Source organism: Schistocerca cancellata, chromosome 9, assembly GCF_023864275.1.
Source record: "Schistocerca cancellata isolate TAMUIC-IGC-003103 chromosome 9, iqSchCanc2.1, whole genome shotgun sequence".
In the NCBI taxonomy this organism is placed as follows: domain Eukaryota; kingdom Metazoa; phylum Arthropoda; class Insecta; order Orthoptera; family Acrididae; genus Schistocerca; species Schistocerca cancellata.
This window is the reverse complement of record NC_064634.1, coordinates 78,232,086-79,182,522: the sequence shown is the minus strand read 5'-3', so window position 1 is coordinate 79,182,522 and position 950,437 is coordinate 78,232,086. Positions and strand designations below refer to the sequence as shown.

The window sequence follows — 950,437 nt, the reverse complement described above, 5'->3', positions numbered from 1 at the left end:
TGTCTGCCGACTAGGGTTCGGTCACTAATTAATATTGTATAAAAGTCATCAATGAAAACAATTAACTCTAATGATATGCTGCGTTTCTTGAGATCTTTCTCGGGAATTAGGAATAACAGAGCAAATGCATCACACGAATAGACTATCGTGATTTTTAACAACACACACACACAACAGTATTCCGAACGGAACTTATCGGACGTCCTCTGTGACGAATCAGAGGTCCTATCACAGAGTTTCCTCAAAAATTAGACTACGAAAACGGCGGGTGCTCGATATATGTTCGTGAGATGCACACTCGGAAGCACATGCAACACAAGTGGTTACTGGGCAGACGTCTGCTGACGGATTCTCGTGTCCACCTCCTGGTGCGTTCGCTGGCGGTGGCATCGCCCGAATCACTCTGCGTCCGACAGTCGCTCCTGGCAGCTGCTGTCCGTAGATCGCTCGTCCGAAGCGCCGAAACTCTTCTGTACACTGAGATGATCCGCAGCAGGACGCGTCGTTGCCATGACAACACCAGTCCGGATGATGAAGTCTCCGTCGACGGGGAAGAACTGAAGAGAAGACGTTCGCTCCGTGTTGTCTCAGTTGACAGTCGACGTCCGCGGAACCACGCGCCGGAAGAAGGCAGCGTTGTGAATCTCGTGGTCTCGGCTTTCCAGGCAGACGAACTCGAGGAGAGGACAGGCGAGGGGAAAAAAAAAGTTAAGTGTTGGTCGTAACAGTCTCTCGTAATGCAGACACGTGACGTGAAAAGCGGAGGCACGTGCGTCGAGGAAGGATCGTCCGATCGTGAGCTCTCCCTCCCTCGGACTGAGAGCCCGAGCGGCGCGCCTCTGCCGCTAGGGTGCGGCGTGGTAGGGGACGCTGGCCGCGTGGTGGGGGATACACGGCGCCGCGGCTGCCGATTGGTGGGGATAGAGGTGCGGGGGGCGAGGAAGGCGCACAGAGCGACGGTGGGGGAAGCGGCGGCCGGGTGGTGGGGTGGCGCCAAACGACACGCCCGCCGCGAGTGCGCCTTGCCGGTGCTGCCACGCCGCGGACGCCGCGAGAAACAGGCCCGTCGCGATAAGGCCCCACCACGGCGGCGCGGCTACTGCAAGGGCGGGGATGCCGACGCACAGTAGTGGGGGGCGGTGGCGGTCGTGCTGTCCGAAGCTCACCTCGCTCGGCGGCCGCGTGGTAGCCACGCGGGCGTGCCGCCCTCTCACGCACAAAAAAATTACTAGTTTTCCACCGGCCACGGCCGCAACAACACACTCCATCCTGCAGGTTCTGAGGGCGAAGACGTTAAAGTCTGGGAGCTGAGAAAATGCAATGACAAGCGCGTTGTATCCCCCCCCTTACATACTCTCGCACCGTAATGCGCTGAGTTTAAATTGGAAGTAGCATATCATGCAGCGCCTGTCGCACTTCAAATACGACTTTGTGACGTTGAGCATCCTTAGCAACAGTACCGAAATTCTTGGTAAATTCTATGCAGCAAACTTTGAGGAATATTGGACTGATGGTTATATCCAGGCCCCACATCATTAGCCATCCATTGTCTAGTTTATTGCCGGTTTGCTCATTGGTACACTTGTCGTATAAGACGAAAAAGTTCTTTGCCATACACTGTTTCTCTGAAAGTTTACTTCTGCAGGCCGTTCTAGTGACGTTTCAATGGTACCGAACCTTGCTGTCAGAGGTAGGCCTACGAGTAGCTTTCATAGTGGCAAGGAATGGTAGTCTGGTAATTTCGTTGCGAATCTTTCCTTTGCCACGTGCAGCTGGCGCGGCCGGCAGGTAGATCTGCGGGGTCAGCGGTCCGAGGCGCCGCAAGACTTTCGCCGAGGGATGGAGGAAAAAAAAGAGGAAGAATAAGGAGAGACGTGGAAGGAGAAGACCAAGACGGCGGAGGGAGCGAAAAAAAAGGAGAGCGAGCTTGGGAAGGCGTCGGTCCGCGCCGCCGCAGTGCTGCTGGAGGGGCGTCGCGACGCCGGCTGCCGGCCTCGCACAGTGCCTCGGCCGCCGGCGCCGACGCCACCTCCGTCTCCGCCGGGACACCCGCCGACGTCGCCGTAGCCACAGCAGGTGAGTGTCGGCAACCGCATCAGCGCTGCAACCCTTTTTGATTTCCGAAGCGTCACGGGGACGAGCGATGAGGCGCCGATGGAGCGGCTGGGAGGGGCGGGAAGGGGAGGGGAGGGCGACGTCTTCGACGAGTCGGTTCGGTGTCGTTATCTGTCGCGAGACCCGGTGGTGGGGGCAGAGGGTCATCGTAGGCTGCAGCAGCAACTGGTCGCGAGGCGCTCATCTGTCTGCCGTCTCTCTCTCTCGCTCTCTCTCTCTCTTGCGACAGGGGGAACGGGGATGAGGGCGGGGTGGGCGTAGCGATGGGGGGAAGGGAAGGGGAGGGAAGAAAAGGAATCGAGGGACATCGGTTACTCCGTCAGAGGATCGCGGCCAGGGCAGGAGCCACGGCGGAGGTGGAGGTGGAGGTGGAACGACACAGAAGGGGTTGGAGGGGAAGCCCTGTAGGGGCGGTTAAAAAAAGGGGGGAGGGAGAGGCTTTAGTAGCTCTGTATTTGTCAATCGTGTGCGCACGCGCACCGTCGCTTTCTTTGCCTTGGGCGCGTCGGTGTCGGTGTCTTCGTGGTCGACGTCACCCTCGCGATCTCGAATGTCCGCTCCGTAAGCCGACCCATGCAGACTCGTCATAACCGTCTGTTTCCTAATGACAGCTGACAGTTACCGAACGTCCTCTATAACCAATGCCAACTACACCCTTCACCTGATTAATTAAAAAGTATTCTAAACCCAACTTAGTTTTCACAGATGAAAACTGTACATTTACAGCCGGCCGAGGTGCCCGAGCGGTTCTAGGCGCTACAGTCTGGAACTGCAAGACCGCTACGGTCGCAGCTTCGAATCCTGCCTCGAGCATGGATGTGTGTGATGTCCTTAGGTTAGTTAGGATTAACTAGTTCTAAGTTATAGGGGACTGATGACCTCAGAAGTTAAGTCCCATAGTGCTCAGAGCCATTTTTTTGTACATTTACAGGCGCTTATTTTCATCTGCTACTCTTTGAGATATGTAGGATTTGGAAAACTGTGATTGCAATAAGATGCCTGACAACCTCAGTGTGAGTCGCAAATCTTTCGCTAAGTCCACTATTAATTTAAGTTGGCACAACTGAGCGGTTACCTCCGGCGTCTATATTTCCACTTGTAATAGGAAATGACAGTTGTTAAGATTCGTTATTCTTGAAGAATCAACTTTGCCAAGATCAGTAGCAGTACTTTCTACTACTATTGCGGGTTTCGACACATCTACGTTGTCATCATTGGATCTTGTACCACTATTAAATGCACATGTTTTTACAGCACTAAGTGACTTTCAGTGTTGTAAAAGCATGTAACAATAATGAAAAGAATTACCAGCGATCTTGGCAAACTTGATTCTTCAAGAATAAAATAACTTTCAGATCGCCCGCAACGGTTCGCTCAATTTCGAACATATAAAATTGTAGCATATATTTAATAAACAAGCTTCAATGATCTTATAAGGGAACGTAATGACCTCATTTATTCACGGATATTTAGTTACGAGCGCCATCAATTTTTGTGGGCACCCTTACGCAATTTACCACTGACGTCCGTAGCTCCTATTCTGATATAAAACGACAGTCGTAAGAGGCATTTAATAAACCTATTCTCCAATACAGCTTCCATATGAATGCTTCATTTCCCTTCCACAAAGAGGTCTATCATTTTATCACCGAAGAAACGCAAACTGCGAATCCTCCACAGCGCTGGTAGTCATCAACCTAGTCGCTGCCGCCCCCTAGTGGGCGCTCCAGCTTTCGCATTGGGCGGTGGGATTGAGGGTTCTAAAACCGTTTTCATTAGGTTTTCATAAAATTCTGACCTAAAGTATTTTTAACTAATTATTATTATATGCTTTGACTTGCTGTAACTCTGCTTTATAAGTTTTGTAAAGTTACTTCCCTAATTTATAAATCACCATTACTGTCGAGTCGATGGGCGGTTAGAAAATGCCACTACTAACAGAGATACAAAACTGAGCGCTAGGTAAAGAAGGGTGGCTACCCCTGCTCTACAGTATTAATTAAAGGCCGTCGTCAGAAAATAACTACTGTCTAATGGTGGCCTTGTAAGCCGAAATCTGTCTCACGAAATATATTAATACTGCACAACATTCACAATTGGCCTCATTTTTTGTAGATAAATATGAATTCTTCTGACAAACAGCAGTTGAAGTATTCGTTAACAAGAGCCACGCTGTTCTCTGGTGTTACTAGTAAGCAACTCTTTGTAGAGATTTTCTTGTCCAGTGGAGGCCAAGTTGAAAGCTCTGACAATGATGCAAATTGTCAATATTTAGAACAATCGGCAACCAGTCGCGGGATTTTCGCTCCCCGAAACGTTTATTTCTCGATCTGTTTCGTTTCAAGCTTTGCCACGCGAATCGAGAATACATCGTACATTATGCTCAGAAAAGTTGAGGACTGATAGAAACAGATACATGCAAGTTACGCGAAATCTGCTGTGATATGTAAGTAACAGTAACGATTCTCTTCTAAGCTGTTAGTGCTAGCGTCTAAACGTGTCTGTTTACACAAGCGCCACAGTTTCTTCGATTTCTGTGCGCTTTCAACGACACCATCTGCTGCAAACGTTGGCAGTCTTCTGGTGACGACCCTCCCGGTGTTTGAAAGCAGGACACTGCTAGAGTAAACATTCAAAGCAAAAAAGCAAATGCTTGCCTTTCATTCTAGACTTAGCTCAAACTTCACAAAGAGGTTTTTTTTCTGACGCATTCTGCAGTTTGCTAAGCGGCATTACTTTTTTTGCTGGCAGTTGAGGGAAGTGTTGCTTGGCAGGATATGTACAGAAATCTTATCAAGAAATCGAACATCAATTATTCCTGACTTCTGTAAGACCACCACCAATTTTTCTTGGTATCCACGTGAGTAGTTCAACCTACAATGTTACTGAATCTATTGTCTGTGTAACCAAGTTTGACAGTAGCTTGCGGAAGTAACGATTTGGCAGCGGGTTCAGCTTGGTTCCTGTTGTATTAGGAACATCTTAGCAGCCTTTGTTTTAAAACTACTTCTTCATCTTTAATCAAATAATAGAGAATAGTATTACGTTATTTTTTTCCATTTTTTAAAGACAGCGTGTGTTGATTCCGCATGCATTTTCACCAGAACTGAAACCAAATATGTCCTTAGGAAAGTCATTTCTAAGGGAAAAGTAGTCCAGTGATGAATAAATTTGGCTTGACGCTACTTCAAAAATATTAAGAGATTCCTCAGCGTACGTAGGAGTGATGCGTCCTGAATTCCTGGTAGCTCATTACTTGTTCAAATACGCATACGACAACGCAAAACATTGGTATTTGACGCAATAGGTGCATTAATTTACTGGAGAATCATTAATTTGCTAGGAGAAACAACCTTAATACGAAATTGGAACACACAACGATGTACCCAGCGTTAGCACAACATTTGGAAGCGATTTTCAAGATGTTCTGAAATATTTCAACCTCAAAAAATGTTACGATTCTAAAATCTTGCTTCAACTACTTGTCCAGTGTTTTCATTTCATCAGATTAGGCAACAGTTTAATAACAGGAACAAGTGGTTTCTTGCACAATTCCTTGTTTTAGTGATGCGAATAGCTACCACAAAAGGAAATTAAGTGAAGCTGAAGTAAGGTGTGAAATTAGTTATAACCAGTCCTCTGCGTTGTGTTGTGTTAGCTCCAAGTGTTAGAGATTCCAGAGACTACAGTAGAATGATATTTCCCGCCATTCAGGAACCCATTATCGAAAACGTTTGAGAAGATCGGAGCTTCACTCTTGAGTCTTTGTCGGACTACTAACTGATTCTGCAATTACTCTAGATCAGCCCTTTTACGGACCGCAGTTAATCGTTTTGAAGGTTCGTTGTCTTCATTTTCAACGCTGTTATCGATCTTTTTACCTATTTATAGGGAACAGTTATCCACTTTCCTCCCGCTTGTCGTTATAGATGTTGTAGTAGCTCATGATGATATTGATTCCTGTAGACAAGAGAAAAGTTGGGAATTCTGAACTACCTACATACCTATTTAAGCGAATAACAGTAAACATCTGTAGGGAGAAAAAGGGAAACTACATTTCATTCCAAGTGGTGTGATGTTTCTTATTTTCTTTTTCCTCTGATAATGGCGTTCGTTTACTGGATGATTTTATCTATTTGGATACATTTGCGTCAATGTAAAGTTTATTAAACACCATATTTTTCTTATCTCTCATTTTTGACTGAGACATCTGGCTATGAAGATTGAAATAAAATGTTGCTGAAATAAATTTGGCATTTTGACGAATAATTCGAAACTTAAATAGTTTCTATTTTGGTAACCTAATTCCACCGTGGGGAAGAAGACCAACAAAGGAGTGAAGTTTGAGAGAAAAACTGATTGTGAGATAAATATTGATTCGCCACCTGCACAAAAGCAGTCATAACTTACCCCGTAAGGGCGATACAAGCTTAGCTACTCGTAATATTTCCCTTAACAACGCCTTTGTACGAGAGGAAACTCTAGACTTCTGTCGTGTATTCTGCAAGCTGCGGACGTTTTCAGTTTATCTTCTATACGGCGATAGATTCGTGATTTACCTAGGTGAACTGTTGCATTACCAGGGGGCCGGGGGGGGGGGGGGGTTAGCGTTCCGTCTACGTTACCCCGAGCAATGCAAACTCGTACATTGGATATAGTAACGAAATAATTGATTCAGTTCGATTCTCTGTTATCGCCGTTTATTGTAGCCACTCTGCAGCTAGTAACTAAATGCAACGAATACGAAGGTCTTCAAAACACGTTTTCGTTCGATAGGTTTCTAGTGCTTTGCTGATCTCCAGAGATTGGAACACTTTCGATTTTCTATAAAACAAATACGACGGGGCTAGTGAGAAACTGAGCTAATCGCTTGTAAGGAGCTAAGTGTTGTTAGTGATGCTGCAGAAACAGACCAAGCTCGCGTCAGTGAGACAGTGATGTCATTAGATTGTAACTCTTTGTAAATACGAGTACAACGTGGCGTCAGCGACTCACTTTCCTTTCATCAACATCTGTCAAGAGTTATTTGTGTCTTCTAGGCAGTAGCCATAGTTCCTCACAACTATGAAGCATATGCGTGTTCGGAACGGAATGAAAATGATTTATAATGGAAATTCAACTTTTTCTACTAGAAAGTAAACCGACGTCGGCTGATGTGCCAGATTAAAAAAGTGCATTGAATCAGGACTCGAACTTGTGTCCTGCGCTTGCTTAGGTAGCGCTCTGTCAACTGAAGTGTACGAGAGAGCCAGGTGTCCTAGCTCGCAGCTTGAGTTTGCGAGAACTTCGGAGCTGCAGTTGCTATACCTTCGATTATCCGGAAGTAGTCACTTTTATTGGATATATTCCCGTTGTGTAATCCACTAATTTGTGGCTCAAGTGGCTCTGAGCACTATGGGACTTAACATCTGAGGTTATCAGTCCCCTTGAACTTAGAACTACGTAAACCTAACTAACCGAAGGACATCACACACATGCATGCCCGAAGCAGCATTCGAACCTGCGATCGTAGCAGTCGCGCGGTTCCAGACTGTAGCGTCTAGAACCGCTCGGCCACCGCGGCCGGCGCTGATTTGTCTGAAACTTTTCCATTTGGCTGCTGTGCTTGCGTACGCGCAAGTGCATGTGAGCGCGATCTTTAGCGCGCGCATGTGTGTGTGTGTGTGTGTGTGTGTGTGTGTGTGTGTGTGTGTACGCGGCGTTTCTGTATGTTTTCACTTAGGCCCCCGAAGAGTGACTTACATTAGAAATGATCCTACTTTTGGGATGAAATTGTTTGGGGGTCATTATTAGGAACCGTCACTAAAATTTAATGTCTAATCGCAGAAAAACCGAGAAGTTAAATTAAAATTGCTGTACGGAGAAGACATGTCTATCCCTACAAAGCAAGGAGTTGTGCAAGCATGCAACAGACGACCGCGCTGAATAATGGAGACTTAACTTTTAGCTTTCTATAGCTTTATTTTGACGTTGTACTACATATCGATAGAGTACATCAGTTTTTGAAGTCTAATTAGTGTGTCTCACTTGTTTCGTTTGTGTACGTCTCATACAATGAGATTTCCAGATATAGCAATCATTACTTCGTTCACAAAAAGGAGCGGTATAAACGGCCTGTTCACAAGACCGCTACGTCAATACTAGCTTTTGACACTAGGTTGTTTAGTACTCATCGTGGAATGTTCTCTAAGTGAGTATTTCATTACACATTCAACAACCGATCGCGGGAATCGTGTTTCACTAACTTGAGCTGAATCCATCCTCTGGATTCCCTCGAGATACCGATGGCTGACGAATATTCGCTACGTCTGTGTTGCCATGCGTGATAGGAAAGCCAGCACCACTTCATTTCTCTCCCTCCGAATATCATCCACATGGCCGCCTAGCTCGACGTTGTGTCCGGCGTATTGTGTTACACAAAGACTCATTACAAAAAGATCTCTCCTGTCGTTCCGTATACGCTTAGTAAAATCCGTATTTCTGAAGAATAGTACTGTTTTCTTCTTGGATTATGTTTTTAATACGAATAACTCCTCCGCTGAAACTGTTTCTTATGTTTAGTAATTTTCCCACTGGTATCGTGTACTTAGGAAATTATGATCAAATACGCGATGTGTTGATTTCATTCCGCTACTAATGCAATGTTACATTATGTTCTAACTCATTGCTATTCTTAGAAGGTGTAATAGTGAACTCTGCACAATGCCCAGGTAATGATCAGATCAGTATAAAAATATTTATCTCAGTGCGTCACTGATGGCGTGAAACCGTGTAACACGAGTACCACCTTGAATGTTGCGAATTTTGTCAAGCAGGTTTAACAGTAAATGCGCTGTGTTCAGATTTTCCACAGAGACAGTCGTGTTCCTGAATTTGGTAGCTGATTAGCTTGGGCTACCGTTACTCTGAACCACGCAGCAAGTACCTCGCAAATTGTGCAACACCTATATCTTCATTTTGGAGCTAATCTTGTCAACTATTCTGATTTGTAGCTATAAGTCTGTGCGATATTACCATCACAAGAAAGAGATAGTTATTTTATATGTACGTATTGTGCAAGACATTTTCTGATGCGACACATTTTCTCAAGTTCCAGCGTTCATGCCCAGCTGTGTGGTGGAAGGTCACTTGGCATCAGAAGAGTTAATACCGTATTGCGGTCCAAAAATCTGACGTCATCAGTCGGTGGTTTCCACTTGTAAACTTCAGGTTTAAACACAAAGGAAAAACTTCGCTGCAAACACTCTGCTGCTTACGCGAAATTGGAAAACGTGGGTGTAAGGAACACGTTTTGTGTTTTTTTCCGTCGTAACGTGAATCCTTTATGCGACTTGTGTTATAACCATAGGCCAATCTGCGAGACAACTTTCCTTTGACGTAAATATAGTAAAAAAGAGTTGAAAGTAAGCTGGAAGCATGTATCGAAAAAGGACTACTATAAAACCAAAGTACATATAACCAACCTAACGGAAACATGGTATCTCGTTTGGCACTGTGGAACACAACTCGTATCGTGCAGGAAGTGAGTTGCGAGTTTCTTCGTATTTTTTTCCCAGCAATAGTGCTCAAATCCAATTAGTACACCACGCTGTTTTAGCCTTCAGTGAGACTTCGCAGTCGTGACTCGACTAGTGTATAATTCAACTAAAAATGCACCATATGTCTCATAAAACTGTACTTTCTCCGTTTTCCCTATATTATATAACCTTTTAGGAATGAAGTACTTGGGCATACTGCCGCCGAACAAGTAATCATGTCAGTTTGTCAAGTTAACTTACAGTGAATGTATAAAGATCAGAATTGGTTTTATACAACGTGCTTACATCGCTTGTCAATGTATTAGTCATTTACGGTTCGCCTATACAATAGGGGAATGTAAGTTATCTATGGCCGATAGGGTTTTCGCTGCTTAAAGAACTCACTTCAATCTGTAGTGAATCACGTCGTTTTTTTCCCCTTAGTTTACTTTCCACGAGGGATACCAAGGAGTTGCAAAGGTTTTACAATTAAAGCAGAAAACTATTAACATCACATTTCTCTGTATTCTTAAAAGAAAATTTTTCGATTAGAAACTGTTCTGCAGCTATTAGTGATTATCTTCAGTCATGCTCCTTCAATATTTATTCCAATATTTTTCTACCAAGGAGCAACGGAAGAGTCTATTAAAAAGAATATCGAAGGTTTCAACTCTTTGTGACACTGTGATGAGGTGACAGTATGCACGGGAAATGGGAAAACTGACGGGACTTTGAGAGCCATCTGAGGCAGTGACTATGAACCGTAGTAGCAAAGTTTCATTCTTCCGTTATAAAAAGAAAAATACATAGATTTCTCTTAAATGTATGTATTTGATATTTGTAGACAAGTTTCCCAGAAACGTGGACGCAACATTATTTGTTCGAAATGGAGTCTGCGTCAGTAGATGTTACATTTTTTGCTGGGTGCTTATTTCAGTTTCAAATTACAACTGAAACCATCACTTCTTCGAATACTGCTGACGAGAACTACATAGAAAACCTGAAAAAAAAAAAACCATGTGAAATACTGGTAACATTTGTGCGGATTACCGTACTTCATATGTGTAAACGACAAACTTAGATCTGAAATTATATTTTATAGCCCTTCTAAAACAAAGAACAAAATGCAGAAAACGTGGTCTCTGTGACAGAGCCGAATAATCAAATGAATGAAAAACTATAAAATGGTTGATATATTTTAATGGCAAGTCTTTAGTTTCATGATTTGTGTGGAAGACATCGAGCGTAAAGCACTTACAACATTAAAGATGACAATGATCGCGGCGAAGAAAATCCTTACAAGCAAGCGCTAAAAAAGTATTTTCGTATTGAGCATTACCTCTCTACAAATGTTGCTAAGGCGGACCGATTTTTTCCCCATCTGAGGTGTATGTTCTGGATAACGATAACAATGTCTTGGTTTTGGAAAAGGCTGCTAGAAAAATCCTCATTATAATGTGTCCCACTCGTCAAACGTCAACATAATGCAATGCCAGTATCCAGTGATATAAAAAACGTTAACTGCATACTTTATTCATTATTTACGTTCCATTTGGCATCTTCAGTATGAAGAGATGAGTGATGACTCTTTAAGGGAAAGGGTGTTTGAACAGTATAGTGCTCTGCAGATATTATGCTACAGCTATGTCACGCTGTCTCTCTTTTTCTCTTTTTAATTGGCTTTTGGGACATGCCTGGAAAGACGATACGACAGTACGTCGCGACATTCATTAGGATCAAGCCGTAATCTGCTACGAAGTGCATAGGCTTAGACTTGCCATGCGACGGTATGCAGGCGATTTTCGTATCGATTATGACGGTACGAAGATAAAGACTACACAATACGACTCCCGAGAGCAGAAAATCTCCGACCTGGCCGGAAATCGAACCCGGCGCCTTTGCTTAGAAGTCTGCCGCGCTGACCCGCTGTCTATCGGGGCCGACCTTTTGTCTAGTTAGGAATTCGGTAAACCGCAGAAAACTGCTATCGAAATTCCACCTTATGCAAGACATTCTCGACTAAGGCGCAATTTAGTTGTCAATTTCTCCGAAGTACGGAAACTGAATGACCTCCAATAACTTACAGATGATTCTTCTCTAAGTAGGTCACTTTTCTCTAGAATAAGTAACAGTAATTTAGATCTGTACGTGTTTTAACTCTGAATATTGTAGCACCAGTTTGCTACAACTTGACGCTGCAATGCGCAATGTGATACGTCATTTTGTTTCATTGTTTTACTTCATGCCTTGCGATAAACAAACGAATAATTTATACTTCGCTGTTAATAAATCATAAAGACTTGATGTTTCCGGTTTCAATCGACGTGCAGATATAAAATTATAAAAATACTCGAATATTTTCTATCTTTCCACCGACATAAAATTATTAGTGGTCGAACAGGTCCACTAACTTGATAGTTTAGATTTCTTTTCCTTATATTTATTTGATTCTATGACTAGAAGTAAAATTTTTTGGCTATGTGAATATTTCAGTGATACCAATTATTTAAATTCATAACACACAAGTCCGCAGCTCGTGGTCGTGCGGTAGCGTTCTCGCTTCCCACGCCCGGGTTCCCGGGTCCGATTCCCGGCGGGTCAGGGATTTTCTCTGCCTCGTGATGACTGGGTGTTGTGTGCTGTCCTTAGGTTAATTAGGTTTAAGTAGTTCTAAGTTCTAGGGGACTGATGACCATAGATGTTAAGTCCCATAGTGCTCAGAGCCATTTGAACCATAACACACAAAATTCAGTGTCATTCATCTGTGTGGAGCTCATTCTGTGCACTTTACACAGACGTAGCATATTACGATATGTTTCCTCCGTCTTGTGTAAGCTGAACTGCAGTTTCATACTAGCACATGGCTGAAATATTTTTATGTTGTTTTCTGATGTCTTTAGATTCTTTTAAGGAAAATAAAAAGTCTAGTTTACGTCGGTAAAACTACTTGACCTAATTATCAACCACTTACTTTCACACGGTGTTAAAGTTAAATGTATTAAAGTTAACATATTAACTCCTGTCTTCCATTAACTACCGAAGATAAAATTTATTCGCACATTGGCATAAAGTGAAACATTATTTGGATCATAAGAAAGTGACACACCTCTGTTGGAAGTGTTCTAACAGAACGCCTTTTACCTTCGTTGGATACAGATTGTGACTCCTGAACCGGTCAATCCACAGATTTTAGAGACCATATTTCACTGGTGCTACAGGCCAGATTATAGCAGTGATTGCTTTTAATGAAAGTATCTGTCTTCAATGACGACTTTTTGTAAGAAAATTACGTCTCACAATTCGGTGAATTGCGTTAGGATTAACTGGAGAATATATTGTTAGAATACTGTTCCTCGAGACGAGATATGTTTAGAGAGACTGCATAAAAATGCAAAAGAAAGCGAAGAAGCGAGAAATGAATAAAGTTTAAGAAGATACTGGGACCAGGTGACAAGGCAGGTTAAAATTTGGTGATATTTATAAAGGAAAACGTAAAAGAAAGAGGCTGGAAATGAGAAACAGTGCCAACAATAAACGACGGGTATATTAATGGAAGCATTGTAATGAGATGAAGATATGAAGGCAGCTCAGAGTTCCCGTCATTTGTGTCTTCGCCTGAACCTGATTGTTCAGTCGGTTATAATGTTCATATTAAAAATTGTGCGGTTAAGAGTATTTTTTAAAAAATAACGCATTAATTTAAAAAAGTTAATTTGTTCCAATACCCGATGTTTGTATCTTGGATATGCTTTAGGTCTCTGCAGCAACAAACAGAACTAAGTCCGTCGCGTATGTTCGAAGAAAATTATGAACGACTGCTTATTTTCGAATTAGAGTGTGGAGCTTTGCAACGGGAAAATGGTGAAACATGATTAAAATATTAACAGAGAATGAGTGGCGCGCAGCGATTTGAAACTAGAATGTATCGGCGAAATTGTAAATGGGAGAAGATGAGTTCATACTCCGAAAGGAGCTCTGTGGATTAACCCATAGAGACCAATAGACATCCGTACCAGTGGCTTCATGAACGGCTCATGAATGTAGCTAGGATCGATCACAAACAAATTTGGTTCATGTTTCAAGGGGGACGGTACATTGTATACAATATTAAAATTTACAATCATTTTTAATTTTCTTCTTTAATAGGATGAAGATAATCTCATCAGCTTCTTTGATAAGCACAATACGCAATTTTCTGTAAACATTGTTTTGGCATTCCCTGGGATCTTTCTATGCTTAGCATTTTCAACTTTATATTTAACTAATCAAATTCATGTTAGTAGAATAAAAAGGGCAAATCAAAAACAGTATTAGCGGAAAAGATAACTTTTCTGTCGGCGTACGACAGTCTTCAACAGTTTACCGGCGATGGCTTTCACCGTAAGCGATATATTATTGATACGTTGTGTATCAGCTCATGTTCTGAAATCGCAATCAACAGAGAAAACGAAAATGGTGGTAATTTTTTTTTCGAACCATAAGGTACTTGACTCAAAGAATAAATTTCATGCTTAGAATACTGCTACAACAACCCCGGATTTCTGATTATTCATATATGCGCCACAACGCGCAGTGAAGATCGACACAAGTGTTTTCAATGAAGCACAATTCTTCAGCGAATAACTTTTATGGCAGTTACGGTAATATCTACGCTTCTGTACGCCTATGTCTCGTTTTCTCGGTATCGCACAGTGTGAATCTTTATTGTGTCGCGCTTGAAATTGGAGTTTCAGGGGACTTATCACAACGTCGTACACATCTGCCCTGTTTCATAAAGTCGTTTTTCGCACCATGTTATCAGCTGCGTACCTCTTCAGACAAACGCTAAATATCAATATTTTTGTGAGTCCCATAGCGCAGCTTCTTTTCGTGTGAGGATTGCTTAAAAGTCACCACAATGAATTTGATTTACTTCACATGTACTAACAGTAACGGGGAGAGACAATCGGAAACCGTGAAAATCTGTTTATGTGGTACTGTAGACGTTAGATAATAACTGTATTCGGATATGACAGTAATTAGTAATTCAAGCAAGACAACACAGAAAACTTTAAAGCAATGATAAATAACGGTGTTTTACATAACATTATTGACAAACGTTTCGTCTTTTAGGTTTTAAATATCAAAAATCAAGTTGTGATATTACATCGTTCTGTTTAAATTCAACGACATTTGGAGCTACGACTTCATTTTAACAGCAGACTACGTTGGTATTTAGAGTGTTACATCTCCTTCAATTAATTACCAAACAGTGGAGGGACGTCATAGAATAGCCAGTCAGACGGAATAGTGAATTTCGTACTATGCTCCTCATTCGTGCACGGAAGATTCGTCGTGCGCTCCAGTGTTTTGCATAATGTGGAATTTTCATAACAATATATCACGCTGAAAGGATGATAAATAAGTGTGCCTTGCCTAAAGCTGTTACAAGTAATTTTCTCGTGACTGGCACTCTCACGTTTCAAATTAGTTGATACACCTCGATATTTTATGGCTATATTTAATTTCAACGCGATCTGGTCTCCTTCATTTTCATAGACTATGGTTGTTATTTAGAGTTACATCTGCTTCATTTATTTACTAACATTTGAAAGAACGTCTTAGAATAGCACCTTTGAGGAAATTTGTTGTACAAACAGTGAATTTGTTAACATTCATTCAATCACGGAATAGCTGTCATCTGCTGTAGTGTTTTACATAATATGGAATTTTCATAAACATTTGTCACGTAATGTAACACATGTTTTTCTATTCGGAGTTCATCAAAACTGAATAAATTCCCAACCTCTGATGACAACGATATTCACTAGAAAATGCGCCTTAGGTTTACGCGGTCCCTTTTTAGAGCCGAGAGGCATGAGAACTGCGGAACTGCAGGTTGCAGGTTGTTCAGGGGAGCGAGCCCTACTGCCCTTGCTGAAGAAAAGGGCTGCGCGAGGGTTGTGGACTGCAGGGACGAGGCGCGAAGGGAGTGTTGAGGGGTGAGGGGAGGGGATGAAGAGTGGTAGTTACCCTGCAGATCGGGGTGTGGGGAGAGGGTGGTTATTGTAGAGAGTGCGGAAAAGTATTGAAGCGCGGCCGGCCAGCTGTCTGGCGGTGAATGACCAGGCGACGGGATTCGGGAGGTGCGCCGCGCACGGACCCAGCAGGTGCGAGCTGCGAACTGCCGGTCTCGGCTTTTTATACGGAGCCGCAGCAACAGTTGAGTCACACCCCCGCGCACCGCCGCCGCTCAGCCGCAGCCGACAACCGCCCCCGCCGCCGCCGCTGCCTCCGCCTCGCACCTGAACCTCTCATCGATGTACTGAAAATGCCGGCTCTAACGACAAGGCCGTAAATTCGTCTTCTGTCTCCCTTTATTAGAATTCCCTTCAACTCTAAGGGACTCGTATCCAGTATGGAGAGAGCTCACGCGAATGGCTACTTGTCCGACTACATCTGCGTGCCGGACCGTGATGGACAGTAGCTCGGCACTCATCAATCCGTCCAGAGCTGCAGTTGGTCGACCGGCCGCCTCCGTGGTCCTTTGGGGGTATCGGCGGCAGTGTTAGAAAGCAACAGTGAATAGTCGTGACAGAGAAGGGGCAATGTTGCTGTAGCAGCAAACGCTACGATGGTTGAAAACACAGTGATGTTCATTCCTACAACAGTAGAAGGACAAATGACCTTTATTACCCACCTTTAAAAATGTCAGTGGCTCAGAAAGGAGTTCAATATGCAGCAACGAAAATTTTTTACTTCTGCACAATAACATAAAACGTATGACCGGTAGTGAAACAAGTTTTAAATATAATTTAAAATCATTTTTGCTGGACAACTCCTTCTATTCCACTGACGGACTTCTAATTAAAAACTGGTTGCCAGTAAAAATAATTAAGTGCAGTTACATGAGTAGGACGAAAAATAATAATGTCACTGTAAGTTCATCTTTATACAAGATGGTTGCGATACCTCGGCTGTTCATTATAAAATGCTAAATCAAAACACCTTCAGCCGTTTAAATTTCCACTTTTATTTTATTTGTGCAACCAGTTTCAACGCTACATTACGCCATCTTCAGGCCCTTTGACCGGCATGTAGGATGAATTCCACCTCTGGTCCAGTCAAAATAGGGGCCAGCAATCAGTGACTGGTATCCGTAAATTTCATTAATGTTAACACCAATCATATATAAATATTCTGTAAACCGGCTCGTTCCACATTTCGACGAAAGAACCGTCCGGGTGATCTACGGAACATGTAACTAACTAACGATCGATTTTGGACAGTTATCAGCTGATAAAAGCTTGAAGAACTGAATTCTTGTCTATGTGGCCTTAGTGTCCGTAGTTGCTTCTCTCTCTCTCCCTCTCTCTCTCTCTCTCTCTCTCTCTCTCTCTCTCTCTCTCCCTACCATTCTCCATTCTCCCCTTCTGTCCATCTCATCACCAATTCACTCACACTTTTACAAGACTATTAAGTACACTGTAAAATATTAATGAAATATACTCTAGAATGTATCCAAATCAAAATCAAAATTAATTATAGTCACCGCAGATTATAAATTTTAATGAAATAGGCGGTAGGCTACATCGCCAGTTATCCATAAACGCCTGCTCTGCGTTTACTGTTCAACATTCTGTTCTTATCACAGCCCCTCGCCACTCACCTACTCTCTATTTGAATCTTCCGCTCTCACACTACTTCTTTATTTCACTTACCTATTAACTAAACACATGTTACCGTGATTAAAACGATATAACAGACATATAGCAAACCACAAATGAAGAGAACATTTTAAGATCAATTGAAAACCAAAGTCAGCGGTTAAGTTCGGAACACTACATACACAAAAATACTTTTAGCCAACAGTATGCAAACAAACACTGTTGGTGCTCTTGTCTTGTGTATCACATTGATAAATGTGTAGTGCTAGACACAAACGTAAGAGTGCGAAACGAAGGAATAGCTCAATAATGTGCAACCAGGCATCAACCGATGAAAGCAAAAATTGGTTATAAAATAAGCAACTTAAAAATCACAGATCTAGAAAGCAAACCAAAAATGTGAATACGTTCCATTGCAGACCACTGACGATGTTTTATATCAGTGGAACGAAACGCTTGTGTTGAATAGATATGCAGTTTCTAGTGGCTGCACAGACAGAATTTAAATACCATTTATAAATATAAGTAGTATAAGGTACATGCAGAAAACCGCCTCAGCTGCTGTTAAGAAATGTTTTAATTTTCACCATCGGTTACGTTCATTGAACACTCTCATTGAACAGTTTCAGTAACTTGTTTTCATGTGTGTCCAAGCACTCGGCAAAGTCGTAGGCAAGTGTAGACTGAAGACATAACGTGGACCCTCTCACTTACTGATCGCTCTTTTTTTCTCCACATGTTTGCAAACCCAGCGTCCTGACCCTATGAAACATGACATTAAAGAAGAAACCTTAATATACACCATACTGCCACGTAGTGACAAGGTGGCATGCATTTCGCTTTATCAGGAGTGTTTTGTCGCAATCGACGTCTGCCGATGAATTGTGATGGTAGCAAGTTCAACAAACATCTGATATGTGGCTCTGAGTAGACAAGACGGGTTGCTGATTTAACTACTTACTCGTAGATCTGAAGATGATCCTGAATGAGCGAAACATGTAATTTACTTAACAACGTCCAACTGAGGCTGAACAATAAATGAGAATTATCTTAAAACTGATGAATCGGTAAACAATTAGTTGATCATGTAACACGTTGAACACTTATGTAAATGCTTTAGAACAGTATATACAATTTTTCTCATCTTCTCGTATTGCTTGGAGTGTAGTGTGCTAGCTTGCGAGGCAGGAAGATATGCCAGACCAGGTTCGAACCTACGAAACGGATTAACAACCGTTGATCTGGTACGCCGGGCAACCTGAGAGTGGTTTCTAGGCAGCTTTCTACACTCGTTATCCAAATGCTGGGCTGGTCCCCAAGTTCTGACTTAGAAAACACGATAGACTGTGAAAACACGATAACACACAGAATGATGTTAACGCGATTTATAGGCAAATAAGCGAACGACTTTCTTCCATTACGTTGAAAACAACAGAATTTGACAAATCGTACTCCGCACGACGGGCTAGGAACCAGAAATTAATTAAAATTGTTCTGCCTGTTACATTGCCAGTTTCATTAGATTGATGGCTGTTTAAGTAGCTTTGAATAATATAACCACTGTTGATAATTTCATTGTTGATGCTGTCCTACCCCTTTTTCTCAGAGTAATATTTAAGACCAACGTCCACAAGAACTTCCATTTGGAGAATGCTGATATAACAGCACCATCCGTAGCGATCAAATAAGCCGCTCGCTCGTCGAAAGATCTTTACTTGAAAACTGGGAAGTTGCACAGGTTACACCCATACCCCAGACTCGTATCACTAACGTCGATTTGCAGTAGGAGTTTGGAACATATACTACTTTCGAACATTACAAATTAGCTGTAAGAAAACGATTTATTGACAAACAGCTTACGCGCGTTCGGGAAACACAGTTTGCTCTTCATCTGAGGAAGTAATGAAAGCTGTCGACAGGGGATCTCAAACTGATTCCATACTTTTAAATTTCCAGAAGACTTTTGACATCGTTCCTCGCAAGCGACTTCTAATTAAACTGCATGGCTGTGGAGTACCACGTCAGTTGTACGACTGCTTTCGTGATTTCCTGTCAGAAGGGTCACAGTTCGTAGTAACTGAAAGAAAGTCATCGAGTAAAACAAAAGTAATATCTGGTTTCTTTCCAAGGATACGCATTCAGCAGTACCTGATCTACATAAACGATTTAGGAGACGATCTGAGCGGCCCTATTAGGCTGTGTGCAGAAGATGCTTTCATTTACCGTCTTGTAAAGTTAGCAGATGTTTGAAAACAATTACAAAGTGATTTAGACAAGATATCTGTATCGTGCGAAAAGTGCCAATGGACTCTATGTCATCAAAAGTGTGAAGTCATCCACATGAGTACTAAAAGGAATCCGCTAAATTTCGGTTAGACGATAAATCATGCAAATCCAAAGGCTGTAAATTCAACTAAATTATTAGGGATTCCAACTATGGATAACTTTAATTGGAACGATCACGTATATAATGGTGGGGGAGAGCAGACCAAAGACTACGATTTTTTGGCCGAACACTTAAAGTATGCATCAGGTCTATTAAAGAGTCTGCTTACACTACCCTTGTCCGTCTTATTCTGGAGTATTGCCGCGCGGTATGGGATCCGCATGAAATCGGACTGACGGAGGACATCGGAAAAGTTCAAAGAAGAGGACCTGCTTTTATAATATCACGCGAGAGAGTGCCATGGATACGATAGGCGAACTCGGGTGGCAATCATTAAAACAAAGGTTTTTTTTTGTTGCGACAGGATCTTCTCAGGAAATTTCAATCAGCAACTCCCTCTCCGCGTGCGAAAATATTTTGTTGGCGTGCACCTACAAAGGGAGAAATGATCATGACAATAAAATAAGAGAAACCCGATTTAAGTGAGATACAGCTTGAAGGTGGTTCGACGACCCCTCTGCCAGACACTTTTTTGTGAATTACAGATTAATCATGTAGTTGTACATGTAATTCCTGAATAGTTTCCAATCTCTGGTTTCCTTCTACGGCTTCCCCTAATATCACTGAATTTATTCCCTAATGCCTTAACACGTACCCCTTCTTTCAGTTACCCTTTTCCACGCGTACCTTTCCTTGGCGATTCTGCTTAGAAGGTCCTCATTTCTTATATTATCTTCAAAAAATAAGCAGAGAAATAGATGCGAAAGTGACATCAAGTCAACCGGCTTGTACCAGGCTGGAGATGCATAAAATTAAAAAAAAAAAGGAACTTATTATCGACCAAGCATGCAATGCATTACACTGAGAGATGTGAAGTCATAGTGCCATTTATCTAAGTTGAAGGGTTTTGTGTTCGAATCACGCCTGTCTTTCTCTTTCAATGCTGTTGAAAATTCAACATCCACGCCATTCTCAAGCAAATGAAACCATGCAAACGTATAAGGAAGACGTAGAGATCATAATGGAAGACAGATCGAAAGTGTGAATAGTAACCTTAAAAATATGCTCGCATGCACTAACTTACAAGCAATTTGTGCAATTGCATGTCATAAATTTATGTCGTAAGGTACGACAGTCATAAAACGCCACATCCGAATTTGCAAATACCGGGCCGGCCGCTGTGACAGCGGTTCTAGGCGCTTCAGTCTGGAACCGCGCGACCGCTACGGTCGCAGGTTCGAATCCTGCCTCGGGCATGGATGTGTGTCATGTCCTTAGGTTAGTTAGGTTTAAGTAGTTCTAAGTCTAGGGGACTGATGACCTCAGATCTTAAGTCCCATAGTGCTCAGAGCCATTTGCAAAAACCCGGTTTTACAAATCACACGTAAATAGATGTTATGAAGCTACAACTTCAAAGAGCGCTTGAGCACAAAAAGTGTCACTGAAAGTGACTGAAAGAAAAGAAGTGAGCACAGGAACTACCGCCATAATGGATTTATCTAATTCGTAGCAGCTACATCTGAATTAGAAAAAAGCTTTTTGTATATTTAGCATACAAACTAAGGCTGTTACTTTTAAATTATGGTTATTAGCTACGGAAACGATGGCATAATTTTGTAATCGGTAATTCAATGTATACTCAACAAAAGTCGAGTGATTGATGTCAACAGCGTGTAAGCACGACTGACAACACACCAAGGAGATTTCGTTCAGTATTCGGTTAAGTGATAATGGCCTCTATCACTTATTATGTTCAAATTACGATCTTCTGTTATTTTCTTTAATTGAGATTTATGTTTGAATAACCAGTGATAATTCGAGAGTATATTTGACTCAGTTCTTAGAGTCTCCTTAATGTTCTCGTATAACAACACGGCAGCTATTTTCTCCAGTTCTTAATTACACAGTTACGATACCTCCTTTTTATGAGAGGGGCTTACGACACTGTATTTTTGTTAGGGCGGCACGTATTTTACAAGAACCGTCATGCTGTTTTAGGGTTTTCTGTGGTATCCCTAAACAACTTAAGGAAAGTGCTGGTATATTTTTTTAATTTGAATTAAATTTAACTATAAAATAAAATCGTGAAAAATAAATTAAAGAAAGATAAATCTGCGACCATTATGTATTCGGCTATCTTCCTATCAAACGGAATGCTACTCCCACGTATCGCTTACGACAAGCAGTAACTTCCTGAATATGCTGTAACATTGAAAATTAAAAATAAGTGCAAAAATATATTTTTCCTAAAGACGACAATACGCCGAGCAGAGGTACAACGAGGGTGAATATTTTCAAAAACGGTAAGATGTTCTAATAAGACACTAATACGACTTATCTGTTTAGTAGTGCCTGGCCATATACATATTAACTAAATTTCACATTTTTAGGACTAGCGGAAAATTAAGATTTACTGTTAGTATCTGCCAACTGCATTGCCGCTGTGGATACACCGGTTCCCGCCGTATCACCTAAGTTAAGCACTGTGGGACGTAGAGAGCACACGGATGAGTGACCATCCGGGCTTGCCGTGCGCCGTTGGCCTGCGGGATGCACTCAGCCCTTGTGAGGACAACAGATGAGCTTCTTGATTAAAAGTAGCAGATCCACCTCACATTAACTGACAGCGGCCGGGAGAGCGGTATGCTCCACCGTATCCGCATCCTATAACGGTTTGGGGCTCAGGATGACACGGTGGTCGGTCGGTACCGTTGGGATTTTAGAAGGCTGTTCTGACGATGTATGAAGAAGCAATTTTCAATTTTGGATGCATTCGAGGAAGAAATCCCAGGGTGTTTTACGTCTTGTCAGTTTGTAGTTCATTAGGTAAACTACACATCACCGTTCACTCTAAGTGATTTAGCGAAACCATGGAAAACCGAAATAATGATAGCTACTCAGTAACTTGAAGCCTGTGACTTTGACCATTGCGTCTTCTCGCTCAACGGTATAAGGAAATTGGATATCACGGAGTTCATCCAGGCTCCGTTATTTTAGCAGGGCAAAATCATTGTTGTGTAATACCCAGTCAGCAATCTGCCATCCCACGCTGTCACACAGCTGCATGACAGTTAAGATAGGATGCCAAAGCCTCGCTGTAAGTAACAATCGTTCCAGCTTTCGCTATTGTGAACAGGCAAGAAATTATCGAACTTGTTATCACTGATGGTTTAATTAGTTCGTTGCATTAGACGGGTACCTTTCACAGTACGTCCTTTTTTCGATAAATTATGCGCAGAACAGTAGCAGTTGTTTGCAATTTGACTGTTTAGAAAGTTGTGTAGTGGCGACAGTAAACACTGACGGGATGAATGGCCACTTCCAACAGCAGAAAAATAAATTGATTAGTTTCGACTTTAAAGTACGTAAGCTGTTAAGGTGATAGAAACTCATACGGCCTCTATCTGTGGTGTAGACTTGCCTCACCTGGGAAGTGGCTAAATAAACTTTGCGTTTTGTTCCTGACTGTCGCTGGATCTGCGAGTACCAAGCGACATGGCGCAGTGGTAAGGTTCTGCGACTCATGTACGGGAGGCCATACAGATCTGGATTTTCCGTGGTTTCCCTGTATCACTTATAACAAATGCTGGGGTGGTACATCCTGAAAAAGAGATTACAGGACCGATTCCCTTCCCTCATCCTCTGCTAATCCGAGCTTGAGCTCTGTCGCTAATGATCACGTCGTCGACGGGAGGTTAAATCCTTAGCTTCCTTCCTTCCTTTTTTCACGAATTTCATGCATCGATGTGGAAAGTTTTTCTTAGCGCGTGACGCGAAAAGACGCACTTGACACCAGAATTATAGATAATTTCTTTTTTATTTCCAAAAAGTCTGTTATGCGAATCTATACAAAAAGACATGCACTTAAAGTATGTAAGCGGATAAACCTCAGATTTGAAAAAGAATGCAGTAATTGCTATTCAAAAACAGTCAGGTGCTGTCAAGTTTGAATATTACTTATTTACCAGTTTAGTAAGTCATGGGTGCAAAATACTGACACGAATTATTTCCAGATGAATGGAAAATATCGTAGAGGCCTATCTCGGGGATGATCAGTTTGGGTTACGGGTAAATTTAGAGACGCTCGAGGCAACACTGACTACACAATTTATTTTAGAAGGTAAGTCAAAGAAAGGCAAGCCTGCGCTTATAGCAGTTGTAGATTTAGAGACAGTTTTCCACAATGTTGGCTGGACGGCACTCTTTGAAATTCTGAAAACAGGGATAAAATACAGGTAGCAAAATGTTATCCATTGCTTGTACAGAAAACTGACTGAATTCATAAGAGTAGAAAGACATGAAAGGGAAGCGGTAGTCGAGAAGGGAGTGAGACAGAATTTTAGCATGTTCCCGGTGTTATTCAACTGAGCAAACTGTGAAGGAAACAAAGCAGAAATTTGAAAAAGGAATTAAACTTCAGAGAGAAGAAATAAAAACTTTGAGGATTGGTGATGCGATTTTAATTGTCAGCGAAGGCAAAGGATTTGGAAGAACAGTTGAAAAGAATCGATAGTGGCACGAAAAGAGAATATCAGATTAGCATCAACAAAATAAAACAAAGGTTATCGAATATTTGTATTAAATTATGCGATTCCGAGGGCATTAGATTACGAAACGAGACACTACAAGATGAATTTTGCTATTTTTGTAGCAAAATAACTTACGATAGTCGAAGCAGGTACAATGTAAAATACAGACTGCTATAGCTAGAAAGATGTTTCCGAAAAAGAGAAGTCTTTTAAGGGTGAATATTAATTTAAACATTAGGAAATCCTTTCGGGAGGTATTTGTACCGAAGTGTAACGTCGACGATAAGGAGCTCAGACAAGAAGAGGTTACAGGTTTTAGCATGAGGTGCTACAAAAGAATTTTAAGTGGGTAGATCGAATAACTAATGAAGAGATACTGAATCGAATTGGGGCACTATCGGACTAAAGAAAGAGATCGTTAGATAGGGGACATCCTGAAGCATCAATGAATCAATTTGGTAATGGAAGGAGGAGACCAAGGGTTGAATAAAGTAAATCAGATTCAAATGGATGTAGGTTGCAGTAATTATGCAGAGATAAAAAGACTACCACAAGATAGACTGGCGTGTACGGCTGCCGTGTTTGATCTGAAGACCACAACAGCAACAGACAAAACAACAACAACGACAAAGACAAAAAGCCCGCTCTTGTCGCGGAACAGACTTACACACATTTACTGTACACCGCTGTCGGCATTCCCAGAATATAAGGCATCACGATCGTCGTCCATTGCACGTTCCAAAGTCAGTGTTTCACTTCGTAGGCTGTGATGCTGTTCTACACACACAAACTAGCCATATATCCAGTTATTGATGCATTTCTTTTAAATTGGAAGTCGTCAGGTTAAAAAGAAGACTCAAATTACAGAAGAGTGCGTAGCCTGCACATTAGTTGCTGTCATTAAATGTCTGAAAAAATAGCGACAGTTATTTAGCGGTAACAGTACAACACTGCTGTGTAATTATTACAACAAATTATAACTTCCTGTGCTTTACCGTTTCAGGGCTCTGCGAGCAACAGTGTTACAGGCGAGAGAACACCGTACGTGTACAGCGCGTGTCTTCTGAAAACCGTGTAAAATATAGTTTTCCGGGTTTCGTTTCCACCCACGTCGTATGTCAGACACGAAGGCTGTAGAACTTAACGTCCGACTACATCGAGATCACTAGAGCTACTCGAGAGCGCGTTATTTTAAGCAGATATTATGTGCCTGCGGTTTAGAGTGTTGAAGTGAAGTGAATCTATATCTGAAAAACATTTTTCCTGCCGTCGTCCCCAAGCACAAAGTCTTAAATTTTTATTGAGAGCCATTAGTTTTTTTCTCTCTCTTTCTTTCTATGTTATATAAGAAATCATCAACAGTTATTGAGAAACCGCAGTGCTGCAGATTCTGCGGTTTATTTCCAATGAACAGAGTTCCGTGCTCGTTAGCGATTATGTTTGATCAAGCTTATAGCGGCATCGAGTTTTCGTAACTGGAAATTTTGCCGTGTCACTGCGGCGTCACACTGAGTGGTATCGTTACCCGTAGAGAATAAAACAGTCCGACACTCTCGGGATGCGATTATCGCAAAACAATTTTTGATAAGACAGCTAGACCTGTGTTTATCAGTCTTTGGCCGTAGAGGCCAAGATGTTTTTGAGAAGGAACGAAGGCGAGGATTTAACGCCTCGTCGACGACGGTATCATTAGAGATGCGGCACAAGCTCGAACTGGGGGAGGATAATGGGGGAATTTGCTATGTTCTTTGCAAATGAACCACACCGGCATTTGTCTCAAGAGACTTGAGTAAACCGTAGAAAATCCTAAACCTCGAGAGTCGAACTTCTGTCACATCGAATGCAAGTCCAGTGTCTTCATAGTTGTGCCATCACGTTTCGACACCAGAAGGGATATGGGTTACGCATCCGACTGCACTACTTGATGTCCCGTAAGGGGAGAGAATCACATAAGTAGCTACTAAAGTATATGAAAGTATCTCGATTACATTGTATCTTTATTTCAAGCTGTGATGCCTTGTATTGTCATTACACGGCGTTGTGGCTTCACTCAATGTCATTTACAAAATAGGAATATTGAAGCCTAGAAACGCCGTGTTTCCAAATAATTTTTCAAAAACCTGCGTGGTTACGTTTTAACTTTTCCCGACTTTGATCAACAAAAACTTGTGGTTACTATTCGCGTTCCAAACATTTTTTAGTTATAATATCCTCTTTTCTTAGTATGTCGGCCAAATTTAGTGTTATTCATTTCCTTCTTCTGGAGAAATTTGATACAACAGGAAGCACCATCGACTTATGGTACCACGATGATAACGTTATCAGACACGAGGTAACTTTGAGTGCTTTTAGTGGGATCTGTAACGTGTCTCGTTTCAGTTACACTCTCATTTGGATTCTGTGTGATTATATTGTTACAAGTGAACGCCACGTGGTTTGCATATAAAGAATTATAGGCATCGGGAGTTTCGATCCTTCCTCGTCTCTAAGGACTTGGCTTTCATGTCTAAAAAGGAAACCGTGAGCCAAAACAGGACCATCGAATCAACGGTCATGCACTGACGCTTACAACGCCTAAGATAAACGAAAAAACAATTATTCTACTAAAATAATAAAGCATGATTTTTTTCAGCATCGTATTTTAGCTAGTTTACGAACTTCCATTCTATATGGTCGTTGCTTTAACTAGGTAAGTATTCCTACATAGTCCGTTATTACTTACTACGTTCATGTCTTGCAGACATGGAAATGACATACAGTAATTTAGCCTCGTCCTCGACAAATTACTTTGAACGGCATGGGTATCTTCGTAAGAAATACAAGTTTGGTACTAGTTTTTCTGCCTCCTTTGTTGAGCAATTAACGAGTGTGCCCCCTGCTGGCTGTTCGTGCTGTCTGACTTCTTTATTATAGGTAACTTTACGACGAAATTCTGTCGTTACTTATTCCAAAAGGATTTTCTAATTCGATTTCTTTTTAGACATTTTTTGATTATGTTTTCTGTCATTTTTTCGTAAGTGCTCACATATTGCTTTTTGTGCTGATTCTCACTTAATTCAGTTATATTTGTACGTATACAAAACACGCTGCCACAGTGTTTGCTATGCACTTGGCGCGCAAATGTGGTCGTAAATAAGGAGCTATTTGCGAAAAAATCAGACTCCACATTTATGACTATCAATATAGAGCAGCTGTACTGTCTGTTCGTTTTACTGTTCTTGAGCTGTGGGGTCTTTTCGATAAACAAGCGAAGTTCTTCAGAGAACCTCGCAGTACATTTCCGATTCGGCTGTGCGTGATGCAAAAACACGCGTTACTGTTCATTTCTTGTGAATCGCAGTTGTCATACAATCACTCCCTAACAAAAGCCTGAGCGTTTTGTTTGAGTATAAAAGGAAATAGAAAGAGCTTGTATAAACGAACCAAATGCAGTAATCTAAATGTTTATAAATTTCAATTTTGCAGTGTCGTAAGTTCAACAGCAGTAATCCCACAAAGAAATGAAAAGAGCGTAATTTACACTATATCATGAGTGTAAACATTGGCAACCTTTAATCGCTAGAGGCACAACGAATTCAGGGGATGCACGGTTACCCCGATAACTTTAGTGTGACAACTTCGAAATTGACAATAAATACGTTTTTAAAAATCCGTATATAAAAAATAGTATCTCCTTTCTTTGTTGTTCACCAAGTGTCGCTACTTACACAACTACAATCCAGTTGTCGGAACAGAAGACCTTTTCGGTGAATAACTCCAACGAGCACTGTCAAAAGTTCCTGTTTTCTACGTTAGTATTGTCAAACGCAGATTTTATCGAGATTTACGCATAACACAGACCTTTGTCTCGACATTTCACCTCATATATTCATGCCATAAAAATTGTGTTCCCTTGGTGGGTGGTCTCAAATGTAGTGTAGTGGAAGCTGACGCATAATTAAAATTTGTGATCGACTTTGCGTTTGTAAGTGTGCCTCTCAGAAATCAAGCAAATATTACTCAGCTTCTGTAAAATATCCCTCAGGTATTTCACAGAATGTCGAGCGCCATGGTACCAAACTCAATTCAAAGAATTATGCCAACAGAAAGAAATCTATGACAGCAGTGTAACTGACTGTAAATTGTTGTTGTTGAACGTTTAGTATTATTCGGTACATAAGACGTTTAACGATACTGAAATAACTGGGAGAACTACGGATATTTTCTCGAAGCATAGCTCACCGACTGTTAATCGTGAAATGTTCATCGCCAGACAAAGTATAATGAAGAAGTGACACTTCTTGCGTGACGTAGTAAACGAACGTATAGTACGATGTTTCTTTCGCGTATTGCAATGAATTTTTATTTTAGACCAAAGGATGACAAAAGTATTCTACCCCTGAAAAAAGATAGCATGTTAAATGTGGAAGAACGATGTAGACATAATATTTTGTTATTCACACCTTTATACAAGCAGTTGTAAGAATATGAAGTAGCGAAAGCAATGCGCTTCAGAGTAAACCATTTTCTCACCGGAGGCTCCGCGCAGAGGACATCAGTATGGTGGCTAACAACGCCGCTGCCGGCGCCAATATTACAAATGCCTTTCAGCCATTTTCCTTTTGTCTCTTGTTATCTGATCCGAGATAGAAGTTCTCTTTGTGTGCATTTTAATGAACGGTCTTCACTCGTAGCTGATACCAAATAGATTTCGCTAAAGTATGAAGTTCATGTAGAACAGCATGAGTGCTTATTTTCTGGTGTTATGAACAAATATAATTTGTGGAAGTATGGCTTCACTTCAGGTGTTGCCTTTCGTGATGTTGCTTTTCGTAAATGCTAGTGTATTTGTATTTATCGAAAACTACACCTCGACAGAGTACCGTTGAGGTTTGGTAGATACTCGTACAACTGAAGGAGCATAAGCTCTCCATAAAGTAAGGAAATTCATTCTGTGTAGCCATATAATTTACTTCAACTCACAAGGACGAAATGTCAGTGCATTTTCATAACTTAGAAACTCACTTTCAGGTTTACTTTCTAAAAGATGGTTCAAATGGCTCTGAGCCTGAGCACTATGGGACTTAACAGCTGTGGTCATCAGTCCCCTAGAACTTAGAACTACTTAAACCTAACGAACCTAAGGACATCACACACATCTATGCCCGAGGCAGGATTCGAACCTGCGACCGTAGCAGTCGCGAGGTTCCGGACTGCGCGCCTACCGCGAGACCACCGCGGCCGGCGACTTTCTAAAAGAGACCAAGAGTCATGTGATCTACATTTAAATCTATATATGTCCCCAACAACCCGCCGCCCGCCGTAAATTGTGTGTGTCTTTGTGTTTGTGTGTGTATGTATGTGTGTGTGTGTGTGTGTGTGTGTGTGTGTGTGTGTGTGTGTGTGTGGGTTTGTGTGCGTGTGCGTGTGTGCTTGTGTGCGTGTGTGAATACAACATTTATGTGGCAATTACATTCTGCTAGACATGACATCTTGTCCATAAATAATTGTAGAATTCACAGCCTTGGTCTTCGGGAGCCGTCGGTTTCCCGTTGTTGACCTACTGCTTCAACTTTTCCCTCAGATAAAAGTCCTGGGGAACGTGCATATTATTTTGGCTTTCCCTAATGACTGATCCAACGATCTCCAGAGATACTGTCAACAAGATCTGTCGTTATCTGCACGATTGGGTGGGACGTCATGTTGGAATCAAATGTCTTGTGAGATATCTTCAAATAGGGGTGATAGCATATCTGGTATGAACTGTAGTTACTCGTGAATACTTAGGGTCCCATTAATAGATCAGGGAACAATGTGCACACCACACGTTGACAGGCCACATAGTTGCTTATCCACTTCTCCCAGCAATCGTTGAGGTCAACTGACCAACAGTGCTTAGTGAGAACACTGATTTGCCCATAGTTTGTAAATGATGATTTATCCGTGTACAAAATCTTCCGTAGGTACGCCCTTCATTACTTTGTTGATTTCGCAGACACCATTCAGAGAACAGCAACCAGTTTTCAAAGTCAATTCGTCAAGCTGTCAGCGAAGCGAAAAGTGGAAAGGACGAGAAGAGCAACCAATTTTGAAAGTCAGTTCGTCAAGTTGTCAGTGAAGTGAAAAGTGGAAACGACGAAATTCGTTGGAATGTAGAATTCACAGAATGTTCATTTGGCTGATCCCACTTGTCCATTCGAGCCCTCTGGCAATGGCAAGCTTATTGTGTGTTGCCGCTGCTAATACGTTACTGCGTTTCTCTCTTCGGTTGATATTATTTGCTTTGGTGTATTTTTTATTTACATTTGTAGTTTATTACATGTTTGAATAATGTTTCGATAAGACAGAAAGCGAAGCCTAGGCACGATTAGGGTGTCTTAAAGCACACAGCTGCATCGCTGTTCTGTTTGGCGAAATTCGCTTTAAACGATAACCGTATTCATGTTTTCGACTGCTTTATACACGGGTTGGACAAACATATGGAAACAACGCGAGAAAGGCATGCTTGAATATACAGGGTGTCCGAAAAGTCTTTCCCTGATTACATAAATTGATTACTCAGGCTAGAAGTAAGATACAAATATGAAACTTGTGTCTAATTGTTTACAAACTATCAAAGTTTTTTTCACACATCAGTAAACTTCTACATGAGGACCCTTGGTAGCACGTAGCACATGTAGGCGACATGCAATTTCCGTCCATACATTACCCAACATCACTGGAGGGATCGATTCAACGACTGTGGTATCTGTTGCCGCAGGGTTTCAAGATCTGGTACACGTGTTCGGTAGACCTTTTTCTTGACATAACCCCATAAAAAGAAGTCTAATGGGGTTATGTCAGGAGAGCGTGGAGGCCAAACCGTTGGCCCATCACGAGCAATCCATCGCCCAGGAAAGGTCATATCGAGACGGGCACGGACGTCCAAACCCCAATGAGGCGGTGCACCGTCTTGCTGAAACAAGACATCGAGACGATACTGAAGCATCTGAGGAACAGCATACAACATGTCCAGATACACTGCAGATGTGATGGTAGCCTCAGCGGAGAAGAATGGCCTGATAATTCGATCGTGCAATAGCCCGCACCAAACATTCACCTTTGGACTGCCTCTGGTGCACTCCATGACTTCGCTAGAGGGTTGTGAACCCCAAATGCGCACATTATAGCGATTCACTTCTCCACTGACAAAAAAGATCGCTTCGTCGGCAAAGGCAATTCGTCTGAGATAACCATCACCGTCCTCAATACGTGGTAGCATTTCGAGCGCAAAGTCATATCGACGTGTACTGTCATTGGGCAACAAGGCCTGAACGATTTGCACTTCGTATGCACGAAACAATAAACGTTTGTGTAAAATGTCATGGAGAGAGCTTTTTGGCATCTGTAATTCACGTGAGGCCCTGCGCACCGATTTCTTCGGACTTCGCAGAAAAGACTGCCTTACAGCTTCCACCCTGTCTGCTGAGGTTCTTGGTCGACCAGACCTCGGAAGGTCAGCAACCGATCCTGTGTTCTTGAACTTCTCATACCAGGCTTTAATGCTCTTGACATCAGGTGGATTCCTTCTAAATATTGTCTGGAAGTGTCTCTGCACTGTGGTTGGTGATCGTGTCTCATGGTACCACAGGACACACAGTGCCTTCTCCTGATTGGTTAACATGGCTTCTTGGGCACTGCACCTCATCCACTACTTTCGTACTGCGAACCTAAAACAGAAAAAAATGCTTTGATAGTTGTAAACAATTCGACACAAGTTTCGTATTTGTATCTTACTTCTAGCCTGAGTTATCAATTTATGTAATCAGGGAAAGACTTTTCGGACACCCTGTAGATGCAGATGCTAGCCGAGCCTACAGGTTGTGGCGACTGTGCAGTGCCCTCAGTACACTGCAACTGTCAGTCGTGGTCGGAACAGTGTTGTGTGTGATGGCGAGTGCATCATGTCGGCATGTCGGAACTGAGTGAATTCGAACGTGGGCAAACTGTTGGTGGTCGTACGGCGTGTACTGTATCGAAGATTTAGACCGCATACGGGGAAAGCGAAGAACATCATACGCCATGTCACAACACGGTCGAAATTGTGTGTTAAACAATCGTAATAGATGGTCATTGAAGAGGATTGTGACGAAACATAAGAGGTCTACAGTTGCAGAAGTCAATGCAGAACTGTATGTCGCACTCGCGAACCCCGTCATCATCAAAACAACATGAAGGGAGCTCCATAAGCAGGGAATTGCAGAGCCACCTGGAATTCAAGAACCAAAAATCAGTGATGCAAACGCCCCTAACAGGAAAACGTAGTGCCGAAGCCATAAAACCTGGACTATGCGGCAATGGAAGGGTGTCATTTCGTCGGACGAATATTATTTCATGCTGTTTACAACTTCTGGCAGAGGTTACGTCCGAAGAAGGAAACATGGCCGAGGTTCGATGATGGATCGGGCGGCCATATCGTGGTATTCTATGGACCCCATGGTTTCTCTGAAAGGCCGCACTACTGTCAAGGATTATGTGACCATTTTATATCATCAGGTCCGTCCCATGGTACGATGTTTGCTCCCCAGTGGTGATACTCTGTTCCAATAGGCCAGGGTGCCTGTTCACAAAGCTCTCACGTCTCCCCTAGCCACCGCAGTTACCAAATTTCAATGTCATTAAGCCATTGTGATCTAATATGGAGAACAGAGAAGCATGATCATTATCCACCTACATCATCGTTACCTGTGCTTGTCAGATTAACCCTAGGACGCCTAAGGGGGGGGGGGGGTGTTCGTTGAACCCATAATTTTTTTTATGTCCCCTGCTTTTGCCCAAGTAACTTTCATACTACATATTCCCTTTGAGTTATTGTTTGTTGGCTATTTTATAAAACGTTAGTGTCAATATATTTTATAGAAAATTCCTGCTTTGAAAGAAAAAATAAACTTATTATGGGTCCAACAATCCCCCTCCCCTCTTATGCTTCCATGCTACTGAAAATTTCCCTTTGTAGGATTTCGTATTTCTCATCTCTACAACAATGCAAGTTAGTTTCTTGTTGGTTGGTATTCTTGATATTCACAACAATCGGTTTACTTTCAGAGGAAGTGATTGTTGATGGCAGTCAGCTGTTGTTTATCTTGTAAACTTGCAGTAAGTTAGTGCAGATCCCAACACGTAGGCTTCCAGTAACTTTGGTGTCCTACACAGCAAAAACGAAACCAAGTAAAAACTTACTGATGTTGTTAACAATGAACCAAGATAAAAGCACTGTTGGAGGAGAGAAGAATAAAACCGAGATAAATCCATATTATAATTCCACTAAAGGTGGCATTGATACCATTGATCAAGTGACGCGTATGTACACCTGCAAGAGGGGAACAAAGAGATGGCCTCTATATGTATTTTACTCTCTCATCGACATTTGGGATATCAATGCAACCACCATATTCATCCAGCAACATCCAAGATGAAATGAGAAGAAACACAACAAACGGAAACTTTATGTTCTGCAAGCTGGGATGGAACTAGTGAAATTGCAGGTAGACGTAAGAAGTACCAATACAAGAGGGTTATCTAACCAAATTGTTCAATCAATGGAGACTATTCTACAAAAGAAAATCAAAGAAGTGACAACAGAAGCACGTCAGCCTCCTGAAGGGAAAGGTCGGTGTCATATTTGTGTAAGAAAAGCTAAAACAAAGAAGCAGAAGTACAACAGTCTAAATAAACCAAAACAGTATTGTGGACAGTGTCATAAACATGTGTGTAACACACATTCAGAAAAAATTGTGAAGTGTGTCTCTAGGCTTGAAGTTGAGGACTCAGAGTAATCTATTGTATATGAACACATTTGTATTTTGTATTGTAATATGTCAATTTTTTATTCACTCAATCCGATATTTATAATAATTAACAACATTATTAAACCGATGCCTTAGTTAATACATAAACCATTTTGAAAGTTGTAACTTTTCGTCAGTAAACTTATTTAACACCTGTGGGCTCACCGAACCCCCCCCCCCCCCTCCTTCTTGGGCAGCCAAGTTAGAAAAAAAGGCTTGGGCGTCCTAGGGTTAACTTGAAAACCATACAAGACCTGTATTTATATATTCCGAGACAACCGGGAGCTGTTGTGAACGCCATCTGGGTTCCTACATCGCATAGGCAATGTGTTGAGTTTTGTGTATCCATGTGTCCAAGCCCTGTACATACCGAAATAGCTTCACGATGAAGTTGCCTGATCGTAACAGCGGTAAAGCACGGAGTGACGGACTTTAAGCGCTACGTGTTTGCTCGCATTTAGTACGTATGCAGGAAGTTTGTCCGACCATCTCCCTCGCGGCGGCATGTTGTTTGTGATTTGATCAGGTACTACACATGATGGGTCGCTCAAGTCCTATTCGAAAACTCGTTCCAGTGCCACCGAAAAAAGTGTGTGTTTCGATTAAAAAACAAAGAAAGTCGGTGTCATGATGGGGTAGCAATAGGCGGCCTGTTCGCTCTGTGGAACACTTTACTACTGCTCACTAATACACGAGTATTACTACGGAGCACTTGCCACAGGTCTACGCGCCGCCGAGTAACGCGGCAAGAATGGCGCCGTGGCAGATGTGCCGGCGCCGTCTACTCGCCGACAGAGTGCCCGGCGAAATTAGTGCTGCGTCCGCAGGAAACAAATACACCTGCTCGGAGTGGGACGGGCCAGGCGTCCTACTCCTTCCTTTTAGTCGTTTTCCCATTCTTTTTTTTACTCCTTCTTCTCCCGTTGCCCCGGCCGTGTTGAAGGTGGTGGGAGAAACTCGTACATAATTTTCTTCCCTGTGCCCGTGCCACATCTGAACACAGCAAAGTAATTCCATTAGCCTTCCCGAATCAGACGAACCTAAAGAAAAAATCATAATAATAAAAGGAAGGAAGGAAGGAAGGACGGAGTCATTCAGAAGTCGCCGGCCGGCAGGGAGGATTACACAAATAACAGTTCTTGCGCGGTCGGCTCCGTTTGGTTGTTACGCGGGAATAATGACTGACGCGCGCTGAGTTAGACAAGAAGGGGCCCTGCCAACTCTGGCCGCGCTTACCGCCGGCTGTTTGGATTGTTCCTGGCAGCCGGCGCGAGGACACCGCCTTTTTTTTTTCTTTTGCCCACGAGAAGAAGCCATTTGCGACTGTGATTGGACAGTCGCGTCCACCGGACGCATCGGGACATGTAAACAAACTGCGAAGGCTGCAACCGACGGCGTGTAAATGTTATGGATAAACGACATGTGACGTTCACTCGGCTTCCTCTCCCACGCTATGATTGTCGCAGCAGAGAGACCGGCCCGTTTGCCGCACCCGTGATAGGAATTCAGTAATCCTTCTCGTGTAAGACTGGCCACTTGCGAATACATTTTAATTACTTTCTCAGCACAAATTTTACCCCTTCTTCTTTCGTCACAGATATAAACTGTGCTTTTTTCTAATATAGCTACTAACTATTTTCCATTATTTATGCAACAACTGTACAGAGCTGTACCTTTTATTATATGTAAATCTTTTTATAGGATGTGTGTCGTTATTGTTGTTGTTGTTGTGGTCTTTAGTCCAGAGACTGGTTTGATGCAGCTCTCCATGCTACTCTATCCTGTGCAAGCTTCTTCATCTCCCAGTACCTACTGCAACCTACATCCTTCTGAATCTGCTTAGTGTATTCATCTCTTGGTCCCCCTCTACGATTTTTACCCTCCACGCTGCCCTGCAATACTAAATTCGTGATCCCTTGATGCCTCAGAACATGACCTACAACCGATCTTCCAGTCAAGTTGCGCCACAAACTCCTCTTCTCCCCAATTCTATTCAATACCTCCTCGTTAGTTATGTGATCTACCCATCTAATCTTCACCATTCTTCTGTAGCACCACATCTCGAAAGCTTCCATTCTCTTCTTGTCAAAACTATTTATCGTCTATGTTTCACTTCCATACAAATGCTTTCAGAAACGACTTCCTAACACTTAAATCTATACTCGTTGTTAACAAATTTCTCTTCTTCAGAAACGCTTTCCATGCCATTGCCAGTCTACATTTTATATCCTCTCTACTTCGACCATCATCAGTTATTTTGCTCCCCAAATAGAAAAACTCCTTTACTACTTTAAGTGTCTCATTTCCTAATCTAATTCCCGCAGCATCGCCCGACTTAATTCGACTACATTCCATTATCCTCGTTTTGCTTTTGTTGATGTTCATCTTATATCCTCCTTTAAAGACACTGCCCATTCCATTCAACTGCTCTTCTAGATCCTTTGCTGTCTCTGACAGAATTACAATGTCATCGGCGAACGTCAAAGTTTTTATTTCTTCTCCCTGGATTTTAATACCTACTCCGAATTTTTCTTTTGTTTCTGTTACTGCTTGCTCAATATACAGATGGAATAGCATCGGGGAAAGGCTACAACCCTGTCTCACTCCCTTCCCAACCACTGCTTCCCTTTCGTGTCCCTCGACTCTTATAACTGCCATCTGGTTTCGATATAAATTGTAAATAGCCATTCGCTCCCTGTATTTAACCCATACCACCTTCAGAATTCGAAAGAGAGTATTCCAGTCAACATTGTCAATAGCTTTCTGTAAGTCTACAAATGCTAGAGACGTAGGTTTGCCTTTCCTTAATCTATCTTCTAAAATAAGTCGTAGGGTCAGTATTGCCTCACGTGTTCCACTATTTTTACGGAATCCAAACTGATCTACCGCGAGGTCGGCTTCTACCAGTTTTTCGATTCGTCTGTAAAGAATTTGCGATAGTATTTTGCAGCCATGACTTATTAAACTGATAGTTCGGTAATTTTCACATCTGTCAACACCTGCTTTCTTTGGGAATGGAATTATTATATTCTTCTTGACGTCTGAGGGTATTTCGCCTGTCTCATACATCTTGCTCAGCAGATGGTAGAGTTTCGTCAGGACTGGCTCTCCCAAGGCTGTCACTAGTTCTAATGCAATGTTGTCTACTCCCGGGGTCTTGTTTCGACTTAGGTCTTTCAGTGCTCTGTCAAACTCTTCACGTAGTATCATATTTCCCATTTCATCTGCATCTACATCCTCTTCCATTTCCATAATATTGTCCTCAAGTATATCGCCCTTGTATAGACCCTCTATATACTCCTTCCAACTTTCTGCTTTCTCTTCTTTGCATAGAACTGGGTTTCCATCTGAGTTCTTGATATTCATGTGTGTCATTATCAACATAATGTAAAATCTGTAGAATGTTTGGATGGACTAAGAGACGGTATAATCTTGCTAAATGAATCAATAATAAAAAATAGAAAAAGCGGCTAAGTAAGTCTTACGATTTCTCTGCTGCTCGTCCTTAACACTAGTTTCTTCCTCCTCGTTTGTTATCCATTTACTGCCCTGCCTTCACGAATTACTTTGCCCTGTGAAACTTGCCACTTTGTCTTCAATTTCTTGTTTATTTCTTCTAGGTCTTCATACACTGTCCTGAGCTATTGGGATTTACCTTTAATTTTTTTTAAACTATACAGTTTTTCTTGCCAGTCTACCAGGACTCATTGATTGTATGCCCCAACGATGTATTGGCATTCTTTCACTAATATCGTCTCTGAATTTCACTGCTTATTTACAGGGTGTTTGCAAATCAATTATTCAAAAGTTAACTATAATCGTGATAAGGGTAAATAACTTACAAAAATGTTTCATACAGCAGTGAATGCAGTATTATCTTCAAGTTTTGTTCCCGCCCAACAATTATAGCTCTCGACGATTTCGCTAGGTGGCATGCGCGACTGAGTTATGCCAACAGTCGTCATGGAACTAAAGTTAAAATCTCCTGGGATGTTAGGCCGCGTCATATTTCCTTCTAAAATAATCGACGTCTCGACACCGAAAAATCCTAATGAGGATCCAAGCACAGGGGTCGAAACGTCTATTATTTTAGAAAGTTACGTGACGCGCCCTAACATCCTATAAGATTTTAACTTTAGTGACAACGGCCACGAAAGCCGGCAGACTTACATAGTCATCATGGAGTCGTATAACGGTGCAGAGAATGCACAGTGTTGTTTACCGTTTCATGGATCCAAATCGACTCCCACAGTTCAGAGACAATTCATGACTAAATATTGCAAGCCGCCACTTCAAAGACAAACTGTTATTAATTGGTACAGGCGTTTCACCGAAAATGGCTGCGTATCACACAGGACAGAGCAATTCAACTAGTTCGACAGTCTTTCTTTTTCGCCGAGTCAACTGTAACTGGCATGTTGTACGTGAACGTGCTTCAGTATTGTCTAATGCATCAGTTACAACAGAATATGGGCACAGAATTTATTGTCCAGTAAGATGGCGGGCCACCGCATTATCATCGCAAAGTTGTCGCATATCATCGCAAGAATGTGCCGACTTGGAATGGACGTGGTGGATCAATATCCTAGCCACCTCGGTCACCTAATTTAACCCCAATGTACTTCTGTGTAAGTGGTTACATTAAAGACAACAGTGTTTGTTCCTCCGCATCTGGGTAATGTCGACGAGCTGCGACTACCGATTCATCAAGGCTTGCTTCATAATATCTGGTAAGAAACTGATTACAGATGGAACATTTGTTGTATTACAGAAGGTAGCCACGCTGAACATTTGTAAATAAGAGGTGAAGATGAGCCACATCAAGTGCTGTATCAAACATTTCTGAAACTTATTTACCTTTTCACAATTAAAGGTTACTTTTGTACAACTAATTTAAAAACACTCTGTATGTACTTCAGTGCTACTTTTTCTACCCTTGATAAATATTTGCTAATGTCTTTCTTTCCTTTTTCTTGATTTCTTCTTTTACTTTACTGAAACTGAAATCATTGTTTCTGATCACATACGCTTTCAGGTCGTATTAATGCTTTGTTAAACGATAATTTCTGCATTTCGAGACAGTGACCTATTACTGTAAACCCTTTTGGTGGAGTGGAAAGCTAAGTCCGTCTTTCGAGATTGCTCTGATAGCTTCTTTCTGGCCCCACTCCCCCCCCCCCCCCTCACAGTAGGCGTGATTTCTTGTAGATACTTAATTTGTCTGTTATTCTAACGTTTCGAACATTTGCGCTCAATTTTAATGTTACAATCTAGCTGTGTGTATCCTTCTTTGTTCTGTTTTTCGCAAGAGAATGGTAGTCCCGCTTTTCCTGTTGTTTGTTTAAAATTTTATGGTATGAAATACACAATCCAAATTCAAGACTTTTACAAGTGTAGACTACTGAGAACCAATTTTTTTTCTTCTTATCGGCCCTTCAGTTGTTGTCCCGAAATGGGCTGATATCAATCCTACAACATCTACAGCGCTGCAAAGCGACCATTGTGCTCTTTTCAGCTGGTGACTAACATTTTGTCCGGTGAGCTTATTTGCATCCACATCTAAACAGCTTTGCAGTTTCTCTGCTGGGAGGGAATGCTTTCAACTCATAACACGAGACGATCGAAAAAAAAAACTGAATGGCGTACTGAGAAAACTGTTTTTCATTTCACGACCCTTTCTGTTGCTTCCGGTAAGTTCTGCGCGGGTACTTCAGTATCTGGCACTTGTTGCCGTTTATTAAGTGTACGCTGCTTCGTACCGTCGAAGCATCAACAACGCTAACGAACGGTTCATTTCATTCGATACTGTTAAAAGTGAGCACCGAACGTTGAAATGCAAAACAAGTAAACCAGCGACAGATTGGTTTCTAAGTTTTCATGGCTTGATGAGGCATGTTGCTCATCGTGGAGACGATTCTTTTATAATGTATTCTCCGGATAGAACAAACGCGAAACAGACTCATCTGTTCGAAAAATTCGAGAAATTTGCGTGAAGTTTTGTACTTTTGGGTCTCTCAGCTGTTGAAAAAGATTTGTCTCATCATCAAATATGTCACATGTATCTAGAGTTTTAAATGATTACAGAAATCTGATAGTGTGCCATACAACTGAAATACTTCGAAGTTTTACAATCGTAAAGGCTATGTGAACTTCATATCGAAATAGCCACTTAGTTTCCTTCACAAATGCAATGTGTTAGAGAAGGTACGAACATTGACGCTCGTTTTAATGCACTAATAAGGTAGTATGGTGTTGCCCTAGGCTCATATTCGGAAGAATAAAACCGCTTCGTGCTAATTTCGCTTTGCCCTTTAGTCCCTGAATCGTGCTGACTCATTCCTCATACAGTCTAGTTCACCTGTTCATTATCAAGCTCGCGATATTTCGACAGTCTGTTTCAATGACCTCTTTTTATACTGGGTGGTTATAATTAATGTGCAGCTACTCGCAGAGACCCATTATGGGCTGCGGAACTTGGTAAATATTCTATTGCGTTAATGCGCAACCGATTTACGCTGAAAAAAATCCGATTTTGGCCTCCAGGTGCAAATCTGGCGCTGTGAATGCAGGAAAGACGTATAAAAATGTTTCCATATGTAATGGATTAGGAACAGGGCTTGGGCAGAAAAGTTCAAACAAGTGAGAAAGGCATAATGTTGATTATTAACCGCCTATTATAGAGTTTATTCAATATGAGCACCGGAGACTTCGACGAGATCTTGTACAACGCCAGATTTGCACCTGGTGGCCAAAATTGGAACTAATTTTTTTCCAGCGTAAATCTGTTCGTCATTAAAAGCATTCATGTCTACAAGTTTCGCCGCCATACCCTAATTACAGCCCGCTCTGGACCTCCGCAATTAACTGCACTTTAATTAAAACCACCATGTACTATTCTTCTTTGGCTGTCTGTGATAGAGTTGGCTCATTGTATGATCGTGTCTTTTTACATACGTGAATAAGATTACATTATTACGCTTAAAAGATTATTGCATCAGCCGGGGAGAGGTACAAATACTAATCTTTTTCTGTTTAGACAATTACAGAAACATGCAAGATGAGAAGGAAAACAAATTACGTGCATGGCCTTGTGATTCCGTGGGATTTTTCAATCATTGTGACTAGCTTTGGAGAGTACATAGTTCATTCATATCTGTAAATAAATTTTTGTCACTCTCTATACTACAAAATATCCTCTTCTTCATCTCCCCCTTGCGATCCGAGTATTATTTTATAATAGATACCACCGAAGTAGAAGTAGGACATTTTCAGGGGAATTCCTCAACCTGTTGTCCGTGAGACGCTTCAAATATTCTTTATATAGCTTCACGGTTCTTTTGTTCAACGTTTTAATTTCTCGTTTCGTCTATCCTTCTTTCAGAATGCATACATTGGTTCGTTGTCAGCCATGTAAACTTTGATATCTTAAAAGTGTCTCAGATTTATGTTACTTCAGATGTTTCTTTTCGTTTCAGTTGGCTAGCATTCACGATCTCCGTGTACATTTTAATATTTTCATATACTCTCCTCGAAGATTTTAGCTAATTGTCTCTGAACTAATTGGTAACGCAAAATTCTTCTACTTTGAAAGGATGTTACTTCCGTGATACTGACTTTGATACAAACTGTCCTTTCTTAATCAACTGCGCAACCAAAGCAGCCCATTCCCTCTACTTCTGCGGATGTTGCTGTACATAAATTAATCTTCTTCCCTTTTATAGTCTTTCGCAATCGCAATTTCAGTTTCACAGCAGTGTGTTTTTAGTTGCAGTCTCTGTAGAGTTCCTAATGTCAGCTTACCACTATCGTGATGGATAACTTAAATTATTTGTACATAATTAAATAAGAGATGTGTGTAACTTTATGTGTCTTTATTCACAGAATTTTATGAGTGTATACAAATGAGTTAATTGGAGATTAACGATTAATGCCGACAGATAGTATATGTGTATATTTAAATGAAACAACCACGTCGAAAGAACTTAATTGATTGTTTAGATTCTGACGTTGGATGGGAAGTGCATTGGATTTGTTCACCGGCGTAAGACTGTCAGCTGTCACTCACATCGTCTCATCTTTCGATTCTATCATGTGAGCGATGGGTTTCAAGCACTAGTCGTCTGCGCTGAGGTGTCCATGCGGGCTATAGTGTTCTGTTTGTGTTTGCGTTGTTGGGTATGCAGAAGACAGCGGCTGAAATCCGATGCTTGCACACACAGCCTGCCCATCTCGAATGTCACTGAGGCGCGGACGTTTGTCCCCATCCGGGTAACCACCAACAAACGGGGCGCAGAACGCCTGTAGTTACAATAACAGCTCATCATGATCACCAGTGCAAACTTTCTTCTCTCCCTGCTTAGGCGCCAAATTCACCTGATGAAATTTATCCTGTTACCATTTATCGAACCCGCTGCCTACTGAGCTATAGCGGCCAACAAGCCGTTAGACAGAGGTAGGGATTACAAGCCATTAGACATATCATTTTTGAGGAAGATGCAAAAGATTAGTGTCAGCTGTTTCTTTTACCTCAAAGAACAAGGTTTTTCGCAAGCCGACGAGCAATTTTATTTTCAGCCTACTCCTGGGCCCAGTGCTCTGCCCTCAAGTCGTGGCTTTTGTCAACATCAATTGCTTGATGGCGTCGCATCCCGCAGAACTGTGTCTGGCACACATCTGGGATTGTTTGCCGAAATGTGACACCTTGGGCCGGCCGGAGTGGCCGTGCGGTTCTAGGCGCTACAATCTGGAGCCGAATGACCGCTACGGTCGCAGGTTCGAATCCTGTCTCAGGCATGGATGTGTGTGATGTCCTCCGGTTAGTTAGGTTTAATTAGTTCTAAGTTCTAGGCGACTGATGACCTCAGAAGTTAAGTCGCATAGTGCTCAGAGCCATTTGAACCATTTTTTTGACACCTTGGCTCAATTAGTCAGCCAATCGACACCGACAAAATTGATGCCATGATATCTTGGAGCCAGCATCTCGAGGACCGAATACAAGACTGGGGGATGAGTTAGAGAGAACATTGCTCTCCAACCCTCGCGTGCCACATGACACATACCTCTTATACTAAGCGGAGTGAAACCCAAATGTATAACTTCACACTGAGGTGACAAAAGCCATGGGAAACCTCCTAATATCGTACCGGACCTACTTTTGCCTGGCGTAGTGCAACAGATTGACGTGGCATCAACTCCACAAGTCGTAGGAAGCCACTGCATAAATACTGATCAATGCTGCCTTTGTAGCCGTCCATAATTGCGAAAGAGTTGCCTGTGCAGGATTTTGTGCACGATCTGACCTCTCGATTACATCCAATGTCGGGCGATTTGGGTGGCATACTCATTCGCTCGAATTGTCTCGAGTGTTCTTCAAACTCACTGCGAACAGTTGTGGCCCGGCGACATAGCGCATTATCGTCCATAAAAGTTCCATCGTTGTTTGGGAATACGAAGTCTATGAATGGCTGCAAATGGTCTCCAAGCAACCGAACATAATCATTTCCAGTCAGTGATCGGTTCAGTTGGACCAGAGCACCCAGTCCATTCCATGTAAACACAGTCCACACCGTTATGGAGCCACCACCAGCTTGCACAGTGCCTTGTTGACAACTTGGGTCCATGGCTTCGAGGCGTCTGCGTCACGCTCGAACCCTACTATGAGATCATACCAACTGAAATCGGGACTAATCTGACCTGGCCTCTGTTTTCCAGTCGAACAGGGTCCAACCGATATGGTCACGAGCCCAGTCAAGGCGGTGCAGGCGATGCCGTCCTGTTAGAAAAGGTATTTGCGTCGGTCGTCTGCTGCCATAGCCCATTAACGCCAAATTTCGCCCTATGTCCTAACGCATATGTTCGTCTTACGCCTCATATTGTTTTCTGCGGTTGTATTGTTGCTTGTCCGTTAGCTCTGACAACTCTGCCCAAACGCCACTGTTCTCGTTCGTCCGTGGTGCGGGGTAATGCCTGAAATTTGGTATTCTCGGCACACACTTGACACAATAGCTCTCCGAATGTCGAAATCCCTAAAGATTTCTGAGATGGAATGTCTCATGCACCTAGCATAGCGCATTCAAAGTCTGCTAATTCGCGTCGTGCGGCCATAATCACGTCGGAAATCTTTTCACATCAGTCATCTGAGTACAAATGATAGCTCCGCCAATTCACTGCCCTTTTATTCCTTGTGTACACGATACTGCTACCATCTGGATATGTGCATATCACTGTCCCATCACTTTGCAGCCCGCATCCCGTGGTCGTGCGGTAGCGTTCTCGCTTCCCACGCCCGGGTTCCCGGGTTCGATTCCCGGCGGGGTCAGGGATTTTCTCTGCCTCGTGATGGCTGGGTGTTGTGTGATGTCCTTAGGTTAGTTAGGTTTAAGTAGTTCTAAGTTCTAGGGGACTGATGACCTAAGATGTTAAGTCCCATAGTGCTCCGAGCCATGACTTTGCACCTCACTATAGATTACTTTTTCCGACTTGCAATCATTTACCGAATGATGTTGCTCGGTCAGCCCAAGGACGACACGATAGGAATTACATATTTCGCACGGATGTCTGCTATAGTATTCGTATGAAACTGAGACTAAGCCTATACGAACGCCCTTAATTTACTACACGTATTGCCTTATGGTGTTTCTAAGCTAAAGCTATTGTTAACTGGAAAATTGGTTACTGTGCTTTGCTAGATGCGTTCCTGTTGGAGATGATACTCTATGTCCTTACCTTCCTCGGACATACGGACTGACTTACATAGTCACTTATAGGGCGATCCACAGTTTATTGTGGACTCCAAACCACGGCACAAATGGTTCAAATGGCTCTGAGCACTATGGCACTTAACTTCTAATGGCATCAGTCCCCTAGAGCTTAGAACTACTTAAACCTAACTAACCTAAGGACATCACACACATCCACGCCCGAGGCAGGATTCGAACCTGCGCGGTTCCAGACTGTAGCGCCTAGAACTGCTCGGCCACCGCGGCCGGCCGAACCACGGCACAGTTATGCATCTTTCGTATTAACAAATATTGTCAGAGATGAAAGAAGTGATAACCCATAAAAAATTCTAGGACTGAGCAAGTACAGGCCTTTAGACCCGTAGTGTGGTTCTCAACAACTGAGCCATCGAGCGACAAAAATCAAAAATATATTTTGTGATTTGTCTGGATTTATATGGGGGGATACAAAAATCTCTAGAACATGAGCCTAAGAAGGGTGCTATCATTAACTTTCTATCTTTGTCTTCTTCCTGGACTTTTTTAAGTTCCGCAGCAATGTCGACACGCGATGAGTAATCACGTCTGAAGTAACATCAAAATGGTCCGTAAGTGTGTCTCTTGTTGACATAGTTACCATTACGATCTATGTTCTCCACCCTTCGTCCGAAATATCGAACGGGCAGACATTTATTTGTATAGAAAAATATTTCAGGTTGTACAATGCCTCTGGTTAAAGCTCGGTAAGTGTGACTGGATGCCACGACAGAACAAGACTGAAGCCTCACTTTCCAAACTGAAGCTGACATCGGACAAAGTACATGTGAAGTGAGAGTTATTAGTTTCTGTTGTAGCTTGTCACTGTTTTGTTAATATTTCATAACTTTATAGTAAACATTTTATCCATTGTATCGAGGGAAATCGAATGTGCGTGAGCTCTCGCAACGTCCTGCCACGAACGAGAAGTCACTGGCAAACTACTGAATTTAGTAAAAGACTAATCGTGAGGGTACTATAATTTACTTGCTCGTATTGCTGTTGGGACGACGTTGTACTTCTGTGTTCGACCTAATGGTTTTTAGTGTATCTGAAACGAATGACGAACTTGGGACTACAAGCAGCAGTCATGGCTAAGTAGAACGCAAATTTCTCTTACAAATTTTATCAGCATAGCGTCTGATGTCGAGAGCGAGAAATCAGGTAATGTGACGGCTCTCGATTCGGGCGAAGGCAGTTCGATTCCTGGCGGTGGGGGAAACTATTACCAGCAATATTTGGCCCTCGAGTGAAGGAAAGGTGGCAGCTTCATTTCATCATAACCGAACTGTGCACATCTCAACTGTCCATGCAGTGAACTATATAAACCAGCAGTGCGTGTGAGGAGAACCAGTGCATGATACCATGTTATAGTATAACGAACGTAAAAGCGGATCAACCCCGGATCAGAAATTAGATATGGAGTTAGATATAGTATGAGGCTGTTGTTAGATAATGAGTTTTTGTTGCTAGAATTTATTTTGTTACATAATTAGTGTCATTTTCGTTGTCTTTTTCTAATTGATTGATTGTGGTAACAGTTGTGTGTTTTTCTTTAGCCTCTAGGTTGCAATCTAAAGATAAGAAATTCGCTGAGGATGTAAATCTGAGAGCCTCACTTTGTGGCTCGTAAGCGTATAATAAAAATCATACCCAATGTAAAGTTACGCGTGCCATCGACGCCAATCCACACGAACGCCGGAATATATATCCAAAAAACTACACATATGTAACGGTTGTGTACCTGTGGCTGCACTCCAAAATTTCTCACTGTTCTGGTTATGTCGTACTGGAAGCTGAAAAAGTGATGTATACATTGTTAAGTATACTAACATCTGTCTAACTAATGCTTGTTTCTCAGCGACCGATAGTACAGAATTTGCTGAAATTGAATCGTAAGATTTCTCAAAATCTATGCATTGAGTATGAATAACCACTTGTAATGGGTTCAGCGCGAATATACACTCCTGGAAATGGAAAAAAGAACACATTGACACCGGTGTGTCAGACCCACCATACTTGCTCCGGACACTGGGAGAGGGCTGTACAAGCAATGATCACACGCACGGCACAGCGGACACACCAGGAACCGCGGTGTTGGCCGTCGAATGGCGCTAGCTGCGCAGCATTTGTGCACCGTCGCCGTCAGTGTCAGCCAGTTTGCCGTGGCATACGGAGCTCCATCGCAGTCTTTAACACTGGTAGCATGCCGCGACAGCGTGGACGTGAACCGTATGTGCAGTTGACGGACTTTGAGCGAGGGCGTATAGTGGGCATGCGGGAGGCCGGGTGGACGTACCGCCGAATTGCTCAACACGTGGGGCGTGAGGTCTCCACAGTACATCGACGTTGTCGCCAGTGGTCGGCGGAAGGTGCACGTGCCCGTCGACCTGGGACCGGACCGCAGCGACGCACGGATGCACGCCAAGACCGTAGGATCCTACGCAGTGCCGTAGGGGACCGCACCGCCACTTCCCAGCAAATTAGGGACACTGTTGCTCCTGGGGTATCGACGAGGACCATTCGCAACCGTCTCCATGAAGCTGGGCTACGGTCCCGCACACCGTTAGGCCGTCTTCCGCTCACGCCCCAACATCGTGCAGCCCGCCTCCAGTGGTGTCGCGACAGGCGTGAATGGAGGGACGAATGGAGACGTGTTGTCTTCAGCGATGAGAGTCGCTTCTGCCTTGGTGCCAACGATGGTCGTATGCGTGTTTGGCGCCGTGCAGGTGAGCGCCACAATCAGGACTGCATACGACCGAGGCACACAGGGCCAACACCCGGCATCATGGTGTGGGGAGCGATCTCCTACACTGGCCGTACACCACTGGTGATCGTCGAGGGGACACTGAATAGTGCACGGTACATCCAAACCGTCATCGAACCCATCGTTCTACCATTCCTAGACCGGCAAGGGAACTTGCTGTTCCAACAGGACAATGCACGTCCGCATGTATCCCGTGCCACCCAACGTGCTCTAGAAGGTGTAAGTCAACTACCCTGGCCAGCAAGATCTCCGGATCTGTCCCCCATTGAGCATGTTTGGGACTGGATGAAGCGTCGTCTCACGCGGTCTGCACGTCCAGCACGAACGCTGGTCCAACTGAGGCGCCAGGTGGAAATGGCATGGCAAGCCGTTCCACAGGACTACATCCAGTATCTCTACGATCGTCTCCATGGGAGAATAGCAGCCTGCATTGCTGCGAAAGGTGGATATACACTGTACTAGTGCCGACATTGTGCATGCTCTGTTGCCTGTGTCTATGTGCCTGTGGTTCTGTCAGTGTGATCATGTGATGTATCTGACCCCAGGAATGTGTCAATAAAGTTTCCCCTTCCTGGGACAATGAATTCACGGTGTTCTTATTTCAATTTCCAGGAGTGTATATACTCGTCGCTACGTTCTGTAACTTTGGACGCGAGTCGCAAGTGACTCACCGTGCCACACGCACTTCTAAAGCCAGTTTTTCCTTTACTGGATTAATTTTCTTTCTTTTCAGTTGGCACTGATTTTCGTGAGTCTCTTGTAAATCACGGAGAGGCAGCTGATAGAGCTATAATTTTTTACGTTTTACCTGTTTTTTCCCTTAGGAATACGACGGTCAGAGCATTACTCCACTTCTGGCTAATTGTCTCACTCTGGGCATATTCTGTAAACAATTTCGTGAGTTCATTTAGTATTACTTATCCTGCGGCTTCTATCATTTCAGCTGAAACATCGTCATCTTCTAACGCCTTGACTTTCATTACATCTCGAATGGCTCTACACATCTCATCCAGTATTGCTTGCGGAATGGCAATATTATTGCTATTAACAATCTGTATTTATGATTTAACTCTTGAACTACGGAAACACTTAATGAAATGCGCCAACGTGTGTGCGGTTTTCTCTGTGTTGTGAGTTACTGTTTAACCTGACACCGTAACTGACTGAATGTATGTACCCACAATCAGCCCATGCTACATCTTCTTCACATTCTTATACAGGGTGAAAAGTATTTAAACCGACAAACTCAGGGAGGTTGTAGGGGACATCAAAACAAATATTTTTCCCTGATGTCATTTTTTCCTACGAGAAGTATTTAAACCGTTAGAGGAAGATTTCTCTGGCGGAAAATTAATTAAACCAACAAACACTTTTCCATTTTTTTATGACCAAGATACAACACATTAACACAACACAATTTCAATTACAGTAGATTTTCAAAAATGCATCCATTAACACGTAATCAAAGGTTACACCGACGGATCATGTTCTGTTTGACACGGGCAAAAAACCCAGGATTATCCTGAATTGTTCCTGCTACTGCTACTATCCGGGCAACAAGAGTTCCGTAAACAAGGTTGCGCATCTCTCCCCACACAAAAAGTCCAGAGGGGACATATCTGGGGATCGAGCAGGCCACGGTACAGGACCACCTCTGCCAATCCACGTTCCCTGGAACCGTCGGTCCAGAATCGACGCACACGACTACTGAAATGTGCCGGCGCCCCGTCATGTTGGAACCACATGCGTTGTCTTGTAGGGAGCGGGACGTCTTCCAGCAATTCTGGCAAAGCTCTGGCGAGAAAATTGTGATATTGCCTGCCATTTAATGGCCTTGGTAGCAGATACGGCCCAATTAAACAGTCCCCAACAACACCGACCCACACATTAACGAAGAACCGCACCTGATGAGCGCTAGTAACTGCGGCATGTGGGCTATCCTCACTCCAAAGATGCTAATTGTGCATGCTGAAGACTCCATCACGCCCGAATGTTGCTTCATCAGTAAACAACACAGAGGATGGAAATGTAGGATGCATTTCACACTGTTCCAGGTACCACTGCGAAAACAGTGCTCTGGGTGGATAATCAACTGGTTCCAGGTTGTGGACAAACTGTAAGTGAAATGGACGTAACAATTTCTCTCGAAGGACTGTTCTTACATTCGTCTGATTCGTCCACATGTTACGTGCAATTGCACGAGTGCTGACTGAAGGATCCCGCTCTACATGCTGCAAGACACCTGCTTCCCGCGCCCGGGTTCCCGGGTTCGATTCCCGGCGGGGTCAGGGATTTTCTCTGCCTCGTGATGACTGGGTGTTGTGTGATGTCCTTAGGTTAGTTGGGTTTAAGTAGTTCTAAGTTCTAGGGGACTGATGACCATAGATGTTAAGTCCAATAGTGCTCAGAGCCATTTGAACCATTTTTGAACCAAGGCAGCTTCCTCAAATTGCAGCGTTCTTACCGTGCGACGGAGTCCCTGTCCAGGTAATCTGCTAAATGACCCGGTCTCACGCAGACGTTGGTACACAGCAGCAAAGGTCGTATGATGCGGGATACCGCGATTAGGATATTGTTGTTGATAAACCCGCTGTGCACCTCGTCCGTTGGGGTGCGCTACGTAGTACGCACCAACCATATCAGTGTACTCACTCCAGGTGTATCGCTACATTAGTGAACAGAGACTGTGCACTACTACACTGGTGGACAGCAGTTGCCTACAACTGAAGAGCGTAATGCGGTCTCTAACAACTGAAGATCGTAATAAGGCCTCCACCGGTTTAAATAACCCTCATAGGAAAAAATGAGATTAGGGGAAAATATTTGTTTTGATGTCCCCTACAACCTCCCAGAGTTTGTCGGTTTAAATACTTTTCACCCTGTATAAAAAAAAGTTCCTGTATACTTTTCCAGACATTTTTGGCTAGAAGGTGCGAGGATGTTCCAGTGAACAAACCGTCTAGTACGAAGTGTGGTGACGTGCTGAAAAGCGAGCGCCGCCTACCTGTGAACGCGAGTCGAGTTAGAAACAGTGCTCGACTTAGTCACGACTTCAGCTGCTGCGGGCAGCCCTCCAAGCGGCGATTCATCCGCCGGCGACTCGCCGAACTAACCTCGTCCTCGTGGGCGATCGTGAGCAGCGAGCGTCCGCACTGGATTTACACGCGCCATTCTCCGCTGCCGAAACGTTTACTCGAACGTCCGGCTGATGTCCAGGGGCGTTAAAAGCGGATGTACGAAAACAGACGCAGCTGGATTTCATAAGCATACGCGGTAGGAATGATGTCCGTGATTAGACAAAAGAGAGATGACACATTTTGATCTCATTTGCATAAATGACAGATATAAACTGACAGATAGCTGATAATTTTCTTGTGGCCATTATAGGCACAAATCATCACATAGAAAATCAGTTCACAACATTTATTTACGTTAATCACGTTACTGCGCCGAACATGACAGAACTTAGTTTCTACATAATACACGTTATTTGATATTATTAATAATATATACGCATCAGTCAGTTCCACTAAGAAATTCATCAATTGAGTAGGAGTATTCGGCCACCAGTAGTCTCCTGTTGTGGCTATTGGAAAAGTGGTGGAAACGTGTTTTCCTGAATAATGAACAACTTCTTGAACCAAAGTAAGAGACCTTATCTCTGTGAAGATTGTTCTTGATACTAATACAGATCTGTTCCAGAACTAAGCTGTTGGTCGAAACAAGAGACATTTATGATAAATACAATTAAGGAATAAATATATTCGGAAGCAGTACTTCGTTTCCCCGATAAATTGATCAGGTCTCTGCTGGAATTTCCTGTTACCCGTTTTTGGAGTCGGAAAACTTTACCTTTGCGTACTGAGTTACCTCAAAAAATGACACCATGGCACAAGTGATCTAGTTTTTCTAACATCCTCAGTGTAACCACGGCGGATTTAATTATTTTAAAAGGCTACGTTTACAGGTCTTAACACAAACCAAAGCGCTCACTAGTACGAGCTGTGTTGAGTGAAGTCAGTTAGCTTGACATGAGCTACCCGTCTTTCATCTGTGGTGCGAATGAGCTGAAGTTCCATTTCCCAGAACACTGTGGTACAAATGCGCTCAGGGTTTCCGTGAGGCCGAAGGCGTTGCATCGTCCGATACTGATGAAATCTCACCTTTTCTTTAAATTTTTAGAGAGCTTCTCCAAGTGAAATATATCTATTATTGCCAGACTGTTATTATTATTAATAGAGCAGAACGAATGAGTCTTAAATTCTTTCATGGGTAGTAACGTATTTTGTCGCATGGCTTGTTTTGGGAAACGTATAACACGATTTACTGGTTTATTCAGTCTGATTTTTCATATGATTGCGTTCTTAACATCATATCAGAAATGAATTCGGTTGATACTTATTTTCTTCTTCCGCTCATCCTTCGTTACCTCTCGAGAGTTTACCGCGACTGATTTGGCATCATTTCTAGACTATTAATTGTAATAAAAGTAAAAAAAGACTACTCTGACTGAGTGTGTAAACCGGATTTATAACACTTAAGTCGGGAACCGTTTCGAGTAAAATGCGCTCCGTATCTTTCAGTGCCATTTGAAACTATCTAACACTGATATACTTTTAGTCAGTTTACTGCTTTTCGTAGCTTTCAAATATTCTTTCTTTGATAGTAGGATGTGTGTATTCCTTAATTCCTACGCCCATCTGGGACTAAAAGTTTAAAACGATCTCAGTTGAATCCTACACACACACACACACACACACACACACACACACACACCTCCTCCCCCCTCCTGTCCTCTCCCGCTCACAGTCACCGTTCCCAGCACCCTCCCCTCCCCCCCCCCCCACTCATTCAGGCTGCCCCACCTGCCCATATCTGTATATTTAAAACCACGTGTAGTTCTTGCGTCAGTAAGCAGTTGTCACGAATTCTTTCTTAGACAACGTGTTAGTATATAAGCCATTCGAGAACATATTGTTTATTCAGTGATACCCATACGTTTTTCAACAATAAAAATCCAGTACTCCTCTTTTAACTCACCCTCCACAAACAAAAGGAAGGAAGGAAGATTAGGGGTTAAAGCCCAGTGGACAAGGATCTCTTCAGAGACGGTTCATCAAACAATGTAAGGTAGAATACTTTGTGTGCTGCGTAATTTGCCATTAGCATTGTCATTTCTGAACAAATGAAATGTTCATTGGTATTGCGGTTTTCTTATTAACTCGTAATCTCTTGAGTATAGTGTATGCAGTTCATTACGACTGCAGTAACTTCATTGGGCTGAAGGATGCTGGAAAGTAGTAAAATCCATAGCTTAGGGGCACGTTAAAAGTTCTTTATTAGTTGTATTGTTCATTTTGTACATTACATCATTAAAAATGCAGTTTGAGCCTTACATATATGCGTTTTCACTGCGTTCTCATCGCAGTGGATGTCCTTCAGTATTCATCTGAAGTCCTGAAGATGAGCCTGAGTTTCGCAACGCACTTCAGTCACAACAGCGAGTTGGTTTGCGTAAGTTCTACATCTACATCTACATCCATACTCCCCAAGCCACCTGATGGCACCTTGAGTAGCTCTATCGTTTCTCCCTTGTATTCCACTCTCGTATTGTTCGTGGAAAGAAAGATTGTCGGTATGCCTCTGTGTGGGCTCTAATATCTCTGATTTTAGCCTCATGGTCTCTTCGCGAGATATTCGTAGAAGGGAGCAATATACTGCTTGACTCCTCGGTGAAACTTCAGCAAAAGACCGTACCGAGATACTGAGCGTCTCTCCTGCAGAGTCTTCCACTGGAGTTTATCTATCATCTCCGTAACGCTTTCGCGATTACTAAATGATCCTGTAACGAAGCGCGCTGCTCTCCGTTGGATCTTCTTCTGTATCTCTTCTATCAACCCTATCTGGTACGGATCCCACACTGGTGAGCAGTATTCAAGCAGTGGGCGAACAAGTGTACTGCAACCTACTTCCTCTGTTTTTAGACTGCATTTCCTTAGGATTCTTCCAATGAATCTCAGTCTGGCATCTGCTTTACCGACGATTAATTTTATATGGTCATTCCATTTTAAATCACTCCTAATGCCTGCTCACAGATAGTTTATGGAATTAACTGTTTCCAGTTACTGACCCGCTATATAAATGATAAAGGATCTTTCTTTCGATGTATTCGCAGCACATTACACTTGTCTACATTGAGATTCAGTTGCCATTCCCTGCACCATGCGTCAATTCGTTGCAGATCCTCCTGCATTTCAGTACAGTTTTTCATTGTTACAACCTCTCGATGTACTACGGCATCATCCGCAAAAGCTTCAGTGAACTTCCGATGTTATCGACAAGGTCATTTATACATATTGTGAATATCAACGGTCCTACGACACTCCCCTGCGGCACACCTGAAATCACTCTTACTTCGGAAGACTTCTCCCCATTGAGAATGACATGCTGCGTTTCTTCAGGTGCGGAAACTTTGCGAGACTCTGTTGTTTTAAGACTATGTACACGCCCTGTATTACTCTCGCGGTCCCGTAAGTAGGTGTAGCAGAATGGTCGCACGGCTTTCCCAAAGTACAACTTCTCTAACTGTAGCGAACAGGGTTTCACGTGAAGTTGTTTGAAGGATCCCCGTTTTAACTTCCCTGATCATCATTGTTACGTATTCATATGAATGTACCGATATGTTACAATCCTGCAACAAGAAGTATGAAATTCAGTTTTCAATGTGAGGTGAACTCAAACATTTTATTATTGCCTCGAAAAGTAATTACGTAACTGAGTTTTAGTTTCTTTGCAGATACATGTCTGGCACACACTGATGACCCTGTGCCACAGTACCGTATTACACTGCTGAGGAACCAAAACTACACGGTGCAGTCTATCGATAAGCGGGAGTATCTTTCAACAGTTACGTTTCCTGCATCTGAAGGGAAACAAAGCTGCAGCAACCACGCTGTGTGCGGCAACAGTGCACCATCGTACGACACAGTGGTCTGGTGGCGCAAAGGCTTCCAGTCAAAACGACGAAGAACAAAGTGCCAGGCCATCTCCCTGTAAAGGCCTTGTACCCGCTAGTACACAACGCAGAGCGAATTTTGTTTCTAAGGCAGTATCTATAAACAATCCGGCGATTTTGTAGGAAGGCAATTACGCATAGACAGGCTTTTGTTACAATATCGCAGAGATTTTGACTTCCATTTGAAATGGAAGATATGAGATAATTCTTATACAATGTTGCGCAACGTTTCATAGTGAGGCCATGTTGGTAGACATGGCCTACAGTTATTCTCTTTACGCCTTGGAAAACACTTGGTCGGTTTTTTTATTATTTTTGTTTCCCTTACTGTTAAAAATCACTTATCGAGTGTGTCCAGTGGAGAAAGCGTTGCAGTTGATTGAAGATTTTCAGGCAGGACCGTGTTTCTGGAAAGATAGCAATTCCAAATATGAAAATCGCAACAAGATAAAGTTGGTTGTCGATCTCTTTCAATTTCTTTCACTATCCATTATAATCACTGCACAACCCGAGATCCCAACGAGGTCAGCCGTATTTAGCAAATATCGAGGAACAAGGGATTCAAGTGTGTGCCTCCGACCAGGTCTCTATTCTCTTTGCTTACACTGTCTAGCTACGTATCTATAGACAGTCCCTCTATAATGTCAATGGAACTGGGAATCGCAAGAGAAGTGGATTCCGTTGTGCACGAAGAACGAAAGGCAGTCATGGACCAATTTTCAACATCGTGCACGACATTTCGAAAGTGACAAATGTCGTCACCGACCGGATTCCACTGCGGCAGCAAACGAAGCTGGAGCGTAAATGTTACAGCTCTGTCAGCCCAATCCAGATTACTTCGTTAGTCACCTATAGTTGGTGTCACAAACGACGGCGATCGAGTTTAGGCTTATTCTGCGCACGCACGTCACACATTCTTCATCAGTCAGTGAGCGTGCAGCAGTGTTCTGAGCCCTCTGTTCTGAATGTCGAAGCCAATGCCAGCATTAGCCGCGATCGCAGCGAATCATTTTGTGAAATTTTATTGCATTTGTTACGAGTCGTCATGATGGTGGTGGTAAGCGACAAATTCTAGGCGCGCGGGATTAGCCGAGCGGTCTCAGGCGCTGCAGTCATGGACTGTGCGGCTGGTCCCGGCGGAGGTTCGACTCCTCCCTCGGGCATGGGTGTGTGCGTGTTTGTCCTTAGGATAATTTAGGTTAAGTAGTGTGTAAGATTACGGACTGATGACCTTAGCAGTTAAGTCCTATAAGATTTCACACACATTTGAAGATTTCACACACAAATTCTACATAACCAAGAAAGAGACATAATTTGCAGGATACACGCTTTCTTCAAGTGCAAAGCAGGCGTAAGCAACTATCGCAACTGTCGCTTGGACGCGGCAACAATAGAATGCCCATCCGTGCCTCGACCTGCGCGAACCGCCATCGTTCTTTAATCGGACTGTACACGCCACAGACGACTCCTGCGGTGTGTCACTGGTATCCCGAGACAACAAAGGGGAGCGAACTGAACACGTTCGACGGGCGGACGTGGAGGACGCACAAATTGGTCAGCCCGTTCTCCTGATCTTACACCTCTGGACTTCTTTCTGTGGGATACGTTAAAGGAGAATGTGTACCGTGATGTGCCTACAACTCCAGAGGATATGAAACAACGTATTGTGGCAGCCTGCGGCGACATTACACCAGATGTACTGCGGCGTGTACGACATTCATTACGCCAGAGATTGCAATTGTGTGCAGCAAATGATGGCCACCACATTGAACATCTATTGGCGTGACATGTCGGGACACACTCTATTCCACTCCGTAATTGAAAACGGAAACCACGTGTGTACGTGTACCTCACCCCTTATGGTAATGTACAAAGACCAATAAAAAGGTGTTAGCATGTGGACGTAATGTGCTGTTCCAGTCTCTTCTGTACCTAAGGTCCATCACCGTTCCCTTTGGATCCCTACGTAATTCGGTGCTCTCCGATACACACGATCGAACAGCGGAGGAGTGGTACTCAAGTGTCAACTTTAGGTTACAATATCTCCGGATGTAATTAACATTGTACAATGCAACAAACGGCACTGATTACGTATTTGTTTATATGTTCAGATGTGCTAACAAAACTAACGGGGTTCCATTTAAAAAAAACGTAGGTTTGTGTTAAAAAACATACTTCCGTGCATTTTTTTTATGGTTTGTATTAACCAATTACACTAGCCCCCCTCCTCACGTTCGGTCTGTGGAATCGATTCGTCAGTATTTTTACGAAATATATCCAGCGGTAACGTTAGGTTGAAACGTCCCCTTAGAACAAATTATACATGACTGTGCTTAAACTGACACACAATAATTTTAGCGCAACGCAATCTGACTATCAAAAATCCCTACAAAAGAATGGCCCAGACAAACATTAAACTGTACCTTTCACAAATCACTTACCTCACAAAAATCTTCGTTAGTCGAACTACTGCAATACAGCGAGCGCCACTACTGCCAGCTAAATAAAAGATTCAAACTACGGAAGGCACTAACTACTGATAGGCATAGTTAGCAAATGAAAGATTTTAATAGAGAACAAACAATGTATTTACCTCAATAGTGTTGAAAAAGCATAATATACATAGCAGTTCATAATATCCATTCTGTACTCAAAAATCCGCCATCTCATTTCCCACATCCACCACTGCTGGCGGCTCACCTCCAACTGTGCAACGCTACGCGCTGTTCACATCCAGCTGCCGCTGCCCAACACTACAATGGCACACAACAATGCAAACTAGCCACAGACTGCACACAGCACAGCCAGTGATTTTCATATAGAGCGCTACGTAACGTTGCCAATAAGAAAACATAAACAGCCTACTTACATAAAGAAAACATAAACAGCCTACTTACATAAAGAAAACATAAACAGCCTACTTACATAAAGAAAACATAAACAGCCTACTTACATAAAGAAAACATAAACAGCCTACTTACATGAAGAAAACATAAACAGCCTACTTACATAGCCCCCATGCTCCCCACAAAAATATTTACAAATTGTTTTGGCCAATGGCCAATAATGATTTGATAAAATTTTTCATAATTACAATAACAAAGATATCAAATGCACACACTTATTAATACAATGGTGGTCAAAAGCTAAAATTTTCTCACAGTCCATAAAGACAGTCCTGATCATTCATCACAGTAAAACTGCCGTTTCTTTTATCAAAGTCTGAGCAGTAAAAGACAATGCACACGGAAGTAATGGATGTCCATGCAGTCTTGAAGAAGTAGTGTTGTCCTTCCAACAGAAAGACAGTGCTGACTCTTGACATGCTGACAGGTAACGGGCCACAACAGAGCAAACCCACAGCAGAGTCAGTCGAAGTTGATGAATATTAGTAGGTAGGTCATCACAGAATAGACCCACTGTAGTCCTGGTAGAGATTGTGGTGTTGGTGGGCCACCAGAGGTGCAGACCCACTGCAGTCCTTGTAGAAATAATGGTATTGGTGAGTCAGCAAAGGTGTAGACCCACTGTAGTCCTTGTAGAAATAATGGTATTGGTGAGTCATCAAAGATCCAGACCCACTGCAGTCCTTGTAGAGATGGCCAGCAGCCATCTGTTGTGACTGTGCGGGTGCACAATCACCATTGAAGAGTATTGCAGTTAATATAGCAAGTCCATAATCACCACTTGTGCACTCACAAAGTTTTTGGAATTGTCCTTAGAACCAGCAATGCTGTTATCCAGTCTCTTGCTGAATTATTAACACACATGCAAACACAACAGTCCCAACTTCTCACATATTGTGCATTACTGTGACCAACAGAAATGTGTGCAGTGAAATGTAACTTACAAGTTACTTAAATTGATGAACTGGTGTCAATTACAATATTATAACATTAGAATACAATTACAAAGGTACAAAATATACCATTAAAGAACATAACAATACAGATAACATTTGTAGTACAGGCTTTACAACAGAATAGAAATAAACATATACATCAATGTTACAGGAATTATGAGATAAGTAGATACATAAACGATCAGAATAACTTTTGAAACATCAACTTTACACATGAGCATTAAAACAAAACAGAATAAATAATGTCTAAGCATCTTTACAAGGTAAATAACATATTATTAATGCCAATTATATTTGAGGATAACAGTATTCCTCATCATAGTGAATATACACTCCTGGAAATTGAAATAAGAACACCGTGAATTCATTGTCCCAGGAAGGGGAAACTTTATTGACACGTTCCTGGGGTCAGATACATCACATGATCACACTGACAGAACCACAGGCACATAGACACAGGCAACAGAGCATGCACAATGTCGGCACTAGTACAGTGTATATCCATCTTTCGCAGCAATGCAGGCTGCTATTCTCCCATGGAGACGATCGTAGAGATGCTGGATGTAGTCCTGTGGAACGGCTTGCCATGCCATTTCCACCTGGCGCCTCAGTTGGACCAGCGTTCGTGCTGGACGTGCAGACCGCGTGAGACGACGCTTCATCCAGTCCCAAACATGCTCAATGGGGGACAGATCCGGAGATCTTGCTGGCCAGGGTAGTTGACTTACACCTTCTAGAGCACGTTGGGTGGCACGGGATACATGCGGACGTGCATTGTCCTGTTGGAACAGCAAGTTCCCTTGCCGGTCTAGGAATGGTAGAACGATGGGTTCGATGACGGTTTGGATGTACCGTGCACTATTCAGTGTCCCCTCGACGATCACCAGTGGTGTACGGCCATTGTAGGTGATCGCTCCCCACACCATGATGCCGGGTGTTGGCCCTGTGTGCCTCGGTCGTATGCAGTCCTGATTGTGGCGCTCACCTGCACGGCGCCAAACACGCATACGACCATCATTGGCACCAAGGCAGAAGCGACTCTCATCGCTGAAGACGATACGTCTCCATTCGTCCCTCCATTCACGCTTGTCGCGACACCACTGGAGGCGGGCTGCACGATGTTGGGGCGTGAGCGGAAGACGGCCTAACGGTGTGCGGGACCGTAGCCCAGCTTCATGGAGACGGTTGCGAATGGTCCTCGCCGATACCCCAGGAGCAACAGTGTCCCTAATTTGCTGGGAAGTGGCGGTGCGGTCCCCTACGGCACTGCGTAGGATCCTACGGTCTTGGTGTGCATCCGTGCGTCGCTGCGGTCCGGTCCCAGGTCGACGGGCACGTGCACCTTCCGCCGACCACTGGCGACAACATCAATGTACTGTGGAGACCTCACGCCCCACGTGTTGAGCAATTCGGCGGTACGTCCACCCGACCTCCCGCATGCCCACTATACGCCCTCGCTCAAAGTCCGTCAACTGCACATACGGTTCACGTCCACGCTGTCGCGGCATGCTACCAGTGTTAAAGACTGCGATGGAGCTCCGTATGCCACGGCAAACTGGCTGACACTGACGGCGGCGGTGCACAAATGCTGCGCAGCTAGTGCCATTCGACGGCCAACACCGCGGTTCCTGGTGTGTCCGCTGTGCCGTGCGTGTGATCATTGCTTGTACAGCCCTGTCGCAGTGTCCGGAGCAAGTATGGTGGGTCTGACACACCGGTGTCAATGTGTTCTTTTTTCCATTTCCAGGAGTGTAGCTTAGTATTAGAAGAAGAAAAATTCTATGAAACTACACAGAGACAGGAAGAAAACAACTACACAAGGGTACACAAACATATAGCGGAATAACACAAAAGGAAAGGACAGGGTTTGTTTTACTGCAGTATTTTGCATGGAGATCTCCCTTCGTTCATCATTATTCCCAAAAAGTCCTATCTAAGCCTGCTTTCTGTATTCTGTTCACATCCTCTGTCAAAAATAGTTTTTCTCCACTTTACAGTATCCCTTATTTTTTTGCCAAACCATTTTCTGAAAGCTTCTCAATCCATTTCTTATAAATTCATCATAGTTAGTTTCTTATATAGTCTACCCCCTCTTAAGCTAACTTAAATCTACTGAGCTCAGATGCTAAACTAAGGGACGAGGCAATGCAGCAGCACATAACAAATTAACACAAACAGCAATGCAAGCAGCAGTAAATCTAAATTACCAAGCAATGCATCATTACAACTAATATGAGCCAATGTGCAGCAATAAGAAAAATAAATCAGTAGTAAAACTGGCTTAACAGTGTAATACAAAGTCAAATTCAGTAACACAATGCCTGGCAAACAGCAGTAACTTGTACCTAAACATGACAAAGCTCAAGCAGAAAAAATATTACAGTAAAAACAACAATGCAGAAAAGGGAAATGTCTATTCACATCTTAATGTCTATGTAATTAAAGTGGTGCACCACAACAACATATTGTAAAAAAAATTATTACCATGTACTTGAAGAGAATATTATGTATGCAGTTACTGTTACTAGTCCCTTCTTAGTGTTCTTTCCTTTCCAAGTGCTCCTTTTTTGAAGAATGTGGATCACAAAATAATTATTTAATAGATCTGTTGACAGAAAGTGTTCACATTAGCAAATGCATCTAAGTTTATTTTATAAAGTGTGAAGTTATCCAACGGTGTAATTGCGTAAACATGTGTCACTGATGTAGTAAAAAAAATGTTTGTTTCTCTGGTTAAATGATCAGATAGCTATGTAATTTATGTGTTAGAGGAATATGGTACCGATGTGTAAAGTTGTATAAGCAAATACCATATTAGCTAGGGCTCCTTGTGCTTGCCAAACACATGGTACACAAAGTAGGCATGTACCCCCCTGAGGATTAATGTAATTATACCCTCAGGTGTTACAGATTACAGCAATGGAATGAAATATATCACAGAAAACTTTCTTTGTATTTCAAAAATCTTGAAAAATAAATGGTTTAAGTACAAAATTAAGCACTCAAATGCGTGTCCTGTAGCGCTAAATGTTCATCTTGTTGTAAGATAATCTCTGTGGAAGTGTCGTAGTTATTTTCCTCCGAAAGCTAAGTTCTGCAGAAGCCAATGTACTTACCTCATGATAAACAAAAGTGAAATGCATTGCGTATAGATATCTTGCTTATTACGCTTATTGCCATGATGAAGAAAGTACTGTGCTGTAACGTATTGTTGTGCTACGGAAAAGGCTGTCTCATTGTAGCTATACCACAAAAGTTACTACTAAAACATGTTTTACTTTCCAGAATAATTCAGAAAAACAGTGCAGATATAAAACAGAAACACCGCAAAAGCAATATTGTAAATTGTCACTCATTAGTAGCGTCGTGATAAAATCGTGTAGCTGTCACATAAACTAACTACTGTCTCATCTGGTATCTCACAGAAAGTACTTCAAATCCAGAATCCACTCTCAAGTAAACCAAAATGTTGCATGAAAATCTCATTAGCAGTGCGGGTATATGTTCCAAGTATGTGAGCCTCATAGTCGTTACGCGATCGTGCAACTAACAAGCAAGAATGTACACACACAATAACACTGTGTCGTCTGTTCGCAACAACAATGCATTCGTAATTTCTGTTTAAATAAGTTCTCTTGGTTCTTGACTGGATATTTAACTTCAAACATTGTTGCATGTTAACAGATTCTAAGTCTGACAAAGCATACTAGAAATGTGAAGTGAAAAGTTATATGGCAGAGACAAAGTTAAAAAGCAGATTATCTGTCAATAAATGGTTTTACATGTGAAATGTGGTGTAAACCTTTACTCTTCCTAGTATGCAGAGTTTCAACTTGAATGCAATTATCATGCGGTATTCGTCCGTAAAGAATACTGGAATTTTGCTCAAGGTTAGCGTCAATGTTATTTTTCCCTGAGCCAGCGGGCGCAAGTGGCTGCCTGCGGTGTGAGTCATTGTCTGTTTCTTTGTTGGCGCGCGTCGTTACTGGGATTAGGAGGCCTAACTTCTACAAATTCGCCTTGCTGAGAGGGCTCTGCTCTGTTAGAACCCCGCCAGTTCTGATGAAATTCACGTCTGTCGTTTTGTCGGTAGTTTACATAGTTTCTTATTTGTCGGTCATGTGGTGGAGAATTTCTCCCTGAATTATCACTGCATGGTGGAGCGTTGTGTCTGAAGTTATTCTGTCTCCTGTGATAATAATAGTTCTGGTTGCCAAATTGTCTGTTTCTATGATTGTCTCTGTCATATTCATTACTACGGAAATGCGATCTTTCTCTGTAACTATTACTCTGCCAGTGGTTGTCATACGGGTGGTGTCTGTTTTGGTCACGATTTGCGTTGTAAGAATAGACTTCTCGTGTCCAGTTATTGTTTCTGTCGTCACGGAATTGTGACGGATGTGACCTGTAGTGATTGTTTTCCTGTTTCCGCATCCCGCGACTGTCTGCGTGAATTTCTAGTTCTTGTAACAGTCCCTGAAAAGCTTCAATGTCGTCTTTGCAATGTCCTGCTAAAATAATATGTCGTAAATGTTCAGGCAGTTTGATTAAGCAAATGCGGATGAGTTCTGAGGGGCTGTATGGGTTTGACAGGTACTGATTCTTGTGCAACATGTCTTCAAAATATTTGACAAGACTGGAAAATTCAGATTGTTCAAAGTGTTTCATCATCATGATGCTATGTTTCACTCGGTCTTGTGTAGCTTGTGACCAATATGATGAGAGGAACGCATGGTAAAATTCTCCTTCACTGGGACAATCGTGAATGACCGATCGCATTCTTACAGCTGGTTCATTCTCCAAGTAGCCACATATAAATTCTAACCTGTGCTCCAATGACCAGTTGGGAGGAAAACAATGAGACAATTGATGGAGCCACGCTTGTGGATGAATGTCGTTGGCAGAATTCTTAAACGTTTTGAATTTACGTGTAGTAATGAACAGCTTATAGTCAAAATCAGCGTGTCGGCAAGTCGCACATCGCTCATTGTTACTTCGTTTCGGCGGTTCCATCTCAAAATCGAACGCGCCTTGCCAATTTCTTTCATAATTTCCGAAGTGTCCTGTGTTATTATTTTGTGGCTGTTCCGTATTTCTATGTCCCTCTTCCCGTATTGGAGCGCGAGTGGCCTCTGAAATACGTAATTCTTGTATTACCTGTGTCAGCTCATCTTGTACTTCCCGGATTTCTCTTTGGTGTTGCGTATTAATTTGATTCTGATTTTGTTTGAATTTCCTAATTTGTTCGCACTCTTCTGTGTCAGTGATGGCTACAGGTCTTGTGTCATTCAGATCATCATCTACCTTTGCAGATAAGTTAGTGAACTGATCCGAAAGTTCGGCCACTTTCTCCGATAGTGTACTTATTTCCTCAGTGTGTTTTTCTGAACCAAGTTTCAGAGTGTCCATTTGTGTTGAAATCGTATCTACTGTGTCCTTTAAGTTTTCCTGAGTTTTTGCAAGTTGCGTAACCGAATCGGTAGATGCAACTGAGTCAATTTTAGCCCACAAGGTCTCATGATTTTCATGAACAATGGTTTGCAGTTCTTTTATGGCTGCTTCGTGATTCTGTAATGCATTTTCATGCCGCGAAAAAATAGGTTGAAAATGCTCACATATTTGTGTTTTTACGTCATTACAGACTTTTTGACATTTCGATTCAATGTTATGTAATTCAGTAGTTAAATCTTCACGTGTTTGTTCAAGTGTGGTGTCTAACTTTTGAAGATTTTGTTCCATTGTGTCTAACTTTTTAAGATTTTGTTCCACTGTGTCTAACTTTTTAAGATTTTGTTCCATTGTGTCTAACTTTTGAAGCTTTTGCTGTGTTTGTCTCTGATTTTGTTCCATTGTGTCTAACTTTTGAAGATTTTGTCCCATTTGTCTCTGATTTTGTTCCATTTGTTGCATTAATTGCAATAGTAATGTATTAGTGTCTGGAATCTGTTTCTCTATGCTTTTTGGCTGTGCATTTTCACCGGCAACATTCACATTTTGACAAGCAGAAAATGTGTCTTGACTCATTTGAGAAAACGGTGAGGACCCAAAACCGAAGTCTACAGTATTTGCAGTATTGTGTTCTGTCATTTCGGATTCCTGAGGCGAGCTGTTGCCGACCGATCGATCGATAATGCTTCCCTGTTCACTACCTGTTTCACTGTCTACACCATTATTTGCCGCCCGCTCCATTTCCCTATGCACAGTTACCAAATCACTACTTTGAATATTAGTTAATTCATTACATGGTGGCGTTAACACACTGCTTTCGTCTTCACTGTCATTTCTCAGTTTACTTTGGAGACTAGTGTTACGTTTTTCACACGCCATCATTGTCACAATATTTCACACGACAACACAGAAAAACACAATTTGAAGAGCAAAAATAGGGGAACACATTAACATAGCACTGAAAATAATATGTAGTTAATTGCAAGCGCAGGTGCGAAATACTTGGTGCAAATCTACATGCATGCCACAACTGTTTTACTGTACAACAATAAAAAACTACAACTACAAAGGAAATTCTCTCTATAATTACGCGCTAGCAATAAACAAAAGCTACACTAATTACACAAACTACAAGAAAAAATCAGAAGATTCCAGTGAGATATCCTTGGCTAAGGGTCGACATATGAAACGTCCCCTTAGAACAAATTATACATGACTGTGCTTAAACTGACACACAATAATTTTAGCGCAACGCAATCTGACTATCAAAAATCCCTACAAAAGAATGGCCCAGACAAACATTAAACTATACCTTTCACAAATCACTTACCTCACAAAAATCTTCGTTAGTCGAACTACTGCAATACAGCGAGCGCCACTACTGCCAGCTAAATAAAAGATTCAAACTACGGAAGGCACTAACTACTGATAGGCATAGTTAGCAAATGAAAGATTTTAATAGAGAACAAACAATGTATTTACCTCAATAGTGTTGAAAAAGCATAATATACATAGCAGTTCATAATATCCATTCTGTACTCAAAAATCCGCCATCTCATTTCCCACATCCACCACTGCTGGCGGCTCACCTCCAACTGTGCAACGCTACGCGCTGTTCACATCCAGCTGCCGCTGCCCAACACTACAATGGCAGACAACAATGCAAACTAGCCACAGACTGCACACAGCACAGCCAGTGATTTTCATATAGAGCGCTACGTAACGTTGCCAATAAGAAAACATAAACAGCCTACTTACATAAAGAAAACATAAACAGCCTATTTACATAAAGAAAACATAAACAGCCTACTTACATAAAGAAAACATAAACAGCCTACTTACATGAAGAAAACATAAACTGCCTACTTACAAGGTGACTCACCCTGTATAATTATATTATTTTTTTCTCTTGGGAGGTTACGCTAAATGTGAATGTTATAATTATTTTTTTCTTTTGGGATGTTACGCTAAATGTGAATGCTACATAATTATATTTTTTTACTGTTGGGAGGTTACAACGAAGCATTACAGGAAGCTGTCCCCAGGACTGGGACGTTGTGATTTTGCTCCACGACGGTGCCCCACACCATTCGGTTGTCAAGTTTCATCTCAAACCCGTATTATCCTGAAAAGGAACCCTGTCTCCTCGGTGAAGAAAGCATTTTGTGGCTGACAGTTTCATAATGACGACGAGTTGATTTTCGAGGTGGAAAGCAGACATCTGCAGCAGAGGTCTGCGACAAGTCATCCATCGCTGAGAAATAAGTGTCGCATTGAAAGGGCGGTGGGATGTAGCAAAGAACTACACCATCACCAAGTTTCATAGCCACACCTTAATCTTTTCGAGGTGATAATTAAAAGGTTCGAGTAATCGTCGTGGAGAGGGAACAGTCGGATTTCACGTTACTGACGGCCCCTGGATAGATGTTCCATGTTTACGACACAGTGCCGCGGCTTCGGCGCACCCTCTTTGTGCTCTGAGTAGAGATGGGTAGTTCGCGAACGAACGGGTGCAAAGGAACGGTTCACCAAGATGAACGAAAGGACCGAGGAACGAATTCCGAGGAACGATCGGTTCATAGTTCACTTCGGTCGCGGCGGTCTACTTAAAGTTCCCGGGAACGAGGAACGATCGGCTGATAGTTCACTAGTTCACTTCGGTCGCGGCGGTCACTTCGGCAGTTTTCGTTCCAGCCTCGGTCGCGTGCTCGACTCAGTCTCGGTCTCCCTCGGCCGCACTCGTCGTTCTTCGCATGACCACCTGCCTCAGTTCCACTGCCGACTGCTCCTAGTTAGTTCAGTATCCAGTTGTTCGTTTCGTTCACTGCGCTCGCCCATTTTACATGTGTTCCAAACTGTTCTTGCACTTGGTTCTGGCTATTCGGCGTCCACGACCGGTAATCAAAAAGTATTTTATAGTTACGTTAATTACATAAAAATTACGTTGTATCTAATAGGTACGTCTTTTCAGGTAACAAAAGGGCATATAAGCTCACTTCATTATATCGATAAACAGCAAAAAACATACTTATATCAAGGGAAGTTTTTTTTGTTGTTCATATATTTTTTGATTTCATCGATCTGATTTAGCAACTGACTTTCAATAATTTGCTTAATTTTTAGTGTAAGAAAATTCATATAAAACGATTTTCGTGTATCTTTCATATACAAAACATTACATTTAGGAAGGCTCTAATTATTTTTACGTTTGGTTGTTTCCAATTTGCATTACCTGCTAGTTTGGTTTCCTTGAAAAAAAAAAAAGTGGGTTGTGGGTCATTTTGGCTCAGTAGGAAAAGCGGTGCCTCTCCATTTGAAAAGACATAGATTGCCATAAAATCGTATTTACTTATTATCTCAAAAACATTTGTTCAGAAGAAGCTTTCAAACCAAAAACTTTATTACTGCGAACTTTATTATTATTATTATTGCTGCATTAACTTTAATAGTGCAACATAAAAACATAATTTTTACGAAGCGTGTGACGCAAGTATGATGTGAAAACCACATTTTATTTTATGCTTCCATAAAGTCTCTACTTCGCCTACGATCTCAGAGACAACATGAAGTATATACAGGGTGTAAACGATTATTGTTTACAACGTAGCTTAGCTATGTAGTGGAAGTCGAAGAATTTTATACAAGACACTTGTGGTCTATAAAGCTGGGAAACAGCCACCAACAGGTTTACAAGACTACATGAGCTATAGCCTATGCTCGTCGCGTGAGATTTCCATGTTCTCTTCTCCTGCTCTCTACATATCGTCATCGATTGTTTCGCAATTGTTGCTTGCATTAGCTTGTTATTTATTTCTTCACTGCCTAATTATTACATGTTTGCCTGTTTGTTGTATCTGCTCGTAACGGGCAACACATCGTCCGTAATTGGCGAGCAGTCTGTACTCGGGGCCGGTTTTCCGTGCGCCACACTACATTATTTCCCTGCAATCAGCCACACAACGCTACAGTTGGCTAAACGAGAGGTTCTGCAGAATCACAGAAATTACTTCTAAAAGTGTGTAATAATTCCGTAATGAATAAAAACTCTATACTCCAGGGGGGAGGCAAGTGCCCCTCTTGGTGCCCTCCATCCTTCAGTCACCTACACTACTAGTTTTCAGTTTTTCATAAGAACCATATACCAAGCAAAAATGAACGGTGAACGAGTAAAAATGAACGATTCCCAAAACAGAACGATCAGCAGTGAACTAGTTCCCAAGGATGAACGAGTTTGCCCATCTCTAGCTCCGAGGCGACCCAGGCTGCCCTGGCCCTTTGCTTCGGCGGCAGAGGCAGAGGTGTCCAGCCGGCGCTGCCTGCCCGCAGCCTGCGCAGCACTCCTGGAGCGTCGCTCTCGCTCTCTCATCGACGGCCGCCCGCATGGACGGCTCGACAAAAGAGCAGCGCTCACCCTCGACAGAAAGGCCAGCTTGCCCGCAGCGTGCCCTCTGCTCGCGCGTATTGTCTCTTAATTTGTCAATTGCTGACCGGTTGCACCCTCTACCCCTGCCCCTTATGCCACTTTCGACGAGCACTCTCGGTACGTTTCATGTGCGATTTTAAGATGAGATATTGCTCAACGTCCGCATTGCATCTGCTTGTACGAGGTTTGTCCGGAAAATACGTATAAAATTTGAATAATAACTTTATTTTACAATTATTCAGGTATTACAATATGGTCTCCTTCAAAGTACTCGACCTGAGACGCGATACACATCTGCCAACGCCGTTTCCACTGTTGATAACATTGCTGAAAGTCTTCAGTTGCGATGTTGTTCAGTTGCCGTGTCGTTTCCGCCTTGATGGCTTCCACATCTCCCAAGTGCCGCCCCCGAAGCACCATTTTGCATTTCGGGAACATGAAGAAGTCACACGGGGCTAAATCGGGTGAATAAGGCGGGTGGTCTGTCACGGTGATTGAGCTTCGGGCCGTAAAAATTTCCGTTCACTCTCTGGCCGGGAGGGACAAATTCCTTGTGAACAATGCCCCTAGAATCAAAGAAAACAATCAACATTGTCTTCACATTGGACCTTGGTTTACGCGACTTTTTTGTTCTCGGTTCTCCTGATAGTTTCCATTCCTTGCTTTGAGATTTGAGCTCCACATCGAATTCATAAAACCAGGACTCGTCTCCAGTGATGACTCGGTTGAGAAAGTCTCTTCGTTCCTCTGCTCTCAACTAATCCTCACAGCACTCAACCCTCTTTGCTTTCGGTTCTGGCGTCAAGAGCTTCGGTACGATTTTCGCACACAGTTTCTTCATTTCAAGTTTTTGTGTCAGGATTTCGTGAACGATTGTTTTGGGGATTGACAGCTCGTCAGCAATCATTCTGACTGTCAATCTACGGTCTTTAAGAACACAAGCCCGAATTCATTCAACATTTGCATCGGAACTCGATGTCGACGGGCGTCCTGGGCGAGGGTCGTCGTTCACTTCTTCTCGGCCATCCCGGATCCTTTTTAACCACTTGTTCACGGTTGGTTCCTTCAGAGAATTGTCTCCGTAAACGTGTTTCAAACACCCAAAAATCTCACGGCCCTTCTTGCCTAGCTTTGCAAGAAACTTGATGTTGGCGCGCTGTTCCTCAATCAGAGAGAGCTCCATGCCGACGGCATGCTTTCCGCCAATTGTCTACGCTGGTCTGCAGCTCGTTGCCTGTGCCAAAATGTTTTCTTCGCAGCTAGTGGTCTATGTGAGCAGGATGAAACTCAGCGTGAGCAAATTACGGGGTGCATTATGGCTGATCAAACACTTCCCAATAGACAGGAGCATCTTCATTGCCCCCTGCAAAGTGCGGCCGAGAACTGTCATCCAGAAGGAAACGCATGACAGTTGTTTAATTTGGGATGCATGGCATCAGGTGAAATCTCTCACCAGGTCCTCATACTTGGTGGGAGACACTATTGTTCTAGGCATCTTTATGTGGTCATTGTGCTCTCAGCACTGAAAAGAGCGACGTGACGCGATCGACGGGAATACTAGGGACACTGTCCAACACATCAGCGTAAAGCTTCATCGCATGTTCACTGTGGTTTCCATTTCGCCTCCAATCGGATCTTACTTTCCGAATAGGCCTCGTATTTTGATTCAGATGAGCATTCCCGTCATATCCATGAATATTGACCATGCCCCCTGGGACATTCTATAAATGTATGTCCACAGATATGTTTCTTATTTTTTAAACTAATAATAAATACGAGAAGCCTTAGAATAAACCAATATGAACACTAAAAAGGAATTTATGTATATTACCTTTACCAAGGCGGTATGCTACAGTTCTCAGTCGATATAATATTACAGAGAGAGAGAGAGAAACTCATCTTTGATAGCCGCGCGGAATTAGCCGAGAGGTCTCAGGCGCTGCAGTCATAGACTGTGCGGCTCGTCCCGGCGGAGGTTCGAGTCCTCCCTCGGGCATGGGTGTGTGTTTGTCCTTAGTATAATTTAGGTTAAGTAGTGTGTAAGCTTGGGGACTGATGACCTTAGCAGTTAAGTCCCATAAGATTCCATACACATTTGAACATTTTTTCATCTTTGATACAGTTATAATTTGTTGCAAAGTTCTCCATTGACAACAGAGTCGTTTTTAACACGGGAAATGAATAATATAAAAAATTGTGCCGATTGGTAGCGGGGAAGAAAACTATTCAACACACACACAAAGACAGACACACAACACACACACACACACACACACACACACACACACACACACATTGCCACCATTTACAAATAAATATATATACTCTTTCTCTCTACCACCGAAACGAATGGTGAGAGTACAGAAGCGTCTCGAGTGTTATGGGACGCTTTTTCCAAAACTGCTTCAAAACCTTATTATTGGGCAAATTTTTTAGATGAGCATACCCCATCCATTTAAATTATTAACGCTGGATGTAAATATGCCCACAATTAAGTCTAACAATGTGCGGCAGCCGCCACGCTGACGCACGAATTCAGATCGTCGGAACGGCGGACATCCGACGCAGTATGACTGATTTGTGATGAGACCCGCAGGAAATGTAATGCACAGGCTGCATAGCGCATGAATCTCGTAATTCGATCTTCTAACGAAAACACTTTCCATTTATTTATCCACTTTGACGTCTTCGTATATGAACTGTTTTAGTGCGAGAGATATAAGGTAGTTCACAGACTGGAAGGGCACAAAGTGATATTTTTAAAATACAATATTCTCCCACTGTTGAGCACTTCAATCTGTTCAAACACACATCAGTTTTTCAAGTAGATCTTTGGCTTTTCAGCTTCATTTTCTGCTCTCAAAACCTTATCAGTCTTTCCGATCTGGCTGCTCTTTCTTCATCAGTTATGGTGTATTGTTTTCGTTTATTTTTAGCTGAAGTTTCGTGTCTCTGTTCTTCAGACTCGCCTTTTCTTCTTTGTTTCCAGTCTGTTGCTTTGTTATATTTAACTAGAAATCATGCTGGACCTCTTTGAACCAGTTATTCATGGCTTTATTTTTCCAAAAGTAATTGCGTAGTTCTATTTCACCAGTACCTATTTTTTCTGCTAATCTTGACGTATCACAGAAAAAAGCGATCCTCCTTTTTGCCATTGTATCTGTTACTGTGTCACTTTCTCGATAGACCAATTCATTAGGCAACAGTCTCCATCGGTGGTGCACGTGTTTTTTGTTGTTGTTCTCATGCTTCTTCTGTCTTCCCTATGTAGTTCATGTATTGTTGATTTGGTGTTCAGTTTGAATAGTGTCTCCCTTGCGAAATACTTCAGATTCAACAACGGAGTAGTGAATTATGAATTCGGCTTCCATCCAGAGATATTTCTTCTTGCAGGTAGACCGGGTGTTTCGTTGAGTTTGTTTCAATTTCAGTCGGAGCGCCACAAATTAATAATGAATAAAATGACAAAACAAATGTCAACTGAGAAATATTGCTCGCATATTTTAATAAGATAACAGACGTCATTGGATGTTATTGAAGAATATTCCGTATCTTCAGATATATCTGTGTTGTCGATGCTGGGTTGTGACAAACTTGTATACAACATGACGCTCTTACTACGGTAGTCTGATAATGAAAAAGACACGCGCACCACAAAACTCAATAAAGAGCTCGCTTTTCTGTAGGTTGCAGCAGGTGAGGAGAATGGCTGCTGACTCTTCGTTCGGGGACGAAGATGCACTGTGGAATTACAAAACACTTCTACGTCAATGGCAGTACGGTAGCGGAGTGAGCACTGTATCACTACTTGCGTTGGGAATTCCGTGCTTCTTCGCAACTCCTGAGTTATCATTCCAGGTTTGCGAAGCGAATGAAGCCTCTTACTTCCTTACCATAACGGTGGGTTTTAATATCGACTCAGGATGCCCACTAGCGGAGTTGTATCACAGCCGTCAGGACTGATAAAAGAGTTCTGTACTGCTACCTGCAGACTTCTCTTTATCAGATGGACAAAGCTCTGTTATCTAGACCGCGTAGACCGTATAGTCAGCCTGATGGTCGCTAAAGATGTGATAACACTTCTCTACAGACATTATGTTGAAGCTGAACTTCCCTTTCTGTCTCACGTCGCTGCTGACAGGGGCAATGTTTCGTCGCTGCTTCTTGCAGCAGAACAGTATTACAAATGCACCACACTTCTCCCTACACTATATCGCTTCTGATTTCTTCACCAGCGTATGGCTCACTGAGACAGTGGAAAAGCATCAGCTTAAAAATCAAAACATCCATTATTTCATGTGTACCAGGTTTTTCTTCACTCTTTTTGTATTTAGTCTGATTTTCATCTTGTGAGTATCTTTGTGTTCCAGAAAAGAGGCAGGTCGTTCTGAGCTTGAGATTCTGTGTTAAAAAATAGACAAGTGATTGGAAAAGCGGCGTGAGACGTCGAAGGGAGCAAAGCTGTGCCAACTTCATTGTATTTATGTTTCGATGTGGTTTAATTTTTACTGTATTCTTCCCACAATGCTTGGTCGCATGTAGGCAGAGTGTTACAGTGATGGTACGAGCTTTCTCGAACAATGGAGAGAGGAAAACGCATCAATTTGTAATAAGCACCATGACCCAGAAACGACTGTATCAGAAGTTACGAAGCCACTCCCGCAGTGCAATACGTGAGCCAACGAACCGTCACTTGTGCGATGTAACCAACTCATTTATTACTCTTGGTAACACTGGAGGTTGGACAAAACGTGAACAATATAAGAGGCGCTGTTCTCTTCATCTGATCGCACATATAACGTCACTTGATAAGTCTTGTACTCAAGACATCTGTCGAGAATGAAGAATATTTTTTTACAAGAATTTTAGCTGCCTGTCATACTGTCTGATCAACTGTCCGGTTGTCCCAACATGTACGACTGTACTCTATGCAAGACGTGATGGTTGTATGGAAGCTTGGGGATGCCACTCTGAAAAACTTCTGTGAATAATAAGGATTTTACCTTGATTGCAGCAGCTTGCGAGAAGTATGGTATTAAAGCTTTACTTACAGGGTGTTTCAAAAATGACCGGTATATTTGAAACGGCAATACAAACTAAACGAGCAGCGATAGAAATACACCGTTTGTTGCAATATGCTTGGGACAACAGTATATTTTCAGGCAGACAAACTTTCGAAATTACAGTAGTTACAATTGTCAACAACAGATGGCACTGCGGTCTGGGAAACTCTATAGTACGATATTTTCCACATATCCACCATGCGTAGCAATAATATGGCGTAGTCTCTGAATGAAATTACCCGAAACCTTTGACAACGTATCTGGCGAAATGGCTTCACATGCAGATGAGATCTACTGCTTCAGCTGTTCAATTGTTTCTGGATTCTGGCGGTACACATGGTCTTTCAAGTGTCCCCACAGAAAGAAGTCACAGGGGTTCATGTCTGGCGAATAGGGAGGCCAATCCACGCCACCTCCTGTATGTTTCGGATAGCCCAAAGCAATCACACGATCATCGAAATATTCATTCAGGAAATTAAAGACGTCGGCCGTGCGATGTGGCCGGGCACCATCTTGCATAAACCACGAGGTGTTCGCAGTGTCGTCTAAGGCAGTTTGTACCACCACAAATTCACGAAGACTGTCCAGATAGCGAGATGCAGTAATCGTTTCGGATCTGAAAAATGGGCCAACGATTCCTTTGGAAGAAATGGCGGCCCAGACCAGTACTTTTTGAGGATACAGGGACGATGGGACTGCAACATGGGGCTTTTCGGTTCCCCATATGCGCCAGTTCTGTTTATTGACGAAGCCGTCCAGGTAAAAATAAGCTTCGTCAGTAAACCAAATGCTGCCCACATGCATATCGCCGTCATCAATACTGTGCACTATATCGTTAGCGAATGTCTCACGTGCAGCAATGGTAGCGGCGCTGAGGGGTTGCCGCGTTTGAATTTTGTATGGATAGAGGTGTAAACTCTGGCGCATGAGACGATACGTGGACGTTGGCGTCATTTGGACCGCAGCTGCAACACGGCGAACGGAAAACCGAGGCCGCTGTTGGATCACCTGCTGCACTAGCTGCGCGTTGCCCTCTGTGGTTGCCGTACGCGGTCGCCCTACCTTTCCAGCACGTTCATCCGTCACGTTCCCAGTCCGCTGAAATTTTTCAAACAGATCCTTTATTGTATCGCTTTTCGGTCCTTTGGTTACATTAAACCTCCGTTGAAAACTTCGTCTTGTTGCAACAACACTGTGTTCTAGGCGGTGGAATTCCAACACCAGAAAAATCCTCTGTTCTAAGGAATAAACCATGTTGTCCACAGCACACTTGCACGTTGTGAACAGCACACGCTTACAGCAGAAAGACGACGTACAGAATGGCGCACCCACAGACTGCGTTCTCTTCTATATCTTTCACATCACTTGCAGCGCCATCTGTTGTTGAAAATTGTAACTACTGTAATTTCGAAAGTTTGTCTGCCTGAAAATGTACTGTTGTCCCAAGCATATTGCAACAAACGGTGTATTTCTATCACTGCTCGTTTAGTTTTTATTGCCGTTTCAAATATACCGGTCATTTTTGAAACACCCTGTTCATTTAACCAATACTAGTTCCAAGGTCTAAAATTCCATCATTAGATGGCTCTTCCAAGCTGAGACCTCGCTTTATGGTCGTCAGTTGTTTGTTGCTCTTAGGTAAACAAAACCTTTCGTTTAAAATTCAGTAAACATGTTATTCCATAAATCACGCGGGAAAAGGTCTTAGAGTTGATTAGTATATAATTTGACGTTATATGTGATACAAGTGTGCTTTATACAGCGTCTGTAACTTAACGTTTTTGCTACTGTAATATCTTTGGCACTAATGTTTTTATTTTCATCACCCATATGAAGCTAGACCACGTTTTGCAAATGTTGACCATAATGCGTCGCACCTTAGAACTCACAACTGTGCTGACTAAATCGATAATTAGTGAATCGTACGGTACATTCATAGTGCACGCGCAACACAGAGAATTTAGAAAGGTGCAATAGAAACATTTGTCGAATGTTACGGTCAAGAACATAGACCATGAAAGTTTTCCCCAAGTTAAAGATTAACCAACTTTAACACCATTTCCCGCATGGTTTCTCAAATTAGAAATCTTTCCACATGGTTACAGAATTGTAAACTAACAAATGTTTATCTTAGAGTGTAAAATTGTTACAGCCCACAAAGCGATGCCCGATAAACTTAAAAAATCCAGAACCGCTAGCGGTTAAATTCAAATAAACTTTTTATACCACACTTGTGACAAGTTCATGTATTCAGTCCCTATTATTCTATTACAAACAAGTTTCTCACACTGTTTCAATGCGACAAAATACATGTTTGAGGGTTGCAAATTATATAAATAAATAAAATTATTACAATATGTACCTACTTAGATTTTTATCATCATCACCAGACCAATGGGGAATTTGAAAATGTCACATTTTCGCTTATAAGGTTTCCCGGATGGGGTTCCCTTTCTTTCATTTACGTGTTTTCCTCTCTTCGTCATCCTTGAAAGTTATTTTCATCATCACGGAAACACTCTGCAGCATCTCTGCTGTATCTTAGGTTCCGTTTTCGCTGTGTTGTATCCTCCCCATAAAGCTCCTTATCTATCCACATTTCTTCCATTGCAGGATCTCCTTGTATATTGAATTTATCAGTTGCCTTCTGAGTTGTGTAGTTCCCTTACTCTCATGATTTCTTTCCTGTATAAAATGGTGTCATGATACTTGTGATATTCAGCACTGAGCATTGCATTGTTCTTTAGCATTAGAACTGCAGTCCACTTCAAGGATTGTTTCTAACTTACGGAGAGGTTCGTCTCTGCTGCTGATCGCTTCGTATTTAATATCGAATTTGTTTTGAAGATTTTCGCTTAATGTTACTGTTGAAGTTACGCTGGCGAAGAGTATTTTGTTCCACAGACTTTTCACCACTTCTTTCCAGTAGTATCTATGTTTACTATGTTTCTTTGTTCGCATGTTATCGTTGTAGACGACGATAGTCAATTATTGTGTTATGATGACTTTGCAAGAGGAAACTAAATCAACATTTAAGAATAAAATGTACAGTAGTTGACAGTTGATGAAACTCACGACACTGAAACTATGTGCTGTGTCTGTACTCGAATGCTAATCTCACCTCTCACAACAGTGTTCTTACCATTCGAGTTCATAATTCGAGCTCATAATACGACTCAAATATATCAGCCAATATTTCTCTCCTACTCCCCATAATTTGTTTTCTATTTTAAATCTCTAACAGGACAATGGTGCTTTAAGTTTTACTGATGATATATTATGCCTGTCAAGACTTTGACCCTCATCTGTAGAGCCATGTGGATTTGTGTGCGCTCTCCTCATGTTCTGCAACATTACTCAGATGGACGCCAACCTACCTTTTATTGGACAAAGTTTGGGAACTACACGAAGATGATGGTTAAAACTATAAAACGCGTCGTACATGATTGACAGTATCGTTTGTGGATAGTTATGAGGATGTTCAGTTTTCTTTTTATACTAATGTTTTACCAGCTCACGGTGGCGTCATCTAAAGATTTTCTCCTTCTGAGCTCCAAAGCTCCGATACGATAACCGCTTTACATTTTAGCTTCAAGTTTATCCACAAAGTGAAATATTTTAGAAAGAAGGCTACAAGGCAACTTTTGTAACATTTCTTTCCGTTGTTTCAGGTATGGAGTGTATCCATAGAAGCAAAGACTACCTACTTTAATTAACCGACCAGAAGAGCCACAAATTCCACAGTGTATGAGGTAACTCACCAACTCCACACAGTTACTGTACCTAAGTTAATGATGGGCCCTTGTTTCAGGACTCTTATTCGAACATATTTTGATAATGATTCAACATCTTCCATAAACTTTGATTATTATTGGGGCACTTCGTGTTGTTCCAAGAAGGTAACTGTTATTGTAAGTTAGATAGTTACCCTCCTGAACGATACACCAACGGTGCTTTTAATGTGAATGGTGACCAAGGCAGAGTGAGTGTCCAGGTGACGTGTGAAAAATGGACAAGTAATAGACAGCTAGTACCTTTAGTTGTCTGTTCAGATGTATTCGTCAACAACCTATTATGTCCAGTGTCAGTTTGCCACTGTAAGATAATGTCTGATATTCAGTATAGGTAATTTGTCGGGGTAATAATCGAGACATTTTTATTGAATTTTTTACAGGTACTATATTTTCACTGGCTTGACTTTATTTCTTCGTCTTTTTGTGCAATCCTAATTTAGTCATATACGCACACGCCGAAAGTTTTCAGTAACTTGTTTCATTTAGTCTAATCTTTATTGCTGATAACCAGGATGCGGAACGCTCTAACCAAACAACAGCAGAAACATACTAATCTTTATCTATCTCTGACAATTTTCCCTCTTCTGCTCTTCCCTGTTGCAAGTTAATTCTTCTTTATCTCTGATTCTACCTTTCGCATTTCATTCGTCATCTCTTAAAATCCATGCTGTTAACACCACACGTCTTCTCCAGTTCCCCTATGGTCATCGTTACACTTTCACACATATATTCTGTATTTGATATCGTTTATTGTTGTGGTCTTCAGTCCGAAGACTGATTGGATGCAGCTCTCCATGGTAATCTATCTCTGCAAGCCTCTTCTTCTCCTCATAACTACTGCAACTTTCATCCACATGAAGCTGCTTATTGCAGTCGGACTTTGCTCTTGTTTTGTAACTTTTAGCCGTTTCCTACATACACTACAGTCCATAATCAAATGGAAGATTCCTTGATGCTTCAGGACGCGTCGTATTCCGATCCCATCTTTTAAGCAAGTTGCGCCATAACATCCTCTACTCTCCAGTTCCCTACTTAGTCGATCCATCCATCCAATCTTCAGCGGTCGTCTGTAGCAGCACGTTACAAAAGCTTGTATTCTGTTATTGTCTATACTGATTACTGACCTCGTTTCACTTCAGTATAAGGCTACACTCCAGACAAATACAACCACAAAAGTCTTTCCAACAGTTAATTTTAAATTATGTGTTAACAAATTTATTTTTCAGAAACTATTTTCTTGCTAGTGCCAATCTGCATTTTGTATCCTCTCTACTTCGGCCAGTGTCAGTCATCTTGCTGTCCAAACAAAAAAAATTTGCTACAACTTTTTAGTTCTCGCGTTCTAATCTAATTCTCACAGCATCATATGATATTGTAGAGTTTCGTGTATGGCTGTGGCGATCTAGAGCACTAGACTCTGGCCGTTAGGCAATGACGTCACGATTGTTAAATAATTCGAGCTCTGCTACTTTTTCTACTTTAGGCCCACGCACTAGAGCGACGGTTACCCAGCCATTGCCATGCTGTGCGGCGTCATTATTAGTAAGGGTGAAGTTCAGAACACCTCCACAAAACATGTTTATCAGACATTTCAGATTTGTGAAGTGCACAAAGGAGACAGGGGTAAATCTTATTACATGTCCACCATGCCGTTGGTTATCAGGACCAGGAATCATCGTAAAATAAATGAGTCCGAATCTGTTTCAGTGTGGGTCAAAGGTATCGATAACTGCAAGAGAATTAAAATCGTCGGTGATCTCACACATTACTATAGAAATTAAATAAAGTCTTCCTTTTACCCTATCCCTAAAAAAAACTGTTGTGTCACCGCCAGACACCACACTTGCTAGGTGGTAGCCTTTAAATCGGCCGCGGTCCGTTAGTATACGTCGGACCCGCGTGTCGCCACTATCAGTGATTGCAGATCGAGCGCCGCCACACGGCAGGTCTAGGGGATAGACTTCCTAGCACTCGCCCCAGTTGTACAGCCGACTTTGCTAGCGATGGTTCACTGACAAAATACGCTCTCATTTTCCGAGACGATAGTTAGCATAGCCTTCAGCTACGTCATTTGCTACGACCTAGCAAGGCGCCATGTTCAGTTACTATTGATATTGTGAATAATGTACAGTCAAGAGCGACGTTTACCATTTATGGATTAAAGTTAAGTATTCCACCAGCTACGTCCGTTTTTCTAAATTCTAATTTCCTTGTCCTGTTCCAGACGTCACGCCAGCCTGCGTGAGCTAAAACGCGTGCCTTTCGGCTTCCTCTAATAATCACGGTGTTGGCTCTCCTGCCAACCCACAACAAAAACCTACACATTGGTCTTGCCAAAATCACTCTAGCGAAGATAAGGGCTGCAAATGGGAGAATCTGTTGAGATAAGTGACTTTGACAAAGAGCAGATTATTATTACGCAGAGGTGTGAATGAGTAATCTATAAGCTGGTCGAATGTTCACGTGCTACCGTCGTCAGCATCTACGGAAAGAGGTAGCAAAATAGTGAAACTACCACTAGGCACTAAATGGTGGGAAGGGAGGTTTGTCTGTTCCGTAAAGTTGGATAGGTGGTGATCTGTGGCATTTCTGCTGAAGGAGCACGTGTTTCGGAGCACACCATTCATCGTACATTGTTGAACATGGAGCCTCGCAGCAGACCACCCCTTTGTGTTTACGACCCAACGAGAATGCAGTTGTGATTGCAGTGGGCACGGGACCATCGGGATTCGACCGTGGATCAATGGAAACGTGTCGGCTCTTCGGGTGAATCACATTTTTGCTGCAACAGGTCTCTGCTCGACTCCACAAACGCCGTCATCGAGGTGAACGGCGGCTCGAAATGTGCAGCGCGCCACGGACGCCGACTGATGGGAGCAGTATTACGCTATGGGAGACATTCTCGTGCGCTTGCTCGGGACCTGTAGTAGTAATCGAAGACGGCGATGTCGTCTTTCAGCAGCATGGTTGTCCGTGTCTCGGAGCCAGAACGGTGCTACAGTGGTTTCAGGAGCATTATACGAGGTGCATTCAAGTTCTAAGGCCTCCGATTTTTTTTCTCCGGACTGGAAAGAGATAGAAACATGCGCATTGTTTTAAAATGAGGCCGCGTTCATTGTCAATACGTCCCAGAGATGGCAGCACCGTACGGCAGATGGAATTTTACCGCCAGCGGCGAGAATGAGAACTGGTTTAAATACTTAAAATGGCGACGTTTTCCTTACTTGAACAGCGTGCAATCATTCGTTTTCTGAATTTGCGTGGTGTGAAACCAATTGAAATTCATTGATGGAGTTATGGATGTGTCGAAAGTGCGTTCGTGGGTGCGACAGTTTAATGAAGGCAGAACATCGTGTGACAACAAACCGAAACAACCTCGGGCTCGCACAAGCCGGTCTGACGACATGATCGAGAAAGTGGAGAGAATTGTTTTGGGGGATCGCCGAATGACTGTTGAATAGATCGTCTCCAGAGTTGGCATTTCTGTGGGTTCTGTGCACACAATACTGCATGACGACCTGAAAATGCAAAAAGTGTCATCCAGGTGGATGCCACGAATGCTGACGGATGACCACATGGCTGCCCGTGTGGCATGTTGCCAAGCAATGTTGACGCGCAACGACAGTATGAATGGGACTTTCTTTTCGTCGGTTGTCACAATGGATGAGACGTGGATGCCATTTTTCAATCCAGAAATAAAGCGCCAGTCAGCTCAATGGAAGCGCACAGATTCACCGCCACCAAAAAATTTTTGGGTAACCGCCAGTGCTGAAAAAATGATGGTGCCCATGTTCTGGGACAGCGAGGGCGTAATCCTTACCCATTGCGTTCCAAAGGGCACTGCGGTAACAGGTGCATCCTACGAAAATGTTTTGAAGAACAAATTCCTTCCTGCACTGCAACAAAAACGTCCGGGAAGGGCTGCGCGTGTGCTGTTTCACCAAGTAACGCACCCACACATCGAGCTAACGTTACGCAACAGTGTCTTCGTGATAACAACTTTGAAGTGATTCCTCATGCTCCCTACTCACCTGACATGGCTCCTAGTTACTTTTGGCTTTCTCCAACAATGAAAGACACTCTCGGTGGCCGCACATTCACCAGCCGTGCTGCTATTGCCTCAGCGATTTTCCAGTGGTCAAAACAGACTCCTAAAGAAGCCTTCGCCGCTGCCATAGAATCATGGCGTCAACGTTGTGAAAAATGTGTACGTCTGCAGGGCGATTACGTCGAGAAGTAACGCCAGTTTCATCGATTTCGGGTTAGTAGTTAATTAGAAAAAAAATCGGAGGCCTTAGAACTTGAATGCACCTCGTAGTAAACTCACGCTGATGTCTCGGCGAGCAAATTCGCCTGATGTAAATCCTATGGAACCCATCAGGGTCGTTACCGCATGCCATCATGGCGTACGCAGATCAGCGGCGCGCTATTTACGCCTATTACATGACCTCCAAAAACCTACCAACAAACTGTCAGATCTCCGATACGCAGAACCAGTTACGTATTTCGTTCCGAGGTGGGACAAACAATTGCTTCTTTGAATTACCCCGCCGGCATTCGCGGAAATAATATTGACTTTCTTTCGGAAATTCCTGAAATCTTCCGAAACACTATCTTCTTGCTGAACCGCCTATATACGAGCACGGCTCTAACTAAATTCGTTTCGTTTGCGTTGCAATCCGAACTGATGATGAACGCAGTGACTAGAGACATTCTGAGGAATGGAACGAACAAACATCTTGCGTATTGTCTCCTGTCAGAGACAGCAAAGGACTTGGAAGAGCAGTTGAACGGAATGGATAGTGTCTTGAAAGGAGGATATAAGATGAACATCAACAAAAGCAAAACGAGAATAATGGAATGTAGTCGAATTAAGACGGTTGATGCTGAGGGAATTAGATTAGGAAATGAGACACTTAATGTAGTAAAGGAGTTTTGCTATTTGGGGAGCAAAATAACTGATGATGGTCGAAGTAGAGAGGATATAAAATGTAGACTGGCAATGGCAAGGAAAGCGTTTCTGAAGAAGAGAAATTTGTTGACATCGAGTATAGATCTAAGTGTCAGGAAGTCGTTTCTGAAAGTATTTGTATGGAGTGTAGCCATGTATGGAAGTGAAACATGGACGATAAATAGTTTAGACAAGAAGAGAATAGAAGCTTTCTAAATGTGGTGCTACAGAAGAATGCTGAAGATTAGATTTGTAGATCACATAACTAATGAGGTGGTATTGAATAGGATTGGGGAGAAGAGAAGTTTGTGGCACAACTTGACCAGAAGAAGGGATCGGTTGGTAGGACATGTTCTGAGGCATCAAGGGATCACCAATTTAGTATTGGAGGGCAGCGTAGAGGGTAAAAATCGTAGAGGGAGACCAAGAGATGAATACACCAAGCAGATTCAGAAGGATGTAGGTTGCAGTAGGTAGTGGGAGATGAAGAAGCTTGCACAGGATAGAGTAGCATGGAGAGCTGCATCAAACCAGTCTCAGGACTGAAGACCACAACAACAATTGTCTCTTTGCGCTTTCACTATGCTACCCCAGAAGAGGCGCGATAAATATGCCACCCCTTTTGTCTCCGTAGAAGTATTCTGGTCTGCCATTCTCCTGTGTGCACCCCTCTACAGCGTTACGATTAGAAGCCGCATCCATATGAGCGAGCCCAGCACCCGTTCACTGTTGCTTTGATTTATCAAGATTTGATGCAAGTTGCCATCCATTAATTATTTTGATATTTTGTCGAAGTCGATGCGAATTTCTATAGTGTTGCCTAAAGAGAATACCTTCCCGTGATTAACTGTAGCGCCAGCAAACATTATGATAACACACTCTAATTGTCGTTTATGTGCTTGGCAATAAGAGCGGACCCATCGCAATTTCTTGGGGTGCTTCGAAATTTACTTTTTTCCGATGAGTACTCGCCCTCGAAGAAAGTGCATTGGGTAATAAAGTTCTCTGCTTCAGCCATAAAATGACACTGTAGAACAGCAGAGTTCTATTACTTTTAGTATTGTTTATTCCCCAATTATGTAGTTTAGCCAGTAGTTTTCCTTTTTTCTTTTACTCTTCATTACTATCCCACTGGGCAATAGCGCTAATTAGGTAACTATTCCCACCTTAGGGCTTCTCCACTTGCTGACAAATTCTGAACGCTTCTGTACCTTTCTGTGGTTTTACCGGTGTGGCCAGTAAGAGGATATTTCTTTTCATTTCAGCCACTCCGGGATTCGTTAGTTACGGACTGCCTTTGCTAATCCAGTATCGGGTAGAGAAAATAAGTTTTAATATTTGACCATTACGTAGTCAAATAAACAAAGCTTAGCTGGGCATCCATCTATTTGTTTAATCTGCTTCCTGGGTATACGGCCAAAGGGCGGAGACTGTAGCCAGACGTTAGATTACGACTGGTTTATACCCGAGTTTTCATCTTATTTTGTGTGTCCTTAACACTAACCACAATGGGTGGATTCTCGAATTTTTACCTTACCTGCTCAGACTGGCTCTTCTAATTTGTGGTTTGCTTTCTATCATTGTATTCCAAACTTCCGTTACAGCTCCACAATTTACTTCTCATATTATACGAAGCGAAGTATGCAAGTTGTACTAATTCTCAGACATTAGACTGTCTCTGTAATAATACACCTCGGAAGTAATCTCCCCGTGAAACTACATACGTTGCCCAGTGTTATTTTTACTCTCGGAAGACTCTGACGTCATCTTTTAAAATACCGAACAGCTGCCTCGTCGCACTCTGCTGTTTCCTCAACAAACAACCTAAATTCTTGTTTCTTTCATGTGGGTTATTATCTTTGGCAACGAAAAACAATCGCGGTAAGCGATAGTAGGAGTACTGAATCGGTAAAGATGAAACTAAATTTTTTTTCATGAAATAGTGGTTATGTGCTTGATTATTTGGTTTCATCCAGTTACCTACTGTATCTCTTAGACATCTCTATACTCCTCGCTCGATAATGATCAGGTACGAAAGCAGAAAAATAAAGAATGTGCATTTAAGGTGACTGGCCAAAAGCCACTAGAAGGGTTGTCCATTTAAGGATGTGTCGTGTATGACGCCGGCGTACTGAGGCTAGATGCTGCGTCCGTTGCGATTGTGTAGTGCATATCTTCGCAGTCTGTTAGAAACAGGTGTGTAGCGAATACGGCAAGACGCCCACTTTGGATATGGGATGATATTCGGTGCAAAACACTTGGATCATGACTAGGGGAAGGAAAAAATCGATTTTATGGCTCAATTCAATGTTGATTTTTGTGTTTTTTTGCCAATTTCGGTGCTACTTTTTGCCAAAATCAGAGCTTTTTTGTGGTCAAATTCGTTTCTTTGCCAATTTCGATGTTTTTTTTTTCTTACGTGTTATTTTTTCCAAACTTCGGTGCTGCTTTTCGCAAATTTCAGTGTTATTTTTTGTCGAATTCGGTGAATTTTTTAACCAAATTCGGTATTACTTTCCGCCATGCAGGTATTATCTTTTGCTAGTTTGGGTGCTACTTTTTTGCCAATTTCTTTGTCATTTTCTATCAAATTCGTTGTTATTTTTTGCCTAATTCTTTTTTATTTTTTTGTCACTTTTACCGCTATATTTTGCCAGATTCGGTGCTATTTTTTGCCAAATTATTATTATTATTATTTTTTACCAAATTCGGTGCTATTTTCTGCCAGATGCGATGTAACTTTTTTGCCGCATTCGCTGTTGCTTTTGTGCTAGATTCAGTGTTACTATTTTGTCACATTCGCTGTTACATTTTTTCAGATCCAGTGTTATTTTTTGTCACATTTGCTGTTACTTTTCTGCAAGAGTCAGTTTCACGTTTTGCTTGATTTCGTTCTACTTTGTTTTGCTAGATTCTGCCTAACCTTTGTCTACCAGATTTGGTCTTACTTTTTTTGGCCGATTCATTGTTTCCTTTGCTAAATACGGTGTAATGTTTTTGACAATTTCGGTATGTTTATTGTTAAATCGGAAATTTTGCCAATTTCGGTGCTATTTTTTATTTTTTGGCGATTTTGGTTTTAGTTTTTGGCCAATTTCGGTGCTACTTTTGACGTCAAATCTTAGTTCGTTACGCAGGAAGTGAACTGTCTTTTTAAGATTACAGACGAACCTCAGTGTTAAGGAGAAAAGAAGGCAAAATGCAATTTCAGTGTCAGTTAGGAATATTGGTAAACTGTATCCTCAGATTTATAAAATTTTTTATACTCGAAAATGACAAATTTCCCGGTATTGCGTAAAAATCGCCGCTTTCGCGTTAAATCGCTTAAAATCGCCAGTTTTGCGTTCTTTTCACGATATTTTCCTGTCCCAAGTCTTGACACGTCAGATATTACATAAGAATTAGGGTTTCCTAAATCAACAGTATCTGCGATGGGTTTCCAGCATTGTGGAGACAATGTTTCCACAAGCATAAACTACGGCAGCGGATGACCACAAGTGTTTGGTGAACGGACGTCACAGCGCATTCGAAAAAGCCTACATGGCGATGGAAGTGGGTACTGCGGATCAGATAGTCACCAGCTTGAATGTGGGGCGCCAGAAATACAGTACATTTATACCTGGTCTCTACGGAGATTGATGCAGCGCATAAGCCTCAGCAGAAGAGGGGCGACTCGCTATTAACATCACAAATAGCGCCTATCCATGCATTTTGGCCACTCAGTGAATATCATCTTTTAGTTATAGATGCTCCGTCACACGTCTTTCAAGGCACCCTCAACATGTTTGTGCCACTCGTAAAATCACATACAGTATTTATAGGACGTAAGAAGTTGATTGAAATACCCTCTTTTCGTCCTGATAACGACAGCGACTTTTCGTGGCTTGAAGTCTCCGAGACAAAGTCTTGGAGAGCCTCCCTGTACCATAGCTGTACAACCGCCGCCCACAGTTTATGAAGATTGGAAGGAGGTGTGTCCAAGGCTAGCTGATCTTACGTGACATTGTGCCATAAGAACTTAATATAAACTCTAAAAGGAAACTAAACTCCGGCTAAACAGGGCATGTAGGCACAACGGTAGCGACCGGCCGCCGTGTCATCCTCAGCCCACAGGCGTCACTGGATGCGGATATGGAGGGGCATGTGGTCAGTACACTGCTCTCCCGCCCGTATGTCAGTTTACGAGACCGGAGCCGGTACTTCTCGATCAAGTAACTCCTCAGTTTGCCTCACACGGGCTGAGTGCACCCCGCTTGCCAACAGCACTCGACAGACCGGATGGTCATCCATCCAAATGCTAGCTCAGCCCGTCAGCGATTAACTTCGGTGATCTGACGGGAACCGGTGTTACCACTGCGGAAAAGTCGTTGGCTTAATATAAACTCAGCGATCAAAATACCAGTCTGCCCCTCAGAAGAGCACAATGGTCGCTTTGGTGCGCTGTAGGTGGTACTAGGCCGCCAAGTGATCCTCCACCGTGACGTATGTCATGGCGGATGAGATATAATTTAAGTGATCGATTATCGATGATGGGAGCAAAGTTAATCGCAACACCTTGCGACAGACTCTGTAATTCTAACCCAACTTCGTATTACGTAAATTCTGTTTTTCTTATAAACAAGACATGTTTCTAACATCAACGCAACACTGCTGTTTGCCGAATTCATAGATAGCAAGGAAAGCTCTGAAATTAGATTTTCCGATCTGTATATGAAGTGCTTATTTCAAATGTTGTAATCAGGTAAATACGTTACCTATATTTTAGTACCATTAATTGAGGATCTATAACAACTAAAGATGACGATAAGGAAGTAGGTTTCATGGGGATCTACTCTTTTGGCTAATTACATTCCTTTATGGACAAAGGAACTGTAAGTAGGCTGTTTAGGTTTTTATGTAGGTAACGCCATGTAGCGCTCTATATGAAGATCACTGACTACGCTGTGTGCAGTCTGTGGCTGGTTTGCATTGTTGGAATTTGCTATTGTAGTGTTGGGCAGTTGGCTGTTAACAGCGCGTAGCGTTGCGCAGTTGGAGGTGAGCCGCCAGCAGTGGTGGATGAGGGGGAGATATGGCAGAGTTTTGACAGCGGATGATCTGGACGTTTGTCCATCAGAGACAGTAAATTTGTAAGACTGGATGTCATGAACTGATATATATATATATATATATATATATATATATATATATATATATATATAATGACTTTTGAACACTATTAAGGTAAATATATTGTTTGTTCTTTATCAAAATCTTTCATTTGCTAACTATGCCTATCAGTAGTTAGTGACTTCAGTAGTTAGAATCTTTTATTTAGCTGGCATTATTGGCGCTCGCTGTATTGCAGTATTTCGAGTAATGAAGATTTTTGTGAGGTAAGTGATTCGTGAAAGGTATAGGTTATTGTTAGTCAGGGCCATTCTTTTGTAGGGATTATTGAAAGTCAGATTGCATTGTGATGATCAGAATAAGTAAAGAGAGAAATGTCTGAGTACGTTCAGTTCTGCTCATCTCTTTGAAAAACAAATAACGTAAGGGGCTTATCAGCACAGTAATTCATTAATTTTTCTAAGGAGACGTTTCAGAACGGACAGTGCAATATTGAAATCCAATTAAACGATATTTTCAAATAAAGTCTGAAAAAAAACGACGCACCACCAAGGAAGTGCCCAAATGGACGGAAATCAGTGGATGTGATGCACATGTAGAGACAAACAAATGATTAGAATTTCATAAAAATTGGGTGATTCATTCAAGAGAAAGCTACACAAATTGTGCAAGTCACTAATGCGTTGGTCCACCTCTGGTCTTTATGTAAGCAGTTATTCGACTTGCCATCTCCCTGAGGAATATCGCGCCATATTCTGTCCAATTGGTGCTTTGGATCGCCAAAAACCCGATTTGGTTGGAGGGCCCTGCCCATAATGTTCCAAACGTTCTCAACTGGGGAGAGAGCTGGCGACCTTGCTGGTCAAGTTAGGGCTTGGCAAGCGGGAAGACAAGAACGAGAAGCTCTCGCCGTTTGCGGGCTTGCATTATCTTGCTGAAATGTAAGCTTGTCATGAAGTGTAAGAAAACGGGGCGTAGAACATAGTCGATTTACCGCTTTGCTGCAAGAGTGCCGCAGATGACGACCAGAGGGCTCCCCATACCATCAGCCCGTGTTGTCGGGGCGTATCGCGGCCGACAGTCCGATCGGCATCCCAGACACGTTTCGGCCTGAAATCTCATTGCTGGAATACAGTTGTCTTCAGTGGTGAGTCACGCTTCGAGTGAGCCCCTATGACAAGCGCAGACGCGTCTGGAGGTGCCCCTGACAGCTAATCTAACGCTCAAATTGGACAGAATTTGTCGCGATATACTTCAGGAGTTTTGTATCCCGCCCGGAAGGTGGCGCGTGGGTCTGCTCCTGCAAACTGAAAGGTTGGCCGAATGACGAAAGCAAGTAGGAGCCGGTGAGGCAAAACACGACGGTACTGCAAGTAAGTAAAAGTGGTTTACTAATGCATGAATATATACAGAGGCATACATAAGTTTGTAGATGAGCACGTATGTGCAAAGTCTCTACATGAAGCGAAGCTGAAACGATGTGTCCCGACCGTCTGCTCTTGATGAAAATGGGCTGAACCTGGAGCTCGTAGATCCGGACAGCGCCGGCTAGAGGGCGCTGTCATCGGTGTCGGTGTCGTAGTGCCAACCTAAGAGCTTGCACCTACGCCGTGGCATCGTAGCTATCGATACCACAAGGAGGACATACAACAATTCTCTCGATCAATGCCAACCCGTAAAACTTACTTGCGTAAGGGCCAAATGTGGACCAAGGCGTTGTTAGCCTGCTCAGTTTATGAACCTCTTTCTCTTGAATAAATCATCCAATTTTACTGAAGTTGAAAAAATGTGTTTGTCTATATTTGTACGTCACATTTACCGATTTCTGTCCCATTCGGATAATTCCTTCGTAGTGCTTCGTTCTTTTCAATCTTAGAGTATATATGAGTCAATCGGCTTATGTTAGTGGAGATTCTAAACTCATCAGGTGAATTAATATAAACAAAATATTTAGGCACATGAAACACAATATTTTGCTATCGATAACTTTGGAAATATGGTCGTTGCAGGTGTTCTAAGACCAGTTTTGGAATCAGCATAACAAATTCTTTAAGGTGAGACACTTTACACAACATCTTTTAGCTATTTTAAATTTCGTAAAAAACTATATTTATTTTATTTTATCAAGACGGCAGAACGGCTTGTGAACAGAATAAATGGCTCAAATAATCTGCTACCACTTTTGTATACATTCCAAGAGATTTAATTTGCAAATGAAAATCTCTTTTGTGTTAAAAGTATTATAAATTAAAAGAGTGCTTGTGACGAATAGCCGGCCAAGCGGTTCTAGGCGCTTCAGTCCGGAACCGCGCGCCCGCTACGAACTCAGGTTCGAATCCTGCCTTGGGAATGGATGTGTGTGATGTCCTTAGGTTAGTTAGGTTTAAGTAGTTCTAAGTTCTAGGGGACTGATGACCTCAGATGTTAAGTCCCATAGTGCTCAGAGCCATTTGAACCATTTTGTGACGAATAAGCTTATTTTTCCTATGAAGTACATATTTACATTTTGTTTTCGTGACATCTCATCCGCTAATCTGGTGGAGAGTGGTATGTCTATATATACACTCCTGGAAATTGAAATAAGAACACCGTGAATTCATTGTCCCAGGAAGGGGAAACTTTATTGACACATTCCTGGGGTCAGATACATCACATGATCACACTGACAGAACCACAGGCACATAGACACAGGCAACAGAGCATGCACAATGTCGGCACTAGTACAGTGTATATCCACCTTTCGCAGCAATGCAGGCTGCTATTCTCCCATGGAGACGATCGTAGAGATGCTGGATGTAGTCCTGTGGAACGGCTTGCCATGCCATTTCCACCTGGCGCCTCAGTTGGACCAGCGTTCGTGCTGGACGTGCAGACCGCGTGAGACGACGCTTCATCCAGTCCCAAACATGTTCAGTGGGGGACAGATCCGGAGATCTTGCTGGCCAGGGTAGTTGACTTACACCTTCTAGAGCACGTTGGGTGGCACGGGATACATGCGGACGTGCATTGTCTTGTTGGAACAGCAAGTTCCCTTGCCGGTCTAGGAATGGTAGAACGATGGGTTCGATGACGGTTTGGATGTACCGTGCACTATTCAGTGTCCCCTCGACGATCACCAGTGGTGTACGGCCAGTGTAGGAGATCGCTCCCCACACCATGATGCCGGGTGTTGGCCCTGTGTGCCTCGGTCGTATGCAGTCCTGATTGTGGCGCTCACCTGCAAGGCGCCAAACACGCATACGACCATCATTGGCACCAAGGCAGAAGCGACTCTCATCGCTGAAGACGACACGTCTCCATTCGTCCCTCCATTGACGCCTGTCGCGACACCACTGGAGGCGCGCTGCACGATGTTGGGGCGTGAGCGGAAGACGGCCTAACGGTGTGCGGGACCGTAGCCCAGCTTCATGGAGACGGTTGCGAATGGTCCTCGCCGATACCCCAGGAGCAACAGTGTCCCTAATTTGCTGGGAAGTGGCGGTGCGGTCCCCTACGGCACTGCGTAGGATCCTACGGTCTTGGCGTGCATCCCTGCGTCGCTGCGGTCCGGTCCCAGGTCGACGGGCATGTGCACCTTCCGCCGACCACTGGCGACAACATCGATGTACTGTGGAGACCTCACGCCCCACGTGTTGAGCAATTCGGCGGTACGTCCACCCGGCCTCCCGCATGCCCACTATACGCCCTCGCTCAAAGTCCGTCAACTGCACATACGGTTCACGTCCACGCTGTCGCGGCATGCTACCAGTGTTAAAGACTGCGATGGAGCTCCGTATGCCACGGCAAACTGGCTGACACTGACGGCGGCGGTGCACAAATGCTGCGCAGCTAGCGCCATTCGACGGCCAACACCGCGGTTCCTGGTGTGTCCGCTGTGCCGTGCGTGTGATCATTGCTTGTACAGCCCTCTCGCAGTGTCCGGAGCAAGTATGGTGGGTCTGACACACCGGTGTCAATGTGTTCTTTTTTCCATTTTCAGGAGTGTATATATATTTATTTCGGAGACACCTACAGCAGTTCTTTGTAAGCTGTCATTGGAGTAGGTCGTCTGACTTACCATATGTGTAGCTTTTGTAATTGGCATCTCTGAAACCATATGGCTGACCCTTTGTTACTGTGTGGACTGTGATTTCTGTGAACCGTGTGAACGATGTTTAACAATAAACCATGTACTGTGAATTAATGTTCCCACTTGTTTATTAATACTTACAAGAGAAAATCCCCACACCCCCGCCCCCACCTCCCCAGATTCAGTTGTAAGATGGTCCTAGGATAGTCCGCCAAAACTGAACACAGTCCAGGCATGAACAGAGGAAGAAGTTACACTGAACTTTTTTTTAAAGAAAAAGCAAAATAGAAACAGTGAACGGCCCGAGCTATAAAGATGTGCAATATCGAACAAACTGGAAGATCGACGGGCTCGTGGTTATGTGGTCACGGTGTTGGACTGCAAGGCGGGAAATACTTGTTCAGATCTCGCTCGTATCCTTTTTTTTTTTAGACTATTATGAACTTTACTGCAGGTCACTTACGTGTCTTTTCTCTTTCTGTGGCCTTTTCAACTGTTGTACTATACATTGGTTCCACAATTGAGTCATGTGTTAAGTCTGTAGTTCCGTCGCAAGTAAATGTGATGAATAGTGAGAGCAGTCTAGATGGCCGCATAGATCTCTCACACAAAAGAAAACAACGGGTGTGAACTATGTTACAGCAAAGGAATTCATCTACATCTACATTTATTCTCCGCAAGGGCGGAGGGCACTTTACGTGCCACTGTCATTACCTCCCTTTTCTGTTCCAGTCGCGTATGGTTCGCGGGAAGATGACTGTCTGAAAGCCTCCGTGGGCGCTCGAATGTCTCTAATTTTACATTCGTGATCTCCTCGGGACGTATAAGTAGCGGGAAGCAATATATTCGGTACCTCATCCATAAAACGCACCCTCTCGAAACCTGGAGAGCAAGCTACACCGCGATGCAGAGCGCCTCTCTTGCAAAGTCTGCCACTTGAGTTTGCTAAACATCTCCGTAACGCTATCACGGTTACCAAATAACCCTGTGACGAAACGCGCCGCTCTTCTTTGGATCTTCTCTATCTCTTCCGTCAACCCGATCTGGTACGGATCCCACACTGATGAGCAATACTCAAGTATAGGTCGAACGAGTGTTTTGTAAGCCACCTCCTTTGTTGATGGACTACATTTTCTAAGGACTCTCCCAATGAATCTCAACCTGGTACCCGCCTTACCAACAATTAATTTTATATGATCATTCCACTTCAAATCGTTCCGCACGCATACTCCCAGATATTTTACAGAAGTAACTGCTACCAGTGTTTGTTCTGCTATCATGTAATCATACAATAAAGGATCCTTCTTCCTATGTATTCGCAATACATTACATTTGTCTATGTTAAGGGTCAGTTGCCACTCCATGCACCAAGTGCCTATCCGTTGCAGATCTTCCTGCATTTCGCTGCAATTTTCAATTGATGTAACTTATCTGTATGCTACAGCATCATCCGCGAAAAGCCGCATGGAACTTCCGACACTATCTACTAGGCCATTTATATATATATTGTGCAAAGCAATGGTCCCATAACACTCCCCTGTGGCACGCCAGAGGTTACTTTAACGTCTGTAGACGTCTCTCCATTGAGAACAACATGCTGTGTTCTGTTCGCTAAAAACTCTTCAATCCAGCCACACAGCTGGTCTGATATTCCGTAGGCTCTTACTTTTTTTATCAGGCAACAGTGAGGAACTGTATCGAACGCCTTCCGGAAGTGAAGGAAAATGGCATCTACCTGGGAGTCTGTATCTAATATTTTCTGGGTCTCATGAACAAATAAAGCGAGTTGGGTCTCACACGATCGCTGTTTCCGGAATCCATGTTGATTTCTACAGAGTAGATTCTGGGTTTCCAGAAATGACATGTTACGCGAGCAAAACTCATGTTCTAAAATTCTACAACAGATCGATGTCAGAGATATAGGTCTACAGTTTTGCGCATCTGCTCGACGATCTTTCTTGAAGACTGGGACTACCTGTGCTCTATTCCAATCATTTGGAACCTTCCGTTCCTCTAGAGACTTGCGGTACACGGCTGTTAGAAGGGGGGGGGGGGGGGGGCAAGTTCTTTCGCGTACTCTGTGTAGAATCGAATTGGTATCCCGTCAGGTCCAGTGGACTTTCCTCTGTTGAGTGATTCCAGTTGCTTTTCTATTCCTTTGACACTTATTTCGATGTCAGCCATTTTTTCGTTTGTGCGAGGATTTAGAGAAGGAACTGCAGTGCGGTCTTCCTCTGTGAAACAGCTTTGGAAAAAGGTGTTTAGTATTTCTGCTTTATGCGTGTCATCCTCTGTCAATGCCATCATCATCCCGGAGTGTCTGGATATGCTGTTTCGAGCCACTTACTGATTTAACGTAAGACCAGAACTTCCTAGGATTTCCTGTCAAGTCGGTACATAGAATTTTACTTTCGAATTCACTGAACGCTTCACGCATAGCCCTCCTTACGCTAACTTTGACATCGTTTAGCTTCTGTTTGTCTGAGACGTTTTGGCTGCGTTTAAACTGTCAGTGAAGCTCTCTTTGCTTTCGCAGTAGTTTCCTAACTTTGTTGTTGAACCACGGTGGGTTTTTCCCGTCCCTCACAGTTTTACTCGGCACGTACCTGTCTAAAACGCATTTTACGATTGCCTTGAACTTTTTCCATAAACACTCAACATTGTCAGTGTCGGAACAGAAATTTTCTGTTTGATCTGTTAGGTAGTCTGAAATCTGCCTTCTATTACTCTTGCTAAACAGATAAACCTTCCTCCCTTTTTTTATATTCCTATTAACTTCCATATTCAGAGATGCTGCAACGGCCTTATGATCACTGATTCCCTGTTCTGCACTTACAGAGTCGAAAAGTTCGGGTCTGTTCGTTATCAGTAGGTCCAAGATGTTATCTCCACGAGTCGCTTCCCTGTTTAATTGCTCGAGGTAATTTTCGGATAGTGCACTCAGTATAACGTCACTCGATGCTGTGTCCCTACGAACCGTCCCAAACATCTGAGTGTCCCATTCTATATCTGGTAAATTGAAATCTCCACCTAAGACTATAACATGCTGAGAAAATTTATGTGAAATGTATTCCAAATTTTCTTTCAGTTGTTCTGCCACTAATGCTGCTGTGTCGGGAGGTCGGTAAAAGGAGCCTATTATTAACCTAGCTCGGTTGTTGAGTGTAACCTCCACCCATAATAATTCACAGGAACTATCCAATTGTACTTCACTACAGGATAAACTACTACTAACAGCGACAAACACGCCACCACCGGTCGCATGCTATCTATCCTCTCTAAACACCGCCTGTGCATTTGTAAAAATTTCGGCTGAATTTACCTCCGGCTTCAGCCAGCTTTCTGTACCTATAACGATTTCAGCTTCGGTGCTTTCTATCAGCGCTTGAAGTTCCGGTACTTTACCAATGCAGCTTCAACAGTTTACAATTGCAATACCGATTGCTCCTTGGTCCCCGCATGTCCCGACTTTGCCTCTCACCCTTTGAGGCTGTTGCCCTTTCTGTACTTGCCCGAGGCCATCTGACCTAAAAAACCGCCCAGTCCACGCCACACAACCCCTGCTACCCGTGTAGCCGCTTGCTACCTATCCAGCGGAACCCGAAACCCCACCACCCTATGGCGCAAGTCGAGGAATCTGCAGCCCACATGGTCGCAGAACCGTCTCGGTCTCTGATTCAGACCCTCCACTCGGTTCTGTACCAAAGGTCAAAACCTCCAAAACGGAACACAAGATTTATAACATGTGGTACTTACGTAGAAAAAATAGGAGGTACGTACGTCTGGAGGTTCATCGCCTTGTAATCACGAGTTTCCAGTGTCAAGTACCGGTGGACACAAACCAGCTGGTATTTCGGACCCACCTGTAAACGGTAGGTCCGATGCGAGATAACCGCGCTGTAGTATGACGACGCTACATCTAAATAAAGAAACATCGAAACCAAACGAAACAAACACACAGCGGATGTCAGTTGGCTACAGTGCACGATGGAGAGGATTCCTGTTGACGAAACTGCTTGGCTGGCAGTGGACTGTTTGTGCCTTTGGACGTGGACGTGTTAAATACGCGAAAGATATTCCGCGGGCAATATGAATTCAGCAAATATAGTTCGCGACCTGCATAACAAGATCCATGAATATTTTCCGACCTTTAAGACATCTACAAGTTCCTTAAGGTATCGGATGCCTGTGTAACATCTGTGTGGTTATTTCCTACATTTGTTGAGAAACAATAAGTGTGGTGATGAAGATACGTTGGGCTGCATGTATCAGATGATGAGAATGTTGATGATATGTACGAAGAACATGAAGAAGAGCTGCTGCGAGGTCAGTCTGACGGCATTTAGTTGGGCTACATGAAGGAAATGCTCCAATACAGAGTACTGTCCAAACCGATTATAAGACGCAAATATAGATTATACAGTGAAGTTATAAATAAATTCAAGACATTTAAAGGGACTGAGGAAAAAAAAGCACAGTTAAATACTGTAAAGAAGCCGTGGCACGCGGTGGACTCCGAAGACAAACGTTCAGTGAATTAGAAAGCTATTTACACCAACAATTTATTCAAGCCAGAAACGAAGTAAGTGCAGTGCATAGTACAGACTTATAAATTTGGAGACTGCAGTATGCTAAACGAATCGGTGTGGACTTTAAGACTTCACGCCATTGGCTATTCACTGTTTAAAGGAAATGCAAAATTACGAGCAGGAAGATTACCAAATATGTAAGCAAAAACTGTGCCAATAAACTGGAAGAACTTGTGGACTGTTCCAAGAAATTTGTTACAGCAGCTAACATCAAACTGCAACAGTATAAAATGTAGTGTAGACCAGATGCATGCCACTTCCCACAGTAACACCGTACAGTAAGCCCTTAACAAAACAGGATTTCTTTTACTTACACTTTACTTAAGTTTGTAGGTAAAAAATGGTGTATTTGGACCGCAATTTCAGCAACAGGTGAATAGGGTACTTGCACAATGTCACTGTGAATTGTGACTAAATCGGGCAAGGAGGCATATCTCACTCACTCGCCAGACGTACAGACAGATGCGTCGGTAAGAGATTCCTGTTATATGACACCAGTGTCGTGTATGACACACCAGATGCGTTTTCCGGTGGAAGATTCGGTTGACTTGTCACTTTGTCATCAAACCTTTGCGGTTCCCATTCATGAGTCACATCCTTTGGGCTGCTAACAGAGTAATTGTGCGGAATCGACGTTCATTATACGCACTAGGTCCCTTCCCTTGCAAACGGACGAAAAAAAAAAAAAAAAAAAAAAAAAAAAAAAAAAAAAAAAAAAAAAAAAAAACAACAGAAATGGGACACTAGGGAGTTTTGAACACGGATCTCCTGCTTTGCAATCCAACACCGTGACCACATAACCACGACGCTACGACTTTGAGAGTTGGCTCGATGCTGCAGATTTTGAGCTTGGACCGTTCACTAGTTTCCTTTTTTTTCACAGTCCAGTACACCTTCTTCCCGTTTTCATACTTGATCTGTGTTCAGTTTTTGGCGGACTATCCACTGGAGCACCTTACCACGATATCGAGGAGGGTGCGATGGGGATGTTTTCTTGTTAGAACATAGTACAAGTGAAACCAGGGGACAACCTCCTGGAATTGATCGCAGCCATTTTAAATACATCAGAGTAATCAATAAGATCCATTAGATGGATTTGTGTCTTCATTTTAATGTACTGGTACTCTGAGCTTGATTTTTGACATCCAGTAATAGAAAACGGCGCACAGTGAAGTGGTATTATGTATGTTCCAGCCGGCCGTAAAGAAGCATAGGAGTAAGCTGGCTCGCCATGGAGGCGTGACACATTGCTCTAAAGGAGTTGTTGTGTTTGTACGTGCCAATAATCACTCAGTGAATCTAAGTCTACGAGGATACTCTGCAAATCACACTTAAGTGTGTGGCATAGGGTTCATCTAACCACCTTGACAATAATTCTCTATTATTCCACTCTCGAAAAGAGCGTGGAAAGAACGAATGCCTATATCTATCCGTGCGAGCTGTCATTTCCCTTATTTTATTATGTTGATCGTTTCTCCCCATGTATGTCGGCGACAAACAAAATATTTTCGCATTCGGAAGAGAACGTTGGTGATTGAAATTTCGTGAGAAGATCTTCGTGAGAGGAAACGCCTTTGTTTTAATGATGTCCACCGCAAATCCTGTATCATATCCGTGACATTCTCTCCCCTATTTCTCGATAATACAAAACGTGCTGCTCTTCTTTTAAGTTTCTCGGTCTATTCCATTTATCCTACCATTTATTCCATTTATCCTACCGCGCAGCAGTAATCCTAAACAGGATGGACAAGCGTAGTTCAAGTGGCTCTGAGCACTAAGGGACAGGATTCGAACCTGCGACCATCAGCCGCATGGTTCCGGACTGAAGCGCCTAGAACCGTTCGGCCACAGCGGCCGGCAGAGATGGTTGAAGAATGAGAAGTAACGAATAGGTCTACGAAAATATAGAAAAATATTAGAAGCAATAGGAAAATGAAGGTTAACCTTCTTGAATGCCTCTTCCAAATGAACGAGAATAAGTTAACGAAACAAATATTCCGCTATTTCTCGAAAAATAATTCGACGATAGCTTGGATAAGATACAATGAAGCGCCCAAGAAACTGGTACAGGCATGCGTAGTCAAATACATAGATACGGCGCTGCGGTCGGCAACGCCTGTATAAGAGAACAAGTGTCTAGCGTAGTTCAAAATGGCTCTGAGCACTATGCGACTTAACCTCTGAGGTCATCAGTCCCCTAGAACTTAGAACTACTTAAACCTAACTAACCTAAGGACATCTCACACACATCCGTGCCTGAGGCAGGATTCGAACCTGCGACCGTAGCAGTCGCGCGGTTCCGGACTGAAGCGCCTAGAACCGCTCGGCCACAACGGCCGGCCTCTAGCGTAGTTGTTAGATCTGTTATTGCTGCTACAGTAGCAGATTATTAAGATTTAAGTGAGTCTGAACGTGGTGTTATAGTCAGCGCCGCCCACAACCAGGTGACGGGCAATGGGGCATAGCATCTCCGAGGCAGCGACGAAGAGCGGATTTTCCGAGTGCACCGTGAATATCAGAAATCCAGTAAAACATCAAATCTCCGACATCGTTGTGACTGGAAAAAGATCCTGCAAGAAGGGGACCAACGATGACTGCAGAAAACCGTTCAACGTGAGAGAAGCGCAACCCTTCCGCCAACTGCTGCAGGTTCCAAAGCTGGGCCGTCAACAAGCGTCAGCGTGCGAACCATTCAACGAAACGTAATCGATATGGGCTTTCGGAACCGAAGAAGTCTGCGTGATACTGTGCTTTACGCCCCGCCTGGGCCCGTCAACACCGACATTGGACTGTTGATGATTGGAAACAAGTTGCTTGGTCGGACCAGTCTCGTTTCAAATTGTATCGAGCGGATGGACGTGTACGGGTATGGAGACAACCTCATGAGTTCATGGACGCGGCATGTCATCAGGGGACTGTTCAAGCTGGTGGAGGCTCTGTAATGGTGTGTGGCGTGTGCAGTTGGAGTGATATGGGACCCTTGATACGTCTAGATACAACTCTGACTGGTGACACTTACGTAAGCATCCTGTCTGATCACGTGCATCCATTCATGTCCATTGTGCATTCCGACAGACTTGCGACGCCCCATACGTCCGGAATCGCCACAGAGAAGCTTCAGGAACACTCTTCTGAGTTTAACCACTTCCGATGGCCACCAAACTCCCCAGACATGAACATTATTGAGCGTATCTGGGATGCCTTGTGACATGCTGTTCAGAAGAGAGATCTCCATCCCCTCCTACTCTTACGGATTTATTAACAGCCCTGCAGGATTCATGGTGTCAGTCCCCTTCAGCACTACATCAGACATTAGTCGAGTCAATGCCACGTCGTTTTGCGGCTCTTCTGTGTGCTCACGGGGGCCCTACACGATATTAAGCAGGTGCACCAGTTTCTTTAGCTCTGCAGTGTATATGAAAAGAACTAGAAAGAAACTACGTGAAAGAACCGGAAATAACAGAAGGAAACCTTTTTAAGAGTTAAACCACGGCTTTCAAGGCGGAAGAAATACGAAATGGAGAACAACATGGACAGAAGAAAGGAAATAAATGCATTCCGCTACAGAAGAAACTCTAAGAGCACCAAGAGTTCCAAGAAAAACTGAAACTAAAAACCGGTAAAATTTGGACTGAAGCGATGAAGGAGCAGCACCGGAAACAAATCCGAGACTGCTGCCCTAAAGTTAACGCCTGTTATCAATTTCATGACTGTCCCTTACTTTGAGGTTATATTCTGTTTACATCACATGACAAAAATCGAAGTGTTTTACCTCGCCGGAATTGTCTAAATATCTACTTTTAATTGGTGTATGACTATTATATTTTAGTGGAAAAAGGAGCCTACATACGCGGTGATATTTAAGAGAAAGCGTGGTTTTTCGAGCATTGTTTGGCGAGTGTCAACTTTTAGGATTCATAGAAGTCACACCGTAATCAAGAGAAAAATTTTCTTTGCACAGTTTAAAGATGCAATCAGTCTCGACCGACAGGGTAATTTTCGTTGCTTTCTGATAGGCCGTTTTGTCCTAATAACGATGGCTGTACAATCTTTTAAGTAAGAGCGTGGTCGGCATTACACACAGATAGTAAAAGATACCACCGTAATTCTTTCACAGCCCAACAGAGAGAAGTTTTGGTTTTCATGTAATGTTGATAAAGCATTAGTTTACTTTGAAATCTTGACTGAGATACACAAGAAGAGATAAGAGTGCAGCTTAGGCGTCACGTTTGTCAGAGATGTTTGATGCCGATTACCAAACGTTGGTTCATCGACAAAAATGAAAATTGGATACTGCAGGAGGGCAATTATCCGTAGCACCGCAGCAGACTTAGCAGCGACTGGAAGAAGGAGAATGGTGTACAGGCTCTGGATTGGCCCTCGCAGTCGCTAATCCTATTGAAAATGTATGGTCTTGCATCAAAAAGAAGTTGCGAGGAAAAAGTATATTTACTTCGAAACAGCTATGAACACAGATTCGACGCACTTGGAAGTCTCTTCCAGGTGAATAAGCCAAAAACTTGGTTTCGGAGATGCCAAGCAATTATCGACGCTGCGGGTGACTAGACGTATTATTAACTGGAATTGCATTTTTCTTTTATTCATGTATGATGTATGTATATGTTTTAGTTTGTTGTCAAGTACATTTTCCTACTGATTTACACGACCACGATCTCACTTCACAGACTGTACATTACCGCAGTTCGCCTAATGGTGGTTTATATCGAGAAGACGAGAAGTATAAAAGCAAGCTTTTTTGTTGCCAATCAGCTGTTATGTTTCTATACACATAAATTTACGTAAAGCGCTAGAATCAGGTGTTTAATTTATTTGCTTTTGCATCGTTATGCACCACGTTCTTGAGTATGCTATGATGCCGAACCTCTGAACAGTAAACTCCATTTCATTGAGGCTTCCCGTCAGATAGGAAACAGTCGTGCTCCTATTCGATGTTGTGTCTCGTATGAGTCAGCTCCGCAACATAATTAGTTGCCTCGTACTTGTATGTAACCATGAATCATGGCCTGTGATCAGTGCGCGTGCTAACTTTGAGACAAAGAAGAACAGGAGTTGAGCAGTCCTCATCACAGCCACTAAACAGAACGTCAGCATGTTCGGAATTAGTGAAAGTACAATGAAGCGAAGTTCCAGAGAATACAGAAAAATGTCATGTCCTGTATTGCCAAAGAGATGTTCTGGCAGGCGACGGAAGTTTACATGGGACTAGTTTAGCGCGGAGAGTCATAAGAAGGAAAATCGACGACTTCTGCATGGAAAACAGTTCCAACATTTACAGCTGCACTGAAAAAATTTAAGACTGAAGTTGAAGACTTTCCTGATATGAGCGAAACAACCTTTGGCGTGCTATTCTTAAATTGGTCATCAGACATGAAAAGTTGCACAAAAAAGCTGCACTGATGGAAAATAACTGAGTAGCAGGAAGGCGAGTTCTTGCGGGAAATAAGACATTTGCCAAACACTAAATGGACTATCTATTACACTGATGATTGTTCGTGCGATGGAAATCATTCCAGAATCTACAGTATGGGATTGTGGGTCCGCCTCGGAGCAAGACACTTTTGTTATTTATTGTTTATTCCCAAACTAGTTTCAGCGACAAATATCACTATCATAGTTTTTCTCGGTATACATCACGTCATCTCTAAGTTCGTCGGACAGCTTGCAGCTACTTTTAGACACAGTAAAACATAACTTTCGCACCTTGTTCGTAATCCAAAACAGCAAAACAGCAAGATGGCGTTCTGTTTTGGAAAAGTATCTGCAAGCTGTCCAACGAACTTGCAGATGACATGATGTATGGCGAGAAAAACGCAGAAAATATGCCGGAAACAGCTGTAACAGTCGTAAAACCGTGATGTAACGGTTATCAAATAAGAATAAAGGAAGTCATTTATGATGGCTACATTTATCGATGAAACTAGTTTGGGATAAAATAAATAATAACAAAAGTGTTTTTTCGTCGAGGCGGACCCACAATCCCATATTGTTGTTTTTGTATGCAAATATGGATCAATGGGAGAGTTTCAAGATAAAATTATTCATTTCAGAATGTTCGGAAGACAGGAAAAAATGCCTTACGCATCAGAAGATGTATACGATTATCATATATGAATCGTTCAAGACTGAAATGGGTGGAAAGAAGGTATTCAAAAACGGTCCAATTCCGGAAAAAGGATTGTAATGTGCCGCATTGGAAGCGGAGATGAGTTCGTGCAAAATGCTGGCTTGTTTTATTGGGAAAAAAGGGGGTGCCGATTATTATTCTGAGATAAATCCCAGACACTACAGAAAGTGGTTCAGGAGCTCTCGAAGAATTACGAAACAGATATGCGATTGTTTTTAGACCAAGTTCCATATCGTATGATGATAAATCCAGTGTCACGAAATCCACCTACAAAATGGAGGAAATATCCAGTTATTGAGCTGATGGAAAGCAATAACGTAGAGCTTACATCTGAGGCCTCGTCTTACGACTAATTTTCTGAAGTAGGCCTGCTGAAATTGAAATGTACCCGATCGCAATTCAGGTCACAAGAATGACTTTAGGAAATTGAATTGCGCTCAGTGGACAAGGAAATTCAACTCCTGTGGTTGTCCTTGACGCACTGCGAATTCAACACCAATGAACTTATCTGGGCATTTTTCAAGAACGAGGCAGCAAACGAGAACAAAAATTTTAAGGTAAACGATACTTTACAGTTTTGTCGCTCCGCTCTTGAAAGTATTCCCCAAAGTGCCTGGAGGACTTCAGTGAGTCATGAGCACAAGCTAGACAACAAATACACACCAACATCCCCAATGGATCCATTGCTGGTGCAAGCAGACGACTACAACAGCAGCAAAAGGATCTCAGCCAGCGCCGAAAGAGATTATGTCATAATGTAGTCTGAACGCGGCAGTGCTGTAGTGGAATGTTAGTACAAAGCTGCCACACTTCGCTGGAGAGTAGGCGCTCATCTCGCATTACAACGATGGCAGCCGCTAGTACGGCAACTACGTTGCACCACAGCCTCGCGCGAGTTAGAGCTACTAACACGATAGCTTTACAAACTCGTGACTGACAAACTCGGGGAGTATTCATTAGTGGTGATGACATGTTATATAATCAGCAAAAGTTCAAACGGTTCACACGTCGTTTTTCTGCCGCAATAGCTACAACGGTAAGCTCACTCGCATGATCTTGCATTTTAAGTTATATCGATGGAATGACTACTCATAAAATAATGAAAATCCGACTGTATATAGACCGAGGTTGTATCTTCAAACTGCACATAAGAAATTTTTCACCTAATAACGGCCTGTGTTCTACGACTCCTCAAGGTTGACACTCGCCAAAAAATGCTCGAAAAAGCAATTTTCGTCCTAAATATTACCGCGTATGTCGTCCCGTTTCAACTAAAATGTAATTCGTGGAGGTATGTACCGTCTATGCAACTAATTGAAGGCAGTTTGTTTACTGCCATACGCGAATCACTTCTCTTACTCGGGAAGCATCATCAGTGGCCTGTAATGCATGTTTCCTTTTATACATACAATAAACGTATTACGTTGTAGATATAATATGCTGCTATACTACATTTTGTCGTGTCTGTCTCTTGTTTTTTTAAGTTAAAATCAATTTTTGTAGCACAAAATTCGTAATGTACTATTTCCGGCGCTCATAACTCATGTGTGTGGTCCTGGAGATGCATTTGTTAGTTTCCATACCCCAGCTGGCCGATTTCTGGCGTTCTTTCACCCACATATATCACTTGCACTTTCCATTTTGTGATCAACATTTGTGTGTTTTCGGTGTGTAGTGTCCCAGTTGTTTTGTGTGTTTGTCTGTCTTTTGTTTGTGTTATGTTGTGGTTTTATATTTTCCATTTATTGTGTGTGTGTGTGTGTGTGTGTGCGTGGAAAATATAAAACCACAACACAACCCAAACAAAAGTCAGACAAACACACAACAACAGTTGGCAAAACTACAAACCAAAAACACACACATTGTTCACAAAGTGGAAAGTGCAAGTGATATATGCGACGTGATAAATGTGGGTGAAATGACGCCAGAAATCGGTCAGCTGGAGTATGGAAATTAAGGAATACATCTCAAGGACCACACACATGAGTTAACAGCGATGGAAATCGTAAGTAACACCGGACGATAAGTTCACATTACGAACTTTGTGCATAAATGTTGATTTTAACCTAAAAACAAGGAGAAGGACAAGACAAAATGTAATACAGCAGCATATTATATCTGCCACCTAATACGTTTATTGTATGTATAAAAGGAAACATGTGTTACAGGCCACTGATAATGCTTCCCAAATAAAAGAAGCGAAACGCGTGTGGCAATAAACAATCTGCCTTTAGTTAGTTGCGTAGACGGTACATATCTCCACGAATTTAAAGCAACTAAGGGAAAGACTGAAAACAGAAAAAAATGACTATAAAATGTAAATATTGGTACATTAAATAAAAGTAGACAGTTCCACAATTCCTGCAAGGTACAACACATCGACGTTCGTCATGCGATGTAACCGTAACATGAGCTGAAAGCCGTACGCGGTAGCCGCGCGGTCTGGGGCGCCTTGCCACGGTTCGCGTGGTCGCCCCCGTCGGAGCTTCGAGTCCTCCCTCGGGCATGTGTGTGTGTGTTGTCTTTAGCGTAAGTTAGTTTAAGGGGGGTAGGACGTCAAACGGGCCGACTTGGAGCAGGAGAGGCACCACAGGACATTTTAATTTCCACTGTCTATACTTTTACAAATAAATTCATAAAACTTTGGCAGCATGACCAGGAAGGATTCAGGATTTACACTCATTGCAGTGGAAGTTCGAAAACATAACAAAATAATTTTTTTTACGTGTGAAATTTCATCATTTTTTTCCTCATACTAATGGCTGCATTTGTTGCTATAGGTACACTTTCCTTCATAAGTTAGAGAGATTCTTCGATGAATTTTGCACAGCATAGATAATACACTTACAGGTGTATGAAACTCTAGAATTTATTTAATTTTCGAAAAAACGAATGATCTGTTGTATTTTAAACTTCATGTTCAGGAAAAATACACAAATTTTGTAGTTAATTACCTCAATTTTTACCACAGTTTTTAATAGATTTGGGACATTCTAGAGTTTCATACACCTGTAAGTATGGTTTCTATGCTGTGCAAAATTCATCGAAGAATCTCTCTTACTTATGAAGAAAAGTGTACCTACAGCAACAAATGCAGCCAATACCAAGTGAAAATGATGAAATTTCAAATGTAAAAAAAAATTGTTTTGTTATGTTTTTGAAGTTCCTCTGCTATGAGTGTGAATCCTGAATCCTTCATGGTCATGCTAACAAAGTTTTATGAATTTATTTGTAAAAGTACAGACAGTGGAAATTAAAATGTCCTGTGGTGCCTCTTCTGCTCCAAGTCGGCCCGTTTGACGTCCTACCACCCTTAAGTTGTATTACGTAGTGTGTCAGTGTAGGGCCCGATGACCTCAAAATTTGACCTCATAGGAACCACCATGAGATCAAAGTTAGGGGTCAATCGTCATAAACGGACAGTGGGCGCAAGGAAAACGAAACATTGCGGCTCAAATAGCGCGGTGTGGAGAAGGCCAGTACGGGAAGGAGGTGAAGAAGAAGGAGGCGAAACCCACGAAGACGACTGATTCGCCTGACGACCCAGTGATGAGAGGTTTGCTCGGCTACCACGGCTGTCCCTCACACGTCGACGGCCCGGCGGTGACACCTCGCAGGCAGCGGCAGCTGCCTCCCACGGCTGGAGTGCCCCAGCCTCCGCTCGCAGTTGGCCGGCGGCGGCGGCACGAGGACTCGGCGCCGACAAAAGAGCAGCGCGCCGTGGTCTCAGCTGCGGGCTGCGAGTTCCGCAACAATCGGCCATTGTCCGTGGCGGCTGCTTTGTGAGACGATACTCGGCGTGACCAATGTCTCTGCTGCAGCCGAGCCGCCAACCATTTCGGCAAAAAGAAAGGCTGTCGCCGAGTCGCGCAGTCCTGCATCGAGCTTCTCTTCGGTTCTTCACCCGCAGACTCCTTGTGTGACAATGGCCCACATTATCTCTAACCGCCGCCTCCTTTGTGCTAAAGACTTAAGGAGAAACACGTGTGAACCAGCACAACCCTCCGCGGGCCGTCACCCTTCACTTTTATTGTTGCTCGCTTAGACGCTCTACGCTGTAAAGTAATGCGAGACGATTTACTTATTTATCTACATATTTATTATGTTGGCGCATAAGCTCACAGGGATTTCGTTTTGCATGTTGATGTTTGAGTTCAAATATTGCCATTTTGTCATTGGAGATAGCAAGTGGGTCTGTGGACGGTAGAAAATGGAATGCCAAGTGGAGAAATCGGAACATTTCCCACATATTCGTCTGTTTAAGCAGAGGGTGACAGCAGCGGATGCAGCCAGAAACACTTGCGCCGTGTATGTGGATAATGACATTGGACAGAACTGAGCAAGAAAATGATTTTCTCGTTTTAACGAGTATCGTTTTGACTTTAGTGACTCTCCAAGTTCAGGGAGACTTTGGGGTTTGATGAAGATCGTTTAAACGCGCTAATCAACAGTGATCCACGTCAGTATACTAGAGAACTGGCAAAATTGAAGAACTGTGATCATTCCAACATGGTGCGACATTTGCATGCAATGGGTAAGGTTCAAAAACCGGGTGTATGGGCACCGCATGCTGTAAGCCAAAATCACAAGAATTAGCGGGTAGCCACATATGCATTTCTGCTTGCTCGTCACCAGTTAGCTCGTGAAGGACACCGACCATTCGTATCCTGTACCGCCGGCCGGGGTGGCCGAGCGGTTCTAGGCGCTACAGTCTGGAACCGCGCGACCGCTACGGTCGCAGGTTCGAATCCTGCCTCGGGCATGGATGTGTGTGATGTCCTTAGGTTAGTTAGGTTTAAGTAGTTCTAAGGTTCTAGGGGATTGATGACCTCAGAAGTTAAGTCCCATAGTCCTCAGAGCCATTTGAACCATTTATCCTGTATCGTTACTAGTGACGAGAAATCGTGTCTCTACGCTAAAGAAAGGATGGTTGAGCCAAGCAAAGCACCAGCCCCCAGTATAAAAACTTGCGCGCATCCGTAAAAGATAATGTCATGCATATGGTGGAACAGCTACGGTGTGGTGTACTACGAATTGCTTCCCCGAGACGTGACCATCACTGCTGACAATTACTGTCAACAACTGAGACGTTTGGAGACGAAATCCAAGAAAAACGACCGGGAAGACTGCGTGAGGTGATGCTACTCCACAATGACGCCCACCCGCATTCTGATAGACTGACACAAAACACTAGGCTGGGTTTGGAAGTCATTCCGCAGTTATCTTGTTTACCTGATCCTTCGCCCTCAGATTTTCACCTTTTCCGTTCTCTATTGAACAACCTTCAAGGAACTTCCTGTCCAGACAAAATGCGCTCAGAACATGGCTGGACGAGTTCTTCGTGTAAATGGTGAAGGAGAATATTGGTGATTGAAGTCTCTTTTATATCTATCTGTTGTGTTTATTAGACTTATGGAAAAACGCTACGAACTTATGCACCAAACGAATATTTGCAACCATTTCAGCTGGCAACATTATGGTCTTCAGACCTTCTCTTATTTCCAACTAAACGTTCTTAGACAGTCATCACTACAATATGCATAATTTATTATTATTATCCTTTATTCTTTTTCCTTCGCGGATCGGGTGATTTCGCCCGTGCCGATCAAAAAGGCCGCACCTTCTCTTCAGTGCCCTTGCCCTCTATCTTGCCCCTTTAGTTTCTTAATCGAGAATTTGTTTTGGAAGTCTGTTTTCATGCAGTCTACCATGATGCTCTCACTATTTTTTTCTGTTTGATCTGTTTTCTTGTGCATTGAAAATGCAGTGATCTTCTCTGGTGCATCCTTTAACGCTACGGAGAAATCTCATTTCGACTGTCTGGATCTTGTTCATATCCTTTTCCGTGGGAATGTAGGATTCAGATCCGGGCATATAGATATTGCGAGAACTTTGTAAAACTTATATGTGTGTTTCTTTCGTGGCTTTTCTAGTGTATTTCTAATTGTTCCACAGATCGCGTTAAATTTTAGGATTATGTCATCAACGTCACTGTCGAAATTTCGCCGTGCGTCACATCCGAGATACTGAAAGTGGGTTACCCGATTATTTATTACAATTTTAGATCTTATATTCGAATTTACCTTGGTTATCTCAACACTGGAGATGTTATTTTATATTTAGAAGCCAACAAACTAAGATGATAAAACGGCTGTTTGAATATTATCTTCATATTCTTCAATTATTATTTGATCATCTGCATTTAGCAGAGTATTAAAACATTTCTCTCTGTTGATCTTTATGACATAGATGATACCAAGCCCTGAGTCGGTCAAAGACCTGGAGACAGGCTACATGCTTGCCTAACTCCCTGTGTTGTTGTTAATCGTTTAGAGAGGGCATCTCCATCTTCGATTATAACTTTTGCCTCTTTCCAAAGAGCTTTTACAGATTTAATTAAATGCGCTGGAAGCCTTTTTGCGTAATTGCCACCGTAGGTGTCTATTGACTTTGTCAATAGTCTTTCAGGATCTACAAACGCTGTGTCCGTGTCTAAGTTAAATAATCGTCTTTTCTCTAAAAGTTGTTTTATAATAAAAATACCATGAGTGTAAGGTCGTCCTTTTTTTAAAACTTAACTTCTTCTTCTACTAAAGCTGTATTAGAGATACAACGCAGTGTTATATTTAAAATAGTGCAGAGGATTTTGTAGCCCGTATTAACTAGCCCAATTCCTATGTAGTTGTATGGGTTGCCTGTGTTATCTTTCTTGAGTATGGAGAAAATTTTAGCCAAAAACCCTCCCAGGTACCTTACCTGCAGTGACGCATAGATTACTAAGATGTACCGTACGTTGCTTCAGTGAAAGAACTTCGTATTCAAAGAATTCGGCATTTATTCCGTCGGTCCCTTTTGCTTTCCTCTTCTTCAAATTTTGCATTGCTACATCTAATTCATCCATTTCTATGAGCTCAATGTTTCTGTTGATTCGACAATTCTCACAGTATTCGCCAGTGGCTGAATCGTCAACTTGGAGACTTCTATAATGCTGTCCCCGTCGTTCTAAAGCTATTACGTTCATTGATATTGGTAATAATAACGAATATTTGGAATTTAAGAAATGTCAGTCTTACCAACATAGTAGTGACCGACGTGGCCCAATAACCGACTGTTACATATCTTATGCTAGTATTCTGCCGTTTTCGCCATTTGTAGCTCGTTGAAATAGATCACGGTAGTGATGATTTGGCAGTACTAAAGACGAGTAGTTTTTGTTTAACTTGAGGTCGAAATATTTTTCTGGAAATGTATCAGTAAAGTTCCTTATAACAATTCGCAAGTTTCAGCTTTATTTTTGATGTAATAAAATTTTCAGCTAACTTCAGAGCTAGGGAACCCACGTGTGAATAGGTGAAATAAATTCCTGAAAAAATATGACACCACACCCATATCTGCGAATGTGTGTTGGGTTTGATTCTGAGGGACAGAGAATGAAAGAATAAGCCATAGGAAAACAATAATTTATTGTGAAATAAAAACAAGAAATTACTAAAATAATGACAGTCCGTTCGAAAGTACACATCTGCGAAATCAAAATCTGCTGCTGGGTAACATTTACAACTAATCTGCTCTACCCTGGGCATTGCAATATGTTGGGATCCTCACTGGCACGATACACGGTGATGGATTACATTTTTGCTAAAGCCTGTGAACCTCTTCGATGGCCCTTTGAGGTTATCCAGTTTGTACAGAGGGCTCCAAAGAATTTTTCTAAGTACCCACTGGGCTACCGTGGGGAATATTTGTATGTGTCCTACCGTCGTCATGAAGAAATTTCTATGTCCTAAAAGCGTGGTGCTTGATAACCGCCCATGCCAGCATACGCCCTGCTTCTTCAACTCCTTCCAAGTGACGATCATCCCTTTATAAATTTGGTCCACCCTACCGTACAAGTCACATGTATCTTCTCACTTAACGACCGTGAACAGTCACGAGGTTTATTTTCACCTTTTTGTATAATAATTAAATCATGAAACTACTTGCGTCATCAGAAACGCGCGAAAGATCTAATTAAAACGACATTTTACTCTTGCCGGCTGGAGTGGCAGAGCGGTTATAGGCGCTACAGTCTGGAACTGCACGACCGCTACGGTCGCAGGTTCGAATCGTGCCTTGGGCATGAATGTGTGTGATGTCCTTAAGTTAGTTAGGTTTAAGTAGTTCTAAGTTCTAGGGCACTGATGACCTCAGATGTTAAGTCCCATAGTAGCTCTGAGCACTATGGGACTTAACAGCTATGGTCATCAGTCCCCTAGAACTTAGAACTACTTAAACCTAACTAACCTAAGGACAGCACACAACACCCAGTCATCACGAGGCAGAGAATAAGTCCCATAGTGCTCAGAGCCATTTTGAACCATATTACTCTTGATTCTAGGTTGAGTAGTTTGTGCACAAATCAGAGTTGAATAAGTATGTATTTTAGTTGCAGTGATCAACTGGAGTGTTTTCTCTCTGTGTCTTGAATAATATTTGTACACACATGTAAGGCACCTCTTTCTTACAGGAAATGACCCGCTCTTTCCACTGCTGCTATCAGAATCTGTAACCACATTTAAATTATGGACAAAACACACAAAACGGTTATTAATTAAAGGTAAGAATTAAACATACAATTGTTATAATCTAAATGTTGTGCGTGAAGCAGTGTACGTTCGCTAACACATACTACCATGCTGATCGTGCAACTGGTTTATTAATTAAGTTGATTTTAATTATAGTGACAAATTGCCTCTGACTGCGTAATTACGCATATAGTCCAAAATCTATACAGCTGACTAGATTGGTACCGATGAGCGCCATAAACTAATGGTTCGATCTCTTTGATGAATATAAAATTAGGAAGTAACTTCAACTCTAATGCGTAATGGACGCCACTGGTTACCTATGAGCTGTAAGGTATTATTAACCGAGACGAAGATAGCGAGAACCATCCTCAATATTTTGAGACTCGTGATAGCGATTAAATATTCGAATGACGTGATGGTGGTGTACGAGAATTCGGCTGGCAACTTCCTGTGCTGACAACACTAAGAATGCGCGCACGATCTAAGTTTGAAAGGATCTTTCGAGGCGTTTTAATAGGTTGTACTGTGTACACGCACTGCATTTTCCCGCTCATGACTTTGAAGACACTGATAAGTCTAATGGACTGTATAAGAAGCAGGTTTCCTATCTAATAACGTGAATCAAACAAGTCACGAGAAAGGTGGAAAACTCATTTTGATTTGTTTCTATCGAAGCCCAAATGATGCACATTCTCAGATCACGACACCACGGAAAAATTTAATGACTTATAGTGAGTAATCAAGAGCGATACTGTGTCTGTACATGTTCGGCCACACTGTTGCGTGCTATTTAGCCCATTAAGTGTAACCTAAGGCTTTCACCTTTCGCAAAAGGTCTTTACAGTGATAACCAGGATTTACGCTAGGTCCAACTAACAAGTGCTTCTTTGGTACTGCCAAAAACAGCATAGGTACCTTCTCATAACTCTCGACAGTAGTCGTGCAGCTGGGCACATAATCCTCTCGCTATATCAGTGGGCAGCAGTTTCACAAAATTTAAACTATAAAGGGTACACTAAATCTAGCCGGCCGCGGTGGTCTAGCGGTTTTGGCGCTGCAGTCCGGAACCGCCGGACTGCTACGGTCGCAGGTTCGAATCCTGCCTCGGGCATGGGTGTGTGTGATGCCCTTAGGTTAGTTAGGTTTAAGTAGTTCTACGTTCTAGGGGACTTATGACCTAAGATGTTGAGTCCCATAGTGCTCAGAGCCATTTGAACCACTAAATCTAAACAACACGTAAATGAACTTGCTGGCACGCAGATCGAGACATCATCAATAGCGTAAGTCTTATATAAGGTTTTCAAGTAAATGATCAGTGAAGAGTTCTCATTTAGTGTGATTTTTTTTTTGTAGAAGGGAAGAACTTATTCATAGTTAAATATAGATAGGAATGTAATATTATGTTCTGAAAGGGTTCTCATTACGATTCTTGTATTGTCCTCAGAATTTACCTCCTTGTACCATTTGCCATTATTTAATAAACTTGGCTTCATGCAACTTCTGTGACCAGTAATTACGTTAAACACATAAAAGTCTATAGTCGTAAATTTGTATTATTATTACTATGAATTACTGCGACCGTATGCTGTTTGTGTGTCTATCTCTCTATTTTCAATTACTTGAGAATTAATGACCAACGTTCATCATAAATACTTTAGTGCAAGACGTTTGCCTGGGCTTGAGAAATGCCATGCGTCGATACTTACCTGGCCATGCTGTCATTTCTGTTTATCAGATATTAATTTTCCTATGTGGTATTAGTAAGCTACTTTAAGAGAAAAATAGTTCAAAACGCCGTTGGATCAATTTCTCCTTTAAATCAGGACTTCTCCTTGAAATTTCCATTCAGTCGACGTACTTTATTTTATCGTAGGTCATTCATACAATTATAGATATTCCAGAGTTTGTGCAATTCAGTGTTATGACGAATTATTCGATCGCTATTATGAGTCAACTGGCATACCACGACGGCTGCACTCAACCGTTACACATTTTTTCTCTGTTTATTTGGCACATCGTCCTCCACTTGCGCACATTTTGCAGTTTCCCTTCCTCATACCAAGTGGATGTTAACGTATTGTGTAGGTGAATCTGAAAGTCCCTTGAAGCTAAGCGACGATGGTGCTTTCCAGTGCACTAGTGAATCGTCAGTTCAAAATCTGAGACTGTTAATCCGTGCTTTAATTATTTCCATTCCCGCACTGAGAGACTACGTCTACATCAGTACTCCGCGAGCCACGTTACTGTCTGTACTGGAGGGTTCAAATGGCTCTGAGCACTATGGGACTTAACATCTGATGTCATCAGTCCCCTAGAACTTAGAACTACTTAAACCTAACTAACCTAAGGACAGCCCACACATCCACGCTCGAGGCAGGATTCGAACCTGCTACCGTAGCAGCAGCGCGGTTCCGGACTGAAGCGCCTAGAACCGCTCGGCCACAGCGGACGGCGCGCCGGAGGGTATTTCTGGTACAACTGTTATTTCCCTCCTATGTTTCTACATTCACGAATTTTGCGTGGGGAGAACGAGTGTCGATGGACACCGTTTTCTCTGATATCGTGATAGTTTCGCTAGACGTATGTAGGAGGACGTAATACGTTGTTCGTCCGCTCGTGGAACGTACGCGGACGCTTGTCTCGCAGTGTCTGCCACGACAGTTCGTTGGGCGTCTTGGGAGAGCAGTCACGCTTACTAAAAGGCACCGTTGACGATACGAGCCGCTAGTTGTTGGTTCTTCTCCACCTCTTCTGTTTAACCGAACTGGTTAACGGGTCTCAAACTGAAGAGAAATACTCAAGAATCGGTTGAACGAGTGTTTCTTTCACTGAACTATCCAGGTACCTGCTTTCCCCATACCTACATGTGACCATTCCCCTTAGGTCGCTCCAAGAGATTACTGGTGGATCTCCTACGGTTGTTGCTGTTTCCAGTGGCTTAATCGAACGGTAACGGATATCTTTGCCTGTTTGTTCACAGTACGATACATTTAATTGCGTTTATCTTCAAAAGCTACTTCCTGCACCAGTCATCGTTACTCTACACGTCCTTTTGTGTTTTGGCACAGTCTTCTGCCGCTGCAGTCGTCCCACACACTACAGAATCATCTGCGAACAGCCTCATGGAGCTCCCGACAAGATCCACTAGGTCATTAATAATTAATTTATTATTCCCAGGAGGGAATTCCCTGAGGGTAGCACAATACACTTGAGAGTTGATCGTTGCACCATAAGGGAGGTCATAAAACAGAATAACCTTTTCAGAGACCCAAAAGATCGTCGCCATGACTTTCCCGGCTGAAGGTACGGCTTTGAATTTTTTCTTCGGGGGAGAGGCGATTTGGCGCCACTCCAAGGATTGCCGTTTTGTTTCCGGTTCGAAGTGCTGAACTATTTTTCATCGCCTGCGACGACATTCGACAAAAAATTGTCACGATCAGCCTCGTAACGCTCAAGCATTTCCGCACAGAGGGTCCATCGTTGCTCTTTATAGTCTTCTGAGAGGGGGCGAGGGACGCAGCGGCCACCCAGCTGTGTGTACCACAACTGGTGAACGAGCGAGTCAGCCCTACGAGCAGACACGTCCACTTGTGCAGCGAGGTGTTTGACTGTGATCCGTCGATCACCTCCAGTGAGTGTCTCTGTATGTCCATCTTTTCAGAGATGGTCGCGGGACTTGGCTGTTCGATACAGAGTGTCAAATGAAACACCTTTCAGCCGTCGAGTTTATTTGGCTACCAGTTTCGGCGATTTACTATGCTATCTTCAGGCTCCTAACCGGCGTGTAGGAAGGTTCTGGTCAAAACAGGGGCCAGCAATACTGGTATTAGTAGATTTCTGCTTGCTACGGCGATCACTTTAACCATAATCTACCGACTCAGACTTTGTCGGCAGATGGTGGTTGATCTTCGTCCGTCCATATTTAAACTGGATGAAGATAGGACACAGCTGGTACGGTTTCTATTAAAAATGAATTTCCTCCAGCTGTACTTAAAATTTTATATTTACTTCGCTAATAGTTTCGACGTTGTGTCAAGGCCATCTTCAGGCCCGTACACTTTGATGAAATCAGTTGTGTGTGGCTCAGTCTAGAAGTCCGCGGTGAGACCAGCAAGTGCTCCACATGGATGGCAGTAAATCAGTTACTGCCCGCCATCCATGTCAAGCACGTGCTGGTCTCACCGCGGACTTCTAGACTGAGCCACACACAACTGATTTCATCAAAGTGTACGGGCCTGAAGATGGCCTTGACACAACGTCGAAACTAGTAGCGAAGTAAATATAAAATCTTAAGTACAGCTGGAGGAATTTCATTTTTAATAAAAAGATAATGGTTGAAGTGATCGCTATAGCAAGCAGAAATCTCGGTGGAATCTTCCTAAACGCCGTTTGGGGGCCTGAAGATGGCGTAGTAAATCGCCGAAACTGGTAACCAAATAAAATAAGTTTGGAAACTAGACGGCTGAGAGGTGTTTGATTTGACATCCAAGAATGAGAGTGTCCTCACGTTCCAACATTGCAGGAGTCACTGCAGGTCGGACAGATTTGCGCGACTTTGTTGCGATGATGACAGACACCTCGCCATACGACTCGCCTTGGTTTTTTTACAGTGCCATGTCTCCGAGTACATTCTTCAAGCGCCTATAAATATCTGCGATCCTTTGGTTTGTCGCCAAAAGAAACTCAATGAGAGCTCTCTGTTTGGAACGCACCTCTGTTTTCCTTGCAGTACATTTTTCTTGCAGTAATGGTGCTTCGACGAACCCTCTGCCTCGTACTTAAGTGTGAATTGCAGAGTAATCATGTAGATGTAGGTGAACCACAGAAAATATTGCAAAAATGTTAATTAAATTGCAATTAGACGTGGTTGAAGCGAGAAATTGTGTTACAATGAAATGAACACTCTTAGCTGCTTACAGGCGTTGATATGTCAACGGGGACAGATGAAAATGTGTGCCCTGACCGGGACTCGAACCCGGGATCTCCTGTTTACATGACAGACGCTCTATCCATCTTTTTTCCCCTCATTTTGTTCGTTGTTGATTGTTGGGTTTGGTCGTTGCGGACGTCACATGACATCCGTTAAATTTCGTTTGTTGATCCTGCCACTCAGTTTTTTATTACAGAGGCCAACCAGGTCTCTGACCGATCACACTTAGCTACCGTGCCGGCTTTTCATTTCGTTCGTTAGTCCTCGTTATATTTGTTCGGGGAGGACGTTCCATGAAACTTGTTTGAATTCATTGTTGATCCATGAACTCAGTTTTTTTTTTTATTACAGAGGGCAGCTAACCCTCTGACCGAACACGCTGAGCAACCGTGCCGGCTCCATCTGAGCCACCGAGGACACAGAGGATAGCGCGACTGCAGGGATTTATCTCTGGCACGCCTCCCGCGAAACCCACATTCTCAGCGCATTGTCCCGCACTACATTCGTAGTGCCCCCGCCCATTATACTCATTACTCGCGGCGCGTTGCCGATTCCCGTAAGAGTTCGGACAAGTCCGAAAGAACAGATACCATCTTAGAATATATATAGAAATTGTGTTGTTAACAAAATTCATAATGCGGTCACATAACTCGCCGAGGCCCATTAAAATGGATACCTCTAAGTTTGAGAGATTCAATACTTCGGTCTCGTCCCTGTCATCTTCCACTCTACTGAATTAACGGCTAAGCGAAACAGGCCATATCTGTACCGATTAACAGGTCGAAATGCAAAGGGCACTGTGAGACAAACTTCAATTATTTTCCCGTCGGAACGAGCTCTAATTAATTCGAAGGCGGCCTACGCCGCGTCGCGTCGCCGCAAATCAGATACAGGGGAAACAAGAGAATTACTCGGAGGCGGCCGCGCCGGCCAGGTGCGCCGCCTTCCCACACACACTCGCACTAGGTCCCTGCTCTTCCTCGCCGGCCCCTGCTTTATTGTAATTCCAGCGGTCGGCAGAGCATACACGCGCACGTGTAAAAAAATACAAGAGCAAACGAGCGCGCACACAAGAAAATATATATACACTCACTCTCGCGCAGTTCCGACGACAAGGAAACACGCCGCATGTGGAACTCAAAAGGCGAATAAGTTTGCAGAGACGCGGGCGAGCGCGCAGGGCTCGTGTAAAATTTTGATCCACCGAGAATTTAATTTCTTTTAAAAAACATTTTACGTCCGACTCGTTTAATTTCAAGCAAGATTTCACTCGTAACTATTCCATATTTTCGTACGCCATACATGAAGAATCAGAAGGAAATGAAAACTACGTAGTCTCAAAGAGAAAAAGTCGCTCGTAGACCTCTCCTCATATTCTTTCTTTCTTTTTTTTTAGCGTAAAACAGTACTTTGTGACGGCTGGCTGCGAACTGTGCTTTTCGTAGTTGGCCGGATTACTGAAACCTACGATTTTTAAGCTGTTTAAATTTTTGGGATGATTTTACGGGTGAAACTAAATACTCACATCGGTACGGTTTCTCCTCTTGAACACTCCCATTCGGTGCAAAGCTGCACGACGTTGGGTGAATAAATATTATACATTTCTATGAAATTGCGGGAAATTTTGTCAGGGTAGTTGCTTGTTGAGAGTTGTCTTGAGTAACGATTATCACATGTTTCGAAAAATGGATAATTGACTATCATCGCGGAGAGAAAAGAATGTTTCTATTTAATAAAACGAGGATTTCCGTCCATGTGCAGACCGCCAGATACATGTTCCTGCGACGTCTTAGCCACCATGCAAAATCGTGTAATAGCGGAGAAATGAAATATAGGTCGTCCGAGCACTGCAGATTTGTCATGTCCTGCACTCGTGAATGACAAAAAATGATGAATAAAATTCATGATATCGTGACAGGATCATCATCATCATCATCATCATCATCATCATAGTCATCGCCATTCGACTTCTATGCGTTACGTTCTTCATCTATACGTACTGATGTTTGTCCTGCATGTTTTCTAACGTCATCTACAAACCTTTCTGATCATCTTCTCGGACATTTATTATGCCTTGGAATGCAGAAGAAATACTTCCTTGCTTCTTTGACCATTCATTCGCCTGGCTACCACATATTCCAGTTATCTCCAATTAATTTTCATTACTAAATGAATTCGGCATTTTTTCGACTTAGACAGTTACCTATTTAAACGTTTTCTCTTCACAACAGGTTTCAGCTTATGGAGCCATTTCCTGGTGAGTATCTTTAAATTTGCCAAATGTTTACGTTGGCAGCGTCTTCACACTCTATGTTTCCATTCGTATTCGTTTAGAGAAAACAACTGCCCTTCATATTTCCACAGTTTTATCATTTGTGCGTTTAGAGCACCACCTGTCCTTCCGTTCCCATTTGGTTCCCCACCTATTTGTTTCTTTTCCGTCTCTACTAGTAAATCGCAGCAGATAACTGGATTATTCGCTGAACAAACCTCCATTTTTGACTGAGAGCCCATGTTTCATTTGTAAGACGTGTATATTTCTATTGTCTATTGTCAAACCACAATTTCTGAAAGATGTTCATATTTTATTAATAGGATTAAGTAGGAATAATTAATATTTGTCATTTTGGAAATAATTGTGGTAGCAGGGAATGTCTGCACCAAACTATTGTTGGCGGGAGAGTCCGCACTTCAGCGTTCATAGGAAGTCAGTAGTAAGCGAGATGTGAAGCGAGTCGGTAGCAGGTCTGAAGCGAGAGGTTGAGAGGAGCAGTGTGCCTGCCAGCCACCAGCTATGATTTACAAGAGATTATAAACGGATGTACAGAGACATCAACTAACTGTTATCATAAGAAGAACGAATATTATTGAATTATTTTCTTTGCGAAACTCGAAGGTATGTTTGCGCAATGCTAGTTGTAAGATTATTGTAAAAAGTAACGTTTGTAAAATTATTTCATTACCAACAGTAAATATTTGAAGAATCGTTTTCAGAATATAATTAATTTTTGCCAGCAATATTGCATTACTGATTATAATCTAGCCCAAAAACAATCAACGTAAAACTTTGCAAAATTTTATTGTTGTCAAGAAAAAGTTTAACTATGAATTACGTAACTTCAGTCAAATTAATTAAAGAATAACGTCAGCTTTGCTATTAAAGAATAACGTCAGCTTTGGTAATAAATACAGCCACTTATTATGACAGCCTACCAGCAGCTAATAGAGTATGGTAAAACAGAGTAAGTATAGTCATGTCGCAGTTCGACGTAGCAGTCAGATGGCGATCCAGTAACAGTAAAAAAGGTAAGGAACAGTTTTGGTTCAAAAATGGTTCAAATGGCTCTGAGCACTATGGGACTAAACATCTATGGTCATCAGTCCCCTAGAACATAGAACTACTTAAACCTAACTAACCTAAGGACATCACACAACACCCAGTCATCACGAGGAACAGTTTTGGGTTATTGCAGGTAATGACTGAGGGCCACGACGACGACACATTCTATGTTTCGTGGAAATAATGAGCAAATCACTTTTACTAAGCAGCATTTAAATTTGTATGCGAAGATTGCACTTATTATTATTGAGAAAGAGAATTAATTTCAAAAGGAAGTTTTCATTTGTTATTATTAAGCAAGAGATAGAAATCCTAAGGGAAGGTTTCATAGGTTATTGTAGAAGGGAAGCTTGCGTAACAAAAGAGATAGAGAGGAGACGGGAAGGTTTCACATTCTCGTTATTCTTAACGGACAATCTGCTAGCAAATTTAATGAGATTTGTAAATCACATGTGGCTGTTTAAAGGCAGGGAACAATGCTTCTCTTTACATTTATTGGAATTTTGGAAAGCTTTAAAATTTATGCCAGAATTTTTCACGTCTTTTGTAACGAGATTTAGGAATGTGTTTCTGAAAGCTGCCCTTTTTACTTGAAACAGCCAGGCAGTCTGTATCATTATATGGACGCGTGCTCGAATGTGAATAGTCTGGATTTTTTTTAAAATTTAAACTAGGCACCTGGTCCAGTTCTGCACGGGTAGCATTAAGTATTTGCGGCTGGACGACCTATCCAGTGTACCATTAATAAAATTTAATTACGAAATGTTCTCGTGAATCAGTCTATTTATCAGTGAAAACCGTATCAAAATCCGTACAGTAGTTCCCGAGACTAGCCTTCACACTTAGAGAGGAAAATGCTGTGTTGGACTTTAATTCATAATGTGTAAAGATATGTATAGATTCTGGTCAAGCTTTCGTCGATCCCTGGAGTTGCTTCAGCTGTTTACTTTTCTGCTTTCCGACCAGAGGCCACCTCTGCAGCTGACCAGCTCGTACCTCCCATCGGCCGAAACCCCAATTTCAATGTGGAGCAGATAACAATATATGCATCACACACCTATCATTACTGTAATCATAAATTACCTACACAAATTTTCCCCGTGAATCAGATCAAAAATGTTCAGATGTGTGTGAAATCTTATGGGACTTAACTGCTACGGTCATCAGTCCCAAGCTTACACACTACTTAACCTAATTTATCTCAAGGACAAACACACACGCCCGAGGGAGGACTCGAAGCTCCGCCGGGACCAGCTGCACAGTCCATGACTGCAGCGCCCGAGACCGCTCGGCTAATCCCGCGCGGCCGTGAATCAGTCTATCGATTAATGAAAACTATTTCAAAATCACTGAAAAAAGAAAGAGGAGGGCTCAGCCTCCCGTCGATACCAAGTCATTAGAGACGAAGCACAAGCACTGATCGTTTCAAAGCTGGAGAAGGAAATCGACCATGCCCGTTCAAATGAACCATCCCGGCATTTGCCTGGAGCGATTTAGGGAAATCATGGAACACCTAAATCTGGTTGTCCGGACGCAGATTTGAACTGTCGTCCTCCTGAATGCAGGCCCAGTGTGCTAATCATTGCGCCACTTCGCTCGGTCAAAATCCCTCCAGTAGATCCTGAGTTTAGCCTTCACATACAGATAAAAACGCATCGGTGGACTTTAATAATTTGTAATACGCATATATATATATATATATATATATATATATATATATATATATATATATATATGTGTGTGTGTGTGTGTGTGTGTGTGTGTGTGTGAACTCCAGTCAGTCCCAGGATTTTTGTTACTTACCGCTTCTTTCACTTCCAGCATAATTTTAACTTGTGAAAAGTCCCGATTGTCACCATGGTTTGGCGCCCACGTTAAACCGTGATCTCCCTGCAACTAGCGGAGTAGACCAGTTTAGATGTCGAATGAAGAAGGGAAGAGCACGGGGCAGGGGCCTACTACCTCACTACACAGTAAAGTACTGCGGCATTCGAGTTAAGTTTCTACTTAACGACATTTTTATCTTTTTTATTAAGATCACGTTCCATTACACAAATTACATCACGACCACACAACACTTATTGTAAACAAGGGAAACTCCATCATTGGTCATATGAATCTCAAATGGTTTCTTCTTTTGTTATTATTACATAACGACTTCAGTCACAGAGTGATCATCTTCATTGCAGTTTGGATCTTACCTGTTAGTTTTCATGTGCTTCACGATAAATATCTGTGTTTGAAGTTTTATTTTGTGTATGTTGTATGAGGCCATATACTTAGTCTTGCACTGAAGATGATCACTCTGTGATTGAAATCGTTATGCACTAATAATATAAAGAATGGTTTCAAATTTATACGCTCAATCCTGGAGTTTCCCTTGTTTACAATTTTCATTTATATTTTATACTTGAGTAAGTGTCTAAGTCTTGAGTTATTACATTTGGTGTCTTGTGGGTTCTTCTACATCTTATCCATCTTCGTTATTTCAATAAACTCTGATTCAAAGCAAGTTCTCTCAATTGTCCCCGTTTCGATAGCTTTCGAACAAAATGCGTGTTGTGCTGTGTGTATGTCTGAAAAGAACTCCTCATACACATACAGTATTTTAATAATTAGAATCAGTTCCATGCAATTCAGATACAGCCACGCCTGTAACTGTTATTAGTGATAAACAAAAAGAGTTCCTCATCAGCAGTTCGATAGATCGACTAACAACGAAAAATATGTGCTTGTCTTCTGAAATTTGGGTAACTAATAGATCAGATGCAGTTCTAACCAGTGCGTAAAGTGATGGTAACTTATACCAACAGTAACAGCATTTAACTGGGGAGCAGTGATTGCAAAAGTAATATTCAGTAGTTTTCATATGCTTTTAGTAAACATTTGAAAATTGGATTTCAGCGTTGAAACATGTAGCCTTAAAAAGTAACAAAATTATGCAACTGCTGCGCCATCTACCAAAAAATAACATTTTTCTAACTCATTTGGAAGGATCTTCAGGCGATAATCAACGAACGCAAATTATATAAACAAAAGAACAACTTTCAGAGTGATCACCATAAACTACATCGTAGGTTTAATTAATTAATATTTTTACAGTATTTACTGCGAATGACACTCGAATTTATTACAAGTATGCAAAGCCCATGCAAATACAATAAACGTATTTCATCGTTAGTGGTAAAATAGATGTCTTTAAAACCGAAAAAACCTGTCGAAAAATAAGGACTTTTTGACTGGAGACGCTAAAAGCTGCTAGATATATAGCGACAGTCATCTGGTGGATCTCTTTCTCTCTTTAGTGCGCACCTTTGAAGTGGGTTCGCATCATTACGCCATTTCATTTCTGTGTCTGCCTTGCCTTTCATTTACTCATACGTAGCACACTAAACGTCTTAAAGTGTGCTGCATGTGTGTCATCCTCGGTCGTCCTCAGCGGCTGTTGCCGTTAGGAGCTCCTGCCGTTGTACCAATCACGTTGAGTCTTAAAGTGTGTTTTACGAGTTTTTCTCATCTCGTTTAGGTGTGCTACCGGAGAGAGATATGGTTTCCTGTAATTTCTGAGCTTTTCTTCATTAGTGTCTCTATATCTTAGCTGACCTTCAAAATCTATCTGTAACACTAAATCTCTATAATTTCTAGCCGTCTCCGCTCTTGTTTTCCTATTGTCTTGAAAGCTCGAAGGTTCATTTCTTCTAGAGGTTCAGAAATGAGTACTAATGCAAAGCCCCGGGTTCCGGATTCGCTGCTTAGATTTCGAATAAAAAATATGAGCTCATGTCAACTGCATCAGAAAACGGTATAACAGGAGTAAGATTCGTTATGAATAGGAAAGTTCAACGAGAGGGTTAACATCATCGGGATGGAAACCACACCAACGCCAATAACCATAGTTCACATTAATGGATATGCAATAATTTTAATTGTAAGCATGGCAAATACAATGATGCTTGTTAGGGTTCAGGTATACGTACCCACATAAATTCTAATAATCGTGGGGAATGGGGACTGAGAAGTAGCGGCTCCGGTCTTGTAAACTGACACATGGCCGGGAGAGCGGTATGCTGACCACAGGCCTCTGAATATCCGCATCCAGTGGCGCCTGTCGGCTGAGGACTACACGGCGCCCGGTCGGTACCGTTGGGCCTTCTGACGCCTGTTCGGACGGAGTTTAGAACTGGGTAATGGAAACATTATGTCACCGGAAGGAGTAGGAGGCAGAATAATGACAGAGTACAGGGTCGCCGATAGCAATGAGAGAAGAGGAGGACTTCTGGAGTTCCGTAATAAGTTTTAGTTCAAATATACTGTTAAAAAGAGGAGGAGGTGTACTTTCTAAAGACAGGAGACACAGGGAACTACCATCTATATTACATCATGATGAGACAAAGATTCTTCTCGTTCCTCAACCCAAAAGTTGGTGGGCTCATAGTTCCTTTCCTCTAGATGCTCCAGTATCTTCTGCCAGCTTTAATTTGATCCATGAACACGTCTCGGTAGTCTTGTCTGTTTCTTTACCTCCAACGTTCGTTGTCAGGAGGTCCTGCAAATGAGAAATCGTAGGCCAAGGCAGAAAAACAGTTGAGGGTCAACATCATAGGATGCAGGGCGTACGGTGAAACCATCAAATTATAGATCAATCGAGATCCCGACCATCAGCAGTAAACCAGTACAGTACCATCTATAAAATTTTCTGGATGTTAACTGTCCTCCGGTCGCATCTTAGGGTAGGGACTGCAAAAGATACACTCCTGGAAATTGAAATAAGAACACCGTGAATTCATTGTCCCAGGAAGGGAAAACTTTATTGACACATTCCTGGGGTCAGATACATCACATGATCACACTGACAAAACCACAGGCACATAGACACAGGCAACAGAGCATGCACAATGTCGGCACTAGTACAGTGTATATCCACCTTTCGCAGCAATGCAGGCTGCTATTCTCCCATGGAGACGATCGTAGAGATGCTGGATGTAGTCCTGTGGAACGGCTTGCCATACCATTTCCACCTGGCGCCTCAGTTGGACCAGCGTTCGTGCTGGACGTGCAGACCGCGTGAGACGACGCTTCATCCAGTCCCAAACATGCTCAATGGGGGACAGATCCGGAGATCTTGCTGGTCAGGGTAGTTGACTTACACCTTCTAGAGCACGTTGGGTGGCACGGGATACATGCGGACGTGCATTGTCCTGTTGGAACAGCAAGTTCCCTTGCCGGTCTAGGAATGGTAGAACGATGGGTTCGATGACGGTTTGGATGTACCGTGCACTATTCAGTGTCCCCTCGACGATCACCAGTGGTGTACGGCCAGTGTAGGAGATCGCTCCCCACACCATGATGCCGGGTGTTTGCCCTGTGTGCCTCGGTCGTATGCAGTCCTGATTGTGGCGCTCACCTGCACGGCGCCAAACACGCATACGACCGTCATTGGCACCAAGGCAGAAGCGACTCTCATCGCTGAAGACGACACGTCTCCATTCGTCCCTCCATTCACGCCTGTCGCGACACCACTGGCCTCCAGTGCACGATGTTGGGGCGTGAGCGGAAGACGGCCTAACGGTGTGCGGGACCGTAGCCCAGCTTCATGGAGACGGTTGCGAATGGTCCTAGCCGATACCCCAGGAGCAACAGTGTCCCTAATTTGCTGGGAAGTGGCGGTGCGGTCCCCTACGGCATTGCGTAGGATCCTACGGTCTTGGCGTGCGTCCGTGCGTCGCTGCGGTCCGGTCCCAGGTCGACGGGCACGTGCACCTTCCGCCGACCACTGGCGACAACATCGATGTACTGTGGAGACCTCACGCCCCACGTGTTGAGCAATTCGGCGGTACGTCCACCCGGCCTCCCGCATGCCCACTATACGCCCTCGCTCAAAGTCCGTCAGCTGCACATACGGTTCACGTCCACGCTGTCGCGGCATGCTACCAGTGTTAAAGACTGCGATGGAGCTCCGTATGCCACGGCAAACTGGCTGACACTGACGGCGGCGGTGCACAAATGCTGCGCAGCTAGCGCCATTCGACGGCCAACACCGCGGTTGCTGGTGTGTCCGCTGTGCCGTGCGTGTGATCATTGCTTGTACAGCCCTCTCGCAGTGTCCGGAGCAAGTATGGTGGGTCTGACACACCGGTGTCAATGTGTTCTTTTTTCCATTTCCAGGAGTGTATTTCAAAGACGAAGAAAATCAATGCCAGGGTGAGAGATATTAAAAAAAAATAGCATAAGAGGAATATTATTGATGGAAAGCTACATAACTCGAATGTGGGCTTAAATATGAAATCAATAGATTTTGGAGAGTGGCGATGGAATAGATTATGTTTCCTCGTGGCGTATTCGGGCGTCCACTCAGGGTTCAATTGAATGAAGAATAACGAAGTATACATAATGATACATGTTCCCTTTAGTTATTATAAGCGTCGGCATCAGTCTATGTATTTCTAGAACGAAATGTCTCCCGCAACTTTGGGAAGAAGATTGGTTCAAATGGTTCAGAGCACTATGGGACTTAAGATCTGCCGGCCGCGGTGGTCTAGCGGTTCTAGGCGCTCAGTCCGGAGCCGCGGGACTGCTACGGTCGCGTGTTCGAATCCTGACTCGGGCATGGATGTGTGTGATGTCCTTAGGTTAGTTAGGTTTAAGTAGTTCTAAGTTCTAGGGGACTGATGACCACAGATGTTAAGTCCCATAGTGCTCAGAGCCATTTTTTGAACTTAAGATCTGAGGTCATCAGTCCCCTGGACTTAGAACTACTTAAACCTAACTAACCTAAGGACATCACACACATCCATGCCCGAGGCAGGGTTCGAACCTGCGACAGTAGCAATCGAGCGGTTCCAGACTGAAGCGCCTAGAACCGCTCGGCCACACTGGCCGGCGAAGAAGATTGGTGCGACAACGATTAGTATAATGGAGTTCCTCCGTCGTCCTGAACGAAACAGAATGAATGAAAAAGTGTCGCTGTTGTACCAGGCTTATGAGAATCCAGTTACACCAGTGAATTACGAAAATCTGATGAACGTACCTGTGTAAGGGGCACTCAAATGACGGAAAAAAAGTTAAATAAACTTTTCTGCTTCCCGAGCGGACGCGTACACCATAATTTCTCTACCACGCAAACATTTAGGGTTACTCTCACACTCGTCTAGTATGAGACGTTCTCTGGAAGGAGGGAGGGGGGGGGGGGCGGACACCAGAATAACCCTGGGTTTGGAGTGGGGCGGCCGTGGGGTGGGTGGACTACTGTGGCATGTTGTGGGGTTGTGAACTACTGAGGACTACGGTAGGACGAAGCCTCTCCGTCGTTTCTAGGTCCCCGGTTCAAAACACTTACACAATACACAAGTAAACTGTTTATAATTTAAAAAGTAATCTCCGTAACTGTTAATACACTTATGCCGCTGTGAGATAGGACAGCCAATGCCTTCATGGAGAAATGATTGCCGTTGCCTGGAGAACCATGATTGTAGCTAGCTGTGCATGAATGTCTTTCGTCAGTGCTCCACAAATATGGAAATAGCGCGGGGAGAGGACAGGACTGTATGGAGAACGGAGAATGTATAAGCGCTTCCCCCTGAAACTTCTGCAGCATAATCGAAACAAGTTCGGCAGCTTGCGTGCCCGTCTGGATTCAGTCATGTTTCTGTAGGCAGCCCCAAACATTTTTCCATGAAGGCACTAATCGACTTCTCTCGTTATGGGATAAATGTATTAACAGTCATGGTAATTACTTTTCAAATAATAAACAGTTTACTTACTTTTTGCTGTCGGTCCCGTTTTTATATGACTGTCCCTTATACTGGGTTTCCACATAAAATCATCGCTAGTCGAATTGCTTGTGAAGTGGCAACTGTCTCGGAAGTCTGCCACATTGCATTTTATCGGAAAGTTGAATGCAGCTCTGTGTCGTGCGTCACTTATTGTGAGGAGCTCATACTGCTGTTTCAGAAATGGGGTAGTTTGCATTAGAACAGCCAACTAATGTTGTGGGGTGTTACACAAAGACAGGCTCCAGCAAGAAATGTGAAGAAGTGTTTCAAGCGAAGTATCCTGGTAGGAAATCCTCACGATCAACACTATTCCAGATCCGTACAAGAAATGTGCAGAGGAACAGACGACCGACAGTGATGGCCCTTAAACTACGGACAGAATTCGCATGGAAATCGCGAGAAGTCAGCAGGTTGATGTATCCTGGTACATGGTGTGATCATGGACTAAAAGATATGAAATTAAAAGCCTATCCTGGGATCGTGGTGCAAGAGTCGAAATTTGAGGATCAGGAAAAAAGAGTTCTCTATTGCAATTGGTTATTAGCATCAATTACTTATTGCTAGTTGGACTCCTTGGTTTACTTCACGTCAGATGTGGCCTGGTTTCGTTTTCCAGCTTATTTAAACTCCCAGAATTGCAGATACTGGTCGCAGGACAATGCATCCATGAAAAAACTCTCCACCCAGAGAAGATTTGTGTTTGGTGTGCGTCGTGCGGCATGCACATCATTGGCGCCGTATTTTTCATTCTACCTTCAACAGTGCCAGATGTCTAGAGATCTTTGACTCTTGTTATGTACAGTTAACAGATGCAGAGAATCTGTAAGCGGTATTCCAACAGGATGGAGCAACCACTCACACATCCAACCAAAGTGTGGCCCACATCACCGACATGTTTCCTGGAAACAGATCTGTCAGAAGAGGCCTCTTGTCCACAATGACCTTGGACTTAGCATCGTCTGACTTTTATCTATGGCGGACGCTAGAAAGCAAAGTGTATGCTGACAATCCTTGCACAACAGACAATCTTAAACGGAACATTACTTGAGAAACTATCATCAAGCCTGCAAAACTGCAGCGTGTTGATGGCAATGTCATCATAAGAAGTCAGCGATGCCTGGATATCCATGGCCACTACATTCAGTATCTTCTTCTTCTTCTTGCGTTACGGCCTCTATAGGACCACGGGTAGCATTTTCCTCTTCTTCTCCCAGAACCTCTTCATTCTTTCTCTTCTACTCTCCCGCTCTTTAGTTTCCGTTTCTCCTGGCGGCTCCACTGGTGACATTCTAATCTTTTCCTGTATCCTTCTGTGTCATTGATCCCCGGCATATTTGTCGATGTATATTTGTTCCTCCAATTTTCCTTTCCTTCAACCTTGATCCCCAATTCCAACCAGTCCTTCCGAAGTTCAACAATCCACTTGGTTCCTATCTTTCCCCTTGTCCTCCCTGTTGTTTCCGACACTCTCTTCGTCATTCTGTCCGTACTCATCCTAACTACATGCCTAGCAAACCTTGCCCTTTTGAGTCTGATTTCCCCGGATATTGTTCTCATGTTCCGGTACAATTCTTCCCTAGGTCTTCGCATCCACCTCTCTCCACCTATTTTGGGACCTAGTATTTTTCTCAGTATTTTTCTCTCTTCTTTCTCTAGTTGTTCTGCCCCATTTCTTTCTAGTGTCATCGTCTCAGCAGCATATAATACTGCATTCCTCACTGTTGCCTTGTAGTGGCTTATCTTTGCCTCTGTGGATATATTCTTTTTATTGTATACCTCTCTCGTCATGCAGAAGGCTGACCTCATCTTCTTTATCCTCTCTGTTATTCCCTCTTTGCTCCTGTTCCTTCCTGTTATAAATTCTCCCAGATATTTAAATTTGTCCACCAGTTACACAGTGCCTTCCGGTGTTTCCCAGTTTGCAGTGGTGTTTAATGTCTTTGTCTTGTTATAGGCGATCCTCAGTCCCACCTTTCTGGCTACCTTACATAAGTTGTCGAGTTGTGTCTTTGCGTCTTCTTCTGTTTCACTTACCACTGCTATGTCATCTGCAAAGGCTAGGCAGTCCACTTGAGCCCTGTTGTCCTTTTTGTCTCCCACATGGGTCTTTGGTATTCCCATTTCCTCGTTTATTGCTCTCCACCTCCTGATCACTTCTTCCAGTGCTATATTGAACAACAATGGTGACAATCCATCTCCCTGACACCAGTCTTGATCTCAAATTCTTCTGACAGTGCTCCTCTGAATCTCACCCTTGCTTTTGTGCCTGTCAGAATTTCTTTTATGAGTTTTTGTGTAGTTCCATCAAGTCCTCTGTTCTTCAGGATCCTAACAAGAGTCTATCTGTCGATGGAGTCATATGCCTTTGTGAAGTCCACGAAGGTTATTACTGTCTTTTTGTTTTTTAAAGCCCGATGTTCTATCAGTTGCTTCAGGATAAATATCTGTTCTACACAACCTCTTCCCTTCCTGAATCCCGCTTGGTAGTCGCCAACTGTACTTTCTACCTGTTCTCTACTCTCTTGAGCAATAGTTTTGACAGCACCTTGTATTCGACGTCTAGTAGCGATATTCCTCTGTAGTTTTTTGCATCTCTCTTGTCCCCCTTCTTGAGTATTGGTATTACAATTGCAATGGTACTTCCAGCATCTCTTATAACTAAGCGTTTTTTGAAGTTACTTTCATCTATTCTTTTTGAATTAATTCATCGTTACCTGAATCTCGGGCATGAGGCGTACCTGATTCTTTGCTTCATACAACTTTGGAAAGTCTAGTGGAATAATATGTATTTGATTGTAGCCAGCGGCTAGTAGCAGTCGCTAATTTTCAGTGGATCGTAGTAGTGCTGGAGGCTGTCACAATAGCTCTTGAAGACAGCGGAAATAGCAGTACGAACGTACGAGTACGTAGCGACCTCAACTAGGGAGAAGGGAACTGATACAAATTGGATACTCTTCGTGGCACCTTTGATGTGGCGGCTTCGGAGACGGAGTGTTTTTGCGACCGGTGAGGCGTCTTTTTCTAGCAGCGCGTTGCAGCGGGACCGACCCGACGGCCGCGACGAAGCCGCAGGCGGTTGATGCCGTGTCATTAATGTTGCGGAACTGATGACTGCGCCCGCCGCGCTATAAATTGCTCATCACGCACTCGCGCATGCTGCCGGACCCATTTGTCAATGTAAACAATAATTGGCACAATTACCGGCCACAAATTACCATCACCTCTTCAGAACATTTACCTCCACTTAGTTACAGGCATGCCACACACCCAAGCTGTGTCGACACACAAGCCGTGTCACTGCTGATTCCAAAATTAGTTTTCTTGTAATAGACAAAATCTTAAATTAGAAATGTGATGAATGATTCCAAAGTCTATGCCATAATTGTGGTGGAAAACATAGTGTCAGTGCAGAACTTCATAGAGTTTGCCGTCTGTGATGACGTTATTTAACTCACCTGAGTAGTAGAAAATTCACTAATATTTTCAGTAGCCGGTGCCCCAGAGATTAAATATACTGATCCAGGGGATCAGGCGAAACTATCAGATCGTAGATCCATCGACATCCCGAGTATCACCAGCTGGTATGAAAATCTTCAATTACTCTTATTCGCTTTCGCTTCTTACCAATCGTCAACAGGCACAAGGTGTCCTTCACTCGCTGTATCTGTGTGGGTACACACACTGAGGTGACAGAAATCATGGGATACCTCCTGTGGTGTGCGTGCTTTGTAAGACCTTCGGTACACACACCATCAGATTATTTGACTTGTCGCTCTAACGAAGTAGGCGAGTGTCAGCAATATGTCTCGTGGTCTTATCGTGGCGTGTTTGTCTTCTGCCGTTAGGTCAGACGATAGAAATGCCACTTGCACACTTAGAGTAGCAGATTGACGGTGACTAACTTTAAACAGAACTTGATTAATTTTCACACACATTTATTAAAATAATAATAAGCATAAAAATAACTTAACTTGGTTCTGGATACTATGTACAATTGACATTCTGAAGTTCCTTTGGTCTTGGTATGTTAATCTTATTCTCACATATCTCTGATACTTGACAAAGTGTCTATTCATTTATCGTCATGGCTATGTACAGGAATATGATAATCTTATTAGGCACAGACAGAAACTTGACTGCAGACTGATGCAGACTGAATAATCGGAGGTCTGTACACTCGTTATAATTCCTCGAGCATTCAGGTATCACTGCGCGATTGTCATCCGCAAGGAGAAAAGATTCTACGTTAGCAGCGATCTCATTGGCTGCGTTACATATTAATACGCGGATCGGCGGAAACAGAATTTGGTCCGTCTCTATGGCAGCGCCATCTCGTTGTGCGGAGACGGAAGAGCGCTGTGCCTGCGCTGTTGTGCTTAGCGGGCCGCGCTCTAGTGGGAAAGTTGTGTACGCGCTGACTACGCCAAACTATGTACACAACACCTCCTAATATCGTGTCGGACTTCCATCTGCCCGGCGTATGCAGCAATTGGACGTGGTATGAACGCAACATGTCGTTGGAACCCCTGCAGAAATATTGAACCATGCTGGCTCTATAGCTGTCCGTAATTACGAAAGTGCTGTCAGTGCAGAATTGCCTCGCGATTATGTCCCATAAATGTGAGATACGTGCCGAAACCATTCGTTTTAATTATCCAGAATGTTCTTCAAACTAGTCGCGAACAACTGCGGCCTGGTGACATGACCCATTGTCATCCACAAAATTTCCATCGTTGTTTGGGAACATGAAGTCCCTGAATGGCTGAGAGTAGTCTCCAAGTAGCCGAACATAACCATTTGCAGTCAATGATTGGTTCAGTTTGACGAATGGAACCAGTCCATCCATATAAACACAGCTCACACCATTATGGTGGCACGACCAAATTATACAGTTGACAACTTTTGGCTTCGTCGGATCTGCGCCACATTCGAACCCTACCATCATCCTTACCAAATGAAATCGGGAGTCATCTGAGCGGGTCACAGTTTTCCAGTCTTCTAGGGTCCAACCGATATGGTCACGAGCCCAGGAGACGTGGTGAAGGCGACGTCGTGCTATCAGCAAAGGCACTCGCGTCAGTCGTCTTCTGCCCTAACACATTAACGCCAGATTTCGCCGCAGTGTCTTAACGGATACGTTCGTCATATGTCCCACATTGATTTCTGTGGTTATTTCATGCAGAGTTGCTTGTCTGTTAGCACTGACGGGTCTACACAAACGCCACTGCTCTAAGTCTTTAAGTGAAGGCCATCGGCCACTGCGTTGTCCATGGAGAGAGGTAATGCCTGAAATTTGGTGTTCTCGGCACACTCTTGTCAGGTGAATCTCGGACTGTTGAATTCCCTAAAGATTTCCGAAATGGAATGCCCGTGCGTCTAGCTCCAACTACCATTTCGCGTTCAAAGTCTTGTAATTCCCGTCGTGCGGCCATCATCACGTCGAAAATCTTTTCACGTGAATCGCCAGGGTGAAAATGACAGCGCCACCAGTGCCCTGCCCTTTTACACCTTGCGTACTCGATAGTAATGCCATCTGTATTTGTGGACATCGCTACCCCCTGACTTTTGTCACCTCAGTGTTATTTCTTGTGACACATATTAATTTGTGCATTATTATGCTAACTGGGATCTGTGACTGTCGATTAATTTATCTCAAAAATGCAGAAAGCAGCCATTTTCTATTCAGCCTTTTTTAAGCCAAGGCGCATTTCACTTTCCATCGATCTTCAGTATATATACATTCAACAATTCTATGTTTTTTCGTCGAATGCGTATTGAAGGCTGTTGCCTCCTTTTACACTCTGTGACTAGTAGCACCTTATTTCTCGTTTCTGTCCATAACATATGTGCCTCTCTGAAAGCTTGACATGATGTCAAGTAGAGATGAATATGCGACAACTCAATTATTAAAATGGTTTAAATAGCTCTGAGCACTATGGGACTTAACATCTGTGGTCATCAGTCCCCTAGAACGTAGAACTACTTAAACCTAACCAACCTAAGCACATCACACACATCCATGTCCGAGGCAGGATTCGAACCTGCGACCGTAGCAGTCGTGCGGTTCCAGACTGAGCGCCTAGAACCGCTCGGCCACCGCGGCCGCCACTGCCATCTGTATTTGTGGATATCGCTTCCTCCTGACTTTTGTCACCTCAGTGTAATTCCTGTCACTCATATTAATTTACGCATTATTATGCTAACTAGGATTTGTGACTGTCGATTAATTTATCTCAAAAATACAGAAAGCAGCCATTTTCTATTCAGCTTTTTTTAAGCCAAGGCGCGTTTCACTTTCCATCGATCTTCAGTATATATACATTCAAAAATTCTATGTTTTTTCGTCGAATGCGTATTGAAGGCTGTTGCCTCCTTTTACACTCTTTGACTAGTAGCACCTTATTTCTCGTTTCTATGCATAATATACGTGCCTCTCTGGAAGCTCGACATGATGTCAAGTAGAGATGAATATGCGACAATTCAATTATTAAAATAGTTTAAATAGCTCTGAGCACTATGGACTTAACATCTGTGGTCATCAGTCCCCTAGAACTTAGAACTACTTAAACCTAACTAACCTAAAGACAGCACACACATCCATGCCTGAGGCAGGATTCGAACCTGCGACCATAGCAGTCGCGCGGTTCCGGACTGAAGTGCCTAGAACCGCTCGGCTACCCCGTCTGGCCGCAATTATTATTCTGTTATTTTTCATTGCACCCTATTATTGCTTTTCTCCTTATAATGATTACCGGTTTCATCAAATTTTGAACATCGTCAGGTCTGTTGCACTTGCAGAATATCTTGTGCAGCCACTAGTCACTTACGGAGGCTGCACGCAGTAACACTTGAAGATGTTCACAATTTGAACGAAACCGGTAAGTAACTATTATAAAGACAAATGCAACAATAGACTGGAATGAAAAATATTAGAATAACACCCTCTTTCGACTTCATTTGTGTACCGATTCAACGAAGCATTCGACATCCAGTCTACAAGCTTTCTCCGTAGTTATATGATTATAGCAGTAACAAGGCACTTTTTACTCATCATATGTGCAATTCGCTATGTCTGTCTTATTGTCCGTATATTTAACTCGAATAGAAAGTACACATATGTTGTTCCTGTGATGGTCAGTCCGAAGATTTTTTTTGATGTAGCTCTCCGTACAAGTCATCCTGTCATAGTCTCTTCCAGACTATTGCTCCTGCAACTACTGAGAATTGTGCTACCCCCCACCCCTCCTCACGAAACATATCTTACCCTAGCTTTTGCACATGTTTACACTGTGAATTGAAAGATACCTCAAAGTAATCTTTGCTGTTGTGCGTGGTATTTCAGGCACCAGATGATGGGCGAAATTTCAAGAGACGTTGTGCTGAACGCAAACGATCAGTAAACAGATATGAATTAATAAATTTACGAGACTGATTCCGTATCTTAAGCACACAGCTTCATTTTCCTCAAAGTCTCGGATAATGAAGATTAACATGGCTGATAATGTTTTATGTGATACCACAATGTTCTTTCTTACTGCCGGCTGCGTAAGGTGGCTGTAACGACATGTGTCAAATACGTCGCTCTATCTATAATTTTTTTGGCCGTGTATAGCTTAAACACTGTGGTAGCTGACTTGCCCTGTGGAGCTATTATAAAAAAAATCACATTTCCTAAGATACCTTGAGTGATAAGTGGGGTATAAAGCTATGAAAAATCACTTGAATTTTTTAGTCTTTGACGAGATGCAATACGTTATCGTTCTAATTAAAACATTATAACTATTACCAGCTCTGAATTCTCTTAGTAAGGTGACAAAATAGCAATTTTTAACTTAAAAATATCTTAGCAGCATTTTTAAGGTTTAGAGGTCAGAACAACAACTGTGTAAGCTGTATAGATTTTTTGTTTAATGTTGCAATCCTCAAAATTTTTCACTAAACTCTATAAAAATGTTTTTCTTATCATTGTTTTCATTTATTCATCTCTTTTCCCCATTCTACTTGATTTTCATAATATATAGGTCATGGCTTCCTCATCTTCATCACGATGGATAGTAAGAGTGAAATTGATGGTGATGATGGTTAGTAAGTTAGTGAATTCCTTCTTCCACCTCATTTTATTATTCTGACTACAAGTATTTCATATAATTTTTGAAAACTTCGCACCTTGACTCCGACTCCCGCGTTTTTCCTCTGCAATCCCTTCTTTTTGGCATTAGCTCTAACAGAACTTCAAAGTACACAATACATTTCTCCTCTTTTCCTTTCCTTTTCAAAAATGTTCCCTATTGGTCTGTTGCGTTGTTTTAAATCTTAATATTTTTTCTCAGTTTTACTTATCCCTTTTTCCTTTTTCTCGGTAGTAAACTTTTCTGTTCCTTCCTTTCTCCATCATACTCTTCCTTATTGAAATCTTTTCTGGGTTAATCTTACTTCCTACTGTATACCTCCTTCCTTTCTTGCCTAGCGTAATAATTAAAAAAAAATGGTTCAAATGGCTCTGAGCACTATGGGACTTAACATCTGAGGTCATCAGTCCCCTAACTAACCTAAGGACATCACACACATCCATGACCGAGGCAGGATTCGAACCTGCGACCGTAGCGGTCGCGCGGTTCCAGGCAGAAGCTCCTAGACCGCTCGGCCACACCGGCCGGCTTAATAATTCAATTCTCTTTCCTAATTATTACCTCCTAATGACTTCTTATATTTATTTCCCTCATATCTTTATTTCAATACCAGTTTGTGGTACCTTCCACAAATCATATATGCTTCACGTATTCCCCCAAAATATCTCCTCAATTATTTAGTCACCGTCCTCGACGGAACAAATTAGAAATGACTATCTTACCTAATTCTTTATTTCCTTGCTACTTCTTTACTTCCTTTCGTCCACAAAAATCAACTTCCTTCTCCTTAACACTACTACTATTTCGTCAAACTAACCACATGTTGATCTCTATCTTCCTCCTTGCTTTCTACTCTTTCCCCAGACCACATTTCGTTTGCAGAAGAGTTACTTTAGTTGTTACTTTCCTGTCTTTCCTTGATAATTTCCTTTTACCTTCCTACGAAATATGTTATATTTATCTAACTGAGATAAATACAAGTTAAAAGTTTTATCTGTGTGCATTTTTTATCTTTCATACTCTTTGATTTCTAGACATCAGTGTAACTAAATTCTCGTGTGGAATTACCCTTTTTTTCTTTTGTTTATCCTTTATACAATTTCAAGTGACTCACATGGTGCAAACCCAATGATTTTCCTGTTTTTGGATTAATCAATCTGACTGCATTATCATAGACTACTTACTCACTTCCATGGAGCCTTTGTATATAGAAACGCTGTAACCTTCCTATTGCTTGGTGATAATTTTACTTGATGTCGATGTTTTACTTTGGGTACTGGTAGGACTTCACTTCTAACTTGGGTATCACTATTGGTGTTCTCAGTGATGATTTATCCTCTTGGCATACTTTTTCTCTCTCCATTTCTCTCCATCTCTCTCCATTTCTCTCTACATCTTTCACAATTTGGTCGTCATCAGTTTTTATACTACTGCCTATGTTCACCGTTAATAGCTCCTGTTTATCATCGGTCGATTCCCAGTCAATTGAATCGCAGCATGCTGGTGTTTGTATCCGATTACCCCTTAACTTACTTCAGAATCTTGCTGATCAAAATGAAGTCTGTTTACATGTTAGTTATATAATTAACTTTTTGCGATTGAATCACTTGTGACTGGTCTTCGTACCGTTCATCTCGTCAATTCTGTGTTTTACCTGGTTTTGGTGGCCTCAACTCGACTTCCTGTACCGGTTCATTTCGCTTGTTTTGTCCTGCTGAAGGCTGATTTTCCCAACCTTTCTGCGTTGTGTCCATTCCATTTCCGCCTGAGTAACTTGGATTTTGATGCTGAAAACATCTAAACCTCCATGCCTTGTTTGCACGGTGATTATATCTCGGATCATAGTTACCACTGTAGGTTCTAGGGCCAAATCCACTACTGTAATTCCGCGGCCCACCAAAACCATAATTATTATTTGGCCTCTGTGAGTTTTCAAAACCATAGTTATTATTGTTATCCCATGGGCGATTACCATTCTTCCGAAATTATTGCGTCTTCCTACGTTATTATCGTCATTGCAATTATTATTAAAGCCTATTCGGTTGCTTTTATTCCCTCTACCATTGTATTCTCTCGCTGCACGTTGTTTCTTCGGGTCATCCTTACTGAAGATGAATTCAAGTTCTCTTAACATCCCTTTAAATGTTTGTATATTATCTCCTGCCCTATCAACTTACGACTGCTGATAACGTAACGGTAACTTCATTGTGCACATACGTATCAGTTCCACAATCACTGTATGGATTATCTAAACACTGATTCTTTTTTGTCATTTCTTCGAAAAAGCTAACTGGTTTCTTTTCTCCTGAATTTTCGAATAATTCTTTCTGTAACAATTCATACCTCGTTTTATTTTGGGTTTCCGTGGACCAGTATCGCTCCAAGAATGCGTATTTAAATTGCTCATACGACTGACAGTTTGCAGCTACTCTTTGCATGCGTTTCCGCTATTGTGCCGTCCATATGCCCACAAATGAAGTCAAAGTTATATCTAAGTGGCCAATGCTCTGGTAAACCGATCTGGAATTGATTTATAAACGTGCGTGTATGTACACCGTTCCCGCTTTCTTTGTAATGTTGGAATTTTCTGACTGTCAAAAAGTGATCATTGTCAAATTTTTGTATTCCACCATACGGCGTTTGTGCTTTCACAACGTTATCCGTTCTCTTCAACTGTGTCGTGTTTTCTTGTATTCGTTCTACCATATTTGGGTCCTGAGATGACAGATTTAGGTCCCATCTAGCATCGTATCTGTGCAGTGGCGTGCAGTTATCTAAACCGTACCGTTCCTCGTGTATCGGACTGAAAGATTCGTTTAAATTTCCCGTTACTGGATCAGTGTTTTGTCTCCCTATTTGATTCATATTGACTTGCGGTCTGTAACCTGTTGTACTATAACTTGGAAATTGAAAAGTTGGTACATGTGTCGTCGCGACTTGCTCTGTTCTCGCGTCACTAGCGTACGTTCGGAGGGTCGGCTGCCGCTCTGTTGGAATGCGAGCGTTTACCGTTTTTCGCTCCGTTGTCTGTTGTGACTGCACATTACCTGCTTCGCTCACTTGTGTTAACTGTTCTCTTCCCATTTGCTTCTGTTTCGTTTCGGCAATTATTGACGCAACCTCTTGTGGATATACGACTGGAATTTCATGAATTTTTATGTTTCCGCTACTGCTACGGAAGACTGCATAACTGACTGGATTTCTGTCCATCACTATGTCGGATGATACTATCAATTCCGTTGCCTGACTACTGATTTCTGCACGGTTCTCAGTACACTGTTTCAGTTCTGTACGAAGCTGTTCAGAGTGTTTCTGATTTTTCGGTGCGATATTTTCCATGCGTGTATCGAATTTCTTTAGTGCGGCACACGTCACAAGTTTTCTGACATTGAACTCTTCCACGATTTGTTGCGCCTTACCAGACGTCTTACGTGCTAAATTATCAACTCTTTGATTAACGTTAGATACTGCATCCTGCATCTGGTCAACGTCAGAACGCTTCTTTTTCTGGTCAGCCATTAACGACTGTATAAGCTCTAGCGAGTCTCTCGCACCTCTCCGGATTTTAGGAAACTGTTCATTAACTTCCGGTCGTAGTTTTTTCCGAGCTTAGTGGACTTTTTCGAATCCATCATAGGTTTCAAATTTGAGACTATTTAAGCCAGCATTTGTCTCGGTTTCCACTCTGCTAACCTTGAATTTGTCGTTTCACTCGTTTGCTTTACGACAATAGTGAGTTGCTTCAACACTACAAATACACTATCTAAACTCTTCGCCATCGTCACCTGCCACTACCTGGTGTAAATTTTGCCGTTCGCGTCTTTCACGTGGCGTCTCACCGACTTCCGTACATAGTGCGGACGCACTTGCACACATTCTGTCTGTTCGAAACTGTCCCGTATGATTTAGAATCGCCATATTTGGTTCAACGTACTGAAGTTGCTCGTACTCTGATTCTACTTCTGACCCGCTAGATCCATCATTTGTTTGTTTTTGTGCATCCTCAGACGGTGATACCAATCGCGAAACTTCCACCATTCCCTCTGCACTATCACTACGTTCCGTTCCGTGACTCGCACTCGATACTTTTTGTTGTACATCACTCTCTATCCTGTCAAGATCTTCAGTTTGCCCTATCTGCGATTGTCTCCGTTCTTCCGCCATCTCCAATCGTCCAACTAACCTCTGTCTTTCTCGAATTGCGCGAGCCTGAGCTCTCGTCAACATCAAGTTATATGATCTTACACGTTTCCAAAATAGCATAGAACGTTTCTTAGACTATGGACACATCATTAACAACGCAGTTACCTGTTAGTAGAATTTAAAACCAACTCAACAACGCCGTGAATAACTTTGCGCACGCCAGCAAAGTCATGCACAAGCTACTTTTACACCAATATAAACATTATATTATTTATTAATGCAACTTTTCTACACTTTGGATCACATACTTATATGCATACACATACATTGGGTAACCTCGTCACAAAAACAACAACACATTTTTTTTTTCAATTCAAAAATTTTAATTTTTCTTTCTAATTTGACTAATTGCCATCCAGGCAGATCAACTGCCATCCTGGCACGGTCGCCATTCTGTAAGGTTTAGAGGTCAGAACAACAACTATGTAAGCTGTAAAGATTTCTTGTTTAATGTTGCAATCTTATCATAGAAATACACCCATTTATTCCGTTTACAATGTGACAATGTTACGATAGTTGTCAAACGAACGCATCTTGTTTACAGAAAGTGAAATAATCCTAAACACAACAATGGTAAATTTTAACTAGAAGTTTCTTTACAAAATTATTCTTACAACTACGTCCTGATGTTGGCCAGTACTACGATAAATCATCCGATTCCGGTTCAAAGTTCAGTACTGTTTAGGATGACAATCAAGTCTATGGAGGATGCTTAGTTCTGTGACAAGTTGAGCAAAAGATTACCCAAGGTCGCTCGATTTTACAGTGGACGCAAGCTGGTGAACTAACAAGTTTACACCACTGCTCACAGTATTTACGTTAGCTGCGATGAGCTGTTGTGTGCATGGCTGCTCTCGTCCTCTGAAATTCCTATAAAAACTAATTAAGCCTTTGCTGATTCTTTTAGCAGAAACTCTCCCTATCTTTCTCATTATGCGAGAAAACTTGTACTCATCCCTAGTCTTAGAGTATGGCGATATGCATGCGCATGGTTGGAGCAGCTTTAAAATGCCCTCTGTCCTCACAAGAGCAATTATCTAAATGGCTGGTTCGTTTCTCCACAGTTGGAGCTCAACGATGCTACAGCTAATATCCAGCTGAATGTCAGCCACAGTGAACGCAGTGTTCACACAAATTTCTCCTCTGCGTCGCACAGAACGTTAGGCTCCCCGTTCTGCACTTGACGCCATTTCAGAGAAGAGTCCCTGAAAATTTCGGTCTTGTCTTTCTCGTAGCCAAACTGTTACCCCACGTGGGTTCTTTCATTCTCCACGTCATGGCTTTTTTCGACCAATGGGAGCATTCCTCTTATTTTGTGGAAACTCTCTGCCAATCACAAGGCCCCTATCAGTGAATTGCATCGAAATCTCGGCACTTTACTCCTTCCTAGTTCGTTTCCGCCAATCGGACGTTTTGTGCCCGCTCCAGATGCCTAAAAGTTACATGGGTACATCACATGTGTACCATTTGCTGTTCACGTGATCAACTGCATCACTGGTTTTATTCGTATCCATTTGGAATTCCGAAACGCAGTTTTATAAAGCTTCTTTCTGTCCTACTTCTGGTGGCCCGTTACGTGATCTCCAGTAAATGTCACCTGTCCGGTCGCTGACTCCCGCCACGGTACGCCCCCTAAGAGCTTTTCGTGATGCCTCCCATGGTGTGGCCTCTGCTTCTGCCCGCACTTGCTTTCACACAAAACATTTCCTCTTGCTGCTTGTTTCACCTTCTGCTCAGGGACATACATTATGTAGGAGCAGTGTGTTAATATCGTCGATTGAGTGTCATCCCTTTTGCATTACATACTTACTGGCAAATCTGCTCATTACAGCCGAAGTAAGTTAGATGTCATATTCACCTTCCCATTATGATGTATAAAACTCTTATGTAAGGTGCGAAATTGACCTTCATTTATTCTGACACCTTACACATCGAAAGCTAATAATTCTTTAATGTGCGGCTACCTGAGTATTACGTTCGGCTCAGGGTTTTGCAGGGTTTTGCGCACAAGGAATAATCACTTTATTTTACCAGAGAAATATAAAACATTTAACTTGGTTTTTAAAACTGATTCGCATCTAACTTTTACTTTTAATAATGTTGCTTGACCCTCGTCTTAATTGAATATTACTGCCACCTTCAATTAAGTTCACTAACTTTCAAACTGTAAATTTGGCAAAAGATATTACTTTCTCTATAAATAAATACGGAATGCAGTATCGTGGACCACGAGTGATTTATTCATGAATTCTTAATACACTGGTTGACGTGGCATTGAGTCAAAAAGGGATCTGATAATCCCACTAATTCTCTAAACATTTACAAACTGAAAAAAATGAAAGAAAAATCAGAGCTAGTCCTTCGCTACACCACCATTTTTGCGCCTGTCAAGCGAGAAGAGACTTCTTCCCTTCTCAGATGTTGCACTTTTCCCTGCATTAAAATCTACTAATATGATTCTACATAATATGCACAAATTACTCGCTAACACCGCATCACCGATTTAGAGACAAAACACATTTGCTTTCCAATCTTCCAGCGTATTAAGATAAACGGTATTCCAATGGATGGCTCAGACTTCGTACTCTCGATATAACTACATGGGACATTACAAACGGACAATGGAGCGGCGATACAGCTGTTTACAATAGTTATAATAAAAATGGCTTTCGCTCTTTTCGGGAAAATCGTCTATATATCACAGTCCGCTCGGTACACGCAAAATATCAATTACAACTGCAATTAATATACATTATAAGATATAAATTTGTTGTTTGTAAAGTTCCTGGTAAAAATAAGAAAGAACTCTTCAATCAGCGGTCCGACATTCTGTAGGTAGGGAAAGCCCATTGAAATCAACAGACCATAGTAGAATCTCAGTTTCTGTTTCACCAAAGCTCCGTCCTTAACTAGATAGAAGATATTTGGGATTAACTAGGCTGGAGCGTTGGATAACGGCTATCAGTTAGCCCAGTGCTCAGTAGCATCTATTCAGGATATTTTAGGAAGAACGGGGGCTGAATCTGCTTTCCAGTGTATGAGAATTAGATGGAAAACACTCGTGGAGATCAAATGCCATAACAACATGGAAAGGATTTCGTAGACGCCATGAACCAAACACATTGCCGTCGGTGTGTTTCGCTCACGGTCAGGCTTACGTGGGCCCATTCTTTGTGCAGTTAGGGTAATCTAGCTTAGACCACATATGAACAGGGAACATGCTCATAAGAGGCTAGTCTTCAGCTCTCGTTGCACAACCGTCTGGCAGGGAAGTAGTGACCGCTAGACAAACTACCCGATGTGTTGCTAAGCAGATTTTGTCAAAAATGCTTACTCACGTGCACGAGTTACGCTGAGTTGACAAAAGTCATAAGTCACAGGATACCTCATAATATCTTGCTGGACGTCCTTTTTCGCGGCGTAGTGCAGCATCTCGACGTATCGTGGACTCAACAAGTCGTTGTAAGTGTACTGCAGAAATATTGAGCCATGCTGGCTGTACAGCTGTCCATAACTACGGAAGTGATGCCGTTACAGGATTTTGTGCACGAACTGACCTCTCGATTGTATACCTTAATTGTTCGATGGGTGGCCAAATCATTCACTTGAATTGTTCAGATTGTTCTTGAAACCAATCGCCAACTGTTGTGCCCTGGTGACATGGCGCATTGTCATCCATAAAAACTCCATTATTGTTTGGGAACATTAAGCCCATGAATGGCTACAGATGGTCTCCAAGTAGCCGAATACAACTATTTTCATTGAATGATCGGTTCAATTGGACCAGAGGACCCACTCCATTCCATATAAACACAGCACACACGATTATGGAGCTACCCCCAGTTTGCACACTGCCTCTTGACAACTTGCTTCGTGGTGGATCGGCTATTACCATTTAAAAGCGGGACTCATCCGACCAGACCACTGTCTCCATGCCTTGCAGTGTACAGCCGATACGGTCAGGAGCGGGAGAGGCGCTGCAGGCGATGTTGTGCTGTTACCAAGGTACTCGCGTCAGTCGTCTGATGCCATAGCCCATTAACGCTAAATTTCACCACACTGTCCTAACGGACACATTCGTCGTACGTCCCACAATGATTTTTGTGGTTATTTCACGCAGTGTTGCTCTTCTCTTAGCACTGTCCATCCTACAAAAACGCCGCTGCTCTCGGTCGTTAAGTGAAGGCTGTCGGCCACTGGGTTGCCCGCGCTGGTGTGAGGTAATGTCTGAAATTTGGTATTCTCGATGCAGTCTTTACACTGTAGATCACGGAATACTGAATTACTTAAAGATTTCCGAAGTAGAATGTCTCATGCGTCTAGCTGCTACTAGCACTCCGCGTTCAAAGCCCTGTTAATTCCTGTCGTGCGGCCATAATCACGTCGCAAACCTTTTCACGTGAATAACCTGAGTACTAATGGCAGCCTCGTCAATGCACTGCCCTTTTACACTTGTGTGCTCGATGGTACCGCCATCTGTGTATGCGCACATCACTATTCCATGACTTCTACGACCTCAGTGTAGTTCTCTGCAGTACTACACGACATAACTGTGCTATACTCTCCAAATCATTGTAAATGAGGGTCGCCAGGCGAGGCAGTTTCCAAACTGTCACTGGCCCTATACCACCAATACACAATTCAACTTCCAGAAAGATTCTGAAATTCGACCACTGGGCTGGAACATAAACACTGGTCACAAGATCATTCAGTATCTCCAGTTGGGCCCTAGACGCTTTTGCCGATAATCGTCACCAGAAAAAGAAACAGAATAGCATTTCAAAGTCAGTAGGTAAAACGTTACACAAAAACACCACACTTCAAAGTTTCCGCGGAAACAAACGTTATTTACTGTCATCTATTGAACTTCGCCAATTCAAAAAAGTGGTTCAAATAGCTCTGAGCACTATGGGACTTAATACCTGAGGTCATCAGTCCCCTAGAACTTAGAACTACTTAAACCTAACTAACCTAAGGACATCACACACATATATGCCCGACGCAGGATTCGAACCTGCGGCCGCAGCGGTCGCGCGGTTCCGGACTGAAGCGCCTAGAACCGCTCGGCCACCGCGGCCGGCGAACTTCGCCAATTCCATCACATTTATTAAACGTTTTCTGCAACTGTGTACCGCATCCGCTATCAGATATAAGGCCGCTGCCTAGTTCTCTCGTGCACTCTCAGAAAACCGCAACACTCCCGTATGTAACAGGAATATGATTGAAACTTCCTGGCAGATTAAAACTGTGTGCCCGACCGAGACTCGAACTCGGGACCTTTGCCTTTCGCGGGCAAGTGCTCTACCAACTGAGCTACCGAAGCACGACTCACGCCCGGTACTCACAGCTTTACTTCTGCCAGTACCTCGTCTCCTACCTTCCAAACTTTACAGAAGCTCTCCTGCGAACCTTGCAGAACTAGCACTCCTGAAAGAAATCTCCTTTTAATCTGCCAGGAAGTTTCATATCAGCGCACACTCCGCTGCAGAGTGAAAATCTCATTCTGGAAACATCCCCCAGGCTGTGGCTAAGCCATGTCTCCGCAATATCCTTTCTTTCAGGAGTGCTAGTTCTGCAAGGTTCGCAGGAGAGCTTCTGTAAAGTTTGGAAGGTAGGAGACGAGGTACTGGCAGAAGTAAAGCTGTGAGTACCGGGCGTGAGTCGTGCTTCGGTAGCTCAGTTGGTAGAGCACTTGCCCGCGAAAGGCAAAGGTCCCGAGTTCGAGTCTCGGTCGGGCACACAGTTTTAATCTGCCAGGAAGTTTCATATCAGCGCACACTCCGCTGCAGAGTGAAAATCTCATTCAGGAATATGATTGATTGCAATTCTACGTCCGTGCACGCCAATACACTTGCAAACTGTTGTATGCTTCTCGTATTGAAAAAAAAATGCTTCATAGAACATGAAGGATCACTTAACCTCTGAACTGGGAAATCAGTAATGTGATGTACATGTACAGACAAACGTCTGATTAAAATTTCAGAAAAAATGGATGATTTACGCAAGAGAAAGGGCTTCACAAACTGAGCAAGTCAGTAACTAGCTGGTCCACTTCTACTCTTAAGCAAGCAGTTATCCGGCTTGGCATTCCATTGACTGGCTTGTTGGATGCCCTACTGATGTCCAGACTCATCTTCGCTGGACAACGGGGCTTAGTTCGAATCGGGACTCTTTACTGAAGACAATTCTTCTCCAGTCGACGAGATTCCAGGCCGAAGACGTGTCTGGAGACGTCCTGGAAAGCGGTGAGATATCATCCTGACGCTCGCCCGCCTCAAGACCCGACAAAGAGCAGTGATGGTTTGGGGTGCCATTTTTTTCATGGCAGAACCCCTTTGATTGTCATCCACGGGACACTTACAGCACAGCGGCTCGCCGATAGTATTTTGCGCCCCATTTTGTTGCCTTTCATGGCAAGACGTCGTCGGTTATATTTCAGCAACATAATGCCCGTCCGCATACTGCGAGAGTTTCTAACGCTTGTGTTCGTGCTTGCCAAGCGCTGCCTTGGGCAGCAACATAGCCGGATCTCTCGCTAATTGAGAGCGTTTGGAACATTATGGGGAGGGCCCTCCAATCAGGTCGGGATTCTGGCGTTTAACGCATCAATTGGACAGAATTTAACGCAGTATGCCCGAGGACGACATGCAACAATTCTTATCAATCAATGCAAAGCCAAACAGATGCTTGCATTATGGCCACAGGCGGACCAACCCGTTATTGATTTTCTCAATTTGTGAAGCTCTTTCTCTTGAATGAATCATCCAGTTTTTCTGAAACCGCAGTCGCTTGTCTGTCTGTACATGCACGTCACTTCTACCTTTTTTTTTTTTTTTTTGTAGAGTGTATACTCGTGAGGAGTGCCAGCTGACTACTACATTTCCCGATCTCTGAACCGCTCCACGAAACTATTTTCACATCCGTGCCTTTCAGCCAATACGTGTTAAATGTATCTGAACCACAATCATTTTAGTGATTACATTCTGCTGTTTGCTTGTAGCGTAGACAAACTGGAACGACAAATTAAAGAACTTAACAGAGCTAGTTTGAAACTAGGCCTGAAAGTCAGGTATAATGAGACTAAAATAATCTGTAAGTAACGTATCTTAAACAAAATAGTACAAATAATCTATGACTTCTCAGAACAGCAGAAGAGCTTTTTTATTTAGGGAAATTTAAGACAGTGAGTGGATGGATAGCAAAAGAAATCAGCAGGACAGATAGGGAAGATGGAACGAAGAGCGGCACGTTCCGTCGGAGGATCGTACCTCAAGCATCGTACACTACACACCGAAAGGTCGTCTTCAGAGTATGGATGTAGATGTACAAGATTTAAAATAGGATGGAGTGCTTTCGGTAAAGTAAAAACTTTCCAAAAATAAGTGAACAGTAAAGTTTACAGCCAGTAATATTAACAGTTTTGATTCATGGTAGTCAGACATGGACTTTCAATGTGAGAAATTTTTCGAGAAGTGAGGTTGCACACCAGGCATTTGAGAGATGCACTATGAGAATTACAAGGAGGGACAGAAAACAAGCGAATTGATCAGAGAACAGACAGATTTAACTCTGATCGTTGTGAAATTAAATGGAGTTAGGCGTTTCACACAGTCGTGGTATAAGAAATGACTGCCTACAACTTAATGAATTGTGAGTAGATGACATTAGAAAACATGCAGGGGCGACATGAATCCGTATAGCTCAAGATTCTTACATGGAGATGTATAGATAGGCCTTTATCCTGAAGCGAACGTCAAATTACTGCTGGTGCTGATTATCTGTATTCCCATTTTCCTACAGCACGTTAAGCTATGTCGGCTGGATCAATCCAAGAGATAAAATATGTGGATATCAATTCATGAGCAGTACCTCACCATACTAAGAGATACAAAGAGATGTAATGACATTGTGTATTTCGCATTACTACACTTGACACCACAGCTATAAAGTAAGTGACATCAGCAACTAGGAATTGCAAATGAATTTTAGTACGTAGTCTTCCTCGTACTGGTTGGTGCAAAAGTTTTCTGGTAATTCTACGTCTGCGTACCAATGTGTGCGAGAAATGGTCAGCTCCAGCGCAATCTCCCGGTTCATCGCTGTTGGGAAGCTGACAAAGATACGTTGCACTCTTGGACGCATTAAGCCGTTTTGCGAACGGCGAGAATTGTACAGTTGAAGGTTAGGGCAATAACAAGTCTGCTGACGAAGCGTTTATACATGGGACGCGAGAGGCGGTTGTTAATTACTTCGTAATGATAGTAACTACTCCCTATTGTCGTATCGTTTCCATCTGCTCTTGGGCGTTGCGCGCTGTCTTGGAAAACACATAAATTAACTCAAGTACGCCGTTTTCGAGGTCATAATATTTTGATGACTTGTTTCATTCGATTGCGGGACGGCGGCGGGGCAGACAGAAAAAGAACACGGAGAGCGGACGAATGCTGGCCGCTTTTATGAAGACGTACAATCAGGCACCTGGTCCGGCTGCTCCCGAGAGTCATTTAAAGGTAAATGGATTTCTATTTTATGCCTTTACGGTTTCGCCGCTGAAATGGTAAATGAGATCTGTTCCAATCACGGCAGACGGCGGTTGCCTCTCGTTTCGTGTTGAAGCAGTCGCAGAGCGTGAGGCGGTTCAGATCTACGCCGGACGCCTTAGGTATTAGCTGCAACGGACTCGCCGCTAAACATGCAGAAGTGGGCTGCACTTCGGGATCTACAATCATACTTTGTATTAGGGCCTGTGGTATTTGGTGGAGAGTGCTTGGCGCTAGTACGATTTTTCTTCCGTTTACGTTCATTTCATAAAAGCGACGCGAAACGAACCATTAACCATTGTGTGGCTGCTGCGGCACTCATCCTAAACTGGGTACTTTTACTCTTATGATACGTGACTAACAAAAAATGGTTCAAATGGCTCTGAGCACTATCCCCTAGAACTTAGAACTACTTAAACCTAACTAACCTAAGGACATCACACACATCCATGTCCGAGTCAGGTTTCGAACCTGCGACCGTAGCGGTCGCACGGTTCCAGACTGTAGCACCTAGAACCGCACGGCCACCCCGGCCGGCTCGTGACTAACACCTATGACTATGCAGCGTAGGGGGTAAAGTGGGATACAAAATACTTGGATTCATCTGATAGAAGAGAGGTTACGAACTGGTATGCCGACAATAGCTTATTTCAGTTCGTGCATAAGTTCGTAGCGGTTTTCGGTTAGTTAGATAATAACAATAGACACAAATGTCAGAGACTTTAGTCTTCAGTAATATCTTCTCCGTCACTATTTACAACAGTCTACCAACGGCTGGCTACCTTTTCGATTCCGCGACTGTAGAAATCTCGGTGTTCTAAGGCGAAGGCGAAGAGCCATGTTCGGAGCGCAGTTTCATCCGGAAAGGAAGTTCCTTGAAAGTTGTTCGATAGAGAACGGAAAAGGTGAAATCTGAGGGTGCATGGTCAGGTGAAAATCGGAAATTTGTGGTAAGGTCTTGTGCGACCAAACAGCATGACGTCATCGGTGCCTAGGCTTACACACTACTTAAGCTAACTTATGCTAAGGACGACACACACACCCATGCCCGAGGGAGGATTCGAACCTCCGACGGAGGAAGCCGCTCGGACCGTGGCAATACGCCCATAGACCACTCGGCTACCCCGAGCGGCATGCTCAGATGAATAAGGTGGGTGTGGACTCACTTCCCAACCAAATTCCGGTGTGGTGTTTCTTATCGGTCTAGCAGAATGCGGGCAGGCTTTATCGTGGAATAGCAAAACTTCGCGCTGTCTTCCTGGTCGTTGTTCTTGGATTGCATCTGCAAGACATCTCGACAGTAAATGTCAGCAGTATGGCCACACCTCGGGGAAGTAATTCGTAGCACACCACACCGTCGCTGTTCCACCAGATGCGTAATATTGTCTTTTGTGCATCGGCGCAGGTCTTTGTACTGGGAATTGCAACTTTGTTTGGACACAACCATCCTTTCTTTTCCTTATGTTAATATAAATATACCATTTGTCGTCCTCAGCAAAGGAATAGTCGGTGTTGGTGACGAGCAACTGACGATGAGTAAGTCACTCGCTGCTTTTTGTGAGTTTGGCTTAGAGCATGCGGTACCCATCCACCCGAATTTTGAACTTTCCCCAGTGCATGCAAAATTCGCACCATGGTTTAATGGTCACAGTTCACCACTTTTGCCAGTCCTCTAGAACACTGAGGTCGATCATTGTTGACTAGAACGTGTAAATGATCTTCATCAAACCCCAAGATCTTCCTGAACGCGGAGAGTCACTATTGCCGGCCGCGGTGGTCTCGCGGTTCTAGGCGCTCAGTCTGGAACCGCGCGACTGCTATGGTCGCAGGTTCGAATCCTGCCTCGGGCATGGATGTGTGTGATGTCCTTAGGTTAGTTAGGTTTAAGTAGTTCTAAGTTATAGGGGACTGATGACCACAGCTATTAAGTCCCATAGTGCTCAGAGCCATTTCAACCATTTTTTTGTCACTATTGCCAAAAAGATCCCCCTTCTAACAACCCTACCACAACGAAGGTCAAAATTTAAATATGATGGTGGTGTTGCTGACGCTGCTAAATACTGCATTTTCGGGCAACAACAAAGTTGTATTATGTGGCAGGTGTCCTTAGAGCACAGTTATTACAGTCATTTCATGGAATAATGAATAAACTAGGCACTCATCTTTTCGCATTTCCCACGCTGGTCTCGTAGTGAACTCATGGCTCAATCGTTGAAAATCTAGGTGGTGATGATTCCAAGCTCGGATGCAAAGAGGCCTAGGTGTTATTCTGCTATATTCAAAATTTTTATAGATGTGTTTCATAAACCATTCTTGAGGATTGAACTTTTAAAAGTTAGCACAATGGTGATGTAAAAAAGTAATCAGCACTCCGAATTTAAGTTACACTTCTCTTTTATTACTTTTGTTGCAGTATCACGTAACACACAAAACATCACATTATAAAACATACTTGAAAATATCTTCCTCACTGTTAATGTTCACATTTTATAAGCTGACTACAATATGCGTCTTTTCAACATGACGTCCAAGACTTGACTTTTTAATAACCGCTTACGCGCCCAAAAATCAGAGTTACAAGTACGACAAAGATCATAGTGACAAAAGAAAGAATACACATAAGAATAATATCATTGCAACATAAACATGTCGATGTATCAAAGTACCTCTACATTAATGATATCAAATCTGAATGTTGTCTCAGAAATACTACTTTACAGAAACACAGTAGAATATTGCTGGTATCGAGAGGTTGAGGTGAGCTGCCGTAATGATTACGTAATTCAAGTACCTTTACACCCTTGAAACGAGAAAATAATTTTCTTGCTGAGTTCTGTCCAATGGTGTTATACCCATACACGGAGCAAATATTTCTGGCTGTCAGTACTGCTACTGAACTCAAACTGAACAATATGTGGGAAACGTTCCGATTTCTCCACTTGCCAATCAATTTCCTATCGTCTACGGCTCCAGTCACTATCTCCAAATGACGCAATGACAACATATAAACCGAAATAACAACAGTGAACTACAAAAAATGACAATCGATATAAACTCATGTGTACATACTCTGAAAGTCATACACTGAATGGCTGTGAGTGCTTTGTAGTGATGTAAGTGATTTTTTTCGTCCTATTTCTTTCGTGTGTAGGGCGAAGGAGAAGCTATTGTCTGCATGGCTCATTACGCACCGTAATTCCTCGTACCGTATTCTCATGAACCACAAGCGATGTCTACACTGAGGTGACAAAAGTCAAGGGATACCTGCTAGCATAGTGTGGAACTCCTCTTGCCTAACGTAGTGCAACAACTCGACGTGGCGTGGACGCCGCAGTAAGATGTTGGAAGTTCCCTGAAGAAATGTTGAGCCACGTTGCCTCTATAGGCGTCCGTAATTGTGAAGTCGCGGGGTAGCCGCGCGATCTGTGTCGTCTTGTCACGGTCCGCGCGGCGTTCCCGTCAGAGGTTCGAGTCCTTCCTCGGGCATGGGTGTGTGCCTTGTCCTTAGAGTAAGTCAGTTTAAGTTAGATTAAGTAGTGTGTAAGCTTAGGGACCGATGACCTCAGCAGTTTGGTCCCATAAGACCTTACCACAAATTTCCAAAAAAATTGCGAAGTATTACTGATGCAGGATTTTTTGGACGAATTGACATCCCTGTTATGTTCCATACTTGTTCGATAGGAAACATGTCGGACTGTCTGGGTGGCCAGATCAATCGCTGAAACTGTCCACAATGTTCTTGAAACCAGTTACGAACAATTGTAAGCCGGTGACATGGTGTATCGCTTACAAAAATTCCGGAGTTGTTTGGGAACTCGAAGTCCATCAAAGGCTGCAAATGATCTCCAAGTACCCGAACGTAACCATCTCCACTCAACAATCCACGTACACACAGAACACACAATCACGGAGCCAGCGCCAGCTTGCGTCATCGGTCATCGGTCTCATCGGATTAGGGAAGGATGGGGAAGGAAGTCGGCCGTGCCCTTTCAGAGGAACCATCCCGGCATTTGCCTGGAGCGATTTAGGGAAATCACGGAAAACCTAAATTAGGATGGCCGGACGCGGGATTGAACCGTCGTCCTTCCGAATGCGAGTCCAGTGTCTAACCAGCCAGCTTGCGCATTGCGTTGTTGACAACTTGGGTCCATGGCTTCGTCGGGTCTGCGCTGCACTCGAACACTACTATCAGCTCTTACCAACTGAAATCTGGACTTGTCTGACCATGCCATAGCTTTCCAGTCGTGTAGAACCCAATCGATATGGTGACGAACCCAAGAGATTCGTGCAGCCGATGTCGTGCTATTAGCAAAGGAATTCACGCCGATCGTCTTCTACCGTAGCCCATTAACGCCAAATTTCACCGCACTGTCCTAAGGGATACGTTCGTCGTACGTCTCATATTAATTTCTGCAGTTATTTCACGCAGTGTTGCTTGTGTGTTAACACTGAAAACTCTACGCAAATGCCGCTGCTCACGGTCGTTAAGTGAAGGCAGTCGGCCACTGCGATGTCCGTGGTGAGAGGTAATGCCTGAAATTTGGTATCCTCGACACAGTGTTAACACTATGGATTTCGGAATATTGGATTCCGTAACGATTTCCGAAATAGAATGTCTCATGCGTCTAGCTCCAACTTACCATCCCGCGTTAAAAATCTGTTAATTCCTGCCGTGCAGTCATAATCATTTCAGAAACCTTTTCACATGAATCACCTGAGTACAAATAATAGCCGGCCGGAGTGGCCGAGCGGTTCTAGGCGCTCAGTCCGGAGCCGCGCGACTGCTACGGTCGCAGGTTCGAATCCTGCCTCGGGCATGGATGTGTGTGATGTCCTTAGGTTAGTTAGGTTTAAGTAGTTCTAAGTTCTAAGGGACTGATGACCACAGCAGTTAAGTCCCATAGTGCTCAGAGCCATTTGAACCATTTTTAGTACAAATAATGGGTACGCCAGTGCCATGCCCTTTTATACCTTGTGTACGCGATACTATCGCCATCTGTATATGTGCATATCGCTGTCCCATGACTTTGTCACATCACTGCATGTGACGGAGAAAATGGGTTTCACAGTATTCCTCGAATGTCACATCTTCAAATTTGTGGAATAGCTTTTATTGAGAGTAAAGTTTTCTTACAAAGATAACACTTGTACACGAGGTATGAATTTAAACACGCCTTCAGCCCAAATTTTTCGTGTTTTATTCAGTACACGATGCATTTCGGACCCTGTGGGTCCATCTTCAGGTGTAATTCGTCTTACTACATGTTTTATTTGTTCTCTTGAATGAGATGAAATGCATATTCCTGTCACGAAAAGGTTTGATGATAGGTTACGAATTTCGTAAGTCAGGCGCGGAAAACATGTGCGAAATAGTGGGAAAGATGAATAGTGTAAACTTACCAAATAATCCAAAAAAAGCGTTTTTAATGTTTTAGTAACACCATAAGCTTTGTCCTTCATCGAAGCTTTGTCCTCCATCGAAGCTTGTCCTCCATCAAAGCTTTGTCCTCCATCGAAGCTTGTCCTCCATCGTTGGAGGACAAAGCTTATGCTGTTACTAAAACATTAAAAACGCTTTTCTTGGATTCCCCGAAGGCGATGTCATCTTTCAGCAGTATAATTGTCCGTGTCTCGGAGTCAGAACCGTGCTACAGTGGTTTGAGGAGTATTGTAGTAAACTCATACTGATATCTCGGCGACCAAATCCGCCTGATGTAAATCCTGTGGGACCTATCTGTCGGGCGCCATCACCACGTACGCAAACCAGCGGCACGTTACATGACCTTTGCGTTCTGTCGGATCCTTGATACCCAGAATCAGTGATGTATTTCGTTCCAGAAACGGACGAACAAGCTATTAGGCAGATGGTCATAATGTTGTGGCTCATCGGTGTTATAGTAATTAAAACTTCAATAATTTGCAAGACTATAAGTAAGAGAAGTGTTCAAGTCTATTAAACAGTAATTTAAAGACAGTACTTAACAGAACAAAATTCAGTAAATGATATTTTTTGTATATTTTCATGTATAAATAAATTATCAACTTTATACAACTGCAATCAGTCAGAACTGATTGTTAGCTACTTGAGAAAATAATAGTAGTAATTCTACAGAGTGATTAGCGTTAATTGTTAATGAATAGTAATAAAATTTGAAATTGTATGAAACCAATAATTCCGTAAAATCATATCAGTAACTTTGCCATTATTTTACAATCGAAATTTTGATTTTGGAAATTTCGTCACTCTAACTCACAGGAAAGTGATTATTGAATGACGCTTTATCATTATGATAATTTTGAAGCTAAATGACATCATTCAATAATGAATAAACGTAAATAATTTTTAAGTTGAATTATAGACAGTAAACACTACAGTGAGATGCGTCACGAAATTTTTGCATTTAGAGGAGGAGGAGGAGATTAGTGTTTAACGTCCCGTCGACAACGAGGTCATTAGAGACGGAGCGCAAGCTCGGATTAGGGAAGGATGGGGAAGGAAACCGACCGTGCCCTTTCAAAGGAACCGTCAAGACATTTGCCTGAAACGATTTAGGGAAATCATGGAAAACCTAAATCAGGATGGCCCGTGACGGGTCTGAACCGTCGTCCTCCCGAATGCGAGTCCAGTGTGCTAAACACTGCGCCACCTCGCTCGATTGCATTTAGATAACTGTTTACTGTTGATGAGATTTTGCCGTTCTTTGATTATTACTGGTTGATTTCCATGAGTTGCTACTTAAGTGAAACGTATTTGTTCACTGTGACATATCCATTTGAAATTGTGTCGGGGCAATATTTACCAATCTTGTTCTGTCTTCACCTTGCAACAAAACCGAGCATTACTATATAAATTGCTCGGTTGTAACAGGCAGTAATTGTAGATACAGTAATTTTGCTCATGTAGTGACCTGGCGACTGTTAATTTTCATTGATTGATCTTGCCAGTAGGGGGACAAGGGCGATGCTGGCACATTCGTTAGTGCGGATTGCCTAAATCAGGGGCAAGTATGTGCTCATGGGCAAATCTATTGTTCTCTTTTGATTGACTGGTAATCACCCCCTGGGGATAATCGTTCCTTTTGATTGACTGGTCTGTAACCTGTTGTTCCCCCACCTGTCTCCCTCCCCCTCCTCCCCCCAAGCTCTCAGGAAACCTCCAACCCACCCCCATTCTGCTCACTGATGCAGGTACACTTTCAGGCCTGAGTTATTCGAATAGCCCCTCCCACTGGTATCAATTCAATTGACTACTTAATTAAATTGATCAATTAATTAATTCCTCCCACTCTGGTAATCCTCCAACCCTCTCCCTCCCCTTCCCCCTGCCTCCACTACCTGGTAATTGGTGGCTCTATGATGAAGAGGAAGGATCTCGTATAAATAAGAAAACGGGGTTACTATACTTTCAACTGCTTTTCATATAGGTAAGAAAAGGAGGCTACTACAGTTTCAACTACTTTTCAAGGTCACCTGACTACACGCTTTCCCCATCTGAAATACATGCACATGGATCAATGTGTATAATTTAGGATGTTTGGTAGGGTAGTGAATAAGACAAGTAAATATTCTACTACAAAATCTTTATTAACTTTTGCATGTAAATTTACATGCAGAAAACAACTCTTTCCTTATTTTTGTTAGGTATAGTTGTAATGATGTCTAATTTAATTTTTAACTTACAACTTAAATCCAATTCTGACTTATGTGTTTCTTCCTCGATCCAGTAATTTGACAGATGTAGAGAAGGTATGTTCTCGTATTGTAGTATGTATGTAACTTTTTCCTGTTACCTATCTCTTTTACGGCTTTAACAATTAGTTGTGTTCCTTCTGCCAGTTCTTCTAGACGAGAGCATTCGGTGATTTTAATTTTTCCTCTTATTCTCTGCACAACGCTGTTGTTATAACGCTCCACATCTTCCTGGGCGTAGGCTACTAGTTCTCCAGCTGCACATTCTTGTGGAATTTCTGTACGGAACTTTAAGTTTTCAGCTTTTGCAAACGAATTGCCGTTAAAGGTCGTTATTCCGTCGGTTTTCATCTCTGCAAACGGTTGTTCTGTTGCTATGCATATGACATCAAGCTCACCACATTTCGATATAATGTAACCATCTTTTTTAAGCAGATCCACGAGGAATGGAGTTTGATAAACAAATTTTTCGTGTGTCCTTGAACATAGTAAACGTGCTCCAATCCGCCGTTTTAGGCTTGTGCTCCAGCATATGGCCACTTACCACTACTCTTTACAGTTAATGCTATTATCTTGTATTCCCCAGTCGTAGCTAGATTTCTCCATACGGTGTGTTTCAACACATTTGTAAACCTGGACTGCACATCCGCAATAGCTTCTTCCTTTCCCAGTTGCATCTTATATTCTTCCTTTATGGTAGTTGTCTTCTCCATATACTCCAGTTTTCTTTTCTTTACTTCGATGTCCTCCATTTCCAGTTTTCGTCATCGCTCATATAACACATTAACTGTACTTAAAGATGTAATTTCTTTAATGGGGAATGGTTTAAGTCTGTTTGGCACATTGGTTATTTTTGTTAGGATTTGTGGTGTAACGTCGCCTGTGTCAACGAACCCTAATTCTTCAATATCTATATCATACGGTATTGTGGAGAACAGTGTTCTAGAGTGAGAAAAATAGGTTTCTCCTGATTTAACATAACACTTCTGTATAATAGATATCATCTTGATTGGAGTCAAAGTTAAGAATCTCCACGAAGTTTATAGGTAAATAATTAAACCTGAATGCGGACAGAACATAGCTGATAAGGTTTTCTCGGTCTGGAGTATCTGGAAGATTTAGTTGTACACCTGTCAATACTCGGGTGTTCTTATCACCTCAGTATAAAAACTGCAGAACGTTATTAAACACAACGCAACAATTGTTCTGTAAGTTATTCGTTTACTGACGCCACATGGAAGCAGTGGAACAGGGTAAAGTGAGGACATAGTAAATAGTTTGTTGGCTTTTAATACACGTAAACACGCTTGCACAGGGTCGAATATACGATCTATTCTGTAGTTGTATATTGTAGCCTCCAACCTGGTGATGGTCCGCCCCCGGTAGCTGAGTGGTCAGCGCGACAGAATGTCAATCCTATGGGCCCGGGTTCGATTCCCGGTTGGGTAGGAGATTTACTCCGCTCAGGGACTGGGTGTTGCGTTGTCCTTATCATCATCATTTCATTCCCGTCGACACGCAAGTCGCCGAAGTGGCGTCAACTCGAAAGACTTACACCAGGCAAACGGTCTACCCGACCGGAGGCCCTAGCCACAGGGCATTTCCATTATATATTACCTGGTGGTACCATGCTGCTTAGCCAAGGAAGACTAAAAGTTTCTCATAGTCGCACGTCTCGACACTTTATAAAATCTATAATGTCGTTACCGATATCTTTGTTCACTCCCGGACTTGTGATTTGACATATAAATTTTTTATTTATCTTTACAATTGGAACTTAACAGTATTAGACAGTCTAATCCAACTGTCTTATTGTTGTGCACAATCATATTGCCGTTTTCCTGGCGATCTCTTTCCATGCAGAAGTCGTGGGTTGATATTAAATAGTCGCAAATCTCCATTTTGTTAAAAATTCTGGTAAAGTCTGGCGTTATGTCCAAATCCAAAAAGTAACAGTCAAATGGGCTCTGAGCACTATGCGACTTAACTTCTAAAGTCATCAGTCGCCTAGAACTTAGAACTAATTAAACCTAACTAACCTAAGGACATCACACACATCCATGCCCGAGGCAGGATTCGAACCGGCGACCGTTGCGGTCGCTCGGCTCCAGACTGTAGCGCCCAGAACCGCACGGCCACTCCGGCCGGCAAGTAACAGTCGTCTACAAGTATAGCTGCTGCAATATTCCAGGATCTTCCATTAGAACATATATTTTAACATCAACTGATTCCACTTTATATGGAATAATCACAGGTTTTTTATATTTCCTCGAAATAGTTTCCAGTGTTTCCTTGCCGATTTTTCCCGTTTCCCTCTTGCCGTCCCACTGTCGTTTCCGTGTACGAGATAAGGCAACTTCGCATTGACGCCATGTCTCGCAGTGATGAAACTGGATAATTTACTACGTAGATAATAGTTAAGCTAGCCACACATCTCCTTCTTTAACATTGCAGACCGACCGTCCTCTTTCTAATTCTTCTTGACAGTCCACTTGACCACAGATTTCAACGACCATCATATTATCGCAAAACTGTATTGTCCCACTACTCTTATCGTCATTGCTGCAAATACAGAGCATTGGAAATTTGTTTATAACTTAACTGCAACTACATTTCACGGATTTCTTTTAATCTTCGCAGTAGGGAACTTCGGTACACGATTCTTTTAAGTCCTAACTAGGCAGATGGGTAATGGGTGGTTATACATTGTACAAAAATTTGCGACTGCACGCATTATTTCCCATATTCGACATATTTTGGTGTTCATTGACAGGCCTTATTAAGCCACGGGCTTAGTCGAGCACTTTAAAATTGCAAAACTGACGTTCGTGTATATTTTACCTGGCAGTTTTGTGAATTTTAACAAGATAAAATAAGCAATCACATCGTTGTATTCGTCAGGCCTTCTGACTACGAAACTACGGTGCTTCTAAGGGTTAAGTTTGGATCGAATTGTCGTGATATTGCGTGTTGCATAAAATGACATCGGTAGGAATAACTTATCACTCTGCAAAGTGCTAACCTATAACGGTTTTGCAACTACAAGACTCTACATCTACATATGTACTCTGCAAACCACTTTACGGTGTACTGCGGATGCAACATTAGGTACCACTATCAGTTGCGAACTTCCGTGCTCCATTTGCGAAAGCATTTGATGGAATAGACTGCTGATAAACCTTCGTTTTGACTCTAATATTTCTGATTTTCACGTCATGCTTATTTTGCGAGACATATCGCAGGATATTATATGTTGCCTGACATCTATTGGAACATACACTCTCGAATTTCCGCGATACACAAAAGTTCTCTTATAGAGGCTGCCATTGGCATTCGTTGAGAACCGTCTTACATTACTCATACTAAACGATCCCCTGACGAAACATGCAGCTCTTTATTGGATTTTCTTTATGCCTCTTATTAATCCAACTTCGTAAAATTCAATCTTACTTATTTCGTGGAAGAATTACACAGGCTAAGACTGTTCCAATGAATCCTAGCCAGTCATCTGCTTTTCCTGCATTTAGTTTTATGCGGCCTAAAGTTGAACGACCGTTGTTTCGAGTGATTTGTCGCCTGTATTGTAAATGATCTCTTCGTGTATTTATATCCAATACGTTAGCTTTATTTACCTTTGGGGTCAACCGCCAATCACTGCATCAATCATTCATCCACAAGTCTTCCTCCCTTTCGCTACAGTCTTGTAGCGTTGCAATTTTCCTAATACCGGCATTGTTTATAAACAACAATCGAAGCTTGCGACATAACTTGACAGTGCAAATAATTTATAATGTGAACTGTAAAAGCATTATAACATTCGCTTAAGGTGCTCTTGCAATGACGTTTATATTTGTCCATGTTGTCCCGTTAAAAAGAACGTGTGAGTTATATGTGCTATGAACTCCTAAATCTAGTCACAAATCTGGCCCAGTACTTGGTAAGCTCATATTGTCTTGATTATAAGACAAAATATCTAGCTCCAACAGTAGAAATAAAATTTTTCTGTATACATTTCCATAAACAGGCATGTTGTAGCGGTGTGTGAGGAGATTGGCGGTAACAACTCTCACCACTCTATCTTGCACTGCTTACTCGTGAGACAGGACGAGCCCTCTCTCTCACTATTTTTCATAGTCAAGGCTACTCTTTAATTGATTTTACACTCAAAGCATCATTTTTGTGAAACATGAAGTTATCCACATGAGTAGGCACTATGGGAGCACGCACGTTGTTAATGCATGCGGAATCTTTATGGTGGTTCTCGTTTGAATATTTTTTTCTGGAGTTGAGAACAAGCAGGCAGTTTCGTCATTTAACTGTAAATCTTGTACGTTTGGGGCCTGAAAATCATGTGCAGCTATTTAGGAAAGGAACAACTCGAAGCACTTACTGCGGACAAAACGCTGGTCCGAAGAATTTCTTGCACCTGTGTGCATACAATGCTTTCGGTCGAAGAGACGAAAAAATCTGACTACCTGGATGTACCTGTTAGGCGCCTCTAGCCGCGACGGGAGCAGGGACACGAGATATTTTGGTTGCTTGGCCAAGGCGTTTCGATAGTGTCGCAAACGCCCTTTGTGAGAAGGGATGGTAGACATAAAAATTCGCGAGTTTCCACGTTCACTGTGGACTGGACGCTATCGAGGGAACTGTCAGGGGGTGTTGTCCCTCTGCCTGCCGAGTTTTTTGAGAACCCTTTTTACATTTACATTTACATTTATACTCCGCAAGCCACCCAACGGTGTGTGGCGGAGGGCACTTTACGTGCCACTGTCATTACCTCCCTTTCCTGTTCCAGTCGCGTATGGTTCGCGGGAAGAACGACTGTCTGAAAACCTCCGTGCGCGCTCGAATCTCTCTAATTTTACATTCGTGATCTCCTCGGGAGGTATAAGTAGGGGGAAGCAATATATTCGATACCTCATCCAGAAACGCACCCTCTCGAAACCTGGCGAGCAAGCTACACCTCGATGCAGAGCGCCTCTCTTGCAGAGTCTGCCACTTGAGTTTGTTAAACATCTCCGTAACGCTATCACGGTTACCAAATAACCCTGTGACGAAACGCGCCGCTCTTCTTTGGATCTTCTCTATCTCCTCCGTCAACCCGATCTGGTACGGATCCCACACTGATGAGCAATACTCAAGTATAGGTCGAACTAGTGTTTTGCAAGCCATCTCCTTTGTTGATGGACTACATTTTCTAAGGAATCTCCCAATGAATCTCAACCTGGTACCCGCCTTACCAACAATTAATTTTATATGATCATTCCACTTCAAATCGTCCCGCACGCATACTCCCAGATATTTTACAAAAGTAACTGCTACCAGTGTTTGTTCCGCAATCATATAATCACACAATAAAGGATCCTTCTTTCTATGTATTCGCAATACATTACATTTGTCTATGTTAAGGGTCAGTTGCCACTCCCTGCACGAAGTTCCTATCCGCTGCAGATCTTCCTTCATTTCGCTACCCTTACGCCCTCAAAAGAATTTTTGAATGGAACGCAACATTTATTGGAGCTGTGAAATGGTTTATGGTTCAAATGGCTCTGAGCACTATGGGACTTAACTTCTGAGGTCATTAGTCTCCTAGAACTTAGAACTACTTAAACCTAACTAACCTAAGTACATCACACACATCCATGCCCGAGGCAGGATTTGAACCTGCGACCGTAGCGGTCGCGCGGTTCCAGACCGTAGCGCCTAGACCCGCTCGGCTACCCCGGCCGGCGAAATGGTTTATATTGGGGCACAAAAGCACTTCTCTTAGCTTAGCCGAGCCTCCTGGTTGGACACACTGAAACGTTCGGCCCATCTAGATAATAATCTCTGCGATCATGTGTTGTTCACTTTAGGGTTAAACGGAAACTCAAAACACGCAGCCTGTAGTGGCCATGGGAAAAAACGAGCCAGGAGCACAACATCTTCTGTATACGGGAATTTATGAGTCAGGGATTGGTTGCTTCTCCAGAAAAGAGAAGAATATTGTTAACTTTGATTAGGATTGGCGAATGGGTAGAGCTCACAAGTTAGAGGGGAGACATGGAGCTCTTGGAATCTGGTGATTGGCACGAAACCCTTGTGGGTGGAGTTCACAGGAGAGTGAGGAGTGGAGAAACTTGGACTTCTGATTTAGACTCCAGTCTGCAGAAGATTCTGGTCTTGACGCTGGTTATGAGTGGGTTGCACTTGGTACAATCGTCCTGAGCGTAAAGTCCGCACTGGCATTGGACTTGATTTGGTGCCTGAAGTGAGGACTTAGCTGTACCGACAGTTTAGACCTAAGTCATCTCGGACAACTCACTATGCCGAGGGCAACCTTATTCGTGTCAGGTCTACCACCTTGACGATTGGTCACCTTGTGTGCCCTGCCATGTAAGTGAGTCAGATAGGTCCATGGCATGACCGGCGAATGGGAGTGCCGAGATCTCAGAGCTCCATTAGAGAGTAATGGCGAGCCGTCTAGAAGATCGGCAGCCGCGACTTTGCATATTTTGTGCCCGCAATAACGAATTACAGGTGCAGCACATCGCTACTCTGCAGACGCTGAATGAAAGACGGAGCTTAATGCATGGGACATTTCATATTGGAAATAGTCAGTGAATTCAATATTTCGAGATCCACAGTGTAAAGTGTTTGCCGAGAATACCAAATTTCAGACACTACCACTCACGACGGACATTGCAGTGGCCAACGGCCTTCACTTAACGACCGAGAGCACCGGCACTGGCGTAGAGTTGTCAGTGCTAACAGACAAACAACCACATAAATCAACGTGGGACGTACAGCAAACGTACCCGGTAAGACAGTGTGGCGAAATTTGGTGTTAATGGGTTATGGCAGCAAATGACTGACGATAGTGACTTTGGAAAAAGAACGACATCACCTGCAGCACTACTCCTGTGCTCGCGACCATAACCGTTGAAAACTTTTTTTTTTGTTCATCAGTCTTCTGACTGGTTTGATGCGGCCCACCACGAATTCCTCTCCTGTGCCAATCTCCTCATCTCAGAGTACCACTTGGAACCTTCATCCTCAATTATTTGCTGAACGTACTCCAACCTCTGTCTTCCTCTACAGTTTTTGGACTCTAGAGCTCCCTCTAGTACCATCGGAGTCGTTCCCTGATGTATTAAAAAATATCCTATCATCCTGTCCCTTCTCCTCGTCAGTGTTTTCCACATATTCCTTTCCTCCCCCATTCTGTGCAGAACCTCCTCATTCCTCGCCTTACCGGTCCACCAAATTTTCAAAATTCGTCTATACCACCACGTCTCAAATGCTTCGATTCTCTTCTGTTCCAGTTTTCCCATAGTCCGTGTTTCACTACCATACAACTCTATGCTCCAAACGTACATTCTCAGGAATTTTTTCCTCAACTGAAGGCCTATATCTGATACTAGTAAACTTCTCTTGACCAGGAATGCCCTTTTTGCCAGTGCTAGTCTGATTTTGATGTCCTGCTTCCTCCGTCTGTCATTGTTTATTTTACTGTCTAGGTAGTAGAATTCTTTAACTACATCTACTTCTTGACCATCAATCCTGATGTTAAGTTCCTCGCTGTTCTCATATCTGCTACTTGTCATTACTTTCGTCTTTCTTGGATTTACTCTCGGTGCATTTTCTGTACTTATTGGGTAGTTTATTGTATTCATCAGATCCTGCAATTCTTCTTCACTTTCACTGAAGATATCGAACGTCATCAGCGAATCGTGTCATTGGTTTCTTTCACCTTAAATTTTAAAATTTCCGTCATTGCTTCTTCGGTAGATACATCTGTCTTACATCCTTTTTAATCTGAACACATGGTTCTTGGTTGTCCACTCTTATTATTCCCTCTTGGATCTTGTGGGTATTGTATATTACCCGTCTCTCCCTATAGCTTACATCTATTTTTCTCAGAATTTCGAGCATCTTGGACCATTTTACATTCTCGAACGCCTTATCCAGGTCGACAAGTCCTACGAACGTGTTTTGATTTTTCTTTAACCTTGCTTCCATTATTAACCACAACGTCGTAATTGCCTCTCTGATGCCTTTACCTTTCCGAAAGCCAAACTGTTCGTCATACGACACATCATCAGTTTTCTTTTCCATTCCTCTGCGTATTGTTCTTGTCAGCAACTTTGATGGATAAGTTATGAAGTTGATTGTGCTATAATTCTCGCACTTGTCAGCTCTTGCAGTCTGCGGAATTGTGTGCATGATATTTCTCCGGGAGTCAGATGGAATATCACCAGACTCATACATTCTACACACCAACGTGAATAGTTATTTTGTTGCCATATCTTCCAATGATTTTAGAAATTCTGATTAAATTTTATCTATCCCTTCTGACTTATTTGGTCTTAAGTCCTCCAAAGCTCTCTTAAATTCCGATTATAATACTGGATCCCCTATTTCTTCTAAATCGATTACTGTTTCTTCTTCTATTGTATCAGACAAATCCTCCCCCTCATAGAGGTCTTCAGTATACTCTTTCCACCTGTCCACTCTCTCCTCTGCATTTAATAGTGGTATTCCCGCTGCACTCTTTATGTTACTACCCCTGCTTTTATTTCCCTAAAGGTAGTTCTGACTTTCTTATATACTGAGTCAATCCTTCCGACAAACATTTCTTTTCCGAATTCTTCACATCTTTCACGCAGCCATTTCGTCTCAGCTTCCCTGCACTTCCTGTTTTTTTCATCCCTCAGCGATTTGTATTTCTGTATTCCTAAATTTCCGTGAACATTTTGTTACTTCCTTCTTTCATCCATCAACTGAAGTATTTCCTCTGTTACCCACGGTTTCTTCGCAGTTACCTTCTTTGTACCTATGTTTCTTTTTCTAACTTCTGTGGTAGCCCTTTTTAGAGATTTCCATTTCTCTTCAACTGTACTGCCTACTGAACTATTTCCTATTGCTGTATCTACAGTCTTACAGAACTTCAAGCGTATCTTATCATTCGTTAGTGCTTCCGTATCCCACTTCTTTGTGTACTGATTTTCCTGACTAATATCTTAAACTGCAGTCTACTCTTCATCACTACTACATTGTGATCTGAGTCTATATCTGCTCCTGGGTGCGCCTTACAATACGGTATCTGATTTCAGGATCTCTGTCAGAGCATAATTTAATCTAACTGAAATCTTCCCGTATCACCCGGCCTTTTCCAAGTATACCTCCTCCTCTTGTGATTCCGGAACAGAGTATACGCTATTACGAGCTGAAATTTATTACAGAACTCAATTAATCTTTCTCGTTTCTCATGCCTTGTCCCAATCCCATATTCTTCTGTAACCTTTTCTTCTACTCCTTCCTCTACCGTCGCATTCCAGTCCTCCATGACTGTTAGACTTCCACCTCCTTTTACGAACTGTATTAGCCTTTTCTCTGTCTCTTTATATTCAGCTTGTATCGTACGAATGTATACCTGGACTATGGTTGTCGGTGTTGGTTTGCTGGCGATTCTGATAAGAACAATCCCGTCACTGAACTGTTGACAGTAATATACTCTCTGCACTACCTTCCTATTAATTTCGAATCCTACCCCAGTTATACCATTTTCTGCTGCTGTTGGTATTACCCCATACTTATCTGACCAGAAATCTTTGTCTTCTTTCCATTTCACTTCACTGACCGCTACTATATCTAGACTGAGCCTCTGCATTTCCCTTTTCAGATTTTCTAGCTTCCCTACCACGTTCAAGCTTCTGACATTCCATGCTCCGACTCGTAGAATGTTATCGTTTCGTTGATGATTTACTCTTTTTCTCATGCTCACCTCCCCCTTGGACCCAGTATTACTGGAAAACTGTGGCCTGGTCAGATGAGCCCCAATTTCAGTTGGTAAGAACTAACGGTAGGGTTCTAATGTGGTGCAGACCCGACGGGCACAGCTTGCCGACAAGGGACTGCACAATTTGCTGGTGCCTCCATAATGGTGTGGGCTGTGTTTACATGGAATGGATCCTTTGGTCCAGTTAAACCGATCGTTGACTGGAAATTGTCATGTCCGGCTACTTGGGGACATTGGAGCCATTCGTGGACTTCATGTTCTCAAGCAACGATGGAGTTTTTATCGATAGAACGCGCCATGTCTCCGGGTCACAACTGTTCGCGACTGATTTGAAGATCGTTCTCGACAGTTCTACCGACTGATTTGGGCGCCCAGATCGCCTGAAATGACTCCCATCGAACATTAATGGGACGTAATCGAGAGACCAGTTCGTGCGCAACATCCTGCACCGGCAACACTTTCGCAAACATCGACAGCTACAGCATGGTTCAATATTCCTGCAGGGGACGTGCAACGACTTGTTGAGTCCATGCCACAACGAGTTGCTGGACTATACCAGGCAAAAGGCGGTCCAACGCGATATTAGGAGGTCTCTTATGACTTATGTCGTGTGAAGTTGCTTAATGCTATCTCGTCGAAATTAGGAATTACGTGAACCATGGCTGTAGTAGTACAGTTACAAGATTTATAATTTATAACAGCAATTGGTTACAAGTATGGTTTAAAAATAATTCCAATCCCAAAAAAGCAGGTGTTGACAGATGTAAAAATTACCGAACTATCAGTTTAATAAGTCACAGCTGCAAAATACTAACGCGAATTCTTTATAGACAAATGGAAAAACTGGTAGAAGCCGACCTCGGGGAAGATCAGTTTGGATTCCGTAGAAATGTTGGAACACGTGAGGCAATACTGACCGTACGACTTATCTTAGAAAATAGATTAAGGAAAGGCAAACCTACGTTTCTAGCATTTGTAGACTTAGAGAAGGCTTTTGAAAATGTTGACTGGAATACCCTCTTTCAGATTCTGAAGGTAGCAGGGGTAAAATACAGGGAACGAAAGGCTATTTACAATTTGTACAGAAACAGGATGGCAGTTATAAGAGGCGAGGGACACGAAAGGGAAGCAGTGGTTGGGGAGGGAGTGACACAGGGTTGTAGCCTCTCTCCGATGTTATTCAATCTGTATATTGAGCAAGCAGTAAAGGAAACAAAAGAAAAATTCGGAGTAGGTATTAAAATCCATGGAGAAGGAATAAAAACCTTGAGGTTCGCCGATGACATTGTAATTCTGCCAAAGACAGCAAAGGACTTGGAAGAGGAGTTGAACGGAATGGACAGTGTCTTGAAAGGAGGATACAAGATGAACATCAACAAAAGCAAAACGAGGATAATGGAATGTAGTCGAATTAAGTCGGGTGATGCTGAGGGAATTGGATTAGGAAATGAGACACCTAAACTAGTAAAGGAGTTTTGCTATTTGGGGAGCAAAATAACTGATGATGGTCGAAGTAGAGAGGATATAAAATGTAGACTGGCAATGGCAAGGAAAGCGTTTCTGAAGAAGAGAAATTTGTTAACATCGAGTATAGATTTAAGTGTCAGGAAGTCGTTTCTGAAAGTACTTGTATGGAGTGTAGCCATGTATGGAAGTGAAACATGGACGATAAACAGTTTTGACATGAAGAGAATAGAAGCTTTCGAAATGTGGTGCTACAGAACAATGTTGAAGATTAGATGGGTAGATCACATAACTAAGGAGGAGGTATTGAATAGAACTGGGGAGAAGAGGAGTCCGTGGCACAACTTGACAAGAAGAAGGGGCCGGTTGGTAGGACATGTTCTAAGGCATCAAGGGATCACCAGTTTAGTATTGGAGGGCAGTTTGGAGGGTAAAAATCGTAGAGAGAGACCAAGAAATGAATACTCTAAGCATATTCAGAAGGATGTAGGTTGCAGTAAGTACTGGGAGATGAAGAAGCTTGCCCAGGATAGAGTAGCATGGAGAGATGCAGTAAACCAGTCGCAGGACTGAAGACCACAAGAGCAACAACATGGTTTAAAAAGTTATTTTTCAAGCAAACTATTATCAGTTTCGGACTTGATACATATCCATCTTCAGATTGCAGATTTTCTAGCTTTCCTGCTGGGACCTCGTTTCCGTAACCGTTATTGGTCTCGTGTCCTATTCCATAGCTCAGTGGTCAGCAATTCTGTCTGGTGTTCGGAGGACCCGGTTTCCATTCCCCGTACCTCCAGGGATTATTGTTTGGCGGCAGGACTAGAACGGGGTGCACTCAGCCTTGTGATGTCAGTCAAGGAGTTGCCTGGCTGAACAGTAGCGGCGCCACGGTCAAGGAAGCCAACGATCTGGAGGGCGGTGTGCTGACCTCACGCCTCTCCATACCGCATCCGGTGAGGCCTTTGGCAGAGGATGGCACGGCTTTCGGTCGGTTCCGAGTAGGCCGTCTGGGCCATAACACTGAGCTCTCTTGATGGCACCATCTCTTGTTTACAAAGTGTGACAGTTTACAAGTTATGTATTTAAAGAAAGGAGCCTGTGACTACTGGAGACAATGCCACAGTTTACCCCACAGTCATAACACAACACACATATATCGTACTAAAACTTGTAAATCTTCTTGATTATGGAGCTTTAAGCCAACGAAACGCTTTGTGTATATAAATGAACAGTGACTGGTATCAGTAGACTTCTTGTTTCATTCGTTAAGAGAGATTATTTCTTTTCGATCTTCACAGAAACATACAGGAAATGATTTTAAAGTTATTAAAACACGAAATGCGCCGAAAACTTCCGTGACGTCTATATCTGTGCGACGAATTCGTCGTGTATTTGCGCTGTACATTTTAAAGTTAACACATCTCGGCACGTGTGCTATGTGTGCAGTGTTGTGTGTTCAACGATTTTCCAGAGAATATAACAGCACTCACCTTATAAAAGTTATTTAATTAATTTGCAGGTACGTGTTTGCAGTCCCAGTACTCACTGAGACCCCTGCGGCACAGTGTCACAGCACATTGCTAGAGCAGCCAAAATAAAATGGCGCAGGCTATTGATAAAATGAGTATCAAGCGATAATTTCTTTTCTGCGTTTGAAGGGAACAAAGCTGCAACAGTCAATGCCGAGTTGCTGGAAGTGCACAGCTACCATGCATCATCATATGACACAGTGATTAGGAGGTGAAATCTTTTCAGTGTGATGGAACGAGTCCGAATGACAAAGAACTGATGTAGCAGACCAACTCTCTCTGAGAAGAATCGGTATTCTCAAGAGGAGTGGAGACCCCACTATTCGAAGACAGGCGTATCACAATCGAGAGGATGTAAACTGAAGAAGTGGATCAGTTTTCAACATCTTGCACATCATTTTTAAAGTGACAAGAGCCACCACCAGCTGACTCTGGCAAGTGCTCCCAGCAATTTAGAAATCCCACCGTACTGAGTCAGTACCAGAAGTGTTGCAGGTTTGTCAGGCCAACCCACATGACTTGTCTAGCCAAATGCTGAGTGTGTCACTATGAATCTAAGACAGAGGAGCAAAGAGAGCAATGGAAACACGTGGGTACACCACTGCTGAAAAAGACGAAGGCACAAACACCATCGGGACAGCTGATGCTAGCAGGTTATCGGTGCCAGTTCGGACAAAGATATTGATTTTATCATATCTAGTATCACATAACACATCCGGTGTCAGATTACACTCTTAAGCTCCTTGATGCCCCCCACTCCCCCCACCCTGACCCCAGGAAACCACTGGGAATTGATGAAGATCACCCTGGGGAATCCGTCTCATCTTAAGCATTTGTTCAGTAGTGGTCAGGTGACATAAAACTGGCGGGGAAACCCCTCCCTCTCCGTTCCAGCCAATGGGAGCACAATAAAATGGTGGGTAACCCCTCCCCTTCCCATGGACCAATAATTATCAAGTACCCCCTCCTCGTCCCCCCTCATCATAATGTTTTAAAACTGGGACACCTGAGTGGGAAGGTACACTCTGGAGCTGGACAGCAAATGGAGAGAATTAGGCTGTGTCTATTTGTTATGAATAAATCACGCTACGTCACATCACTTGAGGTCTAGTTATTAATAAGAAATAGACACAGTCTGATCCTCTCCCTACACTGAACAGCTCGATAGTAAACCCCACTCACTCATTGCCCCAGTTATAAAAGATGGTTATAAGGGGAAGGGGGACAGGGTCCTTGACCCTCATAGGTCCAGGCGGAGGGAAGGTGTTGCCAACTCATTTTGTACCACCTGACCACTATCCTGCAACTGCCTGAGATGTTGGGGTACTCCACTGAGTGACCTTGATCACTTCCCATTGGTTCCCCAGCGTGAAGGGAGTGGGGGACACCAAGGAGCACGAGTGTGTAACCTGACACCGGATGTGTAACCTGACGATGGATGTGACAAGTTCGTTACCCACGTTCAAACCAGGGTTGTAACCTATTGGTAGGCATTTCCAGAATGACGACGACTTGATTTTCGAAGTGGAATGTCCCCGAACTGCTAACAAGGGAACCTCTCCATCGCACCCCCCTCAGATTTAGTTATAAGTTGGCACAGTGGATAGGCCTTGAAAAACGGAACACAGATCAATCGAGAAAACAGGAAGAAGTTGTGTGGAAGTATGAAAAAATAAGCAAAATATACAAAATGAGTAGTCCATGCGCAAGATAGGCAACATCAAGGATAGTGTGAGCTGAGGAGCGCCGTGGTCTCGTGGTTAGCGTGAGCAGCTGTGGAACGAGAGGTCCTTGGTTCAAGTGTCCCCTCGAGTGAAAAGTTTATTTTCGCAAAGTTATGATCTGTCCGTTCGTTCATTGACGTCTCTGTTCACTGTAATAAGTTTACTATTTGTGTTTTGCGACCGCACCGCAAAACCGTGCGATTAGTAGACGAAAGGACGTGCCTCTCCAATGGGAACCGAAAACATTTGATCGCAAGGTAATAGGTCAACCGATTCCTCCACAGGAAAACACGTCTGATATATTCTATACGACACTGGTGACGGCATGTGCGTCACATGACAGGAATATGTTGTCGACCCACCTAACTTGTACACTTGGCGAATGGGTAAAAAGATTCTTCTACCTTGCCCGATTTAGGTTTTCTTGTGGATGTGATAATCACTCCCAAGAAAGTGATGGAAACATAACGGACGGACAGATAATAATTGTCTAAAAATAAAAAATTAATATCTTCACTCGAGTGATGACTTGAACCAAGGACCTACCGTTCCGCAGCTGCTCACGCTAACCACGGGACCACGGCGCTCCTTAGCTCAGACTATCCTAGATGTTGCCTATCTTGGGCATGGACTTTATATATTTTGTATATTTATGCTTATTTTTTTCATCGTTCCACTCAACTTCTTCCTGTTTTCTCGATTGATCTGTGTTCAGTTTTTCAAGGCCTATCCAATGTGCCAACTTATAACTAAATCTGAGGGGGGTGCGATGGGGAGGTTCCCTTGTAAGAAGAAGACTTCCACAGCAGAGGTCTCTGCCAAGTGATTCGTCGTTGGGAAAAATGTGGCGCGTTGAAGGGTGATACGTAGAGGAGGCTAACACCATCACCAAACTCCGTGGTATCCGCATGATTTCTTTCCAGGTGGTAACTAAAACTTCACGACCAACCCTCGCACTTGTTCTTGACGGATGCGAGAAGAGGCGCCCGCGCTTCCCAAAGGCGCAGCGCGCCGGGCTGGTTGCACCCACCCACCTTCCCGCCGCCTGGCATCCGGCGCGAGGCAGGGCGGCTGGGCGCGCTCGGTTCGTTAACACGGACGGCACAACACGGAACTGCGATACCATCGGCGGCCGGGTTTCCACACGACGGGGCATTTCCCGAAGCCTTCGCTTCCTCCCTCGCACTTCTTTCCCCGCCGCGGTACGGTCGTACGTGACGGCAGAATTTACATTCAAACGCTGCGCCGGCGTAGATCGTTAGTTGCTGCTAATTAGTGGAATGGCCGTTGATTACCGACAGACTTCGCTGGCCACGGCCCGCCGAGAGCCTGGGACTGATGATGATGATGGCGGTGGTGGTGATGATGATCAATAGTAATGGCGGTAACGATATATCATCCACGGTCGGTGGTCGCGAGCGGCTGCGTTTCCTGGCCAGATTCGCGCCGCCGATACTCGACTCGCTTCAAGGGCCACGGCAGTGTTACCGAAGAGCCCCGGCCGTCCGCCTCGCAGTTGGTTGCAGCTAATTACCGTAGGCCTTTCTGCTGCCTCCACGCCAGCACCGCGATGGTCCGCTGACGAGAAAGTGTCCTATTTTATTCGGAATTGTGTATATCGCATTGTATGGAATTACAAGAGTCTACCGGTTTAGACTCTTATGAGTCATCACCAGAACCAGTTCCTTGTTACAAAGGTAACATCTCGAAGAGTCAGCTAACAAGCTCGGTCGCTTGACATCAAACTATATATTGTCAACTAACCAAGTGAAACGTCCCCTTAAAACAATTGTACAAGACTGTGCTTAAACTGACACACAATGTTTTTAGCGCAACGCAATCTGACTATCAAAGATCCCTGCAAAAGAATGGCCCTGAGTAACATTAAACTATACCTTTCAGAAATCACTTACCTCACAAAAATATTCATTACTCGAACTACTGCAATACAGCGAGCGCCACTACTGCCAGCTAAATAAAAGATTCAAACTACTGAAGGCACTAACTACTGATAGGGATAGTTTGCAAATGAAAGATATTAAAAGAGAACAAACAATGTATTTACCTTAATAGTCATAATATATATAGCAGTTCATGACAAATTACAAAACTCCGCCATCTCTCTCCTCACATCCACCACTGCCGGCGGCTCACCTCCAACTGCGCAACGCTACGCGCTGTTCTCATCCAGCTGCCGCTGCCCAACACTACAATGGCAGACAACAATGCAAACTAGCCACAGACTGCACACAGCACAGCCAGTGATTTTCGTACAGAGCGCTACGTAACGTTGCCAATAAGAAAACATAAACAGCCTACTTACACAAGATATGCGTTAATTGACTGTTCGATGTATTAATTTCGTACAAGAAACTGGGTCTGCCAAGGATCGATGCTTTAAAAACGGTAAACTGTTGTAGTTCCAGCCAGTGTGATCAAGACAGTTGTGGATAAAAAAGTTTTGCTTGCGAAACAGATCGCATGCTACAACTGAAAATGTGAGATTTTACTGAACATTAATCTACATATCCTTACGGCTAATTACTTGACGCATAAAATCGCGCGAATTCAACCAGTACAAATCTTTGTCTGTCGTTAATATTTTGGTTGAAAAACGTTCAGCTATTTTCGAAGCGAGCATGAAATACAGCGTGTATCTTCACCGACAGCTTATAATTTTTTAAAAATATTTTTATGACGCAGTAATAAGAACATTCCACTATGCCGTAAGCAGTTCTGACCAGCCACTGGCCATCTTCAGGCGGTCAGTGGATATAAGAGGACTATGTATGACTTAGTAGATAATGTCGAAGGCTCGTTGAGGATGTCCGCGCATGATATTTTTGCGTATAGAAAAGTTATTATGCCAGAAAATTGTAGCGAAATGGCCGATACTGTGGAACTCTCCATTAAATATCTGCGAGTATACTTGCAGGCCGATTTAAAGTGGAACAGCCATATAAAACAAAACGTAAGAAAGACACACGCTAGACTGAAACTTATTTGAAGAAATCCCAGGAAATGTAGTCCACTCGCTATGTGCGTAGCTTACGCAGACTTCGTTAGACCGATACCTGAATATTGCTCCTCAGGATGGGACCCGTAGCAGGTAGGACTAGTAGAGGAAACAGAGAAAATCCAGAGAAGAGCAGTAGCTTCTGCCATGAGTTTGTTTGAGGACTTCAGTTAACTAAACGAATAACCTTCAAAGTTATAATTCAAGCCGGCCTGAATGGCCGAGCGGTTCTAGGCGCTTCAGTCTGGAACCGCGCGACCGCAACGGTCGCAGGTTCGAATCCTGCCTCGGGCATGGATGTGTGTGCTGTCCTTAGGTTAGTTAGGTTTAAGTAGTTCTAAGTCTAGGGGACTGATGACCTCAGCGTTAAGTGCCATAGCGCTCAGAGCCATTTGAACCATTTGAGAAGCTGATGTCTTTTCCCGGCCAGAGGGACAGCGATCCTTGTAGAGGCGGATAAAGGCCGTTATGCGTGTCAAGACCGGCACTACCTGAGTGCTTTTGGCAGCTGACAGTCGCACACTAATCGTTTTATAGTTGATACAGTGCACTCTGTGCATTGGGCGTGTTTGCTAGCTACAAATTTTGCACGGAATTCCGTAATTGTCTTGTGACAATTTGTGGGTTTTTATTGATGACAAAAAACAGTGCTGCTGTGTTCGAGAGTGGTTCTGATTGTATTGAAGTGTTTGTTTCAAGTATGTCGTGAGTGGGACTGCTGATTGCATCTTGTTACTTGTTCTTTGTGAATAATGAGTTGTTTGTGCTATTGTATAAGGAATTATTAAGATACTAGTTCTTTCAATTCTAGTAGTCCATTTTCTCTTCCCCCCTCTCTCTGTCAATCTCCTCTCACCCTTATCTCTGTCCATCTGCTACTTCCTCCTCTCTTCACCCACCTCCTCGTCTCCTCTCTCCATCACCTCTTCTCTTTCTATGGCCATCTAATCGGGAGATTAGATCCCCTCTCCCTGTCCACTCCCACGTCTTCCCCTTCTCTGTCCATCTTCTCTTCCCCCTGGCCCTGTATCGTATAATGATGCACTTTTGCCGGTTCATTCAGCGGCATGTGTGGACACTGTCTGGTAAATGTGTTGCGAATAGACTTAGTGCTAAAGAAGTAATGAATTTGAAAGTCACGTTGTCATTATTGATGCCGCTGTTTTACTACATGAACAGCGAAAATATAGGAACTGATAAACCTTTTTTTTCCTTTCAACATTTTGTGCTGGTTGTAAGTTTGGTAAAAGGATTGGAAACCTTGCATTTCCGGACGTAAGTTTATTAGACTTTTTTGTTCCGTATCTTTTCATCGATCAATCCCTGGAGTTCGTACACGGTGCAAAAAATCATCCTGTGTAAATAAACTGCATGTCACTGATTTAGACGTTCATACTGGTGTTCTGTTATATGTTGATTAGTTGTTTGCCCAGAGTATTCTTTGGCATATTGGTGTGGTTGCTTTTCGAGGCCTCTGTATGAGATACCACTGAAGTTGGGCCGTACCTGATACCGGTTTCACAAAAATATAGTCATTCATGTAGCCTGAGATGTGGCTATAAGCTATCTTTCATTTAGGCGCTCGGAAACTAAACGTAGTGATTTTTCGATCAAACTACGCGTGACGCAAAAGTAAGGTTTTGGTTCAAATGGCTCTGAGCACTATGGGACTTAACTTCTAAGGTCATCAGTCCCCTAGAACTTAGAACTACTTAAACCTAACTAACGTAAGGACATGACAAACATCCACGCCCGAGGCAGGATTCGAACCTGCGACGGTAGCGGTCGCGCGGTTCCAGACTGTAGCGCCTTTAACCGCTTGGCCACCCCGGCCGGCTAAGGTTTTGGAACGCTAGATTTTGCTCATTCGACATGTAACAGAATAACAGTACCAGATGTCGCAGAAAGCATTTATTCTGGAACAGTGCTGGAGCTTCACTGTTTGGGAGCACGTGTGTGGAGCACTCGTGTACATGCGCGACTATAGACCTACACGCTGCGTCGCAGGTGCCAGGCGGATGTGCCGCAAGTGCTAGCTGGAAGGAGGCCTTGGATCGCTATCGGAACGGCACAGGGCGTGAAATTAAGGCGCGGTTCCTAATATGCAAATGGCGCTTCGCGAAGTTCGCCGGCGCGCGTGCGAGTCTGCTTCCGCAGCTCTGGCGGGTCGTCGCCAGACTGGCGTGGAGCGTCGGGCGGCGCAGCCGATGCCAGTGGCGGGAGAGCCGGCGTGTCCCTCTGCGGTGCGGAACTGTTCCCATCAGGACACGATTCTGGCGTAACGTTCCAATGGCTGCGTTCCTTTTCCACTCAAATGCGATTGGCTGGTTTTTTTTTCTTTTCTATTTGATAAACAAAGTAAGAGCCTACGGAATATCAGACCAGCTGTGTGGCTGGACTGAAGAGTTTTTAGCAAACAGAACACAGCATGTTGTTCTCAATGGAGAGACGTCTACTGGCATGCCACAGGGGAGTGTTATGGGACCATTGCTTTTCACAATATATATAAATGACCAAGTGGATAGCGTCGGGAGTTCCATGCGGCTTTTCGCGGATGATGCTGTAGTATACAGAGAAGTTGCAGCATTAGAAAATTGCAGCGAAATGCAGGAAGATCTGCACCGGATAGGCACTTGGTGCAGGGAGTGGCAACTGACCCTTAACATAGACAAATGTAACGTATTGCGAATACATAGAAAGAAGGATCCTTTATTGTATGATTATATGATAGCGCAACAAACACTGGGAGCAGTCACTTCTGTAAAATATCTGGGAGTACGCGTCCGGAACGATTTGAAGTGGAATGATCATATAAAATTAATTGTTGGTAAGGCGGGTACCAGGTTGAGATTCATTGGGAGAGTCCTTAGAAAATGTAGTCCATCAACAAAGGAGGTGGCTTACAGAACACTCGTTCGACCTATACTTGAGTATTGCTGATCAGTGTGGGATCCGTACCAGGCCGGGTTGACAGAGGAGATAGAGAAGATCCAAAGAAGAGCGGCGTGTTTCGTCACAGGGTTATTTGGTAACCGTGATAGCGTTACGGAGATGATTAAAAAACTCAAGTGGCATACTCTGCAAGAAGAGGTGCTCTGCACCGCGGTGTAGCTTGCTGTCTAGGTTTCGAGAGAGTGCGTTTCTGGATGAGGTCTCGAATATATTGCTTCCCCCTACTTATAGCTCCCGAGGAGATCAAGAATGTAAAATTGGAGAGATTCGAGCGCGCACGGAGGCTTTCCGGCAGTCGTCCTTCCCGCGAACCATACGCGACTGGAACCGGAAAGGGAGGCAATGACAGTGGCACGTAAACTGCCCTCCGCCACACACCGTTGGGTGGCTTGCGGAGTATAAATGTAGCTGTAGATGTAGATGTACCGCTGAGCAACTGATTTTAGTTTACAGATTTTGGGCATAGGCTTCATTATATAGGAAAATGTTACGGATAATCTTCAAAATGTTTTAAAAAATTGAAATGACTAGTCTGATAGATTGGGGTTTACAGCGTCGTACAATCATCTCTAAAATCAGTTCATGTGAAAGGACATCACTTCTCTTCCACAAGCGAAGGCCCTTGCCTCCTCCCCACCTCCAAAACGTTACAAGTTTCCGGAGATTTAAAATGCCTACCAAAAAAGGATAAGCAACAAGAAGATATAGTCGAATCTCAGTGTAATCTCGTACACGTAGACACCATCGGCGGGTATGTAAATAACTGGAGTTACAATTCTCTATGTCAGGTAGAACGGAGACCAGAGTGCATTGATGTTGTTCGTGTTTAGTATTGTTACCACTCCTGGAAGGATATATTAGGAGCTTGTAAAGCGTCACGTGTCGAGTGAGATCACGGTGACGGATACGGCGATGGCGCGTACACGTGCGAGGCAGCGTTATCAGCACCTGGCAAACTTTGAAAGGAGTCTCATTGTGGCTCTCTGTTTGGCTGGCAGGTAGACTCATGCCATATGCAAATTTCGGGGGCATTCGTCTGTGATAGATGCCCGATATTAGACTGCGTGGGAACGTGAAGGCAGGCATACTCCTAAAGCACATCGTAATCCTTTCACATCTGCCTTCATAGAACAAGTAATGCACTACGTGCGACATTCTTTGTCATCCCGCATCATTGGTCGGATGCTGGCAGCTGCCGTACTAGGCCTTGCATCGGCTGCCATTAAGAACACAGCTCAAACGGCTGCGTTTGGGGTGGTGCTATGACCGGAAAGCATGGTCTGCTAATGAATGACGTCGCGTTGTGTTCAGGAATCAGTCGCGGTTCAGCACTGCACCGGATGACTATCTTGGGCGTGTATGACAGCGACCGCGGGAGAGGCCCCATTTGGAGAACCATTGTGGTGTGAGGGGGGGCATCGGTTGTGACGTCAGGTCAGGACTAGTATTAACGGCACAACGGTACGTCCCGGACATCCTGTTTACTGCCGTGTTACCTCTTACGCGACAGTAATGTGGTGCACTTCTCAACGGGGCAGTGCTCGTGCACACATTAGGGTGCACTTGTCTCTACGAACTGTTGCGTGGTGGTGAGGTATTCCCGTGCACAGCAAGATCCCCAGATATGTCCCCGACAGAACATAAGTGTGAGTAACTCGGACTTCAACTCTGTTCCAGTGCGAGTATCGTGGATACAACAGAAGTAAGCCAGCTTGCCCCAGGAGAGAACACAACAAGTTTATGACTGCCGTGCCGGCCGAAGTGGCCGTGCGGTTAAAGGCGCTGCAGTCTGGAACCGCAAGACCGCTACGGTCGCAGGTTCGAATCCTGCCTCGGGCATGGATGTTTGTGATGTCCTTAGGTTAGTTAAGTTTAACTAGTTCTAAGTTCTAGGGGACTAATGACCTCAGCAGTTGAGTCCCATAGTGCTCAGAGCCATTTGAACCATTTTTTTTATGACTGCCGTCAGTGCATGCATCCAGTCCCACTGTAAATGGGAAATGCTGATTCATTAATATCCGGTGTAACCGCTAGAATGTTGAATGCAAGGATGCAAACGTGCATGCATTGTATTGTACAGGTGTCGGATGTCAGTTTGTGAGATCGAGTTCCATGGCTGTTGCACTTGGTCGGTCAATAGCGACTGGAAAAAAGCGCAGGTGACGCCTATATATAAGAAGGGTAGAAGGACGGACCCTCAAAATTACAGACCAATATTCTTAACATGTTGCAGGATTCTCGAACATATTCTCAGTTCGAATATAATGAATTTCCTTGAGACAGAGAAGTTGCTGTTGTAAGTAGGCTGTTTAGGTTCTTATATTGGTAACGCCATCGCCACCTAGCGCTCTGTATGAAAATCACTGGCTGTGCTGTGTGCAGTCTGTGGCTAGTTTGCATTGTTGTCTGCCATTGTAGTGTTGGACAGCTGGATGTGAACAGCGCGTAGCGTTGCGCAGTTGGGAGGTGAGCCGCCAGCAGTGGTGGATGTGGGGAGAGAGACGGCGGAATCTAGGGAGCGGACGATCTGGACGTGTGTCCATCAGAGACAGTAAATTTGTAAGACTGGATGTCATGAACAGATATATATTTTACGACTTTTGAACTCTATTAAGGTAAATACATTGTTTGTTCTGTATCAAAATCTTTCATTGGCTAACTATGCCTATCAGTAGTTAGTGCCTTCAGTAGATTGAATCTTTTATTTAGCTGGCAGTAGTGGCGCTCGCTGTATTGCAGTAGTTCGAGTAACGAAGATTTTTGTGAGGTAAGTGATTTGTGAAACGTATAGGTTAATTTAGTCAGGGCCATTCTCTTGTAGGGATTATTGAAAGTCAGATAGCGTTGCGCTAAAAAAATATTATTATTATGTGTCAGTTTAGTGTTGATCAGAATAAGTAAAGAGAGTAATGTCTGAGTACGTTCAGTTTTGCTCAGCTGTTTGAAAATCAAATAATGTAAGAGGTTTATCAGCACAGTAATTCATTAATTTTTTTAATGGGACGTTTCATACTGTCCATGCATCAGCACGGCTTTAGAAAGCATCGCTCCTGCGAAACGCAACTCGCCCTCTTTTCACATATCGTGCGAACCATGGATGCAGGGTCTCAGACGGATGTCATATTCCTTGACTTCCGGAAAGCTTTTTACTCGGTGCCCCACTGCAGACTCCTAACTAAGGTATGAGCATATGAGATTGATTCCCAAATATGTTAGTGGCTCGAAGACTTCTTAAGTAATAGAACCCAGTACGTTATCCTCGATGGTGAGTGTTCATCTGAGGTGAGGGTGTCATGTGGAGTGCCCCAGGGAAGTGTGGTAGGTCCGCTGTTGTTTTCTATCTACATAAATAATCTTTTGGATAGGGTGGATAGCAATGTGCGGCTGTTTGCTGATGATGCTGTGGTGTACGGGAAGCTGTCGTCGTTGAGTGACTGTAGGAGGATACAAGATGACTTGGACACGATTTGTGATTGGTGTAAAGAATGGCAGCTAACTCTAAATATAGATAAATGTAAATTAATGCAGATGAATAGGAAAAAGAATCCCGTAATGTTTGAATACTCCATTAGTAGTGTAGCACTTGAAATAGTCACGTCGATTAAATACTTGGGCGTAACATTGCAGAGCGATATGAAGTGGGACAAGCATGTAATGGCAGTTGTGGGGAAGGCGATAGTCGTCGTCGGTTCATTGGTAGAATTTTGGGAAGATGTGGTTCATCTGTAAAGGAGACCGCTTATAAAACACTAATACGACCTATTCTTGAATAGTGCTCGAACGTTTGGGATCCCTATCAGGTCGGATTGAGGGGGGACATAGAAGAAATTCAGGGTTACTGCTAGGTTTGATCGCCATGCGAGTGTTACGGAAATGCTTCAGGAACTCGGGTGGGAGTCTCTAGAGGAAAGGAGGCGTTCTTTTCGTGAATCGCTACTGAGGAAATTTAGAGAACCAGCATTTGAGGCTGACTGCAGTACAATTTTACTGCCGCCAACTTATATTTCGCGGAAACACCACAAAGATAAGATAAGGGACTCGTACAGAGACATATAGGCAGTTATTTTTCCCTCGTTCAGTTTGGGAGTGGAACAGGGAGAGAAGATGCTAGTTGTGGTACGAGGTACCCTCCGCCACGCACCATATGGTGGATTTCGGAGTATGTATGTAGACGTAGATGTAGATGTAGAGGGACAGTTAGTGCTGTTTGAGGATGACGCTGGAGCTGTCGTCCGGTGATGTCCCATTTGTGCCCGATTGGAGACAGATCTGGTCATTGAGCACTGTTCCGTAGAGCATGCTGCATTACAACAAAGACATGTGGGCGAGCTATAGTTTGTTATAAAACACCCCCTGGAATACTGTTGATGAATGGCAGCCAACAGGTCGAATCACCAGATAGACGAACACATTTACAGGAGTAACCACGCGAGACTTCCTGCCGTCATACGAAACCGCTCTCCCGGACGATAACTACAGGTGTAGGTCCAATGTGTCTAGAACGCAGACGGGTTGGTTGCATGTATCCTCCTAACAAATACACGGCCACCACTGACTCCGAGGCAGAATCAGCTTTCATCAGAAAACTCAACAGACCCCCAACCTGCCCTGCAATGAGCTGTCGTTTGACACCAATGAAGTCGCAAATGGCGGTGGTTTGGGATCAGTGGAATGCACGCTACAGAGCGTCTGGATCGGAGCCGTTGAAGTAACCGATTTGTAAAATTTCGTTGTGTCACTGTGGTGCCAACTGCTGCTCTAACTTCTGCTGCAGAGGCAGTATGATACGTCGGAGCCATAGGCCGAACACGGTGGTTTTCCCTCTCGGTAATGCAACGTCGAGGTCTTCTTGCAACCGTACGTTCTCATGAGCACCGCTGGCAGCAGTTATGTACAATTTCCACATGCCTGCTAAGTCTTTCTGCAATATTAATGAAGGAACGCCCAGCTTCTCGTAGCCCTATTGCACGTCTTCATTCAAACTCAGTGAGATGTTGATAATGGCAGCTTTGTCAGTTTAAAACCATTCTTGACTAACATCGACACATGACGTCCAATGACGATTCTTACAGCGTGTGTTTAAAAAAATGGTTCAAATGGCATTATGGGACTTAACATCTGAGGTCATCAATCCCATAGACTTACAACTACTTAAACCTAAGGACATCACACACATCCATGCCCGAGACAGGATTCGACCTGCGACCGTAGCGGTCGCACGGTTCGAGACTGAAGCGCCTAGAACTGCTCGGCCACACCGGCCGGCGTGTGTTTGAAGCAAACCTGATTTTCATCTTCATAGTGGCGTTACTAGCGCCACTCTTATGTGACTGATGCGAAATCTGAATAGACATCGTCTTGCAGGTACCACAATAAATAAATAAATAAATAAAATGGTTCCAATGTCTCTGAGCACTATGGGACTTAACATCTGAGGTCATCAGTCCCCTAGAACTTAGAACTACTTAAACCTAACTAACCTAAGGACATCACACACATCCATGCCCGAGGCAGGATTCGAACCTGCGACCGTAGCGGTCGCGCGGTTCCAGATTGAAGCGCCTAGAACCGCTCGGCCACACCGGCCGGCCTTGCAGGTACAATCTTTGGTTTATGTCGCACAACTCCCTCTTGGTATTGCGATTCTTTTTTCGTCAGTGTATGCCTGAATGACCAAGAATGGAGATTTACCACATCTTTCTATGAAGAACAGCGAACCACAAGACTCGTGGAGGCTCTGGTGCTAGAAGACGAGTGTACTACAGTCGAGGCGACAGTAGAAAAAAAGTAAAAACAATTGCTCACAGATGAGTTTTCCGTACCTTGGGCGACACTTTGAAGATGACACAGTTCGCCTCCCGCTGCGTCCTGCCGATTGTATCACTATGACCCCGAGAGAAAGGAGCAAAGTAAGCAGTGGAAACATACGGAGTCACAGCCGCCGAAAAAGGAGAAGACCAAAGCATTATAGGGCTAGGTGGTGCTGTGTTTTGGGGCTGCCATGTTGGGGTGCTAACAGATTATGCTCGGAAGGGGCAAACCTCCTTTGGAGCATACCACCGAAATATCGTGTCACGCGTGGTGGTTCTTTACACTATAAAATTTTGCCTGATCTCCGTATTCTCCTGAGACTGTACTCTATCACTTCATCCCCTTTTCGCGGACGAATAAGCCATTGCTCCACAACCAAGATGGTGATGAAAAGAAAACTGAGCACCCAAAATGCAGACATCGTCTACATCTCCCCTGAACGTCTGGATTGGTCAAACCACCGGACCGTGTGTGGGCGCAAGGAATTTTTCCAGACAGTTTACAATATATCATTTTTAAATCTCTTCATAAGAAAGATGACAAGACAGTCTTAAACAGTTATCGTCCAATTTCCTTACTGACAACTTTTTCCAAAATATTCGAAAAGTGATGTACTCAAGAGCACTCTCACAATTAAGTGGAAAAAATTTACTTAGCGTATTACAGTTTGGAATCAGAAGGGCTGCTCGACTGAGAAAACTAATTATACATACATTCACTCGTCAAATAGTACAATCCTTAAATAATAAAATATAGCCTCTTATTATTGTTTGTGCTCTTCCCAAGGCATTTGACTGCATATCATGTTATTCTCTTATAAAAACTAAAATTTTATGGAACTGATGGCTTTACATACAGCCAGTTTGAAACATAGTTAATAAAGACGCACACAAAAGGCTTTGCTGAATAATTCATAGAATGACAGAAGGGTGACAAATTTTAGTGACTGGAGAGAAATCACAAAGGAAGAGCCACAGAGTTCAATTTTTGGTTCATTCCTATTCCTTATATATGCGAATGACATTCCATCTAACATTCAAGTAGCAGAATTGGTACTTTCTGCAGACGATACTAGTGTTGTGATAAATCCCATTAGAGAGAAAGCCACAGAAGAGACGGTAAATCGTATTTTCCAGAGAATTATAAAGTAGTTATCAGAAAATAGACTCTCCATAAATTTTGAAACGTCCACTGAATCCAGTTCTGTGCAACAAATAGTCGTACCTACAATTGATGTTGCACATGAACAGGAGTCAGTGAATAGAGTGGAATGCTCCAGACTTTTCGATGTACGTATTGATGAAAACTTGAACCGGAAGAAGCATGATAGAGAGGTTCTCAAACAATTGAGTTCAGCTACTCCTGCTCTTCGCGTAAATGCTAATCTTGGAAACAAACGAATCAACCCCCTGACATATTTTGCATATTTCCACTCAATAACGTCGTACGGAACAATTTTTGGGGGTAACTCATCACTTAGAAAGAAAGTATTGATTGCACAAAAACGAGCTGTAAGAATAGTATGTCGTGTTGACACACGGACGTTATGTAGGTCTTCCTTCAAGAAACTAGGCATTTTAACAGCACCGTCACAATATATATATATTTCTTAATGAAATTCGTCATAAATAGTCAATCGCAGTTTGAGAAGAACAGTGATGCCCATACCTACAACACTAGAGTGAAAAATGACGCCGGCCGGCGTGGTCGAGCGGTTCTAGGCACTTCAGTCTGGAACCGCGCGAGCGCTACGGTCGCAGGTTCAAATCCTGCCTCGGGCATGGATGTGTGTGATGTCCTTAGGTTAGTTAGGTTTAAGTAGTTCTGAGTCTAGGGGACTGATGACCTCAGATATTAAGTCCCATAGTGCTCAGAGCCATTTGAACAATTTTTTTGAAAAAGACCTTTATTACCCGTTGTTAAAGCCGTCAGTGGCTCAGAAAAGAATTCAATATCCAGTAATAAAAAATCTTGATCATTTGCCCACTAACATAAAACGTCTGACAGGTAACAAAACATGTTTTAAACCTGCCTTAAATTCATTTCTTCTGGACAACTCCTTTTTCATCGACGAATTTCAGTTGACAAAGAAAACTTGGGTTTCATGTTTCGTTGCTCGAGCCCGACTAAAAAAAATGTGTTAATTAATGTTAACACTAATCATGTATACTTTTGACGTAAACTGGCTCGTTCTACATCATTTCGATAAAGGAATCGTTTAAATGACCTGTGAAACATGTAAGCAACTAACTAATTGGCGTAGGGTACGTCTGCTACCACTGACTCATTCCCGTCTCCCCGTTCCATTTGTGAGAGGCGCATGGGAAGAGCGATGGTTGGTAAACACCATATTAGCTCTAATTTCTCCAATTTTTTCCTTGTGGTCATTACACGAGAGTACTGGTATATGGGACGAAGTGATATTTTGTCCGGCTCTTCCCGGATCGGGAACGTACTCTCTCGGACAGAGGTTTCCACCAGCTCATCCATCGTTGGAAAAAATCGGTCGCGTCCAACGGTGAAGATGTAGCGAACGACTATCAGCATCACCATAATCCATGGTCGTAGCTTTGTTTTTTCGAGGTGATAACTGAAACTTTGTGACTACCCCTCGTAAACAAGTGTGTCTATGCGCGCGCGCGCGTGTGTGTGTGTGTGTCAGCCCGCATGCTCACGCTTCGTGCCAACCGGAGATTTATTCCGCCTCGGCCGCCGGCGCAGTATCTTAAACTCGTCGCAAAGTGGTTCGGCTCCCGGCTGCTCCTTGCGAAAAGCGCGGCGGGAAAATTATTGTGGCTTTCAGCGTGAGGTCTTCTTTTTACTCGCCGCCTTTCTTTTAGTTTATCCAGCCCGCGGCTCGCTCCCTCTTCCCAGAGCCGATGCTGTCACCCCCGGCGCTTTGCCGCGAGGTAATTCGTTACGTGTATAAATGTTTGGTCAGAATTATTGAAGCGCGAAATAAATAAAGCAAGTCGCACGCCGACGCCGGTGCCGGTGGACACTGGATTTACGGCCGACGGTAGCCCTGAATCCTGCTCAGTACATTTCCCTGTGTGTGTGTCCGCGATAATTTGCGACCTCTTGACTTCCTTTTTCGCAACAGAATGCTTAGCTCGCTTTTCTGATCTCAGAAGGTAGCATGATACGCTAATGTCCTTCGTATGATAACTTTACACACAAAAACGAAACAAAAATGGATGTACGGTCTTCTTCTAGATACGTTAAATGTACACTACTGACCATTAAAATTGCTACACCATGAAGATGACGTGCTACAGACGCGAAATTTAACCGACAGGAAGAAGAGGCTGTGATATGCAAATGATTAGCTTTTCAGAGCATTCACAAAGAGGGCATTCCTGGCCGAGATAAGTTTACTGGTATCAAACACAGCACTTACCTTCAGAAAGGAAGTCATGAAAATGTATTTTGAAGCACATCACTATATTATGGACTGTGACAAACTGAAAAGGAAGAGGGAATCGAAGCGTCTGAGGTGTGAGGTGTGTTCTTTTCTGAGTCGTCAGTCTTCAGACTGGCCAACATTTTCATCTCGGAGTAGCAACTGCAACCTACGTCCTGCATGTATTACAATCTCTGTCTTCCTGTACAGTTTTTCCCCTCTACATCTCTCTCAGGTACCATTGAGGTCATTCCATGATGTCCTATCACCCTGTCCCTTCTCCTTATCAGTGCGTTCAACATATTCTGCAGAGAACCTCCTAATTTCTTACCTTATCAGTCCACCTAATTTTCAACATTCTTCTGTAGAACTACATCTCAAATGATTTGATTCTCTTCTGTTCCGGCTTTCCCACAGCCCAAGTCTCACTAGCATACAATGCTGTTTTCGAGACGTACGTTCTAGAATTTTCTTCCCGAAATTAAGACCTATGTTTGATACTAGCAGACTTCCCTTGGCCATGGATGCCCTTTTTCCTGACGCTAGTCTATTTATTGTGAGAAAATAAAGCGCCTACAGCCGTCCTTATGATTTTATTTATTTGTTGCAACCAGTTTCGGCGCTTCAATGCGCCATTTTCAGGGTGTAGTGGATGCGGATCGCGTTGCAACAAAATAAATAAAATCATAAGGACGGCTGTAGGCGCTTTATTTTTTCACAATAGTAAACGGCGTCCCCTAGAAGACGTCCTGCCAAAAGGATGGGCATACAAAAACTAGTCTATTTATGTCCTTCTTGCTCCGTCCATCATGGGCTGTTGTGCTGCCTAGAAAGCATAATTCCCAAACTTCCACTACTTTATGATTCCCAATTCTAATGTTAAGTTTCTCGCTGTTCTCATTTCTGGTACTTTTAGATACTTTCAACTTTCTTCGATTTACTCTCAATCCGTTTTCTGTGCTGAGTAGATCGTTCATTCCGTTCAGCAGATCCCGTAATTCTTCTTAACTTTCACTGAGAACAGCAGTATCATGAGCGAATCTTAACATTGACACCCTTTCACCACGAATTCTAATTCCACTCTTGAACCTTGCTTTTATTTCCGTCATTGCTGCTTCGATGTACAGACTGAACAGTAGAGGCGAAAAATTATACCCTTGCCTTACGACCTTTGTAATTGGTCTTCCAGTCTTATTGTTCTTGGTTTATCTTTCTCAGAATTTCGAACGTCTTGCACCATCTGACTCTGTCGAACGCTTTTTCCATGTCGACAAATGCAATGAATGTATCCTAATTTTTCTTCAGTCTTGCTTTCATTGTCAACGACAACGTGAGAGCTGCCTCTCTGTGGGTCTATAAGAAAAGAAATGAGGAGGTTGTCCGCAGAATCGGCGGTACGGAAATACTGATAAGAAAAAGGGATAGGTTGGTAGAACAATTGTCAACATATCAGAGAATAATTTCCATGGTACTATAGGGAGCTGTAAAGAGTCAAAACTTTGGAGAAAGACAAAAGACTGGAATATATCAACAACATATTTCAGTAATTGAGAGAGTTGAGTGTAAGTTGCTCTGACATGGAGAGGATGGCACAAGAGGGGAATTCGTTGTGGTCCGCATTAAACGAAGTAGCTTAAATCACTTAATAAAGGCAAGGCGTCCGGTCCAGAGGGTATACAAGTCAGGTTACTTTCAGAGTATGCTGACACATTAGCTCTACTCTTAGTAATCATATACAATCGTTCGCTCGTCGAAAGATCCGTACCTAAAGACTGAAAAGTTGCACAAGTCACACGACACCGAAGAAAGGAAATAAGAGTAATCCGCTGAATTACAGACCCATGTCGCTAACGTAGATTTTCCGTAGGATTTTGGGACGTATACTGTGTTCGAACATTGTGGGTTACCTCGAAGAGAACGATTTATTGACAAACAGCCAAAATGGTTTCAGGAAACATCGTTCTTTGTGATACAATTCTAATGAGTACTCACCAACTTTATTCTCACCAACTAATGTGTACTCTCGACAGGGATTTCAAATTGATTTCATATTTTTAGATTTCCAGAAGGCATTTGACATCGCTCCACGCAAGCGCGCCCATAAATTACCGTCTCAGTTGTGCGTGATTTCCTTTCAGAAAGGTCGCAATTTCATAGTGATTGACGGAAAGTCATCGAGTATACCGGAAGTGATATCTGGCACTCCTGATCTATGTAGAAGATTTAAGAGACAGTCTGAGTAGCCCTCTTACATCATTTGCAGGTGATGCTGTCATTTACCGACTTAAAACTCATCACATGATCAGTACAAATTGCAAAACGATTTAGACAAGATGTCTGGATGGTGCGAAAAGTGGCAATTGACTCTAAATAATGAAAAGTGTGAAGTCATCCACATGAGTACTAAAAGGAACGCTAAATTTCCGTTACAAACCACACAAACCGAAAGTCTGCAAATTCCACTATATACTTAGTGATCACATTTACGAATAGTTTGAATGGAACCGGTAATGTTGTGGGCAAAGAAAACGAAAGACTGCGATTTGTTGGCAGAACACTTAGAAAATGCAGCAGGTCTATTAAAGAGAGTGCCTACACTACTCTCGTCCGTCCTCTTCTGGAGTACTACTGTGCAGTATGGGATCCACATCAGTTAGGATCGACGGAAGACATCGAAGAAGTCCAAAGAAGGGCAGCTCGTTTTCTACTATCACAAACAGGGGAGAGAGCGCCACGGATATGGTACGTGAATTAGAGCGGCAATCATTAAAACAAAAGCGATTTTGGCTGGCTCTGAGCACTATGCGACTTAACTTCGGAGGTCATCAGTCGCCTAGAACTTAGAACTAATTAAACCTAACTAACCTAAGGACATCACACACATCCACGCCCGAGGCAGGATTCGAACCTGCGGCCGTAGCGGTCACTCGGCTCCAGACTGTAGCGCCTAGAACCGCACGGCCACTCCGAACGGCACAAAAGCGATTTTCGCTGCGGCAGGATGTTCTCATGAAGTTTCAATCACCAACTTTTTCCTCAGAGTGTGAAAATATTTTCTTGGTGCCCACCTTCATGGAGAGGAATGATCATAATAAAATAAGATAAATCAGAGCTCGAACAGAATGAATTAAGTGTTCGTTTTTCCCGCGCACTGTTCGTGAATGGAACGGTAGAGAAAGTGCTTGTAAGTGGTTGGTGAATCCTCAGCCAGGTACTTAATGGTGAACTGCAGAGTAATCATGTAGATATACTTAGATGGACGTAGATGTACAAGGCTCGTTCAATACGTAATGCCCCACATTAAAAAAAATATATTAATATACATAGACAAACGTCCTTTTTGGTGATTCAAATTTGATGTTTGTAATGTGCGCCGGTGAAGTTTCGAACCAGTCTGGCAGTGGCAAAGGCTCAGTACAGCGTCAAAATGGCGTCTACATGAGACTCACGTTACAAGCAGCGTGCTGTTATTGAATTCTTGTGTGCAGAAAAAGGAAACGTGGTGAACATTCATAAACGTTTGCGTGCAGTGTGTGGCGGTGCTATAGTTGATAGGAGTATAGTTGGGCGATGGATAAAGAAAGTTACAGCCTCAGGAGATGCAGAAACAGAGCTCCTTGATCAGCCACGCTCAGGACGTCCTATCACACACACTGCTCCAGACATGCTGAATCGTACGGATGCCATTATTCGTGCCGACCGGCGCATCACAGCTCGACAATTGGCTCTACAGTAGTCGGTCGGCACTGGAACGAGATTCTCGGACAGTCAAAGAGGTGCTCACGATGGGTTCCACGAATGCTCACAGCGTGCCACAAACTCAAAGAAAGGCCATTTCATCAGAATTGTTGGAGTTTAAAGATTCTCTACGGGGAACACACTATGAAGACGCCGAGAGTGTCAGTAATGCAGTGAAAACATGGCTACGCCTACAGGACAAGAGCTTTTACCAACAGGGAGTACATGCTCTTCCACAAAGTTGGCGTACGGTTATAGAACGTGATGGAGACTACGTAGAAAAATAGGACATGGTCAAGACATGTTGATGTATATTGTCACCAAATCCTGACCGTTAACAATAAATACGTTCTGAGAAAAAAAAGTGGGGCATTACGTATTAAACGACCCTCGTAGAAACCTGTCACAAAAATAAAAAAGTTGGAGATGTAGAAACATTACAATGAAATGAAAACCCTTATCTGCTTACAGGCGCTGACATACGTCAAAGAGGACAGATGAAAATGTGTGCCCCGACCGGGATTCGAACCCGGGATCTCCTCTTACATGCCAGACGTTCTATCCATTTTTTTTTTTTTTGTTCGTTTTTCGTCCGTTTTATCTGCTCGGGGCGGACGTCGAAAGACACCCATTACAGTTCGTTGTTGATCCATTAACTCAGTTTTTTTTTATTACAGAGGGCAGGTAGCCTTCTGACCAAACACGCTGAGTTACCGTGCCGGCGATCCATCTGAGCCATCGAGGACACAGAGGGTAGCGCGACTGCAGGAATTTATCTCTGGCACGCCTCCCGCGAAACGCACATTCTCAACGTATTGTCCCGCACTACATTCGTAGTGCCCCCGCCCATTATACTCATTACTCATGTCCGAAAGAACAGATACCATCTTAGTATATATATAGATAAGGCTCACCGGCCACTTGACCATCTTCTTCTTCTGTGCGAATGCACAAACAGTGCCCGAACTCTTGCGGGAATCGGCAACGCGCCGCGAGTAATGAGTATAATGGGCGGAGGCACTACGAATGTAGTGCGGGACAGTACGTTGAGAATGTGGGTTTCGCGGGAGGCGCGCCAGAGATAAATCCCTGCAGTCGCGCTATCGTCTGTGTCTTCGGCGGCTCAGATGGATAGAGCGTCTGCCATGTAAGCAGGAGATCCCGGGTTCGAGTCCCGGTCGGGGCACACATTTTCATGTGTCCCCGTTGACGTATGTCAGCGCCTGTAAGCAGCTAAGGGTGTTCATTTCATTGTAATTTCATTCTAAGGAGCTGCATGGTCACTTAGTATATATATGTAGAAACATGTCACAAAAATTAAAAAAGTTGGTAGTCTGATGTTGTAAATGTTGGTGTCGACACTTCCGGAAGGTCTTCGTCACAGATTGCGGTGGCAACCCTGAAGGCCCCAGGCGGCCTCCCTGTGATGCTGGACATTAAGCCCCCCCGAGAGTGCGTGCGCGGCTCGCGTGACGTGCGCCCACGCGTCGTTAAGCGCTGGTGGCGCTCCAGCCTGGAATTTGCCCTCGTTCGTCGCTGGCGGCGGTGAGCGACGCCGGACGTACTGGAAAATAGTGCCGGCGGCCCGGAGTCGGCCTGGAGCGTCCGTCAACTGCCGTCCCGCCACTCGACGCCCATTTCTCCACGGCCGCTCTTCGTCTGCAGTTGGCGTCGGAAATGCAGCTGTCGACTGCGCCCCTCCAGCCACAGACGTTTGACTTCGGACGGTCGGAACACCTTAATGAGAAAGCACCTCCTCCCATTAACTTTTCGAGTCGTGAAATAAAATTTTAGCGAAGGTACGGAGTGTCTGCGATTTACTGCCCGGAGCCTCATTATGGCGCGGCACTTCGAACCGACCGACACAGACTCGATGATGGACGCAGTCTCGCTAAGTGGCTGCGCGAAACGTGGACGGATACGCTTTAAAAATCGAATACGTCGCTGACGGCAGAGCTGCGCAAAAAAGAGTGCTCTCTCACCTTGTCCGGAGCTGTATTTCCGAAGGAGCAAAACGATCCGACCCAAAGCTTTCCAAATATACTTCCACATAAATCTCGCCATTATTATTTTTTTGGGATATCAGACCAGTTGCTGGAACAAAACACAGTATAGATAAGATATTTTTTCTTGAAATTACCGATTTAGGCTATGATATAATTAGGGTCACTAGTATCGGCTGTGATATAATTTATTTAGGATACAGGGTGAAAAGTATTTAAACCGACAAACTCTGGGAGGTTCTAGGAGACATCAAAACAAATATTTTTCCCTAATGTCTTTTTTTCCTATAAGGATTATTTAAACCGGTGGAGGCCGTATTACGCTCTTCAGTTGTTAGAGGCTGTATTACGATCTTCAGTTGTTAGAGGGCGTATTACGCTCTTCAGTTGTAGGCAACTGCCGTCCACCAGTGTAGTAGTACATTGTCTCCGTTACTAATGGAGCGATACACCTGGAGTGAGTACACTGATATGGTTGGTGCGTACTACGTAGCTCACCACAAAGGACGAGCTGCAAAGCAGGTTTATCAACAACAATATCCCAATCGCCGTATCCCGCCTCATACGACCACGGCTGCTGTGTACCAACGTCTGCGTGAGACCGGCTCATTTAGCAGATTACCTGGACAGCGACGCCGTCGCACGGTAAGAACGCTGCAATTTGAGGAAGCTGTCTTGCAGCATGTGGAGCGGGATCCTTCAGTCAGCAATCTTGCAATTGCACGTACCATGGGTACTAATCAAACGAATGTAAGAACAGTCCTTCGAGAGCAGTTGTTACGTCCATTTCACTTTCAGGGTGTCCACAACCTGGAAAGTTTTCGCAGTGGTACCTGGTACAGTGTGAAATGCATCCTACATTTCCATCCTCTGTGTTGTTTACCGATGAATCAACGTTCGGGAGTGATGGAGTCTTCAACATGCACAGTTCGCATGTTTGGAGTGAAGATAACCCACATGCCATAGTTACTAGCGCTAATCAAATGCGGTTCTTCTTTAATTTGTGACACGGTGTTGAGGGTACTGTTTTATTGGGCCGTATTTGCTACCTACGCCATTAAATGGCAGGCTCTATTACAATTTTCTCGCCAGAGCATTGCCAGAATTGCTGGAAAACGTCCCGCTCCCCACAAGACAACGCATGTGGTTCCAACATGACGGGGCGCCGGCACGTTTCAGTTAGTCGTGTGCGTCGATTCCTGGACCGACTGTTCCCAGAAACGTGGATTGGCAGAGGTGGTCCTGTACCATGGTCTGCGCTCGATCCCCAGATATGTCCCCTCTGGACTTTTTTGTGTGGGGAGAGATGCGCAATCTTGTTTACGCAACTCCTGTTGCATCAGAAGAGGATCTGGTTGCCTGAATAGTAGCAGAAGTAAGAACAATTCAGGATGCTCCTGGGGTTTTTACCCGTGTCAGACAGAACATGATCCGACGGTGTAACCTTTGTTTACGTGTCAATGGAGGTATTTTTGAAAATCTACTGTAATTGAAATTGTTATGTATTAATGTGTTGTCTCCTGGTCATAAAAAAATGGAAAAGTGTTTGTTAGTTTAATTAATTTGCCGCCAGAGAAATCTTCCTCTACCGGTTTAAATACTTCTCATAGGAAAAAATGACATTAGGGAAAAATATTTGTTTTGATGCCCCCTACAACCTCCCAGAGGTTGTCGATTTAAACACTTTTCACCCTGTATAGTTTTTCCGTTCTAGAGACACGAAATAGTTTTTAAATTTCAGTATTAATTCAATAACGACTGAAAGATTACTTTTAAACTGACCATCAGTCCTATAGTGGGATAGTTATCGCTGACGCTGTTCTCTAGCGACTGTTCTCTTGCTCATCGGGAAGTACGTAGCTGTCGTAATAGACTTCCTGCCTGCCATTAGAAGGGGTCGAATGTGGAATACATTTGGTGTCCGTCATTACTGCGCAGAGCACACAATAAACTTGCAGCAAGCATTTGTGTGAAACGGTCCTAACCAAAGGTGTTTAACAGGAGTGTAAATAAGTTAAATATTCTCATTATCGTCCATCATTTTATTACCTGTTAACTACTGTTTATTGAAATATATGAACATGTTTTTCAGGGCCATTTGTCAACCACACTTTTTCGTTGTCTTGCTTACATTATTTAATGTTGCAACGTGTTTCGAGGTACAACGTCAGTATCATGCGAAAAATGGGATTACAAAGACATTTACGCAGGTATATATAAGTCTTATTTTTTCTTGACATGTTCTGCGGCCTGCCCTGCGTATCTGAAATGGCTCTCTTTCTGTGGCGTATTCACTCTCTTTCATTCCTGTGTCTAACTGGATTTCTTTGTCCGCTGTTTACGAAATTGTAAATAACACTTGCAACACGTTGTTTATTGCAATCAACGCCAGTGTGCCCGAGAAACAAGATCGTAGTCAAAACAAAGCTTGCTTCGACTTCAATATCTCTGTGTCGATTCTGGTGTTACCTGTTGCTTTGTAATCTCCTCCGCACACTTTGGCGTAACATCTTTGTTGTTAGCAGCTGAAATATATTCCAATAAGAGAAAATATAAACGATGTTACTAACAATTACATAAACTTCCTCTAAAAATTACACAAATATAGCTGCAGAAGATGCAGAGCCTTACATACTATTGTTCACTGTGGATTCTCTGATGTAATAGTTCTGAGTTAAAGTTGATGAAGAGCTGGTAGGTTGCCAAATATATCATTTCATTCAATGTTAATTATTTTTCTTTTTTTATTTGCTGCGCATTAATATTTCCATTTACTCTAAGATGTCCATTTCTCCCATTCTTCTCTGAAGTATCTAGTAGCTGAATATTGTTATCTATTGTAATACTGTTGCCTGTTTCGCCTATATATTTAGCTACAGCTGATTTGTCGCGTTTGTTAAGGCAGAAACGGTCAATGAACCGTTGGAAGCCGATTTTGAAGGTTCTGCCCATTTGGTCTATGTAGTACTTTATAGATCCTTGACTTCCAGAATTCCCCAGTTGGTTGTGAGATGTCGTACACCAGATTCTTACCTACATTGTTGGTAGAGGCAAAACTGATTCAAATGTCTGTGTTCAGAAATTTTAACAAATATTTACGGTCGAGTAAATTATTTACCAAGTTGCAGATCCTATCTCCACATGGAAAATTTTATAGTCTTATCTCGTAAACTGAAACTGATGCGAAATTACAGGGTGCATAAAAAATAATCATCCGATTTAAAAAATATCATAACTATTGTGTTATTTGAGTTATGTGTGTGAACAACGTACTGTTCGAAAGAGCAAACTCTCGAGTTTTACATGGGTCCCGCTAGGTAGCAGCAGTGTGCGCCCACTGTAGTTATAGTAAAAATGGTGTCAGGACAATAGGAAGAGTTTTGTGTCGTAAGTTCTGCGCAGTGCGGTTCAGTAATAACTGTCCAGCGTGACTTTCGTACCAGGTATGGTGTGGATTCTCCTGCAGCACAGAGCATTAGACGCTGGCATGAGTAGTTCCGAGAAACAGGTTGTTTGTGTAAAGGCAAATCGCCGGGCTGCCCCCGGGTGTCTGACACAGACGTCGAATGCATCCGCCACAGTTTCACAAAGAGGCCGCAGAAATCCGTTCGCCGTGCAGCTCGACAGCTCAAAATGCCCCCGATATCCGTTCGGCCCGTACTGTATCGACGTTTAGACACGAAACTATACAAAATTCAGCTACAGCAAGCTCTTCGCGAAAGTGACAAACAACAACGTGTGGAGTTCTGTAATTTCGTTCTTGGCAAGATGGAGGATGAGAGTTTTCTTCCACGCTTAGTGTTTAGTGACTAGGCGACATTCCATTTAAATGGAAAGGTGAATCATCATAATGTGAGAATATGGGGTACGGGACAACCACGTGAAGTTGTACAACACGAGAGGGACTCTCCAAAATTTAATGTGTTTTGTGCAGTTTCACGGGTAAAGGTGTATGGTCCTTTTTTCTTTGCTGAGAACGCTGTTACAGGAAGCACATATCTCGATATGCTTGAGAACTTTCTTTTCTCACAGTTGGAGACTGATTCGAACGACTTTTACCGACATTTACTGAACGATGGATCGGTCACACTGGACCAAATGATTCAGCCTTACATAAGTGGCCTCCGAGGTCACCGGACCTGACTTTATGTGATTATTTCTTGTGGGGTTTATAAAAGACTCTGTTTATGTGCCTCCATTACCAACAACTGTGAATGAAATGAAACATCGCATAACAGCAGCTGTGGAAGCTACACTCTAGACATGCTCGCTGCAGTGTGGGAACAGTTTGAATACCGCATTGACATATGCCGTGCATCTCACGGGAGGCATATTGAACTCCTATGAAAAGGTAAGAAAAAAAAACATTTTTGGGTTTCCCGTTCATCAAAGCACAAAATTAAATGTATATGTTTATTAGTTTCAGAAATATAGACGTGCCAAACCGGATGATTCTTTTTGATACAGCCTGTACAGTACTGAGGCAATCTTTTGGCAAATGTATCAAAATAAATAAGAAGAAAACTACAAGGCCCCATTTCTTCCTTCTTCAGATCTAAAATGTACTTAAGATGGTAACCAACACTTGCGTCCGGTGGTGCGTGTCGTTTTGCACCAAATGACTACGCTGATCGCTATTGTCCTCTCCATATACTGCACCTGAAGATCGACGAGATTCGGTCGAAACTGGTCTTTACAGTAAAACCCACGTGCTCTAGTCCTGTTTTGTTCATTAACTTGTAGAACAAGGTCACTACTTTCTTTTGGCAACACAATCCCACTTTTCTACTGAGCATTGAATGCACTTTTTGTTCGAAGAGTCGTAGTAAATCTGATGTGATCAGCAAATCTGAGATATTCAATTCCATCCTGCACATCTCACACCACCATTCCAGCGACCAATGGAATATTTAACCGTAAAACCATAGAACGTTCTCACTTGTCTACAAAGACTCTCAGAACGGCACGAAAGCTGCAGAAGGCGTCGTAAGGAAGACCCCGCCTCTGCCACCGCTCTAAAGCACAGCTGAGTTATTGGCGAATTATGTATGACGAGCTCACAAATGGCTCTGTTTATGAATTTTAACTAAGCGGGCCTGTCGCTTTATTCGGGCTGGGCCGTGCCTTCGAGCACTCGTGGGGTGGCGTTAGCGATGCTCGACACCCCACTGCAACAACAATGGGATCCAGGAAGGGATCGCTTCCCTTTCAGAAGAGATACCATAACCCACCACACACTACGAATAACACGGATGTTTCTGAAGCAAGAGTGCCACCTGGTTACGGTATCAGAGCTGGGAAGACTCTGAATCCCCAAGTTATTACAGGTTAGCCTGCCATAAGAAATGAAATCTTTTCAAAGCGATGTGGTTGTTGTTGTTGTGGTCTTCAGTCCTGAGACTGGATTGATGCAGCTCTCCATGCTACTCTATCCTGTGCAAGATTCTTCATCTCCCAGTACCTACTGCAACATACATCCTTCTGAATCTTCTTAGTGTATTCAACTCTTGGTCTCCCTCTACGATTTTTACCCTCCCTTGATGCCTCAGAACATGTCCTACCAACCGATCCCTAGTCAAGTTGTGCCACAAACTCCTCTTCTCCCCAATTCTATTCAATACCTCCTCATTAGTTATGTGATCTACCCATCTAAACTTCAGCATTCTTCTGTAGCACCACATTTCGAAAGCTTCTATTCTCTTCTTGTCCAAACTATGTATCGTCCACGTATCACTTCCGTACATGGCTACACTCCATACAAATACTTTCAGAAAAGACTTCCTGACACTTAAATCTATACTCGATGTTAACAAATTTATCTTCTTCAGAAACGATTTCTTTGCCATTACCAGTTTACATTTTATGTCCTCTCTACTTTGACCATCATCAGTTATTTTGCTCCCCAAATAGCAAAACTCCTTTACTACTTTAAGTGTCTCATTTCCTAATCTAATTCCCTCAGCACCACCCGACTTAATTCGACTACATTCCGTTATCCTCGTTTTGCTTTTATTGATGTTCATCTTATATCCTCCTTTCAAGACACTGTCCATTCCGTTCAACTGCTCTTCCAAGTCCTTTGCTGTCTCTGACAGAATTACAATGTCATCGGCGAACCTCAAAGTTTTTATTTCTTCTTCATGGATTTTAATACCTACTATGAATTTTTCTTTTGTTCCCTTTACTTCTTGCTCAATATACAGATTGAATAACATCGGGGAGAGGCTACAACTCTGTCTCACTCCCTTCCCAAACACTGCTTCCCTTTCATGTCCCTCGACTCTTATAACTACCATCTGGTTTCTGTACAAATTGTAAATAGCCTTTCGCTCCCTGTATTTTACCCCTGCCACCTTCAGAATTTGAAAGAGAGTATTCCAGACAACATTGTCAAAAGCTTTTTCTAAGTCTACAAATGCTAAAAACGTAGGTTTGCCCTTCCTTAATCTTTCTTCTAAGATAAGTCGTAGGGTCAGTATTGCCTCACGTGTTCCAATATTTCTACGGAATCCAAACTGATCTTCCCCGATGTCAACTTCTACCATTTTATTCATTCGTCTGTAAAGAATTCGCGTTAGTATTTTGCAGCTGTGACTTATTAAACTGATAGTTCGGTACTTTTCACATCTGTCAACACCTGCTGTCTTTGTTATTGGAATTATTATATTCTTCTTGACGTCTGGGGGTTTTTCGCCTGTCTCATACATCTTGCTCACCAGATGGTAGAGTTTTGTCAGGACTGGCTCTCCCAAGGCTGTCAGTAGTTCTAATGGAATGTTGTCTACTTCCGGGGCCTTGTTTCGACTCAGGTCTTTCAGTGTTCTGTCAAACTCTTCACGCAGTATCATATCTCCCATTTTTCTTTATCTACATCCTCTTCCATTTCCATAATATTGTCCTCCAGTACATCGCCCTTGTATAGACCCTCTATATACTCCTTCCAACTTTCTTCTGTCCCTTCTTTGCTTAGAACTGGGTTTCCATCCAAGCTCTTGATATTCATACAAGCGACGTACTGTCCTTAAAATAGCGTTCGGAAAACTTAATTTCTGGTTACATTTAGGCCAGATTTCAGAAATAATAATAATAATAATAATAATAGTAATAATAATAATAAACGAAATAGTTTGGCTTACAAAATAACTCCACGACAAACATGCGAAAGGCTTCAACCAGGATCAAGTAGATTGCAAATATCGAACTGCTGTTTGACGCTCGTAAGTTTGCATCCATAATATGAGGGATTTTTGACAGCAATATAAGATCCAAGTTTTTGCACAACGACTATCAGACGTATATCATGAAAGAGCAAGGAATAGGTGACACCTACCGGAGGAGTTGGGTTCGAAAAGAGACGATAACACTTATGTAAGACCCTAGAACCCACGGGGTTTTGGAGAAGACATCCTGAGGTCACCAAAAGAATGCATCAGAAGTTCGGACAGCAGTATCAACGAATAAGTCTCCTTCGCGGTGACTGCTCAGGAGGATGACGTCAGCAGAGGAAACAAAAATAAAAAATGGCTCTGAGCACTATGTGACTTAACTTCTGAGGTCAACAGTCGCCTAGAACTTAGAACTAATTAAACCTAACTAACCTAAGGACATCACACACATCCATGCCCGAGGCAGGATTCGAACCTGCGACCATAGCGGTCGCTCGGTTCCAGACTGTAGCGCCTAGAACCGCACGGCCAGCAGGGGAAACAGAACTCGCCTTCCACCATTCGGTGCGTGGTGCGTTAGATCCCTTCATCGGGTGAATAGGTTAGAGAATTTACAAAGAGAAATTGATAGGGTGAATTTAGACACAGTGGGAAAATTAATGAAGCGCGTAGGAGGAAAATAGGAGCTCTGATCAAGTCAGTACAGGGTGATAAATACAAAATCAAATAGGGCAATGCAGGAGTAGACCTAATAATGAATAGGAAAATAGAAATGCGGGTATACTACTAAGAACAGCATTGTAATAACCAAGATAGAGAAAAAACCAATACTTACCACAGTACTATAAGTTTATATTGCTACTGTTTATGCAGATGATCGAGAGACTGAAACAATCTATGTTGAGATAAAAATAAGTATTCACATAGTTAAAAAGAGGTGAAAATTTTTTTGGTGGTGAACTGGAATTCTGTAGTGGGCAAAGGACCAGATGAAAAAATTGTAGCCGGCCGGTGTGGCCGTGCGGTTCTAGGCGCTTCAGTCTGGAACCGCGTGACCGCTACGGTCGCAGGTTCGAATCCTGCCTCGGACATGGATGTGTGTGATGTCCTTAGGTTAGTTAGGTTTAAGTAGTTCTATGTTCTAGGGGACTGATGACCACAGATATTAAGTCCCATAGTGCTCAGAGCCATTTGAACCATTTTTGAAAAAAGTGTAGGAGAACATTGGACACTGGGAAAGGAGTGAAAGGGGAAACCATGTGTTAGAATTTTGCGCTTAGGACAATTTGATCATTGCTAATAATTGTTTTAAAAATCATTAATGAATGTTGTACACGTGAAAGGCACGTGGCTGGAGGCACAAGAGTGTTTCAGACTGATTACATTACGGTAAAACCGAGATTTCGAAACCGGATTTATGAGTGCATAAGATTTGCAGAGGCAGATGTGGACTGCCCATAATTTATTGGTGATGAACAGCAGATTACAACTAAAGAAATTGCAGAAATGTAGAAAACTGAGAAGATGGAGCCTTATAATTTGAAAGAACCAGGAGTTTTGGCGAGTTTCAAATGCTGATTTGAGTTACGACAGACTGGAACAGGGAGCACAATAGAAGACGAATGTGTAGCTAAACAGATGATTAATGGAGGCAGCGGAGGATCAAATAAAAAAAAGTCAAGCCCCAGTAGAAACAATAGAAATCCTTTGATAAGACACAGGTATTAAATCTAACTGACGAGACGAGAAAATTTAAAAATGCAGAAAATAAAGCAGGTAGAACAGAATATAGACGACTAAAAATGAAACTGACAGAAAGTGGAAACTGGCAAAGCAGTAATGGCTACACCAGAAATGTAAGACTGTAGAAGCGTGTATGAGTATGGGAAAGATAGATGCAGATACCTTTGGACAAAAGAAAAGCATCTGTATGAAAATCAGGAGCGAAGATGGCAATCCGACCTCCTTGTTGTTGTTCTTTTTCATCAGTCTTGTGACTGGTTTGATATGACCCTCGCCTACCTATTCATTACAGACTAGCACTTGTGCCTCACATCAAGTGGTTCAAATGGCTCTAAGCACTATGGGACTTAACATCTGAGGTCATCAGTCTCCTAGATTTAGAACTACTTAAACCTAACTAACCTAAGGACATCACACTCATACATGCCGAGGCAGGATTCGAACCTGCAACCGTAGCAGCAGTGCGGTTCCGGACTGAAATGCCTAGAACCGCTCGGCCACAGCGGCTGGCTGCCTCACATCCTCAATTATTTGTTGGATGAATTCCAATCTCTGTGTACCCCTACTGTTTTTACCCTAGACTTCTCCCTCTAATACCACGGAAGCTATTCCCAGATGTCTTAAGGCGTCATGTCTTATCATCCTATCACTTCTACTTGTCACTGTTTTCCATATGTTCCGTTTTCACTTAATTTTCAGCATCCTCCTTCAGCAACACCTCTCAAACACTTCGATTCTATTTCTTTCTGGTTGTCCCACGGTTCATGAGTCACTACCGAACAATGCTGTGTTCCAAACGTACATCCTCAGACATGTCTGATACTTGTAGACCTATCTCGGCCAGGAATGCCGTCTTCGCCTTTGCTAGTCTGCTTTTTATTTCCACCATGCTTGGTCTGTTACATAATATTTTCCTCTCAAGGTAATATAATCCCTTCACTTCATTTACTTCATGGTTCCCAGTTTTGATTTTAATAAAGCATTCCGTCTTCAGGCCACAAGTGGCCCATCGGGACCATCCGACTGCCGTGTCATCCTCAGCTGAGGATGCGGATACGAGGGTCGTGGGATCAGCACACCGCTCTCCCGGTCGTTACGATGATTTTCTTTGACCTCAGCCGCTACTGTCCGGTCGAATAGCTCCTCAATTGGCATCACGAGGCTGTGTGCATCTCGAAAAATGAGTACAACGTATGGTGGCACTGTTGGTCACCCATCCAAGTGCCGGCCACGCCCGACAGCGCTTAACTTCGATGATCTGACGGGAACATGTGTATCCGCTGCGGGCCATTTCTTTTATTGTTAATAGCTAGTCTCGTTTTTGCTGCTCCTCATTACTTTCGTCTCTCTTCGATTTACTCGCAGTGTATATTTTCAACTCCATAGACTATTCATTCAATTCACCAAGTCCTGTAATTCACCTTCACTTTCAATGAGGATAGCAGTGTCAATAGCGAATATTGTCATTTATATTCTTTCACCGTGAATTTTAAACCAAATCTGGAATCTTACTTTTATTTTTGTCATTGCTTCTTCAATGCAAAGATTGAACAGTAAAGACGAAAGATTGCATTCTTGTCTTGAACCATTTTACATTCTCGAACACTTTTTCCAGGTCTAAGAAACTTACGAATGTGTCTTGGTTTTTCTTGGTTCTATTATCGGTCACAAAATCCGAATTTCCTCTCTGGTGCCCTTACCTATCTGAAAGCCAAACTGATCTTCATCTAACAGATCTTCATTGTCCTTTTCCATTCGTCGGTATATTATTCTTGTCAGCAGATTGGATGCATGAGCCGGTAAGCTAAATGTGAGATAGATATCGCACTTGTGTGCCATTTCTATCCTCGGCAATGTGTGGATGATATCTTTTCAGAAGTCTGATGGTATTTCTCCATACTCCAACTTAATAGTTGCTTTTTTGCCACGTTCCCAAATGATTAAATAAATTGCGAAGAAATGATAGCAGTCCGTTGTGCCTCATTTGATCATAAGTGTTCCAGAGGTCTGTTAAATTCTGACTCTAACAGTAGGTCTCTCGCGTCTTCAATATCGAGTCCGATTTCTTCTGTCACGTCTCCCCCTCGTAGCGGCATTCAACGTACTCTTTCCATCTGTCCGCTCTCTGCTCTGCCCCTAGCAGTGGAATTCCCATTGACTTCTTAAAGGGTCCTTACCGCTTCAACCTTCTGAGAGCGGTGTTGGCGGTTTGCGCAATATGTTGAAGGAAATTGTAGAGCTTCAAAAATGTTGACGCGCGCTCAATATATAGCGCGAAATATCGTACAGTGTAGAGATGGCATTGTGCAGTACACGGCAGTTCTGCCAAGACTTCGTGATCTGCAGACATGCAAACAACTGTTACAGTGGCGTCATTTGCATGTGAATACATCAGGAAAGACAGATGAAAGGGATCACCTGCTGAATTGGATTCAGAGAGTAGTTTTGTTACATACGTAATACTTATTCAGTAAACAGCTGTAGAAACATTCGGCAAAAGTGTTTGAGTGCAGGGAAAGAACCCTGCAGCTGCATATTTATTTATTGCAGAAATACATAACACTGCTTGCCGGTCCTCTATAATAACGTATCTTACTCTTTTCAGGTGTATAGATCACTTCCAAATAGTGGAAAGTGAAATCCGCCGAGTACATGAACAGCATCTTTTCTGTGTACATCCTATGTAGCGAAGTTCACCAATTCGTTGAAACATTCCTCGCTCATCCTTAAAAATTTCCGATACTCATTTGATCTCCTGCATGTTAGTACGGCCGTGTGCAGAACGCCTTGCAAACCTCTTTTTCGCCCATCGCCGCTTGCTCCTGCTTTTCTTTTTGTTGCACGTCGCGACTTCAATCACGCAGTTCACGCGAGTCCTATAACATCGACCACCGACATGTTCGGTACAGAGGCAGAGTATTCATTGACGCGTCCCGGGCATGAGTACTGCATTGTAGCATTGCGCCGTTCTTGGCCTCGCACAGTCGTGCAATATACTGACAAAATGTTTTTGTGCAATAAATATTGAGCTTATGATGGTTCATTTAATGTTGCTGCCCTTTCTTTTAACTTCGTGGAATTTTGCTTAGACTTCTCTATACGCTGAAACAATACTTCAGACGCTCATTTTTTCGGTTTCTTCGTATTTTATTGCAATTATTTCGTCATAGTTTCCATGCATTTCCATTTTATTTCGTTCATAAGTGACTTATATCTCTGTATTCCTGAATTTTCTTGAACACTTTTGTACTCCGTTCTTTTGTCGATTGACTGAAGTATTTCATCTGTTACCCAAGGTTTCTTCACAGTCACTTTCCTAGTACCTGTGTTTGTCTTATCCTTCCTCAGCACTTCAGTATCTTACTTCCTTCCTCGCTGATTCTTCCGTACGATTCTTTTCAACTTCAGTCTAATCTTCATCATTACTAAACTGTACTTTGAGGCTATATCTGTTCCTGGGTATGCCTCACAATCCAGTCTCTGCAGAGAATTCTTCCGGGTTGTATTGCCGTGGTCCAAGGAACTCTTCTATTCCTGACGTTCCGTCCAAAGCTACGTTGAACATCTTCGGAGGTGCTCCTGGTTGTGCTGAGTCTTGCCTCCGAAGATGTCCAACGTAGCTTTGGCCGAAACGTCAGGGATAGAAGTGTTCCATGGACCACGGCCATACAGCCCGGAAGAATTCTCGGCAGCTGAAACATCCGGTCGTGAAAGCCTTCATTGTATAATCCAGTATCTCATTTAGAAATCTCTGTTTTACCATGATGTGACCGAATAGCAATCTTCCCGTACCTCCAGGCCCTTTCCAAGTAGATCTCCCCCTCCCATGATTTTTTAACAGTGTATCTGCTATTGCTGACTGAAATTTATTGCAGAATTCGATTGCTCATACTCCTCTCTCACTCGTGCTAGCTATCCCATATTCTGCCGTAACTCTTTCTTCTATTCCTTTTCCTTCTGTCACATTCCAATCTTCCATGATTAGTAGGTTACCATCTCCTTTTGCATACGGAGTTACCTGTTCAGCACCCTCATATACTTTCTCATTGTCTTCATTTTCTCCGTATGACGTTGGCATTAGTACCTGAACTGTTGTTGTTGGAGTTCGTTCGCTGCCTATTTCCATGAGAACAATCCTGTCACTGAACCGTTAGAAGTAACTCGCTCTCTACCCTATTTTCTGTTCATAACGAATCCAACTCCCGTTACACCATTTTCTGCTGGTGTTGACATTAACCTATATTCGTCTGAGCAGCAGTTTTATCAGCCAACGACCTTGCTGCTGTAGTAACGCCGGTTCTAGTCAGATCACCTAAGTTAAGCGCTGTCGGTCTTGGCTAGCACTTGGATGAGTGACCATCCGGTCTGCCGAACGCTGTTGGCAAACGGGGTGTGCTCAGCCATTGCGAGGCCAACTGAGGAGATATTTCACTGAGAAGTAGCGGCACCGGTCACGAAAGGTAACAGCGACCGGAGAGCGGTGTGCTGGCAACATGCCCCTCCACATCCGCGTCCAGTGACGCCAGTCGCCTGAGGATGACATGGCGGTCGGCCGGTGCCGATGGACTTTCCGAGACCTGTTCGGACGGCGTTTAGTTTTTAGGAATAGTTAACTTCCCACCATTCCCCTTCACCGACCCCCACAATATCTAGACAGAGCCTTTGGATTTCCGTTTTCAGATTTTCTAGCTTCCCTAGCACGTTCGAACTTCTGACATTCCACTCCGCGACTAGAAGAACATTATCCTTTCTTTGGTTATTCATTCATTTTCTCATGATCACCTCCCCTTGGCAGTCTCTTCCCAGAAATCTGGACGGGGGACTAATCCGCAATCTTTTGCCAATGGAGAGATCATCATGCCACTTTTTCTGTTACAGGCAACACGTCTTTAATGTAGTGGTTTCCATTGGCTTCTCAATCCTCATGCTGTTGATCATTATTGACTCTAACGCCTTTGAGGTGCAGTTTCCCACCGCATGGGCAAGAGGGTGCCCTAAAGCTCTGTTCGCTCCTCCGCTCCTGTTTGACAAGATCGGTGGCAGTACGAGTGTGACACTTTATACCGCGGGTCTTCAGCCACCATTGATGATGATTTTTATTCGTAATTTAAGCAATGGCTGGGCTGGAACGTAGGACCCAGGACGTTCTGATTATTCGTCATGTACACTACACCTCTTACTAACCAAAGAAAGGATGGCTGAAAGCAGGAATAAATATATAGAAGATCTGCGAGAAGACAGAGGTTTGAGAGGACTAAGTGATAACAAGTCTCGTGAAATGGACGTTCTCTCGGAATTATTAAATCCGTCGAACAGCCAGCCACGACGAAACTACTCCATCTTGTAACCAAGACGTATAAGACAGGTGTAGTAACGTCAGACATAAAGGAGATTGTACCGTTTCCTATTCCATAGAAGGCAGATGCCGACAGGTGGTAATTTTGGCGAACCATCAGTTATATAAAGTCATGGTTGTAAAACAATGACACGAATTACGTACAAAAAGTTGAAAAAACAGGTAAAGGCTGATCTTGAGGAAGATCTGTTGGGAATCGGGAGAAATGTAGAGACACGCGTGGTAAACCTACATTTACAGCATTTATAAACTTAGAGAAAGCTTTTGACAATGTTGATTAGACCACATTACTTATCTACAATTCGAGCAAATACCAGACTCTAGTGATAAGAACAAAGCGCATAAAATGCAAGCAGTAGTTCATAAGGGAGTGATGCAGGGCTGTAACGTCTCTCCGATGTTATTCAGTCTGTACGTTGAGCAAACAGTAAAGAAAACAAAGGAGAAATTGGAAGGAGAATTAAAGTTCAGGAAGACGGAAAACAACTTGCAGGTTTGTTGATGACATTGTAAGTCTGTCAGAGACGGCAAAGGACTTGGAAGAGCAGTTGAACGGAACGGATAGCGTCTTGAAAAGATTTAGAAGATAGACATCAACAACAGTAAAAGAGGGATAGTCGAATGTAGCCGAAATAAATCAGGTGAAGCTGATAACATTAGATTATGAATGAGACACTAGCAGTAGTAGTCAAGTTTAGCTGTTTGGGCAGCAAAACAACTGACGACTGGTCGAAGTTGAGAAGATATAATGTGCAGACCGACAGCAACAAGAAAAGCGTTCCTGAAGAGAAATATGTTACAGTAACACTGAACATAAATTTGAGTATTAGACAGTCTTTTCTGTAGATATTTATACGGAGTGCAGTTTTGTATGGAAGTGAAACGTGAACGATAAACAGTTCAGACAAGAAAAGCATAGAAGTTTTTGAAATGAGGTAATACAGAAAAATGTTGAAAATTAAATGAGTATATCGAATAAGTAATGAAGAGGTGCTGAATCAAATTGAGGAAATAAGAAACTGGTGGCAGACCTTGACTAAAAAAAATTGATTGGTCGTAGGAAACATTCTGAGATATCAAGGGATCACCGGTTTAGTATTGGAGGCAAGTGTGAGAGGTATAAATCGCAGAGAGAGACCAATGCTTGAATACACTAAGCCGATTCAGAAAGATGTAGGTTGCGGTAGTTGTATTGTATTGTATGTCAACCGGGGGCCTAGAGACGACGGAGACGCTCCGTCCCCGCCGCAGCCGCAGTGGTTCACAACCCCACGGCGACAACTGCAGTCCACTTCTCCCTTCCGCCACCCCACACCGAACCATTCTTTCAGGGTTATTATGCTCACAAAACCAAGGTCCAACCTTAAACCCTAAGATGTCGCAAATTATCCTTATGTCGCACCGAAAGTCGATCAGGGGACATTGCCGTAAAGCAGAGTGGGACTCTGCTCAAATTGCATCTAATTTCAACCAAGCGAGGTGGCGCAGTGGTAAGCACACTGGACTCGCATTCGGGAGGACGACGGTACAATCCCGCGTCCGGCCACCCTGATTTACGTTTTCCGTGGTTTCTCTAAATCACTTCAGGGAAATGCCTGGATGGTTTCTTTGAAAGGGCATGGCCGACTTCCTTCCCCATCCTTGCGTATTTCGATGAGACCGATGATTTCGCTGTTTGGTCTCTTCCACCAAATCAACCCAACCAACTATCGATATGCCGCAAGCCACCTTACGGTATAGTAAAAGACCTCGACAACGTTTCGGATGATCATTTAAACTGATAAGAACAAACTGCAATAGCGTGCAGGAAACTATTTGTTGCCTACATGAAATCAAAAAATTTACACAAATATTCCACGCGAAAGAAAGGGAAAACTGATCAAATTTTTAGTAGTGCCGAACCTTTAGTACTGTAACGTAGTTCAACAAGACGAAAACTGTGAAAACTGTAGACGGGAGCTAGCCACGAATACTTGAATAAAACAATACGCGTAACGTTCGGTGTTCTTGCTATCCTTAAATAGACCGGATATGACTGGATAGGCGGCGTGGTTTCCAGACTCTCTGTCTTCTTACTCCGTTCCTTAGTCATTTGTGTCCTGAGAACCTCTTCTCGCATATCAAAAAATTGTCATCATTCCTTAAGTACAAGATCAGGTAAGTTCCGCACCTTGGATGTATCTATGCTTAAAACTAAATCTTTCTCCAGAATGAGATTTTCACTCTGCAGCGGAGTGTGCGCTGATATGAAACTTCCTGGCAGATTAAAACTGTGTGCCGGACCGAGACTCGAACTCGGAACCTTTTAAATCTTTCTCTATTGCAGTCACAAGACTCAGGAAGATAGTACCCACTAACCTCTGTCTTATGGAAAACCACCTTGCATTCAGGAGGGGATCTGTTGTCTTTGGCGTAGCTTCTCTGTCAGCATACCCCAGCGGTTTTCCTTCTTTGCAATAGCGAATCAGTATTTCTGCCACAGTGTCAACACTATCTGCGCCTTCCTTAAACCTATTTATTTCCGTTTTCTTTCTTCCTTTTAATCTGACATCTTTGCCCTGGTGCATCTGTGTTAAATGCTATTCCTAAAGTCGACAAGAACGTAATGAAAGTGAATGTCTGTGTTGTTGGGCCTTGAGGAAATCTCAGTCTTTAGATTGAACTGCTTGCGACTGCATAAAATCTAGATTAGAGTACAATTTAGTGTCGCATATTGTCCTTTGCCACCACATAGTAATTTTTATTTTATTGTGATTGTTCCTCATCAACTTGGTAATTGCAGCAGACCAGACCGTCTGTGATAACTTATTAGGACATTGATGAGCCCGCATCTCGTGGTCGTGCGGTAGCGTTCTCGCTGCCCACGCACGGGTTCCCGGGTTCGATTCCCGGCGGGGTCAGGGATTTTCTCTGCCTCGTGATGGCTGGGTGCTGTGTGCTGTCCTTACGTTAGTTAGGTTTAAGTAGTTTTAAGTTCTAGGGGTCCGATGACCATAGATGTTAAGTCCCATAGTGCTCAGAGCCATTTGAACCATTTTTTACATTGATGAATGAATAAATTTCTTTCTCTCAGTGCGTACCAAATGGTTTCGAAGACAGCCAATTACTTTATTGGTGTTACGGTATCTTTTTTTTCTTATTATATCGTTACCAATGCATCAAGTGCTCCCAACCCCACTTCTTCGTCTAATGTCGCTCACACTGAAATATTTGTTACATTTCAGATGATTCGTCGCCACTGAGTCGACCTGAAGTTCGTGCTGACCAAAGTCATCGGGTTTTACGTTCTATCGGCAATGGAGGGTGTTGCAGTAGCAACCCACTGGCACCAGGTAATCAGTCACTACTAGCTGCACGCGGCGCCGGTCCTCAATATCTAGGGCACGATTCTTGTTTATTTATACTCTTATAGCACCTTTCACGTGAGTCTTGATTTTTACTACATCCTTTTATTGTGGACGGAGTGCTGAGTGGCAAGAGTTCAAAAAAATGGCTCTGAGCACTATGGGACTTAACATCTGAGGTCATCAGTCCCCTAGAACTTAGAACTACTTAAACCTAACTAACCTAAGGACGTCACACACATCCATGCCCGAGATAGGATTCGAACCTGCGACCGTAGCAGTCGCGCGGTTCCGGACTTCGCGCCTAGAACCGCTCGGCCACCGCGGCCGGCGCAAGACAGTTCCTTCTTAGTTATTTCAAACGAAGTGTCATCTGAAATTCGCCTTCCAGATCGTTTCAAAAATGGTTCAAATGGCTCTGAGCACTATGGGACTTAACATCTGAGGTCATCAGTCCCCTAGAACTTAGAACTACTTAAACCTAACTAACCTAAGGACATCACACACATCCATGCCGAAGGCAGGATTCGAACTTGCGACCGTAGCGGTCACGCGGTTCCAGACTGAAGCGCCTAGAACCGCGTGGCCACACTGGCCGACCCAGATCGTTTATCTGGCTACTTGCTATACGAGACAAGGTCGAGGAATATTTAAACCATGTGATACGCCTACTTATTTAGTCTTTGGGGGTCTAATTCAATCGGGTTCAAGCTATAAAACATTTTTCAGATTAATGAAATGACTGTAGAACACCTCGCAGTAGACTAGACACTATTTCCACATAATGCACTACATGGGAGCAGTTTTCATATCTGGATGCATGCAATACAATGCTAGCGACAGCGCGATAGTTTCGAACCGCAAGGTAAGTGGTAAGTACCTGGAGTTTAAATAGTCAGAGGCAGAAGCAGTAGCCGATAGAAGTGTGACGAAAACGTGGTATCAGTAGCAGGCAAGTCGAATGGAAAACAAATATTTGTCGAGAGAGGTTTGGGACGGTGTGCCTTAGTTACGGCACTGGACGCGGTGTCAAGAGGAGCAGTGGTCAAGTACCCAACCGGCCTCCGAGAATTATGACTTCGGTGGCTTCCGTAAACAGCTTGAGGTAGATACCGCGATGATTTTCCTTGAGAAGGACGCGATCGATTTACCTTCTCATCCTTGTTCAGTCACGTCGTGATTTCAGTTTCTAATGACCTCGTCCTCGAAGGGACGTGAAACGCCAATCCTCCCATACAGGGCCCTAATCTGGCCAGTTCGATGTTTACAACGCTTATCATGTTAGCATGACGGTAAACATCGAGCGAATTCCGAGATGCAGCAGTTCAGTATAGTCCAAACGGAAGTGTAACTGTGATATTCAGGCAACTTAAATGGCAGCATCAGTAAGAAAAAAAAAGCACACGTCGCTTCAGTGGATCCTTGTTGGCCGAATTTAGAGAACCGCTAATTGAGGAAGACGGTGCCTTCATTGTTTATCGCGGCTGCACCTATGAGAATATGAGACGATGGCTTAGGCCGTTATTACACTATCATATTTGACAAAGAAATACGGGAAATACTCGTCAAATTTTTTTGACAAAGATCTTTGACATGGCGCCTAAAAGGGGTATTACACTGTCGTCATATTTTTCGTCAAATTTCAAGATGGCGGACACAACTTGTTATTGCATTTGCTGGTACCACAATTGCATTGTGTGTGTATTTGGAAGAAAAGCAGAGGAAAAATAGGAAACAACCTCGATGAAGCCATAGGTACTTCGTCGAGATAATAAAAGCATTTAGCAAAATTTGTTACGAGAACTGTAAGTGGAGGACCTCAAGGCTTATATATAAATTACTTACGAGTGGATGAGACTGTATTTCGATATTTGCTCAGTAAAGTGGCTTCTCATATTACAAAACAAAATACTCTCTTGAGGGTTGGGTTGGGTTGTTTGGGGGAGGAGACTAGACAGCGAGATCATCGGTCTCATCGGATTAGGGAAGGATGCGGAAGGAAGTCGGCCGGTACCCCGTCAAAAGAACCATCCCGGCATTTGCCTGGAGAGATTTAGGGAAATCACGGAAAAACTGCATCAGGATGGCCGGACGCGGGTTTGAATCGTCGTCCTCACGAATGCGAGCCCAGTGTGCTAGCCACTGCGTCACCTCGTTTGCTAATATTCTCTCTTGAGAAATGCTATATGTGCAAAAGAGAGGCAAATTGTGGTTTTTTGATACAGGAGAGTGCTACTCTAACTTACAACACAGCTCTCGAATATCACATTGCAAATTAACCAAAAAATTCCACAAACGTGTGAAGCGATTTATAAAGCACTGCAGAGTGAATGTGTGAAGGTAAATAACTGTTTCGTACACTATATGGGCAATAAGAATTGTTTACCTTTTTTAATAATTTAATTAGTGGAATTAGTGCTCCAACAACTACAAAATTAATAAAAGTACGAAACAGATGGGGCGCTGAAACTTCCTGACAGATTAAAACTGTGTGCCGGACCGAGATTCGAACTCGGGACCTTTGCCTTTCGCGGGCAAGTTCTCTGCCGCGAAAGGCAAAGGTCCTGAGTTCGAGTTTCGGTCCGACACACAGTTGTAATCTGTCAGGAAGTTTCATATCAGCGCACACTCCACTGCAGAGTGAAAATCTCATTCTGGAGATGAACCGCATTTAACTTGTGGCATACAGAGTTCAAAAATAGACAATGTAGAATGGGAAGCTAAGAAAGAATTTTTTTTATTTTAGAGTGTGACTACATCGTATATTCTAGCTTGCTGAAAAGCTGCCTGGATGCTTGCAGAGGTAGAGGTGGATGGTTGTAGCGGTGATTGTGTACATGAAGTCGACTGCAGCATATTCCACCTGCCCATCAACACATAATTAATAGCATGCAATGTGTTTCTTGCTCACACCCGACCCTAGTCGAAGCAAGTTTATTAAAAATGAAAAAAGAGTCGAAGGAACAAACTAACTGTGAAGCCATGTTTACAAACACACTACAGAGACGTCAAATAGCTGTATCGACGGCAGCGCTCCCGGCGGATACATTTCACATTACAGTGAACAGAAGACGAACGACTTTTATGATCAGATCTACGGCGAGGCTCTGGAGTTGATCATCTTTATTTGAGGACAGGCGAGAGCTGACGAGGTATTTGACATATCAACTTTAACAGTGAAATATGAGAGTGTAATACCGACCTTAGGGCGCGAACCAGTACATACGGACAGTCATGTTTTCCTCGATCTGTACACGAACTGAACATGGCAGAACATCGCTGATACTAGTATCAACTACTCTGCGCCATGCGCTGTACAGAATCTTGCACGTTATATACATCACGATGCAAAGAGCAAAGAGAATACATACGTTGTGTTATGTACTGCACTTCTTAAGAAAATGTTAGCTGTCCGAAGTTCGTATCCTATCTAATCCTTATTACTGCGTGAAAAGAACAAATGGGCTCCGGAATTTCCTGGTAGATGACTTACGTTTTTCATAATTATACGACGCCCCATGAGCAATACCCGAAGACAATTTAATACCCTTATGTTTTCTGTTATTTTCAGCGGGATGAACTAACCGTCTTTGATTAAACAAGCAGGCAGTAAGCTAAGGAAGCGAGTTCCACTCAGCATGAAATATTAATGCATTACTGCTGCGCCAACATAATAAGAGAAATACTCCTTGGGCATTACTGCTTGACGCTACCCGGGGGTTTTCGAGTTGCGGGATTGAACAAGAATGCTACCACTGCTCACACTGACACCTTGTCTTTGAGACACGTGCGTTATGGGTTCAGTGTATGAGTTCAGTGCAGATGCGCGGCAGCTGAAATCATTTATCGAATAAAGGCGAAAATTTTCCGCTCGGGCTTTATTTATCAAGACCTCTCATTAGTTATGCAACTAGAGTCGACTTAAAAAGCCTTTTTTCCAGTGTTTACACGATGAGCTACCGTTCGCGAGGGTTTGACTGATGGTCAGTGGACTTGAGCATCACGAACGGTGTAATTTGTAAACCATCACGAACGGTAGTACGAAATGTGAACTGTGCACCATTTTCATAAGTATGGCTCCTTGTTTTGAGTAAAACTGGAAAGTGGATTTTTAAGCCGAATTCTGTTATGTGACTAAAAAGAGGTCCTACCAAGGAAAACGGAAAAATGTCACCTTCATTGAATCACTTTATGACTGTTGCGCCCACCGTGAAGAAAATGAATTAATTTCACTCAGACCAAAAGAATGGAGAGAGTGCGAGGAATTAGTCTAGATGCAATGATCACAATTGATATCAGCAAGGTAACACTCAGAAATGCTGGAAACCAGTGTAATGAATATGTTGGATTTTTTTTGTTTTCTAGGTGGGTGGGTGGGGGGGGGGGGGGAGGCGGAGACGAGCAGATCTCATTCTACCCCTTCAGCTGTGCTCTACGGTATAAAAATGCCTTCACTGGCTTAAACTTTTAGCGTATATTGGTGTTTCCCTCACAGTATTTGTTCTGAAATGTCTTCCGCCCTGTTTTATTTAAGCCTTCTGAAAACTAAAACTAGTTCTTGGAAAGAAAAGAAGTTGTTGGTTCAAATGGCTCTGAGCACTATGGGACTTAACATCTGTGGTCATGTCACCTAGAACTTAGAACTACTTAAACCTAACTAACCTAAGGACATCACACACATCCATGCCCGAGGCAGGATTCGAACCTGCGACCGTAGCAGTCGCGCGGTTCCGGACTGAGCGCCTAGAACCGCTAGACCACCGCGGCCAGCAAAAGAAGTTGTTCAAGGAAAAACAAATCAAATAACCTATTCATGGAAACGAATGAAGTAAACTCTTTTTGGAAACAAAAATAGGTAAAACTCCTCCTAAAGATCAATGAAAATTGTACTCGCATTACCAGAAACGTCTTCTTGGAGACGTAATAAACATCATATTTATGTATTGAGTAAATCTAAAAGAGAAAACTAAAAGTAATCTGAAAAAGGTCCAAATTACCGCAAAGAAAAAACATACAGACTAGGTGCAAAAGATGAACTGAAAAGCAAACCAACATTTAGTTGAATAAGGAAAAACGCAGACTTAAAATTCTGTGGGCATATTAAAAGACTGGGACCAATCAGATGAACCAGAGAGCTTGTTGAATTATATAACAATCGCAGTAAAGTTAAAACTGAGGCAATAAAATCGACTGGAGCTGAGACCTGAGGGAAGGGGGAAAACACAACTTGATTTATCAGAGATAAAAGATTTTCAGACAGGAAGTTCACGACCAATCCAAGCAGACCGTAACTACTTGGTCTGACGAGCTGAAATGAGTCCATTCTGAGAAAATGGATCCAAAATGGGCACGAAAGGAAGGTAAAACTAAACTTAGAACATGTCCTCTGTTGTACGACGAGTGACCTGGTAGGACTCAAACGTGAATAGTATGTATATTTACCCGTTGTGCCAGGGTAAGCCACAGCCCTCTGTCATAATTCGTTTTCCTTGTGGTCCTGTTCAGGAATTGAGAACCTTCTGTGGTTGTTCGGAAGTAACTGAAGGGAAACTACTGCCAATGAAAGTTTCTAATTTAAGTTTTGAGTCGGGTCCGAAGATGCGCTGAAATTGCCTATTGGTTGAGACGACTGCCAGCAAGAAGCGAGAAATCCGGGTTCGAGTACGTGTCTGGCGCAAGTTTTTGTTACGACACAGGCCCCGCTCAGCAGATGCACGTGACGAGAGAGTGTGTGGAGCGTAGTGATGCTCTAACGCTGCTGATGAGAGAAGGCGTGCCCAACTGCCACTCGTAGCCCACTTCCCGCGGGCAGCTCCCTTGGAGATGGCAGTCTTAGGGACTGGGAGGGACGCCGCCTTCAGCAGCGTCGTGTGCCGCCCCTGCACGTAACCAGACACGACGGTCCCCGGCGCTGTCGCTGAGGCAGGGAAATCCGGGCAGCGCTGGAGCCGTTCTCGGAGGCTGCTGCTGCTGTTGCTGCTGCTGCCACCGCACGCCAGTCAGCAATCAGCGGCGGAGGAGGGCGGCAGCGCCCTGCAAAAAAGCGCCTACTGTGCGTGACGTCAGCGGCCGGTTAACAGCTTGTCGCTGGCGCCTGTCGCTCACAGCGACCGGGAGTCAAGCCAGTAAAGCGGGGCGGTGAACTCGCTCTGACAAGTCGAGCTAGCTCGATGTACTTCTCTGACTTGCTCACCTGTCCAGGAACGCCTTAAGCTTTTCCAAGGAGATTCCTCTACAAGCACACACAGAATCTCAACCACGCACCAAACGCCAAGTCTACAGTCATATGCTTAGACTCAAAAACAACGGTACACGTGGGGAAGATGACATTATTGATGCACATAGCGGCGAAGACACACGAGGAATTTAGACAACTCATCATTGATATGTAGCTGCCAGAAGACTGGATGTGCGCACTCACCCACCCACTCCACAATAAAGGGATCCTTCAAGTTCAAAAATGGTTCAAATGGCTCTGAACACTATGGGACTTAACTTCTGAGGTCATCAGTCCCTTACAACTTAGAACTACTTAAACCTAACTAACCTAAGGACAGCACATAACACCCAGTCATCACGAGGCAGAGAAAATCCCTGACCCCGCCGGGAATCGAACCCGAGAACCCGGGGGTAACTTTAACATCTCTCGCTTTCTTTTCGAAGCTTTAGTGATAGTAGCAGGCAGTGAAATCGTGAGCCGGCCGCGGTGGACGAGCGGTTCTAGGCGTTTCAGTCCAGAACCGCGCGACTGTTACGGTCGCAGGTTCGAATCCTGCCTCGGGCATGGATGTGTGTGATGTCCTTAGGTTAGTTAGGTTTAAGTAGTTCTAAGTTCTAGGGGACTGATGACCTCAGATGTTAAGTCTCATAGAGCTCAGAGCCATTTGAACCATTTTTTGAAATCGTAAAGTCACAGCAGTCAAACAGGTGCGGAGTATGAACAAACAAAAAGCAATACACGCTTCAAGTACCTCAGTGAGATCATAAAATTAACGGGTCTGGAAAAGGAAGAACAGAGACTTCGAGTACAGAAACTTAAGAGAGTGTACAGGATAATGCATACGTGTACAGTAAAAAGTGCATGTCCACACATACAATGGTTAGACATTACAATATGTTGATCAAACGTCAAACTCTGTACGCGAGCAAAACTTTAATTCTCGGTAGAAAAGCCTATCTGGAAAACATCTAAAAGGAACAACGATGGATTATGAGCAAATTCTTGACCAAGAAAAAAACGGAGAACGGATGCTGACTGAAATTCTCTAAAGCAAAAGAGAAATTCTCCAACCTGGCAGGAGACATTCGAAAACGAACATTGAAACTTTATGGACATGTTCAAAGACTACCAACAGTGAGGCTTACACACAACATTATGCAGTTCATCGGAGAGTTAAAGAACGTATCATGACTCCAACAAGTTAAAGAGGACCTCGAGAAAATCCAAATAGAGGCAGAGGAAGTAGTAGACAATAAGCCGCTCAGTCATAAGGTAAAAAGAAAGGGGGCCAGAGAAATTGAAATTCTATTTCGTGAACAGCTCAAAATATGATAGTATGCACAGGTATATGTAATTTTGTTAAGTATGATGAAATACTGAAGCAAGTAAGGTTTTTTTCAATTCGAACGCTATACTTTTTGACGGAATTCGAACCCTCTGGATAAGGCGAGTACAGTGATATAAAGGTGTTTAGTGCACGGGTTGAAAATTTTCTCAAAAATGTACGACAAATGAGTGGAGATATCAAGGCAATACGACTGGAATCGATTGCTACGTCCTGAACACCGTGCCAGGCTGCGTCTTGGTATGCCGCAAGATGATAGGCCTACTAAGATTGAACGTAATTCCCTTTGTCCCTGTTTTATACGACAAAAATCCAATGTCACTGGTGACTGTTGGAACTGGAACTATATGCTAACTTCTTGCACATCACAAGAGCCTTAGGTAAAGTATTTCAAATGTGTGTACGTACTCATCTTACAGCGAAAGCCTTTTGAGGAAAAAAGTAACCAGTTGAAGGGATTGACACGATGACAGAGCTTTGCACGAGAGACCCAATTTATAGTGTTTACATCGCAATAGCAAACTCCAGCCATCTTGCCTTCGAGTTTAACATATTTCTGGATATTTTTGCAAAAATTTTCGACACCGTATTCGTCTTTTCAAGCGTTTTCGATTGCCGCTTAAAAAAAATACGTCTTTCCATGAAATATCTCGTTTCAAATATTAACTTTCTGAGTCAGCCCCCGTGTAATTGTGCTCGAATTTGACGTTAAACACACGTGCTGTTCTTGAGTGAACACATCAGCATCGTGTCTCATTGAATGTGTGGCTAGAGGTACTAGGAGATCACCCCATTGGATCACACATTGTTCTAATAAAACAGTACGGACGAGGGCGGCGGTTTCCGCGGCGGGATTATCCCTGAACTGCCTGAGGAAATTCTGCTTGCGCAACGCCATGGAATATCGTACAAGCGTAAGGGTACCTGTACATTTTTCTGCTGATGTAAGAAGACAACTAAGACGCCAAGACGGTCCTAGATGCACAGGTCTTGTTGGGCCTGTATCGTGGGCCCCAACATCGCCTGACCTTAGTCATCTAGATTTTTCTGTCTAGTGTCGTCTTAGAAGTGAAATGTATGGCACTCGTATTGATAAACTTGAAGAACAGGAGCATCCAAGCTTACAGTCTTGCCTAGATTTACGAGATAATACGGGGGCGTGCGAAAGAATTCGCAATTCACTGCACAAAGGAATATCGTATTGCGTCCAAGTGTGAGGAGGACATGTGTAACTCTTCCCTTAACAGGTACCTCTGTCCAGTAAACAGCAACATACTTTTGTTTAGTGTAGGCCATAGGTGAAACGTACCCCCCAGGTAGATAACGACTTAATAGAAATGTTTAAATTTCAAATGCATTTGCCCTAAGTAGAACAGTATACCGAAATCAGTGGCATATCGTAGCCACACTTGAGCATTTAAACACTTGTCTCCCAGAGGGCTCGTTTCCGGACTCATGTTTGTTGGAACGTTTTTGCTTCTGCTGAGGCGTACTTTCAGTCACTTCAGTATTGACTGTATATTAAGTTGGTGAACAAGTTCAAAGCTGTTTTCTTTTGCCCGTTGGTATTTCGGTTGCTATGGGCTTATTTATCGATTGCCTTTTTTTTTTTTTTTTTCACTTGACTGTTGATACTTGAGTTGACAGATTGTTCAAATGGTTCAAATGGCTCAGAGCACTATGGGACTTAACATCTGTGGTCATCAGTCCCCTAGAATTTAGAACTACTTAAACCTAACTAACCTAAGGACATCACACACATCCATGCCCGAGGCAGGATTCGAACCTGCGACCGTAGCAGTCGCGCGGTTCCGGACTGAGCGCCTAGAACCGCTAGACAGTTGACAGATTGTCATTTTTTCATTGGGAGATAGTGAGTGGAGCTGTGGACACTAGAAAATGGAGTGCTAAGTGGAGAGATCGGAACATTTTCGACATATTCTTCTGTTTCAGTTCAATAGAAGGATGACAGCAGCGAAGGCAGCGAGAAACATCTGCGCCGTGTGTGGGGATAATGCTATTGGACAGAGCACGGCAAGAAAATGGTTTTCTCGTTTTAACGAGGATCGTTTTCACAATAGTGACTCTCCGCGTTCACGGAGACCTACGGGATTTGATTAAGATGGTTTACAAGCGTCAATCCAGAATGATCCACGTGAGTGGACTCGAGAATTGGGAAATGTGGTGGGCTGTGATTATTCCGCCATCGTGCGACATTTGCATGCAATGGGGAAGGTTCAAAAATTGGGTGTGTGAGTAGCGCATGCTATAAGCCACGTTCAAAATAATTAGCGGCTGGCCATATGTGTGTCTCTGCTCGCCCGTCATCAGCTGGCTCGTGAGCAACACCAACCATTTCTGTCCTGTAGAGCTACTAGTGATGAGAAGTGGTATCTTTATGCTAACATAAGGAAAAGAAAGGAATGGTTGAGTCCAAACAAAAAAGCAACTCACGTTCAGCGACCTGCACGCGTCCACAAAAGATTAAGTTACGCATCCGGTGGAAGAGCTACGGTGTGGTGTACTACGAATTGTTTCCCCGAGGTGTGACCACCGCTGCTGACATTTATTGTCAACAACTGAGACGTCTTTCAGGCGCGATCGGAGAACAACGATCAGGAAGACTGCGTGAAGTGATGCTATTCCACGATAACGCCCGCCTGCATTTTGCTAGACTGACAAAAAACACCGGACAGGAGTTGAGATGGGAAGTCATTCCGTAACCACATTATTTACTTGATCATGCACCCTCAGATTTTCACCATTGCCGCTATCGAACAACCTCCAGGGAACATCCGAACATCCTTTATGAATGAAAATGAGCTCCGCACATCTCTCGACGAATTCTTCGCCTCAGAACCATGCGATTTCTACAGTCGCGATGCCGTAAAGTTACCCCAGCGATGGCAGACTACTGTAAATAGTGAAGGAGAATATACACTCCTGGAAATTGAAATAAGAACACCGTGAATTCATTGTCCCAGGAAGGGGAAACTTTATTGACACATTCCTGGGGTCAGATACATCACATGATCACACTGACAGAACCCCAGGCACATAGACACAGGCAACAGAGCATGCACAATGTCGGCACTAGTACAGTGTATATCCACCTTTCGCAGCAATGCAGGCTGCTATTCTCCCATGGAGACGATCGTAGAGATGCTGGATGTAGTCCTGTGGAACGGCTTGCCATGCCATTTCCACCTGGCGCCTCAGTTGGACCAGCGTTCGTGCTGGACGTGCAGACCGCGTGAGACGACGCTTCATCCAGTCCCAAACATGCTCAATGGGGGACAGATCCGGAGATCTTGCTGGCCAGGGTAGTTGACTTACACCTTCTAGAGCACGTTGGGTGGCACGGGATACATGCGGACGTGCATTGTCCTGTTGGAACAGCAAGTTCCCTTGCCGGTCTAGGAATGGTAGAACGATGGGTTCGATGACGGTTTGGATGTACCGTGCACTATTCAGTGTCCCCTCGACGATCACCAGTGGTGTACGGCCAGTGTAGGAGATCGCTCCCCACACCATGATGCCGGGTGTTGGCCCTGTGTGCCTCGGTCGTATGCAGTCCTGATTGTGGCGCTCACCTGCACGGCGCCAAACACGCATACGACCATCATTGGCACCAAGGCAGAAGCGACTCTCATCGCTGAAGACGACACGTCTCCATTCGTCCCTCCATTCACGCCTGTCGCGACACCACTGGAGGCGGGCTGCACAATGTTGGGGCGTGAGCGGAAGACGGCCTAACGGTGTGCGGGACCGTAGCCCAGCTTCATGGAGACGGTTGCGAATGGTCCTCGCCGATACCCCAGGAGCAACAGTGTCCCTAATTTGCTGGGAAGTGGCGGTGCGGTCCCCTACGGCACTGCGTAGGAGCCTACGGTCTTGGCGTGCATCCGTGCGTCGCTGCGGTCCGGTCCCAGGTCGACGGGCACGTGCACCTTCCGCCGACCACTGGCGACAACATCGATGTACTGTGGAGACCTCACGCCCCACGTGTTGAGCAATTCGGCGGTACGTCCACCCGGCCTCCCGCATGCCCACTATACGCCCTCGCTCAAAGTCCGTCAACTGCACATACGGTTCACGTCCACGCTGTCGCGGCATGCTACCAGTGTTAAAGACTGCGATGGAGCTCCGTATGCCACGGCAAACTGGCTGACACTGACGGCGGCGGTGCACAAATGCTGCGCAGCTAGCGCCATTCGACGGCCAACACCGCGGTTCCTGGTGTGTCCGCTGTGCCGTGCGTGTGATCATTGCTTGTACAGCCCTCTCGCAGTGTCCGGAGCAAGTATGGTGGGTCTGACACACCGGTGTCAATGTGTTCTTTTTTCCATTTCCAGGAGTGTATTATTGATGACTAAAATCTCTGCCTTGTACACCTGTTGTGTTTATTAAGTTTGTGGGAAAACGCTACGAACTTATACACCAACCTACTATATTAGTAAAGTCAAAACGTTCCATCAAACACGAGTCCGAAAACGAGCCGCTGACGAGATAACTGGTATTTGAAGGGTAGAGTGGAGGGGCAAATGGACGGCGTCATTATACTGGGCATAACTGAAGATCTGCAGCAGCGTGTGACATGCCATACTGCTGAATATCACCGAAATAGCGTACGTGAGGAGTGCGACTCAGGTCGCAGTTCTGTTGTAATCTTTCTGTTCTTTCTCGAAAACGCACCACGCCAAGGCACCTCGCGTACCTGAGTTCCATGTCAACACGACTATAAATTGTAGCCTTTCTTCCATCCTTTCAGGTTCTTCTATGCTGTGCCTATCTGAAGACCAACCTAACAGTGATTTCCACGTTAAAATAGTTATGTCATGCCGTACTGCTAACTACCGTTTCCGTCGACTACATCGGGAGAAGTTTTTATGTTTGCACCTCGACAGCAAATTTGCGTTCGGAAATATGAGTTTTACGACTTACGTCTTATTGTTTCGTGTACGTAACAATGATACTCCCTAGAGCCAACTTCCATTTACTTGTTCTGACTCCTATGCAAATTCATCCACGTCCAATAATCAGCTGCATTCGAGCACAGTCTGTGCAATGCTCTTGCGTGGCGACTTGTTGCATATTGTACCACTGCCTTCAGAATTTTCCTGTCTGCTCGTTTTCGAATGAGTCATCTTGATTATACTTTCGCTGTTTAAACTTTGGCTCTAAGGGATCTTCTGGAAATTTTACACAACATCTTTTTCGTTACTGGTGTAACCGAAAACAAACTATTACGACGAAGTCCATGAATTTGAATGTGTATTACATGACGTACTCTACGCAATAAAATAACCCGTCACTCATTAAGATCGGTCGATAAGTTCAAGGCAAATCGATTACTCTAAAATGAGATTGCGAAAAACGTGTCTGCACTGGTCCATTTAGACTGACGAGAGAAGGCAGAGCAAGCCAATTTTTCTCCGTACATATAACTGATATGAGACCCTTGATCTCAAAAGAGATGTGTGTCTTATTCTTGTTTGTTTCAAAAGCTTGGAAATGTAAAAATCTTATGTTATTTACAAATATGTCGTTACACCAGTTCAATAAAAGCGATTCCCCTCCTCGTCCCCCATACCCGAGCAGTACGACACCGAAAAGAACATGCTCAAGTTATGATATATTTATGTTAGGATGTTCGTATTATTTTGTTGATCCACTGCACCCCAGAAGTAAATTTTGTAGCTCGAGAGGCTCCAATTTCACGATAGTCTCCTATTTCAAGATTAGCGGCGAACCTATAGAGCCTATCACGTCGTTTAAATATTTAGTCGTAATACTAATAAGCGATACCAAATTGGACTATCACGTAAAATCAGTTTTAGAGAAATCGAGAGGAATACTTGAATTTGTTGGGTAGCTTTTGGGAACGTAAATACGTCTGTGACACGATATCGTACACAAAACACTAGAGAGATCCGTTACAGACGTTGCCTCAGCGTGTGGAGCACTTATGAAGTAGACATGACAAAAAAATGGTTCAAATGGCTCTGAGCACTATGGGACTTAACATCTATGGTCAAAATGGCTCTGAGCACTATGGGACTCAACATCTTAGGTCATAAGTCCCCTAGAAAATAGAACTACTTAAACCTAACTAACCTAAGGACATCACACACACCCATGCCCGAGGCAGGATTCGAACCTGCGACCGTAGTAGTCCCGCGGTTGCGGACTGCAGCGCAAAATTGGTTCAAATGGCTCTGAGCACTATGGGACTCAACATCGTAGGTCATCAGTCCCCTAGAACTTAGAACTACTTAAACCTAACTAACCTAAGGACATCACACAACACCCAGCCATCACGAGGCAGAGAAAATCCCTGACCCCGCCGGGAATCGAACCCGGCAACCCGGGCGTGTAAAGCGAGAACGCTACCGCACGACCACGAGATGCGGGGGTAGACATGACAACAGTACCCTGACAGATAGGTGTTACCGACACGAAAGTGCAACAGAAATACTTGAGGAACTTAAATGCGAGTAGCTGGTTGTCCGCAGCTCGTGGTCTAGTGGCTAGCATTGCTGCCTCTCGGTCCCGGGGTCTCGGGTTCGGTTACCAGTCGGGTTGGCAATTTTCTCTGCCCAGGGACTGGGTGTTTGTGTTGTCCTCATAATTTCAACATCATCGTCAGCATCCGTGACAGTGGCTAGACCGGATTGTGTAAAAATTGGACTGTGTAAAAATTGGGACTTTGTACAGACGTTGATGAACGCGCAGTTCAGCATCCTACAAACCAAACATCATCAGTAGGACGTTGTCCTTCATCAATCCTGGCGGACAAATTTTGATTACTGGCATTCGAGGAAGATTGTGTGACAGTTCTAAAGTCTCTGTCCTATTTCCCACTTAGAAAGAATGAGAATAAGACAAAACTGATTAGAGTGCATGCAGACGCGTTCTTCCCTTAGTGAAAGTGAGGAAGAATAAGAAACCTGTTGAATGGAATGAACAGGCTAATGAAGGGCAGAATATGGACAGAGCGTAAATAAAAGAAAAACGAAAGTAATGAGGGGTAGCATAAATGAGGTTACTTAACATGAAAATTTGGGACCACGTCGCAAACGAAGTAAAGGAGTTCTGCTAGCTTGGAAGCAAAATAACGCGTAATGGACGGAGGGCATTGCTCGCTTAAAGAAGGCCACTAGTATCTAATATAGGCCTTAATTTAAAGAAATAAATACTCAGAATGCAGTGAATTACGGATTGTGGCAAAAAGAGAAAAGAGAATCGAAGCGTTGCAGAAAGATGAAAATTAAGTGGACCGATGAACTAAGAAATGAGATGACAAGAATATCTACAACTACATCTAACTCTATACTCTGCAAACCACTGTGAAATGTATGGCAGGGGGTACATCCCATTGTACCTGTTATTAGGGTGTTTACCCGTTCCATTCATGTGTGGAGCGCGGGAAGAATGAGTGATTAAACGCTTCTGTGCGTGCTGTAATTAATCTAATCTTGTCTTCTTAAGGGAGCAACACGTAAAGGGTTGTAGTATATTCTAAGAGTCATCATTTAAAGCCGATCCTTGAAACTTTGTAAGTAAGGTTTCTAGGGATAATTTACATTTATCTTCAAGAGTCTGTTCAGTTTCTTCAGAATCTCTGTGACACTTTCCCACGGGTCAGACAAACCCAGACCATTAGTGCTGCCTTTCTCTGTATATGCTCAATACCCCTGCTAGTCCTATTTGGTACGGGTCTCACACAGCTCAGAAATATTTTAGGATGACTTAAGCGAGTGTTTTGTAAGCAATGTCCTTTGTAGACTCATTGCATTGCCTCATTTTCTGCCAATAAACTGAAGCCTTCCACGCGCTTTACTCACGACTGGCCTGTGTGATCATTCCGTTTCGTGTCCCTACAAAGTGTTACACTCAGATATTTGTATGAGGTGATCTATTCCACCTGTGACGCATTGATTTGTAGTTATAGGATACTACCTTTTTGATTTACGTAGAGAACATTTTTAAATTTCTGAACATTCAAATCAAATTTCTAGTCTTTGTATCACTTTGAAATCTTAGCAATGTTCGACTGAATATTTATGCAGCTTCTTTCCGACAGTACTTCATAAAAGGTAACTGCATCAGTTGCAAAACGTCTGAGGTTACTATTAATATTGTCTGCAACGTCACTAATATACAGCATTGATCGAAAGAGTGTCAATACGCTGCCATGGGACACACGCGAAGTTACATTTAAATCTATGGCTCTCCATCCAAAATAACATGTTGCTTCCCTACAAGAAACGTCAGTCCAGTCACAAATTTCGCTTGATACTTAATACGATCGTACTTTTGATAATAAGCGTAGATGTGGTACTGAGTCGAATGCTTTTGGGAAATCAAGAAGTACTGAATCTACCTGACTGCCTTGATACAAAGCTTTTAGTATGTCATGTGAGAGAAATACGAGCTGGGTTTCACATGATCGATGTTTTCGGAGTCCATGTTGGTTAGCATGAAGAAGCTCATTTTGTTCCACATATTTCACTGTACATGAGTTCAGAATATGTTCTAAGATTCTCTAACAGGTAGATGTCAATGATACTGGACGATAGTTTTGTGGATCACTTCTACTACCGTTGTAGTAAATGGGTATGACCTGAGCTTTCTTCCAAGTACTTTGCACGGTCTTTTGTTCGAGTGATTTACGATAATTTAGAGTTAGTAGAGGAGACTGACTCAGTCGCAAATTCAATATAGTATCTGATAGGGATTCCATCGGGCCCTGGAGGTTCGTTGAATTTTAACGATTTCAGCTGTGGAAAATACTTGCTGTAGAAAGACAAGATGAAAGTATGTGTGTGGTACTAGAGGGAGTCGTAGAAGGCAAAAACTTGAGGGGAAGATAACAAATAACAGAAAACATTGGATATAAGTGCCACTTAGAGATGGAGAGTTTGGCACACGAGGGGAAGTCTTGGCAGACATGATTAAAAAAAGTGTGGGTGCATGTGGACAGTATTTTTACACTCGCCAAGTACGCGAAATGAATAGGATGAAAATGAATTGATTTTCGTTATTGACTGTACTTTTTAATATTGCTGGCTTATTCAGCCATCATATTAGGGTCCAGGAAGCTATTCCCAGGGCAGTGGAGATGCAAGAAGCATAGAGATGACGCAATGTGGGATGAGGTACCGGTGACAGATGTTAGATTCGGTACCATTCCCGTGAGAAAGACCGCCTGCATGATGCTGCTGCTCTGTGATTTGCTGCTGTGTTCGGAGGTAGGGCGCCAAAACGTTAAACTCTAGTTACTGTTATTAATTAAACCTGTCATCCAAATTACTTCATTTTTTTTAAATAAACATCTCTCAACAGCCAGCTATCAATCAGTCATTTCAAAATTATTAAAATCAAAGTATTACTAAAACAAAAGACTTACGATATTACTGCCGATGCACTTCGGTGGCGTTCGGGTCACGCCTTGCTGGCTTGGTGCGCGAAGTGTCTCGGGCAGTCCGGCTCTCCAGTTCTGACCGTTCCAGTAGACAGACATGTTGTCTGTTATAGCAGTATTTGTTTCACACAATTTTATTTACTACAGTTCCGACCGTCGCTAGGTACAGACTTGTTGTCTGTAATAGTAGTATTTGATTCATGTAATTTTATTCTCCAGTTCTGACGGTTCCAGTAGACAGACATGTTGTCTGTGGCAGGATGTATTTCACGTTATTTTAGCCAGATATAATGACTGTGGAAAGATATGTTCAATACGTTGTGATCATGAATAGTTTCTCGTGTCTGTATCAATAAAAACGCGAGTGGCATCCCAAATGAGTTATAGCTTATTCGTAGCAGCAGTTCCTTGCGAAGTTAATTTCAGCCTCAAGAAAAAGAATCCACGACCTGCGTGCTGTTTTCTGCGCTGGGGACATAATCAGCATGAAGGCAGCAGGTTAGTGAAGTGTACAAGAACTTATGTATTCCACACAGGGCAGTGGAATCAACTAAGCACCTCACGTGTACTGCATGCATAGTACAAATGTGCTGAGTGACACGTCATCTGCAGTAATGCAGAGGAGGTAAAGAAGGATGAAAGTATTAACGCTATCACACTTTTATTCCTTTTTTCTTGCCGTAACTTCTTACAAAGTTGTCCCATCATATTATCAATTTCTTCTCAAGGTGTTTCAGCAAGGACACTGATAATTGCATTTTTGAGCACCAGCGGCATTCAGTAAAACTTTTGGACGGTCGCGCGGTGCGACGTCCGCGGTGGCCGAAGAGGAGCTCCATCGGCGGACGGCTGAGATTCTCCGAACGGCGCGCCGCCGCTCACCCACCTGCGCCGGCCAGGAATGCTGTACACGGCGGAACGCCGCGGCTTTCTGCAAGCCTGGCGCTTCGGTAATTACGACATTTGCGAATGACAATAGGCTACTGACTCGGCGAAGGCCGCGCGTTGACAATATTAACGGCGGCGGCACAACACCGACAGCTGCTGACTGGTCTCCGCGCGCTATCGTAAATGGTGCCGTATCTTAGCAGCAACAAGCGGCCGCCCGCGAAACAATGACCACCCCGAAGGCGCTCGCCCTCGAAGCGACGCCGCCAACGTGTGTGTCCTCTTTAGGCAGTCCCGCGACGCCGTCTTCCAAGCATTTCGTGTTTAGACACCGGTTCTCAGAAGTGACACGTCGTGTGTGTGTCATTTTGGGCAGGTCCGTTTGTACTAACGCAACAAAATTTCTAGAGAAGTTAGTGTAATGCAGAACGACGCTCTGGTCGTCAGACTAAACAAGCGCGCACGGGCAGTCATCATTTATTTTTTCAGAGGTCGTGCGAGCGGACACTTCCTTGAAATGCCAGAAGGTCTTGTGTCGATGTCAGCTCAGGAATTATTGCAAACATGGAACAGGTAATTAACCCCAGACTGCAATTGAAACCGTGGCCATAAAATCATTCTACAGACCGCAGAAACTACCAGCTCAGCATGAAAATTCTTCAAAAATATGAACCCTTTCATGTTTAAAATTTATTTTGTATGTGTTTGAAAAATGTTGTTGTTGTTGTGGTCTTCACTCCTGAAACTGGTTTGATGCAGCTCTCCATGCTACTCTATCCTGTGCAAGCTTCTTCATCTCCCAGTACCTACTGCAGCCTACATCCCTCTCAATCTGCTTAGTGTATTCACCTCTTGGTCTCCCTCTAAGATTTTTACCCTCCACGCTCCCCTCCATTACTTAATTGGTGATCCCTTGACGCCTCAGAACATGTCCTACCAACCGATCCCTTCTTCTAGTCAAGTTGTGCCACAAACTCCTTCCCAATTCTATCCAATACCTCCTCATTAGTTATGTGATCTACCCATCAAATCTTCAGCATTCTTCTGTAGCACCACATTTCGAAAGCTTCTATTCTCTTCTTGTCTAAACTATTTATCGTCCACGTTTCACTTCCATACATGGCTACACTCCATACAAATACTTTCAGCAATGACTTCCTGACACTTAAATCTATACTCGATGTTAACAAATTTCTCTTTTTCAGAAACGCTTTCCTTGCCATTGCCAGTCTGCATTTTATATCCTCTCTACTTTGCTAAATAAATAGTAAAACTCCTTTACTACTTTAAGTGTCTCATTTCCTAATCTAATTCCCTCAGCATCACCCGACTTAATTCGACTACATTCCATTATCCTCGTTTTGCTTTTGTTGATGTTCATCTTATATCCTCCTTTTACGACACTGTCCATTCCGTTCAACTGATCTTCCAAGTCCTTTGCTGTCTCTGACAGAATTACAATGTCATCGGCGAACCTCAAAGTTTATGTCATCGGCGAACCTCAAAGTTTTTATTTCTTCTCCATGGATTTTAATGCCTACTCCGAACTTTTCTTTCGTTTCCTTTACTGCTTGCTCAATATACAGATTGAACAGCATCGGGGAGAGGCTACAACCCTGTCTCACTCCCTTCTCAACCACTGCGTCCCTTTCATGTCCCTCGATTCTTATAACTGCCATCTGGTTTCTGTACAAATTGTAAATAGCCTTTCGCTCCCTGTATTTTACCCCCGCCACCGCCAGAATTTGAAAGAGAATATTCCAGTCAACATTGCCAAAAGCTTTCTCTAAGTCTACAAATGCTAGTTTGAAAAATAAAAGATCAGAAACTATCTTCCTTTGTGATAAAATAATATACTTGCACTATAAAAAAAAATTCACGCTGACCGATTTTGAAAATCGGTGATGTGGGTCACATGTGTCCCATGAACCTAACAAGATCCATGTCGTAATGAGAACCTATGGCTTACCTATGGCAATTACTGAGTCGATATTAAATTTTCTAATGTTTTTTACCAGGACGACAATTATGGAAATAAGTATAACAAATCGCTGCCAAAACACATTTCTTCTTCTGAATATGAAAAACATGAAATATCGGGCACAAGTTTTCAACACATTTGAATACGGCTTTGACATACCAAACACCAGTGTTTTCTATATCTATGACTTTGTGAGGCATATACGTCCTACTGCACACAAATTATGTACAAACGAGCAGAATTACTGAGATGTGTAATAATGTTTCAAAATGATGTCTTTCATAAGAAAACACAATTAGTTACTTCACACTGTCTTGGGAAGGAGAAGTTGGTGATTTTGATCTGATTTTTGTGAAACAGATGTGCACTGTGCCATCTATAAACACACGCCGTTCCATTTGAGTACTCACAGCCTTCTGTATATCAATCCTGTGGTCCGTAGCTTTTTTTTACCAAGTTCCTTAAGTACCTCGCTACATACTAGCATTAGAGAGATATGAGATGTAGACGTCCCAACGCTCAAAAATGTGTATAAGTTTAGTGGATCTTATATCTCATTAACCACGAAAGGGTTAAACCTAATGAAAGTACCGTAATAAAACAAATCTGTTGTTTGTTCTTTTGGCCATCAACCTTAAGGTGCACCTTAAATAACAGCTGTGGCGGTTTTCCTAAAATTCATATAACCAGTTGTGGAACGGCGACACAGTCTTAATTGCACCCTACATACTCAGCGATCCTACTTATATATTCATTTATATGCTTGCCCCCCCCCCATTTATTTACTTTACCATCCCACCAGTTACTATCTACAATGCTGATGTTGTCATATGGGATAGTTTTTTGGCGTAACTTATAAAGCAGTCTATAATATTCCGATCTCAAAAGTCTATAATATGAATTATTTCAGGTTGGTTGGTTGGGGAAGGAGACCAGACAGCGTGGTCATCGGTCTCATCGGATTAGGGAAGGAAGTCGGCCGTGCCCTTTCAGAGGAACCATCCCGACATTTGCCTGGAGTGATTTAGGGAAATCACGGAAAACCTAAATCAGGATGGCCGGACGCGGTATTGAACCGTCGTCCTCCCGAATGCGAGTCCAGTGTCTAACCACTGCGCCACCTCGCTCGGTAATTATTTCAGGTGTGAACTTGAGAACCTCCAGCGACTGCGGATACTTACAATTACTTCGCAATATGTTTATTCCTCAATGAAATTTGTCACTAGAAATATACCTCTATCGTAGGCAACAGTCCCGGTCATGGAATCAATGTTGGAAAAAAGAATATTCTACTCGTACATAAATATTTGAAGCCACTTACTTTGGACCAGAAATGTGTCCGACATTCAGAATCAAATGTTGCCAATAACATGCCAGAAGCCGTAAATAGTTTAACAACAGGTTTAGCTTAAGAAGAGTCTAAAGTATTAATTCCCGGCTACAAGCTTCTGCTCCACTGATGAAATTTTTAGTGGAATCAGTATATGCATATGTTATTAATAAAATCAAACAACGTGAGTGTTAGGTAAAATCTGACTTCTGTACTTCTTCACTGCAGGAATATGATCAATGTTAATAGTGTTGTAAACTGCTTTGTTTTTGATGATGTGTGGTTGCAGTAATTATTTTATGCATCTCAGTGTGTTTGCACTCACATTACAAATGAAAATAGGGGTCAGCTTTTTTAACTTTTTCCACGTCCATGAGGTACATTGCACTTAGGACCTGTGAAAGAAACACTAGTTTAGCTCGGTTTTTGTATATATGTATTATTTATTCATTTCTGTGACATGTTCTACGCCATCGTGTCTCCGCAGAAAATTACTATGCGATTCTTTTGCAGTGTATATTGAAATAAAGTTGTCATCATTTGTCCGCTAACTGTATGCCCGGTGAATGAATGAAAAAAAAAATAAAAGAATGAGAAAATTATTTGAAATTGTTTTCGGTGTAATTCCTGTAGTGTCAATAATCAATTGCAAGCGCCACTTTTCAGTAAAGTGATCCATTATGCGTGGTTTGAAGCTAAATTATTACCAACGCGTGAAATCTTCAGCAACGTTTACGATGTTTCTTTCCCGAGTGAGAATCACACGAAGAAATGTCACTGTGGCAAACCTACCTTCGCTCATTGCTTGTGGTGCTCGGTATTTCTATGTTTCGACTGTTTCTACGATCGATATCCTCCAGGGTACTGCACCAAATCTTCCTGGAGAACAAACGTAAGAACAAAATATAATAATTAATATTTGTAGCCTCTGTACAGGATCACTAACTATTGCCACCAAGAATAACTCCGAAAGTATGATAGGAGCTGAAAAGTTTGTGGGACAAAAGTTGCATGGGACAACGGGGGCCATAATATTACGTTGGATTTTTGTTGCTAGATGGGGTTGCTGCAGAGATATGAAGGTCAACTTTGGTTTTTTAAATGGGATGCTATAGTTTGGTACTCATTTTCTCATAGCGGCTATCGAGACGAATCCAATGATGTGTAACAGTAAGGTCTTTGAAGGTCAACGAAGGTCAGAAAGGTGGCATGAACGTCCATTTACAGAAGGTGTTCCAAGTATTGACCATTATATCAATGCAGTGCTGCAGTCTTCTTATCATGGATTGAGTGGTATTCCTTATCACATCGGCACTTATCCAAGCACATTCTCTGACAATTCTCTCTCGTATATTTTGCAGATAGTAAATTTCGCCGAATACGGCGTATCCATATAACGTGCCATTGACATGTAAACACCATTTGACGGTTTCGAAATAAAACACTAATAGGAACGGTAAGACTAGTATCGTCGAATCAAGCGAATGTGAATGATGCATTCCTTCGAAGAACAAGTCGATATGCTTCTCATTTACAGGGAATGCCAACGAGAACTAGAGACTTATACGCTGAAAGATATCCTCAACGTACTCACCCTACACGTCGTTCATTTAAATATGTGTCGAATCAGGCGAATGTGGAAAGAAAGTGATTACCGGTGGGACGTTTGCTACATCACAAATGATAGTCACATCGAAAATGTCACTTGACACTTCTATTTCAAACGTGAGGTTGTTTGCTACAAAATGACACATCAACGGATTTTGTAAGTTATCTCAGTAAACTTGTATATTATTCAAAAGTTGCAAAGTCTTTTTTGCCTCGCTCTGTATTCTGATTCTCTATATTTTGAAAGTGAGAGAGTCAAAATTTTCCGATCGTTATTCGATTTCTACGTTTATTTCGGGAAATAATAGGAATTAAGAACCGAAAACAAGTTCTTTCTGCGATAACCGCTATCGATACTGCTGTGACACGCTCGTAACATTGCGACCAGTGCTCAGTGAGCGCTACAAGTGAGTGGGCGCCGACGGGACTCGAACCGGTGTCGGGCGCCGGGCGCTGGCTCTCTGCGGCGGCCGGCGATTGAGCCGGCTAATTATTGGGTCGGCGGTGGCCTTAATGAGCGGCGGCCTTTTATTGAGCCGCCGGTTTATGGTCGGCCGGCAGACCGCAGCGCAATCTGCGAGGCGCGCCGCGGCCCCAAACCTAATAAACTGGCCGAGGCCGGCGCGACGCTGCCCGAGCACGAGTGGCGACCCCGCCAGGACATGTGGCGGACGCGACTGCCTGTTCGCACCTGCCTCAGGTGCCGATAGGCGTGCGTGCGATGCGTGCCTTACCGAGGATGCGTGCAATCTTCTGTTTCTTTTTCCCATTTCAGTCATGCCGCTCGTTACATGTGCCACGGAAAGCACACTCGTATTAATGTTTCACTGTTCAGCATGACATCACTGGCTTCTCCAAAAAATGTCGGATTTCATCTCATCCATTATGGAAATGTATACCACTTTCACTGCCTCCGGTATTTTTTTTTCTGTCAACACCGGTAGAAAAATTGCGGAATTTGTTGTGGAACAGCATGGAACATTACTGTTTCACTCCCTATACGTAATCCTCAGAATGGCTTCTTGTAATGGAGATGCGTTTTCTAAGCAGACAGCTTTCATTGAGTTTCACTCGGCAGAAAACCAGATCATAGCAGATATACGTGGGCGCTTTCAGCACGTCTACGGAGACCTGTCAGTGAACAAAAGTACGATGAGTCGTTGGGCGAGGCGACTGTCATCATCTCAACAAGGTCACGCTATTCTACCTGATCATACACCTGCCATCTGGCTGCACAGAGTTGTCACTCTGGCAATGTTCGAACGTGTGGACACTCTCGTTGGAGGTGATCCACAACTGGACGTCTCTGTCGGTAGTGCTGAGACACTCGTCCACCACTGGGTTCTTCGCTGCCTAACAGAAGATCATAAGGAGCAATGAAGGACCATCTCTGCAGCATTGCTTAAGCGTTACGAGGCAAATCGTGACAATTTTTTTTTGTTGAAGATCATCACAGGCTATAAAACATGGGTTCTTTACTTCGAACCAGAAACAAAACGGCAGTCCATGGAGTAGCATTACACCACCTCTCCTCTGAAGAAAAAGCCACATCCTCAGCTGGTGAAGTCATGGCGACGGTTTTACGGGACTTCGGAAGGGTTATTCGGTTTGATGTCCTCTCTCATGGTGCAACGATCAACTCTGAAGTGTATTGTACTACCCTGGGGAAAATGAAGGAACGACTTGAGCCTGTTCGTCGCCAAAAAAATGCAAACGAACTTCTCCTTCTCCGTGACAACGCAGGGCCTCACACAAGTCTGCGCACCTGGGAGGAGCTCACAAAACTTCATTGGACTGTTTTTCTCATCCACCTTACATCCCGGATCTCGCACCTTCCTGCTTCCATCTGTTTGGCCCAATGAAGGATGCACTCCATGGGAAGCAGTACATGGATGTTGGTCACGTTACTGATAAAGCAAGATGTTGGCTATGACGTCGTCCAGTAGGGTGGTACCGTGTGGGATACAACCCCTTCAAGTATGGTGGCGTAAGTTTGTCGTATTGAACGGAGATTATGTCGGAAATAGGATTTTGTAGCTAAAAGAGTGGATAATAATATGGTGTATTGTAATCCTGAATAAAAGCAACCTGCTTTCAGAAGAAAAGTGTTGCATTACTTAGTGAACATCCCCTGTACATAACTGTCGCATTCATTCATTCACGATGTTCCTTGGATGTCATCAAGAAGGAGAAAGTTCAGAGAGATGGAGTAAGTTGAAGTATGCACCAACATCAATAGATCCTTAATAGGCGTCCTGTGTTGACAATAAACTGTCACCAAACTGCAGATACGCACACAGAGCGATTTAAAGTTAAATGAACACATAAAAACATATCTTAAAAAGGAAGACTGATGCCAGATTGGGATGCACTGCAAGTATACTCAGAAACTATATCCCATCCCGTCGCTCGCCCAATATCTGAGCATTGCTCATCAGTCTCGGACCCTTACCAGACGGAACTGATAAAAGTATGAGACAAGATACAAATTACAGCAGCATGTTTCGCCACCTTTACCAACTGCGAAAGCGTCAGCCTCCACCTGCCACTTGAGATACATCAGTAGAGTAGCAAAATAACGTATTTGGCTTTTTATATGTGCTTTTATACAAGGATAGGAACTTTAATATGCTTTTATACGAGGGTTGGAACTTTAATAGTGGCAACTATTTATTTACAGCTCGTACAAAATAGATACGTATTTCAAAGTTTTACTGACCTTAAAGGTAGTCACCAGCATTGTGTCTAACCCGTTGCCTGCGATGTGGAAGTCGTAGGATACTCTTAGCAGTGCCAGTTGTGTTGACAGTTCGAGCGGCGCGGTCTATTGCCCGACGAATTTGTAGCAGTTCTGAAGCGAATGCCGTGAAGTGTTTCCTTCAGTTTACAAATCGAGTTGAGCTCACGAGAGCGTACGTCAGGGGAGTGCAGTAGGTGGTATAGCACTTAGCAGCCCCATCAGTCAAACAAATCAGTAACGGCTTGCATTGTACGTGCTTGAAGATTGTCCTGCAAAATGATGCTCAAGTCCTGCAGAAAGTGTCATCACTTCTGTCTCTAAGCTGGTCGTAAGTTGTGTTCCAAAAATGAACAGCATAGAGACACAAGTGATGACACTTCCTCCAGGACCTGGCCACCATTTCGCTGGACAATGCTCAAGCACGTACAATGCAAGCCGTTACTGATTTGTTTGACTGATGGGGCTGCTAAGTGCTATACCACCTACTGCACTCCCCTGACGTACGCTCTCGTGAGCTCAACTCGATTTGTAAACTGAAGGAAACACTTCACGGCATTCGCTTCAGAACTGCTACAAATTCGTCGGGCAATAGACCGCGCCGCTCGAACTGTCAACACAACTGGCACTGCTAAGAGTATCCTACGACTTCCACATCGCAGGCAACGGGTTAGACACAATGCTGGTGACTACCTTTAAGGTCAATAAAACTTTGAAATACGTATCTATTTTGTACGAGCTGTAAATAAATAGTTGCCACTATTAAAGTTCCAACCCTCGTAGTTTAATTCTAAAATTAGTAGTAGTAGCATGGGAAGGGTGTGTGTGTGTGTGTGTGTGTGTGTGTGTGTGTGTGTGTGTGTGTGCGCGCTGTTGACATTCCGCACTACCTTAACCGAGGTGCTGTGCGTGGTGTTGGGTGTTTTGCTGATAGACATAATGATCACATACTGGGGCGCGTGCCAATTGTTTAATAGCGAAAGACATAGACATGATAAGATTAGGGAAATAACAGGGGAAGAAATCAAACCCAAACGTCAGCTAAACAGTTGGCGGTTGAATGTCTGGCAACGGGAGAGGGACTAAAGTGACAAAGGCAGTAGGGTGTACATCTCTTTCCCAAATATCAGGGAACGCGTACGGACGAGTCATGCCAATCTCGGCCTTGGCATGGTTCATTTCCTGACTGGACGTTGCTCATATCCAGTGCACGGACAGCGCGTCTCACTTGCGGATGGCAACTGCCAATGCGACGAATATGGATCGGCTGAGCACATCGTGCTGTTCTGTGAGCGGTACTCACACGCACGGCGAAGTACAGCTGGAATCACAACAGAGAAAATATAACACACACTCAGGGACTCATACGAATGCGGACAACTAAATCAACTAACAGACCGCATCTCCAAGACAGAACACAACATCTGTAAACAAATCAAACCTTGCAGGCATAGCACACATCAAAGAGACATCTGGGTTGGTTCATACGAGGACTCCAGTACTATAGACTTCTCCAACTCCGGCACAGAGGACACAATACACGAACAGGAACATGTAGACACCCAAACATACGAACATTAAACAGAGATCAAACCAGAGAGATACGTTATCGTATGATTGCGGCCAGTTATTGTACCAGTTGCCACGTTCAACCTGTTATAATAAGATATATTTTAACGTATAGCTTAAGTCAGAATAAAACACGCGATAAAGCACATGAAGAAACACAATGCATAGTTTACACAACACATATCAGTAGTAATCCTTTATCACACAATACACAAACACGATGTAGAACGTATAATCTAGTGTGGCCAGTTATTGTCCCAAGCGCCACGGCAAAAACTGTAATACACATGAAACGTCCTCTTAGAAAAATTATGCAAGACTATGCTTAAACTGACACACAATATTTTTAGCGCAACGCAATCTGACTTTCAAAAATCCCTACAAAAGAATGGCCCTGACTAACATTAACCTATACCTTTCACAAATCACTTACCTCACCAAAAATCTTCGTTACTCGAACTACTGCAATACGGCGAGCGCCACTACTACCAGCTAAATAAAAGATTCAAACTACTGAAGGCACTAACTACTGATAGGCATAGTTAGCAAATGAAAGATTTTAATAGAGAACAAACAATGTGTTTACCTTAATAATCATAATATATATAGCAGCTAATGCCATCCAGTCTTACAAATTTCAAATCTCCGCCATTTCTCTCCCCACATCCACCATTGCTGGCGGCTCACCTCCAACTGCGCAACGCTACGCGCTGTTCACATCCATCTGCCCAACACTACAATGGCAGACAACAATGCAAATTAGCCACAGACTGCACTCAGCACAGCCAGTGATTTTCATACAGAGCGCTACGTAACGTTGCCACTAAGAAAACATAAACAGCCTACTTACACACAGACCGTAGTAAGTAACCCTGGTAGGCACTAAACATTGATGTCTGGCTCTAGGTCACGTTCTGAGACCCCCTCACTGTGCAGTGCACGTTAAGGGACCTCTCCTACTCAGTCTGACCTATCCTTTTTTATCGGTCTTCTTCAGTTTGTAAATTGATACTACGGCCTGTGCAGAGCTTTTATCTACGTGGCCATTGCTGTCTGAGTCTCTTAGCAGCCTCTAACAGAGTTTTATGACGTGAAGCAGCTTAGACCAATTTTTTCGAGATCAACGGCGTATATAGGGAGCCCGTCACATCATTTTAACATGAACGGGTAACACTATTTAGCGATATAAAATTGAGCGAACAATACTACGACAAGCGAATAGAATATTTATATTTGTTAGAAGTGCAGTACGCCTGTAAAAGGAAGTCACAGACAAGATTAAATATGATCAATTGAACAGGTCTGTTCCATCGACTGGAGTCCTTACCAAGCAAGCAAGACAGCGCTACGATGTTGCCAGCAACGTATATCTCGCATATTATGAGACATTTGAGTGCGTACAGAAGCATACAGATAAAATGAGCAAATAGAAGTTGACTGAAAATGGTTAATTTCAGAACTAAGTACCCTCCACCATGTACTGCGCAGTAGTTTGAGGAGTATATACGTAGATGTAATGATAAAATCTCCTCGCGTGATCAGCCGAGTGGTAGTGGCGTGTTGTCGCAACGTTTCAGTGAGTTTCGGACCCATCATCTTTAGGCGCACACTTCTCCTGGAGATGACTGGGTGCGAAACTCTTTGAAACGTTGCGACAGGACGCCACTACCACTCGGCTGATCACCCGAGAAGATTTTATCATTTGAATACCCCGAGAAAGTCTGTAATCACACATACGCTGTTAACAGCAGAGTTAATTGCCTTCTATTCTGTTGGTCCTGAGACTACCGACAATCATTCTTCCGACGGACCATTTGTGAATGGAACAAGAAAAGCGGGAAAAATAGTTCTCCCAGAAGTACTCTCACACGCCATAAGGCACCTTGTGGACTATAGAAGTAGGTGTAAACGTAGGTTTCAACTGCGTGCTGCTCATTTGTATCCTGGATGTTTCTTTCTGTCCGTGACAGTTATACGTAAGCAGCGATGGAGTGTAGGTGATCTTATGTATCTCCTGGAATACCTGATTGGGAGTCCCTGTACACGCTGTAGTGATTATGATAGTCTGTATCGTAGTATAAGGTTGCAGGGTTGTTCACTTATTCATTGTTCCATAACTGTCTGTCGCCTGTTCTTGCATGCATGGATGTGTCCATAGCAGTCAGAGTTCAAGCCTTGAGTCGAACGGAATTACAGGGAATACGTAAGTAATGCCATAAACGCATACAGTTGAAAGCAAGTACATGACACTAGAGGCAAAAAAGTCTTAGTAAACATTGATCCGCAAACTAAACGCTTGCGAGCTGACTGCGACTTTGTGGTTACCAACCACCACTGACTTGATTCAATGTAAATTTCAGCCCCGTCAGGAAAAGGTAACAATACTGTACAACTTTATGAACAGTTATTAGAGATAATCTGCTAAAAGTGTAGATGTTTTGAACGAACATGACAGCAGTTACGTGACTGTACTCGTAGTAAAATGAGGTGATACGGAGTATCGCGCTTGTGCTCGGATGCAGGCCTGTACCCGTCTCCGCAGTGAGTTTCGAATCCTTTGCAACGTGCCTAGATCATTTCGAAATTCTTGACAGTGATTGACAAGTCTCTCCTCCGACTCTCCAACCGTGTGAACCTTGAATGTGTGAACTCCATGCAGTTCAGATCAGATGCTATTGGAGGCCACGGTACAGGTCCTCCTCGCCCAATCCATCTTTGCCCATATTGGGGCGTTAGAAGTCGTCTCACCATAGCAGCAAAATGTGCCGGTGCTCCGTCCTGCACGTACCACGTCCTCTGGCCTTACTCTGAGGTAACATACTCGAGCACTTGTGCAGAACATGTGGTTTGGATCCTAGACGACTTCAAATGTGAGAATTGTGATAAACATACCATCCTGAGTGAACTCTGCTTCCTTCTATAAATAAATGTCATTATCAAACGAGGGGTTACTTACAGCTTGTTGGTATATCTATTGACAGAACATTAGTTCAGGACCAAAGTCCGCCTCACTAAGGCATTGTTCTCGTTAGAGTTGGTACCGGTACATTGCACTGCGATGCATCTTTCTCCAAACACTACTGCAGCTCATTCCAAGAGTTCTTGTTGCAGATCTCCGTGTCGAGGTTCCTGGAGAGTGATCGACTGCTTCCAGCACCACATCTGCAAGGACAGGTGTAATTCTTGCAGGTCTACCCGCTCCCGCAACACGTGCAAAGCTCCCAGTATCTCGGAGGCGTTGATGCACCCTTGTAAACGTTCGACTCTCGCTGCGCCTTCGGACAGGGTATGTTTCTCGGTACAACGGTGCAGCCACCCTTGCATTGCCGTTAGCCCTACCATACACGAAATGTTACTGTAATGTCCTACGTTACCACCAACACTCGTACAACACAACTGACGCTTCGCAGACAGCTGACATGAGTGACACTCTGATTGTGTGCTGTATTGTCGTATCCATTCTGTTCACAACTATACGTCTCGAAAATGTAAATATTGACCACAACATGGACCGGCATCCGGTGTTTACAGAGAATCACCTCAGTAGTGGCCGGCAACTAAGAAATAGCAATTATCTCACAGCCGGCTAGAGTGGCCGAGCGGTTCTAGGCGCTACATCTGGAACCGCGCGACCGCTACGTTCGCAGGTTCGAATCCTGCCTCGGGCATCGATTGTGTGATCTCCCTAGGTTAGTTAGGTTTAAGTAGTTCTAAGTTCTAGGCGACTGATGACCTCAGAAGTTAAGTCCCATAGTTCTCAGAGCCATTTGAACCGGAAGCCTTGCTTTTATTAAGCGATTTAAGCTGCTTTGTGACACCGAGAATATCTACTTCCACGTTTCTCACCTTGGCAGTTATTCTTGATTTGAATTCAGGAATATTTACTTCGTCGAATCCTGCCTCGGGCATGGATGTGTGCGTTGTCCTTAGGTTATTTAGGTTTAAGTAGTTCTAAGTTCTAGGGGACTGATGAGCTCAGAAGTTAAGTCCCATAGTGCTCAGAGCCATTTGAACCATTTTGAATTATCACACAAACTGTTCTTTTGCTGACCTACGTTCACTGAGATTTTATACTTCTAGTATTATAATTAGAACACTGTCACAGTTAAGTGGAGTAAAAAATTAAGAAAACAATGTAACGAGAACAGTAGTACGAAGGTTCGTTATGTCAACACCGTGAAAACCTCCATCCTTTCGTCAGTGTATTACGTACTAAGACTAAATGGCATATCGGAAACGCGAAGGGATTGTGAGTTGGCTGTTTATGTTTTCTTATTGGTAACGCCACGTAGCGCTCTGTATGAAAATCACTGGCTGTGCTGTGTGCAGTCTGTGGCTAGTTTTCATTGTTGTCTGCCGTTGTAGTGTTGGGCAGTTGGATGTTAACAGCGCGTAGCGCTGTGCAGTTGGAGGTGAGCCGCCAGCAGTGGTGGATGTGGGGGGAGAAATGGCGGAATTTTGAAATTTGTAAGACTGGATGTCATGAACTGCTATATATATTATGACTTTTGAACGCTATTAAGGTAAATACATTGTTTGTTCTCTATAAAAATCTTTCAATTGCTAACTATGCCTATCAGTAGTTAGTGCCATCCGTAGTTTGAATCTTTTATTTAGCTGGCAGTAGTGGCGCTCGCTGTATTGCAGTAGCTTGAGTAACAAAGATTTTTGTGAGGTAAGTCATTTGTGAAACGTATAGGTTAATGTTAGTCAGGGCCATTCTTTTGTAGGGATTTTTGAAAGTTAGATTGTGTTGCGCTAAAAATATTGTGTGTCAGTTTAAGGACAGTCGTGTATAATTTTTCTAAGGGGACGTTTCAGGATGTTCCGTAGGTACAGGAGCGCCCGCGTGCACAGCTACATGCCTACTATTGAACGAGGGAAGGAACATCCATCAGTTTACAGGCTTCCTTCTCTGCGGCAGTATCTGCGCATTAAGACGTCAGGGAGGCACGCGCCCGTGTGTGTGTGTGTGTGTGTGTGTGTGTGTGTGTGTTCGTAAGGAGGAGGGTGGACTGCGTGGGCCAAGAGACTCGGCACTGACGATTGCAATTATCATAAAAAAGCGGCGAGAAGGCGGCTGCCAGAAGAAAGGAAACGGCCCCCCTCCCCTCTCCGCCGCGGCCCACGCTGCCGCTGATAAGTAATTTTCGTGTGACAGAATTCGCCGCCACCGCAGCCACAGACTCACCGCACCGCACGCCAAGGTCCCGGAGCCACGACCTAGACATTGGTTTGCCGCCTGACGTCTGGGACAGAGCAATTTCCAGAGTCCACTCCCCGCTCAGCTTTGACTGTTTACGGGCGCTACAGCTTGTAGCAGCTGTCCCCATATTCGCTCTCCGCCAGTTTTCTCGAGACATCCGCGTTCGTGGCCTGCTTTATTTGAGTGGAGGACGGAACCTCGTGCTGTATCTCGAGGGAGACTGTGTTGGGAATCGCGGTTCACGTATGTGTCGCCACCTGCCAACGTCGTTGGACTTTCAGAGCGCTCTAGGACCCTTCAGTTGAAGTAATAATTTTTCTGGCTTGCACAGCTGATTTCTCAAATGGTTGAAATGGCTCTGAGCACTATGGGACTTAACTTCTAAGGTCATCAGTCCCCTAGAACTTAGAACTACTTAAACTTAACTAACCTAAGGACATCGCACACATCCATGCCCAAGGCAGCATTCGAACCTGCGACCGTAGCGGTCGCGCGGTTCCAAACTGTAGCGCCTAGAAACGCTCGGCCACCCCAGCCGGTAGGTGATTTCTAAAATCGTTCTTTGACAAGGAAATGGACCGTGGAAGATGTCTCACAATTGCCGCGCGGGATTAGCCGAGCGGTCTAGGGGCGCTGCAGTCACGGACTGTGCGGCAGGTCCCGGTGGAGGTTGCAGTCCTCCCTCGGACATGGGTGCGTGTGTTTGTCCTTAGGACAAATTAGGTTAAGTAGTGTGTAGGCTTAGGGACTGATGACCTTAGCAGTTAAGTCCCATAAGATTTCACACACATTTGACCATTTTTTTATTTTGCCTCACAATTATTTCAGAGGCGTTACTCAACAACAATTACATCAAAGTCGATAAGAGCGCTGCCCGCCAAAAGCAACGTTACACATTCGACCCCCGCCCAAGCATACAGTTCTAATGTACCATGAATTTTAAGAAAATGTATTTCATAACTACACTGACGGGAAAGAAGACCCAACACCAAAAAACAATTAATGCAGAGTAATGAAATTTCGGGAATACATTTGTCTAGGTAACATACTTAAGTGATTAATATAGCTAGATCACAGGTTAATGTACGGGCGAAATAAGCCATTGCAAATGTAACCGCCAGACTGTTGAATGCAAGTACCCAAACATGGATGCATTGTATTTTACAGGTGCACATATCAGCATGTGAGCTGTAGTTCCATGCCTGCTGCACTTGGCCGCTCAATATAGGGACGCTTCTACAACTACTTTACAAGATTACTCTGCTATTCACAATAAAGTGCCTGGCAGAGGGTTGAATGAACCACCTTCAAGCTGTCTCTCTACCGTTCCACTCTCGAACGGCGCGCGGGAAAAGCGAGCACTTAAATTTTCCTGTGTGAGCTCTGATTTCTCTTATTTTATCGTGATGACCATTTCTCCCTATGTAGGTTGGTGCCAACAGAATGTTTTCGCAATCGGAGGAGAAAACTGGTGATTGAAATTTCATGAGAAGATCCCGTCATAACGAAAAACGCCTTTGTTTTAATGATTGCCACTCCAATTCACGTATCATGTCTGTGGCACTATCTCCCCTATTCCGCAATAATACAAAACAAACTGCCCTTCTTTGTACTTTTTAGATGTCATCCGTCAGTCACACCTGATGCAGATCCCACACCGCACAGCAGTACTTCAGAATAGGGCGGACAAGCGTGGTGTAAGCAGTCTCTTTAGTACACCTGTTGCACCTTCTAAGTGTTCTGCCAATGAATCGCAGTCTTTGGTGTGCTCTACCCACAACATTATCTATGTGATCGTTCCAATTTAGGTTATTTGTAATTGTAATCCCTAAGTATTTAGTTGAATTTACAGCCTTCAGATTTGTGTGACTTATCGCGGTATCGAAATTTAGTGGATTTCTTTTAGTACTCATGTGAATAACTTCACACTTTTCTTTATTCAGGGACAATTGCCACTTTTCGCACGATACAAATATCTTATCTAAATCATTTTACAATTCGTTTTGGTCATCTGATGACTTTACAAAACGGTAAATGACAGCATCATCTGCAAACAATCTAAGACGGCTACTGAGATTGTCCCCCATATCGTTAATATAGATCAGGAATAATAGAGGGCACATAACACTTCCTTGGGGAACTCCGGATATTACTCCTATTTTAATCGATGACTTTCCATCTATTACTACGTACTGTGACATTTCTGACAGGAAATCACGAATCTAGTCGCACAACTGAGACGATATTCCATAGGCACGCAGTTTGGCTTGAAGACGCTTGTGAGCAACGGTGTCGAAAGCCTTCTGGAAATCTAAAAATATGGAATGAATTTGACATCACCTGTCGATAGCACTCATTACTTCATGAGTGTAAAGAACTAGTTGTGTTTTGCAGGAATGATATTTTCTCAATCCGTGCTGACTATGTGTTAGTAAGTCGTTTTCTTCGAGGTACATCATAACGTCCGAATGCAGTGTATGTTCTAAATTGCTACTGCAGATCGACGTTAGTGATATGGGCCTGTAATTCAACGGATTACTTCTACTTCTCTTTTTGGGTATTGGTGTGACTTGAGCAATTTTACAGTCTTTAGGTACGGATCTTTTTGTGAGCGAGCGGTTGTATATAATTGCTAAATATGGAGCTATTTTATCAGCTTACTCTGAGAGGAACCTGACTGGTATACAAGCTGGACTAGAAGCCTTGGCCGGCCGGTGTGACCGAGCGGTTCTAGGCGTTTCAGTCTGGAACCACGCGATCGCTACGGTCGCAGGTTCGAATCCTTCCTCGGGCATGGATGTGTGTGATGTCCTTAGGTTAGTTAGGTTTAAGGAGTTCTAAGTTCTAGGGGACTGATGACCTCAGATGTTAAATCCCATAGTGCTCAGAGCCATTTGAACCGGAAGCCTTGCCTTTATTAAGTGATTCAAGCTGCTTTGCGACACCGAGAATATCTACTTGTATGTTTCTCATCTTGGCAGTTTATTCTTGATTTGAATTCAGGAATATTAACTTCGTCTTCTTTGCTGAAGGAGTTTCGGAAAACCGTGTTTAATAACTCTGCTTTAGTGGCACTGTCATTAGTTACTTCACCGTTGTTATCGCGCAGTGAAGGTATTGATTGCGTCTTGCCACTGGTGTGCTTTATGTATGACCAGAATCTCTTTGGGTTTTCTACCAGATTTCGAGACAGAGTTTCGTTGTGGAAATTATTAAAAGCCTCCCAGAATGAAGTACGCGCTATATTTTGAACTTCTGCAAAAGTTTGCATTCTTTTAAACTTGGCATGCTGTTTTCGCTGCTTCTGCAACAGCGATCTGACCCGTTTTGTGTACCATCGGGATCAGTACCATCACTTATTAATTTACCTGGTATATATCTCTCAATTACTGTCTATACTATCTCTCTGAAATCATTCCACAACGTTTCTACTCTTACATGATCAGAACGGAAGGAGTGCAGACTGTCTCTTAAAACTGCGTTAAGAGCATTTTTATCAGCTTTTTTAAATAGATATACTTAGCGTTTCTTTTTGATGGTTGTAGGTGTTACGGTATTCAACCTAGCAGCAACTGTCTTGTGGTCGCTAATCTCTGTATTCGTCACGATACTCACTATTTATCCAGGATTATTTGTTGCTAAGAGGTCAAGTATGCTTTCGCAACCATTTACGCTTCGAGTGGGCTCATGAACTAATTGTTCAAAATAATTTTCTGAGAAAGCATTCAGTACAATTTCGGATGACGTTTTATGCCTGCCGCCGGCTTTAAACGTATAATTTTTCCAGCATATCGAGGGTAGATTGAAGTCACCACCGACTATAATTGTATGAGTGGGGTACCTATTTGAAATGAGACTCAAGTTTCTTTGAACTGTTCAGCAACTATATCTTCTAAGTCAGGGGTCGGTAAAACGATCCATTTAGTAGTTTAGACCGATTGTCCAGCATAGCCTCTACCCATACTACTTCGCAGGAATTATCTACTTCAATTTCCAATTTCAGTACAAGGCAAACTACTTCTGATAGCAATAAATACTCCACCATCAACTGTACTTAATCTATCCTTTCTGTACTCTGTCACATCGTTTTAAGAAATTTCGGCTGAACTTATTTCCGACTTTAGCCAGCTTTGCGTACCTATAACTATTTGAGCTCCAGCGCTTTCTATTAGGGCTTGGAGCTCTGGTTTCTTTCCAATACAGCTACTACAATTTGCAACTACAATACCGATCGTTTCTCCAACTAACGTACTGTGTTTCACCTGCCTGCTTTTAGATGGACACCCTTTCTGTGGTTCCCTGAGACCCTCTAACCTAAAAAGCCGCCAAGCCTCTTCCACACAGCCCCTGCTACTCGTGTAGCAGCTTCCCGGGTGTAGTGGACTCCTGATCTATTAAGCGGAACCCGGAAACCCACCACCCGATGGGGCAAGTCAAGTTATCTGCAGCCTACACAGTCTCAGAACCGCCTGAGGCTCTGATTCAGACCCTCCACTCGGCTCTGCACCAGAGGACCACAGTCGGTTCTATCGACGACGCTGCAGATTGTGTATTCCGCCTTAATCTCGCAAGCAAGATTGGCAGTCTTTACCATTTCTTCTAGCCGCCCAAAACCAGAGAGAATCTCTTCTCATCCAAAGCAACTCTCGTCATTGGTACCAACATGAGCCATGACATGCAGTTGGCTGCACTCTGTACTCTTGATGGCATCCAGAAGCACCCTTGTCACATCTGAAATGACTCCCCCCGGTATGCACATGGAGTTCACGCTGGCTTGCTTCCCCTCCTTGGCCATGTTCCTAAGGGGCTCCATTAAGCGCCGAACGTTGGAGCTCCCAACTACCAGCAAACCCACCTCTGTGAATGCCCAGACCTTGCGGGCCGAGAAAGTTCCTGTGGAACAGGGTGGACGACTGCATCCGTCAGCCACAGATAACACTCGAAACCTGTTCGACAAACGAACCGCGGAGGCCCTACGATCGGCCCCTCGGAAAGTTTTTCGCTGCCTGCCAGACTTTGAAATGATCTCCCACTCGACCACGGGTGAGGGGTCAACCTCAGTGCAGGCAGTACACGGGGAGGTCACAGCAGTGGAGCGATAGGAGGACACGTGGGACTTGCTCGACGTACCTCGCATCCCTGCGTCCGATCCTCCACAGTGACGACCCGTGGCAGCAGCCTCAAGCTGCGTGACGGAAACCAACGCAGCCTGAAGCTGTGAGCGAAGGGTCACCAACTCAGCTCGCATCTGTACACAGCAATCACAGTTCCTATCCATTACTGCTGTCGCTCCTGTTTTGAAGCTCGTAAAATTTTTTAACAAACTAACAGTGTACTCGGTTTATTACCAACAGGAATTCGAAGTGCTTTCTCACTAACGGTATAAACGACACTGAGCAACACTAACCAAAACAAGGGTCGATAACAGTGGCGGTACTGTATGCTACGCTGTTATTAAAATAAAAGGTTGTGCCTAGTAGGCACTCGAACACGAAAGAAATTACAAAAGTAAACTAGTAACTAAACAGATAACTGAAAATAATTCGCTCCTGTTTGAAGCTCGTAAAAATAGGTAACAAGCGAACGGTGTATTCGCCTTATTAACAGCAGGAACACGAGGTGCTCTCTCTCTGACGGTCCATCCGACAGCTTAATGCTGGATATGGATGACACTGGAGTTATTGTGCGATGATGTCCCATATGACCATTGAAGATAGATCTGGTGATTGAGCGAGCCATTCGAAACTCTGTAGACCATGTTACGTTGCAACGGTAGTTGTGAGCGAGCATTATCCTGTTGGAAAACAACCCCTGGATTACTGTTCATGAATGGTAGCACAACAGCTCGAATCACCAGATTTGCAGTCAGGGTGCGTGGAATAAACGGAAGAGTGCACCTGCTGCCGTACGAAATCGCAGCTCAGGCCAAAAATCCAGGTGCCTGAGCAGTATGTCAACCACGCAGACAAGCCGGCCGCTGTGGCCGAGCGGTTCTAGGCGTTTCAGTCCGGAACCGCACGACCGCTACGGTCGCAGGTTCGAATCCTACCTCGGGCATGATTGTGTGTGACGTCCTTAGGTTAGTCAGGTTTAAGTAGTTCTAAGTTGTAGGGGACTGATGACCTCAGATGTTAAGTCCGATAGTGCTGAGAGCCATTTGAATCACGCAGACAAGTGGGGTGCAGGCCCTCAGCTGGCCTCCTTCTAACAAATAGGGAAGCGTCCTGGGACCTCTGCTGTTCCTGATCTATATAAACGACCTGGATGACAATCTGAGCAGTTCTCTTAGGTTGTTCGCAGATGATGCTGTAATTTACCGTCTAGTAAGGTCATCCGAAGACCAGTATCAGCTGCAAAGCGATTTAGAAAAGATTGCTGTATGGTGTGGCAGGTGACAGTTGACGCTAAATAACAAAAAGTGTGAGGTGATCCACATGAGTTCCAAAAGAAATCCGTTGCAATTCGATTACTCGATAAATACTACAATTTTCAAGGCTGTCAATTCAACTAAGTACCTGGGTGTTAAAATTACGAACAACTTCAGTTGGAAAGACCACATAGATAATATTGTGAGGAAGGCGAGCCAAAGGTTGCGTTTCATTGGCAGGACACTTAGAAGATGCAACAAGTCCACTAAAGAGACAGCTTAGACTACACTCGTTCGTCCTCTGTTAGAATATTGCTGCGCAGTGTGGGATCCTTACCAGGTGGGATTGACGGAGGACATCGAAAGGGTGCAAAAAAGGGCAGCTGGTTTTGTATTATCACGTAATAGGGGAGAGAGTGTGGCAGATATGATACGCGAGTTGGGATGGTAGTCATTAAAGCAAAGACGTTTTTCGTCGCGGCGAGATCTATTTACGAAATTTCAGTCACCAACTTTCTCTTCCTAATGCGAAAATATTTTGTTGAGCCCAACCTACATAGGTAGGAACGACCATCAAAATAAAACAAGAGAAATCAGAGCTCGAACAGAAAGGTTTAGGTGTTCGTTTTTCCCGCGCGCTGTTCGGGACTGGAATGGTAGAGAATAGGATGATTGTAGTTCGATGAACCCTCTGCCAAGCACTTAAATGTGAATTGCAGAGTAATCATGTAGATGTAGATGTAGAGCAGAACCAACTTTCACCAGAAGACTCAACATGTCTCCTGCCTGCCCTACAATGATCTCTCGCTTGACATCACTGAGGCCGCAAATGGTGATGGTTTGATGTCAGTGGAATGCACGCGACATGGTTGTCTGGCTCGGAGCCGTCCTTGAAATAGCCGATTTGTAACAGTTCGTTGTCACTGTCATGCTAACTGCTACTCAAACTGCAGCTGCACATGCAGTGCAATGCGCCAGAGGCATACACCGAACACGATGGTCTTCCCTCTCAGCCGGCCGTTGCGGCCGAGCGGTTCTAGGCGCTTCAGTCCAGAACCGCACTACCGCTACGGTCGCAGGTTCGAATCGTGCCTTGGGCATGGATGAGTGTGATGTCCTTAGGTTAGTTAGGTTTAAGTAGTTCTAAGTTCTAGGGGACTGATGACCTCAGATGTTAAGTCCCATAGTGCTCAGAGCCATTTTGAACCATCTTCCCTCTCAGTAGTGCCACGAGGCCGTCCAGAACCCGGTTTCTTGCGACCGCACATTCTCATGGACACCAAGCCATCAATCAAGTGCAGTGGCGACATTCCTGTCGCGTCCTTCTGCAATATCGCAGAAGGAACATCCAGCTTCTCGTAGCTCTACTGCATGACTTCGTTTAAACTCAGTGAGGTGTTGATAATAGTGATTTTGTCGCTTTAAAGGCATTCTTGACTAACATCGACTCACCACCACCACCAATCTCAAAGTAACTAACCCACGCGACCGTTACGGCGTTCATTTAAACCAAACCTGATTTGCAACCTCATAGCGGCGGTACTAGCGCCCTCTTATGCGACTGATGCGAAATTTGAACGGACGTCGCCTTTCAGATGTAGAAACAGTTTTACGAACTTTCGCTTAAATCGCACAGCTCCTTCTTTGTTATGCAGTTTTTTTCCGTCATTGTATTTTGTAAACAGGGAAGCTGTATAGAATGACGTGTTTTTCAGAAAAGGAAGTAAATAGGCCGTTGTAAGTAGACTGGTGTGCGTTTGGTGAACTGAAATAGTAATTTCAAAAATAAGCTTTCGACGGTTCTGGAAAAGGAAGATTACAAACAGTGTGCATTATTAGTGAAGAGTGGTATTTTTAGACGAAAAAGTGACACAGTCCTCAGCTTTCTCTGTGGAGATGTTTGTTGCTAACTATTGGGAGTGGAAGGAAAACATACAAATGGAACGGGGGACGGTCTGCAGTGGTAAAGTAGCTGCTCCAAGAAAGATCTGTACTTGGATTTACAAGAATTAGATGACAGCCATGTGACATTAGAAAACTGGAAAGAGCAAGATGCATGTATGTAGCTGAAAAACGAGACTTTTACCCAGAAGTGTATGGGCCTGTTACTGATGGTCATCCCACAACATAATGTTTTTTATAGCTGTCTCCATAATGTGATGTTTAAAGCTTTCCCGGTGTACTGATTGTTCCATAAAAACACGGGAGAACTGCCGGATATCAGTAACGTCCTGCCACGATATTTCGGCGCAGAGTCTTCTGGCCATCTTCAAGTGAGTGCCACTGTAGTAGTACCACTCAGTGTAGTGGTACTACTACGGTGGCACTCACCTGAAGATGGCCGGAAGACTCTGCGCCGAAATATCGTGGCAAGACGTTATTGATATCCGGCAGTTCTCCCGTGTTTTTATGGAACTGTCTCCATAATCTTCAAAACAATGACTGTGACAATCAATACGCGATTTGTAGGTCCTCACTGTGACAACAACTGACCAAATAGTCTCGCTATTGGATTGATAAAAATGGATAAAAGATAAGATGCTGGTATTAGTGCTTCAGGAGTTCTACACAGTCTCTCCCCCCCCCCCCCCCCCCCCAATCGTCACCAATTCCAGTACAGTGCAACATTCAGACAACCATATGAAACGGGCAGTAAAGTCTTACTTTGATATGTTGTTCAGCGTCCGCCCCCCCCCCCCCCCCCGTAACATTGTCTTCATATCGGTTACGTCGTCAAAGCGTTGCCCCTTCATGTTACTTTCTATACTTTTGTCGTTTAGTGGTAGGTTCGTATTAATATTACCAAGTCTCGTCACCCGGGATGGCTTTTTCCAGAGAAGAATTGTGCACTTTTTGTATTTCAATTAAGTCGTGACAGGCGTTCATGTGTTGTTGTTTTTGTTCGGGAATGAAAGTGTCCTGGAGAAACCAAGCACACTCTTTTCTCTTATGATGAATGTCTTGAACACATGATTTAGAAATGATGCTCCATTGCGATTTGTGGCACAAAAAAGTTGACACTCTACAGCGTCATGTTCACTATTTAACACTGCCTGCTTACAACTGATCGAATGGATATCTGTTGTTTACAGCTTTTAGTTCAAGCTGCCACCGTATCTACTGCACTCATGCCGTTTATACGTCAAAAATAAAATCATTTTGGAACTGTTTTAGACGGACGTTGTATAATTATTTAATATTATTTTCGTATGATATATACAGTTTCCTAATTTTGGGAATTTAATTTTAATTTTGCTGTGGTGGCTCTATTTTCATGCCAAGAAAGTAAAACATTATGTATTATTGACAGTACTAGTCCTTCAGCTGTCTGTATTTTGATTATTGTTCGATTTATTTAGACTTGCCGTCTCCACGTTGAGAATCAATTCACGCAGTGGTTAATTTTGTGACTCGCTAGACAATCAGTGATAATGAAAACTAAATTTTAATTAATTAGTAGTTAATTAAGAACGTGACATAAGCGCAGCTTTTGGAATTAAGTGAAGAAGTATGAAAGTACTCCACCTGAAGGAAAGGAATAAATATTACTATTCTTTTGGTACGAATTATTGTCTTAGATCACACCTCGAACACTATAATCTTAAAGCACGCTAATTTTACAGTACTTAAGAATCTATAAACTATAACGTAATAAGTATATAGTTAGTGACACAAATAATGACTCCAATTGTTCTCTCAAAACCACATTTGCTCGATATGAAAGAGTTAATGCTTTCGAAGAAAATAACAACAATGGCGGTATAAATATAAATAGTCTTTGTCTCCTAAGGTAGATTTAGCAGCCTTCCCAAATAGCACATTTAGTTTTCGGTTACGTCGGGAATACTTCACATAACGTACATAGATTAAGCCTTTAAGCCAACGAAAGAGGGTAAAATTCAATCATTTTCCATCTCCACCATATCAACTGTGCAAGAAATAGCTGCTCAAGTCTCTCAGTTTTTACCGTTAAGGATACTCTAAACTGTGTTAGCAGCAGACTGCGAGAGCAGCAAAACTGTAGTCAGAAAAAAAAAAACTGTCGACAGGGGTTTCTCGGTGGAGTTGGAGCGGCGACCTTGTATTGTTTCAAAAAGAGTGGCGCAAGCCATTGTGTGGGTGTTGTTTGGGATTCACTGCGCAGTGCCCCCGGCCTACGCAAATACTAGCAACAGGCGGCGTATCACAAGAGAACCGTCAAGTCACTAAGTTAATAAGGACCTGCTCCGCACTGACATTGTCTCTTGATTCATCGAAGAGGCAAACACGTTTTCGATGTGATATAAATGTTGGACTTAACAGTTTTCGTAGTAGGTTCGTATTAATATCACCAATAAAGCTAAGTACTGACAAAGTTATTTGTGCATTGTTATAAAGTTATTGAATTTAATAGTTTTCAGCGGTGCTTCGTGCAGTTTGTGGCGAAATAACGATTTAGTAAACTTTTGGAAACGTTCTTTTTTAGAGTTTTATGTGCGTTGAAATCGTTTAGTAACTCCCGTGCTTTATTTTTCAGCTGAGGTCTCTTATTGTTTCTAGTGAAGTATTTTAGTAAAATTTTCATTCAGTGTTTTGACTTCGTTGAGTGTTCCAGTGGCCGCTTGTTTTTGGTTTTAGCTAATAATTTTGTGAAGTTTTCTTGGTATTCGTATTAGCTGTGGTGTAGTAGTTTTAATACATGTGGTGGCTTTCCTAGTAGACAGAGAATTTCGAGACCGCTACTGTTATTTCTATAAATAGTTCTACTGGTGTAACTGATATTAGGTAACGTAGACGTATAGTTTTTCTCAGTAACTGTAAAATTTTACCATGAGTGTGAAGAGTGGGCTCTGTCGTAGGTTTGTGGGATTTGTTCAAAGCATTTTCATCGGGAGGGGGGGGATGCTGTGAGGATGCCAGTGGGCATTCTGGCGAGATTCTCACCTGGGAATGCAGAATATGTAGTAGAAATAAGTTGATAGAGAAGCAGGAGCGTAAAATCTGTGCCCTTCAGGTGCAGTTATAACGCGCAAAGGAGGAACTAGATAGGTTGAGGAGGGTGAAGGGTGGTGGGTAATGGGAACTGGCAGCTGGCAAGAAGGCAGCTAGGAGGAGGAGGTATTCAGACAGTTATACTTTGCGTGTCTGCAATAGATTTGACCAACTGTCGGAGTTGAGTGGAGAGGGGACTCTTGCAGCTGTAGATGTAGGGAACATGCAGCAGTCCTCAGCAGTTGGGAGGCCTAGGTCAGTTGCAGAGTCTATCAGAAAGAAGAAGGTTCTGCTGCTAGGTAGTTTGCACGGTAGAGATGTGGGTCACCAGTTGAAGGAAGTGTTGGGGAGTGAGTACCAGGTCACCAGCATTGTGAAGCCTAGTGCAGGGTTGGCTCAGGTCACTGATAGCATAGGGGATCTGTGTAGGAATTTTATGAAGGAGGATCAGGTAGTGATAGTGGCTGGAGCAGGGAACAGTCTTGATAGGGACAGGGAATATGATGTAGGTGGTGAGCTGGTAAATATAGTTACTCAAACTGTTTCCACGAATATGAAAAACTTGATAAATTTGTCGTTTATTCATGTGTAGCAGTTAACAGTAAACTTGAGAGAGTAACAGAGATTCTCAACAAACTACTGGGGCAGACGCAACAAGATAGGCAATGTGCGTCACGCAGAGGAGTGCCGTTGAAATGCCGAGAGCGTACGTTGCAAGAAAAGTCAGATAAGATACTCCTTCCCACATAAGTGACGGGATTTTGCCACGCAGAGGAAGCTAATAAATTAGAGCGTATACTGAGTAAGGACAGCCGTTTTTCCCAGGAACAGTTCACAAATGGATACACGGGCGGTGCAAAATGAGAGTTGCATGTTTTCTGTCTGTACATTTTACAACAGTTCGCCCTTTTTGGGCTTATTTTGTTGCTAGTTATTCTATTTTACTTTATTGCACCACCCACTTCCTAAGGGACATATACCTTTAAATCCAGTGCAGCCATTCGAAATCAGTATTGTTTTGATGATGATTGTCTTTTTCTCTTACATCTCGTTGCAGAATATGACACAAGTAATGAATAAAAAACCTAATGTCTGCAGTCCACAAAATATTTGCCTTTTGGAGACGCAAGCTTAGAGAGATGCTGGAGGAGGGCGAATGTATGAATCCGAAATGGGGAAACTAGGTCGGGAAATGACTCAGTCGAAAGTCATAAGCGATTGCAGGAAATTTGAAGTTCCCAGGTACACAAGTATTGTGATGTCTTTATGCACACCTTGAGAAAGCTGCTACATTCCACAAGAGTTCTTCAAAGTGGAGTCTACCAGACTCTATGAAGGCAAGACACTGGCTACGTACTGTGATTCTCAGTTAGTCTTTGGGAATAGCATCCTTGGCCATGAGTGAGGGCAGGCGCCAGGTGTACCAATACAAAAGCACGGAGCGGGCTGGAATCCTAATTTTGCGATAGCTGCCCCTCCTAATGAGAATCACTGACACCTCATGCCGACAAACAGGAACTGCGACTACTCCGTGGTGTCCTTCGTAGTGAGAAAAATGCAAGGTTTTCCTCCCAGCCACACATATTCAGTACACTCAATAAAATAACCACGAAAGAGCAGCAGAAAATGAAACGACATCGCACGGCGATATGTGTGATTCAAGGCACAAGTTAAAGATTATTGCAGTTTCGTTCAAGTCTTTAAGGGGTTCATTAGGGGTTCATTACTATTCGCTAGCGCACTTGAGCAGATGTAATTTCGATGGATTCCTCACGCGCTGACTGCGATATGGAATATCTATGCTACAATAGACTCGCAGGTCAGAGCAGTGTTGGCAGTACGTCGAGTTTAGTAGCTCGCAGAGAGCTGTCGTGTTTTGTAACTCTCACAGAGCACTTGAGTTCTGGAATTCGGACAGGGCAGTCCAGCAGTTGACTTGTGTTGGGCCAGTCGTGCAGAACGATGGCAGTGCCTGAGCGATGTAGTAAAAAAAAAAAAAATATATATATATAAATAAAAAATAAAAAAAATGTTCTTAGTTGCCGCGCGCATATGTTAACTGCCCCAACTGATTTAACCACAATTGTAACGTTAAAGTCACATGTAATTCGTTGCAGAAGTGTTTCAATAATAACTTTTGTTCTGAAGAAAAGTTTTGCGAGTCATTTATCTGAGTTTAAAGATTTTACGAATTTTTCCTGTGCATACTCATGTAGATCAAGCAAAAGAAAATCAGTTGTTTTCCTACAAATGAAAATCTAGTGGCCAACATTGCACTTGGATGTGCCAAAATTTTCTTATAGGAGCAGATATAAAGATAGCGTTATCCGGCGACATCATTGTGAGGTAAGAATTTTTCAGTTTATTCAGGATGGTTTCACAGGGCCATGACGCAGCGCTGCTGACGTCTAAACTTATTAATTTCGATATGCAGTCAGTCTTTAATGGAAGGTCACATTAAAACTTGAAATTTTATTATTGGAAAGAAATTTTTCTATTGGGAACTTAAACGAGATTTTTTCTGTTCGGAGGTTACACTAAACGTGAATATTATAATTATTTTTCTGTTTGGAGGTTACACTTGTCGACATCCTGCCAGGATAGTATTTTGAGAATTTTGTGAGAAGTAGTCAGCTATATATCTGCTCTTATTTATCTAGTGTTAAATGTAGTTTGCATTTGGCGCAACGCATTTACTAAATTGTCACTCCTTTTTCACAGGATCATCGGCAATTATTGCTCTTTGTTGTCATTGTATTTATTCCACTTTGTATCCGCTTTGTCTTGGTTTGATTTTGTGTCCATCTTTAATTTATGAAAAATGCCGCGAAAAATTGCAAACAGAACATCGCGAAGCGTAATGTATGAAAACACCGACCTGAACAGTTTGACTGACAATACAGAGATTCTCAGTGTCACAATTCTAATCTCGCAACTTTAGACAAGCAGTGTGTGCCAACCACCAGTAACAGTTCAAACTTAAATGATGAGCAAACAAATTTAATTATGTCCACTGTAAATTTAACAATTGATGACGCGGCGCGTTCCACCACAACGAGCGCTGCCCAATTTGACACATCTGATGTGCAAAATTTACACAGTGAGCAGATAAATATTAGTAATGAAGATGAACAATTTACTAAAAATATGTCAGATTTATTTAATTCCGATGTAGTGACCAACAGTGCACAACCAATCAGCAAACCATTTCATAAATCAGACAATGATCAAATGCTTTAGAACACGTATCAGATGCAGATACACTATCCCACAGCACAGGAAACAGAGCCGCTAAATTTGACGTTCATCAAATTATGGGAATTTTGCTACAACTTAATGAATCGAATAAACAAATTAATGAAAATTTCAAACAGTCGAATGGAAAACACAGCTCTCTGCGAGCTACTAAACTCGACTTACTGCCAACACTGCTCTGACTGCGATTCTATTGTAGTATAGATATTCCATATCGCAGGCGGCGCGTAAGCAATCCGTCGAAATTACATCTGCTCAAGTGCTCTAGCGAATAGTAATGAACCCCTTACAAGTTGGTTACTGAAATCAAACGACCGGCGAAAAGAGATACCTCATTCAATGTGAACGATATATCTGTGATCATGACTACCAACGAGCAGAGAAGTTGCTTGGCGATAAAAATCGGCAGTTATATTATAAATCAGGGTAGTTTTCGTTCGGGATTTGCAAAGTTAAAACTACGCAGTTTATCGTCGCCAAGCATATAATTCATTATTCCGGTCCACAAATTTATCGAGTCTGTATTGACGATTCTTCAAAGCAGTAGCGAGGATATTCCCCACGGATATTGGAACAGTTATCACACAATACGTCTGACTTCGTAATTTTCGACTGAATCGTTTACAAACCTCAAAGTCATGTGTTTGCTTTCTGCATCATCCCTCAAAGTTCGTATCATTGTCACGAAAACATTCGGAGCATAAGGAATGCTGAATGATGCACTGATGATACCTTACTGAACCACACCGATATCGATAAATCATCCACGGACACTAATTTTAATAATACTTATATTACCGAACTTCACTACATTGGAGTGAACGGAGACTTCAGTACATTGATTAGTTTATTTCTCAATCACCAATCAAGATGCAAAGATTCTCTGTGGTTTTTCCGTTTCTTTGTTACATTATAGGCTTAGCAAGTACTCACAGTCTACTATAATAATGGTTTATTCCGACAGTACATACAAAAAAATTCCGTGTGAACGCTCAAAGCTGCAACTCATTCTTGGCAGCCACTTCGATAATTATTTGGCTCATTAACAATGTACCCTTATTTCACACTGCGTAGGTGTCTAATTAAGTTGCGTATCGTGGTTAAAAATTATCCACGATATCTGCATCTATTTTTCAGAATTACGCTTACAGGTAGCACTAAACACACAGAGGCGGATCACGCATAGCGCTGCTTAAAAAAGTAGGTTATATGCTTCTCAGAATGATAAAAACTGTGTAATAAAGTTATATGCAGTCTAGCGTACTGTAGTCTTCGTGTTTGCCTTCCATTACGAAAGAGCTACCTGTCACATTTAGCAAACAACTGATAATTGAAGTTTTTCTTCATTTAGTTTAGTTAATTAAGATGAAGAAGGTTATAGTTTCCAGCTCGTCTTGAGTAATCTGTCCCTCACGAGCTACACAGGTCGACGCGTACGAAAAATTTCTTTCCCAGCGTGATAACAAAATTGCAGAGCTTGTGACTGCTTTCATTTTTTGTAATTACAATACTGCTCATTCGTTCCACTAGATTAATTTTTAAATGAACCTAGCGATGGCGTGAGAAAGACAGTGTTACATTACAAGAAATAAATATACTCCACGGAATATCTTCGGTGATGAGTTTGAGAAGTAATTTCGAAAGCGATTCATCGTAATGCAGCGGGAATGGCTGGTTTAAAAATCCCGTAAGCCTTACCGTTCTGCGGTTCATTTTTTTAGTGCGTTGCGAGAGAAGGCTGGCATGTTCCATTTCAGTGGACCTTGAAACACAAGCTATTAGTCATTTCTGGCAAAACGTGATTTCATGTGGACTGCAATCACTGCGTTTATCAGGTCGATTAGTATCTGGGAGGTTCCTGATTGTTTCCTTATAGCTCAGTCTGTTGACGGCGGTGTGTCAGAAGCGCAGGAACCAGCAGAGGAAAGGAGCACAAAGGTGACAGCAAACTAGGCTGCCGATTTGCTACATTTAAAAAATACAGGGTGATTCAAAAAGAATACCACAACTTTAAAAATGTGTATTTAATGAAAGAAACATAATATAACCTTCTGTTATACATCATTACAAAGAGTATTTAAAAAGGTTTTTTGTTCACTCAAAAACAAGTTCAGAGATGTTCAATATGGACCCCTCCAGACACTCGAGCAATATCAACCCGATACTCCAACTCGTTCCACACTCTCTGTAGCATATCAGGCGCAACAGTTTGGATAGCTGCTGTTATTTCTCGTTTCAAATCATCAATGGTGGCTGGGAGAGGTGGCCGAAACACCATATCCTTAACATACCCCCATAAGAAAAAATCGCAGGGGGTAAGATCAGGGCTTCTTGGAGGCCAGTGATGAAGTGCTCTGTCACGGGCTGCCTGGCGGCCGATCCATCGCCTCGGGTAGTTGATGTTCATGTTTCATAACTAACCTTTTTCGTAGGACTCTCCATACAGTTGATTGTGGAATTTGCAGCTCTCTGCTAGCTCTGCGAGTCGATTTTCCTGGGCTGCGAACAAATGCTTGCTGGATGCGTGCTACATTTTCATCACTCGTTCTCGGCCGTCCAGAACTTTTCCCTTTGCACAAACACCCATTCTCTGTAAACTGTTTATACCAACGTTTAATACACCACCTATCAGGAGGTTTAACACCATAATTCGTTCGAAATGCACGCTGAACAACTGTCGTCGATTCACTTCTGCCGTACTCAATAACACAAAAAGCTTTCTGTTGAGCGGTCGCCATCTTAGCATCAACTGACGCTGACGCCTAGTCAACAGCGCCTCAAGCGAACAAATGTACAACTAAATGAAACTTTATAGCTCCCTTAATTCGCCGACAGATAGTGCTTAGCTCTGCCTTTTGTCGTTGCAGAGTTTTAAATTCCTAAAGTTGTGGTATTCTTTTTGAATCACCCTGTAGTATTCACACTGAGGTGACAAAAGTCACCGGGTAGTGACATGTACATATACAAATGGCGATAGTATCGCGTGCACAAGATAAAAAGGGCAGTGCACTGTATTCAGGTGATCCATGTGAAAGGATTTCCGACGCGATTATGGCCTTACGACGCGAATTAACCGACTGTGAACGCGGAACGGTAGTTGGAGCTACACGCATGAGCCGCTCCGTTTCGGAAATCGTAAGGGAATTCAATATTCCGAGATCCGCAGTGTCAAGAGTGCGCCGAAAATCCCAAATTTCACCTCTCTCCAGGGACAACGAAGTGGCCGACGACTTTCACTTAACGACCGAGAGCAGCGGCGTTTCCGTAGAGCTGTCAGTGCTAACAGACAAGCAACACGACGTGGAACAACCGCAGAAATAAGCGTGGGACGTCCACTGGACCTGACGGGATACCAGTTCGATTCTACACAGAGTACGCGAAAGAACTTGCCCCCCTTCTAACAGGCGTGTACCGCAAAGTCTCTAGAGGAACGGAAGGTTCCAAATGATTGGAAAAGAGCACAGGTAGTCCCAGTCTTCAAGAAGGGTCGTCGAGCAGATGTGCAAAACTGTAGACCTATATCTCTGACGTCGATCTGTTGTAGAATTTTAGAACATGTGTTTTGCTCGCGTATCATGTCATTTCTGGAAACCCAGAATCTACTCTGTAGGAATCAACATGGATTCCGGAAACAGCGATCGTGTGAGACCCAACTCGCTTTATTTGTTTATGAGACCCAGAAAATATTAGATACAGGCTCCCAGGTAGGTGCCATTTTCCTTGACTTCCGGAAGGCGTTCGATACAGTTCCGCACTGTCGCCTGATAAACAAAGTAAGAGCCTATGGAATATCAGACAAGCTGTGTGGCTGGATTGAAGAGTTTTTAGCAAACAGAACACAGCATGTTGTTCTCAATGGAGAGACGTCTACAGACGTTAAAGTAACCTCTGGCGTGCTACAGGGGAGTGTTATGGGACCATTGATTTTCACAATATATATAAATGACCTGGTAGATACTGTCGGAAGTTCCATGCGGCTTTTCCCGGATGAAGCTGTAGTATACAGAGAAGTTGCAGCATTAGAAAATTGCAGCGAAATGCAGGAAGATCTGCAGCGGATAGGCAATTGGTGCAGGTAGTGGCAACTGACCCTTAACATAGACAAATGTAATGTCTAATGTAATACATAGAAAGAAGGATCCTTTATTGTATGATTACATGATAGCAGTTACTTCTGTAAAATATCTGAGAGTGTGCATGCGGAACGATTTGAAGTGGAATGATCATATAAAATTAATTGTTGGTAAAGCGGGTACCAGTTTGAGATTCATTTGCAGAGTCCTTAGAAAATGTAGTCCATCAACAAAGGAGGTGGCTTACAAAACACTCGTTCGACCTATACTTGAGTATTGCTCATCAGTGTGGGATCCGTACCAGGTCTGGGAGCGTGCGTGCGGAACGATTTGAAGTAGAATGATCATATAAAATTAATTGTTGGTAAGGCGGGTACCAGGTTGAGATTCATTTGGAGAGTTCTTAGAAAATTTAGTCCATCAACAAAGGAGGTGGCTTACAAAACACTCTTTCGACCTATACTTGAGTATTGCTCATCAGTGTGGGATCCGTACCAGGTCGGGTTGAGGGAGGAAATAGAGAAGATCCAATGAAGAGCGGCGCGTTTCGTCACAGGGTTATTTGGTAAGCGTGATGGCGTTACGGAGATATTTAACAAACTCAAGTGGCAGACTCTGCAAGAGAGGCGCTCTGCATCGCGGTGTAGCTTGCTGTCCAGGTTTCGAGAGGGTGCGTTTCTGGATGAGGTATGGAATATATTGCTTCCCCCTACTTATACCTCACGAACGTAAAATTAGAGAGATTCGAGCGCGCACGGAGGCTTTCCGGCAGTCGTTCTTCCCGCGAGCCATACGCGACTGGAACAGGAAAGGGAGGTAATGACAGTGGCACGCAAAGTGCCGTCCGCCACACACCGTTGGGTAGCCTGCGGAGTATAAATGTAGATGTAGATGTAGAATGTATCCGTTAGGACAGTGCAGAGAAATCTGGCGTCAGTGGGATATGGCAGCAGACGACCGATGCCAATGCCTTTGCTAACAGCACGACATCACTTGCAGCGCCTCTCCTAGGCTCGTGACCCTATAGGTTCGACCCTAGACGACTGGAAAACCGTGGCCTGGTTAGAAGAATCCTGAATCACTTGGTAAGAGCTGATTGTATGATCAGAGCGTGGCGCAGATCCCACGCAGCCAGGACCTAAGCTGTTGACAAGACACTGTGCAAGCTGGTGGTGGCTCCATAATTGTTTGAACTGTGTTTACGGGGAATGGACTGCGTCCTCTGGTCCGACTGAACCGATGATTGACTGGAAATGGTTATTTTCGGCTACCTGGAAACCTTTTGGAGCCAATCATGGACTTCGTGCTCCCAAACAACGATGGAAGTTTTATGGATGACAATGCGCCATGTCACCGTGCCACAATCGATCGCAATTGGTTTGAAGAAGGTTCAGGACAATTCGAGCGAATGATTTGGCGACCCAGATCGGCCGACATGAATCCCATCGAACATTTATGGGACTTAATCAAGATATCAGTTCGTGCATAAAATCCTACAGCGGCAACACTTTCGCAATTTTGAACGGCTGTAGAGGCAGCATGGCTCAACATTTCTGCAGGGGACTTCCAACGACTTCCATGGACTTGAGTCCATGCCAGATCGAGTTGCTTCTTGACAGGGCAGATAAAATCTCGTGAACGATACGGATATTGGAGTTGCTGCACTACGCCGGACAAAGTACGACATGGTATTGGGAAGTATCCCATGACCTCTGTTAACTCAGTGTATTTCGGACCAGTATCGCGCTAGTTGTACAGAGTTTCAGGGAGAGCATGAGGAAACAACTCACACAAATGGGGGAAAGAAATACAGTAGAAGAAGAATGGGTAGCTTTGACGGATGAAATAGTGAAGGCATAGAGGATAAAGTAGGTAAAAAGACGAGGGCTACTAGAAATCCTTGGGTAACAGACGAAATATTGAACTTAATTGATGAACGGAGAAAATACAAAAATGAAGTGAATTAAGCAGGCATAAAGGAATACAAACGTCTCAAAAATGAGATCGACAGGAAGTGCAAAATGGCTAAGCGGGGATGGCTAGAGGACAAATGTAAGGATGTAGACGCTTATCTCTCCAGGGGTAACATAGATACTGCCTACAGGAAAATTAAAGAGACCTTTGGAGAAAAGAGAACCACTTGTATGAATATCAAGAGCTCAGATGGAAACCCAGTTCTAAGCAAAGAAGGGAAAGCAGAAAGGTGGAAGGAGTACATAGAGGGTCTATACAAGGGCGATGTACTTGTAGAAATGGAAGAGGTTGTAGATGAAGATGAAAGGGGAGATATGATACTGCGTGAAGAGTTGACAGAGCACTGAAAGACCTGAGGCGAAACAAGGCCCCGGGAGTAGACAACATTCCATTAGAACTACTGACGGCCTTGGGAGAGCCAGTCCTGACAAAACTCTACCATCTGGTGAGCAAGATATATGAGACAGGCGAAATACCCTCAGACTTCAAGAAGAATATAATAATTCCAATCCCAAAGAAAGCAGGTGTTGACAGATGCGAAAATTACCGAACTATCAGTTTAATAAGTCACGGCTGCAAAATACTAACGCGAATTCTTTACAGACGAATGGAAAAACTAGTAGAAGCCGACCTCGGGGAATATGAGTTTGGATTCTGTAGAAATATTGGAACACGTGGGCAATACTGACTACGACTTATCTTAGAAGAATGATTAAGGAAAGGCAAACCTACATTTCTAGCATTTGTAGACTTAGAGAAATCTTTTGACAATGTTGTCTAGAATACTCTATTTCAAATTCTGAAGGTCGTATGGGTTAAATACAGGGAGCGAAAGGCTATTTACAATTTATATCGAAACCGGATGGCAGTTATAAGAGTCGAGGGACACGAAAGGGAAGCAGTGGTTGGGAAGGGAGTGAGACATGGTTGTAGCCTCTCCCCGATGCTATTCAATCTGTATATTGAGCAAGCAGTAAAGGAAGCAAAAGAAAAGTTCGGAGTAGGTATTAAAATCCATGGAGAAGAAATAAAAACTTTGAGGTTCGCCGATAACATTGTAATTCTGTCAGAGACAGCAAAGGACTTGGAAGAGCAGTTGAACGGAATGGGTAGTGTCTTGAAAGGAGGATACAAGATGAACATCAACAAAAGCAAAACGAGGATAATGGACTGTAGTCGAATTAAGTCGGGTGATGCTGTGGGAATTAGATTAGGAAGTGAGACGCTTAAAGTAGTAAATGAGTTTTGCTATTTGGGGAGCAAAATAACTGATGATGGTCGACGTAGAGAGGATATAAAATGAAGACTGGCAATGGCAAGGAAAGCGTTTCTGAAGAAGAGAAATTTGTTAACATCGAGTATAGATTTAAGTGTCAGGAAGTCGTTTCTGAAAGTATTTGTATGGAGTGTAGCCATGTATGGAAGTGAAACATGGACCCTAAATAGTTTGGACAAGAAGAGAATAGAAGCTTTTGAAATGTGGTGTTAGAGAAGAATGCTGAAGATTAGATGGGTAGATCACATATCTAATGCGGAGGTACTGAATAGGATTGGGGAGAAGAGGAGTTTGTGGCACAACTTGACTAGAAGAAGGGATCGGTTGGTAGGACATGTTCTGAGGCATCAAGGGATCACCAATTTAGTATTGGAGGGCAGCGTGGAGGGTAAAAATCGTAGAGGGAGACCAAGAGATGAATGCACTAAGCAGATTCAGAAAGATGTAGGTTGCAGTAGTTACTGGGAGATGAAGAATGGAGAAACTTGCACAGGATAGAGTAGCATGGAGAGCTGCATCAAACCAGTCTCAGGACCGAAGACCACAACAACAACAACAACGCGCTAGATGCCCGTCTTCAGTGGTATACTCATAGTTATTCTGTTGATACTCGTGGCTCGAGTAGTCGGTGAGTGTTTCTCTTGAACAAGATGTGTAAGCCGTTGAAATCAACATGCTGCCCTCTATCGATCCGGCATAATCAAATTTTAATAATAAATCCTAAACAGCAGGTGTCGATCTTATATTAAATCATGTTTTTGAGTTTCTTGAGAGCTGCAGAGCAATTACAGTTACAGTTATCAAGAGAAGGTGTCATGAAAAGCCGTGACGATGTGTTGACAGGCCAGATAAAATCTCACGAGCGATACGGATATTCGAGAAATGGAGGTTCCTATTGAAAAGTCGACAAAAATACAGATAATACTAGACGAGAAGGGTATATTATTTCATAACACGTTGCTCACATTAAGGATGAAAACTTCTATAATAGCTCATATGCGGTTTCTGTTATATCTAATCAGCAAACTGTCGATGTTAACAGCAGGCAGCTCATGTCAGCCGAATTCACGTCTCTTATCAGTGTTCGTGCAGGAAGCAGATTTTTTTCGTGGTGTGCTTATTTACAAGTTATCTTTTCAGCTATGCCCCTATAGTTCACATAAAAAAAAGATTAGGATTTAGCGTCACATCGGCGACGAGGTAGGCGGAAGTGGAGCGCAGATTCGGAGTGGGAAACGGCAATGATCTTAATCAAGGAATCATCCCGGGGTAATTTACCTCAAGTGATTATGGGAAACCACGGAAAAACCTAAATTTGGATGACCGACCTGGGGTTTGAACCGCCTTCCTCACAAATGTGACTCAAGTGTGCTGAGTTCAACGTCACCTCACTCCATCGTACAGTGCGATTGAAAAGTAACGCACATGCCAATAAATGTGTCTGTAAATAGGAGTTGCATCGACTTCGTTCGATCAGCCACCGCAAGATAGCACTACAGGTGTTATCAAGAACAAACGAAGACGCCAATGTAACGGATATACGTCACAGGACACCTGTGATGTTGAGTAATTCATTCTTTGGTAAACGTGACGTTTTTCCAAAAGCAATGACTTTTCATGGTTTACCAGTACGCTACGTCGGCAGTTGTTCGTATGCACCCGTTGTAGACTCATTTCGTCGGGAGTACCCCAATACCGCAGTGCCGAACTGTTCGACAGTAACGAGATCGGTCGCCCGTTCCCGGTAAAGTGGATCAGTTGCAGACATGAAGTGAACAGGAGACCGGCCATATTGAGGAATCCTAAACCGGCTGAGGTGAGGACAGTGACGTTGCGTCCGTAGTCAGTAAGTTTGTGAAGACTATCTCCGATCCCAGACTTTGTATCGTAGTGCTCAGAAAGCGATGGTCATATTTTCTTCAGTTATAACGCGTGGTTTCTTTTCACTTAGAGGATATGTGAACGCTTCCAGCACACGAATGTGGTCGTCAGAAAATACATAGATCTTTCGTGAAAACATCTTGCACTGTCAGAGAATTGGAAAGTTGTGTGCCGTATCATACCCTATTGCCTCTGAAACTGCAGTGAACGGCGTTGTGTAGCGCGACGTTACTGCAGAGTTTATTTTGCTACCTGCAGCTCATGTGCGTGACATTTCGATTATCCTGCAATTTGTACAACAGCAGCAGTCATGGCTCGTGCAATGTTTTACTAGTGTGCTTTTGATTTACAAGGAAAGTAATCATAACTAAATTGAATAGATTAATTCTATGTAAATAGATTGAGCTGTTTAAATGTATTTAAATTTTATAGTCATAGTGCCGGAAGGGGTGACATCATATCAAAACATGTGGAGTCGAAAACAGACAGCTGCGCTCCTTCTGTGAGTCGATTGTAGCGTTGCTGTCCATCATTTCAGCACTTCACAATGGTTTCTGGTTATCGCGGAGAGAGTGCTCCAAAACACGTTTTCGTCTGTTTTATTTCCATACCAAAATGCATCCGCAGAGAAATAGGGTGGATCTAGGACGATTTTTTGCTCGCATTTGAAGAGTAATGGCTCACATTCGAAAAGACATGGCAAAACTTTAGTGGCATATTTGTAGTGTGCCATAGCACATTAGCACTTGGTAATTGGCAGCCACTGAGCAGCAGTCTAAATCACATTTGTTTTATTTAGGCTTGTTTTTAGGTGAAGTCTGTCTACAAAATGTTTAGCATCTAGTTCGCATTTTTTTCTATTTTTAGTAGCCAAGAAATCTGTTTCAACGGCAAATGTCAGCAGCTTGGCGCTGATATTGTTCCACATGTATTGTCTGTACTAGCCTCAGCTTGTACGATTATGAGAAGAAAAAAATCGTGTCTTTGCTTCAAGTACTCTGAACTCCGCATCATGGTATTGTATTGTCGTATGTTAACCTGGGGCCTAGAAACGACGGAGAGGCTCCGTCCCCGCCGCAGCCGCAGTGGTCCACAACCCCACGACGACTACCGCAGTCCACTTCACCCCTCCGCCGCCCCACACCGAATCCAGGGTTATTGTGCGGTTCGGCCCCCGCTGGATCCCCCAGGGAACGTCTCACACCAGACGAGTGTAACCCCTATTTTTGCGTGGTGGAGAACTTGTTTGCGCAGCAATCGACGACATAGTGTAGCTGAGGTGGAATAAGGGGAACCAGCCGGCATTCGCCGAGGCAGATGGAAAACCGCCTAAAAACCATCCACAGACTGGCCGGCACAGCAGATCTCGACACAAGTCCGCTGGGCGGATTCGTGCAGGGGAACAGGCACTCCTTCCCAGTTCAGACCGCATCATGGTACTCGCAGTATCAGTCCATTATCTACGAGGTGCGACAATAACGTAATGCGACTGATGTGGAAAAAAATGTTGCTTTCCGTTTTAATCAAGTTTAGTGTTGTCTCCTTCAAAGTAGTTCCCTTCTGATTGCACACACTTTTTCCAGCGCTTCTGCCATTGATGGTAACGTTTCTGGAACTCATCTTCTGTAATATCCTCCAAGACCCTCGTTACAACTTTCTGGACATCTTGTGTTGTTTGAAAATGGTGTCCCTTGACCGCCGTTTTGACTCTTGGAAATAGAAAAAATTCGCACGGAGCGATATCTGGTGGATAAGGTGGCTGTGGTAGTACTGAAATTTGTTTTGAGGTTAAAAATTGCTGTACTGACATCAGTATGGGATGGCGCATTAGCGTGATGCAGAATCCAGTTATCAGCAATGGTGGCATGGACACGAAGAAATCTTTTACGAAGTCTTTCTAAAATATGTTTGTAGTAATATTGGTTAATTGTTTGTCCAGGAGGCACCCACTCTTTATGAACAATTCCCTTTGAATCAAAGAAGCACACAAGCATGCATTTCACTTTTGACTTTGACATGTGAGCTTCTTTTGGTCTGGGTGATCGCTTTGAGCACCATTTTTCCCGCGCCCGGGTTCCCGGGTTCGATTCCCGGCGGGGTCAGGGATTTTCTCTGCCTCGTGATGACTGGGTGTTGTGTGATGTCCGTAGGTTAGTTAGGTTTAAGTAGTTCTAAGTTCTAGGGGACTGATGACCATAGATGATAAGTCCCATAGTGCTCCGAGCCATTTTGAGCACCATTGCGAACTTTGGCGTTTTGTCTCTGGTTCGTACTGAAAAAACCAACATTCATCAGCAGTGATAACACGGCTCAACAATTCTGGATTGATTTCCGTTTGCTCTAACAGATCGGCTGCCACATTTTTCCGTGTTTCTCGCAGTTGTGGTGTGAGATTTTTGGGGACCATTTTTGCACAGATCTTTCTCATACCAAGATCTTAGACGAACCGTTTCTCGATTGATGTTCAGTTCTTCTGCAATAATTTTCACTGATAATCTTCGATCAGATCGTACGAGTTCACTCACCCTGGCCAAGTTGACATCCGTCCATGAGGTTGATGGTCGTCCACTGCGGTCTTCATCTTCAACATTCGTTCTGCCTTCACTCAACATTTTGTACCAACGAAAAACTTAAGATCTTGACATAACCTCCTCTCCAAAAGCCTTCTGAAGCTTACCGTAAGGTTTCATCGCGTTTTCACTCAATTTAACGCAAAAAGTAATGGCATACCGTTGCGCAATATTATGCGGTTCCATTTCCATGACGAGAGACACAAACACGTGTTAACTTATTACAGCAAAACTCACGACTGAACAATTGCATCGATGTGCCTCTTGGACTAGAAGCAGCTTATAGACCAAGGTCAAAGATATTGTGCCTACGTAAGCCTGCAGGGTTGCCATATCTTGCAAAGAAAAATGGGTCAAATGGCTCTGAGCACTATGGGACTTAACATCCATGGTCATCAGTATCGTAGAACTTAGAACTACTTAAACCTAACTAACCTAAGGACAACACACAACACCCAGTCATCACGAGGCAGAGAAAATCCCTGACCCCGCCGGGAATCGAACCCGGGAACCCGGGCGTGGGTCTTGCAAAGAAAATCAGTATCATTACTTTATTGACGCACCTCGTAGTTTTCACACTTCCTGTCACTTGTGGATCAATGGGTACATAGATTAAATCAGCAGCCGTACAGTGCGCTACAGGGAATTTATACTTGTGTTTGACGCACATGTTCACAGAGGACGCGGCGTTCGAAGCCCTCCACGACGATGACGTCAGCGAGACGATGCTTCGGCTGGCGGGCCTCCTGTCTTGTAAGCCTGCCTGGTGAGCGGCACGTCGCACTTCCACACACAGCTCAGGTACCGGCAATAGTTACGGTAAATGTAAATGTCGTGTGACTAGGGCCTGCCCTCGGGTAGACGGTTTGCCGGGTGCAAGTATTTCAATTTGACGCCACTTCGTTGACTTGCGCGTCGATGGTGATGAAATGATGATGATTAGGACAACACAATACCCAGTCCCTGAGCGGAGAAAATCTCCGACCCAGCCGGGAATAGAACCCGGGCCATTAGGACTGACATTCTTTCGCGCTGACCACTCAGCTACCGGGGGCGGACAATAGTTTTGGTGACAGTGGGAAAGAATTTTACCCTAGCAGTTTGTAGCTTCTGAGAAAACACTGTGACAGTTAGCATCAGCTGTCTGATGGATTGTGATTATGGGAGCAAAGTCTACCACGAAACCTTGCAACATCCTCTTTGATTCCATACTAACTTGATGTAAATTCTATTTTTAATACAAGCAAGTCATGTTTCTAAAATCAGTACAACATTGCTGATTCGTAGATACTAAATACTCGCAAAAATTCTGAAATTGTATTTTCAGCTCTGTGTGAGAAATCCCTGTAACTCATTTTGTAAGCAGATAAATCCATTGCCATACATTTTGCTACCATCTATAAAAAATAAAGATCGCGATAGGATAATAGTTCCATGGGAGACCTACTGTTTACAAAACTGTGTCACGTATGGACAAAAGAATCTGCTGTGCAATATCAGAATTCATTCAAACGATGTTTTCAAACACACAGGTCATTCAGTTAATGTAAGAGAGCAAATGATAATGTTTTACACCTATAGCTGAATCGCAAACAAATCAGGTGAATTAATATTGACAGAATGTTTAGAAATCATCACAAGTCGTTGTGCTCATTGCTGAGCGTCGTAACTTCGTGAACTAAGCGTCTCCATCACAGACGGTCACCAGATTCTCTTAGAATCTGCGTAAGAGGTAGGCCCAAGATCTTCTTCATTTGATCTGTTCAGTTGTTCACAGCTCTTCCTCTCGGTCTCTTGTCCTCGATTTTTCCTTCCATGATGGTTTTCTCTGTGTTTTCTCCAACTCTGCACACATTATGGCCAAAGAACTGGAAAATTTTTTGGTTGACACGAAAAGAAAGGCGGGTTGAGATACTGAGTTGCAGCATTCTGTGCCAGCACTGAAGCTCAAATGCATCGATACGCTGTTTGTCTCTGTCTCTAACGGTCCATGTCACGCAACGGAAAGCACGAGTGTTCCAACAAGCCGTACCTTTGCGGTGTTCGCTATTGCCCTGTTCTGCCAGATCTTGGTGAGCTTCTTCGTATCCACTCGTCCTAGCGTGCTCCGTCTTCTTAACTCATCTTCACAGCTTCCCGTGCCACAGATGGGTGACCCATGATAGGTGAAAGAATGCACGATTTCCAGTTCCTTTAATCGACCTGTTAGTTGCACCTGTACTTCTCGTTCAGTTGTCATGAGTTTGGACTTGCCGAGATTGAGGTCCAGTCCATATCATAAACATGCTTTTCTTTTGTTGATAGCTCAACAAGTTCGTCTTCGCTGCTGGCTAAACGCACGATGTCATCAGCAAATCGGAGGTTGTTAATAGTTCTACCACCAACTGAGATACCTTTTGTCGGGGGATAGGACACAATCCTGACTGACACTTTTTGATACATAGAAGAAATCAGACGTGCCAGCAATCCTCTTCACAACTGCGAGTTGATTACCGTATAGACTTCTGATCAGTGCTGTCAAGTGTGGTGGGAGACTGAATTCTGCAGGCACCTACCACAACTTTTCCCAGGCAACACAATTAATGGCTTTCCTATACTCAAGGAAGCGGATGAAGACAGGAACACAGAACTCTTGCGGTTTCTCGATTATTTGTCGTTTGTTCAGAATCTGCTCACGAATTCCTTTTCCTTCAACAAAACCTGCTTCTTCTGTGGATATGTGATCCTGAAGGTTTCAAACGCTGTTTCAGTACGTAGAGCAAAATTTTGCTTGCGTGGGATATGAGAGCACTGATTCGGTAGTTGGAGGAGTTCCTGATTGACCCTTCCTTGTGTAGTGGGATGAATACAGACTTCAGCCGGTCTTCTGGCCATTCCCCAGTTTTCCACATCCTTATACACCTCGAATGCAGCACATAAACATCTTCCTGCCCCATTTCCTTGGTCATCTCACCAGATGTACTGTCTAGACCTGGGGATTTATAGCTTTTCAGATGTTGTATTGAGTGTTAAATTCACCGGCGAAGCTTTTGAGTTTCTTGAAGAGATCACGTACTTGACTGTTGCTCTGAGCACTATGCGACTTAACTTCTGAGGTCATCAGTCGCCTAGAACTTAGAACTAATTAAACCTAACTAACCTAAGGACATCACACACATCCATGCCCGAGACAGGATTCGAACCTGCGACCGTAGCGGTCGCTCGGCTCCAGACTGTAGCGCCTAGAACCGCACGGCCACTCCGGCCGGCTACTTGACTGTGATTATGATGTTCTATGATATCACAGGTAGCGTTAATGAAGTGTTATCTGTCCTTTCTGCAATTCCGTTGTATTTCTCTGCACCGGTTCTTATATCTGTCTTGACCTTGGGTGGTGTGAATACCTGTTTGCTTCACATTGCTTCTCTCTGCAATTAGATGTAGTGTGCACTGTGACATCCAAGGTTGTTTTGCACTTTGTAGTCTTCCTGAAGCCGGAAGTGACGAGGAAACGACCTCCTTCACTTGTTCCCATGCTTCTCATGCTGGGACATCTTTATCAAGACTGGTGTTGTGGAGTTTCGGTCTTACAAGCTCACCAAATTCACGAAGTGCTTCCTTGTTTCTGAGTTTTAGATGCCTTTCTCCGCTCTTCTTGGTGGATTTGAACTTAATCCCCATTTTCGTGGACAGCTGATTGTGATCAGTCAGCTCTAGGAAAAGTCTTACACTCCACGATCGAAGTTTTCCAACGTCTTCGCATTGGGATGAAGTCAGTCTGGTTTCTAAAACTATCACCAGTGTACAGTCGTCTTGGGTGATGGTGAGACATAGTGTTACGGACAATCAAGTCGTTACTCACATAGAAATCTAGTAAGTGCTTCCCTCGTTCATTTCTTTCGACTAGATTATAAGATCATAAATCGTATGTGTGTTGCGTAGTATATCCAATCTTAGCACTGCAGTCTCCTTGAATTATTACCTGTTCTTTGTTATGGATCTCGCCTAGGACTTGTTCCAACTGCTCACAGGAGCATTCAGTTTGATAGAGATGATTCTGTCATTAATGGTTTAATAACCGAGGAAAAAAATTGTTTAGATTTCTAGAAACAACTATTGCGACACCTTTTCTGTTTTGGTCACTAGTCAAATGGTTCAAATGGCTCTGAGCACTACGGGACTCAACTGCTGTGGTCATAAGTCCCCTAGAACTTAGAACTACTTAAACCTAACTAACCTAAGGACATCACACACATCCATGCCCGAGGCAGGATTCGAACCTGCGACCGTAGCGGTCGTGCGGTTCCAGACTGTAGCGTCTTTAACCGCTCGGCCACTCCGGCCGGCGGTCACTAGTCCCTGAAAAACATTCAGTGTTCCTTCCTTAGGTCACGAAATGGCCACTTCCTCTCCAATGAGCCTCACTTAGCCCGAGAATATCGAGGTCATTCGCATTTCTACTACAACAAGTTTTCCCGTCTGAAGTAGCCCACGCACAATTCATGTTGCAATCTTTCTTACAATGCGCAAGGATAATTTGTGCTGTGCTACTAGTCTAATGACTTGAAGCTCCGGATAATTTAGAACTTAATAAAGCCATGGGGGTTGCGTGGAAAAACTTCAGTCGTGGTTTTGTGTTGCCTTCCACTGAGCTTAAAATCCTGTCTGCTCGTCGACTTTGTTTCCCGCTGGGGTTGGTCAAACAACCTTCTGCTGAGCTGCAGGGGCACAGCGGGTCGGTGGGAAGTGGCAGAACTGAGGTGACAGACGCTAAGAGAACTCTCTTGCCGTGTTCTTGTAATCGCGTATCACCACCAGTTTCTTCTTACCTGTCTCAAGGTGCTCACAGAGACTCCACCAGTTTTTTTCCCATATTGCTTCAATGTTTTTGTTATCCATAACTTTATAAATATGGCGGTAATGCGAAATCTAATACCAGTTTTGGAATCAGTACAAGAAATACTTTAAGTTGAGACACTTCACATAAGTTTTTAAATTTCGTAAAAATTACATTAATTTTATTTCAGTAAGATGTTAGAACGATTTGTAGATGGAATAGATGACTCAAATAATGTTGCAGCCACATTTGTGTACACTCCAACTGATTTAATTTGTAAGTGAAAATCTCGTTTGTATTAAAAGTACTATAAATTAAAATACTGCTTGCCACCAGGCAGCTTTCTTCTAGTATGAAGTACACAGTTAACTTGGTTTTCGTGACCTCAAGTCCCTGAATTGCGCGAGGAGACGCATAACTACTTATACATTTTTTTTGGACCCCAGCAGCAGCTCAGTGAAAGCTGTCATTGAGATAGGCCGTGCGACTTACTATTCGTGTGGTTTTGGCGATTGCCAGAATTATGTTGGCAGCTCTGAACAACATGGCCTGCGTTTTTTTGTTGTGGAGCTTGTATGAAATGTGATTCGTGTGAGCGGTGTTTACCAATAGACCACGTACTCTGAATAATTGGTTTTACTTATCTATTAGTACCTGGTTCAGAGGCCAATCTCCTATAATGATCTGCAGCCAGTATTATTCACCGTTGTAATCTACGAAATCCATTAATACATATGAATTTGTGGTATCGTTTAGTTTATGGGAACTCAGATTTTAATTGATTTTAGACATAAGAAACGCCACACACTCCATGAATGTAAATGACTGGAGAGTGTAAAAATGGTTCAAATGGCTCTGAGCACTATGGGACTCAACTGTTGAGGTCATCAGTCCCCTAGAACTTAGAACTACTTAAACCTAACTAACCTAACGACATCACACACATCCATGCCCGAGGCAGGATTCGAACCTGCGACCGTAGTAGCAGCGCGGTTCCGGACTGAAGCGCCTAGAACCGCTCGGTCACAAAGGCCGGCTGGATAGCGTAAATTGATATGTTTGCAGTACGGGAGCTATATGAACAATTATAATTGTCTGTAGGCTCGGAAGGTCTTTGTCTTAGACCCTGGACCTATCAAGTGACATAAGCCCCAACCCTGGGTCCCTGAATATTCCTGAAAAAAATCCCACCAGTTCGGTCGAAACGTCGAACGTCGAAGAATTTTGAAGGGGAACATGATGGGGCCTAAAAACCCACAAGATATTATTTTCGTTTACGATTGTCGTTACACGCAGGGAAACAACGTTAACGAAGGCATGGAACAAAAATAATGACAAATTGTTACCTCAACCTGAAAAGTAGTAATAAGCGGACATAAAACATGTTGCTCCATTCTGCAAAATATTAACATAAGAGATTTCGCCTATAATTATCCATTTGATGAGCCTTCTTGAGAACGAGAACAGCCTGCTGCTTTTCCCAGTCTCCTGTGGCGTCTCGTTGCTCTAGAAATCTACGATAAAATACTGCTAGGAGGAGTGTGCCGTATAAGATGCCGCAATGGTTGAGACGCTGCAATCGCATTCTGGGCCAGAGGGAATCAAACCCACGCCAAGCCATCCAAATTTTTGCGGGGTTTCCTTAAATTAAGCCATCTGGATATCGATTATAAATTAAAGTGCTATGAAGTTTTTGTCTCGAGTGTAGCCTTGTAGGGAAGTGAAACAGGGACGATTAACGGTTCATGTAAGAAAATAATACAGAAGAATAATGAAGATTAGATTGGTAGGTCGGATAAGTAATGACGAGGTACGGAATGAAATCGGGGATAAAAGAAATGTATATCCTGTGTTGACTACAAAAAGAACATTTCGAGATACGTGTGGTGTCTTCAATGTTAATTGCGTAAGAGAGTGTACACGACAGAGGATGCTGGTAGATCTCCTTAATTCATATCATCTGATGCGACCTGTATTCTTTCCAATGAGAGTGCAGGGGAATAGTAGCACAGCCATAGAGAACATTTTTGTTCATTCATTATTACTAGAGGGGCATTCCGGTAGCAAAAAGGTGAATGTCCTTTCAGGCCATGATGCACAAATTTTAACGTCAAAAGAATTTCGTGCTCAGTCGCACGTTAGATATAATTAGAAAATATTTTTAAAAAAGCTTATCCAATTGGAATAGATATCGTTTTAAACCTCACTAAGGAACAAGATTGTCAGGATACTTATAGTGGAAATAACGTAGACAATAAATATAATTCTTTTCTCAACACATTTCTCATGCTCTTTGAAAGTTGCTTACTACACTACTGGCAATTAAAATTGCTACACCAAGAAGAAATGCAGATGATAAGCGGCTATTCATTGGACAAATATATTATACTAGAACTGACATGTGATTACATTTTCACGCAATTTGGGTGCATAGATCCTGAGAAATCAGTTCCTAGAACAACCAACTCTGGCCGTAATAACGGCCTTGATACGCCTGGGCATTGAGTCAAACAGAGCTTGGATGGCGTGTACAGGTACAGCTGTCCATGCAGCGTCAACACGATACCACAGTTCATCAAGAGTAGTGACTGGCGTATTGTGACGAGCCAGTTATTCGGCCACCATTGACCACATGTTTCCAATTGGTGAGAGATCTGGAGAATGTGCTGGCCAGGGCAGCAGTCGAACATTTTCTGTATCCAGAAAGGCCCGTACAGGACCTGCAACATGCGATCGTGCTTTATACTGATGAAATATAGGGTTTCGCAGGGATCGAATGAAGGGTAGAGCCACGGGTCGTAACACATCTGAAATGTAACGTCTACTGTTCAAAGCAGCGTCAATGCGAACAAGAGGTGACCGAGACGTGTAACCATTGGCGCCCCATAACATCACGCCCGGTGACACGCCAGTATGGCGATGACGAATACACGCTTCCAATGTGAGTTCACCGCATGTCGCCAAACACAGATGCTAACATTATGATGCTGAAAACAGAACCCGGATTCATCTGAAAAAATGATGTTTTGCCATTCGTGCATCCAGGTTCGTCGTTGAGTACACCATCGCAGGCGCTCCTGTCTGTGATGCAGCGTCAAGGGTAACCGCAGCCGTGGTCTCCGAGCTGATAGTCCATGCTGCTGCAAACGTCGTCGAACTGTTTGTGCAGATGGTTGTTGTCTTGCAAACGTCCCCATCTGTTGACTCAGGGATCGAGACGTGGCTGCACGATCCGTTACAGCCATGCGGATAAGATGCCCGTCATCTCGCCTGCTAGTGATACGAGGCCGTTGGGATCCAGCACGGCGTTCTGTATTACCCTCCTGAACCCACCGATTCCATATTCTGCTAACAGTCATTGGATCTCGACCAACGCGAGCAGCAATGTCGCGATACGATAAACCGCAATCGCGATAGGCTACAATCCGACCTTTATCAAAGTCGGAAACGTGATGGTACGCATTTCTCCTGCTCACACGAGGCATCACAACAACGTTTCACCAGGCAACACCGGTCAACTGCTGTTTGCGTATGAGAAATCGGTTGGAAAGTTTCCTCATGTCAGCACGTTGTAGGTATCACAGCATCTTCTTTCTGTCGGTTAAATTTTTCGTCTGTAGCACATCTTCGTGGTGTAGCAATTTTAATGGCCAGTAGTGTATTAGAACATTCAAAAGAGGGTACTGACGCTAACAGGCTGACAGGGTGGCTGATTAGGGATAAGAATATCATGTAGAACAAAGTGGGAATTATATCAAAGTATTAGAAATAGTGACAATCGAGATGGAGCAGCCATTACAAACAGTAGGAAGGCAAAAAGTATGTAAGACGCAAGCAGAATAGCTAATTCTCAGGATGGAATTAAAATCATATGGGCAGTCGCGAAGGAAGTCTCAGGTCAGTAGCACGAGGTTGAAGATATAAAGTCAGTGCGTAGTAGAAATTTTTCTGTTAGTGATAAGGCGGATATACAGGGTGATTCTGTAAGTGTGTGCAAAAATATAACAGGACATAGAGAATGCTCCACTGAACAACTTGAGGTAGGGAATCTGGCGCTGAAGAAGCCAGCTTAAGGAGATTGGAAGTAAACGTGTTTACCGCTTTGTTTAGCATTAATGTTTCCCAACATATTTATAACTAACATGCGTACAAGTTTACGCATACTGTGCTGTTAATTTACACGCAAATTTTTTATTTCCTGTAAGGAAACAAGAAGGACGAGCCTGATTGCTAGGAAGTCATGATGCAGGTTTTGTTTACGTTACTTGTCCATAATGTGGCTCTGTTCCGATGTCATCCACAAGGTCATTTATGTATATTGTGAATAACAACGGTCCTACGACACTCCCCTGCGGCACACCTGAAATCACTCTTACTTGGGAAGACTTCTCTCCACTGAGAATGACGTGCTGCGTTCTGTCACGAGTGACGTGTTTTTTCTGAACTATCGGCAACTAGTGAGGAGAATGAGGGACAAATCAGTCTGTGCAGAGCTACGTCAAAACTCAGAGTTTCACAAATGATCGTCGAGAAGGTTTCTCCTCGTATTGATTCTCGGGTTATGACAAAGACTCTGGCAAAAATCGGGACCAGGAAGAAGAGCTGATCGCCTCTTCTGTGATGGTGTCAGGAAGAGACCTGTGTTGAGACTGTCTGTACCAGCCTTTTGTTTAATAGGTTTTCTCACGAGTCGTGAACCCTACTGTGTATATTTATACTGGACTGGTAGACAACCAGATGCCAGGGGCAGCTGTGCGACAGAGATGGGCCGCCGGAGCGCGTCTTGTGGGGTGCCGTATGCCGGCTGCACCTGCCCCAGGGAGGAGGTGTGGCTGTCAGCCGGAGGTGGGCGCACCACCTGCGAAGCAGCCAGAGAGTTGCGCTGCGGTATGAATAGCCTACGCCCAGCTGACGTTGTGGCTGTTGAGTCTTACGAGAGGCTCCCGTTCCCCGTATAAAGACGGAAAGGACATGTGGCGTATTCCATGAAGTGAAGAAAAAGTCTGAGATCAACTGCACCTACTCATTTATTTCTAGTTTTTATCCACATTACAACTCGTTACCTAACATCTGAAAAAAAAATTCTTCTTGTCCCTGTTTTCTGTAATATTTATGTTTACAAGAGGATTGGCAATGATAATGATCATTCATCAACTTCGTCCCAGTGCCATTCTCTAAGATATAAAGGAGCAATTACAACACTTGTGGGCCAGCTTGCCTCAGAAGAGAATACAACGGTTTTATGAATGACACCCTTCCCAATCGAATCAGTGCATCATGCATCAACAAGAGACGGGGTACAACGTCATACTGATCGTGGGCTCCTGTTGCCAAGTTCTATGTGAATTTCACTCGAATTTTTAATCGCTGAAATAACATCAGATACCCCCTAAGTCCGAGAAGCTTCAGTTCGTTTCCTCCTCCCGTTCTAGGTGCTTCACTTTCTTTGTTAGGCAGTGTGTATAACGTGAATAGGCGACTGACAATTAAACTTTAAGGAGTGTGAATAGAAAAGTAGCATATTGGCATTAGAACGACGACAGACGCACAGTGAGAGAATGGAGCAGTTTTGCGCAGATTAGAACAACAAGAAATCTAAAGATAACTAGTGGACCGACTTGCACTTTAATGGGCCAAATGACGTAATAACAATAGTCATAACAATGTAGACAGTCGATATTCAGTAAATCATGGTAATAATGATATTAATAATAATCATGATTCAGAATGCCTTTCTTTAAATACAGCTAAACAATTAGGAGAAATAGAAAAGAATGAAAGAAAAACAAACAGGAAAAGTTATAGGACCAAAATATGATTATGGGAAATTGAAATTAAGAAATAATAAAGAAATTTTTGAAAAAATGGTATCAATATCAGAGACAATGTGGAAGGGCACAGTTATACTCTATGAACACCGAAAACGGCCACGTGAAAAGAGGATACCAAAATGAATTCTGAACTTTTTTAACAGCAACCCTAAATAAGTCAACGACATGGATCAAAGGAGATGGCCGTGCGGTTCTAGGCGCTACAGTCTGGAGCCGAGCGACCGCTACGGTCGCAGGTTCGAATCCTGCCTCAGGCATGGATGTGTGTGATGTCCTTAGGTTAGTTAGGTTTAAGTAGTTCTAAGTTCTAGGGGACTGATGACCTCAGAAGTCGCATAGTGCTCAGAGCCATTTGAACCATCAAAGGAGCTCAAGCCGACCCGACAGAAGTGGAAATGACGGAGGAAGAAACAGGAGAAAGAGGGAAGTTCAGAGCAAAAGTTTCTAGGGTTTCCAGGTGGAAACACAGAAAAACAGAGGCGCCGTAGTGACAGAGGAAAAAAGAGAGAAAACACAGGAAAAGAATTATAACCTACTGGAAAGGAAGAAACGAGAAAAGGAAGAAGATATAAGTTATTTTGGGTGTTCATTACTAGATCAAACCATTTTTAAAAAAATATTAAATCTAGCACAGTGAACTCATTTGGTGTGTTGTAATTATGGTAATAACACATATAGTTGTCCGCCCCCGGTAGGTGAATGGTCAGCGCGACAGAATGTCAATCCTAAGGGGCCCGGGTTCGATTCCCGCCAGGGGCGGAGATTTTCTCGGCTCAGGGACTGGGTGTTGTGTTGTCCTAATCATCATCATTTCATCCCCATTGACGCGCAAGTCGCCGAAGTGGAGTCAAATCGAAAGACTTGTACTCGGCGAACGGTCTACCCGACGAGAGGCCGTAGTTACACGACATCTATTTATTAACATATAGTTAAATATATAACACGTCAGCGTCAGTTGCAAATAGAAACCAATCTTTATCTAGGTTTAAGCCAAAATAATTTGGCCTTTTTCAGAAGCTATTGACACTAAACTATTGCATGCCGAAGTTTGGCCATGTCAAGCATAAAGCTATAGCACTGAGTTCCGACGCAGCTCTCGCGGCCTACCGACCTCATCCGTGCGGTGGGGCCTGCTGTTTCTCGTCAGCTACGTAATGTAGGCTATGACTGGGTACTACGGTGCTATAGTTTTATACTTGACATGGCCAAACTTAGGCATGCAATAGTTTAGTGTCAATAGCTTCTAAAGAAGGCCAAATTATTTTGACTGAAACCTAGGTAAAGATTGGTTTCTATTTGCAAATGATGCTGACGTGTCGTATGTTTAATTATCACAGTCGGTGACACGGCTGCACGATGTTAAAAATTCTTAACACATATAGTAATAGAAATGTGATACTTCTGAAATGCCGGTCTAATTATATTGTGTTAAGCAATTTCGTCGCTATGGTTTTTTTTATTTTTTACACTCTGTGTGAAGCATGAAACAGAAACGTATGGCTGCAGTACAGACGGAATCAAGTGTCGAGAAGAAGTTGACTGGTTTGGAGAACAGCAAGATGTAATAGGGTAAGGTAGTAGATAGCTGGAAGAGAGACAACGCAGATAGGGACGCTGGGAGTATGGGTACTGTCGACAGTGTGTCAGAAATACTGGTTCGCTGTTGGACGGAATAACATAAGCCAATTAACACACAAGTTCTCTGGGTATAGTGCCGCGTCATATCGCATGGGTAAGACCGACGTTATGGTCAAAGTTTCGACGTTTTGGTCAAAGTTTTAGTAGAGCCAGAGAAAGACCCGCATCCGTGTTCGAGTTCACAGTTTTTATCAGTGTCCGTTATTTTACCGTATGAGGCGGCACTACACCCAGAAAACTTCTTTGTTAATTGACACTGGCCGCGGACGCTTAGATTACTGTAACACGAGACAAGTCTATCAGCGTCAATCTGAAGCGTAGGATAAATTTGTTGAATACCACGGAATAAAAGTTGGAGACGTGAGATTTTTCAGAATATTTCAAGATTTGTGGCACACATTAAGTCGATATACCAAGTGTGATGGATCGTTTCGAGTCCATCTAACCCATATCAAAATATTCAGTGGTATACTCACAGCCGGCCGGTGTGGCCGTGCGGTTCTAGGCGCTACAGTCTGGAACCGCGTGACCGCTACGGTCGCAGGTTCGAATCCTGCCTCGGGCGTGGATGTGTGTGATGTCCTTAGGTTAGTTAGGTTTAAGTAGTTCTAGGGGTCTGATGACCTCAGAAGTTAAGTTCCATAGTGCTCAGAGCCATTTGAACCATTTTTTTGGTATACTCAGCGATGCAAACGCATCGTTACTTGTTGACATTTCGCAACAACGCAGCATGTCATTCTCAATGGAGAGAAGTCTTCCCAAGTAAGAGCGATTTCAGGTGTGCCGCAGGAGAGCGTCGTAGGACCGTTGCTATTCACAATATACATAAATGACCTTGTGGATAACATTGGACGTTCACTGAGGCTTTTGCGGATGATGCTGTGGTATATGGAGAGGTTGTAACAATGGAAAATTGTACTGAAATTGAGGAGGATCTACAACGAATTGACGCATGGTGCACGGAATGGCAATTGAATCTCAATGTAGACAAGTGTAATGTGCTGCGAATACACAGAAAGATAGATCCTTTATCATTTAGCTACAATATAGCAGGTCAGCAAATGGAAACAGTTAATTCCATAAATTATCTGGGAGTAGGCATTAGGAGTGATTTAAAATGGAATGATCATATAAAGTTGATCGTCGGTAAAGCAGATGCCAGACTGAGATTCATTGGAAGAATCCTAAGGAAATGCCATCCGAAAACAAAGGAAGTAGGTTACAGTACGCTTGTTCGCCCACTGTTCGAATACTGCTCACCGGTGTGGGATCCGTACCAGATAGGGTTGATAGAAGAGATAGAGAAGATCCAACGGAGAGCGTTGCAGGATCATTTAGTAATCGCGAAAGCGTTACGGAGATGATAGATAAACTCCAGTGGAAGACTTTGAAGGAGAGACGCTCAGGAGCTCGGTACGGGCTTTTGTTGAAGTTTTGAGAACATACCTTCACCGAGGAGTCAAGCAATATATTGCTCCCTCCTACGTATATCTCGCGAAGAGACCATGAGGATAAAATCAGTGAGATTAGAGCCCACACTGAGGCATACCGACAATCTTATTTTCCAGGAACAATACGAGACTGGAATAGAAGGGAGGACCGATAGAGGTACTCAAAGTACCCTCCACCACTCACCGTCAGGTGGCTTGCGGAGTGTGGATGTAGATGTAGATGTAGATGAAGATGAAACAAATATTGCTGCCGTAACTCATTTAAAATAAAATACGGTCATTGCACGAATAACTTTTTCCGCGAACTCATACCACCAGCAGTACTGGTAATCGTTCAACAGCACGCACCACTGTCGGAAAACAATACTGTCACCGCCATTCTGCCATCCCTAACATATCCAGACTATAGTCGTTACTTTGAGGCTCTACAAATCGCGGACCCACGAAGCGAAGTGTGTGTAACTTTTCCCGAGGACGTGGGAAAAAGGGTTAAGCACGGCGAATCGAGAGGGCGGCGGAGAGCACAGGTGCTGACCGGGTAGCAGCTGTACCGTATCGCCCTCGAGATTCCGGCCTGCCGAAACACAAGTTGATAAGGTATGCAGGATGCATACGGATCGGGGATATTGCTGCGCGATCAGAATGACAATGGCGGAGGCTGCAGCCCTGTGTTCCGCCTGCTGGCGTCCAGAAAGAATATGGAAATCAGCGGCGATCAGCTGGCGGAGCTCCCACGGGCCGTATTTATGAGCGCGCGCGACAAAGCCGCTGACACAAAGGACGGCCGGCCGGCCGGCTCCGGCGCAGCCAGGCTCCCGATTCCGACCGCTACCAGTACGCAGCTCCGGACATAAATCAGGTTTAGCCGCAGGAGGAGTACTGGTCTCGGACACGTCCTCTCGAGACGCCGAGTTGCAGAAACACAGATGTAAATCCTCCAAAGCAGCTGAACATCACTACTGGGACACCGGAGGAACCGACATCTGACACCAGGCAGTATCAAAGGTGGAAGTCTTTGCCTATGAAGATTCTCCTCTCACAAGCAGACCACACGGCGATAGGGTTTTTCCATTTTTCTTCTTTTATATTTACGTGCATGAAGTTCATAACTCAAGTATCAGTCGATGGTTCAAATGGCTCTGAGCACTATGGGACTGAACTGCTGAGGTCATTAGTCCCCTAGAACTTAGAACTAGTTAAACCTAACTAACCTAAGGACATCACAAACATCCATGCCCGAGGCAGGATTCGAACCTGCAACCGTAGCGGTCTTGCGGTTCCAGACCGCAGCGCCTTTAACCGCACGGCCACATCGGCCGGCAAGTATCAGTCGACCAAAGCGTAACATACAACGTCCAAAATGCCTCAAGAAAATCGAAAAATTTTCCGAGCGTCTTTAATACCTGAAAGTAAGTTACTCTTGTCCAAGGGTCGCGTGGCTCTGTGCCTGCTTGCTTGCCTACCCTGTGATCAGCCTGCGTTCGATCTTCGGCCGCAGTAAATTTTTAAACAAAGGTGCACGTTCCATTAGCAATATCTGTAAAGCGTAAAACACACAAGGATGAAAAATGTGTATTTTTAGTTTTTTTATAATTTAAACAATCACTAGTAACAACCTTTTATATAAGATCGGTAATTAAGAATTTATATTCGCCAGTCCTGACAAAACTCTACCATCTGGTAAGCAAGATGTATGAGACAGGCGAAATTCCCTCAGACTTCAAGAAGAATATAATAATTCAAATCCCAAAGAAAGCAGGTGTTGACAGATGTGAAAATTACCGAACTATCAGTTTAATAAGTCACAGCTGCAAAATACTAACACGAATTCTTTACAGACGAATGGAAAAACTAGTAGAAGCCGACCTCGGGGAAGATCAGTTTGGATTCCGTAGAAATACTGGAACGCGTGAGGCAATACTGACCTTACGACTTATCTTAGAAGAAAGAATAAGGAAAGGCAAACGTACGTTTATAGCATTTGTAGACATAGAGAAAGCTTTTGACAATGTTGACTGGAATACTCTCTTTCAAATTCTGAAGGTGGCAGGGGTAAAATAAAGGGAGCGAAAGGCTATTTACAAATTTGAACAGAAACCAGAGGCAGTTATAAGAGTCGAGGGATATGAAAGGGAAGCAGTGGTTGGGAAGGGAGTGAGACAGGGTTGTAGCCTATCCCCGATGTTATTCAATCTGTATATTGAGCAAGCAATAAAGGAATCAAAAGAAATGTTCGGAGTAGGTATTAAAATCCATGGAGAAGATACAAAAACTTTGAGATTCGTCGATAACATTGTAATTCTGTCAGAGACAGCAAAGGACTTGGAAGAACAGTTGAACGGAATGGACAGTGTCTTGAAAGGAGGGTATAAGATGAACATCAACAAAAGCAAAACGAGGATAATGGAATGTAGTCGAATTAAGTCGGGTGATGCTGAGGGAATTAGATTAGGAATTGAGATACTTAAAGTAGTAAAGGAGTTTTGCTATTTGGGGAGCAAAATAACTGATGATGGTCGAAGTAGAGAGGATATGAAATGTAGACTGGCAATGGCAAGGAAAGTGTTTCTGAAGACGAAAAATTTGTTAACATCGAGTATAGATTTAAATGTCAGGAAGTCGTTTCTGAAAGTATTTGTATGGAGCGTAGCCATGTATGGAAGTGAAACGTGGACGATAAATAGTTTAGACAAGAAGAGAATAGAAGCATTCGAAATGTGGTGCTACAGAAGAATGCTGAAGATTAGATGGGTAGATCACATAACTAATGAGGAGGTATTAAATAGAACTGGGCAGGAGAGGAGCTTGTGGCAAAACTTGACTAGAAGAAGAGATCGGTTCGTAGGACATGTTCTGAGACATCGAGGGAATTTAGTATTGGAGGGCGGCGTGGAGGGTAAAAATCGTAGAGGGAGACCAAGAGATGAATACACTAAACAGATTCAGAAGGATGTAGGCTGCAGTAGGTACTGGGAGATGAGGAATCTTGCACAGGATAGAGTAGCATGGAGAGCTGCATCAAACCAGTCTCAGGACTGAAGACCACCACCGCAACAACAACAACAACAACAACAACAACATGAAAACTGAATTTTTGCATGCGATGTGTAATTAAAAACAAGAAGACGTGAATTTTTCATAAAAATGACAATTTTTTTGGGTCGTCAGCCTTCTCACTCAACTGATGCGACCCACGACGAATTCCTCTCCTGTGGCAGCCAAAAAATGTTCAAATGTGTGTGAAATCTTATGGGACTTAACTGCTGAGGTCATCAGTCCCGCCGGACGTTGTGGCCGTGCGGTTCTAGGCGCTTCAGTCCGGAGCCACGCTGCTGCTACGGTCGCAGGTTCGAAACCTGCCTCGGGCATGGGTGTGTGTGATGTCCTTAGGTTAGTTAGGTTTAAGTAGTTCTAAGTTCTAGGGGACTGATGACCACAGCAGTTGAGTCCCATAGTGCTCAGAGCCATTTGAACCATTTTTTTTCATCAGTCCCTAAGCTTACACACTACTTAACCTAAATTATCCTAAGGACAAACACACAGACACCCATGCCCGCGGGAGGACTCGAACCTCCGCCGGGACCAGCCGTCCTGTGCCAGCCTCTTCATCTCAGAGCAAGACTTGCAACCTACATTCTCAATTATTTGCTAGATGTCTTGCAGTACTGCCTTCGTCTACAGTTTTTACCTTTTACACTTCCCTCTGGTACCATGGAAGTTACTCCCTGATGATGTCATCCTGTCCCTCCTCCTTGTCAGAGTTTTCCGTATATGCCCTTTCCCCCTGATTCTGCGGAGAACCTTCTCATTCCTTATCTCATCAGTCCACCCAATTTCCAGCATACTTCTGTAGCAACACATCTCAAACGCTTCGATTCTCTTCTGTTCCGGTTTTCCCGCAGTCCCTATTTCACTACCATACAATGCTGTGCTGCAACCTTACATTCTCAGAAATTTCTTTCTCAGTTTTTGATACTAGTAGATTTCTCTTGGCCAGGAATGCCCTTTTTACTTGTGCTGATCGGCTTTTGATGTACTCCTTGCTCCATCCATCATTGGTTATTTTGCTGCCTGTGTAGCTGAGTTCCTTGACTTCACCTACCTCATCATTATCAAATTTAATGTTATTTTTGTCTCTGTAGCTATTTCTGATACGTCTCATTACTTTCTTCGTTTTACATTCCTCAGACTGTTCATTCCATTCAACACATTCTGTAACTCTTCTTCCCTTTCACTCAGGATAGCATATATTTGATGAATTTCATGTTCAAATGACTTAGGTGTTCGAACTGAACGGAAAACAACGAAAAAATAATGGCCAAAACGAGACTCGAACCAGCGATTACCAGTCTTCAGCGTTGCTGATCTTTCGCCATCTGTATTTATTTTACGCTTCAGTGAGATGATTGTAGAATTCGCATGTTTTATTTAAAAATTTGCATCGGCCAGGAATCGAACCCAGGGTCTCTACGTGACAGGCCGAGTGTTCTACACGTTCCCTGTCGAGAAGATTTGACCGTACATTATTAAACACGCGCGGAAAACTTGAAAGTCGATTTTCTCGATAATTTTTGATAGCTGCATCGATGTTCTTTGGGGGATTTATGTTTGAGCTGTGGATTTCACGTACTATAATTATAAATAAATATATTACAATTATAAAAAAAATAAAAATCCGGTTTCTGATTGCGGCGCGGTTTCCTTATTAGTGTGGTATGACGCGTGACCTACAAATATAATAAATTTCCTAGAAATCGAAAAGCTCATGTCCACGAGTCAACACGGCTTTAGAAAGTATCGCTCGTGCGAAACTCTGCTTGCTGTTTTCTCACTTGATACACTGTGACCTATGGACGAAGGGCAACAGGCAGATTCCAAAAAATGGTTCAAATGGCTCTGAGCACTATGGGACTTAACATCTATGGTCATCAATCCCCTAGAACTTAGAACTACTTAAACCTAACTAACCTAAGGACAGCACACAACACCCAGCCATGACGAAGCAGAGAAAATCCCTGACCCCGCCGGGAATCGTACCCGGGAACCCGGGCGTGGAAAGCGAGAACGCTACCGCACGACCACGAGATGCGGGCGGCAGATTCCGTATTTTTAGATTTCCGAAAAGTATTAGAAACGGTACCTCACTGCAGACTGTTAACGAAGATACGGGCATACGGAATAGGACACCCAGATATGTGACTGGCTCGATTACTTCTTCAGTAATGGAACCCAGTTCGTTGTCCTCGACGGCGAGTGTTCATCAGAGACAGAGGTAACATCAGGAGTGCCCCAGAGTAGTGTGATAAGACAGTTGCGATTTTCTATATACATAAATGATCTAACAGTCAGGGTGGACAGCAGTCTGCGGTTGTTCGCTGATGATGCTGTGATGTACAGGAAATTGTCGTAAATAAATGACTGCAGGTTCATACAAGATGACGTAGACAAAATTTTTAGTTGGTGTGATGAATGGCAGCTGGCTTTTAGTGTACAAAAATGTAAGTTAATGCGGATGAGTAGGAAAAACAAACCGGTAATGTTCGGATACAGCATTATTAGGTCCTGCCTGACACAATCGCGTCGTTCCAATATCTGAGGGTAACGTTGCGAAGCGATATGAAATGGAACGAGTATTTGAGAATTGTGGTAGGGAAGGCAAATGGTCGACTTCGGTTTATTGCGAGCATTTTAGGAAAGTGTGGTTCATTTGTAAAGGAGACCGCATACAGAACGCTAGTGAAACCTGCCCTTGAGTGCTGCTCGAGTGTTTGGGATACGCACCAGGTCGGACTGAAAGAAGATACCGAAGCAATTTAGAGGCGACCTGTTAGATTTGTTACCGGTAGGTTCGAACAATACGTAAATGTTACGGAGATGCTTCGGGAACTCAAATGGGAATCCCTAGAGGGAAGGCGACGTTCTTTTCGAGAAAAGCTATTGAGAAAATTCAGAGAATTGGCATTTGAAGCTGACTGCCACACGATTCTACGCCGACAATATAAATTCCGCGTAAGGACCATGACGATTATATACGAGAAATTAGGGCCCATTCGAAGGCATATATGCAGTCGTTATTCCCTCGCTCTGTCTGTGACTTGAACAGGAAAGGAAACAACCAGTTGTGGTACAGGGTACCCTCTGACAGGCAGCGTGCGGTGACTTGCAGAGAATATGTTTGTAGATGTATAAATTTCGCCAATATAACCGTTGTAGTACAGTAACCGCAATTTCCTAGGGACTAAACTCTCTGAACTTATGAAAGTGACAGGCGCTAAGTAGAGGGGCGAGATGTTATTCATATGTTGTACAGAAGCCAGGCGGCAGTTACAAGAGTCGAAATACTTGAAAGGAAAACAGTGGTTGAGAAACGAGTAAGACACGGTTGTAGCCTAACCCAGTGTTACTCAATCTGAACACTGAGGAAGCAGTAAAGGAAACCAATGAGAAATTTGGAGAGTAAATTAAAATTCAGGGAGAAGAAACAAAAAGTTTGAGGTTTGCCGATGACATTGTAGTTGTGTCAGAGAAGGCAAATGAGTTGTAAGAGCAATTGAACGGAATGGATGGCACCTTCGGTAGAGGTTATAAAATGAACATCAACAAAAGTAAAATAACAGAGAAGGAATTAGATTACGAGAGCAGACACCGAAGGTGGTAGACGAGTTTTACTGTATGAACAGCAAAGTAACTGATGACGAGAGAAGTAAAGATGATGTGAAAAGCAGACTGGATAAATTTCCGAAAAAGAGCAATTCGTTTAACATCTAATGTCAATTTATATGTTAGGAAGTCTATTTTGAAAGTACTTGCTTGGAGAGTAGCTGTCTATGGAAATGAAACATGCAAGATAATGCGTGCAGACAAGAAGAGAATAGATACTACTGAAATGTGGTGTTTCAGAATAATGGTGAAGATCACATGGGTAGGCCGAGTAACTGAAGAGGAGATACTGATTCGAACTGAGAGAAACGACTAAAAGAAGGGATCGGCTCACAGGACACATCTTGAGACATCGAGGACAGTTAGTCCTATAAGGGAGGGTAGCGTAAGGGAGTAGAAACTGGAGACCAAGAGGGTGAATGCACTAAGCAGATTCAAACGGATGCAGTTTGCAGTAGTTATTCAGAGATGAAGTGTCTTGCACAGGGTAGAGTAGCGTGGAGTGCTGCATCAAAGCAGTCTCCTTACTGAAGACGAAGACAAGAACAATTTTTCGTATCATAGTCTAAAAAGATAAAATGTGACACCTGTGTTACAAAATGTTCGCAATTAACTGCTTCCAAACATGCTGAATACTTTCATCTGAGATTTCAGTTGAGTACGTCCATCAGTTCGACTGTTATCCTAAAAGAAAACTCCTCCCCCCGATCCAGTAACTGTAACCACATAAATCCGACTCCGTCCGAAAAAAGAAGAAAAAAGGAGATAACAGGGCCGTTGACAAAGTCATGCATCACGTTTTTTTTTTCGGAAAGCAGATTGATTTTATTCAGAATTCCAATACACCATATTATTCTCAACTCTTTTGGCTACAAAAGTCTATTTTTCAGCATAATCGTCTTTCAATATGACAGCCTTACGCCACCTTACTGGAAGGACCTGTACGCCCGCAAGGTACCACTCTACTGGTCGGCGTCCTGCTGCATGAATAACCTGCGCATCATCCTCGTGCTGATTTCCGCGGAGTGCATCCTTTGATGGGCCAAACAGATGTGTGTCGGAAGCTGCGAGACCCGGGCTGCAGGCCGGATGAGTACAGACAGTCAATGAAGTTTCGTGTGCTCCTCTCGGGTGCGCAGACTTGTGTGAGGCCCTGCGTTATCGTGGAGAAGGAGAAGTTCGTATGCATTTTTGTGGCTGCGAACACGCTGAAGCCGTTTCTTCAGTTTCCTGGTGTTGTGTGCGCCCGGCCTGCACGCGGGAGAACGGGCAGGTTTGCGCGTCCTTGCTGCGATGATGACAGACGCCTCGCCCACCGACTCACCTGCTTTTGTTCTCTGCCAGGTCTCGATAGACACTCTACAATCGCCAAGGAATATATGCGATGTTCTGGTTTTCCGCCGAAAGAGAGACTCAATAACAGCTCTCTCCTTGGAACGCACCTCCGGTACGGACGCCATTTTGAAGACTACATATAGCGCCGCCTCCTATTGTAACTTTATGAAACTATAGTGGCTGCAGTGGGAATATTCCATGATGTCCAACAATAAATTTCGCATTTTTTTTTTCAACCGAAACTGGCCGAGAAAAAAAATGGGTTGCTTTACCTGTTGAGCGCCCCTCGTACAACTTTTATTAGAGAGAAGGATTTAATTACTATAAAAAAAGCACTCCGTCTTCAGGTCACAAGTGTCCCATCCGACCGCCGTGTCATCCTCAGCTGACGATGCGGATAGGAGGGGCGTGCGGTCAGCACACCGCTCTCCCGGTCGTTATGATGGTTGTCGTTGACCGGAGCCGCTAACTATTCGGTCGAGTAGCTCCTCAATTGGCATCACGAGCCTGAGTGCACCCCGAAAAATTGCAACAGCGCATGGCGGCCCGGATGGTCACCCATCCAAGTGCCGGCCACGCCCGACAGCGCTTAACTTCGGTGATCTGACGGGAACCGGTGTATCCACATGTAACGCCGGAAATGCATATCCTCCTATTTCCATCTATTGTACTATTTTTTTTCCTTGCTTTGTTACCTCAAGGTATGACATTTCTGTCTCTTTGTATATTGTAATTGCTTTACTATTTGTATATTTATGCATTTATGTCGATGTATAATTGGTTTGTTTCGTAAATATTATTTGTATTTTTACGCTGGGTCTTGCCTAGGGAAAACTGCTATCGAACGATTACGTCGATAGGTCGTGTGAAGAATCAAAGTGTGTAGGATCTTTGGTAGTGTTAACTCTGCCGCGTGGAGCGCGGGCTGGGAGAAGGAGTGTGGCGGGAGTAGCGAGTGGAGCAGGTGTGTTGTGTGACGCTCCCGCGAGTTGCCGCGCTTTCGGGGTTTGGCAGCATGTAATTGCGCTCGATTTGCGATGATAGTTTCTGACATGGTGTCGCGGACGGGAAACATTAACTGGCGCACATCAAGAGCCCGTTTCATCTGGTGACCGTGTCGAGAAGAAGGCGCGCCAACATCCAGTTTCTGCAATAGCGACGGCCGACAATGAGTGACTGTCGCCACCTCCTCGGTCGACGGCTTCAAACCTTCAATCCACCAACAAGGAAGACTGGAAGCAAGTAAAGTTTTAGAACTGTATGGCAGACCTCAGCTTTTAATCTTGTTCCATTTGCCTCGCAAAATTACAGCAACTTAGCATGAACCTTTGTTGCTCATTGTCCCAATTGCATTACCAAGCAGGGTCCCTTCCTTTTCCGGAATGAACCCGAGTGTCGTAGAAATTTAAACGCCAGCACTAAAGTAATATAGCTAATTCTATTTCACTGCTTTAATTTCAAAGTTCAGTTAGCTGGCTACAATATTCAGATTACACAAGCACAAATTAAGAGTGCGAGTTTTGTTACCATATTTTAGCTTACCTGTGACTGCAGCTCAGCTTGGTACGTACTAAATTTTACTATTGTTAATTGTTCAGAATCATTTAATTCAGGATCAAAGTTAAATCTCTTATTTCTAAATTGCGTAGATTCAAGTAGCTTTTGAAATGATTGTTGAGGTAGTCCAAGACTAACCGTATTTTACTGAATTTCGATGTGCTTCAGAAAGAAAGCTCACTATTAACTTCAGTCACTAAATTAACTTTCGATTTTCCGGTTTTATTAATTCTTTTGCTAAATTAAGTCAGGGTGTAGCGAAATTTATTACTTCTGACAAACTTTCAGTTTTCACACTACGCGTGTCAACCTTCAGTTGCCACGCTTCTAGTGCTAATTATATGTGTAATAACCTTTCTTTTTCAGTTACTATAGTAATTGTCCTTAGGACTGGCGACCGTGATTTCCCCCAAATCTCAAATACCTAATTACCGCTAGTTAATTGTTAACGTAACGGCTGCACATTTACTTTCTTTATTAACTTTACCCCTTTTCAAAATTAATTTCCACCAGTTTCATTAGCACATTTCCTTTCATTTAGATGTAACCCTTTCCTCCCTCTTTACCAACAGGTTAACTTCGGTGACGATTGCTTTTCCAAAACTCCCATTAGGTACACGCGGTTTCATTTTTCACTGTCATTAAGGTCGGTAAGTGAGGGGGAGGTTACACACAGCGGCAAGGCCGTCGAAATTACTGTAAGGTGAGTGGTTAACCATGACAGGAAGGGTTTTCCTATTGTCACTTATTTCTTTCTTTCGCTTACGCCATAGTCCCGCAGCGATCGCAGGGTCGGTGCGGTTAGAACAGATTTGGCAAGGTTAGTTTTAGGGGTCGCCGGATGTCCTTCCTGCCGCCGCCCCGTACCCCCAGGGAAGGAATCAGTGTACCCCAGCTGTCTGCGTCGAGTGTAAATCGTGAAAAAGTGCGAACGTGTTTCAAATGTCTGCGACGCGTGTAACTGAGGCGGAACGAGGGGGACCAGCCCGGTATTCACCTAGCGGGATGTGAAAAACCGCCTAAAAGCCACATCCAGGCTTGCCGGCACACCGGCCCTCGTTGTTTATCCACCGGGCGGATTCGATCCGGGGGCGGCGCGCCTACCCGAGTCCAGGAAGCAGCGCGTTAGCCCTCTCGGCTACCCTGGCAGGTCTCCTATTGTCACTTATATTGCGTATATATAAGAATATACAGCCTACAGTTGCAGGTTAACTTTATCGTTTACCTAGGTTTCAACGTTAGTAATAACGTCTTCTTCAGAAACTGCAAAAAGATAATATTATAATGTGCTTTCAGAAACTGCAAAAAGTTAATATTATAATGTGCTAGTAAATTATATTAGATATGATCATCCTACAGGATGCAACGTGTAGTACTTACATAAAATATTATTTAAATGTTTGCCTAAAACAAGCCATGTCCTAAGTCAACTTTATAAAACTTGATGCATAACCAAAAGATTTTGTCACTTCTATTAAACAAGCTGTAGCAAATTCACTTTAAGCTCGTTGTATGCAACTGTACGATGTATATTCTTATACAAACAATATCAGTTGCTGTCGCTGCATAAAAATGTTAAAAATTACTTATATTATGCTTGAATGTAGCACCTAGATGCGGCGTATCGCGGTTGTAGACACGATACTTGAGAGTCTGTTAGAGACAGGTGTATAGTGAACACGGCAGAACGTCGCGAGTTAACCGACTTTGAACCTCAGGTGCAAGTCGCATGGGCTATAGCTTACAGGAGATTACACAAGAATGTAGGATCCGATATCAACAGTGTCTAGAGCGGATCTTAATTATTGGCTCAGAGTACTATGGGACTTAACTTCTGACGTCATCAGTCTCCTAGAACTTAGAACTACTTAAACCTAACTAACCTAAGGACAGCATACACATCCATGCCCGAGGCAGGATTCGAACCTGCGACCGTAGCGGTCCCGCGGTTCCAGACTGTAGCGTGGCCGGCTCTTAATTATTGCACAAGTAATGTTCCTACACACATAAACCGCCACAGAGAGCGATCGTAAGTGTTTCTCAGACTGATATTAGAAGCAGAGACATGATTTGATTGATCTGGATGATTAATGCTGGGAGAAAAAAAACAACAATAGTCTTAGCCCACTGAAGCTCGCACCGAACCCTAGTTTATTATGCGGTTTCATTTGCTGTGATTCTAGCATAGCCAAACGGTACCATTACGAGGCATTAGGTTACTAGTTACTTACGAGAAACGATTTTTTCAGGCTCAAATGACCCGAATATTCTGTGTCTTTTGGCCTTCAGAGCTACGCATTGGAACATTAAATATGGTGCGGTTTCATACTTCTCATTACGTAGTCTCCACTTAGGGGCTTCTTCCGCTTACCTATTGTGTGTAGGTGGTCCTTAAAGTTCCCATGGCCAGTCATGAGCGCTATCGTATAATCTGTTTCCTTTTCAAGTTCAATATTACACAGCTTCTCCTGAAACTTGACTTCGACATCACGAGCTTGCCACGATTTTGTTTTCGGATCGTAGTCCAATATTATACGCGCTGCCTCCTGATCCAGCTACGCAGTTTTGATTCTGTCATGGCCTTACTGATGGTTAGGAGAGGCTCCGGTCCAATAAATGGAATCGTAGCGTCTGCCCTGCTCGATCTACATCAGCGTGTTCATTGGAGCTAATTCCTGAATGGCCAGGGACCCCACAACAGGTCTACCCTATAATTTCCCCTGGTCTCCCAAGGACTTCGTGCCATTCTGCAACGATGTTTGATCTCATTGTAGGGGCCGATAGGGATTTCAGAGTTGCTTGACGGCCTAATAAATGTAGATCATTGCGGCACCTCCGCGCACACTCTGATAGCGGATGCTTCCGCTTGCCGCAAAGGCGTACGGGGCGAAGTTCTCGTATTTGTGAGGCAGTCGTAGGGATGTACCGGGACTGTACGAATGCCGTTTCCCTTCCCATGACTTTTGGCCACTCGTTTTACTTTAAGCTTATTATTCGAGTAACTGTTGCTGTGGCCGAGTGGTTCTAGGCGCTACAGTCTGGAACCGCGCGACCGCTGCGGTCGCAGGCTGGAATCCTGCCTCGGGCATGGATGTGTGTGATGTCCTTAGGTTAGTTAGGTTTAAGTAGTTCTAAGTTCTAGTGGACTGATGACCTCAGAAGTCCCATAGTGCTCAGAGCCATTTGAACCATTTTTTTTTGAACTGTTGCTGTACTAGTGGTAGTACATGCAATGATTTCTCGCAAGACAGGGAATAAGCAGAGTATAAACGCTCAGCTTGTCACAGTGTCACCATTAGGACACACATCCGTCAGAATACTACGAGCGGGGAACTGTTCTAACAGTATTGTGTTCTGTTTGTGTCTTGTCCACAGTAAAACTGGGGACTGTGTTCCGTTCGACTGAACTTAATTTCGGTTTTCACTACTGCAAAAGTTCCACGCATTAAATATACTAAACAAAAGCACAGAAAAAACTTATGACGGAGGTGGAACATTTGACCAGTGTATGCAAAGAACCGAGTAGAACCAGCCTTAGAACTATTAAAACACGTATCAAATGAGAGAAAAAAATTGAAATGCGGTATAGCCAAACTATCAGATAACAGGGCGTTTATTGAAACCTTACATCACACAGGAGGGTATTCACCCTTGGCTGCGTGTTCTCGAACACCGCGCGTTATGAAAACCGTAAAGTCCATTCACTTCTTTATGACGTCGGGAAACACTCCGCACGCTGTACCATCATAGGCGAGCGTTATCGCACAGTGGATAAGGTTCTTTCATTCATCCTCTAAAAAAAAGAGCGGGCAGTAACGCTGGCGACCGTTTCGATTGAACGCGCCGTTTAATGGCCGTGTATTCATTCCCTCACAAGGCGGGATAAACAGATCGGCAGAGGGCCGTTCCTTTCCTTTGGAAGACGAATGCGGCGGTCGGCAGGCGCCGTACTTTGCGCTCGCCGACGCGGCAGGATACGCCATCTGCGCGCGTCTGTGTGCGTACACCTGGCCGGGCTGTAAAACTTTAATTGGATTCTTCAGCGCGTCACGCACCGCGCTTCGTCTTCGGGGCCCCCCTGTCCCCCTCCAGTTCCAACCGCTTTGCGACACGCAACTACTACAAAAAAAAAAACAAATAAATAAAAACTGCTGCGATAGGCGACTGATGATACTCCGCGCGACTCTCTGATTGGCAGAATAGTTCGCCTATCCTAGTGGGAGAGGCAATTCTTTCGACACTGCGCTCTTGCTTGGAAGAAGGAAGGAAGAGGGTATAACATCCTGTCGATGACGGAGTCATTTGAAGCAGGTCACGAAGTGCGATTCGGCAAGGATGGGGAAAAAAAAATCGATCGCGTCCTCCACAAAATAACGGTGGTGCCCGCTTTGTTGTGTAGTCTGCTTTTAGCAAGACAGCCATAAATCCCACATGGTAAATCCTTCGACGAGGCAACCACAAAATTATTGCGCTCCAACATTCCTTTCTCTATAGCTGTTCGGTCCCACAACTTTCTGGAGCCAAAGACAGTCGCAAACGTACACATACGCACTCTGCAAAATTCTGTGAAAGTCATGGCAGAACATGTGTATAATTCCACCGCAAATTAGGGCTTCTTCCCGTTACAATTGCTTGTGGAAGCGGGGAGAATGACTGCTTTAATGCCTCTTCACAGACTAGTCTAACATAGTCTTCGCGGTCCCGCCTTTGCTCATTTCAGTTTACCGTATGAAATGTAGGTAGGACTAGGTAAGGTTTCACCTTTCTAGCCACGTGAATGACCAGACTAACCGATACTGTTCAACCAAAACCCTCACATTGTGCATGAAAATCATCTTCACGATGATTTGGAGGAGAGAATACGCTTCCCGGAACTCTGCGGGTAACCTGCGAATTAAAGCGAGGAGATTTTTTTGCATTGACACGCCGCCGAAGCTGAAGAACGACACGCAAAAAATGAAAAAAAGAGACGTTTTAAGTTGTGTTAGCGATATTGACTTTATAACAGAAATGTAAAATCATGGAGGAAAAAAGTCATTTAATATTCGATGTGAGTATACTCCCAATCCCAAAGAAATCAGGTGTTGACAGATGTGAAAATTACCGCACTATCACTGTAATAAATCACAGCTGCAAAATACTAACGCGAATTCTTTACAGACGAATGGAAAAACTGGTAGAAGCCGACCTCGAGGAAGATCAGTTTGGATTCCGTAGAAATACTGGAACACGTCAGGCAATACTGACCTTACGACTTATCTTAGAAGAAAGATTATGGAAAGGCAAACCTACGTTTCTAGAATTTGTAGACTTAGAGAAAGGGAGCAGTGGTTGGGAAGGGAGTGAGACAGGGTTTTAGCCTCTCCCCGAAGTTATTCAACCTGTATATGGAGCAAGCAATAAAGGAAACAAAAGAAAAGTTCGGAGTAGGTATTAAAATCCATGGAGAAGAAATAAAAACCTTGAGGTTCGCCGATGACATTGTAATTCTGTCAGAGACAGCAAAGGGCTTGGAAGAGCAGATGAACGGAATGGACAGTGTCTTGAAAGGAGGGTATAAGATGAACATCAACAAAAGCAAAACGAGGATAATGGAATGTAGTCGAATTAAGTCGGTTGATGCTGAGGGAATTAGATTAGGAAATGAGATACTTAAAGTAGTAAAGGAGTTTTGCTATTTGGGGATCAAAATAACTGATGATGGTCGAAGGAGAGAGGACATAAAATGTAGACTGGCAATGGCAAGGAAAGTGATTCTGACGAAGAGAAATTTGTTAACATTGAGTATAGATTTAAGTGTCAGGAAGTCGTTTCTGAAAGTATTTGTATGGAGTGTAGCCATGTATGGAAGTGAAACATGGACGATAAATAGTTTGGACAAGAAGAGAATAGAAGCTTTCGAAATGTGATGCTACAGAAGAATGCTGAAGATTAGATGGGTAGATCACATAACTAATGAGGAGGTATTGAATAGAATTGGGGAGAAGAGGAGTTTGTGGCACAACTTGACAAGAAGAAGGGACCGGTTGGTAGGACATGTTCTGAGGCATCAGGGGGTCACAAATTTAGCATTGGAGGGCAGCGTTGACAGTAAAAACCGTAGAGGGAGACCAAGAGATGAATACACTAAGCAGATTCAGAAGGATGTAGGTTGCAGTAAGTACTGGGAGATGCAGAAGCTTGCACAGGATAGAGTAGCATGGAGAGCTGCATCAAACCAGTCTCAGGACTGAAGACCACAACAGCATACTCCCTGACGAGGAAGTTTACACAATCTAGCCGGAAAAATTGTCCAAAGAAAATGGCATCTTTTTGTTCTTTAGCATATGCATAGCGTATGGCGAAAGAACTTTGAGTGCTGAAGGATAGACGGAAATATATCCTCATTTCATCCCACAGATGCTCTTCCGCCGGTGCTGTCCTACATCCTGCAAGCTAATGCTCTCCAAGGTGTCCGCTTTTGGTCGTCCGAGGTGCAGTCCGCGATGTACTTATACCCGGACATGTTTACTGTAGGTAAGCTGTTCTGTATATTGCATAAACAATAATTCACAATTACGAACATGTAACTGAAATAGTTGCGTTACAGATTTGTATTAGAATGTAACTTACGTGAAATGTTCAACTGGCGCATTTGTTTTTGCACTTTTCTTCCAGTCAAATATATTCTCAAAGATGTTCGTATTTTCACAGTTACATACGTTGATTATCATTGTAAAACACTTTCGTTTTGTGCACCACATGTTTTGATTCACAACATACGAAGACAAATACAGAGCCTACAAGCTACATGAGTGTCAAAGATGCTGCGATACAGTGATACAAAGATGTGGCATTTTTGGGAAAGGAAGGGTAAATAAATGTCGTGTTAAAATGAAAAAGAATTTTTACATTAAATGTAGGACATTAAATACAGAAATATAACGATAAATACATAGTATTTAGTGTATTACATGATTCCAAAATTATTTAATACAACGATAGAGAAATAAATGTGGGCAAGAAAGTGGGTGAAACCCTTATATGTTATCTGAATACTGATGCTGATCATACATTAAAATTGATTATTATTTAGTGCCATTAATGATACTGAATACTGTAGGTACATACAATATTATATGATTAGTTACCTGATTATTTGTATTGGAGTATGGAAAATACTTTCTCTAATTTTTTCTGGAAAAGAGAGTTAGACAACTGAGTCTACTCTTTCAGGATATTACCACGGGAAGTGTTTGTTTGTGTATGTGTGTGTGTGTGTGTGTGTGTGTGGTGTGTAGGATATTATCACGGGAAGTGTTTGTTTGTGTGTGTGTATGTGTGTGTGTGTGTGTGTGTGTGAGTGTGTGTATGTGTGTATGTTTCTATTTCCTCTAACAGATTCCTAGTGATTCTTTTTTCCACTAAATGTAATATTTTCAGGTTGCTTTCAGTGTTTCTCACTGGGTGGTTTTCTTCTTCAATGTGAACTGCAAATGTAGATTGGTTCAAGTTTCCAAGCCTTAACGCCTTAAGGTTTTCCTTGCATCGAACCTTTTTGCGCAAAAGAATTAAGGACGTCCTAACGCCTTTTCCCTGTCAGACGGCAAGAGGATCACTCACCTTCCGATCTTCAGTCAGTCGGCCACGTGCGCATCCGTCTTCATCTCCTACTTGCAGGTATTGATTGTCTGGTCATTGATATAATTAATAAAAAGGATCAGGCGAAAGCTATAGAAACAGAATAGCCTTCAGAGCAGTTCAATATGGAAGTATATTGTAATCTCAAAAGAAACAACTATGCTTGTCTACTGGTATTTACCAACGATTAGGCGAGTCGCCTTCCTGCTGTGGACCAGGTAGTACACGTGATAAACACATCAAAAGTTCAATAAAACAATGAAATCGGAAACCAATACCTAGAGAGAGAGAGAGAGAGAGAGAGAGAGAGAGAGAGAGAGGGAGGGAGTGAGAAATGGTGTTGAGAGCTGAACCCCGAACATGAGAAATATAAGCCACATGATTCGAGATACATCAGCAGAAATAGTGACGGCCGTTAAAGCCGACGGACTAGAGAAGCCGAATATGAGGGGCACACTCGGTGTGACTGCGCGATAGCAGCTGAGATGGTTGCTACAAGCTACAACTACGTATCACGCTACTCATCTGCTCTCTGTTGCATACACTTTGATGCCACCAAGGTGATGGAGGGAGAACAGTGTTCTAAGATGGTAATAACATCCACATTATATGGTTCAAATGGATCTGAGCACTATGCGACTTAACTTCTGAGGTCATCAGTCGCCTAGAACTTAGAACCACATAAACCTAACTAACCTAAGGACATCACACACATCCATGCCCGAGGCAGGATTCGATCCTGCGACCGTAGCGGTCGCTCGGTTCCAGACTGTAACGCCCAGAACCGCACGGCATCCACATTATAACCCTGGGTTCGGTGTGGGGCGGCGGAGGGGTGAAGTGGTCTGCGGTAGTCGTCGTGGGGTTGTGGACCACTGCGGTTGCGGCGGGGACGGAGCCTCTCCGTCGTTTTAGATCCCCGGCTAACATACAGTACAGTACAATACAATACAATACAATACAACATCCACATTGCGGCTTCTTACAGAGAGACATGTCTTACCTCTTCAAGCTACTGCATACACCTGAGACCCAAACATCGGTTCTCCGTGCTTTTGCCACTTCGGGTGGCAGCCACTAGTATACTTCCGTGGGAGGCGAAGAGGTTCCCAACGCCAACTTAATTTGGAGAGGCTGTGGTAACGGTTCCTGTCGACTCAGAGCGGCGGAGCGGCTCGGCCATTTGAAGTTACCGCCCTAGTTCGGGTGCAAATTCTCCGAATGCCCGGGCAATTAATATCCCTATGCGTCGATGTGCCCTCTGGCCAGGTTTGAAATTAACAGTTTGAACTTTAAGATAACTCACCGTCTTAAGTGATTTTAATGTTAACTGAAGGGTGAACCAGAAAAACGTTTAGCCTCCTCCACCTGACTGTCGGCCACGCAGGCATTAACATTGGAGGTGTTTGTAAGCTGGAGAAAGTTACTTTTAATACTCAGATCGATTGACTTAGTGAGTTTTTAATTACGCAGTTAACACGTCTGAGAGCTCAGTACCAATAAACTCTTATGTCGTTATGATTGTTGTTGTTGTTGTGGTCTTCAGTCCAGAGACTGGTTTGATATAGCTCTCCATGCTACACTATCCTGTGCAAGCTTCTTCATCTCCCAGTACCTACTGCATCCTACATCCTTCTGAATCTGCTTAGTGTATTCATCTCTTAGTCTCCCTCTACGATTTTTACCCTCCACGCTGCCCTCCAATACTAAATTGGTGATCCCTTGAAGCCTCAGAGCATGCCCCTCCAGCCGATCCCTTCTTCTAGTCAAGTTGTGCCGCAAATTCCTCTTCTCCCCAATTCTACTAAGTACCTCCTTATTAGTTACGTGATGTATCCATCTAATCTTCAGAATTCTTCTGTAGCTCATCATGATTATGAATCTATAATCGTAATTCCTGGACTAGTTTTATTTGACTCTCTCTCTCTCGCTCGTTGTTTCCTGGTACTGGAATGCGCAGTCACGGTGGCTTCGCCATGTGCTGTGTCTATCCATAAAAAGTCCATAGACTACAAGTGGAAGAATTTCAGAAGCTGAGGTCAACGCGGATAACGTAAGTTTGTACTTCCCACATTTTCATTTTTGCTTTGAATGGAATCGTTTCCAAGATGTTGCTCGTTTTCGTGAATATTTTCTTGAACACAGTCCGTGAACAGGTAGTTCAACTCATGCAGTGGTGAAGAATTATTCAGAAACAGAAGGTCCTACGTAGATTTTCACGTACAATGCAGTTGACGCGAAGCCTCAAGAACTGGCTACTACAGAGATGCCTACTGGCCGCTGCTCTTTCCGACTCCTGTGCTGATCACCAGCCGCTTCCAGAGCGCACCATGAATTTCCGACTGGTAACTACGGCAAGACTCAAACCCACCATCTCGGGATCGTGGTCTGCCGTTTATGGGAGGAAGACACAGGTGGCTCGCAAGTGTAACGTATGGGGCCATACTAAACTGTAACATGCTTATCGTAACGCACGAAATGTAAAACATGTAGCATGCTTGGTTAACCTTAAGAGAGGGCCTGACAGCCGTAATCTTGCCAGGTTAAACAAATCAAAAAGTAAAATAAATGATAACAAAGTTCACAAAGTGTATTCATTAATCTTAGTATGTCGCAAAGTACTGCCTCTTATATTGTTTTGTCAAAACATGAGTTACTGAAGTTCCTCGCTTATTAAACCTACATGTTTGAGCTACAATTGTTTTTTGTATTATACACTCCTGGAAATGGAAAAAAGAACACATTGACACCGGTGTGTCAGACCCAACATACTTGCTCCGGACACTGCGAGAGGGCTGTACAAGCAATGATCACACGCACGGCACAGCGGACACACCAGGAACCGCGGTGTTGGCCGTCGAATGGCGCTAGCTGCGCAGCATTTGTGCACCGCCGCCGTCGGTGTCAGCCAGTTTGCCGTGGCATACGGAGCTCCATCGCAGTCTTTAACACTGGTAGCATGCCGCGACAGCGTGGACGTGAACCGTATGTGCAGTTGACGGACTTTGAGCGAGGGCGTATAGTGGGCATGCGGGAGGCCGGGTGGACGTACCGCCGAATTGCTCAACACGTGGGGCGTGAGGTCTCCACAGTACATCGATGTTGTCGCCAGTGGTCGGCGGAAGGTGCACGTGCACGTCGACCTGGAACCGGACCGCAGCGACGCACGTATGCACGCCAAGACCGTAGGATCCTACGCAGTGCCGTAGGGGACCGCACCGCCACTTCCCAGCAAATTAGGGACACTGTTGCTCCTGGGGTATCGGCGAGGACCATTCGCAACCGTCTCCATGAAGCTGGGCTACGGTCCCGCACACCGTTAGGCCATCTTCCGCTAACGCCCCAACATCGTGCAGCCCGCCTCCAGTGGTGTCACGACAGGCGTGAATGGAGGGACGAATGGAGACGTGTCGTCTTCAGCGATGAGAGTCGCTTCTGCCTTGGTGCCAATGATGGTCGTATGCGTGTTTGGCGCCGTGCAGGTGAGCGCCACAATCAGGACTGCATACGACCGAGGCACACAGGGCCAACACCCGGCATCATGGTGTGGGGAGCGATTTCCTACACTGGCCGTACACCACTGGTGATCGTCGAGGGGACACTGAATAGTGCACGGTACATCCAAAACGTCATCGAACCCATCGTTCTACCGTTCCTAGACCGGCAAGGGAACTTGCTGTTCCAACAGGACAATGCACGTCCGCATGTATCCCGTGCCACCCAACGTGCTCTAGAAGGTGTAAGTCAACTACCCTGGCCAGCAAGATCTCCGGATCCGTCCCCCATTGAGCATGTTTGGGACTGGATGAAGCGTCGTCTCACGCGGTCTGCACGTCCAGCACGAACGCTGGTCCAACTGAGGCGCCAGGTGGAAATGGCATGGCAAGCCGTTCCACGGACTACATCCAGCATCTCTACGATCGTCTCCATGGGAGAATAGCAGCCTGCATTGCTGCGAAAGGTGGATATACACTGTACTAGTGCCGACATTGTGCATGCTCTGTTGCCTGTGTCTATGTGCCTGTGGTTCTGTCAGTGTAATCATGTGATGTATCTGACCCCAGGAATGTGTCAATAAAGTTTCCCCTTCCTGGGACAATGAATTCACGGTGTTCTTATTTCAATTTTCAGGAGTGTAGTAGGTACCTGTAATAGCTACAACTCAGATCCTTAAGTTTCACTTAAGATTGATTGGGATATACTCAAGTTTCAGTAATAATAGTGACACTTGCCGCCGTTTTGTTCAAATGAAAAATTACAGCTAGCCGAGGCGTGTCTTACACCTTGCAACAGCAGTAAAGAATATTGGGAGATGAAGAAAGCTCGTGCGAACTGAGAATCATTTGCTGTGCTCTTGATCTGAACGGAAATTTTAAATCACTATTATGAAACCGTACTGCCATTTGCAGACATGTCCTAACACAGGATTTTATCGTGTACTTCTGATTTCTAAACACGTAGACTGAACTAGACGGTGTCAATCTGATAGAAATCCTTCTGAGTGCATTGCACCATAAAATACTAATATATGCGTCGTTTCGCCTATGCTGCCACGGCCTTCCTCAGGGCGTAAGTTAATGTAGCTGTGGACTGGTTGCTTCAGTATAGTGCGTTTCTGACAACGCTGTATGACCACAGGCGTCGAATTTCTTAGATCTGATTGGCCATAAAATACCATTGGTTTGTGTTGTGAAAGTAGGCGAGATGTATGGCGCACTTTTCTTGGTTTATTCGACTTGCAGGTAATTGGTAGCACACCGTGGATCGATGAACACTCGAGGGGGGTTGTGTTTTCCTGCATATAATTTTAACGTATCTTGTGACAATTCTTTCTTTTTTTGAGTCGTCAGTCTTCTGATTGGTTTGATGTAGGCCGCCACGAATTCATCACCTGTGCCAGCTTTTTCCTCTCAAAGTAGCAATGGTAACTTATGTTCTCAATTACGTGTTGGATGTACTCCAGTCTCTCTCTTCCACAGCAACTTTTACCGTCTACAGCCCCCTCTAGCACCATGTAAATTTTTGTCTGATGTCTGAACATGTCATATCCTATCACCTTATCCCTTTTACTTGTCTCTTTGTCCATATGTTCCCTTCTTCGCCGATTCTGCTGAGAACCTACCCATTCCTTATCTTAGTAGTCCACCTAATTTTCAACATTCTTTTATGGCACCACATCTCAAATGCTTCAATTCTATTCCGTTTCGGTTTTCGCACTACCATACAATTCTTTACTACAAAAGTAGATCAGTTTTCAAATTACAGAGTGCGTATGATACTAGCAGATTTCCAATGCCCTTTTTTTGCCAGTGCTAGTCCGGTTTTTATGTCCTTGCTCCGTCCATCATGGTTATTTTGCTGTTGCAGAATTCCTGAACTTCGTCTGCCTTGTGATCCCCAATTCTGATGTTAACCGTCTCCCTGTTCTCATTTCCGATACTTCTCATTATTTTCACCTTTCTTTCGTTTACTCTCGGTCCATATTCTGTACGAATCAGACTGCTCATTCCATTCAGCAGATCCTGAGGATAGCAATATCGTCAGCGAATCTTATCATTGATAGCTTTCAAAAAAATGGTTCAAATGGCTCTGAGCACTATGGGACTTAACTTCTGAGGTCATCAGTCCCCTAGAACTTTCAACTACTTAAACCTAACTAACCTAAGGACATCACACACACCCATGCCCGAGGCAGGATTCGAACCTGCGACCGTAGCGGTCGCGCGGTTCCAGACTGTAGCGCCTAGAACCGCTCGGCCACTCCGGCCGGCCTCATAGCTTTCACCTTGAATTTTAATTCAACTCTTGAACCTTTCTTTTATTTCCATTATTTCTTCTTCGATGTATGCACTGAACAGTAGGTGCGAAAGACTACATCCCTGTCTTGCCCTCTTTTCAATCCGAGCACTTCGTTCTTGGTCTTCCGCTGTTGTTGTTCCCTGTTGGCTCTTGTACGTAAGCCGAGCGGTGTAGCCGCGCGGTCTCAGGCGCCTTGCCACGATTCGCGCGGCTCTTACCGTCGGAGGTTTGAGTCCTCCCTCAGGCATGGATGTGTGTTGTCCTTAGCGTAAGTTAGTTTAAGTCAGATTAAGTAGTCTGTAAGCCTAGGAACCAATGACCTCAACAGTTTAGTCCCATAGGAACTTACCACAAATTTCCGGATTTCTTGTACGTATGCACTGAACAGTAGGTGCGAAAGACTACATCCCTGTCTTGCCCTCTTTTCAATCCGAGCACTTCGTTCTTGGTCTTCCGCTGTTGTTGTTCTCTGTTGGCTCTTGTACGTAAGCCGAGCGGTGTAGCCGCGCGGTCTCAGGCGCCTTGCCACGATTCGCGCGGCTCTTACCGTCGGAGGTTTGAGTCCTCCCTCAGGCATGGATGTGTGTTGTCCTTAGCGTAAGTTAGTTTAAGTCAGATTAAGTAGTCTGTAAGCCTAGGAACCAATGACCTCAACAGTTTAGTCCCATAGGAACTTACCACAAATTTCCGGATTTCTTGTACGTATTGTATATTACCCGTCTCTCCCTATAGCTTACTCCTATTTCTCTCAGAATTTCAAACATGTTGCACCATTTTACTTTGTCGATCGCGTTTTCCGGGTCTATAAGTCTCTCGAATATCTCTGGATTTTTCTTCAGCCTTGCTTCCATTGTCAACCGCAACGTCCGAACGGCCTCTCTGGTGCCTTTGCTTGTCCTAAAGCGAAACTGATCGTCATCTGACAGATCCTCAGTTTTCTTTTCCATGTTCTGAGTATTATTCGTCTCAGCAAGGTGGATGCATGACACCTTTAGAAACGTAATACACTAAAACATCCACTCCCCAGTTGCATTAGCAAGTCGGCCGAAACGTCAGACATTATGGTGTTTTAGCGTTGTATCCGTCTATAAGATGACGAGGTAGTTCAGCCAGAGAGACTTTAATCAAATTCAGATTTCTGACCGAGCGAGGTGGCGCAGTGGTTAGACACTGGACTCGCATTCGGAAGGACGACGGTTCAATCCCGCGTCCGGCCATCCTGATTTAGGTTTTCCGTGATTTCCCTAAATCACTCCAGGCAAATGCCGGGATGGTTCCTCTGAAAGGGCACGGCCGACTTCCTTCCCCATCCTTCCCTAATCCGATGAGACCGATGACCACGCTGTCTGGTCTCCTTCCCCAAACCAACCAACCAACCAACCAATCAGATTTCTGGTCGGACATTGTTACATGTCAGTTCCATGTTGGCTTCTACGATTTCCGCTTAGCCTTTCGAATCACCCTACACTCCGTCTCTGTGCTAGCTGGTTGTGACGGTTTGTGGTTTTAACATTAGCTTGTGAGAATATCTACAGTACATTGGCGGCTTACTGTGAACGACGTGTTCTCATAGATGACGAGGGCAGGCGAATAATAATGAAGATCCCTGCGTTTTCCTGCCGCTGCCGGGGCGACCTGGTAGCCGGAATTATTCCAGATCACTGGAGAATTCGCCTCTGCCCGAGACGCCTGCTTACCCTTTCGAGAGGACGGGAGGGGGTGTCAGCGACCCGTCGAAGCCCGCGCCGCGCGGTATCGGGTGAGTTCAATGGGCACCGTACGCTGGGTCCGGGGCAATTTGCACAGATTAGGCGGTGCTCGCACAATGCACGGGCCCGCTACCTGCCCAAACAAACCGGCCCACAATGGAGCGCGGCTCCTGGCTGCCTCCTGCCCGGTCGGTTACGCCTGTCGCCAGGAGAGGCGATGCGCTCCTCACAAGTGGGTCAAAGCGCCGTCCGTGGTCGGATTATGGTTCCGTGTGACGGCCGATTATCACATGACTGTAGCTGCTCCCGTCAGCCCTCACAGCGCTACAAGTACGTCGCACAAAAGACTCCACAGCGCGGCTATACACTCGCCACAAAATCGACCAATCGCTACTGAGACGTGTTCCAACATCCCGTAAATTTGCCAACGATATCTACATATGCATATACGTATGTAATCTACAAACCACCGTGAAGTGCGTGGCAAAGGGAACTCAGCATGGTGCCATATGGTAGCGTTTATTTACGTTGCGGTCGCGTTCGTCAGACCATTCTGAAACAATTCGGTAACGGTGCAGCGGTGCATTGTCGTGCTGAAAGTCACAAGGTGGTTATAGTTAAACCGACAGTGCTCCGAGTCCTGCAGTGCGGGCTGTACACATGGCAGAATGCTGAAACATAATGTTCACTAACAGGTGCGCTTGCCGAGTATGCTGATAAAAATAATAGTTCTATGTCTGCTACCGAGCGGTTCTTGGGGCTTCAGTTTGGAACCGCGCGACCGCTACGGTCGCAGGTTCGAATCATGCCTCGGGCATGTACGTATGTGATGTCCTTCGTTTTAACTAGTTCTAAGTTCTAGGGGACTGATGACCTCAAATGTTAAGTCCCATAGTGCTGAGAGCCATTTGAACCATTTTTTTGTCTGCTACCAGATGAAAATAGCTCGGCGGCCGCTGTGGCCGAGCGGTTCTAGGTGCTTCAGTCTTGAACCGCGCTGCTGCTATGGTCGCAGGTTCGAATCCTGCCTCGAGCATAGATGTGTGCGATGTCCTTAGGTTAGTTAGCTTTAAGTAGTTCTAAGTCTAGGGCACTCATGACCTCAGATTTTAAGTCCCATAGTGCTTAGAGCCATTTGAACCATTGGAAAATAACTAGCTGTGAGCAGCCAGAAAGTAAAATGTTTTCTGTTTTGACGTCAGTACGCTATTTGTCGATTGGCGACACATGATGACTTCTTTTGTGAAATGAATTTGGTATAAAGGTTTCCACCCGAAGCGCAGTGACTACTGAGAAGGAAGACCTTGCACTGCTGATAAAGTTCTGTTTTCAGAACGGCACCAATAGCAGCGGAGCAGTGCGAAAATATGGCCGACAAAAAGAGCAGGGAAGAGGACCCATGTCAATCAGTGGGCTGAAGAATATGATCAAGATAGTTGAAGAAACGAGTGAATTAGGTATTGCCGCAGGGAGAGGGAGACAGCCCGTTCGCATGGCAGTTGCTGATGAAGATGTTGCAGCTATACCCGACCGTGCAGCAAATGTCTCAAAACTGTGCTGCCAGTGCTCGAGCTATGTCGTAGGGATTGTTTCTCTCTTGGTCAACCAGTTCAAAAGATTGTGTGGCGCATTTAACTCTCGAATCCCTACCAGATTCAGGATGTGCACCAAATTAAGCCTCCAGATAGGTGACAGCGCCGTGACTTTGAGATGGAAGTGGATGGCATGTGGCCGGGGAATATTCTTTGGTCGGATGAGGCACATTTTACTCTGCTCGGTATCACGAACGAAAAGAACTCTCGCATATGGGGTCTACTCCCCCACATGTTGTGCAGGAATATCTACTACACTCAGCTTATGTGACTCTATGATGTGGATTCACAAGCTCCTTCATTCTCGGTCCGGTTTCCTTCCAGGAGATGACACCTCGCGGCCCTGTTAGGTATACACTGACATATGCAAGTTATAAGGAGCTTCTCGTGCAACACGTGATTGGCTCAAAATGGTTCAAATGGCTCTGAGCACTATGGGACTTAACATCTATGGTCATCAGTCCCCTAGAACTTAGAACTACTTAAATCTAACTAACCTAAGGACATCACACAACACGCAGTCATCACAAGGCAGAGAAAATCCCTGACCCCGCCGCGAATCGAACCCGGGAACCCGGGCGCGGGAAGCGAGAACGCTACCGCACGACTACGAGCTGCGGACAACACGTGGTTCCACATTTGCAGGAACGCAACTGTGTCCACAGCACTATTTTCATGCAAGATAGGGCGACACCAATGTCGCTTGCCAGGATAAAGATTTGTTCGAAAAACCTTCGGTAACGACAGCATCATCTCTAAGCAATTTCAAGATGTGTGGACCTTCCAGATCCCACGTACGAAATCCACGTGACATCTTGATGTGGGGATATCTGAAAGATCGCGTCTGTCACGGATATATCCGGACTCTTCCTGATATGAAGGACAGCATAGGACTATATATCACTCTGATTACACTGGACATGCTGTGAGAAACTGTCGACCATGCCGTGTTACTTATGCTGCGTGTTACTGAGTCGGGAGACCATAATAAACACATGTTGTAACACTTCATAACCTAATAAACGAGCCGGAAGCCAGAACCACGGTTATCATATATTTTATCATTTCTCGGCATATATAAAAGTCGGAGTTATTAAGAAATTGCTTACCTAAAAAGATACACAGTAAGAGACAGGTGCTGTGATTACGATATTCTATGACTGAGGAAGGATTGTTAAATTACGTCTACGTTTTGCAAGTGCTATCTCCAGTGAAGCTAATGAAGCGTAGGCAATGAGAAAGTCAGAATTCAGGATATTAATAGCGAATGTGGAATGTTGAGTCACGGAGATGCTATTCATTTAGTTGCTAGATGCAGCATAACGGTTTTTTTATTTCAACGTTCAGGAGGAAGATGAGACAGCAGAGCTTAAGAGATCATGGACGGATGGACACCGTTGTAAGAAAACTGGGTCTATCAGTTCTATCAGTAGGGAAAGAAATCAGAAACTTAAATATGCTTGACATTATCAAGATAGGGCCCGATATAAATTAATGTAAAAACGGAAGTACAGCATTAACCGATTTCAGCAAACTACGTTTCCTCTCTCAGACCTTCTGCAGAACATTTCACTGAATCTTGATCAAATGCATATGACACGGTATAATGCGCATTTGATCAGATTCAGTGAAATATACTGCAGAAGATCTGGTGACAGCATCGTAGTCTGCTGAAACTGGTCATCATAATAAATACTGTACAATAATGATCTTGGCTGTTAGAAGCCGTACAAGAATCACGAACGTTGGATTTGAACCCTGTCTCAATCGAATATGGCTGTCAAGCACCATCTTCCCTCATAGCTCGAAACTAAAGCGTTCGCTTGTGCGGTCAGTGTTGCGCGAAATACAGGAGGGGGTGGGCGATGTAGGTAATTCGCTTTCGCTACAGGAAAACCTACATCTTATCCATATTCCGTGCGCGTTCCAAGTTCTCCATAGACAGAACCACTGTTAAGTCTTCCTCTTGTGTTCAGTTGTTTGAGGCAATAACCAATTTCCGTAAGAAACTTATCACCCCCGTTGTGGGGAGAACGTACATCATTTGAAATCTTTTCTTCGCAAAATCTTTTCACCGTAAGTGGGAAGGAATTCACAGACACGCATTCGCCCTGTGCCAGCAACCCAGTTCTCCTATCAGACTGAAAGATTTCCTCTAAGGGGTTTACTCTTTGCTCGAAAGATCCGAGGAGCTTCTTCCACATATTATGAAACGACTCTGCACACAGGTGGCAGTATATGCAGCCGCAAATCTCAATATTGTGCCCCTCTTCTCTTTATGTAGGGCTTGTCTTTTACTGTATATGACCTACAATCAGCATGACCTATTACGGCGGAACTTTTTTCTTGTTATTTCATGAGACTGGCATATTCTTAATTCGAGTCCCATGTCGATAGCAATGTCCCTTGGAACATCTCACACAGTGTTTTACTGCATCTCCTTTTAATTTGTTTTCGGAACAGTATGTGTAAAACACTGCAATAACAATCCAGCGCTTTTCCTCTTACCTGTTGCTAGAGTGTCCTGTTATTACTACTATCTTCAGGGTATGCGGTTCATGGGAGTGATTTATTTTTCATAATAGAGTTTCCAGTTTAATATCCCAGAACTATGGCCAAATGCAAAGTCCTGTGGAATCCTTTAGTTAACTGTTTTTGAAAAATCTCTCCAAGGACAAATCAGTTTGTCTTGGAGGGACAAATAGAGGCTTCTTGGCTTGCGATCTGTTTCACTCAAGAGATGAAGGCGGACTAGCAGGGGATATAAGAACCTGTGGCTGTGCCTATTATTTCACCAGTCGTGCACTCTTCCTTTGAACTACTTACCGGCTTTCTCCGTGGATTTACTTTTTGTGGTTTCGAACCGAGATTCGTTCACGCTGACTGATTTACTATGCTGTTTCAGCCTACTGCATAGTTTCGTTTATTGCACCGGACCGGGCGCTTCCGGTTCTTATTTCTTCAGTGATGGCCCACGTACTTTTTATTGAGAAAACTGGATTACCATTCTGTCATTTCTGCAGGGACTATCGAAGGATATAATCAGCGAGAGGCAGTGCTGAAAATCTGCGCACCCCTTCCTCAAAATAAAAAGTAAGTAAATAAAACAAAAATTAAACGAGTCTCTGTTAACCGAATGCGCATTCTTCCCCGCCAAACAGCCAGATGGATCAGTTTGAAGAAAGAACACGTCATGTGTACTGACTAGCAGCAAGTGTACCCACAGAAACTTGTCGCGCAAGTTGTGGTGATTCGGAATGAAACTAATATGACTGTACCTCCACCTGCCTCCCCCCCCCCCCTCCCAGCTTCCGCTGCTTTTCCCCACCTTCACCTACCCTTCTCCACCTAGCTCAGATCCTGGATACGCTCTTGAGACCGTCCATATCTGTAGCATACTGCGCTATTGTTTCATGTCAACAACTGCACTCTCACCGCATACTAGAGTCTTCATCAATACTTTGGCTGAACAATGGCTGTCAGCTGTTAATGTCCTGTTTTCTCTCTTGAGTATCCAGAGGACAGTAACTGGTAATTTTACTTTGATTGCTAGAATTTTGTAGGCCATGTCCTGAGTGTGCCACTAGTAAGATCACAGAAGTTGAGCCCTGTCGGTCTCGGTTTGCACCTGGACCTCCCAGGTCTGCCGAGCGCTGTTGGCAAACAGGCTGCACTCATTCTCAGCCCTTGTGAGGCCAGTTGAGGAACTACCTGACTGAGAAGTCACGAAAACTGACAACGGCTGGGAGAGCGGTGTGCTAACCACATGCTCCTTCACATCCACATCTACTGATGCCAGTGGGCTAAGGATGACACGGCGGTCGGTCGATACTGTAGGAGCCATCCGAGACCTGTTCGGATGGAGTTTGGTTTAGTTTTCTTTTATTCCCTGAGTATCTAACTGAAAGCGTTCTGTTACACATGTTTCCAATTTGTAAGAGCTCCGTGTATTGTTTAAAATTTCTCTACGTTATTACGGTGCGTTATTTTACTCATGCGTGCAATCTGAAACATCTCATGCTCTATCTTTTTCACTTCGCGAGATTCTGCAGGGCTCTGGACCATATCTGAGTTTTATCTCTGTTCCTCATTGCTGGGAGAACTGCTTTGTTCATTGCCATTGGAATGTCATGTAACAGTTCTTCCGTTCCCTTTTTAACCACGTCAGACAAAATTTTGTGTACGTGCTATATTGCTAGTGACTCCGCAGTACACTTCTGTGAAAGCCGTGAGAACGGCAGAGGACTTGGCGAGATAAGAAAACTGCTGCCTCAGAGATGGGTCAGCGGGAATCGTTTTCATTGAGCGCGTAACTGATCTCGCGGAATGCACCTACATGTGCTGCACTAAGTCTTTCGGGAACGTTTTCCGCTATGGATTCCTTTTTGGCTTTACGAATTCTATACAAACCAACTTACGATTTTTTCGCCACTCCAAATATATTTTCATTATTCGTTCTGAACAGCACGGCTATGTTGATCTAAATAAATAGTGGATTTATTCGTTGCATGCTGACTGTTCAAGTATTTTAAGTGGAATGGGTATTTAATGACTATGGCCAAAGTAATCTGAATGCCAATGGAACTTTGTACGGGGGTGGACAAATTTGTGTAACCACCGTGGGGAACGCATGCGGTGTTGTATCTGACTACGAACGGCAGCTGTGTAATGTCATCAATACCTTGCAGATATGTCTTGACCTGAAAGTATTCTGTATAGCTGTGAGTGCCTTATATCTGAGCTATGCCAATTAGAACCGGTCACGTAAACCGACATACCGCCGGGAGAGCGATGTACTAACCACATGTCCCTCCACATCCGCACCCAATGACGCCTTTGGTCTGGGGATGACGTGGCGCCCGGTCGGTGCCGTTCGCCTTTCATGGCCTGTTCGGACGGAGCGTAGTTTTTTTGTGTCAATTAGAACGGAGGCAAATTCTCTGTGCTCGCGTAGTGGGTGCAAGGTGGCTGAAGTGTTTGGTGTTTCAAGAGGCACCGTGTAGAAGGTTTATACCGCGTACAGGCAAATCGGAAAAACATCATCCGCTAAGTCACAATGCGGGCGAAAGTGTGTGTTGAACGATCGTGACAGACGATCATTGAAGAGGCTCTGGCGAAAAATAATAGGACTACAGTTCCAAAAGTCATAGAAGAACTGAATGTTGCATTCGCGAACCCTGTCAGTGTAAAAGAACACGAAGAGAGCCCCGTAAGCTGTGAAATGCAGGGCCAGCTGCAGTTCCGAAACCACTGACCAGTGACGTAAATGCCTGTACCAAGGAAACGTGGCGCTGAAGCCATAAAACCTGGACTATATGGAGCAGTGGAAGAAAGTTATTTGGTCGGATGAACTGTTTCACACTGCTTCCAACTTCTGGGTCAGTTTAGGTCCTAAGAGTAAAAAATGACGGGGGTTCGGTGATGATTTGGGCAGCCGTATCGCGGTATTCCACGGGGCCCAGTGTTATTGTGCATGGTCGCATTACAGCCAAGGATTATGTGCCCGTTCTGGCCGATCAGATCCAAACAATTGTCCGGTGATTTTTCCTCAAGGGTGACGCTGTGTTTGAAGAAGACAGGGCCCCTGTCACACAGCTCGCATCGTACAGGACTGGCTTTGTGAGCATAAGACTGAACTGCCTTATTTCCCTTGGCCACCAAACTCACCAGCTCTCAATATTATTTAACCTTTGTGGTCTACTTTGAGAGGCAACGCAGTGGTAACACAGGTTCCCGTTAGATCAGCGAAGTTAAGCGACGTCGGACTGGGCTAGCACATGGATGGCTGACCGTCCGGTCTGCCGAGCGCTGTTGGCAGTCGGGGTGCACTCAGCCCTTGTGGGGCAAACTGAGGAGCTACTTGACTGAGAAGTAGCGGCTCCGGTCACGAAAACTGACATACGGCCGGGAGAGCGGTGTGCCCCTACTACACCTTTTTCCAAAGCTGTTTCACAGAGGAAGAGCGCACTGCAGTTCCTTCTCTAAATCTTCGCACGAACGAAAAAATGGCTGACATCGAAATAAGTATCCAAGGAATAGAAAAGCAACTGAAATCACTCTACGGAGGAAAGTCCACTGGACCTGACGGGATACCAATTCGATTCTACACAGAGTACGCGAAAGAACTTGTCCCCCCCCCCCCCCCCCCCCTCTAACAGCCTTGTACCGCAAGTCTCTAGAGGAACGGAAGGTTCCAAGTGATTGGAAAAGAGCACAGGTAGTGCCAGTTTTCAAGTAGGGTCGTCGAGTAGATGCGCAAAACTATAGGCCTATATCTCTGACATCGATCTGTTGTAGAATTTTAGAACATGTTCTTTGCTGGCGTATCATGTCATTTCTGGAAACCAAGAATCTACTCTGTAGGAATCAACATGGATTCCGGAAAGAGCGATCGTGTGAGACCCAACTCGCTTTATTTGTTCATGAAACCCGGAAAATAGTAGATACAGGCTCCCAGGTAGATGCCATTTTCCTTGACTTCCGGAAGGCGTTCGATACAGTTCCGCACTGCCACCTCATAAACAAAGTAAGAGCCTACGGAACATCAGACCAGCTGTGTGGCTGGATTGAAGAGTTTTTAGCAAACAGAACACAGCATGTTGTTCTCAATGGAGAGACGTCTACAGACGTTAAAGTAACCTCTGGCGTGCCACAGGGGAGTGTTATGGGACCATTGCCTTTCACAATATATGTAAATGACCTAGTAGATAGCGTCGGAAGTTCCATGCGGCTTTTCGCGGATGATGCTGTAGTATACAGAGAAGTTGCAGCATTAGAACATTGCAGCGAAATGCAGGAAGATCAGCAGCGGATAGGCACTTGGTACAGGGAGTGGAAACGGACCCTTAACATAGACAAATGTAATGTATTGCGAATACATAGAAAGAAGGATCCTTTATTGCATGATTATATGATAGCGGAACAAACACTGGTAGCAGTTACTTCTGTAAAATATCCGTGAGTATGCGTACCGAACGATTTGAAGTGGAATGATCATATAAAATTAATTGTTGGTAAGGCGGGTACCAGGTTAGATTCATTGGGAGAATCCTTAGAAAATGTAGTCCATCAACAAAGGAGGTGGCTTACAAAACACTCGCTCGGCCTATACTTGAGTATTGCTCATGTGTGTGGGATCCGTACCAGGTCGGGTTGACAGAGGAGATGGAGAAGATTCAAAGAAGAGCGGCGCGTTTCGTCACAGGGTTATTTGGTACGTGTGATAGCGTTACGGAGATGTTTAGCAAACTCAAGTGGCAGACTCTTCAAGAGAGGTGCTCTGCATCGCGGTGTAGCTTGCTGTCCAGGTTTCGAGAGGGTGCGTTTCTGGATGATGTCTCGAATGTATTGCTTCCCCCTACTTATACCTCCCGAGGAGATCACGAATGTAAAATTAGAGAGATTCGAGCGCGCACGGAGGCTTTCCGGCAGTCGTTCTTCTCGCGAACCATACGCGAGTGGAACAAGAAAGGGAGGTAATGACAGCGGCACGTAAAGTGCCGTCCGCCACACACCGTTGGGTGGCTTGCGGAGTATAATTGTAGATGTAGATGTAGATATCCGCATGCAGTGGCGCCCGTGGGCTGAGAGGATGACACGGCTGCCGGTCGGTACCGTTGGGCCTTCCAAGGCCTGTTCGGACGGAGTGGAGTTGAGTTGAGCTGTTGTCTACTATGGAGAGAAAGGTGCGTGATCGCTATCCACCTCCATTGTCGTTACCTCAACCTGCCACTGTTTTGCAGAAAGAATGGTATACGATTACCCTGAAAACAATACAGTACCTGTATTGTCCATTCCGAGAAGACTGGAAGCTTCTTACACGGTATTAAGGATCGTACTGTGTTGTGTTTTGGTGTTTCCATATTTTCGTCCACCCCATTTTAATAATGAGAGGTAGTAAATACTAATCACCAAATGGCTGATGGTATGTGACGTCAGATAACGAAACGAAAAAGTTTCATCAGAAGTATAGTCAAATGTTGTTTTCATATCATTACTTTCCATCCGTATAAAAAGGGATATTGTGCAAATTTTATAAAACCGATCGCGTAAGAGGAAAAAGAAAGGCAAGGGCTTAGCTTCCCGTTGACGACTATGTCATTACAGGTAGAGCACAAGCTCGAACAAGTCTAGGATGTGTTCTTTTCGAAGGATCCATAACGTGAGAGGTAGGCAAACCGTAGGAACCTGATTTTGGATAGAGGGCGGGGTCTAAAACCCACATACTTGTCTTTTGCGTGGAGCGGTGTACTGCTCGGGATGCCCAATCAAGATTCAGTGCAGAGTAAGATAATTGGCAGAACGAAAGCTCCAGGTTCCAGTCTGTCACGAAAATGCATGTGCTGACAGTGTGTCAACGATTTTCTCCAGTTTATTTTAGCCTATCCATTTTCTTACACTTTAGGTACTCTATGTTGTTTTACTATTACGTCCTTCCTCTCGCCGAAGCGATTCCGTTTCTGCAGTGTGAGCACTGTGTAAGCACGTTAAGATCAGCATCCACTTTTCAAATACTTGTATTTTAATATAAGAAAATGCATTTTGAACAAATGTTAATTTTGGCTTTTTTTAGACTGATTTTCCACCGTATATTCCATTTGATATCTTGAAAGCTAATTTAAAATCAATTCTGTATGACAAAAATAATGTGTCAACACCACATACGTCTATATCTATATTCAGATAGCCAGCTTACGATGTGTGGGGGAAGGTATTTTGTTTACATATGTCTCTTCCCCCTTTCCCTGTTCCAGTCACGTATGATTCGCGGGAAGAACAATTGGCGGTCAGCCTCTGTGGGGACTCGAATTTCTCTAGTTTTACCTTCATGTGTTTTGTGAGACATACGTTGGAGGAAGGAATATACTGGTTGAATCTTCTATGAATGTACACTACAGGGTGTCCCAGCTATCTTGTCCACCCAAAATATCTCTGGAACAATAACAGCTATTGGAAAACGACTTTCACCGGTATCAATGTAGGGCTGGGTCCCATGAATGTACATATTTGGAAACATTCTAAAACGAAAGCATATGTGTTTTTTAACGCAAACTTATGTTTTTTTAAATGGACCTCCTATATTTTTTCTTCAGCAATCCATAGCATGACAAAGCACATACACAGTGGCGTTGATTGCATCGCAATATTCCCATTACATCCCGAGATATTGAGACGCGAAGTTGACGCTTGAAACACCCCGACATGTGCTGCTAGCGCACGTCCTGAGGCTCAGGCGTGAACCCCATACTTATCAAGAGGTCCGAAACGAATAATACGGTCTGCTGCGATTACGGGCAGCATGGGGTTCACGCCTGAGCCTCAGGACGTGCGCTAGCAGCGCATGTCGGGTGTTTCAAGCGTCAACTTAGCGTCTCAATATCTCGGGATGTAATGGGAATATTGCGATGCAATCAACGCCATTGTGTATGTGCTTTGTTATGCCTGCTGAGTTCGTTAATGATGCCCATGGGGATGCATAAACCGTACTCTTCTAATGTACTCGGACGACGACGTGCAACAGATGAGCCTCAGTAGTAGTTGTTCTTACTTCTTCTTTCAAGGATTCGGTTCTCCCGATCACAGATGAAGTTGTCAACGTTGGCTTGGCCTTCACATGTCACTTCCACCTTCCAATCTATACGATTTTGACCGTCTTGCCTTCCAGTTATAACAGCGTCCCGGAAAATGTTGAGAAATGTTTCAATACCAAAACTAATTACTGTTATATCAATGTAATCGCCTTTTCAAGTTTATTAGAATGGCGTTGAAAAACATGTCGTTGTGTGTAAAAAATATACTTACTCTCGGTTGAAAAAGAAGACGCACAACGAAGGAGTTATGCAAATTGGTCCCAAATTGATATTGATGCTAGTATCGACGGGGAATGCAAACCCGTAAAGTTTGGCGGCCGGTGGATAAACGTGTGATTCTGCACCGCAGTTTCACTGTGCAACGGGCATGGATAGTAAACTGGGGACATATTGATACCGGGACATAAAGTCCTTGCGTACGTCATTCCATGCACTCATTTGGACAGTAACTACGCCTCGCAAACAGCCGCGTGACCAATATACGCTGATGTCAGGATTTGAGAGATGGTGTGTGCTTGGGCTCAAAGAAGCCGGATGGAGTTACCGGCAAATCGCTCGACATTTGAACAGGAGCGATGCCTCTATTCGACGATTTTGGCAGGAATGAGTGGACCACGGCCAAGCACTATGTCAAGAAGGAAGCGGTGAGTCTAGAGAGACGACAGAGCGTGAGGACCGAGCAGTTATCACAGAGCCCCTCAGAGCCCCAGATTCATCATCATCATCGATCCAACGTGCAACTAGTGCTTCAGTGAACACAGAAAGGGGAGTGAGCTCGCGGTGCCGTGCTCTTTTGCAGTGGTGTCCGGCACATTCAGCCAGCAGTCTCACTGACTGGGGCTTGTCTTCGAACTGAGCCCCAATGACCAGCAAAGACGTGTACGGAGAAGCCCCAGAGAGCAGCGAGATACCAACCTTAATGTCGCCCGCTATACGGTCCGACAACCAGGTGTGATGGTCTGGGATGCCATTTCACAGCAGGACCCCTTTGGTTGTCATTTGCGGCACTCGTACAGCACAGCGCTATGTCGACGATATTCTACACCGTGCACTGTTTCCCTTGTTGTCAAGCCATCCTGGGCTTACATTTCAGCAAGATGATGCCCGGCCGCGCGATCGGCGAGAGTTTCTACTGCTTGTCTCCGTGCTTGCCAAAACCCACCTTGGCCAGCAAGGACTCCGGATCTGTCCCCAACTGAGAACCTATGCAGCATTATGAGCAGGGCCAGCTCGGGATTTTGAAGATCTGCTGCGCCAGTTGGACAGACATTGGCAAGGTACCCCTCAGGAGGACATCCAGCAACTACAGCAATCTGTGCTAACCCGGATAACTGCTATCCAGAGGTGGACCAACACGTTATTGACTTGCTTAATTTGCGAAGCTCTTTCTCTTGAATAAATCATCCAGTTTTTCCGAAACTGTAATCATTTGTTCGCTGTACACGTACCGGGTGCTCAAAAAGTCAGTATAAATTTTAAAACTTAATAAACCACGGAATAATGTAGATAGAGAGGTAAAAATCGACACACATGCTTGGAATGAATGGGGTTTTATTAGAACAAAAAAAAAACAAAGTTCACAAAATGTCCGACAGATGGCGCTGGACAGCAAAACGTCAGTGACTGCGCATGACAATCGTGTATAAAAGGAGCTGTAATGAGAGAGCGAATCAGACGCACCAGCAGTCGCAGCATGTTGACGATACTTGAAAAGGCGCTTTTAGTGAAGCTGTATTATCAGAATGGGGAATGTGCTAGTTCAGCGTTACGATCCTATCGCCATAGGAAGGGGATTCGAACGGGTAAAGGTCCGTTGATAAATGCAGTTGTGGCGAGAATGATTTCGAGGTTCGAAGCCACAGGTTGTTTAGACGATGGACCCCGTAGTGGCCGACCGAGCACAAGGCGTAATGCTGCTGAGACAGTTCAGGAAGAAATGGAGACTGTAGCGGGTTCGTCTATGCACGCGGAAATCAGCGCTCGTGCAGTCGCACGTCGCTCCGGCATCCCATACACTACTGTTTGGTTGGCACTGAGGCGTACCTTCCGATGCTATCCGTACAAAATCCATCGGCATCGTGAACTGTTACCTGGCGATTTAGTGAAGCGGAGGGCATTTGCGGTGTGGGCGTTTCAAAAGATGGCGGAAGATGGCGATTGGTTGAGTAACGTGTTGTGGACCGACGAAGCTCATTTAACGCTCCGAGGGTCTGTCAACGCCCACAACTGCAGAATTTGGGCTACCGAAATTCCTAGAAACTGTCGTGTAAACTCCATTGCACGACGAGAAAATCACGGTATGGGTTGGATTCACCACATCTACCGTTATCGGGCCTTTTTTCTTCGTTGAAATGCTGTGATTCTGTTTTGTAACTGCTACGTGACGGGTGAGAGGTACGCCGATATGTTACAGAATCGCATCGTACCCAGCCTGGCTAATAAACACCTGCTGGAACGTACGATGTTTATGCAGGATGGCGCTCCACCCCATATTGCTAGACGCGTGAAAGATGTCTTGCGCGCGTCGTTTGGTGATGATCGTGTGCTCAGCCGCCACTTTCGTCATGCTTGGCCTCCCAGGTCCCCAGACCTCAGTCCGTGCGATTATTGGCTTTGGGGTTACCTTAAGTCGCAAGTGTATCGTGATTAACCGACATCTCTATGGATGCTGAAAGACAACATCCGACGCCAGTGCCTCACCATAACTCCGGACATTATTCCTCGACTACAGCTATTGTTGAGGAATGATGGTGGACATATTGAGCATTTCCTGTAAAGAACATCATCTTTGCTTTGTCTTACTTTGTTATGCTAATTATTGCTATTCTCATCCGATAAAGCGCCATCTGTCGGATATTTTTTGAACTTTAGTATTTTTTTGGTTCTAATAAAACCCCATGTCATTCCAAGCATGTGTGTCAATTTGTACCTCTCTATCTACATTATTCCGTGATTTATTCAGTTTTCAAATTTATACTGACTTTTTGATCACGCAGTATATTACACCAAAAATGGTTCAAATGGCTCTGAGCACTCTGGGACTCAACATCTGAGGTCATCAGTCCCCTAGAACTAGGAACTACTCAAACCTAACGAACCTAAAGACGTCACACACATCCATGCCCGAGGCAGGATTCGAACCTGCGACCGTAGCGGTCGCGCTGTTCCAGGCTGAAGCTCCTAGAACCTACCAATTTCCGTCCCACTCATATAATTCCTTCGTGGTGGATCGTATATTATTTGTCATAGAGTATATGTGGGTATTAACCACCAACATGATTACGCACACTTCGGCCTGCTATTAGTCAGCAGGAACCTCGTTTCGATATCTCTAACAATTCTCGAAAGAGAAGGGCTGCAAGCTTTGCGTGAATCACCTTGTGTATAGAGAACGTCCACAGTCGGAGAGGGCAGAAAAAAGTGTCAGGTGGTAACCATATTGCATTGTCGCGCTCCACAGCGTGTTGGCGATGGGAGTGCTTACACGCAGTACACGCAGTGAGACGAGGCGGCAGCCGACAGTCAGTAGACACTCCACGCGCATTGTGCCGTCCCGTCAACACTCCACCGAGGCGCTGGTCTCGGATTGCGCGGCTGTCACCCCGGATTCTGCGGCCTCGGGCGGACGCGACTCCAACCTGCCAAACCCCGCCGTTCGCCTGCCGCAGGTTTGTGATTCAAATCAGGCCGCGCCCCCTTCCGAAGCGGAAGCGAAAACAGGAGCGTCTTCCCAACGGTCGCCGATAAATCTCGGCGCGCCGGGCCTACCTGTGCCGCGTCCAGGCGCGCGCGAGCCCGCAGACGAGGAAGGCAGCTGGTACGTGGGAAGCCCGAAGCTCGGCGCGCATCTTCCCTGATCTGCATACTATCCGGGACACATACAGTCGGCCCGCACAATGCCTAAGTGCAGCCTGCGGGCTTTCCCGTAACCCCTTTCTCGGCGGCTCGTAGCAGCTTCACCTGGCCCCCTACCACACCCTGGAATGACACACGGCCTGTCTACTCGACAATACGGCCTTCTTTTAAGAGTCGTTATGGATAAAAAAGGCCCAAAGCAGGGATGCAGACTTTCTCCCCTGTTGTTCAACCTGTGGACGCTTCTGCCACTTGAAGGGGTACATATTGCTTCTTCCCAGATCTTAGAGGCAAAAAATCATTCGTGTTGGGTCAACAACTGATGTTCACTAAAGCCAAAACGAGTTATATATAGTTTATTTTTCAGCCTTAGCCGCACATTTTTACCGTATGACTGCTTGGTTGCGTAAGAACCATTCTGTCTGTATCGGAACTACACATCAGAATACCGCCACACTCAAAAATAAGCGATATACGGGGTGGTCAGAAAATGTGTGAAATGTTTGTAGGGATGTTACAGGGCAGGTTGTACTGAGACATAAACGTTAAGAAAGAAATTCGATAAGTTGGTCCGTTTCCGAGTTATTTAGCATAGAATTTAGCCAATCGGGGGGTCGCGCGCTCGCATTCGTGCAGCCTGCCAGGGGCGGTGATGATGATGATGTTTGGTTTGTGGGACGCTCAACTGCGTGGTTATCAGCGCCCGTATAATTTCCCATCCTTTGCTCAGTCCAATTTCGCCACTTTCCTGGATGATGATGAAATGATGAGGACAACACAAACACCCAGTCATCTCGAGGCAGGTGAAAATCCCTGACCCCGCCGGGAATCGAACCCGGGACCCCGTGCTCGGGAAGCGAGAACGCTACCGCGAGACCACGAGCGGCGGACTGCCAGGGGCGGTGTTGCCCAACGAGTGCTTTGTCTCGTTAGCTGAAACTTGAATTTATGCGCGCGACGATCTGATTTGCTAATTTCAATGCTAAATCACTCGGAAACGGCGTAACGTATCGAATTTCTTTCTTAACATTTATGTCTCGGTACAACCTGCCCTGTAACATCCCTACAAGCATTTCACACATTTTCTGGCCACCCTGTATATCTTGGAAAATGGAATTTTCTGCCTGTAATCCACGTCGTACTTGCACGATATTGCGATCGCATAACTCGCAATCTTCATCAGGTGCTCCCTGAAGCCGAATCACTGGTTTCAGCGTCAGGGAGCACCTGATGAAAATTACTATTTACGAGAGTACCGGCAGTAAACGCTATTGTCCAAGATGACAACGCGTCGCTGAAAAAGCCTGAAGACGTGTATTTCCCGTAACTCAGTCGATAGAAACGGAACCCTTGTAGGATCACTTTGTTGTCCGTCTGTCCACTTCTCTGCCTGTCTGCGCGACTGCTAAGACCAGTGTATCTCAGGAACAGGTAGAGGTGTCATGTCAAATTTAAGTCACGTAGTAAGGTCTACGGTCCCTTGGTGGTTTAAAACATGTATGCTTATAAGTCAATGCATTCAAAAGACGCGGCCGTATATGCTATATATTTTGATACTCTCAAACTCACTCATCAAAACCTGTAGCTGAACTATTGCTATATATGTTGGCAGTGGTGCACTAGCGGTAAAACGACGACCTGCAAATCGAAAGGTCGCGGGATCAAATCTCGTCGGCCAAAGTATTTTTCAGTCTTCGCTTTAACCTAACCTTCGCGTCCCAACGATGTGAGGAGCCGCCAGAAACAACACGTGGTTCGGATTCTACTTCAAACGGTAGGTTGCCTTTCTCCGGTTGCGTAACAGGGACAGTTTGAAAACGCGCAGGTGGCAGAAGTTGCGTCCAGTGGAAAGACTTGCATCGGGCTATTGAGTCACACGAAATTATTGTCATTTGTTTACGTAATTAAGTTTGTACAGAACCCTCAGAGCGCGGGTCTTACTTGCTGAATCTCTTGCACAGCTGAAGTGTCTAAAACTTTTAATTATTGATTTGACAAAATAATGTTACCTAGTTAATTTATTCTTTATTTTGCAATTACATGTCTTCAGTTCTGGTATTCTCCGAAATCTCTGCGCCACAGTAACACAAAATGTCGCTAGAAATGCCGAAACCAGATGGCGCAGCCCATCTACACTTTACCAGTGAGTTGTGTCGTTTTTTTTTTTTGGGGGGGGGGGGGGTTCTCTAGCCGCGACTGTGTTACTGTACCCAGGGATCTTCAATGTGTAACAGTCCTGCAGACAAGTGAAAGAAACAAAATATGGTTACAGACTTTTTCCGAGATGTTAATTAAATCCTTTTGACTACTCCTCGTCTGCCAAAAGTCGTGATCCATCCACGGAATAGTTACATGCACAATGAACCGGAACTCCGCTAATAACATTTCAGAGGTTGTTCTGGGATGTCTTCTGATTATTTTGGAATAATTGACCCGTGACCGCCAGCTGCATGTTACAGAATGATAATGTAAATATGATTTAAACGGTTCGTTACTGCAGTTACCTTCGTTTCTGTGAAAATACTTTCAATACAGCGAGGAAGACTGTATTGTTCAATAACCAAACGTACAACTGCGTGCACCGCAGAAGTCCTGTGACGTGCTTCCCACCGCAGCAGGTACAACTCAATATACAGCCACTGTGTCGCTCTCCAATTACACACAGCAACAAAAGTTTTGCATCACTCCGGTTCCCAGAACTCCTGAAGATAGACGTTGACTGTAGATATAGTATCACAGGCACAGTCCCTTTGATTGTTCTGAGATGTTATTAAACCTGGCCAAAGATGTAAACAACCATGCATGAGCAAAGGCATATTACACGGAGGAGGTCCGACAGCCGATCAGTTCCCGTCATTCCACCAGGAAGGAGGTACACGGCTCGTGTTGTCTGTAGTTCAACCGTGCCTAGACGGTCAGTACCGCGGTTCGATAGCGTCCGCATTGGTGCTTTGAGCCAGGAAGAGCTCTCCACAATTTAAGTGTCCAGGCGTCTCAGAATGTACCAAAGCGATGTTGTTCGGACATGGAGGAGATACAGAGAGACAGGAACTACATATGACATGCCTCGCTCATGCCGCCCAAGGTCTACTACTGCAGTGGATAACCGCTACCTATGGATTAGGTCTCGGAGGAACCCTGACAGCAACGACACCATGTTGAATAATGCTTTTCGTGCAGTCACTGGACGTGGTGCCGCGCGGGATTAGCCGAGCGGTCTCAGGCGCTGCAGTCATGGACTGTGCGGCTAGTACCGGTGGAGGTTCGAGTCCTCCCTCGGGTATGGGTGTGTGTGTTTGTCCTTAGGATAATTTAGGTTAAATAGTGTGTATGCTTAGGGACTGATGACCTTAGCAGTTAAGTCCCATAAGATTTCACACACATTTGAACAGCACGTCGTGTTACTATTGGAATTGTGCTCAATAGGCTGCATGATGGGCAACTACACTCCCGACATCCATAGCGAGGTCCATATTTGCAACAACGACACCATGCAGCGCAGTGCAGATGGGCCCAACAACATGCCGAATGGACCGCTCAGGATTGGCATTACGTTCTCTTTACCGATGAGTGTCGCATATGCCTTCAACTAGACAATCGTCGCAGACGTGTTTGCAGGCAACCCAGTCAGGCTGAACGCTTTAGACACACTGTCCTGCGAGTGCAGCAGGGTGAAGGTTACCTGCTGTTCTGGGGTGGCATTATGTGGGGCCGACGTACGCCACTGGTGGTCACGGAAGGTACCTTAACGGCTGCACCATACATGAATGCCATCGTCCGACCGATAGAGCAACCATATCGGCAGCATATTGACGGGGCATTCGTCTTCATGGACGACAATTCGCGACCCCATCGTGCACATCTTGTGAATGACTTCCTTCAGGGTAACGACATCGCTCGACTAGAGTGGCAAACATGTTCTCCAGACATGAACCCTGTCGAACATGCCTGGGGTAGATTGAAAAGGGCTGTTTATGGACGACGTGACCCACCAACCACTCTGAGGGATCTACGCCGAATCGCCGTTGAAGTGTGTGAGAATCTAGACCAACAGTGTCTTGATGAACTTGTGGATAGTATGCCACGACGAATACAAGCATGCATCAATGCAAGAGGACGTGCTACTGGCTATTAGAGGTACCGGCGTGTACAGCAATCTGGACCACCACCTCTGCAGGTCTCGCTGTACGGTGGTACAATATGCAATGCGTGGTTTTGACGAGCAATAAAAAGGGCGAAAATGATGTTTATGTTGATATCTATTCCAATTTTCTGTACAGGTTGCGGCGCTCTCGGAACAGAAGCGATGCAATACTTTTTTGATGTGTGCACTTTCAGTGACACCACACAAGGGGCGCCTATCGACCAATTATTTGTTCGTAAACCTATTCCCATTAATTTATATCACTTCTACCTTACAGTTAACATTTCCAAAAAAAGAAACCCGAGAACGAACTGACCAATACTAAATGCAAGTTTGAGGCTAAAAAATAAACTAAAGAATAAAGGGGCGTTACTGTAGTCAGCAGCAGATATCTCGAGTGAAAGGAACAGGTTTCTTTCCGTACAAGACACACAGCTCACTCCGTCGACATTTGGACTTTCAGGGTCTTACAGATAGAAAGATAAATGACTGTAAGAAATCAAACGGAATTCCTCAACTGATATAAGCTAGAGCGGAGAACGTCTTCGTCAGTCCTTGATCGGCTCACCTGAAGATGGCTGGCAGTTGTCCAGCAGAAATATCGTGCAATGAAGTTTACGACGACCGGCTGCAAACCCGAATTCTTTTTGACCAGTTGATTCGCCGGGAAAATTTCAAATTTTACCGCATGTGTAGTGCCAACAGTAAAATTTGGATTCGGTGGTGTTATATTGTGGTCGTGTTTTTCATGGAGGGGGCTAGAACCCCTTGTTCTTTTGCGTGGCTCTATCACAGCACAGTCCTACACTGATGTTTTAAGCACCTGATTGCTTCCCGCTGTTGAAGAGCAATTCGGGGATGGCGACTGCATCTTTCAACATGATCGTGCACCTGTTCATAATGCACGGCCTGTGGTGGAGAGGTTACACTACATTAACGGCCCTGAAATGGACTGGCCTGCACAGAGTCCTGCCCTGAATCCTACAGAACACCTTTGGGATGTTTTGGAACGCCGACTTAGTGCCAGGCCTCGACATCGATACCTCTCCTCAGTGCAGCACTCCGTGAAGAATGGGCTGCCATTCTCCAAGAAATCTTCCAGCACCTGATTGAACGTATGCCTACGAGAGTGGAAGGTATCATTAAGGCTATGTTTGGGTTTACACCATACTCAATTCCTGCATTACCGATGGAAGGCGCCACGAACTTGTAAGTCATTTTCAGCTAGGTGTATACTTATAACGAAATCAAGTTTAGCCGTGAACAGTGACAGAAGAAAACCGAAACTAGTCATCAACTAAATAAAAAGCAAATCTTACAACTTTGGCTCTTACTATATCGAACCTATTAACAGAAGCTGCTGTTCTGCTGTTAATCCAGGATACTGGAAGTCCATAATTTTAATACTGTGTTTATTGATACTGTACGCGCACAATAAGTAAAATTTCGTCGTCGGCTATCTTTCGTGATGCTCGTGTTTTAATAACCAGCAGTGGACGTGATTTTGAAGCATTGCTAAGTTGCTTGCGCTCCACAGGCAATCGTAATTTCTTATCAACCTAGGCAGTGAGGTACTTGGGGTAGGGGGAAGGTACCTGACACGTGCAGAGTGGAGCCGACCGAGCGTGGGAGAGCGACAGAAAAGAGGACCCGCCAGAGCGAAAACAGGACGCTAAAACTCCGCTCGGCGGCGCTTGTCGTTTGTCGTGCGCAGCGCTGGCGCGGAGGAGGTCGGAGAAAAATCCTTCCACTTCAAGTGCAGATGTTAACAGAAAACACGGCAGCCGGCCTCTGCATTCGACCTGGCAAACAAAAACAGCGGAAGAAACGCCTCGGCCGGCGCTTTATTCCGGAGCACTGGATTAAAAACCTCTCCGTCCGCGGACGCGCGCACCCACCCACACTCACACACACACACACACACACACACACTCGCCCGCGTGCGCGCCGACACACACGTACACATATAAGCGCGCCCGCGCTCCCCAAAAAATTAATCTTAAAAATTCAGAAATTGCAAATTCGCGTAAGGGGTCGCCGGACGCTGGGTTGGAGACGGGCCGGAGAGTGTGGACGCCTGCCTGCGCGCCCCCTACCCAACCCTCTGCCCCCCTCCCCAGATCCTCCCCCTCTTTCACCCCACCCTCACGCGCCTGTCTACTTGGCGGCGTATTTTTGTTGCGTTTCGCGGAAGCTTCCTCTCGCGGACGGTGCGTGTCGTGTTTTACATATTGCCCGCCGCGGTTGCGTACAGAGGGAGAGAGACAGAGAAAGAGAGAGATCTAGAATTAATGCACATGAAAGAAGTCTGGGCGAAATTTTTCCCTTCCCCCGCTGCTCCCGTCTCATCTCTCCTTTTTCCGCTCCTCTTACTTCATTTTTTTATATATCTCTCTCCGCCCCCGCCGGCCCCTCTCTCTCGCCTGCTCCTCCCATCCATCGCACAGCAAAGCCCTTCCACTTTTGCGGGCAGAGTCTCGTCCATCCGCCCCCGACTGTCAATCAGAGAGAGGGCAGATTTTTTTTATTATAATTTTTTTTTTCGTCTCTCTTTTTTTTTTGCGCCGTCTCTCCCTTTTCGCGCTGACCGCAAGACGAGACGCCGCGGCCCCTCCAATATGCGGCGCCGGGGCGCTCTCGCGCACAAAACCACTCACCCTGTACGGGCGAGCGCAGAGAGAGGGAGAGTCGTGCGCGCATAAGGGACGGGGCGGGTACAAATGAGAAATGTTATTAGGTCCCGGCGGCGGTTGCCGGTCGGCCGGCGGTGCCGGACGTCTCTAAACGGCGCTGGGGCGCTGCGCTGCGCGCATTCCGTCACGACGCGGGCCGCCGGCCGCATATGAGAAAACTTGCTCCACCTAGCCGCCGCTGCTTCCATATGCATCAAGTAGCAGATATTTTATTTCTGCCAGTCGGCCAAGCGCTCGCGGGCCGGGCAGGCGGGCAAACACTGCGAATTGTCGGGCGCAGAGGTGGAGTAGTAGCGCGGGGTGGTGGTGGTGAGGTTTCTCCTACCGCCCCCTCCGCCCCCGCTGCACACACGAGAACGCGCGCGCCACTCCATCTCGGGCCGCCCTTACCTCGCAGCTGCCCCTTTCCTCCGCGCTCCTCCGGCCGGCCGCGTGAGCACGGGCGCGGGCCCGCCGCACGCCCGCATACATCTCGCGGATACGCTCCGTGGCGCCGCCATGAATAAACAAAGTGCCCCGGCTCGGTCAGCGGGGCAGTTTGTGCTGCGCCTCCACCCCCACTACTCCAGGTGCGCAACTGCGGACGCGCTCCGAGGTTTACTGTACTGTTCTCTGGCAACTGAACTTAACGGCCTCGGCCTACCTGTTCTCGAGGTGCCGTCGTTGCCACTAAAATGGGGGTCGCCCCGGAAGTGGTTCAAATGGCTCTGACAAGGGAACCTCCCCATCGTACCCCATACAGATTTAGTTGTAAGTTGGCACAGTGGATAGGCTTTGAAAAACTGAACACAGATCAATCGAGAAAACAGGAAGAAGTTGTGTGGAACTATGAAAAAAAAAAAGCAAAATATGCAAACTGAGTAGTCCATGCCTAAGATAAGCAACATCAAGGATAGGGTGAGCTCAGGAGCGGCGTGGTTCCGTGGTTAGCGTGAGCAGCTGCGGAACGAGAGGTTGGCCGGCACGGTAGCTCAGCGTGTTCGGTCAGAGGGTTACGTGTCCCCTGTAATAAAAAAAAACTGAGTTAACTGATCATCAACGAACTTAAACTGATGTCTTACGACGTCCGCCCCGAGCAGACGCAACGAACATAAGCGAACAAAATGAGACTAAAAAGAAAAAGAAAAAAAAGAGGTCCTTGGTTCAAGTCGTCCCTCGAGTGAAAAGTTTAATTTTTTATTTTCAGTTCATGTGACAAACTCTTATGTTTTCATCACTTTTTGAAAGTAATTATCACACATCCTTAAGAAAACCTAAATCGGGCAAGGTAGAAGAATCTTTTTACCCATTCGCCAACTGTACAAGTTGGTGGGTCGACAACATATTTCTGTCATGTGACGCACATGCCGTCACCAGTGTCGTATAGAATATATCAGACGTGTTTTCCTGTGGAGGAATCAATTAACCTATGACCTTGCGAACAAATGTTTTCGATTCCCATTGGAGAGGCACGTCCTTTCGTCTACTAATCGCACGGTTTTGCGGTGCGGTCGCAAAACACAGACACTAAACTTATTACAGTGAGCAGAGACGTCAATGAACGAAACGCACAGATCATAACTTTGCGAAAATAAAGAAAGTGAACTTTTCACTCGAGAGAAGACTTGAACCAAGGATCTCTCGTCCCGCAGCTGCTCACGCTAACCACGGGACCACGGCGCTCCTGAGCTCACATTATGCTTGATGTTGCCCATCTTGCACATGGACTACTCAGTTTGTGTATTTTGCTTATTTTTTTCATAGTTCCACATAACTTCTTCCTGTTTTCTCGATTGATCTGTGTTCAGTTTCTCAAGGCCTATCCACTGTGCCAACTTATAACTAAATCTGAGGGGGGTGCGATGGGGAGGTTCCCTTGCGAGCTCTATGGGACTTAACATCTGAGGTCATCAGTCCCCTACAACTTACAACTACTTAAACCTAAGTAACCTAAGGACATCACACACACCCATGCCCGAGGCAGGATTCGAACCTGCGACCGTAGCAGTCGCTCGGTTCCAGACTGAAGCGCATAGAACCGCTCGGCCACTCGGACCGGCGCCCCGGAAGTCTCACTCGAAATCGACCAGAGACTTGCCCTCATTTTCTTTTTGCCGTCCTGTGAGTGTTACAATCACGATTTAACAGAGTTTTTAGCGCTTAAGTTCGAATAAGGCACAAGGGATTCCTTCGAAATTTCTAAACTCATTTGAGGAAATGACAACAAAACCACTATTCTCGTCGGTGTGTAGAATGCGTGAGTCTGGCGATATACCACTTGTCTTCCGGAAGAACGTTGAGCCTTAGTAAAGTTAGCTTTGAAAAGCGCGCCGCAGCGCGTTGCGTGAAGCAGTCGCCCTCCGTTTTCTGGCAGTGGCGCCTTTGTCGCAATTGAAGGCTTCGGTGTCTCCCTCTAGCGGGAAAGGGGAAAAGTGGGCTGTTCGCGTGGGTTTAAGAAGTGACTGTATGGGCTCTCGTAGAGAGTTGGCAGTCGGGGCACCGAGAAGCGACTTCTCTGCCGGTGCTAGAGGGACAGCACGCAGACGGCGGCATCAGCGTAAGCGACGCGAGCAGCGGCTCCGTGGTATGGGGCGTTAACTGCTCGTCGCGAAAGGAATCTTCCTGAGCGTGGGACCGCGAGGGGCCTAATCTGCAGTTCGGCCGTATGCTGTCGACCGGCGAGAAGGTTCTGAAAATCGGCGCGCCTTCCTGCGTCCGTTGAAACGGCTGGCAGCCGCCTGCTCGACAGAGCATTTGGAGGTGCTGCGTTCGTTCAGTCCTGGGAGTCGTAACGCACCAGAAGTTGAGTATTGATTGTTAACAGATTTTATGAAGTTTAATTGAATTCAATTTACTTATTCTTGTTAATTATACCAGCCGTATTTTTTTGGGTGTTTCCCGCCATTCATTCTCGTCTGCCCACCCGCGGGAAGGTGGTAATATTAGAAAGGATGGTCCGTTTGTTCCCTTTTGAGGACGTAAGGGGGGGGGGGGGGGGGAGAGTCAGAGTAAATCTGTGGTTCGGATTGCTTCTTTCCCCTCCCAGCTTACCTACGGGTTTATTCGACTGTTAGCCTCTGCCATGACTGTGAAAGTCTAAGGCACCAATGCAAGGCACTAAGACCTGATCCATTCTCTCGCCTGCCATAACTAGTATTACTAGACTCACGCGTAAAAGAAAAACTCCTTTTGCCTTCGTGGTAAGAACTAGTCAATTGCATAACGAATTCCTGTTCATCTGAAAGCTGTAACTTACGTAAATTTGTGTTTATGTATATTTGGCTATAATCAAGCAAGGTTGTTAATGTACGCCGTAGTGAATTTTTTATATTGTTTCCAGTCAGCAAAAACTGTTGTGTGTTTTTTCAATTTTTATAATAATTTAATAATTTAAAAGTCCTTTCCTATTGTAAATTAAGACTTATTTGTTACATGATTGCCGGCCTGAATGGCCGTGCGGTTCTAGGCGCTACAGTCTGGAACCGAGCGACCGCTACGGTCGCAGGTTCGAATCCTGCCTCGGGCATGGATGTGTGTGATGTCCTTAGGTTAGTTAGGTTTAATTAGTTCTAAGTTCTAGGCGACTGATGACCTCAGAAGTTAAGTCGCATAGTGCTCAGAGTCACTTTTTGCTACAGGATCGTTGGTCTCTTTTTAAAAAAAAAAATCGTAAAGTCTTGCAAAAAATTTGAATAAAGAGTGTTATTGAAAATTGTGTGTAATTTCACCAGTTATTCCTTGGCACCTACTTCCACTTTACATTTTGTGTATTGATTGAGATTAATAACCTTTGGTGAACCAGTAGTAATTTTACGGTTCAAACGTCGTCCACACAATTCCCAAGATCGCAAGAGTCGTCAAGTGCGAGAATTGTGGCCCAGTCAGCTTAACCGTTCATACCTTAATATTGCTAACAAGAATAATATACAGAAGAGTGGAAAAGAAAAATTGAGGATGTACGAATGCGTGCTCTCACGGCGATATCCATTATTCTCGAGTTACAAGCCGTGTCAGGTGGTTAACTGGCCACGAGCTTTCGGCAGAGATCTCCTTTGCCGTTGTCAAGTGGTTGACTGCCGCTGCCGTGCTTATACAGCTGCGCCGCCGCCAGTGACGTCACTGGAGACCACGCCCCGCGCGGTCTCGGGCGCCTTGCCACGATTCGCACGGCTTCCCCCGTCGGAGGTTCGATTGCTCCCTCGGGCATGGGTTGTGTGTTGTTCTTAGCGTGTTACTTTAAGTTAGATTAAGTAGTGTGCAACCCTTGGGACCGATCGCCTCAGCAGTTTGATACCATGGCAATAAAGGAATCGGTGCACGCTCAACGCTAGTGAAACGCAAACACCTTAATAATCAAGGAATATCTTAATGTTTCATAGATTGCCTTAGATGTGGTAGTTTCCAATAGTGCGTGGTTGTTCACCATCGGAACTTTCACATTATAATGTTACGCTGTTACACAATGTGTTATTATCAAATTAGAATAAAATTGACTCCAAGTCCATATGGCAGCATTAACTGCTTGTTGTAATCCTTTCAAAGATCCACGACATGTTTTTCCGCATCTTACAGGTGCTTCCTCTGGTGCATTTAAGTAGTCACTTCATACCTGAAGAGAATTACGATGTTCCAAGGTGCAGCTACAAACGAAAGTGAGTGATCAATCAACGGCTGTCATCAGACTAAAAGATTGTTAAACACCAATGATGGGCGTCCTAAATAAAATCCGTATGCTGGATGCTCCTGATTATTCCCGGAGTTCATTAGATTCTCGGTGGGCCGATGAGAGTCATTATCTACTTTTGTACGCGCATTACTGTTGAACTAATCACGCGCGTAGCTGTGTGAATTCTAGTGAGCACTCCTCCCGCTTACAGAAACTTCCACAATCACACTTTCTCAGCTTACGGATTTTAGTTAGGACGGTCATCATTGGTGTTTAACAATCTTTTAGTCTGGTCACAACCGTTGAAGGATCTCTCAATTTCATTTATAGGTGCATCTCGGAAATATCGTAACTCTCATCAGGCATGAAACGATTGCTTAAATGTTCCTGAAGATGCAGCTTAAAGTGCGAAAGCTGTCGTGGGTCTTTGAAAGGACTACAATAAACAGCTAATGTAGTCATATGAGATTTTTATTAATTTTAATTCTAATTTGCTAATAACACCTTGCGGAACATTATGATTTTAAAATTCCAGTTCCATCAATCATCTATTATTTTAGCCCTGGTTGCCCCAACCAGAGAGTAGTTTTATGTGCAGAGACTGATGAGTCCCATTGCCAATTCGACGATTTCTCCTCATAGTACGTCAAGCATATAGGAAGTTGAAAAAATGCATTTTTAACCATCAGCTCTTTACTTCAAAGCCTTCCTGTCTACCGATTTCGGTCATGCACCATCTTCATAGGACATAAGGTAAAACAGGTCAGGTAAAAAACCTATTCCATGTTCCTTTTAGGTTGATACAACCTCAGAGCTGTCCTAGTAAAGTTCCACAACCAATGGGCAAGTAAGCACTTACAGCAGTAACGGAAATGCTTTACAGTGATTAATGCTGATGGTTGAAAATGCGTTTCTTCAGTTGCTTGGTTGTCTCTTAACCACAACGTTATACATGGCGTTATCTGTTCCAAAACTGCCGTCATCCACCTTCGTTGTCTGACTACCGCTGAAACGAATGTTCAGTAACCGTGCACGGATGCGTGCGAGGGAGAGCCTTGAGCCGTTAGAGACGGCTGGAGTCAAGGTCAGGGAATCACCCCGGCTGCTAAAGAGACACAGATTAATTTTAGAAAAGAAGACGTGCAGGAAGAACTGCACCTTAGATTACTTTTTTAAATCTAGTTTCACGAGATTTAAATCGTCTCCAGGATTCCATCAGCGTTTACATTGGTGGATCTAAGCAGGAGGACTTATCGGCTGTTCAGTAACGTGCTCCAAATGTGTCCTCCCAGAGCAGTTTTCAGTTTACTGTCCGGAATTAATTGCTGTCCTGAAGGCACTTTCCAACAATAGTGCCTTAAATATGATTCTGCTAGTAAAGCGTATGCAGTGTTAAGTGATTGTTAATAGTCCGATCCACGAACTATGTCGGTTCGCGGAGGTCGAAACAAGGAGGGGGATTTCATTGTTGGCGATTCCTGGCGACAGTTGCGGTACGCACACACACATACTTTGCGCTTGACGAAAGCGTACATTATAACTCTCGCTTGTACGTGTAAAATTTGTCGCTTATCACAACCTTCACCCAAAACAACTCGCTACAAATTGAATAAGAATTCGCTAATTTACTCGCTACGATCACATTCAATGGTTGTAGTGCGTACAACACTTTGCAGAACGCTCAGAACACTGCTGAACGCCCGTTGGTTGTCAGAGAACACTCGTGGCCCCAGATTTTGTTATAAACTACTTTATAGCAATAGCGCCAACTGTAAGAGTCCTTTCCAAACACAAATAACAAGTTATATTTACTGTTTCGATACCAAAAAATCTTCCTCGTATTACTTTTTCCATTTTAATTTACTTAATTTTTAATCGTGTCAGAAGCATCAGTACAAAGAAACACAAAACGTGAAATACAGAATACATAAAACACATAACGTAAAGTAAACATGCCCTTCTATGCAGGCATGGAAGGTTTAACAAAAAGTGTTTGTGTTATCTGAAGTATGAAAAAAATGGTTCAAATGGCTCTGAGCACTATGGGGCTTAACTTCTGAGGTCATCAGTCCCCTAGAACTTAGAACTACTTAAACCTAACTAACCTAAGGACATCACACACATCCATGCCCGAGGCAGGATTCGAACCTGCGACTGTAGCGGTTTTGCGACTTAAAGTGCTATGCTCGGAGGAACTAACAACGCAAAATCATAGGAACCAGCAGACGTTTTGGACAGTTGGAAGAAAGTGTAAGTGCGTTTGTTGGAGTATTTGGCATATGATGCGCATGAAGCAGGAAAGATTACGGTAAAGTACACTAAGAATGAATTATCGCTGTCGGATGCGGAATAAAGTGGAATGGAGGTTGTTGAACAACAGTGTTGTATTGAAGGACAGTGTTGTGGGAGTGAAAAGTAATGGCCGCTGACTGATTAATGGTCCGATTCGCGAGCAAGGCACAAAAAGTTACAGTAAGATACGCTGACAAATAATAATCAGCATGGAGTGCATTCATAGTTGTAACAAGCATAAATACTTTGCACCAATATACAGATTAAAGACTTCTCCGCCATATTTAGTGAACAATTCATTTTAGAAACATTCTCACATGCGAAATTAATCGAATTGTTGTTTTATTTGCTTGGTTGTTCTGTCGTCAGTGGTTGGAAATAGATTTCAAGGGGGTGGAGTGAGCTTTCAATTCATCTTATATATGTGCTTCCGATAACTAAAAAGGACCAATTCTGGTGCAAAACAGTGTCCACGTAAATCGCACTGAATATTTGGAAGCTGGTGTAAAACATGTGTCCATGTAAATCGCACTGATTGGGTTGGCAGCGGTCGGGGTTGATTGATACAGGCGGAGTCTTCTTGCTTGTCGAATGGTACCTTCTTTCTGCGTCGTTCTCCTTCTAACAAGTTGAAAGTGGTGGCTGCAGTGTTCCAAGTGATTGTGTGGTGGATGTGTTTAAAACGTGGTAATCCGTAGCCTGCAAACTTACCAGTGTCACTGTAGCTGTCGTATGTTAACGATAAATTATATGGAGATAGGAATAAACTGTTTTACGACGCCTAGCGTAGAACTGTATTAGCAGAAACTGTTTCCCAATTATAAACATTTTCACTGGTGTCGATGTTGTGTATGTGAATGAAGTGTAATTGTATATTTTGTGTTCAATTGTACTAAGAAGTAAAGATCATCAGCCGGAGCATAATGTTAACAATAGTGAGGAAGAACAAAGAGTTACAGTACCACGGAAAAATCTACTAGATCGGAAATAAAAACGACACATAGCTAAACTGTATTGGAAAATGAGTGGTTATTTAGAAAAAAGCTTACGATATCAGATAAGAATAATATAGCAGTTATTAGTTTATTGCAACACAAAACGAATCGCTCCATCAGCGCTTAAAAAAAGTGTTACAGAAGCGCAGTGGCTATGACCGGGATGTTCGACAGTAGTATCTACAAATACGTGTTCTTCTACAGAAATTTAATATCAACGCTAAATCAGGGATATACCAAGAGATGAACAGAAAGGGCTTAATTTTTCGGAAGAGCATTTGCAGTTGTACAGAGAATGACGCGGAAATATGTATTTTACGCGCTATCTAAACTTGTTTATTTACGACCTTAATATAAAAATCAGCCTCCTCGTTATATTGTATTAAAATTAAGCACTGTTTCTGCATAGGTGGGGTTGGTACGAAAAATTTGTAGAAGCTAATAAACAACAAACATTAACGAGTAATAGGGTGGAGTCAATTACTCCCAGTACACGGTTAATACCTTGTCGCGAAGCATTTAGCGGAAACAAAAAAGTTGGTTATCCTCAGCAGCAGTTATTTTTCAGATTTAATTTGTAATCAAACAAACTTTTCACGCTGCGCGCAGTTTAAAATTTATCTTTCATGTCTCCCGCCGTACGTAGAAAAAAGTTTAGTTGCCGCCAGAGCACAGCTTATACAAACAGCGGTACCTCTCCGTAGATTTGCCACGTTATCGGCAATTCCGGCTCGCACGAGGAAACCTGGAAAGCGGCCACGGTGGAAACGCGCGCTCGCGCACGCACGCTTGCTGATCGTTCGAAACGGAACTCTGATTGCTCCCTGGTGAATCACACGCGCCGCTGCAGGTCTAATAACCGTTTTTAAATGTTAATCTCTGCGCTGAATTAGTAACACTCGGCGTTTTCTGCGAAATAGTTTAAAGTGCCCGAAATGGTCGTCTCGGGAGAGCACAAACCCGGACCGGAAAGGATGCAGAATACCAGGCACAGCAAGTTACATAACGCGGTACATACATTGGCGACGCGAGCTACATTATTTCCGGTATCAATTTACATTACTCGCCCAGCAGCCCTTTATTTCACAGTAGCCAACGTATTCCGAACACACACACACACACACACACTTTAGTAGCTTAAACGCATATGAATATATGAATACAATTGAATATAATTTTAAAGTACATATACGCTGCTCCATCCGCGGTGCCCCGTTATTATAAAGCCATTACTAATGAAATATACCTCGCCGCAGGTCCCTCGCTACCGTGTTACATAAAACGCGCCGACCCCAACGGTTCGAGTGGGTCTGCGTGTGTGTGTGTGTGTATGTGTGTGTGTTTTCTGGCGCACTTGGCTGCGGTAACAGGTAATATCGTTAGTCCGGAGCAGACCTCTGGAGCCTCCTCCAGTATCGAACGTTTTCGTTCCTGGAGAGGCCGGGAGATTCAGCAGACCCACTCCCCCCCCCCTCCCCCTGCCCCACCGCCACTACCACTCCTCCCCCTCCCCCCTCCTCCCACCATCAGAGGCCTCAGCCACTCCCCGTGCGCCAGATACTCGACCGAACCGTGTGGACCCGAGATAGCGCGCTGCGCTGCGCGCGGGTCCTCTTCTGCGCGGCTGCCATTGCTAATGGATAAACGGCCCTGATTAAAAGTGCGATTAAGGAATTAAGTTATGGAGCAGCGGCGGCTGGGGCGAAGCCCAGAGGTCGGCGGTGTCTACAGGCCGCACCACGCACATCGACCCTGCCGTTGGTGTGGCCGCAGCAGCAGCAGCAGCACGGTCCACTGAAAGAGCCAGTCTCTCGCTCACTCACGTACACACACGCACACACACACACACACACACACACATTATTATACAGGCTGTCCCAGATGTCTTTCATTGTGTACAACATGCATAAGACAGAAAATATGACACATAGACCACCTATCTTTTATCTTGAAGTGCAGGTAACATAGTCAACATCTACATCTACATCCATACTCCACAAGCCACCTAACGGTGTGTGGCGGAGGGTACCTTCAGTACCTCTATCGGTTCTCCCTTCTATTCCAGTCTCGTATTGTTCGTGGAAAGAAGGATTGTCGGTATGCCTCTGTGTGGGCTCTAATCTCTCTGATTTTATCCTCATGGTCTCTTCGCGAGATATACGCAGGAGGGAGCAATATACTGCTTGACTCCTCGGTGAAGGTATGTTCTCGAAACTTCAACAAAAGCCCGTACCGAGGTACTGAGCGTCTCTCGTGCAGAGTCTTCCACTGGAGTTTATCTATCATCTCCGCAACGCTCTTGCGATTACTAAATGATCCTGTAACGAAGCGCGCTGCTCTCCGTTGGATCTTCTCTATCTCTTCTATCAACCCTATCTGGTACGGATCCCACACTGCTGGGCAGTATTCAAGCAGTGGGCGAACAAGCGTACTATAACCTACTTCCTTTGTTTTCGGATCGCATTTCCTTAGGATTCTTCCAATGAATCTCAGTCTGGCATCCACTTTACCGACGGTCAACTTTATATGATCATCCCATTTTAAATCACTCCTAATGCGTACTCCCAGATAATTTATGGAATTAACTGCTTTCAGTTGTTGACCTGCTATATTGTAGCTAAATGATAAGGGATCTTTCTTTCTATGTGTTTGCAGCAGATTACACTTGTCTACATTGAGATTCAATTGCCATTCCCAGCACCATGCGTCAAGTCGCTGCAGATCCTCCTGCATTGCTGTACAATTTTCCATTGTTACAACCTCTCGATATACCACAGCATCATCTGCAAAAAGGCTCATTGAACTTCCGATTTCATCCACAAGGTCATTTATGTATATTGTGAATTGCAACGGTCCTACGACACTCCCCCGCGGCACACCTGAAATCACTCTTACTTCGTAATACTTCTCTCCATTGAGAATGAAATGCTGCGTTCTGTTATCTAGGACTCTTCAATCCAATCACACAATTGGTCTGATAGTCCATATTCTCTTACTTTGTTCATTAAACGACTGTGGGGAACTGTATCGAACGCTTTGCGGAAGTCAAGAAACACAGCATCTACCTGGGAACCCGTGTCTATGGCCCTCTGAGTCCCGTGGGCGAATAACGCGAGCTGGGTTTCAAACGATCGTCTTTTTCGAAACCCATGCTGATTCCTACAGAGTAGATTGCTTGTCTCCAGAAAAGTCATCATACTCGAACATAATACGTGTTCCAAAATTCTACAACTGATCGACGTTAGTCAAGTTTTTGTCTACACACACACACAACACACACATACACACATACAATTAGTAAATTTCGACGTTTGCGCCTTTCGTTGCTCGAAGGATTCCAATTCGACCCATGTGTCGGCCAACATTTGGTGAGCCATCGATGTTATGACGTCAGTGATTCTGCGCCACACTGTCACTAGTGATTGGTAAACCTGGATCTTGACATAAACGCAAAGGAGAAAAATCCAATGGTGTTACGTCCGGCGATTGCAGAGGCCAGTTGAAAGGACTACCATGCCCGGAAATGTTGTATCCACTTAGGGCGCGAACATCTAACCACCAGTGAGGTAGCGCACCATCTTACTGTGAAAATTAAGTCCGGGATGTCGTGAATCTGTGGCAAAGCAAATAACTGAAACGTATCAAGATCGTCGTTTTATGTTTTTAGTCATAACTCATCTGAGTGGTCTGATTCGACCCGTTGCGAATTCCTCTCCTGTGCCAACCCCTTCAGCTCAGAGTAGCACGTGCAACCTACGTCCTCAAATATTTGCTGTATGTATCCAATCTCTGTCTTCCTCTACAGTTTTTACCCTCTACAACTCCCCCCACTACCACGATGCCCTGGCATCCTGTCTCTTCTTGTCGTCAGTGTTTTGCGTACAGTTTTCCTCGCCGATTCTCCGGACAACCTCCTCATTCCTTAACTTATCACTCTACCTAATTTTCAACATTCTTCTGTAGCATCACATCGCAAATGCTTCGATTCTCTTCTGTTCCAGTTTTCCCAGAGTCCATGTTTCACTACCATACAATTCTATGCTCCAAAAGTACATTCTCAGAAATTTCTTCCTAAATTGAGGCTTATGTTTGATGCCAGTAGTTTTCCCTTGGCCAGAAACGCCCCTCTGCTTTTCACGTCCTCCTTGCTCGTTGCGTCATGCGTTATCTTGCTGCCTAGGTAGCAGAATTCCTTAACTTCATCTGCAACCGCCAAGCCTCGTCTTTCTTCGATTTCCTCTCAATCCATATTCTGTACTCGTTACACCTGTCATTCCATTCAGCAGATCCTATAATTGTTGCTGATCTTCCACTCTTATTGTTCGCTCTTGGTTCTTTTACGTATTGTATATTTCCCTATAAATGGTTGAAATGGCTCTGAGCACTATGGGACTTAACATCTGTGGTCATCAGTCCCCTAGAACTTAGAACTACTTAAACCTAACTAACCTAAGGACATCACACACATCCATGCCCGAGGCAGGATTCGAACCTGCGACCGTAGCGGTCACGCGGTTCCAGAGTGAAGCGCCTTGGACCGCACGGCCACACCGGCCGGCATTTCCCTATAGATTACCCCTATTATGCTCAGAATTTCGAACACCGTACACCATTTTCCATTGTCGATCGCCTTTTCCATACTATGGACGTGTCTTCATTTTTCCGTAGTCTTGCTTTCATTATCAACCGCAACGTCAGAACTGCCTCTCTGATTCCTTTATCTTTCCTCAACCAAACTGATCGTCATCCAACAGATTCTGAATTTCCTTTACCATTCTGTTCTATTAAGATAGCTATAAAGTTTGATTATCTTTTCACTGAAGAAAGAAGGTACTATGATTTTATTGTACATAAGACCGCACCACACTTTCAGCTTAGGGCTGCCTCTGACGATCTTAAACGCAGTATGGGGATTCTCGGCACCCAGATCACAGCAGTGTGTCGATTGACAACACGGTTCAAATGAAATGTGGCCTTATCTGAGAAAAGGACACATTTGAGAGAGTTATCATCTTCCTGAATCTCAGCCAGCATGGCAACCGGGAAGTATCGTAATAATGAGCAGTATTCTGTCGGTTGGAGGGACTGCATGAGCTGAATGCGATGCACTGATGTCTTCGGAACCTCCAACTTACGTGGGGCTCTGCGGACTGACTTCTTGGGGCATCTCACAAAGGCGTCTTTCACTGAATTGTCTGAGCACTAGATCCAGGCCTGTCTGTTCTAGGGAGATCACACATGCTCCATGTTCACTTTAACTTTTAACATCTGGTACCTGTCTATGATATGCTGTCTGGAATTTCTCTGGACTGTTTTTGGTGACCGTGTCTCCCGATACCAAAGGACACACTATACTTTCTCCTGGTCTGAGTACAGGCTGTTTCCAAATGGTGTCTGATTACGATGTTCTTCAGTGGGCCCTGTAACAAACAAAGTAACGGTAACCATGTGTGCACCTAAAACTTGAATACGTCATATGCAGTTCAGTAATCAATGACACGCGGCGGTTTGGTGACCAGCTTCGACGCGATTCTTAGGCGGTATCCCACATCCCTTCTAGGTGGATACCGGCACGGTACTCAAATCCCGCCTCTGAAACACGCTACGCAAACATTTAGAAAACTTGCTCACACTTGTGCGCAGAAATTACTCTACACGCAGACAGATCGGGTACACTGATTCTCTCCCTCGATGAGGGAAGGCGGTTACGATTTATACGAGACTGTCGACCTCAGATGTTTGGTCTCCTTAAACCAGGGGCGGGCAAGCGTTGCACGCGGCTCACGAGCGCACAGCGCTGCACGTGTGCTGCTCGCGTGCAGTTGTCGACCGGGGCTGTGGCGACAACCGGCAGGTTGCGGCAGTGTAGTGCCAGGCTAAGCTGCGGACGTTGATGCGAAGCGAGCACTATGTAGTGAACGTTGTATTTCAAGAAACGGAGAAGTGGAGATTGGCTATCTTTTAAAAATCATTTTTTCTTTGTGCAAAAACGTGAAAATTCGAAATGTTTAATATGTGGCAGTATTCTCGCTGGTCAACGGAAGTTTAGTATTGAAGGCCATTATAATAAATTTCACAAGGACGAGTACAATTTATTGTCGGATTCTGAGCGGATGGGGAATTGACTGAGCTTAAGAAGAGCGATCTGACGATACCAGATGAATCTGTCTTAGTTGGCCGGCCGGAGTGGCCGAGCGGTTCTAGGCACTACAGTCTGGAACCGCGCGACCGCTATGGTCGCAAGTTCGAATCCTGCCTCGGGCATGGATGTGTGTGATGTCCTTAGGTTAGTTAGATTTAAGTAGTTCTAAGTTCTAGGGGACTGATGACCACAGATGTTAAGTCCCATAGTGCTCAGAGCCATTTGAATTTGTCGTAGTTGCTGTTGTCACGAAAGATCTGCGACTTTCTCTCGTCATGTCTCTCATCTAACTGATTTGACATTTTATGGAGCACTGTTTTCAAGTTTTCAGGACGACAACAATAATAGCCCAGCGGTATGTGCAAGTTATAAGACTGCTGGAAAACCATTTGCTGAATTAATAAGTCTCGGTTAAGAGCAAACGTCAGTGATGAAAATTTACGTAACTGTTTGTGTTTGTCTGTATGTAGAAATTTTGTTCCAGATATTGAACGTATTGTAAACTCCACCTGTGATAATTAAATAAAAAGTATCGTAGGTAATAGGTACTCTTTCAAACCATGATTTCTTTCAAGCACTCCTACTAACCTTATTCATTCACTCAATGAAGCAAGCTAGGAAACAAAACGCATTACAGAGGAAGGAGCGGACAGAAGGTATGGTGGGGATGGGAGATAAGCGGGTGGCCAGCTTGCCCCTGTGTGCACGCGGAGCACCTGTTAACTGCACGCGTGCAAGTGCACCGCACATGTGCAGGATTCCTGCCCGCCCCTGCCTTAAACCCACAAGCACCAGCAGCGTCCGAGTGATGTTCTATAACTACAGTGCAAGACGGCTGGAATTGGCTATTCACCGACAAGTGGGGCTTCCATGCCAAGTTCCGCCTTCGTATCGAGCCTTTCGACTGTTTACTTGGTTCCACAACAGCTGTTCACATAATCGTGAGTGTGTGCACAAATTCGAAGTAGTTTTCCGAAGACCTTTCTGATGCGCCAGAGGTTAGCATTTACACTGACGGAAATACATTTATCTAGGTAACACATTTAAGAGGTGCTAGCCAAGCCTGCAGGGTGCGGTGTTGTATTTGACCATGAACGGAACCTGTTCAGTGTCCTCAATACGTTGCAACTGTCTCTCGTAGTCAGGAAAAGGTTCTCTATAGTTGTGAGGGCATTATATCGGTTCTAAGTGATTTGGAATTGGGAAAATTGTTGTAGTCGAAGTGTTTGGTGTTTGGAGAGGCATCAAATCGCAGATTTATTCCGTATACACCGAGCGAGGCGGTCCAGTGATTGGCACAATGGACCCGCATTCGGGAGGACGACGGTTCAAATCCGCTTCCGGCCATCCTGATTTAGGTTTACCGTGATTTTCCTAAATCGCTTCAGGCAAATGCCAGGGTGGTTCCTTTGAAAGGGTACGGCCGATTTCCTTCCTCATCTTTCCTTAATCCGATGGGACCGATGACCTTGCTGTTTGGTCCCCTTCCCCAGACCAACCAACCATCATCGCATACAGGGAAAGGTGAAAAACATCATCCGCATTGTCACAAAGTGGACGAAAGTGTCGTTGCGTGATAATGACAGAGGCCATGAAAGAGGATTGTGACGAAAGAGAAGAGGGCTACGGCTGGAAAGTTCACTGCAGAACTGAATGTCGTACACGCGAACCGTGTTAGCACAGGTCTGCAGTGCTAAGTGCAGGGTTGTCTAGCTCACACACTATATAATATATTCTAAGAATAAAACATACTGAGTCCAAAACAGCTCTTATTTTCTCAAGAATTAAGAAAGAGATGAACTTGTAATATCTTTCATTTGTTGTATTACACCCACCGGGGAGCGTTATAATAGCGTCAAGATAGGGCACTTCATTCTCCCTGGTTAGTGTAGTTGTTAGGAAAGTTAATTCTACGATTCGCAGTATCTGTAAATACTACTGGGAGAGTCTATTATGTTTTTAATTCAGGGATCTATGGTTTACATTACAGAGTGAATGGAGGGATAAATGTGCTCACATTATCCTCAGTGCGTGGTGTATAGTGTGAAGCTACAGTGAATATTTATTCCAAGGAGTTGTTTTTGAAACATTTGTGTCGCTAAGGGCGTCGGAGCAGCGGAACAGGAAGGTGTACCGAGATACCAATCTAGGCCCCTGCTAATGATCGTTAAGCTAGTTAAAACAGTTTTCTAAAGTGATTTTTAATTGGCCTGTCTAATGCCATGGTTCAGCCGAAACAGATTAGAAGGACATTGGTGACTAGACTATAGTCTCTGAAGGTTTCAGAGATAAAATAGAAGAAGCGAAAAGTTATTTACAACTTGCACATGAACCAGACTGCATTTACAATACATGAAAGGAAGCAGTGGTTGATAAGGGAGTGAGGCAGGTTAGTACTTTATCCCTGAAGGTATTAAGTCAGTAAAGTGAGCAAACAGTACAGAAAGCCATGAATAAACTTTGTGACAGAAGTAAAGATACGAGGGAAGAAACAGAAACTTTTAAATTTGTCAGTGACTTTGTATTACTGTCGGAGTCGGCAAAAGACTTGGAAGAGCAGTCGAACGGAGTAGATAGCGTTTCGAGACACTATCCACTCCGTTCGACTGCGTGCAAGAGAAACATCAACAAAAGTAAAATGTAGGTAATGTAATGTAGTCGAATTAAATCGGGCGATACTGATGGAATGAGATAATGGAATAACACACTAAAAGTAGTAGATGTGGTTGGTTCTTTGGACAGCAAAACAATTGATGACGGCCGAAGACGGGGGGAAAATGCACATTGGCTATAAGACGAAAAAATTTCTGAAAAAGAGGAGTTTGTTAGTATTTTATATACACTACTGGCCATTAAAATTGCTGAACCAAGAAGAAATGCGGATGATAAACGGGTATTCATTGGACAAATATATTATACTAGAACTGACATGCGATTACATTTTCACGCAATTTGAGTGCATAGATTCTGAGAAATCAGTACGCAGAACAACCACCTCTGGCCGTAATAACGGCCTTGATACGGCCGGGCATTGAGTCAAACAGATATTGGATGGCGTGTACAGGTACAGCTGCCCATGTAGCTTCAACACGATACCACAGTTCATCAAGAGTAGTGACTGGCGTATTGTGACAAGCCAATTGCTCGGCCACCATTGACCAGACGTTTTCAACTGGCGAGAGATCTGGAGAATGTGCTGGCCAGGGCAGCAGTCGAACATTTTCTGTATCCAGAAAGACCCGTACAGGACCTGCAACATGCGGTCGTGCATTATCCTGCTGAAATGTAGGGTTTCTCAGGGATCGAATAAAGGGTAGAGCCACTGGACGTAACACATCTGAAATGTAACGCCCACTATTCAAAGTGCCGCCCATGCGAGCAAGAGGTGACCGAGACGTGTAACCAATGGCACCCCATACCATCATGCCGGGTGATACGCCAGTATGGCGATGACGAATACACGCTTCCAATGTGCGTTCACCGCGATGTCGTCAAACACGGATGCGACCATCATGATGTTGTAAACAGAACCCGGATTCATCCGAAAAAATGACGTTTTGGCATTCGTGCACCCAGGTTCGTCGTTGAGTACACCATCGCAGGCGCTCCTGTCTGTGATGTAGCGTCAAGGGTAACCGCAGCCATGGTCTCCGAGCTGTGATAGCCCATGCTGCTGCAAACGTCGTCGAACTGTTCGCGAAGATGGTGGTTGTCTTGCAAACGTCGCCATATGTTGACTCAGGGATCGAGACGTGGCTGCACGATCCGTTACAGCCATGCGTATAAGATGCCTGTCATCTCGACTGCTAGTGATACGAGGCCGTTGGGATGCAGCACGGCGTTCCGTATTGCCCTTCTGAACCCACCGATTCCATATTCTGCTAATAGTGATTGGATCTCGACCAACGCGAGCAGCAATGTCGTGATAAGATAAACCGCAATCGCCATAGGCTACAATCGGACCTTTATCAAAGTCGGAAACCTGATGGTACGCATTTCTACTCCTTACACGAGGCATTACAACAACGTTTTACCAGAGAACGTCGGTCAAATGCTGGTTGTCTATGAGAAATCGGTTGGAAACTTTCCTCATGTCAGCGCGTTGTAGGTGTCGCCACCGGCGCCAACCTTGTGTGAATGTGTAAGTAGGCTGTTTATGTTTTCTTATTGGCAACGTTACGTAGCGCTCTGTATGAAAATCACTGGCTGTGCTGTGTGCAGTCTGTGGCTAGTTTGCATTGTTGTCTGCCATTGTGGTGTTGGGCAGCTGGATGTGAACAGCGCGTAGCGTTGCGCAGTTGGAGGTGAGCCGCTAGCAGTGGTGGATGTGGGGAGAGAAATGGCGGAGTTTTGAAATTTTTAAGATTGGATGTCATGAACTGCTATGTATATTATGATTTTTCAACACTATTAAGATAAATACATTGTTTGTTCTCTATTAAAATCTTTTATTTGCTAACTATGCCTGTCAGTAGTTAGTGCCTTCCGTAGTTTGAATCTTTTATGTAGCTGGCAGTAGTGGCGCTGGCTGTATTGCAGTAGTTCAAGTAACGAAGATTTTTGGTGAGGTAAGTGATTTGTGAAAGGTATAGGTTAATGTTAGTCAGGGCCATTCTTTTGTAGGGATTTTTGAAAGTCAGATTGCGTTGCGCTAAAAATATTGTGTGTCAGTTAGGCACAGTCTTGCGTAATATTTCAAAGGGGACGTTTCAAATGCTCTGAAAAGCTAATCATTTGCATGTCACAGCATCTTCTTCCTCTCAGTTAAATTTAGCGTCTGTAGCACGTCATCTTCATGGTGTAGCAATTTTAATGGCCAGTAGCGTAACTTTTAGTGTTAGGAAGCTTCTTAGGAAGGTGTTTCTTCGGAGTGCAGCCTTGAACGGAAATGCATGTGGATGACAAGCAGTTCAGGCAAGATAAAAAATTGAAGTTTTTGAAATGTGTTGCTAGAGAAAACTGGTAAAGATCGGATGGGCAGAGCACGTAACGAATACAGTACTGAATCTGTGGAAAAAAGAAATTTGGGACGCGGCTTGACTAAAAGAAGGGGTTGCTCGTCAGGATACATCGTGAGGAGAGAACGACACGTGAATTTGGTAATGGAAGGAAGTGTGGGGGGTAAAAATTGTAGAGCGAGATGAAGGAATGAACACAGTAAGCAAATTCAAGTGAAAGGGAACCGTAGCCACGTTTCAGAGTGTCTATTAGCAGAATTTTTCCAATTTAAGATTTCAGCAATATGCACATGTAAGAATTTTGTACTGTCTACCTTATGTGTTATTTTCGGTCGGTGAACTGGCAGCAGCCCTTTTCCTTTTGTTGGAGAAGGTCCTCCCCGCTGGGGTGACGGGCTGTGTCCAGGCTGAGGCGAGGCGAGGCGCGGCCTGCTGGGTAATAACGCGGCGCGCTGATTGCCAGGTGCTCCGCGGTAGCCAGATTGCCTAATGCGGGCGCCAGGCCGGGGGCAGCCGCGGTCCGCGGCGCTAGGTCGGCACAGCTGCGGCCGGAGGGAGCGGGGGGCAGCAGGGCGCGCTTTAATTTTTAATGAAGAAAATCATAATTTCCGCGGAGATGGAGACCCGGCGCGGCCGGCCGCCGGTAATTGTAATTTCTGCGCGACTTCCTGGGCGGCGGCAGCCTTCCGGCTGTCCGTCTGCACGACTCCCGGAGGATCGCCGCCCCCGGCCCGCCCCCAGGCCGCCCCCGCCCCCCGGCGGCGCTGAGTGCTCTCGCCGCCTTCCTCTGCGCCCGCGTTTTAATGCGGAGGACGCGCGCCGGTGGACGCGCACGGGGGCCCTGCACTGGCGATTGCCCGCCAGTCGACAGCGCGCAGTACGGGGCCGTCACTTGCCCCTCGCGGTTGTCCTCCCACCCGCAGACACGGGAGAGGGAATTTTTCTCTCTACACCACTCTCTTGCACCACTGCCGTGTCCCTGCTCTGCCAGCCAGGTCGTGTACAGCTGGCTGGGGATTTTTGTTGCATAGCCCTTCAGCGGGAGACCCAAATAGGCATGGCCTAACGGGTATTTGAACCGCGGTCTCCCTGAAAGCGAATCGACTGTCTTACCATTGTGCCGCCTTGCTGAATAGTGGCTTTGTGGCGTGCACCTTGAAAGTGGCCTGTTTCAGCCTGCTTTCTTATTAATGTTGAAAGACAGCAGGTCATTTTCACCAGCCTTTCTTTCTTCCACTCTATTTATGGAATAGTACAGACAATTTGTAGACTTAGAGCAAGCTTTTGACAATGTTGACTGGAATACCCTCTTTCAAATTCTAAAGGTGGCAGGGCTAAAATACAGGGAGCGAAAGGCTATTTACAATTTGTACAGAAACCAGAAGGCAGTTATAAGAGTCGAGGGACGTGAAAGGGAAGCAGTGGTTGGGAAGGGAGTGAGACAGGGTTGTAGCTTCTCCCCAATGTTATTCAATCTGTATATTGAGCAAGCAGCGGAGGAAACAAAAGAAAAATTTGGAATAGGTATTAAAATCCATGGAGAAGAAATAAAAACTTTGAGGTTCCCTCATGACATTGTAATTCTGTCAGAGACAGCAAAGGACTTGGAATAGCAGTTGAACGGAGGATATAAGATGAACATCAACAAAAGCAAAACGAGGATAATGGAATTAAGTAGGGTGATGCTGAGGGTATTAGATTAGGAAATGAGACACTTAAAGTAGTAAAGGAGTGTTGCTATTTGGGGAGCAAAATAACTGATGAAGTAGAGAGGATGTAAAATGTAGACTGGCAATGGCAAGGAAAGCGTTTCTGAAGAAGAGAAATTTGTTAACATCCAGTATAGATTTAAATGTCAGGAAGTCGTTTCTGAAAGTATTTGTATGGAGTGTAGCCATGTATGGAAGTGAAACATGGACGATAAATAGTTTGGACAAGAAGAGAATAGAAGCTTTCGAAATGTGGTGCTACAGAAGAATGCTGAAGATTAGATGGGTAGATCACATAACTAATGAGGAGGTATTGAATAGGATTGGGGAAAAGAGAAGTTCGTGGCACAACTTGACTAGAAGAAGGGATCGGTTCGTAGGACATGCTCTGAGGCATCAAGGCATCACCAATTTAGTATTGGAGGGCAGCGTGGAGGGTAAAAAACGTAGAAGGAGACCAAGAGATGAATACACTAAGCAGATTCAGAAGGATATAGATTGCAGTAGTTACTGGGAGATGAAGAAGCTTGCACGGGTAGAGTAGCATGGAGAGCTGCATCAAACCAGTCTCAGGACTGAAGACCACAACAACAACAACAGACAATTACAGGTTCCGTAGCGAATGAGACTATTACAGAGGATTGACACTGGTTGTGATACTGAATTTAATGGTAGCTGCATGCGTGAAGTCATTTTAGAGGTCGAGGAGCCAAACACTTGTCTCATTTGAGGCTGAGGCAAGTGAGACCGCGTCTCAATATACAGCAAACTGCAGGTACAGAGAAAGATGGCGAAGTGAGACCAGCAGAGGCCGCGTGGAGTGGCCGCGCGGTTTGAGGCGTCGTGTCACGGCCAATCCCACCGGAGGTTCGAGTCCTCCCTCGGGCATGGGTGTGTGTGTTGTTCTTCGTATAAGTTAGTGTAGGTAGTGTGTAAGTCTAGGGACCGATGACCTATGCAGTTTGGTCCCTTAGGAATTCACACACATTTGAACATTTGAGACTAGCAGAGCGGGTCCACAGCATGTTTTCTGGCAAGATTCCTGTCACATCTGTATCAGCTAGGCCGGCAAAAACATCTCACCAGAACGGGCGAAACTGGGCGACACTGCAGGAGGCCAGACACTGGGTGGCTCACAGACTTGTGGCTTTTTATTTTTATTTTTTTTTCCGCCACGTAGACTGACGGCCCCACTGTTCCCCGTGCGCACAAAATAACGGTGTGTTGATTGAAACGTGAACCGTGACGTCAGAAAACGTAACAGCGGACGCCTGTTCCATGTTTTGTGGTATGTTAGGATCGGAGAAATAGTTTCTTCCCGTCTTATGGAGGGATGCTGTACAGTATGTGTGGTGATACGTGATTGGTGCAGGAGTGCTTTACCATCTTTCAACTGATGGTTTTAACTCTTTGGTGCAAATTCCACGCAGAAATTTTGGTGGACTTGGATGTAATGTGTGGAAGCAGCGGATTCCATCGCAAACTGCAGAGGAGATTAGTCGATTTGGTCTTGGAGAAGAGATTTGGTTTTGGACTCGGAGCTTGGTTTTTTGGTCTTGGAGACTTGGTTTCGGACTTGGGGCATGGATGCGAGGGTGAACCAGAATGAGAGGAGACGACGGAAGTTTGCATGCACATGCTGAACGGGTCACAGTATCGGCACCAGGAATCTTTAGAGTGAATTTCTCTTACTGTATTACGTGCTCGCAACAACAATAGCCATCCAATTTAAGCGCATTGTGCTAGTTTGTTTCAGGGTACAGTTCGCAGTCACTGTGACTAATACGAGGGTTGGAACTTTAATAGTGGCAACTATTTATTTATAGCTCGTACAAAATAGATACGCGTTTGAAAGTTTTACTGACCTTCGAAGTAGTCACCAGCATTGTGCATAACCCGTTGCCAGCGATGTGGAAGTCGTAGGATACTCTTAGCAGTGCCAGTTGTGTTGACAGTTCGAGCGGCGCGGTCTATTGCCCGACGAATTTGTAGCAGTTCTGAAGCGAATGCCGTGAAGTGTTTCCTTCAGTTTACAAATCGAGTTGAGCTCACGAGGGCTTAAGTCAGGGGAGTGCAGTAGGTGGTATAACACTTAGCAGCCCCATCAGTCAAATAAAACAGTAACAGCTTGCGTTGTACGTGCTTGAGCATTGTCCAGCGAAATGGTGGTCAGGTTCTGCAGAAAGTGTCATCACTTCTGTCTCTGTGCTGTTCATTTTTGGAACACAACCTACGACCAGCTTCTGTGCGTATGTGGCACAAAAACAGTACACTACTGTACATGGTTACGGCTAATAGAAGTAACCATGGACGTTTGTGTATTGTTTTTGTGCCACATACGCACAGAAGTAAGATATGTTCCTGTTCACATGTACCAGTGATATATGACTATGTAAAATGAAGCTACAGACTTAACATACATGCTTCAAAATGACGAAAGGTTGGAACTGGCGAATAGCGTAGATAATAAAAAGAATACAACCTACCTTGACCATGTTTTCATTCTCAAAACAACATACGAAAGTGTTGTGAGAACCTTAAATGTGGGACTGATAACGGCGCTATGTAGTCCATTAACCATCAACCAATCAACCAACCATTTAAATATGGATCTTTGTATGGGTGTTGTGGTTTATTTATTGACTTTATTTATTGGCCTTAAGCTTGCGCCATACAGCAATCGTATTCAAGCTAGTAATGTCTTACTATTTCGGTCATCAGCTGTAAAGGTGATATGATGCTGTCTTCCATACGTATTGCACGGCAGCTGTCCTCTTCTCTCCAGCATGAGTGCTGTCGACATTATCGAGGACTTGCCTTGTATACTCGTGTCTAGAGGTACGCCTGCTGTTTTTCCCTTCACCATCCCTTCAACTAACGTTGCCAATATCGACTGATGTCGCAATAAGTGTACTTCCATCCAGTCTCTTCGTTTCCGCTGGTCCCGGCGGAGGTTCGAGTCCTCCCTCGGGCATGGGCGTGTGTGTTTGTCCTTAGGATAATTTAGGTTAAGTACTGTGTAAGCTTAGGGACTGATGACCTTAGCAGTTAAGTCCCATAAGATTTCACACAGTTTTTATTTTTTTTCTTCGTTTCCTTATTTATTTCATTACGCACTTTTTCTCGTTAGTTCTTTGCAGGACGTTCCTAATTAGATGGATCCATTTGACGTTTCCTGCAATACCACATTTCAAAGGCTTGTAACCGTTTCGTCCCATGTGCCTTGTTGTCCACATTTTTTACTGATCCTCATCAGGTCAGAAAGACTTCGAAGCAATTCTGAGGCGTCCAGCTAGAGTTTTGTTACCTGCCAGTTCGATCAGTCGAGAGCGTTTCGGATATACTCCCTGAGCTTGGATCCTTGAAGGGAAGAAGACGATCATTTCGCGTAACGCTATGGAGAATGTTCAGAGGGCAAAATCTAGCAAAGAATAAAGATAGATTTTACTGCCTCCGAAGTTTATGTCGCCTAAGGACGAAATAAGAGAGATTAGGGCTGGTTCAGAAGCAGACAGTCAGTGAAGCAGGACGGGAAATAACTAGTACTGGCACGAAGTACCCTCAGTTATTACTTGTAGAATGGTTAGTGGAATCCGTATGTACGACTGTGGCTCAAAATGTAGAGTAATAGTGCCTTCGGGGTGTGAGACACACATATGAAGGCACTATTACTCTTCCACCATCATTGTTTGTGTTACGTCGGTATAAGAATCGAAACTGGCAGAAAATAGCGTCCAGCTATGCGAGCAAATTAACAGCAGCCTCTGGAACGTCGGCATCGTTTCAAGTGGCGACCAGCCAGGTGCTTCTTTAACGAGCCGAAGAGATGAAAATCGTTTGGTGCGATATCCGAGCTGTGTGGATGGTTGTCCATCGGGCTGTGTGGATGGTGTTTCAACACAGTCCATCGGAAAGTTCGGACCAGAATACGCGAGACCAAAGTCATATGCGGACGGTCATTGTCGTGCGTCCCCACAGCGCCTTTCGATAGCAATCCCGATCGTCTCCTCCGAAACATTCCAGCGATGCACAATAACTGGCACCATTCAGCGCCTGTCAACCAACAACACACCCTGCATGTCCCAAAGGTCTGTGGGCATAATTTCCTGCGCAGATAGCCTTGATACGAGCTTCTTGTAGGAGAAGACGGGTGGGGGAGGGGGGCGGGTGTTTCCACGGTATTGGTGTTCTCTTCTTATCATGGGTCACGTGATGTACCCATGTTTCATCCTTGTGATCCTCCGCCTGATACGGCATTAACTGCTAGAAAATTTATTCGCTTGGCTTTATCCTGGCCAGAGGCCTTGTCGCTGTCGTAACACCGGTTCCCGTGAGATCACCTAAGTTAAGCGCTGTCGGGCAGGGCTAGCGCTTGGATGGGTGACCACAAGGCCTCCGAGCGCCGTTGCCAAGCGGAGTGCACTCAGCCCTTGTGAGGTAAAAACTAGGAGCTACTTGACTGGGAAGTAGCGGAACCGGTCTCGTAAACTGACATACGGCTGGGAGAGCGGATGTGCTTACCGTATACCCCTCCATATCCGTATACAGTGACGCCTGTGATATGAGGATGACATGGCGGCCAGTTGGTACCGTTGGGTCTTCATGGCTTGTTCAGGCGGAGTTAAGTTCAGTTTGGTTTTATCCTCGTCTGAGAGTTCCGGTGCTCAGCGACAACACGTCTTCCGGTAGTGGAATATATATACTACACTGTAAATGGAGATGTTGAGTTCGTTCTACCCCACACGTACTTGACGACCAGCATGAATGAGTCCTTCGACTCGTCACACGTTATCATCCGTGATAGATGTGCTTGGGTTCCCTGACCTTTTCTCGACACCCACATCTGTTCTATCTTCGCCAAATTTCTGATATCAAAACCATATGTGATTTCGTGTTATTAAACTCGCTCGGTGAATTGCTGCCACCTACTTTTCTTTAAACCTCAAAAATTTTATTACACAGTCGCTGCCCATGTACCCGTCAACGCCTCCACTCTGAAGCCGTAGTTCGAAGCACATCCGGCACAACTACATCTATCTTCTGGCGGAGTTTGATAGCTTTGATTTTCTCTTATATCTACAAGTGGAATTTAATTCACACAATGTATTTACACACCCGTGAAAGCTCTTGTTACTTTATGTATTGAACCACTGTCGTAGACGTAGGTATGGACACCTGTTAATGGAGCAGCTGATTTACTATACCGGCCCGCCTAAGACGTCTTTAAGCAGCGGCCTCAGATGGTGGCAGGTGCTCCCGGGGGGGGAGGCAGTAGTCACGTGACAAGCGGTGCAGGCCGTCATTATCGCGGCTCGGTTTGCGTGCTGCGAGTTGGGTGCGTGCGCGCATAGGGGCGCCGGGATGCTAGATAAACCCATTGACAGCCCGCATACCCGTCAGCTGCCATCATTACGGAAGCCCGCCTTTTCTGTCCAGACCCTCAAATATTGCCTCTATAGGCAACGACTTCGGAGGCGGGTTGCGCAGCTCTACTCTGGACGAAGAGGGAACCCTGAACGGTGAAACTGTTATGTTGTCACTTTTCGCAAATGTTGGGCTCACTGGAGGAAAATGCCGGTTGCTCGATGGGTAGAAGAGTACAAGCAGCAGCCAAAAAATTATGGCCACCTGCTTAATAGCTTGTCCGTCCGTCTTTGGAACGAAATGTATCACTGATTCTACGTGTCAGCGATCCGACAGTTTGTTGGTAGGTTTGTGGAGGTATGTGGCATTAAATGTGTTGTGTTGGCAGAAGAGCCAACACCGTGTTACTGGAGGAGGCCGAAATGCACGCGTTTTAGCTCACGCAGGCTGGCGTGAGGAGGGAAGGACTATACTGACGTAAGGTCTGGAACATGACAAGGAATTAGAATTCAGAAAGCGGACGTAATTAGTTTGATACTTAACTTTAATCCATTAATGATGAACGTCGCTCTTGACGGTACATGATTCACAATATTATCTGTTCAGAATAGTAACTGAATATGGCGCCTTGCTAGGTCGTAGCAAATGACGTAGCTGAAGGCTATGCTAAACTGTAGTCTCGGCAAATGAGAGCGTATGTAGACAGTGAACCATCGCTAGCAAAGTCGGCTGTACAACTGGGGCGAGTACTAAGGAGTCTCTCTAGACCTGCCGTGTGGTGTCGTTCGGTCTGCAATGACTGATAGTGGCGACACGCGGGTCCGACTTATACTAACGGACCGCGGCGGATTTAAAGGCTACCACCTAGCAAGTGTGGTGTCTGGCGGTGATACCACAAAATGTATACACAAAGCAGCATAAAAAACGGCTACTGATTCTCGTACGCGGTGATGGAATTCGATAGCGAACCAGATGGGTTCCATAGGATTTACATTAGGCGAAATTGGTCGCCGAGACATCACCGTTGAGTCGACTATAATACGCTTCAAACCACTGTAGCACGATTCTGGCTTCGAGACTGCTGAAAGATGACATCTCCATCGAGGAAGACATGAAGCATGAAGGGATGCAGGTGGTCCGCAGGTGTCAGCGTGTCTTCGATTACTACCGAAGCGCCGGCCGCGGTGGTCTAGCGGTTGTAGGCGCTCTGTCCGGAACCGCGCGACTGCTACGGTCGCAGGTTCGAATCCTGCCTCGGGCATGGATGTGTGTGATGTCCTTAGGTTAGTTAGGTTTAAGTAGTTCTAAGTTCTAGGGGACTGATGACCACACATGTTAAGTCCCATAGTGCTCAGAGCCATTTGAACCTTTTTTTGAACTACTGAAGGTCCCATGCAAGCGCAGGAGAATGTCTGCCACAGCACAATACAGCTCCCACGAGCGTGCGTCCGTGGTGCCCGAGCAGCCTTTCAGCTCCATGACGGCGTTTCTGGAGACGACCAACGACCTAGTGTAGAAAAAAAGTGATTCAGCTGGAGAGCCGACACTTTTACGTTGATCGACGGTCGAATCCCGATGGTCCCCTGCCCACTGCAATCGTAATTGACGTTGCCGTTGGGTCTACATTTGAATACGTAGGGATGGCCAGCTGCTTAACTCCGTGTTCAAACATGTACTATGAACGTTGTGCTCCGAAACTCTTGCATTGTGCTCGTTTGACAGAGACGCCACACATCAGCATCTCTCTTACTTTACAGAGCAGAGAAGCCTCCGAAATCCACGTTCTGTAAAGAGTCATGGACGTTTAATCATGTAGCGTCTAGGGAGTGGTAGTCCTACTGTCATTCTGCCTCTTTTCGTAGAAGCTCTCAACAGTAGCATTTGAGCATTCGAGCAGCTTCGCCGTTTTCGAGATACTCGTTCACAGGCTCTGCGTAATAATAATTTGCCCTTTGTCTCAATGACTTTCTCCATTTGCAGCCGATATCTTCGCTAGGGTGATACCCGTCCGTGTCTGCTTCGCTTCCATTCTTTTGCTACTGCGTTACGTGCCCCCGACGCCACCAGGTGGCATCCAATGTCGCAGTGGACAATGATCGTAATGTTTTGTGTATACGCTCTGCAGATCACTCATACGTACGCGATAGAGGTTACATTTTGTTTAGGTTTCTTCCTGTGTCATAAACGGATCGAATGTATAAAGAACGATCACTCGTATGCTTGTGAGACCTGAGTTTTTCCTGGCGTATACAACTTTCAAATAACTTCCGGGAATTCAGCCAGGTAACACTGTCAGCGACCACCGGCTGTCGCTGAAAGTGTTACCTGGCTGAATTCCCGGAAGTTATTTGACACTCGTATGCTTCTTTCCTAGCTGTTATTCCTCTCATAAATTGTCCATTTTGATCCATACTGAAGCGTTGCGTAAGGAGCTGAGGGAGAGTTTTAGGTTCCTCTCCCACATTCCGTTCTTCCAGTGTTCGAAGTAACTCTGCAGCGAGATGTCAGGCATCTTCCTACGAGTGTCTGCGGTCACGTTATTTAGGATTCCTGTCACTCTTTTCGACGTATCAAATGCGCTGTCTATCACCACATGCGCTCCATATTGCTGTTAGTTCAATCTGATATGAACAGCACACACTGGGGCAGTATTCCGTTAGAGATTCTATGACGGTATTACATTGTCTCTCTACAGCTTCAAATAATTGTACCCGTGAATAGCATCTTGCCACTTGATTACCCACGAGTATACGTTTGCCATATTTTACGTTACATTGCCGATTAGTCTTTATTGTGTATATAGTTCTGTTATAGTTTATGTATTTTATGTGTTGTTTATTTGTACCCTTTATGTCTTTCGTATAAAATTGTTATTTGTTTTATATTTATTTATATTTTGTCCTTTTTATATTTTGCCCTTCGTATACAACTGCCTTAGTTGCTGGGCAGCAAATCAGTCGTAGTTTATAATTTTGTACCAGTTGTCCACTATGTCATACACCGTCATACACTAGCACAGCGTACTTTTGATTAAATTTACTGAAAACCTACGGTTGGTTTATGTGATGTAAAGTTAACTACACACATCAAAAAATTTTTGCATCACCTCAGTTCCAACAGTTCCGGAACCTGTACAGAAAATTGGAATAGAGATCAACATAAACTTCATTTCCGTCCTTTTTATTGCTCATAAAAACCACACACTGCATATTGTACCACCATACAGCGAGACCTTCATAGATGGTGGTCCAGACTGCTGTACACGCCGGTACCTCTAATACCCAGTAGCACGTCCTCTTGTATTCATGCATGCCTGTATTCGTCGTGACATACTATCCACAAGTTCATCAAGGAACTGTTGGTCCAGATTGTACCACTCCTCAACGGCGTAGATCCCTCAGAGTAGTTGGAGGGTCACGTCGTCCATAAACAGCCCTTTTCAATCTAGCCCAGACATGTTCGATATGGTTTATATCTGGAGAACATGCTGGCCACTCTAGCCCAGCGATGTCGTTATCCTGAAGGAAGTCATTCACAAAATGTGCACGATGGGGGCGCGAATTGTAGTCAACGAAGACTAATGCCTCGCCAATACGCTGTCGATATGGTTGCACTATCTGTAGCAGGATGGCATTCACGTTTCGTACAGCTGTTACGGTGCCTTCCGTGACCACCAGCGGCGCAGCGTATGTCGACCGCACATGATGCCACCCCAAAACAGCAGGGAGCCTCCACCTTGCTACACTCGCTGGACAGTGTATCTGAGGCGTTCAACCTGACCGGGTTGCCTCCAAACACGTCTCCGACAATTATCTGGTTGAAGGGATAAGCGACACTCATCAGTGAAGAGGACGTGATGCCAATCCTGAGCGGTCCATTCGGCATGTTGTTGGGCCCATCTGTACCGCGCTGTACGGTGTCGTGGTTGCAAAGATGGACCGGGCGTCGGGAGTGAAGTTGCCCATCATCCAGCCTATTGCGTACAGTTTGAGTCGTAATACGATGTCCTGTGGCTGCACGAAAAGCATTATTCAGTATGGTGGTGTTGCTGTCAGGGTTCCTCTGAGCCATAATCCGTAGGTAGCGGTCATCCACTGCAGTAGTAGCCCTTGGGCGGCCTGAGCGAGGCATGCCATCGTCAGTTCATGTATCTCTGTATCACCTCCATGCCCGAAAAACATCATTTTGGTTCACTCCGAGACAACTGGACACTTCCCTTGTTGAGAGCCCTTCCTGGCACAAATTAACAATGCGGACACGATCGAACCGCGGTATTGACCGTCTAGGCATGGTTGAAGTACGGACAACACGAGCCGTGTACTTCCTTCCTGGTGGAATGACGGGAACTGATCGGCTGTCGGATCCCAAAAAAGTGATGAAAACAAAAGAGATTGTCACATAAATTCCATCAAATGAATGCAAAAGTTTCACAGTCGCACAGTTTTCCCTGTGCTCTGTCAAAACATATGTTTTTAACGTTTTCAAATTTTTCCATGTGTAGACCGTCAAATCCTGCATATGTCCAAGCAAATCTGAACATGTCCTGGAATTTTGGAGAGCGAAGTTGATTATGTGTGAGTGCCTGAACTTTGATAATTGACACACGATCACGTAAACAATACTGCTCTGTGTACCTGTGCAGCTTCGCAAAATAATTGTCTGAAAATAAAAAGATAAACTTTTCACTCGAGGGAAGACTTGAACCAAGGACTTCTCATTCCACAGCTGCTCACGTTAATCACGGGACCACGGCGCTCCTGACCTCGCATTATCCTTGCTGTTGCCTATCATGCGCATGGACTACTCAGTTTGTATATCTTGCTTATTTTTTTCATAGTTCCACACATCTTCCTGTTTTCTCGAGTGATCTGTGTTCAGTTTTTCAAGGCCTATCCACTGTGCCAACTTATAACTAAATCTGAGGGGGGTGCGATGGGGAGGTTCCCTTGTAAGCATCCACTTTATGTTACTTTGACGTCTGTCACGAAAGTCAAGGCACTGATGACCTCGATGTTGAGCGCCCATAAACCCCAACACACACACGCACACACACACGAAAGTCAAAATTCTAGTGGCCGGCAGTGTATCAGTGATTACGAGTTACATTTAGTTTCGTGTACTTGCCAAATTTAGCTCTTGGGACACGATACATTCTCACACTTATAGAATCATTCACACGAAAACTAGCAATGCTTAGACTCTTGCCGCCCCCACGCTGGCTCCTGGTAAAATATCATGAATAAGAAAAGGCAAGTGGGCTGGAGTGTACCCGAAAGGTGGCGGCGAGGGACTGTTTAACAGGACACGGTAGTAAGCCATACTCATTGCTCCCCTCGTAATTTCTTTCTCGAGTCGCAGATGTTCTACTGTGGTGTCGCCAGCGCGCACTGTGGCGACGTCACGAGGAGCACTCGCCATAGCGCCGAGCGCGCGGCCTGCACCGCGCGCTTTTCCCAGGCCACGGCCGTGCGTGCGAGCGCGCAGTCTGCCAGCCGCTTGCGGGCGTTCGGAAGTCTCGCGGCGCGGCGCCGCCTCCAGCCGTTTAACGGTTATCGTCACAGACGCCGCCGCCGACTGGTTCGGCAGCAGGCAGCGGGTCTCCCGGCCGCACCGCCGCCTCTGCCGCCGTTTCCGTCCGCGCTACATCGATACCGCATTAAGAGAGCGCCGTCCTCAACCGCCCGCCGCAGAGCGCCTGTAATTTCGCCCGGAATTAACCGGAATTTTTACCGCCGCGTTCGGCAACACTTGATTTAGCCTAATGGAGTTTCGTAGGAGGCTGTTACAGGGCCGCTGCCGCGAGTACGACTCGTGTACGGTCTTATTAGCATTTAATGCGCGGTAGATTAAGATCTCTGTTAAACAGGCCCTCGCCGCCCGCTTTCGGGTACACTCTGGCCCACTTGCGTCCTCCTCCTTATGAATAAAGTAATGAAAGTGAGTTTCGCGGGCCGCTCCGCGCCGTTCGCCTACCGCACAGCGCAGGCTACTGCGGTGCAGTTGCGGGAAGCTGCCAGCGTTAACATTCCGCAACTTTGGCTTCGAACGCACACACTGCGCTGCTGTTTCTCTGGCTCGCCGCCTCGCTAAATAACCGAAGGAGTTTCCAGGTTATTTACAGGGAAATGCCGAAGACGAAGTGTCCTTTTAGCGCACACAGATACAAACACAGTAAGAAAATGTCCAGATTCTATACCGATTAGGTTCCTTTCAGATTACACTGATACAATAGCTCCCTACTTAGCAATCATATACAACCGCTCGCTCACCGATAGATCTGTACCTGTGGTCTTCAGTCCTGAGACTGGTTTGATGCAGCTCTCCATGCTACTCTATCCTGTGCAAGCTTCTTCATGTCCCCTTACCTACTGCAACCTACATCCTTCTTAATCTGCTCTTGGTCTCCCCCTACGATTTTTACCCTCCATGCTGCCCTCCAGTACTAAATTGGTGATCCCTTGATGCCTCAGAACATGTCCTCCCAACCGGTCCCTTCTTCTTTTCAAGTTGTGCCACAAACTCCTCTTCTCCCCAATTCTATTCAATACCTCCTCATTAGTTATGTGATCTACCCATCTAATCTTCAGCATTCTTCTGTAGCACCACATTTCGAAAGCTCCTATTCTCTTCTTGTCCAAACTATTTATCGTTCATGTTTCACTTCCATACATGGCTACACTCCATACAAATACTTTCAGAAACAACTTCCTGACACTTAAATCTATACTAGATGTTAACAAATTTCTCTTCTTCAGAAACGCTTTCCTTGCCATTGCCAGTCTACATTTTATATCCTCTCTACTTCGACCATCATTAGTTATTTTGCTCCCAAATAGCAAAACTCCTTTACTACTTTAAGTGTCTCATTTCCTAATCTAATTCCCTCCGCATCACCCGACTTAATTCGACTACATTCCATTATCCTCGTTTTTCTTTTGTTAATGTTCGTCTTATACCCTCGTTTCAAGACACTGTCCATTCCGTTCAACTGCTCTTTCAAGTCCTTTGCTGTCTCTGACAGAATTACAATGTCATCGGCGAACCTCAAATTTTTTATTTCTTCTCCATGGATTTTAATACCTACTAAGAAATTTTCTTTTGCTTCCTTCACTGCTTGCTCAATATACAGCTTGAATAACATTGGGGAGAGGCTACAACCCTGTCTCACTCCCTTCCCAACCACTGCTTTCCTTTCATGTCCCTCGACTCTTATAACTGCCATCTGGTTTCTGTACAAATTGTAAATAGCCTTTCGCTCCCTGTATTTTACCCCTGCCACCTTTAGAATTTGAAAGAGAGTATTCCAGTCAACATTGTCAAAAGCTTTCTCTAAGTCTACAAATGCTAGAAACGTAGGTTTGCCTTTCCTTAATCATTCTTCTAAGATAAGTCGTAAGGTCAGTATTGCCTCACGTGTTCCAACATTTCTACGGAATCCAAACTGATCTTCCCCGAGGTCGGCTTCTACCAGTTTTTCCATTCGTCTGTAAAGAATTCGCGTTAGTATTTTGCAGCCGTGACTTATTAAACTGATAGTTCGGTAATTTTCACATCTGTCAACACCTGCTTTATTTGGGATTGGAATTACTATATTCTTCTTGAAGTCTGAGGGTATTTCGGCTGTCTCATACATCTTGCTCACCAGATGGTAGAGTTTTGTCAGGACTGGCTCTGGCTCTGTACCTACAGATTGGAAAATTGCGCAGGTCGCACCAGTGCTTAAGAAGGGTAGTAGGAGCAATCCATCGAACTACAGACCTATATCATTGACGTCGGTTTGCAGTAGGGATTTGGAGCATATACTGTATTCAACCATTATGAATCACCTCGAAGGGAACGATCTATTGATGCGTAATCAGCATGGTTTCAGAAAACATAGTTCTTGTGGAACGCAGCTAGCTCTTTATTCTCACGAAGTAATGGCCGCTATCGACAGGGGATCTCAAGTTGACTCCGTATTTCTGGATTTCCGGAAAGCTTTTGACACCGTTCCTCACAAGAGACTTCTAATCAAGCTGCCTATGGGGTATCGTCTCAGTTGTCCGACTGGATTCGTGATTTCCTGTCAGGAAGGTCACAGTTCGTAGTAATAGACGGCAAATCATCGAGTAAAACTGAAGTGATATCAGGTGTTCCCCAGGGAAGCGTCCTGGGACCTCTGCTGTTCCTGATCTATATAAATGACCTGGGTGACAATCCGAACAGTTCTCTTAGGTTGTTCGCAGATGATGCTGTAATGTACCGTCTAGTAAGGTCACCCGTTGCAAAGCGATTTAGAAAAGATTGCTTTATGGTGTGGCAGGTGGCAGTTGACGCTAAATAACGAAAAGTGTCAGGTGATCCACATGAGTTCCAAAAGAAATCCGTTGGAATTCTCAAAGCTGTCAATTCAACGAAGTACCTGGGTGTTAAAATTACGAACAACTGTAGCTGGAAAGGCCACATAGATAATATTATGGGGAAGGCGAGCCAAAGGTTGCGTTTCATTGGTAGGACACTTAGAAGATGCAACAAGTCCACTAAAGAGACAGCTTACACTACACTCGTTCGTCCTCTGTTAGAATATTGCTGCGCGGTGTGGGATCCTTACCAGGTGGGATTGACGGAGGACATCGAAAGGGTAAAAAAAAAGGGCAGCTCGTTTGTATTATCACGTAATAGGGGAGAGAGTGTGGCAGATATGATACGCGAGTTGGGATGGAAGTCATTAAAGCAAAGACGGTTTTCGTTGCGGCGAGATCTATTTACGAAATTTCAGTCACCAACTTTCTCTTCCGAATGCGAAAATATTTTGTTGAGCCCAACGTACATAGATAGGAATGATCATCAAAATAAAATAAGAGAAATCAGAGCTCGAACAGAAAGGTTTAGGTGATCGTTTTTCCCGCGCACTGTTCGGGAGTGGAATGGTAGAGAGACAGTATGATTGTGGTTCGATGACCCCTCTGCCAGGCACTTAAATGTGAATTGCAGAGTAATCATGTAGATGTAGATGTAGATGTAGAAAATCGGTTGTTACAGTTTTGGTAGATCAGGAGCACCTCACTCAATGCATCAGACCACGGTTTAAAGGAGTGATTAATGAAAAGATTACCGGCGTATTTCCTATCGTCGACGAGGCGTTACAGACGGAGGAAATGTGCGAAACTGACTAGAGTGGGAGCGACGGCGTCCTTTTCAAACTCCCTGAGCGATTTGAAAAAAAACCCAGGGAAGAGAATATCTTCATTCCCGGACGTGACATCTCGCTCGCCACAAAAGGAGGACGTACAATGGGGAAAAATATGTGTGTTCAGTCAATGAAATGAGCTGAAACGGAGACATACGATTCAGGACAAAAACATAGGTTTACATGACCATAATTCGGTCAGTTATGGTTTACCTATTCAACACATGGGCAACTAGAGGACTGCGTAGAAAGGCACTTGAATCGAATGTCTTCGAGCCGAAAAATTTACGTAGCGCTATATAGGAAATCGATTTCCAAGTATCCCCCTAGGCAAGAATCTACAACTGGGGACTTTGGTTGCCAAGAAACGTCATTGTTTCTGGTGATTCATCTATCAAGGAAGGTCGAAGGTGCTGGATCCGCTATAAATGACAACGATGTGCCACCCGATGACTACAATGTGCGGGGACCCCGTCAGTTCGAATGAATACACCCATCCTCGTAGCCTAGGGAACCTTTCCCAATAGCGTTAGAAGCTCGTTTCCAACGAAATCTTAAATAACGGCGCCAGTAAGACAATACTGCAAGTGCTTCACAACTTGAACTTCAAACGTGGCAGTCAATGCTTGTCTTGCACAACATATCACAAATTTACAGAGGACCGTTCCTGAAAGTGTGTTTCCTCAAAGGCACGCAAGTTTTCACTGGACCACCGATCCACCGATGTGAATTACGAGTGTTACTGATACCGTGACGAATGAAAGTAGCGTAATGAGTAAATAGTATCAATGGGATTACTACACGGGCCGGCCGCTGTGGCCGAGTGGTTCTAGGCGCTTCAGTCTGCAACCGCGCGACCGCTACGGTCGCAGGCTCGAATCCTGCCTCGGGCATGGATGTGTGTCATGTCCTTAGGTTAGTTAGGTTTAAGCAGTTCTAAGTTCTAGGGAACTGATGACCTCGGATGTTAAGTCCCATTTGAGCCATTACTAGACGAATCAATATGGGGTAACGACAAAATTCCAATGGCCTATCTTCATCTTCCTGTCGAAGGTGCTGGATCCGCTATAAATGACAACGATAGACGCCCTGCATATGTAATATCCACCATATTCATATATGCGGAACACCAAGACGTTTACAAAAATTCTGCGTGTGCTTTTTGAAATATTACGTTCTACTGTCTTCTACTTCATCCACATTCTGTTCATTTTTACGTTTCGTTGAAATATGACTGCACCAGTGTGACGCAGTACACGAGATAATAGTCTCGAATCCGATACTCTGAAGTTAGGATATCGTCTACTTATTTTATACAAGCGGCAGTAGCGTTTCAATTACGAAACCCGTACTCAGACATCATGTAGACATACCCAGGATTTGTAAATACGTGTGACGTGCTTGAACGATGTAGCAGAATTTCTCTACAAATCATAATCATAGCTGAAAAACTCAATTACGTAAGCTCAAGCACTGCTTCGCAACCCGAACTTCAAAACGGAATTGACAATGAATAATGGAACTCATAGAAACTGTCGTAAGCACCTGTACCTCTGAGCACTATGGGACTTAACTGCTGAGGACATCAGTCCCCTAGAACTTAGAACTACTTAAACCTAACTAACCTAAGGACATCACACACATCCAAGCCCGAGGCAGGATTCGAACCTGCGACAGTAGCGGTCGGGACGGTAGCGCCTAGAACCGCTCGGTCACCCAGGCCGGGCTGAAGGAAGTCATTCACAAGATGTGCACGATGGGGTCGTGAATTGTCGTCCATGAAGACGAATGCCTCTCAAATATGCTGCCGATATAGTTGCACTATCGGTCGGAGGACGGCATTCACGTATCGTGCAGTCGTTACGGAGCCTTGCATGAACACCAACGGCGTACGTTGGCCTCACATAATGCCACCCCGAAACAGCAGGGAATCTCCACCTTACTGCACTCGCAAGACAGTGTGTCTAAAGCGTTCAGCCTGACTAGGTTGTCTCCAAACACGTCTCCGACGATTGTCTGGTAGAAGGCATATGCGACACTCATCGGAGAAGAGAACGTGATGCCAATCACGAGCGGTCCATTCGGCATGTTGTTGGGCCCTTCTGTACCGCGCTGCATGGTGGCATGGTTGCAAAGATGGACCTCGTCATGGTCGTCAGATGTGAACTCGCGCATCATGCAGCCTATTTCGCTAAGTTTGAGTCGTAACACGACGTCCTGTGGCTACACGAAAAGAATTATTCAACATGGTGTCGTTGCTGTCAGGGTTCCTCCGAGCCATAATCCGTAGGTAGCGGTCATCCACTGCAGTAGTAGCCCTTGGGCGACCTGAGTAAATCATATCATCGACAGTTCTTGCCTCTCTGTATCTCCTCCATGTCCGAACTACGTCGCCTTGGTTCATTCTGAGACGCCTGGGCACTTAAATTGTGGAGAGCTCTTCCTGGCGCAAAGTACCAATGCGGACGCGATCGAACCGCGGTATTGACCGTCTAGGCATAGTTGAAGTACAGACAACACGAGCCGTGTACCTCGTTCTTGGTGGAATGACTGGAACTGATCGGCTGTCGGACCCCCTCCGTGTAATATGCGCTTTTCATGCATGGTTGTTTACATCTTTGGGCGGGCATAGTAACATCTCTGAACATTAAAAGGGACTGTGCCTGTGATACAATATCCACAGTGAACGTCTATCTTCAGGAGCTCTGGGAACCAGGGTGATGCAAAACTTTTTTTTTATGTGTGTGTTTTCACGTAACAGAAGGTATCTCGGATAACAAACCGAATAGGTCATAATTAACTTATTTCTCCGTAACGAACCACCTAAGGCCATGGATCCGTATTCCAAAATACTTAGAAAATACCCTTGAATGACCTACGATATTTTGTCGGTGGAGTTACGGTTCACTCTCTATATCAATGGAGTTACATTCGCTGAAATGAGATCAGCGGACGGGGACGAAATAAATGAAGAGACAACCATATGAAATATCAGTGAATCCTGTCAGATATGTTCACACCAGAGCAAACGAATACGTGACGACTAACTCTTAACGCATGCATTTTAGAGCCTATGTTTACGAAGAAATTTTTTCTTCTTTTGATCCGTGCTATCTCCTCTGAAAATGTGCAGAGTAAAGAGCCTCCAGTCGAATGATCGTTCCTGTCGTATCCGTGAAATTGACCAGAGACAGAGAGGAGAGGGAGAGGTGGGGAGACGGGGAGACGAGCGGAGGGGGGGCGAGATGGGGGGGGGGGGAGGGTACTCGGCTACGGCGGCCATGTTTCGTCGAAATTCTACCACTATTATTGGAGTATATAAGTTTTCCATTTAGCAATAACTCATTTCGTAGGCCTTTATTAAATTTTGCTTCATTTTATGTGACCAATAATTTAAAATGGAAAGCCCGCATCTCGTGGTCGTGCGGTAGCGTTCTCGCTTCCCACGCCCGGGTTCCCGGGTTCGATTCCCGGCGAGGTCAGGGATTTTCTCTGCCTCGTGATGGCTGGGTGTTGTGTGCTGTCCTTAGGTTAGTTAGGTTTAAGTAGTTCTAAGTTCTAGGGGACTGATGACCATAGATGTTAAGTCCCATAGTGCTCAGAGCAATTTGAATTTGAATTTTAAAACGGAAAGTTGTTATTTCTATTAGAAAATTATGATTTAGTATTTATTTACTGCCATTTATATTTGACAATAAATATAAACTGCAAAGAAAAGTAAAAGAAGTTGCTAGCCGGCCGCGGTGGTCTAGCGGTTCTAGGCGCTTCAGTCTGGAACCGCGTAACCGCTACGGTCGCAGGTTCGAATCCTGCCTCGGGCATGGATGTGTGTGATGTCCTTAGGTTAGTTAGGTTTAAGTAGTTCTAAGTTCTAGGGGACTGATGACCATAGATGTTAAGTCCGGTAGTGCTCAGAGCCATTTGAACCATTTTTGAAGTTGCTACTAATGAGATTCGAACGAGACACTCTGATCATCAAACTTCATCTAAATTTACATCTATATCATACTCCGCAAGTCACCTAATGGTGTGTGGCGGAGAGTACTTTCGGTACCACTATCTGGTCCCTCCAACCCTGTTCCACTGGCGAATAGTGCGTGGGAGGAGCGATTGTAGGTAAGCCTCTGTATTGTCTCTTGTTTCTCGAATTTCCTCGTCGTGGTCAATACACGAGATGAATGTAGGGAGAAGTAATATGTTGTCTGACTCCTCCTGAAAAGTGCTGTCCCGAAATTTCAATAGTAAATCTCTCCGTGATGCACAACGTCTCTTTTGTAAAGTCTGCCAGCGGAGTTTGTTTAGCATCTCCGTAACGCTCCATATTGTGAAACTTGACCTTGTGAACTTCTTCTACTGGAGGAGATGAGGAGGAGATGAGTGTTTAACGTCCCGTCGACAACGAGGTCATTAGAGACGGAGCGCAAGCTCGGGTGAGGGAAGGATGGGGAAGGAAATCGGCCGTGCCCTTTCAAAGGAACCATCCCGGCATTTGCCTGAAGCGATTTAGGGAAATCACGGAAAACCTAAATCAGGATGGCCGGAGACGGGATTGAACCGTCGTCCTCCCGAATGCGAGTCCAGTGTGCTAACCACGGCGCCACCTCGCTCGGTCTCTTCTACTGGCGTCTAAACAAATATTCACAAAATGTTTTATACTTAGCAGTACTGGGAAATCTTCTAGTCTTCAAAGGCTATTTTTTCCCGAGTTTTCGTGCTCATATTTTAGAGCTACGTCGTACTGTTTTAGGAAATTGACGTCTGAAGACTGTCTAGTAAGAAGAAAATCAAAGAGGGCTCGTCCGTGGGGACCCCTTCTCGGATAAAAGCTCATATTTGCGCTCACAGGCGTAAAATCTGCTCGACCTGCGGTCTGACCGAAGTGCAGACACATACATAGTGAATAACAAAACTGAAAATATCTCGAATACAGTGCAGTCATTTTTACAAGTCTTGAAGGCAATTTCCGAAAGCGACCTTATGGCGAATCGTGGCTGATAGACAGTGACCTGTGACCTCATCTACGACCACGCTGCCTCTGTGTATACAGGCCCTCCAGCTGTACGGTTCGGCCACAGTTCTCCAGGTGCTGCGTGGCTCGTCGGGTAACAGATACGCGCGACAACTGTCCGCGCACTTTCAGCCGCCGCAGCTGGGACTGGCGGATCGGAAAGGTGCCGCCGAATTAGCTTCAAAGTGCTGCGCAACGCGCCACGTCGATTTTCCTCGGGTTCGCGCCGGGGCGCGGCCGCGCGGGGTGACGAAAGCCGCCTCCTAAGAAGTGATCCGACACGCGCTGAGCAAAGGAGCCGGTCACACGACCCTTCTGTGTTTTGCAAGGCGAGGAACGACAAGGGATCGGTTATTGCTGTTAACCCTGGAGCGTACAACACACTTCCCCCACCCCTCCCACACACACAATTAGAAACAGGGTGTTCTTTAGCGCGCCATTTATACAAGGTCCCTTTCACAAAACAATTCCACTTTTGTTTTTAGCTTGAATACATACATAAATATACTAATGGAAAAAAAATCGCAACTAAAAAAAAAATTAATATAGAATAATGAAATATCGAGAATACTGAGGTGTCAGGTCAGAGGGGTGTTCTGAACACAATTTCGACACAAAGCAGCTCAATAGGCTGTGGAGTGGAAGGGGTAAGCTAGCAATAGAACAGTGCATCACCATTGACTAGACACTCATTTATTGAACACATAAGTCAGGTATTACCCAAAAGGAACAATCAGTACAAAATTAGAAAATAATATTCTTTTCCTTTAAGTCACTCAAACATTTTAACAGGCAAATAGCAATCATTTAACTGAAAGCCTTTTAAGAAAGCAAGACTAGAAATTTTGAATGATAAGTTAAAATCACATTTAAATAGGCTCTGACCGAGCACATATTTTAAAACGAAATACTTCGTTTAAGGAACCAGCGATCAAAATTAATTACATAATCCTCAACAACCATATTACATCCAGGACATTTAAGATTAAACAGTAATACATGACATCGGAGAGCTGCAGTCCCAAGTTTTAAGCAGCACGTTTCAGATGGACTGCACTGCAGCAGTACAATACAAGTCCCTCAGAGGATCTCCCCACACAGGAAGTTATTGCCGCAATCGACAAAATATCAACATCATTCCATGTACAGACCTAAAACAAACTAAAATCTCTCTTAAGTTTGGTACAGTTAATTCCCTTTCAACATAACATACATCACAAGTCTAGCCCACGACGGCACCGACACCCCGCAATTTAGCACGCGAAAAACTACAGCGATGCACTCATCACGTATCCTTACAAAATCCAAGAACAGAGAGCCGGCTCCCTAATAGCGGAACATTTAACCACGCGCAGCGTGCGGGTTTGCGGGATGCTGATCTCGCCCTTAACCTCAACACCAGTTCAAATACTAGTCAGCCTACAATCTTGAACCACCATACACATTCCTTCAGTTACCGCATAGAAAGCCAATCTGATAGGCAAACAGACCAGCATGTGATAAAAGCTTAAGCAATTTCCTTTCTAGACAACCCTTATGAATAGTAGGAGTAATTTTTTTTTAACGTGAGCACACCCACAATCAAAAGACAAACAACGCCAATCACAAGGACAGTAGCACGTAAGCAAGTAGCAATAGTAACTTCTGCTTAGATTGGCTACAAATCAGCGCGTGATTTAACACACCAGAGAACAGTCTTTACAACATAACCATCAATACAATAGCAAACTACTCACACGTGTACTCCCCCACGATTTCGATTCGCAAAGCCATAGACAGAACGTGGAGAACGTATCACTTAGACGAACATAATGGTGCTCCCTCAGTTACACCAAATAACTGGCTCCCTTAGCTGCACAGCAAAGAACCAGACCTGATGAAACCACTACAGTTTTCGCCTCTAAATTGTCACAGTACAAGTGAGACTCAATCACAAATGTAATTTTACATCACCAGTTCCCGTATAGTCAATACAAGCGCCTGATTTTCACCCGTTTATAACGGCAGGCAGCAACATCGTACGGAAAAGAGCGTAGACACAAGCTCTTACCAATTCTCTTCTCCGAAAGCAGCCACCGCAACTCTCGGGAACCACTGGGACATCCAACGCAAAATCGTTACTCCTTCACACAGATTACAGGACGCCCGCTTCCCGCTGCTCGCTACGGCGCCTTCCGTTCAGAGCCAACTTGTATATCTCCATGTCATAAAAATGGTTCAAATGGCTCTGAGCACTATGGGACTTAACATCTGTGGTCATTACTCCCCTAGAACTTAGAACTACTTAAACCTAACTAACCTAAGGACATCACACACATCCATGCCCGAGGCAGGATTCGAACCTGCGACCGTAGCAGTCGCGCGGTTCCGGACTGAGCGCCTAGAACCGCTAGACCACCGCGGCCGGCTCTCCATATCATAGGTCCGGTCCCACACTCGCTGCGTCAACCAGACAACCGTCTTCCACCACGTCCCGGAGCACCCCCCCCCCCCCCCCCCCCCCAGGACCTCGCCTAGTTACTCCTCGCATAGGCCCCAGAGGGCGCTGCTTACCGCCCTGACCGTGGCAGGAAACATAAACCACCAGAGTGGCACTATCGACATGAGCCGCCAAGACTCAAATACACTTGTTAGAAAACATATTTAAGTAATTAACGTTGCAAGATCACAGGCTAATTTAAGCGCGAGATAAGCCACCTCCAATGTGAAATGCTAGTACATTAATAACCGGTGTAACCGCCAGAATGTTGAATGTAAGCATGTAAGCATGTGGACGTGCTTGCATTGTATTGCACTGTGGCCGGATGTCAGTTTGTGGGATGGAGTTCCAAGCCTGCTGCTCTCGGTCAGTACGAGGATGGCTGACGCTGGTTGCGCCTGACGCTGGAGCTGTCGTCCGATGATGTTCCAAACGTGCTCGATTGGAGACGGAGCTGGTGATGGAGCAGGCCGAGGCAACACGGCGACGCTGTGTTCAGCACGTTGACTTACAACAGCGATATGTGGGCGAACGCTATCCTGTTGGAAAACGCCACCTGAAATGCTGTTAATGAATGGCAGCACAACAGGTCGAATCACCAGACTGACTTACAAATTTACAGTCAGGGTAGTTGGGATAACGACGAGAGTGCTCCTGCTGTCATCTGAAATCGGACCCGAGACCATTACTCCCACATGTAGGTCCAGTGTGTCTAGTACACACACAGATTGGTTGGAACCCCTCAACTAGCCTCCTTGTGAACAACATAAGGCCGACACTGTCAGCGATGCTGAATGAGCTTTCATCAGTAAACACGACAGACCTTCACCCTGCCCTCCAATGAGCTCTCAAACCGAGCGGGGTGGCGCAGTGGTTAGACAATGGACTCCCATTCGGGAGGACGACGGTTCAATCCCGCGTCCGGCCATCCTGATTTAGGTTTTCCGTGATTTCCCTAAATCACTCCAGGCAAATGCCGGGATGGTTTCTCTGAAAGGGCACGGCCGACTTCCTTCCCAATCCTTCCCTAATCCGATGAGACCGATGACCACGCTGTCTGGTCTCCTTCCTCAAACCAACCAACCAACCAACCAACCAATGAGCTCTCGCTTGACACCACTGAAGTCTCAAATGGCGATGGTTTTAGGTCAGTCGAATGCACGCTACAGGGCGTCCGGCTTGGAGCTGCTCCTGAAGTAACCAACTGCAGACCAAATTGCTGGTGCAGATGCAGTACGATGCGCCTGAACCATACGGCGAACACGATGCTCTTCCCTCTAGTAGGTGTCAGGTGACCATCACGAGCCCGATTTTCTTGCGACCGTGCATTCCCGTAACCAATGCAAGCAGTCATGTACAGCGGCTACATTCAGCTTCTCGTAGTCCTATTACACGACCTCGTTCAAGCTCAGTGAGACATTGATTGTGGTCACCTTGAAGGAATTGTTTACTAATATAAACTCACCACGTCCAATCTCAAAGGTAACTAACACTCAAGACCGCTACAGCGTGTATTTAAAGCACCCTGATTTGCGTCGTCAAAGTGGAACTACTAGCGCCAGTCTTACCCGACTGCTGCGAAATCTGATCAGATGTCACGTTTGAGATGCAGAAACACGCCTATCAATTTTCGTTTATGTCCCACAACTCCTTCCTGATTTTTTTCCCGTCAGTATACTAAATTGTATCACAGTGTCTTTTCACAAATCTACAGTGAAGCCTCTCTGCTTTCAAGTGGCCGAATTACAAAGTCGGAGGAGTATGACTACTCCATCCGACCATCCACACCACCTCTGTCCATCTGTCTAACGGCTCGTTTAACACCATCAAAAGCTCTTCCAGAGAAGGAAAACTACGTCAACGGATTGTTTCTACTTTGAAAGTGATAGACTAATTCCAGGAATATAGAGAGCACGTGGTAATACTTCAAAGTCATGTTTCAGCATATTTACGGTTGCTCTGTTCAGTATGTGCAGCTCCATGAAAGAGAAAAGGTTCAAATGGTTCATATGGCTCTGAGCACTATGGGACTTAACTTCTGAGGTCATCAGTCCCCTAGACTTAGAACTACTTAAACCTAACTAACCTAAGTACATCATACACATCCATGGCCGAGGCAGGATTCGAACCTGCGACCGTAGCGGTCGCGCGGTTCCAGACTGTAGCGCCTAGAACTGCTCGGCCACCCCGGCCAGCACGTCCGGAGACATCAGGTAAGTTATTACTTCGTCCCACACATGTTTGACGAAACGACGACGAGAAAAATCATACAAATTTGAGCTTAAAGAGGGGCGGGGGTGGCAAGAGCAAGAGACAAGTGTAATGATTGAAAGGGAGTAAGACATGGTTATAGTCGTCCTGTTGCACTATTCAACATGTATGTGTGAGAAACAATGAAGTTAATAAAAACATTTAGATGTCAGAGTGAGTGGATATCAGTGACAAGATACCGTCATGATATTGCTATCCACATTGAAAGTGAGGTCAAATTACATTATATGCCGAATGAAAGGATCAGTCTAATAAGCAAAAAATTTAGATGGAGGGTAAACCAAAGAAAGACGAACGTAATGAGGAATAGCAGAAATGAGATTAACGATGAACTTAAAATTGGGAATCATGATGAAGTGGAATTGATGGAATATTGCTACCTTGGAAACAAAATAACGCGTAATGGACGAAGCAAGAAGGACACAGGTACAGGACAACCATTCGAAGAGAACTTTACGCGTCGAAAGACGTCTCTAGTATCAAACAAAGATTTTAACTTGAGAGAGAAATTTCTTAGAATGTACAGGTGTGGACAAAACGAGCGAGACCCCTCGCCTTTTCGTTATGCTGATCCGCACAGCTTTGAAGTCTGCTACACAGCATAACAGGCAAGGCGACGAAGTCCTACCAACAGACTGTGCACAGGCGTGGGATTGAAAAACTATCCGAACTTTGTCAGACTGTCTTTAATCATGTGTAACACTATATTAACGCTGATTAGTGTATTAAACACATAAATATAAGATATAAATGAAAGAATAAACTCCAATTAGTATGAACTGTACAAATAAAAATGAATTGCAGCTTATCGAGATAACACAACTGTTTTAGTAAGACAAAGTACCCCGCATCGTTACGAATTAGCAAAATATTACGCGCATTCGGCCACGAAACGGTCTGTGTCATCGTTCAGACCAGTCACACTGGATTACCGTTGCTGACCTACCATGAAAGTGGGCAAATGTAGCGAAGCGTGAAGATTCATAACGAAATTCTGTTAATGGTAAAAAGGGATTCAGCGGGTGCGGTGGCTGAGCGGTTCTAGGCGCTTCAGTCACGAACAGCGCGGCTGCTTCAGTCGTAGGTTGGAATCCTACCTCGGGCATGGATGTGTGTGAGGCCCTCAACTTCGGTAGGTTTAAGTAGTTCTAGGTCTAGGAGACTGATGACGTTAAACAGTTTAGTCGCATACTGAGTGTTAACTCGCCTCGCGATGCTACTCAAAGTTAACAGCTTCGAGCGAGTTCTTAGAGCCATTTTTTGACCTTCCGCGTTAATTTTCTTTACATAAACGGCCGTATCTTTAGATTACGTTGACATAGAAGCTCACTTTTTTACACCACCAAGGGACCGTATATCGCAGGAAGTGCGACACATTTCCGCTTATTATGTCTTCCCGTACTTGAGGTAAACGGGTTTCAAGGGTTGGGTAGGCAGATAGACGGTCAAGAAAGTGAGACTAGTAGGGTTCCATTTTTACAGATTTGGGTGACGAAATCCTAACAACGAATGAATAACTCTCCCTACTCTTTATTCGAAATGTTGTAGTTGCAGTCGATACATCAGCATGTTAATCGTAGCTATGCTTTCGATCCAAATCACGTTTACAGGAATGCAAATAAAATCCATTTGCCTATACACGTGGTAATTCAGACCCCAGTATTAATGCCACCGCGTTTTAGAAGTGAAAGCATTCCCATTGCTAGCTAGCTTAAGAAATACTTCGGCTAATGAACGTTTTCTGGCTGTGGTGAGAGTCTAATGGAGAATTCGCAACATTGTAGAATATGTTTGACTGCTATGTCACCGTTTATTTCCTGGGGTGGTGCAGAATTATCCTACTAAATTTACTCGATAATAACAGTATTTTGTTATTTCGATAAACATCCCCAATGATCGTCACATAAGCGGTGACATAAAGGTAGAAAATTAATTTATTTTAGTCCAGAAAGCCGTATGCAACAGAAACTGCAGATCATATTACCATTTTCATTGCGAAATTGCCGGCTTATTCATGTCTGGAGTAATAATAGAGGGCTGTTTGCCTGGGTTGTCTGCTAGTGTAGTGAAAGGTGTTAGCTACTGCAAGGGAGGTTTGGTTTGTTTTCGGTTCTAATCTCGATGGAGGCAGATAGACTATCAGTAAAGCCATTTTAAGAAATTCTCGCTTCCCCAATGCGTTTTATTGCTACCTTTATTCTGAACCAGCGCCTTGTGTGGATGGCAATATGAAACTTGTAGAATTTCATACTTGTTACTGCCTACTTTTTCCGCTTCTGTCAATAAGTGAATTGACTTAATTGTGGCAACGATTGATTTTTAATAGAATTTCGTTATGAATCTTCGCGCTTTGCTAAATTTGCACACTTTCGTGGTAGTTCAACAATGGTAATCCAGTGTGACTGGTCTGAACCAGACCGTTTCGTGGCCGAATGCGCGTAATATTTTGCTAATTCGTAACGATGTGGGGTACTTTGTCTTACTAAAACAGTTGTGTTATCTCGATAAGCTGCAATTCATTTTTATTACTACAGTTCATACTTATTAGAGTTTATTCTTTCATTTATATCTTATATTTACGTGTTTAATACACTAATCAGCGTTAATATAGTGTTACACATGATTAAAAACAGTCTGACAAAGTTCGGATAGTTTTTCAATCCCACGCCTGTGCACAGTATGTTGGTAGCACTTCGTCGCCTTGCCTGTTATGCTAGCAGACTTCAAAGCTGTGCGGATCAGCATAACGAAAAGGCGAGGGGTCTCGCTCGTTTTGTCCAAGACTGTACATCTGGAGATAAGCATTGTACAGAACTGACAAGGAGACGGCACGACCGTGGGGTCGGGAATTTGTCCGCAATTTAGTGTGGTGATAGAGGACCCCTAACATCTCACGTGGTTAAAATATCAGGACGCACTACCCGGAAAATCCCGGGAAAAATCGATGCAAGTTTCTTAGGTAACTTATGAGTGTAAAATACACTGCCAAGCCACCGTATAGCCTCGGTGTTTAGGGCTCGGATTCTTACGCCAGAGGTCTCGTGTTCGATTTCTCCTCTGGCACTTTTTTTTCCTTCTGTTTCATTTTCTTTGGTTATTCCACTAATTATTCAGAAAGTTTCCCAAACCTACATTATCTTTAACAAATTAGTTACATTATTGAATAAAAATGATTTTCTTCTTGTCTAACAACACAATTCATGGCGGTGGGTTTTCCATTTTTCATTGTAAAGTATACGAGGAGAAACATTGCCTTTTTAATCAGAATAACAAAGTCGATTGGGAAACTTTCAATTTTTATACATATAATAATTATAAACAAGAAACGCAGTGGTAATTATTGTAAAAACAAGCAAAGCAATAATTTTTGCGACATCTTGCGCAACATATAAAATCGGATTTTTTACAATCACGGGGCGTTTGCAATAAAACTGCACAAAAACATTTACGAAAATGTTTCGAATTTCTGACAATTTTGAGGCAAACCAGGCATATTAAATCATGTCTCAAAATATTGGTGATGATAATTGATGGTGAAGTATAGAACGAATTTTTATACAATCTTCCCGGGAATTAATTTCACGATTTTCCTGTAACAATGCGCTGCAATTTTGCAAGCAACAGAAGAAAAAAAAAGTGGTGGGGGAGGAATCGAACCCAAGACCTCTGGCGTAACGGTCCGCGCGCTAACCATTTTTTTTTTGAAAGCCCCTTAAAAAATAAAAATAAAAGAAACCTAAGTGCCACCGCCACTTTTCATCCTATAACAAAAAAATCTGGTCCACTTCAGGCGTTGGCTCCTGGCTAAACCTACTCCAGAGAGCTGCCTATATACCAGGGGTAATATGGGAAATCAAGGTTAGGGCTATCCGTTCAAACAACAAAATCTTCCTTTTTTTTAAATTTTATTTTTATTTTTTTATATTGTTTTGTGTAGTTTTGTTGCGTATTTGATCAGAGGCCTTCTGCGCCCCGCTGGTAATATGTTGAGTCACGTCTTGTCGAAATTGATGTGTTCCGTTGAATTGTTCAGAAATGTTCATTGGTTCAAACAGGAAATCTTCGTCTCTCTTGGCTTAACACATTCCAGCTGCGAGGCGGCTCGTGGAAAGCACTCCCAAGGAAGTTCGAGAAAAATGGTCTGTATTTTGGGTGACGGACAACGACATAATGACGGTCATTGAGGTATGTCCAAAAAACGAGTACAGTGTCTACAGTTTGTCCAAATAGGTAGTGAATGGCATGTCCGCGAATCCAATTCACAGCATTGGTCTTTGTCCGAGGAAAATAGTCACTTTCCGGAAATAATAATGAAAGGGGAGTAATCCGATCCGGAATGTCCCGCGTTAGAAAAGCCACAATACGTCGAACCAAGTGCCAAACCTCCGCCGCCGGTCCGCAAACAAACCGATGTTCATCATTGTCTGGCACTCCACACGTGGAACATAGAGGTGATTGGGCGAGGTGGATACGATGAAGGCGAAATTGGTTGATTTGCTTACCATTGACAGTTAGGTACCAGACAGATTGAACATTCGTGTCAAGGTAACAGGCGAACACCGCGCGCCATACATGACGCCAGTCAACCTGGGGGAACTTTTGTTCAATCGGGTTAGGTGGACGACCTAATTGGAGGACATTGTATACTTCCTTTGTCTTGAGTAAAAGCGGTGTTGGTAAGGTGAGGCGTAGATAACTGAGTTCAAGAAAGAAGTACCGTATATAATGGAACTGGGCCGGAACATCCGAGATCATCACTGGGGCTGACAGTGAGAGCGGCGAATATGCCGACAGGAGGAGACCAGTGAGGCTCGTTGGGCAACGTGTCCATACCGTCATCTGGGAGCTGACAAATAGGGCGCGAGCTCTATCCGGCACGTGAAACAGACCTATCCCACCTCGTTCACGGGGAAGAGTAACCATGTGGACCAGACGGCGGCACGACGATGGACTAACATTTTATGCTCATAAGGCAACCAAGAAACTTTGGATCGATTTTTCTCGGGATTTTCCGAGTAGTGCGTCCTAATATTTTAACCCCGTGAGGTGCTAGGGGTCCTCTTTCACCACACAAAATTGCGGACAAGTCCCCGACTCCACGGTCTTGCCGTCTCCTTGTGAGACATTGTCCGGAGAAAAAGCAAAGAACAAAAACGCTTGAGGTTTGGTGCTACTCAAAAACACTGAACATTAAGTGGACTGATGAGGTGGTAAGTGAGGGTGAACTCTGCAGAATCGGCGAGTAAATAGAAGAAGGCCCAGGATGACAGGATATTTGTTAAGACATCAGGGAATAATTGCCAGTTTTAATAGAGTAAGCTGTAGGGGGCGACAACTGTAGGGGGACAACAGAGATTGGAATATATACTACAAATAAGTAAGGAACGTGAGTGTAAGCGTTGCTGTGAGATGAAGAGGTTGGCAGTTGCCCGCATCAAACCAGGCCCAATTTAAAAATACGACATTCGTCCTTGCCGTACGCACCCTGAGGCCGCTTTCTGTAGTGTAGATGCGGAGTGGTGATATACAGGGTGATTCAAAAAGAATACCACAACTTTAAAAATGTGTATTTAATGAAAGAAAGATAATATAACCTTCTGTTATACATCATTACAAAGAGTATTTATGAAGGTTTTTTTTTCACTCAAAAACAAGTTCAGAGATGTTCAATATGGCCCCCTCCAGACACTCGAGCAATATCAACCCGATACTCCAACTCGTTCCACACTCTCTGTAGCATATCAGGCGTAACAGTTTGGATAGCTGCTGTTATTTCTCGTTTCAAATCATCAATGGTGGCTGGCAGAGGTGGCCGAAACACCATATCCTTAACATACCCCCATAAGAAAAAATCGCAAGGGGTAAGATCAGGGCTTCTTGGAGGCCAGTGATGAAGTGCTCTGTCACGGGCTGCCTGGCGGCCGCTCCATCGCCTCGGGTAGTTGACGTTCAGGTAGTTACGGACAGATAAGTTCGTAGGACTCTCCATACAGTTGATTGTGGAATTTGCAGCTCTCTGCTAGCTCTGCGAGTCGATTTTCCTGGGCTGCGAACAAATGCTTGCTGGATGCGTGCTACATTTTCATCACTCGTTCTCGGCCGTCCAGAACTTTTCCCTTTGCACAAACACCCATTCTCTGTAAACTGTTTATACCAACGTTTAATACACCACCTATCAGGAGGTTTAACACCATACTTCGTTCGAAATGCACGGTGAACAACTGTCCTCGATTCACTTCTGCCGTACTCAATAACACAAAAAGCTTTCTGTTGAGCGGTCGCCATCTTAGCTTCAACTGACGCTGACGCCTAGTCAACAGCGCCTCAAGCGAACAAATGTACAACTAAATGAAACTTTGTAGCTCCCTTAATTCGCCGACAGATAGTGCTTAGCTCTGCCTTTTGTCGTTGCAGAGTTTTAAATTCCTAAAGTTGTGGTATTCTTTTTGAATCACCCTGTATATTGATCCTGATGATGGTCTTCTGCAGTAGGGTCTGAAACGTTGGAGAGCTTTGACGGTTGAGCATTCACGTTATTTTTGCCGCACCTTGTGTGTGTTAGAGAGCTTACGGATGTGGCGCGCCCAGCGGGAGAAAGGCAGAGCAATTAGAAGAGGCGCGAGGTGTGGTGTTGGCCCGGCTTCCTGTGGCTCTGTGTAGGGGCAGGTGGCGGCGCGGCGGCGGCTGCTGGCCGCTCGCAGGTGCGACCGCCGCCGCCGCCGCCGCCGGCGGCGCTGCTGCTGGCTGGCGCCTTGCCGCTCACTCGGCCCGCCACTGCGCGGAGGTACGTGCAGCGGACTGACTCGAGAACTCACCGTGGCTCCTCCTCTAAACTGACGCACGAACAACGAGCCCACACTAACCTCAGAATGCTAAATCAGTACATGGACGCGACTGGATCTATTGGCAAAGCTACACTCTGCTAATACTAGGGAGACATCTAACTTCTCACTTGGAGCGCACCTCGTTGACCCTTGTGCAGAAAGGCGTGCGGTATTCTGCTGCATCCATTTTCAATAATCTGCCACAAGAATTCAAAAACCTCAGCAGTAATCAACGCATTTTCAAGTCTAAACTGAAGTTTCCTCATGGCTCACTCCTTTCATTCCGTCGAGGAGCTCCGGGAAAATTAAAAACCAAAAATTAGGCTACTTCCTACGTTGTTGACTGCTGTCTGCGTAGGATTCACATATTTTTCATTTCATCCGTTATTACTCTTCTATCATAATTTCATGTACTGATTCGTTCCACGACTACGGAGACTTCCTCCTCAACTTGCTCCTACGGTACAAGATGCATAAAATAAATAAAAAATGTACACACTGTATGTGAAAGAACAAGCTCTTGTCCCAGTATAACACCCCCCCCCCCCTGCTTCCCGGGATTTGTGAAATTACAAGTTGACAATGACCGTGATTATGAATCAGGCATCCGAATCCGAAGTAAATAATGATTATTCCGCGGGAAACAGGAGACGTTATAACTTGATCGTTATTGAATGAATAATTTCGGTAAATGAAATAATGGAAATAATTTGGAAATAAATTTTGCCGAAAGAAATGATTAAGTTGTAAAAGCAATTAAAAAATCGGTCGCCAGCTCAACTGGTGAGCGACAGTACTATTAAGTACGTGAATAATTGTGTCAAAAATAAAGTTTACCTGTTTGTAGCGCAGCAGGTGGAACGGGAACTTTCACGTAAGTGCTGTGTCACGCTCAGTAGTCATATAAAACAATGTCATAACAATCTAACTACACTTAAACATTAATGGTTAACTTTCAATAAGTATTTTGATAATTATTTTGTTCATAATTTGTCAGCTAAGTGCAATGCTGACAACATAGATAATTATTTATCGAGATTTTGAATGATGGACTGTCATTCTGTCTTTAAAATTAGGTACTTTGCACAGTTTAATCTACTGATAATGAAATATATTTCCAGTAATTGATTAACTATGTTTTAAATGATAATAATTCATTAATTGGGGGATTGTCAGGTGGAATAAGCTTTATAGTTTCATGAAATATCCTTGAATTAACTTCAGCTGAATACGCATGACATAAATCTTAATAATCAAATTTATTACTTCAGTCTGTTATTAAGTTACTACGGTTGGTGTAAGCTTATTAAGTGCAACAATTAACTACGATAACCAGTCTGAAATTTACTCTTCACCGTCTATGCAAATAATTTGATAATTAACATATTTTCTCTTGATAATGGCGTGACTCGGTTCAATAAGGTAAGGATCGGAAGGAACCTACTTGGTGTTATTGTCGGGTGGAATGTAACTGCAACACTTCGATTATAAAGTGCTTGTTATTAATTGTTCAACTTCAGAGAAAAGCACAGTCACTGGCAAGCCATCTACAACTTTATCCTACGAAAATTACGTAGATCTTACTTCCCTCGTTGTCGGTGAAGCGACGGAAGTCTATGGCAGCGACACAATGTGGCAGCGGGCTTTTACTGTTTCAATTCGGGCCCACAGTGCGCTTCACATTTAAGTCCTCGTTTCTTCAGCACTATGCCCATTAATCCATAATAACTTGCCCGGCCATGCTTCCAGATATGCCGACCATTACTTTCCCGTCGTACTCAGATCCACACACTAGCCGTTAGATGTAACACAGCTAGGACTAGCAGCACTCGACTGTACGTCTTACTCCGTGCACGGCGTCACTGCTACTACCACCCGCTGGCGCGCTCCCGCGCCCAGAGGCGCGGCAAAACAATCTCTCTGACTTCAACGTTAACTAAATATGCCCTGACTTGCTAATGTTAAATATTACATAATTTAAACATAGTATTTACAATACATATTTACACTAGGCAATACATCGTATGCAAACAGTTTCATGTGTTAAGTAAGCGAAAAAATTCGTAGCAAGTACTGCGTTGTAGCGTCACACCAGGAACGCTCTATCGCAGTTCGAATGAAATCTGACATTGACTAACTTGAGCTGGAGTTGCAATAGGTTACCGCTTTCGGGTCTTAAGAATCAGACTAAAGTTGATGACACCTATTACGCAACATGGATGTTACTTTTGTAACAAGATTCTGGTCCTGTTGATGGCTCTTAACGCATAGCAGACTAGTGTTTCGCGCGCTATCCGTTACTGACGGATCTCGAGATAACTCGTGTTTTATACACGCTGTCTGTATATGCCGTGTGCGTTGATATGCTTCAACTATTTCGTGTCTTTAGATGCTTACACCAGTATTCGGTTCTCCATGGCCATTATGGTTTTAACTACGAAGGATGGGTTTTCTATATTCTACGTCGTGTTGTGTACCATGTTTTAATATTTATTTGTACATATTTCCCTCCCCCAATTTTTATTGATTGCCTACCCGCCCTACGCACATTATGGTTTTAGCTGTGCATGCTGGGCCAGCCGGCCGGAGTGGCCGAGCGGTTCTAGGCGCTACAGTCTGGAGCCGCGAGACCGCTACGGTCGCAGGTTCGAATCCTGCCTCGGGCATGGATGTGTGTGCTGTCCTTAGGTTAGTTAGGTTTAAGTAATTCTAAGTTCTAGGGGACTGATGACCTCTGAAGTTAAGTCCCATAGTGCTCAGAGCTATTTGAACCATGCTGGGCCTTCTATATTCTGCGCACGATGTTGACCATGTTTTCATATTTATATGTATTTGATAATGTGGCTATAGACCACGAAACCGTCAGAGCCTCAGTACAATTGGTTCAAAATACAGCTCTTTACAGAGTTATTTCTACAAAACGTATAAAATTTGATTGCTTTCATGTACTTTTTGTGTATTTCGGAGCCGTCCGGTGTGGCCGAGCGGTTCTAGACGCTTCAGTCTGGCACCGCGCGACTGCTAAGGTCGCAGTTTCGAGTCCTGCCTCGGGCATGGATGTGTGTGATGTCGTTAGGTTTAAGTAGTTCGATGTTCTAAGGGACTGATAACCTCAGATGTTAAGTCCCACAGTGCTCAGAGCCATTTGAACTATTTTTTTTGTATTTAGGATTTTGTATAAATTTTGATGTTTCTCATAGTTACTAGTTTCCTCTTGATGTTCCTCTTTAGAGATCACTTTGTCCAGAAAACGGAAGGAAATGGACGAATCTGAAACTTTGGAGGTTTATGACGTTAATTATCCAGATGTTCCCAGAGACAATGAAGACACCGATGACTGTTTAAATGAATGTTTTCATGGTTCAGAGAACGATTCAAGTGTCAGCGACAACATTAGACCTGCAAACAAGTGCAGCGAGACTGTGAAGTAATTGTGACAACAACGACTAAGATGATTTTCTTCTTGTCAATGATCCTGTTTGTCATAATGATAAGAGTCAAAACGGGCAACCAATTGTAGCTCCATCAAAAGCAATCAAGACAACTGTGAATTAAAAAAATATATATATTATCGTTAGTCGCTTCACGAACAAAGCTGCTGGGAAAATGAGCAGGTGATCTCCGTTTTCAAGATGGCATGACCAGTAGATGCACCGACCGAAAATATCGTCTGTAGGAATGAACACAGATTCCACAAACACCGAACGTGTGACATTCAGCTCGATCTGTCCTTCCAAGAGAGCCAGAAGGCAGTAAATAGAGGCGCCCATGTTACTGCTGTGTTCCTTGACTGCCTGAAGATATTCGATACTGCTGCGCACTGTCGTATAATGAGGAAAATGCCAAAGTACGGAATATCAGACCAGTTTCGGAACTCCGTTCAAGAGTTTAGCAAATATCAGACATGTTACTTTTCAGGGAGAGATGCCCTTAGACGTACAAGTAGCGGCCGGCATATCTTCACGAAATGTTTTATGTTCAATTTCTGATCCAGCATATGGAGTGTGTTACCTACATACGTCAGAAAATTCTTCACGTTGTCCATTATAACGCGGGGAAAACTGAAGTAGACGTAAACTGCTGGCTGTTAAAACTGCAACTGCTTATAGGCGGAATGCAACACATTAGCACTAAAACATGCTTGGGTACGCAAATGATTAGCATTTCAGCGCAGCCGTAACGCTATTTTCATTCCGCATGTCAGCGGATATCATGCAGTGGGTTCGTCGATGAGAAATGTCTAAATATCGGCTGTTGCTGAGAATACCGTGTTGCGCTTGGTGTAAGAAGGTGCAACTTCTGCTAGTAAGTATCGGGATTCGAGAGCAGCTGGATCGTAGACTATCGAGATTATCGTCGGTTGTTCACCTGCTGCTCGTGTCGGTCGGGACTCTGCAGCTGTCATGTGGATATGGGATCACCGTGCAATGTCACAACGGCCGCACGCGACTATCGCCCGAGAGGGCATCCGCACTGTTCGCTCGGCCGTGCAGGATCGTACAGACTCGTCACATGACTTGTCAGCAACAAGACGAGTATCCACAGGGGCAAAGCGAGGAATCGGGTGCACCATGGCCACCACTGTTGCGGCTTCGACGGCATAGCAGGGAGAGTGTGGAGACTCTGGAGAGAACAAACATTGCCAGATTGCATTCGTCACAGTGAAAGGTTGGTGTAAGGCGAAAGCTACCTAGTTTGTGCGATATAGGAACATTTTAGAGATCAATTTGACTTTTTAGAGAAACACACTGTCTGCCACTTATACCATGAATCAATCTTATTTATAAAAATAGTTTGTCGAGTGTAGTTGTAATGTACAGATTTACTGTGAGTTTACCAGTCATTTGCGTAACAGATCGACGGCAAAGACTCTAACATCTAGTTTGTAAAGCTTGACGCTTGAAAGGAGACGTTGCCTTTGAGTATTAAGAAAAGGATCGTTCAGTAAAATAGTGCTCCGTAGGCAGAACAGCAGTAGCGGGCTGAGCGATTTGTAGTTGAGTCTTGGACAAGATGTGACGGTGATCGGTTGCCTTCGCTGAGGAACTCTCAATCAGAAAAAGTCATTTTGAGTGTTAGGTAAAGGAGACGATTTATCAGGGGTGTTAGCAAGTTCCACCCAATTCTGTTTGCTAAAAGGAGATTTTGATTTAATAATTTAAAAGTAAAACCGATAGAAATTTTATACTTCAATAATGCTTCGTACCTATGATACGGTTAAAAGGAATGACTAATTTTATTAATAGGAGTTTAAATGTTAGATTTGAAGTTTTGTGAAAATTACATAATTTGTGATTTCGTTTTATTTTTCGTTTATAGTCATCCCCTCGCTTTTCTTAAATGTCATATATTTTGAACGCAGTGAGTACTAGAATCATTGTTAGCAAATGAAGAGAACGGCGAGTGGATAGGGTGTTGTCTTTTTCGACAAGCGGTAAATTACACGATGCAGTGCAGTGCTTTTCTCACAACAGCACTTTGATTGGCAGCTACGCCGACACAGAACAGAACCGAGCGTCCGTTGCAAGTAAGACATTATCAGGGCATAATTACAAGAACTAATTTGGAAGGAGATTTCCTTGTTGCGTGCAGTAAAATAAATTAGACGTGAACACATTGTCAACGCATAATGTATAGCCACTGTGAATAAGCATTCCACGACAAAATTAGTTTCATTTCATACTGTCAATGTTCAAAGTTCCTTTCATTAGAAACTTCCAAATTAAATAAATTTCATTTCATTTGATACTTTCCGCAGTTTCCCATGGTTACATACTTTTCATTAGATACTTTCAATGTTTATACGGACCCGGCATCTACTGTGACAGTACAGGGTGCAATTGGGTACACATCACGGTCGCCTCTGGTGATCTGTACGGCAACCTTTACACTTCTCACAAGTTAAGGCCTCAGCCTGTGTCATATTCTCTTCTCGACGCTTCTGTGACGTTAACTTCCAACAAGATAAAGCAAGACCACATGCTGTCCATGTTGTCCTCACCTAACTCTTTATGGAATGTGTTCGACTGTTGTTCTGGCCAGCACGTTCTCCAGACCTGCCGATCACTGAGAACATCTGGTTATGGGTTTCCACTAAGACTGATGAACCCTGGCAAAGATTTTGAAGCAGCTTTGAGCGACGTATCCCTACGTGAGATCCATGGTCTGATACGCAACAGCAGTACTGGACACCGGAAGATCCTGAGGAAGATTCCACCAGAGGGGTCGAAACGTCGATCATTTTAGGCTAAATATGACGCAGCGTAATTGTCCAGAGGATTATAACTTCAGTGACAACGGCCACGAAAGCCCACAGACTTACATAAAACACTGATAAACTTGTGCCCAGCTGGAATGGAGCCACTGATACTATCAGAGATGGTAGTTCGGTGCAGTAAATTTTGCATCGTGCATACTCCCAAATCACCAACAAATTAAATCATGTATCTTCCTACTATACCGTACATGCAAAACAAGTAGAATTTCGTTATTTGGTATCCTCCCTGGCGTTGCCATTTTAATGGCCAGCACTATATTTACTGCCAACAGTCTTGCCGCAATGGTAACACCGGTTTACGTCAGATCATCGAAGTTAAGCGCTGTCAGGCTTGGGTAGCACTTTCACGAAAACTGACAACGGCTTTGGGAGTGATGTGCTGACCACATGTCGCTCCGTATCCGCATCCAGTGACGCCTACTGGCCGAGGAAGACATGGCGGTCGGTCGGTAGCCGTTGGGCCTTCCGATGCCTATATGGACGGGGCTTAGTGTATTTACTCGTTCTGGATATACGGGGTGTAACAGGAATAAGTGAAGATATTTTTATTTTTGACTGAGGCTAGTATACTGAACAACATTACAGAATATTTACTTCATATGCAGACTAATAATTATAGCTGTTACTAGTAGCGTTAGTACGATTTTGGGATGATTAGTATATGTGGCAAGAGCACTCCATTAATGCTTGTTTTCCCCTGGGCAGCAGAACGAACGAAAACATGGCTGACATCGAAATAAGTGTCCAAGGAATAGAAAAGCAACTGAAATCACTCAACAGAGGACAGTTCACTGGACCTGACGGGATACCAATTCGATTCTACACAGAGTACGCGAAAGAACTTGCCCCCCTTCTAACAGCCATGTACTGCAAGTCTATAGAGGAACGGAAGGTTCCAAATGATTGGAAAAGAGCACAGGTAGTCCCAGTTTTCAAGAAGGGTCGTCGAGCAGATGCTCAAAACTATAGGCCTATATCTCTGACATCGATCTGTTGTAGAATTTTAGAACATGTTTTCTGCTTGCGTATCATTTTATTTCTGGAAACCCAGAATCTACTCTGTAGGAATCAACATGGATTCCGGAAACAGCGATCGTGTGAGACCCAACTCGCTTTATTTGTTCATGAGACCCAGAAAATATTAGATACAGTCTCCCAGGTAGATGCCACTTTCCTTGACTTCCGGAAGGCGTTCGATACGGTTACGCACTGTCACCTGATAAACAAAGTAAGAGCCTACGGAATATCAGAACAGCTGTGTGGTTGGATTGAAGAGTTTTTAGCAAAGAGAACACAGCATGTTGTTCTCAATGGAGAGACGTCTACAGACGTTAAAGCAGCCTCTGGTGTGCCACAGGGGAGTGTTATGGGACCATTGCTTTTCACAATATATATAAATGACCTAGTAGATAGTGTCGGAAGTTCCATGCGGCTTTTCGCGGATGATGCTGTAGTATACAGCGAAGTTGCAGCATTAGAAAATTGCAGCGAAATGCAGGAAGACCTGCAGCAGATAGGCACTTGGTGCAGGGAGTGGCAACTGACCCTTAACATAGACAAATGTAATGTATTGCGAATACATAGAAAGAAGGATCCTTTATTGTATGATTATATGATAGCGGAACAAGCACTGGTAGCAGTTACTTCTGTAAAATATCTGGGAGTATGCGTACGGAAAAATTTGAAGTGGAATGATCATATAAAATTAATTGTTGGTAAGGCGGATGCCAGGTTGAGATTCATTGGGAGAGTCCTTAGAAAATGTAGTGCATCAACAAAGGAGGTGGCTTACAAAACGCTCGTTCGGCCTATACTTGAGTATTGCTCATCAGTGTGGGATCCGTACCAGGTCGAGTTGACAGAGGAGATAGAGAAGATCCAAAGAAGAGCGGCGCGTTTCGTCACAGGGTTATTTGGTAACCGTGATAGCGTTACGGAGATGTTCAGCAAACTCAAGTGGCAGACTCTGCAAGAGAGGCGCTCTGCATCGCGGTGTAGCTTGCTGTCCAGGTTTCGAGAGGGTGCGTTTCTGGATGAGGTATCGAATATATTGCTTCCCCCTACTTATACCTCCCGAGGAGATCACGAATGTAAAATTAGAGAGATTAGAGCGCGCACGGAGGCTTTCAGACAGTCGTTCTTCCCGCGAACCATACGCGAGTGGAACAGGAAAGGGAGGTAATGACAGTGGCTCGTAAAGTGCCCTCCGCAACACACCGTTGGGTGACTTGCGGAATATAAATGTAGATGTAGATCAGATGTTGAAGTGTAGACACATAGATGTAGTGACAGGTGTAGTCCACTTTGTGGTGCAGTTACAACCGTTCAGGAAACATCAGGTGGTGTAGTTTTTGATTTGTTCGTGGGAAGACAAAGAGAAAAGAAACAACCAACATACTGATGTGTGTACGTATTAAGGTACCACACATGAATACATCTGAATTTTGGGTGACCTGCGCTGGCTGCTCACACGAATGCTTAAACGTTGAAGGAAGGCGACCTGCGTTGCTGTAGCCGCGCCAGCTGACAGACGCGGTCTCTGAATGGAGCGGTCATCAGGAGTCGTGCAGACAGTCGCTAGGAGCCAGCGTCGCCGGCAGAAGCCACGGCGCCCAGTGGCTGCCATCGAGCGGCAGCTGTTGCTCGGCTGGACATCATAATTACGAGAATTATATTCAGAAAATCAGTCATGCGATGCGAACCGTAGGGGCGCCGCCGCCTTTCCCGAGCCGTCCCCCCTTTTTATTACTCCTCGGCCGTTTTTCTCCCCCTTTCTTCCCTCTCTCCCCCGCGGCCACCGACAGCCGGAATGAAATGCTATCTGATGCCGGGTATCGGCGCTTCCTGCCTGTTGGCGATTGAGCCAGGTGGGCGCGGGCGGAGGCCATTGTTCGGCAAGGTGGAGGCGCTCGCCTGCGTCGTCACGTAACTCGACCGGCCGCTAATATTCACGACGTGTGTGTGTGTGTGTACGTGTGTGTGCGCTCGCGTGTGCGTGTGTATGCGTGTGCGTGCGTGCGTGCGTTCGTCCGCCTACCGGCCTCAACCCTCTCCTTTCACCGGCGCCGCTTCGCGGTTTGATGGCCAAAGAAAACGGAGACGGCAGAATAATACGCTCATCCTGGGACCTGCCGGCCGATCGCGTCGGGTTACCGGATGCCACTCTCGACAGAGGGAGCGCGTGAATACTGCCGAGGCCGTTGTTCTCGTATCCAGGGCGCATGCCGAAGGAGGAATGGCGAACGGCTAAGCTACCTGATAGAGAAAGTATTTGCACATTCCCACGCCGAGTAACGTCGTCTTCCTGTGCGGAGGAACCTCAGTTCACAACTGCATTAAATGAAGTGTGATACAGATAAACTGAAGTATACAGCAGCTCAGTGTTTGACATTTCTGAGATTCAAAACAACCTTTGATTGGAAAACTTTTTCATTGTTTTCCCTCTAGACCAATACACGAAACATAAGAAACTTTTAGCCAAGGTAGGCAATGTTAAAAGATCTAAAACCGTAATGCCACTGTGATAAATACACGTGAACTGTAGTGTGGGTTCACCTTCAGCAGTTTAGCAAGACAGACGGATCTGAAGATGATTGCATAGATCGAAACCGCTCGTCAGACAAAGAGAGCAGTTTCCGGTCAAAGACTGTTTTGAACTGTACATGTATTTTAAATGTTTCCTACTATTCCAAGACAGACACAGACAGGAGATAGGCAATGGTTTACCAATAAGGGGTTGGACCGCAATTGCCCGTAATACAGCTGCGATTTTTCTTGGAATAATGGTGTATAATGTATAGTCTCCAGTGGAATATTATGCCACTCTTCGATCACAACCTCTTCTAACCCCTGTAGTGACGAGGGAGGCGGAAATCTACTCCGGACTCTGCTGTCCAATACCGCCCACAAAGGTTCGATAATGTCCAAGTCCGGGGACCGTGCTGGCTAGGGAAGATGCTGCAGTTCAGTTGCATGATCCTCATACCACGATTGTACTGGCTGTGTGAATGGGTGCATTACCATCCTGAAACATGGCATCATTGTTGGGGAACAACATTTGGATCATGAGCTGCACCTGATCACCTAAAATATTCACATAATCTTTGACTGTAACACGGCCTTTGAGAGTAATGATTGGACGAGCAGAATACCATGATACGGCTGTCCACACCATCGCACTTCCACCTCCATGCTTAACCGTTTTGATCAAGAAATCAGGATCTTAGGCTTCTTTTGGCGTTCTTCAATGTTGGGAACAAAGAAAACGTTGACTCGTTGGACCATATGACATGTTTCCACTGATCAGCCGTCCAGGATTTATGCTCCTGACACCATGTTTTACGCTTTTTCGTGTTGGTTGTCATCACTAATGGTTTCGGTATAGCAGCTCGTCCATGAATGTTCGCTTTTTGGAGTCCTCGGCGGACAGTGTCGATAGATACGGGGTCTCGAAGATGGCTATTGAGCTCTGCATTCACTTTAACTACCGTAGTTTTGTGTTGTTTTGACACAGTTCGTGTTAGCGAACTACGATCTCTGTCATTTAGTTTTGATTTGCGCCCACTATTACGTTTACACGATGATGTGTTCCCATGTTTTGTGTAGGCTGTAATGACTGTTGAAACATTCAATAAGTTGGCTGTTTTGGTTACTGATGCTCCAGCTAATCGGGCCCCCACAATCTGCCCTCTTTGGAACTGTGTTAGATATTTCATTGCAGGTCTACCTTGGCCTCTGAATGCAAATACGAAGTGTGCACTACTCGTAAACAACCTGCACTGAAGCCTAGTCCGTAGTGGACACGAATAGTCCAGCACGGTACATGCCTTACCTACGTTGTTGACCGTCAAACTCAACCATATCATTGCTACCACTGGTCACATTATTTTGCCTAAAACCTGTTACTGTGCATCGAAATGCGGGCAGTTTACAAATCTCTTGACAGCTTAAAACTGCGAAAGGCAAGGTTCCGATTTCGTGTCCCGATCCAGCACACGGTTTTAATCGGTAAGACAAGTTAAAATCGGCGCCCACTCCGGTGCAAAATGAATGACTCATTCTGGTATCTTCCCGCTGGGGTGTGGATAAGCGATTTGTTCTTGACATCCTGTCTTACAGTAGTGTTAGATCAGCAAGATATGCTGTAGAGTTTCTTTGATGTTTGGAAAGGTATGAAAGAGGTGCTGGCTGAAGGTGTGAGGGTGTGTTTGCGAGGCGTGCCTGGATAGCTCAGGCGGTGTGAGCGTTGTCCACGATAGGCAAGGTTCCGGACTGGAGTCGCGATCCCGTTCACAGTTTTAATCCTCCAGGCTGATTCTTTTCCTAAGGTTGCTCATTGAAAGTGTTAAAATATGTATATTTTTCTGTACTTATATAGAATCACCATTTGGAAATTTAAAACGAGAAGTATCTGAGGATAGTTACAATACTGGCCATTAAAATTGCTACACCAAGAAGAAATGCAGATGATAAACGGTTATTCATTGGACAAATTTATTATGCTGAAACTGACATGTGATTACATTTTCACGCAATTTGGGTGCATAGATCCTGAGAAATCAGTACCCAGAACAACCAACTCTGGCCGTAATAACGGCATTGATACGCCTGGGCATTGAGTCAAACAGAGCTTCGATGGCGTATACAGGCACAGCTGCCCATGCAGCTTCAACACGATGCCACAGTTCATCAAGAGTAGTGACTGGCGTATTGTGACGAGCCAGTTGCTCGGCCACCAGTGACCAGACGTTTTCAATTGGTGAGAGATCTGGAGAATGTGCTGGCCAGGGCGGCAGTCGAACATTTCCTGTATCCAGAAAGGCCCATACAGGACCTGCAACATGCGGTCATGCATTATCCTACTGAAATGTAGGGTTTGGCAAGGATCGAATGAAGGATAGACTCACGGGTCGTAACACATCTGAAATGTAAAGTCCACTGTTCAAAGTGCCGTCAATGCGAACAAGAGGTGACAGAGACGTGTAACCAATGGCACCCCATACCATCACGCCGGGTGATACGCCAGTATGGCGATGACGAATACACGCTTCCAACGTGCGTTCACCGCGATGTCGGCAAACACGGATGCGACCATCATGATGCTGTAAACAGAACCTGGATTCATCCGAAAAAATGAGATTTTGTCATTCGTGCACCCAGGTTCGCCGTTGAGTACACCATCGAGGGCGCTCCTGTCTGTGATGCTGCGTCAAGGGTAACCGCAGCCACGGTCTCCGAGCTGATAGTCCATGCTGCTGCAAACGTCGTCGAACTGTTCGTGTAGATGGTTGTTGCCTTGCAAACGTCCCCATCTGTTGACTCAGGGATAGAGACGTGGCTGCACGATCCGTAACAGCCATGCGGATAAGATGCCTGTCATCTCGACTGCTAGTGATACGAGGCCGTTGGGATCCAGTACAGCGTTCCGTATTACCCTCCTGAATCCACCGATTCCATATTCTGCTAACAGTCATTGGTTCTTGACCATCGTGAGCAGCAATGTCGCTATACGATAAACAACATCGCGATAGGCTACAATCCCACCTTTAGCAAAGTCGGAAACGTGATGTCAAGCATTTCTCCTCCTTACACGAGGCATCACAACAACGTTTCACCAGGCAACGCCGGTCAACTGCTGTTTGTGTATGAGAAATCAATTGGAAACTTTCCTCATGTCAGCACGTTGTAGGTGTCGCCACCGACGCCAACCTTGTGTGAATGCTCTGAAAAGCTAATCATTTGCATATCACTGCATCTTCTTTCTGTCGGTTAAATTTCGCGTCTGTAGCACGTCATCTTCGTGGTGTATTAATTTTAATGGCCAATAGCATATAAATCAGATTTGCTGTAAACTGCACACAAATTCTTCTTGTTGCCTGCATGCCCCTGGGAATTGGGGAAGTCAGCTGTGGAATATTTTGGTGCAGGGAACAATTGTTTTTCCGCTTAGCTATGTTTATTGTGTTAATTTATTTGCATATGATTTCAAAGCAAGTACGGTTTCATCTTCCGGCAATTTAGCACTGTTACCTACGTGATTTACCATCACAAGGGTATCTTGATACTGTACCCAAGCATACTCTAGTGTGTGAACCTGCTGAGTCTTAATCTTACCACACCAGAGGAAGTCATGAAAGCTGTTCGATTACAGTGTCTGTGTTGTACTCTTCAGCCGGAAGAATAATCTGATGCAAATCTCCATTATATTGGCATGTAATACCCAGAAAGAATAATAACCTTATAATACGCGATTTGAAGGGGAAGTATTACATAAAACTAGTTGTAGGAAAAGGACATGCCATGTTGAGGTCCATTGGGAGGACTCTATGGTAACGTAATTTATTCATGACGCAAATGTCTTAGGATACACTTGTTAGACTTGTTCTTGAGTACTATTGGTTTGTCTGGAACCCTTACCAGGGAGAATCAGCTAACTGACGAGAGAGAGACATTAGAAAAAAGAGCGGAGTTTGCTTAGTAAGCGCGAGAGCACTAAGCAGCCGCCCAATAAACTCCAGTGGTGGAATCCACAGGAGAGGCGTTGAGCGTCACGGAGAGCAATACTGCTGAGATTCTGAGAACATACGAGTTCGCTCCAGTAGGTGTCACGCTAATTATTACTTCGTCCTGTATATACAGGGTGTCACACATAACATTACCGCTGGATATATTTCGTAAACCACATCAAATACTGACGAATCGATTCCACAGACCGAACGTGAGGAGAGGGGCTAGTGTAATTGGTTAATACAAACCATACAAAAATGCACGGAAGTATGTTTTTTAACACAAACCTACGGTTTTTTAAATGGAACACCGTTAGTTTTGTTAGCACATCTGAACATATAAACAAATACATAATCAGTGCCGTTTGTTGCATTGTAAAATGTTAATTACATCCGGAGATATTGTAACCTAAAGTTGACGCTTGAGTACCACTCCTCCGCTGTTCGATCATGTGTATCGGAGAGCACCGAATTACGTAGGGATCGAAAGGGAACGGTGATGGACCTTAGGTACAGAAGAGACTGGAACAGCGCATTACGTCCACATTCTAACACCTTTTTATTGGTCTTTTTCACTGACGCTCATGTACATTACCATGAGGGATGAGGTACACGTACCCACGTGGTTTCCGTTTTCAATTACGGAGTGGAATAGAGTGTGTACCGACATGTCAGGCCAATAGATGTTCAATGTGGTGGCCATCATTTGCTGCACACAATTGCAATCTCTGGCGTAATGAATGTCGTACACGCCGCAGTACATCCGGTGTAATGTCGCCGCAGGCTGCCACAATATGTTGTTTCATATCCTCTGGGGTTGTAGGCACATCACGGTACACATTCTCCTTTAACGTACCCCACAGAAAGAAGTCCAGAGGTGTAAGATCAGGAGAACGGGCTGGCCAATTTATGCGTCCTCCACGTCCTATGAAACGCCCGTCGAACATCCTGTCAAGGGTCAGTCTAGTGTTAATTGCGGAATGTGCAGGTGCACCATCATGCTGATACCACATACGTCGACGCGTTTCCACTGGGACATTTTCGAGCAACGTTGGCAGATCATTCTGTAGAAACGCGATGTATGTTGCAGCTGTTTGGGTCCCTGCAATGAAGTGAGGACCAATGAGCTGGTCGCCAATGATTCCGCACCATACATTTACAGTCCACGGTCGCTGTCGCTCTACCTGTCTGAGCCAGCGAGGATTGTCCACGGACCAGTAATGCATGGTCCGTAGATTCACTGCCCCCTGGTTTGTGAAACCCGCTTCATCGGTAAACACGTAGAACTGCAACGCATTCTCTGTTAATGCCCATTGACAGAATAGCACTCGATGATTTAAGTCATCACCATGAAATTTCTGATGTAGCGACACATGAAACGGGTGAAAGCGGTGACGATGCAGTATGCGCATGACACTACTTTGACTCAGTCCACCGGCTCTCGCAATGTCCCGTGCAGTCCTGTGTGGGTTCATGGCAACAGCAGCTAACACACCAACTGCACCCGCTTCTCCTATGACGGGCCTGTTAACGGACCCGTTTAAGTGCTACGACCATACCTGTTGCATACAGTTGGTGGTAGATGTTTTGCAATGTGTGGTACGTCTCTGTCCGGGTACCGTTCTGCATACACCCTGCAGGCTTCAGCTGCATTTCGTCGACACCCGCCATAGATGAGTATCATCTCCGCCTTTTCACAGTTCGAATACACCATGGTCACAGTTCCTACAACACTACACTATCACAGACGTCTGGTAACACGGTGTACTACAGTTGGTCTGCGTGCGGAGACGAATGCAGAATAACAATAGCAGCAAGCGCTACATGCGGACACTGCGACAGCTAGACCAAACCACAACAGTGCACTACAGCCACACTCGTAAACACGGTCGTCATCGTAAACATGATGTCCCTGCAGATGCTGCTCGCCGACCGTGGCCCGTGTTTGTTATAACACGCAACTGAACGTCGGAGGTTTCAAGCGTCAACTTTAGGTTACAATATCTCCGGATGTAATTAACATTTTACAACGCAACAAACGGCACTGATTACGTATTTGTTTATATGTTCAGATGTGCTAACAAAACTAACGTGGTTCCATTTAAAAAACGTAGGTTTGTGTTAAAAAACATACTTCCGTGCATTTTTTTATGGTTTGTATTAAACAACTACACTAGCCACTCTCCTCACGTTCGGTCTGTGGAATCGGTTCGTCAGTATTTGCTGTGGTTTACGAAATATATCCAGCGGTAACGTTAGGTGACTCACCCTGTATATATCACGAAATTAGCATACGTTTCAGTAACGGTCATGTTTCTAATTTCTTCCTCCCATGTAGGGGAAGGGCTTGTTCCTTGGTCATGCCTTTTTTAGGACGATCATAGCGGATGCAATAATTACTTGTTTAACCATTTCGTTGCTTATGCCCTATAAAATGAATCACAATACATAATAAATTTATCAAGAGGCTGTAACATAGGGAAAACTTTTCAAAATGTTGTACATGGATCGAGGTACAATGTGGTATTGTACCACGAGCCACAGTTTAAAATTAGTATACGAGACTTTATTGAACATAAAAAGAGGGCTAATAAACTGCACAGCCAAATGTACACATATAAAAGTAATTTTTCTGGTTAAGAAACTGACGGAAAAATTCGTATAAATTAAAAGCAATTAGAAGCAATAAATTACTTTTTTTGCTTTAAGCCTATGTAGCGTTTCTATTTTGTTAATCTCTGTTGCCACACTATAAATTACCTCGAGCCATGATCATGGTGCAATATCAGCAACTGGCTCAACGTACAATTTTCCTTCTACATCAATAAATGGTTAGCACACCTACAGCTTGGTTATTAAGATAAATTTCTACCATAATTATTAAACACTCAAGTTTAATTTTATCTGTCCATATATAACTGAAATAACATTGAATTGACAACAGAAAACGAAACTTTTAGGTAAAAAAATTATGTTTGTAGGAAATTTCTCCAGTAACAACAGCTCACGTACTGACATCAGAGTAGGCAGCCTTTGGAGTGAAGAAGACTGAAGTTAGAGAGTAACGATTAGAGATCAAAGATTGGTTTAGGGTACATGCTGGTTTAAGGTAGAAGGCTCGCCGCTACACTTCGCGAAATGATCGCGAAGTGAAAATCAGGAATTTAGATCTCGTATCGAGGCTTACCTCGAGTCGTTTTCCCCACAACACCATTCGCGGAACCAACAGGAAACGGAAGGAGAAGACGCAAGGAATAATAGTAGTGCTATCACAAATAACCTCCGCAATGCGCCGAAAGGTGGGTTGCGGAGTACACATGTGGGCGTAGGTGTAGATAATCAGTGCTGTGGAATGCAGCGGCTCTGCTGTGATTTTTGCCCTGATTTACCGGAGTAAGCGTTTTTCGGGTCGAGGCAGGTGGGCCGCAGATCGGAGAGTAGCAGTGGGAGCAGTGCTTAGCGCCAGAAGCTCTCGCACCTACGCACCTAAGCAGCCCCTGACCTCTGTCTGGCGGCAGCAGGAGGATGGGGCGCGCAGGGCGACTTAGCTGATCGCAGCCGGCCGCGTGGCGGCAGGTAATCCGCGGAATCGGCGGAGGATCACGGCCCCGGCCTGCGTTCACTTAGCGGCCTCTTCCCACGCACACACGGCCGAGCCCCGCCGTCGGCTAACCGCCTCCCTCTGGCCGCGGAGGACTGGACGCTTCCTCTCGCCGTGCTTAGTTCACTACATGTTCTACGTAAGCTCATCGACAAAAAAATATATATATTAGTTACGCCCTCAGAAGAGGGCATTGTTCACCGCGGATCGCTGAAGCTGGTGCAAGATTGATACTACGCGCAATACTGGCGTAAGTCACGTCAGTGAAGTGGTGTGTTGGTGCGAGTCAGTTGTCTGGAATCATCACGGTAAAACAGGTCGACGTGGAGTCGTGACAGAATCGCAGAAAGCATGTATCTTGGTTGGATGTGCTCATGGCTACACACTGTAAATGTCCAATTCTGGTGCATCGACGTGGATTTTCGAACGTCTCTGCAAGAATCGGTAGACCACTCCTACCCATGTAGCGCAGTGTAAGAACTATGGTCGTAAAAAGTTCCTAACCGACAGGCAGGAGGACAGAGGACACAAGAGGTAAATCGCTGACATAAGCACCAGCATCCCAGGAGTCAATGACACCAGCATCAGCATTCCTGGAACCGATGGTACCATCACGTCTGGACACTTGCACCAAGGTCCTGACACCATCTTGTCACTGCCCTGTGAAGGCCCTAGCGCACGCACAGCAGCTACCGAAACCAGAGTCTCAGCTAAGTGCTAGCAGAAAACTATATTCAGCAGTATGTATAATTTGCCTGCAAGTGGATCGAAGCATGTGATTGTAGGCATAGAACCCCACAGTGACTTCGATGTAGTAACTGAAGAAGAGAATGTTCAATGTCTTGGTAGTACAGTTGTGAGCGACGTGTGGGTGCTATTCTGTTATTCTGCGCAACGGATTAAGCTGAGATGTACCCTTTTCCCTGTGGCTGCTGCAAGATGTAATTTCCATCTCCACACTACTACAGAAGTCAAGCAGAGGCTCCTAACGTTCTAAAGAGAAATGCCGAAAAACTTTCAGCAATAAATATCTTCGGAGTCGTCCGCTGTAAGGAAATGACACAAAAATTCACAAAATTTCTTACGTAGGGATACTTGCGTATTGGAGTAGTGCTACTTACTGTAAGAAAAACATGAAACTAAGGAAAAATTTTTTTTTTTTTTTGCAAAAATTCTGAGAAATCTCAATGGCAATTTTAGTTATGAACTGAACAAGTTATTTCCGGTTCTTTTCGGAATGTGAACTTACCTCTTAAGGATAGGGTCCGCTAATGAAATCTCTGTAGAACGTTTAAGATTGTTATTGACTTGGCAGAATGGCTGAGAGCCGCGCCTACTCAACTTGAATAATTATCCGTTAGAATGTCGCTAGGTATGGCCCAGGCTGTTGCGTGTGAAATGCAGTGAAGTGTACTGTTGCGGAGGAAATATGGGGCTCGCAAGAGCTGTAGCGCACAATACCGTAAGCTGCTATGACTGCTGTCTGCGCCGCTCGCTGCTGACAAATAAGATAACTCTTGATCTATCTGGATTGACCTTCGCCAATCAAACTCTCCCTCCGCCTTGATGAAGTCAAGGACTCCTATTCGCTCCTAGTCTAACTATTGGCGTGGTACACCGTTCAGATAACCAGTCCACCGTGATGCCACTCAAAAATTCGCTCACAGGCGTTTAACTATAACTCTGTCCGTTCACACCACACAATAAGTGTGGTGGCCAACACAGTGAACAACGCTTAATCGGAAGGACTCAATTTAGAGTCGCACTCCGATTCATTCTCGACAGAGGTGCTCTCCCAGTGAAGTACTGAGGAGAGACTTGTTCCTCGCTCTTTGAGTACACATACGAGCGCACATGTTCTTGTTACATGTTCTCGCTCCAAGAGCGACAACAGAACCACCCCTCTTCACGCCAGATGTGAAGGTGTATATCTTTCGGTCTCTTCCGTTACTCCTTTAACTCAAGGTGTCAGGAATATCGTCTGCCAATCAGCATTGCTCTTCTAAAACAGGAGAATGACGTTTTGTTTAAGGTGACCAATCCGGAAATCTGCAGCATCGGCGTTTGGCGTTTGCTGTCTCCCTGTGAAAACCTCTGAAATTGTGTGCTATGTTTATAAAGAATGCGTAGGCTGGCTGCTCCCACACAATGTAGCGGAATTTGCTTTTGAGATGAACATGGGATCGTTCTCCCTTTCACTCAGGCAAACACTGTCTGCTCTACGGGCGGTCGCTGGCCGACATAGGTAGGTTGACTCATCCTCTGAAGGGACCGGCCTCCTGGCGTGTGGTTTGCCTCTCCCGAACTAAAAGCTTTTGTGACCGTCACGTCTTGAATGTGTGTGTGTACGCCAGCCTCGAGTATTTCAACTATGGTGCGTACTTGCGATTTACTTGTTATTTGCATATAGTTTACATGAATTCATACAACATTGACTTTATCTTGTCGACTTTGGGTTCGAATGAAGCGTCTTGATGTGCGGAATATGATTGTGAGGGTGGAATATGTAAGCAATGAAGGTCAGGAGACCACGATGTCTTACACAATGCAATGTGAGTGGTGCAGACGGGACCAGCTACATAGTATTATAAAGTTTATGTAGGTAAGAAACGAAGTGTAGTGTACTTTCAACTACCTACTGTCAACCACTTTTCAATGACACCCAGGGATTTGGAGGGGGGCAGAAGTGAATACTTGGGTGACCTTGAAAAGTAATTGAAAGTAAGCAGTTGAAAGAACCATACATCTCGCTTCTTACCCATATGAAATCTGTTATGCTACGCAGATGGCCGCATTTGCACCACTCACGCTGTGCTGTAGTACCATGATGTTGAACGTTGTCTGTCTCAATAACCACATCGAAGTCAGTGTGGGGTGCTGGCCTTACATTCACACATTTAGATCCACTTGCAGTCAAATTGTACATAGAGGTGAATAGCAGTATTCTGCTAGCACTTAGCTGAGGCTCAAGTTTTGGTACCTTCTGTCGCTGTGCTATGGCGCAGTCCAACAACGCTAGGTCTGAAAAACTGTGAAGAAACTCTGTGTACATTGACGGCTGCTGCTGCCGCTGCTGATGCGGCCGTGGTGGCTTAGGCTGGAACACCTGAGGTCCTTGTCTGGGACAATAATAACAAAACCATAAGAACAACGTAACACATACAGAACAACAGTAATTGGAGACGTATGGACAAAATATGTACCAATAGTCTTCTTCTACCCAGCTTCATGGTGGACAAATGTAAAGACGATAAGATGCCAATGTTGAGGCAATCGAATTATAAAAATTAAAATTGCTCGAAGGCTGAGAGCAGAGCTTGCACGCCAATGGTAGAGAGCACCACCGTCATACCTTAGCAAAAGATCTTGCTGAAAACCTAAGGAAATTCTGGTCTTACGTAAAATCGGTAAGCGGGTCGAAGGATTCCATCCAGTCACTCACTGATCAATCTGGCCTGGCAACGGAAGACAGCAAGACGAAAGCTGAAATTTTAAATTTAGCGTTTGAGAAATCTTTCATGCAGGAGGATCGTACAAACATACCGCCGTTTGAATCTCGTACAGATTCCCGTACGGAGGACATAGTGATAGACATCCCTGGGGTTGTGAAGCAGCTGAATGGGTTGAAAATAAATAAATCGCCAGGTCCTGATGGGATTACAATTCGGTTTTACAGAGAGTACTCTACTGCACTGGCTCCTTACTTAGCTTGCATTTATCGCGAATCTCTTACCCAACGTAAAGTCCCGAGCGACTGGAAAAAAGCGCAGGTGACGCCTGTATATAAGAAGGGTACAAGGACGGATCCTCAAAATTACAGACCAATATCCTTAACATCGGTTTGTTGCAGGATTCTCGAACATATTCTCAGTTGGAATATAACGAATTTCCTTGAGCCAGAGAAGTTGCTGTCCATGCATCAGCACGGCTTTAGAAAGCATCGCTTCTGCGAAACACAACTCGCCCTTTTTTCACATGATATCTCGCAAACCGGAAAGCGTTTGACTCGGTGCCCCACTGCAGACTCCTAACTAAGGTACGAGCGTATGGGATTGGTTCCCAAATATGTGAGTGGCTCGAAGACTTCTTAAGTAATAGAACCCAATACGTTGTCCTCAATGGTGAGTGTTCATCGGAGGTGAGGGTATCATCTGGAGTGCCCCAGGGAAGTGTGGTAGGTTCGCTGTTGTTTTCTATCAACATAAATGATCTTTTGGATAGGGTGGATAGCAATGTGCGGCTGTTTGCTGATGATGCTGTGGTGTACGGTAAGGTGTCGTCGTTGAGTGACTGTAGGAGGATACAAGACGACTTGAACAGGATTTGTGATTGGTGTAAAGAATGGCAGCTAACTCTAAATATAGATAAATGTAAATTAATGCAGATGAATAGGAAAAAAGAATTCCGTAATGTCTCAATACTCCATTAGTAGTGTAGCACTTGACACAGTCACGTCGATTAAATATTTGGGCGTAACATTGCAGAGTGATATGAAGTGGAACAAGCGTGTAATGGCAGTTGTGGGGAAGGCAGATAGTCGTCTTCGGTTCACTGGTAGAATTTTGGGAAGGTGTGGTTCATTTGTAAAGGAGACCACTTATAAAACACTAATAGGACCTATTCTTGAGTACTGCTCGAGCATTTGGGATCCATATCAGATCGGATTGAGGGAGGACATAGAAGCAATTCAGAGTCGGGCTGCTAGATTTGTTACTGGTAGGTTTGATCATCACATGAGTGTTACGGGAATCCTTCAGGAACTCGGGTGGAAGTCTCTAGAGGAAAGGAGGCGTTCTTTTCGTGAATCGCTACTGAGGAAATTTAGAGAATCAGCATTTGAGGCTGACTGCAGTACAATTTTACTGCCGCCAACTTACATTTCGCGGAAAGACCACAAAGATAAAGTAAGAGAGACTAGGGCTCGTACAAAGGCATATAGGCAATCATTTTTCCCTCGCTGTGTTTGGGATGGAACAGGGAGAGAAGATGCTAGTTGTGGTACGAGGTACCCTCCGCCACGCACCGTATGGTGGATTGCGGAGTATGTATGTAGATGTAGATGTAGCATGACGTCGACGAGCACTCCTGCGATGAATTGAGATACAGGGGTGGGGCGAGGGGCCACTGGGTTGGGGATGGTATTCGCAGGGCAGTGATATGGTGATGAATTCTGGAAATGCTGGTAATGATGTCGCAAAATATAACGCGTACAAATGCCTGATCACTGGATGCTGACATCAGCTTTCCTGAGAATGCTGATGCTGATGTCAGCAACTTGAGTTAGTATTACCACCACCCTCCTACTCCGACAGAGAACAGAAGCTGTGCATTGTAGATCACTATCTTTCTCTAACCCAACAGGAATTGCTGCTGTCAGTCAATGCAGGCTCAACTCAACCAGTTTCTGAGTGAATATTGTGAACTGAATTGCTGTTGCACGCAGTTTAAAAACTGGACGGCAGCTGGAGGTAAGTAGTGTGGTTCCACGATTATGCCTTTTCTGAAACGATGCAGGGCACCAAGGATACTGGTGTCCAACGTGCTATTTAATCTGTAGCCGGCCGAAGTGGCCGAGCAGTTCTAGGCGCTTCAGTCTGGAACCGCACAACCGCTACGGTCGCAGGTTGGAATCCTGCCTCGGGCACGGATGTGTATGATGTCCTTAGGTTAGTTAGGTTTAAGTAGTTCTAAGTTAAAGAGGACTGATGACCTCAGCAGTTAAGTCCCATAGTGCTCAGAGGCAATTTTAATCTGTAATCTGTGGAGGGTGCAGCTCAGGCTGGAGGTGGTATTTTGTGGGTGTTCAGCCTACTCGAAAGGGGTCGTTTAATTCTGGTTACTGTGAACATAGACAATAGTATAGTGTTTATATCAACATTTAAGGTGAATATGTGTGCCCCTTTCTGCTACATTTTCATCATGAGTATGTTATGTGCACTCCCGTTCAAATGGTTCAAATGGCTTCTGAGGTCATCAGTCGACTAGTACTTAGAACTAATTAGACTTAACTAACCTAAGGACATCACACACATCCATGCTCGAGGCAGGATTCGAACCTGCGTCCGTAGCAGTCGCTCGGCTCCAGACTGAACGCCTAGAACCGCACGGCCACTCCGTCCGGCCGGCACTCCTGTCCTCCAAGGTGAATGCAGCCAGCTACCAACTGATTACAGCATCTAGTCATCATTGAGTACCTGGAGAAACTTGTACACTCTCTTGCTCACCGAACTGAAACCATGACGAAGGCCAGAGGCGGGTTTGCACGACTTTAGTGTGGTGTCTCCTGGGCGAGGGTAAGGGTGGGGAGTGAGAGATTGTGTCTGGTGTGTATGTGCTTGTTCTACCCACAAACTCCTGTACTCTAGTAGCAAGTGGTGTTCATACCACAATTAGGAAATATATATTCTACTCCTTTTCCTAAAGAGCGAGAGTGGAGAGGGAAGGGAGTAGGGAGAGGGAAAAGGAAGGACGACTGGCTATGTACCTCTGTACACGCCTTAATCTCTCTACTCTTATTCTCATGATTTCTTAACGAGATGTACGAAGTGTAAGCAGAATGGTCATGCAGCCTGCCTCAAATAACGGTTCTCTGTACTAATCCAACAGGATGCTGGCAGAACGTCTTTCTTCTAAAAATACTGATTTGATGAATATGCAGTGACAATTGGAAATTTATGGAGCTTCAGCCTATATGAATAGTTGAAGCCATTGCATGTAATGATTTCATTGTCGTCTATCCATTCATTTCATTTCATTGCACTTAATTAATTTGATATTTTATTGTTTCTTTATTACGACTAGTGTAGGATTTCCAGTCCCTCTCCTTCACTGGCCCCAAGTGCTACACATATCAAAAATTGTTATACAACATTCTCAATTCTATGTGTACTTATGATTTTGTTATAAGCATCTGAGATACAATTATGAGTATAATTACAATTACGAGCGTAAATAACTATAGCGAATAATAGCCATAATATAATAGCAATCGATATTAAGAATACATTAATGTTAGTTAGCTTAGCATTTAAAAGCCATGTTTAAAATATCTGCAACGGAAGGGATAGTGGCAAAGAAGAAGATCAAAATAGTAACTGGAGTAACAGAAAGAGCAGATCGTTTTCAGTAGCGGACTCTACAGACAATGGGTAGGGAAACTTAAGGCGGGAGAAGTGTTACTAGAATTGGCTCCAACAAATGTGTGGAAGAGGGAGCTATTGTAATAATTGGTGGACTATCAACTACCTTTGATCCTGGAAAGGACATTCATTTTTCCGTGATTTTGAGAAAGATCGATACGAGGCCAGGTTCCTGGCGTAGAAAATGATTTTGGAAATGTGGCTGTGTTACGTAGTGGAACAGAGCGTACTTTACTTTGTTGAGAACGAGTAATTCCACTGTTGTTGTTGTGGTATTCAGTCCTAAGTCTGGTTTGATGCAGCTCTCCATGCTACTCTATCCTGTGCAAACTTCTTCATCTCCCAGTACCTACTGCAGCCTACATCCTTCTGAATCCGCTTAGGGTATTCATCTCTTGGTCTCCCTCTACGATTTTTACCCTCCACGCTGCCCTCCAATACTAAATTGGTGATCCCTTGATGCCTCAGAATATGCCCTACCAACCGATCCCTTCTTCTTGTCATGATGTGCCACAAACTCCTCTTCTCCCCAATTCTATTCAATACCTCCTCATTAGTTATATGATCTACCCATCTAATCTTCAGCATTCTTCTGTAGCACCCCATTTCGAAAGCTTCTATTCTCTTCTCGTCTAAACTATTTATCGTCCATGTTTCACTTCCATACATGGCCACACTCCATAGAAATACTTTCAGAAACGACTTCCTGACACTTAAATCTATACTCGATGTTAACAAATTTCTCTTCTTCAGAAACGCTTTCTTGCCATTGCTAGTCTACATTTCATATCCTCTCTACTTCGACCATCATCAGTTATTTTGCTCCCTAAACAGCGAAACTCCTTTACTACTTTAAGTATCTCATTTCCTAAACTAATTCCCTCAGCATCACCCGACTTAATTCGACTACATTCCATTATCCTCGTTTTGCTTTTGTTTATGTTCATCTTATACCCTCCTTTCAAGACACTGTCCATTCCGTTCAACTGTTCTTCCAAGTCCTTTGCTGTCTCTGACAGAATTACAATGTCATCGGTGAACCTCAAGGTTTTTATTTCTTCTCCATGGATTTTAATACCTACTCCGAACTTTTCTTTTGTTTCCTTTATTGCTTGCTCAATATACAGATTGAATAACATCGGGGAGAGACTACAACCCTGTCTCACTCCCTTCCCAACCACTGCTTCCCTGTCATATCGCTCGACTCTTATAACTGCCATCTGCTTTCTGTACAAATTGTAAATAGCCTTTCGCTCCCTGTATTTTACCCCTGCCACCTTCAGAATTTGAAAGATAGTATTCCAGTCAACATTGTCAAAAGGTTTATCTAAGTCTACAAATGCTGGAAACGTAGGTTTGTCTTTCCTTAATCTCTCTTCTAAGATGGGTCATAGGGTCATTATTGCCTCACGTGTTCCAACATTTCTACGGAATCCAAACTGATCTTCCCCGAGGTCGGCTTCTACCAGTTTTTCCATTCGTCTGTAAAGAATTCGCGTTAGTATTTTGCAGCTGTGACTTATTAAACTGATAGTTCGGTAATTTTCACATCTGTCAACACCTGCTTTCTTTGGTATTGGAATTATTATATTCTTCTGTGCTCTTCAAACCGCAGTGTTAGAGTTAAAAAGCAACAAGAAGGAATGCAATGGTGGAGCATATGGTATAAGGGGATTTCAAAAAGTAACGATCCGGAGTCTGGAAGGCGCAAACCGGTGACAGGAGGGTAATATCGTGGCGTGTGTAACGATGTGTGGTTCCGATCAGATGGTGGTCGTTCACAGCCCGACCCTACAGGGCACGCGTGCGCGTCACGTGGCTATACATAGGTAGTAGCAGCATGCATCAGTCGTCCAACGCTGCCAGTCGCATTGCAAACAGTGACATGGAGGCGTCAACAGAAGAGCAAAGAGGTGTTGTTCGTTTTCTGACAGCGGAAGGAGTAGGAGGAACGGACATTCATCGACGAATGTCACAAATGTACGGCGAACACTGCATGTCCCTTGCAAGGGTCAAGACATGGCAAAAGCGCTTCAGGGAAGGACGGGTGTCGTTAGCCGCTGATGCACGGTCTGGAGCACCACAGTGCATTACTAATTACATCGTCCAGTTGGTGGATGCACTCATTACCCAGGACCGCCGACCGACAGTGAAAGCTATAGCTGCCGTGGTCAGATTGAGCGTTGGAAATGTTCACACCATCATGAAGGACCGACTGCACCTGCACCAAGTGTGTGCCCAATGGGTGCCCCACATTCTTCAACCACACCAGGAAACATGTCGAATGGCCCACTGCGTTGCTCATCTGCAGCGCTATGCTCAGGAAGGGAATGCGTTGCTGGCACGAGTGGTGGCTGGAGATGAGTCATGGTGTCGTCACTTCGAACCAGAATCAAGACGAAAAAGTCTCCAGAGGAAGCATCCAGTGTCACCACCACCAGAAAAAGCCAAGGCCATTCACATGAGTGGAGGAAAGGTTATCCTGACTTTCTTATTTGGCCAAGATGGGCCCCTTCTGATTCACTTCCTGCAGCGCGGTACAACAATGAATACCTAGCGTTACTCGCAAACCTTGACCACCCTGCACCAAGCGATCAAACCAAAACGACCAGGCAATCTCACCCGTGGGGTCATTCAACTCCACGGCAATGCAAAGCCTCATACGGCCAACACAGTCGCGGCACTCCTGCAGTAATTCAAATGGGAGGTTCTCGGCCACCCTCCATACAGTCCGGACTTCTCTCCCTGTGATTACGCCATTTTTGGTCTCCTTAAAACGGCTGTGAGGGGCAAACGATTCACCTCGGACTAAGACGCCCAGCTGTACGTGCGGAGCTGGTTAACATCGCAGCCCCGGGAATTTTATGAGACAGCCATTCACCGCCTTGTGACACAGTGGGACAAGTGTCTCAGCAGCCAGGCTCAATACTTCTAACATACAGGTACTGGTTTCTGTAATTATGCCTCAGGCTCGTTTCTTTTTGAACGCCCCTCATAGTACAAACCAATGACAATCTCTACGATTATCTGCACGTAGTCATGATAATTGTCGATTCCATTCCCTCCTTCCCCACGCTTCCATTGAAGAAGAAATTCACACATCCGCATACACTCTGTGGGTAAACCTCTGATAGTGCCAATGAAAGATTGTGTCAGGTTTGGTGCCGTGCTCAGACGGGCTGATAGCTAAAGTGGCTGCTACCCGAATCGGCTTCGGGTATCGCACAAGTTTTCGACTGTCACTAGGTTTTGATAACATTGTAGACTCAGCATATCTGAACGATTTGCCCTTGTAGACCATTTGAAGCAGTTGCATTTTCTTTGACCTCATCCTCATTTATACACTCATTTAATTGATTCCCTTTGAAGTTCCTCGGGTATCCCTGAGCTCTTTGTTACGCCTTCTTGGGGGCTAACCAGGTCTTACTTTCTCTTCCGTTGAATGTTCGCCATTCCGTATAACGTAACAAGTTCCATGAATCAAAAATTCGTAGTACCAATTGCGTAAATGTGAAAACACTTCCAACGATAGCCTTTGGCGGCTTGGTCACTGACGTCTGGCTGTCTAATTACTGCTGATGATGACCTTGTAGTTGGTCCGTGGTTGATCGAGCTATGTCATTGTAACATTGTTCTAGCAGAGCTCGTGCCCATGTTGTGATCCTAGTGATCAGCTTTGCTGATTCCCCTCCATCCTCTTCGATAGTACGGTTCCATTCATACCTCAGATTAATATCGCTTTTGCGCTGAAAGTTGCTGTACCACATTCTCATTTCCGCAGCGTTTTTGATGACAGAGTCTCAGGTCATCTTGTCCACGTTAACCGAGACAGTGGCTATAATCTTGGATTCTAGTCTCTTACAAGTCTTCTGATTTGACGCCACGTCGGCATGTGTCGTATCGTTTTCGTCGTTTATTTGTTTGCTGAAGTTTTCATCTGTCCGCTTGACGCAGAGTGGACCTTTTTGTGGACCGTCTTACGCCCGGTCTCAGGTGCTCACTTTGAATCAAAGAGGGTACCTCCACTTCAACAGATACTTTAGCTAGGGATTTGACCGCGGAGTTTGTCAGCAATGCTGTAGACGTGCTAAAGGGGACAACAAAATGGAGCAAACAAGTCAGAAAATACACTCATTCTCATAAATTAAGGATAATTCTGATACATGGTGAAACAAAGCTCTGGTGGGCGGTTTGCGGGTCTAAATCACCTCGGGGTATGACCATGCGGTGCATTTGACCTGCGGTCGTCGCACGGTGGCGCTGGCATCAGCCCATATGCGCAGAGGTGTGTTGGTGCATGTCAGAGTACGGAGCAGCGAGTAACTGTGCAGACGTTTTCAGACGTGCTAATGGTGAATGTGTGTTGAAAATGGCTCAAAGAACACATACTGATGACGTTATGAGGGTAGAATGCTAGGGCGACTGGCGGCTGGTCAAACACAGCAATTCATAGCACGGGCTCTCCGTGTGCCACAAAGTGTGATCTCAAGATTATGGCAACGATTCCAGCAGACAGGAAACGTATCAAGGCGCTACAGTACGGGACGTCCACAGTATACAACACCACAAGAAGACCGATATCTCACCATCAGTGCCTACAGATGGCCACGGAGTACTGCAGGTAGCCTTTCTCGGGACCTTACCGCAGCCACTGGAACAATTGTCTCCAGACACACAGTCTACAGACGACTGAACAGATATGGTTTATTCGCCCAGAGACCTGCAAGGTGCATTCCACTGACCCTTGGCCACAGGAGAGCCTGGAAAGCCTGGTGTCAAGAACATTGAAACGGTGGTCCCAGGTTATGTTCACGTACAAGTCCAGGTATAGTCTGAAAAGTGATATTCTCGCCGGGTTTTCATCTGGCGTGAACCAGGAACCAGATCGGCCGTGACCTTCTCAAAAAAGTCATCCTGCCATTTCCTTTAAGCAGTTTGGAAACACTATGGAGAACCTAAATGTAGGTGGCCAGATAGGGATGTGTTCCGCAGCTCTCCTGAATACGAGTCCAGTTACGAAATTACATTTCTACAACTACATCTATACTCCGCAAGCCAAGCCTAGCTGTGTGGCGGAGAGTACTTGTGTACCCGTGGCGCTTTTCCTGTTAAGTCGTCGCGAGTGGTTCGCGGGAAGAACGCCTCCTGATAAGCTTCCGTGTAGGCTAGAATCTCTCCAGTTTCATCTTCATGGACTTTTCGCGAGATATAAGTGGGAGGAAGTTATATATTGCTTGACTCTTCTAGAAACGTACACTCTCGGAACTTCAACAGTAGGCCACACCATGATGCGGAATGCGTTTTTTGCAGCATTGTTTAGTAAGCTACTTCCTTTGTTGATGGACTACATTCCCTGAGAATTCTTTCAGTAAGTTTCAGTCTGACATGTGGATCTTCACGTGATTAATTTTATATGTTCGTTCCACCGCAAACCGCCCCGTACGCTTGTCGCTTATTCCTAGATATTTTATGGAAGTAACTGCTTCCAGTGATTGTTCTGCAATCGCGTAATCGTACAGTAAAGGGCCTTTCTGTCTATGTATTCGTTATACGTTACATTTGTTTATGTTGAGGGACAACTGCTACTCCCTGCACCAAAAGATGATCCTCTGCAGCTTGATTTTGTTAGGGATTAAGTTATAGATTAAAATAGAGAAAACCTTGCCTCCCGAGTCTTCTTGCGTCCCCGAGACGAATGTTGTTGTTGCTGTGGTCTTCAGTCCTGAGACTGGTTTGATGCAGCTCTCCATGCTACTCTATCCTGTGCAAGCTTCTTCATCTCCCAGTACCTACTGCAACCAACATCCTTCTGAATCTGCTTAGTGTATTGATCTCTTGGTCTCCCTCTACGATTTTTACCCTCCACGCTGCCCTCCAATGCTAAATTTGTGATCCCTCGATGCCTCAGAACATGTCCTACCAACCGATCCCTTCTTCTAGTCAAGTTGTGCCACAAACTTCTCTTCTCCCCAATCCTATTCAATACCTCCTCATTAGTTACGTGATCTACCCACCTTATCTTCAGCATTCTTCTGTAGCACCACATTTCGAAAGCTTCTATTCTCTTCTTGTCCAAACTAGTTATCGTCCATGTCTCACTTCCATACATGGCTACACTCCATACAAATACTTTCAGAAACGACTTCCTGACACCTAAATCTATATTCGATGTTAACAAATTTCTCTTCTTGAGAAACGCTTTCCTTGCCATTGCCAGTCTACATTTGTAAGTAGGCTGTTTATGTTTTTTATTGGCAACGTTACGTAGCGCTCTCTATATGAAAATCACTGGCTGTGCTGTGTGCAGTATGTGGCTAGTTTGAATTGTTGTCTGCCATTGTTGATGCGAACAGCGCGTAGCGCTGGGCAGTTGGAGGTGAGCCGCCAGCAGTGGTGGACGTGGGGAGAGAGATGGCGGAGTTTTGATAATTTGTAATACTGGATGTCAATTATGAATATTAAGGTAAATACATTGTTTGTTCTCTATTAATATCTTTCATTTGCTAACCATCCCTATCAGTAGTTAGTGCCTTCAGTAGTTTGAATCTTTTATTTAGCTGGCAGTAGTGGCGCTCGCTGTATTGCAGTAGTTCGAGCAACGAAGATTTTTGTGAGGTAAGTGATTTCTGAAAGGTATAGTTTAATGTTACTCAGGGCCATTCTTTTGCAGGGATTTTTGATAGTCAGATTGCGTTGCGCTAAAATTATTGTGTGTCAGGTTAAGCACAGTCTTGTACAATTGTTCTAAGGGGACGTTTCATATGTAAAATTGTTCTAAGGGGACGTTTCATATGTCGACCCTTAGCCTAGGATACCTCACTGGAATCTTCTGATTTTTTCTTGTAGTTTGTGTATTTAGTGTAGCTTTTGTTTATTGCTAGCGCGTAATTGTAGAGAGAATCTCCTTTGTAGTTGCAGTCTTTCATTGTTGTAATGTAAAACAGTTGTGGCATGCATGTAGATTTGCAACAAGTATTTCGCAGCTGCGCTTGTAATTAACTACATATTATTTTCAGTGCTATGTTAATGTGTTCTCTTATTTTTGCTATTCAAATTGTGCTTTTCTGTGTTATCGTGTGAAATATTGTGACGATAATGGCGTGTGAAAAACGTAACACTCGGCTCCAAAGTAAACTAAGAAATGACAGTGAAGACGAAAGCAGTGTGTTGGCCCCACCATGTAATGAATTAACTAACATTCAAAGTAGTAATTTGGTAACTGTGCATAGGGAAATGGAGCGGGCGTCAAACAATGGTGTAGCCAGTCAAACAGGTAGTGAACAGGGAAGCATTATCGATCGATCGGTCGGCAACAGCTCGCCTCAGGAATCCGAAATGATAGGACACAATTTTGCAAATACTGTAGATTCAGGTTTTGCGTCCTCACCGTTTTCTCAAATGAGTCAAGACACATTTTCTGCTTGTCAAAATGTGAATGTTGCCGGTGAAAATGCACTGCCAAAAAGCATAGAGAAACAGAGTCCAGACACTAATACATTATTATTGCAATTAATGCAACAAATGGAACAAAATCAGAGACAGATGGGACAAAATCTTCAAAAGTTAGACACAATGGAACAAAATCTTCTAAAGTTAGACACAATGGAACAAAATCAGAGACAAACACAGCAAAAGCTTCAAAAGTTAGACACAATGGAACAAAAGCTTCAAAAGTTAGACTCAGTGGAACATATGCTTGAACAAACACGTGAAGATTTAACTACTGAGTTACATAAAATAGAATCGAAATGTCAGAAAGTCTGTAATGACGTAAAAACACAAATTTGTGAGCATTTCCAACCTATTTTTTCGCGTCATGAGAATGTATTACAGAATCACGAAGCAGCCATAAAAGAGCTGCAAACCATTGTTCATGAAAATCATGAGACCTTGTGGGCTAAAATTGACTCAGTTGCATCTACCGATTCGGTTACGCAACTGGCAAAAACTCAGGAAAACTTAAAGAACACAGTAGATTCGATCTCAACACAAATGGACACTCTGAAACTTGGTTCAGAAAAACACACTGAGGAAATGTGTTCACTATCGGAGAAAGTAGCCAAACTTTCGGATCAGGTCACTAACTTATCTACAAAGGTAGATGATGATCTGAATGACACAAGACCCGTAGCCTTCACTGACACAGAAGACTATGAACAAATTAGAAAATTCAAACAAAATCAAAATCAAATCAATACACAGTATAAAAGAGAAATCCGGGAAGTACAAGATCAGTTGACGCAGGTGATACAAGAATTACGTATTTCAGAGGACACTCGCGCCCCAATACTGGAAGAGGGACATAGAAATACGGAAAAGCCACAATATAATAACACAGAGCATTTCGGTAATTATGAAAGAAATTGGCAAGGTGCACCGAATTTTGAGATGGAACCGCCGACACGACGTAACAATGACCGATATGTGACTCGCCGACATGATGATTTTGACTATAAGCTGTTCATTACTACACGTAAATTCAAAACATTTAAGAATTCTGGCAACGACATTCATCCACAAGCGTGGCTCCATCAATTCTCTCATTGTTTTCCTCCCAACTGGTCATTGGAGCACAGGTTAGAATTTATGTGTGGCTACTTGGAGAATGAACCAGCTGTAAGAATGCGATCGATCATTCACGATTGTCACAGTGAAGGAGATTTTTATCATGCCTTCCTCTCAGCATATTGGTCACAAGCTACACAAGATCGCGTAAAACATAGCATCATGATGATGAAACACTTCGAACAATCTGAATTTTCCAGTCTTGTGAAATATTTTGAAGACATGTTGCACAAGAATCAGTACCTGTCAAACCCATACAGCCCCTCAGAACTCATCCGCATTTGCTTAATCAAACTGCCCGAACATCTGAGACATATTATTTTGGCAGGACGTTGCAAAGACGACATTGAAGCTTTTCAGGGACTGTTACAAGAACTGGAAATTGACACAGACAGTCGCGGGATGCGAAAACAGGAAAACAATCACTACAGGTCACATCCGTCACAATTCCGTGACGACAGAAACAATAAATGGCCACGACAAACCTATTCTTACAACGTAAATCGTGACCAAAACAGACACCACCCATATGACAACCACTGGCAGAGTAATAGTTACAGGGAAAGATCACCTTTCCGCGGTAATGACTATCACAGAGACAATCAGAGAAACAGACAATATGGGAACCAAAATAACTATTATCAAGGGAGACAGAATAACTTTAGACGCAACGGTCCAGCACGCAGTTACGACTCAGGCAGAAATTCTCCACCACGTGACAGACAAGAAAGAAACTATCGAACCTACCGACATGACGACAGACGATATGATCGTAACGACAGACCTGAATTGCATCAGAACTGGCGAGATTTAAATAGAGCAGAGCACTCTCGTCACGATGAATTTGTAGAAGTTAGGTCTCCAAATCCCAATAACGGCGCGCGCCAACAAAGAAACAGACAATGACTCACACCGCAGGCAGCCGCATGCGCCCGCTGACTCAGGGAAAAATAACATTGACGCTAACCTTGAGCAAAATTCCCGTATTCTTTACGGACGAATACCGCATGATACTTGCATTCAAGTTGAACCTCTGCGTACTGAGAAGAGCAAAGGGTAAAAGATTGCACCACATTTCTCATGTAAAACCATTTATTGACAGGTAATCTGCTTTTTAACTTAGTCTTTGCAATTTTCACTTCACGCTACTTGTACAATTTGTCAGACTTAAGAAACTGTTAACATGCAACTATGTTTTAAAGCTAACTAACCATCCAGTCGAGAACCAAGAGAACTTATTTAAACAGAAATTACGAATGCATTGTTATTGCGAACAGACGACACAGTGTTGTTATTTATACATTCCTCCTTGTTAGTTGCACGATTACGTAACGAATATACGGCTTACATACTTAGAACATATACCAGCACTGCTAATGAAATTTTCATGCAACATTTTGGTTTGCTTGAGAGTGGATTCAGGATTTGAGGTGCTTTCTGTGAAATGCCAGATGATACAGTGGTTAGTTTATGTGACAGCTACACGATTTTATCACGACGCTGCTAATGCGTGACAATTTACAATGTTGCTTTTGCGGTGTATCTGTTTTATATCTGCACAGTTTTTTTCTGAATTCTTCTATACAGTGAGACATGTTTTAGTGGTGACTTTTGTGGTATAGGTACAAGGAAACAGCCTTTTCTGTAGCACAACAATACGTTACAGCACAGTACTTTCTTCATCACGGCAATAAGCGTAATAAGTAAGATATCTATACGCAAAGCATTTCACTTTGTTAATCATGAGGTAAGTACATTGACTTCTGCAGAACTTAGCTTTCGGAGGACAATGACTACGACACTTCCCAGAGATTATCTTACAGCAAGACGCACATTTAGCGCTACAGGACACGTATTTAAGTGATTAATTTTGTACTTAAAACATTTATTTTTAAAGATTTTTGAATTACAAAGAAGGTTTTTCGTGATACATTTCATTCCATAGCTGTAATCTGTAACACCTGAGGGTGTAATTACAATAAACCTCAGGGGGGTACACGCCTACTTCGTGTACCATGTGTTTGGCAAGCACAAGGAGCCCTAGCTAATATGGTATTTGCTTATACAATTTAACACATCGGTACCATATTTCTCCAACACATAAATTACACAGCTATCTGATCATTTAACAGAGAAACAAACATCTTTTTACTACGTCAGTGACACATGTTTACGCAATTACAGAGTTGGATTACTTCACACTTAAGAAATTGTACTTTGTCTGTACTTTGTGAACTGTTCATATTTTTTCGGAACCATTGTGATATTATGAGAGCTTTGAATGATGTATTTGGTATGAGATCATGATTTTTAAAGTACGTTTGAGGTAGATGACACTACTGAAATGAGCAGAGAATTTTCTTTAGGTTTTGAAACAATTGCAGAAAGCTACGACGTTTTTGAGATTTGACTGAGGTGTTATGATGTTATTATTACGACGACGATGTGTATTATGCTGTTGAGGTATGTTTATGTCAATAAGATGATGCTACCATATATGAGGAAGGTGATTACCAGTTTATATGTATATGAGTAATGAATAGTGGTTAGGGACTCTTGACCTGTGAAATATTTTTATATGAGACTGTCACTGTAGCGAAAACTGCTGTCGTAAATATTTCCATAAGAATGTTAAGTGACCACCTGCACATGCGTCGTGGGCACACAGCTGTGTCAAACACCTGGAGAACAAGCCATTAAGGTGTGCCTTTCACCGCTAATGCGACACCCTCGTTACTTAAAAACATATGATTACTCGCACTTTGTGCTAATTATTGAAATGCTTATGAATTGACAAGAAATATTTTTACATCTGCACACCTGATTATGACAAGAGTCTTTGTACGAGAGTTGAGAGCAATTAACTTATGAATTGAAATGTCACATGACTACTGAATGATATTTTTATGCTTTGGTTTGCGTAATTGCTTATTTCATTTGATGTCTGGTTTCCAGCTGTGTAGCAGCATTGCTTTTATAAAATAAAATGCATTTGCTAATGTGAACACTTTCTGTCAACAGATCTATTAAATAATTATTTTATGATCCACATTCTTTAAAAAGGAGCACTTGGAAAGGAAAGAACAATAAGAAGGAACTAGTAACAGTAAAACAAAATTTTCTTTTCCAGTACATGGTAATATTTTTTTACAATAAGTTGTTATGGTGCACCACTTTAATTACATAGACATTAAGATGTGAATATGCTTTTCCCTTGTCTGCATTGTTGTTTTTACTGTAATATTTTTTCTGCTTGCGCTATGTCATGTTTAGGTATAAGTTGCTGCTGATTGCCAGGCATAGTGTTATTGAATTTGACTTTTGCTAATTTCTTAATGCTGCTTGCTTCGCAAATCTGCGTTTTTTTTCATTGCTGTTTATATTAACTGTGTTTTGTGATGCTGCATTGCCTCGTCCCTTGATATATATATCTGAGCTCAGTAGATTTAAGTTAGCTTAAGAGGGGGTAGACTATATAAGAAACTGACTATGGAGAATAGGTAAAGAATGCATTGCGAAGAAAGATTTGGGCCCCAATGATTATTGTACAATCAGAAATAATTATTTTGAAAGAAATATGAATAGAATACAGGAACGAGGTATAGGTAGGATTTTCTTGGAAATAAATGATGAGGTAAGCAATGTGTGAACATATAAATACAGAAAGCATGCTTAGATAGAATTTTTGGTGGAAGCAAAGGTTGAAATAAGACGAACGATCTATGGAATGAAGGGAGATCTCCAAGCAAAATACTGCAGTAAAACAAACCCTGTCCTTTCCTCTTTGCTGCTTTTTCCCAATATGTAATTGTGTGTTGTCCTTTCCATTTGTGTTATCCCACTATGTGTTTGGGTACCCGTGTGTATTTGTGTTTTTCCTGTCTTTATGTATTTAGCTGATGAGAGCTATGTTGTAGAATTTTTCTAATACTCTGTTATTTTCTTTGTAAAGATGCTTAGACTTTATTTATTCTGTTTTGTTTTAATGCTCATGTGTGAAGTTGACGTTTCAAGAGTGATTCTGATCTTTTATGTATGTACTCATGTCATCATTCCTGTAACACTGATGTATATGTTTATTTCTATTGTTTTGTAAAGCCTGCACTACAAATATTATCTGTATTATTATGTTTTTAATGATGTATTTTGTACCTTTGTAATTGTATTCTTATGTTATATAATTGTAATTGACACCAGTTACTCAAATTCAGTAACTTGTAAGCATTCATTTCACTGCACACATTTCTGTTGGTCATAGTATATGGACAATATGTGAGAAGTAGGGACTGATAGTGTTTGCACGTGTGTTAATAATTCAGCAAGGGACTGGATAACAGCATTGCTGGTTCTAAGGACAATTCCCAAAAACTTTGTGAATGCACAAGTGGTGGTTATGGACTTGCTCTATTATCCGCAAGACTCTTCAATGGTGATTGTGCACCTGCACAGTCACAACAGATGGCTGCTGGCCATCTCTACGAGGACTACAGTGGGTCTGCATCTTTGATGGCCCACCAATACAATTATCTCTACAAGGACTACTGTGGGTCTGCATCTCTGGTGGCCCATCAATACCATACTCTCTACCAGGACTGCAGTGGGTCTGCTCAGTGATGACCTACCTACCAATATTCGTCAGAACTTCGAATGACTCTACTGTGGGTTTGCTCCATTGTGGCCCATTACCTGTCAGCATGTCAAGAGTCAGCACTGTCTTTCCGTTGGAAGGACAACACTACTTTTTCAAGACTGCATGGAAATCCACTGCTTCTGTGTGCAATTTCTTTTACTAATGAGACTTTGTGAAAAAAACTGTAATTACTATTATGATGAATGATCAGGACTGTCTTTATGGACTGTGAGAAAATTTTAGCTTTTGACCAACATTGTATCAATAAGTGTGTGCATTGGATATCTTTGTTAGTGCAATTATGAAAAATTTTATCAAATCATTATTGGCCACTGGCCAAAAACATTTGTAAAATTTTTTGTGGGGAGCATGGGGGCTATGTAAGTAGGCTGTTTATGTTTTTTATTGGCAACGTTACGTAGCGCTCTCTATATGAAAATCACTGGCTGTGCTGTGTGCAGTATGTGGCTAGTTTGAATTGTTGTCTGCCATTGTTGATGCGAACAGCGCGTAGCGCTGGGCAGTTGGAGGTGAGCCGCCAGCAGTGGTGGACGTGGGGAGAGAGATGGCGGAGTTTTGATAATTTGTAATACTGGATGTCAATTATGAATATTAAGGTAAATACATTGTTTGTTCTCTATTAATATCTTTCATTTGCTAACCATCCCTATCAGTAGTTAGTGCCTTCAGTAGTTTGAATCTTTTATTTAGCTGGCAGTAGTGGCGCTCGCTGTATTGCAGTAGTTCGAGCAACGAAGATTTTTGTGAGGTAAGTGATTTCTGAAAGGTATAGTTTAATGTTACTCAGGGCCATTCTTTTGCAGGGATTTTTGATAGTCAGATTGCGTTGCGCTAAAATTATTGTGTGTCAGGTTAAGCACAGTCTTGTACAATTGTTCTAAGGGGACGTTTCATATGTAAAATTGTTCTAAGGGGACGTTTCACATTTTATATCCTCTCTACTTCGACCATCATCGGTTATTTTACTCCCTAAATAGCAAAACTCCTTTACTACTTTAAGTGTCTCATTTCCTAATCTAATTCCCTCAGCATCACCCGACTTAATTTGACTACATTCCATTATCCTCGTTTTGCTTTTGTTGATGTTCATCTTATATCCTCCTTTCAAGACACTGTCCATTCCGTTCAACTGCTCTTCCAAGTCCTTTGCTGTCTCTGACAGAATTACAATGTCATCGGCGAACCTCAAAGTCTTTACTTCTTCTCCATGAATTTTAATACCTACTCCGAATTTTTCTTTTGTTTCCTTTACTGCTTGCTCAATATACAGATTGAATAACATCGGGGAGAGGCTACAACCCTGTCTCACTCCTTTCCCCACCACTGCTTCCCTTTCATGCCCCTCCACTCTTATAACTGCCATCTGGTTTCTGTACAAATTGTAAATAGCCTTTCGCTCCCTGTATTTTACCCCTGCCAGTTTCAGAATTTGAAAGAGAGTATTCCAGTCAACATTGTCAAAAGCTTTCTCTAAGTCTACAAATGCTAGAAACGTACGTTCGCCTTTTCTTAATCTTTCTTCCAAGATAAGTCGTAAGGTCAGTATTGCCTCACGTGTTCCAACATTTCTACGGAATCCAAACTGATCTTCCCCGAGGTCGGCTTCTACCAGTTTTTCCATTCGTCTGTAAAGAATTCGCATTAGTATTTTGCAGCTGTGACTTATTAAACTGATAGTTCTGTAACTTTCACATCTGTCAACACCTGCTTTCTTTGGGATTGGAATTATTATATTCTTCTTAAAGTCTGAGGGTATTTCGCCTGTCTCATACATCGTGCTCACCAGATGGTAGAGTTTTGTCATGACTGGCTCTCCCGAGGCCATCAGTAGTTCTAATGGAATGTTGTCTACTCCCGGGGCCTTGTTTTGACTCAGGTCTTTCAGTGCTCTGTCAAACTCTTCACGCAGTATCTTATCTCCCATTTCATCTTCATCTACATCCTCTTCCATTTCCATAATATTGTCCTCAAGTGCATCGCCCTTGTATAAACCTTCTATATACTCCTTCCACCTTTCTGCTTTCCCTTCTTTGCTTAGAACTGGGTTGCCATCTGAGCGCTTGATATTCATACAAGTGGTTCTCTTCTCTCCAAAGGTCTCTTTAATTTTCCTGTAGGCAGTATCTATCTTACCCCTAGTGAGACAAGCCTCTACATCCTTACATTTGTCCTCTAGCCATCCCTGCTTAGCCATTTTGCACTTCCTGTCGATTTCATTTTTGAGACGTTTGTATTCCTTTTTGCCTGCTTCATTTACTGCATTTTTATATTTTCTCCTTTCATCAATTAAATTCAATATTTCTTCTGTTACCCAAGGATTTCTATTAGCCTGCGTCTTTTTACCTACTTGATCGTCTGCTGCCTTCACCACTTCATCCCTCAGAGCTACCCATTCTTCTTCTACTGTATTTTTTCCCCCCATTCCTGTCAATTGTTCCCTAATGCTCTCCCTGAAACTCTCTACAACCTCTGGTTCTTTCAGTTTATCCAGGTCCCATCTCCTTAAATTCCCACCTTTTTGCAATTTCTTCAGTTTCAATCTGCAGTTCATAACCAATAGATTGTGGTCAGAATCTACATCTGCCCCAGGAAATGTCTTACAATTTAAAACCTGGTTCCTAAATCTCTGTCTTACCATTATATAATCTATCTGAAACCTGTCAGTATCTCCAGGCTTCTTCCATGTATACAGCCTCCTTTCATGATTCTTGAACCAAGTGTTAGCTATGATTAAGTTATGCTCTGTGCAAAATTCTACAAGGCGGCTTCCTCTTTCATTCCTTCCCCCCAATCCATATTCACCTACTATGTTTCCTTCTCTCCCTTTTCCTACTGACGAATTCCAGTCACCCATGACTATTAAATTTTCGTCTCCCTTCACTACCTGAATAATTTCTTTTATCTCGTCATACATTTCATCTATTTCTTCATCATCTGCAGAGCTAGTTGGCATATAAACTTGTACTACTGTAGTAGGCATGGGCTTTGTGTCTATCTTGGCCACAATAATGCGTTCACTATGCTGTTTGTAGTAGCTAACCCGCACTCCTATTTTTTTATTCATTATTAAACCTACTCCTGCATTACCCCTATTTGATTTTGTATTTATAACCCTGTAATCACCTGACCAAAAGTCTTGTTCCTCCTGCCACCGAACTTCACTAATTCCCACTATATCTAACTTTAACCGAGACGAATGTGAGACGGAAATTCTGTATCATTATTCACCTTGTACAGGAGAAATTTTCGGCCAGGTTAATTTGTAATGCAACGCCTTCAAAACTATTATTGGCAGTCAGCAATGCCTCACCGTTAGAGAGATTCGTTGCTTCGAAGAAGGACGCCAGGAGGTCTGGGGTAGCTTCCTGTGAGACAGTCGCTGGTCAGGACCAGCCGTGTACTGGTAACCCAACAGATGTGGAGAGCTCCCTCAGCATTCGGTTGTAAGGCGGAGGTAGCTTTTTGTAGTTACGGCCGTTTAGGACGACAACAGGAAATAGGGCGTACTCTGAGAGTCTGCCGTTTTCCTTCTGGGAAAGATTTTTTAAACAGGACCGAACAGGGTCATCCAGTCTCACTTTTTTCTGTGGTGTCCTGGATCAGTCAACATGTAGCGTCCACCTACTCAGTGTCCATCACAGAGGACCTCGCGGTAGTCGCTATATTGGCGGAAGTCTGGCTCGAAATGGCTCTGAGCACGATGGCACTTAACATCTGAGGTCATCAGTCCCCTAGTACTTACAACTACTTAAACCTAACTAACCTAAGGACATCACACACATCCATGCCCGAGGCAGGATTCGAACCTGCGACTGAAGCGCCTAGACTGAAGCGCCTAGAACCGCTCGGCCACACAGGCCGGCAAGTCTGGCTCGAAGGCCTCATGCACTTTCAGAAGCAGTGAGATCCTTTAAAGATCGGGCATGACGTTTACTATTCGCGAGACATAAATGATCTGTGTTTTTCACGCAGCGAGAAGACAACTGCCGGCCGCTTTCTGTACAACAGTAAGATGCTTCGGCTTACAGGGCAGGTGACACAGCACGTACTCACTGTTGCTCCTCGATGGTAGCTTTTCTCTCCCTCGCTTGTCTCAACCCTATAGTGGTTATTGGCTTCCTTGATATTATCTTATAACTTTTATTTATAATAGATGCTCGATCAGATGTGAAACCTGATACTGAGAACTACTGCATTCTTTCCTCCAGATATCAGCCCCTTTCGTTTTTCTGTTTTCTTGTAAATTTTTCACGCACAATACATTTCAGTTATTGCAAATTTGGACACCTTCGACTTTTATAATTTGGATACGGTCTTTCCTGTTCATCTACATCCCCATTATAAGCTTCAACTAACCGATGTTCAAACTGATTGCTCGATTGACGCCTGTAAGGTCGAGCCAGATAACTCGAAGACCACACGCTACGGCATCACCTTCTTTGAGTTCCACTTGTTAATGGAAGTGGTGGACTGGCAAATTGTGGCACCACACAGCGTCTTACACCGCGCCACCTCTCTCTTGGTCTGAATCTGCAGTACGTTAGGGACGAACACCTAGGTAAGTTAGCTGCCAGAGACTGCAGCTGCTAGAGTTCTGCAGAATCCCAACAATTTGGGCATAATTCGGATACGGTCTTTCCTGTTCATCTACATCCCCATTATAAGCTTTAACTAACCGTTCTTCAAGCTGATTGCCCTATTCACGCCTGTAATGTCGAGCCAGATAACTCCAAGACCACACGCTACGGCATCACCTTCTTTGAGTTCCACTTGTTAATGGAAGTGGTGGACTGGCAAATTGTGGCACCACACAGTGTCTTACACCGCGCCACCTCTCTCTCGGTCTGAATCTGCAATACGTTAGGGGCGAACACCTAGGTAGCTGCCGGAGACTGCAGCTGCTAGAGTTCTGCAGACTGCCAACAAAGGCGGGGGCAAGAAATCCATCTGCGAGGGAGAGCTAGAGACTTTACGACTGGCACGCGTTAGTCCTCCGTTCGAGCCCCGGCAGCTGCACCTATTCGCGGAACTCGTCAGCGGGCGCGTGCTCCAGTAACGAGGTGCGGCCGTTCAGTCCAGTCCCAGGACGGGCGGCGGCGATGGCTGCTGGAAGCAGGCAGATGTCTCTGCACAGAGCAAGGCGGCACACTCCAGCCAGACATCTGCCGACCGCGCAGCGCCGCTCGCATTGGGTTAATTAAAAGAGATGCCCCGCCCGATACTGGCGGCGACCGCGCATGCGCAGTACTTCAGCAGCGGAGCTTCCGGTCTCCCGTGTCAAGACCGGCTGTGAACGCCACGGCTCCGCGATTGTTTCCGGTAGTTCCCAACTGCGATCCTTCGCCAAGAAAAAGTCGTCTCTCAATGTGCTGATCAGCCGTTCACCATCTATACTGACATGACTAAAGCCACGGGGTACGTCCCTACATCATGGCGGACCTTCTTTTGCCGGCTTAGTGCAGCATCTCAACGTGGCGTGGACTCAACACGTCTTTGGAAGTTCCCTACAGAAATATTGAGGCATGTTGTCTCTATAGCCGTCCATAATTGCGAAAGAGTTGCAGGTGCAGGATTTGTGCATAACTGACCTCTCGAGTGTGTCCCATAAATTTTCGATGGGTTTCACGTCGGGCGATCTGGGTGGGCAAGCATTCGCTGGAACTGTCCACAATCTTCTTCAAACCAATCGCGAACCATTGCGACCCGGTGTCATCCATAAAAGTTCCACCGTTGTTTGAGAACTTGACTTACATGAATAGCTGAAGTGGTCTCCAAGTAGCCGAACATAATCATTTCCAAGTCAGTGATCGGTTCAACACAGAGGATCCAGTCCGTTCCAGTAAACATAGTCACACCTTTATGGAGCCACCAGCAGGTTGCACAGTTGCTTGTTGACGAGTTGATGACTTCGTGGGGTCTGCGCCAAACTCGACCCCTACCATCAGCTCTCACCAACTGAAATCGGAATTCACCTGACCAGGTCACGGTTTTCCAGTCGTCTAGGATCCAACCGATACGGCCACGGGACCAGGAGAGGCGCTGCAGGCGAAGTCGTGGTGTTAGCAAAGGCACACGCCTCGGTCGTCTGCTGCCATAGCTCTTTAACGCCAAATTTCACCGCACTGTCCTAACGGGTACATTCGTCGTTGATTTCTGAAGTTATTTCATATATTGTTGTCTGTCTGCACTGTCAACTCCACGAAAACGCAGCAGCTATCGGTCGTTAGGTGAACCGTCGGCCACTGCGTTCTCCGTGCTGCGAAGTATTGCCTGAAATTTGGTATTCTCGGCACACTCTCGACACGGTGGATACCGAAATATTGAACTTCCTAACCATTTCCGCAATGGAATGTCCCATGTGTTCAGCTCCAACTTCCATTCCGCGTTCAAAGTCTGTTAATTCCAGTCGTGCGGCCACATCAACGTCGGAAACCTGTTCACATGATTCGTCCAAGTACAAATGACGGCTCCACGAAGGCAGTGCTCTTTTATACCTTGTGTGCGCGATACTACCGACATCCATCTATGTGCATATTGCTATCCCATGACTTTGTATCCTCAGTGTAAACTTCTCGTAAAAATTTTATGGGCTGCAGACCGCGTCAAGAGGTGAAGTTACACAGCAACGCTTCACCTTCTGTTTCAAGTGACCTTCAGAAGTCGGCTCTTACTAACCCCAACCTCGATAAATCAACTTTTTCGATAAATCGAACTCGTTAACCCGCCCCCTTGTAAAACCTCAGTACATAGAATCGATTGCCATGAGAAAATGCCCGAAAACACTATGTAAATTCAAGCATTCTACATTCTACATTTATACTCCGCAAGCCACCCAACGGTGTGTGGCGGAGGGCACTTTACGTGCCACTGTCATTATCTCCCTTTCCTGTTCCAGTCGCGTATGGTTCGCGGGAAGAACGACTGTCTGAAAGCCTCTGTGCGCGCTCTAATCTCTCTAATTTTACATTCGTGATCTCCTCGGGAGGTATAAGTAGGGGGAAGCAATATATTCGATACCTCATCCAGAAACGCACCCTCTCGAAACCTGGCGAGCAAGCTACACCGCGATGCAGAGCGCCTCTCTTGCAGAGTCTGCCACTTGAGTTTGTTAAACATCTCCGTAACGCTATCACGGTTACCAAATAACCCTGTGACGAAACGCGCCGCTCTTCTTTGGATCTTCTCTATCTCCTCCGTCAACCCGATCTGGTACGGATCCCACACTGATGAGCAATACTCAAGTATAGGTCGAACGAGTGTTTTGTAAGCCACCTCCTTTGTTGATGGACTACATTTTCTAAGGACTCTCCCAATGAATCTCAACCTGGTACCCGCCTTACCAACAATTAATTTTATATGATCATTCCACTTCAAATCGTTCCGCACGCATACTCCCAGATATTTTACAGAAGTAACTGCTACCAGTGTTTGTTCCGCTATCATATAATCATACAATAAAGGATCCTTCTTTCTATGTATTCGCAATACATTACATTTGTCTATGTTAAGGGTCAGTTGCCACTCCCTGCACCAAGTGCCTATCCGCTGCAGATCTTCCTGCATTTCGCTACAATTTTCTAATGCTGCAACTTCTCTGTATACTACAGCATCATCCGCGAAAAGCCGCATGGAACTTCCGACACTATCTACTAGGTCATTTATATATATTGTGAAAAGCAATGGTCCCATAACACTCCCCTGTGGCACGCCAGAGGTTACTTTAACGTCTGTAGATGTCTCTCCATTGAGAACAACATGCTGTGTTCTGTTTGCTAAAAACTCTTCAATCCAGCCACACAGCTGGTCTGATATTCCGTAGGCTCTTACTTTGTTTATCAGACGACAGTGCGGAACTGTATCGAACGCCTTCCGGAAGTCAAGGAAAATGGCATCTACCTGGGAGCCTGTATCTAATATTTTCTGGGTTTCATGAACAAATAATGCGAGTTGGGTTTCACACGATCGCTGTTTCCGGAATCCATGTTGATTCCTACATAGTAGATTCTGAGTTTCCAAAAACGACATGATACTCGAGCAAAAGACATGTTCTAAAATTCTACAACAGATCGACGTCAGAGAGATAGGTCTATAGTTTTGCGCATCTGCTCGACGACCCTTCTTGAAGACTGGGACTACCTGTGCTCTTTTCCAATCATTTGGAACCTTCTGTTCCTCTAGAGACTTGCGGTACACGGCTGTTAGAAGGGGGGCAAGTTCTTTCGCGTACTCTGTGGATTTTTAACAGGCCGCCGTGGCCGATAGGTTCTAGGCGCTTCAGTCCGGAACCGCGCTGCTGCTACGGTCGCAGGTTCGAATCCTGCCTCGGTCTTGGATGTGTGTGATGTCCTTAGGTTACTTAGGTTTAAGTAGTTCTAGGTCTAGGAGATTGATGACCTCAGACGTTAAGTCCTATTGTGCTTTAGAGCCATTTGAACCATTTGATATTTAACACTTGGTAATTTAACTGTTTCGTCAGTTGTTTGGATAACTGTTACGTCAGTCAGCTCCTTACGTGGCTCCTTTGTTTACTAAACAGGGCATAACCTACTACAGTACGTTAATGAACTGTAAAAATGTTTTCAAAGAAGCACACGTGTTAGATTCTCCAAACATTTCGGATTCCGTCACCCACGCTGTTGACAGTCCTGAAGCAGAAATATCTTACTGCTGAAAGTGCATATACGGATGGAGGATGCGGACGCGGTAAGGTGAGTTCCCGCGTTTTGAAGGATGCTTAAAGAAAGCGCTAAGTCTTTCGCTATTAGTCTACGCACTGAAGCTTTCGCCGCTAATGAGGGTCGCTCACTAACTTGAAAGAAAGACACAACATCGTTTTCGAGAAGATTTGTGGTGAAATTTTTTCTTGGTAAAATTAACTAGGACGCGTGCTTGCTAATTAAGATACAGGCGCTATCTTAAATACTGGCGTAACGAAATTTTTTTAAGTTTCTTCCCAAAGGAACTCTGATTTTACGGACTGGAAATGTCATAGATAAAAAGGTAGCAAAGAACGCAGATTCTTGTAGTGAACATGGACGGGCCTCAGCGACTAAAACTTCTTTTGATAGCGAAATTTCCTAATCGCAGATGTTACAATGGTATCAAATCCTTTTTGTGTTTTTTCGGCTCCAGAAGAAAAGCCGTGTATGACAAAAGAGTATTGTTCAGTGAGCAGTGGTTGAGGCTTGACAAAGACATGAAAATACAGTAGCAAAAAATTCTAGTGTTTCTGGACAATAGCGCTGTTCAAAACAACACACCGCTTGCGAATACCACTACGAAATCAAAAACGCTTGACAGGGAAATATTCAGAATTTTAAAACTTTAACGCAAGTAAGATGTGACGTTGGTGTTGCATAGCTTTTAAAGTGGTCAGATGCCCAACGTAAAAGTTCGGACAACGATATGTAGAGCTGACAGTGCGTGGAAAACTGTTACATCGACGATGATTTCGTAGTCTTTCAAGAACTGCGGATTCACCAAGGAGCCGCTGAATCAGCAACAACGATCGGACTGAGGAGAAAGGCACTCTGCTTTCCATGATGCGCAGGGCCTTCTTCCTGACTAAAAAGAGAATATGACATTTGATGACTTCGTACATTTTGACGAACGACTGGAAATCTGCGGTTCCCTGTCTGACGTTGATATTACGGCTGTTCTAGGTGGCAAGAATGAAGGCGATGACGAAGAACAAGGAGAGGCAGAGCTGATTCAGTCTGTTATTGTAAGAGTGGTAAAGTCATCACTGCAAACATTGTGCATGTACAAGCTTAGAACGTAAGTAGACGATGGTGTATTTTCGGCTTTGGTTACAATAGATAACACGCTTCACCAAGCACCCTGTAGGACAGTGAAGCAGAAAAATTTATTTATTTATGTTAATATTGGTTGAGCTCAGTGGTTGTAGATGGAAACTGCTTGAAGACACACAGAGACAAGACACTTTTGTGCAGCTACACGAAAGTAGCTGTTTGATTTCTTCACGTAACGCGAAGGAGATAAAGATCACCGGAGTTTATTGCATATTTTCGAAAATTTGTACATGTCTTTGGTTTTGAATGTTAAAATAAAAAATTAATAAAACTCGTAAAAAATACTCACGACATTTTGATTTCTGGTTCTTACTTTTTTCCGTTAGTAAAGATGTTAGGGAGACTACATTAATATTTTAAGCTGTTTTTGCAATTGATAACTTGACTTAAACTTTTGCGACGCTACAGCCTGAGCAAACACCACCGCTACATTTGCTACATTAACAGTGGGACGGCATATCCTGCCGTCATCTTTAGGTGATAACCTGTAGAATTCAGAGCGTGTTGCGTCTCGATCACTTGTGTGTGTTATAGAAGCACCACACAGTTTTACCGAGCGAGGTGGCGCAGTGGCTAGCACACTGGACTCGCATTCGGGAGGACGACGGTTCAATCCCGCGCCCGGCCATCCTGATTTAGGTTTTCCGTGATTTCCCTAAATAGCTCCAGGAAAATGCCAGGATGGTTCCTTTGAAAGGGCACGGCCGACTTCCTTCCCCGTCCTCCCCTAAACTGATGAGACCGATGACCTCGCTGTCTGGTCTCCTCCCCGAAACAATCCCAACCCCAACCACACAGTTTTCCTGTCAGATTTCTACCTTGGCTTAGTGATGGTTGAGATGGTGGTTTTTATTGATCTGAATGACTGCATGTATCACTGATGTTTGTAATATGCTATAGCCTGAATTGTTTGGTGAGCGTGGAGATGTCTCTCTTATGTGAAACATCCGAGTATTATGTCCCTAACTGATGAACCAGTTGGTGAATTTAAGTGGAAGCCTACTCATAGAGGTTTTCAGACTACTACTTAATGTAGGTAAAGATGGATCATTCGCCTGGGAGATCACTAGTGTGTGTGTGTGTGTGTGTGTGTGTGTGTGTGTTTGGCGAAGGATCCTGTTCTGCAGTGTTTGTAATTTGTTTAGATGTGTGCTTGCTGCCCTTGGACCACACCTTCGAGCCACACAGAATCGTCTTATAGAGTCTTCGATTTGTCTGTGTTGATAGACTACCCCCCCCTCCCCCCCCCATTAAGGAGCGGATGCATCAATAGTGAGCAGTGCAACCATTACATCGGGCCCTATTTAACTGTTTAGCGAATGTTAGGCGGCTATCCAACTGAAGGCTTAGATAAGGTAGCTGCTCCACCGTAAATTTCCATCGGCTACATAAATCTGACGATATGGAGGAGGGTTAATTTATTTGTGAACGCTATTGCGATGCTTTTGTCTGAATTATTTTTTATATTTTCATTTTCCAGACATTGCACCAATTGGCGCACGCGTCCAGATGTTCCTGCCGTGTCCTAGCTATAAAGGTAAGTGTGCAGCTGCTTCTATATACTGCAGTGTTATCTTCATGCATTGAAAATTTCATTAATTGCCAACAACAAATTGGCGGCATCTAAAAGAATACTGCATCCTCACCGAGAACGGTTTACTCCTGCTGATAACGAGTCCTGGGGTGTCTAACTGGGACAGTTTATGAATTAAGCCAGTATACCAGACTCTGTCGAATGTTTTAACGGTGTCGAGAAAGACTGATCCTGTGCTATTTTCCCCATCTCTCACCCTGTAAATGTTTTCCGCTGGACGTAGGAATTCGTGGATAGTGTTTTGTTCTGCAGTGGCGGACTAAGGGCGGGCGGATAGGACAGCTGACCCCGGGCCTCTGGTCCTGGGAGGGAGGCAGTTTTAATCAAATCCCAAACAAGACCAAAGTATGAGCAGTAAATCACAAGGAGTTTGGAGCTCGAGGTTCCATACCTGTGCAAAGTATAAACATAAGTACCAATTTATCTATTATTAGGCCGTGGCAATTATCAATGAGTGTATTCACAAATTTTAGATCTTTTTTAATAGGTCGCATGAAACTTTATAACTATTGAGTGCTAGACGCAATTATTCTGCATGAAATGATTTCTGATACCTAAATCAGTCCTAAAGCTCTGGTCAGTCTGTAATCACAGTACATCAACTGGCGTTTTAATAGTCAATAATAGGTGTAAATTATGCTGTATTTCCGCAGCAAAGAAGTGTGTCAAAGTTACGTAAATCTCTTGTTCATTTATGTAATAAAGTGGGCTAATATTTCATGTGTTCTGATTTGATGTGCTGCCTCACCGAGCAACCAAAGAACCAGCAGTTGTGGCTTGATAAAAGTAGTTTGTCCTGGTCACAACAAGTCATATACGTGGTAATGAGTCAGAGTGGTATCATTAATTATAAACTGAAAGATTATGTAGGCTATACGTCTGGCAGAAACGTCCAAATTGTTATCGGTTCCACGTGGAAGCCTACGATAACTTTTATTTCTCGCAGCACATGTTCCTTATCAAACACGTACGTTTCTACCAAATTTTCCAGTGCAACAGCCAGATCGTCCTCGGAAGCTCCAAGCATAGATTTTGTTTCAACAATTTGGAACATTTTGGTGATTTCCTCTATGGCCGTGTATCGTTGTGAAAATTCTTGTATAAACTAGTCTATGCATTCAAATATTGATCGATGAACTACTTCTAGAATCGATAATCTAACGTCATGAGCTAGTTCACCTGACATGTTTTACTTACCCTCCTTCTTCGTTCGTCGGTCAATGTTATTGTGCATATCATTGTATTTTTCAGTGTCAAAAGTAACGACATTGTCTATAATTGTAGTTCGTTTGGTCACTAAAGGCTCATTCACGGTTTTTAATTTGGCGAGGCCTTTATCCGAAGTCATTTTTGCTGGCTGTAGATATTGTTAAATTCAATTTACTTGCTCCAATTTACTCTCTCTTATCGTGTGCCAAAAACAGAAATAAAAAATGTGAAATCACATAAATCTGGAAGGATTGAGCTCGCTGTATATCTAGTATTAATGTTTGCTTATCTCCCAAAGCGTTCACAGTTGTTTCCACATTTTCTTTTATAACTATTTGAATTGTAATGAGGACTCCAACGAGTATCATACACCCGTTACAAATTTTTTCATCTTTTCCTACAAGTAATTTCTACTTTTATGTGGAAGACGAGAAGAATGAATAGCCTGTAACTTCTTTACAGTCTAAAAACAGGTGCGCTAGAGGGAACACATGAGAACGTATCAGCTCTACAACGATTGAAGAAATTGTTAGCTCAGCGGCTGAACACAGATTTTGGACTGACTTCTTGAGTTATTATTTGTACTCCTCTAGGTACACCTGATAATGACAAAGTACTGTCGTAACCATGAACCATGGACAACGCAGTATCCGTCCCATCTTTTTCCAGCTGATGTTGAATATCTTTTGACATATCCTATGCAGTCTTTACTGACATAAGAAAGAGGAACCTAAGAAGGTTTCTCGAACTTCCACAATGTTGTCTCCCATATGTATCTAATTACATACTTATTAAGTCTGTTCTGCTTTCACCGGAAGTGCAGCCAAACATTATTCCGCATTACGTAGCCTTGTTCATGTCTGCAATGATTTTTTCCTTACATTTTCACGTAGAATAAAAATAAATTGATTTTGTATCCTTTTGAGGAATAAGAAGGTTCTCTCTTTGATCCAACACTGTACTTCTCAAATTTTAAACAATGCTCTTTCGATACTGGATCATATTTCGCCATCAATTGTTTTCCGATGAAACAATAGGCGATGAAAAATGTTTCTCCATTTCTTGGTCTCGTCATTAACAATCCTCTGATTAACTTTGGCAACGGTCTCATTATGTTTAAAGCCCATCGAGTTTTCCGTGTTTCTAAATGGGATGGAGTTTCGGGCGATGAGTCACGCTTTGAGATCTTCGGATTCAACTTCCAAAAGTGATAGAGGACAGAAATAAATTAGTTTTTGCTGGTATCGCCCTAAGAGCCAAATAATCGGTAGAAGAAAACGGTACAGTTTCTTTGTTGATGGTGAATATAGCATCCATTTCCATAAATACTTAGCCTCGTTCAAATGTGGGTAAAACCACGACGAAGTTAAACAACGATGTGTTCCTTTACTGTGTTCAGTTGTTCTTTCTACAGATCCAAAAGGTCTCTTCTTGTTCTGATATATGCCATTCTTCTTATCAGTTATCACAATTCTGATATCCTCTGGCACAGGTACTGAATGAAGAGGAATCTAAGTTGGATGCATCAGAAATATGTTCATTCGCAGTAATTTCAATCAATACTCTCTTTGTCAACTTTTTCTTTACTGTCATTTACGTCACAATCTTCATTGAAATCACATGCAGTAAGCTTTTCACCTGTGTTTATAGTCTCAACTTCAATAAATCTGTAAGCCGGAGTAATATTCCTTCGCCATCTTTACTTCCTCCATGAGCGGAGGTATTTGGATAAAGATCCAGAGAGTGCTTTAGCCTCTTCAGTCTTTGCTTTTCTTAGCTTTTTTTCTGAAACCCAGATGGATGAATCGCAAGATTATTTTGGAGAAAGATAATGGTCTGCACGTTCATTAATAGTAATTTTTTTCTTTCCATGTAGCCTGTAGGCTCGTAGTAGAGAGTAAATAGGTGCCATCATGATCATGAAAACATGGCCATTTTCAAATTGACGTTGTGTATAGCGTTTATATTGCGACTGATCATGAAAACAATTTTTGCATGGATAGAAAGATCATTTTAATTTTACTATTTGATAAATCATTATTTGTTAAACATCATGATTCTACAATTTGTAACACATTACGATGTTACAACAAGCGCTGTGTGCTGTAAAACAGTGTAAAGTAAGAATCTAATGTTTGCAAAGGATTATAGTTCTTTTAAGTGTTCATGTATATCTGATACTGACAGTATATACTAGAAAATTTCGAGATAATAATAACCTACGCAGGTTCTAACCTTTTTGGGCTCTACTTAGATGCCAGATAATACAGTCACTGCTCAAACGCTCTTAACACGCCTCAACAAAAATAAAAGAAAAAATTACATTAATTAAGTAGTATACCTAATCGATCTTAAGAAAAATGCAATGAAATGAAATCAACACGAAACTCAAGATATTCTAGAGGCGCATCGGCGAACAAACTGCTTGGGTTTTCAGCGTTCTGTCGGGTATTCCCCATGAGTTTAAAATAGAAGTGGAAGGGAAGTTACGCAGCGGCTGCAATTTTCATTTGGTCTCCTAACAAGTTATGACATAATTTTACGACAATAAGGTTCAGACTGATTGTCCTCGTTGCTGTTCTGTAATAAATATGTTGCCTCGTTTACGAAAGAAATCGTCACATAATTTCTCTGCTGTTCGGACCCATTATGTGTGTTTCGCGTCGAAGCAGTCATAGAGTGAACGGGGTGCGCCTCTTTAATGCGCTGACTGCTACTAGATAAAGATTTATGTAATACTGAATTTGCTCAACAGAGTAAAAGTTACAGAACAGTTTTCTACTGTTAGTTCTGGCGTATAACGCGTGCATGACTCTAGTGTTGACCTTGTTGTCAACAGTTGGTGAAGAACTTTACTTAAAACGACATGGTTCTACACTATGTGATCAAAAGTATCTGGACACCCCCAGAAACATACGTTTGTAGTATTAGGTGCATTGTGCTGCCACCTACTGCAAGGAACTCCATATCAGTGACCTCAGTAGTCACTAGACATCGTGAGAGAGCAGAATGGAGCGCTCCGCGGAACTCACGGACTTCGAACGTGGTCAGGTGAATGGGTGTCACTTGTGTCATACGTCTGTACGCAAGATTTCCACACACCTAAAACTCCATAGGCCCACTGTTTCCGATGTAATAATGAAGTGGAAACGTGAAAGGACACGTACAGCACAGGCCGACATCGTCTGTTGACTGACAGAGACCGCCAACAGTCTAATGTCCTAATGTGTAATAGGCAGACATCTGTTCACACAATCAGACAGGAATTACAAACTGCATCAGGATCCACTGCAAGTGCTATGAAGGTTAGGCGGGAGGTGTGAAAACTTGGGTTTCATGGTCGAGCGGCCGCTCATAAGCCACACCTCATGCAGGTAAATACCAGACGACGCCTCGCTTGGTGTAAGGAGCGTAAACATTGGACGATTGAACAGCAGAAAAACCTTGTGTGGAGGGACGAATCACGGTACACAATGTGGTGATCCGATGGAGGGGTGTGGGTATGGCGAGTGCCCGGTGAATGTCATCTGCCAGCTTGTGTAGTGCCAAGAGTAAAATTCGGAGGCGGTGGTGTTGTGGTGTGGTCGTGTTTCTCGTGGAGGGGGCTTGCACCCCTTGTTGTTTTGCGTGGCACTGTAACAGAACAGGCCTACATTAATGTTTTAAGCACCTTCTTGCTTACCACTGTTGAAGAGCAATTCGGGGATGACGATTGAATCTTTCAACACGATCGAGCACCTGTTCATAATGCACGGCCTTTGGCGGAGTGGTTACACGACAATAACATTCCTGTAATGGACTTACCTGGACAGAGACCTGACCTGCATCCTATAGAACACGTTTGGGATGTTTTGGAACGGCGACTTCGTGCTAGGCCTCACCGACCGACATCGATGCCTCTCCTCAGTGCAGCACTCCGTGGGCCAACACCATATTGAATTCCAGCATTACCGTTGGAGGGCGCCACGAACTTGTAAGTCACTTTCAACCAGGTGTCTGGATACTTTTGATCATACAGTGTTGAATTTTCATATTTATAAAATAAGCTAAATAATAATTATGTATAACCACTGATAAAGTAATTTTTAGAATGTAATACTTTAGTTAAAAGAATTAATAAATCACTGGTAGGCTCTCCACTGCACTTACGCGCGTATATTTAAGCTGCACATATAGTATATGTGTGTAGTGCATCAAGAAATTTACGACGAGCTTGCACCAGGAAATATAAGGTATCGTAGGCATCTACGTGCAACCAATAGAAATGTGCATGTTTCTGCAAGCTGGACAGCCAACAAAATCTTTCAATTTATAATTAAATGGGACCACTCTAACTCATTACCGTGTATATCAGCTTTTGTGACCAGGCGAAAGTATCTCCATCCAGCCACAACTGTGGGTTCTTTGATTGCTCGGTGAGGCGGCACATCAAACTATAACACATGAAATATTGGTGCACTTTATCACATAAATGAGTAAAAGAAGAATTACTTTAATCTGACACAGGTCTCTGCCACGGGAATAGTTGATAATATACTCGTGTTATTGACTATTGAAGCATCACTTGAGGCACAGATTAACAAACTGTTCTCTTGCAATACAGTGTTCCACATTTAAATGAACAAGTCCACCAGAAACTTTAACCATTACGTTGGTCAAAGCTGGGGTCAGCTGAAGGGGTCTTCAGGTGAGGTCACGATCTGTGGCAGAGCCCTTGGTAGTTTAGCGCTATAACGACCACAGTGTGAGGGCGCTGTTATGTTGAGAGGGCTGTTTTCAGGATCATCTCCCATATGTCACTGCCTATTGCAGCGAGCCCTCACTCATGTCTGTGATACTGATTAGCATTGCCAACATGGGTGTGGCAACGCAGTCTTATCTTCTATCTATGATGAATTGAGAACAACGGGCCAGTCTATCGACTTTGTCAACTGAAAGAAAAATTTCAAATGAATTACATTTGAACGAACTTATTGAGAATTTCAGTAAAATAAAGGCACGAAAACATGGACATTAATAATATCAGTAATAACTACCATGTCGTGTTCATGTTACGAAACTAACTTATACTATAACGGTACAAGCTTTGTTTCCAGTCACATAACGATAACATTCTTATTGTATTCTTTATTATTTTTTTCACTTTACCTGGTAGCTGCTGCGCTAAATGCTGATCCGTATTATAACTTTCCGACTTGTAGATTTTATATATTAACGTGTGTATATTATTTAGAGTACCCATATTATAAATACTTGACTTTTTTCAGCTACTACATCTGTATTATTGATTTTTTACAAAACGTACTCTAGTAATACATTAATTTCCAAGCACACCGGAGGCCTCTTTTTAGTTTCGCCGTCCCAGGCCTCCGACGGGTTTAGTCCGCCGCTAGTGCTCTGTAAGGAAGCCAAATTGCTGATGAGTGATTTTGTTGTTATCTTGCAAGGCTTTGGCGAAGGGTCTGTGCATAAAACACTCCAGTACGACACTTCCCCAGCAGGTTGGTAGTATGGCATAGGGGCTTCAGACTGGGATATTTGGGAGGCGTTACCAGTTCCAGCATTTGCTGAAACCGAGAAGAACCTTCAATACTTGACGAAACCAAGATACAACAGGTATTTTTAGTTTATTTATGTCCATCCCAGACAAATATTGTGAAAGAGTGGTTTATGTATCAGTACGGCGCTGTTGATCAACGTTGTACAGATAAGTGATTTTTTAATTTATTTTTCTTTCATTACCGCTGTAGATAGAGTGAGCTTTTCAAGTTTTGACCCATTGAAGAGAAATGTTCTTTTCATCCTATTCCAGGTGAGCTGGTAGTGCAACAGGGTTTTTGGGAGGGTATTTTAAGTCCCAGAATTTGCCTTGCAAACTACGGAAACTTCTGAAAACCTTGCTCGGAAACAGGTGATGAAAAGTATTTTCTGTTGATTTTTTAATCGTAATGCGCAAGACGAAACTTTGAATACCTAATGTGTGTATGTGTGACTGTGAGACAGTACAATCGTTCGTCAAAGTTACAACTGTCATGTTATAAATAAACTGAATGGCTGAAAATGTGAGTTTTATCAATCAAAACATCATAATGCACATCAGAACACGGACAATCTATCAACATTACAACGTTCTCAAACTCTAAGATACGTTTTGGACACCAAGAAACTCTTCTTTAGAAATTGCCACGGATTCCAAAAGTCCCGATCATGTGAAACTGGGCTTGCTGTATTTGTGCACACCATCAAGAGAACTGTACCAGGCAGAATCCAGATCAATAGTGTGTTTCATTACTTCTGCAAACCATTCAATGTGGTATCACAGAGTCATCACAGAACAAAATTCAAGCGAACGGAATCCTGCAATAGGCATGTGACTGTGCTGAAGACTTCTTAGTTAAGTGAAGTCAGTTAGTTTTTCATAATGGGCAAAATGACACTGTCAAAAGTGATATCACATCTGATGAGCCACAAAATAATGTGTCGTGGCTACAGTATGTGTAAAAGATCTGCCAGATAACTATTGTATCACTCCGTGGTTGCTCACAGACGACACAGTTTTACTCAGAGACAGCACGACGTTAGAAAGCTGTTTTGAAATGCAGAACGACTTGAAAACCAAGAGCGCTTGTTGTTAATATTGGCAGTTTACCCTCATCATAAACAGTCAGAAAGTAAAGTACCTAAGAAGACTTGCCTATATGGTCGGTGGTGAGCCCTAAAATCTGTCATAGCTACCAAGTACGCCGGAGTTCTTGTTACTATTACTTTCTTGGAAATGTGGTCCGTCTACACAACTAAACAAACTGACGATACCTACATTATCTGGAAGGAAACGACCACGTAGATGCAGTAGTGGAGATTGGAACTGGCATACCGAGAGTTTTCCGTCGAATCCCAAAGAAGATTAATTTACTCATGACGATTGCTACAGAAGACTAATTCACAAACGTCGAATCCTAAGAAAGAGTAATTCACCCATGACAAATCCTAAGTAAGAGTCACTTATCGACTAATCCTAAGGTAGAGTAATTACCCCATGACGAACCCGAGAGAAGAATAATTCACCAACTACTAATACTAAGGAAGAGTAAATCACCTATGACGGATCCTAGGGAGGAGTATTTGACGCACGACGAATCCTAAGGTATTTAAGGAATTCTTGTATTCTACACCGAGAAAAAAAATTTCCATACTCAAAATATCGGAAGAAATCGAAATTTACGTTAACGAAAAAAAAAGAGGCATGAACACATTAAATCAGGGATGTCCAACCCACGGCCAGCGGGCCACATGAGGCTCAAAACAAGTATCAATGCGGCCCAATGAGTGAGTGAGCATCTGTCATACGACCGCAAAAGAACATTCTATGCAATTCCGTTTATGTAAAGTTATAATAAATTGAATATTTTCAATTCGAAACTCCCGCCACACTATGCAGTTCTCTCATTGGTCCATCCCGTTCCTAACATTGCCACCCGTGCTATACGTGAACCCCAGTGTCTCGTTCTTATAACGGGGTAAAACTTCAGACGCGCTGGTGTGTTATCTTACGGCTACCTCAATTGCAATTCCGAAACTAGAGATTTAGAGAGGTATAATGAAATAAATTTATAGAACTACAAAGAAATTCTGTATTATTTATTTACATTTGTGGAATTGAATCATCGCCAATTCCAGGAATTCTTCATTAGTCTGGACGCTGAGTATGGTGATATCGTGTATTTTACAGAAGTAAGGGGGCTCAGGTTTTATACCATAATTAATTAAGTGAAATCGTTCATGATACCAAAAGCAAAATCGGTGCCAAAACCTGACGGTGCCAACTGCGTGGCAGGTTCAGCATTTTTGATAGATGTGACAGTCCATTTAGTTGACTTAAGCAGGCATCTTCAAGATAGAAAACTAGTAATCAGTTCCATGTTTCAACAATAAACGCGTTTCAAATGCAACTGAAATTATGGCGAGCACAAATAAATTCAAACAATTTTTTTTCATTTGAAGACGTTGGCCCTACATAATTCTAAAGAAGGGACGAAATACGCAGCCATAATTATTAATTTTGTGCAAGAATTAGACACTCGTTTTCTGGATATTCCAAATCCTTCAAGAGCTTTCCTATAAAAAATTCGGAGCATTACTTTTCAGCACGGCCTCGTACTTTCAGAGTCATCGTATTTCAATCCCATCTTCGCACTACTATCTACTTTCTTACATTTTTATTCATGTTATCTTACATTTTTATATGTTAAACTTTCAAGCTTATTTCAGACCGATTAAACTTTCACACAAGCTCGTGCATTATAAGTCATCACATTACGCTCCGCGGTTGCGATATGATACACAGATTTTCATATAATACATTTATTATCCGATTATAAAAATACCTCCTTCGAGCCAATTTTAAATTGATTCTACGCTTTTTCACTTTAACATTATTATATGTTTACATTGTCTTGTCACGTGTAAAACGAAGTGATCTATGATTTATATTAAATAAAAATAAAAATATTAAAATAACAATTTTGTAAATGCAGTAATATGCTATACTTTAGAGATGTAGGAAAATCACTTCTAGTAAATACATACGCCCTGTTCTGCTTCTTTTGTATGTTGACCACCCACCTATGTGCCACTGCTCTATCTGTTGTGTAACTTTTTCGCTTTCTCAGACACGGAGTAAGTTGTCTTTTTTGTGTAAAGTTATTTATAAGCATTTTGGTATATTTTTACTTTTTAGGCGTTTGACGGTCGTATAGTGGAAACTTGTCATTGATTTCAATAAAGTAATATAGTGCAATCAGTTACGAAGTTCACCTGTGTCCTCGGCAATTTCGTGTGGCGTCATTTCGCGTTGGTGCAATATGATCAAAGTGACAAACGCCACCGATATGATCTAAGCCGTAGTTGGTCGCTACGAGGATTGCCCAGAAAGTGATGCACAACATTTTTTCTTCAACAATTCTTTATTGAACATAATGAGAATTACAAGCACGAAAGAATGGTGTTCTATCTACACACCCTACTTTTCCACGTAATCTCCATCCCGTTCTGTGGCCTTCCTTCAGCGCGAAACAAGAGCGTGTGTGTCCTGTCGGTACCAATCCCTGTCCTACTGTCACCGTGTGGAGCACCTCCTCATCGTCCTCAAAATGTCTTCTACGAATGGCATTCTTTAATGACCCAAACAAGTGGAAGTCCGAGGGGGCTAGGTCAGGTGTGTCAGGTGTGACAGCCGTGGATGGGCTCCCCGACCGATGCCTTTTGATGACCTCACCTTCCGTGCCCAGCGACTAACTGCATTTCTGTCGACAGCGGATGCTCCATAGACTTTGCACGAGCGTTTATGAATGTTCCCCATAGTTTCTTTCTCTGCAGTGAGAAATTAAATGACGGCACATTGCTCGTAACGTAAGTCACCTGCAGACGCCATTTTGAAGCTGTCCTGCATCTACGCTATCTGTCGAAAGTGGCGGAAACTTGGTGCGCTCACTCAAGAGACTTCAGATAATACGTACGCAACGTTTCGCATTCGTAGCATTGTTTTCGGCTAAGAAAAGAGTGCATTTATCTCTGGGCAACCCTTTATCTGAACGAATCACGCAATACATGGCTGCTTTAGAAAATCCTCTAAACAAAACTACTCCTCATATCAGGTTGATACCTGACTGCGCAACACGTGGGAAAAACGTCACTGCCATTACCGCTATCTCCACGTCAGACTGAGATGTTTTCAGCGTGCTCTTACCCTTGCAGTTTGAATAAATTCTACTACTTAAAACTTTGTGGACACCCACTGAAACGGCCAGTATTTTCGATTTCCACAGCACAGTAACAGCGATACTGAGCGCTAAGCGGGTCCACCTGCCGCGGGTGTCGCCCCCGCGCGCCGCACATACCAGACATGGCGGGAGTCCCACGGAGCCGCATACAGCGTCCGGTGGACAAGGCGCAGCCGATAGCGCCTGGCCCGGTCAGCGCCGCTCACCAGTTTGTTATCAGCGTCGGCCGCCGTCCGCCACGGCGTCGTTTTACAGCCGCCGCGGGCGCAGCCCATCGGCGGAGCACGCAAATTGCCCGTGGCGCGTCCCGTACTCCCACGTGTCAGCTACGTGGCGTCCAGCCGGTGCCTGCGTGCCAAGAGTGGGTTCAGAACATACTGCCTGTGACCAGCGTTGCCGGCTCAGAAATGGGATTGAAACATTTAAAACAAGCTTGTGGACACAGATACCAGCGAACACATCGACACCTGTCTCCGCAAGCTAGAAAACGGTCACTGACCAAAGTTTTCCTCGTTCCTGTTCCATCACGTATAGTGAGCGATAAGATTGTCGCTACCTCTTTGTCTACGCTCATCATCATCATTATCATCATCATCATCATCATCCACAGTATGCAGCCCCTGGCTGCGTCTACTCGGAAGGTAAGCGTCTCCTCCTTATCTTATCCCCTCACCATGTTCCCGTCCGACCTCGGTAACTGAGTGGTCAGCACGACAGCATGTCAATCCTAAGGGCTCGGGTTCGATTCCCGGCTGGGTCGGAGATTTTCTCCGCTCAGGAACTGGGTGTTGTGTTGTCCTAATCATCATCATTTCGTAACCATCGACGCGCAAGTCGCCGAAGTGGAGTCAAATGCCGGCCGGGGTGGCCGAGCGGTTCTAGGCGCTACAGTCTGGAACCGCGCACCCGCTACTACGGTCGCAGGTTCGAATCCTGCCTCGGGCATTGGTGTGTGTGATGTCCTTAGGTTAGTTAGGTTTAAGTAGTTCTAAGTTCTAGGGGGCTGATGACCTCAGAAGTTAAGTCCCATAGTGCTCAGACCCATTTCAACCATTTTTGGCGTCAAATCGTAAGACTTGCAGCCGGCGAACGGTTCCCGACGGGAGGCCCTAGTCACAAGACATTTACATTTTTATTTACCATGTTCCCTTCTCCACTTTGTCTTTTTCTTCTACTCTCTCTTTCACACATTCCGTCCGCCCCGATCCCGATAGCTGAGTGGTCAACGTGACGGATTGCCGGGCTACGGGCCCGGGTTCGGTTCCCGGCTGGGTCGGGGGTTTTCTCCGCTTAGGGACTGGGTGTTGTGCTGTCTTCATCATCATTTCATCCCCATCCGCTCCGCAGATCGAATGTGGCGTCGAATGAAATAAGACCTGCTCCAAGGCGGCCGGACCTGTTCCGCAAGGGGCCTCCCAGCCAATGAGTCCAAACGCTCATTTCCATTTTTTCACACATTACGATGATCGATCTTTCTCTCGCTGTTGTCATTTCATTAACTTGTCTTTGTATCCTGCCAATTCCCGTCCTTTAACACGTCCATAGCATCTTAATCTATGAGGGTTGAACAGAAAGTAATGCACCGCATTTTGTTTCTTAGCCGAAAACAATGGCACGAATGCGAAACTTTACGTGTGTATTATTTGAAGTCTCCTGAGTGAGCGCGCCAAGTTTCCGTCACTTCCGACAGATAGCGTAGCTGCAGGACAGTTTCAAAATGGCCTCTGTAGGTGATGATGATGATGTTTGGTTTGTGGGGCGCTCAACTGCGTGGTTATCAGCGCCCGTACAATTACTCAATCTTTGCTCAGTCCAATTTCGCCACTTTCCCGGATGATGATGAAATGATGAGGACAACACAAACACCCAGTCATCTCGAGGCAGGTGAAAATACCTGACCCCGCCGGGAATCGAACCCGGGACCCCGTGCTCGGGAAGCGAGAACGCTACCGCGAGACCACGAGCGGCGGACTGGCCTCTGTAGGTGATGTACGTTACAAGCAACGTGCCGTCATTGAATTTCTCACTGCAGAGAAAGAAACTGTGGGGAATATTCAAAGTCTATGGACTTGTGCAAAGTCTGTGGAGCATCTGCCGTCGACAGAAGTACAGTTAGTCGCTGGGTACGGAGGGTGAGGTCATCAGAAGGCGGTTCGGCGGAGCTCCACGATTTGCAGCGGTCGCGGAGACCATTCACGGCTGCCGCACCAGACATGTTGCAGCGAGCTGATGTTGTCATTCGCGAGGACAGACGCATTACGACCCGGCAGTTGGCGCTGCATCTGTCAGTCAGCAAAGGAAGTGTGGGTGCAATTATCCGCAGTCTTTGATATTCAAAAGTGTGAGCAAGGTGGCTCCCGCGGTGTCTTACGGTGAATCACAAATTGCACAGTAAAAACCTTTGTCTTGACCTGTTGCAACGTTTTGAAACTGAGGGGAGGCCATCTGGTCCCGGATTGTGACAGGTGATGAAAACTGGAGCCTGAAATTAAACGAGACTCGATGGAACGACGCCATTCCTACTCCCCACAGAAGAAAAAATTCAAAGCAACTGCGTCCGCCGGTAAGGCCATGATCACTGTGTTCCGTGGCTGTGAAGATATGATCCTGTCTGATGTGAGGCTAAAAGGCGGTACCTATAGGACATACACGCCCTTGTTTCGCGCTGGAGTAACGCCATAGAACGGGATGGAGATTACGTGGAAAAATAGGGTGTGTGGATAAAACACCATTCTTTCGTGTGTGTAAACCTCATTATATTCAATAAAGAATTGTTTTAAAAAATGCGGGGCATTACTTTCTGGGCAACCCTCGTATCATGTCTTTTCTACTGTCTTTCGTACGGGCTTCTCTCTCACTATTTCTCTCACCGTCGCATTCCTCACTCTGTCCATTTTTTTTACTCCTGCCCTGCTTCTTTGAAATTTCATCCCGCAAGCCTGTATATTGCTCACCTGGTTTTTTTCATTACCCACGTTTCCGACGTATATATGAGTATTGGAGTACAATATGCACGGTATAACAGTTGCTTGCTTTTTACTGGCACAGCCTGGCTGCAGGTAAGGCTTCTTACATTCTGCAGGGATCCATGTGGTTGCCTTCCCCTCTCACTATCCCTATCATCCCTTCCGTTGTGCTCTATTACGCTCCCAGCACACTTTAGTCTTTCTATGTACTTTCTTTAATACTTGACCCTTAGAATTTATGGTAGCCTGCTAGAAAGTAATGTCTCAGAGCCTTTTAAATAAAAGAAACGTAATTAACATTCTACATCTTTATTCTTCATGTCTACATATTGTTCAAAATGTTCAAATGTGTGTGAAAGCTGATGGGACTTAACTGCTAAGTTCATCAGTCCATAAGCTTACACACTACTTAACGTAAATTATCCTAAGGACAAACACACACACCCATGCCCGAGGGAGGACTCGAACCTCCGCTGGGACCAGCCGCACAGTCCATGACTGCAGCGCCTTAGACCGCTCGGCTAATCACGCGCGGCTCTACATATTCGCAGCACTCTGGCCCATCCGCTTTTCATCTGTTTCCTGAACTTAAAGTACACTTTCGAGACTTCGCTTTGTTAGTGATGAAGCGGTGCAAGCAAAGGTGAGGTTGTGGCGCCGTCGACAAAGTTACACATTCTACTGCGACGGTGTCAACAAACTGATCTCTCGTTAAGAGAAATGTGTTCGTCGTCAGCGTGACTATGTTTAGAGATAAATATGTAGACATGTAGACTAAAGATATATATTTGTTAATACAGTTTATTTTATTTAAATTTTTAACAGCTTTCACATAAAAAATTCGGAGACATTACTTTTCAGCACGTCCTCGTACGTGCGTGGCTAGTCTCACCTTATTCCTCTTCACCACCATTACTTCACACTTCTTTGAATTAAATTGTAATCAACACTGTCCCACCTCCTCCTCACATGCATTTAGCCCTTCTTGTACCCCTCCTTCTCCATTTCGTCAAACACTTAGATCATCTGGAAACGCCATTAATTTCGTATTTTCATCTCCAGTTCGTGCTGCCACTTCTACTATTGTTTCATCCAAATCGGTGATGAGGAGTAGAGGGGATTATGGACTCTCTTGCTTCAGCCCATTTTTCTATTGGTTAGCCCGCATCTCGTGGTCGTGCGGTAGCGTTCTCGCTTCCCACGCCCGGGTTCCCGGGTTCGATTCCCGGCGGGGTCAGGGATTTTCTCTGCCTCGTGATGGCTGGGTGTTGTGTGGTGTCCTTAGGTTAGTTAGGTTTAAGTAGTTCTAAGTTCTAGGGGACTTATGACCACAGCAGTTGAGTCCCATAGTGCTCAGAGCCATTTGAACCATTTGAACCTATTGGTTATGAGATACGGTACGTTTCGCAAAAAGTCGTATTATAAAAAATATACTTATGGTAAGGTAAATGGATGATCATGGGAATGCTAAAGGACATAACAATGATATTAAAATTTATCAATGGCCAAGTCATAATTCGTCACGCATGTTCTTTAAAAAAGTTACATGATAAATTTTGTACACTGCTAAGAAGTAAAAGAAAAGAGCCGTCGAAACACTTCAAAACATAGCTTTCTTTGCTCGACGAAATACACAGAATGTCAAGAAAATTATTCCATATTTTGGCAGGTGCTACTATGCACCAAAGCAAGAAGAAATGTCTAATAAAAATATGCTCCAAAATGCATACCTTAACAGCTATGTGCGCTTGTCTGTATTCACCACTGCGAAACACATCTTTTCTACTGAACAAGTCCCACACCTCGTAAGGTATGCATTTTGGAGCAAATGTTTACTGGAAATTTTCATATTGTTTTGTTCCACACCACAACTTCTCAAAATATGGAATTCTTTCTTTTAACACCTTGTACACACACACACACACACACACACACACACACACACACACACACACACACACACAAAACAATATGTAGAAGGCGATAGACAGTATCTTTTTATACCGTATTATCCATTGCGTTTTGTTTCCTTTCTCGCTACCGAACAACTTCAAAAGACTGCATTTTCTTCTTCAGTAGAGCTGGCTTTCTTATTGTTTAATGGCTTTCAAAGAAAATTATTTCAGCTATTTATATTCTTACTTCTGCAAAGTGTAGTGTTTTCCTTTGTCAATCTCAGTCATGTTGTGCTCTGGCATATTTAGCATACTTTGTGAAACAACACTTCCAGAAGGAATATCCATCTCACGAATCTCGGCCTGCCGTCACAGCTTCACTCTTAACTCTCTGCTATTACCCTACTTTAGCAGAGGAGTCTCTGCCCACCTCGCTGGAAGAAAGAATATCGAACAGAATTGCCTTAGTATCAGCATAGGGGAACTTTTCCCGCATGATCTTCCCGTCTGCATCGGGGATGGGCGCTGATTTGAAACTTCCTGATTTATTAAAGCTGTCTGCCCGGTCAGAAATCGATGCTGGAGCCTGTTTTGATGAAACTTCTCTTCAGAGCGAATCGTTCTGGAAACAATCCCATAAGTTGAGGGTAAACAAGTTCTGGGTATCCTTTCTTCCAGAAGTTCTAGTCCCGAGAAGTATGCTGGACAGGGTCTGTGAACTCTGGAGAGTAAGAGAGAGAGAGTTGTTGACAGGAGTGAAGCTGTGAAGATGGGCCGAGAGTCGCGCCTGGATAGCTCAGTCGATAAAAGCATCTCCCGAGATCGAGTCCGGGTCGGTTTTAGTCCACCAGGAAATTTCCTTGACTCTGCTGTTCTTCGACGACGTTTCCAGAACCGCAGGGAGGGGAGTTCATGGGCCGGCGATAGTTCACACTTCAGAAGCAGCACTCAGGAACGACCGACGAGGCGAGACTCCTGCGAGATGCTATCTGAGTGCTACACGACTATAATAAGCCATCAACTCGGCGTTGCGTCGTTTCAGACATCAGCAGTATCTCTTTGCCCATCTATGTAACTTTCCCTCAATTATCGCTTTTAAAAAAACTTTCGCATCCTGTTGCGACGTTGCGCCAGATTTACGTCCGGAGAACGTTACGGACTGATACTGGACCTAATGGGAACACAACAACTTAATATCACTGGGCAATCCACATTTAACGAGAAGGCACCAACGTAAAATTGTTTTTTTTTCTTTACTTTTCTATAGAAATTATTGTTTTCAACGAAATATCTTAGAATTTGCAATATCTTATAATTTGCATCCATTCGATACTACCTCGTTTTTAATCTCTTTCACGTTGTTTCCCCAACACAGAAGTTGTCATGAATATATCTAAAGAAAGATATATTTCCTTCTATGCAGACGCTCTGACAGTCTATAAAACAGTGTAACATGCTACTTTGTTTATAACAGCGCTAGAGCAGAGGCCGAAATTGTTCAGCGTCACAACACTTCCCAAAAAGCAGGCAGACAATCAAAGAATCAGGCTGCTCGAGCTGTATTTTAGAGCTCGAGATATTCTCCGAAATGAGCTTTTGCCAACAGACGGTAAGCAAACGTTGTCACTTTGTAGTTATTAGGACAGTGATGTGAACAAAACACAGTCAAAATACGTCAGGTCAAAGCGGCCATATCATTAGGGGTAAAAATATCTTTAATCTTATTCCACAGGGATGTTACAGGGCCGTTACTGGGTATAACACATGATCTGTTGTAACACTGTAACCTCCTTCTTCCTAATAAGTCTACTGGATTGCGCTATAACTGACCGTGATCGCATATGCCTAATCAAATTTTACAGTGAGTAAGGTTATCGTTACATCCGGCACATGTCTACATTCTTGTATTCAACAATCTGGTGTTTCCGCCGGTTACTAATGTACCATCATTTCACATTTGCAATCGTTTATCTCGTACTTACGTTAACCTGTGATCTTGCAATGTTGATCACTTAAATATGTTACCTAGACAAATGAATTCCCTGAATGTCATTATTGCACACTAATTAATTTTTGGTGTTGCGATTTTTTTTTTTTTTTTGCTCGTCATTGTATTACAGTATCATGATGGCTTCCTAAGCTGATAACCGGTTAATGAAATAAATTAGAATTGCAGAACTCCACAATTTTGTGCTTTTCTTTATAATTATGAAGTTGTTCTACCAAGCAACGGCGGAAGACTCAACTGACACCAATAATTCTTTTGCAGACAAATAGGTAATGTGGTGGTAGATATATAGCGACAAAACTAAATACAAAATAATGTAATGAAATTACTCTTTGATTTTTTTCTTCAAATGCTCTCTTCCCTACCGAAAAATACAAACGTGCATACATCTTATGTAGTTGGTCATTTGTTCCTATTTGTTCCCATAATAGCAACTTGGTACGCAGACTAGAGTAGCGGAAGCACAATCTTCTAATTTTTGTGTGTTGAGATTCAGCATACTTGCAAAAAATGGCTCTGAGCACTATGGGACTCAACGTCTAAGGTCATCAGTCCCCTAGAACGTAAAACTACTTAAACCTAACTAACCTATGGACATCACAGACATCCATGCCCGAGGCAGGATTCGAACCTGCGACCGTAGCGGTCGCGCGGCTCAAGACTGAAGCACCTAGAACCGCTCGGCCACCGAGGCCGGCCATCATGCTTGCAACTGGAAGAAATACATAGCAGAGCTTTTTAAACAGTTCAAGCACGTCATATCATTTGAAGGTCCAGAGAGAACTAGTTAGTTAGATAATATACGTTACTTATTCCCGAACAATAATGTCATTTATATCATATTCTGGGAGAATACATCCTTATGAACAGAGGCCGCGTGCTCACTTGATTCACGATAATTGTAATGTCGCACCGCCCCTGGCTGCGACAATCTTTTTAGTTTCATGGTTTTATAGTCAGTACTTTACATTATCCTTTTCTCGTTCGTATCTTTTGCTGTCGATTATCCACTCATTTGAGCAAACTTTATCTCTGCTTCTGAGTCATTTTCATCGAGCAAGGACGAAAAACAAATGACAAGATTACTCTGTCCCTTGTCCTGTGACAGTTGTATCGAGCGGACCCAAACTGAGAAGCATATTTGCGTTTGAAACAGATTGAAGCAGTAAATAAGTATAACTTTGAAATATAAGTGTTAAACTATTTGTATTGTCTACATTATTTCAAGTATCGTCTACCACTCAATTCTATTATACAGGGTGATTCCGTGATGATGTTACAAACTTTTAGGGATGATGAGAAGCGTGCATGTATCGATTTGAGGTAAGGGACCCTTGACCGGAAACGACCAAGTCGAAAAGTATAAGCGAAAATCTTCCCAAGTTCCGCCTTAGCCTCGAGCAGGTGTCGAACTAAGGACCCCAGCCTCAGAACCCTGATCACGACGTACATAAGTCCCGCTGAAAACTTCCCAACACCCTCACGTAATTTTCCCTGTTGATGGAATAGTAACGGCGCACGTAACTTGATGTCAGCGAGACCGAAAATCCTAAGTGAGTCCTTACTCTACAGTACAGTAATGATAGATTCCATTTTCCTGCACAAGTTTCAAAAGCTGCGACTACTATGTTTACAATAGTTACTCAAAATTGCGTCCGCCAGCGCTAATGCAGGCTTGACATAGCCACACAAGGTTCTGACGTACTCGTTCCGATACCTCCGGTGACGTCAGAACAGCGTCGCAGGCAGTGAGATTCCTTGCCAGGAGATCCTCTTCAGTGTCCAGGCGCCTCGTACACGAGACTTTTCACATGGCTCCAGAAGAAGAATTCAAGTGGGCTGAGATCAGGTGAACTTGTTGGCCACGAAACAGGACATCCTCTGCCTAAACACTTCTCAGAGAATGTCTGGTGCTGGTAATACGAACCGACAGTCCTAAATGAGGAGAGGGGCTCCGTCATATTGGAACCACATACGCACTTCAGTAACGAGTGACATTTGTTCCAGGAACCTGGGGAGTACGTCTATGGTAAACACTGACAAGGGGACGGCACGACCGTGGGGTCGGGGATTTGTCCGAAATTTTGGGTGGTGAAAGAAGACCCCTAACATCTCACGTGGTTAAAATATTAGGACGCACTACTCGGAAAATCCCGAGAAAAATCGATCCGAAATTTTTTAGGTGACTTATGAGTAAATACTGTTAGTCCATTGCCGAGCCGCCGTCTGGCCAGAAGGTTAGGGCTCAGACTCGGACTTTTACGCCAGAAGTCTCGGGTTCGATTCCTCCTCTAGCACTTTTTGTTTCTTCTGTTTCATTTTCTTTTGTTATTCCACCAATTATTCAAAAAGTTTCCCAAACCTACATTATTTTTAAAACATTATTTTTGATGAAGAACGGAAAGTTTTTCATTCACTGAAAAATATTCATGCTCATGCTCGTTGATATTTTACATCGGTAAAAAACATTTTGTACGCAGAAAACATGTATTTACCTGTTTGGTCAGTATTTATCACATAATCCTCATGGTATTGACGGATTAAACGGCACGTCTGCCGACGAAAGTTCTCCGCAGACTCCTGGATGTCCTCCATTGACGCCGCTTCTTTTTTCGAAACCAGTTTCGTGATCTTGCGTTGTGAAATTCTGTGCTTCTGTTTAAATGCCGTGACCCATGGATCAGACGCCTTGAATTTGAAATCGACGAATCGTGCAGCCGCAGCCAATGCCCATTGCTGAAAAATTTCTTGTCGTGACTTGCTGATATTGCTGTCTTGCTTCCACGAAACGGTCTTAGGTCCACGAACCTATCTCCTCAAATTTATCCATTCGCGTACCACCACTTTTAATATCCTTCTCCCATTGTGAAAGATATTCTTTTCTCTTCAATTGGCGACATCCTTTTTTTGCAATTAAATGATTTTCCGTCAAAGCTTTTCATAAAACACCACTGCGTCCTTCAATCGTAAATTTGATAGATCACTACGAATGGATTCTTCAGGAATTTCTTCTCCTATTCGAGATGAAGCAGCAACTTCTTCAGTCGACATGAAATTTGAAACAGGCACGTCTGTTCACGACGAAATCAAAAACCAAACTGCCATTTACTTCTCACAGCTCGCGCACAGTGCTATGCGGAGATGACCGTTATAATCCCAAGGGGACCCTTACAAAGCCCCTTTAAACCTTGAAACCCCATAAAACGAAATAGAACAACGAGCAAGAATATTTTTCATGGATGAAAAACTTTACGTTCTTGAGCTAAAATGATGTAGGTTTGGGAAACTTTTTGAACAATTTGTGGAATAACAAAAGAAAATGAAACAGAAGGAAAAATAGTACCAGAGGACGAATAGAACCAGAGACCTCTGGCGTAAGAGTCCGAGCCCGAGCCCGAGCCCTAACCATCTAGGCCAGACGGCGGCTCGCCAATGGACTAACATGTTATACGCATAAAGCACCTAAGAAACTTTGGATCGATATTTCTCGTGATTTTCCGATTAGTGCGTCCTAATATTTTAACCACGTGAGGTGCCGGGGGTCTTCTTTCACCACAAAAAATGTCAGACAAATCCCCGACCCCACGGTCGTGCCGTCTCCTTGTGAGTACGATGGTGCATTTAAGCGGGGAGGAAGAAGAGACAGGCCTAGTACGTAATCACTGAGTAGGCCGATAATCTGTGCTGATGCCTTTTCACAACTGTAGCGCGGGGATTCTCATGGCCCAAACATGACTATTGCGACTGTGTAGTATTCCGCTTGTGGTGAAGCAGGCTTCATCTGTGAAAAGTACATACGCAGGAAAGTGAGGGTCGACTGTAAGGTGGTGCAAGAACAACTGGTTGAACACGACACGAGATTTGAAGTCAGCAGGTGTCAAAGCATGCACTTGTGGATGGCAGGAGTTTAGCTGCATTTCCCGTAACACTCGCCACACACTACTCTGCGAAATATTCATTCCTCGTGCGACTGTTGGAATGCTGATTGCAGGCGCCTCATTTACTCGAGCAACCACTGCATCTTCTAACTCAGGAGCCCGTATAGTTCGTCGTCCTCCTCGCTCGTCGTACTGTTATACCAACTGCCTGTTTCACTTAATCGTTGGAACAGTCATGGAAACATGGTGTGAGCCGGATGTCTTTCATACGAATATTTGGTCCTGTACAACATTTGCGCTTCACTGCTGGTTCCATTCGCTTGTCCATACACGAAAACCATGTTTGCAAGTTCCGTCACCGGATACAACTCTATCTGGTTAGGGTTGGTCGACGTTAGTACTTCAACTTGTAAACACAAACTGCAGAGCACTACAGTACAGACATTGTAAACCTGGGCTGCTAACGTCAGTACATCTGCTTTGGATTAGTTATTATCCTAACTTCTACACCTAAGCGCTCGTCGGGAATGCCTATCTTACAATCTTCGCAACAACATTACCCATACTTGTGTTCCGCTGGCAGAGGTACTGGTAGGATTTTCTCATATAACTTTCGACTCAGTCGTTTACGGACCAGGGTCCCTTTCCTCAAACTAATACATTTACCTTCCCCATCATCCCTGAACGTTTGTAACATCATCACGAAATCACGTTGTATGTTGAAGCAATTATCAGCAGCCAGCTCAGTAGCAATAAAAGTGAGGTAGGTGAGGTCGTATTATGTGATGTCGTCTAGTACACACGTGCTTAAGGCACGATCATGCCGATAACTATAATGCTAGAGTGAATGAACTTTCATGACCGTTACTTATAAGAAACATTACTTAGTTACATCAAGTAGCTGCTGTTTATCTGTTTTTGCTTGTGTGATATCTACACTTCCCCTCCGGTATTTTTCATAGTGCAACAGTTACTATGTTCCAAAAGAAAGAAACCTATTTGTAATTTCTATTTACCATGAATTTTACAGAAATCCTTAAGTCTAGAAAATAGATGTATTGATAAGTAGTAGAAGGACTAAAAGGAAAGATTTCAAATTTTCGTTTGAATTTTTATGGAATTTTATTCTCTTGCTTTATGTGAGATGGAAGGTTGCTGAACAGCTCACCACAGTAGACCACTTCCATCAAATCATTATTGTTATTATTATTATCATTAGTATTCACAACAAATACAGTTAATGCATAAACATACAGGGAACGGAATGAAAATAATCCCAAGATCTTTCAATAGTCCTATGCAAGACTTACAGTTACCTACTTTCGAAAGCATTTTTACCGTGTTTGTAATTCCACGATACGATTGGATGTATCACCTCGTCACAGTATTCACAGTATTTTCACTGTTCACAAGCGATGTGATTTTTGAACGCTATAGATGAACTCTCGTTTACCGTTCGTTAGAACAAGTCTCGACAATGAGCTGTCCATTTACAGTTAAGCAATACTAGTGTACGGTTCCTCAGTTCACTCAGAGTGGTAAAACCGCTGTGACGGATTCGGTAAACGAGTAACTCTAAACCATCATTACTGCAGTGAGTGGTCACGTAGCTGAGATATAGATACTGACTAACATTGTCGACGGCGTATTAAGTTCAATTCTAGATGCTTAATTTAATAAATTGAGTAAAAAAATGAACAGACTTCTAAAGTTCTCAAATTACTAACTTTCGTAAGGTGACCGATTGTTAAGGGGATCTAAGATAGTGTATCACACAGAAACAATGTCAGCAACACTCCTTTACCATCGGCAATATTCCGGTAGCTGTCACCATTACTACGCTGATGTGAATACAGTTGTTTAGTTCTTTCGGACTAATTCGCTATTGTGAAACTGAAATTAGGATTTTTGTCAAGGGACGTCATTCTAACGACCACTACGAACTGTTTTTAGCGTGCTGAAGATACGTGAGTTTCTACATCTGTGTCTATACTTAGACTCAGGAAGCCACCGTAGGCTGTATGTGGACGGTACTGTCGGCATTACTATCATTTCCACCTTTTTATTGCCATTCGGGAGTGGTACTCGGGAAGAGATACTGATGCAACTCTTCCTCAGGATCTCGAATTCATCTGGCTTTTGCCGTCGTGGTCGTTTTGCGAGATGTATGTGGGAGCAAGACGTGTTTTGCCTGGGTCCTCTTCGAAAAATTGCTCTCGAAATCTAACGGCAAGCCTCTCAGTGATGCACAACGCCTCTGTTGTGGCGTGTACCAATGGAGTTTGGTGAGGGACTTCCTAACGTTCTCGCGGTTACTGAACGATACCGTGAAGAAACGCCTCGCTCTTCGTTGGATATTTTTTCTATGTCCTCTATTAATCCTACGTGATGAGATCCCTGACTGACTAGCAATATTCTCTAATCAGTGGAACAAGTCATTTGCAAACTTCCCCTTTCGTCAGTAAATTACATTTATCTAATTCTTGCAGCAAATCCACACCGAAATGTTCGTTTCCTACAAATAATTTCATGTGTTCGTTCTACTTTAGGTCGTTCCCGATCTGTACTCGTGGATGTGTTACGTTAGTGACTGTTTCTAGTCATTGCTCGCCAAACGCACAGTCAAAAAATAGCTTGTATCTACTTGTTGATGTCTACATTTATCTACGCTGAGGCTCATTTTCCAGACATTGTACCGAGTGCCGATTTTTTGCAGGATTTTCTGTACTTCGCTACAATTACCTGACATTGTGAGCTTCCTATATAAAACAAAATTATTACTAGCGAACAGATCACGCAACGTCTGACGTGTTGTAACACCGAAAATGCAGATAAAATACCTTCTGCACCATTCAGAATTGCTCGGCATTTAATATCCGTTGATAACTTGTAATGTAATTATGATTCTGAAACTGTAAGCTTTATTACAGAAACTATGTTTATCACGTAATCGATGTAATCGTGTATTTATTTCCCACTGTATATAATTGATTGTGATTATGATAAAAATACAAAATTGTTAAGGCTTTCGTGGCCACTTGTTGACAAACTGCCTATTGGCTTCTGTCGCGGGTTCTTCGGCCGACGTTCATCTAATGATTTTTCTGACGTTTCGCCAGCACGAGTGGCTGGCATTGTCAAAGCTTCACCCTCCATTGCCGGTGGTGAACTGGAGGCGAGCTCGCGGCCGCAGACTGTATGTACTTGGCGCGCCAACGTCCGAGGGCTTCTCCGCGGTCATTTCCGGTGCGGTACATATAGGTACATACTTGTAGAGCACCTGTGTAAGTATTAAGTGATTTATGTATTACAGGATTTGCCACTGGCAAAAATTAATAACTAAAGATACAGCACTGGTTAAGAGTGCGCAATTTCATTTATTCTGTATTTAGCTTAGCGAGTGACTTCTGCTGACTTGGTATATATTTTATTGTTATTAAATTAAAAGCAAAATCAGTTGCCAGTTTGATCAAAGTAAATTCAATTCAGTCTTTCAATAATCAAAAGCAAATTGCTTGCCTTTTTCTAAATTTTGGATTACGTTACACTGGGATTACTGAAAGTAATTTTTTTAAATAACAAAGTTTTAGTTACATTTATTTAATCAGTGACTCCATTTAACTTTGCTTTCAAAATTCAATATTTTAGAATAAGTAACTGTAGACTCAGTGCTTTCTGATTCGTTTATTTTCTCGTGAACTCTTGTGCTGTGGAAACGAATGCAAATATATGCATTATGTTGTGCCGGATGTCAGCTTGTGGGGTGGAGTTCCATGCCTGTTGCACTTGGTCGGTCAATACAGGGACGGTTAATGCTGCTTGTGGATTACGCTGCAGTTGTCGTCCGATGACGTGCTGTGTGTTCTTGATTGGAGACAGATCTGATGATCGAGTAGGCGAAGGCAACATGTCGACACTTTGTAGAGCATATTGTGCTAGAACAGCGGTGCGAGGGCGAGTGTTATCCTGTTGGGAACACCCATGGAAGCTTGCTAACGAATGGCAGCACAACAGGTCGAACCATCAAACTGACTTACAAATCAAATTTGCAGTCAGGGTGCGTGGGATAACAACGAGAGGACTCTTGTCGTAATACGGGTCCGAAATTCCCTCGCTCTGTTTGCGAGTGGAACAGAAAAGAAAGTGGTTAGTAGTGATACAGCTGGCCGGAGTGGCCGTGCGGTTCTGGGCACTTCAGTCTGGAACCGAGCGACCGCTACGGTCGCAGGTTCGAATCCTGCCTCGTGCATGGATGTCTGTGATGTCCTTAGGTTAGTTAGGTTTAATTAATTCTAAGTTCTAGGCGACTGATGACCTCAGAAGTTAAGTCGCATAGTGCTCAGAGCCATTTGAACCATTTTTGAAGTAGTGGTACAGGGTACCCTCCGCTGCGTGCCGTACGGTAGATTGCGAAGTATCTACGCAGATGTACATGCAGGTACGAAGTCGCACCCCAGACCATAACTCCAGGTGTAGGTCCAGAGTGCTTAGTACGCAGACGGATTCTTCAACCGGCTTCCTTGTAACCAGCACATGGCCACCACTGCTACCGAGGCCGAAACAGCTTTAATCAGAAAACACAACAGACCTCCACCCGCGCTCCGATGAGCTCTCACTTGAGGCCACTGAAGTCATTAATGGCGGTGGTTTGGAGTCAGTGGAATTAACACTATAGGGCGTCTGGCTCGGAGCTGTCCTTGAATTAACCGATTTGTAACAGTTTGTTATGTCACTGCGGTGCCAACGTCTGCTCAGATTGCCGCTGCAGAAGCAGGATGATGCGCCAGAGCCATACGTCAAACATGATGGTCTTCCCTTTTGGTAGTGTCACGTGGCCGTCCGGAGCCCAGCCTTCTTGCGATCGGACATTCCTGTGAGCACCGCTGCCACCACTCACGTGCGGTGGCTACATTCCTGCCACGTTACTCTGCACTACCGCAGAAAGAAAATCCAGCTTCTCGTAACTCTATAACACGACCTCGTTCAAAGTCGGTGAGGTGTCGATAATGGCCTTTTTGTCGCCTTAAAAGCGTTCTTGACTAACATTATCTCACAACGTCCAATCTCAAAGGTAACTAACGCTCACACAGCGTGTGTTTAAAGCAAACAAACCTGATTCACGTCCTCATAGTGGCGCTACTAGCATCACTCTTATGCGACTGACGTGCAATATGAGTAGACATCATCTTTCACATGTAGAAACAACGCCTACCAACTTTTGTTTATGTCGTCCAACTCCTTCTTGGTGCTGCGATTTTTTTCCATCACTGTATATAGTCTGGGCAAGGCCTTGCCGCAGTGGATACACCGGTTCCCGTCAGATCACCGAAGTTAAGCGCTGTAGGGCGTGGCCGGCACTTGGATAGGTGACCATCTGGGCCGCCATGCGCTGTTGCCATTTTTCGGGGTGCAGTCAGCCTCGTGATGACAAGTGAGGAGCTACTCGACCGAGTAGTAGCGGCTCCGGTCACAGAAGCCCATCATAACGACCGGGAGAGCGGTGTGCTGACCACACGCCCCTCCTAACCACATCCTCAGCTGAGGATGACACGGCGGTCCTATGGTCCCGATGGGCCACTTGTGACCTGAAGACGGAGTGCTTTATATACTCTTGATGATCACCTTGTAAACTGAGAAACGGTTAACCATGTAAATTAACAGTGTACAACATCCAGTTTTGTGCATTTCATCTATAAGTTATTCTTAGTTGAGGTTTGCAGCGAGAAGATGGGAAGTAGGTGGGGGAGGCAAGGGGAGGGGGAGGAGTGGAAATCAAGACGGAGTTGTGTCTGAGTGAATAAAGAATTTTTCTTTGTTTCACATGATATGTTCAGTTTCATCCCTTTTACTTTTTTCAGATTCTTGGCGTCTCTTTAAAGCGACCGAGGCTCTGTATTGCTGTCAACTGCCCGTTTTTTGTGATTATTTTATCGTATAACGTCAGTTACGGCATTTTTTAAATTTTTTTATGATTTCATATTCGTAGTCTGCCTTATGTACTTCCGTTTCTGAACTATTTTTGCGTATGAAACTTCCTGGCAGATTAAAACTGTGTGCCGGACCGAGACTCGAACTCTGGACCTTTGCCTTTCTCGGGCAAGTGCTCTACCATCTGAGCTACCCAAGCATGAATCACGCCCCGTCCCCACAGCTTTAATTCCGCCAGTACCTCGTCTTATATCTTCCAAACTTCACAGAGCACTTGCCCGCGAAAGGCAAAGGTCCCGAGTTCGAGTCTCGGTCCGGCACACAGTTTTAATCTGCCAGGAAGTTTCATATCAGCGCGCACTCCGCTGTAGAGTGAAAATTTCATTCTATTTCTGCATAGTGAACTGACTTACAGAATGTAGCGGTGGTACAGGAATATCGTCATGACTCCGTCTTTATCTCCACATTGTTCAAGCAGGACGTGCAGGTTCTATCGAAGCAGAGGCAAGAAGACACGTGGGTGGAACTCCCTCCGTCATATGATGGACCTGCAGAAGGCTGACACCGCCAGGTAACGTCCATTGTTCGGCAATTAGTGTGGGTCGTGGGTCGAAGGCAGCGGTCGGGGACGGAGGAGGACGTGCCTGCCGCCTTCTACCTCTGGCGAGACCCTGGCGGTCACCTGTTGCCCTGAGCAACGGGACTCCACACCGGCGGAGTCCCCCAGTAGACCAGCAGGGAGAGGAAAAGGCGTCGTCACCTTACCGCCATCACGCTAGGGAGCCGAGCACAGCTACTGCTTTCTTGCTCTCTGCTTGCACACCTTTAGTGCATACACTACAGGCCATTAAAATTGCTATAGCACGAAGATGACGTGCTACAGACGCGAAATTTAATCGACAGGAAGAAGATGCTGTGATATGCAAATGATTAGCTATTCAGAGTATTCACACAAGGTTGGCGCTGGTGGCGACACCTACAACGTGCTGACATGAGGAAAGTTTCCAACCGATCTGTCATAAACAAACAGCAGTTCGGCGTTGCCTGGTGAAACGTTGTTGTGAAGCCTCGTGTAAGGAGGAGAAATGCCTACCATCACGTTTCCGACTTTGATAAAGGTCGGATTGTAGCCTATCGCGATTGCGGTTTATCGTATAGCGACACTGCTGCTCGCGTTGGTCGAGATCCAATGACAGAATATGGAATCGGTGGGTTCAGGAGCGTAATACGGAACGCCGTGCTGGATCCCAACGACCTCGTATCACTACCAGTCGAGATGACAGCCATCTTATCCGCATGGCTGTAACGGATCGTGCAGCCACGTCTCGATCCCTGACTCAACAGATGGGGACGTTTGCAAGACAACAACTATCTGCACGAACAGTTCGACGACGTTTGGAGCAGCATGGACTATCAGCTCGGAGACCGTGGCTGCGGTTACCCTCGACGCTGCATCACAGACAGGAGCGCCTGCGATGGTGTACTCAACGACGAACCTGGGCGCACGATTGGCAAAACGTCATTTTTTCGGATGAATGCAGGTTATGTTTACAGCATCATGATGGTGGCATCCGTGTGTGGCGATATCGCGGTGAGCGCACATTGGAAGCGTGTATTCGTCATCGCCACACTGGCGTATCACCCGGCGTCATGGTATTGGGTGCCATTGGTTACACGTCTCGGTCACCTCTTGTTCGCATTGACGGCACTTTCAACAGTGGACGTTACATTTCAGATGTGTTACGACCCGTGGCTCTACCCTTCATTCGATCTCTGCAAAGTCCTACATTTCAGCAGGATAATGCACGACTGCATGTTGCAGGTCCTGTACGGGCATTTCTGGATACAGAAAATGTTCGACTGCTGCCCTGACCAGCACATTCTCCAGATCTCTCACCAACTGAAAACGTCTGGTCAATGGTGGCCGAGCAACTGGCTCGTCACAATACACCAGTCACTACTCTTGATGAACTGTGGTATCATGTTGAAGCTACATGGCCAGCTGTACCTGTGCACGCCATCCAAGCTCTGTTTGAATCAATTCCCAGGCGTATCAAGGCCGTTATTACTGCCAGAGGGCCAGCCGAAGTGGCCGTGCGGTTAAAGGCGCTGCAGTCTGGAACCGCAAGACCGCTACGGTCGCAGGTTCGAATCCTGCCTCGGGCATGGATGTTTGTGATGTTCTTAGGTTAGTTAGGTTTAACTAGTTCTAAGTTCTAGGGGACTAATGACCTCAGCAGTTGAGTCCCATAGTGCTCAGAGCCATTTGAACCATTTGAACTGCCAGAGGCGGTTGTTCTGGGTACTGATTTCTCAGGATATTTGCACCCAAATTGCGTGAAAATGTAATCACATGTCAGTTCCAGTATAATAAATTTGTCCAATGAATACCCGTTTATCATCTGCATTTCTTCTTGGTGTAGCAATTTTAGTGGCCAGTAGTCTACCAGGGCCTCCCCGAGCCAATTCTTGTATACTTTTCTTTGGCTTGTCTTTTTCTTGCATTGCGAACAAAATCGCGCAGTTTTACAGGCCACCATCGTATAGCGAGACCTGACCACAAACGCTGTTAACATTTCATGAGGGCCCACGACGACTGGGCTGTCGTACATCTCAACCAACTCACAACTCTACCATATCTGCCAGTCTTCATTGCCCACATCTTTGGCTCAGATACAAAGTGCGTATCAAAGTCTTGATTACAAGTAATCCACGTTTCGCACCCAGACAGTATCTCTAGCTGGATCTGTGTCTATGGTATTAGTGATTCACGGTTTGTAGCCTTACTTTGATCTTTGGTATTAGTGATTCACGGTTTGTAGACTTATTTTGATCACTGTCATGAAATGTCTTATGTAAAAATTTCTCTCGGGTAGCCAATCTGAATTATCTGATGCTTTGCTAGATCGTGTCCCGGCTATCAGTGGCTGCAGTCGATCTGCTTCTTTAACCTCACATCAGCTAATACGAGATACATGGTCTTTGCTTCACTTGCAACAAGATTAGTTAGAGCGTTTCAGCGCAACGACGACAAACAATAACGACAACAAAGAAATCAATCCTGCCCACTCCAATATTCATGCCTTACTCACTGCTGTAAGTTGTAACAATCCGTAATTGTTGAAAAAACTTATTTTACTTTATTTATGTCAATTAATGGAGAAATGGTTTATGAGAAAAAGGCATAATATATTCTTAATCAAACTGGAATATTAAAATTTTATTAGCCTACATTAATAAACTATAAAAGTATAATCATTACCAAAAATAACTAAACATTTTCAAGAATTTACAGATTTCTGAATTAATTTGCCCTGTCTAAGTTAACAAGCAGGGCTGTTACCAGGATGCGATGTGAATTTAAGTTACAGTGGGGTAGTTAAGATACTGGAAAGGTATTTGAAAGAGACAGCTACAAGGAACTATTCATGATCTTGAAAGAAGTAAATATAGCCTGAAAATACACAACATCAGTATTAAACATATAAAAATCCAGTGCGTGAGGATAAAAGCCAATGGTGAGCAACATAAAGGTAAAATTAATAAAAAGGAAAAGATTGGGTTGTTCGTTAGCACCGCGGTCGTTTACCCTCTTCGTGCAACAGTTACGAAGATTTTTCAAAGGAAAGGCATCAGGAATTGAGTTGAACGAAATTCTCATTCACAGTAAAGAGCTGTGACTGATATTGCTCGAGCAGGTCATTGTGAAAAATATATGAAAAATAGACTTTCTGAATAAGCAACGCACCTGAAGAAGTTTGAACCTGAAATTAATATCTAAAAATTATGATGGTAAGGAAATCAAAGCTCAGATACCAAAATCGGAACAAGTAAAATACAAAAACGTCGATAAAATTTTGTAATTTAAATACCTTAATTACATGAGTCAATAGATGTGATATGGAAAGAAATGCAGCAGGGGAAGTGCTTTGCAATGAAACAGGGTAACTGTTTTTTAAAGGACATCACATTCCTCGTTGACTGCAGAAATTATTTACTTCAAAATTGCAGTTCGGCCTTTGGGCCATCTTAAAGTGGTAACGCAAAAGATTTTGCTTCAGCACATGTCAGATTTTAAAATCCTCTGACATGTCTGCATGTCATTATAAAAAATAAGCCTTTTCTCTGTAGAAATACAGTAACATCAAGCGAGTGCGAAGCTCTGTTTGTGAATTTTATAACTTGGAGTGTGCTTCTTTATGGATGTGAAAACCGGGCACTGCTAAAGACAGGCAGAAAATGCTCAAAAATGAGAGAAATGAGGTTTCGGAGAAGTTTAATGAGGGTCAGGCAGACAGTAAGAAAATCTAGTGAAAATGTTTCGAACGAAATCATTGAGCGAAAATTCCTAATCACTGATATTCACAAGAGGGAAACGATATTTTGCGACTTTTATTTGACGATAATAAGTTTTTAGCAAATACAGGATAGGCAAAATATCGTAAAACTGGTCCAGAAAATATTTCATGCGTCCCAGGATAACCCTTACTTTAATTATCCGCACCTGGGACAGACGACGCAAGTTGTGTTGTCTATCTTACAGTGATCAAATTATTCAATGCCAGTTTTATTTTGCCTGTCCAACATATTGACAGGTAAAGTTTTGGGAAAGGAAAGCAAGGGAAAGCCAAGACAGAAAATACTAGAAAATGTATCGAAGTTTTAAACAAATGAGGAAGACAGCAAAGAAGAGTAATTGCTGCGACAAAGCATGTGCTTTAGAAGTGGGTGTAAATCATGAAGAGAGCAACAGAGTTTTTCTCGCTAGCGACTGCCCGGCACGTTGCGTAGAACTTCGCTGTGGTGCGAAGGCACTACTGCAGTGAATGCGCGCACTCGGTTATTGACGTTCCAGGACCGGGTTCAACAAGATGTTTGGTATCGACGGTAGTACCTAAAATTTTATCAATATCTCGATATTATCAGAACAAATTTTTCGATACCGACGACTTGTGAGTCTTAAGATTTTTCAACACAATAGTGGTTATTTCAAATAGAAGTCGATATACGAAATTATGCTACGGTGTCATGTACCAACTTGATTATAAAATGAAATAACGAAAGCAGTAATGGTCAAATATGCCTATCACAAACAAAATATAGGTATGGAAATAAAAGTTAGGCTGTCCATATGTGTCGCCATTACAGGCCATAATTACAGGCTTTACTTAATGTAAGAAACAACTGATATTGAATGCGAGGAAAACTACAGAAGTTATACCATGTTTGCATGAACAATCTCGAATATAAAATCAAAACATGAGCTACCTTTCAAAGGTAGGGGCTAAATAATCAATAATGGCGGCATATGTTGCCGATATCTCAAATGTTTGTAACGAAATATGCATTGTACGTAATTTTACTACTGGCTTCCTGATTGCTACAAAAGAACTACATAAATTTTAAATCTTATTAAAGTAGTAGAGAAAAGTGTATATTCTCCCCAAGAACCAGAATGAGATTTTCACTCTGCAGCAGAGTGTGCGCTGATGTGAAACTTCCTGGTAGATTAAAACTGTGTGCCGGACCGAGCCTCTAACTCGGGACCTTTGCCTTTCGCGGGCAAGTGCTCTACCAAACTTAGCTACCCAAGCACTACTCACGCCCCGTCCTCACAGCTTTACTTCTCGCAATATCCTTTTTTTCAGCAGTGCTTGTTCTGCAAGTTTCGCAGGAGAGCTTCTGTAAAGTTTGGAAGGCAGGAGACGAGGTACTGACAGAAGTAAAGCTGTGAGGACGGGGCGTGAGTCGTGCTTGGGTAGCTCAGATGGTAGAGCACTTGCCCGCGAAAGGCAAAGGTCCCGAGTTCGATTCTCGGCCCGGCACACAGTTTTAATCTGCCAGGAAGCTCCCCAAGAACATTCGCTGCTTCCGATGCGTTTAACTAAGATTGAATTCATCATATCGACGTCAGTACCTTAGGTATCAAAATAATAGTAGCTGTACTTACTCCTGTCAGCATTTCTGGTACGTTCGTAGCTGAAGATGAGGTGCCGCCCCTCTTTGCAACTGGGTACCGCAGCGAGTCGCGTCGGGCGCTGCTGTCTGAACCTGTGACAATGTCTCTCCCGCGGTAGTTGAGAAATTATGAGCCTGTTGTTTACATGTGGTACCTGGGTCGAGTTGCTCGGGAAAGCCAGCCATGGCAAATTGATTCCGCCTGGTGTGCAAGATATATGAGACAGGAGAAATACCCTCAGTCTTCAGGAAGAATGTAATAATGCCTGTTTCACAGAAAATAAGGTGTTGACATGTGTCAGTCGTGGCTGCCAAATTATTTACATGATTGGAAAAACTGGCAGAAGCCGATCTCGGGGAAGATCTGTTAGAATTCGGGAAAAATGTAGGAATACGCAAGGCAATACTGACCCTACGACCTCGCCTAGAAGATAAGTGAAGCAAAGGGAAACCTATGTTCGTAGCATTTATGGACTGAGAGAGAGCTTTCAACAGTGTAGATTGGACTACACTCTGGAATTCTGCAGGGAGCAGGGATAAAATACAGGGGGCAAAATGTTATTTACAAATTGGAGAGATATCAGACTGCGGTTAGAAGATTCAAAGGGCATGAAAGGGAAGCAGTGGTTGAGAACGGAATGAGACAAGGCTGCAGCCTGTACCCGATGTTATTCAGTCTTAACACTGAGCAACCGGTAATGGAAACCGAGGAAAAATTTGGAGAGGGAAGTAAAGTTCATTGAAAAGAAATAAAAACTTAAGTTTTCCCGATGTCATATTAATCCTGCCTGAGACTGCAAAGAACTTGTAAGATCAGCTAAAGGAAATGGATACTGTCTTGAAATGAGACCCAAAGAGAATAGAAGCTTTTGATAGGTGGTACTACAGAAGACTGCTGAAGATTAGATGGGCAGATCACGTAAGTTATGAAGCGGTACTGAATCGAACTGAGGACAAAAGAAATTTGTGACACAGCTTGACTAAAAGAATGGGACGGTAGATCTTCTCAGGTATCAAGAGAAGTGTATGTGGGGGGTGGGGGGGATGGAGAGAAGTAAACAATCCAGAGACAGATCGAGCCTTGAACAGGTTCAAATAGATGAAGGTTGAGGTAGTTACGCTCAGATGAACGGGCTTGTACACTTTAGTCTAGCATGGAGAGCTGTATCAGACTAGCCATCGGACTGAAAACCACAACAACAACCTGGTTTCTAGGAGACACTCTCTCTGGAAGAGAATACGTCCCACTATGGCTTTACTTCAAATATGGCTTGATTTTCTGCACAAGTCAGTTATTTCCTTTTTAGGTGGCAACTTTGTCTCGCCCTATTCTGATGCCGATCGTTGAAACCAGTGCGTGTCGCTCAGCGTGCGCTGAAGTCCTCAGCGTGTCATAAAACGTGAAGCTCGCGGCAGAAGAAATGGATTCGTGAGTTTGTTCAACGTGCCTTTTGCAGAGAGGCCGTGTAGCGAATGTCTTCCCAAGCGATATAATGAGCCCTGCAGATGTTAATAATAACTGAACTTTAACTATGGGTTGCACACAACTACGGTTACTTTCTGATGTCGTTTCATATCCATAGGTGAGTTGCCACACAGTTGCAGCCAGGATCAGTGCAAGACCATCAGTATTACCGCGTGAGCTATGCTTTTATCTCAGACTCGAATTCTGTGAAATTTCTGTTGGAACGTTTCCTTCACTATCTTTTCTAGGAGACAGCCTGTGTCTAAAGGATATGTAAAGTAATTTTCCACCCATAAGAGTAGAAAATATTTGTAGAAGGAACAATTACAATATGCAGATTAAGGGGAATGTTGTTGTAAAAAGAGGCGAAAAGATTAACACGGCAGCGAATGATATGGAGAACACAATGAAGGCAATCAAAAACGTAAGGCTAATGAAGTATATTGCTTTATATATTTACTATGATAATAAAAAGAACAAATATCGTTGATTTCTTGTGTGGGTGGGCCAGCGAGTCCGGAAAACGTCGCCGAACGAAAACGCGGCGCAAGACTTCTCCGAGACTCGGACCCGCGGAATAGATGGACTGTGTTTACCCTCTCAGCCGCGGCGTAAGCACAGTCATTACTAAAACAATGCTCGCTACCTCAATAATACCAAGAATAATCCAAAGCGAATGTCTTCCCAAGCGATATAATGAGCCCTGCAGATGTTAATAATAACTGAACTTTAATTATTAATCTGTCTCCGGCGGGCCACCCCTAAGTTGCCTTTCCCTAGCGAATTTAGGGCGAAAAATAAAAACTCTCGTTTTGTTTACGCTTTACGCGTTACTTGGCGCCGGGCTACGGCCGCTTTCATTATTCATACTAGTGCGAATTGTATTGCGCGCGCGCGCCACCTTTAATTATGTATTCAGCACTCTTTAGCTAAGCAGTAACTGGTACTGGGGAGAGCCGGAGCTTTTTCGAAAAAAAATGACGTAAGCTGGCACCCGCGGGGGCGTCGCGTTGCATTTCTGCCGCACCGCACTCCTCTTCCGGAGCTACTGGCTGGGACCCAGTCGCCGTCCTGCCAACGACGCGCTAACGAGTTCCGCGAAATGTGCTGTCGCCGTCATATTGTAAGCGTCGGGATGAGACCTGTTCAGTTCGAAGAATACCTGTATAACCAAAATCCCTCTGCAGCCCGTTTTATGCATTATTTTCGTTAACAGCTAGGAAGCGCCTAGGATGCTGGCTCCTATGTACGAGGGTTATTGGGAAAGTAACGAACGATCGTTCGCGAAATGGAAACCACAGGGAAAATCCGATGAAGTTTTGCACAGGTGTGTTGGGCAGTGTCTCTAGTATGCCAGTCGATCGCGCTACGTGGCTGCTCCCAGCGGAGGTTCGAGTCCTCCCTCGGGCATGGGTGTGTGTGTTTGTTCTTAGGATAATGTGTAAGCTTAGGGACTGATGACCTTAGCAGTTAGGTCCCATAAGATTTCACACATATTTTTCTCCCGCCAAGTACGAGGGCCTGGTGAGAAATTTCGCCTGAAGCTATGCAGCCAACATTACATAACTGTCGTGCGTTTTCTTCTTCAAGACAAATCTCAGCCGTATTCTGAAGGGGCAGTGAAGATGCTCCTGCATCCTTTTCAATTGGAAATGTTTGATTACCCACAATACAGCCCGTAACTGTCTCCCTCTGAGTTTCATGTTTGCTCACATGAACCGCTGGCTATGAAGACAACATTTTGGCACAGACAACGAGCTGTAGGCCAGCGTAGAGAATTGGTGGAAAGCACTGGCGGCTGCTTTCTATGGCGAGGCTATTGGAAAGTTGGTACAACGCTACGACAAACGTCTAAGTCGGATCGGTGAGCATGGAGATAAGTAGCTGGAAGTTGTAGCTAACTGTTGCAAATAAAACGGTTTTGATTTTCACTGCGATTTTCATTTCGCGACCTATCGTTCCTTACTTTCCGAATAGCCCTCGTATAAAGTCAGGAGAAAGTGACTTTTTCAATTAATCCGCCTGATCGTGCTCGGATTTATTCTCAGCAGTGTGTAACCCGCAGTTAGAACTAGAGTTGAATCAATTTCACTTTGTATTTAATTGGCCGATTCGTTCGTCGAGAGAGACAGAATTGGATGAATATGGCTGTCTTTTGTCCTCGTAAAATTGTTGGTTCTGTCGATAAAAGTGGAAGATGCCTTTTATTCCTGCAGCTTGCATCGATTTTTATGATCTCAGTCTCAGATTTTATTCATCGCTGGACTCACAACTTGATAAATAATTTCATTTTCACGTTAAAGAATCTGTAAGTAGGCTGTTTAGGTTTTTATGTTGGTAACGCCACGTAGCGCTCTGGATGAAAATCACTGGCTGTGCTGTGTGCAGTCTGTGGCTGATTGGCATTGTTGGAATATTCGCTATTGTAGTGTTGGGCAGTTGGATGTGAACAGCGCGTAGCGTTGCGCAGTTGGAGGTGAGCCGCCAGTAGCGGTGGATGTGGGGAGAGAGATGGCAGAATTTTGAGAGCGGACGATCTAGACTTGTGTCCATCAGAAAGAGTAAATTTGTAATACTGTATATCATGAACTGATATATATATATATATATATATATATATATATATATATATATATATATATATATATATATATATATGATGACCTTTGAATATTATTAAGGTAAATACATTGTTTGTGTTCTATAAAAATCTTTCATTTGCTACCTATGCCTATCAGTAGTTAGTGCCTTCAGTAGTTAGAATCTTTTATTTAGCTGCCAGTATTGGCGCTCACTGTATTGCAGTAGTTAGAGTAACGAAGATTTTTGTGAGGTAAGTGATTCATGAAAGGTATAGATTATTGTTATTCAGGGCCATTCTTTTGTAGGGATTACTGAAAGTCAGATTGCATTGCGCTAAAAATATTGTGTGTCGGTTTAGTGTTGATCAGCATAAGTAAAGAGAGAAATGTCTGAGTACGTTCAGTTTTGCTCAGCTGTTTGAAAATCAAATAATGACGAAGAGGTTTATCAGCACAGTAATTCATAAATTTTTCTAAGGGGATGTCTCATATCCACATAACTCAGCAGATAAACTGCCTTAGAATCGTTGCCCACGCATTAAATAATCTCTTTACACTTCTTGATTGAGTAGGAAGGAGAAATATATTTCACTTCATAAACTTTTATTAGGGTCGTATAATACACAAATGGTACGTATGATATATATTAATGATAGACATGAGAATAGAGGCTGTTTCACATGTACATTTGGAATTACATTTCGTAATTCATTTTTCATTTAAATACAATTATTGTGAAAGAGGAGAATGTAAGGGTAACACCGGTCGTCTTAAACGGCAATCGATGCTAACGTTAAACCACTGCGAGGAATTTTTGAAAAGTTGTGAGCGTGAGATAACCTAATGGTAACAGAACAATCAAACTGGGATTCGTTTCCGAAACACTCCAGCAGAGTAAAACCAACAGTAAACAGGTGGGTCAGGAATAGACGTTCTCCCAGCACAAAAGCAAGTTGTAACATTACGTATTAATATCGGTCGCCAGCCTAATTAGGCATTCTTGTGTCAAGCAATATAATAAAGCAGAAGGCAGTGCTAACCTTCCTTGGTACACACTGAACTCTTTCTTTATACCCGTTCACTCTACAACACAGTAAGCTAACCTTGCAGATAAATGTACTGCTAACTGGGAAGGCAGACAAACAAATGGACAATGAGATAGCAAACAGTAACACATGCGTCTCAACAACTCGTACCTTAAATGAACTAGATACAGCATTTTATAGACCCATTACACATGAAACTAATATCAGTACTAAACAGGGAAAAGCATGAAAGGATTCTGATTTAAATCGGGGGGTCTGTTAATGATCATACTCTATAACTTCACTGCTTAGTATAGCGTCTCTATGACTGAGCATTAATGAACTTGCATTAGAATAGCTAACACAGTAAATATTTCTTTCTTAAACTCGATGTGAAGCAATTAAACGGAATGCAAATCTAACTAAAATGGCTCTGAAGAAGCCTTTTGTATTGCTTCATTAACTAACTAGCCTAGTACATGAGGGCCCTTAGACGTTCGTGGTTTGAAGAACTATGCTCATTAAAAAGAACTACACCAGTATGTTTGAGAAATGGTAAGTATTCTTATCAATAATTATTAATTAAGTAAAGCAGAACAAACTATTACTCTTTAAATAACAAATGTGCTTTGATACGCACTCTTTAAATCTACTGAAAATAGAATTGGCTGTACAAATGCCAACACAACATTAAATTCAAGTTCAAGCACTTTCTCATGAAAAGATCACTGATAAAACTCCGTAATTCGGATCAAAGTGCATAAATGCAACAATTAATAATCTTTTTCATTTCAAGTTAACTTTGCTACTTTCAGGCAGATTTTCAAGTAAGACAAATAGTTTAAGAAAATAACTGCAGACTGATTTAAAATTGCACTGGAAGTGGAGTATTTCTCAAACTATAAAACTAAACTTTAAGCACTGTAACTCCACACATTAGAAAACAATCATAACTATTTTACAGCTGCCGAATAAGTCTTTCCATAATAATTGAAGACACTCGGAATTACATTCACAAGGATAGGAATCCTGTCCAGATTTGCGATTTGGGATAACCACGGGTGTAAGACAGAGCTTTTAGCAACATCACGGTTATTATTAAAATCAATCAAATTTAACAAATACGTGGCCCATTTACAGTGTGCTAAATATAAAAAATTTCCTGGCAGACTGGTGGCGTAATTTGCAGTGGCTGTTAACTTGCCGGCGATGCAGCCATGGCAGTATTGTTGGCCTCGCCCTATTACTGATCTTCATGGCGTCGGAATTACATTTTTTATACGGCCAAAAACCATGCCATGATAATAGTATCACCAAATACAGCGCCCGAGACCCGTAAGTACTGCTCTTAAGCTCTTCTGGCCTCAAAACTCCAGGAATATGAGCCACAATGATCCTCCGCTGCTAGGGAGGTGTTCACCATAGCACTGCTCAGCGCAGACTCTTTAGCCGTCACAAAGGACGAGCTGCCACTTGCGCGCCAGTCACACCTTTTCCCACTTCTCCAGGCTATTCCCGTAGCTGCAGGGCTTCCCCACATCTTTTACTTTCATCACTACGTTCCCTAGCTGTGGACCAAAGTCATTTGCACTACATTACCTAACAATCATTCCAGTAGTTATTTAAATCCACAAGCATAATTTAAATAACATCGTTCAAAAGTTCACATAAATGAAATACAGCGTGAGTCAGGCGGAAAGGTACAAGCTTTGATGGGTGATGGTAGTAGTGTTTCTGAACAAAAAACGTCAGTTGGGCATATGCCCTGTTCCGAATGGTTTATGAGATATAACACATTTAATGTACATTGTGTTTTATTTTCTGTATTTCCAAACATAGTCATTGTTTACAATGTAACTCAGTGCTGCAGAGGAAGCTGAGACGTACAATTTGATAGGGACATTTGTGGTCTAAATCGGGAAACTACTTCTAATTGGCTTACAAAATCTACCTAAGTTACAGCACATGCGCGTTGCGCGAGATTTTGTATATTCTCGCGCTCTCTTCGTAAAAACTATTAGTCATTTAGTCATAGAGAATAAAATGAATATGTCGTTTTTAGTAGGAAATATGACATAGTTTAATTTTGTGCTGCGACACGTTATCGCTGGGGGAAGTGGTTTTTAAGTAACACAAGAGAAAATGTACAAAAGTGATATTATGTGCTGGCCGCGGTGGTCTCGCGGTTCTAGGCGCTAAGTCCGGAATCGCGCAACTGCTACGGTCGCAGGTTCGAATCCTGCCTCGGGCATGGATGTGTGTGATGTCCTTAGGTTAGTTAGGTTTCAATAGTTCTAAGTTCTAGGGGACTGATGACCATAGATGTTAAGTTCCATAGTGCTCAGAGCCATTTGAACCATTTTTTGATACTACGTGTTCTATCTCGGAAACCATTCAGAATAAAGCATATGTCCATAGAAAGTTTTTTGTTCAAAATCACCAATACTGTCAGTTCTCAAAGCATGTCCCTTTCCTCCTGACTCACCCTGTATGTATACGTAGTCAAAGAATTTCCATGACAGATACAACACTCTACATAAGCGACACTACAAATTGGCATCGAAATACCGATACAGACACAAAATAGGTCGAAAATAGGTGTTACAAGAACAACAGTCGGTGCAAGTATCTTCTGTTCGCCTCTGGGTGCCGCTGAGCTTGCGGTAGTGGCCAGCGCTGCTTTTCTGGCGGAAGGGACGATGCTGCCTCGGCGTGTTGCAGCGCTCTCGATCTCGCCGTATTATACAAGAAAACAAATATCCCCGGAGAACACAGTCACAATAAAATGAGAAAAACACAAACAAATGTTGAAGTCATCAACTTCTTGTACCTTAAGTTTACTATAACGCTTTCTCACCTGTACACAATGGAGTGGCAAAAAAAACCGGCGTAACAACTGCTAATTTTTCTATTACACCACAAGAAGAAACTAAAATTGGTGGTGACAGTAGGTTGGAACGACGGTGGGAAACTGAAACAGAGCAGGCTGAAACAACTAGCTACTGTAATATGTGAAGCAGTTCTACGTAAGACTCAGAATGCCCTGTAACATAAGCTCATCGGACACAGTATTTGTCACTTCACTGACAGGACACTTCGGTTGCTATGGAGCGCTGCACTTGGTGGTGCTGAACTGGTAGCTCACTCACGTGACTCTGCACCGCTGATGTCACTCATGGCAGTGAAGCGGTGAGTGTGTGCCAGTCGGTTGAGTCGTGGAGACGTTGAGCCGTGGTAAAATTTGCTGTTTTGAAGAGCGCGCTGCAGCGCGTAGTGTGAGCTTCTGTAAAGTTTGGAAGGTAGGAGACGAGATACTGGCAGAAGTAAGGCTGTGAGGACGGGGCGTGAGTCGTGCTTGGGTAGCTCAGTTGGTAGAGCACTTGCCCGCGAAAGTCCCGATTTAGAGTCTCGGTCCGGCACACAGTTTTAATCTGCCAGGAAGTTTCATACCAGCGCACACTCCACTGCAGAGTGAAAATCTCATTCTGGAAAATTGTTTTTATGCGTTTGTACACGTTTTAATTTATCCTTTTATAAAATTTTAAAAAAGTGCTGAGAATAAAACTGAATTTGTATCCTAGAACATGTAAAATCACACACAGTACTACCTGCTACGTAATAACAGGCGGCAGGTCTTTACTTGAGAAATAACAATATTAAATAATAATCATCGCGGTCAAGTCCATTGGACATTATCTTCATGATCGTCCTGATAACTCTGCGCTCTTTGATCTCCAGTTATTCGAAGAGACCTTTGTCTGCACTTAGGGATATACACTGCCGGTAAAAAAATTAGTAGACGTGGATAGATATTGTTGCTATGATGGCAAATGCCACCTGTGGGGTAGTAGATGCACTGGTAATGGTTTCACCGACGTTCGCCAACAGGTAGCGTAGTGCCAGAGCTACCAGAGAGCCATCTGCGTCTACCCTATTATAGGGAATGGTCACAGCCAGAAGGCTCAGTGTGCTGCAAACGTGTGAAGCAATGCCAGACAGACGTGTTTTCCACAGCCACGTCAAATTGTGGCCTTCCTAGTGGCGTGATGGTCCTTTCAGAGACTTGCCCCACAATTTGGGCGAGCCGCGTCGGTTCTGCTACGATGCTGATATCAGCGGTCACGTGAACATCCTCACATCCGTAGAAGAAGTTGGCCGGCCGCTGTGACCGAGCGGTTCTAGGCGCTTCAGTCCGGAGCTGAGCCGCCCTGCTGCTACGGTCGCACGTTCGAATCCTGCCTCGGGCATGGATGTGTGTGATGTCCTTAGGTTAGCTGCGTTTAAGTAGTTCTAAGTTGTAGGGGACTGATGACCTCAGATGTAAAGTCCCATAGCGCCTAGAGTCACTTGAACAATTTTTTTTAGAAGAGGTTGTGGAGGTCCTCGCAGCACAGACGCCGCCAGGATAGTCGTAAGGGCGGCAGTAGCAGATCGTACAGCTACCACAGCACAGATAAGAGGCCTTTTGAGCCCAGACGTGTCAACACGAACTTTTGAGAATCCGTTATCAGCTGTGGGATTACGGGCACAGACACCTCTTGCCCGTTTTTCACTCACGCCACAGCATCGATGTACACGGCCTGATTGGTGCCGTCAGAGCATCACTTAGAAGATGGAGCTCTCGTTCACCTTTGGTGTTTCTGAAGGGGACAAAAAATGGTTCAAATGGCTCTGAGCACTATGGGACTCAACATCTTAGGTCATAAGTCCCCTAGAACTTAGAACTACGTAAACCTAACTAACCTAAGGACATCACACACACCCATGCCCGAGGCAGGATTCGAACCTGCGACCGTAGCAGTCCCGCGGTTCCGGACTGCAGCGCCAGAACCGCTAGACCACCGCGGCTGGCTGAAGGGGACACTAACCATCGCTCGGTACATGCAAAATGTTGTTAGACACCTTCTTTTGCCGTTGTTGCAACAGGAAGGTGATGTGTTGTTCCAACAAGATAATGTTCGCCCACACACTGCCCGTGAAACACTGGCCAGCACGATCGCCGAACTTGTCTCCAACGGAGCACGCGTGGGATACGATGGGATGAGAAATGACTAGTGCGACTTGTCAACCAACAACTCTCACAGAACCACGTGATCAGATCAAGCAGGCGCGGCATAACATATGCGAGGAAAGTATTCGCCATCTGTAACACCGGCTGGATGTGAGAGTCAGCGCCTGCATTGTCGCCCGTGGAGGCTAAACCACGTGCTAATAACTGTCTTTCAGCATGGGTCGATACCTAAGACCTCAGAATCGCTTGTGCTATTGATGTGTAAATATAATAATTTCATGTACTCCTTATGCCCCCCCGCCCCATGAACAATGGACCTTGCCGTTGGTGGGGAGGCTTGCGTGCCTGAACGATACAGATTGCCGTACCGTAGGTGCAACCACAACGGAGGGGTATATGTTGAGAGGCCAGACAAACGTGTGGTTCCTGAAGAGGGGCAGCAGTCTTTTCAGCAGTTGCAGGGGCAACAGACTGGGTGATTGACTGATCTGGCCTTGTAACACTAACCAAAACGGCCTTGCTGTTGTGGTACTGCGAACGGCTGAAAGTAAGGGGAAACTACAGCCGTAATTTTTCCCGAGGGCATGCTGCTTTACTATATTGAAAATTACCGAACTATCAGTTTAATAAGTCACAGCTGCAAAATACTAACGCGAATTCTTCACAGATGAATAGAAAAACTGGTAGAAGCCGACCTCGGGGAAGATCAGTTTGGATTCCGTAGAAATGCTGGAACACGTGTGGCAATACTGGCCCTAAGACTTATCTTAGAAGAAAGATTAAGGAAAGGAAAACCTACGTTTCTAGCATTTGTAGACTTAGAGAAAGCTTTTGACAATTTTGACTGGAATGCTCTCTTTCGAATTGTGAAGGTGGCAGGGGTAAAATACAGGGAGCGAAAGGCTATTTACAATTTGTACAGAAACCAGATGGTAGTTATAAGATTCCAAGGACATGAATGGGAAGCAGTGGTTGGGAAAGGAGTGAGACAGGGTTGTAGCCTCTCCCCGATGCTACTCAATCTGTATATTGAGCAAGCAGTAAAAGAAACAAGAAAAGTTCGGAGTAGGTATTAAAATCCATGGAGAAGAAATAAAAACCTTGAGGTTCGCCGATGACATTGTAATTCTGTCAGAGACAGCAAAGGACTTGGACGAGCAGCTGAACGGAATGGACAGTGTCTTGAAAGGAGGGTATAAGATGAACATCAACAAAAGCAAAACGAGGATAATGTAATGTAGTCGAATTAAGTCGGATGATGGTGAGGGTATTAGATTAGGAAATGAGACACTTAAAGTAGTAAAGGAGTTTTGCTATTTGGGGAGCAAACTAACTGATGATGGTCGAAGTAGAGAGGATATAAAATATAGACTGGCAATGCCAAGGAAAGCGTTTCTGAAGAAGAGAAATTTATTAACATCGAGTATAGATTTAAGTGTCAGGAAGTCGTTTCTGAAAGTATTTGTATAGAGTGTAGCCATGTATGGAAGTGAAAAATGGACGATAGATAGTCTAGACAAGAAGAGAATAGAAGCTTTCGAAATGTGGTGCTACAGAAGAATTCTGAAGATTAGATGGGTAGATCACATAACTAAAGAGGAGTTATTGAACAGAATTGGGGAAAAGAGGAGTTTGTGGCACAAATTGACTAGAAGAAGGGATCGGTTGGTAGGACATGTTCTGAGGCATCAAGGGATCACCAATTTAGTACTGGAGGGCAGCGTGGAGGGTAAAAATCGCAGGGGGAGACCAAGAGATGAATACAATAAGCAGATTCAGAAGGATGTAGGCTGCAGTAGGTGCTGGGAGATGAAGACGCTTGCACAGGATAGAGTAGCATGGAGAGCTGCATCAAACCAGTCTCAGGACTGAAGACCACAACAACAACAACGCCTTATGCACTGTTGTAATAGTAAATTTCGAATGAGTTGGAAGCTTCAAAAATGGTGTGCTAATTTTTTCCAGGCAATGTATATTTTAATATTATTAATGACATTCTAGGCAATTGTAGCATGTTAGAAGTTGGGGTTGTACGAGGTCTGTTGAAAAAATTCCGGAACTGCGTCCATAAAATTTTTCTTCGCTTATCTTTTACTTATTGTGCGTGGTATCTTTGGAAATACTCTCCTCCACAATTGTTACACCGCTCCCAACGTCGTTTCTACTTTCGGAAGCAGTCTTCGTACGCCTCTTGCTGGATCGCGCGAAGCGCCGCCTGCGGATTTTCTTTTGTCGCGTCTATAGTTGCAAATGTTCGTCCTTTCAACGGGGTTTTAAATTTAGGAAATCTGGAGAATGCGGAGTATGAGGCAACACAGTGATTTCGTTTTTTGCGCAATAGTCACACACCAACAGGGATAAATGTGTGGGTGCGTTATCGTGATGTAAGAGTCACATTTCAGGCCGTTTCCTTCTCACATTTTCTCGCAGACGTCGCAACACGACCAGATAGTACCATCGATCAACAATTTGTCCCAGTGGGACGAAATCATGGCCAAGTAATCCTTCAAAGTCAAAGAAAACTGTCAGCATGGCTTTGACATTTGACCCTACCTGACGGTCTTTTTTTGGTCTTGCAACACTTTTTCCGACCGATTGTGAAGACTGAACTTCGGTCTGAACATCAGAACCGCAGATCCACGTCTCATCACCGCTTATGATTCTCTTAAGGAACACCTCGTTCTCATTTGCGTAATCCAAAATCTTTTCACAGATGGTGAGGCGAAGGTCTTTCTGGTCTTGACTCGCCGTGTGATGAACTTGGTGGGAACACGAAGCATTCAAAGATGCTGTGTCGGGATTTCATGACATGATCCAACTGGAATGTTGAATTCTTCTGCAATCTCTCGGACAGTCAGTCTTCGATTGGCACGCACGGTTTCGTTGACGTTCCTGGCATAAGCGTCGTCGGTAGACGAAGGGCATCCTTGAACAGGGGTGGTCTTTAACATCCGTCCGAACATTCTTAAACCGTGTGAACCATTCACAACACCAAGTATAGCTTAAGCACTCGTCACACTAGGCTTTCTGCATCATTTGCTGAATCTCTGTAAAGGTTTTCTTGAGTTTGAGGCAAAATTTAACGCAGACGCGTTGTGTAAGTAGGCTGTTTATGTTTTCTTATTGGCAACTAGGCTGTTTATGTTTTCTTATTGGCAACATTACGTAGCGCTCTATAAGAAAATCACTGGCTGTGCTGTGTGCAGTCTGTGGCTGCTTTGCATTGTTGTAATACTCGCCATTGTAGTGTTAGGCAGCTGGATGTGAACAGCGCGTAGCGTTGCGCAGTTGGAGGTGAGCCGCCAGCAGTGGTGGATGTGGGGAGAGAGATGGCGGAGTTTTGTAATTTGTCATGAACTGCTATATATATTATGACTATTAAGGTAAATACATTGTTTGTTCTCTATTAATATCTTTCATTTGCTAACTATCCCTATCAGTAGTTAGTGCCTTCCGTAGTTTGAATCTTTTATTTAGCTGGCAGTAGTGGCGCTCGCTGTACTGCAGTAGTTCGAGTAATGAAGATTTTTGTGGGGTAATGATTTCTGAAAGGTATAATTTAATGTTACTCAGGGCCATTCTTTTGCAGGGATCTTTGATAGTCAGATTGCGTTGCGCTAAAAACATTGTGTGTCAGTTTAAGCACAGTCTTGTATAAATTGTACTACGGGGACGTTTCAGTTGCTCCTCTAACTCTGCCACTCGAAATTCGCAAACTGTGCGACACAACGTTCTACTCAATGCAGCACTAAGCAATAACTAGCAGACATACAACAGTGAAACTCCCGTCAGTTACACTTTAAACACTGGCGTGTGAAGGGATGCAAACGGCATTTCGCTCCAATACATCACTGGCGCAAAATTACGAATGCTCCAGAACTTTTTGAGCAGACCTCGTATTTAAGGACGGGGTGGGGGTGAAGAAAGGTAACAATTGTGACGCGACTCACCATCCCCACCCCCACCCCACCCTCATCTTCCGAACCCAACCTTGAATCCATAGTTACTGCAGTATGGCATTGTGTTATTTGACGGCACTAGCAGTGGTTTTAAGGAAAAGGGGAATATCCTGGGTACCTGGTCCTCATATTATTATTATTATTATTATTATTATCATTTACGGGTCTGTATTTCACGCCCTCTGCCAGCGGAGGCTTCCGCAGATGACGATCGCCGCCTCGCACCGCAGACGCGCGCCCGGTTTCGCCAGAGGGCGCCGCATTGTGTGCTAATACAGGCGCGCGGAGGTGCGTCCTGTCCGTGTTCCAGCGACGCGGCTGGCTAATCTTAATGTGTCATCGCGCCGGATAATTGTTCGCTAATTACGCGACCGCACTCGCTCGTGCGCGCTCACGCACACACACACACACACAGACACACACATATACACACTCACTCAGAGAGAGAGAGAACACAGTCGCTCGTCCTCCGCCGGGAACCGAACCGAGACCGCTGCACATCCGCCATTGTTCTCGCCCCGGCACTCCCCTCCGCCCTCGCACCTGATGGAGAACGTGCTACTGCCTCTCGTCTCAGTGCAACGTCAGTTCGACAGCGCACGGGTGGTAGCCGTCGGACGGAATACTCGTGAAGTCCTGTTGTGAACACCGAATTCTGGAGCTTGTTCCCTCCTCCTGTAACGCACTGACGTTTGTCCCTTCTACTGTGACGACTCTGAGAAGACTGTTAGGATGCAGCGGTGTGGAACTTTGTCTGTCACCGCACCAAGACCTCCAGCAGATCGGGTACGTGAGATATCCTGTCAAAGGACACTACGCACCTTATCCGAGATTTCAATGCTTTCGAAGACTCCTCACACGCAAAGCCAACACATATAAAGCATGAATAGGTCTATGCTACTACAAGGTCGAAAACGCTCTCCACAATAGGTACCTCCATAAAAAGCTTCATAACACCTAAATTTACCATCGATGCTAACAAATTTCTGTTTTTCATTAACGCTTTTCTCGCCGTTCTGAGTTAGTATTTTATATCCTCTCTGCTTCGTGCATTCTCAGTAACTTTCCTGCTGAAATGGCAAAACTTATGTACTACTGTTACTGTCTCATTTTCTAGTCTAATTCCATGCGTATCACCTGATTTAATTCAACAGGCTTTTAGATTTTCCAAAGCTCTAAGCTAAATACCTGAGGTGTCCCCATAGATCCCCTTGAATAAATTCCCAATTGGTGGATATAAGGACACTCTCCCATTTAAATAAATACTGTCGTAACAGAATTAAAAAATCCTAAACCAAATTTCTGAATAGTGCTTACAAGAAGTCCGCCTTCCCTGCTAACAACAAAGAATGAAAAGTTAAAAAAAGACGTAAATAGCAAAATATTCAGAAATAAACGAGCTGTCAGTTTTTTTTTATTTTATTTTATTTTATTTCATCAGTAATCTATGTGGGTTGATGCTGCGTGTCACGAATTCATCTCCTGTGCCAACCTCTTCATCACGGAGTAGCACTTGTTCTCTACATACTCATTTATCTGTTGGATGTATTCAAATATCTGCCTTCGCCTTAGTGTTTACCCTCTACAATTCCTTCTAGTACCATAGAAGTTATTCTCTGACATCTTAACACAAGTCCTGGCATCCTGTGCCATCTTTTTGACAGTTTTCCACATACATCTACCCTCACCGATTCTTCGTAGAACCCCTTCATTTCTTAACCTATCGATGGACAGCAACGAAGCTCGTCGCTACTGTCACAGACGGGTCGACAAGGAACGGCCGACCACCGTGTCAGCAAATGGAACCATCTAGATGCGGTGTGGACGGATGTGGGATCAGCGCATCGCTCTCCCGACTGTGGTAGGCTTTGAAGACTTCCGATGATTCGATTTTTTCTTCTCAGGTTCCCCTACAATCCATGTCACAGCCCCACACAAGTCTGTGCTCCAGGCCTATGTTTAGTATTAAAATGGTTCAAATGGCTCTGAGCACTTTGGGACTTAACTTCTGAGGTCATCAGTCCCCTAGAACTTAGAACTACTTAAACCTAACTAACCTAAGGACATCACACACGTCCATGCCCGAGGCAGGATTCGAACCTGCGACCTTTGCGGTCTCGCGGTTCCAGACTGTAGCGCCTAGAACCTCTCGGCCACCCCGGACGGCGTTTAGTATTAGTAAACTTACTTTCGCCAGGAACACCCTCTTCGCTTGTCATAATCTGCTTTTTGTCTCCCCTTTGCTTCGACCGTGGTATGTTCTTTTGTTACTAGTTAGCAGAATTCCTTCACTTCATCCACACCGCAACATCTTTCTTTACTTCACTCTCAGTCCGTAATCTGTATTCATTAAACTGTTCATTCCATTCAGCAGATCCTGTAAATGTTCTTCACTTCCACAGAAAATAGCAATGCCATCAGCGAATCTTATCGCTGATATCTCTCACCCTGAATTTCAATCCAAACCCTGAATTTTTCATTTTCGTCATTGCTTCTTTGATGAATAGATTGAAGAATAGGGGCAAAGGTTATATCGCCGCCTTACACCATTTTTAATCAGAGCACTTAGTCATTTTTCCTTCTTGGTTCTTATACATATTGTGCGCTGCAAGTGTTTCCGTATACCTTACACCTATTTTCCCCTGAATTTTGTACATCTTCCAACATTTTACATTGTCGAACGCTTTTCCTGCGTCAGCAAATCATATGAATGTGTCTTGATTTTTCTTTTGTCATGCTTCCGTTATCAACCGCAACGTGATAACTGCCTTTCTGTTGCCTGTGATTCCTAAAGCCAAACTAATCGTCAGTTAAGGGATCCTTAGTTTTCTTTTCCATTCTTCTGTATATTATTGTCGTCACCAATTTGGATGCATGAGCTCTTAAGGTGATTGTGCTGTAATTGTCGCACTTACCTGCCCCTGCTATCTTCGGAAATGGATGGATGATATTCTCCCGAAAGTCTAATGATATGTCCCCAGTCTCATAGAGTCTCCACACCAGCTTAAATAATCGTTTGTTGCCATTTCTCCCAAATACTTCAGAAATTCCGGTGGAACTTTGACGACAGCTTTTGCATCATTTCATTTGCCTCCAAATCCCTGTCAAACGCACGAATACTAGATCGCGAATGTTTTCCAAATCGACTTCCATTTTTTCTCCTACCACGTTAGCAAGACACTTTCCCCCTCTCGTAGAGGCGGTCTTCTTTCCGTCTACCCGCTCTCCCCTTTACGTTTAACAGTGGAATTGCTGTTGCACTCTTAAGTTGACGTCCTTGTTTTCAGATTCACCATTGTTTTGAATTTTCCATATGCTAACTTTGTCCTTCCGATGGCCATTTCTTATTCGATTTCTTCGCATTTTTTGTGCAGCCATTTGCCTTAGGTTCCCTACACTTTCCATTTACCACATTGCTAAATGATTTCTATTGATGTGTTCATGTCATTCTCTGAACATTTCTGTATTTCCTTCTTTTGTCGATTAACTGAAGTATTTATTTTGCCGCCCAAAGTTTTTTCGGCGTTATCTTCCTTGTTCGTAGGTTTGCCCTTTAAACTTCTTTCACTGCCCATTTTAGAGATGTGGTATTTATTCGTGCAGTATCTATAGCCGTAGAGAGGTTTAAAGACGTCTCATCATGCCTCACTACTTCAATATCTCACTTCTTTCCACGTTGATTCGTATTGACTCCTTACCGTTACTAAACTGTGCTCTCAAAGTATACCTGCTCCCGGGAACGCTTTACAATGTAATATCTGATTTCCAAATCTCTGTCTCACCACGATGTAGGCGAGGTGCTATCTTCCCATAGACCTTTTCAAGTATACCTTTCTCTCTAACGATTTTTGAACAGTGTCTTCGCTATTACCAGCTGAACTTTATTACACAACTGTATGAGTGTTTTTCCTCACTCCTCGTACCGAACCCATATTGTCCTTTTAACACCGCCTTCAGTTCCTTCCCTCATACTCTTTCTCTATCTCCTTAGCTTCTGCTTGTGACGGCGGCACGTCAGCTTGAATTGCTGGTGCCGGAGTTGGTTTGTTGTCGTTTCTAATGAGAACAATTGTGTTTCTGAATTGTTCAAAGTAAGTTATTCTCTGACCTACCATCCTATTCATAACGAATCCTACTCCAGTTATGCGATTTGCCGCTGCTGTCGATATTATCTTACGTTAGTCTGCCCAGAAATCCTTACGTTCTTTCCATTTCACTCCACTGACCCCCCACTATATTTAGATGGAGCGTTTACGTTTCCATTTTCCGATTTTCTAGCTTCCCCGTCACAGTCAGAGTTGTGACATTTTACAATCTGACTCGTAGAATATATCCCTTTCGTTGGTTATTCTTTCTCATGGCCGCCACCCTTTCGGCAGTCCTCTACCCGGAGTTCCGAACGGGGGCCTAATCCTGAGATTTTTGCCACTGAAGAGATCATTATGAAACTTTTTCAGCTGCATGCCACATGTCCTGCCCTGCATCCTCACGCCGTTGTTTATTGCTGATTCTTCCACATTTTAGGGGCAGTTTCCCACAGTAAAACAGTGCCCTGAGCCCCTGTTCACTTCCATTCTCTTTGGGAAGTCCGTTGGTAGAACCAGGGTGACTCCTAATGCCGGAAATTTTAGGCCACCTTTACTGATGATTTTCCTTCAAAACCTAAGGAATGAATGGGATCGAACACGGGACGCGGGACGGTTAATAGTCAAAGATACTACGTCTGCACCGCGTTATTGGTAGTTAGTTACGGTTACACAATGAATCGTCTGACGATGATAAAAATCCAAGTGACCTATTTCTGTAATTATTTTACTTGCCTGTACAGCTTGTATGATGTACTACATTCGTAAAGTGTATCATATCATTTACGGCCGCTTCTATGCGGTATTGTGGTCGCCACGATCAGTTTCCAGTTTCAGAGGAAAGGCTATTTGTTGACGAGGATGGGCTGGTCTTTCCCTAATCCTTCTAAATGGACGGTGGTCCGAGCCTTCTAGGTTGATTGCAAGGGCGATCAATTTTCTTGTGATATATGGTGTTGTCCAACAACCTCTGCGGGGAGACTAACGGAAGCGCTAGAAGTGGAAGCAGAAAATGGCCAATGAAAATGTCTGTATTCTGCTAGTGATCCTGATTGGCTGGAAGGTCTCCATGTTAAATAATTACATGAAGTGGTTTCGAGCTCGTGAAATCTGGGACTCGTTCGGCAGCCGTTGTAGGATACAGGAACCGTGTGCCTTCTGGTGTGGAGATGGCTTCCTTTCCTCATAAGTCTGGATACTCAGTATGGTGGTATCGTATATTTTACGTAAGTGAGGTGGTTCAGGTTTTATACCATAATTAATTAAATCAAATCGTTCATGATACCAAAAGCAAAATCTCTGACGAAACCTGACGGTGCCAACTGCGTGGCAGGTTTAGCATTTTTGTTAGATCTGACTGTCGATTTAGTTGACTTAAGCAGGCATCTTCAAGATAGAAACCTACTAATCAGTACAATGTTTCAACAATAAACGCGTTTCAAATACAACTGAAAATATGGCAAGCACAAATAAATTCAAACATTTTTTTTTTCATTTGAAGACGTTGGCTATTCATAATTCTACATAATACGCAGCCACAATTTTTAATTTTGTGCAAGAATTAGACTCTCAATTTCTGGGTATTCGAAATCCTTCAAGAGTTTTTCCATAAAAAATTCGGAGCATTACTTTTCAACACACCCTCATACGTTCAGAGTCATCCTAGTTTAATCCCATCTTCACACTACTACCTACTTTCTTACGTTTTTATTCATGTTACCTTAAATTTTTATGTTTTAAACTTTCAAGCTTATTTCAGACCGATTATACTTTTACCAACATCGTGCATCGTACAGTATGTCATCACATTACGCTCCGCGGTTGCGATATGATATACAGATTTTCATATATACATTTATTACCCGATTCTAAAAATATCCCCTTCGAGCCAATTTTAAATTGATTCTACGCTTTTCACTTTATCTTCATTATATGTTTACATTGTTTTGTCACATGTGAAACGAAGTGATCTATGATTTTTATCAGATTAAAATGTTGTTGTTGTGGTCTTCAGTCCTGAGACTGGTTTGATGCAGCTCTCCATGCTACTCTATCCTGTGCAAGCTTCTTCATCTCCCAGTACCTACTGCAACCTACATCCTTCTGAATCTGCTTAGTGTATTGATCTCTTGGTCTCCCTCTACGATTTTTACCCTCCACGCTGCCCTCCAATGCTAAATTTGTGATCCCTCGATGCCTCAGAACATGTCCTACCAACCGATCCCTTCTTCTAGTCAAGTTGTGCCACAAACTTCTCTTCTCCCCAATCCTATTCAATACCTCCTCATTAGTTACGTGATCTACCCACCTTATCTTCAGCATTCTTCTGTAGCACCACATTTCGAAAGCTTCTATTCTCTTCTTGTCCAAACTAGTTATCGTCCATGTCTCACTTCCATACATGGCTACACTCCATACAAATACTTTCAGAAACGACTTCCTGACACCTAAATCTATATTCGATGTTAACAAATTTCTCTTCTTGAGAAACGCTTTCCTTGCCATTGCCAGTAGAAACGCTTTCCTTGCCATTGCCAGTCTACATTTTATATCCTCTCTACTTCGACCATCATCGGTTATTTTACTCCCTAAATAGCAAAACTCCTTTACTACTTTAAGTGTCTCATTTCCTAATCTAATTCCCTCAGCATCGCCCGACTTAATTCGACTACATTCCATTATCCTCGTTTTGCTTTTGTTGATGTTCATCTTATACCCTCCTTTCAAGACACTGTCCATTGCGTTCAACTGCTCTTGCAAGTCCTTTGCTGTCTCCGACAGAATTACAATGTCATCGGCAAACCTCAAAGTTTTTATTTCTTCTCCATGGATTTTAATACCTACGCCGAATTTTTCTTTTGTTTCCTTCACTGCTTGCTCAATATACAGATTGAATAACATCGGGGAGAAGCTACAACCCTGTCTCACTCCCTTCCCAACCACTGCTTCCCTTTGATGTCCCCTGCTATCTGGTTTCTGTACAAATTGTAAATAGCTTTTCGCTCCCTGTATTTTACCCCTGCCACCTTCAGATGTATTTATTGATATAAAATTTACATCCTATTTATATAAAATTTACATCCTGTACCTCTATCTTACCTTAAAGGGGTGCAGTAATCAACCTAAATCCGGAGTCTGCTTCATTTCTGGCTAGAGAATGTGAGAAACCTGTTTTCATATATCAAAACAAAACTCCCGAGGCCATCAGTAGTTCTAATGGAATGTTGTCTACTCCCGGGGCCTTGTTTTGACTCAGGTCTTTCAGTGCTCTGTCAAACTCTTCACGCAGTATCGTATCTCCCATTTCATCTTCATATACATCCTCTTCCATTTCCATAATATTGTCCTCAAGTACATCGCCCTTGTATAAACCCTCTATATACTCCTTCCACCTTTCTGCTTTCCCTTCTTTGCTTAGAACTGGGGTTCCATCTGAGCTCTTGATGTTCATACAAGTGGTTCTCTTCTCTCCAAAGGTCTCTTTAATTTTCCTGTAGGCAGTATCTATCTTACCCCTAGTGAGACAAGCCTCTACATCCTTACATTTGTCCTCTAGCCATCCCTGCTTAGCCATTTTGCACTTCCTATCGATTTCATTTTTGAGACGTTTCTATTCCTTTTTGCCTGCTTCATTTACTGCATTTTTATATTTTCTCCTTTCATCAATTAAATTCAATATTTCTTCTGTTACCCAAGGATTTCTATTAGCCCGCGTCTTTTTACCTACTTGATCCTCTGCTGCCTTCACCACTTCATCCCTCAGAGCTACCCATTCTTCTTCTACTGTATTTCTTTCCCCCATTCCAGTCAATTGTTCCCTAATGCTCTCCCTGAAACTCTCTACAACCTCTGGTTCTTTCAGTTTATCCAGGTCCCATCTCCTTAAATTTCCACCTTTTTGCAGTTTCTTCAGTTTCAATCTGCAGTTCATAACCAATAGATTGTGGTCAGAATCTACATCTGCCCCAGGAAATGTCTTACAATTTAAAACCTGGTTCCTAAATCTCTGTCTTACCATTATATAATCTATCTGAAACCTGTCAGTATCTCCAGGCTTCTTCCATGTATACAGCCTCCTTTCATGATTCTTGAACCAAGTGTTAGCTATGATTAAGTTATGCTCTGTGCAAAATTCTACAAGGCGGCTTCCTCTTTCATTCCTTCCCCCCAATCCATATTCACCTACTATGTTTCCTTCTCTCCCTTTTCCTACTGACGAATTCCAGTCACCCATGACTATTAAATTTTCGTCTCCCTTCACTACCTGAATAATTTCTTTTATCTCGTCATACATTTCATCTATTTCTTCATCATCTGCAGAGCTAGTTGGCATATAAACTTGTACTACTGTAGTAGGCATGGGCTTTGTGTCTATCTTGGCCACAATAATGCGTTCACTATGCTGTTTGTAGTAGCTAACCCGCACTCCTATTTTTTTATTCATTATTAAACCTACTCCTGCATTACCCCTATTTGATTTTGTATTTATAACCCTGTAATCACCTGACCAAAAGTCTTGTTCCTCCTGCCACCGAACTTCACTAATTCCCACTATATCTAACTTCAACCTATCCATTTCCCTTTTTAAATTTTCTAACCTACCTGCCCGATTAAGTGATCTGACATTCCACGCTCCGATCCGTAGAACGCCAGTTTTCTTTCTCCTGATAGCGACGTCCTCTTGAGTAGTCCCCGCCCGGAGATCCGAATGGGGGACTATTTTACCTCCGGAATATTTTACCCAAGAGGACGCCATCATCATTTAATCATACAGTAGAGCTGCATGTCCTCGGGAAAAATTACGGCTGTAGTTTCCCCTTGCTTTCAGCCGTTCGCAGTACCAGCACAGCAAGGCCGTTTTGGTTAATGTTACAAGGCCAGATCAGTCAATCATCCAGACTGTTGCCCCTGCAACTACTGAAAAGGCTGCTGCCCCTCTTCAGGAACCACATGTTTGTCTGGCCTCTCAACAGATACCCCTCCGTTGTGGTTGCACCTACGGTACGGCCATCTGTATCGCTGAGGCACGCAAGCCTCCCCACCAACGGCAAGGTCCATGGTTCATGGGACACCGTAGAGGAGTGATATTGCCTTCAACAACTCTGGGAGCTATACGATGGCCCCATGTAATGCCACCCGAGAACTTCACTCCACCACTACCTTTTTGCACATGTGGAACACAATATTAGTAGTGTTCAACAGTGCAATTCCAAACATGTTGTGTTCGATTATCGGGGCACAAACAGATCGGAGTTTCGTCTGTTAATCAACACCCGACACCGATCCTAGGGCATTCATTCTGTATGACTTCCTGCCGACCTCCAACTGAGTCCGTGGTGCTGGGTGTACAAACCGGTGTTCGCCTCAGTCGCCGGGAACGGAGATTCACGTCATGCAATCTCCTGCTAACTTTAAAATAAAAGTATTAAAATAACAATTTTGTAATGCAGTAATATGCTATACTTTAGAGATGTATGAAAATCACTTCTACTTAATACACACTCCCTGTTCTGCTTAGTTTGTATGTTGACTACCCACCTACGTGCCACTGCTCTACCTGTTGTGTAAGTTTTTCGCTTTCTAGCACATTGAGTAAGTCGTCTTTTTTGTGTAAAGTTATCTATAAGTCTTTTGGTATATTTTTAATTTTTAGAAGTTATGACGGCCGTATAGTCGAAACTTGTTATTGGTTTCAATAAAGTAATATAATTTAATCAGTTACGAATGTCACCTGTGTGCTCGCAATTTCGAGTGGCGTCACTTCGTGTTAGTACAATATGATCAAAGTGACAAACGCCACCGATATATCCTAAGCTGGAGTTCATCGCTACGAGAATTGGTTCAAATGGCTCTGAGCACTATGGGACTCAACTGCCGAGGTCATTAGTCCCCTAGAACTTAGAACTAGTTAAACCTAACTAACCTAAGGACATCACAAACATCCATGCCCGAGGCAGGATTCGAACCTGCGACCGTAGCGGTCTTGCGGTTCCAGACTGCAGCGCCTTTAACCGCACGGCCACTTCGGCCGGCGCTACGAGAATTGCCCAGAAAGTAAGGCACAGAATTTTTTTCTTCAACAATTGTTTATTGATCATAATGAGAATTACACGCACGAAAGAATGGTGTTTCATCTACACAACCCATTTTTCCACGAAACTCCATCCCGTTCTATGGCCTTCCTCCAACGCGAAACAAGGGCGTGTATGCCCTGTCGGTACCAATCCCTGTCCTGGTGATGGAGCCAGTGCTTCACCGTGTGGAGCACCTCCTCATCGTCCTCAAAATGTCTTCTACGAATGGCATCCTTTAATGACCCAAACAAGTGGAAGTCCGAGGGGGCTAGGCCTACTGCTTTTACCAGAAATATTGACCCTTAGACAATGTGTCTGATAGTGGATCTTAAATACGGCAGTATGCCATCTTAGGCACTGTATAACATTAAAACACTTGATAATCGCACTTTAAAGCCGAAATCGTGATCGTGTAAATGTAACACTGCAAATAAAAATCAGTCCAATGGCGGTACCGACTTTAAAGAATTATATTATGACTGTGGCCCCACATTATGAATTTTTTTTTAAAGGATGCCTTTGTTTTAATAATTGTCTCCCCAAGTCACGTTTCATGCCCGTGGCAACCTCTGCCGTATTTCGCGATGATACAAAACGAGCTTCCTTTCTTTGAACTTTTTCGATGATGTCCGTAATGCTCCAGAAGACACACGAGCGCGGTGTAGGCAGTCTCGTTAGCAGACATGATGCACTTTCTCAGTGTTCTGCCAATAAATCGCAATCTTTGGTTTGCTTTCTCCACAACATTAACTTCGTAACAGTTCCAATCTAAGTTATACGTAATTGTGATCCCTGTGTATTTAGTTGATTTACAGATTTTGGATTGATCGTGTTGCCGAAATTCAGTAAACGTCTTTTAGTATTCAAATGAATGACTTTACACTTTTCATTATTGTCAATTGCCACTTTTCTCACCATACAGATGTCTTCTGCAAACAATCGTGTAGTTGGATTTGATCATCTGATGACTTTACAAGGTGATAAATGACAGCCCCGTCTGCAGACAATCTAAGAGGGCTGCTCAGATTGTGTCCTATGCCGTTTATGGAAATCGGGAACATCAGAGGGCCTACAAAAATTGCTTGGGGAAAGCCAGACATTACTTGTGGTTTACTCGATGACTTTCAGTCAGTTACTACGAACTATGGTCTTTCAGACAGGAAACCACAAATCCAGTAGCGCAACCGAGACGATACTCCGTAGGAACGGAATTTGATTAGAAGTCGCTTGTCTGGAAATCTGAAAATGTGGAATCAATTTCACATCCCTTGTCGATAGTACTCATTACTTCGTGACAATAAACATCTAGATGTGTTTCACAATAACAGTTTTTTGTGCTGACAATTTGTAGAAAGTAACACATCGAAGCTAATCAAATGTGTTGTCCAGGACGGCGAGTGCACATCACAGACAAAGTTATTGTCAGGAGTGCCCGGGGGTGGGGGGTGGGGGGTGGGGGGTGGGAAATGTGGCTCTTGTTTTCTGTACAGACGATATGACCGGTGGTGTGAGCACCAACCTCTGACTGTTTGCTGATGGCGCTGCTGTGTGCTGGAGAGTGCCGTCGTTGAGTGACGCTAGGAGGACAGAGGATAACTTGGACGTAATTCCTACTCGGTATGGCAGCTTGGTTTAAATGTGGATATACACTCCTGGAAATGGAAAAAAGAACACATTGACACCGGTGTGTCAGACCCACCATACTTGCTCCGGACACTGCGAGAGGGCTGTACAAGCAATGATCACACGCACGGCACAGCGGACACACCAGGAACCGCGGTGTTGGCCGTCGAATGGCGCTAGCTGCGCAGCATTTGTGCACCGCCGCCGTCAGTGTCAGCCAGTTTGCCGTGGCATACGGAGCTCCATCGCAGTCTTTAACACAGGTAGCATGCCACGACAGCGTGGACGTGAACCGTATGTGCAGTTGACGGACTTTGAGCGAGGGCGTATAGTGGGCATGCGGGAGGCCGGGTGGACGTACCGCCGAATTGCTCAACACGTGGGGCGTGAGGTCTCCACAGTACATCGATGTTGTCGCCAGTGGTCGGCGGAAGGTGCACGTGCCCGTCGACCTGGGACCGGACCGCAGCGACGCACGGATGCACGCCAAGACCGTAGGATCCTACGCAGTGCCGTAGGGGACCGCACCGCCACTTCCCAGCAATTTAGGGACACTGTTGCTCCTGGGGTATCGGCGAGGACCATTCGCAACCGTCTCCATGAAGCTGGGCTACGGTCCCGCACACCGTTAGGCCGTCTTCCGCTCACGCCCCAACATCGTGCAGCCCGCCTCCAGTGGTGTCGCGACAGGCGTGAATGGAGGGACGAATGGAGACGTGTCGTCTTCAGCGATGAGAGTCGCTTCTGCCTTGGTGCCAATGATGGTCGTATGCGTGTTTGGCGCCGTGCAGGTGAGCGCCACAATCAGGACTGCATACGATCGAGGCACACAGGGCCAACACCCGGCATCATGGTGTGGGGAGCGATCTCCTACACTGGCCGTACACCACTGGTGATCGTCGAGGGGACACTGAATAGTGCACGGTACATCCAAACCGTCATCGAACCCATCGTTCTACCATTCCTAGACCGGCAACGTGCTCTAGAAGGTGTAAGTCAACTACCCTGGCCAGCAAGATCTCCGGATCTGTCCCCCATTGAGCATGTTTGGGACTGGATGAAGCGTCGTCTCACGCGGTCTGCACGTCCAGCACGAACGCTGGTCCAACTGAGGCGCCAGGTGGAAATGGCATGGCAAGCCGTTCCACAGGACTACATCCAGCATCTCTACGATCGTCTCCATGGGAGAATAGCAGCCTGCATTGCTGCGAAAGGTGGATATACACTGTACTAGTGCCGACATTGTGCATGCTCTGTTGCCTGTGTCTATGTGCCTGTGGTTCTGTCAGTGTGATCATGTGATGTATCTGACCCCAGGAATGTGTCAATAAAGTTTCCCCTTCCTGGGACAATGAATTCACGGTGTTCTTATTTCAATTTCCAGGAGTGTATTAAGTTGATTGAGATGAATATGGAAAACAATCCCATGGTGTTCGAATGCAGTGTTGATAGTGTGCTGATTGACACAGACACGTCTATTAAACATCTAGGCGTAGTACTGCAATGCGGCCTGAAATGGAACGAACATGTGAGGTCGTTTGTATTGAAGGCGAATGATAGACTTCGACTTGTTGCGAGAATTCTAGGAAAGTGTAGGTCATCTATAAAGGAGACTGCGTACAGAACACATGTGCGACCCATTCTCGATTAGTGCTCGACTGGTTGTTTCCGTACCAGGTAGGACTCAATGAACACATCAAAGCTAATCAAAGGTGTATGTACTGCTAGAGTTGTTAATGGTAGATTAGATCAACTCGCGAGTAATACAGACATGCTCTGTAAAGTCGAAGAGGGAAGAAGATGTTCTTGTCGTGTTGCATTACCGAGAAACTTTGGAAACCCTACAATTGCTACAAAAAAAAACGAAAAAAAAAGAAGACACCGTCCGAATAGGCCTTGAAGGCCCAACAGCCGACCGGCCGTCGTGTCATCCTCAACCCTTAGGCGTCACCGGATGCGGCTACGGGGAAGTGTGTGGTCAGCACACCACTCTCCCAGCCACTACTTGTTAATCAAGTAGCACCCCAATTGGCCTCAGAAGGGCTGAGCGCATCCTGTTTGCCAGCTTCTCTTGGCAGACCCGGACGGTGACCCATCCAAATGCTAGCGAAGCCCGACAGCGCTTAATTCCGGTGATCTTACAGAAACCGCTGTTACCACTACGAGAAGACCGTTGGCTGAATTTGCTTCAGACTGCAGAATTACTCTACTCCCACCAGCATACATCTCGCTTAAGGACAGCGAAGATAAGATAGGAGAAATGAGGACTAGTACTGGAGACAGTCGTTTTCCCCTCGCTCCATCATTTGTGAGTGGTATGTGAAAGGGAATCGCTGGCAATGGTACAAGGTTCCCTCCGTCACGCACCATATGATGTTGTGTGTGTGTGTGTGTGTAGAAAAAGATGTGGGAGGAAGATTAATACGAGGGTGAGTCAAATGAAAACCTTAAATTTGTGACAACAAATCGAAATTTCGCGCCGTTATCCTGTAAGTTGGTAAGCGTGCTACAAACAGCGTGCGGAATGGCCTGTAGGTGGCAGCATAGTGCAGATGCACACATGCCGTGACAGTATCAGTATAAGGATGGCCGCGCCAATTGCGACTTGCACTGTGGAAGAGCAGCGTTCTGTTATTCGGTTTTTGCGCAGTGAAGGTGTGAAACCTATTGAAGTTCATCGACGAATGAAGTTTCAGTACGGTGATGCAGGTTTGTCACAGCAGCAAGCCTACGAATGGAGTAGAATGTTCGTAAATGGTGTGACTTCAGTGGACGATGCTCCTCGTCCAGGTCAGGCACAACGAGTTGTGACTCAAAAAAAAAAAAAAAAAAAAAGGGTTCAAATGGCTCTGAGCACTATGGGACTTAACATCTGAGGTCATCAGTCCCCTAGAACTTAGAACTACATAAACCTAACTAACCTAAGGACATCACACACATCCATGCCCGAGGCAGGATTAGAACCTGCGACCGTAGCAGCAACGCGGTTTCGGACTGAAGCGCTTAGAACCGCTCGGCCACTCCGACCGGCAGTTGTGACTCAACTGAACATAGCAGCAGTTGAGGCCATAGAGAAGGAAAACCGCCGAGTGACACTGAATGACATTGCAGCATGTTTACAGATTAGTCATGGGTCAGCACACCACAATGTGGATGATGTGCTCCAGTTTCACAAATTGTCTGCAAGATGGGTGCCACGGCAGCTGACTCCTGAAATAAGAGAACGACGTGTTGATGCTTGTGAAGAACTTCTTCGGCGCTTTGAACTAGAAGGTGATGGCTTCCTTGCAAGAATCGTTACTGGGGACGAAACCTGCGTTCACTTCCACCAACCGGAAACGAAGAGAGCAAGCAAGGAATGGCGCCATTCCTCATAACTAAAACCGAAGAAGATTCGAACAGAACCATCAGCAGGGAAGGTTATGCTGACTCTCTTTTGGGACGAAAAAGGCGTCATTTTGGAGCATTACATACCTAGAGGCACCACTGTCACCAGTGCATCATACAAAGGTCTCCTAAAAAATCATCTGTGACCTGCAATCAAATAAAAGCGACGTGAATTGCTCTCAGCAGGTGTCCTTTTGCAACATGACAATGCAAAGCTCCACACTGCCCGTACAACAGTTGCAACAATCATAGACCTGCATTTTCAGAGTCTTACTGATCCACCATACTCAACAGACCTTGCCCCAAGTGATTTCCATATGTTTGGACCACTCAAAGACGCAATGGGAGGAAAGAAGTTCCACTCTGATGAAGAGGTACGCCACGGGGTGCATGAGTGGTTGCGCGAACTAACAAAGTAATTTTTTTCTAAAGGAATTTATGCACTTTGTAAGCGCTGTAGGACTTTCATTGAGCGTGGAGGAGATTATGTTGAAAAGTCATACAGCTTCGTACCACTTCTGCACAATAAATAATATTTAAGGTTTTCATTTGACTCACCCTCTTACTGCTGCACAATAGAAAGTACCCTCCACCACATACGTCACGGAAAGCCTCAGATTACAGTTGCAGAGCCCCACTGACCACAATTCGCGATCTGCGTACATCGGTCCGCTGGAAGAGGTATGCAGTCTTTAGAAACATTATGTGCTTGTTCAGATCGGCGTGCAACATCCGTATTGAGGGAAAACGGCCCTCGCTTTACGCTTGTGTCGACGGAAGCGGTGAGTGAGTTAATTACACGACTAGAAAGGCGGTGGGCGGAGCAGCTTGCATCCGGAACTCATGCTCGGACCGTGAAAGCCGGGTAACGGTACGACTTTTCGCAGGAGACGCCTGAGAAGAGGCGCATAACACACGCTTACGCGGTAATTAAGGGCTTTTGTTGCGGTCGACGATGACGAGAGCTGCTATCACATACCCATCTGGCTTTACACGTCCTTCTTGAACAGCCCGCCACGTTTATTGCACAGTGTACAACTGCCTCCTCTACTTGTAATTGTAGCTCTAATAGAGACATTATGCAAGGGAATGATACATTTGCCGCACTTTAAATAAATCGTTAAAGGAAGGGGGAATAAGCCAACGAACTGCAACCGGCCACAGGGACGTAAATGTGCAACTTGTACGCGTAGGGCTTCTCTTATATGTAAAGTGCTTGCACAACTGATTCTTCAGTCGGGGTCCAAAACCTTATCCAGCAACAAAAATTTAGGATGGCCTTGGTTTTCTTGTATCATGCCTGCTCAGATAATTTTATAAAAGGCTGACGAACGGTCGGAGCGAGACCTATACGGGCACCATGTTATGGTCTTTGCTCCGGCTCCCTACATGGATAAAATGAGCTGCAACGATGGACGCTTTCATAAAGACATTAGCTATTTATATTCCTCATCCTAGTCCAATCCGCTTCTGACGATCTTGTCGTTGACGGTGCGTTAATTCTTACATGGAGGAAAAATAGTTTTCTATATCTAATCCCCTGTTTCCTCTTTTCTTTCTGTTTCACTCAGATGTATTTGTTGTTGTTATGGTCTTCAGTCCTGAGACTGGTTTGATGCAGCTCTCCATGCTACTCTATCCTGTGCAAGCTCCTTCATCTCCCAGTACCTACTGCAACCTACATCCTTCTGAATCTGTTTAGTGTATTCATCTCTTGGTCTCCCTCTACGATTTTTACCCTCCACGCTGCCCTCCAGTACCAAATTGGTGATCCCTTGATGCCTCAGAACATGTCCTACCAACCGATCCCTTCTTCTAGTCAAGTTGTGCCACAAACTTCTCTTCTCCCCAATCCTATTCCATACTTCCTCATTAGTTATGTGATCTACCCATCTAATCTTCAGCATTCTTCTGTAGCACCACATTTCGAAAGCTTCTATTCTCTTCTTGTCCAAACTATTTATCGTCCATGTTTCACTTCCATACATTGCTACACTCTATACAAATACTTTCAGAAACGACTTCCTGACACTTAAATCTATACTCGATGTTGACTAATTTCTCTTCCTCAGTAATGCTTTCCTTGCCATTGCCAGTCTACATTTTATATCCTCTCTACTTCGACCATCATCAGTTATTTTGCTCCCCAAATAGAAAAACTCATTTACTACTTTAAGTGTCTCATTTCCTAATCTAATTCCCTCAGCATCGCCCGACTTAATTCGACTACATTCCATTATCCTCGTTTTGCTTTTGTTGATGTTCATCTTATACCCTCCTTTCAAGACACTGTCCATTGCGTTCAACTGCTCTTGCAAGTCCTTTGCTGTCTCCGACAGAATTACAATGTCATCGGCAAACCTCAAAGTTTTTATTTCTTCTCCATGGATTTTAATACCTACGCCGAATTTTTCTTTTGTTTCCTTCACTGCTTGCTCAATATACAGATTGAATAACATCGGGGAGAAGCTACAACCCTGTCTCACTCCCTTCCCAACCACTGCTTCCCTTTGATGTCCCCTGCTATCTGGTTTCTGTACAAATTGTAAATAGCTTTTCGCTCCCTGTATTTTACCCCTGCCACCTTCAGATGTATTTATTGATATAAAATTTACATCCTATTTATATAAAATTTACATCCTGTACCTCTATCTTACCTTAAAGGGGTGCAGTAATCAACCTAAATCCGGAGTCTGCTTCATTTCTGGCTAGAGAATGTGAGAAACCTGTTTTCATATATCAAAACAAAACTAATAACATATTAGTCACAACCCAACTCCTTTTCACTCCGTTTCAACTAATATCCGTAGCGTCTTTCATCGCCAGGGCGCTACTGATTGTTTTTTAACCTTTTCAATCACTAAAGTTTTCTTCTTCTTCTTGTAGTGTTACTGCTGCCGCTCATCATCATTTTCTTCTTCTTCTAGCACTGCTTCTGCTGATGCTTTTAATACGAGTATTATTTACTTCTGCCGGTCCAGAGAGGTTACGCCATCGCTAAGACGTTGCACCCGTACTAGGAAAGAGAAAATGTGTTATTCCCGTCCACACATCCTGGTTTAGATTTTCCATAGTTACCTAAAATTCGTTCGAGGCGAGTATGGCAACCGCCGGCCGCGGTGGTCTAGCGGTTCTGGCGCTGCAGTCCGGAACCGCGGGACTGCTACGGTCGCAGGTTCGAATCCTGCCTCGGGCATGGGTGTGTGTGATGTCCTTAGGTTAGTTAGGTTTAAGTAGTTCTAAGTTCTAGGGGACTAATGACCTAAGATGTTGAGTCCCATAGTGCTCAGAGCCATTTTTGAGTATGGCAACCATTCCTTGAACAGGGACGCGGTCGGTTTCTTTTGTTGACATCACTGAACTCAGCTGTTCTTCCCGATCTAATGACTTTGACGGCACATTAAAATATAAACAATCTACCATCCGACTTTCTTGTCCAAATGTCGACCGCGTTTCTCTGGGTTTTTGTATCTCAGTTAGTGAAATGATTACGTTTGAATTCACTTAAATTCAAACAAGAGATGTCTGGCGACCGTGTGTAAGGGAAGTCTGAATGTGATTCATTAGACTCACTTAAAACAACCTACTCGGATATTTCTCAAATAAGGTGTGTAGTTGATGTACCGTATCAACTATATAAAGGTACACCTATGGACTAACAAAATTAATCCATGCACTTTCAACGTTCATAGGCTGGCTCTAAGCACTATGGGACTTAGAACTACGTAAACCTAACTAAGCTAAGGACATCACACACACCCATGCCCGAGGCTGGATTCGAAACTGCGACCATAGCAGCAGCGCGGTTCCGGACTGAAGCGTCTAGAACCTCTCGGCCACATCGGCCGGCCAACGTTCATAGGACCATGAGTACATTTCTGAAATAGAACAATGCCCATATTATCACTAAATAGATTGTAGGGATGATTTGCTTACAATGGAGTACGCTGCGTCGTTCTGCCGCAAAAGTTCATGTTATATTGTGACTGCAATGTATGACAGCAGCTCTGCCTCCATCGTACCCTATTTCCCATTACAACCTCCGCTGTATCTTTTCCTTCTAGTAAATAACATTCATTTTTCACATTCAGTAAAATGTCAGCGTCCATAGAGGTAAATATTCGAAAGGATTGGTAGGCAATCGTCTCATATGGTTACTTCATGAAGAACAATCCCTTTTGTTTTACGAAGAATAATCCCTTAATCACCAGAAGCATGTAAACTTAGGCAATCATCTCATACGGATATTTTATGAAGAGATATCCCTTAGTCCACAGATCGGTGTAACACAGTCTTTTCCTGATAACCGTTTTTTTAATCACATCTTTAAGTTACATCAAATGCATTCGCAGTTGACGGCCACCCTGATTTAGGTTTTCCGTGATTTCCCTAAATCGCTCCAGGCAAATGCCGGGACGGTTCCTTTGAAAGGGCACGGCCGACTTTCTTCCCCGTCCTTCCCTAATCCGTTGAGACCAATGACCTCACTGTTTGGTCTCTTCTCCCAAACAACCCAACCAACCCAACCATTCGCAGTTGAGAATTATTTCTCAAGTAAAGACACAGCTGGCTGATGTTATGTAGCAGATCGCACATTTTTCGTTTTTACATGTTATCATAAATATTTACTTTTATTACTACCATGTTTTTTTTAGAATTTTACAGATGTATAAAATAAAAAATTTAAAAATGTTACACTGATGAGCCAAAATATTATGACACCTGCTTAATAGCCAGTTTGTCCGTCTTTGGAACGAAATGCATCACTGGTTCTGCGTACCAAGGATATGACAGTTTGTTGGTATGTTCGTGGAGGTATGTGGCATTAGATGTCTACGCACAGGTCGTGTAATTCGCGTAGTAACGGGCCTCTGTTTGCGGACGCGATGATGACGCCCGATAGCAACCCACATGGGTACCATTGGATTTACATCAGGCAAATTTGGTCGGCAAGACATCGACGTGAGTTCAGTATAATGCACCTCAAACCACTGTACCACGATTCTGTCTCCGAGACGTGGACCATTATACCGCTGAAAGATGACATCGCTGTCGGGGAAAACATGAAGCAGGATATCTCCGATACCCAAATACTGCTCCCACCAATTCTGCGTCCGTGGCGCGGCCTACATTTGTAGCCGCCGTTCGTCTGGATGACGGCATTTGTGGAGACGACCATCGACCTGGTGCAGCCAGAAACGTGAATCATCCGCCCAGGTGACACGTTTCCTCTAATCCACGGTTCAAATCCGCTGATCGCGTGTCCCCTTCGATAGCACCTAACGATGTCGCTGGATCAACGTATGAAAACGCATGGGTCGACTGCTGCGGAGCACAATGTTCAACAATGCGAGCTGAATGACACCATGAATCCTGCAGGGCTGTCCATAAATCGGTAAGAGTACGAGGGAGGTTGGTGATCTCTTCTGAACAGCACGTTGGAAGGCATCCCAGATATGTCCAACAATGATTATGTCTGGGGAGTTTGGAGGCCAGCGGAAGTGTTTAAACTCAAAAGGGTGTTCCTGGACCCTCTCTGTAGCAATTCTGGACGTGTGTGGTGTCGCAAGTCCATCGGAATGCACAATGGACATGAATGGATGCAGGTGATCAGACAGGATGCTTACGTGCGTGTCATCTGTCAGAGTCGCACCTAGGCGCATCAGGGGTCCCACATCACTCCAGCTGCACACGCGCCGCACAATTACAGGACCTCCAACAGCTTGAACAGTCCGCTGCTGACATGCAGGATCCATGGATGCTTGTAGTTGCCTCGATACCCTTACACGTCCATCCGCTCGATACAATTTGAAACGAAACTCGTCCGACCAGGCAACATGTTTCCAACCATCAGGAGTCCAATGACGGTGTTGACGGGCTCAGGCGAGGCCTAAAGCATTGTGTCGTGCAGTCATCAAGGGTACACGAGTGGGCCTTCGGCTCCGGAAGACTATATCGATGTTTCGTTGCATGGTTCGCACGCTGTCACTTGTTGATGGTCCAACACTGAAATCTGCAGCAATTTGTGGAAGTGTTGCACTTCTCTCACGCTGAACGATTCTCTTCAGTCGTCATTGGATTCCTGATAATCACGGTACACTCGTAAAATGGTCGTGCGGGAAAATCCCCACTTCACCGCCACCTCGGAGATGCTGTGTCCCATCGCTCGTACGCCTACTATAAAACTACGTTCAAACTAACTTAAATTTTGACCACCTGCCATTGCAGCAGCAGTAACCGATCTAACAACTGCGCCAGACACTTGCTGGCCTACACAGGCATGGCCGACCAGCGCCGTATTCTGCCTGTTTGCATATCTCTGCATTTGAATACGCAACCTATGCCACTTTCTTTGCCGCTTCAATGTATTATAGCTAATAGTATACAGGGTGCTTCAGAAGTGATGGGGCAGTGTTGAGATATATGACAGGATTGATCATTCAAAACAAAAAAGTCATGTAAAATGGGCTCTAAAACGCTAACATTTTAGAGCTACGACCACTTGTTCGTCTTCGCTACTTTGAAAAAAAGCTCTTCTAACAAACTAGTGTTCATAAATTTTAAGGCATGTATTTTACAGCACGTGTGTTCTGGACATTTTTTTTTCTTGTTTTGCTCCGTACCAGCAATTCCCAAAATAAGGAATGCAAAGAGCTTGCAGAAGAAGGGACTTGTCTCACAGTATCGAAGATCAAGACTTGCTCATAGCTCTTAGGGTATGCGTTGACTTTTTTGTTTCAGAATGATCATTCCTGATATATTCCTGAATACTGAGTACCACTTCTGAAACAACCTGTATAAGGTATTGTAAATCTAAAGCAGAGTTGTTGCTGTTGTGGTCTTCAGTCGAAAGACTGGTTTGATGCAGCTCTCCTTGCTACTCTATTCTGTACAAGTCTCTTCGTGTGCGAATAACTACTGCAACCTACATGCTTCTGAATCTGTTATCCGTATTCCTCTCTTCGTCTCCCTCCAAGAATTTAACCCCCCCCCCCCCAATTCTTCCCTCCAGTACTAAATTGTTGATCCCTTGATGTCTCATAATATGTCCTATCAATCGATCCCTTCTTATAGTCAGGTTGTGCCACAAATTTCTTTTCTTCCCAGTTCTATTCAGTATCTCCTCATCAGTTATGTGATCTATCCATCTAATCTTCAGCATTCTTTTGTAGCACCACATTTCAAAACCTTCTATTCTCTTATTATCTAATTTTTTTTTAATCGTCCATGTTTCACTTCCTTGTATAGCTACACTCCATGCCAATACTTACAGAAAAGACCTTAAATCTATATTCTATGTTAACAAATTTCTTTTATTCACAAACCCTCTTCATGCCATTGCCAGCCTACACAAAAAAACTTTCATTGCGTCACAAGTACTGACGCTTCCCGAACCATCCTCATTATTGAACTGGGTTGTACACTATATTAACCATTCACCATAGAGTAGGGAACGGTGTTTTGATTGCATTAGCTGTTGCAGCGAGCCATCGCTTCCAATTGTACCACCTTTTATTTATTTATTTATTTTATTTTTTTATTTGACCTGATCTGATTACGGCCATCAGGACCTCTCTTAAATCGGATCAGGGTTTCACATATAAAGTACGTTTTTTACATTATGGTTGTCATAACGATAACATGTTTAATATGACAAATAGTATTAAAATGATTTCAGTGTCTGAAGTGGCATTATGAATAAATAATACTACTTATGAATTAATAAAGCTAATATTCGCAGTACTTGTACTACTGCAGCTGCTGCCACTAATAGTAATAGTAACTAATAGTAACTACAGTCAATAATAATAACATAACAATAATGATCACGGCAGATATGAAAATAATTTATAGGTGTACAAGATATACGTTTTCCGATATAGCGAGTGTTGGGAAAAGGATATGTAAGAAGATTTAACCAGCTAAAAGTACTGGGAAAAGAGGAGGATATGGTTCGAAAGAAGGATGTACTAGGGTAACGAGTGCGTACGGAATGGTAATTCTTATTGTTGCTTTAGTAGATATCTCATTAACTGTCTTCTGCAGCTGGAGATGTTATTGAGTTCTCTAATATAATGCGGGACGTTCTTCCACAGTTGGGTTCCTGCTACAGTAGCGAAAGTGGCTGAACGATAGAGTGGGACAGAAAGGATTTTGCTCTGATGGGTTTCTTCCTGTTACATTCGAGTATGGATCTATTTAAATGCCTCAAAGCGTGGTGTAGTTGCACTTATCTTTTCTTTGCTGTTCAAAAAGGAACGACACGTGAGATGGCTTCATATATTCCTAGGTTTTTCATTTAATGCTGGTTCTTGAAACTTTGTAACTTAGCTTTCGAGAAATAGTGGGCTTCAATCTTCAAATATCTGCTAATTCAATTCTTTTAGCATTTCTGTGAAGGTCTCCCTTGAATCGAACAAACGAATGACCAGTTGTGCCATCTTAAATGGCACAAACTGGAGAAGTATTTTAAGACAGAACGCAAATTTTGTAAGCAGTCTTCTTGGACTGGATTTCCCCATTATCCAAATAATTAACTGAAGTCTGCAACCTGCTTTACCTACGATTCACGCTATGTGGTCATTCCATTTCTTATCCACATCTAGTAATGTATAAATTATTCCAATTTTGGCTCATACTTTTATACTACACATAGATAATACTTTTCGCGTTTTCTAATGTACACGATGTTAAATTCTGAACATATAAGGAATCACTAGGAAAGTAAGGGTACTTTTCGGATCACTTTTTTTATCAGTCTTCCGATTGTTTTGATGCAATCCGCTACGACTTCCTCTCCTTTAGAAACTTATTCGTTTCAGAGCAGCATTTGCACACAACGTCCTGATTTACTTCTTGGTTATATTCTAATACCTGTTTTTCCTTTTAGGTTTTAGCTTCCAGGACTCTCCCAAGTACAATAGTAATTTTTTCACGCTTCAAAACAGGTCTTATCATCCCGTTCCTTCTCCTTGTAAACGTCTTCCAAATGTTCCTTTCCTCAGTGATCCTTTGGATAACTTCTTCATTTCTAATCTTATAAGTCCTCTAAATTTTCAAAATCCTTCTGTAGTACGATATCTCTAGCGCTTCGATTCCCTTCTTTTTCGATTTTTTAACAGTCCATGCAACACTCTAATCAAGACATGCGTTCTCAGAAATTTCTGTAAAGCAGATGCTTGATACTAGTGGATTTCTTTTTGCTGAGAGTGCTCGCTTTACCTGTACTAGCCTGCTTTTTTTGCGTTCTTTCTCCGTCCGTCATGGGTTATTTTGCTTCCACGGTAGCAGAATTCGTTAACTTAGCCTACTTTATGATACCCAATTTTGTCGTTAAATTTATCGCTAATAACATTTCTACTGCTCCTGATTGCTTGCGTCTTTCTTCGGTCTACTGTCAGTGCATAGTGTGTCCTCCTCAGACGCCATTCAAAAGATCTGTAATTCCAGTGGGGGGAACGTCGTCAGCGAATCTTATCATAGATATGCTTTCACTCTGAATTTTAATCCTACTCTTCAACTATTCTTTTATTTGCGTCATTACTTCTTCGATGTATAGACTGAAGAGTAGAGCGAAAGACCGCATACCTGTCTTACACTCCGAACACTTCGTTCGTTGTTTTCCACTCTTTATTGTTCACTCTTGTTTCTCGTACATATTGTATATTACCCGTCTTTCCTTGTAGTTGATCACTATTTTCCTCAGAATTCGAACATCTTGCATCATCGTACATTGTCGGACGTTTTTTCTAGGTCGAAAAAACCCTTTGAACGCGTCTTAATTTTTCTAAAGTCTTGCTTCCGTTACTAAGCGCAACGTCGGAACTGCCTCTCTGGTGCCTTTACCTTCGAAACCCCCTATGGTTTTTGTAAAATAAAGAGCGTGCATGTGTGGTTGCCTAATGTTGTCTCCACAATGAAATTCTCCCGCCTATAAATGATTAAAACTACCTTGCCATTAACAACCTCCACCAAACGACCCTGCCATTAACAACCTACACCTGGGGATTTCCATAAAACTAAGTATCATGTTGTGGCATTACCTCATTTCAGTCTAACAAATTAACCAATTATGCCTATCGGGATGCTACTAGAATGAATCACAACTTGGACACCGTGGACGATTTATTATAAAAAAAAACCATGTACAGTGCAAAAAGTTGTTTAAATATGAAGTACGCGATATCAGTTTCTACCATAACAGTAATTTCGGATTGGAAGAATATATGTTTTACTTTCTTTAGACTTGGTCTCTTTTATTAGATGGACACAAAGTTAGCGGTGAGATACACAAAACCTACGCCCTGACTTCCACTTTCAGAAAAAGCTCAGTGGACGAGCAAATGGAACTGAACATATTTACTGTGAGTGTTTCCCTATTCACCGAACCGAAGTGCGCATATCTTCTACTGAAGTACGGGCAGCAGTTACGCTGCACCGATGATCTGCTCGTTGGGCCGATGCCCGCTGTGCAGGTGTCGTTCGTGGCGTACCTGCCGTTCTCTGCCTACACGGTGGACACAATAAGCCGTCCGGAAACTCCTAGGGCAGAAATTCCCTCAGTACAAGACAGAACGTGAGTCAAGATTTCTGTTTGCTCACTAGCCAGGAACAGAAATTCCGTAAAGGAGCACTACAGTGTGTTTAATACTCCACAGAGAGCTAAAGAAACGTCACTCGAGTAAACAGAATGACAACTCTGTACACAGAAAAACGGCTACAAGCCCTCCTTGTGTAGAAATCAACACTTGTCAAAATCTAACCGCCAGATTATCCTCTTTGGGTCTCGCCAGCGGAGTCTCTGTGTGATGGAAGTGCCCTCGACCGATCCCTATAGTGAGGTGTATATCCACGCCATACGCGTGCCTCCTCCTGGACACGCAGCATTTACGTTTCTGCTCAGGCGACGAATCCCAGTGGCTGTTACAAAAACATTACCTCCCACAACATGGGTCATGAATCTGCCAGCCAGTCACCCGAAGCTCGTACTCTTTTCAGAAGATTTTCCTGGAAGTTACATTTCCCCTCCTTCATGCTTAGCACTCCAATAATCAAATACGTGTCTGAGCTTTTCCGTGGGAACCATGCACCGGCGTTTCCCTTGAGAATATTCCTCTGAGGATAGCTTGTGACCATCGTTTGTGATCCCACGCATTCTTTCCCGCTATAAAGGATGTCTTTTCGCGATGCTCTTTCGTCAGGTACGCTATTCTGAAATTTTTTTCTGTCCACCATAGTGGAACCTCCTGCCCACACTGCCTCATTATGAAGGTTCTGCAACTTCCAGGACTGTTAACCGCCTACTCCTCCCCCTGCTCTCTCTCAGGGCAGTAAGTGTCCACCCCTGCAGAACACGACAACTCTCTTCCCAGCTCCTCTTTAGCTGATAGCGGCTTCTGAGTACAACATTGCCCATCGCCCTCTCTAACTCCCAGACGCGCATCGCTACAGAAATTGCTTGCACGTGACGCTAGACAGTATCAGCCAATGAAATGATTAATAATCCGATTGTGCATAGTAAACAGTGATTTAATATAAATATAAATCGAAAACGATTTACAGAACATTAAGTGTATGGTGGTGTAATGGTACTTGAATTACGTAACCATTGCGGAACCTCACCTCAACCTCTCGATACAGCAATATTCTACTGTGTTTCTGTAAAGTAGTTAACATATTTCTGAGACAACATTGAGATTTGATTTCATTAATGTAGAGGTACTTTGATACATTGATATGTTTATATTTCAATGATATTATTCTATGTGAATTCTTTCTTGTGTCACTATGATCTTTGACGTACTTGTAATTCTGATTTTTGGGTCCGTAAGCGATTATTAGAGAGTCAAGTCTTGGTCGTCATGTTGAAAAGACGCAAATTCTAGTCAGTTTATAAAATGTGAACTTTAACAGCGAGGAAGATATTTTCAAGTATGTTTTATATTGTGAAGTGATGTTGTCTGAGTTACGTGATATTGCAACAAAAGTAATAAAAAAGAAGTGTAACTTAAATTCGGAGTGCTGATTACTTTTTTACATCACCATTGTGCTAACTTGCAAAAGTTTAATCTTCAAGAATGGTTTATGAAACACATCTATAAAACTTTTGAATATCGCAGAATAACACCTAGGCCTCTTTGCATCCGAGCTTGGAATCATCACCACCTAGATTTTCGACGATTGAGCCATGAGTTCACAACGAGACCAGCGTGGGAAACACGAAAAGATGAGTGCCTAGTTTATCCATTATTTCATGAAATGACTTTATTAACTGTGCTCTGATGACACCTGCCACATAATATAACTTTGTTGTTGCCCGAAAATGCAATATTTAGCAGCGTGAGCAACACTACAATCATAATTAACTTTTGACCTTTGCTGTGGTAGGGTTGTTAGAGTGGGAAAGTCTTGCCGCCTTACACCGTTCCTAAAGCCAAACTGATCGTCATGTGACAGGTTCTCAATGTGTACAGTGGGTGCAATATGCGAACGGAGTAGGGGAGAATATCGATGATGTACCGTTCATCGTTAACTGTACAATGGTTGTCGAAGTATGCATGTAGATGCACAATGTCTTAAAGCCCTAATAGGATCAGGTTAAATAAAAAATTGAGGGGCCGCCGCGTATCCTGCGAGCCCGCAGCCGCTACCCGCCACGCTGCCCGAGTGGCTCCCAGCACAGCAGGCGGCGGAGTCGCAACGGGCGCCCTGCGCTATCTCGCGCGAGGCGAGAGCGCGAGGCACGGCCGCATCTTTGATGGCGGCTGAGTGATACAGCGCCCCGTCCCGGCCCGCTCCGGCCGCTTCCCTATTCCCGAGAATTAGTGCCAATAAATTTCCCCGGGCGACAGTCGGAGAGCGGCGGCGCGCGGCGCGGGAGCCGCGGCCGCCTTTATTATTTATAACTTGGCGAAGCAATTTTTATCTGGCACGCAGTTGCACGCCCCCGCCCCCCCCCTCCCCCCGCTGGCCGCCGGCGCCACCGCCTTACGCGCTATCGCGGCTTCCTCTGCTTCAGAAAAAGTACCGCGCAGATCTGCCTTCCACCCGACTGTCCACTGGCGGTGATTCGTCACGTGGAATCATCAGAGTTTCTGCTCCCTCATATCTACCCTTCACCTTCTCCTCTTCACCTTCTTATTCCTACTCCCATTCGTCCTACACCACTCTAATTTCTGATACTGTACGGTGCAGTCACATTTATGTAACCACCTGCCAAAAACCTGAACAACCACGTTTTGCAGGACGGACGTGCAGGAAGAGAGTCAATGACGCTCTGGAAGGTACTGTGCTATGTTCCTCGCTTGAGGATCCGTGCCGCGAACAGCCCGATCGACCTGGTCCCAGCGCCTGGGTTTAAATCTGGAGAGTTTAGCATGGTAAAATCATCCTGGTGCTCTTCGAACCTTCACCTTCTCCTCCTCGCCTTCTCATTCCTACTCCCATTCGCCTTACACCGCTCTAATTTCTGATACTGCATTGTCCAGTCACATTTATGTGACCACCTGCCAAAAGCCTGAACAACGACGTTTTGCAGGACGGACGTGCAGGAAGAGAGAAAATAGCGTTCTGGAAGGTACTGTGCTATGTTCCTCGCTTGAGGGTCCATGCCGCGAACAGTCCGATCGACCTGGTCCCACCGACTGGGTTTAAATCTGGGGAGTTTAGTGGCCAGAGAAGTACGGTAAAATCATCCTGGTCTCTTCGAACCAAACATATGCACTGCGAGATGTGTGACACGTTGCATTGTCCTGCTGGTGGATGCCATCATGCAGAGGAAAAACAAATTGCATGTTAGGAAGGTACTGTGCTATGTTTCTCGCTCGAGGATCCATTCTGCGAACAGTCCAATCGACCTGTCCCACCGACTGGGTTTAAATCTGGGGAGTTTAGTGGCCAGAGAAGTACGGTAAAATCATCCTGGTGCTCTTCGAACCAAACATGCACTGTGAGGTGTGTGACACGTCGCATTGTCCTGCTGGTGGATGCCATCATGCAGAGGAAAAAAAAATTGCATGTACGGATGGACATGATCCCCAGGAATAGATGCATACTTGTGTTCATCCGTTGTGCGTCCTAGAATGACGAGATAACCCACAAAAACTTTCGCCGACCGTAAGGCTCCCTCCTCTGGCGATTATTGCAGACGCCGGCCGCGGTGGCCGAGCGGTTCTAGGCGCTTCCGTCCGGAACCAAACGGCTGCTACGCTCGCAGGTTCGAATCCTGCCTCGGACATGGATGTGTGTGATGTCCTTAGGTTAGTTAGGTTTAAGTAGGTCTTTAAGTTCCAGGGGACTGATGACCTCAGATGTTAAGTCCCATAGTGCTCAGAGCCATTCTTTTGATAATTGCAGAATGTTTACTTTCAGACGTTTCACGCCGATGGAGCATAAAATGCGATTCAGCTGAAAAGCGACTTGTTGATGCTCAGTGGATGTCCACTGGTGAGAAGTAATTGCGCCTTTTCCTTGTGAATATCACCATGGCGCGTTTATCGGGCGACAGACTCCCTTTCCTAACTCCCACCTGGCCAACATTTCAGTGCGTCATTAAGCCATAATTTTGTCACCCATGAGCACGGCGAATGGGCGTATTTACGAACGTCGTCCTCTTACTGGAGAAAGTTGATGTTTGGGCAAAATAGAACTTCTAGGTCAGCGACATACAAGGCGTATACTAATGGACGCAATATCGCACTCTGCTGAATCCCACCGGACACTACGCGAAGGCCATATAGCATGGTGTCCTGGTCACTGTCGGGTATATAATACCCCAAAGCGCCAACGGGAGGTGCATCAGTTTCAATTTGTTACTGAGGTCATGTGTCATGACATTAACACAACTCCTAGAAAAATCAATAAATGATGACCTCAGATACCCGTTAGTCTGGAACGTTTTTTTCTCATCAATCGCAGCATATGTAATGTTCAGAAGTGCTTCTGCCCTTACGAAGATCGTATTGCATCCGAGAGGAAGTCCTCACTTCTAACCACCATTCTAAGCGGACCTTGAGGAGACGTTCAAAGTCTTACACGTACACGACGGTAGTGCGCTCTTCATCTGCATACATACACTCCTGGAAATTGAAATAAGAACACCGTGAATTCATTGTCCCAGGAAGGGGAAACTTTATTGACACATTCCTGGGGTCAGATACATCACATGATCACACTGACAGAACCACAGGCACATAGACACAGGCAACAGAGCATGCACAATGTCGGCACTAGTACAGTGTATATCCACCTTTCGCAGCAATGCAGGCTGCTATTCTCCCATGGAGACGATCGTAGAGATGCTGGATGTAGTCCCGTGGAACGGCTTGCCATGCCATTTCCACCTGGCGCCTCAGTTGGACCAGCGTTCGTGCTGGACGTGCAGACCGCGTGAGACGACGCTTCATCCAGTCCCAAACATGCTCAATGGGGGACAGATCCGGAGATCTTGCTGGCCAGGGTAGTTGACTTACACCTTCTAGAGCACGTTGGGTGGCACGGGATACATGCGGACGTGCATTGTCCTGTTGGAACAGCAAGTTCCCTTGCCGGTCTAGGAATGGTAGAACGATGGGTTCGATGACGGTTTGGATGTACCGTGCACTATTCAGTGTCCCCTCGACGATCACCAGTGGTGTACGGCCAGTGTAGGAGATCGCTCTCCACACCATGATGCCGGGTGTTGGCCCTGTGTGCCTCGGTCGTATGCAGTCCTGATTGTGGCGCTCACCTGCACGGCCCCAAACACGCATACGACCATCATTGGCACCAAGGCAGAAGCGACTCTCATCGCTGAAGACGACACGTCTCCATTCGTCCCTCCATTCACGCCTGTCGCGACACCACTGGAGGCGGGCTGCACGATGTTGGGGCGTGAGCGGAAAACGGCCTAACGGTGTGCGGGACCGTAGCCCAGCTTCATGGAGACGGTTGCGAATGGTCCTCGCCGATACCCCAGGAGCAACAGTGTCCCTAATTTGCTGGGAAATGGCGGTGCGGTCCCCTACGGCACTGCGTAGGATCCTACGGTCTTGGCGTGCATCCGTGCGTCGCTGCGGTCCGGTCCCAGGTCGACGGGCACGTGCACCTTCCGCCGACCTCTGGCGACAACATCGATGTACTGTGGAGACCTCACGCCCCACGTGTTGAGCAATTCGGCGGTACGTCCACCCGGCCTCCCGCATGCCCACTATACGCCCTCGCTCAAAGTCCGTCAACTGCACATACGGTTCACGTCCACGCTGTCGCGGCATGCTACCAGTGTTAAAGACTGCGATGGAGCTCCGTATGCCACGGCAAACTGGCTGACACTGACGGCGGCGGTGCACAAATGCTGCGCAGCTAGCGCCATTCGACGGCCAACACCGCGGTTCCTGGTGTGTCCGCTGTGCCGTGCGTGTGATCATTGCTTGTACAGCCCTCTCGCAGTGTCCGGAGCAAGTATGGTGGGTCTGACACACCGGTGTCAATGTGTTCTTTTCTCCATTTCCAGGAGTGTACATACTCCGTGGTGGAGGATGCACTGTACCAGTACTAGTCATTTCTGTTCCTGTTCCACTCGCGAACAGAGGGAGCGAAAAACAACTGTCCGTATGCCTCCGTAAGAGCCCGTACCTTACCTTCGTGGTCCTTGTATGTTGATGATAGTAGAATCGTCTAGAGCCAGCTTCAAATGGCCATTCTCTAAAGTTTCGTAGTCCTATTCATCGAAAAACAACATCGCCTTCCTTCCAGCGATTCCCATTTGGGCTCCCGAAACATGTCCGTAATAATTGGATGTTGTTCGAACCGACTGGTAACAAATCTAGCGGTCCGCGTCAGGATTGCTTCGATGTGTTCCTTTAATCCGATCTGGCGCGGTTCCCAAATACTGGATCAGTACTCAACAATATGCGAATTCGTTTAAAGTTGAACCATACTTTCCTGTAATTCTCCCAAAAAATTGAAGTGACCATTCGCCTTCCCTACCACAATTGTCACATGCACGGTCCATTTCATATCACTTTGCAACGTTACGCACAGACATAAACGACGTGACTGTGTCAAGCAGGACACTAGTAATGCTGTATCCGAACATTACAGGTTTGTTTTTCCTACTCATCCGCATTAACTTACATTTTTATACATTTAGGTCTAGCTCCCATTCATCACACCAACTAGAAATTTTGTCTAAGTCATCTTGTATCCTCCTACAGTCACTTATCTTCGATTTCTTCCCGTACACCACAATATCATCAGCAAACAAGCAGAGATTGCTGCTCACACTGTCCGCCAGATCATTTATGTGTATGGAAAATAATAGCGGACCTATAACAGTTCCCTGGAATACTCCTGACGCTGCCTTGGTCTCTGATGAACACTCGCCATCGAGGACAAGGTACTGGGTTGTGTTGCTTAAGAAACCGAGCCATTCACATATCTGGGTACCTATTCCACATGCTCGTGCCTTATTTAAGAGTCTGCAGTGGGGCGTTGTGTCAAATGTTTTTTTCGGAAAGCTACAAACATGGAATGGAATCAGGCGATACGATGTTGCTTGATCAGGATCTTCCCCACGTTTCAGTGAGGACACTAATATCTGAGTCGTCCAATCTGCTAGAATGTTGCCATCCTTAAAAATGTCATTGAAGACCAGAATGAGATTTTCACTCTGCAGCGGAGTGTGCGCTGATATGAAACTTCCTGGCAGATTAAAACTGTGTGCCCGACCGAGACTCGAACTCGGGACCTTTGCCTTTCGCGGGCAAGTGCTCTACCAACTGAGCTACCGAAGCACGACTCACGTCCGGTACTCACAGCTTTACTTCTGCCAGTACCTCGTCTCCTACCTTCCAAACTTTACAGAAGCTCTCCTGCGAACCATGCAGAACTAGCACTCCTGAAAGAAAGGATATTGCGGAGACATGGCTTAGCCACAGCCTGGGGGATGTTTCCAGAATGAGATTTTCACTCTGCAGCGGAGTGTGCGCTGATATGAAACTTCCTGGCAGATTAAAACAGTTTTAATCTGCCAGGAAGTTTCATATCAGCGCACACTCCGCTGCAGAGTGAAAATCTCATTCTGGAAACATCCCCCAGGCTGTGGCTAAGCCATGTCTCCGCAATATCCTTTCTTTCAGGAGTGCTAGTTCTGCATGGTTCGCAGGAGAGCTTCTGTAAAGTTTGGAAGGTAGGAGACGAGGTACTGGCAGAAGTAAAGCTGTGAGTACCGGACGTGAGTCGTGCTTCGGTAGCTCAGTTGGTAGAGCACTTGCCCGCGAAAGGCAAAGGTCCCGAGTTCGAGTCTCGGTCGGGCACACAGTTTTAATCTGCCAGGAAGTTTCGTCATTGAAGACGTCCACAAGAACGCATTTTGCGTTGTTGGACAAATTTCTGGTTACGGAGTAATGTATCTGGTCGTATCCGGACAACATGTCCGTTGGGTATACCAGAGCTCTGCTGAGTTCGGCGAGAGAGAGTATCGTGTGGTGAACCTGTCTCGAAGACTGTCATTGGTCCCGCTCGCAGCAGGGTCAGTGGGTTCTGGCATGGCAGTAAGTGGTGCTATAATGTCACACGCTCGATTGTCAATGCCTCCAACCGCTGGGAGGCATCGGTTTCCGTTCGAGCGAGGATACCATTGCCCAAACCCTCTCGACGGGGATGTCCGTGGATAGTTTTTCGCAAAATTTCTTCCAGTCCTTTCTTGCACCTCTTGAGAAAGCGCTTAGTACCTGCATCCGTTCAGTTGTAGGCAACATAGGTCTTCCAAGTGGTATGCCATTCAAGTCGACTGCGAGCCAGCCTCCTTTGTGCCACCTGATGCAAACATTCTTGGTCCTGCCAGGGAACCAGCTGTTCTGTAGAACAGAGTGTGATACCACTACATTGATATGATTCCTAAGGATGACGTTTTTTAATTGCGGGGGCGCCACAGTGGGACCGACGTAAGTTGTGCATCCATTATTTCGCCGTAGTGGGACAAATCTGCCTCCGTGACGTCCCATTTGCATGGCGTCCTAGTGACCGTGACAGGGGTAGAAGTTAATGTCGTTATAGAAAGAGCGTACTTGTTATATCCCACAGAACAGGGAATAGTTATCCATGCAAACAGCGAAGAAATCGAACACAAGGTCACATCGACGGCTGAGGTTCTCTTTCCTAGTAATGGAAGTAACAAATGGGATCCATCATCTAGGACAATATCACTGAACTCGAGAAGCTCAAGAATCGCGTCATCTAAACTATCATTAAATGCACAGACCCACAATTAGTAGTACGCATTAAAATCCCTACACAATATGAAGGGAAGTTACTACTGCTGTACCAAAGCGTACTTTTCTTCGAGGAGGATAAACGACCGCTGCCGGCTGTAGATGGCCACAACGGTTAATGGAGCGATTAGAAACGAGAGCCTGGCCGCTATCGCTTGAAGATGCCAGTAGTGGCATGGGATATCATTACTGTGGTATGATACAGCCGTTGTTGATGAAGAGGACAACTCCTCCTCGTCCACCCTCTCCGTCTTGTCGGTATACTTGATATCCTCGAAGGCGGACGATGGTATCTGGTTGAAACTATATTTCGGAGATGGCTCCCACTGCTAACATCCACGTCCAATGTTCATGTTGGGATACACCGCTATTGGCAGTCGCAGGTCGCACGTTCCACTAGAGGATCCCAAATCCCACTATAGCTGGTAGGTTAATAACTGTTGTACAGGATGTATCAGGAAAGTTACAGGAGGATGAGTCTTCGCGTCTTCAAGTAGGTGAAGGATAAACGAGACAATTTTTTCTATGAAATACTGGCTGTTATTACGAAGTGGTGGTGGTTTTTTACTGTACTGAGGAGGATTGGGGTTGTAGGGTATTGGGGCTTGGGGGAGATGGTAAGAGACAGAGTATTCTTGACTAACTTCTGAGAATCCCTGCTGCCAGACTGGTCTGGGAACGTGCCATTTCGATGAACCTTTCGTGCCGGAAACAGTACTGGATCACCGCGCAGACTGAAAGTCATTCTGACGATGCCCAGCTTCCCGAGGAAGAAAACCCAACTGGGGTGCCACTGGCGGTGGTGGTGGTCTCGTATAGCGACTGGAGGCTTTGTTGGATGCTTTGGAGGTAGTGGCGGAAAATCCATGTGACTTTGGAAACTGGGAGGCTGTCGTAGGGCAGTTGAGTATGTGTGCTGCAAGCTAGCAGTTACCCTTCCTGACATGGCGTTGTCCCTTGCACGTTGTAGCTCAAATACCACACACGACAAATCTGTGACGTGCTGACCAGAGCAGATTAAGCAAGTTGGAACCGTCGCCATGCACGACCCCATTGGGTGCTGATCGCCTCACCTGCTGCAACCAAATGGCTTCTGCACTGGTTCGACCGAAGTTGAAAATACCAGCCATTTCTACAGTGGATGACTCGAGCGACGTACGGTTCCATCTGTCAGCGGTCCCAAAGATAGCGACATGTGAGAGCAAAGTTTGTGAACAAAACCGACTACCGAATCGGTACAATTAAGTCGGAATTTGCGTGATGTTTCTCCGTGTATTGTTTTCCACTTGCGACAGGGTATATACTCTCCATTTCGTCGACTATCGTCTTATCTGTCAGACTAATGTCAACAACCCGAATACTGTCATACGTATGGAGCAGGGCTTGTGGATATACACATCAAACTTATGGTCTTTGAGAACGGAGTCCTCTGTTAAATTACTTGCAGCCTCAGCGGACTTCAGTTCTATCTTAACTCTGTTTCTGCCCGACAGACTAGTGTTGACAATATCGTGTTTTAAATGAGCGGTGTAGGCATACAATAACCTGCCTACTGACACAGGATGGAGTTTGCCAGTGCTCTCATCTAAACTCTCTACGAAGACAATTTGTGGAGCTGCATCAGGTCGACTCTACCTATTGTTGACACCCTGACGCGCAACCGCTTCGCTATGTTTCGATGACTGACCCTACAGTCCGCCCCCGGTAGCTGCGAGGTCAGCGCGATAGAATGTTAATCCTAAGGACCCATTTAAATAAATGTATATGGTTACAAAAAAAAAGGTTCGATTCCCGGCTGGTACGGATATTTTCTCCGCTCAGGGAATGAGTCTTGTGTTGTCCTAATCATCATCATTTCATCCCCATCGACACGCAAGTCGCCGAAGTGGCGTCAAATCGAAAGACTTGCACCCGGCGAACGGTCTACCCGACGGGAGGCCCTAGTCACATTACATTTACATTTATTTACTGACCCTACAAATTTTTACACCCAGATATCTGTATGAGTTTACTGACTCCAGTTGTAACTCTTTAATGTTGTAGTCATAGGACACTGCGTTTTTTCGTTTAATGAAGTGCAAAATTTTATCTTTCTGAACATCTAAATCAAGTTGCTAATCTTTGCACCACTTTGGAATCTTATCAAAGTTCAACTGAATATTTACGCATCTGTTTTGAACATTACTTACTATATATAATTGCACCATCTGCCGAAAATCTGAGGATACTATCTATATTGTATGCTAGCTCATTAATATACAACATGAACAGCAAGGTGCAGGCACACTTCTGCAAGGCACAGCTGGAGTTACTTCTACATCTGTGGACGACTCTCCGTCTGAGGTAACGTGCTGCGTCCACCACACCAAGAAATAATAACTCCAGTCACGAATTTCGCTTGATACGACGTACTGTCGTATTGCCGGTCATAAGCATTAATATTGAGTCAAACGCTTTTCGGAAAGCAAGAAACACTGCGCCTGCCTGGGTGCCTTGAATCCATGGTATTAAGGATGTCACGTGAGAAAAGTGTGAGTTAGGTTATGCACAATCAATGTTTTCGGAAGAGTTAGGTTATGCACGATCAATGTTTTCGGAATCCATGCTCGTTGGCATGGAGGAGATCATTATATTCGAGATACACCACACTACAGCCCTGGTTTTACGTAATTACATCTTCTGTTTCTTTACACGTAGTTACAAGAAAAACTAAAGTGTCCATGAATTACACTGAAATGACCCTTATTTCAAAATTTTAAATTACATATTTTGAGGTAAGACATATAGTTTACATTACACTCTCTAATTTTACATATTTTAATATTATTACCTGGGACCTGGATAAACTGAAAGAACCAGAGGTTGTAGAGAGTTTCAGGCAGAGCATAAGGGAACAATTGACAGGAATGGGGGAAAGAAATACAGTAGAAGAAGAATGGGTAGCTCTGAGGGATGAAGTAGTGAAGGCAGCAGAGGATCAAGTAGGTAAAAAGACGAGGGCTAATAGAAATCCTTGGGTAACAGAAGAAATATTGAATTTGATTGATGAAAGGAGAAAATATAAAAATGCAGTAAATGAAGCAGGCAAAAAGGAATACAGACGTCTCAAAAATGATATCGACAGGAAGTGCAAAATGGCTAAGCAGGGATGGCTAGAGGACAAATGTAAGGATGTAGAGGCTTGTCTCACTAGGGGTAAGATAGATACTGCCTACAGGAAAATTAAAGAGACCTTTGGAGAGAAGAGAACCACTTGTATGAATATCAAGAGCTCAGATGGCAACCCAGTTCTAAGCAAAGAAGGGAAGGCAGAAAGGTGGAAGGAGTATATAGAGGGTTTATACAAGGGCGATGTACTTGAGGACAATATTATGGAAATGGAAGAGGATGTAGATGAAGACGAAATGGGAGATAAGATACTGCGTGAAGAGTTTGACATAGCACTGAAAGACCTGAGACGAAACAAGGCCCCGGGAGTAGACAACATTCCATTTGAACTACTGATGGCCTCGGGAGAGCCAGTCATGACAAAACTCTACCATCTGGTGAGCACGATGTATGAGACAGGTGAAATACCCTCAGACTTCAAGAAGAATATAATAATTCCAATCCCAAAGAAAGCAGGTGTTGACAGATGTGAAAATTACCGAACTATCAGTTTAATAAGTCACAGCTGCAAAATACTAACGCGAATTCTTTACAGACGAATGGAAAAACTGGTAGAAGCCGACCTCGGGGAAGATCAGTTTGGATTCCGTAGAAATGTTGGAACACGTGAGGCAATACTGACCTTACGACTTATCTTAGAAGAAAGATTAAGAAAAGGCAAACCTACGTTTCTAGCATTTGTAGACTTAGAGAAAGCTTTTGACAATGTTAACTGGAATACTCTCTTTCAAATTCTGAAGGTGGCAGGGGTAAAATACAGGGAGCGAAAGGCTATTTACAATTTGTACAGAAACCAGATGGCAGTTATAAGAGTCGAGGGGCATGAAAGGGAAGCAGTGGTTGGGAAAGGAGTAAGACAGGGTTGTAGCCTCTCCCCGATGTTATTCAATCTGTATATTGAGCAAGCAGTAAAGGAAACAAAAGAAAAATTCGGAGTAGGTATTAAAATTCATGGAGAAGAAGTAAAAACTTTGAGGTTCGCCGATGACATTGTAATTCTGTCAGAGACAGCAAAGGACTTGGAAGAGCTGTTGAACGGAATGGACAGTGTCTTGAAAGGAGGATATAAGATGACCATCAACAAAAGCAAAACGAGGATAATGGAATGTAGTCAAATTAAGTCGGGTGATGCTGAGGGAATTAGATTAGGAAATGAGACACTTAAAGTAGTAAAGGAGTTTTGCTATTTAGGGAGTAAAATAACCGATGATGGTCGAAGTAGAGAGGATATAAAATGTAGACTGGCAATGGCAAGGAAAGCGTTTCTCAAGAAGAGGAATTTGTTAACATCGAGTATAGATTTAAGTGTCAGGAAGTCGTTTCTGAAAGTATTTGTATGGAGTGTAGCCATGTATGGAAGTGAAACATGGACGATAACTAGTTTGGACAAGAAGAGAATAGAAGCTTTCGAAATGTGGTGCTACAGAAGAATGCTGAAGATAAGGTGGGTAGATCACGGAACTAATGAGGAGGTATTGAATAGGATTGGGGAGAAGAGAAGTTTGTGGCACAACTTGACTAGAAGAAGGGATCGGTTGGTAGGACATGTTTTGAGGCATCAAGGGATCACAAATTTAGCATTGGAGGGCAGTGTGGAGGGTAAAAATCGTAGGGGGAGACCAAGAGATGAATACACTAAGCAGATTCAGAAGGATGTAGGTTGCAGTAGATACTGGGAGATGAAGAAGCTTGCACAGGATAGAGTAGCATGGAGAGCTGCATCAAACCAGTCTCAGGACTGAAGACCACAACAACAAATATTATTACAAAATGATTACACATTTTCGTAAGTCCCATACATTTTCGATACGTAACAGGAAAGGAAAAAAAGGTTTCATAATTGTGTTACTCTACTGTCATAAATCCCGTTACACTGAAAGCTAAATTGCCCGAGTCCGATGCGGACAACAGCGACTCGTTTCAGACGCTTTGCTTTATTGATCTCAAATACTTCACAATGTGTCACAGTTAGTTGCATTTAAGTTAACCATGTCACCAGCTACGTCTTCGTTTTCGTCAAAGCTGAAAACATGGATTTCTATTGACAGTACTTTAACCACAGTAGACCTCTGCCAAACTTGTGATGAACGTGTAGGATGTACGATGGAATCTCAAACTGAACAACATTTACGAAGAAATCTTCATATTAAGGATAAATAATGGATTTCTTCATAGAAACAGATTCTGCATACACAGTTGCAACGAGAGCCTACATCATCTGATAGTGAATTTTACAAAGAACTGTGTTTAATAAACGTAAACATGGTCCGCAGTAGAGTGTGAAACGACGTGTATTTAATCGTGCGATTAGCTAATTTCGACGAACTGTCATTGTCAGGCACATTTGTAACACCCGTATTTCGTGTCATTTTCAAATCACTCTTAATTACAAGTAAAAAGTTGCCATATCCAGTCATTTTACGAAAGGATCCACACTACAGTGACATCTTTTAAGATAATATTTTGAACTTTCAGAATACCATCTTAAAAGGTGTTATAAGCTTTCAGAATGCAATCTTAAAAGGTCTCACTACAGTGTGGATCCTTTCGTAAAATGACGGTATGTGGCTATTTTTTACTTGTAATTTCAAGTGATTTGAAAATGACATGAAATAAAGGTGTCACAAATGCGCTTGACAATAACGCTTAGTCGAAATTAGCTAATCCCACGATTAAATAAACATCGCATTACAGTCTGCAACGGACCATGTTTACGTTTACTGAACATCTGTAGGCTGTGGATCGCGACGGATACAAAATTTTAAGGAACTATGTGTTACGTTGCCTGGAGGGAAATTGCACTGGAACAAGCTTGAGGTACCTGAATTCAAACATTTCTTACAGAAATATTGCAACCGCAACTTTGCCGACGAGTCCATTCTCAAGAAGAATTACTTGGTTTGATGCTACCTTGACATATTAGAAAAAAACTGGAGCTGACATTGGCATTTCACCTGTATGGATTTCTGCTACGGAGATGTCAGATGCTGTAGCTCGTTACATCGCTATTCTGATTGTGGGCAAGTTGGACTCTATGGCTGAAATAAACCCTACTTAAATCACTGTAAACCTCTGGAGGCAACGAATGTGTCAGCAATTCTAGGTTCATTAATGCCGGGCCGCGCGGGGTAGCCGAGCGGTCTGGGGCGCCTTGTCACGGTCCGCGCGGCTCCCCCCGTCGGTGGTTCGAGTCCTCCCTCGGGAGTGAGTGTGTGTGTGTGTGTTGTCCTTAGAGTAAGTTAGTTTAAGTTAGATTAGGTAGTGTGTAAACTTAGGGACCGATGACCTCAGCAGCTTCGTCCCATAAGACCTTACCACAAATTTCCAAATTAAATGCCGGCCTTAAGCTTGTAAGTAGGCTGTTTATGTTTTCTTATTGGTAACGCCACGTAGCGCTCTGTATGAAAATCACTGGCTGTGCTGTGCGCAGTCTGTGGCTAGTTTGCATTGTTGTCTGCCATTGTAGTGTTGGGCAGTTGCGCAGTTGGAGGTGAGCCACCAGCAGTGGTGGATGTAGGGAGAGAGATGGCGGAGTTTTGAAATTTGTAAGACTGGATGTCAGTTATGAATATTAAGGTAAATACATTGTTTGTTCTCTATTAAAATCTTTCATTTGCTAACTATGCCTACTAGTAGTTAGTGCCTTCTGTAGTTTGAATCTTTTATTTAGCTGGCAGTAGTGGCGCTCGCTGTATTGCAGCAGTTCGAGTAACCAAGATTTTTGTGAGGTAAGCGATTTGTGAAGCGCATATGTTAATGTTAGTCAGGGCCATTCTTTTGTAAGGATTTCTGAAAGTCAGATTGCGTTGCGCTAAAAATATTGTGTGTCAGTTTAAGCACAGTCATGTATAATTGTTCAAAGGGGACGTTTCAAGGTACTATGCCAGATGGCATAAAAGAAGAGAGTGTCCTGCAGATGTACAGAGATTCAGCTCCGTACAACTTGAAAGTCGACAAACCGCTTAATGTATCTTGTCCGAACGTAGTGCTAGTTACATGTACGGCTCATGAACTGCAACGAGTGGCAGAGGGTCAGTCATCAGTTTCCAAAACTAAATACACTGATATAAGCAACGAAGAAATTTTTTTGAAATATCCTTATCGTGTACAACACCGCAAGCAGCTTCTACCTGATGTACCTCTGACTCCGGAGCTAGTGATACTTGGACTGAAGTTGTGATTTTCTATTGTAAGCACTTTCACTTTGAAGCTGTGAAGTCAGTGATGGAGAACTTCCCTTCTGATACTGCAGCGTCTGTCACTGAATCCTTGTTAGCATTCAACAGTTCTGAAGTGCCCATTTCAGTTTCATGCATCACAAGTCACTTTAGCTGGGTTCCCGACTCTATCTAGAATATGGAGGCTTCAAGTATGCTTCTCCAAGAGGCTGTGAGAATAATGGAAAATGCACTTCGGAAGGTCAGTGTGATGCCAGGTGAAGTGGGTGATATACTTTCCAGTAAACTGCAATCTTCGCTGAATAAGAATCCTGGGTGCTCAAATTTTGTTATTTTGTCTCGCTTAGTTAATAGTGAAACTGTAGAACCATATGAAAATATAATTCCGAGCACAATCCCTCTGAATAAATATGCATCATTGACTTCTTGTAGAGCTGAGCGATCTTTTTCTAGTTATAAAAACATATTGTCAGACAGAAGACAGAGAGTGGCAGTAGAACATTTGGAAAACTATTATAATTAATTGTGGATCCCTTTCCAATGTGTCTTAAATGCTTGAATAGGAGACACTTGCACTTCAGTACTTTGTACCAGAAGTGAACCGATTAAGAATTTACATACACTTTTGACTAGCCTACCTGAAACCTTTGACTGGAATACTCTCTTTCAAATTCTGAAGGTGGCAGGGGTAAAATATAGGGAGCGAAAGGCTACTTACAATTTGTACAGAAAGCAGATGGCAGTTATAAGAGTCGAGGGACATGAAAGGGAAGCAGTGGTTTGGAAGGGAGCGAGACAGGGTTGTAGCCTCTCCCCGATGCTATTCAATCTGTATATTGAGCAAGCAGTAAAGGAAACAAAAGAAAAGTTCGGAGTAGGAATTAAAATCCATGGAGAAGAAATAAAAACTTTGAGGTTCGCCAATGACATTGTAATTCTGTCAGAGACAGCAAAGGACTTGGAAAGGTAGTTGAACGGAATGGACAGTGTCTTGAAAGGAGGGTACAAGATGAACATCAACAAAAGCAAAACAAGGATAATGGAATGTAATCGAATTAAGTCAGGTGATGCTGAGGGAATTAGATTAGGAAATGAGACACTTAAAGTAGTAAAGGAGTTTTGCTATTTTGGGGGCAAAATAACTGATGATGGTCGAAGTAGAGAGGATATAAAATGTAGACTGGCAATGGCAAGGAGAGCGTTTCTGAAGAAGAGAAATTTGTTAACATCGAGTATAGGCTTAAGTGTCAGGAAGTCGTTTCTGAAAGTATTTGTATGGAGTGTAGCCATGTATGGAAGTGAAACATGGACGATAAATAGTTTGGACAAGAAGAGAATAGAAGCTTTTGAAATTTGGTGCTACATAAGAATGCTGAAGATTAAATGGGTAGATCACATAACTAATGAGGAAGTATTTAATAGGATTGGGGAGAAGAGAAGTTTGTGGCACAACTTGACAAGAAGAAGGGATCGGTTAGTAGCACATGTTCTGAGGCATCAAGTGATCACCAGTTTAGTATTGGAGGGCAGCGTGGAGGGTAAAAGTCGTAGAGGGAGACCAAGAGATGAATACACTAAGCAGATTCAGAAGGATGTAGGCAGCAGTAGATACTGGGAGATGAAGAAGCTTGCACAGCATAGAGTAGCATGGAGAGCTGCATGAAACCAGTCTCAGGACTGAAGACCACTACAACAACAACAACAACAACAACAACCTGAAAACTTACATTTCATAGCAAAAAAAGATAAGATTTTACGTGTAATTGCTTCAGTGCATTTTTATTTACATATTTAATCAATTTTGGTTATATATTTATGTGCATTTTTCTTATTTTAGCATACGGTCTAAGATCATAATACAAATGGATGTCAAGGATACATCAAGTCGTTAACACAAGATCTGAAAGTTCAAACGTACCGTTAACTGCAGGGAGTTGTAAAACATGGGAAAAAATCGAGAACGGAATATGCTTCCGACCAATCTACTAATGGAGAAGTAGAAAAAGATTGTGCTTAGCGTTCTGCGACTTCCATCACTACTACGATGTACGCAACATATGCTTCAGTGGGAGCGTGGACTACAATTTATCAAAAAAAAAAAAAAAATAGTCGCCCCGGCTTACTTTCATTCCCGCAGAGACTGGAGGGCGTATTCGAATCGCTCCTTATCAACAGACGCATCATTCCGCAGGAGTGGCCCTCTTTCAGTCTACAATAGCGTATACCGCCGGACAGCGAATACCCGTGGCGAGTAATTACACAGCTTTCGTCGACCTGCTCCTCATGTCTTCTGCGTTTTTGTCGTCATGCTCTTCCAAACTTAGAAGCAAATTTCCTGAAAGCTTATGTTTAAAGAAGTGATGTACATAGTATTCATTTTCAACCTCTCACCATTCTGTGCTGCCACAGTAATTACTCTTTATGATGGAAGCTGCGTCGCTACGCCTGACAGTGAACAGAAACTTTTTGTCGCTAACGCGAGAACATTTCTTTGCAGGTAGAGAGGTATTCGTTTTAGAAAAGATTGTTCAGCTTTGTGTACCGATCCCTTTATATGGCGTATCATTAGGGGTCTCCTAGAAGGTGCGTTACGTCCGTACGACGGAGCACACAGTTCCCGCTACAAAAGTCGCGTTTTCATTAACGAACTTTTATTCCGTCACCTCTGTCTGTCCCGGTGTCTTAAGTAAGCACTCCCAACAGTCCATGCCGCGAAGCGGACATCGGGAATGCATTAGGGCTTGCTACACATCAAAGAAGTATTCTTCGAGTTTCCACCACTGGGACAAATAAAATGTCCTTTTAGTGTAAGTGGTTTCTGTCGCCGGCTAGGAGCGTTCCGCAGCAGTGGCCGACTTAATTGCTGTGTGTCGGGCATTTCGCCTCGGCCCCCTCTGGGAGGCATTCTGGGTCTGACGAATGTCTTAACCCACACGTTCGCGCACGGAAATGTTATTCCGTTGTTCGTTTATATCGATTATTGGCTGCAGGTTTCTGTCTTACCGACAGTACAGCACGATATGCTATATCCAAAACGTCGTTTCTTCGGTTGGTTGATTCGGAGGGGGGGGGGGGGGGGGGACCAACCAGCGCGGCCATCAGTCCCATCGGATTATGGAAGGATGTGGAAGGAAGTCGGCCGTGCGCTTCCGCAGGAACCGTCACGGCATTTATCTGAGGCAATTTAGGGAAATCGCGGAAAACCTAAATCAGGATGGCCGGACACGGACTTGATGACGTTTCTTCCTGTGTGCCGTCAGTTTATTTAAAAACAAGTTTCACTTGGATTCTTGGTTTTCGAATACATGCAGAACATCTTAAGAAGTGAAAGTACGAACTACTCTGCAGATAAAACATCGCATAAACGTAAAATTTCTCTCAATTGTTTCCGACGTATAACTCTTCATTGCAGTGATGACACCTCGATATTTTATATCATATTGCGAACGTTGCTTGCCGTTAAGAGCCATGGGTGTTATAACAATACATGTTTCTCCCTTCCGCGCTACGGTCGCAGGTTCGAATCCTGCCTCGGGCATGGATGTTTGTGATGTCCTTAGGTTAGTTAGGTTTAACTAGTTCTAAGTTCTAGGGGACTAATGACCTCAGCAGTTGAGTCCCATAGTGCTCAGAGCCATTTGAACCATTTCTCCCTTCCGAATATCATAAGCAATGGGAATTTTAGCACGGGAAACAAGTGGCGCTGTTAGACGAAGAAATGTGGGATTTATAATATTTATAATGGACTTCAAACTTTTGTCGTCGGCACCAACTAGTTCTGTTGTGGTGCGTTTATAATCACTGTCATAAGACCCATAATTGAGCCCTTGTGCGCTCTTTATTGAGCAAAATAGGGATAACAGTCCTCGTACAAGCCCCCTACTCGCCTGATACGGCTCCAGCAGACAATATTCTCATTCCAAATTCTCTTCTGTCCTCAAGAGAGAGCATTTTGAGGATTTAGAACCGATTCAATCCAACGTGACAGCGTTTTGGAACGGCATTACAGTGGAAACTTGTGCCGAGTTTCGAGTGTGTGTCAAGGGAAGTATGTACGCTGTAGACTAATACAATGCTAAGTCTGTTTATCATTAATTTGCATTTTATTTCGATGTAGTCCCTTTATTGAACCTGTTGTGTGTATCACATGATATTTGTTTTAAAAATCAACGTAGTAACGCTTGATCCTTAACACGGCCGAAATCATTAACTGGGAATAAAAACACATAAACTTGAAACAACAGTATAGGCTTAATGATCATGATCTGTGGGTTAGGGCGCTAAACAGCGAGATCATCGGTGTCCTTGCTTGAATTAAATAGAGACGAGCTTAATGAAAATCTAGAAAAAAATAACAATAAATTGGAAAACCATGTTGTATGCACACACAGGAAAGTCGGACGAAACGCACCAGAATACCTAAATAAAGTCTAGGATAAAATGTCAATACAGATACAGTATCGTTCTGAGGTGAACGTTTGTGTCGTATGTGGGGATGCAAAAGAGAGTTTGAAACCGAGTTAATGAAGCTCTGTACAAATAGAAGGCAAAAAGTTGATTCGAATGCCATTCATGTCGATTTAACAGCCACGGTCCTTCATGCATCGATTACGGATATATTAATAAAATTATCTAAAAGTCACTCCCGTTTGAGTACAGAGTTCCACGTCTGGAAGGCGATGTCCACCACTGGGTGCGACTGTACACGCAGGGTCAAGAGCAGTTAACCACCCCAAGGACGCCCCTTCGCGGCTATGCGGAGAAAACTGCCGCATTACGGCTCCCCAAATACCATATTTGTCTGCGAGCGTCCTCCCTGGACGCCATTAGCTCCCCTCCGTTTCTTACGCGATATTAACTCAGCACCTTGCCGGAGAGTCCCTCAGACGCAGTAATTCTAGTTAGCGCGAACGGCTTAACCCATAAGTCACGGAACCCTTGCCACTATTGCGTTTCCTGCGTCCCCTTTCCCTAGACCGCTCACGAAACGCCCACACTCTGCGGCTGCTGCATCGAATTATGTAAAGTGTAACTGATATAAATAATGGACGTTTCGTTAATTATTTATATGGGGCGGCACTTCCGCCCACCGCCGTATGTCTTCGCCCCAGATGCTCATAACGTCTCGTTAAAGATTCCTCGTCGGTTTTGTGAGGACAGTCTCATCGAATAGGATTCCGAGTCCCCCTCCCCAGGGCGCAGAGCTAACTGCCAAGTTTCGTCTTATCCTCGCAACAGCAGCTTGAATCAAAGAAATTTATAAACAGACTAGTAACTACGCGGAGATGTCCAAAATTATGTGACAGAAAGTAAGTATTGGCGCATAAGTTCGTAGCGCTTTTGTTTTGCATGTTGGTATTCAAGTTATTATGGGTTTATTTATTGATTGTCATCTTTTATTTGTAGTTAATTCTTGCTGTTTGAGTTAGTATATTGTCATTTTGTCATTTGTAGATAGTGAGTGGAGCTGTGGACAATAGAGGATGGCGTGCCAAGTGGAGAAATCGCGACATTTCCGACACACTCCTACGTCTGAGTTCAGTAGAGGAGTGACAGCAGCGGAGTAGCCAGAAAAATTTGCACTATATATGGGGATAATGCCACTGGACAGAGCACGGCAAGAAAATGGTTTTCTCGTTTTGAGGAGGATCCTTTTCACATTAGTGACTCTCCACGTTAAGGAAGATCTTGAGGGTTTGGTGAAGATCGTTTAAACGCATGATCCACACCAGTGTACTCGAGAAATGCCAGATGTGATGAACTGTGATCATTCCAGCATCGTACAACATTTGGATGCGATGGGGAATGTTCGAAAACCAGGTGCTTGGATACCGCATGCTCTAGCCGAAGTCACAAAAAACGGCATGTGAACGTGTGTCTATGCTTGATCGTCATCAATTGAATCGTGAGGAATACCGACCATTTCTATACTGTATCGTTCCTGGTGACAAGAAATTGTGTCTTTATGCTAACATACGGAAAAGAAAGGGATCGTTGAGCACAGACAAGGAAGCAAATCCTTGCACAAAACCTGCACGCATCCACAAAAGATACACTTATGTTCATAAAAAACAGTAAACGTTGAACCACTAGAGACAGAACTTTTATATTCACAGGACATGGGCATTAGTATATTCTGCAGAAGTACAGGGTTATTACAAATGATTGAAGCGATTTCACAGCTCTACAATAACTTTATTATTTGAGATACTTTCACAATGCTTTGCACACACATACAAAAACTCAAAAAGTTTTTTTAGGCATTCACAAATGTTCGATATTTGCTCCTTAAGTGATTCGGCAGACATCAAGCCGATAATCAAGTTCCTCCCGCACTCACCGCAGCATGTCCCCATCAATGCACGAATGCGTTAGGATTCTTTACCGCCCAGATTCGCACATTGTGTCTGTTCACTTCACCATTAAGAAAAAATGTTGCTTCATCACTGAAAACAAGTTTCGCACTGAACGCATCCTCTTCCAAAAGCTGTTGCAACCGCGCCGAAAATTCAAAGCGTTTGACTTTGTCATCGGGTGTCATCGGGTGTCAGGGCTTGTAGCAATTGTAAACGGTAAGGCTTCTGCTTTAGCCTTTTCCGTAAGATTTTCCAAACCGTCGGCTGTGGTACGTTTAGCTCCCTGCTTGCTTTATTCGTCGACTTCCGCGGGCTACGCGTGAAACTTGCCCGCACGCGTTCAACCGTTTCTTCGCTCACTGCAGGCCGACCCGTTGATTTCCCCTTACAGAGGCATCCAGAAGCTTTAAACTGGGCATACCATCGCCGAATGGAGTTAGCAGTTGGTGGATCTTTGTTGAACTTCGTCCTGAAGTGTCGTTGCACTGTTATGACTGACTGATGTGAGTGCATTTCAAGCACGACATACGCTTTCTCGGCTCCTGTCGCCATTTTGTCTCATTGCGCTCTCGAGCGCTCTGGCGGCAGAAACCTGAAGTGCGGCTTCAGCCGAACAAAACTTTATGAGTTTTTCTACGTATCTGTAGTGTGTCGTGACCATATGTCAATGAATGGAGCTACAGTGAATTTATGAAATCGCTTCAATCATTTGTAATAGCCCTGTAATTAGCATTTGAACATGTCGGCCCGCGGGTTCAAGGTCAACGTCGATATCGCGGAGCCAAACCACCTGCCGTTAAAATGTGCCTGCCGCTCTGGTTGCCGCTATAAACTGAAGGTAATGGATAAGTATGACTGAACAGACGCGCAAGATACCTCGCAGACGTATGCGCGAATCGCAACGTCTAATTTCTGAGTTTGAAAGAGGACGCGTTATTGGCGTACCCTTCCTGCACAACATCGAAGACGTTGCTTTTCACCAAGACAATGCACGAACACATGTTGTTGCACGAGCACATGCCTTCTTGGTGTCACAGGATGTCAGCCTTTTGCCCTGGGCCGCAAATTACCAGACTTGCCGCCAATCTAAAATGTGTTTGATATGGTGAAACGCAAGGTGCAGCGCTGTTACCCAGTGCCAGCAGCCACACCTGACCTCTGGACCAGGTGAATGCAGCATGGATTGCTATACCATAGGATGCCATTCGCACCTCATACGTGTCGATCCCATAACGCGTGGAACAAGTTATCAACGCCCGTGGCGCACCCTGTGCCTACAAGGCAACAGGACACATGCTGGACCGAGGTGATTTAAATGCTAATCATTTCTGCACAACATGCTAATGTACACTCCTGGAAATGGAAAAAAGAACACATTGACACCGGTGTGTCAGACCCACCATACTTGCTCCGGACACTGCGAGAGGGCTGTACAAGCAATGATCACACGCACGGCACAGCGGACACACCAGGAACCGCGGTGTTGGCCGTCGAATGGCGCTAGCTGCGCAGCATTTGTGCACCGCCGCCGTCGCCGGCCGAAGTGGCCGTGCGGTTAAAGGCGCTGCAGTCTGGAACCGCAAGACCGCTACGGTCGCAGGTTCGAATCCTGCCTCGGGCATGGATGTTTGTGATGTCCTTAGGTTAGTTAGGTTTAACTAGTTCTAAGTTCTAGGGGACTAATGACCTCAGCAGTTGAGTCCCATAGTGCTCAGAGCCATTCCCACTTCACCGCCGCCGTCAGTGTCAGCCAGTTTGCCGTGGCATACGGAGCTCCATCGCAGTCTTTAACACTGGTAGCATGCCGCGACAGCGTGGACGTGAACCGTATGTGCAGTTGACGGACTTTGAGCGAGGGCGTATAGTGGGCATGCGGGAGGCCGGGTGGACGTACCGCCGAATTGCTCAACACGTGGGGCGTGAGGTCTCCACAGTACATCGATGTTGTCGCCAGTGGTCGGCGGAAGGTGCACGTGCCCGTCGACCTGGGACCGGACCGCAGCGACGCACGGATGCACGCCAAGACCGTAGGATCCTACGCAGTGCCGTAGGGGACCGCACCGCCACTTCCCAGCAAATTAGGGACACTGTTGCTCCTGGGGTATCGGCGAGGACCATTCGCAACCGTCTCCATGAAGCTGGGCTACGGTCCCGCACACCGTTAGGCCGTCTTCCGCTCACGCCCCAACATCGTGCAGCCCGCCTCCAGTGGTGTCGCGACAGGCGTGAATGGAGGGACGAATGGAGACGTGTCGTCTTCAGCGATGAGAGTCGCTTCTGCCTTGGTGCCAATGATGGTCGTATGCGTGTTTGGCGCCGTGCAGGTGAGCGCCACAATCAGGACTGCATACGACCGAGGCACACAGGGCCAACACCCGGCATCATGGTGTGGGGAGCGATCTCCTACACTGGCCGTACACCACTGGTGATCGTCGAGGGGACACTGAATAGTGCACGGTACATCCAAACCGTCATCGAACCCATCGTTCTACCATTCCTAGACCGGCAAGGGAACTTGCTGTTCCAACAGGACAATGCACGCCCGCATGTATCCCGTGCCACCCAACGTGCTCTAGAAGGTGTAAGTCAACTACCCTGACCAGCAAGATCTCCGGATCTGTCTCCCATTGAGCATGTTTGGGACTGGATGAAGCGTCGTCTCACGCGGTCTGCACGTCCAGCACGAACGCTGGTCCAACTGAGGCGCCAGGTGGAAATGGCATGGCAAGCCGTTCCACAGGACTACATCCAGCATCTCTACGATCGTCTCCATGGGACAATAGCAGCCTGCATTGCTGTGAAAGGTGGATATACACTGTACTAGTGCCGACATTGTGCATGCTCTGTTGCCTGTGTCTGTGTGCCTGTGGTTCTGTCAGTGTGATCATGTGATGTATCTGACCCCAGGAACGTGTCAATAAAGTTTCCCCTTCCTGGGACAATGAATTCACGATGTTCTTATTTCAATTTCCAGGAGTGTATATGTCCTGTCAATATGAACGTTTTATCTCTAATCGTTCAAGGTTTTCTGTTTTTTCTGAACATGAGTGTAATATTTTGCATCTGATGGAATGGAATACGTGTGGTGTATTGCGAATTGCTTCCCCGAGCTGTAATCGTCACTGCTGACATTTATTCTCAATAACTGAGACGTCTTGCAGATGTAACACGAGAACCACGGTCAGAAGACAGCGTGAAGTGATGCTACTTCATTATAACGCCGGCCCGCGGTCTGCCAGACTGACGAAAACACAATACAGAGTTGGGTTAAGAAGCAATGCCTCATACATCTTATTCATCTGATCTTGCGCCCTCAGATTTTCACCTTCTCCACTCTCTATAGAACAACTTTCAAGAAACTTCCTTTCCGGATAAAAATGCACACCGAACATGACTCTTTGCCTCAAAACCGCGTGATTTCTATAGTCGCGGAATTGGAAATTTACCCCAGTGTTGACCCTGTTGTAAATAGTGAAGGAAAATGTATTATTGATGACTGCAGTCTCTGTTATGCGTATCAGTTGCGTTTATAAACTTACGGAAAAACGGTGCAAACTTATTGACCAATCCTATAAGTAGGTCGCATATTTTAATGGATACATTCGTCTCAGTCGACATACCTTTGGGGGAGAGGATCAGTGGGCACACCAAGAACAAAACGGTGAAACCAGAGCAGGCTTTCGTTACGCTCAATATGGAAGGCCAGAAGAAGAAGTTATTAAGTAGCAGCTTGACCGAATACGTCTTTACGGACTACTTAACTGACTCATAAACGAATACGATCGCGACCACCATTCTGAAACAGAACACTTCTAGCAAGATCACCCGTGGCTCGTCATGAATCCATTTAACAAGGAGAGTTCTCCTTCGAATTGCTGCAGTAACAACAGTCATCTTGTCTACCCGTTTATTTTCCTTTCGATTGGTGTTTGGTTTCGTGGCCTTTCAGCCTTTAGTGATGTTGTTGTTGTTCTTGTTGTAGACTTCGGTCCGAAGACTTGTTTAACGCAGCTCTCCATGCTACTCTGTCCTGTGCGAGCCTATTCATTTCTGTAGAAGTAATACATCCCACACTCTTTTGAAACAGCGTGCTATATTCTTGCCTTGTTCCCCCTCTACAATTTTTAACCCTCCCTGACCAAACTGACTATTCTTTGATCCCTCGGAAAGTGTCGTATCAACCGATCTCTTCTTTTAGTTAAATTGTGCTTAAATTTCTTTTCTTCCATTTTTTATTCAATAACTCCTCATTAGTTATTCTATCTACCCATATAATCTTCAGCATTCTCCTGTGTTAAGTTTCTATTATCTCCTTGTCTGTACTGTTGACTATCCAATGCTGCACACCAGACAAATAATTTCAGAAGGAATTCCTACTACTTAAATTTATATGTTGAAAGATTTTCATCCTGGACTCTTTTCTTACTATTGTCAGTCCGTGTTTTATAGCTTTTCTCGTTTAAAAACATGAGTTATTTTGCAGTCAAACAGCAAATTCAGTTACACTTGTTTTCACAGTTGTCCATATTCGTTTAATAACCTCTTTCCAAGACACTGTCTATTCACTTTCACTGATCATTACCTCTGACAGGATTACAATGTCATCGACAAACAGTTTCATTTATTCTTCCTTAACTTTGGTTTAGTTTCCAAGTTTTTCTTTGGTTTCTTTTACAGCTTACTCAAGCTACAAGTGGAGTAACATCAGAGGTAGTCTATAGACCTACCTCACTCCCTTCTCAACTACTGATTCCCTTTCGTGTCTTTTGACTCATAACGACAGAGTAAGCAAGTTGTGAACGACCCTTCGCTCCCTGCATACCTTTCTCTAATAAGAGTACATTTCAAACAGAATATTCCAGTCAACAATGTGAAAATCGTCATCTAAATGTTCAAATGGCACAAAAGTCGGTTTGCCTTTCTTCGTTCCGAAATACGTTGTCTGGTCAGTATTGTCTTGTGTGTTACTAGATTTCTCCGGAACCCATACTTATCTCCCCAAAGGTCGTCTTCTAACAGTCTTTATATTCTTTTGAAAATAATTTGCCTTAGTGTTTTGCAGCTATTGTTGTGGTCTTCATTCAGAAGACAGGCTTGATGCAGCTCTCCATACTACTCTATCCTGTGCAAGCCTCTTCATCCTTGAATAACGACTGCAACCTACATCCTTCTGAATCTGCTTACTGTATTCATCTCTTGGTCTCCCTTTACGAGTTTTACACCCAAAACTTGACTCCAATACTGAATTGGTGATCCCTTGATGTCCCAGAATGCGTCCTATCAACCAATCCTTTCTTTACGTCAAGTTCTGCCACAAATTTTTTGTCTCCCCAGTTCTGTTCAGTACCTCCTCATTAGTTACGTGATCGAACCCATCTAATCTTCAGCATCCTTCTGTAGCACCACATTTCGAAAGCTTCTATTCTCTTATTGTCTAAAATGTTTGCCACCCATGTTTCATGTCCACGCATGGCAAGACTCCATACAAATTCCTTCAGAAAAGACTTCGTAACACTTAAATGTACATTCGATGTCAACAATTTTCTCTTCTTCAGAAACACTTTTCTTGCTATTTCCAGTCTACATTTTATATCTTCTCTTCTTCCGCTACTGATTCTCATCTTATATTTTCCTTTCAACTCATTTTCCATTCCACTCAGCTGCTCTTCCAAGTCCTTTGCAGTCTCTGACAAAATTACGAAGTCATCGGTAAACCTTAAAGTTTTTTTCTTCTCCCTGAATTTTAATTCCTACTCCGAATTGTTCTTTTTTTCTTTTACTGGTTGTTCAATGTACCGATTGAATAACATTGGAGATAGGCTATAATCCTGTCTCACTCCCTTCTCAACCACTGCTTCCCTTTCATACCCCTAGACCCATATAGCTGTCGTCTGGTTTCAGTGTAAATTGTAAATAACCTTTCATTCTCTGTATTTCACTCCTACGTTCAGAATTTCAAAGAGAGTATTCCAGTTAAGACTGTCAAAATCTTTCTCGAAGTCCAGAAATGCTATAAATGTAGGTTTGTCTTTGCATGACATATCTTTTAAGATAAGTCGTAGGGTCAGTACCCGCCTCGCGTATACCTACATCCCTCCGAAATCCAAACTGATCTTTCCGAGGTCGGATTCCACCAGTTTTTCCATTCTCTTATAAAGAATTCGTGTTAGTATTTTGCAACCATAACTTATTAAACTGATAGTTCGGTGTTTTCACACATATTAGCAACTGCTTTCTTTGGATCTGGAATTACTACATTCTTCTTGAACTCTGGGGGTATTTCGTCTGTCTCATACTTTTTGCACACAAATGGGTTCAAATGGCTCTGAGCACTATGGGACTTAACTTCTGAGGTCATCAGTCCCCTAGAGCTTAGAACTACTTAAACCTAACTAACCTAAGGACATCACACACATCCATGCCCGAGGCAGGATTCGAACCTGCGACAGTAGCCGTCGCGCGGTCACAGACTGTAGCGCCTAGAACCGCTCGGCCACCCGGCCGGCCATTTTGCACACAGATGGAAGAATTTTGTCATGGCTGGGTCTCCCAAAGCTCTCAATAGTTCTGACGGAACATCGGCTACCCCCGGGGCCTTCCTTCCTCTTCGATCTTTGCCAAATTTTTCTCGCAGTATCATATCTCCCACCTCATATGTATCTACGTCCGTCTCCCTTTCTATAATATTGTCTTCATCTCCCCTGTATAGACCATCTATATAGTCCTTCCACCTTTCAGCTTTTTCTTCTTTGCTTAGGTCTGGTTTTTCATCTGATCTCTTGATATTCATACGACTGCTTCGCTCTTACTCAAAAAATAGCTCAAGAGAATTTTGGGGCACTTGGAATGGGCTCGTGTTCAAACACGAATATTTGCCCACGATGTAGGCTCCTGGGAGGCTACGCAGGTAGTCACCCACAGTTCCCACTTGCACATTGGTACTAAAGTAAATCTGATGTACTTTAAGTGATATATCTGAGAACAGCGTCACTGTCAGGCCTATAAATACGTCGACTAACACGACCAATAATAAATGAGCAATGGACGTCAACAGGATGGGCAGCCTGGTCAATACTACGCAAGTAAAATGACCCATATTTCAACACCTATTTGTGTATTGGACTTTTCTACTTCTGACCAGCATTGTCATCTGTAAGCATACAGAACTTTGGTTTAGGCTCTCGCTATAACTTTGAAGCAAGCACACTTAACGTATCTCGAAAAGATTCATCCGATTCCACAAGACTGTATCTTCTACATGAATTAACATAGAAACTCGAGGTTAATTCTGTGTCTCGAAAGCAGGCCTAAAGGTTTTTCTTGGCAAGCTGCTGCTTCATGTGGCCGACGACGGGGGTCTCCCTGGTGCAGCCAGCTCGCTTGCTTGCTCCTTCATTGCTCAGTGTTCGTCGAGACGCGATGGCGATAACACAATGTATAAAACGCGTTTGGCGTACACCGTTTCAGCACGTGCAGTTCAGTTACAGCTGATTTTCTTTGAGACTACGGCACTGCGCCTAAGCGGTCTACGGTCTCGTGTTGAACGATCGTCCTCCAGGGTCGCCTAATCTGAAAGTATGCACTCTTTTAATCATACTTGTCACCCTCAGTCCAGATAGTTACATCATTATGGGTTTCGACTTATTAACGAGTTACCATCAGATGATATGAATACGCTACAAGGTATCTCTTCAGTTCAACAGACTCGGACAGGCGCTAACAAAGTATGTCACTTGAAGAGTTACTACGTAATGTATTCAAGTCACTTAACGATAACTTGATAATAAATGGAAACCTGTTGTGATACCATTTGTGTGACCTGAGGGTGCAGTATACTGCCTGGCAAAATATGGTGAACCACATAGAAGGGGACTTTGCGGGATCGTCGTCCAGGTCCTGAAGGCCCATGGGGTGTCGACCGACTTCCGTGTCATCCTGCGTCTTGCGGTGTCGTGCGACCAACACACCGCTCTCCCCGCCGTCTTGCCGATTTTCCAGATAGTGGAGCCATTACTTCTCATTCAAATATCTTTACAGTTGGTATCACAAGGCTGAGTGCACACCTTCTCAATACTCCCGCCAAGTAAAATTTATTACCAGTTCCAGGAATCGAATGCAAGTTCTCTGTATAGCATCCATCTATGCTGACCACTAAACTGCGGAGGTATACTCCCAGAATGGGAGGAGGAAACGAAATGAAACTTCGTGGAATGAGAATGTATTTGATGTTATTTCAGTGATTACAAAATCGAGTCAAATTTACAAAGAACTTAACAATAGGAACCTACTTTTCGTAATGACGTTGCACCGTCTCTGGCCCTGGATGCATGCACTGAGTCGATTGGGAATGGTGTCATGAAGCCGTTTTATCTTTTCTGAGTAAGTTGGCCCACGACTGTTGTAACTGGTTATTGATATCCTGAATACTGAGATTGGGACAGAGTTGACATCCAGATGGTTCCACACATATTCTGTCGGGGACAGACCTGGAGAGTACATCAACGTCACGCAGACATTTCACGGTGACCTTTGTGGACAAGCATCGTCCTATTGAAAAATTGTATCTCGATACTGTCGCATAAGATGTCCGTGACGTACCATCGTTCCATTAGAGTTCCCTCAGTCACAACCGGGCGTAAGCTACAGTCATACCCGGGTGCTCCCCACACCACGACACCAAGACTAAAACCACTGGACCTGTCGAAAACATTGGAAGCGTGGGACCTCTCCCCAGGTCACCACCATACTCGCTGATTACAATTACCCAATACAGTACAGTGGACTATACTACTGGGATTTCCCCGAGCTATATTCAAGTAGTTATATCACATAAAACAGAAGTACAGCTGTAGTTGAAAGTAGTACTGTTTAGTATAACATTCTAAGCAATACCACACTACTGGCCATTAAAATTGCTACACCAAGAAGAAATGCAGATGATAAACGGGTATTCATTGGACAAATATATTATCCTAGAACTGACATGTGATTACATTTCCACACAATTTCGGTGCATAGATCCTGAGATATAAGTAGCCAGAACAACCACCTCTGGCCGTAATAACGTCCTTGATACGCCTGGGCATTGAGTCAAACACAGCTTGGATGGCGTGTACAGGTACAGCTGCCCATGCAGCTTCAACACGATACCACAGTTCATCAAGAGTAGTGACTGGCGTATTGTGACGAGCCAGTTGCTCGGCCACAAATGACCAGACGTTTTCAATTGGTGAGAGATCTGGAGGATATGCTGGCCAGGGCAGCAGTCGAACATTTTCTGTATCCAGAAAGGCTCGTACAGCAGGACCTGCAACATGTGGTCGTGCACTGTCCTGCTCAAATGTAGGGTTTCACAGGGATCGAATGAAGGGTAGAGCCACGGGTCGTAACACATCTGAAATGTAACGTCCGCCGTTCAAAGTGCCGTCAATGCGAACAAGAGGTGACCGAGACGTGTAACCAATGGCACCCCAACCATCACGCCGGGTGATGCGCCAGTATGGCGATGACGAATACACGCTTCCAATGTGCGTTCACCGCGATGTCGCCAAACACGGATGCGACCATCATGATGCTGTAAACAGAACCTGGATTCATCGGAAAAAATTACGTTTTGCCATTCGTGCACCCCGGTTCGTCGTTGAGTACACCATTGCAGGCCCTCCTGTCCGTGATCCAGCGTCAAGGGTAACTGCATTGTCTCCGAGCTGATAGTCCATGCTGCTGCAAACGTCGTCGAACTGTTCGTGCAGATGGTTGTTGTCTTGCAAACGTCCCCATCTGTTGACTCAGGGATCGAGACGTGGCTGCACGATCCGTTAGAGCCATGGGAATAAGATGTCATCGCGACTGCAAGTGATACGAGGCCGTTGGTATCCAGCACGGCGTTCCGTATTACCCTCCTGAACCCACCGATTCCATATTCTGCTAACAGTCATTGGATCTAGACCAACGCGAGCATCAATGTCGCGATACGATAAACCGCAATCGCGATAGGCTACAATTCGACCTTTATCAAAGTCGGAAACGTGATGGTTCTCATTTCTCCTCCTTGCACGAAGCATCACAACAACGTTTCACCAGGCAACACCGGTCAACTGCTGTTTGTGTATGAGAAATCGGTTGGAAACTTTCCTCATGACAGTACGTTGTAGGTGTCGCCACCGGCGCCGCCCTTGTGTGAATGCTCTGTAAAGCTAATTATTTTCATATCACTGCATCGTCTTCCTGTCGGTTAAATTTCGCGTCTGTACCACTTCATCTTCCTGGCGTATCAATTTTAATGGCCAGTAGTTTACTTTCAACTACTGTGGTACTTCCACATTACATGGAACAACTTGGATACAACACAGCTCGCCTACTTAGGTTCAAAAAAATGACTCTTAGCACTATGGGACTTAACATCTATGGTCATCAGTCCCCTAGAACTACTTAAACCTAACTAACCTAAGGACAGCACACAACACCCAGTCATCACGAGAGAGAGAAAATCCCTGACCCCGTCGCCTACTTAGGCCTACTGGGAAATGCTAGTAGGTTGCCCATTCGTAGCGACGAGGAGGTGGGCCATACTATCCAATTACGAAACCACTGCCTTGATACTCCTGAAAATTTTTTGTTTGATCTTACCCAACACCATGTTAAGCTACATTCCACTGGTCCTACGACAACGGTAACTATCTCTTCTACTGAGCACCGTTCACATACTACTTGAATGGGTGGATGGAGGGGAGATTTCACCGTCCGGTCCAGCCAGCGGCGGCGGCCAGCCCACGTGCGACGGCTACCCCACCGTACACTTTCCAAACCTCCAGTCCCCTGCCGAAGCAGAGGAGCGAGAACCAAGCGCACGCTCCAATCCCCTGCTCCATCTTGCGTGTAGTCCAGAGGTTGGGCTGAAGTGAGATCTGCCCGCGCCGCTGTCCTCTAATTGCGAAGTTGTTCAATGTACATCTTATGTTCGTAATTAGATATCTTATTAGGTAGCTGGTCTAAAATTTGCAATGCTTCAGAGTCATACAGCAACTGTTCTGTATCAGTAGTTGATAAAATCTCTCTTTCTTCTTGGGCTACGTTAGTGAGAGTTTGACATCCAAACAGCATACGCTCGGGATACCCTGTAGAGCACCACAATCGAGGGAGTCCCGCATTCCGATACTGCGCAGATACACAGGATGTGGCCCATGGCCTGTGAGATGGTGTGTCAGTCTCCGACTAGATTCGAAGTATTTCATATTTTGCGTTTCTCATACATTAGGGAACATTCAGTATTATCTTCTGGTAGTTGTTGAGGTGCCCACTGCTCTTTCCATATATCCATGACCTCTTATTTCTCTTTTATTATTTAGGTGCTTTGGCATGATTTCCCTTATTTTTTCATGATCTCTTTTCCGTATCCAGTGGTTTGCAGCATATTTCCGCATCGGTAAGGGCAGAGGGCACAAGCCCATTATCACCAGTAGTCAACCAGCGGGAGGAGTAGCAAAGGTCTCAATTGACCTACTTCATACGTTCCTTTTTCTCACAGCCGTCCTGGGTCTCACCAAACACAACCTGCGAGCCCATAGGCTGGAACCGTACCCGACCATTGAAAGAAGGAAGCTCTCGTGATATAATCGTGTTATATGAGGTGGTAGATAAACTCTTCTCTGCTCGATGCTTATTAATGAGAAACATTTTACATTTATTGTCTTTCTAGTTGAGAGATTCTTTTGCCTTTGGAGACGACATTTGCCCAGTGAATGACGTTTCATGCATTGCTCTATATAGGCCGGCCGAAGTGGCCGTGCGGTTAAAGGCGCTGCAGTCTGGAACCGCAAGACCGCTACGGTCGCAGGTTCGAATCCTGCCTCGGGCATGGATGTTTGTGACGTCCTTAGGTTAGTTAGGTTTAACTAGTTCTAAGTTCTAGGGGACTAATGACCTCAGCAGTTGAGTCCCATAGTGCTCAGAGCCATTTGAACCATTTTTTTGCTCTATATAGGCTATATATATTTGCTCATTTCGTTTAATATCTAGTTTCTAGCTGCACTGCAGCATTGGTTATTATAAAATTTAATAGATGTACTAATATCACTATTTTATGTCTACAGACCCAGGAAAGAATACATTTATGATGTACTTTCTTAGAAAAGAGAGCACAAATAGACATTTCCCTTCACAGGAACTGCATAAATAATTTTTTAAACGATTTGGTAACTTGTCTGCTACAGTAACTTATCGTGATACATCACTCTAGTATTAAGATGTGACATAGGTATTAGACATGGCTATCTTTAGTGTAATATTTTTTTTGTTTGAGCTTTGTCATGTTTAGATATAAGTTATTACATTTGCTGCTGCTGTTTGCCAGGCATAGTGCTACTAAATTTCACTTTGTATTACTCTGTTAAGCTAGTTTTACTACTGATTTATTTTTCTTGTTGCTGCACATTGGCTCATATTAGTTGTAACGTTGCATTGCTTGGTAATTTAGATTTACTGTAGCTTGCTTTGCCAATTTGAATTTTTTGTCATTGCTGTTTGTGTTAATTGTTTTGTGCTGCTGCATTGCCTCGTCCCTTAGTTTAGCATCTGAGCTCAGTAGATTTAAGTTAGCTTAAGAGGGGGTAGACTATATAAGAGAACGAGTTGTGATGAATTTGAAGAAATGCATTGAGAAGCTATAAGAACATGGTTTGGCCAAAACAGTATTTTGAAAGAGGATATGAACCAAAAAAGTAGGGTTTAGGGACAACAGGTTTAGGTAGGATTTTCTTAGAAATAAATGATGAGGTAAGATAATGGAAAATAAATAATGAGGTAAGGAATGTGTGAACATATAAATACAGAAAGCATGCTTGGATAGAATTTTTTTGGTGGAAACAGATGTTGAAATAAGAGGAAAGATATATGGAATGAAGTTTTGGGGTGGACTGCAGTACCAAATGTCACACTGAAAACAAACCCTGTCCTGTATTTTTGTGTTATTACACTATGTGAATTTGTGTTTTTCCTGTCTTAATGTGTTTAGCTAATAAGAGTTATGTTGTAGAATTTTTCTGATAATATGTTATTTTCTTTGTAAAGATGTTTAGACATTACTTATTCTATTCTGTTTTAATGCTCATGTGTGAAGTTGATGTTTCGAAAGTTATTCTGATCTTTTATGTATGTACTCATGTCATAATTCCTGTAACACTGATGTATACGTTATTTCGATTCTTTTGTAAAGATAACAAATGTTATCTATATTGTTATGTTCTTTAATGATGTATTTTGTACCTTTGTTATTGTATTCTTATGTTATAAAATTGTAATTGACACCAGCTCATCAAATTAAGTAACTTGTAAGTCACATTTCACTGCACACATTTCTGTTGGTCATAGTATATGGACAATATGTGAGAAGTAGGGATTGATAGTATTTGCACGTGTGTTAATAATTCAGCAAGAGACTGGATAACAGCATTGCTGGTTCTAAGGACAATTCCAAAAACTTTGTGAGTGAACAAGTGGTGGTTATGGACTTGCTATATTGTCCGCAACACTTTTCAATGGTGATTGTGCACCTGCACAGTCGCAGCAGATGGCTGCTGGCCATCTCTACAAGGACTACAGTGGGTCTGCACCTTTGATGACCCACCAATACCATTATTTCTACAAGGACTGCAGTGGGTCTGCAGCTCTGGTGGCCCACCAATACCATAATCTCTACCAGGACTACAGTGGGTCTGCTCTGTGATGACATACCTACCAATATTCTTCAAAACGTCGAATGACTCTGCTGTGGGTTTGCTCTGTTGTGGCCCATTACCTGTCAGCATGTCAAGAGTCAGCACTGTCTTTCCGTTGGAAGGACAACACTACTTCTTCAAGACTGCATGGAAATCCACTACTTCCGTATGCATTTTCTTTTACTACTCAGACTTTGAGAAAAAAAAACACTGTAATTTTACTGTGATGGATGATCAGGACTGTCTTTATGGACTGTGATAAAATGTTAGCTTTTGACCAACATTGTATCGATAAGTGTGTGCATTTGATTTCTTTGTTATTGTAATTATGAAAAATTTTTTCAAATCTGTATTGGCCACTGCCCAAAACAATTTGTAAAATGTTTTGTGGGAAGCATGGGAGCTATGTAAGTAGGCTGTTTATGTTTTGTTATTGGCAACGTTACGTAGCGCTCTGTATGAAAATCACTGACTGTGCTGTGTGCAGTCTGTGGTTAGTTTGCATTGTTGTCTGCCATTGTAGTGTTGAGCAGCTGGATGTGAACAGCGCGTAGCGTTGCGCAGTTGGAGGTGAGCCGCCAGCAGTGGTGGATGTGAGGAGAGAAATGGCGGAGAGTTTTGAAATTTGTAACACTGGATGTCATGAACTAATATATATATTATGACTATTAAGGTAAATACATTGTTTGTTCTCTATCAAAATCTTTCATTTGCTAACTATGCCTATCAGTAGTTAGTGCCTTCTGTAGTTTGAATCTTTTATTTAGCCGGCAGTAGTGGCGCTCGCTGTATTGCAGTAGCTTGAGTAACGAAGATTTTTGTGAGGTAAGTGATTTGTGAAAGGTACAGGTTAATGTTAGTCAGGGCCATTCCTTTGTAGGGATTTCTCAAAGTCAGATTGCGTTGCGCTAAAAAATATTGTGTGTCAGTTTAAGCACAGTCATGTATAATTGTTCTAAGGGGACGTTTCAATATTTACACACAGTCTTCCGGTGTACAACAGAGTTCGCAATTCTTACTATAGGATCTCTGTTAAGCTTTCATTTTAACAACACATAAGACAACTTCTGTGGAACAATACTTAGATTTTCTACACCAGTCCGTTATTATGTCCCTCACCACGCAACTTCTTCCCTCGGATTGGAGGCCACTGTTTCCCTGCACCAGTACGAGTAGGTCGTCAGCGTAGGCGACAGTCCCCAATACCGAAGTGTCGACCTACAAGGACCTCCTCAGCAGGGGCTCCATGTTCCCATTCCAAAACACAGGGCCACATCCTGAGCCCTGGGAACATCCTTTTGATATGTCTTTGACTACAGGTAAATCGGGGGAAGTCATCCTTGCGACCTGGTGCTTTCAATAGTCCATAAGGCAACCACATAGCGACACCGGACATGTATCTCCTGCAAGCAAGCAAACAGAGCCGGCCACCACAGATTGTCGGATGGACAAGAGATGTCTATCGTGACTCCCAGAAAATAGGAGAAGGCTAGTGAGAGTACAGATTCACGGTCAGATTAATCGCATTCTAAGTGGACCGACCCTTGCAGAATCGGAACTGCCACTCATTTGTACCAGCTATTTCCCAGTAACTTCGAAGTCCGTCACAGAGCAACTTCTCCAGTGCCTTCCCCATAGTGTCTAATAAATAAATTGGTCTATATGACCTGGCCTCACATGAGTCATTGTCCTGATGTGGAATTTTCCACACGTGTGGAAATTTGCAAGTCTCAAGACATTTATTGAAGATTTGGACCATAACAGGGGCTATCTTAGGGGTCACCATTTGTTGTACTTCATTCGGAATCCCATCTGGTCCCGAAGACTTACCTCTTTTCAGTCCTTTGATAATGTACAAGATACACAGCTGGTCCATTTTCGTAAAGTCCCTCCATGCGCTTACGTATCTCAGTCTGCCCGAAGTGTCCTGCTCTGGCACTTTACCAGGCAACAGGACCTCCAGTGCGACTTCAGTTGAAGTGTCTTGTAGTCCTCTTGTCCTTGACAACACCGTAGGCGTCCGAATTTTCTCCCTTCCAATTTCGTATGGCGTTCCTCATGGGGACATGGTCAAATTTTCCTGTACGAACTTGTCCCATCTTTCCTTCCTCCCCTCATATATCTTATGTTTATATCGTTCCCGCAGTGTAGGACATATGTTAAGCCTATACTGTCTGTCCAGCCATCGTCGAGTTCTGCCCAAAGATCTACGAAGATCAGTTATTTCGAGAGTCCATGGCGCCGGGCAGACCCTCTGGACTCCTCTTCTTATTGGTACAGCGACAGAAATTGGATTCTGTATTGACTCAACTATCGCCATCGCGACTTCATATGCATCAAAATAGTCACACGGTGTACTCTCGTAGGAACAAGTGCCACTAGCCCTTTTGATAATTGTATCTACAAAGCCACGCGTGCTGCACAGTTGCTAGTTCAGAAAGAAGTATGAGCATTATGACATTATGACCACTAGTTGTCTTTGAGTCCAAGACCACCTAGTCATTATCTTATTACCTGCCACATTGATTACTAGAGAAACGTCAACATTTGACCTCGCTACAGCCCAACATGTATACGTAGGTATCTGGCCGAGTTTGTTCACAACATCCATATTATCACTTATTAACGCCTCTAATAACTGACCCTTTTCGTCTCGATCACCGCTGTGCCACAGGACTGACTTAGCACTGGCATCCATAGCCAGCATCAGATTCTTTCCCTCTAGAGCTCGACATATTCACGTTACTTGCTCTATACACATTTCTGTCGGCTCTCTATATTGACAGTATATACCGACACCAAAAACCAAGCTTCAGATGCAGGAACACTATTCTTTGATGAACACAATGCGACGCCATTCCTCATCTGGCCTGCTTCCATATCACGGCACCACTAAGAAGACAGCCGTTCGTCTTTTATGCCTTTAGCTGCAGCCCACGAATGGGATGGTAATTCTCTAGTCCATCTGCAGCTAATCTCTGACCAGTGGTGCATGATGACATAGAGTGTTGTAGGGAGTCAAATACTTGTTCTCGGATGACAGGCGCAGAAGTCAAGGGGCTACGATGTGCCTGGTGCACAGTACGACAATCCTCCCTTGTGGCGGTCAAACGTGGTCGATCAGAACCTTCAAGAACACGCCTGTCCTGTCGTTCCCATGCGGTTCATCACTGGGCTCGTGCCATATCTGAATACCCCAAGAATCTGGATATTGCGCGATGCGATTAGCTGATCAATCAGAGACGCACAATAGGGCCAATTTCATACTGTCATTTGCAGAAAACACTATCGCCCACCAATACGCGGCATTTACGTAACTAACAAATACATCACTCAACATCAAATGCTGTTCACACCTCCTACATACCGTACCACGCCTTTTAGCAACACTAAACGTGAACAAGAGTAATGCACTCTGGTCGACGCTCTAACTGTCACATAGAATTGCTACTCTTAATCATTTACATAACCACCACTGGTGTGTACGTATAGGAGGTTACACGGACATCCGTTGCGTCCTCTGGGTGCTTCAGTTTTTTTGTTAGGCAATGTATATAATAAAAATAAAGCCTAGTCTGTGTAAATATGATTCTTTATTTTCATGGCGATTTTGTGTGAGTTCATCTACGTGCCATTTGTCTTAACAACTTTTTCTGAAATGTGACGTCACATAGCACCAGCAACCGATGCAGTCTCTTCAGACTTGTTCGCTAAAGGCTGGGACACCTTTATCGTCAGGATGTTTATGGAGCGTAACTGTAAATGTCGATGGACGTTGCAAACGTGGATCGGCTTGCGTGGCTCTGCGATACAGATAACCGTGGCGTAGGTGCAACAACATCGTAAGAATATTGCTGGAGACGTCAGACTAACATATGGTTCATGAAGAGGGGCTGTAGCTGCAGGAGCAAGAGGGCGGGTGACTCAATGATCTTGCCTTGTAAAATTGGCCAACATGGCTTTATGTTGCCACTGCGAGCTGCTGAAAGGAAAGGGAAGCTGCAGTTGTTATATTTTCCGAGGGTGTGTACGTCTTTTGTGGAGAGCTGCATCAGATCCGTCTTCGGACTGAAGATCACAACAATACCCAATACTGCATGTACGTGCACAGCTAAGATATACGCTTGAAAAATCGGACGAATATTTAGAAAATAAAAACTTTGTAATCCTATGCGTAAGTTCGAGTGTACCCCAATGTCCTAAGCGTAAAAGGTGTTGTGTATTCATATCGGATGACTGTTTTTGAAGCATCCCTCGGCTTGTGGAAGTTCTTCTATCTACTCGTTCTTCTGCCTATTGTAACAGGGCTGAGGAAGAAACTTCGGGTCTGATGAAAGAATAAAACCACTAATAAGCAAGAACAGACTGTATGTAAGTTTTCAGGACTTTGCGGTTTTAGTCACTGAAGTACAAATCTTTCAGATTGTTAGACCATGTCATGTGTCTTTCAATTTCTTCTAAAACAATCGACATTTGACCACGTCTACAGCCGAAAAGTTACAAACATAAAGAAAGAGAAGACTGCCATTGCTACCTTTGGTGCGGAAGGAGCCGGATTCTATTCCCGATACCTTCTGAAACTGTGGTAGAGAGGTCTGGAATGGGATTCAGTCAGCTCAGGAGGCCAATAAGGAGCTTCCCGAATAAAGAGGCAACGTCGTCATCTCCTGGCGGTAATGGCTGGAGAGACTGTGTACGGGAAGGTGTGGTCGCTGAGTGACTGTAGGAGGATACAAGGTGACTTGGTCAGGATTTGTGATTGGTGCAAAGAATGGCAGCTAACTCTAAATATAGATAAATATAAATTAATGCAGATGAATAGGAAAAGGAATCCTGTAATGTTTGAATACTCCATTAGTAGTGTAGCGCTTGACACAGTCACGTCGATTAAATATTTGGGCGTAACATTGCAGAGCGATATTAAGTGGGACAAGCATGTAATGGCAGTTGTGGGGAAGGCAGATAGTGGTCTTCGGTTCATTGGTAGAATTTTGGGAAGATGTGGTTCATCTGTAAAGGAGACCGCTTATAAAACACTAATACGACCTATTCTTGAGTACTGCTCGAGCGTTTGGGATCCCTATCAGGTCGGATTGAGGGTGGACATAGAAGCAATTCAGAGGCGGGCTGCTAGATTTGTTACTGGTAGGTTTGACCATCACGCGAGTGTTACGGAAATGCTTCAAGAACTCAGGTGGGAGTCTCTAGAGGAAAGGAGGCGTTCTTTTCGTGAGTCGCTACTGAGGAAATTTAGAGAATCAGATTTTGAGGCTGACTGCAGTACAGTTTTACTGCCGCCAACTTATATTCCGCGGAAAGACCACAAAGATAAGATAAGAGAGATCAGGGCTCGTACAGAGGCATATAGACATTCATTTTTCCCTCGTTCTGTTTGGGAGTGGAACAGGGAGAGAAGATGCTAGTTGTAGTACGAGGTACCCTCCGCCACGCACCGTATGGTGGATTGCGGAGTATGTATGTAGATGTATATGTAGATGTAGACTGGCGACTTGCTGATCACATGACTCACGAACATGGATCGCTCCTCGTACTGCCTTGTAGGCTTCAGCCGGCCAACTGGAACAGGCCTAAAGGGTTATTACCAGAGTGGTGGTTTGGGATTTTCTTTTCCCTTTTGCTCAGATTTGCCTTTGAAGACTGTGAGGAGGGAGTGTATCAACATACAAGGTCTGATGGAAATCTTTTCAACATTGCTCGCCTGAAGGCCAAGACCATAGTAAATACAGTTGTTATCCGTGAGTTGTTATATGCGGACGATGCAGCTCTAGTAGCGAACACAGAAGATGAGCGGCAGAATATAATCAACAAATTGTCAAATACCTGTGAAAAATTTGGTCTACTCATCAGCTTCAAAGGACGAAGATCATGGCGCAGAGCACTACCAACCTTCCATCAATCAGCATTGATGGCAATCCTCTCCAGGTAGTTGATGACTTTACCTACTTGGGATCCACACTATGTAGCAACTTGTCCATGGACACTGCAATTACTAACAGAATCGCAAAGGCATCATCTGTCATGGCTAGATTGAAAAACAGAGTATGGAACAACGGACTGCTTACCACAAAAACTAAATTAAAAGTCTACAACGCTTGTGTTATAAGCACCCTTCTCTATAGCTGTGAGACATGGACAACTCGTTCTAGGCATGAATCTCGGCTCAACACCTTCCATCTCCGCTGTCTCCGGAAGAGCATTCAGATCTCTTGGAGAGATAGAGTACCCAACACCGAAGTCTTTCATCGTGCAGGCACAACCAGCATCTTTGCACTCCTGAATCATCGACGTCTAAGATGGGTGGGACACGTCAGGCGCATGGATCCTGAACGGATACCGAAACAACTGCTGTACGGAGAACTTCAAGAGGGTGTGAGGCTAGTGGGATGACCGCATCTTCGTTTCAAGGATGTCTGCAAGAGACACCTGACCAAGACCAGAATCAATCCAAGTCGCTGGGAAAGCATTGCAGATGACCGTGTCAAGTGGCGAGGTAACTGTGCGCAACGGCGTCAAGCTCTCAGAGGACGAACGCACACAGGAACAAATCAGGAAGAGGACAAAGCGAAGAGACAGAGCGGCTTCTGTTCGAAGTCCCTCAAATTTCACATGTCCAAACTGCAGTAGGGACTGCCACTCTCGAGTGGGACTTTTTAGCCACAGCAGACGCTACAGACTCTGAACCAAGCATGCTACACCATCATCCCTCAAGGATGGACGGATGCCATTAATGGTGGTTACATTTCGCTATCGACGTTTCCACCCCTCTGCTGAGATCATCTTCGGGGTCATATAGTGTCAACTAACCGGGAACACCAGAAGATCCTCGTTATGTCTCTAACTCTTAATATTTCTGGATTGTTTGTGTGATATACCTTTATTAGCTGAGTTTTATACAAAGGATTTAGTTCTTGGAAGAAGATACTAGCAGAGGGGTGGAAACGTCGATTGTGTAATGAGAAACTGAAGAGGAATATAATGTGGCCTAACAATGTAAAAGAGTTTCTCGTTGTCAGTAGATAGTGTTTAGCTACTGCAAGACATCGATGGAGACTTCTTGGATACGTCGCCACGTGCGGAGCGCACTGCATGAAGGAAGGGCGCGTTCGTGTTTGACTGCGGCACTCGTGCCGTTTCGTTGTTTGGCGCTGGAGAGGCGCCGGCAGAAGGGCCTGCCCGACACGCCCTCGTGGCGCCGGCGAGGTGTTGTCATCAGGGGCGGCCCTCTGCCGGCACAACAATGCGCGGAGAGCGCTGGAGGGCGGCGCCGGGCCGAGGACCTTCAAGGGCGGCCAGGGCCCGCGGCGCTGGGCCGGCCCGCCCACGCCTCTAGAGGCGCCGCGACGGCCTGGCGTGGCGTCGAGGGGCGTCGAGGCGGCGGCGCCGGCGGCGCGCGTGTCTAGGGCCCGCTCTCGCCGCCACTCCGCCTCCTCGCCACTTTCGATAGGACAGACACGCGTGACGCTGAAATTACCACCTGGCGCACAGCCTGCGCGCTCGCTACTAGTTCACCTTGTCGACTACATTCGTAAGTAAGCTAAACGGACAAAAATTACGTGCACCTGCGAGACATCACGTGTAACACCGCCCCTACTTTGTGATAGCCGCAATACGCTGAGGAGAAGAGTCCAGGTTGTAAGATGGCAAGAACTATGCCCCTTACATGAAGTCATTAAAGATCACCTAACTCACGTTGAGCGAACAGTAGGGCTGAACAAAAATGACTGACAAGGCACAATGCATCGTGTAGAGGGTACAGTATGGAGATATTGGAATAATTAATGTCGGTTGATGGTTTTAAAGTAATTCACACGACATGAAAACTTTGGGGAAACGCGTCGATTTACTGGAGGCTAGTTTAGCCCAGGGAAGTATTCAGACTGACGGTGGCCGGCTAGGGAGCGGTGAAGGGAAGCGACAATAGGCAGCTTAGGGCGGCTCAAACTCTGAGAATGCGGTAACGGGGCGCGGCCTCCAGCTGCCTTAGGATGAGTGACAGCGAGTGGATGGTTGACCCCATGCTGGTGTACCGGGAAGCAGACGGAGAACTTGTACGCCTGTTGATAAATGGCCGTCGTCCCGTTTTCAGTGAAACATGCGAGAAAGCCGCGCAAAGCTACGGTGGAGCGGTCAACAGAGGTCAAAATATGCGTGTTCGTGACTATAGCAACTTCACGCTGAATTCACGGTCCGCAGAGTCTGAAGTAAATCGGGTGAAGAGCGACAGAATGAAATACGCTGGCCTTCGATGGGAACGTAGGACCGAGGAATTTGAAGTACTCTCCTGGGAGTCAGAATTCCGGAAAAAATGGTGTTTTGTGCAGACTCTAACCTTGATGTGTGGCCTGGGAGGAGCTAAATAGCAGAAGTTGAGAGGAAGGGAAATTTTGTGGGAATTTGTTCACTTCCCTGAGCAGGCATTGGTCGGCGCTGGGAAGCGACGCATAATTAACGCGACTTGCGCTCCAATTGGCGTAAGTGATTTTTCTGGAGGGGAAACCGAAGCGAAGAGCGGACTGGGAGAAGTCTCTGTAGAGGTCTTCTGTTCCCAGCTTGCCTAGAGTGCGGATGTGGCGTTCTTTATTCAGCTTGCCTGAGAAAGAGTGAGCATCTCTGCAGTTTAGGACTTAGCAAACGGAACGATTGAGCTTGGACATAGGAAGTTTTGGTTCAGCCATGTACTGAGCAAGATAGCTAGGAGTGAATAGACGACGACAGCCTTGCGGCACCACGAGGTCGGCCGACGTCCACACAACGACGCCGCTCCGCCACGCTGTATTCGGTGATATTGACCCACTCCGGCCACTGATTAATTTGTTGGATAACGTCGGCAAAGTTTGCACGAGGGTTTCATGGGCAGTGCATTGTAGAATTCTTCTCGCACTTCGCATTACGCCTGGGTCAGTCGATAGGAATTACTTTTGATTTATTGCGCTTTACTCCACGCAAACGCAATTTATTACAACTGCCTGTTAAAAGAGTCATGCAATGTGATGATTGAAGGTCGTGAGTTAAAATAAATCTGTGCTAATCGACTGCATCTGTTTTCAATCAAGTAGTTGAAATCCCAAGTCACTTTCTTAATTAATTTTATGTTCAACATTTGCATCTGGTGTCCAATAGTTGAATATAACATCAATGTGTACCCCTTTTTAATTAAAAGGGATCAATTCTGAAACAATTAATGTCAACACTGCCACCACAGTTCAATCAGGAGTCACAGGGCCTTATTACTTTTTTTGTGTTATCCGACATTGCGGCAGTTTTGCACTCTCTCTTGATCTGTTAGTCAATTACCTGGGGTGAACACACGCCAAAACCAGATAAGTGACGGGTGGGGTGTTAGAAGGTGTTCTACAACCAGCTGAAATCACTCATTAATGGTTAGATCCCGTGGAGCTACCAGTCGGTGAGACTATCGATTGCTGCGTTTCATCCGCTTCTAACAACCCTACCACAACAAAGGTCAAAAGTTAATTATTTTTGTGGTGTTGCTCACGCTGCTAAATATTGCATTTTCGGGCAACAACAAAGTTATATTATGTGGCAGGTGTCATTAGAGCACAGTTAATAAAGTCATTTCATGAAATAATGGATAAACTAGGCACTCATCTTTTCGTGTTTCCCACGCTGATCTCGTGAAATCATGGCTCAATCGTCGAAAGTGTAGGTGGTGATGATTCCAAGCTCGGATGCAGAGGCCTAGGTGTTACACAAACCATTCTTGAAGATTAAACTTTTGCAAGGTAAGACAATGGTGATGTAAAAAAAAGTAATCAGCACTCCGAATTTACGTTACACTTCATTTTTATTACTTTTGTTGCAATATCACGTAACTCACAAAACATCACTTCAAAATATAAAACATACTTGAAAATACCTTCCTTACTGTTAAACTGACTACAATTTGTGTCTTTCCAACATGACGTCCAAGACTTGACTTTTTAATAACCGCTTACGCGCCCAAAAATCAGAGTTACAAGTAGGACAAAGATCAAAGTGACAATAGAAAGAATACACATAAGTATAATATCATTGCAACATAAACATATCGATGTATGAAAGTACCTCTACATTAGTGAAATCAAATCTGAATGTTGTCTTAGAAATATGTTAACTACTTTACAGAAACCCAGTAGAATATTGCTGGTATCGAGAGGTTGAGGTGAGGTGCCGTGATGGTTACGTAATTCAAGTCCCATTACACGCTGTACCAAATAGTTCCAACCATTTTTTTTGATTAAGGTCATGTGATTTAGTGACCCAGTCGACGTGCGATGGGGTGCCTGAGAGGTCATCAAACTGGGAAGATACGTACGGAGTCCTCTGAACATGGCTGTTGTCATTTTGGAAGGTGGGAGTGTTCATGGCAGATTCATCACGAAAACAAAGAAGAAGTGCTAACTTTTGGTCGTCGAGAATGTTGACATTAACATCCTGGCTCTTGTTCACGGTAACCTGAATGGGCGAGTCCACGTCACGATGGGAAAAACACCAGTAAAACTCCACAGAACCACCTCTGGCGTGATCTACACCCTCCGTACAAACTCCTCATTCGGTCGTGCACATGTCAAACCGCAATCGTCGGACTTCTCTACACGACATCACTGACATACTGTCCACTTTCCGTGTTGTTGCCGCCCGTTTGGCCGAGCGGTTCTAGGCGCTTCAGTCGGGAACCGCGCAACCGCTACGGTCGCAGGTTCGAATCCTGCCTCGGGCATGGATGTGTGTGGTGTCCTTAGGTTACTTAGGTTTAAGTAGTTCTAAGTTCTGGGGGACTGATGACCTCAGATGTTAAGTCCCATAGTGCTCAGAGCCGTTTGAACCGTGTTCTTTGGCTCACTGAAGACGTGTAGGTTTATGTATCGCTGTGAGCAACGGCCTTTTGCGAGGTTCAAATGGTTCAAATGGCTCTGAGCACTATGGGACTTAACATCTGAGTTCATCAGTCCCCTAGAACTTAGAACTCCTTAAACCTAACTAACCTAAGGACATCACACACATCCATGTCCGAGGCAGGATTCGAATCTGCGACCATAGCGGTCGCGTGGTTCCACACTGAATCGCATAGAACTGCTCGGCCACACCGGCCGGCTTTTGCGAGGTACCCGACTCCAAATGACCAATACATACAGCTCCATTCGCAATGTTCGCTGCGAAGCTGCATGAGAGAGACCTAAACCGTGACACTTGTCACCGGTCGCCGTCGGCTAGGATCTTTTCTACGACCGCTTTTCTCTCGCCGTGTTACATTGTTACGAGCGATACACAATTCCTTATTGACACGCTGGACAGTCTGCGTTGGCAGACCAACAAACCGGGCATATCTATTCACGGTATTGTCAGCTTCTTTTTGTCGTTCTGTCACGTTTCCTCGTCGTGCCATCTTACTTCAGTGATGCCATGCAACCGCCTGGTACGTACTCGCCCCTTCACTGCCATCACTTACGTCAGCGGTCTAGTGTCATCACTCGAACACCATGTACAGCGATCTTGTTCATTTCTAAGAGGTGAAAACTATTTCTCTGTTGATCTTACTATCCTTGCCTTTTAATATTGTGATTCTCGGTCTGGGTGTGGTCTCCGCTTTTAAAAAAGCAGCCACAAATCTGTTCTCAAAAACCGTTTGTCAAGGCAGACACAAAATTATCATCAGCCGTCGCTCGTTGTCAGTACCTCCCTAAAGCTAGAACTTTCTCGAGCCAGGGTCCGTTGTGAACATCTGCTGCAGTCGTCCTGCTGTGGGAACCTATTTGGCGGACATGTACACTCATGTTCAGAAAAACAGAACACCTTGAACGACTACAGATAGGTCGTTCGTATTCACGGGTCATGTACATTACTATGTTCTGCAGAAATGATTAGCGTTTCAGTCAGCTCGGTTCAGCATGTGTCCTCTTGCCTAGTAGGCACAGGGTCCGCCATGGACCCTGATAACTGGATCCATGCGTGATGGCATCGACACTTATAAGGCGCGAATGGAGTCCTCTAGTATAGCCATTCATGCTGCATTCACCTGGTTCCGAAGTTCATTTGTGGTGGTTGGCACTGGGTCTCAGCGTTCCGCCATATACCACACATTTTCTACTGGTGACAAGTCTGGTTATCTGTCGGGCCAGGGTAAAAGGCTGACATCCTGTGACATCCAGAAGGCACGTTTTCGAGCAACAACATGTGGTCGTGCATTGTCTTGCTGAAAAACGGCGTCTGTGGTGGTGTACAGAAAGGGTATGGCTAAGGGTCACGGGATGTCATTCACGTAGGTCACACTGGTCACAGTGCCCCGGACATGCACCAGCTGTGATTTGTGGTTGTACGCAATAGCATCCCCCCTCCCGCCCTCCCCCCTCCCCCGCCATTCGGCCTCGAGTTGGCGCTTTATGTCTTTGTGAATGCAGTCATTGTGACTACGCTCCCCCGTCAGCGGCGAACCAAAATTCGGCCATCATTTTCAAACAAACAGAACCTGAATTCGTCACTAAACATTACCTGATGCCACTCCTGTCTCCAGTGACGTCGTTCCGTACACCATCGCCGCCTGGCATGTTTCTGCACATTCGTCAAAGGTAGGCGGAGAATTGGAGGACACCCACGTAACCCAAGCCGTAATAAACGGCGACAGGCTTTCACCTCCAATGGTGTACGACGTGTTACATTGTCCCACTGTTGCTTCAGAGCCAAGGAGCACTTAGATCTGCCCTGTGCTTTTCAGATGATGTGTCGGTCTTCCCTTGGTAAGCTCTGATGGTGGGACCTGACCCATCTCGACGTATTCTACAGCCTTCCGTGAACCATTCGGCACAGACGACATGCACTGTCGGAACACTTCGTCCCACACGAGCAGCAATTTCCCGGACGGATGCGACACATTCTACCACACCAATAACGCGCCCTCTTTCAAGCTCATTGATTTGACGGTAGTGTTCGCGCGTGCGTCTGCGAGGCATCCTGCACGTCTGTTCATGTCACACTGATCCATTACCATTTATAGCTAGCGACGTTAGCCGCAGGCACATTTTACCGGTGGGTGGTGTTGCGCCGCGATACCGATGTTGAGCTTGAACCCGCGGGCTGTCATGGTTCAAATACTAATCATTTCTGCGGAACATACTAATGTCTATGTCATGTGAATATGAACTTCCTATACCTAGTCGTTGAAGGTCTCCCGTTTTTTCTGAAAATGGGTGTAAATTCTGGAAAGACGGAGTCTCTATACGAAGGACATTGCTTACAAAACACTCGTGCGTCCCATACTACATTGTTACTCAGGTGTGTGGAAACCACATAAAATAAGACTAACAGAGGATGTTGAACCTATACCAAGAAGTATAGCATCAACGGTCAGAGGTTCGTTTGACCCACTGCAGAGCCTCGCGAAAATTTTGAAAAATGCTAATTGGCAGACGCTTGGAGAGAGACGTCAACCAACCCGCGAAAACCCACTTACAAAATTTCAAACACCAATATTAAGTGAGAACTGTTGGAACATACTACAGCACTCAATGTATCGCTTCGCTGGGATCAACAGATCGAAATAATTTTAAATAGAGCGAGGCATTTGTTATTTTTCCCTGCATTCCGTACGCGACTGGATCAGTAAGAAACCCAAATACATGATACAGCGGGAGGTACCGTCTGTCATGCACTTCTCGCTGGTTTGTAGAGTGTCGATGTAGATGTATATGTAGATGCAGATGTAGATGCAGATGTAGATGTAGATGTAGAACGATTAGCTCCTGCAGTTTAAACTGCCTGCGGGTTCTCTAAATCGCTTAATGCAATGCAAGCGTGGTTACTTTCAAAAGCACGCAGAAGATTTCCTTTCCTGCTCTAGTCCGTTCGTAGATTTAGTTCCATCTCTAATGACCTCGCCGTCCATGAGACTTTAACCTATACTCTGCTTTCCTTACTCGCATTAGAGTGGCTAGTACGACGCAGAATTCGCTTACGGAGTGTTAAGGGAGCCTGTGGGTACACAATGACCTGAACTGCATTTGTCCTGTACCTTTTCGATGGTCTTCCTGCCAGTTTACGTAATAATTCTGTAAATGGAGCGCTTCTAGAGCGTAGAATTCCTTGTCGGTGAACTGCAAGCAAAAACACGTGTCCGTACGGCTTTCTTAGGCACCGACTAACATTAAGGAAGCAGATAACATCATCACCTCGGAGTTAAACTACAGTCGCACACTCACTCCGCAAGTAGCGGTGAGCGCGGCGTGCCGGACAAAAACCTGGCGGGCTGCAGTTCGCCGTCGTCTCGCGACTTCCTTTGCATGGTCTGCTTCCACACGTAACTGTGTGGCGTAGATAACAACGCCGATGCTTCGAGCAAAATGAGCGGTGCGTTGTTGCTGAAAAATACAGACGAAAAAAGATGAGACTGAAATACGTGCCAGCGTATTGCTTACCGTCAGTAGGAGCTGTCGAGCTTAAAATAATTGGTTCAAATGGCTCTGAGCACTATGGGACTTAACATCTGAGGTCATCAGTCCCCTAGAACTTAGAACTACTTAAACGTAACTTACCTAAGGACGTCACACACATCCATGCCCGAGGCAGGATTCGAACTTGCGACCGTAGCGGTCACGCCGTTCCGGACTGTAGCGCCTAGAACCGCTCGGCCACTCTGGATGGCCTCTTTTCAGGTGAAGGAAATTTTTTTAAAATCTTTGTCGAAATTACTTTGGTCACTATTTTTATTCAACTAGTTGGTTTAAATGTAATTTTTTATTTCTGTTCCTCTTTCACGTCATTTCAATCAGCATATGAACTTTTTTATTTGTTTCATTTTTTCTTTGTATCATTCTTTTACCAATCGGAATTTCTGTGAATATGATGTAATTATATTTATCTATTACAATATTTAATTATTTGAAAATTCCGATCTAACAGTTAAAAAACAAAAGACGAAATAATCTATTCATAATTGTGCAGTGGTGTGAAAAATGCATTTTTGTCACCATTTGTGCAATTTTTTGGCACGGTAACCGTCATACAAACATTTAAAACATAACCAGATCCGTCCCTATGGACGGAATAACCCAGATGAGAAATTAAATGAAAGACAGGTTTACAAGTAAACCGTAATTCAAGCAAAATGAGAAATAGATACAATGCATGCAATAATGTGGACTAAAAAACAGGATGATGAAAGAAAAGAAATTAAATCGAAATTAATACACCCTAATTAATTAAAAACATATGAACAATGATTTCAAGTGGAGAAAGAATGACAGGAAGAAAAATGAGAGCAAATGAAGAAGTTGATATTATGGTTAATAACTATGTGACAAAGATTAAAAATAAAAAATTACATTTAAACCAATTATTGAATAAAAATAATGATCAAAGTAATTACGATAAAGATTAAATAAATGTAGCGCACGTGACGAGATTTGAATCCACAACCTTCTGCATATGAAGCTGATATCATATCCATTGTACCACGTAACCAAATAGCAGAAAAAACTTCTTTAATTTATAAATAATAGAGTGCAGCAATCAGTCGTCCTTTTTTTTTTTGCAGGTTTCATTCGGCTAGTGCCTAGCCATTGTCAATGCACTGTTTTCTAGTCTCGATGCATGTCAATTCCCTGTTGCACGGGTGTCAGTCACAGTCAGGACGACTGATTGCTTCGCTCTATAATTTATAAATCGTATCACAGTCGCTGAGTGCACCAACTTTCCTAATGGCAGGTAACCTGATGAACTTCTTTAATGCTATTGCGTGTCACACAAAATACCGAACTTTTTTTTTTCGTCAGTTACTGGCAAGCGAGAGCCCACCAGGGTGAACGGCTGCAGAGTGTGATACCTGGGATCTTGATCTACATCGCTGCAGAGATAGTTTCAAAAAGTCGATCGCACCACTGAGAACCTCTGCCTGTAAGCCCTCTGATGGTATTTTGTTTTCAGACCCCGCTCTGATATTCCGTGAAACGCAAATTCTCCCTGCGTTTCCCATCTCGGTAGATGTGGTGGCCGTCGACATCGTAGTAAAACGAGAGTTGCACCGTAAGCCGTGTTTAAACTGAAACCTCCATCCCCGCTTATTAGATTGTTGTGGAAATGTTCATTTCGACAGCGTATTTAATTATGCAGTTCCACAAACTTGGCGTTTGCCTTACGATACTAGCCGCATTGTATTTCATTTCATGATCAACACGGGAACAGCTTTTTTCCTTTCGGATATTCTTCTGCATGTAAGACACGTCACATTCGCGTGGAACGCTAGGCTTTTGGTGACCTAGGTCTTTATCATTATGGAGACGACTTTAACTGAAGGGAGTTAGACACATTGGGTGCCACGTTTCCGTATGAATCCACCGAACTATATGGATATTGGGCCAGCATTCGTTAGATAAGCGATCCTTGGCTTTTCTTCTTGTGTCTCAGTCTGAGCCTCTTTCTCAGGCGGAAACATCAACTCGGTAAAACACCCGCAAGCAAACACTTGTCAATTGTTGGAAGTGAAGTATGGCGTATGAGACCTTGCATCCCGAGCGAAGAGGTGTTCCGGTCCCCGGCGTATTAATGTCGAGGTCCGGTGTGCCGGCCAGCCTGTGGATGGTTTTTAGGCGGTTTTCCATCTACCTCGGCGAATGCAGGCCGATTCCCCTTACTCTGCCTCAGTTACACCGTGTCGGCGATTGCTGCACAAACACCGTTCCCACGTACGCGTACACCATAATTACTCTACCATGCAAATATTTTTGGTTACACTCGTCTGGTATGAGACGTTCCCGGGGGGTCCACTGGGGGCTGAACCGCACAGTAACCCTACGTTCGGCGTGGGGCGGCGGTGGGGTGGGTGGACTGCTGTGGTATCTTTTGGGGTTTTGAACCACTGAGGGCTACGGCGGGACGAAGCCTCTCCGTCGTTTCTTGGTCCCCGGTTTAATACATACAAGCATGAGGTCTTGCATGAGGAATGGAAGTCAGGCACGTGTTAGCGAATTTCTTGTGCTTCACAATAAACAACTTGCTTGCCGCATCGACGTTTGTAACGCTACCTTGAAAATCAAAACACAGTCGTCTGTGTTGTTCGTTGTCCGTTATTCATTGTTCACGATTCATGACAGGTTGTCAAAGATGGGGCCTTACTCGTTACGGCGTCCAACCCCTGCTACCTGAGTGGTCAGCGCGACGGAATGTCATACCTAACGGCACGGGTTCGATTCCCGGCTGGGTCGGAGATTTTCTCCGCTCAGGGACTGGGTGTTGTGTTGTCCTTGTCATCCTCATTTAATCCCCATCGACACGCAAGTCGCTGAAGTGGCGTCAACTCGAAAGACTTGCACCAGACGAACGGCCTACCCGCCGGGAGGCCCCAGTCACACGACATTTCCATTTTACTCGTTACAGCATGGTGCAGTAGGAGACCAATCGCATGTACAGCGAAAAGATTCGCAACAAGCATAATCTTGAACGGAAAGCATTCAAGATCTATCAATGAATACTTGTCAACACACCATTGAAATGCAGGCTTCAAAGAATATTGAAAGCAGAGTTGTGATGGAAATAAATGACGCCAATAACAGAAACAATGTTTGCAGACCGTGGGGACACTGATTTTGAATCCCGCGGATTATCCAGGCAGTAGTGCAGCGACGAACCTCTTACAGCCTTTTTTTCATAGATCAGGTGTCGTTCAACCGTGACGGTGTTCATAACCACAGGGCGATGAGACTCCATAGGCCACGTTTGTCCCAGGGCAGCGGCAACGACTCTCTCTTTCAGCTTGTGAGCCGGAAATTTGCGAGAGCTACTGATTGGATCTTATGTTCCGCTGTTCCCGAGAATTACTGCCACAGTAGTTGCAGGTTCTGCCTCTTCCCAGAGGACTTGCTACATTAGTCCCAATTCGATATTTAATTTCCATAAGCCTAAGTTCACCCGCACGGTTCTTTTTTCCTGAGGAAATGTTCGATAGGTCGGACCTGTATGTCTCTTTATACCATGCAAACTGTTGAGACGGCAAAAATTTTTATGATCTTGAGTAATCCGTGCACGGAGACCACGGTTATCGCTTTTTTCACTATGACTAAAACGTTGCTGTAAGAAATAATTCAGTTTTGTCAATGAAAAGTTAAATATTTATTTCTGTCAGTTCCTTATCTCGAAGTACGACACCCTGTGTAGGAGCGACAGTTCGACACATCACCGTGCCGTGTACAGGGCACCTGAGGGAGTGATCTGTCTAGCTCTATCACGTGTTGTTCTACTTTAAAGTGTGGGTGTCACCATTAGAATCACCGCACTTGACCCGGTGTCTCCAGTCTGCTTACCTAAAAGCTTGATATTCAAATAGATTAAAGTCCAGAGACAGAAACTACGTAAATGGCTTTGCTACCGCCATTACCTTCCGACCACGAAGTCATATGTAGAACGTCACCGGAAACAAGCAGCAGATGTTTTAACTCTGCATAACAAATGCAATCCAACCGTTAGCGGAAAACTATACGAGTACATGCTGATCTATTCACAACGGAGGCGACCGTAGATATCAAAGCCATCTGTACTCCTGCTGAAATAAATTTACAGAACTACGGTGCAGAACATAAAAATTAGTTTCGGTTTCGTGCCGTCTTCTTCTCCTTTCGCACTTTAGTGATTAGGGGGCAGCCTGTTCTCACTTCGCGATCTAATTAATCTCCTGTGTGGTGCTCACACTCTTCTCTAGACGGTATAAAAAGAAAGGAAGACTAGGATTTAATGTCCCGTCGCAGATGAGTTCGTTACAAACGGAACTGAGTACGTAAGTGAGCAGATGCTGTGAAGCGCATCAGTCGCGTCGTTTTCATTTCAGACATTATGTGTTTTGCTTTAAATGATGTGCGGAACGACGGAAAACATAATGCGCGTCCAGTGTCTTAACAGCCACGTCACCTTCTTCTGTCTGCAAGACGATAAACCACTTTATCGTGCATCAGTGTCCATGCATACTTTCCAGCTAGTATTTCGATTTGCTCTTCGTTATTTATGGCTCTGAGCACTATGAGACTTAACATCTGAGGTCATCAGTCCGCCGGCCGAAGTGGCCGAGCGGTTCTAGGCGCTACAGTCTGGAACCGCGTGACCGCTACGGTCGCAGGTTCGAATCCTGCCTCGGGCATGGATGTGTGTCATGTCCTTAGGTTAGTTAGGTTTAAGTAGTTCTAAGTTCTAGGGGACTGAAGACCTCAGATGTTAAGTCCCATAGTTCTCAGAGCCATTTGAACCATTTGTCATCAGTCCCCTAGAACTTAGAACTACTTAAACCTAACTAACCTAAGGACATCACACACATCCATGCCCGGGGCAGTATTTTCCGGACTGAAGCGCCTAGTACCGCTCGGCCGTTATTTATAGTGTGTAGCTACCTATTGTCGAATGTATCCGTTTTTCTCTCTGTGTAGTTGAGAGCAAAGTCATATCAGAAAGATGAATGCGTGGATTCTCCTTTTTACACACATGCACTGTTACAGCCGTTAAGATTGTTGCATACAATTTAGCAATTCATGTTGGCGAAGAAATATCACGATAGCTTTAAATAAACTTGGATTAACATTCGCGTTCTGTTGGGTTGGGCTAGCACTTGGACCATTCGGTCTGCCGAACGCTGTTGGCAAGGATGGTGCACTCAGCCCTCGTGAGGCCAACTGAGGAGTTACTTGTCTGAGAATTAGCGACTCTGGTCACGAAAACTAACAACGGTGTGCTGACCACATGCCCCTCCATATCCACGTCTAGTGACGCCTACAGTCTAAGGATGGCACGGCGGTCGGTCAGTACCGTTGGGCCTTCCATAGCCTGTTAGGACGGAGTTTACTTTAATATTCACGTTGCCTAAAAGTAAGATTAGCTAACTAGATACAAAATGTTGAAGAGGACAGAGTTAGGGGAACTTCTAGGATACTGGGAACGTCTACAAAGCAGACTGCTAAGAAAATACTAGTGCTAACCATACTAGAATATTGCTTAAGTTTGTAGGACCTGTACCGAATAGGTGTGTCAGTGGGTATTGATCGCATGCAAAGAACAATAGCACCAATGGTCACAAATTTGGTTGAAAGAGGAGAAAGCTTCAAGGAGACGCTCCCAGGAGATGTCGAAAACGTTGAACTTGCAGACGCTTGAAGACAGACACGAAGTATCCTGCGAACGTTTACATGCAAGTTTTCAGCAGCGAGTATTGAGTGAGAAATCTATAAATATAGTGCAACCTCCTACGTATCGCGCGAAGACAAGATAACTGTGATGGCAGCACACGCAAAGGCATTTAACCCTTTGACTACCAACTTTATTTCAGAAACATTAATGTACGGTTACTTTAATTACTGTCCTAGTCTTTAAGAAACCTGCCGTTTCGTTTTCCAAGGCGTAGGGACACAGAATTATTTATAAGTATTTCCAGGTTTTCAGAAGACGACTGCGGAAAATCTACAAGACGTACTGAAAACAGACCCACATAAGTGGACAGAGCATGTCTCCAGTCTGTAACTCACACGAAAGATGCTCATTACGTGCTCCGTTTGTGATATGTCAAGCATCAATTAGTGGGCGCAAGTCGTCGTCGCAATGTATCCGGGAAAGCGCGAAGATAGCCCGCTTTTCGGTTCTGGTAATTGGTTTGCCTATCTGCAGGTGCGAACTAATTCGACGTGAAAACACGAAAACGAGAGTTACCAATGACAGCTGAGAACAGCACAACCTGTAGGTGCAATCTGTCATTATAAGAATTCTTCGATCCTAATGGCCTCCCTTTACCAGTGCGATACATACACTACTGGCCATTAAAATTGCTACACCACGAAGACGACGTGCTACATACGCAAAATTTAACCGACAGGTAGAAGATGCTGTGATATGCAAATGATTAGCTTTTCACAGCATTCACACAAGGTTGGCGCCGGTGGCGACACCTACAACGTGCTGACATGAAAGTTTCCAAACGATTTCTCATACATAAACCGCAGTTGAGCGGCGTTGCCTGGTGAAACGTTATTGTGATTCCTCGTGTAAGGAGGAGAAGTACGTACCATCACGTTTCCGACTTTGACAAACGTCGGATTGTAGCCTATCGCGATTGCGGTTTACCGTATCGCGACATTGCTGCTCGCGTTCGTCGACATACAATGACTGTTAGCAGAATACGGAACCGGTGGGTTCAGGACGGTAATACGGAACGCCGTGCTGGATCCCATATCACTAGCAGTCCCATATCCCATATGATCCTCATATCACTAGCGGTCGAGATGACAGGCATGGCTGTAACGGATCGTGCAGCCACGTCTCGATCCGTGAGTCAATTGATGGGGACGTCTGCAACACAACAACCATCTGCACGAACAGTTCGACGACGTTTGCAGCAGCATGGACTTTCAGCTCGGAGACCATGGCTGCGGTTACCCTTGACGCTGCATCACAGACAGGAACGCCTGCGATGGTGTACTCAACGACGAACCTGGGTGCACGAATTGCAAAACGTCATTTTTTCGGATGAATCCAGGTTCTGTTCACAGCATCATGATGGTCGCATCCGTGTTTGGCGACATCGCGGTGAACGCACATTGGAAGCGTGTATTCGTTATCGCCATACTGGCGTATCATCGGGCGTGATGTTATGGGGTGCCAATGGTTACACTTCTCGGTCACCTCTTGTTCGCATTGACGGCGCTTTGAACAGTGGACGTTACATTTTAGATGTGTTACGACCCGTGGCTCTACCCTTCATTCGATCCCAGAGAAATCCTACATTTCAGCAGGATAATGCACGACCGCATGTTGCAGGTCCTGTACGGGCCTTGCTGGATACAGAAGATGTTCGACTGCTGTCCTGGCCAGCACATTCTCCAGATCTCTCACCAGTTGAAAACGTCTGGTCAATGGTGTCCGAGCAACTGGCTCGTCTCAATACGCCAGTCACTACTCTTGATGAACTGTGGTATGGTGTTGAAGCTGCATGGGCAGCTGTACCTGTACACGCCATCCAAGCTGTTTTTGACTCAATGCCCAGGCGTGTCAAGGCCGTTATTACGGCCATAGGTGGTTGTTCTGGGTACTCAGGATCTATGCACCGAAATTGCGTGAAAATGTAATCACATGTCAGTTCTAGTAAAATATATTTGTCCAATGAATACCCGTTTATCTCCATATCTTCTTGGTGTAGCAATTTAAATGCCAGTAGTGTAAATAGCAATACCATCCAACAAATTGCAATCGGCTCTCTGATAACATGTGGGACACATACGTCCCGTTGGTAGCCAAAGAATTTTTCAATATTCGAGTGGAACGGGAAGAAGCCCTAATACTAGGGACAGTGTAATGTACCTCCTAGCATGTTCCTTGTCTGTATATAGACGTAGAAACACTCTACCGAATGGATCGCTACTGTTTCATCGAAATGGCGAGAAGAACCGTTGAACACATACGCTGTGAACCCAGCTGGTGACATCCGCTCTTCAGTGTCCTTCAGCGCCTGGTGACGGACCGGAGAGATGAAAAAGCCGGCGCACTGTGCCGTGCGGTTCCCAGAAGCGCCGCAGCGACCGAGTGGCCGCCTGACCATTATGCAGCCCGTAAATAAGAGTCGGCGCGCAGCGGCGGCGCCCGAGGAGCGGCGTCGGCGATGTTTACGAGCGGCGTTAGGCCTCATAAAGCCGTCAGCGCCGGCCGCCGCCGATGCCCCGCTAATACCGCCGCTGTTTGCTGATACTGGCCAGCCGCGAAGGCAGCCGCCGGCTCTCTGGCCTGGCACGCCACTCCCCACATCGGCGGCCCAATGTGTGCCTTCCGGCCGCCTCGCGAGTGCTCACCTACTCTGGCACACACGCCTTCACTCGCGAGCACAGCGGTACAGTAGACACCCTTATAGCTACGTAATGTACGATAGCGTGCCTCTGGATTTTTTATTCTGTTTTCAACGTCGGTTAAAGTGTTACGTGTCATGTGTATTGCTCGGTCGAGTCTCCTGCGTCGCTGACGCACAATGCAATTTTCTGCCGCTAGAGGGCTCAGATTTGTAGGGTGTATAACATGTGTCTACATCTGCATCTACATCCATACACCGCAAGCCACCTGACGGTCTGTGGCGGAGAATACTTTGAGTACCTCTATCGGTTCTCCCTTCTAGTCCAGTCTCGTATTGTTCGTGGAAAGAAAGATTGTCGGTATGCCTCTGTGTGTGCTCTAATCTCTCTGACTTTATCCTCATGGTCTCTTCGCGAGATATACGTTTGGAGGGAGCGATATACTGCTTGACTCCTCGGTGAAGATATGTTCTCGAAACTTCAACAATAGCCCGTACCGAGCTACTGAGCGTCTCTCCTGCAGAGTCTTCCACTGAAGTTTATCTATCATCTCCGTAACGCTATCGCGACTGCTAAGTGATCCTGTAACGAAGCGCGCTGCTCTCCGTTGAATCTTCTCTGTCTCTTCTGTTAACCCTATCTGGTACGCATCCCACACTGCTGAGCAATATTCAAGCAGTGGGCGGACAAGTGTGCTGTAACTTACTTCCTTTGTTTTCGGATTGCATTTCCTTAGAATACTTCCAATGAATCTCAGTGTGGCATCTGCTTTACCGACGATCAACTTTATATGATCATTCCATTTTAAATCACTCCTAATGCGTACTCCCAGATAATTTATGGAATTAACTGCTTCCAGTTGCTGACCTGCTATATTGTAGCTAAACGATAAGGGATCTTTCTTTCTATGTATTCGCAGCACATTACACTTGTCTACATTGAGATTCAATTGCCATTCCCTACACCATGCGTCAATTCGTTGCAGATCCTCCTGCATTTCAGTACAATTTTCCATTGTTATAACTTCTCGACATACCACAGCATCATCCGCAAAAAGCCTCAGTGAACTTCCGATTTTATCCAGAAGGTCGTTTTGTATATTGTGAATAGCAACGGTCCTACGACACTCCCCTGCGGCACACCTGAAATCACTCTTACTTCGGAAGACTTCTCTCCATTGAGAAGGACATGCTGCGTTCTGTTATCTAGGAACTCTTAAATCCAATCACACAGTTGGTCTGATAGTCCATATGCTCTTACTTTATTCATTAAACGACTGCGGGGAACTGTATCGAACGCCTTGCGGAAGTCAAGAAACACGGCATCTACCTGGGAACCCGTGTCTATGGCCCTCTGAGTCTCGTGGACGAATAGCGCGAGCTGGGTTTCACACGATCGTCTTTTTCGAAACCCATGTTGATTCCTACAGAGTAGATTTCTAGTCTCAGAAAAGTCATTATACTCGAACAGTAACTATGTTGGTGCGTGACAAACAGAGCGCTGTAATTGAGTTGCTGACCGTAGAGATCCGTTGTGAAACGCCCTGCGTAAGTCCGCGGGACAGAACAGGTAGTAGGAATTGTGGAAAGGGGCCGAAACGGAGCTGTCAGTTACACTCAAACTTTATTCAGTTGTCCAAACAATACAGCAAAAATTTTTGAAGTTAGTTATTGGCTGAATAGGCCACACTATTTTGTGCCTTAAGGACAGAACCACTTAAATTTAAAAACGACTGAAAGCCATTAACTTAAATTTCAGACTCAAAACAGAATATTTAGAAGGCAGAAGGCCTCACGTAAGTAAGTTCTATAACTTGGCTAAAGGTCTAACAAATCTAACACTTGAAAAACAAACAAGTTTAATTTAAAGTCGGCTGAAGGCCCATGATTTAAGACTGCAGGAAAAATTAATTAAAAAAAAAACGCAAGGCAGAAGGCCTTTTCTTCAATTAGGCTGAAGGGCCCACACAGTCTGATACTTGAGAGACAAGAACTTCAATTTAAAAACGGCTCAAGGCCGATTACTTAAAACAACTAAAATAATTTTTAGTAGGCAGAAGGCCCAAAGCTTAATCTTTAAACAATATTTTACACAGGCTGAAGGCCCAAACAATCTAAAATTTAACAGGTAAGGAATTTAAATTTTGAAGCGGGTGAAGGCCCATTATTGAAAAACACAACTACAATAAATTTTCTAAATTTTCGAATGGCAGAAGGCCCAAAGCTTTATCCAAAAACAAATATTTTTAAATGAAGCTGAAGGCCCAAACAATGCAAGACAAATAAGGAACTTTCAATTTTAAAGCCGTTGAAGGCCCACTATCTAAAACCCAACTAAAGGCATACAACTTGAGACCATCGGCTATAAGCCATTAAAATACATGATCAAATAGCAATAAGAAAAGGCAGTACAGCCAGCGGCGCTCGGAAGTTTCCGGGGGTCGGTCTGCACATGAAATATTAACGTTCCCTTAGGGGAGACAGCTAGTCGACCCAACTATATCCACCGGCAACCCAGCCAAGAGACAGTCAACGGACTCACCGACAAGACGACTTGCTTTCCACCCGACCAGTGCACAAGGAACTCCAAAACCAAAACGTAAAAAGCGTAGCCGCCCACAACCAAGTATGCATGATCTGTCAAAATTACACACACATGTTGGACAGCGACAGCACGGCGAGGAAAGGACATTGCCTGAATTTTACGTCAGCGGTCAGGGTATGTAACTGGAACGCTAACGGCCACAAGGCAGAAAATGCCGCTGGTGCACTTGGACTTCAAATAACCAAAATACAGTTAAACTCCACAGGATGGTGGCCAAACTTTCGCCAACTCGATCACTCGCTGTTGCTCACGGGAATACCCCCAACAGCCAACCATGAATACCAACGACACAGTATGAACAATCTGGCTTCGGTAATTAAATCACCACTCAACTTTGATGTTCTGGGTCTGTCACCCACGAAGCCCGTAGCAATCGGAACAGCTCCCACACACTCCGACACTGCGTAGAGACCGCCAGCGGGCCCGGCCCACTGCGCCGCGCGGAGATTTCCTGGCTGGTCTACACCAACCGACCGACTGCCTGCCAGTACGCCGTCGACATTTAAAACAAGTTGTCAGTGGAAATGACACCAACTACACACACAGTTTGACAAACACTTGCACGAAGACTTGAACGACACTAAACAGTGGCTGTGCAATAACGAAGACAAATCGGGAGTCGATTCACACACACACAGCCAACCCATAAGCGATCGGCGAGCCAATTCACGTCGTCCGGTAGGACGACCGACTGACCATCCACGATGACCGTCCTAGGCTCAAGTGATGTGTGGCGGCAACGGTCGGGCGAGCCATGGACATGCGGGCCTCACTGCTGCTACAACCTGACTGAACTGGGGCCGCGTTCCAACTCCCCGACTGGCAGATCCGAACTGCACTCCTGACACGTTCCAACTGACCCCCTGACAGACGACAACCGGGAAGTAATAGCAGTTCAGCAAAGACAACACGTGAGGGCGATATCGTTAGGTGCTGCTGCTGCCGCTCACGGACAGACAAAGCATCAACTCAGTGACACAGAAATTGAAACTAACATAACGAGGTGGGAGCACGCAAAAAAAAAAAACAGGATGTAAAATAAGAGATGGCACGAGCGCTAGCCACGCACGGCTCACGTTTAAGAATGAAACCTGTGAACGGAGGTGATTGTATCGACATGAGTGATGTATGACGTTGAGTTGTTCGTGTTCGTATTGAAGAGAACGGTGATGCTAACCTCAACGTGTGTGACAGAACTGCAAGTGGACGACCGAGTACGGTAACCGACAAAGCTTAGCGGAATCGGATTGATAAACTCATCGGAGAAAATCTTCGGATAACATAGACACAGCTCTCAGGTAAGAGTGTCACATCGCGAGAGAGCCCATCACTGCAGAACTGCGCGCAAGGCGGGTGTCTCGAATGCACACTCCTGACGTGAGGCAAAGGAGAATGGACGTCAACAGTTTCTTTCGCATTTTGAGCTTGAGGTTGATGGGTTCCTTAACAATATCGTGATAGGTGATTGACCCGAAAGAAAGACAGCATCACTGACGCCAAAAAAGTTCAAGACTATGCTATCTGCAGACAAAGTCATTCTCACAGTGTTCTGGGATGTTCACGGTGTGGTGCCTTTTGAATTCATGTCTTTTAGACATCACCATACACTGTGAAAGGTACTGTGAGACCCTTAGAAAACTGACAGCAAGAATTCGGAGAGTTCGTCCACACATGGATCACTCTCTCCTTTGGCACGATAGTGCCAGACCACACTGCGACATCTTCAAACATCCGACACCTTGAGTGCACTGTCATCGATCATAATCCATACTGTCCCGACTTGGCCCGATCCGATTTTCATGATTTTCCGAAACTTAAGGAACACTTTCGAGGATTTCTCTTTGATAGTGATGAAGCAATGAAATCTGTGTTGACTCGAAACCACACATTAGCATCCATCTTAAAAATTTGTCGTTTTCCGACTCATTTTTATTGGAACTTTTTTGTCCCGATTGTCGTATACTTTCACCCGTGTTAGTTTTCGCATTGAAATGTGATACACCCTGTATTAAACTATTCTGTGTTCGACACAAGGTCATCATCTGGCAGATTTTACAGCTCAGAATGGTAAAAACCACACTGAACTGCAGCCTGTCAAATGACAATCACATGGAGAAGCTAGTCACAGCATAATAAAGTATTAGTTAAAAGAAGTATTTGGTGTATACAAAAAACGTCTTGTATGCAACAAATCGAAGCTATGGAGTACTATTTAAAGTAAAACTATAAGTGTATGTCTCTAGACTTTCATGTCCGTTATCATGTATAGTAATATGTAATTTCTCAACTGTTAATGCACTTTATTCTACAAATAATTTCGACTTGAGTTTTTCGGTACAGCTCTTGGAACCTTTTTCAGCAGTGCCTCTTTTGAGTAACTTGTCTTTCCAAAAGGGATGTTGCTAAAGAAGATGGCAGAAAAGATTTGAAGAAAGATTCAGGGCAGATTTTTTTATACTACACAGAGAAACTACTGATTGCTGTGTTTACTTAAATAGCAAGTAACGTACATGAAAATTTCAGTGCGAATACTTTTTTCCGTATGTGTAATATCGAAAAAATTTCGCTACACAGCTATATTTTATAATCGCTTCAAGATAAACAAGATTTCGACAGGTGACTGTTTTTGCTGTAATTCAGTGGCAAATACGAGGGAGGAGCTGCCAGCCTCACATGTTTGCTAAGCACACCAACGTGCTGCAACATTCACATTTGTTTTGCGTCAGACCTCGTTCACGACAGATTCCAGCTAAGCGGTGATCACGACTACAGGATAGCCAAACACGGCCATTTGCAAAGTACCACATCTCGAGAACGCTTTTAGACATCTTGAACCACTTCTGAAATAGTAAGTGTACAACGTGGCACAAAAAAAAAGAATGTATATCGCTATTACACCTGCAAATAAAAGTATTCCCACTAGTATTTTATGTACCTTCCATATATATCAATTATCATATACAGTTATGAATAACGTATTTGTACAACATAAAACCTTCCGAACTGTTAGGTTTTTACCACAGCGTTTCAACCCAGCGCAGGAACAAAGACCTCGTTGTGTCCATTAAGGACGTCAACAATTACCATCTGTCTGGAAACATTGCACACAGAGCAACTGGATAAGTCGTTCTCCGAGGTATGCTGTTCTGCAGAGCCCAAGCATCACCGTCCGTTGTGTCGTCGAATAACATCACTGAAGTGCACAATGACCTAATACAACTCTCACATGGATTACGCTGATTTTCTACATCTACATGGATACTTTGAAAATCACATTTAAGTGACTGGCAGAGGGTTCATCTACTATTCCAATCTCGTATAGCGCGCGGAAAGAACGAACACTTATATATTTCCGGGCGAGCTCTGATTTCTCTTATTTTATCATGGTGATCGTTTCTCGCTTTGTAGATCGGCGTCAACAAAATATTTTAGTATTAGGAGGAAAAGTTGGTGATTGGAATTTCGTGAGAAGAGTCCTCCGCAACGAAAAACGTTTTTGTTTTAATGTTGTCCATCCCAAATCCTGTATCATTTCAGTGACACTCTCTCCCCTATTTCGCGATAATACAAAACGTGCTACCTTTATTTGAACATTTTCGATTTACTCCGTCAATCTTATCTGGTAAGGATCCCACACCGCGCAGCAGTATTCTAAAAAAGGACGAACAAGCGTAGTGTAGGCAGTCTCCTTAGTAGGTCTGTTACATTCTCTAAGTGTCCTGCCAATAAAACGCAGTCTTTGCTTAGCCTTCCCCACAACATTTTCTATGTGTACCTTCCAAATTAAATTGTTCGTAATTGTAATTCCTATGTATTTAGTTGAATTTACGTCTTTAGCTTTGACTGATTTATCGTGTAACCGAAGTTTCCTTTTAGCACTCATGTGGATGACTTCACACTTTTCGTTATTTATAATCAATTGCCAATTTTCGCAATTTTGCAATTTGTTTTGATCTTCTGATGACATTACTAGTCAATAAATGATAGTGTCATCTTCAAAAAACCTAAGCCGGCTGTTCAGATTGTCTCCCAAATAGTTTATATAGGTAAGGACCAGCGAAGGGTCTATAACACTACCTTGAGGAACGCCAGATATCACTTCTGTTTTACTCGATGACTTTCCGCCAGTTACTACGAACTGCGACCTCTCTGACAGGAAATCACGAAACCAGTCACATAACAGGGACGATATTCCATAAGCACGCAGTTTCACTACAAGCCGCTTGTGTGGTACAGTGTCGAAAGCCTCCCGGAAATCCAGAAATACGGAATAAATTTGAAATATCTTGTCAATAGCACTCAACACTTCAATGCGAGTAAAGAGCTAGGTGTGTTACACAAGAACGATGATTTCTGAATCCGTGCTGACTGTCTGTCAATAGACCGTTTTCTTCGAGGTAATTCGTAATGTTCGAACAGAATATATGTTCCAAAATCCTGCTGCATATCGACGTTAATGATATGGGCCTGTAATTTAGTGGATTACTCCTACTACCTCTCTTGAATATTGGTGTGATATGTCCAACTTACCAATCTTTGGGTACGGATCTTTCGTCGAGCGAACGGTTGTATTTGATTGTAAAGTATGGATCTATTGCATCAGCGTACTCTGAAAGGAACCTAACTGGTACACAGTCTGGACTAGAGGACTTGCTTTTATCAAGTAATTAAGTTGCTTCACCACTCCGAGGATATCTACTTTTACGTCACTTATGTTGGCAGCTGTTCTTGATTCGAAATCTGGAATAATTATTTCGTCTTCTTTTGTGAAGGCATATCGAAAGGGCGTGTTTAGTAACTCTGCTTTGGCAGCGCTGTCTTCGGTAGTACCTCCATTGCTGTCGCGCAGAGAAGGCATTGATTGTTTCTTGCCGTTAACATACTTCACAAACGACCAGAATCTCTTTGGGTTTTCTGCCAGATTTCGATGCAAAGTCTCTTTGTGGAAACTATTATAAGCATGTAGCATTGCAGTCCGCGCTAAATTTCGAGCTTCTGCAAAGGATCGCCAATCTAGAAGATTTTGCGTCTATTTAAACTTGGCATGTTTTTTTCGTTGTTTCTGGGACAGTGTTCTGACCCGTCTTGTGTACTAAGGAGGATCAGCTCCGCCGTTCGTTAATTTATTTGGTATAAATCTCTTAATTGCTGCCGATACTATTTCTTTGAATTCAAGCCACATCTGGCCTACACTTAGATTGTTAATTTCGAAGGATTGTCTTTCAGGAAGGCGTCAAGTGAATTTTTCTCATTTTCTTTTTTTTTTTTTTTTTTGAACAGATATAGTTTCCGTTTATTTTTGGAAGACCTGGGGGTTGCAATATTCAATCTCGCTACGACAACCCTGTGTTCACTAATCCCTGTATCCGTTTTGATGGTCGTTATTAATTCAGGATTATTTGTTGTTAAGAGGTCGCGTGGGCTCATGAAGTAACTACTCGAAATAATTTTCAGAGAATGCGCTTAGCACAATTTCAGATGTTGTTTTATGCGTGCCTCCGGAATTAAATACGTATTTTCGCCAGCATATCGAGGGTAAATAAAAGTTACCACCAACTATAATCTATGATTCGGGGACGTGTTTTAAATCGTACCCACGTTTTCTTCGAACCTTTCAGCAACTGTATCATCTGAACTGCGAGGTCGGTAAAGGATCCCGTTATTACTTTATTCCGGTTCCCAACAATGACCTCTGCCCGTAGTAACTAACAGGAACTATATACCTCAATTTCGCGATAAGACAGCAACAAACATGTCACCGCCGACCGTGTTTAGCCTATTCTTTCGTAACACCGTTAGGTTCTTCGCAATAATTTAGGCTGAGCTTATCTCCGCCTTTAGCCAGCTTTCAGTGCCTGTAACGATTTGTGCCTTAGTGGTTTGTATTAGCGCTTGCCTGCCCTCGAGATCCACTTTTCGACAGTTTCACTTCTTCGAAGTTTATTTACTGCTGTATAGTTCCATTATCCACAATTTCAAACGTTGATATGAAATGAAATGTCATGTGGCTAGGGCCTTCGTCGGGTAGACCGGTCGCCTCAAACGTTGCAGTTGTGTTGGGTGTACTTCCAAATTATAATGCAGGTGGTCGAAGAAGTATTTTCATGTTTTGGAGAATGTGTATTCGTAACGAAAATTGCGAGTGTGCTAAAAACTTGAAGTTTGAACTTTGCCCAAACAACTACGGCGTGATGCAAAAACGAAATCAGAGAATTTTGTTTCAGACCTCTCTGTTTAATAATTTTCAGCATTCTTTTGCAGCGCAACATTTCAAATGGATACACTCCAGAAAACATCTACTGAAAAGTCTCCTAGCAATTAAACTCTCTCTCTCTCTTTTCCTGCTATTACCAGTGTGGAATTACATCCTTTCTATGTTGGTCACTGCGAGTTATTTTCCTAACTAACTGCCAAAACCAATCAACTACTTTTGGTGTCTACTTTCATAATCTAATAGCCTTAACATCATCTGATTTCATTTGACTACAGTTTAGTACATACAGCTGTCACCTCCAGCAGCAACGACGTTCTAGCTAGTCCTGCTGGCCTTTGGGTTCAACTGATTGTGAGTCTGCATGCCATACACGTCATTGCACGGTTGTCGAGGCCCAAGGAGAATAAGGACACCGTAACGAACTTCTGATGTTAATTTTGCTCACTTGCCTGCCATACTTCGCGAAAGCTCGGCACTGTGCAGGACGCACGGGAAATCAGTATGTCAAGGGAAAGGTACCCACTATTGGCCGTAACTTCGTCGTGTACTGTCGAGAGCTTTCACGTACTTAAACGCCCAGGTAATAGTTACTCGCTCCCCGCCGGAGACGGCTGCTGGCACTCATAAGACCTGTAGTTCCACGTGCTGTGACGTACGCGCCGCGGTCTGCCTTTCTCGTGAGGCAGAGGTCATCAGTCATAGTGCCTGGCGAATAGTGACGTGGTGGTTTGTCCTTAACCGAAGCCCAGATGTTTTCAATAGGTGAGAGATCTGAGAACGTGTTGGCAAAGGTGACAGTCAAACACCGTCCGTATCTAACTAAGTCAGAAGAGCATGGGCAAAATGCGGTCTTTCATCATCTTGTTGGAAGATAACGTGACAGAGAACTCGAAGATTAGGTCACAGCCACATGTCTTAACAAGTCAGAAATGTGACGGCTGCTGTGGAAATTACGGGCTATGCAAATCGCAGGTGATCAAGTTTGGTATGAAGAGCACCCCACGCCCTCACACCAGATGTTGGGTCAGTTTGAAGATGACGAATACAACCTGACAACGTTCGTTTTCCTCGGAGCATCAACACGACATATATCCATGGTGATGCTATATAGAGACTCGAGCCCCATGCTTTGTCCAGTGTTTTTGGACGCGCCGCTGCCGCGATGAGAGAAGCCGAAACAATGGTCGCTGCACTGTCGTCGCATTGTCCTGTCGATACCTTTTCACTGCAAAGGAGCCCATTTGGTGGTTCTGTGTGAGTGACTTAGCTGTACAATCCTATAGGATGAAGCTGGCAATACGTCTGTCCTTTAAAAAGCTAGTTACGTGGAACTGCTGAGGTTCTGCAAGGTGTTGAGTATGGCTCTCCCAAACCCATTGATTCTCTACTGGGGTTCCAGGAGGAATGGTAAATGTTTGGGGATATGGCAGGAACGATCATTCGAGGCGAAAAAAGTCCAGTAAACAAGTACTCTAAAATGCACACCTTAAGAACTATGAGCACTTTTCCATCTTCAATACTGATAAATATATCTCTTCTACTGTAAGCTCTTTGCTTTACATATTTTGGGAGGAGGTAGTCTGGACCAGTGCAAGGAAAAAATGTCCAGTAAACATGAACTCTAAAGTACGTATCTTAAGAATTAATCAACACTTGTTCATCTTCGCTCTGCGGAATACAGTTCTTCTATTCAACAAGTGTGCGTAGCTCTTAAGGTATGCATTTCAGAGCGCATGTTTACTAGACATTTGTTTCATGTTTTGGTCCAAACTGCCTGCTCTCAGAATGTGTACAGCAAAGAGCTTGCAGTAGAAGAGGTATGTTTATCAGTATGGAAAATAAGGTGGTGATCATAATTCCTAGGGTTTGCATTTTACTACCCATGTTTACTTCGCTGTTTTGCTTCGAATGATCGTTTCTGTCTTATTACTAAGTACTGATCAGCCTCCTGGGACACTGTATTAGAGCAGAGTTATACGATGGCGATCAACGCCAACAAAAGAACTGCAGAATGTTGAACTGGGCTCCGGACCAGTCACGATCTTGGTGTTGCCATAGCCGAACCGTGCTGACAGGCATTTCTCCTTATTTGATGTGTAACGCGATCTTCGCACGAACAACCAGTGTTGAAATGTGATTTATGTATGAGAATCCCGTTGCATAATATTTCCTCATATATGGAATGTTGATGGCATTACTTCTACATGCTTCGTGCGGTTGTGCTGAAATACTGATCATTTGTAGGCCCAAGCATGTAGTACAAACCATGCTTCTCGTATTTCACGAAGGTAACTGCGGCCGGCTCAAATGCCAACTGTGAAATGAGGGGCCTCGCGTGATTAGCCGAGCGGTCTTAGGCGCTACAGTCACGGACTGTGCGGCTGGTCCCGGCGGAGGTTCGAGTCCTCCCTTGGGGATGGGTGTGTGTGTTTGTCGGTAGCATAATTTAGGTTACGTAGTGTGTAAGCTTAGGGACTGATGACCTTAGCAGTTAAGTCCCATAAGATTACACACACATTTGAACATTTTTTTGAAATGAGGGAAGTTCACGGATTTCCCAGAAGGTGTAACCACTGCAGCATAAACCTCAACGATAACCGAAAGAAATTGATTCGGCGAGGCACCACCAAGCGGGGCACCACTCGTATCCGTGTTACTGCAGAGGCGGACCCGTCGGACGTTCGCGGTTTAATCGGAAGCTTCATACCTCCGACTAGAGCGCTGGTAGGACGCTATAATGTTGTGACGGCGAGTGAGTGCGTGCCGTGAATTGTGTATTGTTGTTGCTGCGGCCTTCAGTACTGAGACTGGTTTGATGCAGCTCTCCATGCTACTCTGTCCTGTGCAAGCTTCTTAATCTCCCAGTACCTACTACAACCTACATCCTTCTGAATCTGCTTAGTGTATTCATCTCTTGGTCTCCCTCTACGATTTTTACCCTCCACGCTGCCCTCCAATGCTAAATTTGTGATCCCCTGATGCCTCAGAACATGTCCTACCAACCGATCCCTTCTTCTAGTCAAGTTGTGCCACAAACTTCTCTTCTCCCCAATCCTATTCAATACCTCCTCATTAGTTACGTGCTCTACCCACCTAATCTTCAGCATTCTTCTGTAGCACCACATTTCGAAAGCTTCTATTCTCCTCTTGTCCAAATTATTTATCGTCCATGTTTCACTTCCATACATGGCAACACTCCATACAAATACTTTCAGAAACGACTTCCTGACACTTAAATCTATACTCGATGCTAACAAATTTCTCTTCTTCAGAAACGCTTTCCTTGACATTGCCAGTCTACATTTTATATCCTCTTTACTTCGACCATCATCAGTTATTTTGCTCCCCAAATAGCAAAACTCCTTTACTACTTTAAGTGTCTCATTTCCTAATCTAATACCCTCAACATCACCCGACTTAATTCGACTACATTCCGTTATCCTCGTTTTGCTTTTGTTGATGTTCATCTTATATCCTCCCTTCAAGACACCATCCATTCCATTCAACTGCTCTTCCAAGTCCTTTGCTGTCTCTGACAGAATTACAATGTCATCGGCGAACCTCAATGTTTTCATTTCTTCTCCATGGATTTTAATACCTACTCCGAATTTTTCTTTTGTTTCCTTTACTGCTTGCTCAATATACAGATTGAATTGTGTAGTCAAGTGAAAACATTCCGGAACATATTTTGTGTTAGTCCTGCGCCGACCAGGGCGATATTGTACCCAGCGTGGAAATTACGGATTTATCGACGCCAGTGTGACGTCGGGTCCACGCCGACTACATGTCCAGTGAAGGTGAAACGGGCCCAGCTGTACACCGGCTTGCTCTCTTGGCAACCAGCGTCCCCTTCCTCGCCTCATCTGGAGGCCGGGCCTCTCGTTTCACGTGCAGTCACTCGGGGTGGGGGTCATCGTCCCGCCGCATAGGAAAGCGGGTGCCCGGCGCTGCGCAGCGCCAGTTACTCATCCGCCGTCCGCCACTGTGCGCTCTGTGACCTCTCGCCCCCTCCACCCCCGCCCCGCCACCCCTCTGCGCCGCTCCGCTCCTTTCCGCTTTTTCCGCCCGCCGCGTCCCTCATTTTTCGCCGCCCGAGGCCCCGCGCCGGAGTTTTCCCTCTTTCCGTGCGTCTCGAGTGAGTGATTAGTCATTGGTGGCGGCCGCGCGCCCTCGGACGTCTGCGACGAGACAATGCCGGCTCGGCGCGGCACAACAGGCTGCTGCATTATTAGCTACTGTGACCTCTCCGGCACACCCTCACCTCGGCGCGCCCCGCCCCGTTTTTTGTCTGTGCCGCTACCTCTGCCCTCGCCGGTGGTCCAGGGCCCTCATCGCCGACTAGTGCCCCCGTCCCCCTCGCGTCCGCCACTCCTCTACCCATTCGCGAGGCCACCGCTTATTAATCCCTCCCTCTCTTCACGATGCCCCGGGCGAATAAACGCTGCATCGACCGCCAGTTGCCGTTCCTCCAAGTTCGCCCACCGGTAAGTTTCCCTGCACGTAAACGTCCGCCACATACAACCTGCTGCACCCGCATGTCGCCTGCCTACTGGTTTCCTCAAATTCTCTGACGTATCTTCAACATGTAAATCAGGTTGTACAGTAACTGTAAAACATACCATTAGACTCGATAGTCGAATCTGTATATTGAGCAAGCAGTAAAGGAAACAAAAGAAAAGTTCGGAGTAGCTATTAAAATCCATGGAGAAGAAATAAAAACTTTGAGGTTCGCCGATGACATTGTAATTCTGTCAGAGACAGCAAAGGACTTGGAAGAGCAGTTGAACGGAATGGACAGTGTCTTGAAAGGAGGATATAAGATGAACATCAACAAAAGCAAAACGAGAATAACGGAATCTAGTCGAATTAAATCGGGTGATGCTGAATGAATTACGATTAAGAAATGAGACACTTAAAGTAGTAAAGGAGTTTTGCTATTTGGGTAGCAAAATAACTGATGATGGTCGAAGTAGAGAGGATATAAAACGTAGACTGGCAATGACAAGGAAAGCGTTTCCCAAGAAGAGAAATTTGTTAACATCGAGTACTGATTTAAGTGTCAGGAAGTCGTTTCTGAAAGTATTTGTATGGAGTGTAGCCATGTGTGGAACTGAAACGCGGACGATAAATAGTTTAGACAAGAAGAGAATACAAGCTTTCGAAATGTCGTGCTACAGAAGAATGGTGAAGATTAGATGGGTAGATCACATAACTAATGAGGAGGTATTGAATAGAATTGGGGAGAAGAGGAGTTTGTGGCACAACTTGACTAGAAGAAGGGATCGGTTGGTAGGACATGTTCTGACGCATCAAGGGATCACCAATTTAGTACTGAAGGGCAGCGTAGAGGGTAAAACTCGTAGAGGGAGACCCAGAGATAAATACACTAAGCAGATTCAGAAGGATGTAGGCTGCAGTAGGTACTGGGAGATGAAGAAGCTTGCACAGGATAGAGTAGCATGGAGAGCTGCATCAAACCAATCTCAGGACTGAAGACCACAACAACAACAACAACAACAACAACCTGGAAACTTACATTTCATAGCAACAACAACTGCCGTCGACTGCTGTGTAGATCCTCTGCATCGCCTGTTCCACATTTCCAGCAACTAAACAAATTGTTAGACTGAAATTGACGGGCAGAATCTTAAGGAAAAGTAACTCACCCGCGAGAGAAAAAGCTTACAGAATTATTGTCCGACCGATTATTGAGTATGTCTCATCAGTTCGGACCCTTACGAGGTTGGGTTCAGAGAAAAGAGAGAGAGGATCCATCCACGGCCGGGATCATTTAGTCGGTGTGAGAGCATTACAGTGATGCTCAGCAGACTCCAGTGGCAGATGATACAAGAGAATCATTGTGGATCGTGGAGAGGTTTACAACTGCCCCATTTAAACGGCGATAGAATAATTTCAGGGGAGAGCTGGGAATTTTGTTACTTCCTTCCACAAACGTCTCGCGAAATGGTCACAAAAAGAAAGCCAAGAAATTACAAATTATACGGAGGTTATCCGACAATAATCATTTTCACTCGCAGTACGCAAATGCAGCAGATAAAGAGGGGCAGAGGTGGGGTAGTGTACAGGTAACAGAAGTCCAGAATGAGCTTTTCACTCTGCAGGGGAGTGTGCGCTGATATGAAACTTCCTGGTAGATTTAAACTGTGTACTGGACCGAGACTCGAACTCGGGACCTTTGCCTTTCGCGGGCAAGTGCTCTACCAACTGAGCTACCCAAGCACGACTCACGCCCCGTCCTCACAGCTTTACTTCTGCCAATATCTCGTCTCCTACCTTCCAAACTTTACAGAAGGTCTCCTGCGAACCTTGCAGTACTAGCACTCCTGAAAGAAAGGATATTGCGGAGACATGTCTTAGCCACAACCTGGGGGATGTTTCCAGAATGAGATTTTCACTCTGCAGCGGAGTGTGTGCTGATATGAAACTTCTTGGCAGATTAAAACTGTGTGCCGGACCTTTGCCTTTCACGGGCAAGTGCTCTACCAACTGAGCTACCCAAGCACGACTCACGCCCCGTCCTCACAGCTTTACTTCTGCCAATATCTCGTCTCCTACCTTCCAAACTTTACAGAAGGTCTCCTGCGAACCTTGCAGTACTAGCACTCCTGAAAGAAAGGATATTGCGGAGACATGTCTTAGCCACAACCTGGGGGATGTTTCCAGAATGAGATTTTCACTCTGCAGCGGAGTGTGTGCTGATATGAAACTTCTTGGCAGATTAAAACTGTGTGCCGGACCGAGACTCCAACTCCGGACCTTTGCCTTTCGCGGGCAAGTGCTCTACCAACTGAGCTACCCAAGCACGACTCACGCCCCGTCCCCACAGCTTTACTTCTGCCAGTATCTCGTCTCCTACCTTCCAAACTTTACCGAAGCTCTCCTGCGAACCTTGCAGGACTAGGACTCCTGGAAGAAAGGATATTGCGGAGACATGGCTTAGCCCACAGCCTGGGGGATGTTTCCAGAATGAGATTTTCACTCTGCAGCGGAGTGTGCGCTGATATGAAACTTCCTGGCAGATTAAAACTGTGTGGCGGACCGAGACTCGAACTCGGGACCTTTTCCTTTCGCGGGCAAGTGCTCTACCAACTGAGCTACCCAAGCACGACTCACGCCCCGTCCTCACTGCTGCCAGGAAGTTTCATAGTTATATATTGTCACTGATAAAAGTATGAAAATATAGATAAGGTGACGATTTTTCATACGCACATTACGTCGTCTGATTATTTCTGGAAATCAATTACAGTGTACGAAAAAAGCAAACTGCCCTCCACTAGAGTGGTTTTTCGTGAAACTGAGCTGAATCTGTGACAGAAGATTATTTTCCTCCAGGAAAGTCGCAATGTGTGAGCTTAGAATACGATCTAACGTCCTGAAACAGACTGACGTCAGCGATATCGTCTGTAATTTTTAATACGGTTTCATCTACCCCGCGGTAGGAATCTTAATATGATCGTGTTTGCAGTCTCACCCTCTCACCGACAGCCCCCTCTCTTCTAGCAGGGGCCATTAGGAAGTTCGTAATTTCGGAAGATGCAAGTAATGTTTGTCGTGTCCGCGCTTGTACAGGCCCAGTTTTGTGTCGTGTCACAGCGGCACGGGGTGGTAGCGTCGATCGGTGTGAGCGGCGAAAGATGTCAGGTGGATGGAGAAGCCAAGGAAACTGGTTACAACGTGGAATCGCTCTTCGTACAATCGATAGTCTTGGTAATAAACAGATCAGCCTCCTAACGTACTTTGCATATTTTCACTCAATAATGTCTTATGGAATAGTTTTCTGGGGTAACTCACCACTTAGACATAAAGTATTGACTGCGCATACCAGAGCAGTGACAATAATTAGTGGTGTTCACCCAAGGACGTCATGTAGGCACCTTTTCAAGGAATTAGGTATTTTAACTGCTCCATCAGAGTACATACATTCGCTAATGAAATTCGCTACAAATAATCCATCTCAGTTTGCGAAGAACATCGATGTTCATACGTACAACACTAGGGGGGAAAATGACCTTTCCTATCCGTTACTGAAGCTGTCAGTTGCTCAAAAAGGAGTATATTATTCAGCAACAAAAATCTTTGATCATTTGCCCAACAACTTAAAGTGTCTGGCAGGTAGGAGATCAAGTTTTAAATCTACCTTAAAATCATTTCTTTTGGACAACTCCTTTTACTCCATGGACGAGTTTCTGTTTCAGAAATGATAAAAAAAATTGTACATCTAAATGTAGTTGCATGTGTAGAACTAAAAATTTCAGTAATATTAATTTTAGCACTATTCATGTGTGTGTGTATATATATCTTGTAATCTGACTTATTCCACATTATATCGATAAAATAATCAGGAAAATGATCTACGGAACATGAGACAACTAAAACTAAAAACTAAACTAAAACTAATAGTAGTGTAACCTAACAGGTGGCAGCCTGTTAGCGTAATGAAAACAATCGAAATTAAACGTTGCAACTTTATAAGGTCAAAGACTACTTTATATGTGTAAGGTATGAGCCAGTGAAGGTCATAATTGTTAATAATAAACAAAATTATACATAATTATGCACTGTAAAAGCTAAATTTAACCATTTGAAATACTAGTTCTCTCGAAGGAGTAGGTATATGAGGTGTGTTATGTCATTTTAATTACATGTAGTAACTGCTGAAAAAAATGTGATTTACACAGTTTGTAAGAGAGAGTGAATTAGTGACATAAATGCTGTCTTTGGCTATATTTAAGGTAAAATATGGGCCTCACATGCCCTAGCTACGGTGACCCACGTACAGTTAAGTTACCAACAGTTTCTGTTGCAAAAAAGGATTTTTTATGATGTTGGTAATTACAGTTGGTAGGAAGCAGTGTTCGTTTACATTTGCCTAAAACCGAACTGTGTTTAGTAAATAAATCTATGTCGATAAAGAGTGAGTCTACTGTATTTTCAGATTTCCAAAAAAGACAATGTTTCTTGAAATTTACTTGGTGAATCACAAATTCGACGATTTCAGTATTCCCCCTTAGGTGGGAAAACGAAGTATAGTATGATACAAACAGATAAGAATAATATTAATCGACTGCCTTTCCACATTGCGTACCTATATTAATTCACGGAAATGGCAATAAAAAACAAGTAAATTTATTTAATGTATATTTTTTCAGTGTCGCTGGCCAACGCCACACGCAGAGCGAATGCAAAGATACGTCTTACTCTACATGACTGCGTTATAGATACTCTCTGGTGTTGTGTAAGCGCAAATCATATATTGCAGGAGCTGGCCTGACAATACTCAAAATTCCTACTCGTAACACAAATCGTGCTACAACTGTAACAGAAATGTAACTTATCTATTCCTGTTACAAAGGAAGCATATTTATTAAAGTTATTTCTTTCACCCTTCCATTTAGGGAAGCACTGCACACAAAGCAGTAATAGCAGCAGCAGTAGTAAATATTTTTAACCTCTTTTACAGGGATATTGGACGTGTCTTGGTATTAGAATTTAAAAACAACAAAAATTAAGTAATTTACATATACAGACATTTACAGTCCACTGTGGCACGGGTGGGATAGGCAATCGACAGTGGCCGTTTAGTAGGAACCATTTGCCTGAAATAAATCAGGGAAACCGCCGAAAACCTCAGTCAGGATGGCTGGATGAAGATCGGAGCCTCCATCCTCCCGAATCTAGTTAAAACAGTGCTATCTCATTCGGTCTAGCCTAGCCTGCATTACTCTTTTGCATATAAGTTGTTTAATCATAAAAAAAAGCTAACTCTCCTTTGTTCATTTATTTCTCACTCACAGTCACTACACATTACAAACACTATATATGCATTGTCAGCTGACGTTAGGAATGTTTGGTGTACTGCAAATTCCGATTTGCTAGCCTGAAAAACGGAGTCAGTGTCCCTCTATAACGTATGAGACGTTGAGCTCAGAAAGAGGATAGAGTATTAAAATTTTTCCAGAAAAGAAGACAAAAAAGAAAAAAAATGGTGTGAAAGTGTTGTGTGTAACGTATCGGTATTATTAGTTGCTGAAGAGCAGATTTTTTAAAAAAATCCTTAATACCAAAACTGCTATTTATTTACTAGCTGACTGTTTTCGGTCTTTGCCCACATATTATAGCGAACAAAATTTTTGTAGGTGGATGTATCGCATGTGGATAATACAGGTACGAGTGATAATATCGTTCATATGGTCAGTACTTTCGTATTTTGTATTTTGGGTGTGTCTGTTGCGGTCAGTTCTGTTTATGTCATCATATTCACGTGTTTGTCAGATCTGTGTTAAAAATTCTCACTGCATGTTGCGCTGGTTTTGACAGATGTTGATACAAAGAATTTTATTATAAGGTCTTACATAATCTCTGGTATACTTCGCGATTGCATTAATGTCACCACTGTATGTTGAGTGAGAGACTGTGTTCCGTCACATCACAGTTTTACAATAAATTTTCATTTCCTTTTCAGCGCTGTTTAAGAGGAAACGACGTTTTATTCGTATTTCAGTAGAATCCACATACGATAATAATATTATGCGTTGAAATTTACAGTGCGTTGTTTGCAGTCTCGCATTTGGTAAGTGATTTAGGTAAGATGCAGTGAAATTCATATGCTGATTAAGGCGCTATTGAAGGCTTCTATATATCATTCGTCATCGCGTATTGGGTAATTAATAGAAGTTAGAGAGCCTTTCATATGCAGATTGAGGCGCCATGGAAATTTGCTATTACTGTTTAGCTGCGCAATTCTGTTTGTTCATTTAACATTTTTTCTAGGTGCTTGGTCGTGTAAATGTAGATTTGTATTTCTTCTAAAATGTCCATTAAATGGCATTTGGAAACATCATGTAAAATAGTGTGATTTCTCTCGATATTTCCTCTGGAGTGTTTTGTTCTCTCTGAGTGCCGAAAGGTAAAAGAATATTTTCGATTGTGTTTATGAGTTCTCTGTATCGTGTTTCAAACGTTTTGCCTGTCTGTCAAGTGAAGGCTTTATTACATTCGCTGCATTCAATTTTGTAAGCGCCAGAGTGGTTATATAGTTTTGTTTTGTCTATTTTATGACAGATGTTGGCTCCTAACGCGTTGCTGGTATAGAATCCTATTTTGAGACTTTCTTTCTCTCTGTTCTGGCTCATTATGGCTCTTTTTCATGAAACTGAAGTAGTTAAGGATTTGCGAGGACTTAATATCTTCTGTTAGCAATTTGTTTCTGAGAGATATTGATACTGATGCGGATGCTTTTGGAGGCATCTTTTCAAAGTTCAGTTAAAATAATGTTGAGAATTTAGAGAATTTCACATTTACTTTGGTTTCTCTCTACATTTCATCACAGCTTTGGCTTACTAATGCCTTTGAAAAACCTTGTAATTTAATGTCTGATAAATTTCTTTTGTATGCCTATAGTTTGCGGAATTTTTCTATACCCGATTTTACTGTTATTATTTGGCAGAAATAGTCTGACAGTCCAAGATCTTTTACAGCTACATCAACCTTTCCCTGTCGATATTTGTGGCCACCTGGCCAATTATTGATGCAGTCGTTGTACTAGTTTTTGATACACTATTTATCAACAGGGACATGCCAAAACAATGATGAATATTTCTGATATTTATGTCTCCATAAAAATTATATTGACTTTTGTACTTATGACTTCATCTAGAACTTCTGTTGATTCTTTGTAAAACGTGTCCACACTAGGATATCGATACACACATAAAACGGTTGATTTCTTGATGTTACCAAGCCCTGTTGATTCAGTAGCTGATATTTCACACCAGTCTTACCTTCCTAGTCCTGTTAAGCCATGCCTAGTGAAGCCCCATCTATTGATCGTCCCGACAGGCACCAGAGCAGCATTCGCCAAGTCGGCTGTCATCAGTGTCCTGTCTAACCCCAAATTAATCCGTCTCAGAGCTCCACTTTGGCGTGGCCGGTCATGACGCTGGAACAGCTCAACGAAGTGTACATTGGTGTCGCGAGTTACGGAAGCTAATTCGTTTAGGTCACTATCTGTGTTATATGCCACATCCCTGTCCAAACTGTTTCGCGCCGCAGCCACTATCGCTATATGGTCCTCTTCTGAAAAATCTTTATGTAAAGACCTTAAGTGCTCTATCACATGCCGTAGAGCTGCATTTGGTTTGAAGATGCTGGTGGCCCGGTGCACTGCACGTAAACTTTCCTGTATCTGAGAGCTCACACTTAGGCTATTACTTAACAGCAGCGCTTTCATCTTGCCAACACCCTGCGCATTGCTAGGCTCCCTGATATCGGCTGAAGTGTGCTGCACATTTCCTGCTCTTAGTGCCGCCTGAGACTCTTCTCCACGTAACTCTGGCAGCGTGTAACGCCACGTTCATGCGATCTGAGGAGAGAAGGAAATACGAAAAGTCTTTCACATCAAATAATGTCCAAACTCGGACTGATTCGTTAGTGAATCGAGATTTCAGATCACGTAAAATGTCCGTGAGAGCGAAAAATATATTGAATTTTTCCATAACAAATGTTTTACGAAAAATTTCTTTCTCTCGCGCTGTAAATAAGTAATGAGAACAGAATATATTACCTTTGGAGTTAACTGGTTTGGTTACAAATCCTATGACCCTAGAATGTAAAATTATAAGTGCGCTAATATCTGTTCGCACTGGCTAATCGTACTTCGTCAAGATAAAACAAGTAGGTACTTTGTAATAAATACAAATAGTAATTACCTCAGCGAGATGGCCGCAATGGCGACCAAGCCGGATAATGCTGATCACAGAAATTCACCACTTGGTCCATGAGATGAGCTGTTAAAACGTAATGTTGACGGTAAAATGGAGAAGCACAATACAGTGAATTTTATTTATCGTTGCTTATTATTCAAGAAGAATTCTATGAACACTATGTCGGTACAGGTACAAACAAGGAGACCATAAGAAAGAACAGCTAACAAAAGAAGAATGAAAAACAGTTGACAAAAAATGACAGAGAGTCTCCCTTTAACTCATGGACATAAAAATTAAATCAGCGTTATTACCATTATGTTCAGTTCTTTCCTCGTTATAAAAGTATTGTTTTCTGTTCAATACAGCACCACTGTCCCTTCAAGGTAAGTTATACAGGCTAAGAAAGAAAACAATAATTGTGATGTTTCAAGTGGTAGGTACCTGTTTCTACTGTCTTCTTCTTATCTTACAACTAACTGTCATTTCCCAACCACACTCCTCTCCTTTATCCCCCTTGATTCTAATCAGTTTCTTCATTGCTTTCGCCAACTGTGCCTGAAGGGCACAGATTTCCTTTCCTGTTCGTCAATCAAAATGTTCCTACTGCAAATTCTGCAGTTCCAGGAGAGAGCCTCTTCTATTTTCTCCACATTCTGCCCACTACATCCCCTCCCCCTCTGCTCCACTGAAAATATTTTCTACAAGATTGGTAACAAATGCCCATCCTCATTACCCCATGACAGCTCCCACATTACCTCCTCATGGTCATTTTGAAACTAAAAAGTATAACTTTAAAGACTGTATAAAGTGTTCATGAAGGACGCGACATTGGCTGCATGTAAGCAAAATCGATACTAAAAGTGTTTTATGCTGTTGCCACAGTTTTCGTACTTAATTGGTGGTTACTTTTTTTTTTAGAGAATCCTCGTTGCGAGGATTATTTGGTTAGGTTTTAAATGTTTATAGCTTTTACAGCTTTATAATTTGGGCGGCCCCCAATCGATGGAATTCATGGTAAATTGAGCTTGACTAAAATCGCAAACAGCTGTTAATTGGTCATTTATTCACCTGATGTTTCGCTGCGTTAAAGCAGCTTCTTCAACTGGTTCGACGTAGAAAGGAAAGCATCCTTGTAAGCCATGTTATTAAAAAATTAAGTAAGAACAGCCAATGAAAATAAACTCTAGTAACAAGTACTTACAGTAGCGTCACATAGGTTACTATGATTAACATATAATAAAAGAAGCATAAAATTAGATACCATCAATGAAGTGTCTATCTGAGAAACGGAACCCATTAACCAGGCCCGTTAATACAAAGATAAAAACCCTCAGAAGGAAAAATTAAATTTCCTATACTGGTATATTTGGATATCCACGTTACGTTAGGCGGCCCAGTAATCTGTTCTTCTGGTTTCCTAGTTTGCCATTACAAATGAGGTCGTCTATTATTAGATGTTCACTCTCGGTTATGAAATATGTTTCATAACCTTACAAGGTTTTTACCCTAAACCCTTCATTTGCATGCAGTTTGCATATGGATGCTCATGTAGGCCCAACAGCTTAATTAACTTCTTGCTTCCAGATTTTTAATCTTGCATACCTTTTTCATTCTTGGGGGTTTCCATCTTTGTAGTAACGGTGTTGGTTAATGTACTCCGTTTGTAAGTATGTAATTTTATGTTTCTTGTCTTTCATTTTAATCGTAGTTATTACATTAACTCCGGTTCCTTTTGTCATAATGCCTCATCCTCTATTATGCCCGTTCCTATACTCTGCTGGTTATTATTTGTTGGCTACTCCTCCTCTTCATGGGCTGGGATTCTGTGAGTACAAAAGTTGGAGAACCCTCCGTGTGCTAATCTGTGACACACTATTGTAAGTACTTTGTGTTTATTTTTGTAGGCTGTTCTTAATTAATATTTATTAAATATTTTAATTATATTGACTACAAGCATGTCATCTTTTCTATATAGAGCCACCTAAGGATGCTGCTTAAACGCAGCAAAACTGATCTTGAATAAATCATCAATTAACAGCTGTTTGCGGTTTTATTCAAGTTCGGTTTATGACTCGTAAAATTTAGTTCTAGAGTGCATCTAACTAGTAAGCGATACGAAATGTGTTCCGAAATATGACAAGAAACGTTTAATTACACTTTCATGGGGAGAATAGACACTACCGAAACTAGCAGCAACCTTGTTTCAATGAAATTTTTACTATTAAGAAAACTGAAAAAGAATTTTCAATTATCATGTCGCGCAAAATTTTGCCCTACTTCATGACTGTCGAGATTTCAAGTAACACAAATTGTTTTGAAGGAGAAGCACAATGGAAACATTGTACTTTGTGTTTATTTTTGTTGGCTGTTCTTAATTAATATTTATTAAATATTTTAATTATACTGATTACAAGGATGTCATCTTTTCTATATAGAGCCACCTAAGGATGCTGCTTAAACGCAGCAAAACTGATCTTGAATAAATCATCAATTAACAGCTGTTTGCGGTTTTGTTCAAGTTCGGTTTATGACTCGGAAAATTTAGTTCTAGATTGCATCTAACTAGTAAACAATATGAAATGTGTTCCGAAATATGACAAGAAACGTTTAATTACACTTTCATGGGGAGAATAGACACTACCGAAACTAGCAGCAACCTTGTTTCAATGAAATTTTTACTATTAAGAAAACTGAAAAAGAATTTTCAGTTATCATGTCACGCAAAATTTTGCCCTACTTCGTGATTGTCGAGATTTCAAATAAGACGAATTGTTTTGAAGGAAAAGCACAATGGAAACAGTAAATATTCACTTGTGTAATAAGAACAACCAGTGTAGTAAGTATAGAAAAAAAATTTAAATTAACATCATTTACTCTTAAATAAGCACTTTTTGTAGAGGAATCATACCTTTCTATCTTACTCGGCAGCGTCTTGGATGCAGTTTTCACAGTATTCTGGAGTTTCTTGCCATCGCGACTAGTTCAAGAATATTACATGTGAACTGTAAATTGGCGACGTACTCTAACGGGTACTGCCAATATGTAGGTGTAATTTCGAGACCAATCTGCATATTGATCATTGCTGATTGCGATGTATTTTTGACTTGCCGGCCTTTCTCGAGACGTGACACGCGGTGTGCTCACAACGGTGGCTGTAGCTGCCGTAGCGCGCAGATGGCTCGTGTAACGCAGGGTCTACTGAAAGCATCAGAAGAAATGCGTGCTTCCGCGTTGGTCTCTGTCCTCCGTAATTAAGCCTGAAACGTCGAACGATCGTATTTTACGATTAGGCGCGGTGACGAGCGACGTCGGAAGCAGAGACGTTATCTCTCGCTTTCTGTCCAAATTACGGGAAATTAATAAGCACGGGTTGCTCACGAGAAACAACTGCAGAGCTAAAGAAAATTATCAGGCGAAAAAACTTAAATTAGGAACCTTTCTTCGGCGATCAAACATGAACTAACTGTTTTTCCAGTCGATTCGTCTCGTATTTTACGTCTAGAAGCGTTTTAGACAGTTGAGGTCAGATGTATGCTGCTTCTAGATTCAATGGTGAGGGTAAAAACAGTTGTAGACTGTCGTGAAAATCCTATACAAATCTGTGAAAGTGTTAGAACTACTAGTGAACAGCATTTGCAACTCCATCTCTGCCAGTCTGTTGGAGAGAAATTTGCGCAATGAGATCTGCGTGCTCTGGTGTAGCTAATAAAAGTTCATACTAGCGTGAGGTGTATTCGCTAAACGAGTAACAGGGAAACGCGTAAAAAGTTCTCTGTTATACTGTATATTTCAACTAGTCATAAAGAACAGTGTAAACTTCGACATTTTTCATAGTTTAATTCGTACCACAAATGATATAAAAGCCATCCTGTTTCAACAAATGCGCGGTGCTAAGCCCCCTTTTCTAGACGACTGTGTCTTGTTTCCGATATTTTATTATCTCATGCCATTAGAGGAGATGTTTGTAGAGTATAGAACGCTGTGAGCCCATTTACGATACGATTAATTACAGTTTATCGAAGAACTGCACACATGGTGGAACACAAAACGGGGACGAATGCTTTAATAACCTCATTTAGAAAAGACGCCCAAAGACTTGTCATGCTTGCCTGGTGTTCAATGATGGTAACACTGGAAAAATCAAAACCCTTACGAAACTAAGATTCACTGAAGCCGGCCTCTGTGGCCGAGCGGTTCTAGGCGCTTCAGTCGGGAACCACGCTGCTGCTACTGTCGCAGGTTCGAAGCCTGCCTCGGGCGTGGATATGTGTGATGTCCTTAGGTTAGTTAGGTTTAAGTAGTTCTAAGTCTAGGGGACTGATGATCTCAGATGTTAAATCCCATAGTGCTTAGAGCCATTTGAACCATTTTTTTTAGCTTCACTGAAAACCGATTCAAGAAGATTGATGATATGCATATCGCTAACTCTGAAATGCCTGTGAATGATATTGCCAAAAGGTCACGCCACAAGGATCAGACTAGAAGAAAGAGCTACATGAGGACCAGAATGACCAATCCTATGGCTATGGCCTGCATTAAGGTACTTGGTTCCGAGATAAATTCTAGTAAAATCTTTTTATGTATTTCCTGCAACTTTCATTTTTCAGTATAAGGGACATTTCCTGATGAACCATTGCCGATTAAAAAATGAAACTTGCAACAAATTTTGTGGACTTAGGTGACAAAATTCGTGAGATACCCCCTAATACTGTGTCGGACCTCCTCGTGCCCGGAGTAGTGAGGCATCTCGACGTGGCATGGACCCAATAAGTCGTTGGAAGTGCCCTGCAGAAATAGTGAGCCACGTTGTATCTATAGCCGTCTATAACTGCGAAAGTGTTATTGGTGCAGGATTTTGTGCACCAACTGACAAGTCGATTATCCGAGATCGGTGCCGCGCGATCTGGGTGGCCAAATCATTCGCTCGAAATGTCCACAATGTTCTTCAAACCAGTGGCGGAATTGTCGCCCGGTGCATGGCGCATTGTCATTTAGATAAAATTCCATCGTTGTTTGCTGCAAATGGTTTCCAAATAGCCGATCATAACCATTTACAGTTAATGATCGGTTCAGCTCGATTATAGGACCCAGTCCATTGCACGCACACACAGCACACACCATTATGGAACCACCGCCAGCTTGCACAGTGTCTGCGCCACACTCGAGCTAACTATCAGCTCTTACCAAGCGAAATCGGGACTCATCTGACCGTGCCGCGGATGTCCAGTCGTCTAGGATCCTACTGACAACGTCAGGAGCCCAGGAGAGGCATCGCAGGCTGTTAGAAAAGGCACTCGCATCGGTCGTCCGCTGCCATAGCCCATTAACGTCAAATTTCACCGTGCTGTCCTAACGAATGCGTTCGTCGTACATCCCACATTGATTTCTGTGGTTATTTCACAAAGTGCTGCTTGTATGTTGGCACTGACAACTCTACGCAAACACCGCTGCTCTCGGTCGTTGTCTGCGACGAGAGTAATGCCTGAAATTTGGTATTTTCGGTACACTCTTGACAGTGTGGATCTCAGACTATCGAGTTCCCTAACGATTTTCGATATGGAATATTCTGTGCTTCTAACTGTAACTGCCATTCCGCGTTCAAAGTCTGATAATACCCGTCGCACTGCCATAATCACGTCGGACACTTTTTTACATTAACCACCTGAATACAAATGACAACTGCATCAATGCATTGCCCTTTTATACCTTCTGTAAGTGATACTACCGCCAGATGTATAAGTACATATCGCTATCCCCTGACTTCCGTCACCTCAGCTTGTACACTATAACACAACTACCTGTGGTACAAAGTTTTTCAAATTGTCAAATTTATTTCAATTTTTGTGTAACAAAAAGTGCTGTATATCGTACATATAAATTTATAAAATTATTGGAAGATATACAAGGCTTATATTAAAAACACTTATAGACAGATTTCTTTATCTAATTACTAAGAATCACCTACCACGTTTTGAAACTGATAATTAAAGTAACGTTTGAGGAAATGTTCTTCATGTAGTAGTATAAGTTCTAAAAATTTCCAGCGATATCTTGATCAAAAAATCCAGCCTATAGCCAAAAACGTAATGACAAGATGTACAAAATGTGGTTCAATAAAAGTTTGATTAGTTTATATGTACCCCTGTACTTTCTCATACATCACCCCTTAATCGGCCTTTGGCTTCTAAGTAAAAAATTTTACATGGATGCAATCTAAATGAGTGTTCATGTGTCCTGTATGCTTTACTCTCAGCATAATCTCCTGGGTCTAGAAAAGTACATCTACATGATCACTCCGCAATTCACATTTAAGTGCCTGGCAGAGGGGTCATCGAACCACAATCATACTATCTCTCTACCATTCCACTCCCGAAGCCGGCCGGTGTGGCCGTGCGGTTCTAAGCGCTTCAGTTTGGAACCGCGTGACCGCTACGGTCGCAGGTTCGAATTCTGCCTCGGGCATGGATGTGTGTGATGTCCTTAGGTTAGTTAGGTTTAAGTAGTTCTAAGTTCTAGTGGACTGATGACCTCAGTAGTTAAGTCCCACAGTGCTCAGAGCCATTTGAACCATTTGAACCACTCCCGAACAGCGCGTGGGAAAAACGAACACCTAAACCTTTCTGTTAGAGCTCTGATTTGTCTTATTTTATTTTGATGATCATTCCTACCTATGTAGGTTGGGCTCAACAAAATATTTTCGCATTCGGAAGAGAAAGTTGGTGACTGAAATTTCGTAAATAGATCTCGCCGCGACGAAAAACGTCTTTGCTTTAATGACTTCCATCCCAACTCGCGTATCATATCTGCTACACTCTCTCCCCTATTACGTGATAATACAAAACGAGCTGCCCTTTTTTGCACCCTTTCGATGTCCTCCGTCAGTCCCACCTGGTAAGGATCCCACACCGCGCAGCAATATTCTAACAGAGGACGAACGAGTGTAGTGTAAGTTGTCTCTTTAGTGGACTTGTTGCATCTTCTAAGTGTCCTGCCAATGAAACGCAACCTTTGGCTCGCCTTCCCCACAATATTATCTATGTGGTCTTTCCAACTGAAGTTGTTCGTAATTTTAACACCCAGGTACTTAGTTGAATTGACAGCCTTGAGAATTTTACTATTTATCGAGTAATCAAATTCCAACGGATTTCTTTTGGAACTCATGTGGATCACCTCACACTTTTCGTTATTTAGCGTCAACTGCCACCTGCCACACCATACAGCAATCTTTTCTAAATCGCTTTGCAACTGATACTGGTCTTCGGAAGACCTTACTAGACGGTAAATTACAGCATCATCTGCGAACAACCTAAGAGAACTACTCAGATTGTCATTTATATAGATCAAGAACAGCAGAGGTCCCAGGACGCTTCCCTGGGGAACACCTGATATCACTTCAGTTTTACTCGATGATTTGCCGTCTATTACTACGAACTGCGACCTTCCTGACAGGAAATCACGAATCCAGTCGCACAACAGACACGATACCCCGTAGGCCCGCAGCTTGATTAGAAGTCGCTTGTGAGGGACGGTGTCAAAAGCTTTCCGGAAATCTAGAAATACGGAATCAACTTGAGATCCCCTGTCGATAGCGGCCATTACTTCGTGCGAATAAAGAGCTAGCTGCGTTGCACAAGAACGATGTTTTCTGAAACCATGCTGATTACGTATCAATAGATCGTTCCCATCGAGGTGATTCATAATGTTTGAATACAGTATATGCTCCATAACCCTACTGCAAACCGACGTCAATGATATAGGTCGGTTCTTCATTTCCACCAAATTCTTGGTCTTCTTCTGAAGAAACGTTGACGATTACTGTTTCTGTTCAATCCACAACTTCCGAAAACACAACCATAGATTTTCAATTAGCCGAAACTAAGTCGGATTAAAGTAGACTTTAAAATTGGACTTTTACTTAATGAAACGGGATTGCAAATTTGCTTACCATATACTTACATTACAAGAAAACAGTTTAGATTGGAACCCACAAATGAAGTTCGACGGAGAAAATTCAGCACTACATCCGACATTTGTGTCAGAGTGAACAAAACATTTACTGACAATGTCGTCGACTTAGAAATTCGTAATGCCCCTGTTAAATTAGTTCACTACCAACCTAGGCAAACAAATCTTTCATTGATATAGTAGTTTATAAATATCTTCGCAGTTATCCTGCCCACTCCTAAGTTCTTTTTAGGTGATTAACTTCGTGCTTAAGCACAAAAATTTTCCTAGATAGGCCATACCTTGTGTGCACACCATGTCTTCCTCATATCATGACCAATGAGTACTTCATAAATGTTAAGACAGTCGATCTAATTACGTTCTGCACAGGGTAACATATACGCCCTTTTCCTCAGCTATACCTTTTATTTCACTTTACTAGTAAATTCAAGGTCAGGAGTTAAGTTCGCATCTTGTCCCAACAAGTAACTGTCATACAGTTTATGCGCAGGCGCAAGGTATTGTGTCTGTCTAGACGGGCCTCATGACGCTACGGTCAGTTCCAGTGCAGCACTCGTGGCTGCCGCATCGCGGTCGTAAAGTGGGGTTGAGGCAGTTTCAGGTACGTTTTTACAGTCTGACGATAATTTATGGATTTGCAGTTTTAAATTGACGATGTCCACTATGGACAAACGGTAGTTATTGTTATTCTGAAGAAGGTTGGGTTATCCCGACTGAAACCTAGGTAAATTCTAGGTAAACGGTGCAACTGAGGCTGTTGATTATTAAAATTAAAAGCAGTCTGTCTTCCGAGACAATAGCATAGAACTTTTCCGGAAGTTCGGTTTCTACTCACCCCTATTTTACTGCATATAATCAACTTCTTCAACAACACATAAAAGCCTCAAGTACAACTAAAGGTCAGTGCGCTGCTTATTTTTAAACATTCGTTACCTGAGTTATTCGTCACATCGCGCTACATCTCCTTCGCGGCCGCGACCTACCTGTACAAGCGTCTACAAACCTCCCTCCCTTGTATGGAAAGCTGTCATGACTGAACGAAAACAGCTGATGATAATTTAATGGTGAACAACAGTATTTAGCTCGTATGCTCTTTTACCTGTACTCAGTGATATTTACCGAACAGCTTAGACGCACCATGTGTATCTGTCAAGTCATACTTGTACGATCACAAGATGTTTTATCCAGACTGAGCACTGTGGGATTTGTGCTGTGCAGAGCGCCTGCGGCCAAGCAACTCCCGGACCATCAGCCACCGAGGGCCCTCCAGCGCCCTCTGGGTCAGCGCCGCCTCATTAGCGCAGACGACGACCGCGGCGGCGGGGGCGGCGGCGGGGGCGGCCGGAGTCGTGCAGCGGGCGCCGCCTCCACTCTCCGCTCCGTCCTGGTCACCGCACACCATCTGACGTCACCATCAGGTGTATCAGGCGAGAATGGCAGGGATATCACCGACGGTACGGCGCACTCCTGTACGAAGTTCGTTCCGTCCCACAAATATAATTGCATTGCGAGTTCCGAGGCGTAAGTGAAATTTGTGTTTGTGTGAAGCTTATAGGTACGAGGGTCACTCCAAAAGAAATGCACAGTATTTTTTAAAAAATCCATCTTTTATTCTACATGTTTGAAAGTTTTACAGTGTGTAGATACATCCTTTAGGAAAAATATTTTCATTTCTCCACATAATTTTCATCCCTCTCAGCTGCCTTATGCCATCTTGGAACCAGCGCCTGTATACCCGCACGGTGAAATTCTGCACCAACCTGTTGGAGCCACTGTTTGGCAGCGTGCACATGGGAATCATCATCTTCAAACCTTGTTCCACGAAGAGAGTCTTTCAGTTTCGCAACATGGAGCCAGGTCAGGACTGTAAGGCGGGTGTTTCAGTGTTGTCCATCCGAGTTTTGTGATCGCTTCCATGGTTTTTTGACTGACATGTGACCCTGTTTTTTCGCGCAACAGCAAAATATCCTGCTTTTGCCGATGTGGTCGAACACGACTCAGTCGAGCTTGAAGGTTCTTCATTGTCGTCACATATGCATAAGAATTTATGGTGGTTCCACTTGGCATGATGTCCACAACCAAGAGTCCTTCGGAATCTAAAAACACCATAGCCATAACTCTTCCAGCAGAAAGTGTGGTTTTGAATTTTTTTTCTTGGGTGAATTTGCATGATGCCACTCCATTGATTGCCTCTTCGTCCCTGGTGAAAAATGATGGAGCCATGTTACATCACCTGTCACAATTCTTCCAAGAAATTTATCTCCAGCATTCTCGTACTGTTCCAAAAGTGCGCTGCATACCGTTTTTCTTGTTTCTTTGTTAGCCACTGTCAACATCCTCGGAACCCACCTGGCACAAACCTTTTTTAACGTCAACGCTTTCAGTATTTTGCAAACACTTCTTTTCCCTATCCCAACGTAACGTGACAATTCGTTCACTGTGAGGCGTCTGTCAGCAGTCACCAATTCGTTAACTCTCTGCACTTTGTCTGGAGTGTGTGCAGTACCAGGCCTGCCGCTGCGAGGACAATCCTCAATATTGCCGTGCCCGCTTTCATCACGTAACCTGCTTGCCAACCGACTAATTGTAATGCGATCGACAGCAGCATCTCCATACACCTTTTTCGACCTCTTGTGGATGCTTCCCACTGTCTCGTTTTCACAGCACAGGAAGTCTATGACAGCACGTTGCTTCTGACGATTGTCAACTGTAGCAGCCATCTTGAAGACATGCTATGACGGCGCCACTCACGGGAACAAGTTGAACTAAGTTTGAAAACAGGCGGGAAGAATGTATCTACTCACTGTAAAACTTTCACACGTGCAGAATGAAAACTGTATTTTTACAAAAATAGTGTGCATTTCTTTTGGAGTGAACCTCGTATATTAAAACTGTGTGCCTGACCAGGATTCGAAGCCGGAACTTTTGCCTTTCGTGGGCAAGTGCTCTACCAACAGAGCTAACCGAACACGACTCACGACCCCTATGAAAGGTAGGAGACGAGGTACTGGCGGAAGTAAAGCTATGAGGAGGAGTCGTGCTTCGGCATTTTAGTTGGCAGAGCACTTGGCCTGCGAAAGACAAAGAGCGTAGAGGCTTTCCATGTTTTGCCGATACAACCAAAAGTATTTGACATCTTACCATCAGTCAGCAGTAAATGAAGTCATGTTCCTCTTATGCCTGCAGAAGCTTTTATTCCGGTACTGAGATTTCTGATTTACGCCAGTGCCTAGCATAAATAATAATTGATGCCGTCTCACTGCACAGATATAAGTAACGTTGCCATTATAGGGCTGTATCCCATTTCACAGCATTAGAAAAAAACAGTTGGGATCAGCATTAGAAAAAAACAGTTGGGATCGCTCGCGTAAGTGACACAGTGTCTAAACCTGTGGTAATCACATGCAGGTTGAGTAAAGACAATTTTATGTGTTCAGCCTGTTACGCAAATAACTGATACAATAAAAAAAGCCGGCCGGAGTGGTCGAGCGTTTCTAGGCGCTACAGTCTGGAACCGCGCGACCGCTACGGTCGCAGGTTCGAATCGTGCCTCGGGCATGGATGTGTGTGATGTCCTTAGGTTAGTTAGGTTAAGTAGTTCTAAGTTCTAGGGGAGTGATGACCTCAGCAGTTAAGTCCCATAGTGCTCATAGCCATTTGAACCAATAAAAAAAGGATATGTTTACTTGCTTTTAATGTTTTAATTTGCGTGTGGAATACTGTTGACGTGTTTCACTTTTTTGGTCTACCTCGGCATGTCTTAATTTTTACTTCAATCGAGTGGAAAAACTTCTACACTTAAACCCACGTACTTTCTACAACTTTTACACTTAAATAACACTACCTGTATTTTTTTTAATACCAGTAGCCTTGTGGTAAGATTTGGCTAGGTAAAACTTGAGCCAGAACATCTTCGTATGGGGTTTCATACATAATCTATTTTACATTAATTACAACCGAAGTAACATCTAATGCTGCAGCTATAACTAATTTCTCGGGCATAGTGCGATTTGGCAAAACTTCGAGCGACCATAATTCTATGCAGATAATGTTACTCCACTATTTCCAGCAATTAACGAATTTATATTAAACTAATTTGCAATTGCGCCTGCTACTATTGCAGAAGTGATTTATACAACGCGCACAACACTTCACTGATCTCGCACTCTTTCTAAGTCACTTGTAAACCTATATTCATGTATTTAGTTGTGACCACTGTCACTCGCATTTCTCATCACGACCCACTTCCTCAGCATCGGAATTAATGACACTCATGTATTCGCACGTCCCCCCCCCCTCCCCCCCGCCACTGTTATCTTGAGTCTCACTGGCACCCTCCGCACTCTTAACATCTCTCAGATTTGCGTGTGCCTCTTTCTGTTGTTAATATCTTCTCTGAACTTGTATATATGAAGATGGTATCTGTTCTTTCGGACATTTCCGAAAGAACAGATACCATCTTCATATATATATATATATATATGGCTCACCGGCCATTTGACCATGTTCTTCTGTGCGGATGCACAAACGGTGCTCGAACTCTTACGGGAATCGACAAAAAGCCGCCAGTAATGAGTACAATGGGCAGGGGCACTATGAATATAGTGCGGGACAATAAATTGGGAATATGGGTCTCACAGGAGGTGTACCAGACATAAATCCCTGCAGTCGCATTATCCTCTGTGTCCTCGGTGGCTCGGATGGATAGAGTGTCTGCCATGTAAGCAGGAGATCCCGGGGTTCGAGTCCCGGTCGGGGCACACATTTTCAACTGTCCCCGTTGACTTATATCAACGACTGTATGCAGTTAGGGGTATTCATTTCATTGCAATAAACCTTCTCTTAACCTTCTGGTTCGCAGGAGCGCTTCTGTTAAGTTTGGAAGGTAGGAGACGAGGTACTGGCAGAAGTAAAGCTGTGAGGACGGGGCGTGAGTCGTGGTTGGGTAGCTCAGTTGGTAGAGCACTTGCCCGCGAAAGGCAAAGGTCCCGAGTTCGAGTCTCGGTCCGGCACACAGCTTTAATCTGCCAGGAAGTTTCTTCTCTTAACTTGTTTGTTACAAAGGCTCACTGGCACAAATGTGTCGGTATTTGTAATTAAAACGGGTGCTTCGTCCTGACAGAGTTGTTCATTATATATATATATATATATATATATATATATATATATATATATATATATATATATATATATATATAATGAAAATTGAAGCGGTCTTACATGTATGTGTGTATGTTTGTTCCACATCACCTTCTAAACCCCTGGACCGATTTCAACCAAACTTGGTACCCGTATCACTGGCTGTCTGTAAGGAATCGCCGTAAGGCCGAGAACCATTTACGTATCGAAGGGGTTGGGAAGGGCTTGAAAAAGCATTGTAGTCCTCGATGCCAGAATACCCAGACTATATTCATCCGGTGTTGTAAGCTTCAAAATGGTTCAAATGGCTCTGAGCACTATGGGACTCAACTTCCGAGGTCATCAGTCCCCTAGAACTTAGAACTACTTAAACCTAACTAACCTAAAGACATCACACACATCCATGCCCGAGGCAGGATTCGAACCTGCGACCGTAGCGGTCGCGCGGTTCCAGACTGTATCGTCTAGAACCGCTCGGCCACCCCGGCCGGCGGTATTGTGAGGCACTTTACACATAATTTCAAACCTTTACAAAACTTTTTCTCGCTTACTACATTTTCGATGTTCACCCAGCAAAACCGCCGCATGAACAATGACGTTTTAATGTAATATCCTTCACTATTAACTGTATTCCCGACACATTTTGCAGACGTTATTAACGTATACCACTGAATGTTCCTGCAAAAATATGTCATTATTCGTCACACAGTTCAGGAGATATGTGGTCATCAAAATTAACATGCGTGCAACGCATTTCTCATCTACCTACTAAATTACACCATTGTGCAAAATATAGTTCAGGAGATACGGCATGATTAACAATGAGCTGCATGAAAACGAAACTGCAGGGCGAAATTAGATGGAGATACAGTTGAAATGTGTTAAATGTATGTGACGTGTGCGTACATGGGGAATCCCTGGATAGAAACATAAACGGTGCAGTAAGAACCAGCAACTCCTATTGGGGCAGCGGTGATGCTGTGCAGAGGGAAGGGTAGAGGAGATGGACAGACAGAGAGGTGGAAGGAAGAGACGGACAGAGAGAGGGTGGTGGAGGAGGTAGACAGAAGGAGGGGAAGGAGATGGACAGAGGGAGGGAGTACGAGATGGAAAGGAAGATGGGAGAGGAGTAGATGGACAGAGAGAGGGCGAAGGAGGAGATGGACTTAGAGGGGTTGAGGAAGGACAGAAGTGGAGGAGGAAATGGACAGAGGGGAAGGAACGAACGGACGAAGGTGGGAGGAGCAAGTGGACACAGAGAGGAGGAGGCGATGGACAGAGAGAGGGGGAAGAAGAGATGAACTAATAGAAGATTGGAATAAATTCATTTCCTGGCAATACCGGGTACTGAGCTAAATTCATGTATGAACCGCGAAGAGGTGAAACTGAGAGATCTGTAAGAACATTTCAAGAGCGTAAATGAAACAGTCGCATTACAATTTAATGTGTCATGGCCGTTAAGGAATTAACGGTGTTGCCGAAAAGCTAAATAAAAGTAACAGAGCACAGTGATATCTTTAGAATATTCTGCACGTTGGGGTGTTTAAACGAGGGTGTTGGTAACAACGCGAGGAGTCAGCGGTCTCATTTTAGTTCTACTGCGACTAGTGAGTCTGCGAACTGCGGGGCGGTGTCAGCTGCCGCAGGTCCAATGTGGGTCTGCGGTAAGACGGGGAGGCACGCGCTCCGAGGAAACGCGTGTCTTCCCTGCCAGCAACCTAGCGCTCGGCCAACCAGGAGGCTCCCGTTAGAGTGGTCCTGTTCATTCAGTAAGCGAACTGTTGTAATCCACCAAACCTACCACTCACACACCTACATTTATGCTCCGCAAGCCACCCAACGGTGTGTGGCGGAAGACACTTTACGTGCCACTGTCATTACCTCCCTTTCCTGTTCCAGTCGCTTATGGTTCGCGGGATGAACGACTGCCGGAAATCCTCCGTGCGCGCTAGAATCTCTCTAATTTTACATTCGTGATCTCCTCGGGAGGTATAATTAGGGGAAAGCAATATATTCGATACCTCATCCAGAAACGCACCCTCTCGAAACCTGGATAGCAAGCTACACCGCGATGCAGAGCGCCTCTCTTGCAGAGTCTGCCACTTGAGTTTGCTAAACATCTCCGCAACGCTATCACGCTTACCAAATAACCCTGTGACGAAACGCGCCGCTCTTCTTTGGATCTTCTCTATCTCCTCTGTCAACCCGACCTGGTACCGATCCCACACACATGAGCAATACTCAAGTATAGGTCGAACGAGTATTTCGTAAGCCACCTCATGAAATGTTTTCTTGTCTCGTCACTGTTCGTATTAATCGCTGTCAAAGTACTGGTTATTAATACGTACAGTGAGGTGATACGCAAACACTTAATCTTTACCATATGTTGTGAGTGCCTATAGCAGATCTGTCGAGTACTACAGGCCAAGTTGGTGTACATAGAAAACTCTGCTCTCGTGGGGACCTCGTCGCAGTTCCTTGACGGAAACTACCTTTCAATATTTTTACTTCTTCTTTTAAAAACTGTGCTACGAATCACGTAGTCATGGGGTGCTTCCTCCCATAAGTTCGGATCTTTGGAACTTACGCTTCGTTCCCCTTAGGTACGGCCTTTAACTTGGCGGTCCGACACACACCCACCCACACACACACACACACACACACACACACACACACACACACTCCTACCTTGTCGATCAGTCTATCAGTGAAAACCGTATCAAAATCCCTAAAGTATTCTCTTAGATTAGCCTTCATATACAGACAGGAAACCACAGCGGGTGACTTTAATTTAGTAAAACGCATTTCTGTAGATGTAAATCTTGAGCATCCTCCTACCTTTGGTCTTTTATATATTTAGTAGACTGTGTAGTGATCCAACTTGTTTTCTTCTAATGCAACTTATTCGCAAATTATTTTCCTACCCTGCCTAAATGCCTGTAACTCTTGCTTTTGGTAAGTCTTACATTGCCGAGTAGACTTCTCTCTATGGAAACGCTCCATGTTCCCGCCTCCAAAGAATTTTATGGCCTTAAACGCCACTCAGTTACTTCACTGCATCAAAGGCCTTTGGATACCAAATCGGCGCAGAACGTAAGATTTTCAGACTCAGAATCGTGAGTTTACAGTCAGAGTACCACGAAGTACAATATCTGTGCTAAACTAAACATAGTTTCCTTCTGTTATGTAAGAGATACATCTATCACAGCTGCCAATGGATCATCGGGCTGTTTGTTCTGCAAGCAGCAACCAGATGATGAAATCCGAAGCGTGCTTGGTGCTCTCCCTACGTGTCGAGTGCGTTAGCCACAAAGCTTTCACAGTAACGTGATAGGCAGGGAAAATTTTTTTTAAAGAAGATTCCAGGATAGTTGCTAAATATCGTCTGAGCGATCTTGCTCGGTCTTCTAACTGCCAATTCCAGCTTCACGTCAGACTTTCGACGTTACAAGTAGATTGATTTTGTACGCCTCAAACTTTCAAACTCAGTTTTGAGGCTTCCTGCACACAAAAAATCATCTTTTACCGTATTAAAACAGCAACTTTATACCAGCAGTGACTATTATTAGCAGTATACAGGGTTATTACAAATGATTGAAGCGATTTCACAGCTCTACAATAACTTTATTATTTGAGATATTTTCAAAATGCTTTGCACACACATACAAAAACTCAAAAAGTTTTTTTAGGCATTCACAAATGTTCGATATGTGCCCCTTTAGTGATTCGGCAGACATCAAGCCGATAATCAAGTTCCTCCCACACTCGGCGCAGCATGTCCCCATCAATGAGCTCGAAAGCATCGTTGATGCGAGCTCGCAGTTCTGGCACGTTTCTTGGTAGAGGAGGTTTAAACACTGAATCTTTCACATAACCCCACAGAAAGAAATCGCATGGGGTTCAGCCGGGAGAGCGTGGAGGCCATGGCATGAATTGCTGATCATGATCACCACCACGACCGATCCATCGGTTTTCCAATCTCCTGTTTAAGAAATGCCGAACATCATGATGGAAGTGCGGTGGAGCACCATCCTGTTGAAAGATGAAGTCAGCGCTGTCGGTCTCCAGTTGTGGCATGAGCCAATTTTCCGCGGGCTACGCGTGAAACTTGCCCGCACGCGTTCAAGCGTTTCTTCGCTCACTGCAGGCCGACCCGTTGATTTCCCCTTACAGAGGCATCCAGAAGCTTTAAACTGCGCATACCATCGCCGAATGGAGTTAGCAGTTGGTGGATCTTTGTTGAACTTCGTCCTGAAGTGTCGTTGCACTGTTATGACTGACTGATGTGAGTGCATTTCAAGCACATACGCTTTCTCGGCTCCTGTCGCCATTTTGTCTCACTGCGCTCTCGAGCGCTCTGACGGCAGAAACCTGAAGTGCGGCTTCAGCCGAACAAAACTTTATGAGTTTTTCTACGTATCTGTAGTGTGTCGTGACCGTATGTCAATGAATGGAGCTACAGTGAATTTATGAAATCGCTTCAATCATTTGTAATAGTCCTGTATATAAAGCGTGAAATCCATTGGGTTTCATTCTTTGGGTCCATACAAAGCTACATTTGGCTATTTTCGGATTAAAAATTGGAAAAAATTAATTTGGCTTTTGCAATTCCGCCATCTGCAAGACACAAGCTATACTCCGTATTTCGGCACTCAAAAATATTTTGGCATCTATGTATTTCTTAAAATTTATAACACATATTTGTTTACGCTCGCGTCTACATTTTTATTGTAGCTTACCTTAATGCCTGTAGTTTTACTTGCTGGGAGTATTTTATAGCAGCATTTTATGGAAATTATTTGACATTCAACAAAGTAAAAATAGATGTGTAGTGGCTTTAGATTTATTTTAAACGAAGACTTAATACAAATATGATAATTTCCACAAAACTATATGTAGTTGGCCTTGATGTATTTCCACGTTGTGGATGCTTGTAATGGCTCAGCAGATTAGGGAAACAAGATCCCCCAAGCAGAATTGATAATTGCCTAGGAAAATAAAAGGTCCGGCACACATTTCCAATGTGGCAGGAAGTTTCGTATCAGCTTACACTCCGCTGCAGAGTGGCATTTTCAGCCTGGAAACTGTTGTGTCTAGACAAGACGGCCTAGACACAATGAGAGGGAGCCGAATGGCACGCGCTTAAACTCACGCAGGCTGGCGTGAGGTCTGAAACAAGATACGTAATGAATGCTATAAAGAAAAGTACGTAGCTTCTGGAATACTTAACTTTAATCCACATTTGTAGAACATCGCTCTTGATGATACATTAATAGAATCTCAATATATACTGGTAATGGCGCCTTGCTAGGTCGTAGCAAATGTAGCTGAAGGCTATGCTAACTATCGTCTCGGCAAATGAGAGCGTAATTCTCAGTGAACCATGGCTAGCAACGTCGGCTGTACAACTGGGCTGAGTGCTAGGATCTGTCTCTAGACCTGCCGTGTGGCGGCACTCGGTCTGCAATTACTGACAGTGGCGACACGCGGGTCCGACGTATACTAGCGGACCGCGGCCGATTTTTAACCTAGCAAGTGAGGTGTCTGGCGGTGACACCACAGAAACCTCCCCCAGGCTGTGGCTAAGCCATGTCTGCGAAACATCCATTCTTCCAGGAATTAAAGTCTTTCAAGGTTTGTAGGAGAGCTTCTGTGAAGTCTGCAAGGTAGGAGACGAGGTACTGCCGGAAGTAAAGCTGTGAGGTAGCTGCTGGGTAGCACAGTCGGTAGAACACTTGCTTGCGGAAGGCAAAGACCTGACTTTCCGGCGCACAGTTTTAATCTGCTAGGAAGTTTCTTATTAAGTATGGTTTGTGATTTGGGTGCTTACTCATTACATTTTGATTTTGTTTTGTTTACCAATAAATAGTCTAGAAAATGGTTGACTCATTCTGAATGCACCAGAGCAGCTAAAAGTCTGAGGAGTGTGTGGTCTCAAGAATCCAACGCAGATCAAGGCGAGGCTTGCCGTGGCTGGAGAACATTAAATTTTAACTGGCTCTTTGGAAACTTTTTCCAAAAGCAATGTGCGGCCTAACTCTGTTCGAGGGCAGCATGCATTATCTTGCTCCTCGGACCCCTTCATTCACAGAGGTTCAGAGTTACTTCTCTCCAACATAACATCACTGAAGTGGAAATTTTGACAGAAAGCGTCGCAAGCGAGCGAGATTTTGTGCCCCGAATGCCGCTTATCTTTTAACAATTTACCATTTCGCTTTAAAAGTGTACTTTTTCCGGTGACCTTTGTTGTGCAGTGATCATAAAGCACAAAGCCAGACGCTGCGTGTTGCGGACCTAGACTTTAGTGTCAGTTCCTTTTTACACGGCCAGCTCAAAGCGGCTCTCTCCCGTGTTGGTGAATCAAACAAACTCTTCGTTCATGTCTCCAAACTTCAAACATTGTATATAGAGAAGCTTCATACGTCAATTCCACGTGTACAAAGTCTCAGACATGGCTATAAATGAATACCCCATCAACGACGGGTTTCTCAGCTAGTGATTTAAATAGTAAAATACGATACAAGTAGGTTCTTTCAAAAATTTAACTGTTGCATACTTTATATTATTTAAATAATAAGAAGTGTGGAATTGTTTGGACAAAAGAAATACAACTAAATGTGGAATACATCTTAAAGAGGAGTCCTTAGAGACGGAGCACAAGCTCGTATCAGGGAAGGGTGGAGAAGGAAACCGGCTGTGTCCTTTAGAAGGAACCATCCCAGCATTTGCCTCAAGCGATTTAGGGACATCAAGGAAAACTTAAATCAGGATGGCTAGACGCGAGTTTGAACCGTCGTCGTCCAATGCGCTACCCAGCACAGTGAATGTATTTTAAGATTGAGTACTTACAAATTCATGGAAGCTGGAACGTAGGTGCTGAAACATGTTTCTGTGATCAAAATAGAGATGGGGTAAACGTATCGCCAAACAACAAACCTTTGTTGCAAACACGTATAAAAAGGACGAGCTCTAACATTCGTGTAGAAGATTGAGTTAAATTTGTTCAAGAAACGACATATGGCATGCAGAGTTCTTACAACAGTGACGTAATAATTTTTGGTCTGCTGGCATTAACCATATTTCTACTAAACTGAAACCAGATTTTGAAAGGGCTCTACAACACGAAAATAATGTAAAATCATGGTGAATCTGTGATTTCCGACTATAGACATTATGGAAAAACAAGGGCGATGTACTTGAGGACAATATTATGGAAATTGAAGAGGATGTAGATGAAGATGAAATGGGAGATATGATACTGCGTGAAGAGTTTGACAGAGCACTGAAAGACCTGAGTCGAAACAAGGCCCCGGGAACAGACAACATTCCATTAGAACTACTGACAGCCTTGGGAGAGCCAGTCCTGACAAAACTCTACCATCTGGTGAGAAAAATGCATGAGACAGGCGAAATACCCTCAGATTTCAAGAAGAATATAATAATTCCAATCCCAAAGAAAGCAGGCGCTGACAGATGTGAAAATTACCGAACTATCAGTTTAATAAGTCACAGCTGCAAAATACTAACGCGAATTCTTTACATACGAATGGAAAAACTGGTAGAAGCCGACCTTGGGGAAGATCAGTTTGGATTCCGTAGAAATATGGGGACACTTGAGGCAATACTGACCCTACGACTTATTTTAGAAGCTAGATTAAGAAAAGGCAAACCTAGTTTCTAGCATTTGTAGACTTAGAGAAAGCTTTTGACAATGTTTACTGAAATAATCTCTTTCAAATTCTGAAGGTGGCAGGAGTAAATTACAGGGAGCGAAAGGCTATTTACAATTTGTAAGAAAGCAGATGGCAGTTATAAGAGTCGAGGGACATGAAAAGGAAGCAGTGGTTGGGAAGGGAGTGAGACAGGATTGTAGCCTCTCCCCGATGTTGTTCAAGCAAGCAGTGAAGGAAACAAAAGAAGAATTCGGAGTAGGTTTTAAAATCCATGGAGAAGAAATAAAAACTTTAAGGTTCGCCGATGACATTGTAATTCTGTCAGAGACAGCAAAGGACTTGGAAGAGCAGTTGAGGGGAATGGACAGTGTCTTGAAAGGAGGGTATAAGATGAACATCAACGAAAGCAAAACGAGGATAATGGAATGTAGTCGAATTAAGTCGGGTAATGCTGAGGGAATTATATTAGGAAGTGAGACACTTAAAGTAGTAAAGGAGTTTTGCTATCTGGGGAGCAAAATAACTGATGATGGTCGAAGTAGAGAGGATATAAAATGTAGACTGGCAATGGCAAGGAAAGTGTTTCTGAAGAAGAGAAATTTGTTAACATCGAGTATAGATTTAAGTGTCAGGAAGTCGTTTCTCAAAGTATATGTATGGAGTGTAGCCATGTATGGAAGTGAAAGATGGACGATAACTAGTTTGGACAAGAAGAGAATAGAAGGTTTCGAAATGTGGTGCTACAGAAGAATGCTGAAGATTAGATGGGTAGATCACATAATTAATGATGAAGTATTGAATGGAATTGGGGAGAAGAGGAGTATGTGGCACAACTTGACAAAAAGGAGGGACCGGTTAGTAGGACACATTCTGAGGCATCAAGGGATCACAAATTTAGCATTGGAGGGCAGCGTGGAGGGCAAAAATCGTAGAGGGAGACCATGAGATGAATACACTAAGCAGATTCAGAAGGATGTAGGCTGCAGTAGGTACTGGGAGATGAAGAAACTTGCACAGTATAGAGTAGCGTGGAGAGCTGCATCAAACCAGTCTCAGGACTGTAGACGACAACAACAACAAGGTCACTTGTGGGAACTTGTGGCACAGCTCAAAGTTATCTTGCGGTGCGGTATCTATTTCCAGACACCTAAATAAAGAGCACAGAGGCGTCAACGATGGCCGCCAAAGAGTTCTCACCTGCGTGCGTGTGTATGACTCAGGAGGCGGATGGAGTCGCAGATACTGTTGGCTCAGACTCAGGCACGTGAACGCTCTGATTTACGGATTGCCCTGCTGCTCGGCTTCCGACAAAAGCGCGCTTTCCGCCAAGGAGGCCGGTGCCCGGCCGAGCCCGCTGACGCTAACGCGACCAGCGATTTGCAATTACGAGCTATTAAACAAGGCGTCCATCACGCGGGCGGTGCAATCGGTTCAGAGGACTGTGACCTCCGTTTGCCGGGCGCTGCCATGCACAGACGGCTATTCTAAATATACGGTTGTATAACGGCGCTCCTCTTTAAGATTACGGCTGGCAAAATTTATGGTCGGTGCATTTTGACAAACGCCCGATGACCACCTTAAATTAGCAGTCACGAAGCTGCCGACAGACACACGCACCGACAGACACACATACACACACACAACGCACGCGTGCAACAAAAGTGCGTGGGAAATCGCACGCATGCAGCGCCCGCTGGTGCCTGCCGGCGACGGCACATTAAAATCGCGCGATATACCGCAGGGCGCAGCGACGTGTCGGCTGATTTACGAGCCGCGCGAATCACGTCGTATGCGCCATCCCAGAGTGCCGAAAATACTCGTCCTGCACCCGCTTTTAAACCTATGGATTTCAACATTCGTTCTTATGGCCGGCGGGGAAAAAGACCAGGCTACTCTAAGGAACTGCATTATTTCACCGTGACAACGAGGAATTTTCTGCTCCCAACTTGCTACCAGTTTGTTGTAGGAGCCATTTATTTGCTGTTTACTTCATTCCTTTCTTTGAGAGTGAGCTGAGAGCCGTTGGAATACTGTTTTCCAGACGTGCAATAGCACGGCGATGGTCCAAAAAGTAACTAGAATTCCTGCAGATGGATGTTCACTGACACTAGTATAGTCTATAGAAAAGTATCGTCGTGGGACGAGCGCAAGTAACTTAAAAATTCTTTGTTAAGTTCCCCATATGGCGTAAGGAATAGCATTTCTCTTTAAATGTGGATAACTGCAAGGTGATGCATATATATCAAGAAGGAAGAAACCCGAAACTATTAGATTATATAAGATTAGTGGTGAACAATTTGAGCCCGTCACATCATGTAACTATTTATGGATAATACTAAGAAGCGAAGCCACATGGGACGAAAGCTTAGATCCAATAGTACGGAAGACAAATGGAAGACATAGATTTGTTGAAAGAGTTCTTGCAGAGTAAAGGGGATCTATAAAAGAAAATGTGTACAGGACACTAGTACGGGCAGTTCCAGAGCACTATTCCACGAGCGGTCTAAGGCGCTGCAGTCATGTACTGTGCGGCTGGCCCCGGCGGAGGTTCGAGTCCTCCCTCGGGCATGGGTGTGTGTGTCTGTCCGTGGGATAATTTAGGTTAAGTGGTGTGTAAGCTTAGAGACTGATGACCTTAGCAGTTAAGTCCCATAAGATTTCACACACATCTGAACATTTTGAGCACTATTCCAGAGTTTAGAGCAGGGCAGAGGGCTGTCCTCGAAATGCTTTTCTGATTTTCGCGTCCAGCTAGCCCTACAATAGAAGTTTCATACGTATATTTTCTTCGACATAAAAGTTTTCTGGGTGTGGTACCGTGTCATAATATATAAAACTACTGCTGCTGGAGAAAAACCACGGTTGCAGTAGCCTTCTTCTGGATCTACTGGTGCGTTCTAGCTACGCAGTGTCCCTTATATTTGGTTGTTACTGTTCACTGCGCATGCCATTACGTCATAATTAAAAAAAAATAGTTCGTTTCATTGGTCACTTAAGGAAGAAGGAGAGGGAACTTTATTTTGATAGATTATTGCGTTGGAGGGGGAACGTAACCTCTTTTGTCTATTGGCTCTTGTGTTATGTGCCATGATAGGTGGCCACAGTCGAATGAGAAGTTGGCTGCTGTTTACCAAATGCCGGACGTCGGCCGCTGCGGCGGCAGTTACTCGCCGGTAGTGCTCGTGCCTCGTGTTGACAGTGCGGTCTGTTGGGCTCTGATTGCTGGCAGCCAAGATGGGGCAAGCCTGATTCCATCCTCCCTATTCATGTTATTAGGGTTTTAAGTATTTCGATGCCCTCTCTGATTTTGCGCTTCGTCGTAACCGGCTGCTTGGCCAACACACAGGCTTCGCTGAATTTTATTTCTTTTCCGCAGTCTTGCTGATGTTCTGCCACTGCAGATTCGTTATGTTGCCCTAGATGAATATAGCGCTCGTGTTCCCGAACGCGCGTTGCTATTGGCCTGCCAGTCTCGCCGATGTATGCCTCTCCACATTCGCATTCCACATTGTAAACGCCTGCAGCGTGTAATGCATCCACCTTGCCCTTAGTGGAGCCTAGCACGTCCTGGATCCTACGACTACTATGTAAGACAGGCTGCACCCCAACGTGGCGAAGGTGTTTGCCTATTCGGTCAGTAACATTTTTCACATAAGGTAAGCGCACTACTGGCTGCAGTTTGTTTATTTCTTGCTTATCCTTCTTACTTGTGTTGGTCGACAAAGCTGTGTGGATCGACTTATGGCTGTAGCCATTGGCTAGAAACGTTGTGCGTAGCCTTTTAAGTTCAGGTGTAATGTATGTTTTGAGCATCACTTGGGCGCTGCGCGCCGATTGCCAAAGAACGGATGATCGAGTTCTTCTCCGCTGGATGGTGGTAGGATTAGGAGTGCAGATACCTGTCTGAATGTGTAAGCTTGCGATGTACTCTGTGCCCCAGTGTGCCCTCTTCTGTCCTGTATACTTCGACGTCTAGAAATGGAATTGCACCATTCTTCCCTACTTCGAGCATGAGATGTATCTTCCCGCGCCTCTTGTTCAGGCGTGTACAAGGTGGAATGCGAATGTGGAGAGGCAAACATCGGCGAGACTCACAGGCCAATAGCAACGCGCGTTCGGGAACACGAGCGCTATATTCGTCTAGGGCAACATGCCGAGGAAATTAGATTAGGAAACGAGACCCTTAAAGTAGTAGATGGGTTCTGTTGTCTGGGCAGCAAAATAACTGATGATGGTCGAAGAACAGAGGATATAAAATGCAGACTGGCAATGGCAAGAAAACCATTTTTGAAGAAAAGAAATTTATTAACATGGAATTTAGCATTGGAGGGCAGCGTGAAGGGTAAAAATTGTAGAGGGAGACCAAGAGATGAATACACTAAGCAGATTCAGAAGGATGTAGGTTGCAGTAAGTACTGGGAGATGAAGAAGCTTGCACAGGATAGAGTAGCATGGAGAGCTGCATCAAACCAGTCTCAGGACTGAAGACCACAACAACAGTAGATTTAAGAGTTAGGAAGTCTTTTCTGAAGATATGTTTCTGGAGTGTACCCATGTATGGAAGTGTAACATGAAAGATAAACAGATAAAAAAGGTTTTGAAATGTGATGCTATAGAAGAATGTTGAAGATTACATGGATCGATCACGTAACTAATGAAGAAGTACTGGACAGAAATTTGTTGCACAACTTGACCAAAAGAAGGGGTCGATTGACAGGACATATTCTGCGACTTCGAGGGATCACCAATTTAGTACTGCAGTGAAGTGTGGGAGTGAAAATGTAGAGGGAGACCAGGAGACGAATACAGTAAGCAGATCCAGGAAGATGTAGGTTGCAGTAGTTGCTCGAAGATGAAGAGGCTCGACAGGATAGAGTAGATCAAACCAGTCTTCGGACTGAAGACCACAACAGTAGCAACAACAACATGAACAAGTGTCGGAGTGCCATCGTACCAGGTAGTGTGGGATCATAGAGCGTTAGAGATGGGAGTTTGTTCAGAAGCAAAGGAAACAGATGGAAAAAAAAATATTTTCGCTCTAGTGCCACTGAGGACTTATTGAAACATCCCCTTAGAAAAATTAAGAATGACAGTGCTGGTAAACCTCTTACGTTATTTGATTTTTAAACGGCTTAGCAAAACTGAACGTACTCAGACATTTCTCTCTTTACTAATTCTGATCAACACTAAACTCACACAATATTTTTAGCGCAACACAATCTGACTTTCAATAATCCTCACAAAAGAATGGCCCTGACTAACAATAACCTATACCTTTCATTAATCACTTACCTCACAAAAATCTTCGTTACTCTAACTACTGCAATACAGAGAGCGCCAATACTGCCAGCTAAATAAAAGATTTTAACTACTGAAGGCACTAACTACTGATAGGCATAGGTAGCGAATGAAAGAATTTGGTAGAGAATAAACAATGTATTTACCTTGATAGTGTTCAAAAGTCATCATATATATATATATATATATATATATATATATATATATATATATATATATATATATATATATATATCAGTTCATGATATACAGTACAAATTTACTCTTTCTGATGGAAACACGTCCAGATCGTCCGCTCTCAAAACTCCGCCATCTGTCTCCCCACATCCACCACTGCTGGCGGCTCACCTCCAACTGCACAACGCTACGCACTGTTCACGTCCAACTGCCCAACAATGCAATAGCGAATATTCCAACAATGCAAACCAGCCACAGACTGCACACAGCACAGTCAGTGATTTTCGTACAGAGCGCTACGTGGCGTTACCAACATAAAAACCTAAACAGCCTACTTACATTATTTCATTCAGTACTTTAGAGTTTGGAGGCAGGATGTTCGACAGTGAAGGGTAAAATATTTTGGATTTGGTAATAAATGACTTTGACGTTTAGTTGGAATGTAGAGGATACGTTTAAGGTCACACAGCAAGTACGGTAAAGTTTTCATCGAGTGACACTCGTCCTGCCTCTTATTAAAGTTTCCATTTCTACGGGTTATTGCTTTCTGCTGGTGCAGACGCCAGTGGCCGGCTGACGATCGTGGGGCCGCTGCGGCTCATCGACTCCGTGGCGGGGGCGGCCGTCCCCGCTACCCTATCGGAAGGGGGCGGAGCCGAGTCGGACTCTCGAAATGCCGGCGAGCGGCCTTTAGAATGGGACAGGGCGGCCGGACGCCGAAAAATCATTCGATCCGGCTCGTTTAATGGAGAGAGCAGAGAATAGAGGCGAGGCAGGGCGTAGCGATGCGGGCTCGGCAGCCAAATGTCGGCGGCTCGTACAAAGGTCGCAGACACCTGATGACGGCCAACCGCCTGCCCCCGAAACGTTCAGACCGTACTCGTTTCCACCTCCACCTCGGCACAATATTACTTATTTCAGTCTTCGTATCGAAGTGGAGTACACATACACTACTGGCCATTAAAATTGCTACACCAAGAAGAAATGCGGATGATAAACGGGTATTCATTGGACAAATATATTATACTAGGACTGACATGTGATTACATTTTCACGCAATTTGGGTGCATAGATCCTGAGAAATCAGTACCCAGAACAACCACCTCTGGCCTTAACAAAGGCCTTGATACGCCTGGGCATTGAGTCAAACACAGCTTGCATGGCGTGTACAGGTGCAGCTGCCCATGCAGCTTCAACATGATACCACAGTTCATCAAGAGTAGTGACTGGCGTATTGAGACGAGCAAGTTGCTCGGCAACCATTGACCAATTGGTGAGAGATCTGGAGAATGTGCTGGCCAGGGCAGCAGTCAAACATTTTCTGTATCCATAAAGGCCCGTACATGACCTGCAACATGCGGTCGTGCATTATCCTGCTGATATGTAGGGTTTCGCAGGGATCTAATGAATGGTAGAGCCACGGGCCGCAACACATCTGAAATGTAACGTCCACTGTCCAAAGTGCCGTCATTGCCAACAAGAGGTGACCGAGACGTGTAACCAATGGCACCCTATACCATCACGCCGGGTGATACGCCAGTATATCGAAGACGAATACACGCTCCCAATGTGCGTTCACCGCGATGTGGCCAAACACGGATGCGACCATCATGATGCTGTAAACAGAATCTGGATTCATGCGAAAAAATGACGTTTTGCCATTCGTGCACCCAGGTTCGTCGTTGAGTATACCATCGCAGGCGCTCCTGTCTGTGATGCAGCGTCAAGGGTAACCGCAGCCATGGTCTCCGAGCTGATTGTCCATGCTGCTGCAAACGTCGTCGAACTGTTCGTGCAGATGGTTGTTGTCTTGCAAAAGTCCTCATCTGTTGACTCAGGGATCGAGACGTGGCTGCACGATCCGTTACAGATATACGGATAAAATGCCTGTCATCTCGACTGCTAGTGATACGAGGCCGTTGTGATCCAGCACGGCGTTCCGTGTTACCCTCCTGATCCCACCGATTCCGTATTCTGCTAACAGTTATTGGATCTCGACAAATGCGAACAGCAATGTCGCGATACGATAAACCGCAATCGCGATAGGCTACAATCCGACCTTTATCAAAGTCGGAAACGTGATGGTACGCATTTCTCCTCCTTACACGAGGCATCACAACAACGTTTCACCAGGCACCTCCGGTCAACTGCTGTTTTGGTATGAGAAATCGGTTGGAAACTTTCCTCGTGTCAGCACGTTGTAGGTGTCGCCAATGGCGCCAACCTTGTGTGAATGCTCTGAAAAGCTAATCATTTTCATATCACAGCATCTTCTTCCTGTCGGTTAAATTTCGCGTCTGTAGCACGTCATCTTCATGGTGTAGCAATTTTAATGGCCAGTAGTGTACCTTATGGCAAGTCGAAAAGTTCGCGGCCTGTCACGGAGATAGTGTCGTTATCAAACGAATTTTAATTTTGCGATTGTAAATGTTGCTATATAAAGAAAATCACGTATCAGCCAGATATTCAAATAATTTTGTGCGAGGGGCGCTCAATAAGCAAGGTAACACCTTTTCTTCTCGGATAGTTTCGATAGAAAAAATACGGTATTTGCTGTGGGACATCGTGAGATATTCCTGCTTCGGCTCCTATAGATTCATGAAGTTCCGCTAAATGACAGCGCTATATGTAGCTTTCAAAGTGGCGTCCGTAACAGAGGCGCGTTCCAAGCACAGTTCTGCCAGTGAGTTTCTTTTGGCAGTAAACCAGAGCATTGCAGACATTTACATTGCGCTTGCAGAATTTCTACGGAGACCTGGCAGTGAACAAGAACACGGTGACTCGTTGGGCGAGACGTCTGCCATCATCGCAACATGGTCCCGCTTGCCAGCCTGCAGCACACAGCCGCGACTCCTGCAATGTTGGACGGTGCGGACACTCTCGTTTGAGATGATCGACGGACCAAACACCTCTCTGCACGACTGGACGTCTCTGTTGGTAGTGCCGACACACTCAGCCACCATCTGGAGTACTCAGAGATGTGTGCCGGCTGGTTTCTTCGCTGCCTAATAGAAGACAATGAAGATCCACGAATGATCATCTGTGCAGAACTTCTTGCGCGTTACGTTGGCTCCAGCGTGTACCAGTAGACTGGTACCATGTGGGCAATCTGACCCTCCCAGTAAGGTGGCATAAGGTCATCATATTCAACAGAGGTTATATTGAAAAATAGGGTTTTGTAGCCAGGACGAGGAGTAATATGGTATACTGCAATCCTGAGTAAAACCAACCTGCTTTAAGAAAAGAAAGTGTTACATTATTTAATGAAGGCCCTTCGCACGTTTTCGAATGAATAAATTAGAACATGGTTCCGTTGTAATATTTGAGGTTGGAAGCTCATCCAAATGCGGTGAAATTGAGTTATGAACGGCTGTGACCTATTTTTCAGTCTTTGGAATTACGATGTCAAGAGACGGCGCATAGCTGAGTACAGTGCCGTTCCTTAAAAAAAAAAAAATGGCTCTGAGCACTATGGGACTCAACATCTTAGGTCATAAGTCCCCGAGAACTTAGAACTACTTAAACCTAACTACCCTAAGGACATCACACACACCCATGCCCGAGGCAGGATTCGAACCTGCGACCGTAGCAGTCCCGCGGTTCCGGACTGCAGCGCCAGAACCGCTAGACCACCGCGGCCGGCAGTGCCGTTCCTTCTCGCCGTGCATTCAGACTCTCTCTTAGTTGGCTCGCACAATCTTTGTTTGGCGACGCAATCGATGCATTTTCTGTGCCAGATCTTCTTTCAATGGATATAAGAAAGAGATTCATGCTTTATGCTTTGTGTTGTTGTGCCATAGAAATATAACACTCTGAATCTTATTAGATAGAGCTATACTGTCCTGGGTTAAAAATGAACTGATTTTGAGATCTCTATATCTCGTCTGATCACGAAATGTTGTCCAGTGAACAGCTTGTACATGGGAATGTTAATGAGACAGCAGTCGAGGTCGTAAAGCAAGGCAACGCTGATTGTTTTTCTCCACCTGTGAACATGTTTGTCTACAATTTCATAAACTACTCTTGTAAAGAAATTTAACTGTAGACTACAATTATTTTCTTTTAGCTTCAAATTTTTCTTTCGCATTGCTTTCTTAGAGAATTTGTTTTCATCGTATGTGTCTATAATGTTGTGAATTTACTCTAACTCAGTTCTTTGAATTAAAAGAGTTCTGCTTAGTACAATCGAGAGTATATTCACGGCGTCCCTAAATTGTTATTACACACCTATAGGCTGTAGAAGGAATTCAGGCGATAAACTTTGAACTGACAGTTATTCCCATAAATTGTTCATTTCCACGATACAAGTAAAGCAAGATGGACACATGTCCTAGACATGGACCGTAATACTGATATCATGTTTCTCTGTAGAACAGACTAGCTGCGTTGAGCGTTTATGTAATACGAGGGGTATTCATGAAGTTTGCATTATGAACTCGAAAAAATTAAATTGCGTAATTAATTTTCTGGACATCCACAGTATCGTAACACACTGATAGACGAGCCTAACCAAATGGTGCAGCCTATTGATAAAATGGTGTATTGTGCGACAATTCGTTACCTATGTTAGACGAGGTAGAACGCTGCAGCAATCTATGTACGGCAACAATGCTCCACGGTATAAGACAGTCGCTAAGTGGCGCACACCTCACAGTGTGGTCAAACAAGTTTGAATGACGAAGAATGAAGTGGCAAACCACTTCTACAGAGTGAATCAGCTGTCCATACCTATGGGTTTTGTGCAACCCGTGATTTCTGCAAATACCACACCCAAGACTTTCACATTCTCTCACTCGCTGTTTACAAACTGTTAGTCCTACAGAAAAAATGAACAGGAACTTTTTGAAGGAAGTTTAATGTAGTTAAATTTCGTACTGGGATACGTTTTTGCTGGACGCCACGGTTTTCGAGTTATTCAAGGAAAACGCGTTTGATGATAACTTTTGTACGTTTTCAGGGTTGCCACACGTTTTCCCAAGTGAAACTCCGTGATATTTCTCTGATTTCCAGGCGAGTATTAGCATTTTCCCCCTGACATATTTTGAGATCTCAAGAGTACGTTAAGGCGTAAGTTGACAATCTGTCTTTGCCGCTACGATACAAGAAACAATAGTGCAAACGAGGAAATATCGAAACAAGACTTGCAAGCAGATTGCGTTTCTTGACGTGAGCAAAAACCTTAAGTACTAACATCAACGTCTTTGGCAATGAACGGTTTTTAGTTGGAGAAAGCAAGGTACGTGTGTTTCATTAAGACCACTGATGTATTTTATTTCAATACAACGAAAGCCTTTTTGTGACAAAAACATGCTTTTCCATGGAGTCGCAATGCGCATTTAAAATACCATCACTGATTTCAGAAATAACCTCAGAAAAAAGTAGGCCCCTTGAAAGAAGAGTAGAAGGCGGGGAAGAATTGTGTAAACCAACACTGTAGGTGAAAGCCAGTAAAATGTTGATTCACTATGTTCGTTATTGTCGGTTATTACCCACTGCATTATAGCTATTATTTTACAGGTATTGTGCGATTTTTATTTCAAGAAATGTATGAGTATACAGCGTGCAAACCACCAGCGACTGCTATAATTTTCTTCTTCTTATCACCCATACTTGCTAACATATAATCTACTTTTGAAGTGCTAAAATGTACTAGAAAAAATGCAATATCTATAAAACGCAACGCCGTACAACGTGCTTGCGGTGAGACATTCACAATTCCTGAAGTCCATCGTTCGTGGTCTCTAGTCTGCTGAGGAGCACTGCAGTTCTGAGTCCATCGATAAACCATGCATTACGCCGCACACAAACAGACGCGGCCTGCGGGCAGATCGGTGAGACTGGATCCTACAGGCAGGGCCTGCACATCAGTGGGGACCGAACAGCTTCAGATCGGCTGGGCCCGATTCATTATAGACACCCGCAGAAACAGCTACCGGTTTAGGCCCGTCGTGGAAATCCATTCGTGCGACCAGATGTTCACGAGCCACAGACAGCATGTTGATGAAATGATACCACGGTTATCAATCCAGGCAACAGGTAACTTGTTCAGATACTATGAGAATCAATAATAACAAGTATAGGTAGCAACTCACTGTAAAGATGGTTGCTGAGCTGCAGACAGGTACGTAGAAAAGACAATCTACATCTACATCTATACTCCGTAAGCCACCTGACGGTGTGTGGCGGAAGGTACCTTGAGTACCTCTACCGGTTCTCCCTTCTATTCCAGTCTCGTATTGTTCGTGGAAAGAAAGATTGTCGTTATGCCTCTGTGTGGGCTCTAATCTCTCTGATTTTATCCTCATGCTCTCTTCGCGAGATATACGTAGGAGGGAGCAATATACTGCTTGACTCCTCGGTGAAGGTATGTTCTCGAAACTTCAACAAAATCCCATACCGAGCTACTGAGCGTCTCTCTTGCAGAGTCTTCCACTGCAGTTATCTATCACCTCCGTAACGCTTTCGCGATTACTAAATGATCCTGTAACGAAATGCGATGCTCTCCGTTGGATCTTCTCCATCTCTTCTGTCAACCCTACGGATCCCACACTGGTGAGCAGTATGCAAGCAGTGGGCGAACAAGTGTACTGTAACGTATTTCCTTTGTTTTCGGATTGCATTTCCTTAGGATTCTTCCAATGAATCTCAGTCTGCCATCTGCTTTACCGATGATCAACTTTATATGATCATTCCATTTTAAATCACTCCTAATCCGTACTCCCAGCAGCTGAACTGCTATATTGTAGCTAAATGATAAAGGATCTTTCTTTCTGTGTATTAGCAGCACATTACACTTGTCTACATTAAGATTCAATTGCCATTCCCTGCACCATGCGTCAATTCGTTGCAGATCCTCCTGCATTTCAGTTCAATTTTCCATTGTTACAATATCTCTACCTACAACAGCATCATCCGCAAAAAACCTCAGTGAACTTCCGATGTTATCCACAAGGTCATTTATGTATATTGTGAATAGCAACGGTCCTACGACACTCCCCTGCGGCACACCTGAAATCACTCTTACTTCGGAAGACTTCCCTCCATTGAGAATTACATGCTGCGTTCTGTTATCTAGGAACTCTTCAATCCAATCACACAATTGGTCTGATAGTCCATATGCTCTTACTTTGTTCATTAAACGACTGTGGGGAACTGTATCGAACGCCTTGCGGAAGTCAAGAAACACGGCGTCTACCTGGGAACCCGTGTCTATGGCCCTCTGAGTCTTGTGGACGAATAGCGCGAGCTGGGTTTCACACGATAGTCTTTTTCGAAACCCTTGCTGACTCCTAAAGAGTGGATTTCTAGTCTCCAGAAAAGTTATTATACTCGAACATAATACGTGTTCCAAAATTCTACAACTAATCGACGTTAGAGATATAGGTCAATAGTTCTGCACATCTGTTCGACGTCCCTTTTTGAAAACGGTGATGACCTGTGCCCTTTTGCAATCTTTTGGAACGCTACGCTCCTCTAGAGACCTACGGTACACCGCTGCAAGAAGGGGGGCAAGTTCCTTCGCGTACTCTGTGTAAAATCGAACTGGTATCCCATCAGGTCCAGCGGCCTTTCCTCTTTAGAGCGATTTTAATTGTTTTTCTATCCCTCTGTCATCTATTTCGATATCTACCATTTTGGCATCTGTGCGACAATCTAGGGAAGGAACTACAGTGCAGTCTTCCTCTGTGAAACAGCTCTGGAAAAAGACATTTAATATTTCGGCCTTTAGCCTATCAACCTCTGTTTCAGTACCATTTTGGTCACAGAGTGTCTGGACATTTTGTTTTGATCCACCTACCGCTTTGACATAAGACCAGAATTTCTTAGGATTTTCTGCCAAGTCAGTACATAGAACTTTACTTTCGAATTCATTGAACGTCTCTCGCATAGCGCTCCTCACACTACATTTCGCTTCGTGTAATTTTTGTTTGTCTGCAAGGCTTTGGCTATGTTTATGTTTGCTGTGAAGTTCTCTTTGGTTCCGTAGCAGTTTTCTATTTCGGTTGTTGTACCACGCTGGCTCTTTTCCATCTCTTACTATCTTGCTTGGCACATACTCATCTAATGCATATTGTACGATGGTTTTCAACATTGTCCACGGATCCTCAACACTATCTGTACGTGAGATAAAACTCTTGTGTTGAGGCGTCCAGTGCTCTGAAATCTGCTTTTTGTCACTTTTGCTAAGCAGAAAAATCTTCCTATCTTTTTTAATATTTCTATTTACGGCTGAAATTATCGATGCTGTAACCGCTTTATGATCGTTGATTCTCTGTTCTGCGTTAACTATTTCAAATAGTTGCCGGCCGATGTGGCCGTACGGTTCTAGGCGCTTCAGTCAGGAACCGCGCTGCTGCTACGCTCGCAGGTTCGAATCCTGCCTCGGGCATGGATGTGTGTGATGTGCTTACGTTAGTTAGGTTTAAGTAGCTCTAAGTCTAGAGGACTGATGACCTCAGATGTTAAGTCCCATAGTGCTCAGAGCCATTTGAACCATTTTTTTTCCAAATAGTTCGGGTCTGTTTGTCACCAGAAGGTCTAAAATGTTCAAATAGTTCGGGTCTGTTTGTCAACAGAAGGTCTAAAATGTTATCGCCTCAAGTCGGTTCTCTGTTTAACTGCTCAAGGTAGTTTTCAGATAATGCACTTATAAAAATTTCACTTGATTCTTTGTCCCTGCCACCCGTTATAAACGTCTGCGTCTCCCAGTCTATATCTGGTAAATTAAAATCTCCACCCAGAACTATAACATGGTCGAGAAATCTACTCGAAATATTTTGCAAATTTTCCTTCAGGGGTTCTGTCACAACAGCTGCTGAGCCAGGGGGCCAATAGAGACATCCAATTACCATGTTTGAGCCTGCTTTAACCGTGACCTTCAGCCAAAGTATTTCACATTTCGGATCTCCGTCAATTTCCTTCTATACTATTCCACTTTTTATCGCTATAAAAACGCCCCCCACTTCACTGTCCAGCCTGTCTCCAAGCTGAGTTTAGAATTTCATTACTGTTTATACCTGGTTTCAGCCAATTTTCCGTCCCTAGTACTATGTGTGCATTGTGACCGTTTATTAATGCGAGCAGTTCTGGGACCTTTCTATAGACGCTCCTGCAGTTTACTATTTGTCATTCCCTGTTGCGTTTTGCCTACTGCTACCTTGTCGCGTCTCAGGAGGCATCTAGTAGGGCCCAGGGAGGGAATTCTCTAACTTAAAAAACCCACATATGCACTCCACACGTACTCCGCTACCGTTGTAGCCGCTTCCTGCGTGTAGTGCACGCCTGACCTATTCAGGGGGACCCTACATTTCTCCACCCGATAGCGGAGGTATAGAAATTTGCACCCCCAAATCTCTGCAGAATCGTCTGAGCCTCTGGTTTAATTCTTCCACTCGGCTCCAAACCAGAGGACCGCAATCGGTTCTGGGAACGACACTACAAATAGCTCAGATTCCACCCCGCGAGCGAGGCTTTTCGCCTTCACCAAATCCGCCAGCCGCCTGCATGAAATGAGGATGACCTCTGAACTCAGACGGCAGGGGTCATTGGTGCCGACATGAGCAACAATTTGCAGTCGGGTGCACCCAGTGCTCTCTATCGCCACCGGCAGGGCCTCCTCCACGTCTCGGATGAGACCCCCCGGCAAGCAGACAGAGTGAACACTGGCCTTCTTCCCCGACCTTTCCGCTATTTCCCTAAGGGGCCCCATCACCCGCCTAACGTTGGAGCTCCCAATCACTAATAAACCCCTCACCCCGTGTGCCTGCTCGGACCTTGCTGAAGGAGCGGCCACGTGTCCACTCACAGGCAGAGCGGGCGATGCCACACGGCCAGCCTCCACATTGACCTTCCGCCTCGTGCGCCGCGAACGCCGCTGAACCCGCCACTCCCCTTGGGGAGAGGGTGGCCCAACCGCGCCCGGTACCCGCGAAGATGTCTCGACAGCAGGGACCGTGGGTGAAGCATGTAACACCTGGGGTGTACCATGCGACGCACCAGGCTCCCCACTGCCGCTACACCCCGAGGCAGCAGCCTGAAGACGCCTGACCGCGGCCATCAGCACCTTTAGCTGCACACTCACAACTAAATTTTCAGCCATAGCTTTTGTCAGAAAACGAGAGCACACACACATCCACACAATCTCTCAGATACAACCCATGCACACACGACCGCCGTGTCCGGCCTCTGCGTAAACAGTCTCTGAGAATCATATCCAAACAAACGACTCCTCACGCCTCCCTACAGCTCGTCGACAGCTGCTACGCTAGCCGCAAGAAGTGGTGGCGGCACAGACTGCAAGCTGAGGGGAGTGATAGAAAGGGGCGAAGCAGTAGGAATGAGGGAAGGGGGAAGCGGCGCTCGTACTCAGCTGCACCCAACTGACACCTCAGTAAACAAACCATATCATCTACTGAGCCAAAGGTGAGATTTTTGCAAATTTCCCTCATACTTCCTTGATTTCCCTGACGTGTTTGAAATTCCCTGATATTTCCTGATTTCCAGAACTAGTGGAAATCCTGGTTTTGCTTGAATAATTCGAAAACTGTAGCCTCTACCGAAAAAGTGCCTCAGTACAAAATTTGACTACATTAAATTTCCTACACAAAGATCCTGTTTATTTTTTCTATAGGACAAATAGTTTGCAGGTAGCGAACATGAGAATCAGAAAATCTTGGACGTGATCTTTGAAGGCGTTGTGGGTTGCATAATACCCATAGATGGGGGGCAGCTGAGTCACCCCGTTTATAAGGTACCTGGAACGGCAGCTGATGTGAAGGCCCCAGTGTTTGAATCCTGGCTTGTCACAGTGGTGGTAAAAGCCAAGAAAGTTAAAATCAGTCATGACTCCGTTCCCGACGTCTTGCGCTGTATGTTCCCTGACTTCAGGAAGGCATTTGACACCGTCCCGCACCGCCGTCTAGTGAAAAAAAATACGACCTTACCGAGTATCGGACCAGATTTGCGACTGGATTCAGGACTTCCTTGCACGTAGAACTCAACACGTTGCTCTTAACGGAACGAAATCGACAGATGTAAAGGTAGTTTCTGAAGTATCGCAAGGAAGTGTTATAAGACCTTTACGGTTTACAGTGAATATAAGTAAGTTACCGTATTTCCGTAAAGGAGGACGCTGTTTTTACCCCAACCAGCGGCCATAGATTTGCCAAAGCATGTGCTCTCTTCCCATGTAACATACCAACCTCATTTATCTCCTTAAGACAGTTTGCAGATTATGCGATTGTCTGTAACAAAGTAGTAACGTCAGAAGACAGAGTAGATTTGCAGAATGACCTGCAGAGGATTGATGAATGATGCAGGTCTGGCAGCTGATCCTGAACGTAAATAAATGCAACGTATTGCGAGTACACGGGAAAATAAAGCCAGTACTCCACAACTAGACCATTAATGAGAAACTGCTGGAAACTACCGATGCTTGACTATTGTTCATCAGTTTGGGACCCTTACCCGTTAGCACTGATAAGAGAGAGAGAAAGATCCAAGGCTCGTTTAATCGGCAGGAGAGCGTTACAGAGATGATCAACAGACTCCAGTGGCAGACTCTACGACAAAGGCACTGTGCATCGCGGAGAAGTTTACTATTGACATTTCGAGAGACAACTTTCCGGGAAGAGTCGGCAAAACATATTACTTCATCCCACATACATCTCGCGAAATGACCGCAGTGAAAAAACTCGAAAAATTAAGCTAAAACACAGGCTTACCGACAATCATTCTTCCCGCGCGCTATTCGCGAGTGTAACAGGGAAAAGGGGCTCTGTTAGTGGTACCAGAAGCACCCTCCACCACACACAGTCAAGCGACGTGCGGAGTACTGATGTAGATACAGAGGAACTCAGTTACAGAGGCTGCTTCCGTGGGCTCTCGAATTTTGCCTCAAACCAAGTTCCCTGTATTCCGCTGACATGCCATCTGGTGACTTCTTTATATTTCCCCGGATAATGAAACCATAGCGTGACACCATTTGCAAAATAAGATCATTCCAGCGTTGGGAAATATGTGTCGCATTCAAGGATGAACATGGAGAGAAATGGACACCAAGTGTCACACTCACGTTTATTTTTTAGAATGGCAGTGAAAACCCCGTGACTGTGACTCGTAACGACGTATACTGCTTTGAAGGGGAACGTGGCTGTAACTACTGATGACGTTAGTTACTACTACAGTCGCCTCTACGAGTAATGACAGTAATACGACTTTACGACCTGATGTCAAACGACACCTTCTATATAGCACGTTCCTCACTGACACAATTATCACTTGCCATTTAGTCATCTAGTGATGGCTTTTATTGCCCTTAAGTCCTACATTGTGATGCTATTTTATGTACTGAGTATTTAAACAGTCCCACACCGTGAAGATAATTTATGTTAACCGCACTAATTAGTTAAGAAAATTGGTTAAAATGGCTCTGAGCACTATGGGACTTAACTTCTGAGGCCATCAGTCCCCTACAACTTAGAACTACTTAAACCTAACTAACCTAAGGACATCACACACATCCATGCCCGAGGCAGGACTCGAACCTGCGACCGTAGCGATCGCGCGGTTCCAGACTGTAGCTCCTAGAACCGCTCGGCCACCCCGACCGGCCTAATTAAGAAAATACTGAACATGAGTGTACCATGTGCAAACATCATCATATTGAAGATTAGTTGCCCCAGCTGCTCTGTACGCGAAATGCAGTACGTTACAATTACTCTTGAGAAAATCACAAACACGTTTCAAGAAAATCTCTTGGCATCACTAATTCAAATTATTTTACAGAAAGGACGAGCCCCGTCTGCCTTCAGTGCCTTGGAAGGACGACGAAAGAATGACGATCCTGGAGTACCCAGCTGTTGCATGCGCAGCAACTACAGAATTCTGGAGACCCGTAGAAGGAGCCCAACACACAGAAGAAGTGTGGGTGATTAGAACCTTGGTACGGTAATGAACATAATGCTTTAAGTCGGCACTGCTAAAGAAAAAATTTAACAGAGTTCTGTCTACTGAGGAAATTCAATGTAAAAGTCTGTCGTACAGACAAAAAATGTGTAATTCACTAGGAATGTACGAGGGCTACTTTTTGTCCTCCTCCGATCGGTGGCGAAATTAAAACAACAGTGAAAATCCGGTGAAGCTCTGCGCAGTTCTGACGCGCACTGTCTCTAGTATTCCCATCTACTGCGCCAAGTTACACTTTTCAGTTCCGAGAATATAGTGAGCCTAGAACAACAGTGTTTCCCGTCAAGTGCAAAGTGCCTGCTGAGGGATTTAGACTGATTTCATGTCTCCCACATAATGCAGCTGCCGTGCGTTTCCTTCTTCATGACAATTTTCGGTCGCACATTGTAGGGGTAACGAAAATCTCCTCTGCTTCAGCGTTTTCGATGTGAAGTGGTTTGATCACCCACCATATAGCCCGGACTTGGCTCCCTCTCTTTTACATCCTTCGCTCACACGAACCGCTGGCTATAAGGACAGCATTTTGACACAGTCAGTGAGCTGCAGGCCACAGTAGGGAACTGATAGAAGTTACTGGCGCTTGTCTTCTATGATGAGGTTATTAGAAAGTTGGTACCACACTACGACAAATGTCCATGTCGGAGCGGCGACTGTGTAGAGAAGTAGCGCTGGAAGGTGTAGCTAAAAGTCACAAAAAAAGCAGTTTCGATTTTAAACTGTAGTCTCCATTTCGCGACCGATCGGAGGTTGAAAAAAATTAGCACTCATAGCAACTATGGATTAAGAAAGCATGCGAAATACAAAGCAAAGGTTTATAATATTAAAGCGAAAATGGTTACAATAATGAAATACTTGCCAATTTTTGTACACCATTCATGGAATATTGCTGTAATAATTAATGAAAAAGAGAAACAAAATAGATGCAATATATTGGAAAACGTAGCTCTTCTGCACAACTCCGCAATAATGTTCCTCGCAGGGATGCTAGTCACACGAGGTATGCAGAAAGCATCTGCGAAATTTCGAAGTAGCAGGAAGCTGTGAGGACAACTCGTGAGCTGCGCCCAGTGAGACTGTTAATAATCTTTTTGGATACTGATGCTCTTCTTTCTTTATGTGCTTGCTGACAAAAATTGGTGAGGTGTTCCGTCTTATACGGACATTGTTTGTTGTTTTACTTTTTGTGCTGTCTACAGTGAGACTTTTTATTTCTCAGTCTGAAAATTATTACAATACAGAATTTGAAAAACAGTAATATCAGAAATTGAGTCCGCCTTGATGCAAAACACCTTGTTATTCGTTTATTTCTTTATTATCCCAAACTAGTTTCGGCGACAAATATCACCATCATCAGTGTTTTTTTTTTTTAATCTTACAGCACTTTTTCAGCAATTACTGGCGCTGTTTGTGACAGCGCGACTGCTACGGTCGCAGGTTCGAATCCTGCCTCGGGCATGGATGTGTGTGATGTCCTTAGATTAGTTAGGTTTAAGTAGTTTTAAGTTCTAGGGGACTGATGACCACAGCTGTTAAGTCCCATAGTGCTCAGAGCCATTTGAACCATTTGTTTGTGACATATTTTCTGTGCTCTTTTTTTCTGTTGCCGTCTTTTTACTTAGCGAGCACCACGTCATCCATTCAGACAGTTCACAACTTTCCTGCAGATAAATAACATATCTCTGAATGGATGACATGATGTTCGCTAAGTAAAAATACGGCAACAGAAAAAAAGAGCACAGAAAATATGTCACATACAGCGCCAATAATTGCTTAAAACATGCTGTAACATGAAGAGTTCCAAGATAATATTACAGAATTTGAACTTCAACTTAAAGTTATTTACAATATCTGTATGAAGATGGCTCACCGGCCAATGACCTTCTTCAGTGCGGATGCACTCACATTGCCCGAACTCTTACGGGAATCGGTAGATTGACTGTCGCGAGTAATGAGAATAGTGGGCAGGGGCACTACAAATGTAGTGCGTGCACAGTAAGTTGGGAATGTGGGTCTCATGGGGAGCGTGCCAGAGGTAAGTCCCTGCAGTCGCAATGTCTTCTGTGTCCTCGGTGGCGCAGACGGATAGAGCGTCTCCCATGTAAGCAAGAGATCCCGGGTTCGAGTCCCGGTCAGGGCGCACATTTTCAAAGGTCCCCCTTGATATTTATCAACGCCTGTAAGCAGCTAAAGGTCTGGATTTCATTGTAATTTCGTCCTTCGAGGGCTGCAAGATCAACAATGGTATCTGTTCTTTCGGATATGTCCGAAAGAACAGATACCATCTTAATATAAAATCACAGCACGTTGCTAGTTCCTGCAGTGGCTCTAGGGAAGCCACATATAAGGTAGACTGTTAAAGACATACATTAAAATGTTCATAAGCAGATACCCATTCATTGTGCCATAATCATGGCGTTTTACGGAAAACGGATTGCCATGAATTCTTTAATAGACCATTCGCAGCATTAACTATTAGATTCAAGGCAATGAGTTTCCGATTTGTGGTCGTAGGATTTGAAATACAGTAGGATTATGACGCAGCCGTTGCCGGAATTACTGAGACATCGTTTGGAGCAGTTTAAAGCCGCGAGACCAAAAGTCGCGGTTGGAGTTGTCTTACTTGATGACTTATCATGTAGGAAACCCGAATGTTGTGCTAGATATCTCGTGTGGCGCGAGTGCAAACACAGTATTTGGGCAACCTATTATAGGCAAGGGTGTTGTGGGTGCAGCTACTCAAGTCGTGAGTTAAGCGACCTGCATCACTTTAAGTCCCAACAACATATAAATTAAATTTTTTTGCTAAATTAACCTTTATTAGCATCATAAGCGACGAGTACACCAAGAAACTGAGAAAAAGCAAAGAACAGATTATTTTGTGGAGGTAGTTCGCTTTGGAACGACTTGGTCATACAGTTATCAACCTCTCATCATTTCCTGTGGAAACAAGCTCAGAAAGACTTCTACGGGAGATTCACGGTATACATCAACATTTGGTCAGATCTCTTCACAGAAGTCATGCACAGATGCTAATTTGTGCGATGTAGACCATGTTGTAATGTTTATCATGGCAGGCTCATCTTCACTGTCGCCATCAACATTGTCATGAACTGCGTTTTCAAAGAGTGGTTCAGGACCTGGCAAAGGAGTTGAAGTTCCCGATGTACCATACTTGCCGGACGGAGAACATTCACACAAGCATCCCCAGGGTCAGTTTCTGCCTCGGATGTCTCTGATACAAATCACTCGGGATTTCTTTTTCTAAAAGACGGAAATTTCGATCGTGCATGACGTCTCGAAACATCCATGAACTCATAATACCTAAAACGAATTATAGTCCTAAATAACAATAAACAAGCGGGCATAAAATTTAATAAATTTACAACGAATTACAAAATTAATTATGAAAGTACATACAGCCCCAGTGGTTCTCTGTCGAAACCATTTATCAAGCACTAGTACAAACTGAAATATGCCGTAAGTGACTTGGATGAACTTGCTTTCACTGTCAGTGACCTGCTCAGTATGAACACTACGCAAAAATCTCACGTCAAGGAAATGTTGTTGTGGTCTTCAGTCCTGAGACTGGTTTGATGCAGCTCTCCATGCTACTCTATCCTGTGCAAGCTTCTTCATCTCCCAGTACGTACTGCAGCCTACATCCTTCTGAATCTGCTTAGTGTATTCATCTCTTGGTCTCCCTCTACGATTTTTACCCTCCACTCTGCCCTCCAATACTAAATTGGTGATCCCTTGATGCCGCAGAACATGTCCTACCAACCGATCCCTTCTTCTAGTCAAGTTGTGCCATAAACTCCTCTTCTCCCCAATTCTATTCAATACCTCCTCATTAGTTATGTGATCTATCCATCTAATCTTCAGCATTCTTCTGTAGCACTACATTTCAAAAGCTTCTATTCTCTTCTTGTCCAAACTATTTATCGTCCATGTTTCACTTCCATACAAATACTTTCAGAAACGACATCCTGACACTTAAATCTATACTCGATGTTCACAAATTTCTCTTCTTCAGAAACGCTTTCCTTGCCATTGCCAGTCTACTTTTTATATCCTCTCTACTTCGACCATCATCAGTTATTTTGCTCCCCAAATAGCAAAACTCCTTTACTACTTTAAGTGTCTCATTTCCTAATCTAATTCCCTCAGCATCACCCGCCTTAATTCGACTACATTCCATGATCCTCGTTTTGCTTTTGTTGATGTTCATCTTATACCCTCCTTTCAGGACACTGTTCATTCCGTTCAACTGCTCTTCCAAGTCCTTTGCTGCCTCTGACAGAATTACAATGTCATCGGCGAACCTCAAAGTTTTTATTTCTTCTCCATGGATTTTAATACCTACTCCGAATTTTTCTTTTGTTTCCTTTACTGCTTGCTCAATATACAGATTGAGTAACATCGGGGATAGGCTACAACCCTGTCTCACTCCCTTTCCAACCACTGCTTCCCTTTCACGTCCCTCGACTCTTATAACTGCCATCTGGTTTCTGTGCAAATTGTGAATAACGTTACAAAAATTTGCAGACACAAGTCTCCTACAGTCACGTAGCATACACTCCACGGCGACTGTTGCTCTGAGTACTGTAAGCGACTGCTGCACTGCATTACTATCGTGGAAGTAACTCGGTGTACCGCGTGCAGTCTGTCTTGCGGCAACACTGATAGTTTTACGCGGAAGGCACTGATATCTAAAAAAAATAATAATAATAAACTGGTGGTTTGAAGCAGAAACTAGTGGGACTGAATGGATTAACGGGGGGTGATAGTTGGCGCAGGATGTATGGGTTGCATTACGTCGGAGATTACACACGAAATCGGGTTTCCGATGTGGACGGCTGCTAGGTCGGATGTTGAAGGTTGCGGAGACTGTGTTTCCACTCGCGTAAAACCAGCGCGCACGATTACCACAAATGCAACAGAACCATAAGGGTTGATCCCGAGCGTCTCCTGCGAGTCACATCTCTGTCGATTTGAGTGTGGGGCGCTATGGACCCATTTCTGCCAGGGCTATACGGAGACAAAGACACCGCAAAGGTTTCGGCAGCCGATGACCGACTCATTTCTCCTTGCCCTCCCAGTCCTTTAACTCATTCGCGGTAAAATTAATCCTGCATCGAACGAAACTGCGGCTGAACCCAATTCTTTTATACAGTAGAGTAAAGTTGAAACTGATTCTCAGTTCCTCATTAATAAGTGAAACAGACTCTACAGTTTTGTCTCCAGACCCTCTGAGAGTCCATCCTGGATGAAGAGGGGGGCATTTCTGTTAACTAGCGGCGAATTCTTATAAGCACGCCTACCATTCTACCGAGGGAGCCTTCATCCAATCTGCTATAGGCGAAGCTGTCGGCCGGCACCGTAAAAGGTAACGAGTTTACACGGAATCCAATCGCAGGAAGATCAACGCCCTTCTGTTCTATTTTCGGAAATGCGTGGGACAACGGCGGAGGCTGTAAGTGAGGAAACCTGGGTACTGATGAGCCCTTGTAACTAAAGAGATGCAGTTCATCTCGGAAACACGGTAACATATCTCCCGAGACAGACTCTCTCTTATCACCACGGCAAGACGAAGATGGGCTGTCGGCAGCAGCTAAACGTAGAAACAGAACATGGCTCTCCCCAGCAGGCGGTTACATTTGGTTCTCACAAAAGAACACATGGCAAGTCTGGCTGATCAGAGAGCTAGTAACTGTCAGCATTCTGTAAAAAACAAATAGTGAAGTGCATTTTCTTATAATAGGTATTTGCAAAGGCAAGTAATGCAACTGATACTTGCATAATATGCGTGCTGACCAGATAAATCCCTCCTGTTATCATTAGTGTTATTTATGCTCTTCCCACAGCTGCATCAAACCAGTCTTCGGACAGAAGACTAAGGCTACAGCAAAAATTTCGCTTAAGATACGTCATCTTCGCATTGGACTTTAACTTCGTTCCTACTTACAATTCTTACCATCTATCATGATTTACATTTAGCGGTCGGAGGGCTTTACACCGAGCAATTACCTGATGTGAATATTCTGGTTTTGTTTTTTATCGAAATGGTCACCACATCTAAGGCACCGAAATTAGTACCAGCGATTTGTTAATACATTCGTTTAAAAAAAACCCTTTCACACACAAAATAATCTTCACATGTTTACCAACACTGAATAAATTGTGTCGCGAGTTTGAATACTGTCACTGCAGCCCACTGTTTGTCTGGAAAACTAATGTGACCCACCATGCATGTGAGTCCGACTCCATTAATCAGCATCGTTCGCTAAGTGCTTTGAAACGGAGAACCCTTAGGCTCCAATGGATCCTGGTGTAGTAACGGCGTGACCTCGTCTAACATGCAGTTATCATACCCGTGAGAGTTTTGAGCAACTCGCGCTGAGAAGGAGTTCAGTAGTGTTTTGTACTGTACGGCGTACTTGAACGACACTTTATTCAGTACCACTAAACCCCGGATTCCTTATGAATCGATCTCCCATGAATCACATACATTCAGACGTCCAATTATTTTACAGTGTGTTAAATATTTGAAAACCATCCCATTCCATGGTGGCGGATTAGAACAGCAACTTTATTAAAAGTTGATGGTAAAAACAGGCCTAGGTTGCACATTTGTAATTTATTTATTACTCATTTCGGAGGACAAAGCTATAAATGGTCATATTCCACGCTATCAAGATGTCTATCTTTTCGTTGCCCAAATAACGCTTATTTATTCTTGATTTCCAGTATATTCTGCTGTGGTGTTCCATTCGATGTGACATATGCTGTTGGAATTAATTTTAACGTACCGTATGGCACTGGCATTAATTTTTACGCGAGTTCCTAAGTTTATGCTTTATCTCTTCTCCGAATTTTTGCTACCATATCACCTTGGTCGTATGTACTTTGTCCTCCCTGCGTACTTTCAGATTATCTGATGAAGCCCCATCCGATCGAAACGCGTAATAAATAAATTACAGGTCTGCAACCTACGACTGTTTCTACAATCAACTTAAATATTTGACTATAAGCTTGTAAACTAACCTAAAGTTTATTACAAGTCGGTAACTGCTCTCAGTATAAGATACTGGGTTAAGATAGTCTGCGTAATTTGCGTTCTATTTTAAGCAAAATTTAGTTTTTCATGCATCTCAATACTCATGACATTATATACCCTGATATAATTTTGGAGACACATTCAGTAGTATATGTGGATATTGTCTGCAAACTGTGTTGCTAACAGAGTCCGTAAACAAAGAAGTAATAAATTAAAACGTCATGCTTTACGCTGAAACCTTTCTGCACGAACTGCGAACTGTAGCAAGCGGTATGTATGAAATTATGTGTTCGGTTTGTTATAAGTCACTAACTGCTCTAGTTCTGAAATAATGGGTGGGTAAAGACCGGATATTTTCGTGTCGTCAGTCACGTTGGCAGCAGACAAACACGCAGAATTGTGTTAAGGCCTTAACATAATATTACGCCTGTTAATGAGTAGATTATGGCAGCATTTTAAGTTCTTAAATTCGGTCAATAATTACTCTAAATACTGAAAGTCTAATTTTTGTTGCCCCTTAAGCCGTTAGATAGGCGACGTGCAATTGGTAATGGCTTCCAGGATAGCAGTGCGGGTGATTCTGTAAGCTGCGCCTGTGCACGTAATAGTCTCTCATCATTCTCTGGTTCAAGCCTGAGGACAAAGGGGCATGGTGGCGTTTAACTATATTGCCATCAGCTAGTACCGTCGTTCAATGGTAAATATTTATTTACAGACACGGCAAACATTCCGAATTACTGGCATCTGTCGATTTGAATGACACTGGGGCCCCATTGTTAAAGTCAGAATGGCTTTGAAACACTTGAAACTAAACCACTAAGACGCGATAGATAACATTCGCTCGGAATTTCTAAGGTTAATAAATAATGTGAAAGCCAAATGATTAGTGTCTAGAATCCATTAGACTAAAGACTTTCGGAATTATATCGTCCACACAGTCCTCAAGATATTAATTACAATACACGCGGGAGCTGTCATGTCGTCACCTTGAGGGCTCCTCCGATCAAGTTTCTGAGAAGAATAGTACGCAGAAGACTGCAAGACAAAACTAGATGACTATCAGTTAGAAAAGGTAAAGGCAGCAGAGAGGCAGTTCTGACTGGTTAATGCAAGCAATGCTTGAGAGAACCCAAGATATTTTCGTACGATTTTCCGGCCGAAAAAACAGCGTTCGACAGCCCAACCCGGTGCGAGATTTTCGAAATCCTCAAATAAACAGATATAAGCTACGGTGAAAGAGAGAACTACAACAATGAAAGAGAAGAGCTCGGATTAAAAAAATGCGTACGGCAGGGGTGTAGTCTTTGTTTCCTACTGCTTAAATTGTACATCGAAGAAGCAACGATGGAAACCAAAGGAAGTGTCAGAAGTGGGATTAACATTCAGCATGATTTGTAGATCTGGAAAAAGCGTTCGACAATATAAAATGGTGCAAGCTGTTCGAGATTCTGAAAAAAAGTAGGGGTAAGCTATAGGGAGAGACGGGTCATATACAATATGTACAACAACCAAGAGGGAATAATAAGAGTGGACGATCAAGAACGAAGTGCTCGTATTAAGAAGGGTGTAAGACAAGGATGTAGCCTTTCGCCCCTACTCTTCAATCTGTACATCGAGGAAGCAATGATGGAAATAAAAGAAAGGTTCAGGAGTGGAATTAAAATACAAGATGAAAGGATATCAATGATACGATTCGCTGATGACATTGCTATCCTGAGTGAAAGTGAAGAAGAATTAAATGATCTGCTGAACGGAATGAACAGTCTAATGAGTACACAGTATGGTTTGAGAGTAAATCGGAGAAAGACGAAGGTAATGAGAAGTAGTAAAAATGAGAACAGCGAGAAACTTAAAATCAGGATTGATGGTCACGAAGTCAATGAAGTTAAGGAATTCTGCTACCTAGGCAGTAAAATAACCAATGACGGACGGAGCAAGGAGGACATCAGAAGCAGACTCGCTATGGCAAAAAAGGCATTTCTGACCAATAGAAGTCCACTAACATCAAATACCGGCCTTAATTTGAGGAAGAAATTTCTGAGGATGTACGTCTGGAATACAGCATTGTATGGTAGTGAAACATGGACTGTGGGAAAACCGGAACAGAAGAGAATCGAAGCATTTGAGATGTGGTGCTATAGACGAATGTTGAAAATTAGGTGGACTGATAAGGTAAGGAATGAGGAGGTTCTACGCAGAATCGGAGAGGAAAGGAATATGTGGAAAACACTGATAAGGAGAAGGGACAGGATCATAGGTCATCTGCTAAGACCTGAGGGAATGACTTCCATGGTACTAGAGGGAGCTGTAGAGGGCAAAAACTGTAGAGGAAGACAGAGATTAGAATACGTCAAGCAAATAATTGAGGACGTAGGTTGCAAGTGCTACTCTGAGATGAAGAGGTTAGCACAGGAAAGGAATTCGTGGCGGGCCGCATCAAACCAGTCAGTAGAGTGATGACAAAAAAAAAAAAGAAAGAATGTCAAGGAATCAATGAAAACTTTCCCACAGTCTGTTCAAATGCGGAAGAATTACAAGACCGATGGAATGAACAATCTTCAGAGAACAGAATAAGGACTGAGACTAAAACAAACTAAATTGGAAGTATGAAGAAGTTGCAGAAATGAGATTAGCGACAAACTTAATACCAAAATTGGTGCCCACGTAATGAATGAAGATAAAAAAATTCTGGAAGCAAAATAAAGCTTGGCAATCGAAGCATAGAGGACGTAAGAGGTAGTGAACACAGGGATAAATGTTAGTCCTCGCCAGAGGAAGTTTCATACATAGGCCTTAATCTCAGAATGTGTATTTGGAGCATTGCATTTTATGGAAGCGAATTATGAACAGTTGGATAACCGGTAACGAAGAGAATCGATGAATCTCAGGTGGGGTTTATAGAAGGATGCTTAGAAGTAAGTGGATTGCGAAGGATCTCCGCAAAATCGGCGAGGAGTGGAATATGTGGTAAATACAAACTAGAAGAAGGGACAGAATGACAAGATATGTGTTAAGGAGACATGTATGTAAAACTGGTAAAAAAAAGTTGAAATTTTTTCGCCATCTCATAGTTCTGTTGCATGTTAGAAACATTGTCTCCAATCTCCATGAGTTCTTGCTACAAGAGACGTAAAAGCCACCTTCTTTCAATCCAATGAGCAGTGTCACGCCACCGTTTCTACACGACTCTGTCCGTGTGTGCGATATTTTATTATTTTATGCCATCAGAGAAGACATTTGTAGAGCACACAAGGCTGCGAGCTCATTTACATTGCGAGCAATTAAGATGTATTAAAGAAATGCACACATAGTGGAACACAAAACCCGAACGAAAGCTTCAGTAGCCCATTTTAGAAGAGGTCCCCTAAACACATTGTTTTGCTCATCTATTATTGTTAAAATTTCCTCATATGTTGCTTGGGGTTCAGCGGTTGTAACACTGGAAGGATCATGGCCATTATGAGACTAGGATTTGATAAAGGTTGCTTCACTGAAAACCTATTGAACAAGACTGATGGTGTGCGTTGTAACTAGTTCTGAAATTTCAGTGATAGGTATTGCCAAAAGGTCACGCCAGAAGGATCAGACTAAAAGGAAAGAGCTACATGAATATCAAAAAGTCGGCCAACATTAAGGTATGCGTTTCTGGAATAAATACTAATAAAATCTTTTTTTGCATTTTCCGCAGCATTCATTTTTAGGAACATTTTCTACCGGACCATTGGAGATAAAAAAGTGAAATTTGCCACAGTCTTTGTACTTACTATAACACAACATCCTGGGTACAAAATTTTCTGTGAAATGAAAATTTCTAGATATCGTACACATACATTTAAAAAAAAAAAGTGACGATTCTAAAAGTGATATAAAAAAACTGCTACACAGGTTTGTTTACCTAATTACTAAAAATAACCTACCAGATTTTGAAAGTGATAGGTATTGTAACCCTACAGAAAATGTTCCCCACATGACAATATGTGTTTTAAAAGTATCCAGCAACGTCCTCATCAAATTATTTGACAAATTATATATATATATATATATATATATATATATATATATATATATATATATTATAGCCAATAACATAATGACAACATATGCAAAAATTGATTCAGTTATCCTTCAAACAGTAAAAGTTACATCAGCTTGTGTGCACCAATCTGTTTTATCATACGTCCCCACTTAAAACATCTGGAAATACGAGGGTAATCCGAAAAATAAGGTCTCCTATTTCTTTATAAGTACAGAACACTGTTTGTGTGGCAGTTGGTCACACTGTTATGAAGTGTGCTTCATGCGCTGTGTGTAAACATGCGCACTCCGCGCTGAGGCGCTCAGTCTTGGCTTAGCAACCGTTGAGAATGGAGCTTCCGTTGGATGTTACCGCCAAGTGCGAATTGCACGCAGTTATTCGGTTTTTGAACGGAAAGGGCACTGCGCCGATTGAAATCCATCGCCAATTGACGGAAGTGTATGGTGAGTCCTGCACGGATGTCAAAAACTTTCGTAAGTGGTGTAGAGAGTTTGCTGGTGATCGGACCGAAATTCACGACGAACAAGGGAGCGGGAGACCTTCAATTTCTGAGGAGACAGTGTTGAAGGTTGAGCAAAGCATGCGTTAAGATCGGCGGATCACCCTGGATGATTTCTGCACGTTGGTTCCTGAGGTTTTCCGAAGCACCGCTCACAGAATTTTAACATAAACATTGAATTACCGGAAGTTGTGCGCAAGATGGGTGCCACGCATGCTGACTGAGGACCACATGCGGCAACGAGTTCATGCTTCCCGCGCTTTTCTTCACCGCCTTGCAGCCTAACAGGACAACTTTCTGGACTCAATTGTCACGGGTGACGCAACCTGGGCATACCACTTTACACCTGAGACCAAGCAACAATCACGCCAGTGGCGGCATCCTTCTTCGCAGCATGGCGGCGAGCTGGTATGACGTGGGCATACAAAAACTGCCACAGCGTCTACAAAAATGCATCGACAGAAATGGTGATTATGTCGAAAAATAGATAAATGTTCAAGCTGTAAACTGATGTAAACCATTGTAGAAATAGACAAGTCTATGTACTTATAAAAAAATTGGAGATTTTACTTTTGGGATTACCCTCGTAATTAACATGCTGTTAGACAGACTCACGGAGAGGAAAGACTGGAGCTGCGGACATAGATTGAAATATACACGACAAATATTTGACGACAATGATTGTAATTGCTGTGCTAAGATGTCTGTATTCATTTATATGAGTCCAAAAGACACTAAAACATAGGATAATCTAAAACTACAACAACAGAGAGAGTTTCACACTTTGTGACTGCAATGTTCAGCAGCCAGAACGGCGAGATCATTCGATGCAAACGAGTCTTCTGTGTCACAAGGTTCGCTAGCATTTCTGCAAACGAGCAAGAGTTCAGAGTCATGTCTTGCCCCACTCAAAAAGCTCATCAGCACTCATCCCATTTTTCCAGACTAGCCTTGTCACCAATGCTCTCAATCTGTTCAGGGTCTTCCATGTCCCTTGCTGGAACGAGTGACTCAAGTTAGAAAGTGCCACGGTGTGCGGCTTGCGTTCGGTTGAAGTCGGAAATCGGTCACGTGACGTCCCTCGCTCGCTACTTTGATGCCATATAGGATTGTTCGTATTTGATTGTCTCCATATTATAACTTGCGTGCTATGAAAGCATACCATTTCAGGGCAACAACACATAGAAAATTAATCCCAAACATTTCACGCTAGGTACGATTCGTTATAATTAAACGCCAATTAACGACACATTAGTTATTAGTTAAAGCCTTTAGGATATTTTAAGAGGAACAGTAATGCCTAACGTTGTATGCGATCACTGTGATCGTGTGGTTAGAAACGTACAGGGACAGAGTTGAAGGATGTCGGGTTTGCATCTTCGGACATGCCTTTTTTTTCATGCTCACGTCTGTGGCAAACTCTGGGACATTCTTATCGATGTAACAGAAGTATGTTCTGTAATATTTAATGTTATTTATATATAAAAGCTTGTTCCCTCGGTAATGAGTTTCTTTGATTTCGTGGCTTTAGTCTGAGTAAAATGCGAAAAGATGAAATTGCAACCAGGAATTTATATTCTTTCTTGTAAGAAATACTTGATCGTTTTTCCGAACCTGTCGCAGTTTTCGAGGAAGTGGTCAGGCAGTAAATGAAACGAGCAGCAATAACATTTATGTTTTTGCTTGTCACAAATATTTACTTGCTTTCGTAAATTTGGCGGTCAAGGCAAATATCGCATTACACTGGGATAGAGGTAGTCACATGACCGCTTTCAGCCGAGCGCCAACCGCACATCCAGGCTTAGTCAGTTGTCGTACTGGATGATGATGACCGCTCAACTGCGCGGTCTTCAGCGCCAGTACAAAGTCCCAATTTTTTCACAGTCCAATTTTTTACATCAATCGAGCGACTGTCACAAATGATAATAATGAGGATGAAATGAGGGGGACAACACGAACACCCAGTCCCCGGGCAGAGAAAATCCCCAACCCGGCCGGGAAGCAAATCTGGGACTGAGTGATCCAGAGGCAGCAACGCTAGCTACTAGACCACGAGCTGCGGGCTGTCTTATTGGAGATAGCAGTCGTATGGTAACACCTCTTTTCTGTTCATAGTCCTCCAGGAGTTTTTGTTTCTCACAGCTCAGTTAGGCGACCTTCTGCTGAAGTTGGAAATGGTGCTGTTGTAAGGAAGACGCTTTCTTTGAACTTCAATCATGATAGATAAACGTGAATTGTACTAGTGTAACGTGTGTGTGTGTGTGTGTGTGTGTGTGTGTGTGTGTGTGTGACAGAGAGAGAGAGAGAGAGAGAGAGAGAGACCAAATTTTTAATAATTAAATGAAGGAGCCGCTACAAAATTGGGTTCTCGTAGTGCTCACATATTCTGAAAGCGGTACTTGTGTGTTTTGTAATTCGTGAACTGTACCATCACGTGTGACAGCATCTGTTCTCGTAACATGTTTTCCGTCAACAACACGCTCTGTATGAATATTTTTGGTTTGTGTAATGTGTCGATACAGTGTAGGACATTGTCTCCGATGTGAATGCCTCTGTTAGGAAATTACTAACGTCCCTTTTACTGCCCTTCGACATATCGTAACAAAATGTCTTCTCACTGAGCTCAAACAGCTCCAGAACTTTGCATCTAATTATTATTTGTTGTTTACAAACCCTCCTACATTTTACCAGTAGCTGTGATTACAGTGTATCTCTAACTGTTTTTCTCCACCCCCCAGTATTTATCCATTACTCTTAAGAAATATTAACGACTGAAGCCCCTGTATCCAAGTATTAGGCGCTCACCACTTTCTCGTCTTTAATTTTCTTTCATTTGGTGCCCATTTCATTATACACTTTGGTGGCCTTTCTTTTCAATTCATTTTGGCATGCGAATACCATGCAGTTGCTTCTTCCGAATAAAACAATCAATAACCGCTTTTTAAACATTCAGTCTCAAATGACTTACTCTGTTATTTTGTCTTTTCTTGCTATCATTGTCGCATGTTTTCAGAAATCCAGTAATTTTGGATTTAGTTCTCTTTAACCATACTTGGCAGCCTTACGTAATAATGATTTTAACTGTCGTTTTAAATACCATTTGAGCATCAGATCTTATTCGAGACAATTTCATTGTTATCTTTGCTGACTCTTGTTTCCCAGAATATGTAATTTTCACCATTAAGCTTTTAAATTCGTCAGTAGCTGCTGTTGTTTCCATCAGCTATTCTAACACTAGATCTTAATTTATCCCAACCGTTACCAGTTAGACCTGTATATACTCCTTAATAAATTTTCTTGTCAAATGCTCTGCACCCTCTTTCTCTCGGGCTAAAATCAGTTGCTATTCAGCAGATTATGGCGAGTAGTTTCTAATATTGTTTACTGGTACCCTTATATTTTTAAATGTTTTGCTCAAAGTTTCTTCCGTGCACATTTTGTTTCGAGAGGGTGCAGTTGACGTCAATCACGTAGTCCTTTTGTAATTTGAAATACAGGTAACAGTTATTTTTCGAACATCGCATGTAAACAAAAATGAAGTAGAATAAATCTGATTAACACTTGCTTACGGTGTGTTTTGTATTACGAACAGTGTAACTCAAATCATGAATAATATTCAGCGACTCAACAAGTATATGTACCGTACCAAAAATTCATTCACATCCGTGTAACTATGTAAACGTTTGCCGAGCGGGATTAGCCGAGCGGTCTCAGGCGCTGCAGTCATGGACTGTGTGGCTGGTCCCGGTGGAGGTTCGAGTCCTCCTTCGGGCATGGGTGTGTGTGTTTGTCCTTAGGATAGTTTAAGTTAAGTAGTGTGTAAGCTTAGGGACTGATGACCATAGCAGTTAAGTCCCAAAAGATTTCACACACATTTGAACTATGTAAACGTTTCGCAGATGAAAGTGTTGTGTGTCACAAACGGTACTGTTTTCGACTTTTTAGACATTATCAAACAACACTAAGATAACTTCAACGTTTTCATTTGAAAAATTTATCGAGACTATTGACACATGTCGAAGCAAAATTGTACCTGAATGTTGCTTCATCTACATCTACATGGATACTCTGCAAATCACATTTAAGTGCCTGGCAGAGGGTTCATCGAACCACCTTCACAATTCTCCATTATTCCAGTCTCGTATAGCGCGCGGAAAGACGAACAACCTATATCTTTCCGTGTGTCAACAAAATATTTTCGCATTCGGAGGAGAAAGTTGGTGACTGGAATTTCGTGAGAAAATTCCATCGCAACGAAAATCGCCTTTCTTTTAATGATGTCCACCCCAAATCCTGTATCATTTCAGTGACACTCTCTCCCATATTTCGCGATAATTCAGAATGTGCTGCCCTTCTTTGAACTTTTTCGATGTACTCCGTCAGCCCTATTTCGTAAGGATCCCACACCGCGCAGCAGTATTCTAAAAGAGGACGGGTAAGCGTAGTAGATCTGTTACATTTTCTAACCTAACCTAACCTAGCCTAACCTAAGTGTCCTGCCAATAAAATGCAGTCTTTGGCTAGCCACATCTTCTATGTGTTCCTCCTAATTTAAGTTTTTTTGTAATTGTAATTCATAGGTATTTAATCGAATTTACAGCCTTTATATTTGACTGATTTATCGTGTAACCGAAATTTGACGGATTCGTTTTAGCACTCATGTGGATGACCTCACACTGTTCGTTGTTTAGGGTCAAGGAGTTGTCCTGAAATCCCTTATGATCGTATTCAAACGACCACTGTTTAATCCAGTGCCATTTTCTACGAAGATTCGGTAGTTTATGTTACTCTTTTGCTAGAAACAGGAGAAAAGTCGCATTGCATGTGCGGTTTTGTCCGAAAAACTACGCAACAAAACCCTGCGCGTGGTGTGTGTGTGTGTGTGTGTGTGTGTGTGCATTGGTGTTGAACAAAAATACAAAATAACCTTGCACGATTACGATCTCATTGTAATTTTACTTTGAAGGCATTAATTGTTCACTTGCATTAAACTATTCCGGACAGGGAAGCAGCAGGCGATAACGCTTAGCAGTAAACACACTTGTCAATAAACGTTAGCGGACAGAGGCGGGGTCGGGTAATTGCGTTTGGCGTTGCGCGAAGCGGGCCGGCTGAGGGATTGACACGCTCCGTTCCGGATCGGCGCGGTTCCCATCGGAATGTGCGCGGAATGCGGGCGGCGCGCATTCGCGAACGCAGCCCATAGCTCTACATTGCGCTCGTCCGCGGCAGTCGGCCGCTATAAACGTCCGGCGCCCATCGCACTGTTTCACGCTCTGGCGCCGTCCAAGCACCGACTCGCATCTGCCAGCGTTCGGGGCTATCGGGGAGACGGACCGAGGGTTACGAAGCAGAGTCGGGCGGTCGACGCGCGAACACTGCACCTACCCATAAGCGTAGTTTTTACCTGTTGATCTTTACAATGCACACAAACGATGATCGGTAACAACACGTACCTTCTGGTTCCGTTAAAGAACACTCTCCCGATGTTACAATTCGATATAAGCACACAAGATAGAAATTTTGTGCCCCCCCCCCCCCCCCCCCCCCCGGGAGACACCACGCAAACACAGTGTGACGAAGTTCCAGCCTAAATAAAGGTCTCATTTCGACGAGGAAGAGTTTCTACAAATCTCTTCAGGTGCTATATTCAGCTGAATCCACTCTCCTTGTGACAAGATACTGTAGAACCGGGGTGTTGCAACGGCGAAACTAGAGACTTAGAGACCTTTAAGGTAATTAATTTACGGAAATACAAGGATACGGTGTGTCATTTCTGTACAGTTGGAAGAAAGAAACTCTTTCATTGTAGTTCTGATCGATACAAGTCGGTAGAAGTTAGAAATATTCACGTGGACTGCAATTACTGCCATTGTTTGCTGTCTGACAGAACAGTAATTGGCCGGCCGGAGTGGCCGTGCGGTTCTAGGCGCTAGAGTCTGGAGCCGAGCGACCGCTACGGTCGCAGGTTCGAATCTTGCCTCGGGCATGGATGTGTGTGATGTCCTTAGGTTAGTTAGGTTTAATTAGTTCTAAGTTCTAGGCGACTGATGACCTCAGAAGTTAAGTCGCATAGTGCTCAGAGCCATTTGAACCATTTTTGAGAACAGTAATTCTATTACAAAAGGTGTAATTTGATATTGCTACAAATAAGAAATGTTTTGAACACTAACGTCTTTGTAATGGGCTTTCACAAAGTCTTTTTACTTTCGTGTGCGATTTCTACTATAGCGGATGATAGGTACAAATCAAAATGTGTTAGTACTTCCCTTGCCCTTCGCCGCCCCGTAGCAGTCATTATGCTCACTCCCCTCACACCGCACCCATAGCAGAGACGCTGTTCTGTACTGTTCTGTACTGTACTGTATTGTCTGACCGCAACAACTTGGCCCCTGCCTTTGCCCTTACTTGTTGGTAGCTGTTGGAAGTCATCGACTTGGAACTACAGTCAATCGATACAAACTAACAGTATCTTTCTTGGGCTTTTGCGAATCATACCTGCCCAGAGACAAATATCCCTTGCTGTACAGTCATGTGTTAATATATCTCATCTTTCTTTTGAAGGCGTGTACATTTCTGAGTTGTTATTTTCACGAGTAAAATACACAAATAGTAAAAACAGAACCACAATTTCAGATGAACACCTCGAGGACAGCCTGAAAATTGCAACTACTTCGATCGAAACTAATATTGATATTGATACGTTAGTTTCCAAACTTCAAAGTCAAATGTCACATTAATTCTATGATTTGTAATTACTTACACAGTGAGATTCAGCTGCCCCTATTTGCCTCTTCATGCAACTCACAATGCGTTCAAAAATATGCACCATATTTTCATATTCTCTTGCTCTCCATATGCAAAGTATTAGTCCTACGGATAAAAAGAACAGGATCTTTTTGTAAGAAATTTAATGTAGTTACATTTTCTATTTGGATACGTTTTCACTGGAGACCACAGTTTTAGACTTATTAAAAAATGCGTTTGAAGGTCACTTTCATACGTTTTTTCTTGAATAATTCGAAAGCTATGGTCTCTAGCGAAAAGGTATCCCAGTATAAAATTTAAATACAGTAAATTTCCTACCAATACGCGCTCTTCCATTTTTCTGAAGGGCTAACAGTTTGCGTGAAGTTACTGAGAGAATATGAAAACCTTGCACATGGTTTTTGAAGGTATAGTGGTTTGCATAGACCCAGCGATAGGGACAAAAAAATGGTTCAAACGGCTCTGAGCACTATGGGACTTAACAGCTGAGGTCATCAGTCCCCTAGAACTTAGAACTACTTAAACCTAACTAGCCTAAGGACATCACACACATCCATGCCCGAGGCAGGATTCGAACCTGCGATCGTAGCGGTCGCTCGGTTCCAGACTGAAGCGCCTAGAACCGCTCGGCCACCAAGGCCGGCAGCGGTAGGGACAGCTGAATCACCCTTTACATAAAATTATTAATGAAATCTCGTTCATGAAAAGGTAAATTAATTCCTCCGTGGTTGTTTAGAATATAGATGATAAATTATAAATTACCTAAATATGTTAACTGTATACCTCGGACACTCTCCCTGCCACCGAACTAATGGGCCCAGGAGATAATCTAATAGGTAGGACACCATGCTGGAGTACTTCCCACCTGGGAAGATGTTGATTGCTACATTTCACAAACTCTTCCAAACCGTCCCTGATATTTTCTTCGGGATCAAGATCGGGTGAGTGAGAGGGTTACCTGAAGGGCGATAGTCTGCCCGAGTGGTCAAATTTGGAATGCATTAGTCAGGCGCTGTGAACGCCGCATTTGTCATGTCGGAGAAACGAAGTGCCCATGAAATACCCACCATGAAGATGTAGAAGAAGAACAACATTTGGTCACTTAGTATGTTAGAATAAACGTCCTGGCTCATCTTCACAGCAGGTGGAGTGAGTCGACCGATGTCATAGTACGAAAGACATGTCCTCCCCCTCCCTCCCTCACCCCCCCCCCCGCCCCCCCCCCCCCCCCTCGCATACATTATAGAACGGTCAACGGCTTAATGTTGGTATCGGTGTACTGGACGACTTCCAGCATTTGGAACGAGGCAAAATCGTAACTCATCTGACCACACTACGCGCTTCACAGCCACCTATTGTCCCGCCTCTTGTTTGTTTGGCCGATTAAAGACGCGCTGCTTTGCCCTTTCGTGAACTACCCGACCGCAAATATTTCCAGCTGGAAATTCTGCGAGATGGACCATCATTCACTCGCATACTAACAGTTTTTTTTGGGGTTGATACCGGTTCTCGTTGTCAAGACGTCACACGTGTTCCCGGCCCCTGCCGCTTACGAACTCTTTACGACCACTGTTCCTACTCAGTTTGAATGGTATTCCGTTCATCGTAGACACATCTATGCTGATAAATAACAAATCGGGTAACTTCATTCGTGGTGTGGTCATGGACAATTCCAAACACAATAGACGCTTTCTGAGGTTCTGCCTCGTCTCCAAGTCGATCCACTTTACTGTACTGATTCGTTACTTTTGACTGCCACATACACAACACTTCACTGCCATGACTTTCGTCACCGGTGGAGGGTAACATGACCGTCTGGTACCAGTTGTGCAGCGAATGCGCTTTTAAAGGGGAGAGACAAAATTTTGTCAGTTGAGTTTACATTTACAACTACATCTACAAGGCTGTTTTGGAGCTCACACTCAAGTGCTCGGCAGAGGGTTCACCGAACCACCTACAGACTATTTCTCTGTCGTTTCACTGTTGAACAGGACGAGGGAAAAATGATCACTTGCGAGCGAGCTCTAATATCTCTTATTTTATTACGGTGATCATTCCTCGCTGTGTGAGTGAGCGTCAACAAAATATTTTCGCATTCGGATAACAATGTTGGTGACAAATTTTGTGAAAAGATCTCGTCGCAACGAAAAACGCCTTTGTTTTAATGATTGTCACCGCACCTTGCATATCATAGGACACTTTCTCCCCTCTTCCACGATAATGCAAAACGAGCTGCCTTCCTTTGAACTTTTTCGATGTCCTCCGACAATCCCAACTTGTAACGCTCCCATGCCGCAAAGTAATAATCCCGAAGAGAACGCAGAACTGTAGTGTAGCGAGCCTCTTTAGTAGATCTGGTGCATCTTTTAGCTGTTCTGCCAGTATAAAGCAGTCTTTAGATGGGTTTCCCCATGACATTTTCTGTGTGATCGTTCCAATCGAAATTGTTCATCAGGTATTTAGCAGAACTGACAGCTTTCAGATTTCTGTGATTTATCGTGTAGTCGAAATTAAACGGATTCGTTCTAATGCCACTATGGAGGACCCCCCACATTTTTCATTATTTAGAGTCAACTGCCACTTTTCGCTATCTACAAATATATTTTTGCAGTTGGTTTTGGTCTCCTGTTGACTTTGCTTGACAATAAACGACAGCATCGCCTGAAAACAATGTAAGAGGGCTGCTTAGATTGCTTCCTAAATCGTTTATGTGGATTTGAAATAGTAGAGGGCTATAACTCTTCCTTAGGACCCGCCAGATATCATTTCCGCTTTTTTCGATGACTTTCCGTCAGTTACTACGAACTCTGACCCTTTTGACAGTAACTAACGATTCCAGTCGTACAACTGATACGATACTCCACAGGCTCGTAGTTCGATTAGAAGCCACTTGTTAGGAATTGTGTTAAATGTCTTCTGGAAATCTAGAATATGGAAACGATCTGGACTGTGCGGCTGATCCCGGCGGAGGTTCGAATCCTCCCTCGGGCATGGGTGTGTGTGTTTGTCCTTAGGATAATTAGGGTTAAGTAGTGTGTAAGCTTAGGGACTGAAGACCTTAGATTTCACACACATTTGAACATTTTTTTTTTTTTAAACTACCTTAAGATCCACTGTCGGTGAATAAAGAGCTGTTGTGTTTCACAAGAATAATATTTTCTGAATCCGTGTTGACTATGTGTTACTGTATCGTTTGCTTCGAAGTAATTCATAATGTTCGAACAAAATTCTACTGCAAATCGGCCTTAGTGATATGGGTCTGCAATTCAGCGGATTACTCCTATTTCGTTTTTTTGTGTACTAGTGTGACACGTGGAGCTTTACAGTGCTTTGCTACGTATCTTTCGTCGAACCAGCCGTTGTATGTAATTGTCAAATATGAAGCTATTATATCAACGTATTGTGGAAGGAAGCTGATCTGGCCCGGAAAACTTTCCTTTATTAAGTGATTTAAGTTACTTCGCTGCACCGACAATATCTACTTCTAAGTCACTCATGTTGGCAACTGTTCTTTATTAGAATTCTGGAATATTTACTTCGTTTTCTTTGATGGATGAATTTAGGAAAACCGTGTTTTCTAACTCATATGTAGGATTACATTCGCTACCGCGCAGCGAAGGTATTGATTGTGTCTTACTTTACGTATGACCAGAATCTCTTTCGATTTTCTGTAGGAATTGAAGACAGAGTTACGTGACGTCTCGTACTGAAGTCCGCGCGAAGTTTCGAGCTTCTGTAAAACATTACCGACTCTGGTGATGTTTCGTTCTTTCAAATTTGGCGTGCTTTCATCGTTGCTTCTGCAACCGTGTTCTGAATTCTTTTGTGTACCACGAAGGTCAGTCGTGTCTCATATTAATTTATTTAGTATACGTCTGTCAATAACTAACGGTACTACTTCTATGAATTTAAGCATTTGGTCTACTCTTACATAGTTTGAAAGATAGGTAGATCGTTTCTTAGAAAGGGATCAGGCAAACTTTTCTTTTCTGTTTTCGAGGAACTGAATTAAAATAAAGAGGCGTGGAGTGAACTGGAGTTTGAAACACAATTTCTGTAGCGAATTGTTCTATTATCACACGTTTTCACATTTGAAAAAGCCTGTGTTAAAATGAAACATAAAATCTATGCTCTGTCAGGTTTGAATGGTCAACTATTCGTAAAAGCGTTATTTTTTGGTATTGCTGTAATGTTTGTATCTCCTTCCCCATCACGTTTGAACTATTTTAATGACTGCTTGTGGAATTCAAGGAATAACTGGCGTAGGATGACTCTACTTCACACAGAATAGTGTATGAAAAGTGAATATTTATCGTGTGAGAGAATTGTATGCATTGTATCGTTGGTATGGATCATTTTTAGAGAATTGTTTAGTAAAAAATATACTCTACAAATAAAGAATTTGGGATAAGGATACACTAATTTTTGGAAATTTGTGGTAAGTTCCTATGGGACCAAACTACTGAGGTCATCAGTCCCTAGGCTTACACACTACTTGTTGTTGTTGTTGTGGTCTTCAGTCCTGAGACTGGTTTGATGCAGCTCTCCATGCTAATCTATCCTGTGCAAGCTCCTTCATCTCCCAGTACCTACTGTAACCTACATCCTTCTGAATCTGCTTAGTGTATTCATCTCTTGGTCTCCCTCTACGATTTTTACCCTCCACGCTGCCCTCCAATGCTAAATTGGTGATCCCTTGATGCCTCAGGATATGTCCTACCAGCCGATCCCTTCTTATACTCAAGTTGTGCCACAAACTTCTCCCCAATCCTATTCAATACCTCCTCATTACTACTTAATCTAACTTAAACTAACGTACATCAAGGACAACACACACACACACACACACACACACACACACACACACACACCCATGCCCATCTGATACATTAAGATAAGACGAAAGTGGTCCCGATGTCCGGTAGTGTAGCTGAGATTGATTTGGTACATATTGCTTTGGTTATGTCATGCCCACTGGATACACAAGGGAACCATACAAAGCGACGTGGAATAACATTTTATGTTATGCGGCTTGGATTGGGGAGGAGTCCAAACTTGGTTCGACGATTTAGGGTTTTCAAATAAATTACTCGAGACCAAGTATCATCCACTGCTGGACATTGAGCTCTTCCACACTTCTCCATATATTACGATCTTGATTTCTTGCTATGTAGTCAACCAGTATTCCAATAGGTTATTGCCTTCGCCTTCGCTTATCACAAGCAATCCAACAGAAAGCCTCCTTAGGCCAACATGCATCTTCCCGCTGCTCGTTGCAGAACCATCGATTTTTGAACTTTTTCATATTTAAAGTCTATATTTCACTCTCGAAAGTTGGTACTAACTGTATACACCGACGGCAGACTATCTGTTTACTTCTGAATACAGCACTCAGTTTCCAAAATTAACTGCGATCCATTTTAACCATCTTGCTCTTTTCTTCGTTTGTCCATATGCTCGTTACTTGCAATTTTCCTAAGTTTTCAGATTTCAGCGGTTTCCAAACTTTATCATTAATCTTTATCACACCTATCGCCATTATGACATTACGTTATTTTCCACACAGTGTAATTAATTTTTACGTCTGCTGTGGTATTTACTCTGTGTAATTGCTGCACCATTTGGTGAAGTTCATCTGGATTCGAAACCAACATACTTTACTTTACTTTTTTGTGATAGGAAATTAACATATTTCAGCTCGAAGTTGGACTACGTCCAATGCTTACTTGCCCTCCTGCCGTAATTCATCGAAAGTGCATTTATGACATGTTCTGTATCCCGATATTTGCCACAATCACATCTTTCCCAACTTTATGAGGTTTGATTTCGCTAGTGTTACGCCCGTCCTGATGGGTTTACGCTTCTCTAAGTCTTCCATCTCAAATTCTCGCTGCTCGGGAAGTTCTTTGTTCAAGACTCTATTGCGGGATGTAAATCATCCAGGTCCGTAGAAGGCACAAAATAATGTGTGGCGTTCATCGAACATAGGCTTACGTTTCCCAGTCACTTCTTGACCGGCTTTTCGGGTGTTGGGGTCCAAAAATCCGACCGTTTTGTATACCTCATATTGCGGCGTGGGTTTTATGCAGACAAAACAACGTCATTTGCATATTGAAACGATTTGAATTAAGATCCTTTTGCGTGTATTCTTTCCTCATTCCCGTTTAATAATTTGAAGGTTTCTTTACATAAAAGCAGACAATTGTCGCCTTGTCCGAAATCTTTCTCAATTCTCTTAATGTCACCGAGTGGAAACTGTAGCCTTGTTGTAACTGCCTGCCGGTGTGGCCGAGCGGTTCTAGGCGCTTCAGTCTGGAACGCCGCGCGGGATTAGCCGAGCGGTCTTGGGCGCTGCAGTCATGGACCGTGCGGCTGGTCCCGAAGGAGGTTCGAGTCCTCCCTCGGGCATGTGTGTGTGTTTGTCCTTAGGATAATTTAGGTTAAGTAGTGTGTAAGCGTAGGGACTGATGACCTTAGCTGTTAAGTCCAATAAGATTTCAAACACATTTGAACATTTTTTCAGTCTGGAACCGCGCGACCGCTACGGTCGCAGGTTTGAATCCTGTCTCGAGCATGGATGTGTGTGATGTCCTTAGGTTAGTTAGGTTTAAGCAGTTCTAAGTTCTAGAGGACTAATGACCTCAGATGTTAAGTCCCATAGTGCTCAGAGCCATTTGAACCTTGTTGTAACTAATGTACGTAGATTTTGTTCGTTGATCCTCAAGTGCTGCCACCGTAGACTTTACTGTGACCAAGTCAAACGCTTTCTCATTGTCTACAAACTCCATTGAAAAGAACAGCTGAAATTCGTTACTTACTGTTATGATTCCGTTGGCCGCCGGCCACTGCGCTATACCCACTTCTGAAGCCGGCTGTTTCTTTTGGTTGGGTGAAGCTTAAGATTTTTAGCCATAGTTAAATAGTAAAACTCGTATCTACAGAAGATTCGAGGGAAAGCTATGCAGTTTTTTACAAAGTTGAATAATTGAATAATCTGTGTGCGGATCACAGAAATGCCCATCAAACTGCAGTGGTAGGGGGTACTAGAAATCACGGAAAGTTTTACTCTTTAAATATCTAGAACGGGCGTTCCAACATGAATCAATGTACAGATTATTTCCTGCCAAGCACATCTCCCACAATGATCATGACGATAAAATTAGTGAACTTCGGCTTATAAGGATGTATACCGACAGTCCTTCTCGCCGCGAAGATGCATGAATGGAATGGGAGGAGGAATAGGGAGTGGACATACTCCACTGCAGCCAGCTTCACAAACCGACTGACTACAGCATATCACGTCTCCGATTGCATGAGATCAAAATAGAGGTGGCGGGGAAATCTAAAACAACTGGGCGCAGTCTGTTAATGGCACATCTTTCAATGGCTGCCATCCTCTGGTGACGAGCATTTTTTTTCCGGCGCTGGAATCAGAGCGGCCGTATCCGCTTCTCACATTTGCATCCAAGTGTTGATTTGCACCCCGACTGTTCTTGAGATGGTGAACACCTGTTTCGTTATGCTTATAGCCCGCCGAAGTGGCCGTGCGGTTCTAGGCGCTGCAGTCTGGAACCGCGAGACCGCTACGGTCGCAGGTTCGAATCCTGCCTCGAGCATGGATGTGTGTGATGTCCTTAGGTTAGTTAGGTATAACTAGTTCTAAGTTCTAGGGAACTAATGATCTCAGAAGTTGAGTCCCATAGTGCTCAGAGTCATTTGAACCATTATGCTTATATGTTTCATCTGTCTGTCCCTCATTCCCCCACTCTGTCACTACACTCTTTCCTTGCCCTTCGGCTCCTCTTTTCTCCTCTGCGTTCTCGCCTTTTCCCAAACTTCTTTCTCCATTCTGTAACCTCTCTTCCTGTTAGTCTTGCGACCCATTCCCTCATTCTCTCTCTCTCTCTGTCTAAGGCAAATGGCTGGATATTACCATTCAAGAAAATGACACGACCGATTTCTTTTATCATCTTTCCAAAATCCTATCTCGTGCTAAGTCTGTAATGACGACGTCGTCGACGGGACGTTAAATCCTAATCCTGAATAATTCCTCACTCTCATTTTCCCTGACTTTTGTCATTCTCTCACACAATTTCACTCTGACACCCCTCCTCCCCGTCTCTCATCCTTTCACTTTTCGCGATTTCTGTCTCTTCTCTCCTCCTCTCCCACTACTGCTTCTCTCTCTCTCTCTCTCTCTCTCTCTCTCTCTCTCTCTCTCTCCCGCCCTCTGCACCGTCTCTCTCGCGTGCACTCACACACCCGCACACACAGTGTGAAAGCGGAACAGAGACAGAGGCGCAGGAACGTCGGCGCTTCACACTCCGCTCGCAAATTCCGAATGACGCAAGACGCTGGCAGGTGTGAGGGGCAGACAGGCGCGGAGTCCCGCGGGTCCCACAGCCAGGTTTTTGACGGCGCGGCGGCGGCTGGCGGCGCGCGGGCCCGCAGCTCCGCGCCGGCAAGTCGCAATATCACGCTGGCCGAACACAAGTGCGCCATAGCGGCGCTCCCGATGTCCACCCCTAATTAAAAGCCGCACTCGCAAACACCGCCCACCGCCCCCGGCGCGACCCTCCGCCCGCGGCGCGCATAGTTTCATCTAAATGTTTGAACCCCATTGCCCGCTAACTGCATACAGCAATAACCATTCCAATTAGACCTAATGATTCGTGTATGTATTTGCCTTGCTTTTTTAAGTTGCGCTCTGTGCTCGGCCACGGTTTCGCTGCTACTGCTACTACTGCCGTTGCTGTTGTTGTTGTTGCTGGCGGCACTGGAGAACGCGCCAGAGTTCGTCGTCTGTCCCCTTCCCATTCCACCGCCCCCTTTTTTTTAATCCCTTCCCCTTTCCATTCCCTCCCTCCCACCCCCTCTTTTTTTTTTTTTTTTTTGTAATCCGGAGTTCGTCTGCAGCAGCTGTAATCGCGTTATCAAATGTAGCATGACGTCATGTTCCACGTCATATCCCACTCTTCATTTTCTGGGACGGTGTAAATATCGCGCGGCCCGCGACGGCCAGTGGTATGCACCAATTACACGGTCCAGCCGGCGCGGCGCTTCTTGGCTTTTGTCCTTGCTGCGGCCGCTGCCCGGCCCGCCCCCTCTGCGACAACATCTAAACCGGCGGCCGGCGCCGCGTTCTCCATTACGCTGGTATTTCTGCGTCCGGCCGCTGCCGCCGCCGCTGCCGTCTGCCCATTATGACCAGGCGCCGGATGGGACGAGCCTCGAATGCTTCGCCGCCGCAGATTAAGAGTATTAATCACCGAAATGTCTTCACGGATAACGTTCCCGGTAGCTCTTTCAGTCACATGTCGCTTTTGTCTCGAGCTGTGGACACGTTTTGGTCAGTGTTTCGTTGCTGTTTCTGCAGTATTGCTCTTCTATCTAGGCTTTGCAACTAAAGAAGCGCCACGATAAGGTATTCTGGAGAAAGAGATTTGAAATCCCCGCCTGATCGGCATGATGTAAATTTTCCCATGTCTGCCGAAATTATACTGCTGGCCATTCAAATTGCTGCACCACGAAGATGACGTGCTACAGACGTGAAATTTATCCGACAGGAGGAAGATGCTGTGGTATGCAAATGATTAACTTTTCAGAGCATTCTCACAAGGTTGGCGCCGGTGGCGACACCTACAACGTGCTGACATGAGGAAAGTTTCCAACCGATTTCTCATACACAAACAGCAGTTGACCGGCGTTGCCTGGTGAAACGTTGTTGTGATGCCTCGTGTAAGGAGGAGAAATGAGTACCATCACGTTTCCGACTTTGATAAAGGTCGGATTGTAGCCTATCGCGATTGCGGTTTATCGTATCGCGACATTGCTGCTCGCGTTGGTCGAGATCCAATGACTGTTAGCAGAATATGGAATCGGTGGGTTCAGGAGGGTAATAAGGAACGCCGAGCTGGATCCCAACGGACTCATAACACTAGCAGTCGAGATGACAGGCATCTTATCCGCATGGCTGTAACGGATCCTGCAGCCACGTCTCGATCCCTGAGTCAACAGATGGGGACGTTTGCAAGACAACAATCATCTGCAGGAACAGTTCGACGACGTTTGCAGCAGCATGGACTATCAGCTCGGAGACCGTGGCTGCAGTTACCCACGACGCTGCATCACAGACAGGAGTGCCTGCGATGGTGTACTCAACGACGAACCTGGGTGCACGAATGGCAAAACGTCATTTTTTCGGATGAATCCAGGTTCTGTTTACAGCATCCGTGTTTAGCGACATCGCGGTGAACGCACGTTGGAAGCGTGTATTCGTCATCGCCATACTGGCGTATCACCCCAATGGGGTGCCATTCGTTACACGTCTCGGTCACCTCTTGTTCGCATTCGTGGCAGTTTGAACAGTGGACGTTACATTTCAGATGTGTTACGACCCGTAGCTCTACCCTTCATTCGATCCCTGCGAAACCTTACTTTTCAGCAGGATAATGCACGACCGCATGTTGCAGGTCCTGTACGGGCCTTTCTGAATACAGAAAATGTTCGACTGCTGCCCTGGCAGCACAGTCTCCAGATCTTTCACCAATTGGAAACGTCTGGTCAATGGTGGCCGAGCAACTGGCTCATCACAATACGCCAGTCATTACTCTTGTTGAACTGTGGTATCGTGTTGAAGCTGAATGGGCAGTTGTACCTGTACGCGCCATCCAAGCTCTGTTTGACTCAATGCCCTGGCGTATCATGGCCGTTATTACGGCCAGAGGTGGTTGTTCTGGGTACTGATTTCTCAGGATCTATGCACACAAATTGCGTGAAATGTAATCGCATGTCAGTTCTGGTATAATATATTTGTCCACTGAATACCCGTTTATCATCTGCATTTTTTCTTGGTGTAACAATTTTAATGGCTAGTAGTGTTCTTCAGGGAATAACCGAGAAGGTTCCCACATACTTTCAGATTAAATTCCTCCCTCCCCCCTCTCACGTAACTGTGCTATTACTGTGCGACGTCGGCGTGGCATTATTTTTCACCTACATTTCCGTTTCTGCAATCAACTCTAACGCGAAAGTCGCCCTAATAAACCAAAACTTGGATATTAAATCAATTATTTGTCTTGATCACTTTTTTACGTTACGCTACACAGTCTAATGTGTTTCAGGTGAAGCCGTCATCAGGATGTCTGTCTCCGCAGCTGGCTAGTTTCTGTATTACCGATGCAGATCATTTGGTGTGGTGTAGGGTCATTCATCGTTTGATGCCGATTAGCGACCGTCTTTTCGCATAAGCACACTGATCAATGTGACGAATGTCATCCCGATGATTACTTACTCCCACGCTATTGTCTTATGGAAGGGATCATTGGCCATATATTCGTCGACAGTTGGCTTTTCTATACCGAGGGCCTGAGTCCGCTTTTTCTAATGCAGTTCTTATTCTTCCTGACGTATTTTTTTTCCTCAGACAAAAAAGAATACGATCGTCTGGCTCCTGGGTCACTGCGTTCACTATGTTACTGGAGAGACAACGACGCTGATCCCCGACTCTTTCAACAATATCTGGAGACCACATACAGTATGTGATCAAAAGTATCCGGACACCCTCAGAAACATACCTTTTTCATATTACGTGCATTGTGCTGCCACCTACTGCCAGGTACTCCATATTAGCGACCTCAGTAGTCATTAGACATTGCGAGAGTGTAGAATGGGGTGCTCCGCGGAGCGCACGAGCTTCGAACGTGGTCGACTGGGTGTCACTTGTGTCATACGTCTGTAAGCGAGATTTCCACACTCCTAAATAGCCATAGGTCCACTGTTTCTGATGTGATAGTGAAGTGGAAACGTGAAGGGACACGTACAGCACAAAAGCGTACAGGTCGACCTCGCCTGTTGACTTACAGAGACCGCCGACAGTTAAAGAGGTTCGTAATGTGTAAAAGGCACATATCTCTCCAAACCATCACACAGGAATTCCGAACTGCATTAGGTTCGAGTGCAAGTACGATGACATTTGGTGAGAGATGAGAAAACTTGGAATTCATGATCGAGCGGCTCCTCATAAGCCGCAAATCACGCCGGTAAATGCCAAACGACGCCTCCCTCGTTGTAAGGAGCTTAAACAGTGGACGACTGAACAGTGTAAAAACGATGTGTGGAGTGACGAATCACGGTACACAATGTGACGATCCAATGGCAGCGTGTGGGTATGGCGAATGTCAGGTGAACGTCATCTGCCAGCGTGTGTAGTGCCAACAGTAAAATTCGGAGGCGGTGGTGTTATGGTGTGGTCGTGTTTTTCATGGAGGGGGCTTTCACACCTTGTTGTTTTACTTGTCACTATCACAGCACAGGCCTACACTGATGTTTTAAGCACTTACTTGCTTCCCACTGTTGAAGAGCAATTCTGGGACGGCGATTGCATCTTTCAACACGATCGAGCACCTGTTCATAATGCACGGGCTGTGGCTGTGTGACTGCACGACAATAACATCCCTGCAGTGGACTGGCCTGCACGGAGTCCTGACTTGAATCCTATAGAACACCTCTGGAATGTTTTGGAACGCTGACTTCGTGCCAGGCCTCACCAACCGACATCGATACACCTCCTTAGTGCAGCACGCCGTGAAGAATGTGCTGACATTCCCCAAGAAACCTTCCAGCACCTGATTGAACGTGTGCCTGCGAAAGTGGAAGCTGCCATCAAGACTAAGGGTGGGCTAAAAGCATATTGAATTCCAGCATTACCGATGGACGGCGCCACGAATTTTAAGTCATTTTCAGCCAGGTGTCCAGATACTTTTGATCACTTGATTCCTTTCTGTTTCAGGTGTCCCCACGTGAGGTCTCGTTTTTTTTCATTTTTCTTTCTTTCGCACAAATAAAAAAATAAAATAAAAATAGCAGAAACTGACAATAAGTTGTGGCTTAGTTTCTTGGTTACTCAGAACCTTTTTCTCTCGTTTCGTTACAAACGATTATTTGTTTTCTCAATTTGCACTCATATTACATGATTTTTTTATTGGGGTCGTCTGAATATTCATGAAAGAACCAATTCAATCACATAAGAAGTTTAAAAAATAGTCACTCGCTGAATCAGTGTTCGGTACCACCATATGGCCAATAATTTTTATGTTCCCGACTACGTAGGTATCAACGGCCTTTCTGTGATAGCTTCTCATGGGGGAAAAAAAAGAAAAAGCCGTCAGAGCGGGTGACTTCCACGTGAAGGACCTGGATTCGATTTCAGTGCCCAGAACTGCCAAGGACTTTTCCTTGGTAGGAGGACTGTTAAGGGGTGTACTCAGTCAGGAGCCAGCGGCTCCACGGTGCGGAAGGTCCGCAACACGGCCGGCAGAGCGGTGTGCTCACCACATGCCCCTCCCACCCGTATTCGCATGACTCCACAAGGCAGAGAGGATGACGCGGCGGCCGGTCGGTTTCCCTTAGGCTTTGAAGGCCTAGACGAGGAGCTCGTCATCATCAGGATCACATTGAAGGCCATCCATACACAGATTCCAATGTACAACGTACCACTGACTAGTGCACAACTACGTTTTTACATTGGGGGAACCGGACACATCGTGAATCGATGCCCTTTATCACTGAGGATGGGTTAAGACGAGGTGTGTACAATAGAAAACAAAGTAGCTGGAAATTATTTTAATTAGTCCTATAGTTATCGTTACTCTTATAATGATATTATCTTTTGATAGAATCGAAGACTTATCAGAACAGACCGCGCAGACATGACACCATAGGACCGACAGAGCTCTTAATATGTAAGCTCAGTGAGTAAGAAAACTGCCACCAGCAACAATTTTTGAATTAATAATTTATCTTAACGTAACCAATTTCATCAGACGACAGCGAGGAATCCTCGTACGAATTTCACATTTTTATCCCACAACGGAATGGAACATAGTTGTTTTTTAGGATACCCGAAGCAAGATGTGCACATTCTAATTACTTGAGAAGATGTTGTACTTTATACATCACAACTCAGAGCTGAGACATGCTGGCCTATGAGCTGAACCATGTCAGACATTAATGAAGCAAATCTCTAGGTTGCGATGTCCAAAATAACATTTCTCCTCTAGTAAGTACGACGCACGGTGAAATTTGTGCGAGAAATCCTCGAGTGTCTTAGGTCAGGAACTAGTTACAGTGAAATAAGTCACTCATTAAGAAAGTTTGCTCCTGTTCTATTTTCATTCTCACTGATTTTACACCATGTTCAGCCTCACGTACTTCAGATTAATGCTTTTGTACTTGTTAGAGACTTCTATTATTCTATGATAATATCGTAAACCATAAGAAACACGTTTCTCTCTCTTGCTTACAGGACTCCCCAATATATAAGCACCCGACTATTGTGCTTTCTACTATGAAACTCTTATTTTCTTTCGCTGTGTGCATCTGGGACATCACCGCTGCATTTCTGAATGCAGGATGCCTAAAAAAATCACCAGAAACGAAGATAAGTCATCAACATATAGGTACAGAGACGAGTAGTAATGATAGAAATTCACGAATGCTATCATCGCGCACTCCGGATATGCGCAGGAACTCTACGGAATTCCCCGATGCACTCCAGCATATCCTTACCTGTGCGATTTGTTGATTTTGAGTGCATACTTATGCGAGCATATTTTCCGCAAAGAAAATGCAAAAAATGGTTCAAATGGCTCTGAGCACTATGGGACTTAATTTCTGAGGTCATCAATCCGCTAGAACTTAGAACTACTTAAACCTAACTAACCTAAGGACATCACACACATCCATGCCCGAGGCACGATTCGAACTTACGACCGTAGCGGTCGCGCGGTTCCAGACTGTAGCGCCTAGAACCGCTCGGACACTCTGGCCGGCAAGAAAATGCAATTACGACAGATGAACAATGGCGTGATGGCTACTGGGGGTATTTAACGTTACTGGAACTCGGTGACTTTTATTTTATGGATATTACGGAATGATCTACAGCATGTTTCTGGTCCTGCCGTTTTATCTCCTGATGCTGTAGACTTTACCAGGCGTAGAAACACGTCTTGGAAGACGGCCTAATGTCCATAAAACCAAAGTTACCACCTTTCAGTGACGTTGGACACCCACAGTATTGCATCCTTGATCAATTTTGTTACGTAGGCATTAGGTCGTGGTTCGGGGCACATTTCTGCCCTTGACGTCTCGTCTGATAATGCTGGAGACACCGTCAGCAATAGACGAGACGATAGGCATAGAAACATACACTAGGTCGCTGCCTAACGCCCACAAAATAAAAATCACGAAGGACGCAAACACCGGCCGTGAAAGCGTTCATTGGCACTGGAAATTCTCAGCTGAAGTTCACAGCACAACTTGTCCACAGGACGCACACGTGCAACTTATCGCCATCTTTCGTACTGTGAAAAAGATCAAATTATTGGTATGAGCGACATGGGGGCGTCATACAGATCGCACATGTAGTTGGCTCTAGTCCAACGACAGCAGTAAGAATGATGAGGAGAAGGGCTCAGGACGTAAGTGTGGCAAGAATAGTAGGTACTGGTGCTTCTACAAGCACGGCACCACGAAAATAATTGTAGAATTATTCGATTGGTCCTGTGTATCAGATAGGTAGCAACAGCTGAAATTCGGAGAAAGGTTACAAGCAGAATGGCACCACGAACAGCCAGGGACAGATTGCTAGGAGCTGGCTCGAGATTTGCCACGCGTCGTTTACCGCTGATACCATACCACAAACATCAGAGATTCGTGAGACTCTTAGTCAGCCGTCTCAATGAGTGGAATATTGCTATGTTCAGCCAAAGGTCTCGCTTTGCGGCGGTGAGACGGACGCCACTATGTGCGTAGAAGACCTGTTGAAAGGTCGCAGGAGGCAGCGATTATCGAGACTCGTACGTCTCCAATTACTGGTAATTGTTGAAGGGAAGCCGTATGCTCTCCTGTACGTGGAAAAAATGGTAAACGCTGTTATCATGCGATCAATTACCGGGGTATCAAATGACATAGTCTAGCGGGATAATGTAAGACTCACGCACTTGAAAAACGCTTTGAGGAATTTATGGATACTTGACTGTCCTGCCCAGTCCTCTGACTTGTCGCCGATAGTATACATCGGCACTCTGATGGGAAGACGTATACTCCTATACCAGACACCATACATCAATTTCCAGGAAATGACATTTTTCAATTCGCAACAGTATATAACGGATTTCGTACCGTTAGTCGGGTTAGACTCTTATGAGTCCGCTTCAGAACCAGTGTCTTGTTATGGCAGTAACAAGCCAAGTCATCAAGCGCTCATTTTGGCCACCATTTTACAAACAGCTTATTTTGGCGTATCGATGCAAGTAGTCACAACGAGCGCTTGGTGACGATCTGGCGTGCTACCTTCATAACAAAATACTTGAACCGGTACAGTTCGCTATTGAAATTATTTTTTTGTTTTGAAATCACCCACCTTCCCAGCACTCGCAGCGGTGTGGGAGGGCAAGGCCGCTTGGTCGGTAAGCCCCGCGGAAGCTGTCGGATGCGTACGGAACGCCGTGGGCTCGAAGATCCTAGCGTGGAGGGCCGGAGTTGTCCCGATGGCGGTCATCGAGTGGTCATTCAAGGGTTGAGAAGTGACTTCTTGGTTGCGCCCTTGGATTCCGACGAAGAATTACGGCAAGTTTGGTGTATGAGGTCAACATAAGAATTCTGAGAAGGTGCACGTTGGTGGCGCATATACCAGACTTGCAAGTGGTGTAAGCTTTGCTTCGGTACTACAGTCTCCACAGTTAGAGCGCTGTTTGGGAGGGGACCGTTGATATCGACACTGTCCCCTTTTTAGTTGCTTTAAAGTACATGACTGTTTTGGATCGAAAATGGATCCACGTGAAGGCCGAATCATTACTTGTCTCACTAAGAAACCTAAGTCGGCCCCAGAGTGTTAAACTCTATTATCTACAGTTATAACGAGTAATTGACACTCTGGTAGCGTATACGAGTGAACTTTGGAGGTACTGTTAAGTGTTTGTAGTAGTGGAAAGATTGACTGTGGAGCTTTTCAGTCGGATGCTTATGAATCGTGTTAATTGCAAAATAAATTGTTCAAATGGATCTGAGCACTATGGGATTTAACTTATAAGGTCATCAGTACCCTAGAACTTAGTACTACTTAAACCTAACTAACCTAAGGACATCACACACATCCATGCCGAGGCAGGATTCGAACCTGTGACCGTAGCGGTCGCGCGGTTCCAGACTGTAACGCTTAGAACCGCTCGGCCATCCCGGCCAGCTGTTAATTGCAGTTCACTTCTTATGGTATTTTAGGTTCTTCTTGTTGTGGCGAAATCTCCGATAGTATTTACCTAATTTAGCTTGCGACGTCATTCTGTGGTTTGGTGTTGCCCTCCCAAGAGTTTAAAGCCTCAAATTTTTTTTTTACCGCCTTTGCTGAGGTTATGAATATTTTATTGCATTTAGAGATCACAGGTGATATCTGGGAAAATTTTGGTTTTCCCACATGACGTTAGAATCCTTTATTTAACCTTGCACTATGCAATTTGTATTTTTTTTCCTTTGCTTAGAAAGGAATTATGAGTTTTAACCGTTGTAAATTGCTTCTGAGAGCTGTTCTTTGATCTGTTATTATTTAAGAGACTGTTGGTTAAATAATGCTTCAGAAACTTTCATTAGGCAACTATATTGAGGATCTTGCTGCTCGTGATAACGAATATTCACTTACTATTTTAAAATCAAGTTAATAAAGCTGCAAAATTTTACAGGTAAAAAAAACTTTTATTAGAGAAACGGTGCCTGCCCGTACTCCCCACAACTTCCAAGTGTTCAAGGTATTGGCTTTCGAGCGTTGTCTGAGGGCCATGTCAATACTGATTCTATTGATTCATGGGAGTTCAATCCAGTTATCCGTCATAAACCGACCGCATTTGATCAAAATATTTGTGAATAAAATAATGTATTTCAAATAGACCGTTTGCTCCAGTTTTACAATGTAGAATTTCGTTAACATGAACTGGCACAGCAAGCGTTACAATCCAAAAGAAGACATTAGGAGGTCGTTAGCTTCCGTACCACAGCAAAAGCAAGATTGTATTCTTGCCCGTCGATGTCACTGCTCGTACAGGTGATTATGGGTATTAGCTGAGAATTAATTAATACCCGTAATCCGACGAACATGTCTACAAAGTTCGAAAAATACGGGTGAGGTGCGTCAAGGTGTAACACTTTCCATTTCCGCCTGTGTAAGTCACATTTGCGGTGCGGTACGCCGTGCTTGCTGTGGGGCTGCAGGCAACACCGACTCAAAGGAAGGCCTCGGCGCTTGTTGGTGACGTCACGTCAGCTAGGCACGGCGAACGCCAGGTCTGTTGCAGGCATACTCATAATGCTGGTGTCTCCGTCTCTGACACAGGAAATTGCGAAACTATTGGCGGTAGTTGACCAACACACGTTGTTCTGAGAGATTTCTGCAATCAATTAATTGTGCAATTCATTACACTTCTTAACAAATAGTGTACTCCTGAACGTAAATTTCCACCTGTTTTAAGGATTAACATACAAAAACAACTTCATGGTCCAGCAGCAACAGAATTCGTGCTTCTTTACCTTATTTGTAAATCTGAGGAAGTTGCGTTGGTATTGGGTTGCTTTTACAAGAAACTGAACATATTGGTGCTCTTCTTTAGGTATCTTGGTTGACTATGGGGTGAGGAGCACTGAATGTTAATGAAATATCTTGCGATTGTACACGTTGGGGAGGAGGTGGGGAACAGAAGAAGAAGCAAAAGGGAGATACTTGTTTTATCAAATAAATTTTTTTATCGTATAAAGTTTCTCCTTTCAGTTGCAAGAGGGAAATATTTATCTTTCCTAATGTGCATGTTTAAAAAAGTTCAAGCTCAGCAGTATTTTCGATGTATGAAGCTATTTTGTTTCCTGTTTAGAATTCCTTTCGTTGAAAACGACTGTAATCTAATGACTGGCGACAGTTGCACATTTACACGTGTAAATTAGTTCACATTTCCAGTGACGATGTCAAACAAAAATAAAAAAAAAAATAAAAGAAACAAGTTAATTGTAAGGCGGTTGGGGTAAGTTTCGATAACGAAATGGATCAAGTAAATATAGTTTCTTGAATGTAAAATTTCCGAAGCCTGCAATGGTGCAAAGCATCTTCTCATATTGATATATGTTTGTTTAGACAGGATTCAGTAATACAGAACTATGATCTTCATTTGTAGCTTTACGATAGTAAGAAAATCTTTCATCTAAATAAAACTGCAGAATCCAAAACAATACCAAACATTCTGTCCAAAAAGAAGAGATTTACAGTGATCAGCTCGCCCAGGCGTTTCTGCCTGCAACAGACCTGGCGTTCGCCGTGCCTAGCTGACGTGACGTCACCAACAAGCGCCGAGGTCTTCCTTTGAGTCGGTGTTGCTCACCGGCCGCAGCCGCGCCCCTTGGCGGCCCGGAGAGCCGGAACGGTAAGTGTCGGACGGCCGGCGACTCGACGGCTCGGCGCGAGCCAACAGTGGCAGCCGGCAGCGGCCGTCCCCCGCTGACTCAGCGCCGCGCGGCGCCCGAAATAATTCGGCCGCAGGTCGGCCCTCCGCCAGACCTTGGCACGCGGCTCTGAATCACACGAGGGCGCCGCGCAGTCCTTCGCCAGCGAGCGCCCTTCGCCCTTGAATGGCCCTCGGTGAACGCTCCTTCCAGCGTACGGCACACCGCTTTCGACGGCGACGTAGCGCCAATCACAGGTGCAGGCAGCATCCGGCTTTACCTAAGTTTCCGTGCTCTCCGACCAACTTGCAGCGTCTCTGTCGATGAGAACCATCAACCTGTAGAATCTTCTTTTCATGTTGCAAACACGGTTTCGTCCAGAGCTACAGCAGATTGCGATGCCCTTTGTACTCATATATTCCGCGGCCACTGTACGGTATTACTAAGCATAATGCACTCTGTTACAATAGCGTTCATACCTGGGGAGTTTGGTAGCGAGCGGAAGTGTTTAAACTTAAGAGTGTTTCTGGAGTCACTTTGTAGCAATTTTGGACGTGTGCGGTGCCGCATTGTCCTGCTGGAATGCCAAATCCCGGCGGAATGCACAATGGACATCAATGAATGCACGAGATCATAAGGATGCTTACGTACGTGTTACCTGTCAGAGTCGTACCTAGACGTATCAGGAGTCTCGTATCACTCCAAATGCACACAGCCCGCACCATTACATAGCCTCCACCAGCTTGAACAACCCCCTGTTGGCATGCAGGGTCCATGGATTCATGAGGTTGTCTCCATACCCGTACACGTCCATCCGCTCGGTACAATTTGATACGAGACTCATCCTACCGGAAAACGTGTTTCCAGTCAACAGTCCAATGTCGGCGTTGACGGACGCAGGTGAGGCGTAAAGCTTAGTGTAGAGTAGTCACAAGGGTACACGAGTGGGCCTTCAGCTCCGGAAGCCCATATCGATGATGTTTCGTTGAATGGATAGCGCGCTGAGGCTTGTTGATGGCCCAGCACTGAAATCTGCAGTAATTTGCGGAAGGGTTGCAATTCTGTCACGTTGAACGATTCTCTTCAGTCGTCATTGGTCCCGTCCTTGCAGGATCTTTTTCCATCCGCAACGAAGTCGGAGATTTGATGTTTTACCGGATTCCTGATATTCACAGTACACTCGTGAAGTGGTCGTACGGGAAAATCCGCACTTCATGGCTACCTCGGAGATGCTGTCTCCCATCGCTCGTGCACCGACCATAATACCACGTTCAAACTCACTTAAATCTTTATAACCTGCCATTGTAGCAGCAGTAACCGATCAAACAACTGTGCCAGACACTTTTTGTCTTATATAGACGTTGGCGACAGCAGCGCCGTATTCTGCTTGTGTGCATATTTCTGTAGTTGTATACAAATACCTATACCAGTTTCTTTGGCGCTTCAGTGTATTACGAAGCAAAATTATTCGAGAGCAAACACCTTACATTTGCAGACAAATAGCACTTACCTTGCAAAGCTGGTCAGTGTCAGAGCTGGTTCCTTTGTTTTTTTGTCCGGGGTCGTTTAAATGAAAAGTCGCTGGAACATTATGTTGCCTTTAATTATTTGCTGCTTTCATTTGCTTGTTCTTGAAACATAGCTTACCAGCACGTATTTGACACTTTTCAGATATGTACTGTGCAGCTTGCTTAAGCCATAGAAACAACATAATCGATCAGAGAACAACGCGCACCAAACTTAATACACGCTAAACTCAGTCCAATCTGACGCGCCTGGCGCCATAAATACATTATCCAACTTCCAGTACTTTCTAAAACAGGGTATAGTCCAAATTAGTGTTATCACGACTGTCTTAATTGAAATTGTTTTTCAGATTTAATTTATATATTATTTTCTGATAATGAATATTTACGTGAAGCTTTACGGACGTAACGGTTAATAACAACGTTTTCAGATTTTGACTACATGAAAAATAGTAGCTTCCTGTTATTTCATAAAACCGATTTCATTATCGACAGTAAATTAGAAAAATTATAAATAAAGACAGAAATTTTGTTTGCATGATAAAAAAAATGGTTCAAATGGCTCTGAGCACTATAGAACTCAACTTCTGAGGTCATTAGTCCCCTAGAACTTAGAACTGGTTAAACCTAACTAACCTAAGGACATCACACACATCCATGTCCGAGGCAGGATTCGAACCTGCGACCGTAGCGGTCGCGCGGTTCCAGACTGCAGCGCCTAGAACCGCACGGCCACTTCTGCCGGCTTGCATGATAACTGAAGCACAACAATATTGTGTATACTGCAAATTTGTTTTTAGATCATTTACGTTGAAAATTGTGATTACTAATTTTTATCGTAAAAGATCGATATTATGAAGTGGATCATATTAATAATAAAATATATTAACAGAAAAATAGCTTTTTTGCGATCAAATGTGTTTAGAAATATCTAGAGATGAGGAGTATATAATTTAAGAAGAAAATTAACCCAAGTCTAGCCAAAAATTTCTACGGAATGGAACATGTCGGTTAACACGTGAAAGTGCCGAGGAGACTAGATTCATTACACACGAAGCTTCTGCTGATACCGCTGTCACTGCCCCTGCTCCATTCGCGAGTGACGCACGGGCAGGGCGACTGTCGATAGCGAGGACGTACCTGGCGAGGGGGAGGGGATCGCAGCTGTCCCCATCCGCCCCAACAACAACTACAACAACATATCTGTGTACCTCGAACGCACAACCTCCCCCGCAAAACAGAGACACGTAACAATTCCGTATTAGCTTGAAAAAACCAAAGAGATAAAAATCCGATGAATATTTACTAACACAACTATACCGAGAGCTATTTTTGGAAAAATCTCAGACTATTTCGTCATCTAACCGAAAGTAACACTCGTTGCTGATTCCATCTACCTCCTTCTCCTGATTCGGAGAACGGGTACGTTGTTTGTCTATTTCAGAGGACTTTTTTTTTTTTAGAATAAACTGCCATATGACTGTACATTACTGAATTTTTTTTCCTGTACAGTCTACATTTCGGCTTTCACACCATTATCGAGTACGATGTTCTTAGACCATTAACATCATTTTGTTGCGTACCGTGTGTGGAAACGTGTATTTGTCATCGTGCACAGTACGCAGCAAAATGATGTTAGTAGCGTAAGAACAGTGTACTGGATAATGGCGTGAAAGCCGAAATCTACATTGTACAGGAGGAAAATACATTAATATACAGTCAAATGGCGGTGCGTCCTTTTAAAAAATACTTTATGATTGCGGTTCGGCAACACTTAAAAACTTTTTTATTTTACAGGACTTTATTTTACAGGTAAGCCACTGGTGTTTGTTGAGATTAGAGGAGATGAGACGTGCTACGCTTCTGTAGATCTTCTGCATCTCCTACATTGATTCTACGTTGTTAAGGTGCGCCGCATGCCCTGTGCGAATTACGTTCTCTGTTAGCATTCCCTGCAGTGATTGGGAGGGGAGCGCGTTCACTCGGCGTTGTCGTCGACCCGATCATTGGGGAATGCTATCAGTAGTGTACAAGGGGTAGGCGGGTGGGTGGAGGTTACTCTTTCGGCTCCTACGGTTGCTGCTGGCTATACGACATCCATCGAACGGCGACATTTAACATTCCGGCACCAGGAAAAGTCGCAGCAGCTTGTACTCTTGTCGGCTGGCGCCGATGCTACAGCCTGAACCACTCAAATTGGGCCACTTACCACGCTAACGTGAGACGGCTAATATTTGCAGGTACTACTTAACAACTCATGTTCCGCGTGCGCAAAGGGCCTTCCGTGACCTTTGCCCTCTGTCAGAGGACATCTCGTTTCACGATCACATTACGAGGGTATTAGCAAGCCTAACGAATCATGGAATACTTAACCCATTTGCGAAAAATTGTGAACCACACTAATGAAGTAAAGACCTGAAGATTTTTAAGTTTTTGGACAGCAACAAAGATTTCTTCTCCAAAATTCGAAAAGGAACAACAGTCTTTGTCACGTTATTTGTACGGTGAATGTGCATATCAATCTAAAGCACATGATATAATGTAGTGGTATATAAAGTGTAAAGTTGGTTGCCCGTATTCACAGTGTGTCCTCCTCTCCTCCTCTGGAAGCGTCAATGACGTGTGTTTAAAGCATTTTCATACGAATACTACTGTTTCAACTCTCTTTTCTTGATTCCTGCGAACGTTTCACTGCCGCTTGTTTTGTCTGCTGTCATCTTCTGTTGCAAGTTAATAACAGATGACAAGGAGGAAACGACGGTGTTCCAGTTCGACACGGTAGTACTGCAATGAAATCAATATTTTTGTTATATCCTGCACAAGGTCTTTAATTATTATGGAATTTTGCTCTATTTTTCCGACATGTTTTAACATGCTTCTGCTATTGTCAGTGCGTTCTTTTGCTGTTTTGTGTTTTACACACACTTATGATCAAAAATATCCGGACACCCATTTGTAATGCGGAAATCGCCACTAGGTGACACGAGAGGTGGGTCCGTCAGCATAACGGGAAGAGCACTGTGGTGACAGCAGAGAAGAAGCGACAGCAAAATCTGTGGGTCAAGAGAGCTCAGTGACTTCGAACGTGGAGTCATCTGAGTTACACAGCCATCAGGCACATTTCAGCACCTCTACAGCTGCACACATCGACTGTTGGTGACGTGACTGTGAAGTCGCGAACAACCGCGGCTAAACTGAGACTTTGCAGGCCTCAAGTACTCACTGACAGGGACCGCCGATCATTGCGGAGAATTGTTATAAAGACCGCGTGGACTCAGCGGAAGCAATAACTCGAGAGTTGGAAAGTGCTAAAAGCAGTTCAGCTTTCACAGTGATTGTGCGTAGAGTTAAAAAGAATGAGTTACAAGGGTGTAGCAGTTACGCATAAACCATACACTTCTGTAGTCAATACTAGGCGACGCTTGAAGTAATGTAAGGAGCGAGACCACTGGACAGTGGATGACCGGAGAGTGATGAACCACGCTATATCATGTGGAAATCCGACGAAACGGTTCTGTTTGACGAATGGCTGGAGGACATTACCTGTCATCACATGTGGTGCCTGACCCGTGCTCACTCCCAACTATGCGTTTTCGTGAACTTCGCTCTCTATCTATGTTTGCTTTCCCGCCCTTATTGCGGTTACGTCGTGGTTCTTCTTCCTTCTACGTGTGGCAGCACTGACGTGTATCGATATTTGGGCCGAGTACCATCTTTGGTTTGGTGCATATACACTACTGGCCATTAAAATTGCTATACCACGAAGATGACGTGCTACAAACGCGAAATTTAATCGACAGGAAGAAGATGCTGTGATATACAAAGGATTAGCTTTTCAGAGCATTCAACGTGCTGACATGAGGAAAGTTTCCAACCCATTTCTCATACACAAACAGCAGTTGACCGGCGTTGCCTGGTGAAACTTTGTTGTGATGCCTCGTGTAAGGAGGAGAAACGCGTACCATCAGGTTTCCGACTTGGATAAAGGTCGGATTGTAGCCTATCGCGATTGCCCCTTATCGTATCGCGACATTGCTGCTCGCGTTGGTCGAGATACAATGACTTGTAGCAGAATATGGAATCGGTGGGTTCAGGAGGGTAATACGGAACGCCGTGCTGAAGCCCAACGGCCTCGTATCACTAGCAGTCGAAATGACAGGCATCTTATCCGCATCGCTGTAACGGATCGTGCAGCCACGTCTCGATCCCTGAGTCAACAGATGGGGACGTTTGAAAGACAACAACCATCTGCACGAACAGTTCGACGACGTTTGCAGCAGCATCGACTATCAGCTCGGAGACCATGACTGCGGTTACCCTTGACGCTGCATCACAGACAGGAGCGCCTGCGATGGTGTACTCAACGACGAACCTGGGTGCACGAATGGCAAAATGTCATTTTTTCGGATGAATCCAGGTACTGTTTACAGCATCGTGATGACCGCATCCGTGTTTGGCCACATCGCGGTGAACGTACATTGGAAGCGTGTGTTCGTCATCGCCATACTGGCGTATCACTCGCCGTGATGTTATGGGGTGCCATTGGTTACACGTCTCGGTGACCTCTTGTTGGCATTGACGGCACTTTGAACAGTGGACGTTAAATTTCAGATGTGTTACGACCCGTGGCTCTACCCTACATTCGATCCCTGTGAAACCCTACATTTCAGCAGGATAATGCACGACCGAATATTGCAGCACCTGTACGGGCCTTTCTGGATACAGAAAATGTTCGACTGCTGCCCCGGCCAGCACATTCTCCAGATCTCTCGCCTATTGGAAAAGTCTGGTCAATTGTGGCCCAGCAAGTGGCTCGTCACAATACGCCAGTCACTACTCTTGATGAACTGTGGTATCGTGTTGAAGCTGCATGTTCTGCTGTACCTGTACACGCCATCCAAGCTGTGTTTGACTCAATGCCCAGGCGTGTCAAGGCCGTTATTACGGCCAGAGGTGGTTGTTCTGGGTACTGATTTCTGAGGATCTATGCACCCAAATCGCGTGAAAATGTAATCACATGTCAGTTCTAGTACAATATATTTGTCCAATGAATACTCGTTTATCATCTGCATTTCTTCTTGGTGTAGCAATTTTAATGGCCAGTAGTGTAGTTTCCGGTTAGGGGGTCTGCACGCAGTCGGTCGGTTGTTGCGGACGAGGGAAGTTACCTCCGCTCGGTGCTGTCGGCTGGACCGCTGGCAGTCCCTGCGCTGCGTCGGAGCGTGGGTGGAGCTGTCCCCTCGCTACGAGCTTCGTGGTTCACCGATCCAGGTCGTCAAAGTTGAGTAGTGGTTTCAACTACCCAAGCCAGGTCCATTCATGTTGTGGTGGTTCGTTTCGGTGGTTTGGTGTTGGGAAGGTTTTCCTGTGAGCAACACAAAATGTTTCTACTGATGAAATTTAGCCGCCATGCGGTGCAATTAACTATTTTGGTTGACTACAATTCAGTGCACCAGCAGAATTTTCTGCCTTGTGGCCGTTAGTGTTCCGGTTACCTGCCCTGGCCACTAACGTAATTTCAGGCAGCGTCCTTTCCTCACCTGTTGTCGCTGTCCAACATGGTGTGTAATTTTGAAAGCCAATACATATTCCACTGTGGATTAACACGTTTGTAACCTTTCCGATTGAGTTCTCTTGTACTGACTGATGGGAAGCAAGTCGTGGTGCCGGTCGGTCCGTGGCTGTCCCCTGGTTGGGTTCTGACGGATCAAGTGTAGCTGGGCTCACCACCTGTCTCGCCTAAGTGAACGAGGGCAGACCGACCTCCCTGGAGGCTTCTGAGTGCCGTTGTCTTTATTGTCTTTCCCTCCGGTGTTTAATTATCTGTTTTCAGCTACTTAAAATTTAAGGCTTATGGTTATTTTTTCTTAAAAAATTTCAAAAATTAATTGTGGGCTTTCAGTCTTGCAACCTTATTATGAAAATTATCTTTCAAGCTTAAACATTGCGGCCTTCTGCCTTTAAAAGATTATTGTATTATGTTTTAAAATTTTGAAACTTAATTGTGTCCTTCAGCCATTGGTATTGCACATTGCATACGTTTGTTCTGTCTACTCTGCTTTGAGGCTTTCCACCTAGCTGTGATAGATGCTTTTTTGATTATTTTATTGCTATTTTCATTGGATTTTTATCTTGTTGATTTTTTAAGATTTCTTGTTGAGGCCTTCAGCCGTGAAACAGTTGCATTCGGTAAAGGTTCGGCTACGTGCCGCTTTGGCTGTAAATGTGTTATTAAATTACAATAAATTACAATTATAAGGTGAAACTGACCCCAACCTTATTTGGCCCTTTCCACAATCATAATCACCTGTTCTGCGAGCGGGTTTAGCGGGCGTCTCAGTGCCGACACTGAAGTACAGGGGAAGCTGTGTTAGGGCTTGGGGGTGTTTCTCGCAGTCAGTGTGTCGTCTCCTTACCGAACTAAACAAAACGCTGTGTGTGTAAGGATGTGAACAGATTTTACAGCACTGTTTTCCGCTTACAGTAGAGGAGCATAAATATACCTGCACGACAGTGCACCCTCTCATGAGGAAGCATCTGTGTTGTGAGGCAGTGGTTTGTCGACAATGATAGTCCTGGAATCGACTGGTATGCACAGAGTTTTACTGACTTTTAAGTGAAAAATCAGCTATTCCACTTACGAGATGTCCCAGCAGGAGTGCTCAATATCCAGCCATTGACAGGACCGAGTATTTGAAGTAAAAAGCTCCATGTGGCCATATGCCCTATTCCGGATGGTTTCCGAGATAGAATAATGTAATGTTCATCGTCATTTGTTTCCCGTATTATTCAATACATTGTCAGGTTTTCCCATGTTGACGTCTACAAGCTAGTAGTTTTACACAATATCAATTGAAAAATACTTATTTTTAACAGAATCACTTCTAAGCGCCATGATACACGTCTCATTTTAGCTCTTGTACAGTCACAGTAAATGTTCGAATACCTCACCGTCAACTTCAGTGCATTTGTGCACTGTGGGGAGAACATGCTGTGTTGCTTGTCTCGGTGCCTCGGCACGTTCACTAATGAAGGCACTAGTTCAGTTCGCGTGTTCATCTTTCGTTTGCACGCCTCACAATTATCCAACTCCACATACAAAACTCTCTTGCCGTAAGGTCTGACGATCTTGGTGCCCAGTTAATCGTACTAAAACGACCAAAGTAGCAATTAGGATAAGTGCGGTTGAGGTGTTCCGTCATACTTTGATGAAATGTGGAGGAGCTCCATTACGCTGGATATTACTCACGGCGTTCAACAAACGAATTTTACAAAAAATGCAACTAATTCTGTCTCATCATATGCTCTTCTGAAATGACACCTATCAAGATGTCACAGAGCAAGCTGCACCAAAATCTGATCGAAAAGCGAACTACGAAGTCCAGTGTAGAGTGTGGATTTTCCTGCATCCATCAATGATTATTACTTGTGTTGCTGATTGTGTTCTGTGTGATCGTGGCTTCATGAGTGAATAGTATTAGTGGAAGCAAATGACGATTATCCTTTGTCCGTGACAAAATTCAGGTCGTCTGGCACTTCCGCCAATGTGATGGTTGTGGACACGCTGAATGAGAAATCGGTACAAATTTTTAGCATGTACGTAACATTCGAAAGGCACTTGTTAGGAGACACTGATGCGTGCAGAAAGTCCCTGGTAGTACCACTACGCTGGACCATATCAGCAATAGGCTGCTGTTAGTGCACAAGATGCTGAACTAGAGGTTCAAAAGAAAATTGGAAACTTAGAACCATACCTGATTCACGCATTATGCTCAAAGGTCGTATAAACACTCAGCGATCAGGAAATCGATGTGTGGGAAAACGCCAATGGTATTCTTTGACAGGAGCAGGAGCATTACTATTGCTGAAGTTGTAAACATACGCCACATCTGCCTATTCTTAATTAGTGTAGATGCGGCGGCCTTTTAGTCAGCACATGTACCGATACAGATAATAGATGCTTGTCTCTGATACCCTGTCAATCACTGGCACTATTTCGCTCAAAACACACCGTGGACAAAAATGGTTCAAATGGCTCTGAGCACTATGGAACTTAACAGCTGAGGTCATCAGTCCCCTAGAACTTAGAACTACTTAAACCTAACTAACCTAAGGACATCACACACATCCATGCCCGAGGCAGGATTCGAACCTGCGACCGTAGCGGTCGCGCGGTTCCAGACTGAAGCGCCTAGAACCGTTGGGCCACACCGGCCGGCCACCGTGGACAACTGTGCGTTCAACGCATTTAATAGCAAAAAGACATCGTCCGCAGTGAGGTTGAAAGCAACGGGGTAGGACGGACTAGAATAAAACCTCAGAGATGTTTGTCGGGTAAGACACATCAGTGCGTGCCTACAGCCCAAAAGTAAATGTATGTTGAATGTGTTCTGTCTCGGAAAGCAATCGGAGTAAAGCATATGTCCGTATAAAGTCGTTTGCTTCAAATGGGTGTTCTTGTCATATCGCTCAATATTGACCGTTTCTCCTGGGACACGCCGTATAGTTCAGTGACAAATTTTAGTTTCTCATGGATTTCTGTGACATATGATTTCAAACTTACAAAATTTTTTCCCCGATCTGCAAGCAAAATATAGGCCCTGTTGTATCCAGTTTACATCGTTTACCAATACAGTATATGTTTCCAAAACCCACTCTCATTATTTTTCAATACGCAGAAATGTAGGAAATTTGTATATGGGACTGGACATCACTCCATGTGGTTTCCCCTGACTAGTCTGACGTGGGCAACACGTAATGTACGCAAAGCATCAAAATCCGTAGCGGAAACAATCTCACGGAAACACGAGACTGGCTTTTTTCTCCCGAATAATAACGCCTTTGTTCCAGCGACCTTCACATTTGACGTTAAGACGTTTTCCAAACATTTTGCAGTGAGTATACAAACCCATCACTCACGATGCAGCTTTCTTCAGGCGTTTCGCAATCTGGCAGTGGAAACGGAATGTCTGGAGCTATGCATACTTTATGGCTATTAGAATTAAGTTTATTATTTGCAAGTTCCGGCCGGTGACGTCGTCGACGGAGGCGGCTCATACTCTCATCCGAGTTTTCATTTTTATTCTGTATTTCCTTTATTGCATCGCTATTCAAGTGTGAAGATGCCTTTGATGGCTTAGCAGACCAATCTTGGCATGAAACATGCGGCCGCATAGATTACGCGTAATACAGGGTGTGAGCCTGGCGAAGTTTTCATCTCTGACGTTCCTCGTTTTCATGTTTGCAACGTTCCTTCTCAAAATGTAAATCAGCAGCTGAAGTAATTGCGCGTAAGTGATTACGATCCTCTTCTGCGGTGTATCAATTACTGGAGTCAGTGTTTAGATTCTTTAGGTGCTCCTTGCACTGATTCTTATAGCGCTTCAAGCCTTTTTTCCATCCGCTGGACACGCCCAATCCATCGAAGATGGTGACCTATGATCGTTTTTTCATACCCAAGAACAGTTGTGTTTGATACGAAGTCATCCCATTTGATTTTCATAACGCACCTAAGTTTCTATTGGTTGAATCGTTCTAATGTCATAAGATCACGGCGGTATAGTGTCAAGGTTTCGCAACTATAGGGCAGGGTAGCGACAGCAACTGCTCGATACACAGTCCGTCTGTAACACATAATCAGATCTTTAGTCAGGAAGACCTGATGTAGGAGACGTCCAAAAGCAACATGAGCAGCACGAAACCTGTTCTCCATGTCCTTTTTCGATGAGTAATTAGTTGATCATGTACTTACTAGACAGAGGAAGTAGAAATGGTCTACTTGTTCCAAAGGTGTGTTGAAAATAGCAATCCTGAGATCCGTAAAGCTTGTTCCAGGAGTGCCTTTGCTTTTTGGATGTTGATGGTCCAGTAAAACCGAAATTTCGAAGAAATTTACAGACAATTGCAGTTCTGTGCGTATGTGAGCTAGAGAGGAATTGTTATCCGCATACTGCAGTTAAGTTATCTAGATGAGATTCGAGAACCTTTTAGAATGGAGTCTGAACTCATTAATTAGTCCTCCTCCAAATCCGTGTTTAAGTCCTGCATCTGCATTGTTTATAGGCGATGTCTCTTACAGATCTGCTAGGTATAAGGAAAATAGCATTGGCGAGGAAACATACCCTTGTTTGAGTCCATTAGTAATAGCGAATTTGTTACACGTTTCGTTCTGGTGTAACACTTACCCAGACATGTCATCAAGGAAAGCTTGAATCAGTCCGAACGAAGTGTCCAGCACAGCCGAAATCTTTTGAAGACCTTCCACATAGCATATCCAGCCACCGTCTCAAAGGCAATTTATAGGCCATAGAACACAAACACTAGAGGCTTATGTAGTTCCCTGCACTTCTCCTGCAGATGTCGTGCACAGAAGATCGTATCAGTAGTTCCTCTGGAGCGGCGAACTCCGCAGTGAAATTCAGGAAGTACATTCTCGGAAGGAGTGTGGACGCGATTTTGCAGAATTCTAGCAAAACTTTCTGTCCAATACATTCGCCGCTGTCACATTCTGTCAGTGTGTGTGTGGAGGAAACTCTATCCTAAGACTCGGTGCTCTGATAAAGAAAACCATAGCTCGCAAACGTCTATTTCAAGCACAGCTTGATCAGTACTTAGAACCATATCAGCTGTGGACCCGCTTGAATGGGCAGCGGTAGCTGGTGCCTCGTTCCGATCTACTGCTCAGATAGTGGATGGAACGTGGGCGCAACATGATGACGTTGAAATTTACCATCGTGTTCACCTCAGTCCTACTCTTTGTTTCTCGACTCTCTACAGCGCGACTCTTCATGTCAACGTAGGTGGCGGTTTCTGGATCTACAGTGATATCTACATACATAAACTGCAAGCCAACATACGGTGCATGACGGGAAGGTACCCAGTACCACTATTAGTGAACCTCTTTCCTACTCCCCTCGCAAATGGAGGGAGGGAAAACGACTGCCTATATGCTTCCGTACGAGCGCTGATTTGTCTTGCCTTCTATGTCCTCACAGAAGATGTACGTTGGTGGTAGCAGAATCGTCCTGCAGTCTGTGGCAGATTCCTGGTCTGTGAACTTTTCGAATAGCTTTCCGCGAAAAGAACGTCTTTTTTAGTCCGGGGATTCCCATTTGACTTGGCGGAACATTACCATGCTGAGAGAATCTACCATTAGTAAATCTAGCAGCCTGCGTCTGAATAGCTTCGATATCTTCGTTTAATCCTACCTGGTGGGGATTCCAAACATTCGAGAAATACTCAAGAGTGGATCGCACAAGTGTTCCGTACGTGGTCTTCTCTATAGATGAGTTACATCTTCCCAGAATTCTTCCAATATATCGAAGTCCACGATTCGCTTTCCCTAGAACCCTCCTTACGTGCTCGTTCCACTTCACGTCGCTTCGCACCGTGACGCCTCGATGTTTAAGCTGCGCGGCTGTGTCAAGCAGCACACCGCTGGTATTGTAGTCATATTCTGTAAGAGCTGAGACCATTATCATTTATCCTGATTTCCTGTTCTGTCCGCGAGCGAGTGGTGCATGGGAAGAATAGCCGTCGGTGATCCTCCGTGTGAGATCGAATTTATCCGATTTCCGTCGCGGTCACTTCACTAGGTGTATTGAGGAGGACGTAACATGCTGCCCCGCTGTTCTTGGAACGTGTGTCCTTCAAATGTTAACATAGATGCTGTCGCTGATGTACGAGGCTTCCTTGTTTCGTTAGTCTCTGATGTTTGATGATCGCCTCCGTATCGCTCTCGAAATTACAGAGCAACCCACGACGAAACTCTCCCGTCTTCTTTGTATTTTCTCTATCTCGTATATTAATCACACCTGACTAGTGTCACAGACTAGAGAGTGATACTAAACAACATGTCGAGCGAGTGTTTTGTAAGCCACCTCTTTCTTAGATAAGCTAAATTCCCTTGGGATCCTTCAAGTGTACCTCAGCCTGCCTCGTGTTTCACTTACAACTAGTTTTATACGGTTTTTCCTCGTACTTGATGTCGCTTCAGGTATTTTACCGTTGTTGCACTTTCCACTGATTTGATATACAGGACATAAAATCCCGTCTGAGGACTGCGATCATTTTTATGTTAATAATTGGCAACCAACGCTGTGCAATCGCAATAAAGTCATGAGATGTCCAGTTGACTCTTTTATTAAAACATGTTACGCGTTTCGGGATTCACTCATCTTCAGACACCACAAACTTCAACTCCTTGCTAACCAACCAGGCGTGCAGCCTTGACTACTCAAAGAAAGTGTCCAGTAACATATGACAGTAACTGCGACACAAGCAGTCATATGTTATTGGACACTTTCTTTGAGTAGTCAAGGCTGCTCGCCTGGTTGGTTAGGAAGGAGTTGAAGTTTGTGATGTTTGAAGAAGGGTCTATCCCGAAACGCGTAACATGTTCTAATAAAAGAGTCAGTTGAACATCTCATGACTTTATCGCGATTGTACAGCATTGGTTGCCAATTATTTTCCACTGATTTATCGCTAATAGTGCACTTATACAGTTAACAAGAAAGTGTTGAGTTCTGTCTGCTAGAAACTTCTAAATTCAGTTTCTTTGAACAGTCACTCAGATTAATTCGTCAAAGGTCATCGATTTTAATCCGGCTCACTGGCGCAAAACCTGATATGAGACATCGCGTCGCCACGCCTCCTCTCATTCCGGCTAAGTACTGAAGAAAATATCTGCCAGCATCAACAATCCTAATCGGCAGCCACCATGTCTAGCTCTACAGTAAAAATTTTCTCTGTCGGGGTATTTCTAGCTCTATAGTTGTTTCTTATTAGCACTAACAGGATTTACAAATGGAAGTATTGAAATTAACCTCTTCTAAAGAGAAGCACTCTCCCGCATATTACACATATTACTGCCGTATGAAAAACAACTCCGCATACAATGTACAGTGCAGTTGTTCCAAGTTCCAGAACTATCCACTAGTTCCTCATAGTGGAAGCACTTGTCATCCACAGAGGGAGGCACGCAAGGGGAGGAGAGTAGTTACTAACTTGACCACTATGACTACATCTAGCCTCTTTAAAGTGATAACAAGTCATTCTTTTTGAAAACGCTACTGATGGCATTCCTAGTCTTTTTTTGGTCATTTTACACATTTTTATTTTTCGATACTTTTCATAATAAAAATACAAAAATAATACAACTTTGCACTTTATTGCGAAATGTATTTGTATTTTTTAATGTTTCTTTAGATACGGCGTACGGGTCGTGTGTTAACAGTGGACATCCTTGCACGCGCATACCCATGCACTGACATCATATACACGATACGACATTAACCTGGTGATTCCTCTGCCTGCAGAAAGCCGGACGCCCTTACAGAAATCAGTGGGAGAACAGTTGGACTCTGAGGAGTGGCTATAACCAGTCGCAACAGACACTACTAAAGCAAGCCGGCGGGAGTGGCCGAGCGGTTCTAGGAGCTACAGTCTGGAACCGCGCGACCGCTACGGTCGCAGGTTCGAATCCTGCATCGGGCATGGAAGTGTGTGATGTCCTTAGGTTAGTTAGGTTTAAGTAGTTCAAAGTTCTAGGGGACTGATGACCTCAGAAGTTAAGTCCCATAGTGCTCAGAGACATTTGAACCATTGAACTACTAAAGCAAAAAAATGGTTGCTTTACTAGTTCAGTGGTGCAAATGGCTCTGAGCACTATGGAACTTAACTTCTAAGGTCATCAGTCCCCTAGAACTTAGAACTACTTAAACCTAACTAACCTAAGGACGTCACACACATCCATGCCCGAGGCAGGATTCGAACCTGCGACCGTAGCGGTCGCGCGGCTGCAGACTGTAGCGCCTAGCACCACTACTAAAGTATTTTGTACGCTTTGCTGAGGATATTTAAGGGCAAAATTATATGATTTAAAACATCATTCCAGTTCTAAAAACACTTTTCAGCATCTGCTCCACTCTATACCAATTGTCACACTATAATCACGTGTAAAAGACTTAATGAAATCACGGGTAGCAATTCGGTTGAAGCTAGTTCGGCACTGTACATTGCAACACATTCCACAGTAATGAGCACTGTCGCAATTATGAAATAACAAATTTTCTTTGAGTGACCGTAAAATAGTCAGTCTTCTTTGGTATAGGACAAAATACCCAGAACTTCAATGATGTATTAGTGAGATATATAGGCCAACGGAAATTCAGTTTTGTCACAGATGAATCGACTGACATTTCAGTATCCCAATTATTAGTAGTTGCGGTGAGATATTACAGCACACAAATGAACTGAATAACGTTCACGTTTTTAGGTAATGTTGGGCTAGAAAAAATGTAATGCTGCATCCTTACTTTTAGGAATAAAAAAGTTTTCGCTGAATTGGAAACTTGATTCTAAAAAAAGGGTAGGGGCTCAGAACAGATAATGGCAGCGTAACGTGTGATGTTAACAACGGGGTATATGTTCAGACAGAAAAACAGTTTGAAAACAGTTCTACTATTCTCATGTGTTCACTACCGCTTGCACTTTCTCGTGCTACAGAGGAAACTCTGTCCAGAAACAATGAATTCCTTATTCGTGAAACGCATAAACCGTGCTTCTGTTCTTCTGAGCGCCACAATTAATTATGAAGAGGATAAACGTGATCCATGAAACATTCCAGAAATTTGCAATAATCGCTGGATTTCCACTGAACCCGCTGTTAATAGAATTTTAGAACAGTGTGCAAAACTAGTACTACATTTTGAATTAAACAAACACAATTAACGGTGCTTTCCGTAGAAGTTTTATACAAAATGTACGAGTACAAGGATCCACCCAATAAGGTGTATCTACAGTACAATCAGAATACTCGAATTAAACTTCAAAAAACCACTAAACTTTTTGAATCCGAAGCTGCGGATCCCACCAAGTTGTTAGATAGTTTGACCTATTTAGTTCAGTCCTTAAGCGACAGAGTAATAAATTCCACAGCTAAAATTGACCCCCTCAAGAACAGCATTGGTAATTATATTGATCTTTCCGCATAACTCGGCCACGCAGTCGATAATGAACAACTCTCCACTCTGTCCGATGATGCGAAGAAAACTTTACGGGACAGATGAGAGAATTTCACAAAAAACCTGGTCCAGCAGCTTCGAAATAGACTTCCTGAAAATTATGAAGTACTGAACCAAATGTCGTAGCCAAGTGTGAAAGAAACGTTCAAAACAGCAGAACAACCTATATTGGTTTGGTGTTAACTTCGTTTTGAGAAAAATGCCAACAAAATTGAAAGCCAGTGGCGAAACATTAGTTACATAAAACTGATTAATAAAACAGGCACACCTAAACCTTGGCAAGATGTTAGTCAGTAAAGTGAGGCGAAAGTCTTTTTACTGCATCAGATAATTTTTAGGCAGGTAAACTTGGTAAAAAACAAACTCAGAAACAGACTTGAAACGAATACACTCTCCGCAGTTCTGATTGTTAGGTAAGTATTGAGGCGTCACCATGAGTGTCGTTTTTTTACACGAAGTCCCAGAAGAAATACTGGAGCTTGTTGATACAAATGCGGCATACAGGAGGGAGACCAGGGACATCTGCACCCTCAGCAAAGAAAGTGAGGCAGAGGAGGGTGAAGATTATGATTTTAGATTTGATAAGCGAGTGTTTTTTCATGTTTTTAATTATAATTTTGACATTTTTGGCCTTTTTTGCGCGACTGTTTTACTATTTTCACTGAATGATAGTTTTCAACCCTGGAGAAGAGGCGCTGTGTATATTTCGATACCAAACTGTTTGTGACTTATATCTTAACCTCTCTGAGTATATCGATTAGTGATGGCACATGCTTTGCTCTCCATTCCTTACAATTCCATAATCACTCAACACGCGGCAACAGTTAGTAATACAATGGACTCGCATTCTGTAGAAGGAGGGATTGAATCCTTTATCAGATATTCTGTTGTCGTCTTTATTGTTCCATAAGCCAATGATGATGGATGTTAAACAGAGCACCATCGTGTTTTTCCTCGTCTTCGAGCTGAAGTAGTGCTCCGGCTGTAACTACCTCGATGTTGCTTAGATATTAATCATTAACTTCCCTTTCTTCATTTCCACAGTCATTCACAATAACACAAAGAAAACACTACACTGCATAGCGGTTATTGTTACTCACACGTGCCGTATCAACCACACATTATACCATGAGAGTCATACCCACTATTAACAGGCCGGAAGAAGATGATTACAAATAGCTGAATCTGAGATCTTACCAAAAGTTCAATACTTTTTACGACTGCGACGAAAACCACCTACTTGAAGTTTCAGCCGTTGTTGCCCTTCCTCCATGCACTGCCGTTCGCAGCAGCTAAGATAACACACTACTGATAATTTCAACACTCTTATGAAAATTGTTTTATCACGGGGCTGGACTGTTCAGACGATATTCTCGTACATAAATCAGAATCACTTTCGCACTGAAACGACGCAAATCCATCGATTACTTTGTCGCGATCAAGTTCTGTGTGATAATCACTTAATTCGTTTCTAAATCTCGCAGTGATCCATTCACGGTGAGATTCCAACAAACATCAGAATAGTTTCACAGCCAATTCTTAAGATATAGTCCACTGTTCCCAAACAAAGCACAGTCAGCGTGACGCGGCATATCTGTAGGAATACTCGTAACAGCACGCACGAATTGTCTTGAACTGTGCACCGAAATGTATCGCTGGACTATTACGAGTCACATATGTGTACAGTGTCTGATCAAAAGAATCCAGATACCCAAATGTAACGCGGAATTGACCGCCAGATGTTACGAGAGGCGGACCCGCCATTGCGAAAGGAGGTGGCGGCTCTTGTGCTGTGAGTAGAGCAGCAGTAACAGCTGTACGGGCCGGACGAGGAGAGCTCAGCGACTTCGAACACGGACTAGTCGTTGGTTGTCAGCTGAGTTACACATCCATCAGAGGCACTTCAATCCTTCTACTGCTGCCCGAGGCAGCTGTTGGTGCAACCACAACCATAGCTAAAACAAAGCCAGGTGCGTCACGTGTACTGACGGACTGGGGCCGTCTCCAGCATTGCAGAGGCTGGTTGTAAAAAAATCACTTGAAGTCAGCTGAAGAAATCACTCGTGAGCTCCAAAGTGCTACCAGCAATCCAGCTGGTACATTGATTATGGGTATAAATAATGGGGTAAAATGGCGAGCAGCCCCTCATAAGCCACACAATCTGCAGCACTGAGAGTGGCTGAGCCTTGGTTGGAGAAATGGCGTGTTAGAGTAAACGTCGACAAGTGGCCGCTCTGTTCACTACAAGACCGAATTAACTGCGCAAACACCGATACTGCAGACCAATAACTCTACATGCACGCCCAATACGTTTCCGTGAGAAAGTCAAATACCTCGGTGTCTGGCTGGACCGGAAATTACTCGGGGGGGGGGGGGGGGGGGAGACCACATACAACACATCACACATCACCAACCGAGCAAGCGCGAGGCTCAAACAGCTCTGCCCTATGCTCAACAGGCGTAGCACACTGAACAGAAGGGTGTCGAGATCCATGTTCATGACACTTATTCGACCCCTGATGACGTACGCAGCTCCTGTCTGGGGATACGCTGCGCCACACGCCTGCGCCGTCTGCAGCTTATACAAAACAAAGTACTCAAAATCATAAGCAATGCTGCACGATACACACGCATCGCTGACCTTCACCGGGAATACCGACTTGAGACTCTCACGGAGGTAATCCACAAACTGAATCTAGGGAACTACGACCACAACCATAGATGGAAACATAAAATACCAAAAGAAGTACTTGTAAGGACCTAACATCTGTGAACAAGCGCACGAAAACACAACGGTACAGGTGAGCCCCTGTTAATCAGACGCCATTGCTGGATTTCCAGCTGGAACACACTGCCGAATAACTGGCGCCACGCAGGGAAGTCGTACCGTACACTGTATACAGACAAGCTCCACCCCCTCCCCCCCAACACAGTGAGATGATCTATGGCCGATCTCCCACTACTACATAACGATCTTGATTGTTCCAGGAATGCAGCGGCTGCAGCAAACTGGGATACATCGCCATCGCCTGCCACGGTAATGATTCATGATACCCATACTAACAAATCCAACCTTGCATGAACTATCGCAGCTAGTAAGCCGCTACTTCTCTTACTACCCACCCCACTGTCGCAGAGGTTTTTTTCCCACGGCACGAGCCTTGGCACTTTTTTCCCTCTGCTCTTCAAATTGCTACCCTCATTCGCGTTTCGTCCACCATTTATCACCTGATGGACCGTGTTAACGCGCGGTCTTACCCAGACGCACGGATAACATCACAGCCCAGCATCCTGTGATCCATTTATTAGATAACTAACATGTTGACGGTGGTGACAGTAGAACTTTTGGTCTGCTCACCACGTTGGTGCTGGCGTAGAGGGGCCCCATCTCTATCTAGTCAAGCGACACTTGAGGAGGCATCAAGAGAGACGCGACAGTGGACAAGTGATTTGAAGTGGCGAATCACGCTATACCCTGTGGCAGGCAATCCGATGTCACGTTACAGCCTGTGGCAGTCCGATGGAGGGGTTTGGGTTTGGCGAAAGCCTGGAGAATATTACCTGCCAACAGTGAATAATGGAGGAGGTGGTATTAAGGTACGGGGATGTTTTTAACAGTTGCTGTGGTCTCCTAACTGCACGGAAGAAAGCGCTAAATGCAGAAGGATATGAACACATTTAACAGCATCGCGTACTGTGTACTTCAGACCACGGAGTGCAGAATCACCAACTTCTCGCACTACTGTCATTGTGTTATGTTCTGCTATCAATAAACATTCGGTGTTTTAATCTTTAACGGTTCTTTCTTTAGGTTACAGTACTTATTTTCGAAATTGTGTTGGAACTGTGGAGATTATGAATGGTCTTTGTAGACTGGTGAGTCGGGGGGGGGGGGGGGTTATTTATGTAAACAGGGTGTTGTTACTTTTGGTAGATTTTCATGCTTCTACAGCATGCAGAACAGTGCCTCCTCACACACACTATTTCACTGTTTGTCTAATGTTTACTTGTTCCGCCATCTTGTTGTGTGTTCTAGGCGGGCATTCCAAATTTTGCAGTGGCATTGGAATTTGGGGTTCTGGGAGGACTGTCTTTGTGTGCGTGTGCGCGTCTTGATCTCCTAATAGTTCTTTTAGAGCTGAGAACAAGATTTCATTGCATAGTGCTTTTTATTCATTCGCCATTTCTTTCCCTTTCAATAGCTTTTTGTTATATTGTAACTTTTTTATACAAGTTTATAGAGGAGGGCTGTTGCAACATTTAAGAATTTTTAAATCTATGTTGATTTCTGTTGATCTGTGTTCCATGTCAGTGAGGTGGTCAGCAAATGTAGAATGACTTCTGTTACTTTTAAGTGCCCTCGTCTGTGCAGAGTATCTGATGTTGAATTTTCTACTTATCTTTCCAATATAAATTCGGTTGCAGTGTTGACATGTGAGATGACATTTTCCAGATGTGTTATGTTTGTTTCAGTGTTGTTTGCCCTTAGTTTTTTTTTGTATAGCTCTGACTTTTCTGTAGACTGTTTTCAGTTCTTGTTCTTTTTGCCATTTTTCCAATCCTGTGAACTGCCTTGTTGTTGTAGGTAACTGTATGGCATTCGTTTGTTGTTGTAGATGTTTCCTGTCCACATGTTTTGTGTGTGTTTGTGTTCTTTGTTTATGTTGTATGTTCCTGTGCTTGTGTGTTGATCCATTTATTGCTGTGTGTTGGGTGTGTCTTTCAATTTTGTTTTAATTTTGTAATTTAGTTTGTCTGTCATGCTTGTTTTTAGCCATTTGCAACAGCTATTAGTTCGGATATTTGTAGGTCATTTTTGTAGTTGTCTTCAACTTGGAGTTTTATTCGAGCTGTGTAGCATGTGTTGGAACCCAGTTTCCTTGAGGATAATTGGTTGCTTTGGATTTCAATGTATGGTTGCACTTTTTTCAGAACGTGAAAAAATGATGTTGGTTGTTGTATCTCTGTGTTGTGAAGTCTAAGAAGTTTAGTTTTTTGTGTTTTTCTGCTTATTTAATAAATTTTTCTGTGGGTGGATTGTGTTTATGTCATTGTGGAGCTGTTGTACATGGTGAGCTGTTTCATCCAGAAAGAATATGATGTCATCTACATAGCGATGTCAGTGTTTTATTCACCGGCCGGTGCGGCCGAGCGGTTCTAGGCGCTTCAGTCTGGACCCGCGCGACCCCTACGGTCGCAGGTTCGAATCCTGCCTCGGGAATGGATGTGTGTGATGTCCTTAGGATAGTTAGATTTAAGTAGTTCTAAGTCTAGGGGACTGATGACCTCAGTTAAGTCCCATAGTGCTCAGAGCCCTTTGAACCATTTTCATTGTATTTTCTGTATTATGTGGGTTTACAACGGCTCAGAATATTTTGTTGTCAGTGCGATTTAAGAAAATGTTGGGTTGGAGTCCACTGATTTGTGATCCCATGGGAGATCATTCTGTTGTGAGTAGAACTAGTTGTCGAATGAGAAATGCTTTTGCTCTGTGATTAATTTTAGAATGTTTGTCACTTCTCTTATTTGGGGGCGTGGAAATGTCATTTTGTTGTTGTTATTGTTCTCTGATTGTGTTGTTGGTTTCTACAGTGGGGATATTGGTGTTTAAGGATGTGATGTTGAATGATGTGAGTGTGGCTGTTGTGGATATGCCACTATTTTTCATCTTATGTATAAGCTCTTCACTGTTGTGTATGCTTCTGTTGTTTGTGTATATACACTCCTGGAAATTGAAATAAGAACACCGTGAATTCATTGTCCCAGGAAGGGGAAACTTTATTGACACATTCCTGGGGTCAGATACATCACATGATCACACTGACAGAACCACAGGCACATAGACACAGGCAACAGAGCATGCACAATGTCGGCACTAGTACAGTGTATTTCCACCTTTCGCAGCAATGCAGGCTGCTATTCTCCCATGGAGACGATCGTAGAGATGCTGGATGTAGTCCTGTGGAACGGCTTGCCATGCCATTTCCACCTGGCGCCTCAGTTGGACCAGCGTTCGTGCTGGACGTGCAGACCGCGTGAGACGACGCTTCATCCAGTCCCAAACATGCTCAATGGGGGACAGATCCGGAGATCTTGCTGGCCAGGGTAGTTGACTTACACCTTCTAGAGCACGTTGGGTGGCACGGGATACATGCGGACGTGCATTGTCCTGTTGGAACAGCAAGTTCCCTTGCCGGTCTAGGAATGGTAGAACGATGGGTTCTATGACGGTTTGGATGTACCGTGCACTATTCAGTGTCCCCTCGACGATCACCAGTGGCGTACGGCCAGTGTAGGAGATCGCTCCCTACACCATGATGCCGGGTGTTGGCCCTGTGTGCCTCGGTCGTATGCAGTTCTGATTGTGGCGCTCACCTGCACGGCGCCAAACACGCATACGACCATCATTGGCACCAAGGCGGAAGTGACTCTCATCGCTGAAGACGACACGTCTCCATTCGTCCCTCCATTCACGCCTGTCGCGACACCACTGGAGGCGGGCTGCACGATGTTGGGGCGTGAGCGGAAGACGGCCTAACGGTGTGCGGGACCGTAGCCCAGCTTCATGGAGACGGTTGCGAATGGTCCTCGCCGATACCCCAGGAGCAACAGTGTCCCTAATTTGCTGGGAAGTGGCGGTGCGGTCCCCTACGGCACTGCGTAGGATCCTACGGTCTTGGCGTGCATCCGTGCGTCGTTGCGGTCCGGTCCCAGGTCGACGGGCACGTGCACCTTCCGCCGACCACTGGCGACAACATCGATGTACTGTGGAGACCTCACGCCCCACGTGTTGAGCAATTCGGCGGTACGTCCACCCGGCCTCCCGCATGCACACTATACGTCCTCGCTCAAAGTCCGTCAACTGCACATACGGTTCACGTCCACGCTGTCGCGGCATGCTACCAGTGTTAAAGACTGCGATGGAGCTCCGTATGCCACGGCAAACTGGCTGACACTGACGGCGGCGGTGCACAAATGCTGCGCAGCTAGCGCCATTCGACGGCCAACACCGCGGTTCCTGGTGTGTCCGCTGTGCCGTGCGTGTGATCATTGCTTGTACAGCCCTCTCGCAGTGTCCGGAGCAAGTATGGTGGGTCTGACACACCGGTGTCAATGTGTTATTTTTTCCATTTCCAGGAGTGTATAATGTTTCTGTATGTATGTGCTACTTTTTATGGTTAGGTGATATGTAAGTGCAGCTCTGAAATTTAGGGTGGGGTGTAGTGGTACACCTTGCTTGTGGATTTTTTTGTAGGCTGTCTAGTGCGAGTGCCTTGAGGTTCTTTTGTTCTGATTTGTTTCTGTTTTGTTTCTGTTTTGTCAATATGTGTAGGATTTTTTTAGAGGTGTTTGTGTAATTTTTTGTATCTTTGTGCTGGGTCACTGATTTGCTTTACTATGTTGTTCTCTTCTAAAAAATTTAAGGCTTTATTTTTCTTCTTCTCCTGTTTCATTATATCACAGAGCTGTCTCTCTCTTCAGCCTGCATGATGAGAGTCCTTTATTTCTACGTTTATTCATTACCAGTTGCAGATGACAAACTGGAAAAAAGCAATAGCTGTACTACAAATGTCAGCCATTTAAACATCAGTATGTGATACTAAGGTATTTACGATTAATATTTTTGTGTTCATACTTTTAAAAAGTTAGATACCGTAAGCTGTTATGTATTATGATGCAAAAATTTCTACATATGTTATCTGACAAAGAACTGAAGAACTTGCTGAAGATGGAGAAACTTCTCTGGAACATGTTCCGACATCGAAAGGAGAAGGATTGCCCAAGTTAGAACCGCATTTTCACAATATATAAGTCTTTTAACTTCACGCTCTGCCTTTTACTCCAACACGCGAACGAAGCTTCTTCATTTCTTTGTTTCAGGTAATTCCAACACTCCCTGGCTTTGTACGGAAACTGCCACCTTAAGAAACAAATATGACAGTAACGGTACACTATAGGTATCTTGACGTAACAGTATGCTGTTTACAACAGGTAGAGATTGACAGTAAACTACCTCCACTCGGGCATTGCCAAAAGATCAGTGTCGGCTTCGGACGTTAGATGTAGATGACACAATTTTAGGAGTGATGAGAAACAACTTCCGCTAGCATGTTGTAAACAGAAGAATGTTTGATAAACCACATTTGACTCATCATCTTTAGCTTGTAAAAAGTTGGTGTAAACCTCAATTTGTCGCAGACAGTACAATGGGGGAAGACATCCTAAATTTGAGGTATCCTCTCCAGACCTTGCCAAAACCTGAATGTTGCATCTTGCAATTTTGGCACGTCGTTCACAATTCGAGCAAGTTGTGAGGGACTACACTGTAACACCCTACCCATCACTTATCTGGTTTTGGCGTGTGTTCACCCCAGCTAATTGACTAACAGATCAACAGAGAGTGCAAAATGCCGCAATATCGGATAACGTAAAGAAAGTAATAAAGCCCTGTGAATCCTGATTGAACTACGGTGGCAGTGTTGGCATTAATTGATTCAGAATTGATCACTTTTAATTAAAAAGGGTTGCAAATTGATGTTATATTCAGCTATTGAACACCAGAAGAAAATGTTGAACATAAAATTAATTAAGAAAGTGACTTGGGATTTCAGCTACTTGATTGAAAACATGCAGTCGATTAGCACAAATTTATTTTAACTCCCGACCTTCAATCATCACATTACATGACTCTCCTAACAGGCAGTGGTAATAAATTGCGTTTGCGTGGAGTAAAGCGCGATAAATCAAAAGTAATTTCTATCGACTGACCCAGGCGTAGTGCGAAGTGCGAGAAGAATTCTACAATACACGGCCCATGAAACCCTCGTGGAAACTTTGCCGACGTGATCCAACAAATTAATCAGTGGCCGGAGAGGGCGCAATATCACCGTTGTGCGGACGTCGGCCGGCCTCGTGGTGCTGCAAGGCTGCGCTCTTCTATTCACTCCTAGCTATCTTGCTCAGTACATAGCTGAACCAAAACTTTCTATCTCCAAGCTCAATCATTCCATTTGCTAAGTCCTAAACTGCAGAGATGCTCACTCCTTCTCAGGCAAGCTGAGGAAAGAACGCCATGTCCGCACTCTAGGCAAGCTGGGAAGACTTCTATGGAGACTTCTGCCAGTCCGCTCTTCGCCTCGGTTTCCCCTCCAGCATAATCACTTACGCCAACTGCAGCGCAATTCGCATTGATTATGCGTCGCTTCCCAGTGCTGACCAATGCCTGCTCTGGGAAGTGAACAAATTCCCACAAAATTTCCCTCCCTCTCAACTTCTGCTATTTAGCTCCTCCCAGGCCACCCATCAAGGTTAGCGTCGGCACAAAACACCAATTTTTCCGGAATTCAGACTCCCAGGAGTGTACTTCAGATTGCTGGGTCCTACGTTCCCATCGGAGGCCGGCGTATTTCATTCTGTCGCTCTTCACCTTATTTACTTCAGACTCTGCGGACTGTGAATTCAGCGTGAAGTTGCTATAGTCACAAACACGCATATTTTGGCCTCTGTTGACCCCTCCACCGTAGCTTTGCGTGGCTTTCTCGCATGTTTCACTGAAAACGGGACGACAGATACTTATCAACAGGCGTGCAAGTTCTCCGTCTGCTTCCCGGTACACCAGCATGGGGTCAACCACCCACTCACTGTCACTCATCCTAAGGCAGCTGGAGGCCGCGCCCCGTTACCGCTTTCTCAGAGCTCGAGCCGCCCTAAGCTGCCTGTTGTCGCTTCCCTTCGCCGCTCCCTAGCCGGCCACCGTCAACTCTGAATACTTCCTTGGGATAAACTAGCCTCCAGTAAATCGACGCGTTTCCTCAAAGTTTTCATGTCGCGTGAATTAGTTTAAAACCATCACCTGACATTAATTATTCCAATACGTCCATACTATACACTCTACAAGATGCATTGTGCCTTGTCAGTCATTTTTATTCAGCCATACTGTTCGCTCAACGTGAGTTAGGTGATCTTTAATGACTTCATGTAAGGGGCGTAGTTCTTGCCATCTTACAACACCCACTGAGATCTTACGGAGTTGAACAATGAGAGACGCTCGGCACCCGACACATCAGGAATTCGATGGCAAGCTGCCCCCTCTGGGGCCGTGCCAAAACAAGAACCGGGGATGTACTGCGCTATCGCCGCCCTCGGCAACAAGATTCGGCCAGCGGCGAGATCCGATGTTGTGGCGCGGCCGGCGCTCTTTGATGTTATAAATGCGTGGAGAGCGAGGTGACGGGAAACAGGCGCAGTGTAGCGGGCAGAGGCGCCGCGGGTCGGACAGCAGAGGCGGCAGCCGGCTTCCGTCGGCAGAGGGCCGCGTCCGCGCCGAGTGAGTCAGCCGCGGCGGGCGGCGAGCAAAATAGCCGCGGCGTGCCTGCTAAATGAGGGCCGCGCGCTGACAACGGGCGCCGTGTTCCCGATCAGCCGGCCGCCCGCCGGCCGAGTACAAATAGGCCGCACCTGGCGCTCGGCTCGCCCACGCGGCGCATTGATTCATCGGGAGGCGGACAAAGGGAAGGCCGCGCCGCGAACTGTGCCGCCACAGGCGTCAGCGACGGAGACACTGCGAGTCTCATGTTGAGGGATGCACTCCTTAGAAAACGAGGCGCCGCTGTAGCCTCAATGTTAACACTGGCTTCCTTCCTTCCCACCCACTTTAGATCCGTGGTTATCACTTGTCTCTCACTGGACTGTGCAGGGGTGTAAGGCAAGTCGTGACCTACTCAAGCCATACACTTCGATTTTGATAGGCTTTGAATATGTTGTAGTTCAAATGGTTCAAATGGCTCTCAGCACTATGGGACTTAACGTCTGAGGTCATCAGTCCCCTAGAACTTGTTGTAGTTGTTGTGGTCTTCAGTCCTGAGACTGGTTTGATGCAGCTCTCCATGCTACTCTGTCCTGTGCAAGCTTCTTCATCTCCCAGTACCTATTGCAACCTACATCCTTCTGAATCTGCTAAGTGTATTCATCTCTTGGTCTCCCTCTACGATTTTTACCCTCCATGCTGCCTTCCAATACTAAATTGGTCATCCCTTGATGCCTCAGAACATGTCCTACCAACCGGTCCCTTCTTCTCGTCAAGTTGTGCCACAAACTCCTCTTCTCTCCAATTCTATTCAATACCTCCTCATTAGTTATGTGATCTACCCATCTAATCTTCAGCATTCTTCTGTAGCACCATATTCAGAAAGATTCTATTCTCTTCCTGTCCAAACTATTTATCGTCCATGTTTCACTTCCATACATGGCTACACTCCATACAAATACTTTCAGAAACGACTTCCTGACACTTAAATCTATACTAGATGTTAACAACTTTCTCTTCTTCAGAAACGCTTTCCTTGCCATTGGCAGTCTACATTTTATATCCTCTCTACTTCGACCATCATCAGTTATTTTGCTCCCCAAACAGCGAAACTCATTTACTACTTTAAGTGTCTCATTTCCTAATCTAATTCCCTCAGCGTCGCCCGACTTAATTCGACTACATTCCATTATCCTCGTTTTGCTTTTGTTGATGTTCATCTTATATCCTCCTTTCAAGATACTGTCCATTCCGTTCAACTGCTCTTCCAAGTCCTTTGCTGTCTCTGACAGAATTACAACGTCATCGGCGAAGTTTTTATTTCTTCTCCATGGATTTTAATACCTACTCCGAATTTTTCTTTTGTTTCCTTTACTGCTTGCTCAATATACAGATTGAATAACATTGGGGAGAAGTCAGAACCCTGTATCACTTCCTTCCCAACCACTGCTTCCTTTTCATGCCCCTCGACTCTTATAACTGACATTTGGTTTCTGTACAAACTGTAAATAGTCTTTCGCTCCCTTTCAGAATTTGAAAGAGGGTATACCAGTCAACATTGTCAAAAGCTTTCTCTAAGTCTACAAATGCTACAAACGTAGGTTTCCCTTTCCTTAATCTTTCTTCTAAGATAAGTCGTAAGGTCAGTATTGCCTCACTTAGAACTACTTAAACCTAACGAACCTAAGGATACCACACACATCCATGCCCGAGGTAGGATTCGAACCAGCGACCGTAGCAGTCGCACGGTTCCAGGCTGTAGAGCTTAGAACCGCTCGGCCACACCGCCTGGCCAATAAGTTGTACTGTAGAGTAATATGAGACAATTTTTTTTATCCTTGCCCATACGGCCGTTAAAGCGGTGTAAAAAAAAATGGTTCAAATGGCTCTGAGCACTATGGGACTTAACATCTGTGGTCATCAGTCTCCTAGAACGTAGAACTACTTAAACCTAACAACCTAAGGACATCACACACATCCATGCCCGAGGCAGGATTAGAACCTGCGACCGTAGCGGTCGCGCGGTTCCGGACTGAGCGCCTAGAACCGCTCGGCCACCCCGGCCGGCAAAGCGGTGTAACACCCTCTTGAAAGTGACTGACTGTAGTACTTCTGAATAAATACCGTTGAAAGAGTAACAGATGTAAAAAGACTTCAAATAAATGTTCCGTACTTTTTATAATGCACGTTACAACTGCGCATCCCGATTTTTCAAAAAAGTTATCATCTTTAAATCCCCGCCCATCACTATCTTGTTTTTCATTTCTGCATTTGACTTATAGCAAAATGTGTAACATCATTAATGCCAAATTCAGTCATGAATGATGAAGTGGTATTCAAAAGAAACATTTTTCGGAAATAAGCTATATATTTGTGGATGTATGTTCCGTCTATGCAACTAATTGAGGGCAGTTTGTTTATTGCCATATGCGTCTCGCTTCTTTTTATTTGGCAAGCATCTTCTGAGGCCTTCTTATTTTTATACTTTGTACTACGGTCACTCCAAAAGTAATGCACGCTATTTTTGTGAAAATACAGTTTTCATTCTGCATGTATTCAAGTTTTACAGTGGGTAGATACATCCTTCCCGCTTGTTTTCAAACTTCGTTCAACCTGTTCCCGTGAGTGGCGCCGTCACAGCATCTCTTCAAGATGGCTGCTACACTCGACGTTCGTCAGAAGCAACGTGCTGTCATAGAATTCCTGTGCTGTGAAAACTAGACAGTGGGAAATATCCACAAGAGGTTGAGAAAGGTGTATGGAGTTGCTCCTGTGCAGTACAGTTAGTCGGTGGGCAAGCAGATTACGTGATGAAAGCGGGCACGGCCATATTGACGATTGTCCTCGCAGCCGCTGGCTTCGTACTGCACACACTCCAGACAATGTGCAGAATTGGTGACTGCTGACAGACGCATCACAGTGAACGAATTTTCACGCTACGTTGGGACAGGGGAAGGAAGTGTTTGCAGAATATTGGAAGTGTTGGTGTTAAAAAAGGTTTCTGCCAGGTGGGTTCCCAGGATGTTGACAGTGGCTCACAAAGAAACAAGAGAAACGGTATGCAGTGAACTTTAGGAACAGTACGAGAATAGTGGAGATGAATTTCTTGGAAGAATTGTGACAGGTGATGAAACATGGCTCCATCATTTTTCACCAGAGACGAAGAGGCAATCGATGGAGTGACATCATGCAAATTCACCCAAGAAAAAAAAATCAAAACCACACCTTCTGCTGGAAAAGTTATGGCTACGCTGTTTTTCGATTCCGAAGGACTCTTGCTTGTGGACATTACACGAAGTGGAACCACCGTAAATTCTCATGCATATGTGACGACACTGAAGAAACTTCAAGCTCGACTGAATCGTGTTCGACCACATCGGCAAAAGCAGGATGTTTTGCTGTTCCACGACAATGCACGGCCACGTGTCAGTCAAAAAACCATGGAAGCGATCACAAAACTCGGATGGACAACACTGAAACACCCGCCTTACAGTCCTGATCTGGCTCCATGTGACTATCATCTCTCTGGGAAACTGAAAGACTCTCTTCGTGGAACAAGGTTTGAAGATGATGACTCTCTTGTGCACGCTGCCAAACAGTGGCTCCAACAGGTTGGTGCAGAATTTTACCGTGCGGGTATACAGGCGCTGGTTCAAAGATGGCGTAAGGCAGTTGAGAGGGATGGAAATTATGTGGAGAAACGAAAATATTGTTCCTAAAGGATGTATCTACACACTGTAAAACTTTACAACATGTAGAATACAAGATGGATTTAAAAGAAATAGTGTGCATTTCTTTTGGAGTGATTTTCGTATGTATAAAAAGAAAAAAGAAACATGTGTTATAGGCCACTGAAGATCCTGCCCAAATAAATAAGCGAAATGCGTGTCGCAATAAACAAACTGTCTTCAAAATGGTTCAAATGGCTATGAGCACTATGGGACTTAACTTCTGAGGTCATCAGTCCCCTAGAACTTAGAACTACTTAAACCTAACTAACCTAAGGCCATCACACACTTCGATGCCCGATGCAGGATTCGAACCTGCGACCGTAGCGGTCGCGCGGTTCCACACTGAAGCGCCTAGAACCGGTCGGCCACTCCGGCCGGCAAACTGTCTTCAATTAGTCGCATAGACGGAACATAGTTCCACGAATTTGAAGCAACTAAAGAAAGACGGAAAACAGAAAAAATGACGGTAAACTATATTTCATTTAATTTTATGAAATATAAAACATCTTCTGTTGTATTTATGTTTCGCTTTTTCAGTTGGTGTATTTCTTTTTGTTTTCAAGTTGTAACATTTTCAGATGTAATTATGTTGTACTTGAAATTTTTTCATTGTTGTTGTAACATTATTGTAAATCTGCAGAATGAGGTAGCATAGTATTGTTAACGTCAAAAAATAGTGAATGCACTTTGATCTTGCGCACTAAGCACATCGAACAATTACAATACTACTTCATCATAATTACATATTTGAATTTGGTATTACCGATTGTATACGTTTTACTATTAGTCAAACGTCGAAATGAAAAAAAAAAATAGTGGAGGAGGGGATTTCAGGAGAAACTTACTTTTTTGAAAAATCTGTGTGCACCGTTGTAACTTACATTACAAGCCATTTGAACGTTTATTAAAAGCTCAACTCCGCCAGAACAGGCCTTGAAGGCCCAAAGATACCGACCGACCGCCGTGTCATCCTCAGCCCCAAGGCATCACTGAATGGTGATATGGAGGCAGCACGCCACTCTTTCGGCCGTATGTCAGTTTACGACACCACGTATAAAAATGTGTCCAATATTTTGCTGACTACAACATATTACAAGCCCATCAAAACAGCAGGTGTATCCCTTGAGTAGGTTTACTTGTTAGTAAGCAACTGGTGCGCACTATCTTGTCATTATAATGTGGCACTGACAAGGCGAAATGACAGGTCGTTGGGCTCATATGGCCTGTAAGGAAGCTGTGTTTTGTCAGGCTGCGGAGGATGTAAGACAAAAATTAAGTAATGCAGTGTATACAACTGCAAATGTGCTCCCTTACAGGAGGTCTGATGTCTGGAAAAAGTTCGGCGCTATGGTTGGCCCGCTAGATGGCGCTGCCATCGATTAAACGGATATCAACTGCGTTTTTTTTAAATAGCAACCCACATTTTTATTACATACTCGTGTAGTACTTAAAAGAAATACGAATGTTTTAGTTGGACCACTATTTTCGCTTTGTGATAGATGGCGCTGTAATAGTCACAAACGTATAAGTACGTGGTATCACGTAACATTCCGCCAGTGCGGACGGTATTTGCTTCGTGATAAATTACTCGTGTTAATGCTGCTCGGTATCCTGGACGACATCATCCAAGTGTCCGCACCGTTCGCCGGATAGTTACGTTATTTAAGGAAACAGGAAGTGTTCAGCCACATGTGAAACGTCAACCACGAACTGCAACAAATGATGACGCCCAAGTAGGTTTTTTAGCTGCTGTCGGGCTAATCCGCACATCAATAGCAGACAAATTGCGCGAGAATCGGGAATCTCAAAAACGTCGGTGCTGAGAATGCTACATAAACATCGATTGCACCCGTACCATGTTTCTATGCACCAGGAATTGGATGGCGACGACTTTGAACGTCGTGTACAGTTCTGCCACTGGGCAGAAGACAAATTCAGGACGATGACAGATTTTTTGCACGCGTCCTATTTTGCGACGAATCGTCATTCACCAACAGCGGTAACGTAAACCGGCATAATATGCACAATTCGGCAACGGAAAACCCACGATGGCTGCGACAAGTGGAACATCAGCGACGTTGGCGGGTTAATGTGTGGTGCAGCATTATGGGAGGAAGGATAATTGGCCCCCATTGTATCGATGGCAATCTAAATGGTGCAATGTATGCTGATTTCCTACGTAATGTTCTACCGATGTTACTACAAGATGTTTCACCGCACGACAGAATGGCAATGTACTTCCAACGTGATGGATATCCGGCACATAGCTCGCGTGCGGTTGGAGCGGTATTGAATTGCATTTTTCATGACAGGTGGATTGGTCGTCGAAGCACCATACCATGGCCCGTACGTTCACCGGATCTGACGTCTCCGGATTTTACTATCGTGATCCACCGACAACACCTGACAACATGCGTCAGCGCATTGTCAATGCATGTGCGAACATTGCGGAAGGCGAACTACTCGCTGTTGAGAGGAATGTCGTTACACGTATTGCCAAATACATCTCGACGAAGAGTAACCGTATGTGAGCCCGAACATCTCTGGGATGTTAGCTCGCAATGAAAAACTTGATACAGGGTGTACTTTCCTCGTGTTAGTTGATAGCTACTGCATAAAGAGAGAAACAGTAGGCCCACCTCTAATTTCAGGTTGTCACTAATGTCATGTTTATGAGGTGTGCATGTAGACAGCGGTAAGTGACAGAAACGTGGCGGCTGATACTAATAACGTGTGCGGTGTCCGTGCCATAAAAATACTTTTCAGGAGCGATTTGTACAAATCTGAGGATGATGTGGATAACTAAAATTCAGGTGAAGATCCTGAATGTGTTCCTGAACGCAAATGCGTTTCAAAAAAGGTTGTTGCTATTTACGTAAATGTAAATAATTCTTTAAGCAGTAAACGCCGTTAAGTCGTGTCCGTTACCGTTCTTTACGTCAATTTACGTAGGAGTGTAGTATGTTGAATCATACCTGATTTTTGAGGCTGTTATACTTCATTATTTCCAAAACTGCAACGCTAATCTTAGTATCACAAACTGAAACAGTTCGGAACTTTTGTATTTGTACTTCTGAGCGCTTTCGCAATAACGTTTCTTAAACTCGCCCAGAAAGTAAACAGTGGTAATTCAACGATAACTGATGTTAACTGGACTCAAGTTTGGAAGTAAAAAGTGTTAAGTAACCACTGACATACTTTTAAGAATAAAATTTTGGACACAATTTACAAATTTCAAACATGTCATTTCTGTAGAAATATTTGAAAACAATGACTTTCCTGATTAAAAAAATCAAAAAGGATATATTTGAAGTATATTATTTACGAGAGTTTGTTGTAACTTGATTGCAAAATTTCTCTAAACGACCAGCTTGCCTGTTACCAATGGTTATAGCTGACGTGTTCAAGCAGTAGCCACAAACCAGTATCCCGCCCTCTTGTAGTGTACCAAATGCAAGCCGCCGCTCAACTCAGCTACGGCTCCTATGTTTACTTGTGCACTTAATGCTGGTCAGTTTTATGTTTTATAAATTAGACAACATACTCGTGAAGCTGTTCAGACGCTCACGATGTATACGACAGTCGAGAACATGGATGTAATTTTCATTTGCGGCACATATCGCCAAACTCTTACAGCAGCTCTGGGGTTGTATGGTGAAAGGTATTCTAATCTTGTTAAGTCCTCAGGATTTGTCTCTGAAAACGTTATAAAAATTTCAAGAACCTGGACGTCTGAAGAACAAAATATACCAACTGAAAGTTCTGCAGCTGAAAAGATAAGTGCACGAAATGTCAACAGAAGAAATACTGAATCCAAGCGACACTACGAGGAATGTAGAATGCGCGAGTAGGACCAGCCGAACAAGTGTTCTACTAACACTGCATTCTACGTATTTCATCCCTTGCACACTTGGCTTCCTCTACAGCAAGGCTTAGCAACTCGCTGACTTTGAGCGTGAGCACTCGCGCCTGCTCAGGCTGTCGCTCGCGAGCTGAGCTTTTGCTGGGGCTGGGGACTGTTTCGTGGTCGCGACACAGGGTTAGTTTCGCTAGCGGTCCAGCGATAGCGAGAAGCCACCGCTTAACGCCGACAGTGACTTCGAATTTCAATCCACAGACGGAAGAATCTTATCATTTTACACAAAAAGCTTGGTTCACAAAACGTATAGTGTATCGTAAGTCTCCGAATACTTTCAGGAAGTTCAGTTTACAATGGCACTTCCTGTCTTACCACGACGGCGGGGAATTCGGAAACGGAAAATGTAGAGGACCTTAGCAAGTTCGAAGGGGTTTAAAACTAAAAAGGAAGAAATCTGATGAGGAGGAAGAGGAGGGAAAAAACATCAAGTCTGTGACTTTCGGACGAGTTCAAACATGCAGTACTTTTAGCAAAGTCCTTGCGCCCTTTCACGGATGGTGATTTGTTAAAACAGTACTTGGTCCTTGCAGCAGATCATTTACAGGGGGAAAATTATTGAACTATATGATATAAAATCCTTATAACTTCTGAACGGTTTGGTTTAGGTAGTCGAAACTATACGGTTGCTCGCCGGGCATGATGAAAATTAGCATGCGCTGTACAGTTTCGTTTAGCGACGTAGCCCACTTTAACTGGGATGGGTTCGTCAATAGCTCCCTATTTAGCTATCATATACAACCGCTCGCTCACCGATAGATCTGTACCTGCAGACTGGAAAATTGCGCAGGTCGCATCAGTGTTTAAGAAGGGTAGTAGGAGTAATCCTTCGAACTACAGACCTATATCATTGACGTCGGTTTGCAGTAGGGTTTTGGAGCATATACTGTATTCAAACATTATGAATCACGTCGAAGGGAACGATCTATTGATATGTAATGAGCATGGTTTCAGAAAACATCGTTCTTGTGCAACGCAGCTAGCTCTTTATTCGCACGAAGTAATGGCCGCTATCAACAGGGGATCTCAAGTTGATTCCGTATTTCTAGATTTCCGGAAAGCTTTTGACACCGTTCCTCACAAGCGACTTCTAATCAAGCTGCGGGCCTACGGGGTATCGTGTCAGTTGTGCGACTGGATTCGTGATTTACCGTCAGGAAGGTCGCAGTTCGTAGTAATAGACGGCAAATCATCGAGTAAAACTGAAGTGATATCAGGTGTTCCGCAGGGAAGCGTCCTGGGACCTCTGCTGTTCCTGATCTATATAAACGACCTGGATGACAATCTGAGCAGTTCTCTTAGGTTGTTCGCAGATGATGCTGTAATTTACCGTCTAGTAAGGTCATCCAAGACCAGTATCAGTTGCAAAGCGATTTAGAAAAGATTGCAGTATGGTGTGGCAGGTGGCAGTTGACGCTAAATAACGAAAAGTGTGAGGTGATCCACATAAGTTCCAAAAGAAATCAGTTGAAATTCGATTACTCGATAAACAGTACAATTCTCAAGGCTGTCAATTCAACTAAGTACCTGGGTGTAAAAATTACGAACAACTTCAATTGGAAAGACCACATAGATAATATTATGGGGAAGGCGAGCCAAAGGTTGCGTTTCATTGGCAGGACACTTAGAAGATGCAACAAGTCCACTAAAGAGACAGCTCACATTACACTCGTTCGTCCTCTGTTAGAATATTGCTGCGCGGTGCGGGATCCTTACCAGGTGGGGTTGACGGAGGACATCGAAAGGGTGCAAAAAAGGGCAGCTCGTTTTATACACTCCTGGAAATTGAAATAAGAACACCGTGAATTCATTGTCCCAGGAAGGGGAAACTTTATTGACACATTCCTGGAGTCAGATACATCACATGATCACACTGACAGAACCACAGGCACATAGACACAGGCAACAGAGCATGCACAACGTCGGCACTAGTACAGTGTATATCCACCTTTCGCAGCAATGCAGGCTGCTATTCTCCCATGGAGACGATCGTAGAGATGCTGGATGTAGTCCTGTGGAACGGCTTGCCGTGCCATTTCCACCTGGCGCCTCAGTTGGACCAGCGTTCGTGCTGGACGTGCAGACCGCGTGAGACGACGCTTCATCCAGTCCCAAACATGCTCAATGGGGGACAGATCCGGAGATCTTGCTGGCCAGGGTAGTTGACTTACACCTTCTAGAGCACGTTGGGTGGCACGGGATACATGCGGACGTGCATTGTCCTGTTGGAACAGCAAGTTCCCTTGCCGGTCTAGGAATGGTAGAACGATGGGTTCGATGACGGTTTGGATGTACCGTGCACTATTCAGTGTCCCCTCGGCGATCACCAGTGGTGTACGGCCAGTGTAAGAGATCGCTCCCCACACCATGATGCCGGGTGTTGGCCCTGTGTGCCTCGGTCGTATGCAGTCCTGATTGTGGCGCTCACCTGCACGGCGCCAAACACGCATACGACCATCATTGGCACCAAGGCAGAAGCGACTCTCATCGCTGAAGACGACACGTCTCCATTCGTCCCTCCATTCAAGCCTGTCGCGACACCACTGGAGGCGGGCTGCACGATGTTGGGGCGTGAGCGGAAGACGGGCTAACGGTGTGCGGGACCGTAGCCCAGCTTCATGGAGACGGTTGCGAATGGTCCTCGCCGATACCCCAGGAGCAACAGTGTCCCTAATTTGCTGGGAAGTGGCGGTGCGGTCCCCTACGGCACTGCGTAGGATCCTACGGTCTTGGCGTGCATCCGTGCATCGCTGCGGTTCGGTCCCAGGTCGACGGGCACGTGCACCTTCCGCCGACCACTGGCGACAACATCGATGTACTGTGGAGACCTCACGCCCCACGTGTTGAGCAATTCGGCGGTACGTCCACCCGGCCTCCCGCATGCCCACTATACGCCCTCGCTCAAAGTCCGTCAACTGCACATACGGTTCACGTCCACGCTGTCGCGGCATGCTACCAGTGTTAAAGACTGCGATGGAGCTCCGTATGCCACGGCAAACTGGCTGACACTGACGGCGGCGGTGCACAAATGCTGCGCAGCTAGCGCCATTCGACGGCCAACACCGCGGTTCCTGGTGTGTCCGCTATGCCGTGCGTGTGATCATTGCTTGTACAGCCCTCTCGCAGTGTCCGGAGCAAGTATGGTGGGTCTGACACACCGGTGTCAATGTGTTCTTTTTTCCATTTCCAGGAGTGTATTATCACGTAATAGGGGAGAGAGTGTGGCAGATATGATACGCGAGTTGGGATGGAAGTCATTAAAGCAAAGAGGTTTTTCGTCGCGGCGAGATCTATTTACGAAATTTCAGTCACCAACTTTCTCTTCCGAATGCGAAAATATTTTGTTGAGCCCAACCTACATAGGTAGGAATGATCATCAAAATAAAATAAGAGAAATCAGAGCTCGAACAGAAAGGTTTAGGTGTTCGTTTTTCCCGCGCGCTGTTCGGGAGTGGAATGGTAGGGAGATAGTATGATTGTGGTTCGATGAACCCTCTGCCAAGCACTTAAATGTGAATTGCAGAGGAATAATGTAGATGTAGATGTAGATGAAGCAAAACTGGCGCATTTAGGGACTGAGATTTCGCATCTCGCCATCGAGAGGTGTCTTCACTCTCAACTGCTGACTGTGTGGTGTGCAATGTCCAGTCACGGAATAATCGTTGCGATATTCCTTTATGACACGGTGGCTACCGAACGGTACTTGAAGGTTTTGGAAGATGATTTCGTCCCCAGTATCGAAAGTGACCTGATTTCGACAAGATGTGGTTCATACAAGACGGAGCTCGACCACATCGAAGCAGGAGAATGTTTGATGTCCTGGAGGATCACATTCTGGCTCTTAGGTACCTAGAGGCCACTGGCATGGGCCTCGACTGGCCGCCATGTACTCCGGATCTCAACACATACGATTCCTTTTTGTGGGGTTATATTAAAGACAAGGTGTACAGCAATAACCCTAAAACCATTTCTGAGCCATTCCCGAGATCATCTCCAGTACTGAAGTTCTGACACTTCAGCAGGTCATGCAGAACTTCGCTGTTCTTCTGGGCCACATCGTCGCCAATGGTGGCAGGCACATCGAACATGTCATAACATAAATCCGAATATCTGTTGTGATGTTTACATGTTGAATAAAGTGTGTGCACGCCTTAATTTATAACTAATTTACGTTTTTTTCATATAGTTCAATAATTGTCACCCAGTATGTCCACTACAGCTAGAACAGTTTCGCATGGTAGAAGATGCTCTGAGCCATCTTGAGAAATCCTTTTAAAGACATCGTCGTACATTCTTCGGCGCTCTGTAAAAGTGTAGGTATCATAAGCATGCAGCTGGATGTGACATTCTTAGCAGTGTTAAATTGAGTGTAGAAAATGTAGCTGTGTCGTGGAATTTGTTATAAGTCTACAGACGGAGAGCTAGTCGGGATTCGTAGCGCAGCTGAATGGGAAAATGGAAAAGCTTCTAGTACCCAATACGCGCTGATCTGCAGCTTGAAGTAATCCGCTCTGTAATGTGACAGGGGAAATAAAAGCAATCTCGATTTCGCCAACCATTTCCAACAGGATCCACACTTTGTAATCAAAAGTATCCGGACACCTGGCTGAAAATGACTTAAAAGTTAGTGGCGCCCTTCATCGGTAATGCTAGAATTCAGTTTGGTGTTGGCCCACTCTTAGTCTTGATGACAGCTTCCACTCTCGCAGGCATACGTTCAATCAGGTGCTGGAAGGTTTCTTGGAAATGGCAGCCCATTCTTCGCGGAGTGCTGCACTGAGGAAAGGTATCGATTTAGGTCGGTGAGGCCTGGAACTAAGTCGGCGTTCCAAAACATCCCAAAGGTGTTCTTTACGATTAAGGTCAGGACTCTGTGCAGGCCAGTCCATTACAGGGATGTTATTGTCTGTAACCACTCCGCCATAGGCCATGTATTATGAACAGGTGCTCGATGGTGTTGAAAGATGCAATCGTCAACCCCGAATTGCTCTTAAACAGTAGGAAGCAAGAAGGTGCTTAAAACACCAATGTAGGCCTGTGCTGTGATATTGCCACGCAAAACAACAAGGGATGCAGGCCCCCTCCATGTAAAACATGACCACACCATAACATCAAGGCCTCTGAATTTTACTGTTGGCACTACTCATGCTGGCAGATGAAGTTCACTGGGCATTCGCCATACTCACACCCTGCATCTGATCTGCCACAGTGTGTACCGTGATTTCTGGAACCGCGTGACCGCTACGGTCGCAGGTTCGAATCCTACCTCGGGCATGGATGTTTGTGATGTCCTTAGGTTAGTTAGGTTCAAGTAGTTCTAAGTTCTAGGGGACTGATGACCTCAGAAGTTAAGTCCCATAATGCTCAGAGCCATTTGAGCCATTTTTTGTACCGTGATTCGTCACTCCACACAACGTTTTCCCACTGTTCAATCGTTCAATGTTTACGCTCCTTACACCAAGCGAGGCGTCGTTTGGCATTACCGACGTGAAGTGTGGCTTACGAGCAGCCACTCGACCATTAAATCCAAGTTTTCTCGCTTCCCGCCTGTCATGGTACTTGCAGTGGATCCTGATGCAGTTTGGATTTCCTGTGTGATGGTCTGAATAGATGTCTGCCTATTACACATTACGACCCTCTTCAAGTGTGGGCGGCCTCTGTCAGTCAACAGACGAGGTCGGCCTGTACGCTTTTGTGCCTTACTTGTCCCTTCACATCTCCACTTCACTATCACATCGGAAACAGTGGACCTAGAGGTGTTTAGGAGTGTGGAAATCACAAGTATAGACGTATGACACAAGTGACATCCAACGACTTAACCACGTTCGAAGTCCGTGAGTTCCGCGGAGCGCCCCATTCTGCACTCTCACGATGTCTAATGATTACTGAGGTCGCTGATATGGAGCACCTGGCAGCAGGTGGCAGCACAATGCACTTGATATGAAAGACGTATGTTTTTGGGGGTGTCCGGCTACTTTTGATCACATAGTGTACTTCCTCGTTTACACAGCGCTACACAAGGTTTGCCACAGGCCTGCGCTCGCAGTCGGCTCGCGGAGCGCTTTTGCGTGAAGCCCTGCCGCTCTATAGCTTCATTCGACGACTTTCACAATCGGTTACATTTCTGCGAAAGGTGTCTACGAAAACTGCAGTGCGATGCGGTGTTTCTGTACAAGATTTTATTTACGGCAAAGCATCTTTTACAAACCACCGGAAAATTAATTTTCGCAACGCGCACTGGTCAGCTGAAAATCCATGCTGGCTTACAGAAGTGAATAAACCATGATCTCTGCCGCATAGCGTGTGGTGCGGGCTTTTCGGGTATCTACAAATTTTAAGAGACGTGCAGCCGCAGTTACTACAAGACACCGCAATGGACGAAAGGCAAGCAGTGTGGTACCAACATCATGGATGTACCGCCTGTACTTCGCAGGTAATTACATACCTTCTCAGCAGAACGCAAACTAGCCTGAGTCATTACTTAATTTGGTGACCTTTACCTATGGGGAAATCGAAGCAAGAGGTCTCCAAAGAAACGCCGACGACGTTAGAAGTGAACTGCGCTATAACAAAGACTTGTGCCGCGATAAGTCCAGATGAAATTCAGCGGGCACTATTGCATATCCTCAATCGCTTTATAGCATGTGCAAATGCACAAGTCGAGCACATTCTATGACACCCATAATGCTAAATGTACGAAACGTAATTCAGTTACATATTTGCTTACATTTCGCGTAGTGCGGCAGACGTTTGTGGAACCAAACTCCTAATTCCGGGAAAATGCTCTGCGGCACTTTTATCTTGTTACAATTTGATCGAAGTTTCGTACATTTTACTCCGCTGAAGACCTCTTGGAAGGCTCTTTCTAATGCCCCAGAAAAATGTATACAGTTCCATAAAAAAGTAAAAATCGATGTCAAAATTCTGCATCATAAACATTAAAAACTAATTGAGTACGTCAGAAAAATTGCCACGTCTTTCGTTATAACTCAACCGAAAACAAGCCACAATGTATTTACTAGTTCTGTATGTATTTTAGCGGCTTGTCTTCGTTGCCTCACCTTATATAAATCGCTAATTCTGATAAGGTGCAGTTTCGTGTGTAAGTAGTGTCTCTAGTAGGTAATTTTAGTGTGTTTGTTACTCACTTCAACGCCTCGGTCCAGTATGCAAGTACTCAGAAATATACCTATCCATTTCGCGCACGCGCGCGCGCGCACACACACACACACACACACACACACACACACACACACACACACACACACACACAGCGAGTGGAGAGAACTCGTGCACGAGCTCTGCAACAACTTTCTCTCCACCCCTCGGACGCTGAGCTCCAATAGATACATCCCACGGAGAAATTAATACTTTGCATATTGCCGTTATCTGTGAAATTAAAACGAGCTGGCTGTTACGGCTCTGTCTTCCCTCCTCGCTTCCTCTCTTGCTTCCTCCTATCTATTTCTCTCTCCCTCTCTTCCTCTTGCCACCCCACAGCGCCGGCTTCCTTACACTTCCTAACCATTACCATACATCACGAGCCAAAGAGGGAAAGGAAAGAAAAAAGACGACGTGAAAAAACTCCGTTGCAGATATAGGAAGCAGGGATGGCCAAGCCAAGGCGGCCCCAGAACGCCGCCAGGCCCTTCTACCGCACTTCGCAGTACGCTCTGACCGCCGCGCCGGCCGCAGCGAAACAAATGAAAAGTGCGCCGAGGTTGCAGCGCATACAGTGCCGCGGAGCTGGACGTGAACACCAGGTCAAGGACAGTGTCACGGGCCTGCTTTGTAACGTCTACAGTGACGGAACTAACTAAATGTCAACGAACAAATAAAAATCGTTAAGAATCAATGTGAAAATACAGAGAGAACCTGCAGATCAGTGTATAACTGAATCATAAGATAAAGCTAATTACAAAGCTCCACTTGCGAAATAGTAAGTTACATTCATCGCCTCAAGGAAACACGATAGACGTTAGAGCTATGCTCAGAGCTACCGTGAAACATTTAGAGGCATAACTAGGATGCACTGCTGGAAGCTCGTTGACCAGGTTTATGAGTCGAAACACTATGTAAATAATGTACCATGTGTTAGTGAGAAGGCAAGAGCCACACAGGTGGAAGTTGTTCACACCACACGAGCCACGTCCACATGTATTTCAAGGCTACTGTAATTGGACATGTGTATAACGAGTAATTTTCTTTGTGACATATGCTAAGTCTATGTATTTCGCATATATTAGGCACAAATGATCCACTAATTTAACAGTATATGTAACCACTCTCATAAATTGTTTATAACTTACGTATATAACTTAAATACAAATGTACCCACTAGAAAAAAATTAAAATAAAATATGTCATCACAGGCACGAACGCTGTCACTTCAAGTGTATTTTAATATATTATCTCAAATCGTATGCCTATACACATGCTTTATCAGTGCCTGCTTAAATGATATATGTCAACTCCCGTATCGGCGATCTTAATCTTCATGTGCTTCCTTGTCACTCTTCAAAATATTTTTATTAATGACTCACTTTCCAATGACGATTGCTTGTTATAGTAGCGTCGACATTTGTACCATCGTTGTCTTTCCCAGTCTTCTTTCCGTGCGTTGTGTGCCCTCACTTTAACCACAGGGATGTGCTTGGAAGCACTAAAACCTGGGATAAATACAGTGAGTCCAAAAAGTTTTCGTCTGCTTACAATTTTTTTTAAAAAAGCTAAGTATATGTCACGTGAAAGGAAGGGAATATAAAATGTGAACATCCAATGATTTGCAACGAACCTTGGTAAGTGTTTTTTATTGATGGACAAGGAAATAAATACATCCATAGCGATAACAAATTTGACAAAATGGAGACTTTATTCACGGACTACTTCAAAAAGTATTCGTCTACTCATACATTTTTTCTAAATTTACAACCTGAAAATGATTTCAATTACAAAAATTAATATTCAATAGGGTTTCAATTTGCAGCTATTACTGCTTGTAGTCGTCTGGGCATCGACTTGGCCAAGTTTGCCGTGAGAGAGGCTGGAATTTTGTCCCATGCGTCTTGAAGTGCTTCTTTTAGGTATCTGTTGTTAGAAATGTGTCTTCTCCTGATGCTATCTTCCAGTACTTTCGAAAGGTGTTCAATTGGATTAACGTCTGGGCTCTGAGGAGGGGTGTTAAGGTGTTTGGGTTATTGTACAAGAGCCACAGCCTTGTATTTAGAGCCGTATGCTTTGGGTCGTTATCTTGTTGAAAAATGCAATTTTCTTGCAAACCTAATTTTTTGGCGCTAGGATTCAGATTGTCCTTTAAAATGTTGATATACATATGGTGATCCATTGTACCTTCTATGAAATGTAATTTCCCAACGCCTGCAGCACTCATACAGCCCCACTCCATCAGGGAGCCACCACTGTGTTTAACTGTTGGCACAAGATTGCGTGGCAACATCTCCGCATTCTTCTTTCGCCACACCATTCGCCTGCCATCCGACCCGAATACGTTATATTTACTCTATTCCAGAAGTCTTCCTTTTTGAACGTTTCTTTCGATTCTGTACACTGACCCAAAATTTCTTGCGCGATACCCGCCCGTGATACCCATACGTTTTGAAGGTATTTCTGATTGTGTTGACACATACCTTCTTTCCCCTAGACTCTAACTCCCCAGCCAACTTAGGAGCGCTGATTTTAGGTTTCTTCTTCATTTCCCTCATGATAAATCTCACGTTTGCATCAGTTAACGAGTGAGGGCGTCCGGTACGTGGTTGGTTTCTTAATGATTTTGTTGCGCAAAATCCATCTATCATCAACTGAACCGTCGATCTAGGGCTACCTACTGCTTTAGCAATCTCGTAAGAAGATTTGCACTCATTATGCAAGCGCAGAATAAGTTTTATTTAGATCAGCGTCGTCTCACTACCCTTACGGCCCATGGCACTAATTGCACTGTATGGGCGCCTTTCATAATCACAACAGGCGATAGAGTGGGGTCGCACACGGTTGACCCCAGTGTGTGCCGTGGGTCAGCGTTATAGTTTAATCATTGCGCGCAGAATTTCGGCATGTTCAGATGGTGGACGAACACTTTATGAACTAGCTCTTGTATTACATTCTATATTTTGTTAACCTTGCGGTCGATTACATATATTTTTTTCCTTGCTTTTCAACAAAAATGACTTACCGAGGTAATGCTTACATGACTGGCTCTTTAGATCTTGTATACATTTCTTTTCATGTTACACAGACTTTGTTTTCTGAAAGACATGCAGCTAGACGAATACTTTTTGGGCTCGCTGTAAGTGTCCGGCCTGATTTTCTGTCCTTTGCGAGCGGGACCACGTGCCCGATTTGTTGGAGTCTTTGGTGCAAAGCAGTGCAGAGAAAGTTCAGTAAAGTTCCATACGGCTGCAGCTCCACCACCTTTCCAGAGTTTTTACAGTACAAGGGATAAACAAAAGATAAAAGATAATGCGTTACGGAATTCACGGAACAAGCCCCGAAACATGTTCACAACATGACTTGGCCACTATTTTGTCCGACAGCTACCATCTGTCTGCTGTCGATGGGTTCACTCTGCGATGAGATTAGGCATAGCCCACCTTTCCTTCCCAGAACCGCGAGGAGAACAATAGCTTATGTGCGTCGGTCTCCGTTCAGGCGAGAGAAAGCTCGTGAGAGAGAGTCCATACCGTTGCATCTCAACCAATTTCTGCTTCATGTTCATGAGATGCACGTTGCTGTCACCGCGTATCACTGAGTTACATATGATCAGAAGTTGTTTAGTCTAAGTGTCCGACGGTATTACTGGTTCTTTCATGCGAATAATCGACGCCATATTCGTCTCTGTAGCGCCTGCAGGAAATAAAACTATTTCACTTCGCTGCTTTCCCCTTGAGAAAATGTGACCGTCAATGATACTGCATTCGGCTTTGACGAAACGTACTACGAACGTCTCAATATCATTGTTGTGGTCTTCGGCACGAAGACAGATTTGATGCAGTCATGCTACTGTATTCTGTAAAAGCCTCTTCATCTCTGCATTTAACTACGCCAACCTACATCCATTTGAAGCTACTTACTGTGGGAAATCGAAGCCTTGGTCTCCTCCTGCAATTTTTAACCTCTACACTTCCCTGAATTGCCAAGTTCACGATTGCTTGATGTGTCAATATACGACCTATCAGCCGAGGCCTTTTAGTGAAGCTGCGCCACAAATTTATTTCTTCCCAACTCAGCTCAGCATTTTCCCATTAGTTATTCAGTTTGCCCATCTATTTTTCAACATTCTTCTGTAGCACCAGATTCCTAAAGTTTCTGTTCTCATTTTGTTCGGGCTGCTCATCTCCCTCGATTCACTTCCGTTCAACGCTGCATTCCACATACGTTCAGAGAAGACTTTTTGAGAATAATTTTTGAATTTTTATTCGATGTTGACAAATCTCTCTTTTTAAAAAACACTTTCCTTGCTGTTGTTAGTCTGCATTTTACGTTCTCTTTGTTAGTGACTAGCGAAGCCAGCAGTGCTTCGCAAATTTTTCTACCCCCCTCCCCCCCCCCACTCTCTCCCTCCATCTTCTCTTGCCCCTCTTTTTGTCCATCTCTTCCTCCTCTCCCACTCTCTGTGCGTCACCTCCTCCCCCTTCTCCCTCTCTCTATACCCATTTCCTTCCCCCTCTCTGACAATCTCTTCTCCCCCCTCTCACTTTGAGCCTCGCTTACAGTTATTTCCTACGAAACCTTGAGTGGCAACTGAAGTCGCTTGAAATGAATCGGTAAACTGGCTGGGAGCTTTGGTGTCCGGGCTACGAGAGACCTCTCCTGCAGACGACAGTAGCTTCAGTCGCAGTATTTTGCATAGTTTAAATCTGCACATGGATAGGGTTATATTTGAACGATTCAGATTCCGTAAAAGTATTCTAATGATAAGCCGAGAAGCCAAAAGTACAACTTTCCCGTTTCCTGTTAAAACCGACTGTGAAGAAGTAACCAAAAGAGGACAGAGCTGTGTAAACGATTTTCGTTTAAAATTATATATAAGGAGAAAGAATATATACAAGTTGTTCCAGTGGTTTAAATGCCCGCTATGTTAGTTAAAATGACTGCAAGAAAGAAAATGGAACCGTACAGTTTCACAGAACAGCATTTTTTTCCTCACAGTGTAATGAAAGATCTCCATATCTTGTTTAAAAAATACACCCTATACCTAAAATATTTACTAATAACTTTATAGTTATAGTTTTTATTTATACACTCATCCAAAGGAAATATTTAAAATATATATAACCATTGTGCGTCCGAACGTTTATTAGGATATCGTGTAAAAACATTAAGTAAATCGGACAAGAGCCGGCCGCTGTGACCGTGCGGTTCTAGGCGCTTCAGTCCGGAACCGCGCCGCTGCTACGGTCGCAGGTTCGAATCCTGCCTCGGGCATGGATGTGTGTGATGTTCTTAGGTTAGGTAGGTTTAAGTAGGGGACTAATGATTGGCTCTGAGCACTATGGGACTTAACATCTGAGGTCACCAGTCCCCTAGAACTACTTAAACCTAACTAACCTAAGGACATCACACACATCCATGCCCGAGGCAGGATTCGAACCTGCGACCGTAGCGGTCGCGCGGTTCCAGACTGAAGCGCCTTGAACCGTTCGGCCACATCGGCCGGCGGGACTGATGACCTCAGATGTTAAGTCCCATAATGCTTAGAGCCATTGGAAAACTTTAAAAAACGACTTGTCTTGTATTGTATAATAGTATAGAAGATTAACGAAAAACCACCTCACCTGTATGATTACACAACTATTATGTTCAGATGGGATTCGTTCGTTGAACATCTTCAGGTGTCGATAAAGATTACCGTTTACTTCAGCCATTGTCCGTTATTTTTCTGCCAAAATCGTTACTCTTATCTACCACTTGCAGTGACTTGTTGCCTAACGCAATTGCCTCAGCATTGTCTACTTCAATTCGACTACACTCCAGTACTTTTATTTCACTTCTGTTGAGATTCATTTTATACCCTCCTTTGCATAACGCTGTCCATTCCGTTCGTCTGCTCTTCTAAATCTTTTGCTGTCTCTGAAGAATTACTATGTCATCAGCAACCTTTAAGTTTTTATTTCTTTTCTCTAATCCTTAATTCACTCGCCAGATTTCTCTTTGCTTTCGTTTACTGACGGCACAATGTACAGATTGAATAACAGCGGGGCGTCTCATTTCTTTGTCAGCTGCCGTTCCGCTCTCATGTTCTTGGACTCGGTTTTTTCACAAGTTGCAGGTAAACATTCATTCCCTCTATTTCGTAGCTTTCAGAAAGCTCTTGTTGCCATTGTCAGTTTGCATTTTATATCTTCCCTGCTTCACCCTTCGTCAGTATGTCACCGAGCCGGAAAAAAAAGCGCGTTTACGCGATGTCGCTGTCAATCATTTCGGTCTGCTGCGAGGTGAAATGCGGATCAGAGCTGAAGCATCCAAGGCGAAGGTAAAGAGAGGGAAACAGAGCAGGCGGCGGCAGTGCGTTCGGCGCGTCCGTCGCTCTCCGTTGACGGCCCCCTAAGGTGACCGCATTTCACTCCGGCGCTCCGCCAGTGGCACGGAAAATAACCCAGCCAACTTGCCGGCTCCCTGACGCCGTCCCGACCCCGGCGCCGTGCTTTTGACGAACACACAAGTACTTGTAGCCTAATTAATGTACGTCATCAGTCAGACGTAAAAAGCAACAAAAAAAGAAAACAACACAATTAGTTGATGTGCCCTGGTCGGACGAGCTTGTAATGTCATCTCTAAGTAAGCAAAAATGAGAGAAGGGATGCGCGCCGACATCGAGGTGTCGTAAATGCGGTAAAATGTTTTCGTGTTTTTTTTTAGAACCCACCCCGTTTCACTCAAATTTAATTATTTTAGACGTAATGTTTTCGTTTACAAAGAAATCGTGTGGGATGGAGGGAGACTGCACGCATGTAAAACAGGTAGCGTGCGAGTTTTGTTAATTTCGCAGAGGAACGGGATTAATCCGCCGCGTTGTTTTGTTCAGCCGAAACTCGAATGTAAGACAAAAATTTTAATTTTCCTGTAATGAGGCACTTCGCAAGTGTTACATGCATAATGATATATGTCATTTTCATAGCGTCGCGCCCTGCAAGGTTGAGGGAAATTAGAATTTTTCACTAGCGGGAGATTAAATACGAGAGCGCCGAACACTGCTCTCCGCACACACGCACGCACACAAATACACGAAAACACACGCACATCCTGTTACAGAGAAGCCGGAAAGATACAGTCGCGTTCAAGATTTTTTACTGCTGCGCCGTACAATGAATGCTGTTGCAAGCGCCACGGTATGAGTAACATATTGCCTTACATCCAACACTGATTTCTGTCTTGATTTGCGTGGTGGGCGTCGCGTGAATGCCTGTGTGTAGGGGCGGGGGAAGGCGGGGGGGGGGGGAGGAGGGGGGGAGAAGGAATTAAAGGATGGACAATTATGGGACAGCGAGGAAATGGTTTATTAAAATTTGTATCATCTAACGATCAACCAGTGAGCCAACGACATTATTACGAGTTCAGCTCACAACGAAAAACGCCTGAATGACGTTTCAATACAATGTCGGAAAAAATCCCAACACCAAAAGAAAGTATTGTACAGTAATGAAATTTCTGGAATAGATTTGTCTAAGTAACGTATTCACGTGATCAACGTTGCAAGGTCACAGGTTAATGTAAGCGCGAGAAAAGCAGTTGCAAATGTGAAATGCTAGTACATTAACGACCGGTTTGACAGCCAAAATGTTGAACGCAAGCGTAAAGACGTGCAAGCATTATGTCTTACAGCTGACGGATACCAGTTTGTGGTATGAGTTCCCTGCCTGTTGCCGTTGGTCGCTCGATACACGGACGACTAATGCTGTTTGTGGATGACACCAGAGTTACCGTCCGATGATGTCCCATACGTGCTCGGTTGGAGACATTTGGTCATCGAGCAGGCCAAGGCAACATCTGGGCACTCTGAGGAGCGTGCTGGATTACAGCAGCGGTATATGGGCGAGCGTTATCTTGTTGGAAAACATCTCCTGGTGTACTGTTCACGATTGGCAGCATAACACGTCTAATGACCAGACTGACATACAAGTTTGCAGTCAGCGTGCGTGGGATACCCACGAGAGCGCTCCTGCTGTCATACGAATTCGCGCCCCACACCGTGACTCCGGGTGCAGCTCCAGTGTGTCAAGGCTGCAGGCAGGTCAGTTACCAGCCCTCCTCCTTCTAACCAACACACAGCCATTACTAGCATCGTGAGAGAACCGGCTTTCATCAGAAAACGCAGCATATCTCCGCTCTCGCTTGACACCACTCAAGTTGCGAACGGCGGAGTTTTGGGGTCAGCGGAATGCACGCTACAGGGCGCCTAGCTCGGAGCTGTCCTTGAAGTGACCGATTCGCAACAGTTCGTTGTGTCGTTGTGGTGCCAACTGCTGCTCCAATTGCTGCTGCAGACGCATTAAGATACGCAACTGCCATATATGTCGTGGAAGGAACGTCCAGCTTCTTGTAGCCCTATTCACGACCTCATTCAAACGCAGTAAACTGTTGATAATTGAGTCTTCATCGCCTTAAAGGCATTCTTGACTAACATCAGCCGGCCGGTGTGGCCGTGCGGTTCTAGGCGCTTCAGTCTGGAACCGCGTGACCGCTACGGTCGCAGGTTCGAATCCTGCCTCGGGCATGGATGTGTGTGATGTCCTTAGGTTAGTTAGGTTTAAGTAGTTCTATGTTCTACGGGACTGATGACCACAGATGTTAAGTCCCATAGTGCTCAGAACCATCTGAACCATTTTGACTAACATCAACTCACTAAGTGCGATCTCAAAGGTAACTAACGCTCACGACCGTTACAGCACGTATTTAAAACAAACATGATTTGCATTTTCATAGTGGCGCTATTAGCTCCATTCTTAAAAGTGACTGGTTCGAAGTTTGAATAGACGTCATCTTTCAGACGCAGAAACACGTCTACCAACTTTCGTTTATCTCGCACAACTCCTTTTTTCCCCGTCAGTTATGTCGTAACACAAAGTTTGAGTTGAGGTTGACCGATACAACTTCGACGATCCATAGAGCTGTTGGCTGATATCTGCGAACACGGTTTCCTATCCTCTAAGTTTGTATACTTCTGTTACACCTTATAGAAGGTACAGTGACACTTAGAATGATGACGACATCTGAGTTAGTATGTTTCTGTAAACTTTAAAGTTGGATCTGTTGTTATTAACGGATACTGTCATATTGCTACGAATAGATTAAGAGAAGGTGTATTCCACAGCAATTATGTTCTTTGAAAGTCTAGATGCAGTGACGTACCAGATGACCAGATAACGCATTACGTGAATACAACAAAGAAAAAACCATGCCAATAAACAATAATGTGAATAGTGTTACAAGACGATAATAAGAAGTTACAAGTCCGCAGCTCGTGGTCGTGTGGTAGCGTTCTCGCTTCCCGCGCCCGGGTTCCCGGGTTCGATTCCCGGCGGGGTCAGGGATTTTCTCTGCCTCGTGATGACTGGGTGTTGTGTGACGTCCTTAGGTTACTTAGGTTTAAGTAGTTCTAAGTTCTAGGGGACTGATGACCATAGATGTTAAGTCCCATTGTGCTCAGAGCCATTTGAACAAAGACGTTACAAGCGTGACGGAGCAGAGTAACTGTATCAATTTTAGATACTTTGGTGCGGAAACAATTATGTTTTGAAGCCAAACGTGTTATATGATAATCTAGTCAGTGAAATATGAGAAAGTACGAATTGTCGTTTGTACGACGTAACAGACTGATTCACTACGTACACACGTGCTAACACTGAAAGGCAGGCAGCCCCGACCGGTTTGCAAGGGAAATGAGAACAGGAAATCCACTGACACACTGAAGACGGTATGCATGGTGTGTACATCGACTGCCTTGTCCTCGTGTCAACCTACGTATGACTGCAATCTGTTTTCACAAGCTAAGTGTCCCTAATGAAATGGCAGAGTTCCGCTAGTGGAACTAGTAGACATAACCTTTCATGGAAACTTTAGAAGAGCTGACTTCTTTTGCTGTTCGTCTGTCTTGGATTCCGTTCAGGTTTGAGAGCCATCGTCATTTATTTTCGTAGATTCTGCTATTTTAAAAATATTCAGTTCTTTTAAATCTTTTCAATCCACTACAGCACGGTAATATTCCTCGCATTGTTCCACGTATGGCGTACTACTTGCCACGCGTTGTCATAAAATTTTAATTATCTTCTTAAAAAAATAGTTACGCAATTGATTTTTATTCACTCGCGAATAAATGTTTGTACTTCTGATATAGATTAAGCCCGCGTACCACAGAAGCGCAATACATCGTTAGAGGACCCAGAAAAAAAATCTAAAAATATGGCACAGCCCGTCTCCAATTTATCAATGGCTTGAGTAATTTTGTTCTGGCTCCTCTGGCAGTGTACAGATTTCACTGTATACCGTGGCAACCGACATCATATCTGCAAACGAAAAGTTTTGCTGAGACTGGATATTTGCGTCTAAAAGCCGTAGTCTTGGTCTTTCGTGCAGAGAGTTTCATATTATACCCCAAGCTGATCTCTTGGACGCGATACGCAAATTCCTGCAGGTCATCCTCAGTTTACTGAGCAATAACTTAATCGTCAGAAAACATCCATGTATTTAAGCGCAGTCTTCCATTTATTTTAATATCAGAACTTCCTCTGAGCTCCCATCCTCTAATTATACTGTCTATGTAGAGATCCTGGCTAGAATTCTCGCTGCTTGTGACATTTTCCTAACCTCACCGGCTTGTTCAAACGGATAGAACAGAACTTTGTGCAACGAGGCATGCCTGCACAGGAAGTGGGGAAAGCCATTTTGAACAACTGTTGTGAAGTAGAGCTAACAGATTAATTGATTACTTAAAGGTGCTACTTCATTTCGCTTGTGACTTTTGGGTCTAAATCGTATAAAGGTAGGGGCACCCCACATATAAAATATATGCAGTTTGACAGCGAGGCCGGGGGACTTCCCACACATCCGTCTTATATGAGTGACGTCGCAACCACTGATTATCATCTAACTGTACAACGCAATTTTAAAGACTGTGGAGTAGTAGCAACTTCTGTCGGGGACTGGCTGAAATCACAGGTGACGAAATCCTGTACAGATATTCGATAACGGCTTGTTCAACGGTATCAAACGCGTTTGGGAAATGAGCATAGTAATGAGAAACGTGCTGGTGGATCTCATAATAATTATTTGGTCTACCCCCGTGGTTATCTTTTCCAGGCACTCAGTTCAACCTTTTAAGACACGTGTCGTAATACACTCTTCAAAATGTTTGTTCTAGTTTCTGAAATACATAGGGTAACGAACCAAACAACAAGATTTCTGTCACCAGCCACTGTTTTATTCATTTCCACAACGCGTTTCATAGGTTGCAACCTCCACCATCGGGAGTAATTATTTGTATTAATACGATGTGTGTGTTGGATTACGACTTTAAGTTAACCTGTGGCACTGTCTAATAGAGAAAGTAAACACTGTTTCAGAACATGGCTCCATGGTGGTCTCTGACTAAAAATTGAAAATAAATGTAAATATGCAAGTAAAACAACTAAAACAGAATACTGAAATGGTCATGGGCTCCTTCTCTGTCGTAATACAGCACATATAAACAAAGATGGTGTCTATAAACTGTATGAGGAAAACATAGCACAAGCAGAAACACTATATCAAAATACGAAGAGCATATAGAAAATCAAATTCATTATTTTGGAGTACATCCTAAAGCATTGTGAAGATCTTTGGTTGAGTAGATGAATAGATTTGTAGGTTAAATATTTCGAGTGGTACATGAATTCGTTTCTTATCATATTCTAGCTGATAGGGCGTGGGTCGGTGGCTAGATGGCTATGTGTCTGATTACAAATCCGAAAGTCAGGGATCAACAGTCAATCTAACATATTACTTTTTCCATATCTCACACTGTTTTTTTTATACAAAAACGCCAAGTTTCACCCTAGTTCGTAGCCCCTTCTGTAATTGGCAGCGTAAGCCGTTTCAAAGGGAGGAGGAAGGTAGGAGCACACCCAACACTGAACGACCGAGCCGTGACAGGTAAAGCACGGCAGCGTCCGAACGGTCTTTGGGACTACGGTGCGCTTACGAGTGTACAGGAACGGTGTTCGCTTTCGTATGGACGCCGAGTAGGTGAGGGTGTTGTAACCTGTAACACTTCTCAGAGTTATTCCATTCATTCTTTGTGCGCTGCATTCCTTTTCCGCTATAAAAATAATTACTCCAGAAATTAAGGTTTTTCCAAACGTGGAAAAAATGTTCCACTGTACAAATTGGTCGTGTGTCTAGGAATAAATATTCTATTGAAATTTAAAACTGTTGTGAACGAGTATCTCTTGTCAGTACTTTATTTAATAGTCTGTCTGTTGTGTTATTACTGTGCCACACACTAAAACCAGTAAGTGACATCAAATGAAGTAGAAATACTGTCGAAAGACAGTTACAAGTTAAATACATTTCGGGATAGAAGCTGTTGCAAACTAACACAAATTTCCATTTTCAAGGCTGGTAAAATTTTCAAGAGATTAAAGAACCTCGGTTCATTTGCAAACATCACATGTGCTATGTCCCACGCCCAGGTTCCCGGGCTCGATTCCCGGCGGGGTCAGGGATTTTCTCTGCCTCGTGATGGCTGGGTGTTGTGTGATGTCCTTAGGTTAGTTAGGTTTAAGTAGTTCTAAGTTTTAGGGGACTGATGACCTAAGATGTTAAGTCCCATAGTGCTCAGAGCCATTTGAACTATTTTTGAACATGTGCTATGGTATAAGGCCCATTGTTTCATGGTAGAAGATGGTGCACGACCGACAAAGTACGGCTGAACAGTTCACACGTTATGTAACTAGTTTTTAAAATACGTGGAATTTTACTCACCTTAAAATTCTATAACTGAAGAGTTAACAATATCTTCCAAAGAGCTCCTACATATTTTACAACAATTAAGCGTGTAGAACTCAAAATATTTACAAATCACGCACGAAATACCACCTTTCAACTCACAACAACATAAAGGCAGAATCGGAGGAAACTGGTACACCATTTCTTCGTGTGATTCTGAAATCGGTTATTAGATTGAACCACCGACCAGGAAACATCCTGTTTCCTAGGGACACTACCCTCAAGGTACAACACTTTGCCCTGCGACAGTCAACAAGTAATGAGACTTTTATTTTGCACATTTCACCAAAAAGTTTTCTAGTATGTCTTGTGGAAAATGGGGTAAGTTAACCATAACGACACGAGCAAACCGAACGACTGCCAGTCACAAAGCTTTAATTATCATTTTGAAAAGATTAAGTTGCTCAATTAATGTTTGTTTCTTTGCAGCTATAAGTATGCAGTTCTGATACACATATTAATCCCGCATCACAGTACCGTAGCAAGCCGTTAGAGGAGGCAAAGCTAAATGGTACATCCCTCTGATCAAGTAGAATATCAAGCGCTAATTCGCTTTAGGCATTTGAAGCGGAACAGTGGTGCAACAATCAATGCTCAGTTGGTGAAAAAGTGCGGCAACAACGCGCCGGCACAGGACACCATGATTAGGTGGCACACAGACGTTCTCCGTGTGGCCAAACAAGTCTGGATGATGAAAAACGAATGGGAGATCATCTCGGTTTGAAGAAAAGAAAAACAAGACAAGTGATGGGCAGCCCTCTTAGCCCTCTTAGACTGTTAGCAGATGATGCTGTCATTTGCCGTCTTGTTAAGTCATCACATGATCAACATGATCAAAACAAATTACAAAATGATTTGGACAAGATAAGTGCATGGCGCCAAAAGCGGCAGCTGACTAAATAAGAAAAAGTGTAAATTCATCCACATGAGTACTAAAAGGAATCCGATGAATTTCTGTTACACGATAAAACATGCAAATTTAAAGGCTGCAAACTCAACTAAACAGGGAATACAGTTAGGAGTAACTAAACTGAAACGATCACATAGATAATGTTGTGGGGAAAGCGATTTGTTGGAATAACGCTTACGAAGTGCAGCAGGTCTACTAAAGAGACTGATACCGCCACGCTTGTCTACCCTCTTATAAAGTATTGATGTTCGGTGTGTAACCTGCATCGGATAGCATTGACAAAGGACATCATAAAGATTCACAGACGGACATTATTCGTGAATTGGAGTGCCAACCATGAAAACATAGGCGGTTTTCCTTGCTGCGGGATCTTCTCATGAAATTTCAATCACCAACGTGGAGAGTGAAATGGCAGAGAAATAACTTGAAGGTGGTTCTATGAACTTAATTCTAAATTGCAGAGTAATTATATAGATGTAGAGCTACGTGAAGGTGTTTTTTTTAAATTCTTTTATTTTTTAAACTGGAGGGACAGGCATAGCGTGTTGTTATCGATTATGCTGGTAATGGGAAAACCGTCACAGGACTATACCACCGAAATCTTCTGTTTGTCTTCCGTTCCACGAAATGCCCCAGTTCGTTATGACATTTTGCGTCACTCTCCGTATTCTCCTGACATGGCAGTCACTGACATTTTCGTCTTCCCTCGGATGAAAGAACCATTGTGTTGAGGGCACTTCCAGAAAGACGACGAGGTCATTTTGGAGGTGAAACGTTTCCTGACAAACAAAAATTCAGATTTGTGCAACCACTATTTCTGCGAAGTCCTCTATCGTTGGGAAAAATGTGTCTCATTGAAGTGTGAATATCCGTCATGAAATATTGCGGTAGCATCTTGACTTCTTAGAGTTGGTATCTAAAACCTTATCACTACAGGATTGTCATTTCTCCACGACTTTCATATTTTCTTATATTTACTCTGTGAGAAGATGGCCGCCAAGTCGCGCCTGGGCAAGGCGAGTGGTTCGAGAGGCCACCCCCGCTAGTAGAGAGAAGAGTGTAGACTGTAGTGTGTTGGGTGTACAGCCCTGGATAGATACGGCCCCCGCTGCTCGCCGCCACATCTTCTCGCCCCACTGCGGTCGCGCTAAGAAGGATGGTCCTCTGGTCCTCTCGCCGCACAGAGGATACATGCTCTCTCTTAACGTTTAATTACTTTCAGCGCCTGGCCGCTCCCCCGGGACACTATCGCCTCCGGGAAGACCTTTAACACTCGGCGTCCCTGCGACTCGTAATCTGCTCTTTCTCCGACTGCAGTAACTTCTTGTCTGCTGCTAGTTTGTCCACTCAAAACAAAAGCGTTACCGGCCGGGTCCAACACAAAAACGAATCCCGTCGTTACTGTCTCTTCATAACATACAGGTAGTTTCGATATGCTTGATGAAACTTCCTCCTAGTTTCTATTGTCATTCATGTAGAAGATACCTTCTTCTCTTTCTTTTGCCTTTGTCCCGCATCTACACGGGGTCTACGTGGTTCATTTTATTTTGGATTTGGCTAGGTTATTTTAAGGGGTTGCCAGATACCTTCCCGTTGCCAACCCCTGCCTCCACGGGGAGGAAGATGGGTACCCCAACTGTGTGCGTGTAGACTATGTGGAAGTGTGGAACGTTTTTCGAATGTTTTCGAATCGTGTAACTGGCGCGCGGCCAGCCCAGTTTTCATCTACTAGGATGTGGAAAACCTCCTAAAACCACACATATCCTGGTCGACACTGCGGCCCTCGGCTTTAGTCCGCTGGCTGATTCGATCTGGGGCCCGCGCGTAGCCTCCCGAATGCCGGAAATGGCGTGCTAACACTCGCGTCAATTTGGGCTGGTATTCATGGAGAAGATACAGTCTTCTGAAATCGGATTAATCTTTTGAAACACTCCGTATGTGATAGAATTTTCTCGAGCTTCCAGTCGCTTCAGTTGGTCAAATGTCCACGAGCTTTCGGCCGAGTGCTTCTCGCCCATTGTCAATTGATAACCGTCGCGTGACTGTTGCTACCGTCCTTATACAGCCGCGCTACCTTGTGTGACGTTACCGGCGTTCATTCCAGTGGCACATTTCCCGCCGCGCCCCCTTCAGCCTTCCTACGGCTGGGTCGCAAGCTGTGCTTGCATGCAGGCCACCTCCTTTATTGAAGGAGCTGTCGGAAATTATCATCTCGATCGTTTCTTTTATGCCTCTAACCCACAGCTTTGGATCCGGCCATTGGAAGGTTGAAGCGGGCGCGGTGGATGCGCAATGGAACCCTTACCATATAAAGCGCTGGAGCGAGCTTCAGAAGGCAGCGCGGCTATACGCAGTGATTCAGAATTCCTATTACAGGCTTCTAGAGGTTGTAGAGGGCACTTAGTAGAGGAAGTTTTGGAAAAGACCCATGTCCAGAAATGTACAGTATGGATATAAAATCAGTTTCAGGATCGGATCACTTTCGATCTCCCGCTTCACGGTGCGGCGGCAATGAGCTCTGACCTGCGTGCTGTAGGAGCACATGGCATTGGCGACGTTTCGAGTATTTGTCCTGAGGTTTTCTTCTGCGTGACGAAGGACGACCTCTTCAAGTAGTGAGTGCAGCGCGTCCTTGGTGCACCACAGCCGACCCTCCTAATATCGAACGTATCAGTTTCTCGGAGTCGATGTTGGACAAAGGTGTTATGTGTTCTGCTAATTACAACAGAGACTGGCGACGACGACCTCTTCGCAACTTGGCTGCGTACCGTCATGTGGGAGATTTGGACTTGATCCGATATTCAAATTTACTTTATATACAAACGGTACATTTCTGGATATGGGATTCTTATCAAAACTTCATCTGCTGATTCCCCTGTACAAACCCTGAGGTCTGTAGCTGGAATTTTGAATCATCCTGTGTAAGGCGGGCAGCAGCAATGACATGACAGTCATCATTTGACAATGGCAGAAAGGCATTCGGTCGAAATGGTTCAAATGGCTCTGAGGACTATGGGACTTCTGAGGTCATCAGTCCCCTAGAACTTAGAACTACTTAAACCTAACTAACCTAAGGACATCACACACATCCATGCCCGAGGCAGGATTCGAACCTGTGACCGTAGCGGGCGCGCGGTTCCAGACTGTAGCGTCTAGAACCGCTCGACCACCCCGGCCGTCCATTCGGTCGAAAGCTTTTGGAGATTTAAACAACTGACGCGCCTGGAAGCCTGAGAAAATATCACCGTGAAACCATGCATTAGTCACCAAGTATACAGTTCTCGCTTCCTAACGTTAAATGTTTCCAATTTGTACAGCATATAAATAGTCGTTATCGACCAAACATTACTTGGTCGTAGACGGTGCCATGAGCAACAAACTGAGGGCAGGAACCTATGTCCGAGAATGTCAGGCGAGTAGCATCGAAGTTTAAGGGCCAACACCTGCTGCTGGAGGAGGAGGAGGAGGAGAATAGTGTTTAACGTCCCGTCGACAACGAGGTCATTAGAGGCGGAGCGCAAACTCGGGTGAGGGAAGGATGGGGAAGGAAATGGGCCGTGCCCTTTCAAAGCAACCATCCCGGCATTTGCCTGAAGCGATTTAGGGAAATCACGGAAAACCTAAATCAGGATGGCCGGAGACGGGATTGAACCGTCGTCCTCCCGAATGCGAGTCCAGTGTGATAACCACTGCGCCACCTCGCTCGGTACCTGCTGCTGGATCACCCCTTGAGCTTACGACCGGAGAGCGCGCCGAGTGACCGCGAGAGAAAAGGAGGATGCTAAGTTCACCGGACTTGGATACGATGTGACGCCATTATGACGTATACACGCTACATCGAAAACGATAGAAACCGTATATCGACTATTCGACTTTTGTGAACTTTCGAGAGGTTGTGATAGAGTAGCGCTGTGTTCTGCACCATTCGTTTAAATGTGTTTTGCGTTCCTTGCGTTTAAATCGTGTATTGTACTGTGTTTGTGTCCTGTGCGTTGTGTTTTGTTTGCTCGTCACTAATTATGTGTTCAGCATTCGGGAGACTAATGAGAGAAAAGCTGAAAGAGCTCAGCATCGATGACGACGGGCAATTGCGTGGTTATTGTGAATCTCAAGCAGAAGGTGATGTACTTCTGACCCAGCTGAAGTGCGTCGGTTATTCGTACTCGGTGAGAAGAAGCACTCAGCAGCCAAAATCTTCAGATGCGTCAAGACACTAACCTTTGGTTAAGATTACATTGAGAAATCACTTCCCTTCGTATTTCATCTCCGGTCGACGATTTTTCTTCAACAATGCCTCATATTTTTCTTTTTTAAGTTCGAAATTCAATCATTCTACACAGCAGTCATTACTGGACACTAAGGTACCTGTCTCTGCGGTCCGAGTGTAAAATTACTTGGAATTATGGTTGATAAAAGACTATCTTGGGATGGACATGTAAATTACTTAGCTAACAAACTTGCACGAGTTCTCTTTCAGCTACATAAACTAAGAAAAAAAAGTCAGCAAGAGTATGCGGCTACAATTTAATATGTACTGACAAGACCAATTGTATGAAACCATACTAAAATGTTGATAATAAATAAATATTATTTTCGGCGTAAGCATTCAATACAACAATCGCACAATCTAATCTGGTCTGGACATAAGAAGACTTCACTTTTATACGAAACGTGTTGTCCGTGGTGTTTTCAAGGCCACGGTAAGGAATATTTCTATTAATATCCAGCTCTTTTAGTTTTATTTTGGCGAAATACGTACACGCTGCCACACTGAGCTGTTTTCAGAATCGCACGTGTCAAAACGAAGCACTAGCTGACGACAGTTTAGAATCTCGAACGTTCGTAGAAGTCGATAGGTGTGTTAATCGACTAAAGTGTATATACGTCATAATGACGTCACATCATATCACGGAACTTAGGATCCTCCGAGAGAAAACGCTCGCACCGGGCATGAATGCATCCAGGACGTCACGTGGCGGAACCCCCCCCCCATGGCCCCCACAGTACTGCCTCCAACTCGCTAACTGCCCAAGGGATGGTCTTGCAGCAGGCGTCGCACGGTAACCGCGACACCTCGCATCGTCGCTGTATGACGCTTCTGGGCACAGGTTGCTATCTTCAGTTACTCCTCGGGACACCGTCTACAACCACTCAAAGCTTTTCCTTATCGTTTTGTTTCACTCTTTAAAGTTCCTGTAATCAGCTATGATTGCTGAGCACATGTGTTTGGTAGATCAGTTGTTCTCTTTTAGTTTGCGACATGCGACATGCACTTGGTTCCAAGTGTGTGAATTACAATTTTTTTAATCCACTTATTAATATGGTAGGATATTTTCAATTCATGAATTAAATATGTCCAGATATTGCAGAACCTCTTCAAACTGGCTACAGACCGAAATCGATAGTGCAAAAGATTGAATAACATAATAAGAGAAGACAGTCGTCACGCGTATATGTCGTCGGTTCATGAATACAGTGCGACTGTGGCGCATACCAACAATGAGTTGCAAGTGTACTTTCTCCAAGAAATTAAGGTAAAGCTGAAAATAGATTTGAAGACACTAAAGAAGAAGTTTTAGTACTGCAGACAATTATAGAGGGTGGATTTACGAGAAACTAGGGAATATACATTGCATGTAGATATTAGGAAAAAGTTTGTCATAACGTGGAGTGGAATAAATTCATTTCTATACTTACGTAGTCTAGTGTGAATGTCAGGTATGGAAGGGTAATCCATTCTCTCCATAAAGAGCAGAGTGGAGTATTCAGCGCTCGCTTGATGGTAAAGGAGGCCAACCTAAGGAAAGGTGCAAGGTGTGGTTGATCATTGCAACCACTGATACTTAACTCGCATGATGGAAGGGTAATGCTAGGATTAAACAACCGTATTACAGTGGCAGTTGTCTGTCATGGACAGAAAATCTGCGTGGTGACGTAGCAGTAGTCACCGGAAACGAACAGGAATCGAGTCGGATGATTATTGACGTGGAACGTGTTCCAACCGATGGCTCCAGTGCCCACACAAACAAAGAGAAAACTTTCATGGTAATGGTATGCCCAGCAGCTAGACAGGCTCAATGGCTAAATGCTAAACTTGCACAAAAGGCTCTTGAAGAGGTGCACGAATTTTGCCTTCAAGAAAGTAGAACAGAAAATGAACGAAGATGGACAAACTGGCAAGTGAAGGGGTTTTAGCGTTAATCTCGCCTAGTGTGGAGACGCCGTGCTCAAGATTTGCCAGATTTATTTTATTTAATTCTGCAGCCGGATGCTGTGGTCGTCAGTCAGATAAGGAATGTAAGTCGTCTGCGCCAACCGTCTGCGAGTTGTGTGAACCCCATTCCGCGTGTGACAGTACTTAACTATTTGCGCATCGTGTTTCCTCAGGCGCAAATTAGGGACCAGCCGAGCACTTGCGTCAACGAGCGTGGGAAGCCGCCGAAAAGCTGCAACCAGGAAGGCCGGTGCATCAGACACGGGAGCTGATCCGCCGTGCGGTTTCCACGTTGCTCCGGCTCACCTTGCAGGCTCGCAAGATACCGTACAGAGCGTTACGCTGTAGATCAAGACACATCTGCTAACATCCAAAAACACCACCTGGCAGGAAAATAAATTCACGAATAAGTCTTTGAGCACAGTTATGTTAGGCTGTGAAACATGGACACCGGGGAAAACATATACGAAGCGATCAGCAGCCTTCAATATGTGGAGTTGCTGGGGACTTTTGAAAATCAGATGGATTGATCGAGTAAGGAATGAAGACATCAGTTCATTAGCCAACGGCAAAAATGCGCAGTAAAGAACATAATGAATCAGAGATACAGAGTGGTTGGGCACACATTACGACGATTAGGACGTGACACGTTTCTCAGAATTTTAGCTGAAAGGATACTGCAAGGACAGAATCGTAGGGCAAGACCTAGATACGAGCGCGTAAAACAGATCACCTTTCCGTGGGATGCAGCAGTTGCACGAAAATGACGAGAACAGCTACAGGAGTGGAGAACTGCATCAGTCTAATGTCAGGGTTTATGGCGATGCCGGCCCATATTATCACACACTTTCGTACAATGGGCGCCGAGACAATATACGGTCTAGTCCCAAAAGTTCCGCCAGCTCGAAAGTCAACCAGAAGCGTCAGATACTTTTTTCCCTAAACTTGAAATGTTAATCCTTAACTTTTCAGTGGCTGAAAATAAATATAGTTGTTTGGTACCAGCGATAAAGTGAAATTATTTTCCATTAACAACATTATATGTATATTACCACTTTCATTCAAGTCCAAACAGCTTTCAGTGCGGAAGTACGAATCGATAAATACTTCATTATTCGAGAATGCCTGCGTTGTCAAAGGTTCATAATTGATCATACAGAAAGATTATTCTATATTAATCATACGCATTCAGCACTATCTCTTGCGGTACAACATTCTACATTCGGAAACTTGCGGCCTTGTCGCCGCTCGTACTCTGTATGTACGCCACTCACCACGTCCCGAGCCGAAATGTTCTCCCGGCTTCCCTCGCGACTCTGCGCTTCCCCGACGGGCGCCTGGGCGTTGCTAAGCACTTCACGTGGTAGTGCATCCGTGTGACTATACGTGACAAAATAAACAATTATTGCATAAAATCGATCTATAAATATGATAATACTCTTGTTGGATGCGCGCTTGCGCCCCGATTAAAACGGTATGTAAGTCATACTATTACGATTAAAATTACTTAATGTCTTTAATTACAAATTTACAAAACTACCATAGACAATCACAATATCGACAACTGTTAAACAGTAATACTAATAACGATAGCGGCACATCAGTCCATATCCTTTTTGGCTGGTGATAATACTAACGCAGTTGCTTTTTGAGCATCTTTCACCCTTTTCGAGTTATGCTAAACGTATAAACAAATTGTATTGGTGCGGAAGACACCAAAATCATTGAAACGCATGAATATTTCAATACCTTATCCTGCAAATATTGTAGTATGTTACATGCTATCCCTTTTGGTTGTGTGGTGCAGATTAAATTTGGTATGAAACTGTTTATAAAAAGCTAGTGTAATAATTGGTGTCTGGAGGCTGTGTCTGCTTTTGGATATAAATGGTGCTGAGGTCAAATGCAAGCACTCCTCAATAACTTTCATTTGAACCCTACTGTTTTTTCGTTACATTACTGCATAACTTGTTATTAGTTAATAATTTAGCAGATTTGGCGTACGTGTAGTGTTTAAAGTATGTACATGTATTACAGATGGTGCGTTTACGCTACTAGAACCGTCGTCAAATGTGCTTTAAAGCGGTGTTTCTTCTTTCTGAACCCGTCGATTCCCTTTCATAGATACATATCTGTCCATATTTGTATTACTCTGAAACAAACTACTTGTATTTTCAGCCACAGTCTTCTTTCCTGCCTGGCTGGTACACCCGTTCAGCGTTGCAAATTCCGACACGCCTGCCTCGGTCAAACTATAAAATGCCCATCTACACGACTATCCTTAGACGGAGCCCCACACTCCACGATCGGGACGGTACTGACATATAATGTCACAGGTTGACGACCGATACAGCAACATTAATGTCAACAATCTTTTGAATTTTTTCGCATCATCGTCCCGTTTTTGGACCCTGCAAATCGTTGTCATTCATACATCCTGGACTGTGAACTATTCATTTCACAGTGTTAATTTCCTTATCACAGCCCCTCATTCACAAAGCTGATCGTAATTCAGATTTCTTCCGTAGGCAAGCTATGTCTCGAGTACTTCAGAATTTAGTAATAGGATTTATGAATACTGGTCGAGAAATTACAATTGTGAATTACTTGTATTACTTCATTTCCTGCTTCCTGCTGGAAGACCCAGAGTTTGAGAATTCGTGGTATAACACCAACTTCTGCGCACAATATAACTGTGCTATTTCGTACGTGGGAGAATTCGTGGCAGTAACTATGGGTCTCAAAGGAAAATCTATTTTATGAATTTTGGGTACACCATACAGTCTAGGACATATAGCTTCAGTCTTCAACAAAGTTCTTTATCTTCTTCTTGAATAGCGGTAGATGACTTAATCAGATTATTTGTTTTCCTCTGTACGCTGGCTGTAGGGTCCGTCGTAAGGACGAAATAGCGAGATATCTAGCAACTCGTTTACAACCATATATTAGGAAAACTGACTCAAATATAAAAGACTCGCGTCATTTTATTCAGAAATTTGAAGGACAAGTTCTGGCTCCTGAAGATATTCTTGTAAGTTTTGACATAGTGTCCTTATTCTCTATGATTCCAATTAACGAAGTTATGATTTTCACAACGGATATTTTTCCAGGAGATCTGACTGCTCTTATTAGACGTTGCCTTACTTCGAGTCAGTTCCAGTGAGACGATGAACTTAATGAGCAATAGGTAACCCATCAGGTCCTGCGATCCCTAATTTCTATACGGAGAAATTGGAGTAATCGGCCCTGCACAGAGCAAATAAGAAACCATTTCGCTGGTATCGGTTTGTAGATGACACATTTACGGTTTGGTCCCATGGTAGAAAGGCTTTGGACGAGTTCTTTGATCATCTAAATAAAATTATTAGAAAACTCCAGTTCACCATGGAAATGGAAAATGATAATAGAATATCTTTCTTGGATGTTTCAGTTATGAGACTGTCCGATGGAAGTTTGGAACATAAAGTTTTCGGAAAATAACACATATCGACAGATTTTTGCACAAAAACTCCAATCACCATCCACAACAAAAGAGAGGTGTCATAAAAAGTCCTATCGATGGAGCCGAGCGGATATGCACATCGGAACACCTGAACGCTGATATGAAACATTTGAAGCAGGCCTTCGAAAAAAATGGCTACTCTGGGAAAGAGGTAAAGAAAATTTTGCGAGCAAGGAACAGAACACCGAAGGATAAGGATGAACCACAAATACACTTTCTGTCCCTTTTATTAAAAAAAGTAACGGTCTTTAGACCAACAAAGAAAATAAGTCAATTACTGCGATCTGTGAAGGATAAACGCCCTCTCCTGTCTACATGTGGTGTATACAAAATTCCGTGTGCGTGTGGTTAAGTTTATATTGGAACTACCAAGAGTAGAGTAAATACACGGCTAAAGGAACACAAAAGTCTTTGGCGACTATAAGAAAAAAATAGAGAAATCAGCTGTAGCAGAGCATGCTCTTCAGTCAGGAAACCACGAAGTGAAGGTTTCTCAAACAGAAGTTTTATCTACAACGTCAAATTATTATCCACGACTATGTAGGAGAAGCCATTGAAATTTATAAGCATCAGGATAATTTTAATAGGAAAGAGAAGGCAATGAAACTTAGCGACATGTGGACAGTAGCTCTGCAGAATCGCTAGGCAGTTTATCTTTGGCAAGACGACAATCGATAGTTAAGTTCTACCTTTGACAAGGTTTATCTCTCCTCATCACGTGTTATTTCGACCACTCCCCTTTTCCTACAGCATATATGTCACTCTCGGAGGTCCGACCAGTCAGTCAGCAAGATTCAGTGGAGGAGCGCCTCTGAAGATGTCCAACTCATATCTGGATGAAACGTCAGGATAGAAGTATTTCCTGGACCACGACCTCACATCCCGAAAGGTTTACCAGCAGTTGTGTCATCCGATCGCGAAAGCCTTCATTCTGTGATCTGTTAGGTCTTTGATTGCATGTCCACATCGGCCTCGGAATGCAAACAGGAAGTGTGCACTATTAGTAAACAACCTGCACTGGTGCCTAGTCCATACTGAACACGCACAGTCCACTGCGACACGTGTCTTATTTGCGTTGTTGACGTCAAACATAATGATCCTATTACTACCACTGTTCACATTATTTTGCTTATCTCCTGTATGTAAATCTGAAGGGGTATTGCTGTAGACGTTCCAGTGTGTGGAAATGTGATGTTACGTCTCAGACGGTAGCTCTGAGACTGGTAGCTGACGTATGTATGTGGGCAGCCGTTATATTTGTCTGTGGAGTATTCACAAATGTTAGTATTTGACTAACCTCGCTAATTGCATTAGCAACATTACTGAAATTAACAGTCGGTGCTGAATCATTTTCGTCATTCCTAATTGTAGCAACGCTAAATGAAATACATGTCTGTATGGTTATCTTATATTTCTTCTCTTTATTATGGTTCGCGGCTACTTGCTTAGTATTCAACAAATATCACTTCAGTTATAATGTTTACCCACATATATGACACGGCAGTGACATCAAAAATACGTGTTAATTGATGTACACTGACAACACAGCTTATACAACTATATCACAAACAGCGGCGAGATCGTAGGCCTAACAACACAATCACATCGCCACTCAAGAGCCCGCACAATTACCACATTCAGTATTACATTTATTTCTACGGTTTACGCTTCAATTGAGAAATTTCAAATCTTGCAATTTTCTATTATGTCCTTGATTAAAAACCTTACACAACTGTGAAAACCTGCATCAAATACTTATTATAACTAAAAAATGTGTGTGATACAGGTGAAGTGGATCAGTACCCTCTAAGATTCAAATTCCAGAATCGAAACAGAAGAAATGGGTGAAGCCTTTGCCTATTTTTATATTTCAGCAGTATTCTGAGGGTTAGTTGGATAGCGTAACTGATAGCGTATTGTCCGCGAACGCCGAGGTTGCAGATTCGAGTCCTGCTCAAGCACGCAGAAAACTACAGAGGGTAATGGTGGTGGATGGATCCATTGCGAGCTATTCTCTTATTATACAAAGCAGTAACAACTGAAAACGTGAGGCTGTATTACATCTGGCGGTTGGAGGCAGAAATTTTGAAAGAACAATGTTCTTTGTATCTCCCGGCTAACAGGAAAACAATATTGATTGTCGTATCCATGCTAGGACTCTGTCGTGATGCATCTGTAATTGCATTATTTGGAGTTTCCTACTCTTGGCACGACTTTACTAACAATTCTACATATTATATCGACTTATAAATATTTGACAATATTCTAACGATTTAAGGTTTCCACCCTTCGACAATCTCCGTGAAAAGTATCAATATACTTCAGGGAATTATCGAGAATAACGTTTTCACATAAATTATGCCCCGATCATTCTGCTTCCTAACTCGTCATCCTATATGGTTTTAGTAAATATTCTCAAGATAACAGCGAAGGCAAAGATCAGGGCTACATGCAATCTTTCGCACACGCACTCGCACAGTTAATTGCAATCAACACAGTTTTTTTCCTCGTCTACAGTGCAGCGGTCAAGTGTCCACTACATAAATAATCTAGAGAGCATTGAAAGAGAGTAATGTAAATTTGGAAAATTGTGACGTATTGTGAAAAGGTAAATGAAAATGTAGCTACCATTGTAGAGAGTTGTAGGCACCGACATTTTATTACATTTTTATTTACTGTGTTCTCCTTGCCTACATGACAGTATTTTGACACTTAGCACTCACAAGTGGACATATGTTGTTCGCTTGAGGATAGCCTCATTTAACGCCTAAAACTGACGCCGTTAAAAGCAGAAAGTAGATTCCAGCGTCTTCTAGGTATTGACATCCTTGAATATCCTTTGTACAGGGCAAAAAGGATACGTCCGGTCAACATGTTCCTTAATGGAGCAAACTATCCTTACGCACAGCTACACCAAAGGGTGCGGGACAGATTGCGTCATTATGCATTCTCCTGCTCAGCTGATCAGTGACAAATGCAGTGTCATACCGACGGATGTCCTTGCCATGTTGCCAAACGCACTTTCATCAGACTATTGGATAAACACACACAAATATTGTTCCTCATCACAACGGTTTCTTTCTTATACTTCGTTAGCTGTCAAATGTTATTTTCAGTCCTCTGCTTGCAAATACGGCATGCATTTTGTAGATCTCAAGCACACTCACGCTGTTTGTAAGATAAATAAACACGAAGCATCTAAGCAGAGAATAACAGACACTTTCGAAATATTCTGCCTTTCTTTGTGTATGTAGCAGACGGTTAAAGGAAGCAGCACTGAAAAGTTTATGCTGGGCACAGGGACAATGGCAGTTGAGAAAAGGCCGTATTATTCGTTACAAGGGTGTTCCTCTTTGATGTAACAGATCCACTACACCGAGGTACCCCATCGGATCGCCTCCTGAACACAAAATGGTGCAAAAAGTGAGATCTTCCGCATTAGTAATAAAAACCCCATAGTGCTCAGAGCCAACCCATTGAATTTCCGTTGCACGATAAATCACATAAATTTAAAGGTTGTCAATTCAATAAAATAACTAGGGATTAAAATTTCAAAAAAGTTAATTATGAACCACCACATAAAAAAATATAAAAAAATGTTGTGGTAGGCGACCCAAAGACTGCGTCTTCTGTCATAGGACTTACAAAATGCAACACGGCAACACGTCTACTGCCTATAGTACGATTGTCTGTCCTGTTCTGGAGTATTATGCACGGTATGGGCTCCTTACCAGATAGGACTGACAAAAAAGATCAAAAAAGAACAGTTTGTTTCGTATTATAGTGAAATAGGAGACAGTGTGTCAAGGATATATTAAGCAAGTTGGAGTGATAATAATTTAAAAAAGGGAGTTTTTCGTAGCAGGGAGACATTTTCACGAAATTTGAATCAGCCTTCTCCTCTGAATGCGAAAATATTTTATCGAGTCCCATCTACATAGGAAGAAATCATCATCGTGATAAAATAAGCGAAATCAGAGCTCGCACAGGAAGATATAGGTGTTCATTATTTCCCGAGTATGGAACAGGGGAGAAATAGTCTGGCAGTGATTCTACGAACGCTCTGCCGTAAACTTAAAATGTGAACTGCAGAGTAGTCTCGCGGATGCAGCTGTAGATCTCATTAACTCTGAGCAGTCAACCATCATGCTACTTCTCATTCTTTGGTCATTTCTAGTTCAAGGGCACAAAAATTTACAATTAAAACCACAATTATCAGCTGCTGGCATATAGTGTTTCTCTGTTTTATGTCGTTAGCTCATGAACGACAACGACCGTTCCTGTACACTAGTGTTCTGGGTGACGTAGGCTGAAAAAGCTAAAGCAAATCTAAGCCCTAATGAAGAACATTTCCGTCAATCTAATGAAAACAATCGAAGGCATCCAGTGTGATAAACAATGATATTATTTGCGACGTATTACATCAGAGGACGGCAACTGCAGTTGTCGACACTGACTGCTGAAACTCCAAAACACTCCGACTACACACAACAACGAGAGGACTTCATCAAGTGAGGTTGTTACACCATAGTACAAGCCCGCGTACCTGTAACGTGTATCACGACGTGTCAGATAAAATTAATGATAAATCATAAGAAAAATCTCAGCAACAAAGTAGATAAATCCAACACCGATGGAGATCAATAACTATCTCTTTCTGGCATCTGTAAGAATTGGTGATGTGGAAAAAAATGTAGGTTAGAATTATTCAGAGTAAAGATTTGCGAATTCATATAGGGTTGGGAAACTGTGTCATCAATATTTTAGAAGCCAATCTGAATAAATGAATTCGAAATAGGAAAGGCATCGTATTCTCATTCTGCGCAGGCGTGGTTGTTTGGTATAAAACGTCAGAGAGCAAGATGTTCTAGACTCTCAACTTCTGAAACATCATTCATTTTTTAACAAAGTTGATTATCAGAGCTTTCCAGTTCCCGGCTGAAGGATTCCTTTCCTGTGAGAAAGTTGTAAACTTGTCAGGGCAGCAGCGAAAAGAAATCTTCGGCAGTCACGAAACCTGCTCGGGGTGAAAATCGTACTGTTCGTGCTTCGACAGATTTATCGTTTCAGATAGCGGCAGGAGGAGGCGAAATTTATACCTCGTTTCGCTACTGTTCTTCTACGGCGTAAGTTTTGACAACTTACAACATTAAAAGTTCAGCTGCATGTCCGGCATAAAACGGGACTGCGAAACACGATTTGTATAGCTGTATCGTTGGCGAGCAGAAAACAGGATCATAACTGTCATTCAACTTCTTTTAGTCTCTTTATGATCTTTATGTGCGTTTCAAAACAATAATTGCTTAAGGAGTACTTCGCTAATGAAACATAAAGATTACACGACTGTTTTTCCCGAAGTTATCTTCTAAAGGAATTGGTTTTAAAACAACAGCGAAACATTACCTATCGAAAAGTTGGAAGCGTTTTTAATTATTGATTTTTGAACCAAAAGCCGTATTACCATCTCTTAGCGTTTTCGAGATTTTCCAGCGGTTTATAGGGTAATGTTAATTTATTTAAAATTTTTATTATTATTTTTAAAAATCAAATATCATTTTGATGAATGACAATTGCTAATATCTGATTAACTCTTTACTGATACTGCTACTGTGGTGAATACAGCCCTAATGCTACGAAAATCTGAATTATATCTCCTATTGTTATTCCGTCACATTGAAACTAGGTGTTATTTCGTAGGCCACGGGATGACTGAAGAATGCTCTACCGTTTAATATATTATGGGGCTTAGAATATTTTCATTCCCTTTAATTTTATGGATCTGAAAAAGTGCTCTGTTTTGTTTATCCGTAATAATTCCCAATACCGCGTAGACTTTCTGCGAAACACTACTGCCTGCTCTTACAGAGTACATTATGTACGTAGAACAGTTAAAGCGGAGGGTACTTTTCTGTTTGTAGTTGGCCAGTGTCAGACAGATGCGCTCATTAAAATTTCTACCCAGATTGTTCCACAAATTGTCTGGTATTTTAGGAATGTGGGGGCTTCATATATTTCTAAAAATTGATCAAGTACGCGAGTACTTCATCTAATTCAAAAGTTAACATTTTGGAACAGAACATCTCTCACTAATGGAGTAACTGTACATATAGGATTTGACACGCAGAAATTTTTAAGTGGATATTCTGTCTCATACGTGAAAATGAGACCGTCATGATTATATTTTTCCGAAAACTGTTTACGGGAATATGGAAAAATCATCAGTGTCCTGAGAACGGAAAAGCAATCCAAAGAGGAATGAGAAAAGAGCTTTAGCTTGTTCTACTTTCTGTCACAGGGTTTATGCCAAAGTTTCAGTAACCGACGTAGCACAAGGTGAAACGCCCTGTGTGGTTTATTAGCACAGAGAGTCGTACCGTACCGTCTGTTAAGAAGGTGACCGTATCTTTCGATTTGAGTCTTAGCGCTCTTCCACTCCTACGGCGTAGGTAATTAGCGGAACGGGTACTGGCCTAGCAAAATATTAGCACTGAAAATAAGACGAGAATTTAAAGCGCTTCAAGGACTCATCAGTGTCAGTAACGCGATCAGTTTTTGTACACAGAAAAGGGTTTTCGTTAATGAAGGATATCCTTTCAGAACAAACTTCTGCATTCGGCTCTTGCCCGTTACGTGCGTGTACCTTACACGCGACTGAATTTCATTAGTGTAACCGCCTGCGCGCTTTTAGCTGATTTCACTTATATGTTTCACTTGAAAAACAGATTGTAAAGTTGTTCCATGTCATCACTGCTTTTTCTGTCTACAGGCTTTTTTAAATCTAGTTCTCCGTTATAGTCAATTTCGTGCATGAACGAATACTCTAGCGAGACCGTAGTATTTAGTATTTATTTATCACGCGATCGATTTATCACACAGAATCACACAGCGAAAATTTATACGTTGTTATTGATCCTTGTGACCTTATTAACTTTAACAGCCTAGGGACGCACTGCTTAAAACACTGGTCTCGTAGGCGGGTGGGTGGAATCAAATCGACGTTCGCCCAGTCTGCTTTCGGTATCCCGTGGTTCCACTCTATTCACTATTGGTTCTTGTCGTTGCTGTTTGAAGTCTTCAATTCGAGCACATAGTTTCACGGTGCCCTCCACGCTAGTCCATCCTATGCAGGTCTCCTCATCTCTCCATCCACTTGAATCGCCGTTTACTGGTTTCAAGACTTGGCCTCTCTCTACGCTCCCATTCACTATCAAAGTAACTGTTCTGAATGCCCTCAGGTTGTTCCGTGCCAACCTGTACATAGTTGTAGTCAAGTTGTGGCACAAACGGTTTTCGCCCCGATGCAGCAGTTGTATGATCCCTTAGACATACTAGGGTTCCATTTCGCATCATTCTCTAAATAAGCCTCTGGAACTATGATGTAGTATTAGGCAGTGAAAGAAATCTGCATCTTACTCCCGTATCTCTTTCCTGAATTTTACTTGCTTCAGCATTTCCAAAAGTGTACAGTGGGTTTCGGGCGCCACTTTAACGCAACATCAACATCTATGCCCAGTAAGCAATCTCGCGGTTAAGTGCCGAAAACCGCTTCTGATACTACTATCGTCACCTCCCCCCTCCACCCTCCTCCCCGTTGTCACCATCCCCTTAACCCTCCCCTCCTTTGCTGTTCCATTCACGAAGGTTGTGTGACAAGAACAACTATTGGTAGGTCTAAGCTCTATTTCTCAGATTTTCATATTAATTTCGTTAGCTATATTTCAGTGGAAGTAAAATGTCGCCAGACTCTTATTAGAATGTACGCTTTTGGTGTATTAACCGTAAAGCCATCCATAATGTTAAATGTTCATCCTGCACCGCATGCCATGGATATTTGATGAGAACTTCCGTAACTTTTCGCGTTTTTAGCCTAGCCTGTGAGAAGGTCACAGCTCTTCTTCGGATCTCCATTACCTCGCTTATTAATTTCACCCGGCACGGATACGAGGCTGATGAGTAACACTCCAGAATCGGTGGAATGAGGGAGGGTATCGTAAGCTGCTTACTTCGTGGGTGAATTATGTTTCCTTAGGTTTCGTCGAAGAAAGCACAGTCTTTCGTCTCCTTTTCCTACCAAAAGTTTTGTGTCATCGTTCTACTTAGGTCACTGGGATGTATAGTCCTAGATGTGTATTTTAGGATTCTTCCTGCATCCAGTGGTTGACCGCCAATGGCTAGTCACTGCGGTACTCTTAAGACGCGACTGAACAACTAGAGGAGAAGCGGGATTGTCAGTCGTCGAGAGGGGACAAGTGCGTGGTTCTGCAGGTGCGGAGCGAACCCTACCCTGCTTGCAGCCTATACTAAACTGCTGAGATGAATACCAGGGCTCGAGTGTGGAATGGGCGTTAGTTGTAAAAGGGCAGTATAATTAAGGTGCAGTTACGATACCCAGAATACAGGCACGCTATCGCAAGGTTATCATTATTGTCACGTGGCGTTATAGCGTGAAATAAAGTTAATGACAACGGTAACAGTGGCTTAAGAAAAATCGGAGGGTTAAACATCTAAGGTACATATATCACTCGCTTTTTCCGCGAGGTATAATAATGTGATAACTACGAACGCGGTGAATGTATAGTAAAGACTATAAGTAATTTTGATTGTACTACAATAAACTTCAGGTACAAGCTACATTTTTTTCAGCTCACTAACTACATAATCTACGTTAATTTAATAGCCTCGTCGAGGTTTTAAACACGACACTTTTTCATCTCCAAACTCGACGTGAGCCATTTATTCAGACTGCCTAAAGGTATTTGGGGGGGGGGGGGGTATCTTACTCCGTTTTCGTCTGTACTTTAAAGAACTATTTGAGTTCGTATTTTTCCACATGTATCCATTATATTCGCTGAGCCGTGCTGTGAGTCGACAGCTCTCGCCCTGTGAACTGAACAGTTTCTTTGCCACTTCCAGGATCTTTGGCCTCTCTCAGCAGTAGGAAGGAAGGAAGTGCTTGAAGTGTACAGTTAGTAGTGGTCTCCGCTGGAGCGTACGTGCTTCTTGGGGAGCAAATGGCCACTGCCGCTGGTGCACGCACTTCCTGGTGCCAGCGTCGTGAACCGGTGCTTACCGTACAGCACGGTGCGGTTGTTGACGTCATGTGTTTGGCGAGGCTGCCCCTGTCCTGGCTGTGCTAGTTCGCGTGCTTTAGGAGTTTCCTCCTGGAGAAGTCAGCGCGGTTCAGCGTGGCCTGCGGACCGAGCGCCGGACTGCCCCTGCCCCAATCGCTCGGAACACCTTCATCGTGGGATTTTGGCGGACAGCGGGTCAAGACCTCCCCCCCCCCCCCCCCCCCGGACGAGGAAAGAACCACGTCCTGTCTCCTTCTGTTTATGGGTCATTTCTAATGTTAGCCAGAAATTTGTCTCGGCGGTTGCCTGCAGTTTCTTTGAAGCTTCTTGGCGCTTGCCTTCCGCTTGGTTTTCAACTTCAATGTGCTGCTTTCTCGTATTTTACATTTAACTGGCGATTAATCGAAGGACCCGCTGGCGTGTTTATGGCTCTGAGCACTATGGGACTTAACATCTATGGTCATCAGTCCCCTAGAACTTAGAACTACTTAAACCTAACTAACCTAAGGACAGCACACAACACCCAGCCATCACGAGGCAGAGAAAATCCCTGACCCCGCCGGGAATCGAACCCGGGAACCCGGGCGTGGGAAGCGAGAACTCTACCGCACGACCACGAGATGCGGGCCGCTGGCGTGTGCTCGACTCCCTCCCTTAAGGGAATTGGCTTATCTATATGGAGTATGTGTGTTTTAAAATTTTGGGTGCTTAATTTTACGTAAAAGTTCGAACTATTGTTTTCTTGTGATTTTGGCCTTTGGTCAGTTTTAAATTTAGATTTCATCTTGCCACTGTGGTGAACTTCAGAAAGGGGATCCACTTTTATCAGTGGCAGTGACTTGGTTCTAGCAGTCAGTAGTATACATCCCTCCTTACTCTTTAGCTGGGTAAATTAAATGTTTTATGTAATACTGAAATACTTGTTTTTCATTTAAAGTATAAATAACCTTTGATTTTTGGGTACTTCCGGGTCTATAGGTGTTCTGAGTGTGACTTCTTTCGGAGGCGTGCCAAAAGCTTTAGTTTTGTTGTACCCTTCCATTGTTTAAGACAGTGTCTGCTGTACGTGCTGCAGCAGTCTACTCACCCCTCCCTTCCCTCGCTGTCGCCGCTGGCTGGGCCCGGGGTCTGTGCCGGGCTCCTGTTGTGCCGCCATCAGACTTGTGGCCTGATCTCACGTCAAGTTGGTTCAGTTGTAATTCATTAATATTTAACGGGTTTGGTCTTTTGTAATCCTTTCTAAACTGTGAAGCATTTCTAAATTTTTTAACATCTGCTATTTGGATTTTAATAATTTTTCTTAAAGCTGATCTTTATTATTTTTTCTTTAAAAAAAAAAAGAAAATAATCATCTTCTCTGAAAGCAATGATGATTTACGTGTTTGGAAACACAAGTATTAACTAATTTCTTGTTGGTTAATAAAATTTTCGAGAAGTTACTTAGTAACAAATGATGTTCATTGGTTTTCCCCAGCCCTTCCTCTAAGACCTCACTGTGTGTGTCCTCTAACTAGGTGCAAGCCCTTTTGTTGCCCTCTCCATTCTGATCATCCATGATTCTGAGCATTGTCGTATTAAATCACTACCACTTCTCTTAGTTTATAAAACAATGTCCTGCCGGTCGAAGTGGCCGCGCGGTTCTGGCGCTGCAGTCTGGAACCGCGAGACCGCTACGGTCGCAGGTTCGAATCCTGCCTCGGGCATGGATGTGTGTGATGTCCTTAGGTTAGTTAGGTTTAACTAGTTCTAAGTTCTAGGGGACTAATGACCTCAGCAGTTGAGTCCCATAGTGCTCAGAGCCATTTGAACCAACCAAAACAATGTCCTGTTTATTACGTACAAGTGGCCACCATTCAATGGAAACTTCACTGCTGAGTAAAAAAGATTTTATTGAAATACATCTATCTCCTGATGTCATGTCCGCAGCTCGTGGTCGTGCGGTAGCGTTCTCGCTTCCCGCACCCGGGTTCCGGGTTCGATTCCCGGCGGGGTCAGGAATTTTCTCTGCCTCGTGATGACTGGGTGTTGTGTGATGTGCTTAGGTTAGTTAGGTTTAAGTAGTTCTAAGTTCTAGGGGACTGATGACCATAGATGTTAAGTCCCATAGTGCTCAGAGCCATTTGAACCTGATGTCATATTTGGCTATCCTCACCTATGGACGACTTGCTGGGTTACTTGAGAGGCGCACATGTCGTTCGTGCCTTAGCAGGGAAGCCAACATGTCGAATAGGAAAATTCTGCGAGAATGACGCGGTACCATTCAAAAATTGGTTCATATGGCTCTCAGCACTATGGAACTTAACATCTGAGGTCATCAGTCCCCTAGAACTTAGAACTACTTAAACCTAACTAACCTAAGGACATCACACACATCCATGTCCGAGGCAGGATTCGAACCTGCGACCGTAGCAGTCGCGCGGTTCCGGACTGAAGTGCCTAGAAGCGCTCGGCCACCGCGGCCGGCACGCCGTACCATTACCCAAAAACTTTTAACATAATCGACAAAAGGCGCTAAAGCCTACGTTCTTAGAAGAAAGAGAACAATACAATCCTGTATAATGAATTCATAGCAAGGTTCGACACAATCTTTCAATTGTTGCCTCGAAAAGATAAAGCTATTTTGTTTATTTTTATTTTATTTTATTTTTTGAGATAAATAACAGCCAAGCCACGGCATCGCAGGTATCGCAGTACACCGTTAAGCATAACTAAACCAAAATGGTGCAGCTTGCTAAGTGGAGTATCGTGCGTTTATGCGTTTGTTGTATTTGAAGGGGAATAGTGCTCCAGCAGTCACTGATGAGTTGATTGAATTGCACGAAAACGATGGGTCATTGTATGACATAGTGGTCAAGCAGCGCAGACGTTTCCAGCTTGGCCATAAAAATCTGAACGACGTAGAACGAAGTGGCAGACTGTGTCTCTCTTATGAAGCGGTAATCGAGAGAGAAGTGGAGATACTTGTGGTCGGTTATTGGCGTATTACAATCAAGGCGGTAGTAGACAAAGGTAAAAATTTGTCATGGATCCATTTTCAATGTATCGCACATTTTGGATGTGACAAAGGACGACGCCCGCTCAAAAAGTCTCCCAAACCGAGGCACCAACGAATTGTTGCAGCTCTCTTAGGCTAATTCAGATGACTACTTTAGCTGCATAATCGCCATCGACGAGTGCTGTGTTCGTCATTGTGACACCGGGACAAAAGATCACTGCAGGCGGAGAAAACATGTGGATTCACCACAGCCAAAAAAGAGAAGAAGCAACTGTCATAGGGCAAGGAGATGCTGCGATTTTTTCGGAATAACGTGATGTGTTGCAAACAGGTTGTGCTTTTCAGGCGAACACTATCACAAGAGCACACTAGTGAGACATCCTGACCAGGCTACCGGAGGCTGTGTACAGCAAGCGTCGGCAAGAACTGTCCAAGGGGCTACTTTTGCCCCGTAAAAACTCCTCAGCTCACTTTGCGTGAGACACAATGTTGCTTCTTGGTCTCACATGCCGTATTTTCTATTTTCTTGACAAAGAATCCAGTAAATTCTTCCTTTTTCCTCACACGAGGAACCCATCACGCCGGCCGGGGTAGCCGAACGGTTCTAAGTGCTACAGTCTGGAACTGCGCGACCGCTACGGTGGCAGGTTCGAACCCTGCCTCGGGCATGGATGCGTGTGATGTCCTTAGGTCAGTTAGGCTTAAGTAGTTCTAAGTTCTAGGGGACTGATGACCTCAGAAGTTAAGTCTCATAGTGCTCAGAGGCATTTGAACCCATTGCGTGACACGCATTTCCCCAGCGGCGACGAGTTGATTTTCGTGGTGAAACGCTCCGTAATAGTCAAAATAGTCCTCCTCGATAGCTGCGCTGCCAGGGCGCCGGATTCGATTCCCGGAGTTGCTTTGTCCTTACATTCGTATCCTCATAATTGACGTTACAGCATTGAAATGGCTGTATGGGCACTTTCTGAAAGCTAATAAATTTTTACAAAACTACTCAAAATGCAAACTTTTCTACCAATGTCTCCTCCAGGTCATCCATCTTTGGGGAAGATGTGTCGCATTGCAGGGTGGATAATTATGTAGAGGAGGACTAACACCATCACCAGATTTCGTGGTCGCAGCTTGATTATTTTGAAATGATACTTAATAGTTTATGGCCACCCGCCACACGGTGCCAACTCTGTGTGACTCGGGAACACGCGACAGACTCTAGTCAGCAAGGTGGAGGTACTGGACGCCCTTTCAGCCGATAAGGTCGGCTGCCGCCACCGACAGAAAGACACGAGGGGGACGCGTCAGTCCGTGAGCTGGCGGCAGCACAGTATCTGAGCGCCAGTAAACTGTCGCCGAACTGAGCGGCCGCGACGCTCATAAATCTCGAGTCTTTGCGCGGATCCCGAAATATGAGGGCGGCGGGCCTATTCTGGACGCAGCCCTTCGCTTTTCCTTTCTTATTTTTTTCCCCATCAGGCCCCCCTTTGTCGGGTGTGATTTGTGGCCGCGAGAGGGGGAGCAGGTGCTACTTACTGCGCCGTGATCGGCCGCAGCGTCAAGTTCCTGGTGGCGCACTGTCTGGCGGGAGGAGACCCGAGTTTTTAACAGGCAGATGCGGGCGCTCGGTCCACCCTTGTACGTCTGCTTCTTCCAATTTTATTTTTACTTATCAGTTATTTACATTTCCCCAGTAGTAGGAGGACTGGAAACGGCCATACTGTCGCTCTTTATCATTTGAGTGTGCTACTCAGTGGAAAATCGCCATGGCGAGACCGGGACTGTGTAAATGTACGGGATAAAAACGTATACGTAAACTCCATGTATAGGTCCTGGCGGGCCGATCCGTACTGAACGACCGCCGTGTCATCCGCCAATGGCGTCACTGGATCCGGTATGGAGAGACGCGAGTTCAGCACACCGTTCTCTCCGCTGTTGTCAATTGCTTTGACCTGGAGCCGCTACTACTCGGTCAAGTAGCTTCTCAGTTGGCATCATGAGAATGAGTACCCCCCGTTCCAGTCCTCACGCCAAGGAAAAATCCCTGTCACTAGATAACAGAACGCAGAATGTCATTCTCAATGGGGAGAAGTCTTCCGTAGTAAGAGTAATTTCAGGTGTGCCGCAGGGGAGTGTCGTAGGACCGTTGCTATTCACAATATACATAAATGACCTTGTGGATAACATCGGAAGTTCACCGAGGCTTTTTGCGGATGATGCTGTGGTATATCGAGCGCTTGTAACAATGAAAAATTGTACTGAAATGCAGGAGGATCTGCAACGAATTGACGCATGGCACACGGAATGGCAGTTGAATCCCAATGTAGAGAAGTGTAATGTGCTGCGAATACATAGAAAGGAAGATCCCTTATCATTTAGCTACAATATAGCAGGTCAGCAACTAGAAGCAGTTAATTCTATAAATTACCTGGAAGTACGCATTAGGAGTGATTTAAAATTGAATGATCACATAAAGTTGATCGTCAGTAAAGCAGATGCCAGACTGAGATTCATTGGAAGAATCCGAAGGAAATGCAATCCGAAAACAAAGGAAGTAGGTTACAGTACACTTGTTCGCCCACTGCTTGAATACTGCTCAGCAGTGTGGGATCCGTACCAGATAGGGTTGATAGAAGAGAGAGAGAAGATCCAACGGAGAGCAGCGCGCTTCGTTACAGGATCATTTAGTAATCGCGAAAGCGTTACGGAGATGATAGCTAAACTCCAGTGGAACACTCTGCAGGAGAGACGCTCAGTAGCTCGGTACGGGCTTTTGTTGAAGTTTCGAGAACATACCTTCACCGAGGAGTGAAGCAGTATATTGCTCCCTCCTACGTATATCTCGCGAAGAGACCATGAGGATAAAATCAGAGAGATTAGAGCCCACACAGAGGCATACTGACAACCCTTCTTTCCACGAACAATACGAGACTGGAATAGAAGGGAGAACCGATAGAGGTACTTAAGGTACCCTCCGCCACACAGCGTCAGGTGGCTTGCGGAGAATGGATGTAGATGTAGATGTAGAACCCAGGTCCTCCACATGTCAGTCAGCCGTCCTACAGAAAAAGTCTCCTTAGGGCACAATCAGCCACAACACCATTTCTACAGAAGTTTATCCACCTGATTCGTGCTTTGAAACTCAAGTAAACGCCGCTACTCCCATTAACAATAAAACATTCAGATACTAACTTAACAGCAAATGTCACAATAAAATAATCGCATCGGCCAAAAATCGTAAGAACTTCCCTGGAAACACAACACTAATAGTGTAACACTACCTCTGGTCTAGACAACAATCTCAATTTGCCTAGTAAGACAGTCGAGAAATATGTCCAGGTATATTATCCAGTTGAAACCATTCACTGATGGTTAGATTCCACACAGCTACGAAATTGAGGGAACGTTCATTATTACTGTCTATCACCTGCTGTTGCAAATAGTGACAGACGTTTTCTGTGGGATTAAGACTGACTAATTTAATGGGCTACTCGAGGAGCGATAGGCTGTCTCGAGTCTTCGCCAATCCAATAATGTATGTGTGCAGCCCTGTTAATATGGCTGCTGTCATCTTGGAAGACTGGAATGTGTACAACACAGTCATCATGAATACGTAGAAAGCCACGCGGGCCAGCCGCGCGGTCTTGGGCATCTTGCACGGTCCGCGCGGTTCCCTCCGTCGGAGGTTCGAGTCCTCCCTCGGGCATGGGTGTGTGTGTAGTCCTTAGCGTAAGTTAGATTAAGTTAGAGTAGGTAACGTGTAAGCTTAGGGGCCGATGACCCTGTGAGTGTGTGGGTTTTATTTTGTCAAGTTGCACAATGGATTGATAGAAGTATCCTTTGGCTCCTGCAAGAAACAATTTCCACCTCACACCACCACAGAAGTCAGACAGACGCTCCTAATGTACCAACAAAAACTGCTTGAAAAACATTCAGCAACAAATATCTTCTGGAGTCGTCCGCTGTAAGGAAAGGACACAAAAATATTCTATATATTTTCTTACGTAACTAGTGGGATACTTGGGTACAGGAGTATTGCTAATTAGTGTACGAAAAACATTAAACGAACGAAAAATCTGAGAAATCAAGTGAAACTTTTCTTATAAAATGATAATAAATTGCTGGGTTCTTTTCGGAACAGTAGATTGCCTCTTATGGATAGGAATGCTATTATTTTATAAAGTATGGAAAGGTTCTTTTCTCCCTTTTCTTTAAGAATGTTATTTACTTGGCAGAATGGCTGAGAGCCGCGCCTACACAACTTGAATAACTTTTCCAGGTATGGTCAAGGCTGTCACGTGAGAAATGTAATGGAGTGTACTGTTATGGAGGACAGATGGGGCTTGCATACGCTGTGTCGCACAATACCGTGAGCTGCGATGACAGCTGCTTCCGTCACTCGCTGCTGACAAATAACACAACTATCTCTTTCTATCTGGATTGACCTTTGCCAATTAAACTCTCCCTACGCCTTGATGAAGTCAAGGATTCCTATCTGCCCCTAGTCTAACTATTGGCGTGGTACACCAGTCAGATAACCAGTCCACCGCGATGCCACTCAGTACTCGCTCACAGGCGTTGAACTATACTCTGTCTGTGTTCACAACGCACATAATTGTGGTGGCCAACACAGTGAACAACGCTTGATCGCGAACGACTCAATATGGAGTGTCACTCTGATTCACTAACGACAGAGGTGCACTCCCAGGGAAGTACTGAGGAGAGACTTTGTTCCTCGCTCTTTGCGTACGCGTACGAGCGCACTCGCTCTTGTTACGTGTTCCCGCTCCAAGAGCGACAACAGAACGGCCCGTCACTCTGGAAAAGTTGCCAGGGTATATCATTCACTGCCTTTCCATCATTCCTCTGACTCTTTGCGTCAGAAATATTCCACCAATCAGCATTACTTTTTTAAACGGTAGAATGACGTTTCATTTAAGTCGACCAATGCGGAAATCTGTAGCATCGCCGTTAGGCGTATACTGTCCTGTGAGAACTCCATAGCTATGCGGTCGGTCCGTGAAAAAATGGGTCTTCTGGGCGCTCCCACACAATGTAGAGGAATTTGCTTTTAAGTCGAACACAAAGGTCGTTATCCCTTCGCTCTGGCAAAAGCTGTCTTCTCTCTGGGCAGTCGCTTCAGCCGAAGTAGGTGTGTTGCTGACCCAGCCCTCTGAAGGGATGGTCTTCCCAGCAGGCTGGTTTCCTCTTTGGAACGAAAATTCCTGTGGCCGTCATGTTGTGTACGCCAGCCTCGACTTTTTTCAACCTCGGTGCGCACTTGCAATTTACTTATTAGATTTGCATATCGCTTACATGAATTCATACAAAATTGATTCTACCTTATCGAGTTTTGGTTCGAATAAAGCGTCTTGATGTACAGAATACGATTGTGAGGACGGAATATGTAAGAAATGAAGGTCAGGAGACCACGCCACCTTACAACCTCAGCAGTTTGGTCCCAAAAGACCTTATCACAAATTTCCAAAAACAATATGTAGAAGAATGGGCAACATAAGGTCACCGAGAATTTTGAAAGAGACTAATGTTTCATGCTCACAATAACCTGAATAAGTCATCGTAAGATAAAGATCACTGAAACGACAACTAGCAACCTTCGGCTTGAACTATAAGGGACAGTGAAATGAAAGCGACCACCTGCCACCATGGAACCATGGTGTGCTTTCATTTAAAAGTAATCAAGCATTAAGACATTTATCGCTCTGGTAGACGACACCATGAATTCCTTTATAGTAGAACGCTGTCGGCCGCTAACGCATCCGCAATCGCTTCATGCATTTCTTTCTTCAGTTAGCCAACGATGTGAAAATAACACTCCGAATGATCCGGACTGAACGGAGGATGTTGCAGTGTTTCCCAACCAAATTGCTGTGGTTTAGCGTTCATCCGGTCAGCAGTGTGGGGGGCGGGAGTTGTGCAACGGAATGCTTCCTTCCGACAGTATTCCCGGGCGTTTTGGGCTTATGGGCGCCGCAGTTTATGCAAAGTGTCTCTACAGCGCTGCCTACTGATTGTGGTGCTACGTTGAAGGAACTCGACGTTCAGAGAGGCCCAGCAATCGAGGAAGATCATCATGACTCCCCGGTCAGACTTTTTTTGGAGAGATGTGGGATGTTTCCACTGATTGTGTTCGGGCTGTCGGAATGCTATCGGACGGAATGGCTCTGAGCACGATGGGACTTAACTTCTAAGGTCATCAGTCTGTCGGACGGAATGATCCTGTTGGACGGTAATGCTCGCCACCACATTGCCATTCTGGTGATTTGTTTGGAAAACACGGCAAAATCATATGTACAGCTCAAATATTTTCCTTTGTGATTTCACATCTCGGCGACCTGAAAAAATACGTGTCTGGACGTCGGTTTCAGCTGGACGAGGAAGTGCAGGAGTGGGTGCGGTTGTGAGTCCGACAGCGACCGACAGCTTTCAATGAAACAGGAACTGATCTTCTTGTCTCCCGGTGAGACAAATGTTTTAACGCGTGTGTTGGTTGGTTTTGTGACCCGCCACGTTAGCCGAGAGCGCTAATGAGCTGCTTCGTGGGCTCGGGTAGGCGCGCCGGCCCCGGATCGAATCCGCCCGGCGGATTAACGACGACCGTCGATGTGCCGGCCAGCCTGGATGTGGTTTTTAGGCGGTTTTCCACATCCCCCTAGGTGAATACCGGGCTGGTCCCCCTGTCCCGCCTCAGTTACACGGCTCGCAAACACCTGAACACCTTCGCATTATTCCATGGATTGCACTAGTCGCAGACAGTTGGGGTACGCTAATTCCGTCCCAGGTGGTACCGGGTGGTGGCAGAAAGGACGTCCGGCCACCCCTTAATCTAACATTGCCAAATCCTATCAACCATGCCGTCCCTGCGGGAAAAAGGCACAAGCGAAAGTAGAAGAGGAAGAAGAAGAAGTGGTTAGTTTTGTGGCGGGTGTTCGGTTTTCATTTGATTGCCCCTCATGCATCCATCACTCACTGTTAGATAAACTTTTCATTAAACCATCAATGTACACGGCGTCTTGTTTCATATGAAAAGAGGGAAAATCGCGACTCCTCTGGCCTTACTACACGCCCCTATTCACCCACTGTCCAGTTTTTCTGCTTTGTCCCCCACACCAAATATCAGTTGTACGCCCTACCCTTCGCAATTTTCGATCGGAAAAAGCATGAAATGGACCTGCGTTCACTTGCAGCAGCAATTCCTGTCGGAATGGAAACGGATTGTCAATAACAAACAGTGACACTCCTCTCTGGTCCCTGTCGGCTACGACCTCTTAGGACCCCTGTTCTTACGCTATACTATATAGCTGCGAGCGATACACCGTTCCCTATAGACACATCGGTCAGTACGCGCTTATACACTTACAAATAGGACGCTTCACTCACGTCGTGATCGCGGGCACACGATGCTATTCTATCGCTTCTTCACGTCGGACCTCTTAATCATCTGATTCCTTACATTTTTAAATGCACACACTGCCATTTGATTGTATTGTTGTCCATTTAATTACGACCGAGGTTTCGGCCTTTTATGCCGTTTACAAGTGATTGAGTTTATGTCACTAACAAATATCGCAGGACATCAAGCTCAAAACTAGTCATAAAGTAAGAAAAATATTGGCTCCCCACGAAATGCCAGATGCTCATGGGGAACGAATATTTTTCTTAATTTACGATCAATTTTGAGCTTGATATGCTGTAATACATGTTAATGACGGAAACGCAATCGTTTGAAAACGGCCAGCCGGGTTGGCCGAGCGGTTCTAGGCGCTACAGTCTGGAATCGCGCGACCGCTACGGTCGCAGGTTCGAATCCTGCCTCGGGCATGGATGTGTGTGATGTCCCCAGGTTAGTTAGGCTTAAGTAGTTTTAAGTTCTGGGGGACTGATGACCTCAGCAGTTAAGTCCCATAGTGCTCAGGCTGTTTGAGCCATTTTTTTGGTTTGAAAACGGCATAAAAGGACGAAACCTGGGTCGTAATTAACTAAACACCAATACAGTCAAATGGCAGTGTTTTCATTTAAAAATTATTGTATGACTGTTGCTCAGCAACATCAAAGACTGATTCTGTACAGCTGACTGGTACACACGCACAGCCGGTCGGAGTGGCCGTGCGGTTCTCGGCGCTACAGTCTGGAGCCGAGCGACCGCTACGGTCGCAGGTTCGAATCCTGCCTCGGGCATGGATGTGTGTGATGTGCTTTGGTTAGTTCGGTTTAAGTAGTTCTAAGTCTAGGGGACTGATGACCTCAGAAGTTAAGTCCCAAAGCGCTCAGAGCCATTTGAACCAGCCAACACACACACATACACACACACACACACACACACACACACACACACACACACACACACACACACACACCACATTTCACGGCTTACGTACCGGTGGAGCCTCACTTGACCGCCGAGCACCAGTTCTACACCATCCACAGCTCTCCAAATCGACCAGTGTGCTCATTTCAGGGTGTAACAAATACATGGTACATATAATTAAACTTTTACTGCTTGAGAAGGTCTGGACATAATTTCGCAGTTTTTTGCAAACGGTGGATCACGAAATGTTCAGGTGTCGTGACAGCTCGTGCACTGTTTGAAGATCGCACATTGCGTCCAGCATCTTCATCCACGGCAACGGTAACTTCTTCGGTTTCTGCCAGGAGCAATTCCAAAGTCGCCCGTCAGTTCGAACTTCGGAATCATGTCCTTCAACGCCGGTGTGGAAAGATGATTTCTCCGTACTTCTTTGGTGTGTTGATAGTCACGAAGACCAGTAGCACAATTGCTGTTGTTTTGATACAACAGCTTTACGAGTAGAGGCCTGCACACCTTGTCCACACTCATGTTGACTGTCTGCAACTGCAACCTACACTGACGCTTGTGTTCAACCCTACCTTGCAGTACCAATAACGGCGTCCAACAGCAAGTCGTGACACTAAAACTACTAACAACGCAAATACTGCAGCGCAAAGTCTAAACTTCGTTCCTATAATGTGGGGCACCCATACGGAAATAGTTTTCCCTCTACACCGGCTCAAGTAGAAAAAGTTTAATTACAACCACCCTGCATTTTATCCGGTAGTGTTTCATTCACAGTATCATTATAAGCGAATAAAGAATTGCCGACACATCACTGATTATTTCATCCTACTCGCACAATTACCATGAAGATTGCTGTAAACGAGCAAAATCAGTCGAGTTTTCCGTACTCTTCACGCTTTGCTACGTACAGAACAAATAATTTTCCTCGTGCTTAAGATTGAACTAACAAGAAATTGTTCCCCGCATACAGTTTCTGCTGTAATGATCGCGACTAAAATAATCGAAACTAATCAAACACCAATATTATTCTGGAAAATTGTGAACTCACATTTCGCTGTTAACGAATGCCCCGTGTCAGGGGTCATACCGACAATATACTTTGACACTGCATCGCTTCGTGCTGCCCTTATCTAAATGCAGGAAACGGCAGAGTCTTATTTAAACTGCTCGTACCTCATCGTTCTGTTTAACTGAAATGTTTTAACAGTGTGTGCTCCTGAATTCTTGACTGTTTGGGAATGAAGTCCCAACTATTTTCATTTCCTATTTGCTCTCATCTTTTCTGAATCCATAAATTCACCGGGACGTGGAAACAGTACGAAAAATATGAGCCATTTCCAGTTTGCGTGCTGATGAGCGCAGACTGCTTTGCAGACAAAAGTTGGTGCTGTGTTTGGTCGAACTGGATAACGAGTGCTATCATCAACAATCATTCGCATTGTTTGTCACTAAATATATATGCTCTAAAACGTTGTACAGTCTCCAGCTTACCGGGTATATTTACAATTTAAAACGTTTTGAACATTTTTCCAGTATTATTTTTTTTTCAACTTGATATCGCACAGTGGGATTATTTTCATTAAATAGAACTCATTTGCTTCCAAAAACTTGCATTAATTGTCCCTCACAATGCCTTAAGAACGAAGCCTTTTTTCTCAATAATTTGCATTACTTTTTTGTTTCATGTACTCTCTGTTAAATGTCACTGTTATGCTTGAATATGCAAAAAGTTTTGTGTATCATAACTTACAAGTTCATAACGTCAGAACGTTGCTGGTTTATGCAGTATTGTGTACAGGGTGGAGCAAATTAATGTGACCCAGAGAACAGAGCTACAGGGTACAAAGAAACACAGCAGAGGAAAGGAAATACGGCACTAACGTGACGACAGCAGATGTTGAAAGTCAACGCTACTAATCGCGTCGCAGATTTGGGCCCTGGTCAGCAAGTTTCTGACTCCTACTAAATGTTCCGGTGCAGTTCTTTAAGACTATGAGGGTTGTTACGATACACCTTAGACTTGAGGGCTCCCCACACAAGGTAATCGCACGCTGACAGGTCAGGTGACGTGGGTGGCCAGCTAAGGCCGCGATCAGACTGACCTCTGCTAATAACTCCTTCAGGTGTGAGGATTGTGTAAATGTGCTCCAAGACTCGGTCCGCTGTATGGGCAATTACTAGATCCTGTTGGAAGTAATTATAGGTCTTTTGCCCCTCCTTTAATGCAGCCACAAATGGCGTCAAAATGTTGGCAATGTAATGCGCCTAAGTCATCGTCTGATGAAGAACGATGGGACCAATAATGCGGCGTGCAGACACTGCACACCATACCTCAACTTTCTGGTCACGCAATCGTGTTTTGTGGACATCAGTTAATGACGTCCAGGTTGATCCTCTAATCCTTAAATACCGGAATGGAAACTCAGGGACTATCACCGTTTAGAGGAGTGTTCATACTAGGCTACATACAGTATTTCAACCCCAGACTACACAGTTCCGCAGGTATGGACAATCAGATCAGCTTCGTTCCTGCATTTAGGGCTTTCTAGCGGGTACAACTAATAATTGCACGGAGAGAATAAATAAAAAGAAAACCAGTTTAATGTCACGTGCTGTGGGAACGCTGAAAATCGGCGTGAGTACGGAGGCCGATAGAAAGTAGCTGGCCAAAGTGGCCGAGGGCTTGGAGAGACACAATAGCCCTTTGTAAAAAGGTGGAAGGTATGCGATGCAGCGTAGCTCCGTCGACAGGATGGCGCCATGACAACGACAGGCAACGATTCTTCCTGCCTTGTGCACCTAAAATAGTAGAGACCGAGAAATCGAAAGGCAACAAATCACAGCCCTGCACTTCAATGCGTATGTCCTGTTTAGTAACAAGGAAAGTTGAAATATTCAGGGTATGCAAACAAAGATGGTCTGGCTCCCACGGAATCATCTAGAGAGATTTATTATTTTTTTGAAACAGCAGCTCCTGTAAGATGATATTGTTAAAGTAGCGTGGCGGGAGATACCGATCCCTGACTGGTTGGCAGAAACATTCGTTGAGTGAACCTGTCCAGAGCCGATACCGGTAGAAAACTTCACATCTTCCTGGGCCCCCGTGAGCGTTGGATGTGCACGACTTCTGCTTCGACACACGCGAGGTGGCACGAGGTGGTGGACAGGTTTTGAGTGTAGCAGTTCCTAACATCGTTGCGCTGGCATGGATTTTGCCTCTGCAGGGTCAATTTGTAGCCTAGCCATTTTCGTGTAAATAATTAGCGTGTGAATTAACTTGTGCTACCGAAAAGCTAATCATCAAAAATGGTTCAAATGGCTCTGAGTTCTATGGGACTTAACTTCTAAGGTCATCAGTCCCCTAGAACTTAGAACTACTTAAACCTAACCTAAGGACATCACACACATCCATGCCCGAGGCAGGATTCGAACCTGCGACTGTAGCTCCTAGAACCGCTCGGCCACTTCGGCCGGCGGAAAAGACAAGGTTGTTCGTTAGCACCGCGGTCGCGCGGTTCCAGACTGTAGCGCCTAGAAACGCTCGGCCACTCCGGCCGGCAGCAAATCATCATTATGTTGTAAATGAAGCATGACTACGTTGATTTAGCTTTGCTTATTCCTGTTTGAGACCTGGGGGCGACCTTTCTATCGGTTCCTGCTGATGTTGTAGACATGCCGAACGCAGTGTGTTGGGTGTCTTGTTGTGCGACAGGGCACAGAGGTGGAAGTACAGGTTGAGAACAGTTTTGCTGGAGCATTACAGAGCTGACCTCGTGTGATGGGATCCGCATTAGTACGATATAGCCACAAATTTGAACCGCTTATGCCACACCCACCTTACACCATCGCAAACTCAACACGCCATTCTTAAGGACGCGATATCATCAGATGTGAAAGTTTCTTGTGAGTATGGTTGATAACGTCGGAAATTTCATGTGGCTGTTGGCGTCTGTTGTTGTACATAGGCAAGTTCCAGTGTCAGAAAGCTGCAGTGAGATTCAGGAAACCTGCACAGGTTCCACGCTTGTATGAGGATTTGTAGTCAACTCACAAAGAAAATTAATGTATCGTGTCACGCTTAAGTCAGTGGAAAGACGCATTACTGTTCGCTTGCGCTATCGGCGATTGATCACTGGAAACAGTAGCGACCGTAAAATACCTGCAACAAATATCCGAGCTACCTCTAGTGGAACGACCGAATAAAACTAACTGTAGGAAAAGCAGACGCCAGAATGAGGTTCCTTAGATGAATTAACAAGGAAATGTAGCTCAACCACGGAAGAAGTGGTATACAAACCACTTGTTGGATCGATTCTCGAGAACTGCTCTTCAGTTGTGGGCTCTTACCAGATAGGATTAATATACAGAAAATATCCACAGTAGACTGGCGCGTTTCGTGATTAGGAGGTGGGGAGGGGGGGGGGGGGGAATTCTGCTAAGTACTGGGTGGTCACGAAATAGTTTGTCGCACTCCAGTGTTAGACAACACTAGAGAGGCTGTTCAGATTCCGGGAGTGTGTTCTCCAACAAGAGTCAGGAAAACTGTTAATCCTTCCCGCTTAAATGTCACTGGACAACCACGACGGGACAATGAGAGAATTCGGGGTTCATACAGAGAGCTAACTACAGCCTTTGTTCCTACTGCAGCGTCCTTGAAATGGGATGGACGACAGGGATTGGCGACTGACCCCACAACATAACAAATGCAACGTGTTACGCATTATTGGGAAAGATGTCCCTTTATTGTATCATTACACGATGGCAGAGAAATCAATGGAAGCAGTCACATCCACACAATATCGAACAGTGTGTGTACCGAGCGATTTAAAGTGGACTATATAAAACTAATCGCTCACAGGAGATTTACCAAGAAGTGTTCTTCTCGCGGGCCATTCCCGATTGGAACAGGGAAGGGGGGGGGGGGAGTTGGGGGTGTTGCACAAAGTACCCTCCGCCCTCCCACTCAACATAAGACGGCTTGCGGGTTTTATATGTTTATGCTGATGTAGATAAAAATGAAATTGGTTTTTACTTGGTCCCGTCATGGGTTAACAAATCCTGCCCAACGTGTCTTTTAGCTAATTGATTCCATCGTTAATGAGATTCTGGAATGGCTCTGAAATATTGCTGCTGCAACATATCTACTGGACACAAAACGTTTGACAGCTACAAATTTGTTTTACATTAGTGAATGCGTGAAGTCAAGTGGTGCACAGGAGGGACTGGGGAACAACTATACTTAAATTCCCTGTGTTCCCATCGATACTTTTCAGTCTAGGCTCTACTCACAAACTTTTTTTTCATTGGTCCAGATAGCTTATATATTATACGGCACTTATTGTTTTTCCCTTTGGAAGACAAATAATAACAATCCCTTTCCCATTTCCGAAAACTTTCCACAACATATTGTGCACCTGAAATGTACTTTGGTTTTCTCGGTGGGAGGCAGCGTTTTAAAACGAAAGCAAAGGAGGAGAAAGAAAATAACCAAAGCACAGGCACTAAATTTTTATATGATGCCTGTGTGGGTGAAATGAGGCACATTCAAATAATATTGCAGACACTAGAGCCACCTGGTTCTGACGAAACGTTGCCATGACAGGAATAGTAAGCAGCACGATTCTTTTTGGTCATTATTATGTCTCCTACTGTATTTTCAGAAAGAATAAAGAAAGTAACGTGACTTGCGCACATAATAAATCCTCGTCTTGAAATACATCACAAACAAGGACTCGGTGTCGCTATGTGTGCAGTACTCTCATAGCGCTCCGTTATGTCCGTAGCCATGGGTAACTCACAGCTCGGAGCAGCTGTTAGAAGACTGCCAAATACTATAGGCAAATGAAACTGAAGCCTTATGAGTGGTGCTTGCTGTAGAATCGTCCTGGCATGTAGTACCTTCATCAAGAATCTGGTGAGATTTTCTTCAGCTTCTTCTGCGCTTCAAGGTTTAGGCACTTGTGTCTGCTCCGTTTTCATTTTTCACTGCCACCTCATGCTAGGTCTTCCCTCGCCCCTTCTTACTCTTGGCTGACAAAACATGGCCTAACGTGGGATTCTCTACACTCACTATTTGTAGGTGATATTTTAACAATGTTTTATTTTCTTCAGTCTTTTCATTAATATTATAAATATCTAGTTAATTACTAATAGCACCATTCCCTGTAAGATCTTTCCCAGTAACACCTCTCACTCCCTGAGACATCTCATTTCCGATTCTTGTAATTTACTTTTATCTCCTTGTTTAAGGATCCGTCACCCACTTTCACACAGCAATAAAGGAGTAGCAACGGTTTTATAAAATTTTAATTTTGTATCTTTTATTATTTTGTTCCGGAATGCTTTCTTTACCATTCAGCCTATTGAATGATATTTGCTCCATTCTTGTCCATATGGTAGCTTATATCGCATCCCAAAAAACTGTATTATCTATTAGTACTTTCGAGCGTGGTTGGTAGTGGGGGGGATAGCGTTTCCTATGATGAACCATGATCGTAATTTCCTCTACGGGTATACGAAGGTTATATGCTCTCTTATACACTGATTTCTGTAGCTCATCTTTAGTTTATTCCAAAATTGTTACTTTTGTCAGGATTCATAATGATATTAACATATTTATTTCTATTAATTTGTACACCCGAATTTACTACCTGTTTCGAGTTCTTAATCAAATAATTTATACATCCGTTAAATGAGGTTTGAGAAAGGCTATAGCCCTGTTTAAGTCCCTTGTTGGTTGCGATTTCACCAGTTTCATTATTGCCGACTTTTATTATTACTTTTGTGTTCTTGTATAATATTTTCATAGCTGCAGTAAGTTGTATAGGAAATCCAGCTTTAATCATTACGTCCTTTCCGTTCACTATGTCAAAATATTTTTCGATTCAATAAAGCTATATGTGTCTCTAAACTATATTACCACTGCGTATGCGGCATTTCCGGAACCCACTTTGCTCATCTAATAAAGGGATCTCTGTTACGGTTTTTATACGAAGTATTAATTATTTTTGCAAACATTTTGTAGGCTGAGTTTTGGAGGCAAATTCATCTATAAATTTCACAGTTGCTTCTTTGACGTTTTTTTTTAAAAAAACCTGATATCTCCTCCACATGTATCCTACTCTACTACAGTTATAAAATGAATCTATGACTCATGGTGTGGTAGCCTAGTTATTTGTTTAGCATGGTTACGTTTTCGATTACACTCGTCTTCATTGTCTGGTGTTTTATTCTGCAGGAATTTTTTGTGCCCTGTATCCTCTTCTTCAACGACTTTTGCGATAATTTAATTCCAAACTCTTATTCCTTCCTTTTCCTAACGTTCTTTATTTCCAATGTTTCATATGCCGCTTCCTATTCATTATTTAATATTCTGCCATTCTTTCCTGGATTATTTGAGTGTCTTGGAAATATTTCTGTCGATGACTTTGATAAAATTTTCGAAAATCTACTTATTCTACAAGGTACACCTTAGTGACATCTTCATACTTTGTTTATCTTCTTGGTCTAAGTTTCTTCCCCTTCGCTATCACTGAAACTATTGCGATAACTAAATAGTGACCTGAACAGATATCGCTTCCTCGGTGTGCGTGTGTTATATCTTGATCTTAATTACGTATCCTGTCGTTTGCGATTACGTAGTTTATTATAGATCTATGACTCCTAGTAGTCCATATAATCTTATGTTTCTCTTTTTTCCTAAAAATGTGTTAATGACCCTCAACTGGTTGAAGGTACCAAACCGTATAAGTTAGTCACCATTTTTGTTGATGTACTGTTCTTCGAATGTATGCACAACTCCTGAGATAGATGCTGCGTACTTTAGTACAAAAATCTCCGTAACTGAGAACTGGATATCTTTGAACTACTACAGTTTCCAGTTTGTTGTGTACATTCTGGATTTGTTAATGCCATGTTAATAGCAGAAGTGGCTCTTAATCAGTTAAATGCAAGCAGCATGACGTTCCAACTTCATCTTTCATTGTTTCAGGCAACATATGGATAAAGACCTGGTCAGCTGGAGAACACTGACTGACGTTAATATGAAGTAAAGAACCTATCTCTAACAGGTAACTATGGCTGTTTTTTCTGTTAATTAAGAGTCGATATGGTTTTGAAGAAAGAAATGATGTTCTGTGAATCTATTTCTTCGCATTTTATCCTTGATTTACAGCAGTTTTTAATCGCATTTCTTTCTTGAATTCATCTTGACTACTGATACGTTACTGTAAAGTTCTCGTATGTTTTATGCAATTGTAAATAATTCAGCTTTACTGTTCTGAGACAAAGATGAATGAGCACACTGCATGAGTAGTGAATAAGATCCCTGACTCTGTGTTTAGTCTTATCCGTGGTTGTCTGTTAGTCGGTTGTGCAGCGCTGAGACATTCTTATTTGAGGCACAGCAGCGAGCAATTGAGTTTTTCAGAGAATGAGGTCTGTTACTGTAAATCTGGGGGAATTTATCGGGAATACTTTATTCTGGAGACGGAAATTCATGTAATACTTTCTTGTTACTTATGTTAATTGAGGAGATTTTGGAGGAATTTTAAAGGTATGTTTGTAGTTTTGTTGTTGTGAGAGAATTTCATGATTGTTAGAGTCTTCCTATGTTGTGCGGTCTTTTTGTCAATAATCAGAGTTTGATTTCTTAAAAACGTGTCTCTTTAAAGTAAAACCCACCTCCATGATTCATAGTAAAGTTTTTAATTTTTATCGTGTGTGTACTGCACCTTGCGCCACACGAAGCAGCAGATTGTTTCTGACAAAAAGTATTTAGAGTAGATTATCTGTCTTTAGCTGCTGCGCCTGCTGATTTGTATTTGCTTTCGAGAACATTGGTATCTAGGAACATAAAAACAGCATGGAAACCAAGAGGTAAGTCACTTTAATTTCAGAACAGATCTCATCTTGCATTCTTGGTGAAACAATGTGTAATCAGGATTGGAAGGTGTCGCAGTAGCAAGTACTTTACTTTTCAGTGTACAGTATGGGTAATTTCGGACAGCTATTTTCCTCCGATTAGACCAGTAATTTACTTTTGTAGATATTTTTAGTCTAACATTTCACTCCATATCACGCATCGTTCATAATGACCTTCACTACCGAGTTTTAGTTATACGTTTTCACTGAGCACACAATTAGTGTCTTTTGGCACTTTATTAGATTCATTTTCTTTGTTTCAAATTTTGTATTTCAGGAAGTTTAAAATTTTATTTCACGACACTGCGCAACAAATGGCCAACTAATTCAGTTTTGCTCAGCAACTGAATACGCTTTCAAAAGTACACGTCACATGAGGAGGAAGTTTTCGAAATAAGTGTATTCTGTTTTATCTCATATAGACAAATTTTATCATTTATTGATTTAACGACTGTTAGTACAGACAACTTCAATATACACTTTTTCAACCACCTGACCAAGCTGTAATGTTGCATGTAAGTTCTAAAGTTACCAATTACAAAGTTCTTGTACGTCTTTTACATATAGTTGCCAAATGAAGCAAAATGGAAATAAAGCAATCCACAAATATGGTAGAGTAGATCTTTACTTTATTTATTGGTACTATCATGAATCGAACCTCGCATAACGTTATTACTTATGATTTAACGACCATTAGAACAAACAATTTCAATATACACTTATTCAACCACGTGACCAAGTTGTAATGTTGCATGTAAGCTCTAATGTTACCAATTACGAAGTCCCTGTCCATCCTTTAAATATAGTTGCCAAATGAAGCAAAATGGAAATAAAGCAATCCACAAATACAGTAGAGTAGATATTTACTTTGTTTATTGGTACTCATTGCAAAGACTTGATAGAAGCTTTGCATGTGACATATTTTTGTATTTTTCTCTTTTATGCATTTTAATATAAATGTAAACTCAAAAAAGTATGAAAACAGCAGAACAAGTGCTATTAAATTGTAAGCCAAGAAAGACGTAAAATATTCACCTGAAGCTGACTGAATAGTCGTCAGCTGAAATATCCCGACTATACGCCTAAATTATCCGGCTGCAACCCCGAAACCTCACTGAATGCTCATTACGCTGAAAAAAAAACTTAAAGAAGCACAAGTAAGAACATATTTCTCCGTAATGCAGAGCATGATAATAGTATAAAGAATGAACTATTTAAAGAACATGTGTACAACGCAGATCGTCCGTACTCTGGCGTAAAATGATACAGTTTGTGGCACACGTCACAGTATCTGCTTGCGTAGATCCACAAAATCACACATTGGTTGGCTTAGCCACCATGGAATTCAGAGTGGTTAAACATCTATAATGAAAATCCAAGGGCATCGAATGAAATAACAGTTACTGATTTTCTTTTCCTCAGGTTTCAAGAAAAGGGCTATCGCTTCATCAGCTAGAGATTTGCTATTGGTATTAAGTAATAAGATTCAATGAGTTATCTAGCTGAAGTCGACATGATAACCTGCATGTCTTCAGAAAGAAGCTTATCAAAGCGGGCTGGATGCATCATTTGTTAAAAATGATAGCAAATAGGTGGTTGCTTGTGACTATGTAGCACAATTACTAAGCAATAAGAAAATGAGGTTGACAAAAATGTAATGTGTAAACGAAAATAAGTAGGATCTTCCATGACAAAAAAATAAAAAATTAAAAAAAACCCAGTGCAATCTGATCATTTAATCACGGCATTCCAGAGCACCCATGGACGCAAACTGGGAAAGACAAAGAAAGGAGTAGATAAAATATTATGTACAATGTACAATCTTAACTGTTTTGAAATGTGATTCAGACAGCGTATAAAGATTGTAGTGGACAATAAATATAAGGAAATAGAATTGTACGCGACCGCATTCTAGAATACGGAATTCTTTCTATGTGGTGATGATGCTCTGTGGAGAAATTTTCGTAGTTGCGGAGTTGCGGAATATCGAGCGTGTAACGCGAAACTGGGTTACAAAAATTTTAAATCGATATGATTACATCACATGAGACAAAGAAATGATGCTACACAGCTACTTCCATTTTCTAGGATCAACTTGCAGCAGATAATCACATAGTAAAATTTAATGTAGATGAAATGATAGTATATTTTAAGTAAGATTGAGTTCTCCTATACGAAGCAATCGGTCCTTGCCATCATTGATCTTTGTGCCTTCTATAGCTGATTGATGGGGACGTATGAGGGTGGAAGAGGGGTGAGTACGGGGGAGTACTTATAGGAAAGTAAGAACAACAAGAAACCACAAGAAAAAAGTATCTGCAGTAAGATGTGGCAGTAAAGCAATTATCGTCCAATGTAATTCACAGTGGTCTAGGCGTAGCGCCTCTTACGTCCTTCTTCCCGGTTTCAGTCCCAGCCACTGCTTAAATTTTTAAATAAAAATCATCAGCGAGTGCGACCAGATAATTCCGGTAGATGGAGTCATCCTCGATAAGCCAACAGTCTTGTCAAAGAGAGCGATGGTGCGAAGAGAGGTTCAGACCACCCTCTAGATATTGGGGTGGTAAACTGCCCTAAAAAAGCGGCTGAATCAACAATGATCAACGGCACGAAGATGCAGAATGCTCTGAAAACCACTTCACTGAAGACATACAGTGTCTAGCCTCAGGACACGTGGTCTGATTAACAAACTGGCATGATGATCCCTCCATCGGCACAAAATTCCGGATTAGTACCCCATTCCGATCCCCGAGAGGGAAACACGAAGTGGGAGGTAACAGTGTAAAATTAGGTTTAATGACCAATGAAAGGGTAACATTCTACGAACAGGAGAGTGGAATGTCAGGAGTCTGAATGTGCCAGGAAAGCTAGAAAATCTCGAAAGTGAAATGCAAGAATTGGATCTTGCTATAGCAAGGGTCACCGAAGTGAAACAGGAAAAAGGTAAGGATTTCTGGTCAGACGATTGTAGGATAAGGTCAATAATGGCAGAGAATGAAAAGTAAGCGAGTAAGTTACTCTAAACAATTCAGTGATAGAATTATTGTTTTGAGAAACAACAGTAAACCAATAACAGCAATGATTGAGGTACACATGCCGAGGTCACATGCAGAAAATTGAGAGACAGAGAAAGTGTAGGAAGGCACTGAACGAGTAACTCAGTATATAAAAGATGATCTAATAATCATGGGGGACTGGAACGCTGTGGTTCAAAATGGTTCAAATGGCTCTGAGCACTATGGGACTTAACATCTATGGTCATCAAATGGTTCAAATGGCTCTGAGCACTATGGGACTCAACATCTTAGGTCATCAGTCCCCTAGAACTTAGAACTACTTAAACCTAACTAACCTAAGGACAGCACACAACACCCAGTCATCACGAGGCAGAGAAAATCTCTGACCCCGCCGGGAATCGAACCCGGGAACCCGGGCGTGGGAAGCGAGAACGCTACCGCACGACCACGAGCTGCGGACGGAATGCTGTGGTACGGGAAGGAATTGAAGACGGTGTTACAAGAGAAGTAATGGGAATGAGAGAGGAAAAAGGCTAATTGAGTTCTGCAGTAGACTCATGCAGATAACAGCGAATACACTGTTCAAAAGTCACAAGAAGTGGAGGCATACTTCGAAGTCGCCTGAAGACAGGGGAAGATTCCAGTTGTATTATATGATAGAGAGATTCAGAAATCACCTATTAGACTGTAAGGCGTATCCGCTAGCAGATATAGACTCAGACCACAATTTAGTAATGATGTAGAATAGGCTGAAGTCTAATAGGAATGAACGTGAAAGGAAATGTGATACTGAGGTACTGAGGAATTATGAGAAGTTATCTGATGGTGCAGATAATGTGAGAATGAACACCACAGTTCAGCTGAATAGGAATGGAAATCGATAAAAAGGGCAACTACAGGAATTGGACAAATGCCGGTACAAAAGTAACTGCGAAAGAAACTTTGGTTAACAGAAGAAGTACTTCAATTGATCAACGAAAGAATGAAGTACAAAAATGCACAGGAACAGATACGAATGCAGAAATACCAGTGTAAGTCACTTAGGACTGAAATAAATGGAAGTGTAGGGAAGTTAATGCGAAATGGCTGCAGAAAAGGACTGTCTCAGCATATAGAAAAGTCATAACAACCTTCGATGAAATTAAAAGCAAAGGTGCCAACATGCAGAGTGCAGGACAAATGCCACCGTTAACGGCAGAGGAGAGAGCAGACAAGTGAAAACAGTGGGCTGAAAGCCTTTGCAAGAGGGAGAAAATATCCACTGATGTGATAAAAGAAGTGGAAGTCGATACGGAAGACGCAGGGGATCTAGAATTACAGTCTGAGTTGGCTAGTGCTTTGAAACACTTCAGATTAAATAAGGCAGCGGGCACAGTTTCGGAGTTACTAAAATTGTTGGGGGAAATGGCAAGGAGCAAACGGCTATTCATGTACATGTGTAGGCTCTATGGAACTGGGGACATACCATCAGACTTTCGGAATAACATCATCCACACAGTTCCGAAGACTGCAAGAGCCGACAAGTGTGAGAATTGTCGCACAATCAGCTTAAGATCTCGCGCATCTTAGCTGTTGACAACAGTAATATACAGAAGAATGGAAAACCAAAATGCGGATCTGTTTGATGACAATCAGTTTGGCTCCAGAAAAGATAAAAGTTCCAAAGAGGAAGTTCTGAAGTTTAGAATGATAATGGAAGGTAGATTAAGAAAAAAAGGCATGTTCATAGGATTTGTCTAGATAGGAAAAGCTTTTGACAAAGTGCAATGGTTCAAGATGTTCGATATTCATATGAAAATGAGGTTAATAATAGAGGGAAAAATAAGAATGGAAGACTATGAACTAAGTGCTCACATTAGAAAGTTTTTATACAGGGATGTAAATTTCTCCCTTAGTGTTCAGTTTATATATCGAAGAAGTAGTGATGACAACAAAACATAGATTCAGGCGTGGGGTAAAAATTGAGGATGAAATAACGTTAGTGTTAAGATTCGCTGATGACTTTGTCGTCCTGGGTGAAAGCGAGGAAGAACTGTAACGTTGCAGAACCCAATGAGCAGTACATTCAGCATGTGTTACTGATTGAGAGTAAATCGAAGAAAGATTAAAGTACTGAGGAGTAGCAGAAATGAGATTAGCGATGAACTTAAAATCAAAATTGGGAAGCACGAAATAGATGAAATGATGAAAACCTGCCACCTTGGAAGATAAATAACACACGACGGATGAAACAAGGAAGACATAAAAGGAGCAGACTAGCACAGAAAGAGAGGGCATTTGTGCCCAAAAGAATACTAGTACCAAACATTGGCCTTGATTTGAGGAAGAAATTTCTGATAACGCACGGTTGGAGCACTGTATGAAAATCAAATGAATCACAGTTTGTGGGAAAACCGAAAAACAAGAAAAAGAAGTGTTTGAAATGTTGTGCTATAGAATGATGTTAAAAATTGGGAGGACTGATAATAAAGGATAATACGAAACAATACGCTATTGCAGTGTCTGGGCAAGCGACTCTCAAGTAAAATATCTGACCTGTATGGAAATACACATAATGGATGTACGAGTACAGGTTGCAGACGCATGGTTGACGACATACGGAAGTTTAGGTCTCGTCCTGAGTGTGCACGAAAAGCCAAATGGTAAGGCGACCGCTCGCGATAAACGGGAAATCCGGGTTCGAGCCCCGCTACTACACATAGTTTCATTGTCGTGATTCCTTTCTCCAGCTGGTGGTTTTCCATTTTCGCCATAAATAATACAGGTAATGATAATTTAGGAGGAGGAACATGTGGATAATGTTGACAAGAAGAAGGGACACTATGACAGGAAATGCATTAAGACATTATGGAGTAATTTGGATTGTACTTCAGGGATCGGTAGAGGAGAAAAACTATAGAGGAAGACAGTGTCTGGATTACATCCAATAATTATTGAGGATGTAGGGTGCAAGAGCTACTCAGAGATGAAGAGGTTGGCGTGGGAAAGGAATTCGTGTTGTGTCGCATCAAGCAGTCAGAAGACTGATGGCAAAAAAGAGCAGTGCAACATCTCTGGCATATTGATTTTCTGCGCATGTTAGGATACGTATTTATTGACACTCAGTAACAATGGAAAGTGTTGATGCTCTCGTTATATTACTTGCAGTTTTCTTTTATCGTTAATGTGCAGTGGATAGCTATGCTACCCACTGGGCAGCTATGGTCACTTAGTGTACCCTATGGGCTGTAGACGATAATGGTAATCTCCCGTAAGAATTCCTCGATACGCAGAAAGAGCAGCGCTTGACGCCACTGTCATTTGATTTGTCAGCACCTTACGAGAAAGGAATGACGTCATCAGAGACGGAGCACAAGCTTGAATCGGGAAAGGTTGGGAAAGGAGACTGGCTGTGTGCTTCACAGGGAAATCAAGCGGACATTTTTGTTAAGCGATTTAGAGAAACCACGATAAACCTAAATGGAGATCGCGTAGCATCCACAGTAACGAAAGATGGCGGGGACGGCTAAGAACTTCAAGGAGGGCACTAACAATTATTATTTCCATCTTTCCATTTCTTTGCCCACTCAGCTGTATTTATTGTTTTCCGGGTTTAAATACTGTCGATTTTTTGGTCGCACGGCTTCATCTTCAGGGACATCATCTGCCCATGTATCATCACGTACTACTGACCGTTAGGGTTTAAAAGTGCTTTTTCATACATGGATGGTAAGCAGCTCACTCATCCACTCTATCGGACGCTATATCGCTCCTTAGCATGTGACACTTCGTAAGTCGCGTTTCTTACCATTTTGCACTACTGGTATCAAAAATTGCAGAAAAATGATCTGCAGTGTCATATTGATATCTAGTAAAATACGAATGAAAAATTCTAAGCTAAATTCATTTTTAAAGTGGTGCCTTGTGAATCCATTGGTGTGGCAACCCTGTCCAGTTTTTCCTCTTTCCTGCAAAGTTGCGTTTATGTATCGCATGTCAAAGAGTAGTGTATGTAGTGTATGTACATCGATTCCCGTGTCTCCCTGCTTGATGATGGAGACTTGTAGCTTCGAAATCGATAGTATTTGAGCTGGAAACAATAAATACAATTGAGTGAACAAAGAAGTACGGGAGACAGTCATACAATGTTATTAATCAACAAAATGTTAAGTTATGTAATGAATGTTTTTTAGTTGCGTGCATGAGGGGCATTCAATAAGCAAGGCAACACTTTCTTTCTCGGCCAGTTTACGTTGAAAAAATGCAAAACTTCTTGTGGAACATTGTGGAATATTCCTGCTTCAAGCCCTATAGTTTCAAGAAGTTCCGATAGTTGGCGGCACTATACATGCCATTCAAAATGGTGTCTGTCAAGGAAGTGCGTTCCAAGCACGGAGATGTCATTGAGTTTCTTTTGGTGGAAACCTAGATGGCAATAAAGAAAATCCTGCAGTCTTTCTTTCCTTACCCTCAGATGGTAGTAGTAAATGCCTTCGGGTTACAAGGCTACATTTCCCCCACTAGATGTAGTTAGAAGATAGTGGAACGCAGGTGGAAACCTAGAGCATCGGAGACATTTACATGCGCTTGAGGAATGTCTACGGAGACCTGGCAGCGAACAAAAGTACGATGAGTCGTTGGGCGGGGCGTCTGTCATCATCGCAACGTGGTCTCGCAAAACTGTCCGACCTTCAAAAAAATGGTTCAAATGGCTCTGAGCACTATGGGACTTAACTTCTGAGGTCATCAGTCGCCTAGAACTTAGAACTAATTAAACCTAACTAACCTAAGGACATCACACACATCCATGCCCGAGGCAGGATTCGAACCTGCGACCGTAGCGGTCGCCCGGTTCCAGACTGTAGCGCCTAGAACCGCACGGCCACTACGGCCGGCTGTGTCCGATCTTCCGCGTGCCGTCCAGCCATACTCAGCTGTGACTCCTTCAATGCTGGAATGTGCTTACACATTCATTCGAGATGATCGACGGATCACAACTGCACAACTGGACGTCTCTGTTGCTAGTGCTCTCGCCCACCGTTTATGGTACTCGCGAAAGGTGTGTGCCGGCTGAGTTACTCGTCGTCTGACAGAAGACCATAAAGAGAACGAAAGACCATCTGCTTGGCGCCGTGAAGGATCCACTCCGCAGCACGTGGATATGGGAAGGATATTGAGGCATCAAGATGCTGGCTCCAACGTCGACCAGTAGAGTGATACCTTAGGGCAGGGGCGGGCAAACGTTGCACGCGGCTCATGAGCACACAGCGCTGCACGTGTGCTGCTCGCGTGCAATCGTCGACAGGGGCAGTGGCGACAGCCAGCAGGTTGCGGTAATGTAGTACCAGGCTAAGATGCGGACGCTGAAGCGAGGCGACCACTACGTAGTGAACGTTGTATTTCAATAATCGGAAAATGCAGAGTGAATCAAGGAAACGGAGAATTGGAGATTTGCTATCTTTTAAAAAGGAATGGGAGAATCATTTTTTTCTCTGTGCAAAAACGTGAAAATTGGAAATGTATAATATGTGACAGTATTCTCGCTGGTCAGCGGAAGTTTAATATTGAACGCCATTATAAATTTCAGTATGTTGCCGTTCTTGGTGCAATAAAAGAGGAATTTCTCAAGCGATTTGGGGATATATCTTACTTATCACAAGGTTTTGAATAGTTCTCAAGACAATTTGCTGTTTCTGTAGATGTTATTCATCCCAGTTTGCAAATGGAATTAATAGATCTACAGCGTAATTCTCGTCTGAGAGACAAGTTCCTTTTGGCAAGACGTGTAATAGATTTTTATCACGACTTTCCACAGCAAGAGTTTCCTCGTCTCCATCGTGAAGCCATGATGATAATGTCAATGTTTCGCTCGACATACGTTTGTGAGAGATTTTTTTCTGTTATGAAAGTCTCGGTTAAGAGCAAACATCGGTAATGAAAATTTACGTAACTGTTTGCGTTTGTCTGTATGTAGAAATTTTGTTGCAGACATTAAACGTATTGTAAACTCCACCTGTGATAATTAAATAAAACATATCGTAGGTAATAGGTACTCTTTCAAACCACGATTACTTTCAAGCACTCCTACTAACCTTATTCCTTCATTCAATAAAGCAGGCCAGGAAACAAGACGCATTACAAAGGAAGAAGCGTTGAGACGGAATGGCGGGGAGGGTAGAGAAGCGGGTGGCCAGCTTGCCCCTGTGTGCGCGCAGAACACCTGTTAACTGCACACGTGCATGTGCACCGCACACGTGCAGAATTCCTGCCCGCCCCTGCCTTAGGGGCTTACAGGCCGTCCCAGTAAGGTGGCGTAAGGCCATTGCAATGAACGGAGATTGCGTTGACAAACAGGGTTTTGTACCCACGAGAGTGGGGAATAATATGGTGTATTGGAATACTGAATAAAACCAACCTGCTTTCTCAAAAAAATCGTTCCATTACTTTCTGAACTCCCCTCGTACAAATCTGCAGTCCTGGTACGGATTACAGTACCCGTATCGTAGCTCCCTAGCACGTCGCTAAAGGAGCCATAAGAAAATGATGCAGCCCACTGAGAAACTGCAGCATCATACAGCAGTTTGATCTCTGCATTTGAAGGGGAACAATGCTGATGGTGAATGTGTTCGACAACAATACGCTATCATATGACAGAGTTGGCAGGTTCTTGAAGCGCTTTCAGTGTGGTGAAACAAGTCTGAGTGAGGAAGTCGAAGTGGCAGTCCAAGTTTTTGTGAAAAACATGTCAACGGTCGCCGTCCTCTAAGTTCCACCACTGCTCACACCCATTTAAAAAGCCCTGAGCCGACGCAGTAGCGGAATTTCCTATGTGTCAGGCCTATGCTCTAGTTGCCTAATAGACACGGGCGAGTGCTGAATGTATTACTATGACCCCGACAAAGGAGCAAATCAAGCACTGGACACTTGTGGAGTCATAACAGGCGAAAGAGGCAGAGACCCAGCCATCATCGGGCAAGGAGGTCCTGAGTGTTATTTGGGACTACGTGGTGTGGTATTAACAGATTATGCTTTTAAGTGGAAAATAGTTACAGAAGCATACTACTAAAATCTCCTGAAGAAATTATGGGAGGCTGACAAGACTAAGGGTCCAGAAAACTATTAAAGGTGGTGTTTCTGCTCCACGAATATCCCACCTCATTCTGAACAGGACACACTCTGACATACTGCTTCTTCGGGCTATCAAATTTTGTCTCAGGCCCTTATTCTCTTGACGTGGCACCCAATGACTTCATCTTCTTTTGTGGGTGAAGAAACCATTACGTGGCATTCATTTTGAGAATGACGACGAGGTGATTTTCGAGGTGGCACGTGTCCATAACAGCCAATATACAATCTTGGTAATCAAGGTCTGCTCCAATTCGTCCATCGCTGGGATAAATGTGTCACACTGCAGGGTGAATATGTAGAGAGGAAGTGATAACATCACAGAGCTAAAGAGAAAAAGGATTTATTTTCCTCTACGAAGTTAATGTTGAGAGTCGGTCGAGCACCTTACATTTTACCAGTCTTATGGCATCAGGCCATCATTGGAGATCAGCAACACAACTTTAAGGAGAAACGGCCGGAGCAGAACCATTTAGTTTAAGTGAAGTACGGCGGGTCCTAAGACACCATTTCCGCATCTCTCGCCGTTTCTGTTCGCGTTTCTGAGTTTCGCGAATAAATTATCGCTCCTCTTCCGCTGAACACGAAGAAGGAAATTTAAAAAGTGGTTTTAGGCAAGAGCTATTTGTTAACGGGGCTTGGAGGTGAGGAGGTGGGGGGGGGGGGGAGGGGGATAGGTGGCGACAGTCGGCAGCGAGCGGCGACACGGCGGCTGTTATTACCCAGAGTACAGCGCGCCGGGGTTGATGGGTGGCCAGGGGGCGCCGGAATGGCGAGGCCCGGGCTTGTAACAAGGCGCCGGCAAACGCTACAAGATATTTGGGAGCGGGCGCGGGAGCAAAACAGAAACATATATTTATAAGGGAATTGTAAGGTGTAATTTAAAAGAAAAGGTGACAAAATATCGCGCTGCGGGCGGATCCCTTAGGCTGCAGAACGCGCCGCGACGCCCAGGCGCTCGTCATAAATATCGCCGACAAAGGGGAAAGGAATGGAAAGGAAAGGAATGGAAAGGGAAGCGAAGCGGAGGGAAGGGAAGGGAAGGCACGCGGGTGCGAGAAGCGATAGCGGCGTCGGCTCGGCCTTAAGACGCGGTGTGCGCCCAGCAAGGCGGGAAAGCTGCCCGCGCCACAAGGCACCAGCGGCGGCGGCAGCAGCAGCAGCTGCTGAGTAGCGATGCAGACGAAGGAGCCTACACACCTCCGGTCTAACTGCCCGACACAAAATCTTTACAGTTATCAGAACTCAAGGTGTGTAGCCTACATACAGTATCCTCTCAGTTCTGGCGTTGTCTGCGATGTTTATCTCACTCTTGGTTTGCTAAGGCTTTAGCGTGCAAAACAGCTAAGATCATAAGCACCCAAATAATGTCTTAAAATGGGCTGTTTTCTCGGGAAAGCACTCGGATAGTGATAGTGAGCCTGGAGCGCTAGTCAAAGAGCAACAAACATAGTGGAAAGGCAAAATGAATAATTACAACAATCCTCCTTTTTAGGGTTCCGTACCTCATTGTGTAAACCGGAACCCTTCTAGAATCACTTTGTTGTCTGTCTGTATGTCTGACTGTCCGTTCCTTAAGACCTGTTTTCCTCAGCAACGCATTGAGGTATCAGACTGAAAGTTACGTCAAACACTAAACTCTACGGTCCTGTGGCGCTGTAAAAACTGTAAGTTTCTATGTCAGTGCAATCAAAAGGTACTGCCACTTACTTGACATATTTTAATACTCGCAAACTCACTAATCACAACCTATAGACGAACTATCTGTATACATAACTAAGTTTGTATGGGATCCTCAGAGAGCCAGTCCTAGTCTGCCTTGTCCGGTATCTTTTAAGAGAACATTTGCCAAGAGTTTCTCGGACAACTGTTGTCCACGGTCGAAAATTAAATCTCCTTCACCGCGTTGCGACAGCGAGTAAAAATTACAATGCGTTCTACAGCTTTCCGTGTATCTGCTAAGACATGAGATAGCTCAGATAACAAATACACTTTAAAGCGAAAGGTAATAAGAAACCTGTTACTAATTTAGAAAGTGGCGCACCGTCAGTGATTCCTTACTGTGATAAGAAAGCAATGCGGAGTCGCTGCGTAACAGATGAGGACGGCAGATCCTTCCGACGAGACAGACGAGAGACGTGCGTCTGTAAAAAGAATGGTGCAGGAAGTATGCAACTACACCGTCATACCTTAGGAAAATATCTTGCCACTAAGCGAGTCTAAGGCTTCTGTCCCTGCAGTCGTTGACTGGTGTGGCAGTAGAAGATAGCAAAACGAAAGCCGCAGTTCTGAATTTCACGTTTAAAAAATCGTTAACGCAGGAGAATCGTACAAACATACCGTCGTTAGACCGTCGTACAGACTCTTGTAAGGAAGAGATAGTAATAAGCAACCCTGGCGCAGAGAAACAACTGAAAGAATTGAAAGCGAATACATCGCCAGGTCCGGCTGGAATCCGAATTCGGTTTTACAAAGAGTACGGCATTGGCCCCTTACTTAGCTTGCATTCATTACGAATCTCTCGCATAGCGACCGGAAAAAGGCACAGGTGACTCCTCTGTCGAGGAAAGGTAAAAGGTCCACCCAATTACAGAGCAATATCTTTAACATTGGTTTGTTGCAGAATCCTTCTCACTTCGAATATTATAAATTTCCTTGACATGGAAAACTTCTCCACGATCAGTGCAGTTTTAGAAAGCAGATTCCATATTCCTAGGTTTCCGAAAAAGCGTTTGTCACGGTGCTCCACTGCAAACTGTTGACGAAGACACGAATATTTGGATTAGGTTCCCAAACACGTGGTGGGCTTGAAGACTTTTTAAGTAATCGGACCCAGTAAGTTGTACTCGACGGCGAATGTTCATCAGATACAAGGTTGTCGTCAGGAGTGTCCCAGAATAGTGTGATAGGATCACAGTTATTTTCTACATACAAAAATTATTTGGCGGTCAGGGTGAGCAACAATACTGTGGGGTACTGGAAGGTGTCGTCATTGAGTGACTGTAGGAGGATACAAGGTGATACAACGTGACTCAAAGTTTCTAATTGGTGTGGTGAATGATAGAACAATGTAAGTTACTGCGTATGACTAGGATAATCAGTCCTATAATATTCGAAAGCAATATTAGTTACTGCTCGACCCAGTCACGTCCATTAAAAATGTAGCTGTAAAGTTGCAAAGAGACATGGAATTAAACGACTTGTAAAGACTGCAATACGGAAGGTGAATGGTCGACTTCCTTTTCTTAGGAGAATTTTAGGGAAATGTGGTTCATATGTAAAGGAGGTCACATATAGGACAATATTGCGTTGCTGTCTTGAGTAGTGTTCGAGTGTTTGGGATCCGCACCAGGTCGGATTACAGGAAGACATCGAAGCAATTCAAAGGCGGGTTGCTAGATCTGTTGCAGGCAGGTTCGAACAACACTCAAGTACAGAGGAGACGCTTTGGGAACTCAGATAGGAATCTGCGACGTTCTTTTCGAGGAATGCTACTGAAAAAATTTAGAGAACCGGCATATGAAGCTGATTGCGGAACGATCTTACTGCTGCGAACGTACATTTCGCGTGAGAACCACGAACATAAAATACGAGACTTCAGGGTTCGTACGGAGGCATGTAGATAGTCGATTTTCCCTCGCTCTGTTTGAGAGTGTAACAGGAGAGGAAGCGACTGGTAGTGGTACAGGTTACCCTCCACCACGCACCGTGTGGTTGCTTGTTGAGTATTTGTGTAGAAGTAGGAAACAGTCTAAGCCGTAATATTCCTCAGCTTGTTCCCATGAAGACATTACCAGTGTTCGAGCCAGACTGAGTGAATGTTCCTGGGTGTATCAACGTCGAAATCTTCCTGGAGGACAGAAGTGCTAAGAGACCTGAGTAGTGCAGTTCTACATCTACATCTACATTTATACTCCGCAAGCCACTCAACGGTGTGTGGCGGAGGGCACTTTACGTGCCACTGTCATTACCTCCGCCGGCCTGTATGGCCGTGCGGTTCTAGGCGCTTCAGTCTGGATCCGCGTGACCGCTACGGTTGCAGGTTCGAATCCTGCCTCGGGCATGGATGTGTGTGATGTCCTTAGATTAGTTAGGTTTAAGTAGTTCTAAGTTATAGGGGACTGATGACCTCAGATGTCCCATAGTGCTCAGAGCCATTTGAACAATTTTTGTCATTACCTCCCTTTCCTATTCCAGTGGCGTATGGTTCGCGGGAAGAACGACTGCCGGAAAGCCTCCGTGCGCGCTCGAATCTCTCTAATTTTACATTCGTGATCTCCTCGGTAGGTATAAGTAGATAGAAGCAATATATTCGATACCTCATCCAGAAACGCACCCTCTCTAAACCTGGACAGCAAGCTACACCGCAATGCAGGGCGCCTCTCTGGCAGAGTCTGCCACTTGAGTTTGCCAAATATCGCCGTAACGCTATCACGCTTATCAAATAACCCTGTGACGAAACGCGCCGCTCTTCTTTGGATCATCTCTATCTCCTCTGTCAACCCGACCCGGTACGGATCCCACACTGATGAGCAATACTCAAGTATAGCGGCGTTCTTGACGATAAAGTGACAATGGGTGTCAGAAAAAGGAGGACAATGAGGAGACTGAATAATTTTTGATTTCGTCCGTCTCAGTTGCAGTAATATAAAATTTTGCCGCAGAACAGATTTCGGGCTGACACGCCCATTCTCAAATCACACAACTTGTTATTAACCCTAACTAATCATGCAGTATGGTGTCAAAAGGCACGAGCAGCTTATGTACGGAAAAGTATACTTTGGACAACAAGTAGCTTCACTGATATTACCCTATGTGTCTGCTGCACCTGACTGACAAGCAAGAAGTTGCCATTCTACCATACAGTGGCAGCATGTCTCGAATAAACAGCTGAATCTGTATTGTTTCTTCAGTTCTTCCCAAAAAGCGGAGCGAAGATGGTTTCTTTTTTTCGGCCCACTATCATGGGTCATGTCAAGCTTCTCTGCACGACTGCTACATGTACATTCTTTATCTCACAGTTTGCGAAGAGTTAGGTAGCTTTCAATCAATGCAAATTTTTTTTGTCTTCATCGAGGTGATGAGGGCAACAGGTTGAGGTTCACGAAACTGGCGACGCCGAGAACGTGCTTGCTGTGCGATTACCGGAGGGAACTGCACGAAAGACGAGTCTAAACGCCATCAACTGCACAGTTGTCTCCGATACTGGCATAGTTTATCGCTGGGATACGACGTCACTTGTGTTACTAAACTGAAGGTGTATAGGTCCCGTTAGGTGCATCTTCAGTATATGTATCACTACCAATAGCTTCTTTTCTCTCCAGACACAGTTGTGATTAACAATTACAGTATAAAAATTAATGGCATAGTCACATGCTGCTTTATTAAAATTGTTTTCCGCTTTCGATTTGGCAGCCATGATCAGATGTAATGAATACAGCACCTATGTATTGAGTACAAGCCTATGTCTCACTGCATAATTATTAGCTCTGATGATGGCTGCAAAACCTAACTGGTGACGATACCGTTTTCGTGATCTGAGGCTCAAATATATAATTAAAAATATCTGTCCCCTGCGATCATTTCCTCCCACCATCTCTTTGGCTACATCTTCAGCAACGACTCACGTCGTAATATGTGCCAGCAACGCTATCTCATCGTTTCATCACGTTATTGATAAGATCTTTTTCTCGTTGATCCGTTGCACGGTCTCTTCATTTCTTACTCGCTTAATCTGTCAGACTTTCAATTGTCTCCTGTAACACCGCATTTGAAAGGCTGTTAGTCTTTTCGTTTCTGTCTGCTCCGTTGTCCATGTTCGCACCCGTACACAGCTGCGCTTCAGACACGGCTTCTCCTGAATCTTCTACTTATTGAAGTTTTATATTTTTGTATTTCATCAGCTGTTTCTCTTCACAGAAAGCTCTTTTGTGTTGTGTAATCGTCGCTACTGTGCCTTTCCTCTACACGACATACGAAAATTCTCTCCACCTGTTCATGAGTCTCTCGTCCAAGTCCGACCCTTGCCCAACCAGCGTGTCCATTAGCTGTGAAAACCAGTACGTCAGCTTTCCTTTCGTGTATGGCAAAATGTTCAAATGGCTCTGAGCACTATGGGACTTAACATCTATGGTCATCAGTCCCCTAGAACTTAGTACTACTTAAACCTAACTAACCTAAGGACAGCACACAACACCCAGTCATCACGAGGCAGAGAAAATCCCTGACCCCGCCGGGAATCGAACCCAGGAACCCGGGCACGGGAAGCGAGAACGCTACCGCACGACCACGAGCTGTGGACCCTTTCGGATATATGCATATTATCGTCACCAGGTAACATACGTTCCATTTCAATAAATAGCGAATTGAGTTTTCATTAGCTTAAGATTAACTGTAAAGAGTCACTTTCCAAATGATTTCTTGGGATAACATTGTGGGTGTAGGTCACGCAATGAAATTCTGTGAAATCAGCAAAAATGGAATAACAGCGAGGACTGCTGCGAAACCATTCCTTTCGCAGGCGACATTGCTCTCAGGCGTGGTACACAGAGGTGCAGGGAAAACTAAAATTTTTTATTCGATGTCAGTCTCACTGCTTGTGTTGCCATTTGTATTATAATACCGTGAAAACGGTTGACTGCGTATCAATGCTTACGCTAGTTAAAGAGTAATGATGTGCAGTGCTCTACGCTATGAAATGTTTCAAAGTTAAGAAATATTTCCTTCACGTGTGACATTGTTCCTTCACACAAAATGAAGGAGAAATGCAATGTTCACTCCGCCGAATGCACGATAGTCTGAAGCAAAGGCGTGACTTGAGGGTAAAGACGTGTACCTTCCCGACTCTCATAAAGCGCTTCTTCATTGTAACTTTTCATGTTTACAAACAGACGTCTGACAACTACGTCAGTAGTACTGACAGTAACAGAAAAATTGCATTTTTTATATTTGATATCACTGATGTTCTGTAAGTTATCATTCCTTTTAAAATAACTGCGAACTGTCTTCCCTGTGTATGAAAACATGTACTCCTTGCGCCAGGAGAAATGGAGTGATCTCTAACGCTTCACACTATCTGATGTTTCCATTCTTTCACATTCTGTGATCTGGATTTTGCAATATCCATCACTAAAATTTCTCCCAACAAGCAATAAATGTTCCAAGCATTCTCCTCGCCTAAGACAAAAAGAAATAATATAAATAAAAAATTATACCTGAGGACAGACCTGAATTTCTCGTAATGGGTCACGTAACACAAGATAAAAGGAATATTTGTGACAGAGGGCATTTCTATGTGCTCCCCTTAAATTTCTTTAGCGTTGGATCACCTTTCCAGAAAATGTATGTCTCCATCGTACAGCTGAACATAACGCTAACATACTTAATCACCACCGAGCGGGGTGGCGCAGTGGTTAGACACTGGACTCGCATTCGGGAGGACGACGGTTCAATCCCGCGTCCAGCCATCCTGATTTAGGTTTTCCGTGATTTTCCTAAATCACTTCAGGCAAATGCCGGGATGGTTCCTCTGAAAGGGCACGGCCGACTTCCTTCCCGATCCTTCCCTAATCCGATGAGACCGATGACCACGCTGTCTGGTCTCCTTCCCCAAAACCAACCAACCATACTTAATCACCAGCCATTGAAACCAAACAGTTCACAAAACACTATAGGCAATGTTGCATATCCAAAATTGCCTGATGCATGCACAATAGATCACGCAGTCCCTTATTCACTGTTACAAATCTACATCGATGTTAGTTCTTGATAGTGGCAACGTTTACTCATGTACAAAAAGCTTCCTGAATACATCATCTTTCTGACACAACATCACACAACATATTATTTATGTCCTAAATAATTCAGTCAATGGAGAGAAGAGAAATGGTACGATGTTAGAGGTGGAAGAGCTACTTACGTTTCTCGAGTGGAAAAGAGATCTAATTTAACGAACCATCTTTCAAAAACAAACAACGGCTATCCCACTAATGCAGAAATTGTAATACAGAGCTAGATGAGAAGTAACGAGGGCCAGATCATTTAACATAGAAAAGTGGTAAGCAACTTTGGCTAAGGATATCCAAAAATGTGACAGGATTCAAGGAAACAGCTAGGAAAAGTGAAGTCTTTCTTATAAAAATAGTAAACAGACATTACTAAAGTTTGTGCATTTGTTCACAAGTTTAGTGCTAGAGAACAGCCTTACGTCGAACCATCGAGATACTTACTTGCTAATTTTTTAAAGCTGCGTAGTCTCAAACGATCGTACTGACAGAAGTGAATATTTCGCACTGCTCTTCAGGAAAAAGTACCTATAATTTTGCTACAATAGCAACTCATTTTCTATTTTTACCTCCATGAGTGGGTGTTATTACTTTCATGTGATAAACATGTACTCAACCAAGATTCAAGACTTGTTTCCGTCTACTTCCGTTCATACAATGACAAAGTCTTTCGAAACGGAGGGGAGCAATCTGCCATCATCTGTTTAAAGAAGGCTCCAAGTAGTTTCCTTAAGTTATTCAGGGAAGCCACGGTGTCTCCATAGGCCTAACCGTTGCATAATGTCGCATGGCCTAATTAAAGAGAATTTTTTTCCTTTTGCCTGGGACAAAGTAGGATAGCAAAATAGGTCATGCACTTGTTTGACTCTCGGAAGAGCGCCAGAGAAATGTCAATAAACTGTACCGGCAGACCCTTGAAGATATACGAAAATTACCCCGCGAAAATCTAATGGGGGAAAGATATTAAGTGAAGAACCTGAAGATATCCTACGTCCCGATACGTATCGTTCCTGTTGGGACCGTGAGGAATAAATTAGACTAATTTCAGTACACAAATGTTCTTAAGCAGTCATTCATATCGAGCTTCTTACGCAACTGGAACGAGAAGAAACTTGTAACATGTGGTACCTTACTACATAGCCTCTGCCGTCCCAATGTTTTTCACAGTATGTTTGTAGATGTAGCTGTAGGTACAGAAGAAACTGAGAAATCTTTTACCGTCTCTCTACGATCTTGCAGAAGCAGATCCCAAAATTTTCAAAATGTCTTTTCGTATGATGCTAGTTGCCGACCGACCGAAATGGCTGTAGACATCAGCCAATTTTCGCTCGAGTTTGGAAGTTTACACCAGTCACAAGTCTGTCGCTCTCCTAACACTTTGTCTCCAAAAGCTTGCTTCAATATTTGGCGCATCTCTGCAACGGGTTTCCCGAGTTTTACAAAGCTTACCACACTGATTCTGCAGGGATATGTGGGAAGACATATAGCGCGTGCGCATGCGTTTGTATGTGTGTGTGTGTGTGTGTGTGTGTGTGTGTGTGTGTGTGTGTGTGTAAGGCTCTTTGTTCGATTGTGCTTCGCACTCCCTGTACAGAAAAAATAATAACACAGACGGTAAACATTTTCTGTGTTATTCACCGCCATGCAAGAATAGAAAACAATACGGAACAAAGAGTCTTTGGGCATACTACATATATTTATCTGTGGAACATCCCGCTATCCTTTCAGCGCGTCGCTGGGTTGGTCAGGATATACAGGGTGGTGCAAAAAGGTACGGCCAAACTTTCAGGAAACATTCCTCACACACAAATAAAGAAAAGATGTTATGTGGACATGTGTCCGGAAACGCTTAATTTCCATGTTACAGCTCATTTTAGTTTCGTCAGTATGTACTGTACTTCCTCGATTCACCGCCAGTTGGCCCAATTGAAGGAAGGTAATGTTGACTTCGGTGCTTGTGTTGACATGCGACTCATTGCTCTACAGTACTAGCATCAAGCAAATCAGTACGTAGCATCAACAGGTTAGTGTTCACCACGAACGTGGTTTTGCAGTCAGTGCAATGTTTACAAATGCGGAGTTGTCAGATGCCCATTTGATGTATGGATTAGCACGGGGCAATAGCCGTGGCGCGGTACGTTTGTATCGAGACAGATTTCAAAAACGAAGGTGTCCCGACAGGAAGACGTTCGAAGCAATTGATCGGCGTCTTAGGGAGCACGGAACATTCCAGCCTATGACTCGCGACTGGGGAAGACCTAGAACGTCGAGGACACCTGCAATGGACGATGCAATTCTTCGTGCAGTTGACGATAACCCTAATGTCAGCGTCAGAGAAGTTGCTGTTGTACAAGGGAACGTTGACCACGTCATTGTATCGAGAGTGCTACGGGAGAACCAGTTGTTTCCGTATCATGTACAGCGTGTGCAGGCAGTCAGCAGCTGATTGGCCTCCACGGGTACACTTCTGCGAATGGTTCATCCAACAATGTGTCAATCCTCATTTCAGTGCAAATGTTCTCTTTGCGGATGAGGCTTCATTCCAACGTGATCAAATTGTAAATTTTCACAATCAACATGTGTGGGCTGACGAGAATCCGCACGCAATTGTGCAATCACGTCATCAACACAGATTTTCTGTGAACGTTTGGGCAGGCATTATTGGTGATGTCTCGATTGAGCCCCATGTTCTTCCACCTACGCTCAATGGAGCACGTTATCATGATTTCATACGGGATAGTCTACATGTGCTGCTAGAACATGGCCTTTACAAGTACGACACAGCATGTGGTTCATGCACTATGGAGCTCCTGCACATTTCAGTCGAAGTGTTCGTACGCTTATCAACAACAGATTCGGTGACCGATGGATTGGTAGAGGCGGACCAATTCCATGGCCTCCACGCTCTCCTGACCTCAACCCTCTTGACTTTCATTTATGGAGGCATTTGAAAGCTCTTGTCTACGCAATCCCGGTACCATATGTAGAGACTCTTCGTGCTCGTATTGTGGACGGCTGTGATACAATACGCCATTCTCCAGGCCTCCATCAGCGCATCAGGGATTCCATGCGACGGAGGGTGGATGCATGTATCCTCGCTAACGGAGGAATTTTGAACATTTCCTGTAACAAAGTGTTTGAAGTCACGCTGGTACGTTCTGTTGCTGTGTGTTTCCATTCCATGATTAATGTGATTTGAAGAGAAGTAAAAAATGAGCTCTAACATGGAAAGTAAGCGTTTCCGGACACATGTCGACATAACATATTTTCTTTCTTTGTGTATGAGGAATGTTTCCTGAAAGTTTGGCCGTACCTTTTTGTAACACCGTGTATAAGTAAATCGTCCTCCACAGTAGTACATAAGATTCTCCGGGTTGTAGCGCTTGAGACGTACACGTGCAGCTGCGACAGGAGAATTTCCAAAGCGTGAGAGTTGGGCGGAAGAATATGAGAAAATTGCCAAACAATTCGGCAAGCGAGGTACGGCCTCAGGACCCGACGAAATAAAAGTAAATTAGATTCGCTATCCCGGGCTCCAGAATTAATTCTGCATTAGAATTGCGGTCTGAGCGAAACGGATTGTGCGACCTTCACTGTGACGCGGCCGGAGAGAGACGAAGCGGCGACGAAGGTGCGGAATTAATATTGATAGCGGAGGCACGTTCCTAGCGGGCTTTAATATCGCGCGCGGCCCAATGAAACGGACAAAAGAGCCTCAAGACACAAGCGGGGCGTAACGAAGTGCTATAATCGGGATGGCACACACGTGTATCCTATCTCCCAAAGTCCAATTTCAAAGGATGTGACCGTGGGGGGCAGGAGGTGTGGGCGAGGCAGGCCGGCCGGGCGGCGTCGGGGGAATACGGGAGGCGGGAGGCGGGAGGCCAAGAACCCCTGAATTGACCTTTACTGGGAGGCGGTCGGAGGGCCCGTCCACGTGTGCCGCTCTAGATGCGGCCAGGGCGGCGAGCGCCTGTGTGTGTGTGTGTGTGTGTGTGTGTGTGTGTGTGTGGATGGGTGGGTGGTGGGTGTACGTGTGGTGGCAGAAGGGGTAGCGGCGGGGGCGGAGGGGGAGAAGATGCGACGTCGATGCGAGCCCCGGCGGACGGTCAGCGGCGGAACTCGCGGGGGGCGGACGGGGTGCATCCGGAGAGAGGAGAAAAAAGTGGGGGTGGAAGAGATCGTCGCCGGCCGTATCGACGCCCGGTGAAAAAGTGGGCGGACCATCGCGCCAGCGCGCCGCGCCTGACCGAAACGGGACGCGGCCGCAAAAAATCGAAGGCTGCCGCCGCTGTGGGAGAGGGAGCGCGAGAGAGACGGAGAGGCGGAGAAAGGGGTGAGTCGAGAGAGAAAGAGCGACGGGCGAGGGGCGGTGGTGGTGGTGGTGGCGGCGGCGGCGTCGCGACGGCGCAGGCAGCGGCGCGCATCCCGGGGGCCGGGGGCGGGCGGCGGATGCGGCGCTCATCGGCAGCGACGGGGGCGGCGGGGGCGGCGGAACGGAAAAAAAAGCGGCCGGCCGAACGCAGGCGCGCGCGCGCGCACGGCCGGCGCGGAGGAGCGGCGCGCGGCGGGGGCGTTTGAAATTGGTGATCGCCAATCGGGGCAAGTATTGGCGGGCGCAGAAGCGGGAACCAATAGAGAGGCTCGCCCCGGGGGTGGAGACTGCGCGCCCGAGCCGATGCGTTCGATCGCCGATAGGTTGGCCGCGCTCGCCGGGGTGGGTTCGGCGCCGGCATGCGCGTGGGGCGGCGCCGGCCGTCGGCGTCGGCGTCGTCGTCGCCACAGCCGCCGCGGCCGGAAACTGCCCGCCCGCCGGCCGCTCGTCGGGGGCGGCTCGGCGCCGACATTTTTAACTCCTCGTAGCAGGTGTGCACCGAACCAGTTCACAGCTCTGTCCTACACTCGCAGGGTCTAATGAAATGTCACCGTATTAAAGTGTGTGGTAGCTTTTAGGAAACTTCCGTGCCGTCATGGGCACTGTTTTTCGTCAATGTACTTCAACCCTACCGTGGAAATCTGAGTCACTAAATGACATAAGAACTGTTCGCAAATACCTGTAGCCACTATGGGGCATATGTGCCACTTATGTATCCGTAAAAGCAAATGTCTTTTGTGATTCCGTATACATGGCGTTACGCGGCTTCCATATTCGTGATAAACAATAAAAAAGTCCGCTCGTTTAACCTTGCATTTAAATTATCTGTTATTAGACCGATGTTTTGCACTATCCCATCATCAGGAATCTTAGCTGTTCATTTATTTCAATGTACTGACTCGCCATCTAGAGTCTACAGCTGATTTATATGCCACATACAAATGAAAAAATATCTTTTTCTATAAAAATACACAATTTGAGAAGAATAGGCAACATGAGAACAAACTAAAATCTAACCGTAATATATTTCCCATACCAATCTCACCTGTCCTAAAACTAACCTACGGCATGGGCACTGGTAACGACAGACGGCTGAGGCGGTCATTGTAGCAGCCCATCCCTCCCGGAAGGGTGGTCACCGCCCCTAGCACCTCTGGTCTCGTCTGTGGCGGTGTGCTCGCTCAAAACTCCCAACAAGCCACGAAATCTTTGTCATATGTGGCACTACGATACTATGATATGGAATTACGATCCGTCAATAGGAAGCAAAGTAACTTCATACGCGCTGTGAAAATCAACCTTATAAAGTTGTACCCGTAGAGTCCGAACTCGAGTCCTTCCTGCTGGCCCTCCTACTTCCTCCCCTCCCTCCCCCCCAGCCCCCTTTGCGCATTGGCTACTCACTGTTTTGTAAGCACATGAAGAGTTCGCTTTGGGAGAACGCATCTACCAACCTACCCAGCATCCAATAGTTAGACTGACACTAATCACGATGTCGGCATCACGTGTACTGCCAACCACCTATCAGCGTGACAAGTTTTTCCCTGACGAAAGTAAGGTCGAATGTTGATGGTCAGTGTTCATGATGCCAGCTCTGGTGTGATTAGTGGCAGTGTATCTCCTAATGGGCTCGTCCCGAACACTGGTCGAATTATAAAGATCTTGTACGGAGCTTAAAAGAGCTGTTTTATAAAACATCATCTATCATTTTTCTAATATTTTGTTACCGTAGCAGTAGGTGACGATGATGATGATGATGTTTGGTTTGTGGGGCGCTATACTGCGCGGTCACAGCGCCCGTACAAACTCTCAATTTGTACACAGTCCAATTTAGCCACTGTCACAAATGATGATGATGATGATGAAATGATGAGGACAACACAAACAATCAGTCCCCGGTCAGAGAAACTCCCAAACTCGGCCTCGAATCGAACCCAGAACCCCGTCATCCACAGGCAGCAACGTTACCCACGAGACCACGAGCTGCGGACACAGCGGTAGGCATAGACATAATGAACACGTAACTCAAAATTCATAACTCCAACAGAGGATTAACTGAGCCGGTAGGTCGTAGATTCTGATACAAGCACCAGCAGGCTCCATCTGACTAGTGAAAGTTTGCTGGTTGGTTGATTTGGGGTAGGAGACAAAACAGAATCGGTCCCATCGGATTAGGGGAGGATGAGGAAGGAAGTCGGCCGCCGCCTTTCAAAGGAGCCATCCCGACATTTGACTGAAGTGATTTAGGGAAATCACGGAAAACCTAATTCAGAATGGCCGGACACGAGTTTGAACCGTCGTCCTCCCGAATGCGAGTCCAGTGCGCTACCTCGCTCGGTAGTAAAAGTTTGACGTCTTTGATCACACTCATTGATTTAAGTTGTTCACTCATGAATATTAAATAGAGCTGTTTCTCATCATTGAAGGATTACTGTTTCTACTTTATCACCGAGTAACATTTTACTTCGGGAATCACAAACAACAACTCTTTGGCTGCGGGTCTACCAGATGTATTTAATTCAGCCACTCTTTACGAAGGACAAACCGAGCTTAATTTCGCTTCCAACTTTAGATGTCTTCTGCTGATGTTAATTAACGTCTCATTCCTCGTCTATACAGACCAAATGGAATTTTTGGCTTCTCACCCCATTGTAGAGCTCCTTTGCTTACAGAATAAGCTAGGATTCTGACGCAGATTCCGCACTGGGAATAAAGAGGAGGGTATTTGCCTTACAACGAAAGAAAACTCCCGAAAACCTTACGCAGAGCCAGTGGATACGATTGGCTAGCGCGTATGTGTAAGTACGCATATCAAGGCAAAATCGATTTGATAATACGTTCCATTTTCTACCCAACAGATTCGACACATCGTAGAATTTAGTTGTTTGCTGCTATGTACCAGGCCAGGTGGCAGAGCGATCTACAAGACTCCAACTAGGAATATGTTGGGAGGGGATTTCCAGGTTCGAAATTTGCCTTACAACCAAGGGAAATCTCTCGAAAATTCAGATGTATATCTCAGTAAGCTGGGGGAGGAGTCCCGATTGGATATATTTGGGAGGCGACTTTCAGTTGGGACGCATAGCCCTCGTATTCTCTCGATAGTGCTGATTGTTCAAGCAGTGACCCACGTACAGCCGGGAACTTGGCAGCCAAATATCAGGCGAGCTGATAGTGCCGTACGTGGAATGCCGATTTGAGATGGAAGTGAATGTGAAAAGGAGTTTCCCGTTCCCGCTACTGTAAGTCTAGCAACCGAGGGAACCCCTCGAAACCCTTACGCACAATCGAAGAGTAGGAACTATCTCTTACTTAACTCTCTACTTGCCACTCAGAAGACTTAAATGAAGTGAATGTGATCGCATAATTTCCGTTACTAATTGTTGTTGTTGTTGTTGTGGTCTTCAGTCCTGAGACTGGTTTGATGCAGCTCTCCATGCTACTCTATCCTGTGCAAGCTTCTTCATCTCCCAATACCTACTGCAACCTACATCCTTCTGAATCTGCTTAGTGTATTCATCTCTTGGTCTCCCCCTACGATTTTTACCCTCCACGCTGCCCTCCAATACTAAACTGGTGATCCCTTGATGCCTCAGAACATGTCCTACCAACCGATCCCTTCCTCTGGTCAAGTTGTGCCACAAACTTCTCTTCTCCCCAATCCTATTCAATACTTCCTCATTAGTTATGTGGTCTACCCATCTAATCTTCAGCATTCTTCTGTAGCACCACATTTCGAAAGCTTCTATTCTCTTCTTGTCCAAACTATTTACCGTCCATGTTTCACTTCCATACATGGCTACACTCCATACAAATACTTTCAGAAACGACTTCCTGACACTTAAATCTATACTCGATGTTAACAAATTTCTCTTCTTCAGAAACGCTTTCCTTGCCATTGCCAGTCTACATTTTATATCCTCCCTACTTCGACCATCATCAGTTATTTTGCTCCCCAAATAGCAAAACTCCTTTACTACTTTAAGTGTCTCATTTCCTAATCTAATACCCTCAACATCACCCGACTACATTCCATTATCCTCGTTTTGCTTTTGTTGATGTTCATCTTATATCCTCCCTTCAAGACACCATCCATTCCGTTCAACTGCTCTTACAACTCCTTTGCTGTCTCTGACAGAATTACAACGTCATCGGCGAACCTCAAAGTTTTTATTTCTTCTCCATGGATTTTAATACCTGCTCCGAATTTTTCTTTTGTTTCCTTTACTGCTTGCTCAATATACAGATTGAATAACATCGGGGAGAGGCTACAACCCTGTCTCAGTCCCTTCCCAACCACTGCTTCCCTTTCATGTCCCTCAACTCTTATAACTGCCATGTGGTTTCTGTACAAATTGTAAATAGCCTTTCGCTCCCTGTATTTTACCCCTGCCACCTTTAGAATTTGAAAGAGAGTATTCCAGTCAACATTGTCAAAAGCTTTCTCTAAGTCTACAAATGCTAGAAACGTAGGTTTGCCTTTTCTTAACCTTTCTTCTAAGATAAGTCGTAGGGTCAGTATTGCCTCACGTGTTCCAGTATTTCTACGGAATCCAAACTGATCTGCCCCAGGTCGGCTTCTACTAGTTTTTCCATTCGTCTGTAAAGAATTCGTGTTAGTATTTTGCAGCTGTGGTTTATTAAACTGATTGTTCGGTAATTTTCACATCTGTCAACACCTGCTTTCTTTGGGATTGGAATTATTATATTCTTCTTGAAGTCTGCGAGTATTTCGCCTGTTTCATACATCTTGCTCACTACAAATTAAAATTCCAAATCTTGCATGACTCTGTCTGCAGGCTTACGCCAACGACAATCGCAAACATGTCAGTAAATTCTCCTCAGGTATAAATATCCGACACCAGAGGAAACTGGCAGCGAGAGAGATCAGGGCAGATTGCTCTTGCTTTGACCGCCGCGTCCTCGTACAGAAGTGCACCTCGCTCGCACTGTAAGCGTTCGCTCGGTGAGAGCAACGCTGTCTGCTCGTTTTGCGCGGCCACAAAAACGCCGCGGCCGGCGCGAAGGCGTTCATCTGTATGCACTGCGGCCCCGTGCCTCTTTAAGCGGATCCTTAAAGAGGCTGTGGAGGAACTCGGGGGCTCGCCGGCTCTCCCGTTGACCCGACCCGCGGGCGCCCGCCCACACGCAGACAGCTGCTCGGCTGCGATGCACTCAGCTGCGAGTTCAGACGGTGAGGGCGGCCACGAGTAGCGAGCGACACGGCGTCCAAAAGAAAATAAAAGTATCGGTACCCACCTTATGCCTATCTTGGGGCACCGACATTTACCTTTCCTAAAAAGAATAGAATAGATACATTCTATTTGCACCGATCCTTCCACCTCTATTTTAATATGTAAATTTACAGAATAGATACACTCCATTTGCACCGATTCTTCCACCTCCATTTTAAAATATAAATTTACATCTACATACGTACTTCATGAGCAACCATAGTGGACGTGGTGGAGGGTACTTTGTATCACTATCTGTTCTGTTCTACTCGAAACAGGAGCGAAGGAAAAGGAATTGTTTATATATTTCTGTACGAACCCTAATTTTTCTTTATGTCTTCTCGATCCCTATGCCAAATGTTAGTTCGCGGCAGTAGAATCGTGCTGCAATCAGCCGTAAATGGAGAATCTCTAAATTTTCTCAACAGTGGTTCGCGAAAGAATGTCGCCTCCCCAGGATTCCCATCTGACTTCACGAAACATCTCCATAACACTCGCATCTTGATCGAACCTGCCGGTAACAAATCCAGCAGCGCAACGTAGCTTCGATGTCTTCGCTTAATTCCTCTCAATGGTGAACTCAGACAATCGAGCAGTACTCAAGAATGTGTTGCATTTGTGTAATAGAGGGAGAGATGCAAATAATACAAGTGTTAAACTACGCAATGTTTCTATTTTCGTTACTGATTATAATTTTTTAAAGTTTCAGATATAGCTTTGCAGAACAGATTACCAGAAAAACAGGCGAATATTAACCAAAAGTCAATAAATTACATCTTACCTAAACTCCCCATTCCTCCTCTGTCTAGTCATTCAAAAACAACACTTTATCCAGTCGTTTCACCGATAATTTGTTACGTGACTTTAGCAGCAAGCTGCCTGTCTCTGAAAGTTAACCCTCGGAGGGTATTATTTACTCACCTGTTGTGTTGCAGCGTCTCCTCAAATTATTTTTCATGTTTGAAGTATTTCACGAAGACTTCAAGTTTCTGAAACATATGAAACTTCCTGGCAGATTAAAACTGTGTGCCCGACCGAGACTCGAACTCGGGACCTTTGCCTTTCGCGGGCAAGTGCTCTACCAACTGAGCTACCGAAGCACGACTCACGCCCGGTACTCACAGCTTTACTTTGGAAGGTAGGAGACGAGGTACTGGCAGAAGTAAAGCTGTGAGTACCGGGCGTGAGTGGTGCTTCGGTAGCTCAGTTGGTAGAGCACTTGCCCGCGAAAGGCAAAGGTCCCGAGTTCGAGTCTCGGTCGGGCACACAGTTTTAATCTGCCAGGAAGTTTCATATCAGCGCACACTCCGCTGCAGAGTGAAAATCTCATTCTGGAAACATCCCCCAGGCTGTGGCTAAGCCATGTCTCCGCAATATCCTTTCTTTCAGGAGTGCTAGTTCTGCAAGGTTCGCAGGAGAGCTTCTGTAAAGTTTGGAAGGTAGGAGACGAGGTACTGGCAGAAGTAAAGCTGTGAGTACCGGGCGTGAGTCGTGCTTCGGTAGCTCAGTTGGTAGAGCACTTGCCCGCGAAAGGCAAAGGTCCCGAGTTCGAGTCTCGGTCGGGCACACAGTTTTAATCTGCCAGGAAGTTTCATATCAGCGCACACTCCGCTGCAGAGTGAAAATCTCATTCTGGAAACATCCCCCAGGCTGTGGCTAAGCCATGTCTCCGCAATATCCTTTCTTTCAGGAGTGCTAGTTCTGCAAGGTTCGCAGGAGAGCTTCTGTAAAGTTTGGAAGGTAGGAGACGAGGTACTGGCAGAAGTAAAGCTGTGAGTACCGGGCGTGAGTCGTGCTTCGGTAGCTCAGTTGGTAGAGCACTTCCCCGCGAAAGGCAAAGGTCCCGAGTTCGAGTCTCGGTCGGGCACACAGTTTTAATCTGCCAGGAAGTTTCATATCAGCGCACACTCCGCTGCAGAGTGAAAATCTCATTCTGAAACATATTTTGCACCTCGCTTCATTATTACACTGTTTTTCGAAATACTGCCAATTATGTTTTTGCCGCTGGTTTAGTAATTCTTACCATTAAACTATTTTAAACGACAATACAAAAACAAGCAACTAAGTAGAATCACAACAAAGGGATTCCAAGTGAACGATTTGCGAACCAAGCGTTTCCAAAGTTGGCGAAGCGTCGCAAGTCTTTTCGCAGACTCACCCCGCTTTCATAGGTCTCCAAAACCGGAATCGTAAACTGGTTTCCTAACACTTCTGGGTAGCCACGTAAACACTTCAAAATCGATTCTGGAAATCTGCTTCTAGGTGTCGGTTTTCCAATTCCGCTATCGTTTTTAGCCTCACGTAAACGTAACCGGTTTTGAAACGCTCTTGGATTGTCAAGTTACGTCGTGTTTTCAGAAAAATATCGACTTATTCTGCAGCGAAGAAGAAGTATTAGACAGAGTGTGAAGCTGTCTACCTGTAATATTTAAGTGAAGAGAAATAACAATTGTGTTGACTGAAACAGAAACTGGATCAGCTGTTTTCCAGACGCCTTATTTAACTGGGGTAGCAAATCCGTTTCAGACCTCAACATACAAACACGACAGCGGAAAACGGTTTCCGAAATTCGGTTTTCATCTTTCGGAAGATGTGTCGCACGTAAACGTACTGATTATCTCTCGTACGGACGTTTCTCGTTCAATTGTTGATTTGTTGCTGGTCCCGAGTTCAGTTGTTGAAAGTCTTGGAACTGATAATGAAGAAAACTTAGCAAAATTATGTGTAAATAATATAAATGTAAATGGATCATATATTATGATACCTTCTATAAAATACTTATATGGGTAAAAGTATCAGCTGAAAAGTATGGAGTAAAAATGTATCGGTATCTAGATGAAAGTACTCGATGCCAAGAAGGATCGACTCTTTTTCCGTGACACTTTTTCCGTTTTCTTAGCCGGAGTTGGTGTAAGAGTTGCGACATACCACAAGAGCGCCGATCCTAACATAGCGGAAAGACGTGTAAACAGTTTTTCCACAACTGTGTTTATGTTCGAGCATCGCTCCGGGCCACTCTTACCGACTGAGCAGTGATAAGAACGTCTTAGAATCTTTTCTTCGGTTTTCCTCGCTAGTAATTAGGGCGAATGTCAATACTTTTATTAATGAAATACTTGTTACGCCTGCATTGTCGGATCACAAAGACTAAAATATTCATAGTTGGATTCGTTTTGGACAAATTTAGGAATGAAATGTCAGCTAAACTGAAAAAGTCCATTTCCACAGAATAACTGTTGGCGTCATATCTGAAGAGGTAGACGGAAGGAAGTGCTAACTCTCAGCTTAGTAATGATTAGTCTAAACACGTTATCTGTTATCCTTCCGAATGCTCCGAATTCTCGTAGCCTTTTACTATCCGTTTATTACATTTTTTTACAAAAATTCATACTTCCAATTTATTAAATGAATTGCTGTGTCTTATTCTCTGTTGTTGTCTCTGAATTTAATCAAACTTCTAAGATGCAATATCTCAAAATACGCCCTTGTTTGTCAGCACTTTCTTCTGCCGACACTGTAACTGTAATAAGGAGAATTAATTTACATTTAACTGGAGTAAAGTAAGTTATGAAGAGATCGTCAGTGTTTGTAACCCTTTGATTTAATCTTCTGCCGGGAACTTGGATGGTTACTGGCTGCTAAGTTGCTTTCACTGTAAGATAACGTTCATCACCTCTGTCATTTATGGAATCTTACATTAATAATGTCGTCGGCCACATCTACATATGTGTGTTTGCTGTGGCTAATATCCTTCATCTATTAGATTGGTGCATAAGTTGTAAGCGTTTTTGTTTTGCATGTTGGTAGGGTTGTACCCTCTCCCCGATGTTATTCAATCTGTATATTGAGCAAGCAGTAAAGGAAACAAAAGAAAAATTCGGAGTAGGTATTAAAATCCACGGAGAAGAAATAAAAACTTTGAGGTTCGCCGATAACATTGCAATTCTGTCAGAGACAGCAAAGGACTTGGAAGAGCAGTTGAACGGAATGGAGAGTGTCCTGAAAGAAGGGTATAAGATGAACATCAACAAAAGCAAAACGAGGATAATGGAATGTAGTCGAATTAAGTCGGGTGATGTTGAGGGTATTAGATTAGGAAATGAGACACTTAAAGTAGTAAGGGAGTTTTGCTATTTGGGGAGCAAAATAACTGATGATGGCCGAAGTAGAGAGGATATAAAATGTAGACTGGCAATGGTAAGGAAAGCGTTTCTGAAGAAGAGAAATTTGTTAACATCGAGTATAGATTTAAGTGTCAGGAAGTCATTTCTGAAAGTATTTGTATGGAGTGTAGCCATGTATGGAAGTGAAACCTGGACGATAAATAGTTTGGACAAGAAGAGAATAGAAGCTTTCGAAATGTGGTGCTACAGAAGAATGCTGAAGATTAGATGGGTAGATCACATAACTAATGAGGAAGTATTGAATAGGATTGGGGAGAAGAGAAGTTTGTGGCACAACTTGACCAGAAGAAGGGATCGGTTGGTAGGACATGTTCTGAGGCATCAAGGGATCACCAATTTAGTATTGGAGGGCAGCGTGGAGGGTAAAAATCGTAGGGGGAGACCAAGAGATGAATACACTGAGCAGATTCAGAAGGATGTAGGTTGCAGTAGGTACTGGGAGATGAAGAAACTTGCACAGGATAGAGTAGCATGGAGAGCTGCATCAAACCAGTCTCAGGACTGAAGACCACAACAACAACAACATGTTGGTATTTCGGTTGATATGGGTTTATTTATCAACAGTCAGTTTTTTGTTTGTAGTTCACTGTTGCTATTTGAGTTTACTTGTTGTCATTTTGTCATTTGAAGACAGTGAATGAAGCTAGAAAGTGGAGTACCGAGTGGAAAAATCGGAAAACTTCGAAATTTCTTTGTTTGAGTTCAGTAGCGGCGTGGCAGCAGCGAAGGCAGACGGAAACATTTGTCCCGCGTATGGGGATAATGACATTCGACAGAGCATGGCAAACAAATGGTTTTCTCGTTTTAAGGTGGATCGTTTTGACATTAGACACACTATACGTTCAGGAAGGTCTTCGATGTTTAAAGAAGATCGTTTAAACACACCAACCCACAATGATCCACGTCATTATACTGGAGAACTGGCAACTGTGATGAACTGTCATCATTCCACCATCGCGCGACATTTTCATGCAGTGGAGAAGGTTCGAAAATCAGGTGTATGGGTACTGCAGGCTCTAAGCCAAAATCACAATCTGCATCTCTGCTTGCGCGTCATCAATTTGCTTGTGAACAACATCGATTATTGCTACCCTGTGTCGTTACTGGTGACAAGAAATGATGTATTTATGCTAACATAATGAAAAGAGAGGAATTGTTGACCCCAACAAAGTAGGAGCTCCTCATACAAAAATCTGCGCGCATCCGCAAAAGATAATACTTGCTTCTGGCGGAACGGTAACGATGTGATGTACTACGAATTGCTTCCCCGAGGTGTAACCACCAGAGCTGACGTTTACAGTGGAAAACTGAGACGTCTTGCAGACTGAATGCTAGAACAACGATAGGAAGTCTACATGAAGTGATACTGCCCCACGAAAACTTCCGGCAGCGTTCTGCTAGACTGACAAAAAACACTAGACAGGGTATGGGTTGGGAAGTAATTCCGGACTCACCTTAATCAATTGATCTTGCGCAGTCAGATTTTCATCTTTTCCGCTCCCTATAGAGCAACCTCCAACGAACTTCCTTTCCGGATGAAAATGCACTCCTCAAAACTACATGATTTCTACAATCAAGGAATCGAAAAGTCACCCCGGAGTTGGCAGACAGTTGTAGATAGTGAACGAGAACATGTTATTGATGACTAAAGTCTCTGTTATGTATATATGTCGTGTTTATTAAACTTACGGAAAAACGCTACGAACTTGGGCACCAACCTAATAGAATATATTACACGGAAGGCAAATTCCACAATTCTTCTGGTTCATGAAAAAGCACTGCTGAAGTTTTCTTTGTCAGAAGTGTATTGGTGCCTCCCAGAAAGTTTTAACAAAGTGCCTAATCTTCATCGACAAGAACAACAAATACACTAAAACCACAGTGGCATAAGGAATTTGCGGTCATTGGAGCGATAAGATGTGAAAGAAAGATAATTTTCTAAATGTTGTTCCATCGCTTTGTTTTTGGTATGTACGAACATGAAATGTTATGAATTTGTAATTAGTACCGAGCGGAGTGGTTAACATACATGACTCGCTTCCGGGAGGACGACGGTACAAATCCCCGTCCGGCAATCCAAACTTAGGTTTTCTGTGATTTCCCTAAAAGTGGCTCCAGGCAAATGCCGGGATGATTCCTTTGAAGAGGGCACGTCCGATATCCTTTCGTAATGAGAGCTTGTGCTACGTCTCGCTGTCTACGGGACGTTAAAATCCTAAACTTTCTTACGGAAAGTCTAAATATTGCAGTAGTCACCCGCTATTTTTCCGAAAACAGTGGTTCTCAAGAGTATAGGTGGTTAATAGCATATAGTTGTGTTTGTCAACAACTGCAGTAAGAACTGAATAGAAACGCTTACGTTACAAACTTAGTACTACCTTGGCTTCCATTTCAAAGCCAAAATAGCTGTAGTGCTCAGTACTGACTTTCACGTTGTCTCTCTTCGGCTCCAAAATATATGTAGCCTTAGAAATGGGCGATACTTACCGTATCTATCAATATGACACTCTGAGTCACGCCAGATGTTAAGTCCCATAGTGCTCAGAGCCGTTTGAACCGTGTTGTTTGGCTCACTGAATACGTGTAGGTTTATGTATCGCTGCGAGCAATGGCCTTTTGCGAGGTTCAAATGGTTCAAATGGCTCTGAGCACTATGGGACTTAACATCTGAGGTCAACAGCCCCCTAGACCTGAGAACTACTTAAACCTAACTAATCTAAGGACATCACACACATCCATGCCCGAGGCAGGGTTCGAACTTGCGACCGTAGCAGTCGCGCGGTTCCGAACTGAAGCGCCTGGTCCACATTAAACACTATTACATTTTTAATAGGATGTAATTCACAAACAGAAAAGCAAGTCTTCGCCATTCACTTCGTTTTTGTGTAGCAATGAGGAAAATATCCTTTTTTTATTACAAAATTTCTCTTCTAACTGGTAAAATTTCAGCAATTTAAACTATTCAACCTGTTTTTCGTCACTGCTACGTGCAGCCCAGAGTCCCCTCTCGCAACCTACTGCAGACACATGTAATCAGGGTGTTGGTTGCACTCCTGCAACGTCTTCATTCCACTGCAACGTTCTTTTGCAGCTGTCCCGCTCTGCATCTGTGACTCATTACTAGCTCGACACAGCAGGCTGTTACTCCTATACGAAAGCCCAAGACAGACTAACTAGGAAATAGCTATCGAATCCACTGCCTACGACAGGTTCGGTCACAGTGCGCAAAGCTTCACGCTTACTGCCCGCTTGCGGTCCGAGGCTCTGCATGTCTCGGCGCTACTCGGAATTCATCGATTTTGCTCGGTGCTTCTCGGTATAGCACGACATTTCATCTAACAGTGCGATGTGACAATTTCTTCCAGTATTTAATGCGCCTGGTTTTGGTCCGCACCACTTTCTTAAGTTCGGCAGAATGGTGGTGAAAGTGTTTGTTCGAGATATAAAAGAAGTTCAAGGTCCAGTGGCTGTTTGCGCAAAAAGAGGCAGTCTAGAGTTCTACGTTCGTAATCCTTTAACAGTGAATAGGAAACACGGAGAAGAAGGATCAGAGCTCTCAGTATGTGTTATGTACAAGCATAATCGACGGGTACCGTAAATTTGGTATGAAACTGCATTGCAACATCACGCAAAAAGAATTTAAATATTTAGTTGACAATAAAAAGCTAAAAATTATGACCATCAACAGATGATTTTTACGGGATTTATTGATATGTACGTCAAGAAGCACTTTGTGTTAAATATGCAGGCCTGGAACAAGTGATGAAATTGATGGTGCGAATACTAAATTTTTTAAGTCTCTCGCATTATTACATCGTCAGTTACAACAGTTTTTGACGAAATTGAACGAAGATTATGGAGTCGTTGAACATTACCGCAAAGTACATGAAGGGACATACCAGAAACGAATTTTTTGATTTACACTCCGCTATTGCTGAATTTCTGAAGGAAAAGGAAAAGCGGAACGAAAATCAGAATATCTAGGACGGAAGGCAGGCGAATTTCAAATAGTTGACTGCAGACTAGCCTTAGCAAGACATTGTAAAGTGAGAAGCAGTTTATTTCTGGTTTCATAATGAAAAAGGATGCATTTAAAAAGAAAAACGCATTTTGGAAGGGACAACTTCTGAAAGGAACACCTTCCATTTCCCTTCGCTCACTGACGTTAAAGAAAACGCGAAATTTAAACAATCCAGTGTGACGTCGAAAGAATTAATGGTTCAGATGGCTCTGAGCACTATGGGGCTTAACTTCTGAGGTCATCAGTCCCCTAGAACTTAGAACTACTTAAACCTAAGGACATCACAAACATCCATGCCCGAGGCAGGATTCGAATCTGCGACCGTAGCGGTCGCGCGGTTCCAGACTGTAGCGCCTCGAACCGCTCGGCCACCCTGGCCGGCTCGAAAGAATTGCAGGAATAGCTTTTTAAACGTTTGGGAACAATGCCATGTTATATCTGTTTTTGACCTGTTGTCGAGACCGTTTGCCGTTTGAGTTGAAAGTGCCCCTGTGCATCTGCAAATGGAACTGATCGGTCGACAATGTAATTCCCATTTGAAAGACAAATTCTTTTTCGTTGTAAGTCTCCAAGAGTTCTACGTTATCCTCGGGAAGACTCTCCACATCTTCATCATGAGGGTGCAAATGTTATATCAATGTTTCGATCAGCATATGTTGGTGAAAGACGTTTTTCATTTATGAAGCTACAATTACGTGGCAGCTTGAGTGACGAACATTTGCCAAACTATCCGCGTCTGTCTGCATTTCGACAGTTTGTGCCACATGTAAATTTTATTATGTCTTCAGCACGCCAAAAATAATGAACTAATACTAAAAAATTGTTTTGTTAGTGATCTGCGTTGTAGAGAAATGTGACATAAAGCCGCATGCTGCATGTTGCGCTTTCAAAGGCTCCCTCCTCCTTCTCCCCCTGTTACTACTCAGACAGCATGGTGTCGCAGTGCTGAAGTGTGCACTCAGGCGAAAGAGATTGGCAGGCGTGCAGGGGCAACCCACTTTTGCCAAGTTCTTGGCCGTTCTTGGTCTACAGAATAACCCCAAGTGAGGTTTTATGTCTTTTCCCTCGCCTGTAATGTGAATGCCGGGAATATAATTTATCCTCTCAAACCAAAATCAAAGAAAAACAAGAAGACATTCAAAATTCTCCTTTCTGTTCAGGAAAAAAATGGCGCCAAATCAGAAAAAACTCAACCTTTGTCTGAAAAGAGCATAAACTCTCACCAGCTCACTCCCTCCATTCACGAGTGCGAATGTAAGATAAGAAAAAGCTACTTGAAGGTGTTCGTTTCTACGGTAACAGTTGAGAGCAGACAGCCAAGTGCAGACTGATTCCACTCTGCAACCGGCGCCACCGGTAGCCGAGAAACGTTTACTGTTCCAAAGTATGTTATTTTCCCAGTTAATTACCTGCATGAAGTCACAGGGGAATCAACAGTCCTTGAACGACTCCAAGAATACTCCAGAAAATTCTATGCACGTTCAAGAAGATCTACAATCGGCCTTGCAGATACTTAGTGCAACCTAACGACGAAAGAGACCACTACAAAGCTACTAGCGGCCTTACTCTACAGAAAGTGAGGTCCTCAAAAGATGACAAATGTCAGTCAGTTACGCACACAGAAAGACAATAAAAACTCGTATGTGAATAAATACACAGTTCTCTACACACAAGACAGTTACAGTAAATGCCAAAAGGTAAACGTTGCATTAAGTTAGAGCGAAGATAGCGTGAGCGCGAGCATTCTTGACTGCAATCCTCTACTCGGCTATCATGCAAATGTAATAAGCTAAAGGAAAACGAAGTTCATAATTTTTCTTTCACTTTTATGTGTAGTTGCGTGTGGCTGTGTGCACTGAATGAAAGAGAGAAACGTAGTTAATCGTGAGAATATTTTTCTGTAAGTAACAAAAGTGCACGATGCGACATTCTGTTTCAAACCGACTGTGAATAAGCTGAGAAAACATCTGGAACGAAGGCATCATAGACAAAGTGATTCACTAGCACGAACTACTTCGCAGGTTTCACTAGGGCGGCGCGCCGAAGCGTCGACACCAATTTCGTACTAATTTATGGCGTATGCAAGGCTTGGCCAGAAATGAAGTGACAGAAGTAGGAGCTCCACATGGCCAAGATTTTAGAATAAATAACATTTTTCATGCGGATCCTACGAGATATGAACCATTTATGCTGGCGTAGTTGACACCCATTGGTTGGCGCAGTGGAAAGAGTACAAAAAATCGCGGGTCCTGGGATAAACTCCTTGTGCGGAAATTTTTCATTTTCGATTTTTATGTTATTTACCATGCAAATAAACCGAGAAAAGCTAAGTATATTGTGTTTATTAATATTTTCATAAAATGCATGAAAAAGAAATTTAACGGAAAATGTGCGATAGAAAATAAATTCCGGAAAGGGATTGTACTTGCAGTGCCCATTAGGTCTCTGCAAATAACGCTCCGAGAACGGACTGTAATTAAATCTTACAGGAGTTCGTACTCCATTAGTTTCATTTTAACCTTCGAGCAGCCTGCGCAGCTGCAAGCCAACAATAGGTCCCCTGTGTAGGTAAAATCAGCCCATCGCTAGAGAAAAAGAAATTATATCCCGAGAAGACTGTATCAAAATACATTCCAGACTGAAAAAAATGTTCTCGGGTTTCCAACCGCGTCAATTGCTTAAAACTATACGAGCTTTCGACCAAGCACTCCTTGGCCATTGCCAAGTGTTATGACTGCCAGTGGGCTGTTGGTGCGCCCTTATATACGCTAGATGCCGGCTGTGACGTCACTGGTGCCCGTGACATTGCCATATATGGGCATGTTTTGAGTCGGCGTTCGATGTGCCCTCTTCAAACGCGCGATCGCTGGATCCCAAATTAAATTTAACCTCTGTCGTGACTCGTACTAACGGCTTCTCGGACAGTTTAATAAAGGAAAAAATGAAATAAAAATCACCGCAAACACCCTGAATAGATACGGAGGCTTGCAGCTCAGCGCTGCGTGGGATCCAGCGATCGCGCGGTTGAAGAGGGCACATCGAACGCCGACTCAAAACATGCCCATAAATGGCAATGTCACCGGCACCAACAGCCCACCGGCAGTCATAACACTTGACAATGGCCAAGGAGGGCTTGGCCGAAAGCTCGTGTAGTCTTAAGCAATTGACGCGGTTGGAAACCGGAGAACATTTTATTCAATGTTATCGCCGCGAGACTCTGCATTCATACACATTCCAGACTATTGCATCAAAATACAGTCCACAGTACATCACCAGCTATCCTCGCCAATATTTGGCGAAATGATGGGTCACGCGTGGTTTGCTGCCGAAGTGCGTGATGAGACAGTACCTATATGTAAACGAAGTCAAACAACAATGCAATTGTAAAAATTGCGGCGTCTGTTACGTTTCTCTGTTTTTACGATTTATATCACCAAAGCAACTGTGAAACATTAACTGCAAAATAATAGAACTATCTAATTGCATGTACGAAGTTTCGTGTACACCTTACAATCCGTTCCTGGAAACTTACCTGCTACCCCAAATTTTCCTTCGTCTTTGCTTTTCACATACGATAAGTCTGAACGAAATCGGCGATGACGAATAGGAACAGTCCCCCCCGTCAGTGTATATTTCACGATCTACGCGAAACCTGTTAACTAGTCGATAGTATTATGGTTGGAGCTGGAGCTATTAGTCGCGATTACTGGTTTAGCACACCCCTAGGCCGCTGCCCCACGTCGTGTCCGGCGAGACGGTAAAGACGGGCGTCGCAGCCGCCGCTCTTAAAGTGACACCGGCGAGAGGCGCTCCGCAGCGCACAGGCGCCGACGCTCCGTCTCCCTTAACTTTTGCTGCCGGGCGAAGAAGGTCAATGTTTACGCTCCTTGATGGTGTCCTAGCGGCTAACGCGACTTCTGGCAGCTGACCAAAACTTAACTCCGCATAACACGCGAGGAGTACAGGGCGGCAAGCGCACACGCACGCGCACATACACACACACACACACACACACACACACATAAGCACTCGCGTGCGCGTGCGACCCTAAAAGCACACAAGCAACAAAATCTTACAACGACGTATCGTGAAATACGTAGCTACAGAAAATATCCTTTTGAGATTCTCATACTGCGTTGAAGTCAACAAAACATCGAGGTAGGCACAATTTGTACAGAAAGCAGATGGCAGTCATACGAGTCGAGGGTTATGAAAGGGAAGCAGTGGTTGGGAAGGGAGTGAGACAGGGTTGTAGCATCTCTCCAATGTTATTCAATCTGTATATTGAGCAAGCAATAAAGGAAACAAAAGAAAAGTTCGGAGTAGGTATTAAAATCCATGGAGAAGAAATAAAAACTTTGAGATTCGCCGATGACATTGTAATTCTGTCAGAGACAGCAAAGGACTTGGAAAAGCAGTTGAACGGAATGGACAGTGTCCTGAAAGCAGGGTATAAGATGAACATCAACAAAAGCAAAACGAGGATTATGGAATGTAGTCGAATTAACTGGGTGATGCTGAGGCAATTAGATTAGGAAATGAGACACTTAAAGAACTAAAGGAGTTTTGCTATTTGGGGAGCAAAATAACTGATGATGGTCGAAGTAGAGAGGATATAAAATGTAGACTGGCAATGGCAAGGAAAGCGTTTCTGAAGAAGAAAAATTTGTTAACATCGAGTATACATTTAAATGTCAGGAAGTGGTTTCGGAAAGTATTCTATGGAGTGTGGCCATGGATGGAAGTGAAACGTGTACAATAAATAGTTTAGACAAGAAGAGAATACAAGCTTTCGAAATGTGGTGCTACAGAAGAATGCTGAAGATTAGATGGGTGGATCACATAACTAATGAGGAGGTATTGAATAGAATTGGGGAGAAGAGGAGCTTGTAGCACAACTTGACTAGAAGAAGGGATCGGTTGGTAGGACACGTTCTGAGACATCGAGGGATCACCAATTTGGAATTGGAGGGCAGCGTTAGGGTAAAAATCGTAGAGGGAGACCAAGAGATGAATACACTAAGCAGATTCAGAGGGATGTCGGCTGCAGTAGGTACTGCGAGATGAAGAAGCTTGCACAGGATAGAGTAGCATGGAGAGCTGCATCAAACCATTCTCAGGACTGAAGACCACAACAACAACAGGAGCTAAAGCAGCCGCTCTCATCCTGAAAGAACATTCTTCAGATCTCCGTCACGCCTTTCGAGGTTTTTTTACTTTTATCTCACGTCTAGCGAATGTCATTTCTTACGTTATTGTTATCGGTCTTTCTTCTGAAGACGACGTAACGATGGCGGTTATCGCTGAAACAACCAGTTCTCGGCTGTAAAGGTTTTCTTCCACGCCAGTTCAACCTGACTGTTAAAACCGCTCAGAATAACCGATTATCCGAGAAACCCGATTTTTGGTCTTTTCCCTGTCATTTCCGGTAATAAAATGGCTCTGAGCACTATGGGACTTAACTTGTGAGGTCATCAGTCCCCTAGAACTTAGAACTACTTAAACCTAACTAACCTAAGAACGTCACACACATCCATGCCCGAGGCAGGATTCGAACCTGCGATCGTAGCGGTCATGCGGTTCCAGACTGTATCGCCCAGAACCGCTCGGCCACTCCGGCCGGCTTTCCGGTAATAATCGCAGTATTGTATTGGATTGTATTTTATGCAACTGGGGACCTAGAAACGACGGAGAGGCTTCGTATCTGTCGTAGCCCTCAGTGGTTCACAGCCCCACAACAGGCCACAGTAGTCCACACACCCCACAGCCGTCCCACACCGAACCCAGGGTTATTGTGCGGTCCGGCCCCCAGTGGATCCCCCCTGGAACGACTCACACCAGACGGGTGTAACCCCAACGTTTGCGTGGTAGAGTAATGATGGTGTACGCGTACGTGGAGAAAGTGTTTGCGCAACAATCGCCGACATAGTGTAACTGAGGCTGAATAAGGTGAACCAGCCCGCATTCGCCGAGGCAGATGGAAAACCGCCTTAAAAACTATCCACAGACTGGCTGGCACATCAGACCTCGACACTAATCCGTCGGGCGGATTCGCGCCGAGGAACGTGCCTTCCCGCCCGGAAAGCATTGCGTTAGATCGCACGGCTAACCGGGCGAGCTAATAATCACAGTAAGCGCCCACAGATCGACAAATTCTGACTCCCTCAGTTTCAGTATACGGCGTATCACAATATTGAACTAAATAAGCAAATAAAATTTAGTCCGTCCACTACTCGCTGCTTTTTTCGAAAAGTCATACGTGTCTGAATACTACAAAACAAATCACCCGTATTCTTCTATTGCTTCTAATTTTCTGAAATTCAGCAATGGGGATCACACCACTGTTTGAGCATTACGAATAGTCAGTACTAAAGGGTGAACAATGAAGTTGAAACGCTGTTTTTCGTGTTAATTCGTTCGTTTTGTCCGCCGCTCGTGGTCTCGCGGTGGCGTTCTCGCTTCCCGAGCACGGGGTCCCGGGTTCGATTCCCGGCGGGGTCAGGGATTTTCACCTGCCTCGAGATGACTGGGTGTTTGTGTTGTCCTCATCATTTCATCATCATCCAGGAAAGTGGCGCAAATTGGACTGAGCAAAGATTGAGTAATTGTACGGGCGCTGATAACCACGCTGTTGAGCGCCCCACAAACCAAACATCATCATCATCATCATCGTTCGTTTTCAATGGCAACAAGCAGACAAAGGCATGTTATGTAGACACTGCCAACAGACCAGTTTCTCTCTAGTTCTACTGAATACTATGAATGAATTATTGAAAAGTTTGTAATTTATTACTGCTACCATAGCCGGCCACGGTGGCCGAGCGGTTCTAGGAGCTTCAGTTTGGAACCGCGCGACTGCTACGGTCGCAGGTTCGAATCCTGCCTCGAGCATGGATGTGTTTGATGTCCTTAGGTTTAGTTAGGTTTAAGTAGTTCTACGTTCTAGGGGACTGATGACCTCAGATTTTAAGTCTGATAGTGCTCAGAGCCATTTGAACTGCTACTCTTATTATTTCATAGAAACGACAGATAAATCTTTTAAAGCAAATTAAACATTGTACTTCATTGCTACCTCACTTCGTATAAACTTTCCAAACTAGAGTTGATCACAGATAGCTTTTCCCATTCTCTATAATAACGCAATATTTCAAACCAATGCAGGTTTTACGTCTTATAACCGAGACCAAACAAATACCGAAAAATACTAGTTATTCAGAACTAAAATACCGGTATGGGTTTTCAGCGGTCGGATTTTTGGTATCCTTAAGACGACGGCAGAAGCATGCAACCAAAAGATAGGGTCTAAATGTTAGAATATATTTTCTACAGTGTCCTCATAGTAAATCAAATATGTAAATTCATAGGAAAATGGGCTGGCTGACGTGAATTCTCATAGAACTGATGAATCACGTCGCCAACAAAGAGCTTATGTCGATGTTTGGCTAGGCATTATTGACGACTGTTCGGGCTCATGTTCTTCCACCGAGCCTCAACGGACGAACTTAACAATGCTTATGTAAAGACTGCTCTCCGCAGTCTCTTTTAGACGTGCTTTCTTCTCAGTGCGACGAAACATGAACGCAGGTTTCTGCTCCTGCTCATTTCGGCGCCTGCTTTTAAGTGACAAGATTCAGAGGTAGAAGGCGGTGGACCAATTCCCTGGTTCTACGTCATCCAAACCTAAACCATTACCATTTCAAGGGGCATTTTAAAGATCTTGCGCGTCGCAATAACGGTACAAGTTGCAGACAGTAAACATGCCCGTACTATGGAAGGCTGTGGAACTATGCGCATGGATCATAAATCTAGGTATATATATCAGCGTATTCAGTGTGATTCCTTTATCAATTCTGAGTGCATTTCGTGCAGTTCATGTGAGAAAAAGTATCGTGTGGTATGTTGGTACGGTCAATCCCTGTATGTTTCCGTATTTTGAAGAACTGTAAAAATGAGGCTCACATCTAAATAAAGTGTTTCCAGACGTATATCAGTAGAACACTTTCTTATTTCATGTGGTTGGAATGTCTTACGTAAGTTTGGCTATTCCTTCTTCTGACACCCTGTCTACTGAAGCAAGCGTTAAACAGAAGAGGAAGTTAAAAGAAAGAAATTTTCGAATAGGCAACAAACAAAAACGTATGCTACATCATTCATATTATAAGACAAAAATTTTGTTTACATAATATTACACCCAAATAAAAAAATGGCTCTGAGCACTATGGGACAACATCTATGGTCATCAGTCCCCTAGAACTTAGAACTACTTAAACCTAACTAACCTAAGGACATCACACAACACCCAGTCATCAAGTACACCCAAATAATAACACCTCTTAAATGTCTCGAATGCAACGTATGGGAATTAAAACCAACTAACTAACTTTTCTAGAATGTCCACAAGAATTAATACAACTATGGGACGCGACAGTAAATAAGACATCCAAGTAAGGTTCTATAAAATTATGGCACTATCCACAATTTTAGATAATGCCATTAGTTGTATATCAAAAATCATGAACTGAAGTTAACTTCAAGGGACGGAAACGAATTTTCCCAGTAGAATTTTAAAGGATATAAGAGGATACATTCCATGAAAAATGATACAATCAGAGAAAAACTTTTGGTATTTGCCGTGAACGTATACAGGCAACCATGTCATCAATACATTTTACAGATGGGAGAGAATCGGTTGTCACACTTGCCTTTCGCAAACTAAACAAAACGACGAAAGACCTGGGTAGCCCAGAGAAGAATCCCGTGGGTTGGGACAAGCAGTGGTGTGAATATGTGCCATGGATGACAGTACGTGATGGTTGCAATGACGACGAAATTACATACCGATGAAATGTACCTGCTATTTTTAAGCACTGTAAGCGACCGTTAAAAAAACATTCCTGTAATTGTTTTTATATGGCGACAATGCACGTAGTACATAAGTATCGTATTGATTAACAAATAAAGAAAAAAATGACGGTGTAAAATCATTCAAACAATGACTTAACACAGATTGCAATATTTCATTTTATTACATGACATACGCACTTCCTCACTAAGAAGTCATGCAGTAGTCGTACAGACCATCTAATCTAATATAGCATTTATGAATAAAGTGAACGAATGAAGACTGATTAGCAGGTAAGTTTGTGCAGACACGTTGGTAAAAATCTACAACACATTCAAGCGGCCGTCAGTAAAACACTTTTCGATCATTTCGTGGAAGAAAGAAACGAAAGTACGCTGTTTAAAAAAGATAAATCTCTGTATTTTTGCCCTGGTAGTTTTTCAACACAAAATAGACACGTTTGCTTGAGAATATAGCAACAGTGTAATGACGTAACATAGAAAGAAAATGGTACACAACGACGACGTAAAACCCCCAAACTAACACTACAGAAATCTGGGGGACGAAAAAGGCAAATAAACGCCGAAAATATGTAAAAATATTCTGCAGGGATAAGGAGTAATTTGTAATCGTATCAACAATGTAGTAAAATACTGAAAACAACACAACGTTTATCCAGCTCAGGGAGATATTCGCCGAATTTGATAAGTGATTAGTGATGTACGGCTAGCTCCTGGATTTACGCTGACATGTGGTTCGCATTCGGTTTTAAACAGCGTACCAAGATTACCTGAAGTATCCTAAATATGCATATGGGCTTGGGTGAATATGAATATGCTACAGTTTTATATTCAGAATAAAATGGTAACTTTTGTATTTTATACGAGAGATTCCTGCTTTTTCAACATTTTACTTCTTTCAAAGGGACTGCATGTGTACCTCTATTGTTTCCTGAATCAGATACGTAGACTTTCGTAAAGTAAAAAGGTGCTTCCCTTACCTGGAATACGTTTCACAGACAACAGCCATCGAAAATTCTTCGCTCGATGAACAGATTCGTCCAGCCGCAATAAAGCAGAGCGCTCGACGAATCGAGTACTGAAGTAAACAATCACTAGGAAAATTAAGAATGGCTTCGGAGAGACGAATTGTGGCATTCATTTCGCAGAACACAAAGCGAGTAAAGAACGCGCAAGTAAGAGTAACATACCTCTGCGGAACAAAAGAGAACGCGGACTGTCACAAAAAACAAACACCCAGCAAAGAATAAATTGTGAATTCAGTACTGCTCCATTCCTCGAATACTGCGAGAGCAAGAGCACCACAGGATGAAATGAACTTCAACGAAAAATCGCACTTTAATACCGTCACGTAATTTAAAAAGTATGGTTATAGGGGAGATTAAATTTTATAGACGTACAAATGAAATTAGTTCTGTTTTTCGTAAGAAGTTTAGCAATGAATTTCCGCAAAAACTAATATTACGGAAATAACAGCGATTGTAAATGATCCCCTTACTGCTGTGGCCAAGGTGCTTCACTTACCTGGAATACGTTTCACAGACAACAGCCGTCGAAAATTCTTCGCTCGATGAACAGATTCGTCCAGCCGCAATAAAGTAGAGCGCTCGACGAATCGAGTACTGAAGTAAACAATCACTAGGAAAATTAAGAATGGCTTCGGAGAGACGAATTGTGGCATTCATTTCGCAGAACACAAAGCGAGTAAAGAACGCGCAAGTAAGAATCGTACATCAGCTATTTCGTAATATTCACAGTGACATGTGCAAAACGGAAAGCGTCGGTTTCATATCCTGCTTAATCTATTATCCAATCAAAATTACCAATAACCGCATACGCGAAAGGCAGGAGTATCTGGGAGGTTGGTAATGCCCGGGAAAGAAAGTACTTCCATTATTTTACTGCAATACTTGAAATTTAATCCTTGCAAATTAAGCTGCGAACGATTGAATCACTGTTTTCAGTCAGAAGAACGATTTTAAATATATTATAGAGCTACATAGCGTTCCGAAGCCTGAGACTTCATATTCAGGTGCTATGTGAGAAGGTTAATTGCTGTGGATGCATAAGTGCATCCCGTAATCAGTAAAGGGTTGTTGGGTATCAAGAGAATTGTGTAACTACGGTTTCACTTTCGAATCGCGGGAACATATTGTTTTTCAGAAAAAATATATGAAGCCAAACTGATTGCAGGCTCATTTCACAAAAATGGAAAACGTTACACCACTCTTATCCACAGCCATATCGAAGTGATTTTGCGCCTTTGGCGGAACTGCCAAAGCCGCGCTTTCCCTCAACCGCCGCACAGAAAACCTTTCTTTCTGCAATTTCTTCTTTACAGATAGAAGAGATTTTGTAACTATTCGTGGAGTTAATAATATATTACTTAAATGAGCTGGATGGATGGAAAATATTACATACAGCAAATTAAACGTATCATGGTAGAAAATAAACAACAACTTGCGAAATATTTAAGCAGTTGAAAGTAAAACGAAATCTGTCTTATTGTTTATGGCATCTACTGTACCTTAATCTTAATATGATGTACAATAAAAAACAGGCTTTATTTGCTCTTCGTAAATTATTAGCTGTACGTAAAAGAAAATTAATCGTTGACAACACATTCAGCTCCAAACATTTCGCTTGTGTTATAATTTTTCTTTTCGATCCTTTGGTTTGAGAGAAACAAATTCATTGATTACGCCATCGAAAAATTTAGCAGCTGCGTCGTGTTGTATCCGCAGATGCATTAGACAATCTGATCAACTGTACTCAACCTTAAGTAGTTTTTTATCACCTTTAATTTTCTGGAACTATGTTGACATGATGGTGTAGTGACTGGAATTGTTATAAATATCCGCAAAGCTGCTTTGATGTTTGGACGAGCATCTCATAGCCCATAACATGAAGGGGATTTTTTTTTAAATATCCAAGTGGAAAGCTGTGTTACAGGTCTTCACTAGCTGTTTTAGCTGTTTTAGCTGTTTCTACTGGAACTGTAAAGCCGCTATTTTATTAACTCGTTCAGCTGTGTCGGTATTTTTCTGTATTTGGTCCAAAATTCGCTGCGTATTTTCGACAATATAATGGTATGGAGCTTTTTTAAGCAAACACTATTTTTCTCGTTTTACTACCCACACATATTGGTTGACAAGTTCCCCCTCTTCAGTAGGTTTTATTTATTATCTTATTACATCTTGGTTTTCACAAGTTTGTTGGATGTTTGCCTTCTAGTATGTCAATTTTTGGAGATCTCGCGTTTTCGTGCTATCACAATGCGTTTGACTGGAGCTTCCTAACACACGATGTTTCACACACCTTTGCTCTAGGGGGGAACCACATTTCCTTATTACACATTAGGATGTGAACGCGGACAAGGAGAGAGCTTCGACCACGAAATGATTACAGAGTTTTCATTTAAGGCATTCGTGACAGAAACTTACAGTGAGATGAAGTGGCATGCTGTTACGTGAGATCTGTACCCCATTTCACTTACTATTCTGTCAAATACATTCAAGCACTCTAGCTTAAACAATTTCATTGCAGTCCTCAGTTCTCACAAAACTGACAATAATCAAAAGCCTTCGTCAGACAGCATATTTGCTTCAGAAATCGTTCGCCAGCTTTGAGGTCCTACAATACCATCACGAAGTAGCATCAAAAACTCCGCTGTTGAACATTGGCTAGCTGTGCAGGCAGTCGTTACGTGGACCACGCGCACTGTTAACGCGAATCCACCGCTTCGGTAGTAGTCATTTCTTATGGTGCTGCTTCGACAAAACTACACCGACACCAGCGAGCGTTTGCAGTCTCAGGCTGAGAGAAAGGCTTCTTCTCGGAGGCAGAACTCATGTACGTCTCCCTGTTAATTCTTAAATCTTCTTTCCAGTTCTTTTTTCGGAGAGTTTCTGCGCCCAAACTACGCAGACACCATTATCGTGTATGTCTAAATGTTACAAAAATTCATCCTAGACTTTCTTCAGTGACAGTAAACGTAACAAATTACTAATTACTAAAATTTTGATTTATTTTACAGTTCCATTCACATAGGTATTAAAGTAGCGATATGTAGAGTAATAACATTGCACGTTCCTTTATAGCTAGATTCCCACTTCATGATCACGTAATTTGTAGCCGACATGTGTGTAAATCATTATGTATCTGGCATCAAGGCCATCTGGGATGTCGTATGAGACAGCTAGTGTATGTAGCCGGTCGAGATATCTGGTGAGCAATCATCCTTCCGTGTTTCGAAATCACTCAACAGTTTCTCTCCGGGGACGTTCTGGGAAAACGGATTGCGTAGCCTCCTTCCAAACTCAGTGGAGGGGTACACAGACAGACTCACCTCCTCGTGGTGTACCCTGGAAACGTCTAGTAGACGGCTAAGTGGTCTATCAAAAAGAAGGCTAATGTAACACGCACTGAAACACTTAAAAATAATGAAAATAAAGAAAATCACTAAACTGAACCGTGTACTTGCCGCACTATTTCGTAAATCAAGTATCAACTCCGTCTTGGTACAAATGGCTATGAGCACTATGGGACTTAACTTCTACGTTCATCAGTCCCCGAGAACATAGAACTACTTAAACTAACCTAAGGACATCACACACATCCATGCCCGAGGCAGGATTCGAACATTCGACCGTAACGGTCGCGCGGTTCCAGACTGTAGCGCCTAGAACCGCTCAGCCACTACGGCCGGCTCAACTCCATCTTCGAAACAGTTTTCTTTACATGGAGTTTTTAGTCGTGGATGTTCCGCTCGAATACCCTGCCAAAGATACACTCTCTGTTTTGAGCGGTTTATCCCCAGTCGAAATTCATACAGAATTGCTGAAAGATTATTAAGAGACTGATCATTTATTTTCAACAGCTGAGAATTGGATGGGTAACGGCATTGCCGCAGTGGATACACCGTTTCCCGTGAGATCACCGAAGTTAAGCGCTGTCGGGCGTGGTCGGCACTTGGATGGGTGACCATCTAGGCCGCCATGCGCTGTTGCCATTTTTCGGGGTGCACTCAGCCTCGTGATGCCAATTGAGGAGCTACTCGACCGAATAGTAGCGGCTTCGGTCAAGAATACCATCATAACGACCGGGAGAGCGGTGTGCTGACCACACGCCCCTCCTATCCACATCCTCAGCGGAGGATGACACGACGGTCGGATGGTCCCGGTAGGCCACTCGTGGCCTATAGACGGAGTGGTGAGAATTGGATGGCTAAATTCATACTGCCATATGATCATAAGGAATATCAACCTGAAAATTGTGAGCACAGACAGAAACTTACAGAAATTAACACAAGATGCTATTGGGTAATAAAAGTGTGACATAAAGTCACGTAGGAGGCTAGATATTCTAGTAAAGTAGTTCTGTAGTTAATCTGGCTAGGTCACATAAAAATTATACAGCAAGTGTAGAATGACTTTATTTCCTGGGAGATTAAAACTGTGTGGCGGAGTGAGACTCGAAATCGGGAGCTTTGCTTCTGGCGGGCAAGGGCCCTACGGTCTGAGCTACCCAAGCACGACTCACGCCCTTACCCACAGGTTTAATTCTGCCAGCTGTGAAGATGGGCTGTGAGTCACGCTTGGGTAGCTCAACTGGTAAGAGCACTTGCCCACTAGAGGCAAAGCTCCCGATTTCGAGTCTCGGCACAGCACACAGTTTTAATCTGTCAGGAAGTTCCACATCAGCGCACGCTCCCCTTCAGAGTGAAAATTTCATTCTGGAATGACTTTATTAATTACAAAATATGACGATATATTTCGGAATTACTTACGTTTTCAGAAATCTACATGCAAAGGTAACATAAGAACAAGAGCATTACGAATTGTGTACGTTAACATGAGATGACTGAGTACTTGTCATCTTCCTTTGCGACTTTTTACTCGACCTTGCCAGGTTAACTACAGATCCACGCATATTTGCTACTGTGTGATACAGCATTTGTGGTGGACATCGTTAAAACAAAGGCGTTTTAAGTTGCGGCGGAATATTCTCACGAAATTTCGATCACCAACTTTCTCCTCTTCCTTGTTGACGCCGACCTACGTAGGGAGAAACTATTATCATAATAAAATAATGGAAATCAGAGCTCGCACGGAAAGATATAATAGTTCGTATTCTCCGTGCTGTTCGAGACTGAAATAATAGAAAATTATTGTGAAGGTGGTTCGATGAACTCTCTGCTAGGCACTTGAGTGTGACTTGCAGAGTACCCATGCAGACGTAGATGTATCAAATACCGAACCCGACAGTGGTATCACAAGAAGAGTGTGATAAAGTGTGGTACGCTTCATGTGAATAATTAACCACAAGAAAATTTGGTGCAAGACGGGGTTTAGTTTGTTGAATATTGGCAAAAGGCGGAGTAACTTAATGACTTTGTACGCTGATTTGTTATTGCTGATGAGTCAGCGTCCAACAACTTCGCACCGGAATGAAACAGCAGTTAAAAGAGTGGCTCAAAGCCGCACTATTTTCACCAGAAAAAGTGAGGTTGTCTAGTCAGTCGGGACGAGACAAGTGGGACTCATAACCAAGAAACGAAGATAACAATGTCTGCATCAATAGGAGGAAACGTAGGTGGTAAGATGTCTGTCTTGAAAAAGAAAAATATTTTTCGTCGGAAAAAATCACCTGTTACACGAATACTGGGGCATTAGGAGTACGAAACTGTGGAACGCCTTCCTTATTCATCAGATTTGATACCGTCTGGCCTGCACATATTCCCAAAGCTAAGGAGGTAGGTGACTGCAAAATATATTTTAGTCCAATAAAGAGGTGTGGTAATAGCTGGTGGTAGCCATTGATGGGTATTTTGTACATCTTCGAGGATTTCTGGATACTTTGGTCGAAATTCATAGGCCAAAAACGAAAAATTTGTTATTTTCTTGTACCCGAAATCATAATATACTTCTATTATAACTAGATCCTTGCCCTTACCCTATCAGCCAGCCGTTGTGGCCGAGCGGTTCTAGGCGCTTCAGTGTGGAGCCGCGCTACTGCTACGGTCGCAGGTTCGAATCCTGCCTCGGGCATGGATGCGTATGATGTCCTTAGGTTAGTTAGGTTTAAGTAGTTCTAAGTTCTAGGTGACGGATGACCTCAGATGTTAGGTCCCATAGTGCTCACAGCCTTCCCCTATCACAGTATAACAATCCAACGGGCAGTACTCTAAAATGGAATCCACCAAGATATTTTTAATACTCCTATCCGCATGGCTGTTCTTTATGAAGTGTTTTAGCAGCTCTCAAACACCGAGGCACCTAGGCACATATCGGAAGAGACCTGTAAAATTAGGCCTGCGCGTTCTCTGAAGCGAGACGACGTGTGCTGAATAAAGAACGCTTCGCGAACAAAATGCCATTAACTGGCTGTGTTACTGCAAAACTGGACTTACGACTAAATCGTGAAATGTAATGTTTCATATTAATGCCGTGGCGTTCGCCTGTAGTCGTAACACCGTTCCATATTGTTCCATAAAGGCGACTTAAGAAGCGGGCACGGCGCACTCCCGATAATGAAGTGTATTCTGAGAATGACACGCTCATAAATAAAACTCTTTGTACTGCAGCGAAATATTAGAACCATCTCGAAACATCTCTTCATGAATCTTAAAGTCCGGTTTTAAGATCGAATTAAAAAGTTATACGTAGCACGGCGTTTCGTTTAATGGATTGGAACCCGGCAGCGCGATGGTGCTCGCTGCGAGCATCTTTCGAACATAAAGGCGAGACAATAAAGGGCGCGATCGAAGCGAAGATTTGTATGTAAATAAAAGCACTCCCGGCTTTCTTTCAGTTGCTTTACGGCGACTTGAAACATTCGTGTATTCATAAAAGCGGATGCTGCAGATACTTCTTGCAGAAAGCGTCGCTATCTCCCCCAAGACAATAATTACGACAGACGTCGAATCGCTCCCAATGCAAACAGCTGCAGAAATCGCTCTGCTGGCTTTTTTTTCCCCCTCCACTCTCTTTTTTCCCCGCGCCAGAGTCTGAGCAACAGTGAAACTGTAGTAAATTTTACACACCCGCTATAAACTCAACTGGAAATTAGCCAGCGTATTTAAATGATATCGAGTTCCATCTCGAGAAAGAAACTGGTTTTCTTTCTTTTTCTGTCATCAGTCTTTCGACTGGTTTGAAGACGTCCTCCAGTTCTTCACACCCGCACCCTCAATCGTTTCATCTCTGTCTACCTGCTACACATAAAATTTTCTAAAATTTCTCTTGCCTACTCTAATCTTTGCCCTTCCCGCAATGATTTTTTTCTCCTCTAAGGCTCCCGTCAGCACCAAGTTAACTACTCCTAGATGCCGGTGCAGGTGTTCCATTAAACTGTTCGTTATTTTAACAGCAGCTTTCCATAAACCTCTTTCTTCGCCTACTATTTCCAGCTATCCTTTTAATTTTGCGTTCAGCTAATGCAGAACTAAAATAAAGCGATCGTTTACTAACTGACCTGTGATTGACCTACCCGGGAATCATCAGCATTCCGGACAGACTCTTTTTACTTCGGTCATATTTTACCGGAAACGTAATGACTACTGCAATACGCCTACTCACAAAAAGTATTACACTGAGCGAGGTGGCGCAGTGGTTAGCACACTGGACTCGCATTCAGGAGGACAACGGTCCAAACCCACGTCCGGAGATCCTGATTTAGATTTTCCGTGATTTCCCTAAATGGCTTGAGGCAAATGCCGGGATGGTTCCTCCGACTTCCTTCTTCGTCCTTCCCTAATCCGATGGGACCGATGACCTCGCTGTTTGGTCCCTTCCCACGAATCAAGCAACCAACCAGCCAAAGTATAACGAATAATTCATGTCACCGAACGTTCACTCAATTGAGTAAAGATTATATAAAATATGTTTCCCAACTACATTTTCATAAAACCCAGAACATTAACTATCATCTATGACCGTTCTCTGTAGCTTGGTTGCTGTATACCGAACGATGTCCACCAATTTTGTAGTTAACAAATACCGAGTACTATTAGGCTAGCGACAGTATTCCTGTTTCTCAGAGCCAGTCGCCGTGAGCAGTTTAACTGAAAGAGAAATTAGCTATCGCATTTCATTGATTAAGCAACCACTTCTTCAGATAGCTCTGTCGTAAACAATGACTTGGATTCTTTTAATATGTTCGTAATCGATACATCGTCCCATCAAAAAGACCTATGCTTTCCTTATATGTGTACCGTCATTAATGACGCACACAAATTAGAGAAACAGAGAAATGTTTTATGTATAGCTAAGGTGCTCTCGGAACGTCATAAATACGGAGTAATCACACACTCCATTATAGACGGGGACACTGCTAATCTTTATGCATACATCAGTGTATGAAAATATTAAATGCAGACTGGATATAGAAAGAAAAACATTTATGAAAAAGATAAATTTATTAACGCCGCGAAGGGAAGCCACGCGGTCTCAGGCGCCTTGTCATGGTCCGCGGCCCACGCCGCTCCCCTCCGTCCGAGGTTCGAGTCCTCCCTCGGGCATGGGTATGTCTGTTGTCCATAGCATAAGTTAGTTTCAGTTAGATTAAGTAGGTCGTAAGCTTAGGGATCGATGACCTCAGCAGTTTGCTCCCATAAGACGTTACCACAAATTTCCATTTTAACATCGAATATGAATTTAAAAATTTGGAAGACTTTTCTAAATGAAGTTGTGTGGAGCATAGCCTTTTACGGAAGTGAAACGTGAACAATAAACAGTTCAGACAAGAGCCCCGGAGAAGCTTTTGAAATGTGGTGCTACAGAAGAGTGCTGAAGATTCTGTGCGTAGATCGGATGACTCATGTGGAGGTACAGAAACGAATTGGAGACAGAAGAAATTTGTGGCACACTCCAACTAACTGAACGAAGATCTCTGTTGACAGGACGCATCCTGAGGCAACAAGGAGTCGTAATGGAGGGAAGCGAAGAGGGAAAAAGTTACGGAGGAAGAGCAATGGTCACATACAGTAAGCAGGTTAAGACGGACGTAAGTTGCTAAGTTGCAGCACTTACGCAGAGATGAAAGGACCTGCACGTTATATACTAGTCTAAAGAGTTGTTCCAAACCAGCCATTTAACAGATAGCCCAGTCAACGAAGGAAAATTTAGGGAAAAATTCGTTTAGCCGCAAAGTTTTGAACAGTACGATCGGTTTCGGACTTGTGCCCGTCTTCAGGTGGTTTACATTCAGGTGCGTGTGTGTCTGAATATATCAACACCTAAGTTGGCACTACTTTATCAAAGACATAATATGGAAGCATCTGTAATTAGTATGGTAGCTAATAAATGATTCGTTACAAAAGTATGACAAATGTACGGTGAATACGATATCGACACACTTGCTTTATTCATCATCACATCATTTGTTTTCGATTTAAACAGTGCTCTCCAGCACTGAGTATGGAAAGGTGTTCCAGAACGTAAACCGCTTGAAGATGGGCACGAGGCCGAAACCGATCGTGTGTTACATAAAATCACCTTCTGTTGTAACTGGTGGCGCATATTATTCTACTCCCTGTAGAGGAACAGTGACGGAGTTCACCCGCATCCATTATGGATAAAACACATTCACCTTTTCATATTTTTCTGGAGCATCTCGTAAACTGCGACTTCTACAGAAAACGTTAAACAGCACCCCCGCTCTTCCCCGCCCAGCCCCTTACATCCTACGATGTAACGGAAATTAGCCGTAGTTGCACCAGGACTCTTTCTGCCATAATGTGTGCTAGTGGAAGAATAGCTTAACTATGTTATTTTGATAGATTTTGTACATTAATGTTTTTTGTTTGTTTCATGGCGTGAGGAAGAGCGCCGCAACGCACCGACGGCCGGATATTCGTCGCTTCCGCCAGAGATAGTAACCCGCCGCCGCCACCACACACTAGCCGACGTGCACCGCGGGCAGGAGGATCCAGCTGATGACTGTTGCTGCTCACTGCTGTCGATTGCTTTATTTACAAAAGTAATTGTAATTGAAAAACATATGAATATCGTTGTGTTAATTGACTAATATGTAAGGAGACTATGTAACAATAAGGTGACGACGTCTTGCTGTCAGCATCTGTTATATTATTACCACGTTGTACTAACGTCAGCAGGAAGTGAACAGTATTTTGTTGCACTTCCCATTTAAAAAGCGTACAGTGATTATTTATTTTGCTCAGGTTTATTGAAAATTATTTTCCTTTTTTGAGTGCGGCTTACTGCACAAATTGAAAGTACACTCCTGGAAATGGAAAAAAGAACACATTGACACCGGTGTGTCAGACCCACCATACTTGCTCCGGACACTGCGAGAGGGCTGTACAAGCAATGATCACACGCACGGCATAGCGGACACACCAGGAACCGCGGTGTTGGCCGTCGAATGGCGCTAGCTGCGCAGCATTTGTGCACCGCCGCCGTCAGTGTCAGCCAGTTTGCCGTGGCATACGGAGCTCCATCGCAGTCTTTAACACTGGTAGCATGCCGCGACAGCGTGGACGTGAACCGTATGTGCAGTTGACGGACTTTGAGCGAGGGCGTATAGTGGGCATGCGGGAGGCCGGGTGGACGTACCGCCGAATTGCTCAACACGTGGGGCGTGAGGTCTCCACAGTACATCGATGTTGTCGCCAGTGGTCGGCGGAAGGTGCACGCGCCCGTCGACCTGGGACCGGACCGCAGCGACGCACGGATGCACGCCAAGACCGTAGGATCCTACGCAGTGCCGTAGGGGACCGCACCGCCACTTCCCAGCAAATTAGGGACACTGTTGCTCCTGGGGTATCGGCGAGGACCATTCGCAACCGTCTCCATGAAGCTGGGCTACGGTCCCGCACACCGTTAGGCCGTCTTCCGCTCACGCCCCAACATCGTGCAGCCCGCCTCCAGTGGTGTCGCGACAGGCGTGAATGGAGGGACGAATGGAGACGTGTCGTCTTCAGCGATGAGAGTCGCTTCTGCCTTGGTGCCAATGATGGTCGTATGCGTGTTTGGCGCCGTGCAGGTGAGCACCACAATCAGGACTGCATACGACCGAGGCACACAGGGCCAACACCCGGCATCATGGTGTGGGGAGCGATCTCCTACACTGGCCGTTCACCACTGGGGACACTGAATAGTGCACGGTACATCCAAACCGTCATCGAACCCATCGTTCTACCATTCCTAGACCGGCAAGGGAACTTGCTGTTCCAACAGGACAATGCACGTCCGCATGTATCCCGTGCCACCCAACGTGCTCTAGAAGGTGTAAGTCAACTACCCTGGCCAGCAAGATCTCCGGATCTGTCCCCCATTGAGCATGTTTGGGACTGGATGAAGCGTCGTCTCACGCGGTCTGCACGTCCAGCACGAACGCTGGTCCAACTGAGGCGCCAGGTGGAAATGGCATGGCAAGCCGTTCCACAGGACTACATCCAGCATCTCTACGATCGTCTCCATGGGAGAATAGCAGCCTGCATTGCTGCGAAAGGTGGATATACACTGTACTAGTGCCGACATTGTGCATGCTCTGTTGCCTGTGTCTATGTGCCTGTGGTTCTGTCAGTGTGATCATGTGATGTATCTGACCCCAGGAATGTGTCAATAAAGTTTCCCCTTCCTGGGACAATGAATTCACGGTGTTCTTATTTCAATTTCCAGGAGTGTAGTTTGAGATTTGTAATTGATGGAAATCTCACAGATTATTTACAGCGCTCTCCATTCCAGAGATACACTTTAACACTGAAAATTTTCGATGAAGCTAATATTTTACCAGGACAGTTGAAAGTGTTTTTAGTCCACATTAAATCTTTCAACTTCCTAATCTGCTAACTGTTTTTCAGAAAATTTCCAAGATTTAGATGTAGCTTCCTCCTTGGGTAACAGAAATACGAACACGGTCAAGAAAGATTATTTCAAACATTTAGTTCAGTGCAAGGCTGATTAATTGAAAGTTGTGAGCAGCTGACGTTCGTGCATCCACGATACCTGCTCCGCTCACCGCCTGTCATCACAGTGTATAAGATCTGAAAATGGTCACAGTTTGGCCGACACTGGTTACCATTGCCAATAAATATTTTGTTGCGGTCAGGAATGTTTTTAGTTCAGTTTTAAAATGTTTGATCGAGATCGCTGATATTCTCCACGAAAAATGTTCTCAAAAATTGCTGCAAGATAAAATTCGAATAAAACACTTACACGAAAACCTGTCGCTTGATATGGCATTTTTATAGTTTTAAAAGGCAGTGAGAATGAGAGTGATAAAATCATAACGAAACTAGTTCAGAATAAGAATAAAAAATTTTGTCTGCATGCCCGAACTGGTCTGTACAATTTAACACCCCATACATCTCAGTAATGTACATATACCGTAAAGTGCGGTGAGAATAGAACAGTTTTCAACTATAAAAGAAAAAACTGATACTTTTAAAAAGAAATGTGAAAATGAAAATTATACGGGTTTATAGGTCTTGCGCTCAAACTTAAAGTTAGATTTGGAACCTAGCGCCATTCACCTTGCAGATCAGAGCGAATAGAAACAGGACATTGTTATGGGGACATATCAAAATAGTTTTGACCTAGAAGAATAAGAAACAAAATTTATCTGGTTCAAAAAAGCGATACTCAACACAAAAACTAAAAATATTGCATGAATTGAATTTGTTTACTCTGTTTTCGAAATAAAGATTGTTATATGTCTAATTACTTTGTTTTAATATTAGACTGCGGAATTTGGTTGATTTGTTGACACATTAAGTCACTGACATAATGGTGAAAAATGATATCTTTGATTCTACAAATCGTACCCCCCCCCCCCAGAAGTACTTCTTGACTAAAAAATTTCTACTCATCTGACGTCGACTCTTCAACGTGTTTGATCGGGCTTGTTTAGCCATAGAACATCAACACAATGTTTGCCTTCTAAATTACAACTTTTAAGTGCAAGAATGCTTACTTTTTCCATGTTATTTAATCACAGCATTATCTCCCGGCTTGAGAACAGTGTAAGGTGATTCTTCATTTCTGTCAAATTCTTGATATTCTTGTGAAGAAACACTGACGATTACTGTTTCTATTCACCCTTCAATTCCCGAAGGGACAACCCTGCATTTTCAAAGAGCCGAAGAACAATTCTGTTTAAAGTGTACTTTTAAACTGAACTTTTCGGTTGTGAAATGGAATTGTAAATTTGCTTAGTATGTACTTAAATTAAATACAACACAGCTTACATTGGTACTAAAAAAAAAAGTTCAAAGAAGCAAATTGAGCACCACATACGACGATCGTCATAGGGTGAATAAAACATCTACCGACAGCGTCACCGACATTAAAATTCATAAATTCCCTGTTAGATTGGTTCACTGCCAGCCTAGACATACAAATTTTTGAATGGTATTCCCATTGTCTTGTGACACGATAGCAGAGAAGTTTTTCAGAAGTTTCGTTTTCTCTTCACCCCGCTGTTCCTATTTATCCAATTTTACGACACGTAAGATTTACAGTTGTGACGACTCTTCAATAAAAAGATTTGGCTATCACTTATTGTGCTTTCTTATGTTGTGACTCTGAAAGGTAAGTGGAACTTCTCTCTGAAAACGTTCATTCAGCGAAGATTTATGCATCATGAAATTACGAATGCGAAGAAATACGATTTATGAATGCAAGAATTTGTTTCCTAAATTCTCATTTGGCACTGGTCTGATTATTCGTACGAGAAATAAACTGGAGTTTAAAGAACACGAATCAATAAGAAAGGACGCTGATGACAACAGAGTTTCGATTTCGTACAGACAGTTGTTAATAATAAACAAGAATATCACCGTTCTTGTAGGAAAGAAACAAGTAGGGACACATCACTTTCCTTAAAATTATACAAAATTCACAGGCCACATATTAATCAAACATCTGGCAGAAATAGCAAAGTGTGATAAAACTATTTGCGGCTATCTTTTTGGGAACGAGAAATCATATTTCTTTTCTTCTTTGTTTAATTTGTTATGAAATGATTCATGTGTATATGTTTGCGATTACTGTCCTCGTAGCAACAAGACGTTCAGGCAATAAATTCTGTATTTCATTCAGGACAAAGTATTCCAGATGTATTCAGAATTTGTTCAGCATTTCTTCTTCCTTCCTACGGCATAAATAACTTTCCGCAAAGATATTCCGTTGCGGCTGTGCTGGGGAGGAGGATGTGTTTTAACTGTACTTGGAATGAACACTTTTTAGTTCCGATTGATCACTGAAAGATGATAGCAACGAACGAGGACTAGTTCGAAGTTTCATTATCGACACTTCAGTCACCCAGATTGAATCGGTGTCTTCTGGCCCAGCTGATTGGTATCTGAATTGAATTCTGGGGCAAGACCGGATTCTGAAGTTCCCGTTAAAAATCTAGCAGCCGAAGAAGAAGCCCGAATAGGGATCACACTCTTATTGTTTACACCAAGATATAATATTTTCTTAGACATAGTTCAATGTGGCAAATTATAGCTCGATAATTTGGAATACACGATTAACAAACATAGGTCCAAAAGCTGAAATACGTTACTCGTATCGTCAATCAGAAACTCAGGGATGCAAATTGCACGTACAGAGAGCTACTTACATGTCCTGTGAAGCATTGTTTGCTAAAGAAAATGGTTAGGAGTCAAGTACCGGTCTCTACGTCATAAAATGTTAGTTTTCATAAATTTATATAGTGGTAACAACAGCGGCCTCATACCATTAAATCACTTAACATTAATCGTATGACGAAACGTCAGTGTTCTTTATTTAGTATTTGTTGTATTCACACTAGTAGGGCACACGGTGTTTATCAGTACTGCGAACACAAACAGAAGCAACTCATATAAGTGGGCATCATGTAAGATACGGTTACACAGGAGAGCCATAATTTTTTAAAATTAGTTGACACGTTATACCTCACACCTAGGTATTTCAAAACTGATTCATGGCACATGCAAGAGAGTACTTAACTACTTCCTTCATGAGTGCAAAAAGAGCAGTCTACACAACATCAAGATGTCTTTCAGGCATGTTGAACAGTAGAGAAGTGTGGTGTTTAAGGCAGTGCGTTGATCTCAGGCGGCGGTTGCGACGTTATGCTTATAGGTAGGCTTCTTCTTCACTCTCTGCTATTGCCCCATACCTAAGGGTATGGGGTGCGGTAAGTGAAAGAACAGGTAATTCTTAGTCTTGAACATCCTTCGCCGACCGGTGTGGCCGAGCGGTTCTAGGCGCTACAGTCTGGAACCGCGCGACCGTTACGGTCGCAGGTTCGAATCCTGCCTCGGGCATGGATGTGTGTGATGTCCTTAGCTTAGTTAGGTTTAAGTAGTTCTAAGTTCTAGGGGACTGATGACCTCAGAAGTTAAGTCCCATAGTGCTCACAGCCATTTGAACTATTTCAAAAAATCAAAAACATAAAAGAACAGATATAAAGCATGCTCTGAAAATTTAGCACACCACTTCTAAAAGTATTTACCTCAGCTTTTTGAAGGACCTTGAAATGTTTGGCAGTAAGAAACAGCATCCTGATCGTATCCCCAATGAACAAAATGATTTCAACCAGAACGTAATATTTGAATAATTTATTTCCTGACACGTGATTCCTAGTGTGAAGTGTCATCGTGTGTCGTCCAAGGCTTGCAGAGGTCAACAGCGCCGCCGTCATCTACGGCTCTTTGTGGACGCACGGCTCACGGGCAGCCCGCCGCTTTTGGAGATGTTTCACAGAAGTACTACCACATCGTTGTTAGACGTCCTAGGTGTAATGGGTAGACGCGTAATTTTCTCTGTATTTCCGCGTGAGAAGGGTGTTAGGCACTAGATCCTTCAACCCCCTAAGGTGTTGGTTACTTTATTACATTTCACCCAATGTTACATTCTGTTCCAGTTGACTTTACCTTTCTGTCACACAACGTTGCATTACTTTTTCTCCTTTTTTAGTTTATAAACACACATTACTTTGCTATGTCAGAGGAGTGCCTCGATGATAGATTGAGGAACTCTGATGTGCCACGTCTCAGGGACGACAGACCCCACATAATCAAGATGTTTCATAGTGGGCCCCAGTGCTTCAATGATAGCGATTTGTTTTTGTGCGGATGATACGATTACTTCCCTGATGGTCTCTACGTGCAGTTCCTGATGGAGATCCCAGATCCTTGGCCACCTAGTTGCTCCAAGGATTAACCACAAGCATCGGATTTTTTACGATCTGCAGTAGTTTGAGATTTCTGTTACAGGTGGTCCCCCAGGGAAGAGCATACGTATAAGATTGACGGTAGGATCTTTGTTTGGTACAGGCGTAGTTTGGTTCTCACGTTCAGGTGTTGACTGAAATGGTATAACATACTGGTGAAACAGGTGCTGTTGCGTTTTCCCAGAACGTGGTCCTAGAAGGGGACTTTCCTGTCCGTTATCAGTCTCAGGTATTTCACCTGATTTGTGCAAGAGAGTGCTAAGTTGCGCAGCGTGAGATGGTCTCTGAGATCGGGCAGACGGCGAGTAAACTTAATGGCCTGCGTCTTCTCCTCAATCAGGATAATCCCGTTCGCTGCTGTCCATAACTGAATACGTATAAGCTAACGTTGGAGGCGCCGTACGGCTGCTTTGACTCTATGGCTGCTGTTAAGGATCGCTGTTGTGGTTGTTGTGGTCTTCAGTCCTGAGACTTATTTGACGCAGCTCTCCATGCTACCCTATCCTGTGCAAGCTTCTTCATCTCCCAGTACCTACTGCAACCTACATCCTGCAAAACATAATGCAAAACATTTAAACTTAAAACTCAAGCCGGCCGGAGTGGCTGTCCGGTTCTAGGCGCTATAGTCTGGAACCGAGCGACCGCTACGGTCGCAGGTTCGAATCCTGCCTCGGGCATGGATGTATGTGATGTCCTTAGGTTAGTTAGATTTAATTAGTTCTAAGTTCTAGGCGGCTGATGACCTCAGAAGTTAAGTCGCATAGTGCTCAGAGCCATTTGAACCATTTTTTTTTTTAAACTCAAAATTAATACTTTGTCGAAGGTCTTTGAATTCCCCAGACAGATATCTCGCCAGTATCGATATCGATAATAGGTAAAAATCGTCGTGATTCTCGATTATTGGGGTGGATGAACTGTCTGTACTGTACATCTAATTAAGTTTGTACAGAACCCACGGAGCACGAGTCTTATTCGCACTTGTCCGGTTGTTTTTCTAGACGTATTTTTTTCTCGCTCTCGTTTTTCTGACAGTGTTTCCATGTGTTGTCATTCCCTTTTTATCTTGTAATAAATGTTCATTACCTGTTTACTTTTATATCCATTAACATAAGCTATTTGTTTAAGGATGATGAGTTCTGTATCTGTTACTTCTAGTGACAAAGGAACCCGTGTCATATAATGGATCACCGTATTAAAGAAGGCTTTTTTGTATCGGTGAACAGTGCACGATTTGGCTCGGGTTATGCTGTCTGTGGTTGAAGGTTTTCTATAAGTATAAAATGATTGCTTATTGCCTTTCTGTCTTGTTTCCAGGTCTGCAACTTCGTTCTTCCTCATTCAGACTCGTGCGACTACGTTGGAAGCATCTGTGCTACTAACCCACAGTGTCCTATGGTGGTGTAGTGTTGCCGTACGGTGCTCCACTTTATCAAAGGGCGCTCAGTTACTTTCGGTTTCTCTAGTGGCTTGCTACGGTACTTTGCCGGTCGGATCTCAGTGCGTACTAGGAGCTCAGGAATGTAACTACAAACGAACAAAAAAATTAACTACGGGACTTTGTTTTTTCTGGTAATAAACGGAACTTTATGGCTAACGTCCTTAGATAAAGGCGCCGATGAACCTAAGGACATCACACACATCCATTACCGAGGCAGGATTCGAACCTGCGACCGCAGCAATCGCGCGGTTCCGGACTGAAGCGCCTAGGACCGCTCGGCCACAACGGCCGGCGCCAGTAATATAGGTACCGTACTGAAATGTTTAGTGCGTTCCACTGGGGAAGAACATACTACGAGTCAGTATGGATTTCGTACCAGATGAGTGGTTGGTTGATTCGGGGGAGGGGACCAGACAGCGAGGTCATCGGTTTCATCGGGTTAGATAAGGATGGAGAAGGAAGTCGGCCGTGATCTTTCAAAGGAACCGTCCCGACATTGGCCTGAGGCGATTTTACAGAAATCACGGAAAACCTAAATCAGTATGGCCGGACGCCGGTTTGAACCGTTGTCCTCCAGAGTGCAAGTCCAGTGTGCTGACCACTGCACCACCTCGCTCGGTGGTACCAGATGGGACTCAAAGAGGAAATAGAGAACATACAAAGAAGAGCAACGTGCTTGGTCATAGGTTCATTTATTAAGGGCGAAGCGTCACAGAGTTGATCAACAAAGTCCAGTGGCAGACGCTGCAAAAGAAATAATCTTCATAATCTTCACAAGGATTTAAAGTCACTTACTCTTGTACATAAAGGTGTGCATTATTCAGGAACACACATTTTCAATAACTTGCCAGCAGCCATAAAAAGCTTAACAACCATTGAAATTCAGTTTAAGAGAAGCCTAAAGGATTTATTGGTGGCCAACTCCTTCTACCCCATTGATGAATTTCTCAGTAGAACCAACTGATTTATGTGTGTACAATATAACTTCTGCACAATTTCGGTGCGGTAATGTGTTCATTGTAAATAAGTGTGTGTAAATACAATCTAACTTCTGCACCATTTCAGTGCAGTAAATTGTTCATTGTAAATAAGTAATATAGTAGTTCTATTACATGTTTATTACCTTATAAATAAAAAAAACGTTTTTATTTTAAATTCAGTGCCTTAGTGTTTGTAAAATGATTCTTTCATAATGTGTTCATTAAAAAAAATGACGATCATCCCACATGGGACCTGTGGAATGGTACATTAGCTTACTTGTTTTAGTTGTAAATATTTGTCATGTATTATTGTTTTTCTAACATGTTCTACATCCTGGAGGATCTCCTCACTATGGATCAATTGGAATGAAAGTAAATCTAACCTAATCTAATCAGCATCACAATTTGGTTTGCTGCTCCTGGAGCGTACGTTTCTATAACAGTCAACAAAATTTATTGATTCCTCGTATACATATCTCGTGAAAAGACAGTGAACATAAAATTAGAGAGATTCCAGCCCACACGGAGACTTACCGGCAATCGTTCTTCCCGCGAACCATTCACGACTGAAACAGGTAAGGGGCGAGGAGACAGTGGCGCACACAAACGCCTTCCCGCTACACACCGTAACGCCGCTTTCACACTATACGGTTTTGACCGTACGGCAAAAAGCCGTACGGCTGTAGGTGTGAAGAAATGTATGGCGCCTTTCACATTATACGGCGACGGCAAAATGCCGCTGCCGTGCCGTGCTGCAGCCGTGTCTTGCCACTACAACAGACGGTCGCCGTACGGCAAGTTCGACAACAGTGGCCTACGTGACTAAGTGCATGCTTTCACACTGGACGGTTTTGAGCCGTACGGCGTCGACTAGTTCGTTGTAGTGTCGTTTTATTCATTTGTGTTTATTCTTGTTTACTGAAAAGTGTAGAAGAATGGATGAAATTGATACTGAACTTTTGATAACCTTGGTGGAAGTAAGACCTGTTCTGTGGGACAAAACTCTAGATGCGTATAGAGATCGTATTGCTACAAAGAATGCTTGGCGGGAAGTTTGCGTAGCACTGAAGCAAGATTTTGATGAGATGGAAGACAAAGATAAAAATGCGTTTGGTAAGTATTTATTTAATATATTAATATTACATTTAATACGTTTTAAACAGTTTTTATTTAACGTTATAAATTTTATTCTAAAAGTAAATCGTTTGTTTATAAGTAAATTACTGCTACCAGTCACGTTTTTTTTGTTTTGTTTATATTTTGCACGACGCGTTTCGGGAAATAATTCCCATCCTTAAGTGCGTTTTTCTCTAAGTTTTCATCATGTGTGGTGTCTTTTTATGTGTCAGGTCTTGCATTCTGTTTTCTTTACTGTAATTTATAAGAGAAACACGCACAAGACCTCACAAATAAAAAAACACTACACATAATGAAAACTTAGAGAAAAAAACGCACTTGAAGATCGGAATTATTTCCCGAAACGCGTCGTACAAAATATAAACAAAACGATTAAAAACGTGAGTGGTAGCAGTAATTTATTTATAAAGAAAACTATTTACTATACAGTCGCAGGCTTTCACAAACAATCTACAAAAAGGAAAAGGCTTGTTAATTTATATCTTTGACATCTGCCATGACACGCTTCCAGCATTTGTCATAAAATATTTACAAAGAGTGTTCCTTATGGCGTTGGCTGTCAGTCCTCCTCTTATGTTGGCATCTTGGGCTAAGTCTTCCAAACCAGTGAAGGATGTGGTGTCTTCAATTATAAATCCATCTCTCTGACGTACAAAATTGTGTAAAACAATGCAAGCTTTAACCATTTTTACTGCAAAATCTGGATGAACATTTAAAGGTCGGTGAAACAACCGCCACTTATTGGTGAGGATGCCAAAAGCACATTCCACATACCTCCTTGCTCTGCACAAACGGTAATTAAATACACGTTTCTCAACTGTCAAGTTTGTTCCCCCAAAAGGCCGGAGCAAATGCGTGTGTAGGCCAAATGCTGCGTCTCCCACGAAGAAGTAGGGTACTTTTGGACCTTCCGTACCAGGCAGACATTGGACGTCTGGAAATTCCAGGGAATTACTTTCTATTGACTTCCATAAACTGGACCGTCTGAACACTGAAGAGTCACAGTCTTTGCCATAACTTCCTACGTCGACATAAATGAACCTGTAGTTGGAATCCGCTACAGCCATCAGAACCACAGAAAAGTATTCTTTGTAATTGAAGTACATTGATCCGCTATTAAATGGGGCAGTAAGACGGATATGTTTTCCATCCACCGCTCCTAAGCAGTGGGGGAAATTAGCAGTACGTTCAAATCCAGCCGCTATTGATTCCCATACCTCTTTGGTCGGTCTTTGTATACATTCTTCCCGCAGTGATGACCAAATTGCTGTGCATACATCATTAACCACTTTACTTGCTGTAGAAATCCCAATTCTGTACTGGAAATGTAAGTCAGTGAAGGAACAACCGCTTGCCAGATACCTGAACAAAACGAAAAAAAATCAGTGACATTTAGTTTGCAGTGGACATTTTTTGTTACAGTTTTGCTTTTTTCTATACAAAATTAAAATGTTTTCATACAGTTTTGTTTCCTTTTGATGTAGGTATAGAAGTAATACGGAGGTGGACCAATCTACGAGACTCCTTTGTGAAGTCAAACATAAAAATTCAAGCTGCGAAAAAAAGTGGCTCAGCAGCAAAGAAAAAGAAAAAGTATGTATATTCTGATCAGCTGCAGTTTCTAAAAAAGCTGTATGATGCTCGAGAGACGGAGGACAGTTTTCAATCGGAACGCACCGCCAGACTGGAAGAAGATATAGAAACGCAGGGCTCCGTCGAAAATACTGAGAATGTTTCTGGGCCATTTGATACAGCACCCACACAACAAACATCCAAAAGCGAGTGCCATACAAACAGAAAACATAGAAAACCTGATGCAATCGAAATGAAAATATTACGAGCTCTGGAAGAAGACAAACCTTGCAGCAAAATGTCATTTTTACTTAGTCTGAAGCCTCATCTGGAAAAATTTGATGAACAGGATTATCTTCAGTTTCAGATGGGAGTCCTCAAAGTTATAGAAAATATATATGAAAGGAGAAATATATTGACAGCTCAACCTCCTCCATTTACCCATTACACACCTCCCATGCCCTATAATAATAGATTTCAAGCTTATTCTTATTCACCTATGGAAAATGCTGCTCCAATATCCTCTTACCATACGCATCAGATTCGTCCTCCTCCAGCTGCACCAAACCCAACTACTTTTCTCGAACAACCATTACAGACTTCTCAAGGTCGCAGTTCTTATCAACGAATTAATAAAGTGCCACCACCATACCCTTCGCCTTCCACAAGTAGCCATGAAGGCCCACCATCAACAACGCAGTTCTACAACGTTTTTGCAGAGAGCCTGTCGCCACAAAGTGACAGTACAGTCAGTCCTGCTACAAACTCTTTGGTTTCAACTGCTGATATTGATATTGACTTTTCTACTTCATAATCTGAGCGTAATAAAAATGTAAAACACAAATAAATAAGTAAATAAACAGAACTAGTTTTTATGTATTAAATTACCTTAACGTGATAGCCAGCATTTGAACAGGTTGGATGCAATTGCGGAATTGTGTGTTTTGTCGTTGTAACACATCCTTTAGTTTTCTATGTAATTCGTCAAACGAGGTAATAGACATTCGGAAATAGTTAAAGAATTTATTTCCGTCGTTCCTCAAATCTTCAAAGAGTGTATAAAATAAACCCACTTCGTCTCTTCTCTGGTTAATGGGGTGTACCCACAAAAGACGACCTTTTCTTTTGCGGCGACGATGAAGCAACCACAAAGCAACAACTCGTTTACGGTTCATCTTGATACACACATTAAGCAAACTGAATAGACACCAACAACTGGTCACGTCAAAAAGCCGTGTAATGTGAAAGCAACACAGGCACGGCTAAAACTCGTACGGCTTTTTGCCGTACGGTCAAAACCGTATAGTGTGAAAGCGGCGTAAGGTTGGTGGCGGAGTATACACGTGGACGTAATTGTTAGGCACGATAGCGCTTCCTTCGACGAGTACGTCACACAGGCGCACCTCGGCATAGGAGTGCAGTGCGCCGTCGCCTTGGGCCGTGTGACGTCAGCGCGCCCCGCGCTAGGTGCGGCGGCCGCTACCTGCTCCGCGCCGGTGTATTTGAAGTTATGACAACAGCGTCGGCAGTTAGTCAGCGCGGGCCCGCCGCCTGCCCTATATTTAGAGGGCTGCCGCTCATCCATCTCGCGAATCATCGGTCTAATTCGGTACTCGAGCGGAGCTGTGTCGCGCGCATTCGGCACGGCCGAGCGTGCTCGTGGTGACGGCTGAGCACCCTCTGCTGCCGGCACAATTAAGTCCGCTGTGGCAGTAGCCCGGTCCATTCTCCATGTCTCTCAACATTCTTGAAGAAAATTACAAGTTACCCGATAAGGAAAGCAGAATGACTCAGGAATAGAGGTACTGTACTGAAATGTTTAGTGCGCCAGAATGAGATTTTCACTCTGCAGCGGAGTGTGCGCTGATATGAAACTTCCTGGCAGGCTAAAACTGTGTGCCGGACCGAGACTCGAACTCGGGACCTTTGCCTTTCGCGGGCAAGTGCTCTACCATCTGAGCTACCCAAGCACTACTCACGCCCCGTCCTCACAGCTTCACTTCTATCAGTACCTCGTCTCCTACCTTACAAACTTTACAGAAGCTCTCCTGCGACATATCACTGGAAATAGGTGTCCATTAAACGTCTAGATGCGTGCATATGGGTCGATTTAAAGTGGAACGATCACATAAAACTAGACACACGATACGCAAGTGACAGACGGAGCCTCACTGAAAGAATACGCAGGTAGTGTAGTCCACGAGGTAGCATACAAAACCTTCGTTCTACCGACACTTGAGTATTGTTAATCAGTCAGGGAGTTCCCGGGAGTACACTCGGGGATACGTCCCCTTTACCTTTTTGAATCCTTAGAGACGAAAAAAGCTGCATTTTATTAATATTATAAGCAGAAAAAGCATATATCAACGGCATTATTACGAAAAGGAGGTAATGATATTATATTACGTCTATATCTGAGACATTTTTTAGGTGTCAAAGCAGCCAGTCTCGCAGTCTTTTCCAAACGTGACTAGAATATCGATCTGTACAACATTACTGAAACAGTTCCACATATGAATGCTATGACCCACGGAAATAATTAATATGGTCAGATTTCAAAATACATTTCGAGAAGGCACTGCTTTCATTGTTATACGGTGATGTAGTAATGTAGTTTGTTCACTTGCGCATTCATAGCTGAAGAGATTAATGAGAGTTGTGAAGTTCTATTACAGTTTGAGAGTCCAAATGAATCGTATTTCTCATGCCCAGCGAATTTTGTTGTGGGTGACGATGGAAATGACACAGGTTATGAAAGTAAGGAAAAGAGTGGACAAGTCTGTTATAATTTCCTGAATTTCTAAAAGTCTGTCATAATTTCTTTCTTTCAATAACTTCAATAACGGTAGCGTTGGCGACAGGACAAGCATAGTACCACTTAACTGTTGCATGGGGACTTAATTAAAAATATTATTAATACGAAGTCTCGTAACCGGTTGGCCCTGACTATTATAAGCACGCAATCTGACTGCATAAAATAAAAAAAAAAATGACAAGGAATTTCCATTAACACAATTGATTAATTAAGTCCCTTGCAACTAAAAAAGCTACGAAACAACAAAGCACAAGTGTAACTGTTGTGTGCGTGGCAGAGTGACTCAACGTACAAGTATCTGACTCGGTTCTTTCTCAATACGACAGAATATTTTAAACACTATTTACAATGAACTAATTGAAAAACCAGAAAGTAATATATAGAAAAACTGTAATTGCACATAGAAACCAGAATTACAAATCCAATAAATGAACACAAGCCAGATGTATTGTTGACTGTACCTGCGACCAAGAGGCATTATAATTAAAAAAAACTGTAATACCTTTTTACCTCATTATATATTGACGAAAATTTTCCATTACACCAGCGTCATAAATCAAAAGCCCATCTCCTCAAATACACTCTGACAATTGCAACTTCTTCCATCTATACATTACGCCACCCGAACAGCATCTACTCTCTCGCCCAACAGAACAACTGCCCTCGACATCCTCTGAACTACTACTGCGCCAGTGGAGGCGGCGGAATAATAATCTTTGGCGCAATCTCTGGCGCTGTGACTCAGTGTAGCCACCTTTCACTGTTTTCTAGAAAATCAGAACTTCATAACGGCATCGTCTAGTGGTCACGAAAGCGTCATGGCCGGCCGCGGTGGCCGTGCGGTTCTGGCGCTGCAGTCCGGAACCGCGGGACTGCTACGGTCGCAGGTTCGAATCCTGCCTCGGGCATGGGTGTGTGTGATGTCCTTAGGTTAGTTAGGTTTAAGTAATTCTAAGTTCTAGGGGACTTATGACCTAAGATGTTGAGTCCCATAGTGCTCAGAACCATTTGAATCATTTTTGAAAGCGTCATGGTGTTGTTCATCCAACTCCAATGGCAGACACTATGAAAGATCCATCTCAGAGTTTATTTGCTGTTTCAATTATGAGCGCGTACATTCATTGAAGAACAGATTAACATTTTGCTTCCCCTTACACGTATCTCACGAAAAGACCACGAAGGTAAAATTAGAGATTTGGGCCTATACAGAAGCATACCAATAGCAGTCATTCTTCCCGTTTCATTAACACTGTAGATCCCATGATATCTTGAACAACATTTTTGGTGGTGCTCGAGTTCGATGGTGAGACGATTTCTGTAGAGAGGTCGCTGCAACTTTCCTTTCTCACAGTTGTGCAGTTGCGTTAGTGTCGTAACGCCCTCCGAGTGAACAAGATGTGTAACTGGTTTTCCTTCTAACAGAAATCTTTTACATGAGCTTTCCCAAACCATTTTGCCAACAAATTATACATTTTTAACGCTTTCAAGATCGATTTAATTTTTATATCCGATATCGCTATAATAATCGGCAGACTGTTTCTTGACTTCTTCAACTTTTGTAGTCCTGTCTTCCTCAGTTGCGTGTAATATTACGGTATATTGATAATTTTTACTTATGGACCGTCTGATAGCAAATGAATAAAACACAATTTTAGTGCCATACGCGTTTCGCCTCTATTTTCTGCATTGAAACAAGCGTTCAGTTCATAGTGCTGTGGAATGTGGGAAAAAACCGCAAATTGGCATTCCTAAGAAGAAGAACAACACCAAAAATGCAACAGGAGCGTAATATGTCCACGCAACCTGCCACTGATGATGCCTTGCAGAAAATAAAGGCGAAACGCGTATGGCACTAAAATTGTGTTTTATTCAGTTGCTGTCAGACGGTCCATAAGTAAAAATTATCAATATACCGTAATGTTTCTTGACTGTTTAGCGACTAGTGAGTAAGTCAAGGTTTGTAATTCTCCCCCATTTTTAATGGTGTGAATGCCTATGATCCGCTGGACTCGAAGCGGAATAAATTTAGGTAACCGCTCTATCAATAAAGAGGATGGGATCTCTAAAAGGAACGGAATTTTGTCTATGTCAATAAGTTTGAATTTTTGAAAAGTTAAGATTTATGGAATTTTTAAAAGCGCGGATGGATACATAATAGAACTTTGCAAAACCTGGACATGATATTAGTACTTATCTTTAGCCTCCTTGTTCTCCATCCTACGGCATGTAGTTGTACGTCATAAATGACTGCTCGAAGCCCTTGTTCGCCTCTTTGCGAGAAAACCTTGCGTCCCCCATCTTTGTATTTTTCATCCAACTGAAAGTTACTTTACAAGTCTGAAGCGAAGAGATACTGTCACTTTGTGCACCATCATTACAATTCTAAGATAAAATAGAAAAAAAGGCCATGTTCTAGTGACTTCAGCACAGATTCTCAACCAAGAGGAAAGGAAATAGGTCATAGACACATGCGCCGTAAAAATGTAAATGTAAGTAAATGGCTAAAAAGAGAATTCCTCTTCAAACTCTGGCTACAATTCAATCGTCTTATCTCGTCAAGAGTTACTTATCACTGAACATACTGGTCGAACGGTATGTATGAAAAAAAAAGCAATAAAAATAAGAAATATCTTTCTGTGACGTACCCCAGAAAAATCAAAGTAGAGGAAACTGCCCCTACGTAACGTTCTCCGCAGAGCTCAGTAACAATAAAGCGAGAACACACGTTGCAGGCGCCACACGGCGGGCCTGCTGTCATCGAATACTTCGTAAACACAGCACCATGTCGCAGCACCGTACAGCAGTGGGTCCTTGTGGGCATCGGAATGTCTTGTTGGAACACGAAAGTGACACAGTCTCAAGATTCTTTATGTCTGTTTTGGGATGAAACTGATTTTGAGACTGTCAGTTTGATTTTCAGCATACTTCGACTACACATTTATTTGAAATCAAGGGCTCTGATGGAATTTGGTACTGAAACACAATCTGGGGTTCAGCACGTTATAAGCCACTAGGAAACATATTTCTGTCAGCATTAGTGTGCTTAAAATTGAAAAGTTACGTTCTCCAGAGAAATTTACAACAGTTTAAGACGTCGATACGCTTGACGGACTATGTTCCTAAAACACAATAACATTATCAAATATTTGAATGAATCCTAAAACTGTGGCCTCTAAAGTTCGAAAACTGTGTCTGAATTAGCGGAAAAGTACTGTCCTTCTTTGCGTTTGTCCTGATGCAATTACAGCCACAAAAAGTGAAATCCAACTATGAAACATGTGTATCTTCACCAGTTCTAAAACAAAATATGAGAACGAAGAAAATCAAATAATGCAATTACACTATGAGAAACGCTTGAAGTATGGAAACATGGCTTACAGTATCTGATCAAAAGCATCCGGACATACTGGTCGGGAGGGCGACGGTTCAATCCCGCGTCCGGCCATCCTGATTTAGGTTTTCCGTGATTTCCCTAAATCTCTCGAGGCAAATGCCGGGATTGTTCCTTTCAAAGGGCACGGCCGACTTCCTTCCCCGTCCTTCCCTATTCCGATGAGACCGATGACCTCGCTGTCTGGTCTCCTTCCCTAAAACAACCAACCAACATACTGGTCGAAGTAGACGTTCCAGTTGTAATGCATATGTGCATTCCCTTCACGCTTTTGAGCCAAGTATTAGTCATGTTTATGCGATTAGGAATGCTCAGTAGCAGCCAGGCTACATATACATTTAACAATTAAGTGTCAGCAAGGAGCATTAGTGATGAAATCATAGGAGGCAATATTGTGCGACCTTAGTAGTGACACGATCCGACTATTCGGGAGTAGGATCTTACAATCTGAGACAGTGTTCCGAGAACGAGAGAAGTGTCCTTATTGGCTGAGAGAGAAAGGTGGGGTGGTCTCTCTTGTTCTTTGGGAAGACAGGGCGAGTTCGTCGCGAGAGCCACGCAAAACGCACGATCGACTAACTGGGGCGGCTCTAAAAGAACGGTCGCGAGTGCATATTTCAGATGTTAAGCACGATATAAAGTGAAGTTATTAAAGAACACCACGTGTCGTGGGCAGTGTCTATCATTACGTAAAGTCAGAAAACTGTGTTAATGCGTGTAAAGGGTCGGATGTAACGGCGTAGTCCAGAGCCGCCATATTGCAGATACTGATTCTGTGACGTATGTGACAAAGCAAATTCTGTATTAAAACAAGTATAGTTCAAACGTTGTTGACAATTAACAACTGGCATTGAAACGTCCCCTTGGAAAAATTATACATGATTGTGCTTAAACTGACACACAGTATTTTTAGCGCAACGCAATCTGACTTTCGAAAATCCCTACAAAAGAATGGCCCTGACTAACATTAACCTATACCTTTCACAAATCACTTACCTCACCAAAAATCTTCGTTACTCGAACTACTGCAATACAGCGAGCGCCACTACTGCCAGCTAAATAAAAGATTCAAACTACTGAAGGCACTAACTACTGATAGGCATAGTTAGCAAATGAAGGATTTTGATAGAGAACAAACAATGTATTTACCTCAAGGGGCTCCGGAACGCCCTATACTTGCAATGTTAAAATAACGCTTATAAATTACATCTTTCCTCACAAAGTATTTGAGGTAGGAAGTTGAACATTTTACAGATTATTTATTGGAATATGGGATAGAACTTAACACAGGGATTTTACAAAATTTTAGTTCAGTTATTAAAGATGATTTTTTTTTCAATTGTAATGAAAATTCACAACATTTTTTTGCAATTTTTTATTTATATATTCAAAAATATACAGTTTTTTGGGAAAAGGCTGTGTTAAATTATGCAGAAGGTACTGTGTAACATTTACTGAAAGTTTGAAACAAATATGTTTGGAAGATCCTTAGAAAACATGTAATTAGTATGAGAAAATAAAAGTTTTGGGAATCGAGCGTCAAAGATTGGATTAACTTTTTAGTGCATTCCAGGTCCATAGGATGGATTATCTTCATCCTCTGCAAACTCCTCCTCCAGCTTCCTCTTGTTCCTCCTCCCGTTTACTCTTGCTTGTATTTCTAGACTCTTTACAGCCCTGTCTGCAGCCCGAAGGCGTTCCTTGTCTAAAGCAAGCATCGCTCGTACCATGTTAGAACCTATCGTCTTTATTCTTTACAGTAATAACACATACCTTTGGATTTCCAACATTTCTCCTTTTCTTAAAAGCCTTCAGAGGATTTCTAATAACTTTACTTTTACTCATTATTATATTTCAACAAAACAGAGACTCAAGAAACAGAATTAATTATGAATATTTTCGAGATAACGACAGAGTAAATAAACATAAAACAATCGACAATCACACCAGCGATATATATTGAACCATCACAGGTTAGCCACAACACATACTTTATCTCACATCACTAAAATGTACCTGATGAACACGGACGTTAATAATAACACCATCTGACAGCAGTTTAACAGCGCCACAGTGGGTCACGCCCATGTAGAACACATTTCAAAAAAAAATTAAAAATAATTGTAGTCTTCGGAATTGAAGAAATTATATATCTATTAAAAGGTAATAGTCTGCAGATTCAGAAAACGCAAAAAAGTAAAAATTGAACTTTTCATGATTTTGAGCCTTTCTGGAGCCCCTTAATAGTGTTCAAAAGTCATAATATATATAGCAGTTCATGACATCCAGTCTTACAAATTTCAAAACTCCGCCATTTCTCTCCCCACGTCCACCACTGCTGGCGGCTCCACCTCCAACTGCGCAACGCTACGCGCTGTTGGCAGCCAACTGCCCAACACTACAATGGCCAACAACAATGCAAACCAGCCACAGACTGCACACAGCACAGCCAGTGATTTTCATACAGAGGGCTACGTGGCGTTACCAATAAAAAAACCCACACAGCCTACTTATAGCATCCCTAAACACTCCACTTGAGCAGGATCACCACCTACATGGAACGTGGCGACTGAGCGCTACCACTGTGCTACGAGGGACTTACCGAAGCAGCAAGACACCAGGTTAGTGATATCGTCCAGGTAAGTACATCCTTCTCGCTACAGTGCCAATGAGGGTGTTGAACAGCTCACCGCAAAACTCCTCCATGAGCTTCAGGTCGAGACTCCCGGAAGGCCAGTTCATTTCAGGAAAGTTATTGTTTACAAACCACTCCTGCATAGATGCTGCTTTATAAGAGTATGGACAGTCACGCTGATACAATAGCTGTCTCCAAACTATTTCTCTACTGTGCGCAGTACACAACGCTGTAAAGAGTCTTATCCTTCCGCGCTAACTGTTTTCTTAAACGCAATGAAGCACCACACGCTAACCACAGAAAACACTACCACGCTACACTGAAGCGCCAGAGAAACTAGTATCGGCATACGCATTCCAATACAGTAGTATGCAAACAGGCAGGATACAGCGCTGCGGTCGGCAACGGCTATAAAAGACAACAAGTGTCTGCTGCTACGATGGCAGGTTAGCAAGATTTAAATCAGTTTGAAAGTGGTGTTATAGTCGAAGCACAAGCGATGGGACACAGCATCTCCGAGGTAGCGATGAAGTGAGTATTTTCCTGTTTGACCATTTCACGACTGTACCGTGAATATCAGGAGTCTGGTAAAACATCAAATCTCCAACATCGCTGAGGCCAGAAATAGATCCTGCACGAACGGCACCAACGACGACAGGAGAGAATCGTTCAATGTGACAGAAGTGCAACCCTTCCGCAAATTGCTGCAGATTTCGATGCTGGGCCCAAAACAAGCGTCAGCGTGCGAACCATTCAATGAAACATCATCGATAAGGGCTTTGGGAACCGAAACCCCACTCGTGTACCCTTCATGACTGCACGACGCAAAGCTTTACGCCTCGCCTGAGCCCGTCAACAATGACATTGGACTGTTGATAACTGGAGACATGTTGCCTGGTCGGACGAGTCTCGTTTCAAATTGTATCTAGCGCAGGGACGTGTACGAGTATGGAGACAACCTGATGAATCCGTGGACCCTGCATGTGAGCTGGGGACTGTTCAAGCTGGTGGAGGCTCTGTAATGGTGTGGGGCGTGTGCAGTTGGAGTGATAGGACCCCCAATACGTCTAGAAATCTCTGACAGGTGACACGTATGTAAGCATCCTGTCTGATCACCTGCATCCATTCATGTCCATTGTGCTTTCCGACGGACTTCCGACACGTCCAGAATTTCTACAGAGAGGCTCCAGGAACACTCTTCTGAGTTTAAACACTTCCGCTGGCCACCAAACTCCCCAGAGATAACCAGACATAATCATTATTGGGCATATCTGGGATGCCTTGCAACGTGCTGTTCAGAAGAGATCTGCACCCCCTCATACTACTGCGAATTTATGGACGGCCCTGCAGGATTAATGGTGTCAGTTCCCTCCAGCACTACTTCCGACATTAGTCGAGTCCATGCGACGTCGTGTTGCGGTACTTCTGCATGGGCACGGGGTCCGTACACGATGTTAAGCAGGTGTACCAGTTCCTTTGGCTTTTCAATGTATGCCACTTCCTCCGTACTTCACTGTTCGCATTACATGTGACGGCAGGTAACTTCCTACATACATACGCCAGCTCCAATCCTCCTGTCGGATTGTCACAGGGTTTAACGTGACTCATCATTCCAAATCATTCGTTTCCATTCAACCACTGCCCAGTGATGGCGCTCTTTGCAGTGAGTACGGATATATGTGCCTTATGAGGAGCTGCTCTACCAGCGTACCGCATTGTTTTTAAGTCCCCACACAGAGTTATTGGGCTATGAACAGTGCTGGTAGCATTTTGGAGTTCACTAGTGATTCCTTCCGCTGATTTCATGCGATTTTTGCTACCTTCCTCAGCAATGCTCGCTTGTCCCTTTCCGTCAGAACATGAGGTTCGTCTGTTCTCGGTTTAGCTATGATTCTTCCTTCGCGCTTCCACTTCAGAATCACATCACCAACAATCGTCTTCGCCAGTTTTAGCAATGTCGAAATGTCCCTGGTGGATTTGTTACTCAGGTGACATCCAGTGAGTAGTCCACGTTCGAATTCGCTGAGCTCACCTGATCGACCCATTCTGCTACTCTGCACTTCTCTACTCACAATACAACACTCCCCGCCTCCTTTTGTTCTGGCGGGTCCGCCTCCAGTGACATCTGGCGGTCAATTCCACATCACACAGGGATGTCCGGATATTTTTGATCAGGCAGTGTGTACGGTAAATGACAAGAGAGAAATACAGACGTGGGGAGAAACCAAGTGAATGGTTTCGAAATGCCAAGACTAGAGAAATCTGTGAAATGTAATAGGTAATAACTACTTAGGAAAACTGGTGGAGAATTTGGTCTGTCGAATTTTATCAGTTGCCGTTTTCTGTCTACATATATGATGAAGTACTGCACATACATCATTTTTTTAGGTTTCCGCGGCATAACCCCCCCCCCTCCCTCTCCACCTCGCTTCTGCCCCCCCCCCCTCCCCTCTGTGCAAGATGTCGTTCTTACGATGCAGATTACAACAATAACAATTCACATTCCAGAATTTTACACCAACCGGCTCAGAAACTCCTTGTCGCTTTGATGTTACACCGCTCTATTCTGCGTCGAGAGCTCGCCTTCCACGGTCTCTTGGTGGCTTCTATACGGTACCCGGGAACGCCTTTGCCACGTTGTGACTTAGTGAAGAGTATATGTAATGCAACGACCGTTTGTCTACTAATAGAACAGACAGCATTTGTAACAAGTTATTTATTTATAAATTCAGAACAAAATCAGGAACTGCTGAAGAGACTAAGTATATTAATAATTATTATTAAAGTAATAGTCGCTAGCACGCAAAACGAGCAACGTCCAAGCGTTCCAGAATACACGGTCGAATGGATTTGTGCTGATGAGACGAGTGTGTAGTATTCCGTCTGAATGTATTGGCACGTTCAGTTTAAATATTTCATGTTTCATTTTTCCGGCTTTTTAAGTTCCAGGAATAAGCAGTTTTCCGTAAGGTAAGTGATTTCCTAGTCCTACATTGCACTCGAATATTTCACATACAGATGTTTTGTTAGAATGCCAGGCAACAAACGAACCTTTCTCTTGTACACTAGCTATTGATGAAGGACAGAAGACCACAACTCGGTTTGAACAACGAAGCGAGGTGGCGCAGTGGTTAAGACACTGGACTCGCCTTTGAGAGGACGACGGTTCAAACCCACATCCGGCCATCCCGATTTAGGTTTCTCGTGATTTCCCTAAATCGTTTCAGTCAAATGCCCGGATGGTTACTTTGAAAGGGCACGGCCGACTTCCTTCCCTGATCTGATGGGACCGATGGCCTCGCTGTTTGGTCCCCTCCACCGTATCAACCAACCAGCCAATGCGTTTGAACTCCTGTAAATTACGTTTTGCTATCATTCATGGGATATGCTGCGAGATTCTAATTAAATATGGGTTCTAAACTTTAAGTAGTTAGCTTGAACGTAATTTAACTGAAGGAGGGGTCTCCCTCTAGTGACAGTCAATGAGTGGAAGTCCACTGTACTTACGTGGTTGCGAGCAATTCAGACTACAAATTATTACATTAAATACAGGGTGAAAAGTATTTAAACCGACAAACTCTGGGAGGTTGTACGGAACATCAAAACAAATATTTTTCCCTAATGTCATTTTTTCCTATGAGGATTATTTACACCGGTGGAGGCCGTATTACGCTCTTCTGTTGTTAGAGGCCGTATTACGCTCTTCAGTTGTAGGCAACTGCTGTCCACCACTGTAGTAGTGCATTGTCTCTGATTACTAATGGAGCGATACACCTGGAGTGAGTACACTGATATGGTTGGTGCGTACTAAGCAGCGCACCACGACGGACGAGCTGTGCAGCGGGTTTCCCAACAACAATATCCTAATCGCCGTAACCCGCATCATACGACCTTTGCTGCTGTGTACCAACGTCTGCGTGAGACCGGGTCAGTTAGCAGATTACCTGGACAGGGACGCCGTCGCGCGGTAAGAACGCTGCAATTTGAGGAAGCTGTCTTGCAGCATGTGGAGCGGGATCCTTCAATCAGCACTCGTGCAATTGCACGTAACAGGGGACGAGTCAGACGAATGTAAGAACAGTCCTTCGAGAGCAATTGTTACGTCCATTTCACTTACAGCGTGTCCACAACCTGGAACCACTTGATTATCCACCCAGAGCACAGTTTTCGCTGTGGTACCTGGAACAGTGTGAAATGCATCCTGCATTTCCATCCTTTGTGTTGTTTACCGATGAAGCAACGTTCGGGCGTGATGGAGTCTTCAACATGCGCAGTTCGCCTGTTTGGGGTGAGGATAACCCACATGCCACAGTTACTAGCGCTCATCAAGTGCGGTTCTTCATTAATGTGTGGGTCGGTGCTGTTGGGGACTGTTTAATGTGGCCGTATCTGCTACCTAGGCCATTAAATGGCAGGCACTATTACAATTTTCTCGCCAGAGCATTGCCAGAATTGCTGGAAGACGTCCCGCTCCCTACAAGACAACCCACGTGGTCCCAACATGACGGGGCGCCGGCACATTTCAGTCGTCGTGTGCGTCGATTCCTGGACCGACGGTTCCCAGAAACGTGGATTGGCAGAGCCGGTCATGTACCATGGCCTGCTCGATCCCCAGATATGTTCCCTCTGGACTTTTTTGTGTGAGGAGAGATGCGCAAACTTGTTCATGCAACCCCTATTGCATCAGAAGCGGATCTGGTTGCCCGGATAGTAGCAGCAGCAGGAACAATTCAGGATACTCCTGGGGTTTTTGCCCGTGTCAGACAGAACATGATGCGACGGTGTAACCTTTGTTTACATGTCAATGGAGGCATTTTTGAAAATCTACTGTAATTGAAATAGGATTGTGTTAATGTGTTGTCTCTTGGTCATAAAAAATGGAAAAATGTTTGTTAGTTTAATTAATTTGCCGCCAGAGAAATCTTCCTCTACCGGTTTAAATACTCATAGGAAAAAATGACATTGGGGAAAAATGTTTGTTTTGATTGTCCCCTACAAACTGCCAGAGTTTGTCGGTTTAAATACTTTTCACCCTGTATATTAACTATCATAGTATTGTAAATAAACTTGATCATTTTTATCATTTGTGCACACAGTACAACGGTATAACCTATAAGAATATTTCGGCTTTGGCATAGGACTGAAACAGATTACAATTTGATAATAAATAATCACTGCACGTACAAGGTCGTAGTGACGCATTATTATACTCGTACTTTCGTGCAGAATTCACATCATTTCTGTTTCCTGTTGTACAATTTACACAATATCAACTGAAACTTTTAGATGACATGCAATATATAAGATTGGCAAATTCTGACTTCTGGAAAACAAGGGCGTTCAGAAACGGGCTGTTTTTACATACTAGATGTTTTTGCCTGCTATCGTGAGAATTATCTCTACTGTATACATTTTCTCACTGCTAGACACATTTTAATTCTCAAAGTATGTCACATAGGATTATAAGACGCGTTTGGACTTAAGATTCGTTTTTAAATCATTTTTATCACAGTTCTGAAAAAGAAAGGTCGCTAACAGAACCCTCATCTCTTCTTCTAAGGGAACCTTTCATGTGACAACCACTGTCACATCAAAAAGTGGAAAAAGGGTAACGAAAGAACTTTACTACGTGGTTTGTCAAGGAACAATACAGCATGCCAGTTGCGCTTATTATTGTGCTATGTGCTACTTGTAACATCTGAAACACTGAACACCGATATATACGAGTATACACACTCATGTAATCTTTTGCATAAAGTTTCGCTCGTCTGAAATCTCACTTCCTGAGACGGTAACAAAGAGCCGCAAGTATTATTTTCTTGCTCTCGGCTGTTGGCCTGTGTCACCAGTCACTGCATCATGTATCTGCCAAAACCCACATCTTCAAAGAGGTTGAAAATAATAATAAAATATATGTAACAGTTCATTGCGTAGAATTAATAACGAGAAATAATTGCTGAAGGCTGCTACGAATTCTCTTTTATTTTGACAAATCCAGTTGTGCAACGCGCCGCAAGTGCACTTTGAACAAACTGTTTAAAGTATCGCCGTGATTTATTTCAGTCTTCAAAAATGCAGCTTCAAACAGTTAATCAAATCTTATCTGTTGGGACCTATTGTTGCGAATTATTTAATTGTACATTTCAGAGTATCACGCCATTAAAAGGTATCTGTTAGTGCTGTCTTTGAATGACTGATTTACAGCTAACATGCCCTTACTGATGCTTTTAAATTAAAATTTTTGTTTTCTCCTTGTTACTTATATCAGGTGTACTGGAAGCTTGCCGTGGGATTAATTTGTTGAAGCCATACCCTCATTCAGTACAACACGACAGAAAGCAATTTAATAATAAGGAATTTATCCCCTACTATGACGCACGTTGCCGAAAGGTAGGAAGGGATAAAGACCCTGAGGTCAGAGTAACGCGGAAGAGGAACGGTATCAGCGTAGGTAAAGGACGAGGGCCGTACCGATTGAGAATAAGAGAATAGAAGCCCCGAGAATTGTGCAGGAGGGTTTCAGATTAGAAGAAATTTACGAGTCACATTTAAAATTCAGACTGTCGCCCACTCCGCATCTCCCGGGTCCCCCGTTTTTTTTTTTTTTTGTTCCTGGAGTACCCAACAAAAAGAAGGGCTAATCGGATTCGGATGAAATATTAAAGTGTTTGTAATATATGGAACAAAGGCAGAGGAGCCGCTATCTGCGGATGCGCCGTAAGTCGCCGCCGAGATGAGTCGCCTGTGGGTGGGGGCGGGGGGGGGGGGGGGGAGAGCGTGGGTGAGGGAGAGAGGGAGGGGGTGGTTCCAAGGCTGCCCGCCGGATTAGATTTGCGGCCACTCCAGCCGCACCTCCCGAATGCTGTGACGTCACAGCGGAGTGCGGGTAGCGCTGCAGATTCCAATCTACATCTGCATCTACATACATGCTCTGCAGATCACTATAGAGTATCTTGCAGACTGCTAACATTATTTTACCCATGATGTGACACAGAGACTCGTGTAAATGAACAATGTGCCTGAAATATATTGGCCATAAGATGTTATTTACAATACGCGTTCTGTCATTACACAGCTAGTACTATGAAGGCGCGCAGAAAAGTAATGCCTTCGAATTTTTTTATGTCAAAATGCTGAAAGATTTTTAAATATAATAAACTTTATTAACGATCTATATTTTTATTCTTCATGTTTACATATTTATTTCTCAACATTAACACCCTGGCGACAGACACATTTCTCCCAACGAGAGACCAGTTTGTTGATCCCATCACTGTTGAATAGCCACAACTTCACCTCTGCTTGCACCGCTTCATCACCATCGAAGTGAAGTCCCAGAAGGTGTTCTTTAAGGTTCGGAAAGAGATGAAATTCGGATGGGGTCAAGTCAGGACTGTGACCAGGATGATCGATGACAGTGGGCCCCATCCACAGATGTCGCAGCGCTAGTGTGTGTTCTGGCATAGTCATGTTGAAGAAACGTTTGCTCCATGTGTAGACGAACTCGTCGAATTAGTTACTTGAGTTTCCGATGGTTTCTGTCGCACCAGCATAGTTATAGTTACACACCATCATATTACACACTACAATTCGGAACGTTCTAGTGGCAGAGCGTTGCAAATTGCGTCAGACAAGCGGAAAAGTCGGCCGAGTAAGACACATGACATGTAATACCTCAACCGGTATTGAGAGCAGAATAAAAAATTCGGAGACATTGTAACGTCCCCTTAGAAAAATTTGTGAATGACTGTGCTGATAAACCTCTTACATTATTTCATTTTCAAACGTTGAGCAGAACTGAACGTACTCAGACATTTCGCTCTTTACCTATTCTGATCAACACTAAACTGACACACAATATTCTAACTACTGAAGGCACTAACTACTGATAGGCATAGTCAGCAAATGAAAGATTTTGATAGAGAACAAACAATGTATTTACCTTAATAATGTTCAAAAGTCATAAAATATATATATATATATATATATATATATATATATATATATATATATACACTCCTGGAAATTGAAATAAGAACACCGTGAATTCATTGTCCCAGGAAGGGGAAACTTTATTGACACATTCCTGGGGTCAGATACATCACATGATCACACTGACAGAACTACAGACACATAGTACAGGCAACAGAGCATGCACAATGTCGGTACTAGTACAGTGTATATCCACCTTTCGCAGCAATGCAGGCTGCTATTCTCCCATGGAGACGATCGTAGAGATGCTGGATGTAGTCCTGTGGAACGGCTTGCCATGCCATTTCCACCTGGCGCCTCAGTTGGACCAGCGTTCGTGCTGGACGTGCAGACCGCGTGAGACGACGCTTCATCCAGTCCCAAACATGCTCAATGGGGGACAGATCCGGAGATCTTGCTGGCCAGGGTAGTTGACTTACACCTTCTAGAGCACGTTGGGTGGCACGGGATACATGCGGACGTGCATTGTCCTGTTGGAACAGCAAGTTCCCTTGCCGGTCTAGGAATGGTAGAACGATGGGTTCGATGACGGTTTGGATGTACCGTGCACTATTCAGTGTCCCCTCGACGATCACCAGTGGTGTACGGCCAGTGTAGGAGATCGCTCCCCACACCATGATGCCGGGTGTTGGCCCTGTGTGCCTCGGTCGTATGCAGTCCTGATTGTGGCGCTCACCTGCACGGCGCCAAACACGCATACGACCATCATTGGCACCAAGGCAGAAGCGACTCTCATCGCTGAAGACGACACGTCTCCATTCGTCCCTCCATTCACGCCTGTCGCGACACCACTGGAGGCGGGCTGCACGATGTTGGGGCGTGAGCGGAAGACGGCCTAACGGTGTGCGGGACCGTAGCCCAGCTTCATGGAGACGGTTGCGAATGGTCCTCGCCGATACCCCAGGAGCAACAGTGTCCCTAATTTGCTGGGAAGTGGCGGTGCGGTCCCCTACGGCACTGCGTAGGATCCTACGGTCTTGGCGTGCATCCGTGCGTCGCTGGGGTCCGGTCCCAGGTCGACGGGCACGTGCACCTTCCGCCGACCACTGGCGACAACATCGATGTACTGTGGAGACCTCACGCTCCACGTGTTGAGCAATTCGGCGGTACGTTCACCCGGCCTCCCGCATGCCCACTATACGCCCTCGCTCAAAGTCCGTCAACTGCACATACGGTTCACGTCCACGCTGTCGCGGCATGCTACCAGTGTTAAAGACTGCGATGGAGCTCCGTATGCCACGGCAAACTGGCTGACACTGACGGCGGCGGTGCACAAATGCTGCGCAGCTAGCGCCATTCGACGGCCAACACCGCAGTTCCTGGTGTGTCCGCTGTGCCGTGCGTGTGATCATTGCTTGTACAGCCCTCTCGCAGTGTCCGGAGCAAGTATGGTGGGTCTGACACACCGGTGTCAATGTGTTCTTTTTTCCATTTCCAGGAGTATATATATATATATATATATATATATATATATATATATATATATATTGTAAGACTGGATGTCATGAACTGATATATATATATATATATATATATATATATATATATATATATATATCAGTTCATGATATATATCAGTTCATGACATCCAGTCTTACAAATTTACTCTCTCTGATGGTCACACGTCCAGATCACCCGCTCTCAAAACTCCGCCATCCCTCTCCCCACATCCACCATTGCTGACGGCTCACCTCCAACTGCGCAACGCTACGCGCTGTTCACATCCATCTGCCCAACACTACAATGGCGAATATTCCAACAATGCCAACCAGCCACAGACTACACACAGCACAGCCAGTGATTTTCATACAGAGCACTAGGTGACGGCCGGCCTCGGTGGTCTAGTGGTTCTAGGCGCGCAGTCCGGAACCGCGAGACTGCTACGGTCGCAGGTTCGAATCCTGCCTCGGGCATGGATGTGTGTGATGTCCTTAGGTTAGTTAGGTTTAAGTAGTTCTAAGTTCTAGGGGACTGATTACCACAGAAGTTAAGTCCGATAATGCTCAGAGCTATTTGAACCATTTGAACCACTAGGTGACGTTACCAACACAAAAACCTAAACAGCCTACTTACAACATTACTTTTCTGCACGCCGTCAAGAATGAAATGAACGGAATTACGTAAGTAGATTATCTGCTCAGAAGTATCAGCCGAAAGACTTGAAGATGTGTCTGTTTAGAAAAGGAAAGTGTGGTCCTATAAATAGTAATAATCAAGCCCTGGCACCAAAATATGCAAAATGCCCCATTAAACAAGTCGGAAACGCTAACTGACTCGTAAAGCTGAATAGAAATAATCACACAACACACACACACACACACACACACACACACACACACGCACACACACACAGACATACACACACATGCTTTCATAAATTTAGCATAACACGGAATAACGGAAAGAAACAGGTGTCCATACCTTCTTTCCTCCATAGCGCGTATTGACTCGTAGGGACACTGAACGAAACTGGACATATTTTAGCCTTCTTATTATAGTGTCCAGCTGTGCAGTGAGGATGTTTCCTCGATCTTGTGATCACTAACTTGATGTGCAAAAAGGGTTAAAACATCTGAATGAGCAACCAAATCCTTATTCTTATTCCTATATAACACCACACCGTAGTAGTAGTCAATATTACCTCACACAATGTCAGACATCCAGCCATCAACAAAACAGCACGCGTCGACTTTCATTTATCAGCACCTGGAACCTAATAGTACGCAGAGAAGAACTATTTATAATTACCAATATGTCTCATTGGCAGCTTAACAGGCGATTGCCTGACCATCAAAATGTACACAAGTCACGAAGCGAGGTCACGCGTAAACAAGATGACTGATACGCAACATGGCACAGTCTCCAGCATTAAATAACAAAGAATGCCCGGGCATCTTTGAAAATAAACCCTAACGAATTAGATCAACAATGATTTGTGCTGTCTCAGAACACAAATAAACTATCTCACAAACCCGCACGAGCACTCAAACCTACAAGTACAAGATGATATTCACTACCAGCAAACAGAACATCATTTTCGCGTCTCATGATTCTTCAACAAGGAAATATCTATTTTTACTATACCCTGAATTAGAAGACGACAAGCAGAAAAGATGATTTACGATACTGTAACCACCTTCCATTCACTAAATACGAGCAACCAATTGAAAGGTGTAAATATTATGAGAAATGTTATGAAAGGCGTACATATCATGAGCAATATCAGTTTGTTTGGTATATTTGCCACTGTTTGCCCGAACACATGAGTCATATGTTTTCTTTTTCTATCAGGGGCTGTATGATTGAGTAGAGTTAAGCTTGGGCGTGCGAGTGAGTCAGAAGCAGGTACCTGATGGGTAACTGATGATAGAGGATAAAGGATGAGTTGTAACAGGACCATATAGAGAGATGGCTCATTAGGAAAAAGGTAACTTGCATTAAGTGTTATTTCGCAGTAAGCGCTACCTGAGTAATTATTGTAGTCCAATAATTTCATTTTATTTAACAATATCTACGTGTTGGTACCCAGGGTGGACTATCAGTCATGTGTTCAGTATTCTAATTAGCTTCCTCCCATCAGTGTTACTTAAAAGTACTTCATTAAGAGAGATAAACAATAAATCTTACGTAATTTAAATACTGTATGTAAAAGTAATTATTATGGTATGAAAATGCTAAGGAAATATCATAGTTCATGTTAATTCGAGTCACTTCTATGTCATTAAAAGGACTTCAATTTCAAATACCTCTTGTATTCATTTACAAACATTTCGCAGAAACTTGTCTTTAATGAAAAATAAATCTCGTAAAAATTGCACTGTCACGCCTGTAAAGTCAGCCGTATTTTTAAAAAGATAACAAAAGTCAAACTTTACAGTTTCAAACATGGCTGTCTCTCAGCAACCGTATGTAATTTTCAAACGTAGGAATTACACAGCCGACTGGTTGCTAACTGTTCGGTACATTGACCTAGATGTCGACACGTACTCAGGGTGTCTTCATGTGAATGAAATTTTGAGAAACCCTGTAAAATAATACACAGAAAATTAAGTATGACAAAAACACATTAACAAAGATGACAATTGTCACGATGTAGAAAGGTTACTTTGGTAAAATTACGTTGCGAAAAAGCAGTGGTCAGGATTTAGACCAGCTATGCTCAAGTCAAAAATAAAATAAAACACGTTCCAGCCTTTGGCATGCATGCCTAGACAGAAAAGTCTGACTGATCGGCCCAGTGGCTTACATTGCTGCCACGAAAACAATACAAATTGAGCCGCCTATCTGGCGCGGAAGTGGCACGTACCCATTTGAAACATTGTTCCTAGACAGGCATAAGTACCCAAGACTGGAACGTGTTTTATTTTATTTTTGACTTAAACACAGCTGCTCTAGATTCCGAACATTGCTTTTTCGCAATATAATTTTACTTATGTAATGTTTGTACGTCATGACAATTGTCATCTTCCTTAATGTGTTTATTTCTCATATTTAACTTTCTATTTATTATTGTATAGGGTTTATCTTAATTTCATTCAGATGAAGACAGCATTAATAGGTGTCGAAAACTAGGTCAGTGTACCAAACCGTTATTTGCAACCGGTTGGCTGTGTAAGTCCTATGCTTGAAAAGTCCGATTTATGAAAGCAGCCTAAAATGGAACAAGTTAAGAGATTTTACCGCCCAGTGATTTATTTCAGGCACGGGCAGTTCAACACTGCGTGTTTTCGCAGTATGCAGGATGAGTAGAGCCGAGTTGTCCGCTGCAAAGGTAGGAAACAAGTGTAAGGCCTAAAAGAACTTTCTGAGATGGTTTTAGGAACTGTATTCGTTGTAATTTTTTATACAATACAATAGATACGTTTTCCTAACAAGGCACGTTTCAATACGCACCTGTTAGCCATTGCGTTTGATTGTTTGATGAGGAAGCCCTTCTGTGCATTGTTGATAACCATTCTTTATATTTAATTTCATTTACAAACAGTCAGATTCAGTTTATGTTAACTGGCACCACATACATTGAAAGTAGTTGTTTACAGAGTCATCGTATTCAAAAGTAGTGTAGGCGGGAGCTGCAGTCTGAATTTAAAGGACACCGTTTACAGACTGGTAGCGAGAGGTTTTGTTGCATCCAGTTTCAGTAAACACGTTTCACTATGAGCGTCAAAACCATTACTTGCAAGAACATCACTCTCCGCAAAGAAAACGATAGAAATGAGTAGCACCTATAAAGCACGCGTATCATTGTCATTCCTAGAACAGAAAAAGAGGTATGACACCCTGGCTAACACTATCTGATCAAAAGTATCCGGACACTTACTGGTGGATGTCAATATGAAGTGTGACAACCCTTCGCCCTTATGACGGGCTGAAATCTACTGGCTACATTTCCAATCAGGGGTCTGAATGCCTGGAGGAATGGTAACCCATTCTTCCAGAGAAGGTAGTGATACGGGAAATTGGCGTCTAGAGCGAAGTCGACGTTATAATCCATCCGAAATTTATTTCTTTGGGTTCGGGTCGGGACTCTGGTCAGGGCAATCCATTTCAGGAATGTAACTGCCCACAAACCATTGTCCCACAGGCGCTGCTTTATGATAGGCTGCAATGCCATCCGATTACAATCGTCGTCTTCGAACTGTTCCTCAACTGTACACATTGTTGAAAGGTCTCTGTTGGATTCCTTTCATGTTAATTTCTTAAATCTGTTGTCATTTACGGCATAAATTCCTCTTCTAAATTTACTGTGGCGTTTCTGACTATCTGGGAGGAGATTGAGCAGTGAAACGTGTTACTTTTACACATAAACAAGAACGATCTGTCACACTACTACACTTTAAAACACAGTTTATATGTAATTCATGTCACACAGTCTCATACGGAACCTACATCCGCTTTCTTTTATATACTGTATATGATAAGATACTGTCATCCCCCTTCCCTTCTGTGTGAGAGGATGAATGAGCAAATGTATTTCTAGTTGCATGCTTGAGGGTAGCAGACAAGCATGTCTGATAGAGAACAGTAGGACCAACGTCGGAACAGGTAGCTACGCTTACTAAAAGAAAAGAGGTTTCTATCCTTAGTATGGTCCTGTCCGTCCCTTGTCATGTTGGTATAGGAAGCTGCCCCTCTGGCCACTTCCGTTTGTAATTGTGAGCCACCCTCAGGAAGGGACCAGGCAGTCTGTCCGTGGCGAGCGTCTGAAGTGGTAAGATCTCCGGCTAAGCGCGTGTCTGCTAAGTCCGTAGGACAATGGATTTCTCAAGTTCAGCCTAACTGAAAATTTAATCACCTTTATTTCAGGTTTAGCTCTAAAATATCTAATGTTATCTTGAATTGCAACGCAGTGTAATTCGAGTGTGAAGTTCAGAATATATTCCGGTAGTTGCTTTGTCACTACTTTGTGAGTAAAGTGGAACCACGTGTTGATCAGTAACTCTAACTAAGTTCATCAATCTTCAATGCGAATGTGCGTGAGATTATAACGCCTCGTCTTGACAATATTTTTCAATATAGCAACTTTTCTTTATGTTCAACCCACGTGGGGTGTACTTTGTGAGACCTGTACCACGTGCTTATACAATTGTTTGACCCATCAGGTTAATAGTAAGACGATAGTAACCAGTTCGAGGTTTTTTTCTTTCGTAAATTGCTTTTCGATCTAATTTATTTTAATTATCAAAATTATTGTGGAGTTACACGCTTTGTGTAAACCAAGTTGACCACGTGAGGCATGTAGTGTAATCATAAAAGTAGCCCTCAGCTATTCTTTTCGGGAAGATTTCACAAAGAGTTAGTATGAATTTAGTATACCAGTGTGTGGTAATTACATGACGGACAGGATTGTGCTACGAACGTAACTTCTTTGGGTGAAAATTGAATCGGTTGGTTGTGGTTAATTTCCTCTTGCATATGTTTCAACGTTCTTCGTGTGTTATTTTATGAATGCAGTGTTGTATGCAGTCTCCCAATCTTGGCTCCATATTTGATGTGTTCCGTAAGATTACAATCTCACATTTTCACAATCCTAAATAAGGCACCAGCTTAGTTACGACTCAAGTTTAATATGCTGAAATTTCAATGATCAATGTTAAAATAAATTTCCAAATATAAACTGATTTATTTCTTTTTATTTAAATTCTCTTTTATATATATGTATATCACCGGTTGTCGTATGACTATTAAAAGATTATAATTAATGTTAGTCTGGTTGGGAATTTGGTAAGCTAGACTGGATACCTGGTGAAACAGTTGCGCAGTAATGCAAGGTTAACTTCCCCAGACAGCTCACAGGTTTTAACGCACTTTTATGGTCTTGAATATCAGCACCGCTTTCATAGCAAATTAAAGCGACAACGTTACTTTGTATAATCCTATATCCCTACACATTTAGCGATTTCTTAAGCGCTATAAGGACCATACCCTAATCAACAAAATCACCCTCAACCCTTAACACCATCTCCCCTGTACTTCGCTGTTGGCGCTTAACATGTTCACTGATAAGGTTCTCTACGCATTCGCCAAATCCGAGCCCTTTTTGATCGGATTATCATAGGGTTTAGCGTGACTCATCACCCCAAATCATTCGTTTCCACTCGCAAACTGTCAAGTCGCGATGCTGTTTACACCACCGGAAGCGTCGCTTAGCTTTTACGGCCATGTATGGTTGATGAGGAGCTGCTCGATCATTGTATAAGTTCCTACGCACAGTGATCATGCTGCTGGTTGTGCTTTGGAACGCACGAGTGCTTCCTTCCGCTGATTTCATGCGATTTTTTGCTCGATGGTCCGTGTCCCTCATACAAAAGATGTGCCTGGTTTTGGTTTCTCTGTACTCGTTCCTTCGCGTTTCCACTCCATAACACCAACAGTCGAGCTGACCAGCTTTAGATGGGTTGAAACGTTCCTAATGGATTACTCAGGTGACATCCAATGACTAGTCGACGTTGAAAGTCACTGACTGACTCATTCTGGTGTTACTGCTACCCTGCTGACAACACGATGCTCCCCGTCTCCTTTTATAGTGCTGAGTTCGCCTCTAGTGACATACAGTGGTCAGTTCCAAATTGTTTGGATGTGTCCGGATATCTTTCATTAGACAGCGTTATAGTCTTACTGAAACGGTAATTCCTTCTTCCAGGAATGCCACTACCTGTTGACTTCAGTGCTTACCCTATTCAGAGATGTCCAGGTAAAGAACCTAGTATCGTTATGCATCGTCACAATATCTTCAGCCTGGTAGAACTTCGGACAAATTTACATCATCTTTCCGTAATACCTCAGAATCGCATTTTATTGACGGTGATACTTCCTGTCAAATTACTTGCCCTTCAACCTACTCTCCCTTGTACTTCCTTTCCCATTTTTATTTACAGAGAACGCTCGCGAACATTACATTCCCGTTAACATATACGGTTTTCGTAGCTTACGGCGATCCTGAGACGTCTTTTATGATGCTAGCACATCTGCCGCGAAAGTCGCTTCTGCTTTCCCACAGTCAGAACATGCTATGACAAAGAACTGTGCAGGTCTGTTGGTATTGTTCCCCTACTGAGAGAGAAGGCGCGCTGCTAACATTCTGAATTTATATTCAGGAGAACGGTGGTTGAAATGCAAGTCTAGCCACACAGATTTAAATTTTCTGTGCGGTACATCACTTCCGGCAAATACCGCGACGCTGCATTTGAAAGAGGGCACCCGACTTTTCTTCTACATCTACATCTACAGCTACATCCATACTCCGCAAGCCACCTGACGCTGTGTGGCGGAGGGTACCTTGAGTACCTCTATCGGTTCTCCCTTCTATTCCAGTCTCGTATTGTTCGTGGAAAGAAGGATTGTCTGTATGCCTCTGTGTGGGCTCTAATATCTCTCATTTTATCCTCATGGTCTCTTCGGGAGATATACGTAGGAGGGAGCAATATACTGCTTGACTCTTCGGTGAAAGTATGTTCTCGAAACTTTAACAAAAGCCCGTACCGAGCTACTGAGCGTCTCTCCTGCAGAGTCTTCCACTGGAGTTTATCTATCATCTCCGTAACGCTTTCGCGATTACTAAATGATCCTGTAACGAAGCGCGCTGCTCTCCGTTGGATCTTCTCTGCATCTTCTATCAACCCTATCTGGTACGGATCCCACACTGCTGAGCAGTATTCAAGCAGTGGGCGAACAAGCGTACTGTAACCTACTTCCTTTGTTTTCGGATTGCATTTCCTTAGGATTCTTCCAATGAATCTCAGTCTGGCATCTGCTTTACCGACGATCAACATTATATGCTTATTCCATTTTAAATCACTGCTAATGCGTACTCCCAGATAATTTGTGGTATTAACTGCTTCCAGTTGCTGACCTGCTATTTTGTAGCTAAATGATAAAGGATCTATCTTTCTGTGTATTCGCAGCACATTACACTTGTCTACATTGAAATTCAATTGCCATTCCCTGCACCATGCGTCAATTCGCTGCAGATCCTCCTGCATTTCAGTACAATTTTCCTTTGTTACAACCTCTCAATACACCACAGCATCATCTGCAAAAAGCCTCAGTGAACTTCTGATGTCATCCACCAGGTCATTTATGTATATTGTGAATAGCAACGGTCCTATGACACTCCCCTGCGGCACACCTGAAATCACTCTTACTTCGGAAGACTTCTCTCCATTGAGAATGACATGCTGCGTCCTGTTATCTAGGAACTCCTCAATCCAATCACACAATTGGTCTGATAGTCCATATGCTCTTACTTTGTTCATTAAACGACTGTGGGGAACTGTATCGAACGCCTTGCGGAAGTCAAGAAACACGGCATCTACCTGTGAACCCGTGTCTATGGTCCTCTGAGTCTCGTGGACGAATAGCGCGAGCTGAGTTTCACATGACCGTCTTTTTCGAAACCCATGCTGATTCCTACAGAGTGGATTTCTAGTCTCCAGAAAATTCATTATACTCGAACACAATACGTGTTCCAAAATTCTACAACTGATCGACGTTAGAGATATAGGTCTATAGTTCTGCACATCTGTTCGACGTCCCTTCTTGAAAACGGAGATGACCTGTGCCCTTTTCCAATCCTTTGGAACGCTACGCTCTTCTAGAGATCTACGGTACACCGCTGCAAGAAGGGGGGCAAGTTCCTTCGCGTACTCTGGGTAAAATCGAACTGGTATCCCATCAGGTCCAGAGGCCTTTCCTCTTCTGAGCGATTTTAATTGTTTCTCTATCCCTCTGTCGTCTATTTCGATATCTACCATTTTGTCATCTGTGCGACAATCTAGAGGAGGAACTACAGTGCAGTCTTCCTCCGTGAAACAACTTTGAAAAAAGACATTTAGTATTTCGGCCTTTAGTCTGTCATCCTCTGTTTCAGTATCATTTTGGTCACAGAGTGTCTGGACATTTTGTTTTGATCCACCTACCGCTTTGACATAAGACAAAATTTCTTAGGATTTTCTGCCAAGTCAGTACATAGAACTTTACTTTCGAATTCATTGAACGCCTCTCGCATAGCCCTCCTCACACTACATTTCGCTTCGCGTAATTTTTGTTTTTCTGCAAGGCTTTTGCTATGTTTATGTTTGCTGTGAAGTTCCCTTTGCTTCCGCAGCAGTTTTCTAACTCGGTTGTTGTACCACGGTGGCTCTTTTCCACCTCTTCCGATCTTGCTTGGCACATACTCATCTAACGCATAATGTACGATGGTTTTGAACTTTGTCCACTGATCCTCAACACTATCTGTACTTTGGACAAAACTTCTGTGTTGAGCCAACAAGTACTCTGAAATCTGCTTTTTGTCACTTTTGCTAAACAGAAAAATCTTCCTACCCTTTTTAATATTTCTATTTACGGCTGAAATCATCGATGCCGTAACCGCTTTATGATCGCTGATTCCCTGTTCTGCGTTAACTTTTTCAAATAGTTCCTCACTGAATAAGAGCTTTATGCCGCATTTAACGATGATTTAATCGACAGAACTTTACACCCTACTCTCCATCCTTCTTTTTCTAATCTGTATTCTGCCATTCTGCCGTTGCTATTAGCTACCATGGAAAGAAGGAAGATTAATGCTTATAGTCCCGTCGACAAGGATATCAGTAGAGACAGACCATAAACTCGGAATAGCGAAGTCACACTGGACGCGCATTCGGTGGTGGGGGGGGGGGGGGGGGGGGGGCGACGGTTCAAACCCGCGTCTGCCCATCCTGATTTATGTTTTCCGTGGTTTCCCAAAATCGCTTCAGGCAAATGCTGGGAGGGTTCCTTTGAAAGGGCACGGCCGATTTCTTTCTCCATCCTTCCCTAATCCGATGGGGCCGATGGCCTCTCTATTTATTCCCCACCCCAAATGAAACAACCAACCAACCAATAGCGAAGTGTGGGGAGACAAATCGCCTCTCCCGTACTGATTGGAACAATCAACAATGCGTCATGCGTTTTACAAAAATGGTTCAAATGGCTCTGAGCACTGTGGGGCTTAACATCTGTGGTCATCAGTCCCCTAGAACTTAGAACTACTTAAACCTAACTAACCTAAGGACATCACACACATCCATGCCCGAGGCAGGATTCGAATCTGCGACCGTAACGGTCACGCCGTTCCAGACTGAAGCGCTTAGAGCCGCACGGCCACACCGGCCGGCTGAATTTTACAGAAATCATAGAACATCAAACCTGGATGTCCGGACGCGGATTTGAACCGGCGTCCTATCGAATGCGCTTCCAGTGTGGTAACAGCTGCGCCACATCGCTCGTTATTAACTGTCAGGCAGAGAAAATTAAGCAAAAGGATGGAGAAATTTAGCTACGTGCATGTCGAAAATCTGTGTCTGCTACCACGCACTCACCAGACGATCTGGCCAAGTGTTCCACACTGTTTAGGCGCTGATTGTGTATCTTCTAAGAAAAGCAAAATCTTAGATATGCTGTCGCGTCCGGACTACATGAAAAAGACTCTAACAAGGGAACCTCCTCATCGCACCCCCCTCAGATTTAGTTATAAGTTGGCACAGTGGATAGGCCATGAAAAACTGGACACAGATCAATCGAGAAAACAGGAAGAAGTTGTGTGGAACTATGAAAAAAATAAGCAAAATATACAAACTGAGTAGTCCATGTGCAAGATAGGCAACATCTAGGGGAGTGTGAACTCAGGAACGCCGTGGTCCTGTGGTTAGCGTGAGCAGCTGCGGGACGAAAGGTCCTTGGTTCAAGTTTTCCCTCGAGTGAAAAGTTTCATTTTTTATTTTCAGTTTATGTGACAAACTCTTATGTTTTCATCGCTTTTTTGGGGCTGATTATGACATCCACAAGAAAACCTAAATCGGGCAAGGTAGAAGAATCTTTTTACCTATTCGCCAAGTGTACAAGTTAGGTGGGTCGACAACATATTCCTGTCATGTGACGCACATGCCGTCACCAGTGTCGTATAGAATATATCAGACGTGTTTTCCTGTGGAGGAATCGGTTGACCTATGACCTTGTGATCAAATGTTCTCCGTTCCCATTGGAGAGGCACGTCCATTCGTCTACTAATCGTACGGTTTTGCGGTGCGGTCACAAAACACAGACACTAAACTTATTACAGTGAACAGAGACGTCAATGAACGAAAGGACAGATCATAACTTTGCGAAAATAAAGAAAGTAAACTTTTCACTCGAAGGAAGACTTGAATCTAGGACCTCTCGTTCCGCAGCTGCTCACGCTAACCACGGAACAACGGCGCAACTGAGCTCACATTATCCTTGATGTTGCCTATCTTGCGCATGGACTACTCAGTTTGTATATTTTGTTTATTTTTTTATAGTTCCACACAACTTCTTCCTGTTTCCTCGATTGATCTGTGTCCAGTTTTTCATGGCCTATTCACTGTGCCAACTTATAACTAAATCTGAGAGGGGTGCGATGGGGAGGTTCCCTTGTAAGCCACACGTGAGGCGGGCCGGCAGACGTGCGGGAACGCGGCGGGGCAGCTGGCGGCACCATCTGACTTCGTCAGCAGGTGATCGCCGCCGCCTCGGTGACGTCGTCCTTCGCCCTGTCCTGGCCGACGTGGCGTTGGGAGGGGGGAGGGGGTGCGGGGGTGGGAAGGAGAGGAGAGGAGAGGATGCTGCCGCTGCCGCTGCCGACGCCGACGCCGACGCCGCGACGGCGAAGCGCCGATCAATAAGTCGCTCCAAAAGCTAAACAAGTGAACAACACTCGCCACCGCCGCAATGCCGCGCCTCCGTCCCCTCCCCGCCCGCGTCTTCAGGGGACACGTGGCCCGCGCGCGGACACCTTGCGGTCAGCCTGCAGCGGCTCCGAAACTGTGCCCAAGTCTGACTGCTGCACGTTTGCGAATTACCATTAGCGATCTGTTCTGTTGGCGGAAATATGGATTAAATGACAAAAGACGATTGAACAAGTTTTCCAGTGGTCATCTCGTGGTGACTTCGCCAGGTGATGAGAAAGCCGGCCGACGTGGCCGAGCGGTTCTAGGCGCTACAGTCTGGAACCGCGCGACCGCTACGGTCGCAGGTTCGAATCCTTCCTCGGGAATGGGTGTGTGTGATGTCCTTAGGTTAGTTACGTTTAAGTAGTTCTAAGTTCTAGGGGACTGATGACCTCAGAAGTTACGTCCCATTGTGCTGAGAGCCATTTGAACCATTTTGATGAGACAGAAAAACTCTCTTCCCACTGGCAACAAAGGCGCTAAACCTCATGTGAAAACGGTGTAGTCAAAAAAGCGCCTTTCTTCATAGAGACCAAAATCCAATACACCACAAGCCATGTACAACAGTCACATTCACACTTGATAGGTTCAGTAAATTCAGTTCTGCGGCACACTAGAATCAGTTGTCTCTTACAATAGTAATCTTTGCAGCTATGTTAAAAAATTTAATGTGTGAGATTATTTAATAAATACGTTCTACGCTCCCATCGAGCTAAAGGGTTAACATAAAAAAAGAACGTGACTCTTTTGGTGGAAGTAGTGAAACTTTGTTTCAGGAAAAGGGTATCAGCGTATGTTGGATTCCTTAACCAAGAATATATTTTTTTTTTTTTTGCATTTTAACCTTTAGGAAGATCGCTATAAATATATTATGTTATATTGTGGAAATTTGATTATTCCCTTCCGTCCAAGGAACGGAGACCGAACACATTCAACACCAAAAAAGGTTGTTCACTAAGTTCCGTTTACAAATCAAAATTTTCAACGGAGTGTTTCAAAACTGGAGCAGTTAACTAAATTATTTATACAATACCTAATTACAAAAACAATTATACAGCGTAAAAAGTGACATTATATTACCTACATGGAAATTATGTGCAGTCATCCGAACTGCTCCTGTATAAATTACAGTAATTTGTTATCTCACTACATCAAACACATAATGGAAATTCTTTACTTCAGTTTTCGAGAGGCGAACTTTCGAATAAACAGACGGTCAAAGATATGTTTCCAGTTAGTAACACTGGCATTGTTAGAGCCTACAGAAAACGTTATATCGAACAGTGAGCCAGAGTGTAATTACACATACAAAAATTGATGTGCGTCTTTGGGTTTTATGTGTGTTTTCCAGCGTAATTCTGTAACACCTGGAGCAATTTCAACCAAAGCTTGAACACATATGTTTTTCTCTCTGGAAAAAGTACTGTTGAATTTAGACATCCCTATAACTCACATAGGTTGGGCGGTGGGACAGGCGGGCGGTACAGAGGGTGACATGAAAAACCGCCAAAAACTAAGCATGTAGGAGTCGGACCCGATGATATTTAACCCTTATAGGTGGGTGGGTGTAGGGGGCGGGGGATGATGTGTAAGGCGTAACACAGGAACAGTAGTAGCAAACCTGATCTTACATAGATTGTTCGGAAATTCCATCTACAAATTTCTAAGACTTATAAAGAGGAGTAAGTGATATTTTAAATAGGAACCCGTGTGCGGAAACGCCATCCAACGACGCAATAGAGCGTCAAGTTATGGGCACTGGCGCCTATAAATGCATATAAATACAGGGCAATGATATAAACGTTCTTGGTTGATGGAGAAAGACAAATGTATCAATTTGAGGTAAGGCCTCTGTATCGGAAACGAACAAGTCGAAAGTTTTAAGCGAAACCGTTGTGATACGTCTGACATTGGAATACAGGTACTGATACTGTTGTTGCTAAGAGTGTAGAGTAGGCAACTTTTATAGGTGGCAGTATGGACCAAAACAAAAAAAAAAATGGTTCTAAAATACTTACCTTGAGCTATGACCACTTGTTCAATAGAGGAGATGTTTTTCACGGCAGCGAAGATGAAGATATGTTCATAACTCCTCAGGTCTGCATTTTAGTGCTCATGTTTAATGGACACTTTTTGCTTGATTTGGTCCATACTACCACCTCTGAAAGTTGTCTACTCTACACTCCAAGCAACAACAGTACCAGTACATATATTCTACTGTGAGTCGTATCAGAAAGGTTTTCGCTTTGTAAGTAGGCTGTTTATGTTTTTTAAGTAGGCTGTTTATGTTTTCTTTATGTAAGTTTGCTGTTTATGTTTTCTTATTGGCAACGTTACGTAGCGCTCTCTGTATGAAAATCACTGGCTGTGCTGTGTGCAGTATGTCGCTAGTTTGCATTGTTGCCTGCCATTGTTGTCATGAACTGCTATAGCTGGATGTGAACAGCAGATAGCGTTGGGCAGTTGGAGGTGAGCCGCCAGCAGTGGTGGACGTGGGGAGAGAGATGGCGGAGTTTTGATAATCTGTAAGACTGAATGTCAATTATGAATATTAAGGTAAATACATTGTTTGTTCTCTATTAATATCTTTCATTTGCTAACTATCCCTATCAGTAGTTAGTACCTTCAGTGGTTTGAATCTTTTATTTAGCTGGCAGTAGTGGCGCTCGCTGTTTTGCAGTAGCTTGAGTAGCGAAGATTTTTGTGAGGTAAGTGATTTGTAAAAGGTATAGGTTAAAGTTAGTCAGGGCCATTGTTTTGTAGGGGTTATTGAAAGTCAGATTGCGTTGCGCTAAATAATATTGTGTGTCAGGTTAAGCACAGGCTTGTATAATTGTTCTAAGTGGACGTTTCACATGTAAAATTGTTCAAAGGGGACGTTTCATATGGCGACCCTGCCAGGATACCTCACTGGAATCTTCTGATTTTTTCTTGTAGTTTGTGTATTTAGTGTAGCTTTTGTTTATAGCTAGCGCGTAATTGTAGAGAGAATCTCCTTTGTAGTTGCAGTCTTTCATTGTTGTACTGTAAAACAGTTGTGGTATGCATGTAGATTTGCACCAAGTATTTCGCAGCTGCAATTAACTAGATATTATTTTCAGTGCTATGTTAATGTGTTCTCCTATTTTTGCTCTTCAAATTGTGTTTTTCTGTGTTATCGTGTGAAATATTGTCACAATAATGGCGTGTGAAAAACGTAACACTCGGCTCCAAAGTAAACTGAGAAACGTCAGTGAAGACGAAAGCAATGTGTTAGCGCCACTGTGTAATGAGTTAACTAATGTTCAAAGTAGTAATTTGGTAACTGTGCATAGGGAAATGGAGCGGACGTCAAACAATGGCGTAGACAGTCAAACAGGTAGTGAACAGGGAAGCATTATCGATCGGTCGGTCGGCAACAGCTCGCCTCAGGAATCCGAAATGATAGGACACAATATTGCAAATACTGTAGATTCAGGTTTTGCGTCCTCACCGTTTTCTCAAATAAGTCAAGACACATTTTCAGCTTGTCAAAATGTGAATGTTGCCGGCGCAAATGCACTGCCGAAAAGAGTAGAGGAACAGATTCCAGACACTAATGCATTGTTATTACAACTAATGCAACAAATGGAACAAAATCAGAGACAGATGGGACAAAATCTTCAAAAGTTAGACACAATGGAACAAAATCTTAAAAAGTTAGACACAGTGGAACAAAATCTTAAAAAGTTAGACACAGTGGAACAAAATCTTCAAAAGTTAGACACAATGGAACAAAATCTTCGGAAGTTAGACACCACACTTGAACAAACACGTGAAGATCTAACTACTGAGTTACATAACATTGAATCGAAATGCCAAAAAGTCTGTAATGACGTAAAAACACAAATTTGTGAGCATTTTCAGCCTATTTTTTCGCGGCATGAAAATGCATTACAGAATCACGAAGCAGCCATAAAAGAGCTGCAAACTATTGTTCATGAAAATCATGAGACCTTGCAAGCTAAAATGGACTCAGTTGCATCTACCGATTCGGTTACGCAACTTGCAAAAACTCAGGAAAACTTAAAGGACACAGTAGAAAGACACATGGGGGAAATTAGTTCATTATCAGAGAAAGTAGCCGAACTTTCGGATCAGGTCACTAACTTATCTACAAAGGTAGATGATGATCTGAATGACACAAGACCCATAGCCTTCACTGACACAGAAGAGTATGAACAAATTAGAAAATTCAAACAAAATCAAAATCAAATCAATACACAGTACAAAAGAGAAATCCGGGAAGTACAAGATCAGTTGACACAGGTAATACAAGAATTACATATTTCAGAGGATACTCGCGCTCCAACACGGGAAGAGGAACTTAGAAATACGGAAAAGCCACAAAATAATAGCACAGGGCATTTCGGTAATTATGAAAGAAATTGGCAAGGTACACCGAATTTTGAGATGGAACCGCCGAAACGACGTGACAATGACCGACATGCTACTCGCCGACACGATGATTTTGACTATAAGCTGTTCATTACTACACGTAAATTCAAAACATTTAAGAATTCTGGCAACGACATTCATCCACAAGCATGGCTCCATCAATTCTCTCATTGTTTCCCTCCCAACTGGTCATTGGAGCACAGATTAGAATTTATGTGTGGCTACTTAGAGAATGAACCAGCTGTAAGAATGCGATCGGTCATTCACGATTGCCACAGTGAAGGAGAATTTTACCATGCCTTCCTCTCAGCATATTGGTCTCAAGCCACACAAGACCGCGTAAAACATAGCATCATGATGATGAAACACTTTGAACAATCTGAATTTTCCAGTCTTGTCAAATATTTTGAAGACATGTTGCACAAGAATCAGTACCTATCAAACCCATACAGCCCCTCAGAACTCATCCGCATTTGCTTAATCAAACTGCCTGAACATTTACGACATATTATTTTGGCAGGACGTTGCAAAGACGACATTGAAGCTTTTCAGGGATTGTTACAAGAACTGGAAATTGACACAGACAGTCGCGGGATGCGAAAACAGGAAAACAATCACTACAGGTCACATCCGTCTCAATTCCGTGACGACAGAAACAATAAATGGCCACGACAAACCTATTCTTACAACGTAAGTCGTGACCAAAACAGACACCACCCATATGACAACCACTGGCAGAGTAATAGTTACAGGGAAAGATCACCTTTCCGCGGTAATGACTATCACAGAGACAATCAGAGAAACAGACAATATGGGAACCAATATAACTATTATCAAGGGAGACAGAATAACTTTAGACGCAACGGTCCAGCACGCAGTTACGACTCAGGCAGAAATTCTCCACCACATGACCGACAAGAAAGAAACTATCGAACCTACCGACATGACGACAGACGATATGATCGTAACGACAGACCTGAATTGCATCAGAACTGGCGAGTTTTAAACAGAGCTGGGCCCTCTGGGCAAGGCGAATTTGTGGAAGTTAGGCCTCCAAATCCCAATAACGACGCGCGCCAACAAAGAGACAATAGGCGATGACTCACACCACTGGCAGCCACAAGACGTACTTATGAAACTGACGACGGAGCTGCCGTAGCTAGTAATTACGTAAAAATGGAAGACATTAGGGACATCTTACTCCAGGAACACGACGTAAAACATAACAACATTGCATATCCTGTGATCCACATTACTGTAAATGACGTAAAATTTACGGCAGTACTTGACTCTGGCAGTCCCATTTCAGTAATTAGTGAAACAGCTTTTAGCAAATGCAACAAATCGAACGATTGCCCCACACTTCCGTTACGTAAGATTAAATTACAAGGTGCAATCTTTGGAAAAAGTGTAGATGTACGCCAACAAACCAATTTAGAATTCTTTTGCCAAAGCCACAGCTTCTCTATGAACTTTCTTATTGTTCCGTTATTGTCGACGGAAATTATACTGGGAGTAGACTTTTTGAATGAATATAAAGCAATCTTAAGCTTTCACGATGCTGAAATAAGTTTAGAGAAAGAAGGTATGTCAATAGCTTTGAAATTTGAAGACTGGCTCTCAAACCATGATGTGGAAATTAATCGGCTTTACCTTCTGTTAGATAACAGTTCGGAATTTTCTACGGAACTAGACACTAACAATCACTCTGCAAGTACTGACAGGGATGACATCGACGGCATATTTGAAATTAATGAGTTAATTCAGAATAAAATTCAGACAATTGAGAATTGTAATGACACTGATAGGCAGGACCTTTTTGAGATTTTACAAGCACATTCCACAGTTTTTACTCACAAAACAGGAACAATCAAGGGGTTTCAATACCAATTTCGTGTTCGTGAGCATACTAAATTTTGTGTTAGACCATACGTAATTCCAGCACATTATAGGGACCGTGTTAGAACAGAAATACGATCTATGCTTGACGAGGGCATTATTGAGCCTGCAGTAAGCTCATACAACAATCCGTTACATGTTGTTGAGAAGAAAAATGGATCGATCAGACTTGTCTTAGATTCGAGACAAATCAATACTATCATTATTCCTGAAACAGACAGGCCGCAGACGATGGAAGAACTTCTTCAAAATTTTAATGGTGTAAAAGTGTTGTCTTCCATTGATCTCAGATCCAGCTTTTATCAGATCGAACTTCATCCAGAATGTAGAAAATACACAGCTTTCCTTTGTTTCGGCGTTTGTTATCAGTTTCGGAAACTTCCTTTTGGGTTGAACATTTCTTCAGCAGCATTCATTCGCGGGTTAAATTCCATATTACCTGAGTTCTTAAAACGTCACATCACCTTATATGTGGACGATATTCTAATAGCAGAAGCTTCATGGGAACAACATAACCGCATACTCAACAGTTTGTTACGTATTTTTGCAGAATCTGGAATTACAGTTAACTTGGAAAAGTCTGAATTCGGTAGGACAAAGGTGAAGTTTTTGGGACATATTATTTCTTCTGAAGGCATTCAGTCGGATCCTGAAAAGTTAGAAGCAATTAGAGCCATTCCAGTTCCATCCACAAAAAAACAAGTCCGCAGTTTTCTAGGTCTCGTAAATTTTTACCGTCGTTTTCTGAATATGCAAATTCTAGTTACACCAAAACTTTGTTCTCTCACTGGAAAAAATACTATTTGGAACTGGGACGAACAAGCACAGTTGGAATTCAATTCTTTGAAAGAAGCGTTACTTCACGCGCCAATACTAGCTCATCCAGATCTGTCACAAGATTTCTGCCTTAGTACGGATTCTTCTAAAGTCGGTCTTGGTGCTCACTTATTTCAAGAAGCTATAGAAAATGACACTACTGTTCAGAAAACCATTGCTTTTGCTAGCCGAGTGCTAACAAAATCTGAAAAAAATTATTCCGTTACTGAATTAGAAGCTTTAGCTATCGTTTGGGCATTTAACAAATTTCGTTTCTTTCTTTCTGGTAAGCACGTAAAAGTATACAGTGATCATCGTGCATTACAGTTTCTTATGTCTTCAAAATTAAATCATGATAGGTTAAAACGTTGGGCATTGTTTCTGCAAGAATTCCGCTTCACAATAGTCTACATTCCCGGCAAGGAGAACATTGTTGCGGACGCGCTGTCACGCGCACCGGCTGGGCTTGAGAAAAGTAACACAGAAGGCAACCTCGAGAAAAATTTCAGTATTCTTTACATTCAGAAAGTCGCCTTTGAAAACTTTATCACCACATCTTTAAAGGACATTGCTCATGAACAAGATAAAGATCCGATTTGGAAAGACATCAAAAGTAAATGGCATGAAAAGACACACACTCAGATTCGGCATTATTACCTGGTTAGAAACAACATACTTTTCAAACGCTGCACTGTTGATGACAAGCTATGGGTACTTTGCATTCCAGACGATTTTGTTAATAAGCTCATTTGGTACATTCATTTCAGCTACGCACATTTTGGTCCACGAAAATGTTATCATATTCTTCGAACGACTTGTTATTTTAACAATATGGAAAAGCGAATTCGAAGAGTCTTGTCTATTTGTAAACTTTGTCAAAAGGCGAAACCATCTACTATCTCACATCGTGCTCCGTTGTTTCCTATTATTCCTTCCAAATTAAAAGAATTTGCTGCTGTTGATCTCTTGGGACCCCTTGTCACAACATCGAATGGATTTTCGTACGTTCTAGTCGCTGTTGAACTTACTTCAAAATTTGTTTCTTTCACTCCGTTACGTAAAGCCACTGGACGGTCTGTATCCAACGCCTTTGTTAAAAATTTCTTACGTGAAGTGGGACACGTTAGTAAAGTCATTTCAGATAACGGACCGCAATTCAGATCTGCTGTTTGGTCACGCATGCTTCGGAATCATAAAATCAAACCTGTTTTTATTTCATTGTATTCACCACACTGTAACCCGTCTGAACGGATTATGAAAGAAATCAATAAGCTTTGCAGACTTTATTGTCACAGAAAGCATCAGCATTGGGACAGATATTTACACTTATTTCAAAATGTGCTGAATGAAATGCCTCATGATTCCACTGCTTTACCACCTACTCTTGTACTGAAGAATGTAGAACCTCCGAACAGAATCAGAGAGCTTGTACCTTTCCCGAATACACGTAAACTTCGACACAAAGACATAATTGATTTGGCTCTTAAAAATATAAAATCTGCAGCAGACAAAAGGAGAAAACTACACGGTAAAGCAAATGCAAAGAAATTATATATTGGTCAGAAAGTTCTCATTAAAGCTCATTCATTGTCACATAAGAAGAAACACTTGAGTCACAAATTCTTTCTAGTTTACAATGGACCTAACAGAATCCGACGTGTACCTCATGATAATTGCGTTGAAGTTGAAACTCTGCGTACTAGGAAGAGTAAAGGTTTACACCACATTTCTCATGTAAAACCATTTATTGACAGATAATCTGCTTTTTAACTTAGTCTTTGCAATTTTCACTTCACGCTACTTGTACAATTTGTCAGACTTAAGAAACTGTTAACATGCAACATTTTGGTTTGCTTACGAGTGGATTCTGGATTTGGTGCTTTCTGTGAAATGCCAGATGACACAGTGGTTGGTTTGTGTGACAGCTACACGATTATATCACGACGTTACTAATGAGTGACAATTTACAATGTTGCTTTTGCGGTGTATCTGTTTGATATCTGCACAGTTTTTCTGAATTCTTCTGTAAAGTAAAACATGTTTTAGTGGTGACTTTTGTGCTATTGCTACAAGGAGACAGCCTTTTCCGTAGCACAACAATACTTTACAGCACAGTAATTTCTTCATCGCAACAATAAGCATAATAACTAAGTTATCTATACGCAAAGCATTTCACTTTTGTTTATCATGAGGTAAGTACATTGACTTCTGCAGAACTTAGCTTTCGGAGGACAATAACTACGACACTTCCCAGAGATTATCTTACAGCAAGACGCACATTTAGCGCTACAGGACACGTATTTGAGTGATTAATTTTGTACTTAAAACATTTATTTTTAGAGATTTTTGAATTACAAAGATAGTTTTTCGTGATACATTTCATTCCATTGCTGTAAGCTATTATACCTGAGGATACAATTACAATAAACCTCAGGGGGGTACACGCCTACTTTGTGTACCATGTGTTTGGCAAGCACAAGGAGCCCTAGCTAATATGGTATTTGCTTATACAATTTAACACATCGGTACCATATTTCTCTAACACATAAATTACACAGCTATCTGATCATTTAACAGAGAAACAAACATCTTTTTACTACGTCAGTGACACATGTTTACGTAATTACAGAATTGGATTATTTCACACTTAAGAAATTGTATTTTGTCTGTACTGTGTGAACTCTTCATATTTTTTTGGTACCATTGTGATACTATGAGAGCTTTGAATGATGTATTTTGGTATGAGATCATAATTTTTAAAGTACGTTTGAGGTAGATGACACTACTGAAATGAGCAGAGAATTTTCTTTAGGTTTTGAAATCATTGGAGGCAGCTACGACGTTTTTGACGTTTGACTGAGGTGTTATGATGTTATTTTTACGTCGACGATGTGTATTATGCTGTTGAGGTATGTTTATGTCAATAAAATTCTTGACCTGTGAAATGTTTTTATATGAGACTGTCACTGTAGCGGGAACTGCTGTCGTAAATATTTCCGTAAGAAAGTTAAGTGACCACCTGCACATAATGCGACGTGGGCACCCAGGTGTGTCAGACACCTGGAGAACAAGCCTTTTCAGACGCTCAGGTAAGCCATTAGGGTGTGCCAGAGGCACAGGTGGAAGAGAAGGACAAAGAGAGGCCTATACCTCTGTTAATGACATTCCTTTGTAGAGGGCATCGCTAATGCGACACCCTCGTTACTTAAAAAACATATGATTACTCGCACTTTGTGCTAATTATTGAAATGCTTATGAATTGACAAGAAATATTTTTACATCTGCACACCTGATTATGACAAGAGTCTTTGTACGAGAGTTGAGAGCAATTAACTTATGAAATGAAATGTCACATGACTACTGAATGACATTTTTATGCTTTGGTTTGCGTAATTGCTTATTTCATTTGATGTCTGGTTTCCAGCTGTGTTGCAGCATTGCTTTTATAAAATAAAATGCATTTGCTAATGTGAACTCTTTCTGTCAACAGATCTATTAAATAATTATTTTATGATCCACATTCTTTAAAAAAGGAGCACTTGGAAAGGAAAGAACAATAAGAAGGAACTAGCAACAGTAAAACAAAATTTTCTTTTCAAGTACATGGTAATATTTTTTTACAATAAGTTGTTATGGTGCACCACTTTAATTACATAGACATTAAGATGACCACTTTAATTACATAGACATTAAGATGTGAATATGCATTTCCCTTGTCTGCATTGTTGTTTTTACTGTAATATTTTTTCTGCTTGAGCTATGTCATGTTTAGGTATAAGTTGCTGCTGTTTGCCAGGCATAGTGTTACTGAATTGGACTTTGTGTTACTCTTCTAAGCTAGTTTTTCTTGTTTCCTGCACAGTGCCTTATATTAGTTGTAATATTGCACTTGCTTTGCTAATTTATGCTGCTAGCTTTGCCAATTTGCATTTTTTGTCATTTCTGTTTGTGTTGATTTGTTGTGATGCTGCATTGCCTCGTCCCTTGGTATATATATCTGAGCTCAGTAGATTTAAGTTAGCTTAAGAGGGGGTAGACTATATAAGAAACTGACTATGGAGAATAGGTAAAGAATGCATTGCGAAGAAAGATTTGGGCCCCAATGATTATTGTACAATCAGAAATAATTATTTTGAAAGAAATATGAATAGAATACACGAACGAGGTATAAGTAGGATTTTCTTGGAAATAAATGATGAGGTAAGCAATGTGTGAACATATAAATACAGAAAGCATGCTTGGATAGGATTTTTTTGGTGGAAACAAATGTTGAAATAAGACGAAAGATCTATCGAATGAAGTTGTGGGGTGGACTGCAGTACCAAATGTTACACTGAAAACAAACCCTGTCCTTTCCTTTTGTGTTATCCCACTATGTGTTTGGGTACCCGTGTGTATTTGTGTTTTTCCTGTCTTTATGTGTTTAGCTGATGAGAGCTCTGTTGTAGACTTTTTCTAATAATATGTTATTTACTTTGTAAAGATGCTTAGACATTATTTATTCTGTTTTGTTTTAATGCTCATGTGTGAAGTTGACGTTTCAAAAGTGATTCTGATCTTTTATGTATGTACTCATGTCATCATTCCTGTAACACTGATGTATATGTTTATTTCTATTCTTTTGTAAAGCCCCTATTACTACAAATATTATCTGTGTTGTTATGTTTTTAATGATGTATTTTGTACCTTTGTCATTGTATTCTTATGTTATAGAATTGTAATTGATGCCAGTTAATCAAATTAAGTAACTTGTAAGCATTCATTTCACTGCACACATTTCTGTTGGTCATAGTATATGGACGATATGTGAGAAGTAGGGACTGTTAGTGTTTGCACGTGTGTTAATAATTCAGCAAGGGACTGGATAACAGCATTGCTGGTTCTAAGGACAATTCCCAAAAACTTTGTGAATGCACAAGTGGTGGTTATGGACTTGCTCTATTATCCGCAAGACTCTTCAATGGTGATTGTGCACCTGCACAGTCACAACAGATGGCTGCTGGCCATCTCTACAAGGACTACAGTGGGTCTGCATCTTTGATGGCCCACCAATACAATACTCTCTACCAGGACTACAGTGGGTCTACTCTGTGATGACCTACCTACCAATATTCTTCGAAACGTCGACTGACTCTGCTGTGGGTTTGCTCTGTTGTGGCCCATTACCTATCAGCATGTCAAGAGTCAGCACTGTCTTTCCGTTGGAAGGACAACACTACTTCTTCAAGACTGCATGGAAATCCACTACTTCTGTGTGCAATTTCTTTTACTAATGAGACTTTGTGAAAAAAACTGTAATTACTATTATGATGAACGATCAGGACTGTCTTTATGGACTGTGAGAAAATTTTAGCTGTTGACCAACATTGTATCAATAAGTGTGTGCATTTGATATCTTTGTTATTGTAATTATGAAAAAATTTTTCAAATCTGTATTGGCCACTGGCCAAAAACATTTTGTAAAATTTTTTGTGGGGAGCATGGGGGCTATGTAAGTAGGCTGTTTATGTTTTTTAAGTAGGCTGTTTATGTTTTCTTTATGTAAGTTTGCTGTTTATGTTTTCTTATTGGCAACGTTACGTAGCGCTCTCTGTATGAAAATCACTGGCTGTGCTGTGTGCAGTATGTCGCTAGTTTGCATTGTTGCCTGCCATTGTTGTCATGAACTGCTATAGCTGGATGTGAACAGCAGATAGCGTTGGGCAGTTGGAGGTGAGCCGCCAGCAGTGGTGGACGTGGGGAGAGAGATGGCGGAGTTTTGATAATCTGTAAGACTGAATGTCAATTATGAATATTAAGGTAAATACATTGTTTGTTCTCTATTAATATCTTTCATTTGCTAACTATCCCTATCAGTAGTTAGTACCTTCAGTAGTTTGAATCTTTTATTTAGCTGGCAGTAGTGGCGCTCGCTGTTTTGCAGTAGCTTGAGTAGCGAAGATTTTTGTGAGGTAAGTGATTTGTAAAAGGTATAGGTTAAAGTTAGTCAGGGCCATTGTTTTGTAGGGGTTATTGAAAGTCAGATTGCGTTGCGCTAAATAATATTGTGTGTCAGGTTAAGCACAGGCTTGTATAATTGTTCTAAGTGGACGTTTCACATGTAAAATTGTTCAAAGGGGACGTTTCAGCTTATACCTTACGACTCATTCATTCCCAATAAAGAGACCCTTACCTCAGATTGATGCGTTTATCGTTCTCCACCATCCTAGACAGTTTGTACATCATCACGGAATCATCCGATATATACATAGATTTAGATGCGCCAGCGTCTCTGACTTCGAAGCTCTGTAGCGCCCATGGATGACCTTTCCGAACATGGGTTGTAAGAGGTCCATGATTGAGGAATTTGTTGCTAGCGCACTCGAGCAGATGTAATTTCGATGGATTGCTCACTCGCTGCCTGCGATATTTAAGCTATAAGAGAATCTCAGACCAGAGAGCAGTGTTGACTGCAGTAGGAACTGTGGGGCAGTTGTAATAGTAGTAGCGAGCAGTCGTGTGTATGAAGTTGGCTGGGCCGGTCGTGGGGAGCGATGGCGGAGCCTGAGCGATATAATATAAGGTAAAAGCAGCCACGCGCATTTGTAGTATTGTTATATCAAGTCCCATGTAAATGTTTAAAAAAATCTCTTAATAATAATATTTTTTATAAAAATTAACTTTTGACAATCATTCATCTCAATTTAAAGAATTTACTAATTTCTCCAATCCATGGCCATCCCGATTATTGTAAAGAAAAATCATTTGTTTCCTTTTATACATGACAAATCTATCGGCCAGCATTGCACTGAGCTGTGCCAGAAAAATTTATTATAAGTGCAGATATACAATCCTGGAAATGGAAAAAGGAACACATTGACACCGGTGTGTCAGACCAACCATACTTGCTCCGGACACTGCGAGAGGGCTGTACAAGCAATGATCACACGCACGGCACAGCGGACACACCAGGAACCGCGGTGTTGGCCGTCGAATGGCGCTAGCTGCGCAGCATTTGTGCACCGCCGCCGTCAGTGTCAGCCAGTTTGCCGTGGCATACGGAGCTCCATCGCAGTCTTTAACACTGGTAGCATGCCGCGACATAGTGGACGTGAACCGTATGTGCAGTTGACGGACTTTGAGCGAGGGCGTATAGTGGGCATGCGGGAGGCCGGGTGGACGTACCGCCGAATTGCTCAACACGTGGGGCGTGAGGTCTCCACAGTACATCGATGTTGTCGCCAGTGGTCGGCGGAAGGTGCACGTGCCCGTCGACCTGGGACCGGACCGCAGCGACGCACGGATGCACGCCAAGACCGTAGGATCCTACGCAGTGCCGTAGGGGACCGCACCGCCACTTCCCAGCAAATTAGGGACACTGTTGTTCCTGGGGTATCGGCGAGGACCATTCACAACCGTCTCCATGAAGCTGGGCTACGGTCCCGCACACCGTTAGGCCGTCTTCCGCTCACGCCCCAACATCGTGCAGCCCGCCTCCAGTGGTGTCGCGACAGGCGTGAATGGAGGGACGAATGGAGACGTGTCGTCTTCAGGGATGAGAGTCGCTTCTGCCTTGGTGCCAATGATGGTCGTATGCGTGTTTGGCGCCGTGCAGGTGAGCGCCACAATCAGGACTGCATACGACCGAGGCACACAGGGCCAACACCTGGCATCATGGTGTGGGGAGCGATCTCCTACACTGGCCGTACACCACTGGTGATCGTCGAGGGGACACTGAATAGTGCACGGTACATCCAAACCGTCATCGAACCCATCGTTCTACCATTCCTAGACCGGCAAGGGAACTTGCTGTTCCAACAGGACAATGCACGTCCGCATGTATCCCGTGCCACCCAACGTGCTCTAGAAGGTGTAAGTCAACTACCCTGGCCAGCAAGATCTCTGGATCTGTCCCCCATTTAGCATGTTTGGGACTGGATGAAGCGTCGTCTCACGCGGTCTGCACGACTAGCACGAACGCTGGTCCAACTGAGGCGCCAGGTGGAAATGGCATGGCAAGTCGTTCCACAGGACTACATCCAGCATCTCTACGATCGTCTCCATGGGAGAATAGCAGCCTGCATTGCTGCGAAAGGTGGATATACACTGTACTAGTGCCGACATTGTGCATGCTCTGTTGCCTGTGTCTATGTGCCTGTGGTTCTGTCAGTGTGATCATGTGATGTATCTGACCCCAGGAATGTGTCAATAAAGTTTCCCCTTCCTGGGACAATGAATTCACGGTGTTCTTATTTCAATTTCCAGGAGTGTATATGCGTTATCCGGCGACTTCATTGAGGTAAGAATTTTCATTTTTGTATTCAGAATGATCTTTCAGGGCCATGACGCAGCGCTGCTGACGTCCAAATTTACCAGTTTAGATTCACAGTCAGTCAATTATTGAAAAGTTGTATATGAGTCAGATTTTTTTGTTAAGAGGTTAGTCAAATTGTATTATTGGTAGGTTACGGAATTTATTTATTGGGAGGTAACGCTGAATGTGAATTATATAAATATATTTTTTTCTGTTGGGAGGTTATTATTTAATTTATCTGTTGGAAGGTTACACTAAATGTGAATATTCTCCATATTTATTTTCCTGTGGGGAGGTTACAGGGTTCCTATTCAAAATATTATGCACTCACTCCCCTCTACACGTCCTATAAGTTTGTAGCGGGAATTCCCGAACACCTTCTATGCCTTCCTGATTGGGGGAAAAATACTGTAGAAGTGGGACACGTCTGGAACTCCTAGAGATGGGGGTGAATGTGAGAGAAGGAAACGGTGACATGTAAGCATCAATTTGAGATGCAAGGAGAAACTTCAGACAAACTTATCGCATATTTGGCTTATTGTACATGAAAATATATTGAGTGTAAGACACCTCTACAACTTCTATTTGTGGGAAATGGGGTTGCGAAATGGTCATGGGGATGGCGTAACTTTCGAACGCCCGAAGCAATTTCATACAAACTTGTTACATGTATAACTTACTATCTCATGGAGTAAGGTACCCACACCATTCTTACGGCCAGTGCCTATACGAATAAGCTTTGTAAATGATTTTGCTCTATAATCTGTATACGGCATTTATACTTTTGAAATACGAGGGCTGTTCGGAATGCAAGGTCCGATCGGACGGAAAATGAAAACAACAGTGAAAATCAAAAATTTTTCGTTCACATCTACCAGCTACTTCTCTAAATAGTCGCCGCTCCGACTTCGACATTTGTCGTGGCGTTGTGCAAACTTTCCAGTGTCCTCGTCACAGAACGCAGCCGCCTGTGCTTTCCGCCAATCTCTACGCTGGTCTGCCTTTCGTTGTTTGTGCCAAAATGTTGTCTTCGTAGCTAGCAGTTCATGTAAGCAGAGATGAACAACGGAGGGAGCCAATTAAGGGCTCTACTGTGGGTGATCAAACACTCTCAATCGAAAACGCTGCAGGAACATCTTCATTGCCCCTGCAGAATGCGGCTGAAAATTGTCTTGAAGAAAGAAATGGATGACATTTATGTTATGTGGGCTGCATAGCTTTAGGCGAAATCTCTCACCAGATCCACATACTTGGCGGAAGGGACTGTTGTTTTATGCATTTCCAAGTGATCACTTTGCGCTCTGAACTGAAAAGAGCGACGTGAAGCGATCGACAGGTACAAAAAGACGCTGCCCAACACGTCTGTGCAAAGTTCCATCGGATTTACACAGTGGTTTCCATTTCATTTCAAATCGGATCTTACTTTCCGAATACGCCTTGTGTACATAAAATACGTTTTTTGCACTGTACACAGATTTAATTCCTTTTTCTATCTAACAGAAAACAGATAACACAGCTCCTGGTACTTAACTAGTACTTGCTACAGGCCGAATGCCTCTCCAGTACCAGCAACAGAATGCTGGCACGGGTAAGACAAGCCAGGGTTGTTGTGAAAAGTAAGAAAAATTGATCTTTTTCTGATTGATAGCAAATGATTTGCTTCATAGGGAGACAACTATTTTGTGGTTTCTGGAACACTGAGGCCTAACTGACAGACGTAAAGTAACAGTATCGCTGAGGAATGTTTGAAATCATCCGTTTTTATTGGCCTACTGGTGAGCACGTTGAAATGAACAGCAAATCGTAAGGAACACATACGACTTAGTTTTGCAACTACCCAATCTTTCCCACACACTCTCAGCATGCCACGTACAGTGGCTAGATTCATCGTTACCAGTCGTCAGCCTTGGTGATGCAGGCCTGTGTATCCTTCGAAGTCATAAGTTCCATAGCTGCGTGTCTGATTCAAAAATACTACCTAACAACTGGAAAATAAATTCTGATGGCAATACGCTGTCGGAAGACTAGAATGATATTGTTGTGAAAATTTGCCAATTGCTTTATGGAAGACCTCACTTTGTGCCTGAATAAGCAAGAAACTATGAGTGGCCCGATATCAGGAAAACTAAACACAGGAGTTGACGAATATAAAGCTGTTGAATCGGGAAGGCTGCATCCAGGTAAGTTTGCTACAAAGTAAAGGTTATCAGATTTGACAAAACTATGTTGGCCAGTGACGGAAAAGGTTCCAAGCACTATGGGACTTAACATCTGAGGTCATCAGTCCCCTAGACTTAGAACTTTAACTAACCTAAGGACTCACACACATCCATGCAGGAGGCAGGATTCGAACCTGCGACAGTAGCAGCAGCGCGGTTCCGGACTGAAGCGACTAGAACCGCTCGGCCACAGCGGCCGACTAAAATGAATTTGGCTACCATGCATATATTCCAGATTTATGAGACACGGTTACACATAGGATGCATCAAGGAATGAGACGTTTCTACGAAGACACTAGGCAGAGATGGAAAACGTGAAATGTATTTTGCAGTAAAACAAATATTTCCAAGAACAATTTGCTACTAATCCATAAATTTTTCTTCCATTTTGCATTTTGGCTTTAATTAATTAATTTTATTGCCATGGCTTAGGTCAGTGAAATGTTTATAACATTGTTTCACATTACGACTGTTGCTTAACATAGGTATTGCCTTAGGCGCACTCATCCATTACACAGTAATTGGTGAACTAATGAATTTTATCGCTGCTGTCTTATTGGAATTTTGTGATGAGACTGGTATTTTTAGTTTTTATGGTGACTTACTTGGCTTTTGCTACTGAACTGCGTCTATGATGAAACTTATTTTATTTAATAAAATTGCAGCCAAATAGCCATATACAGTTACTTTGCTTAACATTTTACATTTACATTTTACATTTTTGCATATTCATTTATCGATTTCACAGTTCTGTGTGATATCGTTCACAGGCTTCGTTACACAGTTCACATACACATGTTGTGGTTGGGCCTTGATAAGTTTTGTTTTTGCAAATTAGATGATAAAAGCCGTGAATAGAAAGTCTAGTTACGACATGCCGCAGCTCGAAGTTTGGTGCTGTCCATGAGCAGTTCGTCATTGCTTCGGTGTCATAGAACTTCAGCCATACTTTTTCTCGTTTGTCCTCCACGATCTTCAGTTGCTTTCTGGAAGCCGTGGTGTGTGGCATCATATATCGAAGTTTGATGTCTTCGATATATTGATGAAACTTAGGTGTATGATTTGTCTCAGCCTAAGAATGTGTCCGTCTTTCCGTTTACTGATTCACGATCATGATTGTTTGATGCATTTCCGTGAGATAAGATATTTTAGTACATTGGCTTTCTGGTGAAATATTTGCCATGTTTGTTTGTGTATGATAATGAATTTGGCTCTACTGCTTTTCTGATGAACTGCTTTTGTGAATAGTTGTATGAGAGCTTAAATAGAATAAGCATTTACTATTAGACGCTATAAATGAGGTAAATGTAATGACATAACAAAATTATGAAAAATGAGTTCAGGAAGAGAGTTGAAAATGTAACAGATGCATCTAAAAATGAGAAAGCAATGTGATTGTAATATGGAAGTATGAGTATAGTCAGGCTGAATAATGGTTGTATGTTATGATGACGTGATAATGAAATGCAGGCAAACTGACATGATGTTTAAGGAAGGTAAACTGACAACAAAGGTATTATTATGTGAGTATGATGTTTTTGGCAGGTAAATTGAGGTAAATGGTATAATGAGGAAAGTCTGAGATTTCAGATAACATAAAATACGCATACAGTACACAAGACAGAACGCTGGTCAGTACAATAGAGTAGTATATGACACAAGGATAAAATATCACACAGACTGACTGAGACTTTAACTCTGAAAGACGCTTAATTCCCTTTCCTTTTCCTTTACATGCACCATGATACATTTGTTTGTTTGTCCTTTACTTCTGGTCTATATACATTATTCCTCTTACACTGTGTATATGTTTTTCATACACGTATTTTTATTACCATTGTTCTTATGTTTTACATGTTAGTTATTAGTTCTGTAATGTAAGATCTACTTCTGTGTGCATACTAGATTCTCTTGTACGTTTTCATGATCATTTCTCATCATAGAAGACAATGATGTTTTGTTAGGTGCTCATCTTGTTTACTTGGTATCTATTATAGAATATTGCACAATTCTTTCTGTAGGTAGATGTTTCTTGATCACAGTGACTATTGTAACCTACAAATAGTGTTTTGCACATAGCTTCATTTTACATTTTCATGCAATGCTCTTGTATTATTTCAAATATTTGCAAGGAATAAGGTCATATCTTAGAAAGACAATACTGCACGCGCAATTAACATAGCCTATTTGTAATGTAAATCACAAATTTAATGAAGTGGCCAGGGATTTAACTAATTTTTGACACACTTAAAGGAAATTGTAGAACTGAGTTTATGTACGAGACCTCAAATGGATGTATGATTGTCAATGGAAAACTACTTCCCTGAGTCTGCTCATATTTGATTCTAAATTTACTACCACTCTTCAGAGTGTAGTCGTTAATGGATATTCGACTGTTTTACTGGCTGTTCCAAAGTCTGGAGCGTTCTTCATATATGTCAGCATTACTCATCTTTGGGTTCAGTACTACAGGGTCTGAGTCATCATTGGCGGCCACACTTCAAGATATGTGTCAATATCGTGCTAGCTGCATTTCCTTTCTTAGCTACAGGATTAATGACAAGAGTATCACACACTAGCCTCAAGATTAATGATATGTGACAATAAAGCAAATCTTCGAGGGCTTTGAGTAATGCATGGCTTACCTACAATCTACAGAACTCAGCGAATAGTGTGTGTGCTTTCTCCCTGTACAAAGACAGTCTTTATATGTAAAACTCAAATCAGAACATTGTCTACTACGTTTTGTAACATGAATTCTAACACTTGTAATGTTATTTATAATTTAAACTTATTGCACTCACTTCTTTGTAATATTGTTCAAAAATTGTGCTCCTTGCCTTACAACAGCTAAGACAATCCGTATGAAATTTTTTCTGGGGGCAGGGGATAATTCAAGGTTCTTATATATTTTCTACTATTGTAACTAATTCACCTTTACTGCAAAGATGAATGAGTGCATTGCATGAGTAGTGAATAAGATCCTTGACTCTGTATTCAGTTACATCTGTGATTGACTTGTTAATGAGTGCAGCGATGAGACATTCTTATTTACAGCATAGTAGCATGCAGCTGAGTTTTTCAAAGAACGAGATTTTTTTTCTGTGAATCTGGGAGAAGTTATCTAGAATACTTTACTATGGAGATGAAAATCGACGTAAAATGCTTGCTTGTTGATGTTATTGATAGAGATGATTTTGGAGGATTTTTAGAGGTATGTTTGTAGGTTCTTTGTAATGTGGAAATTTTGTTATTGTTAGAGTCTTCTTATGTTGCATAGGCCTTTTGTCAATAAACAGAGTTTGATTTCTCAAAAAGGATTTTCTTTAAAGTAAAATGCACATCCGTGATTTATAGTAAGGTTCTGAATTTTAATCGTGTGTGCACTGCACCTTACACCACACGAAGCAACGATCTGTTTATGACAAAAAAATTTTGAGTAGATTATTTATCTTTAGCTGCTGTAACTGCTGTTTTGCATTTGGTTTCGAGAACGTCAGCACTCCAGACACAAAATCAGCATGCTGAGCAAGAGGTAAGTCACTTTAATTTCAGGGCAGGTCTCACCTTGAGTTGTTGTGCAAACAGTGTTTGGTCTGGACTGTCAGGTGTCTTGTTAGTAAGTAAATTAATTTTCAGTGAGCAATGGTAATAATTTTGAACTGTTATTTTCGTTCGAATGGAGCAGTAGTTTATTATTGTGAATATTCTTAATCTGACTTGCATTTCATGCATCGCTCTTTATGTTATTCGGTACTGAGTTTTAGTCATATACTTTTCACTGAGCAGAGTTAGTTTGTTTTAAGATTTAATTAGATACAATTTCTTTATTTCAAATTTCGCATTCCATGAAATTTAAAGTTTTATTTAATGGCACTGTTTACATGCGGAACACAGGGCTGACCAATAGTCAATTTTGCTCAGCAATTGAATACGGTATCTAAAGCACATGTCAATTGAGGAGGAAGTATTCGAAATCAATGTTCTCTGTTTTCTCTCACACAGACAAAATTTTATAGAAAGCACGCAACTGCAGGAGGAAATCTGCTGAGCGCTGATGTGAGAGTTATTGACCCCTAGGCAGAGACTTGACTTTGAGCATCATTTTGTTTATGAACTGCTGTGGACACTCGATAGCCAATTTGTTCCGGATAAGTTTGATCGAGAGAACCTTCACCAGATTCCTGTTAGGGGTTTCAGACTCAAAACCGGTTCAGAGCCAACATACCACTGTTGCACGCGTGTTACCGGGAGAACAGCACCACCGCCGCCAACGTCTGACACACACTGAGATGACAAAAGTCATGGGATGCCTCCTGGTATCGTGTCGGGCCTCCTTTTGGCCGGCACAGTACAGAAACTCGACACGGCATGCACTGAACAAGTAGTTGGAAGTCCCCTGCAGAAATATTCAGCCAAGCTGCCTCTATAGCTGTCCGTAATTGCGAAAGTTTCCCCAGTGCAGGATTTTGTGCATGAACTGACTTCTTGATTATGCTTCATAAATGTTCGATGGGATTCATATCGGATGATCTGGGTGGCCAAATCATTTGCTCAAACTGTCCAGAATATTCTTCAAAACCAGTCGCTAACAATTATAGCCCAGTGACAGGGCGCATTGCCATCCATAACAGTTCCATCGCTGTTTGGGAATATGAATTCCATGAATGGCGGCCAGTGGTGTCCATGTAGCCAAACATAACCATTTCCAATCAATGATCGGTTCAGTTGGACCAGAGCAGCCTGTCCATTTCATGTAAACACAGACCTCACCATTATGGAGTCACCATGGGCTTACACAGTTCCTTGTTGACAATTTGGGTGCATAGCTTCGTAGGGTCTGCACCACATCCGAATTCTACCATCTGCTCCTGCCGACTGAAATCGAGACTCATCTGACCAGGCCTCAGTTTTCCAGTCTAGGATCCAACCGCGTGCTGTTAGCAAAGGAACTCGCGTAGGTCATCTGTTGCCATAGACCGTAAGGGCCAAATTTCGAAGCAGTGTCCTAACGGATACGATCCTCGTATGTCCCACATTGAGTTCTGCTGTTATTTCACGCAGTGTTGTCTGTCTGTTTGCAAACGCCGGTGAGCTCGGTCGTTAAGTGAAGGCTGTCAAAAATGGTTCAAATGGCTCTGAAGACTATGGGACTTAACATCTTAGGTCATCAGTCCCCTAGAACTTAGAACTACTTAAACCTAACTAACCTAAGGGCATCACACACATCCATGCCCGAGGCAGGATTCGAACCTGCGACTGTAGCAGTCCCGCGGTTCCGGACTGCAGCGCCTAGAACCGCACGGCCACCCCGGCCGGCAAGTGAAGGCTGTCGATTACTTCGTTTTCCGTGGTGGTATTCTCGACACACTCTTGACACTTTGGACGTCGGAATACTGAATTTCCTGTGTATCTTGAAGTTTTCCCGGCGTATTGATTGGTCCATCATATTTCGGGCTTGCAGCCGGATCACGTTGACATCTTGGCACGATATTTCGGCTAACAAACATGCAGCCATCTTCAGGTGAGTACGAGACTGTACTCACCTGAAGATGGCTGCATGTTTGTTAGCCGAAATATCGTGCCAAGATGTCAACGTGATCCGGCTGCAAGCCCGAAATATGATGGACTGAATTTCCTCACGATTTTCAAATTGGACTGTCCCATGTATCTAGTTCTACCATTCCGTGTTCAAAGTCTGTTAATACCCGTCGGAGGCCTTTTCACATGAGTGACCTGAGTACAAATGACAGCTCTGCAAATGCACTGTCCTTTTATACTTCGTGTACGCGATACTACTGGCATCTGTTAATGTGCGCATTGCTATCCCATGACTTTTGTCCATCTCAGTGTACGATAATCGCACCAGAAGACACGAATGACGGAGCTCTCGCCTCTCCTGAGTGTGTATCACAGACAAGGACAAGGGACAAGTGATAAATTCAAGATGAATCTTTCATTCTGTGGAGCAGTTTGCTTTATATTTGACAGGCTGGGATGGACTCAGAACCTGGCCTTTCGTGGAAAATACACTTACCACCTTAGCTTTCTAGACTGGAAAGACCGCTGTCACAAAGGTCACACTTTGTAGTAAATGATGGTAAGTCTAGCAAAACAGACGTGGCATCCGGCGTTCCCCAAGGAAGTATTATAGACCCACTGCTACTCTTAATATGTGTAAACGATTTACTAGCCCCTTCGAGCAGTCCTCTTCGACTGTCTGTAGATGATGCTGTCATTTACCATCTACTAAACTTATCGGAAGATCAGTACCAACTACAAAATGGTTTATACAAGATAGCTGCATGGTGGAGAAAGTGGCAAATGATACTGAATGGCATAGCTCCTCCACATGAGCACTTAAAATGTCTGTTAAATTTTGGTTACACGATAAATCATACAAATTTAAATGTCGTCAATTCATCCAAATATTTTCACAAAATTTCATTCACTGACTTTCTCATTCTACATAGGGAGAAATGGCCATCGTGATATAATGGGAGAAATCACAACTCGCACGGAAATATTTGGGTTTCAGTTTTCCCATGTGCTTGTCAAGAATGGAACGGCAGAGTAATAGTGCGAAAGTTGTTCTGTGAACTCTTTACCAGGCACCACTTCAGTGTGAATGGCAGAATAATCATGTAAATATAGATGAAGATGTCACAGTTTCGAGTCTGCTAGCACCAGTCTCCAGTTTCATTGAAGTCCTCCCGTGTACTTTAGTGGACACTACAGAGCTCCTGTAAGAATAGATACCACTGTTGAATCTTCATCGCCACCGTAGAGTCTTGTACCATATGAATCGAGGGAGAGGATGTTATTTGGTGGCTGGTATCCTCTTTGTACAACACAACTGCACACACGTATTACAGGGTTCTTTATTTACTTAAACAGATAGCTGCTACTTAATTTTACAGCGTCCATTAGTTGTGGTACAAGCGCGTCTGTAATAGTCCACGTTAGTCTCACTGCTGGTGAAGTACACATCCCACTATGCGACACATGACAGATGCCAAACTGGAGTGTGAATTGATGCGTCAGTGACTGAGCTAGTGACTGAATGACTGCGCTAGTGCGTGCCTGAGACTAAGCCGACAGCCCCCCCCCCCCCCCCCCCCGCCAGTCAGCGGCGGCGATCTAAATAGTTGCGGTCGGGGGGGGGGGGGGGGCGTTGGCAGTATGTTGCTTGCGAGTCTGTCTTTGGCCTCTCTCCTGACTGGCGCTCTTGATCCAGCGCCTGCTATCGATCTTCTTGCTACATCTTTGCCGAACGGTGCGCTGGCGACAACTTAAATAAACTGTGTAAATAACACTGAATTTGCAGTATTTCACTTTTTTAAGTCGGCCTAAGAAGTATAAAATAATTTCTCCTCGTCCCATACAGACAGTCCCGAAAATTAGTGATTGTGAATTTTCATATGCTTACGAAAATATAAATAAGATTTAAAATAAAAAACATGTGGCACATGCAATAAGTGGTAGTAAGAATATTAACTATTTATGCATCAGTAAGTGGTGTAATAGTGAGAGTGTAAACATATAGGAGGGGAAGATCAGTTGCTAAATAATCGTTGCTACAAGCACTGTGCAAAATAAAAGACAGCAGAAGGTTTCCACCATGAATTTCAGTAATAGTAAGGAGGTGAACTACTCATGCATCAGTTACGTACTGCATGCATACCACGCTTCTCGTTCTACATCTTACTAGTATTTAGATACCTATTAAAAATTTACAATCAAAAATTTTCAGAATTATCTGTATAGGGTTAGAGATCTGTATTGGGCCAGGATAAATTATTTTACACTTTTTAGTCCTACTTAAACATATGGTATATTAAAAAATTATTTAAATAATTATTTTATGCTTTTTAGTTTTGTGTGTGTCTCTGTGTGCATGTGGTGGGGGGGGGGGGGTGGAGGGGGCGGTGGTTAAATCTTTAAATCCATTACATTTTGATGAGATTACAACAGAGGACTGTGGTAAATTCCAGTTTTATTTGAGTTTCTCTTCACCTGATTCAGTCAACATACTACGTATATCTCGCGAAAAGACTATGGGGGTAAAAATTGGAGTGATTCAGGCTCACACGGAGGCTTGTCTGCAATCGTTTTTCCCGCAAAACGTTCTCGACTCGAGCAGAAAAGGGGAAAACTGCAGTGGTACACAAAGAATCCTCCACAAAACACCAGACATAAAATGGAATTAATGTAGCACTGCCAATAAGTTCTGAGCTATCTTTAAAATTTGTCTCTAGTTCATCAGGAAGTTAGTTTAAACTCAATTGCAATATTTGTACTGAACATATATACAGACAAGAAAGCGACATCAGTCTCCTCCTCCACCGTCTTTCTGCTCAGTCGGGCCAGTCTGCTCGCATGCTGCCTGGAATATGTTGCAATACTACCCACACAACACACTGGTCGTGCAGGGACGCCTAATTGTCAGATGTTATGAAACTTTTCCACCCCGATCCTCACCCATAACGAACAGACTGGGAAAAAAGCGGGCTAATATTACATTGCCATCGTGCTCTCAGCTATGCTTACAATTTCAAGTCTTTAGCTTATTGGGAATTTTGTTTAAAATCAACGGCGAAATTCGTAATTTGTGCCAAACAGACTGACAGACAAGGAAACGACCCAATAAAACCGTGGTAAAAATGGATTAGAGGCTTGTTGGCTGAACCGTATCCTCCTTGGATAGCCCACCTGTTAAGGGCTTTGGCCATGAAAAATAAAGTTTTGGGTGTGAGTCTCGATGTGGCAAACGGTTTTTACCTGTTGAGAATTTTCAGAATGGAGTGCTTTCACTCCTAATAATAACAAATTAAATCATTTCACATACAATGTAATTATCCTTGAAATATGTTTAAATGTTGTGTCTTTATGAACCATAGTCAAACAAGGTGAAAGAGTAACTCATTTTATATCTAATAAACCCAGTGTTTCACAACGGGGAAGAGAACTTTCGCGATGTTTTCGTAAAGTAACTACGCATGCGATGGTATCGAGTTCTTTTAGAGGTTGCTGAATACTTCCGTCTTTGTTTAACAATAAATATATTTTTCATGATTGCTGATTGAGCGAAAACAAATGTTCTCTTTTAGTTTCTCGGATGGGAGAAGATGAAATCCCCAAAATTCTGTGGACGATTGAAACAGGCTGTAAATCGTACATTACTCACTCGAAGAAGGCACCAAAAGTGTCGCTGCTAGGTTTTCAGACGCAAGTATCGAGAAGGTAGTCTCTCTACTCTTATCGACAGAGATGTATCCTTTATATGGTATAATGGTCGCCTAGACGTAGATATTGCTATAATCTCACTATTTCACTCCCATTTACGGAGCTTGTTAGCACTTGATGTTAGGTTGGCGCCATTAAAATGCATTGTGGTAATCGCTACTGCTTGCTGGATCGCTGCTGTGTCTCGATGCTAATGCTCGCTCTAAATCTGGTTGTCTAGGGGTAAAAAGATGAGGTCCCGTGTTTTTGATGTGCTTTTGATGATAAATAATGAGCGAAACCAACAAATATTTAAACTTCAAATATTTATTACTCTGGTGGCCATCTTAATTCCACTGTCCACCAAAGACAATGACACAACACAAAGTAGCACTTATTTTACATGTTCTTTGCAATGTTTATCCACCTCGAACAATAACACACAAACACTTTACCAAAGTGACCTTCAGACTCCGCTCCCGACCCTTCTTGCTGCTTGTATTTATAACCTTGTCAAAGAACCACGATAAAGAGATATAGTTTATAAGTCACATGTACATCTGTTATCGTAATTTGTGCAGAAAAGTTATTAATTTATATCGAGTGACATAATTTAACAGGTTATTAAAATGACAGACAGATTTGTTGACTTGACAGAATAATTCTTTGTTACAAAAGGCCGTTTTTTAGAAGTTTGTCAATTGACTTCTCTAATTTGCATAAATAAGTAAATAACATGAATTATTAAGAATTACATTGATTTTCGTCTAAAATAGGAGTGTTTACGTGAATACTGAATGAAAACGCTCCTAGTGAACAAATAAGTTCCACTGGGTGATTTTTATTTAAGGAGGTCCAAAATACGTAAGTTGGCCACTATTTTTCGTACTTCATGTTAATTATTTAAGATGAACTTAGTGTTTTTACATTATGACACTTGCTGTATCAGTGATCAAGTGATATTAACTTTTGTGTGGGTCAGTTATTCAGTATAATTTAATGGGTTGACTGTTTATGGAGACATGTTATGCAATCATTGTTAACATACACAATAACTTTTCTGTAATCATAAATACTCGTTAAACTGGTTGAATTTGGAGGGTATCGCATACTTCGGTAAAGTAAAGCCTTTAATAGGTTCCGTTACAATGGGTACGTAAGCGTCTATTATTTTGATAAATGTGCGTAGCGGTAGTGTAGATAGTCATCTGCTGCAGCCGTACGTCCTAACACCTTCGCCGCGCCGGGTCGACGCTCTTCATAGGGTTTCCAAATGAGCGTATAGCGCACCTTCTCCAGGGCTGCGGCGGCCCGGCCACCAGGTGCCGCTGGCGGAAGTTACGCCCACGATCACAGGTCGTAAACACTGCTTCGTGGCCATTGTTTTCCTATTAGCACGGAACCGGCGGCATAATTGTATACTGTTTAGGGGCGCCGCGTATCGGGTGCGGCTTGCTCCACGGCCGCCATCGTAAACACATTAACACATAGCGGCACAATGGCCGCGTCCCGCGTCAGGCGCGTTCGCGGTTCGCCGTGGGCCTCGTACCTGTGGGATCAGGGACACCAGCCGCTCCCCTCCGTAATCCGAAGCAGCCTCGCCTAGGAGGACACAATATGTAAGCTACTGTGGGGAGGACGGGGACTTACTGGTAGCAGCGCTGAAGATGCTTCATCCTTCTCCGTGGTCGAAGCAAGCCCCTACCACGCCGTAGCGGAGAAGCGAGGCAACTGTCCCCCAATTGAAGCAGCTGATCGCCGCCATTTGCAGGGATGAATCCTAGTACTGGGGTTGTGATTTGAAGTATACGAGAGGCAACAAGACCAAATTGAAGCACAAATTAAACACATGTTTGTTTAAAAAAATACTGAGTATTCGAGTCAATTTTAAAAGTATACTTAAACGAATCAGGTGTCCTAATTTCCGAAATACGTCTGCATAGAGACGCGCAATTTAAGAATGTAAGGCTCTTTCCAGACAAGATGCAGCGAGTTTACATCGAGTTATTTGCATTAGATAATTACATGAAAGTTTTAAAGTAGCAGACAGTACGATTATATCTTCCCCAACTCCTTTGCCATTGCAGTATTAGTGGAAAGTCCATCACAAGTAACAGCTAACACACTGACATTTACATCATACAATATTGTACTGGCCATATCCAATAACATGTCCCTGTGAGTAGCGTTATTAAGCGAGATTACTTTATCGTTTACTAAGTTTTTAGCTTTTATTTCTTCTAAAATATTTGTTAATTTGCAAATCTTTTGCGTCTGTCTTTTGCACTTTTTGTTCACTGTATTTAACTTAGTCTTATATTGCCCAATTTTTCCTTTCTTCAATTTTTTGGAACTTTTCCTTCAACTTACTTGGACTTGATGGAAATGGATAATTATGGTCTCCAGTGTAACCAGAAACGTGCACATCCACACACACGTTTTCTGCTGTCTCAACGTTTCTTGGCTTTGGAGGTTTCCTTGCCTTGGTAACCTGGAAAAGGAACGTTCAAAATTATACACACTGACAGTATTTCCACACTGTTTAACCTATGCCCATATCGCACGATTTCCAGGACACTATACCTTTTTCAAATGAGTTGCAAATCCAAATACTGTCGGTATAGCATCGTCCTTCAGTTGACGTCTATTTACATAATTTTCCATGTAACAGTTCTCTTCAAAATGAAGAGAGCTCAGCAAATGATTTGCTGTCGGTTGAAGTTCTCTCTCCGAGTAGCAGATATCCATTTCCGATTTATAAAATCATTTGTAAGGGGAAACCTAAACAAAAACAAACGCTCATGAGGTATTATTTCTCCATGAAAATACTATATACAAGTAATAGAAAGTAACAAACAACCAGAAATGACTGACCTGTGAAATGAAATATTGTTTCCGTCTTCGTCTTTGCTTCCGTTCTTACTGTTACAATTAAAAGCAGCACACGAACGCACCATGTTTACGCACTGTTTCCCTGGAAATGGCGGCTTGTATCACGTTCAGTGTGGGGACGCGACACTAGCGCCAATGCGCGGTCTAGTTTTTATTTACTAAGTCTATGGGTCGAAGACGCTAAACCCGTCCCCGCACGAGTACTGACAACGAACTAGGTCGTGGAACTGATCGAGTTTTGTGACGTCAGAACGTGGGATTTCACATTGCGGAACAGTGCCAAGCGTGAAAGGCAGAATGAGACGCATCGTAGTTTTGTTTCGTGGAGAAGAGAGTGGCCAACGAAACGCGCGATAGCCTTCTACGTCACAAACAGATCTTAGGACTTTGATTTTATCCATACTGGATGGGAGGTCGTGGTTGTGAATGTCAATTTTAAAAAAAATATATCGGCTCAACCACTTGTTTATAGTGTAAAACACTAAGATTTACGCGTTTCGGAAGTCAAGCTTCCATCATCAGAATAATAAAAAGTAAAGAACCTGTTAAAACTCGCTAAACTGGAACATGCACCAGGCACAATAAAATTGATAATAAAATTAAACATCGTGGCTACTTCCTTTGTTGCAGTCGTCTTTTCCAAGGTGCATCTCCACATAGTCGTCAAAATATAAAAAACTCCAAAATGGTGTCGCCTATGGTGTTCAACATCTAACCACATGGCTCTCTCCTTTATCGTCGTAAACCGCCCGTGCGTGTTCGTTGATACCACACACCACGTAGCCAAACACGACACTGAAACGCGAGTGAGCTCACGCGCAAGTAAACAAGGAAGTCACAGATGTCTATACAAACAGATAACGCATACATGTTCAAAATGGTTCAAATGGATCTGAGCACTATGGGACTTAACTTCTGAGGTCATCAGTCCCCTAGAACTTAGAACTACTTAAACCTAACTAACCTAAGGACATCACACACATCTATGTCCGAGGCAGGATTCGAAACTGCAATCGTAGCGGTCGCGCGGTTCCAGACTGTAGCGCCTAGAACCGCTCGGCCACTCCGGCCGGCATACATGTTCCAACCACACACCATGTAGTCAAAGACGACACTGAAACGCGAGTGAGCTCACGCGCAAGTAAACAAGGGAATCACAGAGATGTCTATACAAACAGATAACGTATACATGTTCCAAGGACCTCATGAAATGATGGTATCCTGCGAATTGCTAAAAATGTAGTTACTAAAAGAAACCAGCGGAATGTTTGAAAAAGTTATTTGTATCACCAGTTAGCTGTTCATTCAGTGTGGTCTGGTTATCCACGCTATGTATCGTAATTTCCAGCTGTTCTAGTAGATCCAGCTTTTTGCCTTTGTCCTGTCTATGTAAAATAACGAGATCATGATCTATTCCCAACAAGGGGTGTCCCGTTTCCCAAATATGCGTGTCTACAGCTGACTTTTCGAAATTATTAAGGCGGAAAGCATCGCTATGTTCTTTGTAACGTACTTTAAAGGACCTCGAAGTATGGTATTGTGACTCTCGTAATATTATTTGCGGTATTCTTCCTTGCATTCGCCCGCTGTTTCTGTCGTATTAACGCCGGCCGGTGTGGCCGTGCGGTTCTAGGCGCTTCAGTCTGGAACCGCGTGACCGCTACGGTCGCAGGTTCGAATCCTGCCTCGGACATGGATGTGTGTGATGTCCTTAGGTTAGTTAGGTTTAAGTAGTTCTAAGTTCTAGGGGACTGATGACCTCAGAAGTTAAGTCCCATAGCGCTCAGGGCCATTTGTCGTATTAATTTATTGACAGCGTTTTGGTGTTTTACACTATAAACAAGTGGTTGAGCCGATATAATTTTAACATAGATCTTAGGACCCTCCATAATGGCTTACGTCGGTTGTAATTCATAATATAACTTACGTACTGTGAATAAATGCTGTTTTAAAGCACCGGTACATTGAGGATTTTTCGAAAAGCAACCAGCGGTCGCGGTGCGAGAAGTTATCTTTCCAGGAAGAACAAGACAGCTTCTGCGCAGGATGACTATGAATCGATTTCCGCTCTAGCAGGGTAAAACAGTGTGCGGAGATATACGTAGTTTCTGTCCATGTGCATTTCTTGCGTTAGTATTACTAGTAACTTATACCTGTACTCCGTGTGGGATTAAAGCACTTTAAGGAAAATGAATAGCTCCGGGTACTGTGCTCCGCGACGTCATTGACTGGTAAGATGCCCTGCGAAGGATTGCTGCAACTTTGTAAATCGCCGTGTAGCTACTTTTTGTGACGTAGTGGGGTAGAAAGACTGCCGACTCTCCTGTTTCCTTTTCAGCTTGCAGAGCTGTGAAGGAGGGAAGTGCATGACGACTATCTCGTGACCTGCCTTCTACCCTTCACCCACCCCTCCCCTACCCCTCCCTGTCCGCCCTGTTACACCCCCAGAACACAGTTTATCCCTTAATACTGTTCTATTCGTTTGAGGCACACACATGTAATATTTGATCTTCTCAACCCCCTTCATTTAACAACAATCATTAATTTTTGCCATTAAAACAATATTTCTGATAATCCACGATTTTTCCGTCTGCTACAACTTGAAACTATTAGTCCTCGAGAAAAAAATTAAAAGAACGTTTTTGTGGGATATTTAATGTATTAGGTTGGTGTATAAGTTCGTAGCGTTTTCCTCGTCACTAATATATTCTCTTTCACTATTTACAATAGTCTGCCAACGCTGGGATAACAACTCGATTCCTCGTGTACAGAAATCACGTGGTTTTGAGGATAAGAACTCGTCGATCCATGTTCGGAGCGTATTTTAGTCCGGAAAGGAAGTTCCTCGAAGGCTTTTCGATAGACAGCGGAAAAGGTGAAAATCTGAGAGTGCAAGATCAGGCGGGTGCAGAAATGACTTCGCAACCCAACTCCTCTATAGTGTTTTTTGTCGGCCTAGCAGAACTCTGGCAGGCGTTGCCGTGCGGCAGTATCACTTGACACAGTCTTCCTCATCCTTGTTTTGGATAGCGTGTACAAGACGTCTCGCCGGTCGGAGTGGCCGAGCGGTTCTAGGCGCTACAGTCTGGAACCGCGCGACCGCTACGGTCGCAGGTTCGAATCCTGCCTCGGGCATGGATGTGTGTGATGTCCTTAGGTTAGTTAGGTTTAGGTAGTTCTAAGTTCTAGGGGACTGATGACCACAGCAGTTATGTCCCATAGTGCTCAAAGCCATTTTTACAAGACATCTCGGTTGACAATAAATATCAGCAACGATGGTTACATCTCGGGGAAGCAGTTCGTAGTACACCACACCGTCACTGTTCCACCACATGCATGACATTATCTTTTGTGGATATGCGCAGGTGTTTGTACAGGAAGTTGCTGCTTTGTTTGGGCTCAAGCATTCCTTTCTTTTTCCTTATGTTAGCAGGAAGACAGCATTTACCATACAGGGTAGGTATGATCGGTGCTGTTCATGAGCCAATTGATGACGAGCAAGAAGCGAAGCACATGTGGCCACCCGCTGATTTTGGTGGTTTAGGCTTCGAGCGTGCGGTTCCCGTAGACCCAATTTTTGAACCTTCCCTACTGCATGAAAATGTTGCACGAAGGTGGAACCATCACAGCTCATAGTATCTGCCAGTCCTCGAGTACAGTGACATGGATCAATGTCGATTAATGCGTTTGAACGACCATCATCAAACACCGAAGGTCTTCCTGAACGTGGAGAGTCACTAACGTAAGAACGATCCTCTTTAAAACGAATAAAGCATTTTCTTGTCGTGTTCTGTGCAATAGCACTATCCCCACACACGGTGCAAATGTTTCTGGATACCTCCGCTGTTGTCATCCCTATACTGAACTCTAACAAAAGAAAATGTCGGAAATGTTCCGATTTCTCCACTTGGCAATACATTTTCTAGCGTCCACAGTTCCACACACTATCTCCAAACGACAATTTGTATTCTCTAATTGAAAGAGTGACCTTCGAATAAAGAAATTGCATAGCAATCGGAGTACCAACGTGCAAAACAAAAACGTTACGAATTTATGCAGCATTAGTTGCTTTTTCTTCGCTTGAAGCCGCGGCTTGCTAATTATTCAAGAGAAACGTAAAACAGGGGCGTTTAAACTCCACCCAACCTCAACACTCACAGCACACTGGTAGGGGTTTTTAATATGTTGTTCATGACACTACCTCCCACCACTGTACAAAACTTTCCGAGTACACAATTTTCCCCCTATTCGATCCTTTTAGTCTTCGTTGATCGGGGGCTACTATGGGACAGAGATCGGGTCATTCAGCGGACCAAACCAGGCTATGTGCGATAAGGTGCCTGAGTGTCAAACCGGGAACGCATATGCGCTGCCCTGCAATCACGGATGTTGTTACCTTGGAAGATGAGCGTCTCCAAAGCACATTCGTCATCGGGATATAAAAGAAGGGGCAACACTTGGTCACCGACAATGTCGAAGTAATCATCCTGGTTCACGGTACCGAGCGAGGTGGGGCACTAGTCAGCCCATGGGACTTGCATTCTGGAGGACGACTACTTCAGATTCCCGTCCGGCGGAACAAATTTGGATTTTCCGTGATTTAAGAAAACCGCCGAAGACAAATATCGAGATGATTCCTTTGAAAAGGGCACAGCCGATTTCCTTCCTCTCCTTCCGTAATCCAATCTTGTGCTCCTCTTCTACTTAAGTAGCTGTCAACGAGACGTTAAACTTTAATCTTCCCTTCTGGTTCAATGACTACCCGAATGAATGGGGCCCTCACTTAGCCTGCATTTATCGCGAATCTCTCGCTCTGCTAGAAGTCCCAAGCGACTAGAAAGAGGCGCAGGTGTCCTCTTTATGTAAGAAGGGTGAAAGAACGGACCTGTAAAATTACAGACCAATATCCATAAGATCGTTTCACTGGAGAATTTTAGAACATATTCTGAGTTCGAATATACTAAATTTACTAGAGACCCAAAATCCTATGTCCACGGATCAGCTCGGTTTTAGAAAGCATTGCTCGTGCGAAACTCAGCTTGCCCTTTCCTCGCATGATATACTGCAAATTATGGATGAAGGGCAACAGGCAGATTTCAGATTTTTAGATTTCCAAAAGACGTTTGAGGCGGTGCCCCATTGCTGGCTGTCAAGGGAGGTACGAATGCATGGAATAAGTTCAAAGAAATGTGAATGGCTCAAAGGCTTCTTAAGTAGTAGAACCCAGTATGTTGACCTAGACGGCGAGTGTTCATCAGAGACAGGGATATATCAGGAGTGCCCCAGGGAAGTGTGATAAGACATTTGTTATTTTACTGTATACATAAATGATTTGGCGGACAATGTGAGCAGCACTTTTCGGTTGTTTGCTGATGATGCTGTGGGGTGCAGGTAGTTGTCGAAGATAAGTGACTGCAGGATGATACGGGATAAGACATTTGTTATTTTACTGTATACATAAATGATTTGGCGGACAATGTGAGCAGCACTTTTCGGTTGTTTGCTGATGATGCTGTCGGGTGCAGGTAGTTGTCGAAGATAAGTGACTGCAGGATGATACGGGATGACTTAGACAAATTTTCTAGTTGGTATGATGAATGGCAGCTAGCTCTAAATGTACAAAAATGTTAGTTAATGTAGATGAGAAGGAAAAACAAACCAGTAATATTCGTACACGGCATTAGCAGTGTCCTGCTTGACACAGTCACATCGTTTAAATATCTGGTTCAAATGGCTCTGAGCACTATGAGACTTTACTTCTGAGGTCATCAGTCCCTAGAGCTTAGAACTACTTAAACCTAACTAACCTAAGGACATCACACACATCCATGCCCGAGGCAGGATTCGTACTTGCGACCGTAGCGGTCGCGCGGTTCCAGACTGTAGCGCCTAGAACCGCTCGGCCACCCGGCCGGCGTAAATATCTGAGCGTAACCTTGCAAAGCGATATGGAATCGAACATGCATGTGAGGTCTGTGGTATGGAACGCGATAGGCCGACTTCAGTTTATTAGGAGACTTTTAGGAAAGTGTTGTTCATCTGTAAAGGAGACCGTCTGTAGGTCGCTAATGCGACCTATTCTTGAGTACTGCTCGAGTATTTGGGATTCGTACCAGGTTGTTTTAACGGATGACTCCGAAACAGTTCAGAGGAAATTCCTGGAGGAAAGGCGCAGTTCTTTTGGAAGAACACTATGAAACATCCCCTTAGAAAAATTATACATGACTGTGATTAAACTGACACACAGTATTTTTAGCGCAACGCAATCTGACTTTCAAAAATCCCTACAAAAGAATGGCCCTGACTAACATTAACCTATACCTTTCACAAATTACTTACCTCACAAAAATCTTCGTTACTCAAGCTACTGCAAGACAGCGAGCGCCACTACTGCCAGCTAAATAAAAGATTCAAACTACAGAAGGCACTAACTACTGATAGGCATAGTTAGCAATTGAAAGATGTTAATAGAGAACAAACAATGTATTTACCTTAACAGTCATAATATATATAGTAGTTCATGACATCCAGTGTTACAAATTTCAAAACTCCGCCATCTCTCTCCTCACATCCACCACTGCTGGCGACTCACCTCCAACTGCGCAACGCTACGCGCTGTTAACATCCAGCTGCCCAAGACTACAATGGCAGACAACAATGCTAACTAGCCACAGACTGCACACAGCACAGCCAGTGATTTTCATACAGAGCGCTACGTAACGTTGCCAATAAGAAAATATAAACAGCCTACTCACATAGCCCCCATGCTCCCCACAAAAACTTTTACAAATTGTTTTGGGCAGTGGCCAATAATGATTTGATAAAATTTTTCATAATTACAATAACAAAGATATCCAATGCACACACTTATTAATACAATGTTGGTCAAAAGCTAAAATTTTCTCACAGTCCATAAAGACAGTCCTGATCATTCATCACAGTAAAACCGCCGTTTCTTTTACCAAAGTCTGAGCAGTAAAAGACAATGCACACGGAAGTAGTGGATGACCATGCAGTCTTGAAGAAGTAGTGTTGTCCTTCCAACGGAAAGACAGTGCTGACTCTTGACATGCTGACCGGTAATGGGTCACAACAGAGCAAACCCACAGCAGAGTCATTCGACGTTTTGAAGAATATTGGTAGGTAGGTCATCACAGAGCAGACCCACTGTAGTCCTGGTAGAGATTGTGGTATTGGTGGGCCACCAGAGGTGTAGAGCCACTGCAGTCCTTGTAGAAATAAGGGTACTGGTGAGTCAGCAAAGGTGTAGACCCACTGTAGTCCTTGTAGAAATAATAGTATTGGTGGGTCATCAAAGATGCAGACCCACTGTAGTCCTTGTAGAGATGGCCAGCAGCCATCTGTTGTGACTGTGCACGTCCCCTTTCAACAATTATACATGACTGTGATTAAACTGACACACAATATTTTTAGCGCAACGCAATCTGACTTTCAAAAATCCCTACAAAAGAATGGCCCTGACTAACATTAACCTATACCTTTCACAAATCACTTACCTCACAAAAATCTTCGTTACTCAAGCTACTGCAATACAGCGAGCGCCACTACTGCCAGCTAAATAAAAGATTCAAACTACAGAAGGCACTAACTACTGATAGGCATAGTTAGCAATTGAAAGATGTTAATAGAGAACAAACAATGTATTTACCTTAACAGTCATAATATATATAGTAGTTCATGACATCCAGTGTTACAAATTTCAAAACTCCGCCATCTCTCTCCTCACATCCACCACTGTTGGCGGCTCACCTCCAACTGCGCAACGCTACGCGCTGTTAACATCCAGCTGCCCAAGACTACAATGGCAGACAACAATGCTAACTAGCCACAGACTGCACACAGCACAGCCAGTGATTTTCATACAGAGCGCTACGTAACGTTGCCAATAAGAAAATATAAACAGCCTACTTACAACTATGGAGAAAATTTAGAGAATCGGCATAAGAAGCTGACTGCTGAACGATTCTGCTGGCACCAACATACATTTCGCGAAAGGACCACGGAGGTAACATATGATAAATTATGGCTCATACGCAGTGCATATGGTTAGTTGTTTTTCTCTCTCTCTGTTTGCGAGTGGTACAGGAAAGGAAATAACAAATAGTGGTTCAGGGTACCGTCCGCCACGCACCGTATTGTGGGTTTGCGGATTACGTATGTAAGTGGTACGACAAGCCGTCAAAATATTACAGAAACACCTACAGCCTGAGATACACCCCTCACACCTTGCAGGTTCTTGCGTTTCATTTGGTCGTCAGTGTACTCCGTGCCTTATAGCATTTGAAAAGAGGCGAAATCCCGACTCGTCATACCACACTATAAGCGTCAATTGCCTAGTTCCTGTGTTGTTTGGTCCTTTGAAGAAGTGCAGCTGTATATGCCGCTGTGGTCAATGGCTCGACTACAAATGTCCAATGTGTGCAGTTCCGTTCACAACGTCCTCACGGAAACTGGTTGAAAGAGACTCGTAGCCACTTTCTGAAGGGTATGAAACCTGTTGTCATCGAGAAGGCGCGTGTTAGGATAGCAGACACTTGAACAGTCAGTAGTTATGGGCAAACAAATAGGGCAACTTCATTCGTGGTCGACCAGACACCACAGCTCCCTTCTGGCAGTCTCTCACGTCTCCATGGCGACCTGTCGCACTGCTCGTTCCATAGAACCACCTGTCACACGTACACCACCTCACAGCAGCATGTGACGTCAGCAGTGGAGGGCTCACTTGACCGCCTCGTATCAGTTCTACACAAGCTTCAGCTCTCCAAAGCTACGAGCAGCCTGTTTTAAGAAGATTTACAATATTTTGTCCGGTGGTGTTACTTGTTTCCAAACATGGACTTACTTAACTTTTTTTCCTAGTTGTTGTTAAGGTCCCCAGTCAGAAGATTGTTTGATGCAGCTCTCCAGACAAGTCTATCCCGTGTAATCCTCTTCATCTCTCCATACCTACTCGAGCTGCAGTTTTTTTCAAGCCATATAATGACTTCCAGCGCCTGCCATCTTACTACCTTGTGCAGACCGTAGTGCTCCACACAGACCTCTTACCAAATACACAGTGCCCAAACCGCGCAGCAGACTTGTCCTACACAGTTGATGCTGTGGGCATCGTTACCCATGGAGAACCACTTGGCGCTGGGGCTGCTTGGAGTTCTTTTAACTGCTCTTTCATATTATCCGTTATTTACTTACGCCAATTATATTTTTTAAAGAAGAATACATGAATTTGGAAGGAGGAAATTCTAGATTTACGGCATATTTTAAGAAGACAACAAAAAGAAGATGTGAAAGAGCGGATATAGACGTCCCTTCAATTCTAAAACTCGAGGAAGAGGCCCTGGTAGTGATCTTCAAGTGCAGTGTCTCCGTTTGGCCCTTCTCTTATTAGTATTATCTATATGGTCATCAATCCTCGGGAAAACTCGATTTGTTCAGTCCATGTAGGTCTAATCTGATGTATATTACTGTTGCTTGTTAGCGTGCTGTGTGTGTTAATGTTTGTTTGGTTACAAAACAACAACTACTACTAGGTCACCAATTTTGCGTGACTTTCGAACAATATCCTTTTCAGACCCACTGGCTACAGCTGTGTACATTAAATTTTACTGTGTCTTAGCTACAATAGAAGTACTTTTGCCCAATGGGAAACCTGAGGTACACATCTGTGAATGTTAAACCTGCGCAACTGCTGCCAACAGAAAATTTCAGGAAGTCAGTGTGCCAGTGCACAGCGGCTCGTGGCCAACAGAATAAGTGGATGTGACTGGTTCGCTATATTTCATTGTATAATTGAATAACTGTTATTGTTATTTTGCATGGTGATTTTTGAATGATCATTTTATTTATTACAATAAAGAATATTTCAAAATTAGTTATTTTACTACATAAAATGAAACCAAGAGCACAAAATAGATTTTTAAAACGGGTGCTAATTTCTGTGTAAATCTTGCATGTAAAATCATTAAAAAATCTCCTAAGAGTATTACTACAGAAAGGAAAAAAATCCTTCTCCGAGAAAAAATTTGGGTCTGAAAGGGATATCTTGCCATAATCTAATTTAATTAAGTTACAAACAGAACTTACTTGGCTGTAGGAGAATATAACAAGACACAACCAACCTAACTATTAATCTTATAAATCTATATTTGTATAATAAAACTAGTTTCTTTGAATAGTGTACTTGTTGATATTGTGTATAATGAATAATATCTATGATGTGTCACTGTTGTACATTAACACTGTTTGAATTACTTTATATTACATTTACATTACATTCGCAGTATCCTATTTACAACGACGTATTCATTTCTGTTATTACTCTACAGAGATGTGAACTGATTTCACGTGGATTCTAGAACAATATATTCCCACGGACTGTTCTAATTACTTCTACTTTTGACTACATTAATATATAATTAAATGTAAATTGTGACCTTTGACTAATGTTCATGTTAACTGTTGTGCGTGTTTCATGATGTGTGTATTTTATGTGTCTACTTTCTTACAGCGCTGTCACAGTCACTCGTTTCTCCATCAGTTCTGGAGCTACTGGAATCTAATATCATTTTAACCTGCTTTCTGTAGTCAAAACCTGGCTATCCTCTACAGTCTTTACCTTACCACGCTGTTCTCCACTGCCAAATTTAAGATTCCTTCCTACCTGAGGGTGTGTCCTATCGGCTGATATCTTCCTTTAGTCAAACTGAACCATACTTTTCTTTTCTCTCCACTCAGTTTTAGTACCTTCGAATTAACTATTCAGTCTGTACATTTAATCATCTGTGTGTAAGCATGTGATCCGCCTTCGTAGCTGAGCGGTGCCGGCACGGTAGCTCAGCGTCTTTGCTCAGAGAGCTGGCCACTCTACGTAATAAAAAAAAAAACTGAGTGAAGGGGTCGACGACGAACTTCGGCGTGATGTCATGTGACGTTCGCCACGACCAAATGCAACGAACAAAAAGGAACAAAGGGAGGGGGGAAAAATGTGGTCAGTGAGGCTGAGCCCAATGCGGAAGATCCGGGTTCGATTCCCAGTACTGCCAGGAATTTCACGTGGATTCTAGAACAATATGTATCCACGGACTCGCAGTTGGTGCGAGGACTGGAACGGGGTGGACTCAGCTTCGTGAGGAGCTGCTTGACCGTGTAGTAGCGGCTGTAGGTCACGAAAATTGAGCACGGCCGTGAGAGCACCCATTGGCGCCGTTTTCGAGGATGACATGGCGGTCGGTCGGTTCCGAGGGGCCCGCTAGAGTCTGTGGAACGAAGGAGTTTCTTGTGAGTTTGTGAGTATTTTGTTCGGTTGCCACGTTTCACGTCACAACACGCATCGTATGACCTGCCGGCAAGTGTGGTTAAGTCGCTGCGCCTTTCTGCACTCTGCTGCGAATCGACGGCGCCCTCCCTCAGAGGAAGGCGCGGACCCTGCTCCAGCTGCTGCTGTGGCTGCCCTCGTGTTTGCCGTGTGAAGACAGATAAGGCGGCCCGCCCGGCCGCTCTGTTGACAACTCGGGCAGAGCCGCATTCCTTGTCTCGTCTGCTCCCTCCTTCTTTTTGCCTTTTCTTTGCTTCCCTCGGGTATCGCGTAATTTACAGCACGGTATAAAGCGATTAAGATCGCGGGAGACTAGCCAGTTCCAGATCGCATTCTCGTATATTTGGAAACGTGTAGCAGCGTTAATATGAAAGCGACTCCAGTACGTACCCGACCATTAGGAATCCGTACGTTATTTCTTATACGTTCTTGTCTTTTCGGTATGAAATTTGTTCTGCCATGTTGTTGTTGTGGTCTTCAGTCCTGAGGCTGGTTTGATGCAGCTCTCCATGCTACCCTATCCTGTGCAAGCTTCTTCATCTCCCAGTACTTACTGCAACACACATCCTTCTGAATCTGCTTAGTGTATTCATCTCTTGGTCTCCCTCTACGATTTTTACCCTCCACGCTGCCCTCCAATACTAAATTGGAGATCCCTTGATGCCTCAACACATGTCCTACCAACCGGTCCCTTCTTTTTGTCAAGTTGTCCCACATACTCCTCCTCTCCCCAATTCTATTCAATACTTCATCATTAGTTATGTGATCTACCCGTCTAATCTTCAGCATTCTTCTGTACCACCACATTTCGAAAGCTTCTATTCTCTTCTTGTCCAAACTATTTATCGTCCATGTTTCATTTCCATATATGGCCACACTCCACACAAATACTTTCACAAACAACTTCCCCACACTTAAATATATACTCGATGTTAACAAATTTCTCTTCTTCAGAAACGCTTTCCTTGCCATTGCCAGTCTACATTTTATATCTTCTCTACTTCGACCATCATCAGTTATTTTGCTCCCCAAATAGCTAAACTCCTTTACTACTTTAAGTGTCTCATTTCTTAATCTAATTCCCTCAGCATCACCCGACTTAATTCGACTATATTCCATTATCCTCGTTTTGTTGATGTTCATCTTATAGCCTCCTTTCAACACACTGTCCATTCCGTTCAACTGCTCTTCCAAGTCCTTTGCTGTCTCTGAGAGAATTACAATGTCATCGGTGAACCTCAAACTTTTTATTTCTTCTCCATGGATTTTAATACCTACTCCAAATTTTTCTTTTGTTTCCTTTACTGCTTGCTCAATATACAGATTGAATAACATCGGGGAGAGGCTACAACCCTGTCTCACTCCCTTCCCAACCACTGCTTCCTTTTCATGTCCCTCGACCCTTATAACTGCCATCTGGTTTCTGTACAAATTGTAAATAGCTTTTCGCTCCCTGTATTTTACCCCTGCCACCTTCACAATTTGAAAGAGAGTATTCCAGTCAACATTGTCAAAAGCTTTCTCTAAGTCTACAAATGCTAGAAACGTAGGTATGCCTTTCCATAATCTTTCTTCTAAGATAAGTCGTAAGGTCAGTATTGCCTCACGTGTTCCAATATTTCTACGGAATCCAAACTGATCTTCCCCGAGGTCGGCCTCTACCATCCATATCCGCAGCATAATGTCCTTACGCTGCTATGGAAACAACTAAGAGATTCTGCCATTAACACAGGATTTAATCTGTCAGAGGAATCATAATGTTTTGTGCAGAATCTAACAATAAATATTACAACTAAATGAGGATTCGATTTGTGGAATCTGACAGGGAAACTAATTTTATTTGTTTACATATCCACTCTTTGCTTACTAGCGAATGAGAGGTATAGACTCATTTCAATAGTTTCCAAATCACTTACTCTTTGGGAGTAGAAAATAAATTCTTTGAAGCCTGTTTTACATGAATAATAACAAGTATCGATACGATTCGTCTTCTACGCAAAACTGTAGCATTTGTTTGCACCCAGCTTATGGAACAGGGTGGCGTATTAGAGGAGTCAAATGGCGTACCACTTGTATTATCAGCATCTGTGGTAAATCAATCAAAAATGGTTCAAATGGCTCTGAGCACTATGGGACTTAACATCTGAGGTCATCAGCCCCCTAGAACTTCGAACTACTTAAACCTAACTAACCTAAGAACATCACACACATCCATGCCCGAGGCAGGATTCGAACCTGCGACCGTAGCGGTCACGCGGTTCCAGACTGTAGCGCCTAGAACCGCTCGGCCACTCCGGCCGGCTAAATCAATCTTACGTTGAAATATGTTCCTGCCTAGATATTGCATTATTTTACATCTTGATACATGAAAGAGAACGAAAAGGAGGGAGCGTTGTAAGAGGTCCATGACTAAGGAATTAATTGCGAGCGCACTCGAGCAGATGTAATTTCGATGGATTGCTCACGCGCTGCCTGCGTAACTTACCAACAGATAAATTCCGTAACCTACCAATAATATTGTGTGACTAACCTCTCAATAAAATTGTGGATCTCTTACAACCTTTCAATAACTAACTGTGAATTTAAACTGGTAAATTTTCGACTTCAGCAGTGCTGCGTCATGGCCCTGAAAGATTATTCTGAATAACTTGAAAATTCTTACCTCAATCGAGTCGCCGGATAACGCATATATATCTGCTCCTATAGTAAAGTTTTCTGCCAGAGCCCAGTGCAATGCTGGCCGATAGATTTGTCATGTATAAAAAGAAACAACTGATTTTTCTTTACAATAATGGGGGTGACCATGGATTGGAGAAATTAGTAAATTCTTTAAATTAAGATGAATGATTGTCAAAAATTAATTTTTATAAGAAAGATTATTGTTAAGAGATTTAAAAAAAAAACATGGGACTTGATATAACAATAATACATACGCGCGAGGCTGCTTTTACCTTATACTACATCGCTCAGGCACCGCCATCGCTCTCCGCGACCGGCCCAGCCAACTCCATACACCAGACTGCTAGCTACTACTTACTCCTACTGCTACACTGCTCTTACTGCAGCCAACATTGCTCCCTGGTCTGAGATTCTCTTATAGCTTACATATCGCAAGCAATCCATCGAAATTACATCTGCTCGAGTGCGCTAGCAATAAATTCCTTAGTCATGGACCTCTTACAGCGTTAATAATCCTACCATAGAAATCGAAATAACTGAAGTTGTACTAGCTCAAAGTACGAGAAATAGTGACTGTGAGCTTTTTTTAAGGAATTCCTTTCAGCATTCGCCTGAAGTTATTTAGGGAAACTGCGGAGAAACTAATTTAGATGTTTGGATAGAGCCGCTTCCCCAGAAGAAAAGAGACTGTGAGTTTATCTGACAATACGAAAAGTTATCGTCCGAAGTTACAGTACTTATGCAAGGAAATATTGTGTAAAACGCTTAGAGTACAACTGTTAAGAAGTGGACAAAAAATAAAGATTCTCGAACAGCAGATCTTACGAGTAACCACTTTCAGAAATTAAGTTGTTGAAGGTAGGCAGACTCCCGAATATACGGGAATTTTCGTTTGACTATTCTCGGATATCTCGCCTAAAGAGAGGGTCTAAATTTCGCAGTGTTTGGGGTTCATATAGACGATGTTCGTATCAAGTGCTCTGATGGACCAGTCCAATTCCAACACAGAAGTTGACGATGACGCACACGTTGGAATTCGAAATGTCATGCTATTCCGACAACATCCGGCGTTACTCCCAACATTTATTTTCCCACATGAAAGACACCTAAACTGTTTAATTTTAACCTAGCTGTTCTCAAAGTTCTCAAAATAAACACAAAGTGAATGGATTTAAAACCAGTCATTGCATCGCCATTTATGGTTATAAAATCGTAAGCTGTACTGAGTGATTCAAAAAGAAAGAGCAAATTTCATTTGTTTATTACTGACAAACTATGAAAGACAGAAACACATTGCGCGTGCCTCTGTGTAGAGAAAGGTTCAAGGTTTCATGTTCACATAGACACTATACCATACAGTCAACGTGAGCACCATGCGTTGATCGAGAAACGTCGAAACGGTAGCCCATTTAATTCCACACGCGAATCAACAGGTCTCTCTTTATTGAATCGACAGCTTCAACAATTCGATTTCACAGCTCTCGAAGAGTATCTGTCGCCATAGATGGGATAACGACTGTCTTTTATGCACCCACACAGAAAAGAAATCGTCAGGTATGAGGTCTGGTGACGTGGGAGTCCAAAAGTAATGAATAGGATTTAGTTATTCTATGAGATTTCGGGAGTGCAGCCGGATCATGTAGACTTCTTGCCACAATATTTCTCCTGGCAACCGTCCAGCCATCTTCAGGTGAGTGTCCGGCATTCACCTGGACCATTGCCAGCCGAAATAATGTGGCAAGACGTCAACATGATCCCGCTGCAATCCCGAAACCTCATAGAATTTTCAGTGCGCCGGGAAAACTTCAAAAATCATGTCAGGATTCTGTTGTTTACCTCTTCCAATCCAACGTTGTGGGGTAGTGCTATTAAGATAACGGTGCACCTCGAGGTCAACGTGAGGCGGGACGCTGTCATGCATAAAAATGAAATCATTGGAATCTTGGTGAAGTTAAGGAAACAACATTTTTTACAGAATGTTCAGGTATGACATTCCTGTCACAGTTTCCTCCGCAGAAAAGAAATGCCCATAAACTTTGTGAACAGAAACGGCACAAACGCATTCAGTTTCGGCGAATTTCTTTAGTGTTCGACGATGACACCAGGCTTTTGTAACCCCCAAATTCTTACCTTATGGTGCTTTGCTTTACCAGATACGTGAAACGACGATTCGTCCGAAAAGATGACTCTTTCGGGAAAAGTATCCTCTGCCATATCCTAGAAAGACGGCTGGCTCAAATGCAAGGTTCGTTCTTCCTATTATGGTCGCCGGGACGGAGTTGCTGCAGTAACTGCAAGCTGTAAGGCTTCATATGCAGACGTCGTTCAGAATAGGCCACATCGTCGTTTGAGAAAGTTAAAGTTCCTAGCCTGCTCGATTTATGGACTTCTGAGAGCTCCGCGAGAACGCATATCGGACACGTTCGATGTGGCCGACCAGTGCTCTTCCATTTGTTGCATATGTAACCAACTTCCAAGAATCTTGTATGCCAGTCATATACACTGAAGAGCCAAAGAAACTAGTACACCTGCCTAATATCGTGTAGGCCCCCGAGATCATGCAGAAGTGCCGCAACACGACGTGGCATGTACTCAACTAATGTCTGAAGTAGTGCTGGAGGGAACTGACACATGAGTCCTGCAGGGCTGTCCATAGATCCGTAAGAGTACGAGGTGGTACAGATCTCTTCCGAACAGCACGTTGCAAGGCATCCCAGATATGCCCAATGATGATCATGTCTGGCGAGACTGGTGGCCATTGGAAGTGTTTGAACTCAGAAGAGTGTCCCTGGAGCCATTCTGTAGCAATTCTGGACGTTTGGGGTGTCGCATTGTCCTGCTGGAGCATTCATGAGGTTGTCTCCGTACCCGTACACGTCCATGCGCTCGATACAATTTGAAACAAGACTTGTCCGACCAGGCAACATGTTTGCAATTATCAAGAGTTCAACGTCGGTGTTGGCGGGTCCAGGTGAGGCGTAAAGCTCTGTGTTGTGCAGTCATCAAGGGTACACAAGTGGGCCTTCGGCTCCGAAAGCCGATATCGATGATGGTTCATTGAATGGTTCGCACGCCGACACTTGTTGTTGCCCCAGCATTGAAATCTGCAGCTATTTGCGGGAGAATTGCACATCTGTCACGTCGAACGACGCTCTTGAGTCGTCGTTGGTCCCTTTCTTGCAGGATCTTTTCCCGGCCGCAGCGATATCGGAAGACTTGATGTTTTACCCGATTCCTGTTGTTCAAAGGTGAGAGTTAACTGCTAAGGTCATCAGTCCCTAAGCTTACACACTACTTAACCTAAATTATCCTAAGGACCCATTCTCGAGGGAGGACTCGAACCTCCGCCGGGACCAGCCGCACAGTCCATGACTGCAGCACCTCAGACCGCTCGGCTAATCCCGCGCGGCTCCCGATTCCTGACATTCAAGTTTTTCAACATTTTATTTGTTCGGTACATTTGATCATTGCGCCATAACCGAATTGTAAAAGCAGAATGTGATTGTCCCATTGTGGTCAAACAGGCAGTAACACCGACCGTTCTAAATTCCTGGAACTGAGGGCCGATAGAAGGTGGTAAATAACCCGCAGCGAAATCATAGCGTCCACGAAAAACGTTCGGGATGAACATGATGTACCACGACGCGTAGCGCCAGCGAAAAGTACCTGGTGTCAGCCTAACCAGTAAGCAGGGCGTCCGAAGGCACGGTCAGAGACAAATGCGGGAACTGTAAGAGGGAGACAAAGGGAAGAACTGAACACTTATGCAAAGCGAGAGTAGGCCGAGTAAAGGAGATCCGGGCTCGCACCAGCATGCGACTGACTTCGGAATTCGCATCCAGCCATCCTGATTTAGGTTTTCCGTGATTTCCCTAAATTGCTTCAGGCAAATGCCGGGATGGTTCCTCTGACAGGGCGCGGCCGACTTCCTTCCCCATCCTTCCCTTATCCGGTGGGACTGATGACCTCGGTGTTGGTCCCCTCCCAGCCAGTCAAGCCCGCACCTCGTGGTGTAGTGGCTAGTGTTGCTGTCTCTGGATCACGGGTTACCGGGTTCGTTTCCCGGCCGGTTTGGGGATTTTTCTCTGCCCGGGGACTGGATGCTTGTATTGTCCTCGTCATGTCATCATCATTCGTGAAAATGGCTAGATTGGATTGTGTAGAGATTGGGACTTTGTAAGGGCGGTGACGATCGCGCAGCCGGCCGCGGTGGTCTAGCGGTTCTAGGCCCTCAGTCCGGAGCCGCGCGACTGGTACCGTCGCAGGTTCGAATCCTGCCTCGGGCATGGATGTGTGTGATGTCCTTAGGTTAGTTAGGTTTAAGTAGTTCTAAGTTCTAGGGGACTGATGACCATAGATGTTAAGTCCCATAGTGCTCAGAGCCATTTGAACCATTTGAACGATCGCGCAGTTGAGCGCCCCACAAACCAAACATCATCATCTTTCCAGTCAACAAACCAAACAACCTTGGGGTCCACGTGGTACGACTCTGAAAGTGCTGCCCAGCATCTTCTGCGACGCCTAGGCTGTTTACGTTGGAGTCGCGGATCGCTCCGACCCGCGACCGCGAGCAATCCCTCGTCTGACGTACACGGGCCTGGCGTGGATACCAAAGAGGGATTTCTTGGGAGCAACATGTTCAAGATCTTGTGCAGAAACTGTATGCTGCTACCTTTCCTATAACAATAACTTCCACTGTCTCTGATAATCAAATGCGAAGACTTTGAATTCTCAGTCCAGCAACGATGTACGTGGTTTCAATCGTGAGATTTGTTGTTCACAGTGTTGATTCATTCAGGAGACAAACTACACTTTCCCTGAGTGAAAAGTAGACGGAAAACGATTATTTGTGCATTGTACAGAAGTGTGTGTACTATTCAAAAAGTTTCGCTTTCAGTAGATTTCCACCAAAACTGAAAAATGTGTATAGACTGAAGAGACGAGTGAAAATTTGAACCAAGTGCGGGAATCGAACCTGGGGCTCCTATTTACAGGCAGCTGAGCTAGCCACTAAGCTAGCTTGGAACAACAGTTCGTACAGCTGCACGGATTAGTTTGGCACGCCTTCCTCCTCAATCCTTACTCTCACTGCTGCCCCAGTTTGCTTTAAATTCCTCCTTACACACGAACAGAATTGCCGAGGCTCTTCATGTTCTGGAATAGCACCTCAGTATCGAACGCAGGTGGAGGTACATGTACAAATGAAATGACACAGTTTCATAGACATTACTGGTCATACAATATTATGAAAAGGGTAGTTGCTACTCACCATATAGCGGAGGTGCTGACTCGCAGATAGGTACAACAAAAAGACTTTCACAAAGTAAACTTTAGGCCAACAAGGCTTTCGTCAAAAATAGACACATACACACACACACGCACGCACACACACACACACACACACACACTCAGGCAAAAGCAGCTCACACAAACATGATTGCAGTCTCTGCCTGCTGAAGCCACACGCAGCCACAGTCTTCAGTTGGCCAAGACTGCAGTCCTGTATGTGTGAGTTGCTTTGCCTGAGTGTGTGTGTATGTCTGTCCTCTATTTTTGACAAAGGCCTTGTTGGCCTAAAGCTTATTTGTGACAGTCTTCTTGTTGCGCCTATATGCAACTCAGCATCTTCGCTATATTCTTTTCATAATACTGTTACATTTCATCCTGGATATTCCATTGTTTGATTACTGGCAATACAGATGTAATTTCATACTGAAGGGGCGAGTGGAAATTTTGATTGAGGAGGAAGGCGTGCCAGGGTAATACGTGCAGTTGGAGGACCGTTGTGACCAGGCGGCTTAGTGGCTAACGCACCTGTCTACTAACCACACCTGATATGATTGACCCTCAGACGCTACTCTGTCCAGCTGAAACTTACTTTCCGGCCGCAAATATCATGCGCTTACATGGTTCAAAGGACTTACCATCGCCTATATCTTTAGCGACGGAGAGAAGGAGCAGCTTGATTACTGATGGTTCCTACAAAATGCTCACAAGGCCCTCGAACACACACTGAAATACCGTACGCTCTTCACAAATTATTTACGCAGCGTTTTCGTTAACCCCCCACTCAGTTGGGGAGTGCGAAGCTGCGGTTAATGTTCTGTGCAGCATCACACTAACGGCTGAACGTTCTGCCTTGTCAGCCATGAGCGAAGGAAGAGACAGGCTGCTGTTTTCCTTGAGGCACTAGCGAAGCAGAATGTCTCCGTTGCAGATGCCCTTCAAAGGCGCTGTTGGAGATATCAGATAACGATGGCGAAGCACCAAGTGCACCCAGTTACATTTATTGAAGGACCTTTTAGTTGGAATTGCATCAGTGATTTACATTTTTATTTTTTTGATTACTCTTTTATGCCACCTTTGTTGTTGTAACACTTACTTGTAACACTTAGTTACTAGAATTCTCATTTGTACACGTTTCCTAAAGGTAATCCTGTAAAAAATAAATAAAAAAAGTGAAAAAAAGTAAGTAGGAGACCCGGGTTCGTTTCCCGACCTTGGTACAAATTTTCACTCCCCGCTTCAGTCTATATATACAATCTCATCTTTATGAGACCAGTAAAGTCTGTGAAATTGTGTCATTTCGTTAGAAAAACTGAAAAAAATCGAGGGATAAACACCGAACATTGACATCCAAGTTGAATGGTGTACCACGCTCTTCCTATTCTGTTCTGTACAGGATTTTCTAGCAGTAGTTGACAACTTTTCCCTGTAATGTGTTATTTATTAATGTTCTCGTTGTCAACTTTTTTCGTGTTTTGTTAATTAGTTACTTTTTTGTTCCCAAATTTTCTAATCAAAATTCTGTAAACTATGTACCGGTTCGTGCCGTGACCAAGTAGCTCTGGATCCCACGGTCACATGGAACCTTATAGATACACAGATAAAAGACAAAAAAAGCCTCCAGAAAGATGACCGCATCCTTAAATCAACACATTATCATAATCACATGCTAAACAGACCATATATTATCCTAATTCTCGGAGTGGAAGACGTAATTAATAGCCGAATGGAAATGAAATAAAAGCGGACAACATATATGCGCAATGAAATGGGCCAGATTTGAAGCAGAGTGGATTCTTTGTTGGATTCCAACAGAAAAAAAGAAAAATGAATTGAACGGGTGCAAATAGTGAAGGTTCCGCACAAACTTAATTACGCATGTAGACTGTTTATCCATTCATGGAATCGAGGATTTTTGCCTGTTGTACACACTGATACTGGCAAGATTTCGCTGCCAGAGATTACGAGACTTTCGAGACTGTTTGATGACAAATCATTAAAGCAATAGTTTTTCCTGTAGTATGATTACAGGTTAACAATTTTCTGATTCTTTCCTTTACTTGTGCTGTGAAACCTTTCTTCTTGCCAAATTTCATGGTCAAGGAGATGTACCCTATAGGTTTTAATTGGTGAGTTTGGGATATCAAAATGTTTGACTTAAATGGCCGTATCTTTTGATTGCATTGACTTACAAGCTTGCGTTTACTATACTGTCAAGAAACTATAGACCTTAGTCTGTGACATAACTTTCAACTTAGTATGTATAGCCGTTCCAGAGAAAAATGGGTCTTAAGAGACCGACAGACACTTTGACACCAAATGAAAAAAAAAATCGTGTGATATAATTACAGATTAACAGTTCTCGGATTTTTCCTTTGATTGTATTCTGAAACGTTACTTCCTGCCAGATTTCATACTTCAGGGTCAACAGGAAGTTTTGACGAATGAGTTCGCGAGTATCAAAAATGATTGTACGGCCGTATCTTTTGATTGCGTTGACCTAGAAGCTAACGTTTATTAAACTGCCAAGGGACCAATGCTAGATATAAATTTCAACCTGATTCATCCACTCGCTCCTGATAAAAACCATTTTGAACAGTCAGACAGACATATAGACAACGAAGTGATCCTGTGAGCGTTCCGTTTTGACCGGGTGAGGTACGGAATCCTAAAAAATGACCGACATGGTGACCTGATGAAGTGCGGTTGGATGACGTAAAAACCCCTTCCAGGAAGAACATGGATGTTTTTAGGTGAAGACTGTGTAGCATGGAGAAGTCTAGATGAAGCATTTATTTAGCAGGCGACACCAAACACCTGCTCCGGTTGATGATGATGACACTAATAATCATTTGAGATATTTACAGATACGAACCAAAACATTATGACCACCGCTCACCGCGAGACTGTATGCCTGTTGCCGGCACTGCGAGCACGTGACACAGAAAGAGAAGCATATATCAGTTGTAGAAGTATGATACCGGAATTTGGCTGCAATAATTACACGTCTGTTGTTTGAAACTTATAAACAATATTTTATTCAAAATAATCTCCACTGCTATTTAGCCGGCCGGAGAGGCCGAGCGATTCTAGGCGCTACAGTCCGGAACCGCGTGACCGCTACGGTCGCAGGTTCGAATCCTGCCTCAGGCATCGATGTGTGTGATGTTCTTAGGTTAGTTAGGTTTAAGTAGTTCTAAGTTTTAGGGGACTGACGACCTCAGAAATTAAGTCCCATAGTGCTCAGAGCCATTTGAACCACTGCTATTTATACATTTCTCCCACCTCTCCGGCAGCCTAAAAAAACCAGTCAGCGGGAATTTTCGTACATTTTCATACGAACTGAAGCGTTGTTCAGCGAGAACGTGTCCCAGTGATGCAAATATATGACAACTGAACGGAGCCAAGTCTGGAGAATAAGCCGCATGCCCTATAGTACTTCCCAGCTCAACGCCTCGATCATTCCTCTGACCTATTTTGCTGTGTGTGATAGGGCGTTGTTATGGAGCAACATGAATTTGTGTTGCCTTTTTCTATATTCTGGTCGTTTTTCACCTAATGCTGGATCTAAATGGAACATTTGCTGTTGGTAGCGATCAGTGTTAACTGTCTCACCAGGTTTTAGAGTAGCTCATAACAGACGACACCCTTCTGATCCCACCAAACACAGAGTATTATCTTCTTTCCAAAGCGATTTGGTCTTGCAGTGGATGTCGATGATGTAATGCATAATAATTATACAAAATAACCCACCATCTTAATGATTAGAGGGTCCTAATGTTAATACAATGTTGTATATTATTTGCAGCTATTACAGTTATTACAGTTAATTTGTAAACTACAGACAGTGTGAACAATGCAGGTTAATGGGCAAAATTACGATTTTGTCAAACTATACACTACTACCTACTTGTTAGTAATCCTAACTGCCTGCAGCGTTACAGATGTGTCAGTATAGATATAAACCTACTACAAAGTAATGCTCATCGAGATAATCCCGATGAGCGTGCCCCTGACACTGGGCAGGCCAAAACTACTTGTCGCTGCAGGTATCTACTTCTAAATCCTACTAACTACTAACTAACCTACGTCAAATCTGGTACTGTCATAATTGTGAAGTTGGTGTACCCCAGTCCCCCTAGCCCTGCACGTGGCGGATTCCAACTAACAAGTCGACCTGTCCACGCACAGGCGGTCGATGGTTTGCCTGGACTCATCAGTTATTTACGACCCTTAGGACTCTCAAAATATCTCCCTTTTCTTTTGTATCTGGCGAGCAGCATTTCACAAGTGGTCTTTCGCTCTGCTTGCTGTCTTTCATTCCGTTCATGCGGAACCCATTTTCCCACTTTCTGTGCCTTTCGCATAGCCTTCAACCGAAGAGAAACGGCTTTCTGCCACACATTCAATTGTTCCGCAAGTTCCTGTTGTGTTTGAGTACCATATTCATCCAATAAGGCCTGCAATGCATTATCTTCGAACTTTTTCGGTGGTTTGCCGTGCTCGTCGTTTCTCACGTCAAAATCACAACTTTTTTTGAACTACTCGAAACACAATGTTTTCCCTAGAGCAAGTTCGTCGAAAGCTTCAACAAGCATTCGGTGCGATTCTGCAGCAGTTTTCTTCAAATGATAACAGAAAACCAATGCTGTCCCCAAATAGTAGTTTGTAGGCACAAAAGTTGACGTGTTTATTGTTTTGAAACAGATACCAGTGTATGGAACTTTAGTTACTGGGTGTTGACATTCCTAGTCAGCCGTTACAGGGAGCTGATGGCACTGCAGACTCGGTATCACTGGCCCTGTACTGACGGCTAGCACCATCTATTGGGAAAGTCCGGTTTCATATTTCTGCAAAATGGTTCAAATGGCTCTGAGCACCATGGGACTTCTGAGGTCATCAGTCCCCTAGAACTTAGAACTACTTAAACCTAACTAACCTAAGGACATTACATACATCCATGGCCGAGGCAGAATTCGAACCTGCGACCGTAGCGGTCGCGCGGTTCCAGACTGTAGCGCCTAGAACCGCTCGGCCACTCCGACCGGCATATTTCTACACCTGGTAAATGGAGGAGAGTCGAATGAGGAATCATTGTAGAAACGATACGAGCAGCAAATGGGGAAATCCACTAATATGAGCTACAATGAGGAAGAGCGCAATGTCTTTGCTCTCTGGCTGGAAACGCGCATCTCGGAAACGGCGAAACTGATCAGTTGCTGGCGTGCTAATGTCGCGAGTATCTATGTAAAGTGGTTGAAACGCGGCGAAACCACGAGTAGCTGACGAGGCGCTAGATACCACGCCTTACTGCAGAACGTGGATGTAGGAGGGTTGCTCGCTCTGTAAAGAAGAATAGGCCTGAATCTGTGGCAGATCTGACACTGTAGCTCGATCTTGGTACTGGCACAACTGTTTCAAAGCACACTGTTGAACATGGGAGTCCACTGTAGACCTTCCTATTCCCATGTTGACCTAACGACATTGTGAAGTACGATTGCAGTGGGCACGGAATCATCGAGAGCAGACCGTGGATGAATGAAAACGCATCTCCCGGTCGTGTGAATATTGCACAAGATTGATGGCCTCGCCCGAATACGGCGTCGTCAAGGCCAACGGCTGCCTCGGAACATGCACTGCGCCGCGGACGTAGTGCGGTGGGGACAGTATTATGCTACTGGGCTACCATGGGACTTGTGGTAGTAATCGAAGGCATCAGGATAGCTGTGGACCACGTGAATATTAATGCAGACCCCCCCGTGCCCCTTCAAGTCTGATTTCTTCCCGGACGGCGATGATGTCTTCCAACCGGATAATTGTTCGTTCTATGCAGTGGTGTGAGCAGCAAGATAGTGAACTCACGTCGATTTTTTGTCCACCATACTCCCCTAACCTGAACCCGATGAAACACGTCGAGATATTTTCGGTGCCAGCTCTGCCCTCGCAAACATCAGGTGCGTAGATTACAAGAACTGTGTGTTCTATGCGTAGACACTTTACGTCGCTTATGTCCAGTAACCTATCACGCAGCAGTGCGCTGTTAAATAGCTGATAGTAACGTTTTGTCTTATGAGAATATATCTGAGCCGTACTAAAATTTGCTGCATTGAAGAACGCGCGCAGCGCGTAGTGTAAATCAGTCGCCTTCCATTTCTGGCGGTGGCGCCGCTGTGGCAGTCGCAGCTTTGGTGTCTGTGGTGTCACCGTCAGACACCACACTTGCTAGATGGTAGCCTTTAAATCGGCCGCGGTCCGTTAGTATACGTCGGACCCGCGAGTCGCCACTATCAGTCATTGCAGACGGAGCGCCGCCACACGGCAGGTCTAGTCTAGAGAGACTCCCTAGCACTCGCCCCAGTTTTACAGCCGACTTTGCTAGCGATGGTTCACTGTCTACATACGCTCTCATTTGCAGAGACGACAGTTTAGCATAGCCTTCAGCTACATCATTTGCTACGACCTAACAAGGCGCCATATTCAGTTATTATAATTACGTCAAGAATGTATTCTGAACAGATAATATTGTGAATCATGTACCGTCAAGAGCGACGTTCATCATTAATGGATTAAAGTTAAGTATCAAAATAATTATGTCCGCTTTCTGAATTCTCATTCCTTGTCATGTTCCAGACCTCACGTCAGTATAGTTCTTCCCTCCTCACAGCAGCCTGCGTGAGCTAAAACGCGTGCATTTCGGCCTCCACTCGTAACACGGTGTTGGCTCTTCTGCTAACACAAAAGTGTCTCCCTCCGGTGGGAAAGGGGGAAAGTTGCCTGTTCACGTGCATTTAAGGGGCGCTATGAGCTCCGCAGAGGTCATTCCCGCTCACGCTGCGGTGAGGTACGCATAGCAGATTGTCGCTGTTGCTACTGGAGATGCCTGGACGCGGAAATGGACGCAAAGCTGCTGCCTTGGCGGAGTTTCTGCTCACGATATCAGGGACTTCCGGCAAGAAGAAGAGGAAGACTGCAGCGCAGTGCTTTCGCTGCCAAAAGCTTGGCCACGTCGCCAAGCACAGCAGCGGAGCAGTTGCGTGCTTGAAGTGTGCGCAAGCACACGACACACGTGACTGCAAGAAGCAGAAGGTCGCCCCCTGCACCTGCGCCAACTGCGGCAGTTGGCGCACACGCGGCGAACGCCCGTTCCTGCGCCTACAGAAGAAATTGGCGCGGACCGGAGAAGAAGACGCAGAAGCAAGTGACCACCACACACGAAGAGGTGGTCACTTGCACAGAAGACGTCGTCACCAGGCGCCTTAACGACGCCGTACAAGAAGTCATGTCCGCCTTCAAATCCGCCATGGCGGAAGAGAGGGCGGCCATGCTGGCGGAACTGGGCGAGGCTCGGCGTCAGATTGCTATGCTGACGCAGGAGCTTCGCTCAGCCATAGAAGTCTCGGCCACAACAGAGGACACCGCCACCCAGACGACTCCTCCACGTGAGAAGGAGTTCGCGACGGTGGCCACGCAGACAGACGAGCCTGCCGAAGGGGAGGCGACACAGCACCAGAAGGACACCGAAGCAGCAGCGCAAGAAGAGGAGTGGGAAGAAGTCCCATTCCTGCCGCTTCCAGACATGTACAGCGCAAGCGCTGCAACGCAGAAGATCGCTGCATCGCTTCGCGATGGTACGTACCCCCACCACGACAACCCTTATCCCTTCGTTCCACCTAACCATCCTAAACCTCAACTCCCACATCGCCCATTTAGGTATCCAGAAGGCCTTATTGGTCTTTCTAGGGAGGAGTTCAATCTGATTGACTCCTACCCTATCTTCACAGAGTTGCAAATGCGCTGTATCATCATCTCTCTGGTAAACGGAGAGTATGATAAATTAGGAATCCGTATGCACGGTATCCCACCCGAGGAAGAGACCTCAGCAACAAGTAAGAAGAAAAAGAAAAATCGTCACACCGACAAGCACAGGAAATAGGTCATCGGCACTTCTTGCCAGTCCAGAAATACCTACCAGTACATCAAGAAGATTCGACAAGATTCCCAGGGGAGTAAAGGCCAAACGGCCACAAACTTCCAATAGAACATCCTCACAGTGAGGAAGTCACAAAAGGAGCAGCAGCACCGCAGAGGTCAGTCTGTCAGTCTGAGTCTAGTCAGTTGGTCAGCCGGCTCAGTGTCGGGCAGTCAGTGTCTGTCTGTCTGTCGGTCTGCCATACGTAAGGGAGTCAGTTGGAGGGAGGCTAAGTCAGTCAGTCGGAGGCAGTTGGTGAACCAGGGCGGTCTGTCAGTCTGGGCGGGTCTGGTCAGTTGGTCAGCCAAGTTAGTCTGGGTCTGTCTCTCGTCCGCATTGGTGAGGCGGTTAGTGTCTGTCGGTCGTCCAGAGTGCTAGTATGTGTTAGGCCGCCAGTCTGCTCGAGTTTGCTCAGGCAATGGGCATTGGCGGTTGGATCGATCGGTTGGTCGGTCGCGCACTGGCACACACGATGACTTGTCCGTCTTGAGCGTCGGCGCATGTGAGGTAGTCACGGCAGTCCAGTGGGCCGCGACGTATAGCGAGGCGCAGTGGCTTCGCGGCCAACACGAGATTAACAGGAGTCAACCCACGACATCGGTCTGGCCGGGGCGAGCTGCGACGCCGTGAGACGGGAGATCGGCGCGCCTTCCTGCGTCCGTTGAAGCGGCTGGCAGAGGACGGTTCGGGAGAGCGTTTTGGGGGTGCTGCGCCAGGTCTTTGCCAGAAATCGCAGTTATTAGAAGTTAAGTGATTAGTGATATGTTGTTTCAGTTACTTGTTAAATTCTACTTGTTTTCTTGGTCAGTCTCTCGTCCGCATTTGTTAGGCAGTTAGTGTCTGTCTGTCGGTCTGCCGTACGTTAATAGCTGCCTCTGTCATGTTTCTCGGATTTGGTGTTAACGAATTTATAGAATTAAGGTAAAGGACGAATTCCTGAAATATGTTTTGATCTTGCCTATCATCTTGCGAGGCGGTATATGAGTTATGTAGAGCATGTTGTACACTTTATGTAAGTCTGAATTTCATGGATTTTATTTAAATAGTCATTTTTATAAAGTTGCCACCCTTCGACCGTAAGAGCCCTTTTAAAAACAAATTGCACTTTTGGTGGCAAATAATTTCTTAGTGTGAGTGTTTGTACCATTTCCATCCCTGTTACGGGGTGCATAGTTAATGTCTTTGTGTGAGTTGTTAAAATTTTTAGTTTAAAGTAATCTGATGTGTTGCAGATTTGCACCTGTGTAGTTAGTTCTGCAGAGGTAGTTGTTAGCGGTCGTGACTACGGCCGTGTTGAAAGGGAGCGGAAGCTGTAAAAAATATATATATATATATATATATATATATATATATATATATATATATATATATAAAATGTTATTCTGCCTCTGAATAATTGTAACTTGATATTTAGAGGGTGCTTACTGATTGTAATTTTAAATCTGTTTTTGAAAAGACTTTTAGGAATAAAATTCACATTTGTTAAAGGTAATTTTATTTTCCATCAGTTACTTCCTGGCAACTACTTCCACGCTCACCTAGTGTGATTAAATGTGTTAATGTTCTTGGTGAATCGCTAGTAAATAAAGTAAATTCTTTAAGAAAAGATTTTGAAAGTTAAATCTCACGGTTCAGTATCCCACCTGAATTGTGGTACTACTGTAATATACGCTTCAGTCCAACAGTGCCGTGGGCGGCATCAGGCGTGTAACATCTGGGCGGCTAGTCTAGTTAAATAGTAGGCATTTCTCCACACGTCTTCTCGCCAATGTACCTAAAGATACCCAGAGGCGGCGTAAGAGTTTATCCTGCGGGCACCGGGTTCAACAGCCACCTCTGTCCTTGCGCACGAACCACAGACTCGCTATTTCTGCTAAAGCGCTCGTACATAATTACGGCCGATGCTGCCCGCGGCAGCCGGCGGGACATTACCTCGAGCTGTTTTTGCTCAGTGAATAGCAAATCAGCTAGCAGTCGAAATGACAACTGACTCGAATCTCGCCGAATACATCTCGCTGTTATTGCCTCCAGACTCTTCCACGTAGTGGGCAATGATGTCTGCACAGTTCAGGGATCGGAGAAAAACCGGCGGCGAGGAATTAGCGCACGCCGTGCCATTACGAAACCGCAGCGTTCCGACACAAATGAGATTCTGGCAGCTATTTTTTGTTCTTGCTTTCCTCCATTTCGCGGGCGTATCACGGTGATGGACAGTCGGGAGCCAATAGCAGCGAAGATCGAGGAAAGGAACAGCTCCGCTCCGCTGCCATGTTGGTTACCGGCTGCGTGAGGAACTGGCGGGTCCTCGTCCTCACCTCGTGGCAGTCTAGACAGAGATCGGTTGGCTTTTACGTTTTTTTGTAACTGATATACGCTCTTGTGTTCTGTCATACACTGATGAACCAAAATACACTCCTGGAAATTGAAATAAGAACACCGTGAATTCATTGTCCCAGGAAGGGGAAACTTTATTGACACATTCCTGGGGTCAGATACATCACATGATCACACTGACAGAACCACAGGCACATAGACACAGGCAACAGAGCATGCACAATGTCGGCACTAGTACAGTGTATATCCACCTTTCGCAGCAATGCAGGCTGCTATTCTCCCATGGAGACGATCGTAGAGATGCTGGATGTAGTCCTGTGGAACGGCTTGCCATGCCATTTCCACCTGGCGCCTCAGTTGGACCAGCGTTCGTGCTAGACGTGCAGACCGCGTGAGACGACGCTTCATCCAGTCCCAAACATGCTCAATGGGGGACAGATCCGGAGATCTTGCTGGCCAGGGTAGTTGACTTACACCTTCTACAGCACGTTGGGTGGCACGGGATACATGCGAACGTGCATTCTCCTGTTGGAACAGCAAGTTCCCTTGCCGGTCTAGGAATGGTAGAACGATGGGTTCGATGACGGTTTGGATGTACCGTGCACTATTCAGTGTCCCCTCGACGATCACCAGTGGTGTACGGCCAGAGTAGGAGATCGCTCCCCACACCATGATGCCGGGTGTTGGCCCTGTGTGCCTCGGTCGTATGCAGTCCTGATTGTGGCGCTCACCTGCACGGCGCCAAACACGCATACGACCATCATTGGCACCAAGGCAGAAGCGACTCTCATCGCTGAAGACGACACGTCTCCATTCGTCCCTCCATTCACGCCTGTCGCGACACCACTGGAAGCGGGCTGCACGATGTTGGGGCGTGAGCGGAAGACGGCCTAACGGTGTGCGGGACCGTAGCCCAGCTTCATGGAGACGGTTGCGAATGGTCCTCACCGATACCCCAGGAGCAACAGTGTCCCTAATTTGCTGGGAAGTGGCGGTGCGGTCCCCTACGGCACTGCGTAGGATCCTACGGTCTTGGCGTGCATCCGTGCGTCGCTGCGGTCCGGTCCCAGGTCGACGGGCACGTGCACCTTCCGCCGACCACTGGCGACAACATCGATGTGCTGTGGAGACCTCACGCCCCACGTGTTGAGCAATTCGGCGGTACGTCCACCCGGCCTCCCGCATGCCCACTATACGCCCTCGCTCAAAGTCCGTCAACTGCACATACGGTTCACGTCCACGCTGTCGCGGCATGCTACCAGTGTTAAAGACTGCGATGGAGCTCCGTATGCCACGGCAAACTGGCTGACACTGACGGCGGCGGTGCACAAATGCTGCGCAGCTAGCGCCATTCGACGGCCAACACCGCGGTTCCTGGTGTGTCCGCTGTGCCGTGCGTGTGATCATTGCTTGTACAGCCCTCTCGCAGTGTCCGGAGCAAGTATGGTGGGTCTGACACACCGGTGTCAATGTGTTCTTTTTTCCATTTCCAGGAGTGTATTATGACCATTACCCACCGCGATTCTGAATACTGGAACGCGACAAGAGGTGATTTCTATTAACGGTTAAATCCCCCCGAAGCGACGTAGATGGCGCAGAGGCAAGTAATTTAATGTAACACACATGGGGTAGCAAATGTCGGAAAAAACCCAAAAATTAATGACAAATGTTGCACGTGTGACGTCACTGGATGACCTACACTCTACCTCGCCGCACGTACAGCGATTAGGCTTCGGCGTGAAGGGGCGGTTGAGCAACGTAATACTTGCATTCGAGCAACTGATGCAAATTTGGAACACATTTGTACATGTGATCTGCTGTAAACGTAGGAGTTAGAAAATTGTTAACCTCTCTGTAACCAAGTAAAGGCTATTCTTATTTTGTCTTTCTTTCCTTTTTTAGCTTCTTGCTTTCTTGTTTACAGACATTAGTCAGTAGAGAAAACGTAGGTAATTTACTGGAAACGACGCAGTTCGGAAGCTTATACTCATTTACTTGTGACGCAATACAATAGGTTTTTGTTCTGCTGTACTTCGCAGTAAACCAGCGGAGACCACGAGACCGGTAAATAAAATAATAAATCTTACCTAAATGTAAAAACATGATTGTCTAACGCAATGAGAATAGTAGTGCCCGCCAGAGACTCGAAAACTGAGCGCGGCGCGCTAATGACGCTCACGTGGGCCCGGAGTCACACAGACACGAATACTTGACTTGGGTTGGGATGATCTGGTGAGACAGACCGATAAGCTGAACTGCTACACGTTCGGTGATGTTTGACATCTGGTGATATCACACGTTCAACATTTTTAATCCACTTTAGGGCTATTTCCTGACATTTGCGACACAATGTGTCTAAGAGGAGGTTCTTCAAAGTAAGTAAGAGCCACATGTCTGAAAGAAGAGACGGCACGCATTCATACACCTTTATGGGCTATGAATGCACAACCACCAGTGCAGATTCATGATTACGTTCGACATCCAGCTTTAATCTAAAATAGCGATCACGGAGGACAAGAACCGGGAGTACGGATATGTGGTTGCGCTAGGTGAGTGTGTGAATCGGCCGAGGAGCGTGTCCAGACAGGGACGCAGTGGTTAACGCATGTGCTTAGCAATCAGGAGATCTCGGGTTCGAGTCCCGGTCCGGTACTCTTTTTCACTCGTCGTCCTTGATTCCGCATAAAGTGCCGTTGCAGCTGATACCATCAGTTCCTTCCCGTTCCATTGCTTTCTCCTACACCTTCGGTTTTCGTAATTTTATTTATTTAATCGTGTGGCTAGCCCCCACCCCCCTGTCGGGCAGGCCGTTCGCCGGGTGCCGGTCTTTCAATTTGACGCCAGTTCGGCGACCTGCAGTCTATGAGGATGTTAGGATGATGATGAGGGCAGCACAACACCCAGTCCCTGGGCGGAGAAAATTCCCCGACCTAGCCGGGAATCGAACCCGGTCCCAGAGGATTGACAATCCGTCACGCTGACCATTCAGGCACAGGGGGCGGACAGTTTGCATAATAAGCGATCTTGACAAAAGGCAGATTGGTATGGCCTCGTGCGTGGGAACTACCATCTCGGACACCGCGAGGGCGCTCGGCCCTTCGAATGCTACAGTCGTCGGCAGCTGTGGAAACTAGTTGAAGGATGATACTTCCTGGCAGATTAAAACTGTGTGCCGGACCGAGACTCGAACTCGGGACCTTTGCCACAGTTTTAATCTACCAGGAAGTTTCATACCAGCGCACGCTCCGCGACAGAGTGAAAATCTCATTCTGGAAACATCCCCTAGGGCGTGGCTAAGCCATGTCTCCGCAATATCCTTTCTTTCAGGAGTGCTAGTTCTGCAAGGTTCGCAGGAGAGCTTCTGTAAAGTTTGGAAGGTAGGAGACGAGATACTGGCAGAAGTAAAGCTGTGAGGACCGGGCGTGAGTCGTGCTTGGGTAGCTCAGTTGGTAGAGCACTTGCCCGCGAAAGGCAAAGGTCCCGAGTTCGAGTCTCGGTCCGGCACGCAGTTTTAATCTGCCAAGAAGTTTCATATCAGCGCACACTCCGCTGCAGAGTGAAAATCTCATTCTAGTTGAAGGATGGTGAAACCACGAGTGGATGACAAGAAATTGGACGTCTGTCATGCGTTAACCGCGAAGTCGGAAGCTTGCTCGCAGTGTAACGAAGGGTAGGCAGCGAACTGTGGCAGACGTGACGCTGTGGTACAACGCTGTTGCAAGAACAAATATTTCGCAGCACACCGATGGAGTACATTATTGAACATGGGGGGCTCTGTAGCAGACGACCCCTACATGCTCCCACGTTGACCCAACAACATCGTCAGTTGCGGTTGCAGTGGGAACGGGATGATCGAGATTCGATCATTGGCCACGAGCCGTCTGTTCGGATGAACCACGTTTCTTGCCGCTCCAGGTCGATGGTCTCATCAAGGTTCGCCGTTGTACAGGTGAACGGCTGCTCGGAACATCAACGCACCGCGCCAGGAGGCAATCATGGTAGCAGTTCTATGCTGTAGCGGATATTCACCGAGGCTTTCACGAAAACTTTGGTAGCAAGGCACCGGGACAGCTGTGGGTTACCTGAACATTACTACAGAGAACTAGCTTCCCTTCGTCCCAGATGTATTACTCGACGGGGATGACATCTTCCAACAGGACAACTGTCCATCTCACAAGGCCAGAATTGTGCTGCGGTGGTTAGAGGAGCATAGAAGTGAACTCACGTTGATGCCTTTCCCACCAAATCTGGATGATGTGTATAACACTTGCCTGCAGTGTTACCCTCTGGGAGGATTTTGTGTCTTGACCGTGCGTGTGTCTAATGTATGAAGGTATCGGACAGTAATTTTGAATATATTGTAATTAATAGAAAAACTAAACAGGCTTTTACTTTGGCGATAATGAAAGTAGTCAAGTTCATATCCTAATGAAAAATCGAACGGTCGTCAGCCCAATTAGGCACATTGAATTGAAATATTATGTTCAAGAAAACTGAATATTTAGATTAGATTAGTTTTTCGTTCCATAGATCCGTGCTGAGGAGATCCTCGTGGATGTGGAACATGTCAAAAAAATTTTAAGCTGTAATAACAATACTAATAGTATGAATATATACATCATTTGTTTCTATTAAGAAATTCGTCAGTGGAGTAGAAGGAGTTGGCCACTAGTAAGTCTTTCAGGCTCCTTTTAAACTGATCTTTATTTGTAACTAAATTTTTTATGTTTGCTGACAAATTATTGAAGATGAGTGTTCCTGACAAGGGAACCTCCCCATCGCATCCCCCTCAGATATAAGTTGGCACAGTGGATAGGCCTTGAAAAACTGAACACAGATCAATCGAGAAAACAGAAAGAAGTTGTGTGGAACTATGAAAAAAATTAATACAATATACAAACTGAGTAGTCCATGCGCGAGATAGGCAACATCAAGGAGAATCTGAGCTCGGGAGCGCAGTGGTCCCGTGTTTAGCGTGAGTAGTTGCGCAACAAGAGGTCCTTGGTTCGAGTCTTCTCTCGACTGAAAATTTTACTTTCTTTATTTTCGCAAAGTTATGATCTGTCCGTTCGTTCACTGACGTCTCTGTTCACTGTAATAAGTTTGGTGTCTGTGTTTTGCGACCGCACCGCAAAACCGTGCGATTAGTAGACGAAAGGACGTGCCTCTCCAATGGGAACCGAGAAAATTTGATCGCAAGGTCATAGGTCAACCGATTCCTCCACAGAAAAACACGTCTGATATATTCTATACGACACTGGTGACGGCGTGTGCGTCACATGACAGGAATATGTTGTCGACCCACCTAACTTGTACACTTAGCGAATGGGTAAAAAGATTCTTCTACCTTGCCCGATTTAGGTTTCCTTGTGGATGTGGTAATCACTCCCAAAAAAGTAATGAAACCATAAGAGTTTGTCACATAAAGTGAAAATAAAAAAGTACACTTTTCACTCGAGAGAGGACTTGAACCTAGGACCTCTCGTTCCGTAGCTGCTCTCGCTAATCACGGGACCACGGCCCTCCTTGACTCCCATTGTCCTTGATGTTGCCTATCTTCGCATGGACTACTCAGTTTGTATATTTTACTAATTTTTTTCATAGTTCCACACAACTTCTTCCTGTTTTCTCGATTGATCTGTGTTCAGTTTTTCAAGGCCTATCCACTGTGCCAACTCATAACTAAACCTGAGGGGGGTGCGATGGGGAGGTTCCCTTGTGAGTAGTGGACCCCTTTTTGAACTAAAGTAAGTGCTTTTAAGTCCTTATGAAGATCATTTTTGTTCCTGGTATTGTATGTATGAACTGAGCTGTTTGTTGGAAAAAGAGATATATTATTTAGGACAAATTTCATTAAGGAGTAAATATACTGAGAGGCAGTAGTTAGTATACCCAGTTCTTTGAAGAGGTTTCTACAGAACGTCCGTGAATTTACTCCACAAATAATAGGTATTACACGCTTTTGGACTCTGAAAACTTTTGTTTGACTTGAAGAGCTACCCCAAAATATTATACCATATGACATTATGGAATGAAAGTAGGAAAAGTATGCAAGCTCTTTCATTTTTATGTCGTCTATGTCAGCTAACACTCGAACTGCAAATACAGATTTGTTAAGGCGTTTCTGCAGTTCTGTGGCGCACTACTCTCAACTGAATTGTTTATCAAGTTGTTGCAGTGACTTTCAGTGGCTCAAATGGCTCTAAGCACTATGAGACTTAACATCTGAGGTCATCAGTCCCCTAAAACTTATAACTACTTAAACCTAACTAACCTAAGGACATCACACACATCCATTCCCGAGGCAGGATTCGAACCTGCGACCGTAGCGGTTGCGCGATTCCAGAGTGAAGCGCCTAGAACCGCTTGGTCGCAACAGCCGGCTGACTTTCATTAAGACTCCCTTTGAATAGCACACTGGATACACACAACTACAGGGCAATATAAGTTGAGGGTAGCAGTAGTTACCATTAATGCACAAACCAATAATCACAGAAATCAAAATCGTACCCAACTCATAATAATAACAGTTACAATCACTATCATTACGTGACTCAGTATTGAGACGTTACTAAAGTTGGACATGGAGGGACTTCTGACTTCACTGACATATTAATACCAGAAATTTAATTAAATAATAAAACAATTTTGGTAAACATTTTTGGAAAGCAGTGATCAATTAATTGTTATATTTTGACTAAAGTTCAGTCTTGATCACTCATGTGTGTTTTAATGATATAGGTAACCGGTTTCGGTTCTTTCTACAGAACCATCATCAGACCCATGGCTCCCTTAGGATGGTAGGCGGAGCTCTCCTCGCTGCTACGCAGTCAACTGGTCGCAGTCAACTGGACGCAGTCAATTATCTTTTTAATACGAGAAAAATGTGGTGGGGACCCATAAACATATACTGTCTCACTAATCAAACTCTATGATTATTTCAGTAGCAAAATTCAATTCAACTAAATTTAATTCTTAGCCCCACTTAGAATAGTTTATGTTTTCATCCTCCAAAGCAAATTACTCAACACTGAGCTCGATTAACCTAAAAAAATCGTTCATGATAGTAATCAAGGCTAAATTATGTTTCAAATAATGGTTCAAATGGCTCTGAGCACTATGGGACTCAACCGCTGAGGTCATTAGTCCCCTAGAACTTAGAACTAGTTAAACCTAACTAACCTAAGGACTTCACACACATCCATGCCCGAGGCAGGATTCGAACCTGCGACCGTAGCGGCCTTGCGGTTCCAGACTGCAGCGCCTTTAACCGCACGGCCACTTCGGCCGGCTGTTTCAAATAAGTTTAACTTGTGTGCCGTTTTCATTAACTGTGGAGCAGGTATTTTAGACAGTAACATTTACACAGTCTGGCACTGAATTTCATCACATTTAATACACAGAAATAAATCACTAGTTCCCCTTTGAAGCAGGATACTCGGTTTTCCGAACACTTAGGAGGGGATCCTGCATAGGTTTATGATTAGGATAAAAGTTATGGTTCTAAACCCAGGTTTATAGCACTTGGATTATTGTTGAGAACACTCACACAAATTAACTGGTCCATGTTCAGATACATATCTATATGCCTGAAGTTGGCGGAGCAGAGGCGAAATAGCGGTGGCAAGCGACGTGCCGGCTAACTGTACTCACGGCTTTTGATGTTTGAATGATCTATATAATTTCTTCTTGGCGACGGATTTTAACGTGTTACGACCATTCCTTATTGCCGAGAGTACCATGCAACAGCCAAATCCACATCCGAGGCAAAATTCCTTTCGAAACGGCTTCCAATTGCCTCCCTTGGCACCCTTCGATGTGTACCGTGCAACGGCTTGCCACTGACTGCGTACCGTTCCCGCCAAGGAGCCGCCCAGTTCGACCGCCAAAACCACCTTTTACATCGCTCCAAGCCACTTCCGTTGCGGAGGGACTTCCCTAGATCTTTTATGTTATACAATACAAGTGTCCTAAGCATGAACCAGCTTTCAGTATACAATGTTTTCTTTATAAATATGCATACATTATAAAATTTCATTATTTTAAACATTATTTAGTTTTTCCATACATACATCACAAACTTTAAATTTCCTGTCACAAATCAATGACCTTAAGTAACAAAGAACAAAGACTTCATAATCACAGATACATAGTTTGCATGGGGGCTTAATTTAAATACTACTGCAGATATTTTTTAGTAGCAGTAGCGATTACGCAAGTCTCGTAAACGGCTGGCCCTGACTGGTTTTTGTACGCAATCTGACTGCATGGAACAACAACAAACAATGAAAGAAAATTTTCGTTAACACAGTTAATTAATTAAGTCCCCAGCAACTATAAAATCTACGAAACCAACAAAGCACAAGTGTAGCTGTTCTGTATGTGGTAGTATGACTCAACGTACATCTGGCACGGTTCTTCTTCAACAAGACAAGAATTTTTAAATATCAATTATACTGACGTGATAAAAGAAAATTAGAAATACTATAATTGTGCAAGAAAACCAAAATTACACTCTAATACAAGAACACAAGCCAGATGCTTTGTTGACTGAACCTGTAATGACACATTATTCAGGACCCTGAAGGAATAAAAGAACATAGTGTTATATTACCTTCATATATATTGACGAAAAGCACTCAGATCATTACAATATCTCCATTGGAATAACATCTGCTATCTCTCCCATCAAATAACTGCATAAACATGGAACAACACTCTCCACTACCACATATCCACTCCGACTTCACGACAAGCAGTGTCCACCACAACTTCTCGGCAAGAACTGCTTGCCGCTACGTCTCAATAATCACTGCCAGTGGAGGCGGCGGAACAATACTCTCTGGCGCGATCTCTGGCGCTGTGGCTCAGTGTAGCCACCTTTCAAGTTACATAGTATAAACCTACTTCTAATCGATATAGGTGATACATGTGGACCAATGGAAAACATTTCGGATTCTGCGGGTGGCAGGTGCGTGCACGCAAGCCACCGGTCCGTAACGGTAGTTGCGTAACCTGTCCGTAGATACTTGGTGTCACATACGTTCGTAAGCCTAGCAATGACTTGTCGAATCTGTTCCACAAGGAATACTGTTGTACTGCGTCCCATAGGTGGAACAACACTCTATTCAGGAGGTGGTCATAATGTTTCGGCTCATCGGTATATCATTGCTTTCCTAAGCTTCCTTAAAGTACCTGTACGAATCTGTTGAACGTAATTTCTAGCTCTTTTTTTTATGACACCAGCTTCCTTTTTTTCTAAAATTTCTCATATCTCTTGGACCATAGTTTCTGCGTCTTTAGTTTTCATCTGGCCATGGAGATCGTTGTCAAATCCGTAAGGTGAGAAACATCTCAACATGAAAGTTGGTTTGAAGGCTTCAGTGCATTACTGAGCATGGTTTTATTAGGGATGGTATTCTCTTGTCTTGTGAAGCTCTTTGAACTCACTAAAACACCAAGTTACAGCGGGACCATCAGTTTAGCGCAAACTTCGAAACTCTATGCAACTTGACGTTTTTTGCATTAACAAATCACTGGTAACGACTGAAATTTCCTATATTGTGGATATTTTAGAATGTGTGTACTATAGTGACGTTCTCTTGACACCGTCCTTGGGATGACAACTGATTTTTATTATGTTTTGAATGCTGTTGTTGTTGTGGTCTTCAGTCCTGAGACTGGTTTGATGCAGCTCTCCATGCTACTCTGTCCTGTGCAAGCTTCTTCATCTCCCTGTACCTACTGCAGCCTACATCCTTCTGAATCTGCTTAGTGTATTCATCTCTTGGTCTCCCTATACGATTTTTACCCTCCACGCTGCCCTCCAGTACTAAATTGGTGATCCCTTGATTCCTCAGAACATGTCCTACCAACCGATCCCTCCTTCTAGTAAAGTTTTGAATACTGAGAAGCGTAGGAGAAAAAAAAGGTACAGCATTCAAATGAATAAAAAAAAGGCACATAACACCGAGGTGACAAAACTCATGGCGTAGCCATAAGCACATGTACAGATGGCGGCAGTGTAGCGTGCACAACACATAAAAGGACAGCGCATACATGGAGCTGTACTTAGGTGATTCACGTGAAAGTTTCCAACATGATAATGGCCACACGATGGGAAATTTCAGACATTACTTCTTACTACTGACAACCCAGTGGTCGATAGGCCTCACTTAACGACCGAGGGCAGCGGCGTTTGCGTAGACTGGTCAGTGCTAACAGACAGGCAGCACTGCCTGAAATAATAGCAGAAATCAGTGTGGGACGTACGAAGAAAATATTCATTAGGATAGTGCTGTGAAATTCAGAGTTAATGGGCGGAGGCAGCAGACGACCGACGCGAGAGGCTTTGCTAACAGCACGACGTCGCCAGCAGCGCCTCTCCTGGGCACGTGACCCTAGACGACTGGAAGACAGTGGCCTGGCCCGATGAGTCAACGTTTCAGTTGGTAAGAGGCGATGGTAGGGTTCGAGTGTGGCGCAGACCCCAACGAAGCCGTGGACCCAAGTTGACAACGAGGCTCTCTGCGAGCTGATGGTAGCTCCATAATGGAATGGACTGGGTCCTGGCCCAAACGAACCGATAACTGATTGAAAATTATTATGCTCCTCTATTTGGAGACCATTTGCAGACATTCATGGACTTTAGGTTCTCAAACAATGATGGAATTTTTATGGATGACAATGCGCCGTGCCACTGGACAGTTGTTTGCTACTGGTTTGAAGAACATTCTGCACAATTTGAGCGAATGATTTGACCACCAGGATCGCCAGACATGAATCCCACCGACCATTTATGAGACATAATCAAGAAGTTAGTTCGTGACCGGCCGCGGTGGTCTAGCGGTTCTGGCGCTGCAGTCCGGAACCTCGGGACTGCTACGGTCGCAGGTTCGAATCCTGCCTCGGGCGTGGGTGTGTGTGATGTCCTTAGGTTAGTTAGGTTTAAGTAGTTCTAAGTTCTAGGGGACTTATGACCTAAGATGTTGAGTCCCATAGTGCTCAGAGCCATTTGAACCATTTTTTTGTTAGTTCGTGCACAAACTGCCGGCAACACTGTGGCAGTTAGAGACGGCTGTAGAGACAGCATGGCTCAGAACTTCTGCAGGGGTCTTCCGTAGACTTGTTGAGTCCATGCCAGGTCAAGTTGCTGCACATGCCTCGCAAAAGGAGGTCCGACACGATATTAAGAGATATTTTGCTACCTCAGTGTACATGAAGTTTGGGACGAGACATGTTCTCGAAAACCGACAGCTTTATCGTGTTTACAGGCAACGGCCTTGCCGCAGTGGATACACCGGTTCCCGTGAGATCACCGAAGTTAAGCGCTGTCGGGCGTGGCCGGCGCTTGGATGGGTCACCGTCCAGGCCGCCATGTGCTGTTGCCATTTTTCGGGACGGCCAAGAGAGCGGTGTGCTGACCACACGCCCCTCCTATCCGCGTCCTTCACTGCGGATGGTCCCGATGGGCCACTTGTGGCCTGAAGACGGAGTGTTTTTTTTTATCTTGTTTACAGGCGTTCCCTAAAGAGTCTGCAGCATCAAACCGGCCTCAAGTGAGCAATAGCGTGTCGATTTAATGTTTGACGCAATAACTACTGTCTCGCTTATAACGCCATCCGTATCTACGGTTTGCTGCTGTAAATATAGGTATGTTCTTGGACCTTCGCATTTATCTGTTATTAATAGCAGCTGCCAATTTGAACCGGTTCTGACCGTTAAGGGCCATCTGGAGATGGGTCATAATGGCCGAAATCGGTAATCAGCTGCTTCACATCGCAACTGTGACTGTAATGCATAATGTTATAAAAGTATAAGTAAAACAGGAGAGAAGGATAAATAAGGATGTCAACAGGGTTAAAGGCGTCAGACATTACGGATTGACGGACTTCAATTTTTTTAATACTTACAAAAATTTTCTAAAGCAGTACGATGCAGTTCTCAAGAACAGTCGGAAAAAATTGAATTCGAAAATTTTTCTAGCGATGTAAAGTACAACTAATTTCGAGACTTTCTTAATAAGGAGGTCTATAGCAGCGGATGTAGCCTTCTACTCTTGCAATAGTGAGGTTTCTGGTACAATTATCGCTAGGCGCAGGTTTTTCACTTGTATTTGGACTCTGAATTTGTTATTGAACTGAAATGTTAATTAACAGATATTGAATCATACTTGTTCAATAAAACGAACGTGTACTTATTTTAGTTACTAATCTCACGGAAATGGGAGTATTCATGATAAATTAATATTTAGTACAAACATGGGAAATATCAAATAGAAAATCAAATAATTTTTATAGAAATTACGAATAAAAACAAACATGATTATTTATAAGTATAATTTCTTCGTTTCAGAGTAACTCATATTTCTCTACCAGATTTTCATTTACTACAAAAACTTGCGTTTTATGCTATTCGTGATTAAAAATAAAATTAAATACGTTATTTGTATTAAAATACCAGTATACGAGTCAGCATTTATTAATTAATATTTCAATTCGATATTAACCCGCCAGGGTACCCGAGGGCGCTAACGCGCTGCTTCCTGGACTTGGGTAGGCACGCCGGCCCCGTATCGAATCCGTCCGGCGGATTAACGACCAGGGCCGATGTGCCGGCCAGCCTAGATGTGGTTTTTAGGCAGCTTTCCACATCCTGCTAGGTGAATACCGGGCTGGTCCCCATGTTCCGCCTCAGCTACACGGCTCGCAGACATCTGAACACATTCGCACTAATCCACGGATTACACTCGACGCAGACAGTTGGGGTACACTAATTCCGTCCTGGGGGGTACGGGGTGGCGGCAGGAAGGGCATCCAGCCACCCCTTAAACATTAATACGCCAAATCCGATCAACGATGGCTGACCCTGCGTAACTGCGGGACAAGGCTCAAGCGATAGAATAGATTTCAATTCGATATTAATATAAAATTCAAAAAAAGTAAGAAATGGTTTGGGTAGCGAGAATCAAGGCAGCAGCTTCGCGATCAGAAAGCTAGAACGCTACACATGCGCCATGGGTCATTGTTTTAAGAAAATCTCGAAACTGTTTTACGCTTAGCAATTCCTGGCAATCTCTAAAGTCAAATTTTTCGAGTACATGAAATGTATTTACAGTTGCGAACATGGAGAACCATCAGCTGTGTACTGAAACGACGGCAGTGAAAATTTGTGCCGGACTGTGACTCGAACCCGGATTTCCCAGCTATCGCTAGCGGTCGCCGAAGGAACATTGCAGTCTGAACAACACGGAGACTGCAATATCGCAAATTTTCGAGTGTTTCTGAGAAGTACATAGTACTACCTCAGGGAATTGGCGTCCTGGCACAGATCTTCCAATGCTACGAATGTGAAGGAAGTCGAAGAGCTTCCCTCTTAAAAGGCGCTGTCACTGAATAGTGACGGATGGGCCAGTGTTACTTCCAGCGACGGGCCGACACTTGGCTCTGGTATCAGCGATTGCGAGGCAGTCGCGTGTCCAGCAGTGAGGTGGGCGGGGGGGGGGGGGGGAGGGGGGGCGGCTTTAGCAGTGCTACTACCGCGACGGCCCCAGAGCCGCTCGCCCGGACGGCGCGATGGCGTCGCCGGTAATAAGTGCCGACCGAGCCGCAAATAGAAGCCGGGGCAGACCGCGCGAGAATGCGCAGCCCATTACGAATGGAATGTCACCTATGCGGGCCTCAAGTTTGGAAGGAAACCCTCTTGAAAGTGAGCCACATGAGTATGCGTCGCGTGCTGCCCCCTCCCCTCGCGAGAGACGGCGGGAAGGGGGTGGGGTGAGGGGCTGTGTGGGTGGGGGTGGAGATGATAACGGCCTGCCGGCAGCCGCGTAGGAAAAATAACCGGAGAATGCGAAAGACGACGCCCCTGTCGCCTGCTTGCGATACTACGACGCGGCCGCGCTGCTCTCTCTCCCTCTGCTCACACACACACACACACACACACACACACACTGTCGCAGTCACTCACGGGGCGCTGGGGTCGCCGCAGCGGCGGCTAGTGGAGAAGCGACCGCAGCTACAAATTGAATTCTTGGCTGGAAGTGTAAATACTTGGGGGCGTCCGCTCAAGTAATGTGGCGCCCGCTGGGACAGGAGGAGGGGGGGGGGGGGCGCTGCTGGAGTCCAGCGGAAAACGCCGCGAGGCGAAGGCAGAGGCGGAGGACGGCGCACTGAGAGATGGAGCACCGCCAACAGGTGAGCTGCTGGCCGCTCCACAACACACCAGCTGCTGGTCTCAGCTTCCTTGTTCTCCTCTCCCACCGACAGGTGGCCACCTAGTCCTGCACTCATAGTCCCGCGGAGCTGGGTTCATATTCCCGTCAGGCTATCCAGATATGCTATAATGGCACCCAGCGATCTCAGTCACAAGTGCATGTCGAACTGCAGCTGCCCTAGCGTGCCGTCCAAAGAATATCATACTTCGTCTCCGCCACAACAAGAACGTGGTGGGCACAGTGTATCACTAGACATATTTTTGCTCACATACTCATCTAAATCCACAGTATGATTTCTGAAGATGTTACAAACTCGAACGGGGATGACGGAGAAGGATACGTGTATGCATTTGGGGAAACGACAGAGTCGAAACGTATAAGCGAGGATCTTCTCAAGTTGCGCATCAGCTTCGCGCAGCGCTGCAAGTAACGGCCCCAGTTTCCGAAACCTGATTATGACGCGCAGATTTCCCGCTGAATACAGCGCAATACCCTCACATAATTTCATCTTCTGATTACTATGTTTGTTGTTGTTGTGGTCTTCAGTCCTGAGACTGGTTTGATGCAGCTCTCCATGCTACTCTATCCTGTGCAAGCTTCTTCATTTCCCAGTACCTATTGCAACCTACATCCTTCTGAATCTGCTTAGTGTCTTCATCTCTTGGTCCCCCTCTACGATTTTTACCCTCCACGCTGCCCTCCAATGCTAAATTTGTGATCCCCTGATGCCTCAGAACATGTTCTACCAAACGATCCCTTCTTCTAGCCAAGTTGTGCCACAAACTCCTCTTCTCCCCAATTCTATTCAATACCTCCTCATTAGTTACGTGATCTACCCATCTAATCTTCAGCATTCTTCTGTAGCACTTTCTTTCGAAAACTTCTATTCTCTTCTTGTCCAAACTATTTATCGGCCACGTTTCACTTCCTTACATGGCTACATTCCATACAAATATTTTCAGAAACGACTTCCTGACACTTAAATCTATACTCGATGTTAACAAATTTCTCTTCTTCAGAAACGCTTTCTTTGCCATTGCCAGTCTACATTTTATACCCTCTCTACTTCGACCATCATCAGTTATTTTGCTCCCCAAATAGCAAAACTTCTTTACTACTTTAAGTGTCTCATTTCCTAATCTAGTTCCCTCAGCATCACCGGAGTTAATTCGACTACATTCCATTATCCTCGTTTTGCTTTTGTTGATGTTCATCTTATACCCTCCTTTCGAGACACTGTCCATTCCGTTCAACTGCTCATCCAAGTCCTTTGCTGTCTCTGACAGAATTACAATATCATCGGCAAACCTCAAAGTTTTTATTTCTTCTCCATGGATTTTAATACCTACTAAGAAATTTTCTTTTGTTTCCTTCACTGCTTGCTAAATATACAGCTTGAATAACATTGGGGAGAGGCTACAACCCTGTCTCACTCCCTTCCCAACCACTGCATCCCTTTCATGTCCCTCGACTCTTATAACTGCCATCCTGTTTCTCTACAAATTGTAAATAGCCTTTCGCTCCCTGTATTTTACCCTTGCCACCTTCAGAATTTGAAAGAGAGTATTCCAGTCAACATTGTTAAGAGCTTTCTCTCCAAGTCTACAAATGCTAGAAATGTATGTTTGCCTTTCCTTAATCTTTCTTCTAAGATAAGTCGTAAGGTCAGTATTGCCTCACGTGTTCCGACATTTCTACGGAATCCAAACTGATCTTCCCCGAGGTCGGCTTCTACCAGTTTTTCCATTCGTCTGTAAAGAATTCGCGTTAGTATTTTGCAGCTATGACTTATTAAACTGATAGTTCGGTAATTTTCACATCTGTCAACACCTGCTTTCTTTGGGATTGGAATTATTATATTGTTCTTGAAGTCTGAGGGTATTTCCCCTGTCTCATACATCTTGCTCACCAGATGGTAGAGTTTTGTCAGGACTTGCTCTCCCAAGGCTGATTACTATAGGCGGATGAAAGTTGATGTCAGAGAGACCGAAAGTCATAAATCTAGGACACTGTAATAATAAATTCCATTTACCTGCACAAGTTTCTCAAACTACGACATTTACATGAGTTGTTCGAAATGGGACCCCAAGTGTCAGAGGCATGGCATATTCTCGCAGAGTTCTGTCGTACAGTTCTAATATGCCAGGGGTAGCTTACACAGTGTCGCAGGCAGCGAGAACTCTTGCCAGAAGATCCTCTTCAGTCCCGACAGGCGTCTCATACACAAGACTTGTCACGGGGCCCCAAGAAAAGAAATCAAGTGGTGTCAAATCCGGTGAATGTGCTGACCACGAAACAGGACGTCCTCTGCCTATCCAATTTTCAAGGCATGTCTGATCCAGGCGTTCACGAACTCTCAGTCCAACGTGAGGTACGGCTCCATCGTGGGACCACACCGGTTCATGAATAACAAGTGAGGTATGTTCCAGGGACTTGGGGAGTACGTCTCTGATAAACGATGAGTATACTGGTAAGAAGAAACGGACCTAGTGAAACGTCCCCTTAGAAAAATTATAAATGACTGTGCTGGAAAACCTCTTTCATTATTTGATTTTCAAACAGCTGAGCAAAACTGAACGTACTCAGACATTTCTCTCTTTACTTATTCTGATCATCACTAAACTGACACACAATATTTTTAGCGCAATGCAGTCTGACTTTCAATAATCCCAACAAAAGAGAAACAAAATTCTGAAAAACACAGCCCTCAGTCGCGAACACAATTAATTTGTGACCTAGGTTTCGGTGTCACAAGGGATACCTTCTTCGGACAAAATTAAAACCAAATGTTACAGCATAACGTACCAAAAAATTCAAAAGCTGCGGTCATACCTGACAGCGTCAGATAGTCAGATATAAAATAAAATGTAACAGAGGTGCAAACCACTAAGGGCTGCCATGTGTCCTCTGCTACAGTCAACACAAAACTGAACCATCATATGACTTGTGCGCCACGGCAACTTCAAGACAATACCATCTGATGGCTATTTGGTAAAACAGGCTATTTTGTAAACAACTGTCGTAACTGCACAGAGGGAAATAAACGAATACCTGAACAGTGTACATGAAGTAATTACAATAGCGGGTTACTGCATGATATGAAATACAACTAACGAATCACTGGCTGTAGTACAAAAATTCCAGAATAAATGTATAAAGAAGACATATACGAAATAATCAATTAAATGACATTACTGCTTGCTATAACAGATACTTTATAAAAACCAAAAAAGTTTTTCAGTTTACGTATATGAGCCGTAATAAGTAGAAAAGAGCTTATAGTAACCTCTCAAAACTCTGGCATCTCTCTCTCCACATCCACCACTGCTGGCGGCTCACCTCCAACTGCGCAACGCTACGCGCTGTTCACATCCAACTGCCCAACACTACAATAGCGAATATTCCGACAATGAGTCCAACCAGCCACAGACTGCACAGCACAGTCAGTGATTTTCGTAACAGAGCGCTACGTGGCCTTACCAACATAAAAACCTAAACAGCGTACTTACACTAGTATGTAATCATTGAATATGTCGGCCCAGTCGTTGACTGATAATCTGTATTGGTGGCTCTTCATAACTGTAGCTTGTGGATTCTGAACGACCTCAAAATGACTCTTGCGATTATTTAGCATTCTGTCTCTGGTGAAACAGGTTTCATCCGAGAAGCAGGAAAGTGAGAATCGACTGTAATGCGCTGCAAGAACCATTGATGACATTAAGTCAGGTCAGCACTTTATGTGGATGGTAGGGGTGTGGCATACTCTTTGAAACAATTATTTCACGCGCAACTGTTCGAGTGCTGATTGAAGGTGTCTCATCCATCGGAGCAAGCACTGCATCCTGTAAGTCGGGAGTCCGTGTAGTTCGTCGGCCTCCTCGGTCGTTGTACTGTGGTACCAACTGCCCAGTTTCACTTAATCGTTGGAAGAGTCTCGGAAACAGGGTCCTGTCTGGTCCTGTACAACCTTCCTGCTTCTCTGTTGCTTTCATTTGCCTGCCGACACAAGAGAATCACGTGTGCAAGTTCCGTCACTGGGCACATCTCCACTTGGTTAGGGTTGATCGACTTCAGTACTTCAAATTGCAAACTAAGGCTGCAGTCTACAGACACTGTCCTCTAGGACTGCTCATGTCAGTACACCGTATGCCATCTGCATTCGATTAGTTATTATTCCAACCTTTACACATAAGTGCTCGTCGGGATTGCCTACCCTACAATCTTAGCAACAACAGTACCGGTACAATTAATAAAACGTTCCGGGTTATTATGCCGCGGTCGAATGGATTTCACCTTGAAACCCGACGTGAAGGAAATGCATCCGACCACGGCATAATAGTCCGGAACATTTTGTTAACTGTGACATTTCCACCCATGTACGTTTACATTGAAATTTACCGGTCCATATATTCCACCGTGAGAGATATCAGAATGATTTTTGCTTATTACTTTCGACTCCGCCATTTCCGGAGCAGTGTCCCTTACCTCACATTGATAAATTTACATATCTCTATCATCCCCGAAAATTTGTAAAATCAACTTGGAAACATAATGTGCTTGACGTCTTTGTATTCACACGTAAATATTGGCCAAAGGGTTCATACAATAACAGTTTTTCTCACCAGTTCCACTCTCGAATGACACGTGGGAAATATGATCACATAAATATTTCCGTGCCAACTCTGAGTCCTCTTAACCTGTTACGACGGTCATTTCTCCCATTGTAGGTGCGAGACAACAACATATTTTCACTTTCGGAGGAGAAAGCTTGAAATCTGTGGAAAGATATCGCAGCAATGACAAACTTCTTTGTTTTAATTACTGGTACCGCAACTGTGACACACAAGACGAGCAAATTTCCTCCGTCAATCCCATCTGGTGAGGATCCCAAACGTCGCAGCAATATTCCAGGAGGAAACAGTAATTCGTAGTGTAGGCTCTGTCTTTAGTATATTTATTACATTTTCTAATTTTTCTGCCAATAAAAACCCCGCCTTTTCTTTAGTCCCCCTCCTCCCCCCCACCCCCCAACATTTTCTATGTGATCTTGAAATTTTGGTGGTTCGTCGTTGTAACCCCCGGTATTTAGTAGAAACGACAACTTCTAAACTTGTGGGTTCATCGTGTAACCGAAATTTAACGGATACTTTTGGTACTCATGTGGAGAACCTCATACAGATATATTGTCTAAATCGTTTTACAATTCGTTTTTATCCCCTGATGATTTAGCTAGACGGTAAACGCCGCTCAAATTCTCTCTTAAATTGTTTCTGTAGATAAAGAACAGAATATCCCAGGCATGTTTCGAGTTGTGTTACCAACGGCAGTCTGTTTCATCACAAGTTTTAGAATGGTTCAATCAACGTAAACAAGTATACCTACGCTCTGGCCCACAGTCACAGCAAAGAAGAAGTTATATAGCAAAAGATAAGTGTTCATTTTGACTGTAAATCTATTTCAGTCCTTACATTTTACATGTGCAATAATCTTGCCATTTATTACCTGTTCAGAACCCAATTAATTTGTGCCAACTCGTCACAGCATATAAGCAGATAATACACAAAACACACGAAATATTTCTGGAGCACTAAATTCTTTGTGTCATCTGTAGGAACAAAACCACGAGAGAGATTGTGAAATTCATAGGTTACTTGAAAGAAGCAATTATTCTGGTTATGTAGACGTCTTGTAATGAAATATTTCAATGTCGTGCAGATATTACAATCCCCTAGTTCAGTAACTCCACCAGTCGATGGCGTATACTTAATAATCTGAAACGGGTACAAAGTCCTTAAGCCTGTACAGAGCGGTCGCTATGTCTTGTCTCACTACAACGTGGCAGACACGAACCTGCAGGCACGCTGCCTGTAGTTCTGTACTCAGAGACCGGAGTTCTGCAGCCAGCTATGGCAAAGATATTTTGATGTATAGACTGACTGAGGAAGAAAAGTATATAATTAGTTAACGAATGAAAAAGAAAACTGTAGCGACTTTTGCATTAACTACGTACAATAACACTTATTCCAATTAAGCCAAAGAGAAGCTCGACCTACGAAATGAAAAAGGTCGTCGAGGCGAATCGATTGAACTGCTCGCATGTTTATTTATGCACCTAATTAGCCGATGAGGAGCGTCTGAAATGAATAATTAATTAAAGCTAGCATAACTAATTACACAAAGCAGGCGCACAAATAGCATTGCAACATGCGTTGAAAAACGTATGACTAACAGTTAGATTGTAAGTTTACAGTGTTTAACTGCTGTTTTTGCATAATTAATTAGATTTTTGCCTAGTACTGCCCACAATTAAATTCCTGCCTGAGCTACATAAATTTCAGAGACACCAACAGATAGACCAGCTCACTTCCTGATGAGAAACTTATCTCTGCATTTTAAATGTTCAAGGCAGAGCCCATTACAATTATACACTCCTGGAAATGGAAAAAAGAGCACATTGACACCGGTGTGTCAGACCCACCATACTTGCTCCGGACACTGCGAGAGGGCTGTACAAGCAATGATCACACGCACGGCACAGCGGACACACCAGGAACCGCGGTGTTGGCCGTCGAATGACGCTAGCTGCGCAGCATTTGTGCACCGCCGCCGTCAGTGTCAGCCAGTTTGCTGTGGCATACGGGGCTCCATCGCAGTCTTTAACACTGGTAGCATGCCGCGACAGCGTGGACGTGAACCGTATGTGCAGTTGACGGACTTTGAGCGAGGGCGTATAGTGGGCATGCGGGAGGCCGGGTGGACGTACCGCCGAATTGCTCAACACGTGGGGCGTGAGGTCTCCACAGTACATCGATGTTGTCGCCAGTGGTCAGCGGAAGGTGCACGTGCCCGTCGACCTGGGACCGGACCGCAGCGACGCACGGATGCACGCCAAGACCGTAGGATCCTACGCAGTGCCGTAGGGGACCGCACCGCCACTTCCCAGCAAATTAGGGACACTGTTGCTCCTGGGGTATCGGCGAGGACCATTCGCAACCGTCTCCATGAAGCTGGGCTACGGTCCCGCACACCGTTAGGCCGTCTTCCGCTCACGCCCCAACATCGTGCAGCCCGCCTCCAGTGGTGTCGCGACAGGCGTGAATGGAGGGACGAATGGAGACGTGTCGTCTTCAGCGATGAGAGTCGCTTCTGCCTTGGTGCCAATGATGGTCGTATGCGTGTTTGGCGCCGTGCAGGTGAGCGCCACAATCAGGACTGCATACGACCGAGGCACACAGGGCCAACACCCGGCATCATGGTGTGGGGAGCAATCTCCTACACTGGCCGTACACCACTGGTGATCGTCGAGGGGACACTGAATAGTGCACGGTACATCCAAACCGTCATCGAACCCATCGTTCTACCATTCCTAGACCGGCAAGGGAACTTGCTGTTCCAACGGGACAATGCACGTCCGCATGTATCCCGTGCCACCCAACGTGCTCTAGAAGGTGTAAGTCAACTACCCTGGCCAGCAAGATCTCCGGATCTGTCCCCCATCGAGCATGTTTGGGACTGGATGAAGCGTCGTCTCACGCGGTCTGCACGTCCAGCACGAACGCTGGTCCAACTGAGGCGCCAGGTGGAAATGGCATGGCAAGCCGTTCCACAGGACTACATCCAGCATCTCTACGATCGTCTCCATGGGAGAATAGCAGCCTGCATTGCTGCGAAAGGTGGATATACACTGTACTAGTGCCGACATTGTGCATGCTCTGTTGCCTGTGTCTATGTGCCTGTGGTTCTGTCAGTGTGATCATGTGATGTATCTGACCCCAGGAATGTATCAATAAAGTTTCCCCTTCCTGGGACAATGAATTCACGGTGTTCTTATTTCAATTTCCAGGAGTGTATATTATCGTAACTGGAGGTTTAGGACGACTTTTTTGCGTCTAGGGACACTTGTCACATTTTGTGAACGAGACTTTAATTCTGGAAAGACAGTGCGTACCAGGCCGTCCGTTGGACTTGAGTTTTCTCGCGTGGGTCAGCAGAACTTTGAATTTTGAAAATCAGTTTCATTTAAATTTATAGTGATCTTGAAACGCTGTTGGAGCCTCGACTCATATTTAGGTCGGAATTACGACAGCAATTAGATCAGTCTTCAGCAGTCCACTCTTGAATGTGTGTAATAGTTTTAATAAATACCAGTAACAACCATGCTGTCAGGTACCATTAGGTATTTGCCATTTCCAACGTAACGAACTTATTTTTCTGATTTTGCATATCAGCGAGTGCTGATTTAATTTCTGTTGAGAGGCACAGACAGCGATCAATGCGACCACCATCCCTATAAGGTAGATGAGCCAAAGATTTTATTGAGCGGTCGGATTTAAAGTTCTCAATTGGTAGGAGTATCGCTTAAAACTAATTCCATCGCATCGCATACTCTATTGTTAGCAAAGCGTCTGTCTTATTCTCTACAAATAGCAGCGGCGTTTCCATTACAGAACCCGTTTAGGAACACCATATCGGCATATTCAGCATTTGAAAATGCATGCTTATACAATGCTGGGGCTGGTCGGGGTGGCCGAGCGGTTCTAGGCGCTACAGTCTGGACCCACGCGACCGCTACGGTCGCAGGTTCGAATCCTGCCTCGGGCATGGATGTGTGTGATGTCCTTAGGTTAGTTAGGTTTAAGTAGTTCTAGGTCCTAGGGGACTGATGATCTCAGATGTTAGGTCCCATAGTGCTCAGAGCCATTTGAGCAATGCTGGAAAAATATGAAAGACCCTCAGGGGACATGGGAATGTGGGTAGTTCATCATTGTAGGAGTATATTGTAACAAATTCAGATCAACTGAAGCGCACTTGGCATAACAAACGGTGCCCTAACAGTCACATCAGATCATTACACAGCGTACCCCCCCCCCCTTCCCCCCCCCCCCTCCCGTGGCGGGGGATCAGTTAGTGGTACCAGAAGTTCCCTCCGCCACACACAGTTAGATGGCATGAGGAGTATGAATTAGATGTAGACGCAGATGGGGTGGCAACGCAGGCGCATATTCTCGCACCCAAACAACCATAAAGGTGCCGGATGGCATCCTGCGATAGATTGTCCTAAGCGTCTTGCGTCTCCCGTGTTTCGTGCAAGCCTTGGAGAACGAGTAAGTTCCTGTTTCATCACGTCCCATACGTGTTGACGAGAGATCTGGCGATCTTTCTGCCCAGAGCGGCTGTTGTACACCAAGAAGAGGATGCTGCGTCGCGGCAGCCAAACGCTGACGTGCATTGCCCTTCTGGAGAAGCTCATCCCCGTCCTGTCGAGTAGCAATGCTTCTGCAATGTAACAAGCACCGGTTACTTTACCCTGCAGAAACCTTAATGTGACCGCGAGCTGTAACTGACGGCCTCACATCATCAAGCCTGGGATAGAGGACTCTTAAAGGCACGTATACGTCCATCGCTCGCATGCGGACAGAACCTACTCTCATCGCTGAAGACAACAGAGCGTCGTTCAGCTGTGAACGCCAACAAACTGACCACGCTTGGCAGTGGCGTGGTGTCCGTGGTAGCCTGGCCAGAGGCGTGAGTCCGTGTTGACGCATCAGGTGCAACGTACGCCCGACTTTTGTCCACGGATGACGTTCGGTTGGCCACCGCTGCTCGCACAGTGCGTTGATCTTGACGTGCTCTGCGACGTAGCAGTTGAAGATAGCGAAACGAAAGCCGGAGTTTTAAATTTCACGTTCAAGAAATCGTTCACACAGGAGAATCGTACACACATACCGTCATTTGACCATCGGACAGACTCCCGTATGGACGACGAGGTAATAAGCATACCAGGCGTAGAAAAATAACTGAACGATCTGAAAGGAGACAAATCACAGGTCCGATTGGTATCCCAGTTCGATTTTACATAGACCTCGTTACGGCATTGGCCCCTTACCCATTTATCGTGAATATCTCGCCCAGCACAAAGTCCCAAGTGATTGGAAAAAAGCGCACGTGACTCCAGTATATAAGAAAGGTGAAAGAACGGACCCACAAAATTACAGATCAATATTCCTAACTCCAGTTTGCTGCAGAATCCTTGAACATATTCTCAGTTCGAATACAATAAACTTTCTTGAGACTGAGAATCTTATGTGCAGGAATCAGCATGGTTTTTAAAGCATCGCTCGTGCTAAGCTCAGCTTACCCTTTTCTTACATGATATACTGAGAACTGTGGGGCAACAGGCAGATTCCATATGTCTAGATTTCCGGAAAGCATTTGACAGGGTGCCCCATTGCAGACTGTTAACAACGCTGCAAGCATATGGAATAAGTTCACAGATATGTGAGTGGTTCGAAGACTTCTTCAATAATAGAACCCAGTATGCTGTCGTCGACGGCGAATGTTCATCAGAGACAAGGATATCGCCAGGTGTGCCCCTGTGAAGTGTGATATCACCGTCATTCCTCTCTATATATATAAATCATTTGGGGGATACGACGGGCAGCAATCTACGGTTGTTTGCTGATGATGCCGTGATGTGCGGTACTGTAGGAAGACATGCGACGACTTAGACAAAATTTCCAGTTGGAGTGATGAATGGCAGCTAGCCCTAAATCAGGAAAAATCTATGTTATGCGGATGAGTAGGAAGATCAAACCTGTACTGTTGGGATACTGTATTACTAGTGTCCTACTTGACACAGAGAAGTCGTTTAAATATCTGGACATGACGTTAGAGAGTGATATGAAATAGGAAGACAATGTGAGAACTGTAGTAGGGAGGCTGAATGGTCGACTTCGGTTTACTGGGAGAATTTTGGAAAGAGTGGTTCATCTGTAAAGCAGACCGCATATAGGACGCTGGTGTGACCTATTCTTGAGTACTGCTCCAGTGTTTGGGATCCGCACCAGGTCGGATTGAAGGAAGACAACACTTAAGTGTCACGGAGATGCTGCCGGAACTCAAATTGGAATACCTGGAGGGAAGGCAACTCTCTTCTCGAGAAATCCTGTACAACGCACCGTACGGTGGCTTGCGTTGTATCTATGGAGATGTAGATGTAGATTTAAGTGTACGTCAAGAATCTCGTCTACAGGTGTGGGCCTGTTCCGCAGAACAATGTTGAAAGGAGCGTCACATAACAGACACACTGAGCCCAACTTGTACAGCAACCGGTCGATGAGTCCTCCAGCTTCATGCAGCCGCACAATGCGACCCCGTTCAAATGGCTGAAGTTGTTCAACATTCTCGTTGATGAGGATTGCTTGTACCCACGAATGAATGTTCCAGACATTGTTCACTCTAAACTCAACACAGTTAACACCTTTAGAATCCGAGGATACTCAATACAGATCTCCTGGGCCCCGTCTGATCGCCGGTGACCGAGACAAATGAATCACTAACACTACAGCCTCTCATTATGTACATGTTGTATGTTGGCACCACTGAACACAGTCCCTGTGAATGTTGCATTTTGTTTTTGTGGCACCGTATGATACAGAAGAACTGACCAACAAATGAGCCACGATGACAGTAGAAAAATTCAGTTATGTAAACGGAAGTGCAATTTCACAACTTGAAGATAGGAATGACCTTCGAGAAACAAGCCGATAGCAAGTGGAGTGTGTAATGGTCGCCTGGTCGTAGATATAGCTAATTGCTATAATTGCACTATTTCACTCCCATTTACGGAGCTTGTTAGCACTTGATGTTAGGTTGGCGCCATTAAAATGCATTGTGTTGTGGTAATCGCTGCTACTTGCTGGATCGCTGCTGTCTCTCGATGCTGATGCTGGCTCTACATCTGGTTGTCTAGGGTTAAAAACATGAGGTCCCGTGTTTTTTATGTGCTTTTGATGATAAAGAACGAGCGAAACCAACAAATATGTAAACTTCAAATATTTATTACTCTGGTGGCCATCTTAATTCCACTGTCCACCAAAGACCATGACTCAACACAAAGTAGTACTTGCGTTACATGTTCTTTGCATTGTTTATCCACCTCAAACAATAACACACAAACACACTTTACCGAAGTGACATTCCGACTGCCTCTCGACCCTTCTTGCTGCTCGTATTTATAACATTGTCAAAGAACTACTAAAAAGAGATATAGTTTATAAGTCACATGTACATCTGTTATCATAATTTGTGCAGAAAAGTTATTAATTTGCATCGAGTGACATAATTTAACATGTTATTAAAATGACAGACAGATTTGTTGACTTGACAGAATAATTCTTTGTTACAAAAAGGCCGTTTTTTAGAAGTTTGTCAATTGACTTCTCCAATTTGCATAAATAAGTAAATAACATGAATTATTAAGAATTACATTGGTTTTCGTCTAAAATAGGATTGATTTCGTGAATACTGAGTGAAAACGCTCCTAGTGAACAAATAGGTTTCACTGGGTGATTTTTATTTAAGGAGATCCAAAATACCTAAGTTGTCCACTATTTTTCGTACTTCATATTAATTATTTAAGATGAACTCAGTGTTTTTACATGATGACATTTGCTGTTTCAGTGATCAAGTGATATTAACTTTTGTGTGGGTCAGTTATTCACTATAATTTAATGGGTTGACTGTTTATGGAGACATGTTATGCAATCATTGTTAACATACACAATAACTTTTCTATAATCATAAATACTCGTTAAACTGGTTGAATTTGGAGGGTATCGCATACTTCGGTACAGTAAAGCCTTTAATATGTTCCGTTACAAGTGCCAACATGCTAAATGAAAACTTTGTAACCAGCTGTATCTCTCCAAAGAATAGAAGTTCAACAAATATTTTATGGAGTGTTTCATTCGAATTAGCCGGTCGATCTAGGGTGCCTTGCCACGGTTCGCGCGGCTTCCCCCGTCGGAAGTTCCAGTCCTCCGTCGGGCATGGGTGCGCGTGTTGTCCTTAGCCTAAGTTAATTTAAGTTACATTAAGTAGCGTGTAAGCCTATGGACCGATGACCTCAGCAGTTTGGTTCATAGAAACTTTCCACTATTCGAATTAGCCTACACTACCACCTCCTAAAATAATTACAGTTCCTTCCATACATACGTAGAGAAAGTAGTATGTACGTGAAACAGGTCTGCCGTTGCCGCCTATACCAGTGGCCGGTAGCTGACAAGCTGGAGCAGGTTTCGCGGTGGCGACGAGCCCCAACAAACGCCGCCCGTCGAACATCGGTCACGGCCCCCTCCCGCTGAGCACGACGTACGACATGACGCGCGCTGGCGTCGGCCGTAAACTGCGGGTCGCGGCCCGGTACGGCCGGCCGGCGCCAGGCGTCGCGACGCGTGCATTAAGATGCGGCCGCCGCAGCCAACAAATTGAATTCTCGACGCCGGCGGGCATAAATACTTCGCAGTCGGAAATAATGCGACGCCGCGGACCGAAGCGGCCGCCATCCGGGGATGTGGCGGAAAGAGCCTCTGCAGAAGGAAGGCGAAGCGGGCAGAGTGCTGGAGGCGCCACGTATCGGTGGCTCCTGATGACGCGGGACTCTACACGACAGCGAAGTGTCGCGCGAAGCGGAACGACTTACTGACTGGCTCTCGGTGGATTATCTGTCACTCTGGCCATTAAAATTGCTACACCACGTAGATGACGTGCTACATACGTGAAACTTAACCGACAGGAAGAAGATGCTGTGATATGCAAATGATTAGCTTCTCAGAGCATTCACACAAGGTTGGCGCCGGTGGCGACACCTAAAACGAGCTGACATGAGGAAAGTTTCCAACCGATTTCTCATACACGAACAGCAGATGACCGGCGTTGCCTGGTGAAACGTTGTTGTGATGCCTCGTGTAAGGTGGACAAATGCGTACCATCACGTTTCCGACTTTGATAAAGGTCGGATTGTAGCCTATCGCGATTGCGGTTTATCGTATCGCGACTTTGCTGCTCGCGGTGGTAGAGATCCACTGACTGATAGCAGAGTATGGAATCGGTGGGTTCAGGAGGGTAATACGGAACGCCGTGCTGGATCCTAACGGCCTCGTATCACTAGCAGTCGAGATGACAGGCATCTTATCCGCATGGTTGTAACGGATCGTGCAGCCACGTCTCGATCCCTGAGTCAACATCTGGGGACGTTTGCAAGACAACAACCATGTGCACGAACAGTTCGACGACATTTGCAGCAGCATGGACTATCAGCTCGGAGACCATGGCTGCGGTTACCCTTGACCCTGCATCACAGACAGAAGCGCCTGCGATGGTGTACTCAACGATGAACCTGGGCGCACGAATGGCAAAACGTCATTTTTTCGGATGAATCCAGGTTCTGTTTACAGCATCATGATGGTGGCATCCGTGTGTGGCGACATCGCGGTGAACGCACATTGGAAGCGTCTATTCGTCATGGCCATACTGGCGTACCACCCGGCGTGATGGTATGGGGTGCCATTCCGTGGCTCTACCCTTCATTCGATCCCTGAGAAACCTTAAATTTCAGCAGGATAATGCACGACCGCATTTGCAGGTCCTGTACGGGCCTTTTTGGGTACAGAAAATGTTCGAATGCTGCCCTGCCCAGCACATTCTCCAGATCTATCACCAATTGGAAACGTCTGGTCAATGGTGGCCGAGCAACTGGCTCGTCACAATACGCCAGTCACTACTCTTAATGAACTGTGGTATCGTGTTGAAGTGCATGGGCAGCTGTACCTGTACACGCCATCCAAGCTCTGTTTGACTCAATGCCCAGGCGTATCAAGGCCGTTATTAAGGCCAGAGGTGGTTTTTCTTGTTACTGATTTCTCAGGATCTATGCACCCAAACTGCGTGAAAATGTAATCACATGTCAGTTATAGTACAATATATTTGTCCAATGAATACCCGTTTATGATCTGCATTTCTTCTTGGTGTAGCAATTTTAATGGCCAGTAGTGTAACCTTCAACAGTAGGAACAAATGCGTAAAATTAATCCTAAGATCTTCTGGTGGCGTGGTCCTTCTCAAAGAACCCGCATCTTCACTTCTTGCCAAACTTTTGTTCCGAGTGAAGCTCATCATGACTACTTCTCCAATCTTTGCAATACGGCGAAATATTTGTGCAGTCATTCGTTATGATGAGACCTGAGTTTCTCCTGGCGTATACAACTTTCAAATAACTTCCGGGAATTCAGCCAGGTAACACTTTCAGCGACCGCCGATATTTCGGCGGGAGAACACTCCGCCATTTCCAAGGCAAACTGCAACGGACAGGCGGCGTACATGCAAATTTAATACCTCGGTTCCCGGACCGAAGCAGGAAAGATAACACACACACACACACACACACACACTGAACACTAGTGCCACCAAAGATGACCAAAGTCAGAGCTATCGATAGTGAGACTATGAATTCGCAGGTGAGGCAGCATTGACTCTGTTCCTCTGTTTTTTGACAAGGGAGAGAGCCGGATTCCAAACAGAGTTTAAACAGAAACCTCCATCCCTGTTAACGAGGTTGCTCGCTAATTTAATCTCAACTGCCTCCCTAATGACACTGTCCCAATAGCTGGACGTGCATGCCAATATCTCGGTGTTATTATAAGTCTCAGCGTCAGAAACGACATGTGCCCTGTGTACCAAGGTACGAAGAACATCTGAACTCGATCCACCCGAACATTCGTTTTGCGATGGAAGAGGATGGTTGCCTTCCCTTTCTCGACGTGTTGGTTAGGAGGAAGGATGATGGATCATTGGGACATGCAGTCTACAGGAAACATACTCACACCGACTTGTACTTACAAGCTAATGGTTGTCACCATTCGGCTCAGCGTGAAGGGGTACTTCGTACCTTGGTACACAGGGCACATGTCGTTTCTGACGCTGAGACTTTGCCAGCTGAGCTGTCCCATCTTGAAGTTACATTTCGTCAAAATGGTTACAGTGATAGACAGATTGAACGTGCGTTGCGCTATCGACCAACTGTACATCGGGTGATTGATGATAATTCTGAGTCTACACCTAAGTCTACTGGCTTCTTGCCTTACGTAGGAAACACGTCCAATAAGATCGGTCGTATTTTACGGAAATACGATGTGAAATGTGTTTTCCGACCTCCATCTAAAATTAGAGCACTTTTGAGTTCCGTTAAGGATGATCTTGGACTGCGTAAGGCGGGTGTATATCGTATTCCTTGTAGTTGCGGCATGGCATATATTGGTCAAACTATCAGGACCGTGGAGGACAGATGTACTGAGCATAAACGGCACACACGATTACAGCAGCCAAATACGTAGATCTGCTATTGCCGAACATTGCTTGGATACTGGTCACCCCATGTTATATAATAACACCGAGATATTGGCATGCACGTCCAGCTATTGGGACAGTGTCATTAGGGAGGCAGTTGAGATTAAATTAGCGAGCAACCTCGTTAACAGGGATGGAGGTTTCTGTTTAAACTCTGTTTGGAATCCGGCTCTCTCCCTTGTCAAAAAACAGAGGAACAGAGTCAATGCTTCCTCACCTGCGAATTCATAGTCTCACTATCGATAGCTCTGACTTTGGTCATCTTTGGTGGCACTAGTGTTCAGTGTGTGTGTGTGTGTGTGTGTGTGTGTGTGTGTGTGTGTGTGTGTGTGTTATCTTTCCTGCTTCGGTCCGGGAACCGAGGTATTAAATTTGCATGTACGCCGCCTGTCTGTTGCAGTTTCCTTGAAAATGGCGGGGTGTTCTCCCGCCGAAATATCGGCGGTCGCTGAAAGTGTTACCTGGCTGAATTCCCGGAAGTTATTTGAAAACATTCGTTATGATGTTCCTTCATTCCAATGCTTCGACCTTTCCGGAAATTAGTGCACATCCTCTGTGCACGCTTAAATGTTGGACACCGCCAATACCAATTACCAACTCACATAGTTTTTCATTTGTAGAAAGGATTAAATTTTAATCATCGTATCCCACAGGCATAAAGACACTAGAGCAGTAGTTTCCAGCTTTGAGCCAATTACTCCCTGAGGGAGGAAATGAAAATTTTTGAAGCGTAAAAATAAAACTTATAGACCACTCTAAATTAATCTGTCGGAAACATAATGACTGTTACCAAGCTGCCCATTGTAGCTGCACGGTCAAGGGCGTCTTGTCGCGGTTCGCGCGGCTTCCCCAGTCGGCGCTTCGAGCCCTCCCTCGGGCATGGGTGTGTATGTTGTCCTTAGCATAAGTTAGTTTAAGTTAGATTAGGTACGAGTAGTGGTTAAGCTTAGGAACCGGTGACCTCAGCAGTTTGGTCCCATAACATTTTACCACAAATTAATTTAATTTTAATTCTGTTACCAAAATTTAGGTAGACTTTAATACGCAGGATGATTCAGCTGCCGCCGGCCAGTGTGGCCGTGCGGTTTCAGGCGCTTCAGTCTGGAACCGCGTGACCGCTACGGTCGCAGGTTCGAATCCTGCCTCGGGCATGGGTGTGTGTGATGTCCTTAGGTTAGTTAGGTTTAATTAGTTCTAAGTTCTAGGCGACTGATGACCTCAGAAGTTAAGTCGCATAGTGCTCAGAGCCATTTGAACCATTCAGCTGCCCCTACCACTGGGTTTTACGCAACCCGCACTGCTTTAAAAACCACTCGCAGAGTTTCCATATTCTCTCGCTCGCTACGTTCAAACTATTACTCCTAAAGAAAAAAAAAAAAAAAATGAACAGGACCGTTAGCAGGAAATTTAATGTAGTTAAATTCTGTAATGGGATGCGCTAGAGGCCGTACTTTTCGAATTATTCGAGAAAAGCATACAAAAGTGTCCTTCAAATGCGTTTTTCTTGAACAACTGGAAAACCTTGACCTCCGGCGAAAACGTATCCCAGTACAAAATTTAATCACATAAAAGTCCCTACAATATGTCCTGCTCCTTTTTTCCGTAGTACTAATAGTTTGTACTTAGCGAGCGACAGAATACACTATGTGATCAAAAGTATCCGGACACCCACAAAAACGTAAGTTTTTCATATTAGGAGCATTGCGCTGCCACTTACTGCCAGGTACTCCATATAGGCGACCTCAGTAGTCATTAGACATTGCGGGAGATAAGAATGGGGCGCTCCGCGGAACCCATGGACTTCGACGTGGTCAGGTGATTGGGTGTCACTTGTGTCACACGTCTGTACGCGAGATTTCCACACTCCTAAACGTCCCCAGGTTCATTGTTTACGATGTGATAGTGAAGTGGAAACGTGAAGGGTCATGTATAGCACAAAAGCGTACGGGCTGACATCGTCTGTTGACTGGTAGAGACCGCCGACAGCCCGCATCTCGTGGTCGTGCGGTAGCGTTCTCGCTTCCCACGCCCGGGTTCCCGGGTTCGATTCCCGGCGGGGTCAGGGATTTTCTCTGCCTCGTGATGGCTGGGTGTTGTGTGCTGTCCTTAGGTTAGTTAGGTTTAAGTAGTTCTAAGTTCTAGGGGACTGATGACCATAGATGTTAAGTCCCATAGTGCTCAGAGCCATTTAGACCGCCGACAGTTGAAGAGCGTCGTAATGTGTAATAGGCAGTCATCTATCCAGACCGTCACACAGGAATTCCAAACTGTATCAGGATCCACTGCAAGTACTACGACAGCTAGGCGGGAGGTGAGTAAACTTGGATTTCATGGTCGAGCGGCTGCTCATACGCCACACATCACGCCGGTAAATGCCAAATGACGCCTCGCTTGGTGTAAGGAGCGTAAACATTGGACGATTGAACAGTGGAGAAACGTTGTGTGGAGTGACGAATCAGGGTACACAATGTGGCGATCCAATGGCAGGGTGTGCTTATGGCGAATGCCCGGTGAACGTCATCTGCCAGCTTGTTTCCTAGGCACGGAACTGAGACGTGTTTTCATCCTGCTGCGCCGATACTTTCGGCGTCGCAGGACGTCTAGGTCTGCCTGCAGCCAGGCTCCTCTATCAGCTGCCTTGTGTCAGCTCAAGTTAAGCAAATCTGATCGCGCTGGTACGTGCCACGGTGGAGTGTCGCCCAGTTAATTCCAGAAACCTTGATCTTTTCAGATATTGAGAGTTGAGCAAGCCCACAAGTCTTAAGGTGTGTTCTGCAAGTCCGAAGTTCCTTGTGACTATATTTGCCCCTTAACAACTTGTTTAAGTCTTGCAGGCCCTATTTTGCTTGTTCTGGGGAGTGTTAAGTTTTAAAGGCTTTTAATTATGTGTACGAACTGTTCGATTTTTTTTATCTGCAATCATTAGCTAACTCCATTCATTGTGAAATTCATGCTGTGATAACTGGTTGCTGCAATTTGTCAGCTTTCTTGTATTTTGAGGGATTGTATATTTATGTAATGGTCATTGTCAATGTTTCTGCTGGTGTGCTCCGGTTGGGAGTCACATTTAAATTGTATGCTATCCCAGCTATTTTTGTATTTTGGCAGATTCTGTAGTTTATTGCTTAAGGGATTTTTAGTAAGCTTTGTAAACTATGTAAACTATTAAGAGCTTTCCAACAGCCACAGTCAGTGGCGTGACTTGTTACCCGGTGTGGCCGTGCGGTTAAAGGCGCTTCAGTCTGGAACTGCGTGATCGCTCCGGTCGCAGGTTCGAATCCTGCCTCGGGCATGGATGTGTGTGATGTCCTTAGGTTAGTTAGGTTTAAGTAGTTCTAAGTTCTAGGGGACTGATGACCACAGATGTTAAGTCCCATAGCGCTCAGAGCCATTTGAACCATCTTGTTACCCTCTGTGTATTTTGGATGGGCACTGGTTATTTGTTTAAGGTTTCATCCATGCTTGGAACTGTTAGTACTTTTAGTGGCAGCCATTTGTAATTCATTTTACCGATAAAACTCACTTTGTCGAACCAGATTGCAGTCATACCTAGTTCGTGTGACATCTTGCTGGTGTTTGGGGGCTGATGTATATTCCTGATTTTAAGTCATATAAATTGTTACATTTTTATTACTGAATTGAACCCGTTCAAGTTATTTAAATTATTGTGAGAATTGTTATTCACTTTTTGACAAGGTTTCTAATTTGTAATCATAATAATTGTTGTTAAGTAATAAAGTGTATTCAATGAAATGACTAAAGACGAAGTATGTCGGTCCACCTTCAAAGTGTTTTTCCTTAAAATTATCCCAACTCTTGCTGTGAGATACCACCGATTTCGAGTCATGGTTCGGCGCACAGCTTTAATCTGCCATGAGGGTCGTACATCAGCTTTTATTATCCAAAGTACAAAGCGTTCGTCTGCAGAACAGTAGTTCGTCATGAATGAAAATCAGTAATACAGGAGTTCGTATGTGAGACAATTAATTACATACATAAATGAAACTTCCTGGCAATTAAAACTGTGTTCTGAACCGGGACTCGAATCTTGTGCCTTCACCTTTCGTCGGCAAGTGTTCTACCAACTGAGCTAGTCTAGCTTTAAGTCATTGCTGGTCTTCAAAAATGGCTCTGAGCACTATGGGACTTTTCTGAGGTCATCAGAACTGCTTAAACCTAACTAACCTAAGGACATCACACACATCCATGACCGAGGCAGGATTCGAACCTGCGACCGTAGCGGTAGCGCGTTCCAGACTGTAGCGCCTAGAACCGCTCGGCCACTCAGGCCGGCTGCTGGTCTTCATTGCGGTAGATTTTTCTAGCCAACGCGCACGTGACCAGAAATCATGGGATAGCGACATGCAGTGTAAGGTGGCAGATTTTAGCACGTTACACAATTTTCAGAAAATAATATACGAGTATGACAAATACCACGCGGATGGAGATAGCCATTTGACAGAACGATACTAATATCAACATATCAATGTTAATACTGGTACGTAAGATTTTAGAACCGTGCATATTATCATTGGGAAGGTGGTTTGGACGGACACAGGAAAGACATCGCACAAGCGAGGTGGTCGGTAGCTGGCCGGTGCTTGACACGGCGGCTGTTTTGTCGGTTGAGTGGCACTTGTGACCACAGGGGGGTATTGGGGGAGCCTGAGACCTCACAGGTGGAACAAGAGTAAGAGGGCCTACGTGCGACACAGAGAGAGACAGTTTCGCACCGTTGCGGCTAACGGGACGCAAATACGGCGTGCCCATGAAATGTGGGAGATCCGCGCGAAATTTTAAGAGTCCTGATTGGCCGAAAAGCGTAGAAATACGTGTGAGAGGAACGGCTGGAGACGCGGGAGTACCTAGGGGCGGTGCTTCTCGACGTCTCCAAGGCCTTCGACTGCGTGTGGCACGACGGCCTCGTGTACAAACTTTTTGCGCACGGGGTACCGACGTCGCACGTGGTCCTCCTGCGCTCGTATCTCTCGGGACGCACATTCCACGTCCGAGCAGATGGAGGCACTTCCACCGACCGGCAGATTCGAGCGGGAGTACCGCAGGGGTCGGTCCTCGGCCCCCTGCTGTACTCCCTGTACACCGCCGACGCTCCGCGGGTGGCACGCGTGGAGTTGGCACTTTATGCCGACGACACGGCGTTGTTCACCCGCAGCATGAACGCGGCCGAGATGCGCCGTCGCCTCCAGCTCGGATGTGACGTCCTGGGCGCTTAAAGTTCAACGCTGCTAAGAGTCAGGCTGTCATCTTCAGCAGAAAGAGGCTGCCACCGGACCTACCGCCGGTCACGATCATGAGGGGCCCCATCCCATGGTTGCGGACCGGCAAATACCTCGGGGTGACGTTGGACGGGCACCTGACGTGGCTGCCACACGTCCGAGACGTCAGAGGGCGGGCAGTGGGGCGCCTGCGTGCGCTTTACCCACTGCTCAACCCTTCATCCACACTTCCTCCACGACACGGCCTCATCATGTATCTGTCCCTTGTCCGGCCGGTACTGGAATACGCGGCCGTGATATGGGGTAACGCGGCAGCGACGCACATTGCGACGCTCCAACGCGTACAAAATAGGGCGCTGCGACTAGCGCTCCACAAGCCGCCTCGCTACCTGACGAGGCTGCTCCACGAGGAAGCTGGCATCCCTTTCCTGCGGGATCGCTTCCGGCAAATCGCCAGTGTTCTACAGCAATGCAGAACAGTCTGGCAGCCGCCTGATTCGCGGTCTGGGCCGCCAGGTCCACCACAGGCACGACTCGCTGGCCAGACCTACTGCGAGAATAAGCATCTCTTGCAGCCCGCCGACGAAGCAAAGGGCGTCACTATGAACGACGCCCAGTGAGGACAGCTCAACCTGTTAGGTCCCACTGCACCCCAAGGAGGTCACCGCAGGAACAGCAGCTCCGCTGCTTAAACTGCCACCACACCTGGCATATGTAGCCAGAGTTTTTTTTTTTTTTTTAGTTAGTGAGTGAGTGAGAGGAATGGCAATGTTTGGTGGCAACGAGAACCACGCTAACAACTGAGAGTCCTGATTGGCCAAAAAACGCGTATGGAGACATGTGCGAGGAACGGCATAGTTTGGCGGCAACGAGATAGGGACTCTGGTGTCGGCGGTGGTGCGAGGAGGACGCTGAGCGTCTGCTCCGCAAGAGCTCTCACAGAGGAAAGGCGACATCACGCTGGTGCCTGGGCCGACTGTCATAGTCTACGTGCGGAATTATGGTGATATTAGAGCAAACAGCTGGCAAAGTAGGGCACTGTAATTGAAAATGCGTACGCTTTCAACTAACTCTTTGCTTGAGCTCTCTGATTCTGTGTCCGTCTAGGTGGAACTTCAGTAAAACCACTTGCTTGGCCAGTAAAATGTTGTACATGGCTGCACGTTCAGAGACCGTGAACAGTTACAATTGAAAGAGAAACAGCCCTCGGTCACTATTTTTAACAAAATAACCTGGTATCAACACTGCTACGACCGTCTTCTTCAGAATTTAAAACAAAGAATGGTCTATATTCTGTAACATGCTCACAGAATAATGACTAAAAACGTATGATATGGTACAAGTACGGAATCATCGTAAAAGACTGACAGCACTTATATGTCACTTATAAAATAATAAATATGCCAAAAGGGCATTAGTCACAAAGATATTTAAGGTAAAGAAAACTGTGATGGCGAACCACTAAGGGCTGCTCGTTACTTGCGTGGTGCATGTTGAAAAACGGACTGACTGTCACAGTTTTCTTTATCTTAAATATCTTTGTGACTAATGCCCTTTTGCCATATTTATTATTTTATAAATGACATATAAACACCGTCAGTCTTTTACGATGATTCCGTACTTATACCCTATCATACGTTTTTAGTCATTATTCTGTGACCATGTTATAGAATATAGACCATTCTTTGTTTTAAATTCTGAAGAAGACAGTCCTAGCAGTGTTGAAACCAGGTTAATTAGTTAAAAATAGTGACCGAGGGCTGTTTCTCTTTCAATTGCTTGGCCAGTATTAACCTACGTAAGTTAGGGAAAGGGACGATTAGGGATAGAGTCTCCATTGTGCCAATGGTAGGATAGTTAGTTTAGGGAATTAATTTGATTGTAATGTTTTAGGTTAGGAATATTGCTCAACCTGTTTTTTAATGAATAAATGTAAGATTTAATAACAGACCATAATCAAAGCATTATTACCTCCGTAGGTAGCAAACTACTGATAGAATAAGAGTTTTATTAATAAATTAAATTATCATATTCATTCGATGCAAACGATACTGGGGGTATGTTCGCGCATTTGAACAGAGCCGAGGTCAGGTAGCAGTAATGAAACAAGATGTTTCATAGTCATTATATCTCCGTCATTGCAGCACATATACAGATAGTGGTACTATCGGGTACACAAGGTACAAAAAGGGCAGTGCAGTGACGGAACTGTGATATGTACTCAAATGATTAATGTGAAAAGGTTTCCTACGTGATTATGGCCGCACGGTAGGGATTAGCAGACTTTGAATGCGGAGTGGAAGTTACAGCTACACGCATGGGACATTACAATTCGGAAATCGTTAAGCAATTCAGTATTCCGACAGCCACAGTGTCAAGAGTCTGCTGAGATTACTAAATTTCGCAGGCCGGAGAGGCCATGCGGTTCTAGGCGCTACAGTCTGGAGCCGAGCGACCACTACGGTCGCTGGTTCGAATCCTGCCTCGCCCATGGATGTGTGTGATGTTCTTAGTTTAGTTAGGTTTAATTAGTTCTAAGTTCTAGGCGACTGATGACCTCAGAAGTTAAGTCGCATAGTGCTCAGAGCCATTTGAACTAAATTTCAAGCATTGTGTCTCACCACGGACAACGCAGTGGCCGACGGCTTTCATTTCACGACCGACAGCAGCGGCGATTGCGTAGAGCTGTCAGTGCTAACAGACGAGCAGCACTGCATGAAAAAACAGCAGAAAGCAATGTGGGACGTACGACGAACATACCAGTTAGGAAGTGCGCCGAAATGTAGTGTTAATGGGCTATGGCAGCAGCCTTAGCTAACAGCACGATATCGCCTTCAGCGCCTCTCCTGGGCTCATGACCATATACACTCCTGGAAATGGAAAAAAGAACACATTGACACCGGTGTGTCAGACCCATCATACTTGCTCCGGACACTGCGAGAGGGCTGTACAAGCAATGATCACACGCACGGCACAGCGGACACACCAGGAACCGCGGTGTTGGCCGTCGAATGGCGCTAGCTGCGCAGCATTTGTGCACCGCCGCCGTCAGTGTCAGCCAGTTTGCCGTGGCATACGGAGCTCCATCGCAGTCTTTAACACTGGTAGCATGCCGCGACAGCGTGGACGTGAACCGTATGTGCAGTTGACGGACTTTGAGCGAGGGCGTATAGTGGGCATGCGGGAGGCCGGGTGGACGTACCGCCGAATTGCTCAACACGTGGGGCGTGAGGTCTCCACAGTACATCGATGTTGTCGCCAGTGATCGGCGGAAGGTGCACGTGCCCGTCGACCTGGGACCGGACCGCAGCGACGCACGGATGCACGCCAAGACCGTAGGATCCTACGCAGTGCCGTAGGGGACCGCACCGCCACTTCCCAGCAAATTAGGGACACTGTTGCTCCTGGGGTATCGGCGAGGACCATTCGCAACCGTCTCCATGAAGCTGGGCTACGGTCCCGCACACCGTTAGGCCGTCTTCCGCTCACGCCCCAACATCGTGCAGCCCGCCTCCAGTGGTGTCGCGACAGCCGTGAATGGAGGGACGAATGGAGACGTGTCGTCTTCAGCGATGAGAGTCGCTTCTGCCTTGGTGCCAATGATGGTCGTATGCGTGTTTGGCGCCGTGCAGGTGAGCGCCACAATCAGGACTGCATACGACCGAGGCACACAGGGCCAACACCCGGCATCATGGTGTGGGGAGCGATCTCCTACACTGGCCGTACACCACTGGTGATCGTCGAGGGGACATTGAATAGTGCACGATACATCCAAACCGTCATCGAACCCTTCGTTCTACCATTCCTAGACTGGCAAGGGAACTTGCTGTTCCAACAGGACAATGCACGTCCGCATGTATCCCGTGCCACCCAACGTGCTCTAGAAGGTGTAAGTCAACTATCCTGGCCAGCAAGATCTCCGGATCTGTCCCCCATTGAGCATGTTTGGGACTGGATGAAGCGTCGTCTCACGCGGTCTGCACGTCCAGCACGAACGCTGGTCCAACTGAGGCGCCAGGTGGAAATGGCATGGCAAGCCGTTCCACAGGACTACATCCAGCATCTCTACGATCGTCTCCATGGGAGAATAGCAGCCTGCATTGCTGCGAAAGGTGGATATACACTGTACTAGTGCCGACATTGTGCATGCTCTGTTGCCTGTGTCTATGTGCCTGTGGTTCTGTCAGTGTGATCATGTGATGTATCTGACCCCAGGAATGTGTCAATAAAGTTTCCCCTTCCTGGGACAATGAATTCACGGTGTTCTTATTTCAATTTCCAGGAGTGTAGGTTGCACCGTAGACGACTCCCGATTTCAGTTGCTGAGAGCGTATAGTAGAACTCGAGTGTGGCACCGACGTCACGGGCCCATGTTGTCAACAAAGCACTGTGCAAACTGTTAGTGGTTCCATAATGGTATGGGCTGTGTTTACAGGAAATGGACTGGATCCTCTACGGGAACTGAAAAATGGTTCAAATGGCTCTGAGCACTATGGGACTTAACATCTGAGGTCATCAGTCCCCTAGAACTTAGAACTACTTAAACCTAACTAACCTACGGACATCACACACATCCATGCCCGAGGCAGGATTCGAAACTGCGACTGTAGCGGTCGCGCGGTTCCAGACTGAAGCGCCTAGAACCGCTCGGCCACACCGGCCGGCCTGGAACTGAAGTTATTGATAGAAACATGGTTGTGTTCGGCTACTTGCAGACAGCTTGCATCCATTCAAAGACAGAATTTTTATGAACGACAACCCGCCATGTCACTGAGCTACAGTTGTTCACAATCGGTTTGAAGAACATTCTGGGCAATTCGAACGAATGATATAGCCACGCAGATCGCCCGACATGAATCCCATCGAACATTTATTTCATGCACCGGCAACACTTTCGTGCACCGGCAACACTTTCGCAGTTATTGACGGCAATAGAGGCAGCTTGTGTCACTATTTCTGCAGGGGACTTCCAACGACGTGTTGAGTCCGTGC

General features: G+C 43.9%; 1 long non-coding RNA gene and 1 pseudogene across 4 annotated transcripts; both read left to right on the top strand.

Moving 5' to 3' along the window:
• The first annotated feature begins 1,963 nt into the window (after window positions 1-1,963).
• Window positions 1,964-809,320, top strand: LOC126100608 (uncharacterized). Of its 4 annotated transcripts, XR_007522188.1 has the most exons (11): window positions 2,019-2,076; window positions 110,495-110,584; window positions 208,072-208,179; window positions 267,548-267,670; window positions 296,557-296,673; window positions 428,046-428,102; window positions 591,196-591,431; window positions 621,051-621,207; window positions 678,604-678,652; window positions 752,575-752,653; window positions 808,913-809,320. It is a non-coding gene; the product is annotated as an uncharacterized LOC126100608 (long non-coding RNA). The 4 variants fall into 4 exon arrangements; XR_007522187.1 differs by lacking the exon at window positions 110,495-110,584 and having other exon boundaries at window positions 1,964-2,076; XR_007522189.1 differs by lacking the exons at window positions 110,495-110,584; window positions 621,051-621,207 and having other exon boundaries at window positions 1,964-2,076.
• Window positions 809,321-921,080: 111,760 nt separating this feature from the next.
• LOC126102444 (5S ribosomal RNA) lies at window positions 921,081-921,198 on the top strand (annotated as a pseudogene).
• The last annotated feature ends 29,239 nt before the right edge of the window (window positions 921,199-950,437 follow it).